This window comes from Manis pentadactyla, chromosome 17 (genome assembly GCF_030020395.1).
Source record: "Manis pentadactyla isolate mManPen7 chromosome 17, mManPen7.hap1, whole genome shotgun sequence".
In the NCBI taxonomy this organism is placed as follows: Eukaryota; Metazoa; Chordata; class Mammalia; order Pholidota; family Manidae; genus Manis; species Manis pentadactyla.
In genome coordinates, this window is record NC_080035.1 from 48975537 (window position 1) to 50128969 (window position 1153433).

The window sequence follows — 1153433 nt, forward strand, 5'->3', positions numbered from 1 at the left end:
TAAAGAAAAGATCCAAGTACCTACCCCCAGCAATCAGAAATGTCAACCCTATTGCTATAAGCTATTTTGCATCTACCCTAGGCAGACTTCTAGACGTTTCCAACTAGGCTCAGCTACATCTAACAGCATAGTTTGCACAGGATCTTACAGTGGAAACAGGAGATTCATTGCTCATTGACTAGGGGACATAAGTGGCTGGAGAATAATACCAAATATTAATCATCTGAAGGTTTTGTCTTAGTGCTGCCAACAGAGCTTGTGATTAATAAACATCATGGTATCTGACTAACTCCAAAGCATAGTCTTCAACCTGGGCAAAAGAAAAGCTCTCCTCTGTGTAAGCATTTAATCTTCTAAAAGTCTTAAGATTCCTGGCTAAGATTCCTGGCTGCATTTAGTTGAAATCACTAAAGGAATGTTAGTCTTTTGCATTCCCACATACTCTGTCTTTCCCACTTCCCACTGGCCATGGGTTCCTTCACTGATCAACATCAATCTCAGAAATGGATCCAAAGTTAATTTTGACCTGGGTTGAAGTGACTGATAACTTTTAAAATACTACCTTTCCTTGAGGAATTTTCAACAAAAATTTGGAAAATTATGGTGACATTGAGAACATTAAAGCCTTTGGTAGCAGAATTTCAGGCAATTGAATTTGGAAGAATTTACTAGAGTGGACAAGGGAGAAGGGGATTTATGCTACTAATGGTAGCATTAATATATTCAATTAAAAAACACATTTTGGAAGTAGAGTATACAGATTTTGCTAAAATGCGTATCTTAGATATCTCATCCCCCTCATTGATTATAAAGTCATGGTACCCTGACTCACCTGAATTCTATATAAAGGTACAAATGAGATATGAAACCTTTTCCAAGGAAAGTTGACTTTTTTTTTTAAATAACTGAATAGTAAGTCTCTCATAAGGTGAAAACAATGAACATGCTTATGGTTTGTTTTATATTTATGTATTTATTTTTCTTAATAAATCCTTAAAAGGATTTAAGATTATTTTACAGCACTATCCCCTTAGGAGAAACAAAAGCAGCAAACACCAGGTTAAAAGTAGAGCAAAGGCCCTATTAGAAACACAGTTCAAGGCAACACAGACAATAAAGCCATTGGCTGGGGTAAAATTTAACTGACCTTTTCAAGATTGAAAGAGCTCTTCAATCAAAATGTTTCTCTCTCAGTAGAAGAGTTCTGCATTGAACTGACTTAACAGCTGAAACTACTGAAGTAGCTCTCACTGGGGAAACATAAGCTAAAACAAAAACGACAACAATAAAAACCCACCACAATGGTGGTAAGTAGACTTGTTTGGTTTTATTTTTCTATTTCAAAGTGTACAACAGATGAGAGGATTTTTTTTTTGAGTAAAACAAGTCTGATGGACAAACAAAATATTTAGGAATAATGTTACTCCTTACTCCTGTTGTAAGTTTACACAGTTGTATACCCTTCTCACCAGACTTTAGACTTCTCTTATGAAATATTCAAATAAAAAGACTGTTTTTGACACAGAAGGATATTTATGGTTCATGCTAATGCATATCACTCTCAGGGTCACTAACCTGCCTTTGGGGCTGAATCCACTAGTAAGAGTTCTGCAGTAAATGAGTCATAGTCAATATGTTAGTTTTGCTTCTTAGGAAATGGAAGAAAATTCTCTGGAAGTTGAAGATATGGTGTTCATCCTGGTGAAGTATCTTTCAGTGGCTCTATTTTGTTTTCAAAGCTCTTGACTACTGTGGCCATAGCCACAGCAGATGCACAGGGGTATCAAGTTAAAATCAATGGAAAGTTTGAAATGATTCCACAAGATGAGATTGGCCTGTCATCTTAGTTTTAAAATGTTGAATACCAAAAATTATTACTTTTTCTGATTCAGGCTGGGACAAATTTGATTAGTGCACAAATCCCTCACAAAGAAATGTTAATAGAAGCCATAATTCTGACACCCTCTTGGGTTGTGGGAAGTGAGTCAGTGGCCACATAACAAACTAGCTCCATTGTTAATTTCACACTTGAATAGTACCACATAGTTAAACATTCACACACATGAATTCAAACTACACCAGACAACTGTATTCAGTGATACCCAAAAAAGTAAGTTGAGTTAAAAGAAAAAGAAGATGAAAACTATAGAAAACAAGGCTTTCTGTCCCAATAACTTTTACCAAGCTATTTATTTATTGGATTTGATCATAATTTATGTAAATATAATGTGAATCAACAGTGAGACCAAAGCTTATGTAATCTGAATGAACTAAAGCCTCAAAGTAATTTTCCAGGTAATTCTATAAGTGACTATTCCTCTTGCCTGGAATCCAAATTAGGGTAAAAGTACTCTCTTCTCTGTTTTTCTATCCCTATTGTCAATTATTTTTACAGTTTGCTTAATTCTTCACTTAGACAATGCAGATCTCTCCCAATTATGAAGTATTCTCAAATAATTTTGTCAACCTTAAAAGCCATGTGAAGTATTGAATAGATAGACCAGGAGATCACCAAAACAGTGGCCTGTGTTGTGAATAATTATTAATACAACCACTTACTGAACTGTTCAATAAATGGGCAATACCAGTTTATAGGGGTACTAGCTTAGGAAAAAGTATAGCAAATGGGAGAAATAACCCAGAAGAAAACTTGCTAAACAAATATGTTTTCCAAAGTAATATATAAATAAATTTAATGTAAGTTTTCACTTGACTGTTAGCTGTTTTCAATATAAAACATAATTTGTGCATGTACACACACATGCACACACAGAGCTTCATACATTTGTCTTTGGATTGTGCCTTTTTCTTAGGCCCATCTGTTTCAGGCCCATCAATGAAATCTTTGAGTGGCATAAATTTTCTAGTCATCAGACATGAGTAATGAACTTATGTTCACCACTTGACATCTCACTTTCTTTGTACAAGGAAACATACATTCTAGTCTAAATCAGTGTTCTCTCTTCTAAGCTAATACCTTCTGCTGTTCCCCATCCGTCAGATGAGTGTATGTTGCTAACACGAGCAATGACACAAAACAACTATGAAATGAAAATTCTGGTTAAAAAAAGAAAAGGCACATCCCTCTCAAAGCTAATTGTTACTGACTTGAGAATTTTTTAAGTCTGCCAAGCAAATCCATTTACCAAAATATAATTGGAACCATGATAATTCAAACCCAAACACTTACTTGCTGAAAGCAAAGGTAGAAAATTTTTGACTCAGTTTTCTTCTTCAATTTATGTATACAAACATAGTCTAGGGGTATATAAGATGTCCCTGTGAGAACAGCACCATTTTAGTTGGAAAGTACTTTCAAGAGGTTGGGCAATAAATGGGGTAACTTACAGAGCAGGCTAGGAGAGCCACAAAGAAAAGTGTAACTGTGAGATCTAAATGAAGCAAAAGTAATTCAGTGGACTAAATTCAGTAGAGTTTCTGAAATGACTTTTTTGAACAGATTTTCTAGTGGACCTGCTGCCTCCTTGCCTAGAATTGTGAAAAGCTAACTAGCCCATACCAAATCCCACCTTAGAAGAACATTTTTAAGATTTATGAGTATATTTCGAGCTGTTGTGTTTGCCATTTGATTTATAATTTGTGTACTGCATTTTCTAGTAATATTCAGGGTGCAAGCCCTCATAAGCAAAGAACATACTATTTCAAATTATTTTCCATTGAAATAAAAAAGATCCAAAGGTGGGATTGAAATAATGCTACTTTGGAGGCCATTTCCTGGCTTGTCTCTCTTTCCCTTCCTCCCATATCTCCCTGTGCCCATGATCATCTCCATAGCCCATCCTGCAGGCATATTGTGCTTTTACATACTGTGCTTTCATTATGTACCTTGCTGCTGCAACATTTTTGATCTATGTGCCCACTGTGTTTGTGTTCCATATATTTTCATGAGAAATCAATGATACTATTGTTTTCTAGAGGGATCCAGAGGGCTGAGGGTTTAAGGGAAGCTGTTGTCTAATCTGGCAGTATTTACAATTAGAGAAATTTAATACTCGATTTTTTTGTTGGTAAAATCACAGAACCACCATCATGATCTTGTTTAACTAACGGGAAGCTTCAAATGCTTTTCTGACAGTGGAAAGATCTTTGAATATTGGGCCAAATAGAGAAAGTATGACAGACTTAATCAGCTATCATTTGATATTTGCAAAAGTTGTATGGCCCCAAAGAGATTGAAAAGAATATGAAATAAATGGAGGATCCCCAAATTTTGAAGATCATCATTTGCAAAGAAGGCCAATTAAATATTAAAAGCCAAAGAAATGTAGAGTCTAATAAAATGATGTAGTATCATTGGTGGGAATTTCAGATTTCTGTGAGTTAATCTGGAAATAGACTTCTGAGGTTACTAGGGCTATTCCTCTAGGTGCAAGAGATTATAAAAAGGACTTTGGGTGTCCCATCAATGTCACGAAAAAGGGTCCAGTGAATATTCTCTCAAATGTCCGTGGTCATTATGCCATCATAACCAAATGAGAAGATAGCCTCCAAATTGCTTGGAATGATACCATTGTTTATTTAACAAATAAGATCCTTAAACCCACAGGAGATGTAAAATTAAGTACAGAAAGGCCTGAGAGGATCAAACATATGGTATGATATTTTTGTATTAAGATAGCTGGGGGCACAAGAACAGAGCCACAGACCAGTGGAACAGAATAGAGTCTCCAGACATTAACCCAAACATATATGGTCAATTAATATACAATAAAGGAGCCATGGACATACAATGGGGAAATGACAGCCTCTTCAACAGCTGGTGTTGGCAAAACTGGACAGGTACATGTAAGAGAATGAAACTGGATCATTGTCTAGCCCCATACACAAAAGTAAATTAGAAATGGATCAAAGACCTGAATGTAAGCCATCAAACCATAAAACTCTTAGAAAAAAACATAGGCAAAAATCTCTTGGACATAAACATGAACAACTTCTTCATGAACGTATCTCCCTGGGCAAGGGAAACAAAAGCAAAAATGAACAAGTGGGACTATATCAAGCTGAAGAGCTTCTTTACAGCAAAGGACACCATCAATAGAACAAAAAGGTATCCTACAGTATGGGAGAATATATTCATAAATGACAAATTCAATAAAGGGTTGACATCCAAAATATATAAACAGCACATGCACCTCAACAAACAGAAAGCGAACAATCCAATTAAAAAATGGGCAGAGGAGCTGAAAACTTCTCCAAGGAAGAAATTCAGATGGCCAACAGACACATGAAAAGATGCTCCACATCGCTAGTCATCAGAGAAATGCAAATTAAAACCACAATGAGATATCACCTCACACCAGTAAGGATGGCCACCATCCAAAAGACAAACAGCAACAAATGTTGGCGAGGTTGTGGGGAAAGGGGAACCCTCCTGCACTGCTGGTGGGAATGTAAATTAGTTCAACCATTGTGGAAAGTAGTATGGAGGTTCCTTAAAATGCTCAAAATAGAAATACCATTTGACCCAGCAATTCCACTCCTAGGAATTTACCCTAAGAATGCAGCAGCCCAGTTTGAAAAAGACAGATGCACCCCTATGTTTATCACAGCACTATTTACAATAGCCAAGAAATGGAAGCAACCTAAGTGTCCATCAGTAGATGAATGGATAAAGAAGATGTGGTACATATATACAATGGAATATTATTCAGTCATAAGAAGAAAACAAATCCTACCATTTGCAACAACATGGATGGAGCTAGAGGGTATTATGCTCAGTGAAATAAGCCAGGCAGAGAAAGACAAGTACCAAATGATTTCGCTCATCTTTGGAGTATAGGAACAAAGGAAAAACTGAAGGAACAAAACAGCAGCAGAATCACAGAACCCAAGAAAGGACCAATAGTTACCAAAGGGAAAGGGACTGGGGCGGATGGGTGGGAAGGGAGGGAGAAGAGGGGGAGAGAAGAAAGGGGGCCTTACGATTAGCATATATAATGGGGGGGCTTGGGGAGGGCTCTGCAACAAAGAGAAGGCAAGTAGTGATTTTACAGCATCTTACTACACTGATGGACAGTGACTAATGGAGTATGTGGGGGGGACTTGGTGAAGGGGAGAATCTGGTAACCATAATGTTGCTCATGTAATTGTAGATTATTGATATGAAAATAAAATATATATATATATATATATATATAAGAAAGCTGGGCTTTTACTTTCTGTAATGTATAATGTTCAAGAGAATTTGTCCTATTAGAAGAATAGTCTCATGATTCCAATTTAATATGTGTCACTGAATAATTGATTTTGACTTGTGATTCACGTTGAAAAGTATAAGTGAAATGCTAATGAAAAGGATAGTTAATGGAACTTACAAATAACCATTTTAACAAATTTAAAAAGTAAAAGTACTACTTGAGTACTTTGAAAGTTGGTCAGTCAGAAGGTCAAATTACTTAAAAAGTGTATGTGATATATTAAATATTTGTTATGTTATTTAAAATTTGTACTAATCTTAAAAGTTTTAAGCACCACTATGAAAGATCTCTTTAAAGTATTATTAAATTATTCTAGTATTATAACTATATAAATTTATAAGCCTAACAAAGAACTAAATTTTAAAATGCATCACTTTAAAAATTTAATATGAATTTTTAAATAGATTTCTGAATCATTTTGTGTGAAGAATCACACACATGTACACACACATACACACAAAGAAAACCTCAAAAGCATCTAAAACATCTATAAAGTCACATTCAGGTTAATGACTTTTAAGACAAAAATAGGTTTTTTTTCCTTAAGAGTACCTATTATACCTGGACTACATAACAAAAAATGAATAAGAATTGTTGGCAATTAGCAATTTGATTAAAAAATGAATTGTGTAATAGTTGGAACAAAAGAGCTGACCTAGCTACATTTACTTTTTATACATGAATTCAGTCAAATTTAATTATATGGAGAGACATATCTGAAGCTATTAATTACCTGATTTGGCTTACTACCTTCCTACACTCCATTTCACTTAAAGTTTAGTAAATACAAATTTGGAACTAGTAAATGGGTATATACTTAAAGCTGTGTTATCCACTTGGTTTAGAGCAGTTGACCAATTAATGGCAAAAAACAAAAGGACAAAAATAATTCAAGCAAATAATCATTATAAGTAATGAAATTTTAACATAAACACACAAATTTGTTTTTCTTTACATATAGATGCTTGCTTTGCTTATAACTGAACAGATTAGCATTCTCCACAATCAGAAATTCAATATGTAAGATGTTCAGTTTTTAGTTCTTTAAAGTGGTCCAAGAACATAAAGATACTAGCAAAGCAATCAGAATACAGACGCTGTCAGCCTATATTCCTTATCTCAGTCTTTCATAGTTCTTGCTCATCCCTAGGGACCCATTTTTTATTGGCTCACCTTAATTTTTCTGTAGCATCCAACTTGATTTTCAGAGAAGCAAAAGTAGTTCTAGTATATCTGCGTACATAGGTGCATATGTACAGAATACATATGTATATAGTGAAACTGTGTACAGTTGGCACTTAAACATCACATATTTGAATTGCATTGGTACACTTACATGCAGACTTTTTTCAATAAGTATATTAGAAAAATTTTTGTAGATTTACAATTTGGAAAACATTTTCTCTAGCTTACTTTATCATAAGAATTCAGTATATAATACATACAACATACAAAATATGTGCTAATTGACTTTCTTGGTAAGGCTTCTGGTAGTGAAAAGTTATATTTGATTAATTAGGGATTGGGGCCCCTAACCCCAACCTTATTCAAAGGTCAACTATATTATAAAATTCTAATTAATTGTGACCTTCTCATATCAGTCCCCCATATCAGTACCATAAATAAGTAACTTTATAATATATCCAAACTGATTTTGACCTAGTTGAGTCCTGACATGTCCAGCAAATGTGCAAGAAGGAAGGGAGAGAGGTAGGGAGGGAGAGAGAAAAAGAGAGGGAGGGACATCACAAGAATTTAAGTTCCACTTTTTTTTACCTTTGTTATAATGGGCAATATCAAGTATATATACAGAAGTGATGTCCTAGAACTAGCTCATACAGACTCATAAGAGTTCATTCTTAAATTTTCAGGAAGTGTCAGTGAGTCACATTGGTACCTTGAAACTGGCTCTGGAGGAAGTGTTTACACCATGGAAACTGGTAAATGCAGCACATCAGGTTGTTACTTTTTTGGGGTTGGGTAGGGGATGGGTGCAGGGAAAAGCTGTTAAACCTTTACCAGCTTACCATTGTAGAAAGGGCATCACATAGCACTAAAATACATGCTACAGATATATTTTTGTCATATTCTTAAAGTATTGAAGGTAATTTTGGACAGTGAGTCTTCAAAATTTTCCTGCAGATCATTTCTAAATGTGTTACCCCAATGTCCTCAAGAAGAAAAAAAGAGTACTGTGGCAGGCCCAATGAAAAAATCAGTAGAACACCCTGCCTTCCAGTCCAGGCTTGACCTGTTAAATTATATTCCACTAATTGTTAAAAATAACTCTCAGCATGCATTTTTAATTGTTGGATGAGAGACTAAATGACTTTGTATTTGTGTGTGTGTTTGTGTGTTACTTTTACAAATAAAACTGAGATAATTCCCATAATAACACACAATTTAAAATATAAGAAACAAGTCTCCCCTCTCCCCAGCCTCAGTAGACCTCTTCCTGTCACTTCTGTTTCTTAGAAAGATATTTCATATACCTGCTCCAGAACTTTATTAGACTCTATACTTTCATTGAGCTTAACTGGGATAATGGGTGGAGAATTGTACCTACAAAATCTAAATTGGTTTATATAAGACAGAGAATTGCACTTGGGAAAAAATAAGAAAACAAGTGATTTGGAAGAAAGGGGTAATGTAGTAGGCTAGAGTTTTGAGACACACTAGGGAAAGAAATTTAAGAAAAAACTGCCACTATGAGTGGGACTTTAGGGAGAGAGAGATGTAAAAGAGATTTTAAAACTTAATAGCAATAATAAACTTTTATTGATTATTAATTATGTAAAGGAACGGTTCTAAGTGGCTTACATATATGAATTCAACTTAATCCTCACAACAACCCTGTAAAATAGTTATGTAGTTTTAGCATCTTCTACTTTACATGTGAGAAAGCTCTGGAAATATTGAAAATAAATATATCACCTAAGGTCAACCAGCCAAAAAGTGACAGAGCTGGAATTCATATCCAGGCATTCTAGCTCTTGGCTCATTCACTTAACCATTAAAATGTAAATATTTATAAAATAAGCTTTATAGACACATCAAAAATGTACAGACAACATCAACAAAGACATTTTACCTTTCAGTACTTTTGGAATTAAGATTTGTGTGTCTTTTAATCACGTTAGCAGGTATGAACTAACTTCAATAGAGTATAGTTTTATTCAGATCATACAAGTAAAATTAAAAGAATCAAAAAAACAATATCCTAGTCACTATGACATTCAAAGAAAATTAAATATGAAATGAATTGTGCTGTTTAGTTTGCTGGGGCTAAAAGCTGAAAATTTAATAAAATCCCTATTGCAATGTGCAGTTTTTGCAACTTACAGGTATATAGTTTTGCATATAAAAACCTTTACAAAAATGTTCTCATACTCTTCTTCTTAAAATGGGAGTTATAAGATAGAGCCTTGTAGGCTGAGTAAAACTCAAGAAATATAAATTCAAAGTTTATTTTGCATTAGGCAGTAACTCATGAAAAAACAAAGTTTAACCTTTCTATGCATATGCTATCAGTGGGAAAACATCCACTTAGTTGGTTGTGGCCAGAAGTCCAGTTTTTGACCTGTACTCAAAGGTTTATGTGCTGGCAATATTCAAAATTAATGAAGTGAATACTCCGTTTAAGCACTAACAACAGAGTACCAGGAAAACGCCAGAAGGGAAATAAGAGATGAACCAGGGTTCAGAAAAAAAGTCAACTAGAATAATAATCTGGCATTGGAATCATAGCTTTTACACAGTCACCCTCCCCACCCCCCAAGTCCTTTTAGCCTCTGTCTTCTTATAAAGGGGAATAGAATTTCATCAAATCTAAGACATAATCAGTTGTAAGATGCATCACTGATTCAAGGGGAGCTAATTTTTTTTAAAAATCAGCCAATTAAATTGATACGCACATTCTTATAACTTAGATTTATTATTTAATACTTGTTTTAAAAATATTTTTTTGTGTGTAAATGCTTTGTATATCTTACTGTTTGCACCTTTAACAAAGGAAAATAGAATAAAAATAAATTGATAAAGGAATCCCAAAACCTCTTCTCAGGAACTTATTCTTTTGGATCACTTCCAATAAAGAGTATTTAATTCCTCTGTTTCCCCATTCAGATCACTGGCAATGCTCTTAAAATACGCCCCAGTATTGTCTTCGCGTTCTTCTTTCAGTTTCTGACATTCTGCAAGTTCTGATGCTGGTGTTTTCTTGATCTAAACTAACACTGACAGTGGAGAGTTTCAAGTAATGATCAAGACCTTCTGCTATAAACTAAATGTTTGCATACCTCCAAAATTCATGTGTTGAAATCTAATCCCCATTTTGATGGTATTTGGAGATGGTGCCTCTGTGAGGTTGATTTAGGTCATATGGGTGGAGCCCTCATGAATGCAACTAGTACCCTAAACAGGCCCCAGAAAGTTCCCTTGCTCTTTCTACCATATGAAAAAACAGCTGTAAGACAACCATTCATGAGGCAGGAATGAGTCTTTTATCAGACACCAAATCTGCCTGTGCCTTGATCTTGGACTCCCAGCCTCCAAAACTGTGAAAAATAAGTTTCTGTAGCATATATGCCATCCTATGGTTATTTTATTTCATTTCATTTTTTTGTCTGTGGTTATTTTATAGCAGTCCAAATAGGTTAAGACACTGTCCTATTCGGGTCCTTACATAGTTAATGATTGAGACCTCAGGGGTTTTAGTTTCCCCATCATGCAGCCCAAAACAACAGCCTTGGTTAAGTACATTCAAGCAGTAACACATCATCACTTCCATGTGGTCAGAGTCATCTTAAGTTTCTATCAATTGTTAGATGCATCCCAATTTCAGAAAAGTTGAAATATGCATCTTAGAATGAATGAAATTTACATTTTAGAATAAAAAAAGTGTTTGAGCTGCTCCATGTTAACTTGGGTAAGCCAAATCAAGAATTTTAGCACCATTTTTTGGTGTGGTGAAACAATTGCTGATTAATTTAACCTGTCTATGTGACTTTTCCTTTCATAAAAATACCATCCTTCCTGACTTTGTTGTACTGGAGTCCTCTACACTGCCCTCTCTGCTTGGGTCTAAAACGATTATCATGTCAGCAAAGCCTGCTTTCCCAATTTCTCCTCCCTTGGGCAGAGTGCACCTTGTAAACCCCCTTCTTTCAAAAAAGGATCAACATTTTTATGCAAAGTAGTAAGGTACCTAATAAGGTACTTCTCAATTTTAAGTTTAGCAGTACAAGCTCTACAATCCCTTCTTTAAGCCGATGGACAGATGTGTCTCAGAACTCTTAATTTTCTTTCAATTTTAAAAAGGTATCACACATGTACCATGTCCTGTGTAACCCTAATAGGGTTTAGGTGGCACCCTATAGTCACATATATTTATATTTTTGTACTAAATTGTGTGAATTGTAATACTAAGAGGGAAAAAGGCCATAAATGGCCTCATGTAAATTCAAGCTGGATTTGGCCACCAAATGAGATCAGATCAGGTAAATTTTACCACCCAGAGAGTTACACAAATCTTTTAATTTTCCCAAGACAGTGGAACCCAGAATTGCAGATACAGGGTTGTGTATCTAAGTTAAGCATAAAGATTCCAGTTTTTGCATAGAGTTTTCAGCTTGGGCCAGAAGATGATGGTATTTCAGAAGGATGGAGGAAGTGGCAAGTTTTCTCAGTTCCCAAGTCATCACATCATATTTGGAGAAATGTACAACATTCACACTTGAAGTTAGCCATGTGGCTTTGAAATTTTTCCTCATCGCATAACCTTCTTCCTCCTTGAATTTCCTCACCTCAGTAAATGGTATCACAAGCTACCCAGTTGCTCAGCCAGAAACTTACAGTTTTTCTTGATTCCTTCCTCATCTCTCCACATATCAAGAAGTCTTACCAACCCTACTTCCAGAATATGCTCTTTTGAAGCACATATGTTATAGGGCCTATCATATCCACCCCCCATTTTAAGCAGCTACTACCCCAGTCCAAGCCACATCCTGTCTTTGAATTAAAACAACATCTTAATACTTCTCCTGGCAAACATTCTTCACAGAGCCAGCGTGATCTTTCTATTGCAGATCAGATGTCTCCTTCACCTGCTTAAAAACTACAAAACTCTTACCACGACCAAGGCTTTGAGTGGCCCAGACCTCTCCTTCTGCCACTCTCCCTCACTTGCTCCACTTTATTGATCCTTACTGGCATTCTTTCTGTTCTGTAAATAAGCAAACTCCTTCCTCTTTCACAGCCTTTGCATGTGCTACCTCCTTGGGAATGCAGCTGGGGACACTGAGTCCCTAGACCTTTGCCTTGCTAGCTCCCTCTTGTCCTTTAGTTTGTCTCCTCAGATGTCAATGCTTCATTCAGGACTTCCCTGGCTCCCTACCCAAAATTGATCTAACCCCCAATCACTCAGCATATGACCATGGTTGATTTTCTTCAGGGTACTTACCATTATTTGAAGTTGTCTTGGTGAACTGTTTCTAATTTATAGGGCTCTCCCTATCTTCCAGAATTAAGTTCCACACAGGCAAGGACTGTTCACCATTGTATCTCCACTGCCCAGACCAATGCCTGGTATATAGCTGAGTCTCATTAAATATATTTCAAAGGAATGTTTGAAAGCCAAGTAACTGATAGTTTAACACGCTGATTCTATTATGGCCATCATTCAGATTAGTAGTGTTCCTGGTTCATCCAGCTGTGCCCCCACAAATTGGAGTAGACAGTAGATATTTCAGAGAATAGTAATATGTCCAGAATACCAAAGCATGGGCCAGAATACCAAAGCATGGGAATATTTTAGTTCATTTGATATTTTGACTACCCTAAAATATTGGTATTTGGGTACAATTTTGATATTTGGCTACTACTATAAGTCTGTAACTTGGATTTTATTTAGTGAATGCTTTCTATGAGCCATAGTTCCAATAGGACTTGAATATATGATGTTATTTTATCCTTCCATCAACTGAGAAAATTAAGTGACTTGCCCAATGTCTCATATGTCAAATGCAGGGGCACTGGGATTGAATCCTAGATTCCTCAGAACACAAAGCTAAGGAAATAATGTCGTCACTCATTTTGCATTGAAAGGAATATAACTTTCTTTTAACGAGTCAAAGGTAATTATGAAAGTATTGCTATTCTGTAGGACAATGGAAAAAATAGTTCTTTGAGTTCCATGAGTTTTAAAACACAGGAAGAAAAGAAGAGTTTAATATGTTGTTATATAAAAAATGGGCAGAGGATCTGAAAAGACACTTCTCCAAAGAAGAAATTCAGATGGCCAAAGGCACATGAAAAGATGCTCCCCATCGCTAATTATCAGAGAAATGCAAATTAAAACCACAATGGGATATCACCTCACACCAGTAAGGATCGCCACCATCCAAAAGACAAACAACAACAAATGTTGGCGAGGATGTGGAGAAAGGGGAACCCTCCTACACTGCTGGTGGGAATGTAACATTGTGGAAAGCAGTATGGAGGTTCCTCAAAAAACTAAAAATAAAAATACCATTTGACCAAGGAATTCCACTCCTAGGAATTTACCCTAAGAATGCAGGAGCCTAGTTTGAAAAAGACAGATGCACCCCTGTGTTTATCGCTGCACTATTTACAATAGCCAAGAAATTGAAGCAACCTAAGTGCCCATCAGTAGATGAATGGATAAAGATTTGGTACATATACACAATGGAATATTATTCAGCCATAAGAAGAAAACAAATCCTACCATTTGCAACAGCATGGATGGAACTAGAGGGTGTTTTGCTCAGTGAAATAAGCCAGGCAGGGAAATACAAGTACCAGATGATTTCACTCATCTGTGGAGTATAAGAACAAAGAAAAAAACTGAAGGAACAAAACAGCAGCAGACTCACTGAACCCAGGAATGGACTAACAATTACCAAAGCGAAAGGGACTGGGGAGAATGGGTGGGAAGGGAGGGAGAAGGGAAATAAGGGACATTACAATTAGTACACATAACGTAGCAGGGAGCATGGGGAAGGCAGTAGAGCACAGAGAAGAAAAGTAGTGACTCTACAGCATCTTACTACACTGATGGACAGTGACTGTAATGGGGTATGTGGTGGGGACTTGATAATAGGGGGAATTTAGTAACCACAATGTTGTTCATGTGATTGTGTATTAATGATACCAGAAGAAAAAAATATATGTTGTTATATTGGAAAGGTTATCTTCTTGGTGGAAAAACCCTAAGAACTGGGGCCTCCACATTTATTTCCTGTTATGTTTATAGCAGATATACATACAGTAAGAAAATTATCTCATAAAAAATCACTTGGTTTGCAAGACTATCATTTTAATAAGTAAACCAAGAATTTGCTTTCCCCTAGTCCCTGACCTGAAGTGGGGGACATTTTCAGTAAGAAATCTAAATGTTCTGGTACAATATTTATAAGAACATTAACCCTGTTATTGTGAAAAAAATCTGGATTATTTACAGACAAAACAATTTTTATGTAATACAGTTAAAACTATAAAAAGAGAATATTTGCAACCAAATTGGTGTTAGACAAGTCTCCTGAATCAACCAATAGTGTGCCCAAGGTGAAAACTTCAGACTCTCGCATGAGCTATTTAAATGCCTAAAGGCGGTCCTACTACTTAGGGCTAAAGAACATTTTTTTTGGCTTATTTTCTCATTTCTTTATTTGTTGCAATGAAGTGTGAAGTTTCCTCAAAAATGACATTAACACAAAAAAAAATAGAATTTCCCTTAAATCAAAGTTATCTTGAGGTTTTATTTTCAACTCTTCTTGTCAACACTTCTTATGCTAACTATATTTAGTGAAACTTCCTTTATAAGTGTGTAACGACCCCTTCAGCTGTAACTATCCCTGTTAATATTAACAGCTAAAGTTTGAGGTGTGATTATAAATGACTTTTCACATGCCAAAAGGGTTTTATTTTTTGAAGTGTCAAATCCTTTAATTGTTGGCTTTATAGAATAGCTACAGTCATTCCAAAAAGCAATTTAAAAGAAGCCATTTCAAAAAACATTTCCTAAAGTAATTTCAAAATAGTTTTTTTTAATTATAAATATGCCAATACATGCTAAGTATAGACAATTTAGGACCACTGAATAGCTAATTGAAACTTTTGATGTCTCTCGTCAGATTTCTTTAAGGAATCTTACAGTGTCCAAAAAAGTTAACTTTCTGAAAGATACAAAAGAAAGAAATGATCCATATGTACTGACCATGGCCACATAAAAATTATTGCATTGATATAACCAGAGAAAAATATTTACATTTGAAAATTTATTTAATGGATGTAATGATTATTATAACTATGTCAACATCATGCCCCTTCCAGTGTATATTACTTCAGAGATTTTCAGTAATTTAATTTTACGAGATCTTTGTTTGCCTGTTTCTCAATCTCAAGCCACCACATATTGAAGTGAAAGCTGTTTTTGCAAGTGGTGCAGTTTGTGACTGATACAGAACATGCAGGCTAGTTTGTGTGGGGCTTCTGTTGAGTCTAGCTTATTGACTCCGAGGAGGGAGGGCTGGATCTTAACCAGCACCCCCATAAACTAGGCTGCGTATTTTACCAGCACAATAGGAAACAGGCTTGGAGGTTCAACTCCTAAAGTCCCTCCATAGGGAGGGTGCTATTGACATTCCTCACTGCATTCAGCCCTCCTAATAACCCTGTCTGTTAGGTTCTGCTGTTGTTCTCAGGTTACAGACAGATGATAAAGCACAGTCAGGGGCAAGGGCTCAAGCCAATGGCCTCTTTGGTTGCAGGCTTATTCTACTGATCACACTTTCTTTCTAAATACTAAGAACGCTGAGATTTATAGAGGGATAAAGAGGGTCAAGGCAATGATTCCCCATCACTTTATGAATAAATAATAGAATATGTGTGTGTGTGTGTGTATAGATGTATATATCTATATACACACACACAGAGAATGATATACTTGGTCATTTTGGTAGAAAATACCAAGTTTTAAAAACAAGTGTAAAAAAAAGTAAATAGTAAATATAAGATTAAAAAACAGAAGCTTTAATGCTATGATTACTTATTAGGAAAAGAAGATTTTTTTTCCTGTAAATTTCCATACTTGAAATCACCTCCCTGCAAATATTTAGGTCATCCTTCATTCACACTAAGGGAAATTAATTGCTTACCATTTCAGTTTATTTTTTCTTCAAGCTGGCTAGTTTTTTCCTTAATATTGTAGACTCATGCTTCACAGACACTATTAATTTTTAAAAAGTTTGAATTTAATGACAAGGAAGGAATGAAAGAATTAGGAGTTTGAATTTATTTTCAAATTGCCTGGGTTCAAATCAACTGTACCTCAGTTTTCTCTCCTGTAAAATGGAAGTTGTGAGGAGTAAATGAGGAGATACCAATAAAGCACTTAAGACAACAAAGCATTAAGATAAATATGAAATTATACCTCTTACATCAAAATAACACACAGAAATGATCATTTCAATGTCTTAGATAATAAAACCCTTTCAACTGTCAACAATTCCTGCTAGATCTGCATTGGATTATTGAATCAATTCTCCAGCAAATAAAATATTTGTTGCCAATTTCCCTAAATCTTCAAATAAGGCTTTCTTAAAGGTGAATGACACTCTGTAGGTACAAATGCACCATGCTTCTTGATCTTAAAGCCACACTCCAAACTACTTGTGAATCACTTCATTTAGGCACTTGGAAGTGTAAAACCAGCATAGCACAGTCTAACAATTCCCTAATGTTACATCACAAAAGATTTATTTGTAAACAGACAACAGAATCATGATAAGCATTTTCTTTCATGTGTATCATGAAGTATGGCTGTTTTGAAAGTCTAAAAAGAATAAGTTACATAGGTCAAGTATTTCTCCTCTGCAATTCCTTGTTTGGTGAGTGATAGATTAAGAATGAGATGGTTGAATAATTAACGGCCAAAATCCCAAGAGTAAAACTGTATTGCTCCAAGCAGCGGCTAGCATTTAGCCACTGAGAGCAAAGGGCTCTTTGATTGCTTTTGTATAAGCCCTGACTGTTCACTGTGCAAAAGGGCCCGGGTCTGCTGATGACGAAGCATAAACAGGAATGCAGATGTGGCAGATTCCTTTCAAACGACCCGTAGAATCTGGGTGGAGGTTTGCATTGCTGCCATGCCTTAGCTGCTTGGCTCTGTGTGCAGCTAGAACTTTGTGCCTAGACTAGGTAGACTTTCACTTACAGTTAAAGTAACACGTGCCTGTGTTTGTGTGATTCCTCAAGCCTGAGGAACATTGGGTTTGTTCTTAGTTAAACTGCCAGTAATAGAGGAGTTACTTTAGGTGCTTACAGAAATTCCAGAGATCACAGGTGCAGGGGTATATATAATATCTATGAGGACAGGGATTTACCTCATTTATCAGTACCTAAAATAGGGTATAGACAGGTGCTCAGTAAATAGCTGTTGAATGAATGAAGAAATGGAAAAGGCAAAGCCTTGGAGTTAGTGTCTTAGGCAGGAAAAAGAAAAGACTCAGGGTGCAGGTGGACAGGAAGAAAGAACTAAGTACCTATTAAGTTAGTATAACAATGTGGTACCAAAAGGCTTAGGAAATTAGATATCCAGCTTGTCCAGCACACATTTAGTACCTTTGGTGTTTTGTGTGTTTGTCACCTTTTTGTGTTAGTTACTATTTCCCACATTTCAGTCATTGTTTTTCCTAGCCCTTTCACAGGCTGCTATATTTAGACAGCAAATTATTATCATTCCTTTTTCTTTAAATGAACCTTAATGGACTCACTTTTAAAAATGTGCCCCATTCTTCATGCTGCCTGTTCGATCTTGGGTGTGAAACTCTGCTGACACTTCTCAGACTTTGATATGTGCCCAAGTCACCTGCAGGGAAAGCTAATATGAAGATTCTGATGCAGTAGGTCTGGGTGAGGCCCATTTCTGCATTTCTCATGAGCTTCCAGGTGAGCTGAGAAGCACACTTTCATATCAAGAAGCCACATATATATATATATATATACTAACATACACTTAAATATTTAACTAGCAGTGTTTTAAATTCATAGCATCTCATATACCCCACCAGTGGGAAATCTAATGATATACATGCAGACACTCTGCTGGGGTTGAAAAACAGTGCTTTAAATATTCTTTGCTTTCAGGCAACACACTGTCAAGAAGGAAGATATTTATGTAAGATAACATGTGCTTTCAAAATACTGTACAATGCTCTGAAAATTCTGTATAGTTTGGGGAAGGCCATGGAAGAAGCATATCTCTGAGCATGATGATGGGTGAGGAGCAACTCTCCCAGTAGAGCCCAGAATGTGGGCTGTCTCTCATCTGCCTTTGTGGTTGTAAAGGTTGTACAAAGGAACCCAGCCAAGGGCTGCATGGGTGCACCATGCGTTCCTCTGTGCAGTTTCTCATGGGACTGTGTCAGCCTAGAGGATGGACATCTTTTTGGAATCATCTTCCCCACACGGGGGAAGGGTGGCTTTTGGGGAATTTATCTACTTGGAAGGGTCCCTCTTTTCTAACCCACCTTCCTGTAGAGCATCTTTATTCTACTTTTCACAGACACTGTAGAGCCACACACTATGAATTATGAGTGTAATTTCTTGCCATGTGGGTTTCAGTTTCCTTCCCGTTTTCAAATCTTCCTCTCCCATGATTAAAAAGTAAGGGGATAGATAGTTTGAGGGGCAGAAAGATAAAGAAGCTCTGGTCCTGACTCTCAGACACAGCAGTCTCTCTTCAGTTTGTCTTATATACTCTCTGCTATTGACAGAATAATACCCACCACCCACCACCCACCACCCACCACCACAAGATTTCTGTGTTCTAATCCCATGTGAATAAATTGTTACATGCCAAAAGGGAATAACAGTTGCAGGTGTTACTTATTGGCTGACCTTAAAATAGAGAGAGTATCCTGGTATATACAGGTGAGTCCTGAGTAGTCACAGATTCCTTGAAAATGGAAGAGGGAGGCCGGAGAGAAAAACATTGTAATGTGAAAAGGACTAGAGGAAGGGGCCATGTGCCAAGGACTGTAAGCAGCCTCTCAAATCTGGAAAAAGCAGGCAGTGAATTCATTCCCAGAGCCTCTGAAAGTACCACAGCTTGATTTTAGACCCGTGAGACTCGTGTCAGCCTTCTGACCCACAGAACTGTATGATAATACATGTGTGTTGTTTTAAGCCGCTACATTAGCAGTACTGTGATGAGAGCATCAGTGGGAAGTGAAACACCCACACTCTCACCTCAGAGACCTCTCTGTTCTGTCTCCTTTTATTTCAAGATGCTGCTCTTTCCTGGTTCTACATCTCTCAGCTTTCCTTCACAATCTCTGTGGTAACTTCCCTTTATTATCTCTAAAAATTGGTTCTTCCCCAGGCAGTTCTCTTTTCTCTCTCTACAGGAGTCACAAGTTTGCTGAACAGGGCCCAGATTCAGCCTGCAGCTGTGCTTTCTTTGGCCTACATAGTGTTCTTCTCCAGCCAAATTGAAATACATTTAGACATGATATGTTTCCTCTAGTTTTCCGAAATTTGTACTGTTCCATAGTGTATTTCACCTGGTTCACTTCCCTGGTTTACTTTATTTGTTTTGTCCTTAAAGTTTTTGAGATGAAGATCTCACTCCTAAAACATAAATGTGTATTAAGATATTATATTTTAAAAAATCTTGGGGAAAAAAAGGACTCTTGGGTCAAATAGGCTTTAAAAAATGCCAACTTAGGACAAAGTAAAGTAGGTGTTATATGTCAGGAATTGGCAGCTTGATTATACTAAGTATCACATATCTATGTACATGCATCTGTATATAGCTGCTTAGCGGTATATACCTGGTAGCTGCATATAGCATGCAGCATCTCCCAAACGTAAGTCCCCATGAAACTAGTGGAGCATCTTAGAGGTGGAGTGTTCCAAGTGTGTACATTGAGGTATATTGTTCAGTACACTCTGTTCATCTGTTCCCACCACCACAGCTGTTACTGACATCTTGACTTCCAAAGCTATAAACACAATAAATCAAACATTTGTAAAGAATACACTGTGTGTCACATACTGTTCTAAGCACTTTCACACACATAGCTGATAAGCTCTTAGGCACTGTTCTTATCCTTATTTTACAGGTGAAGAAACTGAGACCTAGGGAACTTGTCATGTGCCCAGTGTCGCACAACTAGAGAATTACAAAGCTGGAATAGGAACTCAATTTCTTCCAGATCTGTGCACTGAGCTCATGCCTGTATCTAGCCCTCACCCTGCTCTTGAGCTGGAGTTGCAGGTCCAACATAAGAAAATACTTTCAGCCAGAGGTAGCTGAAAATATAAGCCATGTCAAATCAGGTTGAATTCACTGCCCCTGGAGATGTTCAAGAAGAGGTTGGAGGACTTCTTATAAGGGAATTTTATGAGCGGCACAAGGATTGAAGACATCGAACCCAACCATAAGGTCTTTCCAAATATGAGATTCTAAAAGGATAAGGGACTCTGCTCTGGCTGGAAAAGTAACGTGAACAAAGGTGAGGAATGTTGTTTGGGAACAGACCAACCTTGCTCTTGTGAAAAATTCATGGAGAATAGTTAGTTGCAGGTAATATTGCAAAGGGAGACTAGAGTCAGATTGTGGAAGGCCTTGAATGTCAGAAACATAAAGGTTTGATCTTACTGCTCTAACTGATGGGGATCCCTGTAAACTATCATCAGGAAAATGATAAAGTGTTTTTTATATACAAAGTGATTTGAAGGAACTTAATGCTAGTGTGAAGACACTAGTATTGATCTAATGAGTGACGACAGGTCAGGCCTCCTTTGTGTCGTCTCTTCCTCCTCCTTTCCACTAGGTGGCACCAGAACTCAAAATCAGGCTTCTCCAGAAGACTGTCTTGGTTCTAAGCATTTAATGTAAGACAGCTTGTATACAAGATATTTGAAGTGATGTGAACATATCAAAAACTATTTTTATTGCCAATTCCTAATCTGCCTCTTCATTCACCCTAGGGTGTTTTTCCAGTAGTTAACAATTTTCAGCTTAATTGACTAACTTTCTGAAGAAGAGCTTCTGGGGCCATGCCACCTCAGAGTTGCAGACCAGTGCGATGGCATGTTCTGCAGTATTGCTAACAGCCAGCTGGAAGTCAGTACAGTGGAATTTAATTCAACTTTTGAAGGTTTCAATAAGGTGGAACTGTACTCATTCACAAGACAGGGTGGATTTTTGGGTGTCTGGTTGAATTACTACCTAGGCACTTAACTCTAGCAAGAGTGTGGAAGTGGTGAAAGTCCGACTTAACTTACCTAATTCTTCAAGAAAGAAATATGAGAGCCCAGCACACTGTCCCTGGCTTCCTTTCTGGCAGCCTTTTCCCAGTATAAGCCAGTTTACACGGAAGAGGCCTCCTCCTTTACACATTTCTTAATTGAAACTTTTTTCTTTGTTCCACAGTTCTGCTTTTGTTTTATTTTTTTAAAGGATGGGAAGAAAGGCTTTCAGTTTGTTGGAAGGTTGGTGTTCTTACAAACCTACATTAAGAAAACAATCATTCCTGGTAACTTATAATATGTGTATAGTGACAGAAGTACCCATAAATTGAGATTAATATTTTAAACATCTAAGATTAGTTCATATGATTCAAAGAGTCAAAAATCAAATGGCTTATCATCCAAATCACAGGTAAGTGGACACATGGCATTTTTCCCTAGATCCTTCAAACTGAAATTTGAGGCGGAAACACAAAGTTGGTGAACATGTCACAAAGGAGATATTGTTTAAATGATAAATAGGCTTTTTGTCTAAATACCATACATAGTCTCAATTATTCCCTGATTCTAAGGAAAAAGATAAAAAGATGTGTGCACTCTACTTAATTTTGTTTACTTGAATTTTTTTAGTGTTTCTAAACCTGTTTCTTCTAAAATAGGCAATAGAAGAGAGAGGCTAAAATAGACAATAGACTTACGGAATTTGGATAAATAATTAATGGCCTGGAGTAATTTGCTGGGGGATGTTTAACCATTAATCTGTCTGAGTCATCACAAGCATTTGAGCCTACACACAAAATATTGTGATAATTGTGAGTGTATATGTTTTTTCAAGATGGAAATTAATATATGAAGAGAATCTACACTTTGAAAAATTAAAATATGGAACAAGTCTGTTTTGTCTACTCTTTGTTAAAGATAAATGGAATTTCATTTATTTTATCTAATAAGAAAAACATTGTGTAAACTCCATCTCTATGTATAACCAAGAAGTCAGACTTACTGGTTTGGGAAGCAAAGTGTTTGGCTCATTTTGTCTCTCTTCAGGGACTTCTTCCAGAAAAAGTAAAAAGCAATGAACAACCCCTTCCCCAAACACCTCATTATTAAAGTATCTGGTGAACAATTAGGGTTCTTTTTGAGGACTTAGAAAAAAAAGTCCTTTAACATAATGCTAAATTTTGCAATTTATGGCTGTGATCTTCAATGTGGTGTTTTCCAATACAATTTTATTACAGGCTTTAAATTATACTTTTCACAGGAAAGGTCTGTCTTTAAACTTTTAGGTCAGAATTGTTCAGATCTTTTCACACTGAATCAATCAGGTTTAAAGCTGGCAAAATCCTTGGCAGCCTTGTAAATCTTTCAAAAGATGTTATCCAGTTACCCTTCATGGGCCACAGGATTCTACAGCATAACTATTTCCTTCTCTATGAGGAATTAAGTGCTCATGAGAGGTTAGAAACCAATGGAGTTGAAAAGTAACGTTCTGCATTTTCCTCCAGTTCACATGGTGTAGTTATGGCTACAGCTACTAATGTATCATGAGATTGGCCACAGATATTCTGCCTTAACAGTGGCCCTAGCATCACTGAAGCTTTATGCCTGTTTTTAATTAAAAAAAAAAAAAAACATTATAATAACACCAGAATGGTTCTTTCAAAATCTTGTTTTACACCTATGTTAAGAATTTAGCATAAAGATATATCTCAAATAGAAACCACAATAGATTACTATTGCTCTTAGTTATTTTTTCAAGAAAAACAAAATTTGTGGTACATTCAATAAATTCAAAAAATAACAAAAGGATAAATGTACTTCTTTGGTTTAAGTTTTGATCTTCTAAAGAATGTACTTATTTTCCATTAAAAAAAAACACATGTTAATCTCTGTTATTTCCTCTAGGTTGCCAATATGGAATGCTAATAAAAGAATAAGGAGACATCCAACTTATATAAAAGCCTATTTCATGCCACTTGGTTTCAAGGAAAAAATAATCATGGGCAGAATCATTTTGAAATAATTTTTCATAGAAAAATGTGAACATGGTTATGAATTCCTTCACAGAAGTTAGAAAAGTACTGCTATCCTTTGTGATGTAAAAAGCCAAATGGAGGTTATGGGATTCCAGTTGAACCTTTGACCTCAAGGCCTCTGGAGTCATTCACTTGTCATGACCTTTGACCTTTGGCAAATCAGGATCCTGCCTCCCTGTTTCTCTTGATTTTTACTACCTATAACAAAAGGTCTTTCCCCCTCTGGAATACATAAGCAGAAGTTATATAAATGTTTGAAAATAGTTTATCAGCCAACAATCTGGCATAGAGGATGAGTATCAAAAACAAAGAACAAAACAACTCAAAACAAGAACGAAAATGCTCCAATATTTTAAGTATCTTCTGTTGAAGGACACTGATTTCAGGGACTACAGTGTGAACACTTGGCCATATGTTCCCTCTCTTAAAATCTTTGTTTTCTATGATTTAAAATGTGATGTAGCAAGAGGTAGGAAGGTCAGTGCTTTTATAAATTGTGCTTCTGATTCTTTGCAGGCCATTAATTAAACATTGCAGACATCACCCCTGCGGCTGTGTGTTCATCAACACTTCCTTTTAGCCTCTATCTAGATGCTTCCATCTCCAAAGAAATGCAATCCTCTTATCAGAATATATGTAAACGTTGGGATTGAAACGCAGCACTGGAGCTAGTTGAAGTACAGATGAGGAAGCCAGGCAGTTCATAGTTTTAAAAATTTATAGAGAAGCACTCTGGATTGGATATCCAGTTCCTTCATATATACAATTCTGAGTCTTAAATATTACTTAGTCTTCATGATATCAACTGTTACGAATATCTGATAAACAGTGCTGATTGGTAATAATTAAATGACTAAAGTTTTCCTTTCTAATATGCTAGCATCTTTCCTTGTTTGTTTTAAGCAAATAATAGAGGGTGGGGAAAGCTTGAAGATACAGATTAATCAAAGTGTCTAGAGGGCTCAACACGCGAAGAGTGACCTGTACTTTTTCACCAAGTGAGAATAAATGGAATCTCTTGAATTATAATACCCTAGGATTTGTCTACTTTAGAAATACTTCCATGGTTTATTTTCTTTTTCTTTTTTTATTAAAGTATCATTGGTATACACTCTTACGAAGGTTTCACAAGAAAAACAATATTGTTATTACATTCACCCTAATTATCAAGTCCCCCCCATACCCCATTGCAGTCACTGCCCATCAGTGTAGTAAGATGCCACAGATTCACTGTTTGCCTTCTCTATGCTACACTGTTTTCCCCGTGACCCCCCACACCATGTGTACTAAACGTAATACCCCTCAATCCCCATTTCCCTCCCTCCCTCCCAACTCACCCTCCCACACCCCTCCCTTTTGGTAACCACTAGTCCTTTCTTGGAGTCTGTGAGTCTGCTGCTATTTAGTTCCTTCAATTTTGCTTCATTGTTATACTCCACAAATGAGGGAAATCATTTGGTACTTGTCTTTCTCTGCCTGGCTTATTTCACTGAACATAATATCCTCCAGCTCCATCCATGTTGCTGCAAATGGTAAGATTTGTTTCTTTCATATGGCTGAATAGTATTCCATTGTGTATATGTACCACCTCTTCTTTATCCATTCTTCTACGGTTGGACACTTAGGTTGCTTCCATATCTCGGCTATTTCCACTGGCTTCTTAGCATTCATGCACAATCCACCTTTTGTTTTTGTTTTTGTTTTCCTGACCATTTCTCTTCCTGTAAAGATCAGAAGAAGTGTTTGGTACTTTAAAATACAGTGAGAATTGACACTTGGTTGAAGTCAGCTGTAGGAAAGCCAATATACCTCATTCAGTTAGAATTTAGAAGGAAAATTAAGTTTGCCAAATACTCAAATAAGTTTAGTTAAAACCTTTGCAACTTAGAGTTTTCAATATATGTAATTCATTTTAAAGAGAGTTGAAAACAAAATCCCTTTTAAAAATCTTAACACAAGTCTGTTTATAGAAGTATATCTGCAGTCTTTAATTTTCATGATCTCTAGACAAAAGGGATTCAATAAAAAGTTGTTCGGCTGTTAAAATATTACTCTTCCTGAGTTTGAATGGGCTGCAAACTGTAGAGTCATATACTGTGCTACCCAAATGTCCTGTGAGGTACTGTGTGACATACTGTGCTATCTGAATGTACTTTTTAAAAATGCTCACATCTATGACTGCACTACCAATTACTTCCTGCAGCAAGTGAGATCCTGTCTCCTCAGATCTCAGCTAAGGGCCCTATAGCTACAAATTAGAAATCTCAGAATTTAATCTTCATTACCTTACCACTGGAATATTTAATATTTCCTGTAGAACTGGTCTTCAGTAACACTTAACCGTTATGAGAATTTGTTGCATTCTTATCTGAAAATATTTTTAAGTCTGAAAGTTCAGTCAAGAGAAAATAAATCCTTAATTTCACTGAAATCTGTAACATGTCATTTGAATAAGATAACTAAATGATGACCATTACCCATGTTTTAATTTTTTAACCTTTGTTAAGCCATTTGGATAATGCTGCACTCACTTATAATAAAATATACTATGAAAAATAGCAAAATACTATAATACTAGGATTTGTCTACTTTAGAAATACTTCCATGGTTTCTGTTCTTCTTTTTTTTATTAAGGTATCATTGTTATCTTATAAAATACTACAATAATAAAAATACTATGAAAGATAGCAAACAAATTTTATGTAAATTTTAACAAGGTTCATATAGACAATAGTATTTCTTAAGACCCCTTTAATCACAGTATGTACCTACTATGGACTTTTTCTGGAGCAAGGTATTTTTGAAATACAGAAGACCACTGTCACCAATCTCCCCTCCCACCATCCCAACCCCACCCCAACACACCCTCAGTCCTGCTCAAAAGATTTCAGTGACTATCAATTCAGAGCAGAATCTTTCAACCTTGCTACTATTGACAATATGGATGGGATAATTCTTTGTTACAAGGACTGTCTTTTTTTCAGTTGAAAAGACAGAGCCCCGTCTCTTCCCTCTAGATGTTCACATCACCCTCCCCAAGTGGTGACAACTAGAAATGTCTCTAAACATTGCCAAATATACCAAAATCACCCTCATTTGAAAACCACTGAGATAGAGATTAAATCTTTTAAGTACCTATATGGTGTTCCTCTACTTAACCAAAATCTGTGTTAGGGTTCTCCAGAGAAACAGAACCAATGGGACATGTAATGTACATAGAAAGAGATCTGTGCTGAGGAGCTGGCTCGCAGTGTTACGGAGGCTGGCAAGTCCGAATCCTCAGTGGGGCCAGCAGGCTAGGAACCCAGGAGGGCCGATGGTGCAGGTGAGGCCAAAAGCCGTCTGCTCGAGAATTCCTCTCCCAAGGCGACCCCTTCCCATGACCCAGGCTTCAGGAACAGTCTTCTGTCAGCGTCTTGAATATCCGTCCTTTCCCCGTCGTAGGGTTTTGTGCATGATGGGCCTGCTCCAGGAGTGCTTCTTCCACTGTGCTCTGCCCTTACGTAACTAACTCCTCCCCTCAGCTCATCCCCATTGCACTTCCTGAGAGAATTCTTCCCAAGTAGGTGAAGTGGCCCTGTAATTTGCTTTCATAGCACTTCCACATCTTCTCCAAAGCGCTTATCGCTGTAATGTCTTTGGGGCTTTTCAATTTTGAGCTTCATCTGTTTCCCCAACAGCTAGCATATAGAAGATATTCATCAAATATTTGCTGGTAGACTGAATAAGTGAATTAACATTTACCCAAATTATGGTGTCCTTTTACATATGATTTTTGGCTTACTGAGTGTTACTGCAGTGCTCTAAATCACAAACTCTTATGCCATGAATATTAGAATTCAACATAACAATATAATATGCTTATTTGATAGACATCCATTGTCAACTGCCCATGGGACTGATAGAGAAATGCTATAGACCCACTGCCACTTTTCTTATCCCAACCCATTAAACACTGTAAAGTGCATCCCTTTATACCCTGTAGCATAAAATGTGTAGTGAATATTTGTAAGTGCATGCCACATTTCAGAATTGAATGACTGAGGGAAAGGTAGATATGCCAGTGGAGCCAGTGAGCATTTCTCCTTTGCCAGCTAGTTCATGTGAAGCCGTAGCGTGGAAGAGGGACAGACTTCTTTTGACTCGGTTGCTTCCTCTCTTCCTGCTCTAAGGTTCAGGTGCTGGAGATGACGTGGGAGGTCCAGTGGCACACATCCTCCAGCCATTGTGCTGGGACCCCAGTGAAAGTCTTCCGAATGCCAGGTTTCCCTACTCACCAGCCTGCCAGTAGACTGTGACAAGATTTCTCCTGGGGCAATCCTGTGAACTTTTCTGCCCTCCTGTGGGTCCACCACGTCCTCCCCAGTGAAGTTTAACCTCAGTATTAACCCCTTCCAAGTGCATTTCTTCAGTAGGTTCTATTTCTCAGCCTTGAGCCATTTTTTTTTTTTTAGTGTTCTTTTAGCCCCTCTTTGTAGCTACTCACCTGCTACCAGTTAATAATTTTTTACAGTAAATGTTCTCTTTTCAAATTAGTGGTGTGGATTCTGTTTGCTCCCTAGAGTTTGTTTGGTACAGTAGATCAGTAAGTTAAAATTTTGGCCACATGCACACAAACACATATACATTGTCTTATTTCAAGAATATTCCATCTTTCTAAGATAGCAAGTGTTAGCAAGCAGAGCTTTTTAAGGACCTACTGTAATTATTAGAATCCAAGAAATAGAATTTTACTGCTGGTTGGAGCCCAAGAGGTCACCTAGGTCCTTGTTTTTCAATTGAAGCATCTCAATCACTGAGCGGTTAAGTGGTTTCATTTACCGAGTGGCAGAATGGTTGCAAGACCCCAAGGGCCTGACAGGAGGCAGCTCCTCCGTGAAGTGCCCTGGCCCCCTCTCCAGAACTGTCACCAGATGACTCACTGGCTTTTTGTGAGGACCCAAGAGAGGAAGAAATTTCTCTTAAGACGAAGTACTGGGAATAATTGTGCTTCTTCTGAACGACTGCTCTAGATTTAGCTCGACAATGTGAATCATGTAACTGCTTGCTTCCCATTCAGGATGGTGGCCAGAAAGCTCAGGAGCAGCGCAGTGGCAAGGGGGCAGCGCCTCATGAAAAAAGGGCCACACCTTTTGCATTCCTGCTCCTCTGCTGGCTTAATCTCAGCGGTTTTCTACTTTGCTTTTCTCTTTGCCTTAATTAACTCACATGCGTATAATATGATCCATTATCCATCAAACATTTTAAAACATCTGTGTAAGAATTGGTTGGCTATAAACAAAACATTGAAGTATATAGCTCTTCAGTTTTCCATATGCTAATGTCAGAATTCTTTTTGTGACAGTGTTTCCAGACAATGGAAGAGTTCAAATACCTCCTCCCAAGAATGGGCATAGCTTATATGCTTATAAGCAATTTGTTTGGATATTTCTAAACTTCCCTGCCACCAGCTTACCTAATTAATATGCTTAATAAATTAATATGTTTAATAAATTTCCAGCATCATATACAAATAATAAAAGTTGTTAGACTTATTAACTTCTTTAGCAATTCTTACAAAATTTTGCAAAGGCATCCAAATTGATAATGTTTAACAATAACAAAGCTGACCATAGGCTCAGAGAGGATAATCTTTTATTTTTTCTTATCTGTTCATTGAATTTTAATATCAAGATTTGGTTTGTTTCAAGGATGGTCATTTAGCAATGTTCCACAAAAGGTAGGGAAAAAATTATGTCCTTTACTTCTGTACTCTTACTATTTTCTTGCTGTATAACCACCTTTCTTTGTCTCTGGAAGTGGATGAGAGATAGCTATTCGAAACCTTATTTACACCTGGATCCCCTCCTGTTCCTGTGCATCTGCAGCCTGACTTCTACACTTACCATTTATCATGTGCAGTGAATCAGACTTCACGGGGCAAAATAAATATTTGCTGAATAAATCATCAGAGCTGATACTAAAAATGGGAAATGTTGAAAACAAAGAAGCCATCAAAGAAAAGAAAGTAGTGGCAACTGTGGAAATAGAGAAACTGCAAAATATTCCTGCTTTTCTCCACATGATTCACCCCAAGAAAGATTTTGTTTCTCTGTATTAATGCTGAAAAATGATATACTTTTGGCTTTCTGTGATTTCAAAGAATAAATTCTAAACAATTGTGGATAAAATGAAAGTTCCTGTGGCCAGGATACTCACCTGACCCTGGTTGGCTAGCTCACTACACACGTGTGGGCAATACATTGCTATTGACTTTATATATAAAGAGCTCCGCCCAGTGCTCTGGGCAACACGGTGGCACAGCAGCAAGGCTGCAGGAAAGCAGAGCAGAGGCTGGAGTGGCAGTGCCGAGGACAGAGGCCCAGAGAACAGCTGTGGCTGTGTGGGCAGAGAAGCCCAGAGGACGGCTGTGCGGACAGAAGGGCCCAGAGGCAGAGACCGGCTTGCTGCATGCAGACTCTCTCTGAGTGAATGAGAGTTTAGTGACTGACCAGCCACCATGGAAATAAAGTTGGGAAAGGGAAAAAACCCTTTCACCCCAAGAACATTCTACTGTCAATTCTTTGGTCACATTGAATCCATAGCGAACTTGCCTGGGGCTGAAACCCATTGTCAAGACAACAATGTTTTATAAATTTTTTTTTTCAGAAAAATTTAGGAATTTCACATCATTGGTAAATATTCATTCTTTCTTTTACGTAGTTATGTGATAGTTTGCCAAAGCTTTTCTGCAAATATACCCGGTAACCTTTGGCTCATATCCCAGAAAGCCTTCAGTGAAACAAAGTCAGAAAAATTGACCTCCATACCAGCCTAATGAGGGAAAATGCTGGGAAATGGGCTGCAGAAACAAACAGGCTGAATAAGGAAGATGTTAGAATTAAACCCCAAGAAGCCAGTGCCTCTGCTCTCTTCTTGGTGTAACCAGTATATTGCAAGACTGAGCCTTCCTGCAGTCTTATTTAATTCCAAGTGTGATTCACAGATAAGCAAGCCAGTGTTCCTTTAACCATCAGGCATTCCGTTTATTTTAGAAAATATAAGATTGATTTTTCCATGTGATTCAGTTGGCTTATTGGTTAATGCCCTTCATGCCTTCAAATATATTCTTGTGCCTGTTTCTATTACCCAAGACTTGATCTTCAAAACTAAAATCTATGTTTCTCTTAGCGCTCTTCTGGGATGAAGAGCTCAACTGAATCAATGAGGTATCAACCCTAATCTTTGGCACCATAAGTTCTTCATGCAACCAAGCTCTCAGAAATCAAAAAAGACAAAAATTTTAGAGAAAATATATTTCAAATACCATATCCTATCAGGTGGTATTTATTAAAAGATATTTAGATAAATATAAAGGTATATACCAGTCTTGAAGTGAGTTGATTTTGAAATTGTTCATAGGAAAAGATGCTTATGATTTTTAGTGTTATCAATCATGTGACAATTTCTGATGAGCACTTTTAAGACATTTTAACAAAGCTGTCACCTGAAGCTTGTAATCATTTGCTTAAGGAAAGCACATTAGTGTAAGTCCACCTGGCATGATGATGTAAGATCCGGCAATGATTTAGAGGCAGAAGTACAGCCAGAATAGAGCTCTTTAGATTCTGCACACTGACTGGAAGCCAAGGGAAGCTTGACTTAGGAAGTTTGAATATGCTGAGTTATCTTTTCTTGCTCTGCATGGGCAGCTCACTTCTGATAAGGTGAGGAAGCCTGAATAATTAAATCAGGACTCTCATCTTCCTACTAGAGAGCTTGTCATCGGTGTTACCTGGGTCACTGACCCTGTGGGCCGTGTGACGCATTATGTGTGCTTCCCCTCGGCAACCCCAAAAGTACCTCAAAGACCATTTGCAGGATAATGTGAGCAAGTAAATGTGAAAAGAAGCATGGCTTCAACAGTACTTAGCAATATAAACAGGACAATTCCTGTCCCTATTTTTGATCTTGCAGAATTACGATTGGAATAAGGCAGCATGGAAAAAGCTATGGCTTTAAGTGTACTTAGTTTTGGGGTGAAGGTAGAGATTAGAGTTGGTGCAGTTAAAAATAAATGATTCTGTTGCCATGGTTTCCTTCTTTAGAAATTCTTTTCAACATGAATTGCTGTTGTTGTGTTTAATTTTAGATTCATGCAGATTTTTGACAAATAAGAATTCCTATGTATCTGAGAAGTGGTTTTTTAAAAAGCTGTAAGAAAAGTCTTTGGCAGTCTAGTTTACACATTTCTGAACAAAATCACCTGCAGGGTTCTGGCTTTAGACAACTACCAAAGGAAAGTGAGTAAAGAGAATTAGAAGTTAGACGACCCGTAAGACTATAATCTTCTGATTAAAACAGGATTTCATATTACTAGAACATTTAAGGGTATGTTGAGTATCAGGGACTGTGTGTCTCAGAACCACAGGAGACAGGGGTCCTTCCTATGGAATAGCCTTTTGACAACCAACACATAAAGGATCATAGGTACCATTTGTTAATTTAGGTAAATACACAATTATTAATATCAAAGGCCCTAATTGTGATTTTAAAATCTGTGGTATTACCTCAAAAACAATTCAATTTTCTTCAATAGGGTGAAGAATTACTTATAATTTATACCTGCTCTAAAATAGCTGTTTCACTTTTTAAAAATTTAAAAGAGATATTTCAAATTTGAAAAATGTAAATGAAAGGGGAAAGCTGATGTAACCGAAGGATTTCTTTTTCCTTATGCATTGATTACCAGATTGTTTAAATAGTGAAATCCCCTAGCGCAGTTTAATAAGAACCTGATTTTTAAGAAGAAAAGAATCAAATTACTTGTGCAGAAATGCATTATAATACAGTTGCTATGTAAATAACGGACACTGAACTTGTGTATTTCAAAGGCATATTGAATAGCTAAATGGTTCACAGTACTCTAAATTTTATTTTAGCTGTTTCTTTTTCTAAGGATTTTGAGGTTAATCATAAGGATATAGCAAAATTTAAAATTCATAAGTTATTTGAATTTGTCTTTAAAAGCTTATTTTTTACTCTGTTACTTTGATTTATTACAGTAACTAATCAACTGTTTTGTTGTTCATTTAGTGTTTTAGTCAGATAAGACTAATTCCATTTAGTTATACTAATCCCATTTTTGGTTTTTCATAAAAAACCCTCAAAACTCAGAAAATAAGGGATTCTTGAGGTAAGTCAGTCCAGTTAAGCTTGAAGAAGTAGTTTGTGGTAGTTCTCTCTTACACATACAAATTTTGAGTTTTTAGATGTGGACACATGTGTGAGCACCCCCATTTTGATGAGGGGTAGAGAAGGGGGGTTGATTATTAATATATTTTGACTAATAGCACAAACATTGCCCAAATTGGTGGGATAATTATGTCAATCTCTACTTCTTTCTGTAGAAGTGAAGAAGCTTCCTCATGTTTTATATTTCTGTAGCATAACAATCAGACAAAAAATATTGTGCAAATTCAGAGGCTTTGAAATTTCCATGTGTAATTCAAAGCCACTCCTTAGTAGACTTTATCAACCATCTGATCTTCCCAGGGAGGTGGCATGGCCAAGGGCATTCTTCTTTGGTCTGCTCTGACTTTGCTTATGTCTGACTTAGAGAACAACCGACCATATTTTTCCTGATGAAGCTTTCCTCCGCCCTGAAGACAAAAGTCATATGAGCCTTTGGACTGTTTTCCAGCCTCAGGGGTTCTGTGGCTATTAAGTTATTTGACTTCACCATAAACACTCAAGGTAAATACTTTTGGCTACGACAGACTAGTGTTGACTGGTCTTTCCACCAAGAGTATCTTAACAACTTTGACAAAACACTTTTTGAGAATTTGCTTGAAGTTTTGGAGAGCTCTTAAGGACACCATACTTAAGGGGCCAAGATCCCAAAGGGAAGAGGAATTCATCGATACGAGCCTCACATTTGATGCCACTTTTCCCTGAAGCTATCTATCTTCCTAAGTAGTGCCTACAAGTTTAGCAGAATATAGATATGAAGAGGCAGAGAAGGTGAGCAGAGTTTTCTACAGTCTCACAGAACTGGGAACCCAAAAATGAGCCTGGGACCTGAGGGATGAAGATGCTCTAGAGAAGGTAAGCACAGAGAAGTGAACCCAACATTCTGAGATCAGACCTAGAGAGAAAATGAATGACATATGCAGAGATATTGTACAAAATAATAGAGTTATATGGCACAGACCATAACTTGATAAAATGTTTGATGAAATGAACTATTTCATTATTACCATAAACTGAATATTTGTGTCTTACAAATTAATATGTTGGCCCTAATCCCCAGTGTGATGGTATTGGGAGGTAGCTGTTGTGAAGTGATTAGGTCATGAGGGCAGAACCCCATGCATGGGATAGTGCCCTTATAAAAGAGATCCCAGAGAGCAACCTTACCCCTTCCACCTTGTGAGGACACAGTGAAAGGAGAGCAGTCTCTGAACCAGAAAGTGGCCCTCATCAGACAGCAAATCTGCCAGCACCTTGATGTTGGACTTCATAGCCTCTAAAATCATAAGAAAAATAATTTATAAGCCACCAGCCTATAATATTTTGTTATAGTAACATGAACCAACTTAAGACAATAAGAAAGTTGAAATATATTCAAAGAAGGAATAAAGTGAGCTCTGTAGAACTAAAAGTTGTGATAAACTGAAATTAAGAATGTAATATATAGACACAATAATGGCTTAGTCACAACTGAAGAAGGGGAACTAACCTAGAAAATAGGTCCAAGGAAAAAATATACAGATTAAAGTATAGATAAAACAAAGATATAAAAGAGACTACGAGCAGTCGGAGCGGTGGCGTTTAGAGAAGACGAGGATATACCTTTTCAGAAGCATCACAGGAGGGAAAGCAGTGACAAACAAAGAAGGAAGTTATTCTTTGCAGGTTAATTGGAGCAAAGATGGCGGCGTGAGTAGAGCAGCAGAAATCTCCTCCAAAACCACATATATCTATGAAAATATAACAAAGACAACTCTTCCTAGAATAAAGACCAGAGGACACAGGACAACATCCAGACCACATCCACACCTGTGAGAACCCAGTGCCTTGTAAAGGGGGTAAGATACAAGCCCTGGCCCGGCGGGACCCGAGCGCCCCTCCCCCCAGCTCCCTGCGGGAGAAGAGCAGGCAAAGCGGGAGTGAGACGGAGCCCAGGACTGATGAACACCAAGCCCCACCCATCCAGACCAGAGCGCAGACACAGTGCATGCGGGGGGCCCTGGATACTAGGGAAATGGCAGCAAGAACAGTGAGCGGGTACCGGAGGCTTGGCACAGGAGGACATACGAAAAGCGAGCAGTCATTTTTTTTTTTTTTTCTGTTTTGTTTTGGTGAGCACTTTTTGGAAGTCTTAAAGGGATAGGGACCCCACTACTAGGGAAACAGGGCAGCAAGACTGGTCAGCAAATGCCTGAGGCTGGTGCCGGAGAATAAAGAAAAAGGAGTGGCCATTTTTTATTTTTATTTTTATTTTTTTACTTTTTTAATTTAACAAATTTTTTTTTTTTTTTTTGGTTGTTGTTTTGGTTTCGCGGGTGCTTTCTGGAAGTCTTAAAGGGGCAGGGCAGGACACTTAATCCAGAGGTAGAGAATCCGGGGATCTCTGGGCACGCTAATCCCCTGGGATGTAGGGAGCTCGGAGGCCCCTTAAGGAGATAAATAGCCTCCAGGACGCTCCCCCTCCAACACGAATCCACCATTTTGGAGCAGCAGCCCGAGCCAGGCCGCGCCCACAGCAACAGCGGAGATTAACTCCATAGCAGCCGGGCAGGAAGCAGAAACCCTGTCTGCGCGCAGCTGCGCAGCACAAGCCACTAGAGGTCGCTGTTCTCCCAGGAGAGGAGGGCCACAAACCAGCAAGAAGGGAAGTTCTTTCAGCCGTCACTCATCCCAGCTCTGCAAACTATTCCTATCACCATGAAAAGGCAAAACTACAGGCGGACAAAGATCACAGAGACAACATCAGAGAAGGAGACAGACCTAACCAGTCTTCCTGACAAAGAATTTAAAATAAAAATCATAAACATGCTGACAGAGATGCAGAGAAATACGCAAGAGATATGGGATGAAGTCCGGAGGGAGATCACAGATGCCAGAAAGGAGATTACAGAAATGAAACAAACTCTGGAAGGGTTTATAAGCAGAATGAATAAGATGCAAGAGGCCATTAATGGAATTGAAACCAGAAAACAGGAACACATAGAAGCTGACATAGAGAGAGATAAAAGGATCTGCAGGAATGAAACAATGTTAAGAGAACTGTGTGACCAATCCAAAAGGAACAATATCCATGTTATAGGGGTACCAGAAGAAGAAGAGAGAGGAAAAGGGATGGAAAGTATCTTGTAAGAAATAATTGCTGAAAACTTCCCCAAACTACGGGAGGAAATAATCAAACAGACCACGGAAATGCACAGAACCCCCAACAGAAAGGATCCAAGGAGGACAACACCAAGACACATAATAATTAAAATGGCAAAGATCAAGGACAAGGAAAGAGTTTTAAAGGCAGCTAGGGAGAAAAAGATCACCTATAAAGGAAAACCCATCAGGCTAACATCAGACTTCTTCACAGAAAACCTACAGGCCAGAAGAGAATGGCATGATATATTTAATACAATGAAACAGAAGGGCCTTAAACCAAGGATACTGTATCCAGCACAACTATCATTCAAATATGACAGTGGGATTAAACAATTCCCAGACAAACAAAAGCTGAGGGAATTTGCTTCCCACAAACCACCTCTACAGAACATCTTACAGGGACTGCTCTAGTTGGGAGCACTCCTAGAAAGAGCACAGCACAAAACACCCAACATATGAAGAACCGAGGAGGAGGAATAAGAAGGGAGAGAAGAAAAGAATCTCCAGTGTATATAAAAGCTCAATAAGCGAGCTAAGTTAGGCAGTAAGATACTAAAGAGGCTAACCTTGAACCTTTGGTAACCACGAATTTAAAGCCTGCAATGGCAATAAGCACATATCTTTCAATAGTCACCCTAAATGTTAATGGGTTGAATGCACCAATCAAAAGACATACAGTAATAGAATGGATAAAAAAGCAAGACCCATCTATATGCTGCTTACAAGAAACTCACATCAAACCCAAAGACATGTACAGACTAAAAGTCAAGGGATGGAAAAACATATTTCAAGCAAACAACAGTGAGAAGAAAGCAGGGGTTGCAGTACTAATATCAGACAAAATAGACTTCAAAACAAAAAAAGTAACAAGAGATAAAGAAGGACACTACATAATGATAAAGGGCTCAGTCCAACAAGAGGATATAACCATTCTAAATATATATGCACCCAACACAGGAGCACCAGCATGTGTGAAAAAAATACTAACAGAACTAAAGGGGGAAATAGACTGCAATGCATTCATTCTAGGAGACTTCACACACCACTCACCCCAAAGGATAGATCCACCGGGGATAAAATAAGTAAGGACACAGAAGCACTGAACAACACAGTAGAGCAGATGGACCTAATAGACATCTATAGAACTCTACATCCAAAAGCAACAGGATATACATTCTTCTCAAGTGCACATGGAGCATTCTCCAGAATAGACCACATACTAGACCACAAAAAGAGCCTCAGAAAATTCCAAAAGATTGAAATCCTACCAACCAACATTTCAGACCACAAAGGCATAAAAGTAGCAATAAAGTGCACAAAGAAAGCAAAGAGGCTCACGAACACATGGAGGCTTAACAACACGCTCCTAAATAATCAATGGATCAATGACCAAATCAAAATGGAGATCCAGCAATATATGGAAACAAATGACAACAAGAACACTAAGCCCCAACTTCTGTGGGACACAGCAAAAGCAGTCTTAAGAGGAAAGTATATAGCAATCCAAGCATATTTAAAAAAGGAAGAACAATCCCAAATGAATGGTCTAATGTCACAATTATCGAAATTGGAAAAAGAAGAACAAATGAGGCCTAAGGTCAGTAGAAGGAGGGACATAATAAAGATCAGAGAAGAAATAAATAAAATTGAGAAGAATAAAACAATAGCAAAAATCAATGAAACCAAGAGCTGGTTCTTCGAGAAAATAAACAAAATAGATAAGCCTCTAGCCAGACTTATTAAGAGGAAAGAGAGTCAACACAAATCAACAGTATCAGAAACGAGAAAGGAAAAATCACAACAGACCCCACAGAAATACAAAGAATTATTAGACAATACTATGAAAACCTCTATGCTAAAAAGCTGGGAAACCTAGGGGAAATGGACAACTTCCTAGAAAAATACAACCTTCCAAGACTGACCCAGAAAGAAACAGAAAATCTAAACAGACCAATTACCGGCAACGAAATTGAAGCAGTAATAAAAAAACTACCTAAGAACAAAATCCCCAGGCCAGATTTATTTACCTCGGAATTTTATCAGACATACAGGGAAGACATAATACCCATTCTCCTTAAAGTTTTCCAAAAAATAGAGGAGGAGGGGATACTCCCAAACTCATTCTATGAAGCTAACATCACCCTAATACCAAAACCAGGCAAAGACACCACCAAAAAAGAAAACTACAGACCAATAGCCCTGATGAACGTAGATGCAAAAATACTCAACAAAATATTAGCAAACCGAATTCAAAAATACATCAAAAGGATCATATACCATGACCAAGTGGGATTCATCCCAGGTATGCAAGGATGGTACAGCATTCGAAAATCCATCAACATCATCCACCACATCAACAAAAAGAAAGACAAAAACCACATGATCATCTCCATAGATGCTGAAAAAGCATTTGACAAAGTTCAACATCAATTCATGATAAAAACTCAGCAAAATGGGAATAGAGGGCAAGTACCTCAACATAATAAAGTCCATATATCATAAACCCACAGCCAACATTATATTGAACAGCGAGAAGCTGAAAGCATTTCCTCTGAGATCGGGAACTAGACAGGGATGCCCACTCTCCCCACTGTTATTTAACATAGTACTGGAGGTCCCAGCCACAGCAATCAGGCAAAACAAAAACATACAAGGAGTCCAGATTGGTAAAGAAGAAGTTAAACTGTCACTATTTGCAGATGGCATGATACTGTACATAAAAAACCCTAAAGACTCCACCCCAAAATTACTAGAACTGATATCGGAATACAGCAAAGTTGCAGGATACAAAATCAACACATAGAAATCTGTGGCTTTCCCATACACTAACAATGAACCAACAGAAAGAGAAATCAGGAAAACAACTCCATTAACAAATGCATCAAAAAAAATAAAATACCTAGGAATAAACCTAACCAAAGAAGTGAAAGACCTATACCCTGAAAACTACAAGTCACTCTTAAGAGAAATTAAAGGGGACACTAACAGTTGGAATCTCATCCCATGCTCGTGGCTGGGAAGAATTAATATCGTCAAAATGGCCATCCTGCCCAAAGCAATATACAGATTTGATTCAATCCCTGTGAAACTACCAGCAACATTCTTCAATGAACTGGAACAAATAATTCAAAAATTCATATGGAAACATCAAAAACCCCGAATAGCCAAAACAATCCTGAGAAAGAAGAATAAAGTACGGGGGATCTCACTCCCCAATTTCAAGCTCTATTATAAAGCCATAGTAATCAAGACAATTTGGTGCTGGCACAAGAACAGAGCCACAGACCAATGGAACAGACTAGGGAATCCAGACATTAACCCAGACATATATGGTCAATTAATATTTGATAAAGGAGCCATGGACATACAATGGCAAAATGACAGTCTCTTCAACAGATGGTGCTGGCAAAACTGGACAGCTACATGTAGGACATTGAAACTGGACCATTGTCTAACCCCATATACAAAAGTAAACTCAAAATGGATCAGAGACCTGAATGTAAGTCATGAAACCATTAATCTCTTGGAAGAAAACATAGGCAAAAACCTCTTAGACATAAACATGAGTGACCTCTTCTTGAACATATCTCCCCGGGCAAGGAAAACAACAGCAAAAATGAACAAGTGGGACTATATTTAGCTGAAAAGCTTCTGTACACCAAAATACACCATCAATAGAACAAAAAGGAACACTACAGTATGGGAGAATATATTTGAAAATGACACATCCGATAAAGGCTTGACGTCCAGAATATATAAAGAGCTCACACGCCTCAACAAACAAAAAACAAATAACCCAATTAAAAAATGGGCAGAGGAACTGAACAGACAGTTCTCCAAAACAGAAATACAGATGGCCAACAGACACATGAAAAGATGCTCCACATCACTAATTATCAGAGAAATGCAAATTAAAACTACAATGAGGTATCACCTCACACCAGTAAGGATGGCTGCCATCCAAAAGACAAACAACAACAAATGTTGGTGAGGCTGTGGAGAAAGGGGAACCCTCCTACACTACTGGTGGGAATGTAAATTAGTTCAACCATTGTGGAAAGCAGTATGGAGGTACATCAAAATGCTCAAAACAGACTTACCATTTAACCCAGGAATTGCACTCCTAGGAATTTAACTTAAGAATGCAGCAATCAAGTATGAGAAAGACCAATGCACCCCTATGTTTATTGCAGCACTATTTACAATAGCCAAGAATTGGAAGCAACCTAAATGTCCATTGATAGATGAATGGATAAAGAAGATGTGGTACATATACACAATGGAATACTACTCAGCCATAAGAAAAGGGCAAATCCTACCATTTGCAGCAACATGGATGGAGCTGGAGGGTATTATGCTCAGTGAAACAAGCCAAGCAGAGAAAGAGAAATACCAAATGATTTCACTCATCTGTGGAATATAAGAACAAAAGAAAAACTGAAGGAACAAAACAGCAACAGAATCACAGAACTCAAGAATGGACTAATAGGTAGCAAAGGGAAAGGGACTGGGGAGGATGGGTGGGTACAGAGGGATAAGGTGGGGGGAGAAGTAGGGGGGTATTAAGATGAGCATGCATGGGGGAGTGGGATAAAGGGGAGGGCTGTACAACACAGAGAAGGCAAGTAGTGATTCTACAACATTTTGCTATGCTGATGGACAGTGACTGTAAAGGGGTTTATATGGGGGATCTGGTATAGGGGAGAGCCTAGTAAACATAATATTCATCATGTAAGTGTAGATTAATGATACCAAAAAAAAAAAGGCAGTTCCTGTGTGGAGACCTCCAATGAGTCCTACACAAGGGTATAAAGGGCATATAAAAGTGTAGGCAAAGGGTCTGTTTGTGTTTATACAGAGGATCAAAGCCTAATTGGGCTACCCCGAAAATGAACTAAGATACGATATGAAAAAGAACTTCCAATATCAGCATTCTCTGGAAGACTCATGCCAGAAGGTGATCATCAAAAAACCCCAACAAAGATCCACGCACTGCTACAGCTGTAGATGCACTCATCCCACCAGTTCCTGGACTTGCCATGGGAATGAAGAAGGAGATATCTAAGCTGGCTTGTGTATACAGTAAAACAACAAATTTGACTGGATCTATACTGTTGGAACCCAAAGAAGAATTAGGAGTAGTGCAAATTGTAGCGCTCCAAAATCTTACAACTACAGACTATTTACTGTTAAAAGAACATAAAGGATGTGAACATTCCGCAGGAATGGGTTGTTTTAATTTGTCTGATTTCTGTCAGACTGTTCATGCTCAGTTGGACAATATCCACCATATCATAGATAAGTTTTCACAAATGCCTAAGGTGCCTAACTGGTTTTCTTGGTTTCACTGAAGATGGCTGGTAATTACAGGTATGCTTTTGTTATGCAACTATACTCCTATTATGTTAATGTGTGTGCACAATTTAATTAGTAGCTCAAAACCTATACATGCTGAAGTTACTCTACAAGAAGATATGTCAAAGAAATAATCAATCTTCCCATGTTTTCTTCCGCCTGCTACTTCTATAGCTTTTCTTCTTCTTTCCTAATTACAACCCTTAAATAGAATTCATGCCTCATATCAAATTTACCGAGTATCATGATTCTTCCAAGTGGTAAAGATACGTCAAGACAAATGCTGGGCATAGAAGCCACAGGGCATAAATATGCAAAGAAGTAAAAAGCTAACCTTTTCAAACAGTAAGGTTTCTCTCTCACTTACCAACTTTACATTTCCCTGTATGGCCCCGGAAGATGGCTGGTTAGCCAGAGACGGGTAAGATTCCTCAAGGGAGGTACAACCTAAGACAGGCAGAGTCGCAGGGGGGCCATCAGGTGAGAAATTGGGGATCAACAGAGGTGAGGCTTAGATCCTCACCCCCCTGTTCTGAGAGAAATCTTCTGCATACGTAATGTTTTATTGCCCTTGTCTAGCTTGGATTAACACATAGTCTACAGTCACACACCTGATCATCTACATTTGCTCTCTTACAACACTAAACTATGTTTTCTACCTTTATCTTGTATCTACCTACCACTTCAACATTTTATTAAAAATAATAATAATAAAGAGAGAAATGTGGTATCCACATATAAATCAAGTATAAAAATCAAATGAGTATTCATATTTGAACTGACGGTTTATAGTTCATAATGCATGAGCAAAACCAAAGGTTTCTGTGGTGACTGCCCTTGTACTGTTCACCATGTAACTTATTCACTATGTAAGAATTTGTTTGTCCATGTAAGAACTTGTTCGTTATGCTTCAGAAGATTGGAGACTGACGAAAATTAGGCTTGGGGTGGATTAATGATTGTGCATTTGAGCATTGACTCCCCTATACAGAATTTTATTGTTGTTAGCAACCTTTTGATCAATAAATATGAGAGATGCCCTCACAAGAACAACAACAACAAAAAATAGTACACACTTCCAATTGTAAAATAAATAAGTAACTGGGACGTAATGTATAGCATAAGGAATATAGTCAAAATATTCTAACAACTTGGTATGGTGATAGCTGGTACCTAGAATTATCATGTATATAAATGTTGAGTCACTGTGTTGTACACCTGAAACTAATGTAATGTAATACTGTGTGTCAACTACCCTTCAATAAAAAATAATTATCTGCAAAAAAAAAAAAGAGACTACAAGAATATGGGACATGATATCAAAGTCAAATATATATATATATATTTATGATTAGATTCCCAAAGGGGAAAACAAGAAAAAAAGAAAGAGAACCAATATCTGAAGACATACTAGCCAAGAAGTCTTCAAAACTAATAAAAATATCAAGCCACAGATTCAAAAACCAATATGAACCCAAGTATGACAAATACAAAGAAACATGCCTATGCAAAATATTAAAATTAAGTGAAAAAGAGATAACCTGAGGACAGAGCAAAGATGGCGACATGAATAGAGCCGTGGAAATCTCCTCCTAAAACCATATATATTTTTGAAAATACAACAAATACAACTATTCCTAAAACAGAGACCAGAGACACAGAACAACAGCCAGACTACATCCACACTTGTGAGAATCCAGCACCTCACAAAGGGGGTAAGATACAAGACATAGCCTGGTGGGACCCGAGCGCCCCTCCCCCCAGCTCCTGGTGGGAAGAGAGGAGTCAGAGCAGGGAGGGAGAGGGAGCCCAGGACTGCTAAATAGTCAGCCCTAGCCATCTGCACTGGAGCGCAGACACACAGTGCGTGGTGTGCTGGATACTAGGGAAACAGGACAGTAAGACCTGGGAGCACCCCTGGAACAAAGAAAAGCGAGCGCCCTTTGAAAATCTTAAAGGGACGGGCCTCATAGCTGGACGGAAGCGCCCCGGCGCAATCAGCCCAGTAACTGTGAATCCTGGGGAACTCTGGGCGCCTAAACCCCTGGGCAACAGTGCAGCTCAGAGGTCCCTCATGGTGATAAACAGTCTCCTGCCTGTTCCCCCTCCAGCGTGACTCTGCCATAGAGGCAGTGGCCACAGCAACTGGGCAGAGCTTCTTCTATAGTGGCCGGGCAAGAATCAGACACCCTGTCTGCGTGCAGCTGCCCAGCAAAAGCTGCTAGGGGTCGTCATTCTCCCAGGAGAGGAAGGCCACAAACTAGCAAGAAGGGACATTCTCCCAGCCAATACACACGCCAGCTCCACACAACTACCTCTATCGCCATGTAAAGGCAGAAGAATTTGATACAGACCAGACTAACTCGTACATCCTCCCATGAGAAGGAATCTGGAGAGATAGACCTAACCAATCTCCCTGAAAAAGAATTCAAAATAAATGTCATAACCATGCTGATGGATCTTCAGAGAAATATGCAAGAGCTAAGGGATGAAGTCTGGAGTGAGATTACAGAAATGAAACAATCTCTGGAAGGACTTAAGAGCAGACTAGATGAGGTGCAAGAGGCCATTAATAGAATAGAAATCAGAGCACAGGAACACAGAGAAGCTGAGGCAGAGAGAGAAAAAAGGATCTCCAGAAATTAAACAATATTAAGAGAACTGTGTGACCAATCTAAACGGAACAATATCCGCATTATAGGGGTACCAGAAGAAGAAGAGAGAGAAAAAGGGATAGAAAGTGTATTTGAAGAAATAATTGCTGAAAACTTCCCCAAACTGGGGGTGGAAATAATCTATCAGACCACGGAAATACACAGAACCCCCAACAGAAGGGACCCAAGGAGGACAACACCAAGACACATAATAATTAAAATATAAAAGATCAAGGAAAGGACAGAGTTTTAAAGGCAGCTAGAGAGAGGAAAATGATCACCTATAAAGGAAAACCCATCAGGCTATCATCAGACTTCTCAACAGAAACCCTACAGGCCAGAAGAAAATGGCATGATGTATTTAATGCAATGAAATAGAAGGGCCTAGAACCAAGGATACTGTATCCAGCACTATTATCATTCAGATATGAAGGAAGGATTAAACAATTCCCAGACAAGCAAAAGTTGAGGGAATTTGCCTCCCACAAACCATCTCTACAGGGTATTCTAGAGGGACTATTCTAGACGGGAGCACTCCAAACACTAAACAGATGTCACCAGAGAAAATAAAATCATAGCAAAGAAAGCAGACCAACCATATACTAACTAAAGGCAAAAAATAAAATCAACTACCCACAAAAGCAGTTAAAGGAAACACAAAAGAGCACAGAATAAAACAATCAACATATAAAGAATGGAGAAGGAGGAATAAAGAGAGAAATAAAGAATCACCGGACAGTGCTTATAATAGCGCAATAAGTGAGTTAAGTTAGACAGTAAGATACTAAAGAAGCTTTAAGACTGTGTTTGTAACAGCATATTAAGTGAGTTAAGTTAGGCTCTTAGATAGTAAGGAAATTAAACTTGAACCTTTGGTAACCACAAATCAAAAGCCTGCAATGGCAATAAGTTATATATCTTTCAATAATCACCCTAAATGTAAATGGACTGAATGCACCAATCAAAAGACACAGAGTAATAGAATGCATAAAAAAGCAAGACCCATCTATATGTTGCTTACAAGGGACTCACCTCAAACCCAAAGACATACACAGACTAAAATTCAAGGGATGGAAAAAGACATTTCATGCAAACAACAGGGAGAAAAAAGCAGGTGTTGCAATACTAGTATCAGACAAAATAGAATTCAAAACAAAGTAACAAGAGATAAAGAAGGACATTATATAATGATAAAGGGCTCAGTCCAACAAGAGGATATAACCATTATAAATACATATGCACCCAACACAGGAGCACCACCATATGTGAAACAAATACTAACAAAACTAAAGGAAGAAATAGAATGCAATGCATTCATTTTAGGAGATGTCAACACGCCACTCACTCCAAAGGATAGATCCACTGGACAGAAAATAAGTAAGGACACAGAGGCGCTGAACAACACACTAGAACAGATGGACCTAATAGACATCTATAGAACTCTACATCCAAAAGCAAAAGGATACACATTCTTCTCAAGTGCACATGGAACATTCTCCAGAATAGACCACATATGAGGCCACAAAAAGAGCCTCAGAAAATTCCAAAAGATTGAAATTCTACCAACCAACTTTTCAGACCACAAAGGTATAAAACTAGAAATAAATTCTACAAAGAAAACAAAAAGGCTCACAAACACATGGAGGCTTAACAACATGATCCTAAATAATCAATGGATCAATAAACAAATTAAAATAGAGATCAAGGAATATATGGAAGCAAATGACAACAACAACACAAAGCCCCAACTTCTGTGGGATGCAGTGAAAGGACTCTTAAGAGGAAAGTATATAGCAATTCAGGCATACTTAAAGAAGGAAGAACAATCCCAAATGAATAGTCTAACATCACAATTATCGAAACTGGAAAAAGAAGAACAAATAAGGCCTAAAGTCAGCAGAAGGAGGGACATAATAAAGATCAGAGAAGAAATAAATAAAATTGAGAAGAATAAAACAATAGAAAAAAATCAATAAAACCAAGAGCTGGTTCTTTGAGAAAATAAACAAAATAGATAAGCCTCTAGCCAGACTTATTAAGAGGAAAAGAGAGTCAACACAAATCAACAGTATCAGAAACAAGAAAGGAAAAATCACAACAGACCCCACAGAAATACAAAGAATTATTAGAGAACACTATGAAAACCTATATGCTAACAAGCTAGAAAACCTAGAAATGAACAACTTTCTTGAAAAATACAACCCTCCAAGACTGACCAAGGAAGAAACACAACATCTAAACAAACAAATTACCAACAAAGAAATTGAAGAGGTAATCAAAAAACTACCTAAGAACAAAACCCCCGGGCCAGATGGATTTACCTCGGAATTTTATCAGACATACAGAGAAGACATAATACCCATTTTCCTTAAAGTTTTCCAAAAAATAGAAGAGGAGGGGATACTCCCAAACTCATTCTATGAAGCCAACATCACTCTAATACCAAAACCATGCAAAGACCCCACCAAAAAAAAAAACTACAGACCAATATCCCTGATGAACGTAGATGCAAAAATACTCAACAAAATATTAGCAAACCGAATTCAAAAATATATCAAAAGGATCATATACCACGACCAAGTGGGATTCATCCCAGGGATGCAAGGATGGTACAACATTCGAAAATCCATCTACGTCATCCACCACATCAACAAAAAGAAGGACAAAAAACACATGATCATCTCCATAGATGCTGGAAAATCATTCAACAAAATTCAGCATCCATTCATGATAAAATCTCTCAATAAATGGGTATATAGGGCAAGTACCTCAACATAAAAAAGGCCATATATGATAAACCCACAGGTAACATCATACTGAACAGCAAGAAGCTGAAAGCTTTTCCTCTGAGATCGGGAACAAAACAGGGATGCCACTCTCCGCACTGTTATTTAACATAGTACTAGAGGTCCTAGCCATGGCAATTAGACAAAACAAAGAAATACAAGGAATCCAGATTGGGAAAGAAGAAGGTAAACTGTCACTATTTGCAGATGACATGATATTGTACATAAAAAACCCTAAAGACTCCATTCCAAAACTAATAGAACTGATATCAGAATACAGCAAAGTTGCAGGATACAAAATTAACACACAAATCTGTGGCTTTCCTATATACTAACAATGAACCAATAGAAAGAGAAATCAGGAAAACAATTCCATTCACAATAGCATCAAAAAGAATAAAATATCTAGGAATAAACCTAACCAAAGAAGTGAAAGACCTATACCCTGAAAACTATAAGACCCTCTTAAGAGAAATTAAAGAGGACACTAACAAATGGAAACTTATCCCATGCTCATGGCTAGGAAGAATTGATATTGTCCAAATGGCCATCCTGCTCAAAGCAATATACAGATTTGATGCAATCCCTATCAGATTACCAAAAGCATTCTTCAACAAACTGAAACAAATAGTTCAAAAATTCACATGGAAACACCAAAGAGCCAGAATAGCCAAAGCAATCCGGAGAAGGAAGAATAAAGTGGGGGGATCTCACTCCCCAACTTCAAGCTCTATTACATAGCCATAGTAATCAAGACAATTTGGTACTGGCACAAGAACAGAGCCACAGACCAGTGGAACAGAATAGAGACTCCAGACATTAACCCAAACATATATAGTCAATTAATATACGATAAAGGAGCCATGGACATACAATGGGGAAATGACAGTCTCTTCAACAGATGGTGCTGGCAAAACTGGACAGCTACATGTAAGAGAATGAAACTGGATCACTGTCTAACCCCATACACAAAAGTAAATTCGAAATGGATCAAAGTCCTGAATGTAAGCCATGAAACCATAAAACTCTTAGAAAAAAACATAGGCAAAAATCTCTTGGACATAAACATGAGCGACTTCTTCATGAACATATCTCCCCAGGCAAGGTAAACAAAAGCAAAAATGAACAAGTGGGACTATATCAAGCTGAAAAGCTTCTGTACAGCAAAGGACACCATCAATAGAACAAAAAGGCAACCTACAGTATGGGAGAATCTATTCATAAATGACAGATTCATAAAGGGTTGAAATCCAAAATATATAAAGAGCTCATGCACCTCAACAAGCAGAAAGTGGACAATCCAATTTAAAAATAGGCAGAGGAGCTAACAGACAGTTCTCCAAAGAAGAAATTCAGATGGCCAACAGACACATGAAAAGATGCTCCACATCACTAGTCATCAGAGAAATGCAAATTAAAACCACAATGAGATATCACCTCACACCAGTAAGGATCGCCACCATCCAAAAGACAAACAGCAACAAATGTTGGCAAGGTTGTGGAGAAAGGGGAACCCTCCGACACTGCTGGTGGGAATGTAAATTAGTTCAACCATTGTGGAAAGCAGTATGGAGGTTCCTCAAAATGCTCAAAATAGAAATGCCATTTGACCCAGGAATTCCACTTCTAGGAATTTACCCTGAGAATGCAGCAACCCAGTTTGAAAAAGACAGATGCATCCCTATGTTTATTGCAGCACTATTTACAATAGCCAAGAAATGGAAGCAACCTAAGTGTCCATCAGTAGATGAATGGATAAAGAAGATGTGGTGCATATACACAATGGAATATTATTCAGCCATAAGAAGAAAACAAATCCTACCATTTGCAACAACATGGATGGAGCTAGATGGTATTATGCTCAGTGAAATAAGCCAGGCGGAGAAAGACAAGTACCAAATGATTTCACTCATATGTGGAGTATAAGAACAAAGAAAAACTGAAGGAACAAAACAGCAGCAGAATCACAGAACCGAAGAATGGACTAACAGTTACCAAAGGGAAAAGGACTAGGGAGAATGGGAGGGAAGGGGGAGGGATATGGGTGGGGAAAAAGAAAGAGGATATTACTATTAGCATGTACAATGTGGCAGGGGGCATGGGTAGGGCTGTGCAACACCGAGAAGGCAAGTAGTGATTCTACAACATCTTACTAAGCTGATGGAGAGTGACAGTAATGGGGTTTGTGGGGGGACTTGGTGAAGGGGAGCCCTAGAAAACGTAATGTTCTTCATGTAATTGTAGATTAATGATAACAAAAAAAAAGATATAATCTTTAAAGCATCTAGAGAAAAATTACAAGTTTTTACTTTCAGGAAGCAAAATAGTCCCTATAGTGAAATCCTCAGTAGAAATAAAGTCATGAAACAATGACATTACATCCTTTAAGTTAAAAGAAAGAAACCTGCCAAATTAGAAATCTATAACTAGTGAACGTTTCTTGTAAAATGAAAAAACAAAAACAAACTAAAGTTGACAAGCTAAAACTATAACAAATTGTTTCCAAAAGTCCTGCATAAAAGAAACATTAAAAATAATTTTTCAAGCAAAAGGAAGATTATAAGAGATGAAAACACAGAAATGCAGAGAAGAAAAAAATGCAATGAAAGCTTAAATATGTGGGTAAATATAAATACTGACTAAAATTAATAATTTTGCCTTTTGTGGTTAAAAAGTACTTATAGAAATAAGATGCATGATGACAAAAACAAAAGGCAAGAGGTGACAATAAATGACATTAAAGCATTTTAGGATCCTTATATAATCTAAAAAGTGGTAAAGATTTGATTTATATTAAATTCTTATAGCTTAAGAATTCATATTATGATTTCTAATGTATTTAACATACTAATATGTAGCCAAAATGGAAGGAAAATGTATGTTAAAAATATTCTATGAAATCCAAAGGATACAAAAAGAAAATTTCATAAGGATAAGAGACATAGAACAGGCAGAGCAAACAGAACACAGAGTAAGAGAGATGTAATGTCAAATGTATCATACAAGGGTAAAGCTGTTCAATGGCTTTGGAAAACTTTTTTACGATTTCTTACAAAGTTAAGTGTACATCTATCCTATGACCCAGAAATGTCACCCAGTCGTATTTCTCCCAAAAGAAATAGGAATATATGTACATGCAAATGCTTATAACAGCTTTATTCATAATATACAAGAATGTGTAAGAACTCAATTACATGTCAGCAGGAAAAGAATCATTCAGTGTAATTCTACTCAGCAATAAAAAAGAATATGCTACTGATACATGCTAAGCATGTGTCATATATCATGTGGAGCAAAGGAAACTATACATAAAAACTTACATGCTGCATAATTCGTTTATATGAACTATGTATTTAATCTGTGGCACTGGAGCTCAGAACAATGGTTGTCTGTGGGAGTGGAGATTTGTAATATAGTCGATGGAAATTTTTGGGATGATGGAAAGGTTCTATATTTTGTTTAAAGTGTTGCTTATCCAGACTTCAGATTTGTAAAAATTTGGTATATTACACACACACAAGATACATCTCACTATGTAAATTTTACTTCAATAAAAAATGAAAAGCAAACAAAAAGCAAAACCACACACACCAAGTTAGCAGAGTAAGTACTGTAAATCTTAGAAAAGCTACTACCAGACTGGATTTTAAAAATCCAAAATAAATGTTGTTTAAAAGACGCATTTATAAAGACACACAAAAGGACAAAGAAAAGTTGAAAGTAAAAGCATGAAAAAAAAAAGTATTCCATAAAAACACTAACTGAAGGAAAACTAGAACATACAAATTACTGTCAGAGAAAGTACAATTTAAGGTCAGAAACGTTACTAAACATAAAAAGAGATATTCCCTCACATTCCCCCACAAAGTAAATAAAACAACTCAGATTTTATATGTACCTACAAATATATACCCTCAAAATATATACTGAAAAAATTGCCAGACTATAAAAAAGAAATCATAGTGAGTCATAGTGAGTCACACTGTCATAGTGAGAGATTTCAAATACCTACCTCAGAATAGAAAGAAAAATCAGGCAAAAAAAAATCATTAACGTTGTAGTAGATCTGAACATTTTAACACACTTGACCTGACTGACCTAAATACAGTAAGCATGAGCAACTGCAGAATGTACGTTCTATTTCAAAGAAACATTGAGAAGTCATCGGAATGGCCATATACAGGCCTATAAAGCAAGCTGCAACAAATTTCAAAGGATTTTAATCAGGCAGAATATCTTCTCTGACTATAAAGAGAGGCAGAATCAGTAACAGTCAAATCACTTATAAATTCCACCCTATGTTTGGAATTTAAGTAATACATCATTAAAAAAAAAGTGGAACTCTTATACAGTAATAATGCGAGTCCACGTTGATACTGTCACTTTTGAAAACTGGTAGTACCTAACGAAATAGAAAATACAGATTTCCATTAATGCAGCAAGTTCACTCCTAAGAATGTACTCAAGAAAGATGCATACATATGTTCATCAAAAACATGTACAAAAATGTTTATAGCAACGCTATTTGAAATAGCCCCAAACTGGTTAATGTTCCCCTCAAATGGTCATCAAACCATCACAATGGAAAACGGTGGCATATTCATAATATTCACTCAATTTATTTTCATGTGAAAATGAACAAATTACCAATATGTGCAACAACCTGGATAATTATCAATTCTGAGTAAATAACACAAATGTATGCATTCCTTGTGATCCTACCTGTATAAAATGCCTCTGTAAATTCTGTTGATGGATATCCTGGTAGTAGTTACCTTTGATGAAAAAAGGGAATTAGTAACTGTAAGAGGGCAAAAGAGAGGCCTTTGGGCCAGTACTGTTCTATTTCCTGACCTGGGTTCTGATTTTCCAAAATTTCAGTAAGCTTTATGCTTAAGAGTTACATGGCTTTATATATAGAGAGAAATACATGTATGTAATAAACTAAAAAGTTGACTTAAAAGCATGAGGCAAATTCAAATATCTTCAGTAATGACAAATGTTCTCTTCTTTGAGGATTTAACTGTACTTGTTCAAAAAAATCAAAGGTAATTTTAAGCCATCTGATGAATAAAATGGGTGATTAAAGCAAGGAAAGGTGGTCTGACCAAAATGGGAATGTAACATAATGAGATAGATTATTTTATGAGACACAGAAAGTAGTCATAATAATGTCATTTCAAAAGGGGTTTCCAAGCATTTTAATGAATGGAAAACTGGCAGGAGTAAGTGTAACTGTTTGTATGAAATCATGCTGTTTGTTTACACAGGTATGTGTGGATGTCTTTAAACATTTTTTCATATACAGCTTCTCATTTTGACCATTCCAACCATCTGGTGAAGTAAGGGCAGTTACTTTGTGAAGGCAGGTATTATCCCATTATTTTTAACTTTATCTGGGTGGGGGAAGAGAGAGATGGAGGCAGGGAGGATACCTGAGGTTTTTGAATTACCAAAGGTTACACACAGTGGGAAAGTATACACAGCTAGAGGCTGACTTTGTCTAAGGTCTTCTAATTTCTGCCACTTTCTAGTCCTCTGCATTCTGGAGAGTAATAATGGCATCTGTACCTTTTTCTATCCTCAAGCTATTTCCTTATCTACACTACTCTTTTGTGCAATATAGCATGTCAAGTTTCTGATCTTATGTTAAACTAATACATGACTTTTAATAAGATCTAGAAATTTTGTATCTAAGTCTGTATCACCCATACACCAAAGTCAGTAGGAAAATTTTTATAATCAGCATTTTTATTTTACCAATTACCTCCAAGACCTTGTAAAATCAAGCTTTTATTTTTGGGCCAATTTGTCTGATTCCAGTATTTTGTCACATAAATCCTGTAATTCTGTAATTAAATCCAAGCACAGATTTCCTCTCTTAAAGTTTGTTAACATATTTGCTAGTGTTTGGATGATATCCTAAGCTACTTCTGATGAATCATTCTGTCCTCAGAGAATTAACGTGGAGCATAGAAACATACCTTGCTTCTCTATAGAGTGCATTTTACATAGTAGATGATCAACAGATATTTATGGAATGCATTAATGAATGAATGATTAATGATATGTGGCACTTTGGAAAAGGGGCTCAGAGCATCCCATAACATCAGGATTGTACCTTAGGATGATATATTTCCTCTGCACTTTCTAACAATATATGCAGTTGTGCTGGGCATGTCAGGTGTGCTCCTGGGGCCACACAATCAGGTACTTGTGGGTGATACTCATTTTTACTGTTAATTTGATTTTTGTAGCTTTCTGATGTTTTTATTTTATGTGTAGAATCCACATGACCTATAGAAGACAATAGCTAGTAGATATAACCAAATTAAGCTTTGATGATTGATTTCAGAAAATAATGTTATATTGGATTTCTTATGATAGGTGGGAAAAGGCAATTATTTTCTTTGCCCAGCTTTCTTATCCTATGTTTACAGTTGTGAGGTTTTTTTTAATGGTGGCATATTTACTTATTTAGTTATTTTTATTTTTATTTATTTATTTTCTTGGAGCATCATTAATATCAATTTTATATTAGTTTCAAGTATGCAACAAAGCGGTTCAACAGTTCCCCATATTATTAAACCCTCACCCCCACTAGTACAGCTGCTGTCTGTCAACACAGGAAGATGTTACAGAATCATTGGCTCTATCCTCCCTGCTGTACCAACATCCCAAGACCAATTTATATTATGATTGAGAATTTTTGTGCCCCTTTATCCCCCTACCCTTCCCACCCACCCACCTCAGCTCCTTCTCCATGGTAACCAGATTGTGGCACATATATTTATATGCACAGTACCGATGGCTGAACAATTTTTACAGAATTTGGAGACTTCTTACATTTCCAGCATTTTTCTTTTCTCCAACTTCAGTATATAAGTCCCAACAAGAAAAAGATGGCTAACTCAAAGGATTACAAAGAGAATATTTACAGAGCTATGAGTGAGCAAGGTCAAAATGGAACCATTATACAAAACAAAACATGCACGTACTTTACAACTCAACAATTTGACTCCCAGGGAAATAAAGACATAGTCACACAGAAACCTGTACACAAATGCTCATAGACGCTGCATTCCTAAAAGACCGAGAAAGGCAGAGAATTGGGGAACAGAGAGCAGGGGGCACATAGAGATACCTGGACATCTCTGGTGTATGCAGATACTTGCTTCTAGTATTTCCCAGAGCAAGATTGTTCTCTTAAAAGGAGTATTTATTTTTCTGAGATTTTCACTACATTATTTTCAGTTGTCTATGTATACTTCTACCTGGATGATTCTGTGATTGGTATTCTATTTGATCTGAACATATGTTTATAGTTTTCAGTAAATGGACACCATGTAAACTGCATACATTTCATTTCTTAAATTTTAATTAAAAGTATTAAGGCTTCACAATAAGCAAGCTGCTGTGGTAAGTCTTACCAGAGATACAATTCATAAAGTGGGGGAGAGAGAGGTACCTCAAAACTGCTTATAATCCTGTACAGTAGATAGAAATATTTACCAAAAAACATCAGTACCAGAACAAACTGAAAGAGAGAGAGTGCTGTGTCTTTAATCAGATGTAAAATTCTAAATTAAAATATTGATGTCATTACACATACAGCTTTAAATTTCCATCAGCTGTGCAAATGTTTGTGGTGGGGGAGTGACATGAGAGATGTGATACTTCTGAATCTCATCCAAGGAATGTAGTTAACAGAGTCCTGAGATAGCTTTGCATTTGAGGCAAATCAGGTTTTCTCCCACTTTCCATCATTTTCCTATGGAAATGCAAGAACGCTCTTGCTGCATTCACAGTTTTGCCTCTTGCCTTCACATGTTGCAACTATGAACTACATCAGTCCTTCAGCCTTAATCCTTGACCAACTCTTCTACTATTTTCCTGTCACATCACAACATTTGGAAAGAAACAAACTTACAATTTGATTTTTTGTTTTTAACGAGATAGAAAAGATTATGTATATCATCTATCAATTTCAAAATATAGGCCACATAAGGCATCCTGACATGAAAGCATACTTTTTCACTTAAACTACGTTTTTTTAGTATGAAGGAAAGATTCAACTGGGATTGTTCTGAATGTAATAAGTACATTATAACCAACTTTGGCATATTTCCATCTGTGAAAATGAAAATAAATCTGCATATCCTCTAAAATATTTATTTAGATTTTTTTCTTTAAAATTGTTTTCTTGCATTTGATTGTCACCAGCAAATATAAAAAATGATAACTTTTTCTAAAAACTGGAACTAAACAAGAACTCTTATGAAGGAGCATGAATCTAACAGTCATTGTTCTTTGTACTCACTTTCCTTGCACAATGGATTTTAAATTGACTGCTACTTTCAAAGTAAAAGGAAGAATCTAACTTACAATGAACACAATTTGCTCAGTTTTACAAAAACTTTTTGGTTTAAATAATTTATGCAACATGAAGTTGTCAATAACCACTCAAATTTTACTTTCCTAAAATGGATTTGCTTTGCAGTCCATTCTAAATAGTACATATATTTTGAGTCTATTAGTCTTCAATAAAAGAGAGGATATTTTTATCATAGTGTCTCTTTAGAACAATACCACTATTCTTTATTTTAAAAGTATCCTTATCTTGAACAAGTTTGCATATCATTTTATCCTAATTCATCTCATTTTATCCTAATTCAGAAGCAGTAGAAATAAATCTTGCAGATGAGAATTGAGACAGAGACAAACGATTTGTTGTCCAAGGTGACATCGGCGCAGGGGATTGGCTGCGTGTGATCCGAAGACCCTAACATCTAGCGCATCTAGTGCGGTTCATGCACGGTGGCCACACCACTGAAACAGCTAACTTATCATGAGCAATAGAGACTGAAAAGCTCATCTCTCCTTCTGCAGTGTCAGCAGCTGGTGGTTACTGCTGTTCTGAAGATGACTGCTTCAGCCACACTTTAAAATTAGAAACTCAGGAAGTAATGAGATTGGGGTCGGGCTTGTTTTCTGAGGAAGGAGGAAGTAGGGAGGAGTCGTCCTAGCAGTATACTAAACTCTTCTACTCCTGAAAGTCAGACTTTCATGCCAAAATGGCAACTTTCTTAAGAGTGTAAATAACAGCCTCTCCTCCCACCCCCACGCCTACCTTACCCTGTCCAACCTTGCTCGTTGCCAGAGAACTCCAGGGGAAAGCCAACCGGGAGAGTGTGCTGCACATAGGACGTGCTGGGGCAGGCATGGGAGGGAGAGAGGGGCCCTGAATGAAAGCCAGACTGCAGATGGTGAGGACACGGGGGTGGGCAAGAGAAGTGTCATTTAAAGAACACGGGGAACTTACAAAGATTTGCCACAAAGGCTAGAAAGCCCTCATAGTGATACTCCTTAAAATGAAGACATCAAGCAGAAGCCTGTAAGCCTTCTGAAATAGAGGGAAGAAGGATCAAGAAGGTAGGCTTGACAAGACCTGTTTGTTATTAACTCTCAAATGAGGAAGAGTAGTAAGATTTAAGTCCACTACCAAACAGTGTATCTGTAAACACTTCAACCAAAATGTTTTATCAGTTCTTTAGTCAATGTCCTTTGTACTCAACTGTTCCCTTTTTGTCACAAATCCCAAAGAAGTAACCTCCATCTGTGACCCTTTGCAAAATTGCTGATTCTGGGTGGCCCCTGAAACAAAACATCAAACACATCTCAAGGAAGGAAAGTAAAAAGTCACATCAAGTCCAGTGTTTTGGGAACTGGGCGACTTTGGAGGTGACTTGGTTGCCAGCTCCAGGCTCCTTAATCTCTTTAGTCTCAAATTAGGAAGAAAAACCTGTTCTCCCTGCATTCCTTTTCAAAAAGGTTCCCTTCTCATACCCAGATGGTGCCCTTTGAACTCAAAAGCTAAAGAACTTTGTTCCCCACTGTAAATCGTCCCCACGGCCATGTTGCTTTTCCATTTAGCTGCCAAGCTGGGGAGAATTGGCAGTTACACCAGACAATTAGCACTTTGAAATATTATACCACCACATATGTAACAGGTTAGCACAGTGCCTGGACATGAGAGCTCTCTACAAACGTGAGTGCCTTCCTTCCCTCTGGGCACTAAAGGGGCCCGTCTATTTACACTTCCACCACTGAGAGAGGGAAAGGAGGATGGGGAGGTTGGTGCTTGGTGTCCTAAAAGGGGACAGATAGAGAAGAAAAGAAAACAGAAAAATAGGAAGGATATTGCTGGCCCTTTATGCTAAAACTCAGTTTTAGATTTATAGGTCATTAAGCAAAGCCTGAAAAAAATTAACAGGAGAGCAAGACAAGAGGAAATGGAAATATAAATATTGAAACCCCTGAAAGCAATCACCTTTGTCTCTGGTTGTTAAACAATCCACACTCTAAAACCTCACAGCCCAAGTATTATAGGCACTAACTAAAGACCTATTAGTGGATTGTCTCTGTTAATAATTAAGGATGGTTTTAAGTTTTTCCATTGCATTTTATTTAGTACAGTCCAAAATATTATCACCTAGAAGAAATAAGCAATAGTGGGCTGTTATTTATATAATCTGTGAAAATAAGCACTAACCCACTCCTCTAGTCTCTGAATAAAACTAGACATATGGTGGGTATTAAAAAGCAAATGTAGTCTATCGCAAAGTCGTAAATTTTTGTTTTCTCCTGGAAACTCATTTGAAGAGAATTTCTGTGCTTCAGTCTTCCTTTAAGAGATGAATGCTCTAAAACATTGCCCACACCTTCAAAAATCTTTATCCAGAGGAGAGGGACTCCTAAAAGTTTTCAAATTAAATGGGGAGTAATACGGCAATTTAACCAGCTAAGAAGAGAGTGAGCCTCTATAGTTATTCCCTATGAGGGCTTCCTGTGACCAGAAGAGAGCATAACCTCTAGCTTTGCCCCAAACAAATAAGTCAAGAGAAATTTGAGCCAATGTTTAAATAAGAAATACATTATCCAGATTGTTACACAGAAAAAAAAAATTGCAAAGCTGGATTTGGTCAAGCTTTCAGAGTTTGATGAAAAGACTAGACCAGAAGTTGGAAGTTGTGTTCGTCTTAGATCTGTGAACTTGAACAAGTACGTCACTGATTCTCACTTTCCTTATCTACAAAATAGGATAAGAGAATCTATTGCATCTATCTTTATGTGAAAAAGAACCCTATAGGTATACATTATTATTCACAGTTGGATGATATTTATTTAACATATTCTGCAAGTCCCTCCTTCCAAAAGGATTTTATTCCACTTGAATGTTTATTAGGTATAGCCCAAATCTCTGGTGTTTCTGGAAAGAATAAAAAGGGTTAAATCCAGGTATTACAAAACTCTCTTTATTCCTCTGATCTCTAAGCCCTTGGTTCTCAAAATCCTGCCTGTCCTCTCCATGCAGACTGCTTGATCTCACTTGGGGTAGGGAAAAAGATTCTTCTAAATTTAGTCTAAGTGAATTTAACACATGGCATCATACCTTCCCGGGTCAAGAGGTCCCAGTGTTTCTGGAAAACTAGAAAACAGACTTTGCTGGGCAGTAGAAATTGGAGAAGGGAGACCATTCAACTACTTAGAGAAAAACAGTAACTTGGGGATTTGTTTTTTTAAGCTAAATTTCTAAAAAAAAAGCTATGCCCTACTGTGAAAAGGCATCTTGACTTAGGCCTTGGAGATATTTTCCTGATGGCATGTAAGACATATTAAATTATTTGGCATCTGGTCCATGTGCCAAATGGACTCTGCTCCAAGAGAGTTAATCAAGCTTGGAACTGGGCAAATTATGCTTATTGGATCTGAGGATAAAAATAAATAGAAGCACATGGAGGGTTAGAATAGAGGTTTTCTTTTCAAAGTCGATAAAGACGCAAAGGGGAAAGGAAAAAGAAAAACAATAACAGCCAAGACTCAAATTAGGAACAATTTTTAAGAAACAATGTGATTTCAAACCTTGCAATTTTCTTAATAACAAAGATATACCTTTACTTTGAGGTGAGCATAGGTGGTTTTGTAGTTGCAAATGACAGCAATGTGAATTTCTGTGAACTTTACCTGTAAGAAACAGGTATGATCTGCCATGTGTCCATATTGCTCAATAAGGCATAAGGATTCAAAAAGACATACTTTTATGTTTGTCATAGGATATCCCCAGTTACTAATATTCTTATAAATATTTTTTTTTCCCCTAGTTGCACCAAAGACATAAGGAGTCCTGGAAAATAGCAGCTTTGGAAACTGGAATGGTGCAAAATCCAAAATGAAGGTGACTGGTTGGATCTGCAATAACACGACTGCAGTAAGTGCCGTTGTAAACTATGTGAACACTGCCATCTAATGCACTGCAAAAATCAGCAAGTGCTTTGGGACATTATGCTAGGAAGCAAGAGAAACCAGAAATACCCACCTAAGTAGTGACACTGTCATCAGGATTTTACTTTAAATTAAATTGAATGTAGTATTTAATAGATCATAACTCTTACACTTTATTTTCAACACACCAACAGTATTTATTTTCTGAATGCCTGTCACCTTTCTCTCTTCTCTTTTCAAATCAATTTTTTTATTTTACCAATACTGTGTAGCAAATAATATTTAAATTAAGAAATTTTCTATCTGAGGACAATTATGTAGCTTGAAGAAAATAGGTAATCAAAATCTATCAATTCAAAAAATTCTAAGACCTAGAAAAGATCCAGCAATGTGTCTTTACTTGACGTGGAATGTGATTGAAATGTCAGATGTTGTGTTGGAATCAACCCTATATCTATACTGGCCATTTTCATTGCTTCAAGGCTACTTAGATAAAAACTTTGAAAAACTGTTCACTGTGGATAAGGTACATACCACACACACACACACACACACACACACACACACACACACACACGCAAAATAACAAAACTATCAAACTTCTTCTAGTCCTTACTTAAGGAATATTCAGGAAATACTTAAAGATGTATGAACTTCTTATATTGGCATTTTGTTAAATGGCTTTACTCAAACTTCAAAGGAGACTGACAAAATCATTTATATAAAATCTATAAGCAAGTGAGTTGAAGTAGTCCTGCATTCTTTGGGTTCTCTGCCAGAGAATAGCTGGTTATCTTCCTGCAATAATTCTCACCCTGGGGAAACTGAAAATCACATTTACAAAGGAAGGAGGAGAAGGGGGCCAAAGGGGAGATGTTACAGCAAATTTGATACATTTTGGGAAAATGTGTATAAACTTCCCTAATCTAAGCTGAGATCAGTCCTTTATATTAGCAGAAAATACATGAGGTCAAAGGATTTAGAGACAATTGTTTATATTGACAATGTGTAGAAAATGATCAGTTTGTGCATTCATTAATTCACTCCATTTGCTGAGTGAGTCTTGTGAGAGATGGAGAGGTCAATGAGATGATACTCCTGTGTTTAAAACTGCCACACAAGTAGGAAAAAGAAGACATCTTCATAAATACATAATAAATGACAGGTTTTGAAAAGAGGTTAGTATTTAGCAGAACAAGAGTAAGTACCCACTAATTATTTCTTTAATTTTTGAATGTATGGATAATTATTTGTATAAATAAATAAATTATGAATTAGTACCATAAGAGAGGTTATGAGAGTTGAGAGAAAAGAAATTATTTCTGTTAATTTGGTAAGTTGAGAAGTGGAGAAAGATACAGGAGTTTAAGAAATACAAAGTAGAATTTGTATTTATGGAGCACATTGAGTGACTGGTAATGTAAGCCCAGGTAGGGATGACTGTAAGGAAGGTCACTTTAGACAGAAGAATATAATAAAGGCTTGGAGATGAATTTATTCTGGGTGAAGGCATTTCTGTTTTCCTGAATGGTAAGTTATATAAAAAGAAGAGGGAAAGTCCTTCCTCACACGATATATGAAAACTTGCTCAAAATATATAAAGGACCTAAATATAAGAGCTAAAACCATGAAACACTTAGAAGAAAACATTGAGGTAAATCTATATGACATTGGATTTGGCACTGAATTCTTAGATGCAACAAAAACACAAACAATAAAATTTTTAAAAACAGATCAATTGAACTTCAGCAAAATAAAAATCTTTAGTGTATCCAAGGACATTATCCAGAAAGTGAAAGACATCCTACAGAATGGGAGAAAATGTTTGTAGATCATATCTGACAAGGATCTTGTATCCAGAAGACACAAAGACTCTTGGAACTCAATAATAAGAGGACAAACAATACAACTAAAGAGTGGGCAAGGGACTGAAATAGACATATCTCCAAAGCATATGAAAAGATAATATCATTAGCCATTAGGGGAAAGAAAATTAAAACTACAATGAGCTACTACTTCACATCCACTAAGATGCCATAATAAAAAAAAATACAAGTGTTGGCAAGGATGTGGAGAAATTAATACCCTCATACATTTCTGGTGAAAGTGTTAGGGTTCAGCCATTGTGGAAAATAGTTTGGCAGTTCCTAAAAAATTAAACATAGGATTTCCATATGACCCAGAAATTCCATTCCTAGGTATATATACAAAAGATATGAAAACAGGTACTCAAACAACTACCTATACATGCATACCTATAACAGACTACTCACAATAGCCATAAAGAACCGAAATGTCAATTAATAGGTGAATGGATAAACAAAAGTGACATATCCATACAATGGAATGTTACTTGGTCACAAAAAGGAATAAACTACTGCTAGGTACTATAACACTGATGATACTCAAATATATTATCCTAAGGGAAAGCAGCTAGACACAAAAGGTTACATATTGTTTGATTCCATATACCATTGACCCTTGAACAATACAGATTTGAATTGCATGGGTCCATTTATACATTAATATTTTTCAATAACTATTATCAGAAAAATTTTTGGAAATTTGTGAAAATTTGAAAAAAAACATTTTCTCTTCTCTAGCTTACTTGGTTGTGAGAATAGAGTATATAATGCATATAACATACAAAATAGCTGTTAACTGACTATGTTATCAGCAAGGCTTTCAGTCAACGGTAGGCTATCGGTAGTTAAGTTTTTTTGGAGTCAGAAGTTACATGCATCGTTTCAACTCCACTTGGGTCAGCACTTTTAGCCCCCACATTGTTCAAGGGCCAACTTTATATGAAGTATCCAGAAGAGTTAAATCCATAGAGACAGAAAGCAGGTTGGTGGTCCCCAGGGGAGTGGGAAATGGGGAGTAATTGCCTGATTGGTGTGGAGTTTCCTTTTGGAGTGATGAAATGTTTTGGAATCAGAGACAGATGTGGTGGTTGTATGTTCTCTTAATGAACCAAATGCCATTGACTTGTTCACTTTAAAATGGTCAATTTTATGTTATGTGAATTTCACCAATGAAATTGTTTAATTTATTAAGAAAAGAAGGAAGGATGAAAATGGTAAAGGTAAGTTGGATAATTTTCTTCACTGTCAATAAGATGTGTGTGCAGGGTAGAGTCACTGACTATAAATTCTTGGTTAGAAGAGCAACATGGTAATCTTGTTTTTGGTGGAAGTTTGGTAGCTGCAGTGTGTGGTAAAGATTGGATGAAATAACAGGAACTGAAGTTACAGATCCATAATTTAAAAACTATTTTTGCAAGAATCTGTTAAAGTCCAAATTATGCTGATGGCTGCAACAGGCATGGAAATGCCAGATTAGATGTCAGACATGGAATAGTATGACATCCTCAAATCAGTTCATCTAATTCCATCTACAATGATGGTACAATTTGCAGAGAATGGATCCAATTACCTTTCCTTCTAATTGAGTGCTTCTGCCTAAGTTGACAGAAAGAGTAATCGCAATTGTGGTCATATTTTAGTGTACCTCACTGAAAGTTTCAATATTGTATACTCAATTTCTTCTCTTGTGGAGATCAGGAGTATTCATTCATCAAATATTCATTGAGCACCTACAGTGTTCCAGACACCATGATAGACACTGCATTCATAAAGATGAACAAGTAGAGCTTACAGTCTATTGAAAGGTAAGACAACAGGAAATAACGATGTAATTAAAGGGTGAGGATGAGCTAAGTTCACTCACTAAATGTGGGAAAAGTCACCTGAAATAGTCTGGGATGATAGGTAGTGGGTGAGGGTGGAAGTTTGAATGGGGTTGGATGTTGGAAATGCTTATCTGGAGAAAGTCACAGTTGCAACCCAGAGGGATGAGGCCCGTTATTAGACTGAGAGGGGCAAGGTTGGGAGCAGAGGAGGCACCAAAGTTTCGGGTCATGGACCTAAGAATCAATGGGAGGATGTTTATATATTGGTGAGTCTGCCACCAACAGGGAAGAAAAATAGGACAGCATGGTGACTGTACTTAATGCTATTACATAGTATAATTGGAATTTGTGCAGAGTAGATCTTAAGTGTTCTCACCACACCCACACAAAATGGTAAGTATGTGAGGTAATTGATGTATTAATCTGATTGTAATTGTTTCACAATGTATTTGTGTATTAAATCATCATACAAATATACACAATTTTTATTTGTTAATTATACCTCAAAAAACCTGGAAAAAATATTTAAGTCCTTTCCAATCCATACTCTGATTTGCACTCACTTCTTACGTTGTTTAGTGATGTCAATTTTTATCTGATCCCTTTGGTTCTATCCAATAGGTTTTTTTCCTTTCACTGTATTACCTTACTTTGAGTGTTTTCACTAATGAGTAATGTTTTTACTTATTTTATTGTATTATATAAATTATTTTAAAATGAGGAACAGAAAGCAAAATGACACATTGAATGTAATGAACAGCTTTCAGTTCATATGAATTAATTTGTTTTATAACCTAAGAGGCTTTTTCACCAGGTCTCCAGTCAGCATAGCAATCTATAAGCTGGAAAATGCTATGTTGAAAATATCCAAATTCCTTCTTTTGGAAAAATACTCAAGCAACTCCATTCTGGGGGAGTCTGTTCTTCCCAGGCATCTGATAGCTTATCACTCGGTACCCACTTTCCATCCACTGAGCTATGGCCCTGGCTTTTATGGTATTAACTCTATATGTATTTACTTCCTTACATATAATTTAATGTGGTAGTAATCACCACCTCCTACCTGTGCTCTCCATATGGATTATGGATGATTTATTTACTATCATTTTTGATATGCATAGTTTTTCAGAGAAGGTGTAGGGAGTGTTAGATTTAAATAGCCACCATTATTCTACAGTAAACTACATGTCTTAAAAATATGATAAAATTCTGTATTCAAAGTTTTAACTGTGAACTGAGTGAGGAATGCTATATTCTGAATTGCATATAAACTTCCAGTACTCAAATATAGCAACATTAAACCAAAAAACTCATTTCAAAACTACTGTAAGACACCTTAGCTTTCTGTCATAGTGGTGATATACCATTACTATCGCATAGATGTTCATAATTATTGATCAGCTATTGCATAATGTAATGAGTTAGCTTAAAGTAAAGTAGCCATCCTTACTTCTCAGGCAGAAATTTTCTTTGCGTTACCTCCTAAAGGTGAGAGTTTATCTCAACCATAAGTTGGAAAAAATATATTATTTCAAATGCTTTAAAAAGTAATTCTCATCAACTTTATTTTTTTCAACATTTCCTTCTTTATCCCATCTTTCTGTTCATTCTCCTTCTGTCTTAAATCTCTGTCTTAATTTTCTAAGATCCCTCATGTCTTTCCTCCCAAGCATTTTATCTCTCTAGTCTAGATATTAGAAATCCCAGTTATGGAATTGCCCACTTCAATGAAGTTTAATCATATTTTTTAAAATCTGAAAGTTGTTCTTAGTCATAAGGAGATTAATAAGACCTGTTATATTAAAAATTTAGAACTACAATCATATAAATCTTATATTTGGAATCATAAACATGAGTGTAAAATAGGAGATCACAGCCTCTGCACCCATCATCTATAAGGAAATAATTTTCATGGCAAATTCCCACTAATAAATTTACATCTAAAATTTGTAGTTACATTTCTGCTAGATGTTTGAATATTCCTTTATATTTTCTGCTTTCCACTAATGCTTTTATAGAAAAATACCTTGAACCTGCTCACGTCACTTTGGGTGGTGCTAAACAATACATATCATTTGGTTACACACGTAAGAGCTTTACTTTCTGAGAAATAATAGACCTGGCACATTTCAGCATTGCAGAAGACAGGGAGGGGAACAGGAGGAGATCCAGCTCTTTTTTCTGTTTTGTTTTGTTTTTTCATGGGGCTGATTTTCTCTTTGCAGCAGTTCTTCCAGTGTCTCCATTTCTGCTCCACTAGTTGGTCAGTTTCTTCCCTGAAATGTCCGCTATGTAGTAACAATTACAACTGAAGTTCTTTCAGGCCACCTTTATTCCTTCTTCAGAGTTCTCCTTCCTCTGGTCTATTTAGGGAAAGAGTAGCTATTCCATGTCAATTACTGAGTTATTTCCCCTCTGCACCTATTCCCTTATCCCATCTGAGATCTCTGCTCCCTAGGTTGGCAATCAACCCCACCCATTCACACCCCAAAAAGTCATTAAATCAGGGGGACATGTAGAATTCTTTACTGGAGGTTTGGGACAGACTACTTAAAATTAAGTGTTAGTCCAGCCTTTAAAGTCCCTCAACCATCCCCATCTCAAAAGAATGTTTTCCCTTCTACTTGGGCAGCCTTCTACCATATTGCAGACCTCATCTATTCCTCTCACTCTGGGCAGCTCCTACCGTTCAGTTTCTCTTCATTTTATTTGCAGCCAGTTCATCAATCTTTTCTGTTTCACTGTCTCCTTCCAAATCATGTAAGCATTAGCTCCCAAGGTCAGACCATTAAATATTTTCTTAAACAAAAGTCTCCCGAGAAAAATTATGCCACTTCCTTAGGGGCAAAAGCAGCTCTGTTACTTGTAGTTTTAACTAGCGTATTTCTTCCTCCTTGTCACTTTGTTTTATTCAAAAACAGCTAATGTAGCCCTTTATGCCAGGGTCATAATCACCAAAGATAGTCCATGTATACCCTGGAGCTCTAGAAGTGCTATTGCAAGAGAAAAGATTGCAACAACCTAACTCAAGGTCATAGAAGATACAAGTTATGAAAGAATTAAAATACTCATTTTCTATTTTGATATAAACCAGTTAAATTTTTAAAAGGCAACGCTTCTCTTTTTCTATTTCTAAATTGGAGCAGTATAGAAACTTTAAGCTGACTGCGACTAAGTCACTAATTGAACAGTATGCTAAGTAAATTAAATAAGCAAATACCTTGTAAAAGTACAAGGTAATCATGTTTATGATTAGGGAAACCAAGGTGCAGAACCCCCAGAGAGAGAGAGCTGGCAGAAGTGTTAAAGACTCCATATGTGGCCCACCTGGCTGGGGAAAGAAATCTGGAGAAGCAGTCAAATGAATAAATCAGAAAAGTAGATCATAAAGAGAGTTTGAAAGTGAGATAAATGTAAGTTAAAAGAGAAGAAAAAACCTTTTCTGTAATATGACCAAGATTTTGAGGAGCTAAAATGTAAGATAACAAAAATTAAGGAAAGATACCTATATGTATCAAGAGTCTTGATATAATTATATTTCTTGGATATAATTGTCTGTTTATAAGTTCTAAAGTGTGGCAGTCTCTGTCAGTATGGGTTGTTGGTGGCAAGCAACATAAATCAACTCAAATTTAAGCAAAAAAAGAAATTCCTGAAGGATATCCAGTATCTCGGGTTTGATGTGAGGGAGGTGGGAGAGCTGGAGAGCGAGTCTTAGAAACGGGCAGCCCTCAGGGGACGGGAGGCAGCCCAGGTCCCGCACTGAACAGCCTGATCGGGATGTCCTCCTGGTAACAGCGTTCCCAGTGGGCTCTCAAGATTTGACTCCTTTAATGCCTCCTTCAAATTTCTCACCAGTCCCCTTCTTCCCTTCGAATTCGAAAGGTCAAAGCCCCAGGCATGAGCATCTCCTGGCTGAGAGTCTCTTCTTGGCTGTCAGTCTCAAGTTCACTTGAGATCCTGCTACCATGAACATGAGCTTGGAAGCCAGATGGTTTTAGCTTTGAATCAAGCTCTATCATTCATAAGTTATGTGGCCTTAGAAGTTACTTAACTTCTCTAGGCCTCACTGGCATTATCTGTGTAATGATGGGGCTAATGAATTTGGCACTAAAAAAATGCTTTTGTTTATTACGTCAGTAACTGTTCTTAACTCTGAGTAGCAGAAGCTTCTGGTGGGGTGCTGGAATAGAAAGGCTTTACAACTGGTCCTTATTTTCTCATGAGAAGTTGCAGTAAGAAGCTAATAGAAGATGTAACATTCAGAGACTGTAAGACACTAAGATTAAGATCACTCCATTCAAGAACTTTATAAAATTATTATAAGACTGATAGAGAGCGAGCTTCCTCCATTCACCTCAGCCAGGGCCCTGTGGATCATAATGGAAGATGCAACCACAAGGTGGTAGTAAACAGGACAGCATTATCACACTGGATCCCATCACAGAACTGCAACCAGTCCCTTCCAGTCTACGGGGCTTTTTTATCCAAGAAGCTGGTTGGTCCCAACCCTGTCCAAACAAGGGAATCATTTGCCCAGCTTTTCAAAAATACCAGTCTCCTGGCTCTAGCCTCCCAAAAGTCTAGGGTATAACTGGATGAAGGGAGAAAGATATACAATTAAAATATAATTTTGTTTTAGAAAGGAAAGGAGAGAGGAAGGAATCACTGTTTGGGGAGGTTACTATTTGATGTCATCCAAGTCATTTCTCTCTATGAAATCTGTGCAGGAAAGATAAAACCCCTGGATAAGTTATTGTTAGTTGTGTTGTTCATGTGCTCTAATAGCTCAAAACCTTTACAATCAAGAAGCACTTACTAGAATTTAATCTAAATCCCTCCTCTTGAAAGCTAAGGCCCCTCACTCAAGTGTTTAGCTCAGAGGAAACACAACCTGCTCCCAACACTCAGGCTTAACCCTTCTCTGTCCTTGAAAAGTCACCTCAGTTTATATAAGTGAGTTATTTTGAGGCTTAATGAAACTGACTCACCAGTCCTACTGGAGTGTTGTGTGAATCAGTTCACAAGCAACTCAGGGCAGTTCTTTTCTTGTCTCCTAAGCCAGATTCTGTTGAAGAGCAAGCTTCCCGGACCCGAGGGCCATTATGGGGATGGGATGGCAGGACCCAGCATTTGGCCTCCACCCAGAGCAACCATTACACTGGCTTTGGGCCACAGGCACCTGGTAGTAGCCTGACTTTATTACACCTTTCTGCCAATCCTGGGAAATGAAAAAACAGTCTTTGGCAATCTTCAGTCTGAGTCAGGTTCATTAAAGCCAAGGTATGAAATATAATAGTCACTGTTACTGAGCATTTAGTATATGCCAAATATGTTGTAACAATTAAAGGAGAAAATTTGTGGACAGAATACACTGCCAGGAACATAGTGACCTCAATAAATGGTGACTGGTAGAGACACTATTGCTAATCTTAAAAGTGGCCTTGAAAGTGCAACATGGTTATTCTCATTTTACAAGGATGAAATCAAGGTTCAGAGAGGTTTCACTCCTTGCCCAAGCTTACACAGTTCATAATGGCAAAGCAGCCATTTAAATGCACGGCCGTGTTTTAACAAGACAGCTTTTCCCAGGATTGAGAGGGCAAAGCATTTGCCAAGGTTTATGGTGCTTTTCCACAGTTGGGAAGGGGGTTGAGTGGAGATTACAACGAATTACTTCCTTTTCTTTGGCATAGGATCACAAACCACCTAAAATAAATCCTCCAGTAGACTACTGGCTCTACACTGTGTGTATATGTGCACAATGGGATGTGTATGTAATGTAAACAAATGTGAATTTCTAGTTTAGTGGTAATGGTAGAGACAGGCAGGTGATGAATTGTAACAACACCACAAATTGATCACATTCAAAGAGATTTAATCAATATCATTTATTTCAATTATTTATTATCAAGGGCATATTATGTGCTTGATAATATGTGCTAAGTTACTTAGAGAATATAAAAGAAGAATATGGCTGAGTCCCAGCCCTCAGAAATCTTTACTGTAGTTAAAAGTCTCTATGAAATACAGAATCAAAGAATATAATCAGCCTTATATCTCTTATATATATCTTATATATATATCTTATATATATATATATCAAAGAACAGCCTTAATCTGTTCATTAAAGTGCTCAATTAAACATAAAATTAACTACCAAAATGTATATTAGATACCTTCAGGATGGACTAAGGGCAAGGAAAGAGTTGGATCATTATTAAGAAGGTTCCATGAAGGAAGAGGGACAGATGAGTGCAGAGAACATGAAGCTAAATGGGAATGTCCTTTCTTTCATCCCAGCCCTCCTGAATCACCCTACACAAAGCACTTAAGTCAGTAATTAATTTGATTATTTATTCCCTAGATAAATAGACCTTCTATGTGCCAGATTTCTGGTAGGGAGAGGAATAAGCATTATACACGGGAACCAGGAAGAAACTTACTTGATGGACCAGGGGGTTTGGTAGGGAGTTATAAGGAAAAGGACAGAGATGGGGTGGGACAAAATTCTGGTCATTCTGAGAGACAGAAATGGCATGGTCCAGAGAACCTACTCTATGATCCTGAAGAAGAGAAAGAGAAGTCCAATGAAAGTGGTGTTAGAGAAAAATTCATCTGGGAGCAGTGCTCAGGTTCCTTGTTGCCAAACCAGCACACATATATATGCACATACACCCATACATTCATATATATATGTCGGGAGGGATCATTTGCTTACTTGAAAAACTAATATGGCCATGCTGAATCTTTAAGAAAAACAGTATTTGAATATGGTCATGCATACTCTCCAAAGCAAAAAACAGAGCCAATAATCCCCAACTCTGGTTTTCAGTAGATATCAATCAGCCTTAATCTAGCCCCTACTAGGGAATGTTCTCTAATCTAATCATTCATTAGATAGGCATGGTTTTCCATTACCAGCAAACAGAGAATATCATGAAGTTTTTCATCCACATGAAGAAATCCATGTAGTTAGTTAAAGAGGGGATTTTTTTCCCCAGAGACTTAAGCCAAAGGGGTGAAAAAGCAAAATCTTTCCAACATCATAAGAGAAGGTCAACAGCTTCATGTGCTTCACAGCTACTAACGCACAGAGATCAAATCTTACTTTCCTAGTGTCAGACCTAAGGTCTCATTGTTTAACGAATCCATGACACCAGAGTTAATTAGAATAAATCTACCCTAAATTGCAGTTGGCTTCATTAAATGCCAGAAAATCATATTAGAATATCTTTCTGTTCGGAAAAATGTGAAAATTGCCAAACAGTGGCTTTAGAATATCAGGAAGAATTTCACACAGCAGCAAACATAATTTCACTAAAGCTGCATGGAAACATTATATATCTAAACACCTGTAAAGCTTTGCTTATAAAAATAACAGTAGAGGCAGGACTTCTAATAAATAAAAATGAAGTTTAAATCTATATCCTCTGTTGGCTTGGCTGCTACCAGATTTAGTCTGTATCTCAGTGAATGACCTTCGTGCTGAGCTCCAGACCTTGTGCGTTGCTTTTCCTGTTATGGATTTGCAAATATGAAAGCAACCATCCCTGCTACCAGCCTCTTAAACAAAAGGTGAGGTTTTTAGTCCTAACCTAAACATGCCTATTGGCACACAAGGAGCTTCACGGGGAGCTTCAACAGACACAAAAGTGGCCTGAGACTTCACGATATGGCTGATGCCCCTGAGGTCACTCTGCCCTTTCCGCTGCTGTGCCATCATCAGTAAGGACAGCAGCAGGCAGGGGGATGCAGCCATGAAAAGGAGCTCAGAAATGCTAGACTGATAAGTCCATTGCAGCCAGTCCAGCACCTCCAGCGACTTCACTTTTCTGGTTGTACAGTTTCTGAAGAAATGGAATCTGTCACTCCAGGCAACCCCTAACCAATTTTTAATTATTGTCTCAAGCTTCTTATACAGTTGTTCTTCCAATGCTCATATGAGAAGGAAGCAGCAGAGTCAACTACAGATAAGCAAAATACAGGATTGACTTTTGCTCTTTGAAACACTAATAGGAATCATAAGCAGGGAGTTTTGATGACTGGACAATGCAATCCTATAACCACAGGCGTTTTCTAGTGCTGACACACTCGTTGGTATTGCTTCATCCTGAAATACACAGCTATTCCTTCCCTGTCAAAGGCAGATGTGTCAGCCTAGCCAAGTGCAGTGGGATACCCAACTTCCGTGTTTATTTGCGTTCGTATGTTAACATCTGACTGAACAGATTACTGCTAAATGTACAAAGGAAAAGATTGTGTAAAGATGTACAGTTGTATTCTATACTGAGAACTAGCTTATCCGTGGTGGGCAGATAGAAGGACATCATTATATGGCATCGATCACAGTTGTTGGTCCATGTGTGATTTGCCCCAGCATTTTAATGTTTTACCCAACATTAACACACATCAAGTGTGTTTTACACATCAAGTGATAGCAGCTGCACACAAAATATATTAACAGATTGAATAGATTAGATTAGTCCTAAATCTACAAAGCAAAACAAACCAGTTGTTCACATCAAGTCATTCACACTGGAGTCACACTGAATACCATTTAGTGAATCTTACATTCCCTTGTCCTTAATAAGCGTGGTTTCAGTGTCCCAGACGAAGGGGTGTTCTGGGCCAAAGGTAAGACTACCAGATCTCTAAACAGAAGGCAGGTACATGAGAAGTAAATAACTTAAGAGAGCATATAATACACAACCCTAAACTGGGCACTGAAAGGAATAATAAAAAACATACCCCTAAGATTTGGGAGATTTTTCCTAATTGAGGAAAACAGAAAAAATAATATGCAAAATATAAATCAGATGCAACAAGATCACCAACTGATTTCATCCCCCCATTCAGGTCATGGTGTGTTTATAAAGTATGGTTTGTGCTATAGGGCAACATAGGCACTCCTAAAAATTAAAACTCACATTCTGCAAATCATATATGGAAAATAACCAGAGAATATGCAAAAAACTGGGTTATGGGCAGACCACTCACAATCTATGCAATCTATTACTAAATGCTAAGAAAAACAATAATAATCTTGATAAAAATACTAGCTTGGTTAAAAATACATTGATATTCCTGAGAAATAAATAAATATGAAGTGAAAGTAGATGGAAAGGGATGTAAGGAAGAGTAGAGGCTGCTCAGTTGTGGAAATAAAATCAAAGTGTGAAAATACTGGGCAATCTTGCAAAGTAGGAACTTCCATGACAAAGCAAGAGGCCACACTGAGTCATGAGGAAGAATGTAGGGCAATGAATTTCACATACAGGACTCCATTCCTCTGCAGCAGCTGTGTTAAGATATTTTGCATTCAGGTGTTATCACTTGATGTGTAGAACATCCCTGATGTGTGTTAATCCTGGGGTAAAATATTATTAACATGCTGGAGCAAATCACACATGGGATGTCCTTCTATCTGTCCACCATGGATGATCTGGTTCTCAATACAGAAATAAAATTTTTAGTAGAGCAAACCAACTGTTATGGTTTATTCTGCTTTCTTATCAAACCCCCATTTAACTTCATATCAGTTTGTCCCATTTGTTATTAATGGTGTTTTATATGGTGTTATACATTTTAAATGCATGCTATTTCTGAAAAGCTATTTGTAGTCTTTCATTTCATCATAAAATACTGCTTCAGTTTTCAGTCTCTCTCTCCTCTCAAGGTGTGATTAGAGAAAAGAATGAACTAGCCAGTGGGGAGACAAGCTGTAGGAACGGGGTGTAACTGCTGTCTCCTCTCAGGAAAGAGAAACCATAGTTAGACCCAGAAGTCATGGCTAGAGTGGGAAGGGAGGGCATGAGGAGACACCAAGTTCTATAAGAATAGATTAGGAATTCCGCCATACTAAGGGGCAAAATTGGGAATGGTAATCACCCTGTAAGAGCTATATGAGGCAAAGCCAAGGAACCAGGAAAGCAAGAATGAGAAAAACAAGTAGACAATGGGGATGCAGTCTGGCTAGCACCCATCCATGATTTACATGAACTCCAGGAACAGGCTTGTATGGAAAGGTCAGGGTCAACTTAGAAGGTTCAGATGGGATGAGCAATAGGCTACAACTGCCTCTTTTCTCTCTGAGCTATGACTGCAAACTGACCATAAAAACCTGATCTTCTTCTTCACAGTATAGGCAGTTGCCCTGAGCATGGCACCTTCTAATCATGGACTAAATTTTCTAGGTTTTCTTACAGGTAGGTGTGGCCGTTTGACTATGCTTGTGGCAAAGGCATAAGACAGAAGTGCTGGATCTCTTTTCAGTCTCATAGTAAAGTAGGGCTGTGCCTTAAAGCCATGTACATACCTATTCCATGTTTTCTCTTGCTTGCTTTCTTGCTGCAACCTACACATGGCTATAGTCCACCTGCTCGACGGCCATGCAGGATGACAGAATATGCAATTAACAGAAACCTGGGTACCAAATAACTTCAAGGACTAGAACTGCCCTATTTACCTGTAAATATTACCTGAGAAATAAATCATCCACTATTTCCATCACTTGGAACTTAACTTTGTTTCAAATAATACATTCTGTTACAGTCTAAGACATTATATCATCTATATAGTCATAACTGTCAGTTGATTAATTTTAAACTAGTTTATTAATAAAAGGTAGCTTTGAATATTCATTATCTATCATTCCAGACCAAAAGAAAGCAAATCCCTATGTACCTGTTAAACAGTCTTACATGGCTGGGCTTTCCCAGTGCTATGCCTTTGTTGAGAGGTTCTTGAATATCTTCAGATGTTCCAAAGTGTCATAATTACAGTTTTTGAGACAGAGAAGGATATGCCAAAGCATATTTCTTATTTCATTTGGAAAAATAAATGAGCTAGAACACACAGAAATTTTTTTAATAAGGACATCTCTGCCCTCTCAAATAGTAAAATGCTCTTTACAAACTATAGTACTTTTTAAAAGGGAAGTACTGGCCAGGGAAGTACTAGATGGATACATGAGACAGAATGTATATTACTTTCAGGTATAATTATAGGTTAAAGTGGCATCTCCAATCAAGAAAAAGAAAAATTGTTAATAGAAATTATGTCAGGACTAGCCCTCCATTTGGGAAAAGCAGCTAAAAGCAATCCCTACTTCATCTCTTAGAGCAAAATTATTTCCAGGCCAACTAAGGCTTAAGTGAAAAATAAGTATGTAATTTTCACAGAGGATATTTATCTAATTTATTTAATAAGGTGGGAAAAGAATTGTTGAGAATGACAAACAGAGCCTCAAGGAGGAAAAAATTAATAGACTTGATAGCATAAAACATTTAAAACTTTAGTACCAAAAGTTTTTATTCAAAGGAAAGTGACAAAAATCAGAAAATGTATACCAAAGATATAAATGTCCTTAAGACATAAAGTTGTTACAAATTATTAAGGAAAACATACCAAGAGAAAAATGAATAAATTATTAAAATAATCCAGTCATCCAATAATCAGTAATATTGTGAGCATATAAATAGGTTCAGCTTCCCTAGCAATTCGAAATTTCAAATCAAAGCAAAAACAGGAGGCTATGTTTCAACTGTCAGATTGGTAGAGAAACCCATTCCACTTTTGCAGGAGAATTTGCAGATTGGAAAAGTGAATTAAGATTTATCCTCTCTCTTGATCATCTGCCTGCAGAACAAACCCTCCTTCTCTTCAGACTGTCTCCCCACTTGACACTGAATCTGAGCCATTTCCCATTTTCTCAGGAAGAGCCAGTCAATCAAATTGATGCCTCATAAATGAGGCAATGGGAGTTCCATTTAACTTTTGGCAAAATGTCTTTATCTAAACGGGTGGCATTTGAATGGTGGAATCTGCTAGCACTGACAGCAGGTTTCAGCCCTGGCAGCAGATGAGGATCACCTGAGAATGACACCAAAGTAGGTCCTTAAAACATAACATGGCCACCAGACCAAGCCAATCAGCCCAGAGGATCTGGCAGTGGGGCTGTGGCAAACTGTTGTTACTGTTTTTATTATTTTTTTGTGTGTTTCAAAGCTCTAGAGGTGATAGAGATCCTAATTTCACCAAAGATTGAAAATCTACCCCTAGGACAGATGATTCCCCTTCAAGACACCTTGGAACTTAATAGAAATGCCTATTCTTAGGTCCCATCCCAAACCTACAAAATCACAAACTCCAGGTTGGGACCCAAGGCTCCGTTTACAATACCCCTGGGTGATTCTGACATGCAGGCTCAAGTTTGAGAACCACTACCTGAAGACAGTCATTCCACAGCATTTCGTGAGCCCTTCTTGTTTCCAGGCACTGGCATATGAAGAGGAAATGAGGTTTAAAAAAGTCTAATTTGGTGTAATACGCATCATTAGGAAAGAGTAACAATATACTATACAAGACCAGAAATGATTAAGCTTCGCTGCGGGAAGGCCTTGCACACAGCCCTTCCAGCCGCCCCTAAATTATAGATGTGGCCTTGGGGGATTTGACCTTAACCGTAGACACGGCCACGTCAGAGGCCCATCACAGACCTTAGCGACTTTAAGCCCAAATATCCTGTTTACATCTTTTGATGAGAGATCTGCTATCCCAGTTACTCAGAGTGTGCCCTGGATCAAGGGGAATAACTGACAAGTTGAGTTTCCTTCTGTTCTGAAGCTTCTGATCTCATCCACGATCCCACGCCACCCCCGGTGTCTTTCCCAGGAGTTGATCAGTACTTAAGCAAGTGATCGGAGCCCAGCTAACAGAAAGCGCGTACAGACACACCACCGCCACCCCGCTCCCGGGGCGCGCAGCCCCTTCCCTGCCAGGGTCTCCTCCTCTCACGCAGCCCAGCTCCTCCCGTGCAACCCAGAAGGAAGGAAAGCCAGTGCGAAGCGAGAAGGAGCAAAAGGCTGATCTGCCGCAGCTTTCCGAGGACGACGCCACTTCCCCGGGACAGGCGCGCCGGGAAACGCGGGGACCGGCCTCGCCCAGGAACGGACTGTTAGCATTGAGAACAGGGCCTGGGGTGCGGCATCCCCGACGCCCGGGGAAGAGCAAGCCCCGCGCCGGCGGCCGATCCACTACAGCCGTAGCGCCTCTCGGCCTCCTCCGCCCTCCTCCCTTTCTTGCCCCATCCCCTTTCCCCGTCTGCCATGTTCTCCTCTTGGCCTGTTACCCCATTTCTGGATTTTTCTGCAGCCCTCCTCCCAGACCCTTGTGTTAATTGGGGAAGGGAGCCTCTGCCCTGCAGGACTCTTGACCTTGCACATTCCTGAAAGCACCTTACACCTTAGGGTTGGAAAAAGAAAAGCAGAGGATCATGATGCTCAAACGAATCCACGGTAATTATTTTAGTAATCCCACACCAACCCCTACACGCACAGCTGAAAACAGAATCCAAGAGAACCACCAGCGTTGGCAAAATTATCAGGTTAACTAAATAAATGCCCTTTTTCTGTGAACGCACACACACAAGCGCACGCGCGACAAGCAGGAACAAGCGCAGGGGCATACATTTGCTGACGCCCTTGTGACATTTAGTCGCTCCTGCCCTGTAGCTTTCTCCTCAAACGATGGCGTGTCTCGTTTTGCCCAGGTGCTGCTAGGTGACTGAAGTAGAAGGCTCTTCCTCTACTTGACCTGGGCCAAGCCCTGAGGTCTTACTGTATGAAAGGGATAGGATAGTCTGGATAATAAACGTGAAGCGCATACCCTGACCGGAAAGCAGGTCTGAGTTCCTCAGGTGTTACCTGGCACACCTCGCTGGGTCTCTGGGGAGCTGGTACTTAGGCCATGTCTTTTGGAGGAACGAGGGGGTGTTCAGTCCTGACTGCATATAATAATTACCTAGGAGACAAGTGTGATGGAGGGGGGTGTGTGCCTGTGTGTACACAAAATATCAGAGTTGGGCCTGGAAATGGAGCAACCATTTTAAAATGTAGAAGCCATTCTTAGGCTCAGGGATGGGCTTGGACATAATTTGGGGCTCTTCTTTTGTTCTGTAACCCCTTAGGTGATTTAAAGATGCTGTCATGATTCAGAACTGCTGCTCTAAAAACAGTTCTCAAAGTGTGACTTCAGGACCAGCCTTATCTCTATGGAATGGGAGCTAGTAAGCAATGCAGAGTCTCAGGTCCATCCCCAGATGGACTGAATCAGAAACCCTGGGGGTGAGCCCAGCAATTTGTGTTTCAACAAGCCTTTCAGATTATCTGGCTGCAAGCTAAAGGCTGAGGACCTGTAGGGATGACTGACTTGTACTGCCCAGAAAGCTAAGAGTGATTTGAATATTTTTAAAGGGCTGTGAACAAAGCAACCTATGCAACAGACTTAAGTGGCCAACAAAGCCGAAATTATTTACTATACTGCCCCTTACAGAAAAAGACCCCATTCTATACTAGAGGGTCATATGGTGGGGGACTCTGTAAGTCCACCAGGCACTGGCAGGATGAGGACACTGAAAAAATTTGGGAAATAGTGAGGTGCTAGGGAGTGCAGGGAGAAACAGGATAGGGAGGTGTCAAGAGTGGAGAGGAGGAAATACATTTTATTCTCATTTATGTGAAATATCAGTCTTGCTTAAGGGATGTGCTAAAATCAATGGAGGCCAAAGTAAGATGTCCCTCCTTTTTGTATATGTGCATTATTACTGGCATCAAACAAAGAGGCATGTAGGATCAGTCTTATATATGGCATCTGTGAGCCACAGCAGTCTTTCCAGTAGAGTCTGAAATCAGCTAATTCCAGAATCACCCCTCACCCAGCCTCCCTATGTCTACACAGGAGTGTTTGTGTGTACATTTGCTTTCCCTAAGCTCCTTGAAGACAGAAAATAGAGTCCGTACTTACCTTCATATTTTATTTCCTGAAGCACTGTGATAGGCACACAGTAGGTACTTAGATGTGTCTGTACTCAATAAATGCTTGTTTTTTTAATTCCTATATGTGGTTTCCAAGTTTAAAGACAATTATCTGCATATGTGTTAGTTAGGTGTTTGGAGAAACTGTACGAACTGTTTTAGAGGGAGGAGTCTGAATAAAATAGAGGCTCCAGGACATGCAAAACAGTGAACATTAAATATAGATGTATAATTTATTTTTAAAGGAAATAATGCCTGTCTTTTAAACAACATGTCCCCCCATCAAGTGGGGTATATGTTTAACCACTTGAAGCAAATATTTCATTGGAGAAGTTTATTGTTGGTTAATGTTGTTAGTGTTGTTTTTTTATGTAATAAGGGTTACCTTCCTGCTCACCATACTTCATAAGATTAGCAAACTAAATGTATATGCTTAGATTTCAATTTTAAAGATCAGAACTATAACATCCGTTTCTATTGAATGATGCTATTTCTAGGTCTGGGCTGACAGCCATTACTAATACTACTTGGCTGTGGTGAGGCTAAAATGAATTCTATTAAAAGAAAAAATCCTCAATAACAGATATGTTCACAAGTTGCTCTCCATTTAGCACTCAACTGTTTTAAAATATGTGATTTTTTAAATCTAGAATTAATGTAAAATAATTGCACTTTAGCACAGTATTATGTATTTTAATAAGTTATTTTGCCAATATGTCATATTGTAATTTGGGGGAAAGGCAATCATTTTGGGAGTGGGTAGCCTTTTCTGAAAAAGAAAAAAAAATGCCATTGATTCAAAAGCAAGTGTTTCTATTGGAAATTAGCAATAATTTCCAAAAGCATAAATCCTTATTTCAAGGTCACTTTCTGCCATCCAGACACCTTACTTGCCATTAAATTAAGAACAGGTATCACAGTGCCGGCAGAATCTAGTACAGTGAAACCTTGGTATTTTTAAGATCTAGAAATTCAGTATTGTTAGGTCGTAGCTTACCTAGGTAAATGCAGTTGGAGGCAGTTACCACATGAAGTCCCATTTATACATGGAGTTGTAAAAACACAACTTTAACTTGTGTCTTTAGCAAAAGTAATTTTTAAAAAATCTACTGAATGACAATAACCTTAATGGAAATAACGTACGAATGTGTAAGATGAATCTACTTAAGAAGTTGAGGTGCTGACCGATGCTGAAATAACATATTTGAACACTACTGCAGACCAAAAAGTCATCAATAAAGGGTGTGGAGACCATAATTTTATTAAAGTTATGCAAACACCACATAAAATTTTTCCTTTAAACTTTGATTAAATACTTTTACCTATAAAAAACCATGTTGTCTTGCTGAATGTTTAGCACCATATTTTCCAAAACAAGAAATAATTCTTTTAATATAGCAGGATAAAAGATATTTAGAAGGAAAAAATATAGAATATGCCTCAAGGTCAATAAAAATTCAGGCCTATATTTCAAACTATCTTATCAGTCACTCTCTAGTCTTGAGTTCCTGAATCTACTAATACCTAACTAATATCTCTCTGAATATTGGTTTGCTAAGTATCTCTAAAAGTAATGAAGGTCACCTAGGATACAGATTTCTGAGGTAAGGATCTCCCCAACTGTAAGAGATGGCACCTGCTCTCAAAATCAGATCTTAGCAGCTTGGGCCAAGAAACATGGCTGTTTCTTGTTGGCCCTGTAAATGACCTCCTGGTTCCCATATCAGTGTGTCACCTTATTATAGAAATAAGCTGAATGGTCATAAAATTTTAAGGTTAGAAACTGCCTTGCTTTATACCTCCTCCCCCAAAATCATCCCAAAGGATCAGATTAAATCCATCCCTCTTTCAAGGTCAACCATTAGAGCAGACAAGGCCAACCAACAGCAAGTTCCACCCTTTTCTTTGGAGAGTCTCCAACATCCTTATAATGTAACCCCCTTTACTGAAGCTAGCTTAATCACATTCTATTTCCCACAACTGAATAAGGACCAAGGCGTTAAAGATTTCAAGATGGAATCATGATCGAAAGACTAAACTACTTTGAAGGAGACTTACAGAAAGTTACTAGTGGAAAAATGTTTGGGTACCCAACTATGTCCAGTTAGGGACCAGTCAAGAAAAGGAACCCATGTCAGATAGTACCATAGGGTGAAAAAGGATAAGCATAGACTTAGGGAGGCCAGCCAGCCAATAACAGGAAGATACCACCACCTATGGGCCGTGAGAACCAGAAGGAAGGGAGAGTGCCGGCAGACCACAAGACCCATGGCTGTCCGTAAGAAAGCGGGCTCCTAACAGAGCTGGAGTCATGGGAGACATGCAACTATGGTCGGAAGTCCATCCAAAATGAGAGGATGGGTGAGAGAAACCCAGCTTTTCTCTCTTGTTCACTTCCATCTCTGCCTCTGTGTCCCATTGGCCAAACCTACCTGGAAGCTGCTTTGCAAAGAAGCTGAAATGCACTGGGCAGGAGTCAGCCCCATACTATAAAGAGAGAAGTGTGAAAAGGGCAGGGAATGGATCAGAAAGCAAAAGGTTGACCAGAAATCCATCAGTCACTCATACTGGTTACTAGATCCCCATCCATAAGCCTGGTAGATCAAGACTGTGACAACATGGCCACTTGGTAAGGAATGAGTCACAACGTATTTAAGCCTGGACCGAAACTGAAAAATAATTCACATGAACTCAGTAGTAGCCAGTGGAAGGCATAATTTTACTTTGATTAGAATTGTATGTATCTATAAAGTAGTCAAAAACCATCTGAAAATACTATTCCGTAAACATAGTAGGAACAACAAAATGTGATTCTTACCTTCAGTTAACCGTCTGGCTTTGGGGCAATGATGTAAGTGGTGCTGTGTTTCAGAGAGGGACGGAAGGAATAAAAAGCGAAGTAACATTTATTGAGTTCCTATTATATTCCCTATTCTGGACTGAGTTCATAAACACTGCCTCATTTAATCTTCATAAAACTTTGTATCAGGATGAAATTCACCATGGGTCTTTGTGATTGTGCATATTTTATGAGCAGAGTCTCTTCCAGCTTTTGTTCAAGAGCATCTTTGTAGAGCAAACAATTTGAAAGACACAGATGATTGTCTCCCTTTATAGCAAATGAGTTTTGGTGGGGGTGGGGAAGGGTGTTTTTTGTATTTTACTGCCTAATAAAATAAAGATAAAATCTTACTCTGAGACAAAGGTCAGGCAGGTTTGCTTACAGCCCATTATTAAAGATATGTGTTCTTTAAATTTGGGATTCCTGCACTATATTGCAAACCCTCTTAGTATAGAGCATCCACCTGGGTGGCTCACATCACTGCACAGACTTGGGTGGCAAGAGGGACCAACAACAAACGTGAAACTCAGGCTGTGTTATGCCCTGAGTAATAAAGTCCTTAGTCTCTGACCCAGGCATTTTGTGTCTTCTGCCAGCATCTTTGAAACTGTCACAGGCTAACTTGTTGGCTTGCAGATAGAATAAAATATTGACCCTATGGACGGGACTAGGATAAGACAATAGAGACAGCTTGGACATGCCGTTTAAGGAGGCATTCTTTCTCAGGATCCTGCAAGGTTCTTCTCTGCAGACAACTTTCTTAATTCACTCTAGTCCTGGCTTTGCTTGACATCTTGTGTAGAAGTTCTATAATGGGTATTTTACTCATTTTATAAAAACATTTTAAATTGGTTTTATAAAGTTGCTTTATGTGTTTTTGGCCCAGGTTCTGTCCCCATCCAGATCACATTTTCATTATGTATATATACTCATGCATGAGGGGTTTGCAGGCATGGAGGATCTGAAGTGGCAATGGCATGAAGAATTGTTAAAGAGGAACAGAATTGTCTGATCGAAAAAATAAAACAAGTTTTTGAGCCATTTAGTAGAAAGCAGATGCTGTCATCTGCGATACCATTTTGACTTTGGAGTTCAGGATGCACATCTCCCTTTATACCACAAACAGATCACAGGCTACTGGGCTTTGCTGCCCGGCAACACTCATACGTATTACCTGGCCTCCATGCACAAGACATCGGAACTCCCTTCGGAGCTTTCTAAGTTAAAGAGACATCCACACTATAGAAAATTGGTTGCTATGAAAGAATAACTCAGTCTGAACTAAAATGCTTTGCAGACCATGAAGGAAAGTGGCAGAACTGTAAACACTAATGGACCTTGTAAACCGTGGTTTCAACCATTATATGCAGCCACTGTGGCAGATGGGTCACGTTTTTTTTTGTCTTTAGTGTCAGATGCAAGCACTAGGAAAGCCATCACTAGCAGTTTCATTGAATGCTGATGACAAACTTTATAGAAAATAAGAGGAAAGGGGATGTCTGGGAGACTTGAAATGATATTTTCATTCAGATCACTTTAAACAATCCCTCCTAAGTGCTTATTAACTCTCTATTAGAAAGGTTAATTTAGGAATGTTTAAGTGGAAAACCTGATTTCCAATTAATAGATACTCACATTAGAATCAGGTGTTGTTCCATTTGATAACAGACAGATGGGAGTAATGAGGGCAGACAAGGTCAAATTTAAACATTGAAGTGAATGCTATATATCAGAAAATTAAGAGATACAAATACTAAGTCATGTTTCAAACTACTGAAACCCCAGCCTTGGAATAATGAAAACTATCCTATATTTAATTTTGATTAGATGCTTTAACAAGCAGAAAGAAGGCAAGATCCATACACATGAATATAGGCATTCAACATAAGTATATAATTACATATACATATATATGTGTGTGTGTATACAGGCATACATACATGCTGCATACCCAGACCACAGGAAGTCTCTTAAAGCAGTATTTTGTAAAGAAGGCTACTTATCTTTTTGCCTGTGTTGGGACCCAGTCCCTTTCCTGAGATCATGAGGTAAAATTGCTTCAGTCCTACTCTATTGGAATCAATCCAAGGGTACCTTTAAAAATACCTAGACGTGTTCTTTAACTCAGAGATGTATGAAATAATAAAAGATTTAATGGAGAGTGACTGAATCAATGTTATAAAAGACTTATATTCAGTTTTACTAATCAGTTAATTCCTGCACTGACATTAACTTATCTTGGACAAGTTATTTAACATCTCTTGGCTATTTTCTCCTGAGGAAAGAACACTTTTACTGCTACTGCAGATTAGTGAAGTAATGCAAATAAAGAAGTTGGCATGTATCTCTAACGTTTCAGAATGTTAGCTTTTTTTAAAATCATGTATATCATGAAAAATGTACTTTTTCCTCCTGAGAATTAGTGAAAACTGTTAGCTATGTATGGTACTAAGCATCTGATCTATAGTTCTTCTATTCTGTCCCTGGGTTCTGCTTTCCATCTTCAGAGTCCCTCACAATGTTCTTATTCTGCCCTTTATGGGGGTCAGATGCCTCCCAACACAGGGGCTGAGAAATCTCAGATGTTATCCGCAGTATCTGCAAAGTTCTCATTTCAATATCCAAGTCTTTGTCTACCATGGTAAATGATCTTCACACTCTCCTCCGAAGTGCCCCTCTGAATGCCTGCCAAGGATTACTCATGCTCCTGAAAATGGCTTCTCTCTTGATGTGTGCGTCCTGCAAGCTTCCTGTTCCTCTCTGAAGGCTGTGTGCCTAACACCTCTGTGTGCTGTCAGCTCTGCATCTTGTGATCTGCTCTGCTGCAGGGATGGGGGGATCTGATTCCATGACATTTTACGTTAGGAAGAGTCACCTCTGAGTTTGCTCATTGCTGAAAAGAACCCCCTGTTGTGTGGCATGTAAACTGTGATGCTACCTGTCTGGCTCCATTGAGCATCAACCTGCCCAACAACAGCTGCCAAGAGAGCTCACTTTTTACCAATTTCATTCCTAATATTTTGTGTACTGCAAAATACTTGAAACAGAAAAAAATCAGACTGATTTTATGGAAAGCCACTGTAGGGAGGTTATGACTGCAAACGCAGAGGCATCTCCTGTCCATCATCAGCAAACACTTCTACCGTTCTTCCCATATGACAGGTATGGGTCTAAGCATTTTACATATAAGAATTCACTTACTCCTCAACAATAAAACTGTGAGATAAACTAGCATTATCACCATTTTACCGGTGAGGAATTTTAGGCACAGAGAGGTTAAACCAGTTACCCAACTCGTAAGTAACTGAGCAGGGTTTCTTGTCCAAAGTGGCTTTCCACTCCCTTTCAAGTGGAACTTTCTATATAAGATAACACAGGACCATTATAATTAACACTTAATGTGGGCCATTCTCTTAACTTTGACATTTTAATCATTGATATATAAGCAATTATAGCTGCAAGAAGAGAGAAAAAACTTTTAATTTGCAAAAGAAACATTTTGGACAGTTAACATTAGAAATAACCATCTGAAAATAAAGGTACTTGTCTTTAAGCAGCTTCCTGAAAACACAAGTAAATAAAAGAGGCAAAAGATTACAAAACCAGAACTGTAGTACTTTTTATGCTTTCCCTTTGCAGAAGTACAAAATGCAGGATAAATAACGATTTCATGAAACGTTCTTAGGAGAATTAGGAGTACCTTTAGAAGTGGCTGCGATGTAAGTCAGCTCTGAATGTCTTGATTAATACTGCCATCTAATGCCCAATGGAGAAATCTAAATTTAGTTTAGACTGAATATGCCCTAGTACTGTTCTCCAAAATTACTAACAGAAACAGCAGCACAAATTGTATTATCAGCTAGGACCCTTTAACTTTATCAGTTATTGTGAGACAAATTTTAGAAAGCAGGGAGGGACTCTGTCTGTTTAACATTACAGTCCAGCCCCAGGCCCTCTGGTTGCAGAGGATGGTGACACATTGTAAAAACTGATTTCATTGTATCCTCCCACAATGGATAAGACAAAACATTGCCAAGGAGTGATAGTAAAACCCTGTTGATATGATCACTACTTATCATTTAAATATCTTTAGAATTCTCAAATTTTCCCCCTCTTACTTCTTGGAAAAGGAACAGATAAAACATTTCTTCCCTTGGATAAAACATTTCTTTAGAAATAAACCAGAAGAAAATACAGAAGCCAAGAAAAGCTGAAAGTCTGAAGGTAAAATCAGGTACTAAGGGCATGAAGAGAGGCACATCCTGTTTGCACATTCACGTATTTATATTAATGTAACTGTAGGTTTTTCCATTTCTAACTCTCCTGAATTATTTCCCAATACTTGATTGAAAATTATTTCTGGATGTATGTATTGGGTGATCCTGGATTAACAAATTTTAGTTGGGATATACAAGATAAAAAGGAAAATGTATTCATTGTAATTTATATATTTGTATGTTAAAGAACCTTGACGCTTCCTCAAAAGGAAGTTTTTACATGTTTAGTTAACCTTTATTCAAATTTAAAATATTGTCTATATTATTGCATTTTTATCATCTAAATCTTGGCTAATGATATTCTCTTGAGAAGACTTCCAAAAATTTTATCTTCATTCCTGTCAACATGGTTGAGCAATTCTTGGATAACTATGGCTGTAATGGCCACATATATTTTACACCTAGAAGAATTCAATTCACAGCTTAAAGCTCATGTCATCTTCCAACTTCCTAAAAGTAAAAATGCTTCCGTTAGTGTAACTAAACCACAAGTAGACCATCGGTTAGTCAGTTTCACAAGGACCGTTCTCACACTGTGGGTGAGTGTAAAACATAGCTCCACCCAGACCCCATGTGGCTTATGGAAGGACAATATGAAAGTGCCCTGGATAGAATTGCAGGGCCAGAACAGAGGGGGATGGGTGCTGAGCTTGCTGTGGTTTATCCACCTGGCACCGCACCCTTCCTTCCCCTTCATCTTCAGGTTTGACTCGCTTGCTGCCCTCCCAAGGCTGACAGGAGAAGTATGGTCACTGCAAAAGGCAGAAAATCATCCAAGGTGAGACCTGTCTTTGGATATCAATTGATTCCATCCTATGACATTTACACAAGTATCTAGGGAGAAGAGGTAAAGATGGTAGCCATGCAATTTTAAAGCATTTTTTTTTAAAGAGCTGATTTACTGTTAAAAGTGATTCTGAAAACTAATAAAGTGTTGTCAAATCTGTAACTAAGTAACTTATTTTCAGAATAGCAAGTGGTCTGAGGCCAATCAACCTCTACCATTCAAATCAGTCTGTGGTTGGCACGCGGAATCACTTGCTGGGGTACTTGGAATTGAACACAAAGGAAAAGACAAAGCTTGACCTGACATTAATTAATGTAATGTTGCTAGGAGCAATTTAGCTTGCTAGATGTAAGACCAAAATTCTTTGGATTTAACCTTCTGGTGTGAAGTACTTTTAAGCAATTCAGCAACTACATGTAGAATTCTTAAAAAATGCAGAACCAACACTATTAGAATAATGCCTATGAACCAAGAACGAGAAAGGGGCAGACATTCATCCTGACAGAGATAAGTAACAGGCAAAGTAAATTTTTAGCTGGATACTTGTTATACTTGAACTAAACCATCTCACTTATATTTATTTACAAAGCATAATTTAAAGGGAAAAACAACTGCACTAGAATCCATTCAAATGAGCACAATAGTAGTTACTAGGGAAAAATGATTTTGATTGTATCATTAAATTTAAAGTATTCACTTTAGGCTTTGAACACAGCCCTCCAGTGGGCCTTTTATCACCAGCTTAATGTGAAGAGAGCAAAAAAAGAAACTTGCAAGCTAATGTTTTTAGCATCTTGGGTTCTCCTCACTTTCTGGTTAGAATATTGAAAATACATACTCAGGAAAAAAAATCAGCCCTGCATTCCTCAAAACAGCTTCAAAAATAGTGTGGAAATATGAGAAAGAATAAAGGGAGAAATAAACCACTTGTACTGATGTTCTGCCTGTTCAGGTTAGAGAATTTCCTTGGCATCAGGGACTGTAGAGGCCCATTATCTCTCTAAAGTCCGTGAAAGGCAGAAACCAAAGTATATGTCATTTGAAAAGATCTGCTCCTCTGAATCATTTAACGCAAACTGAAATGAACATTGGAGTTTTATGTAAATGATGGTCATCTGTGTTTTGAGAAAATTACTTCTTTAATTGCCTTGGTATTTTGCTCTAAAAAAAACAGAAATAACCATATTCAATAACTAAATGACCATTTTGCATAGTGGTCCCCAATCTTCTTAGTCCTTGTTGCCACATAGCCACCCCCTGTGAATCTGATGTTCTCCCCAGAAGAATCCACACTCCTATCCCTTCAGTCCTGCATGCTTCAGGAATTCACAGAGGTTTTCTTCAGTTTAATAATGTGATAAGGTAAACATAATGACTAAGAGAAATTCTGGAACCAGGTTGGGATGGTTCAGGGCCACTGTGCACAGTCCCACAGTCCCATGTAGGTTATGAGGTGAATGGTAGCCCAGCCCTGAGGAGTTTCAAATCCTGGCACCACCATTCATAAACTCCATGACCTTGGTCAGGTTCTTAGTTTCCTCATCCAAGACCTGATATCACTATTTTTAGTATTACCAAGATTAAAGCCTAAAATGCTTTTAAACAAAAAGAGCTTGATACATAGCAAACATATAGCAAATATAAGCTGTTTCATGATGTCCAAGTTGGAGATAGTATAGTCTCACAGAATGACATTGCAAGCTAATCTAGCATTGTCAACTTCTTGGATTTTTTTTCTACCTAGTTGCACCATGCACATATTATTCCCTACTTTCCCTCTCCCTGGAATGTCCTGTTTCTTCTTCTCATCCTCATAAGTTCTTACTCAATATTTAATGCCCAACTCAAATATCCTCTCCAATGAGATGGCTTCCCCAATTCCCTTGGAAAGAGCTGTTTCTTTTCTGTGCTCTCACCATGTATTATCTCAATTTTTTAATTAATCACACTATACAGAATTTTTAAATCTACCTTTCTGCTCTTGTAAATTATGACTTATTTATATTTTTGTTCCCAAGAAAAGACTGGCAAAATATCAAGTGTTTGATAATAGATAGATAGATACATGAAAGGAAAGAAGGAAGGAAGGGAAGGAGAGATTAAAAGAGGAAAAGTTGGAAGGCTGCTGTATAGGCTACTTCACGTCAAAACTGGGTGAAAGTGAACCCACAATTTTCCCCCCACTTCTGAACCTCCTTTGAAGGTCTCTCTATGTTTTTAGTACTGTAAATATCTCCTACTCCCAGGCTCAAATCTTTAGTCTTACTTTATTCTTTCATCCTCAACTCCTTGAAAGTTAATCAGGAAACCATCACATCTTTCCTCTTGGAATATCTTCATCTGTCCACCTCTTGTTACTCCTTTAGCACTAGTAGTTTAGAATTTGCACCCAAACTATTCTCAAAACCTTCCCAACTGCCTTCCCATATTAATTTCCTCTCTATTGAAAAATTAATTTTCATAGAGAAAAACTAATTGTGTAAATTTCTTACTAGGAAACCATCAAGGGCTCCCCATTGCCTGACATTGATCGTGCTCCAAAGTGTGGCCCCAGCTGACATTTTAAGCATTCTTCACTCAATTCAAATTTCTTTTGTCACATTTTCTCTTGTCACATTTCTTTTACTCTACACCTTTGTTCTCTTACCACACACCACATCTCTGTTCATGGTCATTCTCTTCCTCTCTAATCCCTTGCCTTCTATTAGCTCACACAAGGCTTTTAATTGATGGTGGTTTATATATCTAAAACCTAAAACCAATGATTTCTGGCCTGTTGAGTCCTAGATATTATTTTAAGGTTAAAGGTTGAAGATCTCCAGATCTGTCATGACCAGTGAGTGAAGGGTCTAATATTTTAACCTACTTACAAACTAATAAGCTAGCTTATTATTATCTCATGGATGCTGGCAGAAGGCAAGAAAGTCCTAGATCAGAGACAAAGGGCTTTTAAATCTGGTAGCACAAAAAGCAGCAGGAGCATCTACAAATTTATGTTTATAGCCCTTATCCCCAGTCATACTAGGACAATAATAAGGTCAGATAGATGTTACCAATGTAGTAAGTTTGCTTCACAAATAAGAATTCCAGGGACAGGTCCCTGCATTATTTTTGAGAAAGTAAGTAACAAACAGCCAGTCCCCCCTACAGGGAACACACAGTTACAAGGAAGCCAGGCTCTGATCCTCTTGACCTACTAGCTGCCTGTATGATTAGTTACAGAAATGCTCAGGATCAGGAGATGAAAAGCCTCTCAGTCCGGCACACCCAGCAGTGTACAGGAATATTCAGGGCCCAAGGTGGACTGGAATTTGAATAATGTTGAGTGACAAACTTCATGACAAACAAGTATACATTCGTAAACTCTCATTTTGTTGATCGTGAGAGTATCCCACTATATTTTTTAAATTAAACATGTAATTTGTAAAGCATGTTATTCATCTACAGGTAATGCAACTTACATGTCCATGATCCTTGGGAGTCTGTAATAAATATACATTGGAAACCACTAATTTTTATTACAAAGTTCTTCTTGGTCTCACACTGCATTTTTATGTCTTTTTATTTCCCATGCACTACCATAATGTTGAATTTTTCTTAGTCATTTAATAGATATTTATTAAAGAAGAAAATGAAAAATAGATTGAACTTGCCAATAAAATGGAGTTCAAAGCTGTAGAGATAATTTGTCCTGAAAGATATCAGCGAAGACACGTGACTTTGAAAATAATATGAGACAGTGACCAGCTGTGTATAGATCCAGGCTGTTGGGAAGTAGGTTCATGTATGAGTTTCTGAGCTAGCAAGAAATATCCAAAAAAGAGGAGGGGAAAAAGTAGAGTGACACTCACTTCTATGCCCTCTATCTTTCTAGGAATCAGTAAAATAGTCAAAATTTCCATTCCTTGGCCACTAAATTCCAGAGAAGTTTTATGGTATCAATTTTATAATAACTGAGTTTTATTTACTTCTTATTGAAGTTGATAGTAAGCTCTGCTCTCAGAGGAGAGTAGGAACATGCCTTAGTTACCTTTGTGTCCCCCCCATACTTAAGCCTAGACATTCACATACATCATCCCACTGGATTGTCCCAACAGCTCCTAGAGGGAGGTATCATTATTGCCATTTTTCAGTGGTGGAGCTGAGGCTCTGGAAATTTATGTGAATTGACCAGAGTCACAGAGCCAGTAAGTGATGTCACAGGAACAAGATATTTACGTCATAGTTAAAGGTAGAGATAATGGATTTTAGCTGCCCAGATCAAATCCTGCTTCTATCACTAACTATTTGTGTGACTCTTCTGTATCCCAATTTCATCATCTATGAAATGGAAATAATAACATAATTCCTGGGTTTTGAAGATTAAATGAAATAATATCTACTGAATTTTGAAAACTTACTGGCATGTGGTCAATGCTCAATAAATCTACAAATTATTGTAATGTCCATAAATGCTGTGCTCCACATCCTATAATGGTAGTTTCAGTCACAAAATGTCTTAAAGGTAATGGTCAGGAAATACCCAGGACATCACATACTTTTATTTTTATACATTTGTGCTGATGACATATTCTAGTAAGACTGATAGTGAATAGTTGGTCTGACAAGCATATCCTTCAAGGTTTAATTTTCATTATTAATGTTTTTAGTTTGTCTACCCAAGGAGTCTTTGTTCAGACCAAGCTTTTGTGTCACGGCACTACATACAACTTATAAGAAATAAAGCTTTCCATTTTCAGTATTTTTATATTAAAATTGACTGAAAGTGAGAAAGTCAAAATTTCGGTGACGGTTAAGATTTGATTGTTCTTTTCTTTGGTATGTAATAGAATTCATGCCAAGCATGTTAAAAGTCCTGAAGAAAAACCATCAATAGCCAATGAAAGTTACTTTTAGTGGGTGACTATATAGTAAAAGCACCGTGGCAGAGCTCAAATAGTGGTAGAATATTGATCAAGATCTAATTTCTACTTTAAGTTTTTCCCCCAACAAATTGCATGTTATCGGATATATATTACCTGTCTGGGTCTCAGTCTCCTCATCCACGAAATATCCAAAGGGACAGCCAACTTCTGTAGTGGCTCCCACTGGAGGCCCACTGGGGTAGACAGCAAACATGCCACATATTATTTTTAGTTTCTTCCATGAAGAGATGGAGTCTATTTCCTCATTCTTTGAATCTGGACCTTGAATTGTGACTTCCTTTGATAATCAGATTTTGGCAGAAATGCCTTTGTGTGTGTCCCAGGCCTAGGCCACAAGGGGCCTTGCAGTTTTCACTCTTGCACTGAGAACTCATCCTCCGCGATGCAAGCCAGTCTGAGCTTCCTGAGATCAAGGTCAGCAACTTCTTTTGAAAGAGCCAGATGGTAAATATTTTAGGCTTTGGGAGTCATACAGTCTGTGTCACAACTACTCAACTTTGCCGTTTTAGTAATAAAGCAGACATAGAGAATACATACACAGATGCGCATAACTGTACTCTAATAAAACTTCATTTGTAAAACCAAGCAGCAAACTAGATTTGCAGTTGGCAGACCCTATGATAGATGATGAGAAATTATATGAAGAAAAGCTACAGCCACCCCAACTGTTCCAGCCACTGTGAGCAAGACCATCTGAGAACAGCTGAAACCATCCAAACCTGAAGGATTGTCCAGCTGAGCCCCAGTAAATGGCAAACCTAAAGAAATGTAGACTGTAATAAATCTCTGTAATTTAAAGCCACTGAGTGGTTCATTACATCACAAAAGCTAAATGATAAATTTTAATCTTCTTTATCAGTCTTGAGTGCCCTTCTCCAGCTGCAGTGAAGACTGCTGAGGTCTCTGTGCCACCCACTGCTCTGAAGAACTGCCTTGCCTGGGTGCCTACATTCCACCCCTGGGCAGGCCACATTCAGTGACTGACAGGGACTACAGCAAACCAAACCCCGGCCTCAGGGTGGAACCCACTGTGCTGCAATTCATGCCTCCAGAGGCTCCCTTTGGGACTAGCTGAAGCTACTTTGCATCTGAACTCTCACCTGGCTTGCTTAAGCACTACCCCGCTTCCCTCACTCCGTTTCTCCTGCAAGTACCCCCTCGACAAACCACTTGTACAAAACCTGCCATCTCAAGCCCTGCTTTTAGGAAACCTAAGATAACTTCTAAGAATTGCTTTGTTATTGGTCACAATCATGATGTAACTTGGGATAAAAGACTGAAATAAGCTGAGAGACAAAACTGAACCCACTTTAAGAAATGACAAGAAGAACCCTTCTTCCACCTGGCAAGCTAGGCAAGCAATAGATCAGGGTCAGCAAACTTTTCCTGTAAAGAACCAGGTGCAAGGCTTTGACCGTACAGGCTGTCACAGCTACTCAACTCTGCCGTTTTAGTAAGGCAGACATAGGTAAGGCAAAAGCAGATGAGCCAGTCGCGGGGGTTATCTACTACCCTGCAAATGCCTTATCTAAATCTGGAAGTGCAAGTAGGAGAAAGGAAACTAAAGGTAGAATTATTGGGGAAAAAAATTAAATTCTGGCAATTTTACTCCACTTAATATCACTTTTTAAAAATTAGTAAGGCCAACTAAGTTTTTGACACAAATTTATTATCTTGTTCCCCCCAAAACCTTGTCCTATCTGACACTCTCCGAGCATTGTGCCTCTAGTCCCAAATCCTCTTTTCCCTATTCACTGCCTTTCCACTCATGGAGAGGAGACACAAACTGATCCACCACATGGTGGGAAATTTGAGACTATTAATGAAGTTATTCACACAAATTACATTGAGATCACAAGATGGAGTGTCATTTATAAATACATAACATATCTATTATCATTATTATGCAAACAGTATTCTGAGTATTTTTTAGTATAAAAAAAAAAGGGAGGAAAGAAATATTGCCATCAGCAGGTTCCCTGCAGACCAGGAATTGGGTAGGTTGCAAGTAAGAGATCTGAAGAAAATCAAAAGAAAAGGTCATGACAGTAGCAGGGTTTCCCTTTCCCTTCAAGAGAAATAAGGAATTGTCAGAGAGGAAACGTTAATGACTAGCAGAGTGAAGTGTGTGGGACGACTCTCTAAGAGATGCGAGATAGAAACATAAAGACAGAAAGTTGAAATCTAGCGGCTAGAAAGGGAAACTGAGAAAGAGAGATGTTTTATTGGAACAGATGAAGAGGATCCTTCCATCTCGTTATGTCTTCTGGGATTGAAACACTCAGAAAAAGGTGTAGCGAAGAATAAAACGAGGGATACCCTGAGAAGCATCCACTGGAACCTACCCCTTCTTAGACATGGTGTAGTTAAATGGAAAATGAAACTTTAATATTTTCCTTTTGAAATGTCATTAATTGCTTGATTTTTTTCTTATCATAATTACTATCTAAACAAAAATGACTCTGTCACACTTGCTTTCTTAAAGGAAAGAAGAAAGAAGAGAGCATCTCATAACACAGACTTCTTTTTGAAATCCTGAGCTCTTCATCTAAATGTTCTGTATTTCTGTTTCCTAATCTGTAAATGAGAAGATCAGGCAACGTTTTAAAAGTCAATCATTTTTAGGGAAAAACTGAGTTCTTATTACATGAATACTTACTGGAGGAAACATTCTAAATGGCATTTTAAAGTCAAATTGCTGTTTGTAACCTTTGAATACAACTTAGAAAAGCAGTACTTTCTCCATTGCCTGAAATCATAAACTAAAAGGGCTCAAGCAAGCTAATTTGGTACAGCTGGAAGGAGATCTAAGGATGTATGTTAATCTAATGACTGTTTAGTATAGGAAATTATAGCTTAAATAATTTATATGAATTTGGATATTCATTAGGGTTTTACAGCATTTCAAAATGAGTTATTTTAAGATCAGGACTAAAAATAGTGGCATATTCCTTCACAGAAACCAGAGATAAGTAAATGGCAGAGCATAATTAATCTACACATTACTTCAATTTAGTATTTATGCAAAACAAGAGTTACAGGGAAAAATACAGCATTTTGAGTTAAGCATGTGTGAATATTTGCAAGGAATTATAAAATATACAAGATTGAAAGAAGAATCAACTGGATTTCCTTTAAAATTAGCATGAAGACTTAGGGAAGAGTTTTCATGGACAGGCTTGACTTAGTCATAATCAAGGGAAAGGAGGTAAAAAGGAGAGTGAAGATGAAGATGGTGAAAGAGAAGAGATAATTTAGAAGCAGAATGTCCGAGAAGAAGAGCCCTGTTTTCACATGGAGGGGAACCCCCCTGGAAATGCAGAGAAACCATTGCTCCTCAGAGAAAGGAGGGAAGAGAGAAGAGGAGGGCAAATATAATCAGCTCCTAGTTGCCAAGACATTTGCTTTTTCACGAGCTTCAACTCTGTTCTTCTTGTCTGATTCTAAACTACTCTTGGCCACCAGTGTGTGGAAGTGCTTGTTGACTTCACGTAATACAACTTCCTTTCCCTGTGCCCTGAGCCCTATTTCCATTTTGATAATTACCCCCTGGGTACTAGTACTTCATGGATCTGACTGGCTTCCATGATTGCTTTCTGACTAGAATTCTCCAAACTACCATAAGTATTCCCATATGAAATTTTCTCTATTTCTCAGTCTCCTAAAACCATCCACCCCTGCTCTCAAGGATGTGACTATTTAGTCACTACAAATTGTTTGACTTGGCTAATCAAGATATTGATATATGCAATAGTTTAGATTGTTGTGCTATAAAAGGCACATGTAATAGCACTGAGAATACAGTTAACGATTCTGTAACATCTTACTACGTTGATGGATAGTGCCCGCACTGGAGGGGGTGAGGATTTAATAATATGGGCAACTGTTGAACCACAGTGTTGTATATTTGAAACCAACATAAGATTGTATATCAATGATACTTTAATAAAAAAAAAAGAAAAACCACATGTATTATCCCCTTGGTCCTCAATATGAAATATTTGCACCTATTACTTAAGCATCAATACGTTCTATTTTGTATAAATAACTTTGCATAAATTCATATGATATCGTGTACCTATATGTGTTAATGCATGAACAACAGTGTTCGAAATTTAAATTAGCATGTTATTAATATCAAAAAGTATTTTTAAAATTACTTTAGTGCCTGGTTGAGTATCTCGCTCATAGCTACTTGAAAAACTTCTATTAAATGCAAGACAATCTTCTCAATTTCCTAGGATTATTTTGTTGTCAAATATTAACCTTTGTAATTTTCATGAAAGGGTGGGAAGTACTTTTGTGATTGATAAAGTGAATCACTATTAGTTGGGAGCCTTTGTTGAAAGATTTGGAAGCAAATGGTCAGTAAAATGTTATTTTGGTTATATGGAGTTTGTTTCTTGAAGAAAAAGTCCTCTGGACCAATTTAGTTGTAACTTAAGTCCTTATGAAATTAAAAATTCTGTGACTTCTACATTCTTTCTTAGAGCATCTAGTAATCATTAAAAAATGGAGTAATATGGAATGAAGCTTAACTAATGTAGTTACACTCTTATTCATAAGTTTGTATTTAACTATTAGTGGACACTTTTCAAATAAAAAGACATGGTTTACAATAGAAGATTGTCAATGATACTTCAAAAAAAAAGAACATTTTTTAATGAGATTCTATTATCTTTCTAGTTTTATTGGCAATTTAAAGAAGAAAATGAAACACCTTGACTGAAAAACAAAGGTCATTTAATTTCCTTTGCAATCTTTTTTCAGCACTTTAATGAGAAGTAACATTCATACCAAAATTTGTTTCCTGCACTTTAATCACTTTATCTTATTAAATATAACCTTCTACTGATGTTAAATATAAGAGTAAACCACAAATGAACTACAAATCACTTTTTCAAAATAATATGTAATTATAACTTAATATTATAAATGCAGTAAAAATCTGTTAGAACCCTTGATTTTTGTGGCAAAGGGTAATATTTCTATGCTATTTTTATAATGGAAGAAAAATCTGATTCCTATATATATACATGTACAGTATACTGTAATATGTATGTGAAATGAAACAAATGATATAATATTTACCTATAGCCCACTATTTTTATTCAACAATAATCATTCATTCATTTAATTACCATATATTAAGTGCCTATAATGTATCAAGCACTGTTCTGGGGAAAATGATTTGCCATTTAAGATAACTAAAGACCTGGCATGACAGAAGACTGTTTTTATGTGAATTAATTGCCTTTAAACTCCTTCTGGTGAAGAAAATTAATCTTAACATTTTGTGTATGCATGGAACAGTAGATTCAGTGTAACTTTTGACTCCAAACTGGCCTGATCTCAAAATAATAGTTGTGTCACTGAATATGTGATTTATGTAAGCTTTCAAGCCTTAGTTTTCTCTTCTGTGAAAAATTTTTAAATAATATAGTATTTTTAGGGCTGTTTTTGCATGATAATTAGACACATACACACACCTGATACATTATAAAACTCCTCAAATGTAGTTCTTAATAAATCCGAATGCTGTGATTCAGGAAAGATCATGTATACTGTATTAGTCTCCTATTGCTTCAGTAACAAATGACCAGAAATTTAGCAGCTTAAACACTACAAATTTATGACCTTATAGTTCTGCAGATCATAAATTCAACACAGGGCTCACCAGGGTGGAATCAAAGGGACTACATTGCTTTCTAAAGCTGTAGGGAAGAATCTGTTTTTCTTGGCTTTTCCAGCCTGTAGAGGCCACCTGCATTCCTTGGCTTGTGACCCCTTTAAAATAGACACTAGATTGAATCCTCACATTCATCTCTCTGTCCACAGCCAGAAAACATTCTTCACTTTTAAGGCTTGTAATAGATTGGACCCACAAGATAATCCAGATGATCTTCCCCATTCCAAAATCTGTAACCTTAATCAAATCTGTGAAGCCCTTTTTGCCATGTAAGGTAGCATATTTACAGGTTCTGGGGATTAGACAACCCACATTTTTAGAGAGCCATTATCTGCCTTTTGCAGGCAAAATGGAACCAACTGGATGGTTCCCATATTGAGGCACAAATGGCAGGAATTCAAATGTTAACTGTGGCCAGGACACCTGTGAATCAATCCTAAAGAACTTTGAATTCTTCTCCTACCTACATGAAAGCATGTTTAGAGTAAATTCCATTGTTAGAAGCAATCACAACACTCTTTGACTATCTTTAAGACTATCTTTGACAGTATGCTAGTGGAATCAGAATTAAATATAAATCTGTTAAGCTGAACATTGGGCTCTCTGAAATTACCTTCCTATCATAATGACTATATCCTGTGGCTGCAACTACAGTGAGCTTTACTATTTAACAATTTTATGCTTTCTGGGAATGTCACACTGTTTGTCCTTCTGAACAGTCTTAGCAAGATGACATGAAGAGTTTAGGCAGCTTCATCTGGTTGAAGTAAAAGGTGATTCTAAGTGGATTTACCTAAGTAGATATAATAATTATTAACAAAGATATAATAATTCAGGTAAATCATTTGGCCACTATATTTAATTCCCTTCATTTTATAAAGGAAGTAAATATGCTTAGCATTTTAATAAGCATTGAAATTGAGTGGAAAAGTCATTTAACCTAGTTTTAAAATCAAATAATTCAATGCAACTTCATTAAAAGTTTACAAATATTTTTATTATATCCACAAAGTTCCTGACACTCAGTTAGGTACCAGTGCCTCCATAGATGACAGCAGTAGGTTTCACTGCTCTCAAAAAGGCTGCACTACAAGGTTGAAGACGTAGAGACTTTACCATCCTAACCCCTCATTTAATCAATAAATAACTGAATTCCAGAAGATTTAAAGTGCAGCTAGTTCCACTTTTGATGAATAGTCTACCTTCACATCCACTGAAGTAGAAGTCATTAGCAAGATGGGGTTTTTGAGATTTCAGAGGTCGGAGTATTCAGCAGACAGTGACTCCAATTATCCTGGTGATTCAATAGAGAAAGGTGGAGCAAAACAGCCGAAGCATATTAATATTATTAGAGAAACAGTAATAGAAATAGTGAGGGCTCCCACGTCAAACACATGGGGTTTTCATTCCAGCCCAGCCTGTTAGCTTGTGATCTTCAGCAAATAACTCGACTTTTCTCAGGTGACTTTTTTCAGACACCTCGTGTGCAAAGCACAGAGGCAATGTGGATAAAAGGTAAGAACCCAGCCTTCTGGCTTCAGAAACACATGGGTTTGAATCCCGATTCTGCCATCTTCAAAATGGGAGATCTTGAGCACATCACATCCTGTACTATTAGTCCCATTAATATGGGAATAATAATTCTTGCCTCAAAGGTTTGTTAGCAGAAGTACATGGAGGGTATAGAACACTTAGGATAGCAAGCAGTCAATGTGTTGGTACAAGTTATGGTTTGCAAATATGAAGATTAATAATAAATGCAAATCACCCTCTCCATAATGGCTGTGAATTTCTGGATTTTAATAATAATTCTACATTTTAAAAATGTCTGTAACCATGGCCCCTACCCTCGTGCCCTGACAACTATGTAGTTAATGTTCCCCTCTTTCACAAAGTGGGAATTTGACTTTGGAAAGGTTCAAACGGTTCAGGATCATGTGTTAAAGTGGGAATGGAGAAAGAATTCAAACTCAGTGAACCCTGGCTCTTTATTCACTGCTTTACCTGTTAAATTATATCACCTTGGCAGTTTAACAGTACACTGGAAACATTTTCAAGGAAGAATATTTATATACACAACTCTTAGCACCATAAATATTTGTCTGAATTTATCCTGCTCCAGGCCAATCAACACCTTATGAAACTTGTGATTTAAAAGGCTTGGATTTTTGTTCATGCAATGTTAATATAATGGAAAACAATTCAGTATCTCCAGTAGGAATGATTTTACAGGCCTTAAGCAGGTGGCAGACTACCCAAACTTTGCCTTTCTTGACACTTTTTAACAACTAATACAGTCTTAAAGCATGTACATTTTCATATCATTTAAATAGTGAGACTATTAGTGATAACCTAAGTTTGTAGGAAATGTGAATTTGAAGCATTTTGTTTACATTGAGTTAGGTACCTATAAACTTTGATAAATGCTAATGGGAGTTATCAACATGCATTCCTTTCATAGTAATGGAAGAACATTCTGTTCAATTCCAAATAACCCTTTTAACCTTGTGAAAAATGAATAAGGAACTGGAGTGTGCAGAGCACTAAAGCATAATAAGAGCAGAAATAAGTGAGCTCACTCCAGTTCATTCTCAGGCTATAGAGTAAGAAATAATTCCAAACAAGCACATTTTATGAGGGCTTACATCTTCATGACACTTTCCTCTGAGACTAGTCAACAGAGAACGCCCTCACTTTTTACTACTAACTTCTCCATAACAATTCTCTGATCTGATGTGCTTTTGTAATACCAAACTGAATTAGAACTATAATTGGGAAGTATCTACTAATCTATTTTACAAGTATGTATTTTACACTACATGCTGTTCATAATAATAAACAAGACGGCTGTCCCTGCTCTCCAGAAACTTACAGCCCAATGGAGAGAGCAGAAAATGAAGTAGGACACTTCAGTACAGTTGATAAAAGCAAAGATACACAGAGTGATAAGGGCTAAGGCATGGGTAAGGAGGGTGTTCTGGAAATGCTTGGAAGTAAAATGTAAATAACTCCAAGGATTCTAATCCTCAGCAGGTAATACCTACTGAGCAAGGAACTGAATTAGGATGTTATAAAATATATATTTAGTTCCTAGTGCCTGGAAACCTCACTATGATTTGGAGGATGGAGCCCAAATCTCTCTCCTTTTTTCCAGAACCAAACGACCTCCTAGACATCTCCACTTGGATATCTTAACCATAGCTACACCGTATTATGTGCAACTCTGAATTCATTTCTTCCTTCTGTCCCAATCCTGCTCCTCACCTGCATTCTCTCCCTCAGTGACTCGGTGACTTTCCCTAATCCATCCACTGACTGAATTAGAATCAGGGAAGTCATGTTTAGGAGCTCTTCCTGAATCTCCTCTCACTCCAAAGCATAGAGCAGTGTTTGGGAAGCTGAGTGATAAGGAAGTGGAACCAGTTCACAAAGGCTTTGAGTGACAGGCCAAAAATCATGGGCCTTATCCTGCACACAATCATGAGTCCTTAAGTCATGGCAAGCATTCCCTTGTCATGTGAGTAAATGAACATTTTTCTAACTTGCTTAGTGGATTATCTATAATGACAGTATGTATTGACTGATTTTAATATCTGCCTAGGAAACTTTATTAAGAACAATTTATTAAATCATAAAGTTAATTCTAAAGTCAAGCATTAATGGGACGAGATCATTTGAATAAGCAAATATATACATATGTGTATCCATATACATATATAGCATCTTCTAAAGCCAAGTACAAGTCTTTACAATTTTTTTAATATAAGCATATCAGATAAAACACATCAAATAGTGTTTTCTCTTGAAAATGGTGATTGAAGAGGACCGTATAAGTAAATGCATCAAATGGATCCTTCATCGACATCAACATGGGCCTGTAACATTTGCCCACTATGTGGCCTTAGGAAATCTATCCTCTCAAGTCTCAGTTTCCTCACCTATGAAATGTATATAAACCTGGCCTTCCAGTTTTCTTGTGAGGGTTATAAAAAATAATGTAATTGAAGCTCTGAGTATGCAGTAAGAATTCCACAAATTGTTACTACACCTGTACTTACTTCTAGAGAGAAGCCAAGGAGGAAAATGGCATTATACCTATGAAAGAGGTAATCTTAAAATTTCATTTGGCTTTTTGAGCATTTAAGAGAACATCCATTAATAAATATATGACACACTGTGACAGAATGGTGCCATATGATAGACAAAAACTATCCAGATGCAAACACCTAGAAATGCTGCATAACATTCACCTAAATGCACAGGTGAAGTCCAAGGAATACACACAGGAATCAGAAACTAAAGAGCTGGGAACTGATGTATTGAGTGTACTGATGGGCAGCTCTTCTTGCCTCTGAGTGCTTGATGTGGACAGTCTTGGTAAAGTTATGACTTGGGTTTAAATGTCCATGAGCTGTTAAGAAACAAGACTGTGGGCCCATGCAAAGAAGGAAATTAGAACTAAAAGTTTTACATAAGTCGGGGACCTAAAATGTTTCACTCTCAGTGAAAAGTGAGCTAGAAAAAGTGAACTCACAAACGCAACATGATAACAAGAATACTGTTTCTTCCATGGGTTTTGATGGTGGCAGGTAAAGGCAATAAATCTCCCTTAAAAATCTAAGGCCCTGGTGCCAGCACTCTGGAAGGTGGATTAGTTCCAGGAGAGTTGCATCTACAATGGACCTGCTCCAAAACCTGTGTTCTTTGGCATGTAAAAATGCAAATTTCCTCAACCTGTGAAACAAGGGGATGGGAAAATTCCTATCTTCCTCTTCACATTTAAAATGACATGGCTATAATAAATGTCTTAAATGTTAGTTCTTCAAGCTCAGAGTTTATAAGTGACAGACATAGCATATTGTACAAATGCATACCTGTAGTATCGATGCTCTCTACCACACAGAATCCATACAGTAAAAGTAGTTAATGAAGTAACTACTGAAAATAGGTTTTTTAAATACCATTTTCATTTTGGCATAAAATGGTTATGATTGCTAAGTCACAGTAAGTTAGAACAAGAAAAATATGTGGGATAATAGCATTCAGTTTGTGCTATGAAGAACATCTATGTTGGATAATAGCATTCAATTTGTGCTATGAAGAAAAGTTAACTGTATCACTGAAAAATACTATTTTGCAGTTTAATTAAAAAACTGTAAAGGAGAAAATAAAATTCATGTGCAGAATTTTAGAAGCATTGCATTTCATAGATATAGACTTTAGCAATCACCTTATCCAACACTCATTTTAAAGATGAAGAAAACAGACTCAGAAAATTTCATTGACTTTTCCACGGTTGTTCTAGTCTTAAAATACTGACTAGTCTCATGGTGGGGGGAGGGGTCATCCAGACAGCATAGGCCTCAAAACAAACAAACAACAAACAAAAACTACAGCAAATGATTAGTATGAAATCTCTTCTGGAACTGAATATTATACTTAATTTGCCCTTAAAATATTACATGATTAAGGCCAGCACTATTCAGTAAACCTCGAGTTTTTGATGGCATAACTTTAATTAGTTTGAAAATCAGTAACAACTAGATCTTGCCCTATTTATCACATTAAAAGGTTGAATTTCCTGCATTTCTTACATTCAGCCACCTGTAGATATGCCAGCTCTGAGTGGAGAGGAAGTATTGCCTTGTTGTAAAAATGAAAGCTGAGGAGCCAATTATTTTTATCCTCTAGCTTGCTGAAATATTCCTGGAGGGACTTACATGAAGTGGATGGCCAGCAAAGGAAAAAGAGACTATTCAGAGTGCATGTGTCATTACGGGGTCCTTACTGCCAAGGAACTGCTGAGGGAAACCCAGCTGGCCTCTGATGACCAGCTAATAATGTATCACATTCTATTGCCTAAACCCAGGGCCAAACTAGGTGAGGACACTAAGTAAGCCAGCCAAGAAATGACCACAACTGTTTGTGCAAGGCTACTTTTGATACTCCGCATAGGCAGATACCCCTATTCCTGCACGGGCAGCCTTACGCCGTACACCTGGGACCATGAGCTTATAGTTGGATTGGTTAGGGAACCACTCAGAGTCTGCTGACTTTATGTACTTCATGTACATGGGATCATGCAGTGTCTCTCTTTCTATGACCAGCTTATTTCCCTGTAACTGTAACAGAATGTTAGCAATGTTGTCACATATTGCAAGATTTCCTTCCTTTTCAAGACTGAGTAATATTCCATTGCATTCATATACCACATTTTCTTTATTTGTATATCTGCTGATGGACATTAAGGTTGTTTCCACATCTTGGCTACTGTGAACGGTGCTGTGGTGAACATGGGACTGCTAATCTCTCTTTGAGCTCTTGATTTCAAATCTTTTGGAAAAATACCAGAAGTGGGATTGCTGCAACCTATAATAGTTCTATTTTTTATGTCTTGAGAAACCTTCAGGCTGTTTCTCATAGCAGCTGTACCATTTTGCATTCCCAACAGCAGTGTAAAGAGTTCTCCACATCCTTGGCAATACTTGTTGGTTTTTATTTTTTTGAGACTAGCCAACCTGACAGGTGTTAAATGGTATCTCATTGAGGCTTTCATTCATATGTTCCTCCTTTGGAGAAATGTCTATTCAAGTTCTTGCCCATTTTTTAATCAGGTCATCAGTTTTTTACTATTGAGTTATAGGAGTACTTTATGTATTTTTAAGATTAATCCTTTATTAGCTATATGGTTTGCAAGCATTTTCTCCCATTCCATAGGCTGCCTTTTGTGTCTCAGCTCTATACATATAACTGTGTCTGTGTGAAGGCTTATGATGTAAAATGTTATTTCTTGTCATGTGTCATGGTAATAAAGTTTGAAAAATACTGCTACAGTATGATCATTGGATTTATTAGCATTTAAATTTTACATGGTTTTCCTTCCTATTGATGTACTCATTTTGATTATTTATATTTCTCTAGAACATGAAAGGTCACTTTTGTATTAATATAGTTGTTCAAATATTTACTATTTTAGTCATCCCTAATAGCTATTGTGATAATCCTGATTCTCTTTATTTCTGTTTTCTCTTTCAGCCTTTATTAGACTCGACCAAAGTTGGTAAAACTTAGTTTTGGGTTTATCATGTCTATTTGTCTATTGTTACTGAATTGTCTTTTTCATTTTCTTTCTCCTTTATTCCTTGTCACAAATTTGTGATGCTTTTGTGACTTCTTGAGTTGAACTTTTAGTTCATTTATTGTCATTCATTCCCAATAACAGAAGCACTGTGGCTATCTGTGACTGTCTGAATTATAGCTACAGCTACTGACCATTTATTTCAGGGTCTAAATCTATTTCCTAAATAAATTATTTTGTATTTTTGATTTATACTCTGCATAAAATCTAGGAGAGTATATATATATATTTTATAATGTTTTTAAATTCTTTAGACCTTTGTTGCAACTTTTTTCCCTTATTAGTTGTATTCAGAATATGTGACTAGTATATTCTCAACTTTTCAAACATGCTGAAGGTTTGTTTATGTATGAAGTTTATTTTGTGAATGTCCTGTGACTTTTTCTCTGTAAATAGCTACTGGCTTAATCAAATTACTCTCTGTTTGCACTATTATTTTCATTTGTAAATGTGATTACAGAAGATTAATAACATGGTTTTCCAAACCAAATAATTTTTGATAAATTTCATAAACATTATAAAATATTTCCAATTACATATGTATAAGTGTTTTAAACATTCTACTTACTTTCAAAAGATACTTGGTCAGCCTAATAGGGTTAATAATTTCAATAACTGCAGTTGAACACATTTTGAAAAAGAATGAAGAGATAATATTATTTATTTATATTGAATAAATCTTTATAGATACTTAACTGTATTCAAAATATATACTGTATACCCAATAAAATACACATATTAAGAAACTAGATAACTTTATATTATATAATTTCTTCTGATATCTTTAATTTTAATTTTTTCTTAACTCTTGTCCCAAAAAAAGAAGGAAATAGTTTTTAAAGAAAGAATGGAAATAGACTGGGCATTTAAATCCAGGATAAGTATATTCCTTTATTTGGAACTATAAATACATAAAAGAATTTTCATCCTCAGTGTGGGGCAAAATATACAGAACATAAAATTTACCATTTTAACCATTTTCAAGTGTACAGTTACATTCACAATATTGTGCAGCCATCCCCATTATCCCCACTAATAATAGAAAAATTATGAATATTATTCCTGGTATCCACAATATGGAAGGACCCAGCATCTGACCTTTCTGGCTTCTCTGACTTTCCGTTTCACCAGCACCACCACCTCCCTCTCTGTTCTTCCTGGCTTCATCACCTGGCTCACAGAAACCGAACCATTCCGCCTGTACTTCAATTTTTATTCCTGCTAATACCTGTACCCTCAGGGTCTCACCTGCCCCAGTGAATGTGGCCTAAACAAAGCAATACTTCCTTAAAATGAATTCTGGAGCCAACTGTTAACAGATTTTTTTCCCGTTGTATTTAAAAGAACTAGTATGTGTGCCAGAATCTGCAGTAATGATCATTATAAATATGTCCCATATTTGAGATTTTTCAGAACACTCACAGTCTGTGTGAAATTGATTTGAACAGTGAGCTCTATTAGACGACACCTCCAGATGCCTAACATTTTGACTATATTCTGGCAAATTATTACTTGTCAGTCATTGCTTTTGTGTGTGTGTAACGTTCCATCTATGCCTTCTCTAAGTGTCACCAGTCTACGTAGATATCCATCATAGAACTCTAGGCGACTTATTTTGGATTAGAAATCTATTTTCCTCTTTGACATCATTTAGCATTATTTATTTTTATGTGGACTTTATAAAGTATATTTTTATACTATATACATGGAAGAACATCTGCATCTTAGGGTCGACTGATTATTAAGATGTTACACAAGTAATTTAAAGTTGATTCTTTAAAGCTAAACACACTGTACAGACATGTGTCTTTGCTCCACCTCCCTCTTCCCCACCCCCAAGCAGTTGTCATTCGTGTGGTATCTAGCTTGGGGGCCACCATCTGCCCTGTGCCAGATAACGGCTAGTAAGGATAGGAAGTGGTGACTAGAGTGGTTCCTTAGTCACGACTGTGATTGACAAGTTTCCTAAACCAATTCCTCTTCAGGTAATGATGTCCCTTGTTTTTGTGACTTCCTCATTTCACACAGCACTTAAAATTATTCTCAAAACCAAATGGCATTCCTTTGATAAAAAGAAAGCACATGACAAATTTTTCACCAAAATTAAAAAGTATTTGCCTTAAAAATACTTGGAAGAAAGTTTAAGGCACTGATTGTTACAGTGGAACCGAATTTGGCTCTAAACAATGAAGCCAAAATTAATGCTCTCCTTCCTTCAGTATCCCACCTTTCTTAAAATGTGTTCACCACCCTGCCTTAGGCTTCCCCACTTGGCGCCTGGGAGTCACAGCTAGCAAAACTCATGCACGTAAGTGTTTCCACAGTGCTCTAGCACTTCTCAGAAGCAGACTGTCACTATAATGATGCTTACAAATTGTGATGGGGAAACTTGGTTGGCTGCTCAAAAGAAAAGGGATTTCTTGTGACAGGATTTTAAGAGTTCACATTCTAAGACTTTAATACCATCAGTGTAGGAGAGGAGAAATCTGCACAACCTCGCAAGGCCTGTAATAGTTAATTCCAACCAAAAAATGAGAGCTCAGTGTCACCTTATTTCACAGCTGCAGAGTAGTCATCACCACACACCATTCAAGGCTTAGCCTGGAAGAGCAGGAAGGCTTGCCTAAAATAAGTAATTAAAAATTCAGCCTGAAAGAAAGGGGGCATTACAATTTAGCATGTATAGTGGGGGGGGGGCACTCTGAGGGCTGTGCAGCACAGAGCAGACAAGTAGTGATTTTACAGCACCTTGCTATGCTGATGGACAGTGACTGTGAAGGGGTATGTTAGGGGGGATTTGGTGAAGGCGGGAGCCTAGTAAACATAATGTTCTTCATGTAATTGTAGATTAATGATACCAAAATAAAAAAAAATTTTTTTTAATTCAGCCTGAAGCAACCCATTTGGAAAATGTCAAGTCTTCTGAGTTCCAGGAGGGTAGGAACTGTGTTAAGGAGTTATGCCCCTGGTAGAATTCAGGATTTCCTTTCTTGACAGAAAAGTAGGTGGGAATAGAAAAATGAAACTTAAAGTTTTTTGAGTAGTTTAGCTTGACTTGTTTCTTTTCTTAGCAAGTTCATCCAGGAATACAGAAAAACAAAGGGAAACTGTATGCAAAGAATCAAGACAATAAATTGCCTCATCCAGGATCTGAGAATGGTCCCTGAAATTGGGTGCAACCATTACACAAAGAACACAATCTCCATCATGCTTAAAAAGGTATATATAGAGTTAGTTTTTACAATTGTTACTCATTTATCAATCTTAAAAATAGCCACAGTTTAGAAATGAATCCCATGATTTGCAAATAACTATTTTCTATTTTAAGAAATTATAGTTGATCTGAAAAGGCTACATTTATATGATTCCAACTATATGACATTCTGGGAAAGGCAAAACTATGTAGGCAGTAAAAAGATCAGTGCTTCTCTGAAGCTAAGAATAAGGGAGAATCTCTGGAGCATAGAGGATATTTAGGGCAAGAGTGTATGATATTTATTTATTTGTTTGTTTGTTTTGGTATCATTAATCTACAATTACATGAAGAACATTATGTTTACTAGGGTCCCCCCTTCACCAAGTCCCCCCCTACATACCCCTTCACAGTCACTGTCCATCAGCATAGTAAGATGCTATAAAATCATTACTTGTCTTCTCTGTGTTGCACAGCCCTCCCCATGCCCCCCACCACTATACATGCTAATTGTAATGCCCCCTTTCTTTTTCCCTGCCCTTGTCCCTCCCTTCCAACTCACCCTCCCCAGTCCCTTTCCCTTTGGTAACTGTTAGTCCATTCTTGGGTTCTGTGATTCTGCTGCTGTTTTGTTCCTTCAGTTTTCCTTTGTTCTTATACTCCACATATGAGTGAAATCATTTGGTACTTGTCTTTCTCCGCCTGGCTTATTTCACTGAGCATAATACCCTCTAATTCCATCCATGTTGTTGCAAATGGTAGGATCTGGTTTTTTCTTATGGCTGAGTAATATTCCATTGTGTATATGTACCACCTCTTCTTTATCCATTCATCTACTGATGGACACTTAGGTTGCTTCCATTTCTTGGCTATTGTAAATAGTGCTGCGGTAAAAATAGGGGTGCATCTGTCTTGAGTGTATGATATTTTAATGGTAAATTCATATGATTATACATCTGTCAAAACTCATAGAATGTACAACAAGCATGAACCTTAATATAAATTATGGACTTAGGGTGATAATCACATGTCAGGACAGAGTCATCAGTTGCAACAAATGTATCACTGTGATTGAGGGTGGGGAGGTTGTACCTGTCTGAAGGCTGTACTTTCCCCTCAATTTTGCTGCAAACCTAAAACTGCTCTAAGAAAGGAAAGTCTGTTGAAAAGTCTAGCTGGGAGCTGAGAAAGTAACAAAGTAAGAGATGGCAGTTACTGTTCTACAAAACTTCACATTAAGGAATCATAAGTAATAGCAATAAATATTTTAAGAGGAACTGTGTATGACACCAGGAATAAAGGTTAGCCTCAAACGGAAATTCTTGTCCAAAAACCCAAAACCATCTGATTGCATGCAAAACAGAAGTATTTTAGAGCATCACATGTGATTATCTACACATGTTTTCTTGTAAGAAAAAGAGGTTACAAAAGAAAGTGGGCTTGCTCCGTTTGTGAACAGAAACATGCTCTAGCAATAAGACTTCCTCAACTGAAAATAGAACTTTTGAGTTCAAGTTTGATCTCTTCCTTCTAGCAGTGATGTTGAGTCAGTTCCTTTCTTTCTTGTTCTGAGAAGCCAGAACTTTGAGAGACTCAAAAAGGTTGGACTTTAAGGTTATTTCAGTATTTCAGAATGTTCATTCTGACGTTCATACTTGGAAAAGAAACAGAAACCTTCTTTGATTCATTTTCATGGAATAAACTCATAGTCTGTGTTCCTTTTCTTTTTTTTCACATTCATTTAACAAGAATCCCTTAAGTATCCATTTTGAATAACCATCTCCATTGCAAGGCCAATAAGGGGGTGTGTTAGCAATAAGATCACAAGCCATCTAATGCCAAAGTAATATGTTGAAGAATAAAAATTCATGATGTAACTTTGTGTATAGAAAAGCATAGAAGCCCTTTCTTCTGTAGTGAACTAAAATTTTGTGTATTCTCCAAATGATGATTTCCTTCAAAGAACTTTTTAGTCCATAGGAATTGTTTGCTCCTGAATCTGTGTTCTCTTCCTTAGTGTTCCACAAACCTTAAGTTCTCCAAACAAGTTACACTAATAATTTTTAACTCAAAAACTAGACATTTCATATTGTATGCCTGTATCTCTAACTTTTCTTGATTTTATATATATATGTCAGTATAAACTAAAAATAACATTAGAGGACTTCTGATTTCCAATGAGAAAATTATGAAGAGAGAATGATGTAAGCATCCCCAAATTTCTCTAGGCTGAGAGATAATCAGTGTATACCTATGAATATTTTAAGAGATGTTTAATAGCAATCAAGTGCTGGAAAATGTGGATGCCTAAAAGGTCAAGATTGGGGAAATTCCATAAGGTAAATAAAAAATGTGATTAAAATAGAAAGGAACTGTATACTATGTAAGGGTAGATAGATCCAAAAACTATTTACAAATAAGAAATAGAAAACGATGCTAGGTTCAAGTTCAATTAAAACTCCTTTCAAGATTTCTGGCTGTTACACACAGGTAGAAGAAGGCTGAGCATGAGACACTACTCTGAAAAAATACCTGTGTTCTTAATAGAAAGAGCACTTTGGAAATTATGTAGTTTTCACAAATGCTTCATAAAAAATCTCACCATGTGATTTACAAAAGTACAAAAGGATCCAATATCCTCTAGTACAGTAGAAAGCAAACAGACAATGCTTGCTTTTATTATATGTAATGTAGGTCATTATATAATATAATACATGGATATATAAACCTTATTTTCTCCATTTCTGATTGGCCAAACTTGAACCAAGAAGTCCTGAAGGCATTCAGTTCTACAAAATATGTGCCTAAAATAAAAGCTTCTATATCTCAATTTATTCAGACCTTTTCAGAAAAATAAATTATAGAAACAGATTATGTTTATCTGAGGACACAAGCAATGACAAGAGCAGGAGGACAGATTGATGATCAAAAGTCTCTTCTATCTCCTAACATTGTGATGGATGGTAGAACAAAGCCACAAATCAGAGAGATATCATGCAATTTATATGTTTTTTTAAGTTATGGATCCCATTCTTTAAATTCTGAAAATGACAGAACATTTATTCTTTTGTGAAATTATGTTCACAATGAAAAATTTTGAAGAAATATAGAGAGAAATGTTACTAGACTGGTTTTCCCACTTCCCATTTTTATGGCCCTGAGTTTATGTGCCACCCAGGTCCCTTCCCACCCCAAGCTCTGCTTTTTAGTGAAGCCATGTGACACAGATGGAATGTATTCTCTATCTTGTCATTTGATTGTCTGATAGAGAATGAAACAAGATCAACCCGCTTCAAATCCTAAGGGTTACACCCCTCAACAGATGGGCCAAAATGTTGCCACAAGGGATGTACGGGCGTGGAGATTCGCTCTCCTGCCCCCTGATTTCCATGACACCCACTCTGCTTTTGTTTTACTTATTGGGTTTCCATGTACATGCCTGTTTAAAGAATGAGTTTAGCTGCCTCACAGATTAAAAAAGCACTATCCTAGAGAATTTGATCTGTTCATTTGGTTGGATGCCTTATTTTTATGTCCATTAATATACCAAGGAAAAGATAGGTCAGTAATAAGAGGCAAGAGACAAAGTGAAAGAGTCTGGTTACTCTATAATATGCTAAATAACTCCAAGTATTTCATTTTAAAAAGTGCAAAACTAGCAATCATAAATTGTGGAAACCCTGGGCGTGATTACATAGGAAATTTTCTTGTTCTCACTTTGTGATCATGTTCCCCTTCTATCCACATGCCTTCTAATGCTCATTGTCTTGTATTTTCTCATTTCATGTCTACATTTGCACCCTTATCCTAACAGCCTATTGTATTTCCATGTAATTAATAAGTTGCTATTTGCATTGGGAAAGCCTTATTTTTAATGCATGGTCCTATTAATTAAACGCATAGGAACATGATTTTTAAGATCTGTAAGAAATAAAATATCCCTGACTCAAACTTCTAAGGAAGATTGACTCTGATACACTTTTCAAAGAGTCTCAAGTATAAACTATATCTGTTTATTTTCCAACAAATATTTATTGTGCTTTGCTAAGATCCACAGAGGCCTTTTAAAGAACTCTCCACGGAGACCCAGAATCTTAAGGTGGAGGAGGAGGAGCTGCTGCAGGTGTGGCTTTCAGCTTCAGAAACTCAGAATCTCAGTTTTATCCTTTACTCAGAAGCAAGGGGGCTGTAAACGTAGGGCAAAGATCACAGGATTTGGAATCTAATATAGGTTTGAGTTCTGGCCACACCTCTTATTAACTGCTTGTGTTCTTAAGCAAGTGACTTAATCCCCGAAAAAAAGAAAGGTCAAGAAATAATACCTGCTTCACAGGGTAGTTGTGAAGATCAGATGAGATGGTGCATATAAAAGGGTTTTATATACTATCCTGGGCTAAACACGTGTTGGTTAGATTGGCTTCTGGCGGGAGAGAGACTCCCCAAAGAAAAGGACTTGTACGTGCCTGTGGGCACCCAGCAGGGATTCCCCGCAGGCAGCCTTTGAAGGCTGATAAACATCTCCAACAGCTGCTAAGAGAATACAGGGACCCAGCTAGAGGGCAAGGGTCATGACCTTTGCCCTTCTGGTCTCAGCTCAAAGGACATCTGCTAAAGATCCCCTGCAGGGAAAATATAACTCTGAGGAGGGAGGCCCAGGGAATATTTCAAGGGATGCAAACTCCAAGAGCCCTAAGAGCCTTGAGTGCCAGCTTTGGAACTTAAACTTAGTTTACTTATTTTATTCTGTTTTAATTAACTAAGTTTTATCCTCTACTCTGCTAGAATTTAAAACAGTTTATATTTAACATGTTATATGAATATCTATAATTTATAGTGTTAATGAATATATATATTTACAATATATACATTCATTGTAAATGTGCAGAATATTTACCAAAATGTTTCTCCTTGAAGATGAAATTATTTTCTCATTTTCTTTTTGCTTATCTCTATATTCAAGTGTTTCCTTTGAAAATGAATTTCTTTTAGAATGAGAAAGTCATAATAAAATTGTCTCTGTTTCATATATTGTTTGCATTAGTTCAATCTGTTTTAATTTATCTTTTACATCTATTTATTTTTTCATTTTGTTTTGCTTTATAATGTTTAGATTTTATTGATTTATTTTAATTGAAGTATAGTTGATATACAATCTTATATTCGTTTCAGGTGTACAACAGTGATTTGACAGTTATTTATGTTACTAAATGCCCACCATTGTAGGTGTAGTTGCCGTCTGTCAGCATACAGAGATATTACAATATTATTGACTATATTTCCTATGCTGTACTTTCATCCCTGTGATTAATTTATTTTATAATTGGATATTTGTGCCTCTTTATTCCCTTCACTTATTTCACCCACCCCCATCTATTAAGTTAATGACTCTTAATTGTTTGTGTTTCTTTTTTGTTCTACTTTTGTTTATTTCATTTGGACTTTCTCTTAAGGTGCTTATTTTACCTATTGCTCTTACTACTTTCAACTTGTATTTTCTTTAGTTTCCTCTTATCTTTTTTCCCATCATTTAGTTCCCTGTCACCTTTACTAAATATGACAAGCACAAAGCAGAAGATTGTGTCCCGAAGGTTAGCTCGTCAGTTGATCAAGGAGACTGTACCTCTTGCCTTCCAGTTAGCCCTGTGGTCACTTCCTCTACCCCTACTGTTTCAAAGCAGAACTGCTTAATTTTTCAAGTAAGTAGTAAACTGGAAAACTAGAGAAGTTAACAGCCTAAAATTTTCCAGCAAGCATTTGTTAAATCCATCTCTGGCAACAGTAAAGATGATTACAAAGCATAACTAAACATTCAACTGATATCTGTGTATCTCTGGAACGGGTGTCCCTCCGCTGCCAGAGCCATAGATCTACCTGTCTATCTGCACCTCCACTCAGGTGTCCTGTAGGCAACTCAAAGTCAACATGTCAAAATGGAATCCATCATTCCCTCACCCCTCCAGAAAAACTGCTCCTCCCTGTCCCCCTTTCTCCTAAAAGAAGAGAACTCTCTCCACACACACACCCGCCCCAGCATGACATTACCACCCAAAAGGTGCCCGAGTCAGAAAGTTGTAAATTACCAGACATTCTCCATCCTGACCAGTTCCCATACCCAAGTTCTCTAATTCTCCCTCTTTCATCTGTCCAGTTCTGTGCTTTACAGACTAGAGTATGAGGATATCCATGGGCAGTGAAACCCCAACAGGTGATAGAGGAAAGTGCAGAATAACGCAATGGACTTCCTGGGACACCTCTTCCTCCTTGTCATCATCTCTTAATAATAGGTATTTTTGAACATCATATTTCATGAAAAAGTGGAGACAGTTGGGATTTAAAATGAGCATGCATTTAAAGATGATGTGCAACAGTTCAAAGAAGTGTGGGCTTATAGTGGGATGTTTAAGGCTCAGTTGCTATAACCCCAAAGGTTCCATAACTACTTCCCATCACTTTCATGTGCTGCTGGGGTACTTTGGCCAAAAATAGTTTAGAATTTCTCCTAGTAATTCTTGTGACCTTAAGAATGGCCCATGACTTGACTAAGACACTCCCTCCTCTCTCCCCATGGTACCAGAGCGTCTCTTCATTTCTCACCTGGGCTACTGAGATAGCCTCCTAGCTGGTCTGGAGCTCCAAGTCACCTTTCCCCCACCACACACACACACACACACACACACACACACACACACACACACACACTGCCCTCAGAATGGCATGTGTAACACACTAACATGAAATCATTCAGTGGCAGAATAAACTAAAGCCCCTTAGTATGACATCTGATGCTCTTCAGATCTGGCCCCTGCCTTCTCCATGTTCTCAGCTCTACCCTCTTCCTTCCCATCCTATGAATTGCTTGCAGTTCCTCAAGCACATGCCTTCTCACAGACCTACACTTTTGCTCACACAGTTTCTCTCCTGAATCTTCCATTTACCTGCTTAATCCTACATGCTATAATGCTCAGCAAGCATTGCTTCCAGAAGTCCACTCTGGATTCTCCAGAGTTGTTTGGGTTCCTCTCTCTTTGGTGCCTGCATAGCACTCATTCTCCAGCTCTAACCCATCCCCTTCCACAAGAGCTCCTTAAAGCAGGGATCGCTTGTTGTTTTCTTCTTGATCCCTAAAGTCTCTTCTGTTTTTTCTCTGAAACCACTGCTAGGGATGCCCTCCTTTGCACCAGGGAGTCTTCAGTGCATCCATGGCCAGACCGCAGCAGAATAACCTGTAGTATATTTTAAATTTAAAGATTCCTTGGTCTCTGCAATTTTGCCTCAATAGTTCTAAAGTAAAGCCTTAGGAAGTATATCAAATCTGAGTAAGAATGATAATAATTTTTAAAGTCTCCAGGTTATTCTGATACAGCTTATCCATGGACTGGCATGTGGACCCACTACATTCAGCAACTGAGATTATCTCAATAGGATTTAAATATTAAAATGACAATACAATTTTATTATTAAAGCACTTACAAATGCCTGCTTAAAATGGATTCATTTAATAATACTCTTTTTCTTTAGTGTGCTTCTATCTGCAGTTAGATACCTTTCATTAAATACTGACTTTTAGCATCAGTTTCAGGCCTGCTTCTAATTTTGTTTTCAAATTCCTGAGAGCTTCTTACTGTAGATTTCAAATTCTTAACTACTATGGTTATGAGTTGTACACCATCCACTTACAAAAATAACCTAGATATTCATTTTCAGAATTGCTGCCTAAGTGTTAGAGGAGGAAAATGAGTCTAATTTTCTTTTGGTAAAGAGTCTCTTAACTGCTGACTGCATTTCTGTTGCGCTTATAGCCTTGGCATCTTTATAGGAGAATAAGGGGGTGGCTCAGTACAAGCAGTAAACAGTCTCACAACAGCAAACAAGAAAGCAAACAAAAACTCAGGGAGTTCTTCTAACATCCAAAGTTAATTCCCATTGATCACATTTGTTTTGGAAGCAGATAGATATATGGGTGTGACACTGAGTAAAGTGACTTTTTAAAAACAAACCTACCACATGTCATAGATCTAACTAAGTGTGGTCTCTTTGTATTTGTTTTCTTTGGAGCTTTTAGACATTTTTCCATTGTTGCCATTATAACTTAAGATCCTGGATGTTTTGAAACTAAAAGAGAGTGACTTTAAAATTGCAAGGGTGACAACTTGTGTTGATAACAGATTTGAATTTTGAAAACAGCCAGGAGATACATGACTCCCACTTGGACAAAAAGTTGAAAAACAGGCAAGAAAATATGGTTATGGAGTGAAAGTAATTCTTGGTCTAGTTTTAATTCAGTTCTGAAGCCAATTGCAAAATATATATCTAAAACATTTTAGAAAGTTATACTATTATTTGAATAAGAATAAAGTTTCCTATTATGAATTGTGATTTCTGATAGTATTGACTTGAATGTTTGAATAAACCCAGTCATGCAAATTCATTGTCAATTTCACAGATGTTAGGGCAGAAATTTCTAGTTTAACATTGGGCCTTTAAACTACATTTATATAATTTCCAAATTAAACAAATCTTTAAAAAAAAAAAAGAAAGCTTTTCCAGTTTGCATAAAGATAGCCAAAGCAACAGATGGCTACTGTCTCTGTTCTTCTTTCTGCCTTTTCTCTGTGGAGATTTTCTGTCATGTTCAAAGCAGTTCCTCATTGAGAGCAAGAACTTAGAAAAAGGAATATCCAAGGTGCTAACTAAAAGAACTACTTTCATAGAAAGGAGAAAGTACTTGGCATGATTAGGAAGCTTGAGAAAGGCAGCACCATGTCTGAGGTGTATCTGCTGGGTGCATAAAGTGGTGCAAGAGGCAAGTAAGTGAGAGCTGGAGGTGGAGGTGGGAAGGAACCAAGACCTTCTCCAGTTCTTGGATCTGACCCAACCCTTGGGCAAAATGAAAGAGTAGACTGAGTAAGCATTAAAGCTCTTCTCTCCCCACTTTACCTACCACACACCTCCTAAGGATCCTTATTAAGATCCTGGCTAATCATTCAGCCAGGAGTACTTAAGGAGTACAAATGAGTCAGCTAACCCCAGCAAATAAGGCAATATGGGAGCTAAGACAAAAAAGCTGCCCTTCATCATGGGAATAATTTCCCAGTTGCACCTTACTACTGGCTGCCACGGCAGCCTTCATTCTCTCATGCTAAGCATTATCCAGAAGGCACACTTAATACCTTCATACAGGGTTTTTTTTTTTTTTTTTTTTTTTTATTTTATTTTATTTTATTTTATTTTTTTTTTTGATAATTATTTTTTATTGAAGGGTAGTTGACACACAGTATTACATTACATTAGTTTCAGGTGTACAACACAGTGATTCAACATTTATATACATGATAATTCTAAGTACCAGCTATCACCATACCAAGTTGTTACAATATTTTGACTATATTCCTTATGCTATACATTACATCCCGGTTGCTTATTTATTTTACAATTGGAAGTGTGTACTTTTTCTTGGTTGTTGTTGTTAGGGCATCTCTCATTTTTATTGATCAAATGGTTGTTAACAACAATAAAATTCTGTATAGGGGAGTCAATGCTCAATGCACAATCATTAATCCACCCCAAGCCTAATTTTCGTCAGTCTCCAATCTTCTGAAGCATAACGAACAAGTTCTTACATGGAGAACAAATTCTTACATAGTGAATAAGTTACATGGTGAACAGTACAAGGGCAGTCATCACAGAAACTTTTGGTTTTGCTCATGCATTATGAACTATAAACAGTCAGTTCAAATATGAATACACATTTGATTTTTATACTTGATTTATATGTGGATACCACATTTCTCTCATTATTATTTTTAATAAGATGCTGAAGTGGTAGGTAGATACAACATAAAGGTAGAAAACATAGTTTAGTGTTGTAAGAGAGCAAATGTATATGATCAGGTGTGTGCCTGTAGACTATGTGTTAATCCAAGCTAGACAAGGGCAATAAAACATCCACATATGCAGAAGATTTCTCTCAGAACAGGGGGGGTGAGGTTCTAAGCCTCACCTCTGTTGATCCCCAATTTCTCACCTGATGACCCCCCAGCGACTGTGCCTGTCTTAGGTTGTTCCTCCCTTGAGGAATCTTACCCGTCTCTGGCTAACCAGTCATCTTCCGGGGCCACACAGGGAAATGTTAAGTTGGTAAGTGAGAGAGAAGCCTTATTGTTTGAAATGGTTAGCTTTTTATTTCTTTGCATATTTATGCCCTGTGGCTTCTATGCCCAGCATTTGTCTTGAGGTATCTTTACCACTTGGAGGAGTTATGATACTCGGTAAATTTGATATGAGACACGAATTCTATTTAAGAATTCGTTGTAATTAGGAAGGAAGAAGAAAAGCTATAGAAGTAGCAGGCGGGAGAAAACATGGGAAGATTGATTATTTCTTTGACGTATCTTCTTGTAGAGTAACTTCAGCATGTATATATTTTAAGCTACTACTTAAATTGCGCATACACATTAACATAATAGGAGTATAGTTACATAACCAAAGCATACCTGTAATTACCAGCCATCTCCAGTGAAACCAAGAAAACCAGTTAGGCACCCTAGGCATTTGTGAAAACTTATCAATGATATGATGGTTATTATCTAACTGAATTTGAATAGTTTGAGAAAAATCAGACAAATTAAAACAACCCATTCCTGGGCACTGTTCACATCCCATATGTTCTTTTAACAGTAAATAGTCTGTAGTTGTAAGATTTTGGAGCGCTACAATTTGCACTTCTCCTAATTCTTGGTTGAGTTCCAACAGTATAGATCCAGTCAAATTTGTTGTTTTACTGTATGCACAGGCCAGCTTAGATATCTCCTTCATTCCCATGGCAAGTCCAGGAGCTGGTGGGATGAGTGCATCTACAGCTGTAGCAGTGCGTGGATCTTTGTTGGGGTTTTTTGATGATCATCTTCTGGCATGAGTCTTCCCGAGAGTGCTGATGTTGGAAGTTCTCTTTCATATCGTTTCTTAGTTCATTTTCGGGGTAGCCAAATTAGGCTTTGATCCTCTGTATAAACACAAACAGACCCTTTGCCTACACTTTTATATGTCCTTTATATTATTGTGTAGAACTCATTAGAGGTCACCACATAGGAACTGCATTTTTTTTTTTTTAATCATTAATCTACACTTACATGACGAATACTTACGAATACTTTGTTTACTAGGCTCTCCCCTATACCAGGTCCCCCCTATATACTCCTTTACAGTCACTGTCCATCAGCGTAGCAACCTGTTGTAGAATCACTACTTGTCTTCTCTGTGTTGTACAGCCCTCCCCTTTCTCCCACCCCGCTATGGATGCTAATCTTAATACCCCCCTACTTCTCCCCCCCTTATCCCTCCCTACCCACCCATCCTCCCCAGTCCCTTTCCCTTTGGTACCTGTTAGTCCATTCTTGAGTTCTGTGATTCTGCTGCTGTTTTGTTCCTTCAGTTTTTCCTTTGTTCTTATATTCCACAGATGAGTGAAATCATTTGGTATTTCTCTTTCTCTGCTTGGCTTGTTTCACTGAGCAAAATACCCTCCAGCTCCATCCATGTTGCTGCAAATGGTTGGATTTGCCCTTTTCTTATGGCTGAGTAGTATTCCATTGTGTATATGTACCACATCTTCTTTATCCATTCATCTATCGATGGACATTTAGGTTGCTTCCAATTCTTGGCTATTGTAAATAGTGCTGCGATAAACATAGGGGTGCACTGATCTTTCTCATACTTGATTGCTGCATTCTTAGGGTAAATTCCTAGGAGTGCAATTCCTGGGTCAAATGGTAAGTCTGTTTTGAGCATTTTGATGTACCTCCATACTGCTTTCCACAATGGTTGAACAAGTTTACATTCCCACCAGCAGTGTAGGAGGGTTCCCCTTTCTCCACAGCCTCGCCAACATTTGTTGTTGTTTGTCTTTTGGATGGCAGCCATCCTTACTGGTGTGAGGTGATACCTCATTGTAGTTTTAATTTGCATTTCTCTGATAATTAGCGATGTGGAGCATCTTTTCATGTGTCTGTTGGCCATCTGTATTTCTTTTTTGGAGAACCGTCTGTTCAGTTCCTTTGCCCATTTTTTAATTGGGTTATTTGTTTTTTGTTTGTTGAGGCGTGTGAGCTCTTTATATATTCTGGACGTCAAGCCTTTATCGGATGTGTCATTTTCAAAGATATTCTCCCATACTGTAGGGTTTCTTTTTGTTCTATTGATGGTGTCTTTTGCTGTACAGAAGCTTTTCAGCTTAATATAGTCCCACTTGTTCATTTTTGCTGTTGTTTTCCTTGCCCGGGGAGATATGTTCAAGAAGAGGTCACTCATGTTTATGTCTAAGAGGTTTGTGCCTATGTTTTCTTCCAAGAGTTTAATGGTTTCATGACTTACATTCAGGTCTTTGATCCATTTTGAGTTTACTTTTGTATATGGGGTTAGACGATGGTCCAGTTTCATTCTCCTACATGTAGCTGTCCAGTTTTGCCAGCACCATCTGTTGAAGAGACTGTCATTTCGCCATTGTATGTCCATGGCTCCTTTATCAAATATTAATTGACCATATATGTCTGAGTTAATGTCTGGATTCTCTAGTCTGTTCCATTGGTCTGTGGCTCTGTTCTTGTGCCAGTACCAAATTGTCTTGATTACTATGGCTTTATAATAGAGCTTGAAGTTGGGGAGTGAGATCCCCCCTACTTTATTCTTCTTTCTCAGGATTGCTTTGGCTATTCGGGGTCTTTGGTGGTTCCATATGAATTTTTGAATTATTTGATCCAGTTCATTGAAGAATGTTGCTGGTAGTTTCATAGGGATTGCATCAAATCTGTATATTGCTTTGGGCAGGATGGCCATTTTGACGATATTAATTCTTCCTAGCCATGAGCATGGGATGCGTTTCCATCTGTTAGTGTCCCCTTTAATTTCTTTTAAGAGTGGCTTGTAGTTTTCAGAATATAAGTCTTTCACTTCTTTGGTTAGGTTTATTCCTAGGTATTTTATTTTTTTTTTGATGCAATTGTGAATGGAGTTGTTTTCCTGATTTCTCTTTCTGTTGGTTCATTGTTAGTATATAGGAAAGCCACAGATTTCTGTGTGTTGATTTTGTATCCTGCAACTTTGCTGTATTCCGATATCAGTTCTAGTAGTTCTGGGGTGGAGTCTTTAGGGTTTTTTATGTACAGTATCATGTCATCTGCAAATAGTGACAGTTTGACTTCTTCTTTGCCAATCTGGATTCCTTGTATTTTTTTGTTTTGTCTGATTGCCGTGGCTAGGACCTCTAGTACAATGTTAAATAACAGTGGGGAGAGTGGGCATCCCTGTCTAGTTCCCGATCTCAGCGGAAATGCTTTCAGCTTCTCGCTATTCAATATAATGTTGGCTGTGGGTTTTTCATAGATGGCCTTTATTATGTTGAGGTACTTGCCCTCTATTCCCATTTTGCTGAGAGTTTTTATCATGAATGGATGTTGAACTTTGTCAAATGCTTTTTCAGCATCTATGGAGATGATCATGTGGTTTTTGTCTTTCTTTTTGTTGATGTGGTGGATGATATTGATGGACTTTCGAATGTTGTGCCATCCTTGCATCCCTGGGATGAATCCCACTTGGTCATGGTGTACGATGTTTTTGATGTATTTTTGAATTCGGTTTGCTAAAATTTTGTTGAGTATTTTTGCGTCTACGTTCATCAGGGATATTGGTCTATAGTTTTCTTTTTTGGTGGTGTCTTTGCCTGGTTTTGGTATTAGGGTGATGTTAGCTTCATAGAATGAGTTTGGGAGTATCCCCTCCTCTTCTATTTCTTGGAAAACTTTAAGGAGAATGGGTATTATGTCTTCCCTGTATGTCTGATAAAATTCCGAGGTAAATCCATCTGGCCCGGGGGTTTTGTTCTTTGGTAGTTTTTTGATTACCGCTTCAATTTCGTTGCTGGTAATTGGTCTGTTTAGATTTTCTGTTTCTTTTTGGGTCAGTCTTGGAAGGTTGTATTTTTCTAGGAAGTTGTCCATTTCTCCTAGGTTTCCCAGCTTGTTAGCATATAGGTTTTCATAGTAGTCTCTAATAATTCTTTGTATTTCTGCGGGATTTGTTGTGATTTTTCCTTTCTCATTTCTGATACTGTTGATTTGTGTTGACTCTCTTTTCCTCTTAATAAGTCTGGCTAGAGGCTTATCTATTTTGTTTATTTTCTCGAAGAACCAGCTCTTGGTTTCATTGATTTTTGCTATTGTTTTATTCTTCTCAATTTTATTTATTTCTTCTCTGATCTTTATTATGTCCCTCCTTCTGCTGACCTTAGGCCTCATTTGTTCTTCTTTTTCCAATTTTGATAGTTGTGACATTAGACCGTTCATTTGGGATTGCTCTTCCTTTTTTAAATATGCTTGGAGTGCTATATACTTTCCTCTTAAGACTGCTTTTGCTGCGTCCCACAGAAGTTGGGGCTTAGTGTTGTTGTTGTCATTTGTTTCCATATATTGCTGGATCTCCATTTTGATTTGGTCATTGATCCATTGATTATTTAGGAGCGTGTTGTTTAGCCTCCATGTGTTTGTGAGCCTTTTTGCTTTCTTTGAACAGTTTATTTCTAGTTTAATGCCTTTGTGGTCTGAAAAGTTGGTTGGTAGGATTTCAATCTTTTGGAATTTACTGAGGCTCTTTTTGTGTCCTAGTATGTGGTCTATTCTGGAGAATGTTCCATGTGCACTTGAGAAGAACGTGTATCCTGTTGCTTTTGGATGTAGAGTTCTGTAGATGTCTATTAGGTCCATCTGTTCTAGTGTGTTGTTCAGTGCCTCTGTGTCCTTACTTATTTTCTGTCTGGTGGATCTGTCCTTTGGAGTGAGTGGTGTGTTGAAGTCTCCTAGAATGAATGCATTGCATTCTATTTCCTCCTTTAGTTCTGTTAATATTTGTTTCAGGTATGTTGGTGCTCCTGTATTGGGTGCATATATATTTATAATGGTTATATCCTCTTGATGGACTGAGCCCTTTATCATTATGTAATGTCCTTCTTTGTCTTTTTTTACTTTCTTTATTTTGAAGTCTGTTTTGTCTGATACCAGAATTGCAACACCTGCTTTCTTCTCTCTGTTGTTTGCTTGAAATATCTTTTTCCATCCCTTGACTTTAAGTCTGTGCGCGTCTTTGGGTTTGAGGTGAGTCTCTTGTAAGCAGCATATGGATGGATCTTGCTTTTTTATCCATTCTATTACTCTGTGTCTTTTGATTGGTGCATTCAGTCCATTTACATTTAGGGTGATTATTGAAAGGTATGAATTTATTGCCATTGCAGGCTTTAAGTTTGTGGTTACCAAAGGTTTAGGGTTAGCTTCTTTACTGTCTTACTGTCTAACTTAACTCGCTTGTTGAGCTATTATAAACACAATCTGATGATTCTTTATTTCTCTCCCTTCTTATTCCTCCTCCTCCCTTCTTCATATGTTGGGTGTTTTGTTGTGTGCTCTTTTTAGGAGTGCTCCCATCTAGAGCAGTCCCTGTAGGATGCCCTGTAGAGGTGGTTTGTGGGAGGCAAATTCCCTCAACTTTTGCTTGTCTGGGAATTGTTTAATCCCTCCTTCATATTTAAATGATATTCGTGCTGGATACAGTAGTCTTGGTTCGAGGCCCTTCTGTTTCATTGCATTAAGTATATCATGCCATTCTCTTCTGGCCTGTAGGGTTTCTGTTGAGAAGTCTGATGATAGCCTGATGGGTTTTCCTTTGTAGGTAACCTTTTTTTTCTCTCTGGCTGCTTGTAATACTTTGTCCTTGTCTTTGATCTTTGCCATTTTAATTATTATGTGTCTTGGTGTTGCCCTCCTTGGATCCCTTGTCATGGGAGTTCTGTGTACCTCTGTGGTCTGAGAGGCCATTTCTTCCCCTAGTTTGGGGAAATTTTCAGCAATTATTTCTTCAAAGACATTTTCTATCCCCTTTTCTCTCTCTACTTCTTCTGGAATGCCTATGATTCTTAAATTATTTCTTTTATATTGATCACTCAGCTCTCTTAAAATTCTTTCATTCCTGGAGATCCTTTTATCTCTCTCTGCATCAGCTTCTCTGCGTTCCTGTTCTCTGTTTTCTAGTCCATTAATGGTCTCTTGCATCTCGTCCATTCTGTTTTGAAGTCCTTCCAGAGCTTGTTTTATTTCTGAATTCTCCTTCCTTAGTTCTTGCATATTTCTCTGCAAGTCCATCAGCATGGTTATGACTTTTGTTTTGAATTCTTTTTCAGGTAGACTGGCTAAATCTATCTCCCCAGATTCCTTTTCAGGGGAAGATGTAGCAGATGCCGAAGCTGTCTGGGTTAGTCTTGTCTGAATCATATTTTTTTGCCTTTTCATGTTGACAGGTGCTATTGACTGTCAGCTGGGAGGGCCAAAATTTTCACTTACTACTGGCCTTTCTTTACTGGGGCAACTGCGACCCCTAGTGGCTTGTGTTGGGTAATTGCGTGTAGAGTGGGTCTTTGTGTCTTGCCTGGCCGGGAGGGAGAAATTTCCCTTTCTGTGGGCGGAATTTGTCTCAGGCTGCTTCTCTGCTTTCGCAGCGCCCGGTGGGGTGATGGATGGGGGGGCTGCTTGACTGTTTGCCTCCGTGAGGGGTCTCAGAGCTGTTGCCCAGGGGGTTAGTGCACCCGGTTTTCCCTGTAATTTCCAGCTGCTGTACTGTGACCTGGGTTGTTTCCGTCAAGCTGTTAAGTCCCTGTCCCTTTAAGACTTTCAAAAAAGCCCCCGCTTTTCTTTGTCACAGGGGCATCAGCTTCAGCACCCGCTCTGAGGTCTACCCCCTGTTCTCCCAGTATCCAGGGCCCCCTGGGCATATACTGTGTCTGCGCTCTGGCCCGGATGGCTGGGGCTGGGTGTTCGGCAGCCCTGGGCTCCGTCTCCCTCCCGCTCTGCCTATTCTTCTCCCGCCGGGAGCTGGGGGGAGGGGCGCTCGGGTCCCGCAGGGCCGGGGCTTGTATCTTACCCCTTTCACCAGTCGCTGGGTTCTCGCTGGTGTAGCTGCAGTCTGGCCACTGTCCTGCGTCTTCTGGTCTCTCTTTTAGGGCTAGTTGTGTTTGTTGTATTTTCAAAAGTATATATGTTTTTGGGAGGAGATTCCCACTGTCCTACTCACGCCGCCATGTTGGCTCCGCCCATACAGGGTTTTAAAGTAGAAAACAACATTCAAAATGGCAGTCAAGAAAGCTGATGTCAAATCTGAGAAAATGTTGTTGTATGGGGAGACCTCTGACCTCACTCTTCTGACTCACAGTGGGCTGGTTAGCCCAGTAATTCTGCCTCCTGGTGGTGTGTCCTGACTCGCTCGTATCCCAACACCCAGGCTGCTGTCACTGCACTGCCAGGTGAAGGTGCAGTAAGATTGCTTAGCAATTATGTCACATACATCTAAATTAGGGAAAATAATTCTTTAGCATAGGTCTTAGATGACTGGGCCAGTTTTCCAGTTAGCTCTGCTCATTGGTAGCTTAACTGACTCTTTTTGCTGAATAAGCATCTTTGTCTCTCTCTCTCTCTCTCTCTCTCTCTCTCTCTCTCTCTCTCTCCCCCCCCCCCAACCCCCCGTTGTTACGGTAATTGGAGAACCCCCAGGAAGGGGAGGAACTCAGTCCTGCACTGACAGAGATTAATTTCATTTGAAAGTTCAAAGGGATGACACTTCATTTGGAGAAGGTTGCATTGCATCTGAGCTCTATCATTGTTGGGGGAACAAAGTCTGTATAAGGTGTGAACCATGAAGAAATGAGCGTGAGGAAGGACCAGCACCCACCGAGGCTATCCTTCTGATCACAGAATTCCTGGTCACTGCTATCCACTAACCAGCTCTCAGTTTGAGTTTGCTTCAGTATTTGTTACACTTCCCTAAATAATCTGTTCCCCTCCCCCTACTTCCAAAATAAGAAGAATAATAAAGTTTGCAATCTAAAATATGCAGTTATAAAATGGAAGATTTGAGTTGAGGAATAACCCTGTGAATGTTACTCATGCTTTATCATCCTATGCCTAGACCAGGTTGGAATAATTTAGGAAATCCGAAGTTACAACTATGTTTTATACACATTCATATTTTGATAATGCAAATGTATATTATAGACGTTATAAATAACTATATATTTATACAAACCTTATCCGAAGTTATCTTTTCTCTCATTTTTTGATAGAAAATCACTAAAACTAATAACTGCCACTGAAGGAAAGCATCCAAATTTATTCTTCAGAGCAAAATTAGAAATAAAACTAATTTATGTGACTTTCAATCCAACATTTCATTAATTTCTGGCTCAAAGACATATTTTAGTATGACATAATCAGAAATATTCATGTAATAATAATGGTACCAATAATAATAGCTGTAAGCATCTGTCCTCTGGATATAGAGATCAGTCTCCTAACTATGCATGCTGGAAGCTTTAGGGGAAAAATATAAAGGCAAATTAAGTACACTGATGGCATTGTGTGGTTCCTCTTCAGGTAATCTTTCCTGTTTCTGGAGCACAGTCCTGCATCTACCCTCCTCAGGTCCTTAGGCCTGACCACACTCACAGACAGTAAACCCCAAGAGGCAGTAGCTTCCTGCCTCCCTGTCCTTCCCCCAACTTCCCAGTGATTCCGCTGACTACAGAACCACCACCTCCTGCTCTCCGTCCCCACACCTTCCTATTTAGCCACATGCCAGCTCCCTTCTAGCAGGAGCTTGACAAGATCCATTTAAGCTGCCCAGTTTCTACAGAGGGCGGGCTCTAGTTTGATGTCATTCTAGGGCACCATGAAGTCTTGTCTTTTCTCTGACACTAAACTCCCCATTGGTACTCTTTTTAACCACTCTGATGTAAAGGTAACTGATACTAGAGCCAAGTAGAAGCACATACCATCTCCAGTGCTCAGAGTCCAATGAGGTACTTGGCCTTCTCTTTGGTGGAGAAGCCTGAAGAGACAGTAGTTAGTTTTCCCTTGACTGCCAAGGCTTGAATGTTGTGTGAATTCATAATTTGGAAAAACTCTACTTTAGTACCACCTAGTACACTTCATCTGGCAAGTATTCAATAAACAAGTTTCAAGGTCACTATGGGGCATAAGCAAATTCCAAGTCAATCCGTAGGTCTCTTCTACTGAATTAATTACTAGTTATATTGTTCTATTGCCCTTCACATTTATCCATCAGTAATGACCAGATGACATTCATTCTTAACATGCTGGATATCCTATAAGCACATGTTCAAAAAAAGGCCAAGGGTTAAAAGTCAGGCCATCAGTGCCCAACAGCAGGATAAATAATGCTGTGCTGGGATGCACATACCAAATTTGAAAAGAAGAGAAATTTCATCAAGGTTTCCCCAAATAAGGATGAGGGCAGCAATCTAGACAACAAAATGTTTGTTCCTGGAGCCATTCTAGTCATCAGAATTAGCCACCGAAGACAAGAACGCAGAGACAGATGGTGTATTAATGGGTGTCAGAGTCTGGCAGAAGGAGGGATGGGGCATGACTGCTAAATGAATATGGGGTTTCTTTTTGGGGTGATGACCAAGTTCTGGAACTAATGCTACTGAATCGAACACTTCAAAATGGCTAAAATCAGAAATTATATGTTATGTATATTTTACAACAATAATTTAAAAAAGAATATTCACAGAATTGAGAAAAAAGTGTAAGTTGGGCACAGCAAATCCATTCCAGGGATGGGGTGGGGGGAAGTAGAATGGTAAGACAAGAGGAGATACATGTCTAAGAATGTCTAGAATAAAGGAGAAATACCTATATTAAAGGAAATCAAATTTTGATTAGACCTTTATGGGACCAAAAATTCACTTTTTATAAAAATATTCAAATGTCTGTAGCTTTGTAGAAGTGGTCCACAGAGTTACAGCATGTAATGAAATTAGCCATCAGCTCAAGACACTTAATGGCACATTTTCCCTAACTTTTACATTTCAGTTTACCATGGGAAGGAATAATACTCTTTTTTTCTAAATACAGAATTTACATAAATACATTCATTATCTTTAATTCTAAATCCAAGTTATGGCATTTGAGGGTTTATTCTTAGTTTTGCCTTCTGTACAGTAACATTATAGCCCAGAAGCATAGTGTGCAAAGAATTTTAATAATTTCTTGTGATACATAGTTCCACCAATAATATTTATCCCTGTTGGATGCCCCAGCATTTCTTTTTAAGAGCAAAACTCAACAAAATTATGTAACTGGTGACTGCTGAAAACCCTGTGGCTGTCCTATAAATATTAATAGAATCAAATGCAAACATGGAGACCAAGAATGCCTAGAAGTAAGAAGTCCTTGATGAATTAGAATCACCTCCTTCAGTGCTCCAATATAAGAAACAGTACAGCCTAAAGAATCCCCATTTTTATTCAGTTCTATCAAGATATGTTAAGTCAGGGAAGCAGTCTTGGGATATTTTAGTTTTTGAGAGCATCTGTCTCCTTGAATGAGCTTCATTTAAATGAATGAATTTTAAAGTTGGACAGCAGCAACTGAGTATTTGGTCAACTAGCTTCTTACTCTTCCATTTCTGGAGCAATTTTTTTACTAAAATCTTCAAATGCAGTCATGATATGATAGGGTCTTCCTCCCTCATTAGACTATGAGATCCCTGAAGGCAGGCATGATACCTTAATATGTATCATCCCAGGATCTACTCTAAGAGTCAGTTAGCATTAATAATTATTTCTTGAGAAAGATGGGCTGCAAATAAGCAAAACTTTTAATCATCAGGTCTACCATGCACACAGTGGTCAGATATGGTCTCTAGATCTGATGATAAAAATAAATGAGTATATTCCCAACAGACATACCAAAAGAGAGGATCCTACTTCAGCTCCTAAAGTGTCCCTCCTAAAGAGAAATAAAAAGACCTGTTAGGGGAATTTGGCATATTCTATGGGCTTTTGGATGGCCTCCCAGACTCTATAAGGAAAGAGTTTGCTTGATTTGGTTGGTATTCTTCCAACAAAGCTATAACCAGGTATCCTACCCAAAGTCCACTCCAGAGAGACTAGTTGTAATACTGTCTCCAGCATCCATTTTGTTCCATCATGTTCCCTTGCCATAGCAACAGTCCCCCATAACAAAAAATGACCCTCAGGTTCCTGCCTTTTTATGACCTCCCAAGATGCAAGAACCACAAATCAGGCCATTTAGATGGCTGAGGTTTCTTCTGACCACTTCAGACTTCTTGCCCCCGTCCTTCCCTGCCCCCACCATAAGCTAAGTCCTGTAGTGTGCTTTGAAGATCCCAGATTCCCTAAAGTGTATGTGTTAGTTGGGTTAAATAGGGTAGCTTCTGATCAAGAGGACTCTAAAACCCAATTGTTAAAAGAAAAATGCAAGCTGGCTTAGAGAGTATTCTGTAGCAGTTAGCTGGAAAAGAAAACCAAGAAAAGTTATCAAACCAAACACATTTACTCAGTACCTTTTTGTGGTGGTTCTGATTTTTGGTCAGAACAGAATAATATTAATCATGATAATGATAATAATAATAACATGAATAACCTTTATTGAGAGCTTACTGTGTGCCAGGCACTATGATAAATATTCGATGTGTATAAATCCATTTCATTTTCACCTCGACCTCAATAGGTAGGTATTATTATTCTCCCCACTTATGGTTGAGGAAGCCAGGGCAGAGAATGGTTCAATACCTTGTGCAAAGTTTATCAGCAGTAACTGGGGAAGGCGGAGGAAGCACACACTCTCAACTAGACAGCTTCTCCAGGACCTAGGTAAGCCCTCCTGCTCTTCAGCATATTTCAGTCCTATTCTGTGTGAATATTATGCTGTCCTGTGGCCTAGTATTAATCAAATAAAAAAATTCAGCTTCGTGAAAAGCAGAAAAAATGTCTACAAACTAAAACTGAGAAACACTCCAATCCCTATCTCTTCCCCTCTTTTTTTTTACCCCTAAAGTGACTAGACAACCTAGTGGCTGAAAAATATTGATGTCACTTGAAAGAAATTGTTTCTTGTCCTGCTCTTCTCCAATTTGGGTCCTCAACCAGTTGGAAACTGGTATGAATGTGCATAATGATGACCTCTGAATGATCAGCATGAAACGACTTTCCCCAGTAATGTTAGATTTATCTGATGATTTTAATACCCTTCATTCTAAAATGCTATTATCCTGAGTGCATGCAGGGGACAGTACACTTAGTCAGTCATAAGTGATGGATGAATTCATTATCTTCAGCCAATTTAAATGGGTCATCTAGAAAGGAAATCACCAGTCAGTTTTGGCTATTGAGCATTGCTACCTCATGTACCTTATTAAGCCAAATATAAAAATGGGTGGTTTTTCATTTTCCTGTCACACAACAAAGGTCACCTATCACAAGCTCAAGAGATGCTGAGGTTTATTTCTCTTAGGCCTGAAAAAAATGGAAAGTGTTGAAGTTTTCTTTTTTTCCACTGTAAACTGAATATTCCTGAACAGCGCACCTCACAAAGGGAGAAGGAGCTGCCCAAGAATTCAGAAGGACGAGGTTTCTCTGCAGAGAAATAGAGGCTGATGTTAATGTATTCCCTGGGTGACATTTTAAATCTAATGGCACTACTGAATGCTAAGGTGTCAACCCCATCATTAAGAGCTGGAAGTAAACACATTGGTGTGGAATGTAAGTAGGTACGCCTGTGGGTATCAAGGGCTTTTTTCTATCCTTTGCTGCCAGAAACCAAAAACATTTAGTACACACCAAAGTACTGCTCTTCTTGTCTCAACCCATCTTTGCTGTTCTTGGTTGGAAGGTCTCATCTCTCAACTTTTAAATTACCATTTTTCATTTTATTCATCAACTTGAACTTTTTCTCTCAGACCTGATTTTGAACATCTGCAATTGTGTAGTATAGTAACTGCAAAACTTAGGATCTGTAATTGCTGTGAGCTAAGCCTTTCCTGCATTTAGTCCCAATAATGTAAAATGACTTGACATTATTTTAATGCATTTATATATTGCCTAAATATACTGCGTTGTCCTGAAAATTCCATGATAAACAAACTGTGTATTAGCAAATTGTTGAATTCTACAATGAGGACTTTTAAAGATAATTAAGAATTAAGGAGAAAAATGTGTTATAAATATTATAATGTCAATATGTTAAACCAAAATAACCTAGAAAAAAGATTAGGACTACTTGTGATTATTGGGTGGAATTAAAATGGAAATGACTGTTTGAATGCCCAGAAAATAATGGCAGATTTATTTGATTGCTGTTTGATCCAGTTCATCATTTTAACATCCTTGATTAAGCAACGATCATTTTGTTTATTTTGTATTGTGACTATTAATTGTGTTTAGTAGAAAAACCATTATTTCAAAAATAAAAAAAGTCTTAGGTAAAACCTCAGTAAATTAAATATATGACAGCGAAGTTGATGTGTAGGAGGGAGAAGTTCAGGGAAGAAGTCTTAGCCCTGTCACTCTGATCCTCCTCCTGTCTTCCATGGGGGCTCTCAGGAAACTGCAACACCAGGACCCCACAGAGACCATTTGAAATCAGTGAGCCAGCCCACCAATCTCAGGGAGTTGTCCCTCCTCAATGATTCTTACTGCAAGTATAGTTTTTCAAGTACACTTGCCTGAAAAGTGAATGTATACTTCATTAACATTTTTTTGTATGTAACTGTTTCACCTGGAGCTTCTTGAAGTTTATAGGTCTAGCTCTTAAAACTAGCTTTTTAAAAAAAAAGTCATTGAATTTATCCTAAAATAATTAAGTAGTCAGCAAATAATCAGAATTTGGAAGTTATGACTATTATTTCTGAAAGCATTATTTTTCTTCCTGCTGTTCAGTTATATAACTAAAGAAATTTATTAAATGCATCATAACAATAAACAATTTTCTATAAAAATTGACTCAACTAGATATGAATTTCCATAGGTTTGAATTTTTTCTAAAATAACCTGAACAATAACTATACAAATATTAGTCTATTCTCTTGATCAAGGTTAATTACTTAAGAATTCCATGAGATCTTCTGTGACATTTCCTGTCACACTATAGGTGTGGGTATAATATACAAGGTGTTTCCCCAGGCTTACTTTAACTCAAATCAGACAAACTCCCACCAAATGAAGAGGGGGCATGATTACAGTCTGTTCTCAGATAAGGTTAATGAAGTTAATGGAGACAGAGTAGCTTGTTTTTTGTTCAACTGAAAAATATGCTACTTATCAAAAGATCAAAGCATAGGTAAAGAACAAAATTAATGCTCTTAAAATGCTTTGAGAAATTGTAAAAAGCTACATAAATTATTAATTAGAACAAGAATCTTTCCATGTCTTTCTCCCATTTCCTCCACAAATTCAACTACCATCCACCATGATTTCCTTAAGAAAACTCACCACTATAAAATCACAGGAAAGGTAAAAGCATGTTTCACTTTCCAAACTTACAGTTATCTCGAAGCATTAAAATAAACCTCAGACTTTATTTCTAAATTGGATAGAATATTGGCCATAATAAAAAAAAAAAGCCTTGCCATATTATAACTTACTAAAATAAATTTTAACAGAAGTTACCAAGGATTTTAAACAGATGTAAGTTAGTTCTACCATATCCTATGTTTATGAATATGGCCAAAAAAAAATGCTGGAGGATGTTTTAAGCAGTAGCAGATACCACAAGTCCATCTGCTTGTGTCATCTGCTACTCTTTATGGGACATGGTAAGGATTATAAAAGGAAAATCAGATTCACATAGCGTTCATCTAAGAGGCTTCAATAATTAAATTCATAATAAGGAATTTTGTATTTCTCCCCCCCCTTTTTTTCTTTTAACTCTAATTACTAACTAAAATAGTAAACTGATATTTTTAATATGTTCTCCTATGCTTAAAGCAATGTTTTTACTTTTCACTAATCCAATTTGTTATGTTCACATTAGCTTAATATTTTACTAATTTCTCAGCCTATCACTGTTGAATTACATAAGAAAACACCTGTTTGAATTAGTTCTCCATGTTTAGACATTTTGCTATGTTCTGTTCAAGCTGTATGTTAATATTCAATAGTATGCACACGATTTAATAGAAAGAGTACCACCATTCTAATTTAGATCCTTATCATCTTATCTGTCCATTGCTGTACCTTCCTAAATATTGCCCTAGACTACAACCCTCAAACATTAATCTCTCTGATCCAAGCCAAAGTCCACCAACTTTGTTGTAAGGGGTAGATTATGACCAGTAGGAAGAGCATGACTGTGGAAAGTTCCTATGTCCAGGATTCTCACCTGGCCCTGGTCGGCTAGCTCACTACACAAGTGTGGGCAATACATTGTTACTGATTCTATATAAAGAGCTCTGCCCAGTGCTCTGGGCAACACTGTGGCATGGCTGCAAGGCTGCAGGTGAGCATAGCAGAGGCTGGAGTGGTGGCAGCACCGAGGGCAGAGAGGCCCAGAGGCAGAGATCAGCCTGCTGCACACAGACTCGCTCTGAGTGGACAGGATTTTAGTGATTGACCTGCCACTGTGGAAATAAAGTTGGGTATAACCCTTTCATCCCAAGAACATTCTACTGTCATTTCTTTGGTCACATTGAATCCATAGTGAACTTGCCTGGGGCTGAAACCCATTGGCAAGACAACGACATTCTGTCCCCCCTGCCTCCCTAGGCCACTCTCAAGGAAACCCAAGTGAACATCAGACTCACTGGACAACAACACTAGGAGATTGCATGGAGACACTCAGGCTGGGAAAGGTCAGCAGTGGTTTAGAGGCAGCATGGAGCCACGCTGCCTTTGATGAACCTCAGCCAAGTGCTTATTACCCACAGTGAGTGAGCCTGGAGAACCCTCCTGATGGGGAGGGACTTCCCTCCGTTGGGAGCCATGGGGCAGCCCTGTGAGAGATGTGAAATAAATGCCTGCGTGTCAGCTCCAGGCTGTAGTGTGTGCATTTCTTCAGGATATCCTTCCTTTGTCTTCCTTTCTTCTACTCCCTCCTCTTCTACCCCTACTTCTCTTCTCTTCCTCCTTCTTTTTCTTCTTCCAACCATTCATTCATTCATTCATTCAACAGATATCCATTAGTGATTGCCAGTGATGAGCCAGGCACTGTATTAGGCGCAAATATAGTGTGGCCCACAAACACTTGTTGTCACTCCTCTCATGGAGCTTTCCATGGATCAAGGAATATAGATATTAAATAGTTACTACTCTGATGGTAAAAGGAAGGAGGAAGCTCAGAATGTGTGTGACGGAAGTGATAACAGAGTCCCTGCTATCATCTGTGTTAAGGAAAGGCTACTTTGAAGAACTGACACCTAAGCTGAAATCTGAAAGGAGCACAAATTAACCAGGTGATGTGGAGGAGAAGGGGCATTGCAGACAGAGGGATATGTTGAAAATCCCCAAAGAGACAGAGAAAAACTTGATGGATGCCAAGAAATCAAAGAAATTGAGCCCAGCAAGAGCAAAGAGTGAGGGAGGTCCAGGAAGGAGATGTGTCAGGAACAGAGTAGAAAATAACTGATAGTGCAAGATCCTGGTACGGGGGAAGGATAGGCTTGAAAGCAACCATAGAGGACATGTGCTTATCCAAGAAAGGAAGCCCTCTGCCCGAGTGACAGGAGAGGAGGAAAGGAAGGCTTGTAGGTTTGGTGGTGGAAAGAAAGTTGAAGGGGTGGGTGCCTCTCTTAGGGCTTGTTTTGTCTTCACAGCAGGGCATAAGCTCACTTGCTGCACACAAGGAGCAGAGACTTGAAATAATTGTGTGAAGTTCAGGAGCACTGGATGATTGGGAAATACACTAACATTACCAGGCCATCCATGTACAGGTGAGGCAATGACTGTACGTTTGTAATGGTACTGATCTTGTTGGTTATGTGATTTTTCCCAGCAAGTCTTATCAAGCAGAATAATGGCACAGAGAGGGTAAAAGCTGGAGTCATCCAGGAATGTGACTTGCCAGGATGGTGTGATGCAAAGAAAGGAGGCCCAAACTCCTGACAGAAGAATTGCAGAAATGATAATCAAGACAATTCACCACCAAAACCAAGGAGAGAAAAACAGAAGGGGCTAATGGATAGAGATGATGCAAAATGATCAATTGACTAAAGAAGTAAGATAATTGGATAGTCAAACAATTCTTGTTCCATGCAAGCTTACATTTTACCTGAGGAACCATTAAAGAAACAAAAAATCAAACAGCCACGATGGTGATAAATACCATGGAAAAAATTAAAATATGATGAAATGATGCAGAGTGACAGGTGGCAATTTTATCCTGTGTAGTCAGGGTTTCTGAGGAGACACCACTTACATTGAAATCTGGATTGTAAGAGACATTTGGTTTTGATACATGAAGACAAAGAGCAAACCGAAAAGATGACAGAGCCAGTGTAGATGTACCGTGATGGCAGTGAGCTTGGAATGGAAAGAGGCCCACAGGATGCGGAGGTGAGCAAGGAGGAGGAGGAGAAAGAAATCCAAGCGACAGAGGTCACATTGTGTGTGACTTAATAGGAAAAGGTAAGGAGTTTGCTCTTTTTTTGTTTGTTTAAGTCAGAAGATTAAAGGTGAGGCGTGATCTGCTTTATGCTTTAAAAGTTGATTTTGGCTAACATGTGTAGACAGTCAGGAGATGAGGTTTTTGGTAGTGATCTCGGGAGAATTCTGCCATTCCAGAAGGTAAGAAGAGCCTGAAGGATAACAATGGAAAGCGGAGTGTGGGGAGGTTTTAATGGCTTGGATGTGGGAAATAAGTAAAAGAATATATGCTGCAGACTGAAGCAACCGAGGATAAAGTGGGGTCATTTTCTGCAGTCAGAAGACAAAGAAGGAAGAGGTTAAGGAGTGAACTAATGAATTCAGCTTTGGTAAAATTCAGTTCAAGTTGTTTGTCAGATAAATGGATATCAGGTGTGGTAGAAATAAGTATCAGATGCAAGTCTTGTCAGGACTGCAGATACAAATTTGGAAATCGGGGGCATAGAAATGTCAGCGGATGTGGTGCGGAAGGCCGAGAGGGGAGGGGTAACTGAGGCAGAGTTGAGTTATTGGACCGTGAAAGGGCCAGTGAACCAAGAGACCACTTTGTGGGTGTCCCACTCACTTGCACGCAGCAAAGAGGTGGTGCGCTCGGGGGAAGAACCTGTCTTTTGTTAAGACCAAAAACTGTGGAGATTCAGGAAGGACAAAATTGGTGCATTGTTCCATGAGAGGGTTAGGGAGAAAAAGCAGAGTTTTCTGGGAAGCAGATTACAGAAATAGAGGGAATTTTAACTAGAGAGGAAAGAGATATGGAATACATGGTTGGAGTTCTGACACTTCCCTAAATCCTTAGAGAATTTAGCTGTGACTTGGAAGGCTGTGATAAGTGTGTCCCTTTCTTTATGCCCTATGATGAGGTCAGTGAACTACACTGGCTGGCCAAATCCTACCTACTACCTGTTTTTCTGCATAAAGTTTTATTGTAACACAGCCATGTCCTTTTGTTTACATAATGCCCATGGCTGCTTTTCACACTACAGTGGCAAATTTGAGTAGTGTGACAAAGATGATAAGGCCCACAAAACTAGAAATATTTATTATCTGGCACTTTACTAAAAACGTTTGCTTATTCCTAATCTATGGGACCATAAGGAGCAATGACCAGGGAAGTCTAATGTAAGCCTGTGGTCTTGGACACAGAGTGAATGGCTCCCATGGCCTTTCAATAAATGCTTGTAGACCTTTGAGGGAAGATTATACGAGTACTGACATGACCGAGATGAAGCCTCCTGTAACATAATGATAAATTGTGGAGTACTTCCCATTACACATGTCCTCAGATAAGCCCTCATCTTCCTCATCACCCACAGAGGACAGGACTTGTGTTAACCCTCCAACCAAGACTCTGCAACCATTGGTCTCAATGCTAATTCATTCAAGCTCAGTTTGCCACCATTGCCAACTGAATCCTCTTGGTGCTGAGTAGAAAATGGAACCCTTTCTATGTCTTGCTCAGACAAGAATCTCACAGCAAAGTTCCCTGGTATCCAAAGCATGTCAGCTGTGCACATACACAAAGCTGTTGCCCCAGAGCAAACACACAATGGCCATGTGGCCAGGCTGGTTATAAGTTTTCAACATTAGTGTGGCCAGATGTAGAAAGTAAGGTTTAAATGTGGGTGCAGTCACACACGAAAAGGCTACAAACACTAGACAGGGGCATCATTGAACAGCATGGACCAGATGTTAGATTATAAAGTAGATTATAAAGTAGCTGTGGCCTCGCTCAACAACCCTTACCCCATCTAAATGGAAAAGTTGCTACTCAACTCCAACTCTGTAGTTGTACAGGAATGAAAATCCAGCCAAATAAATGGATTATTCAAAAATAGTCATAAATCCAGATTTTTCTGATTTCTTTAAAGCACTATCATTGCCAAACAAAATGTGCACTGGGTTGCCAAACAAAATCTTTCAGCTCTGGCCCATACACTGCTAATTGTAGCACAGTTACTAGAAGGAAGAGAAACTAGCCAATTAGCCTGTTCTTGGTATAGAACAAATACACGAGTCTCAAAAGCAGTCTTTGTTGCACATATGTGTGTACTTCAGTTCAATAGGAAACTACCAAGGTGTTAGAATCCCAAATCCCAGCCTCGTATTATGGCTCCTCTCCATGGCTTTGCTCTTGGGCTTTAACTACTGAACTCCACCAGATATTAGTCATGCCTCCACACTAAGACCTGAAATAGAAAGCACCAGCTGGTGCCCAGCATTCTCAAAACTTTGAAGCCCCTCTGTTGTCACATTTTCAGGAGAGGGACTAGAGAGGAAAGAGATAAGCCAAATTCTCCAGCATGATATTCAAGGCCTTCTATAATCCAAATTCAATAAACCTTTCAAACTTCAATCTTCAAAAACTTCAAATCTTCAGTTCTTCTGTATACCACTCCATTAGAATGCTTTACCACATTATGCATCCTAATTTCTGTTTCAGCCCCTCTTTACCTATTCTGAATCACTTTATGTCACTTTTTGTGACCTCTTTAACTGTATTGTTTGTTGCCTGTTATTTTGTACTTCCTAATAATGTTTTTTAATTTTCCCTAAGTATATTTCATCATTAGTGTATTTGCAGGGTCCTCCAAGAACAAGATAGCAAGATGAGATTAAACATACAGAGGCTTTTACTGGGGAAATGCTTGTGAAAGAAAATAGAGAGCAGGCTGGAGAAACCTGGGAAAACCATCCAACGCACAAGCCTGATCCTGAGAGAAGGAGATTGAGAAGAAAGGCAGGGTGGAAACATCTTACAGTGCCATGCTGTCCGAGGAAAGTCCAGCAATTCTCAGGGAGAGTCCTTGGGCCAGAGGTAACTAGCATAGAGTCCCAGTCTCCCAAGAATAGACCTATTGTCTCAGCTGTGTTCAGCCATCGGCTGGAAACTGTCTCCAGCAAGCATATGCTCAGAGCAAACATGGTGGCAGTGATGGACTTTAGATCCCTGCAGAGGTCCTTGGTCAGTTATGCTCCTGCAGTTGGAGGACTGAGGCACATTCTCATTTGCTGTCTAAGGGGATAATAACCTTTTTCAAGATAGAAAGCATCTCCAGTATCCTTCTTTGTTCTTCCACAGCAATGAATAAAGGGTCATGTTCAATGAAGACATGCATACATACATACATACATTGGTATAAATAAATACATGCATACATAAATGCATAAGTTACTAGATAATATATAAGCATTTAGATTTAATATATAACTAGATAATATATAAGCACTCAACTTAATCATGTGCTCTTTTCTTAAAATGGAGAACTACAAGTATGGCTATATTCCCTCTATGAATAGAGGTACTTCACTAATCTAATATTATTTCACTTCATTTCTACAAATTTCTCTATATTTCTTTAGTATCAGAGAAATCCATAAACAGGATAGGCAGCAACAAGCATCACATCTGCAGGGACCAAAGAGCTGCCCCAGTAGCTTGAAAGAATTTCTCCACATTTCTAATGCCCAACTTACCATTTTATAACCACAAGGAGCAATGGGACCCAAAAGAAACTAGCACTTACTTGAAGTATTTCAGTAAAACACACTATCGTTTGAACACATATAATATTGTAAAGACATGTTCCTTTTTAATTTTTTTTTGTTCCTTATTTTTAATTCAATCTACATGTAGAGGTCATGACAATATCACTTAGATTCTTACTGCATACTTCCCACACTTTCATTAAACTAATTATCTTGAAATATAATTAGCTAATTACTGAGAAAGGTAGATAATGATAGTGAATGGAATGTAAGATAAGCATTAATGAACAACAACAGGATCCAAATATTCCAGTCAGGGAGAGGACATTCAGAGCTGGCAGAGAGACAAGGAATATTCAATAACCTTTTGATCAGTTGCACTTGAATCAGAACTAACAATGCTACCCTGTGTTATTGCAACTGGGTAGGAATCCAAGTCCTCAATTTTTAAATCCTAACAAAGCTCCCTCACATTTCAGTGATACTGAATGATGTACTCAAGTACCCTAGTGTGGACCAATTGCAGTTTGTCAACTGGACTTCTCAGTCTTTCTCTTTTTTGCCTTTGTAGAAAGCATTATGTGGAAAAGATTTGTTTTCTTTTGTAGCTACTGTCAAAGCAACAGAATTTATTATAATTAAGTACAACCTGTTTCTGAAGGGCCAATATTCTAAAATCTAAATCGTTCACAATAAGGTAAGGGCATATTTGTTTGAAATGAAAAAAAAAACAGGTTGAAAATAGATTTTTAATTAACTGGCTCTGGATCAGAGCACTTTTCAAATGAAAATACAATAGGACACCTAATCAGTTAGGTTATTTACCCAGAATAATTGGATCCATGCTAGAGCAAAGTCCTTTAAAATGTGGCTTTGCTGCAGTGTTTTTTGCTGAATCCTAGTACGTTCAACTAGCTAGAGCATGGAACTAATGTAACATGTATCATGATAAAATTCCTGTATGAACCAACAGTCTCATAGGAGAAAAACCATGCCAAGCTCAAAACCAACCACAAGGGCCCATCTTCTCTAATCATTGGATAGTAGTGAGAATAGTGTAACTCCAAAACTCACTGCAAACATACTTATCATATTACTTCACAGCAATTTAGTTGCCTGAATTCCCCATTAGAATGTGAACTCATTTGAGGACAGAGATTTAGCCTTTCTCACCTTTTATCCCCCTGCCTAATACCTAATAAGCCCTCAATAAATAAATGTTAGCTAATTAAAAATATAAACAGTGCAGAAGAACACAAAGCCTAATTTAATTTGGTGTACTGTTTATTTATGCAATGCCTGGAGCTGGCTACAAATGAAGTGGAAACCACAGGCACCATCTGAGAATATATAGTCTTATCAAGATAAGAGAGTCACTCGTGAAACATCTACAACCAAATAAGGTGGTTTGTAAGCTTCATGTGTTCATGAGTGACACAAACAGGGGATGCTGACAGAGTTCAGAGAAAGATGGAATCTGTGAGATAGAGTGACCAGCCAGCACAAACACAAGCATTATGAAAGGCAGAGAACAGAGGGCATCTGCCAAGTGGAATAAGGTGACCCATACATTCACAGAACAGTGGGAAAATGGGTCTGTCCAGAGCAGATGATTCATGATGAGAGTAAAGAGGGTAAAGGTAGAGAGATAAGATTGCAGTTAAGGTGAAAACCCTGAAGCCATTCTGAGAAGCACGATAGTGTAAAGGAGACAGCGCCCAACTAAGCCAGATCTCATTCTAGGCCCCCCTCTGTCCCCTGTTGCTCGGACACTGAGTGAGGGAAGCATAGCTCTCTAGCTTTAGTTTCCTCGTGCATAATGCAAGGGAGGCCAAAAGACCATGACAGTGCAAAGGTCTTGGAGAGACAGAATATTAAGGAGAGAAATTATGAACAAGAAGGTGGCATGAAGAAAGACAGGTTCGGGTGAGATGAGTCTGGCGATAATGCATAGAAATGGGCATAGGATGTCCAAGTAAAGTTCTGTAATATAAACCAGTTACCAGAGGATGGAGTGCTGGGATGAGAGGCTAGCCAAGGAAATGGAGATGTAAGGGAAATGCTGAGAAAATTATCAGCTAGACTTGAGGTCTTCCAGAAGCACTGACTCAAACATAATGCTATTACTTTGAACCTAGGTGACTGGATAGTAGAGTCAAATTAGAATAAAACTCTATTAAGGGTAAAGCCTGTGTAAGACAGAATCAAATAGAAGTTGGCTTTTAGCTCTATCCACCACTGAATACCCTCCCTCCACTGCAAGATTGCCCTTTAGTTTCATCCTTAGTTTCTACACCAAGAAACCCTAGAATCTGAATTTAATAAAGACCTTCAATCTTCACCCCTATATCCCCCGGCTCTACAGCGCAGTGATCCCTCCTGTGTTCATCACACGTGCCTCCTTCTAGATGGGTTTGGCTTCCCAGACCACTCTTCTGAGTCTTCTCCTATATCAGTCCTCTATTCTAAAGTTAATAAGATCTGACTGAAAATAAATGCTTTACAAAGAAAAGTGCCATGGCTTGATAATTAATTTCTTAAAACAATTACCCATCTATTAGCTCAGAGTTCTGTAGGTCAAGAATCTGGGCAAGGTATGGCTGAGTTCTCTGCTCAGGGTCTTCTTGAATTCTCATCTGGAAACTTTGAGGGAAATATCCACTTCCAAACCTCAATAAGGATTCTCAAAGAATTCAAGTTCTCATGATTATAGAACTGAGGTCCACATTTCCTTGCAGGCTGTCAACCATTGCTTTCAGCTCCTAGAAGCCACTCAGGGCCACTCTCTGCTCCAAGAGGTCACACACATTCCAAGCCATGTGGCTTCCTTTGTCTTCAAAGCCAGACATGAAGAATCTCCACTATGTCTGTTTCTTATAACCCCTTTTATAGGTGGTCAAACTAAATCAACTCATTCAACATAGCCCAAGTACTTAAAAAAAAGACAGAGCCAATCTCAATCTACCACATTCCAATGCTGTTCTATATATTTGCAGTCGCTGACAATTTATTGAGCATTTACTATTATATTTAAAGCATCCTGTTTCAACTGAAGTTACATATCAAACCATGACAGCTTTCTTCGTAAACTATTAGTTGTTCCGTTAGAGTCTGTTAATTTGAAAATAGGAAATTTGGAATAAAACCACATGATGACTATGCTGTTATTGATTTTTTTAGCCATTTGAAATAGTGTCACATATTATACATTATTCACCTCATATTAAAAACTTACCATCTGCACCTTTTCCTCCCTCCTCTAACCTCTAATATCCATGCTCTCCACTGATTATCTTTTTTCTTATTTTATGGGAAAAATAGAAGCACTCATAAGAGAGCTTCCAAGGGCCGTCAACTTCAAACCCACCATCCCTACGAGTCTGTCTGCATCTGTGCCTTTACACCTTGTACTCCCTGCATATGGGGTGAATTACCTAAGGCAACTACTTTGCTTGTATAGTATCTCAACCCTTCTTGCCCAATCAAGGAACACTCCTGGGATCATTTCCTCTCTCTTCTATATATTGAACTGTTCACCACCTGAGATCATTTTATTAACATATATACTTTTTCTACTCAAAGGCAAAAGTTTCCCTGTCTTCTCATCTGCCTTCTATCTTCTACTTCTTATTGATCTCAGTAAATGGCAGCTCCATTTCTCCAATTGTTCCAGCCAAAAACCCTGTTGTCATCCTTAATGGCTCCCTTCCCCTCATACTTCATATATATTCTCTCAGCAAATTCTGACAGCTCTAACACAAATATGAACCAGAGCTGACCACTTCCTGCTGCCCACTCACCACCACCACCCCAGTCCAAAGACATCCCATTTTAAATCTGAAGTCCTTGTCAGGCTTTCCAAGGTCCTTTATTATCTGACGCCAGGTTTCTGTTCCAAACACACTCTGCTTCTCTCGTTCACTCACTCCATCTCATTCATGTTTGGAACATGCCCAGGAAATGTCTGCTTCATGCCTTCTGCATGAACTGTTCTCAAAGGAAATGTTCTGCCACAAAACACAGATCCCCCTACCACCACTTCACCTCAATTGTATCTCCTCAGAAAGGCCTTTCTGGAATTACCTTGAGCACTATCACATTTATCTGCCCCATTTTTATATGTTATAAACTAATTTATTAGTATGTTAACTTTTTTCATATATGTCTTATTTTGTATTCACCTGTTGACATGTATTTATTTGTTGACTTGCCTGCCTTCACACACTAAAATGGGAGCTCCGTGAAGGCAGGGGGATTTGTCTGTTGTGCTCGCTGCTCCACCTCTTGTATTTAGCATAGTGATTGACACATAATAAGTATCCCAGCTACTGGGAAGGTAAATGGTGTAAGTGTTTCCCCTTCATCCTAAATCATTCATTCCACTGTTATTCACACAGTAGACACTGTGTGGTCACAATATAGCAGGCTCTGTGCCAAGTGCTGGGTATACAAAGGTAAGTAAGATATACATGGTTCTCGTCCTTTTGAAGTTTAAAGAATTATAAAAGACAAAGACAAAGTAATAAGCAATGAAAGTCCAATATGTGTGCTGTAGTATGCGAAGGGCAATGTGCTTTAGGAACAAAAAAGGGCAACATCTCTCTACAATGGAAGAACTGTGTTTGTAAGAATGGGCAGATGAATGGAAATCTGAAGAAAGAGGAAAGTTGAGGGTTAGAATTGGTAGGGGTGGTGGTAGATTGGTTTTTCATTTGTGTGAAGAAAATGAAGAAATTCAAATAAACTGCATTGAATGTCCCAAAATTTTATTTAATAATTTAATCCCCCCCAAATCATTTATCTGATGAAGAAACTATACATGTTTTTACTTGGCAGTCACACTGTGCATTTCAGATCAAAGACATTCAGATGTTTTTAAAGAAGGAAAAAGGCTGAAAAAAGAAACAACTCACAAATAAACAATTTTTTCTTTGAATTGAATCACATTGTGCACTACCAAATCTGTTTTAATTATTGGTTTCTAAGCACATACCATTTTGCATAAAAGTAAGTAAGTCAGGATGCCTTCCCCCCCAGGAGTGTATAATTTTGCAAAGGTAAGATCTGTATGCAAATAATTAAAACACAGAACAGTAAATGAAAATGTACCATAGCAGTGGTTCAAGATGCTTTGGAAGTGGAGAAGACAAGGATGAGAGATTATTTCATTGGTTTAAATGAATTTACCATATATGCAAATAGAGAAAAATCTAATTACAAAAGCCCTCAGGATTATAGAATTTTTTAAATTCCTAGAAATCACTGGAGGCTCAAGACAAAAAATGTTCTTCAAAAGAAAGGCGAAGAATGTAAAAAAGAGAATTAAGGAAAAGATGATACAAGTAACATTATCTCACCTCATCTGAGACTGACTTTGGAATTTCAGTAATGAGGATTAAGGATAAATATGTCATCTTGTTTATATTTTGAGCTGAAATGAAGAGTAGGTTATTAATCTTCCTGTGTAACTATCAAAGATAAAGTCCCAGGTTATGTGGACTTTCTAATAAAAGAAATTGGAGCTATCTCATTCATTGTGTATACATTTGCTCATGAATGTATGCAGAATGATCCAGAAACTTGTTGAAAATTAACTTTTCTGATATATTCTTTACTGTTGGTCAGCACATTTCAGAATTCAATCCCTCTGTTATCTTTCCTTATCACATAGTAATATGAGCATTAGAAGCCTACCCATATTTAGTAAAATAGAACATTCATAGTACTGTACATAATTTCTTGGGAGATTTTAGCAGGAAAATACTCTTCATTTCCAGAAACAGTTATATGAAATCGTATCAGATCTTAGGTTGATTTCTTATAACATAGTGCCATCTAGAGATTAAAGTTGATGTTGCTACAAACTACATTAACCACAGCTAGCTTCTAAGTTACAGCATTACATCTTATAGCTAACAGGTTCAGTAGAAGACATCTATATGGAGTGCATTTGAAATAAATCAATGAGTACATACATGAACAAATGTACATCTAACACCTTGATAATTACATCATGTGGCCTCTCATGGGTAGTATTCTATTAATTCACTTGCTAATATGTCTAGTAGCTTAGTGACACACTGTAGCATTGAGGGAAGTCATATGCAGGTACAAGAACATGCATTTGATTAGATTTTGTAAGGAGACATAACTGAATTTCCACAACGAAGCAAGACAATTTCCTTCATAAATATGAAATATCTATTAAGTACCTAATATGGGTGAGGCATTGTACTTACTGTATGTATGTTTCCAGAGACTGCTATAACAAATTGGCACACACTTGATGGCTTAAAACAACAGAAATTTACTTTATCACAGTTCTAAAAGCTAGAAGTCCTAAATCAAGGTGCAGCAGGCTGCACTCCCTCTTGAGGCTCTAGGGGAGCCTCCTTCCTTGCCTTCACACTCTGGTGGCTGTGGCCTTCCTTGGATTCCTTGGCTTGTGGCCACATCACTCCAATTTCTGCCTCCACCTTCCCATCAGTTCTCCTCTGTGTGTGTGGCTGTGGCCTCAGCACTCCAGTCTCTGCTTCTGTATTCACACTTCCTCCTCTGTGTGTGTGTCTCTCCTCTGTGTGTTTCTCCTCTGTGTGTCTATTATAAGGATGCTTCTCATTGGATTTCAAGCTCATCTGGATAATCCAGAGTGATCTTATCTCAAGACTTTTAATGACATCTACAAAGACTCTTTTTCCAAATAGGGCAACAGTCACATGTTCCAGGGATTTGATCTATTTTGGGTAGGGGGAACCAACATTTAACCCACTACACTGTTTTTCAAAAGTCAGGAAAATAAATAGAAAAGTAAATGACTTCTATTTCAATAAGGTATATGGCATTATTAGGGAAAAAAACTTATATGCATGATAAACAATTACCCAGATCAAGGTTTCTCAATCTCAGCAATATGGTTATTTGTGGCCACATAATTCTTTATTGTGGGGGATGTCCGTGCATTTTAGAATGTTTAGCATCCCTTGCCTCTAGGCATTAGAAGCCAGTACCACCCATCTTTCAGACTACTACTAAAAATGTTTCTAGACATTGCTAAATGTCCCATGGGAGAAAGATTGCCCCTAGTTAAGAACAAGTCCTCTAGGTTATTTTATCAAGGAGTGACATCAGCAAGATAGCCAAATAAGACATCCCTAGCTTGTATCCCAGCCACAACAACAATAATTTGGCATCCATCTATGGACAGAAGTACCTTTGTGGGAGCTTTGGAGTTCAGGCAGGAGATTGTGGGACTCTGGCTCAGCCCAAGACTTAGGAGAGCTGTTCTGAGAAGGCAAGCCCACAGCCAGGTGGCTGACTTGCCAACCCTGGTCGCAGCCATGGAAAAGGAAACAGCTTTGTTTTCCTGAGTACTACTCTGCTACCACCCTTTTCGGCTTGTCCTGTCACCAGCACCATACACAAGGGACCTGGGAGCAGTCCTGCCCACCCATGCATTGAGTAATAGGCATACAGAACCTGGTCCCGGCTGTGCAGCTTGAAATGGCCCACAGCCACTCCCGGCCATGATCTGGGAGCCCCTGGAGGTAAGCCGACCAAACAGCCTGTAGAGTCTGAAAGGGCCTGTAGCTGGGCTCCCATCCCAACCATGGTCTGTGAAAAGCCCTGCTGGCATAGGGACCCTGCAGGAGACACTCCTGGCTGCACCCCCAGAGCTCTGAAAGGGTCCTACACTTGGCTCAAGCCCCTCCTGGCCACAGTCCATGAGCCGTCCTGCTGGCCCCCGAGAACAACTGGGAGGCACTCTTGTCTGTGCTCCCGTAGAACCTGGAGAGCTCTGCGCTCAGTTCCTGCCCCTCCCAGCCCATGAGCAGGCCTGCAGGCAGAGGGGTCCTCGGGAGACGGTCCCATCTGTGCCTCAGGGAATCCAAGGGCCCTGTCCTCTTGGCTAGCCCCTCCAGCTACAGAGAGCAGTCCAGCACATCCAGGGACCAGGTGACACTCCCATCCTTACCTCCAGGGCCAGATTTGCAGACCTCAGTCTTGTTCATTGTTTCTTTTTGAATTCCTTTTGTAGAAGTAGACAGTGTGGCACAATGTAATTCAATGTTTTGAATATGACACCAAAAGTACCAGCAGCAAAGCAGAATAGACAGTGGGTCTACATCAAACTGAAAAGCTTCTGCACAGCTTCTTTTAAAAAAGAAAAAACTCAGCAGAGTGAAGAAGCAACCTGTGGAATGGAAGAAAATATTTGCAAAGCATTTATCAGATAAGGAATTAATATTCAAAATATATAAGGAAATCATATCACTCGATAACAAAAAAACAAATAACCTAAATAAAAAGTGGGCATAGGACCCTGAACAGACTTTTTTCCAGACAAGATACATAAATGGCCAACAGTTCTGGGTATATATCTGAAGAAATGAAATCACCACCTTGAAGAGATATCTGCACCCCCATGTGCATTGCAGCACTATTCACAGTAGCCAACTATGGGGAAAATGGAAGTTCCACGGCCAGGATCCTCACCTGATACCCATTGTATACATGCAATGATGTAATACTTAGCCTACTGTACAGGCACGTACTTGTATACCCATTGGCGATAAGCCATTATTGCCTGTGTTGCTATGGAAAGAGCTCTGCCCAGCGCTAGAGGTGAGGCCAAAGCAGACGCTGAGAGCCTGCAGAGCCGGGCAGAGCCTGGAGCGGAGCAGAGGGAAGCCGGAGAGCAGAACCTAGAAAAGAGAGCAGAGACGGGGGAGCAGAGAGCAGCGTCTGGGGCAGAGCCTGGAGCGAGGAGCAGAGACTGAGACGGGCTTGCTGGGGCAGAAGCAGATGGGATTCTTTGGCTTGACCTGCCCCTATAAGAATAAAACAGCTTAGTGCGAGCCCCTTTTCACCCACAACATTCTTTTGTCATTTTTCAGTCTCACTGAATCCATAGCGAACTTGTCCAGGGCTGAAACCCTCAGGTGAGACACCAATATATGGAAAAAAACCTGGGTGAAAAATGAAATCCTGCCATTTGCAACAACATGGATGGAACTTGAAGGCATTACGCTAAGTGAATTAAGTGAGCCAGAGAAAGACAACTACTGTATGATGGCACTTGCATGTGGAAGCTAAGAACAAAAAGCCAAACTCATGTAAACAGAGAATAGAATGGTGGTTGCCAGAGCTGGGGAACGGTGAGGGAAATGAGGAGATTTCCAATTATAAGGTGAACAAATTTGGAGTATCTAATATTCAACATGATGACTAGAGTTAACAATGTATTAATTTACTCAAAAGCTGCTAAGAGAATAGATCTTACATATTCTCACCACACAGATACAAAACTCTAATTATGTGAAGGAATGCATGTCTTCACTATCAACCTTATTGAATCATTTTGCAATATATAAGATCATCACATCGTACACCTTAAACTTACATAATGTTATATGTCAATTTTCTTTCAGGAAAGCTGTGGGAAGAAAAGAACAAGTTGACTAGATTATCATAAATAAATACCATGAGTAGAAGTTCAGAAGAGGAAGAAACTAAAATGGGCGGAGATAGTTAAGAGTTTCCATGGAGGAAATGAGAAGTGAATTAGTCACTGAATGAAAAAATAAACACTCAGAATTGTGGAGGGGTCATGGAGAGCATTGCTGGCTAATGTCCTCTTCCTGAGAATAGGTTCCAAGGATCTTACCTTACTCTACGTTATATGCCAAGTTCCCAGCATAGCTCCTGGCACAGAGCAACTCTAAAAAAATGTCTGTTGAGTGAGTCAATGAGGTTAGATTAATAAATTGGAGTCAGAAGAAAACGGTCTTAGATGATAGACTAGGGAGTTTTTATTTTGTTGGTTATGGAGAAATCTTGAAGCATTTTGAGTAGGAAAAATGAACCAAGTAAAGAAAGCCATGGTATATGAACAATATTGGAGAGGCCAGAGACAAAATCAAGAAAGATCAGCTAAGAAATTATTAAAATAGTCTTGCTGTGAAGTAATGAGTTCTGAGACCAAGATAATGACAATGGGAATTAAAATGAGGTATCAATGACAAGAAAAAAATAATTGTTGGTTTCTTATTATTGGATTTGAGGAAGATGGAGAAAAAGGCTTAAAGGAAAATTGTCAAGTTAGAGTTACTAGGAGGATAGAACTCATTTGAGAAAAATAAGGAGGTCCAGAGAGAGAGAAAGATGATGAGTTTGAAATGACTGTGCATATCCAAGAGCAGCTGTTCATTGAGATGCAGGACCGATTACTTTTTATTTTAGGGTAATCTTCAAAAAAAGTGATTGTAGTTGAGAATGGAGCTAAATAAATATGAGATAATTTGTGACCAATTTTAGGAATTGTTTGCTTGATATTCCCATAGAAATTCATAAGACCACATGGGTCACTAAAAATAGTTCTTTTTGCAAAGATTTCTGAAGCAGTTAGTATGAACTCAAAATTCTGAATTCTATTTTTATTCATTAACTCTCATGTAAGGCAGAAAGGACAGGCAATTCCAGATTACTGCATTATTCATGCTCTAACATGCCAGTCACTGTTTCCTCTGGATGCATTGATGTTCAGGGCAAAAAGAAAAGACTTCAAACCAACAGTTAATGTAAAAAAATAGAGACAAAAATTTTTTTTAAATCCATTGAACAATGATTTTTTTCATTGTTGCTAGTAGTTTACGTAAACTGGTTATCAATGACTTCTAAAAATAGTTGTACACTCACTTTAGTTTTTTCATTTTCTCTTCTGTCATTTTTAGGTTGTCCTTTGTAAGCGTTTTAATATTGTAAATTACCTTTTTATTTCAGAGTGAAACGTTGTATACTTATTTAAGAAAACTATTTCATTTCAAAAAATACCCACTAAGCTAGAAATTAGTGATGAAGAACAGAGACAACTCAAACTCCAAATCCACCTTAAAGAAAATGGGGCTTTTCTTCTACTATATATATGATTAGCTGATTATCTATTATCTGTGTATGAGCAGTTTAAAAATCATAACTTAGTATTCTTCCTGTCAGTGTGTAGGTACACACACACTGGATTCTGGTGTTCAGGTCTGGAGAATTATCAAAAATGAGACTCAACTTTCAAAATCAGAACAAAAGCATTAATTTTACCAGACCTTATGAGTTTTTTGTTTATTTATAAAAGTATTGCTAAAATCAGACCCAGATACCAATATGAAATAAGACAATTAATATTGACTGATAATAGCTACATTTAAATCCAAATAAATATGTAAAGCTTTAAGAAACAACAACAAAAAAAAGAGTTGGAGGCGTTTCTCGTATCTGCTCATCCATGGCATTCTCAAGAGACTTTCCCTCAAGAGCCGTGCATTTGTCCAATACAATTAATGAATTAATTAACAAACCAAAAAGCGGAATATAAATTGCCATTATTCTCATCACCCTATTGTAGAATTTATCTGAATTTCAAGCGTCATGAGAGGACCCCACTTCTAACGCCAGGCCTCCGCAGGAACCCAAACAGGTGTGAGACAGGAGAGACAGGCAACTCCTGAGGCCCTGGGTGCTTTGGCTGATCATTAAGGCAGCCTGCCTTTTGTTTCAGGCCCCCTGAATGTTATGGCCCAGGGCTTTACTCCAAGTTAGATTTGTAGTGGGCGAGAGCATCCTTTTCTTCGTGCAGTGGAAGAAGCATCATTGTGAGCTCAGGCGCACTCATTTGAGGAAAGCACACCAGAACTTAGAATTTTAGAAACTGATTTCATTCAAACCATGCAGTGAGCCTATTCCTTTCCTGCAGCCCCAGGCTCAGGGGAACTGGCCTGTGGTCAGTGGGGATGCAGGACAGCGGAGGGGGGACTCCAGTCAGCTCAGGATCTAAAGCTATGACTGCTGGTGCCTCTGGGAATGGAGGCAGTGTTGGCATACCATAGAAATTCAGAAAACCCAGAAATCCTAATGTTTATGTCAAATAACCTGACTTTAAATATTGAGTCCAAAATCTTTAAAAACATCATTCACACCAAACAGAACACCACTGATCTGGCCACTTTGGGCTTCTCTGCCCGATTGCCTTGCTGCTATTGTTTTCTGCTTAAAATATATGCCAGTGATTATAATATATCCTGTATAATGGAAGTTTATATCACCTTTTGATAGAAACAGCATGGTTTTTTCTAGGTCACTTATGAATGGAATTAATGAAAATTCAGAATAAATCTTCATAGCTGTCATTTATAAAATTCATTCATTCATTCAACAGATGTTTACTGAATGTTTATGATTTGCAAGTACATCCTAGGCAGCCTCAAGATGCAAATAAGAAAATACATGGACTTTCAACTTAGATTAAAGGTTGTATATACGTAACAATGGTATACATTTATGTGCCTTATGAATTAGAAGGAAATTTTTAATGCAGGAGTGTGAACTCAAAGAGAAACATATGATTATCCCAGTTAGAATACATTATTTGTAATGTATTTTGAAAAATCTTTAATAAAAGTAATTTCTGCTCTAAAAATGGATATTTTTAGATGTTGGATTTACATGTTAGATCCCCAACAATGTTACATTATGAGCACTAAATATTTATTCACAATGTTTAGACAAAGGACACAATAGCATAAGAAAATCAAATTGCCACTAGTCTTCAAAATATTTATAAAATTTCTGACTTATGTTTTATAAGTTGGGAAATAAATTTTTTATGTTCAATAGAAACCTTGACATTTCCTAGACATTAAAATATAATTGTACCCTTTCATAAAAACCATACTAATAAAAGACAATGGCAGGATATATAAAATATCCATTGCCTTTCAAGTTACAGACACTCAAAAATATTAAGTAATAGCAAACTGAGAAAAAGGGAAATAATACCAAGTGCCAATTCTGCAGAGAGAAAGAATAAAAGGTTGTCACTTTTTTTCCTTTTATTTGGTGAGCCTATACCTGATAATGCTAAAGAGCAAGGCAGGCTTTTGTAACTAGCCTGTGTTTTAATCTAGGCTCTAATTCTCAAGAGTAGAATCTTCTTGTCAAAGGGTTAGGTTTTAAAGCCACTGAGTAAGAGGATAATAAGGTATATAAAAATTACCTTTGAAATGAAAACTGAGTCATATTGGAAAATAACACATCATCTCTTAATAAATCATAATTGCCAGTTTTCTTTCTGTCTTGTTTCTTCCATTAAGTATGAGGTAAATTAGTTGGTGTGTGTTTAAGGATCATATTGTACAAAATAAACTCTAGGTTTTCACTAGTGTTGAGAGTGGAATGGCAAGTGCTATCAGCCATGTTATTTAAATCTCATTTTGCTTCCTGTCTTCCTCCCTACAAGTATTAGTGAATTCACATAAGATTATTGACTATGCATGTATAATGTGATACCCTTGTAAAGATAGATAAGCTGCCTTATTAGTACAGTAATGGAAGTAACATATCTGTTTCAGAACTATTGGGAAGATTAGATGAGGTAATATATATAAAGCATTTAGGACAGTGCCTGTCCCATGGTACACACATAAGGAATTACAGCTATCATTTGTTTAGTTCAGTAAATAATATTTCCTGCAAATAAATGTTAGTGAGATGAACAAAGTATTACCTTGCCATTTTAAAGGAAGGGACAAAGGTCTTCCCCTGTCCCCAAACACACATAAAGCTATTTTCTTAAGGGAATAATATGATCAATCTTATGTTTTAGAAGGAAGTGATCATATTATTCCCTTAAGAAAATAGCTTTATGTGTGTTTGGGGACAGGGGAAGACCTTTCCTTGGCCCTACAGATAACTGCTCCCCTTTGTTTTGTGGAGGCTGGCTCAGAAGGGAAGGAGACTAGAAGCATGTGGAACACCTAGGAAGTGCTTGCAGATCTGACCAAAGCAGGAGATGAGTCAGGGAAGAGAAGACAGAAATTAGATGCATTCAGAATATACCTAGTATAGGAAAGAAAAGAAATTGTAACTAACAGTATGAAAGAGCAAGGAGTGAATATGCCCAGCAGGACACCCAAGTATTTTGCTTGAGCAAGTGAATGAAGATTAATGTCATTCATGGAGATAAGCAGGTGAAACCATCTGATTGGTGATGTTTTTTTTTCCTGTTTCAATTATCACTCATTTGGAAATTGGTCATTTGTTTCTTTGACCATTTTTTATTTTATTCAGCATTTACTGGGCCCTCACCTAGTCTCCTTTATGAGACTGTGAAAGCTATTTGGATAGAGGGCTTTATTTTTGAATAGTCAAAAATCATATAGTACTGATTTTAAATTTGTTAAAAAGTTTTAAGCAGCTGTGCTCTGATAAAATTGACATGAAATAAACTGCATTTTTTGATGTGTCTAATGTGATAAGTTTTGACATACGTAAACCTGTGAAACCATGCACCCCATCACATACATGTGACCACTAGAAGTTTCCTGCCCTCACACACGCCTCCTGCACCTCACCTTGCCCAGGCCTGGCAGTCTCTTCTACTTTCTGTCACCATGGATTAGGGTGCATTTTCCAGAAACTTATAGAAGCTTTACTTAATGATATTTACAAAGACAATTGTATTTATGGGTTTATTAGAAATAGTAAGTGTGTTTTTTTCCCTGGCTTCTTTCACTCACCCTGGTTATTTGGAGATTCCTCCGTGTTGTGGTGTAGATGTGGGAGTGGTATTGCATAGTGTGATGTACCTCGGCTGTGTATCTGCTCACCTGCAGGTGGCCTTGGGAGTTTTATCCAGGGTTTGTCTTAAATGGATACACAAGTTTGATGAAGAGGATTATTATATTCATACATAATTCCTAATCCTGCCTCCACAACTAAGCAAATGCTCACACCCTGAGAATCTAAAAATCAAAAAATAAGATTAAGTAAAACTGGGCCTCCAAAAATGCTTTTATTACTTTGTGTTTTTATGATGCTTTCTGTTCTTAACTAAACTAGATTCGTGTGCAGTCCAGCACCATGGTTCCTTATAAATGGAAGCTGAAAAAAACATATCACCCACTTGCCTTAAGGACACAATGAACTCAATAGAAAATATGTTGATGGTAGCCTATTTCTGTTGTTTTCTTCTGTCTAGCATTACATACAGAGTACTATATTTGATAGAAAAATCATTGTATTCTTTCAATCCAGTGACATGAAAGCAGTAGACAAAAACAATGATGTGAAAACAGAGAGGAAATAACGATGGAAAATGTGTTGAATCAGATTTTTAGTCTTCGAATTTTTGTGAGCCTAAAAGATTGAGAAATCATTTCAATACTAATATTACATTTTGGTGCCATTTTACAGTATACTGGACCTCAATGTCTAGACTGCTCTAGATTTTTCTGAGGTGGTGTTGAGGTTTCCAACTCCTGTTGTATAGTTATCTGGAAATTATTCTATAAAGAATCATATATATATGGGGAAAGTCATGATTTGTTTTAAATGAGTATTTTCTTCTGTATGTTTTCAGACTTTTCTTTGTGCCTGGAGGGGAATGAAAAGCAGTCATTCCTCCAGCAGGAACCCTGGAGAAATGTCCAGCTCAGCTACTGGTCCCGTACAGCTTCCTGTTACATTCCAGGCATTGCTCTTGGGTGTAAACAGTCATCTTCCAGGCGCAGGCCATGGCTGCTTCTGCTGTAGGTATCCACACTAAACTTGCAGAGCATTATGAAAGAGCTGGCTACAGTTGTAAAATTAATTCTGGTAGAGAAGAAAGTCTCCATTTATTGAATATGTCAAACTTTTGTCGAGCTTATTCTAGTAAACACAACTTAGAGGCAAGAAGAATGCATTATTGATTCTTTGCATCTTTTACCCCAGATAAAGCATGCTTTGAGTGCTTTACCATATTGAAAAGCATGTTTGAAAGGGAAATTTCTACAAATCTTTTTAAGCTTTCCAGGATCTGCCAACAATAAACATAAATAACAAGGACCTGCCTATAAAATGCCCACAGCACCATCGGAATATAATACTTAATTTGAGAAATTATTGAAAAATGAAACACAATCTTCTGAATGATATATATTATGTTAGTAATAACAGGACATCACTGCATAAAGACACAGAAGTCTATATTCAGTGACTAGATAGAGATGGAGATGAGGAGATTATCCCAAACATGATCAAGGGTATAAACTATGTTCTCCAATATGAGAGCTACTAACCATGTGTGGCTATGTCAGTGTGAATGCAAACTAATTAAAATGAAATAAAATAAATATTTAATTGCTCAGTCTCACCAGTCACATTTCAAGTCTCAATAGCCACATACAGAGAGTGGCTGTCATAATATACAGCATAGGTAATAGAATATTTCTATCATTACAGAAAGTTCTATTAGACCAGGAGCATATACAAAATATAATATAGAAATAAAGAAATACAAATATATATAATAAAGAAAAATTAAAGGAACTAGGATTATTGCTCTTAAAAAAAAAGGAATGAATGACGTTTACAGCATATGAAGAATTTTTATGCTATTTTTGTACATTAAAAAATCTAGTCACTCATTTGATTTTTAAACTAAACTGGTTATAAGTTTTAACTCTCCAATAGTACCGGGGGGGAAAACTTGACTTTGAGTGACCTTAAGCTTATGTAATTTGGGGGATACTTTTAAGAAAAAGAAAAACAAAATTAGGCACTCAAGAGAATATTTTTGCAGAATGTTAAAACTTTACATTTACATGCTAAAAACAAATTACAAAGTTTTAAAAACTGACAAATATCACAAACATCAAAAATTCAAAACAATTTTATTGGATTCCTAACACATTTTTAAAATTTTTACTTTTTTTATTAAGGTATTATTGAGATACACTCTTATGAAGGTTTCACATGAAAAAACAATGTGGTTACGACATTCACCCGTATTGTCAAGTCCCCCCCACATCCCATTGCCGTCACTGTCCATCAGTGCAGTAAGATGCCACAGATTCACTATTTGCCTTCTCTGTACTACACTGTCTTCCCTGTGACCCCTCAAACCATGTGAACTAAACATAATACCTCTCAATCCCCTTCTCCCTCCCTCTCCACCTGCCCTCCCACATCCCTCCCCTTTGATAACCACCAGTCCCTTCTTGGAGTCTCTCTGAGTCTGCTGCTGTTTTGTTCCTTCAGTTTTTTTTTCTTTGTTCTTATACTCCAAATATGAGTGAAATCATTTGGTACTTGTCTCTCTCCGCCTGGCTTATTTCACTGAGCATAAAACCCTCTAGCTTCATCCATGTTGTTGCAAATGGGAGGATTTGTTTTCTTCTTATGGCTGAATAATATTCCATTGTGTATATGTACCACATCTTTATCCATTCATCTACTGATGGACACTTAGGTTGCTTCCATATCTTGGCTATTGTAAATAGCGCAGTGATAAACATAGGGGTGCATCTGTCTTTTTCAAACTGGGCTGCTGCATTCTTAGGGTTAATTCCTAGAAGTGGAATTCCTGGGTCAAATGCTATTTCTATTTTGAGCATTTTGAGGAATCTCCATACTGCTTTCCACAATGGTTGAACCAATTTACATTCCCACCAGCAGTGTAGGAGGGTTCCCCTTTCTCCACATCCTCGCCAACATTTGTTGTTGTTTGTCTTTTGGATGGTGGTGATCCTTACTGGTGTGAGGTGATATCCCATTGTGGTTTTAATTTGCATTTCTCTGATGATTAGCGATGTGGAGCATCTTTTCATGTGTCTGTTGGCCATCTGAATTTCTTCTTTGGAAAATTGTCTCTTCATATACTCCACCCATTTTTTAATCGGGTTATTTGCTTTCTGAGTGTTGAGGCATATCAGTTCTTTGTATATTTTGGATGTTAACCCCTTGTGAGATATGTTGTTTACAAATATATTCTCCCATACTGTAGGATGCCTTTTTGTTCTGCTGGTGGTGTCCTTTCCTTTACAGAAGCTTTTTACTTTGATGTAGTCCCATTTGTTCAATTGCTTTTGTTTCCCTTGCTCAAGGAGATGCATTCAGGAAAAAGTTGCTCATGTTTATATTCAGGAGATTTTTGCCTATGTTGTCTTCTAAGAGTTTTATGGTTTCATGACTTACATTCAGGTCTTTGATCCATTTCAGGTTTACTTTTGTATATGGGGTTAGATAATAACCCAGTTTCATTATCTTACATGTAGCTGTCCAGTTTTGCCAACAACAGTTGTTGAAGAGGCTATCATTTCCCCATTGTATGTCCACAGCTCCTTTATCATATATTAATTGACCATATATGATTCAGTTTATATCTGGGCTCTCTAGACTGTTCCATTGGTCTATGGTTCTGTTCTTGTGCCAGTACCAAATTGTCTTGATTACTGTGGCTTTGTAGTAGAACTTGAAGTTGGGGAGCATAATCCTCCTACTTTATTCTTCCTTCTCAGGATTGTTTTGGCTATTCTGGATCTTTTGTGGTTCCATATGGATTTTAGAATGATTTGCTCTAGTTCATTGAAGAATGTTGTTGGCATTTTGATAGAAATTGCATTGAATCTGTAGATTGCTTTAGGCTGAATGGCCATGTTAACAGCATTAATTCTTCCTATTCATGAGCACGGAATGGGTTTCCATTTATTGGTATCTTCTTTAATTTCTCTTAAGAATGTCTTGTAGTTTTCAGGGTATAGGTCTTCCATGTCCTTGGTTAGGTTTATTCCTAGGTATTTTATTCTTTTGGATGCAATTGTGAATGGAATTGTTTTCTTGATTTCTCTTTTAGTTCATTGTTAGTATATAGGAATGCAACAGATATCTGTGCATTAATTTTGTATCCTGCAACTTTGCTGAATTCAGATATTAGTTCTAGTAGTTTTAAGGTGGATTCTTTATGGTTTTTATGTACAAATTCATGTCATCTGCAAACAGTGACAGTATAACTCCTTTCTTGCCAATCTGGGTGCCTTTTATTTCTTTGTGTTGTCTGATTGCTGTGGCTAGGACCTCCAGTACTATGTTGAATAAAAGTGAGGAGAGTGGACATCCTTCTCTGGTCCCGATCTTAAAGGAAACCCTTTCACCTTCTCGCTGTTAAGTATGATATTGGCTATGGGTTTGTTGTATATGGCCTTTATTATGTTGAAGTACTTGCCCTCCATACCCATTTTGTTGAGAGTTTTTATCATGAATGGATGTTGAATTTTGTCAAATGCTTTTTCAGTATCTATGGACATGATCAAGTGGTTTTTGTCCTTCTTTTTGTTGATGTGGTGAATGATGTTGATGGCTTTTTGAATGTTGTACCATCCTTGCATCCCTGGAATAAATCTTACTTGATCATAGTGAATGATTTTTTTGATATATTTTTTAATTCGGTTTGCTAATATTTTGTTGAGTATTTTTGCATCTATATTTATCAGGGATATTGTTCAGTAATTTTCTTTTTTTGTTTTGTCTTTGCCTGGTTTTGGTATTAGAGTGATGCTGGCCTTATACAAAGAGTTTGGAAGTATTCCCTCTTCTTCTACTTTTTGGAAAACTTTAAGGAGGATGAGTATTAGGTCTTTACTAAATGTTTGATAAAATTCAGCAGTGAAGCCATCTTGTTCAGGAATTTTGTTTTTACACAGTTTTTTTTATTACCAATTCAATTTCATTGTTTGTAATTAGTCTCTTCAGATTTTCTGTTCCTTTCTAGGTCAACCTTGGAAGGTTGTATTTTTCTAGAAAGTTGTCCATTTCTTCTAGGTTACCCAGTTTGTTAGCATATTATTTTTCATAGTATTCTCTAATAATTATTTGTATTTCTTTTGTGTATACTGATTTTTCCTTTCTCATTTCTGATTGTCTTTATGTGTGTAGACTCTCTTTTTTTCTTGATTAAGTCTGGCTAGAGTTATGTATTTTGTTTATTTTCTCAAAGAACCAGCTCCTGCTTTCATTGATTCTTTCTTTTGTTTTATTCTTCTTGGTTTTATTTATTTATGCTCTGATCTATATTATGTCCCTCCTTGTACTGACTTTGTGCCTCATTTGTTCTTCTTTTTCTAGTTTTGTTAATTGCGAATTTAGACTCTTCATATGGGATTGTTCTTCTTTACTGAGGTAGGCCTGGATTGCAGTATACTTTCCTGTTAGCATGGCCTTTGCTGCATTCCACAGTTTTTCATCATTGCATTTTTGTTGTCATTTGTCTCCATATACTGCTTGATCTCTGTTTTTATTTGATCATTGATCCATTGGTTATTTAGGAGCATGTTGTGAAGCCTCTATGTATTTGTGGGATTTTTCATTTTCTTTGCATAATTTATTTCCAGTTACATACCTTTGTGGTCTGAGAAACTGGTTGGTACAATTTCAATCTTTTTGAATTTATCAAGGTTCTTTTTGTGGCCTAACATATGATCTATTCTTGAGAATGTTCCATGTGCACTTGAGAAGAATGTGTATTCTGCTGCTTTTGGGTGTAGAGTTCTGTAGATGTCTGTTAGGTCCATCTGTTCTAATGTGTTGTTCAGTGCCACTGTCTTCTTACTTATTTTCTGTCTGGTTGATCTGTCCTTTGGGGTGAGGAGAGTGTTGAAGTTTCCTAGAATGAATGCATTACATTACATTCTAGTTTCCCTTTTAATTCTGTTAGTATTTGTTTCACATATGTAGGTGCTCTTGTGTTGGGTGAATAGGTATTTATAATGGTTGTATCTTATTGTTGGATTGACCCCTTTATCATTGTGTTATGTCCTTATTTGTCTCTTGTTACCTTCTGTGTTTTGAAGTCTGTTTTGTCTGATACAAGTACTGCAACTCCTGCTTTTGTTTCCCTATTAGTTGCATGAAATATCTTTTTCCATCCCTTCACTTTTAGTTTGTGTATGTCTTTGGGTTTGAAGTGAGTCTCTGGGAGTCAGCATATAGATGGGTCTTGTTTTTTTATCCATTCAGTTACTCTATGTCTTTTGATTGGTGCTTTCAGACCATTTACACATTTAGGGTGATTATCAATAGGTATGTACTTATTGCTATTGTAGGCTTTAGATTTGTGGTTACCAAAGGTTCAAGGTTAACTTCCTTACTGTCTAAGAGTCTAACTTAACTCACTTGGTATGCTATTACAAACACAATCTAAAGGTTCTTTTTTTCTCCTTTTTCTTCCTCCTCCATTCTTTTTATATTAGGTATCATATTCTCTGTACTCTTTGTCTATCCCTTGACTGACTTTGGGGGTAGTTGATTTAATTTAGCATTTGCTTAGTAATTAACTGTTCTGCTTTCTTCACTGTGGTTTTATTACCTCTGATGACAGCTATTAAACCTTAAGAACACTTCCATCTATAGCAGTCCCTCCAAAATACACTGTAGAGACAGTTTGTGGGAGGTAAATTCTCAGCTTTTGCTTATCTGGAAATTTCTGAGACTGTGTTCCGTAATGATTGGATCTCCTACTGGAATTCATTCCTGAGTTCTTGAATATTTTTCTGTACCTCCAGGAGCATGTTTATGATTTTTATTTTGAAATCTCTTTCAGGAAGATTGATGAGATCAGTTTCACTTGACTCTTTTTCTGCTGTATGTAGGATTTTGCTTTGAACCAGATTCCTTTGACATTTCATATTTGTATGTTGTGCCCTCTAGTGCCCAGTAGCTCTACTCTCTGGAGCTGCTCAGCCCCTGGAGCAATGTCAGGGGTCACAGGGGAGTGGTGTTGGTGCCTGGGGGGAGGAAAGAGCTGTTTCCTGCTTCTAGGCTGCTATGCCTGTCTCCACTGCCATAACCAGTGGGCCCAGCACACAGGTATAAACCTCTGTGCTTTACATTTTTAGCTGCTGTAGGTGGGGCTTTCCTCTAAATGGCGTGACTCCAAGGCAGGGTTTGCCGGTTTGCAAGCCAAGTGCAGGCTTACTGGGAGGAAGGCGCACCAGGCTGTGTATTATGGTTTGGGACCTTGGAGCTGCGTAGCCAGCCAGGGGGCTGCAGTGCCTGAAGATCGTGAAAGTTCCCAGCCTGCTGGACAGAGTGCACCCAAACAATTTTGTCTACCTGTCCTTTCTCCTGAGCAGTAAGCAATCCTTGCGCATTTAGCAGCCCTCTTGCTGTTCGGAAGACTCTCATACTGCCTACTTTCTTTTGTCACAGAACAGCTGGATATGGATCCCTGTTTTCCATAAGTGGCTAGAATCTCAGTCTCTCCAGGTATTCTGCCTGTGTTAGCTTTCCAACCCCCGTAATCACCAGAGCACCATGCAATGTAGGTTTGTGTTTCCACAGCAGATCTCCAGAGCTAGGTGTTTAGCAGTCCCAGGCCTCCACTCCCTCCCCGCTCCATTTCTTTTCCTCCTGCCTGTGAGTTGGGGTAGGGGAAGGGCTTGGGTCCCTCCAGGCCATGGCTTTGGTATGTTACCCTGTTCCGTGAGGTTTATTCTTTTCTCCAGGTATGCAGTCTAGTGCAGCCCTCTTTCCCGTTGCTCTTTCAGGATTAGCTGTATTAATTATATTTTCATATTATATGCGATTTTAGGAAGAGGCTTCTGTCTCACCTCTCATGATGCTATCTTTAATCCCCTAACATATTTTAGTATTCCCTGCATTTTTTCTCTTCATATGACACTGTTCTGATATTATTTTCTAAAGAGAAAATAGTGAGACAATTCAATCTTTCTTCTAGCACCATCAATTAAAATTTGTTTTCTATTATTTAAGGTAGGATGCACAAAAACATGTGCTTCACACACACATTTTTATTTAATAACTGCAGGTTTGTGTCCTACAGATATTCTGATAAATTCTCCATTGTGTGATTCCAACAAAAAGGAAAAATCTGTGTGATGCCTTAATAATTTTATATGCTGCATTTCCAAGAATTCCTGATAGAGGAGAATTTCTGCTTTCACTAGTTGTTGGCAAAAACCAATTCTCTGCTTATATGTCTGAAAATGGGAAGATTTCACACAGATGCACTTCTGACTTCCTATGCTTCATCCCTTGTTTTTTCCCCACTTCCCACTTAGGTCCAACGGCAAGTGCAATGGGAAAAATGCATCATTTTACAATGTCTGACCCTAAATTTTCATTTCATGGCCTCAGGTAAGTCACCAGTGGGCAGAATGTAGGAGTATTCCTGAAAACAATTCCTACTGCGGGGTAACTAGCAACCACTGAAGTACATAGAGAAGTGACTGAGAACCACAAAAAATTATGTTCCATGCAGCTCAGCTTCCCTTTGGCTGGATCTCAAAGATGCCCATGAAATCCTACTGCTATTACCAAGGGAAAGTGTGACAGCGAGTACATGTTACCACAAAGTGATAGTGGTTTAAGAGGACAATTAAAATAACTTACTTTTGCAAATTTTGCAGAAATATATGTCCATGTGACACAACGCTGGGACCCTCCTAACCCCTTGTAAGGGCCTTGAGAAAGATCTATGCAAGTGAGGAGCCATGAAGCTAAACTCTGTCAGTTTCATAGTAAATCTATCTCTGATAAAGGCCGCATGCTTCACTGGCACCCTGAGTAATAAAGGTTGAAATATAAGGAGTCTGATTAAATATAAGATAGATTTCTTGACATAGTTGCTGAATGTTGACATTATGACTTAATAGGTATGGACTCTGAAGTTCAATATTCAAGAAGCTGTTTATTTCTTTAGTTCCTTTGCCTTTGTTTAAAATATACTGCAATGAGATAAGTGGTAGCTTCTAAAATCTTCGTGATCTAATATCCACATTTTGTAACATAAGGTAATAGGGTAACAGAGAGAGGGCCAAAGTGATGTATGTCTACATTAAATAATTCTTTGTAATATCAGAGAAACATAGCCATTACTGAGTGAAGTATATTTTAAAGAACTAAACTGTAAAAGAAACTAAAGGTAACACTAGCCTTCCATTTTTCTCAGCCTTAATTATTATCAATGCTTCAGCGAATTCTTGTTCTATTCTTCACTCAGAACGGAACAGTTTTTTCTACTGTCTTGTCAGGTTACATACAGAACTCCGGTATTAAGCGGGTACAAAAGCATTTGGTTTTTTCTTTATAAAAAGAGATAGCCAATGTTTTCTCATTTCCTTTTTCTTTCCCAGTCACATGCAGTACAAACAAACAGAGCTACTTCTGAAGAATGGTGGGTAGATATCAAAAAACAGTATCTCATCTCCACCCCGCTCCCAGCCCTCCTCCACTGACCAAAAGAGAATGACATAGAAACTCAGCAGTTGTTCTCCCCTGAATGAAGCTTTCTTTCCTAAAGTGCTGTTCTGTCTATATTTACCTCACACAGAGTATATCACTCTAAACTTCTTCATTCCTTCACTTATAATCTCCGAATTAATAACTTATCCCCATTTATTTGTTTCTGTGGCAACCATCACACAGTAGAGCTGATGCATCTACTCCTTGAAACACCCTGTGAATGAGCATATACAACAGTTCCCCCTTGTCAGCAGAGGATATGTTCCAAGACCACCAATGGATGCCTGAAACCCCATATATGCTATGTTTTTCCTACACATACATACCTGTGATAAAGGTGAATTTATAAATTAGGCATAGTAAGAGTAAAAATAACTAATAATAAAATAGAACAATTATAGTAATATACAGTAGAACAATAATTCACTAAAGTATCAATAATAATTAAGGCTGAGCAAAACGTAATGAGTTTAGTGAATACGGTGACTCTTTCTCTCAAAATATCTTACTGTACTATATTCACCCTTTTTCTTGGGATGATGTGAGATGATAAAGTGCCTGCTTGATGAGATGGAGTGAGGTGGATGATGCAGGCTCTGTGATGTAGTGTTAGGGTACTAGTGACCTGACCGCACCTCAGAAGGAAGATCATCTGCTTCTGGACTGCATTTGACCACAGGTACTGAGACTACAGACAAGGCGAAACTAATGTAGTTAAAAATTTTAAGTTTATATAAGAATAGAACTTTAAACATTTGATCTGAGCACATCAAGTTTCCTGAAAAGTAACATGAAGTGGTTTCTCCATAATTGGAAAAGATTACTGAGACTGAACTTTTTACAGTTTTAAAATCAACAAATATTGCCTTAGTAACCATAAACAGTGCATATAGAGTTTGCAAATGTAACTCAATGCTTCTTCTAGAAGACTGAAATCTAGTTGGGGAAAAGGACACTAACTCTCCTTTAGGTAATAATAGCATTAAACCAGCAATAACTACGAAAGTCAGAAAAAAATCACCAAAAATTTGTTGTATGTACACAGATTTACAATATGATCCAAAGGAAAGGATGTGAGGTACAGTTTTGGGTATGAATGTTATGACTTGAACAAAAGTAAAGAAGCAGAAAAGCAATACATTTGTAAAGAGAAGAGTGAGCTACTTTATTTCTAGTTCAAAGTTAACATGGGGAAAAAAGCAGAAGAAAAACTTAAATATCAAGTACCAGAATACATCTGTGGGACTTGAATTCAAGTTAAGCATTTAATTCTATAGATAATGCAAACCCAATGGGAAAAGAGCCTTATGTAGTTATGAAGCATGGGTATAATATTTAGGAATGGGTATAAGATTTTAGGAGAAGCAATCTGGCAGTGCTATCAATGTCATACCAAATGGAGGCAAGATTAGAAGCAAAGAGTGTGTTCTGTTATTAGAATCCCATATGTTGAAGCTTTCTTGACTTCTGGGAAAAATTAATTTGGTCATAAGGATATATTTTTTATTTACTAGATTATATGAAATACAATTTTTCTATTTAAAAAATTTATATACATTAATGAGTTGATCTAGTTTTCCTGACAGTGGAATCCTAATCATTTTATTAATCATATAATATATTGAGTGCTTCTTCTGTGTCTAGAATTATGCCAATTATAGCCCTTCCATTTGTATATCATTTCATGCTTACAGTAGCTCCTTAATTTACAGAATGAAGTTGGTACCCTATGTTACAGCATTAACTCAAATGGTTTAAATATTTAAATGTAAGAGCTTTTATAAAAATCATATACAAAAACAACCCTTTGTCTATGCAGTGGGCAATGTCTTAGTCAACTTGGGCTGCCATAACAAAATACCATAGACTAGGTGATCAAACAACAGAAATTTGTTTTCTCATGCTTCTGAAGGCTAGAAGACCCAGATCAATGGCAGATTCAGTTCCGAGTGAGAGCTCTTACTGGCTTGTACATGGCTACCTTCCTGCTGTGTACTCACATGGTCGGGAGAAAAAGAGACCAAGCTTTTCTTAAATGTGTTTCTTCTTAAAAGGACACTAATTCAGTAGGATCGTGGCTCCACTCTTATGACCTCATTTAACCTAAATTTCTTCCTTAGAGGCCACATCTCCAAATAAAGCCACCCTGTGGATTAGGGCATCAGCATATGGATTTTTGAGGAACACATTCATTCAGTCTGTTACAAATAACATCCTCCATTGGATCCGTTGCCTTCTATTTCACATCCCTCATTCCTTACTCTTGCTTCTAAGATCACTTTTCAAGTAAACTCTATACAAGTAGGTCAAGTTCTGCTCTTGGGGGAACCCAAGCTAAGACAAGTATTACTTCCAGGAATTTCCATAGCAGCATTGTTTGTAATGGCAAAAAGAAAGGAAGGAAGGAAGGAAGGAAGGGAGAGAGGGAGGGAGGGATCAAATGACATAAGAATGGAAAAGAAAATTGTGGTATATACATAATGGAATTAAGTACTAGAGTTCAAATGACATAAATCACAAAAGAATACATACAGTGTAATTCCACTTATATAGAGTTTAAAAACAGACAAAACTCATTAATAAGCTGTTTTTGTTGAGTGGATATGTTCACATGCAGCAAGACTCTAAGTAAAATCAAAGAAATGATAAACATATCATCAGTAATTCCCCCTGGAGATGAAGAATGAAGGCTTCAAAAGTTACAGATAATGTATTTCTTAAGCTCTGTTTTAGGTCAAAGGGTATTGTTTTTACTGTATTTTTACATCATACAGATATCTTTACATCATATATATATATATCCCATTTAGAGTTTTATGTGAATGTATGATATATTTATTAGACATTTTAATAAAAGTAGCTAATCTTTTTAAAATTAGCTTGAAAAATATTACCTGGAAACATGAAGAGTAGGTTTTTAAGATACAAGCTTTATTAAATGATGTGCTCAAAAAAAAAAAAAGGAATAGCAAAGTTTTTGTTTTTACCAACAGCATTTTCAAATTCAACTAGGGAAAATCCTAAGAAGAGGGAAGTGTTTCTTCCCTAGGCAGCAAACATTTTGAAATCTACCAATAGGGAAACATCTGCCAAGAATGAATTTCAGGAGGGAATAAATTTTATAATTTACCATCTCGATGGCTGCCAAACTTCAGTGGCTGAAGCTCTAAACCAAGAGGCAGCAAATTTAAGGTGTTTTTTTCTTCTCCTTCATATTCCAGTTTGCTAACTGGATACAAGCCAAGACCTTTAGATGACTCAATTTTTCACTCTGTAAGATGAAGACAATGCTTGCCATCTCCCAAATAGAGGTTATGAGGATTAATCTGTCCATAAAGCATTTGAAGGTCCTTGCAATAAAGATTAAAACCATGTATAAAATTTGTTGTATTTTATAGGTGTGAGTTTGCAAGACCAGTTACATTGAGATTGTTTATTCCCTAAGAATTAGGCCTGCAGTTTAAAATTCTGTGACACCAAATACGGTTTCAATCTTAGTTAGGTGTTCATGGCCTTGAATATCTAGGCTTCCCATTGACATGGTTAATTATGAGAGATGAGAGCAATTTTCTACTTACTTTTTTTGCATGCATTTACCCTGGCTGAAATATGAATGATTGTAGATCTGGAAGCTGGTTACTTTCAGACACCACTTACTATTAGGGATCTTCTAAGTGGCACAGGATAGGTAGTAGAGCTGGCGTAGAATCTAGAAAACTAAATGTTATGTAAAAGGTAGGCATAAATATTTACCTCAAGAAATACCTCTTACATAGTCAAGGATTCTTTTTTTACTTAACTAAAAATCATGTTATTAACATTACAGCTTAGTGATTACATCATGGTTACATGTTAGTATTTGTATATTATATTCGCTTGAAAAAGACACCTTGTAAAAATTCATGTCTGTCTCTTCTCTAAATTATTTAACAATTTCTATTCATCTTATGGTAAAGGTATTTTTACTTTCAAGAGTTAAACATTGAAAAATAGCTCCATGCCCCAAGCCACTGCAGCTTCAAAAACAGGAGGCATCCGTCTGGCTTTCAGAGAGATTGAAGCATCAAAGCCTTTCCCATTCTGTTTGCTGATACCTGCGTCTCTGAATACATTTAACAGCATCTCAGCTCTTCAGTAAAACTATTAAACTCTTGCAATGTTTGGTGGGGAGTGATCTTTGGTGGAAACTGCTAAGTGATGGGACTGTTGGCTTAAATTAGAAGGTGGGAAACACTCACTGTGGCAGCCACTCTTAATACCTCTCCAGTTACCTTTTAATTAACCCCTTTTTCCAGGCACACAATTCACAGCCCTGAAATGTAACTGGAGGACTGCTTGGATTTGGGTTTCTTTACACAAGTGATTTTTCAACTCTTCCCCTTTCTCTTTCCTATGGGAAGTTTGGTCAGGGGACTCCAAGTGCAGCAGCCACTGTGCAGCCAGGAGCATAAAAGTTGGGCCCTGAGGGTAGGAGGGGCAGAAAGAAGAAAGAGCCTGAGGCCACCAAGATACTGTAGAGCTAGACTGAGAAAAGTCGTCCCCTGTTTCATTGATACATTGCTGTTGCACGTCTGTTACACACTGCTGCAAGCATGTCCTAACCAATACATGCCCAAATGGAGGAGGAAGGAGAGACAAGACTGTGAGGAAGGAGCTGGAAGGAAGTTTGTGGAAACAAGGTGTGGGAACTTCCTATAACCAGGATCTTCACTGAACTTAAACCACCTGATGATGTAACTGGCCTGTTGCTAGGCTACCGCTTCCACACCTTTAGGCAATAAGCCATATTGCACTATGTAGAGAGCTCAGCCCAGGGCTCTGGACAGAGGCAGAGACGCTAGTGCTTGACCTACTGCTGAGAAAACAATCTGGGTAATAAACCCTTTCACCCCAAGAACGTTTTACTGTCATTTCTTTGGTTACATTGTACCCATAGTGAACTGCCCAGGGCTAAAACCCATTGGCAATTCACTAGGAAACTATGTGGAGGGTTTTGACTTCTCACAGACAATGAACTGGGGAGTCCAAGCAAATTATACCCAAAATCTGAGGGAAGAGGAGGTTCTGGCTTACATCTTTGCCACTTAATAGAGCAAGGATTTCAGTTTAAACTGAATCTATGTTTATGATAAGACCTGGGCACATCTAGGCAAACCTCTAGGTCTGACAAGATAGGAATGGAAGGAGTACATTTACATGAGAGTCCAAGGAGCCTCTGGAGAAGAACTCATTCTTAGGGGAGAAAACATGGGTGTGTAGGAGAGTGTTTCAGGGATAAAAGATTGTGGTCAGAGGGAAAACATTATGCATAGTATTTTTATATTAGATTGCTCTCTGGCCAGCTGCCCAAGAACTCCCACCTGAATCCTAGGACAAGGAGGCTCTGAAAGGAAAGCATAAAGCAAAAATGAGCTTCTTCTAAATACCCTCCTGTGACAGGACAAACGTTGCCAAAGATCATCACTGCAGTGTGACAGAAAGATTGGTGTAAGTGACAGGTATTGCAGTGACCATGTCAGTGCTCTTGAGCACAGCCGTTGGACACATGGTGTGGAACCTGATGTACCCTACTCTTCACACGACCACAGACACTATCCGTGGTAGGCAAAATGCTAAGGATGCCTCTCCCTGTAAGGTTTCCATCACCAGGTCCTTCAAATACTAATCTAGGGTCGGCTGTGAAAGGACGCTACAGATGGAATTAAAGTTACTAATCAGCTGACCTTAACGTAGGATGGGCCCAGTGTAATCACCTGAGATCTTAAACGCCGAAGAGAAAGGTAGAGGAGGAAGCGGGAGGGGTAAAGCAGGAAGGGAGGTCAGAGATGCAAAGTGTGAGGACCTGCTGAGCCTCTGCGCCTTTAGTGATGACGAGGGCCCTGAGCCAGGATGGGGGCGGTCTCCGTAAGCTGTGCATGACCCCCTTGCCGCCAGCAAGGAAAAAGAATCTCAGTCCTCTGGGCCCTACAATTGAATATTCCCAAAACCTGAATCATAATGGAAGCCAGTTCTGTCCCAGAGCCTCCAGCAAGGAAAAATCCTTCCCAGCGCCTTGATTTTAGCCCAGTGAGTTCCACGTTGGACTTCTGACCTATCACACGGTGAGCTAATGCATTTTGTTTTAAGCTATGTTTGTGGTAACTTGCTGTGGCAGCGATAGAGTGCTAACACACTGTCCTACTGTATTGCAAATACTTCTCTCTCTCGCTCTCTCCTTACTAGATTCTAATCCCTCAGTGCATGGAGGACATCTTTGTCATGCTGTTTTTTTCTTCTTTGTCTATTTCTCATACCCCTCCTAGCTAAAGCTTCTCATCTATGTATTTTTTTCTATTTTGATATAAAATTTCTAGTGCCTTTCCTTGAAAATATTCACAGTCTGTTTTCAAATACCTTTGCAAGAATGATAGTTCAACTACATTTGTAAGAACGGTGGTATTTGATTATTGCTAATGTCTTTTTGCACAAGAGACATGGATTAGTCTAGTCAGGCTACCATAACTAAATATCACCAACTGGGTGGTTTAAATAACAGATATTTATTTTCTCACAATTCTGAAGGCTAGACATCCAAGATCAAGGTGCAGTAAGGTTGGTTTCTGGTCGCAGCCTCTCTTCCTGGCCTGCAGACGATCACCTTCTTGCTGTGTCTTCCCATGGCCTTTTCTCTGTGCTTATGCACACCTTTTGTGTCCCTTCCTCTACTCGTAAGGACATCAGTCCTAGCAGATTAGGACCCTACCTTTACTTCATTTAACCATAATTATTTCCTTTAAGGCCCTATTTCCAAATGCAGTCACATTTGGGGTTAGGGCTTCAACACATTAGTTTTAAGGGGTCGCAATAATTCAGTCCCTGAAACGATCATAAGGTCTACCTTATGTGCATCTCAAATAATAAGAGTTAGGCTTCAAATAAGCATGTATACATTGTACTCACTGCAGTTTGATGCTGTTTACTACGAATTCATTGGTTGCTCCTTCCCTACAGTTCACCGGGGAGAGCTGCAGGGACAGTGTTAGGTCTCTTTCCATCATCAGTGGCTTAAAGTTTGGTGTCTTTTTATGAGCTTTTGTAATTTCATTACTTTCACATTTGTATTTCATTCATGTTTCAGTAATAAATATATTGAAAAATCTCTTTGTTGGAAAAAAATAAGCAAAATAAAAGTGATATTAAAAAGTCATACAGCTGAAATTGATTCTATTTTAAAGGATAATTTCAAAAAATATTTAAAAGGTCAATAGTGTTAAGGCTGAGAAAACTCTAGATTAAGTTTCTAGGAACAACTCCTGTCTTTCCTGTACTTGCTTCAATTGGGAAAGGCAGGCAGTTGCAGAGGCAGGAACTTGACCAAGTCCTCCGGGATCTGCACCAACCAAAGAGGGAGGCGTTCACACGGCTTCTGCCCAGGGGCACCCAATCAGTGGGACCTAAATCACACCAAGAATCCTAACTGAAGAAAATACTGACAGAGGTAGTTTTTAGCTTTTTATCCTCTGTTTGGTTGAAGAAGGTTTGGAAAGGACAATGGGGAAATCAAGCCAAAGTATCTGCCACAGATGCTTATTTGGGGAAAGATATCAAAAAAGTTTAAACTATTAATTCACATTTTCTGTGAGTTATTTGTAACCCGAATGTTGAATTATGTTATTTCTGAAATCATTAGGAAGAATGAATTTAAACTCTGATACTGTTTCAATAGTCATTCCCTGAAAACCTTTGAGAGAAGTGAAGCTTATTATTATTTATTTCAGAAAAATATTGCTGTGAAAGTAGCCACTCTCCCCACGTTCTCACCAGTTGATACCAGTTAATATTAAACACCTAGAATTTTTAAGTTGGTATGTCAAACAATATGATTAGGTCTGGTCATCAAACTAATTTACCCTTTAAACTGCACTATTTAGTCTCTTTTTCATGCTGGCATGGTTACATTCTAAAAGTGTGAAAAGGAATTTATATTTTACTTCTCAGTCAACACTTTTCTAGAACCTGTTTGTTAAATCCTTAAAAGCTGCATATTGAAAACCCCTGCACAGCTTTGAGCACAATTCTTGCTTCAGATTTGTGATTATCAAGATAATGCTCAACTAAAAAAATCACAGAATAGTTTCAAAGGAGAATCCGAGATGATAAATCAATGATCATTTAAATCAAGGTTGGCTTTTTCTTTTTTTGTAGGATTGTAACATTTGAGCACTGTGACTTAAACTATTAATAATCTAGTAAATATTTTGGGCTTTGCAGGTCATAAGGTCTCTTCTGTCACAGCTATATAACTTTGTCACAGTAACACAAAAGCAGCCATAGACAATAGGAATGGGTATAACTGTGTTCCAATAAAGCTTTATTTACAAAAATAAATCCAGGTGGTGGCTTGATTTAGCCCATGGCTTTAGTTTGTAAAAGCCTGCTTTAGACAAGATCGGGCACTTTCAGAGTGGTATGGCTATAGGTGTGAAAGTTGATTTAAATCAAAGTGTGTTTCTGGTGCCAGGATCAACCTCATCCTCATCTGGGAGCTTGTTGGAATTACAAATTCTTAGATTCCCTCCCCAGATGCACAGAATCAGAAACTCTGGGGGTCAGATCTCAATCTGTGTTGTAACAAGCCGACTGTGTGATTGTAACATTTGAGCACTGTGACTTAAACTATTAATAATCTGTATTATTGTAGGTTTTTATCAACATATGAAGCTTTCTTATACAACATTGATTTTAAACTATTAAAAGCAGTGATAATTTCCAATTTTATAAGAACCATATAGAGTTTTTATAGCATTATTGTATATATCGAGCTATGCTACTCTATTCATGAATAATGGGCTTTTATATACAATGACTTTTTTTTTTAAGTTTGTACCTTTTTATCTCCTTCACCTATTTTGCCCATTTCTGCACACACTCCCACCGTGGAAACCATCAGTTTGCTCTCTTTGTTTCTATTTTGTTTGTTCATTTGTTGTTGTTGTTTTTAGATTCCTCATATATGTGAGCTCATATGGTATTTAAGTCTAAAAAGGCTACCTTATTCCTCTTTCTGTCCTTCACTCCAAGTAACACATAGTAGGTGCTCAAGAAATACTTGTTGAATAAACAAAATAAAAAATAAGAATAAATATAAAATAATGTACTTAACCAATTTTCCTCAGAAGTACAGATTAACAAGGAAACTTATTAAGCATGTTTCTTGTAATTCTTTTGTTTTCTAAATATTGAACAGATATATAAATGAATGACTAAAAAGATCTAGAAATCTTTCATAGAGAAGCTCCTTTAAGTGTTCCAGAATTACCTGCTATCTTTTTCCTCCCATTTTCCTCATAGTGAGTTATTACTTTTTAACACTAATGGCACATAGTAGGTGTTTCATCAGTATTTGTTAAATGATTGAGTGAACCCATTTCATATACATATATGAAAGATACATTTGTGTGTGTGTTTGTGTTTTATATAGAAATATATATATATGTATATATATATCAGTATTCTTAGACACTGAAGTAAAAATTATATTCACTTGTCTATCTTTGAAAATTTTCACATGTATCCAGTTTTTATGACATTACCCAGAAGAAACATCAACAAGATGGTGGAGTAGCATATACTTACCTTAAACCATTTCACAAAAAAAGTTTGACTTTTCTGTGAATCTTAAAATAATATTCTCTATGCCTAAATAATTTGTAGTTGGCAGACAGAAATTTGCATAACTTTAAACATTGACAGAGTTTATGGAATAAAAGTCAAAGGTTTATATTCTTCCTTCTAGTTCGAAATTTCTCATGATTCTCTATCTCCAAAAAGTGAAAACAAAGTACTCAGAAGTAAGAAAGATTTCTAAAATTGTAAATGCAATTTTGGGATGCAGTTACTAAGGGAAAACAATGTGAATGGTTCCTTAAAAAAAAAAATCATTGTTTTCTTCATACTAACCCTCAACTCCCACCCCTAAACTGTTTCCTTCCTAAGTTGAACCTTAAGCCTTAAGGGTGCCCCAGGGAAACAGGCTGAAATTAGTCCAGAAATGGTAAACCTGCATCCTCCAGTAGAGGGCATTTTTCAGCTTGTTTGGGACAAGTCTCTATCTAGCAAATGTAAATTGCAGAATGTTTCCAGAAAGCATGGTCTCTAGAAATTTTTCATAGAGAAGCTCCTTTAAATGTTCCAGAATTTACCTGTTAGCTTTTTCCTCCCATTTTCCTCATAGTGAGTTATTACTTTTTAAACACTGTGATGGCACATAGTAGGTGTTTGATCAATATTTGTTAAATGAATGAGTGAATCCACTATATATACATGTGTGTGCTTGTGTGTGTATGTGTGTGTGTGTGTATATATATATATACACATCAGTGTTCTTTACATATAATAATTATAATAAACTAGACAGTGTAGTAAAAAATTATATTCATCTATCTTTGGAACTTTTAACATATTATCCAGTCCTTATGACATTACCCAGAAGGGGCATCAACAAGAAGGCAGAGTAGGATATACAAGCCTTAATCCTTTCCACAAAACACAAAAATTAAATTAGATAGCTTTTCAGGAACAAAAATAGCCCTGGAAGTGGTCAAGTTCAGCTAAGGACCTAGTGCAACATAGTGCACAAAAGAATACATACACAGAAAGGATTACTGGGGATGTAGTCCAAATAGTCAAAACAATCCTAAGAAAGAACAAAATTGTAAGCATTATGCTTGCTGATTTCAAAACTAAAGCTACAGTATCAAAACAGTATGGTACAGACATAAAAATGGATACATAGGCTAATGGAAAAGAATAATGAGCCCAGAAATAAACCCACACGTACATGGCAAACTAATATTGACAAGGGTGTAAGAAACATGATACGGAAGTACAATCTCCTCAATAAATTGTGCTGGGAAAACTGGATATCCACAAGAAAACAATGAAACTAACCCCTATCTTACACCACTCACAAAAAACTAACTTAAAATAGATTGAAGACTTACATGTAAGTAAGACTTGAAACCACAAAACTAGAAGTCCTATGGAGAAAGCTTTTTGACATTGGTCCTGCAAGGATTTTTTGGATATGACACCAAAATCACAAGCAACAAAATAAAAAAAGTGGGTACATCAAACTGAAAATGCTTCATAGAAAAGAAACCATCGAAATGAAAAGGAAACCAACAGAATGGAAGAAAATGTTTGCAAACCATCTATCTGATAAGCAGTTGATGTGTAAAATATGTAAGGAACTCATACAACAGAGTTGCAAAAAAAATCTGATTTAAAAATGGGTAAAGGATCTGAAAAGACATTTTTCAAAAGAAAATATACAAATGTCAACAGGTACATGAAAAGATGCTCCAGACCATTAATTATCAGGGAAATGCAAATCAAACTCACACCTGTTAGAATGGCTATTATCAAAAAGTCAGGAGAAAAAATGCTGGCAAGGAGGTGCAGAAAAGGGAACCCTTGTGTACTGTTAGTGGGAATATAAACCGGCCCAGCCACTATGGAAAACATTATGGAGGTTCCTCCAAAACTTAAACATAGACCTACCATATGATCCAACAATTCCACTTCTGAGTATATATCTGAAGGAACTTAAATCAGTATCTCAACAAGGTAACTGCCCTCCCACACTCATTACAGCATTATACAATAGCCAGAATATGGAAACAACTAAGTCTATCAATGGATGAATAAAGAAAGAAAATGTGAGATGTATCTATAGATACAGATACATAATGAAATATTATTCAGCCATAAAAAAGAAACTCTGCCATTTGTGACAATATGACTAACCTGAACAGCATTAAGATGAGTGAAATAAGCCCATCAGAGAAAGATAAATTGTATCACTTACATGTAAAATCTAAAAAAAAGGTGAAATTCAGAAACAGAGTAGAATGGTAGTTTCCAGGGGTTAGAGGGAAAGAGAAATGGGTAGATATTGCTCAAAGGGTACAAACTTTCAATTATAAGATGAATAAGTTCTGTGAATCTCATATTCAGAATGAAACTGAAAATAGTTGTCAATTATCTAGATATTTACAAATGCTAAATACACTGGTTTAGTACCAAGCAGATAAATTATACATTTGAATTATATAAAAATAGCTTAAAATTTTGGCTGTACCATCCAGGTTTGGTTTCAAGATATATTCAAAGAATTGGTTATTAAATAACTTGAGCCATTACTAATTTCTGCATAATAATCTAATTAAACTCAAGTAGCATTTTTGTACAAAATTCACTGTGTTTGTATAGTGTTACGGCCTTTTCATAATATAATTTCACAGAAGAGGTTTTGATAATTACAAATGTGTGCTATTTGCTTTTGTCAACAGAGTTCAGAGTGATGGAAACTGTACATAAATATACCATCTTAGAATCCATTATTTAGCCTCCCAAGTGTGCTGTCAGATGGATGTCCCTTAAAACATTAATTTCAGAGATATGGACTAACTTAGCATTTAAAGGGCTTATCCACTATTGACACAGGTTTCAAAAACAGTACTTTAGATGTCTTGTTGAAAAGCAAATGGAAATATTTCAGAATTGCCCCTCATTTTTAATATGCTCCAAACAAGAGTAACATGAAGGCTTTCATCACTGGATCAGCACAGTGTGTCATTTAGCTAAGCCCACTGAAATCCGTTTTATGTAAACTATGGAACAGAAACATTTCCTTATTAACTGAATATCAATGAACAGAAGAGTATTTGTTTCAACTGATAAGGGAATCTTGTGTCTATGGGAGAAAAAGGTTGTGTTTCGATATCTTTGCAGCCATCAGTCCCATGTTTGGTTCAGATAAGAGCTGTTATTTTAACTATATTCATCAGAGGCAATAGTAATTTGAAAAAGTAAAATAAATAGTGAAAAACTGAAATAAAAATTAAGTAATGTGAAAAAGTGACATTTATATCAATTTCTTTAAATTGTCATTAAAAATCATCTTATTTTTATAAGTTATCTTATTACTAGTTCCCCATGAGAAATTATAATTAAATATCTTTTGATGAATTCCCTTAAAATATTATAAAGATTGATCTATTGATCTATCCTTAAATCAGTGCTTTTCGGACAGTACTTAAAAAACGTGAACATATAACCACTGAAAAATAACATCTAAAAGCAATAAAATACACTGCTTCAAAAGTAGAGTTACATGCTGATTCTTTTCAAATTTTGAGTTATATAATTTAGTAAGCTTCATTTTTGTCTAAACTTTTATTTCATTAAAATAATTTTAGCAGGGTTAATTTTTTAAAATAATTTTAGGATATTAATCTTTAAACTTTTTATTTGGAAGTAACTTCAAACTTATAAAAAAAGATGCAAAAGTGAGAACAATAAAAAAATCTATATACCTTTCCCCATACTATTAAAATTTCATCCCGTTTGCTTTAATTAGATCTGTATAGGCATGCGTGTGTGTGTGTGTATTTTCTGAAACATTTGAGGGTAACTAATATACTTCATGACACTTTCCCCTAAATATCTCAGTGTGTATTTCCCACATTGAATAGGGATATTGTCTTACTTAACCATAGTACAATTATTAACTTCAGCAATTAAAATGGTTAAACTACTTTTATTTAGCCAACCGTCGTTCTTCCGATTTTGTCAATTGACTGAATAATGTATTTTGAATTTTTCCCTTTACTATAGGATCCAAACTAGAGTCAGATACGGCATTTAGTTGTTAAGCCTCAATTGCTTCTTCAGGACGACTGGAGTGGAATATTTCCTTAGCTTTTCTGTGTCTCTTATGACAGTGACGCATGTAGAATAGTACTCCTTTTTTCAATAGACCATTACGTGGTTTAGATTTCTGTGGTATTTCCTCATGCTTGGACTTAGAGTATGCATTCTCTCAGATGGCATACAATGTCCATCTGCCCCTCATTGGTGATATTAATTGTGTCACTAATCAAGATGTCATCTGATTCCTCTGCTGGGTAGTTTTTTTTTCATGTAACTAAGAAACAGTTTGTGGGGAGACTCTTTAAGACCATGCAAATACCCTGATCCTCTAGGTTTAGTGTCCACTTATGATTCCTTCTTCATCAGATCTTTACTTTGGTTGTTGCAAAGGCTGATTTTCCAACTCCAGCATTCCCTCCATGATGACAAGTCAGTCCCTCAGCAACCTACTGGGAGTAAGAGCCTCCCTTCTCCAGCATTCATTCATTCACTCAGCTATCAACTGATTATCAGGATGCACTCATGCATTCTATTGTTTTTTTAATTGGTTTGTAATTACTGGAACTAATTATTTTAGCAGTCAAATTCTCCCATATTTGTTCAGTAGGAGCCCTTTCAAGCTGAATCCATGTCCTGTGACACATGTACTACTCCTTCCCTCCCCTCCCCTCCACTCTCCTTCCCTCCCCTCTCTTCCCCTTTCTCCCTCCCTCCCTCCCTTCCTTCCTTCCTTTTTTCTTTAGTTCTTCCTTACCTTAGGGGATAGCAAGATTTCTATTATCAGCTCATCTTATACGTACCTTGTCTTCTAGGAATTAGCCATTTCTCCAATGAGCCCTGATTCCTTATGCTGTGACATGGTATTAGAGACCAATATCTGGGTGCTGGGTGTGGTCCCCAAATATATTTTTAATAACAGTCAACAATTAGTTAAATCCTGTCAAACAGTTGAATTACTTCCTTGACTAAATGTGACCTGACTTACATTTGGATGCAATGCCTAGTTCTATTTTACTGTATATTGAAATTTCATACAGAACAATAAAAATGTCATGGAGCTTTTCCGACTCCCTGGAAAAACTTTTCAAAAGGTATTTATGCTCAGGAGAATATAGCCAGTGGTTCTGTGACATATTCCTATGTTGCCAGATTGTGACTGTACTTGTGGGGGTGAGAATTTAATAATATGCGTAACTGTTGCATACTTGAAACCAATTTTTTTTTAAGACATTTATGCTCATACTATGATGGCACTCTTTAGTGGTATATTTCAAGATATTACTTTACATGGTTTAGGTCAATCTAAAAGGAAATGTCATTCTCTGACAGAATGGGAAGTTCCTGTAACTTTTGATGAAGGGATACATTATCTCATTTCTTTTCATGCTCTAATTTCCCCTAAAGGCCCAATCCCCCTCAAAAAGAAATTGAAACTCCACATTTGCATATCTACACATATCCATATGTGTTTCACTTTAATACATCTCATCAAGGTATGAAATTAGATATATGAATTTGTTGCATCCTCTCTAAGGTGAGATATTTAGTGGTGAGGCTCCATTACAAATTGTTTCATTTTCTTGGGAGCACCCTCTGTGATCCCCACTGTTGTAATAACTAGAAAATGGCCCCCATAACTTGCTCTGTTGTAATACTCACTATATTTGTAATTTCTTGACTGACAACTATCTTCCCAGTTAGAGTGGAGGCTCTCTAGTGCAGAGGCCCCCACATCCCCAGGGCTTACTACACTCAAGAATGCAAAGAAAGATGCATTAGCTGGTTGAGAGAACCATGAGCCAATATGGGACCCATAAACAGCATTGTTCTGCATCTTCAGTGTGGAGGTCCCTGTCTCAGCTAAAAACCAAAGTCCACATTGCAATTTCATGGTAGACTTGGGGAAACTAAAGAAAGTCATGTAGAATAAATTAAAAGTTACTTCAACTTAGTGCTTTATTACTTCATGGAATTCCACCATTTTGACTGGTGAAGCTGTTGGTTCACTTAAATATTCATCCTGCCCTAGAGTCTTTTCTGCTCACAATTAATAGACAGCGATTGATCCAAACAAAGTGTAGGCCTCGCCAACCCACGACCACTTCAGGAATGAACTGGAAATTAGATTAAAAAGAGTTTTATAATTTTTAAAATCCTGGTTAACAGCACTGTTTTTAAAACTTCTTAGGTGATAACATAACCTGGCTTTGTAAAGGCTTTCTGCCCTTCTTTGTGGAATTAGCACGGTAGAAATGCAAGAAATGCTATCTCAAATTCAGATCATAAATCTCTCAGATTTTTGAAGAAACTATATAGATTGACTCTGAACTTTCCGTTTTAAACAGAAGGTTATCTCCTCCGCTTACTGTTTACAAAGAGAGCTGAACCAGGAACCACTGTGGCAGAAGAGGACGGAAGAGTAGATGTTAAAGAAAAGTCGACCACAGACCATTTTAAGGGAATACTTACTGATAATCAACATTATTGTTTTATGGAAGTAATGAGGAATTATTTTTACTGTTCTCTTCAGAACCTAGATAAAAGATAGAAGCCAAGAAGATGAGATACTGGAGATGAGGTAAGAGCTGGCTTGACTATTTAGGAAGAATGGATGTATACAAAGAATCCATACATACTGTGGTTAGGTGCTATACATGACTATAAATAATAGCTACAATATAGCACATGTCACATGCAGAAATGGTATTTGCACATACACACAGACTTATTTTAATAAATTTTTGAAAACATATAATCAGCTAGGAAAGTAGATATTACTGTCCCACGTCATGGAGGAAGGTACTAGGACTAAGTGAAATTAGCAAAGGCAGTAAGCGAAGGAATCAAGATTTAAACTTCCTACTCGAAAAGCAGCGAAGTCTTCTCATTCAGTAAGGTAGCTGCTAGATATCGAAGAAATTTACAACTAAATTTCCACAACTGAGATTTCCTCCCAAGTCAGGCCTTGCAGCAAATTCTGGGTACTCTTTTTAAATCAGTTCTTTTTTGAACATTTACTCCAGCAAGTAAATGGTTTCCTTGAAATAATAATGATAATAGCTGAGACTTAAATAGTGCTTATAATTATTAAGCACTGTTGTAATGTGTACCCTTAGCAAAATTCAAAATTTCACCATTTTCCCTAGCAAATATATATTTCAATATTAAAATATGTATGTATATACATATGTATGTATATATGTCTGTGTGTGTGTGTATATATATATATAATGTATGGATATAGATTCAGAAAAGTTTTACTTAGTTAACTCTATTCCATTAACCAAACTACCAAGGTGAAAATAGGAGGTAATATAATCTAAACAAATTTCTCAGAGCCCCATATGATGTACTATTCCCTGCTTATCGAAATTTTCCATAGAGAAATTAAGTGGGATTTCTGTTGTGACTTATTAAGTGTTGGGGAAAATGTCCAGCTTGCAAATTACTGAATAAAATGAATTATTTCTGGTTTGGCTTTTTATACTAGCACCCTGTCTATTGAGAAACATTGCCTTTCTAATATCATTCCCCCCCACACCCCTTATTAAAAATCATAAGAAAACTATAAAATGGGAGACAGAGGCATGCAATAGTTGGGATACTATTTATTTTATAGTACATGAACTTGCTGGGGAAAAGAAAGGTTACCAGTTTCTTTCGCCTTTTCTCCCTTATCACCCCTGTGCTACATCACATATTTTCCTTTGTAGGACTGTAGAACAAACATGCACTAAAGTCCTTAGAACATTCATTCATTCATTCATCCATGGAGTGCTTTACTAAGTACCTGCCAGGTGTCATACACTGTTTCAGATGCAAACAGAAGAGAAAAAGTCCCTGTCCGCATAGAACTAACATTCCAGTGCAATTAATTATAAAGACAAAACACACATAAAAATCTGAAATTTAATGCTAGGTTTTTAGAAAGTGCATCAAGAAAAATAAAACAACGTAATTGTTCTCATGATTTTAATGTAAAATGGAATTGTGCAGGAAAGCTGTGACATTACCTGTGAGGGGAAGATGGCATATGATTACATATTTCTGGCTCCTCTGTAATGTAATCCTAAATTATCATTTGCTGGAGAACAGAAACACTTTGTGTGCTTTATGGTTTCATTGGAATTGCAGGGGACCTGCAATATCACTTTTAAGAGAATTCTTATTAATCAAGTCTTTTTGTAAGGGGGAGGATTAACCCATTCAGCTTGTTATTTCCTATACATGTCTGACTTCCTAGGATATACCCTCTATGCTCAGAGACAGCTTGCCAGGAGAACTTAACTGTATTTCCATGAATACAAACATATATCTTTCCTTTTAAGTGAGTTTTAGTAAATGTCAAGAATATTTTCACTGTCATAAAGTATTATCATCAGAGAAGTGAAGTGTGACTGTCAGACATGACCTGGTCTGTGTCTTGTGTTCACAGAGGTTTTATTAATTGTAGAATTGCCCAAATTGTTTTCTTTGCTGAGGCAAATACTGTACTATAGTACAAAGGCTGTAGTACAATACTACAAAGTATTGTAGATTGGTTCTCAAAATTAGTCTGTTTGACGTAACAGTATTTTGGCTTCTGTGGATAATCTTAAACTATACTTAATCCCAGACTTGAGATTTATTAGCTCTCTAGTGCCCTGACCATCGGCCAGACCCCTCAGGCCAGGCTCAGACCCTGGAGGACAGTGAGGACAGGGCTAAAGTTGGATGGCGTGAATTTTCTTGAAGAAGGATCTTTTGTTCTCTTCCCAGGAACTCAGCAAAACATGTCATTAGGCCAACTCGCGGGGCCAAATTGAGACTCAGGGAGAGGCCACGTAACTGAGAAACAGGCAAGTTTTTAAAGGGAAGAAGAAAAAAACAAAAAACTGTCCTTACGTGTACTCTTGGATCATGATCATTTTTAAGACTACCGGTGCCTTCTAGAATAATCTAATTTTTTCTCCTTTAATAATTCATTTTGCGGAAATGTGATGATGGCACACTATATACGTATTTTGTCCCGTAATTAATGCCTTCTTTTGATGCCTACTTCTAGATTACACCCCAGCCCAAATTCTGAGGATCAGTATATATTTGTGACAGTGGATATTTATTCGGCCCCAGCCACACATCCTGAGACTCCTCCTCATGGGTCCCAGTTCCGGCCGACACAGTCCCCTGCTCTGGTAGACCAGGACCTGCCTTTGCCTCTGCCTGAGTTCTTGTTCCATCTAAATCTCAGTCTCCCTCCTAGAACTGAAGCCCTTCCAAGCTCTTACAATTCTGATCCTGATGTCTGGAACTCTTTCCCTGAGTTTCTTAATCAATGTCTATATCATTGCTGCCCGTAGGATAGCAATATATTTAGGTATACATTTGGAAGGCTCAAATTGTGAAATTGTATGATTATATCTCCTGCTAAAATCAGTCTCATCACCAGTGTTTGCTTTCTGATAGGCTTGTACTATGTAAGATAGTATATTGTAAGATCAAAATCTCTCATAAATGTTTTAAACCAAATTCCTAATGAAATATTTTTTATTTAATATCAACGTATTTGTTCATCAAAGGCTATAATCAGAAAATAAAATTGTAATGATATCCTGAGAAATAGACACAAAGTTTCAACTTTGTTCATATGTATTGGGATAATACTTTAACTGGCTCAAGTTAAAAGTCAAGGGAAAAGTATTTCTATTCAAAATAGAAGGAGAAAACCAAGCATTTTGAAATCTCAGCATCTTAAAGACAGTGGGATAGAAACATTGCCCTGTAAAGGATGTTAAGAAATAATCAAATATCTTTAAGAAATATTCTTATTTCTGGGAAATAAGGCAACTAATACAAATGAAAGTGCATCCTATTGTTTGACCTGGTGGAGTCAAGATTTTTCATAATTGAAAACATGAAGACATGTCACTAAGTCAAGAAATTAGTACCTTATATATCCATGTTCTAGTCCCTCATTGCAAGGTTCCCATCAGCCTCAGGCAGAAAAGTCTCACAAGTAGAAAGGAAAAAAATGAAGAAAGAATATTTCTGAATCATATTAGCTAAGCAGGCACATTTACACTATTTATATAATACAAGATTAAAATAATTCTGTCTTTAATCAAATTTTAAGAGTTTAAGCAGCCATTCTGTTTAATGATTTATACCTTAAAAACACTCATATATTATTTGTTTCTGTGTTGTTCAGATAATAGTAATGACGCTTGACAGTTCCTGATACTGAGACAGGAAAGTGATGTGGTCTGATTGTGCCCCAGCAGTGTGAACACTATGGCCTATCAATTAGCATAACAAACTACCTCCTAACTTTAGAAGTACAATATTGTAACCATACAAAGAAACATAGCTTTGCTTTCAATGGAACTATTGATAACTATGGTAGAGTAGGTGCAATACCAAGGCTATTCAGCCCTAAGAATTATCCAAGGTTTTGCCATATTTCATTAATTCTAAGAGGAATATTTTTTTTTCACATTTTAGCATCTCTGAAACACCATGTCTCTTACATTTTGCAGTGTCTTACAATTAATTTCAGCACTTTTCTTCTGTTCACACATTAAATAAATGATTAAATTATGTGTTTTAAAATTGATGGCACTTTCAGTGTAAAGACTTATGGGATTTTTCTGTTTTTGCACAATGATCTGTCACAAGGAGTCATTTTCTCTTCAAAGTAAAAAAGTTTGGTACAGTAAAATCCAATGCCATCTGACCCAGAGACTATAAAAATTGAAAACTGAAAATTGTAAACAATTACTATTTGGGATAAAAAGAATACCTCCTTGTTTTGTAACTACACAGGAAAATATGTGGGCACTTGAATTTTCATCCATTTCTAATATTTTAAGAGTTCAATATCTGAGATAGTAACATTTACAATTATGACTTATTCATTGCTTATAAATGCTGGCCTTTTAGAAATTATAAGCAGAGTAGAAATTTGAATAAAATTGAAAAAAAAATCCACAATACTAATACCATTTATTAACACTACTGCCATTATATTAATTATTTCTCTGATGCTAGTAAACAATAAAGCATAAGTTAATGAATTCGTTAGAAGTGATCTAACTAGGAATTATAACTTAGGGTACTGTTCTGCCATAGATTTTTCATATGATTATGTGACACTTCTATTATGTGGCACCTCAGACCTGAAGTTTTATATTAGACCTGAAGTCAGTATATTAGTCTCGGCCCAATAAAGAGACAAAAATCACATAGTCATTTAAACAGGGGATGTTTAATCTAAAGAATTATTAAATTTTGATAGGAGAGTAACTATAAAGATGTAAAGGGAATCCCAAAGGGTAGACTACAGTTGAGGAAGAGTACTTAAGGAAGGACAAACATGGAAGGTTCCCCTTCCTTAGGCTTGGACCTAATCAGAAAAGGTGTGATTGTAGCCCCCTGGGGGGCAGAGACAGTTGCGGCATTGCTGTGCCAGAAGTGGTCCACAATTGCCAGAAAAGTAAGCAACAGCACTTCAGCGTACAGGACAGTCACAACTTGTGGAGAGTGTTCAAAGGGAAAAGGATGCTTCTGCAGGAAAGGAGGCTGGAGCGTGCACTGCAGAAAGATGGTCATTCTGCCCAGGCCACAAGATTCCTGAAGAACTGTGCATTGTGGGTTTAGGGTCCGGCCGAGCTGCCCTGCACGTCTTCATACACCCACACCCCTGGCTACCTGTGCAGCAGGAGCAAGAAAAGGAAAAACACACACACAAGAACCATGAAGCATTCCTCTCTTACTCCTACAGTGTTCCTCCCACTCTACTGGCTAAATTTACAGCGTGCTCACCACTCCTACCGAGTTCAGTGTGGACTTCTTGAACAGGTAGTAATGGGTGAATTTGGAGCTGACAGGGAATAAATTGATACCTGGGCCAGCAAGTAATGAATATCTTGGAAGTGTCCACTCCAAGAAAGGTACTGGTAGCCCTGGCGACTTACTAGGAAAGTATTCTCATCAGGAAGCTGTATGGCGTAGCAGGGGGAGGGCAATGAAAGGGGGAGAAACAGATGGAAAGTGATGAAGCTCATAGAGAATGTGACCAGAAACCCAGGATCCCAGGTAGTTGGGGTAAAACACCTTTCATTTGTAGAGTGTTTAGGAATTCTATAAAATGTTATACACTTATCTCATTTTGATCCTCACAATCACCCTGTGAGATTATTTGAATTATTACTATTATTACCAATTTATAAATTAGGAAACTGTGGCTCAGAGACAAAAGTGGACTTAGAGTCTCAACGCACATGAATATCAGAGGATTTGGAGTTTAGAAATGTATATCTAGCACCATGGCACTTAATCTGGTTTTGACAGTGAAGTTAGACTAGAACCGTCTCAGGGTTCCATTACCCAGAAACATGCTGCAAATGGCAAATGTGTCCATCAGCATGCACCTGAAGAGGGTACTCAGCAAGTCTAGCCATCTTTGTCATTCACTGAGACACCAGCTACTTGTCTCTTCTGAACCATCTGGATAATCCCCACCTTCTTCCCGCTCTCCCAGTGCGCGCGCACATACCCACACATCACAAACTTCCTGGGCACACAGGTGGTGCCTATCAAGGACACTTACAAAGGTCCATCTGTGAACATCTTCAAACATCATAAAAATCACCCCCGGCTGGTTGTAGTTTTGTTTTTTGTTTTTTTAATGTACCTCCATCCTAGGAAGAGAGAATTGAGCACAGAAAACTAAGATTCAACAACTCACAAATGTTACTCAGATTTGCTAAGTGTTAATATGCCTCCTAGTTCCCTGACTCAATGTTCTTTCTTTGTTTAAATACTTTGTAATGTCATGTAATTAATCTCAGACTCATCCATATTACCTTTCAAACTTCTTAAATCTTTAGTTCTCCTAAGTACACCCTGCTCTAAGTAGTCAATTGTGCCTGAAGGCTGAGCACAAGACAATTATGGTCAAAATTCCTCAAATCTGTCTCTGCCTAAAATATCCAGATAATAAAAAGAAATATTCTTATTTTGTTTGAATAATACAGTTAATCTCCTTTACTTTCCAAGTCACTTCAGATATTCCTTAAATAATCCCCAGCAACTGTGGATTTGTTGATTTTTTTATCTTTCCTTGGTTATTAACTAAAATTTCCATTGTTAGGGGCTCCCTGTCTAGTTTGGGTGTGATGTACATCCTACGCTTTCCTTCTCCAGTTCCCACGAATGCATCTCATTATTACTAAACACCATTAGCAGAGAGGTAGGCAGGGTAAGAGTAAGTCAGTGAAACTAAAAATTACTACTTGAGAGGCTTTGGCAAAAATTTTAGAAAGAAACGGAGACCACAGACTAATTTATACTGGCTATCTAGTAAACAACAGCAGAAATCATTTTAAAATGTATAGTCTTCAGACACTTCCTTCATATGAATGAATATGATTGTGATAATGCAGAGAAATGAATGAAGATAATTTTCTGTTGCCCCCTTTCTTTCCTTCTGTGTAACATCTTCCACATCTGCATAAATCTAATACTTGAAGGAATTTACAGTGATAGCAAATTTTAATACAGGACTTGAGTTTTCTAAATTATTTGAACTAAAGTAGCTTTTTAAAAATCTAGGAATCTAAATACTGGAAGTATTTAATAAGGGGTTTTCTTAACAGGATTTTTTAAAATAAGCATTTTTTTTTTAATCAAGCTGTTTTGACATCTGAAGAGCAATTTCCTGCGGTGTGTCTGTAAAGCAGCTGGGAGAGCCAGCCCGTGTTAATGAAAGGGGAGTTCTACGTGATGGAATGAAAGCACCTCTGTTGGAGAATATTCAATATTTTTAAAAAACATACATATGATAAAACAAAGGTCATGACCACTGAATGAGAGAAAATAACTCCACGTGTTCATACTAAAAATGATAGGCATAAGAAAATAAAAACTTAACGAGGATAAATCCAGGACACAGGTGGATTTTTAAGAGAGAGCTGTTCAGTCATCCTCTACTTTAATGTATGAGGTGCTTCTCAGCCCAGCCTGACAAGTGGGGAATTTTGCTCCACTCCTACCTGCAGATCAACATAGATTTTCAGGTAAGGAAAATGTTAAGATATTTGTTAATGTAGGATGATATCTCCTTTTTTTTCTTTATGATATTCTAAGTTTTGCAAATTTTTACCACTGCAAATTTTGATTTTGTTGCAACAGTTAATAGAATACTTTCTCATCTTAAATAACAAAATACATAGGATTTTACCTTTTTATTTCTGTTCTTAGGTAAACCCCAATATTTGCAATTGACACAAAATGACAAATATTTGATACAGTCCCTCAACTGTCTATAGTACATGTAATTTTCTAAGGCATTTAGAATTTTAAAGCCAATGTACCTGAGTACCATATCCTATGTCTGATGTGGAACACATCTTAACACTAATTTTTTTAATCTCTTAATCTTAAATTATCTAGACTTAAGAAGTATCATTAATTTTGAATATATCAAACTTTCTGACTATTATCTGCTTTCATTAACATTATTTGAGTAATTTGGCAGTGTTGTTTATGAGAAATCGTTAAGATTACAATTCCCATACATAGGGATGTAATGGCTTAAAAAAAAGCATGCTTTCCTGGTGGATGATGTGATCCTCACATCCTTTTGTGTGTGCTACTACTAATTATTCGTTATTTTAAGGTCTGTGAATTTAAAATAATTATTTCAACTATATTGTGGGTCATTGTGAAATATATGAGTTAGAAAACAAGTGGACATACACATGTAAATAGTTATGTTACTTTAGATCATGAAGAAAATTGCAATTATTAAAATATATTATGAAACCCTATTCAGAAAAAAAAGTTTAGGTTCAGTTTATATGCACAACATGCTGCACCCTTCCTTTGACTATTAAATCCACTAATTAGCAGCTGTTCAATTACTTAAAATAGGCTGTGCATACTGCAGCTAGAGCAGAATACACAAGTAAAAGAAAACTAGGAGTAAATCCATTGTTTCCCTCTGAAGGACAATTGTTAAATAAAATTTCTGTATCTTGATTCATTGTCACAATGTGAGGCTTGGGTCCTATTAAGAAACTGCCAATCCCCAAATACTTGTCAAACACAAACATGTTTTCTTTATACTATTAAAAATGTTAGTAAAGAACAAAACTGAATAACTAAAATACCATGCATTGGCTGATGACATATCAATTACTAAATACCAAAGTACAGTAACAATTTCTTTTTCATTGTTATCATTCTTTGAAAAAGTTCACAACAAAATAAAAAATTCATTTTGTATTTTAAAATTTACACATATGAAATGCTTATGGGAAAATGGTTAAATTGTTAAATACTCTCTTCATAGATGATAATAAGTATTTTCAAATTAGGTATTATTTGCTAAATACTTTTTCAAAATTGTAAATTGTTTGAAAATATTGTAGAAATAGCATTGTTTACTTGTGTATGGCAGAAATGTTTATAACAGACTACATTTTGTTGATTTCAACTTGGTCACGTAAAATATTCCCTTTGTGCCTTTATAATAGGTTCTATGTTTCTTGGAATCATCCATTTTTGCTAGTTTGGAAATTAAGATCAAAATGTTACATTCCTAAAATATATCAGAAACTTGAAATCGGAAGATTGGATAGGAAAATTCAATCCATATTCCTTCGAATAAAGTGTGTTTTTCACACTTGACAGATAGGTCACTTTGTCTCAAACCCTTTAAAAAATATTTCATTAACATAATTTGGAATAATGAGGAAATAAAATTTGTTTATTGTTTAGAAATGCAAAACTTGCATATATTTTCATTTTGTAAAGCAGAAAATATCAAAAGCAATTCACAAACTAGAGGGGATTTTAAAGAAACTTTTAAATTAGAGAATGTTTGACAGTCTTATGACATCAAAGGAAAATAGTATTAGAATTAACAAAAAGATTTCCCCCCAAATCTGTAGTTAAGTATCACGTTTGCACTACTATATTTCTGACAAAATAAAGACAAAATGACTTTGGGGTATGTTATCGTCCATAGGGTATACCTTATATTCTGGTGTATACTCACACTGACCAATTAAGTTCAAAGATTTAATTAAGAAGAATAGGAAAATGTACTCCTTTCTTTTTCAGGTATATTACTGAATTTTTCCCTGTTTAATTAGATGAGCACAAACAGAATCATATATTCCCTGCCTTTCCTCTTCCTATGGGGAATATTAGATTTAAAGGAAATGAATATCAATTGCTATTATTCCAAGGCAATTCAGGATATAGATAAATCTACACATGCCTGTCTTGTTTTGAAAAGCTGAATTTAAACATCCATACACAGCTGGTAGGAGTGTCAACTACTAAACCCAATGCAGGAAAATAATTTTACTTTACCTGTAAAATGGAATATATACACACCCAATGACCATTCCTGTGTATAACACTATAATCTAAAGGAGCATCTCCTCCTGTGCACTGGGAGGCATGTCCAAGTTCATAGCTTGATTGTTCACAATAGTAACACAATTAATTGTAAGTAATTCAGAAGTCCAATGACAATGGATAAGATAAATAAATCATGGCATGCTTATGTGCTGGAACATTTTGTGCGATGGAAAATCGATGAACTACAGTCATAAGCATCATCAGAAAGATTAAAAAAACAAATATTCGATGAAAAAATAAATAATAGAAGAATACAATATGATTCCATTGATTTGCATTTCAAAAACAGGAAAACTAAACACAGTTTATTTAGGAATACATCCAAATGTAGTAAATTATAAAGAACAGCAAAGCAGTGGTTAGCACCAAATTCAAGAAACAGACTAACTCTAAGGATGAAGGCAGGCGCTGCGAGGGGAGCCAGAGCGCACTCAGGTGGCTTCAAAGATGCTTGTAATGTTTTCTTTCTCAAGTTGGGCAGTGGGTACACATGTGCTCAGTTTTGGGAATTGTTTTGGTTTTAGTTTTTGGTTTTCATAATGACACTGGGGTTTTGTTTCGTTTTGTTTTGAAGTTTACATATATAGCATATTTCACAATGAAACAAAGGAAAAATAAATTAAATTTAGTCATAGAACTGGTTAGCAAATTGTTAGTAACTTTCTGATTGATTTCAAAATAGCCTGTTGACTTTTTGTCTCCCCCAGCCAATAAACAAGCAAACAGGTAACAAAGTGTGCATGTGGTAGGGTACAGAGCAAACAACAGAGGTATTAGTCCTAAGGAACATGGAACTGATCGAAATTCGTCAGAGCTAAATTACAACACAGATGAGAGTTTAGGGAAATAGTTACCAACAAAATCACAGCTGAACTCAGCCGAGAACAGGAAGGAAGCAGCTGAGAGCTTATAGTACATGCTAAGGGTAAATGTCAGAATGATGGTAGGGAAGACTGAGAAAACCCCTCTACCCTGGTTGTATTATTTCCTTTAAAGAGCAAGAGTCTCTTCCTCCTCCTCTCCCTCACTTCCACCAGTACCCTGTTTCTGCCCCCCAAAACGGTATGGAGGATGACTTAACTATACACACATTTATATTTTTTTCTTTCAAACGGAGAAGCCCAATCATCACATTTATTCACACCTTTGACAATTATTTATTGAGCATCAACTTTTCAAATAAAGCAGTGAACAAAACAAAAAACCAAAATTCAAAAAATTCAAAAACATCTTAATAAACTAGAAGCCACTTCCCTGATAAGCTTAGCACCGGGGACTAGTCTTTTAATGGAAAAAACACATTTGTTTGTTTTAGATTAAGATGCTTAAGGTTTATACATACACATAGACATCCACATTTCATTCACCAATCTTTTGATATATAATCTAGTCGTTTTCATTGAGTATGAGCCCACTGATTATAATTCTTCATCGTCTTTCTTGCCTAAGCCATTCAAATAATACATTGTCTGCAATTTCCAGGTTCATTTCTTTCAAGTGGAACAAGAATTTAAGACAGGCTAAAGCTACCATTAAAGACACAAAACTAAGCACGGACTTCGGGGTTTTGTCATTTTTTTTCTCCCAGCCTCAATGTCCCACACCAATCTGACTGTAATTTTATCACTTGCTTTTCATGAAGTAGTCTAGAACATTTGATTTAGTTTCCCTAGAAAAACTATTTCCTTTTCAAACTAATCTTATACCCATTGATGTGATTTTGTTTTCATTAAAATAACTGCAACTGGCATATCAGGTTTGGAAACTGACATCCTTTGGGGGTTTGCACTCTTAGATCGCTAATAAAGGAGAGCAAGCCCTACCCCCACTCCCACCCCAGGCCCCATGGCCAAGGGCACAGGTGCGACCTGGGCCAAAGATGTGAGGCCAAGGAGGAGGGGAGGGACTGCACCTACCTCGAGGTCCACTACTTTGCTCTAAGTACCTTTTGACAGGAAGTGAAATCAGTACCTGAGACCCTGAATTCTCATGACAGTTTTGACTGCAAGCCTCACCTCTGGGAATCTGCAGGCCCAACTCCTGCTGCTGTCCCTTCAGACTGAACTCTCCAGGAGCCTGCATGTCTCATGCAGGCCATCCAGATTTCCAGTTCCAAGGTTTGGACCAGGCAGCCTCTCTGATCCTCTCCAACCTTCTTTCCCTGCCAAACCTTCTCTCATTGACCTGTTTTGAGTTGTTGAAATATTTTCTAATTGCTCCTGAAATGCCTGGACCCAAATTTTTTCTAGAAATCATGTAGCTCCCTTTCACTATTAATCCCCTTAGAGTCTTAGCCCCTACCTCGTGCATGCACACACGCACATACACACCTGGCCTTGCAGGCTGTTTTTCTGAAGGTGTTCATATATAACTGTATCCAAAGCTCACCTTAATTTTGCTTTTCATTTTCCAGAAGGCTACAATGTATTCACTATAGGTATAAAGAGAAGAATGCTATTTATGGACCGTATAGCCCTGCCTCTAGGCCCATGTCCAGCAGGACCTGGAATTTCTGTTGCCTTCCTCAGCCAGCTGTGAGCAGGCTGCCACTGGCCAGATGAACTCCAGTTTAAAATGGAAACTTCTGCAAAAAACACCTGCCATCAAATATGTGCACAGACTACCTTTGTTTGACTGATCCAGTGATTTCCTCCACTGAACTTTTAAAAGTATTGAATGGCACAGAGTTCTGTTTTCATTTGAAATAAGTTTTAAAATAATCAAGTTTTCAAAATTTCACACCATCCAGTGGGATAACTAGAGACATACTTGCGCTGGGGTAAAAATCAAGATCTGAGGGAAAGAAAAACAAGGTTTGGAATCACTGGTATGTACAGTCCTAAGTATCTGGATTTCACAATAATGTCTTTTATTTGTTTATGTTTTTCATTTGTATTTTGCATTTACTCATTTAATAGAAATACATGCCACTCCCTAAACAGCTCCATTATTGTCCTTTCAAATTTAATCCCACAGAAATAGGAAGGCTGTGTAATTTCACAACCAAGTCTAAATCACCACATTGAACAAATTTAAACTTTATAAAAACTCACTGGTATTATGCTTTTTTTTCTTATTTGTGCCATTCCCAGTGTAAACTTCAGCATGGAATTACATCAGTGTTATGGCAGAGATTCATGAACCACATTGTTCTAAACCATTTTGATGGCTAAATATGTATATATTCATGCTGAAAACGTAAGTTCTGGTGCTTCTCTGAGCCTTAGTTTCATCTTCCGTAAAGCAATCACAATAATATGTCTGTTAAACTAAATCCTTATAAGAATTAAAACTGCTAAGTGGTACATGAAGGGGTATTTTCTTGATGTGAACATATTTGCAAAAATTTTATATGTGCTTATGCAGTGGTTAGACATGAGAAAGAGCTATCCATTATGAACATTAGGAGGGCTGACACAATATACACATTAGCTGCACATGACACGATCATGTATCTGGATTGGGAGTACACATGTGCCTCAGGAAACAAGCTCTCTTACCCTGAACTTATTGCAAGAATTGGGTTCTGCGTGCTTCTCTGGCATGAGATCACACAGTCCTGGGCCACAAGAGGGGCTGTTGTATATGCAGATGTGTGAGTCCACAGACTTCAAAAGTGAACTGAGTCAACTACAATAGTTTTTTGTTTCCCATTATGTTTTAGGGAAAAAGGTAAAAAAGGAAAGCTACTGGTTGTCCCTTTTACACAAGAATAACCATTCCAGAGGGTGTAGCAAATTCACATATGCACATAACATTGCGTTTTTCTTCCATTTCCCTTAATGTCTTCTGGCCTACCTGTTCTGAGGTAATCACTGAAAGGAAGGTCATCGGAAGGCCAGTCCTCATGCCCATCAGAGACAATATAGTTTGCTGACCAGTCTCAGGACTTTCTGTGGCCTTAATGGAGCCAAGATAGAGATGGCAGGAAGATGTGGGTCTCAACAACAGCCTTTACTAGAGAGGCAACAGTGTGTAGAGGCTTGGAGTATCCACGCTATAGCCAGACTGGCTCCGCAACGTTCTGTGTGACCTCAGGGAAGTTGGTTAACCAATCTGTGCCTCAGTTTCCTCACCTATACAATGTGGGCCATAACAATACTTGGAATTACCTTAGAAAATTTTTATGAGGATTAAACGTGTTAATATTTGTAAAGCACCTATGAAAAATGTAAGCAGTATATGAATGCTTGATAATGATTCTTAAAAAGTTATGCTTCTAAAAGGCTGTGTAATGGTAGAGTGAATGAAATGCTTACACATTCTTCACCTGATTGCCAAGGTTGTTTTTGTTTGTTTTGGTGTTAGCATTAGGGTTAGTTCATTTTCAATCCCAAGAGAACTATAAATAATCTTAAATAGGGATGAAACCAGGAGAAAGCCTCTGTCAGTTATCACCATAGCCTTCATTCAGTCTGGTTTTTCCACTGATTCTTATCTCAGAATTAAATCATTGGCAGGTGTTATGTTTGAATATATTTTACGTATATATGATGCACATAATCTTCACTGATAGTGCCCACAACCAAGTAAGGATATGTGTGGGTCCAGAGAGATGGACACACCTCCGAAGCTTACTGATGTGCATACTGAACATGTAATTATAGTTTGATTCTCTCCTTCCTCCTTACTTATACCTAAGCCAACCAGTTTGGAATAAATTAAAAGCATAGATCTGTTGACAGTGACCACACTCATCCTTTTCTTGAGTGTAAGCCTGAACTTCCTCCATGAGCATCCAAAGCTGTTTGGAATCCCCTTCATGTTTCTATGTTATAGGCTGTAGAACGAAGGTTAATCAAGCTTTGCCAAGACATACACGAAGGACTCACCTGCTTGGATCACATCCATACTTTTAATAAAATTTTGTTAAATAAGATTAAATGGGTTAAATGCAATTCCAAGCAAGCAGATAGCTCCTCTACCCTTCTTTGTAACACTAAATACCAACCCAAACAAAGAAACAAACAAACAAAAAATACAAGCGGACTCTCTAGGGTCCCTTTTAGGAAGCACTAATTCCATTCACATGGGGTCTACCCTTATGACTGAAGCACCTCCCAAAGGCCCCACCCCCTAATGCCAGCATATTGGAGGTTAGGATTTCAACATATGAATTTCAGGGACATTACCATTCAGTCCATAGCAAAAGTTCAAGCACATACAGCCCCATACCTGCCAAACACTCTGTTTTCTTCCCTTCAAACTGAGATACACCAAGTCTTATGAACCAACCTCCCTTTTAGGAAATGGTACAAAGAATTAATCACTATTTTATAAACTCAAGTCAATCTCCCTTTAAAACACTGCATATTACAGACAAACTTCTAAATGGTACTGTAATTAGTGTTTTACATTGCATGCTTGGAATTAAACTTCATAAAAATTGTGACATGTAAATTAGCAACTTGACACAAATAGTATGCATTAACATACTAACAAAGCCAAATGGGCAGCTTGCATTCTAATTGTGTTAATATTACCTACTTTAAACACATTAACATAAAACACCAAAGTGTGCATTTTATTTTGAAGTCTCCTTAATGTAAGACCAAGACCTTTTCTTTAAGTATAGGTCCATTGATTAGAATTTTACTGATCAGATCACATCCTTCACATATAAACTATATTCCAAAGCATCTTCTGAGATTTCTAACTTTGGTTTCAGTAAAACGGAAAAAAAAAATAGCAAAAATAATATGAGTATCTTCATAGCTTTTTGGCTTTTTTTTCTAATCTTTTATAGTTTTTCCACACTCATCTATGTTAACTGTTTTTTTTTTTTTTTACCAAATCATACTATCTGTAGGGAGTCTTTCTAAAAGCATTCAACTTAGTTTTCTTTAGAAACAACAATTTTCCCTTCCAACTCTTACTTCATTAGTTTCTGAAACATTTAATGCAGTTACATAATTATAATAAGAACTAGCATAAATTGGTTTAGAAACAAACACAATTTATTTTTGGCAAGCCACAACTCTGGTGGGAACAAAAAAGTAGAATTTACTAGAAGGCACCCTGTTAGCTCTGGTGACATACTCTGTGGCCTTGGCAGGTGTTATGTTTGAGTACACTGATGTTTTTTGCAGAGGAAAGGGAGAGCTTGATTAATGTATTCAAAATAAGAAAATATACGTTTAACTATTTCCTCATTTAATTTCATTGACTGCTAGAAAAACTGATCATGAATAAAATACTAACATGTTAGCATTGCCACATCATTAAATGATACAGAAAAAAATAATAATGGCATTTTTTACAAAGATAACTTTTTAAAACATAATTATACATGGAGTAACTTGGCTTAAAAAAATGTGACTAGAGGTTGGGAACAGCAAAATTATATCTATGCTGTTCCTGACTCAAATTTTCAAGCTGACCACAGACAAACCATGATATAGACAAACTATTTCATCCTTCTTGGTGTCCATATGTTCTTTTTCAAAAACTCACTATTTTTATCACCCCTCTCATTTACTACTTCTTTCAACCCCATAATAAATATTTTAAGATGCTTCCTACTTGGTCAAGTGCCTTTTATTTTTAACATCCCAAAATTTTCCCCCTCAAAGTTCTACCACATCAAAACTTAGCTATTCTCCATTTCAGTCCTTCAGATTCTGTTTTTGTTAGATTAGTAGCTTAATAATAAGGTATCTCAATACAAATACATTAATGTGGTTAATAACATGACTATCTAACATATGTTTTTGAGTTAGCATGATACCCTACTAAGGGAACATAAGGATTTTAATGGGAATTTATGGAGATCATCTCTCACCCAAAAAGGTATGATTAATGGTAAGAATTACAATAGGTGCAATGGAAGATGGAGGAGTTGTGAGAGAACTTTCAGTGACTATACTTCTAGCCCTCTTTAACAATTAATATTATTGCAGCCATCTAATCATTCTGATAATTTGGGCTAACTCTTAATTCCTTGCAGTAAAGACACACATGAAAACATCTCTATCAAAGAGACAAGGCAAATTCTCAAGCTGCATCTAAACTCAAAAACATTTTTGTTTTATTTTGATCCAGAAAATCAGTCTGCGTGTATGTCTGTGTGTGTGTTTGTATTTTTGGCATCCTTGTTAAGATACAAGTTTCCTATGGAAAAGAAGCATGCTATCTTTAATTTCTAGAGGAGTACTAATCTCATTTTAGGTCCAGCCAAAGAGGTTACTCTAAATAGGATAGCTAGAGGCAAATCTTTATTAACAGACACCTATTCAACTATAACCCACAAGCCACTAGCACCATGTTTCCTCCAAAAGCTAGAGACAAAAACTGAACTAAACAAACTCCCCAAAATGTAAAGTTTTCCACTCTTACCCAGTTTGACTAACCCTCTTCCTTCCCCCAAACTCCATAAATCAGGGGTAGGAAGACCAGTCTCAGACAATGTCAGTTTATAGTAAGTACAGATAAATCTCTGTTAATTTGAAGAAAAAGCCTGGGTTAATGGACAGTAGTACAGATCTCATCCCATTTATTCAATAATTCTCAAGCATTTCTGAAACTTTCTGTTTTCTTCTTTTGGCTTTCAAGTTATATGAACTGTACTTTTAATCTAAGAAAAATTCCATAAATCCTGAGACTATGTCACTTTCACAAGTTTATTATTACCTCTCTGAAGTAGAATTATCTTTAAAAGTTCTTTTCAATTCAATTATGTTTAAGAAGATGATTTATATAGCTCTTTACATTATTAAACATAGTTTATTTTTTAAATGTGGTTTATTTTAGAAATATTGGTTATTTGTCATTATCTGTCGGAAAGTTATAATTTAACAAGCCTGTCAAAAATATGCACCTGCGTGTGTGTGTGTGTGTGTGTGTATGTGTGTGTGTATACACACACACACAGACACATACATATACACACATACATATTTCTGGATCAAAATAAAATAGAAGTTTATTTTTGTAATTTTAAATGTAATTTCTGGACTTGCCCTGCTTCTTTGGTGAGATGGTTTTGTGGTATGTCTTCCATGCAAAAAGTTAGGAGTCAGCCCTAATGATTAGGTGCCTACCAAATATGCTTCTGAAATGTTTTGGTTTCTACAGTTTTGAAGCCTTATAGAAAGATTATATGTTTTCTTCAGTGTTAGCCACTAAAAGGAATTATAAAATAGGCATTTTCTAAAGCCTCTTTCAAAATGTATTGACACCGTGGTTGATGGCCTGCTTTACTAATGGTTTGTAAGCGAGATCTGCAAAAATAGCTGATTATATACGCAGTTCATTTTAGAAGACTATTTAAAGGCATTTGGTTAGTAAAAGTGTTGTATTTCTAAAATACTTTAATTAGAGGGTCTACCAATATAAAGAGGCAAGTTAAAGAGTTCCATTGACCCAGATTGCTGCATCCTGTCAGGGTTGACCTGTCTCTGATTGTTTCATTGCACAAATAGATTAATCCTTGGAAAAATCAGAGAATCCTCCAACAAGAAAACCTACTATAAAATTATGCCAGTTAAATGAAATGTTGCCATTTTTCTGTACCTACCATGAGAAACAGTAAATTACCATCTCCCAGAATGGGACTAGAATCTTAGAAATAGTCTTTTTCTTCATGTGCACACATACACCATGAAAGTGAATTGAATTTAAGATGATTTGACTTAGTAACTTTTAGAATTTTGTTCTCTGTTGTTTTTCTCCCCTGTGCCGGTATCTGTTCCCAGCTTGGCAGAGGGAAGGGCTGGCGTGGAGGGTGTTGCTGAGACTGGGGTGGAAATGACTGACTAAGACAAAATTGGAATTAAGAAAAAGATGGATCAAAGAACCAGAACCAGAATCTTTGGGATGTGAAGGAACTAAAAAAGGATGGCTGCCTGGTAGACCTGAGCAGGAAGAAGCAGAAAGTAAGTAATAGACATAATAAGAAAGTAAATTAAATTGAATGTTTTAGAATGGTAAATGCTAAAATAAATACATAAACAGAGCAAGGAAAAGATTGGGGAGATTTGCAGTTTTAAATGCATTCTACAAAAAACAAGTGAGAACACTCTTGATGCCAGTTCTTCTGAGGTAAGGGGGTTGCAGACAGGTCCTGGCAAAAGAGCCTGTCGAGAATTTTGGATGAGCCTTTGCTTTTAAACAAATAAGAGAAATCAGCATTTCCTGCCCTGCTCTGGCTTTCCCTTCACCCATGCAGCAAACACTGGCCACTCTCTTAACCTCCGTTCTCTGTACAAACAATACTGAAAGGGTACAGGCAGATTAGTGAAGATGCACTTTTTGTATATTTATTTTTAAAACATATAGACACATACAAAGAAACTCTGTATCCAGCATCTTCTCACTGCAAGGCACTGTGCTGGCTATTTTCCCATACAATACTTACACACATGTCCATTCTCTCGATATTTCTCCTTGAAAACAAGCTCTCTGTGTTATACATCTCTGTATCTTACTCAAGGATTATCTGTTGACTGAATAAATGAATTCATTCATTCCTTCATTACTGAGCATTGGATTTAGCCAGTTCCAAAAACACGACCTTGTTCTATCTGTTCAATTATGCACCAAAGAAGGCAACTGTCAAGTTCAATTTAGAGCAAATGTATCAATTTAGAGTTATTTTTCATTCCCATAAATCTTAAACCAGGGAGAAATGACTTGGGAAGAAAATAAATTTCTCCTTCCCTCTGTACTAATTGCATGACCAGGTTCCAGTGTATTATTAATCCTGCTCTGCTTTATGAACATGCAACCTATCCAGTTCTGTACATGAGTCTATGTAGAGAGATTTTTTTTAAGTATTTGTTAGTAAAACAGCTACTTTTATGGTGGAAAACTTACTATAGTTTCTTCAACTATAATTTATTCTTTTAAAATAGAATGTTTTGAGAATCTGGCTCAATATGTGTGACAATGTAATTTGGTATTTTTACAACAGTAGGAAGAGACTAGATGTTGGCTAGTAATCTTACCATAAATACATTTTAAATTTATGTTATTAGAAATAATTACAACATCTAATTTTTATTGAGTCCTTGTGTACCATGTATGACCTTCAACCGTTTACATGTTATCTCATTTAATTCTTTAAAAATCTCATAAAATAGATATTACTAATATTCTTCTTTTAAAGATAAGGAAACTGGGAAGTAGAAGGTTGTCTGCGATTTCAGGCTAGTACCTAAAACAGTTGGGACCCCCATACAGGTATTTATTGCTCTAAATTCCATCTATAAACATCGGTATATGTTGTTCTTACTTTAGTATAAAACTATGCATTTGCCAGATGTTTTATGGAAGACTAGAGAAGGTTGGAATTGCCTTTGAGACTTCAGGAGTTGAAAGGAATTACTTAGTTTATATTATAGTCTCAATTTTCTATTGTTGCAGTTGCTGAAAGACAATAATTCTTGTATTTGTTTCTCCTGGAAATCAGAACAATAAAAACTTTGCACTTGCTGAATCTCTGTAGCAACTGAAGAAGGTTAAATTTTTTTGAACAGGTATATTTTTATTATGTCATTTCAAGATTTACCCAAGGAGGATCGGTGGTGCCTTGGAAACATGCAGATTTAAGTGATTTAATTTTTCTTCAATATATTTATGTTGACTAACTCCATGTGACTAGTTATGCCATTTAAATTAGCAATACTTTTCTACCTCATGTGGCAGTTTTTAGGTAACAAAAACACAGGATATTCCTAACAAGTCAAAATGAAAATGGAAAATATATGGAGTGTATTAAATCTCTAAATCTAGCCAAAATTGTTCAAATGTTCTCTAAAGTGTATCAACTGTGATAGTACACTTATGAAGTACTTCTAAAATGCAGCAGCTGATTGTGTCTAAGATGGAAAGACAGCCCAGAGGGTCCCGCCTCCAGGACCAGAGAAGGGGCGGCTCTCAGGGAGGGCAGCTCTACCAAGTTGGCCCTTGGTGGTTTGTCTTACAAACCACCCGCTCTGAGTTTCTTGTTCTGTCGGTGTAACTTTTGCTTGCCTGTTCTCTCCTGTTGATTCAGGAGTGCTAATGGTTACTATGCTCCCTGAAAAGAAAATATTTAAGAAACTCGCAGTTGGGACATTTTATTGTCTCCGTATTTGTTTTACCAGGTGGTGGTCTAGTCACTGATGCCTTGGCAGTGACTTTTTTCTCTGCTATTGTCCTTCCCTGCTTTCCACCATCCCACAGGGAATCACATGTTTTTGGAGGGTGGATGGGAGACGTGTTCTCTTCTAATCTTATTATCATCTTGGCATTACTCATGACCCCGATCTGATGAGTTAGATATCATATTCACAGATACGTATGACTGATCGTTTGTGTGTTCTCATGCAGACAAATCCACATGTGGTCATCACTACCAGTTGCAACTGCTTCCCAAATTAGAGAATATAATCACTAACCATCACTAGCTCATACAGGGGAATGAATGGTTATATTAATATTATATTCCACTGGTCAATAGTTAAAATACAGTTTGTTATTATCTGTTAAATAGACCATAGCAACTATTTTAGCTGAGCATACATTTGACTTCAAAACAGCTAATTCTTGCTATTGTTAGGCATTCATCTTTCTTTAACCCTGGATATTGGAATAACCAGCTGCTGTAGTTAATGTCTATGTATGGATCTAAACAATGACAATTGAATCAGCCAGCTCACCCAGAGAACCTAAGATGTTAGTCATCTCTTAAACATTTAACATTGAAAAAGAATTCTCTTGGCTAATATTAAGGATTAGTCTTTCCTTGAATATTTGATACTGTAAAAGCCAACCCTTCTGGCTCAGGTTAGGCATTAGTGATTTCTTAACTGTTGCCATTGACTGATTTGTCCATCCAGTCCATGACTTTTTAACTGCAACTAGCTCATCCATGTATAATCATTTAGAGAACACACAAAACCAAGCAGAAGACAATATGTAGGTATTTAACCACACCATCTTTCCAAATGTCTCACTAGCCTTCACTAACCTCTGTTCTTCTGCCTGTCTTGGGTTCACAAAGGTTCCTTCGTCCTTGTTATTGCTGTCTGTATTGTTTTGAAATCAAAAGGTAATCTACATAGAATGAAGGGCATAAAATACTCTAATCCTAAATGTGTAACAATGATTTATTTTTATACCCATGTAACTACTTCCTTAGATTAAAAAATATATGTATTTCCAGCATTCACCTTTCCAGGCTATTTTCCACACCCCATTCCCATCTTCTGAGCTGTCTTCCTCCTTATTTTGATGTCCCAAACGGACTTTTATGGCTCATAAGCTTCAGCTTCCCTCATCCCTTCCTATTTCGACTTGGGTTATTTTTATTTGCATTATTATATATAAACACCCTCTTGCATTATTTTTATTTGCAGCCCCCACTAACAACTACCATGACCTCAGAGCCAGAGAAGAACAACAATTTGCTCTATTTTGCAAGCAGATTTTAATACTGGGCATGTCTAAGAATGTATGGCTACATCTAATGTCATTTGCTTTTAAATTTATAGCCACATGATTTTAGGAAATCCCTATAAATAAATGTGTCAGATATAGCTGGTCTTTCTACCACCACAATGCCATCATACACATACTCTCAGAAAAAAGCAAATCATTCATACATTTTCGAGTATGAGTTCTGAAGCTCAGGTGGGTACTGATTTCTCTTTGGACAAATGTGGTGTAAAGCCCCAACTCACTCTCCGTGTTTTTAATTGGCCCTTTTTACAGCTAACTGATTGAGAAGAAAAATTTCAACTTGCATGTGAATATATCCACACTTCTATCATTTCAGACATAGAAATGTTATCTTTCATTCCAATTTACTTTTGGCTTCACCTGGTCAAACTTTCTAATATACTTCCTTGTTTTGAACATTGGTTTGTGAAAAGTAAGCTAATATATTGAAATATACTGCCTGCATATGGAAAAGGCTTAATTAATAGGCTTTTAGGGGGATTCAAGGTTTGCATTGGTTTGCAGGATTTTAAAAAAATGTATGCCCTTTATTGGAAGTCTCATGTAAATGATACTTCTGTATTTTTATAATTGAACCAATTTCTCTGTTCATTAGGTACTTTTAGAAAAATAGCAATTGAACCATCAAAAATCTTCAATCTGAACACATTGTCCTCCAACCTTAAAGTGAGTTCAGAAAAGCAAATTATTTATTTACTATTATAATTCATATAACCAATTATAATTTACATAAAATAAAAATAATTTTTCATCACCTTGACATATGTATAGCAAGTTTTAGGCCTGAATGTTAAGGTAAATACAGGTACTGGGTGTAGCTTTGTAAAATAATATAACAATTGTGAAATCTGTGTTATTTCAATCAATCTTAAAGAGATAATTATATAATCAATATCTTGGGTTGTTTCTGGAACTATTAGCTAGCAAAATAGATCTAGATGATAGGCTGAATCAACTTGCTTCCTCTGATATAAATTGAAGTTAAAACCTAGATTTGAAAGCAAGAATATGAAGAAAACCTAACAATTCAGGAAATTAAATAAAATTGATTGAAAGCATTCACATTTGTTAATCACTCCTATCAGAGACCCGTCTTCTTATTGCCTTTTATTATTTTTTAAATTGTATAGATGACCCAGATGATCTCTACACATACTCCTTTCTCACAGCTAAGTGATTGAGAAGAAAAATTTCAACTTGTATGTGAATATATCCACTATAGAAAGTTTTCAGATACAACACAATCCATGTTTGGAAAGATTTCCCATTGTTAATTATATTTCTTAGTTAAACTAATCTGCAGCCCAAGATATTTTTAAACTGCAAAAATAGAACAGCATTCCAAAGTTTCCAATGTGTCTTGTAAACCAAGGTTGTTATAGTTAACGTACATAAATTTTTCAAGGTTATTTCTAAAGGTTTTATCTTTTTTTTTTTGAAACTTTTATGACCACAGCTCTTTGGTGAAGGATTTGAAGGTCAGTTTCTCATGATTTCTCTGTGTGTGTTAATAATGTGTAATAATTAATATGTAGACAAATACGCAACATGGATGGACACCGGCATGGGACCTATCAAAATTAACCAGCTAAAGGCACTGATTAGTCCACCCCTTTTATCTAATCCAAGAACTAAGTGCCAGAGCTTGTTAGTCCTGAGTTAACGTAAACATGCCCCAAGAATTTATTTGAATAATGGTGTTCAGTCCCTCTTGGCTAAATTAGAGTATCCACAAGTAAGGGCCAGATCTTTGCACGTTGGAAAGGCTCCTTGGGTAGTTGTAAAGTACAACCAGGTTGAGAACTGCTGAACTGAGTTATGAACAATACAAAATAAGCTGCTTCTAATTTTGATGTTGCATCCTTCTCATCAAAACAAATGAAAAATGAGTTAAATACTTTACTATAATGTCCTAAAATGACATATTGCCTTTAAATGCTTAGTTAATACATTAAACTTGTTTTCTAAAAGCCATACTATTTGACACGTATTGCTAAACATCAGTACATACCAGATTTCTTTAAGGAGGAGGCTTGTTTCTTTGTCGTGACAAATCGTGCCTAGTATGTCGAGTTGTCTTAGTTAATCCCTGGTTACTCCCGTCTGGATCTACAGAGTGCCACAGTGACAATTTCAAAGATACAGAAAAAAAAAAGGGAAGCACTTTCTTCAAAGTTCTTCTTTATTCAAAACTGCACACTTACTCTCTTTATAATTTATGTTTTCTTAATTTCAAAACTATAGATGGAACTATCAAGTTAAATGATCATGGTCTGTGTGTACACTATAAATTCACTGTCATTAATAGTACCTTGGAATGCCATTTGTAGCAAATAATCCCTCTACTCGTCACACAACATACACAAAATGTAGATGTTCTAAATTCTTACTCAGGAAATAAAATAACCTGACATCACTGGAATTATCTTATTAGACATTGGAAGGAACACATAAAATAAAAGCATGAAGACTTGAATCTTTTTTGTGAAAGAATCATGGTAACCAGTAGTATTCTGTCATTCCTGAGCTTTTCATAAGCACAGGCTCTGTATTACTCCTTGTTACAACAACCATTGCCAGAAGAATAGCAGGCACTTAATAGATGATTGTTAATTTGGACTGAATATTTTTAAAATCTTAAATATAAAATATAGCTAATATATTAAGACTAGACTGCCTTTTCAGACATTTACAAAAATCCAAAATTTCATCATTGCATTTGTCATTGATCACTGTTTGCCACATAATAAAAACAGAGTTCAAAATGTTCTTGATTTATAACCAGTTAATTTTCCAAAGTCAAAGTGATGTTGATTTCCCGTTCCATAACATTCAAATACTGTGAGAAAATAATAAACTTCTATAGGAATCTAGGTTTAAAATGCCAAATTACTAAAATATGAAGTATACTCAATTACAATAGCCAAATTATAAGCTATCTCCATATTACTATTCAAATTATATGTTGGTAAAGTTTTAAAATAACACTGATAGTTGTATTTTTCTTAGATACTGCATCATAAGTTTTCATATATAATGTGAATGCGATTATTGCTTCTTTAGTTTCTTAAAATCCTATATCATGCTACAAAACAATATTTTAACTGAATTTATCTTTCAAAAATTCAGGGTAATTAAGTGAATTGATACATAGTCAAACAGCAAAAGGTTGGGAATAAAATTCTGAATGTTATTAGTAAGGTCAGAACTTTACACACTCTCAATTCCTAACATCTGTAAGACTGAAGCATCTGGGTGAAAAGTGAAAAGTGAAAAATACAGATATTTCTCTACTCCTCGTTATGTATAATGTAAGCAGTTATATGCAAATGTCCTGATGTTAAACTGAGCTTTTCATTTCATCTAAAATGCTCTGGATTCTGTGAAACAGTACTGTGTGTTTTAGCAACTTGAGAAGGCTTTTAAATTTGAACTTTTGAATTTCAGATAGCTTAGTTTTGGTTGCAGAAGGCATTTGTTAGCATTTCAGATATTTTTCTGATCTTAAAAATTATAACCATGAAATCTTTAGTTATAAAGTATACCTAGCTGTGACCCCAAAATTGAGGAAGATGAGTTTAGTGAGTTAGCAGTGACTTCAAAGAAATATAAAAGTGGCTCATCTTTAAATTCATTGGGAATGAGTTTTCAATATTCTGATTATACTTACAATTATTTATTAATTTTGAAAGGAAGTGTGAGCAAACCCCTTAAAAATAAAATGCAGTCTACTAATTGTGAAACTTCTGGGATTTCCAAGTAAGTAGGTTTAAGTGAATTTACATTTTCCAAAACCCTTATTACCATAAAAATGTATACATTACGAACTAAATCTCTCATACTGTAGTCACAGAAGATAGTTGCTTGTATGCTAGATTGCCACAGAAATATTGTTAGATATCTAAAAACAGCCTTTTTAAAACCAGGAGTATTGCACTGTTGACTTTAATTGGAAAGAAACTATGAGATAGTCGATTCATGCTAAGAAACTCGTGTTTAGGTGGGGTTTCCCATGATTCAGAGAGCATGATGAACCCCCTCCTACTATCATTCTAATTTAAAGCAGAAGATAAAGTTTTCAAGAAAAAAGGATAGACTTAATTAATTAATGGTGGTCAAAGTAATGTAAATTTAGACTTTTAATGCAATGAAAAATGTTTTCCCCTTTGAGAGACTCATATGTGACTATCATAGAAAGATTAACTATTAAGATTTCGGATTTGGCCATCTATTCTGATTTGTAAACCAGAAACACCTAGAAAATAGATTCTTGATATAAAAGCAAGAATTAATCCTTTATTTTTTATGGCACCACTAGTGTGACAATTGGATGCAAGCAAAGCCTGATAAAGTGAGTCAGAAAAGTAGTAAACACTAGCAATATCATCAAGTCGAAAATTTTAACATTTGGACATTATAGACATCTTCTGGTAATATGTTTTCTACAGCTGACTTGTAAAATCACGAAATAGTGGTGGTATGTGCTTTGCAAATACTTACTGGATTTAAAACCTATTTAAAATTACTGTGTTTGTAGTAAAAGTCATGTATCTTCACTTCGTTTAATATGTTTCTGAGAATTCTGGAATTTCCTAAACCACAGTGTGTAGAAGGTGCTCCTGAGTGGGCTCCTATTCTCAGCTTTGTGGTTCTTCGTGAGGTTCTTTCCGAGCTCTCCTATTTGTACAGGACAGCCAAGTGTTCTTACTAAGTGCAGCGGGGTATGTATAGGAGGAGGAGCAGGTAGTGCGGCTGTGAAACCTCTGCTCAGGCATGCGTTTTGGTTTACACACGGCCGGGTTAAAGAAACACATTTCAACAATTTGTGCATCCCTGAGTCTTGGGTGTGATGCACTTATCTCTGTGCCCACACCGATCTTGGCACTGAGCAATCCCATTTTCGATGTGAGAGGAAGTCACTGGGTTCTACTTATCTTCGGTTCGTGTTGGCACAAAGCAGGCCCCTAATTACCACCGAGACCCAGCACAGGCACGGAAAGTAATCAACAGTGATCACATCGCGTATACGTCGAGCGGCGAGGAGAGCCGAGCTCTCAGGAAGCGTTCGCTTCCAGGGGGTGTGCGGGCGCGGGTCTGCACGCGCGCCGGGCGTGTTAACGGAGGGCGTGCCGGAGGCGTGGCGCGAGGTGTCCGGGTGAGGCGGGCGGCGGAGCGGCGCGGCCCGGGGAAGGCAGCGCGGCGCCGCCAGCGGCTCCGGCTCCCGCTCTCCCGGCCGCCTGGCCCTAGCCGCCGTGGGCGGGGCCTGCGGTGATTGGCGGGCGGGCGGGGAGGTCGGAAGTACTTTGTTTTTTATGCTAATGAGGGAGTGGGGCTTGTCCGTATTTACGTTGAGGCGGGAGCCGCCGCCCTTCATTCACCCACATGGTCCTTCGAGGTGCCGGTGCAGCCGCCTGACCCGCGCCTTCGCGCCACTTCGCGCCCTCGGGCGAGGCCGAGGGGGTGGGGACGACCCCCGCCGCGCCACCGCGCCCGCGCTGCTCGCGAAGCCCCTCCGCGGGGCGGGCCGGCCGGCCGGCCGCACCCCCGGCCTGGGGCCTCCGGTCGTAGTAAAGCGGAGGCGGGTGGGGAGGCGGGAGCGCGAGCCGCGGCGAGCGAGGCGAAGATGGTGGCGGCTACTCCTCCGGGTGAGTCTGCCCGCCCTCCGCCGAGCGAGGGAAACCTGTTGTGTGCGGCTCCGGCCCACAAGGCGGGCGGGGTGCGGCGGCCCGGCCGGCGTGGCGGCAGCGGCGTGGCCGGGGGCCGGGGCGGGTCTCCGGCCGTGGGCGCTCCGGCGGGTGGCAGCCGCGACTCAGTGCCGCTCGCTCGCACGCGGGCCGCCGGCGGCGCAGGGCAGGGCCCTGGTTGGGGGGGCAGCCGCGCCCGGGACCCGCGCGGACCCTGCCCAGGCGGCCCGGCGGTGGCGGGGAGGGGGGGGCGCGCGGTGCACACAATGGCCCCTCGGAGAGGGGGCGCGCGAATCCCGCGCCCGCTGCGGGGCTTGGGGCGCCGGCGGGGCGCGGCTTCCCGGGCAGGGAAAGTTTCTCCCGGGGGCTGGAGTTAAAGCGCCTCCAGAACAAAGCGGCGCGGCGGCGGCACATGGGCAGGCCGCGGGCCGGGAGGGGGCGCGCCCACGAGGTACCTGCGCGCCGGCGGGCGGCGTGGCGTGGGCGGGAGCCCGCGGGCCCCCAAACTTTGTGCGCGCCCGGGTGGGCGGAGGGCGCGGGATTCGAGGCGCGCGGCCTGGACGCCACCCCCCACTCCGCGTGGGCTTTGTTAACCCGTGTGGACAACCCCCGGGCGGGGCCCGCAACTTCCCGGGCCGCGCGGCCCGCAGAGCAGGCCTGGGCCCGCTGCAGCCGCGGCGTGGAGCCGTCTTCGCCCGCCCGCTGGCTGCGAGCGCGGCGCGGAAAGGCCGGCCCGACTCGGCGGGAGCGGCGGCCGCGCCGCCATGTTCCTGCGGGGCGGGCTGCGCGGGGTGAGGGCGGGGGACATGGCGGCGACTGCGCGCCGCCGCCGATTGTTCCCGGCTTAGGCCTCGGGCCGCGTGCGACGGGCACCGCAGTCGCGGAGCCCCCGCCCTTCTGGGCCGGGCCGGGCTCGGGGGGGGGGGGGGTGCCGGGGGACACAAAGGAGGGGCGGCGCGCTCGCGTCCCCGCCGTGCTCGGGCCTCGGCGCCGCCGGTCGCCGCGCGGCTGCCGCCGGGAAACGGGGTGGGGGGGCTGCCGCGTCCGGCGGGGCCCGACTCTGGCCCGCGCCCCCTGGCGGCCGTGCCGAGAAGCGCTGGGCCGCGCTCCCTCTTGTGCGACATGTGCTGCCGGCCGGGCTCCATGAGCGTCGCGGGCACTTTGCAGTCTCGGATGTTCCTGGTGCTTTTTCTTTTCCCAAGACGGAGGAAAAGGGATGGGAGCTGGAGAGGGCCGGCCCGATTCTGCAGTACCACCAAAAGGAAGTATTAGCGGCTTACTATCCCGACCTCATCAGTGGTGGAAACTACTCTTTATCCCGGCGTGCAGCCACGAGGTCTTGATGGGGGGAGGGGTGGTGAAGAATAGTTCCTTTGCTGCTTGTTTTCCTTCACTGGAGCTGTTCCGTGGAGTCATCGATTGTTGTGGATTGTACTCGAGTATTTTAGGATCTTTTAAAGTAAGGCATGAGTCTAATTCCTGACGGTTCTTTCAACTTTATTCCATACATCGTTGGTCTTCTAAACCCCGCCAGTAGTGCTTGGCCACTTTATCCTCAGCTTTGCAAAAGGATGTAATAAGGGGGTTGGAAAAGAACAAATTTAAATATGGATTTGTAGGGTGGTAGTAATTTTGAGCAAATATGTCTTTTTTTCCCTGTTCACCCCCACCCCAGCCACACACGTGGACCTGACTGCACCAGATTTTCTAAGGATTAACTTGCTGAGAAGGAAGTTTTCCCGAGTGGGTAAGTGTATTATAATTTTCGTTAACTCCTCTTACAAGCAAATTTTTCTTGACTTTAATCGTTGATTTGAATAAGATGGGATTGGTTTTTCAAAGAGTGAAATAGTTATTTTGTACTTTGTTCATTGATCTTGTCTTGAGAATTAGCTTAGTGTGGGTCACCTGATTTTTAAGTTAAAAGTACAATGCAAATTATAAATCCTGAAGAACTGATGAATGAGATTTTAGAACTTTAAGTTGGATGATAATTAGGTCTAGTCTGGAATAAGTTTTCAAGATTTAACAATTTGTTCTACAACTAGCTAGAAATAGAGTTTGAACAGTCATTTTGTTAATCAGTTTACCAAGTATTCGCTAATTGGAAGCTGGAAGAAAAGAAAAATGTTTTTGCCACATGGATGTGAAGATTTCTCTAAAAGGTAACATGAGTCACATTGCCCTGTGATGTATTAGTTTTCATTATTCATATGCAGTCAGATTTTGATATTTTTGAAGTATGTTTTGAGACTGGCCAGGTAAAGGAAGAGCCACCGCTTTCTCTTACTAGAAGGATGGTAGTTGTGACTGTTTTGTGATAAAGAATTTTCTGATTTTAAGGTCAAATGGAACTTCCAGGTTTTAGGTCATTAAACTAATTTTCTCTTTTCAGAGACTTTGCTGAATTTTGTATGTTTTGTATCTGTTAGTGTTTGAGGTGTCTAATTATTTATTTCAAATTTAGCAGGAATAAAGACCATCACCTTGTAAACTGAAGATTGTGACCAGTCAGAATAATGTCAAAGTGCTTACAGTGCAGGTAGTGATATGTGCATCTACTGCAGTGAAGGCACTTGTAGCATTATGGTGACAGCTGCCTCGGGAAGCAAAGGTGGGCTTTAAAGCGCAGGGCCTGCTGGTGTTGAGTGCTTTTTGTTCTAAGGTGCATCTAGTGCAGATAGTGAAGTAGATTAGCATCTACTGCCCTAAGTGCTCCTTCTGGCATAAGAAGTTATGTATTCATCCAATAACCAAGACAAGCAAGTGTATAGGTGTTTTAATACTTTTTGTTTGCAGTCCTCTGTTAGTTTTGCATAGTTGCACTACAAGAAGAATGTAGTTGTGCAAATCTATGCAAAACTGATGGTGGCCTGCTATTGCCTTCACGTGATTTTTACTAATTTTGTGTACTTTTATTGTGTCGATGTAGAATCTGCCTGGTGTATTTGATGTGACAGCTTCTGTAGCACTAAAGTGCTTATAGTGCAGGTAGTGTTCAGTCATCTACTGCATTATGAGCACTTGAAGTACTGCTAGCTGTAGAACTCCAGCCTCGGCCTGTCGCGCAGTCAAACCATCCAGTCACTGAACACTCTTCTATGGTTAGTTTTGCAGGTTTGCATCCAGCTGTGTGATATTCTGCTGTGCAAATCCATGCAAAACTGACTGTGGTAGTGAAAAGTCTGTAGAAAAGTAAGGGAAAAATCAAACCCCTTTCTACACAGGTTGGGATCAGTTGCAATGCTGTGTGTCTGTCTGGTATTGCACTTGTCCCGGCCTGTTGAGTTTGGTGGGGATTGTGACCAGAAGATTTTGAAAATTAAATATTACTGAAGATTCGACTTCTACTTTAAATGTTTCAGAGACAGAGTATTAAAAATATTTGTAATTTTAATTAACTTGTCAGTGCAAAAATCATTTATACAACTTTCTGTTACCTGAAATCAAGTTTTGTCCTTTTTGTACTAAAATTACACTTCAAGGTTGCATGTCAGATATGACTTGTTTTTACTTTTTTTTTTTTTATCATTTGGTTGCCAAGTATTCTGTTATGATTGTGTCTGTAAAGGAAATTTAGTAAATGTATGAGAATCTGTAAAGTTAGGATATGCCTTTTTGTTTTCTTTGGACCTGGTATTTAGGATGTTTTAATCTAAAAGTTAAATGATGTTAATTGTATGTTAATCAACTGCAAAATTTTGTGAAAATGTGTTCTGTTTAAAACAATTTGTATGGAAAGTTGTGGGATTTTTGTTTTTTTGTTTAAAGTGTGGAATTTAGGTAATGGGGTGTGGAAAGTTGTCTTGTTTATAGCAAACATACTATTTTATCAGTATTTGTTATGTATACTGATGTCTTGGTGTATAATTTGTTATATACTAGTTCTTAGTAATTGTTAATGTTGTATAAACTATTAATGATCTGTAGACTGTTCTTGGCTTTCTGGAACTGAAAAAAGTAGTTAAAGAGAAAACGACTTGCTGATGTTAAATGGAGTGATGAACATGTGAAGTGTGTACGTGTCTCTAATGCAAAGAGTACAGCAGTACTGTGGGGATGTGAAATCAGTTTCCATTTTTAAGTCTGTAGTTAACATTTCTGTTTTCTACTCCCTTCACAAAACAGACTTTCCTAGCAATGACAGTTGATATTAGGCCTACATGACTTTTTTGTTAGTGGAGTGAAACCTAAAAAGTGGCAGATAAAGTATTTTATCCAACATTTCTGCCTTTTCTTTCATGTGTTGTCTCTAGCCTCTGTGTCATCTGTCCATAGAAAATTGTGGATTAATTTATTACCAGATTTTAAAGGACCAGTTGTTAAATTGGACCCAAGCTGGATTTTGAAGGAAAGATGTTAACTTAGTAATATGGAATATGTTTCCATAATATTCATTATACTACCTGATAGATTTAGAAAACATCTTCTTAAATTATGTTGCATGTAGTGTATTAAAAGTTTAACCTCTAATGTATCTCTTTAAGAAATGTAAGGAGTGTAATCATGGATCCCTGAATAGACAGGTAAGAGTGTCATGGCCCTAGAGGGGATGAAAAGGTAAATTTTCAGAAAGAGAAAATATTAAAGAGTTGTGCAATGATTTATAAAATGAAATCTAATTGTCCTTTAGTTTGAGTTGTTAAAACTTTTGAATTGAAGGAAACCTGAAAATTGTTTTTTTCTATTTAATGACAAAACGTTGCTTTATTAAACTAAGTGTTCCAAACGTTTGTCATGTTAACATGGCTTCAAGTAGTCTGCCAGGTGGTGTGCTGTAGTTACAGGTGAAAAATGATGCATCTCCCAAACCTTAGAATTTTAATTTTATAAAGTTTTGGGGAACTATACTAGCATTTTTGTTTGAAGTAAAATGATAAGCTTGCCAGATGATTCTTTTTAATATGTTAAAATATAAGTCAAAGTTTAATAACAGTATATTAACATTAATGGTTAAGCCTTTCTAGAAGCTGAACCTCTCGTAGTTCAGAACTTAATTAGACTTTAACTGGGATTTACATCTAGTGAAGGAGTTAGTATGTAAGTTCCTTGTGGGTTGGCAGTGGGGCTAAGGTCGTACAGGGTTCAGTAGGAATTGCATATCATTTTGGCTTTTAAATATATGGCAAATTTCATGTTCTTGACTCTTAGGTTTTCTTAAGCACGACAGCACTTTTCAAAAAGCACTAACAAGCTGTGTAAATATAAAGGATGACATTATTAATTTAGCCATTTTAAGATGCAAATTAGTGAACAAGTTACTGTAGCTGAAATTACCTCCTATCTAGTAGGCCTGGGCAAAAATAGCTCTGACCTTTTTTCTTAGTGTTTTTAACCTTGAAATTGTTTTTAAGACTTTGGGACGTTGTTCAGGTGTGATAGCCTTAAATAAACTTTTCAGAAAAAAAATAAACTACTTTGTGATCTTCATGTTGTGTTTGTATAATTCTGTAGTCTTATGTTTAAAAAGAAAGCACTAAAGGATTTACACATTAACTTTTTCAAAGCTGTGTGCAAAGTAATGATTTCACTAAAAACTTCTGAGGTCTTCATTTTACAGGCAACCCTGTCTCTAATCAGAGCAAGCCAGACTTGGTTTTTTCCCTGTAGTTTGAAGAGCCCTACAGAATGATTCCTGACAAAATGCAGCCTGTGATTTCCTGGAGAACAATTCAGTGTCACATTAAAGTTTATTTAATGAAATACTGTTAGTTATTGATAACCCTGGTGTAGTTGGACTAGCATGTAGAGAATAAGGGGCCTCTGAGCCTAGCAGTAAAGGTGAAAAGAGCTCAGTATACAAGACCAATTTTTGAGTATGCCTGGAAATAATCATGCCTCCTTGAGACTTTGCAGATAGTTCTTTGCCTTAAAGGTTGTTTAGTTTGTTGTGCGTCAGGTCCAAATCAATGTGGTTTTCTGTTTGGAAAAGTTAAATTCAGTGTGTAACATTCTCAATGAGTTTTTAGGGGATAATTAAGATGGATGTATTCCATGAATCGTAGAACCATAGGAAAATTGTTAAGAATTTTCTTTTTCAGATTATTTGAACACACAAAGCGTTCAGGGATGCATATTTAATGTATTCGCAATTTAGACATGTTATTTGAATTGTTTTAGTGCATTTAGTGTAAATAGATAAAATGTGTCCAGAATGAGCATATTGAAATAAAAATTCTAAGGTTATTCTTAGTTGTGGCAGTTTTTCTGGTGTTTTTTGTTATTACAAATGATTCAAATATCTTTGCTTATTAATGGAGGTAAGTGGGGACAGGTACTGAACTAATTTATGTGTATTATCTTGACAACAGTATCTGGCATCTGTATTTGTATCCCAATTCTACAGGTGAGGAATGAGATCAGAGTTTATTTGCAAGGATATAAAACAAACTGGTAAATAGACTGAATTCAAATCTGTGTCAGTCTATTAAAAAAGTAACCATCTATCTATTTTGAATCTGATAAATGCTTGTCATGCTTGAACTAACAATTACAGTCATGGAGACTGATTTGGTTCCTAATACAGGAAAATCTGATAGAAATTTAAATATAAATCATTTATTTAAATTACAGGTCAGAGGCACTTAAAATCCAGCCAGTTGAGATTTTATTAATCTAGTTAAGTCAAGTATCTTCATTTTTTTCTTACTGGGATATTGTGCACATGTTAATTTTTTTTTTTACCATTTGATAACATTGAAATTTAAAGGAAACCAAAATGTGTAAAAGGTCTTTAATAATTCCTTTCTGTAAATACCCCATATATTTGTTGAAAATTGGTTTGAATGTTTAACTGGTCTGTACTACATTTAAAACAAATTTAGCAATTTTTGAGCATCCAAAATACATAGTCTTTTTAAAATATGGCATTAGGTTGTATTTGTGAACAGTAAAGCACTCTGGAGCAACAATTCCAATCTTGTGCAGTTTTGAGTACTTGAAAAGATAAATGCCAACATAAAAGCAGGTTAGTTATTAAAGGGGCAAGTATTTAGCATGGTGTAGAATAACAAAAATGTCAAGTGTTGGTAGCAAGTGGTACCAAAGCAAATTGCAGGGCAGTGTCTTCATTCCAAAGTGCAAGATTACTTTTAATACCACAGATCTCTATATTTCAGTGTATGCACTTAATAGAAAAGCCTCTATCTGTTACTTACATGTTTATTAAAAGCATATCTACTCTCTAATTGTTAGATGTTGACTTAACCTTAAATAGAGGTTCTTAAATCCTGTGGGTAAACTTTTCAGGAAATCTTTCTGTATTTGAGATATGACTGCATAGGAATACCACTGTTTTAACAGATTAGGGGTGCTGAGTCTACTTTAAGGTGAAAATTGTGTAGTCAGTCGTATGCATGCCCTTTTCTAGGTGACCTTTGGCAGTGGATGGAGACATACCTTAACACAAAGTAAACAATGTAAAGGCCATGTTCTGTAAGACCATTGCTAGAATTCTAGAGCAAGGGTACATTCACACAATAGGTTCTTACACAGTTGGGCATTATAATCTACCCAAACATATTTTTCAAACTACAAAACCTATTAACTTTAATCCCCATATGTAGAATTGTAGGAGGTCAGTAGGGCCAGATGCTGGGAAGGTTGAGTGATTTGAGAGATCTGATTGTGATAGTGTTCTAAGAGAACTGCTGCCCTCAGTTGTCCCAAATGGTAAGCCATAGGAATGTGAAAGAAACACCAATACTTCAGAATTTGTATGGAGTTAAGATACTAAATAGGACTAAGGGATAAGATTTTTCATATGCTTAGCTTATTTTTTTGGCATGATGCTTAGCTAGTGCCAACCTTACAGTTGATTGTGAATTCATTAGGCTTTTCCTTACTCCCAACTTTAGATGATGGCAACTACTCCAGTGAGACTTGTTTTTTTGTAATTGTCTCTGCTGCACATGGTCACACTGGTCTACAGACTCATTCTGGACAAGACTTCTTAGTCCTCCGTCAAAAGCATTGTCATGTCAGACTTGCACCCTCATGTTTTCCAAGTTCAAATAGGATGTAATTTCTGCTGTGTACTGAACATTTCTGAATCTGCCCTTGACTACTATTAGTCATAACATAATGGATGTTCTTTTCATATGAAACTTCACTGAGCCCGTAGCTCACTCAATCATTTTTATATGCAATGGCCTTTTATTGAAATGTTCTGTTTCCCCTCATCCCCACCTTTAACTCTTTGTAGACTTTATGCTTGCTCTTCCCTTAGCTTGGAAGAATTTCCCCCCAGGTAGCTATGTGATTTAATCCTTTCCATCTTTGCACAAATGTCAGATCAGACCAGCAGTCTTAACTGCATCATGTTAACCTTCCTGGCATTTTTCCTAGTAGAAGACTGGCAGGATCGCCTGGGATCTTACTGGAAAATGCAGGATCTGAGGCCATTCCCTAAACCTGAATTTTTATCCTGTTTTAGTCTTAATATCTCCCTCCCTCCCTAGGATGTTCCATAAGGGCAGGATTTGAAGATGTTCACTTCATCGATGAATATTGAACGCCTAAAACCAGTTCTCAGCACATAGAAATTAATTGATAAGCCTCATAAATGAGGAAGTGCCCATGGATGAACATGACTGGAACAAGATGAGCTCAGTGGAAGTGGACAGTACAGACGGGATGGTGTCTGATAGGCCATAGGAATTTAGAAATAATGATACTCAAGTATCTGGTAGGGATTGGGTTAGTGTTTGGTAAAAAGGAAATAGTTGAGTACAAAAGTAAGGAATTAAGTATCCAGTACTCCCCTAGCAAAGATGAAAACCTGTTCTCCATTTGTGTGGCAGTGTAATGTTTATCAGAAGTAAATACTAAATCTCAAAATCAGCAACTGGGGTGAAGTAGAGAGGACGTGAGCTTGACACCAGAGAAGGTGACTGTGAAGGTTGCTTTAGCGATAGGTTACTAGTATGGCATTCTCTGCATGATTTTTTATCACTGTTCAGGCTCACTCAACTCTCCCCTTTTTGGTCATCAAACAATTTAGCATTCTTTATATTACAGTGCTGACCAAAGTATCCTCTTATTCTCTGACTTGCAGCTTGACTGCTAGCAGTTTTCAGGAGTATGAGATGGGGATGTGGTGTCTTGATTCAGTTTTGAGTCATTTTGGCCCCACAGGAGAAAGCAGCAGTAAAAACTGCTTGAGGAATATTTGTGATGTAAGGAAAGTGCAATTGTAGAGGAGAATCGAAGGAAATCCAGGCACCTTACAAGATTAATTTTAGGAAACGATACAACTTGTTAAGGGCAATTGGTTGACCACATACACCTTCATGTAGTTACCTAGTTTGTGTGTCCCAAGTATATGAAAAATACCCATTTGAAGACTGTTCTAAGTCCCCAGATGGCATTTGGTTAATAGGTTGAGAAGTTGTTGAAAGAGCCTTACAGTGTAGTGTGTAAGAGGGAAACTAGTGGTACAAGTACCAGCTTCCCTCATAAGTAGTTTAGGCAAGTTCTTGTCTCCAGCTTTCCCATCGTGGTCAGTGAGGTCATAGCTGTCCTGCCTCATGGCCAGATAGAAGCCTCCATTCACACCACTATCGAAACTTGGTTTAGTCCCAGACTCGCCTGTACTAGCTGGGGATAAAATGATAGGTGTGATCCTTGTGTACCACCTCTTGTCAGTGACAGCTCCCACAAGCACATGGGATACTAGGCAAGGTGGTGTGTGATGGAAGATAATTAGGAGTACTGAGACTTGGGATACCTCCTGGCTGGCCCCAAACAGTTCAGGGAGAGGGAAGAAGGAACAAGTTTCAGGTGAGGACAACTTAAGCATGTATCAAAGAGGCAAACTTTAACAGGCTTAAGATGCTATTCACGTGCACTTGGCATGGTTGAGTCGGCTGCTTCTAGGTCTCAGTTTAAATGTCAGTTCCTTAAAGAGAGACCTTCCCTGATCACTCTATTCAGGTCCCCTTATTTTTTTCACTCAAAGCAACACAGATTTAGTGTCTTAACAGTTCTATATGTCAGAAATTTTGACATGGGCCTCACTAAGGTGTCACTAGGGCTGTTTCTGGAAATGGGAAACTAGGGGAGGATTTGTCACCTTCCAGCTTGTAGAGACTGTTGTGTTACTTGCTCACAGCCGCTTCATCTTCAGATCTAGCAACAGTGAGCCAAGTCCACACTGACCTGTCCTCATGCCTCTGTCTGACCTGCCTTCTGTTTCTACATTTAAGGACCCTTGTAACTACATTGAGCCCACCTAGATGTTCAAAAATAGTTTTATTTAAGGTCAGTTGATTTGCAGCCTTTATTCCATCTGCTGCCTCCTGCTTTACCATGTAAATGACAGGTTCCAGGGATGAGGATATGGAAGTTTTGCAGAGCTATTCTGCCTCCCACCCCTCCCCTCCTTGTGGAGTTAGTTGGTTTTGGACATTGTTACAGTCCTTGGCCTGCATAACTAGGGTTTTATTCAGACCGAGCCTAAGTAAAATTAATGGAAATAAAACGCTTTTCAATCGAGTGAGAAAAAAATTTGACTATCTTAAGGATTTTCCTCTGCAGTATTTAAATGCCAGTTTTATAGAGATTCAAAGAGAAGATGATTATTCATAAATTCAATAACTACCCATTGTCGATTCTTGCATGAGTAAAATGATCTCACATGGGAAGGGCTCACTGTACTCTCACAAACCTGTTCTAGAAAATAATTGTAGAACTATGTCAGTAAACTTAATAGGTTATTAACTGAGGACTTCCAAAATGGGGATACTATGAAATAAATATTTGTTAGCTATTAACATGTAAACATTAAAGAACTGTTACAAGAAAATGAGCCTTTGGAGATAGGTAGAAGGTAAAATTATTTGCTTTGTTATAGTACAGAAATGGTTTGACTGTCTTTTATTTCAAAGTAGCTACTGACAGAATAAAACAGTACACTGAAATCACTAGAAAAAGAACTAAAAAGTCCCACAAAGCAAAAGACAGGAGAAAAAGTAAGCAATTTAAAGGGAACTGAGCACAGAAAATATTTTCAAGTAGTTTGTGTTTTAACTCACAACAGTTAAACTTTCATAACCTGCAAGCCTTGGTTATTTGTAGCCATTGGAAATGATGGCAGGCGGTGGTTTGGCCTCTGGCACTTGGTGCTCTCTGGCTCAGCAGTAAGATCCTCTGTTGTACCTCAGCTCCTTGAAAACAACAAATATCTTATTTTGTATTCCCCAAAATAACTGCAAAATAGGCATTCAATAAGTACCTGTTGAATGAATTGAAGATCACTCCCAAATACTATTTTACAATTAGTGTATTCTCTGAGTCACTACAGTAAATTTCCATACCATCCTTTAATTTCTCATGCCAAATTTTGTATGGAAGTAAAGGCTGAAGAGGCTTAGAAAGCATAGGAAAACTGGGTGGGAGGCATTGCATATAAAGAAAAAGCTGTCTGCACGCATCTCTGTAAGGGTGACAGGATTGGCTGAATGGGGTGGGCTAGTGATATGGTGGGTTCTGGGAGCTTTGTGAGTCAGTGATAAAAAGGGTTCAAAACAGGTGGAGTAACTCAACCAGTTTTCCTGTTTCATGACAGGAAATGGGAAGTGGGTTCAAGACCACAGGACCACTCTTTACTTTTTGGCCACTGCTGTTCTCTGCCAGATCACTGAAGTCCTGGGGAAATAAGTTGCTTAGTAAACTGACACATAGTACACATAGTTGTGCAAATGTATATGCATGACTCTATACTAAAGGCTGTGTGTCCTCAAGTAGCTGGTCGGTGATTTTGAGGTAAACCTCACACGTAAATTAGAATTAGTAAAATAAAGTGATAACTGACATGGAAAGTCTCAAAGTAAGTGCTACAGGAGTTCAGAGGGGAAATGGCTAATACAATATGTGCCCTTGGCACATGTACACAGGTAATTAGGAGGGAAGACTTTAACTCAGTCTAAGCATATATAAACAGATTAACCAAGTTTTTAAACAATTCAGTCATGGTATGTTGATTCTTGCTAAATATGAGGAATCTAATAATTTTCCAGCCAAAAGGAATGTGCACCTTAATACCAAGTGAAACCATTCATAGTTGATATCACTTACTGTCAGAATAAATTACTGGTTTTCTTGCTTATATGGAATTTGAGGCCTCAATACTATAGAAGTGCTTTGCTTTCTTAAAATGGCGATGGAATATTAAAATATCCTAGACCATATACACACAGTTTATTCATTTTTTTGAAGACTTAACTCAGCCCTGTTAATGTTTAAAGCCTGCTATAATAGTTTAATCACAGGTCTGTCTCCATAAGGATGCCATGTAAAAAGTAAAAATACCCATTTTTTTGTAGAGGATTATTACTTTGAATTCATTTGATTTATTTTGAAAAATTAAGGGACAGCAATACATTAATAGTTGTGTAATTCAACTTTAAATTAGAGGTTCCTTACACATACCCAGTTCTGGATAGTGATAGAATCTAGTGCTGATGAACCTTAAAAAATAAAAGGAAGTACTGATAAGCCTTAAAAACAAAAACTAACAGGAAAACATTAAAGTTTTAGTTTGATAATTTAGTGAGGTTACAGTGCAGAAGTTAAATTAGCATGTTATATAATGCCATTTTAAATAGCTGAGAATGACTTAGCCATGACCTTTGCCCACTTTTTAAAAATGCAGTGCTAGCTAAACAACACATGCTACCAAGATGCTGAAAAAAATTTTGAGATGATTGATTTTTACACTTTAATCATGTTTTAATAGTCAAAGTGGAGCTGCTAATGCTGTTCTCTTAAATTCAGCAAATAATTGTGACAAGTTTGAAGAAATCGATCCCTACTAAATAGTTAACCATAAGGTGTATTTGTATTAGCAAACAATGCTTTCAAAATGTTCCACTTTTGAAATTGTTTGAGTTTTTTTTATGTTGACCCAGTGACTTTGTTTGCAAAGGTAAACTGAAGGGGAGTTAAGCAATTGCCTGACAAATTTGATCACTTGAGATGACCATACAGGATAAAATGAATAAACTGACATTTAGAAAACTTACTTAATGACAGCAGATCTTTTACTCTTCCTAGGTCTTTAGTTTTTGTTGCAGGAATTACTGGAGTTACAGTCCTGCATTCTTTCCCTCTCTCCCTCCCACCTTCCTCCTTCCTTTCTTCGTTTCTCTCTCTCCCCCTCTTTCTTTTTCCCTCCTCTTCCTTACCCCCTTTTTTCCATCCTCCTTCCTTCCCTCTCCTTATCCACTTATCAACGATAGGCACATGGTTTGTGGTTTTGTCTAGTAATCATTATCCTTATAAAATTTTAAGTATCCATAGACCTATCAAGGTAGCCAGAATGCATTTTTAGTTTCTGTTGGATGTTTTACATTCATAAGGGAAACTCAGATGCAAAAATATTATTTAAAACAATAGTATATTTTGGACAGATGAACCCCAAGATTATTTTCTGGATTCATTAACTTACCATTTGAATTAACTGCCTATTTGTTAGACCATAATCATAACAGTATCTCATATATCCTAGTCAAATCGGCTTCAAAGTGCCTGGAATTTGCATGGTGTCTAATCTGTCTAGATGACATCTTAATTTGAGAGTTAAATGAAACTCTTCTAAAGATTTTTTAATTTCATGAACCCTTGCCCAAGGAACAGCAAGATTAAAAGATTGCATAATGATGTCAAAGAAAAGCTTGTATTTCAAGACCAGGAAAGATTCCCTGGAATGTGAACAGCTGGAGTCGGAGCAGAGTACAGAAACATCACAGCTTTTTCCTGTCTTTTGTAGAGGTTGGGAACGGGTAGGAGCTAATAAAAATCCCAGTTACACTGGCAATTCAACAGCCAGCCTTGTCACCTCCCTCAAGTGACAGCCTGAGAAAGTCTCACCAGATTTCTTGCCACTCACTGTGGCACAGAGAGGTAGAATGGTTCCTGTGCATTTCATGAGGCATGGGAGTGTCAAATGGATGTGGGTGTGCCTGAGAGTCCTGCTTGAGTAGGCCTCCATTTCTGAACAAGAGGCCACCCAGCAGTGACAAGGTAGCCTGATACTCGAAGATCGGCATGGAAAAAGCCTCTCCCTACCCCGAATTTGTGGCTGAAACTCACTCTAGCTGCATGTGTACAAGGGATTGGAGACAGAGATACTAAGAAAATAATGGAAAAGTTTGGTAGATCTTTTAATGTAGCAAGTAGATTAGAACAGAGATGACAGTTACAGGAATGAGGTGGGACTCACAAGCAGTCTTTGGGTCAAAATGATCTCTAACTTCTGAGCCCCTAGTACAATGAGAGGAGACCAGCAGTGGAATAAAAGTAGATACTTCTAAAAAACAAGATGACCGATTATGCTTCCTGATTCTCTGAATCTTGACCCTCACAGCAAAGGGTGCTCCTTACAACCACCCACTCCTCATTTATTTAGTTCTTTAGCAGAAACAAGTGTCATACTAGACAAATCAATCTGCTCTGTTGCAGAATTCTAGAGGGCAGCATACTGGCAATTTCATTGCATAGAAACTTGAATTATTTTTCTATAGCCTTAAAATTCATATTGAGTGGCTTGAGTGATTTTGTTATAGATCATTCAATCCTTCATCCTTTATATAGGACTTGTGAGTATCTTTTTGTTTAGTTAGAAATAATATCTAACAATTATTGTCAGACACTGGGTATTTACTTAATCCTAACAGCAATACTGAGATAATTTCTATAATTACTGTTCCCATTTTACAGGTAAGGAAACTGAGGCAGAGACATGCAGCTGTCCCAGTTCATAAGGCTGGTAAGTGGAGGAGCCAGAATTTAAATCTAGGCAGTCTTGTTCTAGATCCTGTTCCCTTAATTTCTGTATTGTTTTTCCCACCAGCTTATACATTATGATAATTAGGCTACCAAAATTTAAGGAAATAGCAAAATATTAACGTTACTTATTTCTGAACAGAAAATATGAGGGGATTTTAATATCTGAGTTTCTACTGTTCCCAAATTTTATAGCATAAACACATTACTATTTTCAGAAAAATGAATACTCAAAAACAAGTATAATTTTTATGGCAACTGAAAAAAATTACATTACTGTCACCAGAAAGAGAAATATATGCAAAAATATTCATTACAGTGTTATCTGAGTATGAGATTTTTTTCAGTGACTTTTCCTCTCTTATGTTTTCATTTTTTTTGATATTTGATTTTAAAACCCTAGTTTAAAAGCAAAAAGTAAAAATTACATGTGGATTGTGCTAAAAGTTAATAATCTAGATGTAGTCAATGATTTTCTGGAGAAAACAGATTACCAAAGATGATTAAAAAAACATAGAAAGTGTTAATAGGTCAATAACAAATAAATATTTTTAAATATAACTAAATAATTACTCCCATCAAAGACCTAGAGCCTAGAGAATTTGAGGTATTGAGTTATTTAAAATTTCTGAGGACGAGCCATTCTAATAAACTCTTAAAGAGCAGAGGAAAATGGAAAAGCCTTCCTAATGGCATTTCTTCAAGTTTGTGCTACAATCTGAGAAAAATGTAAAAGTATAATCAGGTAGATTCACTTAATGACAGATGCAAAAGAAGTACTTAAATATAATGCCAATAACATTATGACTAATCTAATAGTGCACTAAGACAGCTGCTCTCACCACTGTAGCTTAGCTCTGCTTTGGTAGTGTGAGTAAACAGTGAAATGGAGCAGAGAAATAATTGGCTTACCAATTGAAAAAATGGAGTCAACATTATCATTATTAGCATCCAAAATTAATTTCTTCCTTGGAAACCCAAAGAAAAGTAGTATAAAACTTATTAAGACTAGTAAGAGACTTCAGTGAGGGAATTTAACATAAAATTTAAATATAAAAACCAATGGTTTTTCCAGATACTAATAAATACATATTACAAATTTTTTTAAAAAGACTTAAAAATAGTAACAGTATAAAAACATTTAGAAAATATCTTGAGACATGCAAAGGTAAAAAAATTTAAACTTCACTGAGATACATAAAAGAAAAGTTGAATAGATAGAGTGCTAGCCAGGTTTCTGTATGAGAAAAAAACAGTAATATATCAGTCTTCCCATACTACATTATAGAGCCAACACTGCTCCAATAAAAACTCAGTGGAATTTACTTCTTGTCTTGGCAAAAATAATTCAGTATCCATCTGGAAGAACAAACAGGTAAAAAGATGAGGGAAAGTTGAACAACATGGGAAATACACTAGGTACTAAATGTTTTATGAAGTTGTACTAATAAAATGAGACACACTGGCAGTAATCAAAATAAATCAGTGAAACAAAATAAATAGGCCTCCAACAACCATTGTTGTATGTAAGAACCCAAAAATACATAATTAAGAAAATGCCAGAACCAGAATTAAAATACAGTAAAGAAAATATTTGAAACAAATGTTAGGAACAGAGTTACTCTTCTTAATGTAAACAATCAATAAAAGAAATCACAAAGTTCTCTAAGAAATGAACAGACAAAAGGTAGGTGTTGGTAGTTCAAGAAAAATGAAAAGCAAGTGACAAATCTATTGTGTGCTGGTTGAGGGAAATAGAATTAGTGTCAGACATGGATAGTATTGGAGCTTATTTATATGACCCAATACCCAAGGATTTTTACTGTAGGTGAAGGAAACATTTTTAGGAAATTCTTCATATACATTACTACATTTCCTATTTGTTTTTGTGGCAGAGACTGCTTATTTCACCCCAATATCTGTTTTTTTTCACATTCCCCATCTAGGAATGACATGAGCTTAGTTTTACCAGGGCACATGGCTGCCCAGCTAGAGACTGTCTGCTCCCTTGCAGTAGAAGTGACTATGTGAGTAAGTTCTTGCTAAAGAGAAGTAAACAGAAGGGGCTACTTGCAACTTGCAGGTCACTTCTTTAAAGCAATGTGCTTATCTTATTCTCTCTCTTTTCCCCATCTTTGGGATAAATTAGGGGCCTAGTGCTGGTGGGTCAGCTTTGTACAGAGAAGCAGAGGGGAACTCTAGAGGTTGAGAGAGCAGCAGGTGAAGGAACCTGGATTTCTAGATGACCTTTCGGAGCAGAGCCTTCTACCTTAAATGGAGTTGCCCTGGTATTAGAGTCTCGGACAAAGGCCTACATGCAAGGACAGCTGACCCTTGAACAAGGGTAGATTTCTGGCAAATTTCACTGACCCAACCCCACAGTGACTTCTCTGTCATTCAGTGACCCATGCTAACCCCCTCAGTGAGGTCTGGATCTCCAGTCATTGGGGCCTCCTCCCTTTGGGTCAATCTCAGTCCTAGGGGTAGTGGCTGCTCTTTATATCTGCTATTCTTTAGAGTTCTCACTTCTTTGTTTTTTTTTCACCTCTGTTTTTTTAATTTATTTATTTTGTGATCATTAATCTACAATTACATGAAGAACATTATGTTTACTAGGCTCCCCCCTTCACCAAGTCTCCTCACTTCTTACCAGCCAATTCCTCATTCTTCCAAACCTCTCTTTAGTGATTTTTTATGTTAAACTTCCTTGTTCAAATCACCATGTGGCTTCTCTCTCCTGATTGGATCCAGACTGATATAAGATGATACCACAATAGATAGTGAAGAAGAATGAATCTCCCAGGGGGCAAAACCAGTGGCCCTGGGCAGCAGTGGACGAACGAGTTTCTTTGAGAGATCAGAACTAGAGCCTAACCAAGGAATTTACTTTATTGCCTGGGAAGGAAGTCTTCTCAATTCCTGTCAAATAGACTGTTGTAGACATTTCTATGTTTACCATTCTTTATCTTCAGAGGATAGTTTTTACAGCAGCTTTTTCTCCTACTTCACCATTTTTAATTAAAATGTATGGGAGTGCAAATGATTTGTCTATAAGATAATAAATCTCTACCCATTAAAGATCTTCGTCCAGAACAAGTGGAGAAAAATAAACATCATTAGGAGATCCTAGACTTTGAAATGGGGACAATAAGTAAATGAACTTTAAGTTGCATTCTTTGTGGGGAGACTAGTGTTTTCTTTATCAGATGGGTACATGTGGACCCTTGGGGACCAGGGTCCAAAGGCAGAGACTTCTGTTTTCCTATATTCTTTGCCCATTTTCCTTTTAATATTAAACTCCCTCAGTTTTTGGTGAGTACTTGCTCAGCTAGAGACTGTATTTTTCAGTCTCTCCTTTGTAAATATTTTTTAATTGTCAAGTCTGTTCTTGACAATGGGATGTGAGGGGAAGAGAACCATGTAACATCCCAGTCTTGCTCTTAGCATAATTAGATGTATGCCCCGCTCTCTCTTTCCCTTCGTTTTGATTAAAGACACAGTGCTGGTGAGCCCGTTTTGAATATACAGTCCAAGGGAATCTCTCAAGGGTTTCAAAGAGTCCCACATAGAAAACCTGAGTTCCTGAATGCTCTTACAAAGTAGTCTCCTGCTTGCCCTGGATTGCCTGGACTGATGCATGAAAGAAAAATACGAAAAATATTTTGAGCTAGTGTATTTCTGGTCTCTGTTACATTAGTTTAGCCTGTTCCCTAACTAACACAGTCTTCTTTCTTACATTCCTTTCAAATTAAGCATATTATTTTCCTTCCATCTGACATAGAATTTTTACATTTCTTTCCCTTGGGTATACACCTCCCATTTTTTGCAGAGAGAAGAATTTGTAGAAATCTCTGGCTTCATCTCATTACTCTTTACTGTCACAGCCTGCAGGCAAAGACCATAATGTAAATGTAAAATTGTGTTCAGCATAAGTTCCCTTGAGTATGTAATTATAACATATTCTAGGGTGCACCTAAATAAGAAGAATCTGTTTCTCTAACCTAAGATTGCTATTGGTGTCAATCACACAGTGAGATATAGATAGGCAACAGCTGAAGTAACTAACACTTGAGGCAGACCACAATATAAAACATTCACTTTTATTGCTGGTAACCTGGGGAGGATTCAGATAATACAGAGGCCGTAACGTGGGATGGGAGAATTCTGATTTATTTTGGAGGTGTGTGAAATATTTCATAACAAATAGTATTTTTGTTCATCTTCAAAAGCACCAAGTGACCGAGTTGTGTTTTATACCAAACACAAAGTGATGATTAACAAAACATCAGGATTTTCTATTACCAAATCACAAATACTGGTCAAAGTGTAGATTTCACATATAAATATTTCACATATATATATATTTTAAATGCATTTTAGCATATTTATACAGATTAAAGGATTTTCATATATGTATAGTTGTTAATCTATATAAATATGCTAAAATGCATTTAAAAATATATATATGTGAAATATTTTAAATATTTAACAAAAGCAGTCATTGCGAAAGTGATTGACTATGGTCAACTATTTTATTGACTTAATTACTTATTTCAAAACTCAAGCTCTTATATGAAGCAAAGTATACATACATAAATAATTTCATAATATATTTACTTCACAAATAAATTGATTATTCTAATTGGATTTTAAAAACATATCACAAGACTCAGAAGTTTGTATCTGGAACTTCTGTATAGGAGAAAGTAGTTTGAATTATTTAGTAAAAGATTCAAGTAATTAAAAATAAATGCCTCCAATTTCTAAAATAAATTTAATTGCTGACACTGATGTCTTTGAAAATATATTTTGGAAAAGCAAAGGGATATCATTAATTTTAGAACTGGGAATCAAATAGAGATAAAGAGTTTAGAAACTGCAGTATTTCTCAAATTTCAGTGATTTTTAAACCACTTTGATGATTTTTGGCATATCCATAAAACACCTAAAATAATACCTAATCATTTTATCATATTCCATTCTATTCATTTTTACTTACATTTAAATTTTAAAACCAGCATATGGTTTTACTTGCCATAAATATTATGTTTAACACATAATAATATATTCTGATTACTTAAGTTTTAAAAAATATTCTTAGGTGTGCTATCTAAAGTCATCTCACATAGCCCACATACCACATAGGTTAATGATTTATATAGCATTGCAGTATATGGAATTCTTCCAGTATAAGTAAAGTACAAATTCTGTTATACTTAAATCTCATTGTGGCAAAACTGTGTTCATGCCCTGAGCAGCCAGCATTAGTAGTGGTACTAGGTATGTCTCTTTTCCATCACTTCAAGATAACTTCAGCTCTTAAACAAGTCAATAAAACTTAGAACACATTTTACATAGAAGTATGACTTAGAACAATATTCTGTTACTAATTAGATTAATTTCACTATTTAAATAAACAACTCTGACTTCACATTTACCATAGTTAAAAAACATAAAGGCAAATAGCAAGGGCTGCCAGTGAATTGTATCTCAAAATTAAATATGCTCAGTAGCAATTCTATTTTTAAAAAGTTTTTATGTTCAACTTTTCAGGAATGTTTCATTTTCCCAAAACAATTGAATAATATACTTTACAATGATATTTCAGGTAAGAAAATAATGGCCAGCATAACACTGAACAGTATTTTAGGGTCCTGTGATTATGTTTGTGCGTGTCTTTAAGTTTCTAATTTACAAGCAAGAATTGTCAAAAATTAAAAATTTTATATTTATTGGATAATAATAGGAAAGACAGGTTAGTCTACAAAATACAATTCACCATTTTCAACAACTATGATGTGTTGCATTATATAGGACAGTGGTTTTGGATTTGGAGACCAAGTATTTTTGATAGAATTTTCCTATTATCCAACATCCTAGATTACCTTTTGCTTAGAAATATGATTATAGACCAAAATGCTGGATGTTACTGAGCTTCAGCCTCACCCAGTTGTTTGAGTTACCCAGGTCCAATGTGTTTGGTAAGCTGGGGCACTATTCATGCTTTGGACTAAAGCTGAATAATGAAAACTCAATACTCCAAAAACTCCAATTGTTTAGAGTACAGTGGACTGTCCTAGAATTACCACATGGAACAAATCTGTGCACAAAAGTCTCTCCGTGTTCCGTTAATCTCATGCTTTCCCAGTGTGCTGAAAGGGATCTGTCGAGGCCACCTTTGAAGGTGTATTTCTTTTCTATTGTGTAACAGATTACCACAAACTTAGCAGTTATAACAACATTCATTTATTAGCTCAAATTCTTTAAGTCAGAAGAAGTACAGGCACAGCATTGCTGCATTCTCCTCAGGTTACAATCAGGGTGTCAGCCAGCCACGTTCTCCTGAGCAGTTGGGGGCCCTTTCCCAGTTCTTGTTGTTGACAGAATTCATCTCTTTGCTTTTGTAGGACTGGCATCCCTGTTTCCTTGTTGGCTGTCACTTGGGAACAGCTCTCATCTGCTAGAAGCTGCCCCTAGTTTTTTACCATGCAGCCCTTTACATCTCAGCAGTGGAGCACTGCCCTGTGAGCCGCCCAGCTTCTTCAGTGAGCAGCCGGAGAAAATTCTCTCAAGGGCTTCAAGGATTGGGTCATGCTCTCCAAGATGATCTCCCATTCTCAAGATTAGTGTAATATGTCATATATCATAACCTAATCGCCTAAAGCACATTAAGTTCACAATCCTGGGATTCTGCAGGATGTGAACACCAGAGACAGGGAATACTGGGGGCAACTTGGAATCCTGCCCACACAGAGGCGCTTGTCACTTTCACTTTCAGCTTCACAGATATCTTTGGCTTCTGTCTTCATACCCAAGCCTTGTTTTTTTTTTTTTATTTTTTTACTCAAACTCAGAAAAATTCAAATTTTCATTAATCTACATGTAATAAGTATACATAAAAGATGTATATTCCTGGACTTGCAAACGTGTTTCAGGCTGACACCAAATAAGCTTAGATGCTGTTCATCATGCTCATTGCAAAGGTAGCTTCAACTGAACCACCACTTTGGTGAAGCATTTTTGTGACATTTCAGGAGCTGACAATATGGTTACAATGTTGAGGACATTGTGTTAATCCAATGTGATTTCTTTTTAATGTCAGGCCTATGTGTAAGCAAGTAACAGGTTTATTTTAATACTAATTTATTTATGATGGTCTTTCCATAAGTTAAATGTATTTTTTAGACTCTATGAGGTTAGTATGCAAATAGTTAAAAATTAGTCATTGGCGATTTGGTTGTCCACCTATCCTGAAATGCTGATTTCATGCTATCCCTTCCATGTCTGATTATTAATTGGATTCTTATAGTAACTAATTCACAGCCGAAAACTTTGATTTATCAAACTACAGATGAAAAGGTAGTTATCAAGGACACAAATAAGTCTGATTTGGAGATGCTCACTAAAACACTAAAATTTATTACTAAATATCAAATGGCTAATTTCAAATCAGGATAAAGACCAATGATAGATGGTAAAATATGTAATTCTGTAGTGTAGTGTAGTATAAAGAATAATAGAGTCAGATGCTGGATAAGCTACTTAATTAACTTACCTGTCTCAGGGTTTTCACTCTACAAGCAGAATGATCCTCCAACTTCAATGTGCTGTGAGACTTGAATGATTTATCAAATATATTGCCTGTAATAAATATTCCGTAAACAAATCCCTTCTCTGAAAGTGGGAGAATAAAAACTTTAAAGTGGGTGGAGTCACAGTTTAGAGAGCACTCCATAAGCTTAATTAACTTTTTAAAAATTTGTAGATTCAGCTGCTATAACTGAAGATAGTGAGAATAACAGCAGTTTAGATAATTCTAATGTACTTTGAAGTATTTGAAACAAAGGACATTTATAAGTGGAATTAGATTATTGATGGAATAGTTGAGGAAGTCAAATGGATGATATGTCAACCCAGGAATGAATGAGCAAAAACAAGGCACACCATCCCTCTACCTTGGAAGAACAAAGGGAGGATGCAGTGTATCTGAAACTCAGGGTAGGGCTTATGAAGGAAATGCAGTCAGATAATGCTGCCCAAGGTAAAAAGAGAAATACTCTGGTTTCTTCCTTCTAACAAAAGGCAGTGCACACGGGATCATGAGAAATAGCTCACAGGGTTTGGGAAGAGCAAAATGGCAATGAGTGTATCTGAAGGCAAGCAGATCATGGAGCTCATTGGTGGAGCTCATAGCAATGTAATTGACCAGCAACTCAGATTTCAGGTAATTCAAGAGAAGCCCACATCCTGAAAATACCCTGATGATTAATTCTCACAATTGTGTTTTCTAAGTGCTTCAGAACCAGGCCATTCATAAAAGAGACATTCCCTAAAGCCCTCCCGCAAGGCTATACAGCATCGGCTGCAAGATTGGCAGCCTGAAGAAAGATCAGCAGTGTGAGTCTTGCTGTTTTTGACCACGGGATGTTGTTTGAAGTATGAGACCACTGTTAGTCTCTCTCTCACTCCTTTTCCAAATGTGGGAATACTACCTCTCTTCATCATTGCATTTTGGGATGTAGGAGAATGCGTTTTCCAAAGGTGATCATAACGTGTGTCCCATCCTTCATGCTCTTGTTATGGTGTGATGTTAGCACCTGTCCACTGAGATGTGTAGAGGTCTGTGTCTTCTCTCTTTGAGTCTGGGAAAGCCTGTGGCTATGGAAAAGTGACACTGACTTTTGAGGCTGCATCATAAACATGATAGAACTTTGGTCCTCCTGGGATGCTTGTCCTTGGAACAAAACCACCATAATTTGAGGAAGCTGAGTACCCATATGAAGAACCTGTGTGTCAGTATCCTGGTCACCATCTCAGCCAAAAGTCACCATCAAGCAAATAAGAATAACTGAGGGAGTCTTCAGATGATGCCAGCCCTCAGCCTTCAAGCCATTTCACCAAACTCTAGGAGGGGCAGAGATGACATGTACCCACCAGGCCCTATCCCAAACTGCAGACTCAGAAACAAAATAAATGTCATTATTTAAATCCACTGAGTTGTGGAGTAGTTTGTGACTCAGCAACAGATAACCAGAACATAAGGTGATTAAAGTAATTTAGCCAAATGTTACTGGACATGACAAATCACACAGGACTAAGAAAAATATGCTTCTCAAGAGAGCCTGCACACCATTTTACATAGTCGCTGTATTTGATTTTGTGTTTTCTGCCTTTACAGAAGTATGAGTGCATTTTCAGTTTTAAGTGGGATAACTTTATTTGCTATGTTAGGCAGAGGAATTGTGAGAATTGTTCATACATGTCTAAACTTATAACTGGATTTTTCCTGTCTCCATTTTGACAGAAGCACCAGTGATTGATACCAGATTACTTAAATGACAGATTCCAGATTCATATTTATTGATTCAACATGGAGTGCCTATTGTGGGCCACTTGTTATTCTAGGTGCTGTGAATTGAGCAGTGAACAAGATAGTCTGTTCGCAGGAAGCTTACATATGCAGAACTAGAAAGGAACTAGCTCTAAAGAGCTGTTTCCCAAGGTGTTCTAAAAGGAGCCAGGGTGTGGTAAAGAGAGTTTGGCTAAGAGATTTTTACTGAAGAGTTGTTGGCATGCATATTGGTCAGGGGAGGCCAGGTTACGTTATGATAACAAACATGCAAAGATGGGCCAGAGGTGGGACATGTGTAGGATATCATGGATCTTGTCTAGTAAGGACCAGAAAATCTCAACGTGAAAAGAATGAAGATAAACATCTATAAGCCTAAGGGTGTGGAAAGAAAGGCAGAGACCATCTGGGAGAGAGAGTGACCTGCCTGCCTGGATCAAGGGCACTGTGGGGGAGAGGGAGTGTGTTAAGAAATCTCTGAAGAGAAAAGGGTGGGGGCAGAGAGCAGAAAGAAACCCCCCCCCAGTCCCCCACTACCTCCCTGCTCTCCTGTGGCATGCCTCTGGAGAGAGCAGGTCCAAGCTTAGGATAGAAGAATGTTTGATGCTAAATCGAGTTTAAAATTTTGTTTAATATTTTGCACAGGGCATCTAACTTTTAAATTGAAACTGTGTTTATCACCAACAATAATTGAAGAACTTTTATTTTCTGGGAGTGGATAACCAGAAAAGTCATGGGCCTGCCCAAGCATTCATTCACGGTAAGGGAAGATAACCTGAACTGAGTAAATTTTGAAGTCAAGTTAAAAGGCGTACTTTGTCACTGTGATCACTACCCTTATGTCATGCTTATTCAACACACCCCCTTTGTACCTATGTAAAGGGTGTAGACAATGGATAGATCTTTATTTTCCTACTGTATTACTGGTAAGAGAATTCTATTTCCTTATGGGGATTGAGTTAAATGGGAATCATTCTGTCTAACTCTAGTCATCAAAGTGGACCCCTGACCCAGTCTCAGTGAGAATGATGGGCTACAGGATCAGCATTTGACCAGAGTCCATGGAGCTCTACTTTCTTAACTAGAGGGAAGAGGTGCATCTTTCTATTGGGAATCACTAAACTGTGGGTGTTTATTTTTTCCATAATATGGAGAGGAGAGAGAGAAAGAGAGCAAGCTTACGTAAGCTTCATTTTTCACTTAGGCTAGTTTGAGTTGTCAGTTGACACAAATACCAGGACCATACTTGAAGTTGCCAGTAGCATGTCTCTAAAGCAATGTGTCTTAGTCTTTATGGGTTTCAGATCCTGTGAAATCCAAGGACTCCCCATATTTTACACATTAACACCATTAACGCAATTATATTATAATTTGTTTTTCTTAATGTAGCTGACAAAACATTTATAAATGATTATTTCTTCATACTTTTTCAAAAATTAAAAGTGAATGATTACCATAATAAAGTAAAAAGTAAATTCAAGGAGAAAGCTGCTCTACTTGTCTTGAAAGCAGACTTGACACAGTGGAGTGGGTTTTGATCCATTCCTCTTTAGCAAGTTGAGAATCCTTGAATGTCCAGTGACCATGCAGAAGACATTTTCATATGTGGTTTGCAGTCTGCAGATTTCTCTTTGGAGTGAAATTTTCAGGACTCAGTCATTTTTGTCCATAGTTTAAAGAAGTTTTTCCAGTTCTGACTATCCACAAAGTTGTTTGCTTTCAGTATCCTTTTCCACAGTAGCAACTTATGCCTAAAGATAAATGGTTTTTCATCAGTACCTGTGATGTCACATCAAGGACTCCAATCAAAGAAGTTACCCCATTCATGTAGCTGAAAATATCTGTCAAACAATCTAATCCATGAATCAGTTCTTCCCTGTCATACTGACCTGGAATTTGTCTTGGTTATGTCCATGTAATAGTAAAACTTCTGCAAAAGGTTCTTTTATATATGTAGAGACTTGTTACGTGAAAAGTCAGCAATTATATATTACCTTTTTTTGTTATGACAAACCTCTTGAAAGGTAGCAAATGAAGGCCGCACTTAAGCTTTCAACTAAAATGTTTGTTTGATAACAAACATGCCAGTGTAGAAAGCTGTGATCTTGTGATATTTGGCACTCCTTCTCTCACCTACCAAAACACATGAGCTCCAGTTGTACAGGTGCTCATCTGTGCTTGGAGAGGCAGGGCATTTCTTCTGGTTGAAATTTTCTTTGGCAAGGTCATAATCTTAAAGATACTGATACCAAATTGGCAATTATTTTTTTATGATATTGTGAACACCATGAGCAAAAACCAGGATCTGCCTGCACTGACGTTTGTTTCAGCCTATTGTAAATTGAAGGGGAAAAATAATAGTACCTAACATTAAATTTAAACATTTCAAATAAATATTGTTATTAGAATTTGTTTCGATTATGCCTAAGTATACACACAAGTGACATGACCAAATTTGACTAAACCATTTTAATAACATTTAATCTAATAACCTGGTCATTAGGATGACGAGGGTTTTAAATCAGGTACTTTGACAGTATACTTTCTTTTTCTTTTTGTCAGCATGAATTTTTTATATTTATCTACATATAAGAGGATGTCCAATTTGTTTGAGATATAAAGCAAATCTCTTCCTGACATACCATGGTAAACATTTTGGAATGGTTGCTAATTTACTTAGCTACATATTAAATTGTCAAATTTCCAGGACAAATATTATTTTTGGATATGATCCATGCTTTTGAGTTTATGAATATTAGTGTTCTATCAACAGTTACACATATAATAGTAAATATCTTTACTGTTGACTCTAGAATAACTCCAGAATAGTAAATATATTTAATTCCTTCTTAGTGATTAAATTACTATTATTCATGTTACTTATATACTAAAGCACAATATTTTCGAAAATTGTTACTCTCTTCACAGCATCAGCATATATCAGCAAGAACATGGGTAGTAAATAAATACATGATAACTATTAGCAAACTTCTGAGGGTCACATTTATCTTTCCAATATCAGTAATACTGTCTCTTGAGAATCACTTTCTCTAATTTTGGCTCAAGTGTCATGTTCTCAAGTTTACACCAGGTCATGACAAGAAAACAGATGCTTGAAAATTTGCTTTTGCATTGTTATTAGACATATGTCAATACATTGTCTTTCCTCAACTTAATGTGCCAGTTGAGACAAGTACTGAGAAAAGAAAAAGACAAGAAGGAAGGGAGGATGGAAGGAAAGAAGGAAGAAAGAAAAGAACTTTGCCTCTTTATGGAAGTGGTTGTTTTTCTCCTTTCAGGGAATGAGGATGCCTATTTACTTGAAATGAAGGAAATGAAGATGTCTGTCTCCCTATTTGGGCTTTGAATTCCTTGGGGGCAGAAAATGTAACTTCTTCACTTGTATTTTCTTGGAGTCTAGCATATTCAAGAATATTTGGTAAATAAATGAGCAAGTCATATTTCTTTTTTTGTCCTGGCAAAAAGGTTAATACTTTTGTTTCCTTTTCCTTTTTGGGGCACTGAATTTCTATTCAGGTTATTTCAACCCATTTGTTTTATTGAATGTGGTGAAAATTGCACGGGCTCTGAAGCCAGGTGGCTTGACTTTTGATCCTGACTCCACTTGAGGCTCCTCTCTGAATATTATTATTGTTATGATTATTAATTTATTTATTAATATACTATTTCTTAACACCCTGTTCCCAAGCTAGTCAAACTATTATCCTCACTATCCCAGAGGCAAGTCAAATTACTATCTTTTAAAAATTACAAATAAAATTTTTCTGTTCTTTCATTTTGTTCCCATTTCCTAGAACATCTTTTTCTTTCTCTTCTATTTGTCTGACTTGTACTTATACTTCAAAGCCCTCTCAGGTCCCCTCTCTTCCATGAAAACTTCCCTGCTGCATCCAGAATTTTTGAACCCACTGGCACTCATTACACACTTTAACGCCAACACTTAACTCTGTAATTTCATTCCTCTGTCAAATGTGTCAGTCTTGCCTCCACAGCTAGTCTGTAATTCCCATTAGGGTAGAAATCATCTCTCCACTTCTTCTGTATAGCACTAAACAACCTAGTTCTCTATACTGTTATATATATTTCATATTTTATTTTCCCATTTAACATTATATTGATGATAACATGTTATATGTTACAAAACTTTCACACATATTAGTTACCCGTAAACATCTAGAGTTACTTTTCTAGGAATAATTCTTAATGTAAAATTAACCATAAGCAAAACATTTTAAAATGAGACACTTTTAAGTAGACATATTTAAAAGAAACCAAAATAAAATTTTAAGGTGATGTCAAGTTTTAAACATATTACGTACATTTGAATAGAGATCTTTACCAACAGTCTTAATAGTTCTAGGACACTTTCTAAGGGAAGTTTTATTTTTCATACAGTCAGGCCAAGGACTAGAAAACCTAAAATTTTAAATTTCTAAGAAAGTTGATTGAGTCCACAAGGAAAACAGAAAATTGTACAATATTCTTACAGTTGTAGAAATTTCTTTAAACACTGAAATTATTCTATTTGTCTAAACTTGTGTATGCCTCAAAATAATGATTTCTTGTTTCCAAATGCAGTCTCCATGTCTCTCTCCCCAAATGTTGTGTGAAGCCAGGCTCCATCATCTTGAAAACCTCCTTCAGTGCCATCACCAGTACAAATATGTCATGCTTCATTTAGATGTTCTCTAAGCACAACAGCTGGGACATTTCATTCAGATGTCACCAACTCCCTAAAGATTCATTTTGTTGCCAAAAAATAACAGCATTTGGCAGTAGTGTATATGTGGATAGAGCTAGAGACTTTCAGGGTTCTCTTGAGTCACAACCATCACAGCTAAGAACCATGGCCTGACCTTTATAGAAGATTCATCAGAGCTATGGTAACATCTTTGCTGGGGTTGTCAAACATCTGAGAAAGTCAAACCAGAGGGACTGAATTCTATGGTTGGACCTGTGCCCTAAGGTTGGTGATTTGAAGGTTTACTTTTGCTAAATTGGTTGTTTTGTTCTATTATCTACTTCCGGATGGAAGACATGGGCCTCCTTATTTGTTAAGCTAAGCAAGCCTGAAAATTTAAAATTTTTAAGAAACTAGCCAGGGGGCCCTGGTCTCCAGGTGGGAGACAAGAAGTTCCTCAGCTGCTATTTAGTGAGGCTGCCTGATCTTGAATGAAGCACCCACCAGCTTTTGGGGAAATTGATATTAGCTGTAACTGTCAACAGCAGCACTACTGCATGAAAAAAAGGCACACAGACTACTTATCTGCAGAGCCATAACCCATAGTCATTTATTTATTTTTTAAAAATCATAAAAATCTGTTACATAAAAGATTTATTGTTATTTTATAATTTCTGCCAATTAAAAATTTAAAACTTAACTATATGTGACTCATTTATTTGAAATATTTTACTCTATACAGTTTTTTAAATACATTTACCAGTATTCTTTTTTCTTGAAATATTTATATTTTTCCAAAAGGATTTACCGAATTGCAAGCCAATATATTTTTCCTGGATGGACAAACCACAGTAAGTTTGAAAGACAAGTCATACATATTGTCTATATACTATTTTAAACATTTTTCTTTCATTGAATAGTGTTTCTCACAAGTGTTTATTTTATGTTCTGTGAAGGACTGAATTAGCCGCATATTGCCACTTTTGAACAGTTGGTGGCTCCAGTGCTTTGCAACTGTTATCTAAGTGTGACACTAAAATAAGATAGCTTTCTTTGAACTGTTCAGTATAGAATTGGAAAACAAAAATGCACTTGAGTAATGTGGTGCATTTAACTAAAAACTAAAAAAGTCAGATATAAATTGAGAAGAAAAGTTTTAATACTAACATGATTCACACCATGTAATATAGTGTGAATACATATTAGTATAGCCACTAAATGCATTTAAAGGATCAGAAATATTCCACTTGAATTATAATATAATTCACATATATAATTTTAAATTTTCTAGTTGCCACATTTCAAAAAAGCATGAAAAAGAAATGGGTGAAATTGATATTATTAATATATCTTATTTAACCCAATATCCAAAATATTATCATTTCAAAATGTAATTAATATAAAAACTACTAATGAGATATTTTGCAAGCTTTTTTCCCCTTCAACACCCAATGTGTAATACAGCACATCTCAGTTTGGACTAACCATATTATAGGTGCTCAACAGCTGCATGTGGCTGGCCAGTGGCTTTGACATTGGTGACTCAGATCTAAAGTAACTAAGAAAAACCTTCTATTCAGATTAGATACAATCTGTGAAAGTCAAGTGGAAATTAATTTTTGTACATGAAATTCAGTAAAGGAAATCTTATTTTTTCACTAATTTTGTTCCTAAGTTTGGAAATGTCGTCCTATAGAAAATCATCTGGGAGACTTGGTTCACAATTTTGCTGAAATAAGAATGAAACATGGCTTAGTACAAGCATATTAATTTGTGTTATTGGCATTTCTAGAGTTTTGTATTATTAAAAGATTTTTGAATTTCTCTATGGCTGTTGGTCCCTTAATATTTTAGACAGATTGTAAAATTACCCCCAGGCTTGACTTCAATTTCTTATTCAATTCTGTATTTCCAGAACTTAGCTTGCAGTATCCTCTTATTTGGAATTTACAAACTTCTCAGACTCAGTTGTATCATTTTTTTGCAGGCTGCTGCTGTCATCTAGATTATAAAGGGCATGGCCTGTTGAGTCAAGCCAGCTGGTGGTGAGTCCTGGCTACACCAATAATGGATCACATGTAATCCTGGACCAAATATGTACTCCTTGTGTTTCATTGAAGAAAATCATTAATAACTGGTTCATGAGTTGTGGTCAAGATTTTACAAGGTATATTAGCCCTAGAGATCTAAGACATAATAAACAGCAACTTGCACATGTCTTAGTTCAATGTTTCCATTGTATAAATGTACCATTGTTCTCTCTTATCAATTCTCTAGTATTTAACAAAATAAAATGACACTAGACCTTTATTATTTTATTGTAGAGTGAGGAATTTCATTAGAAGATGCTTTTTATTTACACAGATATCTTAATAAAACATTGTTTAGGTCAGTCTTCCTCAGAGTATAGGACAGGATCTTATTTCACAAGGCAAATAGTAAACATAGCAATTGTGGTGCATGGCTCTGGATGGCTTTTTGGAAAGTAAAACTAAATACATGTTTTTCTCATTTCTCCCCTGGGCTGTTTATTCTTTATTATGTAGGATCCATTCTGTTGCAAGACAGGCAAAAAATTCAACTTTTCAAGTGTAGTTGGTCTGTGCATCTACACAATGTATCTGTTGGGTAGTTATGGTGTGGTAGGTATTATGGTTGTTATATTTGGGTTACTTAGAGAAAATGAGGCATTGAAAAAGCTTGAGAACAGTATATTGGTTCTGTGTGTTGGTGAATAAACTTGATTTGCTAAAACACACAGAAATTGAACATGCTTTTCAAGCTACTTGGGAATTGTTTATACTTCCTCAATTGTAAGTTGAGGTTTTTATATCAGAAAAGTCTGGAACATTTCGAAAAACAAATTATCTGTGCCATCTGCTATAGTCGAATCCAGGAATAATGTTTTAGAGATTAAAAAGAAACAAAAACCAGTAAGTTGGTAACAATTCCAAAAATAACTACTAGAAAAATATTTATGTAATGGTAAGTATCTTGGGTTTTTCAATTGATAAGCACTTACCATCTGTGGCCACAACTCTTAGAGTGTCTATTTCCAATAATAAAAAATCTCAGATAAGTCAGGAACTAGAAACATATGAATGATATGTAGATAAATTTAAGATGAAATTGTATGTTAAGAATATGCTCTATTCATATTTTAATTCTCTGTCCATTAAAATATTCATGAATAGATTACATCCACATTCAACAAATATTTCTTGTGTGCCTACAGTGTGTATACACCTGAGATCTTTTAACTAACTTTATTTCCTTATGCATTTGTATCTCTTTTGTGTCTAGCTACCACGTTCTTTGAAGACACCAGCTTTCACGAGTGGAGACTTGATACAATGATTGATATATACGGACACTAAAAGAGAAAGGACTATCAGTGACTTAATACAGTAAGATGATAGTGATTCAGTTTGAAACGTGGTGTGATGAAAGGTAGTGTGTGATGAAGCTGAGGCCCTTGGACAGGATAGCTTTCTTTTTCTGAATGCTGAGAGCATTATTTGGAGAACAGAAAACTGATGGATTCAGTTCTAGAAGAGGTTTCTAGGGAAGTGAAGCAGGCAGGCAGTTAAATATGAACAGACATACTGTAAGCAGAAAACAGAGCCAAGACATTGTTTGATGGCAAACATTTTATTATGAGCCCTAATAGTGGGCTGTGGAGATCCCGGCAACAGAGCCACAGCCGGGCAGGGCAGGCAATTCTGTGAACACATCAGAAGTTTATTTCATCCATGTTTTCTGCTTCTAATGAAATGGTAAGAAAAAAAATTCATATCTCATGGTAAGAAAAAAATTTTTTATGTAAATGAATAGATGTTTTTATTGTGCAGATACTGCTAGAGGTTTTGAGTTTTGCTGACTAACCAGAAAGGTAAGTAAAAGTAAAAATAGTACAGTGATTTCCTTTGATGAAGTTCAAAAATTACTAGATATAATATTTTATCCAAGATATCAAAAATTGTGAGACTCAGAAATGGAAAATAAAGGAAGCCCTAGATTTCAATGGTCCCTGTTGATTCTCTTTCCCATGCTTCAATGAAAATTCATCAGAACCAAAAATTAATCTCAACTTCTCCTAGATCTACTTTGATTTTCCTTAATTTCTTTAAGTATATGTGTATGTAGTATAAGTACATACGTGCTTCCCTCATAAATGATTTAATTAAAGTAGCTCAAGTTTCCAATGCATGTTACTGGGCCTTAAAATAAATATTCCTTTTGAAACTCTCCTGATTATCTGAGAACAAATACTAACATTCTAAACCAACTACTTTCCCTCTTGTGCTAAATGCTTGAGGATACAGAAAGGAACTCTTCACTGATTCTGTGTACAAGGACTTTACTCTGGTAGAGGTGTTAAATCAAGGCATATGAACTATAGTACCCAATAATGATATGATAAATGCCATGCAAGAGGAACAAATGAAGTGATATGAGAACCGAGAGGGAGATCATTGCTTCCATATAAAGCAAACTGGTTTCATGAGTAATGAGAATAACCTGACACATGTTTAGGGGCTGAGAACACAGGTCTAGGGAAAAATAGCTCAGTCAAGGGCACAAAGATGGAACAAGGAAGTGGTCCCATTTGGCTTGAATGAAGTACATGTAAAAGGGAACAGTAGAAAACAACTCTGAAGAGGTAGGTTGAGGGTCAGACCAAGAAGAACCTGGAGTGGTAGGCTATGTAATGGACAATGGTGTGTCCTTGCGGCATTTAATGAATGGGGTGATGGTGCTGGGGCAATGGGTGAGAGCACAGGCAGATCAGACCCCCGTGTTCCAGATGTGGTTTGGCCACTCACTGACTTTGTGACCTCATCAAGTTATTTAACCTCTCCAGGCCTCAATTTCTTTCATCTTTATAACAGGGATAATTGTGCCTACAAGCTATACTGTAGATTAAGTGAAAAATGACTGTTAAACACTTACCACAGTCCCTGGCATATAGTATGTAGTAAAAAAATGCTACTGCTGATGTCAGTAATGCTAATAAGTAATAACAGGATAGCCTTGGCTTTGTATTGTTTGAATTTATTAAAGTTAATAATTATTAAAATAATGAAATTATTTTAATTTCTGAATTACCCAGATCATGAGGCAAAACCACCCACTGCCATTTTATTGTAGAGCTAGACTTATTTACTATGTTATTACTAAGGTTGTCTGTCTTTTGATTTATATATATTTTGGGAATATCTTTGTATGCTTGGAGAATATGAAAACTAAAAAATTATGGGTAAAATTTTTCAAACCTACCTGAATAGTGAGAATAAATGTCTTAATTCATGTGCACAATTAAAATTCCTTTCCAGTCTAAAATATTTGCTTATTGTTTTTCAAAAGGCCTTGCTTAAACCCAGTAACATTAAAAAAAATTTATAGAATTTCATAGTGGGAAGACACACAACAGGCCATTTAACTCAGCCCCTCAAGAGAAACAGGGAGCTCTGAGACGCTTGGTGACTGTCTCAAGGTAAAAATATTAATGATGAAAGGAAATTTTGATTAGGTGTGGGGGCTGATGATTCTCTCTCCTCATTACTTTTCTTTGTTTTAGTATTGTGATTAAAAGTGATTTTCTTGCTAAAAACACAACAGAATATACTGCAAAGAAGCTTATGAGAATTCTCTGATCAAATAATAAAGTAATAGGGACATTTTATTTCACTTATAGCATTACCCAAATTAGCATACACACAGGCACAAAAATGTCAGTAACACATTCTTTGGGCCCTTTGGCCCTTTTTAAATAGCTGTTGAGATTTGCTGCTTATGTTTCCACAGTTGGCTTTTCAGAGTGACTTGCTTTTGCCTCCTTTCTTCTGCTTCTCTGACTCCCAATCATACAAGTCACAGAAGTGGGGAGGAGTGGACAGGAGCGGTGTGTATGGAAGGAGGGTTACACCACAAGGAAGAAGGGCAGAGAGGTGAGGTGAGCACATTTTTATTAATACGAAGGGTCTGGCGTACTTCCATTTAACTACTGCCCCATTGACTGAGGTTCCTGAAATTGCATTAAGCACACTTAATTAATTTGGATATAAAGATTCATATTTAATAAAAATTTACTGACTTGCAAAACGAGTGGTCATAAGCTCCCACTCAATATCTGAAAATGTCTTGTGGTGGGCATGTTAGGCAAGTGCTAGCCTTCCTTTCAACACTCATTTCTTGCACTGATTTTTTAGTAATTTTCCTTTCTCAAAGGTTGGGGAATGTATATTTCTTTTATAGGACAGTGTAGAGTTTTACATGTATAAAATGCATATTTTCAGATTATACACATAAATTTGGAAAATACTTGATACTATAGAAAAAAAGTAATAACCAGAAATAACCAGGTAGTGTTTTTTTATCATCCCCTTTTCTGTGCAGTTTTTACTGTATCAACAATCATAGTTTTATCTACATTTTTAATTTTAGTTTTTCTATCCAGCATTCCTTAAGTGATTTGAAATTTTCAAAGGATGATTTTTATTGACCACATTCATTCCATCATATTGATGATGTGATGATACATGGCTTATTTTGGATTAATACTGTGAATGAATGAGAGCATGAGTCTATGCTTTCCAAACCCTATGATTCTCAACAATTTCTCCTCAGATAGAACTTACTGTAAGGAGATATTTGTACTTTATTTTTAAAATTCTTTTTGATTAAACTGCATTTTGAAATAATTCAGAAAGACATGTATTATGCAATTACACAAGAAAAACAACTTGCTTCTTGAAGCTTGCGTTTTGTGAAAACATTGCAGACTTTCTTTGTGCACTCTGATCAGGGCAGCCATAACCCTTTATGGTCCTTCTTTGTTTATGTGCTTGCCTATCTTTCTGAATTGCCAACTTTTTGAGGGCTCGGACCACATCGGATTCAGTTCTGCATCCCTTGTTCTGTACTTGGAACAGATCCTGGCATATAGGTGCTTTGATTTTGTATGAATCAATGACATAATTCAGGGCACACTGAATATTGATAAAGAAGTCCATGGAGTTTGGTTTAGGTCATGCTTTTTGGATTTTGAGGGAACATTCACACTGTCAAATGTTTGGACAGGGGTGGTACTGGATATCTAGGATGATGGTTTCCCCAGTTTTTCCCTGTGTGACACCTGAGAAGTGAGAATAAGGAATAAGAGAATGCAGGGAATGTGTTTTGATTCTGAAATTTGTGATGTAGACTTTTTTTTTATTTTTGGAGAGGCATAAGCTAATTAGTGAAGCCAAGGTGCAGTTTACAAACAAGATTATTTTATGACTGTAGAGAGAAAGCTTCTTATATCATTTATGATTATACTTAACATTTATTTGGATTAAAAAAGATAATGCAGGATGATAGATTCTGTGTATTATAGCTATTTCTCTGCAGAATATTTATGTTTTCCTCTTCAAAAAGAACAGTAGAGATCATTCTGTGTTCAATTTCCATGGTTAGTATTCATGGACCAAATAATCAGTATTTTGATTTGCATAATATATATGCTCAATGGATATTTGTTAGAGTGAATGGAATGGTTTACATTTGAAAGTGAGTAATAAACACTGTCATGGTTTTAGTTTTAAAAATGTACTTTTATTAGCTTAATAATTATTTTCTTAGAGCCAAATTTTGTTGCATTAAGACAACTTCAATGGCTATTATACCAACAGATAATGTGACTCAAAACTGGTAGTTTAAGTTTAGCTATCTACTCTCAGATTTCTGAAGAGTAAATATCAGACATCTTATCATTATTAAGTTATCATCGGTCAGTCTTCCTAAGTGTACTTGAGTGGAATGAATAGGAATATCAGCGTTCACTCCCATTAGTTACTTTCTAACAAGAAAGTACACCTAACTCTCCTGTAATAATTGGTCAGCCTTTTAAGATGCTCCACCTAGCCTTTCTTCCAAGCACCGATTCAGCACACAGTGACTGAGTTCCTAGATACAGTGAGCAATGTGGAGCAGCTCAAGACCTTAGGGAAATAAAGCATAGCCATATGATAACTTAAATAATGATATATAATTGGTCAACAGATGGTAATTGGCACGATAATATGCTCTAGGAATCTAGACATGGAAGAGAATTATGTGAGTTGTGTGGTTGGAAAAGTCTTCGTGATGAATAAGAAATTTGAGCTTTTAAAGAGACAGAAAAGGAAGGAAATAATTCTAGGTTTAACTGATGCTTAGGAGTGAAAATGGATGAGATGTATGGGAGAGGTAAATGGTAGATTTCTCTGCCTCTGGAAGAAACAGAGGGTTTATGTAGGAAAGATAGGGGTAGATGCTAGCTTCTGCTTTGCCATCAATTAATAATGTTTTTGACTAGAGTACAGGCCTGATACAAACCTACTGAACTGGGCCCAGGATGAAGGATGCTATAGATCAGGAGGGACTGTAGGTGATGAGTCCTTTCTGGAAACTAATGCACTCAATTGGTAATTTAATGAGAAAGGGTGGGGCAGTTGGAGTGCAAAACATGAATATGAGGCGTAGGTGGATACATTGGCAAGTCTTGTAATTATTATTACATGGAGGCATTAGGGGAGAGAGAGAGTGCAAAACATTCTGGGATAGCAGGGATGATTTTCTTAATAAAAAGAACAGACCTCAGGGTCTTTCTTGTGTTTGTTAAATTAGTAAGGAAATCAAAGGATGAGAGAGGGTGTGAACTGGGGAGAAGATTATCATCTTTATAATCCTTTGGTAAAAAACAGAGTTTGAGATATTGTAGGATACTCAAATTACAGAGTTTGAGATATTGTAGGATACTCAAATTACAAAGCAGGCAAGGTAGATGAGGGGGCGGACTTGGAGGGAAAGGCCTGTGAACACTTAGCATAGATTCTGGCAGTGCAGTTATGAAAACCAGTAGGTCCTCCATATTCATTTCTTAGGACTGCCAGAACCAATTACCACAATAGCCACAAACCCTGTGACTTGGCACAATAGACAAGAATTTTTTTACCCTCACAGTTTGAGAGATCAGAAGTTTGAAATCATGGTGTCTGCAGGCCTGATTTCTTCTGAGGGAGACTACCCCATGCCAGGTGGCTGTCAGCCATCCCTGGCCGTTCTTGGGTTGTAGCTCTGTCACTCCAATCTCTGCCACCATCTTTACATTGCCTTTTTCTCTGCCTCCAAGTCCTCTCCTCTTATAAGGACACCAGTCATTGGACTTAAGGCTCATCCTAAATCCAGGATAATTTCATCTCCAGATCCTTCTTTATTTCCAATTAAAGTCACATTCTGAGGTTCTGAGTGGATATGAATTTTGGGGGAACACTATTCAACTCAGTGCATAATCCTAGGAACATGTAGAAAAAGAAGAGCAAATCCTAAGCTGTAAACCTTGGGAGTTACTAACCATTAGGAGGCAGGAGAAATAGAAAAAAGAGTAGAGAAAGAAATGGAAAACTAGGAGGATGGTGCACTGTTAGGAAAGCTGAACAGGTTAGAGACTTCAGAGAGTTTAGACATGTTAGGTTCAGCAGATACATGCTTAAAATTGGCTACTAGGTTTGGGACTAATGTGATTTATGCACATCAGGAGAGCACTCACAGGATCACTTGAGAATATGGGCAGAAAAAAAGAGAGAGGAAAAACTGGGAATGATATATAGGAGAACAGAACAGATGGAGTTTGTTTTTTTTGTTTTCCCAAGATAGGAAAGACCAGAATACAATTCTCCTCCAGGAGCAGAAAGTTGTCAATTATCTAAAGTCTCTCCAGATACATCCAGAGAGAGGATTGTTCTCTATTCTCACAAAATCTGGATCAAGAGGAGAATTCAAAAGTGATCAGAGCAAGGATTTCTCCTTCCTGGCTGAGATCCCATACTCTTTCATATGCAAATATAAAGAATTAGGTTGCATGCTAATTAATTACATTTGTAAAGTAATAGCACATCTAGGGATAGTTAATAAGGCCTGTACATGGACCTTATTTATACATAGTAAAGATTAAACATATGATAAAAGGAATCTTCAGATGGAGGAATTAAAGATCAATTATGACCATGGTACACAGAAGTGAAAGCTTCTGAAGAACTTGCTACTCATAATCAAAGATAATTATCAATTATGATGCTTTATCATTAGTAGAGTGTCTACTCTTTGCATCTTAAAAGGCTGATGGTAATTCGTGTCTGGTCCTTGCTCTAAGTGCTCATTATGTTCAAAGAGGAGTGACTCTTTTTAAAAATGACTTTTACCTCATGACCTTGGGCAACTTAGATTCTCCTGTCCTACACTGAGTTGAGATAATGGTAATTTTCTCCATTACTCGGAAAAAAATTGATAGTTCTATAAAGACTGAATACTATGAATCTGGGGAGGACAAAGACTTTAGTTTTGAATAGTTGTTGGATTCAGAGTAACAGGTTTACATCTAGGATGTAACTAAACTAATAGATCAGAAATTAATGAGACGTCTTTTTCCAATGGAAAGGAATAATGTCCATTTATTGAGTGACTATATAAACTAAGAATTATACAAAACACTTCACATGTATTATCTCAGTTAACCCTATCACTAATGTAGCATATTTTCCCCTTGCTTTACGTAATAAGGAAAAAAAAGCATCAGAATGGTTTAAAACTTGTCTAAGATGATGCAGATAATGAGTAATCATTCTGGAGAATATTTGGTATGTGGTATTAAAATTGATCTAGAGATAATAATTAAGGTATTATAATACCAGCAGTTGTAGGAAAACAAGAAAATAATTCTTTAACTCTTGATTAAATAATTAATTTGGTAGTAACATTAAACTTTTAAGGCACCGATCTCACAGTTTCATCATAGAAAAGTAAATGACAAGAATGAAACAGACATCAGAGGTTTACTAGATGAAACAGTGATCCACACATAATTTCAGTTGGGAAGTTATAACCTGGTTTTAAAAGTGCTTACTGGTACTATTCCAACAGGTAGTGATATTTTCCATTTTGAAAGTATATAAAACTCTAGTGATTAAGTTGAGGTTAAGGGTTTGACTGCTGCTTAAAAAACAAATAATTCTGATAGAGGTAATACAGGACACATGAGAATGTCAAACTCACAGGGGCCAAATTCAGTCAGTGAAGTCATGGGATGCCCACAATATGTGTTCACTCACCACCCAGAGAGTAGAGGTGGGTAAGGCTGGCACACTTGACCTCATAAGGCTTGCAGTCTGTCAGATAAACTTTTGTGACCCTTCATTCTCATGTCAAACAAGCAGCAATGAATAGCCATAAATATTTTTTTTTTGCTTAATTTCTGGAAAACATTATTTGAGGAGGAATATTATGTATTCTATACAGATATCAACTGAATTTATTTGTTACTACAGTCATCTTTCCTTAAAATATTGGCATAATTAATGGTTGAATTGAATTTTGGATGTGAATTTTGCTCTATTTGGGAACCAAAAATTGTTGGGGTCATATTCGTGGGTATAAAATCTACAAGTGAAAATGAGAGAAATTTGTACTATATTCATTTCCTTATAATGTACTGTGATTCACAAATGTTAGTATATCACAACTTCCTGTTTTCTCTTTTTTAGATATGGACTAGTAGAAAATTATTTGAAGAAATTTAGTTTCATAAGCTCATTGAGTGTTCCTGGTTTCTTTCCTTAAAGTGTTTTCTAATACCTTCATTCTCATTTAGAAAATAACTAATTTTATTTCTCAGTAAATTCTATAAAATAAAATATCTTTCATTAGAAATTGCAAATATGTAACTTGTAAAATTTAAGATACTTTTGAATTCCCACACAAAAACAGTTTATATAATGCTTTTTGGAAATAGTTGTCTTTGCTTTAAATCATAATTACTATGAGATAATGACATAAGTGCATCTAATAAACTTCAAAATCATTAACAAACATCTACTGGTGGTTAGAATATGAGAATTTTCAAATTGGGAAATATACATTAGCAGTAGGTATATATTTTTAGAAAGGCATTTTTTTGAAAATGTATTGATCTAAGTTTCCTACTGACTTCCATGTAAATTTCAACGTGGTGTCTGGTTTTGAGTATTTTATGCAGTGCTGTACTTTGCTGTGAGTTCTTTTCTCCAGGCAGCTTTTTCTCAGTCATTGCTCCCTTGATCTGAGGAGACATCAGAGAAGATCCTGCAATTTCCTTCTGATTATTTGGTGGCAGAAATTCGTTCCTAGGGTCAGATGGGGCTGACCTCCAATTTGGCTCCCTTTAATAGAGCCACTAGGGAGATAAAGTCTGCATTTGGGAGATAGAAGGTAGGGCAAAGCAAAAGTCAGAATTGTTTGGGAAGTAGCTAACTGGAAGCACTTGTATTGTTCTAACCACCTCCTATTTACCCCATTGATGGAGGAAGGATCTCCTTCCCTAATTAATATGAGACGGCCAAACACATGACACTACACAGATGATATTCACAGCAGTTTCTCAGTCACATATGCTCACAGTGCAGGGGAGGAGCACACCACTTGGCCAGCAGGGTCACATGGGGGTTGCACCTGGGGGCAGATAGAACCAGCAGAGGTTGTGGGAGTCAGGCTTTGCAGTGACAAGAGTGCTAGGTGACCCATGGTTTCTATGGGGGGACGAGAGGAAATTGGTTAAGTTGAAGATAAGGTGGGATGGAACTGGTCTGGCTGATAGCAGAGCTAGCTAGGGAGAGAGCCTTTCCTACAGGGTGGAGAGCATATCTGGCAAGAGCAGAACTCAGGGGTAGGCCTTTTGGACTCCACGAAGTTCAAAGATGTCAAGGCAGCTCATGGAATTTTCATCTTTCCAATCCTGTCCTGAAGCTTCACATGAAAGATTGAGTGGAGGGAGGTGGGAGAAGCAAGTAGTATCTTGGCCAACTACAAAGGGAGGGGGTCTTGGGTCAGGGTTATAGCCACTGCAGGTCTCTGGACCTCTATAAAGATGAGGTCCAGCTGGCTGTCCACAGGAATAGCAGTGAGTACCAGAATTTCTACCTACATAGGATAGGTTGACTCAAGGAGCCATGAAACAAGCATGTGGTCTGTCAGAGGCAGGAGCTGAGGGGGTGCACAGGTGACATGCCTGGCTTACGTTTGGGCTTTTATCAGATCTATGGCTTCTGGAGGGTATTTAATCCCTTAGATCTCTTTCCTCATTAGTAGTATAGTAACTGTCTCAAGGGGTAGTTGAAATACTAAATGAGATATTACCTGTAAGCACTTAATAAATATTAACTATTATTATTTATTGGGTGCAGAAGTTACCCCAACCAGGTTCTGAGGATGAGCTAAAAGGTGGCCAGGCTTAGCCTAAAGCAGTATTCAAGGTTGAGGGCAGTGTAATATCACTGATATCACCTAAACCATACTGGAGTTTCTTTATTTCTCTTTATAAGGTCTTGCCTTGACATCCTGAAAACAATTAGAAGTTTTGCATTTAGAAGATTACTAAGATGTATTTTAAATGACCATTTAGAGATTCTCCTGTCTAATGGTATTATGTCAAAAACAAAACACAGTGCTTATTATATAAAAAGCATTCAAATAAATCTTATTGAATAACTTTTGAAAAATGAGGCATTATCGCTATCACATTATGGAAATTCCTCCTTAGCTTCATCTGTAATATTTAGGGGTAGTCTAAGAAAAGATTAGTTGTAGTACCATGTGTAGAGGCTGTTCTAGAGTTTTCATATAAAAGGAACTTTAGTGTTGTATTCTGGGGAAGAAGGAAACTTGTCCTGAAGCTTCACAGCATAGCCAGCACATGTTTGTTTGGGTGTCTGGCTTAGGGAAACTGATAGGAAAAGAGGCCTTTCCAAGCCACTGGTTGGCTCATTCCTGTAGCAGTAGCAGGAAATAAGAGGTAGAGACAAAGTATTGACTTTTTGTAATTGGGGACATTTGCTAAGGACTAAATGTAGTCATTTTCTGATTAGACCCTACTCCATTTCTATATACAACTCCTCACATAATTGTTCTGTTGAAATAAACTACAAAACACCAAGAGGACTTGTCTGCATTTCTCTGTAATCCCTATCATGCCTAATACAGTTTAAAATATATATATATATGTTCAATCAATATTTGTTAGCTGATTAGTTTTTAACTAAACCATCAATAATTGTCAGTTGTGTTTGTGACTTTACCCTTGCAAGACAAAGTGTATTAAGAGATTCCTAGTGAATGAACCAGACCAGGTAATCTCTTAGAATTCTTTTAATAATAATAGTCTACAATGATCAAATTTATCAAGGAGAGATATTCCTAAGCAAAAACTAAGTTATGGGAAAACCTGTGGATTTATTAACCTTATATTAACAGAAGACATTCTAGTAGAATAAAATTGTATAAAGATTATGTATATTTACTAGTACAAAAATATGATAAATTTATAAACATGCTTGTGTTACTGAATGTAACCCAATAGATTCTTTGGTGTAGCATGCAGTGGCCACGAGTGCCTGTTATGGTTAAATAGCACACATTTTCAATTCTGATGCCTGCGTTTGACTCCTGATTCCACCATTTAACAGCTGTGTTGGCCTTGGGGACATCACTTCAGCTCTCTGTGCCTTCACCTTATCTGTATAACAATGATAATTGTAGTAGCTACTTTATAGGGTTGTTATAAAGATTAAATGAGTGAATTAGTGTCCATAAAGAGCACTTAGAATATTGTCTGGCACTTAAGCACCATACACATTCCGATGGTTCTTACTCTTGTTCTTCTCATAGATACAGCTGACATTCAAGCAGTCTTTCCATGCTTGGTGACTAGAGAAGAAATTCATGGGCAAGGGTTTTTTTTTCCCTCTCTCTCTCCCTAGGATACATAAAGCTTTGCTTGAAGTCCTTGAATTTAAAAAGTAGGTAATTTTTTCAATTCTCATTCATTAAGAGCTTTTTTTTAAAAATCTAGTATTCATGGAATTGATGTCAAAAACCGAATGAGCACTATTTCACTGAAGAAGTATCTCAGCTATTGCCCTAAAATGTTTTTAAAGCAAGCAATCTACTGCTGAAAGTGCTGCCTTTGATATCAAATGGTCATTAAAAGTCCCATAACACTTAACAAAGATTTAAAATTATTCATCTCTATCTCTTGGCAAGGATTCAGATTTGAGATGAAATTCCCCTTAAGTGGTTAAGGCATTTATAGTCCTCCCCGCCTGATGCTTTTTAAGTAGTTTTGTTTTACTGGAGGAGTACTGTTTTCAGGTGTCTGTAGATGAGGAAACACTCTCATGACTCATAGGCTTAGCATTGAGTCAGTTAGCAGTCAATGCATGTGGCCCTTTGGTTTATGATTTTTTAAAGCATTCCTTTTGTAAATTGTAAATTGACAAAATTCCTTTGCCATTTTAAGATCACTTAAAATCTTCATTTTTCTAAGTTCCTTTGAGAAACTCCCCTGAACGCTCTTACCTTAGCAGTTCTATGGGAAATGTTTTAAATTCCAGAAGTGGTAAAGCTCAGAAAGGCCCTATAGATACAAAAGTACTAAAGTAAAATATGATGCTAAAGGATGATAGAATAAACCGTATGTTAATGTGATAAGAACGTTATAAGGTTTAAATATTAAGTCTTAACGGCTTCTAAATTCTTTCAGAAAATCGTACTTAATGTTAGAGAAAAATGTTTCAAGGCAGTACAGAACAATTTATAAAAAGTAACTTACACAGTATTAAAACCTGGTAAGTGCCAGCAGGACTCTCAATTGGGATCCTCAATTATAAATAGTTTCTGCCTTTTGTATCGTGCCCAGATCCTTTTTAATGCAATTCGAAAAGAAATTACTACGTACTGAGGGAAATATTTCATCTTCTTTCCAGTTGGTGTTTCTCATGCCTTGTCTTCTCTGGGCCTCTATCGGACTGCTGTTCCCCGGGATGGGATGGAAGAGCGCGGTCCAGGATTCATTTCATTTCATTTCATTTGTTGCTCGTCTCCGGGCTGTGCGGCTCTGCAGGTTCCCCAGCGTGGGCGGCGCTGACAGGAGCTGCGCGGGTGCGGCCAGGGGCTGCGCGCCGGAGGCGGAGCCTGGCCGCGGCGGGGCGGGGCTTGTCCGCGGAGCGCAGCCGGCGGCGCGTCCCAGGTTGGCGGCCCCGAGCCGAGCCCGCGGCAACAGCGGCGACGGCGGCCAGAGCCGGATGGTGGCGGGCCCGGTGCGGCTCCAGCCGTCTTCCTCGCCCGCGCAGCGCTAGCTTGCCCTGCGGGAGAGGGAGACCTGGCGGCGCTCGGGGCGAGGACTCGGGTGTCTCAGTCTCCGGGCTCCGCGCGAGGAAGCCCAAGGCTCCCAGGTGAAGCCGGTGTCCCAGAGCGATCCCGGAACGCCCGCTGCCGGATCGCTCCTGGAAACCTTGGACGCCGAGCTTCTTCCACCGCCTGCAGTGCAGGGCGTGCGGGGAAAGGGGTGCACGGAAGGGGAAGGGGTGACCGGGACACCGATGATGGACGCACAGACGTGTCGCATGGGCTGTCGCTGCCTCCTGCTGCTGGCTCTCGTTGGGGCTGCCCGGAACGAGGGTGTGCAGAGCTGCGAAGAAGTTCGCAAACTTTTCCAGTGGCGCCTGGTGGGAGTTGTCAAGGGGCTGCCGGATTCGCCTCGGGCAGGTAAGGCGCGGCTCGCGGGCGCAGGGCTGTGCGCCTGGGCACGACGGGGGCGTCTTGAGCGCCGGCCCGGGGCTCTTCAGCTTTCGGGGAGACCCTTCGCTGGCAGGTGCCCTTTCAGGCCCTGCGGCCGCGCGCAGTGAACCCCCGCGAGGCGTCTGGAGGCTGGGTGTGGAGCATCCCGAGCGCAGCGCAGCTCCGGGGCTCCCTGACTGCACCGGCAGCCAGGCCGACCTCTGGGCGTTCGCTTCCCGCCCCAGCTGCCTTAGCCTGGGCTGATGCATCGGGAGACGTCAGGAAAGCTAACAGCTGGGCACAGCGCGGCCTGACCATGTTTCTGCTCCGAGTGGGAATTTCTCCAGTGCGCGGCCGGGGGCCTCTGCTGTTTTCTCGTAAGGTGGACGGAGTTGGGTTGGTCTTCAAGTTTGATGCTAAAAACACAAACGTGCGTTCTGCTCCTTTCCTTCAGGACCAGGCATTGCCGAGGGCAGGGGGTCTTCTGTAACTAGGATTTGGAGCCGGAGCACCCACGCTGGCGTGATCCTTAACCACCCTTTAATGCGCTGGCACAAGCCCTCCTTGCGGGAACCAAACTACCCACTGTGTTTCTTGGAACCACCCGGTAGTTTCAACGCCTGAAAGGTGTGACGGCAACAGGCAATCAAACAATATATTGAGGAGCCACCTGACATGAATGAGATATACCAGGGTTTGAAGGGGGAAGAATACAGTGAGCGTGGCCGGTGTAGATTCTGCTTGCTGTAAGCGCCTTTTGCCTGCACGTTTACCACCTGCTCCCCGCCTCCACAGCGTAAATTTCCTTCTGCTGGCGGGATTTACGGTTTACGTTCTGTCAGGAAGATTAGTTCTCAGTTGTCAAACCCAATAGAAGGTGTCGGGGGCTAAGATCTCACTACAGTAATGCACTCTGCTATGAAGCCAACACACAAACGACGCTCTAAGCTTATTGGTTGAACAAAGAACTTGTAGAGGATAGATGCTTGGGTCTAAAATACGTCCTCTTCCTGAGTTTTTTGGATGAGTAGACTTGCTCCTTAGCACGATGGAGCTGTAGCTGATTTGCTTGATTGATTTGCTGGTTTTGAACTCAGTTCTCAAATCATCCCATAAGGAAAATCTGGGCTTTTGGGACCACCGAATCCTTTTAGTTTACCAGCCTTTTATATTTGAAATATATTTCAAAATTTATAATTCAAATATTTATTTGAATACCTATTTGACATTAGGTGCCTTTTCTATATAGTACTTGACACAACCCAGTTGATACTCTCAGCTTAGGGCAGTTTTTCTATCCTCAAACAATAGTACCTCTTTATAAACCTGTTTTCTTTTATCAGTGCACTCCTGTCTTTAAAAAAAAAAAAGATATACCAGTGTGTGTGTTGGGAAGGGGGACACCGTGAGGACATTGAGCTGTGAAATCCTTGCCTGCATTATTACATTTACCCCCAAGATACTATAATTCTGGCTGATAGGTTTAGGAGTTCAGATGTGGCCAGCTCCACAGTAGGGCCTTGATTTCACCATCCTTCTCCGTATTTCTGGTGCCTGGTGAATGCAACACATTGAATAGGCATTACATTTCTAGAACCTTGGATGTGTTTTATCTCTTTTGAAGAGGCTTTTCAGAGTTATCAGTCACTGGCATAGCATTTTACCAGAATATGATGGGGAAATTGAAGCTCTGCCCTACAGAAAAGGAAATGGTTGGGTGTATTTGCATTTGAAACACAGGACACCAAATAGGAGCCAGGATGGAAAGCACGTTATTTTCTAAGACATTCTGGTTTCCCCATTGCTAGTGCCTTTCTTTATCTTTGGCTTAAGGTAATGGAGAAATTAAAGCTGTACCACTAAAGGGGCCTTTTAGGGTTGCACTCTTAAGGACATTAGTAGTGCTGGGGTAAAGAAGTGCTAAATTATTTTGATATTTGAATTTAGATAAAGTCATCTGAAAGTATTATTTTGAATTAGAATCACCCAATAAAAAGTAATCATATATGAATTTGATATCATTTTGAATTTTTCTTGTCTCTGTATTGTTGGTAATTTATTAATTTGGATAATTAAATAAAATATTCAATTGTTTACTTTAACATTGATGTTTCTCTTCCCACTAAAAAAATCTCATTCCCAAATTGAGTAAACCACCCATATACCACATGCTTCGTAAGTGCTTTTCTTTATTTTTGTTTTTATATATGATCAACAACATTTAGCTTGATTGAGTATGGTAGTTGGGTATGTTATTTTCTAAAATTACCCTCGACTCAAGAGAGAGCATAGTTTATCTACAAGTCGTCACTTTCACATAAGGATACAAGTATTAATATTCTCTGTAACAAACCTATACTTACTGAGCACACAGGCCTTCACTGACTAAAGCAAATACATTTATTTATTTCTCTTTTCCCCTTCATCTGTTTCACTTATTAAAAGCTAATACATTTAATTTTGCTGTTTGTTTTACTTGAAAGTTCATTTTAGTGCCTGCTTCAGTTATTGTCCACAAGTGGTTAATTCTTGAGATGACTAGCCAAAATGGTATTTTAAAAATATAAACAGGTAGGATATAACTTTTTACAGTTTCTTCCTACATTCATGACTTTCACATTTCCTGAAATCTATGTCACTTAATTTGAAATTATTAAAATGGTGAGAACAGCCATTTAAGCTGTTTCTCAGATTCCCCTCACCTTTGTTCTCTACCCTGCTCCAATTCTTTTAAGCCTTTTGAGCTCCTGAGGATGTTTGGATGAGAAATGTAAAAAAAGGAGAGAAGGTGTAAATGTGATTAGAATTACAGATTTCTCTGTGTTCTGATTTTATTTCCTAAGTAGTAGTCAAGGTGCCCTTTGCACTTGTTTGTTTTATTCAGAAAAAAACTGTTAGTGAAAATGTCTTTTAAAGGTCCTTTTATTTTTATTTATTGGGGAGGAGGGATAATAGTGTCCATTGAAATTCTTTTCACACACTCGTTGTTTCCTTTTTTAAAGAAGGTAATTCAGAAAGGAGAAGCTTATAAAAAATCCAAGACTAGATGCAGATAATTTATGTACCAACTAGTTTTAAAAATGTTGCTATTCACTGATACAGAGTAGTTTGTGAAAGATAACTTTTTTGGTAGCTTTTGGCTGTAAATGGGATAATAAAAAATACTTGCTGTGGTAAAATGAAATTTTAATACTATAGGACATTTTAAGTAATGCTCTATAGTTTTATTTTTTAACTGCTGTCATTATAGTCAAATTTTATCATTGCTTCAAGGACAGTGTTTTATTCTCACACCCAAAAGGAATGATACACCTGGTAACTTTGGAGCTTGCAATTATAGGCATTTGGGTTTCAAAACTTAGTTCTGCATCTATAGCTCTGTGACCTAGTTAGTAGTGATCTGTCCACTTTGGACCTCTGTTCCATCATCTGTAAAATGTGAATATAGTTCTTAAAGGGTTGTTGCATAGATGAAATGATATTATGTATGTATGTAAAATAGCACAAATCCAGGCACAAAGGAAGTGGTCAAAAAATGTGTTGTTGCCATTTATAGTTTTTTATTCAGCTTCTTGATTTTTACTGGACTTACCTTTAAGGGTGAGATTTCAGTTTTAGATTTCTACATATCAGATGTTTTTATAATAACTAGTTTCTTTTTTTAAGTCACATTGAGAAGATTCAACATTGAGAGATACATTTCTATATGGTGAAAATTTGTTTCTTTTTGTCCCACTGCTAACTTTCATAGGGTAGTTTAGGGGTTCACACATTTGGATGGCTGGTGGCCACAGTCACTCACTGATAGTCATCTCAAATTGGGATTCTTGTTTCTTATGAACTAATCCCTTTTGCTGCTTGGGCAGTGTAGTTAAGGTGGCCCAATTTCTAAAGCCATAAAAGGGATCCATGGTCTGACACTGGGGCAGATTATTAATTATCAGGATCACCCTGTGTTGAAGCCCACCAACCAGAAATCACCAGAAACAAACCTGTAGTCAAACAAATCAGGCTGATTTTGCATGCTGCAGCAAGGAGATTGTACACCACACGAACTGTGGCTGTCTTGGTAAGAGGCAGTTGAGGAGGGCTTTTATAGGATTTGGGTTTGTGCTGGGTGATTATAAGCAGAGTTTAATGAAGCAGGGCTATTCTAGAATTGGTGTCTTTGTGATTTATTCAGGTGTCAGGAAGATTAAGGTGGTGTTAAGTTGTTGATAGTGAAGAAGCAATAGTCTCAGTGGTCAAAGAAGGGGGTGTCTAGTCATTTTTGTTATTGCAGAGCATCCTTGTGGCTGTCCTGCTATACCACAGGTCTCAAGTAGCTTTGTCTCATCACTGTTTTCTTATTCTATGCATGTTGTCTATGTTTAGTTGTAAACATCAAGACCTAGTTCCATCTTGTCACTTTCTCCTCTGGAAAATCCATTGTGTGTGCTTTCATGTCTAAGAAAATCATACGTTTCATTTTTATCCAGGTCTTTAGTGAAGCTGAAGGATGGGAAAGTGAGTATGATTTTCTGCTTCAGGGCCATCTAGAGTATGACTGTCCATCAGGCCCCTGAGTTGTACTAATCACACCCTAGTCCCTTGTAGTCACTTCAGTAACAAATATAAATGTGTGTGTCCCTGTCCCCTCTCCATCTCATCATTTAAGTTCCTTTTTGCCCAGTGTCCAACATCTTATGTTTGTATAATTGGCTTTAGGAGGAGTACCATTTGAGGACTTAAGAATAGCATTTTATAATTATTCTACCCTCCTCCCCAAACCAGTTTCCATCTTGTCAAGACTTCCTGCAGTATGGATTTTTGTCTTGTCTCTGTGGGTGTAGTATACTTTCAAGATTTGATAAGAACACATTCTAAATCTACAATATTTCTTTTATCATTATCTGGTATAAGACCAAAAGCAACATTCCAACAATTAGATGCCTCTCTTAAACAGACACGATTTATAGATCAATGACCTCTTTGTATAACTTCAAGAAACCACAAATCTGTTTTGTTAAATGAAGTCATGAGAGACTTCAGACATATGCTTTGTTGAAATAGACTGTGAGTGTGGTAAATGATCTCCTGGTTAAGTAACCATAGCAATTAATTTTAAGGAATAGCCATTTTCCATATCTACCTTTCTTTTATAAAAGCCTGACCTTCAACTAGAAGAAAAGACAATACCAACTGTGCCCTCAATTCTCCCACTTTTCAGCTTTAGAAATTTCAAATTCCACTAATGATACTGATAAAATCATCCTAAAATGATTAGTCATTCTTCTGTGAATCATAATAAATAGGGCAGCTTTTAAAAATGTTATCATTGTATTTTTTTTAATTATTCAAAAGAATATTAATTGAACTGTAATTGCCATGTAATATCCTGTAAGTTTTAGGTGTAGATCATAGTGATTCATTATTTTTGTACATTACAAATTGATTCCTACCATAAGTCTAATTGCCATCTGTCACCATACAAAATTATTGCAATGTACATTGTCCCAGTTCTCAGCTTAAATACCAGCTCTTCAGAGAGGTCTTTCTCAAGATTCACTAAACTATATTCCCCCAGTTATTATTGTAGAACCCCTTTTGTTTCTTTCATGACACTTAACATGGTGCCATATTTCCTTTCTTTCTTTTTACAATTAACATTTCACTACTAGTTTGCATGCATGTTGAAAACAGAGAACATGTCTACTGGGGCCAGTTTAATGGGCCTACCAACCTGTGCAGTCACACAGGTTCCCACACTTGTTAAGTGTCCTGTGCTTGGTTTAATGTTATGCTAATGCCTTCTTGAAGTTTGAACAAAGGCTTCTGCATTTTCTTTTTGCACTGGGCCTTGCAAATTATGTAGCCAGTCCTTTCGTGGACCTTGTTCACTGTAGAATATCTGGTGCCTAGAACAGTGCCTGACATGTATTAAGAGTTTAAATATTTGTTGAATAATTTGCTAAAGCTTTAAGGAACATCTAACTATGTTTTTTGAACTTTCTGGTTCTGAAGAGTTAAATTCTAGAAGTCAGTCCATGGCTATTGAACGTCCAAGATTCTGCTGTCTATATACAGTGATACTTTTTATGTTTTATGGTGATATATAAATGGGTTAAAGATTGACTCCTATGCTTTTTTACTTCTTCATTGCAGGTTGGGATCATTAACTCAAAACCCACCAGTGCCAAACTCATATTTTTACACATCCAGTTACTTTAAATATAGCTCAAGTAAGCATATTTTTAATCCTTTAGAGCCTGCCTGCTTTGCATACTCCACAAAACTACAACCAACATCTGCTAAGCATAGCTAAAACAAACTTGGGGCCTGTAAAAGATCCCAAGTGACTGCAGCCCTTTGGAAAGACTGCCAGCTTGGCATGGAGCAACGTCATCCAGACATGGGAGCCCCCTCTCCAGTTCCCCTCTTCCGGCAGTGCTCTTGCCCTCTTCCTCTTCTGGGTGGTGGCCCTGTGCTAATGTCTCGGGAAGGTCTCCTGCTCTGAAGAACATCTCTTTTCTTGCAACCTGTCAAAGTGTCACCCAAATGAGGCTCAGTGTATACTGCTGCCATCTCGAGGTCCTGTCTTTTCCTTGATCAGCCCTGAAATCCTCAAAATCACCACATACAGATCAATACTTAGTTATTTCTAATATAAGCTAGGGACTCAAAGCAGCAATACTGATTTTAAATATATTTCTTCAAATGGCCTTCTTGGAGCAGTTGGGCAATGCATCAGTCTCATACATATATTTCTTTCCTTCTACTAGACTGTAGGCTACTTGAGAGCAGGATTTATGATTGATTTATCTTTTTGTTCTATGATTAGGCCAAATTAATATATAAACTGATTTGTAGAATCATTCTTATATGTATAGTTACTTAATAGGCACAATTTATTGTATTTAATTTTTTATGCTTAATATTAACAGAATGAGAAGTGTGAAAGGTGAAGTTTTAAAAAATATATTCTGATCTGGGACAGTTGTGCTGAGTAAATTGTTTTTGCGGAGTTAATAATTTGATATGTAACTCTGCCATAAATTCTATGAAGTGATCCAACCCTTTTAAGTATAAATTTAAAGGACTTTTAATCTACATTTTCCAACATTTTTGTAACGGAGTAGACAAATTGCCAAAGAAATGTCTAGGAGAAAGTTTCCTCAAATGTCCTATAAGGAAAAAAAGATTACTTAACATTTGAGGGATTCATTTGTACAGTTTTTATCATCATGTCGACAGTGTGACTGGTATGTCTTAGAGCATTAATTGATCTTATTGGGAGAATGGAGAAAAATAAAGGTGATCAAATATAATTTACATTTGGATCTGGATTGTTTGGTTTGTATTTTATTTGAGTACATTTCTTGCAAAATGGTTTCTTCCCATGAGGAAATTAATAGTAAGGAACTAGAAAATGATTCAGTTTTTCTGTCTGCCACCCTTATTAATTCCATATTGAGAGTAAAGTACACATCACTTATCTATGGAATTATTCCTGATCTGGGAAGATTTTTTATTAAAGGATACAGACTTGGGGTTCAGACTTCTGCAGACTAAGCAGAGAGACTACAGCGTTTCAGAATAAACAAATAATTGCTGCTAAATCACAAAATATGATACATGGTAGCAGATATAATCTGTCTCTAAATTATTTCCAACAGATCCAGTTTTAGAACTACTCACCTAAACTTTAGAAATTCTTTTCAATTTATCTTAGATAGCTTATAAAAAAATTTTTTTCTGTATGTAGTTGGTTATTCATTTAGGATATCTTACAAGAGGTATTAGGAAATTTTACCTAAATAGAAGGATTAAGTCAGTGCTAATGAGGCATGTATATTTTGACATGGTTCAGCTGTTAAATATGCTTCAAATGCAGTCATATTTAAAAACTAGTGAACCTACTTATTTATTACTCATATTTGGGTAAGGGTTTGAATTACTAGTTTTCTTCTGTGCTATGATAATCAAATTTATTTTGGTTTTTATAATTGTATACAGGCAATATAATTAAATAATCTTTGCAGTTATCTTTTTATAGCTCATAGATTTTTGCTCTACCTTGTTTTGTAGTTTCAAGGGACTTTAGTTCATGATTTCTTCAATATGCATTTTGGAAGAGGATAAGAACTGAGAAGGAAATTTGATAAAACGTGAATCAAAACTGTGCTTTCATTGATCAAAGGAACATAAAATTATTTCTGGATGTCCTTGTTCATTACATATATATTTCTTAAATGGAAGACTGTTAGTATTAAATTACTGGTTCAGATTTATTTGCTTTTTGAGCAACTCTTATTTAGTAAGGTTATACCAAGTTTCATTTGGTTCATTTTCTTTTGATCACTGAAAATGTCTGTGTTTAATGAGCTGAAACTGAAGTAGGTCAATAAAATGAAGAGATTAACAGTCTTTTCTCACCAGGCTTGGAAGACATTTTACTTTGGGGATAAAAACACTACTTTAAAAAAAAAAGGTTTTTTGATCAACTTAAAAAATAAAAGAAATAGGAGTAACATTGAAAGAGTCAAAAAGCATAGGAATCCATGGATTCTTCAGTTGGAGATATGTGGTCTATGTTGATATGGTTAAGAGTTTTAGTTATAAAGCAAAACTAGATTTTACTTTTTACTTGTATAAGTTCAGGGGCCCAAATAAACTTCAGGTTATTAAGTATTTAATATTCTATTCATCTTTGGACATACTGTACATACAAAGTGAGGAAAAACAGTAGGTATAAAAAAGCATTGAAATGTTGCCATGGGATAAATAAATAGGAAAAGCAGACATTTTACCTTAATTTGTCCCATATTATGGTTCCATATTTTAGTGAATAGCAGTAAGTTTATACTTTTGAAATAGCTTAGTCTTGACTCTATCACTTATGTGCTATGTGACCATTAGCGAACAACTCAGCTTGTCAGAAAATGTTCTTCTTTCTTCATAAGGACAGTGGTAGTAGCCTTTCTCTTTTCCTTTTCAGTGGTTTTTGTGGACCACATGGTATGGTGAAAGAACCTTGTAAATGGCTATTTTCTACAAATGCTACATATATTGTTAATTCTATTACAAATGATCTTCTTTGATACATTTAAAAATTATTTTTGCTGCACCAGGAAGCAGGCAAAGAAATCACAGTAGAAATCCTTTTCCTTCATGCTAATAAAAATACCAAACTGTCAAGTGTTTTTCTGGCATCACACATCCTCATAGCATGAATCCTGGATTCTTGGAAACAATCCTTTTTTCATTCTTTAGTTAGTAAATTTAGTGATTTATAATTTATAGTTTAATTCTATGCAAAATTAGGTTTGCTTATTTATGTAGTTTAAGACCTAAAGACTTAAAAAAAAGTTTTTTTTGCAAGAAAATGTCATTTAAATTAATTCAGTGAAGATCAAGAGGGAGGTACTTTGCCTGGAAATTTGAGTAAGAGTGGGGATATGTTCTACAACATGTGCTTGACTTCATCAGGTGAGGAGGAGTTCTCTACTGTCTTTTATCATGTTACTGCATGTCATAGTACTGAGGGGTCTTTATGTGCCCCCTGTATTGGGGATAAAAACTTTTCTGTTATATGGCAAGTCTCTGCCCTTTCAGAGGGACTCTCCAGCCTGCTCTGTTCCTGGACTCTATCAGTGGGAATCCTTGCCTCTGACAGTCAATGGGAAGCAGTGGCTGGAAACAGACAGGGCAAGTAGAGTATGGTAGCTCGAGGATCTCACTTTGTGGAGTCACTGCAGTCTAGCTATGTCCCTTAATCTAAGCACATGGCTCCTCCCCAGTTGACCTCACAAGTCTCTCTGAATTCTGGTAACTACTTTCTCCTCCTTCCCCCTAAGTGGTAGTAAGAGCTCCTTCTTCATTGTCACTAGCTAGGAGGTACTGCACTGTCCTGTATGGTTTTCCTATACCTTGCCCTTTATAAAAATTTTATTAAACAATCCTATTTGAGAGTACCAATCTTTCCTTTCAGGATCCTGTATAATAAAATTTCATATATTTTGAATATTGAAATCTACAGCTTTCAGAGATAATTTGACTTGTAATTAAAATGTATAGAGGAAGACCTAGCCATGGCAGTCAGACAAGACAAAGAGATAAAAGGCATCAAAACTGGTAAGAGAATCACCATTTGCATATAACATGATACTCTATATAGAAAACCCTAAAGACTCCACCGAAAATTAAAACTATTAGAAGTAAAAACTAGATTCAGGAAAGTTACAGGATAAAAAATTGATACACAGAAATCTGTTGCCTTCTTATATAGTAACAACAAACTAGCAGAAAGAGAAATCAGGAAAACAATTCCATGTACAATTGCATCAAAAAGAATAAAATACCTAGGAATAAACTTAATCAAGGTGGTGAAAGACCTGCACTATGAAAACTATAAGATATTCATGCGAGAAATTAAAGAACAAATAAGTAGAAATCTATCCCATGCTCATGGATAGGAAGAATGGATATTGTCAAAATGGCCATCCTGCCCAAAGCAATTTACAGATTCAATGCAATCCCTATAAAAATACCAAATATGTTTTTTCAATGAATCACAGCAAATAACCCTTATTAAATTCATATGGAATATGAATAGTCCTCCAAATAGCTAAAGCAATCCTGAGGAAGAAGAACAAAGCTCGGGGTATTATGTTCCCTGACTTCTAAGTTATACTACAAAGCTACAGTAATCAAAACAGTATGGCACTGGCACAAGAAGAGATGTATTAATTGATGGAACAGACTAGAGAACACAGATAAAATCCATGATATTATATGATATAGGATTAATGAATATACAATGGGGAAAAGACACGCTCTTCAATAACTGGTGTTGGAAAACTGGACAGCTACATGCAAGAGGATGAAACTGGATTACTGTCTAACCCCTTACACAAAAATAAACTCAAAATGGATTAAATACTTGAATGTGACTCATGAAACCATGGTCTGGCCCCTTCTTTAGCCTCATGTGTTCTCTTTCTCCCCATTTGGATGGGTCAGTGTTTGATCCTGAACTTCCATAAGTAAAACTCTTCCTCACAGATCAGCCCTAGAAGAATGGAGGTGCTCTAAACTAACGTCAGAGCTGAGACTCGTTTCTAACATCTTCTCTGAATCAGAGTGACTAACTAGGGGCCATGTCACGAAGGGCAAATGGAAGCATTGTTTTTCCTTTGGACTACTGTGATAGTCTGTTGGCCTTATTTGTAGTTTTGTCTTATTTGAAGTCACTTTCCATACTGCTTCAAAGGTGATGTTTCTAAAAGAAAACCTGACAACACTGCCCTTCTAAACTAGCTCAAACTTTCTGATTCACATAACAGAAGCCCAACTAAAATCATCTTAAACTATAAAAAGAATGCACTGCCAGCATATTGAGTCATCTCAAAGGACAGTGAAGACAAAGAAGGAGCAGGGATGCAGATGGGCTAAAGAAATGAAAAGTGGGACTGGAATGTTTATTGATCTCTTATTCTGTGTGGCTTTAGGCATTTTTTCTTACTGCAGAGTAACCTTCTTCCTATAGTAGAAAATAGACTGCCATATAGCTACCCCCCAAAGGGGGAAACCGACCCAGCTCTCTTGGTTGCAAGTTTAAGAATTTCACACAGAGGATGACTTTACAGAATACGGCAATTTTTTCATGAACTATAAAGATGAGCTGGTGTAGGGGAAGGGGAAGGAAGAGGTCCTAGAAAAACTGTTCAAGTCATACATATGAATTCAGGGATGTTTGGCACATTTTAAAACATCTTTGATGGTTCCCCAGTGCTTATGACAAAAGCTCAAATTACCATGTATTGTATTTAAATTTCTCACTGATATAATTCCTGCCTCCTTTTCCAGTCTCCTCTCCTTATCTCCACTCTCTCCTGTTCCCCTCTCTTTTGGGAGAGGTAGTTCACCTTGGGCTCTGAGGGTCATGTGTGTTTTTACCATGTATACCAAGAATGCAAGGCTCTGACTGCCTTTTACTTTAGCCATTTTTCAGTGTTGTGTTTGCAGCAAGCAACCTTGAGTGATAGTTTCTCCCAGGAAAAGAGCAGGAGTGTTTTTACAGAAGGGGTGAATCCCCAACAAGATCAGTGTTCTTCCCCTGTGACACAGCATGTGCAGGCCTCCATCTAGGAGGGTGTGGGTAAAATTTCAATATTTCCAGACTCTCTCACCTGGAGATGACTCAATATGCTGGCAGTGCATTCTCGCCTTCACAGTTGGGTCAGGGGTGAATGGGAGTAAAGGACTTCTTGTAAGCAATAAACAGGTTTCTCACACTTTTATTTTTTCTTTTGATTGATTTCAGCTTCAAAGGTTTATTTGCCCTGGGCTGGGAACATATTTTCCCCCCAGAGTTATACCGAGTGGTAGTTGGCAGGAACTCTGAACACAAAATCTGCCTTTATGGGTGTGATGCTTCGGTGGGCTGTCCCTAGAGAAGGTAAGCAGATATCCAGACACCCCCCTGCGGATGGTGAGGAGGCCCTGGTGGCTGCTGCGTGTTTTGTGGGATTTTTGTTTCACGAGATAATCCGAAGAGTTATCGAGGGGAGAGACACACTTTGGTGTTACTTGGACAAGCTGGACGATGGCCTCTAGGATGCCCTCAAGAAAGAGAGACAGTTACTGAGAAGACAGGTTGCGCTCCTGGAAGATAACGTTAGCAGCAAGGGAGGAGGTGGCAGGAGAAGCCACGTTGCACGGGGTAGTGGGGGAAGGGGAGGAAAGAGCGGTGCCTTCAGCCCGGGATATGGTAGAGGAGATGTCGGGAAGGGATGGGGGTGGGGACAAGGGCTGAGCTGTTACGGAAGCCACCTCCTGAGGCACCAGCCTCTCCTGTATTAAAGGCCCACCTGATTGTAATTAAGAAAATAAAAATGCAGTAACCGCAAGCTCCTCAGGGAGGAGTAGCTCCCTCCCCGGGTTGTGAAGCGCTCCATGCTCCGCCCCTGTACCCAAGATGAGCTGGTGGACATGCACATCCAGTTTTGGCAGAAGCCATTGGAACCTCTGCCTACATGGCTTTTGCGTCTTTGGGATATGGGAGTAGAAAACATTGTTATGTCGGGTTCTGAAATGGCTAGACCTATAATCCTTTTAATTCCCTGGTGTAGTCCGTGAAAAAGCCAGACTGCTCTGAGCATATGACCATGGATTACAGGGAATTGAATAAAGTCAAACCTCCTTTGGATGCCGCTGTCCCCTCTGGATGCTACCAGCCCTTACAGACACCCTCAGCCATGAGCTGAGAATGTATCATTATATTGTGGACCTTGCTAATGCTTTCTTCTCTATTGACATAGCACAGGAAAGTCAGGAGCAGTCTGCCTTCACATGGGAAGGCCAGCAGTGATATTCACTGTCCTTCCACAGGGATACCTCTACAGTTCCACCATTTGTCACAGACTTACAGCCCAGGACTTGGCCACATGGAAGAAACCGCAAACAGTGCATCTGTATCACTGCATTGATGATGTGCTCACGTCTTATTCCCTTGCAAATTTAGAAGGGGCAGTTCCTAGATGGTTGCAATATCTATAGGAGAAAGGATGGGATGTGAACAGCACCAAGGTTCAGGGACCTGGCTTGTCAATAAAGTTCCTGGGGGTTGTCTGGTCAGGGAAAACTAAAGTTATCCCAGAATCAGTCATAGACAAGGTCCAGGCTTTCCCTACCCTTGCCACTGTGGCGCTGTTACAGGTGTTTGGGTCTTTTGGGCTCCTGAAGAGTGTTTATCCTGTACTTGGCACAAATTCTGAAGCCCATATACTGGTTGGTATGAAAGGGCATCAGGTGGGACTGGGATGAAACATGTGCAGCTGCTTTTACTGCTGCTAAGCAAGCAGTCAAGGCTGTACAGGCCCTGAGTGTAATGGACCCATCAAGGCCCTGTGAGCTACATGTTCATGTAACTGAAGATGGTTGTGGATGGGGACTTTGGCAGCGGCTTGAATGGACATACCAACCTATTGGACTCTGGTCATGACTACAGAAAGGAGCAGATGTCCAGTACACCTTGATAGAGAAGCAACTGGTTGCTATGGACCATGCCTTGCTGGCTATGGAGCCCATCACGGAATAGCTCTGACCAAAGTAACATCTACCTATCCCAATGCAAGATGGGTGTGAGACTGGACCCAAAGGCCACCAAGTGGTGTGGCATAGACACCTACACTGGCCAAATGGGGCATGTACTTACAGCAGTGTAGTGCCCTCTCAAATAGCCCCCTAAGTGGAGAACTCCAATGCTTACTGGGGCCAGTGACATATACCAGTGGAAAACAGGAAGAACTTGCTTTTAAGCCATTGATATTTGAGAGTCCTTATCAGGAGCAAAAAGCCGCTATACCTGAAGATGCTTGGTATACAGATGGCTCCAGTCATGGGCAGCCCCCAAAGTGGAGGGCTGTGGCTTTCCATCCTAAGACTGAGACAATGTGGATGAAACACAGAAAGAGGAAAGAGCAATCAATGGACTGAGTTGCAGGCAGTATGTTTTGTGATCACTCAGGAGCCTTCCCCTATAGTTGTCTGCACTGACAGCAGGGCCGTCTATTGGGGCTTGACTCTGTGGCTACTGACATGGTACCATGCCAACTGGGTGGTTGGTCACCAGCCCCTTTGGGGGCAAGATGTATGGGCCTCTGGTTTGACTAAGACAGTTACCATATATCATGTGATGGGCCATTTGCCTTTGGCATTCCCAGGGAATGATGAAGCAGATATGTTGGCCCAGGTGTGTTGGCTAGAAGGAAAGCCTGCCTCTGATGTAGCCCAATGGTTACATCAGCATTTGTTGCATGCTATGCAAATGATACTGTGGGCTGTAGCCCATCTGGTGGGGGGCTTGCTGTTGACCTTTGAAGAAGTTAGCAGAGCCCAGAAGGAGTACCTTGTGTGCCCTAAGAGGGACTTAACACTGAATCCCACATCAACATGGGACAATAGTAAAGGGGCTGATATGGGTGTCAGGCAAGGATGAAAAGGTTGGCTCACTGGAGATGGCTCACCTTGTCAGGTGGCAGATAGACTATATGGGCCTCTACCCATATCAGAAGGGTATCTGAATGCCATGACTTGTGTGGACACAGCTACTGACCTGTTGGTTGCTTTTCCTGCACATCTTGCAGATCAGCAAACCACCAAAAGGGGCCTAAAGCATCTCTTTGCAGCCTATGGCCAGCCACAGGTGATTGAGGAGCTATCAAGGCACCTACTTACTGGACATGTTACAAGAATGGGGACAGCAATTAGGAATAAAGTGGTAGTTTCATGTACCATATAACCCTACTGGGCGCGCATGATAGAGAGGTACAATGGTTTGTTGAAATCTGGCCTGAAGTCAGACACCAACAGCTTATGGGGCTGGTCAGTTCATTTATGGACAGAGGTATGGCATTTAAATGAGTAGCCCTGAAAAGGAGCCTTGAGCCCTGTGGACATGCTAACACACATTGCTGCCTCTCCTATACAACTGTATGTGCAAAGCAAAGAGGAGTTATTGAAGCCAGGATATGGCCAACAGAGCAACATCCTGCTGCCAGCCCCAATTGCATTAAACCCTGGAGACACTGTGGAATGGACATGGCCCTGGACATTTCAACTCACAGACAAGTGATGGCTGGCCCTTCAGGCACCTTGGGGAAAGGCCTGGAAGCTGGCCTCCTGAGTGTTCCTGGAGTAACAGCAGAGTGGCCCCCAAAGATCATAGTAGTGTACCCAAAATGTCTGTGAGGTAAGAGCATCTTACGGGGAAGTTTTGTTTTATCTTTATGGCCAGTGCATGTACCTCCCGTAGCCCTATATGTTGACCCATCTGTAACTCCCACAGGGAAGGGAGTGTAGGTGTGTTATACTGGACCAGGAGGAGATCCCATTCCTGCCACTGTCCTATCACAGGACCACTCTCTTGCATACATACTACCTGATGGACAAGATTTGCTATGCTGGTGTCATTAAAACATGTATCTTATTGCCATTAAGTTTGTTTTCTTCTACAGTTCCTGTTGCCTGAATCTGTACCCTGGCTGCAGCTGCTGCCTGATGATTGCTCTGAACTCCCTACCTGTTCAGCTCTCGGCATCTGTGGAATGGGCAAGCTATGGACTTAATCTGCCTAGGACTTTGAACCTAGCTGAATCCTCTGGCTTGAGGATTATCATGAGTTTATTGGTGTTGCTATTGTATGTTATTAGTTTGATTACAGTGCTCCCGTTTTCTCACACAGGGACCATTGTGGAAGAGGGCGAGTGAGTAGATTTTGAGGTGAGATTTCTGAGGGGTAGGCTTTGGATTAAATTGCAGTATTTCCAGAATCTGTCACCTGGCCTTAGTGCATTTCCATATCAATAAGTGTTTCCAAGGGGTGAGAGAAGTAGTCCATCTCCATATCAAGGGGCTTGGAGAGCAAGTATTTTCCTGGACCAGAGAGATATGGTGGGGCCTTCATAGCTGGGTTGCAAGAGAGACACAGATGAAGGATGAATGGGAGTAGATGACTTCTTATAAGCAATAAATGTGTTTCTTTCTGTTTATTTTTCCCTTTGACTGATTTTGGCTTCAAAGGTTCATTTGTCCTGGGCTGGGAACATGTTTTCACCCCGGAGTTACAAAAGGTAACCAGTGTCACACTCATACTGCTTGTTTGCTGTGCTGTGAGTCTCTTGTCTTCTGCCAACATCCATGAAATGGTAACATGCAAGCAGGGAACACTCCCAGACACCTCACAGTTCCCCAACGCCTTACCCCCACCCACACCACACACAGACCTGCATTCCTTCACAGCCATACCTCAATGCTTTTATTTCTCCAGGGAGCCATGCCTTTTTGTCCTTCTTGCCTATTGTTGTCTCTGTCTGGAATATTCCCTTGTTTATCTTCCTGACCAATCTGATTTCAAGTTTGTTTTGCTATTTAACAGCTTTGTGAACTTAGACACAAATTTAACCATAATAAATTTAATTTCTCACTTATATACTAGGAATATTTTCTATATTCAAGTTGTTTTTGGTAAAGAAATTATAAAGCATCTAGTTAGAAAATTATTAAGTTATTGCTTAGAATCTCCTCTGACCCCCTTTCTTTTCTCTCCAGGAAAAGACAATCATTTATTCCTCTGTGCTCTCACAGAACTGAGCACATACTTCTTTCATAGCACTTTGTCACATTAATTAAATCTTTAACAAATGTGTCCCCCCACTAGACTGGCCCTGGAGGGATAAAGTTGCAGTCTCTCCTTGGTATCCTTAATAACTATCATAGTGTCTTGTACAGAACAGGTGTTTAATCAATATTTGATGAATTCATTTGATTTATTAATCAAAATAAAGAACAGGAAATTGCTGCACAATTTAGCACAGGTGGAAGGAAGACTCAGCATCTCCTGAAGAGCCCCCTGAGCAGGAGGCCTAAGAGCCCATTTGCAGTGTAGGGCTGCCCACTTCCACCTGCAACCTAGAAATGTATACATTTATTAGTCCTTAAGATGCCACTTTAAAGAACTCTGGTTAAGTTGCCCTCAAAAAGAATCCATGAAAACCCACACTGTTCTGCTGTATATTATTTCTATTAGCGTAATTAGTTTAATCAGTGTTCTTAGCAAAAAGGGTCTCACTAGCTGAAGGAGATAAGCTGCATCCTAGAGGTGTTTGTTCAAGGGTCCCAATGCAAATTAGCATGTTAAAGCCCTGAGAAGTACTACCTTTGAGAGAATTACCCTTGAGAGAATCTATCCATTTGATTATTAAGAAAACAGATTTATTATATTTGCATAAAGAAAGGGTTTTTTGACTGAGCTCACTTTTTATCATTCCTTTGGGACATTTTTTACTTAACACCAGTTAGGGAAGCCCTTCTTAAAAAAAATGGATGGTACAGATGGACAGATTTACAAGGAAGAATTATTATAATCTTTGAGGGGGAAGGAGGATTCTGATAGGATTCCAGTTTTCTAAGTAGCTTCCAGAGAGTAGAAGATACTCCATTGGCAGGAAGGCTCATCCCTGGGCACCTCACTGCTGGGGCCCCACTGGTGTGTCACAGACGTAATGCACAATCGGTAGTTGGAAGTATGAGCCCAAATAGCACTCAGAGTGGTATACATAAAGATTTGTAGACCAGGAGGTGTGTAGGTGAATTCCTGGGTGTAGAAGATCCCTCACAGACAGAACTGCAAGGCAGAACCTGCAGCAACAAATAAATAAGGACTAAGATAGAAGATAATCCAGTGGTGTTCCAGATGTCAAGGAAAGGCAGGGGGTAAACGATGTCAGATTTTCCAAAGAGCATAAGAGTATTAGAAATCAATAAATTTCTCGTCGATTTGACAACTGGGAGTTCACCAGTTACTTGGGGCTATGCATTTACTAAGGCCTGGTGGGGTCAGAATTGAGATTGTAGGATTGACATGAGAATGAAGTGGAAACAGTCAATGCATATCAGCCTCTTAAAAAGCTTAACATTGTAAAGAAGAAGAGAAAAAGCTAAAGTGTAAATGGTCACCTGTGTGTGTGTGTGTGTTTGTTTTGCATAGTACACACATCATGAACATGTCTAAAGGTTAAGAAAGTGTTGGACATGTGCAGAAGAAATGACTGAATGAGGCAGAGATTAGTCGCTTAGGCCTTTTGGGCTTTGTTAAGGATTTTGGGCTTAATCTGAAGAGCCATAGAAAGCTGTGGGAAATGTTTTAGCATAAGGACCACAATAAGACTTGCATTTTAAAAAGATCTTTCTTGTCTGTAGGCTCTCCATTTAAACTTATTTTCTAGGTGTAAGATAAGGATGGTGGTAGTACAGAAGGAAGTAAATTTAAAAACTAGGAGATATAATAAATGTTATTTTGATTAACAGGAATCTATTAAGGTATATACACATCATATATTCCCCTACATTTTCAAAGTTGTACATCCAGCTGAAATCAGTCCCATAAGATGAGAAGAACATATTGACCTTGAATTCATAGCTGTTTGAAAAACCTTAATTATGTTGCATGTTGTGTGTGGTTATTCATATGACATATGCTTCTCATTGTATTGTTAATATATTCCTATGCTGTAGGCCCCTTTTAACTATCTATTTGCGAGTGACTTATAAAACTTCTAGAGGAGCTAATAATTTCAGCCAGATGGGGTCGAGCCATTCAGTGTCTTAATTGTTTTCAATTAGCTATGGATTTCTGTTTTGTGTGTGTGTTTGTATCTTAGGTCTCCCAATATTAGCTTAAAGCAATATACAGAGTTTCATTTAGTTTCAAAATAATAGTGGGAAAAGCAGTATGAATCCAAGTTTAGAAATGATATGAAAAATAAGAGTAGGAAAATATGAAATCCTATGTAGGGTTAAGACATGAAATACATGTGCATTTAGTAAAATAAGATATCAACACTTACGAGGGGGCACTGAAAATTTTGGCTCTAAGTTTCTGTGAGCCACTACAGAGAATGATAGAATTAGTAACATTCAGAGCAGTTACTAGAGAGAGAGAACAAGTAAAGACCACAAAGTTTTCCACGGGTCCTTCTAGGATAGATTATGGGATGATATAAACAATTTAGGCCTGTAGGCAGATCTTTAATTGACAGAAAAAACGCATGTGATTATGGTCTTTGCAGCTAGGAAGAGACAGTGCAGAAGAGACTTTTTCTTTGTAGTGAGAAATCTAATGGTGCCTGAGAATAAGATGTTAGTTTGAAACTAATATTTTATTAGAATAGAAGAAATGATCAGGTCAGAACATTTAAAGATGCTAATACATTCTCCTGATGATCAGTACTTAGGGAATGCTTTTTATAGGATATGCCAAGTCTGTATAGGGTGCTTAGGGTAAACAAACCAGGAATTTCTAATTTTGGGGGGAGTCATGACCCACAAGAAAATGCTGCTGTCAGTTATAGAATTATCAGACCTTCTTGGGATGATAATTTTTTTAGTGGGGTGGGTGGAAGGATTAGATGGTAAAGTACAGTGAGAGAAATGTGGCAGAATCCAGTGTTTCAGAAAGACAAGGAATTTAATTACCCCTGCTAGATATCACAGTCACAACTGACATCCCAAGGGTTTAGAAGAAACTTGACTTCGTTTGGAGGTTGGCAATCTGAGAAGCTGGGGAGAAGTTGACCGTGTTGTTGGAAATTTAGTTACTGGAGCTCAGGTATGAGAGTAAGCCAAGACAAGGAAAGGTATAAAAGTGTTGAACTGATATAGAATGAATTTGGGGACTCAATTAGACCCTTGACTACAGTTCATTTAATACTAGAACCTGGGGTTGAATGAAACCTGCACATATAAATAGGGTGTCTCAGTTGAATCAAGAGCAGGCATCTAAATATATCATGAATTTTTAAATGAAGTGTTTATTATTTAAACAGGATATTTAGTTATCATGGCTATATGGGAAGAGAAAAACACATAACCCTTATTGACAGCCTGCTGTATACCAAGTACTTGCTAGGATTTTTAATCCATCATTTGGTTAATTTTAATGTATTTAGATATAATAACAGAGCTTTTCTCTTAAAAAAAGTAGCCAGTTTTCAAATGCCATTTACCATTTTTTCTTTTTCTGAATTTCAATGCTTAGGTTAGTCTGCTTCAGATGTAGAGTCTACTATTACAGTTTGTGCATTTCCTGGGGGAAATAAATTAGTATGTTTATCTGTTACCCTACTTAATCATTTGGAAGAACTTTCTGTTCCTCATTTTCTTCCCTCTAAATTACAATTCAAAAGCATTCTCTTTTTTTGTTGTTGTTATTGCTAAATGTTAAGTAGTTCTAAAGGAACAAATGCTTATCTGAATATAGAGCTATTTAAGTTACTAATTTTGAGTTTGCTTCAGAAAAAAATTCCTGTATTATCTGAAATATATTTAATAATCGTCTAGTTTGTGAACATCTATTTAAGTCAAAAAAATTTTAGTTACTCTTGAAGACAACTAATAGGCTAATATAGAATGACTTAAAAAAAATTATTTTCTTTCTTGTTTGATTGTCTTTGACAAACACTAATTAGTAACTGGATAAAGGAGACATTAAAAGGCTCTTCTCCTCAAGAAGCTGACAGTTTAGAGGAGGAAAGGAGACAGGGAATAAAATTATGATATTTTACATACTATGAGAGTGATTTGGACATGACTGAATGGAGATCAAAGTAGGGATTGGGTAATCCTAACAGAGACTTCAGAAAAAACAGAGAGTTGAATATGGAAAGATGAGAATATTTGTAGTAGAAAGAATAGAGGAAGAGAAGGGTCTGGGGCGTCCTAGCCTGAGGGAGAAATGGTATGTAGATGTGCAAATGGTGGAATAGCATTCTGTGCTCAGAGGATTCTAAGTAATTTAGTGTGACTGGAATTGTGTGAGATGAAGCAAAGAGGGAGATGAGGCAAATGTCAATGGCTCTCAAATTTTAGGAAAACAAGAACTTTTAGTATCCCTTAAGATAAAGACTTAGTCATTCCCCGAGACACCCTGATGCAGCCACTTTGGGAACCTTCATTTTCCTGGAGCAGTTTGCCTCCCATTAATATCTGGATGTGAGAATCCATGGACTTTTTCTTTCTCTTATTAAGAAACACTGTTTTGAGGAGCAGAGACACAAGGGAGAATTTTTATTTATTCATTATTATTTTTAGTTGAGCTATAAAGAAGAGGAAAGATGGTGATAGCCGGAGGGGAATGCGGGCTGCTCTTTCTGTTCCTCCCTCTCTGCTTTGGCTCCCTGCCCTCATTTCTTCCTCCCTCCATCCCACCCTCCCTGTCTTTCTTCCTTCCTTTTCTTAACTGAAGTTATTGTTGACATATAATCTTATATTGGTTTCAACTATACAACATAGTGGTTCAACAGTTACCCATTATTATTAAATCCTCACCCACACGAGTGCGGTTACTATCTGTTAACATAAGAAGATTTTACAGAATCATTGGCTATATTCTCCATGTTGTACTACTCCCCATGGATAATTTATATCATGATTGAGGATTTTTGTGCCCCTTTATCCCCCTTGTCCTCTCTTCCCCCTCGTCAACTCCAACCCCACCCCATGGTAACCACTAGTCACTTCTCAGTGTCTGTGAGTCTACTTCTATTTTGTTCATTCTGTTTTGTTCTCTTTTTACACTCAACAGATAAGTAACATCATATGATTTTTCTCTTCCTCCACCTGGCTTATTTCACTGAGCATAATACCCTCTGGATCCATCCATGTTGTTGCAAATGGCAGGATTTCTTTTTTTATGACCGAATAATATTCCTTGGTGTATAGACACAAGGAAGAATTTTAAACGGGAAAGACACAGTCATATTTTTGTGTTGGATTATTCATCCTGGAAATGGTATAAAAGACTACATGACACAGTACAAGATTAGAGGAGCCATATTCTGAATGGCCCAGGGCTGCCAGGAGGCTCTGCATTGCGTATTAGACACTTGGCTCCTAGGTGCCTCTAGGAGTTGCCATTGGAAACCTAGCGGGAAAGAAGAGGGGTGGTGAGAACAAGAAAGAGGCTAGGCTAAGTATCTTTAAAGAGATGCCCTGAGATTATATTTGTGTACCTTTGGCCTGAATGTAGTCACATGCCCATACCTCAGGCCCAGGAGCAGCCATTGATGGTCAAGTGTACCCTGGGAGGACAGATGAGAGTTTGAGGCCTACAGAAGCCTTGAATGTGCTTGGGGCTGTTTGAATGGAGAACTTCAAGGTAATAGCTACTGTGCATGAGGTGTGGAAGAGGGGTCTTGGGCACATCCGGATGAGCCCTGCAGACTTCTCAGTGCATTAAGAGTGGGGAAAGCTGGAGGCCCTGGATAGGGCCCCCTCTTGCCTCCAAGAGTAATACTGTTTCTAAGAAAGGAGCTAGGAGAAAGCAAGGGGAAGCTAAAGGGGTAGTAGGAAGACGGAATGAAATGAATGATGGGCCTAAAGCTATAGGTGGTGGTCTGATGGTTAATTTTATGTGTCAACTTGCCTAGACCACAGGATGCCCAGATAGCTGGTTAAATATTATTTTGTGGTATGTCTGTGATGGTGTTTCCAGAAGGGATTAGTATTTGAATTGGTGGATTGAGAAAAGCAGATGGCCCTCGCCAGTGGCTGGTTTTGTCTAACCCCTTGAGGGCTGCAAGAGGCAGGTCGAATGCTCTTTCTGCCTGACAGCTTGGTCAGACCTTGGACTGGGACTTACACCATCCGTGCTCCTGATTCTCAGGCTTTTGGACTCATACTGGAATTTACACCACTGACTTTCCTAGGTCTCTAGCTTGCAGAGACAGATTGTGGGACTTCTCAGCCTCCATAATCATGTAACCAATTTCTTATAATAAATCTCATAGACATATATATCCTATTGTTTTTCTGGTGAACCCTGACTAATATAGGAGGGATTGGATTATGCAAATGAGATCTAATTTCAACAGAAGAGACGTACATTTTTCTGAGAGTAGAGGTGTGGGTAAAATTATAACATTTTCAGAATATCTTGCCTGGTTTTAGAACATCTGCATATCAATAGGCATTCAGACGTAGAGAGAAGTATGGCTTTAGTGCATTTGCATTATTCCTCAGGGGTGGAGAGAAGTTCATTTCCGTATCAGTGGGTAATTACCTGGGTAACAGAGGGCTTATTTGTTCCCGAGAGGTGAGGGGAGGACCTTTTTGCTTCTGCTGGAGCAGGAAAGAGAGCAGGCCTTGGACTGCAGTTTGTAAGCAATAAACAGATTTCAAACTTCATTTCTCCCTTTGACTGATTTCCGTTTTTAGAGGTATTTTGCCCCAGGATTTCCTCTCCCTGGACTTACAGGAGGTAAAGATGGGTTTATATATAGGAATATTTGAAGGTGCAGTAAAACAGTCTAAAGTCATTTGCTCTTTAATTTAGTAGGTGTTTATGTTAACTCTGGTTTCATATGGTTTATTTCTGAGAAGTTTATTCTGTTGCCTGTGAAAAAAAATTTGGCCCAGAACAACTAGGGTGAGAGAATGATGCTGATGAAATGATCCTTGGGAAAAAAATGCCTTCTTACTTGGCAGGACTGAGAGATAGGAAAGCTTAGGAAAAAGATTTCTTGAACTAAATGCTTATTAGCAGGTTGGGGACTGACTTGAGGGTATTAGTTTGCTTACCTCTCCACTCTTCATTTGTGTGAGCATCTACTCTACATTTTTGACTGTTTATTTTCATTTAAAAATAAATGTATAATTTAATATAAAGCCCTGTTTTTTTCATTACTCTACCAGTTTTTTGTTTCTGTTTTTTAAGAAACCAAGTGTGGAGTTATTGTTTGTGGCACATTTATTAGCAGCCTGTGCAAGAGTGTTCTCAATTTATTCGACTGAGATAAAATAAATCTCTTTCTCTGTATTCCTGATATTCTGTACTGTGTACTCCTCTCTTCTTCTGAAGCCACTCTAATTTCTTTGGTATATATCCTCAAATGTATATATCTTTTAAAGTGTCAGTAATGTTACTTCTATGTACTTTAAATTTACATAAACTTAATTCCACCAAAGATGTCTGTGCCTAAAATTGCAGTGTTTCCAGAATCTCTCACCCAGCTGTAGTCCATCTCCATATCACCAGGGTGGGGGGAACAAGGGCATATCTGGACTGGACAAGTTTTATGGGGTCCCTTTTTGCAGCTGGGTTGCAAGAGACACAGGCAAGCAGAAGTGGGAGACAGCTTGTAAGCAATAAATGGGTTTCTCCCACTTTATTTCTCCCTTTGACTGATTTTGGCTTCAAAGGTTATTTGCCCTGGGCTGTGAACATATTTTTCCCCTGGAGTTACAATGTCATTCTGTGTCTTGCAGTTGTCATTCAAGAATTCTTTTAAAATTCATCATATCACTAAATGGATCTCTAGTTCATTGCTTCTTGTGCCTCTTTGCATATCTAACATGTGTCCACGTTATTTTACTCATCAGTCATCCTGGTGGGAAGTACCTTGTTTGCCTCTAACATTCTTTGCCACAGAAATCTCTGTACTTGTACTTACATTTTTGATTCACAGCAGGCTTATATGGAATTATTGCACTCAAAAGTTGATAAGCAGATGTACCTGACAAGACCCACTTCTATATGTAGATTATAAATAAAATTGCAACTTTATTTTATAAGTTATTATTTATTACTTAATAACAATAAATGTGCTTTCTCTTCCTTGATGTATCCCCACAATTGTTCTAAGAACCCCAGGGGTCCATGAAAAAGAATATATTTATTAAAAAATACCAGAGACTAGACTGAGATGAAAAGGGAACTAATAGAGTTATAGACAGAAATTCAGATGAGTAATACCAATGTCACATTTTTCTGTAGGGAGAAGAAATTAAATCTGTGGCTTGGAAGGTAGATAGGTTTATAAATAAACAAATCTAGAGCAAAAGAATAGAAGAAAAGACTATTGAAAGAGGGGGATGAATATGCAGAAAAATGGAGATCTAAACATGGGAAGTTTAATATTTATAGTGAACATACCTAAAAAATAATTATTATAAATGTCAGATAAAAATATTTAAAGGTATAATAAAGACTTGAAATATTGAGAGATACGAGTCTGAAGACTGAAAGGGCTCTGAAAATTTTAGGAAAATATAATTAAAAAGAATAAATATGGAGTCATCTTGATAAAATTTTGAAATGCATGCTTGAGTATATAATCTTAAAAGTATTTAGATTTGAGGCAGAAGTCAGACACCTCTGTTTTTGGTGGAATGCTTTTAGCTACAAATAACAGGAAACATAACTGTAAATTATAAAAAACAGTAAGGACATTTATTATTTCACATAACAAAGATTCTTAATGGAAGGCAATTTCAGTGTTTGTTGATTTCAGTGGCTCATACTAGGCTCCTCTGAAACAGTTTGGATTTTTCCTTCATAGTCCCAGCAAAGCAGTTATAGTTCCAAGGATTATATATTAATGACTACATCCATCAAGGACAGAAAAGGAAATACATCTGTCTTGTTTCCATTTTGAAAACTAAGGCAAGCTTTCCAAGAAGCTACTTGATTTGTTTTCCTCAAGACTCATTGGCCAGTATCGAGATTCTTCCCCATGCCTTTAACTTAACAAGTGAATGATCTTTGGATGCACATAATAGGGATTCTTTTAGGAAGGGGTATTTGGGGAACTGCTGGTGGGGAGGCGACCAACAATTTTACGCACATTGATAAGAAGTCTAATCTGGCTGACCTTAGACTAGGAGGGTCCTATAAAACTATACATCAGTGTCCATAGGATGTTGACAGGGAAATAATATATGAATCGAGCATTTTATAACTGTGAAAATTATCGATCAGATTGTAAGGCAACAGAAAAATTCTAGGATGTACAAGGAAACAAATATATCATCTGCTTATCCTTTCTGAAAGATCTTCTTAAAGATGTAATCCATCGAAAGAAAGAAAGAAAAAAAAGTGACATCTTGAGATTAAAGTAGGGAGTGGTGTTGAGCATTATTTATGCCTCAACGTATACTTGAAACTAAATATATTTGGTAATTATCATTACTGAGAAGAATGCTATTGTTATTAGTGAAAAAAAGGAAATGAAAAACAGAAGTTGATCAAGTATATTAGTAAAAATTCACTGAGAGAAGTAGAATCACTAGCATATGTATTTTTCACAGGGATTGCCTTTTGCAATGACATTAAGCAGTTTCTGGAAGGCTGTTGCCTTCTCTGATTCTGAAGTTTGAATTCTGCAGGGCAGGCAGTTGGTAAGGAAGATGGATGTGAACTTGGAAGAGTAAGGACAAGCTGGAACCCACAATCATAACCTGGAACTCGTGGAGAAGAGACTGAATCCATTTCAGCATTTATTGCCTCTAAAGTTGGTGGAGTGAGTGTTCTTCAGAAGCCAGGGGATCAAGGAGCTTCAACCTGGATTTGTAAAGAAGCCTGTGTAAAGAAGATTGTGAGTTAATTCCAGAAATCTTTAGTGAACAAGAGTCATTTCTACATTTTAAGATAATGATGATAGTGACGGCAACATAATTCAACCTTTATAGATAATTTTTCCTCTAACTGAACTGATGGGTCATTGGATATTATACCTATGCTTTTTTGTGTGTAACAAACCACTCCAAATGTCAGTGGTGTAAAACAACCATTATGCTCACAGATTCTGTGGGTCAGGAACTCAGGCAGAGTGTGGCATGTTTCTGCTCCAGGATACCTGAGACCTTGGTTAGAAGGACTTGAAAGCTGGGGTGGCTTTGTGGCTGGGCCCTGGAATCATCTGCATGTGTCTCCACATGTCTGGTGGTTGATACCAGCTGAATGTTGGAACTTCAGCTGGGCATTGGTCTGAAATGTCTATGTGTGACCACTCCATGTGGTCTCTACACTGGGGTAATTTGGAGGTCTTCACAGCATGCTGACTAGGTTACATGTGCAAGTGTCTCAGGAGACAAAACACGATAACTGCCTGTTTCTTAAGTCCTGGGCCTATAAACCAGCACAGATTCACTTCTGCCATATTACTGGTCAAGCAATCACAGAATCCAGATTCCAGTGAGGGACATAGATCCCACCTCTTGATAAGAAGGGCGCCAAAGAATTTTGAAGCCATATTTTAAAACTGCCAGAGAGATACAAAGAAACATCCAGAACTCAATTTCTCTGCTTAATAAAAATGGAAGAAATATTTGGATTTGTTGAACGACTGTGATGAAGGAAGAACTAAGTAGGCAGAACCACATAGTAGAATGGCTAAGGAATGTAGGAATAGGAATGTCTAATATTAAATATTTGGTTGTTGTATTTCTGCTCTGAAAACTTCCTTAGTCTTTAGTAAGTTCTACCAGAAATACAGATGTATGCATTTATGTGGCAGTGAGGAGTTCTGGATTAGAGGAGGGCAGGATGACAGCAATGAGCAGGGAGGCGAAGATAGATTTGCCAGATAGCAGAAGTCTCAGAGGAGAAAGTTTTATAGAAGAGATAAAAGGGGAAATGGACCAAAATCCACATTACGGAGAAGAGAGGCTGTAGCATGCATCTATGTTAAGAGAGTTTGAGAATAAACTTCTTGTACTTGATGAGGTTGAAGTCAGGGAGCATGATACCATCAGGCTTGTTCTTCTTCCTCATGATTGCATTGGCTATTCAGGGTCTTTTGTGGTTTCATATAAATTTTAGAATTATTTGTTCTAGTTTGTTGAAAAATGCCATTGGTCATTTGATAGGGATTGCATTGACTCTGTAAATTGCTTTGTGCAGTATGGCCATTTTGACATTAATGCTTTCCTATCCGTGAGCATGAGGTAGGTTTCCATTTATTTGTGTCTTCTTCAGTTTCTTTCATCAGTGTCTTATAGTTTTCAGAGTACAGGTCTTTCACCTCCTTGGTTAGGTTTCACCTCCTAGGTATATTATTCTTTTGATGCAATTGTAAGTGGAATTGTTTGCCTGATTTCTTTTTCTGTAAGTTCATTGTTAGTATATAGGAATGCAACAGATTTCTGTATATTGCTTTTGTATTCTGTGACTTTGCTGAATCCATTTTTTCTAAGTTTTTTGGTAGAGTCTTTAGGATCTTCTGTTTATAAGTATCATGTCACCTGTGAATAGTGAAAATTTTCCTTCTTCCTTACCAATTTGTGTGTCTTTTATTTCTTTTTATTATCTGATTGCTGTCACTTGGACTGCCAAGTACCTTTTATTAAGTGGTTCCTTTCTGTAATTTTTAGATGTAATTGCTTTTGCTACTTTTGTCTTTTTGACCTTTGTATATATAGCTTTTAAGTAATTGAACTACTACCTTTGTTATATGATTGTTTTATCAGTGAAAATTTTTCCCTCTCTTAAATTTCTTGCTTCTATTTAGGGTCTTTTCTTTTCCTCTTAAAGAAGTTCCTGTAACATTTCTTGTAAAGCTCATTTAGTACTGGTGAACTATTTTAACTTATGTTTACCTGTGAAGTTCTTTTTCTCTTCTTCAATTCTGAATGAAAACCTTGCTGGATATTGTATTCTTTGTTGGAGGTTTTTTCCATCCAGCACTTTGAATATAATATGCTGTTCCCTTCTGGCTTGTAGATTTTTTGCAGAAAAATCAGCTGATAACCTTTTGGGGTTTCCCTTGTATGTAATTTGTTGCCTTTCTCTTGCTCATTTTAAGATTCTCTCTTTATCTTTGATTATTGACATTTTAATTACAGTACATCTTGGTGTGGACCTCCTTGGGTTCATCTTGTTTGGAGCTCTGTGTGCTTTCTGGACTTGGTAGACTTTTTCCTTCCTGAGGTTAGGGAAGTTTTTGGCTATTACATCTTCAAATAAGATTCTAGTTCTTTCCCTTTTCTCTTTCTGGGACTCCTATAATGCAGATGTTTAATGTTGTCCCAGAGTTCTCTTACCGTTTTTTCATTTCTTTTAATTCTTTCTTCCTTCTGCTGTTCAGCTTGAGTCTTTTTCATTACTCTGTCTTCCAAGTCACTGATTTGTTCTTCTGCATCCTCTAGTCTGCTGTTCATTCCTTCCAGTGTATTTTTTTACTTCATCTATTGAATCTTTCATTTCTCATTGATTCTCTTTTAGACTGTCTTTTTCTTGAGATCCATGTTTTGTTCCCCTATTGTTTTCCCAAGTTCAGTATCTTTATAACCATTGCTTTAAACTCTTTATCAGGTAGATTAGTTAACTCTGTTTCATTTAGCTTTTTTCTGTTTACTTTTTCTTGTTCTGTTGTTTGGAACATATTCCTTTGTCTCCTCATTTTGTCTGACGTTCTGTGTTTGGTTCTTTGAATTAGTTGAATGGGCTCACTCTCCCAGTCTTGAAGGATTGGACTTGTATAAGAGAGTCCCCTGTTTAGACTCGTGTACCTCACGGTTTTGTCAAGCTGGAGGCTAAGTAAGTGAGAGGTAGGCTTTTCCTAGAGCTGGGGCTCCCAAGCATGGTCCTGAAGGCATAGCTTTGGAAGTCTGTTTGAAGGTCTCCTGGGTGGACACCTTGGCTTCCGTGCTGGTGGGAGGAGAATGGGGGGTCAGCAGCAGATGGTGGGGGCTCACTCCAGTTACTCCCAGATTGGTGCCAGCTGAGTCCCCTCTGCCTCCTCACCCATGTGCCTGTGTGCTCTCTGGGCCTCTCAGAACAGCTCTGTGGAATTCCCAAGTCAGGAAGCCACCAGCTCCCACTGGAGACACGGAGTCAGGCACTGTGCATATACAGCCTCAGCCCCTGCAGGTCCTGGGCTCACAGGAGCCATTCTCCTCCTTGAGGCTAGAGTTTCTGAGGGTTCTCAAGGAGGCAAACTGAGGATGAAGTAAAATTTGTGAAAGACAGAGGCAGCAATGTGAAACTGTTTTAGCAGTGATGTTACAGGCTGCCTAAAAATCATGCTTACTTTATACTTTTAATTTTCTGAACCAATAAGTCTCTCATAGTTTTTGCCAGTTTGAGTTGGTTTGTGTTTACTTTATTCCCAAGCATCTGGGTGACATAGTTCCCTTTGATGTGGCATTTAGACTAACATGGCGGCAGTGACAGTTCCCATAGCAGAGGTGGTGAAGTGTTAAGCATTACAGTTTATTTTAAAATACATTATTTCTAGACACACAAAAGAGCCCTGATGATTGGGTTGGGACAGTTTTGAATGTCAGTCACTACTTTTTACCCAGAACCACTTTGGCTGCCCTCCTACAATTTATAAGTCTGGCTTATTTGGCTGGCCTTTTCCTCTGTTGTCTATTTCAGAGTTGAGATCCTTCTGTATAACTTATTGATCAATCCATCCTTTCTTGCTATCCCCTTCACTAGATTGTTAGTTAGGCACTTTGCAAGAAAATTAATGAATTAGATCTGTCTAATAAAAAATTATTATAAGCCTTTAGGTATCTCATGAAACCCCAAAGTATAAGAAATAATTTGGCCTCAGAAAAGAACTAAACCAGGAACTCTATAGAGAGGTCTAAATATTAGCCCTTCATTTCTCTGCTCTCTGCTCTGCTTTTTTGTCTCCACTGTGAAAGAGCAGAGATACTTCATTTCTAAATTATATATGAAATAGCTCTGATGGCCAGTAGCCTGACTTTATGCTCCAATCTAAATTCTCAGATGAAACATTACAGTTGGTTCTGCCTGAGTCCCTTGTTCAGCTTTAGTTCAATAGATTGATCAGATGTGAGGTCTCAGGGACACGTGTGTGTCAGGGGCCTCTTCCATGGAGGTGTGGGGAGAGCCGTTCTCAGAGGAAAAAGGGGGTTTACCATTAGGTGGGCTTATCCTGCAGCAATTTAGGAGCCCTATTTATGGTCAAGAGTCCCCTCTCCTTTCCCACCCCTGCCCCCACCACCCACAGGGTCGTTAGCCCACGTACATTGGTTGTTGCGAATAGATTGAGAGGTAATGCTTAATTTCTGTGCCAGATGGTTCAGAATCTCAGCTTCAGCCCCGCATGGAGCTCTGCTGCGTGGGCCCCGTTTCATTTAGAGAATAGTGTGGATCTGTGACTACCGAGATAGTGTTTTTAGATGAGTTGATTTAAAAACAAAAGAACAATTTGGGGGCTCTTTTAAAACTGAGGAGACAAGATTGAATTAATTTTGTTCATCCCTCAAGTGGGCAACTATACTATATTGCTGTTGTTTCCTAAAATATATATGTACTAATTATATTTAGGCCTTTTGTCTCTTGAGCTGGTTAACATGTCTCAGAGGGTTGATTCCTAATTCATGCCTTCAAGTTGGAGAAAACGTTCTGTTCAGTATATCTTTCTCTGCTTCATGGACAAAGAATATATATATATGTTCATATTAGAAATGCTGATTATTGGTTATAAAAGTAAGGATTTAATTATTTTGTGTGAACATTAATCAACCATGGCTGGAAAAATAACTCAGTGCATTATCTGTTGGCTGATCAATTATTCCATTTGTATGTATGAGGGAGTATTACTGTTCTACCTGTGAATATTATGTTGACCCTATTCGTCTAAATTTGTAGATTTACAAACATTACTTATTTTTTATTTAATCCAGAGCTATAAAGACTCATACTAACTAAAACATTTTATACTCTTCTGAAGAAAATTTTTTTTGAATAATACCAGTATCTACTTTTATAGGACAATGCCTGTATCCCATGAAAGCAAAGCATGAATCTGTAAATTACAGCAATAATTATGAGGTATATTTGTAAAAAAAAAATAAATATGATAATCAGAAATACCATTTCAAAAGGTTTATTGAACCAGTTTTTAATGTCCTCGATGATATGCTTATTCTGGATCTATATTTTACAACTATCTCATTAATTTTAAGCCATGAAAGTACCTTCATGGGTTTCTTACAAAATATTTATAAGAAAGTAAAGAGAAAGTAAACTAATACTTTACTGAATATCTTTTTTTCCAGGCACTGTGCTGATTGTATATAATATACTGGGAATCAAGGCAAAGGTGTCCTTACCCTATTGGAACCTGAAGTTTTCAGAGAGGAACAGAAACGAAATAGAATCAATTAAATACAGAAAAGCAAAGGTTCAGGAAAACAGCAGGATGTAGGACCAATTATTAAGGACTGTTAGGCAGCTTTTCTGGTCAGGATTGGCCAAAGTTAGAAGGGAATGGGCATTAAACTGTTAAACAGGTGTTAGCACAACAGCTTATAGAAAGCTGAACTGAACTCATAATTGTTGCTTATAATTAATAGGGATCCCAAGTGCAAAATGATTGCTCATGTAGTCACTATCCAGTTAGACAAGAAAACAACCAAAATGGTTTCCCAGATGGTTACAGATCTTGGAAAAATGTGGCTTCTCTTCCCCAACACAACTGATCTCTCCCTCCTTAAAACAACTCCAGGATACCACACTCTTCCTCTCTTACCCTCCCGACTTAACGCTTCTCCCTCCCTGAGGCTCCTCTGCCCCAGTTCGTATTGCCATACCTGTGTCTTGAGCAGTGCTGGTCACCCTGAGGAGATTGTACCCAAGCGGGGAATTTAGCAATGTGTGCAGGCCATTTTGGATGTCACAACTGAGGAGGATGCTGCTGGCATGTTGGGGGTAGAGGTCAGGAATGCTGCCAAACATACCACCACATACAGGAAAGTTCCCCCATGAGAAAAGAAATATCTGCCCCCAAGTGTCAATAGTGCTGGACTTGAGAAACCCTCTAAATTTTATAAACCAAACTCTTGGGTGATCTTACTGAAACTCTCAATATTTAACACCATTCTGTGTTTCAAACTCACAACTTATTTCTTTACTATGGATCTCTTTTCTAGGCTCCAGAGTTGCATATTCAAGTATTATTTCCACATCTTCAGTTGAATGTCTAAAAGACATCTCATTTCCAAATCTGAATTCTATTTTTTCCTTGGAAACCTGCTCCTCCTTGTGTGTTCTCCTTTTCTGTTAATTGTACCACTTACATATCCTGTTTGTCAGGCCAAAATCTAGGGGCTACCCTTAATTCCTCTCTCTTTCTTGCTGCCAAATGCCATCCAAGACATCTTTTCCAGGTTACCTTCTACATTCAACATATGTCTGATCTAACCAATTCTTATCCCTTCTTTTTTTTTTTAAACTTTTGATTATGGAAATTTAAAAAATTCCCAGAAGTAGAGAAATTAGTATAATAAACCTATAATAAACACCATGAACCAACCACTCAGCTTAACAGTTACCAATTTGGAGCCAACCTTGTATCATCTGCACACAGATATACTCCCCTAGCTGCTCCTCTGCAAACACTGTTTTTAAGCAATTACGACTTATTACATGAAATTCCTTGCTAAATAATATCTCTAAATTTTAAGTAGCTTATTTAAAAAATTAAAAAAATACATAGCCACTCAACCAAATTAACAATAATTTCTTAATACCATCAGATAGACAGTGTTCAAATATCCTATTCTCATATTTTTTTGTTTGATATATATATTTTTTATTTTGATATCATTAATGTACAATTACTTGAACAACATTATGGTTACTAGACTCCCATTATCAAGTCCCCCCCACATGCTCCATTACAGTCACTGTCCATCAGTGTAGTAAGATGCTATAGAATCATTATTTGACTTCTCTGTATATACTGCCTTCTCTGTATATACTGCTACATTATGTATGCTAATCGTAATGCCCCATTTTCCCCCTTATCCCTCCCTTCCCACCCATCCTCTCCAGTCTCTTTCCCTTTGGTAACTGTTAGTCCATTCTTGGGTTCTGTGAGTCTGCTGCTGTTCAGTTTTTTCTTTGTTCTTATACTCTACAAATGAGTGAAATCATTTGATACTTGTCTTTCTCCGCCTGGCTTATTTCACTGAGCATGATACCCTCTAGCTTCATCCATGTTGTTGCAAATGGTAGGATTTGTTTTCTTCTTATGGCTGAATAATATTCCATTGTGTATATGTACCACATCTTCTTTATCCATTCATCTACTGATGGACACTTAGGTTGCTTCCATTTCTTGGCTATTGTAAATAGTGCTGTGATAAACATAGGGGTGCATATGTCTTTTTCAAACTGGGCTCCTGCATTCTTAGGGTAAATTCCTAGGAGTGGAATTACTGGGTCAAATAGTATTTCTATTTTTTATCCCTTCTTATTAAACCATTCTTGCCTCTCATTTCAATACAGAAATATGGATTCTCAAAAACAGCAATAAGAGTGAATTTCTAAGAATCAAATCAAATCAAATCAAGTTACTCCCTTACTTCCTATCATCATTGTAATAAAATCCCTCCTAAGTGCAATCTTCAAGGCATTAGGTGAACCTACCTCATCTATTTTTCTTCCCTTTATTCTTATACTGGATTCTTGTCTTTTCCTGTTAGCTTTGATTTTTAATAGTTTAACTATAATGATCTTAGGTGTGATTTTCCTTGTATTTATTTTGCTTGTGGTTCAGTGATCTTTTAAATTTGTCTATTTGTGGTTTTTAGTAGATTTGGGGAATTAATCATTATTATTTCATGGAGAATTTTATCTGCCCTATTATTTATTTATATTTATTTTTTATTTTGATATCATTAATATATACTTACATGAGCAACATTGTGGTTATTAGATTTCCCCCCATTGTCTTATCTGCCCTATATGCTCTTTTTGCCTTCTAGGACTCCAATCATAGCTATGTTAGATTTTCTGATATGCTTCCACGGCTCCCTGAGTATGTGTGCATGTGTGTGTATGTATGTATGTATTTTTATTATTTTTCACTTTCTTCTTCAGATTGGATACTTTCTATTGATCCACCTTACAGTTCTCTGATATATTCCTCTGTCATCTCTATTCAGCTATCAAACCCATCCAGTGAAATTTTTATTTCACTTATTACATTTTACAGTTACAGAATTGCATTTTCTTTTTTATAGTCTTTTTTTCTTCTGAGACTCCTTATCTCTTAACTTATGCTAAGCACATGCCCCTTTTACCCCACTGAATATAGATGTAATAGCTTCTTTAGAGTCCTTCTGTTTATTCTAACATCTGGATCCTTTCATGTTGGACTTAATTTATTTTCTTATCTCTTCAAAATGGGTCACATTATACTGACTCTTCGTATGTCCAGTAATTTTAGATTGTCCCCTGGACACTATGAATGTTGTGTTATGGTAACTCTGGAATCTATTTTATTCCTCTGAAGACTGTTAATGTGTGTCTTTGGAGAAAATTACCTTGTTTGGACTCAGACTGTCAATTGTGTCTTGGGCACCTACTACAATTTTAGTTCAGTTCTTTCATACTTAGTTTGCTGACAGATGGGCTGTTCACAGTCTGCTCTGGTCCTGGGAGGCATGGTTCAGGGGTTAGCCAAGATCTGGGCAGAGTTTACGTACAGAAATTGGAGTTCTGTCCCTCTGGCCCTCTCTTTCCTGGTATTCACCCTGCGTCTCTTTCCAGTGGCTTTCCATTGACTGACGTATGTCTTCTACTTCTTCAGTGACAAAAGATGGTGGTTGTTTTTTTTTTTTAATTGGAGTTTAGTCATTTTTGACATGGGCTGCCCTCAGGTTAAAAGCCATAGTAATGAGAAACTAACCCCTGATGTTTTCTTCTTCAAATATTGACTTCTTCCTAGAACTCTGCTTCCTTTGTTCACTCTCTAGAGCTTCCACATCTTTGCTGTATTCTGTCCAGAGTTACCAGTGGCCCTCTGCAGAGAACACTGTCATACTGCCGGTGGGGCCCTTATTGTTGTCTCTTGGGCATGAAGTTTGTTTCCATTTCAGAGCAATTAACTGGAACAGCCACTAAAAGGGTGTTATCAGACCCTCCACTCTGGAATGAAGCATAAAGTAGAGTAGAATGGTTTGGCTACTATATTCCTGGGAAATACTGTTACTGTTTTTTTTGGGGGGAGGGGAATTTGAACTTTATTGTTTAAATTTTTTATTAAGGTATCATTGATATACAATCCTATGAAGGTTTCACATGAAAGCATTGTGGTTACTACATTCACCCATATTACTGAGTGCTCCCCCAATACCCCATTGAAGTCACTGTCCATCAGTGTAGTAAAATGCCACAGAGTCACTACTTGTCTTTTCTATGCTACACTTTTTTCCATGTAATCCCCCCCCTACACACTGTGTGTACTAATCATAATCACCCTCAATCCCCTTCTCCCTCCCTCCCCACTCGCCCTTCCCCACCTGTCCCCTTTGATAACTGCTAGTCCCTTCGTGGAGTCTGTGAGTCTGCTGCTGTTTTGTTCTTTCAGTTTTGCTTTGTAGTTACATTCCACAAATGAGGGAAATCATTTGGTACTTGTCTTTGTCTGCCTGGCTTATTTCACTGACCATAATACTCTCTAGCTCCATCCATGTTGTTGCAAATGGTAGGATTTGTTTTCTTCTTATGGCTGAATAATATTCCATTGTGTATATGTACCACATCTTCTTTATCCATTTATCTACTCATGGATGCTTAGGTTGCTTCCATGTCTTGGCTATTGTAAATAGTGCTGCAATAAACATAGGGGTGCATGTGTCTTTTTGAATCTGAGAACTTGTTTTCTTTGGGTAAATTTCTAGGAGTAGAATTCCTGGGTCAAATGGTATTTTTATTTTTAGTTTTTTGAGGAACCTCCATATTGCTTTCCACAATGGTTGAACTAATTTACATTCCCACCAGAAGTGTAGGAGGGTTCCCTTTTCTCTGCATCCTCACCAGCATTTGTTCCTAGTCTTTTCAATGTTGACCATCCTAACTGGTGTGAGGTGATATCTCATTGTGGTTTTGATTTGCGTTTCCCTGATAATCACCTATGTGGAGCATGTTTTCATGTGCCTGTTGGCCATCTGAATTTCTTCTTTGGAGAATAGTCTGTTCATATCCTCCACCCATATTTTAATAGGGTTACTTGCTTTTTGGGTGTTGAGGCGTGTGTGTTCTTTATATATTTTGGGTGTTAACCCCATGTTGGATATGTCATTTATGAGTATATTCTCCCATAGTATAGGATGCCTTTTTGTTCTGTTGGTCATGTCCCTTTTCGTACAGAAGCTTTTTAGTTTGATGTAGTCCCATTTGTTCATGTTTGCTTTTGTTTCCCTTGCCCGAGGAGATGTGTTCAGGAAAAAGTTGCTCATGTTTATATTCAACAGATTTTAGCCTATTTTTTTCTTCTAAGACTTTTATGGTTTGATGACTTACGTTCAGGTCTTTGATCCATTTCAAGTTTACTTTTTTGTGCGGATTTAGACAGTAATCCAGTTTCATTCTCTTACATGTAGGTGTCCAGTTTTGCCAACACCAGTTGTCGAAGAGGCTATCATTTCCCCATTATATATCTATGGCTCTTTTATTGTATATTAAGTGCACACATATGCTTGGGTTTATATCTGGGCTCTCTAGTCTGTTCCATTGATCTATGGGTCTGTTCTTGTGCCAGTACCAAATTGTCTTGATTACTGTGGCTTTGTAGTAGAGCTTGAAGTCAGAGAGTGTAATCCCTCCTGCTTTATTCTTCCTCCTCAGGATTGCTTTGACTATTCGGAGTCTTTTGTGGTTCCATATGAATTTTAGAACTATTTGCTCTAATTTGTGGAAGTATGCCATTGGTATTTTGATAGGGATTGCACTGAATCTGTAGATTGCTTTAGGTAGACTGGCCATTTTTTTTTTTTGTAGATAGTTATTTTTTATTAAAGGGTACTTGACACACAGTATTACATTAGTTTCAGGTGTACAACACAGTGATTCAACATTTATATACATGATAATTCTAGGTTCCAGCTATCACCCTACCAAGCTGTTACAATATCTTGACTATACTCCTTATGCTATACATTACATCCCGGTTACTTATTTATTTTACCATTGGAAGTCTGTCCTTTTTTTTTTTTTTGTGAGGGCATCTCTCATATTTATTGATCAAATGGTTGTTAATGACAATAAAATTCTGTATAGGGGAGTCAATGCTCAATGCACAATCATTAATCCACCCCAAGCCTAATTTTCGTCAGTCTCCAATCTTCTGAGGCATAACAAACAAGGTCTTACATGGAGAACAAATTCTTACATAATGAATAAGTTACATAGTGAACAGTACAAGGGCAGTCATCACAGAAACTTTTGGTTTTGCTCATGCATTATGAACTATAAACAGTCAGTTCAAGTATGAATACGCATTTGATTTTTATACTTGATTTATATGTGAATACCACATTTCTATCTTTATTATTATTAATTTTAATAAAATGCTGAAGTGGTAGGTAGATACAAGATAAAGGTAGAAAACATAGTTTAGTGTTGTAAGAGAGCAAATGTAGATGATCAGGTGTGTGCCTGTAGACTATGTGTTAATCCAAGCTAGACGAGGGCAATAAAACATCCACGTATGCAGAAGATTTCTCTCAGAACAGGGGGGGTGAGGTTCTAAGCCTCACCTCTGTTGATCCCCAATTTCTCACCTGATGACCCCCCTGCGACTGTGCCTGTCTTAGGTTGTTCCTCCCTTGAGGAATCTTACCCGTCTCTGGCTAACCAGTCATCTTCCGGGGCCATACAGGGAAATGTAAAGTTGGTTAAGTGAGAGAGAAGCCTTATTGTTTGAAATGGTTAGCTTTTTACTTCTTTGCATATTTATGCCCTGTAGCTTCTATGCCCAGCATTTGTCTTGAGGTATCTTTACCACTTGGAAGAATTATGATACTCGGTAAATTTGATATGAGGCACGAATTCTATTTAAGGGTTGTAATTAGGAAGGAAGAAGAAAAGCTATAGAAGTAGCAGGCGGAAGAAAACATGGGAAGATTGATTATTTCTTTGACATATCTTCTTGTAGAGTAACTTCAGCATGTATAGGTTTTAATCTACTACTTAAATTGCGCACACACATTAACATAATAGGAGTATAGCTACATAACCAAAGCATACCTGTAATTACCAGCCATCTCCAGTGAAACCAAGAAAACCAGTTAGGCACCTTAGGCATTTGTGAAAACTTATCTATGATATGGTGGATATTGTCCAACTGAACTTGAACAGTCTGAGAGAAATCAGACAAATTAAAACAACCCATTCCTGGGGAATGTTCACATCCCTTATGTTCTTTTAACAGTAAATAGTCTGTAGTTGTAAGATTTTGGAGCGCTACAATTTGCACTTCTCCTAATTCTTGGTTGAGTTCCAACAGTATAGATCCAGTCAAATTTGTTGTTTTACTGTATGCACAGGCCAGCTTAGATATCTCCTTCCTCATTCCCATGGCAAGTCCAGGAGCTGGTGGGATGAGTGCCTCTACAGCTGTAGCAGTGCGTGGATCTTTGTTGAGGTTTTTTGATGATCATCTTCTGGCATGAGTCTTCCAGAGAGTGCTGATGTTGGAAGTTCTCTTTCATATTGTATCTTAGTTCATTTTTTGGGTAACCAATTAGGCTTTGATCTTCTGTATAAACGCAAACAGACCCTTTGCCTACACTTTTATATGCCCTTTATACCCTTGTGTAGAACTCATTGGAGGTTACCACACAGGAACTGCCCTTTTTTTTTTTTTTTTTTTTTTGGTATCACTAATCTACACTTACATGACGAATATTATGTTTACTAGGCTCTCCCCTATACCACGTCTCCCCTATAAACCCCTTTACAGTCACTGTCCATCAGCATAGCAAAATGTTGTAGAATCACTACTTGCCTTCTCTGTGTTGTACAGCCCTCCCTTTTCTCCTACCCCTCCATGCATGCTAATCTTAATACCCCCTTCTCCTCCCCCCCTTATCCCTCCCTACCCACCCATCCACCCCAGTCCCTTTCCCTTTGGTACCTGTTAGTCCATTCTTGAGTTCTGTGATTCTGGTGCTGTTTTGTTCCTTCAGTTTTTCCTTTGTTCTTATACTCCTCAGATGAGTGAAATCATTTGGTATTTCTCTTTCTCTGCTTGGCTTGTTTCACTGAGCATAATACCCTCCAGCTCCATCCATGTTGCTGCAAATGGTTGGATTTGCCCTTTTCTTATGGCTGAGTAGTATTCCATTGTGTATATGTACCACATCTTCTTTATCCATTCATCTATCGATAGACATTTTGGTTGCTTTCAATTCTTGGCTATTGTAAATAGTGCTGCAATAAACATAGGGGTGCATTGATCGTTCTCAAACTTCATTGCTCCATTCTTAGGGTAAATTCCTAGGAGTGCAATTACTAGGTCAAATGGTAAGTCTGTTTTGAGCATTTTGATGAACCTCCATACTGCTTTCCACAATGGTTGAACTAATTTACATTCCCACCAGCAGTGTAGGAGGGTTCCCCTTTCTCCACAGCCTTGCCAACATTTGTTGTTGCTTGTCTTTTGGATGGCAGCCATCCTTACTGGTGTGAGGTGATACTTCATTGTAGTTTTAATTTGCATTTCTCTGATGATTAGAGATGTGGAGCATCTTTTATGTGTCTGTTGGCCATCTGTATTTCTTTTATGGAGAACTGTTCAGTTCCTCTGCCCATTTTTTAATTGGGTTATTTGTTTTTTGTTTGTTGAGGCGTGTGAGCTCTTTATATATTCTGGATGTCAAGCCTTTATCTGATCTGTCATTTTCAAATATATTCTACCATACTGTAGGGTTCCTTTTTGTTCTATTGATGGTGTCTTTTGCTGTACAGAAGCTTTTCAGCTTAATATAGTCCCACTTGCTCATTTTTGCTGTTGTTTTCCTTGCCTGGGGAGATATGTTCAAGAAGAGGTCACTCATGTTTATGTCTAAGAGGTTTTTGCCTATGTTTTTTTCCAAGAGTTTAATGGTTTCATGACTTACATTCAGGTCTTTGATCCATTTTGAGTTTACTTTTGTATATGGGTTTAGACAATGATCCAGTTTCATTCTCCTACATGTAGCTGTCCAGTTTTGCCAGCACCATCTGTTGAAGAGACTGTCATTTCACCATTGTATGTCCATGGCTCCTTTATCAAATATTAATTGACCATATATGTCTGGGTTAATATCTGGATTCTCTAGTCTGTTCCATTGGTCTGTGGCTCTGTTCTTGTGCCAGTACCAAATTGTCTTGATTACTATTGCTTTATAGTAGAGCTTGAAGTTGGGGAGTGAGATCCCCCCTACTTTATTCTTCTTTCTCAGGATTGCTTTGACTATTCGGGGTCTTTGGTGTTTCCATATGAATTTTTGAATTATTTGTTCCAGTTCATTGAAGAATGTTGCTGGTAGTTTCATAGGGATTGCATCAAATCTGTATATTGCTTTGGGCAGGATGGCCATTTTGACGATATTAATTCTTCCTAACCACGAACATGGGATTTGTTTCCATCTGTTAGTGTCCCCTTTAATTTCTCTTAAGAGTGACTTGTATGGGAATGAAGGAGATATCTAAGCTGGCCTGTGCATACAGTAAAACAACAAATTTGACTGGATCTATACTGTTGGAACTCAACCAAGAATTAGGAGAAGTGCAAATTGTAGCGCTCCAAAATCTTACAACTACAGACTATTTACTGTTAAAAGAACATATGGGATGTGAACAGTGCCCAGGAATGGGTTGTTTTAATTTGTCTGATTTTTCTCAAACTACTCAAATTCAGTTAGATAATAACCAGCATATCATTGATAAGTTTTCACAAATGCCTAGGGTGCCTAACTGGTTTTCTTGGTTTCACTGGAGATGGCTGGTAATTACAGGTATGCTTTGGTTATGTAACTATACTCCTATTATGTTAATGTGTGTGCGCAATTTAAGTAGTAGCTTAAAATCTATACATGCTGAAGTTACTCTACAAGAAGATATGTCAAAGAAATAATCAATCTTCCCATGTTTTCTCCCGCCTGCTACTTCTATAGCTTTTCTTCTTTCTTCCTAATTACAACGAATTCTTAAATAGAATTCGTGCCTCATATCAAATTTACCGAGTATCATAACTCCTCCAAGTGGTAAAGATACCTCAAGACAAATGCTGGGCATAGAAGCCACAGGGCATAAATATGCAAAGAAATAAAAAGCTAACCATTTCAAACAATAAGGCTTCTCTCTCACTTACCAACTTAACATTTCCCTGTATGGCCCCGGAAGATGACTGGTTAGCCAGAGACGGGTAAGATTCCTCAAGGGAGGAACAACCTAAGACAGGCACAGTCGCAGGGGGGTCATCAGGTGAGAAATTGGGGATCAACAGAGGTGAGGCTTAGAACCTCACCCCCCCTGTTCTGAGAGAAATCTTCTGCATATGTGGATGTTTTATTGCCCTTGTCTAGCTTGGATTAACACATAGTCTACAGGCACACACCTGATCATCTACATTTGCTCTCTTACAACACTAAACTATGTTTTCTACCTTTATGTTGTATCTACCTACCACTTCAGCATCTTGTTAAAAATAATAAAGAGAGAAATGTGGTATCCACATATAAATCAAGTATAAAAATCAAATGTGTATTCATATTTGAACTGACTGTTTATAGTTCATAATGCATGAGCAAAACCAAAAGTTTCTGTGATGACTGCCCTTGTACTGTTCACCAAGTAACTTATTCACTATGTAAGAATTTGTTCTCCATGTAAGAACTTGTTCGTTATGCTTCAGAAGATTGGAGACTGACGAAAATTAGGCTTGGGGTGGATTAATGATTGTGCATTGAGCATTGACTCCCCTATACAGAATTTTATTGTGGTTAAGAACCATTTGATCAATAAATATGAGAGATGCCCTAACAACAACAACCAAGAAAAAGTACACACTTCCAATTGTAAAATAAATAAGCAACCGGGATGTAATGTATAGCATAAGGAATATAGTCAAAATATTGTAACAACTTGGTATGGTGATAGCTGGTACTTAGAATTATCATGTATATAAATGTTGAATCACTGTGTTGTACACCTGAAACTAATGTAATGTAATACTGTGTGTCAACTACCCTTCAATAAAAAATAATTATCTAAAAAAAAAAAAAAAAAGAGTGACTTGTAGTTTTCAGAGTATAAGTCTTTCAGTTCTTTGGTTAGGTTTATTCCTAGGTATTTTATTTTTTTTGATGCAATTGTGAATGGAGTTGTTTTCCTGATTTCTCTTTCTGTTGGTTCATTGTTAGTGTATAGGAAAGCCACAGATTTCTGTGTGTTGATTTTGTATCGTGGAACTTTGCTGTATTCAGATATCAGTTCTAGTAGTTTTAGGGTGGAGTCTTTAGGGTTTTTTATGTACAGTATCATGTCATATGCAAATAGTGACAGTTTAACTTCTTCTTTACCAATCTGGATTCCTTGTATTTTTTTTGTTTTGTCTGATTGCCATGGCTGGAACCTCCAGTACTAAGTTAAATAACAGTGGGGAGAGTGGGCATCCCTGTCTAGTTCCTGATCGCAGAGGGAAAGCTTTCAGGTTCTCGCTGTTCAATATAATGTTGGCTGTGGGTTTAACATAGATGGCCTTTATTATGTTGAGGTACTTGCCCTCTATTCCCTTTTTGCTGAGAGTTTTTATCATGAATGGATGTTGAATTTTGTCAAATGCTTTTTCAGCATCTATGTAGATGATCATGTGGTTTTTGTCTTTCTGTTTGTTGATGTGGTGGATGATGTTGATGGACTTTCGAATGTTGTGCCATCCTTGCATCCCTGGGATGAATCCCACTTGGTCATGGTGTATGATCCTTTTGATATATTTTTGAATTCGGTTTGCTAATATTTTGTTGAGTATTTTTGCATCTACATTCATTAGGGATATTCGTCTGTAGTTTTCTTTTTTGTTGGGGTCTTTGCCTGGTTTTGGTATTAGGGTGATGTTAGCTTCATAGAATGAGTTTGGGAGTATCCCCTCCTCTTCTATTTTTTGGAAAACTTTAAGGAGAATGGGTATTATGTCTTCCCCATATGTCTGATAAAATTCCGAGGTAAATTCATCTGGCCTGGGGGTTTTGTTCTTGGGTAGTTTTTTGATTACCGCTTCAATTTCGTTGCTGGTAATTGGTCTGTTTAGATTTTCTGTTTCTTTCTGGGTCAGTCTTGGAAGGTTGTATTTTTCTAGGAAGTTGTCCATTTCTCCTAGGTTTCCCAGCTTGTTAGCATATAGGTTTTCATAGTATTCTCTAATAATTCTTTGTATTTCTGTGGGGTCCGTCATGATTTTTCCTTTCTCGTTTCTGATACTGTTGATTTGTGTTGACTCTCTTTTCCTCTTAATAAGTCTGGCTAGAGGCTTAACTATTTTGTTTATTTTCTCGAAGAACCAGCTCTTGGTTTCGTTGATTTTTGCTATTGTTTTATTCTTCTCAATTTTATTTATTTCTTCTCTGATCTTTATTATGTCCCTCCTTCATCTGACCTTAGGCCTCATTTGTTCTTCTTTTTCCAATTTTGATAATTGTGACATTAGACCATTCATTTGGGATTGTTCTTCCTTTTTTAAATATGCTTGGATTGCTATATACTTTCCTCTTAAGACTGCTTTTGCTGTGTCCCACAGAAGTTGGGGCTTAGTGTTGTTGTTGTAGTTTGTTTCCATATATTGCTGGGTCTCCATTTTGATTTGGTCATTGATCCATTGATTATTTAGGAGCGTGTTGTTAAGCCTCCATGTGTTTGTGAGCCTTTTTGCTCTCTTTGTACAGTTTATTTCTAGTTTTATGCCTTTGTGGTCTGAAAAGTTGGTTGGTAGGATTTCAATCTTTTGGAATTTACTGAGGCTCTCTTTGTGGCCTAGTATGTGGTCTATTCTGGAGAATGTTCCATGTTCACTTGAGAAGAATGTGTATCCTGTTGCTTTTGGATGTAGAGTTCTGTAGATGTCTATTAGGTCCATCTGTTCTAGTGTGTTGTTCAGTGCCTCTGTGTCCTTACTTATTTTCTGTCTGGTGGATCTGTCCTTTGGAGTGTGTGGTGTGTTGAAGTATCCCAGAATGAATGCATTGCATTCTATTTCCTCCTTTAATTCAGTTACTATTTGTTTCACATATGTCAGTGCTCCTGTGTTGGGTGCATATATATTTATAATGGTTATATCCTCTTGTTGGACTGAGCCGTTTATCATTATGTAATGTCCTTCTTTGTCTTTTGTTACTTTCTTTATTTTGAGGTCTGTTTTGTCTGATACCAGAATTGCAACACCTGCTTTCTTCTCTTTGTTGTTTGCATGAAATATCTTTTTCCATCCCTTGACTTTAAGTCTGTGCATGTCTTTGGGTTTGAGGTGAGTCTCTTGTAAGCAGCATATGGATGGATCTTGCTTTCTTATCCATTCTATTACTCTGCGTCTTTTGATTGGTGCATTCAGTCCATTTACATTTAGGGTGATTATTGAAAGGTATGAACTTATTGCCATTGAAGCCTTTAAGTTTGTGGTTACCAAAGGTTCAGGGTTAGCTTCTTTACTATTTGACTGTCTAACTTAACTCGCTTGTTGAGCTATTATAAACGCGGTCTTATGATTCTTTATTTCTCTCCCTTCTTATTCCTCCTCCTCCCTTCTTCATATGTTGGGTGTTTTGTTGTGTGCTCTTTTTAGGAGTGCTCCCATCTAGAGCAGTCCCTGTAGGATGCCCTGAAGAGGTGGTTTGTGGGAGGCAAATTCCCTCAACTTTTGCTTGTCTCGGAATTGTTTAATCCCTCCCTCATATTTAAATGATATTCGTGCTGGATACAGTAGTCTTGGTTCGAGGCCCTTCTGTTTCATTGCATTAAGTATATCATGCCATTCTCTTCTGGCCTGTAGGGTTTCTGTTGAGAAGTCTGATGATAGCCTGATGGGTTTTCCTTTGTAGGTAACCTTTTTTTTTTCTCTCTGGCTGCCTTTAATACTTTGTCCTTGTCTTTGATCTTTGCCATTTTAATTATTATGTGTCTTGGTGTCGCCCTCCTTGGATCCCTTGTCATGGGAGTTCTGTGTACCTCTGTGGTCTGAGAGGCCATTTCTTCCCCTAGTTTAGGGAAGTTTTCAGCAATTATTTTTTCAAAGACACTTTCTATCCCTTTTTCTCTCTCTTCTTCTTCTTCTGGTACCCCTATAATGTGGATATTGTTCCTTTTTGATTGGTCACTCAGCTCTCTTAAAATTCTATCATTCCTGGAGATCCCTTTATCTCTCTCTGCATGAGCTTCTCTGTGTTCCTGTTCTCTGTTTTCTAGTCCATTAATGGTCTCTTGCATCTCGTCCATTCTGTTTTGAAGTCCTTCCAGTGCTTGTTTTATTTCTGTATTCTCCTTCCTTAGCTCTTTCATATTTCTCTGCAAGTCCATCAGCATGGTTATGACTTTTGTTTTGAATTCTTTTTCAGGAAGACTGGTTAAATCTATCTCCCCAGTTTCCTTCTCAGGGGAAGATGTAGCAGATGCTGAAGCTGTCTGGGTTAGTCTTGTCTGGATCATATTTTTTTGCCTTTTCATGTTGACAGGTGCTATTGACTGTCAGCTGGGAGGGCCAAAATTTTCACTTGCTACTGGCCTTTCTTTACTGGGACAACTGCGACCCCTAGTGGCTTGTGTTGGGTAATTGCGTGTAGAGTGGGTCTTTGTGTTTTGCCTGGCCGGTATGGAGGGATCTCCCTTTATGTGGGCCTGGTTTGCCTTAGGCTGTTTCTCTGCTTTCGCTCTGCCCGTAGGGGTAATGGACGGGGGGGCTGCTTGACTGTTTACCTCCGTGAGGGGTCTCAGAGCTGTTGCCCAGGGGATTAGTGCACCCAGTTTTCCCTGTAGTTCCCAGCCACTGGGCTGTGACCTGTGTTGTTTCCGTCTAACTGTTAAGTCCCTGTCCCTTTAAGACTTTCAAAAAGCACTCGCTTTTCTTTGTCACAGGGGCATCAGCTTCGGCACCCACTCAGAGGTCTTGCTGCCCTATTTCCCTTGTTTCCAGCCCTCCACGCATGCACTGTGTCTGCGCTCTGGTGCGGGTGGCTGGGGCTGGGTGTTTAGCAGTCCTTGGCTCCCTCTCCCTTCCTGCTCTGACTCCTCTCCTCCCGCCGGGAGCTGGGGGGAGGTGTGCTCGGGTCCCACCGGGCCAGGGGTTTTATCTTACCCCGTTCACCAGGCGCTGGTCTCTCGCACGTGTGGATGTAGTTTGGCTATTGTCCTGTGTCTTCTGGTTTCTCTTTTAGGATTAGTTGTATTTTCAAAAATATATATATTTTTGGGGAGCAGATTCCCACTGTCCTACTCATGCCGCCATGTTGGCTCTGCCCCAGACTGGCCATTTTGACAATATTAATTCTTCCTGTCCAAGTGTGTGGGATGTATTTCCATTTATTGGTATTTTTTAAAATTTCTCTCATGAGTGTCTTATAGTTTTCAGGATATAGGTCTTTCACTTCCTTGGTTAGGTTTATTCCTAGGTATTTTATTCTTTTTCATGCAATTGTGAATGGAATTGTTTTCTTTATTTTTCTTTCTGCTAGTTCATTGTTAGTATATAGGAATTCAACAGATTTCTGTGTATTAATTTTGTATCCTGCAACTTTGCTGAATTCAGATATTAGTTCTAGTAGTTTTGGAGTGGATTATTTATCTCTTTGTCTCTTGTGACTTTCTTTGTTTTGAAGTCTATTTTATCTGATGACAATATCATGTCATTTGCAAATAGTGACAGTTTAACTTCTTCCTTACCAATCTGGATACCTTTTATTTCTTTGTTTTGTCTGATTGCCATGACTAGGACCTCCAGTCCTATGTTGAATAAAAGTGGGGAGAGTGGGCATCTTTGTCTTTTTCCTGATCTTAAATGAAATACTTTCAGCTTCTCACTGTTAAGCCTGATGTTGGCTGCGGGTTTGTCATATATGGCCTTTTTTATGTTGAGATACTTGCCCTCTATGCCCATTTTGTTGAGAGTTTTTATCATGAATGGATATTGAATTTTGTCAAATGCTTTTTCAGCAATTATGGAGATGATCATGTGGTTTTGTCCTACTTTTTGTTGATGTGTTGTATGATGTGGATGGATTTTCAAATACTGTGCCATCCTGGCATCCCTGGAATAAATCCTACTTGATCATGATCAATGATCTTTTTGATATATTTTTGAATTTGATTTGCTAATATTTTGTTGAGTATTTTTGCATTTATGTTCATCAGGGATATTGGTCTGTAATTTTCTTTTTTTGGTGTGTTTTTGCCTGGTTTTGGTATAAGAGTAATGCTGGCCTTGTAGAGTGAGTGTGGAAGTATTCCCTCACTCTACTCTTTGGAAAACTTTAAGGAGGATGGGTATTTTCTCTGCACTAAATGTTTGATAAAATTCAGCTTTTAGGCCATCTGGTCCACAGGTTTTGTTATTAGATAGTTTTTTGATTATCAGTTCAATTTTGTGCTGATAACTGGTCTTTTCAGATTTTCTGTTTCTTTCTGGGTCAGCTTTAGAAGGTTGTATTTTTCTAGAAAGTTGTCCATTTCTTCTAGGTTTTCCATTTTGTAAGCATATAATTTTTCATAGTATTCTGTAATAATTCTTTGTATTTCTGTGGTGTCCATAGTGATTTTTCCTTTCTCATTTCTGATTTGGTTTATGTGTGTAGACTGTCCTTTTTTCCTGATAAGTCTGGCTAGGGGTGTATTTATTTTGTTTATTTTCTCAAAGAACCAGTTCCTGCTTTCATTGATTCTATTGTTTCTTCTTCTCAATTTTATTTTTTTCTGCTCTAATCTTTATTATGTCCCTCCTTCTACTGACTTTGGGCCTCATTTGTTTTTCTTTTTCTTGTTTCATTAATTGTGAGTTTAGAGTATTCATATGGGATTGTTCTTCTTTCCTGAGGTAGGCCTGTATTGCAATATACTTCCCTGTTAGCACAGCCTTTGCTGTGTCCCACAGATTTTGCAATGTTGAGTGATTTTTTTCATTTGTCTCCATATATTGCTTGATCTCTGTTTTTTTTTTTTTTTTTGGCCATTGACTATTTAGGAGCATGTTTTTAAGCCTCCATGTGTTTGTATGCTTTTTTGTTTTCTTTGCGTAATTCATTTCTAGTTTCATATCTTTATGGTCTGAGAAACTGGTTGGTACAGCTTCAATCTTTTGGAATTTACTGAGGCTCTTTTTGTGGCCTAGTATATGATCTATGGTTGAAAATGTTCCATGTGCACTTGAAAAGAATGTGTATCCTGCTGCTTTTGGTAGAGTGTTCTGTAGATATCTGTTAGTTACATCTATTCTAATGTGTTGTTCAGTGCCTCTGTCTCCTTACTTTTTTTCTGTCTGGTGGATTTGTTCTTTGGAGTGAGTGGTGTGTTGAAGTCTACTAAAATGAATTCATTGCATTCTATTTCCCCCTTTAATTCTCTTAGTGTTTGTTTCACATATATAAGTGCTCCTATTTTTGGGACATAGATATTTATAATGGTTATATCCTCTTGTTGGACTGACTCCTTTATCATTATGTAATATCCCTCTTTGTCTCTTGTGACTTTCTTTGGTTTGAAGTCTATTTTGTCTGATACAAGTAGTGCAACTCCTGTTTTTTTCTCCCTATTAGTTGCATGAAATATCTTTTCCTTCCCTTCACTTTTAGTCTGCGTGTGTCTTTGGGTTTAAAGTGAGTCTCTTGTAGGCAGTATATAGATGTGTCTTGCTTTTTATCCATTCTGTGACTCTATGTCTCTTGATTGGTGCATTCAGACCATTTTACATTTAGGGTGATTATTGATAGGTAGGTACTTAGTGCCATTTCAGGCTTTAGATTCTTGGTTAACAAAAGTTCATGGATAATTCCCTTTGATAACTATTTAACATTCTAATTATCTCACTTAGTATGCTCTTGCAAACACAATCTAAAGGTTTTCTTTTTACTCCTCTTTCTTACTCCTCCATTCTTTGTATATTATGTATCATATTCTGTACTCTTTGTGTATCCCTTGACTGGCTTTGAAGGCAGTTGATGTGATTTTGCATCTGCTTAGTAATTAATTTGTTCTACTTTCTTTACTCTGGTTTTATTTTCTCTGGTGACAGCTATTTAGTCTTAGGAACACTTCCATCTATAGAAGTACCTCTAAAATACACTTTAGAGATGGTTTGTGGGATGTAAATTATCCCAGCTTTTGCTTATCTGGAAATTGTTTAATCCCTTCTTCAAATTTAAATGATAAGCTTGCTTGGTAAAGTAGTCTTGGTTTGAGTCCCTTCTGCTTCATTGCATTAAATATATCATGCCAATCCCTTCTGACCTGTAAGGTTTCTGCTGAGAAGTCTGATGATAGCCTGATAGGTTTTCCTTTGTGTATGATCTTTTTTCTCTCTTTAACTGCTTTTAAGACTCTTTCTTTGTCCTTGATCTTTGCCATTTTAATTATTATATGTCTTGGTGTTGTCTTCCTTTGGTACCTTCTGTTGGGAGATCTGTGTACCTCTGTGGCCTGAGAGACTGTCTTCTTCCCCAAATTGGGGGGGGGGGTGTTTTCAGGAATTACCTCCTCAAAGACTCTTTCTATGGCTTTTTCTCTCTCTTCCTCTCTGGTACCTCTATAATGTGAATATTGTTTTGTTTGGATTGGGCTCTCAGTTCTCCCAATATTCTTTCACTCCTAGAGAACCATTTTTCTCTCTGTGCTTCAGCTTCTTTGTATTCCTGTTCTCCAATTTCTATTTCATTTACTGTCTCCTTTACTTCATCCAATCTGCTTTTAAATCCCTCTATTGTATGTGTTATTTCAGCTACTATATTCTTCAGTGTTTGTATATCATTTCTGAATTTCTCCCTGAGTTCTTTAATATTTTTCTGTAGCTCCATGAGCATGTTTATGATCTTTATTTTGAAATCCCTTCAGGAAGATTGATGATTTCAGTAACTTGGCTATCTTTATGGTGTTTTTGGGATTTTGGTTTGAACCACATTCTTTTGATGTTTCCTATTTGTAGATGGCACAATCTAGTGCCCAGAAGCTCTACTCTCTGGAGTTGCTCAGTCCCTGAAGCAATAGCTAGGGTTTCCAGGGAAGCAGCACTGGTGCCTGTCAGGAGGAAAGATGTCTTTCCTGTTTCCTGGCTGCTGTGTCTGTCTCCACTGCCAGGGCCAGTGGGGCAAGTGCGCAGGGAGAAGCCTCTATGCTTTGCATTTTTAGGTTCTTTTGGTGGGGCCACCCATTGGCTGGCCTGGTGCAATGGCTTGGGCCACTGGTTTGTGAGCCTTTGCTGGCCAGGAGGAATGCATAGCAGGCTGTGTATCATGGTGGGGGGCCTCAGAGCTGTGTAGGCAGCCAGGGGGATGGAGCACTTGAACCTCCTTAAAGTTCCCAACCTGCTGGGCAGAGTGCCCCCAGATAATTTTGTCCACCTCTCCTTTCTCCTGAGCAGCAAGCTCTGTGCAGTCCTTACTCCTTTAGCAGCCCTCTTGCTGTTAGGAAGTCTCTCAGAGTCCCTGCCTTTTTTTTTTTGTGCCAGAGCAGCCATATGTACATCTCTGTTTTCCACAAATGGCTGGAATTTCAGTCTCTCCAAGTATTCCAACTGTCTTAGCTGTCCAGCTCCACTAATCTCTAGAGCATCATGTAGTATAGGTTCATGCTCCCAGAGCAGAACTCCAGGGCTGGGTGTTCAGCAGTCCTAGGCCTCCATCCCCTCCCTGCTCTGTTTCTCTTCCTATTGCCAGTTAGCTGGGGTGGAGCAAGAACTTGGGACCCTCCAGATCACAGCTTTGGTACTTTACCCTTTTCCTTGAGATCTGCTGGTTTCCCCAAGTGTAGACATTCTGCTGCAGCCTTCTTTCATGTTACTCTTTCAGGATTTTTTGTATTTGCTGTATTTTCATATTATATGTGGTTTTGGCAGGAGGTTTCTGTCTCACCTCTCATGCCACCATCTTTCAATAGTGTTACTGTTTTATTGGCTGGTTACTTTATATGGTAGGAGACAAAGTAACTTGTGGTATATCCAGACTTCATGCTGGAAAGTGACTGTGGCATTTGCAAGCCCTGCATCCTTGCAACATTAAACTCATTTCCAGCAGAAGAGAAAAAGCTTTGCTTTCCTAGATGCCTTAGCAAATATCTGTTTCCATTTCTTTCTTGTGACTGGAGATTTCTGAATCAATCAATGTGCTGACAGGATAGGATGCTATTTTAGCAAGACTCATCTTTATGTGTATATGAATCTCATCTACATAACATGTATGTAAGTGAGGAAGAGGTAAACTTGAAAGGAAATTTCAGGATATGAAACAGATGCTGGTCAGCTCTCAGCAGATACAGTGCCACTGTCATGATTCTTGCTAGGTTCATGGACTTAAGTATTTTTTATTTTGTATGAAGGAATACATCTATTTGTATGAAGGAATATATTTGACTCATTCCAAACTCTTTCACCATTATAACATTTTACAAATTCCTATGAGTTTCAAAATTTATGGCAAGAAGATATTTTCAGCAAAGCAAAAAGACCTGTCCATTCTGAACTACAAGGTCCTTTTTTTGTCTGGTGAGCACTTGGTATTTATGACCTATAGTATCCATTCTGATCATCCTAAAATATAATTTGATCTCAGTGTCTTGGTACCAAGGGCACTTTCCTACATCACTCATCAATAAAGCTAATTTGTGCAACAAGTATAAAAATTCCTATAAGCTGAGTAGGGGAGAGATAAGTGGAACAAAAAGAGAATGTATATTATCACTCAGCAGTCCTATTTTAAAAGTCTTTATTATAAAATAAAGCACAGATACTGAAAGCCCTTGGATTTAAGCATATTTCATTGGTTTCCACCCATTGCAGTTATTATTATTGAAGCTCAAATATCCTATGTTTGGTCAATAGAAACCTTTTGAAGTTGGCTTCTGTTACGGACTAAATTCTGCTCCCCCCAGAATTCTTAAGTTGAAGTCTAAACACCCGATATGACTCTACTTAGAGATAGGGACTTTAAGGAAGTAAGATGAAATGAGATCATAAGGATCGTCTCTAATCCAATATGATTGGTGTCCTTATAAAAAGAAAGACATCAGGAGTGCACACATGCGGAGGAAAGGCCACATGAAGACACAGAAGACGGCCATCTAAACTAAGGCGAAAGGTCTCAAGAGAGCTATGCTAACACCTTGATCTTGGTCTTCCAGCTTCCAGAAGTGAGAGAAAATGAATTTCTGTTGTTTAAGCCACTGGTCTGTGGTGTTTTGTTATGTTGTATGTTTGTTTTGTTAGCACTAGTAGACTATCATAGTCTTTCTTCTATGACCCTAGTTAGTTATTTAATGACTTCTTCGCTATCTGGTGGACAAGATACTTCAACTAGTCTTTCATCTTATACACTTCCTCTCTCAGACCTAGAAGCCAGCACTTTTTCAAGAAACACTTGTCTTCTTGAGATATGATATTTTGAGACTGTAATCTGAGCATAAGCGATGTTCTTTGCTATTCAGGTAGTCATTGTTCTAGGATTTTTCAGTGAAGGTAGGAAGTATTTATATTTTAAAGATAAAATTTTTCATGATTTCATAGTGATACTTCAAATTCAAGATTGCAGAGTTGTACTTAACTTCTTTACTATGCCTGTATCTCCTTTCTTCCACCCCCAAAAATCCTGATTTTTAAGGGTACAGGATAGAATTAGAGAACAGTTTGAATATTCCTTGTTTTTATCCCATATTACACTCAACAGTTTTAGCTTACCATGAAATATAGTATTTAGTATTTTTCCTGTTTCCTTCTTTAGAGGCTTACATTATAAACAATGTCTATTGTCACTGTCTTTTAAATCCTTTCATTCTTTTTTGTTTGATTTTATTTATTTATGTTTAATTGAGGTATAGTTGACATATAATATTAGTTTTAGGTGTGCAACATAGTTATTCATCAGCTATCTACATTATTAAATATCACAGTAAGTGTAGTTATCATACAAAGTTATTACAGTATTATTGATTATATTCCCTGTGTTATACTTTATATTCCTTTGACTTATTTTATCCCTCGAAGTTTGTACCTCTTAATACTCTTCACCTATTTCACCCATCCCATCCCACCCTGCCTCTCTCCCATAACTTCCTGAGTTGTGTTTATGAGTGTTTTTTCTTTTATTTGTTCATTTGTTTTGTTTATATTCAATATGTAAGTGAAATTGTATGGTATTATGTCTTTCATTGTCTGGCTTATTTCACATAACAAAGTACCCTCTAGTTCCACCCATCTTGTCACTAATGGCAAGATTTCATTCTTTTTATGGCTAATATTCCATTATGTATATGTATGTATACCTCATGTTCTTTATCCATTTGTCAGTAGACATTTTGGCTGCTTCCATATCTTGGCTATTGTAAATAATGCTATACTGAACATAGGGTTATTATGTATTTTTGAATTAGTATTTCCATTTTCTTGGGGCAAATACCCAAAAGTGGAATTACTGGATTGTATGGTAGGTCTGTTATCAATTATTTGAGGAATCTCCATACTGTTTTTCATAGTGGCTTTCCCAAATTACACTCCCACCAACCCTGTAGGAGGGTTTCCTTTTCTCTACATCCTCACCAACACTTGTTATTTCTTGTCTTTTGGATAGTGGCCATTCTGACGGGTATAAGGTGAAACCTCATTGTGGTTTTGATTTGCATTTCCCTAATCATTAGTGATGTGGAGCATCTTTTCATGTGTCTGTTGGCCATCTATATGTCTTCTTTGGAAAAACATCTATTCAGGTCCTCCGCCTGTTTGGTAATTGCATTATTTGTTTTTTTTGTTGTTAGTTGTATGAGTTTTTTTAACATTTTGGATATTAGCCCATTATCAGATACATCATTCGCATATATCTTCTTGCATTCAGTAGGTTGCCTTTGCATTTTGTTGAAGGTTTCCTTCACTGTGCATTCTTTTTGATTTTTCAAAATTTATTTCCTGTCTTTTCTTTCTTTTAAGGCATTACCTTGTGTGATTTGCTCCTGTCTTCCTTTTAGCTTAGACTTCATTTCAGAACTTTTTCTTTCATCTTTAAGTCTTTTCTGAGGATTGTCACCTCTTCTTAGTTTTTCTAATTATGATTTGTGTTGTTCTTTTATGTTTTCTCTTATTTTTAGCTTGTTTGAAATTGGTTAAATTTTGATCTGGCATTTTTCAGGGGGCATGTCTTTCTGTCACATATTCTTTGTGGGGATGTTATGCTATTACTTTTTTATTATAAATAATCATAAAATTATTTAATATAATTTTTAAATATAACTGTGTAGGATTTGACCTAAACATTTTTTGTTGTTCATTTTACTAGAAATTAGTTTTTTTTTTCTCCCCCTGAGCATTTATGTTGATACAGGCTTCAGGATGGCTTCTAACTTTCCCTAAATACCTCTCTTTTTGCATACCATTAAAAAAAAAATGGCTGCTTGTATTCTGAAATATCTTGGCTTGATTTCCCTTCCCACTTTGGTCTAGACTTTCTTTACCTGTTTCTTGGATCCCTGTTGTGTTGAATTTTAGTTCCACCTCCTGACCCTTCTCCTCTGTGTGTGGGGACCTGTCCTGAAGTGGAGCCTGTTGGAACCCTTCTGAGAGTTCAGGGGGGCCGGGGTTGCTCCTCATCCCTCCTTCCTTTCTTGTCGTAGCCTCCCTGCAGGTGCCCAGTAATCAGGAGGGCAAAACTCTCCCAGCTTCGGCCGCTGTTGTCAGGTGGGCCCGGCGTGCTCTCCTGTGAGTCCCACTGGGCTCCGTCGGGGTTCTGCCGTCCTCAGGCCCCGCAGGCAGCAGCCCCCGGCTTCCTTCTCCCGCCTGCCCAGACTCTGGTACTGTGAAGATCTGCGGCTGTGGCTGGGTTTTCCCCACCCTGGTCATATTTTGAAATGTGTGGAGATACCGTATCTTCTAGTTTTGTTATATTTTTCGGATTTCTTTTCTAGATGTTCCATCTGGTTCATGTGAGGATTTGGAGAGAGTGGGAACTAAGCCGCCACTGCCGCCATCTCTTCCTAATGTGTCCCAGTGGTCCTGTGTTAGCACATTAAAAAATATACAAGCAGGTAGATGGCTGTGATAGCTTCCGGTCCTGGAGCCAGAAAGGGAGACATCCTAACTAATTCGACCACTTTGAGTGAGAAATCAAGAAAAGCTCCCACGATTCTGGTTGAAGTCCCCTTCAGCAAGGAGTCCGCTGTTTTATTTTTAATTTCATTTGTCTTTAGTAATTTTATTCTTATGGAGTTTAATGTTACTATTCAGAAACATGACTACCGCTTCTGAGTCCGGGTTGTGTCTTCTTGCTGTTTCTTAGCATCCTCAGTTATGCCGTGTTCTTTGAAGCCGGGGTTTGAAATATTTAAAAAATATATCTTCTTACCAAGTAGTATCTGTTAGGATTCCATCTGGCTTCTCTTCCTTGTGATGTTTGTTCTGTTTACAACGTCAGAACTGTAGCCTGGGTGTTGGGTCATCAAGTGTCTAATGTCCTTTGTGCTGGTACTGGGAACAAAATGTAAGGCATGGTTCTTTCCTGAGCAAGTGTGGTTCATCTTATTCTGTCCTTTGCACTGACACAGGAAGCGAGGGAAAACTAGTTCTTGTGGACTCTTTTCCCCCTTCACTGTGACCCCAACTTAAGTGGCTTCAGCATATTTTGTAGGTGGTACTGATGAAAATGATCTGCCAATGAGACAACTAGATCTTTGAATTATAGTCCTTATTTGGTTTGGGGTTTAGTTTTATGTTGTTAGTACCAACTTCCAGGATTCTAAATAAATGTCTGAATTAATCAATGCAGACCCTCATCAACTTGAGGCATGTGTTTGCTCTAAGTGCTCTGAATGGCTGTCTCTGCTTGTTAAGAGTCGCCGAGACATGGCGGTTTCTCTCCCACATTATGTTTAGGATAGCGCTGAAAATCAATTTTAGCATCTTTCTAAATGTATTTTCCTCCATTTAAAATTGGGTGAAAAGGCAAGTGACAACTGTAAAACTTTATATTTTAGCCAGTCTTATTTTTGAAAATAATTCCTTGGATGCTTCCTAGCTTAAAATTTATTTTCTTCCAACTTACCAAACATATGACTTCTTTCAAAATGGGAAACAAAAATGGCCAGTTATGTGTTTAGACAAACCATGTAGAGATTCAAGACTATTGCTTTCCTCTGAGTACATGGTGAAGAAGGTATTTGGGAATCCCTTTGCCTGTTTCCAAACACCAGCTCCACCATTCTGTAGTACGTTGGTATGTGACAGTGGGAGTTTTCAAAGCCTCTTTGTGCCTCCATTTACTACTATGTAAAATGTCATAGTAATGGCCCCTGTATCCTAGGATTAATGTGATGATTAAATTAGGTAATGCATATACATGGTGGATCATCAACTATTGGTTCAATGATTGAAAATGGAATGCTTATGATTTATTAGGCACTGTGCTAGATTACTGAGATATAACAATGAGCAAAAATTCCTTCTTTATAGTATAGTATTGAGTTTGAGTCATACATTACTATGGTATAAAGTGATTAGTAATCACATGAGGAAATATATAATATTGCAACCATGGTAAATGCAATGAGAGAGGTGTGAGGCACTCCAGGCGCATCTAATAAGGACAAGAGCTATCTGAGAGATTAGGGAAGTTTCCTTTTAAGACAAAGCAAAGATTAAGGAAGACTGGTTTAAGATCTAAAGCAAAATAGGTGGGACTAAATTAGGTGAAGGTGGGTGTTCACCATGTATGTAGATGAGCACATGTAGGGCAAAAATATCCCATTCAGAGTGAAGGGTGTGGAGAATTGTTCTGTGGCAAGAGGGACCTTGGTGGATATGAGGAACTGAATTAAAGCCAGTGTGTGAAGAGAAGAGCACGAGGTCCATGTTCTTTGTGATGAAGCTGGACCAGGAGGGAGGGAAGGAGAGGTCATAACGTGGGGCCTTTATAAGCCATATATAAGAATGTGGTCCAGCAAAATGATGTTAGGTATTTGAATTCTGGAGAGATATTTGCAATGATCTATTATTATTATTGTTATTGTATCCTTTTTATTTCCTAGCTGTGTTTCTCATATAAAATATGTTTATGTATTTTAGTATTTACTTATTGGTTCTTTTCCCTAATCTCTGTTATTGTTATTCTTTGAACTCTAATTCTTCAATCCTTCATTTAGGAATAAAGTTGAGAGGATAGCTTTGTTTTCTTTCAATCAGTTTTAATGTTTGAAGTGGCATTTGCTTTTGTATAACTTTAGGCAAGATAAATGAAGAACAATTGCCAAAATGTTACCTACTGTGACACATATAAATATTTTATGCCTCATAGCTTTTGAAAAGTGTTCAAATGCTATCATTTGTTATTTGTCTAACTTAAACAAACTAAAGCCAAAATCATTAGAAATTTTGGGGTTCTGTGTTGGCAGGAAGCTCAGACTGTTTTCAGATGTTTTGATCTTACTCAGAATCAAATTTTGGAAATGCGAGCTCTGAGGCTGACTCTGTAGGAAAAGGGAGGAGTTTGAAAGGTGGCTATCATGTGTCTGTATTTGCATGTGTCCGTGTGTGTGTGTGTGTGTGTGTGCGCGCGCATGCACGCACATGTGGATATTTTACAGTTGCTGATCTATAGCTGGTCAATGAAGAGCTAACACGTGAGTTGTGAAACTCTCCAGAGATCAAAGACTATGACTCTTCTTCCTACTCTGAAATAAGGGAGTAATGTATAGACCATGCAAATAAAATTGTGGTGAGCTTTACATCATACCATGGTGCCCCATCAGGCTGATCCCCATTAGGTGCTCTTCCGTGCTGCACGGCTTCTCCTCTTTGTTCCCTAACATAACTGCTGGGTATAAAGGTGCTTACCTGTGTTGTTGTGTAATTTGCCTATTATTATTACACTAGCAAACTTGGCTAGTTTTACTTCATCTTTGCTTATTATTCTGGTATAAAATGAGGTTTAGCTCATCTGGGATGAGAGCTGTTAATCATATTAGCAATTTTTAAAATCATAACTATAATATATGTGTAATAACTTCTCATTTCATGTACTACACATCTTCACAGGAATTTTTGTGAAAATACTTATAAAACTAAAAACTGCTTTGATTGATATGAGTTGTCTCTAGAAGCGAGGTGATGAGTAGAATTTTGGATGCTGGATTTGGGCCCATTGCTCTTGATCTTTATCACATCATTATCGTTGACAATCGCTTATTCCATAAGAAGCACAAGCATAAAGCAAGCTGAGAAATCAGGTGAAGTTTTTCCACCTTTAGTTGATGTAGAAAATTTGATTTTCTCTTCTTAGCACTGATTTTCTCTTAGTTTAGCCGATATGCTTCTCCATAACATATTTAGTTCAAATCCTTTTGGCCGAATTAATAAAGTAAGCAAAAATAAAAGTTTCCTGATTTAACTGTATTTATGTAATAGTTAATTTGTTTTCTATTATATAGCCTATTATTTAATAATGATTAGCTAATTGAGTGGACAAATTTGAACAGAAAGTTAGTAAAATAGTTGATCAAAGTGTTCATGGTTTAGAATTCTGTTTCATGACTGGGTTCATGAACAATAGATGAATTGTCTTATAGCAACTGCTCTAGTCAATCAGTTCCTTACACAGACCATGCCTTACGTGCAGGGCTGATCACTAATGCCTGAGATGTAATGTGAAGTTTGTTAAATGAACAGGTAATTATTCTGAAGAACATTAATGTGTGTTCCAGGACCTGATCTTCAAGTTTGCATATCCAAGAAACCTACATGCTGCACCAGGAAGATGGAGGAGAGATATCAAATCGCAGCTCGCCAAGATATGGAGCAGGTGCTTCAAACATCCAGCTTGACACTAAAGTTGCTAATATCTCGAAATGCAGCTGCTTTTCAAGGTAAATGCATCTTGATTACTTTAACTGAGGACCAGTCTTATTGCATAATTTATATAGTATCATTGCACTGGTGAACTTGGCTAGGTTTACTTCTTTGTCTTTGCACATTACTATGGTACAAAATGAGGTCTTAGCCTTTTCTAACTTGTTTCTGAGGTATCCTGGGCCATATGCACTGAGTTGGACTGGAGAAATTGTTGTATTAGTGAAATGTCCTTGCAAATGTATTCCCTTGTAGCGTTCCTCCTGGTCCTCAGTATTCTGATCCGTGGTTTTACTTCAATATAGGTGGACGTAATTACCAGATTTCAGTAAAATAGTCTATAATGTAAAATCCCATTGCATTTGACTGGGTAATTATCTATTTACTTTTACAAATATGATTTGAATAAATATTCACCTAATTTTCCCTCTGCAGTCTCATGTGGTTTTCGTAAGAGCACCAGTGTGATGTATCAGAGTGCAGACAACTCTGATAAATAGTAAAATAAGAAATATTAATTGGATGTTTAAGGGTGAACTAAGACCAGAACTCAACATTAATTCAAAGAGTATGTTCAGAAATAAAATTAATGAGTTATGAAATTACAAGACACAGTGGAAAATAGATGATCTTTTCCTTATTTTAGTTCTCTCTTCTATAAAATTCCTTATTACTGCAGTGAAATAGCTTAATTTATTTTTCCCTTTAAAAAGCATTAGCTATTCTGTGTATGTTAGAATGAAAATATCTAGGTTACACTGCTTTTCAAATAAATGTATTGCTTTTGTTCAAAGCAAAACATAACTTCTGTTAGTATTTCTTTTTCTTAAGTACATTAATGTCTAAGTTGTGCTTTGCTTACATACATAACTAAATCACAAGGCTGATTAATTTTTAAAACTATACTTTTAAATAAACTAAAGACAATAAATCAGCATAAAAAAGTTGAGTTTAAATGCAGTTTATGATGAATTGATGATTTTTTTGTAGAAACTGAAATTCCAGATTTAAGCTGTTATATATTTAGCAATTTTTTTTAGATGTCTCAGAAAACACTTCTCATCTCCACAATGGGATTTATTCACGTGAAATTATAGAAAACATTTTGATATGCCTTTGAAGCAAAGATTTGTGATTTGCACTGGCTGGACCAGAAGATTTTAAGTGCTTATAGGAAGCAATGTAGTGATTTTTTTCTCATGAAAATAATAGCAAGTGCAATATGGAAAATATGTTTTAGAGATAAAGGAACAGTGAAAAAAAAACAGTTTTATCAGAACAGGGATGGGAATTGTAGATCGTATGATCGAAAAGGTGACCTGGACTCTTGTGGAAGAAGACTTAGAACATCAACTTGAGTTTGAGTCAATAAAGATGTTTTAACAGGGACTTCCGTTATGATTTCTTACCTTTTAATAGCAAAACGAAATCCCTCCAAGTAAGACTATATGGCCAAAGAAGATCTTGACAAATCAAACCCACTCTTTGGATGGCAGTGTTATCTATGTTGGTGAAGGAGAGTCACAACAGTTACTACCACATAGGCACTCAGTGTTAGTTAAGCATTTTATTCTATCTTGAAACATGCGTGTAAGAAACTTTTTACATACGCTTGGATAAACGGATCAATATAGAGTGATCAAGTTCAAAAGACTGGGAAAAATACCACACCTGAATTATGTAGACTTTTAAGATGGTGGGTTCAAGTTGCTGAAAAATTCTGATGATACTGCAAAAAGTTTGGTGCCAACTACCTAGGAGCGGAAATACACGGGATTGTCTCCATCTTCCAGGGTGTCAGGTAATTTTATGCATATCAAAAACTTTTTTCTGTTTAATAAATTATACATGTTGTATTCAATAGGTTGACTTTTCTTGTTTATTCACATATGAGTCATAAAAAATGGAAATGGTAGGAACTTTCTTAAATATATTTGTTGTAGTAAATTGTGTTTTCCTTTTGAGGAACGTCACATTTTATTTAAGAATTGTGAGACAAGACAAATTTAGAAGAAATTTTCCTAGAGGCTAACTTTACTAGAACAAAATTCTCTTATAAGAATGCGTGTTTTTAGTTTAATGAGTAGAATAAATTGCTTTGGGCTTATTTCCATAAAAACAAACATAAATATATATATAGGCTAAAATAAATTTGAGAGATCCAATTTACTGCATCAAATTTAACAGGATACTTTATCAGTAAGTAAAATGTCCTCCACCTAGTTTCTGTTTAATCAAAATATCTGAAAACAATTTGAAGTCCTAATTTTTCTAAGAAGAAAGAAACCAACACATTTTATTGGGGAACAGTTTGCCTAAGGGAAATTTAAAGGGGAAATCAATTTACTTCTCAAATGATGTAAATAGATGTGCTGCATTTTGATCTTATAATTTTTAAATAATTCATTTATGTCTTCTATTTCAACAGTATTAACCAGTTGTTTTTAGTGGTATTCTGTGTTGTAAAAGACTTTGGACTGGGATGTAGTATGGTTTCCGTGCATGAGCCTTACAGAATCCCATAGAAGCATGTTTTTGAAACAACCCTTTGATTACGGCCAATGAGGATGATCACTTGAATCTATGGATTTAGTGGAGCTCACAGTGCTGTGAGATGAAGGGCTTTTCCAGGGGAGAGAGGAAACTGTGCTGGCAACTGGTGCTAGGAGACAAGATTTTCCTGTGTACAAGCCACAGTTCAGTCTGGAATTCACAGTGTGGTTGGAATCTGCCTACTGGGACAACTCTTCTACTTTTTTACATTTACAAAACTTATTAGGGTTTATTTGTCAGATTTTCTTAAAATAATTAAAAAAACAAAAATCTGGTTTTGGAAGGGCCCATAATTATGACCTGGGACATCACTAAATCCTAAGGGTTAGTCACTCTCACAGCACGCAGTGTTTCATAAGAATAAAAGAACAAATTGATGTCCCTGTGTCTGGTGTTGTTCATAAATAAGTGGTGCTGTTCACAAAGAGGACTGCTGGCTTTGTCACAGTGCAGACAGTAACTATTCCTCATTTTCAGGGGCTTAATAATGTTCATGAATAAAGCAGCCTGAGGTAATGCAAAAGACTCTTGTTTCCCTTCAGCTGTTTTAGTATGAGTGTGGGATTGCCTGCTTTAAAAATATTTTGCAACTGTTCTTTATAAATGTTTCATTTATTAATACACTGAAGTATGCTGTGCCTTCTGAATAAATAGGGAAAGTTGACAGAATAGTCATCTACTGTAAAAAAGCAACTCTTACCCAGATTCCAAATGTGTCCATATTTAAATCTGTGTTCAAATAATAGAATTTAGTTTATAAAATTAAAAACTATACAAAATTTTCAGCATCACTTTCAAAAATAAAACAAAACAATATTTGGGAGAACATTTTTAGAAGCCTGTGTTTTGTTTGAGTACTGGGAAGATGAGGTTAAGAAGTTTAGGGATCACCTTTCCCCACTTCTCTCATCTTCAAGTATCTCATGTATTTCTAAAGTATATTTTAGATATTGATCTTTATTCTGGGGGCTTCCAGTTTTATAATATGACATTAAAAAATGTACATTATTATAAAATATTTATAAATGATATTTAGAACAGGAACTCTTTGACATTTTTATTTATGATTTCATTCTCTTGCCTAATTATATATTCATCTCTTAATTTTAAGTATTTGAAAGATTGGCAAGCTTGTCCTGTGGTGTCGAAATGTTAGATTTAGGAATTTAATAAAATTACATTCCTCTTTTTAAGAAATGTGGGAATATATTCAAAATTAAAGTTCATATTTTTACAGCAAGTGAAACCACCTGATTCACTTAGTTTACTTCAGCTGTATTTTACAAAGGTGTGTTAATACTTAAAATTATTCCTTGAAAAAGCATTATGTGGAAGGATAAAGGAATACTGCTATTTCTAATACTGATGCTTACCTGATCAAAGGTTCAAGGCTAAGAAAATAGGAAGCCTTAGGCTGGCAGTGCTGAGGAGACTTGTTTATCTTTGTCTCTAGCATCTAGAGCAGATCCTCAGTAAATGTAATTAAATGAACTGCATGAATACATGAATGGATGAATGGTACTTAGTAGGAAGATGGTTTTGAAATAAAATAACAAATTTCTTCTTGCCTGTCTGCCTTCATTCCTTCATTTCTTTCTTCTCTTTCTTCCTCTGTTGATGCATTTAATATATCTGTGGATTACATACTAAGTTCCAGCAATGTCAGGTGGACTGTACAGTATCCAAATTTTAAAGTCATTTTATTACTTTTTGGCCCTTTCAGACATCTAATAGGCTCACATCTGATTAGTGATTTTAAAAACTAGAAAAGGGGCACATTATAGTGTTTCTGTCAGTGGCACCCTGAATGTGATTGCACTTTCCCCTCAGTTTTACGCATTTCGTGGTTTAGTGTGTTATCTCATTCAGCAGCTTTCAATGCAACTGGTCTTTATCCAACTGGCCTTCATCTCTGAAATGCTAAAAATTGTTTCTTTTGAATCTGCATCAGCAGGCTGCTATTAATTATAAAAATGGATAATTTTCCTATATTCTAGATAAAAGTTGCAAGAGCTGAAATTACTTTTCAGCTGGAAATAAAGCCTGCTTTGCATTAAGCATTATCAATAGTGGAAAAAAATATTAAATATAGACAGACCCAAGATCAAGTTTACTCTGAAAAATTTCTCTTTTAAATTTAAAGAAAGTAAACATTTAGATGTTTTAATACTGACTGGTGATAAATTATGATAATATCACCTATTGCCAAGGTGATCACACCTAGGAAGGCCAGTAACCTGGCCTGCTCTTGTGGGTTCAACAATTTTTTCTTGACCTTATATTAAACACTTTTTCAGTTAGATCTTTTCAATGTGAGAACTATGTATTTATTGCCTGGAAGATGAGTTGACATTTCATCAGGTTCTCAATTATTTTGTTATTTTTATATTAGTTTGGTCTTACTTTTGCATAAGAGACCCCAGAGATGGTTTTACTATGTGTTGAATACAAAGACAGGACATGTGGAAAGTTACAATTAGGTCTGTTTTTGATATCTGTCCTCTATCACTTTTTCATCCATGTACATTGATTTATAAAATTTCTGTTTATACATAATGTGACATTTGCTCATTTTCCTTATCATGAACATTTTAATAATTTCCAGTGTATTTTCATACTTACAATGATGAAATCCACATTCTTGTTCATGTCTCCATGGGCACATGTTTCTCTAGGATTTATACCTAGAAGTGAAATTGTGGCTTGCAGGCTGTGCCCATTGTCCACTTTACTAGGTATTGGTGAATTGCTCTTTGGAGGAGCCAAACCAGCTTAAACTCCCACAAGCAGTTGGGGTGCTTTGCCATGGCTCCACACCCTTCCCATTCTCTGGAACAGAATTTTGCCATAGGTGTGGCTTGATTTAAACAAAAATTTATCTGGTTGTAGAGGGACAGGCATCCTCGGCTTGAAGAGGCCTTAGGGTACATCTAGGAAGCAGTTAGGAGGTGATTATAATAATCCAGAAGAGACATCATGGTAACTTGGACCTCGGGGGTGGCAGTGCAGGTGGCAAGAAGGGGTAAGATTCTGCATACGATATGATCATCAGCAGGCCCTGGATGTAGCAGGAAAGAAACTGAGACCAAGAGGGGGCTGATTGTGGTAAAATATATAAGGGTGTGCTTGTAAGTGCCTGGCATGTATGGATGGAGGTGAGGTGAAGAAGATCAGGCTGCAGGATGGGTCTTCATATGGATTTGGAATCTCTGAGTATGTTGGTAGAGTTGGAATTAGATGAACTGTTTTTAAAATTCTCAAAGAGGGACTTTAGTGGGTGTAATAGGGCATTCATTGCTTAGCTGATGGAGACTACCTTATTGTTTGTTTTAAACCACATTATTGAGGTATGATTGACATCTGAAAACTTGTACATATTTAAAGTATACAACTTGATGAGTTTGGAGAGAAGTATACATTCATGAAACCACCACCATCCGTATTCTATGCCATAAATATTGGAGGGGGCTGATCTTTGAGAAAGGGTTAGAAGAGCAATGGTCTGGACAGAGCCAGGAGATCTACAACTCTTTCTGTGGATCAGGCTCTGTAAAGTGGTAGAAATATTGTTTCTATAATAGCGTATACTTAAATATGAAAATAAAATTAATTTTGATAGAATAATCATGATTCTACACAGTGAAATATATTATCAAAAGCATAATTTAAAAGTGAATTCACTTTTAATCAATACATAAAATTGACATGAAATTTGTAAGCATATTTTTGACATTGATGGGAGAAAGCATGTAATGAACAAATTGAATGAAGTTTCATAATAGTAATTATGGTCATAATCATGAGTTTGTATATGAGAAATTTATTTTAAACTAATTTTAATTAAAAATGATATAATATGTTACATGAAATAGAGAATAAAATTCTTTATTAGTCAATAGCCCATTTAGCAAATGAGGTCATGCTATGAATTTCAGGTTTTGGAAACTCAATTTTGAAGTCTTATTGGTGATTCTCAAAACAGCAATAACACATTTGCTATTTCTATATGAATTGAAATGACCTAAGTTCTATTTACCAAACAATATCAATAGTTACCAATCACTTCAATAATCTTTTTATTATATCATTTCTTTTCTAATTAGTAATACTTGTAGTTTATGTCCTAGCCTTTTGTCAAATTTAAATTTTTTAAATAATAATTCATTTTAAGTTATGATGTACTGCTTATTACAATATGGAAACATTCTTAGTAGTTAAGTTTTTTTCTATTGCTTTGGGAAAGAGCAGATTAAGATGAAAATATTAAACCACTGCACATATTTAATTATTAAAGTGGTAAGATGTAATGGAAAGTAAGAGACCTCTCCTTCCTCAGATAAACAGAAGACTTAAATTTTATAGCCATTCCTCAATGTAGATGTTCATATGGGAAATTATCCATGCATATCTCCACGCTTTTAGCATAAAATATATCTAGCAATAAATAGAATATATATGCTATAGCCTTTATGCAGGAGGCAAAGGGCTTGAAATGGTATCTCAGATCCAGTGAGTCATAATAGTAAATACAGGGTAACTATTGGATAGCTATGCTGTGATTCTTTTATTCCAGGGTGATTCTGTCCATGGGCTAACTTTTGTTTAAACAAAGATAATCGAACTTTTGCACCTTAAAGGATATTGTTCTCGTGTACTATTTGTTTGACTTCATCTCCTCAGGGTATAAACTTGACTTGATTGTTAACTTACAACATTCGTTTTTTTTTTCGCCATAAGTAGCAATAGATTGAAGATACTCCACAGTAAACAAGCACTGGTCTTTGCTGAGGGAAACCATTTGTTATGATTGGATAGGGAGTATGCTTCAGAGTTGGACAAGGTCCTAGAGTCAGAGGGTCTAGGTTTGAATCCTATCTCAAGATTTCCTGGCTGAGCCTCAGTATCCTTGCTTGTAGAATAGAATAAAAATAGTACCTTCTTCTAAGCTGCAATTAATGAGGACTGGTTGAGGTAACTCCTGTAATGTAACTAGCATGGTGGCTGATACCTAACGTTAGTATACTCAGTATATGTTAGCTCTGTTTTTCCTTTATTCAAGCTGTATCTTTTCCCCATACTTGCAGCAAAACCTTTCAGTGTGGAAATTGTCTGATGGTGTTTCTGTAAGTGTGTTATGGGAAATGGTATAAAGTCAATCATCACATGATCAGAACAAACACGTAAAGCCCTCTTTGGATCTCTGGGTCATTTGCCAGTGCTTGGGGTTATGGCCAGACATGCTCTCTCTATTGTTAAATACAAACTATTGAGAAAAAAGATTTGGTAAATAATGATAATTTGTACCTTTTAAAGCAGGGTTTACCTCTGCCTAGCTGGTAGTCAAATGAAATTTCAAATATCATTAAATGGTATTAAATTGTAATGTTTTTGATCCTCTGTGTGGTAGAAGCTAACATGAATGTTTGACTAACAGAATGATTTGGAGGGACAGAATCCATGGGAAGTTATTAATTTAATGGCTTAATGAGAGCCTTAATCTTCTTAGTGTCCTTCAAGAAATGAGAATCTTCACATAGGAAAGGCTTTCAAATTTTGGTATCACTGATTCATTCTGATTACATTCAGGAATATTTGCAGTTTTTCTGTACAAATCCAAGCCTTTAGATTATACACTTAGGAGTTATTACAACCACTAACTTCAAACTGGTCCTTTCACAACATGGAAAAAAATGCACAGTGTTCAGAACAATGTGAAAACTTTTTTTTTTTAATTGAAATATCATTTATACAATCTTACATTGGTTTCAAGTATACAAAACAGTGGTTCAACATTACCCGTAGTATTAAATCCTCACCCCCACTAGTGTGGTTACTATCTGTCAACATAGGAAGATTTTATAGAATCGTTTGCTATATTCCTCATGCTGTATGTACTGCTATCCCCATGACCAGCTTATATTATGATTGAGACTATTTGTACCCTTTTATCCCCTTTACCCAACCCACACTCAACCTCTCCCCCATGGTAATCCCCAATCATTTATCAGTGTCTGTTAGTCTACTGTTATTTTGTTCATTTTTTTGTTTGTTTGTTTTAGAGTCCACAAACAAGCATATGGTATTTGTCTTTCTCCTCCTGGCTATGTCACTTAGCATAATACCTTCTAGGTCCATCCATGTTGTTGCAAATGACAATATTTATTTCTTTTTTACACCTGAATAATATTCCATTGAATTTATGCATTAACTCTTCTTTATCCATTCATCTGTTGATGGACACTTTGGTTGCTTCCATATTTTGACTATTGTAAATAATGTCACAATAAACATAGGGGTGCATATATCTTTTTGAATCAGGGATTTCATTTTCTTTGGGTAAACTCCTAAAAGTGGTATTATGAGGTTGTATAGTATTTCTATTTTTAGGTTTTTGGGGAACCTCCATACTGCTTTCCACAGGGGCTGCATCAATTTACATTCCCACCAACAGTGTAGGAGGGTTCCCGTTTCTATACAACTCACCAACACTTGTTATTTCTTGTCTTTTGGAGAGTGGCCATTCTGACTGGTATAAGGTTATCACCTTATTAATTTTTATTTCTCTGATGATTAGTGATGCATCTTTTCATGTGTCTGTTGGCCAATTGTATTTCTTATTTGGAAAAGTATGTTCAGGTCCTTCACCCATTTTTTGATAGGGTTATTTGTTTTTTGGGAGGTTGACATGTAAGAGTTCTTTGTATATTTTGGATGTTAAACCCGTATCAGATGAATCATTTACAAATATATTCATTCATACTGTAGGATTCTTTTTTGTTCTGCTGATGGTGTCCTTTGATGTTTAGAAGCTTTTTGTTTGATATAGTCACACTTGTTCATTTTTGATGTTTCCCTTGCCCAGGGAGATGTGTCCAGGAAAAATTTCTCATGCTTATGTTCAAGAGATTTTTGCCTATGTTTTCTTCTAAGGGTTATATGGTTTCATGTCTTACATTTAGGTCTTTAATCCATTTCAAGTTTACTTTTGTATGGAGTTAGGTAGTAACCCAGTTTCATTCTCTTGCATGTAGCTTTCCAGTTTTCCCAACACCAGTTATGGAAAAGATTGTCTTTCCCCATTGTATATTCATTGATCCTTTATCATATACTAATTGACCATATATGCATGGGTTGATATCTGTGCTCTCTATTCTGTTCCATAGATCTATAGTTCTGTTCTTGTGCTAGTACCATACTGTTTTGATTACTGTAGCTTTGTAGCATAGCTTGAAGTCAGGGAGCATAATAACCTTAGCTTTGTTCTTCTTTTTCAGGATTGCTTTGGCTGTTTACGGTCTTTCATGGTTCCATATAAATTTTAGAATTACTTGCTCTAGTTCATTGAAAAATGCCATTCATAGTTTGATAAGAATTGCACTAAATATGTAAATTGCTTTGGGCAAGATAATAATTGTCACAATATTAATTCTTCCTATCCATAAACATGGGATATACTTCCCTTTATTGGTGCCTTCTTCAATTTCTCTCCTGTCTTATAGTTTTCATAGTACAGCTCTTTCACCTCCTTGGTTAGGTTTATTCCTAGGTATTTTATTCTTTTTTGATGCAATTGTACATGGAATTGTTTTCCTGATTTCTCTTTCTGCTAGTTTGTTATTAGTATATAGGAATGCAGCAGATTTCTATGTATTAATTTTGTATCATGCAACTTTGATGAATCCATTTTATTAGTTATAATACTTTTTGGTAGAGTCTTTAGGGCTTTCTATATATAATATGTTATCTTCAAATAGTGTCAGTTTACCTTCTTTTTTAACAATTTGAATGTCTTTTGTCTCTCTTGTCTGATTGCTGTGGCTAGGACCTCCAGTACTATGTTGAATAAAAGTGGTGAGAGTGGGCATCTTTTCTTGTTGCTGATCTTAGAGGAAAAGCTTTCAACTTTTTGCCATGGAGTATGATCTTAGCTGTGGGTTTGTTGTATATGGCCTTTATTATTTTGAGGTATGTACCTACTTTACCCATTTTGTTCACAGTTTTTATTATAAATAGATGTTGAATTTTGTCAAATGCTTTTTCAGCATCTATTAAGATTATCATGTGGTTTTTATCCTTTTTGTTCATGTTGTGGATGATGTTGTTTGATTTCTGAGTATTATATCATCCTTGCATCCCTTGGTCATGATGGATGATCATTGTGATGTATTTTTGAGTTTGGCTTGATAATATTTTGTTGAGGATTTTTGCATCTATGTTCAGCAGATATATTGACCTAAAATTTTCTTTTTTTGTAGTGTCTTCATTTGGCTGCGCTATTAGAGTGATGCTGGTCTCATAGAACAAGTTTGGAAGTATTCCCTCCTCTTCTACTGTTTGATTAAGAAGGAGGGGTATTAGATCTTCTTTAAATGTTTTGTAGAACTCATCGGTGAAGCCATATGGTCCTTTTTTCTTCATTGGGAGTTTTTGGATTACCAATTCAATTTCATTACTGGTGATTTGTTCAGATTTTATGTTTCTTTTTGTGTCAGTCTTGAAAGGTTGTATTTTTCTAGGAATTTTTCCATCTCTTCTAGGTTGTCCAATTTATTGGCCTACAATTTTTCATAGAATTCTCTAATTGTATTTCTGTAATATCCATTGTGAGTATTCATTTTTTGTTTCTGATTCTGTTTATTTGTATAATCTCCCTTATTCTTGATAAGTCTGGCTAGGTGTTTGTCTGTTTATTTCCTCAAAGAGTCACCACTTGGTTACTGATTTTTTTTCTATTGTTTTATTATTCTCTATTTTATTCTGCTCTGATCTTTATTATGTCCCTCCTTTTATTAACTTTGAGTTTCATTAGTTCTTCTTTTTCTCATTCTTTAGCTGTGAGTTTAGACTGTTTGTTTGGGGTTCTTGTTACTTTAAGATAGGCCTGCATTGCTATATACTTCCCTCTTAGAACCACTTTTGTGGTCTCACATGTATTTTGAACTGTTGTATTTTGATTTTCATTGTCTCCTGTATTGCTTGATTTCTATTTGATATGTTCATTGATCCACTGATTATTTAGAAACACATTGTTTAGCATCCATGTGTTTATAGGCCTTTTTTTTGTTTTCTTTGTACAATTGCTTTCTAGTTTCTGTGGTCTGAGAAGTTGCTTGATAAAATTTCAATCTTCTTGTATTTATTGAGGCTCTTTTTGTGGCCTAGCATGTGATCTGTTTTGAAGAACATTCCATGTACACTTGAGAAGAATGTGTATCCTGCTGCTCTTGGGTGGAATGATCTGTATGTATTTGTCAAGTTCATCTGATCTAATATATTGTTTAGTGCCTCTGTTTCCTTATTTATTTTCTGTCTGGTTGATCAATGAATTTATGTAAGTGGTATGTTAAAATCTCCTAATATGAATGAGTTCCAGTTTATTTCCCCCTTTAATTCTGTTAATATTTGTTTACATATTTAGGTGCTCATATGTTGGGTGCATAGAAACATAGGTAATAGATTCTTGTTGGACTGATCCCTTTATCATTATTAAGGTCCTTCTTTGTCTCATTACTTTCTTTGTTTAGAAGTCTGTTTTGTCTGAAATAAATATTGCTACTTCTTCTTTTTTTGCTCTATTATTAGCATGAAATATCTTTTTCCATCTCTTTGCTTTAAGTCTGTGTATATCTTTAGGTCTGAAATGAGTTTTATGTAGGCAGCATATATATGGGTCTTGTTTCTTTATCCATTCTGCCACCTATGTCTTCTGATTCATCTGTTCATTCCATTTACATTTAAGGTAATTATAGATAAGTATGCACTTACTGCTATTTTATTAATTGTTTTTTGGTTGTTTTTGTAGTTCCTCTCTGTTCCTTTCTTCCTCTCTTATACTATTCTCTTGACATTTGATGGTTTTCTTTAGTGCTGTGATTGAATTTCTTTTTTTAAATTTTGTGTGTATATATTACAGGTTTTAGATTTTTGGTTTCTATACGGTTCATGGATAGCTTCCTAACTACATAACAGTCTGTATTAAGGTGATGACTGCTCTATTTCACAGTCTAAAACTACTTTTTTTATCTTCTTCTTCCTCCACACTTTATGTATTAGATGTCATAATCTGCATTTTTTTTCTGTATCCCTTGACTGATTTTGTGTATAGTTGTTTTACTACTTTTATTTTGTTTTGTTTTAATTTCATACTCACTTGGTAAATCATTGGTCTACTGCCTTTACTAGTGTTTATTTTCACTGGTGAAAACTATTTAGGCTTAACATTTCTTTCTAAAGAAATCCCCTTAATGTATCCTGTAATGTCAGTTAAGTGGTTATAAATTCCTTAAGCCTTAGTTTATTGGAAATATTTAATTTTTCCTCAAATTTGAATGGTAATATTGCTGGGTAGAGGATTCTGTTTGAAGGTCCTTACCTTTCAATACATTAATTTTTCATGCCACTCCCTTCTGGCCTGTGAAGTTTCTGCTGAGAAGTCTGCTGATAGCTTGATGGGTTTTCCCTTATACATAATTTTTATTCTCTCCCTATCTGCTTTCAGCATCCTCTCCTTATCTTTAATCTTCATCATTTTAATTATTGTATATCTCAATGTTGTCTTCCTGATGTTCCTTTCATTAGGGGCTCTCTGTGCTTCCATGACTTGGGTGTTTATTTCTTTCTCTATATTGAGGAAGTTCTCTCCAGTTATTTCTTCAAAGAAACTTTCTATCCCTTTGTTTCTCTCTCTTTGCCTTCTGGTACCTCTTATGTGAATATTGTTTCATTTGGAGTTGTCATACATTTCTCTTATCCTCCTCTCTGATTCTTTTTCTCTCTGTTCCTCAGCTTTATTGTTTTCCTGTTCTCTAATTTCTATCTCATTGTCTCCTCTACTTGCAGCAATCTATAATTTATTCCCTCCACTGTATATTTCATTTCAGTTACTGTATTCTTCATCTCTGAGTGGTTCTTTTTCAAACTCTTCTCTTTGTTGAAGTCCCCTGTGAGGTCATCAGTACTTTTCCACACATCAGTGAGCGTATTTATGACTGTTACTTTGAAGTCTTCATCATGGAGATTGGTGATCTCCTATTCATTAAGACCTGTTTCTGGTGTCTTATCCTATAAACTCATTACAGCATTTTTCATTTATTACAGTTTTGTTTCCAGCATGCTCCTCTCCTCATTTTGTCAGGGTCTCTGTGTTTCTTCCTTTGTATTAGATTGATCTGCTATGCCACTTGTCTAGAGAGTAATGGCTTTATTCTGAAGAAGGTGTCTTGAGATGCCCAGAAGCTCAAGACCCTTTACTCTCCAGTGTTTTGTTCTCCTTTGTGGTGGAGCTGCAGTTGCTGTTGGTGGGCCACCTTTCTATCTGCCAGCAGTAACCAATCAGCCTGCCTGGTCAGCAGTTTGCCTCAGCTGTCCCTTTGTGAGCCAAGCACCTGTGCTTCTGATGGGATTGTTGTAGGTGGGTTTCCCTCTGCCAGCCCTGCAGTGAGTTGGTGCTGCTGGAGTAATGGGGTGCGTGGTGTCTTGCCAATGGGTTTCAGCCCTGGGCAAGTTCACTATGGATTCAGTGTGACCAAAGAAATTGACAGCAAAATGTTCTTTGGGGTGAAAGGGTTATACCCAACTTTATTTCTAGGTGGCAGGTCAGTCACTGGAATTCCGTTCACTCAGAGCAAGTCTGCATGCAGCAAGCTGGTCTCTGCCTCTGGGCCCCTCTGTCTACACATCTGTCCTCTGGGCTTCTCTACAAAGCCGTCCCACACAGCCATCCTCTGGGCCTTTCTGCCTGCAGAGCCATCCCGCACAGCTGTCCTCTGGGCCTCTGTCCTCGGCTCTGCCACCACTCCAGCCTCTGCTCTGCTCTCCTGCAGCTTTGCAGCCCTGCCACCCTGTTGTGCCAAGAGCACTGGGCAGAGCTCTTTTTATAGTCAACAGCCATGTATTGCTCACAGGTATGCAGTGAGCTAGTTAACCATGGCCAGGTGAGAATCCTGGCCACAGGAACTCTCATTTTATCCACAGTAGGGTGGTAGCATGACTCTGTGGTGGGCACCCTGGGGCAGGGTGCATAGTTGTGCATTGGTGGAGGGGCATGTGACTGGATTACCCATGAGGGAGAAGGGAGCTCAAACTGGCTCCTGCAGGTGCCTCCCTAGTTGGGCTGAGCCAGGGCTGAGAAAGCTGGGAAAGCCTCATTCTGCCTATCAGGCTGCAAAGTCTCAGGCTGCTATGCCAAGTGGGTGGATGGGTATGCAGGGCTGCATCTCCGAGCTGAGCTGCCAGCAAGGTGGGTTGAGCCTTTGGGCTCCCACAAATGCCCAAACTGTTGGGCTGAGGGAGGGCTGGGGTAGTGTCATCCCCTTCCGTTTCTCCTGGGGAGAGCTCCATCTAACCCTCACCCTGTTGGTACCCCTCCTGCTGCTGGCAAATCTTTCAAACTGCCACTTCTGTTCTGGGTCTCAGCAGGACTGCTGGAGCATGCCTGTCCTTCACAAGTGACTAGAGTCTCAGCCTCCCAGAGGGCCCCAATGCTCCCTAGTGTTCAGCTCCATGGATCACCAAAACACAATGACATGTAGACTCATGCTCCCAGAACAGCTCTCCAGGGCCAGGTGTGCAGAGTTCCTGAGTGTCTCTCCACTCCATGCTCCCTTCCTCTTTCTGCTGTCTTTGAGCTGGGATGGGGGAGTGGCTGGGGTCACAACTGATCGTGTCTTTGCCACTTTGCCCTTCTCTGTGTGGTCTGCTCTTTTCCACCAAGGGTAGGTTGTCTACTCTGCAGTCTTCAGATCATTTTCAGGTTTAGTGCTATCTGCTGTAGTTGCTTCCTTGGTGTGTGTATGGTAGGAGGTTTCTGCCTTACCTTCCTTATTCTGCCATCTTTCCCCCCACTCAGTGAAAGGTTTTATGGTTGGTCGAATATAGCCAAAATTTTATTCTAAGATTTCACTGAACTACTTTGGAGTCCCGGGGTCATTAAGATAATTTTTATTTTGGTCTAAATGTTGCTAATCATTGTTCCATAAAATTATGTAGCTCTCTGACATGTGCATTTCCTATGTGCTGAAATGTGAAATATTATTACTGCTTGTCTGCAGTGCTTTTTAGAAGCTTTCCTCTTTAAGTGAGGAAAGACAGTCTGGAGAGTGAAGGGAAATTATAGTCTCTGGAAAGTGTGATTTGGGAAAAGAGTCAGAAGTATGGGGCAGAGGTGTCATTTGGTTCAAAAAGGAACCATAAGTGTGTTCATGTTCTGATTTTTAAAATCTGGGTTTAAGATTCTTACTTTCTAGCTGTAGTCCCAAGGTAATACTTTAGGATGATCTAGGCCAACTGCTTAATTTGTTTTTATTACAAACGTTCAAAGTAGGTTTAAATTAAATTATCTATGTATTTGGCAACTCTTGATATATCTAGTGTATTTTTTATTTTAATGAGATCATATATTGTGAATGCAAATTAAGACTGTATTTAACAGTTGGTAATCTACATTGGTGCAGCTACTTTGGAAAGCAAGTTGACAATACTTAGTTAAAATATGTGTTCTCTCTCTCTCTCTCATCTTTCTCATCCTTCTACCAGTTATATATATTGGACTTTTTAAAGAGACCATTTAGGGGCATGTAAAAGCATGTTAATTGTAGAATTTGTTGTAATAGCTGGCAGTTGAGACAATCTGGTGTCTGTAACTTAGGGAAAGGTAAGGAAAATGCACAAGGAATAATATACATCATTACAAATAATTTATGCTTACTGTGTGCATAACAATGACATGGATAGACTTTGAAAACATAAGGTAAAGAAAAAGAAAGAGAATGAGGTCCATAGTACAATATTGTATATGTATCTTTAAAATACTGGCACCAAAACTATGTATTTTATTGGAACACATACTAACCAAAGAGTTTACATTACGCACAGTAGGATGACTGCTTAAGGGTATATGATTATATAATTTAGCATCTCTCCTCTTACATTTTAAGACCTATGGGGGAATGTGAAGAATAGCTAGGAAAAAGAAAAGTCAGAATGTGACTTTATTTGGAAATAGTCTTTACAGGGGTAATCAATTTCAAAGGTCATTGGTGTGTGCCCTAATTCTATATTACTGATGGCCTTATAAAAAAGGTAAATTTGGACAAAGAGATAGACATGTACATAGAAGCCTACCATCTACAAGCTAAGGAAGCCTGAGCCTACCAGAAGCTAGAGGACATGCATGAAACAGAGTCTCCCTCATAGCCCACAGAAGAACCGTACCTGCCAACCTCTTGATCTTAGACTTCTGCTCTCTGGGTTCTTAGGCAATAAGTTTCTCTTTAAGTCACCCAGTTTGTGGTGCTTTATTACCACAGCCCTAGGAAACCAATATGAATATGTTTCAAAATTTCCAAGATATGCTTGGTCAGATTCTTCTTACTTATTTCTAATTTTATTACATTTTATTAGAAAATTTAGCCAATAAAATCTCTACTATTGAATATTTAAGTATTTTTCATGGTTAGAATCATGATCAATTTCATGAAATTGTGTCAAATGGCAAATTCTGTACCTGAAAAATTCTACTCAAATTTCAAAGGGTAAATCATATGGTTTTTCTTTTCCATTCAGAAATTTAAATAATGCTGCATTTACCCTCTTCTGATTGAATGCATTCAGGGTTGTGTCAACCTTAATTAAATAAAAATTCAGATTTGTCTTTCCTAAATAATAAATAAATGCCCTCCATTTTGAAGTCTACCTTTATGTTAATCTTTTTTACTTGTTCTATTATTAAGTTGCAGTGACAAAAATGATTAAAAGTATACTAGATTGATTATGTCATTGTAAATGTTTTCTGTTAGTGATCCATGACCGTGCCTTCTTTTTTCCCCTCCAGTCTATTTTCTCTTAATATTTTTTAAACTGAAGCAACACAATGATTTCCTTCAGACAGCTGTCTGTGGGGCCTGTCTACAAGATTCCTCCGTCTCTGTCAAACAGTCCCTTAGAAGTTACAAAAAAGTGCTCATTACTACTGAAATCTTCCTTTCGTTGCAGAATGAGGCTGAGCCTGATAGCGCTATTGTAGCTTAGCTGGGAAAGAAAATGGGGTAAAAGAATTGGACGGGAGAAGGAAGATGGAAGGTAATAGATTACATGCTGCTTTGTTCTCAGGAAAATTTAGAAACCATTAAAAGGCATATTGAACTTAAGTACATGATTTGTGAACCACTGAAATTATCTGCGTTGTTCTGAATTGTGCAAATATTATTTTATGGCCTGATCTTGAATCAGGTAAGAGAATGGTTCTAACTTATATTTGTTTTGCCCTTTTTATCCCAAACATTAAGACCTTGATGCTATTTTAACTTACATATTTATACATGTAGAAGTGTCTAAAATTATTAATATAACCAATTTTGTGTGTTCAGGATTAGCTGTTTGCAAACAACAAACAAGCTTCTGTGAGAAACTGGAGCAAGTCTTTCCAGTTGGATTATATTAGAATTCCATCTACATTTTAATTTGGTTCCTGCTGTGTGGATATATTAGACTGAATCTATTACCTGGCTCAATGGTCCTCTCAGACAATTTCCCTTTCTCATTCTGATTTTATTGTAAGTGATCGTCAACATACTGTAGAAGTCTGCAAATCCAGTTTTGATCACTCCCATGAGGTACTGATAACTATGACCTTACATTAAAAAATAAAACAAAACAAGAACTGAAAGAATATTGTTATATTGAATAGATTACCTTTTGATTAAAGGTACCTGGTTATGGAGTGTTGTGTGAGACTTTATACTTGGACCACTGATTCTTTGTCTGGGTGTTGTGCAGAAGAAAATTCAACAGCAATCACCCCCTTGAGGCAGGACCTGGTTTTACATTTAACATTCCTGTTTTGTGTTTAATGTTCTTTTGAGTTGCCTCTTTTCCTGGTGATCAGGAACCACCTGCTGTTTTTTCGTTTGGAGATAATGTTTCTCTGAGTATTTATTATAATTTCAGCCTTACATATAGTCTTTTCATGCATTTAATACATTTAATCCTCACTGTGAAACAGATGAATGGACCTTTGGTGTAAAGTTTAGGAACATTAATTTAGCTCCCTCTGGTTTATTTAACTGTATTGCAGTCTTATTGGGGTATACTTTTTCAGGACATGTCTAAAAGTTAAGAGAGATGATGTCAGATGGTAATAGCAAGGCATTTCATTTTCTCATGCTGCCCAGCAGTTTGATGGAGAACACTCTTAGGGAAAAATAAATAGTAGTTATTCATTCCATTTGCAGCTTGATGTTCTCATCTTCATCTTTAAAACTGTCCCATCTTCACCTAGTGTCTGGAATCTTGTTTAGACCTGTCATCCTGACTTTAAGGTCATTTATCCATAACTCTCTTCATCTTTCCACTTCCAATTTTTGTTTCTTTGACTGTTTCATTCATAAGATAGTACCTGTCTCTCAGCTGTCTCTGATATAGGTATTTCTACCTGGATATCCGGCTAACACATTAAATGTTATGTTTAAATGTAAATTTCTTATCCTTTTCTCAAAAACAACTTTTCGTTCCAACTTTCTCCTCTCTGCATGTGGTATCACCATTTTTTCCCTAACGTTTGTGCTCAGAACTACCATATCTTCTATGGTTTAAAATCTTGTTTGTCTTTACATACCATTAAAAATAAACTTTTTATTCTCAAATTTACTCTTTGTCCTTCCTGTTCCTTCTGATGCTTTCATTCCTGCCACAACCTCCTGACTGGACTAACAACATTAGTTTTTGTCCTCTCCTGATCCCAAGTAACCTAACGGATTAAGAATTTAAATTATAATATTCATGTGTCATTTTCCAATTTAAAATTCATCAGTGCTTTGCAGTTTTTTGCTGCTTAAATGCTGTCTAATATTCATAGCTTTAAATGTCTGCTGTAATCTCTATTATATCTATTTAAAATTAGTTCTTATTCACTTCACAACATTTTGTCTCCACCAGTAGGTCCTTTTCTCAGAATTCTGTTCATTCACTATCGTTACTTTCTCAAGAACAGGATTTATGTCTTATATTTGTAACCATGTTACTATAGACTGAATGTTTGTTTCCCCTCAACAATTCATCTTTTGAAACCTACTCCCTGATGTGATGACATTAGGATGTGTAGCCTTTGGGAGATTATTAGATCCTAAGGATGGGGTCTCTATGAATGGCATTAGTGCCCTCATATAAGAGACCCCAGAGACCTCATCCTCACCCTTTCTATCTTGTAAGGATGGGGCATGAAGACAGCCACCTGTGAATCAGGAAGCAGGTCCTCACCAAATGCTGAATCTGCTGGTACCTTGATCTGGAAGCTTGCCAGCCTCCAGACTATAAGAAATAAACTTCTGCTGTTTATAAGACACGCAGTGTATATGGTACTCTACTATAGCAGCCTGAGCGGACTAAGACAGATGTGTTTATCACTTTCTTTAGCACAGTGTCTAATTCATGGTAGATGTTCAGTTAACATGATTTGTTGTTGTTGTCATTTTCCAGTGTTAGAGTCATCTGTGAATGGGTGGGATAGTGATTTATCTTTTATTTTGCCTTTTATTCCTTAAGGGCATGGTCTCTGGAGACACATCATGGATTTAGCTCTGACCATTCTTTTGTGACCTAACACAAATTATGTAATGTCTCTGTGCCTTAGTTTCCTCATCTATAAAATTGAGATAACAACAATACTAACCTAAAAGAGGTGCTATGAGGGCTAAATAAGGGAATACATGTACAGGGCTTTAAAAGAGTGACAGATACATAGTAAGTGCTCAATTAGATATCAATAAGACTTTGCAAATGTAAAATATCTTTTTAGGCTGATGTTAATAACAACATTTCCCTGTATCTTGGAATATTATGTAGAGAGATAAATTTTAGTTGGGAAACTCAATTGTTAATTTTTATTCCTAGTCATTGTTAATACATGAGCCATTTTAAAAAATAGTATGTCTTTTTATATGTACACAAATATTTTTGTATGGTTGAATCAAACTGGTATCTGAAAATATTCATGAAAGTGCTGACAACAGTAGGAATACTGAATTTACTAAATGTTTGTAAGGTTAATAATGCTGTTTATTGATACTGGTATGACTGCTCCTACTAGCTCATCATCACCATCATTTATTGAATGCTGTTCATTTGTCACTTGAATTTTCTTAGTAAGCTACAATTTATCCACTAAATATGAGGTAGAAACTTGTTATAAGATATGCATACATAAATTATTACCAAAAAAGTCTATACATGTCAAGTGATAAATTATCTGGTGGAAAACTTGTTCCTTTCACATATTATTCATATTTTTAAAGTCTTTGCTCTCTCTCTCCCCACCATTATCTCAAATATTTTTGTCTTTTAGGTATAGAATTTTCTTGGACTTGTTCTCCACAATTCTGAATTTTATTCTTCCGTCACCTTCAATAATATTCAAAATAATTCAAATTTTAATTGGCTTTTCCTAGAATCTGGTAATAACTATTAAAATATTTTGAGTTGTTTCAAAAAAAAAATCACCCCTTAATAGGGAGAAGAGTGTTGAGTTTTGCTGCTTTTTAATGGAATAGGAGGTTTCTGTGGTTGACTTTGTGTCTTGGTGATTGATCTCCATCCACGTGAAGAATTGGGAGAATGAAGGGTATAATTCTACTCTGAATTCAGTTGAGTGAACATATGTTTAATGTCTCTTCTGGACCTGAGATTCTGCAAGGTGTTTTAAAGTATAGGGAGCACTGAGACTTAGGCTTGTCTTTCATGACTCTCATTTTCTCAGAAGGAAGGTAATGCGTAATCATGATAGAGACCGGTTGACACAGCAATAGAAGTATGGATCAGCAATGGAGGGATTGGCTTTATTAAATGCAGAAACATAAATGAGGTTGGTCGTAGAATGAATGCTAGCAGAGGTACAGTACAAGGTTCACTTTTTTTTTTTCAATTTAATTGCAATTTGTTTGGTATATTTCTTTTTATTTCCATATGTTTGATATTAAGCAAGAATATTTTTTTCTGGCTGCTATAAAATTGTACCAAATCTTCTTAGCTATGACACAGTCCTATACCTCACTGTAAACTTGAGTTTTATCTCCTTCCCAGGTGATATTTAGAGTTTGGTATCCATCAACAAAGCTTCAAAACAGAATATTACTAGCAAAGAAAAGGAGCTTAAACAGGCAGTTCAAAATTTTATTTATACTCCAGGAATAGTAAGGAACCTATTTATGACAGCTATTTCTCTCCTTTCAGGCTAAGATGCTTCATCTTTTAGCAGCATTAGTTGAGCAAGGATACCATGGAGAAATCTTTTTTTTTTTCCTAAAGCACTCTAGGCTATCAATTTTATAGACTCTGCATAATTCTCAACAAGAATGTAGTTTGAAGCAAGCTGTTATGATTAATTATTGCTCATTAACTGGATCTTCACTCTGCATGAAAGAATATTGCATTTTTTTTCTTATTTTAGAAATCGTGTTGCTTATATTAAAACTGAAATGTATTTGGTGAAATTGGGAGTTGAGATGCCCAGGGTGGGCTATGGGGAGAGTAGGCATGTTGAAGCCTTGCTTCTGTAGCATTGTGCCAAAGCCATTGTGGTTTTTCAGTAAAAATAAATTAGATGTCTGAACAGAAATATCTATATAATAAGTCATATGTGGTTGAGATAGTTTGCATAGCCTGTACTTTATAAATCTGTCTTCTTAGCAACAGTCTTTGATCCTAGAAGATCTTGGAAGAATATAGTATCAAAAATATTCATTTGACTTGAATCCCTGAACTCAAATAATTTTCTTGTCTTTACAGGATATTAACCAAACTACTAACTTGGTTTATAAATAGCAGCTGAAGAAAACTGGAATGGTAACATGCAATTTCTTGCTTTCTTTCTTATACTTACGTAAGGATAAGAGGTAATAGATTTTTGCATGGGACTATATGAGTAATTCTTTCTTAATACTTAAGCTGAAATCTATTTCTCTCTTTCCAAATCTACCTTTCAGAGCCTAACACATATGATGATACTCATTTAAACAGTGAAAATAACATAAGAAAGAAAATATGCTGGTTTCTTAGAGACAAAATTTGTCTATAGCCAACTAGGATGGCCATATCTAACAATTTTAATCTTTTTTAGGGCCAAGAAACAGGGCAGAGGAAAGACTGATTGCTAAACACTGTTGTATTAGTAGGGCCATAGTTTTCAGAGGCTCCCATGGATGTAATTGACAGTTTTTTAATTAAATAAGAAAAAAATTTGTAACCATAGTAGTAGGAATTAAAGACAGCTTAAATGTAATCTACAAGGTGTTTTTTTCATTATTAAAAGATTTTTACTATGAGGGACACTGCCTCTAAAGTTGCAGCATGTAAGGCATAAATAGGATAATATATTGATTCTATTTTTAATGTCCTGAATTTGTAATATGTAAAGAACAAGAAACCAAGACCCAAAGAAACAGAGCATAGAGCAAAAGGATCTTAAAGGTAAAGAGTATTACTCTAACTTAAAATATTCTAAGTAGAGTTACTTTATTTTTCCTTCTCTCTTGAAGTTGATTTTAATATACATCTTTTCCCAAGAACATGAGAGGGCTAAAACACATTTAGCTTTTGCTTTGTTTCATATTCTATCTTCCTCTGGTGCTGTTTCTGAATATTTTCTTAACTAATAGCCAGATTTTAGTCACTTTTAGACCCCTTTCCTTTGGAAATAAAACCTTTCATATATAATTATATAAACATGGACATAAACTGAAAAACAAAAGCATTTAGTAGGTGATATTAATGCTGTTATTGTGTTTCTCTGTGAGATATTCCATCCTGGTAAGAAAAGTGTCTTGGTGTTGTTTTCTTTGTTTCGTGTGTGTGTGTGTGTGAAGAATTGTGTGAAAATAAGGGTAAAAAAACATATGGTTTAACAGTCAATTATCACTGTATAACAAGCAAACACAAAATTTAAGAGGCATAGATTCATAATGTTTATTTCCTGCTCATGTGGCTGCAGATCAGTAAGGGTCTGGCTGATCTGGGCTTGGATCTGACCTCTGGGGTCGGTCCAACCAGGTTTGTTCCAGGCTTTGGCCTGTGGGGACCTGCTTAGACCTATTTCCTGTGTGCAATTTTGGGGCTCCAGCGAAGGGAAAATGCCTCCTCAGGAGAAAGCTCTTCTCTTGGTTGTTGGCAGGAGTGGAAGCAGTGCGGTGCAGCACCTCCTGAAGATGAAGCTCAGCCCTGGCTCGCTGTCGCTTCTGTTCGTGTCTCACTGGTCAAAGCTAGTCAGTGGATGAGGGGGGATATTCCTTCCTTGCGGTCAGAGGATGTATGGGGTGAATGCTTGCGGAGCAATGAGCCAATCTGCCACATAAGAAATATAATAAATGAAGTAGCACAAATTCAAATTCTATAAAAGTTTGGAAATAAATGAGTCTCTTGATATTAACAATCACTACTACTTCCAGTGCTAAAATAGGCATTCACGATGCTAAAATCCTGCCTGCATTGCCTTACAGCTTTCTCAGGCACGGTACTGCTGATGCTGGCAGCCGGTTATACTCTTGACTGTAGGCAGCCATCCTGGGCTTTGTAGGCTGTTAAGCATCATCCCTGGCCTCTACCTCCTAGATGACAGTAGCATCCCCCATTCCCAGCAATAAAGCCCCAAATATCTCCAGACTTTGCCATATGTCCCTGGGGAGCAGTCAACCTCAGTTGAGAACCACAGACTTATATTGTACTGTAATATTTGACATAGGAGACCACGTCATTTTACAAATGGAAAATCTGAGGCTCAGAAATTTTCCCAGAGTTCCACTGAGGTCCATAACAGATTTAGAATGAAAATCCAGTTCTAATTCCAAAATCCATGGGCATAGGCCATATTGCTAAGGGCTAATAAAGAAGATGCCTTTGAATTGGGCTTTCTTTTAACAGCTGGGGCAGAAAAGGCAATCACAACGTGCAGCAATAAGGCTTGCTTGGGGAATGATGGGAAACTGCTGAGAATAGAGCAGGATCTCTCCCCTCACAATAATTGAGGCAAACATTGGCAGGATTAAATGAACTCTTAACAGGATAAATGATAATTAACCAGATGAAGGAAGACAGGATGGGTCGCACTAAGTAGAGATCCCAGTATATATCAAGTCTTATATACAAAGAATGCAGGAAAACAGAGACGGTTGAAGCAAAGAATGTAATGGAGAAAATGGCTGGAAATGAAGGCAGAGGCAAAGCCAAGAGCGATTTATGTCATGCGATGGATCAGAACTTAAATCCTGAAGGCATTCTTGGACACACACAGGGATTTTAAACAGGGAAATTTCAGAATCATATTTGAATTTTATAACATCACTCTCTCCTCCTGTGAAGGATGGATTAGAAGGAGGATTATAGATGACAGGAAAATGTGCTATAGAAGCAAGAAAATTATGTGGAAGGATATATATTGAAGTGTTGAGTATTTATCTTTGCATGAAGATTATGATTTTAATTTTCCTTTTTATTATCTTTAGGTTGAATTTTTCAGCAGTGAAAAAATATTAACTTTTGTAATAAGCAATACATTTCATGAAAAAAATAGAAGATGTTGCAGCAATTCAGGCAAGGAAGAGGCAGGAGTGATGGAGAAGGCATGGTTTATCTGAGAGTGACCTAGGAGAGAAAATCGTCATGGCTTGGAGACGGGTTTCAGAGGCAGCAATGCAGGAAAGAAAGAGGCCCAGAGGCTCCCTGGGTTTCTGGCTCAAGCAGTTCACAGAAAAGGGGACTTAGAGAGATGGGACAACAGTTTAGAGGAGAGGATAAATTCTGTTTTTAATGTAGTGTGCATGAAGTGCTTCTGGGCATCTGCTTGGAGGAGGCACCAAATTGTCTATTAGAAAGATGACTTCAATATTCGGGAGAGGTTTTCGTGGAGATACGGATTCGGGAATAACCAAAAGATAGAATTATCTTTTGGGGTGAAATTGCCCAGGAAGAATTAACACGTTGGGAATACAAAGGGCTGCAGATGGATGCTTGGTGGTGAAAATGAGGCGTACAATGGGCTTGAGAAGTGTCTGACTAGGGCAGTGTCCGGAAGCAAGAGGGAATCTTCAGAGGAATGGAACCAGTGACTGTGACGTGGTACAGGGAGGCCCAGTGTGATGCTCTTCTGTATTTAGCATTTAGGTCTTTAGCAACCAGGGCTAAAGTCATTTCAGAGGGACTGGGGGTTACAGTTAGAAGTTGCATAGTGTTAAATAGTTAAACAATTAGAAGTAAATAGTGTTAAATAGTTCAATAGTTACAGTTAGAAGTTAAAAGTTAAAACATTTGCTTGAAAAAGAAAGTGGGAAAGTAAATGATCTCTTTATACACAAAAAGCCACTCCAGGTTATTCATGTTTCTTTCATACAGAAAAATTTCCTGAGAGGATCTGGAGAAAAAAATTTCTCATATTTATATCACATAATTCAATATTAATGGTACTTTTAATAGGAGAACTGTCTGTTTTGCATGATTTTTTCATTTTACTTCCCTGTTAAATTTATCTATATTTTAAAAGTCACTAAAACTTGAGAAAAGAGTTAATCCTTGTACTTGGAACTTAGCTTTACTCTTTTCATTAAAGAAGAGAATCAATCCACTTAAACACAAAAAAAAGGTATCCTTTTGAAAGGCTTGCTTTTTGACTGGGGTTTGCATTCATAAGTTTATTTTATATCTCCAAAGAATCACTTAAAAATACTACTAAAATGCACAGTTTTCTACCTATTTTATTTCACTTCCTTTTCTTTTCTCTGAGTCATTTTTCCCTTCTCATCCTTTAAAATTTTTTCTAGTGCTAAAAAAATACAAGGAAAAATAAATGTCATTATTATTATTTAAGATATAAGTTAGGACATTTTATACTGCCAGTAACTAAGTATCTTGGTTGTAGTTTTATCACCCAAGTTTTTAGTTACTATATCATTTTGATTGTTTACCACATCGTATTTTGAAACCTTTAAAAGTTTCTTACTCTAAACACTTGGGTTTTGAATGCTGATAGAAATATATTTTTTATTGAACTATTTCCTTTTTTATCTCTTAATATAATTAATGTATATGATGAGAGAAACATAATAGTAGAATGGAAGTCAGCTATGAATCAGAAGTATTAGGTGTAGGTCGTCGGGTTTGCTCACTAGCAATGTAACTTTGGGCAAATCATTTGTCCTTTATTTGAATTAGTAAGTTGTACTTGTTAGAAAGAAATCTTGAGATTTTAGCACTGTTAAGTCATGTCCATCTGAAAACTAAATGAACCTTATGTCATGAGAGCATTATATAAACTTCCCTTAAGGGAGTGAGATTTATGATGGGAGAAGAGGCACGTGGTTGTGAAGAATGAAATGATACAGGTGAGTAGGCACCTAGTTATACACTGCCTGTGTTTCTGGGGCAGTGGGTGCATTCAGTATCCTTTGTCAGCAATTAGGAAGGAGCCTGGGCTTCTGAGGGTAAAAATAAAGAGAAACAGGATCTGATAACCAATAATAAAAAAATAGATGGAAGGTTAGTGCAGTTTAGAAATTCACCAATAATAGTTGACTTTAAATTTTGTTGTGGGTGGCTACATATAACATTTGAGCCATGCAGCTTAAATGCAGTTGAGCTGTTGATTTTGTAATAGGAAATTAGCAAATTCCCAATGCAAGTTCTTGGGAATAATAGGAAATTCAACAGAGCTATTGAATTAAATAGAGTATAGGTTCTTTTTCTAACTTCAGGATATGTAGTATTGGTAGCAATACTCATTAATGATAAATTTATATTTCCTATTTTACTAGAATGATGTAGAATACACTTAAATTGCAAAATGAGAGAAAGTGGAAAAGAATTGGTTCTTCTGTAGTGCTTACATTTTCACAGGAAGGTAAAATTTGAAGGTAAAAACCTGCTGAAATTATGTGTGGCAAAAAGGAAATAAATTCATTGTGCTCTGAACATTTGCAGAATTGGAGGCTTTTGACTTTAACTGCTGTTTATTTGGAGTCTGTAGCCTAATACATCCTCCTATGGAAATGGAGTTTCTTTTATATGTTGGGTGTGTATACATCAGAACTAAAGATGTTCTAAATAGAAATAACTTTTGACTCAGAAAGCGACTTTATTCACTTCAGTTTGGTAGACTTTATACATTTGACTTATTTCAGGCTCCTGCTGTGAAGTGTATACTGTGTAAATGATTCCATCTTCATTTATGGAATCACAAGTAACTGTCTGTGGACAGGATATTTCTCCTAAAATTGATGATCACTTTTACAGTATGGAGAGAAAAATAGAATATTAATCACTTAATTTTCTAAATTTCTCCTGCTGTGGGTTCTATTCAGTGTTAAGTCCTTCACCACATGTACACATCTTTCTATAAAGAGCGATGTGTGGCAAAAGATAGTTGAGCTGCAGTTATACTTGGATGTGTGGGAAAACCACTTTCTATAATCCATTGCAAATCCAGCATAACCATCCATTACTTACTCCTAAAAGGCTCTTCTCTAAAACTTTCTGAATAATTCACTAGAGCTTCAGTAAATATTGCAGTTAGATATCTATCAAGACATACTGAGTAGGAATTCTGGTAGGCTCTTTATTTAAAAAAATGGGCTGAAGATAGGAGACAGAATATTTCAGAATTCAGGAATTACTTGGAAAGCAGCTTTATATATGTATATATCAGTTGGCCTTTCATGCTGCTAATTTGTAATTTTTGCTCAGTATTTTTAAGATATTACAGACTAATATTATCTTAATAGTTTTCAGATATATAGATTCTCTTGGTTGGAAGCAACTGTATCTGACTGTTATGCTTAAGATGAAAAGGGATTAGTTGGAAAAGGGTTGAGGTGCTCTTAGTTTGGAAGAATATGTTGAACTGAACCTTAAAAAAGAAAAGAACAAGGCACCGTCAAGGAGTTCATTAGTCAAAGCCTGTGAACATTGTCTCTAGAACCCCATCCTAAACATGAAAGTACCAATCCCCCCAAGACTCTTTGTTTTTCTGTTGAATTTTCAAATTCTGGGGGAGAGAAGCAAACTGGCTCCATTTGAGTCAGATACCTGTTCCGCAGGATCCATCAGCTGTAACCAGTGGCCAACAACGCATTGTACACATATGTCCACTAGGGGGACTGGACAGTCACACATCCTATGCTCAGTGTTCTCGAACCCTTGGCTTCCCAACGCATGTGTTCATGCCAGCTCTCACCCCGTGGAGACAGTCCATAGTCACTTCAGCTGCTGCACTGAGAGTCAGTGTCATGGGGCCACTGCTCCCTGAACCCAGGATATTTTGGTGATTTTTATTTCTTAAATAATTACCTTATATCTTGTCTTAATGTCTACAAATATGGAATAATAGTGAAAGAAAATGAAAGAAGGCGTAGAAGTAAATTATACATTATATATATATATATATATATATATATATATATACACACATGTATCTCCATGTACTTTGTGAACCATATAGTTTAAATGTATAAACATATACTTTATATATACACAATACATATAGTATAACCACACACATTTCTACACTAGAAGGATGAGAGGGAGAAATTACAATACTGGAACAGCAAGCAAGAACTTATAAGAAAAGAGTATAGTCCTTGAGTTTGCAAAAGGGGCCAGAATCACCCATATATATATATATATAATATATATATATGTATATATACACACACAAAACTTTGCGATTTCAAGTGTTCTTGCATTTGGCTGGCAACTTCATTAACTGGGGAAGAAGGGGGATCTTCAGCCATAACCTTGTGTCTAATGTACCAGAGCCTTTGGCTGCTGTGCCCCTGTAGAGTTGCAGCAGGGTAAGTGGGGATCACCTAGTTTACATCCTTCTTCTAGTTCTTGGGATGTCCAGGCAACCACCTTCTTCCTTGATGGACAGTGCCAGTGACTCTAACCAACACTGTTATTTCTGTTTCCACTTGTTGCTCAATGATTGAGAATTCCTAAATGACCAGGCGGCAGTGTCAGTTGGAGCCATCATCTTCTCATGTTCTATTTTGGAGTTGTTCTTGCTTTTTCCTAAAAGCTCCTGATAGTAGAACTCCACGTTTTGGGGTTGCCTGCACCAGGGAAAATTAGCCTTGGTGAAGGATAGTCTGTGTTTATGCCTAATGGGTATGGCTCTTTCTTCATAAGCTCATTAAGCACATGTCCAGCGCTCGTTGCAATGTGAAAAGTATTGTCAGTACATTATCCTGTCACATGGTTACTAACAGCCTTTTCTGAAGAGAATGTCTTCTTGTGAACATTCATGTGGGACATTGGGCATGATTGTGGTCCCCAAATCTCTTTGTAATATATCTAGTGAAACCTTAGCCATTGTTCAGGTATCCTATATAAATCTTGACTCCAACCCATTGCTTCTCACAGGCAAATGGAGATCTTAAATAATTATTCAAATTTTTGGACACAGAAAATATCCACTTTCTCCATTGTTTCTCAGTATTGTCCCTGAGAGGTGGTGTAATCTTCAAGCAGTGCAATTTTGGCATGTTCCAGCCTATTGCATGACATTAAGCCCAATTTATCTCACCATGGGTTTGGGTTGAGGGAAACTTACAGGTGTGGTTGGTCTAGTGTTCCCAATGATGAAGAATAACTTCTGGCAGCTTATTCATGTCTTTGTGGGCTCTCTTAGGCCTAATGGCACAAATCACTTCTATTTAATTGTGCAACACTGCTGAGTAATCATGACTTTAACAGTTAGTTGATCTTATGGCTCCTAGTTTATGATGGCAGCCTAGGTTAAATGGTTATCTAATGTCTCATCCAAATGGTAGCCAAGCTAGAGACCCTTCTTGGCTTTGCACCTGACTCAAACTTGACAGCCTTTTAAAAGATGTATTAAAGGGCTAAGAGCAGAATATTCAAAATCCAAGATATCATCTGTCACTATGCCTCCTTGGCAAGAGTAATTCAGTTTGGAGGAGATACCCCAATATGTCAGCTTTGCTTCTAAAAGTATGACTTAGGAATTAGCAATGTATCACTTATAAACTTGTTAGAAATGCAGATGATCTCAAGCTTACTGAATCAGAATCTGTATTTTAATTATATACTTGAGGTGATTCATATATACACTGAAGCAGGAGAAGCACTGCCTTAGATGATTTGACCACAGGGACTTCATTGAAGTGGGAGCCTTGTTTCCTAGGGATTTATCTGCACCCCCTGCCATGTCCCTTCCTGCTTTTTATTGCTTACCAGCATGGCACCATTAATACAGTGGATCTGTGTGGCGCTCTGTGGGAAGGTCAGAGAAATACTGCTCTCCTTCAGGCGACTGGCATTCACTTTTGTCATTCTTATGTATAGGAATACAGAAAATTTTGCCATATAAAACGTTGGGAGCTCTATGGATTTACTTCAGTTAGAACAGCACATTGAGGATTGATTGTAGCTGAATTGAAGTCAGCCTCTGTTTTTATTACAATCATAGTAGTAATTTTTATGTAGATATAATCACCCCACCCATTTCCTTTTTAAAGAAGACAAGTGTTTGTATTGGAAACACTTCAGTAAAACCTAAATATAGGATAGACAGAAATGTAGTTTCTTGCTATTTGCTCTTACTGTTACCAATTCAATTATCTCTGAGTAGAGAAATAGGACAATTAGAAACAGGGATGGGAAGGAGATGTATTTTTCAATGTACATCCTTAAGTACCTCTGAAAATTTGAACCACATACACATATGAATTATGAAAAGAAAAAAGGAGGGATCACTGCTGGTGGAAGGATAGCACTTTTATATCCCCATGTGCTTTGTATGTTTAGTTAAGTGACTAATACAGCCTGATTATTTGGTAAGAGATCATCATCATCATTAATATTTTTGTAAGAGATGGTATGTGTGAACCATTTTTGCACAAGTTTGAAAAGTTGGAGGGGAGACACATTGGAGTGAGGAGTTTAAGTAAATGCTGCACTAAGTGATAGGTGGGAACAGGATCAAGTGGGTGAGCTGGAGAGATACGTCCCAGGGTGAGCCATCAGGGGCTTTTCTTGATGGTGGAGAGAAGAAACTTCAAGTTTTGGGGCCTAGACACTGAGAAAAATGAGAGTGGCATTAAGAAACAAGAAATGTGGGAGTTAGTTCTAGGGAAAAAGTAATGATTTTAGATTTCAAATAAAAGACAGAGGGTAGAGTAGGATATTTGCGTGGCACTCCCTTAGGGTTTTATTTGTTGTTGTTTTTTAATAAGCTCTTATTTATCCCATAAAAACATCTTTTGATTTAATTTCTAATCCTTATCAAGACTTTTTAGCTCTGGGTTCAATTATTTAGCTTAGGTAGGTAGTAATTAAGCAATTTGGAAGACTAACTATGAATAAATGTTCATTGACTGTTGGTGTTATTACCAAACTTTCATTTTAAGTGAAGGCTTTAATTTTTATTACCATAAGAGTAAATGTATGTTTGGAGAAAAGACGGATATGCATTTATCTTATTTTGCAATCTAAGTCCAGCCCAGAGAAAAATCAATGAATGCGTACTTTGCTCAACTCAAGGGAAATGGTCAAAACTTTCTTTTTTGCTTCCTCTTTGCTAAGGTGTTCATTATCATCATATAACCTCACATCCAGCTACCCTGAACTTCTCCCTTTTTCTGAAACATGCCATAACCTTCATTACTCCTTGGCTTGGCACATACTGTCTGTTATTATGTTTCACTGCTCGTTTTAACTTTGTGCATTTCCAAACTCTGTTCTTCTTTCAAGATTCAGTTCAGATGTCCCTGTGAGAGTTTTCTTCACTGTATTCATTTCTGGGACAAATTACCACAAACCAAGCAGCTTAAAGTGACAAAAATTTACCTTCTCACAATTATGTAGAATGTAAGTCCAATAGGGTCATGCTCCCTCCAGAAGGTCAATAGAGAGTCCGTTCCTTTACGCTTCTAGCTTCTGGTGGCCTCTTTGCTTGTGAAGGAGTAACTCTAATCTCTGCCTCCGCCTTCCTATCTCCTGTCAGTGTCTTTGCTTCTTCTCTTATGAGTCATTGCATTTAGGAACCACCTGAGTAAACCAGGATGTTCTCATTTCAAGATCCTTAAATACATCTTCAAAGATCCTTTTTTTTCAAGTAAGATCACATTCACAGGTTCTCTGTGGCCATCTCTTTTAAGGGATCACAGTTCAACCCATTACACTCACCAAACCCACAGTTCCTTCATCCATTTGATGCTGGCTGAGTACTTAAGAATCAATTCCTCTTTTATTTCATAGGGCTTAGGTTATATCTCTATTTTAGTACTTCTTATCTTAACATTACGTTTACATATTTACCTCTGCCCCACTAGGTTAGAAAGTTCCTTGATAGATAATATTTGATTTATCTTTTCTCATCACTTGAAAATGGAAACCTCTGGCTCATTGTCATTCTCCCCTTACACTTTCTGTCTTTTTTACTCTACTTTACTTGGGGATAAGTTTTGGTGGTGACTTAAATAACAGCTAAGGTGAGCCTTCCAATATGCTGACTTCCATGACTACTTAATCTGCTTTCTTCCAACGATCTTGTCCTCTGTGTTCTCTTAACCATTCACTGCATGGACATATGCCAGTCCTTACCATTACAGATGGCTGACGACTCCAAAATTTCAGTTTCAAACATAGTACTGTCCTATGATCACCACCCAGTATTTTGCCCAGATTCTTGTCCTGAGAACCACTTTTTAATGATTCCTTGTTCCTACCCCCTTTTCACTGTTATTCTTCGCCCTCATGTGCTTATGTCCTCCCTCCTCTCAGCAGATTTGCTGCCAGTCATTATAATCATTCTCTTCTTGTGCTTTGTCCTACTCCCTTTCTTTTTTGCACCACTACGTCTTTCTTTTTTACTCTGTCCCATCGACATATTAATAAGCTCTTATTTATCCCATAAAAACATCTTTTGAAGATATTTTTCCCCTTCTGCTGCTTCACTTTTTCCCTCCTTTTACAGAATGTCTTTAAGAGAGCTGTCTACATTTGCTGTCTACAATTTCTCTCATTCTACTTTCTTTTGAACTCATTGCAACAGACTTTCACCTATACAACTTCAAAGAAACACTTCTTATAACATCCCCAGTGATCTCTACATTGTTAAGTCTATTGTTAAATCCGATTTTCTACCTTCATTTTAATTGACTTGTCAGCAGCACAGGCAGGATGATCATTCCCTTCTCTTTGAAATTTGTTTTTTTTACTTGACTTCATATTTTCTTGCTTTTCCTTACATATTTTTTTAAGGGCTGACTGCCTTTTCTTAGAATCTTTTGGGACTCATCTCCAGTGTTATCTCTAAACTGACTGAGGTTTGATTCCTAATTCTCCTCTTATTCTCATCTGTACTCACTTTTTAGAATGATCTCACCAAGTCTTATGGTTTTAAATATCAAAACTTTTATCTTTATCCTTAACTGCTGACTAATACATGCAAAAGAATGCCTGCCACATCCGCTTGAGTTTCTAATAGATATTTCAGACCCCAAACTGAGCTTCTCATCTTATTCCCTAAACTTGCTTCATTGAAAATATTCCTTGTCTCAATTAATGGAAATTCTATTCTGGAGTCATCCCCGACTCTGCCCTTTCTTTCATACCTACCTCTACCAATGTGAACCCATATTGCTGGCTCTGCTCCAGATGTATCCATAATCTGACTACATTTTAATGCTTCCATTGCTACCAGACAGGTCCAAGCCACTGGAATTTTAAATCTAGATTTTTACACTATGCTGACTGTTCGCCCTGTTTATGTCCTGGACTCCTACAGTCTGTTGAGGTGGCAGCAGGGGTGGGGAAGAGGCATGACATGTGAGATTATGCTATTCCTCTGCTCAAATCCCTGCAATGGCTCCCTTTTATTCAGGGTAAAAGAGACAGGCTATGACTTTCCAGGCTCAGCCCAATCCAGATGGTGTCCATAACTTTTCTCCCATGTTCTCATTGTTGCAGCATCAGTGGCCTCCTTGTTTGTCTTCCAGCACATTAACAGTCTGATCCTTCAGGGCTTTGATTTTTGCTCTTTCCTTTGCCTAGAATATTTTTCCCCAACATAGCTTGGGAAGCTTTGCAACTCCTTGTAATGTCTTCTTTGACTATTCTATTTAAAACTGTGTCCCTAAGACTCCCATCCAAACTAGGGAAGCAGACACTGGTAAAGAATGAATCTTGTAATCATAAATGGCTAAATATACATGGAGAATAGTAATATGATTAGGAAATCCAGTATTATTAGGATCAAGGAAAAAATTCTTTTAAAAAAATCACATTCTGTAATGGAGTAAAAGTAAAAATTTGAAACTAAAATTACAAACTGTATCAGCATGTATTTCTAGGAACACTTGGTATGTTCTAGACTTAAGTTGGGTCTTTCAATTCTGAATGTCCTTATTAACTAATTTTTTCTCTCCTTTACTCTCTTCTGTCCTTACATACTTATTGCTTCTTTGCCTTTTGAAGGCATATATATTCATATATATTCAAATATATATATGAATAAAAAATTGATATACCTTTAGGTTGTTTTTAAAAGATATTTAAAATCAATGGCCATTTATGGAACAATGCTTGTTAGAGCTAGTAAGAAAGATGTATGGCGATTTATAATTATACTTTACAGTTGTATACATAGATCTAGCTTTGAGTCATTTTAATAGTATTTCTGTCCAAACAAACTTGATTTAAAATCTTCCTGTAGGTTATTACGTGTCAAATATCTTACTGAAGTCAGATATAGTTTATGCTTCTGATTTTTTTTTCAACCAGCAAATTCTCTATTTTAAAGACAAAAAAATCATCAAATTAGTCTGGCCTAGCAACTTTGTTAGTTTCTGTAATGTTCTCTGAAAAATGGCTCATTATTTCTCCACTTGTTCTAATTCCTTTAGAAGCAATGACACAATAATTTTTTAGTTGTTTTAAATATCTCTTTCTCCACTTCATGCTCTAAGTTCATATATTTTTTTTGTGTTTTGCTTGATTTTTGTAATTGCAGTTTGCACTTATTCTCCTAACCATGTACAAACTAATCTGCACAAATTAGTCCATAAAAATCAATGCCATTTTTCATTGTGGCATGTATTGAGGCACAGTGCTAAGAAGTAGACGGTAAAAAACTGGTAATATTACTCTGTAAGGATGGCAGGGTAACAATTTGAGGATCATATTTGATGTTAGCACAGCTAATATTTCTAGAGATAACTTAACATAAAAGTAGGAATAAGTTATTTCTGCCCTTTTCTTCAATTTTCATTTTAATATGAAGGTGAATTCTTCTGCCTCATATTCTCCAGTGACTTCTGGTTGTGCATAAGCTCCTATGTGGTCACCTCACTGTGGTCTCTGGGCTCTTTGTCATCTCAGGGCTGTTTCCTCCACTCAGCGCTCCCTCGCTTTTCCCCAGTTCTCTCTGGGTTCCTTGCTTTTCATTATTGAGGTCCTGGCTTTCAGAGATACATAGCTAAAGTTCCTTTTCTGTTTACTTCACTATGTTTATCACATTTTAAAAATTATTTTTTTATTTATTGGTTTACTTTTTTTTGCTTTTTTACCCCAGCAAAAGTTGTTCGCATGTTTTGTTGTCTGATTGACTGAAAAAAAATGAAGGGAGAAAAAGAACAACCTGTGTGGGGCAGAGGGAACTAGATGCACAGAGGTTTAGAGGTGTCCTGGGCCATGATGGCTGGTTTTTATAAGGACTCAACCATGCCTAGACTGTGAACTGAGGGTAGGGCAGCCAGGAGCATGGGAGAGGAAAGGGCAGAAACGCAGGTGGCAGAGGCTGGGAGAGCATCATGGACACTTACACATGGTAGCAAAATAGTCAAATTTGTATTTTAGAAAGATAACTCCTAGAAGGGTGGAGGGTGAATGACCGGTGAACAGTGCTGGAGTAGGGGATCTGCTTCAGTGATTCAGGGCATTGTATTAAGGGGTGGAACTCAGGGGGTTCTAGAAGAAATGAGAACTGGGGCCACAGATGAGTTTTTGAAGGTAGTTGGGTGGACATGGGAGATGTTAAGCTCTGGTCTGCAAGGGAGGGACGAAAAGTAAAAGAGCTTGGGGTTTCTACCTCAAGTAGTTAGATGCTTGCTATTATCCAGGAATGGGAAGAGAAGATTGTGTGTAATAAATTAAGGTTTGGTCTAGTGAAATCTTATGTACCAGTATGTCATTTGAAGTGGAGATGTTCGGCAATATGTGTTTGAGTCTTGGGACACAAAATTCTGAGCTCTTAAGGAAGTGAAGACTGAAACAAGAGGGTGAGAAAAATGAAAAGACAGGAAAGTCAAGGATAAAGCTCAGATCAGAGAAAAATAACACCATGGTTTTCTCATTACTCTCTAAATACTTCTTAGTCACTTTTGCTGTTCTCTTCTCATCTCATACGTCTTGAAAATTTGGCTTTCTTTACCATTCTGGCTTCAGTGGTTTTCCTGTCACTTCTTGTTGCATATGACTTACAGTTGCTTTGATTTTATTTTAAATAACTCCTGCCTCATTTCACTGAGCCATGTAAATTGCAGTGGCCCTGAAATGAGTTTGTTGTCTGTTTAGCTCTCTCTGCTTGATTACCTCTTTCTGCCCTCAGGCTTGTCTGTCACAGTTACTTTTCTGCCTCCTTTCAGAGGCAACCTCCTCTCGACATGTCAGTCTGGTCATTCCTAACACCTCAACCCAAAATAGACACATTGAGCCACCTTCTGCTACCCTAGGTTTCATTAATTTCCTGTATAAAAATTACTACTGTCCAAACATGTTGTTTGTGTTGGTTTACTGTCTCTGTAGCGATAGGAAATGAGCTGCATGAGTGTAGTCACTTACATTTTGGTTTTCTGGATTCCTTTCCTGTGTTTCATTTGAGCTTAATGTTTTCCAGAAGTCTCTTCCCTTAGACATCGTCTTGGATGAGTCCCTCATTTCACTTTAGTTCTTTCCTCATACACAGGCTTATTAGACAAGATTTTTCTCTTTGTCCTGTATCATGTAGATTCCCACAGCAATGCTTATCCCCTTTTATACTCCTCTTTTTCTTAACATTACTCACATATCTTTTTATGTGTTAATTGTTTGTTTCTCACTATTTGAATGCAAATCTTTGAGGATAGACACTATTTTCTTCATTATTATATCCTTAGAAATTATAATGGTTATTGGCTCATAGAATTTACTCAATTAATATTTGATGAGTAAATTGACAGAATACATAGAAATAGAGCAGCCTCTTTCACCAGGCAGTAGAGTAAGAGCATTGGTCAGCCAGTCTGGCCACCTAATTCTTCCTGCAGGTGAATCCTCTTTTTTATTTAGGTTACATTTGTGATCCATTGGACGTACATGAAATGGGTGTTGGGGATCTCCCATGCAAAGAACAGTACCTAAGAAAAAGTAGAAGCAGACCTAAGAATATATAAAATAATAATTAGATGATCACTTTTGCCACTGAGAGATTTAAATACACTTGAGTTGAACCCAATTTCACCATCCATGCAGTTTATACCCTTCCCCAGATTTCTGTGAACCCAGAGGCTGGTAGCAGGGGCTTTACATTCCTACATCCTCCTCTACATTCTGGACTATTAACTCCCTCTGTGGGAGCTGTGGGCTACGGCACACCTATATAGAAGCGAAACTCTACTGTTGTTCAAGTTTCACAAATTAAAACCAATTAATTAACTCTTCTGTCAGACTTGCTGCTTCCGTCTGCCAACATATTGTTTACCATTCTTATCTGTAATTGTCTCTTGTCTTATTATTTGCCCTTTATACTTTTTGTTTCCCTCAGTCATTTTAATGGAGTTTTGGTAGGAGAAATCCATAAACGTGTGAATTTATGATTCCATTTTAATTGGAAATGTCTTCTAACTCCTTTTTTAAAAGGAGATGATAATTTTCCAGATACCCTTATCCTCTCTAGGACAGTCTTGTTTTAAATCTCAGATAATATCAAGGTTTTAAGCAGCTGAAAAGTTCTGATATATTATTTTATTTAGCTTTAGCTTTGCATAATATAATTCATTATGAAAAAAAGAAGAACACTAATAATTTTGTGTTTTCTCCTATGTGATATGGGCCTTGCATATTTACCCTCATTTATGTTTAACAATTCACAGCAACTCCATGAGGCATGTATCTTACTACCCATATTTTGTAGAATAGAAAACTGAGGATCAGAAAATGAGTTTCTTTGCCTGAAATTGGAGAGCAAATAAGTAGCACATTTAAGTCAAGGTCTTCTGAGTTCCAGGTCCACACATCCTTCCCTGCATTGCATTGTTTCTCAGGAGTAAACTTTTAGTCATTAAATATGAGGAATTATTTTATTAATTTAAATAGAGATACATAAAAGTAATTCTAAACAAAATAGATGTACTTAAGATTGAAAATAAAATGAAAAATTATTATCCCTTCAGTTTTCACCCTCCTTAATGTTTAAGACCATTAATCTTGCTCTCTTGTTTCTATGGGTTTTAATAATGAGTTTCTTTGTTCTATTGCAGTGTAGTCGGGTTTCCCAATACTTTATCTTGTCTCTTGCTCATCTTATTAACTGGATACTGTGAGATATCACAAAATTACATAAAATTCTGAAAGCATGAAAGAGCTATATGCCAATAAGCCGTTTGAGTTTATGGATAATAGAAAAGCAAAGCAGTTAACAAAAAAATAAGTAAAATTTACTTCCATATGATGAAGTGGAAGACACTCTAAAGTCAGATGTGTTTGAGAAACTTAAAAGATTTAAATCAAATAGGAAGAATGACTTTGAATAAAATGTTGGAAAGCATATTTAAAATAAAAACACATAAATGTCAATATAAATTTAAAAATATAATGGATTATCTATGGATGGCTTTCTGTTAATAACTTAGGTCATAAGAAATGATGTTCTGAGTTTTTCCTGCTTATTAAATTGACTGATATTTGCTTATTAGAGCTATTGTCCAAGTAAGAGTTTAAATACTATTATAAAAGCAATACATGCCCACTATAAGAAAGAACTGAAAAATAAAATGAATGGCAAGTCCCTTTGTGCCTTCATTGCCAACACCCCAGCCCCAAACTAAACATAGTATTTTGCTGTATCCATTCTTATATATACCAAATATGCATATATATACTTGATTTTCAAATATGTGTATTCTTGTGAATAAGCATCCATATGTCAAAATAAAATTACATTGTATATAGTTTTTGAAACTTTTCTAACATGAAAAAATGATTAAAGTGAGGTGAATATGGAAACACTGAGAGAGTACTTGAGAAAGACTGTCACTCTCTTTAAAATATTTTTGTGTTAAAACTTACTCTGTGACCCTAAAACATACATTCAAAAAATGCAAATTTCTGAGTGTCTCGAGCTTGAATAAGTTAGTAAAAATGAAAATGATAAATGACCTTGTCTTATTATTAGATTTTTGGCATTATTCAAGATCATTATTCAAGATCATTAGGTATCTTAATGTTTCAAAGATACCTAATGTTTCAAAATGGAGAAAATTGAGCTTAACAAACAGTCTGCATTAAAAAAAAAATCTTGCTTCTAGATAATGACAAGACTTACTAGTTCAACATGGTATGAATTGAATGTAAGAAATGCTACATAAAATTAGACTGCATATCTAGGGTGAAGTTTGAAGAAAGGATGTTATTTTCTTATCACCTGCAGTTTTGAAAACGTGTCCGGTGAAAAATGGTCTATCTAAGAAGCCCCCTTGTTAGATGAACATTGGCAATTAGGGCTTATTGTAAAGGAGGGCAGCCCTAATGGCAATGGCACTGTAGTGGAAAACTCTGCCATATGAAGACTGACTGGAAGAATTGAAGATGTTTAGTTTATGAAATAAGTTTTGTTTTGTTGGTATGGCTACAGGCAAAATAGGGACAATTGAATTTATAAGAAAACAGGTTTAAACTTAGTAGAAGGAGACACAAACTTCCATTTGTTGGATGCCAACCCTGTGATGTGGTATGCATGCTGGTCAAGGTGGAATTTTGAGAGTTTTCAAAAAGATGGATTAGTCATCAAATATACTTTAGGTGGCTGATTGGAAAAAAAATATTAAACTCATTATTTCACATCTCACTGTTAAAGATGTGGAAACAATGTAGCACATGAAGGATTTAAATATAAAAAAATTGTACCTAAACTTACAATTTTTATTGACTCACATCTGTTCCATAAACTAAGCCCATTTTAAAGATGAGTCAATAGAGGGTCTGAGAGGCTAAGTAATTTGTCCAAAGAAAGCATGGTAAGGTTAGACAACATCAGAGCCAGGGTTAACCCTGCTCTGACCCCAACTTCCATATGATTATCTGTAACAGAGTAATTAATCAAATACAAAAGCATCATAGTTGCCTGGTAAAATGATATAAGAGCTTTCTGAGCCTTGAGGATTGAGACGAACTCTGGTGTATCATCTGGGTTGTTGTTGAAGAGATTCCTATAGGAAGTAGAAGATTCTGAGTTGATCTCTCATATTCCCCATGCATCTAAAATATTACTGTTTTAATGCCCAAATAAGTAAAGGTATAGTAAGGAGAACTTGTTAGCTGTTTTATTATTAAAGTGAAACTAAATAGCGCTCAATACTCAGAGCTATTAAAATGTCCATCTCAGGTCAAACTGCTCCCAAAAAAATGGACCTCACATGCAAAAAATTTGGGTTCAAAGCAATGGTTGTACTGATGTACTTTTCACATTGTTTCAATTAGGTCTTTAAAGGTTCCAAAAAGAAAGCTTAAGTATATTCATGTGTTAAGAGATCAAATAGTGAGATATTCATATTTTCATAAAGCATTCTTATGAAAAGTTTCACTATTAAGAAATTTTGCTACATTATATATTCATGAAAAGTGGATGTGATTAATAACATCCTTTTTGAGTTCCAGGAAAGTAATATTTCATTTTGAGACCTTGTTTTTCACGTTACATGAGAATAACATTACTATAACACTAAATGCTCAAAAAAAAGCTGTATGTTAAAATGTTTCTTGCTTAGATTTCTGTATTCTTTTGCTTGAAGTAACATTTTACTTCAAAGCCATACTTATTATATGGAAATACTTAAAATCAGTAATGATCTGTTTTAGTATATTAATGCACTTGCCTTATATTGGGCATATAGCCAATGGAATATTTATTTCATTATTGATGTATGATCTATAAGAATTTCTAGTACTTATATCAGCTTTATCTTAAGAGGCTTGATAACATAAGATTAACTCTTTGGATATAAAATAAATTAATAACTTGGCTGCAGTATTTCTGAACCCTGCTGGAGATAAATGTCACTATTTACATAGGCCAAGGTTATGTTCATCACCATTCCTACATAATTTCAAATGATATTTGAAGTATTTACCCATCATTTTCCTTTGCGTATGTATTCTTTTATATATAAAGCCTACTGTATATATATTTTTGTTGTTACTTCTCCATATTATTACATATTCTTTGGAAAAATGATATTTGGTAGCTACAGAAGATTGCTTACCTATTTTTATTATAAAGTCATGCTGTTTCCAATGCTGAATCATAAACCCAATAATTATAGCTGTCATCTGCATTTTGGTTATTTACACCAAGAGCTGCTCTAAATCTTTAAAGATATTGTCTTATTTAATCTGCAAGACAACCTCATACGTAGGTTCTGTTATTCCCATTATACAGACGTAAAAACTGAGGCAGAGAGGTTTTATGGTTTGCCCCAAGTCATGCAGCCAGAAAGTTGCAGTTTGAATTTAAAACCAGGATATCTGGTTCCAGAGTCATCACTGGTCACCATTATGCTGTGCAAACTCTTGAAATCTGAAGTATGATAAAAATCTAGGAATGTATGATTTTTCCCATTAGTTTTTCTTTCTGAAAAAAATCTAAACATTTGCAAAGATCTTGACATATATTGTCAGATTTTTTCCCAGAAAGGTTACATTGATTATACTTCATCAAAATTATTTCACAGATTCCATTTTCCTGTATCCTAATAAAGGATACATCTTTTTTTATCTTTGTTTTTGTTAATTTTACTGAAAAACTTTTCTAAACTAATTTTTTTGCTTACTTTAGAGGATATTAATTTTTCTAAGTGTTTTTAGTAGCTAATTCTCTTTCTTTAATTATTAATTATTAGTTCTTTCTATGCCATTTTTTCCTATTGGGGTGTTAATGGCTTAAAATGTTTATCTTCATCCTTTATGTATTACATATTTTATAACTAGATACCATTTTCTTTTCTTTTGAGATTTCTTATGATGTACTGTTTTTACGCCTAGAAAGGCTTTCTCTACCCTGAGATCAGCTATTTATTTCAGTATGATCCTTTCTGAGCTTTTTATATTGATTAAAAAAAAAATATATATATATATAACACTTTCATCCATTTAGGTTATATTTAAGTTTATAGTTAACATCTTGTCTCAGAAACATTTTCTTTCTCCTTTCTTTTATGATGTTACTTTTCAAATATATGAAATGTAAACACAAACCACACACATACTCACTCAGTCACACACATGCCCATTTCTTTGCTATCTCATTTGCTTAGAATTCAGAATAATATAATGAAAAGGAAAATGCCACTGGAGCCAGATTGCCTGGCCTTAAGTCCAGACCCAACATTCATTAGCTGTACTACTATTGTCAGTGTTTTAGTCTTCTTATTTACTAAATGGAGATAATAAGAATATTTACCTGAAAGGGTTTTTGTAAATATTGATAAATTCATCCGTGGAAAGCACTTAGAATAATGACTAGGACATATGGAGTGGTATAGAGTTATAGCTATTACTTCTTATGCTTAAATTTATAAGATTTAGTATAGTTATTTTTTCCTTAAATTTTTGGTAGAACATATTTGACAGAATTTACCAGTAAACCTATCTGGGCATGCATGAATGTGTGTATGCTTAATGATTTTTTTGTTGTTGTTGTTAATTATTTTTTATTGAAGGGTAGTTGACACACAGTATTACATTACATTAGTTCCAGGTGTACAATATAGTGATTCAACATTTATATACACGACAATTCTAGGTACCAGCTATCACCATACCAAGCTGTTATAATATCTTTACTATATTCCTTATGCTATACATTACATCCTGGTTACTTATTTATTTTACCATTGGAAGTGTGTACTTTTTTTTTTTTGTGAGGGCATCTCTCATATTTATTGATCAAATGGTTGTTAACAATAATAAAATTCTGTATAGGGGAGTCAATGCTCAATGCACAATCATTAATCCACCCCAAGCCTAATTTCCGTCAGTCTCCAATCTTCTGAGGCATAACAAACAAGTTCTTACATGGAGAACAAATTCTTACATAGTGAATAAGTTACATAGTGAACAGTACAAGGGCAGTCATCACAGAAACTTTCAGTTTTGCTCATGCATTATGAACTAAAAACAGTCAGTTCAAATATGAATACTCATTTGATTTTTATACTTGATTTATATGTGGATATCACATTTCTCTCTTTATTATTATTATTTTTAATAAAATGCTGAAGTGGTAGGTAGATACAAGATAAAGGCAGAAAACATAGTTTAGTGTTGTAAGAGAGCAAATGTAGATGATCAGGTGTGTGCCTGTAGACTATGTGTTAATCCAAGCTAGACAAGGGCAATAAAACATCCACGTATGCAGAAGATTTCTCTCAGAACATGAGGGGGGAGGTTCTAAGCCTCACCTCTGTTGATCCCCAGATTCTCACCTGATGACCACCCTGCAACTGTGCCTATCTAAGGTTGTTCCTCCCTTGAGGAATCTTACCCGTCTCTGGCTAACCAGTCATCTTCCGGGGCCATACAGGGAAATGTAAAGTTGGTAAGTGAGAGAGAAGCCTTATTGTTTGAAATGGTTAGCTTTTTATTTCTTGGCATATTTATGCCCTGTAGCTTCTATGCCCAGCATTTGTCTTGAGGTATCTTTACCACTTGGAAGAATTATGATACTCGGTAAATTCGATATGAGGCACGAATTCTATTTAAGGGTTGTAATTAGGAAGGAAGAAGAAAAGCTATAGAAGTAGCAGGCGGAAGAAAACATGGGAAGATTCATTATTTCTTTGACATATCTTCTTGTAGAGTAACTTCAGCATGAATAGGTTTTAAGCTACCACTTAAATTGCACACACACATTAACATAATAGGAGTATAGCTACATAACCAAAGCATATCTGTAATTACCAGCCATCTCCAGTGAAACGAAGAAAACCAGTTAGGCACCTTAGGCATTTGTGAAAACTTATCTATGATATGGTGGATATTGTCCAACTGAACTTGAACAGTATGAGAGAAATCAGACAAATTAAAACAACCCATTCCTGGGGACTGTTCACATCCTGTATGTTCTTTTAACAATAAATAGTCTGTAGTTGTAAGATTTTGGAGCGCTACAATTTACACTTCTCCTAATTCTTGGTTGAGTTCCAACAGTATAGATTCAGTCAAATTTGTTGTTTTACTGTATGCACAGGCCAGCTTAGATATCTCCTTCTTCATTCCCATGGCAAGTCCAGGAACTGGTGGGATGAGTGCATCTACAGCTGTAGCAGTGCGTGGATCTTTGTTGGGGTTTTTTGATGATCATCTTCTGGCATGAGTCTTCCAGAGAGTGCTGATGTTGGAAGTTCTTTTTCATATCGTTTCTTAGTTCATTTTCGGGATAGCCCAATTAGGCTTTGATCCTCTGTATAAACACAAACAGGCCCTTTGCCTACACTTTTATATGCCCTTTATACCCTTGTGTAGAACTCATTGGAGGTTACCACACAGGAACTGCCCTTTTTTTTTTTTTTTTTTGGTATCACTAATCTACACTTACATGATGAATATTATGTTTACTAGGCTCTCCCCTATACCAGATCCCCCCTATAAACCCCTTTACAATCACTGTCCATCAGCATAGCAAAATGTTGTAGAATCACTACTTGCCTTCTCTGTGTTGTACATCCCTCCCTTTTCTCCTACCCCCCCATGCATGCTAATCTTAATACCCCCCTACTTCTCCCCCACCTTATCCCTTCCTACCCACCCATCCTCCCCAGTCCCTTTCCCTTTGGTACCTGTTAGTCCATTCTTGAGTTCTGTGATTCTGCTGCTGTTTTGTTCCTTCAGTTTTTCCTTTGTTTTTATATTCCACAGATAAGTGAAATCATTTGGTATTTCTCTTTCTCCGCTTGGCTTGTTTCACTGAGCATAATACACTCCAGCTCCATCCATGTTGGTGCAAATGGTTGGATTTGCCCTTTTCTTATGGCTAAGTAGTATTCCATTGTGTATATGTACCACATCTTCTTTATCCATCCATCTATCGATGGACATTTAGGTTGCTTCCAATTCTTGGCTATTGTAAATAGTGCTGTGATAAACATAGGGGTGCACTGCTCTTTCTCATACTTGATTGCTGCATTCTTAGGGTAAATTTTTAGGAGTGCAATTCCTGGGTCAAATGGTAAGTCTGTTTTGAGCATTTTGATGAACCGCCATACTGCTTTCCACAATGGTTGAACTAATTTACATTCCCACCAGCAGTGTAGGAGGGTTCCCCTTTCTCCACAGCCTCGCCAACATTTGTTGTTGTTTGTCTTTTGGATGGCAGCCATCCTTACTGGTGTGAGGTGATACCTCATTGTAGTTTTAATTTGCATTTCTCTGATAATTAGCGATGTGGAGCATCTATTCATGTGTCTGTTGGCCATCTGTATTTCTTTTATGGAGAACTGTCTGTTCATTTCCTCTGCCCATTTTTTAATTGGGTTATTTGTTTTTTGTTTGTTGAGACGTTTGAGCTCTTTATATATTCTGGACGTCAATCCTTTATCAGATGTGTCATTTTCAAATATATTCTCCCATACTGTAGGGATCCTTTTTGTTCTATTGATGGTGTCTTTTGCTGTACAGAAGCTTTTCAGCTTAATATAGTCCCACTTACTCAGTTTTGCTGTTGTTTTCCTTGCCCGGGGAGATACGTTCAAGAAGAGGTCATTCATGTTTATGTCTAAGAGGTTTTTGCCTATGTTTTATTGAAAGAGATTAATGGTTTCATGACTTACATTCAGGTCTTTGATCCATTTTGAGTTTACTTTTGTGTATGGGGTTAGACAGTGGTCCAGTTTCATTCTCCTACATGTAGCTGTCCAGTTTTGCCAGCACCACCTGTTGAAGAGACTGTCATTTCGCCATTGTATGTCCATGGCTCCTTTATCAAATATTAATTGACCATATATGTCTGGGTTAATGTCTGGATTCTCTAGTCTGTTCCATTGGTCTGTGGCTCTGCTCTTGTGCCAGTACCAAATTGTCTTGATTACTATGGCTTTATAGTAGAGCTTGAAGTTGGGGAGTGAGATCCCCCCTACTTTATTCTTCTTTCTCAGGATTGCTTTGGCTATTCGGGGTCTATGGTGTTTCCATATGAATTTTTGAATTATTTGTTCCAGTTCATTGAAGAATGTTGCTGGTAGTTTCATAGGGATTGCATCAAATCTGTATATTGCTTTGGGCAGGATGGCCATTTTGACGATATTAATTCTTCCTAGCCACAAGCATGGGATGAGTTTCCATCTGTTAGTGTCCCCTTTAATTTCTCTTGAGAGTGACTTGTAGTTTTCAGAGTATATGTCTTTCACTTCTTTGGTTAGGTTTATTCCTAGGTATTTTATTTTTTTTGATGCAATTGTGAATGGAGTTGTTTTCCTGATTTCTCTTTCTGTTGGTTCATTGTTAGTGTATAGGAAAGCCACAGATTTCTGTGTGTTGATTTTGTATCCTGCAACTTTGCTGTATTCAGATATCAGTTCTAGTTGTTTTGGGGTGGAGTCTTTAGGGTTTTTTATGTACAGTATCATGTCATATGCAAATAGTGACCATTTAACTTTTTCTTTATCAATCTGGATTCCTTGTATTTCTTTGTTTTGTCTGTTTGCCGTGGCTAGGACCTCCAGTACTATGTTAAATAACAGTGGGGAGAGTGGGCATCCCTGTCTAGTTCCTGATCGCAGAGGAAAAGCTTTCAGCTTCTCGCTGTTCAATATAATGTTGGCTGTGGGGTTATCATAGATGGCCTTTATTATGTTGAGGTACTTGCCCTCTATTCCCATTTTGCTGAGAATTTTTATCATGAATGGATGTTGAACTTTCTCAAATGCTTTTTCAGCATCTATGTACATGATCATGTCGTTTTTGTCTTTCTTTTTGTTGATGTGGTGGATGATGTTGATGGACTTTCGAATGTTGTAACATCCTTGCATCCCTGGGATGAATCCCACTTGGTCATGGTGTATGATCCTTTTGATGTATTTTTGAATTCGGTTTGCTAGTATTTTGTTGAGTATTTTTGCATCTACATTCATCAGGGATATTGGTCTGTAGTTTTCTTTTTTGGTGCGGTCTTTGCCTGGTTTTGGTATTAGGGTGATGTTAGCTTCATAGAATGAGTTTGGGAGTATCCCCTCCTATTTTATTTTTTGGAAAACTTTAAGGAAAATGGGTATTATGTCTTCCCTATATGTCTGATAAAATTCCGAGGTAAATCCATCTGGCCCAGGGGTTTTGTTCTTTGGTAGTTTTTTGATTACCGCTTCAATTTTGTTGCTGTTAATTAGTCTGTTTAGATTTTCTGTTTCTTTCTGGGTCAGTCTTGGAAGGTTGTATTTTTCTAGGAAGTTGTCCATTTATCCTACGTTTCCCAGCTTGTTGGCCTATATGTTTTCATAGTATTCTCATAATTCTTCGTATTTCTGTGGGGTCCGTCTTGATTTTTCCTTTCTCGTTTCTGATACTGTTGATTTGTGTTGACTCTCTTTTCTTCTTAATAAGTCTGTCTAGAGGCTTATCTATTTGTTTATTTTCTCAAAGAACCAACTCTTGGTTTCATTGATTTTTGCTATTGTTTTATTCTTCTCAATTTTATTTATTTCTTCTCTGATCTTTATTATGTCCCTCCTTCTGCTGACCTTAGGCCTCATTTGTTCTTCTTTTTCCAATTTCGATAATTGTGACATTAGACCATTCATTTGGGATTGCTCTTTCTTTTTTAAATATGCTTGGATTGCTATATACTTTCCTCTTAAGACTGCTTTTGCTGTGTCCCACAGAAGTTGGGGCTTAGTGTTGTTGTTGTCATTTGTTTCCATATATTGCTGGATCTCCATTTTGATTTGGTCATTGATCCATTGATTATTTAGGAGCATGTTGTTAAGCTTCCATGTGTTTGTGAGCCTCTTTGCTTTCTTTGTACAGTTTATTTCTAGTGTTATGCCTTTGTGGTCTGAAAAGTTGGTTGGTAGGATTTCAATCTTTTGGAATTTTCTGAGGCTCTTTTTGTGGCCTAGTATGTGGTCTGTTCTGGAGAATGTTCCATGTGCACTTGAGAAGAATGTATATCCTGTTGCTTTTGGATGTAGAGTTCTATAGATGTCTATTAGGTCCATCTGCTCTCCTGTGTTTTTCAGTGCTTCCGTGTCCTTACTTATTTTCTGCCCGGTGGATCTATCCTTTGGGGTGAATGGTGTGCTGAAGTCTCCTAGAATGAATGCATTGCAGTCTATTTCCCCCTTTAGTTCTGTTAGTATTTGTTTCACATATGCTGGTGCTCCTGTGTTGGGTGCATATATACTTAGAATGGTTATATCCTCTTGTTGGACTGAGCCCTTTATCATTATGTAGTGTCCTTCTTTATCTCTTGTTACTTTCTTTGTTTTGAAGTCTATTTTGTCTGATATTAGTACTGCAACCCCTGCTTTCTTCTCGCTGTTGTTTGCTTGAAATATGTTTTTCCATCCCTTGACTTTTAGTCTGTACATGTCTTTGGGTTTGAGGTGAGTTTCTTGTAAGCAGCATATAGATGGGTCTTGTTTTTTTATCCATTCTATTACTCTGTGTCTTTTGATTGGTGCATTCAGCCCATTAACATTTAGGGTGACTATTGAAAGATATGTGCTTATTGCCATTGCAGGCTTTAAATTTGTGGTTACCAAAGGTTCAAGGTTAGCCTCTTTAGTATCTTACTGCCTAACTTAGCTCACTTATTGAGCTGTTATATACACTGTCTGGAGATTCTTTTCTTCTCTCCCTTCTTATTCCTCCTCCTCGATTCTTCATATGTTGGGTGTTTTGTGCTGTGCTCTTTCTAGGAGTGCTCCCATCTAGAGCAGTCCCTGTAAGATGTTCTGTAGAGGTGGTTTGTGGAAAGCAAATTCCCTCAGCTTTTGTTTGTCTGGGAATTGTTTAATCCCACCGTCATATTTGAATGATAGTCGTGCTGGATACAGTATCCTTGGTTCAAGGCCCTTCTGTTTCATTATATTAAATATATCATGCCATTCTCTTCTGGCATGTAGGGTTTCTGTCGAGAAGTCTGATGTTAACCTGATGGGTTTTCCTTTATAGGTGACCTTTTTCTCTCTAGCTGCCTTTAAAACTCTTTCCTTGTCCTTGATCTTTGCCATTTTAATTATTATGTGTCTTGGTGTTGTCCTTCTTGGATCCTTTCTGTTTGGGGTTCTGTGTATTTCTGTGGTCTGTTCGATTATTTCCTCCCCCAGTTTGGGGAAGTTTTCAACAACTATTTCTTCTAAGATACTTTCCATCTCTTTTCCTCTCTCTTCTTCTTCTGGAACCCCTATAATATGGATATTGTTCCTTTTGGATTGGTCACACAGTTCTCTTAATATTGTTTCATTCCTGGAGATCCTTTTATCTCTCTCTCTATGTCAGCTTCTATGTGTTCCTGTTCTCTGGTTTCAATTCCATCAATGGCCTCTTGCATCCTATCCATTCTGCTTATAAACCCTTCCAGAGTTTGTTTCATTTCTGTGATCTCCTTTCTGGCATCTGTGATCTCTCTCCGGACTTCATCCCATTTCTCTTGCGTATTTCTCTGCATCTCTGTCAGCATGTTTATGATTCTTATTTTGAATTCTTTTTCAGGGAGACTGGTTAGGTCTGTCTCCTTCTCTGGTGTTGTCTCTGTGATCTTTGTCTGCCTGTAGCTTTGCCTTTTCATGGTGATAGGAATAGTTTTCAGAGTTGGGACGAGTGACGGCTGGAAGAACTTCCCATCTTGTTGGTTTGTGGCCCTCCTCTCCTGGGAGAACAGCGACCTCGAGTGTCTTGTGCTGGGCAGCTGCGCACAGACAGGGTTTCTGCTTCCTGCCCGGCTGCTATGGAGTTAATCTCCACTGTTGCTGTGGGCGTGGCCTTGTTCAGGCCTCTGCTCTAAAATGGTGGAGTAGCATTGGAGTGGGAACGGCTGGGAGGCTATTTATCTCCGTAAGGGGCCTCCCTGCTCCCTGCAGCCCAGGAGTTAGGGTGCCCAGAGATCCCCGGATTCCCTACCTCTGGATTAAATGTCCCGCCCTGTCCCTTTAAGACTTCCAAAAAGCACCAGCCAAAACAAAGCAATGACCACCAACAAAAAAAATTTTTTAATTAAAAAAAAAAAAAAGGTGGCCATTCGTTTTCTTTATTCTCCGGCCCCAGCCTCAGGCATCTGCTCACCGGTCTTGCTGCCCTGTTTCCCTAGTATTGGGGTCCCTATCCTTTTAAGGCTTCCAAAAAGCACTCACCAAAACAAAACAGAAAAAAAATAAATAGTGGTCACTCGCTTTTCTTGTGTCCTCCAGCACCAGGCCACCGGTGCCCGCTCACTGTTCTTGCTGCCCTGTTTCCCTAGCATCCAGGGCCCCCTGGGCACGTACTGTGTCTGCACTCTGGCCCGGATGGCTGGTGCTGGGTGTGCGGCAGCCCTGGCTCCGTCTCCCTCCCGCTCTGCCTGCTCTTCTCCCGCTGGGAGTTCGGGGGATGGGTGCTCGGCTCCCGCGGGGCCGGGGCTTGTATCTTACCCCCTTTACGAGGCAGTGGGTTCTCGCAGGTGTGGATGTGGTCTGGATATTGTCCTGTGTCCTCTGGTCTTTATTCTAGGAAGGGTTGTCTTTGTTATATTTTCATAGGTATATGTGGTTTTGGGAGGAGATTTCCGCTGCTCTACTCACGCCGCCGTCTTCCGCCCCCTCCGCTTAATGATTTTTAACCAAAAAGCCATTTCAATTTATTTAATAGATAATATTATTATATTTATATTTATTTGTCTTTAAGTTTTGATAGTTTGTGTCTTTCAAGGAATTTGTTGTTTTATCTCAGTTGTTGAGTTTTTCCCATAAAACTGTTGGTCTTACCTCTTTATTATCCTATTAAGGTCTGTAGACTCTGCAATAATACCATGTCTTTTATTTTTGGTATTTGTAGCTTTTCTATTTTCTCTTTTTGACCTTATCAGTCTTGAAGTTCACTAATTCTCTCCTATCCTATGCCCACTCTGCTGAAGCCCATTATAGAACGTCTCATTTTCATGCTGTGTGTGTTTGTTTTAGGATTTCCATTTAGTTCTTTTTTTATACTTTCATTTTCTCTGCTAAAATTCTCTTTGTTCATGACTCTTTTCTATCTTTTCCTATAGATCCTTTGACATATTAGTCATAGTCATTTTTTAAAACCTGCCTGATAGTTCTAACATCTTGGCCCTCTAGTCTCAGTTTTGTTGCCTACTTAACTTCTTGACGGTGAATCTTTTTTTCTTGCCCCCAATTTTTTCGTGAACACCAGGTTAAAATCTCTGCAGGAGTTGGTAATGGGTTTGGATTTCTCTTGTGTGCAGGAATCCCAGAAGTTTGTGGACAATGTAAGATACACACACACACACACACACACACACACTGGAATATTATTCATCCCTAAAAAGGGAAATCCTGCCGTTTGTGACAACATGGATGAATCTGGAGGACATTACGCTAAGTGGAATAATTCAGACATAGAAAGACATATGCTGCATTATTTCACTTACATGCAGAATCCCAAATAGTCAAACACATGGAAATGGGTAGTAGAATAATGGTGTCAGCAGCTATAAGGAAGGAGAAATGGGAAGATACTGGTTAAATGGTACAAACTTTCAGTTATACAAGATAAACAAGTTTTGGAGATCTACTGTACAACTTAGGGCCTACGGTTAAGTATTATAAACATAGAAATTTACTATGAGTGTAAATCATATGTTAAGTGCTTTTATCACAAAAAGAATAAAAAAACAGATGGCTGGGAGGAAGCTGTTGAGGTTATGGATAAGCTTATGCATTATTGACAGTGATGATGGTATCATTAGTATATACTTACCTCTAAACATGTCAAGTTGTAAAAGTGAGTAAAAAAAATATATGACAACATGCATTTAAATGTAATTGTTTTAAAGTTCGTTTTTTGCAAACAAAGAACTAAAATAATGGATGCTTGGTATTCAGAGTTACACATTGATTTAGGCAAAACTTTATATCTCATTTTAATAGATGGAGAGTTTCAAATTACCAAAGGGGCAGTGGCATTCTTGGGCCACACAATGAGCAAATTGCAAATCTGCAAAGAATGCTCACACTATGTGACTTTAGCCTTGATACTCTTAATGCTGTATCATGGTTTCACAAAATTTTATTAGGTTCTAATAACCGAAATATAGTTTACAGTATGGGATCCTTTGAAAGGAGCTTATCAATTTTCACAATCTTTTCAGTGAAGTAATTAAAATGGAACATTTCATTTTTTCTGAAAGAGATGGGCCAGTTGAAAGTATCTTTGCCTTATATTCAGATATCCTATATAATAGAGTTTTAATGGTGGATAAGTTATGTCAAATCACTGTGCCCTGTATTCCATCTGGTCCTATTGTGGCACCACAGGGAAGTGCAGAAAAGCCGAATCAAGACCCTTTCCTTCTTTTAATCATTTGCACATTTTTATCTTAAGTTGACCATTAACATTTTTATGGTATGGGAATTTCATATTCATCAAAAAACAAAAACAAAAACAGTATGCAGTTTATAGATGGAGCAGGTTCATGTTTACCTGTGTAGCTAAAGCCTGAATGATTTTCACTGGAAGACAATTATTTTGTAATTGTATATTGGTTTTGGATAAAATTCTAGGGTACATTAGATTGAAAAGAGAAAAAACTAGTTCCAAGGAAAAAACAACACCCAGTGAAACAGAGAAGTTATCAAAATATATGGAATAAGATTATAAAAATTTGGGGATCTGGTAGCACAGTAATAGAAATTGCTAATGAAGGACAGAGGGGTGTTGACTGACCGGAGAATGGTGTGAGCTAGCTAGAGATTTGATCATACAACGTAAACATTTTGGAAATAGTGGAGCCAATAAAAAGAAGACCATTTTACATAATAGGCTGTCAGCATACAGAAATCTTTATGTTAATAGTTTGTTATAGGATGAAATATAAATTGATTTACAAATCTTAAATAAATTATTGAAAAACGAAAATCTTCCTGGTGGTGTACATGATTACTAAATACGTTAGATAGATTTCCTGCCTTTATAAGTATTTTAAGAAGAAAGTGTTTTGTGCGTAATGGTCAATTTTATGTCAGTTAGGCTAGTCTCTCATGACCAGATGTTTGGTTAAGCACCAGTCTAGATGTTGCTGTGGAAGTATTTTTAGATGTGATTAATGTTTAAATCAGTAGACTTTGAGTAAAGCAGATTACCCTCTGCCATTTGAATATGCCACATCCAATCAACTGAGGGCTCTTGAGAGAAAGGTAGGTCCCCTGAGGAAGAGACTTCTGCCTCCAGACTGCCTGGGGACCTACTCCTGCATTATCAACACTTTTCCTGCATTACCAACACTTTTCTGGGCTACAGATTTTCGAATTGTCAGCACCCACAATGGCATGAGCCAATTCCTTAAAATACATCTCTCTTTCTCTATATACAGTCTCTTGGTTCTGTTTCTCTGGGGAGCTCTAATATAATGTAGATAGCTTATTTTTGAACAATAATAACATAAACCTGTCACCACTTGCTACATTAGGATAGTTTAACAGATATGCAACAAAGTAGTGATATTCTGCAGAAATGATGATTTGGGGTTATTTGGTAACTATTAAAGTTATAAACAAATTCATTACAATTTAATATTTTGGGATTTGGGTATTTAAATTAGTATTCATAATCTAACTTCAAATTCCAATTGTTACATTTACATGTAATAAACTATAGCTCTTCATTTGATACTCTTGTGGAGATTTAAAATACGTTCCCAACTGAATTGTAATGATGATTAAATTATCCTCTGTCACCTGGAACAAGGCCAAACCACTTGTTTACATTTGTCAACAGCCCTGCTGTTTAGCTTTTATTTTTCTTCCTGTGAATAAACAGAAAAGGTTTGGTTCCTAGAATTGTCAGGCTGGCGGTGTTCCATAAGAACTGAAATCAATTCATAAAAATTAATGTAAAATACAGTGCAAATCTTAGTGGGGTTCCTTTGCTTTTCATTTAAGTTCCACAGTATTTAGGGTTCTAGGGATTGAAGCTGAAGTAACCTCTGTAATGTGAGAGAGCAATACAGACACATGCCCAAGAATACTGCCTGGGCTGCTTCATACCAACAGCCTTAGTTAAAAGTAAATGACATCATAGGGATAGATAGAAATAGTGTTTCTTTCCCTACTTTCCTTCTTAGCTACAATTTTAATTTCTTGTCATCATGCAGTGCCTCATATTCTTTTGTCTATAACAATAACATTTAACTTTGAAAACATACAGTTTCAGTAGAAAGCAAGGATAGGTTCGCTCTATAACTGTATTCTTTTGTTAATGACATATGATCTTTTTGATGTAGAATAAAATGTAAAATAAGGATCACATAGTTTAAAAATAAAAGAGAAAGCTAAAAATAGGGACAATCTTTGAAGATTACAGTCTGTAAAATGAACTGTTAAAGAAATAAATGATTTATCAGGTCCTTTAAAATTCATATACCTTGTCTTAGCATCACCATTTTGCCAATGAGGAAACTAAGCCCCTATGAGTTCTATACTGTGTAGTCATAGGGCTGGGAGTAAAACCTCCACATCTTTGGACTCTTATTAGCTTTTGTCTCTGATGCTCCAGAGTTGAAACTCTCACTTGAAGACGTTTGGGTGTCGTGTGTTTATACGACCACTCAATTCAACATGGTGGTAGTTTTTTATTCATGTATTGTCACAATTAACATTAAGATATCAAAATCTCATCATGAAGATCCTTAAAACATGAAATAAAAATAATTCAGATCACTCCAGGCAGATTTTTAATAGAAAATAAATTTCTACTGTCCCATTCCAAACTGAATATTTAGATTATCTTATTTTTCAAAGAGAAATGGTATTATCTTCTGTTCATACAGTGAATAAAGTTTATTTTTTGAGGTCATTTTCCCTGATTTCTTCTTTACTTCATCCTGGGCTAGCCCAGATAGGAAATTAGTTCTTTGCATTTCTACACGTGTGGGAGTCAGTTGCTGCCCTGGCTAGTAATAGGGCTGAGGATTCCTCTCTCTTTTTTTAGAGGAAAGAACATATATTCATCATTTCCTGGACACATTTGCTTACCACAGTATTTTATGCTTAGTAGGAATGAAAGGTATAAATAACTCTTTGTTTAGTTAAATACCTGTTCCCATATTCTTAAAATAATGTCAAAACAAGTGAAATTACATCAAGTTCTCCACATTACTAATCTTTGAAAAAATTTATTCTTGTATTATTGATGAAAAAATGTATATCTGCCATTATGATCAAAATCAAGTATGCAAATGTAGATACTGAAGTTCTTGTGTTATAGTACATTGAGTGTCAGAAACATTCTTATTAATACTTATGTACACATGACTGACCTCAATTTTGCAGCCTTCTTTCCTTTATCCTTGTATGCGTACAGCTTGTTTCTGCGTCCAGAGGAACTGAATGTCTTTCACTTGGAAATAAATAGTCTATAGATTTAGAGGGATTTTACTTTTTTCCCTTAGAAATATTAATATCCATTGGCAAAAATTCTTTCTTGAGCAGTTTGAAGGATTTAGTAAAGAAAATCGTGCAACCAATAAAAAAACCTTAAAGATGATCATATGTTAGTATGTTATATGCTTAATGAATTATAAATGTTTCTTGGTACTGAATATTGAAATTCATTGATGGTATATACCATTTTTTAGGTTATATATCACTTTGTGAGCCTATCAAATAATAATTGGCTGTGTTAAATGTTGGCACTAATGAAATGCATACTTCTGAAGCCAGCTTGATTTATGCTTTATTTCTTAATACTGTGGTTATTTCAGAAATTTGAACTTGAGAAATATTGTTATTATTTACTTTTCATAAACTACCTCTTTCTGAGGATTATCTTTGGCATTATTATGACATATGGGATAAAATGCATGAGGTTACTGCAGTGGTTCGAGAACAGGAGCGAAGGCATTTTGTGCGCCCGGAAGTTCAGTCATTCATCTGTTAGTGTCTCACTTTCTTCTCAATGTATGAGCTAGTCTTGGTTTAATATATATGGAACTCTGGGTCCCTTTTTCACTCCACTTCAGTTCAGTAGTGTTTCTCTAATGATCATGCTGCACTTAGAAGTTAACAAAATTTGTCCCTCAGTCAGCAATTTAGGTAAGGCAAAGTAAACAATGTTAATACCTGGTTTACAGTATTCATTACATAAAAGAGACCTAAACTACTCTGGGGATCATGAGAAGGGGAACACTAAGCAGTTGTCTTCTACCCTTCAAGATGCAAATGTTGAATTCATACAGCAAGAAGTAGGGTCTTCTGCAGTGAGAGTATTAGCCAAGAAGATAGATTGAGGGTTGAGTACATGGTAAAGATAATATGAGAGGGTGAGATGGAAAAGTTTTGCTCCAGTTAATATAAAAAGTTGTGGCCTTTCTAAAATTTTGGTTTAGGTTCAAAGTATTATCTAAATTCACTCATTTGCAGGAGGGGATGGAGCATGCACAGAAGGATAAAAGATGTGTAAATATATATATATATATATGTGAGATATACTGCTACATCTCTTAAAAGTGCATTTAAATAGTCATTAGTTTCTCTAGCACTTATTAACTTATTAAATTCTCATGGGATACACTCTGAGAGACTTTGGGAATAGAAAGATGAATTTGATTTGCCCTGAGTTGAAGAAAATTGCTACTTTCAGGAAGGAGAGTGGTGAGAAAGAGATAATCATAATCAGGCAGATGGACGGCAGGCATCTTGAGTACTGGTCTGTTGAAATACAGGGAAGGCAACCCTTACTTCTTCTAAGATAAGGAAATACTTGTTCTGTAATGAAATGTTGTCTCAGGAACTGGTTAGAGGAGGCTAGATTTGAAGACTTGGAGCTGAGAAACTTAGATTTAACTTCTGCGTTTATCTTAGCTTCATGTGATTGACAAGAGTTTTGCCTTTCTAAAGGGGACTGAGGAACTTGTCAGATGAACACAAGTCTTTATGTCAGGGGTTATGACACATCATTTTCATAGCTGCCTTTCTTTGCTTGATGTGAGAGTTTTGAGAACAATGAATCAAAGCTGATTTTATTATCAGTATATTTTAGGTATGAAATGTCAATGTAATTAGTATACATAGAGTGAAACTACTTTTTGGTTTATGGGATGAGACATTTTGTTTTGCTTGTCAATGTTTACCTTGTCAGACAGCTTAGACACTTGCATATTTATTTTACTCATGCCTATGCCTATCTTGACTTCTTTTTTTCTTTTTTTCTATCTTGACTTCTTAAACACTGAATTTCGTGTTAGTTAAAATTATGTGGAAAGTTCCTTAAGTTTCTTAAAAAATAACACATAAATATGCATATATTCTATGATTTTTCTCAGTTTTATTAAATGTATCTCAAAAGGAAAATAAAGAGAAGGAAGAAAAATTGTTAAGAGCATAAACTTTGGAGTGATGCCCAAATTTAAACCGCAGCTCTCTTAATTTCTAGCTTTGTACTTTGAGAAACATCATGTCTCTGTGTTTCAGGATTTTTCCTATGAATTTGTAAAGTGGAATGCTAAAAATCTATACCTCATTGATTTGTTAAGCAGAATTGAGGTAAAGTTTGCCACTGCGCCCATCAAAAGTAATCATGCAGTCAGGGCTAGTTTTAATAACAGCAACAATAATAACAGCATTGTTAGTGTGATGGCTAGCTAGCAAGATGGATAGAAAGGTGATAGCTAATGTTTGAATATCTGAAAGACGTAGAGGGTAGATCTCCCTTGTGTTAAAAAATATACTCTTTATTCTGATTTCTTGCCATAGTAGTCAGTGTTCCTTTTAAGTGTCCAAATAATTTTTCCTTGGAAACTTAGGCTATGGAGCGAGATCTTGGTACTTCACTTAAATTGTCTTCTACCATAACCTCATGTGTTTGGGCCCCAGGTAGGTCTGAGCTGGAGCTTCAGCTGCTAGCCCTGCAGTCTTGACCTGGGTCCTACTCCGAAAGCTAGAGTTGCTTCCCTCTTTTCCCTCACCCCAGTTTGGGGCACTGGTAAGTTCACACATCCCAGGGTGCTGAGTCCTCAAATCTCCAGGTGGCCTGAGCCTCACAGTAGCATTTCACTAACAGTCTTTACTTTCTCTTGTATTACGTGAAAATGTTTTAGGAATTATGTATGGTTGTACCTTTTTGCCAAACTTTCTGCAAGATCTTTTCTAACTTCAACATACATGCAGAGGATTTTTTCCCCCTCTCTTTGGTCTTCTGAAAAATCTAACATTCAAATCATTGTCACTATCCATGTAAGCAAATAGTGGTTCTAATATGCAGTCACCTTTAAATACTGGCTTGCTGGAAATGACTGGGAATTTTGTGAGCAGGTGGATATCCTATTGGTAGCTTGAGACTGACCAGGGTGTGAGTATTTACACCATGCTCAGTGAATGCTACAGATCAGGTCTCTCCTCCCTCACCCAGAACTGGTTAGGGTAGGATCTCCAGTATTCTAACATTTTGGCCTGTTGTAAAAGTCGTAGGTTTTCTTTTTACTGATTTCTTTAGCCTTAGCTGCCACTCCCATGACAAAGAGGCACTATGCTGTTTGGTATCTCTGGGCCCTATTTAATGTTGACATTTGTGGAATAAGGTACATGGTGGGTTACTATCATCGAAACCCCACCGTGATTATTTTAGTCCCCACAAGATGTGAGTCACCAAGGGAGCAAGGTACTGGAGTATTTAGATTGTTTTTCTTAGCAAAAGTATACTTTTCAGCAAAGATTCCATTTATATGAAAAATTTTAAAGTTAATTACTATAACCCCAAAGTAGACCATATCCTCATTTCTGTTAATCTATTATGTTAGCATAAAGTCGTATTGAGCATAATGCTAAACAGCAGTTCTTTGGCGGCGTGTTATGGATGGGTCTCTTCATGCTACCAGTTTGGTGGATTCTCCTTATGAGATAGTCAGTCTCCCTTACTGCTAATATTGAATCCTCGAATTGTCCACACTTAGGGAGAGATTTTAGAACATTTATTTTCCATTCTTCAGTGACTGTGGTCCCCAGCTCCGAAGAATGCTACTGTTCTGACTGAGGAAGCTCACAATGTCTTTCAGACATGAAGAGTTGATTGAGAACCTCTATTTTTTTTATTGTAGCATTAATTCAGTGTATGTTGTCTTATTTTGTGATACTGAAACTTGCACAAGAATGATTAACAAATAGTGGTCCCTTGTTTTACTCTAAGACAGCTTGATTCTTATATTGCATAGCTGCAGCAGCTATCCAAGTGATTCTAAAACCTGAAATAACTTTACAAAAGTCATTTCGGATAAAGCAAAGATCATAGGGTTTTCTTTGTTTCTTACAAAATTTTAGTGCTAACCTAGTAACTTTTCTCTGATCTACTGCAGGAAACTATTAGAAAAAAATGCTAGTTCTCTCCTTTTAAAACTCACAAAAGCAAGTTACTTGTTAATATAAGTGTTGAAAGCTATTATCCTAGGGCCCCTACAGGATTCCTTTACTCTTGTAGGAAAAACAGAGGGAGGTGTGTCATTATTAGGGACACTTGTAAAGTGTTAGAAGACAGATGTCTTTAGATTCAGTCCTTGTTCAAAGCATAGCTGTATTTATGTTCTTGTATTTCCTCTTGTTCATAATAAAAAAGCAGCCTGAACAGAAACTGTGCAAAGTGTACTCTATGTAGAAGCTGGTATGTGTGATTAAACTTTGAGGATATATCCGTTGGATCAGACTTTTGATTTTTACTCAGTTTCTCTATATTTTGCCATTCAACTTGATATTTTCTTGTGCTTTCAGACTGGCCACGGGAGCCAAAACTCTGTGTTATTCTTTTCCTGAATGTCTTAGAAAGACTTTTTTACGAAGAAGACAATGTGTTACTGGCAGCAACAGGATTTTGTCACAAAAACGTTTCTGTGGGTATCCAGCTAACTGTGGTTTTCCAGTCTTTTCAAGCAGTTATTGAACATTTAATGATTTGGAATGGGAATAAGATAAGTGATTGTATGAAACTCAATTAACGCATTACCGGAAAAAATACAGAGGAGCAGATTAGGGTAATTGACACTCGAGTGAAGAATTTAATATGATTTTTGATAAAAATTCTAAATATTCATTTTATACAAGCTACTATTAAAGCTCTGAGAACAATTAAATTGCAAGTGGTCTTGAAAGGGTAATAATTTAGCATTTCTATAATCCAAATGTTGGAAGATGCTCCAAAGTCAACTAACCAAATGATTCTAAATGGAGACAGATAAGAAATGGACTTAAGGTCCAAAATAAATGAACTGTGTTCCTAATTGCAGTCTCCATCTTATTTATTCAAGTACATGTCTGTTTGTTTTTTCTTTTTGTCAATAAAGTTTCTACTGATCAGAAGTCTTTATTCCCATAGAGCTTGGTATGATGATTTACACAAATTTTTTGGCCACTTGTTTTCTACCACTTATGAATCCTTTTAGGCTTTGGTGAAGTTAGTAGGTAAGAAAAAAGAAATAATAAAGTAATACCCCTTATAAGAAGATGAGTAATCTAATGGAGAAGAACAGAAGAAAAGTATATATAAAATTAATAAATTACTAATGGAGAAAGGAAATTAAAGGGTGTGGCTAACTCATATATTCTGGAAAATAATAACTCTAGAGAGTCCAGAGTTAGAGGGTCAGTCTGTAAAAGTATTGGAAAGATGAGGATTTTTGAACGAGGATATGATGCTTGGTAGGTCAGAGAGCCCTGCAGGCAGGTTCTAAAGCAGTACTGGACATGGCAACTGCAGGGAAGAGCTGGACTGTGAGGTGAGAGTAGCCAGGTGATTTTCTAAGAATTGTACTTCCCAAGCCCTTCCTGTTCTTTCCAATTTATTTCTAGTGATTTTCAAAGAAGTGGTATAATCATCAGGCTGAAGAAAATTTGTTTGAAGGGCTGGAATTGTTATGAATAGCTTCATTTTTATTTCCTCTATGGGTCAGATTATATTATTGAATAAAATATCACATAGTAATCTAATTAGAAGTAATTACAAGTACCCTTAGTTCCCATCTGTGAGCTAAACTCTAGGGCTCTGTGGGTAAAATTGCAGTATTTCCAGAGTCTCTCGCCTGGCTTTAGTGCATCTGCTTACCAACAGGTGTTTCCAAGGGGGTGGAGAGCATTAGTCATCTGCATATCAGTAGGTAATTACAAGGGTGTGAGAGGGTGTATCTGGACCGAGAGGTTGGGTGGAGTTCTTTATTCTCTTCTGCTGCATCTGGGTCTGGGGAGAGATGGGACTACTGCTTGGAAGAAATAAAAGGGTTTCTTAACCTCATTTCTCCCTTTGATTTCGGTTTTGGAGGTATTTTGCCCCGGGATTTCCCCTCCAGAGTTACAGGCTCTTTGTGGAAATAAAACAGTCTCAGCCTTTGACCTTGTGTAACAGACAGTCATGAAGACAGATACTGGAGAATGGCGAAGAATACTACACAAAAGGACTTAGAGAGGAAACGGGAGCGTTTTAAAAGTGTAGCTAAAGTATTCAGCGAAGACCTGCCCAAGGAAGCAAGACTTAAACAGGTCTGTGAATGTGGAACTCCAGGGGAAAGTTTTTTCCCAGCCTGGGGCAAAGTACTTTTGAAACTGAAATCAGTCAAAGGGAGGAATAAAGTGGGAGAAATCTTTTTATTGTCTACAAGCAGTCCTGCACTTCTGCTCGCCCGTGTCTCTTAACAACCTGGCTGCAGAAAAAAGGACTGCTCCCAACCTCTCTGGTCCAAATATACCCATACCCACCCCACCCCCCTTGTAATTATCTATTGATCTGGAGATAGACTACATCTCGCCACCCCTTGGAAATACCTATTCATATGGAGATGCACTAAGGCCAGGAGAGAGATTCTGGGAATACTGCAAGTTTACCCACAGAATGCAACTGAGGAATCCCTATAAATAGTTTTCCAAGATCCTACTCAGTGCAGTAGATATTAATTTAAAGGTAATCATGGACTTGATTTATGTGTGTGATTCTGAAATCAAAGATTTAGAGCCCTCTATAATCTATTTGTTCCAGTTCTGAGTCAGTGCTGACATCTGTCATAGTGCAGTTAATGAAAATGGGGATGGGGGATATTTCAGATCAAATGTTCTCTGTGCTTTATTATTTTGAATGAAATAAGAAGCAGCATCTCTTTCCAGCTGCTTCCCTCTGATCATTTGCATTGAAGCACAATAACACAATTTGTTTTTTCTGAAAAAGAATAGTCTGCCTTGCTGAGAAGACACAGCAGCTTTTGTCCTGAAAGACTAGTATAGGTTATATATTGCTTGTGTAGTGTTGGGATACTTCATGATTATTATGATTTAAGAACAAATTAACTTTGGATGAACAGGAAATAATTCTTTGTTGTTAAAAGTTGAAAACCCTATAGTAGGCATGTTTCTTCTCTCCCTTATTCTCTGCCTCCCTCATCGTTTATAGAAACCCAACGTGTGTACCACACATGCACACAGCAACAAATAGCTTCCAAATTAATTGTACATTTATGTTGGTAAAATTGTAACATTTCCAGAATATCTCGCCTGGCTTTAGTGCATTTGCATATCCTCAGGGGTGGAGAGTCATCTCCATATCAATGGGTAATTACCTGGGCAACCGAGGGTGTGTCTGAACCTAAGAGTTTAAAGGGAGAGGCTTGCTTGCTTGCTTCTTCGGGAGCAGAGGAGAGAGACGGCCCTGGACTGCAGTTTGTAAGCAATAAATGGATTTTAAACTTTATTTCTCCCTTTGACTGATTTCAGTTTTTAGAGGTATTTTGTCTTGGGATTTCCTCTCCCCAGACTTATAATTTATTTACATATTTTACATATTGTTTTAGTTTTTCCTATTGCTGCCTATGTACACCTTAGCAAGGTAAACTATTTATGCCTCAGTTTTCACATCTGTAAAATGGGTACTAAATGACTTGCCATGTGAAGCCCTTGGTGTAGTACTGGCATGCATTTAGAATTCAAAAATTGTTAGCTTTTGTTATTTTGGCTCTTTATGCTGAGAGAGAGCCTTGACTTGTTGAAAATCAAATTGCTAAAATTAAGTACTCTTTGTATTAGAAGTAATCTACATAGTGGAGACAAGGATGGATTGGTAGAGAATTATTGAGGGGATTTGCAAATAATGTACCTCCCTGCAGATTACTGTAACATTGGGAATCTGGAGGGTTGTATCATCCTAAATTCTTCCTCCAGCCTCATGGTCCCTGTCTCATAAATCACTGAATCCTGGTATTTATACCTCTTCAATTTCTCTGAAATCCTGTTTTTCTCCATGCTCCAGTCAAAGTCATCCTGTTTCTAGGCTTGGTCATTGCTAATCCTCTACACTTTTACAGCCATTTTGGGCTCCAATATTCTTCACAGTATAGCCAGGGTGCTCTTTTATAAAAGTAGTTCAAAGTGTATTAAACCTACTATTTAACCTGTTGTATTTACACCCACTCAGTGGCCTTCCATTGCCTTTCAGAACAAATCTCAAATCTTTTAAATCACCTATAAAGATTCTGTGAGATCTTGTAAGTAATTTCTTACTTCCTAGTCTTCATTTTTATCTCTAACCTCTGCTGTTTATTCTCAGTATCTCAATTTTATCACAGTCTGCATACCCCAGGAACATACCATGTACTACTTTCTGTCTGCAGTTTTCTTTCATGCTCCTCTGGCATCAGTGACTTATGATTTGGGTCTTGGTTTAAACATTAGCCTTTCATCAGAAAGCCCATTTCTGACACCCTAGATAAGATTATTTCTTACTCATTATCTTATACTCAAAACCTTAATTTTTATCTGAGATAAATACATACGTAAGTGTGTATACATATTAGTGTGTGTGTGTGTGTGTGTGTGTGTGTGTGTGTGTCTCCCAAGTAGTGTCTGTTAAGGCTTCTTTAGCTATAACAAATCCTGCTATCTTGTGTTATGTTAGGAAGACTAAGAAATGTGTCATGAAGATAATAATGTTCAACTTCTTCTTCCTCTTGTCTGCCAGGAGAGCAAGTGATCCTTTAGTACAGTTCTGCTTAAGTTTTAAAACCACAAGAATAATGAGAATGTTATATGCCCATTAAATCATTTATTTGATACTGATAATTTAAAATAATCATTTTATTCTTTCTGAGTCTTGTGTAACACAGTAATGATCAAGATGGAGACACAACCTCTCAGGAAGCCCATATTTTAATGAGAAGTCAGACAGCTGAACATATAGTGATGATAAATGGATAGACTGAAATATCAGGGAAATGCAGGGGGGCTCTGGCTCTGCATGGCTAGGGAGTGGGGGGATCCCATCTAGACGCTGAGTGGACAAGCAGTTCAGGACAGGCTGTTAGCAGCCATGTCTGAATGTGGGTACTTACTCTGCTGCTTGCTCCCTATGTGACTGTGGAAAAGCTACTTAAACTCTCAGCCTCCGTATCCCCATCTATAAAATGAAAAGCTTAATATTTTCCCCATGGCAATTGTGTGAAAAATAAAATGAGATAATGCATGTAAATCATCAATCACAGGATTAAACAAGTCCAATAAACATTAGTTGCTGATATTATTTTCTTGAATCTTAAATCATGATTCGAATATTTTACTATTTCTTGTATATATGATTAACTACTTTTAAGACATTTTAATGGCTTCATGATGTCATTATATACATTGACTACTATGTATTTTTTAATTTTTCTGTTAAAATATTTTCCCTTTTTCTATTATTACAAAAATACTTCACTCAAAGTTTTGGTATAGGATGTCAGCAGGATGTTGCAGTGAAGACATTTGAAAATTTACCCCTCTATAAAGTCAGGACAGTATCTGGCAAAGATTTTTGCAGCCAGATTTTTCAGACTTCTGGAGAGGAACCGCCGCCTTGCAGCCACCCAGGGAACATTTATTTGCAATTTTTTGAAGACAAGTTACTGAATCTTGGTAAGAACAGTGAACTTTGTGGCATTTTAACTTTCCTTAGTTTCTTTCCTTCCTCTGTTTGTCACCAGTAGTCTTAAAAAATAACAGCATACATCCCTGACAATGAAGGCGGCAGAACAAAGCTACAGGCCTTTCAAAATCTCCTTCTCAAGTGGCTGTCATCATTCGGCTGGTTTGGTAGCTCCCTGGAAGATACCACTTGAAATGCTTGTCTTTGACCTGAAATTTATTGTCTGTTTGGGAGGCCAAAAGTCCAGAATCAAGGTGTCAGCAAGACTGGTTCCTTTGAAGGTCTGTGAGGGAAGAATCTATTCCAAGCCTCTTTGTTTGGCTTATAGAGGACTATCATCCTATGTTTCTTTATGCAATTTTTCCTCTATGTGTGTGTCTGTGTCCAAATTTTGCTTCTTATAAGGACACCAGTCAGATTGGATTAGAGCCCACCCTAAAGACCTCAATTAAATTTGATTACCTCTAGCACAAAAAGAAAGGACCTTATTTCCCATCGATCAAAATCTTGCTAAATGTCTTTGAGACGGTTTTTCTCCATGAGGCATCTGCTGACAGACTGGCCACCTTGGGTCATATTCCCACCCTAGAGCTATATGTGTGGTCAGCTGACCTGAATATGTCAAGGGTGTTAATACAATCAATCAGACTACCAAAATTTTAAACATGTATTATATTTCTTAGTGGAAAAAAAAAAGTTACTTGAGGCTGTATAATGGAGCAAAGCTAATTCTCTGTTCCTTGTTAAGCAGTGCTGGGACTGAGCAGTTAACTTAGTTGTATGTTTTGGGAAATACCTGCTCCTGGAAGAAAGACTGAAACATCAAAATTACCAACTTACCCCTGAAGACTCCCTTTGAGATCTTTTTTCCTGTTAGGTTCACCAAACCACATAGACTCTGCCCAGGCCCTAGAATCCTGTAATATCTTTCCTCTAAAAGCCACAGGTTGGGCTTTATATAGATTTTTATAGAAGAGGCACATTTATAGTGATAGAAAATACTTTACTTTATGCGTAGGCCTAGGGAGCTGGAGGGAATCAGGAATGGACTGCTAATGGACGGCTGCAGAGTTCCTTTTTGGGGTGATGAAAATGTTCTAAAATTGTTTGTGTGACAGTGACACAATTCTGTGAATATGCTAAAACCATTGACTTGTAGATGGATGAATGGCATGTCATGTCAATAAAGCTGTTTTATATAAAAATAAAACCCCAGGTAATAAATAAAGGACTTAGAAGACTGAGCAAAAATTCTGTACATTTGCACAATTCATTTTTGTCATTGATTTATTTAACAATCATTTATGGATGGTGGTTCCATTTGGGGAACCATTCTAGATGCTGTGGATATGGGGATGACCTAGACAGCCAGATTTCCTGTGATCATGGCCTAAGTACAGGATGAAACATATGGGCTGTATGGCAGCAGATTACATGCTCCTGATTCTGTCCTGGAGAGTCTGTGTTAAGACTGCATAAATACAGACAATAAAAACCATCACCACCACCAGAACAATGATCCCAACATTATACATTATAGGTTAAAAATCATAAGGCAATCGAATCAGAATTTATAATAGTGGCAATTCTGGTCAGTGATGGATAGATAAAGGTTCAGATTATTATATACTTTGAAATGGTGAATTTTATTGTATGTGATATGTATCTCAATTAAAAATTGTTTGAAAATTACACACACACACATACATACATACATACATACATACATGCATAAATCTTGGCCCATATTTCTAAAAGGTTGCTTAGCAGGGATGGGCTTTTGAAAGGTTCTTCATATATAATGGGAAATTTCTTTAAATTTTGTGTGTGAATGTCTATAACCAAATCAGTGTTGAATATTACTATTAGATCATATCTGCTAACTTAAGTGATGAAAATTATATACCTATTGTTGAAATTCAGTTTTCTATTATTAAATCTTAATATTATTTTAATTTTTTGCTATTTTTTTATTCTTAAATTGCCCATTTATGTAACTTGCCCATTTTATTCCTAATGTGTGCAGTTGCTTTTTCTTATTCATGCTATTTAGATGGTAAGAAATTTAAAACCTGGTTAATTTTTTGTCTAGTAGTTTTCCCTGGCTATTTTCTCTCTGATATTCTTAAATGATTCCTCCCTTCTACATTGGCTAGTAATTCTTCATTTATTGCAAACTACATTCTTTGATATACTAGGTTCCATGTCGCAGCAGTCTATTATATTCTCATCAATTATATACCAACACCACACTGTTTTAATTTCTATTGCTCTTTAGTATCTGTTGGGAAAATAATCCTACATTTCTTTCCCACTTTTTAAAGATATGTTTTCACCTATTTATTTTTCAACATGGACATTAAAATTTTATAGTCAAGTTCCAAAGGGAAAACAAAAGCAAATTTCACTGGCCATTTGTTAAACTGATATATTTGTAATAGAGGAGTTGAATTTTGTAGATTTCATAAAATCCCACATTAAAATTAGTAACAATTATAATTGCATATCATCTGTTCAAAAAATTACAACTCTTATATTTATTATTTGTGGCAATATACTTAGTAGAACTTTTATATTAATAATAAAATGTAATGATAACAAACACCCTTCCCTTATTTCTGATTTTAACAGACATGATTCCAGTGTTTTATTCTTATTTAGTAAATACTGTGTTTGAGATAGATTTTCTTTATTCTGTCTTATTTTAGTTTACTGTGAGATTTAATCAGGAATAGTTTCTGAATATTATCAAATATTGTGATTTTTTTTCCCTTTGACTTCTATAGAATGTATTAATATCAAATAAAATTGATCCCATTTTAATTTCCAGGATTAAACTTTATTTCATCACCACGCATTCCTTCTGTATAAATGATGAAAAAATTTCCATCTATATTCTTGCACAAGATGAGGTTTTCTCCTTTGCTCTATCTTTGTCTGCTTTTATGTATGCATTTATAAATGCATTGGGCTATGGAGACAATTTCTTAGTATTGAAACGAAATGCAAGCCTCCACCCACCCATGCAAAACAAGGAAAATTTGAAATCACAAAAAGAAGCTCTCGTTAGAGAAGGAATGAACTATTAAAAGAAACTGTGAGGCAAATCTCTTGCCCCTTAGAGCCTGTATTGCGACAATATGTTGCTGAGATGAGAATTAGCTATTACACAATTGGTAAAAAAGTGAATTATGTATTGCCGACTTTGCCCCACAGCTAGTGTATACACAGGACACTAGCCCAGCTGAGTGTAGTGTGGGATGAAGGGACGCAGTACTAAGGCCACATCTGTAGTCCTGGCATCCTGCCTCACGGGTGTCAATCTCGAAAGTGGCAATTACTTGGGCGTCCCAGTTTCTGTACACTTTTCCTTTGTCTCCATTCTTTACACATACTTGTATCGAACAACTTTCACTTCTGATAAATTTATATATTACATGAAACATTTATTTGTTAAGTGTTTTTTTATTTTTTAGCTATGTCAGTGTTTTATATTTTATATGATTTCTAATTGTTTCCTTTTCCTCTTCTTGCCAGTTGCATATTTTCCTTACACTCTCTCTTAATTTAGTACTTTTTTGCATGGCATAAGGTTTATTTTTATGTTATAGTACAAGTGCTTATTCTTTGTCTACTTAGGTGTGACATGATAAATCTCTTCATGTATTGATAAGATATTGAATTAATGACCTCATGAATAAAGGGGCCTTGGTTCATTATTTAGGTTGAAATGAAGGTCTGAGAAAGTTTAAATTTGATTGTTCTCTGCAATGTGAAGATTATCTCCTTTTTTGTTAAGTGTCAAAAGAAAGATTCTTTTCAAATTATATTACTACAGAGACTATATTGACCATCTCAAATGCAAACCTCTATGTTATAAACATGTATATATATATTTATATTTATATTTCAAAGTTTTGAAATATGTGTTAGGTGATTGTGTTAAATCATAAAACATAGCTAACATGGAACAAAGGGAGAGTCACTTAAGATGAAATTGTTGGATTTTTGTTCTCAAACTTTATTGCAGCCTCAGTGTAATTTCTGTTTCCTGAAATATCAGTCTGGTGTATTGCCAGTTCTTTATGGTGAGTGGTTAAAAAAATGGTTCTTGTGAAATTTAAATAGGCTGGCATAATAGGTATAATAGGTTTAAATGTTCTTTGAGCTTTTGAAAAATTTACTTATAAAATCACTGGTTAATTGATCTTTTAGGAATTTCATCTTAATATTGGTAATTTTATATTTTTAATTGACTCAAAATTTTTTTACTTTCCAACTCATTTGATTTTCTTGAGGATGCCACAGTTATTTTCTAGTTACCTTGTATCATGGTCAGAGATTGTGAACATTGTAACATTTGCTTTGTGGTTTGTGTTGATCTTTGTGGTCTCTAACACATTAAATAAATTTATAAATTTTCATGGATATTAATATTTAATGTTTTTATGGCACAAATCAACATAGAGTAATCAAATATGTCTCATTAAATTGTTATTCCAAAAAGTTATTCATATTTCTTCATCTGTTTTTAATATTCTTTGTCTTCAGCTGTTGCATCTAGAGTTATGTCTCTTATTTTCTCCTTGTGTTTTGGTGTTTTTGCTTTATGTATTTGGATGCTTTCTTTATTAGCATTGTACTAGTTAGTCTATTATTGCAACTAAATTACCCCAAAATTTAATAGCAAAACCCAAAAACATCTATTCTGTCACTGTTTCTGAGAGTCAGGAATATGCAAGTGTCTGCTGGGTGTTTGGCTGAGGGTATTTCATGAGGTTACAGGGAAGACATGGGCCTAGATAGCAGTTTGGCTGGGGCTGGGAGGTCTGCTTTTAAGAAAGCTCATTCACAGTTTCTGGCTGGCACAACAGTCAACACAAAGGGCTTCAATTCCTCTGCAGTGGGCTCCAAAATCGCACACCATCACTTAAGCTTTATTCTGTTCACTCTAAGTGAGTCACCAAATCCAGAACACATTCATAGGAGAAGTAAGTTCCACCTTTTGAAGGGAGGAGTGTTTAAAAAATTGTGGACATATTTAAAAAATGCCAGAAGCACCTAAAGATTTATGCCTATAAAGCTTTTCACTGTAGATTTAACTTCTATACCTCTAAAATTGATGACTGCAAAATGAGCCTCTAGATCCAATTTACTGCATTTGGAGTTGGACTCTAAACTTTGCTGATAGTTTTTTGTTTGTTTCATTTGATTGATACATGTGTACATATGTTCATTTTTTTAAGTTAGTATCTTGAAGATAACATTAAAATTAATTTTAATCTGCAAAGCTATGTCTAAATTTGAGGAGGAAGAGTTTAATTTATTTATATTTGTTTTCATAAATGCATGTTTATAAATGTCTGTCACTATTGTTTAAATTACTGGTTTATATTTTCTTACTTTCCCCTTTCTTGTCTTTCTGAATATAGAGTATCATTTCTAAGTCTTTTTCTCCTTTTTTAATCAAAAAGATATAAGGCTTTTCTTTTTTTTTAAATCAGTAATTACCTTTAGTCAAACATGTTTTTAAAATCAGTATTTTAATTTTGTCGATAATATGGATATCTGAATGCATATAATTGATTTATAGCAAAAATTTTATTATTTTTTCACTTTAAAATAATAGGGATCATATTTTTAGGTAGACTTATCCCATATGTTTATTATTTAAATAATATTCTAGGTTGTATGCCCCAAAGTCCTTTTATTTAGCATACTTTGTTCTTGGCTTGATTGCTATTATTTGTGTAATATCACTCTGGATTATTATCCCTTGAAACCCTTTGACATAGCATAGATTTATGTCATCTAAGAGGACATGTTAAAATAGCCATGGCATGGAACAATCAATTTTTCAATGAATAATGCAAACATTTTTCTTGCAGATCATTTAGGAAAATGTCATGATCTTAGTAAAATGAAAATTAATGTATCTATTATACCTTTCTAGCTACAGATCTATAGTAGAAGAAAATAGCTCCTCTGTATTTACTTTTGAAAGCACTATGTAAATAAATAGTACAACATAAATAATATGTCATATAAAGCAATATAGAAACTGAAATTTCGATACTCTCAAATGGCTCTAACTCAAGTTTATATCTGGTTGAATGTCAAGAAATCAATATAATTGTGTATTATTGAGTAAACAGAAAGCTAGATTAAAATTAAAATTAAGTATGATGGAAGAAAAGACTTGCAAATAATAAGGCAGGCCCTAACTCAATTTATGTTAAGAAACTTGGTAATATTATAATCAGCAATTTGGTAAGACTGAAAAATTCCAATAAATAGATGCTGACTTCCATCATGGGCTATTTATTTATTATTTTTTGTAAAGGTTTTCTTTTCAATGCTGGACTATTTTTTGCAAGTAGATTTGAGACATTGAAAGATGCTGTTCTTTGCTGTTTGTGCCAAGATGTTCATGTTTTAGAAAGATTTTTGTTTCCTTTCAGTTAAACAAGTAAAAGTCAGGTAGTCTGTGAGGATCAGTTAGAAAAAATCACCAACAAAATGAGACTGAACAAGTGGACAAGTGCCAGGTCAAGGACCTTATAGATTTCAGACTTTGGTGTGAGGGATCATGGGGAGAACAGGGTATCACAGAGAAGGGACATAGTAGATCTCTGGCAACTTGCTTCACTGATGGACAGTGACTGCATTGGGGTATGGGTGGGGACTTGATAATATGGGTAAATGTAGTAACCACATGAGTGTATACAAATCATACCTTAATAAAAAATTTAAAAAAAAAGATTTCAGACTTTGACATAAGGATTGTTGAAAACCATTGAACGATTTTAATGAACTGATCCACTTTGCATTTAAAAGATCACCTGCTTAGACTTAAGAAATAATTGGTGTAGAAGAAGTGGGTTCAGATAGAATAAATTTGCAGGCTATTTTAACAGTCATGGTAACCAGTGATTCTGGCTTGGTCTCGAGAGTGAACAATAAGAATGGGAAGATGAAAAATTCCAGGGTTATAAGGAGGGTAGATGGTTACGTTTTGGATGTGTGAAACTAGAGAAAAGGAGGTGAAAGAATGAATCCCAGGTCTCTACTCTGAGTAACTGGGTGAATTTTCTAAGAAAGAAAATTTTGGAGGAGAAGTTTGGGAGAGGAGTAGAGATGATGAGTTCATTGTTGGAAAGACATAGATACATCCTGTTACATATCTAAGTAGAGATGTTTAGGAGATACTCATATGGGTCTGAAACTCAGGATGGTGTCCTAAAATGGAGATAGATAATAGAGTGCACGCATAATACTAGAATCTGAAGCTGTTAGAACCTATGATATTATCTAGGAAAGAGTTTAAGAAGAGAAGAATAGGGACTAAGACAGAACCCTCAGTGGAATCCAGCATGTGAATGCCCTTACACACACTATCTGATATTAGCAGCTTCTCTTCCTTATGTGGTAGGAAGTGAGGACATCGAAAATGTATGGAAGCAACATACAACTACACTACATCTCTGAAGGCTTTATTTTTATTTTATTTTGTATGTTTTACCATTTTACCTTCCTAAGTGCTATATACAGTTCAGAGATTTCTATTAGTATTATTTGGTGGATCAGTAAGTCAGTATATTTTTGAATTATGAAATTTATAAGGCAGGGCTTAATAAAGCCAAAGTTTGAGAGCTCATTCTAGGTAGCATCAGATAAGCTGGAAAATATGCTACTAGATTAGATAGATAGATTTAAATAACCAAAAGAGTGTGACTTATTAATGTTGAATTTACTATCTTCTAGGACAGCATGTTTCAATGACTGAGACATCTAAAGAACTGTTTTAATGACTTATTAATATTGAACTTAGTATCTTCAAGGAGAACACGTTTTAATGACATCCTATTAGAGGATGTTCATTATTTCATAATAAGGGAAAGTAATAGTATTTCTTCAATTCAGAAGAAACTAAAGAGGATAAAGGGAGAAAAAGAAGAAATGACAACAAAGATACTGTTACAAAGGTTTGGGATACATTTAAGCATTCATTGCGGATGTTCTTATTGAAAGGAAATTTAGTGGAAACAATATGTTTCCTTTTGTGTGAATGACGCATCAGAATCGTAGCTGTAGTTATGCTGTTAGGGAGTAGGGTAGCCTTGGACTGATTTCTTCTCTGAGGTCTAGTTTTCTCTTCCATGGTATGGGGCTAATAAATACATCCTGGGTCATTGTGAACACTGAGTGAAATACCTGAAACTGAGCATTTCAAATAGTGCTTGGTATGTGATAAGACATTAGGAAATAGTTAATCAATGGGTGAGAATCAACTGTAAAATAATGTACTGATATTTAAGTGCCTTTGGGCTCTAGAGTTCTATGGTTCAGTGAATGGAGAGTAAAATCTTTAGGAAATCAGAGTAAAATGGAAAACTTCAGAGTTGAAAAATTATTATTGTAGTATATTTATTATTTAATGATCCATTATATTTTTAGAGGAATTATAAAAAGAACAAGGCAGACACTATCCCAAGCTGTGATGCATTCCGTAGTAAGGTAGGCAAAACAAGGAAAAGTTTCACAGAACATCCATAAACAGAATGACAAGATCAAGACAGAGTATGTCGTCAAAGAGGCAAGATAAATGACAGTACATGCAATAGTTTAATCACATGGTATATTAGGAATCGATGTGATAACTGATCAGATACATTAATTTTGGAAGGGAGATTAAAGAAAAATGTATAATAAAATGGGGATAGCAAAGACTGGCCTCGAGATTTCTGGATTTATATGTGGTGGAGTGAAAGATGACATCATTTATTTTTTGTCATCCTACAAGAAATAAAGTACAATTTGAAATTTTGAATTTGAATGGAAGGATTTGATGAAAATGTATTTGGTTCTTTTTTAATGGTATAATGAGAAACATTCTTCCTGAAAAAAATAGGGTCAATGTGTGATGTTTCTTGTAAGATATATATATATATATATATATATATATATAATTATTTTAGATTATATATATATATACGTTTATATTCAGTATGAAGGCTTTTTATATTGAGACATACTATTAAACATACAATAGTTTACTTGAACACTCACTAATAGATATTAAGTATTGATAAATGTTTTAGGCTTACAAATTAAGCCTAAAATATCAAGGCAACTATGAACAGACTGAAATTCTGGGAAGTGAAGGGAATTTAAGAATCTAATTTTATTTTAGTACAAAAGTAGGCTGGATTATTATTGTTTTACTATACTCATTATGAACATGATTTATTTCATTAGACTATCTTTGCTTAATTTTAACGATCAGGGTTTTCATTTTAGAGAAGAGAGGGGTCTCCAGGAAGGTGGTTAACTGCCTCAGGGTATAGGTGAGGTTTTGCCCCAGGGCCTTGATTCCGTGTGTTTTCCTCTACTGAAGAGTATTTGAAAAGCTTCGTTTCTGGCATAGTTGTCTGGGTGATGGACACAGTTCTGCGGATGAGCAGCTTTTTGTAGTTCTGTCTAACACATAAGGAGTGTTGGGCTTCATCAGTTCCTATACGCACATTTTCCTTAAAATATTTCACCATCTCTGAAATAAAAATACATCTTAAAATTGGTGTATTAGTTTATATTTGCTGATATATCATAGTTCAATTAGCGGGATTTTCTAAACAGAACACAAAACTAATGATGAATGCAGCAGTCTTAGATTTTATGAAGTATGGCATCCTATGTTATTTCTTAAAGAGTGAATATAATTGATTTAGGTGATCCATGAAGGGGACCCATGGGGGGACTGTGATAATCTGGGTCAGCCTGGGAAAATGACTTTCAAGTAGATGACGTTTTTTCCTTACATCTTTCCTTTTACTCTCACAAGTTTACAAGGCAAATTACAGGTTTAGTTGAATTCAGCCATGGTTATCTATGTGCCTCATTTCTCTAAAAAGCATGGCAGCAAGTGTGTGCCTTGACTTTTTGGAAGGCAGAAATAGCATGTGCCTTGTGTAGGTTTACCAAAAGATTAACTAACATGGAAACTCCTCCTAGCAGGAATAATTCACGACAAATATTACCCACCCGCTGTCCTTTGTTAAGCATAGTGCTTAGTGGGTGCTTATAAATGCTCATAGATGGGACCTAATGCAGTGTGGGCTTAGGGATAAAAATGAATATTTGGTCACTTAGTTCAGTCTAACAGTGAGGTAAATTGCTGACAAAAATTTCAGGAAGTTTTCTGATATAGTATTAGTTTGTCTATGAACTTGGTAGATGAATTATTTTATATAAGACTTTCATGTCATTTTTGGAAGTGGAAGATTCAAAGGGAAATAAATATTTTGAAAGTTTCCTTCATTAAGTAAAAATTATGTATTTCTAATGATGCCATTTAGCAATAACTATGTATTCTCATAAAAAACCAACCCTTACAGAAGCTGCAGAGAATAAAACACTCTCTTAATAACTGTAGTGGGACCAGTTTGATTTTTAAGAGTGAAATGAAAAAGTATTTATTTAATATAGCCAAAGAAATTAGAAATGAGTAAAATAATAAATTACAGTGATATTATCACTTATTATAATAGAGATCTAACTGTTTTCAAACTTCAGATTTAAGTGGGGTTTGAAACTTGGGATTTCTTAAATATTCATTAAATTTCCCAATTCAAATGTAATATAATCCATTTTTCACTCCTGATTATCAGTCCTTTACCACTACTTTTTGACTGGTAAATAAATATTTAACCATAACATTGAGCTTTCTTACTTGCATCCTAAAACTAGGCAAAGAATAAAAAATGGTGGGAGCTTTTTTATTTTTGTAAGCTGAGTTTATTTACCTGCCAGGCACACACTGTCAGTGAAGAAACTCATTAAATAATTTTCCAGAGGGGCAGAGTTAAGGTATTTTAAGTGGTAAGAAAGTAGAATTTATGGTAGGTATGTTAATTAAAGATCAAAAGTTTGTTTCCTCAATAGCACAAATGCATGGGTCTGTACTGTGTATTGGATAGTTGGTCAAAACAAATCCTATTGCTCAAAACAATTCGGTTTATTCTCTGGTCAGGGAGAGTTTTCATTTAGATCCAGTGAGGGTCTGTTGTACTTGCTCACAACCTGCTGTGATGTGAAGCAGGGCACCCAGTTGTTATACCATCTCTGCAGTGTTGAATTTACAACAAGCCCACATCCAATCCAAAATGCCTTGAAAAGTCATTCCTGAAATCACTGAGTGTCAGAGGGAGATTTAACACACAATTGAAGCCCTAATAATCCTTTCTAGTTTCACATTTAGCTGTAAGGAGGCATGTAGCCAGATCCCATGACCCTCTACCCAGCTTCCCCCAATGGTGACATTTTACAAAACTGTAGAACAATGTCACAACTAGGATATTGTCATTGATGAAGCCAAGATACAAAATGATTTCTCACCCAATGATCCTTCCTATTGCCCATTTATAATCATGCTCTCTTCCACCATGCTGGACCCCTGGCAACCACCCACCAGTCTGTTCTCCATTTCTATTATTTTGTCATTTCAAGAATGCTGTATGAATAGAGTCATATAGTATGTGACCTTTTGGGATTGGTTATTTTTTACTCAGCCTAAATCCCTTGAGATTTATCCAAATTGTATCAAGATTTATTCATGACGTTTGCTGAGTAGAATTCTATGGTATCCATGTACCAAGGTTTGTTTAGCCATTTAGCCATTGAAGAACATCTGGGTTGTTTCTAGATTTTTGTGTGAAGAATAAAACTGCTAAGAACGTTTGTGTACAGATTTTGGGGGGAACATAGATAAATACCCAAGAGAGCAATTGCTGTGTCTTAAATGTAATTAATTGCAAGTGTAGCTGTATAAGAACCTACTCAATTGTTTTTTAGAGTGGTGTGCTGTTTTACATTCCCACCAATCATACATAAGTGATGCACTTTCTCTGCATCCTTGCCAGCATTTTGTGTTATTAATACTTTTTTCATTTGCTGTTCTGATGGTTGTGTACTGCTATCTCATTGGGGTTTAAGTTTGCACTTCCCTTATGGCTAACGATGTTGAACATCTTTTTCATACGTGTATTTCTCTGCTTTTTTCTTACATGTTAATTTACCTTTATTTACTTCTTCTCCCTTTCATCGATGATCCTGATCAGTGAGTCTGTCATTTGGCCTCCATCTGTTTTGTGTCTCGTCTTCCTTTGGTTCCTGTATACAGAGGCTCACTGTTGCCTCTTCCCGCCCAGAGAGCACTCTGTCTCCTGTTGGTCTGAGGTTGTTGACATAGAGAGGGCAGAATTTTCCTGACTCCAAATCTCTACTGAACTCTGCATTTAGGTCCCCCCAAAAGCACTGTTTGTGCCCAGATTGCAGAGCCTTCTTATTTAAACAGATTCTTCATTTGCTCTCCACACTGCTTGAACAAGAATATGGGAACAAGTAATGAGCCTAGGAATTGGTACACTGCCAGAAGAGGTGTGCTTAGAAGGCAAGGATAAGATGCGGAGGCATTTTTGCCTTCCGCAGAACAGTCTTTCACATTCCCCCCAAGCCAGTTCCACAGCTTCTGAGTGGATCGTGGCTTCCACTGTCGGTGACCCCTCAGCTCTCCAGAAGACCATTAGCAAAATCTAGGATTGCAGCAAACTCAGTTAATTAGGTTCACTGCAGTGGGGGAGAATGCTTTTGAGAAGTCTTAGTAGAGCCTCAGAAAAGGGCCAGGGCATATTCTTAGGGTTTCAGGCCCTGGACTGGATGACGTTAAGATGGACTTGGCAGAGTACGAAACTGGTTGGAATTGACAGAGTTTTTACTTGAGAGCCACAACTTTGGGTTTGGAGGTTATCGAGAGGTGAGGCTATAGAAGGAAGCCATAATGAGCATGCTGCTGCTCCTGGTATGGAACAGCCTTGGTTGATCGTAGTCTTGTCGTCCAGGAGGAGATGATTCCTGGAGCACACAACTAGGTTATTTCTGCTTGGTCTCCGTATTGGTTAACTAGAAGACAGAAAATTATACCTGGTCCCAGTACTGCCATTATAGAGAAAAGGAATTATATTGTTTTCAGTTCTCAGTCCTTTGAAAATGCCTCATAAGTAAATTGTACCCATACCAGTTATAATTTTTTACATCTCAGTTTCAAACCCACATCATTGCCTGGCTTGGGATACTGGAGCAGGACCATGTGAACATGTCCTCTTTGCCTGCTGGCATGATATTAAGCATTGCTAATAGAAGGTGCTGGAGGGGCACGGAAGGAGGGAAGGGACTTCCCCAGTGTCATTCTCCTGTGCTTGCTCCTGGGGTGCATGGTTAGCATGCAGGACATCCAGTGACACTCATCTCCAGTGACAATACCAGTTTCAGTGACAATACCATAAGCTTACTGAGGAGTTTGTCTGGAAACCTTGAGAACAATTTCCCAGCAACACCCAGAGAGTCTTGCAAGCCTCAGTGGGTTCTGCCGACTCTCAAAAAGGTAGTTTTATTTTCGGTAGCCCCTGTTTCTAGCACCTCAGCATTTTTTCATCATCTAAAAGGTTATGGCTAATCCCTCTCCAGTGATATCTGGACTTCTGTCTTGGGAGAAGTGGGGGGCTCTTCCATATTTTTTGCTTCTTTAAGTGCTCTGCCTCAGTCCTATATCTGCTATTTCTCTATCCTTTAGTTCTCTTTACCGCTCTTGTTAATTCTTTATATTGAATTCCTTCTGGTTGCTAGGTGGTTTTTGTCTTCTGACTGGACCCTGATAGATCTAGAATTGCTGTTATATTGGTTTCCAGAGACGTAAAGATTGGAATTTGGGTATGCATTGGTTGTGCCCTAGGATTCGAGCACAATGCCGAGCTCTTTGTCAATGGAAAATGGGATGCCAATAATCTGTTGCATGCAGTGGCATCATAATTAGTCAAAGCATCACCATGGTTGATTATGATGAAGAGCCGACTGAAGCAAGTGCCTTGGAAGCCTGCCTGGCGCTGCCCTTGAGGGTTAGGAACGTGACGGCTGCAAGGACTAGGGCGTGGGGTAGATTCCCCTGAGCTCACTGGAGTGCTTACAGAAGGAAGATGATGACCTCAGGGCCTTGAACGCTCGGCTAATGTCATGGTCTGAGACCCAGAGAGCTTCCTTGACAGCCCTAATTAATCTCTTATTTATTGAAGCAACAAGGCTGATATTGCTAAAATATAAAATGGCACTGTATGGGTTGTTGAGTTTTAATGCCAATTAATTCATTGTATTCCCATATTTTTTTTATGGGAAAGTTAGGGTATTAGCTGGGAAAGAACAGAGTCCTGAACTTGGGATGAGGACATATGGCTGGACTCACATTAAACTGAGTGTCTTGAATGCCCAGGTTGCTCTGAGCCTCCCTTACCACTGAAGCAGCTCGCCTTCTTCGGTCTGAGGAGCCTACCTTATTTTTGCTTGAGAATTTGTAATAACCCCACCTAGGGCATATGCTTTACAAGTGGATGCTCATTTTCTTTAAGTCTTACCACAACTGATCCTGGTTATTTGTAGACGTACCACAAGGGGGATGGTCCAGTGGACAGGGTCATACTGTGATCCAGTGGTAAAATAGTTTACAGACAGAAAGTGCGGTAAGTTTTGCTATGACGTATCTTCAGAACTCTGGGGATTATGTGTAGGTGTGGTGTATGAGAGTGGGTCTAAAGGGTAGCAGGCCAAAGAGGGCAGGATATAACAGGAAATAAGGCTGAATTTATTGATATGTAAGTGTACTTACTAAAGAGTCCATATTTAATGTATTAGCTTATAAAACCACCAGTAAAAAGAGCTTTAATGTTTAGTGCTTTCTACTTTGTACCCATTAAGAGCCTTCAAAATTTTCTTGCACATAGTAATTCAATACATATTCACTAAATTAACTCAAAACTTCAGTGTTTGACCCTAACACCAAATGTTATCAAAAGAGAAAAAAAATAGTAGTAAATAAATAATTAGATAATTTAAACTGCAAGCAAAAAGGGTAAAAGAGTTCAAAGCCAGCCCAAAATTTCTGATGATTTATGGATCAGTAAAATGTAGAATAGAACCTACCATAAAAATCCATACAATAATGTATACATACTCACCTTCATAATTACATGGGGAAATTCTTACTCAGACCTTTAGAAAAAGAAATCATATATCTGGCTAGTTTATGCCCTATAATTGACTGTTATTTCTTACATTTCTTACTAGTTCTTCAGTGAACAAGATTAACAAGTACCAGTTATGCTCCTGGAAAAACCCAGAAACTTTAAAGTCTCCTGTGGATAGGACCGTGTGTATGAGATCTCTGTTCCTGGAATCAAATTTGTCTCTCAACCATCTTTAATTTAAAAATGAAGGGCACATACTAGAAAACTTTGTTAGGAAATATATGTTATTTTACATTATAAAGGAAAAAGTGTTTCTCCACCTAAAGTAATTCTCTATATTACCCTTTTATTTTAAAAATATCATTTACTACAATGAATTTTGTTTATGCTTCAGGTTCATTGTCACAAGACAACTAGTTAACAGTAATTATGTTTTTAAGCTTTGGCAGATCCTTGCTTCTAATTTTACCCTGTGCTAGGAACTGCAAGTAACGGTTTTGAAATTATATAAACTGGCAAGTTACTATATGTTATTTCATCATGGGGGCTATATTTAACTTGTTCAACCTGTTATATATAGGCTCACATACGCATATGAACACGCTGTTAATAGACTGCTTGCTAATTCATGTCTAAACAAGGAAAAAATGGTATCATGAATTATGGTTTGCCATTGTTGGTAGTAGAAAGTTTAGTAAGACATTGTGCATCAGACAGTAATGCACACCAGAAAACAAAAATGGTTTTAGATTTCTATAAGTATTTTTGATGTTGACTTATATTCCATATCTCAGACATCTTTCAGTACTGATATCTGTCATCAAGACTGCATATTTAATTAGAGGAAACAATTAACACCTTCACAGAAATTTAAGCAGTACTCTTACAAATGGAATAACTTAAATTGTTATATATTTCTTCAGTCACGATCCATAAATAATTATAGGAAATTGACATAATGAAGAATACATGTGTAGACAGACGCGTTCTCTGACACATCATCACCGGGCAGCACCCAGCTGTGTAATCCTTATTACTAATGGCGATGCCAGCAGAGACCTTTGCCTCCCCGCCCTCAGCAGGCTCTCCCCCTCCCTCTGGCCCATTCCTTCCTCATGGGGCTGCTGCCTCTCCTCGGGGGTCTCACTAGAGTTTTGGCTGGATTCTCTCATCTTGAGTAATGCTTGATGCCTCTGTAACTACAGCTGAAAGTGACTGTTTGCCTCTGGTTGCCTCCCCTGCTCCCACCCCAGCTGACTCCTCTCTTGGGCTTCCACAAAATTGCCTTATTTCTGGCACCATTAAGGGATCTGGAGAAAAATTCTACAAGGATGAATTTAAAAAACATTGAAATGACAACACCCAATGCCTTGCTCAAGTTATTCCTTGCAAACACTTAGACTGTCTCTTCAATCAAGGGGCCTGCATTTGGAGCTTTCTACCCTTGAATGAATCATTCCTCCTTCCTCTCTACCTGCCTCCTCTCCTCTGCTCACCATTAGCTTTGTGGTGACTTCTACTCTTAGGAGAAGATTCCGTCTTTAAGCAACAGTGTATTGTGTTAATTAAATGTCAAGTATAATCAGTATATTGTGTTAATTAAATGTCAAGTATAATCCATTCCAGCACTCCTTAACTGGTGGATCATGACCCATGGGTATGTCATGAAGAGGTAACAGGTATGTTAACACACTGATTCATTCAGCCCTTGGGACACCTGGCAAGGTCTGGTTACCTCTGGTTCCTTGTCTCTTTAATTCTGTATAAAAGCTTAGTACTATATTCTTTATACTTTCTATTATACCATTTCAAGTAGTATCTCTGGGATATAGACAGATATGAATAATGTAGATAAAGATTTGATAGTCGAAGAAAATAATTGGCAGACATGAATGAATTTTAAGGTATTTGCAGAGCAATCTCATGAACATGTTAACTCAGAATAGCATGTGGCAGAATAAATCATCTGCAGACTTGTTTTTAATCTGTACCATCTTAATGGAGTAGCAAGTTTGCTTGTAGGTATCCTTGAGATATGGGTGTAAATGAAGATTAATAATATATTTGAATTTCTTTCCAGGTATCAAATGTGGGCTTTTGCATTCTAAAAATTATCAGGCATACTACTAATTCTTGTTTACTCTTTATGTGTTTAATTGGACATCCCAATATGTTACCTTCAAGTAAAACATAAAATTAAAGTATTCATACTTTTTAAATTAAATGAAATAATTAAGGCAAGTAAACCAAAGGCTGATTTTTTTCCTAGGTCATGGTCAGTTTTCATTTTAAAATACTTATATTTTAATGAAAAATTGGGGTTTATTCTTCTTATGTAATGTATAGTTATTAGAGAAAGTTTGAATTGTTGCTTTGATAGGGTTAGGATATTTTGGGGTTCAAGAGACAATGGAGTTGTTAACCCACCAACCGTTAGTAGAGTGAACAATAAGGATACATTATTTCATAATTATAAGTCTAGAGTTGAGTGGTGACAGAATTTATCGAAGAATCCATTGCTTTCCATTTTTCTCCCCTGCAATCCTGAGCATGTGGGCTTTCTTCCTCTAGCTGACCCACACCTGGTCACAGTATGGCTGCTGTAGTTACTGGCTGTCATTCCCTTACAACCCACGTCTAAGGCAGGATGTGGTGTTTCCTCCTGAGAATCTCTTTTGTCAGGAGGAAGACCTTTCCAGGAAGTCCCTCTAGCAGGTTTTTCACTACATCTCACAATTTACATTTTCTGAAAACTGATGGTATTTACCTTTTTATGTTCTGAAATCATTAAAGACAGTGATACTAAGCTTGCCTTTGGAACCCTTTTGAAGTGTGAATGGTTGGTTTTGTATTTGAAAGGTAGATTTTTATAACTATAAACCATAATTAAACACCTCAATTTAGCAAGAAAAAAAGAAATGGTTAAAACTGCAAACTTTGAATCCAGACCCCTTGAGGTTCAATTTTGTAATTACTACTGATTAGCTATGTGTCTTTGGAAAATTTACCTAGCCTTTCTGATTCTTAGTTTTCTCAATTGTAAAAATGTAAATTACATAAGATTTAACTCATAGAGATGATGTGTAGGTTAATTAATTAATATAACATGTTTAAAATAGTACATGCTCAATTAATAGCAGCTATTCCTATAATTATACTAACAACTGAGGGAAATTGAAGAAAATTCCAATGTTCTTATGCCTAGAAAGTAATAGATACAGATTCAATCTCCAGTCATCCTAAATTCAGAGTTCATATTTTCTGAACTTACTGTGTCTTATTCTTGTAATAACTTAATAGCTTCTCAGGAATGTAGTAGACACAAAAATAAATACTATAGTTTCATTAATTGACTGGTTAATTATAGAGAAATGGGAAAATATCTTATGTATAACAAGAATAAAATTCTGAGATTTTTATATACATTTTACTTAACCTTTTATAAACCATGATATTAATGAATTTGTGCTTAAAGTATATCATTGAATTTTTGAAATATAATTCTTGAGGTTATAGTAAAAATTACTTTTCTCAAACTACAATTTGAAGGTGCAGGAATATTTAATTTGTGGATAAAAACATTGTTCTCTATGATATTTAAAAGAGACTTTAAAACAGTGTTTTGGATTTCCGCAAAGAGAATTTAGCTTTGCAAATAACTTCTCAGCTTTGCCCATGGTATGACAGTCAGCTCACGTCTACTCTAAACACATGGGCTGGGCACATAAAGTTCTTCAGCAGGCATCAAAGAACATTTATTCATCTTATTACTCCTGAGAAGAGGCAATAAATAAGGAGGGAAATGGTTTGGGGAGAGGATGATTATTGGCAAAAATCCTCTGAAAGTTCCAGGAGATGTTAAAATGGAAGAGATTGTTAGGGTTACCCAGACACCTACTTACAGTCTTGATTACACCTACTTATACATCATACCTGGTACACAAATAAACAAATATAGTCCATTATTATATTATTAATGGGAGAGATCTATATATTTTGGAAGACTTCACTTTCTAGGAATGCTGCAACAAATTACTATATACTATTACCATACATTTGGTGGCTTATCACAACAGAAGTTAGTTTTTTTACAGTTCTAGGAGCCAGAAGTCCCAAATCAAGGTGTGAATAGGATTGGTTCCTTCTAGAAGCTCCAAGGACAAACCTATTCCATGCTTCTCTACCAGCTTCTGGTAGCAGTTGGCAATGTTTATTATGCCTTGACTTGTAAATCTGTGACTCCATTCTCTGCTTCTTTGGTTGCCTTCTCCTTTGTGTTTGTCTTCTTTTTTTATTATAAGGATATTTTTTATTGGATGTAAGGCCCACCCAATAATCTAGGATGATCTCATTTCAACATCTTCAACTTAATTACATCTGAAAGTACCTTTTTCCAAATACAGTCACATTCATGGGTTTCAATGGACATATCTTTTGGAGTGTCAGTATTCAACCTACTGTAGGCTCAAAAAATATGGTAATATGTCTGAATTTCTTAGCAAACTAGATCTAAAATTGTTATATGAATGCAAATGACTTGGATCTCTTATTAAAAATTAAGTTTCTGGGCCATTTCCCAGAGATCTGATTGAGCAGCTGTAGGCACAGGTATGTGCATGTTCAGGAAGCACCATGAATGTGTCTGATGTAAATAAAATTTAGATACATTTTGAGAAAGCTATTTACAGCAGACTAATCCTAAGAGAGGAAAATAAAATATTTATCTAAAACTTTGCTTTTGTAAGAGGGAAAATACATCACAGAGCCATATGACAGAGTCCATTTGTCTATCACAAATCAGATCAAATATATTAGAATGCCATAGAAATTCCATAGTAAAAGGAAGAATGCCATATGTGCATGCCTACTATGTGCCTAGCACTGATTTTATTTTTGCCTTTCAATTGCCATGAAAGTAAAGGGATTTCCTCCAATATATAAATTAATGATGTATACCATGAAGGTTAATTTGTCCACTATCACATTAAATTGGCCATCTTCTAATACTACTGACTAGTTACAGTAGTGATTTCCAAACCTAGTTGAACAATGAAGTTCTCCAGGTGCAGATTAAAATACAGATTGGTGAACATCATACTAGACTCATGGAATCAAAAGTTTGGGCATGAGGCTGTGAAATTTATTTTTTGCTAGAAAGTTTTTCAAAAATCTTTGCTGCCAGCCTGGTTTGAGAAAGAGGGTGATGCCAAGTCCATGCAGAAAAGAAATAGGAATGAGAACAGCTGTGCTGCAATCTACAATACTCAATTATTGAGGCAGTTATTGACCACAATTTCTGAAATTTTACTTTCCATGAATATCGTAATTGTATTCATCTCAAACCCTATAACCCTTCCTCCTCCAACTAGTCTACTACACTGAATCTGTTGGTGGCTATTTAAATAACAACAACAAAAATAACCTGTGCTTCATTTTCTTTTCTTGGAAGAAAGCCTCGTACAGTATAAAATAGTTACATTTCTAACTTAGTCACATTTATTAAAATAAATGCAATATAAATCCCAAAAAGGTCAGATTGTGTGTATTTCATGAATTTGAAACTTACTGTTAGTGGACACTTTGAAAATTCCTAGTACTATCCATTTAAAAATAGGGACATTAAAAAATGCACTTTAAAAGGGCTGTTTGCTACTGGAAAATAGGAATGTTGAGAATAACAGACCTGTGTAAGAAAATACCCTTTCTCCAGCTTAGCCTCTTTTTTCCTAAAGGGAACACAACATTTTATATGCATGTTAAAAGTATACTCACTGGCAGGAAAATTCTATTGACTAGCTGTATGATGCTTAATGCAATAGCCTGCAGCTTTTTTGATTCCTCTCTATATGTTAGTCATTCCTTAAAAAGTTTTTTAGTTTTGATAAAATAGAAAATGTATGAAGCCAATTTGGTGACTATAAAATGAGAAAGCAGTGACTTTTTCCATTACTAATATTTGGAGTAATGGGGCTACTTTCTTTAAGAGTATGATTATAAGTGGCTGTACATTTGAAAAACTGTTTTTAGGCTATATCCATTATGGTGTTCATGCTTCCTAGTTGCCACATTACTTCCAGCATCAAAAAGAACTCTGAAAGAATAAAGGAAATAACAAATAACTGAAGCAATATTAAATAAGATTATTTAAATGTCAATTACCCAATAATTCAGGCCACATTTATTCAGTATAAAAACTGATAATGTAAAAATATCAGTGAAGATGTAAGAAATGTCTTGAATTTTTCAGTCAAAAACAATGTGGGAGAAAGTCCAAGGCTGAAAATAGGTAGGGCATGGTAAAAGAAACATAAAAAACAAAAAACACTTAAAATAAGCAAATTGGAAAAAAAAAATGCTCATTGTTTTGGTCGGGTTCCCAGCAGGTAGGAACACTGAGTGTTGGGATTTTTAAGGAAACTTTCCAGTTTACAAAGGTGTGTGCTAAATTAAAGGAACCGCAGGGGTTGTTAAGGTACTCAGGGATTAGCAGCATCCGGAAGACAGTGCACGTGTAGGTGCAAGGGAAAGAGACGTGTGATCACAGCCTGCTGAGAATTATAGTGGAAAATTCTGCCAGAGACTGTTGTCATAAAGGCACATAGCGAGGCCAGAATATCACAGAAGCAGAGAGGAAGCAGACTTTTCCTGCTATTGCCTCCTGCTGGCCAAACCCAACGGGAAGCCACTAACTAAAATAAAGGTCTCGATGCCTTGAACTTACACGTAATTCCCAACGTTTCACTTCACAGATTCATAGTTGATTGTTTACAGTTTTCATCCTGTGGTCCATGTGCAATTTTTCTTTCATTTGCCGGTAGACGTCACGCTTAATGCTTTTCTTCTTTTCTTGTGTCAGAATCTTTGCATAGATTCTATATTCGACTTCCTCCCCATTCCTTATTCATATTGCGTGGAAGCTCCAACGCCCAGGCTTCTGTTTCCCCTAAAATAATGTGAGTAGCTACTTGGTTCTTCCTGTCTCCCCTGGCACCAGATGGGTTCTCCTGCTATGAGCTGACTGAAGGCTGGATGATGTGGTTTTCCTTTTAGCCACTTAGCTGTTGGATGAAAGTTCTGGAAGTAGTTGGATCCTTGGGAAGTTAAACGTGGGAAATATTCATTTTCTCCATATTTTTTTTGAGATAGTGTCAATGAATATAAGCTTAGTTAGCCATGGAGAATATTCTGTTCAAGTAAGGAGAACTATTTGAATTAAAAATTGTCTTTCTACCACTCCTCTACCCCAAAAGGTTCCAGCATATGTTGGTCATTCTGGAAATAAGATCCCTTGAGAAAGGCCTCAGAGCTTATGAACTTTGTTTTTTGTGAGCTGCTAATGCTCTCTTCTACCTTCCATGGCTGTTACTGATGCATTTCTGTACAGCTGAGTCCTCATTTATTGTTTCCTGTCTCTCTTCCTCTTTTCCTCCATGTACTATTGCCAGAAAGCTTCCGATTACATATCTCCTTAGACCCATTACTGTGACAAGCACTTGTTATTATGAAGCTAGGTCAGAAAGAAAGTGGCACTGGTAGGGTTATTAGCTTCCTCTTAAAAATGCTTTTTACTATGGACTCTTAAAAAATTTGTTAACAGTAGCTCGAAAATGGGCACTCTCTGTCCTTTCCATGAACTTCTGACACTTCTAACTCTTATATGTACATATTGGAGGCTACCTGTGGTAGTTTAAAATAGTCTTTGTCCACAAATTCTTTGGCATGCCTTTCAAAAGGTGCAGCCTAATTCCCCTCCCCTTGAGTGTGACCTGGACTTGATGACTGGACTTACAATAAAGCAGAAATGATAGTGTGTGGTTTCTGTGGCCGGGTCATAAAAGACATTGTGGCTTCTGCTCTTCTCTCTCTCATCTTGGACCACTTATTCTGCGTAAGCAAGCTGCAGTATTGAAAGGTTGCGCAAGCAGGCCTACGGTGAAATCCATGTGGCAAGTGACTGAAGCATTCTGCCAGCAGCAATGGGAGTGATCCTTCTTGGAAGCAGATACCCTAGTCAAGCCTTCAAATGACAAAAGCCCTGGCCGAAGTCTTAGCTGCATTCTCACGGGAGACCCTGAGCTACAACCACTTACCTAAACTGCTCCCAAGATCTTCATCCACAAAAATTGTGAGATAATAGATGTTTGTTTTCTTAAATTTTAAAAATTGGGGTAATTTATTATCTGGCATTACATAACTAATACATTGTTTATGTTTTGTTTTCCAGAATTCATTGCTCCCTTTATCACTTCACTACCTTCTCTTGGAAGACAGATGTTGCTGATTTCCCAGGACCTTCTTCCTAGAGAAGTTTGGTCCAAATTTTATCATATTCTTCAAAGTTATTAGTATGAATCTAGCACAGTTCCTGTATTTCAAGATGATGAAATGTTTTCTCTAATCCTCCTTTCTTTTAACTTGTGATTTATTTTCCAAAGGAAAAATGCACAGCCTGGTCTTTATTGTGGTTTTGAGCCTTATACTTCTTTATATCCTCTGCTAATGCTTAATATCCATTTTTAAATACTTTCTAAATGAATAAGTAATTATTTAGTTTGCATTTTAAAGTCTTACTTTTGAAAACAAACAAAAAAGTTGCATATCTCCTTTTGTAGTTATTTTAAGATCTTGGGAAGGTCTATGGCAATTGCCATGTACTCTCATACCTATGATTCCAGCAGAGAGCCATGTAAGTTTCCCTCAGAGGTCCTGGCATCATACATGTGCTTTGACTGCCTCTTTGGTCTGGGATGTCCTTTCAGCTAAACACACCGCAAACTCAGTTCACGTGTCATCCTCTTTACTCATCTTAGCATCCCCTTGTCTTTTGGACCTCAGCTTTATCTCCACATGCTTTGTGAGAGTGTCTATAGCCTTTTATTGTGCTTTTTTGTCACATGCCATCTGCCTCTTGTCAGTCTTATCAGGGCAGGAATCGTGTATGATCCAGTGTTCCATCTTCAGCTCTATCATCTGACCTTACTCAGTAAGTATACTTTTACTCTATACTTACTCAGTAAGTATCACTGAGTCCTTACTGGCTTTTTACCCATTTTACTTACGTATCTTTACATTCTTTTTTTTTTAATTGAAGTATAGTTCATATCAAATCTTATATTGGTTTCAAGAATACAACACAATGGTTCAACAGTTGACCACATTATTAAGTCCTCACTGCAACTAATGTAGTTATTATCTATCAACATAGGAAGATGTTACAGAATCATTGGCTATATTCTCTATGCTGTCCTACCATCCCCATGACCAACTTATATTATGTTTGAGAAATTTTGTGCCCCTTATCTCAGTCACCCTCTCCACCCACTTACCCCACTTTTCCCCCATGGTAATCACCAGTCACTTCTCAGTGTCTATTGGTCTACTGCTATTTTGTTCATTTGGTTTTGTTTTGTTTTTAGAGTCCACAAATAAGTGAAATCATATGGTATTTGTCTTTGTCCACCTGGCTTATTTCATTTAGCGTAATACTCTTTAGGTCCATCCATAATATCACAAATGGCAAGACTTCTATTTATGGCTGAGTAATACTGTATGTATGTACCACATCTTCTTTATCCATTCATCTACTGATAGACACATTGGTTGCTTCCATATCTTGGCTATTGGAAATAATATGGCAATAAACATAGGGGTGCATATATCTTTCCCAATCAGGGATTTTGTTTTCTTCAGGTGAATTCCTACAAGTGGGATTACTGGGTTGTATGGTATTTCTATTTTTATTTTTTTAAGGTACCTTCATATGACTTTCCATAGTGGCTGACCAGTATATGTTCCCACCAACAGTGCAGAAGCGTTCCCTTTCCTCCCTAGTGTCACAACACTTGTTATTTCTTTTGTGTAGTGGTCTTTCTAAATGGTGTGAGGTGTTATCTCATTGAAGGTTTGATTTGCATTCTCTCATGATTAGTGGTGTGGAGCATCATTTCATGTGCCTGTTTGCCATGTGTATTTCTTCTGTGGAAAAATGTCTGTTCAGGTCCTCTGCCCATTTTTTAATTGGGATATTTGTTTTTTGGTGATGAACTGTATGAGTTCTTTATGTATTTTGGATATTAACCCCTTATAAGATAAATCATTTATGAATATATTCTCCCATACTGTAGGTTGCCTTTTTGTTCTGCTGATGGTGGTGTCCTTTACTGTACAGAAGCTTTTTAGTTTGATGTAGTCCTACTTGTTCATTTTTGATTTTGTTTCCCTTGCCCAGGGAGATGTCCAGAAAAAAACTGCTCATGCTTATGTTCAACAGATTTTGCCTATGTTTTCTTCTAAGTGTTTTACAGTTTTGTGCCTTAACATTTAGGTGTTTGATCCATTTTGAGTTTACTTTTGTGTATGGAGTTAGAAATCCAGTTTCATTCTTTTGTATGTAGCTGTCCAGTTTTCCCAATACCAGTACAGAATACATCCAAACTTATTCTATGAGGCCAACATCACTCTAATGCCAAAACCAGACAAAGACACTACAAAAAATGAAAATTATAGAGCAATATTCCCTGGTGAACATAGATGCAAAAATCCTCAACAAAATACTAGCAAACTGTGTTCAAAAATACTGTGATCAAAATGATCATCCAAAATAAGTGGATTTATTCCAAGGATATCAGGATGATACAGTATTATAAATCAGTCAGTTTGGTATACCACATTAACACAAGAAAGTATAAAAAACATATGATCATTTCGGGAGATGCAGAGAAAGCATCTGGCAAAATTCAACATCAACTGATGATGAAAACCCTCAACAAAATGGGTGTAGAAGGAACAAATCTCAATATGATAAAGGCCATATATGAAAAACCCAGAGCTAACATATACTCACTGATGAAAAGCTAAAGGTTTTCCTCTAAGAACAGAAACAAGGTGATGATGTCCACTTCCACTAGTTTTATTTAGCATGATACTGGAGGTCTTAGCCACAGTAATCAGACAAGATAAACAGATAAAAGGCATCCAGATCTGTAAAGAAGTTAAACTGTCACTATTTGCAGATGGCATTATATTATACATAGAAAACCCTAAAGACTCCATCAAGAAACTATTAGAATAACTGGATTTAGCAAAGTTGCAGGATACAAGATAAATACAAAGAAATCTGTTGCATTCCTATATATTAACAACAAACATAGAAAAGCAAAATCAGGAAAACAATTCCATTTACAATTGCAACAGAAATAATAAAATACCTAGGAATAAACCTAACCAAGGAGGTAAAAGACCTGTGCTCTGAAAACTATGACACTCAGTAAAGAAATTAAAGAAGACACAAATAAATAGAAATCTATCTTGTGCTCATGGATAGGAATAATTAATATTATTAAAGTGGTCATCTTGCCCAAAGCAGAATCAATGCAATCCCTTTTATTACAGAGTCAATGCAATCCCTATGAAACTATCAATAGCATTTTTCAGTGAATAATTAGAGCAAATAATCCTAAAATTTAGATGGGATCAAAAAAGACCCCAAATAGCCAAAGCATTCCTGAGAAAGAAGAGCAAAGTTGGGGGAATTATGTTACCAGACTTCAGGCAGTACTACAAAGCTACAGTAATCAAAACAGTACGGTATCAGCCCAAGAACAGAACCATAGATCAATAGAACAGAATATAGAGCCCAGAATATAAACCTAAACATATATAGTCAATTAACGTATGATGAAGGAGCCATGAATATACGATTGGGAAAAGACAGCAACTTCAGTAACTGGTATATTCTTACTTCTTTAGCTCTTATAATTTAGTTTGCATCATGAGATCATTCTGTCATTTTATTTGCTAATCTGTAAAACCTTCAGAATTAAAGCCTTAGAGTCCTTTCAGAGTACTTCTTGGTGATAATTTTGTGCCATACAAGAGACATAATATTTCAAATAATGCATGCCAGCATAATAATTCTAAATACTTAATGTTTGTACTTTAAAGCTTTACAATGGAAGGTGTATATAACAAAATAGATTAAAGGGTATCTGTGATGCTGGTAATGCTATTTTTTTCTCCTTTATTAATATATAATTAATACACAATATTATATCAGTTTCAAATATACAGCACAGTGATTTGACACTTATATACATTATTAAATGCTCACCCCACCTAGTGTAGTTACTATCTGTCAACATAGAAAGGTGTTAGAGAACTATTGACTTTGTCCTTTATGCTATACTTTCCTCTCTGTGACTAATTTATGTCTGAGATTTTTGTGCCATTTACCCCTTCATCTGTTTTACACATTCAGTCACCCCAACACCTCCACAAATGGTAAATACGAGTCACTTCTCAGTCTCTATGCACCTAATGCTGTTTTGTTTTGTTTTGTTTTTAGATTCCACATATGAATGAAATCATATGGTATTTTTCTTGTCTTATTTCACTTAGCATAATGCCCTCCAGGCCCAATCATGCTGTTGAAAATGGCAAGATTTCTTTCTCTGTCGTGGCCAAATAATATTTCATTGTATATATGTATCACCTCATCTTTATCTATTCATCTATTGATGGACATTTTGGTTGCTTCCATATCTTGGCTATTTAAAATAATACAGCAATAAACATAGGGGTGCATGTATCTTTCTGAATCAGGGATTTTGTTTTCTTCAGCTTTGATTAGATTCCTAGAAGTAGGATGATTGGGTTATATGGTATTTCTATTTTTAGTTTTTTTTTGAAGAATCTCTATACTGCTTCCCAAAGTGGCTGCACCAATTTACATTTCCACCAACAGTGTAGGAGTGTTCCCTTTCTCCCCATCCTCACCAACACTTTTCATTTCTTGTCTTTTGGATAGTGGCCATTCTAACTGGTGTAAGGTGACTTCTCATTGTGGATTTGATTTCATTTCCTTGATGATTAGTGATGTTAAGCATCTTTTCATTGCCTGTTGGCTATCTGTATGTATTCTTTGGAAAAATGTCTATTCAGTTCTTCTGTGTATTTTCAATTTTTTTTTTTTTTGGTGTTGAGTCATATGAGTTCTTTATATATTTTGGGTGTTAGCCCTTTATTAGATATACCTTTTATGAATATATTCTTCCAGGTGGTATGCTGCCTTTTCTGGACAAAAGGTTTTTAATTTGATATAGTCCTACTTGTCTTTTTTTGCATTTGTTTCCCTTTGCCAGGGAGATGTATCCAGAAAAAATTACTTATGCTGATTGATATTCAGTAGATTCTTGTCTCTATTTTCTTCTAAGAGTTTTATGGTTTTATGTCTTATGTTTAGATCTTTAATGAGTTTTGAGTTTACTTTTGTGTATGGAGTTAGACAGTAATCCAGTGTCATTCACTTGTATATAGCTACCCAGTTTTTCTCTTTCATGTAGTTGTTCAACAACATTTATTGTAGACACTATCTTTTCTCCACTGTACATCCTTGCCTCCTTTGTCATGTATTAATTGGCCATATATGTGTGGTTTTATTTCTGGGCTCCCTGTTATATTTCATTTATCTATGGGTCTATTCCTGTGTCAGTACCATACTATTTTAGTTACTGTAGCTTTGTAGTACAGTTTGACATCAGAGAGTATAATACCCCCAGCTTTGTTTTTCTTTATCAATATTGCTTTGGCAGTTTTTGGTCTTTTTTGGCTCCATATAAATTTTAGGATCATTTGTTCTAGTTCATTAAAAACTGCCATTGGTATTTTGGTAGGAATTGCATTAATTGCTTTGGGTAGAATGGCCATTTTGACAATATTCTTCCTATTCATGAGCATGGGATACATTGCCATTTATTTGTGCATTCTTCAATTTCTCTCATGAGTGTCTTATGGTTTTCAGAGTACAGATCTTTCAGTTCCTTGATTAGGTTTCTTCCTAGGTATTTTATGCATCTTTTTGATGCAATTGTAGATGGAATTGTTTCCTGATTTCTCTTTCTGTATGTTGGTTGTTGTTAGTATATAGGAATGCAACAGATTTCTGTATATTGATTTTGTATCCTGAGATTCTACTGTTCCATTTATTATGTAGTATCATGTCATCTACAAATAGTGACAGTTTCACTTCTTCCTTACTTATTTGGATGCTGTTTATTTGTTTTTCTGACTGATTGCCATGGCTTGGACTTCAAGTACTATGTTGAATAAAAGTGGTGAGAGTGGACATCTTTGTGTTGTTACTGACCTTACAGGAAAATATTTAGCTTTTTGACACTGAGTATGAGCTCAGCTGCAGGTTTGTCATATATGGCCTTTATTATGTTGAGGTACATTCACTCTGTAGTTATTCTGGTGATAGTTTTTATCATGAATGGATATTGAATTTTGTCAAATGATTTTTCTGTATCTGCTGACATGATCATATGTTTTTAATCTTTCCTTTGTTAAGATGGTATACCACAGTGGTTGATTTACAAATACTGTAACATCCTTGCATCCACAGAATAAATCCTACTTGGTAGTGATGGTTAATCCTTTTGGTGTACTTTTGAATTGGGTTTATTAATATTTTATTGAGGAATTTCACATCTATGTTCATCAGGGTATTGGTCTGTAATTTTTTTCTTGTACTGTCTTTGTCTTCTTTTGGTATTAGAGTGATGTTGGCCTCATAGAATGATTTTGGAAGTATTCCCTCCTCTTCTATTTTTGGAATACTTTAAGAAGGATGTGTATTAGCTCTTCTTTAAATTTTTGGTAGAATTCAGTTGTGAAGCTATCTGGTACTGGACTTTTGTTTGTTGGCAATGTGTTGATTACCAATTCTATTTCATTACTTGTAAGTGATTTGTTCAAATTTTCTGTTTCTTTCTGGGCCAGTTTTGGAAAACTGTTCATTTCTAGGAAATTGTCCATTTCTTCTAGGTTGTCTTATTAGCAGTTTTTCATGAAATTCTTTTATAACTTGAATTTCTCTGGTGTCAGTTTTAACTTCTTTTTCATCCCTTACTTTGTGTACTCTCTCTTTTTTTCTCAATAAGCCTGAATAGGGGTTTGTCTGCTTTGTTTGTCTTCTCAAAGAATGAGCTCTTGGGCATATTGATTTTTTTCCTATTATTTTCTTAGTCTATATTTTATTCATTTCTGCTCTGTCTTTATTTATGTCCCTCCTTTTAACTTCATGCTTTGTTCTTCTTTTTCTAGTTCCTTTTGGTATGAGATTAGATTGTTTATTTGTGATTGTTCTTCTTTCTTGATGTAGACCTGTATTGCTATATTTATCCCTCTGAGAAAACTGCTTTTGCTGCATATTTTGAACCATTGTGTTTGTATTTTCATTTTTCTTCATGTATTGTTTGATTTCCTCTTTGATTTGTTCATTGATTCATCAATTATTTAAAATCATATTATTGAGCCTCCATGTGTTTGTGGATTTTTATTTTTTGGTGGGATGGTTTCTTCATGTAATTAATTTCCAATTACAAACCATTGTGGTCTGATAAGATGCTTGATAAATTCAATATTTTTGAATTTATTGAGCTTTTTTCCTTGTTTCCTAATATGTGATCTATTCTGGAGAATGTGGTAATGCTCTATTCATGAGTTATCCTGCTGAGAACTGTGCTGTTTGTGTGCGTTATGTTTTTATAAGTTAGAATACACACAGAATTCAGGGTTTAGCTATGCCTATTCATTTCTATCTGTGTTTTCTGAGGTTATTTTCATTTTAAATACTATTTGAAGTATTTAATTGTTATTTTTTAGGTTGTCAAGTTAATATGTTAAGACATAAAATCCTGAGTTAAATATTAAAAAAAGAAAGCAAGTAATTATATTCTTCTTTAAAAAATGGATTTCTCAATCTTGTCTAAGATTCCTTACTGTACTGTTGCTCTTTGAATCTTAAGTTAATCACACGGTTCTGCTATAATATGATATAAAAACTGTTTTTTTTTTGCTTACACTAGAGCCCAGTCTTATTTAGACACTATGGCTTTTGCTTGGTTTGGGGTTCTTGAAATATTTGGTGGATATGTAACCTTACAAAGAAAAATGGAAATTAATTTAGGCTTATGTTTAAAATGAATTTATCTCAACAAGCTTGGTCTATTACATATATAGGAAGAAACTCTCATAGCACCAAAAACCAAAATTAGTGTCTTTAACAGTGATGTGCTGAAATCAGAGGTCACAGCAGTTTCTAATGTTTCAATAGAATTTGTACAAGAAATTTGATTTTCAAGCTGTTACAATAATGTCTAGTTATTGGTAACATATTGTTTTACTAAATAGCTCTCTTAAACTTTGTGTCTTCCTTAATTTGTTAGGATGGTGTACTGAAGTGTTAGGAACAGAAAAGGTTAGCAATTTATATTTCAGGCTACTCACAGTATTATTTGAAGATGAAATTAATTATTTACAGATAGATCTTGCTTTGCAATCATTCTAATTCACTGAGCAAAAATATATAACCGATGAAGATTTTAAAAAAAGTTTCTCAGTTTGCTAATTTATCAGATCATTGATTTTTCAATTGTAGATTTATGCATAAAATAATAGTAAAATAAAATAATAATGAACATTTGGATTGATATTATTGTATAAAACACCTTCTTATTTAAGAAAATAAGCAGTCTATCAGAATAGTTTGGTAAGGAACTGTCCTTTTCATTTAACTTTTAAATCAACCTCCCATGCTTTCTTACTTCCTTCTTTCATCCCACATATAGTCAATCATTCAGCAGGTATGTTTTATGTGTCATCTTCCTCATATTTCTTTTTCACAAAATCTTTACAGACTATTGTAGTACACACTGGTATTTCTTGCCTCAATCATGTTATCACTCACATTTTTGAAATGTCATCATTTTATTATTATTGTTCATTTTTTCGTGAATGCTGTTTTCCTAGCAAAATTATAAATTTCTAAAACCAAAAATTGCTTTTTTTTGTTCTCCCACATATCAAGGAACATACATTGCTTGTAAGGCATCTGCACTGAATGGAATTATATGGTTAAATATTTCAGCTTGTTTGAGTGACTTCCAACATTTTTTGGAAATCATTGTTTATAAAATTTCTCCTCCACTGTGTATTGTTCTTGTTATATTACTATTAAAATAATATTTCTGGTTCAGTACTCATATATGGAATCTCACACTAAGTTATAAAAAGCAGCTTTAAATCAACATCAATGCTGACTGCACTTTTAAACCACTATAGATTGTACTACCTTACATAATTTGGGTATATTTACAAGGCTAATCAGTCACTGGATATTAACAAATTTGATGTGATCTTCCCTTTACTTGGCATTGGGGAAGCATCTTTCAACTAGAGGTACCCTGCATTTTCAGAATTGCTAATACTAGTCATACATCAGAAATCCACACATAAAGCCATGTTAAATGTTCTTATTCTTCAAATTTGCATATGACATTTAGGATTAACTTTCTCACTTTCTGGATGTGTGCTCTGTAGCTATGTGCAGGAATACTGGATTGTTCTGAAGTGCATACAAGTCAAACAAGTGTCTGGAGTCACATTATCTAATATTGACTTCTCTGAACTTCCTTTTTCTTATGTAAGTAGAGAGAATGGTGATGCATTCTTTAATGGGAGAGTTGGGAGGAATTGAGGTGATTGCCTTCTCCCACCACAGGTGATACATACTCTCATACCATACAGAAGAAAAAAAATTGGTGAGAACATTCTAACTCTTAAAACTTCTGCTTCAAACATTTAAATTTATGATATAAATCTCACCCTTCATTTCCTCCTGCCTTCCATCTCCAAATATTAGGAACTTTCCTTCTCCACAGGTCAAAAGCTAGACCTCTCCTCTTGATCTCTTTTCTCTTTGCCTTCATCACCAGCTTGTATCCTTTATCTCTTGTTTCACTGTATTTTCAATTTCTCTCATTCCATTTTCTTTTTCTTTTCAACCTAAAAAATATAATTTAAGCTATGTTTGAGTATGACAGCCATTTGAATTGCTGCTGTATCATTTCCCCCTAACTTAGAATTCTAATTTCCACTCACTGTATGGAGTTTATTAACTTCTCTATTAGTTAATATGTTAATATTAATAACCCAGATTTATTACAAAGAATTAGGGATAGAAGTTTACTCATTATTTCTTTAAGTCACCTGATTTTTATGCTTGCTTTATTGAACTGGCTTTGTTAAAGATCATTAATGACCACTGGGGGATCCTACTTTCTAATTGGTTAGCTTCTATGCAGTATTTGATTTTCTTGACCATCTCTCCCTCCCATCGATAGCTACTCACTGATTTTTTTTTCAATTTTATTTTTATAATAGCACTTTTCTAATCTTACTGCCTTTTTAAAAACCATTTCGTTTGACTCTTATTCCTCCTCTTTAATGGTAAGTATTGCATATTTTCACAGTCTCATCATTTCCCTTTCCACTTTCTTTCTCTTTTATTCTCTACCTCTCTCCCTCTTAGTAGTCTTATTTGCTTCTAACCTTTTAACACTCACCAGTGTTCCAATGACTTTACAGTCTGTATTTGTCGATCACATCATCTATCTGTAACTTCAAGCCCAGGGTGAGAACAGGTTGTATGTCCCCTAAGCATCTCAGAGTGAGCATCCACAGGATGGCAAATCTATCTCCTCCCCCCCGATTCTACTGCCTACCCAGCCCTTCATCCCTCTCATCTGGACTATTGCAGTCCTCTCTACATTACTCTCCTGACTTCAAGTAGCAAGAAGGTCTAGGACAGAGAGACCTACATAAATGCATAGCTGAGAATTCCTTTATAATTTTCCCAAAGTGAAGGAAGTTACTGGTTAGCACTGATTGTCAGATGGACCAGAAGAGGATTTTTAGTCCCTCTCTCTGAAAGTCAACTTCATCATCTTGTATTTACTCAAGTTTGTGAGCTACTTTGCATAGATCCAGGCATATGGATGGCCATGTGGCTAGGAATACTATATTAGATACTGTATGTAATTTGAATGTATATATCAATATTTCATGAGTAGACTCAGAGATGGGGAGATCCAAATTATTTCTTTAAGGCATATGAGAAATATTTTAATGCTTTTTCCTTGCTAGGTTTTATGATAATTTATGGGAATCATTTATAGAGAGATCATCTGAAATATTCTTCAGTCCTTTAGTGTATTACCTTGGGGTCTGATAATTAGGTTATTTGTAATATAATTTTTATTAAAAATAAAAATATTTTAAATAGTAATCTATAATCTTTGAGTTTATGTAATTTATATATATCTTATTAGTTTTAATCTTTTTATTTAACAAATATAAATAATTTGACCTTTCATATTTCTAACTGCTATTTATTCATGTGTTATGGATGTACTTAGAAAAGGAGAAGAAAAAGCCTTCATTTGAAACTTCAAATTATCATGATATCAAATAAATAAAACATATAAAACAATATTTCCAATTTATTTGATTTTATTTACCTTTTCCTTTTCTATGGTAAAAATCAATTACTAGAAGTATTTATTGATTAATAAAGGCTTTGAACTATTTCTGTCTTTGTCCTTTAGGGCTCTATAGCAACATACCAGAGACTAGATAGCTTACACAGAACAGAAATTTATTTCTCACAGATTTTGAAGCTCAGAAATCAAGTCATTGGCACACTCTAGTTAGGGGCCACTTTCTGGTTCATAGGTGTGGTGCCTTCCTCCTATATCCTCACAGGGTGGAGGTGGTGAGGGATTGCTCTGGGATCTCTCTTATAAAGGTCCTAATCCTATCCACAAGGGCTCTGCCCTCATGACCTAATGACCTCCCAAAGGCTGCCCATCCCAAAACCATTATATTAGGGGTTAGGTTTCAAAAAGTGAATTTGCAGGGAGAGAGGCAAAAATGCTTAGACCATGGATATTCCCCAAATAACATTTGATTTCCCCACTTGTTTATTAATAATTTATAAACCTAACTAGAAAACATAAAAATACATAGTATGCTTTCCTGTATTTGCTTTTCAGTAAATTAATGTTCATGGGTGTATAGTTATGTCTGTTTATGTCACAGCAACAAGAATTTAAGATAGTTATTAGGACTTCATTTACCATTTGTAAGCATAAGAGTTTATTTATTGGACAAAATTATCCTGTGTTTTCTAGTATATTCATAAATTTAGTAGTAGGTCTCTGTAGTAAGTCATTTGCTCTCATGGAAATTTTAGAATAAAAATGCTATCTATCAGCTAGCATTTCTGTATTATTTGTAACAAAACATGTATTTACTTATAAAATAAAATCATCTTATTAGGGCTGAAGGCATTATTACAACTAATGAATTCAATAATTAATACCCCTAATTTCAAACACATCTCCAGGTCCTATTTTAAAGGAATTTAAGTAGTTCTGTTACCAGAATAATATCATTCATTACTAAAAGTTTCATTTTTATCCACAAAATGATATAATTAAATCCCATTAAAAGCAAAAAGCTATAAATATCTATGCATCTTGTCCTATGCTTGTTATCATATCTTCAGAACAATGAAACAAGAGAAACAAGAGTACAGTCCTTTTATAGGTCCTCTTTGTTTTGACTTGTGTGATATATTAGGAGACTTTCATAAAATGTTAATATTTCCTGGTGGGTACTTTTCTGTGGGCTCTTTTTCACTGATACTTTATTTGAAGTTTTAGTATTTTGAAGCATAACATTTTACAATTCAATAGAAAGCAAAATTCTACCTCAGAGTGGCCTTTTTGGTGTTTTTTCTTTCAAGGTTGCTTTTTCTATATGTATCTTTTGTTTACCTATTTTTGGACTCAACTATAAATAGAATAGATTCCCAGGTACACATCTTATGGTTCTTGTATTCTGGACTTGAATATGAGGGATGTAAAATAGTTGGCAGGACAAACTGCTTCTAGTGTTGTATGGAGAGCCCAGAATAGCTGGTACAATGTAATTGGAGGGCTGATACTACCCAGCTTCAAGTCTTAATGTATAAAGCTTAATAATCAAGACAGTGTGGTATTGGTGAAAGAATAGACAGATCAGTGAAACAGAACTGAGAGCCCTGAAATAGATCCACAAAATATGGTCAACTGATCCTTAACAAAGTGTCAAAGACAATGGAGCAAAAATAGTCTTTTTCACAAGTGTTGCTGGAACAAGTGCACATTTGTGTGTAAATAAATGAATCTAGATACAGATATTATACGCTTCATTCAAATTTACTCAAAATGGATCATATATCTAAATCTAAGATGCAAAACTATAACTCCTAGGAGGTAACAGGAGAAAACCTAAATGAACTTAGAATGGTGATGGCTTATTAGATAAAACACCAAAGCATGATCCATAAAGAAATAATTGATTAACTGGACATCATTAAAATTAAAAACTGGTTCTGTGAAAGATAATGTCAAGAGAATGAGAAGACAACAGACTGGGAGAAAATATTTGCAAGACACATCTGATAAAGGCCTGCTATCCGAAATATACAAAGAACTTTTAAAATTCAAAAAATGAGCAAACAATCTGATTAAAAAATGGGCCATAGATCTTAACAGACACCTCCCCAGAGAAGAGAAACAGATGACAAATAAGCATATGAAAAGATGCTACATACCATATGTCATTAGGGAAATACAAATCAAAACACCAGTGGAATACCACTATACAGCTATTAGAAGGCCAGCATCTGAAACACTGACAACACCAAATGCTCCCTAGGATGTGGAGCAATAGGAACTCTCATTCATAATGAAAAATGGCACAACCACTTTGGAACAGTTTGGTGTTTTCTTAAAAAACTAAACATACTCTTATGATATAGCAGTTGTGTTCCTCGGTATTTTTCTGAAGGAGTTGAAAACTTAGGTTCACGTGAAACCGAAAATATGACTTAATTCATAATTGCCAAAACACTGAAGCAACCAAGATGTTCTCCAGTTGGTGAATGGATAGATAAACTAATACATAGAGACAGTGGAATATTATTCAGGGCTAAAAAGAAATGAGCCATAAAGTCATGGGAGGACATGGAGCAATCTTAAATGCATCTTACTATGTGAAAGAAATCATCTGAAAAGGCTACCTACTGTGTGATTCTAATTATATGATATTCTGGAAATGGCATACTATGGAAACTATATAAAGATTATGGTTGCCATGGGTGAAGTTGGGGGAGAGATAAACTTGTGAAACACAGAGAATTTTTAGGGCAGTGAAAAATATGATACTATAATGATGGATATATGTCAATATACATTTGTTCAGATTTGTAGGATGTATAACACTGTGAGTGAACCTTAAGAAGAACTATGGACTTTGGGTGATTATGATGTATCAGTGTAGGTTCATTAGTTCGAATAATGCCCCCTCTCGTAGGGGATGTTGATGTGAGGAGGCTATGTATGTGTGGGGGCAGCGAGTATATGGAAACCCTCTGTACCTTCCCCTCAATTTTGCTGTGAACCTAAAACTTACCTGAAAAAAAAAGAAGGCTTAAAAAAATAGTTGGGATAGAAAAGAACAAGATCTTGGCAATAATTGAATAAAACTTAATAACATGTTTTAGATTCCTGAATAAAACTTAATAAAATTAAATAGACCACTGCTGCTTTCTTCAAGAATTTAATTTTATATGGTCCTTCATTTTCTCCTTTTTGAAAGTTTTACTTCTTTTCCCTTTTACTCATTTTTTCTTTTGCTTTTCCCTCCAACTCTTTGTATTAATCACTAATATGCAATTCTGTATTGCTTAAGGAACTATGTAAATAAAAGGTTCAATTACTTTCTGTGATTTAATCTCCTTGAAAGATGCAGAACTGCCCATTGGTTTTAAGCATGAGCCAGACTATTTGAAATCAAATCCTATCTAGTTCCATGACTTGTACAGTTTACCAAACCTCCCTCTCCTGTCTTTGTTGTCTTACCTGTAAGGGGGTTGCTATACAACCTGATTCATGGGGTTTGTATGAGCATTCCATTGCTAGTATTAGCAAGATTCTGAGAACAGTCAGGGCTCCTTATATGTGTTTGTTAAACAAATATGCATGTTCTTCCTGACTGCCTCCTATCCCATCCCATCTAAGTAGAAGGAATGCCTTATTTCCTGACCTGGGATTCTCAATGCCCCTCACCTTCTCGGGGACCCTCCTTGCTTCATGAAATACCTCTCAAATCTCCAAATGGACTGGACACCATATCCTAGTGATATAGAGTATTTGTAGTATGCCATTTCTGGGCTGTTATAAGTGATTTTTTTTTTTTTTTTTGCATAGAGCTGTTTCTCCCACCTTATGTGCCTGCCCTAATTTGACTCACTGTTCAAATTTTTTCTCCTACATTTTTAACCTTCTCCACTGAAGAGTCCCAGATGCACACCTCTATTGAAACCTTTACCATCTTGATTTATAAATTTTCATTTACTTGCCGAGGCTGCCAGCAAAAATGGATGTCCTTTGAGAGAAATGATGTGTTCTTCTACCTTATGATCTCAACAGAATGATTGGCCCAAGTTATATATGTATTTTAAATCAGTAAATAAATGAGTGTTTGAATTTGATAAGTACCTTACCTCTAGTTTACTATCAGATGAATCTGTTCATATAAAATAATAAGATAATGTATAACCTGATAAATAGCAGAGATTCTCTTTCCAGCCATGACTAACAAGAAATGTTTTCTCACCAAGAATTTAAAAAAAACAATGTTGCTTAACAAAAATAACAGCCAAATTTTTTAACAAATTCTTATTTGAGAGAGAGTTTCATTTTCTATTTATTATATAATTCGGTATCCATAGTTTTGGAATTACCAACAATTTAATATACTCCATGCTATAATCTTTCTTCATAGCTTTTCCTTAGGAATTAATTTTCTCTTGAAGTCAATACAGATTATATTTTATAGCCAGAGGCAAAGGATTAAAAAAAAGAATGTTACATCATCTTCTTAGATAAAAATAATGTGTTTAAAGGCCATGATTAGTTCATGCAATTCAATGTCTGGATATATGTGAGTCTTGTGTGGTCAGAGAAGATGTCTTCAAAAGCATCCAGTGGTTTGATATGGGCAGTTTGAGCTATCAGCCAGGTGGTCTGGTGATTTCTGTGTAAGGAATTTATTGTTCCATTGATCTCGTTTATTTCTGTTTCTCTTTGATTGCAAAGAGAATGGACAGAATTGCCAATATTAATGGAAACATATTTAGATAGTATGTTTCTCCTTGAGCTTTGTGGATGTGGCCTTTAAGCATTGATCTGTTACTGGGTTAAGACTGACAGTCAAGTCCATTCAGTAATTCGTTTTAGAAAACCTTCTGTCTTATGCTGTTTAAATAGTCCAGATATGGAAATAAACCTACAGAAGAGCTATTTTCTTTTTCTTTTTCCTCCTTCCTAATTGGAGTTTTTATTCATTACAGTTAAACTTATGAAATATTTTTTAAATTAAAAGTTAGCCTTTAAAATTTTTTGCATATAAGACTTAAAGGTTTTAAATATCTCTTGAATATTACTTTAGCTGCTTCATGAATCTTTACCTCTCATATTTCTCTGATATTTCTTCACTTTGAATTACTTTCTAATTCTTAGTATGATTTATTATTTAACTTCTGAATTATTTAGACATATTTTTAAGTTTCACATATATGAAGTTTTAATGTTTTCTTCTTGTTACTGGCTTTTCCTCCCTTTACAAAGTTGTCTCTTATAATTACCCCCGCTCTCTTCTGTACTGTGCATAATTTTATCCTGTACCATCTGAACTTCTCTTTAAGCATATACATGTGTTCTAGTTTGTTTTCTCTTTCAAAAAAGCAAACAAAAAATTTTGATCCCACATTGCCCTTTATATAACTCCTCTTTACAGCAACAATTTGTGATGGTGCCCTTAGAGTTGGTGTTTTCACTTTGCCACTTTCCATTCTCTTAATACATTTTAGCCAGGCTGCTGTCCCCACCAATATCCTGCTATTGCATTACTGACCTCTGTATTACCAAATTCGGCAGTGATATTTTAGACTGATTTTCTGTCTTCTGTCCTCTGTTGTCAATTAATGAAAGCAGGGTATTTAATTCAGTGACCACTATTATAGATTTTATTTTTTCTTCTTGCAGCTCTAACATTTTTTTTTTTTTGCTTCAGGTACTTTAAATTCCATTACTGAGTATATAAACATTAGTGATTGTTGGGTCCTCCTGATTAATTGATCCCTTTAACATTATGAAATGATCTTTATATTTGACAATAGTGTGTTATAGGCAGCATATGATTGGGTATCTCACTTTTTATCTAATTAGATAATCTTTGCCTTTAAATTAGTATGTTTAGATGATTTACATTTTTATATGATTAAATATATGGTTAGGTTTAAATCTATTATCAGGTTTGTTTTAAATCTATTTAATGTCTTTCCTGTTAATTATATTTATCAGTTCTGCATTGATTTCAATTTATTGAGTTTTCTGACTGTGGGTTGTGTTTTCCTGCTTCTTTGCTTGACTAGTAATTTTTGATTGAATATCAGACATTGTGAATTTGATCTTCTTGGCTGCTGAATATTTTTAAGTTTCTATAAATATCCTTGAGATGTGTTCTGGGATAAAAGTTTGATCTTTCTGAGTCTTCCTTTTCAGTTTGTAGATGCAATAAGAGTGAGGTTTAGTCTAGGGTTAATTATTCTCTACTATATGGCAAGACCCTTCTGTATACTCTAACCAGCATGCCATGAATTATGAGGCTTTTCAGTATTGCTAATAGAGACAGACACTATCTCTTGCTTGAGTGTTGTGTATTTCCTCTAATGTTTTTCTCCATATCTTTTCCCTTGCTTCTGTTAGTAACCTTGTATGCAAGGACTGATCTGTACTCTAAGGAATACTCCAGGGAGACCCTCTGCAGATCTCTACAGTTCTCTCTCCATGCAGCAATCTCCTTTATGTTGCTCTGTCTTGCAAATTCTAGCTGCTTTAATTTCTCCAGACTCTCAGCAGTGTCTCCTTAACAGCAAATCTTGGCTGTGTATGAGTTTCCCTTTCCAATGCAATGCCTGGAAACTCTCAAAGTAGTAAACTGGGGCAATTGTAGGACTTAATCTCATCCCTGCATCCCATCTCAAGAATCAGTGTACTTCATTGCCTAGCATCCAGCACTTTGAAAATCATTGGTTCACATATTTAATCTATTTTTTTTTTTTTTACTGTCGTTCACTTCTTGTAGGATGGCAGATACAGCCCCTGTTACTCAATCATGGCCAGAAGCAAAACTCAAAATCCTTTCTTGGTTTTCTTTAGTATAATTACTTTCCCAGAATTAATTCTCCCATTTGTGGCACAGGTTGACTGCCTTTCCACAATTGAACTTACTCATACTTCCGCAAATGTTGTTTTGATCTCATCATCCGAGGGAGATTTTTCCCTTATGTCCCCTTCCACTGAATTATTTTTGAGCCTACCAGTAACCTGGCATTGCTGGGTATGCAAACTCTGTTTATATCAGCACCTTAACTCAGGTTTTCCTCAGTTTTATTTGTGTAGCTAGGAGACACCCCCTACCACCCAAGAAATATAAGTGTATTTCATATAAGACTCAGTAGGGTTGTGACTACATCCTGGCCACAGTGAACAGTTTGTTTTTGTTAGGTGGGTGAGGAATGGGCACTATTCCTGTCCTCATTTAAGGAAGAAACCTCATTTCTAGTTCCTCGCCCTGATGTCCACATCAGGGTTATATGCCCCTAACACCGCAGTCCTTGTGAGCTCTTGATTTCAGCTCCTGTTTACTCTTCTGAGTTCCCTATTCATTTTGGGGTTTTGGAGATTTTTCTTTACTTGGAGCTTTCAAACATGAAATATTTTCTATTAATGTGGTGTGTTTGAGTGGAAGGAGAAAGAGTTCCATTTAATCTACTATTTCACCCAGAGTGAAAAAAGAAAAGTTTTTGAAAAGAAGGCAGAATGTGGAGACCCTGGGGGAGATGACACAGTCATTTCAGTAACCCAGATTCTGTGTTCTTTGAAACTCTCTTCAGTTTACATTTCTGTATATTTTTAAACAGCTTTTGTGCTTATCTTGGCAAAGATTCCACTTAAAGATTTGAGAGAATTCAGAGCCTATTTCATGAGGGGTAATAAAGATTTTACTGAAGATTTTGCTGTTTTAGTATCTTTCAGAATTCTGGTAATAATTGGAAAAGGGTAAAAAGTAGCCTGTGAAGTATTGGTACTAGTGTGCTTTTTTTTATATCACATGGTGTGCAAGTTATCTAGTGAAGTTAAAAATCCTTTTAAGTAATATAGATATTTATAAATATGTTACAGGCAGAACAATTTCTCTAAGACCTGGTCACAGAGAATATGGGAAATGACTATCTGAGTAGCATATCTGAAAATGAAAAAAAGATTCTGGTCGTGATCAATCTGCACCTGACCTTGTTTTTAATATTTTTTCTTTGCCAGTCAGGCTGGTGCTGTAGCATATCCCTTGGTCCACTTTCACCTTGTGTTTTGTAGTCCATTGCTTTAAACAAAGGCAATGATTTCATATTAAAGATACTTTCCTAAGTTTAATGTACTAGTTGAGGTTTTTCAATAATTTTAAACAATTCTCCATAATTGCTAAGAGTCATTCTTAAAATCATGTTTTGTCCATCTTTTATTAATACCTAATAATTTAAAATTTCCCATTGAATATTTTTCCATATGTATAATTTTCCTTGCAGGGATACTATTTGGTAATTGAACTTATTTTCTCATTCTGCTAAATATTAGTCTACCTTTCGTCATTGCACCTTAAACTTTTAAAAATATAGTTACAAAAAATATAACTGCTCTTAACATTTGGAAATTTAATACATTTAAGCCCTACTTTATAAATAAAGTTTCAGGACATTTCATCTTATCATAAACTAAGATTGATAACCGATTAATATAATTACTATCTTCAAACATTCAGACACATAACCTTAAATAAACATCATCATTAAAATATCTGTTTACATAATTAATTCACATAAGAGTCTAGATCTTCACAGAAATTATTAAACAAAAATAATGTGCACATTTAAAACTCAATACTATAATTATAAGGAAAAACAAATAAGCAAAAACATTAAATCCAGTCATTATAGAACCATTCATTTTGTAAAATAATGGAATTCATTTACATAAGGCAGAAAAGAAAATCCATCTCATTAATTCATAATTATGTGTTCCTCTATTTTGGGGCGGAATGTGGAGAAGTGGTAATTATGTGTTCATTCATGAAAACACTTTATAAATTAGATAAGCTATATTTAAATATATTGAAGTTGTTCAGCACCCAACAGTAAACAACAGTAAACTGGTGATGGGGTTTGTTAAAACTAAAAGTGTCTTGAGAATCATATAATTAGTGGAAATGTTCCACAGATTTATATTGAGAAAACAAGCAGATAAATAGTAAAACCTTAGTGACTATGTTTTTTTTTAAACTTTGCCTTTATATAACTAAATGTAGCTAATTGATAGGAAGTTGTGTTAGATTTTGCCAGAAAATTCTATAGCTAACACATTAAAATAATCAATAGAATATAACAGATTGGGACATAATTACAGACTTTTACATTTTTGTGTCTATTATTTATTTCAGTCTTATAGCATTGGTTTAATGTCTAATTTTAGTCCCATCAGAGCAAGTTGTGCAGGGTTTGGCAGACCCTTCTCTTTCCTTCTATAATTAACTTCAGTCAACTCACTGGGAAGTAAATACTCAAAATGTAAAAGAAGGAGGTCCACTGATCTTCATCTTAACCGATAATAATTACGATGCTCACTGATTACTGTGTGCTGAATTAAGCCATGTCTGCATGTCCCAGACACATAGCAGGGCCTGCAGAAATAACACATAGAAAAGATCATAGCAAAGAAGGCTTTGTTTTTAATGGGGTTTTCATTCTAAGTCTTTGCCAAGATTTATTAAAGTTCTTTGAACCAAAAATGAGCATCCAGTAGATAGTTTGACAGTTATTATTTTAAAACAACCAATCAACAACTACTTACAGAAATTTTTAACTAACTGTTTGGTCCTCTGGGGTGCCAAAGATATGTGATTCTTTGCTTAGTGGAATGAATGTTTAAAACGTATCAGTAGACATGAGGTTGAGGATAAAAGAATAGAGTAAGATAGAAGCTGGAGGTCATTAATGAGTTAAGGTGAATATTAAATATACCAAGTTTTCTCATTCAGCCTCTCTTCATTGTCAAGGCTACAAGTGCTACGTTAGTAGTTAAGAGGGAGAAATGCTGTAGAACCTTAGCTGTTGGCTCTAGTTTCTCCTTTACCTTTTATTTCAAGCTTGATTTATCTTTAAGAGAATGAGGTACATGCAAACATGATACTTGTGGATAGTGGGATATTTCCTTTATCCAGGAAATATTTGTGTGTCCAGCACTGTTTTAGGGTCCGAAATGACCCAGACATATTGGCGTCTATTTGCAAGGATGTGGTATATTTAGCTAATTTATTACAGCAGTTGTTTCAGATCAAACAAATCATTACCCATACTGAAGTCAAGTGTGGTGATCTTCTTTGTGATTCGACTTGTATTTATCTATCTTTGTGAGATGATAAGCAATTAACCAATGATTAGAATGCAGGATATAATTTGTAATGGTGGATGTAATAATGGAATTTAACTTCCAATAAATATTTTAGTGAGATATTTATTTATAATATAATAGCTTCTCTTTGTGTCATTGCCCACTGCACCAGATATCATGCAGCAAAATTAATATAAATTTAAAATGCCATGATCTATAAAAGTTATAGCTTTTTAGTGTTTATAGCTAATATCATGATTTGTAAGCAGATCACAAAAACACTGGCAATCCTGTCTGATTGATGATTTTGTTTTCCAGTTCCTAAACACATTGTTCTGATTCCTTCAGAAAGATTTGTATGAAATTGGCTATTATGTATAAGATTAGATATTTATTAATTGATCTAGGGTCATCATTTATAAAACATAGTTCAAAAATTGCTCTTTATAATTATTAAAGGAAATAGTCTAATCTCTTCACTTGTTATCTGAATTATAATAGTCAAAAGGATGCTGGTAAATTGATTATCATACCTGTAGCAAGAGGCTGAGATATGCTTGGAATAAGGAGTTCAATGCCCTTCCTCAACCCCCTCAGACCTTAATTGTTTGAATCTACCAATTACTTGAGAAATAATAGCTCTCTTGGAAAAGTAGCCACTGTAGTACTGGTGTAGAAATGTTTGGGCCTGCCTGCAGTAGTGCATGGGTAGGTACTACAGAAGAAGGCTTTTGAGAATGAGTTACAAGGAGAAACAGAGTGTGAGGAGAGCTTGCCTGGCCACATTTCCTGGGAGCCAGAGGGCAGTCCTAATTCAGGACAGAGTGGGAGCACTCTCGTCTGAACCAATTCTCGTCCAGACCACCTGGGGAGGAAGAAAGGCTGTGTGTGAAATTTTAAAGAGCTGTCTCCATAAATGTTGTATTGCCTCTGATGTCAGGAGCTTGGCTCTCTAAGAGAGAAGAGTTGCTTCAGGCATGAGTAACAGTGGCTTAGCCGGCTTGTGTGAGCCTTGGCTAGTGGCTCAGAAGTGTTCTGAAGCAGAAGCAGACTTTGGTTCATGGTATTAATAGGCGTCGAGATGTACGGCACAGCTGCTGACAGAAGTGGTCCGTGGCCCATCATGGATACTGGCCAGCTCCCCGGGGAACCTGCTGCAGTGCTAGGACTGTGGGAGTATCTCCGATGGTCACCAAGGGCGGAATGATGCAGGTGTTATTACTGGGCTTACTAACATTCGTAAAGGTTAACATGATCTAATTACTAAACACAGGCTGAGACTGGTCACACAATTCATTTCTAATTTTGATGGAAAGCTTTGATGGATGTTCTTTCTGCCGGGAAATTTGAGATTGAGTGTAAGATCATTTTACTTTGTATCTCCTTAATGAAACAACATCAGCAATTCAGCTACAATCAAGATGAATCCAGATATATTTTGTATTAATTATATAATAAAAGAGCAAGTAGACTACTCAACTAAGATTAATGTGAAGCAGATTTTGGCAAAGCATCTCCTATATTTTTGTACCATTTTCAGATGTATAAAGATATTGGCGCTAAATTCTTAATCATACTGATTATAATTAAACCTTTATGTGTATTACATTTTTCATTACATGTGATATTTGAGGACAGAAATACAACACTGTTGCCTCAAACTGTAGACATTTTGATATTTCTGTATTAATGGCTATTTCTATATGACAAATCACCCAAAATTTAGCAGCTTAAAAACTACATTTATCATCTCAAAAATCTTGTAGGGCAGGAGAGAAGGTGTGTCCTAAGTGGGTTTTCTGCTCAGGGTCTCTGAAGGCTGCAGCCTAGGTCTGGGATGGGTTACAGTCTCATCTAGAAGCTCGACTAGAGAAGAATCCGCTTGTAACCTCACTCAGGTTGTTGACAGATCTCAGTTCCTTGTGATTGTAGGACTAAAGGTCGCAGCTTCTTGCTGGTTTTCAGCTAGAAGCCACGCCAGGTCCTTAGAAGTTGCCCTCTGTTCCTAGAGTACGGCTTCTCTTCCTAGATGCTGCCCACCTGTCCTTGCCACATGTACTTGCTCAGTCGGGCCACTTCATCAAGTCAGCTAAGAGATCTTTTAGAGTGAGTTGACTAGAAAGACGGAGTCTTGTCCAATTTAATATAATCACAGAAGTGAAATGCTACGACCTTTGCTATATTCTTTTGATTACAAGGAAGTCATAGGTTCTTCCTGATTAATATAGAATATTTATTTTTACATATCCACTGTTGTCCTAGACACCTATTCTATCAGATGGGAGTTACCATGTCAGTAATGATGCCAAATGAAGAAGACTGAAAACTACAGGCTTCCCTTGAAATTTTGGCAGGTGTTGCTCTGAGAATCATATCAATCTGTGCTTTGGTGGATGTTTGCTGAAGCAATAATTTTTTGAGTCCTAAATTCTTATCAGATTTTGATGTGAGGTAGAATGATTTGTTCCTCTAGTAAACTGGATATCTTACACTTGCCACATATGATTTTATACATGCTGGGGGAAAAGCTCCTACAGCCTAATGTGGTTCATCTGTCAAAGAAAAGGACGGCAGTGTCAGCGGCAGAACTGCCTTCCTCAGATCCAGCAGGACTTACATGCGGTATGCAGGTGAGAATAGCAGCTCATTAAAAAAACAAAACAGTCTTTCAGATTGAGGGACAAATGAAATAAACACCTTTTATTTCTGTTATATAGCTAGATTTAAGCAAAGGTCTTTAGTAGAAGGGAGAATAATTGTATAAACAAAGTTTCATTTTCTGACTTATTCCAAGACAGGGTCCTTGGCTAATATAAGAGTTGTTCAGTATGCATGGCCACTCTTTTAGATAGTGGAAGGTTTTCCCCCAAAGACAACTCACAGAGAAATTCTACACTTCACATTTCCTATCATCGATATACTGTAAGTATTTAGTAAACTAAGGGATGGGCCTTTCGTTCAGTCCTGGGTGGCAGTAGTGGAGAATGCCAAGAAAGTGGAGTTGGAAATAATATTTAATATTGCCTTATAATTTTTTTTGAGTTTAATGATGAGTATCTGAATCTTTTTGAAGGCCATTTTTAGTTCAATAGGTATTATCCCCAAATTGTATATTTATTGTAGTGATGCTGCATGAGAAATGTTTATATTTTTTATCTTATTAATAAATGCAATTGTTTCATATGACTTCTTAGATAATTTTTTTTGAAGAAAGAAGTCATTATAAAACAGTGTTTCCCAAGTGATTTGTGCAGGGTAGGTGGGGAAAAGGTGGTAAGATGTGATTGATTATTTAACAATCATTTATGTTGTGCCAGTTATGTTCTTACAAGTAATAGGACTGAAATACAATAGAGAGCAAAAGCAAGAGAAGAACTAGTTCCTGACATCATAAAACAAGAAAAAAAAAAAGAGTTTATCTAATTTTTATGACAAAATGCTATAGAGTATTTTAAATGTTTATAAAAATTGATATGCCTTTAGGCTATTATGTGTTACCTTCTTGCGTACATTATATAGAGGTTGTTGTGTATAGAACCATGCACACTCATATGCTTATTTGCTCTTTGTGAATGTTTGGCAGAGGCAGTTGGACATGTTACATAGGGGCTGGACCTAATTTCAGGGGAGCATGCGTACATGCAAAGCAGATTCTAGCATCTTAAATACCCAGAGCTGTTCAATGGGATTGGAGAAACTGTTACAATTAAACAGATGTGGGTGAAAGGAAACCAGTATTAATTTGAATGATACTTCGTTTTGCTTAATAAGACTTAGAAATTTCCATATTGGGATGGGTTGAGCGGGTTTCAGGGGCAGTTGGTGTTAATGATTTAATATCAGTCCTGTGTATTTGCTTTTCTCTTAGATCATGGGTATGGAGGCAGGCAGTTAAATGTGTTTATTTAGGATTTGTATATCCAAGAAAATGTTTTGCTTAGAATGATTTAATCAGACTGTTAGTAAAAACTTAATTCAATATGACCATTTTGTCAGTGTGTGCCATCCAAACAGCCCCTAATCAGAAGTGTGTCCTCATCAAGGAAAGAACAATCTTTTAGGCATGTTAAGTGAAGTAAATATTTTGTTGTGATTCCACCACTATGATGTCACTTAATGGGGCTGATTCTCTTGAAATTGGAGGGCCATGTAATTCTGTATCTAGTGAGATCCAAAATACTGTATCATATTAGGCTGCAGTGGCTGAAATTCTGAGAGTTGGGAGTAATAGAAAATGTAAACATGATCAATCAGCTTTTTTTCTGACAGCACCTTGGAATAATGGAAACAAGAGAGCAAACAGGATAGAAGAGGGAAATAGCCAAAAATATTAGAGGCAGTGATCAGAAATTGTTTAACAAACTTATTTTATCTGCAGGGTTTGGGGTTTCATTTATTCTACATTCTTGTATTATCATTTTGTAAAATTTTTTCTTAATTAGAAACTAACCTAACAGTGAATACAGTCATATATATATATATATGTATAAAAATATATTATGTATTCATGGGAAAAGCACTGGAGTAGATAGTCCGAAGCTATTTCTTTTCCATTTTACAATGTGATCGACAGTAGAAGCAGATGCTTTGTGCTGATCATTTATCATGAGTCTGGCTCTTTTCGTACATCACAGCAAGTACATTATTCAAAAAAGCTTATAATTGTATTATTATTTAACCTTTTTTACAGATGAGCAGTCAGACCCAGGGAAGTGTGGGCGGTTCCGTCAGGTCAACTTTATAACCAGAAGAATTACCTCAGTCTCAGTCTTACCCAATCTTAGCCTCTCTTCTTCTCTACCAGACTGTGCCACCTGAGCAGAGGTTGTGGCACCATCTGTATGAACTTTCATCAAAGATTTCTACCTAATGTTTTGGACATTCTTTAGGCCTAAGTCAACTTGAATTCAAGACTAAAGTAAACCTGTGCTCCACCAATCAGCGTACATGAGTTTTTCTATTGTAAAATGATCTCCTTCTGAACCTTATTCTCCATGTTCTTTACCAATCTCCGTAGCTTTATTTACACCTATATGCTGACGGTTCTAAAATGGACGTGTGTTTTCTAAGATCTCTTTCCCAGTATCCTGCCAGATGAACAGAAACTATGCTAGGTGTTTTTAAAAGGAAATTTAATATAGAACATTGTTTCCTCAGGTGTTGAAGTCTCCAAGAGAGAAAAATGGGAAGATGTGGTAAATGAGAGGTTAATAAATGCGGCAAACAGTGGCATTTGTTTAGTTTTTTTTTTTTCCAGCTGAAAGTGAAAGAAATTCAACTCAAATTAGCTTAAGCACAGAAGGAACTCCACTGGGTCATAGACATGAGAGAGAATTGATTAGGTTTAGCTCACTGGAATCAGAGGCAGAGGAGCAGGTAGCTGAGGCTTAGAAAGCAGAACGAGGACTTGATTTCTTTCAGATATATCCACTCATTCTTGTTCTGATTCTCTCCTTCTGCCTCTCCCCCTTTTGGGGACTTTCTATCCCCCTTCCTTTCTTCCCTCACCCCTCTTCCCCACCCCGATGTTTGTTGGCTTTATGCCACAGGCAGAGTGTCTCTCCAACTATTAGGGAAGATGGCAGCCACATTCTCATATTCTCCCAGTTAAACCTCTTGGTAAAACAATAGCTATTATATTTGATAACTCTTACATTAAGATACATCAATATTTTAATCTACTGTGAAGTACTTGCTGACAACTGGGACAGTTTATGTTGTCCAAGGAAAGGTGTTCTGTGGATCCACCAGCCTATTCTTGTGGTGAGGAGGTGAGTTGATGGTATTGGGAAATGAGGTTTCCTGAGTAAAAGGGTGGTAGTCAGGCAAAAATATCGCACACCCATACAGTGTTATTGTTTTGGTAATGCTGTCTGTGGGAAAATAAGGATCCCCTAGGATACAATACTATAAATAAGTATTTCAGTCCCTTTTATGTATTGATTAATAACAATAGTTGAGCTAAACTATATATGTCTTCATTGTTCCATGTCTTCTGGAGTTGTCCTTTCTCATCTTCATATTGAATTCTGGAGTTCTGCATACTCCTCATGGAGAACTTATCATACTTCAGAAACCACAAGCTGGAGATAAAATATGTTTCCCAGAACTTGTCAGTATGCATTTTCTTATAAAACAATCTGTTTCTCCATTTTCCTCATTAAAAATTAAAGCACCAAATGAAAATCATTTATTGAATACAGACCATATGTTGGATCCTCTCTTCTTTAATTTCAACATGAGTCTTTATAATTTTTTAAGAAGAGGTTTACTTGTTTTTAAAAATTCTTCAAAGCTGCCTATTTGTATACAATCATTCTGTGAAATTCATTCATTCAGTTGGTACTTTCTGTGCAGATGTATGTTATCAGATGTTGGTGATTGTTATCAAATGAGCAAATATTTCTTAAAAGTTACCATTTGACATAATTATGAAGGTTTTAATTTTTTTACTTAGCACCTAATGAAAGTGTATACTTTTTAATAGTGTTACAAAAGTATGGAGACAGATTAAAAAATGACTGTGAAATCTTTACAGAAATAATTGGTGGATCCAGAATTTATTTTTATACCCTACAAGTACAAATTTTGTCAACTTTCTGGAAAATAATAAATATGGGGAATTTTTATTTGCCTACTTGATTTTAATTTAGTTTTTGCCTTTGAATATTCTTTGTTTTATTTCTGTATACTTTTCATCCATAATCTAGTTTAATCAGATTCCTTAAATATCAGGTTCATTTTATCCTTGCAACTTTCATTTTGAGTTGTGACAAAGAGATGGTCTGTTAAGAAAAAAGGCTTTATCTTTAAAAGTGACAGTGTTGGTGAGGATGGGGAGAAAAGAGATCCCTCCTACTCTGTTGGTTGGAATGTAAATTGGTGCAGCCACTATGGAAAGCAGTACAGTTTCCTCAAAAAGCTAAAAATAGAATATCATTTGACCCAGTAATCCCACTTCTAGGAATTTACCTGTAGAAAACAAAACCCCTGATTCAAAAAGATATGTATACCCCTATGTTTATTGTTGCATTTACAATAGCCAAGGTACAGAAGCAACCAAAGTTTCCATCAATGGATGAATGGGTAAAGAAGAGGTGATACGTAGACACAATGGAATATTATTTATCTATGAAAAAGAAAAGAAATCCTGACATTTATGACAATATGGATGGAGCTAGATAGAGGGTATTTGGCTTTGAAATAAGCCAGGTGAAGAAAGACAAATACCATATGATTGCATTTATTTGTGGAATCTATAAACAGAACAAAATGAATAAACTAGCAGTAGACTCATAGTCAATGAGAAGTGACTGGGAAGCTGTTGGGGTGGGAAGGTGTGGAGGCTGAGGGCGATAAAAGAGCACAAAAACTGTCAATAATATTACAAGTTGGTCACAGGGATGGAAGTGCAGTATGGAGAATAAAGCCAATGATTTTGTAACATCCTACCATGCTGACAGATAGTAATTGCATTAGTGGGGGTAAGGATTTAATAATATGAGTAACTGGTGAACCAACGTGTCGTATACTTGAAACCAGTGTAAGATTGTATATCAGCTATACTTCAATAAAAAAAATACACTTAAAAAAAAAGGGGACAGTGCTTTTATTATGGTCATGTAAACATCCCATCAGGAATTCATTAGGGGGTATGGGTCAGAGTCTCAAATCACATTGCCTGCCTGCTCTCATTTCCCAAGTCATCTTTCAGTAGGTATAGCTTTACTGTTTTCTTGATTTCATTTAATTCTTCAGGGGATTTATTTATCTGTGAATTAAAAATAAAATCTGCTATTATTAGTAGCATCCTAAAGCTGGAATAAGTATGGCCAAATCTAAATGTCTAAATTAAAAGAATAATGACACTTAAGTTATTTCTGTCTTTTCTGTCCCATAGTCCAAAATGTCGGGAGAGGTTTTTATGTTGGAAATATTCTTGCCAATGGGGAGTTATACATTTGGAGTTAAGGAGATTTCTTGAATGTCAAGTCATCTAAGATTTTTCATCAAGTTAAAGGGAAGATTTTGTAAAGGAATGGGAGTCCTAATTCCAGTTTCCAGCAAATGAGATTTTTGAAGTGACAGTTTTGATAAGATTCTTTTTTTTTTCTCTATCAGGATTTCTATTTGAAATTACCAGGGAGTTTAGGTCCCACTGGGTGGTTATGAAAAATTTGTCAGCTTAGTTAGAATGTTCAGTAACATAATGACATTAGTTAACTAAATTGCTTCCTTAATGAGGGCATATGACATTGGGCTTTTAAATGATAGCCTAAAGATTTTTAGAGATATGTAGATTAGAAGATTCAATAAATGAAAACTAGTAAAAGAATATAAAAATCCTTCGCACAGCAATTATGAAACATCTTTGTTGTATGAATTTCTTATAATAACTCTCTGAGCGGTCAAAGCTATTAGGCTTGTATGACAACAGATGTTCTTGGCCCAAGGCCATGATCTGCAATGATAAAGAAGGGTGTATAGCCTACTTTCCTCAGTCTCTGAAGTCCCGTTAGCTGCCAGAGCTGGGTTCAACTCCTCACCTCCAGACTGAGATTGACTTCACATTCTGGATCCAGTCTTATCTCCAGTTAGAGAAATTCTAAAGACCCTTTGGTCATCAGTTTCTTCAGAATTCAGCCACTGCCGTTGCTTTAATGTTAAACCCGAGCCAGGACTTTTCATGATTCTTTAGGTCTAAGCTCCTGGTGTGTATCTCAGTTTCAGTGCTTGGGCATCTGGATGATTCTAACGTGCCTAAATCCATGGTTTGATTCCTTAGCAGTTCGAATCCCTTGAGGACTGTGATCCTGACTGTGGCCCACGTCTGCCATTCATGTGACTGCAATCCTGGTTCGTATTCCTTGACTGTCCTGATGCCTGTCCCCTCGGCGAGGTCATCTGCTCACTGTTTCCACCATTCCCCTGGTGCTCTGTGCTGCATTCCTCGTGACTCTCTCGGGCTGCTGACTGCCCGGACCTCCTTTTGCTCTCTGTGGGGGGCCCACCATGGTCGCCTCTGCCATGTCAAAGGTCTCTGAGCTCTAGCCACACCTCAGGAGGCCTGTGGAGATGGTGACTATGGCACTGACAATAGCCTACCTGTTATTTAGCAATTTTGCCTCTAACTTTCAGTCTTAGTTGTGTCTTTTTCTAACTTTGGAAACTTGCTATTTCATTCAAAGGTGGGGAATACTCAATAAGAGATAAATGACAGTCTTGCTTGTCTGGGACAGCCCCATCTCATAAGAGGTAAGAACTTCCCCAGGTGACTGTGATCATCCATGATAGATTACATTTATACAGCCCTCCCTATGTGCCAGATTCTCTTCTAAGTACTTTTCAGGTATTAAAGTGCATCGCAAATTATCTACCATCAGCAGAGGCGAGGCAATGTCACATTTTAAATACAGTAGGACAGTCAAATTCCTCAGATTTCACCAAGACAAGGCTTAACTTGTCTCCTCACATACCAACATTACCAACGTTCAGCATCAGGAGAAAAGGCTAATGTCACAATTGTGTAGACTTTACAGAACAAATACAAAGAAGGAAGTGTACACAGCTCTACCTAACTCTATGAAAAGAACAGAGGTGGAAGTAAAATGTTCAAATAAAAAAGGGAATCTAGGATGTTAGTAGGTGGTAATACTCATGGATTAAAATAAGCAAACAAACAAAACCTAGGATATTAGAGAGTTGTAAACACAACCACGTCTCCTGCTGGTGGAAAAAGGAAGACAAATGCAGCCTAAATTGATGTGATATTTATAATATTCTTACATATTAAGAAAATCACACTTCTCTCAATTTCTTTTCCTCCTTATTTTCAAAAGCATTTTGAATGAATGTGTACATGTGGTTTCCCTTAATATTAGTAATGAGTATAACAAAAATAATGGGGACATCTATAACAACCCCACCTCATAGAACTTAGAGCCCGTTGGTGATACGGGCAAGGAAACAGGCAATCTCAGGGCAGGGCGGCTGGACGGAGGCACCAACTGGGCTTAGTATTCAATCTCAGGTATACCACATACTGACTAGGTTACTTCGGACAAATTATTTTCTATCAACATGTTTCTTTATCCATAAAGTAGGGATAATAATTGTAAATGATATAGGGTTGTGGGTGTTACATAAGTCCAAACAAATATGCTCTACTAAATATGTAATACACTGACACTGCCAATTTGCCTGGCACTTAGGGTGAGGGTATAGATTTGGGAACGTATTATGACAGTCTCTTATACACAATTCTAAAATCCTAAGCTCTCTGGAAAATAGTAGATTTTTGGAAATACTTCATTGCAAAACTTCACAGGAGGAACTATAAGAGGAGGGAGGAAGGGGTGGTAGGGAAGATGAAAAGTCCGCTTTGACAGAGTGAGCCTGCAGCACTTGGGGCCATGTGTAGGCATGTCCAGCTTTTGGATATAAGGACACGCCCATATGCATGGTATATATGGGATCAGGAAATTTTGAGTGGGAATGATCAACATATTCATGGGAAGTAAAACTAAGGGAGTAAGTGACATCACCCAGAGAGAATGTTGAGAGAGAGGACAGGACAGATTCCTGGAGACAACCAACATTTAAAATACAAGCTAGGAAGAGGGCAGGTAAAGGAGACTGAGAGAGAGAGAGAAGATCTTTGGGATAAAAAACATTATGTAGGTGCAATGTCAAAAGCCAGTGCAAGCTATCAGGCCATGGATAGTCATGGAAATTAGTGTCTGAGCCAGTGAAGGTTACATAAGATTTTCTGGAAATTCAATTGCCCCCCTTCCAAGTCTAAGCTTACATTCATATGGCAGGTTATGTCTGATCATATCCTGGGATAACCTCCTCTAAGCCAGGTCCCTGTGATGAATATCAGGATTATACGAGTCGATGTCCACTCACGCATGACCACCATTCATATCTCAGCCTCCCCATGTGAACGCAGCCTCGTACAAGTACTTTTGTCAAATGAGGACTGAAAAATTATAATGAATATTAGTTATCCAGATGCTTCAGAGAGTAAACTTGGGCCTTCAGCCCAGCTATAGGACCTTGCCTGCACGTTTTTAATAATATACTTTTTATCAGCTCACAATATTATTGTGTTTCATTGTTGAAGTTCTGCAGTTATTGCTACTTGGGATCCAAGCCCAGCAACACCTGGGCTGGCTATGTGACACTAGGCATGTTACTGAACCTTTCTCAATCTGTCTCGTCATTTATAAAATGGGAATAATTCTCTTACATAACTTGCAGGGCTGTTGCATTGAACGAAATGGTCCTCATAATCCTTATGAAGCACATAGTAAAGTATCTGGTAGGTAGTAAAATAAATTAATAAAAGTTGACTATTATTACTATCATTGTGATTAAGGAAACTAGAGGAAATTCAGAGTTCTTTTCCTAGTGGAGTTTGTAGTTTTTAAGATTGGGTGAATATTAGAGGAGAGAATTAACTTACTTGGAAAAAACTTGAATTAAAATTTAAAGAATCATTTAGAATATTACAGATAGCTTAAAAGGAGAAATTAAATATGAGCTGTATTGTTTTGAAAGAACATAATCAACCATGAAACATTTCAAAAATTTAATTTGAGAAAGGTTAATTATCTTTACAATGTCAAGTACATTTTTAAATGAAGGATTCTTAATTCTTTAGAAAACATGCCTAAGACATATTCACTTGTTAATTTAATGCCATGTGTAGTGAACCTCCAACTCTTACACAGTGAATATAAACTATTTTATTATATCTTAACATGAAGCCTTACCACAGACTATGTTGACTTTAGCTGCTAAAATTAGAGTATACTTTTCAACTTTCCTCCCATTGAATTAGAATTTGCCTTGGTCTGACACGAGTAAGCTTTTTATTTGCTCTCTATTGCTGGGAAGGATTTTAATTGATTCCATGGTTCTTAGTCAACTATCACTTTATTTTTCAACAAATGATTCAGACCTATGGGAGTCATGCCATGATTTAACCGCAGAAAAAAAATTGCAGTGGAGAAAAGGTTGTGCTGATCCACATGAGAGTGAATGAAATGCTTCTGATTTACCCTTGGAGATTTTGTGCTTTGCAGTTTTTCTCCATCTGAGAGGGAAGACTAGGTTGGTCACTGTATATTTTCTTTTTCAACCTGATTTTTGCCCAGTGGCATGTATTTATCCTTGTACATTAACATAAATGTGTGTATATGTGTGTGTGTGTGTCATGTGTGTTGTGTGTGTGTGTGTGTGTGTGTTTACAATTAGGACTTTATGTCCATGGGATTTCTTTGTTCAAATTGCACTGACTGAAGCATGGCCATCAAATCTACAACCAACTCTTGAATGAATTACTTCTCTTGGCCTCAGTTTTCTCATGGGTAAGATAAAGCTTATAATTTAAAAGGAGTTATTAGAAGAACTGAGATAATGAGTATAAAATGGCTGATTCAGTGCCTGAGTCAATAGATGCTTAATAACTGCTTGATTTCTTCCCTTCCATCTTTCACAGCCTTGACTTCTGGCCCAAATCACACTTTAACTGCCATCGGATCTCTTCTTTTATTTCCAAAATCACCATGTAATTTATTCCCTCTGTTAACCTAAAGCAGACAAGTGAACTAAATATGATAATACTGTTTCAGAGATTTTCCAGTTGTAAATATGACAAGCTATCATAAAGACAGTCATTCACTTTAACAGGATTATCTAATTATGAAATAAACATGACTCTCCAGGCTTTCTATATATTTATGATGGAAAATGACAGTGTAAATGGCACATCTATTAATGGATGAGGGCTTCGATAAAAGGACGAACGACCTCAATTATTTCCTCCTCAGGCACCCAGGAAGATGGGTTACAATTTTTGCTTCCCACCATTATGTAGAGACTCTGATGTTCTGCTGCTCTCTGGTCAAATGCATTTATCCCTACTGACAGCTCCTATACTATAAGATGGTCTTAGTTACTCACAATCTCTCTATCCTCCAAAAATGTGCTTCTTTGTTGTTGATGTCTCTGACTATGATAGTTGTCATGCTTTAACTTGTCTTCCAAGTATTTTTGCTAGTGAGCCTGTTTTGTCACTTGATGTTTTGAATTATTTGTAGTTAATGGTGATGAGATTGGTATAGGGGTTGAAATTGGTCTCATGTAGGCATGGTTTTAAGGTTCTGCTATATTGGATCCTAAAGCTGGTCTTCTGCATTGCTAGAGGACAGACAATATATGTTTAAAATTTGTAATAACAAAATTTTATAGATGGACATTTCTGGGGAATCTCCTTCAGGCCAGTATCAGTTCTGGGACCAGAAGATTACTATAGCCGAGATGTTCACAGCCAGGGTGATCTATGTCCAGCACAGCCACAATAGCTGTCAGAAGTTGTTACACTGTGTGAGCAAGAGTCCAGATCTTGCTGCCTGAGCCCTTTGTGACTGACTAGCTTATTGTTTAGTAAAAGGGGGCTTCAGTGAAAACAAAACCAAAAAACCCACAAAGGGCAGTTTGTCTGATGGGAAATTTTTTCTAGGCCTAATATAATTCTTTTCTGCTCCCTTTAACTGGCTTATTGAACATAGACATCCGTTATGTTTGCCTGCCCCACACCCATACTTCCCCCCTCCCTCTCTCTCTCTCTCTTTCTATCTATACACACACACACACACCCCACACATACATGCACACATATATAATTCCATTTAAATTTATTGGCTTAGGCTGTATCTTTCTTTTTCATTTTATTGTAGTAAAAATGCTTGACATGACATCTACTCTCTGAACAGATTTTTAATATACAATATGATCTTGTTAACTATAGACACAATCTGTACAATCTCTAGAACTTACTTATCTTGCATTAGTGAAACTTTATTCTGTTGATTTAACAACTCCCCATGTTCCACTCCCCCTCTCCCTCACAACCATCTTCCTGTTCTCTGCTTCTATGAGCTTGACTATTTTTAAAGCTTCATCTAAGTGGAATCATGCAGTATTTGTCCTTCTGTGACTGTGTGACTGGCTTATTTCACTAAAGCATAATGTCCTCGGGTTCACTCATAAATGGCAGGATTTTCTTCTTCTTTATGGCTAAATAATATTACATTGTTTGTTAATACTACATTTTCTTTATCCATTGATGAACATTTAGGTTGTCTCCACATTTTGGCTATTGTGAACATGGGAGCACTAATATCTTGTCAAGATTTTGAATAAGAATGGCTATTATTTTAAAAAAAGACAAGTGTTTATGAGGATTTGGAGAATTTGGAACCTTTGTACACTGTTAGTGGGAATGTAAAATGATGCAGCTGACATGAAAAAAGTATGGAGGTTTCTAAAAAATAATAAAGAACTGCCATATTCTATAGCAATCCCATGTTCTTTTTATCTGATAGCAAATAGCACATCCATTTCAGTCCATGTGGTTCAAATGAGGTTAACCTCAATACTAGGTGTGAGTCTGTGATGAAAGTCCAAGTCATGCTCCTTTGATTCAGCTACAGGGAGACACCTTAGGGCTACTGATGGTCCCCTGAGTAAGTCCTGGCAAACGTCCTTAATTATAAGGATTAAGATAAATTATACAATCTTGTAGGCTGGAAGAATATACTTAAAAAAAAAAGAATCAGAGAAATTAGTATTCTAATTTGCAACACCAGAGTTTGAAAGACAGTTATAGATTATGGAGGGAAAAGCACAGTACCCCAAGAGCCCAATACGTAGTTAGGATAAATGTCATCTGCTAGGTTATGGTGGAGAGGATAAAGTATTGCAGATATTCATCATTCAGAGAGTACAACGTCGTCTATGTACCTCTTAAGGGAGAATTGTTGGAGCATGTACTCTAACAGAGTAATAATGTGTCGGGTCAGAGACCTCAAGATAGAAGAAGAAGTTGAGAACACACGTGGTGAGTAATGACTTGATGTACCTTTCTATCTGTCTATCTGTCTGTCTATCTGTCTGTCTATCTATCTGTCTATCTATCTATCTATCTATCTATCTATCTATCTATCTATCTACTATCTAAAACGATAATAGGATGAAGGAATATGTATTATTCAAATGACAAATAGTGATCATTAAAATGGAAAGACATCAAAAGACAGTTATTTATAATCTAAAACTTAATTTAATATGTCATTTAGCAAAATGTGGGAGTCGTGAGTTCAGGAGGAAGGTCAAGGAGAAAGATACGCTCCCGAGGTGGCAGAAGCACACACGAGTCTTATTTGATTAGCAAATAAACTGGTCCACAAGCAGGGGCTGTTCCTCAGCACCTGAGATTCTCCATGGGCGCGCCATCAGGCATGCGGTAACGTGGCTGAATGGCTGCATATTTGGGTCACATTTAAAACAATGGGTAAAAATTTGAGTTGGGTATCGGCAGGCTTTTGAGCTAACAGTACGAGTCTGCTGTGCAGAAGTAAAGAAACGAAGCACCGATACCCCAGGGCTATCTTTGGCTCATTTATGTGACAAGTTGGTGATGGGGAGCATGTGCTCTATTGTCTAATCTGGCGGGGAGAAAGAATGGGAAACGAGAGTGCTCTAAATGTTTTACCTTATAGGGATTGGATACAGGAGGCAGCAGGGGGATATGCTGTCTTAATGGATAAGAAGCATTTTACGTTTTTATACTTGAGAAATATTTCCTTATAAGTGCTTATAAAAGGAAAATAAATTACCAGAATTGAAAAGTGAAGTAGAATTTCCAAATCGACAAGGAACAAGCAAGCAAGCAAGTGAGAATGAGTGATCAACAATTTGATCAGATCAACAAATTATTGGAACAGGAAAAATAATTCTAAAAGGAAACATAAAATAAAACAATTAAATATACAGTTATATCAGTTTTACACTAAATATGAGTAGGCTGAATTTAGTCTCCTATAAAAACGGCAGACTCAAAAATCTATTCCTATGGTATGCTATTTAGGAGAAGCACAAGAGTAGTGATATTATTATCAGACAAATGGTGAAAAGCATCCACTGACATACAGAGAGGTATTATGGAATAATAAAATGCCCACTTTTCAAAGAAAACAGTTGTCACAAATCTGAAAGCATCAAAAAGCTCACCTGCTAAATATGCATAGAAAAATCTATTAAAACTTCAAGGAAAATTTGATAAAATACAATTATAGTGGAAGCTTTAATATCTTAATATGACCATTTTGGAGTCAGATCTAGTAGACAAAATAATTGAGGACATAGAGGATTTGAATGACATCAAGAAACAACATATAAAAGCAATATAGAAATTTACAGTATTGAATAGAAATACTGTCTTACCCATCTATGAAATATTCATAACTAACTATATACTTTGCAATAAGGAAGACTAGCAAAAAAGATAGAACTTTTATAAATTAACTGCTACATTTAGTATCAGATTAAAATAAAATCAACCACAAATAAGGAGACTCCAACCTCTTCAATGACTGGAACTGAAGAGTCACACTCTTAAATTAATTGTAGATCAAAAAAGATATTAAAGCCAAAATTATAAATTTTAAAATATTTTGAAAACATTGTAAATGAGAATACTTCCTGAAATTAAATAGCTTTACCAAAAGCTCTACTTCAGGAATAACTTCAGACAGTGATTCAAAAAAGGAAGTTTATGTTTTTTAAAAAAAATTACAAGAAAAACACCCACCAGAAATAAATTAGGTAAAGGGAAATACTAACCTTAAGTTCTGTAGTAGAAATGAAGTACAAAGGATAAATAAAGTAAAATGATTTTTCTTTGAGTATTCAAGAAAATCAATAAAACCCCTTGAATGAAATTAAACAGAGAGAGAACAGCATTACACATGTTTAGGAATAAGAAAGGTCACAGTCTACACAGAGTGACGTGACTAACAACATAAACAAACACTATAGGCAACAAAAATTATCAATAAAATTCCTAAAAGAAATTCAGATTACTATGTACATAGAGACACATCATTGGAAAGACCCAATGAACCAAGACAGAAAACTTGGAAGATAATAAAGGAAAGATAGGCACATTTTGCTATAAAACAATGAAAATGTGTATGGCAAAAGGTATTATAAATAAAGTCAAAGGAAAAACTATAGATTTAGTTTCTTCTTTCTTTTTTGAGCATGAAGAAAGTATGGAAGTACATATACTCTGGTCTCTTACCGCTGGTTGCATAGTAGTTTGGGCTGAGGAGGCGGAAGTTGACAGGTAGAGTAAAAAGAAATAAAAAGATTAATACAACAGACTGTAAGTATGACTTAAAACCCACAAATTCTGAATAGTAAAGCCCTTGAATCAAGCAACTACCTTATTCTAATAAAAACTGGGGAGAACACATGTGAAAAAGACTTCTAAGGTACCTAAAACTTAAAATTACTGTTAGCCATGTTGTTTAAGAAAAATGAATTGGAGACCCTTACCACAGCCCATTGTATATCCTTACAAAATATACATGTTGTATAAAGTTGTCATTGAAAATAGTAACACATTGGTCATCACCCCAAAAATGCCTTATGTAGTACGTGAACTTAAAAAACTACTAGTTTTCCTTTCCTTAAAAACTTAATTTTACTTTCCATGAAGCTATTCTCTTATCCAATTTTAAGCAGGTCTTTCAATTTCACTTACGGGGATATTTTTCAAGTGGTAATGGTCCCATTAACTGCTTAAGAGCCCTACTAATATCTAAGTGAATGTATTTTGCTGTGAATAATTACTAGTTTCTTAAGAAAAGATCATGGTATGATGTCTGTTTTCCTTGTTCACCAAAAATCTTGAAATAGAAGAAATCTTGACTTGTTTTTGTGCAAAGGGATACTTTCAGATTTTATGCTTCAAAATTACTAGCATAGAGTGGCATTTGTTACAGTGAACACAAACCAACATCATATATTAGTTTGACATATAAAGACAATCTAACATATTTCTACAATAGAGGCACTATTCTTCCTAGAAACGCAGAAAAGCTGACTTGGGCCTGGCTTGGACATTTACTGACCATGGGGTTTAGGACATGTTACTGCATTTCTCTGAGTCTCAGTTAATACAACAGAATCACTTTGGTCTACCTACCTAGAGGATTTGTTGTGAAAGTCATATTATTTTATATAAGAGGGCTTTGAAAGCAAGAACTCTTGTATGTATGTATGAAGTATTGTAGCCGCGACTCAGACACTTGCTTCAGGCTGAGCTCCAGGGACCTCTATGTTCCCCTAGAGTCCTGCCTTCTGCTCTCTCTACTTGCTCTGGTAGTCAGCTCTGTCTGAAATTACATCCCAAATTGTTTAAAAACAGTGTGATTGAGTGATTTTTTTTCTTTTTTGGAAGTCTTTCTTTAACCTTTTCTGTTAGAACTTATATTTTACTTGTCATTCTCCAGATACTTCTAGGAAAGAATTTATCTGTAGTCCAAATCTGAACACTGAGAGATAATGTTTAAATAATAATACTAAAGATTATCTTATTTTTATCCTTTGCATGAAAGAAGTATCATATTAGGGAATCTGCAATTGGGTTGAATCTCAAAACAGGTACTTAAAATACAAAATAAAGTTAGTCTACTTGGAATCACTTAAATTCTGTAAAATGCGATTTCATAAAATAACTAAGGACATTTTCATGTAGCAATAGATGCCACATAGCCTTCTGGAAGAGATGATATAAAGGTGTAATAAAATATTATGTTTCTTTTAACAGTATTCCTCAACATCAATATATTATATAATTCTAAGTAATTACTGCAAGTAGATGTTTACCAGTACTACAGAAATTCTATTTCTGTTATAAAGGAAGCTATTTGTACTCAATACTCCAACATTATCTCTTTGAACTCTTTTTCTTTAATCACAATTTACAGAATTAATAAATCCAAATAAAATAATTCAATTTTTATATTGTTTCTACAACCTATAAGAGAACATTTTGGTAGGATAATTTTATCTTGATGAAAGAAATGAACTATTTATTTTGGTGGTTTCTCTGTGTTAATATTACCTCACAGCTCCTGCAATGCTATTATGAATTTTGCCATAACATGATCTGATTATAATATAAATTATTAAAATGGTTTTAGCTTATGTAATTGTTTGGCCCTAGTTGTGGATTTAATTTTTTTTCTATTAAGTCATCACAGTAACTTGCAATAACTATTATCACTGCTTTAGTAATAACAGTAAATGAAAGAATGACATTAACTTCAGTTTTAATTAGTTGCAAATGAAGGGCACTGTAGATTATTTAGTGTCACAATTAACATTTTTTTGCAATTAGGTTGTATGTATCATAAGCTATATCTATGTATATCTGCCTATCATTTATATCATCTATCTATACGTCTATATATCTATCAGCAGTTGAAGTAAAATAGGATAGATAATTCCAGTTGGAAAATAACATGGTGTGGGGGAAGCACCATGGGCTTTGAAATCTGACAGGATTAGTTTTTAGCTCTATCACTTATCGTGCTTTTACAATAACTTTAAAGCTGCTAAATTTCTCAGTTCTGATTGTTTTATCAGTTTATCGGTAAGTAATACAGACGGTGCCTAAGTCCATTTCTCTTCATTTCAGAGAGTAGCGTTGTCTACCCAGAGGCTGTCAAAAATTAACATGCAAATCAGTCCCACGGGGATCTTGTTCAAATGTTGATTCTGAATTAGTCGGTCTGAGTTGGGCCCCAAGATTCTGCATTTCTAATAAGCAGGTAGTCCATCGTCTGTCTGGCACAGTTTGTGTCAAAAGGTTGTAATGTACATTGGGATGTATTAAAGACGAACAGACACAATCAAAGACTAGTCAGTGTGTTCATGTTCATTTTTTAGGGCCTTCTTACTTTCTTTCAACTAATATAGAAACTACCTGCTTTGACTCTTTGGAAGATTAGCTTCTATTAACATTTTATAACAACAGTGAAAGGCAGCATCTGAAGGATCATTTTTCAGGTAAGTTTTTATGGATTCCTTAGACCTTAGATAGTGGACACAGACTTGTTTATAATCCGAGGTGACTGGATAACAGCATTACGGTTGAGATGGTCAATAAATAGTGCTACTTTGTCTTTCTCTCCCTACTCTGCCTGGGTTTAGAAGCAATTTAGAGACAGAGATTTTTTTATAACATTTTTTGTATTGAAGTATTGTTGATATACAGTCTGGTTTCAAATATATCACATAGTGGTTCAACAGTTACACATTATTAAATTCTCACCTCCACTAGTGCAGTTACTATCTGTCAACATAGGAAGATGTTACAGAATCATTGGCTCTATTTTCCATGCTATACTACTATCCCCATGACCAACTTATATTATGATTGAGAAATTTTGTGCCCTTTTATGCCCCTCACCTCCCTGCCCACCCACCCCAGCCCCCATGGTAAGCACCAGTCCCTTCTCAGTGTCTGTGAGTCTACTGCTGTTTTGTTCATTCTGTTTTGCTTTGTTCTTATATTCCAGAAATAAGTGAGATCATATGGTGTTTGTCTTTCTTTGCTGGCTTATTTCACTAAGCATAATACCCTCTAGATCCATCCATATTGTTGCAAATGGCATGGTTTCTTTTTATGCCTGAATAGTATTCCATTGTGTATATGTACCACATCTTCTTTATCCATTCATCTGTGGTTGGACACTTAGGCAGATTATCTCTATCTCTCTGTCTCTATCTCTATTTCTATCTGTCTGTCTCTCTGTCTATATGTCATCTTGGTACTTACACATATATGAATTTAGAAAATTTCAGTTTTCTAGCCAAAAAGGCTGACTACCACTTTGCCCTTACATTAGAGAGATCCTCACAAGAAGGCCTCCCTCTCTGAGTTACAGAATGGGAGCATTTGCTTAGGGTGGGCAGGCTGGATGCCAAAAAAAGGTAGAGCAGAAAAGAGCTCAGCTATCTATGAACAGTATCTGCTCCAAAATTTTCCAAACAGATAATTCACATTTCCTCCCTTGAGAGAGAATTAAGAAGAGGGAAGAAAGTGGCCAATAAGTGACTTCAATGAACACATCCCTTAACAAGGAATAGAAGTGTTCTTTCCTAATATTTCACATCTTTGTTCTCTTAATCCACTGGTTTAACCATAGGTTCAATATCCTTTGTTAAAGGGTTACATTTTTTGGTCCTCTGTCTCAACTGGTCCAGAACCAGCAGAGTCGTAAGAGTAGAAATCATTATCTTGCATGTCAGGCCAGGAAATTTGAGAAAGACACGAAGTGGGATTTAGAGATAAAAACTACTACCATATTCATGATGGGTGACTTAAGTCTTCAGATATGAGCAGATAAGTACCACTTGGGTTTTTGGCTTATATTTTGCACTTTAAAATTTTGTGTAATTGTGTGTGTGTGTGTGTGTGTGTGTGTGTGTGTGTGTGAATATGTGTGTGATTGGTTTTTTACCTGTGTGTGTGTGCGTGTGTGTATGAATATATGTGTGTGACTGGTTTTTTACCTGTGTGTGTGTGTGTGTGTGTGTGTGAGTGAATATGTGTGTGTGACTGAAGCTTCATGCCTGAAGCTTAATGAACACAGGCCACTGCATGTTGACCTTGATGCTATACTTTCTGGTCCTCACCCAGACATCCGTGACTGCCTGTGGAGTGGCAGATGAGCAAGCTACATCTTTAGAAAAGCACCAGCCATTTGGGACGCCAGAGAATATGGGTTGCTGGTGTGAGATGAAATACACAGGCACAACTAGAGCCTGGTATTAAAACATTAGACAAGCATTAAAACACCAAAAATGAGTGTTTTAGTCCTCAAAACAAGAAGTGCTTCAGTTAAAATAATTAAAAAGAAGGTGGCTGGTGGCTAAAAATGGCATGTGTCATGGAGCATGTGAGGTTCTATTGTAAACTGTGGGTAGGCAAGTCAATTCCTTTTACTGAAACTAGGGTCAAGTGAGTGAACTTGTGATTAACAACTCCTGTGCCTGTTTATAGATATAATTGTTCAGAAATTCAAGGAGGAACCTGAGAGTCTAGAAAATACTGTTCAGTTTTATTGTCAGGAAAGGAATAGCAAAAGAATAAAATGAAAGGGAGGAACACAGGTTGATTAGCTGCAGGAAGGGGGAGATTTCATTAAGAACTGTTCATAATTTAGAGAACCAACTGGAAGGATATGGAAAGGAATGGAGATGGTGGAGAAAATGGAGAGGAGATGCAGCATCTGAAATGCCCCAATGGTGGGTTTTAGAACATGAACATCTGCTAGGTCTTAACGGGATATAATAAAGTCTACGAGAGGTATACTTTCAGAGTGCCAATGGGAACAATCAATCTAAAGGGGTAAAGGAAACTATTGAGAGATTGCCTTTTAAAACTTGACATTGAAAGAGATATAGAATGTGGCTGCCAGGGGCTTAGGGCTAGAGAAATGGGAGATATTGGTCAAGTCCAAAGTGTCAGTTATATAAGATGAATAAATTCTGGAGAGCTAATGCCAAGCAATGTGACTTTAGTTAACAATGCTGTGTTGTATACTTAAAATTTTTTTTTTTGTCAAGAGAGTAGATTTTATGTGTTCTCACCACAAAAAAAAAAAGAAAAAGAAAATTAGGTGACAAGATAGATATGCTAATAAAAGAAAATGACAACTATGGGAGGTGATGTGTGTTAATTAGCTTGACTGTAGTAATTATTTTACATTGTATATGTACATCAAAGTATCAAATTGTAAACCTTAAATGTATATGTTATTTATTTGTCAATTATACCTCAGTTAAGCCCGCGGAGATGGGGGCAAAAGCCACATCACTCTTTTGAAGCACAATTTAGACAGTTTTATCAAAAAGCTATGTATAATTATTCTCACCCACCTTAGACTTTGTAAAAGTAGATTTCTTTTCCTAAGAACTTTCCAACTGAACTATTGAGTTGGGGTTTTAAAGGGCAAGAGCAAGAAAGACAGGCACATTAGAGGGGACCCAGGCAAAATAATCATAGTTTGAGTCCAAGCTAGGGTTAGCGGTTAAAACAATGCTTTTGGTAGTCTCAACACTTTTTGACTTAATCCCACTGTGGGACATGAAAATGAGAGGGTTATGTTAGAAAATAAAATATCTGGCCCAGAAAACAAAGGGAAATATAACAGAAAATAGGCTCTTGTACACAGTAAGCATCATTGCCCTCCCTGAGATAGTGAAGGAAAGGATCCAGCCTTAAAGAAAAGTCAATCATTTAAAACATAGCTGAGCCTTCTTTAAAGAAGTAGAAAACGGCAGAGAAAAAAAGAAATATTAGATCTATAGTCTTGACTGCCAGAAAATATGTAGCCAAAAAAAAAATGCTGTTTAATTTCTGGAACAATGAAATGTTGAAGTAAGGGTCATCAGAGGGTCACGACTGAGGGCTTTGTCCTCACTAAGCCCCAGAATAACAGACTTAAGAAAGACCAACTGCATCATCTGCTTGGGGATCTGAAGAGGCACATCTCCAGCCAATACAGTGTGGGAATCGGTCTGAGAGGCAGGCGACAATGTTGGGCTTATCAATTTCCTGGGGAAAGGTGGTCATCACAGCCACCATGGCCTAGGACAGAGTTTGCACTCAGGTAAGCCTGAAGGTGCTAGAAATAAGGAGCTCAAATAAAAAAGAAGATGAAGTTTCAATTATATAGGAAGGAAAGGAAAGAAGCCCCAAGTAAGTCCTGGTGACTGGGTTTGCCACCAACGTGTATTTCTAAACTGGAGGAAACCAAGAATGCCATTTTCTGAGAGATAATAGAAGGCAGGGTCAAGTCACCCAATTTTAAAGTTGCTAAAAGCCAACTTTAACCTCTTGGTATTAAATTATCCTTGACTGGATTTCCATTTCCAGTATATATATATGTCCTGTGGACATCTGGTCTAGATGGATGGTACCTGAGAAGCTGAGAATCTATGTCTCCTCCCTCAGATATCCCTGGGTGTTGCTCTGGTGTTTGACAAAAGAACTGGGTTGTAGGAACGTCACTTTTCATAGAGCAGCTGGGATGGCTGGGGATTACCTCGATTTGTGAATTTTGTCAGTGTGGAGCCACAGTCCTGATAGTCTTGTGTGGTCTGTTAACTCTGCAGACGTTTAATAGAGAGGCACTTGGATGGTTTTGGTGTTGAACTACTTTAAAGTGTTTCTCATGGAGGACAGCTCAGGTTGGCGCCCCTGAAGGAGATGCAGGTTAACCCAGGCTTCAGGAGCTTCTCTGGTTGAGACGGAGAAGGAATTGGACTTTCACTTCTATTTGGACTTCCAGTTTATTTTAAGTTTGGGATTTCAGCAACAACTCAGCAAGATAATTTGATTTCGAGCTCTGAATATTTTAGACCATTTATTTTTCCTAAAACTTTGACTGTGGAGGCTAGATTTAAATTTGGGGGGGGGGGATTTCTGTTGTTAATTGTGTTATAAAATCTTTAAGATGTATTAAAAATATGGCTGAATATCTAATACTGTAGGATTCGGATTAGAATGGGGGTGAGTTTTCAGCAGAGTCCAAAATGGCATTGGATTTGATTACTGTGCGTTGCATGTGTGTGGGATGTCATACCCCTTCGGAGCCAAAATTTATGTTGCCCACAAACATTCTCAAGAGCAAAAACCTGCAATTACTGGCTTGGGGCTGCATCACCATGGATGTGGGAGTGTGGAAGCCCTGATGCTTCGCGATCTAGTGAAGAAATCTAGGAACTTCAAAGTCAAGGGACTTTTCTTTGCCTTGTTTTCCTGTACATGTGTGGAGGGAGATCTCTTTGAGTAACAATTTCAGTTGCTCTCCATTCTCTGCCTAATGTCTTCCCCTAAGAAAAAGAGAGTGACTTACCTGATAAGGCATTTTGGAGACAAAGTTGACCATACTTGGCTCAGTCTCTTTCTCTTTCCGTCTCTTCAGAGTCTCATAGCCTGCAGAGAGCCCACATTCTGCTCTGCTCATTTGTGGACTAAGAGTTACTAAGTCAGCCCCCCATAGACAGGCCCCTGACTGTGCAGCTGGGTACATGCAGTTGGATATACCCCCAGTGAATCAGTCAGATACTTAGTAAGGCCAATCAGCTGAACACCTAAATCACGTATGTCAGGATTGCTTTCATCAGTATAGTACAGGTGTTTGTTCTCCATCTGCCTGACTCCCGTGACTGTATCTTGATTAGTGTGAGATTTGGCTAGGGAAAAGATATCATGTATTGCTTTCTTCAGACTTCACTTTTGAGAATCATGACATTTCCTAGTGGTATAGATTGTTTTGTTAATATTTTTAAGGAAATATTCTTATTATGAAATTATAATCTGTTTCTAAAATCTTGGAGGTCGATTAGGCATATGATACTTTAACAAGTATAAAAGAATTTTGGCTCTAAAATGAAAAAAGGCACAGAAACATAGAACCAAGATTTTGTATGGCAATGATCTTTGAAATTGTCTATGCCAACCTATTCTTTTTTTTTTTTTTAATGGTTGAAGAAACAGAAGGTACTAACTTAGGTCACACAACTGATCTGTGGCACAATGATTTCCTCTTCTTTTTCTATAACCTTGACATGACCTGAGTTTATACTTGTAGTTTAATTAAAACAAAAATAAATGGATACCACAGTCCTGTAAATCTAGAAACTGCTTTTAAAACAAATCATGTAATTTACCTCACTCTTCCAATCAAGTACATTTTGTTGTTTATGGCATCCTTTATACACTTTGGAGAGTGATAATTTTTCTCTACCTTCTTTATTTCATGTGATAAATACTGAAATCTTTCTATGTTTCTACTGGAGCTTGAAATTAATATAGTTTTCTCTACCAGTATTACCAATTATGTGAGGATCATGATGGCTATAGTGCTTAACTAATGTTGAAGAGGAGCATAGGGGTAGATTACACTGTTAAAAGTGGGCCATTCAATAAATGCATGTGATTAGGATGGAGAAACGGAATGATTTAGTTTCAGAGGTCACTTTCCCACTTTGGTCAACACCTTCAAAAATTTACACTCCTTAACTTCTGGTCCTCCCTCATTTCCATAATGTTTCTTTGTTGGACAATGCATCATGAAAATAAATGAGGCATTCATTGATAATAAATGATACATGATGCCACTTCCTGAAGTTAGAATTTTTGAGAAGAAAAAGATTTTGGCATAGAATGAATGAACACATTGACACCAGGAAGTGTCTTGCCCAGAGTTGCATATCTATGAGTGGGGGAACATAGACTAGGGCCCCAGTCTCTTCATTCATATTTTCATATTCTGTTAAGCATTTTTTTTTTGAGAGGGCATCTCTCATATTTATTGATCAAATGGTTGTTAACATTTAACAACAATAAAATTCTGTACAGGGGACTCAATGCAAAATCATTAATCCACCTCAAGCCCAATTTTCATCAGTTCCCAATCTTCTGAAGCACAACGAACAAGATCTTACATGGTGAACAAATTCTTACATAGTGAATAAGTTCTTACATGCTGAACAGTACAAGGGCAGTCATCAAAGAAACTTTCGGTTTTCATCACATATTATGAACTATAAACATTCAGGTCAGATATGAATATTTGTTTGATTTTTATACTTGATTTATATGTGAATCCCACATTTCTCCCTTATTATTATTATTATTATTATTATTATTATTATTTTAATAAAATGCTGAAGTGGTAGGAAGATGCAAGATAAAGGTAGAAAACAGAGTTTAGTGTTGTAAGAGAGCAAATGTAGATGATCAGGTGTGTGCCTGTAGACTATGTGTTAATCCAAGCTAGGCAAGGGCAATGAAACATCCATGGATGCAGAAGATCTCTCTCAAAACAGGGGGGGGGTGAGGTTCTAAGCCTCACTTCTGTTGATCCCCAATTTCTCACCTGATGGCCCCCCTGTGACTGTGCCTGTCTTAGGTTGTTCCTCCCTTGAGGAATCTTACCCGTCTCTGGCTAACCAGTCATCTTCCGGGGCCATACAGGGAAATGTAAAGTTGGTAAGTGAGAGAGAAGCCATATTATTTGAAAAGGTTAGCTTTTTACTTCTTTGCAGATTTATGCCCTGTGGGTTTTATATCCAGCATTTGTCTTGAGGTATCTTTAGCACTTGGAAGAATTATGATACTCAGTAAATTCGATATGAGGCACGAATTCTATTTAAGGGTTGTAATGAGGAAGGAAGAAGAAGAGCTATAGAAGTAGCAGATGGAAAAAAACATGGGAAAATTGGTTATTTCTTTGACATATCTTCTTGTAGAGTAACTTAAGCATGTATAGGTTTTAAACTACTAATTAAATTGTGCACACACATTAACATAATAGGAATACAGTTACATAACCAAAGCAGACCTACAATTACCAGCCATCTCCAGTGAAACCAAGAAAACCAGTTAGGCACCCTAAGCATTTGTGAAAACTTATCAATGATATGACAGATATTGTCTAACTGAATTTGAATAGTTTGAGAAAAATCAGACAATTTAAAACAACATATTCCTGGGAACTGTTCACATCTCATATGTTCTTTTAACAGTAGATAGTCTGTAGTCTCAAGATTTTGGAGCGCTGCAACTTGCACTTCTCCTAATTCTTGGTTGAGTTCTAACAGTATAGGTCCAGTCAAATTTGTTGTTTTACTGTATGCACAGGCCAGCTTAGATATCTCCCCCTTCATTCCAATGGCAATTCCAGGAACCAGTGGGATGAATGCAGCTACAACTGCAACAGCGCCAGAATCTTTGTTGACATTTTTTGATGATCATCTTCTGGAATGACTCTTCCAGAGTATGTTGATGTTGGAACTTCTTCATATCGTATCTTAGTTCATTTTCTGGGTAGCCAGATTAGGCTTTGATCCTCTGTATAAACACAAACCCTTTGCCCACACTTTGATATGCCCTTTATAACATTGTGAAGAACTTATTGGAGGTCACCACACAGGAACTGCTTTTTTTTTTTGTAAGAGAAAGGAATATTATCAGAAAAATGTACTTCCATAGCTGATCATCTGACACCATTTAAATGGTCAAAATTAAGGATATTTAAAGCATGCATTAATCGTTGATTTACAGTTAGTTTTATCCTATCATGCAGTAATCCCCCTTTCTTTTTTTTTTTTTGTTATCATTAATCTACAATTACATGAAGAATATTATGTTTACTAGGCTCTCCCCTATACCAGGTCCCCCCTATAAACTCCCTTACAGTCACTGTCCATCAGCATAGCAAAATGTTGTAGAATCACTACTTGTCTTCTCTGTATTGTAGAGCCCTCCCCTTTCTCCCACCCCCCCCTTATGCATGCTAATCTTAATACCCCCTTCATCTTCCCCCCCCTTATCCCTCCCTACCCACCCATCCTCCCCAGTCCCTTTCCCTTTGGTACATGTTAGTCCATTCTTGGGATCTGTGATACTGCTGCTGTCTTGTTCCTTCAGTTTTTCCTTTGTTCTTATACTCCACAAATGAGTGAAATCATTTGGTATTTCTCTTTCTCAGCTTGGCTTATTTCACTGAGCATAATACCCTCTAGCTCCATCCATGTTGTTGCAAATGGTAGGATTTGTTTTTTTCTTATGGCTGAGTAGTATTCCATTGTGTATATGTACCACATCTTCTTTATCCAATCATCTACTGATGGACACTTAGGTTGCTTACAATTCTTGGCTATTGTAAATAGTGCTGCGTTAAACATAGGGGTGCATCTGTGTTTTTCAAACTTGACTGCTGCGTTCTTAGGGTAAATTCCTAGGAGTGGAATTCCTGGGTCAAATGGTAAGTTTATTTTGAGCATTTTGAGGAACCTCCATACTGCTTTCCACAATGGTTGAACTAACTTACATTCCCACCAGCAGTGTAGGAGGGTTCCCCTTTCTCCACAGCCTCGCCAACATTTGTTGTTGTTTGTCTTTTGGATGGCAGCCATCCTTACTGGTGTGAGGTGATACCTCATTGTAGTTTTAATTTGCATTTCTCTGATAATTAGCGATGTGGAACATCTTTTCATGTGTCTGTTGGCCATCTGTATTTCTTTATTGGAGAACTGTCTGTTCAGTTCCTCTGCCCATTTTTTAAGTGGATTGTTTGTTTTTTGTTTGTTGAGGTGGGTGAGCTCTTTATATATTTTGGATGTCAAGCCTTTATTGGATCTGTCATTTTCAAATATATTCTCCCATACTGTAGGGTTCCTTTTTGTTCTATTGATGGTGTCTTTTGCTGTACAGAAGCTTTTCAGCTTAATATCGTTCCACTTGTTCATTTTTGCTGTTGTTTTCCTTCCCCGGGGAGATATGTTCAAGAAGAGGTCACTCATGTTTTTGTCTAAAAGGTTTTTGCCTATGTTTTTTTCTAAGAGTTTTATGGTTTCATGACTTACATTCAGGTCTTTGATCCAATTTTGAATTTACTTTTGTGTATGGGGTTAGACAACGGTCCAGTTTCATTCTCCTACATGTAGCCATCCAGTTTTGACAGCACCATCTGTTGAAGAGACTGTCATTTCGCCATTGTATGTCCATGGCTCCTTTATCAAATATTAATTGACCATATATGTTTGGGTCAATGTCTGGATTCTCTAGTCTGTTCCATTGGTCTGCGGCTCTGTTTTTGTGCCAGTACTAAATTGTCTTGATTACTATGCCTTTGTAGTAGAGCTTGAAGTTGGGGAGTGAGATTCCCCCCTACTTTATTCTTCTTTCTCAGGATTGCTTTGGCTATTCGGGGTCTTTGGTGTTTCCATATGAATTTTTGAATTAGTTGTTCCAGTTCATTGAAGAATGTTGCTGGTAATTTGATAGGGATTGCATCAAATCTGTATATTGCTTTGGGCAGGATGGCCATTTTGACGATATTAATTCTTCCTAGCCTTTTGCATGGGATGAGTTTCCATCTGTTAGTGTCCCCTTTAATTTCTCTTAAGAGTGACTTGTAGTTTTCAGGGTATAGGTCTTTCAATTCTTTGGTTAGGTTTATTCCTAGGTATTTTATTAATTTTGATGCAATTGTGAATGGAATTGTTTTCCTGATTTCTCTTTCTATTGGGTCATTGTTAGTGTGTAGGAAAGCTACAGATTTCTGTGTGTTAATTTTGTATCCTGCAACTTTGCTGTATTCCGATATCAGTTCTAGTAGTATTGTAGTGGAATCTTTACGGTTTTTTACATACAATATCATATCATCTGCAAATAGTGACAGTTTAACTTCTTCTTTACCAATCTGGATTCCTTGTATTTCTCTTTTTTGTCTGACTGCCGTGGCTAGGACCTCCAGTACTATGTTAAATAGCAGTGGGGAGAGTGGGCATCCCTGTCTAGTTCCCGATTTCAGAGGAAAAGCTTTCAGCTTCTCGCTGTTTAGTATAATGTTGGCTGTGGGTTTATCATAGATGGCCTTTATTATGTTGAGGTACTTGCCCTCTATTTCCATTTTGCTGAGAGTTTTTATCATGAATGGATGTTGAATTTTGTCAAATGCTTTTTCAGCATCTATGGAGATGGTCATGTGGTTTTTGTCTTTCTTTTTGTTGATGTGGTGGATGATGTTGATGGATTTTCGAATGTTGTACCATCCTTGCATCCCTGGGATGAATCCCACTTGGTCATGATGTATGATCCTTTTAATATACTGTTGAATTCTGTTTGCTAATATTTTATTGGGTATTTTTGCATCTACATTCATCAGGGATATTGGTCTGTAATTTTCTTTTTTGGTGGGTTCTTTGCCTGGTTTTGGTATTAGGGTGATGTTGGCTTCATAGAATGAGTTTGGGAGTATTCCCTCCTCTTCTATTTTTTGGAAAACTTTAAGGAGAATGGGTATTATGTCTTCTCTGTGTGTCTGATAAAATTCCGAGGTAAATCCGTCCGGCCCGGGGGTTTTGTTCTTGGGTAGTTTTTTGATTACCGTTTCAATTTCTTTGCTCGTAATTGGTTTGTTTAACTTTTATGTTTCTTCCTTGGTCAGTCTTGGAAGGTTGTATTTTTCTAGGAAGTTGTCTATTTCATCTAGGTTTTCCAGCTTGTTGGCATATAGGTTTTCATAGTTGTCTTTAATAATTCTTTGTATTTCTGTGGAGTCTGTCATGATTTTTCCATTCTCATTTCTGATTCTGTTGATTTGTGTTGATTCTCTTTTTCTCTTAATAAGTTTGGCTAGAGGCTTATCTATTTTATTTTCTCAAAGAACCAGCTCTTGGTTTCGTTGATTTTTGCTATTGTTTTATTCTTCTCAATTTTGTTTATTTCTTCTCTGATCTTTATTATGTCCCTCCTTCTGCTGACTTTAGGCCTCATTTGTTCTTCTTTTTCCAGTTTCAATAATTGTGATGTTAGACTATCCATTTGCGATTTTTCTTCCTTCTTCAAGTGTGCCTGGATCGCTATATACTTTCCTCTTAAGACTGCTTTTGCTGCGTCCCACAGAAGTTGGGGCTTTGTGTTGTTGTTGTCTTTTGTTTCTATATATTCCTTGATCTCTATTTTGATTTGTTCTTTGATCCATTGATTATTTAGGAGCATGTTATTAAGCCTCCATGTGTTTGTGAGCCTTTTTGTTTTCTTTGTAGAATTTATTTCTAGTTTTATACCTTTTTGGTCTGAAAAGTTGGTTGGTAGAATTTCAATATTTTGGAATTTACTGAGGCTCTTTTTGTGGGCTAGTATGTGGTCTATTCTGGAGAATGTTCCATGTGCACTTGAGAAGAATGTATATCCTGTTGCTTTTGAATGTAGAGTTCTATAGATGTCCATTAGGTCCATCTGTTTTATTGTGTTGTTCAGTGACTCTGTGTCCTTACTTATTTTTTGCCCAGTGGATCTATCCTTTGTGGTGAGTGGTGTGTTGAAGTCTCCTTAAATGAATGCATTGCAGTCTATTTCCCCCTTTAGTTCTGTTAGTATTTGTTTCACATATGCTGGTGCTCCTGTGTTGGTGCATGTATATTTAGAAAGGTTATATCCTCTTATTGGACTGAGCCCTTTATCATAATGTAGTGTCCTTCTTTATCTCTTTTACGTTCTTTGTTTTGAAGTCTATTTTGTCTGATATTAGTACTGCAAGTGCTGCTTTCTTCTCGCTGTTGTTTGCCTGAAATATGTTTTTCCATCCCTTGACTTTTAGTCTGTGCATGTCTTTGGGGTTGAGGTGAGTTTCTTGTAAGCAGCATATAGATGGGTCTTGCTTTTTTATCCATTTTATTACTCTGTGTCTTTTGATTGGTGCATTAAGTCCATTTACATTTAGGGTGACTGTTGAGAGATATGTACTTATTGCCATTGCAGGCTTTAAATTCGTAGTTACCAAAGGTTCAAGGTTAGCCTCTTTAGTATCTTACTGCCTAACTTAGCTCACTTATTGAGCTGTTATATACACCGTCTGGAGATTCTTTTCTTCTCTCCCTTCTTATTCCTCCTCCTCGATTCTTCATATGTTGGGTGTTTTGTGCTGTGCTCTTTCTAGGAGTGCTCCCATCTAGAGCAGTCCCTGTAAGATGTTCTGTAGAGGTGGTTTGTGGGAAGCAAATTCCCTCAGCTTTTGCTTGTCTGGGAATTGTTTAATCCCTCCTTCATATTTAAATGATATTCGTGCTGGATACAGTAGTCTTGGTTCGAGGCCCTTCTGTTTCATTGCATTAAGTATATCATGCCATTCTCTTCTGGCCTGTAGGGTTTCTGTTGAGAAGTCTGATGTTAGCCTGATGGGTTTTCCTTTATAGGTGACCTTTTTCTCTCTAGCTGCCTTTAACACTCTTTTCTTGTCCTTGATCTTTGCCATTTTAATTATTAAGTGTCTTGGTGTTGTCCTCCTTGGATCCTTTCTGTTGGGGGTTCTGTGTATTTCTGTGGTCTGTTCGATTATTTCCTCCCCCAGTTTGGGGAAGTTTTCAGCAATTATTTCTTCAAAGACACTTTCTACCCCTTTTTCTCTCTCTTCTTCCTCTGGTACCCCCATAATACGGATATTGTTCCTTTTGGATTGGTCACACAGTTCTCTTAATATTGTTTCATTCCTGGAGATCCTTTTATCTCTCTCTATGTCAGCTTCTATGCGTTCCTGTTCTCTGGTTTCAATTCCATCAATGGCCTCTTGCATCCTATCCATTCTGCTTATAAACTCTTCCAGAGTTTGTTTCATTTCTGCGATCTCCTTTTTTGGCATCTGTGATCTCCCTCCGGACTTCATCCCATTTCTCTTGCGTATTTCTCTGCATCTCTGTCAGCATGTTTATGATTTTTATTTTCAGTTCTTTTTCAGGAAGACTGGTTATGTCTGTCTCCTTCTCTGGTGTTGTCTCTGTGATCTTTGTCTGCCTGTAGCTTTGCCTTTTCATGGTGAAACGAATAGTTTGCAGAGCTGGGACGAGTGACAGCTGGAAGAACTTCCCTTCTTGTTGGTTTGTGGCCCTCCTCTCCTGGGAGAACAGCGACCTCTAGTGGCTTGTGCTGGGCAGCTGCGCGCAGACAGGGCTTCTGCTTGCTGCCCGGCTGCTATGGAGTTAATCTCCGCTGTTGCTGTGGGCGTGGCCTGGCTCGGGCAGCTGCTCCAAAATGGTGGAGTCGCGTTGGAGCAGGAGCGGCCGGGAGGGTATTTATCTCCGTAAGGGGCCTCCCTGCTCCCTGCAGCCCAGGGGTTAGGGTGCCCAGAGATCCCCGGATTCCCTACCTCTGAACTAAGTGTGCCGCCCTGCCCCTTTAAGACTTCCAAAAAGCACTCAGCAAAACAAAACAACAAGAACAAACAAACAAAAAAAAATTAAGTAAATAATTTAAAAAAACCAAAAACAAAAAAAAAACCGCTCATTTTTCTTTGTCATCAAGCGCTGGCCTCAGGCACCCACTCACCAGTCCTGCTGCCCTGTTTCCCTAGTATCCAGGGCCCCACGCATGCACTGTGTCTGCGCTCTGGCCCGGATGGCTGGGGCTGGGTGTTCGGCAGTCCTGGGCTCCGTCTCCCTCCCGCTCTGACTCCTCTCCTCCCGCGGGGAGCTGCAGGGAGGGGCGCTTGGGTCCCGCCAGCCTGGGGCTTGTATCTTACCCCCTTCAGGACGCACTGGGTTCTCCCAGGTATGGATGTGTACTGGATGTTGTCCTGTGTCCTCTGGTCTCTATTCTAGGAAGAGTTGTTTTTATTATATTTTCATAGATATATGTGGTTTTGGGAGGAGATTTCCATTGCTCTACTCATACCACCATCTTGGCTCTGCCTCTCCTCTGTTAAGCATTTTTATGTGTGTATTTCCCAGAAAGAAAATCTGTTTTCTTTTGCATATAAGTCTAATATAAATGCATACAGAAATTTCTAGAGATAAAGGGAAGTATAAAAAATGAAAACACAAATTGTATACAATTCCACAATTCAGAGATAACCTGTATTGACCTTTGCTGTATGTCTCTCCAAATATTTCTCTCTGCCTGTTTATACCTATCACCCTAGAGATTTGTCAAGTTAATGTAACTACTTCTGAATCATTATTTTAAATATCAAAATGATAGTCCATTTTACCGATCACCATATTATATTTTAAGTTCCATCTATTGCTGGATGTTTTCATTACCTACTACTTTATCAGATTTTTCTGGCAAATAAAATATTGCTTAATATTTATTTAATATTTTTATTTGATTGTATTACACTTTTTTATTTCATATTTGCATTTCTTTTTTATTGAAGTATAGTTGATATACAATCTTATATTAGTTTAAAGTATAAAACATAGTGGTTCAACAGTTACGAATATTATTTAATCCTCACCCCCCCTTTAGTACAGTTACTATCTTTCAACACAGAAAGATGTTACTGAATCACTGGCTACATACTCCATGCTGTCCTGCCACCCCATGATGAACTTATATTGTGATTGAGGATTTTTGTGCCCCCTACCCCCTTCACCCTCCCACCTACATATCCCAACTCCCCCCCATGGTCACCACCAGTCACTTCTCAGTGTCTGTTGACCTACTGCTATTTTGTTCATTTGGTTTTGTTTTGTTTTTAGATTCCAGAAATAAGTGAAATAATATAGTATTTGTCTTTCTCCACCTGGCTTATTTCACTTAGCATAATACTCTCTAGGTCCATCCATATTGTCACAAATGGCAGGACTTCTTTATTTTTAATGGCTGAATAATATTCCATTGTATACATGTACTTCATCTTCTTGATTCATTCATGTATTGACCAACATTTTGGTTGCTTCCATGTCTTGGCTATTGTAAATATTGCAGCAGTAAACATAGGGGTGCATATATCTTTCTGAATAAGGAATTTTGTTTTCTTCAGGCAAATTCCTAGAAGTGGAATTACTGGGTCTTAATGGTATTTCTATTTTTACTTTTTTGAGGAACCTCCATACTGCTGTCCACAGTAGCTGCATCAATTAACATCCCTACCAACAGGGTAGGATGGTTCCCTCTTCTCCATATCCTCACCAACACTTATTTTTTGTACTTTGAATAATGGGCATTCTTACTGGTGTGAGGTGATATCTCATTGTGGTTTTGATTCTCATTCCCCTGATGATTAGTGATGTTTAACATCTTTTCATGTGCCTGTTGGCCATCTGTATTTTTTTCTTTGGAAAAATGTCTGTTGAGATTCTCTGATCATTTTTTAATTGGGTTACTTGTTTTTTTGGTGTTGAGGAGTATGAGTTCTTTATATGTTTTATATAATAACCCCTTCTTGGATAAGTCATTTATGAATATATTCTCCCATACTGTAGATTGTCCTTTTATTCTGCTGATGGTGTCTTTTGTTATACAGAAGCTTTTTAGTTTGATGTAGTCCTAATTATTCATTTTTATTTGGTTTTCCTTGCTTGAGAGATATGTCCCAGAAATTGCTCATGCTTATATTCAAGAGATTTTTGCCTATGTTTTATTCTTAGAGTTTTATGGCTTAATGCCTTACATTTAGGTCTTTAATCTATCTCAAGTTTACTTTTGTAGATGGAGTTAGACAGTAATCTAATTTTATTCTCTTGCATGTAGCTGTCCAGTTAATTGTATTATACTTAATATATTTATATGGGATGTATTGTACTGAAGGCTATGGAGTAGGTTTCAGCTTTATATTTTCCAAGATGATAACTATTTTCCCAGTGCAATTTACTGAATTGCTAATCTCCTCCCCCCATTGATGCATTGATACCAAGTATTCAGTGGTTTATTCCTGCAGATAAACTTTAGAATTATCGTGTCAATTTCATATTTTCCACCCCCTTGGGATTACATTGAATTTATAGATTTCATTTGGGAAGAAACTGACATATTTACAATGTACAGTCTTCTTATTCAAGAGGAAATGATATCTCTACATTTATGTGAGTCTTCTTTATCTCCCTCAGTAGTTTTTAGTTTTCTTCATTATAGTTTCTGCACATTCTTATTGCTTATTTCCTTTTTTGGTTGTTACCATTGGATCTGTAGAATTCATTTATATTTATATTTAACAATGTTAGAGATTCTGGTATTTCTTTTTTATAGTGTTTGGGATTTTCGAACTATACAATAACATACCAAAAAATAATCATTTTTTTTCAAACTTGTCGGTATTTATACTTCCATTTTATTCTTTTTTGTAAATTACATTGTTCAGCACTTACATTACAATGTGAATGATACTATTCACAAGTATTTTACCTTCTTTCTTATTTGAATGAAAATCATCCTATTGTTTTATTATTTCACATGACTGTGTCAAGCATATGTTCAATTAAATATATAACTTATAACCCTTATAATGTGGAATGTCTATTATCATTAAAAACAAATTATATATTTTATTTGTATGTATATGTATATGCTATTGTGTGTATACACTATACATTCTCTCTATATATTTATAACTATATATATCATATATATGCATCTGTATGTATTGTGTATATGCATGTGTATGTATATGTGTATATATGTACATATATACATATGTGTGTATGCTCACACACACACACATATCCTTTTAAAACAAATTCAAATTTCCATGAAGTAATTATTTTTGTTTTATGATTATAGTAAATACATCGTGGCATTTTATCATCATAGGCATAACATGGATAAATAGGAATGATTTGTGGCTTGTGGTAAGATAATCTCCACTGTACCAAATATATCTATCAATGTCATGTTTTGTTGCTGCAATTCTAACTGTAAAGATTTCTTTTAATTAATGAATGTGCCTTTTATCAGTGACTCTTTCATTAATTTAAATTAATGAGGTGAATTATTCAAGTAGGTTTAACACTTTAGTATAAATTAGAAAATTGTATCTTAAATATGTTGTGAAAAAGATGAGGTCTGTATGGGCGAGTGACAGGGACAATTACAACACAGGAAATTCCCTTACCTCTTTCTGAGAATCTGGAAATGAAGGAGAATATCAGAGGTTAAGAAAAGTATGTTAAAACTGAGTTTGGGGGTATTTTTCATAAAGTATATTTACATTTCTATCTGGGTTCATGTTCAGATATCTCTTCCACTGAGAGAGTGAAGGATAAATACATGTTAGAGACAAGATATTTATGTATTAAGTGTGAATGGGTGACCTTAAATATTAAAATTTTTATGGAAGAATAATTTCATAAGGAATGGTGGAACATTCCTTTTATTATGCCTACTGATTGTGGGCTAGGGACATAATAGTCATGCAGGATGGAGGGGTGCAGAAACCAAATGAGTTGATGTGTCTGGAAAGAGTAAGACTAAGTAGTAGAGTTCAAGAAAGCTACCACAGCAAGAAAATAGCCAAGAACAGGGACAGAGGCTAGAAAAGGGTCCAGAAACACTGAAGTGGATTAGAAAAGTACTATAAACCCCTTACCAAGGGCCTTGTGGCTAAGATGAAAAGAGAACGCAAGTGGTGAGGAAAAGTGCTTGCCGGAAAAGAGAATTCAGAAGATCTTTGCTACTTTGGTGGGAGAAACCATTTTGGCCCAGAAAAGCTCATTTTAATTTGGTCCCTAATTCAATTGTTTTCTAAGAGAAGTGGCCCACATTGAATTAGGACAAGGGCTCTACTCATTCTTCAGGAACTCCTCTTGGGGAGCGCTGATCACTCCCTCCCACTGCTGTGCCCCTCTGGACCTGGGATGAACTGACTTGGTGATTGCTGATAGAATGGGACCCCCTCATGCCTCAGTTGAGTGTGGGCTTCTAGTTAAACCAACAGATGAAAGAGAAGGGAAAAACCTCATGACATGAGTAGAATATAGAAAATACCCTCTTGCTGGAGCCAATTACCTCATAATTGAAGCCTGTAAAGGTTACGTTATATTATAGAAACAAAACTTTGTGCAGGCACATAAACTGGAGTTCTTGGTTCACTTTTTGCTACTTTAAAGGGATTTCCATGATATTGTATGTTGATACTACCTGTTGTAAGCTGCTGTCCCCAAGGTAACCAGATATAGCTCTTTCAAATATACTGTAACTGGTATTGGCCGCAATGGCATTCATTTATTGGCTCTAAATATATTTCCTGGAGTCTAAGAACTGACTTTTATTGAGCAAATGGTTTCCTTGTAATGCCAATTGCACTTAATCTTTCACTGTTGCCTACGAATAAGTAGCAGAGTCAGAGTGACAGGCACTGTCCTGAGCAGAAGGGAATGATCGGAAGGTTCTCTAGACCATGAACTTCTCTTCCCAATATTCTCATTTACTAAAGATACACAATGTTCAGGCATTATTCCACATTCTTCCCAATCAATGTTTCATTTAATTCCCAATATAATCTTAAAAAGTGGGCTTTATTATTTTCATTTTATAAATAAGGAAATTGAGTGTAAGATTAAATCTAAAGTAAAATTCTAGGCATGGAATTAAACCTAGGTTTGTCAGATCCCAAAGCTTGTGCTTTAATCGCAATGCCAGGATATTCCTATATTGGCATAGTTTGATTCTCATCCTCTTTTTTTCCCCTTGTTAAAAAATATAAGCAATACCCATAAAGTCAGCTTTATGTTATTTAAAGGGGGCTGGGTAGGTGGCTAATTTTTTTCTAAATATTGACATAGTACTAGATTCATATTAAAAATTAATAGAGATCACCTTCTGAAAGTTTGCAATTAATAGGAAATTTTGTTTTGTTACAGAGCATCAACAGTCTCCATCCAGTACATGGTATCATATTTAGTTTATTGATTATTACATACAAGTTAGAAAGGTAGGAAGCAAATTCTGGATCAAGAATAACATTGGGTGCTTTTCTAAGCAGTCATCCTAGAAGCTACAGAGAATGCTGGAGGATTTTGAACTGGAGTTGGGAAGACTAGGGACATCCATCCCATTAAGGGGGAGCTAGTTGAGAAATCACGAGTGTTGAATTAAGCCTGATATTAAAGATAGATGGCAGAGAATGGACACTAGACAGTAAAGTTGTGAAGATAACAGTCGAGAAACAACAGATGACATGCAAGATTAAATGCAAAGGAGCTAATCACACACTTACGGCTTTATTAATTGGGTCGGTGGAAATGCCATTCACAAATATTGGCAATTTCCAAGAGGATGAAGGTATTTTTTGAAAGAGTCTAGGACACATCTAGGAGGAGATAGTTGGTGGAAATTTTGATGTAGTGATTTCAAGAGCAGCATAGGTCATGTAAGTGTGGGAGGCATCAGTATAGGGATGAGGCCTTCCTGAACATCAAGGAATGCAGGCTCTTGTGTATACATATATCCCATACTCCATTTGTTTGGAAGAGTGCCTAGATTTCTCAGAATCTTGATCCCAGAAGGATTAAGACAAAGACACACTGGTAGAGTTGTTGAGTGAAGCTGCAGTTTTGGTGGTCACTGGGGGAGGGAGGAAGGGAAGGCTTAGATGCAGTGAGGAGCCCCTAGGCCTGTGAATGAAAGATACAACACACCCCAGGTTTCGGGGTTCAGTGGAAGAATAGGAGCGCATGAAGAGACGAGAAGGAATGTCTGGAGAGACATGAGGAAAAGTAGAGAGTGATGCCACAGAGACCAGAAGGGAGAGGTCCAGGGACGATCATGTGGTCGGTGATGTCCACGCCACAGAAAGGCCTGCAAGGAGCATCCGTGGAACCTGGCCAGTGGAGGTGGCTGGGGATCCAGAGAGAAGAGATGTGGGAGCGAAAGCCAGCTGGCCGGGGGGTGGGGGGCAAGTGGAAATGGAGGAGGGCAAATTACAGCCACAGCTTTCTCTTCCTTCCTTCCTTCCTCCCTTCCTCCCTTCCTCCCTTCCTTCAAGAATTGTAAGGGAAACCATTGATTGGAGATAAAAACCTAGAGAGGTGATTACTACAGCATGGGGCCTGGCAACATGGGAGGGAATCAGATGTAAACACACAAGGTTGTTGTATCTGGGACAAAAAGAGCAGCTCCCAATTCTCCAGAGGCAGGAAAGGAATTGGACTCATGATTGTAAATGAAGATAAACTCTGTGTTGGCACATAAATAACTGGAGGCCTTGCTGTTGAGGGCTGTATCAGGGTAAAAAAGCAGCTATGTAGCCTTCTAGTTTTCACAGTGTGTGAGTTTTGCCTCCTGGCTGTGTACTATAACCTGAGCATGGGAATGGAGGAGAATGGTGGCTGTAAAGCAAATGGCTAAGACAGTTGTACGTACTAGGCTAGATAGAGAAAAGGGTGAAGATAGATTGAGTGCACAGAATTGCAGATTGGTAAGCAGTAAAATTGTAATTCCAGTAGTAGCTAACATTTCTGTTGTCAGTATGAGAATGCAAGTCCTGTAATAATAGAAGTTGTGGTCAAAGAGTGCAATGTAAGTTTTAATCCCATGGAATAATCCAGCCTGGGAGCCACTGGTGATAAATTGCTACTGATCACTGGAAATGACACTAGTATGAATTGAGATGTGCTGTTGTGTAAAATATATGCCATATCTTGAAAGTTTGTATGACAAAAGAATGGAAAATGTTTCATTTATAATACTTTGTATAGACCACACATTAAGATTATGGTATTTGGGTTATATTGGTCTGTATTCATTTCCTAGGGCTGCTGAAACCAAGTACCACAAACTGAATGGCTTAAACATCAGATATTCTCACATTTTAGGGGGCTAACATCTGAGATCAGGGTATTGGAATGGTTGGTTCCTTCTAAGGGCCATGAGAAGGAATCTGTCCCATGTCTTCCCCTAATTTGTGGTGATTTTCCGGTGATCTTTGACATTCTTTGACTTGTGGAGTATCACCCAATCTCTGCCTTTACCTTCACATTCTTTCTACATTCAAATTTCCTTTTCTTATAATAGCACTGATTATATTGGATTAGGGGCCCACTCTGTTCCCATGTAACCTCACCCTAATTTAACTAATTACATCTGGGGGGAAACATTTCAACCCATAAGATGGGCTATATAAAACATATTAGTAAAATTAATTTTGCCATTTATTTTTACTTTTTTATTGTGGCTACTAGAAATTTTAAAATTACACATGGCCCCAATATGTTTCTATTGTACGGTGCTTCTTTATAATACTAGCTAATATTAATTGAACATTTGGTATATGTAGGCACTGTTCCAAGACCCTTACGTATATTAAATCATTTAGCCCTTAAAACAACCCTCTTCAGTATGTTATTATTTGCCCCTTGTACAGAGGGGTGACGGAGTCTGCCCACAGCCATATAGATGGTAAGAGTCATGTGAACACATCCTGGCTCCAGCATCTGCCCTCTGACCTGCTCTAGAATAGTGCATCTTTTTTTAAATTGAATTATATTTGATATACAGTCTTTTTTTTAAATTGAAGTATTGATATGCAATCTTATGCTGGCTTCAAATTTACAACACTGGTTCAATCCTCACGCCCTCTGGTGTGGTTGCTATCTATCAACATAGAAAGATGTCTCAGAATCATTGACTATATTCTCCATGCTGTACTACTGTCCTCGTAACTTACTTATATTGTGATAGCAAATTTTTTTGCCCCTTTATCCCCCTCACTCCCTCCACCCACCCCAACCCTTCTCCCTTGGTAACCACTAGTCACTTCTCAGAGTTTATGAGTCTGCTGCTGTTTTGTTCCTTCTGTTTTGCTTTGTTTTTTATTAGAATAGTGCATCTTTATAGAGAAATGAGCATATTTTGTTAGTTGTGAATTTTTACAATATCATTTCATCATATTACTTGGCACTGGATAATCTCTACTTATCTCCCCTTTTCATTTCCTTTATTCTTTCATCTCTGCTTCGATTTTTCTTGATACCTTTTTACCTCTGGCATCTTTTACTAATCAGTATCTATGTTGTATATTTTATTATGTGCTTTATGTACTCATATACTGTTCCAGCAGAGCTATATATTTTTGCTATTTTAACTTGTCTTTTGTTTTAAAACCTCTATCTATTATTCTGTATTTGTGGAACTCTCTGAAGAAAAATAACACACCACATACTTTAAAATAACATTTCTATCTGTGGTTATATAAAGATACTTTTTGAAAAGATCATCACAGAAAAATAATGGAATGAGTTGTGACAAAAATTCAAAATATACTTTTTATTAAGGGAACAATAACATAAAGTCTTTTCACTTAAAGTGAAAAACACATTTTAAAACAAAGTTGCTGGACAAGGGTGGATTTAAGTTTAATGAAAGATCAGATTTCATTCTCATAAAGCTTTGCGTTTATATATTGCAAGGTGGCTGAATTTGAGAAGGTAAGGATTTGAGAAATCCACTTTCTTTTTCAGGCTTTATCACTTGTTACATGACCTTGCCCTTAGATAGACAAAAGGAATGAGGACAAATTAAGTAAGTGGCTAGAGGAAGCTCTTTCAACTGGTAACTTCAGGGACTCAGGTTCTCTCCTCTGTGTAATATCCCATTTTTCTACCTTCTCTAAAGCTTCACGTTTGACCTCAGTATTCTTTAGTTTGACTTTAACAGTGTACTTTATTTCTCCCTTACTGCCCCCAATTTGGCCCATTGAATTTGACCTCTGTGTTTCTCGCTTGGGCACAGTGGTCTGCTCTTGACTTTCATCATGCTTTTCCTCGTGCATATCTTATACCCTAAGTCTGTGAGCTTGACCCTTAAATACAGCTAAAATTCTAATTGGCCCTACCACTGTAGCTCAGTAGGCAGACCCAGACCCTGTATCTCTTTCTTACAGTTGGACCCTTCAGTCCCTTCATTAATGGATGCTTCATGATAATTTATGACAAAATTTTTTTTTAGAAATTTGTTTAAGATGGTGTGAAGATTTTATGATAAAAGGGTTTCTTTATCCTGTGATAATGTTTGCATACTACTGAAGCTTTTAACTGAAAAATGAAGTCTAGGCAATCATCCAAACTTATGTTTTGGTATCTGTGGAATACCCATGTTATCCTGTGTGCCATTAGTTCTCAAATTTCAGCAAAAATATCATCCAGAGAGCTTGATATCATACAGACTTCTGGGCCATACCTCAGAGATTCTGACTCAGTCAACTTGTGATTGCACTTCTAACAAGTTTGCTCTTCTAACTAAATCCCTAGGAATGTTTGTGGTGTCTCTCTGAGGACCACACTTTGGATAACACTGACCTCCACCAAACCTCCAGGTGATCATTTGTCCCAGATTTGCTTGGTAGCATGTCAATGGTAGTAATAGATTAATCCTATTCATCTAAGTAAAAATAAAATCAGAATAATGCTACTTTTTGGTTTGCAAATGTTATATCATGCATATATATGATGAAAGAGGAGTAGCTAAACTCAGCAGTGGCTCTGGTAAAAGGGATTCAAAACAGTGGCCCAGAAATCCTGTATTTTGGAAAAAGATAGCTCAGGTTATTTGAAGCAAAGTACCTTAAAAAAATATATATATATATATATACACATATAAAATATAGAAAGAACTCATATAATTCAACACCAAAAAGGAAATCATCCAATTAAAACAGGGGTAGAGGACTGGCATAGACATTTTTCCAAAAAAGACATACAGATAGTTAACAGGTACATGAAAAGATGCTCCACATCACTGATCATCAGGGAAATGCAAATCAAAATCACCATGAGATATCACCTCACACCAGTCAGAATGGCTACTACCCACAACACAAGAAATAACAAATGTTGGAGAGGACGTGGAGGAAAGGGAACCTTCATACTCTATTGGTGGGAATGTAAATTGGTCCAGTCACTATAGTCAGCAATATGGAGGTTCCTCAAAAAAACAAAAAATGGTAATACCATGGAACCCAGTAATTTCACTTTTAGGAATTTACTTGAAGAAAACAAAATCCCTGATTCAAAAAGATATATGCACTCCTATGTTTATTGTTGCATTATTTCCAATAGCCAAAATATGGAGGCAACCAAAATGTCTATCAGTAGAGGAATGGATCAAGAAGAGGTGGTATATGTGTACAATGGAATATTATTCAGCCATAAAAAGGAAGAAATCCTGCCATTTGCTAGAACATGGATGGACCTAAAGGGTATTTTGCTAAGTGAAGTAAGTGAGGTGGAGAAAGACAAATACCATATGATTTCATTTACTGTGGAATCTGAAAACAAAATAAAATAAAACAAAAGTGCAGAAGACTCATAGACACTGAGAAGTGATTGGTGATTACCATGGGGGAGAGTTTTGGGGTGGGTGGGTGGGGTGAATGAAGGGGATAAAGGGGCACAAAAATCTCAACCATAAGTTGGTCACAGGGATGGAAGTACAGTGTGGTGAATATAGTTAGTTTTTCTGTGACATCTCTCTGTGTTGACAGATGTAATTACACTAGTTGGGGTGAGCATTTGACAATATATATAACTGTTGAATCACTATGTTGTATACTTGAAACCAGTATACTATTGTACATCAACTATAGTTCAAAGAAAATCAAAATAAGGAAAAATAATCTTTCTCTAAAATATGCAAGTAGTTATCTTCATCAAATATTTACCTTAACACTGATTTTAAGCTTAAAATACTCCTGACAAGAGAAGGAACTCTTCTTAGGACTGGATAGATACATTTTTTCTTTATATTTAAGGAAAGGTGCTTTTACATTTGTTGTTATGCATAACATTTACATGGAGATAAATTCTTTATTTCAACTATTGGGATAATTTCTACTATAGCGAAACTACATAAATATAATGACATTTACATATAGCTATCTGCATTTAGATCATGGTTATCTAAAATCATTGTTATTTTAAATAATGAAAAATATAAATTATGTTTATTTCCAATGACACAAGCAGATAAAGAAATTAAAATTCTTAATCTACCATTTTATAAATGACTTTGTTTTTCTCAATTGATGAAATAGTTATTGGGTACATACTATTAGCCTAGCAATCTGTTAGGTATTTGATATATAATCTTCAATCCATGCTCCTGGTATAGCATAGCAGACACCCAAATCTACTCTACAACGAAAAATGATTTAGGTATTTGTGAAAGGATAGAAATGTCATTTGAAAACAGACTAAAAAGTAGTGTAGAGCTCATGAAAATATGTGTATATGTCTGTGATTTGAATGGGTTGGTGGATTTAACAGCAGAGAGGAATTAAGGGACATTTGCAATCATGTCATACATTCTTAAAATACTGTTTATCTTCAAACTTCATAACTTACCCATAAAATCATTGTTATCTGTTAAAACTAAGAGGATGGTAAAATAAGGTAATGAAAGAAGATATATGAGTGAATTAGTATACTGGGAAGCATAGGCTAATATATGTGTGGTGTGTACATGTGTGTGTGTTAGCTCAAGTTTAACTATTCCATTCATTCATATGATACATGTTTGCTAATTCTGTTCTTATGCAGGGTATACATTTGGCAAACTTATTGAGAAAAAGTATAATATGACACTCCATATAAATCACCCATGAAAGGTACTTGTTGCTTCATGGAGAAAGTATGCTCCTTTTGGTTAACCCTGACAGCAGAGTATGTCATTCTGTGTTTGACCCTTTTATTGAAATTAATGTTTCATATCATTACATAAAGCAAAATATTATCTTTGAATGTAGTACTTAATGGAAACTTTTAGGTTTGCATGAGAAGTGGCCTCATATCTCCAACTCCAGGAAGCTGACCAACCAACGGCCTAGGCGCTGAGCTCTGGCATCCATTACTGTGATCCTGCTGAGGCTGTGCTTCCACGGGCTGCTCCCATCAGTCTTGACTAAGTGTGGCAGGGTAACTAAGTTCCTAGGAGATGTGGGAGGGACCCCAGAGACTCTTGACTTTGGCTCCTGGCTGTCCTGACAGCCTTGCTGAGTCTTCTGCAGACTCCATAGACCATGTCACTTCTCCCCCAACCTTCTCTTCTCTCCTTCATCTGGTGGACTTGTGTTATGATCTAAAAGCTCTCCTAGCATTTCCTGGTTCCTTCTCAATTTTCTCTCAGTGGCATGTCCCTGGTAAGCTCCTTGCAAATAACCCCATCTTGACATTTGCTTTTTTGAGGATGGCACCTAACTGTATTAGTTGGAGCTCTCCAGTGAAACAGAATCAATAGGAGACATACATAAAATGAGGAATTGGTTCACATGATTACGAAGCTGGAGAAGTGCCATGATCTTCTCTCTGCAAACTAGAGATCCAGAGAAGCTGTTGATAGAGTTCTAGTGTGAAACCAAGACCTGAATACCTGAGGCTGGTAGTGTAAGTTTTAGTTCAAGGGCAGGAAGCTACTGCCCCAGCTCAGCAATCAAACAGAGAGTTCTGCCTTCCTCTTCCTTTTTGTTCTGCTCAGGCCCCCCACAGATGGGATAATGCCCACCCACATTGAGGAGGGCCATGGTCTTTTCCTAGTCTACTAATTCAAATACTGATTTCTTCTAGAAATGCCTTCACAAATATACCCAGAAATAATGTTTAACCAGATATCTGGGCACCCCTTGACCCCGTCAAGGTAACACATAGAACAAACCGCCCACACTGACACTGTATCAGGGCCCGTACAGCCACGCACCAATGACACACACGCTCGACCAAATTTGAGGCCGCTGATGAGGGCCTATAGCTTGTCCTCTGACTATAGTGTCAGTTGTGAAATCTGAAAGGTGCTTACCCTCTGCCGGAACCCTCCAGCTCAAGAAGCCTTTTCTGTGAAGCTTTCCTTAAATTTCCATTTACTCAGTGGTGATTCTCTTTTGTTTGAACTTCTTGATGGGATTATATACTAGCACGGAAAAGTACCTTAGTGGACACAGTGCTCTCTTGATTCCAGGATACTTTCCTTTAGTCTTTTCATTCATTTATCCAACATTTTTTGTGAACTGATTTTATGTCAGCTGTGATCCTAAACACTGGAACACATGTGCTATGTGCTGGGCATAAAGATGTATTATTATAAGAGTGGCACAATTTTTTCTTCCCTAAAAGCAAAATCATACTGCCTTCAACTGATTAAGATAGTCTGGTCTTTTGTTTTTGTTTTTGTAATGGAGAAGTGAATTAAATAGAATAAAAAAATTAAGTGGCATATGAAACGGCCATTGTTTTATGTATTAAACAATGGGAAAGTCAACTCAATTCTCCATTTCTTGATATATGTAATTGGTTTTCCCAGATGGAATGGTTCAGAAGACCTCTTAGGATTCTGGTCACTTTTATTATTTTTCTATTATAAGTATAATGTGCTTATTATGAAAAGTAGAAAATACAGGCAAGGTAGCAGAAAAAAATAAGTAAATTCTCTGTAACTGTAGCACCTAGAAATAATCACTGTTAACTTTGTGTTGTATACCCTTCCAGTTTCTTATCATAAAACACACACACACACACACACACACACACACACACACATGCATGTTCAGATATATTGTCATCACTAATTTCTCCATACATTTATTGAACAACTATTTTCTGCCAGACAATGTGTGAGGACTTTGGAGACAGAGAGCAAAAGAAAAACATCATTCCCACCATCCTGGAGCTTGGTTTTCAGTACAGTGTTACATCCCTGGAGGCATCTCTTGGGTGACATCTGTCTACTATCTATCTTTGGATGCCCCACACATTATATAGCTGAGAATGGTTCTGTCTTTCAAAGGGGGTAATAACAGTAACTACTGCTAGGTCCTAGTGAATGTATAGCAAGCTCATATTCAGCAGTGTCTAGCCCACAGGAAGTGCTGAGCCATTATTGTTGTTACAGTGCTAGTTGTCTCTTCCTGGTATTACTTAGAGATCACTAACTACCTTAAAATTGATTAGTTCTCGATGCTGTTCACCCTGACTATGCTGCCATTTGCCCTGTAACTGTGATCAGGACTTCTGTTTGGAACCATGGGGAGTTTTCCTGTCCACAGCATGTGTTACTCGGAGCACATGTACGCTGGTCAGCGGCACAGAGACCTTTTGCTGACCTGAGTTGTAGTGTTTTGGGCATGACTACAGAACTCTTTTATGTACCCCTACCCCTGCCCCAGTGCTCCTTCAAATGGAATTTAATATATTCCACATGGTTTTTATCTCTTCAGATCATCCCGAACATACCATCTACGTTTGGTGGAATCTTTTCAGGTCGTAACAAATCACCAGAAACTTCTTTTATTGCTATTGATTACTATAGTCAGGTTTATAAAATTCATAGCTTTCTGAAAGAGTTTAATTTTGAAATAATGATAAACTCTTTGGGAAGTTGCAAAAGTAGCACATAGAGTCTCTTCAACCCTCCAGCCGGCTTCCTCCAAAGGTGGGACCCTACATACTACAGGGCAAGAGCAAACTCCGGAAATTGACCCAAGACTGTGAACTGGACCCCAGGCAGTATTCACTTTTCACGTGTGTGTGTGTGTGTGTGTGTGTGTGTGTGTGTGTGTGTCTGCATTTCTCTGCACTTTGATCACATGTCTAGGTTTGTATAATCACTACCGCAGTCAAGATACAGAAGTGTTCCATGACCCTCAAGAAACCCCTCTGTTCCCCCAGTAGTTGCACCTTCTTCCCACCTGAGTTTTGGTCCCTGACCACCTATCTATTCTCCATTTTTATAGTTTTGTCCTTTGAAGAATGTTAAAGGCAATCATGCAGTATGAAACCTTTGGAGATGGACTTTTTTCACAAACCATGCTCTTTTAAAACGTACTTTTTCTCTTAACTCTATGCCACAAATATCTTTCCATTAGACTTGCTTTCTCATCCATTTTCACTTGTTGTTTTATGTAGGAAAACAATACAAAATGAAGCAAACAGTGTAAGATGAGAGAATGAAACTTTGAAAGAAAAGTAAAATTGCTTGGCTGTTATCAAATATAATACAGCATGTGCTTTTCAACCTTCACTTAATTAATACCAATAAAGTAATTTTAACAACATGAAAGTGGAAGGAGACAGTTGGTCCCAGTTCTCTCTGATTATTCCATATTAGGCTCCAGAGAAAGCAAATAGAACTATAAATGCTGGTGACACAAAATTCTCATAAGCTTTTTATTAGCACACAAGGCTGAAAACCATTTGCTATACATTGGAAAAAATAATTTTCTTATTTTTAATGAAATTATAAAATTTCATGATGTAATTGAAAAAAAAGGTTTCATTTAAGTTGATGCCTTCTATCCAGCAGATTTCAGCAGACTTTCCTTCAAAGTCATTATTAATATTGAGTGTATTCCTAACATTACTGAATATTCAGTAAGTGATTGATATAAATTCAAGTAATTTGGATGTCATGCTGAGTTCTAAGTAGTGATTTACACTGGCAAGAGTTTTATGAGAGTGCATTATTAGTTTGCTGACTGACTTAATATATAAAGGTTATAAAAGAATTTTATCCAACAGTTATGAATTTAGCACACTACCAGGTAAATATAAATACCCAAAAGAATGCAGGTGGTTTTAAAACTTCTGAAGAAATGGCCAGGGTGACTCAGCTTCTCAAATTATGGACACCCTTTCTTCTCATTACATGGTATATACAATCTTCTCACATTCTGAATGAAAACTTATCTGACACCTGTTTAGATCTTATAGAATCCTGAGATTCACCTCACTTTATCAGCTTTACTCTTTCCTATGGTATCTCTGCCAACACTGAGTTTAATTCTACATGTACCTTGTGTACTTCAACTTATAACACTGTTCATGTATTTTTTTAACTGTCAACTTAGAAAACCTGTCAGTGTAGCTACTATCGTAATTCAGATGGTGCAGGCTAGGGTCTCAGAGGATGATTAAATCTCAGTGTTTCACTGCCTGTCTGAGATTTGGTATTTTAATTTGCATGTTTAAGCATACAACTTTATTAGTTTCCCCAGAATCAATCAGTTGGGTTTGATTAATCAATCAGATTTAAAAGAAACTGATTTACAAAATAAGTGTGTTATATTCTAAATTCTAAATTTATATTTATATATAAATATAATTCTCAACATGTGTTCTCCTATGGCACACTCTCTTGGTGACAGGTGGGAAACTGTCTTCTCAGGAGAAGAAATTATGGAGAAGCTTGCTTGTTGGACAGTAAATTACAGTGAAATGATTTGGATGTTTCTTAAGACACTGGTTCTTATACTTTTGTTAGCGAACTTGGGAGCTTGAAAGATAACAGGTTTCTTGCTCCTGCACCAGGGATTCTGATGTAAAAGATCTGGCCTCCACTATCTATTAATAAGCATATCAAAGTGTATTCCTGTGTCACTGAGCAGAGAAACACTGTTGTGAGTGGTGTATCCATTAATCTGTTGTAGTCTACTAGTCAGCTCAAAGGGTGTTTCTATACAGTATACTGTTCATGTTGATTAGAGCATCCTGCTCCAGGACAATGCTGAAAACATCTTCCTTCCCTTTCCCTCCTGCTTCTCCCATTCTTTTTCTAATAATTATCATCAATTTCTGAAGTTAAAACATCATAGGTAATTCACAATTAATTAGATTGCATCTTAGATGTTATTTTAAAAAGAGCTTTAAAGGTGTAATGGATGGACAATAAATGGCATAGATTTTAAATGTACTACTTAATATGTTTTTATACATGTATAAATAGGTGAAACCATCTTTAGTGTCAAGATAGTAAGTGTAGCCATTCAAAATATATCCAAACTCTAAAGTTTTCTTGTGTCCCTTTGTAAGTTTTACCTCTCACCCATCCTCACACCCCCCCCCATCTTAGCCATCGCTCTGCTTTGTATGTTAAGTGGACGTTTTCTGATGTGACTTAATAAGAAGGCATTGCCAGCTCGCTGAAATTTTAGAGGCACCCTAAGATTATGAGTTGGGTATTTCCCAAGACAGATTCAGTTTCAAGCTGAATGTTGGTGGATTGCTGACCACAAACAGTGAAAATAACTTAGTTTCCAGTAGGGGAACATGATAATGTGTCCATAATTTTTAAAGTCTCCATGCACTTTGACCCAGTTATTCTACCTTAAATTTTAAAGATACTTGTATTAAGATGCTCACTGAATTGATTCTTATAATTAAAAAAACAGAAATTCATAAATACTCTTAAGGGATTGGTTAAGTAAATAATGGAATGTTGGTACAGTAGAATAATACTCAGATATTAAAATTATTTTGTAGAATATTGTTTAATACTGTAAAAAGATATTTATAATATACCACTCATGAAATTCAACCACTGGACTTATAATGTAAAATTCAATCCCTGGATTATAATGTAAAATGAACAACTTTTAAAAGTATATATACATATCAGCTAAAATTCATATGGAACCACAAAAGACCCCGAATAGCCAAAGGAACCCTGAGAAGGAAGAATAAGGTGTGGGGGGATTATGCTCCCCAACTTCAAGTTCTACTACAAAGCCACAATAATCAAGACAATTTAGTGCTGGCATAAGAACAGACCCATAGACCAATGGAAAAGACGAGAGAGCCCAGACAGAAACCCAAGCATATGTGGTCAATTAATATACAATAAAGGAGCCATGGATATGTAATGGGGAAATGACAGCCTCTTCAACAGCTGGTGCTGGCAAAACTGGACAGCTACATGCAAGGGAATGAATCTGGAATATTGTCTAACCCCATACACAAAAGTAAACTCAAAATGGATCAAAGACCTGAATGTAACTCATGAAACCATAAAACTCTTAGAAGAAAACATAGGCAAAAATTTCTTGAAAATAAACATGAGCAACTTTTTCCTAAACATGTCTCCTCGGGCAAGGGAAACAAAATATAAAATGAACAAATGGCACTACATCATGCTAAAAAGCTTCTGTACAGCAAAGGACACCATCAGCAGAACAAAAAGGCATCCTCCAGTATGGGAGAATATATTTGTAAATGACATATCCGACAAGGGGTTAACATCCAAAATACATAAAGAACTCCCATGACCCAACACCCAAAAAGTAAATAACCCTATTAAAAAAATGGATGGAGGATATGAAGAGACAGTTCTCCAAAGAAGAAATTCAGATGGTCGACAGACACATGAAAAGATGCTCCACATTGTTAATTATCAGGGAAATGCAAATTAAAACCACAATGAGATATCACCTCACACCAGTTAGGATGGTCAACATAGAAAGGACTAGGAACAACAAATGCTGGTGAGGATGCAGAGAAATGGGAACCCTTTTACACTGCTGGTGGGAATGTAAGCTAGTTCAACCATTGTGGAAACCAGTATGGAGGTTCCTCAAAAAACTAAAAGTAGAAATACCATTTGACCCAGTAATTACACTCCTAGGAATTTATCCTAAGAATGCAGGAGCCCAATTTCAAAAAGACATATGCATCCCTACATGTATTGCAGCACAATTTACAATAGCCAAGAAATGGAAGCAACCTAAGTGTCTGTCAGTAGATGAATGGATAAAGAAGTTGTGCTACATATACAAAATGGAATATTATTCAGCCATAAGAAGAAAACAAATCCTACCATTTGCAACAACATGGATGGAGCTAGAGGGTATTATGCTCAGTGAAATAAGCCAGGAAGAGAAAGACAAGTATCAAATGATTTCACTCATCTTTGGAGCATAAGAACAAAGCAAAAACTGAAGGAACAAAACAGCAGCAGACTCACAGAACCCAAGAATGGACTAACAATTGCCAAAGGGAATGGGACTGGGGAGGGTGGGTGGGAAGGGAGGGAGAAGGGGAATGAGAGGCATTACGATTAGCACACATAATGTAGGGGGGGGCACAGGGAAGGCAGTATCCATAGAGAAGACAAGTAGTGACTCTATAGCATCTTACTACACTGATGGACAGTGACTGTAATGGGGTATGTGGTGGGGACTTGATAATGGGGGGATTCTAGGAGCCACACGTTGCTCATGTAATTGTATATTAATGATACCAAAAATGTGTATATACATATTGAGAAGGAAATATTTCAAATCCACACTGTCTCTAGTGAGTTGAACTATGAGTATTTTGATGCTTATCTTAACTTGTTTATATTTTCTAATTTTCCTGTTGTGAAATAATGTGTTGGAAACAAAATATTATTGGAACTATATTTTATCTAAGGAAGTTAGCACAATGCCTGGATCTTTACATATTCAGGGTAATTTTTTTCTTTATTCTTTATTGTTTTTTAAATGCTTTTGCCCCAAATTAAGGCTTAAACCCAGTTGGGGCTTAACTTGTTTTTTTTTTTTAGAGGGCATCTCTCATATTTATTGATCAAATGGTTGTTAACAACAATACAATTCTGTATAGGGGAGTCAATGCTCAATGCACAGTCGTTAATCCACCCCAAGCCTAATTTTCGTCAGTCTCCAATCTTCTGAAGCATAACCAACAAGTTCTTACATGGAGAACAAATTCTTACATAGTGAATAAGTTACATGGTGAACAGTAAAAGGGCAGTCATCACAGAAACTTTCGGTTTTGCTCATGCATTATGAACTATAAACAGTCAGTTCAAATATGAATATTCATTTGATTTTTATACTTGATTTATATGTGGCTACCACATTTCTCTCTTTATTATTATTATTTTTAATAAAATGCTGAAGTGGTAGGTAGATACAAGATAAAGGCAGAAAACATAGTTTAGTGTTGTAAGAGAGCAAATGTAGATGATCAGGTGTGTGCCTGTAGACTATGTGTTAATCCAAGCTAGACAAGGGCAATAAAACATCCACGGATGCAGAAGATTTCTCTCAGAACAGGGGGGGTGAGGTTCGAAGCCTCACCTCTGTTGATCCCCAATTTCTCACCTGATGGTCCCCCTGCGACTGTGCCTGTCTTAGGTTGTTCCTCCCTTGAGGAAACTTACCCGTGTCTGGCTAACCAGTCATCTTCCGGGGCCATACAGGGAAATGTAAAGTTGGTAAGTGAGAGAGAAGCCTTATTGTTTGAAAAGGTTAGCTTTTTACTTCTTTGCATATTTATGCCCTGTGGCTTCTATGCCCAGCATTTGTCTTGAGGTATCTTTACCACTTGGAAGAATTATGATACTCGGTTAATTCGATATGAGGCATGAATTCTATTTAAGGGTTATAATTAGGAAGGAAGAAGAAAAGCTATAGAAGTAGCAGGCGGAAGAAAACTTGGGAAGATTGATTATTTCTTTGACATATCTTCTTGTAGAGTAACTTCAGCATGTATAGGTTTTAAACTACTAAATAAATTGCACACACACATTAACATAATAGGAATACAGTTATATAACCAAAGCAGACCTACAATTACCAGCCATCTCTGGTGAAACCAAGAAAACCAGTTAGGCACCCTAAGCATTTGTGAAAACTTATCAATGATATGACAGATATTGTCTAACTGAATTTGAATAGTTTGAGAAAAATCAGACAATTTAAAACAACATATTCCTGGGAACTGTTCAAATCCCATATGTTCTTTTAACAGTAGATAGTCTGTAGTTGTAAGATTTTGGAGCGCTACAATTTGCACTTCTCCTAATTCTTGGTTGAGTTCCGACAGTATAGATCCAGTCAAATTTGTTGTTTTACTATATGTACAGGACAGCTTAGATATCTCCTTCTTCATTCCCACGGCAAGTCCAGGAACTGGTGGGATGAGTGCATCTACAGCTGTAGCAGGGCGTGGATCTCTGTTGGGGTTTTTTGATGATCATCTTCTGGTATGAGTCTTCCAGAGAGTGTTGATGTTGGAAGTTCTTTTTCATATCGTATCTTAGTTCATTTTGTGGGTAGCCCAATTAGGCTTTGATCCTCTGTATAAACACAAACAGACACTTTGCCTACACTTTTATATGCCCTTTGTACCATTGTGTAGAACTCATCGGAGGTCACCACACAGGAACTGCTTTTTTTGTTGTTGTTGTTATCATTAATCTACACTTACATGACGAATATTATGTTTACTAGGCTCTCCCCTATACCAGGTCACCCCTATAAACCCCTTTACAGTCACTGTCCATCAGCATGGCAGAATGTTGTAGAATCACTACTTGTCTTCTCTGTGTTGTACAGCCCTCCCCTTTCACCCCCCCCATGCTTGCTAATCTTAATACCCCCCTACTTCTCCCCCCCCTTATCCCTCCCTACCCACCCATCCACCCCAGTCCCTTTCCCTTTGGTACCTGTTAGTCCATTCTTGAGTTCTGTGATTCTGCTGCTGTTTTGTTCCTTCAGTTTTTCCTTTGTTCTTATAATCCACAGATGAGTGAAATCATTTGGTATTTCTCTTTCTCTGCTTGGCTTATTTCACTGAGCATAATACCCTCCAGCTCCATCCATGTTGCTGCAAATGGTAGGATTTGCCCTTTTATTATGGCTGAGTAGTATTCCATTGTGTATATGTACCACATCTTCTTTAACCATTCATCTATCGATGGACATTTAGGTTGCTTCCGATTCTTGGCTATTGTAAATAGTGCTGCAATAAACATAGGGGTGCATCTGTATTTCTCAAACTTGATTGCTGCATTCTTAGGGTAAATTCCTAGGAGTGGAATTCCTGAGTCAAATGGTAAGTCTGTTTTGAGTATTTTGATGTACCTCCATACTGCTTTCCACAATGGTTGAACTAATTTACATTCCCACCAGCAGTGTAGGAGGGTTCCCCTTTCTCCACAGCGTTGCCAACATTTGTTGTTGCTTGTCTTTTGGATGGCAGCCATCCTTACTGGTGTGAGGTGATACCTCATTGCAGTTTTAATTTGCATTTCTCTGATAATTAGCGATGTGGAGCATCTTTTCATGTGTCTGTTGTCCATCTGTATTTCTTTTTTGGAGAACTGTCTGTTCATTTCCTCTGCCCATTCTTTAATTGGGTGATTTGTTTTTTGTTTGTTTAGGCGTGTGAGCTCTTTATATATCCTGGACGTCAAGCCTTTATCGGATGTGTCATTTTCAAATATATTCTCCATACTGTAGGGTTCCTTTTTGTTCTATTGATGGTGTCTTTTGCTGTACAGAAGCTTTTCAGCTTAATATAGTCCCGCTTGTTCATTTTTGCTGTTGTTTTCCTTGCCCGGGGAGATATGTTCAAGAAGAGGTAACTCATGTTTATGTCTAAGAGGTTTTTGCCTATGTTTTTTTGAAAGAGATTAATGGTTTCATGACTTACATTCAGGTCTTTGATCCATTTTGAGTTTACTTTTGTATATGGGGTTAGACAATGGTCCAGTTTCATTTTCCTACATGTAGCTGTCCAGTTTTGGCAGCACCATCTGTTGAAGAGACTGTCATTTCGCCATTGTATGTCCATGGCTCCTTTATCAAATATTAATTGACCATATATGTCTGGGTTAATGTCTGGATTCTCTAGTCTGTTCCATTGGTCTGCGGCTCTGTTTTTGTGCCAGTACCAAATTGTCTTGATTACTATGGCTTTATAGTAGAACTTGAAGTTGGGGAGTGAGATCCCCCTACTTTATTCTTCTTTCTCAGGATTGCTTTGGCTATTCGGGGTCTTTGGTATTTCCATATGAATTTTTGAATTAGTTGTTCCAGTTCATTGAAGAATGTTGCTGGTAGTTTCATAGGGATTGCATCAAATCTGTATATTGCTTTGGGCAGGATGGCCATTTTGACGATATTAATTCTTCCTAGCCATGAGCATGGCATGAGTTTCCATCTGTTAGTGTCTCCTTTAATTTCTCTTAAGAGTGCCTTGTAGTTTTCAGAGTATAAGTCTTTCACTTCTTTGGTTAGGTTTATTCCTAGGTATTTTATTTTTTTGGTGCAATTGTGAATGGAGTTGTTTTCCTGATTTCTCTTTCTGTTGGTTCATTTTTAGTGTATAGGAAAGCCACAGATTTCTGTGTGTTGATTTTGTATCCTGGAACTTTGCTGTATTCCGATATCAGTTCTAGTAGTTTTGGTGTGGAGTCTTTAGGGTTTTTATGTACAATATCATGTCATCTGCAAATAGTGACAGTTTAACTTCTTCTTTACCAATCTGGATTCCTTGTATTTTTTTGTTTTGTCTGATTGCCATGGCTAGGACCTCCAGTACTATGTTAAATAACAGTGGGGAGAGTGGGCATCCCTGTCTAGTTCCTGATCTCAGAGGAAAAGCTTTCAGCTTCTCGCTGTTCAATATAATGTTGGCTGTGGGGTTATCATAGATGGCCTTTATTATGTTGAGGTGCTTGCCCTCTATTCTCATTTTGCTGAGAGTTTTTATCATGAATGGATGTTGAACTTTGTCAAATGCTTTTTCATCATCTATGGAGATTATCATGTGGTTTTTGTCTTTCTTTTTGTTGATGTGGTGGATGATGTTAATGGACTTTCGAATGTTGTACCATCCTTGCATCCCTGGGATGAATCCCACTAGGTCATGGTGCATGATAATTTTGATGTATTTTTGAATTCGGTTTGCTAATATTTTGTTGAGTGTTTTTGCATCTATGTTCATCAGGGATATTGGGCTGTAGTTTTCTTTTTTGGTGGGGTCTTTGCCTGGTTTTGGTATTAGGGTGATGTTAGCTTCATAGAATGAGTTTGGGAGTATCCCCTCCTCTTCTATTTTTTGGAAAACTTTAAGAAGAATGGGTATTATGTCTTCCCTGTATGTCTGATAAAATTTCGAGGTGAATCTATCTGGCCCAGGGGTTTTGTTCTATGGTAGTTTTTTGATTACTGCTTCAATTTCATTGCTGGTAATTGGTCTGTTTAGATTTTCTGTTTCTTTCTAGGTCAGTCTTGGAAGGTTGTATTTTTCTAGGAAGTTGTCCATTTCTCCTAGGTTTCCCAGCTTATTAGCCTATAGGTTTTCATTAGTACTCTCTAATAATTCTTTGTATTTATGTGGGGTCCGTCATGATTTTTCCTTTCTCGTTTCTGATACTGTTGATTTGTGTCGACTCTCTTTTCCTCTTATTAAGTCTGGCTAGAGGCTTATCTATTTTGTTTATTTTCTCGAAGAACCAGCTCTTGGTTTCATTGATTTTTGCTATTGTTTTATTCTTCTCAATTTTATTTATTTCTTCTCTAATCTTTATTATGTCCCTCCTTCTGCTGACCTTAGGCCTCATCTGTTCTTCTTTTTCCAATTTCGATAATTGTTACATTAGATCATTCATTTGGGATTGTTATTCCTTTTTTAAATATGCCTGGATTGCTATATACTTTCCTCTTAAGACTGCTTTAGCTGTGTCCCACAGAAGTTGTCGCTTAGTGTTGTTGCTGTCGTTTGTTTCCGTATATTGCTGGGTCTCCATTTTGATTTGGTCATTGATCAATTGATTATTTAGGAGTGTGTTGTTAAGCCTCCATGTGTTTGTGAGCCTTTTTGCTTTCTTTGTACAGTTTATTTCTAGTTTTATGCCTTTGTGGTCTGTACAGTTGTTTGGTAGGATTTCAATCTTTTGGAATTTACTGAGGTTCTCTTTGTGGCCTAGTATGTGGTCTATTCTGGAGAGTGTTCCATGTGCACTTGAGAAGAATGTGTATCCTGTTGCTTTTGGATGTAGAGTTCTGTGGATGTCTATTAGGTCCATCTGTTCTACTGTGTTGTTCAGTGCCTCTGTATCCTTACTTATTTTCTGTCTGGTGGATCTGTTCTTTGGAGTGAGTGGTGTGTTGAAGTCTCCCAGAATGAATGCATTGCATTCTATTTCCTCCTTTAGTCCTGTTAGTATTTGTTTCAGATATGTTGGTGCTCCTGTATTGGGTGCATGTATATTTATAATGGTTATATCCTCTTGTTGGACTGAGCCCTTTATCATTATGTAATGTCCTTCTTTATCTTTTGTTACTTTCTTTATTTTGAAGTCTGTTTTGTCTGATACTAGTATTGCAACACCTGCTTTTTTCTCTCTGTTGTTTGAATGAAATACATTTTTCCATCCCTTGACTTTAAGTCTGTGCATGTCTTTGGGTTTGAGGTGAGTCTCTTGTAAGCAGCATATGGATCGATCTTGCTTTTTTATGCATTCTATTACTCTGTGTCTTTTGATTGGTGCATTCAGTCCATTTACATTTAGGGTGATTATTGAAAGGTATGAACTTATTGCCATTGCAGGCTTTAAGTTTGTGGTTACCAAAGGTTCAAGGTTAGCTTCTTTACTATCTTACTGTCTAACTTAACTCGCTTGTTGAGCTATTATAAACATGGTCTGATGATTCTTTATTTCTCTCCCTTCTTATTCCTCCTCCTCCCTTCTTCATATGTTGGGTGTTTTGTTCTGTGCTCTTTTTAGGAGTGCTCCCATCTAGAGCAGTTCCTGTAGGATGACCTGTAGAGGTGGTTTGTGGGAGGCAAATTCCCTCAACTTTTGCTTGTCTGGGAATTGTTTAATCCCTCCTTCATATTTAAATGATATTCGTGCTGGATACAGTAGTCTTGGTTCGAGGCCCTTCTGTTTCATTGCATTAAGTATATCATGCCATTCTCTTCTGGCCTGTAGGGTTTCTGTTGAGAAGTCTGATGATAGCCTGATGGGTTTTCCTTTGTAGGTAACCTTTTTTTTCTCTCTGGCTGCCTTTAATACTTTGTCCTTGTCTTTGATCTTTGCCATTTTAATTATTATATGTCTTGGTGTTGCCCTCCTTGTATCCCTTGTCATGGGAGTTCTGTGTACCTCTGTGGTCTCAAAGGCCATTTCTTCCCCGAGTTTGGGGAAGTTTTCAGTAAGTATTTCTTCAAAGACACTTTCTATCCCTTTTTCTCTCTCTTCTACTTCTGGTACCCCTATAATGCGGATATTGTTCCATTTCGATTGGTCACTCAGCTCTCTTAAAATTCTTTCATTCCTAGAGATCCTTTTATCTCTCTCTGCATCAGCTTCTCTGCGTTCCTGTTCTCTGTTTTCTAGTCCATTAATGGTCTCTTGCATCTCGTCCATTCTGTTTTGAAGTCCTTCCAGAGCTTGTTTTATTTCTGAATTCTCCTTCCTTAGTTCTTGCATATTTCTCTGCAAGTCCATCAGCATGGTTATGACTTTTGTTTTGCATTCTTTTTCAGGAAGACTGGTTAAATCTATCTCCCCAGGTTCCTTCTCAGGGGAAGATGTAGCAGATGCTGAAGCTGTCTGGGTTAGTCTTGTCTGGATCATATTTTTTTGCCTTTTCATGTTGACAGGTGCTATTGACTGTCAGCTGGGAGGACCAAACTTTTCACTTGCTACTGGCCTTTCTTTAATGGGAGAACTGTGTCCCCTAGTGGCTTGTGTTGGGTAATTGCGTGTAGACTGGGTTTTGTGTCTTGCCCGACCGGTATGGAGGAATTTCCCTTCTGTGGGTATGGTCTGCCTTATGCTGCTTCTCTGCTTTTGCAGCACCCAGAGGGGTAATGGACAGGGGGGCTGTTTGGCTGTTTACCTCCGTGAGGGGTCTCAGAGCTGTTGCCCAGGGGGTTAGTGCGCCAGGTTTTCCCTATAATTTCCAGCCACTGGGCTGTGACCTGTGTTGTTTTTGTCCAGCTCTTATGTTCCTGTCCCTTTAAGACTTTCAAGAAGCACTTGCTGTTCTTTGTCACAGACTCATCAGCTTCAGAACCCACTCAGAGGTCTTGCTGCCCTGTTTCCCTAGTTTCCAGCCCTCCACGCATGCACTGTGTCTGTGCTCTGGTGCGGGTGGCTGGGGCTGGGTGTTTAGCAGTCCTGGGCTCCGTCTCCCTCCTGCTCTGACTCCTCTCCCTCCCGCCGGGAGCTGGGGGGAAGGGTGCTCGGGTCCCGCTGGGCTGGAGGTTGTATCTTACCCCTTTCACCAGGCGCTGGGCTCTCGCACGTGTGGATGTCGTCAGGCTGTTGTCCTGTGTCTTCTGTTCTGTCTTTTAGGATTAGTTGTATTTGTTGTATTTTCAAAAATATATATATTTTTAGGAGGAGATTCCCACTGTCCTACTCACACCCCCATGTTGGCTCTGCCTCCTTAACTTGTTTTTGATATTCTTTTTATTCATAGACACTTAGAGAGAACCAACTGCTTCCTTTATTATAGTCTCAAAGCAGTGATTATAGACCTATAATTGTATCTGTAACATAGGAATACAATGATTTCTTTACACTTTTCTCTCCTACTGTGGAACTCAAGTGTAGTTGATGGCACCAAAGATATATTTGTTCATATTTGTTTGCTCAGGGTACTTAATATATACTTATTTAGAAACTGACTGAATGGATGGCCTTCTCATGTACTGGGTGCAGATGAGAGTATGATCAACTAGGGCAATTTTCACTTGTAGATTTAGGTTATTTCAGATGGTGTAATTTTTAAGGTTGTGTTCATTGTCCTTTCATTTTTAAATTACCATAAATTAACTTAAAAATAGTTCCAAGAATTTAAAACAAGATGGCTTATACAATACCTGTTATTTCCCAGGCCAGTTCTTAGAAAATGTATATAAGCATATTCTAAAAGTTACGAACAATCTTGACCCTTCAACTGGAGCAGTCTGAAAATATATGGGACTATGTATAAGTCATGATTAGTGAAACTGTGTGTATAATGTCATTAATATATATTTGCAAGGTATTTTCAATTTACTATACCCATTTTATAACAAAATGAGTTGAACAATTATATAACAAGAGCTACATATCCTAAAGTATATTTAAAATATTGATAACGATCAAAATAAAAGATTTTTTGGATTCGGTATATTTTGTAATGTGTACTTGGCTAAGTAGAGTAAAAAATATTGATTGGTTTTTATCTTTATCACTAAGTAGAATACAAAATAATGATGAGAATATCACTAAAGATGAGTTCTAAAACAACAGTAAATAAATATTCTAATATGTTTCACTTAAGAAAAAAGAAGTTTAAAAAATGTCTGTCAGGTAAAGATTAAAAAAAAGGAAAAAGTGTAGGTAGAGTTCATTGCCTGATTGAGATACCTGCTAGTTTACAGGAGAGAATATTGTTAGGTATTCAGCTCCAAGAGGAATCTGTATTTTGAGGTGAAAGAAATTAGGACATCTGTTTACTCAACAGCAGTGCCTTTTTATTTACTAGTTCCCCCAGTAAATAAATATCATGACATAGGTGATCTCTGTGTCCTTGAAAATCCTTTCTGAGGTCACTGTGTCAATTTGAAATGCATTCCACACGGTCAGCCTCCACGCCTCACTCTGCCACTTCAAAATTCAGCGTGTCTATTACCTCTCTCTACTCTGCTAACCAGTTTGAAAACCAATACGATCTGTTGCACTCTTTACCCAGAAATAACAAAAATAAAGGCAATGTGAATAATTAGGCCACTTAGATTGACAGCTGAATTTAATGCTCTGTTACCTTCTTAGCTGTATACGATATCTATAGATGTACATGTATTTTTTCTTTTGGAATAGCCTTGGCTTCGTGGATGAGTATCACCTAAAGTTAAATGGCAAACAACACTTCACCAAACAAATAGTGTTAAAGAAAATAGTCGGTCATGAAAATGGAAACAATCGTCAGTGAGTATAGATTTGCTAGTGAGTGTGTGTATGTTTGTATATCGTAATATACACATATATAACATATATATATTATACATATATAATACATACCACAGCCTAATCCCCTGTTAACTGTCTTAAATTTACTAGCATAGGAGAGCTTCACTGTTGTACGGCAGTGAAGTTTTAGTCAAAGACATTACTATAAAGAGAGATGAATGTGAGGTCTTGGAAAAAATAACTTGAAATCATGTTAGTTGTTGAAAGACCCAAGTGAGATCTCAAAACCTCTGTCACATCTGCGCCTCTTCTACCCATGGTGGGTCCATGCCTGACCCAAAGCAAAATGAAATTCTCCCGTTGTAAGTAATAATTTTGGGGTAATCTCAAAAATCACATAGTCTCTGTCCTTCCTGCCATACTGATTTAGTTTGTTCACTTATTCAATGAATATTTATTGACTACCTGTAATATTCTAGGAAAGGTGCCAAGTGCTGGTAATACACAGCTAAACAAGAAGGGATGGCAGGTGCAACCTAGCAATAAAGAACTCAGGGTTTGTGGTAGAGCTGGAAAACCAGACCATGTGCCAATTCTTACTGGCTGTGGTTCATGGGAAAGTTGTTTAATCTCTGTGTCTTGTAGTTTCTTCACTAGAAAATGGGGAGAAAAGTACTGAATCCCTTATAGAGTAAGAAGGAAGAATAAGTGAATGACTGTATATATGTGTATATATACATATTGTATACATATGTATATGTATGTGCATATAAACATATTCCATGTATGTGCATATGTAAATACTATATATACAGATGTGAATATCTATATCTATCTCTCTATAAAATACAATATCCATTTACTTTTCACTGCAAATGCTAGGAAGCTACTGGGTATTTTAAACAGGGCCATGACAGTATTAGATTTTCATTTTTTGAAAGACCACGTTGGCAGGAGAAAGAAAGTTAATTAAACAGGTGAGATTAGAAGTAGGATCCAGTTAATTGATTGCTGTAATTGACAAGAGAAAATAAAGGCTTGTACAGGAAAAATAGCTGGGATGAAGGGTCACTGCTCTACATGGAGAGAGGAGAAGAGTAAAAGAAAGGGAGGGATCCAGGATGGCAGTCAAAGCTTTTCAGGAAACTGGATGGATGCTTGGATGCTTGTGCTGTTGACCTGAAAGAAAGGGGTTAGCCCATTAGGTCCCCACTGGGGGTGGTTTTTGCCTCCTAGGGGCATTTCGCAATGTCTGAAGATACTATTGGTTGTCACAACTTGGAGTGGGCTGGGAAATCTATTGGGCAGAGGCCAGGGATGCCGCTTAGTATGCTACAATCCCTCACAATAAAGAACTCTGTTACCCCATATCCTTGAGAAACCCTACATTAGGGAAACAGAGCAGGATTTAGGCACTTTGAGATAGAAATAAAATGTTAAACTCAGGTTTGGACATTTTGAATTTGAAGTGCCTGTTAAACATGGTAACCATTCTGCTTAAGTTACATGGCTTGTCAAAAACCAAGGGGTCGAGTGCTGGGATATACCTGAAAATTGCAAGGTACAAATCAAAGGGCAAGGATTCTGTTATAATAATATAGAAAGATTCAGGTATGCATATATGCAGAAACTATGATTCCCTTTGAACATGAACTAAATATGTGTGTGTGTATATATATATTTATGTATGAAATTTGAACATTACTGTCTATATAAGAAAGAATAGCAATATGGGCTATGACTACTTGGATGTTTTCAAATAAGTTATTTAGCTATTTTACAGAATTAAGGAATGTTACTACATTTTCTTGTCCTTAAAAGCAAGATAGGATACCTATCAGTATTTTCAAGAATTTTCTCTCTTTATAAAATATTTACAAAAATTAAATAGTCAATGTAAATTTAAGTTGATAATGAGCTAGAGTAAGGAAAGCAAACTAAAGAGGTCAAAAAAGATCAGATTTGAAAGCAACCCTGCTTCAATTCCCACCTACAATAGGTTATACTGCCTCACACTTCTCTTAAATTCTTCTGAAATGGTGCACATTCTTTAGATTAGGCAATATTGATAAAACTCAGCTGAATTCTATAAATAGAAATGTAATGTTGGTGTGATCATCTTATTGATAACACATTTCTTGTTCTCAAATTGGCTTGTTTTGTAGTTTAAGAAAAGTATTTTGGGGAAAAAGATCACATCTATTCTTTTCACAGATCTGTTAGTACCCAAGATTTAATTAATAAGGCCAAGTAATTCAGATAATTGATTTCAGACATTTTGAGGCAGTTATCCATCCAAATTGACCTTTCTGCTGCAATACTAGTTGAATTGCTATATTCAGCTTATGTTTAATTATAGTATCTGACTATGTTTAATTATTGTATCTGAGTAATGTTTAATGAGTTCTCATGTGTAATTACTGTTTCTGACTAATGTGAATACTCTTAAGTAATCTCTGTCATTATCAGCTAAGCAACTTAAACTTTGTGGGGTCTGTCCTCAGCCGGATTCCCCATGCTCTCCTTGCTTCACAAGTCCCTCTTACATACCATCAGCTAGTCCATGACATTCTCTTATTTCCCTTAATGCGCAGGCTGCTTCCTGCTTCTGGACCCGCACACTTGCTAGTCCCCCTTGCTCTGCTCTCTAGTCTTTAGAACCAGTCTAAAGCACAATTTGTTCTGTAGTTTTCTAGAATACTTTCTTCATGGACCTACTCCCTTTCTATGAAAGCATATCATTGTGCAATTTTCCTTCATACCAGGTACTGCAATTGTTTTTTTTTTTTGTAACCTCTAGTTATTTGATTTTATGCCACAAGCTCTAATAGTAACTCACTCCTGTATACTCTGCAACATTTGTGGAATAAGTAAATGAATGAATATGAATGAATGAATGAATGATTCAGCCAACCACAAAAATGAGATGATAGGCTTCTAATTGCCAGTATTTTATACATACAGGTTTCTAGAACCATTAGATTATCATAGTGATTGGAAATATTGAATGTATATAAAAACCAGAAGGTAAAAGTAATGTGTGTGAATTGTCAGGTATAAGCCAATAGGGGGCTTCGAGATGCTTTCAGGACACTTGTGAAGTAGATAACCCACGCATTGACATCGAGGTTCAATACTTTTAACACTCTGGATGCCAATCAATAATAATTAAGCTCATGGGTCCAATATGTTAGTCCTTAGTAGCTGGGACCAAAGGCAGCCTTGGAACTTTAATGTCAGGCAGAGGATTGGTTGTGGTCACATGGCATAGCTCTGTTTACATGTCCCCAAGCCAAAGATCCAAAGTGCCTATGAATATTCTAGAATATTTATTTAGTTATGATCTTTCTAAGATAGACCATCCATTTAAACAGTATGAAATCAAAATGTGTATGAAAATTTAACAAGTCTGAGAATAGTCTGACTCAAAGAAACTCAATAGAAATTGATACTTAATATCCAAAGAAACTTGGATGTAGCAGCCAAGAGGTATTTGCCAAAGGGTTAGGCTGTGTGCAGGCAGCCTCTCACATGGACTCAAAGATCCCTGCCTCTGGCTTTCATACCCTTGTGTTAACACTCTCCCCTTGAGTGTAGGATGGATTTACTGATTCAGTTTTAATAAAATGAATATGGCAGAAGGGATGGGATGTCACTTCAGAGATTTGGTTATAAAAGGGCTGTGGCTTCCATCCTGGTGTGCTCTCTTTCTGTCTCTCATATCACACACTCTGGGGGGGTCCAGCTGCCATGCTGTGAGTGTGGGATAGATGAAGGACCACCTAAGGAGGACAAAGATTATTTATTCAGAGCTAACTAGAGCAAGGCAGTTATAGGGTAGAAAATGGAAGGCTTTAGGTACGTCCATAGTAGAAGCTGTTGGCCTGGGATAGCTAATGGCAGACCAACTAGAAATGGTTATGTTACATAGAAGTCCTATGTGATTGGTTAGGGGGACTTATCTGGCTTTCTCTGGTTGTCCTAAATTGGAAACTGGGGTCAAAAATGAGGGAAGCTGAAAGTCTTGGCCCTTTGCAGTCAAGTGCTGCAGAGGTCGTTGTTTGACTCCCTGGACAGTTCGCTGCAGAGGATATAATTTGGTTTCCTCGACAGTTACCACAGGTTGTGGGTCACAGTTCTACTTCTCTGTGTGGTCTGGTCATTGTCCATTTGTATATCCAGTCTCTTGTGAGGTAGCCCTGTGGACAGACCCACATAAATGAGCCTGAGGGAGATTATCAGAGGCCTGCCAGTAGCTATAGGACTGATCTCAGAAGCTGATCTTCACCCAGTAAAGTTCTGAGACAGCTGCAACCTGGGGGGACTCCTTGATTACAGCCTTGTGGAGAAGCCTCTGATGAGATGACTTAACTAAGTTACTGTCTGATTTGTGACCAAAAGGAACTTTGCAATAGTAAATGTTTGTTGTTGTCATAATTACAGGGTATTTTATTATGAAGCAATAAAGAACTAATACACATGGGAAGGTTATGATCTCTGGTCAATCAGATCACCAAAATGTTTAGCTCAAGAATTTCAAGCACATTTATCTGAGAGCAAAGACAATTGCAGGATTTATCAGAGGTCACCATTTCTAAGAAATATATAAACTAAGTCAGAATGAGTTAAGTCACTACTTCTTTTTAAACCCCCTCCTTCCCTTCTATTTTATTTAATGACAACATCATCTACCTAGCCCAATAGTCAAAAAAAATCTTGAGGCATGTTTGATTGTTTAACCAAATATTTATCGGATCTCTACCATGTGCTAGGCACTGTTCTTTCACTTAGAATAGAGCAAAGTTATCTGCCCCCGTGGAGCTTACATTCCAGTGAGAAAAAGAGAAAGCAAGCAATAAAACTTTATTTTTTATGCGGGAATTAGGGGTCAGGGCAGATTCCACATCCTTACATGGTATGGATAAAGAACAGGGTTTGTTGGGACACACTATAAGCCAAGGGTCAGCCCGGCTCCGCCAGTTGTTCCACCACCGGACGGGGACTACTGCGGGGCACACACGGACTTGTTCCGGGGAGGGGTCATCACCCACTGTTGCTCCTCCTACTGTGACCACACGTGACCAGCTTCGCTGCTGGTGGCACCATTTGAGTATCCGGGTAATCTGGGCAGTAGTTCAGAGTTGTTCACTTGGAAATCTACCTGCCCAGCTCATAGAAACCTTGGGAGGTTTCAAGCCCTCAATCTAGAAGAATCCACTAGGCCCACAGGTTTCCATAGGACCTGAGTTCAGGTGCTGCCCCTCCAGCCTGGATTAGGGCTCTCCCTAACCCTTTGTCCCAGAATTCCTAAAATCCCTTTCTGAAAATTCTGCTTATCACAGTGCCATGATAACTAAGTCATTGATATGATACATTGTGTGATACCTGCTCTGGAAAAAGAAAAAAAACACTGCACACTATGTAGGGTAAGAGTGTAGGGTGGAGGGTGGGTTGTTATTTTAAACAGATCTGCTGGAAAAACTTCATTGAGGTGGTGACATTTATGCAAAGATTTGAAAGAGAGAGTTACCATGAGGACATCTTGGGGAGAGAGATTTTGGTGGAGAAAATAGCTAGAGGAAAAGCTCTCAGGGAAGAGTGGATTTGATGGGTTTGAAGAAGGGTGAGGAGGCTGGCATATCTGGGGCAGAATGAGAGAAGGGAAGACTGCTGAGAAAGGAAATGAGGAAAGTAATGAGGGGTGTCATACGATAGGGCCTTGTGGGACTTTTCATGACCCTTACTATTTTTTTTTTTGAGGGAAGTGGGCAGCAATCAGAGGTTTGTCAGCAGTAAAATGACACAGTCTTATGCTTTAGAAATTTCACTGTGCTGTTGTTTGAGCACAGTCTAGACATGTCTGGAGCCCAGGGAAAAGCACTAGGCCAGGCATATGCAACTGGGGGTCTCTGGCTCACATAAATGATTTAAATCCAGGACACTGGATGAGATCACCAAAATGTGAGTGTAGCTGGAGAAAAGAAGAGGCCCTGGGCCCTCTAAAATTAGGAGGGGGGAGGAAGAAAGGAAACAGCAAAGGAGCCTGGGAAGGAATGACCAGTGAAGCAGCAGGAAAAGCCAAGAAAGTATGGTGGATGAGTGAAGGAAAGACAAATGCGTCAAGGAGCAGGGAATGCACAACTGCCCAGCACTGCGGCTGTGTCTCCTGTGATAGGGCTGATTTGGCAACCAAATGGCAGTCACCCATAAGACTTATAGGATTCCTTTTGCTGGAGTGGTGAAGGCGAGAGCCTGATAGAAGTTTTACCGAAAAAATGGAAAGAGGATTGAAGAGAATGGTAAGTAAACATCTTGAGTAATTTTGATACAAGAGTATTATCACAGCAGCAGCAATTTCAGGATGCAGAAGATTGGGGTAGGGGCTGCAGCAAAATTAGAGGTGTGCAAAGGATTTTTAAAACTATCTGCATAATAAATCTCCCCAACTATGCAGGTGCTTGGATAGTAAGTCTTGTCCTTGATTTTACTTCTATCTTGTAATGCTGTTTTCCTCCGAGTCTTATCGCAGTTCCCCTGGGGATTTGCACCTGGTTCTGGGTTACCTCTCACTTTGCCTATACCTAACATCTTACTATTTCATTATTGCCATGTTACCAACATGCTTTTACTCCTGCCAGAACTCTCATTCTAACACACCGTTTATGATGTCATTCTTTAGCTAGTCGAGGTCTTTAAATGGCTCCCCCAACACTGCTTGGCTGTGGCTGCCAAGTAAGCTGGCACTTTGGCAACACAGAGAGAAAAATAGGTAAACCAGATGGAGAGAGGAAACTAGAGCAAGACTGTGCAGAGGGCTGACCCGCTGGATGGGGCTCCTGCTGTAAGATACAAAGCCTAAGAAGTCATGGAGAGCATAGCTTCTAATTGAGATCTTCCAGTAAGTAGTCAAAAGCCTGATTTTGTGTGTAAGGATGTGAAAGCCCTTGCCTTACTCTCTCTAGTATAGTCCAGCCTGGTCATACCAAGTGTTAAATTTAGGACCACAGATGATTTTAAAAGCCTACATTTTGGGGGAACATAAGACCCCTAAAATTCTGATCAGGTTCAGTTCTCACTGGTTCAGTTTTCAGTTACAGTCGTCAGGTTTTCAGGCCAAGCGTTAGTTAACTTTTGTTATCTCATTCCATAGATGTACCTACATATATGCTCATCTCCATTATAAATGTGTCTCTGTTTTCCTCTAAAAATATATGTGTATATTATGCTCACTCTTTAGCATTGTTTTCTTTCACTTGATTATGAAACATTTTATTTTGTTTTAAATTATATAAAATCATTAAATTTGTTGATGCCTGGATATTGTTGCTGTAAATTGTTAACCATGACTGATTCCAGATATATTTTTGTGCACTTACTATGAACCAGGAACTGATTGCACAGTCACTATAATTTGATGAAAAAGATACTTTATTTTTTAAGGAATCTCATGTTTGGAAATTAACGATGACTTAAGGCAATAATATCACACATTATAAACAGCGTTCCACAATGTAGTATAACTGTAGCCTTTTACAACATTTGGTGCCATTTCAAAAAATTGCAGCACACATTAGGCAGGTTAATCATACTTGGAAAGATCAGATATTCCTAGTCACAGGCTGATGGCTCAGTTCTTGTTTCAGCTGGAGGGCACGAACTAAGAAGCTTCCTATGAAATCACACCATTCCCCAAGATGCAGCGTCTCTGCTGCGTGATTGTTCTGGGTAAAGCATTTATCCCTTAGTAGTAGGGATAGTAGCATTTATCCCTTGTTTTGTGCTCTACATGTCAAGTCTATGACTATTTGAAAAATGTGTATTTTTCTGTTTTGAGTTCTGTTTGGTTTACTTAGCACTCTTAGAGGCAAATCATTATCTAGTTTTTCCTTTCCCAAATTTTAAGTCATGTTGTTTTCTAAATGTATACCCTCTCTCTTAAAAGATTCATTCATTTTATGTACACTTGACTTGCTTCATTAAACATTTCACATAAGTTTTTTGTAGAAATTAGGACCTAACAGTCCATGCTCTAGATTGAGATCAATACTGTATATTGCCTAGGTTTTATGATGCCTGAGACATGCACTCTTTAGTGTTTTACATTTTTTCACTGTTCAAATTTGACATTAGCTAGCTATCTAGAGATGATTCTAAACAGGGACATTAACTGCAGGCTTTGCTTATCATACGTCACCTGTAGATTTCCTACAATACGAGTCACATGCTTACTATGATTAATGCATATTTTCTGAAACCAACTGGAAGGTCCCCACTTCATTCTCGTATTATGCATACAGTTAATTGGTATTTTGATTGAACCAGAAGAAGAATAAAAATGCCTATAAATCACAGGAAATTATTCTCATTAGATATGAAACAAAGAAAGCAGTGGTTTCAAGAACAAATATTATTCAAAAATATTCTCATTAAAAGAAATTGCCCTCTCTGGTATAATAAAATTCTTCTAAAAAGAAGCATCTGGCAGAATCATATAACTTGCTGTAGCATAACATTTGGGATGAATTAAGTTGCTTCATGTCACAAAATGCTTTCAAGGCTGCTCAATATTTTTTCTCCATTTCAACTTATCTGTGTCTCACAGTTTTCCAATTAGATCATTTTTTACATACTATTTCTTTAAAAGCACCCCATTACGAAGAGCATGTAGAAGTTACAGTCCCTTAAAGGTTAGAAATACTGCTAACTGGCATTAGTTCAAGCACATATGTAGACTATGCAAGGCTTTCTGTGTGGATTCACCTGCACATTTTTCCATATTATTAGGTGGGAAGGTTGAGCTACAAATGCTAGGACAGTTGAGCAGTGCCAGAGAAGGGACAGACAGTCATTTGAGCCCATGTGTTCACTAACCACCCATGTGTAAACCTGATGTCACCCAACATTTGGGCACTTTGAGTTTATTGACATATCACTGAAGAAGCATTGCAATTAAACATAGCAGATTTTAAAGTTGGAAGGAATTTTAGAAATCATCTCCATCTAGAACCCCTCTATCATGGTATCAGTTGTTTAAATAACTCCCCTAACAGGGCATCTGTTACTCTTCTGGGAAGCCTATTCCATTTTCAGAAAGCTTTTTGTTAAACTAAGATATGCCCTCTATTTCTATGTTTTGCTTACAGATCTAGAAAACTCTTCAAACCCACCTTCTATAAAAAGGCCTTTAAATTTCTGAAGGCAATGTCCACATATCCCATAAATATATTTTAAATGGTATGTACTTCACATGGTAAAAAACCATAAGTGGAGTTAGAGGATGACACCATGGCCTTTCAGGAGAATGTACTGGAATAAATGGAAATAGTATAATTTTTTGATCAAATACTCGGGTGAGAACTCCAACTTCAATATTTACAAGCTGTGAGAAACTATATTTAAAATATCTTATTTGTGGATAATATTTCTACTAATTTAGTTGGAAAAATTTTTTAAAGTATAAAAAAAAGATTTTATACTAAAAGCTCTTAAATATCTGGAGCAAAGTGACATAGTCACTTTTAAAAGTAAGTAGAAAAAGGCTTAAGCCTATTTAGAGGGTATGGTTTTCAATAACTGAATCTTCGCTATGCATGTGCGTGGACAAGACAGTACTGGCGTCAACTGGGTACATGTTAGAGAAGCGGAATTGCAGCCCGTATTCCAGACATACTGAATCTTTTTCTTTTAAGTATCATTGATATACAATCTTTTGTTGGTTTCAGTTATACAGTGCAGTGGTTCAACAGTTACCCATTTTATTAAGTCCTCACCCCCTCTAGCGCGGACACTATCTATCAATGTAGTAAGATGTAAAGAGTCATTACCTGTATTCTCTGTGCTGTACTATATCCCTGTGACCAACCTACATTGTGATTGTTAATTATAGCGCCCCTTTATCCCCTCTCCCCTCCCCCCCACCATCCCACACTCATCTCCCTTGGTAGCCACTGGTCCCCTCTTGGTGTCTATGAGTCTACTGCTGTTTTGTTCTTTCTGTTTGGTTTGTTGTTATACTTCACAAATGAGGGAAATCATTTGGTATTTGTCTTTCACCACCTGGTTTATTTCCCTGAGCATAATATCCTCTAGCTCCATCCATGTTATTGCAAACGGGAGGATTTCTTTTCTTTTTATGGCTGAATAATATTCCATTGTGTATCTGTACCATATCATCTTTATCCATTCATCAATTGATGGACACTTGGATTGCTTCCATATCTTGGCTATTGCAAATAGGGCAGTAATAAACATAGGGGTGCATATGTCTTTTTGAATCGATCTTGTTTTCTTTGGGTAAATTCCTAGAAGTGGAATTACTGGGTCAAATGGTATTTCTATTTTTAGTTTTTTGAGGAACCTCCATTGTGCTTTCCACAATTGTTGAAATAATTTACATTCCCACCAACAGTGTAGGAGGGTTCCCCTTTCTCTGCATCCTCGTCAGATATGTTATTTCTTGGCAGACCTAATGAGTCTTAAACTTCACTTAACAAAGCCTAAGGTGATTCATATACAAGTGCTGACATATACTAGAGACAAGTAATAGGAAACCAGAATATAGAAAAGTCATGAGAGTGGTTGAGAAACTATTCTCTAGAATGTGAGGACCATTTAGGTGAGGAGGAGGTTCAGAACCATTGTGTTGGAGGAGAAGCAGTTGCAAATACCTAGAGGTGGAAGATACTGGGGACAGTGAAGAGACTGACCTAATATTAATGATACTTGTTAGGGAATGGAAGTACTTGGGTCTAGAGAATCTTGAAAATGAAGTGCGAGATTTTATATTTACTGCACTAAGAAACATTATAGATAGGCTCTTGAGCATATGACATGATTGAAGAAGTGCTTGAAGATTATGAAATTCATAGCTGTCAGTTGGGATATATTGAACAATAGGGAAAAGGGAACGAAGTTACAAATTGAGACAGGAAATACTAAGACCCCGGGCTAAAATTGTAGCAGTCCGAACAATGAAACCACCATTCCTCAATTCCTCAGTTAATTTTATTACACCTGTTTTTGTTTCACAGAAATGTTCTTGGATGTGTGGTATTTTTATGTATTGATGAATTTCTTCCCATGGAACATATTCTCAGGATGTTATTGTTTGTTTAAAAATGTTGTTTTTTGCTGGTTTGTTTGTTCTCTTGTGGATGGTTGGTTTTAATTTGGTTTTCAGAAAAGGATGGAGGTTTTCCATTTTCACCAGAAGCAGAAAAGGGTACATCTTCTTTTGAAACACTGTAGTAGTAGCAGATAAGATTCTTTAAATTTTGTCAATCCAGTGGATATAAAGTGACATTGAACAATTGTACAATTGTTACTTTTGAAATAGCTTTACAGTTCATTATATTTGTGATTTTATTTATACCTAGTATTTACCATTTATCATCTTATCATGATAATAAAGATGTGAAGTCAGGTCTAAAGATCTAGGCCATGATAATAATCATGATAAAATAAATCAATGTATCATTTATTATATTCCTATAAATGTCTATTTTCTAGATCCTCTACTATTTTCCTAAAATATTATTCTAGTTTTATGCTGATACCATGTGGTTTGTATTTTGTATGGTATTTTGATATCTAGTAAGGTTAGCCTCTTTCAGTGTCTATCTTTTCTATCTTTTGAGGGACAATTAGATATTTAATTAAATGATTTTAATTCAATTGCATTTGATTTATGTACTCATTTTAGGAGAATTGATTTTATGGTATTTAATATTCCCATCCAATAACATGGTATGTCTTTCCACTTTTTAAGATTCTCTTTTGTATCATTTAATAGTTATAAATTTTTTTCTCTGTTTCCCAAATATCCCAAATATTCTAAATATCCTACATAATTTATTCAGGGAGACAAGGAAGCAAAATGTATATTTGCCATTTTCTGTTTCTAGGTCGTTCCTGCTCTATTAGAAATGCTTGTGATTTCTCTCTTTAACTTCTCTCTAGCACATTTCCAACGTATCTTAGTTTTTGACCTGAGTCTCTTGGAATTTTTAGGTATAAAAGTCACACACTACTCCATCATTTCTTTCCCAATTCACTTGATTAGACTTCTCAAAATGATTTTGTATGTAAATGGTGATGATAGGCATTAGGGTTTTGTTCCTGATTTAAAAGAAATGGCTTTAACATTTCACCATTTAGAATTATGTTTACTACTTGTTTTTGAGAACTATGCCATAATATTTAAATAGAGTCCTTCTATTCCTAACCTACTTAGAGTTTTAGTAATTTACAATGATGAGATTTTATTAAAAGCCTTTTTTGCATCTGTTGATGTGATCCTGTGACTTCTTCAAGTTGTTGACATTGTCGATTATGATATTAAATTTATTTTTATTTAACCATCCTGCCTCTGGAATAAATAGTTGCTCCCACTGTATTATTTATTTTATATTATGCTAATTCTATTTATGAATTAGCACATTACCTACAAGTAACTGGATCCTAACATATATATTTCCTTTCATTTATTATTCATCATTATAATTATCCTTCATTTGCCTCTTTCATTTATTTCCTATTTCTCCTGCAATAATATTCCCCTTAATTTAAACTACAACTATAGTAGATTTGTGAATGGGAGAAACAGGGGTGTCACAGATGAGTGGAGCCAGCTTGAACTTGACCCGATTCTTGAAGTTTTTGGTGGCCTAGAGCTGCAGCTGCCAGGTGAACAGGGGGGAGTTGAGAGTATGGAGGTGGTGAGCAGCTTGGGCTGATTCTCTCGGCCCCACTGGGGATCGCTGGCCACAGTCTCGTTCCTCGTACTTCCTGACGTGGAATCACTGCTGCTGTTGCTAAGGGTGAAGTGTATATGGACTAAGACACACAGCACCTCCGCTTTCTGCTCAGTCAGGTCTTCAGATCTAGGCCAGCTCAGGCATGAGAACATGTTGCAAACCTCAGAGAGCGGAACACATGTTGTCACGGAGCCCTGCGAGGGGGAGTTGGTCCTGGGGCGTGTACGCCTCCACAGAAGAATTCACTGCAGTGAAGCCTGGGGAAGTGAGAGATCCCAGCGCGGCTCCGCGCAGCTCCTGGGCGTCCTCTGCGGGACGCGGACTGGATATAAAGTGACAGTGGTGGCTGCTGCCGCCAGGATGCGGACTCCTCCGGACTCCACTGTTCCTTTCCTTCTTTGTTCTATTGCTTTCTCTTTTGCAGCACTCTTTCATTGGGCTTTGTTAAATGAACTGTGAGCGCTTCCACCTTTTCTTATAAAGGTGAATAGAAATATCTGCTATTTATACATGAGAAGTTGTGTGAAGTCCACTTCTTCTCATCCTGCCTCTATCTTTTCCACATGAGCCCATGTATGAGCCCAGACTGCTGTTTATGAATCCACATGTCACTATGTACAGCCATGTGGCCCGAGTGTTTCCCAAAGCTGCCTGGCCTAAGGGGAGAGTAGCCGCTACATTAGCAGGGGCTTTGCCCTTTGAGTTTATGGCCCTGGTGTGGACAGCAGGTTCCTTTTCCTGTTTCACACAGAGCTGCAGTATCAGCAGGTGGCACAGAGCAGAGGCTGTGTGTAACGATGCGAACTGTTTCATTCCTCTGAACCTGTGTCCTTATCTGCCAAATGAATTGTTTGGCACCACCTTCTTCTGACTCCAAATTCTCAAATATGTACCTAACAATGACTGGAGTATTTAACATTACTTTATTAAATTTGTCACTTAATATATATTTTTGTTATTCACATCTTAGAAGAAACTTAGAATATATCCAAATAGTTCCTGTTATTTCTACCTCTTTGGATTTGCTTTCTAAGAAAACAATAAACATTAGAATGTCAGGGAATGAACTGTCCTTTTCAAAAATAAAAAATAATTCCAGTTCATAGTAAGAATTTTAAAGTCCAGTTGCTTCTTATTAATCATTAACATCTTTATGGGAAAGCCTTTAACATCCAGCTAACTCTTAATATAAGCAATAAAATAGGCAATCTGTAGTAAATATAACTTAATTATTGTTCTATATCTTTGTACGTGAATAGAGTAACTGCAGTGGCATTTTCCAACAAGAAGAATTCAACCAATCCATTTTATAAGGTGAAAATAGGTGTCAGGATGAAATAGCTCATAATGATTAACCACTTAATATGCCCTTGGCTTTACACCTTGGCTTTACAAGGCCTAACAGAGGAGTACTTTCAAGTGATGGTGCTTAAAAAAAGAAAAAAAAAAAGTATTGTGCAATCCTGCACAGTAATTACAAATACTTAAGGAAACTTGACAATTGTGCTTAGAATTGGGAGCAGGAAGGATTGTGACATGTGGTTCCAGCACCACCATTTGAATGTGTGTGCATTCGGGCAAGGACTGAGGTGTGGAACTGTGACCCCCAACGGCCTCTCACAGTCAGGTTTCATTCGCATAGAAAATGTGCATTGCCACCACACTGCAAACACCAGCAAGGCTAAATGTGGTACTTTCAGAGGACCATGGGACAATTCTGGATGATTGTGATTGCCGGGAATAATATTGAGTCAGAATGTGATTTTAATTCCTAGACAAATCAGAGAAAGCACTCCATGATAACTCTGAAGGAATGCTTAAAGTGTGATCAGGAACCAGTGAACAGACACTAATTTAAAACAGGAACTTTGTCCAGAAGCAAGATTTCAACAGCCCTTCTTGTGCATTAACATTTCTTCCACTGATCATCTAAGAAAAACCTCATTATATACAGGACAGGAAGAGCTAAGGGGGGGAATGTGTAGAACTTTACCGAGAAGGGACAGCTGAATGGCAGAATGAAACTAGGAGATACATCAAAACTGGAAGACAGGTGACTTTTCTAAGGGGTGAAACAAGGAATTTATTCATTATTTCTGGATCCTCAATTAAACGTCCTTAGGAGTAAGGTTTCCATCAAAACTACAACTAAAGTTTCCTTTCAAGGCCACCCGTAGTCACGGAAGGATCAGCCATCTATTGTGACCCTGATGCTGTTTGGTAGGAAGAGATGTATCTGTTCATGTGTGTGTTGGAAGGTGAGAGTCTCATGTGGGATTTGATGATTAATACATCTTTGGAAAATATGAATTCTGCTTTTGTCAGTAATTTGTTTTAAGCCTGCCTTTCTAAGATCTCCAGATATTATGTCTGTCAGTTGTTTTATTGGGGACTGAATTAATCCAGATTTAGGATCACTGTGGGTTAATTAGAATGGAATGGGTTTCTTAGGAGAACTGGGATACAAGCCAGTGTTCATAAGGACTTTGAAGAGAGATTCATCTGTTCTATGTAGAATAATCTGTTGGCATCTGAAGAACAATACAGTGGAACCCTATGCACAAAATTTATAAGCCAAGAAATCACTTTGATTTGCTCTTTGGCAATAGAGAGGCATTTTCTGCATTTTGAGGAATAAATGTGTAGAACAGTGCTTGGTGATTATTAATCTATTAGTGTACTGCCTGGGTTAGAATTAGGAGAGTTCAGTGTTGAATCTATTGCAAAGATTGAGGAGATTGATGTATAGACCAGGGTGGTGGCCATAATACAAATGATTTTAAAAAATTGACAACACAGTATAAACCAGGAAAATGAATGAAAGACTACCCTAATGTTAGTGTAGATAGTCAGGAGATAAGAATCAGATAGCTCATTTTGGAAGATTAAAGCAAAACAAAATCTTACTGAAAAAAGAACACAATATATTCCTTAAATAAGAAAAATAAATGATTGTCAACTAGAAACATTGCTGGCTACAGCACCTCCATCTGTACACCACCAATCATTGTGCTTTCTCCTCTTATCAGCTTCAATCAATAATTGTGAATGCTCAGAACCTCATTTGTTGTCAATTCCTGAGCTGCTGCCCATTTGAGGGTGTGTGTTAACTCTGGAATATGAAATAATTTCTAGGACTGTTCTTCAGTCCCTGAGAACAGATTCAGCATGATTATCTCTTCCAGACTGCACAGTTTTGAAAAATGAGCTAGCTTGACATGAAATTGCCAAAATATTTTCTCCTGTGATGAAACTGCTATGATAAAAAAAACACAAATATCCAAAAAACTGCACCCATCTTTTACTCTCCTATAGCAAAAGTAAACCAAAAAGCAACTTATATGAGCTAGTGTTCTTATCATTTGGTATTACTTATTTAAATTTGGCATCGGTAAACAACTGGTAAACAGATCACAAAGAAGAATTAGATTTTGGGGCATCTTAATGAGCTTTGCCTGTGCTTTGCAGGTATAATTAATGTATTGAGCACAAGTTAACCCTAATGAAACTGATTAACTTGGACAATATTTGCTCTAGTTGATATAATGACTGTAAGCCTAGAATTTAAAAAAAAATTAGCTTATTTTTCATGTCTACTTCTTCTATGTTTTCACATTCAGTTGACAAGTAATATGTTATGCTAGTGATGGGAATTGTCCTGAGACTTGAGTAGTCCTGTGTTGAGAACTGCAGCATATTTAATCAAAAGGGAGGTCTGTATCCTTCCCTCCCCCTGCCTCCACACACAAAAAGGGTATTTATAACATTTTGCAAAGAATTTTGGCGATTCAACTGAATATATATTATTTTGTGACTGATTAGTGGTTCTGAAATTGTACTCTAGCCAAATTGATCTAATAACTACCAGTTGTTTTCTCGGTGCTTCCTAGCCTGGGCTATGGTCCCCATTTAGAATATATTAAGACAGCTAAGGGGAAACAGAAGTGTTCATCCATCCCGACGGAAGGACGGAGAAAGTAGCTGCCGGTGGTGTGGCTTGTGGGCTTCTCTGGGTAGAGATGGCACAAGAAGCTCCCTTGCTGTTGAGCCAGCACAGGAAATACCAGCAGAAAGAAGGGGTGCCATTGATCCTTTATCATTTTTTTTTCTTTTTTCATTTTGATTTTTTAAGTTATTATTTTCATGTCTCCCCATAAGACTTCTTGATCCAGGAGGATTTAATACCTGCCCATAGTAGGTGCTCGATTATTATTTGTTGATTGAGTAAAGACAAAAGTGGGTGTTGATACTCCCATGATGCCCAAAGGCCGCTACAGCATCATCATCCTAATAACACTTCTTTGCATTCTTGCCTTTCCCATTCTTACACTGACTTAGAACAACAAAATAAAATCCATTTATCTACTTGACATGTGTCCCAGACTAATATTTTTTTTTGCTTTCAGCACGAACCAGAGACTGACATTTTAAATTATAGTAGACATTGTACCTTTAACTTTGTGACTGAACCTTTATAAATATCACTGAACTTTATCTGTATGCAAAGCAGAACTCAGGCATCGTGCGTGGTTTCAGGTAATTGAAGTTATACAGGAAACCACAAACAACTGGAAGAGTTAAATTCAGGAAAATTTTTTTCCTTCTTTGACTTGGATATTTTGGCTTGGATATGTTGGCATTGTCAGTCTTAAAAAATGCGTTTGATTTTTGAGTTGACATTGTTCAACATTAGATTGAAATAAAGGAATAAATCAGTAATGTAAATCTTAGAAGTTTCTGGATATTTTTGCTTGGTTTATATTTTACCGGCGGTTTTAATTGTGTGCTCACATGTACATGAATACGCATTTTCAAGTTATAAAGTTATAGAAAGTAATAGGACTATAATTTCATTTCCATCAAAAGAACTGAAGGTTCATATATCTTTCTACCTTTCCTCTTCTTTCCTTCACCCATCCTTCCTTCCTGCCTTCTTTTGATACTTCTTTGTGACTTTTAGTAAAATACAATGGTCATCAGTAGAACATGACCCCATAGTATGAGCATCAATAATCTTATAAAATGTGCTCTTAATTTTTTCCTACAAAGCAGTTAGCAAAAAGAAATACATTTTCATAAAAATAAGGGCTATGGTAAATTAGCTTTTTGAAAAAGTTGTCTAAGGTAGATACCAAAACAATGAGTATGTTTCCTTAGAGAAATAAAAAGGAGTCTTTACCTGGATTAGATTGCTAACTCACTAAATCTTTCTCCTGAAGTATACTTGTGTTTAATTCCCTGGAAGACACTGGATGCTTCAGATGGAGGAGAACCAGTACTTGCTTCCAAGTGCTCATGATTCAGTGGCAGGCCAGGGCTGCTAAAATCCAGTGCTGGAGAATGTCACAGGAGCCCTGAGGCCAAGGATTTAACCCAGGAAGGCTCTGGGAAGAGGAGCCACTTGAAGGAATTAGGAGAGAGGTGGGTGAAGGGAGGGGATGGGGTGTAGCAAAAGGGGAGTTGATATAAGCAAATTTGTGTTTGCTTCTCAGAGACAGAGGGAGGGGATCAAGAGGGATTTAGCTTTTTAGACACTAATCAGTGAAATGATTACCTTCCCATAGGCCATAAAAAACAATAATGGACTAAAGTGAAATAAGTGTAAAAAAGGTTAGATACTTTTTCTGATTTTTTTTTTCCTTTGTCATTTTGATAATCTCCTTTTCTTTGGTGAGGGAGCTTAAAAATATGAAAAGCTTTGCAAAATCACGTTTCCCCTTTTGGTTTTTCTTTGCTTAGGGGGATCTAGTCAATCTGTACTTGTACTTCCCCTTGGGTAACTGCACGGGCATTAGTGGGAAAGGACATCCAAGCACAGAGCAGAGGCGCTAGCAAGCGTGTGGTGCACCGCCTACAGGCCAGCACTGTGGTGCCTGCCGAGGACCACCATTCCTGCTCCCGAGAAGCTCAGAGCTGAAACAAAGGATAATGATGAGATTTAAAAAGTGTCCCCTCACGCGTGCACCTCTCCAAATGGGGAGGAGTTCTGTGCTGAGTGATAAACCGACCCCTCTGCATCCCCCCCTTCAGGTCCCAAAGAGACAAGTTTGACTTTTTCCTGCGCTAGAGTTTATGATCTGATTTTTACATTTTTCTTCTTCCAACCATGAGACTGAATATTAGGACTATTTTATGAAGAAATAAAAAACACTTTACATTAAGTAATACAATCATAACATTTTACTCCACGGATTTTACATGTAAATCTCTGAAGAATAACTTCATCAACCGTGGGATCACAAATGTAAAGTGTAAGTGTGATTTATGTAGGGAAGAAAATCTAATAGCCTGTGAATGTTTCATTCAGGACATTGTATTTCTTCTTTTATGTACAAAGAAAAAAATCTCGTATACTATCTGACAGGTACTGTTCAAAATTTAAAAAGATTAACTCATATAGTCCTAATGTTGACTCTACTAAGTAGACACTAACACTATTGCTATTTTATAAAGAGGGAAAAAGGGACATAGAAAAGTTAACTGACTTGCCCCAAATCCAGGTGGCAGACGGCAAAGCCAGAGATGGAAACAAGCAATGGCCATGGAGCATAGATTGTGGGCTGTGCACACCTATACTGATACTTATGTGCCTCTGTCTTCTGGGCTCACACTTTCTTTTAATAGCCAAACAAAATGTGTCAAGTCCTTATAAATTTCCTATAATAAACTCAGGCCCCACCCTGCCATTTTTAAGTATTCCCAGAGAATTAGCATTCATATTACCACCTCTGGCTCCAGGTTCTGACTCCTGCTGGCGTCTTGCTGTTTGCCTGCTCTCTGCCTTCCTGGAGATGCTGCTGCTCTTCACTGCCTCATTGCTGGAGCAGAGAAGTCGAGGCTTCGGCCTTCAAACCCCCAGTACATCATTAACCCATTGTTGCTTTGTATAACAGAGCTTTACTGACAGTTTGGGAATAGTGGGGTGAATGGTGGCACACAGCAGAAGCTTCTGTTTCTAGACATTTACAAATCATTCCTGTCGGTAGAAATCATTCCTGTTGGGTCCTTTTGCAATCCTTTCAACTTCCTGCCATTTTGCCAGATCTGCTTTCCTACCACATGTTGCTTACAAACTAGAGTAGGCAAGGGTCACCCAATGTTCCTATCCCTTTTATATGCAGATATCTTTCTTATCTTCCTTTTACTCTTTTTTCCATCTGGATTAGAACCTTGCCCTTCATAGTGAAGAAGCCCGCATAGGTGCTTTTTACTAACCAAATAGCATCTGCATGGTGAGACACAGAAAGCATTCAGCATCTGCATGGTGAGACACAGAAAGCATTCGCTATCACCTTTTGTTTTTCCCAAGAACTTTTCTCATTGCATTAAAAAAATAAGTCAGGTGGAAAACAAACAAACCATCTCTTGGCACATGGGGGTGTTGGTTTGCAAACTGGCTGCCTTACACAGAAGGCAAGGAGAGATGGGAGACAGAAGCCAGCCACCCCAGAGGGGCAGATGACAGATTTAGTGAGCAAGGGAACTTACATACAAGACTTGTCTTAGGAGAAGATGAGTCGATCTCCTTATTTGCCCTCCAGAATCGTGTAAGTTGATATAGAGGCCTTAACTGGCTTCAGTCATGCATACAGTCCAGATGGTGTCAACACCTTATTCTCTCACGGCTGTGTCCTTGGGGCAGCTTCCAGCACAGGGAAGGCGAGCAGGGTGCACCTTCTGAGGACAGTGGAGTAGGTGAGGCGCCTCTGATTGCCTGGATCCAGCTAGAGGGTCAACTAGTGGTATTATATTCTCCATTACCCCCTCCAGCAGGGGGGCAAAATGGAATAAAACACAATGGGTTTGCTGTAAGCACAAGCACAATTATTTAACAAATAAACCATAATATATCTCTGACAGATTGAGTTTACAATTCTCCATGATTCTGACTTAAGATATATGACCTAACTATGTACTGATAGGAACTGAGAGTGTAGAGTGGCTGGGTGTATTGGAAAAAAGGCTGCCATGGTAACACTCAGTTTTTTGCTCAATGAACAATTATTACACACCTATTATGTTTTAGGCCTGTGCTTCAAAGGAGAAAAGGGCATGATGAATAAAGCGTGGTCCTTGACCTCACCAAAGGTAGATATAGTGGGCCACATGGATACATGAGCACATAATCAGAAAACAGTGCAATATTTACTGTTTTACAATTTACATTTCCAATATGCATGTACAAAGTGATATGTACATGGTGGTATAAATAGTAGAATATACAACTAGCAGCTTGACTGAGTCAGGAAAGCATATGCACAGGGTCATTTGCTCTTAAAGTACAAGTGTTCCAGGTAGAAGAAGGAAGGGGATGTGTGAGGGCTTGGAAGAGCAAAGCACCATCATGTTTCTGTTCTGAGCATCACCTGTATATGCTGAAAACAGGAGGAAAGGTTGGTGGGAGAGGAGGAGGAGAGAGAAAGGGGTGGCCAAGGTGAGAGTGGAAAAATAGATTAGGCTCCACATAAGAAAGAACATTGCATATCTCAGTACAGGGTGTTTAGACTTTTGTGACCTCAGGGCCAGGTTTTACAAGGCTTGGTAGAAATGCAGATTTCTGGACCCTACCCTGACCTAGTGAATTCGAGTGTCTTGATTATTTTATTCATATTAGGGCTTAAGAAAGTCTGCCATGATAATGGGAGCCCTTGGCTGTTAATATTGCACAATGCTAGGCCATAACTGGTGCTATTGACCGATGTACTGTAGTGCATGTTGTATGTATATTTAGAAATAGAATGAAAAATATTAGTTTTTCTGTAGTTTGAAAGCTGTAAGGTATCCTGTGTAGCAACTTAGTTTAGATGAAACTATGTGAAGTCTCTACTGAAATATCATTGGTGAAACTTTGCCAAGTCTTATTTTTCATTTTATTCCCTCTCTCATTGCCCACTAAGTCCTGTGTGAATAATTTACTCATTCTGGACCTGATTAAAACAGGTTTGGTGCTTTGAGGATAACTAAATATTTTCTTAATTATAATGAAGCTTTTGAAAATGCTTTGCCACAGATTATATGTAAGGAGAAAGGTGGTTTTATTTAAACTTCCAAGATAACTTTAAGTTTGGTCCAGAAAATGGTTTCCATAAGAAGCTGTTATTTAGTGTGGTAAAAGTAGTTAGTGAGCTGGCCCTTAATCTCAGGAAGTTTAGAGGGAACGTTAAGAGACCATTGCTTTTTGTTTTTTCTTTACATTTGTTGATTTTTTACTGAAGTATTGTTGATATACAATCTTATATTAGTTGCAAATGTTCAACACTTATCCATATTATTAAATCCTCACCCCCACTAAAGTAGTTACTCTCTGTCAACATAGGAAGATGTTACAAAATCACTGGCTATATTCTCCATGCTGTACTACCATTCCCATGGTCACCTTGTATTATGATTGAGATTTTTGCCCGTTTATCCCCCATACCCTCCCCTCACCCGTGGTAACCACCAGCCACTCCTCAGCATCTATGAGTCTACTGCTGTTTTGTTTGTGTTGCTTTGCTTTGTTTTTATATTCCAGAAATAAGTGAAATCATATAGTACTTGTCTTTCTTCACCTGCCTTATCTCACTGAGCATAATATTCTCTAGATCCATCCATGTTGTTACAAATGGCAGGATTTTTTTAATGGCTGAATAATATTCTATTATATATCTATCTATCTCTCTCTATATATATCTATATCTATCTATATATCTATATATATAATGGTTCTACTTTTTATGGTTTTCAAATGAATGATTTTCAAATTTAATGACTTTCAAATTATTTTCTTAGTCTTCACAGAAGTTAATATCACTTTCTAATAAAACAAAAAAAAAACATGGTTTAACTCCAGTATTGATGCATTAACTACAAAGCTACCATGTTCCAACTGAGTTAAACTTAGCAATAGGGCATGAGAAAGGTTCTAGAAGTTCTGTATCTAAAGAGCCTTTTTGTACTTGTTTATTTTTAATAGAAGAGAGCCTAAAGTCCCTGAGGTAATTATGGGGCATTTGGGAGATGAACTGTGTATATTTATCAAGTTTGTTTTTTTGCATCCCTAATACACTGATATTCTAAATGCTGTGATATTCTTCTGCAAAATTGTAGCAATATACTTTTCAACTTTTATTTAACAAGCCTTCTGAATAAGGGCAGCAGATATTTGGGGAGTGGGGCTTTGGGTAGGTTTTCATAAAGAAAATCCATTATTTCTAAAGTCATATCTTTGCAATCATTATTTTTTTTAATTTAGATTTTTAAAAGTTATCTTTGGAAGCACAATTAAAAAAAATAGATTAACAGCAAATTTATAAAGGGTCACCCATAGCTAAACATCTCATAATTGTTACATCCTATGCTTTCTGCTTTTGATTATGTTACTGTTGGAATATTTTCTGACAACATTTATGGAAAGAGGAATGGATATTGTAGTGAAACAGATTCTTCTTGGTCTGATTGATTTTGTGCTTTATAACCCATTTCAGATATCAGAAACTATTTCAATTTTTCCTCCCGCTATTTGGAAAGAATGTAATGGCCTAAAAGATTGCCTACCTTCTGAGGGAGTTTCTCTCCTGTCAAGGTAGAAACAGTATATTTATTAAACTGCCAGTAACTTTGGAGTGAATACTTTCAATCCATTTCTTTCTCTGTTGGCCTGCCTATAACTATAGGAAGCATTCAAACATGACACTGTGATAAAATCCAGCAGATCTGTAGGACCATGGCTGGGGTGTTTTAAAGTCGGGAGATTCCAGAGTGGAATTAAAACCATTTTTTAATGTAGTTCCCTAATATTAGAACATAAAGTGGTTAGAACTTACCAATATTTTACTTTAGTATGAATTTGTGTGATGACTATTCTTGTATTGTTCAGTGAACCTCCTTAACCAATGCTGTAAACCTAATAGAAGCAAACAAATGTATTTTAACACTATAGTGTAGGCACATATTACAAGAGCCATGAAATGTGGAGCATATAAGATGCTAAACTATACATTTATACTTAACATTTTGGGGGAAAAAATCCACCAAAACTTTCTAGAAGAGGATGTATATTAAAGACATTTTTTAGAACAACAACAACAAAAATGGTCAACATCTTACAGTGATTTGACATAATGAGATAAATAAATGTAATTAAATATGATGACAAAGTAAAATGAACCACTATTGCTATGTAGAGGATACTAGCAGTTTTAAATGGAGACCATTTGCTTTTGTATATTTGTGGATTAGACAGAGGTGGCTTTAAAAGGAAAGACTGAGGTTAGTATAATAGTGTGAGAGGGTCTTTAAATCCTATTAATTCATTTTAATTTAGAATGCCATGTACTACTTGATAGAATGGCTTTTTTTGGCATCTGGATATCATTTTAGGCATGTTTTGGAGACTCTGTAATGTAAATAAAATTACATTGATTTGGTCCTGGAGTGAATATTGCATTTAAATAAATAGGTAAAAATCATGATGAAAACACATAGAATGCTCACTGTGGGAATGAGGAAATAAAGGGTTGTGAAACCAGTGTAAGCTTTTCTACTAACCCAGGTTGGATGAGATAGATTTGGGGGGAACAGATGGCAAATGGTAAAGATTCAATAAAAGTAAAGAATAGTTACTGATGACTAGACATAGAAAATAAAAGTCCCAGGACCTTGAATCCAGATGCCTACAAGACTGTTTCTAATAAATGAAATGAAGAGGCCAGAAAGAGGTTGAGAAAAAAATAAGGGAATGAAGATAGGCAAAAAGACATCCAGGTTGAGGTTTGGCATTGAAAAATAGTCCTCAGGTAAGAAAATTTTATTTTAGCATCAATTCTCATTGTAATGTGGGGTTCCTAAGATCTTTTCAGTGTGCATGGGGAGTCAAAACAGTTTTCATAATATGATTAAGACATGATTTGCCTTATTCTCTGATTTGGCATTTGCATTGATAGTGCAGATGAAGTGGGGAGCAAAATTCTTGGAGCTTTAGCAGAAATTAAGTTAGTGGCACCAAACTATACTCATAGTCATTGTTATCTTTACATCTACAAACCTGGCAGGATAAAGAATCCAGTTTTATTTAAGACTATCCTGATGAAGCAACCTATGTGTCCCTCAATAGATGAATGGATAAAGAAGATGTGGTACATATACTCAATGAAATATTCTTCAGCCATAAAAAGAAAACAAATCGTACCACTTGCAACAACATGGATGGAGCTAGAGGGTATTATGCTCAGTGAAACAAGCCAGGTGGAGAAAGACAAATACCATATGATCTCACTTATTTGTGGAATATAAAAACAAAACAAAACAGAAAGAACAAAATATCAGTAGACTCACGGACACTGAGAAGGGACTGGTGGTTACCAAGGGGGAGAGGTTGGAGTGGTGGGGAGGAGGGGGAAGGGGATAAAGGGGCACAATAATTCACAGTCACAATATAAGTTGATCATGGGGATGGTAGTACAGCATGGAGAATATAGTCAATGATTCTGTTACACTTTCTACCTTGATACATAGTAACCACACTAGAGGGGATGAAGATTTAATAATATGAGTAACTGTTGAGCCACTGTGTTGTATATTTGAAACCAGTATAAGATGATCAATGATACTTCAAAAAAAATGTTAGGAAAACTAGAACTTTTTATATACTATATTTGGGAAAAAATTTTTTAAATGTCCTGATGAAGCAGTAAAAATTATTAATTTTGTTAAATATCTACCCTCAATTACATATTTTTTCTATTTTCTGCGTGATCACATAAGAATACATGAAGTAAGTCTCCTGCATACAGAATTACAATGTCTCTCTTAAAGAAAGGCACTCGTGATTATTCGAAAGGCAAGCTGGTATTGTCCTGTATCGTATTTCACTTGAATCTTATAGATACCCTCGACCCACAGTCAGCATTGAAACTATGATATCTATTTTATTAATGATGAAATTGATATTTAGGGAGGATAAATGACTGATATGTGGAAGGGATCAGGCTAGAATCACTGTCTCCTGAGTTTGCAGTCAAGTGCAGACACTTTTTGATTACCATGGTCAGTACTATAGTAGGCTCAATATCAGCCTCTGTAGATACAGGGAGTAATCCCTGAAACTGTAAACATTAACTCATATAGAGAAAAGGTCTTTGCCCATGTGATTAAATTAAGGATCTTGAGATGGGGAGATTATCCAGGATTATCTGGGTGGTCCCTGAAAACACTCACATAATATCCTTAAAAGACAGAGACTAAGGGAGATTTGAGACACACACAAAGACCATGTGACCATGGAAGCAGAGACTGGAGTTAGAAACCCACCAGCCAAGCCATGCCGGCAACCACCGGATCCTTTCCTAGAGCCGCTGGAGGGAGGTTGGCCTGGCCTATCCTGATTTCAGTCCAGTGGTTCTGATTTTTACTTTTGGCATCAGAATAGTGAAAGAATACATTTCCATTGTCTCAAGCTACAGCACAACTGAGAGCAGTTTCCTTCACGGTAGGGGAAGGTGTGCTTCTTGACCCTTGCGGTCACTCCCTTCTCCTCAGGAAAATCCCCTTTGACTTGCGCTCCAGAAGACTACCTGCTAGTGTTCCATACTGTCGCTTATCAGAGTTCTGGTTATTGTCTCTTATCAACTCAAGATTTTATCACCTGGATCACTGCTTTTCTCTTCACTTCTCTTGCCATCATTCTTGGCAATTTAGCCCTCCACTCATCTACCCAGTATTCTGGTATCCACTTGTGCCCCAGATTGCATTCTTTTGCTTGTTCAAAGAATTCTGCCCCACAATTCCCATGCTCCTTGCTCAATCATTGATTTTTATTTGTCTGTCAAGTTACTATTTTCAGCCTATGAACATCAGTAAATTCTCCCTTAGAAAAAAAATACCTTTGACTTTGTATTTCCTTCCAGTTCTTGCCTTGGTTCTCTGCTTCCATTACAGCAGTTTGCAAGAGAGTTGTCTATAAATTGCCTCAATTCCTGTTCTCTTTTGTGCTCACATTCTGCTGAGGCAGCTCTTGTCTCTTGTCAAGGTCAGTAAGAGCCTCTCTCTTGTCAGTTCCCGTGGTCAATTGTTATTTTCATCTCAGTTGACCTCTTAATAGCATTTGACATGATGGATTACTTCTACTTGAATCATTTTCTTCTCTTGGTCTCTGGCACACTCCATTTTCCTGATTTTATGTCACTGGCTTCTTATTCTCATTCTTCTTGCTGGCTGCTTTTCTGTTCTTTCATCTCTACATTCTGCCCTGTCTTCTCTTCTTCGTTTCTTCCTCTCCAGGCCATGTATGGCTACACTCTCCAGGCCAATCATGCTTAGATTACCAGCCTCAACTTTCCCCTGGGACCCACTTTATTTTATCTGTGTACTGACAAATTTCATTTGAACTTCTAATTGACGTTTTAATCTTAACATATTCAAAATAGACCTTTACATTTCCAACTCCCACTGCATACAAACATGGTGCCTCCATAGTCTTGCCTGTCTCAGGCACTGCTGTGCATCCTAGTTACTGAAGCATAGGTTTCAGAGTTATCCTGTACTATGCTTCCCTCGCTACAACCCCAAGTCATGCTGGCTGTGATTCAATACATATGGCCAATGTGATCACTGCAACTAATACCAACCCCAGTCTACCAATGTCTGTTACCAGTATTGTTATCAGAGCCTGGTAACTGGACTCCCTGTTTTCTGTCTTGCCGCTGCCCCAGCAATGCATTCTCTAGGCTGCCACTTTGATGCTTTAATATACAAACCAGATTACCTTTCTCCATGTTTAAAATGCTCTGGCAGCATCCCATTCCACAAAACCTACCCCCTCACCATGGTCTGTGAGGTGGCTCTGGTTCCTCTGACATTTCACCCCAGCTCTCACTCACTCGTCACCAGTCACACTGAGTTTCCTCAGGATTTTTCAGTCAGTGAGATTCTTTACACCTCAGAACCTTGCACTCCAGCTCCTGGGAACCTGCCAGCCATGCTCCAACTTCTCATGGCTGGTCTTCTTCATCACTGAGGTCTCTGTTCAAACAAGCATTTGCCTCCTCAGGGATGGCTTTCCTGCACACCTTCTCTTAAATGGTCAATCTTTAGAAAACCAATTTGCCCCAAAATAATTTTTTTAATTTGCCAAATAACTTAACATTATACACACTTTGGATAGTTGGCACATATCTGGTAAATTCAGAAAGTTTGCTGTTGGGAACACATTAATCAGGGAATGTACTTTTGTCTGTTATTGAGTTAATTATGGTCAGATTGACTTAGAGATATCCAAACAGTGTCCTCATTGTTTTCCACTGTACTTTCTTTCCCTCTGTAGTACTTAACACAATAATAAATTTAATTAATGAATTTGCTTTTATACTTTGTCTCCTACTTTTTAGATTCTAAGCCTCATGAGGACAGAAACTTTAAGATCTACAAAGATGCTCAAAAATAGTGGTTAAATGGATAAATGCAGTAGTGAGTGAGAAAAGAAACTAGATTTGAACGCAATTGAAGAGGGAATGAGCAATGCATCAATATAAGCTGTAAATATAGAACATTTTATTTTCTTGAGATCCCAAAAAGAGAAAATGAATGTAGAGATGATGAGGCAAAGTGACATAAAGTCTTTGTTTAAATGTAATATGTTAGAGTATGAAATTAACCAAAAAACAAAAACAAAAGAGGAAGAACTACTAATAAAGGATGTTCATTTTTTGGTTCTGTATAAAGATAGACTGTAAAAATTAGTGAGTAAGAAATTGTTTTATATGACTGTTACATATTTATGGATTGTGTTTCTGTTTTTTTTAAAAAGATGATTAGATTTGAATTAAAATCTTCACCCTGCAATAATTTATAAAACAATCCACAGTGAGTTGTTTGGCATTTTCATCTGTTACATAAGTGCTTGAGTTTAAGTTCTTGTTAAAATCATAAATTGATTTTCAGTACATAAATGATTATACAATATTATAAGTAAATATGAAGCTACATGATAATCCAAATTAATGGGGAGGGTAATGAGGGAGGAGAAAAGTTGAAAAACCATTTTTCCATGTGGTGCTTGTTCCTAGGAGACCCAATTATTTACCAATACATTAATTTTTGGTGGTACAGATGAACATCCCACTCACTATTTATTTGTATAGATCACTAATTCCTGAAAAATGGTATAAATCATACTACATAACATTTAAAAATGTCTTTAAATTAACATTCTAGAAAACTTTTAATACACATTTTAGTTTATGAAAAATTTGAGGAAATATGCAAATATCATAGGGATGGATTTAGTAGTATAAACACTTCTGGAGTAGAAAAATAGGTCATTACTCCTTTTACTTAAATATGTATATCTTCAGAGTGGCTATAGTGGTCTTCTGATAATTAAAATAATTGTTAAATGTTACCATATTAAAACTATAGGAAGGTATTTTTGTTAAAATAAAATGCAGAATTGCAATACAAGCTTACTGCAGGAAAGAAGAACAATCCCATATAAGGAGTCTAAACTAACAATTAATGAAACTAGAAAAAGAAGAACAAATGAGGCCCAAAGTCAGTAGAAGGAGGGACATAATGAAGATTAGAGCACAAATAAATAAAATTGAGAAGAATAAAACAACAGAAAGAATCAATGAAAGCAAGAGCTGGTTCTTTGAGAAAATAAAATAGATAAACCCCTAGCCAGACTTATTAAGATAAAAAGAGAGTCTACACATATAAACAGAATCAGAAATGAGAAAGGAAAAATCACTATGGACACCACAGAAATACAAAGAATTATTAGAGAATACTATGAAAAATTATATGCTAACAAACTGGATAACCTAGAAGAAATGGACAATTTTCTAGAAAAATACAACCTTCCAAGGTTGACCAAGGAAGAAACAGAAAATCTGAACAGACCAATTACCAGCAACGAAATTGAACTTGTAATAAAAAACCTACCTAAGGAAAGCATGCCTGGACCAGATGGCTTCTCCACTGAATTTTATCAAACATTTAGTGAAGACCTAATACCTATTCTCCTTAAAGTTTTCCAAAAAATAGAAAAGGAGGAAATACTTCCAAACTCATTCTATGAGGCCAGCATCACTCTAATACCAAAACTAGGCAAAGACACCACAAAAAAAGAAAATTACACACCAATATCCCTGATGAACATAGATGCAAAAATACTCAACAAAATATTAGCACACCAAATTCAGAAATACATCAAAAAGATCATCCATCATGATCAAGTAGGATTTATGCCACAGATGCAAGGATGGTACAACATTCAAAAATCCATGAACATCATCCACTACATCAACAAAAAGAAGAACAAAAGCCACATGATCTTCTTCATAGGTGCTGAAAAAGCATTTGACAAAATTCAACATCCATTCATGATAAAAACTCTCAACAAAATGGGTATAGACGGCAACTACCGCAGCATAATAAAGGCCATATATGACAAACCCACACTCAACATTATACTTAAAAGCAAGGAGCTGAAAGCTTTTCCTTTAAGATCGGAAACAAGACAAGGATGCCCACTTTCCCCACTTCTATTCAGTAGAGTACTGGTGGTCCTAGCCATGGCAATCAGACAACACAAAGAAATAAAAAGTATCTAGATTGTCAAGGAAGAAGTTAAACTGTCCCTGTTTACAGATGACATGATACTGTACATAAAAAACCCTAAAGAATCCACTCCAGAACTACTAGCTCTAATATCTGAATTCAGCAAAGATGCAGGATACAAAATTAATACACAGAAATCTGTGGCTTTCCTATACACTAACAATGAACTAGCAGAGAGAGAAATCAGGAAAACAATTCCATTCACAATTGCATCAAAAAGAATAAAATACCTAGGAATAAACCTAACCAAGAAAGTGAAAGACCTATACTCTGAAAACTACAAGACACTCATAAGAGAAATTAAAGAAGATACCAATAAATGGAAACACATCCCATGCTCATGGATAGGAAGAATTAATATTGTTAAAATGGCCTTCCTGCCTAAAGCAATCTATAAATTCAATGCAATTTCTATCAAAATACCAACAGTATTCTTCAACGAACTAGAGAAAATCGTCCTAAAATTCATAATAAACCGCAAAAACCCCGAATAACCAAAGCAATTCTGAGAAGGAAGAATAAAGCAGGGGGAATTATGCTTCCCAACTTCAAGCTGTATTACAAAGCCACAATAATCAAGACAATTTGGTACTGGCACAAGAACAGACCCATAGACCAATGGAACAGACTAGAGAGCCATGATGAAAACCCAACCATATATGGTCAATTAATATATGATAAAGGAGTCATGGACATACAGTGGGGAAATGACAACCTCTTCAACAGCTGGTGTTGGCAAAACTGGACAGCTACGTGCAAGAGAATGAAACTGGGTTATTGTTTAACCCCATACACAAAAGTAAACTGGAAATGGATTAAAGACTTGAATGTAAGTCATGAAACCATAAAACTCTTAGAAGACAACATTGGCAAACATCTCCTGAATATAAGCATGAGCAACTTCTTCCTGAATGCAACTCCCTTGAGCAAGGGAAACAAAATCAACAATGGGTCTACATCAAACTAAAACGTTTCTGTAATGCAAAAGATACCATCAACAGAACAAAAAGGCATCCAACACTATGGAAGAATATATTTGTAAATGACGTATCTGACAAGGGGTTAACATCCAAAATATATAAAGAATTCACACACCTCAACACCCAAAAAGCAAATAACCTGATTAACAAATGGGCAGAGGATATGAAGAGACAGTTCTCCACAGAAGAAATTCAGATGGCCAACAGACACATGAAAAGATGCTCCACATCTCTAATCATCAGGTAAATGCAAATTAAAACCATAATGAGATATCACGTCACACCAGTAAGGAAGGCCAGCATCAAAAAAACTAAGAACAGCAAATGCTGGCAAGGATGTGGAGAAAGGGGAACCCTCCTACACTGCTGGTGGGAATGTAAGCTAGTTCAACTATTGTGGAAAGCAATATGGATGTTCCTCAAAAAACTAAAAATAGAAATACCATTTTACCTGGGAATCCCACTCCTTGGAATTTACCTAAAGAATACAACTTCTCAGATTCAAAAAGACATATGCACCCCTATGTTTATTGCAGCACTTTTTACAATAGCCTAGGTATGGAAGCAACCTAAGTGTCCATCAGTAGATGAATGGATAAAGAAGATGTGGCACACATACACAATGGAATACTCTTCGGCCATAGAAAGAAACCAATCCTACCATTTGCAACAACATGGATGGAGCTGGAGGACATTATGCTCAGTGAAATAAGCCAGGCAGAGAAGACAAATGCCAAATAATTTCCCTCATTTGTGAAGTATAACAATAAAACAAAATTGAAAGAACAAAATAGCAGCAGACTCAGAGACTCCAAGAAGGGACTAGTGGTTACCAAAGGGGAGGGTGGCGGGGGCAGGGAGGGAGAAGGGATTGAGGGGTATTATGTTTAGTACACATGGTGTGGGGGATCACGGGGAGAACAATGTAGCACAGAGAAGGCACATAGTGGATCTGTGGCATCTTGCTGCACTGATGGACAGTGACTGCAATGGGGTATGGGTGGGGACTAGAAAATATGGGTAAATGTAGTAACCACATTGTTTTTTCATGTGAAACCTTTATAAGAGTGTATATCAATCATACATTAATAAAAAATTTAAAAAATTAAATAAATAACCACCACCACCAACAAAAATAAAATAAAATAAAATGCAGAAGGAATTACACTTCATTGTAATGTGTGTGTCTACCTACCTATTCTCCTATGTAATTCAATGCAGGGCGATACACAGTTTCTGACAAAAAGTAGCTCTAAAGCAACAGCGCGCTAATGAATGCTCTGATGCAGTAACAAAATCTGTGACTTCACAGTTGTGATGCCCAAATATGTAAATTTAAACTGAAAGTTTCTCAGAGACACATTGTAAAATCATCTGATGACCCATGGCTGACATCATTTAATACTTCTTCATCTATTACATCGCTATGTTTGAGGATACCTGTGGTCTTAAATTATAATAGACACTTCAAATTTTGTAAATTATTCATACATTAAAAATAACTTAAAATATCAAAAGGGTCATAAAGTGTTCACATCGTTCAGTGGAGGTTATTATAAATTGTTTCATGATTATTATGTTTTGAAATCATCTTTATCTTAAAGCAATAAAAACCCTATAAATTATTTTTCTCCTAGTGCAAAAAGCTACCTGCCTATATATAAATCTTCACTGATTTTGCAATTTCTCACATTTAATTTTAAATCAATATCCCGTGATTTTACCTCCACCAATTTTATTTAAGTTTAAATCCTTAATGTAATTGTCAGCTATCAGTTGTATGCATAATAAAATCTCTCTAAAGGTGATGAGGGCTGGAAAAATTTCATATAAAGTTTCTACTTGTAGGTGTTTGGTTATTAAATTTTCACTGAATATTAATGATGAAAATTGAAGTTGATGCAGATAACTTCATGCATTCCAACTTCACTTTCTACTTAATGAGATAATACATAAATTAATTTTCTCTTAAAACTGGGGGAAATTATGTTTTTATTCAATCAGTAATTAGATTGTAGCTTTTTATTCAATCTACCACTCTTAGGCATTAAAAGGAAATTCGGGAGTTTTCTGGCTTGACAGACTTGAACTGATATCATTGAAAAGAAGAGCTTACTGAAATTCTTAATGAAATACAACAAAAAGATGCTTTTTTTCTAGTTTATTCCTTAAAGACCTAAGCAAGCCCAGCAATTGTTTACTTATTTTCAGTATCTGTAACAATTTTTAGCACATCGGTAGAAAGCTATTGTATAGTTTAGGTGAGAGTGTTTTTTTTTCTTATTTATTAAAACTTCGTAATAAAAGGAGCTGTATAGTTTCTCTTTAATAATTAAGTAGATGTGACGAATTATTCAGTACCTAACCTGCCTTGGATTTATAAGCATTGACTTTATATGTAGATTATTCTTTGGTAGAGCAGCAAAATATTTTGTTCACCTGACAAGTCTTTTTATGCATTTAAATTCCTGTTAAAATTGTAATGTTAATTTCATACAATGGAAACACTCAACTCCATGATAAGCAAAGAAGGGGAGCAGAGTGATAGTTTTGTAAATTCAGAGTTAATACAAACAAATAATTCTAGTAAATTCAACTTCTGAATTTACAACTTTTCATTAAAAAATTTTAGTGAAATCATCAAATAGATTGGCTTCTAGATTGTTCAGCTTCTGATATGTTTATATATTAAAATTTTGTGAAGCCATTAGGACTAGAAATTCACAGAAGTGTGTTTTTCCCCAAGCCTTAAAAAAACCAAATGTATATAGAAGAATTGTTTATAGTTTTCACCCTTGATCGGATTTGGGAAATGCTTAGGATTACAAATATACATGTTCAAAAATACATACCTAACATGTGTTTAGGTAATACAATTAACCGGAGTGTGTCAATATCAGATTTAATACAGACTGAAAGAAAAACCCTTAATGTTATCATGAGTCATTAACATAATGAAAAATTATTACAGAATAAGTCCATTTCAAAAAGCCATTTTGTGTTTAGGTATTTTAGAAATAATCAGAATGTTGATATTTGAGAACATGTAATCTCTCTCCTTTCAAAGGGTAGTAAAATCAATATATAGCTGTGAAAACTAAAATTTTAAAGCATAGAAGATAATGGAAAGGTTTTAAAATGTAGCTATACCTATGATTCCTAAAATCTCCATCAACTGTTTAGTAATTTTGTTAAAAAAAATCTGAATCAGAGGAAAATTAGTTGGAAGTAAAGTAAAATAAAAATTACACTTTTTTCTGAAATTTACTTTTTAATTACTAACCCAAACAGTAGTCAAATTAGTTTGTTACCAATAATTCAGGCCAACTTACAAAAGAAGTAAAGTTTGAAGTATTATATTTGATTTTATTTTGAGTGGATACTCATAACTATTAAGTTTATTCTCTTCACTATTTCTTTCACAATAAATTAATTTGCAAAATGATTAGTTACTACAACTAAAATGATAAATTCTATATATTCCTGACTCTTTAAAACTTATTGGGACTGAGATTTATAAATAAACTTGTTTCTCCACAAAAATCACTGTGTCGGATCATTATTTAGAGCCAGCAGAAATCAAATGGGACATTTGTATTGCCGGGGGTGGCATTCAACCTTTATTGCACTGAGAATCATTTGGCAGATAATCAGTCACAGAAACACATCTATAGAAAACCTAACCTGGTGGAGGGCATGTAAGAGCGCCTGTTGTATGAGTGTCTTTGACTCCATCCTAATTTTATCTTACAAAAACCCAAATCACTTGCAAATATTGTTATTTAACCATAGTTGGTAAACAAAATCATTTTGCAACAAAACTCACAATTCATAGCCACACACAAAGTTACTGAGAAAAATGAGCTTGTAATATTGAAAATAATGAGCTTACCACTTTTATTTCGGTTCCAATCACAAAGGTTTAAGTCACTTTTCACTCTCACTCTTGCGGATGTGTGACAGCAGAGTATGGGGCTGAGACTGCAGCTGAGGGGTCAGACTTTTCACGGGGGAATGCTCGTTGAACCACTCTGTAAAGCAGAGAGAACATTTTATCGATAGGTTATCTGCAGTGGCAATGTTTCAAAAACAAGCCAGGTTGAATCACTGGCTGCTGGTTAAGCATGGATTCCTGGCCTCATGCTGTAATCACCTCCCAAACGCCCCACTCCCAAATACTGTTGCACTGGGAGTTAGGTTTCAACATACGAATTTTTGGCAGATGAGGTATAAATATTCAGTTTATAGCATATACCTTGATATATTACACTAGGGCCCACGATGGATAGAATCAGAATACATGATAAGTGTATTTTATCTGTCTGTGCTCTTCATGGAAGTGTTTTTTTTTTTTTGGTTGTTTTCAATTTTTTTGTTTAGGACATTGTAGCATATTCATGATACACTTCCACTTCATTAGTAGGTCTTCTTGTACCCTTGCTGTTTATTATTTCATTTTATTTTACTGTCATTCCATCTCTTTTTATAATATGTTCAGTGGTTTGATTACTGATCTATTGTGTGGTCTTTTACAACCTAATTAAAAAATAACTATGGGATTAGGGTTATGGCAGATAATTTTATTGATGTATTTTGTAATTAATTATATATTGATACACTCCAGTATCATTATTTAGGCTAATTATAAAAAGTAATGACTAGTATATGCAAGGTGGTTGACTGCTGCCTTAAGCTGTCATTTTGAAATACAACCTTGACTTGCTGATTAATACAACCGACAACTCCCTTAATTTGTGGGTAGTTACTCTTTATTCTTTCTGTGGAAAATTTGATTTGGAAGCATCAGTATTTAGTAAGTAAATAAAATGCCCCACAGGAAAGTTCTTTGCAGAAAAGATGATAAGAACAACAGACATTAGTTGAGAAGGTAGTCATGAAAATATTTATTTTCACAAATTAATATTGCGCATGACTTTCCTAGTGTTTAACAAAGCTTAACAATTTAGGGGTAATTCAATCATGAACTGTTTTACTTTTTTAAAAATTTGAACATTCTTGGAGGTCTGAAGGTTGTCAGGCTTCCATTTGAGAATTTAGGCCATCTTTGTCGTAACTAGTATGTAATGTACTAGTTCTCATTCTGAGAAAAAGTGAAAAGCTATAAAAAATAGTAGGTATTGAATCAAGTATTTAATGTCATTGTCTTTTATAAATAATGAACTCATGATCGTAAATTTTTTCTCAGTGGCATTGATTTTCTATCAGTGGGTTATGAATGATTATGGAGTAAAATAGATAAGGACCTAGGAACTACAATACATGTAACTTCTTTTGAATTTTTATACTTTAGAAAAGTATTTGATTCTAGGAAACACATCTCTATAAAACTTGTGTGGTGTATGTAATGTCCACTGTTGACCAGGCATTATCTGTGGAGAGTGAAATTGGGTTTAGTAGTCTGAGCATTTCCATTTAGATCGTTAAGTTAGTTTTGATGCATTAAGCTCATTTACTGTCTGGAACAGATGGATGAACAGTTTTAGTGTGAATGCTAAGCCTTTTCATCCTTTACCTCTGCTTTCATTACAGAAACCCTTGAAAATCTCATCAGACAAGCAGAAAACTATACCAGTATACTTTTTTGCAACACCTACAGGAACATGGCCCTAGAGGCAGCTGCTTCAGTTCAAGAGTTCTTCACTGACATAGGACTCTACGTATTTGGTGCGGATGTTAATCCTGAAGAATTCGTGAACAGATTCTTTGACAATCTTTTCCCTCTAGTCTACAATCATCTCATTAATCCTGGTGTGACTGACAGTTCCCTGGAATACTCAGAATGCATCCGGATGGCCCGCCGGGACATTAGCCCATTTGGTAATATTCCCAAAAGAGTAATGGGGCAGCTGGGGAGGTCGTTGCTGCCCAGCCGCACATTTCTGCAGGCACTGAATCTGGCCATTGAAGTCATCAATACCACAGACCATCTGCACTTCTCCAAAGAGTGCAGCAGAGCTCTCTTGAGGATGCAGTATTGTCCTCACTGCCAGGGCTTGACTCTCAGTAAGCCTTGCATGGGATATTGCCTCAATGTCATGAGGGGCTGCTTGGCACACATGACAGAGCTTAACCCACATTGGCATGCATACATCCAGTCACTGGAAAAGCTCTCAGATGCCATGCATGGAACATATGACATTGAACACGTGCTCCTGAACTTCCACTTGCTTGTTAATGATGCTATGATACAGGCTCACCTTGATGGACAAAAGTTACTGGAACAGGTAAGCGGCCCTCTGCATTTCCTCTCTGATTTCTTAGAACTCGAGGATTATCCATAGACATAAAGTTCAAGGATTAAAAGCACATCACTATGTCCTTTAAAATATGGCATCTTAACAAGTTAATGCCTTAGGAAATAGTGGGAGACTGCATGGGTTGTCATAGTCGATTCAAGATATTTTTTATGTCCTACATCATAAGTTGGGTTAATTCAGAGAGAGAGAGGGAGGGCTCAGGTTTAAAATCAGCACTGGCATGAATTTGAATTTGGTCTGCCAATAGTTTGCAAGTCCCTTAGCTTCTTCAAGCCTCAGTTTCCTCATTAAAAAAAGAAAATAGTAACAAAATTTTGGGAGTATTCTTTTTGGGAAGATAGGCAATATGTATACAGACAATGTAGTATGGCGCCTGGTACTAAAAAAAATGAGCAGGTATTAGCATTTCAAAGGTATTCAGTATTAAAATAGAAAATGCCAATTATATATTCATTAAATGAAGACTTGATATCTTAGTGTTCAAAAGTGTTTCATTAGAGACTCTCCTGAAGCTGCCACAGGGATGGTGTGATCATTTGCAAAATGTGGTATATACAGCATCATGGTATTTTATTCCAAGAAGACTTCAAGAAACAAAATCATCAAATCAAAGGACATGAGAGCTTTCTGTTTCTCCCACTTTCTGTAGAGCCATTTTCATAAATATTCCTTAGTATAGAGGCTCCCTTAGTGCATAGGACATGCTGCTGATGTTTATCCTAATGAATCTTTTTTCCTGAAATAAAATTATGCTTCTCAGTGCCAACAAAGTATATGTCCCTACAACTGGCATTGATTTATTGCATTAATAAGCATCTTCATCATTAGCTTTGTAAGTCAGTTCCTTTAATTAATTTCTAATAGAAATAGGATCTGAAAAATATTTTTGTCCAACCACCTCCTTCCCTTTTCTTCCTAACTTTCAGGGCCTGGGTGAGTGAACCTATATGTTGCCTTTATATAAATAAGAAATGGTGCCCTTTTTAGGTAGATTCCACACCATGATATATGCTTGGCAGGTGGAGTGTGAGCTGGATTTCCACTCCCTTTCCATGATCCATTCAGCTGGGTGTCCTTGCACAGTGAACGCAGTCATGACCACATGTAGTGGTTCTGGGCTTTTGGCAATTGCTTATCCCTTTAGGGAGATCCAGCATGCACCAGAACTTTTGGAAGGGATATTATTATAAACCAACTCAAAATGACATATAAAAGACTTCTAAGATTTCAAGTATTTCAGTGTTATGAGAAATAAGCATTTAGGTCCAGGAAACAAAATGTTAATATTATAGTACTATCTCCAAAAGAGAAAACAGGGGCGAGAAATTGGAAACTAAGTCTAGATTTGATTATTAATTTGGGGCATTCCAAACTGCTCTGGACCAGAGTTTTCTAATATGTATCAATGAATTGAGCTTAAGAACATTTTTATTATATATTTTGGAGACCTGGAGGGCTTTTTTATATCCTTAAAACCATAAGGTAGAAAATTATGCTTTCCTGTATCAAAGACGAAAATAACACAGGCTTGTAGTTAGACATGTTTCAAATATTGAATTTGTTTACTTGTTAGTCACATGGCCTGGGAAAGCTACTAAAAGCCCATTGAGTCTGTTTTGTCCTTTGTGAAGAAGAAAGTCCTGGTTCAATGGGATAATGTCATTAAGGCTGTGATATTGGTAGGCACTTAGTATTTGAGATGCTTGCTTTTCTCTTTCCCTACTTGGAGGCCATACCTGAGCAAATCTTAGTAAAACTAGTTACTATCTCAAAGGATTAGAATCATCATTGTGTTTGTGTTTTATAACATTTTAAACAAAAATTTGTCTTATGAAACCCCTAGGTGGATTTGCTTTTCTTTTAAACAAATAGTTCAACTTCATATAATAAATAGCCCTATGGCTATCTTGACGAACATGAATTAATACTAATCAATTGTAGATTTTTTTTTCTAAATAAAACAACTGTGATTCTTTTTTACTTATGGTGACAGAAAAAGGGGAAACACTTTGAATTTCTTGAAAACTGCTCATTAATATTTATTTCTGCCAACTTCAGAGTGATTTATAAACTGTTTACAAGCTTTGATAACCAGTTCACACATCAATGAATTTAACAAATTCAAAGTAAATTACTTGAGAGCCAGCAAGTAATGACTTTCTCACATTCCTTAAGTGGTCTCTCTGAGATCTAGTACTTCCAAATCTAGTCTCAATAAATACATATTTCTACATAAGAAATCTATAGAGGTACATAATGTATCACACTCTCATTGGATGAATTTTAACTAGTGAAAAAAACCCACATTCTGTTTCCTGAGAATATTTTAAATATGTTTGGTAAGCCATTAGAGAAACAAAACCTAAAATTTTAAGAGAGTATTTTAATTTTGAATTACTCTGGTGATTATAAATAGAGCATGAACAGAGAGCCAGCAAATTATAAAGGTTAAAAGTACAGTCTCTACTGTCAGACTGGATTTCACATGTGTCCCTACCACGTACTAGCTATGAGTTTCGGTATTACATTATTTAATCTCTGCTTCATTTTCCTCTTTGGTGAAAAAGGGCAATAACAATACCTACATCATAGAGTTCTTGTGAGACTAAAGTGAGCCCTCACAGTTATATTAATACCTTGTGCATGGTGTTAAAATCCTACCAAGCATAATCACATTGTATTATTTATAAATACTTAATTGATTTTTGGTATTAAATGTTCCCAAAGTAAATAGCCCTTTCTTATTGTAGTGTAGAGTTAAAAGAATATTTAAAATTGGCATTTAACGTAAACAAATAACTGTGAAGATCTTCCTTGATTGAAAAAAACAATGGAATTTTCAGAAAATATGCAAATACAATGTTTTAACATTAATGGATATTAATTTATAATTAATTAATAAAAATGGTTTCCTAAAAAGGAATCATTCAAATAAGATTGAATGATTGAATAATTTCTTATTAGGAAATCATTTATTCATTTTGTAAATTAAAACTTAATATTTTTTGAAATCATATTTGCTATAAATTGCAGTTAGCCCATTACTTATTAATATAATTTAATTCTTTAACTTATTAAAGGAATGAGAATGCAGAACCTGGGTTAATGTCAATATTTCAGTATCTTCTCAATGGAACAAAAATTACCGAGAAACTCAGCTGAACTTTGATTCTATACAATTTTAGAAACAATTCATTTTTCAGCTTTACTGAGATATAATTGAAAAAATAAAATTCTTCTTTAAATATTTGGCAGAATTCACCAGTGAGAATGTTCTTTGTTGAAATGTTTTCCATTATCGATTCAGTCTCCTTACTCAGTATTGGTCTGTTTAGGTTTCCTATTTTTTCATGATTCAGTTTTGGTAGGTTCTATGTTTCCAGGCATTTATTCATTTCTTCTGGGTTATCCAATTTGTTGGTGTCAAATTGTTCATTGTCCTCTCATGATCCTTTGTATTTCTGTGGCATCATTTGTAACATCTCTTTCACTTACATTTTTATTTGAGTCTTCTTTTTCCTTAGTCTAGCTAAAGATTTGCCAATTTTTTGTCTTTTCAAAAACTTGCTCTTAATTTTATTATTTTCTATTGTTCATCTGGTCTCTCATTTATTTCTACTTTGATCTTTGTTATTTCTTCCTTTTGGTAACTCTGAACTTAGTTCTTTTTCTATCTCCCTGAGGTGTAAACTTAGGCTTTTTAATTCTGATCTTATTTTTCCTTAATGAAGGTATTTATCACTATGCACTTCCCTCCTAGAACTGCTTTGGCTGCATCTCCTAGGTTTTGGTGTCCTGTGTTCCCACAGCTGGGAACTGGAGGTTCGTCCAGATTGTGTGACACTGTGCTGGGTGTGAGGTTTATGGTGAGAGTGTCTCTCACTCTGTCCCATTTTGATGTGTATTTTCTCATTTGCCCAATGTGTATGGGTCACTCAGCTAGTTTCTGGATTTCTTTCAGAGGAAATTATATTTTGTGTAGCTTTATATTCTGTGTATCTGAGAGAGGAGGCACATTCCTATGGAAGTCAGGAGCCTCCTCTGTTGCCATCTTGGGGGTTACCACCACAGAATATTTTTTAAGTCTATAATGGGTTCAGAAGCATACTTTCCAAGAAATAAAAGTCCCACTCTCTATTTTTGAATAGATAATCAACTTTTCACATCTCTTACCTATGCACTATGAATAGAGATCCAGCTGGTTGCATTCAAATTATTTTAGAATAGCCCTCCACTTCAATTTTAATACCTATCAAAATTGAGTTTAAGGTGAATTGTAGACACTAATGCACTCTAATTAAGCTATGTTGTTAAGATAAATATCTCATCATTTCCTATCTACATATTCATCATCTACCTTTAAGTGAATCTGTAGAATGAAAACACAATAAATTAATCATATGTCTTTACGTATCTGTCTATCTACTATTTATCTATCTATCTATCTATCTATCTATCTATCTATCTATCTATCTATCTATCCATCTATCCATCTATATCTATATAAATTGAAAGGAAAATTAAGATAAGAGCTTGGATTATTTATGGTAAAGCACTAATTTTATCTTTCTTTTATAATGTGATATTCAATTTCCTAAAAATCACTGCGTATGAAATTTTGAATAGTAGGGATGATGAGACAAATAAGGTTTAGGCAATATTTTACTCTCTCAAGGCTGCATCCTTGAAATGGTTCCTAGTGTGGAAATGGTAAGGGGAATGTACATTTTAAAGACCAGAGAGGGGTAGGTAGCCTCCAATTGTCTGGCTCCAGCTCATATGACAACCAACAGTTATATCCTCTTGATGACCTCTTCCAGCAGATCCATGAAATACAAAAAAGCCTAGAAAGCATTTTTTTTCTGAAGCAAACTTTTTGTTTAGGTGCTTTCACTCATGTAAGCTACCATTTTTACCTTTGCCTCATTTTTGTTATAACTTCTGTGGTAGGCTGATGTTGTGATTAATAATTGTTCAAATGAACTGCTTCTTCTGAGAAGTTAGACTGGAGCTTGACAAGAAAAAAGGGAAAGGCGTAATAATTAAATCAGTAGCAATTGAAAGGGAAAAATATAAACTTCCTGGGTAAAATACAGGTCAGAAAAAAAAGAAATTATAGTGGGCTAACTCAAAACGGTACAATCTATAAGCTAATAAAGAAGAAAAAGGAATATTTATTAGACCATGGGGTCATCCAGTCCAGCTCTATCATTCTATGTATTCTAAAGGTTTTCAGTAACTTAATTCTTCACACTAAGTAGTGGCAGAGAGCTTGCAATTATGGAATTGGTGACAGTAGCATGTAGCAATAATTAGTGGGTTCTCTCAATTCTTTTCAGCTGTGGAATGCGGCAAAAATGTACTAGCTAGAATTAAGTCAAAGAATAATTCTATTGTCCACTGATTCTCTATTCAAATAAATATTACAACATATTGAGATATTTTTATAGGATTTTCAACCTCTGCTGGTAAAAATTTTCTTCACTGCCTGATTAGATTTGAATCCTTCATATTTCGGAGTTTTGCCCCCTGGATGTGTGAATTAAGGGAGGCTTGATCATGGGGATCAATTTGGCCCTTTGATAATCTCACCTGAAGTAGAAGTCATTGGCAGTGGTGAGGGTCAGTCAAAATCCATGTATCTTATATGAGGTAAATCTACATTTTTTAGGAACACATTAGATAGAGAGCTTGTATAATTTAAGAAGAGATATTTCATTAGACTTTGAAAATGTTGCATGATTAATTTGTGATTTCATCTTTCTGAGAAAGATTGTGGTATGAATTACTTGAGAATAAATATGATAACCATGATTCTTTATTTCTACCTGATTTCCTAAGATAGGAAAAATTAAGTGTCTTATGAAGGTCTGAAGGCTAATAATGGGAAATCTGGACAAATATCTCCCAGAGCAGTGACCTATCACATTTGTGGGCAGCTCTAGTTGCTGGAAAATTCAACAGTGGAAAGTTCACTTATGGTGAATGAACATCTGCATCCTAAATTGCCTTCATAGTACCCTAGATTTGCTTGGAAGACAGGGACTAAGTCTTGGCCATCTTAGACTTCAGATATTGGAAGGCTATTATTCTGCATCTTGGCCTGATGTCTTCTTTCCAGGCTATTCAATCCCACTTTACTCAATTCTTTCTATGCTTTCATGTTGAGATCACTGTTTAAACCATACAGCTCTATCTTATTCTTCTGGAGGAAGCTTGCTGTTTCCTTATTCCAGGAAATGGAATAAACACAAAAAACTTTGTGTTCATTTGGAGACTAAAATAAGCAGAAGAGGCACTATTGAAATTACTGCTGTGATTGTTGCAAAATTACCCAAAGTAAATGTCAATGGTGATAGAAATAGAAGGCAGGGAAAGGCACTTTGTAGGGCAAGAGAGGGTCAGTGTTCAGATATTTACTAAACTCTTCCTGACTCTTGAGCTATATTTGCTTGTACAATATTAATCATCTCATTTGAAGAAGATCCCAGCTCATACCTTCAACAGTAGATATTTGATGGTGGAGATCACAGTTTGGCAAGAACTGTGTGTTTAAAGGTGACCTCCAGCAAGAGGAAACTTTTATCCTCCAAATGGATAGAGAATGACTCTAATAACAATCTACTATATTGTCAAATGCTGTATAGTTATCATTTCCCTCAATAAAATAGTAAGTATTGTAAAACAGTTATCCAAAGAGTGAAAAGAAGGCAAAACTTTACTCCATATTCTTTTGATGATATAATAGGGCAAATCACCTCAGTCATTTCTGATTACATGTACTGTTTTCAGTTTTACTTACTATTTTACTATAAGGGCTGTTCTATGCTCTGTAAATTTAGATATTGTTTTATAGAAGATTGATACATTGCAAATAATTTTTGTCCTGTTGAGTTACAAGTTATTTTTATCTATTGAGAAAATAAACTGCAGTTATTATTTTATTTACCTAAAAAATATTAATCTTCCTTTTTGCATCTAACGGAATAATATTCCAGTTTCCTTCTCTCACTGACTATAATGTTAATCTCCTTCAAGCAGCTTTATTTCTTCATCAAGTAATTGAAGAAATCTTTCATAACTGTTCATTGCATATTAGTTTTAGAGTCATATCTTTTTGAATATTATAGTTTGACTTAATACACTGACAAAACAAGGACACTAGAAAAATTATTGCTTATAATGAATGGAATTTTTTTGGTGGGAAGTGACAAAACTCACATTCATTTAAACTGTCCTAAGGAAGGGGGTGGTTATTAGACCATATAACTAAAAAGTCAAATGGGACAGATAACTGAAGGTCTGACTTAGTCTACTTCCTCAAAAATGTTATCAGAATTTTTCTCTACTTTTCAAGAAGAAAAGCTTTTATGTTTCCCAAGTGTTAACAAGGTAGGACATAAAACGTCTAAGCTCATCGTTTTCTAGTTTAGTAAGAAGTATTAGGCTTATTTTTCACTGATCAAAATTCCCTTGCTCTGCGTATTGCTCTGGTTTCGGACCTCCTCTTCTCCCTGAGGCATCTGCTACACTCTGACTTGCTACCGTTGGGTCATATTCCTACCCTGGAGGCCTGAGTGGAGTTAGCGGTCTAAACATGTCAGCAGAGAGTTGGAGAGGATGTTCCTAGAGGGTGAATACAGAACAGCAACAGAAACACAAAACAAAACAGAAAAATCAAACAAGAAACAATATACTTTGTAACAATAAAGGATGTAATCCATAATGAATATCTATCATTGAGAACGTGCCAAATCACATCAACATACATGTAACAACAAATCAAGATACAAACATAATAGAAAGAAACATACACATTAAATATAAAATGTAATAGAAATGGAAAACTGAAAAATGTTATAATGGTTGCATAATTCCAGGAGCATAGTGGAATTACTGGAAGCCTTTGCTTTAAAATCAGAAATAAGACACCTCTTTTATGTATTATACTCCCCAAACTAATGTTTGCATTGAGGGACTAATTGGTGCAATTAGACAATACATCAATAAAAAATAACCTCATAAAACCAGGCAAAAGGTTTAAATAGACATGCTTCAAAGAAGGTATGCAAATGGTTGACATGCATACGAAAAGTTACTCTACGTTGTTAGTCCTTAGGAACATGAAAATCAAAACCACAGTGAGATAATGAGATGCTACTTCACATCCCTAGGATGGCTATAATATAAACAATCAACAATAACAAGTGTTGGTGAAGATGTGGAGAAATGTGAACATTCATACATCACTGGAGGGATTGTAGAATGGTATAGCCACTTTGGAAAACAATTTGTCAGTTCCTCATAAAGTTAAACATAGAGTTACTATTTGACCTGGAGGCCAAGACATATGCCCAAGAGAATTTAATAAATATGTTTATAAAAAAATATATAAATCAACATGGCAGCTTTATTCATAATGGCCAAAAAAGTAGAAATGACCTAAATGTTCATCAGTTGATGAATGGATAAATAAAATGTTTTATGACTATACAACGGAATATTATTCATCAATAAAATAAGAATGAAGTGCTGATTCATGCTACAATATGATGGGACCTTGAAAACAATATGCTGAATAAAAGAAGTTAGTCACAAAAGACCACACACTATATGATTTTTTTCACATACAATGTCTACAATAGTGAAAATGTTGAGACAGAAAGTAGATTAGTGATTACAAGAGCTGGTGGGGGAATAGAGAATTATTGCTAATGCTTATAGGATTATTTTTGCAGGGGACAGTGATAAAGATATTGTAAAATTACACAGTTTCATGTCTCTGTCAACATAGTCAAATTAATGGAATTAAACATTTCAAAAAGGTGAATTTTATGGCACATGAATTATACAACAATAAAGCTGTTATAAAATGTTATAATGTGTAATTTTGAAATTGGACTCATGCAGATGGAGAACTGGCATATTTCAGTAAATAATTTCCATTTATAGGTTTGTCCTTTTTGTTGGCATATGTTTCTTGAGGCTTTGAAAACTCAGAGGGACGATATGTCTTATCATATATCATCCAAATGACACACCAAAAATAGTTTTAGAGACATTTTCTCATTAATGCTGCAAGGTCCTTCAGAGAAAAACGTTCCCCCCATATATAAAAGGTGTTTTCCCCCCAGATAGTAAACTTTCAGACCTTGACAAACTGCTTTTCTTGGTCAAGAAATTTTGGGTCAGATAAAATGTATAGATGGAAGATCTTACTCATTTATCCAAACATTCCACAAGCACGTGTTGAGTGCTTTCAATGTACCAAGCACTACTAGACGGTGGGAATCTAGGAGCTGGGGGTACAGCTGCACTGACAGAACTTGCAGTGGACTCAGTTTCCATAATCATTTTAGCTTCTCTAGCCTACTGTCCATGCAGAAGTCAGAATAATCTTTCCAAATATAAAATAGATTATGCTTAAAATCTTTCAGAGGCTTCCAACTGATCTTGGAATAAAATCCCAAAGCCTTTTATTAGTGCTTTGCTCATCTGGTCTTTACTACCGCTGTAGCCTCATTTCATACTGCTCTTAGTAATTCTTTGCTCTAGCCATGCTGGAGTTCTCCTGATTCCTTTAGCATACAATCCTCTCTCTTGACTCTTGTCAGATCTTTTTAGAAATACGCTCTTCTCCAACCATGCTCCCTAACACCTTGATCTAGTTCATGGTAATGGTGCTTCTGGTTTTGGTCTCATCTTACATACCGCTAACTCTGGGAAGCTTTCTCCTGGCAGAAAAGGTTAGGGAACTTTGTAATATATACCAGTAACACCATGACTTTTCCATTACAGCAGTTTGCATATATCCAGTTACTTCATTATTCACTTATAGTTTATATTGAAATGTATGTGCCAAGAGAGCAGAGATTGTCTATTGTATTCACCACAGTATCTCTAGGGTCTAAGTCTGGATGGATATGAGTTCTTCGGTGAGTGCCTATTGATCAACAGTAAATCTGGCCTTTCTCCTGCATTGCCTGGACTATTGGAATTGTCTCAGATTGATCTCTCTACTCCACCTTGGTCTTTGTGTCTGAATAAAAAAAATCCAAAGTCTGGAGGCAGAGCCAAGATGGCGGCATGAGTAGGACAGTGGGAATCTCTTTCCAAAAACATATATATTTTTGAAAATGCAACAAATACAACTAATCCTAAAAGAGAGACCAGAAGACACAGGACAACAGCCAGACTACATCCACACGTGCGAGAGCCCAGCGCCTGGTGAAAGGGGTAAGATACAACCCCAGGCCCGGTGGGACAAGAGCGCACCTCACCCCAGCTCCTGGTGGGAGGAGAGGAGTCGGAGCAGGGAGGGAGAGGGAGCCCAGGACTGCCAAACACAAAGCCCTAGCCATCCGCACCAGAGCGCAGACACAGTGCATGCGTGGAGGGCTGGAAACTAGGGAAACAGGGCAGCAAGACCTCTGAGCGGGTGCCAAAGCTGATGCCCCTGTGACAAAGAAAAGTGAGTGCTTTTTGAAAGTCTTAAAGGGACAGGGATGCAACAGCTGAACGGAAACAACACAGGTCACAGCCCAGTGGCTGGAAATTCCAGGGAAAACCGGGCACACTAACCCCCTGGGCAACAGCTCTGAGAACCCTCACGGAGGAAAACAGCCAAACAGCCCCCCTGTCCATTACCCCTCTGGGTGCTGCAAAAGTAGAGAAGCAGCCTAAGGCACACAACACCCACAGAAAGGGAAATTCCTCCATACCGGTCGGGCAAGACACAAAGACCCAGTCTACACGCAATTACCCAACACAAGCCACTAGGGGCCGCAGTTGTCCCAGTAAAGAAAGGCCAGTAGCAAGTGAAAATTTTGGCCCTCCCAGCTGACAGTCAATAGCACCTGTCAACATGAAAAGGCAAAAAAATATGATCCAGACAAGACTAACCCAGACAGCTTCGGCATCTGCTACATCTTCCCCTGAGAAGGAAACTGGGGAGATAGATTTAACCAGTCTTCCTGAAAAAGAATTCAAAACAAAAGTCATAACCATGCTGATGGACTTGCAGAGAAATATGCAAGAACTAAGGAAGGAGAATACAGAAATAAAACAAGCTCTGGAAGGACTTCAAAACAGAATGGACGAGATGCAAGAGACCATTAATGGACTAGAAAACAGAGAAGAGGAACGCAGAGAAGCTGATGCAGAGAGAGATAAAAGGATCTCCAGGAATGAAAGAATTTTAAGACAGCTGAGTGACCAATCGAAACAGAACAATATCTGCATTAAAGGGGTACCAGAAGAAGAAGAGAGAGAAAAAGGGATAGAAAGTGTCTTTGAAGAAATACTTGCTGAAAACTTCCCCAAACTTGGGGAGGAAATGGTCTCTCAGACCACAGAAGCACACAGAACACCCATGACAAGGTATCCAAGGAGGGCAACACCAAGACACATAATAATTAAAATGGCAAAGATCAAAGACAAGGACAAAGTATTACAAGCAGCCAGAGAGAAAAAAAAGGTCACCTACAAAGGAAAACCCATCAGGCTATCATCAGACTTCTCAACAGAAACCCTACAGGCCAGAAGAAAATGGCATGATATACTTAATGCAATGAAACAGAAGGGCCTCGAACCAAGACTACTGTATCCAGCACGAATATCATTTAAATATGAAGGAGGGATTAAACAATTCTTGACAAACAAAAATTGAGGGAATTTGCCTCCCACAAACCACCTCTACAGGGCATCCTACAGGGACTGCTCTAGATGGGAGCACTTCTAAAAAGAGCACAGAACAAAACACCCAGCATATGAAGAAGGGAGGAGGAGGAATAAGAAGGGAGAGAAATAAAGAATCATCAGACCGTGTTTAAAATAGCTCAACAAGCGAGTTAAGTTAGACAGTAAGATAGTAAAGAAGCTAACCCTGAACCTTTGGTAACCACAAACTTAAAGCCTGCAATGGCAATAAGTTCATACCTTTCAATAATCACCCTAAATGTAAATAGACTGAATGCACCAATCAAAAGACAAAGAGTAATAGAACAGATAAAAAAGCAAGATCCATCCATATGCTGCTTAAAAGAGACTCACCTCAAACCCAAAGACATGCACAGACTTAAAGTCAAGGGATGGAAAAATATATTTCATTCAAACAACAGAGAGAAAAAAGCAGGTGTTGCAATACTAGTATCAGACAAAACAGACTTCAAAATAAAGAAACTAACAAAAGATAAAGAAGGACATTACATAATGATAAAGGGCTCAGTCCAACAAGAGGATATAACCATTATAAATATATATGCACCCAATACAGGAGCACCAACATATCTGAAACAAATACTAACAGAACTAAAGGAGGAAATAGAATGCAATGCATTCATTCTGGGAGACTTCAACACACCACTCACTCTAAAGAACAGATCCACCAGACAGAAAATAAGTAAGGACACAGAGGCACTGAACAACACACTAGAACAGATAGACCTAATAGACATCTACAGAACTCTACATCCAAAAGCAACAGGATACACATTCTTCTCAAGTGCACATGGAACATTCTCCAGAATAGACCACATACTAGGCCACAAAAAGAGCCTCAGTAAATTCCAAAAGATTGAAATCCTACCAACCAACTTTTCAGACCACAAAGGTATAAAACTAGAAATAAACTGTACAAAGAAAGCAAAAAGGCTCACAAACACATGGAGGCTAAACAACACGCTCCTAAATAATCAATGGATCAATGACCAAATCAAAATGGAGATCCAGCAATATATGGAAACAAATGACAACAACAACACTAAGCCCCAACTTCTGTGGGACACAGCAAAAGCAGTCTTAAGAGGAAAGTATATAGCAATCCAAGCATACTTAAAAAAGGAAGAACAATCCCAAATGAATGGTCTAATGTCACAATTATCGAAATCGGAAAAAGAAGAACAAATGAGGCCTAAGGTCAGCAGAAGGAGGGACATAATAAAGATCAGAGAGGAAATAAATATAAAATTGAGAATAAAACAATAGCAAAAATCAATGAAGCCAAGAGCTGGTTCTTCGAGAAAATAAACAAAATAGATAAGCCTCTAGCCAGACTTATTAAGAGGAAAAGAGAGTCAACACACATCAACAGTATCAGAAACGAAAAATGAAAAATCATGACGGATCCCACAGAAATACAAAAAATTATTAGAGAATACTATGAAAACCTATAGGCCAACAAGCTGGGAAACCTAGGAGAAATGGACAACTTCCTAGAAACACACAACCTTCCAAGACTGACCCAGAAAGAAACAGAAAATCTAAACAGACCAATTACTAGCAATGAAATTGAAGTGGTAATCAAAAAACTACCAAAGAACAAAACAACCAGGCCAGATGGATTTACCTCAGAATTATATCAGACATACAGGGAAGACATAATACCCATTATCCTTAAAGTTTTCCAAAAAATAGAAGAAGAGGGGATACTCCCAAACTCATTGTATGAAGCTAACATCACCCTAATACCAAAACCAGGCAAAGACCTCACCAAAAAAGAAAACTACATACCAATATCCCTGATGAATGTAGATGCAAAAATACTCACCAAAATATTAGCAAACCGAATTAAAAAATACATCAAAAGGATCGTACACCATGACCAAGGGGGATTCATCCCAGGAATGCAAGAATGGTACAATATTCGAAAATCCATCAACATCATCCACCACATCAACAAAAAGAAAGACAAAAACCACACAATCATGCCATAGATGCTGAAAAAGCATTTGACAAAGTTCAACATCCATTCATGATAAAAACTCTCAGCAAAATGGGAATAGAGGGCAACTACCTCAACACAATAAAGGCCATATATTATAAACCCACAGCCAACATTATACTGAACAGCGAGAAGCTGAAAGCTTTTCCTCTGAGATTAGGAACTAGACAGGGATGCCCACTCTCCCCACTGTTATTTAACATAGTACTGGAGGTCCTAGCCAAGGCAATCAGACAAAACAAAGAAATACAAGGAATCCAGATTGGTAAAGAAGAAGTTAAACTGTCATTATTTGCAGATGACATGATATTGTACGTAAAAAACCCTAAAGACTCCACTCCAAAACTACTAGAACTGATAACAGAATACAGCAAAGTTGCAGGATACAAAATTAACACACAGAAATCTGTGGCTTTCCTATACACTAACAATGAATCAACAGAAAGAGAAATCAGGAAAACAATTCCATTCACAATTGCAGCAAAAAGAATAAAATACCTAGGAATAAACCTAACCAAAGAAGTGAAAGACCTATACTCTGAAAACTACAAGTCACTCTTAAGAGAAATTAAAGGGGACACTAACAAATGGAAACTCATCCCATGCTCGTGGCTAGGAAGAATTAATATTGTCAAAATGGCCATCCTGCCCAAAGCAATATACATATTTGATGCAATCCCTATGAAACTACCAGCAACATTCTTCAATGAACTGGAACAAATAATTCAAAAATTCATATGGAAACACCAAAGACCCTGAATAGCCAAAGCAATCCTGAGAAAGAAGAATAAAGTAGGGGGGATCTCACTCCCCAACTTCAAGCTCTACTATAAAGCCATAGTAATCAAGACAATTTGGTACTGGCACAAGAACAGAGCCACAGACGAGTGGAACAGACTAGATACTCCAGATATTAACCCAAATATATATGGTCAATTAATATTTGATAAAGGAGCCATGGACATTCAATAGGGAAATGACAGTCTCTTCAACAGATGGTGCTGGCAAAACTGGACAGCTACATGTAGGAGAATGAAACTGGACCATTGTCTAACCCCATATACAAAAGTAAACTCAAAATGGATCAAAGACCTGAATGTAAGTCATGAAACCATTAAACTCATGGAAAAAAACATAGGCAAAAACCTCTTAGACATAAACATGAATGACCTCTACTTGAACATATCTCCCCAGGCAAGGAAAACAACAGCAAAAATGAACAAGTGGGACTATATTAAGTTGAAAAGCTTCTGTACAGCAAAAGACACCATCAATAGAACAAAAAGGAACCCTACAATATGGGAGAATATATTTGTAAATGACAGATCCGATAAAGGCTTGACGTTCAAAATATATAAAGAGCTCACATGCCTCAAAAAACAAAAAACAAATAATCCAATTAAAAAATGGGCAGAGGAACTGAACAGACAGTTCTCCAAAAAAGAAATACAGATGGCCAACAGACACATGAAAAGATGCTCCACATCTCTAATTATCAGAGAAATGCAAATTAAAACTACAATGAGGTATTACCTCACACCAGTAAGGATGGCTGCCATCCAAAAGACAAACAACAACAAATGTTGGTGAGGCTGTGGAGAAAGGGGAACCCTCCTACACTGCTGGTGGGAATGTAAATTAGTTCAACCATTGTGGAAAGCAGTATGGAGGTATATCAAAATGCTCAAAACAGACCTACCATTTGACCCAGGAATTCCACTCCTAGGAATTTACCCTAAGAACGCTGCAATCAAGTTTGAGAAAGACAGGTGCACCCCTATGTTTATTGCAGCACTATTTACAATAGCCAAGAATTGGAAGCAACCTTAATGTCCATCGGTAGATGAATGGATAAGGAAGATGTGGTATATATACACAATGGAATACTACTCAGCCATAAGAAGAGGGTAAATCCTATCATTTGCAGCAACATGGATGGATCTGGAGGATATTATGCTCAGTGAAATAAGCCAAGTGGAGAAAGAGAAATACCGAATGATTTCACTCATCTGTGGAGTATAAGAACAAAGGAAAAACTGAAGGAACAAAACAGCAGCGGAATCACAGAACCCAAGAATGGACTAACAGGTACCAAAGGGAAAGGGACTGGGGAGGATGGGTGGGTAGGGAGGGATAAGGGGGGGAGAAGTAGGGGGGTATTAAGATTAACATGCATGGGGGGGTAGGAGAAAAGGGAGGGCTGTACAACACAGAGAAGGCAAGTAGTGATTCTACAACATTTTGCTATGCTGATGGACAGTGACTGTAAAGGGGTATATAGGGGGGACCTGGTATAGGGGAGAGCCTAGTAAACATAATATTCTTCATGTAAGTGTAGATTAATGATAACAAAAAAAGAAAAAAAAAGAAAAAAAGAAAAGGGGGATTACTCCCTTACAGGATAAAACTAACTGTAAATCAACGATTAATGCATGCTTTAAATATCCTTAATTTTGATCACTTAAAGTGTGTCAGATGATCGGCTATGGAGGTACATTTTTCTGATAATATTCTTTTCTCTTAAGAAAAAAAAGTGGTTCCTGTGTGGTGACCTCCAATGAGTTCTACACAATGGATATAGGGCATATCAAAGTGTAGGCAAAGGGTCTGTTTGTGTTTATACAGAGGATCAAAGCCTAATTTGGCTACCCAGAAAATGAACTAAGATACGATATGAAGAAGAACTTCCAACATCAGCACTCTCTGGAAGAGTCAATCCAGAAGATGATCATCAAAACACCTCAACAAAGATCCAGGCACTGCTACAGTTGTAGCTGCATTCATCCCACTGGTTCCTGGACTTGCCATGGGAATGAAGAAGGAGATATCTAAGCTGGCCTGTGTATACAGTAAAACAACAAATTTGACTGGATCTATACTGTTGAAACTCAACCAAGAATTAGGAGAAGTGCAAGTTGTAGCGCTCCAAAATCTTACAACTACAGACTGTCTACTGTTAAAAGAACATATGGGATGTGAACAGTTCCCAGGAATGGGTTGTTTTAATTTGTCTGATTTTTCTCAGACTGTTCAAGTACAGTTGGGTGATATCCATCATATCATAGACAAATTTTCACAAATGCCTAGGGTGCCTAACTGGTTTTCTTGGTTTCACTGGAGATGGCTGGTAATTATAGATCTGCTTTGGTTATGTAACCGTATCCCTATTATGTTAATGTGTGTGTGCAATTTATTTAGTAGTTTAAAACCTATACATGCTTAAGTTACTCTACAAGAAGATGTATCAAAGAAATAATCAATCTTCCCATGTTTTCTTCCGTCTGCTACTTTTATAGCTTTTCTTCTTCCTTCCTAACTAGAACCCTTAAATAGAATTCATGCCTCATATCGAATTTACCGAGTATCATAATTCCTCCAAGTGGTAAAGATACCTCAAGACAAATGCTGGGCATAGAATCCACAGGGCATAAATCTGCAAAGAAGTAAAAAGCTAACCTTTTCAAGCAATATTGCTTCTCTCTCACTTACCAACTTTACATTTCCCTGTATGGCCCCGGAAGATGACTGGTTAGCCAGAGACGGGTAAGATTCCTCAAGGGAGGAACAACCTAAGACAGGCACAGTCACAGGGGGGTCATCAGGTGAGAAATTGGGGATCAACAGAGGTGAGGCTTAGAACCTCACTCCCCCTGTTCTGAGAGAAATCTTCTGCATCCGTGGATGTTTTATTGCCCTTGTCTAGCTTGGATTAACAGTTAGTCTACAGGCACACACCTGAGCATCTACATTTGCTCTCTTTCAACACTGAACTATGTTTTCTACCTTTATCTTGCATCTACCGACGACTTCAGCATTTTATTAAAAAAATAATAATAATAATAATAAAGGGAGAAATGTGGGATTCACATATAAATCAAGTATAAAAATCAAATGAATATTCATATTTGACCTGATTGTTTATAGTTCATAATGCAGGATCAAAACCCTAAGTTTCTGTGATGACTGCCCTTGTACTCTTCACCATGTAATAACTTATTCACTATGTAAGAATTTTTTATCCTTGTAAGAACTTGTTTGTTATGCTTCAGAAGATTGGAGACTGACAAGAATTAGGCTTGGGGTGAATTAATGATTGTGCATTGAGCATTGACCCCCCCCTATACAGAATTTTATTGTTGTTAACAACCATTTGATCAATAAACATGAGAGATGCCCCCCCAAAAAAAATCCAAACTCCTTAACATAGTCTAGAAGGTCCCCTGTGTTGTGCTAACACCCCTTCTCACTCATCAGTCTCATTCCCCTTCTCCTGACCTGCCTCCTATTGTTTTCATGTTCCAGATTAAAACAGCACTCACTCTCCTCAGCCCCATGTGGACTTGCATAGTCTTCCATGTGCATGTCACCGATCAAACTGGAACCTTGCCCAGAGAATTCCCTGGATCTTTTTCATGTCTTTATCCCCAGTGTTTATTGAAGTGTCTGGAATATTTGTTGAACTGAAATGACCTCCAAATTCCAAAGTAGAAACTTCTTGATTAATGCACTGCATTACATTTAATTTCAGGCATTTACAATTTTTCATTGAAACTTAAATTACTAACATTTCATATCTCCCATGAGAGCACAGCAAGACGATTGTGATAATCTATGATTCTTTTAATAAATGCACAAAATATTTCCATTTAAACTTTTATGTAGATAAATACTCTGGCCTCATTAATATTAAATCTGCATTATATCTTAAGCCCAGTCAAAATCCCATTTATCAAATTAGGTTATTGGAAAGAAGGGCAAAGGAAAAATAATAAACGTTAAAACACGTCTGGACAGATGTACATATAATCTACGTAGCTCGGGGAGTGGTCCTATGTCATGCTTTCCACCTGCCAGTTTGCAGCCCAGAAAGGCAAACACTGGGTATTTGAGCTTCTGCATTTCATACAGAGGTTTAGTAATAGGGCAACTAGAGCGGCTGGGGAGCCAGAGCAGGAATGAGGCACTGCCTGCCTAGATGTCTTTTAGATTTTACAGACCTGCTGCTGGTGTATAGAATCCTCGTGATTCATCTGAGGATGTTTTTTAAACTGCATACTACCATTCACACCACTGTTCTTTTAGATGTTAGTAGTAGCAGTTTTTGAAAAAATGTTGCATGACCTGAGGTTTGGAGAAAAAACAACATACGATACTCATCTCCTAGAGTATTGCAAGTTAGCTCCATGAAGGTTATTGTGTCATAGGCTCTGATGAACCCTGCTATTTAAAATATCCATTAACTATATTACGTAGAACAGTTCCAGTGTGCATTTAACCAAGACCTCATTTTTGCCTGGACACATTATGGATCTTCTGGGGTAAAAACACTTTGGAAAATCCTGTGCAGAGATATGTTTCATGATTTATTTGGGGCTTTGGCCATAAGTAAATCACTTTGGGTGGAACTGGAAGGCCATGGAGCCTGGCATGATGCCAGGTAGTGTCAAGTGCAGAGCTGGACTCCTGGCAGCTGCGATCCTCAGATGTAACCCCTCCCATTAGAGAGGTTTGGTCACCCTAGAATTTACTGTGGGCACTGGGAACACAACCCAGAAACTGAATTCGTTTGAAAACTTAATGTGAATTTGATTGAACTGTTTTTTCCCCAGGTATAGCAATGTGAAAATAGAAGACTAAATATTTTCTTGACCTTCTAAAAGTGTTCTATGTCCATAGAGAGATAAAAGTGTACATATCTGAGACAAATATCTTTGTCTGTATGTCATTCTGCTAACTTCAACTATTTTTACTCAATTCCTTATCTATATAAACTGAGAGTTATAATATATTCATAAGGACTATTAGGATGAATTCTGTAGTTCAGACCACACACCAAAACAATGTAAAACTTCTGTTTAAAAAAAATATATATATATATATATATATTTTTTTTGGACAGACTTGTGTTCTCATACTAACTTGGATAAAGATAGGAACACTTCATAAATATATTAAAAATCCATGATACATAATACTGATTAGAATATGATATTTTCAATAATTGTTGATCAAGAAATAATATAATCTATGCAATTAAAAATGCACATCACAGTCATCAGTGTCCTTGATAGAGGGTCCTTATTTCCTCACTTATTTCCACACTGGGATGTCCAGAAACCCTACGATTGTGTTCCAGTCCAGCAAATAATATATAGAATTTTTTCACCTTACAGTCTGGCCTCCTCTGACTAGTGTTGGCTTTTCCTCACACTGACCATCAGCTTTAGAACAAACGGATTTCAGGGGTTTCCTACCATGTTTCATACAGAACAAGTCTTTCCTTGTTCTGAGACAACAAAGAACACTCCTATTTTCAAGTTTACTAAATTGCCATATTTGAAATGTTAAGATTGGTGAAGAAAAGAAACTGAATTAAAACTAAGAGATAAATGCAAATAAAAATAAAACATAAGCATTTGTTTGAATCTACAAGAGGGATTTAAAAAAATAAAATAACTAAGAGCAGTTTCATGTTTATGAAAAAACTGAAATAAGTAAGAAAGCCTTCTTTTCCTTTTTAAAAAATCTTCCTTTACTGACTTGATAATCAGACGCGGCCGGCAGATGACAGCACCTGCCGTCTTCTTTTCAGTTTTCCCCCTTCTCACCATTTTCCATGACTCCCAGGATAAAAAGGAGTGTAGTTGACAGTGATGTCTTTTTTCCCTTCCTTTATAACCTTGCATTCTCTGCCAGATGTTTCAGGTTTCTGGAACATAAAAAATGGTTTATTCCTAGAGTCACTTTGTGAATCCTCGTCACACTGGCTGGCTAGGAGTTGATTTCTCAGGTTAAATTACCACTATGTATATATATATATATTCAAGACAGCCTCTGAGCAACAGACCTATCTGTGTAGTTTTCTACTTGACACTTTCTCTCTGAATATCCCAAAGACTCTTCAAAACCTATAAATCCACAAATCTTTTTCTCCCAAACCTGGTTACTCTTTTGTATCCTGTGGCTCAGTACATCCACTTAGAAACCTAGGAATCATCCATCATATCTTCTTTATTGCCCACAAAATTTCTAGTCCTGTCTTACTGATTTCAGTTTCTAACTATGTCTCAGATATGCTTGGGTTTCTCACACATACCACCATCCATGATTGCTTGAATGATTAGAGGCAGATGGGTCCTGATTAGTCTAATCTTACTAGATCTCCCCCTTCCCTCCACTACTCTATCCCATCTATAGGGTCACCACAGTAACATTTGAAAAAAAAAATCAATTGTAACCTCATTTTTCCAAGAATGTAAAGGCCTCAATGCTATGCTTGACAAATCTCTTTACTATGACCATCAAGATCCTGTAGGCCTGACTTCTAAACATGTCTCAGTCTCATTCTCTTATCAGCAATTCCTCTCTATCCTCAGCTACCCTGGAGCTCTTTTACAGACGTTGGCCCAGCAGTCCGACTTCTTGATTCTGTTGTACTGAAAATCAGTACCAGTATTCAGACTTTGTACCAAGATGTTACATTCCCAGCAACATTCTAACCATGACACTGGAAACAAATATCCAACAATGGGGGAATGTTCAATAAATTAGGATACAAACACATCAAGGAGGGTTACACAAGCATACAGATAATGAATTTAAGCTGTATCAATTGATGTGAAAGGATTTTTATGTGAAATTATAGGATTGAGGAAATGAATGGGAGCACATATAATATGATCCTGTTCTTATAAAGCATTTGATTTTTACCTAAGCTGTCTTTATGGTTATAAATACATACAAATATATATGTGTGTGTGTGTGTGTGTGTGTGTGTGTGTGCATGTGCATGTGTATGTGAATGTATTTACATGCAAAGAGAATAGGCCTGTGAACATGGAGAAAAATATGAAAGGATACATAATGGCTTGTTGAACTTGATTATCTGGGAAGAGATAGATGTGAATGGCCATAACAGGGAGAGTGGGAGTCAAGGAAACAAGCAAAATAAGAGGAAAGATCTATGACATTAAAAAAAAACACCCAGCATTATGATAAGGTCCAATTTATGTATCTCTGTGTACACATACATAAATTAGAAAACTTAAAGCTGGCATTTGGATATAGCTAGTGACTTCTGAGTATGTTCATGAAATAAGTGACATTTCAGTGACAAAAGAATGTTTTGCAGAGATGTGTACAATATAATTCTACTTTAGTATAAGTCAGACAAAAAATAATAAAAGGTATGTATGTATGCATATCTGCTTGAACATATTTGTAAGATTGAGGAGAATGTTACAGGAAGCTCAGTCAATTTGCTTTCCTTTCTCTGGAGGTGTCCACCATCAGGAATTGGTATGTGTTCTTCCAAACCTTTCAGATTCATTTATATGCATAAATGAATGCAACAATAAAAATATGTGGTATTTTGAATTTAAATACCATAAGTGATACATTGCTTATCATTTTTCAATTTATTTACTCATATTCTAGAATTTTCCCCTTAACACTGCATAGTATTTCAAATTATACTATGATTATGCAGTTATTAAAGAATGATGGACATTAGTTTATAATTTTTCATTATTAAAAATAAATTATTAAGCATTCTCATACATGCCTCCTTGTTCTGAGGAATAGTTGCTTCTTTAAGTGACATTTAGTTTAGCAGAATTGCTGGCTGGTAGAGAGAATGCACTTCACAACTCAATTAGAACAGCCAAATCTCACCACACCCTCCCCAACAGTGGATATACCCATTTACACACATGCTAGGAGTGTTAGATCATTCCTTCCATACACCAGTGCCAATATTTGATACTATCATACTTTAAAATGTCTTCTATTAGTTGGATGAAAATTGTATTTATAATTTCACAGGTTAAGTGTTGATGTAATTAGTTTTCATATTTTTTTTGCCATTTGTATTTGTGTGTGTAAGACAGAGAGAGACTTTAGTATTCTTATCCTTAGTCCATCCCTATTTTGCCATTAGGTGATCTATCTTTTTCAACCATTCTGAATAATAATATATCTATTAATTATGTTGAAGTTATTTTCCAAGTTAGCAGTGTCTCTTTCAAGTGCCTTTCTATTAATTTTCTGACAGTGCAATATTCTGACATAGGAATGTTACATGGAATGTTTATTATAGGTCGGTAGTCATGAAAAATAAGAAAAACAGAAAAACAATTTCTCAACATAGTAAACAGGAAGACACAATATTATACTTCAAATACTTAATGGAAAGGTTATTTAAATTGTCTTAGAAATTATCATTTGACTATTGCCAATAAATGAAGGAGCTGAGAAGAAACATTACCCATTTGCATAAATGTGTATTGCCTTTGTTCTAGGGGACAGGGTAAGGCATTGGTGCCTATTAGGAACAACACATCAGGAACACAACCAAGCAAAATACTCTCTCTGCTCTACTCTAATGGGCTGCAGGACAAGTCCCTTTGAGATGTATGAACCAAATGCTTGCAAGGTGGACACATAATCTCAAATTGAGAGATCAAGGGTGATTTAATTTCACAAATGATATTTTAATATCATTAATAAATGGTGTAAAGACTGAAAAGTACAGGGTAACTCTCATGATTATGAATAATACAGTTTAGGTAAGTGATACAGTGTTTGAAGTGGAGCACTGGGAAATTTCAAGGTTCTGCTGTAAAGGCATATGAAATGCTTTAATGTGGACTCATTAGGAAATGGGAGGACCCATCAAAAGCTTTGGATCAGAGAAAATATATGGCTGAAACTGTGCTGTAGGAAGATTAATCTGGGAATCTGGGGGTGAAGGATTAGAGGTAGGAGAGTGTTGAAAAGAAAGTCAGCAAGGAAGCACTTGTATCTCCCCAAAGAAGAGGTAATGAAAGAATGCCCTAGGGCGATAGGCATTCCAGTGCAGGGGAGATGGAGACGCCAGAGACCCAGTAAAGGCAGAATAGCCTCTGTGGATGCTGATGCCATTTCTAAAGCATCTTCACACCTTTTCAAATTTGAAAAAGTGGGGGAAATACGGTCGTACTGATTTAATCTCCTTTTTATTTTTAATAATTACATTTTAAAATACGTTTACAATTTAGGATTCTTACTTCTATCAATAAATCACACAGTCCAGGTTTGACTTCTGTCTCTAGGGATATCGCTGAGCCTCTCAGTGCCTCTGTTCTCAAAGCTGACTTTGAGTTGCTTTTCCATCTTTCCTGTGGTTTCCCACTACGTGGCGTGGAGGTTGGGCTGGCTGGCAGAGCCTGATAGTTGGTAGGATATCAAACTGTCTGACTCAAGGGGTTAAAAATGTCACAAAACCAGTGATCATAAAGGAAAAATATACTTTTTTCCCCCCAGAAATCATACTGTGAAAAAGGTGATTGAATCAAGCCTTGCTTGGTATAACTGAGTTAATATCCAGGGTTTAGAACCCATTCCATTCCCATCCCCTTACTGTAGAATTCCTCTCATTTTTTTCTCTTTCCACTAATGATTCAAGGTCTGTCAAAAACCTTCCCTGGGGCCCCTGGTTTCAGTGGTTTTCTCCTGGCTCCTATAAAACATCATGTTTATGAAATTCTATTGACACCTAATTTACATGCTGTGGAGACATTGTTTATATTGAAGTTAACTTCATATATTTATCAGTTTGTTTCATTATTGGAAATCCTACCTCCCTAACTAGATTATAAACTCCTTGAAGACAAGAGATTAGAGACTTGGCAAAAATGTGTTTTAGTTCTGATTCTATTTCTAGTTTTAATTGACCTTAATTATCCTTTACACAGTTAAAAGAGGAAAAATACCCTACATTTAGAAATTTTTAGAACATCCCCATAACTGAATTGAGTATGTCCAAGTTGCCAATGTCAAAATATGGACAGGGCTTGTAAGTAAGTGATTTGCTTAAAGCTAGACTGTAGATTTTCTCCTAAAACCTACAATTGCCAATTGCTCTAGTAGGTATTCTGCCAACTGCCACCTATGCTGTGGCCCGCCTCCCCAGATGCTGTAAGCTATAAGATGCTGTAAGCATTGCCAGATGCTCCAGCCACTCCCACATCATTGAATGTGTGTGCTCTGATGGCCAAGATCAACCCCACTGTGCCTTGCTCCCTCATTTGCATCAGTGACCATCAGGAGTCCAGGACTCAGATTATTGAAGGTCATTAGACCAACATGTACATCTGGTAATCTGAGCCTACCTGTGATCACTCCAGCCTTCCCAAACCCATTGCCAATATTTGCACCATCTCTGAAATGTGCGATTGATATAGCTTATGTTATGACCATTGTTTCCTACCATTTCCTCTCCCTTACTCTTCTATTTCTAATCCAAAAATTATTTTATCTTACGAAAATGTTCAACACATTTACTTTCCTCTGTTTTTGTTTTTGTTTTTTTTTGCCCTGCTGTCTCTCCTCAACCAGTCTGCAGTCTCTGTGAGTATAAATTGAATCAGCCATGGGTAAGAGCCGAAGTTAAAGGAATTACAAGTTCAGCTATTTGGTTAAACTGCATGTCTCTCTGGCACTTATCCACTTCGAGAAATGTCTCGCTTGCTCTGAAATAGATGTATCTTAGGTCAAATAGTCTGAAACAGTGTCTCTGCCATTGGACATCTGGCCATGTTATAGTAACTAAGGTCCCCAAACAAAACAAAACACGGAAACTTACTTGACTCCTTCCATTCTCTAGGCTGCCCATAAATTTGCTCTCCTATACTAAAAAGCTTCATGAAGGATTTGTACATTTTCAAAGTCTGCTTTCTTATTTATTTTTTAAAAATTGAGGTGTAATTGACATATTAATTTTAGGTGTGCTGCGTAATGACTTGATATTTGTATATGTTGCAAAATGATCACCATGTAAATCTAGTTAACATCTGTCATCATACAAAGTTACAAATTTTTTTTGTGTGTGTGGTGAGGACTTTTAAGATCTATTCTTAGTAACTTTCAACTGTGCAATAGAGTATTATTAAACATAGTCACTATGCTGTATACTACATCCCCACGATTTATTTATTTTATAACTGAAAAATTGTGCCTTTTGACAGTCTCAGCTTTCTTATTTCTTTTTATCTTTTGTACCTCCCCTGATTACTGTGCTGTCTGCCACACTTCTCCCTGGGAATTACATTTTTCACAAGTCATCAGTGGTCTTTTTTCTCATATGATCTAGTTAAATTTCATCCTCATTTTCTTGAACTATTATTCACTTTGGACATATTTGATCATTTCTTGTTTTTTAAAAACTTCGCTGGTATTGTGAGATACCCCAGTCTCATGGGATTCCTCTGCTTCTCTGAAAACTTCTCAGAATCTTTTCACCTTCTCCTTGTCTCCACCTGTAAATGTTGGAATAACCTAGATACTGGTCTTCAGCACTCCTGTCTGTCTGTATTCATCCCAAGTATGTGCTGTTGGCAACCACATTTGTGTATCTTGCCTGACCCCACCTTTGAGTTTTCAGTTCATGTAACTAAGAGCCTAGTGGACAGCTCCTCTTTGAAGAATAATAGTCAAGAAAGCCAAACATGTCCAAAAGAGACATTTATTTTTCTCTCCAAATTCATTCTTCTCTGTTTTACATAAAGACACTTTCATTTGTCCAGTTGTTTTAGTTAAAAAATACCAGTAGTCATTCTTGAATCTACTGGTTCTTTTACCTGTAATTTTAACTCGTCCTCAATTCCTGCTGTCTCTGCTCTCAGCAGATGTGTCTTGCAGCTGGATCTCGGTCCTCATGAACCGTCCTTAGCAAAGCTAGCATCATCTTCTCCCTGAGCCATGGTTCTTGATTCTTGATTTTCTAAGGATGGTCCATGAGTACCCAAAACTTCATATCTGGATTCACTGTTTTTCCATCTCATCTATCACTTCCTTTTGTCGTACCCAGACTTCTTTCTAAACAATAACCAGTGTGATATTTAAAAAAAAAAAGAAAGATCATGTCATTGCTATGTTCAAAACTCTACAATAACTTCAGAGCCCACTTAGAACACAAACTCTCCGTTTTGCAGAATGTCTATAAAACTCCATGATCTGGCCAGCCTGTTGCCAGTCTCTGTCCATCCCCAGAGCTAGGTGGTGGTTTTCAGTGGCCTTCTTCCCTTTTTTCCTGGGGCTGTTTTACTTGTTGTTCTCTGTCCTCTCTGCATAAGAAGCTCCTCCCTGTGGTCTTCCCATGGCTGCCTTTGTGCTTCATTCAGAACATAATTCAAATATTACTTTTTAAGGAAGTGTTTAGTGGCTACCTAGTGAAGCAGTATATTCTCACTCCACCCCATCCCTCTGTCATTCATCAGTTTTTTAAATGAATAACATTCATCAAGACATACAAGTAATCTACTTTGTGTTCTATTTTCAGTTTACCCTGCCAGAATATAAGCATCTTGAGAGACAGTTCATCACTGTATTCTCATTTCTTAGAATAATGCCCTACAACTAATAGGTGCTCTGTTTTTTTTTTATTGACACTTCAGTTTGTAGCTAAACAAGGACTAAAATACATAGGTTTGACTTTCAGTCCTGGTAACTTTTTAAATGAAACTGTCCGTATAACTGGAAGGAAGGAAGACAGGAAGGAAGAAGAGGGAGAAAGAAGGAAGGAATGAAGGAAAGAGAAAGGAAGGAGGGAAATAAAAAGAAGGAAGAAAGAGAAAGAAAGGAAAGAAGGAAGGAGGGAAGGAGAGAAATGAAAGAGGGGAAGTCATTCATTGCCGTGGTCCGTTTTCATTCTCTTCCCTTTCCTGACTACAAGACAGCACAGTTTGGACAAATCAATTCACAATTCTGGCTTGGTTTTCCTTTTCTCATTTCATTGCACTGGCACTGCAGCAGCATCCCTTTAGTGTTTTACATGAAAGACTGGATTTTTATGAAGATTTCATGTATCTAAATATTTGTCACTTTGGCCTACAAGTTGGATTTTTCTCTGAGTCTTGAATTAAATGATTTAAATGGACCCACACAGTAAGTCTAGTTAACGATTGTGGACGGTCCTGAAACGCAGAAGCTCCCTCTGGTGTCCGTGAACAGAAAGGCAGAATCAAGATCCTGCTCACAGGGGGCCAAATACAAGGTCATAGACGTGTTGTTCTGTTTTGCTCTGTCCTGCCCCTCTGCTTCCTTCTTCCTCTTTTTTATTTTAAATGTAAAATGAATCAGAGTGGCAACCTTTATGATGATAGCTGCAGAAGTCCATATGGAGAGGCAACTTTTGGAAAGTTAAGAGGAAAGACAAGGAGAAAACAACCACCCAAGGCCAGACATTCTGTGGGTCCAAGCAGACCCTTCTGAAAGGGCCTTATTTTTGCTGACACTCTGGAATAATTATATCTCTAGCCCTTGCAAAGGAAAGACAGTAGGTCTTTTCCTCCTTATTCAACATCAACGTGTTTTATTTGTTTTTTTCCCAGTAACTGGGCACCTTGTTCAAATTTAGAGTGTTCCTTATGGATAACTTATATTTAAAAGTACTTTATAGAGTCTTAATAATTTATAACTTACTATAAATATTCCTTGTTGCAATAGTAGAATGCACTAGTATCTTAAAAGTGATGTTGTGGTTATAACTTTTATATCTTTTCTATAGCTTCTGGAATTATTTGTACCTTTAACTTTTAAGTAGCATATGTACTATTTGGATGTGATTGTTTCATAGTTATAGGGTATAATGTTCTAAAATCACCTATTTTTCACTTCCATTAATGCAAACTTAGAAAATCTTTTATAATAATAAACTAACACCACATGTCATGAAGTTGACTTTTAATCAGTTTCTCACCAAGAGCAACTTTGGATGGGAAAACATCTGGCTTACTAATGGATAATATCAGAAAAATACAAAATTTTATAAATGGCTCTCAAGTTCAACTTTGCTGAAATTCATCTTTGATTATATAATTTATTATATTTTTACTTTTGCTTAAATAATATTGTTTCCTTATTATTTAACTGATTTTATTTAAATATTTATTAGTATTCATTCAGCATGTTTTAATACTTTCACTGAAGTATGTATCGCATTATATTGAAAATATACCAGGAACATGTTTTGGGTGGAATCTACCTGCTTCAAAGTTTGAGTTCATAAATTACATTATGCTTGTGGGGGACTCTATGATTTGTATCTATAGGATGAAAAGATATATAACTCTTCAGTCAAAATATAATAACATATGAAGAAAATTAATATAGTTGATAATTTAAGGGAAATTTTAAACAAGATTTTTATTATGTTTTAAGAGTTTTATGTATCTACTTTCTGCTTTTGTTAGTTGCATATAATTATAGTCATTTAATTACATGTATCAAAACAGAATTAAGCTATAATAAAGGGTATTTATGATGTTAACAACAATTTGTGTAATCATTAAAAGGTGCTTATTTAGTGATGCCTGATTTTGACATTTTGTAAGTCAGGGTCCTCCAGAGAAACTAAACTTATAGGATATACATATATCGAGAGAGAGAAGAGAGTACGTGAGCACACTTTATTGTAAGGAATTGGTCTCGTGTGGTTATGGAGACTAAGTCCCATGACCTGCTGTCTGCAAGCCGGGGTCCAGGATAGTCAATGGTGTGTAATTCAGTCCAAGTCTGAAGGCCTGAGACCCAGGGGAGCTGGTGGTGTAAATCCCAGTCTGAGGGCAGGACAAGATGACATAACATGTCCCACTTCAAACAGGGAGGCAGTGAAAAAGGGCAAATTCCTCCTTCTTCTGTCTTTTTATCTATTCAGGCACTCAGAAGATAGGGAAATGTCCATTCACAATGAAGAGGGCATTCTACTCTACTGGGTCCACTGATTCAATGCTAATCTCATCTAGAAACACCCTCACAGACACACCAAGCATAATGTTTAATCTGGACACTTTGTGGCTAGTGAAGATGGCACATAAACTTAACATGCAGTTATAGTATTATGATTAAAATGATATTAATCAATTGCTTCCTAGGTAAAAAGCACAGAAAGTGATATTAAAATTTTGATAACTTTTAAAAGCAATTTGTAATATAAAAATAATACTTTATTCACTAAAATATTTTAATATACAATTAAAAAAAGTAAATGTGAGTTAGAAAGGTTTTGACTTGAGCAGTGGATTTCAGGTGCAACTACAGATCAGTAGCAATATGAAAAGCATTTTTATATTAAAAACAAGTGTAATTTTTTTGGAGAAATTATTGAGTACATGTAACATGTTAACTGTGTCATTTGTGATTAGATCTGACACAAGTTTGTTTTTCTAATTGTATTAAGGCATTTTATCAGACTAAATTATTTTGTTGTGAAAGTTTGTAGATAAGGAAGTTACTGACTATTCTCTTACTGTATTACCTGGACTTTAGTGGAAGAGAAGAAAATTAGTAGCTCTTAACTTTAGTAGCTCACAAAACTGGAACTTGGGGCTTGTCTTTCATGGGAGGACTTCTTTCCATGAACCAATTATTCTGCTTTTCCTCTAAAACCAAGTCAGAAATCAAATTGTTTAATAACCTTATAATTCCTCTTTTCTCCCCACCTCTGTTAATTCTCTGGAATCTTGAAGGAAATAACTGCCATGTTCCCTTGTTATCCTCTTCCATGTACATAGGGAAAATGGGGTTCTCTTGTCTATCCATGTATCTATATAATTTTCAATTAAACTTCTTTTATTGATGTAGAACACTTTGGAACCAGGTTGTACATAATGTGAACTCCTCACAAAAGATATGAAGGTATAAAAAGCAAGATCACTAATAAGCATAATAAGTGACCATTGATTCAGTAGTGGATAGACTCTTCCAGTAGCTACACGCAGTCTTAGCAAAGTTGTCTCCTTGCTTTGCACTTGGATGTTCTCACCTGTAGGTTAAGAATAGATATTATCTACATACATGACTTCCAGCCCTGTCCATCTAAAATTTCTTCTCCCTGAATCCTGATCTGTCCCTTCCTTCTTTGCTTTTTCCTTTCATTTCTTCCCTTTCTCTTTCTCTTCTCTTCCTTCTTTCCAGTTCCTTTTCCTTCTCCATGTGTGTGCACATGTGTGTGTGTGTTTACTGAGTTGTTTTTCTTCTCTGAAGGATTTTCTTTCTGACCTTCCTTACATTCTTTATACATTCTATAATTTCATCCACTTTCATGATTTTAACTATTGGCTCCACGCAGGTGGTTATGATCATTAACATTGTCTTCACCCCCAATCCATCATTTAGAACTACCTTTAGAATTACCTCCAAATCAAAGTTCTAAATGAGAATTTATGTCCTGCTCTGAGGAACAGATAATCCCAAAAAATAAACTTATTTGATGTTCTAACTTCTACATACCAGTTATTGTATCGTTTTGCCTCCCGACAACCAGATTCAAGACTGCTTACAGCTTTAATTTTCCTTTTTTTTTTAACCTCTTACAGTGAATCAACCAGTAGCCAATTCCCATTCATTCCATTCATAAAAGAGTTTTCTATTTCCCTCTGTCTCTGATTTCATGCATTCTTATTGTATTTTTTCCCCTAGTATTCTCTTTCCTTATCTGTGGGAACTGTCCCCTTGTCACTTGCAACGAACCTTCCAAATCTTCCCAAATCAAGGCTCTGATGATGCCATTCCTTTGTTTGTTAATCACAAATGCATTACCATAGTCTCTGCAGAATGAAGTCCAGAACTCATGAACTAGGCACTTAGGAGCCCCCTGCAACCATGATATGGCCCAACCTACTTTCCCAAATTCTCATTGGAATGAAGCTAAAGTCATGGACTTCATCTGTGTCTAGAAAAGTTAGCCTCCTTCTGATGTGTGGTAACAGATTTTACCCCTAGCACTAGGCAGCTCTTTGCAAATTACTTCTGAGAATCATCAGGAACTGGGCAAGAGAAAATAAACTCAAATTCATTGTTGTAACTGGCAAAATTGCCAATTTTCACCACTTTTAATAAACATTTAAAAAGACTACTTACAGGAATCAAGTGAAAATGAGAAATTTTAGTTGTTCTTTACAAAGCTTTTTGAGATTAATGTGAAAAGCTTTGAATATTTGATGATATGAATAAAACTGAGTGAACAGAAAGAGGGAAGCTGTAAGTTTTTACTTTTGCAGTAGTGCTGAGGTCCCAGTGAGAATGGCCACATTGGCCAAGTGACAAGATGCTGTTGCAACAAATACTTGTTCAGAGTGGGTGAAGCACCGTGGGTTAGGAGCAACTAAAAGGGTCCTATCAAGGTGAGATGGAACTTGAAAGTCAGTGGGAAGCCAGAGACAGATCTTAAAGCAGGAGTAGATAAACACGAAGCAGGAAAACAATTTTTTCCGAGACACTTCAGACTGATTGCAGGGGATAATGGTGGAGATCAGGGGGGGAGAATAAGGAGAAAATTGCAGTGTAACTCAAAGATGACAAATTGCCAAAGTAAGTGTGAGAGGTTATTAAGGTGCTAGTATTGAAATGGGCCCCCCAAGTGGGCTCACCTCAGGGGGCCTAAGGTGACAGGCTAATGTGCTGGTAACGGAAGGGTCTTCCATTCCTTTTCGTGTGAAGCAGAGCTTCCTGAGAGCAAGTCAACAGATAGAAAGGCTTTGAAAAGCACTTGTATTTATCGGAAACTGCTATGTATGCTTGTACTTTGGATACAATGAAAGATAACTTGTAAGTCTATGGCTTGTACATTGTATTTGTAAAAAAATAAAGTGCAGAGATGATAAGGGGAATAATGACCCTGTGAGGCTGGTATTTTCAGCTCCCTACCTGCCTCCTAGGAAACGTGTTCAGTAGTGGATACAGTCTTAAGTCCAACATGGGAGGGCAGGGTGAGACTCAACTGCAAAGTGGTTTCATCTCAAGTTTCAAGGATGGGAAAACCGGGATTTTTAAGAGAGTCCACAACATGTTTTGAGCAGCTCTCTGGCTAGTCACCCTGGATCACAGTTGCAGAGTTGGTTCCCTTTCACTGTACTTTATTCACAATACCCTGGAGTATCATGAAACACTCTTGTTCCTAGGACCTTTCCTCCTTTCGCTTTTTCTTTCTTTTTCAAAAAATGTTTTAGCACCTTGCTAATGTATTTACACTCTACTCTCACTATTTTTCAGCCTCTTGAAAATTCACTTTGGGCCTTTTAACACTTCGGCCTTACACTTCCCAAACTTCTCACTTTCACTCATTTGCCAAGCCCTGTTGATTTTTTTTTTTCAAAATAGGCTTTATTTTTTAGAGTAGTTTTAAGTTCACAGCAAAACTGAGCTAAGGTGTAGTGGGGGCCCCCTGTCCTCATGCATAGCCTTCATTATCAACTTCCCCAGCCAGAGTCAGACATTTGTCACAACTGATGAACCTACACTGACACATCATTACCACCAGAGTCAGGTTTCCATCAGGGCTCACTCTTGGTGTCGTACATTCTATAGGTTTTGACATATGCATAATGACAACCCTCCGCCAGCATATTATTACACAGAGTAGTTTCGCTGCCCTAGAAATCCTCTGTGCTCTGCCTTTTTATTCCTTCTACCTCCCTAATCTCTGGCAACAACTGATGTTTTTATTGTCACCATAGTTTTGCCTTTTCCAGGATGTCATATAGTTGGAATCATACAGCTTGTAGCCCTTTTAGATCGACTTATTTCACTTAGTAATACTCATTTAAGTTTCCTCCATGTCTTTTCATGGCTTGATAGCTCATTTCCTTTCAGCACTAAATAATTTTCCATTGTCCAGATGTAGCACAGTTTTATCCATTCACCTCCTGAAGGGCATCTTGGTTGCATCCCAGTTTGCAATGAAGAATAAAACTGCTAGACATCTGTGTGCAAGTTTTTGTGTGGACATAAGTTTTCAACTCTTTTGGGTATTTTTAGTTTTATAAGAAGCTACCAAACTGTGTTCCAAAGTATGTATACCAAACATATCTTGTTCCCACCAGAAATGAATGGAGAACTCATGTTGCTCTACATCATTTGGTGATTATCAGTGTTCTGGATTTGGGGCTCTTGATTTTAGTTCTTTTTTCTCTGTTATTCCTGATTCCTTCTTTTCATGGATACTGTCACTTCTATAGTTTAGAATAGAATTTTCTTTTCTTATTATTACTTCAGGAGTGTGTTAACAGTTTACCTACCTTTAAGAGGCCTCTCTCTTGTCCAGTTTACACAATGCTACCAGGTTCATTTGCTAAATGTGAGCTCTGGTAGTTTACTTTTCCAGTCAACGCCATCAGAGGCTTTGTCTAATAAATAAAACTTAGCTTGGCATTTAAAACCCTCCAAGATCTGTCTCCAATCTACCCTTCAAACATAATTTCCTTTTATTATTACTCTTCATAAGCCCTTCTTTCCAGGCAAACTAAGTTTTTATCCATTTTCTATATCAGCCTCACGTTTCTGGCACTTAACCTGTCTCAGGAGTTTTCCTCATTATTCATTGTTCTGACAACATCACATATCTAAACCATCTATATGTTACTATCTCTCCCTCCTGTTCACCCTTTATGTCCACTTCGTCTTTCACCATTTTTATCGCTGACTTTGGGCTCCCGCATTTCTTGTGTTCTACTGAAGAGCTGTCTTTGGCCTCCTTCTCAGCGTACTGCTGTCGAGATGATTCCTCTCTTGTGGAAATCTAAAGTTACCACGCCCCTGCCGGGATAGTCTTGCCAGCTTTCCATTTGCTGAAGCAAGTTCTTTGGTTTGGAATCCTAGTCATATGGCATTTTTATGCCTTACCTCTTGCTGTATGACTTCCTTTCATTGTATAATTTTGGTTGTATATGAACATGCTGAGTTGTACATCTCTGCTTTCCTGCTCTCTCCTGGAGTGTTTTCCCTGCTTTGTCCACCAGACAAATCCCTAGTTTATCCTTCAACCTTTTCTTTAGACATAAGCTCCTGAACTCTTCCCTGAGCACTCCAAATAGTTAAACTGCTTTTTCTAAGGGTTTCAGTGTCACTTACTTCTATCTATTTCCAGTGTCACTTACTTCTGTTGCTCTTGTCCTGTTGTATTACAGCTGCTGTTTTACATGTCTGACTTCCATCTTAACTGTGTGCACAGGCCATGTGTTATTCACATTTGTAACTCTAGCATCTAACAGAATGGAGAGCAATAAATAGTTGCATGTTTATAATTTGGCTGAATTGATAGAACCTCAACGTGCTCAGGCCCAACAGATACTCCAAGTCTCATTCCAATGTAGTAGCCTTCCCACGGTGGTCTTGATGGCACTCCTCACCCACCACCCCAAGGGAAATGGTCTTACCTTCCTCTACACATCCAGAACACCTTATTTGTCCTACTTTTTTGATACATGCAACTTGAATTTTGATGTTTGGGAGGAATTTTTTTTCTCCTAAACTGTCACCTCTTTTATGTGAAAATTCGATTTCTCATCTTTTATCTCTTCTAACATCTAATACATGTTCTTTGCAATTATCAGAAGCATAATAAATATGGGTTAAATAGATGAATTGGTACATAATTCATTTAATGGTCATTAATCAAAGCAAAATCAAAGGAACTTAGAATTTTAAGAGAATTTTGTAGTAATTTAATTTCTTCATCTTACATATAACCAAGTTCAAAGTTCTGCCACTGTTTTCAAGATCTCAGTGCTTAAGAAGGGAAAAGTAGGGCAAGATCCAAAGTCTCCTAGGCCCCAGGCAATGCTTTTATATATTTTCAATTATACTACTTTGCTTCTTTAAGTGTGTAAGGTATCATGTGAGTCTTTTTTTGATGCTTTACATGATAATGTGTCCAATTAATTATTTAGTTTTTCAATGATAGTTATTAAATTATAAAAAGATCTTTGACATATAACTATTTTAAAAGCAAAGAATTTTCCATTTTGATAAATTATTATTTTAAAAACAGAGTAAAATAGCGTTCTCAAAATCAAAGCAGGTTGAGGTAAAAGATATAAAGCTATTATAAAATGAGATCTTTATATAAACATAGTCATTGTCATCTCTGAGAAAGGGCCTTAAGAAGAAAACTACCCTTAGAACTCATTTACAAATATTGTATACTCAGCAGCGAATTATTTCCTTTTAAAAATAAATAATATCTATTTACATTAGTTAAATGGCTTTATTTCTACAAGCAGTCTGGCTTATTACTATCATTCTTGGATTTTGTATATATATTTTATTCATGCATTTTGCACATATATGCATACAAATTATATAAGTGTGTGTAGCATCAGTTTATCATAGTCGCCATATTATACAGATAATTGATTCCCTGTGTTTGAAAAATTGACCGACATTTTATGTCTGAAAGGTGATTGTTGAGATGTAAGTAAGAAAATGTGGTCCTTTTGGACTCTAGCAAACATGTTCTCAGAAGCACTGAGGGATAATTTCTAATTATCTTTTTTTAATAAGCATTCTGACTTATTTTTAATACAACTTAACACAGAATTGTGGAAAATATTTTTAATGAGATAAATACTAATTATAAGTTGTGACAATAAATCTGGTTATCTGTGGCAAATGCTTACAAGTGATGTTTACATATTTATCTTCCTCTAAAAGTTCTGTAGCTTTTTTTCATGCAAATAGATTGCTAAAATTTAAATAAATTTTATTTAAAAATATATGTAAGTATATAGCTACTTTTTTAAAGAAATTTTGAAAAAGAACATCTTAAACATTTCTATTACATAAATTTGCCAAAAAAAGAAATCAAATCTATAAAAATTGTCAAGAGTACATTTCAAACACTTTAAGAATTACCTCATATCATAAGCAAAAATTAACTCAGAATGGAACATAGATCTAAGTATGTGAGATAAAATTATAAAATTTCCAGAAGAAAATTCAGCAGAAAATTTTGTGTGACTTCAGGTTCAGCAATGAATTTTTTGGAGATAATACCAAAAGCATAATGATGATTTGTACTTCCTTCAGATTAAAAGGTTTTGTTCTCAAAGACACCGTTAAGAATGAAAAAGAAATTACAGACTGGGAGAAAATATTTGTATCATGTATCTTTTAAAATACTTATATCTAGAATACAACTCAGTGAGAAGATAACCCTCTTTTTAATTTTTTTATTATTTATTTATTTATTAAATTAAACAATAGTTGATATGCAATATTTTATTGATTTCAAGATTACAACACGGTGACTCAACAGTTGTACACATTATTAAATACCCCAACTAGTGCAGTTACTATCTGTCAATATGGAAAGACGCTACAGAACCATTGACTGACTATATTCTCCATGCTGCATTTCCATCCCCATAACCAACTTATATTATGATTGAGACATTTGTGTCTCTTTATCTTGCTCACCCACTCCACCCACTCCACCCACACACCCCAAACCCTCCCCCATTTTAACCACCAGTCACTTCTCAGTGTCTATGCATCTACTGTTGTTTTGTTCATTTTGTTTTGTTTTGCTTTTATGTTCCACATGTAAGTGAAATCATGTGGTATTTGTCTTTCTCCACCTTGCTTATTTCACTTAGCATAATATCCTCTAGGTCCATCCATGTTGTTGCCAATAGCAGGGTTTCTTCTTTTTGTGGCTGAATAGTACTCCATTGTGTATGTGTACCACATCTTTACCCATTCATCTAGTGATGGACACTTTAGTTGCTTCCCTATCTTGGCTACTGTAAATAATGTGTCAATAAACATAGGGGTGCATATTTCTTCCTGAATCAGGGCTTTGTTTTCTTCAGGTAAATTCCTAGAAGCGAATTACTGGGTTGTATGGCATTTCTATTTTTAGTTTTTTGAGACATCTCCATATTGCTTTCTATAGTGGCTATACCAACTTACATTTCCACCAACAGTGTAGGAGGGTTCCCTTTTCTCCACATCCTTGCCAACAGTTGTTATTTCTTGTCTTTTGAATAGTGGCCATTCCAACTTGTATAGGTCATATCTCATTATGGTTTTGATTTGCATTTCCCTGGTGATTAGCAATGTGGAACATCTTTTCATGTGCCTGTTGGCCATCTGTATTTCTTTCTTGAAACAAAATGTGTATTCAGGTCCTCTGCCCATTCTTTTAATCAGGTTATTTGTTTTTTTTGGTGTTGAGTCATATTGATGCCCGGGTTCTTGTTCACAAAGCTGAAGAATGAGCTTCACAAACACTCAAAGTAGGAGAGCAAGGTACAGGCTTTTATTTAGAGATAAAGTGAGAGGACAGAGCTCCCAGCTCATGCCAGGAGGGGACAAGAGAGTCCGTGGTTGGCTCATTGTCTAGGGGTTTTATGCGCCGTTGAGGATTTTCAGGAATGAGGGTAAAGGATTAGGGGTGCAGACTTGTAGGACCGCCTGCCATGCCCCCAAGGTGGGTTGGGTTGTTGTCTGTTTGCTTGGGTTGTTTATAGTTTAGGTTGCTTACCAAAGTAGTCTTTTGCCTAGGTTGCAGATTACTTGATTAGGATTAGAGAAGGGAAAATAGCACATAGTTACAATTAAAATAAACTGGGCCTTTTAGCAGGATAAGATAAATTTTACATTGTCATGATGTAATTGATACAATAAAGTGATGGTTTATGCTGAGATACTTTTCTTTATCTGCAGAATGCTCAAACATTCCAGGCCAAGTTGCTCCTAGCCTTTTGAGCTTTAAGTGATTTCACTGAAGAATGTCTGTATTTTTAGTCATGTATACAAATCTTTACCCTAGAGAATTAGTGTAACTCGGACTTTGCATAATGCTTAATACAGAGTTTTGATAGGGACTTCTTTGCATATTGTTACATTGTTCTGACTGTAATTATCTTGCTCTGCTTTTTCTCTGGAGGCCCTCACCCTTCTCTGACTACATCCATGGTCCCTGTCTCGATATGTGTTCTTTATAAGTGTATTTTTCCATACTGTAGGTTGCCTTTTTCTTTTGCTGAAGGTGTCCTTTTCTGTACAGAAGCTTCTTAGCTTGATGTGATCCCACTTGTTCATGTTTGCTTTTGTTTCCTTTGCCCAGAAAGATGTGTCCAGAAAAAAAATTCCTCATGCTTATGTTCAAGAGATTTTTCCCTGTGTTTCCAAGAATTTTATGGTTTTATGTCATATATTTAGGTCTTTAATCCATTTCAAGTTTACTTATGTGTATGGATCTAACTATCTTTTAATATTTTCTATATAAAAGGTAAATAAGATTTGCGGCCGTCCCACCAGAACACCTACACAAAGCCCCCGTTGTTCTTTTGATGGGAGCAAGGAGAAGCACGGACTGAAGATCTCTGCGAGACATGGTGAAGAGACACTTGCCAACAGAAGAAAGTAAGACATTTGTTTTACAACCAGAAAGAGAAAAGAAAGTAAGCCATTCATTTTACAACAGAATAGAATGTATTCAATGAAGTAGAATGAAATATGCTGTTGAAGAAAAAAAGATCGACATTAATTATTTTCAAAATTCAGTGGTGCCTTCTATTCAATTCATTAATAGGAACATAAGTTCAACTTTTGAGATGAATAAAATGTCTGAGACAAGGGACATTTTCTATGATACAATATGGCAGTTCCTGGGCAAATAATCACTGTGCACTTGAAGTGTGGCTAGAATAGTGTTGTTCAGTAGATCCCTAGGACTAACCTTGTTTAACTGAAACTTTATGCCCCTGGATTACTAATTCTCCATTTCTACCTTCCTATGGTCAGAAATAATGTATTGAACACCTCAAAATTTGCTAAGAGGATAGATGTCATGGTTAAATATTCTTACCACAATAAAATAAGCATTTCAAAAATGGGGCTATTGTGATTGAGTATTGAAGTTTTCATTTTATTTAATTTTAATTGTGTTTGGTCTTAATTCCACATGTAGCTAATGGCTACTTACTGGACAATGGAAAAGAGAAAGAGTATTCATGTAAATGTTGTGATAGCATATTACTGATGTTAAACATCTGTTTAAAAAATGGTTGAATAGAAAGAAGTTTCTGTACATTTTACCTGGAGTGCTAAAAATGCTATTTGTTGATTCAAAATGGTAAACATTGAGTGGCTTGCTTCTATAACTCACATTTCTACCACTATGCCCATCATTATTTTGCATGTTAAATTAAAGCCTTTATTGATGTCCCTTTGCTTGATAATTTGCAATTAAAACTGAAAAACACTTAAAACTGGAAGAAACTATTATTTTATTTATTTTTGTGTTTAGTCGACCAGTGTTTATCCTGGCCAATAGTATATTCTCAGTGGATGTTTTTGAATTGAACTGAAATTCAGAATTCTGTATTTATTTATTCAAATAATTATTTCAATTGGTATTCTATGAAGAATTCAGTATTTCACATAGCTTTGCTCTCTATAATGTAAAATCTGTTTCTTTGCTCTTGGGACAGCATTCCTAATTGCCTCATTCTCTCCTCAAATGGGCAGTAATTTGGAATAAAGATCTGGGCTATTGCTGGATATTTGCTACAGCTCAAAAGAATTACCAATTTGTTTGCATATAAAGTAGCTGTTCTTTTTTTCTCTAAACATCTATAATGCCCAGCAATCCCCTTCCTGCATTTGAGAAATCAGTGAACTTTGGCTAGCATGTAGTATATAGTGGCTAGTATATAGTGTGTGGTGGTTCTTACAGTAAAAGTCAGCTAAAGAGGATCTTAAGCTCATAAAGATTATGTGTGTTTTACCACCAAGACAACTCAGTTGTTGCAAAAACAAAACAAAATCCAACTCTTAACATCGCTTATTCACTAGTGGAAACTAAACCCATGTAAGCGGTATGTTACAAAATGGCTCAAGAACAAGGCCTGGCTCTTAGGAGTGGAAAGGTTTGTCAGTATCTATCCTGGCCACTGAGTAGACCTCCTTGTCACTGGTGTTGCTTACTCAATATTTCTGTGTCCCTGACAAGCCAGCCACCATTAGCCATTGCCCATGAAACAGGGTAGATCTGTCACAGGCTGGTCTCATGCCACACAAACTGAACAACCACAGGGAGTGTATGGGAACCCACTTAAGATTTCCTTTTCACACATTTTATTGTCATTCCTGCATGGGGCTTACCTGCTGTGGTAGTATGTTTCTGCTTGATGCCTATATATTGTGCAGACCTATCTATAAACTAGACATGATTTTATTTATCTTTCATCACTGATCATTTCTCATGAAATCACAAATTGTCTCTGAAGTGGGGAAATGTAGCAGAAGTAGGTGCTGAGTGAGTTTGTGGTGCTTTCCACTCATGTTACCTTTTGCTTTTCCCACCTCCTTGAGCCTATTTCCAATAGATCACTTCCATGTGATGATATGTTGCTCCTACAAAAGGCTGATATTAGAGCCAGGCAATGAAATAAGTACCAGGGAGTGCTTAGTTCATTGTGGCCACCTCATGTTGCCTTTGCACTTGCGAGCTCACAGTCAGGTATGAGATTTCTATCCAGCTTAGTTGCAAACCAACTACCTCAGCCAACCAACCAAATAAACAAACACACAAAAACAAATTTTAGCCCAAGAAGGAATGACTTTACTTTAAATCCTTTGATGTTGATACTATTATTCTTCTAATAGGGTTTTCCAGTCTCTGAAGAATATCTTTATTTGCCACTGGTACTTCAGACACCATTGAATGAATGAATGATTTGGGTCATCTGGACTGAATATCAGAGCAGCTTGCAGAACACCAGGCTACAGAGACTTTTCTTTCTCATTCAGAAGCTCCTTGGGGTTACTTTGTAACTGAAATATAACCCAAGTTATATTTCAAGTTACATATAGCAAATAACCCAAGTGCGTACTATGTTTTCTCTAATATGCAAAGGATACCAAAGAACATGGTACCTCCTCCTGTGTGCTAGGTCATCTTAAGTGCAGACATTTGCCTTTACGTTAGAAGAATATCCCAATCAGATCCAGACTACTAGACATTTAGAAAGCCTGCTGAATAGTCAAGCACTTGCAATGTCAATATTTTTCCCCACCGGAGGAATGCACATGTACTGAGGCATCTAGGATGATGTGATGGATATTTTATTCACAGCATGGTGTCCTGTAAGATGTGCAGGTGACCAAGGCTTCTGTCTGTCATGGAGTGGGAGGACTGCCCTGAGGTCAAACCCTGAAGGGGCTCTTGTCAGCTAAAAGTGAAATGTTTCTAATTGTCCTTACTCATTGTTAAAAAGAGAAAAACATTTGCCAAATTGTTAGCTAGATAGCATGTGGCAGGACTTGTTTTGATTTGCTCTAGCAAATACCACATACAAAGGAGGATGTAATCAGAGTCACTGTCTGATTCAGGTTATGACAATTGAACGGTTCTCCAAGTCTACCTCCCTGTGTACAGACCAGCCAGAAATGAGGTGCATGGTGGGTTGTGAGGATCACCCTGCTGCATTTTTCATGTCTTTGATGATGGCCCTAATTTCAGCAATTTCCTGGGGATCAGGTATACTTTCGTTTTACTGTTTTTGCAGGGAGAGAGAGTTTTAGGGATTTCAATGTGCCCTTCACTCTGTGAGCTGAGGAACCAGTGTGGGGACTGTGCAAGGAGCATGTGTGTCTGTCTCAGCTACGTGTTCAGAAGTGTGAAGTAAATACCGGGTGGTCTGTGGGCTCACTGCACCCAGTATGAGACAGACTGAGCCTGAAATTCCATTTTCCTCTGACCTCTTTAAGCCCTCATTTAGGCTTAGAATATAATGGTGTCTGGGTTTCAGGATTAAAGTCAACTCACAGTTGGTGTCTAATAACTCCAGGAAGGGAAAAAGGGCCACAGGTCCCAGTAGGGAAGATGTGGAGGAAGATTTTTACTACATAATTGTTGTGTTTACACAGGGATCCTTCTCCAGGAGGCCCAGCCTTATTAAGGTCAAGGTGCTCTGAAGCTGAGAACTAGGAGCTTAGTGACTGAGACGGTGAATTTATTTTATGGCAAATAACGTGACATTTCTTTTTACATCTTTAATTTCCAAAGATTTTTATCTTGATCTTTCTTTTCTTTTAATTATGAAATTTTACTGATCTGTTGTCTGTTAATAAGCCAATAGTAGCTCTCTGTTTGTTGGTTTTTGTATTATTGCTTTATCTTTGAAGGATTTTGTTAACTCTTTTAAGTCCCTTTATTTACGCTTGTTTTTCAAAGTTCTCTTAGATAGTTGTGAAATGAATTTTCCCAAATATATTTTATCATCTCTTGCTTGAGTTTTGACTGATTAGGACAAAATAGACTGATTTGGACAAAAGTATGTTTATAGTGCTGTTTGTAGTACTATTCTGAATAGCCATCCTAGTGGCTGTTGGTAGGACTGGATTTTCTATGTCGATGATCGTATGGTGCACTGATGCAGCCATTTTGGAAGGAGCTTTTATATATAAAGGAGTTTTATATGTAAAACTCATATATTCCATGCACTTTTCCATCTCTTTAGGATGTATCCAGAGAAACTCTTGCTCCTATTTACAAGGGTCATTCTTAAATATATGTGGCTGCTGAGAGTTAGAGGGCAACTCTATGTCCATAACAAGAAAATGCAGAAGTAAAAAGCCTTTGGAGCATTATTAAGCAGTCAGAAGGAAATAACATGATTTCCATGCATAAAAAATATTATGATTAGAGAGAAAAAGCTATTGAGTGAAATTAGAAAATAGTGTAATGCCATTTTGATAAATTAAAAATATATAAAGATCAGTATATGGTTTTCAAGGAAAGGATATGGCAAAGTATGAATATTAGAATGGATATTTATAGAAGGACAGGAAGAAGGCTAAGAGATGAAGAAAATATAGGAAAATAAAATAAATATGCTTTTCCCAGGATAATTATGATGAAGTATGCCAGGAATTGAGGAGTATGCTTAATTTAACTCTCTCTATGTGGGAAAATATGTGTGTGTGTGTGCATATATATAAATACACTTATGTAAGCTATTATTTTATAGCTTAGATGAAAAGTTGTTTTTGAAAATGTTTTTCTAATTAAAAAAGTAGTTAAAAATCTATTAGTAGAAATTTATCAATATTCTCAGTTTTTCAATAACTTTTTTTTCTTGACATTTCATATGCTAAGCATAGATAACTTTCATTATTGTGTATAGTAGACATAATAATTATCCAGACTGAAATAAAATATGCCAAGAAGAGTTGTTGACTTGTTGGGGTTCCCTGCTATAAACTCATTAATTAAAACAAAATAAAAGTTTATTGTAAGAAAGAGGTTAAAGGTAAAAATGAGTTTCCAGTTGACTCATCGAAATCATTAGAAAAACAACTGCTTTGTCCCATTCATAAAAATGTAAAGTTTAAAAAAAGTAACATTTCCGGAGTTAGTTTTTATAAATTAACATTATATCCATGACTGTTTTTAAGCTTTCTTTATATATTTGTGCAATTCTTATGAGAATACTGATAACAAAAACTCCTTTCTATAAACTTAAGCCAATTTAAAATTATTAAAAACAAAGCTATGGAACAAAAGAATTAAACAGTTTCTAAAGCTTGGCAAATTGCTCTAGTAGCTGAACAAAGTACATTTGCCAATGTAAGTGGAGATAAACAGTATGATATGTTTGCTAAAAATTTGAAATATATTTCTGCATATAAATAAGTCAAGTTTTTAAAAATTATATTGTCATAGTTTACTTTAGAATTAGTTTCACTCATGACCTGTTGTTTAAGCTTATCTTCAGTTTAGGGCACCCTAATTTAAAAAATATTTTCAAGTTTTTGTGACAGGATAAGAGTAATTCATATAGCTTTCCATTAGTCAAACAATTCCTATAAGGTTATGTTAATATGGTCATTTATGACTTATAAATAACTTGACCAGCTACATTTTTTTTTTTTTGCTAGCCAACAGTATGTATTAAGTGATGATTTCTTTATTCTCTAATGGGAATGTTTAGGCCATTTTTTACATTGATATGTAGCACCCTGAAATAGCTGAACTACTGAAGAACTACCATCTTGTTCTTTTCTTTCCCCATGTTTTTTATTCTTTGATCCTCTTTTCTTGCCTTCTTTTGAGTTTAACAGGTTCTTCTTACTTTTATCCTCATATTTTTATGAGGGGGTTTAACTCCCGCCCACGTCAGCCCCTTGGCGGCAGCTCACAGCAGTGCCTGGCTGTCATGGGGTCACAAAACGTGCCTCTCACTCAAGGTGGTGAGACCTAATAGGTGATGGAATTCACATTTCAGCTCTTGCTTAGGATTGTTTCTAGGGAATTGCTTCTAGGAATCTGACCTAAAGATATCTGAAAAAGTACTAAAAATAAATGCAGAGGAAGTGTAAGCTAAGGCAGAAGTATAGTATCTTATCCTAAATACAGATTTTTTCCTGTAAATTACCAAGTTCCTGACCCTTTGGTTTGCTTTATTCTCCCCCTTTCCTTCTCTATATTCATTTCATTGTCTTTTCCTTGCTCTATTCCCAACATGTAGGTTTACTTTTTATTTTTGAAATATATTTTATCTGATATTATGACTACTATGCAAGGTTTATTTTATTAACCTGTTATCTTTTTTATATTAAAACTCAATACTTTTAGTTAGCTGTAGATTATATGCACTTGTAAGGGGTAATATAGAGAGATCCTGTGCACCCTTTACCCAAACTCCCCCAATAGTAACTTCTTGTAAAACAGTAATACAAGGACAGCAACATTCATATAGTCAAGATACAGAACATTTCAATCACCCCAAGGATCCTTCATGTTGTGCTTTCATGTCCACACCCATCTGCATCCTCTCCTAATCACTTGTTTGGCAACCTCTAAGCTCTTCTCCATTACTATAATTTATTTCAATTCAAGAATGTGACATAAATGCAGTAATAAAGCATGTAACCTACTGGAGTTGACTTCTTTTACTCAGCATAATTCTCTTGAGGTTCATCTAAGCTGTGTGTACTGGTAATTTTTATTGCTAAATAGTATTCCATGGTAAGGATGTACCATGTTTAACACTGAGACACATCTGAGTTTTGTTTTTTTGTGTTTTTTTTTGGTGTTATAAATAAGCTCCTATAAACATTAATGTACAGCGTTTAGTGTGAACGTAAGTCCTTATCTTTTGGGGTTAAATGCTCAGAGGTGCAATGGCTGAGTAGTATGGTTGTTGGATGTTTAGCATTATAAAAAAATTGCCAAATTGTCCTCCAGTTCATTCCCACCAGCAATATATGAATGATCCAGTCTCTTTGACACTTCACCAGCATTTCGTGTTGTCACTTTTTATTTTATTTTAGTCACAGTGATAGGTATGCAATAATATTTTAATGTGGTATTAATTTGCATTTCCCCGATGCCTTCTGATGTTGGACATCTTTTCATGTGCTTATTTGCCATCTGTATATTCTCCTTGGTGCAGTGCCTCTTTTGCCTATTTTTTCAGTTGGATTGTTTGCTTTCTTACTGTTGATTTTTAAGACTTGTCTGTATATTCTATTTATGACTCTTTTGTTATATACATGCAGTTTAAAAATATTTTCTCCCAGTTTGTATCCCATGTTTTCTTCTTTTAGTGGGGTCTTCCACAGACAAATTTTTTACTGAAGTATTGTTGATGTACATCTTATATTAGTTTCAAATATACAACTCAGTAGATTACCAGTTACCCACATGATTAAATCTTCACCCTCACTAGTGCAGTTATTATCTGTCAACATAGAAAGATGTTATAAACTTATAGGCTATATTCTCCATGCTGTACTACCATTTCCATGACAATCTTATATTATGATTAAGGATTTTTGTGCTCCTTTATCCCCCTCACTCATCCAGCTATCTCAACCCCTCCTTACTGGGAACCATCAGCCACTGATCAGTGTCTATGAGTCTACTGTTATTTTATTCATTTTGTTTTGCTTTACTTCTAGATTCCACAAATAAGTGCAATCATATGGTATCTGTCATTCTCCACCTGGCTTATTTTACTTAAAATAATGCCCTCTAGGCCCATCCATGTTGTTGCAAATGGCAGCATTTCTTTTTTGTGGTTAAATGATATTTCACTGTGTATATGTACAACTTGTTCTTTACCCATTCATCTATTGATGGGCACTTTGGTTGCTTCCATATCTTGGCTATTGTAAATAATGAAGCAATAAACGTAAGGGTGCATATATCTTTTGAATCAGGAATTCTGTTTTCTTCGGGTAAATTCCTAGAAGTAGAATTACTGGGTTATATGGAATTTCTATTTTTAGTTTTTTGAGGAACCTTCATATTGCTTTCCAAAGTGGCTGCACCAATTTATATTTCCACCAACAGTGTAGGAGGGATCCCTTTTCTCCACATCTTTGCCAACACTTGTTATTTCTTCTCTTTTGAATAATGGCCTTTCTGACTGGTGTGAGGTGATATCTCATTGTGTTTTTCATTTGCATTTCTCTGATGATTAGTGGTGTGGAACGTCTTTTCATCAAATGGCTATTGGTATTTCTTCTTTGGAAAAATGTCTATTCAGGTCTTCTGTTCATTTTTTAATTGGATTATTTGTTTTTGGTGTTGATTCATATGAGTTCTTTATATATTTTGGATGTCATCCCTTTATTAGATCATTTACAAATGTATTCTCTCATAATATAGGCTACCCTTTTGTTCTGTTAATGGTACCCTTTGCTGTACAAGCTTTTTTAGTTTGTGTAGTCCACCTGTTCATTTTGCTTTTGTTTCCCTTGCCCGTGGAGATGTATCCAGTAAAAAATTGTTCATGCTGATATTCAAGAGATTTTTGCCTATTTTCTTCTAAGAGTTTTATGATTTCATGTCTTACATTTAGGTCTTTAATCCATTTCAAGTTTATCTTTGTTTATGAAGTTAGATAATAATGCAGTTTCATTCTTTCATGTAGCTGTCCAGTTTTCCCAACACCATTTATTGAAGAGACAGTCTTTTTGCCCTTATTTATTCATAGCTTCTTTATCTTATATTAATTGGACATATGTGTTTAAGTTTATATCTGGGCTTTCTCTTCTATTCCATTGATGTATGGGTCTGTTCTTGTGCCAGTACCATACTGTTTTGATTACTGTAGCTTTGTAGTATAATTTGAAGTCAGTGAAATTTGTTTTTTCTCAGGATTGCTTTGGCCACTTAGGGTTTTTTGTGGTTCCATATGAATTTTAGGATTATTTGCTCAAATTCATTGAAAAATGCCACTGGTAATTTGATAGGGATAGCATTGTATCTATACATTTCTTTGGGCAGGATGGCCATTTGGCAATATTTATTCTTCCTATCCAGGAGCATGGGGTAGATCTCTGCTTATTTTTGTCTTCTTTAATTTATCTCATTAGTGTCTTACAGTTTTTAGAGTACAGGGCTTTCACCTCCTTGGTTAGGTTTATTCCCAGTTATTTTACTCTTTTTGATGTAGTTGTAAATGGAATTATTTTCTTGATTTCTCTTTCTACTAATTTGTTGTTAGTGTATAGGAATGCAGCAGATTTGTGTGTATTAATTTTGTATTCTGGAACTTCACTGAATCCATTTATTTGAAGAGTTTTTTGGTGGAATCTTTGGGTTTTCAATATATAGTATAATGTCATCTTCAAGTAGTGACACTTTTACTTCTTTCTTACCAATTTGAATGCCTTTCATCTCTTTATCTTGTCTGATTACCTTGGCTAGGACTTCCAGTATGTTGAATAAAAGTGTTCTTGTTAAATATGTCTTAAATAAAATATGTCTTGTTCTTGATCTTACAGGAAAACTTTCAGCTTTTCACCATAGATTATGATGTTAACTGTGGGATTGTTCTATATGACTTTTATTATGTTAAGGTACATTCCCTCTATATGTATTTTGTTGAGTTTTTATAATGTGTCGATGTTGAATTTTGTCGAATGCTTTTTCAATATCTGGTGAGTAGGTCATACAGTTTTTATTCTTCTTTTTGTTAATGTGGTACATTGATTGACTTACAAATATTGTACCATCCTTTCATCCCCGGAATAAATCCCACTTGGTCATAATGGATGATCCTTTTGATATATTTTTAAATTTGTTTTGCTAATATTCTGTTGAGGAATCTATGTTCATCAGGGATATTTGTCTTTAATTTTCTTTTTTGTAGTGTCTTTGTCTGGCTTGAGTATTAGAGTGATGCTGGCCTCATAGAATGAGTTTGGAAGTATTCTCTCTTCTATTTTTTGGAATACTTTAAGAAGAATGGGTATTAGCTCTTCTTTAAATGTTTGGTAGAATTCAATTGTGAAGCCATCTTGTTCTGGAGTTTTTTTTTGTAGGGAGTTTTTTTGATTATCAATTCAATTTCATTACTGGTAATTAGTCTGTTTTTATTTTCTGTTTCTTCCTGGGTCACTCTTGGCAAGTTGTATTTTTCTAGGTATTTGTCTATTCCTTTGGGGTTGTCCAATTTATTCTCATATTATTTTTCTTGGAATTCTCTAATAATTTTTTTGTATTTCTGTGGTGTCAGTTGTCAATACTCCTTTATCATTTCTGATATTGTTTATTTGTGTCTTCTCATTGTTTTTCTTCATAAATCTGGATAGGAGTTTGTCTATTTTGTTTATCTTCTCAAAGAATCAGCTCCTGGCTTCATTGATTTTTTCTATTTTATTCTCCTCTATTTTATTTGTTTCTGCTCTGATCTTTATTATGTCCTTCCTTCTACTAACTTTGGGTTTCATTTGTTCTTTTTCTACTTTCTTTAGTTGTGAATTTAGACAGTTTATTTGGGATAGTTCTTGTTTCTTGAGGTACACCTGTATTGCTATATACTTCCCTCTTAGAACTGCTTTTGTGGCATCCCACAAATTTTGAACTGTTGAATTTTTGTTTTCATTTTGTCTCCTTGTATTGTTTGATTTCTTTCTTGATTTGTTTATTGATCTATTGATTATTTAGAAGCACATTGTTTATCCTCCATGATTGTGGTTTTTTTTTTTTCATTTAGTTTATTTCTAGTTTTACACCACTGTGGTCTGGGAAGTTGCTTGTTATAATTTCAATCTTACTGAATTTTTTGAGGCTCTTCTTGTGACATAACATGTGATCTATTCTGCAGAATATACCATGTACATTTGAGAAAAAAATGTGTCCTGCTATCTTGGGTGGAATGTTCTGTTAAGTCCATCTGATCTAGTGTGTTGTTCAGTGCCTCTGTTTCCTTATTTATTTTCTCTCTGGTTGATCTGTTCATTGTTATTAAAGTATGCTAAATTCCCCTAATATGATTGAGTTTCAATCTGTTTCTTCCTTTAGTTGTGTTAGTATTTGTTTTCCATATTTAGGTGCTCCTATGTTAGGTAGATAGATACATATATATAATTGTTATATCCTATTTTTGGCTTAATTCCTTTATCATTAAGCAATGTCTTTCATTGCCTCTTGTTCCTTTCATTTTTTTGAAATCTATCTTGTCTGTTACAAATAGTGCACCCCTGTTTTTTTCTCCTTATTGTTTGCATAAAATATTTTTTTTCCTTCCCTTCCCTTTTAGTCTATGTATATCTTTAGGTCTGAAATGATTCTCTTATAGGCAACATATAGATGGGTTTTGTTACTTTATCCATTTTACTATCTTCTGTCTTTTTATTGGTGCATTCATTCCATTTACATTAAAGGTAGTTATTGATAGGTATACATTTATTTCTATTTTATTAATTGCTTTCTGGTTGTTTTTGTAGTTCCTCTCTGTTCCTTTCTTCCTCTTTTATACTCTTCTTGTTATATGATAGCTTTTTTTTAGTGTTATTCTTGGATTTCATTTAAAATTTTTATTTAATATGTATTGTAGGCTTTAGGGTTATGGTTACCATAGGTTCTTTTTCCTTTGCTACACTTTCTGCTTTACATACCATAATCTGCATTTCTGGTATATCCCTTAACTGATTTTGTGTATAGTTTATTTTACTACTGTTGCTTTTCTTTTCTCTTTTTGTAACTTCAAACTTGCTTAGTTAGTAATTGGTCTGCTACCTTTACTGTGAGTTTATTTTCACTGATGAAAAATATTTAGGCTTAATTATATTTCCATCTACAGAAGTCTCTTGAACCTATCCTGTAAGGCCTGTTTAGTGGTGGTGAATTCTTTTAACTTTTATCTGGGAAACTTTTAATCTGTCCTTCAGTTCTGAAGGATAACCTTGCTGGATTGAGGATTCTTGATTGAAAGTCCTTATTTTCAATCATTAAATATTTCATGACACTCCCTTCTCGCCTCTAAAGTTTCTTCTGAGAAATCTGCTGATTGCCTGGTGGTGTTGCCATTATAAGAATTTTTTTTTGCCTCTCTCTAGGTGCTTTCTATACCCTCTCTTTATCCTTAACTTTCATCATTTTAATAATTATATGTCTCAATGTTGTCTTCCTGGGGTTCCTTTTGTTAGGGGCTTTATGCCCTTCCAGGACCTGGGTATCTATTTTCTTCCCCAGATTGGGGAAGTTTTCAGCAATTATTTCTTCAAAATGACTTTTTTGCTCCCTTGTCTCTTTTTTCTTCTGGTACCATTTTATGCAAATATTGTTTCATTTTTAATTGTCACACAGTTCTCTTATCATCCTCTCATTTGTAAAGATTGCTTCTTCTCTGTTCCTCAGCTTTGTTTTTTTCTGTTCTCTAATTTCCATCTCATTGTTTTCTCTACTTGCAATAATCTATTATTTTCCCTCCATTGTATATTTCATTTCAGTTATTGTATTCTTCATCTCTGAGTGGCTCTTTTTCAGCTCTTCTCTTTGTTGTAGCCCCCCGAGAATATCAATGCTTCTCTGCAGATCAGTGAGCGTATTTATGACTATTAGTTTGACTCTTTATCAAGATTGGTGATCTCTATTTAATTTAGCCCTCTTTCTGGTGTCTTATCCTGTTCTTATGTTTGGAATATATTCCTCTGCTTCCTCATTTTGTCAGGGTTACTGTTCCATCCTTTGTGTTGGATAGATCTGCTATACATCTTGGTCTAGAGAGTAATGGCTTTATGAAGAAGGTGTTCTGTGCTACCTAGAAGCTCAAGACTCTTTGCTCACCTATGCCTTGTTCTCCTTTGTGGTGGAGCCACGGCTGCTGTTGGATTGTGGTGGGGCCACCTTTCTGCCTGTCTGCCAGCAGTAGCTGATCTCAGTCTGCTGTGGTTGGCATTTCACCTCAGCCAGTCATTCATGAATCTTGCAGTGGCGCTTCTACTGGGAGCACTGTGGTGGGGCACCTTCTGCCTGCCTAGCCACAGTGGTGGTGCTAGTGGGCAGTGGGTGGGCAGGACTCGTGTGCAGGGGAGTGTGGCCCAGTATAGTGCCACCCATGAGGAGGAAGGAGCTTTTGGAGCTCGCTCCCACAGATGCCTTCCCAGTGGGCTTAGAGAGGGCCAATAATTCTGAGAAAGCCTCCCTGTGTGTGCCCAGCTGAAAAGTCTGACTGATGCTGGGCTGAGTGGTTTGAGTGGGCTGGTGGTCACACAGGGAAGTGCCTAGGGGCTGAGCTGCCTTGAGGGAGATGGAGTGCTTTGGGATGGCTCCCATATTTGCCCACTCAGCTGGGCTGGGGAGGGCTGGAGAAGTGACATCCACCTGCCCTTTCTCCTGCAGAGAGAGGTCCATCTGACCCCTGACCCTCTGGCATTCTTCCCACTGCTGGTAAATCTTTCAAACTGCTGCCTCTATGTTAGGTCTTAGTGGGACCAACAGAGCATGCCTGTCCTCTATAAGCAGCAGGAGTCCCAGCCTCCCAGTTTTCCAACTCTCCATGGTGTCCAGCCCTGCTAATCACCAAAGCCTGATGCAATGTGGACTTGTGTTCCCAGAGCAGATCTCCAGGGCCAGGTGTGCAGAGTTACTGAGTGCTTATCCCCTCCCCACTCCATTCCTCTCCCTCCCTCTTGTGGGCTGGGATGGGGGAATGGCTTGGGTGATCATGGCTCTGGTACTTTACCCTCCTCTGTGTGGTGCTCTCTTCTTCACCAGGTGTAGATGATCTGTTCTGAAGTGTTCAGGCCATTTTTCAGGGTTAGGTGTATGTGCTGTAGTTGCTTCTTTAGTGTGTATGTGGGAGGTGGTTTCCACCGTGCCTTCCCTCTCCACCATCTCTTTTGCTGGACCACCTATTCCCAACATTTAAAGAAGAAAATTTTACTTATCAGAATCTTTCCTGAATCTGAGCATTGTGTTGTGCTTGCCCCTCATGGAATATTGCAGTGTTTTAGCTTGTAAGGAGGGGAGCTAACCACAACATTGAATTCTTTTCATTTTCTTTAGGAGTTTCAACTGTAGTTATTCAATCTATCCTATTTTTTCCACTTATAGAGCATGCTAATAATGAGCTAATTGGAGACTTTGAATTATTGTTACATACAAGTTACAAAGATCTCCAAAGTTGGGAGAGGCAAGGAAGAGCTACTGCTCCTTTAAACATCTGGCAAAGTTTCACTATTTAGCTTTCTTGGGCAGAAACCAAATCAGCACATCTGTAAAGGGCATTGCACTCATATAGTTGTCTAAACCAGCCCAGGCAAAATGATTTCCCCGTGGCAGTTCTGCTCTCTGCTTGATTTCTTGAAGTTAGCTGGTAAGAATAAGCTATTAGCAAGCTTAAATCGGTGATAATTAGCTGTACATTATTATTTCAAAGTGGTGTGGCTGTGCCAATTAAGTGGGTAATTAGGAAAACCCCAGGACAATAAATTAAGGCAGAATCTCAACACCAGTGCTCCATCTGTTCTCTGGCAAGCTTTCCAAGTAGCCAAGCCTCTCATTTATGAATGTGCCAAGGAAGGGGGTCGGCCGCATGCATGGGTTTGCTTTGGGGTGATAGAGATGTCCGAGGTACTTAATAAAAATAAAATGTTTTTGATATCATAGAGGATTTTGATATGAAAGTGGGAAAAGGAGAATTTTTACAAAATTGGCTTTTTAATGTTTGACAGAAAATATAATAGTTGTTTTATGAGTTTTTGTCTTTCTCCGTTTTCACTTCAGAATGTAATGGAATATTGTATCATCAAGCAGTTCCATTTTATTCTAATGTGTTTCTTAAAGCTTGATTTGAGTAAGAGTTTTACCATGCGGAATATTAACAATTTTGTTTTTTGAATTAAATAAACTAAAGAGGACACGTGTAGTTATGTAGTTTAAGGAGAGGAATGAGTCAGAGCATGATTCTGATTCAGGATGTGTCTCTCTATAAAAGTAAAATATTTGTTACCCTGAACATCACAAAAGAACACAGGGAAGTGGTTAAAAGTAAATAATTAAACAGAAAAAAAATTATATATATACTGAATGAAGAAACTTAATGTTATTTAGGATTATTGCCATGGTAGCTGTAATAGGTTCATATTAAGTAGGATCAGTTAGCCTAAAATACATGAATCTGTAGCTACATAGTCAAACCTTAGTTAGCACAATACTTTATTAGTGAAGCTAAAATTAATTTATATTTACAAATCTTGATATATGTGTTCGGATGTGTTTGTTTATATGAGTAAATCAGTATTGATATACTGAGCTCAGTGGTGAATTGTGCATGTGCTTATTCAGTGGTTGAACATATCCATAGGTCAGGAAAAAGTCAACTCTTTGAGAAAAGTTTTATATTATTTATAGGACTGGAGAAAGCAATTTCCAATCTATTTCCTAAAAGGAAGTTAGTGCTTCTTTGAGGTGCCACTATTATTTATTAGCTGTAACTTTAATTTATTAAAGTAAAAGTCAGGTTCCGTTCAGTGAGAACATTTCTGCTTAATTTAAAACAGTGCTTAGGGAGTGGTGGTGGTGCAGGCACAGGACAGGTAAGGCCAAAGTGAGGCTTTGGGAAGGGGGCAGGAGGCCCAGCCAGAACAGGGCTGATGAAACGTGAGCCACAGGGCAGGCCAGCATCAAGCCCTACATGTATAATGAAACACAGGACCCTAGGGGGTCAAAAACGAGGCACACAGGAAGAAGGAATGCCAGAAAGCAGAGCAAACATATGGCAAAAGTTTAGGCTGGTGGTGCTTAACCTTTGTGGGTTCTGTATCCCACTGGGAATATGATAAAAACTTTCCAGATGAAAGCAAAGTCATAAGCAAATACATGTAAAATGTTGTTATATTGAAAAGCAGTTTGCTCCACCTAAAGCTACTATTAAAAACAAAGCCTTTAAAAATGGGTGTTTGCTCTTACTTTCTAGATGTTCATGGAAAAACAAAATGAGTATCAAGCAGTATTTGTGCTAAAATGCGAGATGGCTTCAGCTTCCTGGAATGAACTAGAGGTTGAAATTGAGATTGGTCCTTGGTGTGACTCTCTATAGATGCTTGGTATCCAATAGATAACTCACTTTTGGTTCTGATGGTAGCAAGTATTGAGAATTATAGAAAGCAAACTTGGGTAGCTACCACTAGCTGCAGTTAGAACTCTTATTTTTTGCTTGCTGAGATGAAGATAGGCTTATATTAGCAAGCATGAGATTTATTCTAAAGTCTTCAAGTTGCTTTGATGTTCCATAATACTTTTGGCCCTCAAGTTAATTTGCAACATCTTTAATATTGAGGCTGTCTACTTTAAGGTCATTTCAGTTGAAATGTCTCCTCAAATTCCTTGCTACAGAGAAAGTAAAAAAAAAAAAAAGATTTCCTTAGCCGTAGGAAGAATGATCTTTAAATTGAACAGTTTTCTAACTGCTTCTCCAAAAACCTTCTATTTCCCAGGAGCAGCTTTGCCGAATGGGATAAAATCTTTCCAATACTGTTTATAATCACGACTATAGGCTTATCTCATTTATGTGGCTCCAAATAGCCCCCCACCAAGAAAATCAAACTGTGAATTAAGTTCTTCCTGTACAACATACTTGAGAATATATTTTCTTTCTTTCTTTTTTTTTTTTTCTCCTTGCAAAAAGCAAATCTTTTATTTCTTTTCCTTTGGAAATTCAGTGAACATCTGTAGAGTTGTAAAGAATTTCAAATCCAGCCTCTGGTTTATTTTACTCAATTTCTTGAAGCAGTGAGGAAGATTTAAAGTCATGTCATATTAAAATTGATAATTTTTATAGGAATGTATAAAAGGTATTTCATAATTTTTAGCAGAATCTACGGGGCCTAAATTAAAATAATAAGTGAGGCTCATTTCTTTTACTGAAGTAGCAAAATTAATTGTTTTTAGAAGCATCCTGGGTTCTCAATGTGCAGCAAGAGTACCAAACACTTTCTTCCAATGGTTTTGCATAGAATAGACGACTGCCATCAGTTTAAGTTTATCAAGAGTATGGGAAGCATCTACACAATGCATATAGATAATTGGGAAAAATGAGGAGCAGGTAGCATCAAGGGGGTTATATTTTTTTCTAGTTGCATGTTGAGTGGAAGTGACAAAAGCTGTCAATTCCTCCAAATTGTCTTCAAAGTAGAAGCAGTGCATTTCTACAGCAGATTATATTATTTTATACAAACACTGCATTTCCCCCCCTCCCCCATTTTCACTCTCAGACACAAATCTCTATCACCCGTTTCCAGGGCACAGCATTGTCTTGAGAATCATGTGCAGAATCTTGTGCTTGCAAGTGCAACTGATGGAAATTTGAAGTCAGTTTCAGGATGATTCTTTCTGTTTAGGTCTGTATTTGTAGTGTTACAGACTTTCAGATCAAGTTTCTTTCTCAAAAATATGATTCTTTCTGTTTAATGATTTTTGAAGATGAATAGGTGATTGATCTTCCCACCTCTTGTTGGTTTCCCCTTCCTTTAGAAGGAATCTTGTTAGACATGGAATTCTGCATCTGTGGGCTACTGCAAATTGAGTAAACCCAAAGGGTTTATAGTGTTTGGTACGTCTACATTTTCCAGGGCAAGCTAAGCCTTACATAAACAGATATATGAACAATCACAATAGAAGGATGTATTATTTTAATTCCTATCACATGGACAACATTTTAGATGTCATAATTGAGTAAAGGCAATTATACATGACTCAACTCTGGTCAATAATATTCTATGCCACCCAAAATAATACCTGGATTATATGGAACATTCAAGAACAATTTTTTTCCAAAATGAGAATTACCGGAATAATAGGAATAGTATTGAAGACTAAAATACCTCATTTCCTCTGAACCCTATTAATTACAGTTTTCCTGACATTAAAACCTATCTTCACTACCAGGGTCCAGGAACACAAATATTTGCAGTGAGAAATATACAATAACTGAAAATGCAAACAGGAACAGTTTGTACCAGGCATATATTTCCCATCAGTATGGTACATTTGTGGACAGAGGTAACCAGGAATATCTGATTGAAATCACAAAATGAAAAAAAAAAAAAGAATGAGGAAAAGCCCGTTTATTAGCAGACTATTAAAGGGAAAGTATTAATGTTCTGCTAATACCAAGAGAGGACAATATTGTCCAGAATATTCTCTTGTCCTCTAAGTTATGGAGTTTATAGTTAAATTGTTAATAAAAACCACAAAAAATATCTTAGTGATAAAGAGGAATATCAAAGATTTGACCTAAAATGCTGTATCTCAAAATATAGGCATTCAATAATAATTTTTTTGTCAATGACCTATACTAGAATGTTTAGGTTGGCAAATATTCCATTTGCCTTAACGTTCTTAATGTTGGTCTTGACCCAATCATATCATACACATTTTTTTTCTATTGAAAACCAATAACGTGCTTCCTGAACCTAGAAGAGCTGAACAAATACTTTGCATATTTTCATTCAAATGAACAAAAAGTTATGAGGTAGGAGGAATTATATCACATCCCTTTTGGAATGGATGATCAGTTTCCTTCATACTATCTGATTTTTTAAAATATCAGATACTTGGTCCTGTGTTTGTTTTTATAAATGAGTTCAGGTCTTTTGTTTAAAGTCCTTTTTAATGGAGAACAGAGCGCTTTTGAGGTACATTTTTACAGCATCGGAAAACGAGATGAGAGCTAGTTTTGAAAACCCAGTTTTGACATCAGGTTTAAATCACTCCTTTTAGAGGAAAATGCTTTCAGAAAGGGTGCCTTTAACTGGGACATTAAATGGTGATGTGTTGGCTTTGGAGGGTTATTGAAAAGTGAGAAATAGAGGCGTCTATACTATCTAAGATGGCTATGAACGTACAGTTCAGCACTGGTATAAAATCACCACCAGAGAGTATTAAACATGCAGCACCTGTCAGAACTGTCAGAAGAAAATCCTCTGCAGAGGGAATCTAAGGAGATTAGCATATTTCCAGGGCTCCTTCAAATTTGTCCTTCCCGGTTTTTCCTCGGTGCTCCCCAACCTACTGCGCATCTTAACCCTCCTGCTTTGTTGAGGAAGCACATCTAAGGAAGGGAAATCATGTCACCTGAACAAGAACTTCCTATAAAGAGGAAAAATCCTGGAATCATTTAGTCAGGAAAAAAAACAAAACAAAACATCTTTGTCTTTGAGAATGATGCCAAGCCTTAGGTCATGGCTTCCATGAGGAGCAGTGGGGTCAGGTGGGGTTCAGAGAGCTGACTTTGTGAGTTACTCCTTTAGAAAAAAATGATTTTCTTTTTAATCTAATATGCATGCAATGTGTTTTTAACATCTACATTTGTGACACATGTGCCTGATACCATATATCATATGGTTTTTTTAGTGTTATATTCATCGTCTCCTCCATCCCTCTGCATGCAAAGTCAATAGAAAGGGGCCAAGAAACTTGATCTCAGTTCTCCCTATAACTAATTTGCTTGTAAAAGTTTAGTTTCTTACAAGAATACGATGGGAATTGCTATTGCTATAGGATATAAATCTAAATGTTTTCCTATTCTAAGGATTAAAAAAATACTTTGTTAAATAGAAAACCTTGGTTGAGAATAAAGGAAAATTGTTAAGTATTGATTCCAAAATGCAAGAGAAAATAGTTCTGATCTAGAAACATGTAATCACATATTTCCTCTAGCTGAGACCAAGACCAAATTTTAAATGTCCGTTGTTTGACAACTGTGGTCAGACATCTCTACAGAGTTGAGCTGATCGTTAGTATCACATTAACCTTAACTCTGCCTCAGGCCATTAATGAGCAAACTGCACATTTGACCTTTGTTCTACAGAAATTTTTAAACAGTGTGTGAGGCACTGCTTTTAATTTGGGTTCTGTATTATGTGTGGACTGACTTGAGGGGCAAAAAAAAAAAAAATCAATACATGTCATTAAATAAAGAAACGTGTGTTCTGAGACATCCACAGAGAAAAGTTTCTGTCAAATCTGAAACCAAGATTCATCTCCAATACTTTTCTAGATAATTAACTTTGGTCAAAATTAGAAATAGTCTGTTATATTGTGTTCATGGGAAAAAGGAGAGGAAGTACAATAGGTGACAGTTTACAAATGCTTTAAAATTGAAACAAATTCCCACTAGATGAAGAATAAGATTGAGAGGTATGCCTTTTGAACATATAGCTTGGTGTCCAGCAATGTCTAATGAACTGAAATGCAAAATCAAATGTAGATCAGAGCCATATGCTTAAGTAAAAACAGCTGCCTAGAATATCAGCAAAGTTTGAAACACGTGGTGGCAACTAATTAACCCACATGTATTAGGAATTTGTCAGCCTTACAAATTAAAATGTAAATTAGCTTAGTGAAATATTTTGATAGATGATGCTAGTGTTGCTATATCTAGGTTATGGAATATTATACAGCTATATAAAAATACATAAGAATCTAGATTTAGTGACCTAAAAGTGCTTCATGATTATTGTCAAGTGAAGAAAGCCAATTGCATGTATGCGTATAGCTTGGTCCCAGTTTTGTAAAAATCAGACCTTTCCAGTGTTTCTCTTTGTTTTCTGTTCTTGGTTACCTGTTAGTATGCACTTAGAGGGAGCTGAGAAAGCATACCGGACTTTTAACATTGGTTACCTCGGGAGGGAGGGGTGGAAACACTGCGGAAGGACACATACTAACTTGTTTTTCTTGTGCCTTTTAATTATTTCCCTAATCACAAAATGATATGTTACTTTTATCATTAAAAATGACTAAAGTCAATTATTATGGTATAGCCAATCGGAGTTGTTGCTCAGTTTTACAATAGTAACTGGGCATTTCTATGTCAACTGAACTATGTCCCTTCAGGGTGAGTTGCATTTCCTTTCATATTTTTTTTACCATGTGACACATCAGGAGACCTTTCTGCACTGCCGGCCTCAAGGGCATGGGAAACAATGAAGCGATAATTATGCTGGTCCATGTTTCTCCCTTGCCTTTAGTAAGCTCAGAGCAAACAAGGCTGCCGGCTATGAATGAGCAATTGTGCTACAGCCTTTTTCCTCTTTACTGTGCAAGCCGAGTGTACAAAGCTGCTCATTAGCCAGTGATCAGAATTTATCCAACTCCTTGCTTTCCACCCCAGACCTTTTAGACTGGTAGAAATAAATAGATAAATCCTGTCTAAACATATTGCATTATAAGTGCAGATTTTGGTTGGAAGAAGTGATGTATCTGAATTTTCTAGTCTAACAATCTACTAATAAGTGTGTTTTGTTAAAAATGCGATGATTTCTATAACATTTTAAAAACAGATGGAATTGTTCTTCCATATCAAAAGTCATTCTACTCTGATGTGTCAAATTTTCAATATCAGCCCAACATTGCTAGGCAATGGCACTTTTATTAATTAATTAATAACTTGAACAAAGATTTCAAGGTTTGCATTGAAGAAGTGCCTGACTGAATTACTAACATCATCTGTTCTCACAATTCCATTCTTTCTCTGGTTTTCAGTTTCCTTAGTTAATAGAAGAAGACGGTTGGCCTAAATTACTGGTTCTCAACCCTAGCAGCACATTAGAATCTTGTAGGAAGCCTGGGGAGAAACCCAGATGCCCAGGCCCTACCCCAGACCAATAAAGCTGAATGCCTGAGGGAGAAATCTAGGCGTTCAGTTAAATGTTTCCCTGGTGATGATAAAGTACAGTTAGGACAGAGAGCTATTGGAACCAAGGATCTCCATGGCTCTCTCTAACTCTGTTTTTATAACATGGTGTATATGATATATTAATTTTGAAAGCTCTCTTACACAGCAGTTTGGCTGAATTTTAACGTGTGACTACAGATGCATTTCAGCATCACGTGTATGTGGTATTAGTCTCGAGCCTGTTTAGTGGAGTCTATCTAGCGCAGTTTGCAGCCCTGTCCTTAAAACTGCTTCCATTCCCAGTGCAGCTCACCAGGCAGATCACCCTGATATTTCTCCACAAATAAGGAATGGGTTCCCTAATTTAAAGTTTCCCAAGACAGCTGGGCTCTTTAAGGACTTTAAATTACAGTTATCATTTTAAAAAAATGTATTTCTTTTGGAAACTTCTCATTATGGAAGCTGTTAAAAACTAAGACCACATCTGGGGCCAATTCAACAACAATGTGTTGAGTGTCTGTTGGGTATCAAACTGTTAGCCAACCCCTGGGGATATAAAGAAGACCTGGCTCTTGCCATGAGGGACACGCCCTCTAATCAGGGAGGCAGCAACATGAACAGAGGAATTACAATATCCCACAGCCAGGGCTATAAAACAGAGACGAGGATAGACCACCAAAAGCTGCGTAGTCTGGTCAAGCAAGAAGTTAGCAAGGAGACGAAGTTGAAGCTGGATCTTGAAAGATGTGTAGAAGGTTGGGAAAGCAAAGTAGACAGAGAAAGCAATTCTCGGTAGAGGAAACTGCCTATGCTAAACTTAGAATCTTACCCAGTAAATACTGAGGTATTTTCTGTCATATGAGCATGAATATGTGGTTTTTGGCTGTTATGAGTGAATGAAGGGGAAAGACACTGTCACGGGAGGCTAAGGGGACAAGAGTGGGGAGATTAAATGCCACGGTGAGACCTTTTATCTGAATTGTTAGGACTTTAAAACATGAAAAGAAGGATATGACAGATTCCTAAAGCCAATTCTGGTTACAGCATGGGGCGTGCAGGGAAGGGAAGGCAGAAGGGTAGAACTGGGCAGGGATATCATTTGTTAAATTGTTGCAAGCCCAAATGAGAAATTGTAATATTTGTATATGACTCTGACATACAGGCTTTGAATAAATATTCTGACAATGTTTTCCTGTTTTTGAAAAAAAAACATTTTCAAGCTGTTACTCTTAATAATTATGTTTGATTTCTGTATTCTAGAGATGTCTTAAGACCAAGATGAGCAACCAACATATGTAACAGAGCCCCTCAAGGATAATTAGCTGGGACTCTTAACATTTCCTTGCATATATTAGGCTCCTAATTTTAACTAAAAATATATTCTCATGACTGTAGAAAAATAATTGTATGGATATAGTCACCCTTGCAGCAACTTAAATTCACATCATCCAAAGAGTACAGTATTTTATTCATTGAGACATTTCATTAAGTCTAGAAAAGGAGGCATGGCATGTGGTAGGCAGAGCATTGAGCTGGGAACTGAAGTAGGCATTCTTATAGTAGAACCAACATTAATCGCTCTGTGACAGTAGATAAACCTGACCTCGCTATGGCTACTAGTGCTTTAACCTCTTCATTTCCCACCAATTCAGTTATTTATTTTCTATATCCAGTATAGTTTCCCTGGCCCTTCCATGCAATTCCTTTTTGTAACACTACTCTTAGTTCCTGTGACCTAAAAACAACCCAACAGAGAATACAGAATTTCCAGGTAGGCTCTCCCCTCAAAGACTCTGCTCCAAAGCTAACCAGTCTGTTTTCAGTAGTCCTTCCTTTTCTTTCTAGAATCTGTGATCCATTGATTATTCATTTCCTTTTCCCATCTTTGAATCAGTAAGAAAGACTAATTTATGATGTAGCAAACAACCCCAAGCTATCACTGGTTGAGGACAAAAATCTGTGTTTTTGTTTACAACCTATGCCCATTTGAATGAGGGGGGCACTGCCCAAGTTGCCCCGGCTTCAAGCCTCAGAGTAACACAGCAGCCCCCAGGTGAAACACTGCCTGTCATCAGGAGAAAAGGAAACAGAGGCCAGCAAAGCCACACTGGTTCTTAAAGCTTAAACTTGGAGGAGCATAAGTCACTTCTGCATAATTTACTAGAACCCACGGCAAGTCACATACCAAAGCTATCCTCACAGTGGTTTTGTGCCCAGAAGGTAGAGCATTGGGATGCTTGGGAACAAGCTCGTGAACCCATACCCTAGTGGAACCGCCGATAGTTTTAAGTTAGCAAATGACCTGTCTGTGGAATATCAGATTTGAATTTTAAGAGGTGACTCTCCTGGAGGATGGAAGGTGATTGAGGACGAGACTGGAGGTGTCTCCAGAGAGAGATGAAAAGGGCTTGAACTAATGGCAGGAGCACAGGAAAGACGATTAGACTAGAAAAGAGAAGCATAAAGCTTTACCCAGTATGATCTGTTAACTGTAAATGGAGGAGATGAAACAAGGATGCCCTTCACCAAGATTGCACTAGGTTTATGCCATCAATTTGGTGGTTTCAATGTTCCAGCCTTTTGTGCAAGGCCTCTTCATTTCTAGAAGACTCTTTGACTCCAAACAGGTGGTTATTTGTAGTGAATAGGACTTGGGACAGGGGTCATAAACCTTTCTGTTCATTAAACCCCACCTCTCCAGGAAAGAATCCATTGGCTTCATCAATTATGTTTTAGTAGCTGCAATATGAGAATTGATTTTTGTTTGTACATTCCAGTTAGTAGGGATATAACCATCATGGATGGACTTACTTTCTAGTAGAGGAAAATGACTTAAAGTATAAATAAGTAATTATTGTGCTATCAAGAAAATGAAGCAGACTTTTTTAATGAGCTTAAATTAGAGGTGAGTCAAATGTAGGCTTTTTGTGGCCATTTTGTTATTGCTTGTGTGGTCAGTTTTGCGAAAAATTTGATTAAATACCAAACACTTGCCATGGGAATTTCTGATCATCTCTATAGTTTCACATGTTACATATTTGAAAATTGCATTTATCCTTCTTCCAGATTAGTGGTTATTTACAACTCCAGCAATTTCCACAAACAGTTCTTTGAAAACCAGTAAGAGAATTATAAAATTAATACAGTTGATCATCAGTGCTGATTTAATTTTGTTAAAAATTGGTTATTCCAGCTGTAATTTAAAGTTACCCCTCTACTTTCATCTCATTTTTGATGAAATTTTCAGTGGGGGATGCAGTTTAATAATTGCTACTTTTTAAACTACTCATCTCGTGAATTTCTGAAGTTTGCTTTCCTTCTAACATTTCTTTCTCTTGTCCCTGCCTTCTAATCCAGAGGGCATCTCCTCTGTATCAGGGCAGTGGCTTTCTTTCCCTTTCCTTTCCCAAAATGTTTTTTTATGCAAAGAAAAAAAAAAAAAGAACTTTAGGACTTGGTCTTTTGAAATGCTAAAATAATTTTTGGGACTTCAGAGTCTTGGTTTTGAAACTTAAAAGTCTTGGCTTTCTTAATTAAAAGCAAAACTACTTTTTTGTTGAATTTTCCCTTTCCATAATTGGTAGGGGAAGGAGAAATAGTATGAGAGGAAAAATGCTTAGTTAATATATTAAATATCATTCCTTCCAATAACTCTTATTTTCATACTTCTGAAACACGTATCTGGAGTATTTTATACTTAGTAAAGATATATGTTCTTAGACACCAAAGAGAAGATTCAGATAGGAAAATTACCCAAGTCTCCTACTAAACTTTTCATCAATAAGCAATCAATTAGCTTGTTACAAGCCTCTGACATTTGCTTATGGAAAAGAAAGTAACTAGTATCACTAACTAGTAGTTGAGATTCCAGTAGCTGGGTAGGGCTTTTAGGAAGGCTAAATAAAGTAGTGCATGTATGTCGGTGAGTGTGTACACTATTCTCAACTTCTTGGACATGGAGTTATATAAATTCATACCCAGCAAAAACTTGTATTCAAGAGAATAAATTCTAATATTAGTGTTGTTTTTTTAAATATGTAGGTTTTTTTCTTGATTGTGAAAGTATTGAAAATAGATGAAAATAAATAGAGATAATTTAAAAAATTGCATTCTAAACATTATGTATAACAAATTATGCTATTTATATTAGCATTTATCATGGATTTTTGGGTTTAATTGTTTTCTTTTTTTTTTTTTCCATTCAGAGAATTTATCAACAGTCTTCGACTGTACAGGACATTCTATGGAGGCCTGGCTGATCAGATTTGTGTTAATGAATTAGCCGCTGCTGATGGGCCCTGCTGGAATGGAGAAGATATAGTAAAAAGGTATTTTATGTGTAGTGAGTGGTCTGAGAAAATATAATGGCTGTTTTCACCCTTGATTTCTTTACCCAGATCTTGAATGAGTTACTTCAGTTTTAACTTTGCCACACAGCTTAGAGTACACATTAATTCCTCTTTAGTTTGTTAAAAATAAATTTCATCATTTTGACATTTTAGTAATATGATGATAGCATTTGGTGGTGTTTTAAAAGTTTTCTTTTCTCCCTATTGGTGACTTACCCAATGATCCTACTTTTTCAATTATTATTTAACTTCTATTCAATCTGTCTTGTTTATCAAATATCTAATTTTTTTCAGTTTAATTTTATGAATAGCAAAAAGTAAGGAAATTCAGTGCAATGTGAAAACCTATGCAGAGGTTCACTGATACATGGATATTTTGTGTCAGGAGTGTTAACATGTACATCTACAATTGTTCTTTTGAGCGTGTGTCCGTTTTTATAAGAATGGGTTACTTTTATGTCTGTGTGAGGCATTGTTTACTTGTTTGTTGTCAGCTGTTCTCAAGCTCAAGAGTATGATTTTTTACCTTTTTTTCTTCACTGTCTACAATTTCTTTGACAGTTTATTTTCCTTTGCTTTCTATAACTGATTGTACTCTCAAGTAATCTCCTGAGCCTTAGAATGCCCTAAATTCTCTCTGTGTGATATATAACAGTGGTCAGTATAATCAGCTGGGAATAAGTCCTTTGATTTTTCTAATGCCTGTTATTATTACAGAATATAGGCTTGTATTGCCTTTGGAGTGCAATGTTTTAGTGTGTTTTATTTTGAGCGATCTTCAAAAAGAAATATAGGGTGTTAAGCTTTCTTATTTACAAACACGCCTACTCCATATGAAAATTGGTGGTTTAGTTACCACAAGAGTGATTAGTTCATTTAAAATGCCAGTTAGAAAATTAAATTTACTATGCTAAACATACACTGTAATTAACTTTACTACAAAGGTATATAATAAAAAACTGTTTATGTATATTTCTGGGTGATCATATTCACTATAGTTAAATTCATTATCAGATATATTCCTGATATATTAAATGATTATTTTATAGTTTATATCAGAACATCTCAGAGATTCTTAGATTTCACAGAGAAAAAATTATTGAAGACAGGAACTATATTTAAATTTAAATAAAATATTTGGCTGGCATGGCTGGTGCTCTTTTTTCATTTTGTGTCTTGGATATTGGAATGTATCTTCTAAATATATCTTTCTGGCCTTTACTGAGAGCAAAGATAGCATGCCTAGTACTCTGAGTCTTTTTAGTATTTACATCAATAAAATTTCTGCTGCTTAGATCTAGTAATGAAATGCTACTGTAACTTATACTTCCTCTCTTCACATTTTTCAAACTGGAATTGAACTATTTGTGTAGTAATGACTTTTCTACAGGGCTTAATGAGAATCCCATAGTCACTAACGAATGGTGTAGTATATAATATGAATAATTTAATATATTACATTACATTATATTATATCATTTGATTCTAGAGCTGCAAGCACTTTAGTTTCAATTTGTCCTACTCCTCTCTTGGTTATTTGGTCTGGGGTTTGTATAATAGGAGATACTGTTGGAGAAATCAGTGATTTGGGAAAATTTATTTGAGAGAGAGTTTTTTCAACTCAAAGTACAGATTTTCTTCTATGTGACATATTTTTAAGACCTCATTTATGGTTTATGAACAATGAAAGCTCATCTTTAGCAAGAGTTCTTTATGGAAATGGTCTACATTTCTGATAAGGAAAGTGAGTGATTCTCCTTATTCTCCTCTGCTTCCAGCTGCTGTCTTCCCTTTCCTGTATCCCTCTTCCTCCTGTCTGTCTGCCACCTCTCAGTGCCCTGTGGGACTCCGCTCTCCTGTAAACAGCTTTCTCTTTGCTTCTCTTTCATCCCTATCTCATGGGTCACAGGCCTGCACCCACTTCCCTTTGCTTGCCAGACAAGAGACAGTCTCACACACTGGCTCCTCCACCACCTCTGGGCAACTTCCAAAATTAACATTTTTCAGTCCTTAAATGTCAGCCAACGTTTTGTGAGCATTATCTCATTTAATTCTCCTAAAGCTTTATTCTCTCATGCTCTAAACTAAGTTGACTGAGTGCTATCTCATTTCTATTTGATCTTGAGAAAACTCTCATATGTACTTTGACTTTAAAAAATGTAATTTAAATTGTAATTTCATTCATGGCTCAACCATTTCTTGACACAAATTTGGAACAGGTTTTTTTTTCAATTGCAAAGTCAAAGTTAAAACTTAAATATCCATCATATCAGGTGGTTGATTATGGTGTATTCACCATGGAATGTTATATGGCAGCCAAAAATTGTTCATATTTTTACTTGCTATTATGGAGTATTTCAAATAAATATTAAGCAGAAATTGTTAAAAATAGGATGCTACATATTTCACCAGCAGATTTGAAATATAAAAATATGATATTGGTTCTGCATAGAGTATTTCTGGAGAGTTACACAAAGACTGATAATATACTTAAGAAGTACAAGGGGGCTTTTATTTTTTATTTGCATTGTTTTTATTTATGTTTAATGAAAACAGTGATATTGAATTATGAGTCATTATTGTTTTCTTCTTTTTATAATTCTTTCTTGATATAAAAGTGCTATTCTTACATTTAATTTCTAGCCATTGGAATTTTCATAGTACTTTTTGGTATAGTTTTGTCAAAGCATTAATGGATATGTTTCAATACTGAACTACTGAATTTTTCTAAGAGGGCTTCAATATAAAGTCAAGTCCTGACGAATGTTAAAACTTCAAAATATTAGCTACTTTCTTCCTGAAAAAGAAATATAACAGAGATCAGTGTGTGAAAGCACTAAGATATTCATTTCAGAAACCAACAGTTAGTTGAAATAAATAATCCCACTGAATTTTGAGGAAATGAATCATCATGTGAATGTATACCACATTTGGGGATGATAAAAGTTTTCTATTTTTTATAGTAGGCTATAATACTCATCAAATTTATTCTAAAGGAATTATACCAAACCCATCAATACAATAAATTGATGACAAAATTGAGACTATCATTCATTATAAGAGCAAAGTGATTATTTTGGCAAGATTTCTTCTCCTGAAGGCATTTTGCAGGAGATGATTGATAAGATTATTTATGTGCACAGACATGCTACCTCAAAGAATAGGAGAACCATACAGATTATTTCAATATTGTGATAGTCCCATAAAAATGAACCTTCATACTCATCAAAAGAGGTTTAATTCCTTTGTGATTGTAGATGAAAATATCTCAAATATCTGTAGTATGTAAGATTCTTGAATTCTTATAAAAAAATCTGTTTTAATTCAAATGATTTTAGAGACTGCACGCCTACCATATACTCTACTGCAACATTGAGGTCAATCAGATAACCGCTGATTTAAGATGAAAATGTATTACTGAAATCTAAGTAGTTTCCATCTCTTAAGTCTCTCTTATCTACTCCTTCTTTCATCATAAAGTAAAATTGTTCTCTGAAAGGCATGTCAGTTCCTCTGTTCTCAGAACTCTTTCCTCTGTCTTCTGTGACTGCAAACTGATTGGCAGTTTGCACTCATCTTTCTGAGTACTGACGTTCAGGTGACAGCTACTTATTTACCATTGCTTCCTTTTCCCTTTTGATTAATAGACAGATAATACAGTAACTTTCCCTCAATCTCCAGGAATTTATGGCTTTCACAATGACTCTTCAACTGGCCAATAGCTTAGTATTTTAGTAAAATTCATAATTCACATGATTTGTCTTGATTTAGTTAATGCTCCTTAATGTTTCTTTCATAATCTATTTTTTTAAATCTTATGGTAAGGTAACCCCTTCTCAACATATTATAATTGATTTTTTAAAATAAAATAAAAGTATAAAACCTTAGAAATCTCTGAGATTATATAGTTATTGCTTATCAGTTTTTTAATTTTCCATCCAGACAATGCCATTTTTTCCTGGCCATAATTCTTCTTGGCCTCAATTTTTTCCCCTTTTACACATTGTCTATCTGGAAAGTTACTTTATATTCAATCTCTCTTTTTCTTCCTGACCTTGTTGCATTCAATTATATTTTATTTATCTTTTTTTAACACCTAGCCTAGTTTGCAAATGTTATAGACTACATTTTAAAAACAGTCATCAGGTCTCAGGATTGTTCTGAATATCATTAATGTAACACCTAGTTTGTTTTCCTGTGTTGTTTGTGCAAGGGCAGTATGGTATTCATGACCTAAACACCAGGATGCTTTCTATTTATTGCAGTTTCTACCTATTCAATCAGGTTTCTGAGGTCATCGAACTATGCTTCATAATAATCATCATTGTTGTCATGCCTGTGGCTTATCTTGTTTGGTTTAGAATTGGACGTTGCTTAAAAGGTGTGATTAGGAATGTCCCCACTCTGACCCCATCACAGCAATCTACCATGGACCTTGAAATTCCCACTACTACTGGAATAATTTTCAACGAAATCATTTTCTCCATGCAACAGCTTTGACAAACTTTCACTTTAACCTTGAGTCCTAGTGAAACAAATCCCCTCGTTTGTGTTTTATTGTAACCTCTAAATCCACAGTTACACCTGTAATGCTTCTTATACTTATATGCCATGCACTTTTTTCTTTTTATCTGCTGCAATGTCTTTATAATAGAGGTCCTGTATTATCTGAGAGGCTAAAAATGATTAATAACATTGAACAGCTATCAGAAATTTTTAAAGATAACAGGACTCTGAGGAAAAGGAATTTTTAAAAGTGTTACTGAGAACTAAGAGATTTGGGAATTTGGGATGTGACCGGGTGATGACACTGGTGAGTAACATGTGGATCCAAAATGAAATTGAGCTCCTGAAAGATCAGAAGAAAGGAGCTGAATCATAAACATTTCTGCATGGCTGACTCTGGGTGCGGATTTTTTTTTCTCTGACTTCACTTTAAGGTCATGCATGTCTCACTCTGTGCTCTTCTGTAGATGTTTTTGTGAGACTGAAGTTTAAAGAACTCTAAGAAGCTCATGTGTTCTGGGTGCAAGACATATTAGGAGTGATTGTCTTTATCACAGCTAAGGAACCTGGGTTGGTGGTAGATAAAGGTGCCAAGGCTTGCCCAAGGTCAATAATCTGAGTTTATGGTGTCAGGAAGAGATAACTGGAAACACCTCTGCTCTTCGTGACAAAAAGAAAAAGTGTGGTTTTTGATATGTTACAAGGGACTGTCAAATTCATCAGAATGTAGAGTATATGTCTGAGGTCCAATGGGACAAGTACAGTTCTGGCTGGTGTAATCAGGCTTGGAATGACATAAAATTTACAGAGTTCTCAGCTGTGTACCATCTCCTTCTGCTTTCCTCTAGGAAAGTTGCTTGGCAGAAAAGTTTTATTTAAATTGTAGTGCCTGAAGTAGTTGTCCTATAGGTTGGTTCTATAAAAAATAACATAGTAGATGGTAGCACAGGGAAGCACATTTTATCAACTTTGCTCCAAATGCTGATATTTTTAATTAGTGTTGAAGCCTAGGAAAGTATCCATCCTTCTCAGGCCAATATACACAATTTCTTCTTTTCTAAAAATGCTCTCTTAATTTGGCAATAATTGGATGGCATCTCATCTTCTGAACTGAGAAAGTTCTTCTAAATCTTTCTCACTGGCTCACAGGCTTAGTAATCAGTTGTCTCCTGTTAATCATGTGATCATTACATTCAAGAAGCCGGACTCAAAGATGAAATAAAGTAGAAACTGTCTCATTAAACCCACTCAGATGGCTGCTTTTATCTCAATATTAGAATGAGATTATGGCCAAGTCTCAGAACTTTTCTGGTCACTATGAGTGCCTGAAACATCTTTTATTTTTTAATTTTTTTTTTTTAATAATTATTTTTTATTGAAGGGTAGTTGATGCACAGTATTACATTACATTAGTCTCAAGTGTATAACACAGTGATAAAACATTTATATACATAATTCTAGGTTCCAGCTATCACCCTACCAAGCTGTTACAATATCTTGACTATATTCCTTATGCTATACATTACATCCCGGTTACTTATTTATTTTACCTTTGGAAGTCTGTCCCGTTTTTTTTTTTTTTGTGAGGGCATCTCTCATATTTATTGATCAAATGGTTGTTAACGACAATAAAATTCTGTATAGGGGAGTCAATGCTCAATGCACAATCATTAATCCACCCCAAGCCTAATTTTCGTCAGTCTCCAATCTTCTGAGGCATAACAAACAAGTTCTTACATGGAGAACAAATTCTTACATAATGAATAAGTTACATAGTGAACAGTACAAGGGTAGTCATCACAGAAACTTTCCGTTTTGCTCATGCATTATGAACTCTAAACAGTCGGTTCAAATATGAATACTCATTTGGTTTTTATACTTGATTTATATGTGGATACCACATTTCTCTCTTTATTATTATTATTTTTAATAAAATGCTGAAGTGGTAGGTAGATGCAAGATAAAGGTAGAAAACATAGTTTAGTGCTGTGAGAGGGCAAATGTAGATGATCAGGTGTGTGCCTATAGACTAAGTATTAATCCAAGCTAGACAAGGGCAACAAAACATCCACGGATGCAGAAGATTTCTCTCAAAACAGGGGGCGTGAGGTTCTAAGCCTCACCTCTGTTGATCCCCAATTTCTCACCTGATGGCCCCCCTGCGACTGTGCCTGTCTTAGGTTGTTCCTCCCTTGAGGAATCTTACCCGTCTCTGGCTAACCAGTCATCTTCCGGGGCCATACAGGGAAATGTGAAGTTGGTAAGTGAGAGGGAAGCCTTATTGTTTGAAAAGGTTAGCTTTTTACTTCTTTGCATATTTATGCCCTGTAGCTTCTATGCCCAGCATTTGTCTTGAGGTATTGTTACCACTTGGAAGAATTATGATACTCGGTAAATTTGATATGAGGCACGAATTCTATTTAAGGGTTGTAATTAGGAAGGAAGAAGAAAAGCTATAGAAGTAGCAGGCGGAAGAAAACCTGGGGAGATTGATTATTTCTTTGACATATCTTCTTGTAGAGTAACTTCAGCATGGATAGGTTTTAAGCTACTACTTAAATTGCGCACACACATTAACATAATAGGAGTATAGTTACATAACCAAAGCATATCTGTAATTACCAGCCATCTCCAGTGAAACCAAGAAAACCAGTTAGGCACCTTAGGCATTTGTGAAAATATTTTTTAATTTTTATTATTAATTTATTATATTATATTTTTATTTATTTTATTAAGATATTATTGATATATACTCTTATGAAGGTTTCACATGGAAAAACAATGTGGTTACTACATTCACCCATATTATCCAGTCCCCTCCCATACCCTATTGCAGTCACTGTCCATCAGTGTAGTAAGATGCCACAGAGTCCCTATTTTCCTTCTCTGTGCTGTACTGTCTTCCCCATGATCTCCCCACACCATGTGTACTAAACATAATACCCCTCAGTCCCCTTCTCCCTCCCTCCCCACCTGCCCTCCCACACCCCTCCCCTTTGGTAACCACTAGGCCCTTCTTGGAGTCTGTGAGTCTGCTGCTGTTTTGTTCCTTCAGTTTTGCTTCGTTGTTATACTCCACAAATGAGGGAAATCATTTGGTACTTGTCTTTCTCTGCCTGGCTTATTTCACTGAGCATATTACCCTCTAGCTCCATCCATGTTGTTGCAAATGGTAGGATTTGTTTTCTTCTTATGGCTGAATAATATTCCATTGTGTATATGTACCACCTCTTCTTTATCCATTCATCTACTGATGGGCACTTAGGCTGCTTTGAATGATCTTTTATTGTCATTAGTTCCCTAAACAGTCCATCTTAAGTAGTTCAGTCCTAAAAAAAGTCTAAATTCACTAATGAAAAGGCCTATTCTAACTTAATAATCAAAACTGTGAACTGCCCTGAAAGTGCTCATTTCTCCCCAGTTAGGCACTGCTTCCTGCTCAGAGGCACCCACAGTTGTGGAGGGCGATCAACTTCAGGTCCATGTGCTGACCGTGAGGTCTCCTTGTCCTCCAGTCAGTGGTTCTCATCTCATGACTCCCTTGAGGTGGAGGGATGATGGAGCAAAGGGAGAAATAAGGATAAGAGAAAAGAAAGCTCATTTTGACTAATACTTTTATATCTCATTAATGCTTCATAGCTTGGCAGGCATGAAGGAAGAGCTGTTGTCCTGGGGCTTTTGTGTGTTCAAGGCAATGCCTCCCCACACTTCTTCTCCACCTGATGGCAACTTTGGCTTCTTTCTGCTGAGATCTTCTGGTGGGGGTCCTTTTCTCCCACATGGTGCAGTGTAGACCACAGAAACTTTGTTTCTCTCTCCCACTTGTGGTCAAGTGCAGCCTATACCCAGGGCAGCTGCTGCTTGTCACTCTGCCGCTAGGTAGGCTGCTTCCATGAAGGCACAGGCTGCCTTACATTTCTTAAGGTGTGAATCAACTACCAGCCTTTTTACTCTTTCAAACTCCAAGGATCCCTCAAAGTCTCTTGCACTTAGGATGGGTAAATGGAGGAATGCCACAGCAATCTAAGACGTTTCTTCAAAGAAGTTCTCTCTTTTGGCCTCTTTGACCTTAGTCCTTTTATACAATTAACGCAGATGTCAAGATGAGGGACTCAATGCAGTGTTTAGCTGTCAGCTTTTCACATTTAGCACTTCAGTTTGGAATGTCACCTATTGTTTTGTTCTCAGCTGAAATGCAAACACAAAGAGTGCTCCTTTAGCATCCTTTCACATGGTTTTGGAAGTGGTGAGTAGAAGACAGAAAAGTAGATTCCATGTTCTAGATACTACAATAGACCTTGAATGGGATACAAAGGTAATTAAGTCACTCTTCTCACCTTTGAGGGACCTCGAATCTAAAAACAGGTAGAGAACATGTTTACAATACATATACAACAAAACATGCACTGAAAGAAGAGAGACACAAAAAAATCCCACATGCTTTCAAATAAGGTGAGAACTATTGGATTGGGGGGATTAGAAAAATGCTTAATAAAAATATGTAATGTGGATCTCCATTCATTCATTTAAAATAATTTCTCTGGAAGATTTACGGATTAGATGAGATGATGTCTGGGATTTGCTTTAAAATAATCAGTGCATGGGGAAGAGGGCCATATTATATAAGAAACAAAAGTTTCTATGTGGATAATCACTGAAAGTGTATTATGAATACAGGAGTGTTTACTCTGTATTTGTATATATTTGAGAATTCTATAATAAAACAAAATAAACAGAAAATATACTAAGACATAATAAAAAAAATGTTGTCAAGTGTCCTATCACAAACACTCTTCTAGACATTGGGGATATACTGATGGACAAGAGGTATGAACCATCTCTCATTAGGTAAGAGGAGAATATCTCTAGTCAAATAATTACAAGTGGGAATAGTCTGAAGAATCTTTAAGGTTGGACAGCATTTTAATGAGCAGACTTGCAAGCAAGAGGTAGAGTGGGAGCAAATGCATTCTTGGTGGTCTATTAACTGCATTATTCCCATTTGTGTGTAACCTTTCAGACGATCTTTTCTCCTTAACTCTCTTTATTCAAGCTTTATGGGCGTGTCTTGACTACTTAGTATTAATCCTTTCCTTGTTCATTACAGTTCAGTCCTTCATTCTAGAAGCCAGTGAAACTCAGGGAATAGGAACATATGCTCAAGAGCCAGGCTACCAAGGCACTCGGTGTAAGATGAGCCACTTACTAGTAGCAATGTGAATTCAGGCACATTCATCAGCCTCTAATTGTCTGTTTCCTTATCTTTAAAATGTGGCTAATAATAATACTTGTCTCATATTTGAGAATTAAATGTTATTCACATAAACAATTTAGGATTCTAGGTATCATATAATAAACATTCAACAACTGCTGTATCTTCTTAAACAATGTTTATTCATTTACTTCAGTGAGAACGAAACCATATTGTATTGTGCTTTTCTCTTCATCTAATGGATTATATCATAGATCAGAAGACTTTCATTTGGAAAACAGATATTTGTGAAAAATTTTTTATGCTTCAATACAATTAATATTGGAGATTTTGGTTTAGGAGTAGGATCTAGTTCCTTATCAATATTTTAATGATTACTTCATTGAAGTCTAGAGAAATTATATATTTATATATAATTTATATATATATATAATAAAATATATAATAGATGGTTTATCCAATATTCCAACTGTGGAGAATTATTGTCTGTACATTATCCCCATGTAACACATCAGTTTTCTGAAGGGAGAACTAAAAGTTAAGATACAAAGAGAAAGCACTATAGAGATAAAAGAAAAACATTTCACCCCCCAGCAGTAGTGTGGAAATAGCTGCTCACTGGTGATTGCATCTTGGAGTTGATCATATTGAACGACCTGTTGATTGGAAATCAATCTATGAAGCTGTGCTAAATTTCAGTACATTATGTAATAGATTATTTTAGGGACATGACAGTTTTAAGGCTACTACACTTCTAGTCATTTCTCTCCTTCCACTGAATTCCCAAAGGAAATAAGTATTGTAAACAGATTCCCTTGAACAAAATGGGGTTGAACATCAGCCATCACTGTGTGTCTAACTACTGTTCCTCACCAGAGTGACACAGGACAGGGAGACTATTTTTAAACTGCCACTGGCTTCCTCAGAGATTGTGCCTAGGGGAAGATTCAAAAAAAAAAGAAAAAAGAAGAAGTCTTGAGATAAAAGTTCACTGAAGTGAAAACCTAAAGGACCTTTTCCCATCTGTTTGGCACAGAAGTTGTTATCTCTTTGGGGGCACAGATTTCATCACAGTTCCACAGACTTGTGACTTCCAGATTGTGTTATTGTAAAACAGCAGCAGTCTTCAGCCATTCCAAGATGCATATTCTTACTTTAGCCCAAGCAGTTCCTTATTTACCCTTCATTTTCATACTGAGCTTATGTGTGAAGAACTATTCCCTTTAAAGCAAAATAGGTGTCAGTTTGCTAAAATATAAAGATGGCACATATTTTTTTCTTAGTCAAGTTCCTGTATTTCCATATCATAGCAGGTAAATCCATAAGTGTGTAATCTATTATATTTATAAAATAAAATGCTAGAGGAGAGATGGAAGAGAACAATCACTTATTCATAATGATTTCTTCTTCAAATAGACTTTAGAATGGACTCATGTATTTTATAAGAACAGTTCATCAGTTATTAACACATTTTATTGTCCAACCATCCGAATCCATATTTTCTGATGCCTTCCTAAGAACAAATAAATAAATGTTGGTAGGTACTATTGAAATGAATTTCCAAAACCTGATTTGAAATTACTTGTACATTAATGAATGCAACATTTGAAGTATAGTGACCTTTATGTTTTGACTTGCATGATTAATATAATATTTCATTGTTCTGAAGGTTTCATTTTCTCAAGACTGTATGGAAATGAGGAAATGTTTTAATTTTTGTTTGTTTTCCTGGGGACATAGATGAATACAAATTATTATTATTTTGAGTACTTGTTATAATTTACTTTCAGAGTTCTATCCTCAATCAGTTTATAATGACAGCCACAAGAATTCATATTATAAATCTTTGAGGGATTGAATAAGAAACCCAGGAGTCTTGAAGTCTTGAACCCTAGAATCATGAAGAAAATGTACCCCAAGTTTAGAAAGTAGCCTGAAAGTCATCCTATATGATTCAAAACTTTTAACAGTGGTTAGGAGAGAGGGAAATGCAAATAAGATACTTTTGCTCTCTGTATGCTTTTAAATAGTAATTTAGTTTTTAATAACATGTTTGTACTAGCATGATTAGAAAAATGGGTCTTTCCATTTTAAGAATATAACTTTCGAGTTCCCTCTTTCAGCATCTGTGAAACTATACCTGAATTGGAACAAAGCTGCACATTTCTTTGCCCCGTCCTGTGCAGTTCTGACAAGACAGCCTCCTCTTCCTAAGAGACTGAGGACTCTTTGCTAGTCAGTGAGCATGAACATATGACGTGAAGATGTAAACGTTCCCATGTCAATTGTCAATTTTATATAAATTAAATATGATATGACAATTATAGATATGGATGAAATATTGGCCCTTTTTGGGTTATTCTGGCAGAATCTAGGCATTTTTACATATATTAGATCATTAAATCAACAGTATGTTTGAGTAATATATTTAAATTATTTTGTGTCAAACAAAATTAATACCTTCTTTCAGTGAGCATGGACTATTTAAATATATGGAGTATTGCCCAGTGGTAAAAATCTATGATGCTTTTGGTTTGGAGTTGAATTATTGCCATCAAATTTGAAGTCAGAAGAAATGTTTCTTCCGAGGTGAGCAGTGATGCTCTGTGGGGTAGAAGGAGCCACAGGTACAGACATGAAACTTGCCGTGAGCATTTTTATGTGCTGGACATGTGGTAATGTGTCAGATGCATTTGTTAGGGTTCTCCAGAGAGAGACAACCAATGGTGTCAACAATATCTGCCTCTCTATACTTATCTATCTATCTATCTATCTATCTATCATTATCTGTCTATCATTATCTATCTATCTATCTATCTATCTATCTATCTATCTATCTATCATCTATTATCTATCTATCTAATCTATCATCTATCTATCATTGTCTATCTATCATCTATCATCTATCTGTCTATCATCTATCTATCTATCTATCTATCTATCTATCTATAATCTATCTTCATCTATCTATATCTATCAATCTATCTATAATCTTCATCTATCTATATCTATCTATCTATCTATCTATCTATCTATCTATCTATATCTATCTATCATCTATCTATCTCTATCTAGACAGAGATACTAAAGACTAGGCTTATGCAACTGTGGGCCTGTCAAGTCTCTGTGTGCTCCGCAGGGCGGGCTGGCAGGCTGGCAATTACAGCAGGTGTCAGTATGGCGGTCTTCAGTACTAAGGTGGTCTGGAGGCAGAATTCCTTCTTCTTTGGAGACTTCAGTCTTTCCTCTTAAGGCCTTCAACTGATGAGATGAGGCCCAAATGCACGGTACAGATAATCTGCTTTACTTAAAATCTGTGTTTTAAATGTTAATCACATCCCCAAAACACCTTCACAGCAGCGTCAGTTTAGCATCAGATGAGACTACTGGCGACCATATCCTAGGCAGGTTGACACATCAAATTAACCATCACAAGTCATGTTCTTGGGGACAAATGGAACAGCAAGTTTGTGCTGTCAGGGGGTTGTTGTTCTAGGACAGGACAGTGGAGGAGGCTGTGTTACATTAAATCTCCAGGGAAACCCTCTCTGCAGAAATCATGTTTAAGCTGAAAATGCGGGAAGATCAGATTTTCCCAACTAGAGATTAGTGGAGAGTGTGGGAGTGTGAGAGGATTGTTGAATCAGATGGGAGATGGGGCAAGTGTCAGATCACCTAGGCCAAGGTAGAAGTTTGGATTTCATTCTAGGTGTTTTGAGAAGTCACCGGAGGTATCAAGCAAAGAATAATATGATCTGAATGTTTCATGCAGAGTAATTTTGAATACAAAGTTGAGAAAAAAGCAAACAGATTCTTACAGTTTCATATTGGCCAGTCAGTCTGTGTGTGGTATGTGAAAGTGAGAGAATGAAAAAAGGAAGAAAATAGCACATGTACCTCTAAAGAATAAAAACTTATCCACTGTGAATGAAAATCTGTCACATTTGTGTTACCTGGATATTTAAGTCTTTGCAGAACAATACATACTCTGAAGAAACTATAAGTACATAACCACACATAAAATATGGACAGCATAATTTTACAGGGGTACTTATCCCTTCTAAATGAAGTGTTTCCTCAAGTGAATTAGAAAAACACTAAAAATCTAATAAAAAAGTGGGCAAAGTACATAAATAGATAGATCACAGAACCTTACCAGGAGCTTTTGAACATATAAAAAAATACCCTCAGCCATGCAAATTAAAGAATTTCCAACACAAATTAAATTCAATACATGCAACTTAAATTTTTCAGATTATTTTTTTCACTTATTTTACTGATGGAGATAATTAAAACTGATAATTCATAACATTCCCCAAGGTGTAGAGAAAAAGGTATTTCAATACTCCAATAAGAGAAGCAATTATTTCTATGTCTTTGAAGGGCAATTGATCAACATATATCAAAATTTCAAAAGCATATGACCTTTGAATCAGCTGTTTCTCATGTAGGCATTCTCCTCAGATGTACTAACATCTGTAAACAAAATAGCATGCATTGCACATAGTTTACAGTAGCTTGAAATAGGGACAGTCAAAATACCTGTTAATGGGGAAATAATGAATGGTTATGGTACATTCAAAAGATAGAATATAATTTACATTTTTAAAAAGAAAGAGGCAGCCAGCAATTTAGGTAATGATACGGAAATAGCAACAGAAGAAGAGGGACGGAGGGTATTTTCAATAATATGACTGCTTCTAATTCTGTGTGCTTCTATAATTTATTTACCATGTGCTTTCAGTACTTTTCCAAAAAAAAATTAAAAAGAAAAAAATGTGAATGTAAATGTTAAAAAATTATCTTTCTTATAGATGGAAAGACATTTTGCTTAGGAATCATATCTTAAAGAGCCCATGCATTTCAAATAAAATACAAGACAATTATCAAATAAAAGCAAAAAGAAGTTTCATAAATACTTTTTTCATTGTAAAGTTTAGAATTATTTGAGAAATGAATTGCATAAAACCGAAAATGGTAGCTGCTGCCCTGAATGTCAAAGCAGTGTTGTGGCGATCAGAGAGCGAGCGGTCAGGGACTGGCAGGGGCTGCCCATGCCCTGCTCCCCCAGCCCAGGGAGGAGAACGCAGACCCAGCCTGGTTCTCACATCCCACACCCTGGATAGGGACGTGTGACTGAATGTTTGAAAAATGCATATGTTGAGACCTAAGCTTTCAAGTGATGACATTAGAAGGTGGAGCCTTTGGGAGGTGGTTAGGCTTTGCTCACAAGAGTGGGATTAGTTGCTTTATAAAAGTGACTCCATAGAGACCCCCCATCCTTCCCCCATGTGAGGATGCAGTGAAAACATGACCATCCATGAACCAGGACTTGAGCTCTCACCACCCACTGAATCCACTGGCACTGGGTCCTTGGGTTTCCCAGCCTCCAGAACTGTGAGAAATAAATCTTTGTTATTTATAAGCCACCAAGTCTGTGGTATTTCTTTTATAGCATCTTGAATGCACTAAGATTAGGGTGGACCGAGAGCTAAGAAGAGCATTTCCTCATCCGTAGTAAGGGATTTTTCTTGCCTGTTTGGTTATTTTATTACAGTTCCTATAATTCCATATCAGAGTAAATAAGTTTATTTTCTTAAACTTACTGTATTTCAAAATACAAGAGAATGGTGGTATAATCCTTCCACTGGAAATTCGCATATAGAGAGAGTGGGAGAGTAGTGCGATGACAAATTAAGTTAACCCCAGATACTGAAAAGGCATGTGATGGCCTTTGGCAGTTGGATGGAATTATAACTTTTTATCTTAGTTTCATTATACAAAACCATACATTCAGGAATGTGACTGTCCCATAAGTAGCTGATTATACATTTGCTTTTAGTTTCTGAAATTTATATATTGGTTTGCCTTATTTTTATCTTTATCTAAGTACTCTACTTTCCCTTAAAATTTTGCTTACTTTCATCAAATTAATTAGGAAGAAATGTTCTTTAAAATTCCTATGTCACCTAACTCATTAGTGAAGAAGAATGATATTTGTTTAAGATAAATATAAATTATATTGCATAAAGACCCCATCTTTAAGAAGATTTAGGAAACCATAGTTAAGGAGAATAACAATGTGACATACCCTGAAGGAAACAACGGATGAACTTATGCCCTTTAGATATATTTTTTTATTTCCCATTTAATATAGTCCTGGTGCCCAAATTTTAAGGCCCCCACCCTACACCTCTACTGAATCAGAAACCTATGGGTGGGTGTGGGGTGGGGGCCCCAGGAATCTGTTGCTTCTAATGCACAATCAAGCGTTGAGAAACACTGCCTTAGGACATCACAATTAATTTTTGAGTAATTATTATTTTTTCCAAGATTTTAGACTTTTTAAAGAAAGAGGAAAGAGCCCATGTCTCTCCTAAAGAAGTTTAAGTTTCATGGTATGATAAATCTTACTGTAGAAATTATGTGATTCTTGTTTGGATGAAGATTTTAGAGCTGACTTGGTATCTAATAGAATTCCATTTTGATATACAGAGCACCTTGTACATGATGAATTTTGCATATCAGGTGGCTGAGCCTTTACACAGCCAGAATTTTAAGTGTTGCATATTTCTGGGAGAAAAACATTGATCGCATCCTCCTTAGATATTTAGTATCACCTATGGAAATTAATTATTTAAGCCACATTTGTATCTGCAGCAGTGCTCAGAAGGTGAGGCATTTGAAAATCACTGCTCTTTCATACAGACATACAAAAGACAATATATAGAGTTTTGCATAATAGGCATTTTGGGATTTCTAAATACTGATGATAATAGACTGCTGATTAACTGCAAATAAATACAAGTTAAATATCAATCATACTTGTTCTTAATAACATCTCCAGAAAAAATATCTAGAAGGGAAATTTATGATTTATAATGATAGTATTATTTTTAAAAAATGTAAGAATGAAATAATCATCTCTATACGAGGTTGAATATATAAAATTTTTAGGGTAAGCATTTGGATAAATATATCTGTTCGGAGCATGGTGTTTTCAGTATCATCTGATGCTACAGTTTTAAAATTTTATTTGACCAAGATGTCCTTGCCTGGGCCAGACCCTCAGATTAAGCTATTTCTAGCTTATAAAAGCTTCAGGACCAGGCAACTAATTAGGAATTTATTCAAGCAAGATGCAAGTCAGCTTCTCTTTGGGATTCTATCCAATTCAACACAGCAAACCTCAAGACACATACACAAACCTGATGCATTAGTGCATACATGGACATAATTTATCATGCTTTTTAATATGTGTCTTTTGGGAGCTATTCACCAACAAACTTTATTATTATTTTTATTATTATCTTTAAAAAAATTTTAATGCCATTCCTGGGAAAACACACGGTTGTTTTGGGATGCCTAATTAGCAGTTTCCTATTCATTTTACTTGCAAATGATTGCTTTTCTCTCTAGAAGTTTTGTAACAGCCCAGATGACAAATTGTTCAGGCTCATGAAATTTCACCAACTAAACAAACTGTAAAGTTTTTAATTCAGTAGAAACTAAAGAGCAATGTATGGGTAGCGCAGTGTGGCGAGAAGTCACGCCTGTCCAGAGGGTTCTTACGGAAAGAATGTAGAAGTAAAGAATCTTTCTGTCTCTTGTCTATTTTGATGAAGCAGATGATTTCTAACTGCATGCAAGTGAATACAGACAACTTGACATCTTGAACAGTGTAAGCTGCTTCAAACGAAATTCCCTATTTAAGAATTTGTACTATGGGATTTTAGCTTTCTCCCTGCTGAACAATGTTTAACAAATATTTATTTGGTGCCTTCTGTGTGCAAGGCCCTGGGTTACAGTGTTAATGGTTCACAGTAGTGATCCCTGCCTTCTTGGGAATTAGGGCAACTGCGATAGTCTGAGGAAAGTGCTGGGGTCGAGGAGCTTTGGGAGAATACTAAAGAGGCATCTGGAAGTCAGGCAGTTAGGGACTTAGTGGGTACTGCTGGTTCCTCCATACCCAGCCGTCCCCTTGACCTGCAGCACACCTGTTCCCCTACTTCCTGGAAGTGTTGGCTAACAGCTCACAGCGGGCACCTTCTCCACCAAATGCCACCTGGCTCAGAGTCGGCCATTGCTCCTCAGACCCCCTCCCCAGGCCTGTCCACACGAGCAGCATCATTGCCTCAAGGGGGAATCAACTCCGGGCTGCAGTTTGTGCTTCAGTGCTTCCTGGTGGGAGGAGGCTGGAGTTCCGTGGAGACCCCCATTCCTGCACAGTTTTTATCCTGGCTCTGTCCTTCCTCCCTTCCTCCCCTTTACCTGACAGCACTTCCTCAACACATCTCCAACAAGAATATGCTTCCGAGGAAACTGACTTCACGGAGTGATATTCACAGACACCTGCAGGGCAAGTAGGAGCGAGCTGCGTGAAAGGGGCGAGGGAAGAAAATTCCGTGCAGAGAAAACTCCAGCTTGGAAGACACATGGGGGAGAAAGAGTTCAGGCTCTAGAGTATGGGGCAGGCGTAAAGGGCTGGAAGGAGATGGGGGAAAAGGGATCGTAATGAGAGGTGAAGCTGAAGAGGCCCACAATCTTGGTAAGTCAAGGTACACATCTAATTAATATAAAAAAACTGTGAAAAACCTAGACTATCACACAGAATAAAATGTGTTCATTCAACATGTCATATTTGAAATAATTTATATGTATTTGAGATATTTCAAAATAATAATCTGAAGTTAATTCCTTGGAATATCCTACAGGGAAGTAGGCCCGCTCTCATGGAATCACTCCCAGCCTGTCCTGTGTTCCCCACCCCACGCCCCGATCCCAGGTCCAATTCTAAGCACATAGCAAGCTGACAGTAGGCAGCGTTGCCAATCTGCTGAAATTGTCATGTTCATTCCCTTTTCTAAAAGAATGCTCCAAAATGCAATATGAAAAGCATATTATAAGTCTATTTGTTTCAATGAAACAAAATTTTGAAATCTATGTAAAATATGGAAAAAGTTGCTTTTACATTACATATTACTGCCAAACATGAGACTAAATTAAGGATTATTTTCTCAGACCCAACACTTTTCTAGCATTTGAGTTGAAACTAACATTACACTTCTACTTGTTTGGACTTTAAATTGCTATAATGTGTGACTTTCCACAAATACACACTTATCCAAAAATATATACAGAGATAGAGTACTGACTGGGACTTTAACTGGCGGTTGTGTTCTTCCTATAATTCTTGGGTTGGTATCTCCATTCCACCACCATTCTGTACAGCTCTGGGGCCTTCATTTTTTTCCTCCTGGATTTTTGTAATAAACTCCTAGTTCACGCACCTGTCACCTCCCTTAAAACTTCACAAATGAGCAGTGCAATTCCTTACTTATAAACTCCTCCACAGTATGAACTTTCTCTGAATCTCTAAGACTCGTCCCTTTCTACTCTTTTCCCAACACATCTCCAATCCAAGCGTAACAAGTAGCCTTTCACATCACTGTAGTTTGGAGTAAGCATTTCATTCTTCTTAGAGTTTCCTTTTCCCAATCCTCCAAAATTAAGAGTAAATGTTACTTTGTCATAAGGCTTAATTAGCTGACCCTTTCCTACTCTAGGGTCTCTTACACTGAGTATATGCCATGTGACAGCATCTGCCTAGGACATACTTAAATTACTTGCGTAACAGTCCATCTCTTTCACTAGACTACTTCATGAGTGAGTCCCAGGTTTCATTAACTCAGATTCAGGTATGTCTGGCCAAGTAAAATGGGGAGCATGGATGGCTAGGACCCTACTTACAGGAAGAATCACCTAGATCTAAGAAGAGACATGCCCAGTGAGCCCCTGTGGAGAGAGAAGAGTCCAGTTTCAAGTGTCTAGCACTCAAATTTATTTCCCATCTTGGTCTCCACTGTATCTGAAGTCGATATAAATATGGGAGGAGGGACACTAGTTTTGGATGGCTGAGCATGCGTATATCCATGATGGCACCTAGAAGGTCAATGGTGGACATGAGGGAGCTGAGGTTATGGTCCCTGGCAGAGACCGCACTGCTGGGGGCACCAGTACTGTCAATGCAGTGGCTCTTGGGTGCCCGAACAGGGGCAAACTTCTAAAACACCTTTTGGGGATTCTTAGAAATGCCTGATTTCAAGGACTCTTTCAGAATCTCAGATCCAATGTTCTTGCACGCAGTGATCATTAATGTGGAAATTAAATTGATGTGGTGTTGTTTATACAGCTTTTAAGGTCTGAGGAGACAGCTTACACATCAATACTGGAATTACATCGAGTTAGAGTAGAGGACATTACTATTTACTCAAAGCCCTGCCTTAGCTGAAAACTAAGGAATTCTTTAATGGATATAAGAATAACTATTGTGTTTGTCATTCAAGAAATACAATAGATGCCTACACTGAAAGTAAATATTTTTCGAATGTCTGTGGTATGACCATGAATAATAAGACAATGTTAAAATCTAGCTTACTGGTAAAATCCCAGTGCAATGCCCAAAATACCAATCATGCAACCATTAGAAAGTAAATCTCTCTCCATAATCCTTCAAAGCACTTTTTAGTCCCTGCCATCACATACCTACTTTACATTATAATGTGAAACTGCCCAATAAAATTGCTTTTAAAGCCCTTCCTGCTAACCTTTAACCCCAAGGACTGTGCATAATTTATTGTCCTATAAACAATTAAGTCTTTTCCCTTCTTATTTTTGGAGGATTTCCTTTCTTCCTCCTCCTTCACCAACATTGCTTCTTTATTAGAAAATACTGAATCGAGACATTTTTATTATTTGCCATTTTCATTTGAGAAGTTTGCTCCCTGTTCTTAAGTAGCATTTAATGAAAGTAGATTATGTTATCTACAACAGAATCCTAGTTTGTATTTTATTTTTCTTCTTGTACCCTTTGTTCATTTCTCTTTGAACTAGTGTAAATAAGAAAAAAGACGTTTCCTGCTTCTGTTCTTAGCTATGCTATTATGATTTTGGGATGTTGTTATCTGAAACAAGATATTTGGTCAACATTTAATTATTATATATGGGTAGAATGGAGCGCTTTAATGTGGAGTCACATAAAAATGTGAATCCATACTATGTGGACATGAGATAATATTTTAATATATCAACAACCAATTCTAAACTAATTTTGTTAACCCATTACTTAAATGTACAGGGGCAATTATGTTTAATGATGGTTTCATAAAGTTGTTGACATATTTCTTAAATTTCAGGCTTTATATAATAATTATTTTATATTTAATAAGAAATTACTATGGTATACCTGGATTTTGAGTAAATTTAGATCTTAAATGGGAACCTGAAAACTCTGCTTTTTAAAAAAAATTTTAATTAAAGTATAGTTGATCTGCAATATCTTATTGGTTTAAAGTATACAACATAGTCATTCAACAGTTATCTACATTATTAAATCCTCACACCAACTAGTGTAGTTACTGCCTGTCAACATAGAAAGATGTTACAGAGTCAATGACTATTTTCTCTATGTCCCACTTCCATCCCTATGACCAACTTATATTATGATTCAGATTTGTGCCTCTTTATCCCTTTCATCTATTTTAGCTATGCACCCCAACATCCCCATGTTAATCACCAGTCACTTCTCACTGTCTATGAGTCTTTTGCTCTTTTCTTCATTTTGTTTTCAGATTCCACATGTAAGTGAAATCACATGGTATTTGTCTTTCTCTGCCTGGCTTATTTCGCTGAGCATAACACCTTCTAAGTCCATCCACTTTGTCCCAAATGGCAGTATTTCTTTCTTTATTGTAGCTGAATAATATTCCATTTTGTATATATACACCATTTCTTCTTTATCCATTCATCTACTGATGGACACTTTGGTTATTTTCATATCTTTGTTATTGTAAATAAATTGGCAATAAACATAAGGGTGTATATATCTTTTTAAATCAGAGATTTTGTTTTCTTTGGATAAATTCCTAGAGGTGGAGTTACTGGGTTGTATTGTATTTCTATTTTTAGGTTTTGAAGAACCTCCATACTGCCTTCCACAGTGGCTGCACCAATTTACATTCCCACAAACAGTGTAGAAAGGTTCCCTTTTCTCTACATCTCGCCAGCTCTTGCTATTTCTCATCTTTTGGATAGTGGCTATTCTGACTGGTGTGAGGTGATATCTTATTGTGGTTTTCATTTGCATTTCCCTTATTATAGTGGTGTGGAGCATCTTTTCATGTGCCTTTTAGCCATCTGTGTGTCTTTTTTGTAAAAATATCTATTCAGGTCTTTTGCCAATTTTTTAATTGGGTTACTTGCTTTTTGGTGTTGAGTTGTATGTGTTGTTTATATACTTTGAATGTTAACCTATTACCCAATATATCATTTATGAATATATTCTCCCATACAGTGGGAAGCCTTTTCATTTTGTTGATGGTTTCCTTTGCTGTACAGAAACTTTTTGGTTTGATGTGGTCCCACTCATTCATTTTTGCTTTTGTTTCCCTTGCCCAGGGAGATATGTTCAGAAAAAATTTACTCATGGTTATGTTCAAGAGGTTTTTGCCTATGTTTTTTAAGAATTTTATGGTTTCATAGCTTACATTTAGGTCTTTAATCCATTTTGAGTTTACTTTTGTGTATGGCATTTGACAGTGATCCAGTTTCATTCTCTTACATAGAGCCATCCAGGTTTCCCAACACCATTTATTGAAGATACTGTCTTTTCCCCATTATATTCTTGACTCCTTTGTCATATATTAATTTGTAATATATGCATGGATTTATTTCTGGGCTTCCTATTCTGTTCCACTGATCTATGGGTCTGTTCCTATACCAGTACCATATTGTTTTGATTATTGTAGCTTTGTAGTACAGCTTGAAGTCAGAGAGTGTGATACCCCCAGGTTTGTTCTTCTTTCTCAATATTGCATTGGCTATTCAGGGTCTTTTGTGGTTGCATATAAATTTTAGGATTATTTAATCAAGTTCATTGAATAATGCCATTGGTAGTTTAATAGGGATTGCACTGAATCTGTAAACTGCTTTGGGCAGGATGGCCAATTTGACAATATTAATTCTTCCTATCCATGAGCATGGGATATATTTCCATTTATTTAGGTCTTTTACAGTTTCTTTCATCAGTGTCTTACAGTTTTCAGAGTACAGAGCTTTCATTTCCTTGGTTAGGTTATTCCTTAATATTTGATTATTTTTAAAGCAATTGTAAAACATAATAATTGGAATTATTTCCCTGATTTCTCTTTTTGCTAGTTTGTTGTTTATATATACAAATGCAACAAATTTCTGTATATTGATTATATATCCTGAAACTTTGCTGAATCCAGTTACTAGTTGTAATAGTTTTTCTGTGGACTCTTTAGAATTTTCTATATACAGTATTATATCATCTGCAAATAGACACAGTTTTACTTATCTTTACCAGTTTGGATGCCTTTTATCTCTTTTTTTTGTCTGATTGCTGTGGCTAGGACTTCCTGTACTATGCTGAATAAAAATGGTGAGAGTAGGCATCCTTGTCTTTTCCCTGATGTTAGAGGAAAAGCTTTCAGCTTTTTACCATTGAGTATGATGATTGTCATTTTGTCATATATACCCTTTATTAAATTAAGGTGTGTTCCCTCTCTACCCATTTTGTTGACAGTTTTTTCATGAATGGCTGATGAATTTTGTCAAATACTTTTTCAGCACCTATAGAGATAATCATATGATTTTTATCCTTTTGTTAATGAAGGTATCACATCGATTGGTTTACAAATATTATATCATCCTTGACTGCCTGTGATAAATCCCACTTGGTCACAGTGGATAATCCTTTTGATGAATTTTTGAATTTGGTTTGCTAATAATAGTTTGTTGAGGATTTTTACATCTATGTTCATCAGGGATTTTGGTGTATAATTTTTTTTTTCTTAGTGTCTTTGTCTTGTTTGAGTATTAGAGTGACGCTGACCTCATAGAACAAGTTTGGAAGTATTCCCTCCTCTTCTACTTTTTGGAATACTTTAAGAAGGATGAGTATTAGCTCTTATGTAAATGTTTGATACAACTCAGCTGTGAAGCCCTCTTGTCCGGGTCTTTTGTTTTTGGAGAGTTTTTGATCACCAATTCAATTTCATTACTGGTTATTGGTCTGTTCAGATTTTCTGTTTTTTTCCTGGGTCATCCATGTGAGTGTAGGTTTCTAGGAATTTATCCATTTCTACTAGGTTGTCCAATTTACAGGCATATAATTTTTTATTGAATTCTTTTATAATTATTTGAATTTCTGTGATGTCAGCTGTAACTATACCTTTTTCATTTCTGATTTTATTTATGTCCTCTTTTTATTTTCTTGATATGTCTGGCAAGGGGCTTATCTACTTTTGTTTATCTTTTCAAAGAACCAGCACTTGGTTTCATTGTTCTTTTTCTGTTTTATTCTTCTCTATTTTATTTCATTTTTCCTGTCTGATCTTTATTATGCCCTCCTTCTACTAACTTTAGGCTTTATTTGTTCTTCTTTTTTGAGTTTCTTTGGTTGGGAGTGTAGACTGTTTATTTGGGATTGTTCTTGTTTCTTGAGGTAGGCCTGGATTGCTATATACTTCTCTCTTAGAGCTACTTTTTCTGCATGTATTTTGAATCATTGTGTTTCTGTTCTCATTTGTTTCTATGTATTGTTTGCTTTCCTCTTTGATTGGTTCATTGTTCCAGTATTTAGAATCATGTTATTTAGCCTCCATCTATTTTTATTGTTTTGTTTTGTTTCCTTCATGTAGTTGATTTCTAGTTTCATAACACTGTAGTCTGAAAAGATGCTTGATACAATTCCAATTTTTTAAAATGAATTGAATCTCTTTTTGAGTCCTAATATGTGATCTATTTTGGAGAATGTTTCATGTGTACTTGAGAAAAATGTGTATCCTGCTGCTTTGGGGTGGAATGTTCTGTATGTATCTTTAAGTCCATTTGGTCTAATGTGTCATTCAGTGCCTCTGTTTCCTCATTTATTTTATGTCTTGATCATCTATCCACTGATGTAAGTGGGGTGTTAAAATCCCCTAATATGATTGTGTTGCTGTATGTTCCTCATTTTAGGTCTGTTAGTATTTGTTTTATATATTTAGGTGTTCTTATGTTGGGTGCATAGATATTTACTATTGTTATATCCTTTTGTTAGACTGATCCCTCTATCATTAAGTAATGTCCTTCTTTGTCTCTTGTTACTTTTGTTGTTTAGAAATCTAATTTGTCTGATATAAGTACTGCTACACTGCCTTTTTGTACCTTTAATTTGCATGAAATAACTTTTTCCATCTCTTCACTTTTAGCTTATGTACGTCTTTAGATTTGAAATTAGTCTCTTGTAGACAGTATATAGATGAGTCTTGTTTCTTTATCATTTTACCACCCTATTTCTTTTGACTGGTGCATTTAGTCTTTTTACAGTTAAGGTAATTATTGATAGGTATTTACTTACTGTCATTTTATTAATTGTTTTCTGGTTGTTTTTGTAGTTTCTTTCTGTTCCTTTTTTCCTCTCTTATACTCTTCTCTTGTTATTTGATGGTTTTCTTTAGTGTTATCCTTGTATTTCTTTTATTTTTTTGAATATTTTGTGTATGTATTGTAGGCTTTAGGTTTTTGGTTATAGGTTCATATTTAGTTTCCTAAATAAATAACAGTCTATATTAAGTTGATGGCTACTATATTTTGAACACAATCTATAAATACTATTTTTTCTTCTTTCTCTTTTATACTTTATGTCATAATCAACATCTTTTGTGTATCCTTTGGCTGATTTTATGTATAGTTGATTTTACTCCTTTTTTTTAAAACTTCATACTTACTAAGTAATTGGTTTACTACTTTTACTGTAGGTTTATTTTCATTGAAAAATATTTAGGCTTAAGAAAATTTCCATCTACATGAGTCCTTTTAACATATCCTGTTAGGCCAGTTTAGTGATGGTGAATTCTTTTAACTTTCTTTATTTGGGAAAAATTTAATCGCTCCTCCAATTTTGAATGCTAACCTTGGTGGTTATAAGACTCTTGGTTGTAGGTTCTTCCATTTTGATACATTAAATATTTCCTGCTGCTCCCTTCTGGCTTGTAAAGTTTCTGCTGAGAAATCTGCTGTTAGCCTTATTCAGTTTCCCTTATAGGTAAATGTCTGCCTCTGTCTTGCTGCTTTTAAGATTCTTTCTTTATCTTTAATCTTTGCCATTTTAGTTACCATGTGTCTTGGTGTTATCTTCCTAGGGATCACCTTGTTAGGGGCATTCTGTACTTCCAGAACCTGTATGTCTACTTCTGTCCCCAGACTGGGGAAGCTTTCATGTATTATTTCTTCAAAGAGACTTTGTACTCCTTTGTCTCTTTCTTCTCCTTCTAGGACTCATATTGTATGAATATTGTTTCATTTAAAGTTGTCACATACCTCTCTTAGCATCCTTTCATTTTTAGAGATTCTTTTTTCTCTCCGTTCCTCAGCTTAGTTACTCTGAAGTTCTCCATCTCCTATCACATTCATTTTTTTCCTCTGCTCCCAGCAGTCTGTTAGTCATTTCATCTATTGTATTTTTCATTTCAACTATTGCATTCTTCAGCACTGAGTGGCTTTTTATATTTTCTATCCCTTTGTTGAAGTACTTACTGACATCATCAATTCTTTTCCCCAGTTCAGTGAGCATTTTTATTATCACTGAATTCTCTATCAAGAAGATTGCTAATCTCTGTTTTATTTATCCCTTTTTCTGGCATTGTTTTTGTTCTTTTTCTTGAAACACGTTCCTCTGCGTTCTCATTTTGTCTGTGTTTCTGTGTTTCTTCCTTTGTGTTAGAGCAGCTGTACCTCCTTATCTTGAAAGTAATGGCTTTATGAAGTAGGTGTTCAGTGGTGCCCAGAAGCTCAATAGTCTCTGCTCACCTGTGTCTGGTTCTCTTTTGCGGCTGAACTTTAGTTGCTACTGGTGGGCTGTGGGCAGGGCCTGCCTTTGTGCTTGTCTGCCAGCAATGGCTGATCCCATGGTGCACCTCTGTGTGCCCTATGTTTGAGGTGAGGAGCTTCTGCTGGGATGCATTGTGGGTGGGACCACCCTCCGCCTGCCAGTCAGCAATGGCAGACCACTCTCCAGGGCCAGGTATGCCAGATTCCTGAGTGCTTTACCCCACCCAGCATATTTTGCACAGTGATTTTCCAGAAATATAAAATGATCATTAAACTGCTCTTTTTGAAATTCTCTAACCACCATTGCCTTTTAGATGAACTTCAAACTTCTCTATTTGACCCTAATGGCCCTCCAAGATCCAGCTTCAACCTAAATTTGTCTTAGGCCTCACTTCCTACCCTTTTTCTTCTACTACATGTACTTGACGGTCAATGCCTAACTAATTGTTATTTCCTATACACCTTTTGATTTAATGCCTCACAACTTTGAGCATGCTCTTCCTTCTGCCAGGTGTTTACTCCCCTGCCTTAAAATATCCTATTTCTCTTTCAGCACCTGCCCTGTAGGACCATTCCTTAGAGTATCTTCTCTTGATGTCTTTTGTATTAATTCTGTACCTTGTACCTTCTTCCACCGTGCACTTTTCATTTAGCTATTTTTAAATTTATTACTTTTTTATGTTTCTTTCACCTCTGTCCTTCTTGTGGTTTCAGAAGCTCTGTATTATACATTATCATTTTCCCAGTTGATAGTAGAGAGCCTGAAGTCAGTGTATGTCTTGGAGATTTGCTAATGTGTCAAAATTACTATTTAGGAATGCAATTCAACTCTGGGCTTGAGAAACAGTAAATAGATAAAATTTTATTTTTCCAGTTGAAATTTTTACTTAATTAACTACATAGAATTTAATTATTCAATGTGTCTTTCTATTGTATTATGTTTAACACAATGAAACATAAAATCCTTATTTTTCCTGGTTGGCACAAAGTTCTTCTCCTGACCCCATAATCTTGGGTCAGCCCCAGGTTTAAGAGCAAGAATAACATTTTGAAATTGGAAGTGAAGAATATAGGGAGAAAGTAAAGTATGGCTAGGTGAGAGAAGGCTTTCTCTAATATTTGAGGCTATATAATCATTTTAGTTCTCTTCGCCATTGGTTAACTGTAGCCTACAAGCTTGGTGCCTGTGCCCAGGCTTAGTGAAAGACAGAATGACATTTCTATTTTCACAGTCATTTGTTGGCATGATCTTGTGTGTTGCTCAGCCTGATCTGCCTCTGGCTTTCATATGCTTGGCAAGAGGTTGGCTAATGTCACTTTGAAGGTGGGTTTGCTTGTTGAACACTGTCTTCTGATTTAAAGGGACTGTACCTAATGAAGTCAACCAAAAAAAGCACATGGTGTACTTGTGACAACACAAATGCTGTATATGGTTTAGTACCATCCCTGTTGTACAGAAAAGACAGCACTGATTTAGCTTAATGCTTACTAAGCAAGCCTAATCATTTTATTTGTAAGGTGTTCTTTAGAAAAGCATGACAGACTAAGTCAGAGGTAATCTGTGGGTCAATGTGCTTGTGATGGAGTTCAAAATAAACAAAATTCATCCATTTTTATCACAGAATGAGTAATTGCTATAATTTGCTTTGTCTCTGCTGTAAGCCCAGCACAGTAATCAACGCTTGCCTAAATTATTTTTCCCCTTTTACCAACCCCATGAAAAAGGTATATTTTCTTCATTTCATATGTGAGGAAAGTGTAGCACACTGAGGTAGAAAGAATCCAAGCTAGTTCATATAAGTTTCAGGACTGTGGGTTAAAACTAATATTGCCAGTTTCCGAAGTGTGTGATTTTTAGTTCTGGCCATCTTGCATTCTATAATTTCTTATAAGCAATACCATTCTACTGTTCCTCTCTTCTCTTTTCCTTAAATGAAGGTACCATCAAAGGAATACCTTGGACGCTAAATTTTCAAAAATGTATGAAACTCTGAGCTAATCCCAATTAGTAAGAATGCGATCATCATAAATTCAGTATTTTTTTTATCAGGCTGTATTAAAATATGGTTTATTAAAATAATATATTTAAAATTATACAATAATTAGCTCAGATATAAGTGGACTTTTCTCATATATGGAATGCATTTTTTGAGTGAGATCCTCTTAAATTCCTTTTAAAAGTCTAAGTGTCTTTAGGCTGTGTTTCTGGAGCATTCCTGGTGTTTCTGTCTTTGGTTGCCATCCAGTGGTGGTAGCCGTATACTTCTGTTGTGAACAGAGAAAGAAAAGCCCTCTACTTTCAAGGCAGTCTGTCTCTTACCATTCAAAAGCAGACGGTAGATGTTAATTTCATGTAACTAATTTCTAAAAGTGTTAGCCATGACCACCACTGAGTTAAATAAAGATAAAAATTCATCTAGATATCTCGTAGTGTCAAAAGCAAGTAGTTCTCAGTAAATAAATCATCTTTTATATTTCTCAGAAAATTTATAACCCATATTTCTTGCTTTAAAAATCTCTAGAAATAAGGTGCTTTTAAAATTCCCATCAAAGGTAATAAATAGAAAATCCATAGGCCAGAGATTAATGTGGGCAAATCAAATGCTATATTTCTCAGATTTTCCTTAAGTCTGATGTCTCACCAGTGAGGGGAAGCAGTGGTACTAAACTCCAAATAAAGAATTTAAAATAATAAAATATATTTCAATGACTTCTTCCCAGAAAAGCAAGTTGTAGTCTGTGGCATGGATATAATTTAGAGGAAGTACTTTAAAGCAGTAGCTTTCAGAGATACCATAGAAACTCTGTGAACAGAGGTGATAGACATTTCCTGCCATAAAATAAAATGGGATTTGTTTAAGCCATTGAAAGTGAGGAAGTAAAAGGGAACACTTCTGGTAGCTCAAAGTACAGTGTTTATCTGTTTAAAGTAGGGGGTAACTTTATTTGAGATCGTCTTTTATAATCTGAAGATGAGAAAATTTGATATAAAAATAATTATTAGAAGAAAAATTCTTCATGTGAGTGAGAAGTTGTGTATCTCTGGGTAGACAATTTTACTCTGATTGTTTTAACAAGTTGTGGATTGTGAATTGGGACAGGTAAAGCAGGGAAATGTTATGCCATTTAAAATCATGTATTTAATCTCCAAAAGTATATCAATGTAAGTAACAACAATGTAATTTTTCAACAAGTTTTCCCACAATGTTTTGTTAAAAATTTTCAACTTTATAGAAATACAATAGATATTAAATCCCTTTCGTCTAGATTAACCAACTGCTATCATTTTGCTACATTTGTATTTGTGCTCTTTCTCTACATATGTATAGATATACATTTTCTATCTCCATGTACCCAAATATATGGATTGTATTTATATTTACATATGTGCACACACATACATACACACATCCTTTTAATTTCTTCTGCTGAATCATTTGAAAGTAAGTTGCTAACTTCTAATACTTTATCCTGAATATTTTATTGCCTAAGAACTTTGATGATATCTGTATTACGTAAGTGAAAAAAATCTAACACAAACCCAGGGTATTATGCAATATTGTAGTGTTTATGTAACATTACTTAATATGACAGTCCATATTCCATTTTTTTCCCCATTTACAAAAATGTCCTATGTAGCTTTTTTTTTTTTTTTTTCCCAAATCTAGGATCAGGACACATTGCATTTGGTTATCGTTTGCCTTTAGGTTGCTTTTATATTGGACACCCTCCCACATAATAATCTTTTTTAAAAGTTAACCCAGGCATTTCTAAGTTGTGTGTGGTTGTATAGAATATACTCCCATATAGCTTCTACATTGGTTTCCTCATGATTAGATTCAGGTTAAACAAACTTGATGGGCATTCTACATTGATGATATGGGCTACTAATCATCACGTCAGTGCACACTTCATGCCAATTTGTCACATTACTGCCAATGTGATATTCATGATACACACACAGATTTGGTGTCTGATAGGCCTTTACATTTTAATAGTATTCTGTGAAAATAAGTAATGTGGGGAGTAGTACTTTGAAATTGTATAAATATCCCATTTTACTACAATATTTCACCTGATTATTTTTAACTATAATAAAATGTTAGTTTAAACATTAAACTTAAGCAGTGATTTCAGTTGTTTCCAGTACAGAGAAGATATTGTGATGATACTGAAACTGAAGAAAATATATGCCCTAAAAAAGAAAGTACATGAGTCTTAAATAAGGGAGAAATACATTTTAAGTGCCACAAAGTTACTTGAATTTTGCACAACAAAGGGTATCTAAAATATTAAAAATGAAGCCATCTGGATTGTCTATATTATAAGCATATGGGGAGAGGTGCTTTTAATTGTTATTTAAAAAATTTATTTTCACCTGCCTGATTTACTTGTTACTATTTATTAGTAGAGCGCCGCTATGCCAAAATTAATTAAGCAGCAATATCACTAAAACAGTGAGGAATATTGACATACTGAGAATATTAATCAGTGTCTTGGTCATGTGTCTAGCAAATTAGTCGTTGGAACATAGCACTTAAATTCACTTAGCAACCATACTAATTAGTTTACTGTAATTTGCATGTTAGGATCAAAACTGAAAACAAGTTTTGAAGTATCTGAATCTACTGAATCATTGTTTCTCAGAAATCTTCTCATAATTTTCTATCTATCCTCATATATGATAGTTAGCATTACAAATGCCAAGGAGAGTTTGATTTAAAACAAAATGGGCCAAATTTAGAAAACTTGAAAAAAATAAAGTAGATTTTTTTGAAAGCCTTGGGTTGGAATGCGTTGTGTGTTTATACCTCACAAAGAAATGGGTATGTAATTATCAAGACCCCGCCGAGCGGGAGAGTACACAGATTTTAGCTTCAGCTGTTAAAGTCCAGTCTGCTGTATTTCACAGTGGAAGGCAGTTAACTAATAGAACAAGGAATTTGAGAAAACGGGAAAATAGTCCAACTAACATTTTTCCCAGAGTCCTCATTTCCTCCAAAGTTGCAAGAGTTATTTTTAGTGTGTACTTTTCAAAGCAAATGGCAGAGCCTTTTGCGGTGATAGGGAACCAACATCCCTAGTGTAATACACTTGCATAGGTGTGTCATTTAGAGGATTAGTGCAAAATAATTTTGTCATTAGAAATATTTTAGAAGGTATGTTTGGTGAGCTTTGAGAAATTGTGGAGGATGAGTCAGAGCTTTCTGAGTGTTACTTATCCGGCCAGAACTAAGGGAGAGAGCCCTGGACTGGAGTGTGGTTTGGTGTAGAACTAAGGAGAATTCAGATTAGGACCAGAAGCAAGAAAGTAATGTGTAGACACTAGCTCATGCTGTCTTGGAAAGAGCTGTCTTGGAAAAATTGTTAAATTTTCATGAATTTTGAGAGCTAGTTTACATTGTTAGTTTAAAATTGCCATGGAGAGAGTTTTTACACTTTAGGAATTAGTAATTGCTATAGCCTGAGGCTCCTCCATAAGCTTAGGGAGCTAGTTTATCAGCTTATTTGGATAAGAAGCTATATTTGGATAAGAAGGTTTATTAGATAATGTATAATTTTAATTATTTACAAATCACAAAATATTCATATATAAATTTGTAAATAAATATGTAAATATTACTATTTGGATAGTAATCATAGTAATAGTAATAGCTTACTTGGCTAAGGAGGTCAGAGAACAGTTGACCAACTATAGTATGGTTATAACTATATATGATTTTTAGTCTAAATTTATATTTGCTGATTAGCAATAACCAGATTAGAAAAATGTGTCAAATGCTGCTGGTCATTAAGAAGCAGCTTGCCCCTTCCACACTCTACAAGAACTTTCTCTGATGCCACCAATGACCTCCCACTGCTAAACCTAAGGGGCATTTCTTGGGTGTCTTCGAGACTGACACCTCAGCCCCATGGGACACCTTTTATTTCTCCCTGCTGTTTGGTACCTGCACGTGGCTCTGCAGATACCGCACCTTCTTAGCTGCCATCCTGTCTCTCTGGCGGCCTCTTCACCATCTGCTTTGTTAGTTCCTCCTCTTCTACCTGCTCTCTTCGTGTTGAAGCACCTTGGTTGTTTTCTCCATTTGCAGCAGGGTTCCTCAACCATGGTACTATCCACAGTTTGGTTCAGATAGTTCTTCATTTTGGGGGCTGTCCTGTGTATCTTAGGACGTTTGGCGGTATCCCTGACTTCTGCCTGCTGGAACCACTAGCACCTCCCCCTCCTAGCACTTCTGCCTCCTGGTTGCCACAGTGCGCCTCACTAGTGTTTCATTTCGACAACCAAAGATGTCTCCAGACTTTGTCAAATGTCCTCTGGGCACAAATTGCCTCCAGTTGATTTATACTCTTTACAGTCTTGTCGATCTCATTCAGTCTTACACCTTTAAGTACATCATTATGTCAGGATTCGTGTATTTGTTTCCCAGGCCAGTCTTCTTTCACAGATCCCACACTCGTATATCCAACTGCCTACTTGGTAGCTTTGGTTTGATGTCTGTAGGTATCTGAAACACCAGATGTTCAAATACCAACTGATCTTCCCTTCTCAACCTCCAGTAGCAACCTTCTCCATCTTCTGGTATGAATTCTAACCTTCAAGATACCATAGATGGATTGTACACATGGCTGAAACAACAAACGTTTATTTCTCACAGTTCTGGAGGCCAGAGAGTCTGAGATGCAGATGGCTGCTACCTTCCTGCTTAGCCTCACATGGCAAGGAGAGAGACATCTTCTATTTCTTCCTCTTTTTATAAGGCAATAAATCCCATCAGAAGGGTCTCACCCTCATAACTCTAATTACCTCCCAAAGATTCCATTTCCAAATACCATTGTATTGGAGATTAAGGCTTCAACATATGAATTTTGGGAGGACTCACACACATTTAGTCCATAGCAACACATTTCGTTTTACTGCATAATCTTTGATGGGGAATGCAGAATTGTTTTAACTTAATTTTACCTCTTGACTCTCCTTAATAAGATAGTGATATCATATGCTTACTATTATAAAAAATAAATCATTTTGGTGTCCTTCTTGGGTCTCAAATTTGTCACATCTTAGAAGGCAAAATTTCTGAGAAAATATTATTGAAGTTCAAGAAACTGTGAAGTGTTTAGAAGACGCATGATCTTGTTTATTAAGTTTTGTAATATTGCAGCAGAAATAACACAAATATTCAAAACAGTGAATTCAGGAGAAATTAAAGGAAAAAAGTGTTCATGGTGGGTAGTAACTTAAATCTTTGTTATTTTCAATATATAATAAAATACAATATTTTACTTTTAAGTGAAGTTATGGACAATTAATTCATTAAAGTTAATAAGGAAAGTTAATATATTAGGGAGTACTTTCCTGCTATCCAAATTATTAAAACAGAACTGTGCATTTACTCAAAATGCCTTTTGATAACATCATAAAAATAATTTGGCCCTGCTATTCAATATATCTGATCTTAAATAGTATTTCAGAAAATGAAAACAGTTCTCCAGATAATTCACACTAAAAATATACAGTCATTTAGCATAATTCTTCCCATTGTGAGAATTTTGGAAGGGCATACTATCATGTCTTAGAACAGTATTTTAAATGTCAGTTAGTGATGCTTCTCTCACATGCAGACATTCATTCATACAAATATATTTTTGTTCCTGTTATGTACCAGACCCTCTTCTAGTTGCTGAGGTTGCATATTTGAACAAAACAAACAAAGCTCCTACCCTCATGAGCTACATTGTAGCTCATGTTGATGATATAAAATTACTGTTAATATCTGTGATGTAAAATTAGGACTTTAAAAGGGAAAGAGTGATGACGTGCTAGTGGCATATTGATGTGAGATAAGATTCTTTCAGATTATATTTTTATTTAAAAGAGAGAACCATGTTTTCCTCTAGCATGTTTAGAACATTTACTGTTTCCTCAAATCAAATGAAAAGCATCTGATAGAGCATGAAAACCTGAGAACTTGTAATTACCTCTCCTCATTCTAAGTATTTAATATATATTATACAAGCAGTAGAATGGCCTCTTTGTGACAGCAAACTCATTTGGATTCTTGAAATACACACATATATATTAATGTATTCTAAGTGCCTATTCATATCTTTTTAACACATTTTCTGTAATGAATAATTGTACTAACGACAAAATAATTGGAGACGACTTTATCTGAAATGTTGCTTCTCTCCATTTTTTTGATGCTTACATGACCTCAAATCAACTGACTCTGTAAGAATGTTTTGACAACTTCTGGAAAACGGTACTGAGCCCTTCACCAGACTTTAAATGAGACTATGAATTAGTTTTGACCTCATAGCATCAAACATAAATATACTCAAGTTGCTGACTGATACTAAAAATAAAAGCTATGAGAACCAGAACAGAGTGGCTCATAGAGGCAAGGCTCTCTCTACATTCCTCACACTTTCATTTCTCCCTGCTTCTAGAACTGGAGGAATGAAGGAAAAATGTAGTGTAGGCAGAGCACAAAGGGCCCCTTGGAGGAAACTTGTCGTGGCGGAGGCTGCAAGGTAGAAGTCCCTAAGGAGCGCCGAGGAAGAACCAGTGTTGTAGGAACTGGAACCAAGGAAAAGGCACAGACCGCCGAGATGCCGGGAGAGAACAGACTAGGCTGGCGTCTCCCATGCTTTATCCTCACGGTGTCTGTCATTGATCACAAGGCTTGGAAGCCAGTTTGCAAGGAAGCCTGGGAAATGTAGTTTCTAGGATGAAAAAGCAGGGATTGGATCTGAGATCAAGGCTGTAAATGATGGGTGCAAACCAACCCAATTGTAACTAAGTCTCATCCTAAACTTTCAACCCATATTTAATTCCCTTACAACTTACAGTGAGGCCACTCCCCATTGTACAGTGGAAAATTCCCCTCTCTTTCTCTGTGTGTAATGGCATCCAGTGCCCTGTCAGTCACCAGATACATCACAAAGTCCAGCGTCTCAGTCTAGATGGTATATTGGGTCTGGTTATAGTTTCTCATGTCTGGTGACTTACAAAATAAGTATAAAATATAAGAATGGCAAAGGGGAAATTTTATAATTGCTTAAGATACACAATTACATTCATAGCTTAAACCTGTGGCTCCAGACCTTGTTTCCGTAATTGGTTACAAGGTCATCTGAATGCTCACTTCCTTCCTTCATCTCCCATTTCAGGTTCTCCTTGCTCTCAGAGAGGACCTCACAGAGTAAGAGTTTATGCCTGGTTAGTTGATTCAAATCTTTATTCCCAAAGGTTCTGAATCCTCAGTATTCTAGCTTTTGTTGTATTTCTATAGTCCTTCGGTATCTTTGACTATTGAACAAAAAAGAAATAAAAGGAGCCCCAGTGAAACTCCTGGTTACAGAATCAGTCTTCCCTGACCCTCTGTATAGCCCCAACCCAGTCATCTTTTGATAATCAGGGTCAGTCACTCCATCCAGTACAGTAACAAATGCTTCCCACACCTATTGCTTTAATAGCACGAGAAGAACACACAACTGCAAAATGACAATCTCAACTTCGAATTCATTAAAATCCCTGTCTATTGTTTGATGGAAACATCCCTCTCTTAGGGGAGGTTAGTTTCTACGTCTGCTCAAACAGAGAAGTCGGCCACTTCTAAATGTCAGGTTTTAAACTTTTTCTAATCAGGCATTTCAGTATACTAATAAAATGCTGTTTTACTGTTCCACATAATTATTGTAATTATTAGTTTATAGGCATGTTTTCCCTATTATCCAGTGAGATAACTGGCGTCAGTAGTTCACATTATACATCTTTACATTCTAGACTCTGAGGAGGGCAGTTAGTGAATATGGGGTAAGTGAATCACAGAATGCATGTAAGCATAAACAAAGGAAGGAAAGATGTGAAGAAGAAGGAAAGTCTGCTTAGTTTACTGAAGAAGTTTGGAAAGACCTAAATTGCTGTCCTTTATGGATGATCCATGGTATCTGCTTGGGTTAAGTTAGAACAAGAGTGATTTTATGACTGTTCTGCCACCATATATCTATACTTTATTTTGTTCCTATCATAAAACAATGAATATTTATTCATTGGCAAATTGGCTCAGACATTAACTACTGCTAAACCTTGAGACTTATGGAGCAAGCTATATTTATTTTAAATAAGTGTATATGGGTCAATACTTTTATTTATTCTGGTATTCTCAAGTAAGCCATTTACTAAAAAATGAATTATAATTTTTATCATGAAAAGCTACAGTTCCCCTGAACTATCTCACCCTAAAACCAAAGCAACAAGCTATAGTTTTTCTATGGGGATCTTTATATCTTAGTTACTTTAAATAAAATGCTCACACCTTTAATTTTTGGCTTGTACGTCCTATGAGAATACTAATAAATGAGGTGCCTTCCCTGCCCTCTCTCCTCTTCCCTCTGCAACCTGTGTGTTGACCACCTGGCCCTGCTTGGCTACAGCCCATTCTGTGCCAGCTCCAGGCTTTCCACTCCTGCTTCACTGGGCACTTTATTTGCATACTTTCAGAAATGTGTTGACATTTTGTCTTTGTTGTTAGTGCATTTCTGATCTCTATATTTGTAGGTTTAAACCATTAATTTTTTATTTCCATCATGATATCAGAGGGAGAAGAACTGCCTTGATTTGACTAGATTAAATCAGACCATCTTTTACTTCTTCTGGTTTTTTTAATTCAGTATTTTATTGGTTGGCTGTAGGGTTTGTGCATTAGTTTGTTTCTCTTTAATGGTAGATCTTGATTTGGATTTTTACCATCTTCCAAAGATACGAAACCTTAAGTTAACTACTAATTTTTTTTTCTGGTGGCATATCAAGTTGTAAAATTAGCATTTACCCTTTCTTTTTATTATCTATGCCTCATAAACTTCAGTTTCATCTCATGTATCACAGTATTACTCTACTTAATAAGTTAAGCTATAATATTTAATAATAATTATTATTTGTTAACTTCATATAATAGGTCATAGTTTACAGAACAGGCTCACATAAATTATCTAATTTTTAAAAATAAAAATAGGGTCTTTTTTGCCTAGAGAAACAGTTCATACTCATCTTTCCTGACATTTCAGCTTTAATTTAAAAGTATAATTTAACCTCCAGAACCCCCAATTCTTGATTACTTTTCCCTTCCAGGGTGCTCTCATTGATTATAGCATTTGGGGAGCACTCATTTGAGTAACGTGCTGGGTCAAATGCTGTGTTAAAGTTGCAACGAACACTGTTGCTATAACAAATGGCATTTTTATTGATATTGAATAATTATCAGTTGAAAGAAAAATAAAAATAAGAAAACATCAATTTGAGAACACAGTTCTTCATATTCTTTGTTAATAAATAAAACCAAGGTTCCCAGTTTTAATTTTTTTCCTTTTCCTTCTGATCAGTTAGATCTTTTCAACACATTCCTGCTCTTTAGGAATTCCTCAAGTAGGGCAGATAACAATGATTTACTCAAGACGTTTAGAAGAAAGATATTTAACATCTAACTTGCACATTAGAAAATACATTCTTGAAAGGTAAAATTAAGAGCTCTACATCTGCCCCTAAAATTTGAGTCACCAGTTTGAGTGTGTTTCATCTGCAGCTGATGCTGACAGAATACTTTTTCTGTCAGGTGAGCGGCCCCAAAACATGGGGAACTGTGACCCTGAGGAAGGCAGGTGACACGCCGACAGCTGAGCTGCTTGCGAATCCTCAGCTGGCCCTGTCGTTCTGTAACTGGGTTGTGTTCATCTCAAAAAAGCACCTGTGGGATTCACTGGATTGACAACTTGGTCAGCACATCGCTACAGCTTCTGCAAATATTTACATTAGGCATCAGGGAGAAAGCTAAGCACACATTGTGGGATGCAGAGTAAACAGGAAACTATGTGTTAGGGTGATTACTTTGCTTTTCTAAATTACCAGGGAAGAATTTTTATGAAAGGAGTGATCAAAGGTGTAACAAAATCTGAAGAGTACAATGAGCAAAAGCAAATAGTTTTTGTGTGTATATCCCCATGCCTCAGCTGATAAAATATTTTATGGCAGGATCTGTAATAACTGAGGCCTGGGCACACCACATCTTCTATCCTAAATATGATACACTCTATATTAAACATATATACAACATAGCATTTACTCTAGTTCTTGGAATATTAGAGACCCCCCCACCCAAGTATTTGTTGAATAAATATACTGAATTTAGTAGGTTCTTTGCAAGAATTGCAATATCAGTTTAAGAACAAACTCAATTCTTTTGTATTTTGGATAGTGTTTCACTGAATAGCAAATTTTAAAAAATTAACACATTGTTACCAAAAGGGTTGGTAACTTATTAATATTTAAGGGTTTATATTGAACAGTTCAAAGAAAAGGAATACAGGCAAACGTTAATATTACACCACAACCACCTCACCTCATTTTATTAATGATGAAAGGAAAGCATTGAGCCTTGCTTTGTGTTTCTTCGGCATCTTAATAATTATGGTCATTTTACAATCATCTAAACTTTATTCGTTGTATAACAAAATCACATATTTTTAACATTGAAAGAAATTGATGCTTTCACTTATAATTTGTAAATGCCTTAGAGATATGGCACTCGCAACCTGATCATGAAATTTTTAAAAATTCACCACAAACAAAGCAAAATAGTTCAATGAGCAAATCAATCAGACATATACACCTAGATATTATTGGCAGAAAAATTAAAATACAACATTTGTAAATATATAAGCCTAAAAGCAAGTGATATTTGTTTTGGATTACATGAAATGGGATTAGCCCATTTAAGTATTGATTTAATGTCTCACTTATCTTGCTTTTCTGGCATATATTCTTCCTGTTTAAGGAAATAAGCACCCTGTATGGGTCAGAAGTTTAAAATAATAAACATCTGTCTCTCAAATTCATGATATGCTAGTGAGACTGATAGCAAGGAATCTGTAGGAACCCTATAGATCATCCCCTTTCAGCCTTCTTTATTAGCTCACAGCAATCCCATATCCTCTTGACAATATCTTCATTGATGTATTTCCTATTGTTTCATCACTAATGTGCCTATTTTTTTTTTGCAGAGTTCACGTTATGCTCAATCCCTTTTGTTAATAGAAATAAAAATAAACTCACTGTGCCTCACACCTAGGGATAAGAATATAAGTGAATCAAATTGCAAGCATTCTGCCAAGAGAATTTTTACATATACGGTTAATTTTAAAAGTAGATTATGAAATTTCTTTTCCCCACATATTTAAAAATACACTCTAATCTTGTTTGTTTCTAATGGTTTGGATGTGATCTGGAAGATTTTTAGATAGGTATGTCTAGAGCAATATTTTCATTTAATCTTTTTATTGTTTGTGTATTATATATGCTTTACACATTTCAAAGTTACTACCTCATTTGTTTCACAGTATCTTTATAAGATAAAATGGACTGGGATATCTTGAGCTCTTAACTATAATGTTAAATTCTTCTTTTAATTTTTAAAAAGTCACATTAGCTTTGAGTACTTTGTCATATATTTATGGTCCAAGTCTGGGATAATTGGTTAGGTTTTAGTCTAGAGGCCAATGTCTCTGCCTTTTTCTCTTATCTTTGAAATTCCCTTAAGTTGAAATAATGTGGGAAGATTTTGATAGCCTAGTTATGGAATACAAAATGTCTGAATCATTAATATTAATAGTATGAAAGCATTTCTTTATGGCTTTATCTAAATCCAAACCAGATGGTGAGCAAGAGTGAATCCCTATGACATCCAGGCCAATGGGTGTGTATGTTTTTCTTTAGAAATAAGTGTATTTTGTTTGTTTCTTTGAGTTTGTTTTTGAAATCTCTCCATCTGACATTGTGCACACATTTCAGAGTTTATAATTATTTGTTGGTTTGCATTAGATCAAATTTTATACTCATTCACAATTTCCTTGACACAGTTCTTTCTTGTCTTCATTACATGTGTTGTCCCCTCTGAACAAATTCCCTGGCTGTCCACAAGAAATATGTCTCTGAAAATGGATTGTACCATGCAGCTGATGACGTGAAATCATACTGATGGTGCACAAACAATAAAAACAGAAGTAAAGCGATTCAGTTGTTGTGTATCTTTATGTCACAAAACTACATGTCAGTGGTGGACCTATCTCTAAAAAGCAACATTTATGGAATACTTGCTATATACTGGGTATTTTGTTGTGTGGTGATAATAAAAATTAATCATCAACATTTGCACACCACAATGCTCATATAGAAAGCCACATACCTAGTCATTTATTCCACCAGGAGTTGAACCCAAGCAGTCTCATCCCAGTGTCAAAATTCCAAATCCCTGCACACCTCAGTGCTCCCTGGTTCCGTGGCTCTCCGAGGTTGGGCACTTCAGCATATGACTTACCTCAAAAAGAAGTTTCCCTCATTGGATGCACTTTTTTGCTTGACCATGGGCATGGACCAAGCAGATGAACCTATGAACTAAAATAATATAAGCATTCAAACAGAGAATAATGTATGTATTTATGGGCAGGTCTAATAGTGATATCTAAAGTATCAGAAATTGTAGCAGGTGGTGCTGAGTGTTAGCATGATATTAAGTGAAGAAACCTGGACTTAAAATCAAAAGACCTGGACTCATATGCTATCTTCTACTTGGACAATGAATGATTTAGGCAGGTAAAATGACCACTGTTAAGTCTCAGTTTCCTCATTCATAAAAAGAGGAAATAATACTTTTCAGTGACTAAATTGTTATGGGGATTAAGTGAACTCATTAAGTTCAAAGTAAGAGTAAACTAATTGAAATGTAGTGAGAAATAAATGTAGTAAGAAATATATAATAGTGTTCTTTGCTTTCTTCTTTCAAAGCAGATAGTTTAAATGTATTTAAAATTATCTGTTAAAAGTACTCAGAAATTCTAATTATTCAGTGGTGGGTTGTTTAAATTTGGTAATGGTAATTAAAACCAGAAATAATCCTTAATTTTTAAATCTTTGTAAGACTTCTTGATTAATCATTTTAACACTTGAAGTCCTGAAATGTTGGATTAAATTATTCATCATGGCCATAAAATCTTATAAATGGAGATAGTTTAAAAAATATTTTTGAGATTGTGGAATTGTGGCCTATTAGAGGATTAAATGAGGATTAAAAGAGGATGAAATCAATTTAAAAATCATCTCTTTTCAATTGAAAAAGAACAGAATAAAGCAGAATATACCACTCCTAATATACCTAAACTGTTATTTTTATGAAACTTCTCATTTGGGTTTACACGCATCTGTCCTATACCTGATTATACAATTGTATGTACTTGTTTGTGACGTAAATGTTACTTCTTACCATAGATTCCAGCATTTAAAAAGTCACTGTCTTAAGAGCTAATTAATCTCTGAACAGTGTGTGGGTTTGCTTTTGTTCATCAGAAAGATCAAGCAGTGTTGTTCTGGGTATTGTCTGTACTTAAGCATGATCTTTTCTTTCCCACAGTCCCATTGGCACATCAATGTGTCAACATATCCTTTACAATTAGGACATTGATTTTTATCCCAGAGCTTACCAACCAGCTATCATGACAAACAATTTAGAGAATTTCTTGACATCTCTTGCTTAAGGCTTATGTTTTATTTAACTGATGCATGCTCTTTGCTACTAGTTGCCATCAAAAGGAGGCTTGGTGAATTTTTAAAAAGATGAATTATTCTTTTTCTTATTTGTACTTTGCCTGATAAGTCTTGTTAGTTTTAATGGTCTTTGATGTGCTAGAACGATCTCAGGAGAACAGTTTGATACCTGCATAACACATGAGAATATCAAGTCATTATGCCATCTTGGGTCCCCAAGAGAGGCAGGTTTAGCAGAGCAAAAGTGCAAGACTTCCCATTAGATTAAAATTTTACTGGAGATGTATGCATGTGAGCCATCTCCCAGGCTGAGGCAACGGCAGGGAAGGAGATGAAATCTCAGCACCAGGATTGGCAGGTCAGGTTCAAATGCGGGCCTTCTGGCTCCTCTCACAGATGTCAGTAGTGCAATGAGCAGAGAGTGAAAGCGCAGTGCTGAGTTCTCTTTCACTGTAGACTGTTTTAGAGCTTCTCCAAATCAGATGGTAGAGTGCAGCTTTCACCATCTCTTTCTGTCTGTCTGTCCCTCTCTTCTGCCTTTAGCAAACTGGCAGAGAAGTACAAAGCTCAAAAAATAGTAGGGCCAACAGCGAAGGCATAGTATGGTTGACTTTTTACTTAAAAAACTTTTTAATAGTCCAGCTTACAAACTCTTCCGTTGCCAACCTCCGAGCTCTAACCTCCACCCCCATGCAAAACAGCTAAAAAATATTTAAATCTAAAGCTAAAAATGAGAGGTGGGGAGATATTTTGCATGTGAAAATATTGTTGAAGAATCTTTGTGGTTTCTTTTAATCCCTTGATACTTATTTTATGCTTAATATGCTTAAGAGCTATTGGAAGGGAAATTTATAGTTTATTTTCCAAACTAAAGAGTTGCATTTTGCTGCCATTAAGATATCCTAGGCTTTGCTTTATTGGATCATTAATTAGCACATTGCATGGTCGAAGGGGCTTATTCAGTACACATGTATCTTGCAGCACGCAAGAGGTTTATATTAATGAAGGACTAAAACATACCCAGGGGCCCCTTATTGCCATATTAAAACATTTATAAATGGGACTTTAATTTAAAGTGCTGCTAAAATGAAAATGAAATGCTATATTTATTCTCAGGTCTGATGCTCTCTAGAAAATGCAGTATGTGTATTATTCCCACTCCAGATTATAACTTCACATCTGACCTGGACATACTGAAAGGTCATTCTTTGATGACCAGATGAATATAAAGCAATTAAACTAAGGATCTCTAGGATGACTTTTGTACACTAGGTGGCAGAGCATTTCTAGGAATATCCCTCTTGTATGAAGTGCCATACTTTCATTTAGTTATACAACTGAAGACAAAAATTCATTAAAATTTTCTTCTTAAATCATAGACTAAGGTTCTCCTGATACGTGGAGACATATTTGGTGAAATTTAAACATCATGTTTTATTTTCTGTGGATCATTAACAAATGCAGTGAGTTTTCTCTTTAGTGAATTAATATTATTCTAAACAAGAGCAGAGATAGGGTTTATACTTAATTTTGTTTAATTTCCTTTTATCTTTATTTTAAATTTGCTTTAAAAATGTATTTAAAATCTGCTTTATTTTAAATTTGCAAAAATCCATTCTTTCATAGCATGACAGGGATAAGGCTTGGCATTCTTATAAGACCTCTATTTGTAAAAGACCTATCATGGGTTATTTTGTTGGATCCTTACAATAACCCTGTGATGTATTAACCCATTTTTACAGAACAGGAAATAGAGTTCAGACAAGGGGAATAACTTCTCCAAGATTCAGTAGTAAATTATAGAAGTAGACCTGACATTCTGCTGCCTTTTATTTTTGATTCCTGGTTTCTGCTTAAGCAAAGAAAATTCAGTAGAAAATTTATCTAAAAATGGGTAGGAGCTTTTATTATTGGGAGCAGCAAATAGAAGTACAATGATAAAAAAGCTGGCATATATATATATTATTTAATAAGAAAGGGGGAGAAAGAAACCAAATAATTGCACTAACTTATTTGAAAATATTATCAGCAGTGTCTCAAATTATCAGAATTTTTTTTTTGATTTTAATTTTGCTTTATTAGAATTTATACAAATTTCACTGTGTTGAGATTCCAAATAAAATCCTTACAGTCACAAATTTTTTTTTTTTTTTTTTTTTTACTGTTGACAGTACTTTGTAGAAGGAGATGAGGAAAGTTTTAATTAGTATTCGGTGACAAGAACTGTTGATAGCAATATTCTTATAACAAGAAATAGGTGTCACAAAATTATCTTTAAAACTGTATGAGTTTCATAATTTGTTAATTAGCACTGATGTCTTTCCTCTGAAGATTCAAATATTCAGCCCCACTCTCTGTAAGCTTGCTTAATTTTATTGTCTTAATGACTCTGTTTATTTGTTTTTAACTTGATCAAAAATGTGTGCAGTATTGTTATGTAGTCAACAATATTCTTTTCCTTCCATCCCATGGATCCTATGACATAGGTTTATTAGAAAGTTGCTTTTGGTGACTTAATAAATATTCTGTCAAATTATCAGAATTTTATAGCACATTAAAATTTTTATTTGCACCACTTTTGTGGGCATATGTATAATAGGGTTTCAATTCATTGATGTGAGGCTTTTTTTCAGATGTTCAAAGAGAAGTGTACTTTTTGTAGTAGATAAATGCTTCTCCAAGCCTCCTTCTCAGACCATCTAACCTCAGAGTTTGTTAAGAATACAGACATCTAGGTTCTACACTTCATGTAATTAATCACAGTTGTTGGAGTTCATTTTTAAAAAGCATCTGAGACTTTGCAATTAAGTTTTGAGAGGCTAAATATATTTTACATTTTTGACATAATACAGGTATAAGCAGAAGTGATCTAAATAGGGTTATGATCATCCCAAATCTCCTTTTCAAATATCATACATTATTACATACATTTTGTTTCATGCGAAAAGAGGAATTACATAATGAATTCATAAGTAATTTAGACTTGTAAATAAAGGAAATTGACACATACACACAGACATAGACACATAGACACACATACATAGAGAAAGTACATTGCGATGGAAGGGTTTCTCTTCTAGGTAAATGGTTATAAATGCTCTCAAATAATAGTTAATAAGATAACATTATCTTCTGGAAAATAATTTGATAAGTACCAACAATTTTGTTTGGGCTACTAATCTTTACCTCTGATTCCTATGTGATCTAAGAACCAGCTGTTTAACTAACTTGTGTTTGTTTTAGTGTAAATTATGGGTGGTAATAGTAATATTTTTGAGAGCTAGCAATCTATTACACATTTTTAATGAATAATTATAAAAGCATACATGTCAAATGAATTGATGAGCTAAACAATATAGGCATGAATATAAAGGAAATCAAGTGGAAGATCAATCATATAAAGAAATATTTTCCATTATTTGTTTTGGGAAGTATTCAGAGGAACCACAAAGAAAGTAAAAGTTTAAAATAATTTTGGAGACATTGTGATTTTTAAAAATATTAAGTACATTTTTGTTTTTAACTGCAATATTTCTTAAAGCAATTAACAGACCATTGAACAGTGAATTCCTTGGAGACAATTGCATAGTTCATTGTTTCATGAAAGTATTGGGTAACAAAATGCTTTTGTACAGTTCTCTGGTGGGACTAAGTGTAATATGGGACAAAGTTTAGAAAATCTAAATCAAAGATTACATAGCACCAATGAACTACATAATGACATACCTACTTAAGATAGCCTTTCCTTGGGGGAAAAATGAATTGTGGATGATTTGAGCAAAGTTCCCTGTGAAAGTTTTTAAACTTCTCCCTGTTCTCAGTCCTCCTAAAGGCATAGCAGTGAATTCTGCTTTTCCATGACTTCCAATATGACATAATAACCCAGGAGGAGCCAAATGCAGTAGGAAAGAAAGAAGACCTTCCTATCTTTGTCATTATTATGGATTCTGATACATCCCATCTATTCAGAACTCAACTCTCTGTGCTTTTGAACTGACACTGATCCAAGGACTCTGATTACTTCTCATACAGTTTTCTGACTATTCTCTCACCTGCCTATTTGAAATCTCATGACTTCATGACAGCTCCTTGCTATTTGGGTTGCTATCCATGATCAAAGACAGAGTCAGCAAAACGCAAAGTCTAGATTAGCTAACTCATGCTACAAAGGAGAAAATTGAAAGTATCTATAAAACTCATATATTATTTTTTACAGGACCCCTGCCCATGAAATCTGGTATTGGAATGATGATTCCTTCAGATCTCTCTGATTCTTCCTGAGTCCTCAGACCTAAATTTTCCAAAGTGGTTCCTTCGTGCTTCTGCTGAGGACATGCGATGCCATTAGTGGAGCATGAAGTAACGTCTCTCATGGAAGTACTCATGGAAATAAGACTAAATTAAAATTCCTTGAAGCAGCAAACCACTTCAGAGCCAATGCCAACATTGTTTTCTATCTCTCTATCCCAGCACTGAGCTGCCTGGCTCTTTCTTAGCACAAAGAGGTTCTAGTAACTGTTCTGGAGGAATAACTAGAAAATAGAACGAGTTGAAAGCAACGGCCAGAATAAATTATATAATCATGACTAAATGTCAACAATATAAACTGTGTGCCCTGGGAGACCTGTCTAAGATTTAATATTTTAAAGTAAAAAAAAGGGTAATTTTAATATATCTCTAAAGAACCTAAGCCCTTACCAATTTCTGTACCTGTTTATTGTGCTTTGGCATTGTACTTGTGCATCAGCAGATATTTTAGATTTACAATAATTTGCTGAAAGTTTTGCACCTTTGTCCTGCTGCTTTACTATCAGTATTTAACAGTTATTTTAGCCACTACTGAAATATTTTAAATCCACCGCTGTTTAATTACAGTAATTATCCTATCTACAGAGTTTCCAATGACAGGGAACGACTTTTGACTGGCAGCTAGTGATGAATAGAGTTTTCTCCTAACGCTAAGTTTGGCTAACAGATAAACGAGAGTCCTGCTTTTTCTTTGTCTTGCCTCCCCAAGTGTCAAAACTGTAAGTAACCCATACTCTGGCTGACATCTGACTTGGTAAGGCTGTGGTTTTCTTGTTGGATGTGGTTCCGAAAGAGAGAAAATATATAATCAAATAATGTCAGATCAGATGAATTGCTCAGCTATATTGCCTTCTTTGGGAATTATTATGGAATTAATTTGCAGTTTAGTATTCTTTTTTTATTTCCTCAGAATATGTTCCAATAGTTGAGTTCATTTTCCCACACATAAAATCTCATCTTCTGCTTTTTTTTTTATATAGAGAACCTTTTAGCAGAAAATGTCCCAAAGACAGAGTGAAACATATATTAAATATACTCTATGGAACCTATTTTTCATATATATATATGAAACATTATTATGCATAAGTGGCATAACAAATAAAATGGGAAGTAAGTTTTATAGAATCAATTTGGTCTCTGTTAAGACAAAGGCATTAAGAAACAGTTTGTTAGTTTTGCATGTATATGCATATGACCTTTTAGGGAAGGTTTTGGTGTAAAACCTAATATTTAGGAATGCAAATTTTCTCAGGAAATTACATGCAATTAAAAAAAAACACTTAATGGGTGTGGTGTAGCTGTTCTAAATTGTTCCATTCCAAGGAAAACTGTCATGATTTATTCCACACCGAAGCAAGGACAAGTTTGGAGATAATTCAGAAAAATAATAAAACAATTTGTTTTCAGGGAATTAGTCACTGTAATGACAGAGTTCTAAACCTGAGGTTATGAGTTTATTAAATATGATGACTAAGCCCTTCTGATCTCATTTTCCTCATCTTTTGGAAGGGTAGCAAATGACAATTACAGATTGTTTATTATGTTCTATTATTTCTGTTAGATATTTAATATGTTATATTACATAAGGCTCTCTTACAAGTTAAAGAGATATATTTTATTTCCCTATTTTGCAGATTAGTTCACAGAATTTAGAGATTAAGTCATTTACCTAGTATTACCGGGCCAGTGAATGGTTGAGTTTAGCTTTAAATCCAAATCTGACTATGAAACCAGTGTTACTTCTTTAAATTCTACGATTGTATAATTACAACAATCATGCAGTTGCTATGTATTTTATAACCACTGCTCACTGAATACCATAAATATAAAGCAATTTTGTATTCAAAGTATTTCTGAAAGATTGATTTTTTTTAAAAAATGTGGTAATAGGTCATTTATTTCTCTGATACAAATTGCCTTGAATAAAATATTGCCATGGGCAAAACAAAATTGTTATGACTATGCACTGAAGTACGGGCAGTGTTAAATAGTCATATTCCAAATAGGAACCCCCAAAGTGCTGGTCTCTGTATGTGAATCTGTGTATAAAAGACAGTCACACACTAATAACATCTGCATTCCTAAATGATGCTGGTACATCACAGCCAACGCCTGAGTACCCAGTGAGACGCTTCGGCTCTGAGAACATTTTCTCCTTGTAACCACAATGGGGAGCTGCAGTGCAAACGAGGCCGAGCTGAGGCTCCGAAGCAGTTCACTGGCTCTAGGCAGTTTGCAGATCAGTCAGTGAACGAAGTGAAAGGGCAGCACCTGAGAGCTTGCTTATGGGGCTGCATTGGACAGACCTGTACTTTCAATGAAGAAAATAGGTATGAATGTTTTACCTGAGATGGGATAGACTAGCGCATTCAGATGACTGTTTCTAGAAGCCCAGGTTGTAAATATAAAAATGTTGTTTTAGAGTCTCTTAAATCTTCCTGTCCTCTTTGTTAGAGATGTGAAATCATGCTCCTCTCTTTTCATACGCTTTTTTCTTAAACATATACGTTTTTATGCCTTTGAAATATAGAATGAAAGAACACTGCTAAGAATATGACAAAACAGGGAAATCAAAATAAGGTTTATAAGACAAGTATTTATGGAGGGTTTTAACAATAGCTCAAACTTATGCTCTATAACAAACTTTAAAGGGGTTCGAACATGCATTATTATTCGTGTTTTCCAAAAGGGGAAACAAAAGTCCAGAAAGCTTAAATAATTGCCCAATTTAAGTCTAGTAGTAGAATTAACATTACAGTCCAGTTGGTTCCAGCATTTCACCCATTTTTGTTTGGCATATTGTCCATTTCCAGAATCATCTGTATTATTTGAATTCTTCTTCTGTACTTTTGTATTGCCCCCATTCAGCATTCCTACCTTTTTCACCAGCGGATAGAGAGGGTAACTTTCTCAATTCTGTTAATCCTATATTACCAATTACTAATTTGTTGGAATAATGTCATATAAACTTCCAATCAGAGGAAATGGGTTGAAAAGTATGAAAGCTCTTGCTTTTATTCCTTCTATCCAGTTTCCAATAATTGATGAGTAAAACTGTCTTGATTTCTTTGGATCGCTGTCAGGAAATACAGAGCCCAAATGAGGCCCGTTTGCATGGTCTACCACATATGCATGGTCTGCCACATATGTTTTGCCTGTTAAAAATATGTTTTGCGTGGTTTAAGGCTTAAGTGTGATATAGCTGCGACATTTCTGTGATTTGAAGCAGAAACTTCAAAGAGGCATTTCAGTCTGTGGAAATGTATGTTTGTTCTTTAAAACTAAAAGAATATTCTAGAACTTACGGCCTCTTGTAGTTGTGCAGTTCTGTTTTGATCCTGTTGCAGTTAATGTCCTGAATATTGAAAGGAGCTTTTGGGCACCTATAAAACAGGGTTTATGCATGCATGTTTATTTTTGTAATTTTTTTTTTTCTTTTGGATTACTTTGATGCACCTGTTAGGATCCTGCTGAAAGCTCGCTTACTTCTTCAGAGCTCTGAGAAGAGCTTTTGTACCTTTGAAATTTTCATTAGCTCTTGACTGGCTGCCAAGATTTCAGCTGTTGTGGTGTGGTACAGAAGCGGCCATGCCCTGGGCTCCAAGTTTCACACTCTTGTTTCGCTTGACAGCAAGAACCACCAGACCTCACTTTAGTAAAGAAATTTGCGAAACAGAATCATATTCTTTACTAGGTGGTTGGTGTAGAGGTGGAGTAGACCTAGACAATGCAGAAGCGAGTAGGGTCAGTATCAGAGGCATCCTCACACGTTTGTCAAGTTGGGAGTGGTAAGTTAGGAAGGAAGGAGCAGATGTGGTTTGCTAAGTATTGGATATAAAGGACGATATTTAGAAAAGGTACCAAGCACTGACCTTATTCAGATTTCGTCCAGATCTCTTCTTTGTGTGAAAGCAAGACATTTTGGATTAAAATAACCTAATTATTTAGAAAATCAAACTAATAAAAACAAAAGTAGAGCATTTCTTTTTTGGAGAATTAGCTAATTCAGCATTCACAGTACTTCCATTCCCAAAAGTTAAAGCCTATCAGTGTGGCATTGATTTTGATAAGATAATCAATATTTAGGCTAAGGTTTTCAGATTATCTTAACTGAAAGATGTGATAAGCTTTAGAGATACCTGTAAGTACTCTTGAAATTCTATCACATATACATCTATATTTATATTTATTTCTCTTGATGTGTCTCTCTGTAGGTAGAGATCCATATCCACATCTGCTTATTTATCCCCCTATTATAAGTTTCATAAATTCACTTTCAGGAGAGTGTCTGGCACAAAGGAGCCTGACACCATAATGTCCAGTACTTTTACAAATATACCGAAATCCATTCTCAAGTTCTTGTTGGAATGCAATAGTTTTGATTGCTTGTTTCCTACCGTCTCTTTATTTGTTGACGGAATCCATGAGGATGGGAAACACGCGGGGATCTACCTCTTCTCCATGGCAGGCCTTTGGAAGACTTCAAGAATGTTGCAGACATTATACCTGCATTCCAGCTGTCTTCGCTGCTAATTCAAAAGGCCAGCACACACGAGAGTGCTGAAGAACCACCAGGAAGGCCGCCACCTGCGGTGAAGACAGAGCCCATGGCCGCCCAGGGCAGGCCCTGCTCTTGGTGGGTAATGAGAGAAAACAGTGTAACTCTCTGTACTCCCCTAGTTCCAATCTTTCCTTGAATTTTTCTAATAACTGGAATTTTGTAGTATCGTTTTCACGGAAAAATTGACATAAATGGTGTAATAGACAACGTGCCGGCTGCACAGCCACTGAAATAATCTGCACCCAGGTAATGAAAATCTGGCCGTTATGATTCCTACGTGACCACGATGTGACGCGTCCTCCCGCTGCTGTCACCACGCCGGCTACGCCTCCAGCGCGGTGACCCGAGACCTGGCTGCTCACCCAAGACTAAAACATAGCGCCTCCACCTACGGTGTGTTTTTCCACAGTTTCCAGTTAGATTTTTTTTCACAAGTTAGACGTGTCTTGTTTTTCCTAAAGCAGAGAATAATTCCAACGGCACCTCTTTCTTTTCTTCTTTCTCTTGCTCCACATCTTCCTCATCTCACTCCATCTCCCCTTCTGCCCCCACAAGCGCCTCATGAAGTACTCACCGAGTGCTTACTTGATTACGTCCAGATAGCAAAGGAGTTAATGCAGAGCCCCATCCCTCTGGAAGCTTACTACCCGAACAGTGTTACATGCATAAGCGCTGTGGTCCTCGGAGGGGTCAGAGGGAGAGATCGATAAAGGCTAAGTTAGCCAGCAAGGGCTTCACTTAATAAATATTTAATGATGATTTATTTACTGCATGTGATTTATTTGTGTTATATACTGCCTTCCACACGCATCCTTCTACTGGAAGCTCTTCAGGGGTGAGGACTATGTCAATCTTGTTTAAATCTGTGTGCCTTCCTCCTGTGACAAATGCGATAGGCACTGGGAGGTATTTGTTGAATGAATGCACGCATATGCAGTGAGTGTGTAAATGAATGGCTTCTGGGGAATGTAGGAGATGCTTTTTTCTTTCAAGGACATGCTTTTCTTCCCTTGATAGGGAAGCTATGACTAAATAAGTAGCATGGGTTGGGGGAGTATGAAGAGTGTGATTTCAGAGAGGGAAATCATGCTGTCAGTTGGGGTTACTCTTTGCCAGTTCCTATTCTGTCTAGTTTAGGAAAGGGTGAGTTCACCTAGCACTGAAATCAAGAAGGTAATGAACTGCTTAGTCATTTACATGCCTCCATCCCAGGAACCAGCTATTTCCTGGATCATATTTTATTACAATTTTTTTTATAGTATGTCGTTATAAGAAAAACATCCAGTGCAGCAGAGCTCAGCAGTTTGTGTGTAATAATGCATATTTTAAATCCACATAGAAGCCACTTTCTGTGAGTTACCCTAGAAAAGTGAGGATGCCAGATCCTCTCATCCCTTTTTAAAGCTGTGGAGGGCTCCTCCTGGGGTTAATGGTTGTAGTAACGTGGAAAGAGGATTGGACTAGAGGTTACACACCATGGATCTTAATTCTGGCCCTATTGCATGTTAGCACTGTGGCCTTGTAAATTAACCTGGGTGTGGCTTGGTTAAAACTTGCCTCACACGGCAAAGAGGTGTGAGAATTAAAGGAGAGAGAGAGAGATCACATATGTGTACTCAGCACAAATCTTTTTTTCTCCCTGTCTCTCCTGTATGAATGATTCTTCTGAAAATCCACTCCCATAATTTAGGAATTAATGCAATTGGGGTTATTTTTCCCGTGCTAATTTTGAATTTAACTTGATTTTCAGCACTTTGTGGGAATAATCAATCATAAACCTATTCTTAATTTTGTGATTTACCCCAAAATACCAGTAGTTAATGCCGTGTCTAGATACATTGCTCTCTATTTTCTGTTCAGGCATAGGGATTGAACTCCTTTGTATTATAAACACATGGATTTCACATTGCATTTTCACAATACCGAACTGGAATGAGTGTTTTTACAATGTGTTGTTGTCCAGAAAGAACAAATTTTACAAAATGTAAAGAATCAAGGTAAGAGCTACATGTTTTGGAATCCTTCATTATCACATTTATTTTGAATCCTTTCAAAGAAGCTTGTAAAAATGTGCACTCACGCCTGTAGATGGCACCATCGCACCAGGTGGAATAAATCCTTGAGCAGTTGTGCTGTCTCCCAGAACGGTCAACCTCTGTAGTGTCAAGTACATGCTTAAGAATTGTATCTCCGGGGGGAAATCCCGGGGCAAAATACCTTTGAAACTGAAATCAGTCAAAGGGAGAAATAAAATGGAAGAAATCCGTTTATTTCTTACAAGGAGTCGTCCACTTCTCTCCCGTGTTTATTGCAACCCGGCTGCAGAAGAAGGGACCCCGCCTAACCTCTCCGGTACAGATACTCTCTGCTTGCCCTTGTAATTAATTACCTGTGGATATGGAGATGGACTACTGCTCTCCGCCCCTTGGAAATACCTATTGATATGGAGGTGCACAAAAGCCAGGCAAAAGATTTTGGAAATATTGCAATTTTACCCACAAGAATCCAGGGTACTAGTTTTTGGAATTGAGAAGTAATGCATGAGAAGAAGATGCATGCTTTGGGGAAAAAATGCGACAAAAGACAACATGATAGTTTCTATAGTAACTGTGTCCCTTTTTTAGAAGTATTTTAGAGTAGAAAAGAGAGGTTGATAAAAGGTCCACCTGGCACATTTATTTTCCTGAAACAATTAAACTACAGAGGACCACAAATAACTGGACTTACACTGATCCTGAGCCACCCCAAAAAAATTTTGCCATCTCCCCTGTCAACACATTTTTTGTGATAAATAACTTTTTGTGCAGTTTTTCATTTTCTCATGGCTAGTTTCCATTTTTTTATTTGTGTAACCTGCTCATGTTCTTTTTCTCCTTTAAAAAATTTATGACTGGATTTATGTGTTTATAATCCTGACTAGGGTAATCATATTTAATTTTTATATAGACTTCTGTGGTTTATGAATTGTTAAGGGGAATTTCACCTTGCAAGGGTGTTTTGGTAACTTGATTATTGGGAAACATTATTGGAATAAACTGTGCAATCTTGGGATGGAGATTAGCATGTTGGGAACTCCATTACCAAACACAATTAATATGATGTGGGTAGGTTTATTTTTTTATTTTAATTGAAATTGTTGGAGAGAGATTTGGATAAGCCCCCTTTATTTGTTCCTGAGATCTGTAAATTCTTTGTTCATTGGAAAGTCCAGTGGCCAGTATAACACAACCGCTGGGCCATACAGACCTTTCAATAAATCACAATGGGAACACATTTTATTGCATCAGACTTCATTGATACAAATAGCAAACAACACTCAACTCTCATTTATTTTTTATTTATTATTTAAGATTTTTATTTTATTACTTACTCGATATTTATTTTAGATTTATATTTTATTATTCTATTTATTATGAATAATGGTACTTATATATAATTGCTGTTGTTAAAATGATTCTAATAAAGTAATTCACAATTGTGTGTAATTCGTAATTCATAAAAAAATATGTAAGTGTGATTATGATTACAGTTATGTATTATGTAAATGTTTTAAGATTATTTAAATTTGCCATTAAATACGGCATATAGCGTAAAACATAAATGTACAATTTAATGAATGCATATAAAGTGAATCACATATAAACACCATCAACTCAGAAGACAGAATTTTGCTAGCATTGTAGAGTCATCCCCACCAGGAAACATGGGGCTCTTGCCCGATTTTAAACATCTTTATTTCCCCAGATGTAACAAACATTGCTGACTTTACACAGAATCATTCCCTCACATTTTAAAATAGATAATGTTTTTCATCTATATATACTTTCTTAAATAACCAAATTTTGCCTGTTTTTGGACAGGTGGCGTACTGTATGTATTATTTTATGTCTGACATCTGATGCTCAATATTATGTTTGTAAGATCCAACTGTTTTAACATGTGCAGCTGTGGTTTATGCATTTTAATTGCTGACTATTTTATGAATATAACACAGTTTATTGATCTCTCCTGATGATGGACAGTTGGGTGTTTCCACATTGAGCCTTTTAAGAACAATGTCGCCAAAAGCTGTCTTGTACATATGCTGTTGCTCATGTGTATGTTTTTCAGTATACAGTATATATTGAGGAGTGAAATTGCTGGATTGGAAGTTTTTCATACACTCCAGTTTACTGTGTAGTGCTACATGACATTTCAATATATTTGTGCCAGTTCCTACTCCCACCCAGCATGAAATGAGATTTGTTGCCCAAATCCTCAACACACAGTATTATCAGACTTCAAATGTTTGCCCACTCAGTGTTTGTGATGGTATCTTGTTTTAATTTGTTTCCCTCTTTACTAATGGTTACTGGCTTTTTGTAATCCCTCTTTGTAAAGTGCCCATTTTTCAAGACTGTCTTGTATTTTTTAAAATACAAGAGTTGTGTCATTATTGTTGTTCTTCTAGTCCCTCTTTAATTGTATTCGACGATATACTGTAGATCTAAAAGAAAATCCCATGCTGTGTTTTTTATTTTCACTGTTTTCATGGTGAATTTTAATGCATAGATGTTCTTGGTTATCATATAGTAGAATTTATCAAGCACTAGCTTTATGATTAGTGCTTTTGGAGTTTAAATAATTAGTCCTTACCCCGGGGAAAAAAGAGAAGCAATTTGAACCATTTTTTCACAGTATGAAGCAAATACATTGCATATATAGGTGGCGTCTAGGCCTGATTTTATACAAAGGGTCATATAAGTCCCATTCATTTTGTTTCCTATTTAAATGGATCACATTTGGCTCCAAATCAAGCCTGTTTCTGCAAAGCATGTCTTTTTCCACTACTGTACAGTGCTAAATATCTCATTTATGAAGTGTCCATAAATTAATGGGCCTATATCTGAGCTTTCTGTTCTGTTCCATTGGTCTAATAGTCCATCCTTGAGACAACATCATAGTTGGTTATTTAGCAGATCTTTATAATAAATCTTATGTCTGCTTGACCCTTGTTCTTCAAGAATTTTTGACAATTGCAATTCCATTTATATTTTAAAATTAACTTGTCGATTCTGCCAAATTTATCGGGGCTTTGGGTGGAAATACATTGTATTAACATTAAAATATTTCAACTTTCAAACAATGAACATGGCATGTATCTTGATTAGTTAACTCTCTTTAATTTCTTTAATGTTTCCTCAATAAGATATTATAATTTCCTTAGATAATGTCTTATTCATCTATTTATAGTTATTCCCAGACTATCTAAACTGATACTGATTGATGCTATTATAACTCACTAAAATTTTATTTTCCTTATTGTTGCTGGGAAATAGAAATGTAATTTATTTTGTGTGTCAAATGTCCAACAACCTTGTATAATTCCTTAACTAATTCTAGAAAGTGACCTGTAAGTTCTTTGTAGATAATAGTATTATCTGAAGAAAATTACCTTTTCCCTTCCTTTCCAATCTTTTTACATTTTATTTCTTTCTCTTGCTTCATTGTGTAAAACTTCTTGTAATGTTGGAAAGAAGTTGAGATAATGATTCTTTTTGTCTTAATTCCAAAATCAAATTGATAGTTTTAGTTATTCACAAGTAAGTGTGAGGGTAACATATGATTTCCTGTATCATATGTCAGATAAAGAGTGTTCCCTTCTATATTTAGTTTGGTAAGAATTTTTGTAATTAATGGGTACTGGATTTTATCAAATGTATTTGCTTAACATTTTGTGATCACGTGATTTCTTCTAATCTGTTGATATTATTACTTATACTAATGATTAATGCTAACTAATCTTCATTCCTAGAATAAATTCAGTTTAGACATATGAACATTTTTGTACATTGCTGAAGTCAGTTTGTTAACATATTTGTGGGATTTTTGCATTTGTGTGTATGAATGAAGACAGGCCTAAAGTTTTTAAGTGTGCAAAAAATTGAAATTAAAATGAAAATCAAGGTGTAATGTGTCATATATGTGAAAGTAGAAAATACTTTTCTTTGTGAAATTCTCTATTTTATCTAGTCACAAAAAAGTTTTTACATAGGATTTTAATACTGTCTTTTGATTCTAAAGACTTATATAATTTGCCTCACTGGCAATATTCTCAAAGTCTGTCTGCATGTAAAGTTTAATGCTTTATCTCTTATCTCATCCGGAACTTATCTCTTATCTCATCCAGAACTTGTCTCTTTTCTATAAGCATGATTTCGTATAAAACTGTGCAAACAGAATTCTGTCCTCCCCCAGTCCTGCAAAAAACAGAGTCAGTTGAAATTTATCAGTATCCAATTTCCATCGACCATTTTTTCCTGACAAAGGAATCAGGGACTCAAGTGCTATAGAACAGCTCAGGTTGATGATTGATGTCTTGCAGCTGACTGTGACATAAATGACTTGTAATGTCAAGACGCCGGGAGACCACACGCTTGCTCTTCATTTGTGGTTTAAGAAAGACATCTATGAAATCCCATTTGATCTTCTATTAGTCTCATTACTTGTACTCAGTGTGGACAGAGCTCCAGAGGAGAACTAATTTTTCCGAAGAAAGTCTAAAAACACAAAAGCAATATAAGATGAAACCTTTCCTCTTAGGAATATTAAAAAGTATTGGTGATAAATAATACTTATAGAAAACATTTTGAACATGGTGTCCAAATGGTGTCCAAAATAGTGATTTTTTTTCAAAACAGAATAACATAACAAATAAATATTTTAGAGAGTTCAAGAGAATTGACAGGTTTGTTGAAAGTGGCAGAATTTGCACTAGAGTGTGAGAATAGCTACAAGAGGACAGTAAAAGTGGGGGGTAGAGTATAAATATTGCTTCCTCTTTTTCTCTCTTTGTAAACTTTCTGAATCTTCAAAAGAAGAGTCCCTAGTAACTAACATATGGGGTGATCCTAGTGTCTCACACCTGTTCTGGCCTGTACATGTATCATCTCATTTAATCCTTGAAACCACCCTATAAGGTGGCACTACTGCAGATGAAGTCACAGGGATAGAGATCTCAAGACTAAGTGCCTAAGGCCAGGCAAGAGCTCAGGGATGGCAGGGAGTTGATCCCAGGCATCTACTTCAAATATGGATGCTCTGTACTGTCATGATGTATTCCTGCTAAATGGTGATCATGAAAAAGAGAAAAGTTGGTCGTTGAAGGAGAATTAAAATAATAATCACAAGACCTTCAAATCTAGAATGTTCCCACACTCAGTCACAGTATCCCCATTCTGACCCCACAACTAGGTAGCTCTCCTTCTAGTACAAGTTTTAGAAATTTCATGTTAGGATGCTTGTATTAAATCAAAGATAAAATTCCTTACATGTATGTTTTTTGACCTACTAAACCAATGTAGAAATTGGAGTTCAGTATTGCTAGTGGATAATGGTGGAAAACTAAGAAGGAAAGGGAAGAAACAACAAAATACATGCCAAGGGAACTAGCCCTTACTGCAGGTTTTCAGCTCCTGAATTATGAAAACGTGGGAGCTGAGGAAATGGGGTCTATCACCCCATCCTTTCAGTGTGTGCTGTCCAGTTTTGTGTGTTGTGCCTGTGACCCTCGAGCTGCCCGTCCATGGAAAAGAGCTGTCAGGTAGAGACCCCGCAGAGGGAGGGGTTCGCCCGGTGTAGCCTGCACCTGCGCATCCAGTCACATTAGTAATGACATGTGTCCCCTTTGTTTCTTTAATGTTCCACAGATATGAACTGTAACTCAACAGACCCCTCATAACCAATCCTAAATTAGAGTACGATATCCAAAGAGTATGAGAAATTCAATGGAGGCTCCCACTTCAACTTAGGCAAATCGCTGTTGAGTGATATCTTCCGATGTTTGAGGCAGAGCTGAGGCCACAAGTAGTTTCTTCTCGTTCCTGAACTATGATGTCCATTCTTTGTATCTTTTAAACTTTCTTTAAAAGATTTTGATCCTTAATCTTTTGTTAATCTATTTATTAATGTTTTATTTAGAAAGTTAATTGATTTTATTAATTACCCTTAAAAAACTATGACCCAAACTATACAAAGTACCATAAATTGCATAAAAATAATTAGTAGTATAAAAGAGTGGGTCCTTTTGTGCAGAATCCCATGTCATAATCACTTTTTCCATTATCATTATATGAAACTGTTTAGCCACTCCCCTATGTTTGCTGTTTCATTTCTGTTTAATCAGTCCTTTTAATATATTCCCAGAACTAATTTTTGTAATCTTACATATAATATCTGACATTTATCCTTCTGTGTCTAAGGCCATTTTCCTAATGGTTGAATCACTTTGATATATCAATGTAGTGTGGTACGTTCCACAGAGTGCATATTGAGACCATTCTTTAGGACCACCTGGAATTACGGACTTGTGCAGAATGCATTAGTGGGGTAAAACAGTAAGTGTTCACATGTGATTTAATAAAATCAATGCAGTTAACACCAGGAAACGAATAAGACTGTGTAAGTCTATTTCGCCCTCCTCTATGCCTAAGAGAGTATAATATGTGATTATGTGCTATGTGAAAGGTTTTTGAGGAGCATAAAACTACATTTTGGAACCAAGCCAATAAAAATGAAATAAATGGGTACAGAGAAAGATGGAAGGATCAAGTTATAATTGAATTATGTTGGCATGAAATTTTGAAGGAAGAAAATTAGGACATTGGATTGAAGGAAGTATGAAAGAAACTGAGGAAAGGCAATTCAGAAAGCATTTAAAACCAGACAGTGTTTTAATTACAAATGCATTACAGGATGCGGTACTCACTATGGATTCATAGTAGTCCGTTTTGTAGTATGGGAGCATAAAATGTGTCAGCACACTGAGGTACTAATAGTATTTGGGATACTTAATAGTTTATGTTGATGGATAAGCTACTTCAAATTTTCTAAACTTTAGTCTCCATATCTGCAAAAAGGAGACTCCTTATCATGTTTACTTTATAGAGTATTGTGAAAATAAAATATCTCAATATATTTTACTTGAAATATCTTTTTCCATCCCTTGACTTTAAGTCTGTGCATGTCTTTGGGTTTGAGGTGAGTCTCTTGTAAGCAGCAAATGTTTGGATCTTGCTTTTTTATCCATTCTATTACTCTGTGTCTTTTGATTGGTGCATTCAGTCCATTTACATTTAGGGTGATTATTGAAAGGTATGAATTTATTGCCATTGCAGGCTTTAAGTTTGTGGTTACCAAAGGTTTAGGGTTAGCTTCTTTACTATCTTACTGTCTAACTTAACTCGCTTGTTGAGCTATTATAAACACGGTCTCATGATTCTTTATCTCTCTCCCTTCTTATTCCTCCTCCTCCCTTCTTCATATGTTGGGTGTTTTTTTCTGTGCTCTTTTTAGGAGTGCTCCCATCTAGAGCAGTCCCTGTAGGATGCCCTGTAGAGGTGGTTTGTGGGAGGCAAATTCCCTCAACTTTTGCTTGTCTGGGAATTGCTTAATCCCTCCTTCATATTTAAATGATATTCGTGCTGGATACAGTAGTCTTGATTCGAGGCTCTTCTGTTTCATTGCATTAAGTACATCATGCCATTCTCTTCTGGCCTGTAGGGTTTCTGTTGAGAAGTCTGATGATAGCCTGATGGGTTTTCCTTTGTAGGTAACCTTTTTTTCTCTCTGGCTGCCTGTAATACTTTGTCCTTGTCTTTGATCTTTGCCATTTTAATTATTTTGTGTCTTGGTGTTGCCCTCCTTGGATCCCTTGTCATGGGAGTTCTGTGTACCTCTGTGGTCTGAGAGGCCATTTCTTCCCCTAGTTTGGGGAAGTTTTTGGCAATTATTTCTTCAAAGACATTTTCTATCCCCTTTTCTCTCTCTACTTCTTCTGGTACCCCTATAATGTGGATATTGCTCCTTTTCATTTGGTCACTCAGCTCTCTTAAAATTCTTTCATTCCTGGAGATCCTTTTATCTCTCTCTGCATCAGCTTCTCTGCGTTCCTGTTCTCTGTTTTCTAGTCCATTAATGGTCTCTTGCATCTCGTCCATTCTGTTTTGAAGTCCTTCCAGAGCTTGTTTTATTTCTGAATTCTCCTTCCTTAGTTCTTGCATATTTCTCTGCAAGTCCATCAGCATGGTTATGACTTTTGTTTTGAATTCTTTTTCAGGAAGGCTGGCTAAATCTATCTCCCCAGGTTCCTTCTCAGGGGAAGATGTAGCAGACACCAAAGCTGTCTGGGTTAGTCTTGTCTGGATCATATTTTTTTGCCTTTTCATGTTGACAGGTGCTATTGACTGTCAGCTGGGAGGGCCAAAATTTTCACTTGCTACTGGCCTTTCTTTACTGCTACAACTGCGACCCCTAGTGGCTTGTGTTGGGTAATTGCGTGTAGACTGGGTCTTTGTGTCTTGCCTGGCCGGAAGGGAGAAATTTCCCTTTCTGTGGGTGGAATTTGTCTCAGGCTGCTTCTCTGCTTTCGCAGCGCCCAGAGGGGTAATGGATGGGGGAGCTGTTTGGCTGTTTACCTCCATGAGGGGTCTCAGAGCTGTTGCCCAGGGGGTTAGTACGCCTGGTTTTCCCTGTAATTTCCAGCTGCTGGACTATGACCTGGGTTGTTTCCGTCAAGCTGTTAAGTCCCTGTCCCTTTAAGACTTTCAAAAAGCCCCCGCTTTTCTTTGTCACAGGGGCATCAGCTTCGGCACCCGCTCAGAGGTCTTGCTGCCCTGTTTCCCCAGTATCCAGGGCCCTCCGCCCATGCACTGTGTCCGTGCTCTGGTGGGGGTGGCTGGGGCTGGGTGTTCGGCAGTCCTGGGCTCCGTCTCCCTCCCGCTCTGCCTATTCTTCTCCCGCCGGGAGCTGGGGGGAGGGGCGCTCGGGTCCCGCCTGGCCGTGGCTTGTATCTCACCCCTTTCACCAGTCGCTGGGTTCTCGCTGGTGTAGCTGCAGTCTGGCCACTGTCCTGCGTCTTCTGGTCTCTCTTTTAGGGCTAGTTGTGTTTGTTGTATTTTCAAAAGTATATATGTTTTTGGGAGGAGATTCCCACTGTCCCACTCACGCCGCCATGTTGGCTCCACCCTCAATATATTTTAAAACACCCACCTCAGTGTTAGGTACACAGTACATGTCCAATAAATGTTCATTCCCTTTCTCCTTCCCACTTTCTGTTATTGGTGTTATGTGTTCAGTTCCAATAGATCAATCCTGGCATAAATATGTTATGAGGGAGTTTTAAAATTTTGCAAGAAAATTAAATCCTTGATATCTTAAAATAAAACTCTATTTAATGTTATTTTAATATCTAATATCTTTTCAGCACTTTCTATATATATCTAATATTCTGCATGAGATATCACATTTAATCCTCACAGCAATTTTATGTTATTAGTATCATATTCTTTTATAGATTTGATCATTACATACAGGGAGTAGGTGATGAGGCAGGACTAAAAACCAAGTTTGTGTGATTGTGAAGCGCTTGACCATAACTACTAAATTGTACTGCTTAATTGGCACCCATCAATGGCACTAACATTTTCAGATTACAGATTTAAGATGGATTTATGTGAAAGAGAAGAGGGGTAGAATGAGTAGCAATTGAATGTGACATGAGTGTGATTGATTTTTAGTCAGTTTCTAATATTTTGAACTTGCTCAAACAGTGTCTCTCAGTGTTACTTTTTGCAATGTAAAATGGGATAAATATGCTTACCTGCAGTGTTATTTCTAGGATTAAATGAAATGATATGTTTGTGCATGGTGTCAAAGCAATGTGCATTTATGGTGCATAGCATAGCATTATTCCTGGCAGGGTAAGAGGAAGGGCTGCCACATGAAAAGATATTCCACATCACTAATCATCAGGGAAAATGCAACACACCTCACACCAGTAAGGATCGCCACCATCCAAAAGACAAACAACAACACATGCTGGCGAAGATGCAGAGAAAGGGGAACCCTCCTAGACGGCTGGTGGGAATGTAAATTAGTTCAACCATTGTGGAAAGTTAGTATGGAGGTTCCTCAAAAAACTAAAAATAGAAATACCATTTGACCCAGGAATTCCACTCCTAGAAATTTACCCTAAGAAAACAGGATCACAGATTCAAAAAGACATATGCACCCCTGTGTTTATCACAGCACTATTTATAATAGTCAAGATATGGAAGCAGCCTAAGTGTCCATCAGTAGATGAATGGATAAAGAAGATGTGGTACATATACACAATGGGATATTATTCAGCCATAAGAAGAAAACAAATCCTACCATTTGCAACAACATGGATAGAGCTAGAGGATATTATGCTCAGTGAAATAAGCCAGACGGAGAAAGACAAGTACCAAATGATTTCACTCATTTGTGGGGTATAAGAACAAAGGAAAACTGAAGGAACAAAATCACAGCAGACTCATAGAACCCAAGAATGTACTAGTGGTTACCAAAGGGAAAGGGCCTGGGGGGGTTCGGTGGGAAGGGAAGGAGAAGGGGCATTATAATTAGTATGCATAATATAAGGGGGGCATGGGGAAGACAGTATAGCACAGAGAAGACAAGTAATGACTCTATAGTATCTTACTGTGCTGATGGAAAGTGACTGCAATGGGGTATGTGGTGAGGACTTAATAATGGGAATGTAGTAACCACAATGTTGCTCTTGTGAAACCTCAGCATAAGATTGTATATCAATGGTACCTTAATAAAAAAAAAAAAAGAAGAGCTGCCAGTTTTTATAGATTGAAAATATTTGAATCATAACGCCTTGTGATGACTGAAATAAAAAATGAGCCACTTGGTTCCAATTCCAGTAATAGCAGTGAAGTTGAACTAAAAATGATAAACTGAGGAAAATATAAAAACTATTTGAAAGCACATGAAAATCATCAAAAGAAAGCTAGGCTGGCAGGGATCTGACCCTTAAAGAAAGAAAATTGTGCTGTTGATACTCATCTATATAAGGCTTTTTGTCAGAGGGTACGCCTAGCTCACGTGACACCAGGTGGCTGGAACTCCAGCCAAGAGCCACAATCATACTGGCTGGAAGAGTCACATGACTAGGTTTTAGTCTGCAAGAGATGCTTAAAAGTGAGAGGTATATCTAAAAAGGGAGGGAACCACACAGGAAAGGAATTTCACATCTGCATATGAACTATTAACAAATGTTTGGCTTACTCCCTAACTGTCCTTATGTGGGGGAGATTCTGAACATACAAGTACAGCCTAACAGCTGGAAGGTAAAACAATTATGTGTGAGCTTAGTTGCTGTCCACCACAAAGGAGAGAGAGCTTGGAGTCAGTCCAGTCAAGCTAACTACTTGCCGTAACTAAAAACAATGTTCTTCAGAGGAAAATAACAGAATCCAGAGTGTATAAATCAACAAAGTTCAGTTAAAATAATAAAAAATAATATACATGCAAAAAAGTATGAAAAATAGGACCTAGAGCCAAGAGATAAGTGAGGTAGTACTAAACAAACCATACACGTGATATGTCCACATAATGAAATATATAGGTAAGGGATTTAAAGCAGCCATGTAAATTTATTTAAGCGCTTAAAGGAAAATATGTCTGTATTGAGAGAATAGATATGCAATGTCAATATCTACCTATCTACATATCAGAGGACCATGTGGAAATTAAAGAATTCAAAGATAAAATATCTAAATAACTAAAATTTAACTTTAATAGAATGATTTTAATAATATTGGAGAAGGGTTTGAAAGAGTAAGTATATTTGAATTCGAATCAATAGCAATTATCCTAACTGAAGAAAAGAGAATGATTTAAAAAAATCCAGAAACTCAGAGACAGGTGAAGTCACATGACACAGTTTGTCATATTGTAATTGGAGATGTACAAGAAGAGGAAAATATATTTGGACATATAATAGATTTCTGAAAATGGTGAAAAGCAACTTAGAGAAAAAAGTTGGTCAGCAAACTCAAATTCTGATTTTTAAAGAAATATAAATGACCTCAATGTGTCATAATAAAACAACAGAATACAAAGATGAATAGAAAAATTTGAAAGCAACTAGATGTGCTTCATACCTACTTTTCTTTAGAAAGAGCATAAGGCAAAAGTTGTTTGAAAGATACTTGGTAAAAAAAATTATACCTATCTACTAAGAATTTTATAACCAGTAAAATATATCTAAAGAATTGGAGAAAATACTGTCTATGGACTGGATTGGAATGCTCAATATTGTTAGTATGTCAGTTCTTCCCCAAATTAATATATGGATTCTGTGCAATACCAATCAAAATTTCAACAGCGTGTTTTATAGAAATGACAAATTGATTAAAAAATCTATACAGAAATATAAAAGACATAGAATAACCAAGACAATATTGAAAATGATGTTTATGATTGACATACTGCACAACATCAAAATTTAAATTAAAGCTTCAGTATTCAAGATACTATGAAACTGGCATTAGAACAGACAAATAGTTTGCTGAAACAAGAGTAAGGTCAATCAATTTTCATCGAAGTTGACAAAGCAATTCAATTGTAAAGGAAGCATTGCCAACAAATGGTTTTAAAATACTGTTCAATTTAATGCGCATCTGTGTGTGGTGTACCATACACAAAAATCAACTCACAATCATATATTTAAGCATAAGTATAAAACCTATAAAGCTTTTAGAAGAATACAAAAGTACATCTTCTTGACTTAAGGAACAGAAAGCAACATTAAAAAATGCCATTAGAATTTTATATTGGTAAAAAATTCTATTAAAAATTTTATTTACATCTAAAGTACATGTGTATAGTCATTAAAACACATAAAATGAACACAAAGTCACAGAATACAATTAATATGTATGTAAATTCAGTGGGCAAAGTTCTTTTATCTAGAATTCAAAGGAACTCCCACCAATTACATAAAAAGACAATCCAATAGAATGGGTAAAAGACTTGAGTAGACATTTACTTAGATGTGAATATTGGAAGACATATGAACGGCCAATTAGCACATAAAACTGCTAAAAATTATTAGTCATCAGAGCAAAGTAAAGCAGAACCACAATGAGATACCATGTCACACACATTAGAATGGCTAAATTTAAAAAGACTTATCAAACCAATTGTTGCTGAGCATGTGGAGTAGTCATACGTGCTGACTGAGGTTTAGAATGGTCTTACCACTTTGGAGTATATTTTGACATTTTCTCACAGTTTATATAGCCCTACTCACTCATGGCGATTACACCCATTGATATTTACCCAAGAGAAACAAAAATATATCTTCATACCAAGACTTGTTCACAAATATTCACAGCATCATTATTTAAAGCAGCCAAAAGCAGAAAAATTCAAATATCCACCAACAGCAGAAAGAATAAATGAAGTATGGTAGAGTTGTACAATGAATCCTAAGCTAATAGAAAGGGACAGATTGATACATGCAACAACATGGCTGAATCTCGAAAACATTATGCCGAGTGGCATAAGACAGGACAAGGAATGCATACTGTATGATTCCACTTATATGAATTGTTTGAACATGGAAATATAACCTAATGGTGAAAAAACAGAACACTGGTGCTTAGTGAAGGGTGGGCAAGATAACTTTTGAGATGATGGAAATGTACATCTTAACAGGAGTATGGATCATGGGAGTTTAAGTTTGCCAAAAATCAGTGAATGGTGCATTTAAAATTTGCGCATTTCTATGTAATCACTGACCACCACCAGTTCTACCCCCAATACACACACAGTAAGTAACTATAAACAAATATCAAACATAATTTGTAGGGAGATTTATTTGTTTCTTGCAGTGACATATGTTAGCAATTCTGAAACTATTTTCTGGTATTCTAGGCTTTTTCAAAATGAATAAATATTGAGGATAATAGGGGTCAGTTTCCAGCTCTCAGATATTATAATATTCATATGTAAATGGGAAAGGCTAAAATGAACTTTGTTCTATTGTATCAGAATTGCAACTTTAAGCATCAATTCATGCTTTTCCAAAATAGGTAGATATGTAGATAGATACACACACACACACACACACACACACACACACACACACTTTCTAGCTCTGTTTGCTGAGAGTACCTAGGAGAAATATCAATCAATAGCACTAGCACTGACCATATTTGTTGTCCAGATCCTAGTTTTTAATATCATTCTTCGATTAGAATAACCAGGTTCCTTGGAGAAATGGAGGGTTCTAGATTCTGGACGGGAAAATTGCAAGATGAACCTAGAATAGTTTGTACTAGAAAGTAAAGAATTTCTCAATGAATGATAGAGACGTGTTAAAAGCACCCAGATCTAGATTGAAGAGGCTCCAGAAGGACAAATCTAGTGCAATTTGAGTGTCAGAAACAACGGTAAAAGATCAAACAAATCCTTAATAAAGTAGAAAAATCCAAGAGTCCCAACTGATATAAATAAATAAATCCATGAATGGGGGAAAGGAATAGCTCTTCCTTACAATAGAATATCAACAAATAAATGTAGAAGAAATGAAGAGATTCGAAAGACTTTGTTACTATCATAGTAATAACTGATCCAGCCAAAAATTGTCAAATTGTACTACAATTACTAGGTAAAACTTTGATGAAGAGCATCATATTGACATAATGTCAAAGTATTTAGTAATTGCAAAAAGAGAAAATATCAATTCCCCAGTGGATACATCTAGTGAATGGCCCTGCAATCCAATCATCAAAGTAATTATCAAGACTGGGATAAACTGCTATCGTGTTTCTTGATGGGGACTACCTAGAAGAACGCATACTGCTTCTATGACATTCTTACCAAAAGGATGTAAACTTGCTGTAACCATGAGAAAACAGCAGTTAAACTCAATTTGAGGGAGATTCTCTCAAAGAAATGGGCTATATATTCCTCAAAAAGTTCAAGGGGAAGAATGACATAGAAAAGCTGAGAAGAAACCTTTGCTTCCAGATTAAAGTGGCCTAAAGAGATACGGCAACAAAAGGCAGGATCCTGGATTCAGTCCTAGATGGGGAAAAAGAAAAGGTCTGGAGGAAATCATTGGGATAGAATTACATTAATGTTAAATTTCTTGATTTTGTCATTTTTGTGTATTAAATAAGAAAATTCCTTTATTCTTAGGAAACCTACACTAAAGTGTGTGTACTTAGGAAAAAGAATGAGGATGATACATGGGGCAAAATATAAACAATTAGTGAAACTTCTTAAACGGTATACTAGAGTCTTTGTATTATTTCTGCAAATCTTCTATAAAATTGAAATACTATAAGAACAGTTATAAAGTAAAAAGGCACACCTAATTTTTTGTGTTACTATTTAAATCTTACTGGTTCTGTTGCTCTGGAGAGTCCCTAATATTAATCTCAAAATTGAAAAAAAAAATCTATGCCTACTATTTAGAAAATCAAAAATTATATTAATTAGAGGAAATTAGCTAAAATTCATTAAGATGGAGGAAATGAAAGACTTTGATCATAAATGTTTTAGACCTACAACATACCAGTGCCTCAAGCAAGACCATGTACTAATGTCTTCACCTACCTTGATTATACTGCTTTGCAGTTTTTTTTAAAGGTTAAAACAAATGCATTTGAAGTGGTGGCAGGAGAAGTGGTGAGGGGGGAAACCAGATGGAAGAAAATACTAATTACTAAGAATGTATTTAAATATTGCATGCTATTATGGGCTGATTAGAAAAATACAGCAAATACTCTTTTAATTTTGTAATTAGAAAATATTGAAGTATTATATAAGGAGTGGACATAATTATTGATATTGATATTATCATATAAGATATTATTATTTCATTATTATTACACCAATATCATTATATTATAATATTCTACTTTGTTATTATTACCAATTATTATTGCACAAGTATCCAAGTAGTTATTTCTCAGGAAATCACTGCTTTTTATACAGTTAACCTCTATTTCTTTTGATTTAAACTTTGCAGTTTTCATTCCCTAATGGTTTATATTAAATTTATGAACCCTGTTCTGATTTGCAATACAGCACATTTTCTTACTCTGTTTCTGAAACAGGGTCATGAATTTATATTTGTTGCATATTTACTTCCAGTCATATATACAAAAATATCTATCTCCCCAAAATAGAACTCTTCATATTACTATCAATTAGTTTCAGTTATAAATATCTACTGAGAACAAAAAAGCAAAAAAAAAAGAAAGAAAAAAATATCTACTGAGTAACTAACAGATTAGTTATTTTTGAAATGATAAAAATACATGGGTACTTTTTCATCATCAATTTATTTTAAAATAAATGCAAACTTAATCTTAAAGTAAATTTTCAAACACTTTTAAATATCACCCAAGATGTCTTGAGGTTTATTTTAAGTTTTAAAAAACACTCTGTGTTCATAGTTGCTACCATTATTTATATTCACATTCTTCAGAATTCTTAGTTTTATGTCAAGTCATAGATATTTACTCACTGGGACAAAATACTCATATTCAAACCATTTTATTTATTACTTAAATTTTTGTTATTCTCAAATAAAAAAGGAATTTGATTCCTTAATATATGTCAGTTGGATTGTTTGGTTTCCTAGAATAATTTGGCAAGTATTCTACCAAATTGAATTGAATAGTTTGTAAGTTTTGAATAATTAAAGGTTTTTTAAGTCCTTATATCAGAAACTGATACTACAATATATGATAATTTGACATTTGAAATAAAATACATGTATTTCTCTTACTGTTGAAACAAATTGAAAATTTCCTGAATGGTTTGTATCTTTCATGAATTTCTCAGAAATTAAATGGATGTCTAAATTATTACTTACTAGAAACCCCTGTTTTAAAAGAGGACTTCATCAACATCCCACTCCACAGGAAAGGAAAATTAACCAAAAGCTTTTTGACGTGATTGCCTTTTATGTGTGAGACTCAATTATGGCTCTGTTACTGGGATCAGTAAGGTGGTTCCCTGGATGACAATATGGGTGAAGATCACCTTTATGCTTGTTAGAGAAGATGCTCATGCAGAGACCTTTAGCTTAATGACCCAGCTTCTTCTGCATAAGTTACAGTCTGGGCCTTCAGCAGAAACTTTTGAAGCTTCATTAGCTTTTTAGGCCACAGGGGAAATGTTAAATTAACAAAAAAGGAAGGAAAGAAACAAAATCTAAAGTCAGTGATCCTGAGGAGACTCTCGCCAACAAAATCTGCTGGCTCTGCAGCATTCCTTAGCTGTGAAATGCTCCATTGAGTTGTGTTTTGGTATTTTGGGTCACTTTTGCTCTGTCATTTAACATTTGCACCTGTCTGAGTCAGTTAGCCAGTATTCCATGTTAGTAGCTTTGTGTAGTTAGACAATTATGCCATACTCATTATGCCGTGCAGAGGAATCACCTTTGCTTAGGAGCTGGCTCTAATAAGATGAGCAAGCACCCAGAGATTATGAGTCTGAATCTCGAGAGAGAAATGAGAGAGGAAGTTATGAATTTGGATGTCATGATGATAGATGAAAAGATGACATCCAGGACACCCTGGAGAGTGGAATCAGAAATCCAGAAAGCTGATGACGTGACCTTTGAATTACCAAAGCAGAGCAGCAGGAGATGTAGTAGATGAACCTGGAGAGAATAATGTACTGATAATGAGAGGACACATTCAATGGTGAAGAAACAAATGGAACAGAGAAGCCAATTATAAATGTTTAAGAGCATAGTTTAGTTGTGACAATTAGAAGATCAGTGTATATAAGAAAAGAGAAATATTTCTGTGATAATCTGTGGATTAAATCAGATAGTCATGAACTGATGTATACATAGAAGGCTTTTAAAAGACTTTTTTTTTTAAGAATAGTTTTAGGTCCACAGCAAAATTAAGAGGAAGGTACAGAGATTTATGTATGTCCCTTGCATAACCTTCCCCAATGTTAACATCTCTCCCCAACCAGATGATACATTCTTTAAAATTGATGAACCTACACTGATACATCATAATCACCCAAAGTCCACACTTTACCATAGTGTTCACACTTGGTGTTGTGCATTCTGTGGGTTTGAACAAATGTATAATGGCATTAATCTATCATTATGGAATCATACCATATCAATCAACAGGAGTTCCTGTTCCTCCACATCTTCATCAGCATTTGGTTATGTCAGTGTGCCAGATTTTGGAATCTGGATTATTAGAATTAATAGAATTACCATTCTAATATGTGTGTAGTGGTGAAAAATAAGAGTTTAACATATAATTATAATTACAGCCTGAGACTTTTATTTCAAGAATTTTGCTGTGAAAAAAGTAAGAAATGGGATGGTAAATAAGGTTAGATTAGTATGCAATGGAATGCCTATTTAACTTTCAAAATTTAGGGACAGGTAACCATGGAAAATATAGTAGATGGCCTTTGTGTAAGCTTTCCCAATGCCCCTTGCCATCCCAACTGCCCTGGAAAAGCCACAAAAACTCAGTGACCACCCCAGGATCCAGTAAATAAAAGGGACTCTCAGTCCAGTTGGAGCCTCAGGTCCTATTCAGACTCTCCTGATTGGTGTCATGCTGATGGTTTGCAACCTCTTCAGCAGCTTCCCAGTTGTAATCAGAAACTGGCTCCCATTCCAAGAGGTTAGACAGAAACCAAAGAAAAAGGCAGACGACTCCGCATTGGTAGGTGGCCATTTTAATAAGCAAAAGAACTTCCATATGAAGTATGTCTTGAGTGGCTGCAAGATGAGTAGATCTCCACACCCTCCTGCCAGAATCTTACAAGTGTGTAGAGGCCTTAACTGAGTTCAGTCACATATACTGTCCAGATGACCGCAATACCATATTTCTATCTCAAGGCTGTATCCTTGGGGCAGCTTCTGGGAGCAAGGATGGCAAGCAGACCTCACATTTCAAAGACAGGGGAGTGGGCGAGGAGCTTCTGATTACCTGGGTCCAGCTTGCAGGTCAACTGGCAGTCATGTCTTCTTGATAACCTCCTCCAACACATGCTGATTATTAAATTATTTCAAAAACATGCCAGAGGGGATACTAGAGGTTTGTGGGGTTTTTGTTTGCTTGTTTGTCTTGTTTTTAAGAAAGGAGTGATTTATATGTGTTTATAGATAGAAGGGAAGGATTGGGAAAGATGTAAATGCTGACATCAGTCTGAAGCAGGGTGGGAGAAGGATCTGGGGTGCACAGAAGTAGGTATTAGCTTTGGGTGGGGAGAAGACAATCATTCCTCTCAGTGGAAGAAAACACTAGAAATGAATATGGGTGATTTTGTACACTGGCAGATAGGAAGATGAAGGACTTCCTGGGCAGTGGCCTTTGTTTTCTCTGTGGATTAGAGACATCATGGTACTGAGTCAAGAAGCTTGAGGAGAATGAAACATTTTCCATCAGTAATATGGGCCACCTGCTCGTTCCATAGGCCTATCATTGCATAGACTTGAAATTAGGGATAAGATGCTAGTGTATGTAGCACCCGCTTAATTTTAAAAATGTGCCTAAGAGCAGTCATACTAACAGCAAGAAATGTAACCCTCCAACATGTTTCCATGCCCTATGTAAAAATATAATTAAGTTTATGTTAGTGATAATATTTACAAAAAGGTCATCATCCTATAAACTAAACACTACCCACATTAAACTCTAATTTTTGTCATTCTTCATCATGAGATAATATTTCTAGTTGCTGATGTGCAACTACCTCACTCATATATTTTTAGTAATTGCATAACATTCAATAATATGATTGTGTCAAATTGATTCTGTCATTTCCCTGTAAATCAACATTTATGGGATTTTTTTTTTACCCCTAGGAACAATGTGCAGTGAATACAGAATACATCTTGTTTGCAATATTACGTGACTCTGCATTATGTTATCTGTTTACTGTATTTGTGTACATATACTGGAATTTCTATAAAGGGTACTCAGATTTCTATATTTACATTTTTATTGCTTGGACTTCTGATATTTTAATATATTATTTTCCAAAGGGCTTTAGCAATTTTCACTCCTACTGGTGATCCATGAAAACCCATTTCTTTGCATCCATATCAGCACTAACATTATTACTTTCTGGCTGCTTTGGGGTGGGCAGGGCAGAATGTGGGGACATTACTCCCTTTTCACTTAAATATGATTGAAAGTTAATAAATATTTCTTAAAGATTATTAATGTTTATTTTTAGTATAATTAAATATATTAAGTTAGTTTTTTGGAAAGACTTTCCTGACTATGGAGGAAATAAGCTGGTTCAAACAACCCTTGATTCTTTATCCAAACCTTTGGGAGGATAGTCAGTTTTCCTGTTTGGAAAGTAATGCATACACATCAGCTTACTGTGCTGGTCTGGACTGAAGCAAGAGTTTCAGAAATGTGTGAATACACATTTATTTCAATCCGTAGTTTTGGAAACTGGTACCCAAATTGCTTATGTATCATTGCCCTGGAGACTTAAGCCTTCTGCCTCTTTATTAACCCTGCCTGTTATGATGTGTTATGAGAGAGTAAGAGAATTATGATCAGAAAAGGGGTGGCTATGCTTTTTTCTTTAGATGGTATTTACTGAGTATCAGCAGGAGGTCTCAGGATTTACTGAAACAAAGTTACACACAACTCAATAATAATGAATAAAATCTAATTTAAAGATGGTGATAACTAAGGTCCTCTGTCTCTGCCTGGAATTCTCTCCTTCTAGATTCTTCTTTCCTTGTACACTAGCAATAGTGAATTATTCATGAGTCCTGAGATCTGCCATACATATACATTCCTTTCTATAGTAATTCAAGCCATTTTATTGAATTAGAATTCCTTCTCCTCATCTCTGCCTGCAAAAGTCATATTCAACTGACAGTACTCAGCTCACTGGCAACTCTTTCCTGAAGCATTTCCCAAATTTTAGAAAAAGCATATTCCCACTGCTATCAATTAGAAACCATACTTTTTAATATCTCTAAAGTTACTCATAACTGTCTCCCTTACTATATTTTTTTAGTTTTGAGATGAGAAACTTTGTCTTACTCATCTCTCTATTTAGCAATCATTTGTATTATTTGACATCTAGCTCCATGCATCACACATGGGAGACACTCGGTAACAGTTGGATGAATGAAAGTATGTGCAGATGATGAAGTAGTCTTTCTAAACCAGGATAGGGAAGGCGCCACTGACAATGTCCACTGTTGATTATACATCCTGGGAAAACTGTGCTAAAGGCTTCAGGATATAGGGAAGCTTTTAATGGGTCAGAACACCCTTTTATAAAACTTTCTGAGACTAAAGGAGACCAATAGATGACACAAAAATGTAGGACACAAGGGAAACTGGCCTTGTTTGTTCTCTTCTCCAGAAAGTTAATAACATTTAATCACTTGACTACATATTTAAAATACGTTTTTCTATTCACATCTTCCCACATATGCAGTTGGAGGTATTTTACTTAATAATTTTGTAATTTAGATTGGCAGTCATACAATTATTTATAGATTCTTATTTTTGGGCTTTTAAAAAAAATATTTAGATGCTTTTAAATATTGACCACTAGTTGCCCATCAATTGAGTTGTTAACTAACTATAAAGTGTTCATTTTAAACACTGGGGATATATTACTGAATTAAGAGTGAATATATTGGTTAGAACAATTTCTACCGGTAACAGCATGTTTGAGTTCTGAGAAATGTGCCTCATTGTTAATGCTTTGGTAGTATGCTCTCTTTTATAAATTCTTTCATCTCATAACTATAGATAAATCCCTGAGAACCATAAAAAATGTGATCATAATATTTTGAATTGATTATTATCTACTGCTTCTGGGATTGTAAAATATAAAATTTTTATTTTTAAAGACATGTGAAAGCTAGTTTCTCTGCAGATGCTAATACATACAGAACTATCCATATATGAATTCTGAAGGAGCCTGGAGGGAAGGGCTTTTTCTCATAGACAGATGAATTAGGATACTCACCTGACAGGGTCATCACTACATTTCTTATTGGAAAAATGGATTTCTACTGCAGGGCTGAAAAATATTAAAAAATCCTCAAGTACACTGCAGCATTCAATGAATCATGTCATAAATTGAATGGGAAGAGAATCTGAGCATGTTTTGCAGAATATGAAGTAAGAAAGGGGCCTACAACATCAGGCATGTTAGATAAAGAAAAATACTCATGCCATCAATGAGAGCTTTTGGGCTTGAGGTAGAAAATTGAATGGTTACATTTAAGTGAGTGGTTCAGTAACATTTTGCATAAAAAATTCATCTGTTCTTCAAAGTAATATACTGTGCTAAATGCTGTGTATATCATCTGAATTATTTTGCCTCACTTAAAGATTATGGATAGAAATGCAATCACTGTGGAAGTAGTCAGCTTTAACAAGGTGGCCAATGCATAACACTAATGGTATTTACTCTGCAGAAATCACCTAAAAGGCATTGAATTTATACTAGTAGTTTAGAATAACTTAGAAAGCTAAAGGAAGGAAGGAAGGTAGGAAAGTGAGTGGTCTGTCTTAAGTAAACAAATATAAGTAAACTGACAAAACTATTTCAATTAGTTTCTGAATACATGGACGGATAAGGTTTTATGGAATTTGTCAAGAGGTACTTTCTTTTTGGGATATTTTAGTGTCCACTCAACATAGTGATTCATTCTTTCTACTGCACAATAAAGTCTCAGTTTTTGCTATGGAAGATTTGCCATTTTAAAGGAATAGTTGGAATTTTCATTCTATCCTTTCATTCTGTGTAAACATAGCCTCATTGTCGTACAGGGATTTTGACACTTTGATTGTTTATATCTCATGCATCTGTAAGTCTTGAAGAATCAGATCACATTCTAAGTCTCAAAAAGGGTTCTTTCTTTAGTTTAGAAATATTTGGGGTTAGAGCAAAGGAATGTGAACATATTTAAGGGCATTCACTTAACATTTCTCTGGTTGATGGCATAAAGAAAATAAAGGGGAAGTAAAGGGTGAACGAATAAAAACATTTAATTTCAAAAGATTATCACTTAAAAATATTTTGTTCTTCCTTGAAATGTTTAAAAATTCCACTATTGAAATTATACTGCTGCTAAAAGAGAATGCTGGTTTTTTAAGAAAACTCATGGGGCAAGCTTGACTCACATATTTATTTCATATTTGCAGTGACAGCCTATATTTTAATTTCATGCACATTGCTCAAGATTTCCAAAACATCTGGGGCTAACATTAAAAATGATAATATTTAAACTTTAATTTTGAATTACCTTTCAGGATTCATTTCAGTTCATCTTATTATCTGGATAAACAGATTCTTTCTAAGACCTTAGCATGAAAGAGGATTAACATAACATGAATTGCATCATCTTGTGTCAGTTAATGCTTTTATACTACTAGCCATGTTATTTTGTTGGGCTAGTTTGTTATTGTTGTTTGTTTGAACAGTATTTGAACATGGAAACAGTATTTCCATGACTGTTTTGCTTTGGGAGTTTATTGTCCTTTTTAAAATATTTTTAAGATTTTATTTGAAAAGGAAACATAACTCTGCTACAGCTATCATTGTTGATTGTGTAGTTTCTAACTTTAAAACTGAATTCCACATTTATTGAGCAACTATTTTGTGTTAAGTCCTATGCTGTACACCAGAAGAAACAGAAAAGGTGATGATTAATGACCCTCAAGCTCCTAGGTATTTATGGTCAACCTTCTAGGGAGGCTATATGAAGGAGGGGGAATGCACTGGCTGAAATACTAAATAAAAGGTGAGTCACTGGCATTTAGCCATATAAGAAGTCACATATGCCACTCTGTAAAGGGGCCAGGCATTACAGGAAGAGGGAGTGACGTGAAGACAGCCACTGAAATATGCAAATGTGTTACATATATTTGGAGTGGCAAATAGTCTGGTATTGGTAGACCATCGTTTTTCCAAGGATCATTGGTAGAAAATGGACAAGAACATAATTTTATTCAACTTGTAATAGTTTTTGGATGCTGTTCTATAACAAATGGGGAACTTTCTTAAAAGAAATGTTCTCACAAGAAATCAGCAAAGTTCTTAAATAAGGAAATGATAGAGTCATAAGGCAATTCTAGAAAAACATTTCTGTTGTCTATGTGAAGCATGCGTAGCTGGCCCAGCTTATTGAATAAAGTGAGATGCACTTGGATGTATCTGAAATATTTCTGGTGAAAGATAAACTTCCCAGGTGCAATGCTAATGAAAAAGAAGACACAGCTGCAAAAATAAAAATCCAGTTTCTATTGCCATGATTCCATGACTGACTGGTATAACAAATAAGAAAGAGTATAAAGACTAAAGATGAATAAACTCTAAGATTTCCATCTTTGGTGACTTCAGGGACTGTGATGCTTTTGGAAGATAAGAACAAAGGAAGATGATCAGGTTCTTGGGAAATAGTATTTTAGGCATGGGAAATAACATACATTTGGAAGTTTTGCATTTATCTGATATTGAAGCCTCATGGTAAATTTTACCAGGGTGAGATGTAAAGGATAAGAGAATGAAACAGACATTCCAACCGAACATATTGAGAAAGAATAAAGGGAGTGCACTGAAAACTATAAGAGAATCTTATTTTAAATATTTTGGAAAAATAGGGTTTCAAGGAAGTTAGTAGAAATCAACAATTTTGGAAGTTACATAGAGTCTTAGATAAAGATTGGGAAGGCTGGACTTGGAAAGCATGTTATCATTGACCTTTGTTTAAGATTGAGTTCCCTGGAAGCTGAAATTCTAGTGCAAATGGTTTATTGAGGGATTGCTGTCTGAGAAAACCTAAGATGCTCTAAGGGACTCAGGAGAGGAGTGTTAACAAGCTCAGATGGAGTCTAGCTTCAGCCTTATACCAGGGGGCACTCTAGAGTACACATCACACCTGGAGTGGCCAGTGACCACCAGCATAAATATCCAGGCTGGAAATATTCCTTCAGCCAAGGGCTTTCCTCCATCCAGAGAAGGTGCTGCTGTGAACCCTCAGCAGCCAGCAGCCTAGCAGCGGGGGAAGGCCTCTGGCCCACTGGCCTGGTCAGTGGCATTTGGTGTGGTGCTCCTATGGTCTTTAAGAGACCTGTCTCGCTGGAGTTGATCGGGAACCACAGGCAATGCAGTGGTCTAAGGACTGAGACCGAGAGGACACAATAGCTGAAAAACAAATGAAGGACAGTGTGTTTATATGTCTTTCAGATTTAAGAAGATTTGGGAACTTTTGAGAGACCTAGACTGAAACAGGGAGAGAGGAATATGGTTCCTTCCAGAGTACAAATGAATTGTAACCAAAGTCAGCATGAAATGTTTAGCCTTGAAATCAAGGTTCCTTTAATTGATGATTGACTTCTTGTCCCTAGAAGGCAATGCTAGTATGAGCATTTTGTTGTGCTGGGGGTTATTTCCCTTTGTCTTAATTTGTCTTAAGGTAAGGGTGAGTTTAGAATTGTGGTGTGCTAGTAAATTTTTAACTGTCTCTCTGGGGAAAGTAAAAAGCCCTGATTTGTAGCATTCACTAATTTCTGTAGTATAAAGGTGTAAACACCCTTACCGTGCCCAATTTCAGTCTACCAATGTTACCTCAACTGGCTTGCGGAAGTCGTGAAATCACCTCCGCTTTGCAATAAACATTGATTGTTGTATGCCTTTTCAAATTAATTTTGGTGAGGAAAAAAAATAAGAATATTTTTCTCGAACCCAGTGCCTCAAATATTAAAAAGTTTGTAATAGATCATCTCTGGGGAGATTTGAAGAACATAGGATGTACTCATAAAGTCAAATATAAGGTTATTATTGTAGGGCAGCTCTGACAATTAATATACAGGGATCATCCACATGAAAGAATGCTGGTAGTAAACTCATGGATTCTTCTTTTATGATACAATTATTGTCTTTACTGTTCGGCCTTTGAGATTGTTTTAATGTTTGTTTCTTTGTTTCTTTATTGGGTTCTAGTATCACATCTCAGTACAGCATTCTTAGATATTTTTAAACTGTGAAAATCAGTAAAAGTTTGATATTTTTAGTCATTTAATCTTAATCAGTAAATACAATTTCCTCAACCAAGAAGGTACAGATAAGAAGGAATAGACATGAAATGCAATTACTCTCCTGCAATCCAGTTCTTCCTGTGAAGCTTTATGAAGAAATATACCATTCTCTCAACAGACTATAAAGTATTAATAAAAAATAGTAAATATTATTAGCATGTTTGAGTGGTTTTCCTTTATTTTCTAATTTAATCTTACAAAAATTCATTACAATTTAGATTATCTAAGACGTAAACTTATATAGTTATTGTTCTTCTTTAAGAGCTAAAACTTGGTTAAGGTTCAGGATTTTTCACTTACTAGATGCATTATTACAAAAGAGTTATTCAAATTCTCTAACCTCCTGGGCTTTTGTTTGTTTTTAATTAGTGAAATGGAGACAGTGGTAACTTCTTCATAGGGGTTTATTAGATCATGGTTAAAATTAGACCATGGTTAATAATACTCATATTAATCATTCTCATTCGTATCCATCCCTGTTAGCTGAAAAAGCGATAGTGGAGAGTGAAATCTACACACAATTAAATGGACATGTGGGCAAACTGTTTTTTCCTTCTACACAGACTTTTAGGGCTCCCCATACATTATATGAAAAGTGCTCACAGTCCTGCTAGAAACTATATACATTACTTAGCCTCTCCCTTGACATGCACAGGTGATTTACTAAATCATATAAGTCAACCAAATTCTTATATTATCAAATTCATTACACAACCTCTCAAATTAACTTGTAACCCTAAATTGCATGTTTTATGTTAAAGAATAAAACATCAACTATTATACCATCTTTGTAATGTGCTAAATGCTAGTTTTACTTCATTCTTCCAGCACAACAATTTTGAGTGTACATAAAGGTTTTATTGAAAGTTCCATTCTTTTATTAGTCATGGATTTAGTAAATTACTTTTTCCTTGAAATAGGTGTAAATATGTAAACCTAATATGATGGTCAAGTAATACTTTTGGAGTAAATGAAGCAGCCTTAAGATACCTGGATGTTTTGTTAAGAGCAGTTTCATAGAGAAAAGTAAGTATTGCGTGCTTAGGCTCCCCCCTCCATTGACTTTGAACATGTCTCTACTGAAGACAAGACGGAGAGCCCTAAGCATAATTTCTCCGCACGTGGGGACCTCTGCAAGTGTAGTTAACTTTTATTTCTTCTTCTGGCATTCTCCCATTTCCTTTCATTAAATTGACCAGTCTCATCTCAAATGATCTAAAGAAAGTTTTGTAAGTACTCTAGGATGAGATAAAGGTTCTCAGTATTTATGGGAATCAGAGAGGCTTTGAGAAAATGGGCAGTGTTAATGGAAAAAACCTGTTTCTCCTAAAGTTAGAGAAATTGTTGGTCTCAATTCAAAGAAGAGGGTATTTGCTTCAATATTATTGTATACAGTAAGGTAGTGTGATTGACAATTAGAACTACAATTGCTCTAAGCAGTGACTCCCTACAGGCTCCATTTCCCATGGCAGTTAAACATGTTTCTCTGTATGTACATTTATTATGTGTGTATATGTACATACACACTTAGAATAGATTACTGCTTTTATTATAAGTATATCATGGCTGAATTGAAAAAAAAAGTTCTAGTCAAAGAGAAAGTACATCAATTAGTCATGGTCTCCTTTCAGCTATTGAGATTTCTTCCTGGTTTATTAGAGTGACCTTTTTCCATAAGATCTGATGTAATACTTCTGCTTGGGTTCCAAATTTCAAAGTGGAGTAAAAGTCAATAATATCAGAAGAATAATGAGAAACATAATCCCTGGTTAAAATATATTTCAGTAAATATAACAGGAACATTAAGGAAGTATTTAGAAATAGTTTTATAATGAAAAAAATTATCTCTTAATCTTGTTGGCCATATAATTGGAAATATCCTGGTTCAATTATCTGTAAGATTTTATTTTAAACGAAGACATGTGTTGGTGAGAAATTAAGTATTTTATTTTCAAAATGGCCTGTAATGATTGTAAGTCTGATTTTTTTTCTGTAAAATAGTTATTCTTTATAGACTTGTACTAGGAAATATAGTCTTGGGTGCTATACTCTTTATGCCACTTTGGAAAACATCAATATAATTGAGAAAAATAATTTTTATACTTAGGTGTAGGAGTCCCTTCTACAGTGGAGTAACAGTAGTAGAATGGTATAGTAGCAATAATGTTATATAGTTACAGGTGCTGTTATACATCATTATTTAATGTAATTTTTTGTTCTTTGGATGAAGAAATCAGTTCACACTGAGGGAATATGATGCTTCTTTTCAGTCCTAAATTTCTTGTGTAATAATCATGACAACTGATTGAAACAAGTTTGATACCAAACACTTGAATGGCAGTTTTTATTTGAATATCTCATTTACCTCTTAATCCCTATCACCCTGAAAAAGTGATTTGCTTTTTCTTGTTAAGGAGGAAGCAAATACTTTAGTGTGGCCTCTAAGTTTGTTTGTTTGCTGAACTTGGCCAGATGTTATTTATTCAGTTCTTTATTTGAAATAATATCTATGGGATGCTTTTGCATACCACAAACAATGGCTAAGAATAAACACTGTAAGTAAGCTCATCCCTGTCTTCAGAGCCTATAATAAGAGGGAAAGTAATTGCAGAGACAGAGAAGTGGAGTCGGCAAAATACTGGGGGTGTCTTGCCCTCAGGGAAGGCTCCCTGGATGAGACTGTGCCCAACAGGGGGAAGAGAGGGACTGGGAAAGAAGGAAGGAGAAAGTAGAATGGCCAAGGAGGGTAGAAAGGAGGGTGTCTGGGAGTAGTTCAACTTGTTTCATTAATGGGGTATATCTGTGGATAACTAAGTTGGTGAAATTCAATACTTAATCTCTTAAGCCACAATAATAGAGATTTCCAATAGGTGTCTTCTACAGGGATTTCCAAACATCGATCCATTAATATTTCTGTGCACTTGAAAGTAAATTGCCATACAAATAATTTACAAGATACTATAACAATAGCCCAGTGTAATAATTAGCTTAAAAAAATCAATCCTGATATTCCTAGGAAGATATTTCTATGGAGTATGAGTATTTTCAAAGCTTAGTTATATTGACTGTGAATATTTTATTATCTTGAACCCAGTAATGCTTAAGTGCAATAGCACTTCTAGAGATGCTGTGTAAAAATTAGCTTTTTGGTTTATTAAAAGACATTAACTCCTGTTAGCTTACTACTAACTCTGAGTCTTACAGCTCTCCTGTCCATCCATGTGCTGCAAACCTTAGATCTTTCCCTGATGTGAGGTGTATGCATTTGCTCCTAGTGAGTTCATATGCATGTCTGTTCCAAAACCATGCAACATTCAGCATGCTGCCTCCTGCACTTTTAGTAGGATGACGTGACATATATTCTTACACTCAGCATTTCCAGTGCATTCATGTTTGATTTCCCAAACTTGTTTACCACAGACACTGCTCTACAGAGGCACCAGGTCCCCTGACAAGACTGCTTTAGAAGGGAGAATGAATGAATTGGCAATACACTTCAGTGAACAACACAAGTTTAATTTAGCCTTTCAGACACTTGCAAAAAAAATACATTAAATATAAATATATATAGTATACATAAAATGTAACAATATAGAAATTATATATAAAATGATAAAATATATAGAAAATTGTCCAGTGTTTTCATATAATGTTAAATCCTATATTCAAATAATATTTTTATTGAGCCTTAAGAAACAAAATGATTACAGTTTCTGTATTCTGTTTGAAATATTAGAGGGGGTCTAGAGCATTACCTGCTTAACTGCCCTCTAACATATACCCCTGAGTATCTATAGAGCACAATTTGAAAATTACTGCTTTAAGTCAAAGAAACTAAATATTGGTTCCTAACAGTAGAATTTCAGGCATCTTCAACTGGCTATTGCGACTGTGTTTTGATGGGGGTGTGGGGTGGGACTCCAAAAATCACACAGTATATAAAAACTTAAAAACTTTGATGGTGCATTATGATTCATGTATTAAGAAGAGAGTGGTTGTTTTTATTAAACTGATTCTGAAATATACACAAGCTGGTGGCAGATTGTGAAATTCTAGAGCTCGAAAGGGGCTAAGAAATCAAATCATACCTTCATCAATTTAAAGATGAAGAAAGTGAGGGACAAAAGTTAAAGGAGGATTTCATAAGTTCAATAGAGTGATGGCAAAGATAAGTCATTATTCTCTCTTCCAGTACACCAAATCAGGCATTTAATTATATATTGTTATTAGTGGAACTCCTATCTTACAGCAGAGACTTTTCAGATCAATATTTGCTTGAATGTTACAACAGTAATATTATGTTGATATATCCTATTCAAAGGTTAGCAATACAATGTAAAGATCATTGCATTAATTCTAAAACTATCACTGTATCTTCTATGCTTTCAGTTAAATCTACCTTAATACTATAAAAAAACCAGGGCAATTTCCCCCTCATGTGACAGTCTTCAATGTCAGAAGACATTTTTGGTTGTTGTAACAGAGAATTTTCCAGTCCAAAACGTCAATAGTGCCAAGGTTGATAAGCCCACTGTAGGGGATTTAATGCTGCCCTCCGCAACATCTACATGTAATGACTGACATGTTTCCAATACAGTTGAAATAAAGCCTGATCACCCCTATCGTATTGGATTTTAAATTAGGGTTGTCCCTAGATTGTAGTATTTTGTATTTTGGAGTTCCAAGTGCTCTCATCTTTATTTTATGGAATTTGATCCTTTTCCCTTTTGTTCTAAGTTTTTGGGTTTCTTTAAAGCCTAACTTCACAAGAGCACCAATATTTTTTCTTTTTGGCTTTTCAAGCTCCATTCGTCAGATCTATCTCTAGACATATAAGAAAATAGGACTGTTGTATTTTAGATGGGGTTCCATCTGAGATTTACACTAGAATGAAGTTGTGTTTTCTGTCTTTTGTGTCTTCTGGTATTTATTTGCCTTTTGGGTTCTATCCTTATTAATGACTCACAATTTCATGTAATGATTAACAATGCTTTTTTATACCCTGAAGAAATATTTACTGAGTGCAGGGAGCACAAACTAGATACCTACCTGCCTTTTGGAACTTAGTGTCGTGGAGGATATACAGAAATAAGCTCATAAAAATGTGATATTATGATAAAGAATGTGGCAGGTGCTATGAATGTTCATAAAAGGTTACATTTCATGAACAGCTTTCCCCCTGTGCACAAAGTGGTGAATGCAGTATAAGTGCCTTTGCAGACTGAGCAATGCATTGAATTGTAAGTTAAAGGAATATATATTTTAAATCGTAAAATTACTCTTTGTTGTAAATTTGAGAAACATTATAAATTTATTCAAGATATATTGATATCTAGTTTCTAATTCCTCAAGCTGTTCTTTTGACATTTCTCTTCACTGGGAATATAAGACTTGTAAATGACACTTTTCCCTTAGAGAAATTTTCTTCCTTTATTCAGTTAAAGTATCATAGTGATTGGGCAGATAGATCAATCAACAACACTCGCAGAAGGATCATTTTTTTATATTAAGGTATCATTGACGTACAATCTTATGAAGGTTTCACATGAGCAACATTGTGGTTTCTACATTCACCCATTATTATCAAGTCCCCCTCCCACCCATTGCAATCACTGTCCATCAGTGTAGTAAGATTCTATAGAGTCATTACTTGTTCAGGAAGATCATATTTTTAAAGCAGCATAGAAATTAAGGCACCTCTTAAGAGGAGTGATTCTCTGACCTGACACTAAGGCCCACTAACAGTACACTGGCCTTGCAGCATGGAGATTTACACTAGCTTCCATTGGGTCAGATATGGCTAAAGAATTAACAAAGGATTAGTTAGTAGTATTCTGAAAAACTCCATTTGTAGGAAATTTAAGGAACTTCCAGAAATATAATAAAGCAATTGCCTGTATTATTTTTACAACACCTCTAAATGATGAATGTTTTCCAGCAACATACATGAAGTCAACTCTGAAATGTTTAACCTGGAAAGATTTCACAATTCTTTGAAACCATTTTTCAAATGTCCTGATTTCAGCTTAGTCATGTGAGAATAAAAAATAAAGTCATTCAAGAAACTTATATTAGAGATAGCTGTTTCGAGGTCATAACATTTTATTGGATACAATCAGAAAATGTGGTGTGGTTGGCAAACCCTACATTGGGTTTTGAAATTACTGTGCTACCAGTATGTTCCAATCAATGAGCACCTTTCAGCCATGAACTTTTATTGATTTGTATTCCTCAGAGTAACATAAATAGCTTTTCTTTAGTCTTCCAATTTCACTATGGTTATTTTATTTCTGAAATCTCTGCTGTTTGAAGGTTTATTTATGAACTTGATATTTTGCTTTTCAACTCCTTCATCATTTGAGCCAAAAATAGGTATCACTTTTCTTTATCAAATGGGGGGATAAAGGTTACAGTATTGCCAATTAAATTAGTCTATGAACAGTTAAATGTTACTGTTAAGAGTTACATTAGAACACATTTAGCTTTTGAAGAACAAATAGTTACTGAAAATTTCAAACAGAAAAAGCAAAAAGAGTTTCTCACATCAATTTATACTAAAAATTAAATTCAATCTAATAAAGAATCAGAATGTCTCAATTGTTTCTTTGCAGTTTAAAAAATATGTGAAATTTAACCCTATCCATACTACTGATAAATGTATTTTAAACGTTTATTGAGGAAATAATTTAGTTTCTAGACTGACAATAGTCAAAGTAAGAATTCATTACTTGCCAAGTCACACTTGATCATACTCTACTTTCTATGATGCTATTTTACATTGCCTAGAAAGGTGAATGAATCTATGAAACGGCAATCACACTTCATGTTGAAAGAATAATCAAGTTGAAATATATGTTGTTGTTTTAAAAAACACATCCATTAAATTGTTGTTTTATCCTGTTTTTAACCTTTAAAGTCTAAATTTTAGAAAATATGACAGTTAAATTGATAATATAGGCAGCTAATAAATGTTGACAGATTTTATCTTCTGTAAGGTGAATTTTAACATGCTTTTCTAACTAGCTTCCAGGAACAGTGGAAGAAAGAAAGAAAAAAATGATGTAGCTTCAAACTTCATTGACTTTTCAGCTCTTAACATTATAGTCTTACATCTAAGCAATGAAATCTTATTTAATCTCCCTTAAAAAATCTGTAAAATGTACTTTCCCACTAGCCATTACCACTATAGCAATCTATATTCAAACATACATATAAAATCAGTCATTCTTTCCTGATATAAGAGAATTATGGGAAATGAGTCCTAATGGAATAAGAACTGCTTATTTTTTACTAATCAGAATACTTTCTACTATGAAATAATAACATTCTAAATTTGATCTATGAATAAGGATCAGAATTGGCAACAATCCTTAATAACTTAAAATTAACACATAACATTAAATCCTTGATTAATGCAACCAAAGCAATCATTACTTGGACATAAGGAAAGAAAAAGCATGTTTGTTTTCCTTGATGTAAATTGCAGGTATAGTGGTATTCCAAAAAACCTTAAGTCTGAAGTCATAAATTCTGTTGCTTCTAAATCTCCAATACATGTGTGAATTACACTGTAGGTATTATGCTTTCTTTGGTAGTTCAATTTAGCTACTGGATTTTAAGTTTTAGTTTTTCACCATTATTTGGACAGTATTTTTAAAGATTATCTTGAAGAAAAATTTACAGAGGTTGAAACACATAGATGTTAAATATACAATTTGGTGAGTTTTGAGAAATATATACACCCATGCAGCCAAAGCCTAATTAAAGTAGAGGTGATTTCTGCACCCTATAAGGATTTCTGTGTCCCTGTCAAGTCATTCCCAACTTCGATAGGCAATGCCATTTCTGAAATTTCTCTCCATGGGTTGATTTTGTCTGTTCTTGGATTTTGTATATTTTGTGTCTGGCTATTTTTGCTTCACATATATTTTTAGTCTCTATATATGATGTAACATATCTATAGTATATGTATCAGTAGTTCATTATTTTTATTACTGAGTAGTATTATTCCATTACATAAATATACCAAAAGCATTTTATCTATTTCCCTATGGTTGAACATTAGTTTTCATTCTCTTCATTTCAGTTACTTTCAGTAATACTGCTATAAATATTTGTGTAAAAGCCTTTTTGTGGATATATCTCCATATCTCTGGTGGAAATGCCTAGAAATGGAATTGGTGAATGATAGAATATTTGTATGATTAACTTTGTAAAACACTGGAACAGTTTTCAAGAATGTGTATATTTTGATTTAACATCAACAAATGTTGAGAGTTTTAGTTGTTTCATATGTTCATCAACGTTTAGCCTTGTCATTTTTTCCACTCTAGTGGGTGAGAGTATTTCTTTGTAGTTTTAATTTCCTTTTTCCACATGGTTATTTTCAAGTGCATCTTGGACATTTGTATATCCTCTTTTTTGAGGTGTCTGTTCAAGTCCTTCAGTTATTTCCAAATGTTATTGTCTTTTCGTTATTGATGTGTAGGATTTTTAAAAATTAAGGTATCACTGCTACACAATCTTATGAAAGTTTCATACGAGCAGCATTGTGGTTTCAACATTCACCATATTATCAAGTCCCCCACCTCCAGCCCACTGCAATCAGTATCCATCAGCGTAATAAGATGCTATAGAGTCATTACTTGTCTTCCCCTTGCTGCATTATCTTCCCCGTAACCTAACTATAGTGTGATTGCCAATTATAATGCCCGTTAATCACCCTCTCCTTCCCTCCCCACCCATTACCCTAACCCCTTCCCTTTGGTAACCCCTAGGTAACCCCTAGGTACCCATTGTGTATAGGTACCAAATCTTTTCTATCCATTCATGTACTGATGGACACTTAGGTTGCTTCCATATCTTGGTTACTGTAGTGTTGCTATAAACATAGGGGTGCACATGTCTTTTTGAATCAGGGATCTTGTTTTCTTTGGGTAAATTATGATGACTGGAATTCCCATGTCAAATGGTATTTCTATTTTTTAGTTTTTTGAGGAACCTCCATATCGCTTTCCACAGTGGCTGAACTAATTTGCATTCCCACCAGCAGTGTAGAAGGGTTCCCCTTTCTCTGCATCCTCACCAGCATGTGCTGTTTCATGTCTTTTGGATATTGGCATACTAACTGGTATACCACTAACTGGTATATTTCATTGTGGTTTTAATTTGCATTTCCCTGATAATTAGTGATGTGGAGCTGATGTGCCTGTTGGCAATTCAAGTTTCTTCATTGGAGAAGTGTCTGTTCAGATCCTCTGCCCATTTTTTATTGGGTTATTTGTTTTTTGGGTGCTGAGGTATATGAGTTCTTTATATATTTAGGATGTTAACCCCTTATCAGATAAGTTGTTTTCAAATATATTCTCCCATACTGTAGGATACCATTTTGTTCTGCTAATGGCGTCCTTTGCTGTACAGAAGCCTTTTGATTTGATGTAATCCCATTTGTTCATTTTTGCCTTTGTTTCCCTTGCCAAAGAAGATGACTTAAGGAAAAAGTTGCCCATGATTATATTCAAAAGATTTTTGACTATGCTTTCTTCTATTAGTTTTATGGTTTCATGACTTATATTCAGGTCTTTGATCCATTTTGAGTTTACTTTTGTGTATGGAGTTAGACAATAATCCAGTTTCATTCTCTTACATGTAGCTGTCCAGATTTGCCAACACCAGTTAAAGAGGCTGTCATTTCCCCTTTGTATATCCATGGCATGGCTCCTTTATCATGTATTAATTGGCCATAGATGTGTAGGTTTATATCTGGACTCTCTATTCTGTTCCATTGATCCATGGGTCTGTTCTTGTGCCAGTACCAAATTGCTTTGATTACTGTGACTTTTTAGTAGAACTTGAAGTCAAGGAGCATAATTCCCCCAGTTTTGTTCTTCCTTCTCAAGATTGCTTTGGCTATTTGGGGTCCTTTGTGGTTCCATAAGAATTTTAGAACTATTTGTTCTAGTTTGTTGAAGAATGCTGTTGGTATTTTGATAGGAATTGCATTGAATCTGTAGATCACTTTAGGCAGGATGGCCATTTTGTTAATATTAATTCTTCTCATCCATGAGCATGGGATGTATTTCCATTGATTGGTGTCGTCCTTAATTTCTCTCATGAGTGTCTTATAGTTTTCATAGTACAGGTCTTTCACCTGCTTGGTTAGGGTTTATTCCTAGGTATTTTATTTTTTTGATGGGATGGTAAATGGAGTTGTTTTCCTGATTTCTCTTTCTGCTAGTTCATTGTGGTATGTAGGAAATTAAAATAAATCTGTGTATTAATTTTGTATCTTGCAACTTTGCTGAAATAAGTTATTAGTTCTAGAAGTTTTTTTGTGGAATTTTTAGGGTTTTTTTATGTACAATATCATGTCATCTGCAAACAGTGATAGTTTAACTTCTTCATTACCAATCTGGATGCCTTTTATTTCTTTGTGTTGTGTGATTACTGGGGCTAGAACCTCCAGAACTATGTTGAATAAAAGTGGGGAGAGTGGGCATCCTTGTCTTGTTCCCTATCTTAAAGGAAAAGTTTTCCGCTTTTCACTGTTAATTATGATATTGGCTGTGGGTTTGTCATAAATAGCCTCTATTATGTTAAAGTGCTTGCTCTCTATACCCATTTTGTTGAGAGTTTTAATGAATGGATTTTGAAGTTTGTCAAATGCTTTTCCAGCATCTATGGAGATGATCATGTGATTTTTGTCCCTTTTGTTCATGTGGTGTATGATGTTGATGGATTTTCAAATATTGTACCATCCTTGCATCCCTGGAAAAATCCCACTTGAACATGATGGATGATCTTTTTGATGTATTTTTTAATTCAGTTTGCTAATATTTGTTTAGTATTTTTGAATCTATGTTCCTCAGGGATTTTGCTCTGTATTTTTCTTTTTTTGTGGTGTCATTGCCTGGTTTTGGTAGTAGAGTGATGTTGCCACATAGAATGAGTTTGGAAGTATTCCCTCCTCTTCTACTTTTGAAAATCTTTAAAGAGGATGGGTATTAGGGTTAGGGTTAGGCTTAGGGTCCTCTCTAAATGTTTGATGAAATTCAACTGAGAAGCTATCTGGGCCAGGGTTTTGTTCTTAGGTAGTTTTTTGATTAACAGTTCAATTGCAGTACTGGTATTTGGTCTGTTCAGATTTTCTGTTTCTTTCTGGGTCAGCTTTAGAAGGTTTTATTTTTCTAGAAAGTAGTCCATTTCTTCTAGGTTATCCAACTTGTTAGCATGTAATTTTTCATAGTATTCTCTAATAATTCTTTATATTTCTGTGGTGTCCATAGTGATTTTTCCTTTCTCATTTATGATTCCGTTTATGTGTGTACTCTCTTTTTTTCTTGATAAGTCTGGCTAGGGGCTTATCTATTTTGTTTATTTGCTTGAAGGACCAGCTCCTGCTTTCATTGATTCTTTTTATTTTATTTTTCTCAATTTTGCTTATTTCTGCTCTGATCTTTATTATGTCTCTCCTTCTCTGACTCTGGGCCTCATTTGTTCTTCTTTTTCTAGTTTCATTAATTGTGAGTTTAAACTTTTCATTTGGGATTGTTTTTCTTTCATGAGGTAGGCCTGTATTGTAATATGCTTTCCTCTTAGAACTGTCTTCACTTCATCCCACAGGTTTTGGGGTGTTGAGTTGTTTTCATTTGTCTCCATATATTGCTTGATCCCTGTTTTCTTTGGTCATTGATCCATTGATTGTTCAGGAGCATGTTGTTTAGTCTACATGTGTTTGTGGGCTTTTTTGTGTTCTTTGCATAATTTATTTCTAGTTTCATACCTTTGTGGTCTGAGAACTTGTTTGGCACAATTTCAATCCTTCTAAGTTTACTGAGGCTCTTTTTGTGGCCTAGTATGTGATCAATTCTGCAAAACTTTCCATGTACACTTGAGAAGAATGTGTATCCTGCTGCTTTTGGGTGATGTTCTGTAGATGTCTGTTATGTCCATATGTTCTAATGTGTTGTTCAGTGCATCTGTTTTCTTACTTATTTTCTCTCTGGTTGATCTGTCTTTGGGAGTGAGTGATGTGTTGAAGGTTCCTAAAAATGAATGCACTGCATTCTGTTTCCCCCTTTAATTCTGTTAGTATTTGTTTCACATAAGTAGGTACTCCTATGTTAGGTTCATAGATATTTATAATGGTTATATCCTCTTGTTGGACTGACCCCTTTATCATTATGTAATATTCTTCTTTGTCTCTTGTGACTTCTTTGTTTTGAAGTCTATTTTGTTTTAAATAAGTACTGCTAATCCTGCTTTTTCTCCCTATTATTTGCATGAAATATCTTTTTCCATCCCTTCACTTTTAGTCTGTGTATGTCTTTTGGTTTGAAGTGAATCTCTTGTTGGCTACATATAGATGGGTCTTGTTTTTTTATCCATTCTGTACTTCTATGTCTTTTGATTGGTGCATTCAGTCCATTTACATTTAAGGTGGTTATATATAGGAATGTACTTTTTACCATTGCAGGCTTTAGATTCATTGGTACCAAAAGTTCAAGGGCAGCTTCTTTACTATCTAGCAGTCTAACTTAACTCGCTTATTACACTACTTCAAACACAATCTAAAGATTCTTTGTTTTTTTCCCTTCTTCTTCCTCCTCCTTCACTCTTTATATATTTGGAGTCATATTCTGTACTCTTTGTGTATCCCTTGACTAACTTTGTGGGTAGTTGATTTAATTTTGCATCTGCTTAGTAATTAATTGGTTTACTTGCTTTACTGTGGTTTCATATTCTCTGGTGACTGCTATTTAGCCTTAGGAACACTTACATCTATAGCAGTTCCACCAAAATACACTGTAGAGATGGTTTGTGGTAGGTAAATTCTTTCAACTTTTGCTTATCTGAAAATTGTTTAATTCCTCCTTCAAATTTAAATGATAATCTTTCTGGGTAGAGTATTCTTGGTTTAAGGCCCTTCTGCCATCTACCACAGTACTACTTTCCTTTAAATTTATTAAAAAAATCTTTTCTCTCCAGCCTCTAGTAATCACCATTCTATAGTCTATTACTATGAGTTCAGTTTTTTGTTTGTTTCTTTTTTTCTCATATAAGGGAGACCACACAATATTTGTCTTTCTGTGCCTGGCTTATTTTGCTTAGAACATTGTCCTTCAGGTTTATCCACGTTGTCACAAATAGGCAGATTTCCTTGTTTTTGAAAGCTGAATGATATTTCATTGTGTACACAGGCCTCTTTTCTGTACCTACTTATCCATTGACAGGCATTCAAATTGCTTCCATATCTTTGCTAATGTGAGTAATGATGCAGTGAACATGGGAGTGCAGATTATGTCTTCAAGGTCCTAATTTCAATTTTTTGGTACCTATACCTAGAAGTGGGATTATTGGACCATATGGTAGTGTTATTTTTAATTCTTTGAGGAACCTGCATTCTGTCATCCAGAATGACTGTAACAATTTACATTCCTACCAACAGTGTAAAAGTTTCCCTTTGCTTCACATTCTTGCCAGTACATTAAAAAAATAAATAAAAGTCTCCCAACAGGTATGAGGTGCTATTTCACTATGGTTTTGATTTGCATTTCCCCGATGATTTGTAATGTTGAGCACTGTTTTATATACTGTTATATACTGTTTTATATAAGTGTTGGCCACTTATATGTCTTCTTTATAAAAAATGTCATTTGAGGCCCTTGCCCTTTAAAAATTTTTTTTTCTGTTGAGTTGTAATTTTTCCTTATTTATTTTGAATATTAACTCCTCATCACATATACGGTTTACAATTATTTTCTCTCATTCTATGAGTTGCCTTTCCATTTTGTTGACAGTTTTCTTGGTTGTGCAGAAGATATTTAGTTTAATATAGTTCCACTTTTTAATTTTTGCTTTTGTTGCCTCTGCTTTTGGTGTCAGATCAAAAAGCCATTGCCAAGACCAAGAACTTTTCTATATATATATGTTTTTCTCTTGGAGTTTTATGTTTTCAAGTGTTACACTGAAGTCTTTAATTCATTTTGAAGTGATTTTTGCATATGATGTAAGATAAGTGTCCAATTTCATTCTTTTGCATTTGTTAGTCCAGTTTTCCCAACACCATTTACTGAAGAAACTATTGTTTCCCCATGGTGAATGTTTTAATTGCACAAGAAAATACTCTGTATTTTGCATGTAATGTAGTTTATAAATGTCAATAAGGCCAAGGTGATTAATAATATAGTTTAATTTTTCTGTAACCATACTGACTTTGTCAGTAAGCCAAAATTTTGTTCTATCAATTAGGTACAGAGAGGTGTTACAATCTTTAACTATAATTGTCAATTTACCTGTTTCTCCCCTTAGTTCATTTTTATTTATGTATTTTGAAACTATTATTAAGTAGATATATATTTTGTAATGTTATTGCTTTTTTTTTTTTTTTTAATTTATTTTTTTCATTTTTTTATTATTATTTTTTTTAGATAATTATTTTTTATTGAAGGGTAGTTGACACACAGTATTACATTACCTTAGTTTCAGGTGTACAACACAGTGATTCAACATTTATATACATGATAATTCTAGGTACCAGCTATCACCATACCAAGTTGTTACAATATTTTGACTATATTCCTTATGCTATACATTACATCCCGGTTACTTATTTATTTTACAATTGGAAGTGTGTACTTTTTTTTGGTTGTTGTTGTTAGGGCATCTCTCATATTTATTGATCAAATGGTTGTTAACAACAATAAAATTCTGTATAGGGGAGTCAATGCTCAATGCACAATCATTAATCCACCCCAAGCCTAATTTTCGTCAGTCTCCAATCTTCTGAAGCATAACGAACAAGTTCTTACATGGAGAACAAATTCTTACATAGTGAATAAGTTACATGGTGAACAGTACAAGGGCAGTCATCACAGAAACTTTTGGTTTTGCTCATGCATTATGAACTATAAACAGTCAGTTCAAATATGAATACACATTTGATTTTTATACTTGATTTATATGTGGATACCACATTTCTCTCTTTATTATTTTTAATAAAATGCTGAAGTGGTAGGTAGATGCAAGATAAAGGTAGAAAACATAGTTTAGTGTTGTAAGAGAGCAAATGTAGATGATCAGGTGTGTGCCTGTAGACTATGTGTTAATCCAAGCTAGACAAGGGCAATGAAATATCCACATATGCAGAAGATTTCTCTCAGAACAGGGAGGGTGAGGTTCTAAGCCTCACCTCTGTTGATCCCCAATTTCTCACCTGATGACCCCCCTGCGACTGTGCCTGTCTTAGGTTGTTCCTCCCTTGAGGAATCTTACCCGTCTCTGGCTAACCAGTCATCTTCCGGGGCCATACAGGGAAATGTTAAGTTGGTAAGTGAGAGAGAAGCCTTATTGTTTGAAATGGTTAGCTTTTTATTTCTTTGCATATTTATGCCCTGTGGCTTCTATGCCTAGCATTTGTCTTGAGGTATCTTTACCACTTGGAGGAGTTATGATACTCGGTAAATTTGATATGAGGCACGAATTCTATTTAAGAATTCGTTGTAATTAGGAAGGAAGAAGAAAAGCTATAGAAGTAGCAGGCGGGAGAAAACATGGGAAGATTGATTATTTCTTTGACATAACTTCTTGTAGAGTAACTTCAGCATGTATAGATTTTAAGCTACTACTTAAATTGCGCACACACATTAACATAATAGGAGTATAGTTACATAACCAAAGCATACCTGTAATTACCAGCCATCTCCAGTGAAACCAAGAAAACCAGTTAGGCACCCTAGGCATTTGTGAAAACTTATCAATGATATGATGGTTATTATCTAACTGAATTTGAATAGTTTGAGAAAAATCAGACAAATTAAAACAACCCATTCCTGGGCACTGTTCACATCCCATATGTTCTTTTAACAGTAAATAGTCTGTAGTTGTAAGATTTTGGAGCGCTACAATTTGCACTTCTCCTAATTCTTGGTTGAGTTCCAACAGTATAGATCCAGTCAAATTTGTTGTTTTACTGTATGCACAGGCCAGCTTAGATATCTCCTTCATTCCCATGGCAAGTCCAGGAGCTGGTGGGATGAGTGCATCTACAGCTGTAGCAGTGCGTGGATCTTTGTTGGGGTTTTTTGATGATCATCTTCTGGCATGAGTCTTCCCGAGAGTGCTGATGTTGGAAGTTCTCTTTCATATCGTATCTTAGTTCATTTTCGGGGTAGCCAAATTAGGCTTTGATCCTTTGTATAAACACAAACAGACCCTTTGCCTACACGTTTATGTGTCCTTTATATCATTGTGTAGAACTCATTAGAGGTCACCACATAGGAACTGCATTTTTTTTTTTAATCATTAATCTACACTTACATGACGAATACTTTGTTTACTAGGCTCTCCCCTATACCAGGTCCCCCCTATATACTCCTTTACAGTCACTGTCCATCAGCGTAGCAACCTGTTGTAGAATCACTACTTGTCTTCTCTGTGTTGTACAGCCCTCCCCTTTCTCCCACCCCGCTATGGATGCTAATCTTAATACCCCCCTACTTCTCCCCCCCTTATCCCTCCCTACCCACCCATCCTCCCCAGTCCCTTTCCCTTTGGTACCTGTTAGTCCATTCTTGAGTTCTGTGATTCTGCTGCTGTTTTGTTCCTTCAGTTTTTCCTTTGTTCTTATATTCCACAGATGAGTGAAATCATTTGGTATTTCTCTTTCTCTGCTTGGCTTGTTTCACTGAGCAAAATACCCTCCAGCTCCATCCATGTTGCTGCAAATGGTTGGATTTGCCCTTTTCTCATGGCTGAGTAGTATTCCATTGTGTGTATGTACCACATCTTCTTTATCCATTCATCTATCGATGGACATTTAGGTTGCTTCCAATTCTTGGCTATTGTAAATAGTGCTGCGATAAACATAGGGGTGCACTGATCTTTCTCATACTTGATTGCTGCATTCTTAGGGTAAATTCCTAGGAGTGCAATTCCTGGGTCAAATGGTAAGTCTGTTTTGAGCATTTTGATGTACCTCCATACTGCTTTCCACAATGGTTGAACAAGTTTACATTCCCACCAGCAGTGTAGGAGGGTTCCCCTTTCTCCACAGCCTCGCCAACATTTGTTGTTGTTTGTCTTTTGGATGGCAGCCATCCTTACTGGTGTGAGGTGATACCTCATTGTAGTTTTAATTTGCATTTCTCTGATAATTAGCGATGTGGAGCATCTTTTCATGTGTCTGTTGGCCATCTGTATTTCTTTTTTGGAGAACCGTCTGTTCAGTTCCTTTGCCCATTTTTTAATTGGGTTATTTGTTTTTTGTTTGTTGAGGCGTGTGAGCTCTTTATATATTCTGGACGTCAAGCCTTTATCGGATGTGTCATTTTCAAAGATATTCTCCCATACTGTAGGGTTCCTTTTTGTTCTATTGATGGTGTCTTTTGCTGTACAGAAGCTTTTCAGCTTAATATAGTCCCACTTGTTCATTTTTGCTGTTGTTTTCCTTGCCCGGGGAGATATGTTCAAGAAGAGGTCACTCATGTTTATGTCTAAGAGGTTTGTGCCTATGTTTTCTTCCAAGAGTTTAATGGTTTCATGACTTACATTCAGGTCTTTGATCCATTTTGAGTTTACTTTTGTATATGGGGTTAGACGATGGTCCAGTTTCATTCTCCTACATGTAGCTGTCCAGTTTTGCCAGCACCATCTGTTGAAAAGACTGTCATTTCGCCATTGTATGTCCATGGCTCCTTTATCAAATATTAATTGACCATATATGTCTGAGTTAATGTCTGGATTGTCTAGTCTGTTCCATTGGTCTGTGGCTCTGTTCTTGTGCCAGTACCAAATTGTCTTGATTACTATGGCTTTATAATAGAGCTTGAAGTTGGGGAGTGAGATCCCCCCTACTTTATTCTTCTTTCTCAGGATTGCTTTGGCTATTCGGGGTCTTTGGTGGTTCCATATGAATTTTTGAATTATTTGTTCCAGTTCATTGAAGAATGTTGCTGGTAGTTTCATAGGGATTGCATCAAATCTGTATATTGCTTTGGGCAGGATGGCCATTTTGACGATATTAATTCTTCCTAGCCACGAGCATGGGATGCGTTTCCATCTGTTAGTGTCCCCTTTAATTTCTTTTAAGAGTGACTTGTAGTTTTCAGAATATAAGTCTTTCACTTCTTTGGTTAGGTTTATTCCTAGGTATTTTATTTTTTTTGATGCAATTGTGAATGGAGTTGTTTTCCTGATTTCTCTTTCTGTTGGTTCATTGTTGGTATATAGGAAAGCCACAGATTTCTGTGTGTTGATTTTGTATCCTGCAACTTTGCTGTATTCCGATATCAGTTCTAGTAGTTCTGGGGTGGAGTCTTTAGGGTTTTTTATGTACAGTATCATGTCATCTGCAAATAGTGACAGTTTGACTTCTTCTTTGCCAATCTGGATTCCTTGTATTTTTTTGTTTTGTCTGATTGCCGTGGCTAGGACCTCTAGTACAATGTTAAATAACAGTGGGGAGAGTGGGCATCCCTGTCTAGTTCCCGATCTCAGTGGAAATGCTTTCAGCTTCTCGCTATTCAATATAATGTTGGCTGTGGGTTTTTCATAGATGGCCTTTATTATGTTGAGGTACTTGCCCTCTATTCCCATTTTGCTGAGAGTTTTTATCATGAATGGATGTTGAACTTTGTCAAATGCTTTTTCAGCATCTATGGAGATGATCATGTGGTTTTTGTCTTTCTTTTTGTTGATGTGGTGGATGATATTGATGGACTTTCGAATGTTGTGCCATCCTTGCATCCCTGGGATGAATCCCACTTGGTCATGGTGTACGATGGTTTTGATGTATTTTTGAATTCGGTTTGCAAAAATTTTGTTGAGTATTTTTGCGTCTACGTTCATCAGGGATATTGGTCTGTAGTTTTCTTTTTTGGTGGTGTCTTTGCCTGGTTTTGGTATTAGGGTGATGTTAGCTTCATAGAATGAGTTTGGGAGTATCCCCTCCTCTTCTATTTCTTGGAAAACTTTAAGGAGAATGGGTATTATGTCTTCCCTGTATGTCTGATAAAATTCCGAGGTAAATCCATCTGGCCCGGGGGTTTTGTTCTTTGGTAGTTTTTTGATTACCGCTTCAATTTCGTTGCTGGTAATTGGTCTGTTTACATTTTCTGTTTCTTTTTGGGTCAGTCTTGGAAGGTTGTATTTTTCTAGGAAGTTGTCCATTTCTCCTAGGTTTCCCAGCTTGTTAGCATATAGGTTTTCATAGTAGTCTCTAATAATTCTTTGTATTTCTGCGGGATCTGTTGTGATATTTCCTTTCTCATTTCTGATACTGTTGATTTGTGTTGACTCTCTTTTCCTCTTAATAAGTCTGGCTAGAGGCTTATCTATTTTGTTTATTTTCTCGAAGAACCAGCTCTTGGTTTCATTGATTTTTGCTATTGTTTTATTCTTCTCAATTTTATTTATTTCTTCTCTGATTTTATTATGTCCCTCCTTCTGCTGACCTTAGGCCTCATTTGTTCTTCTTTTCCCAATTTTGATAGTTGTGACATTAGACCGTTCATTTGGGATTGCTCTTCCTTTTTTAAATATGCTTGGATTGCTGTATACTTTCCTCTTAAGACTGCTTTTGCTGCGTCCCACAGAAGTTGGGGCTTAGTGTTGTTGTTGTCATTTGTTTCCATATATTGCTGGATCTCCATTTTGATTTGGTCATTGATCCATTGATTATTTAGGAGCGTGTTGTTTAGCCTCCATGTGTTTGTGAGCCTTTTTGCTTTCTTTGAACAGTTTATTTCTAGTTTAATGCCTTTGTGGTCTGAAAAGTTGGTTGGTAGGATTTCAATCTTTTGGAATTTACTGAGGCTCTTTTTGTGTCCTAGTATGTGGTCTATTCTGGAGAATGTTCCATGTGCACTTGAGAAGAACGTGTATCCTGTTGCTTTTGGATGTAGAGTTCTGTAGATGTCTATTAGGTCCATCTGTTCTAGTGTGTTGTTCAGTGCCTCTGTGTCCTTACTTATTTTCTGTCTGGTGGATCTGTCCTTTGGAGTGAGTGGTGTGTTGAAGTCTCCTAGAATGAATGCATTGCATTCTATTTCCTCCTTTTGTTCTGTTAATATTTGTTTCAGGTATGTTGGTGCTCCTGTATTGGGTGCATATATATTTATAATGGTTATATCCTCTTGATGGACTGAGCCCTTTATCATTATGTAATGTCCTTCTTTGTCTTTTGTTACTTTCTTTATTTTGAAGTCTGTTTTGTCTGATACCAGAATTGCAACACCTGCTTTCTTCTCTCTGTTGTTTGCTTGAAATATCTTTTTCCATCCCTTGACTTTAAGTCTGTGCGCGTCTTTGGGTTTGAGGTGAGTCTCTTGTAAGCAGCATATGGATGGATCTTGCTTTTTTATCCATTCTATTACTCTGTGTCTTTTGATTGGTGCATTCAGTCCATTTACATTTAGGGTGATTATTGAAAGGTATGAATTTATTGCCATTGCAGGCTTTAAGTCTGTGGTTACCAAAGGTTTAGGGTTAGCTTCTTTACTGTCTTACTGTCTAACTTAACTCGCTTGTTGAGCTATTATAAACACAATCTGATGATTCTTTATTTCTCTCCCTTCTTATTCCTCCTCCTCCCTTCTTCATATGTTGGGTGTTTTGTTGTGTGCTCTTTTTAGGAGTGCTCCCATCTAGAGCAGTCCCTGTAGGATGCCCTGTAGAGGTGGTTTGTGGGAGGCAAATTCCCTCAACTTTTGCTTGTCTGGGAATTGTTTAATCCCTCCTTCATATTTAAATGATATTCGTGCTGGATACAGTAGTCTTGGTTCGAGGCCCTTCTGTTTCATTGCATTAAGTATATCATGCCATTTTCTTCTGGCCTGTAGGGTTTCTGTTGAGAAGTCTGATGATAGCCTGATGGGTTTTCCTTTGTAGGTGACCTTTTTTTTCTCTCTGGCTGCTTGTAATACTTTGTCCTTGTCTTTGATCTTTGCCATTTTAATTATTATGTGTCTTGGTGTTGCCCTCCTTGGATCCCTTGTCATGGGAGTTCTGTGTACCTCTGTGGTCTGAGAGGCCATTTCTTCCCCTAGTTTGGGGAAATTTTCAGCAATTATTTCTTCAAAGACATTTTCTATCCCCTTTTCTCTCTCTACTTCTTCTGGAATGCCTATGATTCTTATATTATTCCTTTTATATTGATCACTCAGCTCTCTTAAAATTCTTTCATTCCTGGAGATCCTTTTATCTCTCTCTGCATCAGCTTCTCTGCGTTCCTGTTCTTTGTTTTCTAGTCCATTAATGGTCTCTTGCATCTCGTCCATTCTGTTTTGAAGTCCTTCCAGAGCTTGTTTTATTTCTGAATTCTCCTTCCTTAGTTCTTGCATATTTCTCTGCAAGTCCATCAGCATGGTTATGACTTTTGTTTTGAATTCTTTTTCAGGTAGACTGGCTAAATCTATCTCCCCAGATTCCTTCTCAGGGGAAGATGTAGCAGATGCTGAAGCTGTCTGGGTTAGTCTTGTCTGGATCATATTTTTTTGCCTTTTCATGTTGACAGGTGCAATTGACTGTCAGCTGGGAGGGCCAAAATTTTCACTTACTACTGGCCTTTCTTTACTGGGGCAACTGCGACCCCTAGTGGCTTGTGTTGGGTAATTGCGTGTAGACTGGGTCTTTGTGTCTTGCCTGGCCGGAAGGGAGAAATTTCCCTTTCTGTGGGCGGAGTTTGTCTCAGGCTGCTTCTCTGCTTTCGCAGCGCCCGGTGGGGTGATGGATGGGGGGGCTGCTTGACTGTTTGCCTCCGTGAGGGGTCTCAGAGCTGTTGCCCAGGGGGTTAGTGCACCCGGTTTTCCCTGTAATTTCCAGCTGCTGTACTGTGACCTGGGTTGTTTCCGTCAAGCTGTTAAGTCCCTGTCCCTTTAAGACTTTCAAAAAGCCCCCGCTTTTCTTTGTCACAGGGGCATCAGCTTCAGCACCCGCTCAGAGGTCTTACTCCCTGTACCCCCAGTATCCAGGGCCCCCTGGGCACGTACTGTGTCTGCGCTCTGGCCCGGATGGCTGGGGCTGGGTGTTCGGCAGCCCTGGGCTCCGTCTCCCTCCCGCTCTGCCTGCTCTTCTCCCGCCGGGAGCTGGGGGGAGGGGCGCTCGGGTCCCGCTGGGCCGGGGCTTGTATCTTACCCCTTTCACCAGTTGCTGGGTTCTCGCTGGTGTAGCTGCAGTCTGGCCACTGTCCTGCGTCTTCTGGTCTCTCTTTTAGGGCTAGTTGTGTTTGTTGTATTTTCAAAAGTATATATGTTTTTGGGAGGAGATTCCCACTGTCCTACTCATGCCGCCATGTTGGCTCCGCCTCCTGTTATTGCTTTTTTATAATTTAGTTCATAATTTTGAAATGGTTTCCTTTGTACCTGGTAATGCCCACTTTCTTTTAATCTGCATTATCCTTTGTCAGTATAACCTTCCAAGCTTTCTAATGCTCACTGTGTGCCATGTTTACTTCCAACCTATCTGTGTCTTTATCTTAAAAATGTATCTCTGGTAGACAATATTTAGTTGTTTCCCACATTTTTATTCAATGTGACAATCGGCCTTTTAATTGGATAATTTAGTTCATTTGTATTTAATGAATTTGCATACATATTACATATATGTATCTATCTTTATATATATATATATACATATATATATGTATATATATATGTATACATCTGTATCCACATCTGTATGTATATATTCGGGCTAAATGAAACATACTGCTATTTTTTTCTACTTGTAAAATTTTGTTTTATTTGTGCATTTTCCATTTCTTCTTCTTTTGCCTCTTTTTTGTTTTATTGAATTTTTAATACTCATTTTTAATTCATCTATTACATCACTAGTTGCAGGTTATTTATTTGTTCCTAAGCTATTTATTAATCACAACAATCTTTGATTATCCTTAACTAATCTAAATTCTACTTAGTAGTAATTTTTCCCTTCTTCACATATACTGTATAAAACTAACAAGGGTACCTTTCCTTTATTCCTTCCTTGTCCTCTGTAACTTTTTTTATGATATTTTATCTTTATACCTCACAAACTCATCATAAAATGTTATTTTTCTTTCAGTCAGTTGCCCTTTTCAAAGAAATTAAGTGATTTAAAAAACTAGTATTTTATATTTGCCCTCATACTTATCATTTCTACGCTTTTCATTTCTTTTTCTTGGTTTGAATTTTGATTTGGTGTCATTTACCTGCAGCTTGAAAAACTTTTGTGACCACTTATTGTATTACAGGTTTGCTTCTAAGAAATACCTATTTTTTTTTTCTGAGAAAGTCTAAATTTCACCTTCTTTCTACAAGGATATTTTAACTCTATCTAGAAATCTGCATTTATTTTTTCTTTCATCATTTCATTGTTTACTGGACTTATTTCTTTATAAGAAAAAAAAAGCCATCATCTGTATCATTGCTTCCCTGTATACTATTTCTTTATTTCTCATTTTTTTAAAAAGATTTTCTCTGTATGCTTAGTTTTCTCCAGACTGACTGAGGATGCTGTTTATAAATTCTCTTCTCTTCATACTTTTGTTGACAATGATACATTTGAAAATTAATGGCCAGTGTTTTCTTTCCTTTCTCTCTATCTTTTTCCCTTCTCCCTCTCTTCTTTCCCTCCTTCTTTTCTTTTTTCTTTTCTGAATATCTCAATGTAGTTTTTTGGTGTTTTCTTGCACTTAGTTTCAGGTAAAACATTTTGATAGAAATATCACAGAATTGATGCAACATTTTCTTCATTGCATTCTGTTACATGGTGCCTGATTACAATTTATCTTTTTACTGATGATGCTTATTTTAACAAATTGATCAAGGCAGTATTTACCAGGTTTCTACCCTATTATTTATTATTTATTTCTCATTTTTTTAAAAAGAGTCTTTATCTTTTTAATAAAAATGTCTTTATCACCAGACTTTTCTTGTATCTTACATCACTTTTTTAAAAACACAACAGTAATTTTATCTGCTACCATTTTTTTGGTCTCATCTTAAGCAGATGATTTTATTTCTTACTGTACTTATAGGTGTGGTACCTAGTGGAAAAAATAAATGAATTTGTTGTCTGCAACTGAATCTGTACTTTCAACACAAAGTTGTCTAACAATAATGTTTTTTCTTTTCTATAGTGATACCACTAACTACCTTGTTCAAACAGACTTCCTGATAGAATTGGTTAAAGCCTTTGTATCCCCTCTGATTATACATAGCATATTATACTGGTGAACTAAAGATACAACAAGACGTTAGCCAGTCCTTCTTGTAGGGTATTAGAGAAAGAATTGTACAACAAAAGGTAACACTGAGGGATCAAAGTGGAAATCCTTTTTTGTCACAGACCCAGCCAGGATCCATCTCTCTTCTTTTAATAAAGAGTGAATGGAAAAATTCTATCATTGGAGAGAGTTAGTTCTATCATATATAAAGAGAAAATTCTAATAGCTTATGTGAGCTATTCACTCACAAATCATTGGAGAGTAATCATCATGTTTTATAAAGATAACTAAAGGAAGCAGAAATGAAGTGTAGAGAGTATTTACTTTGTGCTGTTGTGTTTTTGTTTTAAGGAAAGATAAGAAATAAAAATGGGATGAAAAGATGATACTATAAAATGTTTAAGAAACCAGTGAGCAAGAAACAGTAAGAAGATAAATGAATGGCAGAATTTTCAGATATGCCAAGTCTTAGATAGTAAAACACTATATTACTGTTCCTGAAAGATTTATGTAAAGTCATTGTTTAGCCAATTAAATACATGAATCAAAAACTGAACTTTTGGGAAATGGAAATATAAATGTTCAATCAACAAAGCACAAAATAAATGTAAGTCAAGACTTAATTCTAATTGTTTCTTTAATCATACACTGTAAATGTGCATCAGTGTGTTTGCTGTAAGAGAAGATGTATGATCTAAAAACAATAACAACAATTATAACCTGAATCCAAAATCTAGATGCTGGCAGGAGGAAAGATAAGTGACATTAAATTTTTAAAAATTCCCCTTCTAACATAGAAGGTATAAGATAGACTTTGTATTATCTATTACTCTTAATAAGAAAATACACATTTAAGTATATGTAAAACTTTATGGTATTTAAGTGAGGATGCATACATTCTAGAGTACAAAGAGAACTGACATACAATTTATTTCAGCAATGTACAGCAGATATAAAAACTAAAATATTAAAATATAATGACAAGAGTAAAGCTAAAAATATTTAGGAAAGTAATTTTAATGGATCATTGGATCAAGAAAACTATGAAAACCAAAAATATACTCAGACATACCTAAAATATAGGGATTTAGAGAATTTTATAGAAAGAGGGAGAAGTGATGCACCTGGTCAATGGAAGCAAAATAAAAACAACAATCAGAATATTAAAATTAAGTAGTATAATGCAATTTCAAAAGGCATTAAGAAACAATGTGCCACTCTTTACTTACAAAGCAGGCAAATGGCAATAAAATCATAGCAACACTCAAGCTCTTTTATGTGCTAAATAATATTTAAATGTCATATGTATGATCTAAAAACAATAACAACAGAGTAAAGAGTAAAGAGTTAATAAAGAGTGACAAGATACAAATAAAAACTATGAACACTCTACTTAGTTTGTTCCTATGCCAAGAAGAAAAAATATGTAAATGGGTGTAGTGAAGCTAAATGATATAATCCTTAGAGCTGATTAAATAAAGAATGAACTCAATACCCTCTAAACCTATATTGTAACCAGGTGTGCTCCCTAGACATATATGAATTATGTTTGTTTATTAATTCTCTGCATAAACATTAGTAGAAATTATAGAAGTAATGGCTCTAGCCACACTCAAAAATAAAATGAAGGAAAATAAATTTATAAAAAAAGCACACTTGAACTTCCTAAGGAAAAATCAGAGATAAGAACAAAGATTTAGATATATGAGTATCAATTACTGCATTATTTATAATAGCAAAACTGGTGACCAAAAAGATTATTAAAACAGATTTTACTACTATTATTTGTCATCTAGAAGTTATTAAATATTTTTTATTTATGTATGTACTGATGAAGATGTCTAAAAATTCTGTCTGAACACATAAATTTATATCAAGATTATGCTAATTTCATTCTTATTAAGCTTGATTCTAATTCTTATAAGTTGATGATTCTTAGAATGAATGATAAAATGAAATTTTGTTTCTTATTGAAGTTTTTGTGTATTTGTGTCCTTACACCTGTATGCCAAAGTTTTGGAGGTTAAGGAAAAGATTGGGTTTAAATAATTTTACGTGCAACAATTGAATTTAAGATATTACCCTTCTTTGTAAGATTTAGAGAATTTCATAATGACTTTTTCTTTTGGTAGTCATTGATACTTTCATAGAGGAAGATTTACTTATGTAGGCTCAAGAAAATCATACTTTTTCTCAGGCTAAAAATAACCCTTAAACTCTTCTCTGTTTTTAAACTTACAGAAAATATTCATTATTGTGTTTTAAGTTATTGAGTCTTTTGTGTCCTTGACATGTAATAGAAAATTGTGAGATATTAATTGCAAATGGCTCATGGTATTTATTGCATAAAACTGGACCCATGTAGCAATTCTTACCATACTATTTATAGTATGGTAAGGTTATCTTTGGTAGGGTTATCTTACCAAAATATATGTAGGGCTTCAATATTATGCCTAAATGATTCTCTTTCAGATTTTCCTTTTTCCCAGGGAAATAGGGCATCATCTCATTCGCAATGCATGTTTGCTTGAACTTTGATCTCCCAAGTGTGTTATAGAAAAGACAAAGGAAGTGACTGTCTAGGGCAGAATGCCAATTGTAGAAATGATGTCAGTTCAGCATTTCCCTCTGTGTCACAATACAAAATAATGGAGAGAGTCAATTAAGAAGAGAGAAAGAGAGAGAGAGAGAGAGTTTAAACATAATATTTTAATTCTAATAAACATTTAAGGATAGGTGAATTCTCAACTGTTATCTAAAGTGTCCTTTTTAGTGTTCTTTCCCATATGACAAAAAAGCAATGATTTCAGTTTCATTGTGATTTAACCAAATTTCAAATCTACTTAAAAGTTAGTTTTCAGAATTAAACTATTACACTGTTTCAACAATGTAATTTGACTTGAGTTATGGATTATGTAGAATTTCACATAAGTTATTTGAGGAAAGTTAATTCAAAACTTAAAAACTTCAGACACTTCTGATAAACATTGTTAATTTTATTATAAATGAAGAAAACTATACGTTTCAATGACTTTTTCTGCTAGAAATCCTGTTTAATAAATACTATTCATGTGTCTGCAATTATTGAGCAAATTCACAGTTTTCAAAGGGACAAATAGTTAAATTTATGTTTAATTATGTGCTCCTAAATGGCCTACATGGTTAAAGCACTATGGGAAATATTTATAGGTCTATAGATACAGGAAAATGACATAATTTAACTATCATTTTGAAATGATGGTGACATTATTCAAGGAACGACACTTTCTTGAGGTCATGTAGAAGTGTTGTCTTCAAATGAGGCCGAGAAAAGGCAACCATTGAGAAAGGGGGACAAACCAAAGAGGGTTGTGTCCCAGAGGCAAGAGGGGGAAGGACTAGTCAGCAAGTCTTAACGCCTAAGAGGAGACAGCCAGCGAGGTGAAGCCAGAAAGGATTTGAGGACATGCCCATCACTGGAGATATTTTAATTCTAATAAACATTTAAGGATAGGTGAATCCTCAACTGTTGCCCATATGACAAAAAAGCAATTTTGGAGCATTTGTGTGATAGAAATTTGATCAAGGAAACTGAGAGTAATCTGAGGTTAAAAGTTGGAGACAAGATCTTTGACTGCAAAGACACCCAAAAATGAGGCAGAGGGGGAGGAGACATGGTGTGTCTCTGCATGTGTGTTTGTTTGGTTTATGTGGAAGATATGAAAGTGGGTTTCTGTGGTCAGTGACCCCAAAATGAATGACAGATGACAGAGGCTCTATGATTAGAAACAAGTTTCTTTATAAGACTAGGGGGACTGGCCTCAGAGAGGAGGAGGGACATTTTCTTTGTTGAAAAAGGAAGAAAGAAAAAGATTGATGTGGCTCCCGGTAGGTACGTGAAATTATGCAGGGATGGTGTTTGTCTCCACCATGTACTATGAACTCTTTCTCTGGGGATTATGGATTGTTTTTCTTGACAAAGCCAGTACTTCTGAAGAAAGAAATTCACCATATTACCCCAACAGATTGTGAAAGTCACTTTTAATAAGTTAGGTTTTAGTTTTTTCAATGTATTATTCAGTAGATTTGCCTTTGTCATTGCTGCTATTCTGGTAACAATTTGCACCTTTTTCTCCTACATTATCACTGAGATTTTAATTTTGGCACTTCTAATTCCTCTTTATCTAAACAGCGAAGCTATGGGTTGATTTGATTTTCAAATATTACTACAGCATGACTTTGTGAGAGCTTTATTCCCCACTTTATGTAGATGACCTCAATGATAAAGACTATCTATTAAAAGTTATATGGCCTAAAACACTACATCAGATACTCACCAAGGCAAATTGAGTATCTATTTTTATCTTTTTCATACTGTCATTATTCCTTCCTCCCTAAAGATGAAGAACTCCCTTATCCACTCAACAGTATTAAATGCTTCAGGAACAATAGAGTGGTTCATTGGGAAAGGGGTAGATAAAACTACTTAAAGAAATGACAGCAGTTCCTGCACCAAGCCTTAATTTATCACTTAATTTGTCTTAAACCTGAGGGTTTCCTATGAGAATGACACATCAGGAAATAATGTTTAAAATATTAGAAAGTAAGGAGAGAAACTCAGTCATCCTAAGCTCATATGACACTATCTTAATACTTCACTTCAAGGGCTAGCTTTTATCTATATGATTATAATTATGATTAAGTCTACATATTACTCAACAGCATAACACACGATACTTACATTGCAGTTAATTTCACCCATACTAACAGGGTGCTTGCCATGAATGAAGAATCTTTAGGGAAACAATAAGTTCTCTCATCACTTGGAGTTTTCATAGGAGAGACACACATTCTGAAAAACTGTAAAGATGCAATCAATGTCCTTGTGTTGAGAGTTCAGGAATTTACTATTCATAATATATAGGGTGAACTAATATAGTTATCTGTGTATTTGAATGGACTTTTTTTGGTTTCTTTCTTAAGCAATTATATGTTAGATAAACACAGTCTTGATGAATTTATTCAAATTGATCAATACCTTCATTCTCCTTTTCACAGTAATGGGATGAAGCAGAGGTAAATGCATTATCGTGATACAAAAGAGTTAGTACAGAGCCTAAAACTACCTTTTTCTTTGCCAGTGATAGGTAGCGTGCTTCTGGTGTTTGCTGGAAAAGATAAAAAAGGGTAAATAAGGAGTGTAAAGGGTCTAACATCATAGATAAGAAAATAAATAGGTCATAGAAGGAAAGATAATGCTATAAAGATGAAAAGAAATAAGATTATGACCATCTGTGAAATATAAGCACTCTGAAAATCTAGGAAAGAGCCTGCCAAGGTGGGGATGGAGCAGTTCTTCTCTCTAAGAATCATTCCCTTTTTCTGTGGAAATGGAAGAGTTAAACTAGATCTCTTGGATGGTTAATGAATTAACTTCCAGCTCTATTTCTATTATTGCATTAGTACCTCAAGTGTGATTCCGAGTATAGCTGGCTAGGAGTGAAATAACGAAGTATATGTGAGATACCTCAAAACAGATATCATGGTAAGTATAGGGAGGAAAAAGACCTAGAGAATCATTTCACTGAGGTAAAGGTAATAGTAAGGATTCCCACAGTCAGGGTTATAAATAAAGTTCAAGAAATCAAATAAAACTTTTGAGAGCTATTGGAAATATTTGAGAGTAAGTGTACCTCAAGTAATAAATGAGAAGTAAGCATTCCTTTATCTTCTTCTCATTTTACTAATTAAAGCAGCACAAAAAGGAAATATCTATATGTTCATAATTTTGTTTACTTCTTAGAAGTATGGGTATAGAATCTGAAAAAATTTGTTCCTAGTATTATAATCAAGAGGATGAGAAAGTTAATATGTCTGTCTATCATCTATCTATCTATCTATCTACCTATCTATCTATCTATCTATCTATCTATCTATCATCTATCTATCTATATCTATCTGCCTATGTCCCGTCCAGCGGGACCTAGTTATTTGTGGGGACGAGGGGGATCCGACCTGAAAGAAAATGGGGGCGAGAGAAGAGCGAAGGCAAGACAGTATTCTGATCAAGCCCTCAAATTTTATTGTAAGACGGGGGTAGATATACACCAGTGTTCAGGGGCAGAGTGGGCCATAGGATACTTGTAAGCAGGGGATTGGCTGCATAGCAGGGATGGCGCAGCGAGTTACATTCTGATTGGTATATGATAATGGGGAAGGAGGGGGAGAAGAGTATCTCTTGGCGCGCGCGGGCTTTCTTGTTGGCGCGCGCGGGCTCGCAGCTAATCTCCAGGAAGTGAAGCAGGAACCTCATGAACTGTGGCCATCTTGTTGTCTTTGTGTGGCTCCCAACATCTCCTCCCTTTCTATTTATTTCAGAAAGGTGGGCCTTAATCGAGTGAGGGAATAGAGGCCTGGCTCCTCCAGCAGGGTAACATTTCGCAAATGCTCTCGGTATCTTTTAGGGAGGAGAGGCAGAGCTGAAAGCCAAATTGATCTTAATATATCAAGGCTTTATGTACATATGGATACCAACCTCTATGCAAGCCAGGCGTATTCTCAGGGAGGACCAGAGAGGTTCTAGGAAGAACCCTCCCTTGCGGTACTTTGTCTCGCACTCATCTCGATGCCCATACCCTCATAGTTAGGGGTATGTCTGGTTCTGGCTGACCAGCATATGGGCCACATTAAGTACGGTGCCAGAATCGATGGTACCATGGTTGAGGCGCCTGTAAAGTTGAGAACCGGAGACCGGGAGCATTGGTTGGTTCGGTGTAAGACTCTTCATCACAGGCTGTAAGTCTGTGATAATGAACAGCAACCGCTGGCTTGACGAGCTGGTCAACCTGCTCTCGAATAAAAACTGTCAGTTTTCTTAAGGCCCAAGGGCCAAGAGACACTAAAAGGAAGAATCCTGCCAAGGGTCCAAGGATGGTGGGGATCAGAGTAGTTAACCAAGGGGTGGCAGAGGTCTAGTTTTTATACCAGGCCTCATCCTTTTCTCTTTGTTTTTGCCTGGCTTCTAGGTTTTTCTTAACTTTATCAATGCTATCTTGCACTAACCCTGTTTTGTCTTTATAGAAGCAACATTCTTCTTTAAGAGCAGCGCAGAGGCCTCCTTCTTTCAGGAAAAGGAGGTCTAACCCTCGGCGATTTTGGAGCACTACCTCAGAGAGAGAGACAACAGATTCTTTCAGGCTGTCTAAACCTTCTTGCAGATTTTGTATGTCTTTATCAATAGCCTGACTAAGAGCATAATATTGTTGTTTAGAAGTAATTATGGAGGCAATGCCTGTTCCAGCCCCAGCTGCTCTTAATCTTAATATCACAGATAAGGTAATGGCGGTTACTGGCTCACGCTTAGTGCGAGTAGAGCCCGAGTAATATGGAAGGAGGTCTTCGGTGGGATGTATGGAAATCTTGGGCATGAGCATGACTAAAACACAATATTCATTGTTAGATATTAGCAAGCGCGGGTTAACAGAGGGCGTTATGCCAAAGGAGCAAGCAAAATAAGTACCGTTGGGCGCGACAAGGAATTCATAGGACAGCGGGGGTGAGAAGGAGCTGTTACAAATGGGTATTAGCTGAGGGGGTAGACGCAAGACGGGGCTATGTATACAGAGGCCTATTCCCGAAAGCTGCGTCAATGTGAGACCCGGAGAGGTCTCTGAAAAACGGGAGGGGTCTGACCAGCGAGTCTTGCTGGAGTCATTGGTAAGTATGAGGTCTGCTGAGGTGTTTACTAAAACTGCTATCCCTTCGTAAAACGGGGGAACGGGGGAGAAACATAACCAGCACTCGCTATATCCAGTGGAGTTAAGGGATTCTGCAGTCACATTAGCCAGGCCTTTAAGGATTTCGCCTGTAGAGGGTAAAACTGGGGGGAGCAAGGCCTGGAAAACAGTACTAGTAGACAGGGGAGAAGGGTTAGAAGGTCTTGGGTCTCTTGCCTTAGGGGCAATAGGGCCAAGGACAACGTGCTTGTTGGCGTTTGGAATGGATCGAATTAATTTGATTTTAAAAGTGAGCCCAGGGTCCTTTCCTGAAACATAAAGCCTTAGCCCCCATTCATGTCCCCTGAGCCATCTATCAATAGGGGCCCTTTTTCCCTTGTCAGTAAAGGCAATGGAGAGCGGTGTACATCGCCCCCTTGTGGATTGGGTGCTTTGACATTCTGGGGTAACAGTTGAGTTAGGCTTGGGATTCCAAGCCCTACTTACAGTTATATAATCCCAGGTGGAGCTAGGCTTCCAACTAGCATCTCCTGTAGTCTCACACCCCCAGGAGTCACAGAAATAGGAGTCTCTATATCCACATTTATAGTTAAGGGCTCGATCTCTATGAGCTCCCGGGCAAACATAAAATTCTGTTTCTCTGAGGTAGGTTCTCCTAGGGGTGTTGTTACACCCAGGAGAGGTGGTAGATTGTCCCTCAGGGTAGGTCTCAGGGGAGGTGGAAAAAGGAAAGTAAATGTCTGGGGTCCCCCAGGCTGCAGAAGCTCCAGCGGCCAAGTCACAGAGGTCAGGGGCAAGAACAGGCCATGGGGGGGAACTTGCTAAGGTAGAAGAACTGAAAACGACGTCTCCTGCTTCACTGGTGACTGTCCAGGTGAAATTGAAAATCTGATGGGTCCAAACGGGGCGAAAGGTCATGACGAGGGTCAATAGTGTAGAAATCTTCATTTTTGCCTCCTGAAAATAAACAGAAAGGGAAGGCTTCTCAGGGGTTAATATGCCCTGGACTGGAATTATTATTGTTTTTGCCTCTATTTGTGTCTAGGAGTTTAATGAGCCTATCTGGGAGCCATCGGGCATTTTGTGCCTTAGCATCATATATACAAGCATGTCCTTTCCCCCATATGAGCACAGGGTCAGGCCCGTGCCATGTGTTGGTCATCGGATCTCTCCACATAGCCTGTGCATAATTATCTGCCGTGGAGGGATGCCAAAGGCGATCAGCAGCGGTTTTACCCGCGGAGTCATAAGTAAGGAAATTAAGAACAAACAGTGCATGATTTAGGAGTGTCTTTGCATTACCTGTTTTCGGATAGAGTACTTCTCCCCCCGACTGAAGTTTGAATAACATGTTTTTAAGGGTTAAGTGGGCTCTTTCAACAATGCCTTGGCCTTGGGGATTATAGGGAATTCCTGTTATGTGCTTAATACCTAACTGCGCACAGAACTGTTTAAAGCTAGAGCTGGCGTATCCAGGCCCATTGTCAGTTTTTAAGATTTTAGGTGGTGGTAGATATGCCAGGCATGAGAGAACATGGGTAATAACATTTTTAGTTGCCTCTCCCGTTTGCAAGGATGCACATAGGAAACCACTACATGTGTCAATAGACACATGGATATATTTTAATTTACCAAAGGGAGGGTAATGAGTGACATCCATTTGCCATATCTCTCCTGGAACTAACCCCTGGGGGTTGATTCCGTTATGAGGCTCTGGGAGGAGAGTTAGACATCCTTGACATTGCCGAACTATTTGGCGGGCCTGTTCTCGGGTGATTGAAAATTTGAGTCTAAGAGTATGAGCATTGAGATGATGTAGTTCATGAGCCCGTTGGGCTGCAGCCAAGGGTGAGTCTGACGTGACAGAGGCTACTAATTGAGTCGCCAGATCAACTCTGTCATTGCCTTTGGCAAGCGGCCCTGGAAGGCCAGTGTGAGCGCGTATGTGCCCGATGAAAAAAGGGGCATCGCGGTTTAGAATTAATTTTTGCAATTTTGCGAATAGGGGGGAAGCATTTATAGAGGGACGTATGTAAGGCACTGTCTCTAATAGGGGAACAGAGGTTGCTACATAGGCACTGTCAGTGTAAAGGTTAAAGGGGGCATCTATTAAAAGCTCAAAAACTTTGATTATTGCAGTTAGTTCAACAAGTTGTGCAGAAGAGAGGTCTGTCTGTATTCGAGTAACTTGCCCATTAATACTGAAAGCGGCTATACCGGAGGAGGACCCATCAGAGAACACCATTACGGCCCCAGCAATTGGCGTGGTTTTAGTCCTCTTGGGAAAGACAACTGGGGTCTTTTGAAGGAACTGGACTAATCTGTCTGCAGGGTAATGATTGTCTATTGTCCCCTGGAAGGAGGTGCAGCTAATTGCCCAATCATCATCATGTTGAATAAGCCATTGTAATTGAGATGTATTGTATGGGAGGGTTATAACTTCAGGGTCTCTCCTAAACAACTTGAGAGCTGCCTCTCGGCCTAAACGTAAGAGGGCAGCAACTAATTGAGGATAGGTAGCTAAGACTCTAGGGGGGGAGGCTGGCAAATGAACCCAAAATAGTGGATGGTTTTGCCAAAGGACTCCTGTAGGGGAGAAGGGGGTAGGGAAAATGAGCAGCCACAAACTTAGATGTGGAGAGAAGTAGCTAATGGTCTGTTCAGAAATAGCCCGCTCTACAATGGTTAATGCCCTTTGTGCTTCTGATGAAAGCGAGCGGGGGGAGGAAGGATCAGGGTCTCCACGTAGGACATCAAACAAGGGCTTTAACTCTCCGGTGGTCAGCTTTAAATAAGGCCTGAGCCAGTTGATGTCTCCTAGCAGACGCTGAAAATCATTAAGAGTGTTTAAGGAGCTTCTCTTTAACTGAATTTTTTGAGTGAGGATTTTATTAGAAAATAATTCAAAGCCTAAAAAAAGTTGGGGGGGGTGGACCTGGACTTTTTCTGGGGAAATTTGTAGTCCTCGATCTCGGAGGGCAGTGACTAGCTGTTGACTGGCTGCATAGAGCTGTTGCTGGTCAGGACCGGCAAGAAGAATATCATCTATATAATGGATAATATACAAAGTGGGGAAGAGCAACCTAAAGGGGTCTATAGTCTGGGCTACAAACTTTTGGCAAAGAGTGGGGCTGTTGGCCATTCCTTGTGGGAGAACTCTCCACTGAAACCGGGGAGAAGGCCTTACACAATTGGTAATGGGTATACTAAAGGCAAAACGTTTGCAATCATCAGGATGCAAAGGTATGGAGAAAAAGCAATCTTTTAGATCAATTACTAATTTGACATACCCTTTAGGGATGGCTATTGGAGAGGGAATTCCCGGTTGTAATGCGCCCATAGAGACCATAGTCTTATTAACCGCCCTGAGGTCTTGTAGGAGCCTCCACTTGCCTGATTTCTTTTGGATTACAAAGATTGGGGTGTTCCAAGGGGATGTAGAAGGTTCAATATGTCCAGCAGCCAGCTGTTCTTGCACTAACTCTATGGCTGCATTTAATTTTATAGTGGTAAGGGGCCATTGATCGATCCAGACAGGAACATCACTTTTCCAAGTAATCTTGTCTGCCTGGAGTGCAGGAGGAGCAACGGCCCTTACGAAAAATGTTTTTCAAACCCTAAACCTGAGCGGTCTATCTTAGGCGTGGCCAGTATCGGGTTGGGATCTCCCTGTTTTAGTTTGCCCAACCCCTGACCAGGGAGGTAACCCTGTGAAAGCATCTGCTGTGTTACAACTTCATTAGGGCTACACATGATGACCTTCATTTGAGAAAGGATATCTCTTCCCCAAAGATTTACCGGCAACCCAGGAACTACGAAGGGTTGAATGAATCCGGTATTTCCTTCTTCATCTTCCCAGTTTAATAACTGTGAGCTCTGTAAGGTGTTTCTTGACTGCCCAATTCCTTGTAGATGGGTCAAGGAAGCGTGTAAGGGCCAGCTGGAGGGCCATGAAGCCTGAGATATGACCGTAGAGTCGGCCCCCGAATCTAAAATTCCTTCAAATACTTTTCCTTGGATTTTAAGTTTAAGAGTGGGGCGTTCTTTAGTAATAGCTTGGATCCAATATAAGTCTGAAGAACCTGGGGTAGAGGAGCCTCGCTGCTTATGAATAGCAGGGTGAGATGTACTTAAAGGGAGGGGGAGCGCCTGCGCAAGACGCTGACCTTTCATAATGCTGACAGGGCACTGGGGGGCACTAGCAAGAATTTTTATTTCTCCAGTATAGTCATTGTCAACTAAGGAAGGGTGGACAATAAGGCCGTTTATTGTGGTGGAAGCTCGCCCTAAAATTAGAAAATAAGTATCTTTGGGAGGTGGGCCATAAATTCCTGTGGAAATAATTGTAATTCCCTCTTCAGGCGTTAATATTGTTGAGGAGGAGGCACAGAGGTCAAGTCCTGCACTCCCGGGTGTGGCCCGATAGAGGGCGGGAGTGCTACAGCTAGGCTGTTCCCCGAGGCCGGCTGAAATGGAATTGGCTGGGGGGCCCGGGGCTGGCCCCTCAGCTCGTTTCCCTGAAAAGGGGGGGTGAAAGGATTTGTGGTACTGTAAAAAGGATTTGTTGGATTGTTACGGCACTCTTTGGCCCAGTGCCGCCCCTTATGGCAGCGAGGGCAAATACCGGGGACTGACCTAACTCTAGGAGGAGGAGCTGTGGTAGGGCATTGGCGAGCGAAATGGCCTGGCTGTCCACATTTAAAGCAGTTACGCATAGGCGGTGCGCCCCTGGGGAAGGAAGGAGGATAAGAAGCCGGGGGAGTTTGAACAGCGGCACCTACAGCTAAAAGGGCTTGGACTTTGGATGTAAAAGGATCGACATCTCTACACATTCTCAGCATTTCATCAAGAGTTTTGTCTCGAGTCTTACCGCGGAGGACGGCTCGACATGCCGAATTGGCGTTTTCATAGGCTAGCTGTTTTACAATCTTATCATTGGCAGCCGCGGAACCAAGGGTCCTTTCGGCGGCCTCTAACAGTCTGCTAACAAATTCGCTATAGTCTTCTTGCGAGCTTTGAGTGATCTTAGTTAGAGGAGTGTTAGCAGTCCTGGAAGCAGGGAGTGATATCCAAGCGCCCAAAGCGGCATCTTTCACTTGAGATAAAAGACCAAGGGGAAGGCGCTGCTGCCTGGTTTCAGAGATATATCTGCCCTGTCCCGTAAGCTTATCAAAAGTCTAGGACGCTGTTGGGGAATGAGGGTCTTTTACATTGGCAGCAGCGATGGTCTGACAGCGGTCAGCAAAATCTGCCTTCCAAGTTAAAAACTGACCACGGGTAAGCACAGCCTGGACTATACGCAGCCATTCACCTGGGAGTAAATGTCCTCTTCGAGACAGCGAATCAAGAACAGAAAGGGTAAAAGGGGCATTGGGGCCATAAGCTTTAACGGCCGCGTTCAGCTCTTTTAAGCTTTTGAAATGGATTTTGTGAAATTCTCTAGGGCCATCAGCAGGCTCGGCCGGCTCTGGCTCAGCCTGCTCCTCTCCCTCACTTTCTATTTCCTGAGCAGCAGGGGCGTCTTCGCCGTCGCTTTCAAGATCGCCCTCTTCCGGACTATGTGTTGTGGAGGTGGGGCCAGAGCGGGCGGAGGCCCGGGTAAGAACAGGAAAGAGCAGTTTTTTAGGTTGTTTTTTAGGTTTTGTGGCTGTAAGCGGTTTCTTAGAGAGGCCCCTTTGCGAATATAATGCGGGACGAACTGGTTGGGAGACAACTAATTTTTGGAGATGGCAAGTTATTCTTTGTTCTACTATCTGTGCTATTAGGTCTTTAGTGCTGGTAGGGGGGCTAACAGGACCGGGAGCCGGAGGGGGTAGCGGAGGGGCCGACGGGGGCAAAAAGGCCGGGGCGCAAACATTGGGAGGCTGAATAGAGGGAGTGTAAGAGGCTCTTTTCAAAACTGGGGGTGTGTAAGAAGGGGGGTTAAGCGACGGGGCGGCAAGGGGCCAATCTGGGTTGTGATACTTGGCCGCTTCGTCTTCTAGTTCAGCCGCGTCTCCCGGATCTAAAGGCTCGCCATTTTGGCTCTTAGTCACGACTGGAAAAACCTTTTGTGTATCGACAAAGTCCGAATCTCGAGGGAGAGGCGGATAAATGCAACATTTGGGAGGGGTATCATGGAGGGCACCGAGCAAAGATGGTGTCGGGCTAGGGGAGGGGGATTTAGCTGATTTTGGGGCAGGGGGATCACTCGAAAGAGACGATTTTGAGGCCGCCCGAGATAGGGGGCGGAGGCAATATTCTGCCACTGACAAGAGTTGACGTTTATCAGGGTCAGTATTTTCAACAATATCTCTGATAAGACCCCAATAGGAAAATACTGAAACAGGAACAGAGTCAGGGCCGTTTTTGATAAGATAATCATTTAAATCTCTACCTACTTTCTGCCATTTTTTCGGATGAATTTCGGGGCCATTAATGATAAACCACGGACAGACTTCATCAACAAAAATAAAAAACTTTACCAAGTCTTTCTTTTTAACTCGAACTCCTCTCTCCCTAAGTGAACTTTTTAGGTCTCTTATGAAGACCGCTTCTTTACTTAATTTAGTTCCCATTTTCTTGTAAGGCGGCCGGTACTCACCAGGGACGACGACCTCCGTGAGCGGCGAAAGGCGTCTCCTATTGTTTCATCAAGAAGGGGTCTGGCCAGACGATATCTTACTCGGGGGTCCGCCTGCGAAGGATCCGCGCCTCGAGCCCCACGTTGGGCGCCACTTGTCCCGTCCAGCGGGACCTAGTTATTTGTGGGGACGAGGGGGATCCGACCTGAAAGAAAATGGGGGCGAGAGAAGAGCGAAGGCAAGACAGTATTCTGATCAAGCCCTCAAATTTTATTGTAAGACGGGGGTAGATATACACCAGTGTTCAGGGGCAGAGTGGGCCATAGGATACTTGTAAGCAGGGGATTGGCTGCATAGCAGGGATGGCGCAGCGAGTTACATTCTGATTGGTATATGATAATGGGGAAGGAGGGGGAGAAGAGTATCTCTTGGCGCGCGCGGGCTTTCTTGTTGGCGCGCGCGGGCTCGCAGCTAATCTCCAGGAAGTGAAGCAGGAACCTCATGAACTGTGGCCATCTTGTTGTCTTTGTGTGGCTCCCAACATGCCTACCTAATGGAACATATGTAAACATATTTATGATATATATGTCACATATGATACATATATATCAGAATGTGCAGTACCTTAATAAAACTGATTTCTCATAATGATTACATAATATATGTAGTATAGCTTGCTTAGTGTTCATCCAGATTAAAAGTTGATAAAGAAGAAACATGGATACTGATTGCCTGTTTTATACCCTACATTCTTTATCATTATGATTTACTGATGTGGTTAGCATATATTCACTGTAGAAAAAGATGTCAATATTAAGCCTGGCAAGTAGTATTTGGTGGGTACTTCAGGGGTGTTTAATGAAAAAAACCCATGGAATCAGGAGGCGTGATGCCTCCAGCTAAAGACTCACACTTCCCTGATTGTGAAATATATTTCAAAGTTATAGTGATCAAAGCAGTTTGGTACTGATTTAAAAGCAGGTACATAGACCAAGGGAATGGAATGGAGAGCTGTGAAATAAATCCATACATAAACAAAGATACAAAATTAGGAAAAGATAGTCTCTCCAATAAATGGTGCTGGGAAAGCTGGATACATAGACCCATGCAAAGGGATGAAATTGGACCCATAACTTATACCATACATAAAAACCATCTCAAAATGGACTAAAGACTTAAATGTAAGGACTGAAACCATAAAATTCCTAGAAAAAATATAGGGAAAAGCCTCCTTGATAGTGGTCTTGGCAGTGATATTTGGATAGGACGCTGAAGCACAGGCAACAAAGGCAAAATTAAACAAGTTGGACTACATCAAACTGAAAAGCTTCTGTACAGCAAAGGACACCATCAACAAAGTAGAAAGATAAGCTGCCAAGGGGAGCGTATAGTTTTAAATCATATATTTGTTAAGAGGTTAACATCCAAAGTATGTAACTAGCTGCTACAACTTAGCAAAAACCAAATAACTTGACTGAGTACTGAAGAATGGACTTGAATAGACATTTTTCCAATGAAGACACACTGATAACCAGCAAGTTTATTGAAAGTTGTTCAACATCACTACTCATTAGGGAAATGCATTTGCAAAATAATGAGATGTCATCTCACACCAGTGTGGATGGCTATTTTTCTTTTAAAGGATAAGAGTTGGCAAGAATTTGGAAGGAAAGAAATGCTGGTACACTGGTGGGAATGTAAATTGGTTCAACCATTATGGAAAAAGTAAGGACATCCCTCAAAAAAAATCAAACAGAACTGCCATATGGTCCAACAATCTCACTTCTGGGTATTTATCCAAAGGAATTGAATTTAGGATCTTGGAGGGTTATCTGCACTCTCATGTTCATTATAGCATTATTCACATTAGCCAAGGTATGGAAACAACCTAAATGCCCATTAATGGATGAATGTATAAAGAAAATATGACATATACATAAGGAATATTACTCAGCCTTAAAAAAAGAAGACTTACCATTAGCAACATTGATGAAAAACATGTAGGACATTACACTAAGTAAAATAACCAAACCCAAAATACAAATACTGCATGATTTCATTTATAATGGGAATCTAAAATAGTTGCACTCACAGAAGCAGAGAGTAGGAAGGTGATTTCTAGGGACTGGAAGAGAGGAAAATGGGGCAGTGATGGTCAAAGTATGCAAAGTTTTAGTTATGCAAGATAAATACATGTTAATGTATGTATTACATGTCAATCATACCTCATCAAGTAGTTTAATAGTATAGATAATGGTTTGAAACAAAAACAAAAAAGCAAGGGCCACTGAGGAAGGATGCTGAGAAATTTTTCTTTGTTTCATGGTGTTTTTTTGGCATGTGTCTGTGAAAAAGCATTTCTACTTTGATATTATTAAATCTATAGAATTCTCTCATTTGTAAAGGACCAAAAAGGAAACTTAATGATCATTGTACTCATAATCAGCAAATAATTAAGAAAGTAAAATGACAAATGGTTTCAAGATATTAACTTATTAATCCACATTCTTATTTTATAGTTTATTTTACACCAAAAGGGGAAAAAACAAATGCAGTATTTTATTTTATACTAAGAAATTGCTGATTCATTTAAAAGGTTTTTCACCTTGAAATTGATATTTGTTTGGACTATCTAGAAAACTTTGAATAATTTATAAAAGCATAAACATTTCTCTAAAACCAGTCTCCACTCTCAGTAGTTTGATATGTTTCCTTACAGTGTTTTGATTAAGAGCATGGTCTCTTTCGCCAAACTGTCTGCCGTCCAGTTCAAACTCACCAAATGGGAGCAAGTCACTGAATATCTCTGTGCCTCAGTTTCTTCATCTACAAAATGTGTGTACTAATATTATCCATACTCCCGTGTTTTCATGTGGATTAAATGAATTGCAATGCAAACTGCTTGAAGGCTGGCCTGAGACATAGTAAACACTATACAAGTAGGATGAAAATGTCCTGTGTCTCCAGGAGAGACCCAATTTGGGTCTCTTGTCCTAAACTATTTCTTTGTAGACTCACTTTCATTTTCAGTAATGGCCTGGTATGGACAATAAGCTTTCTGGTCACCAAATACTTAAAAATATGTTATTATTAATTTTTCTAAGCATATATGTTGGGAAAGAAATTTTGTTCCGAGATGCAGGGAAGACAGAAAGAAAGATAAGGAAGGAATTCAGTACAGCAAGAAAAGCAGCGAACAGCAGCTGCCTAGTAGGCAGCAGAGAGCAAGGAAAAAACAGAGGGAAGAAAGGGAAGCACATTCCACTCCTGCTCGACATTGGATGAATCCCTTGCCAACTCCTAAAGCCAGGGTCACTTGGTGTCCAGTGTCTGCTTGAATCTGCACAGAGTGGGGACTAAGTCCCTACCACCCCAGGATTTGGGGGAGCTGCAGAACACTGGATGAAGTGAGAGCATGTTCTGAGAACTTCCCAAAGGCAAAGAAAGGAGATTTTCAGGCAGGCTACTAAGGAGCATGATTGTACAGCTGCAGTCCTGTCTGGGTCACCCAGGCGACGGGAACTTGCAGGCCCAAATCGGAGCTCTCTGTAGCCCCTCCCTACTTACCTGGAGTAGAACAGAGTGACACACTCAAAGGAAGGGAAGTGTGGGCAGCCTCAGAGAGGAGTCACGCTTAAAGGTTTGGGTTTGGGGTTTTATAGGGCCTTTTGGGTAAGGGTCTGCATAAGGCATGATTTATGCAGGTGATTCATAATTCCTTTGAGATTTTGTCTTGAGAATAGAGTTATTTAGGTGACTGTGTTGGTCTGGATTTCAGCATTCTTTATCCACATAGATTTATTTGTACTTGGGAGGTCTATCTTCTGTCCTGGTTACAAAGTTACTTCATTAAAGGCTGGAAGAAGAGGAAGAACAGCATACAGATTATGTTAAACTGGGCCTTTTTCTGCAGGCTAAGTAGACTTTACAATGGCATGACCCTGGTCCTATGAGATAGGGCAGAAAAGTCCTTGATTGACTTTTCTTTATGGAGGGGGGGGATTATCTGGACTCTTAGCCTTTGAAACGTCAACTATTTAACTCATTAACTCTGTGAGACTTTTCTGGCTTTCTGGTTTTATCTGGCTAACTATTTGAGTCCCTTTTAGTAGGCTTTACTGGCTTTTTTCTCCCTCCACCCCTTTCATGTCTGTCTTTCTGCCTAACTTATACATATTTTCATATGGCTGAGATAATGTTATATAAATAGTTTTAATATTGCTTTTGTCACCTAACATAGTATAGCCAGAATTTCCCCATGTCAGTTTTTTGTAAATAATTTCTAATGTTTGTGTATGATTCCTGAGGATCAATGCACCATAATTCACTTAGGTATACTTGTATTGTTTCTAATTTTCCCACCAAAATAATGTTATGATGAATTTCTTTATTCTTGTATGTTGACTATTCTTCTATTGATTCACTTACAATGGTAAAATTTAGATTGTTGAGTCAAAAGTGAAGAACATTTGTTAGGACTTTGATAATGGTTTATATCTTCAGCCATGAAGAATTTCAAAATATAGTCTAGTCAAGAAAAAAGGCAGCCCAACTGTCTGCCTAGACTTCTGCTGAAGCGCTTTTCTGTTGACATTACATAGAAATTTAGGTTGATTCTTTCTTATAACCTTTATTTGCCATCTGCCTTTCTTATCTTGTGTCAGTAATAATATTCAAATTTCTCATCTGCTTGGTATTCCGACACCATATCGTAGCTGTCATTTTGTGCTAATTTTCTATAAATTATCTAGCAAAAACAAACCACTCAATAACAAAGAATGAACTGAGTGTATGCTCTTTGACTTACGATTTCTGGAGCTGGAGATCTCCTGTGGCTAAAGGAAAATATTCAACATGTCAGTGTGATGTCAAACATCAGTTCTGAAATTATCAGGTAATCTCGAATCTCCAGGGATGTTGCTATGGCTTCCAAGAGATTTGTTATGTTGTTTTAAAGGAAATAGGAAATGTCAGACTTGTGTCTCTAAAGTTTGGTCTCCTGAGTAATGGATCATCTGTCCTTTATTGGATGCCCTTTTCTCAGCCTCAAGTAGAAATATTCAGTCTCTTGTTTGGAATCTTTGCTCTCCTATTTGATTCTAATTAGCTTTGACAATTTCAGCTCTTTCCTTGGTTTGCATTTTCCAAGAATAGTAACCTTTGTTTTTGCAGCTACCCTTAGCACACAATAACGTGCTTTATCATGGTAATTAATGCTTTTTAGTACCACTAAATAGGTATGTTAAAGAGGATACCTTATTTTTAAAGAGAACTGAGATTTTGGAAAACTTCAGATGCAGTTGATTTATAATTGCAGGCATTGCTGTTGCTTAAAAAGATTTTTTGTTTCTGTAATAAATTTGTATTTCATTTACTCATGTTTAAAAACTGTGTTCCTTGGATAAGATTTCTGTTTGTTCACTGTTCTTCCATTTTGAAGGATTAAACTCACTATTTCTAACACATTATTCTTTAATATGTCTTATAACTTTTTCTTCTTGAATCATCTCCTGCTGGTCTAAGGATCAAATTGACATGAGAAAGATTAAAAGGAGAAAAAACGTTTTATTACATGTGCTCAGAGGCCCAATAATGAAATTGAGACCCAAAGAAATGACCAAGGTAGACAGCTTTCATACATTTGAGACAGAGACAACAAAGCTGTGAGTATTTGATAGGACAAAGAAAACTTATGTTTGGGAGTTTGTGTTAGTAAGGAATTCTAAACAGCATTTAGGCTGGGTTAGTAAATTAGTAAAAAAAATTACCTAGATTAATTTACGCCTCCTTCTCCACTCCTCCCTACTATGAATTCCCTCTCTCTAGTGATTAAGGATGCCTTCTATGCTTCAGGTACAGGAAGGGTACCCTTTATCTGGGAGATTTATTTCCTGGTTTCAGCAGAGGACTGAGGAGTAGCCCTTTTGTACCTGTTGTTTCTCCAGTCACTTTAATTCAAAGTCATCTATTGTGGTGTGTTTGGGGGCGGGTTGCCTTTGGCCCCTACATCACAAACAAAATGCAGAAAAGTCCCATGTATCCAGTATCCAGCTCCACCCACTGATGAGTTTTATATAACTTCAGTGCATAATCAAAAGCAGGCAATTGACATTAGTGCAAACAATTGAGTAGTTAATTGCTTGAGACTTGGTATTATTTTTAAGCAAGTCATGTAATAATATGAGCTATCTCCAAGCAATGTTCTTATAAGGATAAACTAATCTTTTCATTTCAAAAGTAGTATTTTAAATGTTTTCTTCTTTGGTTCTGTATACCTCCTTTATAACTATGATTGGAGAAAAATGAAGCCTCCAAAATGAATACTTTTGTATTCCTTCTTTAGATCAAAATAATAATAACTATTTGTTAAAATGCCTTATTATTGGCAATTTACATATATGGTTTTACTTTGTGTGCACAGCCACCCTGAATATTAGAATGCATAGCCGATATTTTGGGCATAAGGTAACTGAGACTTAGAAAAAATTAATATGTAACCAAATTCACACTGTGAATTAAAGGCCAAAATAGGACTCAGATTCAGTTTTTGTGATGAACTGTCTAATGTTTTTCTATACAATCATATTGCCTCATACAAAGAAACAGTTTTGTCTTTTGGGTAGAGTTGGACAGACTTCCTTAGTGTTTTTAATATGGCACATGTGATCACACAGTTATCATAATTAGATGATTACTTATTAAAATTATTACTGATCATTTATTCTCTCCTTTCGAATATACATACTTTTCATTTGTTTTTCCATCTTATGGCTTTGGCTAAAACCAAATAATAATAAAAGTGCCTGTTGGCTTAAAATAGTTATTTTAATCATGGTAAGGAAATATAACTACTTCATTAAATGTTGCTATTTACATGTATTAAACTTATTGAGCAAATGTGCAATATAGATGTTTATTGTTGTATTGCTTTATATTCATATGCATTTCTTAGTATTAAACCATCTTTGTATGCCTGAGTTTAAATCCCAAATCATGGGAAAGGACGATTTCTTAGTGAGTATAGAATCCAGTTTGCTTATACTTCAGTGCAGAATATTTTAACTATGTTCATGAAAGATACTGTTTAAATATATTTTTCTGTTTTAAGTTTTTCAAGAGTCAGTAGAAGAGTTATATTTGTTTTGTGAAATTAACTAGAATGGGAGCTACTTTTTCCTGTGCTCCCATACATATTTTATAACTTGGGCTCCATTTTACAGATTTTTTTTAAAAGATACTAATAAAACTGTCTGGTTATGGCAACTTTAGTAGAGATTTCATTTTGAATAATGTTTTCAGTTTCTTGAAAACAATTGGCATATATAACCTGTTCACCTTTTTTAAAGTTAATTTTAGGTTCACTTACCCAGTAATGTTATCTTAATGAAACAAAAATTTTCTAGAGTAATATTCTCTGTATTTAAAACAATTTCTGCATTTCCTATAATTGTGTTTCCACTTTACATTTTCTCAGTTTTTGTTTTAATTACACTTGTCATACTTTTCTATGGATTATTTTTTTTAAAGAATGAACTCATATATTTATTAGTTCTGAATTTACAGTCTGGGAGGGAGTTAACAGGCATTAGACAAATCATTGAACAATCACTTACTTAATTACAATAATGAAACATGCATCCCAGAAAACAAACTGGATCTTAAAGCAGTAGTTGGGAAAAGAGCAAATAACATAGGAGGAACACTCTAGTTGGTGGCTGTATTCGTCTCCTGTGGCTGCTGTGACAAATCACCACTAAGAGACTTAAAACCACGGAAATGTACTCTCTAACAATTCTAGAGGTCACAAATCTGAAATCAGTATCACTGGGCCAAAATCAAATTGTCAGTAAGGCCAAGGTCCCTCTAAAGGCTCTAGAGGAGAACCCGTTCCTTGCTTCTTCTAGCTTCCCACATTCCTGGGCTTGGGGCAGCAGCACTCCAAACCCCGCCCTCTCCTTTTCCTGAAATCTCCCTGCTACAGATCATTTAGGGCCCACCCAGATAATCCAGGTAATCTCAAAATCCTTTATTTAATCATACCTGTAATTTTTTTTTTAAGTTTTGTGCAGCTAATAAACAAATTAGTGGAAATGTTTGGTTTCTTGATCAAAGTGATGATTACGTGAGTGTATATATATGCATATCAAAATTCATCAAACTTTACACTAAGATTTGTGCATTTCTGAGATGTGTACCTCAATTAAATATATTTTTTAAATTAACAAAGAAATTTAGAGCCGCTGACTGAGGAAAGGATCTAAAAGGATAAATAAAGCTTTCCAGTCAGGAGAACAAGGCGTGTAAACCCTGAAGGACCTGCAAATCATGCAAGGGGTTGAAAAGATAGGTAGAAGGAAAGCATGGAGAATGACAGACAGATGGCCAAATTACCTCAGTTCCCTAGGTGTGAAATCCTTAGGTCATCTGGACCAGAAACAGCCATTCTCTTTGGACTTTGGAGGCTATCAGAAATATCCTGCATTCTGGGTATGCATATTTTTCATATACTGAGTTAGCCAAGTGTGTTCCTAGGATAATCCCAACTATTAGGGATCTAAAAGTCCCCAGGCACAAATAGTTTGGTCTCTAGAACTAACTCCAACTGTTTTCTGCACAACACAACTGGGTTTGCCAAGAAAAAGCTGGAGAGACAATTTTCTCATATACACAAGAGGACACAAATTAAATTCTGTTACACAAGGGATTGTTTTCTCAGGACTGTTGGAGAGTCGGAATTTGGCTATGGTCTAGTTAAGATGAGGCATGGACAGAAAGCTTAGCTATGTCCCCACCTCCTCCACCCTCTTCATAATAACTGTGATTTAAACACTATCAATTTCCATTTTGACTACAAAATGGAATTCTGGATAGAACTTTAAGTTCGAATTGAAGACAAGATTGAAACTGGATATTAAAACTGATGTGCTCAAATTCTATTTTTTTTCTAAATACTAATTACTATAGGGTTATTTTCATCAAGAAAAGTTACAAATTTTTTAAAACTTCAAATCTCTTTCATGAACCTAAGGTCTCAATTTTTTTAACCATTGAAAATGAAAGTAAACATGTAAATATAGATATAACAGTATCTATCTACCTATTTATCCCTATAAATATTTTTATCCATGTAGTTCTTATTATGTTATTATTCCTGGTTTTCATTAATATCGTAACTAACTTATTTGATCATGCCTAAAATAATGGCTAGCGAAGAAGTGTTCATAATAATAATAGGCTTCAAAATGCAGAGTCTTTTGACCTCCTGTTGAGTCCAAAAAAATGCCTGGACCACATATCAAGACCATCCAATTCATAAAACATTGATGATGTGAGTGATTCAAACCTTGAAAATTACATCTGTCAAATAATTTCCTTTATAAAAAATAAGCTACAAATTTACAAAGTGAGGGAAGAAAACGATAATGATTTCAATAAATGTAAGATTAATAAACCTATTAGAAAATATATAATTAACTATCTTTATGAGTTAAAATTTCATGTTGTCTTACCATTATGATTGTCCCCCCCACCCCACTGGTGTTTGTTGGTACATCTCTCATTTGTGTTCTTGTTTGCTGCGTATGCTGTGAAGGGTAGTAGAGACTGCACAGTGCTTCAGACTGGACCTCTGCTTTGTGATTTATCTCAAGGCACTTTGGCCTCTTTTCTATCGTGTAGGTTCTTTGTCTACAGTAATTCAGTACATTACCCAGAGAATATATCCTCTGTGAATGGTGAAATAAAATACCAATTAAAAACAAAAATAAATTCTGGGAAATTCAACCATCTGTGCTTCTAAGTTTTCCAAGGCTACATGTTTCACCAAGTCAGGTAACCAAGTCCCAGCAGAAATGCCCACTCAGAACTATCACTGAACATCACACAGGCAGCTTTAACAAAGATTCATGTAAAAAAATGGTCAAGTGTACTTACATCTTTGAAAGCTTTGACATTGCTGTTAAAGATCATTTTTGTTGTATTGCTCTTTGTCTGTTACTTAAAGACTCATGCACTCTGCTTGAGAGTTTAGAGATACCAAAAAAAACCCAGTTGCTGACATTTCAGATACTACTTTTCTTAACTAGCAAGACCGACTTGAATTTTGGTTTTCCTTGTGGCCTTCACCAACAAGAGGCTTAGGGCTACATTTTAGGCTGAAGTGTAGCATCTCCTTCCTAGATCTCTTTATATAATTGTCATCTTCTTCCCTTGGTCATTCTATCATTTTATCCTTGTTTGATAGTGTTGTGCCTTTTATTATAAACTATCTCAAAGGCTTTTCTGGACATATACTGTAAATAAGTACAAATGGTGAAATAAACATGCTTGTTCATTTGTTTTAAAAGATGCTTGGGTTGGGCTAGATGACCTCTAAGCTCCTTTCCAGCTTTAAATTTATCTTACTGTCACCAAAGACAGACAAAAAAATCTTTTAGGTTATTATAGTCCAAAAGATGAATGCCAAGAGGTATAGGTGTTTTCTTGAAAGCAGAAAGCTAGATTCAGCAATTTGCTAAGGACCCCCCTCATAGTCTTATGATGATAAAACAAAAGAAATGATTATTCAAAAAAAAAGATAGATGAGATTTCATTTATCCTTTAAAATATTCTTTCTCTCTTAAGCATCAATGAAAAATAAGAAATAGAAAAGAGAAGACCTTAAATATTTCTTGAGGCATTTATATAAATTTGAACAAACAGACATAGCTTAATGAGCATAGCTAATTTCATGAAATTAGTCACATTTGAATATTGTCACAATCTAGCTACCACATTAGCATTAAGTGTGATTAAAATTTATTTTGTGTGCCTACATGGGTCCCCAAAGCATGAGCTGTCAACACCTTCATAATAAACTTGCCCTTCAAAGCTTTCAGGAAACTTTTACATTCAGAGCTGGTGTTTGGGCCACTGCTTCAGAAGAGAACATACCATGTTTTAAGGTATATTTCCTGTTTGTATGAACTTACAGCACTGAACATTATCAATAGCATTGTTTACTTTTTCTAATAAGATAAAAGTCATTGAAAATATAGTAAATGCTACGTACTGTGTACTGAAAATTACCAAAGGTGATTGAAATATTTTCATTTAGGCCAACTGAGTTATAATGGAAAAATAAATGGAAAAAAAAACTATAAGAGTTGTGTTTGTAAAGTATTTTATTTTATAATAAATAAAATTTCCCTAGAGGAAAATAGAATATGATTTCAAGATCAGAGGTTTATATGTAAAACCTATTGATTAATTGAAATTCAAGGGAAAATTTTTCATTCAGTCAGCTTCCAATTTTTTTTACAATACTCTTGTGTTGTGGTCGAATATGGTAGCCCTAGTTAACTAGCACACTGAAATTCAGAGGTTCTTTCTCTCTCTGATTTTATTCTGTTATATATGAGTAGGAAGTACCTAGGTGTTTCATTTGGATAGTATGTTGGTAATCTTAGAATTATTGTATCTTGTAACTGATTTTAAAGTATTTATGAAGTACTTGGTAGTTTTATATCTGAAATTGAATTAATGTTAGTGTCAATTACATTTGAAAAAATACAAAAAAGCTGTATAAGATTATGGAAACTTTTAGGATTTAGTAATGTTGTAATAAAAGTTGGTTAAATGAAATTTATATCCTGAATCATTTTGATTCATTAATTTGGCTCAAAATATTTAATTTACTAGTATTCAGATAAATAACTATCCTCTAAATAACATTTTGCTTTTGTATGTTAATATCAAACAGTGAAGTGGGACAGAAAATCAGTGCAAAATGGTGATTATCAACTATAAATCCATAAAAGCCTATATCCTACTGAAAGTTTTATTTTGAAATAAAACTGTGCCTTGAAAGTGGAAGTTAATATTATATTTCATAACTAATGTAATAGTATGAGCAATTGATTGTTGTTAGAACTGATCATTTTAAATTTGGCAGTTACTTTGAATAAAGTGAGGATAATTATAAAATAAACCCAAGGTTTACTATTATTTGCTTTGACCTTTTAATTAAAAATTTTTAAATTGTAAAATCAGAGCTTTCACTCTAATTAAGGAATTTATCATTTTTTTGGTAAGATTGGGGAGAGGGTTAGGAGAAGGCTAAGGAAATTATGAGTTTTTTACATAGGAGAAAGTTCACTTTCATATATTTTTTATTAGGTAGTCAACATTGGAATGACAGTTTCCTAAAGACTACTGATTTGCATGTACAATCACTAGTTTTTTCCTGTGGAAGTATCATTTTTCAGGTTCTCACAGGTGCTGATCTTATAAAATGCCATGAAACAGGTTACCTGTGATTCACCTGACTAAACTGACAAGCCTAAATGCATGTCTTGCCAGTTGAAGAGTTAGGGTGAAGATTGATTAGTAGCCATTCTGTAATGAATTCTTCTTTTCCACCTTTCTAAACATGTTCTTATTTGATTTATTGTAGTGATCTGCTAAACATTCCTTGTTAGTTGCTATACAAGGCATGGCATTACCTTATTAAAATGTTAATGAGCATTGTCCATAAGATATCGAGAAATGTGATCAACTCAGCAGGAAATTATTTATGGATAAGTAATAATAAAGACCATAAAAGGTCGATATTAGTTCTACTTACTTTGACCAGGAGTTAAGTTCAGATACACAGATCTCAAATTAGACATTATTTATCTGTAATTATAAGGCCAAATAAATGGTAGAGATTAATTTAGAAATAGTCTGTGGCTCAACAATTGAAGTGAGATAGAGCAATCACAAAAGGTTTAATCATTTTAAATGGATTCTACAGATGTCTCCATTTTCTAAATCCCCTGTAAGCCTCTTACCTACCATGAAAGGTTATTCCCATAAACCTGGCACATAAAATCAATCATATGACTTCCTTCTGTTTTGAGATGTCAAAGATTAATACCTTCGAGGTAGAGGAAAAGTGCTAACTGGAAGCTGCATGTACACGAAGCCACACTCAGCAGTGGCAGCCAGTGTCGCCCAAGTATTTGAGGAAAATTTATTTAAAAAAAAGTCTCTAGTACTCACTTTCACATATGTTACCAGAACTAGGAAGGGAGGCTCAGAAGTGGTTTGAAGGGAAATTTTGTTCTTGAAGAAGAGGTTAACTGAGGAACACATACAGTGTACTTCCCAATCATTCTTTTATTAATTCTGTTCTTAAATCCTGTTACAGTGAAGTTATCAAAGACTTCTAAGACAGACCAGTTTAAATTATTTGTAAATTAATTCCAGGGTCAGAGCCCAATATTTTTCCACTTGATATTGTATAAAAACTCATCAAAATACCATAGTTTTGGTGTGAATCTTAAATATTCTATTACATTCTAAATGGTGAAATCAATATCATCCAATATGGCATGGCATGAATTTCAAATCAGAAATGTTGGTAAAGTCAGGAAAAATATTTCCTAATGACATATTGTGTTTTGATTTATTAACATTTCTTTTTAATATTTCATATCTTGAACACAAAGAGAACTGGCATCTTGTTAATCATTATTTTAAAACATTTTTTTTTTAGAATGTAAATATATCAGTGCTTGCCTTTTTTCTATGTTAATGAAAAATGAATCATACTTGGGGTGTGAGTATTCTTACCTATTAAACTTCTGTCATCCATTACCAGCCCTGCTCAGAAGAAATAAGTACAGATGGTGGGTCTATTATTTCTCAAACAAAAAATTTTCCTCTCTCTATTTTCTGTTTTGTTCTTATTGAAATGTGAGCAATTTTTCAAGTCAAGAAACCTCTGTAGGGATCCTTGTAATGTTTTATCCATTACTTGTACATTTAGGAGGAAAAGGAGTGATTAATGATTTGTTAAAATTCCATAATGAGAAAAAACTCAAATAAAAAGTCTTTGTTAGAAAAATTTGTGTTTGATTTGGAAACCATGTTTTTTGCATGCAAATTAAAGTCTGCAGGGAGTAAGTTTTTATATCAAACAAGGATCCTAAATTACTCACTTAGTGATGACAAAACCATTTAGCTTATATTGATACCTACGTGGATCTTTTATTCATACATGGTTCAATGCAAATCTATCAGTTGTATACATATTTTAAAAAGAGCACAAAAAATTTTTATTTAAGTGTTTTATTTATGTTGAAAATACATCCTTACATTAAAGGATCCAAATCTTAACTATACACATCAACCTTTTTTTTTTTAACCCAAATTAGGCACCCTTGTGTAACCAATACCCAAATCAACAAACATATTGCTAGAACCCCAAAATCTCCCTTCAGCCTTCTGGACACTATCTCCTGAAGTAGTATTTGTAGTGATTTGGATCATCAATTACTTTTTAAATTTTTTATGAATGGAATCATAAATTGTGCTCCATATCTTGCTTCTTTTATTCAGTATTTATAAAATTTTAATTATAGTTGTAACTCATTGATTCTTATTGCTACATAGTATGTCACTGTATAATTATACTACCATTGTTTTAATCTATGCTAATGTTTATGGACATATGGGTTGTGTCCAGTTTGGGGCTATTTTGAATAGTACTTCTATTCCTATGGCTGTCTTTTGATAAACATTGTTTAGTAAATACCTTTGGGTGCGTAGGATGAGTTTAGCTTTGAAGTACATTTTAAATAGTGGTTTCTATCATTTTACAGTCCTATCTACAAAGAGAAAGAACTCTAACTCCTCCATATCCCCACCATGTGGTGCTATGTCTTTTTCATTTAAACCATTCTAGTGTATGTACCGCTCTTACATTGTGATAAGAATATATTCAGTAATATGCTAGCTTGGAATAAGATTCCTAATCAACTGTCATTTTGGTAAATTTTATCTGCATTATTAACTGTGATAATTTAGAACAAAAAATGAGCAATTCTTCAGATTAATGTGAAACAATATTCCTGCATCTTTAAAGAAAGTTTCATAGTCTGTAAATAAATCAACTAACAGTCTATTTAAAATTAAGAGATGCGTCTCCGGTTCCACTGCTCCTATGATGTCTGCGTTCATAGATAAATGTAGGAAAATCCTATGGGGAAGTGGCCGTCATTAGCTTTTACCTGGCAGCTATTATTTTACTCTTTACTTGATGACATACGACTGTTCATTCAGGAAATCTTTGTGAAAATGGTACATCCTTTCCTACTTATAAGCAGTGAAGCTTTTGAAGATGCTATAGTCATAGCAAAATACAAAGAAAATCACCCCACTTTGCACCAAGATACTGTCTTTCTAATTTATTAGTTGGTTTCACAAGTTTTCATGAATAATGACTGATTGTGCTTTGGACCAGCTGTTCTCTGAGCTCAGATCCTTGCTGCACACTTAACAAACAGTGCTGCCTTGGGAGGGTTGCTGAGCCTGTTCAGATATTAGATCCCTGATTTGTAGAATGGGAATGGCTATTAGTTTGGATTCTTCAAGAAGCTGATAAGAAAAAAAAGGATTTAATACAGCAGGATTTTATTAACGGAAATGCCTAAGAGAGAAAATAGGGAGGCAATGGAGGAAGGCTGGAATAGCTGTTGGTTATGAAGCAAGAGTGACCCAGACTGAAGGAGAGAAGAAAGAAAAGTTGGGAGGAAGTGTTCTAGCAGATGTGCAGCCCAAAGGAGGGTTGGATAGAAGGGGATTCAGGGAATCCTGAGTCAAACTTGACCATCAGAAGAAAACTGGCCCATGTATTCAAGTGATGGACCGGCGTTAGTGTCCTGGGGCACTCAGCCATTGGTTGGGGGCAGATGCGAAATAGGTTTCAGAGAGAAGCAGCAGGGACCCTTAGTCAAGTAAGCTTCCTGTTCTTTGAGGTCTATAAGGTCCATTCTCATGGCCACAACAAATGATTATCATGAAAATGAATTGCCAGACTCCAAAGAAAGTAATTAAAACCATGCCTTAATTATAGATATGCCTTGATCCATTTATTTATTCATCATCATTATTAATAATTCAACACATTAATAAAGGAGCCACATGTGCAATCTGCTTGAAATATTTGGAAGAAAAGTAAAACTGCTCACAGAGGAGTTAAGAGAAGTTTGGTATTTACAGTTTGCTTGAGTCTTCTAACTAAAGAATATTACTACACATGAATAGCTTATGTATAATTGTTTTCCTTCTACTATTTGTTATTAGTTTATATTGTCAAGTTCTTAATGTACACTGGAACACCTAAGTCTAAACCTCTCAATTCTGCCACAGAAGTGGGTGCAAGGTTGTATTAAAAATAAAAATATTTATCAATATCATTATTACTGTTATGTTCAGTTGATATTATCAGTATCAATGAGTTCCATCATTTATTATTCTTGAAAGGGCTTAATTAGGAATTGTTTAATCTGCTCTTTAGAATTGGTCATTGAGTGTGTGTAATCTTAGCAAGAACTGGATATTCCCTGAAACACCTTTTGTATGGCCATATTCTCAACAGTGGAACCTCCTTTTATCTTTTAAAAACTCGACTGTAGAAAATTCAGAGGGTGCCTGTGGATAGTTGTGATACTCTGTTAAAATAGAAGAAAGTAAACCTACATAAAAATAATGTAAAAGTTCTTGCTGAAATGTCTCTGAGGCCACTTTATTATGATACTTTAATGTAAGCAAACATATCGCTCAGAAGAGTCTTAAACAGGGTGGAGTCTTCCGGGCATGGCCGCCTTTCCCCCATTTCTATTCTCCCTGGGTAAACAGAAGCCTAGTTATTCTACCCTGTGTGTGTTGTTCATATGCCTTCACCCTTTCCTCTGCTGGGATGTCGTCCTTTGTCTTGGAGTCTAGGACCTGTTCTTACCTTCATTCTTCAAGGGTTACCTCAAGCTTTAACTTCTTTACCCCCAGTCATCTTAGTTCAAACAGACTTCTCCGTATACTCAGTGTTTAGTACTTAGACTTTCACTCTGCATATACTGTCCCAGCTACACCCATAGCATCCTGAACATGTTCTTCATTCCGAGTGTAGTTTTTCAATTGTTCACTCTTCTTTATGCTACACTACACTGTCAAGAAAGTAAGGGTGGTTACATTGTTGGAATCTTGTAAGAACTTTTAAAATATGGTAAAATGTAATTTGAATGCATAAATGGACAGGTTAATTGACACATACACTTCCAGGTAGATAGTGAACATTGTGAGGACAGGAATTGAGTCTTGTATCTTATATCTCCTAATAATGCCAGGCATCCAGTATAGGAATGTAGGAGGAAACTCCTAATGTATCTTTGTGACTGATGAGTCTGTAAGTGTATGACTACTACATTGACATTACATGATTGTCATTTGGGGAAACAGGTGATTTGCAATGACTTCAACCACCTGTGAAATCATTATATTACATGCAACATGATTTATAGATCTTTGTTTAGGTGAACCTTGTTGAGAGCTGATTATGATTCCTCTATTTGCAAAATATTTTGTCAGTTTTATTTATAATGTTTATGATTTTGACTTGTGCAATTTAAAATGTATTTACATATATATAAATATATATATTCTTTTATAGTCTGATATGTAAAAATATTGAGACTCATCTATATACTGTATCAAATGAAGCAAATTGGCCCAGATAATATGGATTCAACATATGTGTAATTCAACAGGACTGGTAGCAAAGGGAAATAGATAACAATCTTTTCTAGTATATTGGTAAGTAGTATTAAAAACACAATTTTTGGTTGCACCTTTTTAGGGAAAAGCATTGGAATAGTCTATATTTGCAAACTAAACATTTTATCAGGAAAAGCATTCAGTCATGCCAGCTTCTGTTCCAAGAATACATTGTAAATACTCCTAAAGGAGAGAAATTCAGAACTCAAATCTGTTCAAATAGTTGTGGCAAGTAATACTCTGACCTGGTCACTAAATCATATATTTTTCACTTTTCACTTTGTTAGCTATACTCAGCATGTGGTTGGAAATGGAATCAAAGCCCAAACTGGAAATCCTGAAGTCAAAGTCAAGGGAATGGACCCTATGATAAATCAGATTATTGATAAACTGAAGCATGTTATTCAGGTAAGTGCTAACCTTCTTCTTATTGGTATACTCAATGGAAAATAATAAGTGGTCACTTTCCATTATATATGATAAATCTGTTAATCATATCTGATAAACCTACCTAAAACTGAGTATTGGAATAAACTATTTCCATCTAGAATTTTGGAAATATTTGCTTGAGATATTTTCTTAGAGAGTCAATATGCAGCAGTATTTTAAATGAGGTCAATCTGTATCTGTAAAGAGGAGCAGTAGCCTCAGAATTGTCAAAAATGATGAGAATATCAGGGTGAGCTTCGTCCCTAATGAATAAGCTTCAGACATGGAACTGCTGTGACCGTTAATGAAAACATGCAGCAGAGCATGGAAGATGCCAACCTGACCTTCCAGGTAACTCTCTGAGCCGTGCTATAAAGGTTTTTGCTGCATTTTCAACAAAGTTAAGTCATAAATGAATAACTTGCTTTCTTCTGTTTATTTTCTGAATCACCTTTTATATGTTATCTTAAAATCTAGTGATTGCTTATGAAACATTTATGTTTTACCTTTAATTATGTTATCTAGTCAAGTGAGTATATACTCATGTCTTTAATACATGGCATATGAAACACGACAATATCTGTCAAAAGAATATTTCATTAAACTATTTTAGGAATCAGAAATAGGTACTATGTTACATGTTATAAAGGCCACCCTCCATTCTGCATCTGTTTGAGTTTGGGATAGGAAGGACTATTTTTTTTTAGTTATTGGTCTTTTATCAACAATTTATGTGTGCATTTATTTTCATTATTTTCTAGGCAAAATTTCATATGGGTTATGAATATGTATTTCCAGTATTCTGTCATAAAAATATATCTAAGCATAGTACAGAGTTTTATTGATATCAGTGTATTCTAGAGTCACTGGTATGCTTCTCATAACTGTTCTGTGAAATTTAAGTTTCTGTAGAGCCTTGGTATTCCATTTTTGGAGTTGCTGTGGAGCCTTGGTATTCCATTTTTATGAGAGTCTCTACATCTTGAGCAAAGGCTGTAGAAATAGTATATGAAGGCCTATGTCGAATACAAAAATTCCTTCCTTCCAGGAGGCAATATTGGCGACTTTGCTTATTCCATGACTGGTGCATTGGGAAAATGCTCTCATCCTGCGTGGCTGAACCAAAACTAAGTTAACATTGAGAAAAGTATGAGAAAAGTGGTGTTATGGTTACTAGTGACTTAAACCAATCCCCTCAAAGAGATACCTCCAAGGTAATGTAAGTATGTGCCTTATGCTGCTAGTGGGCCCAATTCTAAGACATTTCTTGGAACTGAGTAGTCTTGGAATTGGATCAGGAGCTGAAGTGACATGAAGGAAGAGTCAGAGTGAGCAGGAAGGGCTGGGACAAATGCCTGAGGTCAGCATTGTCCTCAGAAGCAATGATATTAGCCCATTGGTGAAGGTTGCTGAGGCACTCAGAAGAGGGAAATCACTCTTCCTGCCAAATTTTTGGAGTAATCTTGCTCGCCCATAGGAAAAACAAGGAAGACCTGCAGGTGGAATTAATCTCTAGTCAGTGAGCGCCTAATGAGGATTTAGGAAAATTTAGGATATTACTTTAATTCTTGAATTTCCAGGGGCTCAGTAAACAATCTATTAGGACCTCGAGTCATAAGCAAACTGGATGTCTCAGTGTCTGCTGATGTATGTGTCTTTGCTGGGCTTCCTCACGAAAGAGACTCTGCGATAAACTTTTGTGTGCAGTAGATTTACGGCAGGGGGTCCTTGCAGTCGGTAAGGGACTGGAGGAAACAGCACTGTTCAGAGGGAGCAGCTGGACTGTAGTGTAGCTGTAACAGAAGCCGCTTCCGAAGCCAGTAGGAGCTCTGGAGCTGGGCAGCCCTTTCAAGTTGTCCTGAATTGAGACAAGGATGTGGGTCTCTATTCCTCCCTCACTGACAGTCACTGGATGAGGGCTGCAGGGCTGGAGGTGGGCGCGTGTAAACTCAGCTGAGTCTCCACCAGCCAAGATTACCTGACGCTGGGGAAACAAATCTCTCGGTCTAGGTGGCACCTCAAGAGTCATGCACTGTGATACGGTATGTAGATCCCGATTATTCAAACTCCGGTGTCATTGATCATAGAATCAAAAGAGCTTTAATATTAACCAGTTCCTTTTACTGAGACACAGCAAAATCTCGGTGTTCTCCAACACAGAGTCAGCATTTCTCACGGAATGCACGAGCTGATCCACGAGAGGGCAGGAAGAAAAAGGGGGATTTGGTGTCCATTTATTCTACCATGTTCTGTTCTTTTTTCTTTCTTTCTTTTTTTGGTTGTATTGAGGTGTATAAAATATGTAACAGTGAAATGGTGCATTCATATTGTTTGGGAGTACAGAAATACATATGTCAACTGGGTAGGCATTGAAACTGTTTTTATGGAATATATCCATGATGCAAACAGATGGAAAACCATTTTAGAGGTAATAAGAATGAAGCTGTTATATTGGGAAAAGCTCACAGATATAAGAACATGTATTCACAAAGAAATAGATTGTTACTCAAAATATAAAGGTTTATAAGAACTCTTAGGATGAGTGTTCACTGATAGTGTTGCCCATTCGGCATAACTTTGCCCCCCTCCGGTTTCACGGGTTTCAAAGTCATATCCTTTTAAAGGCGGCAGAGCAAAATAACCCCACTTTTTTTTAGCTTTTGTGTTAAACTGAGTCCCATTTTTTCACCTTTATATTAGTGTACAGAGCTCCAATTATTCATATTTTAGTTTCATTCTAGGGTTATAAGAGAATCTAAAATAAAATGCTACCTTTGAGTTATACCTTTTAAAGTCTACTAGGATGATATAACTGAAATTTAGATTTTTGTAGAGGATAACAGAGAGTCATATTTTATACAGGTGTCACTAAAATATTTACCTTTAATGTCCTAGGACATCCTCTTCCCTAAACCAGCTCTCCTAGAGGTAAAGAGAAACTTCTGATTTTGCCAGACTTCTGACTGCCGATGACATGTGCGTGCCCCGCAGGGACGGCTGCAGTACCGTCAGTATCAAGGGGCAGTTAAAGGGGCTCACCACAGTGTCAGGTCTGAAAAGGTTCAGAAAATTGGCTTCTTTAAGTGAAAATTTCTTAATTTTGGAGTAGTATGGGGCAATGGAGGAAATAAAAGTAGGAATTTATTTCAGAATTTAATCTATAGGTCATTTATTTGCATTTGGATAAAACTTAGTCTGTTTTTTTTCGTGATGGCTGTTAAGGGATGTGTAAACAGTGGGCTATGAAAATTCCATCTCTTCCCTCTTAAGGATAAGCTGATGTTCCTCTTGTCCTTTCCCCCATATATATATGAATAGATGGAAATAAGCTAGCCCTAATTATTAGCAAAAACTGACTTCACACATCAGCCCCAAAACATTTTCTTTTTGTCTTGTCATTGATCTGTACTTCATTTTCTACCCTGTAACCTCTGAAGTTAGACTCACTGAACATGTGGGTAATTCAATGTTTTCAAAGTTTATTGTTTTTTCCCCAAAGTTATGCCTTTTTTGTTCAAAGTTTTCCTTCAAAAAAGGCCACTTTTAAAATGTCTTTATAGTTAAGTCAAAATATTTGACGAAACTTATCAAGTTCCTACTATGGGTCTGGTTCTGCACAAGGCTCTGAGATCAGAGGGGTAAACAATGACACAACTCTGCTCACATGGAATTTATCTTCTAAGAAAAAGTAAACATACAATAACTGTAGCTGACAAATGTTATAAAGAAAACAGAAGAAGATGAGGTAGGGAAAGGTACTTGGGAGTGTGCTAATGGAGGCCCCCCAAAGAGAGTTATTTGGGTTGATACTTAATGAGTAGAAAAGAACATAGGAACATTAGGAAAAACTGTTTGGGGCAGAGGGAAAAATATGTGCAAAGGACCTGTGTCAGGAATAGGTTTATTGTATTCAGAGAACAAACGGAGGTCTGCGGCCAGAGCAGAGTGAGTGGAGGAGAGACAGATATTAACCAAACTAGGGGGAATCTGGTAGGCTATAGTAGGAAGTTTAGGTCTTACTGTAAGTGGGACAGGAAACCATTAAAGGCTGTAGGCAGAGAATGAGACAATTGAATATGTTTTATAAAGTCAGTTTTGGCTTCACTATAGAAATTTTGTTTCTATAAAACATATAGGATATGTTTTATGAAGTCAATTTTGGCTTCACTATAGGAAGTGGACCCTGGAGAGCAGGAATAGAAGAAAATAACACAGGCACAAGATCAGAGTGACTGGGACTAGAAAAAAAGATGGAGTAATATGAAAAGCAGATAAATTTAGATAAATTTGAGAAGTGGAATTATCAGACGTTGTTAATGAATTGGAAATTGAGGTGAGAGCGAGTGAGGACAATCACCAGGTTTTCACCAGAAAAAAGGAATTCTGGGAGTGGAGCCCATCTGGAGTTGGGCTGTTGGGGTTGATTAGTAATTATGGCTCTGTTTTATTCGAGATGCCTATTAAACACCCAAAGGAATGCCTGGAATTCATTGGCAACCAGAGGTGGAGACGTAAACATGGGAGCATCAGTGTATAGACAGTATTTAAGTGGTGAGGCTGTGTGAGGTGGCTTCCTTCATGTTGGAGAATAAGTTCACACAAAACCTACTAAAAAAGCAGAATCATATGAAAAAATGTGTATTGCAAATATCTATGAATGGAGAAATGATTTATTAAATATGTGTGGTACCTTCTAGATATTTCAGAAAGTTGATCCAAGACAGACAAGATAAACTTTTTCTTACTGAAAAATAATCATATTCATTATAAGAAATTGAATTTTACCATTTTAGGAGATTCTACAAAAAGAAAGAATAGAAAACAGGTGTTCTGCTGCTTATAAAACAACAAAAGAAGCCTCAGGAAATAGGTTTTATGGATTTTCTGTACTAAAGTGTACATGTAGATAGACAAATATTTTGACACTTTTTTATAGAACAAAATTAAGATCAGAGAGTAGTACATTTGGTTTGTGTCTCAAACTACTCACCTAATAGCATGTAACCAATTAATTTCCTTGGTGCTAAATATTCTGCCATATGGTTGCTAGTGCCTGTATATTATTTGATCATATGGAAGGACTATAATTTTATTTAATCCAGCCACCTAAAGTTGGATATTTAGGTTATCAGTTTTTTACAATAACAGAGACTGCTAATAGGAATATCCTTTAGAAATAAAATAAAAAAAATTTCCCTTCTGATCCATTTCTAGTTATCAGAACCAAGAATCTAATCATTAATCATTTAAAGTATCATAAATAATTTAAAGTATTTTGGTAAATATTGCTAATTTTTTTTATTTTTTTATTTTTTTATTGAAGGGTAGTTGACAACAGTATTGCATTACATTAGTTTCAGGTGTACAACACAGTGATTCAACATTTATATACATGATAATTCTAGGTACCAGCTATCACCATACCAAGTTGTTACAATATTTTGACTATATTCCTTATGCTATACATTACATCCCAGTTACTTATTTATTTTACAATTGGAAGTGTGTTTATATATATATTTTGTGAGGGCATCTCTCATATTTATTGATCGAATAGTTGTTAACCACAGTAAATTTCTGTATAGGAGGGTCAATACTCAATGCACAATCATTAATCCACCCCAAGCCTAATTTTCATCAGTCTCCAATCTTCTGATGCATAACGAACAAATTCTTACATGGAGTACAAATTCTTACATAGTGAATAAGTTACATGGTGAACAGTGCAAGGGCAGTCCTCACAGAAGCTTTCGGTTTTGTTCATGCATTATGAACTATACACAGTCAGTTCAAATATGAATATTCATTTGATTTTTAAACTTGATTTATATGTGGATACCACATTTCTCTATTATTATTATTTTTAGTAAAATGCTGAAGTGGTAGGTAGATACGAGATAAAGGTAGAAAACAGAGTTTAGTGTTGTAAGAGAGCAAATGTAGATGATCAGGTGTGTGCCTGTAGACTATGTGTTAATCCGAGCTAGACGAGGGCAATAAACATCCATGTATGCAGAAGATTTCTCTCAGAACATGAGGGGGGAGGTTCTAAGCCTCACCTCTGCTGCTCCCCATTTTCTCACCACATGGCCCCCTGCGACTGTGCCTGTCTTAGGTTGTTCCTCCCTTGAGGAATCTTACCCGTCTCTGGCTAACCAGTCATCTTCCGGGGCCATACAGGGAAATGTTAAGTTGGTAAGTGAGAGAGAAGCCTTATTGTTTGAAAAGGTTAGCTTTTTACTTCTTTGCATATTTATGCCCTGTGGCTTCTATGCCCAGCATTTGTCTTGAGGTATCTTTACCACTTGGAAGAATTATGATACTCGGTAAATTCGACATGTGGCACGAGTTCTATTTAAAGGTTGTGATTAGGTAGGAAGAAGAAAAGCTCTAGAAGTAGCAGGCAGAAGAAAACCTGGGAAGATTGATTATTTCTTTGACATATCTTCTTGTAGAGTAACTTCAGCATGGATAGGTTTTAAACTACTAATTAAATTGTGCACACACATTAACATAATAGGAGTATAGTTACCTAACCAAAGCATACCTGTAATTACCAGCCATCTCCAGTGAAACCAAGAAAACCAGTTAGGCACCTTAGGCATTTGTGAAAACTTATCTATGATATGGTGGATATTGTCCGACTGAACTTAAACAGTCTGAGAGAATTCAGATAAACTAGAACAACCCATTCCTGGGGACTGTTCATATCCCATATGTTCTTTTAACGATAAATAGTCTGTGGTTGTAAGATTTTGGAGTGCTACAATTTGCACTTCTCCTAAATCTTGGTTGAGTCCCAACAGTATAGATCCAGTCCAATTTTTGTTTTACTGTATGCACAGGCCAGCTTAGATATCTCCTTCATCATTCCCATGGCAAGTCCAGGAACTGGTGGGATGAGTGCATCTACACCTGTGGCAGTGTGTGGATCTTTGTTGGAGTTTTTTTTTTTTTTTGCTGATCATCTTCTGTCATGAGTCTTCCCGAGAGTGCTGATGTTGGAAGTTCTTTTTCATATCATATTTTAGTTCATTTTCGGAGTAGCCCAATTAGGCTTTGATCCTCTGTATAAACACAAACAGACCCTTTGCCTACACTTTTATATGCCCTTTATATCATTGTGTAGAACTCATTAGAGGTCACCACATAGAAACTGCTTTTTTTTTTTTTTTTTTTAATCATTAATCTACACTTACATGACGAATACTTTCTTTACTAGGCTCTCCCCTATGCCAGGTCCCCCCTATATACTCCTTTACAGTCACTGTCCATCAGCATAGCAAACTGTTGTAGAATCACTACTTGTCTTCTCTGTGTTGTACAGCCCTCCCCTTTCTCCCACCCCGCTATGGATGCTAATCTTAATACCCCTCTTTTTCTGCCCCCCCTTATCCCTCCCTACCCACCCATCCTCCCCAGTCCCTTTCCCTTTGGTACCTGTTAGTCCATTCTTGAGTTCTGTGATTCTGTTCCTGTTTTGTTCCTTCAGTTTTTCCTTTGTTCTTACATTCCACAGATGAGTGAAATCATTTGGTATTTCTCTTTCTCTGCTTGGCTTGTTTCACTGAGCATAATACCCTCCAGCTCCATCCATGTTGCTGCAAATGGTTGGATTTGCCCTTTTCTTATGGCTGAGTAGTATTCCATTGTGTATATGTACCACTTCTTCTTTATCCATTCATCTATCGATGGACATTTAGGTTGCTTCCAATTCTTGGAAATTGTAAATAGTGCTGCGATAAACATAGGGGTACATTGGTCTTTCTCATACTTGATTGCTGCATTCTTAGGGTAAATTCCTAGGAGTGCAATTCCTGGGTCAAATGGTATGTCTGTTTTGAGCATTTTGATGTACCTCCATACTGCTTTCCACAATGGTTGAACAAGTTTACATTCCCACCAGCAGTGTAGGAGGGTTCCCCTTTCTCCACAGCCTCGCCAACATTTGTTGTTGTTTGTCTTTTGGATGGCAGCCATCCTTACTGGTGTGAGGTGATACCTCATTGTAGTTTTAATTAGCATTTCTCTGATAATTAGCGATGTGGAGCATCTTTTCATGTGTCTGTTGGCCATCTGTATTTCTTTTTTGGAGATCCGTCTGTTCAGTTCCTTTGCCCATTTTTTAATTGGGTTATTTGTTTTTTGTTTGTTGAGGCGTGTGAGCTCTTTATATATTCTGAACGTCAAGCCTTTATCAGATGTGTCATTTTCAAAGATATTCTCCCATACTGTAGGGTTCCTTTTTGTTCTATTGATGGTGTCTTTTGCTGTACAGAAGCTTTTCAGCTTAATATAGTCCCACTTGTTCATTTTTGCTGTTGTTTTCCTTGCCCGGGGAGATATGTTCAAGAAGAGGTCACTCATGTTTATGTCTAAGAGGTTTTTGCCTATGTTTTCTTCCAAGAGTTTAATGGTTTCGTGACTTACATTCAGGTCTTTGATCCATTTTGAGTTTACTTTTGTATATGGGGTTAGACAATGGTTCAGTTTTATTCTCCTACATGTAGCTGTCCAGTTTTGCCAGCACCATCTGTTGAAGAGACTGTCATTTCGCCATTGTATGTCCATGGCTCCTTTATCAAATATTAATTGACCATATATGTCTGGGTTAATGTCTGGATTGTCTAGTCTGTTCCATTGGTCTGTGGCTCTGTTCTTGTGCCAGTACCAAATTGTCTTGATTACTATGGCTTTATAGTAGAGCTTGAAGTTGGGGAGTGAGATCCCCCCTACTTTATTCTTCTTTCTCAGGATTGCTTTGGCTATTCGGGGTCTTTGGTGTTTCCATATGAATTTTTGAATTATTTGTTCCAGTTCATTGAAGAATGTTGCTGGTAGTTTCATAGGGATTGCATCAAATCTGTATATTATTTTGGGCAGGATGGCCATTTTGACGATATTAATTCTTCCTAGCCATGAGCATGGCATGTGTTTCCATCTGTTAGGGTCCCCTTTAATTTCTCTTAAGAGTGACTTGTAGTTTTCTGAGTATAAGTCTTTCACTTCTTTGGTTAGGTTTATTCCTAGGTATTTTATTTTTTTTGATGCAATTGTGAATGGAGTTGTTTTCCTGATTTCTCTTTCTGTTGGTTCATTGTTGGTATATAGGAAAGCCACAGATTTCTGTGTGTTGATTTTGTATCCTGCAACTTTGCTGTATTCCGATATCAGTTCTAGTAGTTCTGGGGTGGAGTCTTTAGGGTTTTTTATGTACAGTATCATGTCATCTGCAAATAGTGACAGTTTGACTTCTTCTTTGCCAATCTGGATTTCTTGTACTTTTTTGTTTTGTCTGATTGCCGTGGCTAGGACCTCCAGTAATATGTTAAATAACAGTGGGGAGAGTGGGCATCCCTGTCTAGTTCCCGATCTCAGCAGAAATGCTTTCAGCTTCTCGCTATTCAATATAATGTTGGCTGTGGGTTTTTCATAGATGGCCTTTATTATGTTGAGGTACTTGCCCTCTATTGCCATTTTGCTGAGAGTTTTTATCATGAATGGATGTTGAACTTTGTCAAATGCTTTTTCAGCATCTATGGAGATGATCATGTGGTTTTTGTCTTTCTTTTTGTTGATGTGGTGGATGATATTGATGGACTTTCGAATGTTGTGCCATCCTTGCATCCCTGGGATGAATCCCACTTGGTCATGGTGTACGATGGTTTTGATGTATTTTTGAATTCGGTTTGCTAAAATTTTGTTGAGTATTTTTGCGTCTACGTTCATCAGGGATATTGGTCTGTAGTTTTCTTTTTTGGTGGTGTCTTTGCCTGGTTTTGGTATTAGGGTGATGTTTGCTTCATAGAATGAGTTTGGGAGTATCCCCTCCTCTTCTATTTCTTGGAAAACTTTAAGGAGAATGGGTATTATGTCTTCCCTGTATGTCTGATAAAATTCCGAGGTAAATCCATCTGGCCTGGGGGTTTTGTTCTTTGGTAGTTTTTTGATTACCGCTTCAATTTCGTTGCTGGTAATTGGTCTGTTTAGATTTTCTGTTTCTTCCTGGGTCAATCATGGAAGGTTGTATTTTTCTAGGAAGTTGTCCATTTCTCCTAGGTTTCCCAGCTTGTTAGCATATAGGTTTTCATAGTAGTCTCTAATAATTCTTTGTATTTCTGCGGGGTCCGTCGTGATTTTTCCTTTCTCATTTCTGATACTGTTGATTTGTGTTGACTCTCTTTTCCTCTTAATAAGTCTGGCTAGAGGCTTATCTATTTTGTTTATTTTCTCGAAGAACCAGCTCTTGGTTTCATTGATTTTTGCTATTGTTTTATTCTTCTCAATTTTATTTATTTCTTCTCTGATCTTTATTATGTCCCTCCTTCTGCTGACCTTAGGCCTCATTTGTTCTTCTTTTTCCAATTTCGATAGTTGTGACATTAGACCGTTCATTTGGGATTGCTCTTCCTTTTTTAAATATACTTGGATTGCTATTTACTTTCCTCTTAAGACTGCTTTTGCTGTGTCCCACAGAAGTTGGGGCTTAGTGTTGTTGTTGTCATTTGTTTCCATATATTGCTGGATCTCCATTTTGATTTGGTCATTGATCCATTGATTATTTAGGAGCGTGTTGTTTAGCCTCCATGTGTTTGTGAGCCTTTTTGCTTTCTTTGAACAGTTTATTTCTAGTTTAATGCCTTTGTGGTCTGAAAAGTTGGTTGGTAGGGTTTCAATCTTTTGGAATTTACTGATTCTCTTTTTGTGTCCTAGTATGTGGTCTATTCTGGAGAATGTTCCATGTGCTCTTAAGAAGAATGTGTATCCTGTTGCTTTTGGATGTAGAGTTCTGTAGATGTCTATTAGGTCCTTCTGTTCTAATGTGTTGTTCAGTGCCTCTGTGTCCTTACTTATTTTCTGTCTGGTGGATCTGTCCTTTGGAGTGAGTGGTGTGTTGATGTCTCCTAGAATGAATGCATTGCATTCTATTTCCTCCTTTAGTTCTATTAATATTTGTTTCAGGTATGTTGGTGCTCCTGTATTGGGTGCATATATATTTATAATGGTTATATCCTCTTGATGGACTGAGCCCTTTATCATTATGTAATGTCCTTCTTTGTCTTTTGTTACTTTCTTTATTTTGAAGTCTGTTTTGTCTGATACCAGAATTGCAACACCTGCTTTCTTCTCTCTGTTGTTGGCTTGAAATATCTTTTTCCATCCCTTGACTTTAAGTCTGTGCATGTCTTTGGGTTTGAGGTGAGTCTCTTGTAATCCATATGGATGGATCTTGCTTTTTTATCCATTCTATTACTCTGTGTCTTTTGATTGGTGCATTCAGTCCATTTACATTTAGGGTGATTATTGAAAGGTATGAATTTATTGCCATTGCAGGCTTTAAGTTTGTGGTTACCAAAGGTTTAGGGTTAGCTTCTTTACTATCTTACTGTCTAACTTAACTCGCTTGTTGAGCTATTATAAACACAGTCTGATGATTCTTTATTTCTCTCCCTTCTTATTCCTCTTCCTCCCTTCTTCATATGTTGGGTGTTTTGTTCTGTGGTCTTTTTAGGAGTGCTCCCATCTACAGCAGTCCCTGTGGGATGCCCTGTAGAGGTGGTTTGTGGGAGGCAAATTCCCTTAACTTTTGCTTGTCTGGGAATTGTTTAATCCCTCCTTCATATTTAAATGATATTCGTGCTGGATACAGTAGTCTTGGTTCGAGGCCCTTCTGTTTCATTGCATTAAGTATATCATGCCATTCTCTTCTGGCCTGTAGGGTTTCTGTTGAGAAGTCTGATGATAGCGTGATGGGTTTTCCTTTGTAGGTGACCTTTTTTTCTCTCTGGCTGCCTTTAATACTTTGTCCTTTTCTTTGATCTTTGCCATTTTAATTATTATGTGTCTTGGTGTTGCCCTCCTTGGATCCCTTGTCATGGGAGTTCTGTGTACCTCTGTGATCTGAGAGGCCATTTCCTCCCCTAGTTTGGGGAAGTTTTCAGCAATTATTTCTTCAAAGACACTTTCTATCCCTTTTTCTCTCTCTTCTTCTTCTGGTACCCCTATAATGCGGATATTGTTCCATTTAGATTGGTCACACAGTTCTCTTAAAATTCTTTCATTCCTGGAGATCCTTTTATCTCTCTCTGCATCAGCTTCTCTGCGTTCCTGTTCTCTGTTTTCTAGTCCATTAATGGTCTCTTGCATCTCGTCCATTCTGTTTTGAAGTCCTTCCAGAGCTTGTTTTATTTCTGAATTCTCCTTCCTTAGTTCTTGCATATTTCTCTGCAAGTCCATCAGCATGGTTATGACTTTTGTTTTGAATTCTTTTTCAGGTAGACTGGCTAAATCTATCTCCCTAGATTCCTTCTCAGGGGAAGATGTAGCAGATGCCGAAGCTGTCTGGGTTAGTCTTGTCTGGATCATATTTTTTTGCCTTTTCATGTTGACAGGTGCTATTGACTGTCAGCTGGGAGGGCCAAAATTTTCACTTGCTACTGGCCTTTCTTTACTGGGAGAACTGCGACCCCTAGTGGCTTGTGTTGGGTAATTGCGTGTAGACTGGGTCTTTGTGTCTTGCCTGGCCGGAAGGGAGAAATTTCCCTTTCTGTGGGCGGAATTTGTCTCAGGCTGCTTCTCTGCTTTCGCAGCGCCCGGTGGGGTAATGGATGGGGGGGCTGCTTGACTGTTTGCCTCCGTGAGGGGTCTCAGAGCTGTTGCCCAGGGGGTTAGTGCACCCGGTTTTCCCTGTAATTTCCAGCTGCTGTACTGTGACCTGGGTTGTTTCCGTCAAGCTGTTAAGTCCCTGTCCCTTTAAGACTTTCAAAAAGCCCCCGCTTTTCTTTGTCACAGGGGCATCAGCTTCGGCACCCGCTCAGAGGTCTTACTCCCTGTTCTGCCAGTATCCAGGGCCCCCTGGGCATATACTGTGTCTGCGCTCTGGCCCGGATGGCTGGGGCTGGGTGTTCGGCAGTCCTGGGCTCCGTCTCCCTCCCGCTCTGCCTGCTCTTCTCCCGCTAGGAGCTGGGGGGAGGGGCGCTCGGGTCCCGCGGGGCCGGGGCTTGTATCTTACCCCTTTCACCAGTCGCTGGGTTCTCGCTGGTGTAGCTGCAGTCTGGCCACTGTCCTGCGTCTTCTGGTCTCTCTTTTAGGGCTAGTTGTGTTTGTTGTATTTTCAAAAGTATATATGTTTTTGGGAGGAGATTCCCACTGTCCTACTCACGCTGCCATGTTGGCTCCGCCCCCAATATTGCTAATTTTTTTCTCCAGGAAAGTTATAGGAATTTGTACATAAAGCAAACTACATGAGTCAACTTTCCTTGGCTGTGGAGCGTGTAGGTGGGAATTTGGCAGCGATCACATAGCAGTGGTAGAGAATATCATGGAATTGTAGAGATCAAGCTAGCAGTCCTTAAAAATATTAGCCTAAACTGGTGTCACCTGGAGGTACTCCAAGGATGGCCATAATAGACATTTTAACTAGAAAATAGTTTATAAAAATGTTATGATTCTAGGAGGTCAAGGCCAACATAGCAAAAACAACTTTAATTTTACTTCACTGTTTAAGGCAGGCCCAGTATTTAAGTCCTGCCAAAAATAAAAACAAAAATTGTTGAGAAGATCTGATGTAAGTGGAGACCTATGGATTAGCTTGATTCTCAGAGAGTATCTCATTCAGTTCAAAATCCCCTTATTATCTCTGCAAGTCCTTCTTAATTGGTAACTGGAACCTTGGGAAAAAGAAGGTAGCCATGCTCCCTACATCTGTGAGTCTAGCACCTTTCTCTGGACAAGTTCTCAGAGACTTGACTTTCCATTTTGTACCTTTGAAAAACCACCTGTGACAAAAATGTTGTAGCCAATAAGCAGAGAGGAATTTTCTAAAGCAAGGAAGTTTAACGTGAACTTTCTTTGATTTTAACATGAAACTTTCTTAGCTGTGCATCAGACTGTATCGCTTTCTGATAATAGACTAGAAACAACGCTTCATTCCTTAGTCTGAGGAAATATATGAATATTCTAATTCAAATTTTCTCTCCTCGCATACTCATTTTTGAAACTTCCTGTTCTCCTTGTTCCTAGCAATCCATTTTGAAACATTTGTTTAGGGCAAAGTTGTCAGGAAAAAAGTCATAGATATGCAGCAATTTGTCTTTAAACATTAAATAACACCTATCATTTTTCAAAGAAAATTATGTCAGCAGTTAAAAAGAGAAGCTGCACTGTTACTTGTGAAGGATAATGATCCACTGCTTAGAAATTACTTCACCTACTTTCAATATGGAACAATAAAAAGTAATATCACAGCAATTTTCTGTAATTCATTTATTGCAAAACTAATAAATATTACAGGGTTATTAAGAGTAGTACATTAAAGTAACATTTTATTTCATCAAACCTAACAATTCTGACACATATTATCAGTTTCTTTTAAATATTGATATTTATAGAGAGATTGAAACTTCTTTAGATGTCTTCATATATAAAATAAATTGGATTTTTAAATGTGAGAAAGAGCAATAATCGTAACCATTTGCTTAAAACCTCAAAATATGTAGATATTATACAACATGTATTTTTATAATCACAAGCAGAGAAGAGACACTCTTATTTACGTAGGAAAAGACTGTAGTAGATTGTCTCTTCTTTTTCCTCATTCTGTTCCTAGGGTACCAATACAATAAAGAGTAACTCTAGAGCTATGGTAGACTATGTAGAGATTTTAATTCAGATCTGAATGGATAATAAGATTTAAACCTAATAACCTAATGGATACAAGGTTAGTGTTTATAAATACAAAAAATAGATAAAGGATTTCAAAAAGATATTAGTTTCTCAAAGTTTCTGAATTCAGAAAACTGTCCAGGCATTTTTCATTAAACTACTTACTTTAAAACACATTTTGGAAACTTTTTCCCATTGGTAGTAGCTTATAACAGTGATGTAGAACCAGTCGATCATAATTGTTCAGTTAGTTACCAATTTCAATCATGGAGTGTCATCTGATTCTGTAAACTTCCTTCACTTCTACCGACACCTTTCCTTGCTCAGGGAATTTTCCTCGTCCACCACCTTGGCTTCTTCCCCCTTATCTCCACTACACACCAATCCCATGTCCCCAAGCTCACCATAGTACTATTCCCAAAACACAAGCACTTCTTGATTTTGTATCAGCAATGCAGTAGTAACCACAGCACATTTAGTTATCATTTGGTTCAGAAGAAAGTATTTGAAATCCTCTCAATAGCTTCGAATGGTCGTCTAATTTAGTAATTAGTCAGTCTGAGTAAATTCAATGGAAGGTTGCTTTCTGGAGTGTTGGTATAATGCACTAATTCACTATTGGCCATTTCATTAAAAAAATCAATTGTCAGCATAAAGTCAACCATTTCAATTAGTGTACAGTCAACTGGAAATGAAGGTTTAAAAACTCTCTCTCAAACTGATTAGATTTGGGTTGGGTATTGATCATTTACGTTTTTATTATTTAAAGAATATGTAATTGTTTTCTGTTGGATGACGTTTTGACTTTATGTTCACTCTGATACTGCTGAGCTTATACATTATCATTCATTACTTATTAAGATTTGACCATTTAGGTACCAGGTTCTCTATTTGTCAAAAGAGCTATGAACATTAAAACTTCTGTATTTTTATTTAGGTGATCAAGATAAACTCTACCTACTTATAAGCTAGTATCTTTAATCTTTCTGTGCAAAAATAATATGAAATATGGTTTATTTCACAGAATGAGATTCCAAATTATAGCCAGCTTCCACTAAATTCAGATTTATTTCTAAAAATTGAAATTCCTGGGATTTAAATTCATCCAGGAATTATGAAACCTAAATGATATACATGTATAGCATTATATTATAAACAACTAGAATAAGTGAGAAAATTAATGCTTTTAATATCACCAGATACAACTACCCATTCAGTAACTTTAAAGAACTAAAAAACATTGCTTTAGTTTTAATAAAACACACAGGCCCACAATATAGCAGTGTGCTAATGTGCATGAGTTTTGAGTTAGCACAAGACATATGGCTAAATTCTAGCTCTTGTAGGCGGTAGCTGTGTGTCTATAGTCACCTTAACATCTTTAAATCTCAGAGTAATTTTGGTATATAATCAAAGAGACAATAATAACCAGTGTTGTAGCAGGTGGAGAAAGTGGAACTCTCAAATATTGTGGATTGAATGTGAAATCATACAGCTGCTTTGGAAAATAGTTCTATAAAAGGTTAAGCACAAAGTTACCATATGACCCAGAAATTCTACTTCTAGGTATATACCTAAGAGAAAAGAAAACATGTGTCCACATAAAAACTGGTACATGAATGTTAGCAGAATTATTCATAATATCAAAGAAGTAGAAACAACTCAAATGTTCATCAACTATGATGGGATAAATAAGATATAATATATCCATACAGTAGCACATTGCTCAGCAGTAAATAGTACTAAAGTCCTGATAAATGCCACAACATAGAAGAACCTTGAAAACATTATACTAAGTGAAAGAATCCAGTCACAAAAGATCACATATTCTAATAATTTGTTTATATGATAAATGTTAATAAAAATATAGTATTATTTTATTTGGGTATCAGTTTTCATATGTCTATAAAGCATTCCCTTAGACTAGCATCAACCATTAGTAGTGTACTGAAGACTTATTCTACTTTACTCTGACAGTCTTGCAAATATCAAACTAAATTATTATTTCTTGTTATCTATAAAGTTTTATCAGTTTTGCCCTTTTTACTGCCTAGTCCATTGTTCATTTTCCAACACATTGTGGTCTGACTGCTGCCTCCATTGCCCTGAAATGCTCTTGCTAAGTTCACTGATAATCTTTTTCTGTTCAAAATCCTGCAACCTTTTAACACTTTTTTAATCTCTCTTGAACATTTAACATCAGTTATCTATGTTGCTGAGCCCTTCTCTTTGCTCTCACTCTACTAATTCCCCACTTATCCCTCTGATTACTCTCACCCCAGGGTTTTTGTGCCTTTGTTTAATACCTTTAAGTGGTCTGTTCTTCTGGAATTTTGACCAGTCCTTTTGCTCTTCTCATACTCTTTCATTCTCTTCATTTCCCTCTTTAATAGCTTCATGATAAGATATATTTATCTTTGTTCCAGATGTTTTCCCTAAGTCTCAGTACTTTAATCTATCTTCTGGGCAAGGACAATAAAATTTTCATTTCAACACAGTTAGAACAGAACTCCATCCCAATTGTGACTCTGTTTCCCTAACTTGCTTCCCCTTTCTTTCTAGTTGCCTAAACCTATACCATAGATATCATTTTTAATTCTCTTTCTTCCTTATTTTTAATCCATCAACATAGTCTTTTAACCTTATCTCCTAAATTGCTCTTCAACCTCTCTCTTTACAACATGGCCATTGTGATGGTTGAGACCACCACCATTTCCTATGTAGTTAAGAGTAATAATTTCTAAACCAGTTTTATAATCCCTGGTCCAGAAAATATCCAGAGACAAGTATCTGTAGTTGCCATCTCCAATTACTCTCCTACACTCATTGCATAACTGGTGTATCTGGTGTATGTATCCACAACCCCACCGATATCACCTTTCAAGAGATCTTGTAGCTAAATCCAATGGACAGTTTCAGTCTATTGGTAGACTAATCATATGAATTCCCATTTAAAACCATTCAGTTAAAGACAATGCTATTTAATGAAACTCAATCTCTTGGATTTTTCATTAAATTTGAAACTTAGCTGCATGTGCATCTCTTTTCTTCTCTGAAATACCTAAAATGCAAATAAGTGAATATAAGTACATTAACGCACAAGGGAAAAAAAGAACCAAATGCATTTTAAAAACATTCAGAGCAGATAAAGAAATGGAAATTGACATGGATAACAAAAGTTGCAACCCAAATACATAGTACATAGAGAGAGGTTTACTTATAAGTGAGACAATTCATCTGTATATATTCATGTATGAAATTAAATGTCTGTTATTTGGAGAAACTGTTAAGTTCTAGAGAAAGTAATATACTGACTGGATTTCCACTAACTGAGAAGGTAATTTGTCATCTAATTAAATGGTAGTGAAATTCTCTATTATGCCCTACACATGTATAGTAACTTCCAGATAGCTTTGAATGCCCAATATCAATGTACAATCAAGGATAAATGTACATTTAAGGAAATTATTAAAAGAATTTAAATGTGAAAGCAAAAATAAAAAAGTGATAAAATATTGATAATATAGTATAGAAGAATATACCAAAAGCTATTATGCATGCCCTCAAAAAAACAAGAGAATAGATTATATTCTTAAAACAATAATATATTTCTTCAAAAGGATTAATAAAAGAATTCAAAAGAACTCCAGAAAATTAAAAAAATATAAAAAATAAAAACTCAATAGTAAGGTTTAAGAATAAAGTCAAGGAAATGTTTTAAAAATGCAAAAAATATAAGGAAATGGAGAGCAAAGTGATGAATTTCATTCTAGGATATCCAAGTAATAAGAATTTCAGAGAAAAGAACCAAACCAACAGAAGGAATTTATCAAATAAATAATGTATCAGTTATTTTCAGAAATGAAGAGTCATGATTCCAGATTGAGCCCATCAAGTTAACATCAGGTAAATGAGACACACACACACACACATATACACACACACTATAATTGTGCTATTTCTGAATATTGGAGAAAATTTTGTAAAATCTTCCAAGGAAAGAAGCCAAATAAAATATATACAAATGCTTGTCAAGAATGCATTTTTCTATCACTAAGATCCTGGAAGAAAATAGAAAAACATTATCTCCAAACTACAAAGCAACTGACTTGTGACCTGAAATCCTATATCCAACTAAACTGGCAATCAAATATGAGGATAGATTAAAGTTAGGTAAGGATAAGCAAATATATATTTTGCATACCTTTTGTTTAAAGCTGTTAGCAAAGGAATAATCAATAAATAAGAAGATATGGGGTCCAGAAGACATGATACCAAATACATCAGAATAGGGAAAAGGATGACTACTTGTGGTAGGGAATTTTGCAAGCCAAAAAAAAAAAAAATTCAATACTTAGAATGATATGATAGAATATAAAGCAAAGATATTACTAAGCACTTGGCAAATATGCTAGAACATTTGAGGGAACAAAAAGATAGGTGCGTAGAAATGTGATAATAAAAGGCAAACTATACACATTGATAGATATCATGGCAATTATAGATTTTAGGAATGCAAAAAGATTTACATGAAAATAAATATAACAATAGTTCACTATTGCCCTGAAGTGAATAATATTTCGTAGACACACTCTTACTTTAATCAAAACTTTACTGAAACTGTATTGGATGGAGAAAAGGGGCTCAGTGGTATAGCAGGAAATCAATAAAGATTGCCAAGAACTGATAATTAAGCAACAAAAAATCTGCCTATTTAACTTTAATTTAAAAGTTATTTGGACTTGTAAGGTTAATGCCAGGACAATCAGGTTAATTATTACTGCCCACTGGATCAGGAAACATGGTGTATGGGCGTGGGGATGCTATATTTTTAAAATATAAACCTTTTGGTACTATTCAGTTTTTCACTAGGTACATGTAAATACACTATGGTAAATATAATTTTAAAACTAAAGACATGCTTCATCATTATTTATATGGGCCTGAATAATTTGGTCTTCCATGTCTCCAGCCTCATTTTAGCTATGTGCTCCCCTTTTCTGACACAAACCTGACATCTGGTGTACCCCCAGACACACTCCTCATTGTTTTAGTTCCTTCAGTATCCATGGCTCTTTCTTACTTCAAGGTCTTTCATTCTTTCCTTTTTTAAAAACAAATTATTGTTACTTTTACTTGGGGAAAAAACAGTTGTGTCTTTTTTGCTATAACTCTTAGTCATCTACTATGTCTCGGCTTTTCCCTGCAAAGAACATTTGTTCTCCTATGTTCTTCTTAGCACTCTGTAGCTGGCCTATAATAGTACTTCTTTAGGGAAGATAAATCAATACATTAAAAAACTAGGGTATTCCATAATATCCATAGTGGCCTCTCTCTCTCTCTGCCTCCATCTTCTGTACCCATGTATTTCGGTTAGTCAGCTACTCTTCATTATTTCTGATCATAGACTTTGTCTTCTTATTTGCTGCCTGATTTTAGTGTTTTGAGTCATCTCTATCAAACTTGGCTAACTTTTCAGTTTGAACTGGCCTAATCTTTTTGTTCTTATTAAATGCACCAGAAAAATCCATCCTTTAGCTTTTTCTGAAGATTATTTTAAGTTAATGGTTTTACCACTCTCATTGATTCTTGATTGCTTGGGTCCTAGTAGTTCACAGGCTTCCCAATCAAAAAGTTCAGCTTTTTTCTTCTTGTTATAATTTTCTGGGCCCTGCAGTCCTTTCCTGGCAACTGTAATAATTTGACTCCTAATACCCAAATGTTTGGCATGCAGGAAAAAATTCACGTAATTTTCTGTAGCACTCCTTTGCACGCATAGTTTTTGACTGGCTCATGCATATTCTCAGCTTTCTGCGGGCATATTATGAGTTCATAATGCTTTGCAGACTCAATAAATGTACTCTGTAATCACTTGAATGTCATTTTATGAATGTGCTGTGAAGACATAATTCGTCAGAGCAGAGCAGTTTCTGGATATATTTCTTGCAATTCAGCAACACTTAACCAGATGCCCCCCTATAGTTCTGAAGCAGTTAATGCACCTTGAAAGTAGGCTGACTTATGAGGGGAATATGGTCTTGGAGGATCAATGGGAAAGTTTCTTAGGCATGGGGTACTGAAGAATTAAAATAAATACCATATGAAGATTCATTATAAGCTAAACTAAGTAAAAGTTCTATGATAAAATTAAACTATGGATTATAATAACTTTAAGAAATGTGATAAGTGTTATGAATATAACTTCTGCATTTATTATGTGTTTCACATTGATGTGATAGAAACTTAATTGGTTTCATTAGAAATAAAACAAATCATGAACTTTATAATAATGAGTTTGAATAGGCATTTATATACCTTTTTACAAGGCAGGTCAGTTACTAGTTCCAAAAATGATCATTTGAAATTTTATATCTGGAAATTTATTATGAAGCAAGGCCTGAAACTCATTAAACAGATGGTAAAATCTAATTTAACTTCCTTTAATGCTCCTTTTCTTTTTATCTTATAAAAGCAAATGAGCTTGTCAGCTTTTAATTATAAAAGTCTATTTGAATTTATTAGATACATATAACAAAACAAGATAGTTGCTAAATTTACTCTATCCTAGTGATAAGAAAATCTTTCCAAGAGTTTTGTAAAAGAATCACTTTACCAGAAGTATAAATTTCTATAAAATGAATATGTTCTTAAGGCCCTTAGTAGATATTGAAATAAAGACCTAATTCTTAATGGTTTTTAAAAATATTTGATTTGCACCCATTAAAATGTATACAGAGTTTAAATTTCATAATTTCCCATCTTAAAAAAAATGTGAAACATGCTTGACATATCAAAGCAAGTTATTTACATACTTAAATTCTGATTTAAATAACTGTATTGTGTTTTTTCATTGATGAAAGTTGAGTAACAGAATTATTATAGGGCATCCAAGAGCACAGTAGGTTTATTAGAAAACTAATTTTAATGCCTTTTTCACAAATATGCTCATAACTAGTTAATTTTTCATGTTTCCATGCTAGTTCATTGAAGCATCACATTTTACTCATTCTTAAAAAGACCTCTTTATCTGACATTTTAAAAAGTATTATAGCTCAGTCTATAAATTCATTTCCTGGATTTGTAACAAGGAAAATTATTCAAGGCTTTATCCATAGAACAAACCTTTATTTATAATGCCATTTGCGATGTCCCTAGATGACAACCTCCATTACGTCATAGGACATATATATTTCCTCATTGTGTCTATCAGAGTGCATGGCAAAATAAGAAATGTTCAGTGTATATCTGTTGAATAAATGAATGAAATTTATAATTAAACTGATCACTACAGGTAAAATGTAAATGAAACAGAAGTCAATCTCCTTAATTATCAACTAGTGTACTATCAACTTATTAAAATCAATCTAATTACAAATACTATGCTTTCAATCTTAGATTATAAGTTAAATTTGTTTTCACTGCTTTATTCTTTCATATGTTCATTCATCCACTGAACATTCATTTAGTGTCCAGTAGGTGCCAGGCATAGTAACAAATACAGAGTACAGAAAGTGATTAAATGAGAACATCGATGAGAATGAATGTATTAAAGAAACAACACCTGTAGGAGTTAGGAACTTGACTGCTTCTGAGTATGTGGAAGATGGAAGACAGACAATATCTTTTTATTCAAAAACACATTATTGAAGTTCTATTATGGATCAGAGGATTTCCAAAGCAGTGGGAATACAAAACCGAGTAAGACCATGCCTGATTGTAGTAAAATATTTCTATAATAAAAGGATTAAGGGATTCACTTTGCAGGTTTTAGAGTAAGATTTCTGATCTAGCTACAGAGAATGGCACAGTTCCAGGAACCTAGAACACATCCATTTGAGATCGAATATAAAATAAATTACCAGAGGATATTTAATGAAATACTATGGCATGTTTTTAATAAAATACATTTACATTAATTAGAATACAGTTGTAACTTATTTTAAAAGATATTATGACTTGTACATAGTAGTATGATGATGGAATGACAGAAATGTTGAACAATGACATCTTTAGGAGTCAAGCTATTGCCACAATAATTTTGCATTAAAAAACCATGCAAAACAGTGAGATATCAATAATGGTTTCATTTCCGTTATGTATCTGTGGTCAATAACAATTCAGCTGATACAAGCTGGGCTTGGCTGAGATTTACTTCAAGTCCAGATCAGTTGCACATGTTGCTCATCCTTTTCAGATCACAGAACCTGAAGCATGTTATTGTTACCACAGGAGTCAGGAATGCAAACCCACCTGTGCAGAAACATGCCAAATTCTGCTGGGTTACGTTCTCTAACGTGCCCCTTTGGTCAAAGCAAGTTCTTACAGCAAGACCAAAGTCAATCAGTAGAGTAGTATATGCCTCCCCACAAGAGATGGACATGAGGGAAAGAGTGAACAATTGTGCCCAAATGATCTGATCTACCAGATCTTGGAGAATTCACAATAATAAAATCATCAACATTGTTTGCATTTGTTTGAATAAGGCTTTGTATAGGCACAGTGCAATACAAAGATACTATCTGAATCCTTCATATGATTGCTATGTATTTTCCACTTTGATTATATTTTTTTGTGAGCCTTCTTTGTGTACAAACCTGAGAAGTTTATACTTAATTTTATTAGATCAGGAAAGGCCCATCAACTTAAATCATCATATAAGAAATATATTTCAATATTTGTAATGTTTTGTGCTTTGTTAATATTTTGAGAGAAAAATACTTGGAATGACAGAATTTATTTCTAAGTGAGATACTGATTCATGTTAATGAACTAAAAATTCAGAATAAATTACTGACAGAAACTACACATGAAATGCTAGTCTGAGCTCCAAATGAGATTGGATTTTTATGTTAAACATTTGGACTCTAATTATTTTGTTAAGACTGGCTTATTAAGGCATAATTAGTAACATTATCAGCAGAAAAACATGCTGTGCTATAATTAAATCATTTAAATAATCATTTCTTGATGTCTTAATATGTTAGATTTCTCAATTCATTAAAGTAGATAAGAGTTATCTGTAAAAACAATATATTGCCAGTAGTTTGCTTTTCTAGAAATGCTAGAAAATTTAGAATTTTGCACTAACATTTAATAACAATATGCTATTCTGATACTGATCCAGTATGTTCATCTACAAAACATGTAATGAGACAGAAATATAGGATAATTAGAACATTTGCAAACTGCCTTTGGCAATTATCAGTGGTAAGTTTTTTTTGTATTTAGAAAAATATAGATGATTTCTGGAAATGGGCTCATTCCACTTTCAGTCTAGAAAGAACTACTTCTATCCTGAGATTTTGTATAAGATACCAGTGTTTTTAAATATAATGCATTATTTTTTTTATATTCCATACTTAGAATTTGTTCTTCCAAACATGCTATTAAAACTAATAGTATAGAGAAACTAGCATAGACATCTCAGAGATCTCACTCTTCCTCCCAACCTGTGAAATTTATCACTGGGATGGAGAGATGGAAATGGAGCCACTGGGAATGTAGATTCTTTCCTAATAATTATTTCTCTTCCTTGTCCACTTTTGTCCATTGGACAAGAGTATGGTAGTGTATATGAGATATTCTTGAGTATAAAGCACATGCTTTCCCTGGAAAGCTTAATAAATAGGTTCATTTACATGAACTAAACTCAGTGCAATTGATTTTGAATGCGAGTATGTATGTCTATGTATGCACATATGCATACATATCCATGTATTCTCAGTTTGCAGTTCCTAAACTGTTGAGCTGAACTGAATGATCATTCTAATGAGTTTGAAAAACATGTTAATCTAATAAATAGACTATCTTAACCAAAATAACAATAACAAAAATCTTGGCTGCTCCTAATATTTCCCATCATGTGTCAACCACTCTTTTCCCCATGATGTCTCTCACTAAACTGGTCTCTAAACATCTGTGCTGCTCAGAGACACACATTGCTGTTTCTGTAATGACTTCAGAAAGCATTTATTTTACCTCCTTGTATCCTAATACAATTTTTATATAATAGTTCCCATGGGATCCAGCAGAAGGAATTACATGGTGTATCTCTACATGGCTCCATAGTGTAAAGTTAAGAGAGAACAGTTTTGTCTGAAAAGTTATCAGGTTGATAGACTGTCCCTCTATTCACCAAGCGGTCATGAATTATGTTTCAGTACAGGAGGCCGGAGTAAATTGTTGTTAGTTTTGGCAACCAACGACTGGTCACACTGCAAGTCTCAAGGTTACAAAGGAGCCTCATAATGGTACAAATACAGGATAGGAGGAGACACAAAATTGTGCTAAAGGCTTTAAAATGAAGCCAGAGCAGGAGTTTCAGAAGTTACTATCAGGAAGGCAACCCGTGGAAGCAGGTACTCAGAGGACTCCAGAAATCCCTCCCTTCTCAGTCCCTACGTCCCTGAGCTCTCAGGAATCTCCACCCTGCTCTCCTTTACTAAAATATAAACACATGGTCACGACAACATCAATGATCAGTTTAAAAAGGCAATAAATGTAAGACAGGTTCAAGAAATTTAGAGCCACCAAATGCAGGAGAGCTGAGCAAAGAGGAAAGATACGGGGGGAGACCATGGAGAGCTAAGATCAAAGGAAAGGGCCATCATGCTAACTGACTTCTCCAGCTTTACTCCCAAGAAAGGACAGTATTCCACAGCTTGTCTTTTTCATGCCAATTTCACAAATGTTAGTATCTTAAAAAACTGTCCTCAGTCCTTTTCCTCAGCAGTGAAGTTCAGGTGAGTATAGCTGGAATTCAATCTTTATCCCTGCCACCCCGTCAGTTCTGTTCTGAAGGGTGCAGAAGAGTTTCTTGAGCTGAATAGGCTCCAGGTTTCTTTCTGGTATCTCTGGCCATCTGTATTTAGATCTGGCCTCCCTCCAGCCTCAATATATCGCACTCACCCAGGCTTTTTTGACTACTAATGGGCTTCATGTTCTATGAATTTCATAATAATGAAAAGGTGAATAATTTAAGATTTTGTTCTTATAACTATGAATTTTTTCATTAACTTTCCTAAAACATTCATAAGAACTTGAGTCAAATGGTCCCTAACGTAGAAAAAAGACATTATGTATATGGCTTCTAAATAATAGAAATGTACCATCTGTTTTTAAAATAAAATATACTTTGTGTCCTTCTAGAGTTTTTGGCTGGATTGTTAGCTATATTGCAGAGAATCTACCAGCCACAGTCTTAATTTTCTTCTTTTTGAGGACTTCAAAATTAAAATTAGCATTGATCCCCTAATTCATTCTTTTCTCTTTATTGGGTGAGTGCACATAGATTGCTTTACCTATGTCTTAATTTTCAACATCAACTTTCAGCAGAATCTTTCATGTTTCATCGCTGTGTAAGCAGATGTGTGATTTTTACTTTTTCCTTTTGAACCATTACCTCATTTGAAATTTTGCACTTGATATAATTTAACATTTTTTGATTGTAGACATATCTGTTGTTACCTACCTCTGGTTGTCATTTTAATGGGTTGCCTACAAGCTGTGACCACAGTAATGGCGCACCTGCCTTCTGTTCCTTTATTCTTTGTTTCATGTATACGTATTTTCAAGAAATAGAACTGGTATATTGTCGTAGATTTACTTTTTGCCTCTACAGAATTTTCTTCCGTAATTATTTTTGTTTACACTTTTGGAAACATTTTTTGATTAATTGATGTATAAAACATCAAAGCTCCCTTAAAATTTTTATGTTTCCCAAATGCACATTGATATAGATTATGTAATGGTTATTACAAAATGATCTTTAGAGCAGTACATTTTGTTATAGAAGGACAATTACCAAATGTAATTTAAAATCAATAAACAGCCTTTGGTAGCCTAGAATTAATGTAGACTTACAATTTTAATCTTCATGCCAATTTAAGAAGACCATATTTTCAGGATTGGTTACATAATTTTCAAGGCCCAGTACAAATTAAAATGTAGATTCCATTGTTCCAAAATTCCTAAGAATTTTAAGACAACCACAGTAGTGCATGCACTGGGTCCTGATAATTAGGTTGCAAGCCCATGAAGTTAGTTCTGTGTATATTTTTTTTAGGCTTATCATTTGGTTTGCAAGAAAATCTTTAAATTGAGAAAGACAACACTAAAGAACATCTTTACCAGAATGTCTTAAAAGTTATAAAATATTAGAACTGTAGAAATGAAAGACATAAAGGGGGATCACATATCCAACCTCGAATTCTAAGCATGGAATTCTTACATGAACTCTTTGATAGAATTCTCTTTGGGGACCAAATATTTCACCTGTATTTCTATGTTAGAAACAACTCTAGGTACAATTTCTGATTTCTATCTTTTTAGATATATTTTGGCCCCAAATCTAACTTCTGCAAATTCTAATTGCTTTCCTAAATTCTTCCCTGGTACACAATTCAGAGATAACTGTATTTCCTATTCTATTCTGGGGAGCCATATAAAATTGTCAATATGCAGCTTTTATGGCCCACAAAAAAGGCAGTTTTATGTGTTCCCACTTAAGACACAGCAGCTCATTAAACATGTGAAGAAAGCACCATATAACCACACCCCTATTTCAAAACCCAAACACTCCCCCTTCCAAACACCCCAGCTGGTCTTCTCTTCCTCAAGCGTATCAGTCTTTGGACCCTTTACCACTATGATGAGAAGTTTCCAGATGCTTCGTGTTATTGGTTGAGTGACTCTAACAATTCAGTTTATTGATTTTCCTCTTAAAGTTTGACAGTCTTTATTGAAAAGAATGATCCAAATGTTGACTAATAGACTGCATAGTGCAACATGATTGTTAGTTCCCATGGCCTACAACAAATCTAAACCCTGACCCCCCAATGTTTTTTTCTTATCAAGTTCTGAACAATATGTCTGCTGGCATAAACTTGAATAATTTATATGTAAAACCTAAATAATTCTAATTACATATATTATTTTTATCTTTTGTGCCAGCCAAGGATCCCTTTATAATGTCCCATTTTCCATTTTCTATCCTATTCTTTTCCATTATTCTTTCTGTTAAAACTGTTAATAGTTTCTGTGGGGAATCCTGGTTATTCCCACTTCTGAGATCTAAGAGGCATTCTTGCAATGGCCTCTCTTGAACCTAATGGATGTGGTGGGCATAAACTCAATAATATCAGTGTGAATGAATACAGTTGTGAGTTCTGTAATGCTCATGCATAATATAGCAAAGCATATCCGTGAAAACAATTCTATTACAGACTATGGTCTAAATATATAATTTTCTGATGATTTTCACTAAGACAGAAATAACATTGATATAATGTAGAGCACTGTATTTCTAAAATTTTCATCTGCTGAATGTTTTCCATCAGCAAGTTTAATGCAGGAGTCCAAACTGAGACACCCCAGCTCACAGGAGGCTGTGCTCTCTGTTAATCCCACTGTGCTGCCTCCAAAAAAAACCCCAAGCTCCCCAAAGAGAATTAAACCTGAATTCTCAGTGGCTTAATTGAACCGAAGTTTATTTGTTTGCAAATGAAGCCCAACATTACACATAACCTTGAGGTATCCAAGGCAGAAGAAGAGAAAAAATAAGAATAAGGTGGTTGTCTTCCTGGCTCCATCCCAAAGGGATAAATGTCACTTCCATTCATAGTCTGTTAGTCAGATATTTTCATATGATCCCAGCATAACTGGAAGTCTCTGAAGTATCTGGAAATGCATGGATATCTGCTGAGTAGGAAATATTTGTCACAGACTCTTTTGCTTTCCCAGATGCCCCCTGACTTTTCTCCATAGGAACTTCTAAAGCTTTACATGGTATGATGTAAAAATACAGATCTAGAGGGATGGTTTTCCTCTGTTTCAAGCAATTCTCCATGAAATAGTAATCTCTAATACCAAACTTCCCATAAGAAACCAGCTGCAAAAAATTCAATGTTTCATATTCTGAAAGGGACAGGAATGCCAAATTTTGTGTATCACAAAAGGACTGAGCCATGTGCTTTGACAGAAATTGCCTAGAGTGAGATATGGATGACTTTGAAAATTAGGTCTTTCAAGGACATCTGACTGAAGGGACAGGTTCAAGAGACGCACACACGAGCATGTCTGAGATTTTTCTCCAAAAGATTTCTGGGTCTGGTCTAATGAGGGAGTGGGTCCAGAAAATTTAAGAACTCACATCAGAGATGCATAGTGGCTTATTCATCTTTTAGCTCTTCACATGTGTCCTGAATCTGGCACCTGCTGGATTTTAAATTACGTTGGGTTGACATTAAATGAAATCTTCAGCTGCCTGCTAGACGGTTCCAACACAGGCCCCAAATCTCACCACTTCCAGAATCAGTCTTTTTCTCCAAATTTTGTTCTGCTTTCAGTTTCTAATTTTTATAACAGATACCACTTGTCATATAAGCATTTGGGCTTAACATGTTAGAGTCTCTATTGGGTCTTGCATATTCTTAGTCTTTATATAGTCAATTGTATTTCAAGGATTGTTGACTCTGATTCATGCCTTTTTCTCAATTTTATTTATCCAATCTAAGTCATTCACGCATTAGCTTGCAAGTAAACTATTATAATGGCCCCTTAGCATCTCAATTCTCTTCTTTCAGTTGATAGTTCTGCTACAGTCGTTTTCTAAAGGCAGACTTTAGGCCACATTTCTCTAAGTTCCAATGACACCTGAAGTAAGGGGTCTTAACAGGTGTTCCATGTAGGGAAACAGAGATAAAGAGTTTGTTTAGGAAACAAATTTATAAAATCTAGATTAAGTAAAGTTGAATAGGGTTAAACTTTTGCTGTCACTGTATTAATATATATTAGACATTTCTAAAAATGACTTTGTACATGCAAATCTCTTAATATATTTAACAAAAGAATCTGTTTTCCTAGTATTCTCTATTTCAGACCTGACATAGACCAAACTTTCAGGGCTTCCTCATTATCAACAAACTTACATGCAGCTTGTTTAGTATTAGATTCAAGGCTTTCCACAACAGGCTTAGAGGACATCTCTAGTCTGTTTTCCTGCCGCTTCCTTACATGAATATTTTGCTCAGACCAGTTTGCATTACTCAACTTGTGCAACTTTAACCCCATGTCTTTGTTCTTATTGTTGCTTTTATGCAGAATCTCTTGCAACCCAATACAGAGTTTCCCTTTTGAGAAATGGAACTCATTTATCATGAATAAATGCCCCTTCTTCTCTGTTGAGAATTACTGAGATTTCCCTGTCCTTACATATCAATCAGAAGTCGTCTCCATACAGAATGTTTCCATACATGTTTGGAAGAGTTCCACTTTAATGAAACATTTATTATGTACCCAACAAAATACAAGATATTTACATATACTATTTTATTTAAACATCTCATTAATTCATTGGAGCAATATCGATCAACCCATTGTATAGATTGATAAGTACCAAAATACACATATTTAATTTCATGTGTACAGGTTTTCTCAATTATTAACTAGGGAAACTGTGAATTAAAGAACACTTAACTACCTTCAAAATTTTGTTGAGTTGCTTACTATATAGCACATCACTTTGTTTTTATTTCTTTTGTAGTACTTAATGTATTCTACCATTTATCAAAGTGATTTGTAGCTAGAAGTTACTCCCATTAGAATTCAAGTTCTATGAAGACAGACGCTGTGTCTTGTTAAATACAAGTATTACAAATGCATGTTATATTAATGAATACATAATAATTTGAATTTGATCAATTCTGTTATATTAGCTGTACTTGTGATGTTTTATTTCCTTCTGTATGAAACATCATAGTTTTCTGCATTCAAGTTCATGTTAAAATATCGCTGGGAACAAGATCATAGTGTGCCACTTGTAACATATGTGTCCTCCCAAATGCCCGTATTGTGCTTCCCCAGAGACTCTCTTCTTGACACTCTTGCTTTGGGATAAGCTTTTAGATTGCAAGTTCATGTAGGAATTTACTTTAAACAATGACAAAACCCCTCATAGCCTCTGTCAGTATTCAAAAAAGTAAGAGATTTTCGAGGTCTGTACTAAAGTGGACAAAACCAGATAGAGTTCAAAAGAGAGGTCAGCAGTAATCCAGAGGCAGAACTTTTAAAAATAGTTAATTGAAAACATTTTTACATTGTGCCCTGCTCTGGGAGCAAAGTTAAGTACTATAAAGAATGGGTTAAGTATCAAGAAAAGCTCAAAAACACTTCTCTTGTGGAGGGTCAGGTATGACCCAGCAGAGTTGTGTGTTGCAAATTGCTCTCTAAATTATCATCTTGAGAGCAATATTTGCTTTTAAATACCTATTTTAATGTAATTTTATTCTGCGATTGATGTAGGCTGCCCGATAGTCATTGAAAATAGGGATGCTTCATTTTTACCTTGAAGACTGGGTGTCTTCCGAGGTCAAACTTGTGATTTAAGTCTTGTTTCAAAATAGACTAGATGGCAGCTGAAGAATTTGCATTGACTCATGAACAAGCACTACCTCCGTTTTGTTCCGTAAACACAGAAGAGATTTACGTTATTCAATGATGTGTTTAGTCCTTTCCACTTGCTAGGCAAAATATAGATGGTTGAAAGCCCCCACATTCTATCCAGAGGCAAAGGGGTCCCAGATGCTGTCAACTCCTTCACATTTCAGGAGCCACACCTCCCTTCAAGCTTGTGGGGCAGTATTCCAGAACCTACAGGTATGGACCACAGGTCTACCAGGTTCTTGCTTTCAGGCATTTTATGGAAAATCTTGAGAAATACATCAGAGGATTAAAATCTGTTTTTCCTACTGCTTTTGATATGTCAGAATGATCTTGCAATAGAAGAGTGCTTCATTCTGTAGGTCAACTTTTGACATCTCAAATTAGATTTTTCCAGAATAATGCTGTTCTGCATGTCTGCCTTTGACCCAAGTAAAAATACGGGCCTTTTCTTAATACCTCAAATCATATTTTAATATCAGGCTCTACTATTGTTATTATGTTCCCTAGAGTGTAACTACATCCACAGGAATGCTTTAGATGATGTTTTCCTATTCCCATTCAAAGAAGGTCATCCTCTTCACTAACTATTATACCTGTACAAAAGCAATTTTAATTGCTAAAATAATTGTCCTTTTTTCTATTACTAAAGGTGCTTATCATGTCACTGTCTCAACCTTTTTTATTTCAGAATTAGGTAGTCGATTACCTTTCTTCATTGATAAGTATCCTTACCAAATAAAGGAATGAATTGTCACATCCTCTCCCCACCAAGTTCATTAGTTTGTTAAAAAAAAAGTGTGTTGAGCTTCTCTTCTCTGACAGGGATTGTTGCCAGTTTAAAGGTTAAAAGAGACATAGCCCTTGTCTTTAAGGAGCTTAGTGTGGTAGGAGTGATGGAGATGAATCAAATGGTAATATGTATTAATTCAGCTATAATATGAGAGAAGGAGACAGTGCTACATAGCATACTGGTGAAATCTTTATCTGAAAGACAATCAGGAGTTCATTAGACAAAAAGGGAAGTGGCATAGAGTAAGAAAGCAAAGAGAAAGAGAGCAAGGACATGTAGGGGTGAGAAGGAGTGTGAAACATTAAAGACCCAAAGAAAACCGTGTGATGGAGCTCAGAGAGCGAGCAAATGAGAGGAGGAAGGTAATATTGGAAGTAGGTAAGAGAGTGCTCACACAAGGCCTAGTGGTAAATGGGCAATGGTTTGATGTTTATCAAAGAAAATAAAACATCTTACAAGGGTTTTAACCTGAGGCATGTGTTTAGCTAGATTTGCATTTGAAAAAATCTTTCTAATTGCACTAGGTAGAGTAGACTGCATGAGAGTAAATAAACAGGGGAAGATGATTTCGTGGATTATAGCAGCAGCTCACCACAGTATTGTAGATCAAGATGGAGATGAAAAGAGAAGGTGGATAGATGTGGAAGCCATGTAAGAGGTAAACTTGTCTGAATTAATCATTTGCCTCTGAGAGGGTTGGGACAGCATGATATCAGGAACGGCTTCTAGGTCTTCGGCTTACACAACTAGACTGATACAGTGGAGTTTCCCAAATGGAAATCAGTGCAATGAAACCAATATAGGAGAAGGAGCATTAGTTTACTCTTCGACATGTGAAATTTGGGAAGTTTTTGAGAGTTGATATCAAGTAGAAAATGGACTTCGCTGGTTTAAACTTCAAAGGATAAGCCTGAATCAGCGATACATGCTGTATCATCATCAATGAACAGAGATAGTGGAGTTCATAGATGTGGATAAAATTTTCTAGGAAAATAACATAAAGTGATAAGAGATTTGGGTAGAGGACTGAGCACAGAGGAAGGAAACCAACACGCAACATGGCCAGTAAGGGGTGGATGAGCCTCTGCAAAGAAACAGAAAGATCAGCCAAAGAGTCAGATAAATTTAAATCTTCACATCAGAAAAAAACAATCTGTCAGTCTTTCCTTTCTGTCTGCTTATCAGTTTATCTAAACAAATACTGATGTTGTGGTTACAATTTTCCAGGTACTGTTCTAAGTTCTTTATATCTGTTATCTGACTTAATTTTGAAAAAGCACCCTCTCTATTTCCAATTCCTATCTCTACTTCCTTACACCAACAGATTTAATCACCAATGCATAAATATTATTTAGACATAATGGCAATTGTATTACCTATGTTAAGGAAACTACCATCATATACAATATCCAAATCTCTATGGCTGACTGTAAGTTTATGTCTTCCTGTAACATCCAATAAAGGTAGGTCACAGGGGCTTGCATTGAAGAGTCCTACAGGGACCCAGGTGTCTTCCCTCCTGTGGCCCCCCACCTTCTCTGTGTTAATGGGTTCCTGTCCATTCTGCTGGTGGGTAGGGAATGGGCAGGGTTAATCACACAGGTTTTAATCGAGTCAGCTTGAGAGAAACCTACAGCATTTTTCCCCATTTCCGATTGAAAAATATACAACAACATGACCACTTCACTGCATGGGAGGTTGGAAAAAGTGGTCTATTTTGTCCAGTAGGAAAAGGAAATAGGTTTGATGGCCATGAAACAGTATTTTTACACAGAAATCCAGCCAAAGTTAAAGAACCTTATAATAAAATCATGCTTGTTTTTATTTTTCTTAAGCCGTACAATCTTCTTACAGAATTCAGTCCATCACATAAGGGGGTACACCCAGCATGTTCCATTGTCTAGAGAAAATAGAAAACAAATGTTCATGTCATTACACTAGGCCTTTCTTTGCTCCAGGATCTCAAATAATACCATAGATGACTCTCCTACAATCAGCTCAGGTTTCTTAGAAACAAGGCAGAAGGGAACAAATTTAAGTCAAGGAAGTCAACTTTACTTGAAAGTATGAATGTTCTTCTTTTAAGGCCTTGAGAGCCATCTACTCAGCAGGCTGGGAATGAATTCTGTTGTAGCTTTGACATTTCCTATGCCAATAGTCCATTCTTCCCCTGCCTACTACCAGGGCTCTCAAAATTATGCAAATTTAATCATTTTACATGAGAGCATCTTCTATACTGCTGATACCTTACCTCCTAAACACTGTGGTGGAGAACTGATTGTACCACATTGTGTGTTATTAAGCAAATGTACATTCTGGCCTATTCATTTCTCAAGATTTTACCCAGATGTTCCCACAACAGAAACATCACATTACATCTTGCCTGTCCTAAATTACAAATTTTTGGTTATTACCACTTTTCCATGCCTATGACTCCTCACAAATATAGACATTTGGGTCAACAATCATGTGACAACCATACCAAGCAAAGGTGGTCCACTGGGAATCCCTCTTTCTCCAAAGTTACTTTCTTTCAAATATTTGTTTCAGTGAATATAAACACATTTTGTTTGATGAGAGAGAAAAAATAGTGCATTTTTCCAAAGTGTTAAAAATATTTTAGAAAATAAATACCCGTTTTTATGTGAAATTTATGATTAGATTTAGCTCTCTGTTTCTACAGAAGAGGAAGTTTAGAAAGGGATAAGCAAGTTAAAATCATGGCATGATGTTGAAATCCTCCCAGGTAAATGCCTTAATATTGATTTTTTTTTGTATGGGTTTGAAGATCTGTCATGAAGATCTATTGACTTATGAGACTGTGTTGAAGACTACAGATACTTTTTCCAGATTGTATTTCTCCACACAAGGTTTTAAAAAAATATAGCTGGACTTGTTTTGAAAGATAGATTAAGTGAGAGAAAGTGTATTTTCCAAGAGTTGATGTACAGAAGCACTAGGTTCAGTGTCTGACTTTGTTTCTGAATTGTATGTAGGATTATTGAGACTGAACAAAAGAAGCAAATGTAAGTGGAAGCTAGAAAGATAAATGTGATAATTAAGATAAATCATAAATCCATGACTCAAAAGACCTAGGGCGTTTTGTTATCTAGAAAGCCCCAGAGTCTCAGCACCTTCCGCTTTCCTGCAGCATGAAGGACTGAGGACATAGAAGTAGTTATCATCACCTAACTCCCTTATATTGGCCAGATATCGGACATTTATTTGGGGGACATGTTATGAACTGAAAATACAGTAGTAATCTTTGGAGACTTCTTGAGCAAGCTCAGTCCAGATTTGCAAGAGTCCAGAGCTCAGGGATCTGTACTAAGATTACTTTATTCTAGTTAAAAGTTCAAATGATACAGGGACAGTTTACAGAATAGGGGTCACGACCATTTACTGTTCAATGTTTTAAAAGAGCATCCTATACACAGAAGGTTCAGGGATGGAAAGTAAATATGTAAGCATCTCATTTATTTTATTAAGAAAGGTACTTAAATCTTTCATGGTATATTTTATCTACATAATACTTGCCTCTTCATTACTTTAGTTGGTTGAAAAAATTGACTAAATATGTAAAAATGTTCAAATAAAAAGTAAATAATTTAATATTGCTATACATTGACCCCAAAATGCAACATGCTTAAAAATTATGTAAACTATCTATGCAGTGAAAGTTTTTGTTTTTCTAGGAATAGTGATAAAGAATGTCATTGTGCTTAGTTTTCATTTTATAAGTACTTACATTTATAAGTATGTAAAAATGTACTGCTATAGCAGTAAAACCCTTTTAAATCTTTAAATGACTATGGTCAATACTTGGATGTTGCAACATTATTTATGTCACTATGTTTGAAGTTAAGTAAATATATAGACATGAGAAAAACCCCTGTTTTTTTCCTTGGCTTCCTGGTAATGCCTGTTAATTATTTCTGTAACTATTCATTGAGTGACAGAAACATATTTTATAACGGGACTTGCTTTCAAACAAAAACATTGGAAAAATGGCAACTTACAGTGGCAGAACCTGGCAGGTATTAAATATGTGATCAAGGTTAATATCACGAGTGATTTGTTGATTTCATGAACCCTGTGACATGATACTATGAGAAAGGCAGTTTACCTCTGCGTTATCTTCCCCAAACCCTAATTCCAGTCTAATCATGAAATTGATCACACAAACTCATATTAAGGAAAAGTCAACAAAATAACTGAGCACTATTCATCAAAACTTTCAAGATTACTAAAAAACAAAAACATAAAATAAAAAAAGACTGAGAAATTGTCACAGATCGTAGGAGCCCAAGGAGATATAGAGACTAAATGCAATGTGCTATCCTGGATTTGAATTAAATACTGAATAGATATAGGTTTTTAGTGAAAAAAAAAAGTGAAATTTGAGTAAAGTGTGTAGTTTAGTTAATAGTATTGTACTAATGTTAAATTTTTAATTAGGACAAATGTACGTGATTATACAAAATAGTAACAGTAAGGGAAGCCGGTTGAAAGACATAGAAAATCTATCTTTGTGATCTTTCTATAAATATAATATTATTCCAATGTAAAAAGTTAAAAAAAAGAAATTCTATTAAGGAATGCTATTTTGTACAAGGTAAGTTTCTCTGTGTTCATCTTTTATGCAGGCTAACTCTCTATGGTATTTTTATATACATGTAACTGGCTAAAATTCTGATAGTGAATTAAGAAATCACAGCACTTATAACCTGGGGCTACCTCAGAAGTAATTTATTTTACCTCTCCATTCCATACATGAAGAAAACAAGTATCAGAGAACATGTTCTACTAATTTCGAGAGGATTGGGCAGTTTTTGACACAGCCAAGGCTAGCCAGCGGAATTCTCTTTCTGTTATGCAACAAGCGAATCTGTGACAGACACCAGTACACATTTTAGCAATTTAATTTAATTCTCTAAACAGTCGATTAGCTATTTGTCATTGTGCCTGGCAAAGAATGATCATTCATATTAGTTATTTTTAACATGGATTTAAGCAGGCTAAGAACCACATTGGACTTATGTTTTATGAAGTTTGCTCTAGGATTTTGTAGGATTTATTGGTTTGAAAGGAAGTAAGATTGGAGACAGAGGTTCTTCCAAAGACTTCAGCAGAAGTCACACTGTCTGAGAGGATACGAAGGGCACCAACCAAGGATTTGCCTCTGGAGCTGAGAAAGGGGTGAATGGAGATGCAACTGGCAGGAATCAGTCATTTATGGACTCATGTGATAAGGAAGCCAGAATGCTCTGCCCTGAAGCCAGAAATTCAAAACCTTGCTTTTCTCCTCACAGCTCTTTCACCCTATGGGTTCCATTGCATCCTATTTTGGGCCCTATTTCCCATCCTTTCATGCTTACAGGCCTCCTGTTGTTTCTTTATCCATCCAGCCTAGATGCCATTGTTCATCATTCAACAATTCTCAGCAAAATTCTCAATTCCATTATTCTATCTGTTCCTACCTGACAAGCCCCCTTGGGTTAACACAGCTGTCTCCCTTCTCACCTAAACCTCGGCTGCTGGGAATTCCTGGAGGAAATCATGAAACCATGCATGTGGGAACTGATACAAATACTCGGGTTCCATGCCTTTTTCTCTCTCCTTCTCACAAGAACATGAAAAGAGCCCCTCTTCTCCTCTGAGGCCATTTTATCTACCTCCACATGGACCTGGCCTAATGCATCAACTGTTTTTCATCATCATTATTCTATACTGGGCTTTTGTATTTTTTTCTGACATACCAAAGTCTCTGAGCCCTACCTCCAATATTCCCTCAGCTCTTTATATCTCTTCAGTCACTACCCTGTCTCTATCCCCCCCTTCCAGGCAAGCTGTTGAATCATCCTGGTTAGGTGAACAACACTCAGGGTTAGGTCCGGCGTCCTCTCTCTCCTCCGTCTATTTGGCATTTCTGGACATTCATCTCTCTGTGGCCTCCCAGGAGGACTGTAGTGAGAATGAGTGTAGACACAATGGAGTTCCACATTGGCTCAGATCTTAGAGTGTTGCGGAGGGATCATATTTTATCCAGGCTTCTCTCCAGTGTCCAGTGCCTGGTTCAGAGTGGGCACTGGATATAGGCTTCCTGATCATGTGAGCAAGTAAATACATTTCAGTGTCAAGCCAGAGAGTAGTGTTCATTTGTAATTTGATTGACAACAGATCAGATGTTTATGCATATTTTCTAGAATATCTCCTTCATAAAGCACAGCAAAATTATATTCTTAATCTCATTCAGATATGCTTCAACTTATTCTTTCTTCTGAGGATTGATTTAATTATGTACCTGACTTTTAAAAGGCACTGTTTCTACTGAGAACACAAATACAAAGTTGGCCTCTACGTTTAATTTCAAAATAGTTAATTCTTATATATCTTTATTTGCCATCTGTCTAGTCATAGTCATTTTATCATGCAACCTGGTGCAAACAGTCCATTAGGCCTTGAACAAGAGAACAATGACACAAAAAATGGAAATCTATACTATAAATAGATCCTATATCAACTCTTTCTGATTAATTCTCCCTTTCTTCTCGAAGTCTAACTCATCCTGACTGAATCAATCAAAAAGCTATTACTTTCATACTTGGAAGTAGGTTGCTTTCAAAATCAGTAAAAACAGTTCATTTTTAATATGCAATATATTATAAAAATGAAAATTCCCATTTACGCAGGTGGAAATTTATGAAAAAAAGGTATGGTAGTTGGAAATCTTGTTGGTTGTGTGTACATATATATACATATACACATACACAAAGTTATTCACTGCAGGCTTTATATTTCATTTTACTTAAGACTTTCATCATCTATTAACTTTTGTATGTGTATATGTATGTGCATTATATATAATTTGAAAGAAAACAATGGTTTGCTTTATGGTGAATTGTTACTTTGGTCTATGCTTCTGAATCGTAGGCACTGAATGACCAGCATCTTCTATAAGGCTCAAACCACAATAGATAATTCTATATTAAAAAATTACATGAGCCATCCAAAGACACCTTGAGCAAAAAACTGTTAATTTCTTCATGGGGACATTAAAAACAGCTAGGCTGCATAATTCATAAATAATCATATCATTCATTAACAGGGAGTTGATAGAAGCTCTGGCTTCTATTTGAGAATGATTAATTGGATTCTACATCTGTATTCAGGAATATCTATTTTCTGACATGCTTCAATCACCATTCATTTGTATTTCTACAAAAATTATGCCTAGGTGTAATATCAAACTAGACACTGTGATCAAAGTCAATTTATATGTCAGATTATTTTATTCTTTCTGATTTATTTCATTTGACTTGCTTAACAGAATACCTTAATATCAGATTATGTCAGAAAAATGGGGGCTATGTCATGTGAGTTATTCTTTTGGCATTTATCTTGTTTATTATTGTGACACTATAGCCTTTTTTACTAACCATCCATGAACTTTCTGTATTCTTTCTTTGAGTGTGGTCACATGGTCATGGAAGAAAAGCTTTCAGATCATCTGAAGTTGACAGTTTTCAATGTAGCCTGTATGCTTAGTGTAGGATAGAATTGAGTTTGGTTTATGGGTGATGGATAACTGCTCATCCTGTTAATGGCATTTCATCTATCAACTACTTTTAATATGGCTGATCACAGGGTGTTGCTGACTCAATATTTGTGGATTAACTGAGGTGAAAGTGAAACCCGTGTGCAGTTTCACTAATACAAAATTTCCCCTCTTGGGGGTAGGATGGGTTATATTATCTGTCAAGATGCTTTTCCAAGGGAGTTCTTTACTGTCAACTTTCTTGTTCTCTCAACCGTATCCCTTCTGTATTAGCTGAAATAGAGCTTAGATTGCTAGATGATTTTTCCATGTCATGGAAAATTTATATGTCTCCAAACCTGCATTCCTTCCTACTAGGTACTAGTGGAAAATAACTTTTTTAAAAAATGAAGTGAATTTCTGGTCCTCGATGGCAGAGTAAGCCCATCCTTCACTTTGATTGCAGCTAAAAACTTGAAAAACTACAGTAAACCACTAACTGAGGTCTCTGAAAAGTAAATAAAAGTGGGAGGATTATGAAATGTAGTGAAAATTTGTAGAAGCAACCTGCACTGCCAGGAGTTTCCTATGGTTTATCTCTCAATCAAAAAACAGAACAAAAGGAAATCAACCACAAAATATTCAAGGAAAATAGAAAATAAGAGAAACAGAAGCAGAAGGTTACAATTATCAGAAAAAGAATATTAAATGATTTTTAAATATCTTAACCAAACTTCAAAAAGGAATAAAAATAGAAGCAAGGAACAAGATGGTATTAAAAAAAACCAAAACCACTGGTAATTCCTTTGTTTGCATTTGCTTTGCTTGTATTTGTCAACTTCAACTTTTTAAAAAAAGCATTTTTGGACCCTTTTTTAGCACATATTTTTTATGTATATATCATAAAGTTGAGTATTGCCTTCTATTATTGTTAGAAAATATTTTTATATAAATGATCATTCATTTTTGTTGATGGGGCATATATATTTTTCTAGTCATTATTTTTATAATTGTATTTGTATTTAAATTTCTCCCATTTCTTTAGATAGTATCTAATGGCTCCCCATTATGAGGGGCTATAAAATTAGACTAAGTGCTATTTATTATTTCTCTACTCACCCTGCACTATTCATTTTTCATAACTAGACATTTATTTATACTTGGTTTTGTATTATTTAAGATGTTTGTATTATTATGGGTGATCTGTGAGCTTTAAAAATATTCTTACTCTCAACTCTAATATAGTTGGATCATTTGTACTTTGTCAGAACTGTGAGTAAAATGTGTTTTTACATTTTCCACTTAAATCTATAGATGAATATGTTCCTTGCTCACTTCTGGTATTAATGACAGTATTTCTCCTACTCAGCACTAGATTGACTGAAGTTTGTCACTAATAAATTCTTCAAGATCTCACTGTAAATAATGTTCCCGAATTCATGGGCGTTCATAACTGTAGGCTTTATAGCTGATGGATATCTTAGGAGGATAAAGATAAAGCCATTGGCTTTTATTTCTTCTTGATATTTCGTCCCACATTCTGGGAGGAAAACTGATGCCACACTGGTTTTCCTTTCTTATGAGTGATTTGACCTTTGTACATAAGCTCCCAAATAATACTTTCTTTGTCATTAAACTCCAATCACTATACAAGAATTTATCATGGAGTTAAACATTCTGATAATATAAACATATATATTATAAATATATATGCTTCTATGGTCTACTTTGGCCTAACAGGCAGTATATTTTTTCCTGATTATATTTTATCTTTTATATTTCTGTTTCCTTAGAGGGAAGAAAGGATTCATTTTGTTTTCTTGTCCCATTTCTCCTCTTTATGATGTTTACTTTCTTTGGGGTCTAATTATTCTTGTTTTCTTTTTAATTGAGTCTTTTCTAAAATGATTTCAACTTTTAATCCCATTTCTTTCATGAATACTATGAGTTTCATTTCACTCTCTGGCTATCGCTTCCCCAGTGTTCTGTATTTCACCTCATGTTCTCTTTATGTGTTTTAAGTTGTTGAAATTTGCATTAGTATGTATGAATATTCATTATATTTTTCATCTGTTTTATAGCCACACATTTCTGATGATTAAGAGAGTTAATATGCTCCTTTTTATCTTTGTTCTTATAGCATCTTTCGTAGATGCTAAGCAAAGTAGTCCTCATATGGGAATGTTGAATTTCCTTAACTAGCTAATAGCAGAAGCTTCTTGTAAAAAATGGGAAAGAGGTCACAGAATTTGTGCAAGCATTCTAGCTCAAGAGCCCTCTCATCATTTGCTGCAATGGTGAACTGTTGCCTCTTGTTTGGGGATATCATAGAACCACTGCTGTTCTTTTTCCCAGAACCCAAATTGGTTTGGCGACAGTTTCCATCTACACGGTTATCCTCTCCTGTCTGCTACTGTCCTGCCTTGCCTTCCAGAATGATTCACTCAGTGTCAGGAGCTATATTTTGTGGGTGTTTCTTGAGGTGTCTGCCTCTCCCTCAGCGTCCTCTCTCCAGTTCCCCGAGGACTCCTACCCTGTCAGCTTTTACCTCTGCCCCAGCATTCTGCCTCGGTCTGGGCCTTCTCCTCTAGGTTCATATACTTACGTGTGGGTGTCTAGGGGTCTTCCACCACTAGATCCTCTATCTTCTCAATTCTTTCTCTTACTAAAGCCAGCCTTCCGTCAGGCTCCCCTTCCCCAGACTAGTATTGTGTGTGATGGCCTGTTAGATGATCAGCGCTTAGGCCCTTTCACTGTCCCATGCTCTTGCTGAAAATAAAGTTTATAGTTTTAATTTTTGTTTTTGTTTTTGTTTTCTTTCTTGTTTCTAGGACAAATAAAATGATTTAGAACTAGGGCGTTGCCATGGAAATGTACAAATCTTTGCACATGTTTAGATGATAGAAATGCAATATTTAAGCTTACCACTACTCCATATGCTTCTACATCTACCTCCTTTGGGAAAATGCAGCTTAGCTCTTTAAAATTTCATTTTGTAACATAATTTCTATGAAGCAAAATGGCAAAAAAAATTAAAAATTAAAAATAGTCTACATTCTTGCAGGGGACTAATAAAGCTCACCATCTTCAGAAGATTTTTCTTTTGACCCTCATTTCTAAGTACTGCCTTGAATTATGAACTTGACTTCATTACCTGGGCTGGTGCAGAATTATCTCTAGCCCCTCAGATGACGTTACAAGACGATCTCAGCAAATCTAGGGAATTGACAGCAGGGGTCGCTGTCGGATGAAAGGAGCCATTCCGCTAATCCCAGCCTCTCTCTCATCCGTAAATGACTTTCCAGGATCCAAATCCTGGGGTTTACTGATAAAGAGAGAGAGAGAAAAAATTAAATTAAACTCAGAACCCTGAGTCAGTTTCATAACTTGGCCTGGCACCTTAGGGCATGGGCTGTAAGCCAGTTTTGCAATTAGCTAAAGTTTTTTATTTGAAATTAAAGCATACTTTTTCAGAGTTTTCTCTGTGTGGTGGCAGATGACTTGTGATCGTAGAATTCTGAATTCTTGTGGCTTCCTTTGCGCTGCGATCGTGGCCCATTTCTTTTCAGCACATGCCTGCAGGTTTCACTGCAGCAGCGTTCCATCTGTTAACACAGTGCTTTTAAACCTGACGTGACATTGGGAATCATGGCACACAGAAGAGCCACTTAGTATTAAAATGGAGAAGGGACCAAAGTCAATACTTTCACATATGCATCTCAAAAATTCACCTCCTGATATCTTTTACTGCACATTGTTATATTTTGCAGGTGCCCATATTTTAATCTTTCTTCACACTGAGGATTCAGATCTGGGCACTTATTTTTCAGATAGCTTTCATTCTTTGTAAAAAAAAAAAAAAAAGAAAGAAAGAACCGCATTCCCTGAATGGTTCTAAGATGTTTTGGTTCTTGCTCATCTCTGTTCTCTTTGCTTTGTTTACCTGCTGACTTTTTAAATAATTTCTCACCTTCTGGGTCAGAAATTCTTCCCGGTCACAGCTTATGTCCTCTAGTGTGCTGCTACTAATTAAGTCCAACTTTGGTTTTCAATATTCAACTGCATAATTTATTCCTACTCAACTATTTTAATTTTGTTTCACAATCCCTTCACAGAAGAAACTCCAAAGTAGCATGACATTTTAATCCCAATTGGATCAGTCCTTAATTGGCAAAATATAATCCTAAAAAAAATATAATTCTTGCTGCCTAATGTGCCAATATAGTGGTTGAGAAAGTGACTGAGAAAAAGTGACATGTAAGACACATTCTATCTTTGGGGAACACGGCAGTTAAAGTTATTGAATGAATTTCTTTCACTATTTGTTTTGATCCCAAGTCTGCATTTCCATTTTACTGATTGGGAGTGGATAGGGTAGGGGGGAGAGATTCTTTTACCCTCCCCGGCTCTGAGGGCAATGCTTGGTCAAGAGCAAAAACTCAGTAGCTGTTGAATGAATGAAAGAATGATTGAGGTGATATTAAACACTTGTGATGGTTATTCCTGACATTGCAACTTTGAAGGTAATAATGTGAAACAAACGAAAGCAGAATTTGAACAAGAAAGTGGTATTGATTAATTGAGATATTAGGGTTGAGATTTATTCATTCATTCACTAATGAATTTTCATTGAGAACATATGATGTGTTAGGTTCTGTTTGCAGTTGGGGATATGGTAATGAATCCCAGTCTTGTGGAGATCACAATCTATTTCAAGAAATGATCTGATGAATATTTTTGTGGTTTTTGTCTTTTTTTGGAAATATAAAAAACAATCAACTAAAGTATTTCTCCAAAATACATTATTTGTTAAATATAAAAAAACTACCCCAGACATACATAAAATGTATGTTAGGAGACAAAATCAGTATAATTTTCATAACATAACCACTTATTCAACTTCACAATTCCTCTGTGGTCGTTAGGTTCTGGCAGACATGATGGGATGCTTAAATTCCATATTGTAAGAAACTGGGTTACAGTGGAGTTCTAATATATGTTTAAATACCAGCAAACTGAAATGCTGCAAAGTCAAAATGAATTATCCATGCTATGGCACAAATGCAATTTTAGTATGCCTTGTTAGTATACATGTCAGCTATGTTTGGGTTTCTCCTTTTTATGCAGTTATTACCATCTAGGAGAGACATATGGTATGTCAATGGTAGAGCTTATTAAAGTGTTTGAGGAGGAAATATTAAGAATGTGTAGCAGATGGTATTTAGCTCCATAAGAGCACAAATGATTACCAGGTAGTTGCTACTGTCTTCTCTCCTTGATATTCATATATAAGTCACAGTACTTTTGGAAACAATATTTTAAAAGTACCAATGTATTATCTTTGAAGAGCTCTTTATATGTTACTGCACATTTGTTTGGTGTCAACTGACTACTCCTATTATCTCTAACTATGAAACAACCCATTTGAATAGAAGGAAAAGACACCTATCTCCAGGTATTTCCAGAATTCTAATAAAAAAAAATCTGATGCCATCTCCCAGGTTAACAGAGGGCCCCCACTGATGTGTGTTAACTCAATAAAAGTCCATATTATAAATGCTTTACTACTACTATAAAAATGGATTATTCATAACTATAGAAATAAGTGTTAATGGAAGAAAATGAGAAAATCAACAAATGTAAAATACAAACTCTCCTTCAAAAAGTTACATGTAAGAAAACTCAGTAAATGAATTGTAAAGAGAAAAAAAATACTATGGGATATGCTGTATGGTTTAAGAAGTAGTGTCCTATAAAGCAACCTGAGAAGATACCAAGGGTAGAAGCCTGCCATAATTGAGATCAATAATATTCCAGTTATGGGATGGTGGACAGCCAAGGAATAATGGCATGCAAATAAAATGTTTAGCATAACCTCTTAAGTGGCTAAATTAGATCTGTGAAAAGGGGAAAGCCAAATGCCTTAAGGCTAATTGTGGGTACAGAGGCAGCAACTCAGGTCAGCCTAATAATGTTTTTAATGTTTTAGTACTGCATTTTCAATGGTATGTGTTCTTTTTTGTGGTGAGAAGAAAGAAGTTTCTGCATTATCCTATGATAAACATGGGCACTGTTTGCTGTACTACATGCTCATGTCATTGTCAGCCTTTCACTTTACCTTCAGTTAGGAATGCTTTGGTTGACCCCTTTGCAGAACTGGATGCCATAAACGGACTGAGCTAGGAGAAGAGCCTTTGTTTCCATCACACACTGAAAATACACAAATGCTTCATCTGTAGGCATTCACAGGAACAGCCTGTCCAGAGAGAAATTCAAAACTTGGTTGCAACAGGTTCAGAGTTGGGCCCCACTAATTTCACAGAACTTGGGATCAGTTAATTCTATACATTTTCACTAAAACTCTCTTGTATGATCTGCCACTGCAGTTCTAAGCCCTATTTCCCCTCACACCAGTAACCCTGAACTTTCCCCTCATTCCTAAAACTGCCAAGCTTTTTCCTGGAGGCGTGTCCTTCCGTACTGTTCTTCCAGCCTGGAATGAAATTCCCTGCTTTACTTAGGCCAGCTATACATGCTTAAGTTCCTATTTCCAAACCAAACGACCCACTTCCAAAAAGTTGTTTGCAAAGTCCAAAGAAAACATTCACTGCCCTATCTTTTGTGCTGTCAGAGCACTTGGTTCAGAATATGAGCAACTGGCGGATGGACTGGATTTGAGTTCTCCAAATTACTTGTTGTATGACCTCAAACAAGTCACTAAAATATCTGAGCCTCAATTTTCTCTTCTGTAAACTTAGAATAAGAACACTAAACTCCCAGGGTTTTACAAGGGTAGAATGAGATGATGTTCGTTAAGAACCCAGTGCAGTATCTGTATACCCAATATGCTATGTGTACTCTGTTTTATGGTTCTGATGCTAATGAACATTTTTAGTATTTTCTATATGCCAAACATTCTTCTAAGTGAACTTTATGTGTGATAACTCATTTACAAATTAGTGTTACCATCCCCATTGTAAGAAATGCATACACTGAAGCACAGAGAGACTTAAAAACTACCCAAGGTAACATGTCAGAAAATGGCAGGGACAGAATTTGACCCAAGGGATATAGCTACAAAGCCCACCTCCCACACTACTGACCACACATACTACTATCCCACTGTTACTCCTCCTGCTAATATGACTGCTCACTCATGATTTGTGCTTATCACACTGCTTTATATTTTATTAATTTATATGTATTGCCCTACAACTAGTTTAAGAGCTCCTTGAGGGTGACTTATTTATCTTTTCTGGCCATCTAGTAGACTTTGCCCATACTAAAGACTCATTAAATATCTACTGAAGAAAGAATTAAAAAGCACATGAAACATGAGAAAATTTTAAGAATTATAAATGACCTAGAAGATCCATTTTTCAAACTATGTACTTACTGTTCTCCATCATTCTAGAGATGTGTTTTATAGTGTGAATATATAAATTTCAAGAATTACTTAAATTGACAAATCTTGTGTATGTGTATATGTATACAGACATATGTGTGTGTGTGTGTTTGTGGATGTATGTAAAGGTATATATGTATATACAGAGGGGCAGGGGACCTGTTTGTTCAGTTGTTTGATTGTGAATTATAAATTGAAAAATGCCAACAGCTAATCTTCACTGTTAAGTTATGTTGATGGCTTTATTCCCTTAAGCTCTGTCAGTTTATTTGGGTTTAGTATGTCTGAAAGTTGTGTCTGAAGAAACAAGCCTTCTGAATACCTAAATGGGATTTTGGTGACCTTTGTAAAGCATTAATGGCAGACAAGCCGATTCTTTCAGGTATAAATTTTCTGCCAACTAACCACATGTTTGCAAACAGTAAGGCTGTTTTTAATGCAAGGGCCATATGACTGATTACAATAGAATTAAAAGGTAAAATTAGAGTAGAGGGTGAATCTTAAGTTCCTTCTTGTATAGTTTTCAAATGCTAAATGAGAGTTTCACTAACTCAGTAAAAAAGGGGACTTTCTCTAATTCCTGTCAGGTATTCTCTAACATAACCCCAAATTAAAGAAAATCAAAACATAAAACTAGTTATAATGGTGAAAAATAGTTTTGTTCTAAAATATAATTTGTCCAATGAATTGGGCCATGTCGCATAAACTCAACATTTAATTTATCTAATGTTATCTATAAGACATGTTTACTACCTCTAACAAGAAAGATTTCTATGTAAGCTCTTTTTTTATGAAATTAAGTGCTTAAAGAAAAATGAGGAAAAGTTGTTTTTCTTGCAGAAGAGAGGTTTTCTCCATTAAAAATTAGGATAAAATGAATTATATGATTTGAAAAACACTGTGTATAATGTAGGCAATTATGCAAATGAAAATAATAAACACTTCTGAATGTCTACTCTGGCATGTGCTCTACTAGGTATTACCAATAGAGAAATAATTCTTACTATTATATTATAATTTACTTTTAATAATAGTTACCATTTCATGATCATGTCTATCAAAAGTGGAATAGGCAAAGAGTTATGGAATATTCATAAATATTATACAGCAATAAGAAAAAATACCTATAGCTTCACACACCATAGATGCATCTCACTCGCATAATTTTGAATCAAAGAATCTAAACACAAAGAATCATTATTTATGGTTCCACTAAAGTTCAAAGCAGAGAAAATTAAGAGATGTCTAGTACCTGTATTTGTGGAAGAAGAAAGTTAGAGGTGAAAAGGGAGGCGTGAAAGAGTTTCAGATTTGCTGATGATGTTCTATTTTTTTAATCTGGAAGTGACTCAGGTGTGTTCATTTTGTGAAAATTTATTAAGGTGAATTTCCCGTAAGTAGGCAAGTCAATAAGATATTTACATCAAAGACAAAATAAAAACAGGAAGTGAATCAGAAAAGAGATGACCTTAGGAAACAATGGAGAATGGAATGAATGTGGCCAAGTTCAGTTGGAAATTAAGTTTAGATGAGCATTAAGAAACACTTATTGGATCTCATAACCATTGGTGACTTTCATAAAAGCATTTTCTGTGGATTAGTGGTGTTTGAAATGAAATTGCAGTGTGCTGAAGAAAGGATGGGGGAGATGGTAGTGTTAGAGAATGCCTTCTTTTTGAAACTTTAAGATCTTTGTGCAAGGCATAAAGAATCGTACTGGAGAGACCTAAGTTCTTCTAAATATCCTACTCCTCTCTCCTTCAACTAGCATTTTGTTTATATCATTAAAGAAATAGATAACTTCTTCCGCACTTAAATACAACCACAGATGATTTTATTTCTATATAGTATAGGCTATATGAGCTCTGGACAAATGATAGAACACTTTTATACATTTTTAGCATATGTCTAATAGACTTAATTACTAGAAGTTTTTTTTGGGAGTGTGTGTGGATTTTGTATAGTCTTCATAGCATCTTAATGTCTCTCTATTCTCACCCATGACTTCAAGAGTACATTTGAAAATTTCCATTATGACTCAGCCTGGGCAAATAAAATCTGCTCTCAGTAGCAGCAGCTATAACTGATGCTTAATAGATATTTCCTATGCATCATAATGGGAGCTGCCTACTAACCATTAGCTGGAGCTACAGAGAGTAGGTTAAGGAATGATTCTAATGAAAATGAAATCATTATACAGAGTAGAGGTTACGTAATGATGGCCTTTGGGTCAACTTAGCCCCCTGATGAGTTTCATTTGCTAAATTCCTTAGTTGTTGTTTGTGCTTATTATATTTAAATGCCATAAGGCCATAATGGAGTACCTATGCTCTTTAGATTGCCACAATTTCTGATGCTTTATTATTTTTGCCTTGTGGGCACAGAAGTAGTGAGTGAAATATGGGCTCTAGAGCCAGGCCACTTGGGTTTGAATCCCATTTCCATCACTTATTAACTTTGTGACCTTGGGAAGTTACTTAATATTTCTGTATCTTTGGTTTCTTATCTTCAAACTGGGAATAGAATAATTTTGTACCTATTGGTATCAAAATTATAGAGCTGGATATTGCTTAGAACTGGAGTGATGTGAAGATACAGGAACCCTAATCCTTTCTGCTACGATGGTAGAGCCAGTGTAGCCAGTCTAGAGAGCCAGATGGCAGAACTTCTGTTATGTTCATGTACATGCTTTGAGCTCAGTTTTGTGTTCCTGTCTATATACATCTCAAAGCAACTTTCACACTGGTACATCAGGGAACATGTAGCAGGACATTTATTGGGACATTTGGGACAAAGGGAACAATTGAAACAAAAATGGAAACACTTGTTTTGGGTGACAGAAACAGGAGGCAACTTGGATAACTGTTGCTAGAGAAGTGAATAGGTAGAATGGGACTCCATACACATCATGGAGTACTTTGCACATCATGGAGTACTTTGCAGCAGTTAGACACAATAGATTAAATGCATATATAGCAACACAAGTAGAATTTAAAAGTCTAACTTTTTTCCAAGATAATCTTTTAATGTTTTGAAAAATTTATTGAAATATAGTTATGCAATATTATATTCATTTCAGATGAGCAACAGTTATTCAACAATTATCTGTTACTAAGTACTCACCTTGTTAAGTGTATTTACCATCTGTTAGAGGTCTGACATTAAGTTAGACACAGAGTGAATTCTAGAACATAAGACCATTTACATCAATGAAAAATACATGTGCCAAAGTACACATTTGGCAAATCACCCCAGAAAAGATACAGATTAAACACATTAGAATCTTATCTCTAAGTGGGGGTCAGGGGGAAATGAATGACAGTGGGAGGTATAAGGATGAATAGAAATAAATAAATAAAACAGAGAACAATGATGTTGTTAAGCTGTAGTGTGATGATCATAAGCTCACTCTGCTGTACCTGAAGTTCCAAAAATGAAATTAAGTGAAACTAAATAGAATATGGATCATATAGTACTTTCCTCATAAAAGATGTACAGATTCAATGAAGTAATAGCTTAAAAATCCCTCTAATATTGCTTGACACATAAGTACTCAATAATGTGCCCTACTCACTCAGGTATGTAACTTGCCTGGCTCCAGAAGGCATTTAAATCATGAAGCCAGGTATAAAAGAGTACTCATGTGGAAAAATATTTTAACCTTCAATTGTTTGTTTACATGTTTTACCATGATGTCAATAAAGAGTTAATGATTAGATACTTAAAAAATTCCTATTTCTTGTTACATCTTCATTTAGCCAGGTCTCTTTTTTATAGCTGTAAGAATTTCAGATGCTAACGTGTCCACATATATTTCTTCAGATGTATTGCAAGGGGGAAAAAGACATATTTGCTTAGAGCATAAGGGATTTTAGCCAAGGTAAATGAATCTGAGGCTTTTAATTCACAAGGGTGCAAATTCATTTAGGCCTTGTCATAGCCTACGAAGGAAAATCATCAACCAGAAAGGGGCAGTCAGGCATGATATTAAACAGCTGAACGTGTCAAAATAACCACTGTTGTTATGGAGTCCCATTCAGTACATCCGAGCTTCAGCTGTTGCCGTTGTGTGAGATTTTCACCCTTCTTGATAAATTACTCTTTTTTTTCCCCCTAATATGATTATGAAGTTTTATCTGAAAGGTAAATTTAATCTGGATTATGTCCACTGAGTTATAATTCTTGAAATATTTTAATTAAATATTAAGTCAATTTAATTTGTAAAGTAGGTTTCCATATGAGGGGAATGGTACAAAGTAAAATTGGATGTACTAAAAGGAACAGTTTTCTTCCCAACTGCCTGAGTGTCCAGGTAGAAATAATGAGGCGACTACAAGGTATGTTCCTCCCAGAGACATGTGCCATCCACTGGTTTGTTAAAGCTCTACAGTATGTTTCTAGAAAGGTTCATTTTCAGGTCATTCAGCAGTCTGACATCAGTGATCTGAAAAACTCACTGAATTATTAATACAGAACAACTTACTTTAACATTTCCCTTTAGAGTTAGTGAGAAAAAGCAGAGAGAAAAAGTAATAAACTTCTATTATATAATCAAGAGCATATACTTGGAATAGTATATGATCAGAAAAGAGATTCATTGTCACTTTTTACAGGATATTGTTTTATCAAGAGATTTGGAAATATTTTGTTTTGTTTCCGCAAATTAAGAGGAAGACAGACTACGTAACAAATTGCTTCTTAGGGAATTTTTCAGCCTGAATACTTAACAAAAGATTTGTTGACAGTCATTGAGAGTGGTGTCTATATTCACTTTTGAATCATATTTATTTGCAGGGCATATTTGCTCCAAAATATGTCCTTTCCAATTTGAGTATGTTTGTTCTTGACTGATCATTCTTTCTTGATGAACAAAAAGTCATCAACAGCCTAATATCCCACTAACTCTGGCAGCCAGAAATTTAGTTGATACAGTGCATTCATGCATTAGTCATTGGCTAACTATTATGTAAGCCATAAAAGCTTGATACATTTAAAAATTGATACCAGTGTTTTAAAAAAAGGGAGATAAAAACAAAGAAACAATGTATCTGTGCAGAAATCCACTGGTTATGTTGCCGGGCAGCTGCGTCTGTGAGGTCTCTCCTTGCACACCAGATGAAACCTCAACGTGGACGGGGGACGTTCTTGACTCTCAAGGAGGAAGAATTCTCCAGCAGGTCAGAAGAGTGTAGATAAGGAAGGAATGCATTAAAGTGAGAGTAACAGAGAGTGGCAGCTGCCTGGCAGGCGGCAGAGAGCAAGGAAGCTGAAGTAGAACAGAGGGAGTGAAGACTTGTGCTGAAGTCTAGAAAATAGAATGAAATAACCAAGTAAAGAAGATGCTTCCCACTGGAAAAGGGCAGAGACAAAACACAGTTTACGTTGAGCAGTGAGAAAGCTTTATTTAAAGGTATGCACTTAAAAAAAGGAAAGTGCAGTCGTCCTCAGAAAGGAGGCACACTGAAGGCTGGGGATTCCCTCTTTTGAGGATTTTTTAGGAATGTGACAAAGGACCGGTGGAACAGACTTGTAGAGTGGTCTCAAAATGCTTATCTCTGGTGAGAGACATTATGTCTCTTCTCTTCTATTATCAATCTTCCAGATAATTCTGCAAAATTAACACAAGATGTTGGTCAGTTCCTCTCCAGAATAGCAGCTTCCCTCTGGGAACATATCAATGAAGATCTCCCACCCTGCCCCCTAAGTGGGTTGAGTTATTGTCTGTTTACTAAAGAACATGTTAGGAATCTTACCTCCTAACTTCCTGGTTTTTCAAGTGGAATCTTAGCTTTAAGATGGAATCTTTCCCGTTCTTACTATGCTGTTTTTATCTTGGCTTTTTGAAAATTAAAAATGATGCTTGTCTCCTGTCCCTGCCCTACGTCAGTTAGTGCTGAGCATTTAAGAACAAGATATTGCAATCTGATTATATGCAAATGAATGGCTGTAACATGTTATAAAAGCTTGAAATCAAATCTTTGAAAAGAAAACATTATTTCTAATATGTTAAAGTAACACAGTTGCTTGATTTTTATCTTATTTATATGCCTTTAAAACACTTGTATTTTTCATATTATAAAAGTAAAATATGCTCAATTAGAAGAAATTTAAAATTGTCAAAATTATCAAGGAGAATATTAAAACTCATAATTTAAAAAAACTTAATTTTGATATTGCTTTCTCCAGTCTTCTTTCCCTTCTTGTCTATATTTTTAAAAATTAAGTTAGAATTATACTATATAAACTCATTTGTTGCTATTTCCAATTAATATACCTTAGAAGAATTTCTAAAATTATAAATGTTTTAAATATATTATTTCTATGATTACATAATTCTCTGTGTGAGCATTCCACAATTTTACCATTAAGAGTAAATATTTATGTTGTTTTTGATTTTCTAGCATTTTCACATGAAAAATTAAGAATAGAAATTTCTGAAATAAGGGACATAACTTTAAGTTTCTTACATTATGAGCACATTGTTTCACCTATAGTTTTTGCTTTTGCAACTCCCATAGCTATATTGATTGCTTCTTTTGTCACATGCTTGCCAACATTATTTTACTTTTTCATTGTTTATTTGCATTTCTATAATTCCTATTGAAATTCAATATTTTTGTCAAATGTTCACTGCCTTGAAGTTATGTTGTTCCCATTGTATGCATATAGCTTATACATAGACACTGTGTGACAACCAATTCTGGTTCAATTCAACAATTTTTTTATGAAGACTCACTTCTGTGAACACTATGGGTGTAATGTTTTCTGATATTGGATGATGCATGATAAACCTCCCCAAACTCTGTGATAAACTCATATGTCCAAGCCATGGAGAAATTTAGACATGTTCAAAATTCTATACCTTCTTCATGGGAACTTGGTTAAAATATTTGTCAATGCACAAATCCTGCCTTCAGTTTTCTGTTCCTTTGTCAAATGTCTTTATGTTTATAGAAATTCCTAGAGACACACGTGTGATGTGACTGCAGTAACTGTTTATTCTGTCTGGAATCAGTAGAGCCTGAATGCTTGCTCTGTGTGATCACAGATATTTTTGCATAAGAGGGTTAGTAAATATGTGAGCATGATAATCACAAATCACATAATGCTTTCCACTTCCAGTTCCAGGACACACCCATACTTTTTTCCCTTTAATCTTCATTATAAGTAGTCTGAGGTGAAGCAGAGGTATTACAGGTGAAGCTGAAGGAGAATAAAGTACTAGTTCCCATATTTGTTAAGGAGCAGAGCTATTGAAAAAACAAAATGAAATTTACTCCAAAGTCTATTTGGAAGTAAAACACTGTGAAAGAGAAAGCAAAATATATTTATTTAAAGTGTATCATACTTCCTAGAAAGAGTTCTAAAATAAAAATCAGTATATATGGTGTCTAGGCCTGGTTCTGCCACTTAGATTAGGTATACGTCACTGGAAAAGACACATTACATCCATAGGCCTCAGAATTTTTCATCTGTAAATGAAGAAGTAATGGACTTCATTCAATTGTTTACTTATTCAACTGATACTTGATTTTGTGCTAGCTACACTCATCACCATAAAACTAGTATAGAAGACAGACTGATTAAAATGAAATGTTATCAGTGCATTGAAAGAGACATGCACCAAGATGCTATCATAATTTGCAGGTGGGACATTTCATCCTACATTTATTCAAAAATGTTATGGACTGCTTTTTTAAAGTGCCAAGCATTATTCCAGCTGCTGAAAATGCAAATATGAATATTGAGGGATTGAAAGAGTAAGAGTCCGCTCAGTGAAAAGGGAGTTGGCAACATAGGACATAGAAGGCAGAAAAAAAGGCAAGAATAAAAGCAAGCTGGCAGGAGGTGAGGCTGAAAAAAGAGGAGTCTGCTCATGAAGGGCCCTTGCTTTGGTTAGTAGCAGATACTTAATCCTAAAATCCATGAGGCTCTGGGGAATGGCGTGGTTAAAGCGACCACGTTGAAACCGCCACACCAGCAACACTGTGATCACTGGATTAGAGGATCCAGGACTGGAGGCAGGCAGGCAATTCAGGAGCCTGCTGTTAAGGAAGATACCATTCACCTCATTTCTTTGGAGGACAATGTGGCAATAACCGCAGAGATCAAAAATACTCATTCTCTTAAACCAGTTAATTCCATTTCCAGGGAATGATCCCACCAATATGGGACCAATTTTGGAGTTTCAATACAGTTCAAAATAGGAAAAATTATTAAAACAAACTGTATTTCATTGCTATACTAAATGGTCTTTTAAATAATGAAACACCCATACTATTTAGGGATGAAAAATAATATTGCATATACATGTATATCAAAACTATGTATATTGAAACTATGATCAGAAAACAATGGTGTTGAGTGAACAAAAAGCAAGGAGGGAAGAGTATTTATAGTGAGTTGATAAACAGCTGAGTAGCACTAGCATATGAAAGATAAGTAGAATAAAAATCTAAGCAAAGGAGACTTAAAATAGGTAAACAGAAAAGTGAAAAAAATGTCAAAAGAAACTTTGAAGCAAATATTGAAGTGAGTTTTATGAATAGAAGAATTGATAAATGATGTCAAATACTACAGAGACACTACACAAGGTAGGACAGGAAAGTACACCATGAGATTTAGTGGTAAGGAGGTCATAAGTAGCTTTGATAATTGTCCAAATAATTTAGGCTTCTAGAGTTCCCAGTTTTTTCCTTCTTGTAGCAACTTAAAGAAGAGGTGAGCGGCTGGTCAAGATTTCCTTTAAGGATATGCATACCCACCACTAATACCATATGATACAGAAATAAAATAAGTTTTACCGAGGAAAAATTTGAAGCTTAGAGCACATGATCTCCCAGGCTCTCATCCCACAGAGTGATATGCTTAAGTTGGTACAACTAACCCACAGCACCACACAAATGATCCAAGAGCGAAAACCGTGGCAGGCCACATCCAGTAACCACGTGGCAGAAGTGAGTCCTGGTTAGAAGGTAGAGATTGAAGCCCTGGAGTGGGAATCAGGCTGTTTTCCTGCCCAGCTAACTCAGACTTGCTGAGCAGGCTCTTTGCCAGCTTCGTAAATAAGGAGGGAGCTCAAACTCTAGGACATCCTGGATTCTCTCTCCAGCCCCACCCCCTATTCCTTGAAGGCTCATTAAACATAATTCTCTCCAGCATTTTCTAAAATGTGTTTTGAGATTAGAATATTGATAAAACCATCCGTAGCTCAAACAGGGAGTGGCATATCCAACCCTGGGCTTCTGATATCAGTACTTTCTGTCTCAGACCATTAGGGATGCTCCAGGGCGCTACTGTGATATTACGACTTATAAGAAGAAATACATATTTGCTCTTTGTCATTGCTGCACAGAGCTTCTCAAACCCTTGGAATCTCCTAAAGTGATGAGAGCAACAAAAGTATTGATTGTTGTGTTAATGAGACAACTTTTGGAACCCTCCACCCCAAGGATGGGACTGGTTGCCAGATGAACCAACCATGTGATTAGAGGGTTGGAACTTCTAGTGCCCCATCACCACCCAGCACTCCAGGGAGAAGAGATGACCTGGAGATTGAATCAGTCACCACGGTCAATGACTTAGTCAATCATTCCTATGTAATGAAGCCTCCATAAAACCCCAAAAGGATGGGGTTCAGAGAGCTTCCTGGTTGGTGAACATGTGGAGACTGGTGAGAGTGGTGAGCTTGAAGAGAGCGTGGAATCTCCACCCCCTTTCCGCATGCCTTGCCCTCTGTGTCTCTTTCATCTGACTGGTCCTGGGTTATATCCTTTTATAATAAGCCAGTAATCTAGTAAGTAAATGGGTTTCCTGAGTTCTGTGAACTACACTAGAAAATTAATCAAACCCAAGGAGGGGGTATAGGAACCTCTGATTTATAGCCAGAATATTTTTCAGAGGCACAGGTGATAGCTTGGGTTTGCAAATTAGAGTCTGAAGCTTTGGGGATGGGGTGTTCTTGTAGGACTGAACCTTTATCCTGTATAATCTGACTCTATCTCTGTGTTGATAGTGTCACAATCGAGTTGAATTCTTGGACATCCTGCTGGTGTCCTAATTGCTTGGTGTTATGTGGGAACCCTCCACCCCTCCCCACAAGACACACATTGGAATTGAGTCCAGGAACCTAATTTAGCTACTGTTTCATATCTGTAATAGGAAAAGAGAGACTTATTCCTTGACTTCCTACCATATCCTGGGGTTGAATGTATTCATACCCAGTCAGTTGAAGTTTGTCATCCCCATTTCAGAATGAGCCAGACACCCTACTCTTTATCAGAGCTGTGTGTTTCATAAGGAGAGGGCCGCTTTGCCATCACAGTCTCTGGATGGGTGAGGGAGGCCAGAGAAGCACCCAAGTAGAAGCAACTACCCAAGCCCATGTTTATAGGGTTATCCTCCAATTGAGCAAGATGTTTATCAAAATTGCTCTAGGGTCAGTTCTAGGTCATTTTTGGTGGAGTCGGTTAAACATTGCTTGGGAAGCTATAGTAGAGAGATGATGGTGGCAATTGCTGGATTGGCTTCTCATTCCAAATATGTATTAAGATTTTTGCTATTCAATAAGGACATGTATATGGACAACTGAAAAATTAAGTTTGTGGCTAAATTGTTGTATCTCATTCCATAAGCATGGTTCAATCATGGTTCAGTGGTAAAAGAGTATGCTGTAGACATTAGCAAATCTGATACAATTCTACAGCACACGATCCTAAGGTCCAATCAGGGGGCTGCACCTAAGGTCCAATCCAAGTCAGCAAATTATACATCTTATGAATTGTCTCTCATTACTGTTTGTCTTTTTTTTACTTAAGAAGGTATGTTAAAATCTTCAGCTATGATTATGTATTTGTCTATTTTTTTCATTTACTTTTGCCAATTTTGCTCTCTATATTTAAATGCTTTTTGTTAAATACACATCTAGAATTCCTTTCTTTGTGTTGAATTGTCCCTTTTATCATCAAAAGAAGCCAAATTATCTCTTGTAATATTCTTTCCTTAAAGTTTACTTTGGTATTGATACAGCAACTTTCTTTTGCTTAATGCTTATGTAGTATATCTTTTTTATAACTTGCTTCCATGTTTTTGTGTTCTTATATGTGATGTGTAAATAAGCAGCATGTTTTTAGAACCAGTATGACAATCTTTGACTTTTGGTTTATGTATTTAGTTTACTTACATTTAAAGAAATTACCAAAGTTTGGATTCAAGCCTGCCATCTTGCTATTTGTTTTCTGTTTGTTCCTTCTCTTCAGTATTTTATTCATCATTTCTTGACTTCTGTTGAATTAATTGAAAGTCTTAGAATTGATTTTGGTCTTCTCAATTGGCTTTTTAGTTACTGAACTTTAAACTTGATACCAACATACATTCTTGATTTATTACAGTCTATTTTAAAATAGTAATTTTACTGCTTCCCAGAATTCAAGAAACTTTCTGCTGCATAACTTTATTTCCCTATCTATGCCTCTAGCCTGTTTGCTACTTTGTCATATATTTTATTTCTACATGTTTTAGACCCTACAGGGGAAGCACAGCTTGCAATGACTAAAAAAAGCACATCATATTCCTCCTCAAAGATAAATTAGTGAAGTTGCATTCAGAAAATTCTTAGGAAATGCAGCCAAAAAAGATGAAAAAAATAGTGTCCCTTTTCAGTATAGTCATAGGCATACAGAACTCCGATTCCGGCAATTCTTACAGTTGTATAGCTGAAACTTATTACCCTTGTAGGCAAGACCTTTATAAATTTATTCTTGTAATTTATTCTTAGCCTAAAGATCCAATTTCTTTCCTACTATTTTACCTTTAAACATATGAGGGAAGCTCAGCTGTAATTATTCCTTTAGATGCATTGTACTTGTCTATTTTTCTGCTTTTGTTTTTGTTGTTTCTTCTTCCCAGCCTTATTGTTTCATATATTTGAGCCATATGTTTACGTCAAGTCCCAAACCTCATTCTACTCCCTCCAGCAAGCCTTACCTAACTCCTTCTCCTGGCATCTTCCTCTTGTCTGAAGTTTAAGAGTAATTTTCTTACATTTTTTTCAGTCATTACTTGGTATAACAGCTACTAATGCATGTGTATAATCTCTTCACTAATGTTCTTGACATTAGTTCCTTGACGTGAGATCCCATGTATGATTTCCTTTTATGTCCTCAATACCATCTATCCCAGTGTCTTACACAGAATGAAAACACAGTAAAGAATAATCAGTTGTGAAGTTGGCCTTGCCTGCATGATGCACATTAGTATCAACAATGGGGTTGCTACGGCATTTTTTAACCAAAGCTGATTTTCAAGACTGCTTTGTCAGTGGCCTCTTATGTAGCTACAAGGTGACTATAGCTGAATGCTCCAGTAAGTCATGGGGGTTGTGTGCTAGAGGCAATATATCAGGGATTAATTGTCAGTCGGTAAATAAATTAGATAACAAACAAGGTTACACAAAAATTACACTGTCTTAAGAATAAATGTTAGCTGGGAAGTCATAAATGAACTGATAATCAGGTGGGAAGACATTATGGCAAAGGAATGGGTTTTCTTAAACAACTTTTAGAACTAACAGAATTTTAATAAGATATTACCCTTGGTCAATAAAAATCTACTGAAAAATAATGAAACTGGCAAGGGCGATTGCTGCAATTCCGTAGACACCCACAGAGGCTCAGCGGGCGGTTCACACAGGCTTCTTGCCTGCCTCTCCCACTATTTAGAAACATAATTAAAATGAAAATGAATATGCTGCTTGACTGCTACTGTAACAAAGACTGTGAGGAGAATATTGTTTTAGGTTTGTCAGGGTGACCTTTTTGAATTTCACTGTTGCTAGAAAACTCAGGCAGGTTGGACAACATTGTCATGTGTTCAAGAAGGATTTGAAAGTGTTAACACTGGCTGCTTTTCAAATTATTCCTTGGGGAAATGTTGCTTTTTGGGTTTGCATTAATTTGCCTTTTTTAAAACCTAAATTTAGGATTAGTATATATTTAGGACAAATAAAGATGAATAGAGGAGATTGAACATAATCGCCCGGCATTTGTTGGATGAAATTCAGGAGGTGTTCGTCCATTTATTGGTGAGTCGTCATATTAGGTGACCAGTAGTAATCACTAAGTATATAGTCTTTCTTCACAGTACTATCAACGAAGTCAAAAAAGCTTTTAGGTATGTATTTTCAATCCCATTGTTATGCTGGCATTTAAAAGAGAGGCATAAGCCTTTAATCCAAGATCAGGCATTTGTTTTTCTTCTAAAATAAACATTCCAAAGACATCATGTTTTATGACACATATAATTAAACATTTAGCTTGGAATGTCCTTGTATATGAGAAAGCCAGGAGGTTCAGGAGACACAGAAAGGAAACTCAGATTCTTGATATTAATCTATCAATAGTGTTCATTTTGGGGTGAAATTTTGCCTTTTTCTAAAGACCCCTGTGTATGTCAGTCAGGAAATCTCTCAGTCTAAAACCTTTGTTTCCACTTTTCAGAAAGGCTTTCAGCTGCTTGCTTGAAGCTTATTGACTAGACAGCATTGTAAATAGCCAGATTATTTGATTTCTCAAACGAAATCTGAGTGAAAGAAGCAAATAGGAAGAAGAGGACTGCCAGAGGCAGGCTTGCTGTTAGCAGGCCAACCATGTGATGTCCTGGCATCAGGAAAGACAAATCAGAGCTTCTGTATTCCACTCCTGTGCAAATGCTGATGGTCACATTCTTTATTTCAGGTGTGGAAAATTAAGATAAGTTAAATGCCTGGGAAATAAAATATGTGGCCACATAAACAATAGTCCATTTTAGAGACACATTTCCATAAAAACTGTAAGCTCTGTTTTCTGGAATATCCATTCACGAGGAATACTCTGATGGTGGTGAAGTGATGGTTTCCTTCCTTGCTGGGTTAGCCCTTGGCCAAAGCCTCAACACTAGAGTTCTTTACAAGACTTGAAGATTCACATGCATCGTCTTCTTTGAGATAGGCAATCATCCTAGGAGGTAGGTAAAGCAAGGATTAGTATGCTCATTGTACAAACAGGGCAACTGAATTTCACAATAAGCAGGGACTTTCTCCTCACAAAATAGTATGAGGAAAACAGAGATGAAGCCACTTGTCTTTATTCATCCCTCTACCCTCCACTGCCTCATCTCCTCCACATGAGAACTTGTTACACTGGAGACTTAAAGGCCAACCCCTTCCTACCCAGTTTTAGAAATAGGTTTCTCAGTGAGTTCTTAAACATTATCATGTGTAAAGAAGTTACTTGAAGCATTATATAAATTAATTTAAATATAACCTCTGTATTCTGTAGACTCCTGTTTCTAGATCTCGTGTCTAATTCTCACTGCTAAGATAAACATAACTGTGTTTGTCTGATAATGCAATATTATAATCTATAGAAGAAATTGAATTGATGCTAACAGCATAAGAGCAATATTAATTTTCATATAAAATATTCTATATGTGTAAATGGTGATTTTCAAATTATACAATCGCAACCTGAAACATTGAGATGTGTTTTTAATGAATGTATGGTTATTACTTTAGTTGAAATTCTTACATTCAAGGATTATTTACAAATTTCTAGGAGTTGCTAGTTATTGGGACTAGTATATTATATATAAAAGACATGTCATCTATTCTCAGATATTTAAAATATATTGACATGGTTCCATAAGCAAATGTTATTAACAAGTATTAATATATAACCGCATGCAATTCTCACTCTGCAAGAGTATCAATAATTATATTATTACCAATATACAATTATTACTACAAATGCTCTATAACTTTAAAGGTTTATTTTATTAATATAAAATTAACATTAGTATTGTTTTAAAATTAAATTATTATCATTATAATTTAATAGCACATCTATTGAATTGGCTTTACAGTGGACACCAAAGAAAATAAAAAGATAAAGTTGCGAAAAAACCCTCTACTTTCTTTGCTTTCTTTATGTAACACACTAACTTATAACCTGAGCAGTTCATATAAGTAACTAGTAATTAACAATACCTCAGCTAAAAAGAGCAACTGTTTTCTGAAAGGGATATGAAGGTATCAGAGTTTCCATCTGCATTGTGACTGCAAAAATAATAGTATTTTGATGTGGTTTTGATGGTTCCAGCTTAAGGAAATAAGCCTATTTCTTTATAGCTATGTGCCCAACAACCATTATACAGATTAAACTCTATCTGGTTGCAAGAATATTTTTTTTGCCCATGCAAGAGACTTTATTATCTCAAAGAGAGAGTGGCTGCCCCAGAGGGAGGCGGGTGGAGAGAGAAAGAGAGAGAGAGAGCAGTGAGAGCAGAGAGGACAGAGAGCAGGGAGAGAGAGAGAGAGAGAGAGAGAGAGCAGGGGGACAGAGAGAGCAGAGAGGAGAGAGAGAGAGAGAGAGAGCAGTGAGAGCAGAGAAGACAGAGAGCAGAGAGAGAGAGAGAGCAGGAGGACAGAGAGAGCAGAGACAGAGAGCAACAAGAATATTTTTAAACTTCAGTGTGAAGTGAGCAAAATGCCGAGAGAGTCAGTACTGTGTCTTTAAAGTGTCAGAGATGTGTCTGTGAAACTCAACCTCAGGATTTCCAGGATATGTGACAAAGAGGCAATTTAATTTTATTCTGTAAATCTCAGTTTTCTCATTGGCAAACTGGGTAGCTGTGAGAATTAGGAATAGTAGTATATCTAAAGAATGCAGTGCCTGGCACACAGTAAGCACTTAGTTAATGGCAACAAACAGGACATGTGTATGAAAAGGAGATGAATTGTCCCTGTTTCTCTGTAAGATTTATTATTACCTAGAGGTCTTTTCTTGTAATCAACTTTCAATATACTCAACACCTTTTTTGGTATATTTTTTCCTCCTATTTTATACTGAGCTTCAGAAAATGACCATTATGTAGTAGCTACTAAGCACAATGCATCACGCCATGTGCCGTGCAGAGATGAAAGGGAATGTAATGTACAGTGCTCCCCACATTCACAGAGCTGACATGACGCATTGCCCCTGACTGATCAGCAACTCAAATGTTTCTACAAGGGGCACATGTTTCAACAAATTAAAAAGATAGAAATATAAGACTACTGTAAATGAATGTAGGATTTAGATTTCAAATTTCTTACTTATCAAATTGTACTCATAAATCCATAAGACCTTTCCTAGTGTGGCTTACTTAGTAAGGGTTGTGTCCACCAGAATCACAGTGTTCTCTTTCGCTATAGCTACGGTCTTTGCAAATGCTGGGAGAAAGAAAAAATGGTGGGTAAATGAAAATTACACAATAACTATGTTGTGTTCGGCATTCATAGTAAAAGCAACGGAACCAGCCTAACAGGAGTGTAAAACAGGGCAGCCTGATTGGACACACCTGTGAATAGGAACAGGCTTAAATTGGATTCTGTGATATATAGAGCTTATGTAGTTATTATCTCACTGTTGGTTTGATATTTTTTTAGTATATTGATCAGGTAGCTCAGTTTTTTAAATATAGACTGGCATTTAGACAGATGATTGCTTGTTTATTTGACTTGAAATGTTATAAAAGCAGTGACATAATATATTGATAATGAGTGAAGTCACATCCTATAATGAGAGCATATTATTTTTTTCTGGTTCTGGTGTGAGATAAACTAATACCACTCGTTCAAGTACCACAAATCTGAATGTATGATGGGGCTGTCCATTCAAAGGGCCCCCAGCCATTTAAGCACAGTGTTCATTTCAAGGACAGGCACATGATCCAAGTAGAGTCAAACAACCTTTTCTCCCCTCAGCCTTTTCAACAAGAGCTAGTAAGAACTTCAATCAAAGACATTATTTTAGTCCAAGATGCTCTGCAAATTCTAAATTTGGTAATATTTGATTTTTTTCTCTTTAACCTAGATTTTATATCTGTATCTCTGCCATGATTGGTAGTTGTAGTGTCTCTATGGTCATCAGTTATCTTCTTTGATCAGAGACTTATTTAATCCTATTTCATGAAGAATCTCATTTTTCTCAAGTGCATCAAAATACTATTTTATTTGTAATGCTATTAAACAGCCAACTAGTCAAGCTTCATTCAGGAAGTTACCACTTACTTTCATGGTGCCTGATATTATATAGTCTACAAACACATTCAAATAACAAGATGAGAAGGTAAAAATATCTCTTCAAAAGGTATTTTCAAAAATTAAGTAAATGAATGAATTAATGTGAATACAATTGCATTATCAATTCCCACCTCAAGGAGGGAGAAATATGAATTAATTTGTTTATTCTTGTCTTGATTCATTGTCTTGATTTCTTTAAAAAATTACTTCACAGTTATATTTTCCTCAATTGGCTCGTTCACACACCTCCCTTTCCCTTGGACTCAAAGATATTATTGGAGATCTGTGAGAATCTGTGATGTTTTCCCATTTCAAATAGATTAGATGTAGACTGACACCTTTACCAAGGAGCAAAATGAATACCCAGACAGCATAATCAATCAATCCATGTAATCCCTTGTTATCTGTTCGCTAGAAAATTTATCCCAGTCTCCTAATTCTGTTAACCATAAGAGATGTCCCTAGATTACCAATCTCATGTTTGCCAGCATTCACTTTGAACATTTTAATTATGTATTTTATTTATGTAAAATGCAATGACACACTCATAGCACAAAAACATATATATATGCGGATTAAATCCTTGCTCTTTATTCTACTGGGGCAACATTGAAAAAATTATATTTTTTTCTAAATCCCACTTTCTGCATTTGCAAACCAGGAAAATTCACAGAGTGATCTTGAAAATGAAATGATAAAGCCCAGGAATGTGTATCTAAGTGTAAGTTACTTTTACTGAACTGAAAACTGGACCGTGATCTTTAGAAAACAAGCTTAATGCTAAAGGAGCTTCTTATTGAAGATGAAATCAGACCTAACATTTTCAAGAATGTAATCCATGAATAAAAAGTTTAGAAGACAATAATAACTACCATCTGTTCCAGTCTAGTGGAAACACACTTAGGTATGCTGTTGCTATTCCTGTGCAGTTATTTTCATTTCTTTTAGTCTAAAAAGAAAATTCTCAAAAACATGTGCTTATATGCAAGGTGTGGTTTTTCCAAAGCACTGAGTACAATCACTGAGGGTATATTTGAGTTTTGAAAATCGAGTACTATATATCTGGATAGAAAAAAAAAAAAGGTACTAAAAGATAGGACTACTATCTTTATATTTTTGAGATTCAACTATTTTTCACACAGAAATATATCATTCTTTATATCTTTAGGTAAGACTTGGATTTTCTTGAATTCAGCCCAAATTGGAATGTTATTGTATTTGTATTGCTTAATTTACCTAAAATTATAGTCCCTGTTTAAAAGAGGATAATACTTTTCAGAATTTGGCTTTCTTAGATCTCAAATGACTTCAAATATGTATATTTCCCTAATGGATTCATTTTCTGTGAATCATGAACAGAGATGTGTTGTCTGAGTGCCCCGCTGGGTGGGGAAAATCCTCTGGGGAGCATACTGATCGTAACCAGAGCAAGGTGTTCAGCACATCGGCAGACACTGGGGGGCAGCAGGAATATTAAGCAGCAATTTGTCCTGGTATTGAGCATGCCTCTGAAACTTAGAGGAACCACAAATTTTATAATTTTTGAGCCAGACTAATACAGAACAATGTGTCTAACCCTAGGCAATGCTTCAGTCCACTATTTCTGAATGATCTCAGGTTAACCATATCTTATTGAGGCCCCTGAGGAAGGTGTGCATGATGAATGGGTAACAACTGTACAATATTAGAGCAAAATAAATGAATAGTCCGCACTAGCTCAGTAAGCCTTCACCACACAGAACAGTGCTTTCCAAGTACTCTGCTTTTAGTACATGTCCTCCTTGGATACTCAGATATAACTTTTGATCATATTCAGTTTTGCAATTCCAGAATTAAAGGCATATCAGAACTTGCCTATTTTAAGCAAAGACATCGAAAGTGAAGTTTTCAGAACTATTATATGATTTATATTCATTCTCCTTGAAAGCATTTCTTGACTACACAGGTGAATTACTTGGAAAAGCAATAGTGTGGGAAAATTAACTACTTATATCCTTGTATTACTGGGGAAGATATTTTGTTTTATTCTGCAAAGTTTATTATGAGTTTTGACTCGGCATTTAAAAAAGAAAAAATCAGTGCCAATAATTGTTTGATTGTCACTGGTGATAATTACAGTTAATATGTCAGAATTCTATTACAAATGAAGCAGTTTTAATATTATTATTCTTAGATTTTTTCCAAACCCCTTAGTTACCTATTTTTTGTACGAGACACCACAATCCACTAGGTAATGTAAGTAAAAGAAATATGTCGATATTAATAATGGAATATTGAGAGAATGACTTACACCACATTTTCAGAAAAAAAATTGGCCTTTGGAATAATTGAAAGTAAAAGCATTTAATACTTGATATAAAGAAACATGACTTTAAATTTAAAAGGTATTATAAAAATTCATTTAATTCATATTTGATTATATTTTACTTTTATGGCCATAATAAAAACATCTTAATGAAAGTATATGGTCTTTTAAAACAGTTTTTTAAAAAATGAAGTATAGTTGTTGTACAATCTTAAATTGGTTTCAAGTATATAACACAGTGTTTCAAGTAACCCACATTATTAAATTCTTACCCCCACTAGTGCAATTACTACCTGTCATAGGAAGTAGGAAGAGGTTGCAGAATAATTGGCTAAGTTCTCCATGCTGTCCTTCCATCCCTGTGACCAACTTATATTATGATTGAGAATTTTTGTGCGCCTTTATCGCCCTCCCCCTCTCCCACCCACCCACTCACTCTAACCCCTTCTCCATGGTAACCACCAGGCATTTGTCCAAGTCTATGAGACTACTGCTATTTCCTTCATTTTGTAAAACAATCAGTTTTTACTTATTCCAATAATGAGCAGTTGAAAGTAAAATTCATTTATGGGACCAGTTAGGGATTGAATTCTAATGACACACACTGTCCTACAAAGGCATTTTAGCAAAGTTGCTCATTTAACTTGGATCAGGATGATCTTAGAATTCACATAGTCTGCCCAATGATCAAAGTATGAAAAAATATGAAAATATACATACTCAAATTCAACTTGTATATGTTTTAATTCAAATTATAAATAAGCATATATACATCTATATTATAAATATATGTGTGTATATATATTTCATATATACTCGACAGAAACTCCACTCTGTTGCAGCATTTCCAGCATTCAATCTACCTGATTTGGATTGTCTTTGCCTGCTTTGTTTTGACATCCATTTATACTTCTGTGGCATTGGAACATAGGCCTTAAATCTTTGCATTTCTAAAGACATGGTATAACATCCCAAAATTAATTTTGGACCAAAAAGAGTCAGCCTTTCTGTGTCCCTGCACCTGCTCTCTTCCGTAACATTTCAGTCCTGATATGGAAGTGGAAGTTTTTCTTTTTTGCTTCTTTCCTTCTCTGTTAATGCTTTCTGAAGACGAATTATCCTGCCCTCTCAAGGGACTTAGAGATAGGGGATCTCTGTGTACTTCCTAAGGACTCGGGCAATGAAAATCTCCAAAAGGAATGTTTCTGCACAGCAAGACACAAGAGGTCTGTGAAAGGGTGTAGTCCTCTCATTGCCTCCGTGATTCTGCCCCAGTGAAAGTAATTGTTTTCACTCTGACTCCCAAATGGAAATTTTACTCTTGTGACCAAAAGGAATTAAAATGCCTTCTTTTATATGAAACCTCAGGCCAGAAAACAAAGTTCCTAGATCTGGTGGGGATCAGTAAGCCATGACATCTTACAAGAAAGAGGTACCACTGTAGAATGATAGGCAGAGCAGACACCACCAATAATTTGTTGGTATTTTAGAGGGAAAAACATCTTTATGATAACATGTGATAAAGACTGGAACTAGAAATAAATCTAAAAAAGAGGTTCTTACTCTAAAGAGATTAAGAATGTATTGAAATGATAGTAAAAGTACAATCCAAATAGGAATGTTGCATTTAAGGTAAAGAAGAAAAGAAATAAAAATGCAATACATTAAAAAATAATGAAAAGACTTTTAGAAGAGGCCAAAACAGAGATAATTCCACTGGCTGTTGCTTCTCTCAATTTCTACAAAAGCAGACAGACACTTTATGGGGTTAATATGAGCCGAGAGCTTGTCTTTGTACTAGACTCTGAGCCATCCAGGAGTGAACATGCCCTGTGGATGTTAGGAGGACTCCATGCAGCCACAGTGGTCTGCTATGTTGTTACTGAGTAACAAGGGTAAAGCATTTAAGAACATTGAGGTCTAATAGTGGGAACTCCTGAGTTGTTTGCACACTTTAAAAATGACAGAAAAAAAATTACAAATTCTGACATTAGATAAACACCTAATTTTTGCTCTGATCTGTAGAACATTGGAAACATGGAAATCTGATCCAAATCTGTTTTCAGTGTAAGGATGGTTTCTTTCCTTCAATTAAAAAATTAGTCAAATTCTATGTGCAGAGGTTTGGACCCAAACATAAGTTTACAAAGCATAGGTTATCATTATCTCAAATCCAATAAGGCTAAATTGTACATTAAACAGATGCATAAAAAATTTGTTTCAATCAGCTTAAGTATTTAATTTTGATTTGAATAGTGCCCATGAAATCTGTATTTTGTTATTATTTTTGCTATACTTAAATTCCCTCTTTTCCTTGGCTTTTAGAGAAGTAGAACAAAATGAAACAACAGCTCGCTTTCGCACTGTGAACAAGAAGGCAGTAAGTCAGGACCAGTCTTGATTCATATTGATGAAACGTTACCCCTCAGGTTTCATGCAATATGACCACAGAATGAGAGAAAAATAAAATCATTGAATCTGATCTATGAGATTAAAAACAAGCCTTTTATAATCTCTTACTGCTGCCAGAAGTGGATTCAAAAACAAAAAAGTCTCTCCTACCACCTCACTAGGAGTGTCCTGAAGGATTTACTATAAACAGCAATAGAATTTTGAACAACAAACTGACAATTTAGCTGACCTTTATAATTCTCAGGATACCCTGAATATAAAAGCAGTTTTGATTTCATTTTCTCAAATCTTTTATTTTTTTTTATGCGCTTAGTAATGGCAATACAGTTAGTCATTGTAAATATGACTACAAAATCATGTAAATATTTACCAAGGGCTGCCTCTTCATACAATTATAGAGTCATGATTTAAAACAAACTTCAAATTAGAAAGAACAGAGTCCCAAATTTAGCACAAGTCCCCTTTATGTACAAATTCTACAAAGGAAACCAAACCTCCAGTGGACTAGGATTTCCCCTCCTGTCTTCCGTGCTTCCCCCAAGAGGAATGAAAAAGGAGCCCCAGACATTTCTTGTACTTCACAGAATAGTGCACATCTCGCATTACCATCAGCCTGAGACCATCAAGACTAATATAATTTTGCCTTTTATTCTTGTTTAAATGTTACAACTAGATAGTAAAAAGTCACTGTTGCTCAAACCATACTCCCCTGTATGGCGTTTTCCCCCTGCAGAGTCTTTACCTTGGTTGCACGTTTCCTCCTGTCCGGAACCCTATTCTGGGTTCCCCGTGCTTCCATCCTCACTCTCCAGTGCTCTTTACACCAATACTGTATTCTCAGTGCACATAACCACACTTTAAAAAGTGTTACCCCCTCTCCTCTCAGTGTTTCTTATCCTCTTCCCAGCCCTCATCTTTGTCTGTAGCCTATATCACTCTTTATACATGTGTGTGTGAGAGATTGTTTATGTATATATAACTTTGTTACCATAAACAAGTTTTACATATGTAACTACCTGATTATTTTTATATCCTTGCTAGAATATAAGAAAGAAAGCAGGAATACTCTTTTGTTCACTACTGTATCTCCTGCACCTAGAACAGTGACTAACCTATAATTTGTGCTCGGCAAATATTTATTGGATACATGAAAGACTTAATAATATTGGAATACTTCCTGAGTTGACATCGCTCTTGGGAAATATTTTTTTAAATACCACTAAATTAATTACTCACAGCTAGCAGGAAAAAAATCACAGTTAAATGATGAGCACACATGTGTTTTCTCAGAGAAACTAGAAAAAGCCAGATAAGCATTTGTTATAATTATGAAGGACCCACCAAAAAATCTATAATGGGAACCTATTTCATACCTGAAGAAAAGACATTTTCTTTTCTCATTTTGTCACTTGGGGAAATACCTAACCCATTTGTACCCTAAAAAGGGCAAATTCTAGGCCAGTGAATCGTATATTATAACTGTGTAATGTTTATGACTCATTATGAAAGATGTGCAAATAATATACAATAGTATTCTCTGTCTTCTTTGTACTCAAAATGACAGCATAGTCTAAAGCAATCACCCCAGAACTAAAATTGGAAAAAACACCAAAATAATTTAAGTGGACAAATGATAACTAAATATATGGAAATGGTGGAAGTATACATTTTTAACAGTCTTTGGCTCCTAAACCATTTCTGTGAAACTGTGAGATCTTTTCCTAAACAAACTCTAGTTGGTTTATTGTGAAACGCTGTACCTCTTGATAAGCAATTAGCACTTTCTAAGTTTAAGAAATTGTGTGTGTTTAAACAGTAAATAGGTATTGATTTCCATTTGGCTTGAAGAGTTTTTGCAACTCTATTTGTCTAGCACAAAAGTGCCTACCTGCTAGTTTTGTCTTACACCAGACAATGATTTCTCTTTTACAGCAGATCCACATCCAAACAAACTCTTGCTCTTTTGTCAAATGTATTGGAAAGTATTTTCCTCTATGTTACTTCCATAGAGATCCTTGATCTAGAAAGTTCTTAATATCAAAATTCCTTCATTTTTCAGTGGGCTTTTCACCTTTTCAGATAATGAGAACGAAGAGTGAGAACACACACACACACACACACACACACACACACACACACGCACACACATTCATGAGTGTCATATATTATGGGATTAATTTGTTAGTGTCATCACATATAGGCTTGGAGAATGATTAAATGGCTGACTGCATGATCTGCTCATTTGTTAATTAACTTTGTCTATCACCAAATATTTTTATATTATTGTAGTTTACTTAGTTTTGATGGTCTGAATTGTATTTTAATAAAATGAATTTATTCATAGTGTTTAATCAAGAATACTTGAAATTTTTTATAAAGCACAGATGTGACATTTAATATAGATTTATATTTATGCTAGTATGCAATTTCATGTCATATATGACTGTTAAATCATAAATGTTCACTCTGCAGTATGTATACATTTCAGAAAGTTATTCTTAGAAATTTTCATAATCCTCTCTATATCAATATATGGTAGATTTTCTATTTATTTACATACTATTTGATGGCCAGGCTAGGACATATACTTATTTTAAAGAGAAATGTTCGTTGACACTCAACTATGTATATGGCACCATAATATCACTTGTCTTCTAACTAGTAATAGTAGAAACATTAAATATATTGGAAAAATGAATTAAATTAATTTATTTTGACCATTATTTTCAATATTTCTTTCAAAATAATCTATGCATGTGGTTTAAAATTCAGTTTGATTTTGATGTGCCTTTGCCTTGGGTTTTTCTTTGTGTTTATTTTGCTTGGTGTTTGTGAGTCTTTTGGATCTGTGAGTTTAAAATTTTTTATCAAATTTGGAAAGTTTTTAGCATTAATTTTCAAATTTTTTTCTGGTCCGCCCTTCTTCCCCAGAAGTACAATTCCACATGTCATACAATTTTATATTTTTGCAGCTCAGCATGCTGTTAATTTTTAAATTTTTCTTGGTGCTTCAAATTGGATAGTTTCTATTACTAAGCTATCCAATTAATGAATCTTTTCTTCTGTTATATCTAATATGCTTTTAATCTCATCTAGTGATCTATTCATTTCAGATATTATTTTCATCTGTGGAAGTTTCACCTATTCAGCAAATAGATTAGTCAATGAATGTAAGTTTATTAGTGTGTGACCAAAAATATTTGTAGCTGCTAACATGTAATCAAAGTCTAAAACAAAACATCTGATGTTCCATATCTGAAATCTTGAACTTTCCTGAGCTGAAAAGTAAATGACAAGAGAACTGCCCCTTTTCCTGATAAATATGACAGAACATGAATCTGCCATCATATTTCCCAAAGATGTGAACTTTGTAAAATAGTGAATTTTGATTTACACTTTTAAGCCTGTGTGAATGTGCTTTTCATTAGTAGCCATATTAGTCTCAAATCTGCCTCTGAGCACTAATGATGCTGGTCGTGTGGGAGCAGTAGGAGATACTATAATAATATTGCATCCTGTTATGAGGTGTTTATCTTTGTTGTTTGGATTATGTGAGTTCTCTTGTTCTCCTTGATATATACATTTTATTTCTTCTCTTCCCTCCATTCTTCTGTTGAACCCATTCATTGAGATTTTTTAAAATTTCAGTTGTGCTTTTCATCCCTAAAATGTTGTTTTGGGTCTTCTTTCTATATTCTGTTTCTTTGCTGAGACTATTTCTTTGGTGAGACTGTATTTCATCTCTTTCAAACATTTTTATAATTGCTCACTGAAATAGGTTTATGATGCCTGCTTTAAATTCATTTTCAGTTAATTCTATCATCTGTGAAATTACTGTATTGACATCTGTTGATTATGTTTTCCAATCACTTTGAGGTTTTTCTGAATCTTAATATTACAAGTGATTTCCAATTGAAATCTGGACTTTCTGCTGTTTTGCATATCTTACTTAAATTATTTTTTTTTAGCAGATCTCTATTTTTTCTAGTTTTATTTTTTTATTTTAATTTTTTTATTAAGGTGTCACTGATAAACGATCTTATAAAGGTTTCACATGAGCAACATTGTGGTTATTACATTCAACCATATTATCAAATCACCCGAACACAAACCCCATTGCAGTCACTGTCCATCAGCATAGCAAGATTTAGCAGATCTCTTTGAAATTACTTTGTCAGGGAACTGAATTAGCACTGATTTTAGCAAGTCTGGGTATTCTTACAAACCACTTCTGTGTGTAGAAAGCCTGGGCCAACCCCCAAAAGGCCAGGTATTTGGGAAAGAGATGGTGGTGACAGTACCTTTTTCCTTGTCAGCTGCACTGACTCCTGAGGTAGGAGGGTTTTATAGACTGAATGTTTGTGAATCTCCCAAACTCATATTTTGACAGCCTAACCTCTAATGAGATGGTATTTAGAGGTGGGTACTTTCAGATGTAATTACGTTTAGATGAGGTAATGAGATTGGTACCCTGGTTGGGTTAGCGCCCTAGTAAGAAGAGGAAGAGGCCTGGGAGCTCTCAGCCACCTGAGGACATGTAAGGAGGTGGCCACCAGCAAGCCAGGGGGAGAGTCCTCACTTAGGAACGTAAATGAGTCTGTCAACACCTTGACCTTGGACTTCCCAGCCTCCAGAACTGTAGGAAAACTGGTTTCTTAAGTTGCTTAAACTGTCCAATCTGTGTTATTTTGTTTTAGCAGTTTGAGCTGACTGAGTCAGAGGGGCTCCCTCTCAGTTCAACAATAGGCCTGGGAGTTCTGGTCTGACGAGGCCTTCAGTAATACCGCCCTAGCTGGGAGCAGCTGGAGTGCCTCACTACCATTCCTCTGTGGCCTCATATACATCATGGGGCTGGGGTGGCCTCATTACTTCTGGACAGTGGAAAAAGTTCTGACTTCACTAGGTCTTCTCTGATGTGAGCCTAGGAGGGAGAGGAGGTGGCCTGTTGGTGCCGGGTGGCGGGGGAGTCCCCACATGTCTCATGGAACCCCCTTTTGCACTGTGGCAGAGGTGGTACTGGTGGTAGGAGTGATAACCTCCTTGTCGGGATGGAAGTATGGCTTCCTGCTCAGTTGCTCTCACACCGTGAGGGCCAGGGGTGGTTGTTGGTACTCCTCATCACAGCCTGGCCGTGGTGGAAATCTAAAATCTCACTTGGTCTTTGCTGGTAGGGATGTTATTTTCTAAACATTTTCTGTTTCAGTAAACATCCTGATTCCTGGTGTTTTGGTAGAGAGAATTGATTTTTCTTGGGACTCTGTGTGTGTATGTCTGTGCCTATTGGCACTTCTGGTGTTGACATTTCCTCATTTCCTGGGACTCAGTCAGGGATATGTGAGGCTAAAAGAAAACCCACGTGGCCATTCTTCATGATATGAAATTCCTGGCCAGTCTACCTCGCTTCATCTTTTAAGGTCACCTTTTGCTTGAAGTCTGAAGTCTGTCAACTTAATTTCTTGTAATTTAAAGTGATGTTAGGAGACTTTGTACATCTGTATGAAGAAGATAATTCATGTAAAGAACACAGTTTAGTGGGTGATATAAAAAAAAATCAGTGTGCAATTATTTTTGGAAACCCCAAGACACACGTGTACACACACACTCCATGCACACACACACTTTCCTGAAATACCTGGGCCTTTGGGGGTTGGCCTGTGCCTCCTATCCATACAACTGGTTTCTGAACGAGTGTTCAGTTACTGAAATCAGTGCTAATGAAATGCAAACCCCAGCGGGGCAGCTTTTTGAGAATGAAATTGCTTGTTAAGTACTTTATAGGAAATAAGGCTTTTTAAAAGTTGTTTCAGCACATGATTATAGGCTCTGGATTCCAAAAATGCTCAGATTATAAGGAAGTGAAAAATAAATGGATAATTTTAATAAGCAAAGTTTTCAAAACATAGATTTACCTAAAAATTTATTTCAACAACCTTTCTGCAGAGGTGAAAGAGCTTTTTGAAAGTTTAAGGGGAAGGGGAAAATGAGGGAATCTATTATCCCACCTCTTAGGACAGAACCAAAACTTTGAGTACACATTGATCATGGTTTTAAGTCTAATTTTTGTACTGAGAGCAAATAGTACCTGTTTTTATTCAACATACTCTCATGTAAAAAAAGGAAAGAAAAATAAATTTGGAGAAACAAAACCCTACATTTTATGCTTCTCACCATCCACAAGCTCTGAGGAGGAGGCAGCTTTATGTCCTTACATATTTTCCTGAAAATTAAGGCAAAAGCTAGATTCCTGAAGAATTCAATAGATGTCATTAAAACGTATCACAAGAAATAAAGATTTTTGAAAGAGTTCTTCATCTTTAATGCATACCTTGTGCTATGATATGTCTTTTAATGGTCAGTTATAATCATAATAAATTGTGGTTATCCTTCTTCAACAGTATATGCCAATAAATATAAAAATTTATTTCTGTAGCAAAGTAATTTTTATGAAAAGTATTCCTACTTTGAACCCCAATACAAAATTCAAAGGAAGGAGAGCAACCATTGATACTGAACATAGCTTAAAATGATTGATTTCATTGAAGGCACACTAGTGGTTTCATTAGTATTTTTCTAAATGTTGTTAGATTCCTTGTTTCTTAACCACTAATGAAATATTGGTTGTTTTTAAATATTGATGTTTGTTTTGGTTTCTTTCCAGTGGAAAAGAGAATGGGAAATACATTATCTTGCATAGACATTACATTTACTATTATATATGTGTATATAGTTTAAGCTAATGCTCAAATAGTTTTTAGTTGTGTTTAATTTTCATAATATTCTACCATATTATGGTCTTTAAATTATAATATATTCCAAATGAATATAGATATATATATGTAATAGTTTAAAATGCTTTACTATTATCTCTCCTGATGGAAATATTCCAGAAATACTGGCCTTTAACATGGAGAGCGCAGCTTATGTATGTGATTTTAACGACCTTTGGAATATTGTATTATTGTATAAGTATATGTGCATCTGTATGTCTGTATACATTCTAAAGGGAACATTTTTCATCTTTTTTGTTTTTGCTGAAATTTAGGTAACTATAAAATAAAGACCTATAATTAGTAGCTCAAATTCACATTGAGTAAATATGAAGCTGTATTGTTTTGTGCTCTCTATAGCTAACTAATGATTATGATCAGGTGGGTTGCAAATGTTCATCAGAGATTTTTCAGTTTTAAAATTGAGAAATTAATGTGGTACATGTTCATGGCCAACAAAACATCTTAGGTTTACTTGGAATCAGTAATAACCAAAAGAAATTTATATAGATAAGAGAGACGCCAATTTTGGAAATTCCCTGGACTCTAAACAAAACAAAAGAGTAGAACTATATATTTTCTCCTTCTTCTGCCTTTGACTAGACCTCACTTATACAGTGGCACATTATACCATCTTGAACCATGTATGTGTTTCCTATTTGCTGCTGAAATAATTTGCCACAAACTTGGCTTAAAACAAAAGTGTATTATCTTGTGCTTATGTAGGTCAGAAAGTTCGACGTAAGCATCACTGGGCTCAAATCAGGGTGCTGACAGGGCTGCATTTCTTTCTGGAAGCCATAGGGGAGGATTCTTGTCCTTGTCTTTTCCAGCTTTTCCAGGCCTCCCACATTCCTGCCTCATGGTCTTTTTCCTCCATCTTCAAAGCCAACAATGTTGAAATTTTTTGTGCCTAGTGAGTAGTCACATTTCTTTCTCTGACTCTACGTATCTCTTCCACTTTTAAGAAAATGTGTGATTACATTGGTGTAATCCAATTTAATCTACCTTAAATCAGCTGATTAGCAACTCTAACTCCATTTGCAACCTTAGTACTTTTTCCCTGCAACCTAGCACGCTCAGGGATTCTGAGATCAGGATAAAGACGTCTTCACCTGCTCTCCAAGTAAGTTTGAAGTTTGTTGTCAAGAGAAAAGATAATCTCTGCTAGCGCATTTGGGAATTTCATAGTTCTCTTTCTCTTTTTAAGCTAGAAACTCTATTCCAATAATACTCTTTTATATTTAGGTGGATTCATGGTATGTTTTTCTTCAACAACAACTTTTGCTATAATAATTATCACTGACTATTACAGAAATCTTTTGATTGTGTGTGAATGGTGGGGGAATAGCATTTATTTTAGTTCTTAGGACTCAGCTACTGAAAGTAAAATAAGATATGAATGAAGTGGGAATGTTTAAAAGATTAAACGCATCTAGATATGTTTTTGCTATCTTCACTTGTAAGTACCTCAAAGACAGGAACTGTGTCTTACTTACCTCTGTACACCCGTGATTTTACAAGTACATAGTGGATCCTAAAAATTGTGTTTAATAAACAAAAGCAGCTGTTAAAATATTTGAATAAATGTTTTGAAATCAAGAGTTAAATAATAGGATATTAGGGTCTGCTTTATTCTAAACAATAAAGCAGTGGTTAAATTGTATCTTTTAATTTCTACCACCTTTTTACATACAACTGTTAGAATTTCCAAAATCAGAAAGCCTCAAATATAAAAAAATAAATTTAAAAGGCCAGTGAATTCCTGTGGGTGCAAGATAATCATTTAATTATTAGTTTGTGTTCATTTATAGAATGTTGTAAAAAATGCCCTTTGTATAAATAAGGGCACATGAGATCTTAAAAATAAATGTATGACAATAGTGGGTGCTGAAAAAACCCTCAGTATTTGTTGAATTACAGAATAAATTAAGAAAATGGAATGTTCTTCTATTTGTTTCAATTAATTTTTAATGTAGTGCCTATTTTGCAGAGAATAGCAATATACTCTCATAAGATACTATTCTGTGAACTCACAGAATGTTAATCTTACCCTAAATGAAATATTTGATTTATGTTTCACTTAATTTAGACTGTCCCAGTTCAACCTAGACTCTCAAGCAACCAACAGCATCTCTGAATTGTTTTCAGATGAACAAAGAATGGCAGTGTTAAATTTTCCAAGTGTTTGAACATTTGGGGGGATTATATGTCCACATTGTTTTTTTCAATTTCCTCTATTTGCTTAGAGACTGCTGGAATGGATCTGAGGCCATTTTTTTTTATGCTGTCTCAAATAAAATTATATCCTGAATGATCAGAAGCACCCATTAAACAAACAGAAAATAAGCACAAGGATCCTAAAAATAGTTTTCCAAATAAAAATTTTATTTATTTTATTTATTTTACATATAATTTTCCTTTTCTGTCAGAGAAACATGATGCTACCATACAAAATTGTAAGAAGAAAAAATAGTGGTCAAATGTATGTTTGCTAGAAGTACATGAAGTACTTAATGAATATTGTAAACACATTATACAGATTTGAACATTTTATGCTAGAAAGTTGTCTTGTTTTTATTCCCAGCAAATGAGAATTATGTGTATTTTAATATGATTTTGGGGTATTTCAGCCAATATTTGGGTTTCATGGTTGTGTCTGTGGCATCTTGATTGAATCATAGATCTATTTGTCCTTAACGATGTTCCTTTGTTGGGAGCACACATGCACACACACACACGTGCACACAGAGCAAATTACAAATGTATTTTGGTCAAGAATAGGACACACACTTTGCAGAGCACATTAGTTATATGTAGTAAGAGGAGAGGTAGCACCTCTCCCAGCTTCTCTGATTTCTGGAACCCCTAACAGAGAAGTGAGAGGGTAGCACAGCTGATGATGCATATTCAAGTTGAGGTGTTGACAGATATGGAAAAGCTGTTTTTGTCATGTTGCATTCCTTTTCACTTGGGCCTTTATTAATATTAAGGAATAGTTTGGGCAAAACAATCTCTGTACCTTCAGTTCTGAGTGGTGGCAGATCTGGGCTTGCCTTGGGCATTATAAGCCATGCAGTAGACTTAACAGACACCTATAAAATACAAAACAAATATTCTGCATACACAAGGCATGATTTTATATAGGAAATCCCTTAGTAAAATCATAGAGTGTAATATGAGTTAATAGTAAGTACCTGCATATATATATATTAAAACCAAGAGGGAACACCATGAGAGACTATACTTAGAAGAAAGGTTGCCATAGTCTCAAATGAGTCCTTTCAGTCATATTGCTTCCAATCATTGTCCCACTTTATCTAACACCTTGTTACTTAGCATAATTTACAGCTTATTTTGAAATTATCATGCATTGATAAATGGATACAGACCTGGCTTACTGTTTACTACCTCAAAAATGACTCTAATTAATAACTGCACTAGAGCACATGAGGAGTTAATAGTATGGGTAACTGTTGAACCACTGTGTTGTATATTTGAAATCAGTATAAGATTGTATATGAACAATAGCTCAATGAAAATAAGAGAAAAATTGAAAATGACTCTGTTTACCTCATATCCTTAAAACATTTTAGTCAATCTTGACTCCACAGCCTTCATTTTACATAAAGTCTTTGAAAAATCTTTCCCAAGATTTATGTATACACTATTTACCCAGTAAGCAGAATTGAATTACTTACTGACAACAAGAATCAGGCACTTTGTAAAGTGCTTTTAAATTTTGATTTATTTAATTCCCATAGTCATATTGTGAGGTGACATAACTATACCTATTTCACAGATTTTAAAAATGGCTTAATAAAGTGAAATAATTTACCCCAAGGCATATAATGGTAGAGCTAGAATTTAAGTCTATATACATTTTACTCCAATGCCCATATTTACAAATATGAAGTAATAGAACCTAATAAATTAATCAATATTTTAGTTCCTGAAAGAGGGTTATGTTTTCTCTCCTTCTTTGACTTGGTTGTAAGTTCCTGTGAATCTACTCATTTCTGCTCACATTTAACTCTGAGAACTCCTGTAGATGACGCTTCCTGTGTTGATTCTTAATGCCAGGATTGGCACTGCTGTGCTATCTGATACATAAATGTACCTTAATGATTTCTGTGTCTCTGTCCCGTGGTCGTTACTTCAAATCAGAACATGGTAGCCAAGGTAACTGTTGTGTCATTGTTCGGATCTCATGCCCTCTCCCTACACTTTCTCACATTAAGGCTCTGTACCAAAAAAAAATAATAAGGTGCTTCCCTCTTTCTCTGTCTTCAAAAAGCATTTAAAAAAATATAATCTAAACTAAACTTTCTTAATTAATATGTATCACTGTTTCCATTCTTAACATTGTTTATAAATTCAGTAACAGGAAATCGTGTTATGACTCTCTCCTTTAGGGTAGTATTTATTAAGTGGGAAAAGAATCCCTTTTATTCTCAACTCAAAACAGGTGTTTATTTGCTTAAGTACTTTTGAGGTAAAACTGTGAAGGCATATTTCAAATGTCCCAATGCATATTTATTGTCATTTTTTCCCCCTCTTACTTCAAATGATTTAATCTGCTGTAGTATACATAAACTATACATCTGTTGCATTAGAAAAGGATCTAATACATTTATATGTTTTATGGGTATGGGTATAAAATTGTAGTGTGAACATTAACATTTCGTTTTCACAAAGCAGCAGCCAGTTTATGATCTCTTAGGATTTCATTAAATTTGTGAGTAGAGTTGAAAGTCATCATGCTTACTCAGAGCTAATCCCTGTCATCATACATTAGAAATATTCTTTCTAAAATGATACCTTCAGTGGCAAAGGTAATTAGGAATGAATCTCCAGACTTTTCTGTGCCATTGTCCTCACTCAACGTATTTCACCTCCTTTTTTTTTTGTTCCTTTCATTCCATTAGCCCCCTACAGGCCAGAATATGGCTTCTCCACTGCATCATTATCTGCTCTTTGTGATATATTTGGTTTTAAAATATATTCTAATTAAGATTTTTTGATAATTTTTCCCAAGTCAACGTGGTGCTTAATAATAGAGAAATGGCTGGTAAAGTGATTTTTTGTTCTCTTCTCCTCTACCCTGATTCCCCCAACCCTGGCCCTAACTAACAAACTTATGTTTACACAAAGAAAGATAACAAAGTTCAAAAAGGGGAAAGGAACTGCCTAAAAGTTTTGCTAGTTTCCTTCCCTTGCCTTGTTCATGCCTAACTGATAGACAGAGTCCAACCCATTGTCCGGGGCTCATAGGCAGGTAGGGGACATGCCGGCACAGAATTCCACTGTGGAAGTGGTCAGTGAAGCTGACCTTGGGGGCTGGCTTGCTTCGGGTTGTGTAGTCTTACTTATGAAGTAGAAATCAGGAGCTTAAAATATTGGACCAATTATGTCAACACATGCCCGGCATTTGTGCAAGGAGAATGGTCTTGTACCCCATTTTCTGTCTATGAGCCACTCCCATCTCTTTTGTGTAGTGTATGTATGCCTATCATATTGTTTGATTTTTATTTGTTGCTATAGAAAATTATCTCTTTATATACAGCCACAGTTCCATATGATGTTCATATTTTAGTTAGTTAATAGCTAAGCCATTCATTTTTATTACCTTAGTTTATAAAATGAACTATCTACATCTAGTCTCTGTATCTATATCTCTATCATATCTATGTATATTTATACACACACACATAGTCCTATATAAACATATATACATTTGCACATGCAACATGAAAAAAATGCATAAAAGTTTTGTGATTTTTTTTTTAATTCTTTGGCTGGTGGGAGTCAAAATCAGTACCAAAAAATAATTTTTTAAAAACTCCTGCAATATAAATCTTGGTTCCTAGATAGGTTTGGATGATCCCAGATTACAAACAGTATTCTCATAGCGCTTCTGAGCAGCAAGTAGAATCAGCAAAAATCTGTTGCATTTAAAGGCAAGAGGCCTAAGGAATGGAGAATATTTTCTCAATGCACCTGTCTTTCCCTTTGAAAATGTTTTTAAACTTAAAAAAAAACTAGTGCATATTATGATAGAAACAAAAGTAGTTTTATTAAGTTTTTTTCATTCTGTATGTAAACTAATAATGTAATTTCCATTTTCTTTACATATTTTTTCTGTATATTTGCACATTGTGACAATGTATGTATTAGATGGTAAAATCCTAAGTCCAGAAACAGACTGACTTTTTTTTTCTTAAGTAACTGAGTGAAACAGGACTCTCAGTATTTTCACTTAGGTAAACAAACAGACATACTATTCTAAAAATATCTTGTGACTTAATGATATTCTTTCTTTCTTTTTTATTTAGCCAAACATCAAGCAAAGTAGGCATTTAATTGATTATATAATCATAGATGTCACAGTCTCTGAGTCCTATAAAACCATACAGATAATGAGGCCTACCTATCTTATAAAAATAGTATTGTTTTTCATAATTGAATTGTATTGATACTTCATTTTCCAGAAGCATTCCTGCTCTTAGGGTAGCCAAGACCAAATTTAAGATCTAATGAGAAGATGTCTTAAAGTCTGCACTCTTATCAGGATTAATTAAAAATTATTTTTGGTTAAAACCAATCTATGTAACAGACATTACATGGAGCGGCTAGATGTATGGATTACTATACTTTTGAAGATGAAATAGTAAAACTCTCTCTCTGTCCATAACAAAGATTCCTTCTGTTAACAAGTTTCAGAACTACATGACTAAAAGGTTCAAATGGCTAGCTGTTAAGTGATTTTTTTTTCCCCATGGGTATTTAGTAATTTTAACAGATCATCCTAAGAATTTAAAATCTTCCAAGTATTTATTTCAACTTTCAGCATATAGCCTGACAGTTCACACAACTGGCTCCACCCAATTCAGTAACTTCAGCAGAAATGCCAGGATTTTGCAATCATCAGGTGAATTAAGTTGTAAAATAGGTCTTAGTTGAAATCATGAAGGATTCATATGAAGATAATTGAGAGTTATATCTGATATTTTATCTCCAATGTTAATAAACATATAATTTCCTTTTAGGTATAAAGTGAAACAAAGGAGTTATACAGAGACAAATGACAAACCTTTTGATAACTAAGAGCTACATATGTCGTTTTTTACATAGAGGGTAAATTGCATTATATTCCCTCAAATGTTGGTCACAGTATACAAAGGCCATACATTGTACAGTGCTTAAAATGTGCAGAGTGACTTCTCAACATTTTATCGTATTATTTAATTTCATTCTCAAAATGCCTCAAAAACAGTAACTTCGGTGTCTGTGGGTTATTATAGTTATTTAACAGTTTGGAGGACTGAATCACATTACACATAACTTATCATTAAACAATGCCCCGTGCCTGCACAGACTTTTCTCAAGGGAATTTCCACAATTTCTCATGGTGTAGACATTAAACCCACCCATTCATTTGGCAGCCTAGTAACAGCAGTGCGTGGATTTATGTGACCTCTTCAGTAGGGGTGTGCGGGAGGGCCAAGCCTGTATATAACAAGGGTCACTGTTCGCAGAAAGACTACATTCTTCCTCCTGAAAATGCCAGTACCCCGATCCCCTCTCACCTAAACCACCAATATACAAAATGTTTGTCATCAAAATGGACACAACTAATGAATGAAACTATAGTTAAATTAGTTCTCCAAATTGCTTTTGAAATACAGCGTTTAGTAAAAAATGAAAATGTCATTAATGAAAGATGTCAATGTGGAAGAAATACAAGTATGAACTGCTGGCAGATTCTTAATGGTAATTAGAGATGCTTAGCTGACATTCTGTTACAAGCCATATTTCATAACCAAGTACTATGTGATGATTAAAATTTTTTGAATTTCTCCTATCTTTTGTATTTGGAGGAAAAATAATTCATACTAGAAAAAATGAGCTTCTTATAATTCACTAAATCAGTAGCACTACTATGAATCATAAACCTGTTATAAGGAAATAATTTAATATAGAAACAGCAGGTCCAGCTGTTTAAATACCATATAGCATATGGAGTTCAGTAATTGGACTCAAAGACTATCTGCTAAATCATTTACACCTATGCTAGAGTGTTGTACTTCCATAGGGAAGGACAAAGTAGTTCTTGACTTGCTGCTAGGCTAAATAACATTCTTTTAACTTTAGGTGAATATATCCCAAATGAGTGTCTACCTCTTGAATTCAGTGGGTTTCCTTTGAAGTAGGATCCAGAATATATTTATTCCAGCATATTTCACTATACCATTTATTATGTGCTTTATTTGGTTTTAGGTTTCAGCCTTGCCTTTGTTTCCTATTTTTTTGCTTGTTTTTAATACCCAGGATTTCTACCTTAAAACATTGTTCACATGAATACTATCATGTTGCTTTAGTAACCCCTGTGAATATCTGTGGTGAGAGTGGAATGGGGAGAAAAAGGAAAACGAAGCAAAATCATTTAGTTTTCAAATAACTATAATAAAAAAGCAAGTTCCTCCAATAAGAGCTGATGTGTTATGTCCCAGCATTTAGGATGTGAGAAAGATACCGATAAAGCCAGAAAGAAGTCTACAGTCACATCCCGTGACATTGGTGGTGATTAATTCATACACAGGAGGTTGTGTTCTAATGTGATTAGATACATTCCTTGAACAGGGTTTCACTAATCCAACTTTTCATCAGGGTCTCCTGTTTTTGTTATGTTTTGTTTAAATTCAGATTCTGAACCTTACTCCATACTTCCTTATATGATCCAGAAATCTATGTTTGCCTGATTTCCCCAGGGAGCTTTTACTCAGCCAGATCAGCATCAACAATCGAAAATCCTCACACAGTGGGGGAGGGAGGAGGAGAAAGCAGGAGATACCATTGCTTGAGTCTCTACATTGGGATGAAAATACGCTACGTATGCAGTTTACCCCTTGCATCAGACTAGCCCTGAAAATGATGTTCAGTGGAATCAAATGATGTGCACCAGGTTGCAGAATGCAAACAATCTGTAAGTGGTGTTTTGGTCTATGCTGTTGGATTCTTTCCTGACCTTCTGCTCTACTCTGTGTCACGAAGTGGAGGGGAGAGTCTTCTGCAGGAAGGAAGAAGGGAGAAGCCAGGCTCTTTCTTCCCCTTCTAATGCCTTGGGAGCTTCTCTGGAAGGGACTGCATCTGAATCACCTCCAGGGCTCCAGTTTCTTCTGGAAAGGTTCTCTTTGCAGCTTTCCATAGATGACCCCAGCTCCTAACCTCTGGTAATGCTCTGTGTGTTTGTTTCTCCACTTTAAGGGAGATAGTGGTTTCTGATGCTAGTAATCTGTAGGTTGAATCACCATCTGTTGTTTGGTTTCTCAGTTTTTCTACACCCATGTAACAGATTCCCTGGAATAAATTCATTTTGCTTTAAGCACTTAGAGTAGTTTCTGTTTTCCTGGATGGATCCTGACTGATAAAATCTCAAACATTGACTTGACGTTTCCATAGGGATGTAGTAAAACAGGTGAGGTATGCCAATCTTCCCCACATTATGTATCAAATGTGACAGCTTCAGATGCCCTAATAAAATCTGCAGAAAATTAACCATGAATCCATTGCTTACTGAAGGAAATTGAAAGAAAAAGTACTAGAAAATTGGGTGAAACCATAGAGATTATAGGCCATATCAGAGAGCAGAAAATGCACCAGACCTCCTGAGAAACTTGATTGGCAGTAGAAATACATCCAGTTTTCACACTATATGGCAAGCATACAATACACTTTTGCTGATTGAACAGGAGGACACCAGCAAGAATTCTGAACAGAAAGAAAACAAGTGTCTTCATTGAAGATGTTTTTCCAAACTTTAGTAGAATTAAAAAAAAAAGAGTTTTAGCATAAGACTAGAGATAAATGAAGCCCTCAGGTGGGGACTCCACCATTTCCTCACAATAGTCACCTGTAAAGTTCACCACCCAATCGACCTTCCTTTCCCTTCTGGTGCATTCATGGAGGTAATGTCTTCTTATTACTCAGGCCCATCTCTCTACTTGTTTTAGATCTTACCTCATTCTTGATAACCTACAACTATTTACAAATTACAAAGAAACATACCCAATCTTCCAGCTTCAGGTACTGCCACCTCACTGCTCCCCAGTGTTCCAGAAGTGTTGTCTGTAAGTACCGTCTCCATCTACTCTCGTCCTCCCACTTCGCAGCCCTCTACCATCAGGTTTCTGCCCCACTGTCCCACCAAAACCATTCTTATTAAGGTCACCAGTGACCTCTATGCTAAAATCCAGTAGACATTCTCAGCATTCAATTTTCATGGCCTCTCAACTGCTTTTGACCCCTTTGCTGACTTCTGGCACGTTCTCTTGTCTGAGCTTCTGTGACACCCACGGTCTACTGCTTTCCTTCTTCTCTGGCCACTCTTACCCATTCCCACTGCAGGGTCCTGCACCTTACTCAGCCCATATGTGACGTGCTTCCTCAAGACTTTGCTTTCAAACCCCGTCCTCTGAAGAATCTTAGGTTTCATTAGTGTCTGCATGTCTTTGATTCCCAAATATTTAATTCCAGCTCTGACTTTGCCTTTGCACTCCAGGCTGAGGTCACAATTACATAGAAAATCCATTATTCCACCTTCCCCCCACTGCACGGGTCTAAGTCTCTTTCCGTATTCTCTAACTGCCTGCTATCCAGTGTCACATGACATATGGCAACTCTCCTTGATGTCACACAGCCGATCCATTATTAGGGTTTGTGATTTTATCTCTTATCTCCATAGTACATATCTGAGGCCTGCCTTATATGTGTCCCTTGCAAACAAATCACAAACACGTACATGTCATCTACCCACTTTTACAGTACAATGACTCCCCTTTCCTCTTCTTAGAGAGAAGTGGTCACCATGGTCAAGGAGGCCCACACTGTCTGGTTCTCTCAGGCTTTGGGATCTATGACGTCTTCCTCCTTCCCTGCCCACTTGCCCCTTGGTGTGCCTCAGATGAGGCAGGAGTCACTCTGACATGTCCTTTTGTCCTGTTCTTTCTCTCTGGACTGCTCTTCACCTATTGCCTTCGTTAGCTCATGCTTTCATCCACCACCAATGTTACCCTTTTGGGGAAATAGTTCTTTTTAAATTTCTTCCCAGTATATAGTAATTTTCCCTTTTTCTGTATCTCTCATTGAACCATATTAATTTCCTTCAGAGTGCTTAGTAATTATATATTCCTTAGTGGGATTATTTGTTTAAAATATCTCTACCCCAAGAACCTGTACAGTTTATAAGATTAATTGCTTATCTGATTTTATTCAATGTCATATTCCAATATTTTTCAGAGCATCTTGCATATGCTAATGTATCAATAAATATTTGTACAATAAATGAATGTACACTAGAGTCAGAAGAAATTTTAGAGGCATATAATACAATTCCTTCCTCAAAGCTTGAATCTCAATGTCAGTACCGTGATGGTCAGCACATATGGGACATCTCATCTGGTCATTTTGGCAAAACCCTCCCTTTAGACAATATTCTTCCCAAGGAAATTGACTATATGCTTCTCTGTCTGACCAAATGGAAATACTATTTCATTTCCATAGAACATCTGAGGACACATAGCTGCTGAATATTATTTTCTTGTTTGGAGGTTGGAAAAGTTTTTACATGATATATTCAATCTCATTTCAGACAATATTTATATCTTCTAACTATTCAGTACTCTAGCTTCTCTTTTCTTTCTTCCGGAATTTTCAGTGGCAATGTAAATAAAAAGATTCTGGATAGTAAATTTGATCAAGTTATACAGGTAAGAGCTGCCTGATTTGTAAGCTGGAATAGATTTTCTTTCTCATTTTGAAGGGAAGCTTGACAATGTAGAGCTGAGTTCATGTTCACTTCTGCAGAAGTTGCCAGTGGGACAAACCAGACTGAAAGAAACAGCACTGACTTAACCAAACATGAAACAGGGAATTTGAATGAAGCCTGTCCCTAATTATTATATGCCCTGGCCTTAAAGAGGGTTGTTTTGAAATAACCCAAATGTCCATTAGTATATAAATGAACAAATAACTACTGGTATGCTCATAAAATAGAATATTATATAGCAAACAAGAAGGAGGCATTATAGCTTTAAAAAATCCCAACAAGGATAATTCTAGCATTTGTAACGTTCAGCTAATAAAACAAGACATAAAATAATATATTCAGTATTATAACCTAGTTATATAAATTTTATCATTTTTATGTGTCAAAACTAAACTATATTATGTAAGGATGAATACATGTATTGCAAAATACAAACTGAAATGAAGAAAGTGTTATAGAAATAAGGATAATTTTAAGGATGTTGTTTCTACTAGTGCAAGAACATGGATCTTGATGGGAAATGAATAAATTAGGGGCTTCTGGGGTACAAACAAATATCCTATTTATTATACAAACAAATATCCTATTTATGTCTATTATCTACATGTTTGCTTTATACTTATTATGTTAAATTACTCACTTTATTCAGTCTTCATTTGCACATTTCATGTGTGGTAAAATGCTGAATTTTTTTTAAAGAAAAACATTTTTAAAAGAAGGTTCATATAATGTTAGACCTTCAATGGATCTTAAGTTTAATCAAAGATCCATTGAAGATCTACCATTACATGAATCTATAAGCAGTATAGTATTTATTATTTGCTTTGGATAGTTTTTATATATCAGATCAACAATACAAGCAAAAGGCTGTATATATTACCTCTGTAGACATGTACAAATAATAATCTCCATATTCTGTCAAATTTTTCCCTTAAAATATAGGATAAAAAAAAATTAGTAGAGGTCCACTCACTTGAATTCAGTCAAGAATCACAGTTTGTTTGACCCACAGACAGTGGCTTATACAAGGTTAAATAATTTTTAATTTGTGTCCGACTTTCAAAGAATTGGGAAGTTTCAACTGAAAAATCCAGATGGCTTTGGGTTAAAATGTCTCAGAGATGGATGAGCCAAAACTGGAACTTAATTTCCAGATGACAAAAACCGTCCCCCTTTTCAGACACAGAACAGACTCAGGTCTCCTCAGCCCAGATATCCTGTCACTTCCTGTCACTAAGAGTGTCCGTTGCCATTCAGCTTTGTGGTCCAGTGTTGTTATGGATACCATTTTGTTTTTGTATGTTTTTGTTTTGTTTGTTTGGTTTGGTTTTTATACTCAGGCTGTTTGATTATTTGTTCTTTTGTCCCAAAAGACATTTTAGTTGGGCTCACTACCCCAAACTGCTGTTTGTGTCCATTCTACCCCTCTATTAATCCTGGCTCTCATTCCTCTGCTTTGGGAGAAAACCATCTATTTGTATGTTTTGGATAAATGATCTTACCCAGGAAATTAGATTAGAGATTTTTGAACTGCAAAATAACCCATTTATTTAGAATACTGCCTTTTCAACGTGCTGTAGAAAATAAGAACATTAAGAAGTTTAAGACCTCTGCAAATCTTTTTCTTAAAATATATTCTTATCATGGCAGATGTTTCTTTCTGGGAAAAGAAATTAAAAAACAGTGTTCTCCAAAACTGCCTGGTGTAGTGAGACCCTTTGGTCTTCCTTGCAGAAAGCTGAGCTCAAGTCTCCTATTCAGTTCTTCATCTTACGGCATTTATTCTCCTTCAAGACTTTCCAATTTGCCAATTCATTGGATTTTGTTTATCACCTTTTCTACAAAAGCCTATTTGTTCATTGACAGTTTCATTCGAAGTTAAATCCAAAGTAGGGCTGATTAATGAATATTGAAACTGGCCCCAAGGGCTCTTGTTAGCTTGATAGTTCTATCACACCAGCCATATGTAAAATCTGTCTTCCAGTTAAATGTGGCTGCTTTTGCTATGTCGGAGATTATTTATTACTGTGTCCTCTATTAGTCTTGATTAGCGGGAAGTTTTTGATTAAGCAAGGCCTTCTCATCTCTGGCTGCTAATACATCAAATGCTGTTTTGCTATGGATTTGACATACTAATGGTTTTATGGATTATTTATTTGTTTCATGTTCCTTGCATAATTTGTGCAAAGTAAGTGAAACTGAGCTGGACAAAGACCTTTCTTTCTGTAGGGTACACTACATCATTATTACAAAAGAACAATTCTGCATTTACAAAAGGTACTTTGATGTCTACTTATTGGCCAAAGTAAGCAGCATAGTCATTCAAATGATAGAAAATATAAAATGAATGATTCTTAAAGGATTTTCTTGGCTCCTCCACTGTGTCCATTGTAAAGATCATCCATTACAAAGGCAGAGGTTGATTTCCGGCTGTTTGAATCAAGGTACGAGAAGACAAGACAGCTTTAGTCTTACTATACAAGCTTTGCTTTAGACTTCATTTTGTTCTCCCCACTTAGTATTTACCAGCCATTCCACTGAACTTCTGTCTATTCCTCTTTCAAGTTGAATGTCAAAGTAGAAACTCAAACTTAATGCGTCTCCAACCTAAGTCTTGATTTTCCTCTAAACCTACTTCCACACCAGTCTCAAACATCCCCACATGTGGCATCAGTATTACCACAGTTGCTAAGACCAAAAATTTGTTGGGCAATGATCTGTTAGGGTCCTTCACTTCATTCATTCATCAAAAGGTACCTTCTGTATATATCCAACATTTAACAATTTTCTCCAACCTTTCTGTTGTGCACTGGATGTTTGCATCTCCCCCAACACCCCAATGAATTCATATGTTGAAGTCCTTAACCCTTAATATTATGATATTTAGAAATGAGGCCTTTCGGAGGTAATTAGGATTAGATTAGGTTGTAAGGCCAGGTCCCTGATGGTGGGACTAGTGGTTTTGTAAGCAGAAGAGAAAGAGCTCTCTCTTTCTGCCACATGAGGACACCGTGAGAAGGTGTCCTGAGCCTGCCAGCTGGGAAGAGAGCTCTCATTGGAACCCACCCACACTGACACCCTGATCTCAGACTTCTAATCAATAGAACTGCAAGTAAATAAATGTTTATTGCCTAAATAAACCGAATATATTTTGTTTTGTTAGGGCGACCTGAGCAGACTGAGATATCTTGGGATGTTCAGTTCTGATTCTCTACCATCTCTCACCTAGAACACCGCAGTAGCCTCCCAAACTCCCCTCTGCTTCCTTTTCAGCTTTTTTCAGTCATTATTTCAAGGATCAGTCAGAATGGTGTTTTTTAAAATGTAGCTCAATTCATGCTATTTCTGTGCTCCATTGTTCCGATGACTTGCAACTATGCTCAGCATAATATAACCAAAGTCCTTTTCTTTAATGATTTTCATGTTTTAGCTGTTGCCTAAATTGCTGACTTCTTCTACCTCTTTCATGACGGATGTGTGCACGCACATGCTTGCACATACATATGCATGAACACCCATCTTGCTTACTTATTTACAGTCTCACTGGCTTCCCTGCTGTTCCTCCAAATTACTAAGTGCAAATTACCAGGCCATCTACCTGAGGGCCTTTGCACATCTTACTGTCTCTGCTTGTAAAACTGCTTCCCTGGGATATTCATGCAACCCACTTTTTTACTTTATTCAGATACCTATCTGAAAGTTGTCACTCTATAGGAAGTATTCCTTACTACTTTATTTTAAATGACCCCTTTTAGGCTCCACCCCCATTATTTCCATATATTGACCACATTTTCTTCATAGTATGTATTAGTTCCTGACATTATAGTATATGTTTGTTTTACTTTATGTCTTCCCCACCATAATGTAAACTTCATGAGGTATGAGACTTAGATTATTTGCTGAATTGCTAGGTCCTAGAACTATGCCTGACTGACACAGAAAGAGTTCTTAATAAATACGTATTCAATAAGATTACATAAGTCTTGGCAACCTATAACCAACTGTTAAAAAGCCCATAGCATGAATCATGGCCTTTCATTACATGAAAATTAGATGGAAAATATAAATCCCTCCTGCTAGAGTACATTTAAAAACGCTCATTTCCTAATGTGCAAGCTATTAAATTTCAGTTCTTTCTTCCCAATTATGTGCAATACGAAATTTTGTTTTTCAAGAGATAAATTGATTTAAAATTCAACTCTTTTTGTCCCTAATCAGTTGTAGGAATAAAAAATCCCTGACACATATGGAAGAATTAGCATTTGGGGGGCACTGAGGTAAATACTTTGTATTTATATATTAAATTGGAATATTGTAAATATTTACCTGTACGATCTCATTTAATTTTCCTGAAAACTCTACAATATAGGTACTATGCTTAACACCACCTTTCGTGTGAAGAAACTGAGGCAAAGATGCATTAAATAATTTGACCTGGGACATAGCAATAAAATATGAATATATATGCAGTCTGACTCCAGCATTCATATGGTTAAATACTCAGTCTACTTCCTCTGTATCCAAAATAATCAAACTATTAATCAACTAGAATAATTCACCCAGAGCAGTTTAAAACCTACAATCACGTTATCTTTCACTGATTATTTACTACTGGAACTTTTATTAGCCTCATAGCTACCATCTTTATGTTCTTAAGTAGGATCAGCAGAACACAACTGCTACAACCTAAATTCACTTATTTCAGTTGTTATTGTAATGAAATAACAGAGTTTACCCAGTCAAAAGCAACGTAATTACAAATCTTTCCCTCAATTAATAATACAGTGAATTGTTGTATTGTTAAACAATATAATTATAAAGGGAAGACATAAAAAGGACGCAGTAGACATTCATCCAGCAAGCATGCCTTTGAACACCTACCATGTCTTAGTCTCTCTGGAGATACAATGATAAATTAGATACATTTTCTTCAGTGACTGAACTCACCATTTGGTAAAGATAACAGCCCCACCAATAGATAATTCTAATAAATTCAGCATAACTAGAAACCGAGTGAAAACCCTGATCATGGAGAGCCCTGTATATTATGCTAAAGAAAAATATGGATTTTATTCTGTCAGCTAGTAGTGTCTAAAGTGGTTGGGCGGGGAGGGATGTGAAGAGCAACAGATGCTTCAGGGGATCCCCTGCAGTATTAAAAGACAGTATTAGAATTATTGTTGAAGTTTATTTTGACACTATCACTTTTAATCTGTTTTTGGTTCTCTTTTATCATATACATATAAAGGAGGTGATTAGGGTCCCAGATTGCCATCTGGGAAGAAAATATTAGAGATGTCATTTACTTTAATTTCTAACATTATTTAAAAATTTCTGCTTTTTATAACTTGCATGATTTATATATGAACATAATATATTAGTACTTATTTAAAAGTTTGTTATGAAATAGATGCACATTTAAAAAATCTAACTGCCTCTATTTGCTATGGAGAAACAATGGTTTCAAGCCTTAGAGCTCCAGAGGAATCCTGGGGTTTTAGATAGATTATTCCACAGTGAACTGGATGCCAGGGTCACTGGAGAGAGCTATTGTAATATTCCAATGGAGAGATGATGAGTACCTTAACTAGGTAAGTGGTAGGAAAAATATTTGACAACTGTATAGTATGTACATTGGCAGGATATTCTGATATCCTGTGATGAAGAGTGATGATACAGTGATGAAGAGAAGAGATTCAAGAATGACTTCCAGATTTGGAATTTAGGAAGTTGGGTAGAAATTAGAAATACTAAACAAATAGGGAGCACAAAGAAGAAATCCTTAGATAGGAAAGTTATAGGTTCATTTTACACAAATAGGGACAGAGTCTATTTTGCAAATTTGCTTTGGCAATCATTAGCACATAGGGAGAGTAGATGGACTCACCCAGATGGCCATATATAGTATGAAAGCAGTGGTCCAAGACGGTTTTCTTGGAATCATCAATATTTAAGCAACAGAGGAAGGAGACACTCTTGGAGAAAGTCAAAGAATAAGGAGTCAAAAGAGTATAAGGAGAATAAACATCCTCCTAAGCTCTGTCTATGGAGTATAGAGTCTTAAAAAAAGTCCTCTGGGTACATTGGCCCTGTTGTCAGGCAATTCCTATAATGAAATGCATTTATTGGGTCTCTTATTCTGGTGCCATTAAACATACAGCAAACAAATCCATGTTGCCTATTTTTATATTCAGAGAAAAGGTCAGGTTTCTTTCAGTGATAGGGGCTTATAAGTCATAGGGAAGTAGATTAAGACTGGGAAACCATGTCAGCATCCTTCAGAGAAGATTGAAAGATAATTCACTGATACATGATGGTGTTCAAATATTGCTCCTGCAGCTCCTTAAATAATTTTTGAAAACTTATGTACCCTCCTCTCTCATTTAAAATTGACATCTTAAAATTTGTAACAAAATTAAATATTTACAAAGAATGTGTTTTCTGGATCCTTTCATTGCACACATAATTTACATCAAAACATTAGAACTGCAGTTTAGTTTTTTCAACCCATAAACACCATCGTAGAAAAACAGCCCTCATTGTTATTTGAAAAGGTTCAATTTAACTATTTTCTGGCTCAAATAAATAAGTTAATATACCCCCTTGTTGACCACCTGGTGTTTTGAATTCTAATTCTAATTTAGACAGATCGAAACATTGCTAGATAAAGCAGAAATGTTCCCATGATGTTTTGCTCCCATAGATCTCAGTCTCCAGAGTTTTGCATTCCAGGGCATTGAATTAGAGAAGATGGTCTTTTGTAAAGAAAGGAAGCAGATATTTTAAAAGAGGAGTTGCAAAAGGGAGAACTCTAAAAACACAGACAGATTCTTAGCCAAATTAGTTTTTGGAAAGCATACATATGGAGAAATTGAGGATCTGGAAACTGCATTAAATTTATTCATGCCTATATAGCATCTGTTCCGTCTTTGCTTTCCTGCAGGGCACCCTGCGCCAGGAGACTCAGCTGTAGTTATGTAAGAGAAGTGCCAGGAGCCGGTGGCCTACTTTGTTCCTCCATCTCCACTTTTCTTGCTGACTGCTGCTTCCTCTTCTGCTACTGCCCAACTGATCCCCTTACCCACGTCATCTTAAATTCATATATATAATGGTGTTGAATTATGAGATAGGCTACTGCTGAATTTAGTCTGCCCCCAGCCCTCTAATTCATCTGTGGAAGCCCTAACCTACAATGTGATTACATTTGGAGATAGGGCCTGAAAGGAGGCGGTAACAGTTAAATGAGGTCATACAGTGGGGCCCTAATCTGATAAGAGAGACTCCAGAACTCTCTTTCTCTTTCTCTCTCTGTCTCTCTCTCTCTCTGCCATGTCAGGACACAGTAAAGCAGGTACGTGTCTGCCAGTCAGGAAGAGAGCTCTCATCAGAATCCTACCATGCTGATCATCCTGATCTCAGACTCTTAATGTCTAGAAAGGGAGAAAATAACTTTCCATTGTGTAAACCACCCAGTCTCTGGTACTGGGTTACGGCAGCCTGAGCAGATTTTGGTACCAAGAAGTAGGGAGATCCTGTAACAAATACCTAAAAATATGGAAGCAGCTTGTGTCTGGGTAAATGGGTAAGGGCAGGAGGAGTTTTGAGGTGCCCACTAGAAAGAACAACATCCAGGTTAATTCTAGTGAGGGCTCAGAAAGGAAAGGGGAGAGCTAGAAAGACTCCATCTTCTTAGAGAAGACATAATCATGAACAGAATATTGGTAGAAATGTGGATGGTAAAGGTCATTCTGGTGAGTCTCAGACGGAAATAGGAGCATGTTATTGGAAACCGGAAGAAAGGCCATTTTCTAAAGTAGCAAAGAGTTAGTCTGAACCGTGTTCTAGAGTTTTATGAAAGATAGAACTTAGAAGTAATGAAACCGGATATTTAGCTGAGAAGATTTCTAAGCAAAGTGCTGAAGAAATGGTTTGATTCCTCCTGACTGCTTATGGTAAAATGCAAGAGAAGAGGGATGCACTGAAGAAGGAATTAATTATGCAACAAGGAATTAATTAATTAAACCAAGAGGAACCAGAACTTGAATATTTGGAAATTCTCAGCCTATCCATATTGCATGAAAGAAGGAAGCTTAATCTGGAGAAAACACCAAGGTTGCGATTGGACAATCACTTCGTTGTGCCGTCATCCATGGGTTTATTCAGCCTTCTAAGTAGAATGTGGGAATTGAGATGGGTTTTACCATCAGAGGCACTGCCAGTTTGAACTGAAGGGGAAAGAGAAAGTGGGATGAAATGAAGGAAGGCTCTTGGACTTCTTGGATTCTCCGGGATGCTGCTCCTCTTGCCAACAGGGAAGAATGAAATCAAAGGCAATTGAGAAATCAGCAGGGCCACTGCCTGGGCTTCACAGCTCCATCTGCCAGAGCCTTGCGGGTGGGGTTCCACCTGTCAGAGCTTCAAGGCTGGAAAATTAACATTCTGCTGTTTGAGCCACCCAGTCTGCAGTATTGTGTTACAGCAGCCTGGGCAGGTAGGTATAGCCATGTAATGTGCAGACCAAGTACATGGTTATTATCTCAGATGCCTTCTTAAGCCTAATATAATCTTATCCCCTTTCTCAGGGATTCCTTTCTTCCTACCAGGAATAGTGTCACATGACTTTATTATCCTGGTCATAGCTAACTTGGCTAGCTTCCCTCCTGTAGGGATTGCCTTGGCTAAAGATAGCTTCCTTGCCAAAGGTCCTTTCCTAAGGTATCCCCATACCCTGATTTACTTATCCTCCATCCCCCATGACTGATTTACTTGGTGATACAGGGTCTGGGTCTCTTGTACTCAGAACTCTAAAAACACAGACACATTCTTAGCCAAATTAATTTTTGGAAAGCATACATATGGAGAAATTGAGGATCTGGAAACTGCATTAAATTTATTCTGAATGAGCATCTGAGCTTCAGAACTCTGCATTGGTCAGCTCAGCTGGGACTTCTGTTGAGGTTATACCCTGAAGATTGGCCTCTCCCTTTAATTTCTCCCTCCCCCTCCAGTTGATTCCAGAACATGTCCTAAGAAACCTGCTGCATGCCAATCTCCACCTCAGATTTTGCTACACAAAATTCAATGCGATTGAGTGCAAAAAACAGCACCCAAACTGTTTTTTCAGATTCTGTTGTAGTCATCTCCATGGTGAGAGGGACCCAAACTGAGAAAATACATACAATATTTTATTGTAATTTTTTAAATTTGTGTATCTGAATTTGTATATTTCATGATGAGATTCTAAAAAGCAAGAAGCATATATAACTAATATATCTATCCCCAGCATTTAGGACTTTGTCAAGCCATAACAGTTCTTGGAAGATGTTTTCTGGATAAACTCTATAGTTGTTTTATCATTTCTCCAAAGGCTAGATTATCTCTAAGATAAAAATTAATATAAAAATTTGCATAGTCAAGCAAGAGCTTTAAGTTGTATAAAATTTGCTTGAATTCCCTGAGCCATTTTGCTTTTAATCTTTAATAAAAAGTCTTTCTAAAAGTGCAAACAAAATTACATTGCACATGATGATGTACTTGTGAAGTTAAGAGGGCATCTCAGTCCTTTATTATTCCTTACTTAAGGCAAGTGGTATTTGGAAGCTATGCATGTTTAAAACAATATACATAGCTGTATAATGGGACAAATTATTTATTTGTGATATACACTATCATAACTGCACAAAGGAGAACTCTATAAATTAAGATATAAAACTAATAAGAATTAATATTTACTTTAATCTTTTCCTGATAATGAAAGAATTGCAAAAGTATTTACTGATTGGTCCAATATGGAATTCTTTAATTCTTGGGGATTTGCATTCTATTTATGTAGGAATGCAGATACAGCCTATCTTTAAAGTCAAATTAATAGTTGTATTGTTTTGCTAAGCAGAATCGAGTGAGATATGTCTAGATTGCCTATGCTTTATCCATGAAATCTGATTAAATACTATCTAAACACTTTTTCTACATGAAAATTCTATTTTGTTATCTCAGATGAACAAATCTCATATGTGCTTGTTGAACTAACAAGGCAGGCAATGAAACTAAAAGATTAATTATAATAAAGATACTAGCTGGTGCCTCTATTTCTAGTGGGACAGCATTAATGTTTTCCAAATAGAACTTGAACTTAGTCCATCCTCCTTCATACCCAATTCCCAATCCTATGCTTTAAGATTTATTCATTATCTTTTCATATTCAATGAATATTTATTGAGCTCCTGTGTTAGATTGGGCACTCTTTAGGTGTTTAGGGGTCTGTCAGCAAACAGACTGAGACCCCTGCTCTTATGAGGGTTACATCCCACTTTGGAGGCAAAGTAGGAAAGGTTGGCGTGTGTCTTGATGGTGTAAGGAAGTGTAAGGATACAGTCTGCCTGTAGCAGAGTGAGTAAGGAGAGAAGACAGAAATCGAAGGGTTGGTGGTGAAAAAAGTCCTCAATGGCACTGTGGGACTTCGAAGGACTTTGAATTTTACACCAAGTGAAAGGAGTAGCCTCTAAGCAGAGCCTTTAAGCAGATCTGAGGAGAGTGACATTGTCTTCCTTACCTTTTAAACTTTGATAAAAACAGCCTAACAGCCAGGGGTGTCAAAGGTAGAAACAGAGAGCCCTTGAGCAATTATTGACGTTATCCAGGTGAGAGATGATGGCAAGTGGCACTCGTATTAGCAAAGGAAACGGTGTGAGGGGATTGCCTTCTGATATATTAAAAAGATGGTGACAAGAGGAATTCCTGTGGGATTGGATATGAAATATGAGAAAAAGAGAGGAATTAGGGTTCAGTCCAAATCTTTGAACACTAGAAATGATGGAGTTGGCACCAAATAAGATGGGGAACGCTGTGGCTGAACAGGTTTTGGGCTGGCAGAGATTGTACATCTAAAGAGAAGAGCTGAGTAGGCAGCTGACACCCCATTCTGGGGTTCATAAGCATGATCTATATATAGTGAAGTGAGGAGATTGTGGACAGGACACCTGGGAGCACTAACATTAAACGATCGGTGTAAGGTGGAGAAGTAAGTGCGTGAGCTGAGAAGGAACAGCTAATGAAATAGAAGGAAAACCACGCTGGTGTGTTTTCCTTGCAGTCAAATGAAGAAAGGGTATCAGAGGAATGAATGAGTAGCCAGGTAAAATCCTGCTAGTGATTTACTTAAGAAGATGTCTGCAACCGACTGATTAATTTATCCACAAGGAAATACTTGGTTGCTTGATCAGAGCAGTTTAAGAGGAGCGGTGGTGTTGAGGCAGGACTGGAGTGGGTTTGGGGCACAAGGGGAAGAGGGAACCTGGAAACTGCAAGTCTCGTCAAATTTCTGGAGGATTTTTGCCAAAAGGGAACAAGAATCAGATGGAAGCTGATTGAAGAAGTAGGTCAAGACAAGTTTTTGTTGTTGCTAAGGTCTTTTGTTTTGCTTTGCTTTGCTTTGCTTTGTTTGTTTGTTTTTAATCTAAGTATAATTGGTGTACAATCTTATATTGGTTTCAAGTAGACAACCCAGTGGTTGAACAGTTACCCATAGTACTAAATCCTCACCCCAACTAGAGCAGTTACTACCTGTCAACGTGGTGCTTCTGTGTTTTTAAGGTAACAGGTAACAGTACGTTTCTGTGCTGGTAGGAATTACCTACAGAGAGTAGGAACCTGATGACAGAGACAGCAGAGGGGGCCTCCGGAGTAATAAAGGAACCAACAGTCATTGAAAGTCTCTGTAAATTGTTCTAAGAGCCTAAACAACTACAGAAGTATTAATTCAAGAAATTCTTTTCCTAAGAGCAGACAGAGTTCACGCCTGTATTAGTTCGGATGACCTGGCAGAACAAAATACCGCAACAGAAATGTATGTCCTCGGAGTTCTGGAGGCTGGAAGTCCCGATCAGGGCTTGGCGGGCTCGGTGCCTCCTGAGGCCTCCTTGGCTCGAACGCGGCCCCTTTCCCGCTGGGTCTTCACGTGCTCTTCCCCTGTGACCAGACGTGTCTGTGTCCGAATCTCTCGCAAAGGCCCCAGTCCTACTGGTCACTCCCCACCTCTCTCTCTCTCTCTCTCTCTCTCTCTCACACACACACACACACACACACACACACACACACACACACATGGCTGCCTTTTATCTTCATCTCTGCTCTACTGGCCCAGCCTCCACATGCAGTCACATTCTCAACACAGGAATCTGGAGATGGGCGCACCAGAGCCCAGGCTAGGGACATGTGTCACAGCCTGCTCCATCACTCTGCCTTAGGGGATTGGCTTTATTGGAAACAGGGCATGGAAAATTCCTTGTCTGAGGCTGTTGTAGAAAACAATGGTGATATTGGTGGGGGCAGTTAAGATGAGGCCTTTAGCTCCCTAACACAGGCCGAGTGACAGGAAACCAGAAGAGTCCTCTTGAGATCGCAGTCCCTCTGGAGGTCCGCAAGCATGCGCTAGGCTGCACCGACTCAGCAGCCAGCAGGACAGGGTGCGAGGCCTACTCGGCAACCTCTCCCAAGCCTCACGCAGGCCCGTGCTTGGGATGGAAGTCTCACTGGCACACCAGCAGCTTATATACAACTTCTGACAAAACATTGCCTGAACAACAGACAGCTCTGACCTGGGGTGACTCTTAGGAAGCCAGGCTTAATGAGAAAATTACACTTATCTCCTGCAAACTCTGCAAAATGAGGTGTATGCCCAAGGCTGCCTCCGCTGAGAGGTGACGTGACAAGCTGAGCTGCTGGGTGCTGGAGAGTCTGTTAAGGCAAGTTAAACAAAAGTAACGACAAAGCCTTTATTTACTTAGTTAGAAGTACAAGCAAGAGGTAGGAAAGAAGGAGCAAGAGACAGGAAAGAAATAGAACTTTCTATTTTTCCCTATGGAGTGACACTGGACAAGGAACAGATATATCGGCACAAATGAGAGGAATCATCTCACTGCTGAGGGAGCTTCAAACAAAAATCTCCTGCTCTTTTATGAAGGCTGGAGTAGGAGGCGGGGAGGGGTGTGAGGAGGGATGGGAAGGTGTGAGTCAGAGTGGAGCAAAGTGACCTGATAAGGGGGTCTGGGCAGAAGCACTGGGGAAGGGCACCCTATAAATGGAGCCATGTGGCTAAGAACGCAGACATGCATCCGAGCATGATGGCCAGGGCACCTGAGTCCCTGACTACAGCTGCCCTCGGAGACCATCCTGCATTAACTGTGCACCAACTTTGGTGCAGGGAGGGCAACTTTGAAGCTTGCCAAGTAAAACCTTGTAACTGCCTAAACTTGGCCTTTAAGATCACACCTTGGGTTCTGGCCAGAAGCAAGATTCCTCAGACATCAGAACGAGAATCACCAAGCTACTAGCTACTGGTCCTTGACTGAAGGAAGGGAAAAAAAAAAGTAAATGCTCTGAACAGTGATAACAGCCTCAAGACCTGCATCCATCCCGTGGTAAAGGGCAAAAATCTAACTTGCTAAGGCAGCTTAGGTACAACCTTTCATCCTTAAGTAGCTTGTCCTTACTCATGGATGGCCCCTAAATAGCCAGGCTGAAAGATAAAAACAAATGGAGAAGCATATGAGGAAGAACACACCTGAGTGGCTACATGCTGCAGAATCGGTTCAACCAAATCATGAATCAGATAAACAAATGGCTAAGCAGATAGCAACAAGAAACCCAGTGGTGAAGGGGAAGAGTAACCATATGTACTATAATATATTATTTAAAATGTCTAATTAAAAAAAATTAGAGACACACAAAGGAACAGCGAGGGTGACCCATATGTAAAAACAAAGTCAGGTAATAAAAAAGTATCATTGGAGGGGCCCCTTGGTGGTCTTAGCACATGATTTCAGAGCAGCTCTCAAAAATATATTCAAAGATGTTCAAAGAACTGAAAGAATCAAAGAGTTAAAGGAAGGTATGATGACAGTGTTTCATTAAATACAGAATATCAGTAAATAAAAATTACTTGAATAACATAACAATAAAGAATGAAATTATTAGAAAGAACCAAATGGAAAGGGAGTTAAAGAATATAATAACTGATAAAAACAATTTAGTAAATAAGCTCTAACCATAGATTTGATCAGATAAGAGAATCAACGACTGTGAAAATCAGTCAATAAAGATCATGCATTCTAAAAAGAGAGGGAAAAAAAAGTACAAAGGAAAATGGGCAGAATCTTAGAGGCGTATGGAGACCACAAAGCATATCAATATACACATAATGGGAGTACCAGAAGAAGAGGAGAGAGAGAGAAAAAGAGAAAAAATTTTGGAGAAATAATGGCCAAGATGAGTGGAGTAGAGAATAATTACTCTAAATGACTTTCAAGAAGTGTGACTTTGAAGTGGGATCAGTCAGTATGGTTGTGTGCTATATTCCAGCCACATTCAGTTATGCGGGTCTTGTTATGGAATATGGGGCAAGGGCTGGACTGACCCTGAGCTGAGGCTGTGCCAAGCAAGCAGGAAGAAGCAGGAGGGGGCAGGGGGCCAAGGGAGGCATACAAGAGCGATTAGGACAGACCATGGATTTAAACTGGGTAAGGATAGAAGGAAGAGCATCAGGGGAGTGAGGGACAGAAGAAGGTGATTGTATCAGTGAACTGGAGGTTCCCAGGTGCCAAAAAAATGTGAGGTGTCTGTAGGTGAAAGGTGCTCATTACATAGTGAATATATGTATCACGTAATCCCAGTTCTGTGCATGTGTTTCAGTTATTGGGTATGACAAGTTCTGAGATTTGACATTGGAGGGAATCAATGAGGTAGATAGCCTTGGAATGGGAGCATTTGGATTATTAACTGTACAAGGTATTGGAAAAGTCACGTATATGTGTATAGAAACTGCTACATGTTTAAGTCAGGCATTCTAAGGACAGAGTAGAAGTGAACCTAACATTTTTGAGAAATACACAGGAATGATCGTGAATGTGAGTAGCGAGCAGCAATGGTGTATTTATTTTCCAGCAGATGACAATTGTTTCCTGTAGGATGGGTATGCCATTTAAATCAGCTAAATTAATGTTCCCTTTTGCTTCAGGCTGTGTGCTTAAATCTGACTTCTTCAACTGGAATGGTAACTCTCAGCGGATAATAATGTGGCCCCTTTGGCCTGGACCAGGAAAATGGGCAGCTGTGTTTAGTTTAATACGTTTGGTTTCATCTTCCCCATGAATGGGCACATTTTTCTTAGTTCTATCCTATAAAATATTAAACTTAATCTATATTTTACAATCTATTCTTTATCTTAAATTCATATTTCCATCCTGAGTTGTGTTACAGATGCGTTGGCAAGAATCTCAACCACATAAGGGGAAAATACTTCATCCTGCTTAAGAATACCTGTTTTTTTTTTTTTAAGGGATAAAACTGCCTCACAGATTAATTAGTAGGGTTGCAAAAACAAGACTCTAGGCAGAGTTTCTGGAAACATCCCCATACTGAGCAGAACTGGTCTGCACAGGAGCTGGTGCCTCTCCATGATTGGCAAGTTACAAAATCAGAAGCCGCCATCACAGCTGATATCTCAAAAACTAGTCAGAAAACTGCTTACTCTGGGTGCTGATAGCTGCTTCTGTCAGGCAAAATGTTTTTTACTTTATCAAATGACTCAGCTCTGAATGGAGATCTGCCATAAGGCTATCTGATGGGTGAAACCTACATTATATCTGAACAAGGGATTCAAGAGAATCCTAGCCACAAGGGATTCTAGGAATTATTTTTTGCCTCCCAGCTCCCCCAAGCTGTTAGAGTGGATGTTGAAAGTGTTAAATTCCAGTATCCAGTATTAATCAGGTGTATGATTTTTGGCCTTTAAGGTAATTCGAAATATACTAAGAAGATTAAGTACCCTAACCAAATTCAATCCTGACAAAGACTTTTTAACTACATAATTCACCAAAATCTTGCTCTGTTAAGTTATAACATTTTCCTAAGAGAGTATTAAAAAGAAAATCTTTGAAGATGCCTGCTTCTGTCAGAAAATTAAAACCTGGCTTGCCCAACTTGAAAGGGCTCGTGAGAATAATTTTATCATGATCACTGTCATCACTCACATTATTTGATCTGGTTAATTGTCCATCCCATCTCATTCCTTCATGATTCTGAACCTATCTGGAAATATATAGCAGGAGTTAGAATGAAAAGAAATCATCTACTTTGTTAGAGGTGCAAAGGTGGATTAGAAAATATAGCTTAGACTTCAAGCAAATTGAAAGTGTTAAACTCCAGTATCCAGTATTAATCAGGTGTATGGTTTTGGCCATTTAAATCAGATAAATCAGATAAATTTTTTTCTTTTCCTCTCTCTATAGAATTTGTAGAAAAACATCACTAAAAGAACAACTGAATGAAAACTACTGCATATGGCAAAGCCTATTCTCTCTGGTTTATTGTGTAGAAAATGCAAGATTGGAGAGTAGAATGATTAGGGATCACAGTCAGGTGATTTCCAAAACAGAAATCTTAGCCTGGTAGATGGACAAAGAAAGAGAAGGAACCCGTGAGCATGTCAATTTAGGACATCGACCTTTCCAACTGAAGAACATGAGCAAATAGGTATCAGAGTCTTACCATTCCACCAATCAGATCTCCCCTACCAAAGGAAAGAGCTAATGAGTGGTAAGGAGAAGGGAGCAAAAGCTGCCAAATTTTCCTGAGGCATTTTATGGGCTTGAGAGGAGCTTTGGAGAGGGGAAGGATGATGGATCGCACTGCGCATCGTCACCTCGCACCTCCATCGTGATCACGTTCGCGATCCTCTGACTCTTCCTCCTCTTTCTCATCACCGTGGACCACCCACCTCATCATTGCAAACATTTGTGCAGTCTCTGCTCCATATACGGCGCTTTTCATGTCACTCGAGATCCAAATGTTTTTAAGAATGAAAACTAAGGAGGATTTATAAGTAATGTCAATAAAGAAGATGTATTGTTGAGAGGAACGGAGTTTGGAGTTGTGGGAGCGGGATAGATAACAACAGGCACCTAGGGTGATGAAAGAAGGCTTCATGGAAGTAGGTATTGGTACAGGGATTGGAAGTGTAGTCCTACTGCAGAGATGAGAAAAAATCGTGACTTGCCTCATTACCGAGGCTACGAATAGCCACTTAAAAATTTCACCAATTTCACAAAACCAAGAAATGGGGTTGATCTTTCAGGAAAAATAATTCCTGATTACTTATTTATAACACTAAATGACTAATCTTCCCAAAGTCCTCTTCTTAGAATCTACTCTTCTTTATACCATTGTGTTCTTCCAAAAAATATTTCAACAATCTGTTTGCTACTATTACTATTCACTAGTAAATTCAATTTTTACTATTCTTGGAAATGAGTAAGTCATCCTGTGTAATCTCCAAGTAATCCCTACATTCAAAGTCCTTACATTGACTGTGTATTTGCTTCCTCGTGTTATATTTTTAGAACTAAGAAGCACGTTGGGAATTGCAGTCGGACATTTTATGGTATCATCATTCCAGGTAGTCTTACGGACCAAGCTGAGATGAATCAACCAAGGGAAAACAAATGATCTCAAGTTTCTAGTGCATTCTTCTTCCAAGTGAATACTGATTTCTAGGAAGAAAATTCATTTTTATTTTACTTCACTCCCTCCCAAAAAAAAAACCCTTTATATTTTTACCTTAATAAAGAGAATCCTTTCAGTTTATTCTGCTGATTAGGCATGTAGTTATGCATTTTATTAAAAAACCCTTCAAATGTAAAGATGTTTTGCTTCTCAAGTATTTGTAAATGAACCACAGAGTCAATGGGGATAGAATTTTTCGACATTGGAAAGGAAGGAAAAAATATTTTTGTCTTGCCTCTGAGTGGCAATGGCAGCAAGCAGACTGCTGTCATTTTAATGTCTGTGTGTGTATTTTTGCAAGGATTTTCTTAAATGCCCATATATGCCCATTTAATGTTTTTAAATCACTACAATTTTATAAAATAATAAGGAATAATTTTCAAAGGCATTTATGAGGTCTATTCTTGTCTCATTAAATACAGTGGAGTTAAGTGATTTTACATTTATCTCCCTAGTACAAAGGGAATTCAATTTTCAAACAAGAAACCACAGCAATACCATAGATTCTATGAAATATTTCCTTTTGCCTTTTCTTTCCTCCTTTTGGGAACCCCAGTTTGATATGAATCCGGTATTAAGAGAAAGAAAACAAACTCATGCTAACAACTACATAGTTACAGCAAAGTTAATTTAGATAATCCCTAATCATTGTTTTATTTTATAGTAGAATATTTGACAAAAACAGCACTAATTAAATCGTCCTAAACCTGAATTCAGTAGGATAGCATGGAAACATAGACCATCAGGCAATTGGTTACTGATCTTTGAAACACCCCTAGAATCTTAAAATAATGACAAATTTCTTCCTCTTTTGTATTTTTTTCCTCATTGCGTTTGACTTTCCTTTACCCCTTATGCATATTTTTCTCCCTGTTTGCTACCATAATTGGGAGATTATTTTATCTTCCACATTTTGTGGCACATAATGTGATAACTATTATTACTTCTAACCTTCATAAAGCAATAAAGTCAATAAAGAGTTTGTATTGCATATATAGGTAATATTCTGCAGTAGTTGTTTCTTAAACCTTTTAACCCATATTTTAACTTAGTAGCTTTAGTTTCTAGTTACAGTTGCTCAGCAAAGAAAGAGTGAGGTATAGTGATATCAGCTTTATTTAAATCTTCCCCCTTAATATTTAACACAGTGTCCTAATGGTACATAATCAATTCTCAAGAGAAATTTTTGAACTACAGAATTTAAAATATGCAATATAACTTACTGACCTTTTAGGTGGAGGGCAGAAGATTGAAACATGGAAAGGTTAAGTGATTTGACCAAGACCCTGAAGCCAGTTATTGATAGTGATAAGGCTGGGAGTCAAGCCTCATGACAAATGCCCTAACTCGTTCAGTCAACTTTTTATTGCAAGTGTGATGACACATTGGAAGGAAGCCTGTGGTGCCATTCTAACTTGAAACAATGCTGGGCATGAAAGAAGTCTAATATGTGGCTCTTCACTACAGATTAAAGAGATAAAAAATTAAAGAGATATAGAATTAGGCATGTTAAGAAGCTAGAGATCAAAGCCAAATGATTTTGCATCTCTATGTAGATGTAAGCTCACAGAGAGATTTTAAAGCAAATTTCTAAAAATGGTATTACCCTTTTCCTTCTGCTTTCATTTTTCTTAGAAACTATGATAGAATAATATTTCCTTATGAATCATTAATTGAAATATAAGAATTCTATTTATATCCCAGAAACAGCTGTATATAGCAGAGACCTTAGGTAATGGATAACATTATGTTACAAAAGTGAAGATACGGAAACAAATGATCAAGGTTCAGATATATTTTCCTCATAAATGAAATTGAAATAATAATATATCTGGAAGGGTTGTTATTGTTGAATCATCTATAATATATAATAACATTCTTTTAGTAGTATGTATAATCATATATGATATCTATTCCATATTATATCATTATATATTATGTATGTATTATTATAAATATTTCTTATAAATACAACGCTTGGTTGTATTAACAGTGTATTCCAAATTGATATTTGACTAAACTGTAATAAAATCATCTTAGATATTTATAGAACTCTTTTGGTACTTCTCATCAAATACTCCAGAGGAATTAAAAGCAAAAACAGGTTGGAGGACAAAGTGCCAATTCGAGAATATTAAAAGCTAGTCACCAGGGCAAAGAGGCTTCTGACATGCTTGAATTAAGTCTACAAAAGCATCGCTCCAGAAGGGCAATGTATCCATTGCTAATATATTTTGTGTAAGTTTCAAAAACACATGGTGTTCATTTTCACTTGGCAGAGTTTTTGTTCTATACACTGACTTTTCTGATTCTTACAACATTTCATGATTTTTCCAGTGCTTTTTAAAAATGTAATTTTTTCAGTATTAATAATTGCCTGAAAGTGTGATTAAAAATGTTTAAATACAGTTAATCAAGTATTTTTCCTATGTGATATCAAGCAGTTCATAATGATTTTTTTCTCAATTTCATTGTTAAGCTGACCAATGGTTTAGTCATTATATTGACAAAATAAATGACCAAAAATCTCCCACCATGTGTTTCTGGATTGTTACAGTTTTCCTTAAAAAGGAAATACATTACCATTCCAATTGTTGGCAAATCAAGACTTCCTTTTGAAATAGAGTTCGCTTGGAAGAGATTTCTACTATATGACTGTGATAAAGTTTCTTTCTCTCTTTCTCTCTCTAATCTAGTCAAATGAAAATTGCAATACAGATTTTTTGCAAATTTAGAGAGATGTTTTGGTATGGTCTGAAAAATAGGCACCACAAAAAATTCATGGAAGAGTACCTTAATAATAATTTTGAGAACAGCTAAAACTGAGCATTGATTTTCACATAAATTGATAGAGTATAATTAGGATCATCTGATCAAAAATATATACACCTAATATATAGCTGATCAAACACACACACACACACACACACACACATAAATTTATTTATTTTCTGTCATATTTCATGGTCCAAGAAGATAACTCCACTACCCACGTATTTTCTGTTTGTTTAAATGGCTTTATTTTTCCTCTGAGCACTTATACCTCTCTGACCTTACGTTTATTATTTTTTTAACTTTTCTTGAATACCCAACACCTGGAACAGAGCCTAGCATTTAATAAGTATTAAATGAATATTTGTTGAATAAATAAAGATGGGGAGAGAGTAAACAAGCATTGCCTTAAAACCTGCGCTCCAAATAAGAAGCCGGGAGGGAAGCAGGAATTACAGGTGTTTATGTACTACTGAGCTTCTTTGCATTTTCTCAATTCCGCTTAGTTGTTTTCCTGGGGAATTAACCATAATCATGATTAATGGCTCCTTTATGAAACACTGGGTAGGAGAGAGAGCCCTGAATAAGCCAGGCTATTAATATTATATAAAATAATATTTTGTAATGTTTTTAACCATTCATTGCCTCTGAAGCTTATTGCACACAGTGAAATAATTACAATTCGGTGTGTTAGATGAAACTAGATAGAACTCTTAACTATTTTGTAATGATCAAAAAATGTGTGAGAACAACAGCCAACCCTTATTTTTATGATAGATGTGAGAAGAAAAAAGAGACTAAAAATGAAATTTTTTTTTTAGTCAGAAAAATATCCATCTAGAAGAATTTGAAAACAAATTCAGAGTAGATTACATTTTTTAAATACAAATTGTTCATGGTAAGCTCTAGGTGGAAAGGAGAGAAAGATGGCTATGAAACTCTTCATGGCTGTAAATCTTGTCTTCCTGAACCGTGGAAAATGCTAGAAAAAATTAAAAAGGCATTTAAATAATGAAATAACTGAGAACAATATGAGGTGCCTCTTGAAAATACGAATATAACAGAAAATGAGGAGCATGTACTAATGTGCTCATATTTGCAAATGTGGTGATTCCTTAGTATGTGGTCCTTAATTCCAGCTATTGATCCCAGTTTGTGGATGGTACCCACAGAGCTTGTTTTTTAGGTACAACATAGTTTAATTGTAGCAATAAATGTAGTTCTTTTACCTATGGAACAGGTAATTTAAAGCCTAGATCTTCTCTTAAAAAAAAAAAAGGAATAGCATATTTAGGCAACTTCAGATATTACTTATCAGAGGATAGCTTTAACAAATTAATTTTTATGGTGGTATCTACTTTCAGAGGAATATAATGAAGACTCTTATTTTGATGAGAAATTTTGTGTCTGAACATACCAAAAAATGTTGAGATTCAGTTGAGATCAGTGCCAAGTCCCTGACTCCTAAAGGCAGAAGAAGACTAGTGGGTGTCTAGAGACAGCAGTAGGAAGACAAGCAAACATCACCTGTTTTCCAATTTAATATTCAAAGAACATATACTTCACATAACAGTTTTTCTAAGGTTTAATTTTAAACTTCAAACAGACATTTTTCCTGGTGTTTTAAATATAGTTTGTGAAATAATTTGACCATTTCTTTATAAATTAATACACTTCTTTTCCAAGCTATGTTATACAAACCCCAGTGTTCTAAGAAATGTTAATCGATCACCCAACGAAAACATGGCTTCCTGGTCAAAAAACTTGGAGAAATACCTCATGTGCCATTTTTCTGTTGGAGTATAAGAGTGCTTAGTTAGGCTCTAAGAAGTCCCACAGAAAGGAAATTGCTTAATTTTATTTAACTTCATATTTAAAAAATATAGTTGATTATAGAATTCATTTTTGTGGAAAGCATTTTGGAAGATACTCATTTTTTAAGGAGCATGGTTTGCTTCTCAAACTTTAATGTGGTTATGTATCTCCTAGGGACCTTACTAGAAGGCAGGTCCTGACTCAGCATTTGTTAGAGGTGGGAATGAGATTCTGCAGTTCTAACCAGGTCCCTGGTGATGCCCAGGCTGCTGGTCTGGAGCCCACATTTTGACCAGTGTGGCTTTGTTGCACTGAGGTTATTTAGTTACCATAGAGCCGATTGAGACACGGAAAGATGTATAATTTCATGTTGGTGGCTTCAGCCCCTTAGGCTACTGAGGTGAAATAAATCATTGAACTGGGAATCTTTCTACTTCAGCCTTGACAGGAAAACAAAGTGAAGGTAAGACAGAAAGAAGAGAGAGACCATCTCATATTCAAATTAACAGAAAGAATGAAAGTGAAAAAAGTTAGTTTCACAACTCTGAGACCACTCTCCGCACCAGACATAGGGCTCCTTTAAGAGGGCTGACGCGTCATTCTGTTCCTGCTTTGAGGTAGAGGTGGGGGTCCATTTTTATGGCCCCAAGCCTAGTGACAGTTCAAATGGAAACAATCAATTTTGAAACATATTCCCCAAGGTTGGGAGACACAGAGGGCTTATATTGGACTCATTGTTGAGAACACTGAAACAGAAGTAGATTAGATCTGATCCATGCTTGGATTTATGCTTAAGTAACAGGCCTATTCAAATTCACCTACACTCCTGGAATTGGTAAAAAGCTATGTGGCTCTCATACTCACGGAATGCGTGGGAGAGAAAACCAAACAAGATTGCTTCAGTTCATGCCCGGTGTGGTTGCCCGTAGGGCAAAAGGATCTTAGCAGAATGAGGCTGGTGATGTCACAAGATTCTCTGAAGTGAACAAGAAGTTGCGAAGGAGCACCCCAGGTGAACCAGGTGTCTCTAGCTGAGTCAAGGGAACTTCGGGAGAAATGGGTCCTGTAGGAACCCCTAAGTGTCCTGGAAAGGATAAGAATACCCACCAATATTCACCTTTTAAGTTTCCAGCTTAAAAGCAGGTTCAAAGGGGAAGATGATCTTGACGGTACATTATGTTCTTTTGTTTTATTAGCATCTTGGGCTGGACCTCTTGGATTCTGAATTTAAATTTAAACTGTACTTAAATTTAAACTGGTACTCAAATGACTAGAGGAGGCTCTATCAGAATGAGCAGGAAAACCAGGGTCATCTCAGAGGCCATTCAGGAACATGTGAAAATGAGGCCTGAAAATAAAGTTTTCGTGCAGGGATGATGGATTCTGAAAGTAAGTTGTGTTGTTGTTTTTAATGTTGACAGTCAGGTGTGTTCAAACAAGCTGGTCACAGAGGATTAATACAGACCCAGTCTCCATCACTGTGTTAGGGCTTGGTGTCTTTGCCAGTTACATTTAATTTGCTGCTTCTAATCCACAGAAGGCTCAGAACACAAATGAGCTAACCCATTAGGGTGCTGAGTGAAGGCAAGAAGGGCTCTTTGCACAAAATATAAAAATTTCAATTCAGAAAATTTGTCTTTGTACACAAGATCTCTTTATTTGCGTTTATTTCCTTATATCTTCTTCCCCTCTCTCTCTCCACTTTATTGCTCAGTTGCTTTATTATTTCCTCTTTCTTTTTCTCTGCTTTTGAGATGTTGATCAGGTTGTTGTAATCTTATTTATAAAAAGCTTTAATATACACTTATCTGGAAATGTGCACAAAATGCATTGCTATACATTAATCAATATATGCATAAAGAGGTTGTGCATTACTTTAATATTTGCTCTTTGCTTCCTGGAAATTTTTGAGTTTCAGATTTCACTTACAGAGGGAGGAATGAAGACAATATAAAGATATTCTTTAAAGCAATAAAAATTGCTTTGGGTGTCTGTGTATGTGTGTACTCTCATTCAAGTGCTGAATAAGTTCTGACTTTGTGCATTAAGCACACAAAACATAAACAGAGATGCAGGAACCAGACTTACTTTTGGTTCTTTTGGCAAAGATTTGCTTGCTCTTCTTAACCTATCAAATGGCAAGGCAACCTTCTACCTCTGGAACCATCTGCTCTTTGTGAATTAAAATTGTGTCTATTCTATCTGATTGCTCTTAATCTTGACAACCCTTTATTGAGCACTTACTATGCATCAGTAATCTTGCTGAATATTTTATGCATATTCATTTACATAGGCCTCACCCTTCCCAATTTTTTGATGCTGATATTTTTATCCCTATTGATATGACTAAGATGAGGCTTACAGTGTGTTACTGAGTCCAAGTCAGAACCTAGGTCATATAAAGTAATGAAATCAGAGTTTAAACCCAATGGGCTGTCTTAACAAGGCTTGTACTCATAGCCACTATGACAAAGGAGATATAAACATTTGATATCTGAAAGGAGTTGACTCTGTCCTACAAGTAAAATGTAAATTTTGTGGGGATTTCTTCTCTGTTTACAATACTATTGCCAAGATCATACCATACTTCTTCCTTTGCCCATTATTTACAATAACTGAAATTTAATATCATCTCAAGAGGTAACATTAAACTATACAAAATCCCCTAGATTAAAGAAAAACATGCTTTGATTTTATTTCTGATTCTTTTTGGGGAATGAGAATTTGAACTCTCCTGAGTTTTATGGGTATCCTATATATGTTCGTGTACATAAAGTTAATTCCCTGTCTCAAGGGTAGTACACACATAAAAAGGCCAATTACAATTTTACGAGTAAGAAATATAAGATCTGGGGCTTTGATTTTCTCTATTGTTGCATTCTAAATAACAGCACTGTTTCTAGGGAATACTTATATCCTCCCTGACACAGATCAACTAGGAACTTTCATTAGAGAAAAATCAAAGCAGATGCAATGTGACTCCCCATATATTGCAAGTAAAGTTAAAATAGATTCCAAACTGGTGTCTTGTTTTCATGATACTCAGAAGACAATTTGGAGACTGTTTGTCAGACTCTAGAGACTGAGGCACAGATGGAGTTCTGAATTAAGTGACTTTGTATTTTGAGCTTAGAAATGAGCTCTAGTCCCAATTGTATATTTCAATGATTGTAGACTAATTGGATGTGGTAATTGATTATTAAAGTGTTGATAGTCTAAAAATTGTTACGTTCATAAATAGTAAATTAAATTTATAACAAAAATTCAAGATGTAAACTTTATCTTCATTTTAATATATATAGACAGAATTGCATAAAACCACATTTTGATTTGGTTGGTAACAAAATATTCAAGATTAGTGAATTTTCCATAAAGCCAAAGAAAAATTCCTTGAAATATCAAAAGGATAAATATTTTAAAGAATCTAACATGGAAACAACAAAGTTTACTGCTTACTTCCCTATTACACTGAGCAGTTTTGAATTGAAGACTATTCAGACTTTCTTGGTTGATCAAAAACATCATGAATGCTAATTCACTCAACAAGGATTCATTTAATAAATAGGCAATGTGTGCCTATGATAACCAAGCTCTGTTTTTGGTATCGGTGGCATGAAACACATCTCTGCCTTTGGGGAGAGACAGGTAACCCACATATTGTATAGAGAGAGAATTAGAGGTGGAGAGAGGGAAAAGGAAAGTGGCTTGTATTATGGACAAAAACAGAGCAGGGTAATGTGAATCTGGAGTTCCGAGAAAGCTGGAGGTTGATGTTCTGTACAGTTTTCAGGAGAAGCCTCACCGAGCAGGTGGTATTTGAGGGGGCCAGCCAGCACCGTCTCGGAGATCAGCATCCCAGGCAGAAGGAATCGTTAAGGCTCTGAGGCAGGAGCCCGGCTGCCTTGCTCATGGACCAGCAAGGAGCCGATAAGGCTGGAGATGGGGGACCACGGCTGAGATAAGTTAGGTTCTCTCCCTGTCATGATCCAAAGTCAGCACATTAATGTTTAAGACTGAGGGAGGCATTGAGTTTTGCTACAATACACAAGAATGTCTCATCTTAAGGAACTACGCCTGTGCACTCATGAACGCTGTAATTCTGTGCTGGTGACTGGGCGTCCAGGCGTGAAGGCTCAGGCAGGGGGAGAGCGAGTGAGGATCGAGAGAACAGGCAGAGGAGCAGGGCAAGGCCCCCAAGGGTGCCTCCTCAGAAGGGTGCTGATCCTGGGGCAGCAGCTGAGAAGCAGCCACACCCGAACAACACCTCCCTTCACAGAATCAAGGTGCAGTTTCTGCTTCCCTTATGTGGCCTGACTCAGAAGAGTGTCATGCCCTAGTCACCCACTCCATCTCTGCTTCCACAAACGTTGTCACTGTCAGACTTCCGTAATGCAGGCTGAAGCTCTGTCCTGTGGCTGTGGTAGTAACAGGCTTCTCTAGTTCCTTCCCATCCTTTAAATTGTTTTCTGTAAATGAACATACGTCAAAGATTTTATTCAGCTCATTAGTTAACAAGGCATTCAGTAGATGTTACAACTGGTTCAAAAGGGAACTCTAATAACACACATTTATAGTCAAGTAGGGAATGTGGGAATGAATTTATCCTCCTTACTTTTAATTCATGAGGTTTAGCAGGTTCTTCCAAAGCCAAAGATTAACTTAACTTAATTTCCTATGCTAAAATAAGTTGACATAAGTAAACTATATTTTCCTACATTTCTGCCTTGACTGCTAATATCCTTCTTCCATATTCTCTAAGAACAAAGATGGCCTCATGTCTCCTTGGTGATTGTAGCTCTCTTTTTGCAAACCATTCATTTTAAAACAAACTGTAGGAATAGCTGAATTTACTAAGTACATTCATGCCCTGAGCACTGTGTAAAGCACTATACAAACACCATGTTCTTTAACCTGAACAGCAGCCCTGGGGGGTGAATCATGCCAACGCTCTCTTAGCTTTACAGATCAGGGAAAACAGACCCCAATGAGCCATCAGATGCTGTTGTCACAGCCAGTAAGCTAAGGTTTATGGGATTGGGGGAGCAACCACATTTCACACTAATGTCCTCTGAACACCTTACCAAAGAGGCTTGAGCTGAAGTGGATGATGTGAGCCTGGCTAAGAGGAGCAGAAGGGAAGGCAGGCTAAGCATGGGGTTCCAGGCCGTACCTTTTTCTCTTAACAAAAGTTTTGGGGAATTGGAAATGTAAGGTAGGGCTGGAAGGAATTTATAAAGATGAGTTAATGAATTTGATTTTATTCTGTAAAATGTAGAGAACTTCCAAAGGCTTTCAGAAGAAAAGTGGTCTTATTTATTAGCATAAATTGAACATACATAACATTGGAACTCCAGTTCCCATTACGGTGGGAAATAGAACAGTAGCAGGCCAACGCCATAAGCCATACTTGGCACTCAGTTTTATCATCTGTAGAAATACACTCAATGGTGGCCAATTAGCTCATGATAGAAACTGATTAGATCTGACACTTCTTGGCTATGTGCATTTGTCTGCTTTTTTCTTCATTTCGGTGTAATGTTGAAATGCATTTAGGTTTCCCATAAATGAAGATGATGAAATCATGGCATGTTCAATTTATATGTTTTTTATTTTCATGGTAAAATAATTCTATAGATTTACAAAGAAATGCTTGCTTCCCTCTGCCCTCTTCCCCCAATTGTCTGGGAGAACAGAGGAAGCACCAACACACACGCGTGTGCATGCACACATCACACAGTGCACATGCACACGTTTCACAAACTAGATGTTGACTACTAAATGATTGTGGTGATTTAAACATACATTTTCATAAATTGTGTTGTATTCTATTGTATGTCTAATTTCATATGAGAATAGAATCTTGAAGTCATAAATCAGACATTTATTTCAGGTCTTACTGCATAGATTAGAATAAAATATATTCTTTTTTTATTTATTCAGACTTTACCTAAATATATTTATTTACACATAGGTTATAAAACTATGTTTAACATATCGTTGGGTGTTTGTGTATGTTTCCAAAATGTTCAAGGTGACGTAATAATATGCCTGAGAGAGGAATTATGTGTTTTTTGGCACATCTTTTTGAAAACACATTTTACATGCCTTTGTACAATTTCATTACTTAAAAATCAGTTTCTGAATCCTAGCTGGCTTAGTTGGATAACGTTATTGAAGTTGAATACCATATAAAATAGTTTAAAAATGTTTCTAAATGATTTACTGGTTGCCAGCTGTCATTTGAGAGAACTAATCATAAGTTTCATTTTTAAATTTTGGATAGTTTACTCGCTTTCTATAGTTGCTGTAACAAATTACTACATACTCAGTGGCTTACTGTGCTGTGTGATGGTGCTGGAGGCTGTAAGTCAGAAATGGGCTTTATGGAGCTAAAATTAAAGGTTGTGTCTCTTCTGTAGGCTCTGGTGGAGAATGTGTTCCCTGCCACCTCCAGCTTCTAAGGCTGCCTGCACCTAATCATTCCAAACTCTGCTTTCATCACCACACCTTCCCCGACCCTTAGACTCTTGCCTTTCTTTTTCATAGATGAAGACCCATGGGATTACATCGGGCCTCCTAGATAATCCCGTTCAATCTTCTCATCACTATATCCTTAACAATCAGCATCTGTAAAGTCCCTTTTGCCATGCCAACCACTCACAGGTTTGGGACTTGAGGGCATCCAAATCTGTAGGGGAAGAGGAAATTTCATTCAGTTTACCATGATAGTGTTGTTTTTTTCTAGTTGTATCATTTTCAGTACAAACCTTTATGTGCAAATGTGGAAAAAATATTCTGCATCAAATATAATGAGAATTTTTCCTCTATTTTTCTTATACTATATAAGGTTTTGTAATTAATAAAAAGCTAGAGATTTCATGCCATGCAAATTAAATTTGAATGCCCAGTGCATGAATTTGGGGCTGTTACTTTTTGTTTGCTTGTTCTGTATTTCATTACTACAATTTATGTAGTTTTTTTTTTAACTTCTTTTTTTTTTTTAATTTTTTTTTTTTGGTATCATTAATCTGCATTTACATAAAGAACATTATGTTTACTAGGCTCCCCCCCTCCTTCACTAAGTCCCCACCACATACCCCTTCACAGTCACTGTCCGTCTGCATAGTAAGATGCTGTAAAATCACTATTTGTCTTCTCTGTGTTGCGCAGGCCTCCCCGTGGCCCCCCACACTATACATGCTAATCGTAATGCCCCTTTCTTTTTCCCCGCTGTTATCCCTCCCTTCCCACCTATCCTCCCCAGTCCCTTTCCCTTTGGTAACTGTTAGTCCATTCTTGGGTTCTGTGATTCTGCTGCTGTTTTGTTCCTTCAGTTTTCCTTTGTTCTTATACTTCACATATGAGTGAAATCATTTGGTACTTGTCTTTCTCCGCCTGGCTTATTTCACTGAGCATGATACCCTCTAGCTCCATCCATGTTGCTGCGAATGGTAGGATCTGTTTTTTTTCTTATGGCTGAGTAAAATTTATGTAGTTTTTAAATACAAAATATATATGTGTGTTACTTTAGTATTCTAAAACAATGACAATATTCTTGAGTTTATATCCTCTCTCCAACACACATGAGAAGGTAAAAATATCAGCTCATGCCTAATAAAACAGGCCCAATTTGATTAACCTCAATTACCTAATAGAAATTAATGCTTTTGTCATGTACCTTATTGAGATCTCTTTCTATGATTGATTAAGAGTTGGCCACTAATCCTTTTCCATTCCTTCTATTTAGAGGTGGGTCCATTGCCTACCTTTGAACCTGGGCTAGTTCTATGATGTGCTTTTTGGATAGAATGGAGTAGAAATCATGCCAAATAAGATTCATGGCTTCCACTCTGCCCCTCTTGGACTACTCCCTCCATGTGAGAAATCCAGGTTTCTAGAGACTCCAGGCAGAGAGGCATCTCAAGCTAGCCAGATTGGAAGAGGCCATATGAAGTGACAGAAATGTGAAGAAAGTTATTGAAACTTCCAGCCCAAAACAGCCACCAACAGTATGCAGTCACCTGAATGATTCTATCCATTGGCACAAAATTCGGCTGTCATACCATTCCTAACCTGCAGAATCATGAACAAAAGAAGTGGTTATTTCAAGCCTCTCAATTTGGAGGCAGTTTTTTACTCTGGAACAGAAAAGCAATTACTCCCTCTTTGGTAAAGTAAATCTAGTAATTTACTCCAAACCTCTGCTTTTTGTGTGTGATAAATCAAGAATTATAGGTAGCATTTTTCTCATCTATTTTGAAATATCTTTATGATACATCATCTCCCAATGGCACAATGGCTGTTTCTATCTCTAGACATGTACCTACCTCATCACTGTTTATTCAAAGCCATACTTTAATTTGTCTGCTATGGATCCAGAATAATGGTACAATGATTTGAATTTAACTGTTTACTTGGAGGATAAGAACAGCCTTAAACAGATTTGAGAATGGGCAGATAAGACTTGTAGCTCTCAATAGCAGCCTTTGTAATCTTAAGTCAATCAAATGTTTTACTCTTCATATCTAGCCTCTAACATAGTGTTTTATTGGGGTACAGGAAAAAAAAATAGAGAAAAAGAGCATGGTATAGCCGTTTCATGCCTTAGCTGCACTTCTGAAACAGCAAGTTGGCCCTGCTCATAGATTGTTTGGTGGGGAAAATATCAATATGATTGAATGTGACTGTATTGCCTCCGCCCAGTCTTCTGACTATAAATTCTGGAGAGGAGTTAAGAGAGGGCTGCATCTCAGTTAGGGTCCTCTGGGATGGTGAGAAGACATCAGCTACATGTGGGTTCCAGCAGATAACTTAGCAGAGGGACTTTGGAGCTTTTTTAGCTAATAAACTTTATCTTTTAGAACAGTCTTGCAACCACAGTAAAATTGAACAGAAAGTACAGAGAGTTCCTGTTATGTCCCCTGATCCCACACAAGCACAATTTCCCTCTCAACATTCAGCACAAGATGGTACACTTGTTGTAGTCAGTGAACCGACATTGAAACATCATTATCACCAAAAACCCAATGTAAAACAAAGCAATATAAACAACAACAACGACAACAAAACACACACACACACACACACACACACACACACACACACACACACACACACGATAGTTTGCATTAGGTTGGGATTTTAGATTTTTATTCTAATTTTTCATTGCAGAGATGGGAGCACACATTTGGTCTTTTGTCATCCCAATTAGAAAACACATGACACCAGCCAGGCCTCTGCAGTTTCTTGTGCTCTATCATATTTGTGTGATCATCTTGCCTCTCTTCATTTTTATTCATCAGGAACCTTTGAATTTTCTTGTTTCCTTCCCATAAAACTGTGTACTTCATACACAGTTTAAAAACTTGAACTTCAGCACATGTGTTTGTTTCTAACTTCATTCTGCTCCTTTGTTATTCAGATTTAAGGAGTGATCACACAAGGATTACTTATTATTTGGCTATAACTTCTCAGAATCTGTTCATATTTATAGCATCTTAAAATGACTCAGATGAGAAGACCACAAATAGTCTCAATAATGAGGCACATCTGGAGGGTAAATCAGAAGGTTCAGTCATTTGCAGAAAGATCTTCAATGCTATTACTACTTTGGCTATAAAGAAAATAAATACCAGTACAAATATGGCTGCACAAAGGCAACCATTGTTTGTAAGCTAAAGATATGTGTATACCCATCCCTCTCTGAATACATACAGTCTAGATATTGCTTTATATTTAAAGTATGCATACAATATATGTTTTTGCTTGTAACCTTCATTATTCACACAATAGTATATGGTTGAGATCTTTCCATGTCAATGAAAATGTCATTTAAGTTGCTGTATAGTTTTCCTCTATAAAGATGTACCTTCATTTATTTAACTACGATGGACTTTTAAGATATTTCCATATTTTCAGTATTATAAATAATATTTAGATAAACACCTTCTTAACTATAAGTTTGTTCACTACTGAAGCATACATAAAATACATTCCCTTAGCTGTAAGACTCACTTTTGCAAATAGACATAAAGATTTATTTAAATAAAGTCCATATAAGTTGCCCACTTTATATGTAGGAATTTTTCACATTTATCTTGGATCTCATTATTTTCTTAAAATTAATATAGGTAGATGAATAGATGAAACATAGGTAAAAAAGAAAGAATTTTCATGTGATTTTTCAGGTCTAATTTACATTACCCAAGTTCATCATATATTGCCCTTTATTAGAATCAAAGCCCCACACAAAGATGACTGCAATAGTAAAATAAGAGATAACTCATAGATTTTATGTAAATGTAAATACATATATTAGTGATTCAAATGTAGTTGTAGAAATAGAAGATGTCTTCTGTGTTTAATTCATTCTTTGATATTTGAAATAAATATTAAAATAACTTTTTCCTAAAATTATTTCACTTATTTACTCTCATATACAGTATGATGGTTTTCTTTAACTTGACTAGCCATTGCTTTATTTTTTGACATGCTAATCTAAGGGGATATTCAGAGAAAAATTATGTTGGCATTTGTCAAATTCATCAAAAATCTCTATAGCCATAAATTAATTTGGGTTCTCACTAATAAAAGAAAAGATATAGAATTCTCAAAGTTCTCTTTGTTACTTGATAACATAGAAAAAGAAACACAAGTATAAAAATAACTTGCTCACACAGCTTGCTTCAGAAGCTATGAAGGATGGCAGATCTATACAATTTTAAAGTGAATGAACAGAAGTCACTGCATGTTGGATAAAAAAGCAAAGCATAATTACATGTAATGCTTGTCAAGTTGCCATTGCCAATTTTAAAGAATGGCTTACAGTTTGAAAATGGAAATTATTAGAGAAAACAGAAAAACTGTATTGTATCATTGTTTCAACATAGCCCCAAATTGTCACCAACCCTACTTAATTATTCACCTTATTTTAAAAATCTTCAGGAAGTTAATCATGTTAACCCATTTACTGTAGCTATTCATAAGCAGTAGAAGCAAAATGCAAACTCTAGTTGAATTGTATTTAAATTCTAAGACATTGAGTAGACCTACTGCAAAGCATAAAAGACCTATCAGTTCTTCCTAGGAATTACTCTCCAGGAATAGGGTGAATTTGTACAGGTCCCTCTTTGTAACCAGGTTACTCTTTAGATAATGCATAGCACTTTAGTCAAAAGAAAATGGCAGGACCTATTGCTTTGGGAATGTGATTTGTCTTGGAAATGAATAATAAATTACAATTATGTAAATGGAAGGAAGACATAACATACCTATAGGCTGTATAATAATAATAATCATGGCAAGAGGAACCTATTGCATTTGCAAAATTAGAACTAACAGGTTGTTGCAGAGAGTGCAATAAATCAATTTTGAAAATACCAAGTCAAATCAGGTGTGCTAAGCTATTAAGTAGTATTTGGTTTACAACAAAACCAGAAATTGAGTTATAGAATTTGTTTTAAACACTTCATTTGCAAAGTACATAAGAAATGCTAAGAGGTATGGCACATTTACATATACAACAATTTTATGCACTCATAGGAAAGAAAAATTCAAACTGCAATGCAAAATAGTGCTATTTCTATTTTAAGGGAGTTAAATCAATTCATGAAATTAAGTTGTTAAGGTTAATAATCATTCTTGTAATGGATCATGGTTTTAATGTAATCTAAAAGTTTTAGATAAAACATATAATTTAAGTATAGCCATGCAACATCATGCTCTGCTATAAACTAACTCTGTGACTAAGGGACAGTCACACTGTCTTGGAGAACAGGACATTTCACTGTGTCAGTGAAAGCAACTTTTATTCTAAAATCTCAGTTTTCTGTAGTTCTCCCTCAGGATCCATTGCTGAAAGTAGAAAAAATGAGCCAACAGATAAGGCGGTGGACAGTCACCCACTTTTACTATTTTAAATTTATTTTAATGTACTGTTATGTAACGGAATATTTTCTCAAGGAGAAATGTTATTAGAAAAGCAAACAAATTAATAATATAGACTCCAAAGTCTTTTTCATTCCTAATATTTATTCTATTTTGCTAAGAACAGCAAGAATTTATCAGTCTATTTCTTAACTAACATGTTTTCAAGTTTTGACATCAGTGAAGACATCTTTCATTTTCATGTTCTCAATGTTTTTCCCTACTTTCTGAGCTTTCTTATCTTCTAAAAGATCAGATAATGATGTCAATGAAAGAAGAATGATAAAATGATTAGGAAAGGGACAGTTATACATATTTTATTGTTTATTGATGGGGATTTATACTCTGGCCTTTCTATATGGCATTTTTGTTATTAATAACTGTTGATTAGGTAACTATTAATAAAGTTGTATATTTTCACTTGTAAGAAATGCATTTGTATATGTGGTAGGACCTATTTATAGTGCTAGCTGAGAAATAATGTTTCTGTACATTTGCATTGGTTTATTCCATATCTAGTTTTTACATTTAGTTACTTATACATTGGGAGATTTTTTCAAACACTTGGAAAAGTAAATCAGAGAGTTTCCTTTAAACAAAGTTTGGCTGTCAAGGGATGCTGTCATTTTTTAAGTGTAGTAATACCCAAATTTGCCTAATCTCACAAAAAAGTTACTACAGAAAACTCCTATTTTATTTAAATGAAGCTGTTGGTCTTTAAAACATCTTCCTTGAATTGCATGCAGGTTTGCACATTATTTGAGTATTCATACTGGTGGCAAATTTTTGGATGACTTTGGTTTTTCGTAACATAATAAGTAACCTTTAGAGTCTAATGAATGCTGAGGATTATCAAGTTGCATAGGAATCTTTTTGTGATGAAGAAGTCTCAGTTCTATAAGGTTTGTGATCTGGTTCCTGAAAGAAGTTTCCATGGCCAATTAAAATATTTTCTTTAATATTGTACTTGAGGTACAGTTTACATGCAGTTGAAATGCACAGAGCTTATACATATGATATGATGAGTTTTAACAAGTGTTAAAACTGTGTAACCCACATACAGCCACCATCATTCATTCAGCAAGCATTTATTGACCACCAAGCATGAATCCTTATTGATAGACATACATTAAGGATCAGGTCAAATCACTACCCTAGAGGTATGGGGATGAAGACAAGAAAAATGGCTTGTCACTGAGTGACAAAGCCTCTTGAATAACATATGCATGGGAAAGAGAAATAGAAGAGGGATCAATTTTATTTAAGTAAGTAGATCCAGAGAGATCACCTTGAAGTGACAGTCTTTTTGCCCTTATTTCACCTTATAGCTGAATGAAGTGGAGTGGAAAGTGAGATTCACCAGAAGCCTGGGACCCAAAGCTCTCTCTTGAAATAAATTTTCTAATTTGATTCATGTGTGAATACCATAGAAGCAAGTCCAATGTCTTCAAGTCACTGTAATCACCAAACCAGTTGGGTTTATATCATTGTTAAGAATCACATTCTCTAAAATTTTATTCCACGGTAATTTAAATTATCATATTCAAGTTTTTTTAATCTCAAATCCCAAAGTTTGCTAGGCCCCATTAAGGAAAATGATAAAGTGGTGTCCAAACCAAATAAACTTGCTGCCTAATGAAAGCTATGGTAATAAAACTAAGAGTGAAACCTGAGAAAAGATTTTCTTATTATTGCTAAATAAAAGATGTCTTACTACTCCTGCCATTTTGGGAATGAGAATGAAATTATTGAAAATTAAGATACGAATTTGGAAAATTAACTCTGCAACAAATTTAAGTAAGTTTAAAAGAACTTGGAGCTGAAGTTTGAGGGTTGGTTCCAAATAGAAACAGATGAATCTCTTTTGAGCTATTCAAATGAGCCATAAAATGGAATGTTCCTGACTAGAAAGCTAAAAATTTTAATGATATTACATAAAGGAGTTTCAGGTACCATAAAGCATAGCATAAAGGGTTTAATACATAAGAGTTCATGTAAATAAGTTACTAATGAGAAGTGATCATCTTAGGAATTCTAGGTTTTAATAAACTGCTCTAAATAAATTGTATATACAGACAATTATTTACCTGAAAGTTGTTAAAATTTAATTATTCAAGAGTGACACTTTTGCTCAGAATTGTAATTTTTTTAGGTACATAATTAAATGGCTACATTTTACTGAGAGCTGCCATTTCTAAATCAGGGAAAGTAGGCACCAGCTTTGGGCTAAATTTAACCAAGATTCTTGATCAGAACTTGATGGATCAAGCTTTAAATTACAGGACAGAGACACAAAAACTTTACAGAAATACCTCCACAGAGATGGAACAAAACGAATAGCTCTATTTTACAACCATGCATGCTCACGGATGCCATTTTGCCACTTGCAATATTTTAGGCTATTAGTAGGAAAGTTGTAGGATAGCCTCAGGTCATTTCTCACACTAAATAGCATTTTCAACCATGGCTGCACATTAGAAGGAACCACTTGGGAGTTTTAAAAATTACTGATGTCATGGTTCCACCTCTAGAGTTTTGATGTATTTGGTCTGAGATACTGGCCAGACGTCAGGACTATGAAGCCAAGGTTGAGAAACTAGCTCTAAGGAAACTTGACATATTAGAAGCTTGGAGATTTTAAAAGAGACCCCAGAGACAACCGCACTGCAGAAATTATGGCAAAATAACTGTTGTGCGTTGTTCAAAGAGAGAGAACAGGAGTGTCATGTAGGAAAGACATCTGGAAAAAGATTTCTTTAAATATATAAGACCAGTTATTATAGAGCTTAAGCAATCTATTTGGAGAACATGTTATGAGAACAACAAAGTCTTTCTCAATAAAACCAATTGACTTAATAATAATTTTGGTTTACAAAATTTTGACAATGCAGCAAATGTATAGAGTCTGTCAAACTAGCAATGTTGTTAAATGCCAAAATAACACATTGAGAAAACCTGAAAGGTCAGTTAAAATTGTAACAACTTATTCGGATATGTGGCTGGGATTATTGGTTTGCTTTTGCTCTTATTTTTTAAATGTGTTTATCGAATAATTATGAGTTATGAGTTCAAATTATTCTATAAGTAACTTCTTATCTCCACAAAAATAAATGGGACCACAGAAAGTTTATGGACTTCAGTTTCTGTGGAACCCATGAGTAATTGCTTTCGAGGGACATTTAAATGAAATTATTTCCCTGGCTGCCGGGGCTGGGGATTGTGGAAGATGTGTCCTTTGTGAGTAAAGAGAAGGGTGTACTTGGATATAAAAATAGTAAAGAAATAATTAGCTTTAAAAAAACTAAATTCCATGTTTAGCAAAGTTAATGAGTCCCTAAATTCCTAAAGCTGAATATTGGTGTGTAAATGACTACTCCAAACCAACAGAGAATAACCTTAATATTCATGGATATTTAGCAAAAACTTGATTTCTTCCTATCATTCTCTGTCTCCTAGGTTTAAATCAAACAGAATTTGGGGTGCTGAAAGGTCCAAAATAAGTTTTACTTTCCTGACAATGTCCTTTATTAATGTGTTACTTTTTGAGGGGTCATTTATCAAGGAAAATGATTTTACATTTTCAAAGTTGTATATTGGGGTAATTGGTCAGATCTCATACCTGTTTTGTGTTTCCTGTTAACTAGGTTGGTTAATGATCTAAAAATATTTTTAAAAATTTGTTAGAAGTATAGAATTGATTTTTAAGGGGTCTATTGTAAGGTCAGTTACTTTTTAAGATTCTTGTCAATTTGCATATTCACTCCATCATTATAGTGTGAATAATTCGAAAAGCTATAGATATGATCACTTCGGATAATAGCAATTGAATATGCAGGAGTTGAAAACAAATTTTAAGTATGGGCTGAAGTGTTTAAACTTGAAGTAACTACAGGATAAAGTAAAACCACTACACGAATATACTAATACAAGGTTAACACAAGACTATTTTTTTCTTTTGGGGGGGATTTCTTTGTAGAGCAGATATGAATTGAAGAAGGGGGGTAATAGCTTAGGGGCACATGTCGGTTAGGTAAACTTGTACAGTTTTAGATCTAAGAGGGTCAGAATAGTCAAAGACTTGAAAATATGAAAAGTTACTCTAATGTTAGAGACCAAGGGTTGCCTCATGTTAATCGAATTATATGCTGTGCTATTGCTCTGTCCCGATCAGATGCTGTGAGGTGATTTGTACCAAGAAGGGATTTAGTAAACATGTACTAAGTGAGTGTTAGATGGTGGAATTGGGTGGGTGGGGTGGGGTGGTGGAGGTAATGGTGAAAATGGGGAAATTAAAAAGGCATGGTAATAATTTATTCAGATCAGGTTTCGATAGAACAAATGGGAAAAGAGAAACAACAAAAACAAAATATGAAAGATTAATGGAGCACCGAGAAGGGCTAAGTTCCTTACACAAATGCTGCTCACCCAGGATACCCACTGGCTTCCTGCACCACACAGGAGCCGCTTGTCCGGAGCAGATTTACGTTTCCCAGCGTTAGAGGGGCCGGGTCCGCGTGCTGCACTTCCCTCATTCACGGTCCCGGGCCCTGGAGGAGACTTAGCTGCTCTTCCAAGAGAAGGTGGGCCGACTCTGTAAGAATTTTTAGCATTATCTTTCAAATTACTCATTTTCACATATGTTGACCAATCAGGCTGAGAAGTGAAATGAGAACAAGCAGTTTTGGTTTGAGAGGCATTTACTGTAAGTTGCGTCAGGATGGCGCTCCTTTAGCAGGCAAATGAATCCCGGTAGACATGCGAGAGTTTGCTCCTGATCCAAATAAACAAGATGTGTTTTACTGGAAAATTGCAAATATATCAAAGGGTAATGTGACAGCATACTATAAGTGCACAGTATACTGTATGAATTCTTCCTTCATTTTTTACATGCACATATAATTCCTGCTTAAATGCAAAAGGGCTGAATACCAGCTTTATTTAATATACTTTGTGTCAACTTCTTTATAAAGATTTTTTTTTTTGAGGTGAGAGGAGCGGAAAGAGGAGAACATTAATTCCAGATGGTTTTAAGCAAATGTTAGAAAGGTGAACATTCATAGGCTTCCAAATATCTGTTGGCTCGTTGACATTTGCAAACACTGTGCTAGGTAAGTGTTCTTCTTTAGCAATATTAAGGTTCTGGAAGCAAGTAAAGGATGTATGAAATGAAATATATAGTAAAAATATATTTCAAATATAGTAAAGAAAGCTAAGACTATTTGTAACTACTATTGGTGAAAATCATGAGAATCAAATCTTTCTATTATTTTAAAGGCTCTACTAAAACACTGCAAAAAGTTTAATTTGGTCTGTTATTTAAAATATTTGGAAGTATTAGCTCCAACATCACACTTTAAGGTCCAGACATTTTTTGAGTGGCAAATTATCTATTTAAATGAGGAAGCACTATGTTTCACATTTCTGAGTGTACCCTGTTGAAACTTAATGAAAAAATAAGGCAGTGTGAATAATAAGGGGGAATTATTTATAAAAATTGCTAAGGATGCAAGCTGGGGAACTATTAATTATAATTATTTGGTTCTGGTACATGTGAACCTTCCAGCTGCATAAAAACCAAATGTGTGTTTCCCAGCTATATGTTTTAGAAACAGAAGAAATGCAATGTAACAAATATGAAATTCCCAAATAGTATGCAAGCAAACATGTGTCAATCATTACTTTAATCAAACATGGCAGCTGGAGGATACAACTCCAACCGACATGTGTAGTTGATTGTGATGAATGTTTATCTGTACAGAAATGTCATTTCAGAGATATGAAAATATGCAAATAACTCTAGGGTTTCTAATTACTGTATTAAGTTCTACAACTTGTCTAAATTAAAAAATAAAAATACTTAACAAAGTATCATGCATACCATAATTGACCTCTATTTCTGTTTCTATTTACCTACACATTTCTCATACACACACACACACAAAAGCACACACACACAAGTATAAAAGCACACATACATAAGGATACACCAAAATATAATAAGTAAATATTTTTAAGATAAGTCTGGTAGATTATCTTCATTTTCTACTTTTTGACATAAACAGTGATTTTTATAATTTCATATTCTGGTTATTGCTAGTATATGGAAATAAAATTGATTTCATATGTGATATTGTATCTAGTGATCTTGCTAGCTATATTTACCTATTAGTTTTAATATTCTAAATTTTTTGTGTATACAATAATGCCATTTACAAATAATGCCCAGTGTATTTATTTATTTATTTATTTATTTTGCCTATACTTGGGTACTTTTCTTACTGAACTCTCTTTGGAGTCTTTCTGATCACAGAAGGAAAGCTTTCAATGACTCCTTAATAATTATGACATTTCCTGTAGATTTTTATGGCTATATTTAATTAGATTAAAGAAATTTCTTCTATTCCTTATTTGTGCATTTTTAAAAATACAATTCTGTGCATCCTTTGAGATAATAAGATTTTCTCATTCAAACAGTTAATGTAGTAAGTTACATTAATTGATTTTATGGTATTACAATAACCTTGCATTGAGTGAACCTGTTATTTTTCATTTATTAAAGTTTTTGCTAAGCTATATTTCATATACCATAAAGTTCACCTTTTTAAACTGCACAACTCAGTAATTTGTATATTCACAAAATTGTATACTAATTACTACAAATTCCAGAATAGTTTAATAAATAAAAAAAAAAATTATGTACCTCTTATTAGTAAGTTCCTATTTATTCCTCTCCCCAGCTCCTGATGAATCTGAAGAACAATTTGAAATATACTGCCATCTTAACTATATTAAGCCATCAAATCCATGAACATAGCGTATTTTTTCACTCAATTTCTGTCACTGATGCTTTCTGGTATTTATTGCATAGGTTTTATACTTCTTTTGTTAAATCTATTCTTTTAGATGCTGTTTTAAATAGAATTATTTTCTTTATTTTAATTCCTGGGATGAATCACCTATACTCATGATACACGTAATACTTTTTATATGTTGATGTATTAGATTTTATAGTATTTTGTTGTGGATTTTTGTGTCTATATTCATAAGGGATATTGGTCTATGATTTTCCTTTCTTTTGATATCTTAATCTCAGTTGTGGTATCAGAGTGATACTGATTTCATATGATGAGCTGGGATGTATTCTCTACCAGCATATTTTTTGGAGAGTTTATGAAGATTGATGATAACTTTTCTTCCAGAATTCAGTAGAACTTACCAGTGAAGCCATCTGGCTTATGGGCCATCAGGGCCTATTTTCTTTCCAGGAAGTAAGTTGATTATGAATTACATCATTTTACTTTTTATAGATCTGTTCAGATTTTGTATTTCTTCTTGAGTCAGTTTTAGTAGACTGTGTTTTCTAGGAAATTTTTCATTTCATGTAAGTTATCTAATTTGTTAGCATATAATTGCTCACAGTATTCTCTTACATTCCTCTTTGTTTCTAAGGTCAGCAGTGGTGGCCCTGTTTCATTCCTTATTTTAGTCATTTGAGTCTTCTGTCTATTATTCTTGTTAGTACGGCTGGCTAAAGACATTGTTTTTATTTTTGTTTTGTATCAAACAACCAACTTTGGTTTCATTGATTTTCTCTATCATTTTCCCATTCTTTAATTCATTTATTTCCACTATAATCATAACTATTTCCTTTCTTGCTTTGGATTTAGTGTGTTTTTCTCTTTCAATTTTTTAATGGAAGGTTAGGCTATTTATATATATTTTTCCATTCTTTGTCTATCTTCTGTTCTTCAAAGTGGAAAGTCTTGGTAGCTTATCTTCAAGTTTTCTGATATTTTCTTCTGTCAGTTGAAATCTGCTGTTGAGCTTCTCTTGTGAATTTTTAAAGCTTTTTCTAGTAAGCCCAATATCTAGGCCTCTTCAGAGATAGTTCTGTTAACTGCTCATTTTTGTCCATGTGAGCAATGCTCTCTTACTTCTTTGCATGTGCCATAATACTTTGTTGAGGACTAGGCATGTTAAAACATACAATGTGACTACTCAAAATCAGATTTGACACTCCCCACGGTTTTTTTTTCCTTATTGCTGTTTATTGTTGCTTGTGTTATTGTTTGTTTAGTCAATGGCTTTTCTGAGCCAGTTCCATAGGTCTGTGTTCATTGTCATGAGTGCCTACTAAAGTTGCTGTTCAGTTTGATTGGTGTTGAGCTAATGATTTTACAGAGATTTCTTTCAATACTTTGAACTTCATCCTGTGTTTGCCAAGGGGCTGTTTGTGCTGGGACACACCTTCAATAACCCCTAACGGCAGTTTACAACTTTGCCTTGGACTTCCCTTCTTATTTGTGCAATGCCTCAAGTCCATCTATAGGTGAGAGATTACGGCCTTCTCCAGTCTTCTTGGACATAAGCACAGCCCTGAACATGAGCTTTCAGATTCATGAATATATCAGAACCACAAAAATCACCATAAAGCTTACTGTTCTTACTCAGATTCAGTAATAAATATTTAATAAACACATTTCAGATTTTTATTACAAGACTTTGGTTCATTTCCAAAACTCTGAAAATTATATTTTGATAGTTTTTGCCATGATCTCATTGCTTTTATGGGGGGAAGAAATTTTCATGAGTCATTTTTCTACCATATCTGCTAATGTCATCCCCATTTATTTTATTTTGATATACCATTGGAGTCACTTATCTAATATTTTGTCTAGGATTTCAGCATTTGTATGTCTGATGGTGAGTCACTGTAGTTTTCCTGACTTACAATATCTTATCAAGTTTGCCGTACAGAAGTGATACTGGCTTCAGGCCAACTTGTGAATTATTCTCTCTTTTTTTAATTCTTTAGATGTGTTTGTATAAAATTGGCATTGTGTCTTCCTTAAATATTTGGTAGACTCCTGGTGAAAACATTTGGACCCAGCATTTTCTTGATAAGAAGATTTTTAAGTATGGATTTGATTTTGCTAACACACAAGAGACTATTCAAACTTTCCTCCTGTTTTGAGTTGTGTTTTATTTTAAAATACATTGCTGTTATTGTTATTAATATTCCCTTCACCGTTCTTAGTGACTATGGAATCTATGATATATAATCTGATTCCTCTTCCATTCCTTACATTAATTATATGTACTGAAAATGGATCTGTGTATTCTTTTTTTTTTTTTTTACTATTTCCAGATACTTTCTCATTGTGTTGAACAAACTATAAGAATATAAATAACTCTGAATATTTTTTAATGTTTCAGTAAAGAATAGAGAACTCATAATGGCCAAACTTCGGAAGCAATCAAAATATCCTTTAGTAGGTGAATGGATAAATAAACTGTGGTCCAGGCAATGGAATATTATTCAGCACTTAAAACAAATGAGGTATCAAGCCATGAAAAGATATGGAGGAACCTTAAATTCACATTACTAAGTGGAGAAGCCAAACTGAAAAGGCTACATACTCTATGATTCCCACTATGTGACATTCTAGAAAAAGCAAAACTAGGGTAAAAAAGATCACTGGTTGCTAAGGGTTAGGGTGGGCAAGGGACAAATAGACATAGCACAGAAGACTTTTAGAGCAATATAAGTGCTGTGTGATGTTATAATAATGGGTACATAGTCTTCCACATTTGTCTAAACCTTTAGAATTCCCACCCCATGAATGAATGCTAATGTAAGCCGTGGATTTGGGGTGGTCATGATGTGTCAATGTAGGTTCATCAGTCGTAACAAATGTCCAACTGTGGTGGGGGATGTTGATAATGGAGGAGGCTATGAGTATGTGGAGGAATGGGTAAATGAGAAATCTGCATACCTTCCTCTTCATTTTGTGTTGAACCTAAAACCACCCTAAAAAATGGTCTTTGAAAAAAAACTAAAATAAAAAAGATTAGATGTGACCCATTTACCAGAAACCAAGTAAAGTATCACCGTATAGGAAGGCTGTGAGTACAGTTTTTAAAAAATACTGTTAGGTGTTTTCTCCTTGATGGCTGGAAGAAGAAAAGAATATAGATGGGTGCTATCTCTAATCAAACACATGCAGTTTTTCTTCAGGTGTCTGAATGAATTTACTAAATTAAAATAACATTAAAATGTGTATTCATATGCATGTGCTATTGTGCACACACCCTGGTAGTTATTTCAAAGAACATGCTTTGAATTTATTATGCCAGTTTACTTACTATTACCTTAAGAATGAACAAAATAATAAGAATTCATTGTTACAGTGTTTTTTCTATGGAATAATTCTTTTATCTATGTAAGAATGCCTTCTACCTGCTGTATGTATCCAAAAGTGCTTTTAGTTTAGTTTGAATTCAAGTGTTCCTCAAATGAAAGTCTTTAGTTCTTATAGTAAGTGTTTTAAACAAACGCTGGACCATTTGAACACACACACATGCATACACACACACAGAGCTATAAACAAGATATGGTCCTTGAGGACATGTGTCTATAGTTTTCATTCATTCATTCATTCACTCATTCATTCATTTGTGCATTCAACAAATGTAAGAATTTGATCCCAGGCTAATGCCCAATGAATAAAACATGATCCTACTATTGAGAACACCACAGTATATTAACTTTGTAAACTGACTTAAAATCTCCCTGGACAAATGCTAAACCTCTCATATATAATAATGGCTTCATTTATAATTTATAAGATGGTGACTGCCAAATTATACAATCAACCTTGACTTTTATCCAGAACTGCCAAATCTTGTATATAAAACTGTTTTCAAAACATAGCCACCCAGAATTCCCACAGGCACTTCAAACTCAACATGTTCAAAATAGAGCTCATTCTTTTCCCCTTTAAATCCTGCCCTGCTCTCTCTGTTTATGCTGTTGATGGATGTGGCAGAAGAATAAAGGCCCCCAGTAAGTGCATGGTCTAACACTTGAAACTTTTGAATATGGTACATTTTATGACAAAAGAGCCTCTGCCATTATAATTATGTCTAGAAATCTTGGTATAGGAATACTGTCTTGGATTATTAGGCCAATATAATCACATGAGCAGTCCCCAGCCAATGTTTGAGAGCTGGGGCAGAAGGGCAAGTCTGAGATTGGAAATAAGAGGGGTTGCTGGAGAGGGCCACGTGGAAACCATGACAAGGAATGTAGGAGCGAGGATGGCCCCCAGCTGACAGCAAGGAGTAGGGAAGGCAGTACTGCAAACACCAGGAACTGAATTTGGCCAAAAACCTGAGCTTTGAAGCAGATGTTTCTGCAGACCCTCTGGGAAAAAATGCGCAAGTATTGGAGTAATTGTGTTATTACCGGCACAACATAACTTTCAGGCCACATAAAGTTCAGACTTTTCCTGATTTTACAGAAGTCATTTCTTCTACCTTGAAAATTCTCCTCGATGTTCTTAGTTCTCCTTGTGTCTTCATCTCAAGAGTCATTCAAATGCTCTAGTAAATGTGAAGTCTTCCGACATGTTTCTATGTGAATGTTTCTATTCTAAGAGAATAGAGTATTGCTTTTTCTCCTCCTGTTAGTTTATAAGTGTTTTGATTATTATAAATCAACTTCTACAGGCATTTTTTGTTTACTTGCCAGTCTCCCCACTAAACTCCTAACATATTTTTTCAATTTCAATTTTCCATCAATTGTTCGGTATATATCATATAGAACATATTAAATATATGCATCACCTCACACCTGTTAGAATGGTTGTCATCAGGAAGACAAGAAATGTGTTGGAGAGGATGTGGAGAAAAGAGAAGCCTTGTGTATTGTTAGTGGGAATGCAAATGGGTTCAGCCAGTATGGAAAATAATATGGAGGTTTCTCAAAAAATTAAAAATAGACCTGTCATATGATCCAGCGATCCCACTCCTATGTATATGTCCAAAGGAAGTGAAAATAGGATGTCAAAAGGGACCTCTGCACTGCCACGGTCACTGCAATATTATTTACAATAGCTAACATGTGGAAATGATCTTAGCATCCATCACTGGATGAATGTATAAAGAAGATGTGACATATATTTATATACAATGTAATATTTTTCAGCCATGAGAAAGAAGGAAATCATGTCATTTACTACAACATGGGTAGACCTTGAGGGCACTGTACTAAGTCAGACAAAGAAAGGCAAATACCATATGATCTCATTTATATGTGGAATCAAAAAATGCCAAATTTATAAAAACCATGTAGAATGGTGGTTATCAGGGGTTGGGATGGGAGTGGGAAAAATGGGGAGATGTCATCTAAGGGTCCAATATTGCAACCAGTAGATAAGTAAGTCCTGGGCATCTAATGCATAACATTGTGAAAATAAATAAGAATAATGGATTATAAATTTCAAAGTTGCTAGGAGACAAGATCTTTATTGTCCCCACCACAAAAAAATAAATGATAATTGTTTGATATGATAGAGGTGTTAGCTAACACTACAGTGGTAATCATATTGCAATATATAAATGAATCAAGTCAATATATTGTACACTTTAAATTTTATAATGTTATATGTTAATTAAATCTCCATAAAAATAAATTTAAAAAATAAGTAAATGTGTATGAACTAGTGAAATAAGAAACACTTGAACATATCTCAGATAGCTTATCCTAAAACAACTACTTTATTCTTTCAATCTGTAAAATCCTTCTGCTCTAGTATTTTATACTTCTGTTGCTCTTCATGAATTTTATCTTGTATATAAAGATACTTTCTTACTGAGATGAAAGAAGTTTCTATGTGTTGCTTACTCTATTGCATTTCTTGCGCATTTGTTTTGGATCTCAGTATATCTTTTAATTTTATTGTAAATTATATTATGGAACTTAACGGTTTTTATTAAGGTTATTTATACTATTCACGTGTATTTTCTTCTGTATTTTTAAAGCAATTAAATCCCTTGTTCTATGTGAAATTATTTTGGGGTGTGGGAATCTAAGTTTACTTTTTCCAACTAGTTAACCAGTTACCCTACTTCCAGCATTACCTGCTGCATCAGCTTTTCTTTTCCCACTGACTAAAAAAATCTCAAAAACCATCATGTAAAAATTCATTTATTTGTCTATTCTTATACTTGTACAGAACTACTGAATTATTGTCATCATAAAACTACCTCATCTTTTTGCAAATTTTCTTTGACTGTTTTCAATATTTATTCTTCTAAATGAAATTTAATATTTTAAATCAAACTCTAAAGAATGCTCTATTAAGTTTGTGTATTTCTTTAGAGAGAATTAATACATAATGAATTTTATTTATTTAATTATTTTAAACCCCTAAGGAAAATAGTATCACTTTCTTCACATATATTTTATAGGTTTATTTTTATAATTCCTTTCAGAATTGCCTTTTGCTAATTTTATTAATTTAAACGGTTAATTTTATTGGGCCAATAAATACAGTAACAAGCAAGTATAATTAGGCATAAAAAGACAAAAGGAAACAGCAGTTGTACTTTTAAACAAAGTAAAATTCAAGGCAAAATTCTATTTTATTTTGGATTTTGTATTTCTATGCAATCAGCCTTACTTGAGCTTACTCGCTCATCATGCCTGCCTTCCTTCAAGCTACTTTTCTCCCAATGGCTCACAGTTCCAGTTTCATAAAAGTTATGGCACCGTATCTTTTTGTGCATAAAAATTTTTTCATTTTCTTCTGTTTCATGTGTTAAATCCTTTTCATAAATTTGTTATTTTTGAATGCTGAAAATTTTGATATTAGATGCTTGTGCAAAAAAAATCAGTCTGCTCATTCATAACTAGAGAGAGATTTAGATTCCCGCCCTACTTTTTCCAACAGAAAAGACAAATGGCCCAGAGGCCCTCTGAGTTCCCAGTTGGACCCGATAAGCCTGTTCCCTCTCAACTGTATTCCTGAAGGGCTACTTTAGGTACTGATCCCTAATCCAGTCTCCAGTTCCCTAGGTGTTAATCAAGCATGTCTTTACTAGACAAATGTAGGGCCATCTGTGTTTTTACTCTGGATTCTCTGTGCGAGAGTCAATATTTTTGCTCTGGTTCTAATTTTTCCCATTTGACTCTAATTAGCTTAGATACAAATCCCTACTGCAGGGTGAAGATTTTCCTCAGTGAGGCTGCCTTGCTTCTGGTGTTCAAGGCACACCATGTAGATGAGTCAAAGCTTTCTTCCATCTTCTTGAGGCCTCTGTATGCTGTTTTGGTTCAGATAATATGTAGTGATCTAATGTAAATTAATTTGCAATGAAGTTAGTAGAGCTCTCGCATTCTATTGTGTATGCCAATGTGACTCCCCTATTAAGTGGGCCCTGAGTGTCAGGGAGGTAGGACACAATATGTTATTTGTATTTTTATCCTTAGGTATTTGTTCTGGTTCTACACACAGTTGCTCAAGAAACCTTAATTGTTAAAGCATTTAAGGCATTTGTCTTTTTCTCAACTGAATTTTAATCTCAAAAGAATATTAAATAGGTATTTTCCTTGTTTTAGACTAGCTGTATCTAAAGGCCTATTACAGTGCTTTATATATTTTGCTTAGTAAACACTGAATAAAATAAGGCACATTCTGGAGGATTAGTGCAAGCATGTGGCCTTTTCTTTTTAAGGATACTGTCATTACAGATAATCAAATTATACTGGATTGCAGAGCAAGGTATTTCTAAAAAAAAATCCTTGCCACAGGTTCCAGTCCCCATATTGACACTAGAAATAGGTCACTGTGCTGAGGTGTGAAAGTCGTGTCAGAATTTCCATGACTCTCTGGAGCTCTGCAAACAGATTCAAGATTTAAAACAAAAAAAACAAAAAAACTTTTATCCTCCACTTCTAAAGAGATTCTAAAATGAATCCCTTCCTGTCAGACTCTGAGATCACAACTGCCAGAAATGATGTTTGGCAACCCCAACTTGTTGTAGTTGCTCATTTCCTCCTTTCCTCATCTCTTCCAGTGTAATTCAGTTCACCACATGTTGTGTGAACAGCTGGTGAGCTTTCAGCCCAAGGCCAACACATAGTAAGTGGAGACCTTGAGGAGAGAAGATGTGTGGGCAATGGGAGTGAGGCTAGATGGCTAGAGACAATGGAGACAGCAAGAGTGGAAAGCTTTCAAGAAGCTGATCTGAGATGTTGGGTCAGGAAGTGGAGGGTGTGGTCAAGGGTGAAAGGGATGAGCTATAGATTTGGGTGGGGAAGGCACAGGTGAAAAGTCAAGATAGGAGACATGGTATCTGCCTGGAGGCATAGAAGACATTTGAGATATTTGAAGAATATGTCATTTGACAGCGATGATAAGAAAGGTGTATTCCAAGTCTAACCTGAAGAGTGGATTTAAAAAACAAAACCAAAAAAACACAAAGGTCATGAAGGTGAGGAAAGGGGAATATGGGAAAGGTGAATATGCCAACATTGACTAGATCTCAGAGGAGGCCAGTAATGAAAATGCATCCGGAAAGGTACATCTGATCCACTCTTGGTGAGGAGTGTGTAATTCATTGGTTTATAGGAATCCAGTTCTTCGCTTCCTCAGGTTATTGAATACCAAGGGACAATGGCCTTTCCTGAGGCTCTCTAAAGACAGGCAGCATGTGAGCAGGAAGACATTTGAACTCTAGCAACCCATGAGAAGTACCTCCCTAACTAATGGGGACCAGAAAGGGATGGTAGAGACTGAGCCAAAAATCTTAGTGATGACCCCTCCCCAGGCCACCACTTAACCTCTTTCATTTTGCCTAAACCAAAAAGTTGGCTCATGCAGGACCAACTTTTTCCTAACAGTGTATGTGCATCTTTTGAGTATTGGCACAAAGTCTCTGTATCATATAGAATTAATTTTTCTGTTCATATTTTGTTTTTGCTTTATTTTGTTTTGTATTTTGCTTTGCCTGTTTGCTTTTTTCAAAAAAATCTAGATCATGATTCTGCTGGATTATAAAATGTTGTGTGCATATGCCTCTTTAAAAAATTTTTTCTAGTGATACTTCCACAGAATCATTGAAAGATTCCTTTGCCCAATCCCAAAGAATTCTACTTGGTACATTCTACTGAGGCCTTCATTCATATCATTAGCTGTTAATTTTAAGTGGAATTATCCTACTGGGTGACATACTCTGTGGTCACCAAAAAAAGGTGAAATGTTCTTAGGAAGAATGCTCATCTCAAATAAACCTCTTACTGTAGATACTATCAGCAATATCAAGGACTGTCATCTGCAGTATCACAGTTGACTGAGAGAATAAGAGAGGTATCCTAACATTAATAACACAAGGACATTTAAAATCCTGTGACACTTTATAATGGAACCTCCCTTAGTCTGTACTATCATTTTATAAAACTTACTAAGTTTTCAGTGGAGAACAGACTTCTGACCTAAACCTAAAAATTGAACATAATCAACAATGTTTTAAGTCATCTTTCAAATTTTAAGCCAAACTCTAAAAAGTATTCAGTGTAAGATTACTGGTATTTTCATCACTAAATTTTAAATACACATGTGATAATGGTGATATATTGAAATTTAAATTGTAGACTACCAGAGGCTAATTAATGATTATGTTTCTTTATTACACTTTAAGGACAAAGCAGAAAATATTTTGTTACTAGATGACAATTTTCCAAAGTGAGAACATTACATTTAAAAACAAAATTTCATGACAAATATCCATGTGAAACCCAACAAATCATGTGTCTTAGAGAGGGAAAGGTTGAAAATTATAATTTTAAGTTTCTCATTTATCTACATTTCCCTATGTTTTGTTGAGTTGTATTAAATTCATTTGACATCCAAATTTTAAATATATGAATTTGCAAAACACCTACTGAATAGCACTGAAGAAAAAATAAAGGAAATTGGTAGCCCACTATTATTCAATAATTTGTTTCACTGAATAGGCTGGGTTTCCACTTGTTAATATAACTCAAATGTAAAGAGCAGTGAGGTAAAAAGACTTTCATCAGTCTTGTTGATAAGGTAGACAGCCCTGGGATCATGTCCCTTCTTCCTACTGGTGTGCTTTAGAATGAGTATACCATGTACAGAAGGTATATATTGTTTCATGGTACATTTCCCCAAAATACACTGTACATGTTTTCAGAATGAACAGAGTTTCTGAATGATAGGTTAAGAGTGTCAGTCCTTAGATGAAGAAATTGATAAAAAATTCGAGACTTGATCCTCCCCCCTTGATCTGTGATGTTCTAGCAGCAGCTGTAGCAGGGTTGACAAGTTGTACAGTCAACACAGAAGTGATATTATAGATGAGGTTTTGTAAAAAGCCTTCAGAAGTCTGGGTAAGGCAATAAGAGGAGAAAGTTCTAATACTGAGGATAAACTGTCCAGAGTAGTTTCATGACAGGAAAAGGAAAATAACAAGGAGTGAAAAGGGATTTTATAAGGAAATGGAGCTGCAGTTTAACATAGTACCCACTCCCCTGAAACCCCACCTATGTTTGAAGAAGGCAAAGCAGTGAACTTGACCTAGGTATAGATAAGTAGGTATGTAAATGATAGAATTATACACACAAACACACACACACACACACATTCACGAGAGAATGATATTAAAGTATAATTAATCCAAGAACACTTACAACACCCTGCAGAAGGAGGAATATCGGAAGTGTTTTGGGTTAATTAATTGCGTAGTTTTTAACAATTCAGTCTCCCCTCTAGCAGAGATTTAGGTCAAACACATTTTGAGCCATTTTACTGTCAATCTCAGGAAGGAGTAAAATACCTTTACTCTGAACTTTCAAGCAAATTGATGCCACTGTGACTCATTCCTGTCACCAGAAAAGCATTTTAGAAAACCTTCTAATATTTCAGGCTGTGGAACCATAGTTCACAGTTTGGGTGCTGATTCCATAATGATTAGCTTTGTGAACTTTGTTAAGTTTCTTAAACTTCCTGTAAAATGGTAGGGTGACTGCATGGGATTAGGGTGAGAATTAAATTAGTTAATATATGTAAAACTGAGAACCATGGTATATGTTAGCCATGAGTAGTATTTTTATCAGTCAAAAATGTATCTTCTCCACCTCACACTCTTTTTTTCCCCAAGGTTCTCTGTCCTTTCCCTGCCAAGAATCATATTTGCTTCTCTTGCTTCAATATTTTTTCTCTCCTTTGACTTTTCCTTCCTTCATATTACTCGCTGTACCTTCCTATCCAAACAGAAAGCTGCCTCTCACCTTTGAGAGTGCTCACTGTACTCATGAGGAAGATTATCCTCTAGATTCAATTTACCATAATGTTAGGGTATATTTTTCATTCAACCTTTTTCATTCTGCTGTTCTCCACCCCACACCAATTCAGTCCCTGTATGTGAAGGATAATGCCATGAAGGGATACCATCCTCAACCTCTCCTTAATTGGACCTCAAGTCATTCTTCAGTATTCATCAAAACTTGGCCATCACATTCGTAATCTTTGTGGACACGCAAACACCTCCCACCATCCCTGGCTCTTCAATGCCTGACTAGTTAGGAATTGGATAATCCCTAACTACTGGACTCACCCTTTCCTAACTACTGTGACTCAGTGGCTATTGCTTCCACTTGAGGATCTTACTTCTTTTGGTCAGATCCCACACCCATTCATAACGTATTTCTCTCGCTTCTGAAGTCTTTATTTCCTGCCTATCACTAATTATAGCTTGCTGGCATTTCTTTACATTAATAGAGTATCTTAGAATGTGGCTCACAGTTTTGTCATAATACATACATCTGCTGTCATCTTGTCATGCTCAGAGAGATGATTCATCTCAGCCTTTATCATGCCAGACTCCTTACTTTCTTCATTCAACACCTATGCTCCTAAATGTCATCCATATCCAAGACTGTTGGATCTTGACCCATATAAACCTTCCAGGTCACCTTCCCTTGCTGTTTTCCCCCTCAGACCTTTTCAAACTTAGATCCCAGTGTATAATATTTAACTAGAAAGTCTCTTGCCTGTAACTTTTTTGCAGTGGCAATTGTTCTTACATGTCCATGAACAAGACCAAACAAAAGCAGCCCAATGTTGCTTGCCTGCCTCATCTGAAAGCTTCCCTCACCCATTCTTCTAAGACACAATTCATCTCTTTAAATGATTTATCAAATTTTCCCACTCACCTCCATACCTGTAATGTTTTTTCGTAAGCTTCTTTGCTCAATCATTTTAACAAGCTGAACATTCTCAAACTTACTGTCGTCTCTACATGCCTTCTGTCGTATGCTGTCTTCTTTCACAGCAAATTCTCTGGAAGCAATGGTTAGTCTTTATTGCATCCACTTCTTCATAGTACATTCACCTATTACAATTCTTCCACTTTTATAACAGCTCTATTACTGTGTTTACTAGGCCACCAATGACCACTTTCAGTGATCTTTTAATCCACTGAGTGGTTTCCATTTTTATATTAGCTGACTTGCATGAGAATTTGACACTACTGATCAAGCCTTTTTAAAAAACCCTGTCTGACTTGGTTTCTAAGATACAACTCTTCCCTAACTTCCTTCCTCTCAGGCAGATATTGATTAGGCTTTTCTGATACGTTCTCAGCTAACACTCCAAAGGCGTCTGCTCTCAGTTCTGTTCTCTGCTCACGCCGCACAGCCTTTGGGTGATGATTCACATCCACGGCACCGACTCCCAGTTAAACACTAATGACCTTGAAGCCTGTGCCTCTAGCTCTCGACTCAACTTCAAACGTATGTATATAATTGTTTGCTAAAACCTTGACTTGGCTGTATTACTTATTCCTCAAACTCAACCCCTGAATGAAAGGTTTTACTCCTCCAAAGCTTCGCCCTTTTCAAGTTTTTTATCTCAGTGAATCACCACCTAATCCAGCCCTTATTCTTTCTACATCATTTTGCTCAAATTCAGATATCGTTTTGCTCAAATTCAGACAGGTCTTCTTTCATCTCCTGGTATAATCTTTGATTATGGTGCCCCTGCTACAGCAGTAGTTGGGCTTTTAACTCTCCTCATCATTCATCTTCCCAGTGCCACTCCTATGTGATTGCATTCACTATTTCACCGTACGGACTACTGTTCCTAAAATGTAATTCTGACTGATACCTCCTTGCTGAAAATTGCTCATGTCCCCCTGTCCTTCATATAAGCTCTGACCTTTGTAGTGTGAAATATAATTAAGTCCTGAGCACCGTTCCAGGCTTATCCACCACTGGTACCCACCTTGCCACCTTCTCCTAACGATATCAAACCTCTTGCAGTGCCCCCATGGCTCATGCGGCCTTACACCACAGCACATATGCACATGTCTTTGCAAGTTTTCCTCTCTGCCTTTGACTTTGCAGTGGTGGGATGAATATTCATTTTAACTAGCTCTGTTCTTCATTTTCATTGAACTCCATGGATGCCTCTATTGTTGATTATCTATGTCATCCACTGGATGGTGTCTTTCATCTTATTTACAGAACATAACAAAGGATAAGACATAATAATACTGCTGAATCCTTATGAATAAATAGCTTCAAAGAGTCAACTAGGAATTCCATAAGTTTTTATTTCTCCAAAATTGTAAATCTGGGTGTAGTCTAAGAACCCCAGAAATCCAAGTGATTTCTACCCTTCTTGGATGTAGGAAAGGGATATTAAAATTTAAATACAAAATTTAATAAATTTAATAAAGTTAAACATCCCCTCATATCTCTAGATGAGATATTGATATTTCGTGTAATTAATTTGGTGTTTTATACCAAAGCATAAATAGAGCATAATTCAATGGGACACATATAGGAAAAAGAATATGAAAGTTGAATTCATTCATACACGTGTTTGCTGAATAAATTAAACAATTCTAATCAAAATAGTCTGTGCATAGACAAAGCTTAAATATTTCATCAGTCATATAATGTAATTTTTATAAAACATAAGAGACTGCAGTAAAACATAATGTAGAACAAAAAGTAAATAAAATTAGCTGTATGAATACCATTATATTGAGGTTATAAATAGAAAACTGAGGCTAAGATATAGAAAAATATAAGTATTGAGTCCAAATGAAACCGGATAGTAATTAGTTTTCCTAGTAGCCATGTTCAAATGGAGTTAACATCATTTAAACATTTCTCACCTTGAAGGAGAAGCTTGCCTCTGAAGGAGAAAAATGTTTCCCAGGACTGAATTGTAGTATAAATGCCTTTCCTGGGGAGTTATTTAAGGGACACAGAATGACAACATTCTTCAACAATATTTTTGTATTAAGTGACAAAACGGATTTCATAAGATTATTTGTTGGATTGTTATGTCATAAAAAAATAAAATAAGGGCATGACCTCAAGACTCAATGCAGAGAAGCCAATTCTGTTAAGGATAAAGACAATATAGTTCAAGTCTGTGAATTCTGGTGATCGGATTTCACCAAGGCTAAAATTTATAGTGCTCAGAGAATTGACAAACTTCAAGTAATTTTCTATAACCATTACAGTTGGGATGTTTATTAAATGTCCACTTCTGTCTGGTGACACTTTAAGATGTTCTATTTTAAAGACATAAAGTTCTAAGAAGAATCCTAGCAAAAAATAGTATACCTAAAACACTTACATTGTATGTAATTTTTAATGCCTCTATATTAAATTAACAAGGAGAGGGTATTATCTTTCCTAAACTACTGGTAATTGATAGACAAGAGGTTAGGGCCCTCCCCCCCATAACATTGTATAATTGGGCCATTATTTCATTATGAGAAATGAAAGTGAACAAAATCTGCTGAATTCTTACTCTATACTGCATACTAGTGCCAGGCCGTTTTACATAGTTTATATTATTAAATGTTGGATTAAAATTGTGAAAATCAAAGCTGGCTAAAACTACATATTTAACTTTTGTGGGCATATTGGAATCCAATATGGGGATGTCTTTATCTGGGATCATGAAATCAAATATTAAGAAGAAATCTGTTTTCAGCAGCATTCTGAAATCAGTGGGTAAAACCATAAGATGTAAGTGAAAAAAGCTTATAAATACTGATTCATTACATTTATCCCTTTAGGTTCCTATCATGGTTACACTTAGAATACTTAAGGTGGAGTTATATTTAAAGTACTGCCAAATACAAGTGTAATACAATTTATTTTATAGAGAGTTTCCCTTTAGGGGAAAAAAAATTATTAATGTATGCGGTTACCAGGAGCTTTCTCTCTCTGCTTGTTAATAGACATTCCGGCTTTGCCTGTTCAGTTTCTTCCTGATTCATAATCTTTGAAGAAGTAGAGCCTTGAGCTCTTTTTAAATTACCTTTTGACCTTTTTTTTAAAGCCCGATTGCTATATCATGTGGATCACACCTTTATATGAGGTACATATTCTAATAAGGTGATAAGAGAGAACGTTTCTAAGCTGCTTGGGCTGGAGGTAATGTAAGAGGTGTGGGGAGTGTCGTTCTTGGCTGAGAATCAGCAAGGTCTGGGCTCTCACTCTAATTGGCTGGAGGTCTGTGGATTTGCTTTGTATGGAGATAGAGAAAAAGAAGGGGAGAGAGAAAGAGAGAGATTTAGCAAAGGGTAAAATGTATAAGCACCAGATCGCTGATGTTTTAAAAATACATTCAGAAAAAAAAACTACAAGGGTACAATTTTTAGGACGTTGAAGCAAGTAATATGTAATATGGACATTATGAAAGAGTATTGAAAATTCAAGTTTGTTAAAAGTAAATTTTGATGATTTGTGTCATATGAAACATTTTAGTCCTTGTGGACCATGAGAGCAAGAATAAACCCTCAAAACAGGGAAGAGAAATTGCTAACATCTAACAAGTCTTTTAAGTGAATAGGATTCTTTATTTTAACATCTGGAATATAAAAGGTAAATAGTCCCTCAGGAATTCACACTGTGTTATCTCCTCTAAGGAAAGGCATTAAAGGAATCATCTAAATCACTGGAAGCTTTGTGTACTTGGAGCAGATGTGGTTGGCATTCTCCTAACTGCATGGCTGCTTCTGAATCCGTACCTCACCACCTCTGTGAGATTCATGTCATGAGGCCTGAAGTCACTCCATTTTTCAAAATTGCTTACTTCCCAAGAAGGCCCATCTACATTTTAAGGAAAACGACGGCTAGAGCCTATCAGGTTTCTTCTCCTCTGCTATCATTCTTGGTGACGTTAGTGCCTTTGTGAAAAACTACATTCAACAGCCTGCCTTTACATTACTGATCTCCTTATTGGCAATACCATGTATTCCCCACTCGAATTTATCCACCCACACTCATCACCCTGTCAGGAATTAGGACATCTTTTGTAGCTGGTTCACATCAGATTTTTGAATTTTGATATTCCTCTCACCTTTTACTTCAATTCCTTATCTTTCCAATTGCCTGAAATTTTTATTTTCTCTACATGTGTTGTTTGACCTCATACACATCAATATTTTCTCTTCGGCTTGTATTTTTTATAAACTCACAGTTCTTTCTTGGCCCCAGCTATTTCTCAAATATCTCATAGGCACCTCAAGCCTTTTCTAACATAGAATGCCAGACTCCCCCTGGAAATACGCTGAGAGCCTGAGCGCCAAATCCATCTTCCGACCTGCTTCTGCACCACTACCACAGTGAAAATCCCGTTCCTATGAATGCAGCCCTCCTAACACTTTCAAATGGCACTTCTTCCACTGTGCTTGGTGTCATCTTGATACTTTTTAAACTGCTTTCAAGAGATAGACTGGGAAGATTCAGGTTGACTGTGATGCATTCATAGATACCCTAAAACCTGAGTCAGAGGTACCAGCAATGTGTCCCAGAGGCCCCGCCCTTCTACCCCCAACTCTGCATCTACCCCTTATATTATAATGGATTATTTACTTGGTTTTCCCACTAAACTATAAACTTCATGGGTATAAAATCAAGTTTGAGTCTGTTTTTCACCATTACATGTAATCATAGCAGAATGTCTGGTATAGAGTTCATATCCAGTAAGTGTGTTTATCAAGTGAATGGATTAATTACCCTCAGTTTTCCTGCCAACCCTTCATTCAAGCGTTACTTTTGTTTTCAGCAAATGAAATACTCTCTTTCATAAAAATTAAGGCATAAGGCATCACCTGCCTCTATTGTTTGCCACCATTTCCACCCTTCTAGAAGCTCATCAATAACTGGATGATGAAAGGTCCTTCCTCTTATCCAAATAGAACTTTTTCACTTGCTCGATCTCAGGCCTTTCACTTTGTCTTCTGTCTTTCCTCATTTGTTTTGTGTTTCATTCTCAGCCTTCAGCCTTCTCCACTTCTCTGATCTCTTATTCACCTCATAGCCATGGTTCAGTCTTTCCTGTTCTAAAAGTACCCTCCTTTGCTATGTCACTCTCTAGCTTCCAACCATTATCTTGCTGTCCCTTTTCAGTAATTTTCTTTTGAAGTAAGTTTTCACTTTGCTACCTACTGTCATTCCATTCTTAGGTCAATCAGATGCAGAGTAACTTCTGTCCTAACCACTCCACTGAACCTGCTCTTTCATGCCATAAAGGCTTCCTTCCATGCAATGTTCCCCATATTCTTGAAGAATGGTATGATTTATGATCCAGTGTTCTTCAGGAAGCAGCTTTTGAGATGGAATAATTTGCAGCATATTCAGTAGGGAGTACACTTGGGACCCCAGCTCTGGAAGTGAGAAGAAAGAAGTAGGATTTAGAGTGGAAGAAAAGAATGGCTACAAAGGAGCCCTAAACCATGGGTTTGTTTCACCCAACAGGAGCTCTGAGAGTAAAAAGACCCTTTGGAGTTGTCCCACATTGCACTCACGTGGCTGGGCCTTCACATCCCCCAAAATCCTCCCCCTCCTGCCTTCATCTGCCTCCTCGCCTCACTTCCAGCAATCGCTGGGTATGCACCACCTTTGAGAAAGGCATAGGGACCCTCTGTAGCTGAGGTAATTTCTGAAGGTGCTCACAGATGATCCTATCTACTGACAACTCTCAGCAGCTAAGGAACAAGCCCAGCTGGAGGGGGATGTAGGTGCATTTCTGTCTATCATGTATATGAGTCATCGTATTGAAGGTTTTATACTTTTACCTTTTTTCTCCTTTTAATAATTAGTCTTTGTTATCTTTCAGTCATGATCTTCAAATTTCAAAATAGCATATAAGATTTAGTAAAGAACATACAGCTTTTTCAACATGGGAAATAAAATAAGAAAAAAGATGGAGCATAGTGCACTGATGCCATAGAAATAATTAAAAAATAAAGAATTTAAAGAAAGAACTAGAAGTTAATCTTGTAAATGGCACAAGTAGGTTAATTAGGTCACACCTTTGACTTCATGTAGAAAGAAGTCCTTGGCCTAGAAATTAATAATAGAGGAATTTAGAGATTTACACCAGAAGTAAAGTTCTAAGAAACAAGGAAAAATAGGAAACATATAAACTATTGTTCTTGGTTGGGAAAAAAAATACAGAAACTAGTTTGTTTAGAAAAATAATTCTAATGTTTCACAGATATTTTTACACATTTAAACATCATTAACATAGCATTTCAATTAAAGAGCATATTTCCATACCTCATCTTGAAGTCATGAGATAGATTTGCTTAACTGTCAGAGGAAGGTATTCTACAGTTATATTCTAAAGTATAATAGAAATGTTTGATTTGGCCATTCCTTTCAGGAACTTGAATATTTTTTTTCTGTTTATTATTCCTTTGAATGTTTAATACTAATTACAATCTGAAAAAAGAACATATCTTCTAGAGACCTTCCATTAATGATTCAGTTCTGAAGCTTTGTGTCTTCCTTTATAAAATTCTGAATTCCTCAGTGAGAAAATTTACCTGGCTCAAACATAACCATGCTACAAGATAGGTTCTGTATCAATTTAGGATTTTTAGACACTCTATAGTATAAGAACACAATGTTCAGTATTTCAGCAATATCCTGTGTGAATTTGTTCAATTCATTTATTCAAGAAATTGTTATAAGCCCATATCATGCCCCAGGCACTGTTACAGGCATAGGTATTATGTGATAAGCAAGACAGACAGGATCCCTGTCTACGCTTTTATATGAAAACTACTGATGTTTAGTCCAAAATTTCAAAATAGTCTCTGGTCTGCCTATCTAAATAGTAAAACAACAAATTATGAAATTTTACTTTCACTTTTTCATTAAATTCAGTGTGTTATAACTTGGCAGGCACATCCATATAATTTTTGTTGAAAAATAATCTGGAAATGTAAACATTATGGAAATTTTTTAAACCAGATATTAGGATTTCCTAGAGTGGACAATATGTTAATACTCTAATTCAGAAGTGGAGTTTCTCTTCATCAAATTACTTACAGTGCCATGTAATCAGAAAATCATGCTTTTGTGTAGCTCTCTTGATTTTAAGCTATCTGCCTTAATGATGAACTAAATCTTATGCCTGAGTTTAATCACTGAGATATATTTGATTCAATATGATGAATATTTTATCATGTCAAATATCCAAAAATTTTTAGTTGGGGATGTCTATTAAATGAGATTATGACTTTCTGTATTTTTTACCTTAAAATTCACGTTCAAATTATGTGGAATGAGGCTGGATGCTGTACTTTTATTTCCCAAGGAATGAACAAAAGCGTATAAATATAGCAAAAATGAAACAACAAACAAAAAAATGAGGTAGATTCAGGAAAATGTATCAAGGAGAATTGGATTTACATTGAGGCACAGCGTAGACTGTTAGCAGCCACAGAAAAACCACCTCCCTCCCTATCTGCACACACACCTATGTATATACTCACTCTGAGGAGCAGTACAATACAAAAGTTTACAAAATCCTGGGAATTCCCATTAATTCCTCACTGTTTGTAGAGTACCTTATGAACATAGTATTTAATAAACCTATATAAGAAAAAAAGAAGACAAGATAAACCTTCAAATTCATATAAGATCACAACAAAAGCAAGGAAATTCCCCATTTTCTAAGATTCTCTGTTAAATTAGGCTAGATGTTCCAAAACGTGGGTATTACTTGCACAGCATATATGCTGCAGCCTGGTCCAGAAGATGCTGAATGGGGATCCATTCCCTCGGAGAGGCTGCCCAAGTGGTGCTGACGCCCACCCCATCCATCACCACCATGCGTCTTAAGGGATGAAAACAAAACCCAGACCTCTAAGCTGTAATTGTATTTGGTGGTAAGGAAGGGTCTAAGAAACCATCTACCCATTCACCTTAACCATCAGCAAAACAAATGGGACAGCTTTCCAACTCTACAAATGTACTACATACACTCACACACACACACACACACGCACACACACACATGCACGCACACACACACACACGCACACGCACAGTGAGAAAAATTATAGCATAAAACTCATATAAAGAACTTAACCTTTGAGGGGGGTCACAAAACAAAATTCTCATGTGTGCTTTATCCAATAGGAAAGCATAATAAATTCAATAAAAAATAAAGGCTAAGAGAAAAGATGATCAGACAGTAGAATAGGAGTTCTTTTTTCATGTAAGATTGTAGAGCTAATAATGAAACCAATATTAACATTATTAGAAAACATATCTTAGAAAATATAATAAATTAGAAATGGCAAGAAATTTAATATGTGTAATATTTAAATTACTTTTTATAAGGGACAGACTTGCAATGTCATAGTAAATACATTTAGAAGCACACAATGTAATTAGAATAATCAGGGAAATAATAGATGTTGAGAAAAAAATGTGATCCCAGTTAGGATAAAAGACTCTAAAGAACAAAATCAAATGTTATTAAAAACAATGAAAAGCTTCAGAGATATAATTCCAAATTTACATCCAGTGAGACAAAGACTGTTGTTAAAGACAAAAAGGTGACAAAGAGCTCCTGAGTGTTGGGTGGGATGGGGCATATGGGAAATCCAACATTTAAGTCACTGAACTGCTTATATTATTGATTTTTCAAGAGAAAAAGAAAAAATATCTTACATTTTCAAGACAGAAATAGCAAATCCTTTCAAAAGGAAACATACAGAGTAGGTTTATCACTTTTCATGGCCACATTAAATGCTGGAGGACAAAGTACATATAACCTCAAGATCTTATGCCCAACCAGGCTGTCATTCACATAAGAAATCACAGACAGACTTCTAACAGTGCAACAGCCAGGGGCCACAACGCCTATATACCCTCTTGAGAAGGGAGGAAAACTATACAACCTTCTTAAAGGAAAAACATAGCTATTGAATGTAAAATCAAGCAATAAATAAAAATTGCAGAAAAGGAAATTTGTGGTTTAAAAAAATGACAGGAAACATTTTAATCTACTAGATTATAGATTTGTATTATGTATTTTAAAAACTGAGATTATGGTTACAGAAGAAAATATAATTATTGGGAACAATGTGTTATGGACTGAATGTGTCCCCCAAAATTCATGTGTTGAAGCCCCAACACCCCCCCCTACTGTAATGATATTTGGAGGTGGTCCCTTTGGAAGATAATTAGGTTTAGACAATGTCGTGAGGACCAGTGATCTGCCAATGAGGACGCAGAATGGCAGTCAGTCAGTGGTCTGCAAGCCCGGAAGAGGGTTCTCACCAGGAACTGAATCTGTCTGCCCTTGAAGATCTTGGACCTCCCAGTCTCCAGACTGTGATAAACAAATGTTGTTTAAGCCTCCCCGTCTATGGAATTTTATTATAGCAGCCCACACTAAGATGTATGACAACATACAAATAATAAAAAACTAAAACATTTGCAGTATCTGATAATTTTCTCATTCTTTATACAACCAGCTCTTTTGAAACATTTAATTAAAAAAATGATGACGTCAATTCTAAGATACATTTTTTTTCTCCTTGAACTTTTATAATTGTGAGGATAAAGACCTGTTAATGCATCCATACGTATAGACATGCATGTATTCATATGAATGGCCATGGAGCTTCATCAATTTCTTCTTTTCTTTGATTTGTTCAAGGATTGTTACATTTATTTTATAAAGAAACAACACATTTATTGTATTATACCATTTAATTCATACTGCTAACTAGTTCACTATCCATTTAAATATGTCTGTATAAGAATGCCTGAAATGCTACCATGTAATGTTTAGCAATTCTTACTATATTTGAGCAGCAAAATTGATTCTGGAATGTGATGTATTGCTTGATGTTTTTGTGGTGTCCAATATATTAAAAAGGCAAAGATATCCTAATAATATTGTATTCATATTTGGGTGTATTTTTAGAATGAGATGATATTCAATAGTGAAAAAAATTCCATCTACTAAATGTTTCTCAGTAAAATACTTCACATCTACTTTCTCTGCATTTAGTAACAAAATTTTTTTCATTTCGTACATGATAAAAGAATAGAAAGATATCAATTTAAAATTTTATCTCCATAAATATCTTTAACCAGAAAATCAAGTAAGCATTACTGATATGAAGTAAAATGGTAACTTTCACATCTAAATCTTGCTTTGGAAATGTGCTTTCTCTTTAAGCAATATATGAATTTTTATTACTGTACCAGGATATAGATGAAATATCTAGCTAGTATATTTTTAAATTAAAACTGTAAAAATTATATACAGAACTCTGTAGAGCATATTGGACATATAAAACAGTTCACCCATTACATTCTTCATGTTGATAGTAGCAGTGGCTGGAGTTTGTAGATTCGTAGTTACATTGGCTTTTATAGCTGCATAGGTTAAATATAATGTGCCAGTCCCTGTTGGCTCTAAACTGCTTGGAATTTTAAGAAGTTGAACAGCAGTTGAATAGCACAGTACCAACAGACAGACAAAATGGTAGATGTACCATGCATAGCAAAGTCTTTTCTATAATGTCACATAAGGAGTCATGCTCTATTTTGTCAATTTCCTTAGTTAATTCAAAAGTTCCCAACTCATGAATCAGTCAAGTGTTAGACTCTTAACAGTCAACAGAAACATTGTGAATGCAGTCAGCTTCTAGTCACTGTAAATCACAATTCAGCCTTGTCCAAAGGAGTGTATTTCATTCTTGTCATTCAGAATACATGCAGAAGGTATAATCTTTCATTCTTTTAAAATACTAGCTGAATTTGCTTTTTCACTTTCGTTTACACTTAATAGTCCTCATGATTAAGTGGATCTAAATAAATGCATTTGAGGTATTTATCTCTATCTATACGATATGTATCAAAAATATGTAATCTGAGAATCAAATATCAGTACAGGTCTCTTTTATGAGAATTTATCAATATTGCTGCTATTTATCTCAAATGGTATCAATTAACTGTATTTCTTTCCCAAAAAACCCAACATTGAAGCAGATAGTGAAAAGGATGTAAATATACCTTCTGCATACTTTTCAGGCACTTGGGCTCACATCTATGCATATCTGATTACATAGCAGTACACTCCTGAAACTAAATGCATTATGAATTCTCTCCAAAGAAATTTAATATGGCATTTTATTTGGTTACTAATTAAAATTATGCCACCAGATGTCTATACTTTGACTCATAAAACTTATTATGTTCTATATAGGTAAAGAGAAAATGTAGTTACTGAATTGGTACCTGGTAAAATCCCCTAATTCCATAGTGCTATTGGACAGGATGAGCTAGAGACTTAAGTATGTGAAAGTAATCAAGTAGTTGAAATCACTAATGAAGTAACACTGGGATCTTACAACATCCTCAGATTAATGTACAGAATGTACATAAAATGCCTTGGGTATGGGAAAAGAAACTGTTAAACACAAGGCTAAACATTTTATAGGAAATGAATTGTTTTTCTAGAAATGACCTTAAGAAATTTGGCATCCAATGTTTCAGGCATGTCTTAAGAACAAGTCAACACAACTTGAAAGAATAATTTTCAAACTTTAATAAAAAGGAAAAATCATGACTCATACAAATGTAAAATAAACATCTGTTAATTTATGTATTTAACTCCTTATATATATTATAAAAATAATTTAACTTATTAATATATTTAGCTCCTTAATAAAAGAACCAGTAAAATCTTTAAACTGGTTCTAAGGAAAATCCAATGTGCAGACATATGCAGTCAAGAATGCTGAAATGAATTTTGTTTAATAGATGCAAAATTGGTCATATCCATAGGGCAAGGAACAAATGCATCTCCACTGGATAATTTTCCTTTCTAAAGACAATAATTATCAGCAGCTTACGGAGTGTTGTGACATAGCTAAAAAACAATGTAAAGCAGAGAGACTCCATTGAATTACATAAACCAACAATGTTGTTTCCCTTTGAAAATATTCAGTAATCTTTTGGACCATTTAAAAAATCACAGTTTTTCTCTACAGTAAGAACATGTTTATAAATTATTTCCAGTGAACATAAAAGGGGTTTTTCTTTGTTGAAATATTATCAAAAATTTATGAACAGAGGTAGAACATTAACAATCACCAAGCTTATTAATTAAGTTGGTAGTATTACCAAAAACCTACTGAGAATTTTTATTAAGCACATTTTTCTCTCCCAGAGAAAATAAATATGCAATGTCCATCAGTTTGCTATTACACAGATATATGTGTATGTTTAAACATGTGACTATATATATAAATATATATACATGTGCATATATATATATATGAACACACCCCTCCATGTTATCCATTTCAGAGAATTACTTATGCATATTGTGCTGCTTTTTATTATGCAGGCACATTACCTAGAAGTTACTCTTATATTTCTATGTGATAAAACAACCCAAGAACTCACTATTATAAGATATTTAGACTGTTAGTAAACATTTCTGTTATATTTAAATTGTTAATATTCTCTTCTCAAGATGTCCAATGTACTCTATTAGAGGTAGTGACATATAAGACCTATCAGCACAATTCTACTTCATTAATCAATTTTGCTTAAACAGAAAATCTTTTAAATTTTTTTATTGAACTATTCTTAATATACAATCTTATACTGCTTTTAAATATACAACGCAGTGGTTCAACAGTTACCCATATCATTAAATCCTCACCCCACTAGTGAAGTTGCTATCTGTCAACATGCAAAGATGTTACAAAATCATTGACTATATTCCCCATGCTGTACTACTAAACAGAATTTTTAAAACCCACTGTGTGTCAACAGCTATGAAAGGTACCCAGCACACAAAGAGTTGTAGAACCTGGTTTTCAGCTATGAACTGCAAATTTTGAATCACTGAAAGTAAAAATTGCTAAAAAGAAGTGAATACAATAAATAGTTTACAATTAATTTTAGCAGTTAAGTTATTCATGGCATAGAAAGAATAATAAAAAGGAGATAAAGAATGAGCTGGGTTTTTTCCCCTCATTCTGATCAATATGTAATAAAATAAATCAAACAATCAACTTTAGAGAATTGTGCTAAAGTTGATTATCTTAAAATGATTGGATTACATGGCAAGAGAAATCAATCTTTAGCTAATAATGCTACGATTTGAGTTTTGATTAGTGGTAAGGCCAATAAATGACTGATTTTCATTAGCACTTTTATTAGTGAGCAATTTGCATACAAACCACTTATATTGTTTTACGGGGCTTCAAGTTAATGTTTGACAGCTCTTGATTTTTAGGCATCATTAGAACTTTAAAAAAATGTAATTTGGTGTTGATTTTTCTAAATTTATCAATATTTAGGACACTTTTAGGCAAAAGAATAGGCAGTTTAAAATATTACAATATTTAAGAAGAAGAAAATTTAAATTGCTGTTCACAAACTGGCTCCTTACACTGAGGGCAAGGAGAGACCTAAGAAAGGGTCAGGCCACTCCAGAGTGGCCGGTGGCAGTTGGCAGGTTTAATAAGCAAGGAATCTGGTATATAAGAATTGTCTTGGGCAGCTGCAAAATGAGTAGATCTCCACACTTGCCCACCACAATCTTCAAGTTTATAAAGTTAACTGGCTTTAGGCACCTGTACCAACTGGATGGTCTCAACAACCAATGCTCTCTGAAGGCTGTGTCCTTAAGAACACAGCAACAGTTGTATTCAGGCATTGTTGTGGGCACAGTGGGGACAATGTATGCTCCCAGGACAGAGAAGGGAAGAGGGTCCTTGGATTTCCAGGGTCCAGCTCATATGCCAACAGGCAGCCACATTCTCTCATGACCAACTCTAACAACTGTGCCTTCAATGAAACAGGTTATAAATATAATGTAACAAACTCTATACATTGGCCTCCAAACGTTTTGACGTCATCTTTTCTTTTAATATACATATTTTAATATTATGAACACTCTCTCACATTGTTATTTTACCCCAATTCATTGGCTTATGCATCCCATTTTTTGCTAGTTTTTCATATTTGTAAAATATTAATTATTATATGCAGTAATATTATGTTTTCATTGCTTTTAATGTTTTACTTGTTCTATAACCTTTAGCTTGTTCTTTTTATTCCATGTTCCCATTTGTAAATGCAGTTTTCAAAGGTGCTTTCCTTATTACACAAAAGCAAGACTTTTGAACCCATATATTCTGAATGCAATCAAAGTCAAGGCTCAAACATTTCTTGAAAATGAGATTTTTTTGAGTTAGGACTCGATGCCATTTATTGCCTGAAACCATCTGAGAACAGAGCTTGTCACAGCCCTCTACCCATTAATAGTAGACAGAAGAAATGTGATGAAATGGAGGCAAGAATATATATTCACAGAATAAGAAGAAACACCGAGGGACTACCATGAACAGGGTTTATTACAATAAACTTACCATGTTGGGGCACCAGTACTCCTCTTTCATTCAGTTCATAGCAGACTTCTTATTGCTTTCAATTCTTTTTTCTTTAGACTAGTTTTCCCAAGTCTTTATTTTTTTGTAAATCCATTTGTACAATGTTTGTTCACAGAGATCCCCCACATACTATACTATTTGTGTATGCTAAGCATACACATTATTTATGTGAAAAATTGATACCACAGAGAGATACAGGTCAGTATTAAGACTAGAACATAGCAGTTCAGATTTTTCTTCTAATTTCCATTTCTCTACACCACACACCTCTGAAACCTTTCAACTCAGTCGCTTAATATCACATGGGCAATGAATCTCTTTACAAAAGCAACATCCTCTTCTCTACGAACATTTTGCGTCTGTAAAGGAAAAATCATGACTCATACAAATGTAAAATAAACATCTGTTAATTTATTAACAGCACATGAGATTGATTTTTTCCCCATCAGTGGCCCAAGCCCCTGATTATAATAACTTTCTTCCCCAGGGTCATCCTGTACTTTTCTCTGTTTTATCATACATATCTAACCTCTGGTATTAGGGTTGAACTGCTTCACTGAGCATCATCAGAGTATCACCTATGTTGGAACCACCTGGGATACCTGATAAATGCATGACGTCACCTCCCTTATAATGAATGTCTTGTCGTGGACTTTGAAAACATGCATTTGAAGCAAGTTCTCAGAAAACTACTGCCTTAAGGACATTAAAATACATATATTAAGCACATCTTCTTGCCAAATATTCAGACTTGTTTATTCAGCTGCCACCTGGACTTAGCCATTTGGAAGACTGGAAGCAATTGAACTCATCAAGTTTCTCCTAATCTATTTATGGTGAGCAGAATTATGCTCCGAACTCCCAGGATGTTTATGTATTAATCTCTCGAACCTGTGAATAAATTATGCTACACAGCAAAAGGTGGGTAAAGTTGCAGGTGGCTTCTGGATTGTTAATTGGTTAACCTTAAAATAGGACGGTTAGCCTCCTTTATCCCGGTGGACCCAATGTAATCACAGCGTCTTTAAAAACCGAAGAGGCAGAAGAGGAGAGGCAGAGGGAGATATGACAATGTAAGAATGGTCAGGGACTTTCTAAGTTACCGACTGTGAAGGTGCATGAAAAGGATCATGAACCAAAGACCGTGTGTGGCCTCTGGAAGCTGGAAAAGTACAGGAAACTGTTTCTTCCGCAAGTCCTCCAGAAAGGAACCCAAGCCATCCTTGCTGATATTTCAGTTTCAGCCCGACCTTACCCACATTGGACTTCTGACCTACAGAAATATAAGGTAATATTTATGTTGTTTTTAAGCCACCATGTTTGTGGTTTACTGTGGCAACTAGAAATGAACACACACTTGATACCTAGAGGTAGGGCGCTACTGTCGAAATTAACTAAAAACTGTGGAAGACATTTTGGAATTGGGTGGTGGGCAGAGGTTGAAAAATATGTTGAGAAGCATATCAGAGTAAGCTTAGATGAGCTTAGACTATCAGAAATATGGATATTTATGACTAATCTAGGGAGGACTGAGAAGGAAGCAAAGAGTATGATGGAGAAGAAGAGTTGACACCTAAGAAATATTGAAATTGGGGAAGCTTGAGCATATGAGGGGAAAAAAAATTGTCATGAACAGACTGTCAGCGGAAGTATGAACAATAAAGGAACTGTGGTGAGGGCTCAGAAGGAATAAGGAACATGTTATTGAAGCCTGGAGGAGAGAGGATCCTTGATATACAGTGTCAGATAGCTCACTGGAATTGCTACTCAAAGTTATGTGGAAAGGACACAACTTTATGTCCATATAAATTGGACATGTAGCAGAGGAGATTTCCTAGCAAAGTTTTGAAGGGCCAACCTGGTTTCTCATTGCTTCCAGTAAAACGCAAGAGAAAAGTGATAAAGTGAGGGAAGAAGTGTTAAATAAAAACAATTTTAAATAAAATCAGAGCTTGATAATTTAGGAAACTGTTTTAAACAATTATTTTTTAAAACAAAAACAACCAGGGCTTGAAGGTTTGGGGATTTCTCACTCATATTGCAAAAGACATTAAAATTAAGAGACTTGCTTTCAGAGAAATCTAGTCTAAAAAAGCTAAGGTTGTGGCTGGACAATCTTTCGTTAACACATCAGGAAGATCCAAAGGTCAGAGTATTCTGTTATACAAATGCCTATTTGAAAAGATTGAGTAAGTGTCTCGTAGATGTCCTCTGTTGTGTCAGCAGAAGCAAAAAACAGAGATGGGATGTTCTAGGAAATGTGTGTGGTGGCAAGCCTCTTGTCTACTAGGTGAACTCCATGATGTACAGAGGATGAACACAAAATTAGGGAGGATATGATACCATCAGAGACACTACCAGCTTGGACTGAAAGGACCAGAGAGAGTCCAAAATAAGGGAGGCCACCAGAATTCCAAACGCAGCAGACAGGAAATAGATTGTTTAAAATACACAACTGAAAATAGATAGGTCATGAAAAAGGAATGATGTTCTGGAAGGCAGAGCCTTGAGCCCAGAATGCAGAGTCACAAAACAGAGTATTATTCCAAGGGCTTGAAACCTAATGGAGTTTGCCCCTCTGGGCTGTGAAATTGCTTGGCAGCTGTGACTATTACTTTCCTTACATGTTCACCTCTCTTAAGCCAGAATATCTGTAAGTGTTATCTCAGACCTGTACTGATACTGTGGTTGCAGAGTAATTGGGGACTTCTGTACTGATGTGATTTAAATGAGATTTTGAATGTTGAGTTGATGATGTGGTATGATAAGACCTTTTGGGGAATTGTAATGTAGATGAGGTATTTCCTGTATGGGATGGATGGGTGTCCTTGGAGGTCAGAGCGGACTGTGGAAATAATGACCCCTCCCCATTCAAGGACATCCTTGTTCCTAATCTCTGGAACCTGTGGATATGTCAAGTTATATGGCATAAGGGGAATTAAGGTTTCAGATGAAATTAAACTTGCTAAAGAGCTATCCTTAATGGAGGAAGAGTACTCTGGATTATCCAGGTGGGTCCAATGTAATCACAATGGTCCTTAAAAGTGGAAGGCAAAGATGTGATTCTTCCCTAAAGCCTCCAGAGAGGAACACAGAACTGTACACCCCTTGATCTTTGGCTGACAAGACAGATGGACTTAACCATTAGAAGCACAAGATAAGACATTTATAGTCAGCCAGTAAATTTGTGGTAATCTGTTACAATAGCAATAGAAAACTATTATTTTATTATTGCCTGTTTGTTATTTCAGTTTACCATATTCCCATCATCTATTCCCTTACCTAAATTCTGAATATCATTCTTGCGTCCCACCCCACTTCTCTGCTGGACCCTGCATCCAATCAGTTACTGAGCACAGTTCCCCGAGCAACCAAATTTTCCTGAAATAAATCCTCTTATCTCTATATCAACCATCACTTCCCTAGATTAGCTTCATTATTTTTAGCCAAAACTGCCTCCATCTCATCACCCAGATCTTTTTTTTAATGCCCTTCAGTGATTTCCCATCATCTGTTTTAGAGAATAATGTTCAAGCTCCCTAAAGGTCACATAAAAGCTTCCCATGCCTGGCCCCTGCTACCACTCCAACATGACCTACCTTGCAGTGGATGCTAAAGCAATACTGAGTTCCTCTCGGTGCCACTGACATACTGTCCTCTTTTGTGGCTTTCTGCCATTACTCCGGCTGTTCATTTTTTTTTTTCTGCAATGTTCTTATTCCTTCCCTAAACCTTTTGAAAGACTTTTATACTCTTAATGTCCTATCTTCTGCAAGAATCTGTCCCTTACTTGCCAGATGGATCTTTTTATTCCTGCTTTGTGCTCTTTTCTTTCCCTGAGCATATCTTTATCTGGATATTTAACAAAATAAACTGTGATTATCTGTTTGAGTTAGTAAAAGTCAGAGTGCCTGATGCATAGTAGGTAATCGGTAACTGATCACTTAATTAAACTGAATTAAATTGCTCCATTATTGGGATGGGCTCAGCCTAAGTGGACTCCAACCCTCCCCCACTAAGGCAAGCCCTGTATAATCTCCTCCGCTTTGAGCTGGGACAGAAAATGTGACTTGCTCTCACTAATCAAGTACATCAAGGTAAACGGGTTTTGCAGGTATAATTAAGGTCCCAAGTCAGTTGATTGCTGAATGGGCCTTAGTCAAGGTGAAATCGCTGAAACAAGGACCGGTTTCCCCCTGCTGGCCTTAATGAAGAAGCAGCTACCTTGTGAACTACCTAAAGAGAGGATCATGTGGCAGGAAACTGTGACAGGACTCCGGCCAACAGTCAGCACAAAGCCAGGCCCTTACATCACACAACTACAAAGAAATAAAGTTTGCCAGGAATGGCAATCAGTTTGGAAGTAGATTCATCCCCAGTCACTCCACCAGATGAGAATGCAGCCATCAACTCTTTGCATCTTTGGGAAACCAAGAGCAAAGGGCCTAGATAATTCATGCCAGAACTCCTGACCCATGGAAACTGAGTGATAATAAGTGTGTTGTGTTAAGCTTCCAAGTTTGTGGTAATTTGTTATGTAGCATTAGAACACTATTACACTCACATAGACCCATACCTTCAAGCAGTCATTTTGTTACTTTACATTTTCCATTCTCTGTGCCTATACATACATTGCTTCTATTACATTGTTTCATTCACTCACTCACTCACTCTGTCATCTGCTCATGCATTAATACATGGCATTAAAGCTTTTGAATGTAAATCATTACTAGTGTGGATGCAAATATCAATAATAGGAATTCTCAGCACTTAAGGATTATTCATCACCTGGTGGCACTGTATGAAGCATACAGGGAGAGGCAAATAGCTCTCCTAGGTGGGATGGTGAAATAACTCATTTTCTGTGGCTTGAGCACTGCTCCCAGCCTATCCAAATCTGCAGACTTCATCAGGCCTCCTCTCAAGCTGGATCTGTTGCATTCAACACCCTATAAACCTTGCTATACACAAATTTCAAACAAGACTCACATGTAGCAGATTTAACTACTTATTTGTTCTGCATTTTTGCATTTTGTTTCATAACTGATTTTAAAGTTTTTCTGTGTTTTATTTATTTTTAAGAGACATCTTCCTTTATATTTTTCTCTGATAAGGACAATATGTCAACTTATAGACTCTGTCCTGTAGTTTCTGTGTGTGTGTGTGTCTGTGTACATGTCTCTCCAGCTCTGTGTGTCTTTCTCTCTTTTTCTCTCCCTCTCTTTGTGTGTGTCTCCATCTGCGTGTGTGTCTTTCTGTCTCTCTGTGTCTCCCCATCTGTGTGTGTGTGTCTCTTTCTCCCTCTGTGTGCCTCTCTCTGCATGTCTCTGTGTCTCTCTGTGTCTGCCTATACATACATTGCTTCTATGGCTTTACAATGTAAGATGTGCTTAAGTATTTCCTTTCCTCAATGTGCCTGAAATTCATTGCTGGAGTCATTTGGGGGCAAACAATAATATGTGACTCTTTCTTTGTGTCTCTGTCTCCTTCTTTTGTGTGTGTGTCTCTCTGTGTATGTGTGTGTGTGTTGTGTACATCTCTGTATGTGCGTCTCTGTGTGTGTGCATCTGTGTGTGTGTGTCTCTCTCTGTCTGTCTCTCTTCCAGAAACTTCCACACAGTAATAAGGCTTTACAATGTAAGATGTGCTTAAGTATTTCCTCTCCTCAATGTGCCTGAAATTCATTGCTGGAGTCATTTGGGGGCAAACAATAATATGTCTCAGAAAATTATGTTAAAATTCAAATAACTATAAGGGAAGCTATTAGAGTACATGTTGAGGAAGATAGTAGATTTATGGTTGAACTCTAACACCAAACATTTTGAAAATCAATACCCTTAGGAACTACATTGGAGTAGTTACAGGCTTCATTTGCTGAAATATGGAAGGGGACTGAGTAGGAGCTCTGTAATCTCTCCCTGTTCTTGTAAATTCCATCAGAGGATGAGGCCTCTACCCTCATGACCTGCACCATGAAGGTCTTCCATCCAACAGAGTCACATAGGGGCTTAAGGCTTCAACATAAAAATTTTCAGGATGGAGGGCAGAATTCAGTTCATAGTACCCATCTCCCAAGAATTCTTCAAAAAAACCCCAGAACCATAAGAAAAGAAATATAAAGTGACACAAAACCACACCTTTAGCATAACTTGAAGACAGAATGCCTGAACTTCAAAATAACTTTAACAAGAGGTAGGAACACCAACTCCCTCCCAGAGATGTTTCACTTTCCTGCCTCAACCCACCTAGATGTAGGGATCTGTGACAAGCAAAGGCAAATGGATGAAAAGGAAGAGAGAAAGAAGTTGGTAATAGGGCCCAAGGCTTCTGTAAAACCAACACTACAAAGACTATCATTCTTAAATATGAAAATACAAAAGCAGTGCCCAGGTAGAGCTGAGCATGGAATCTCAGGAAGGGACTTACAAGCATTAGCCATCTGAGGACTGCTCTTCAAAAAGATGTGGCTCCTGTGGGGGGAGAGAGGCGCAAAAGGTAAGATGTGACCTTCAGCAATAGATTGATGAAAGGAAAACATATATATATATACATATACATATAATATACATATATATAGGGTTGTGAAATATAAAATAAAACTGAAGAAGTAAGGGATACACAATGCAGGATAATTTCCACTACATCAGATTATAAAAATCAAATAAAATACCAGGCCACTAAGGTCATTCAAAAAGGTTTAAGTACAGAGGTAAACACTAGAACAGTGAGAAATCATGCTTTAAAAAATATGTATATGTGTGCACATACATACATTAAACAGCAATGAATATGAAATTCAGAAAGAAGTAGTGACTGTATCAGAATATAATCATAAAATATTTTTTCCAGAGATGGAATCAAGTATAGCAGTTACAGATATAAATGTGAAAGCACATAACTCTTCTATTAAAGGAAAAGACTATCAACTTCACCCAAAATACAAGATACATCCATATGCTTTGTACAAAAGACCAACCTAAAACAAAGTGATTGAGAATAGGGGGAGAAAGGATAAAAATATACCAGGCAAATGGAAAAATAAAAACTACAAGGAAGCAGGGGTTGCAATGCTGATATCAAAGAATTCAAAGCATTAAACATAATAAAGAAGGGTGCTTTTTTCAAGCCTGCAATGGCAATAAGTATATATCTATTTAAAATCACCATAAATGTAAATGGACTGAATGCACCAATCAAAGGACACAGAGTAATAGAATGGATAAAAAAGCAAGACCCATTTATACACTGCCTACAAGAGACTCACTTCAAACCCAAAGACATGCACATACTAAAAGTGAAGGGATGGAAAAAGATATTTCGTGAAAACAATAGGAAGAAAAAAGCACGTGTTGCAGTACTAGTATCAGACAAAATAGACTTCAAAACAAAGAAAGTAATAGGAGACAAAGAAGGACCTTACATAGTGATAAAGGGGTCAGTCCAACAAGAGGATATAACCATTATAAATATCTATGCACCCAACACAGGAGCACCTACATATGTGAAACAAATACTAATAGAATCCAAGGAGGAAATAGAATGTAACACATTCATTTTAGGAGACTTTAACACACCACTCACTCCAAAGGACAGATCAACCAGACAGAAAATAAGTAAAGACATAGAGGCACTGAACAACACACTAGAACAGATGGACCTAATAGACATCTATAGAACTCTACATCCAAAAGCAACAGGATACACATTCTTCTCAATTGTACATGGAACATTCTCCAGGATAGACCACATACTAGGCCACAAAAACAGCCTCAGAAAATTCCAAAAGATTGAAATTGTACCAACCAACTTCTCAAATCACAAAGGTATAAAACAAGAAATAAATTGTACAAAGAAAACAAAAAGGCTCATAAACACATAGAGGCTTAACAACATGCTCCTAAATAATCAATGGATCAATGACCGAATTAAAACAGAGAACAAGCAGTATATGGAGACAAATAAAAACAACAGCACAACACCCCAACATCTGTGGGATGAAGCAAAGGCAGTTCAAAGAGGAAAGAATATAGCAATCCAGGCCTATTTAAAGAAGAAAGAACAATCCCAAATGAATAGTCTAAAGTCACAATTATTAAACTGGAAAATGAAGAAAAATGAGGCCCAAAGTCAGGAGAAGGAGGGACATAATAAAGATCAGAGAAGAAATAAATAAAATGAAGAAGATAAAACAATAGAGAAAATTAATGAAACTGAGAGCTGGTTCTTTGAGAAAATAAACAAAATAGATAAACCCCTAGCCAGACTTATTAAGAGAAAAAGAGAATCTACACACATAAACAGAATTAGCAATGAGAAAGAAAAATCATGACAGACACCACAGAAATACAAAAAATTATTAGAGAATACTATGAAAATCTATATGCTAACAAACTGGATAACTTAGAAGAAATGGAAAACTTTCTAGAAAAGTACAACCTTCCAAGACTGACCCATGAAGAAACAGAAAATCTAAACAATTACCAGCAATAAAATTGAATCAGTAATCAAAAAACTACCCAAGAACAAAATTCCCGGACCAGATGGATTCACTGCTGAATTTTATCAGACATTTAGAGAAGACATAATACCCATTCTCCTTAAAGTTTTCCAAAAAATAGAAGAGGATGGAATACTTCCAGACTCATTCTATGAAGCCAGCATCACTCTAATACCAAAACCAGGCAAAGACCCCACCAAGAAAGAAAACTACAGATCAATAATCCCTGATGAACATAGATGTAAAAATACTCAGCAAAATACAAGCAAACTGAATTAAAAAATACATCAAGAGAATCATACACCATGATCACGTGGGATTCATCTCAGGGATACAAGGATGGTACAACATTTGAAAATCCATCAACAACATCCACCACATGAACAAAAAGGACAAAAACCACATGATCATCTCCATAGATGCTGAAAAAGCATTTGACAAAATTCAACATCCATTCATCATAAAAGCTCTCAACAAATTGGGTATAGAGGACAGGTATCTCAACATAATAAAGGCCATATATGACAAACCCACAGCCAACATCATACTTAACAGTGAGAAGCTGAAAGCTTTTCCCCTAAGATCAGGAACAAGACAATGATGCTCACTCTCCCCACTTTTATTCAACGTAGTACTGGAGATCCTAGCCATGGAAATTAGACAACACAAATAAATAAAAGGCATCCAGATTGGTAAGGAAGAAGTCAAACAGTCACTGTTTGTAGATGACATGATATTGTATATAAAAAAACTCTAAAGAATCCACTCTGAAACTACTAGAACTAATATCTGAATTCAGCAAAGTTGCAGGATACAAAATTAATACACAGAAATCTGTTGCATTCCTATACACTAATGATGAACTAGCAGAAAGAGAAATCAGGAAAACAATTCCATTCACAATTGCATCAAAAAGTATAAGATGCCTAGGAATAAACCAAACCAAGGAAGTGAAAGACCTATACCCTGAAAACTACAAGACACGCTTAAGAGAAATTAAAGAGGACACTAATAAATGGAAATTCATCCCATACTCTTGGATAGGAAGAAGTAATGTTGTCAAAATGGCCATCCTCCCGAAAGCAATATATACATTCAACACAATCTCTATCAAAATACTGACAGCATTCTTCAATGAACAGGAACAAATAGCTCTAAAATTCATATGGAACCACAAAAGACCCCAAATAGCCAAAGCAATCCTGAGAAGAAAGAATAAAGCAGGGGAGATCTCGCTTCCTAACTTCAAACTCTACTACAAAGCTACAGTAATCAAGACAATTTGATACTGGCACAAGAATAGACCCATAGCCCTGTGGAATAGAATAAAGAGTCTGCATATTAACCTAAGCATATATGGTCAATTAATATATGATAAAGGAGTCATGGATATACAATGAGGAAATGACAGCCTCTTCAGCAGCTGGTGTTGGCAAAACTGGACAGTTACATGTAAGAGAATGAAACTGGATTACTGTCTAACCCCATACACAAAAGTAAATTCAAAATGGATCAAAGACCTGAATGTAAGTCATGAAATCATTAAACTCTTAGAAGGGAACTTAGGCAAAACTCTCTTGAATATAAACATAAACGACATATCCGATAGGGGTTGACTTCCAAAATATACAAAGAGCTCATGCACCTCAACAAACAAAAAGCAGATAATCCAATTAAAAAATGGGCAGAGGATCTGAACAGACACTTCTCCAAAGAAGAAATTCACATGGCTAACAGGCACATAAAAAGATGCTCCACATTGTTAATCATCAGAGAAATGCAAGTTAAAACCACAATGAAATATCACCTCACAACAGTTAGGATGACCACCATCCAAAAGGCAAACAACGACAAATGTTGGCGAGGATGTGGAGAAAGAGGAACCCTCCTACACTGCTGGTGGGAATGTAAATTAGTTCAATCATGTGGAAAGCAGTATGGATGTTCCTCAAAAAACTAAAATTGGAAATACCATTTGACCCAGGAATTCCACTCCTAGCATTTTACCCTAAGAATGCACAAGCCCATTTTGAAAAAGACATATGCACCTCAATGTTTATCTCAGCACTATTTATAATAGCCAAGATATGGAAGCAACCCAAGTGTCCATCAGTAGATGAATGGATAAAAAAGATATGGTGCATATACACAATGGAATATTATTCAGCCATAAGAAGAAAACAAATCCTACCATTTGCAACAACATGGATGGAGCTAGAGGGTATTATGCTCAGTGAAATAAGCCAAGCGGAGAAAGAGAAATACCAAATGATTTCACTCATCTGTGGAGTATAAGAACAAAGGAAAGACTGAAGGAACAAAACAGCAGCAGAATCACAGAACCCAAGAATGGACTAATAGTTACCAAAGTGAAAGGGACTGGGGAGGGTGAGTTGGAAGGGAGGGATAAGGCCGAAAAGGGATATTTCAATTAGCACATGTAATGTGGTGGGGGTGCATGGGGAAGGCAGTATAGCACAGAGAAGAAAAGTAGTGATTCTATAGCATCTTACTATGGTGATGAACAGTGACTGTAATGGGGTATGTGGTGGGGACTTGATAATGGGGGGAATCTAGTAACCACAATATGTTGCTCATGTAATTGTATATTAATGATACCAAAATAAAAATAAAAACAAACAAAGAAGGGTGTTTTTTAATGGTAAAGGCCATAATTCACAATGAACAGATAACATATATGAGTTTTTATACCCTGTGTAACACAGCAGTCACTTAATGAAACAAAAGCAAATTGCAATTGCAAGGAAATAGAAGCAGAACCACAATTGTAGTAGGAGACAGTAACATAACACTCTCAGGACAAGACACATAAAATAGATAAAACATAACTAAGGAGATAGAAGGCATAAACAACAAATCAATACCACAGATGTTATGGGTAGATATTGAAATGTATACCCTGATAATAGAGAATATGCCCATGTAACCCTCACAGAAAACCAAATGATCATATATTATTAGGTCCATAGAAAATATCAGTAAGGTCCACAGGGTATAAATAGTAGAAGGAACACTTTATAATTACACTAAAAATACATATGCACAGTACTTACAACAACTGTATTGCATTCTTAGGGCTTTCATAGGGCTGTTATAACAAATTATGACAAACTGAGTGGCTTAGAATAGCAGAAATCTATTTTCTCAGTTCAGGAGATCAAAATGTGAAATCAAGTGTGATTGTCAGGAGGATTGGTTTCTTCTAGAGGCAAAATTCTAATAGTATCTGTTGACAAATTAATACTATTGTATCAAATGTTAATTTAATTTTCTTCTTTGAATAATTCTACTGTGCATCTATTTATCTATTGACAGTACTCTTTGGCGGCATATCTATAGGCCTAAAATTATTTCTAAATAAAACTTTTTTAAAATGACAAGTTAACCAAAGATCAAAGTGCTTGTCATCTAAACTGAGCTCCCTTTATTAATTTTACCAGGAAAGTTTCTCTATTGCAAAACTGTTTTGAAATTCTATAAGCCACATTATAACATTCATGGTTGTTTATTTGAATTGTATAAGATTGTGCATTACTTAGGTGAAAAGCAGCAATTATGATACCAAGTTTGATGCAATGCATGCTTCTGTCCTAGAATTCCACAGAACTGAAACTTGTATTTACAGAGTAATTACCTATAAAGTGATCGAAAAGAATACTGTAATGCAATTTTCTTTGGTTTTTACATCACTGTTAATTTTCTTTATTTTATTAAAATGGAATTAAGAAAATTTGGGAAATTCTGCTTTGATACTTACAGAATTGACTTCTTTTCAATTACAAAATGAAATATGCATTCAGTAATTGGAAAAATTCACAATACTTATTTAGCAAGTTTCAGGCTTTTTCATATTTAAATGTCCCATTGAACTTCTGTAAATTTACTGCTCATATCCTCAATATCCTAGCTAATGTCTATTTTTGTACTACACCAATCACTGTTTGATCTGACACTTTATATTTGAAGTACAAAGATAGTTGCAATCCACTATTATATTTTTTTTGACGAATTTTAAGTTGGAGGACTAATGAAGCCAAGGCCTAGGTACTTGAGCATATAATCGAAAAGTCAGTTTAAACTATACTCTTAAAGCTAATTCTCCAACAGCATCAGGGGCATCTATCCATAAGGCATCTGTGTATGACATGGGCAGCTTTAGAGACATAAATAATCAGTAGCCTTTGGCCATAGTCACTTCTGTCATATCTAGTTATCAAAAATCCAAGGAAGAAGTTAGGATATGGCAAAATAATGCAATCTTTGGATATATATTTATATATTTGTCCCCTAGTTATAGCTGGTACTAAAATATTTATTGTAGTTGTTCGGGAATTAAAGCTTCTATGGACATTAATAATGACAGCATAGCATATTCAGAGAAGGGAAAAGAAACCGACCATCTCATTATGACGTCAAATGAAAAGCACATGAATTGTAAGTTAATAAGTTCTGAAAAATGAAATTATTAGGATATTCTTATTTTTAAACATTTTTAAATTTTTGACTGAAGGGAGTTAAAATTTTACTACTTGATATGCAACTTTACCATCAAACTGTTTACCTTCAAAGAGATACTTTATTTTTCAGTGAAAGGTGACTGACAACAGGGCTTAACAACCCCACTCCTTGGGGATGTAATTAACTAGCTTGTTTACACATACCCTGTTGAGCTGGAAGTGTCTGTACACAGATTATGTTGGTTACCATGGACTGGCCATGTCCATAGTGGATTCCTAATGTGTTTTTATTCAGATATTCGCTATTTCCAGAGCTCTCACTGGCTATCATTTCATTAGGATACAAACAAATAGAGGAAATGAGTTTAAATTTGAATTTCTCTGCAATTAGGATGGCAGAGTTTAAACAAGGGTGACTCACAGTTTATAACATCAAATTAATTTATGCATACCACCTCTAGTCATTTCTAACAGGAATATTTAAAATCAATGATTATAGCCTCAGATTATGTCCTTGCTCCTAGGGGATAAAATGATCTGTTCTGAAAAGTCCGCCTGTCGTTTAATAGTTTTCCTATCAGGATTTAATAACAGTTACATGCCTGAGAGTAAATTCTGGATAGTTTTAGTTGTGCCTCTGGCATGTCATAAAGCAGTTAGGAGTATATGATTTTAGAGGGAAAAATAAACCTAAATTAAAACCTTTAAAATATTCAAGGTAATATTCCAATGCATCCTGAAATTCAAATGAGCTCTCTGGATACTGTCAATAGTGATTTTTGTGTTACCTACAGGATGACCAGGAGGCATAATTTAGAAGCTAAACAGGAGGGGGTCTGGAGAAAGGTCTAGATAGGGTTTATAGATTTGGCATTCATAAATATATGTTCAGTGATTGACATTTAAATAGGTGTGATTTCCCTAAGAAAGTGTACAGCATAAATGTCTAAGGAAGACATAGATGAAGCCCAGAAAAAATACCAATTTTTAAGAACAGGAGGGAGAAATATTAGAAATAAGATGGGTGGGAAAAAGGTGGCAGAGTCGGGAAGAAAATATTGTCAGAAAAATAAAAATACAGTTTTAAAGAAGGCCCAAGAAACCATGTCAAATAGTAAAGGGCTATCAAAGATAAGGCCTAAGTGAGACCCCTAGTACCTGATCATCCTTACAGGGATGGCCAAAGTGGCCTCGGATAACAGAGGATCAAGAAGAAAATTGAAGAGGATAATAGCAATTTATTTTTCTTTTCAAGATCTTGCCTATGAATGTAGAAGAGGACAATATCTAAGATAGGACTCAGAATTAAAAAAAAAAAATGTTTTCCGCAAGACGTAAGCAATTTCAGGATGAAAGGAAGCAACCATGGAGAATGAAAGGTTGAAAATACAGGAGAGAGGGTATAATTGACGGTTCAAAGATCCAAAGGAGAATGGTTAGGGTGGATTTACATAGCACAGTGGAAAGGATTCATTTAGGTAGTAAAAGGGACATATTTTCCTCTAAAGTCATCTATAAGGGAAAGAGAACTGTAATATATATAGTCAGGACAGGGTTGAATCAGAAAGCTTAGGTGGTATATACTGGAAAACTTCTTCTCTGTAAAAGAAAAAGCCAAGTCAACTGCATGAATAGAAGTGTTAAGTGTTTGGATGGTAAATTTGAGGGAACAAAGTTTGAAAAAAAAACAGTTGGAATTTTGACAGTGGAAAATGAGGAATTACATAGGATTGATGACCTGGGGTTGGAAACAATTTTGAATGACACTATGGTGTCATTTATTTTTTTTATTTTTTAATTAATTTTTTTATTTTGGTGTCATTAATCTACAATTACATGAAGAACATTATGTTTACTAGGCTCCCCCCTTCACCAAGTCCCCCCAACATACCCCTTCACAGTCACTGTCCATCTGTGTAGTAAGATGCTTTAAAATCACTACTTGTCTTCTCTGTGTTGCACAGCCCTCCCCGTGCCCCCCACACACACACTATACATGCTAATCGTAATGCCCCCTTTCTTTTTCCCCACCCTTCTCCCTCCCCTCCCACCCATCCTCCCTAGTCCCTTCCCTTTGGTAACTATTAGTTCATTCGTGGGTTTTGTGAGTCTGCTGCTGTTTTGTTCCTTCAGTTTTCATTTGTTCTTATACTCCACATATGAGTGAAATCATTTGGTACTTGTCTTTCTCCACCTGGAGCTGGAGGGTATTATGGTGTCATTTTAGCATGTCAGCAAATCAGTTTCTTAGACATAGTGTTGTTTATTTTTGTTTGTTTTTGCATTCCCAGACAAGCATGGTATTCTAAATACTTATCACACTTATATTTTTAAACAAAATTGAATACTTAAATGTTCCTTATCTCAAAAGCTCTACCCTTCTTTAAAGGATCAACATGCCATTAGAATTTTTGTGATATTTTTCCCCCTAGTTTTTCTGCAATGCTGATACAGCAGCTATTTTTTGAGAACCAAAAAACCAGGGTATTGTTCCTGGTGCACCAGAAAAATGTCCAATGTTATTGTGAAATTTCTTTATATAGAAATGTGTGTGTGTATCTGTATACACATGAAACTCTTAAATGCCTTGTGGTGGTAACTTCCCCCATATTTCCCAAGCATCTCTGTGTGTCTGCTGGGGCACACTGACAGTATTCCTCAGGCACTTTACTACATTGCCTCAGCCTCCACTTCCTGCTTGCACAGAGCTTCAAGGTCAGCCAGCAATGAGTTTAGTGCAGGTTTCTCTGGACATGCACGTAGCACTACCTATGTGTATGTTCTTCGAGCTTCCCAGACCTATGCTGGAGCTTTCCAAAGTGCCACATGAACATCTCATTACTTATTCCCCAGGATTCTTGTTACGATTTTTAGTCACCTTCTTGTTTGCTCCAATCATTATTACCTCCTTAGTGGCCTGAAATGTGAAGCCATTGTCACTGATTGTTTTTGGCAAATAACCATGGGAGAAAGTTATTTGCATGGGAAAAGCTATGTATCAGGTAAAATAAAGACAAGGCCTGTGAGAGGAGATTTGGAGGACACTGCCAGGTCGAATAATGATCATACTTTGAGGATGGGGCTTTGGAGAGCTCCAAACACATTCTGCCCCATCCATGAGCCCTGTCAATGACCTCTATGTTCCTCATATTTCACTAAAATTTTAAGACTATCTATTTTTAAGGCTACCACAGAGCTGGGGAGAAAGGGGTGAGAATAAGGCAAGCTAAAATGTCACAAATCTTACTGAGATTCAGCAATTTTCTTAAAGAAACATCTCAAATTGTAATCCTTTGATTAATTTTCAGAGTTCTGACGAAGTTAGTTTTTGATAGTTTTTTTTCTCAGTGTTTTCATTGCTTTTATGGGAAAGAAGATTTTCAAAGCTCTTTACCACTCTGGAAGTCAGAACCAGGTTACATATATTTGAAAAGTATATTCTCACAGGTACTCAGTTTAAGTAAGTCAGATTTATTCCACATTTATTAAATGAGAATCCTGAGAGATGATGAATGAAATAATTATAAGCTATTTTACAGTAGATGTCAAGTGAGGATATAGGGTCTTAGTTTCAACCTTCCTTTTGTTTAGGAGTATTCGTTAGAGTGTTAAAAGACAGTTGAAAATTTGGAATTGTATCTGAAGAGTAACAGAAAAGGAGCTGCCTACGTACGTGTACATGGATCTCTTACGGAGAGCCCTGCTAAAATTTCAACCCAAATGGTTTCATAAATTGAAGTGATAGGTACAAAGTGGATTATGTGAAATTTGGAATATTTGGGACCCTATCAAATATTTTGCAATGACATTGTAGAAGACAACCTCATCTTCCTATAAAATATGTCCCTGTCAGAAAAATATTGCATTAGTTTAGTCACTGATTTCACCCAAGATTTTGTATTCATATTTTATAGAAATTGTGAGGGTAAGCTATAAAGGAGCATCAGAAATAGGTTCATTTAATTGCAAAGGAGTTAGTATATTCTTAGCTTTTTATTTGATTTTTCCTGCACAGGCCATGGTCATTAAAATAATTCATTATGGTATAAGAAAGAGCTTCTTGTCTTGGGGACATTGGTGAGGTGAATTCACAATTACGGATCATTTTAATTGAAATATATCCTTAGAACTTCAGTTTTGAGCTTTGAATATGCAATCTGTAATTTGCAAGTAATCAATGATATTTATTTAAGTGCTTTTGGGTAAAGATAATGTGACTACAGAAACTTGTTTATTTCTAGCACAAAAGTGTTTGATAAGCAAAATAATGGAGATTGCAAATTAACTGTTAAAAAGAAATGGGATCTTGGCTTACTTAATCTTAACACTGTAATTTGATATTTACTGAGTATTTTTAGGAATAACATGTAATTGAGTTCAATTATTTTAAAATTTAACTTTGAAAGAAAACATTCTTTTCTTTTATATATTTTATAGTGCCACTTTTCATCCACAATGGAAAAATATTCTTTATATTTTAGAAATAATGTCTGTTTCTACTTGCTGTTAAGGAAATTCCTGAATCAAGAACCATTCCAAATAACTATATATTAAATTAATAGTTTACTCATGTCAACAAAAGTGAAACAAATTATACTGAAGTATATTTATATACAGAAATCTTAAGTGTTCATCATAATAAATTTGCACATACACATTTGTAATATAGCACACTTTGAGAGTCCCAAAAGAATCTTCTTCCCTTCTCAATCAATGATGCCCCAAAGTAACCACTAGTCTTACATCTCTTACCATAGGTTAATATTGTCTATTTTAGTCTCCATATAAATGGAGGGATATAGTTCTATCTTATTTTAACTCAGAGTTATAGCTATAGAATCTATTTACATTAATTTATATACCAGCAACTCATTCCTTTTCATGCTCTATAGCATTCCATTGAACAAGCAAGGAACCTTTAAATTCACTATACTGCTTTATTCTGATGTTTCTGTTGGAATTGCTGGTCATAAGTTATACATGTTCTTAACTCGAGTAGATAATGTGAATCATTTTTCCAAAATGATTGTGACAATTTAAGGATCCAGATCCAAAAATATGAAGACCTGTTAACAATTAATAAAAGGTTACCCAGTTTGGAAACTAAAAATGTCAAAGAACTTCAATAGGCATTCACACTATATACATGTTTTTGAAAAACAAGGACTAAATTAAGTTTTGAGAAAGAGAAGTAAGAATCTGATATGAGCCACACATGTGAAAATAAATAGTCTTTCACACTACTAAATAAAAAAATGGATTTGAGGTAGAATGAATGCTCAACTGAGGCTTTTCACTCAATACACTTTTCAAATTAGAATTTTTAACTCACAACAAATGTGTAAGACAATTTTTTATGTGGATAGAATTGCAAAACTTTTCCTAGAGCTATTGAATAAAGTGTTTAAAGCACCTTGTAAGATGAGGAGAAAATGAAAGAGAACAGAAACAAGCAGCCTAAGTGATGACAATTAAATACAATCAAGTGAAAAGTAATGCCCTCTGTAAGTCTGTAGGTAATTGTGAATGTTTGCCATTTTTCCTGTCTTGCAGAATATTATTTTTGATCCAGACATTCCACTCCTTTTATAGATATGCCAAAATGTTCCCAGTCAGGATCTTCTTCTAATCTCAAAGCCTCAAGGTAAAGAACTTGTCATTAAACACTTCTGATTGTGATATCAAATACTGCATAAAAAATCCCCATCACCTTCCAACAAATTGGTTGCTCACACCCTTTTTTGATTGGCCACCACTCACTATCAAGTGTTCTTTTCTTCCTTCGGGGCTGCAGTAAACCCTCTTTATATTATGTAGGATGTACAAAATTTATATTCTTTCAAGGCGTTATTACCTAATTAACATATTTATATTGTTTACTTAATATATTTTTCTGTCTGTGAGTTCTATTTGGATATGTGGAATTGGGATTGAACACATCATAACTTTTCCCTCTTTTATGATGAAAACCTTTTATTTTTTCATTTAGTAGTTTTTACTTAGTGGCAATTTCAAAAATGAATTAAAGTTAAGTGAAGCCCAGGAAGACATCCAGAAAACATGTTGCTAAGTCTGAAGTCAAAGCTCACTGCCTATGGTTTCTTCTAGGAATGTTATGGTTTCAAGTCTTGTGTTTTAAGTCTTTAATCCACTTTGAGGTTATTTTTGTATATAGTATAAGATAAGTAGTCCATTTTCATTCCTTTGTGTGTAGGGGTCCAGTGTTCCCAACAGCATTTATTGAAGAGATTGTCCTTTCCCCATTGTATATTCTTGCTTCTTTTGTCATAAATTAATTGATCGTATATGCATGGGTTTATTTCTGGGCTTTCAATTTTGTTCCCTTGATCTGTGTGTCTATTTTCATGCCAAATACTGCTTTGATCATTATAGCTTTGTAGTATAATTTGAAATCTGAGAGACTGTGTCACCTCCTGCTTTGTTTTTGTTTCCCAGGATTGCTTTGGTTATTTGGGGTCTTTTATCGTTCCATACAAATTTTGATTATTTACTCTAGTTCTATGGAAAATGCCACTGGTATTTTGATAGGGATTGCATTGAATCTATAGATTGCTTTGGGTAGTGTGGACATTTTAACAATATTCTTCCAATCCATTAGCAAGGTATATCTTTCCATTTATTTGTTCTGTCTTTAGTTTCTTTCATCAGCTTCTTATTATTTTCAGAGTATAGGTCTTTCACTTCCTTGGTTAAATTTATTCTTAGGTATTTTTATTTGATGCAATTATAAATGAGACTGTTTTCACAATTTCTCTTTCTGATAACTCATTATTATCATATAGAAACTCAACTGGTTTCTGTATGGTACATACACACACACACACACACATATATATATGCATATATATATATATAGGAATTTTATATATATATATATTTTAATTTTATTGGAGATATATCGATATCTATACCTATCTATCTTTATCTGTCTATCATCTATCTATCGTCTATCTATCTATCTATCTATCTATCATCTATCTGAGAGATAGGAATGGAAGAGAGGAGAAGCAAGGGAGGAGGCAGGCAGATGGGCCAAATATTTCAGATACTATGAACAATAATTAACTTTGAACTTTAGAAGAATTGGGATCTATTTAAAGATTTTAAGATAGAAATGACATATGATATTTATAACATGGTTAGATCAGACTGGTTGCAGTGTGGAAACTGACTTAACGAAGTCACTTTAAGACAATGACTTGGGATTTGTGTTTGAGAGTGGGTGCAGGACACCAACCTGGATCCGATTATAAGAGTCTAGTGGGGAAATCAAGGTGCCTGAAAAGGAGAATCCATTAAGAAAATAAAAAGATATTTAGATATTTTCCATTTATTTAGGAGCTAGAATTCACATAACAAGTCGATCAGAAAAAAAGAGGCTACTTCGTTTCTATGGAATAGCAAAGTCACAAACTGACTGCTTTTGATAGTTTCAGATATGAGATTAGAAGAAAAGAGAAAAACACAGGATTGATTATCTTACATTTTAAGCACATAAACTATGAGCACCCCAAAACACATGTAAATAAAGATACAGATAATAAAAGGAAATTTGTGCTCCTTTTAGTCTTCAGCAGTTCTGTTTACTCATGCTGAGACTTCTTGAATTTGAATGTGAGTCCTTATTAACTGCATGACAAGTCAAAAATCAGACTTGTCGTGTTTTGTTAATAGTATTCTGAAGTGGCCCTTCTCAGCTTCCATGAATTGTCTGTCATATTATGTTTAAGGGTACGTCAGTTATTGATAGCTGGGCAGGTATTTCCTTTCTACTAGAAGTAGATAATTGAAACTTTCTCTGAAGAAAAAAAAGTCCCACCAATATCTTTCAAACAGTGAGAATTTAAAGAGGAAAATTGGTGCTTGCCATTTAAGTCTGTAATTTAAAAGACAAGGGTCAATGATTTAGCTGTGTTAATTGGAGCTGAGCCAACTGTAGTCTGTCAAAACTAATAGTAGTAGTTAGTTTTCTCAGGCTAAAGGATAATTGAAGGATAAGAAAATTGTAGATTTGAACTCAGTATTCTCACTATTAATTCATTACTCTCTCATACTGGTAAATTGTATTTTACTCAAATATGGTGATAAAATTTTAGGAAGCTATGAATGACATTTTGCTGTCAAATGTCTATTTTACATTCATATTTGGACATTTTTCTTCAGTGCCCTTATTTTAGGAGAAAAAGTCTTATAGAGTTGTCCTGGTGATGTTTATTCATTTATTCCATCAAAAATTTTAAATATCTATTATGTGTCAGGGCTAGACTAATAATTGAGATACAGAGTTGAATAGGGTAGAGTCCCTGCCTTCTAAGCGCTCCCCTTCCAGCTGACAAAATGATTGTTAGAATTATGTTTGGCTGAAACCTGCAACCGAAAGCCCACTAGGCTGGTTTTAATCAGAAATCAGGGTTGGCAGTCCAAGTCTAGTATCATAGTTTCATGACGTCATTACAGAACAAGGACTTTGTTCCTTCCACTGTTCCTCCCTTTGCAAGTGTCTTTCTTTCTGATAGTGACAGAATAGTTGTTTTGTCTACCCACATTATTTCTATGATCCAATGAAGACATTAAAAAGTCAGAGAGCACATAGCATGTGACAGCTGAGATTTCTTTCCCCATAGTCATGCCCTGTAGACATTTCATCTCAGCTCATTGCCCCAAGTCTATTAGGTCATGAAAATCTTAAGGTACCAGAAAACCTGAGAAATCACTATTTTTAGCCAGGCACATTACTGCCCCAAATGCAACACAATTCTGTAAATTAGGAAATTAGAAGAAAGTAAATGTGAGTGCTATAGAGAGATGGTACACACATTTTAGAAATATGCAGGACAATACTGATGGTAACTGCTTCAAATAAGTCTTCCAAAAAGAGTTGATGCTTATAATGAGTTATATCAGCTACAAATTTTTCCAGTAGACAACAGTGAGGAATATCGATCCATGGATAAGGATCAATATGAAGAAATGCATCAAGGTAAAGAAAGAACCTTATCCAAAGAACAAAACCCAAGAATATTGCTGTAGTGAAAGAAAAAGTTGATTGGAGGGATGCTGATAGGAGATGTATCTAAGTAATGTGAAATACATCTTAAAGACAATGAGACATTGTAATGGTCTTATCCCAAAGAATTTCATGATCACATTGATCAGAAAGAATAAAACTCAAGACTATAGAATTAATCCAGGAAGAGAAATAAAGAGGGCAACAGTCATAGATGTGAAACTGTTTCTAAGGAAGAAACAACTGGTGGTTATACAAACAGAATTTGAATGGAAGATCTTGTTACATTTAAAGAAGCAGCATTTGTGTTATCTGAAGAGTATCCAGGTGCATGTGTATGTGTACAATAGGTTAGAGGATTTAGAAATAAAAAGAGTAATTGGTGCTGGAAATACTGATTGTGGAGACATCAGCAGATTGGATGTAATGGAGTTACGGTTATGGATAAGGTCACTCAAAACAAGTCATGATGATGAATTTGCTCACTTAAGCTGCCTATCACAACAAAAATACATGGTCCATAACCACCATTTCATATATCCACAACTAAGTGGATAAAGCACTTATTGATAATTGTGTAGTGAGCAAAACTTTACCACTGTGAAATGGCAACATAGTAGCTTTTAATTTTCCATTTCAAATAACTTATTTTCTTTATGGATATCTCCACTCATTCCAGGATATAATGATAAATGAAGGATAAGATTTTTATATCTGTAATGATATTCATTTAAGTTCCAATAGATTATTCTACATTTTAATTTACTTTTTATATGAATACTGTTGAGTAGTTATAAAGTTCTGCTTGATTTCCATTAATATTTGCTAAATTTTAACTCACATCTCTTGTTTTGAATTTGTACTCAAAGGGAAATAAGTTTCAATGTATAGTTCTTATAAATATTATAAAATATTACCTAAAGACTATATGTCTATTTGTTATTAAGTACTTTTATAAATAGACTAAAGCTAATGTTTCTTTGTTACCAAGCTTAGTACAGGCATGACTTTATCATTCAATTGATATGGCTTATCTTCCATATGTGTAACCTAGCCATTTGTCTTGACACAAAAAATACAATTTAATACAGAGCAAGGAATTAAGTACTTATTTTTATCTTCTGACCCAAGCACACTCTTGAACCCAATTGTCTCAGTGTAAAATGTGTGGAATTGTGAAGAGATTCTCTAGAAATATCTTATAAAAATAGTTATAAAGAATATCTCTGCAATGGTGCTACACCTTTAAAATATAACTTTTGGACATGTAATTATCTTCATTACTACTTTGACAAAACAAGTAAGAGTTTTCATGAGGAGCTCAATGCAATAAAGATACTTTAAATAAATGATCAGTATAAGGAAGAATAAAGACAAAACACACTGCAGACAAGGGTCAAGAGAGCAAGATGGGGGTGACTTTTAAGAGAACATTTGACATGATAATTATTTCACTTTTCTAATGAGTGGATAGAAACTAAAGATAATGTGAAAAACAACTATTCTCTCAACTGTCTATTATTTGCCTCTGTGATGACTGTTTATGATTTTATTGGATCACATGAAAAAGCCATAAACCTGTAAGGGTTTTGTGTTTTATTTTTGGCAACATGGATCATTGGTCTCTGCCTTTTCTTCAAGTAACCCTATGCCCAGAAAATGGGTGGTTGGAAACAATAGTAAGATCTAGTATTCATTTCCTAATTCAAAATGACTGCAGAAATGGAGCATCCTCACCTCCTGCTCCTTTTCCTGCTCTGACATATCACTGGGACACTGAAGAACTCTGCAGGATAGTGCCTAATTTCCACCCCAGCATGAGTTTCACCAGGACCAGTGCATTTAGCACTTTGCAATGCTCACACGTGAACACATGAATGCATGCACATGCACTCACATGTAGAACCTTATTTCAGATCTTCACTGAACACTTGTTCTTTCCCTAGCTCTGACTTCCATACCACTCGTTTGCACAAAGTCACTATTATCTACAAAAATGTTATAATGTTGGCCTAATTATATTTTAAATACTGTATCATTTTCTTTCTATATTAGTAAATGAAACATATTTGTACATGTATACATATAGATATATTTGTAATTATATTTTAAACATATTAATTGGAACATGGAGATTTGAAATTTTATCTAGTTGACCTAGAAACCTGTCCCTGATGACTTCCGACTCCAGGTTCATATTAACAATACCTTTTGTCTCATCCAAGATTATATAAATATCAACTTGTATTTTAATGCATTTGTAATTCTGTTTTTAGCATTTAACTTTTCAATCATCTGGAAATTTACTGTGGTAAAATGAACTGCTTCTTCCCTACTAGCAAAGTTTTAAAAATCCAAACAGTAGCCTTTTTCTGAGAAGAACAACTAGCAATTCTACTGAGAGTGTTTTCTGATTCCTTGCTAGGCAACAGGTGGATGTAGATGCCCCCAGTACTTCTCTTTTTCAACCACGGAAGTCCAAGTAAAGCTAGTATTTCTTCTCCTTAAATATATAACATAATCCCCTCCTTTTCCCTATTGATAAATAAATTTCCATTGTACCCACTCTAAGAAGAAACCTTCATTCTGTCTTATCTTAGTCAATTTGATGGTCCCACTCACATTTTCCCAGGAGCGCTCATGAGCCCAGGGGTGGCAGGATGGTAGGAAGCATGTCTGGAGTTGCTGAGCAGAAGCTCCTGTTCGCTTCTACGTCTCTCCTCGCTGGCATCAGTGGTGCGCCCTGATTCTTTCTTGGTCCTGATGAGAAGTCACACAAGTGATCACTATATTGATCACTTAGCTCCAAGTCTCTCCTGGACACAGTGTATCATTATCCTAAGCCCATTTTGTGGCTTTTTCTTGTGTGTGAAAGTCCTAGCTGAGGGAAAGATGGGAGGAGCATGTGCGAAGTGGACCCACAGAGCGTTTCCATAGGTAACACTTCAGTCCTCTTGATTTCTTCTCTGCCCAGTTCTTACCATCCACAGGGGTTAAAAAAAAAAAAAACTTTCTATACTGGCACTGTGTGTCCTCAGAACTGGGGGGCCCTGTTCCCCAGCTGAGACATCAAGGAGATCCGACTCATTCTCTGACTTTGAGAAAATCATCATAGCTTCTTGGTAGCTGAACTTTTCTCCCATTCATAACACATTTATAACTGTTTTTCAATGGGATTATGGCCAAGTACAAAGTGAATTTTTTCTGGAAAGTTTGCTGAAATGTGAGGCAAGTGCCAAGTCTATTTGCTTATAAATTAAATAGAGAAAACATTAAGAATTGGAATTAAAGTAAATGTACTTTCATCCAGTTACCTTGCTTACTAATCAGATCAAGGCCAGACAAAAAAATAAACTGGAATTTAGCTTTTGTGAGAAGTGATTTGCAGCAAGTCACACAGACAAAGACTGTGCATATCACTGGTCCAGCGATAGCAGCAATATTCCAAATAGCACATGATCTACAGAAATGTAACTATTAAAATAGTCTCACAAGTGAAGATTAAGCAGTAACTATTTACTTTGGCATAGTAGTTTTAAAAGGGAATTATACTGGGAGAAATTGGAAGCTTGGGCATTTTAAGGTGCCCTTTGTCTTTTGGGTGGCCATTTACTGGGGCCTAACTGTGAAGATTTCTGTTTTTGTTAAAACAGCCCTGTTCCTAATCAAGGGCTGGCCCTTTTGCTTTAGTAACCACAGGTTTCTGTGCTCTTTGGTGCTCCCGGAAGTCTGAAACTTGTGAAGAGACACTGCGTCTGATTTCTTCTGTGCCAGGGAGGCATGAAAATCCAGCTGCAAGTCCACCTTCCCCTGCTCCAGCCACTGGCACTTAATTAGGTTCTTACGCTAACACCTTAGAGCAAACTCTCTGTATGTGGTTTAATTTCCAAACCATTGTATTTGCTTTTTCTCATAGTTGTTCCAACTTCTCAGAACTTTTCTGTAAATAAGGCCATGTAGACAAGCATTCTCCCACGCCCTCGTCTTCCATTCAGAACAGGAACATCATCCCTGGCTTCTGTTAGGGTTTAGTGGCTTTAATGTCACTGGCTGACTCTTTTTATTCCTTCTGTGTGTTCTAATCTTATTCCTTATATGTGTTCCTAAAGAGGTAGGACTTTTTGCCCCACTCTCTTCAGAATGATTAAAACACTGGCAACAAGAAAAAGGGTTTTTAATGTTTTAAAACACACAAGTAATTTTCTTGTTCTGCTTTATTCGCTGAAAATACAAACAATGTAGAAACAATGTAAGTATCAATCAGAGAAGAAATATTTACCTCTGCTATCGGTCTCCTTTGGATCACACATTGAGATAATTTGTGAGACCCAAATGCCCTCTTGTAATTATCACTTACTTACAAATAACTGATGAAATGGACAGTTGCCATAAGGAAATTATTAAAACCTACAAATAGTTCCAAAATAATTACGAGTGCTAATTTATAAATCTAAGGAAGTTCTTAATTTGCAATTTTCCCCCTGGAAAATATTTGCAGGACTGTTATATTTTGTGGCATTCATGACCTTGTTTATTTCATGTCATTTCTGTATCTAACTTACTAGAATTGTGGAGAGTAAATTTAAAATATGAAAATAAGAAAAGACAGGGAGCTAGACTTTCTTCTCATGTTTATTACCAGTTTTACCAGGAGCTTGGGTCTCATTTATGTCACCATGGATTTATTTTACAAGTTTTGACTTGCAAAAATGTACCAGAATTTCAATGCCTTACACATTTTTTGAAAAGCAACTATAATATGCAATGCACTGACCTTTTAGTATTCATTTTGATTGGTTAATCATTACACCTTTATAGCTCAGTCAGATTGTAAACAAAGTAAAAACACTGAATATGTAAAGGTCAAGGAAGTTTAGTGAAAAAATTTATGAAACCCTATGCTTTTCCTATGAATAAAAAATGATTACAATTTAACATTTTCCTTCTAATCATATATTTAAGTGAGATCCTTAAAAATGAATTCAAAATATAAATTAAATGAGAAACATTGTTTTCTTAACTTTGTTTTATATAAGCCTTTTGCATTTCCCTTTTGTAAGAAAGTCACCTTTCTCCACTGATCATTTTTCAGATTATTAATTTTAAAGGTGAATGACATGTTTGCATATAATTACAATAATATTAAAAAATCCTCAAGATTTAGGTTTTCATTGTTATTAACTTTCTGTAGTTCTTAGGACACAGTGGTTAATAAATAAAAAACATTTATCAAAATTGAAATCTCAAAAGAAAATATACACAAACAATATAAATAAGAATCTAAGGGTGACAGAAACTATTCCTGCAATGAAATCTTAGCATTTCTTAGAGAGGTCTTCCAGAATTATCAGTCCTCCCATCTCACTCTGTATATATAATGGAAAAGAAAGTTCTTTGGTTTAGAATCATTCTTGATCTCAACCAAGAAAAAGAAAAGAGAATTTAAACAAAGCTGGATATTGCAACTGATGTAAGCAGTCAAGTCACATTGTTCATGAGCACACATTACTAGAAAATGTTTGTAAAAAGTCCCTTTTACTTGAAATGACACGGTAATGGAGAAAACGCCATGGCAAAAAGGAGAAGGATGTAAATGTAGGCAGGGGTATTGTTACAGAAGCCCAGGTGACAACAAGAAGTAGAGATTAGGTGTAGACTAAGAGTCTACACTCCTAAGAGTTGTTACTGGGGAATGTGAAAAATTGAATGATTTTCTAGAATGAGTCACCTGCATGTCAATAATACATAGATTCTGAAGAATCTTGCTTAGGCAAACACCAAGAGAGTCTCCACTATATACATGAATCATGTAGGAATCTGGTGGCAAAGAAGAGAAACAAAATGCTGCCCCTGCCAATATATATACATGTACATATATACTAAGCTACGTGTATGTATGTATTCAAAAAGCTGTATCTACCAATATCTCTACTTTGAGAGTAAGGAGTGGGATAAAAAAATGTTGAGACCATTATTGTAGGCAATAGAGTTTCACTTAAGTAGTTTACAAAGAAAAATAACCTAATACTGGAAGAGGAAAGTGGTAATTATCTGGTGCCATCCCACACTTGGGTTTAAGTGATCCCACCTCCTGGTATTCATACCCTTGCACGATCCCTTCTCCTTGAGTATAGCCTTGACCTAATGCCTTGCTTCTGATGAACAGAACACAGCAAAAGTAATGGGATGTTACTTCTGTGATAAGGTTACAAAACCCTGACTTGCATCTTACTGGCCCTCTCGCTCCCTCACTGGGCACTCTCTCTTGCCCTCTTACTTACTTGCTATGACAAAAACTGCTGCAATGTTCTGAGATACTGTATGGAGAAGCCCACGTTTCCAGGAACCAAGGGATACTCAGTCTAACAACTAGCAAGGAACAACTGCAACAACCATGTGAAGGAGCTTGGAAATGAATCCTTCCCTGCCAGGCTTGGAGATGACTGTGTGCACACACAGCTGTCATCAAACACACACACACACACACTACTTTCCATTTCTATTGTTAGTACCCAGTGCTTTAGAGTTATAACTAATAATAAAAAGGAGTCACTGATGGTGCCTAGATAACTCAGAATTGACAATCTCCCCCCTTTATATTTCCCTGCAATTTTGAAGGGATAAATCTTCTTTCCACCCAACTCTGAAGTTTTTTAATCAGGTAGTCATATTCTTTTCCTACTACTTAGACGGAATCAGCTGCACAGAGGGAATACCAATATTGTTTGAGAGAAGATTATGACCTAAGAAGAAAAGGGATATTGGATATTTCTAGCAATGCCTGAACAGCTAAAAACTGATATGACACTGAATTCCTGGAAGAAGAGAGGCAAGACTCAGGAGATGGTGACAGAATTAAAAGGAAGCCAGTTTGCACAAAAAATAAGCAATTCACATGCTGCTTCAGGCATATATATCAAGAGATATTAACATTTAATTTTTAAATGAAGATAATGTTTTTTATAATATGAAATTCAGTTTTGTGTGGTAAAAAAAGCAATGATTTTTAAATTTCCAGGCCCTTTTTGTTATATAAACTATCTACTGATGGAGCTAAATAAGGTTCTGATAAATAGGGTTCATGAACCAGAAAAATGCATAATGGTGATAAGGGTTCAGTAGATTAAAGATTAATATTACTAAATCAGCATTGCTCAACTAAGCGTCCAAACACCAGACATTGATCTGGAATAACACATACACTGAAGTAGGTTTCAACTCTCTAGGGGCACTCATCTGGTACAGGGACATGGGCAAAATGCCAGGCAAACTCTGTTAAAAGTACTGTGATGGATACTTAAAAGTTTAAGTGTATAAAGATTTTATTGAACTACAGAAGGTTTTCTGTTTTTGCCTAGAATTTTGTATTGAGAATGCATTATATATATAATAATAAGTTATTTTTATAGTTTTAAAATGGGAAAAACACAAACACCATCAAGAGCATTGCAGAACATTATCTTTGGCAAAATTCACCATGCCAGAAAGTATTGGGCTAATTCAAGCATCCAACAAAATTTTTATTCTGTGATGGAACAAAATGAATGCTGAGATATTAGGTTTTGCATGTGTCTGTGCTCTATCTGATGGGTTCTTTACTACTGTAGGTGAGAGAATGTTCTTGAGATTAATTTTCCTCTCTTCTAATATCTACCTTCCTTGACATCTACCAAATATTGACTCATTCATTTCTATCCAGTCTTCCCTATTTCTTCCATGTTTTTGATAATAGATGCTGACATCTCTGTCATTCATTTCAGTATTGTTCTCATGGATTTAATTGTTGTTTCTCTCTTCTTTAACCTGAAGAAATTACTCAGCACCATTTAGAGAGGATGGTCCACAATAGTATTCCTGGTCATTTCTCCAGTGACACCTATGTGACACAGACATGTAATGATACAGAGATTTCTACAGGGACACAAAGGGTTTATGTATCATACATTTGAGTTGCATTAGGCCAATGACCTAATAACAAGATAGACTGTCACATTCTAAGCTACTTCTTTTTTTTTTTTTAAAGAAATGAAAAAAGTAAAATTTATTTAACACACTGCAATTTAAAATCAGATTTAATTAATATAATTCAAATTTGAGAATTTAAGTTTAAATTTTCTTACCAAATTAAAATTCTAATGAAAATTAGAAACATTGAGAATTAAGTTGTTTTATTCTTTTGTAAAAAAGTTACAAGAGAGTAGTTGGAGCAGTGCTGACTTTCTCATCATATTATTTACAATAGGAGTGAACATCGTCTCTCTGCCTTGGCAAATTGCCATAATCCTTTCTAAGTTACAGTCAGGTGCTAGCATTCCATCCTTTCATTTATTTTTATTTTTTTATTTTTTTAATTTTGGTATCATTAATTTACAATTACAGAAAGAACATTATGTTTACTAGGTTCCCCACTTCACCAAGTCGCTCCCACATACCCCTTCACAGTCACTGTCCATCTGTGTAGTAAGATGCTGTAAAATCACTACTTGTCTTCTCTGTGTTGCACAGCCCTCCCCGTGCCCCCCCAACACTATACATGCTAATCGTAATGCCCCCCTTCTTCTCCCCCCGCCCTTATCCCTCCCTTCCCACCCATCCTCCCCAGTCCCTTTCCCTTTGGTAACTGTTAGTCCATTCTTGGGTTCTGTGATTCTGCTGCTGTTTTGTTCCTTCAGTTTTCCTTTGTTCTTATACTCCACAGATGAGTGAAATCATTTGGCACTTGTCTTTCTCCGCCTGACTTATTTCACTGAGCATAATACCCTCTAGCTCCATCCATGTTGTTGCAAATGGTAGGATCTGTTTTTTTCCTATGGCTGCATAATATTCTACTGTGTATATGTACCACATCTTCTTTATCCATTCATCTACTTATGGACATTTAGGTTGCTTCCATATCTTGTCTATTGTAAACAGTGCAGCAATAAACTTAGGGGTGCATCTGTCTTTTTCAAACTGGAGTGCTGCATTCTTAGGGTAAATTCCTAGAACTGGAATTCCTGGGTCAAATGGTATTTCTATTTTGAGCATTCTGAGGAACCTCCATGCTGCTTTCCACAATGGTTGAACTAATTTACATTCCCACCAGCAGTGTAGGAGGGTTCCCCTTTCTCCAGAGCCTCGCCAACATTTGTTGTTGTTTGTCTTTTCAATGATGGCAATCCTTACTGGTGTGAGGTGATATTTCATTGTGGTTTTAATTTGCATTTCTCTGATGACTAGCGATGTGGAGCATCTTTTCATGTGCCTGTTGGCCATCTGGATTTCTTCTTTAGAGAACTATCTATTCAGCTCCTCTGCCCATTTTTTAATTGGATTATTTGCTTTTTGTTTGTTGAGGTGTGTGAGCTCTTTATACATTTTGGATGTCAATCCTTTATCGGATCTGTCATTTATGAATATGTTCTCCCATACTGTAGGATACCTTATTTTTCTATTGATGGTGTCCTTTGCTGTACAGAAGCTTTTTAGGTTGATATAGTCCCATTTGTTCATTTTTGTCTTTGTTTCCCTTGCCCAGGGAGATATGTTCATGAAGAAGTCACTCATGTTTATGTCCATGAGATTTTTGCCTATGTATTTTTCTAAGAGTTTTGTGGTTTCATGACTTACATTCAGGTCTTTGATCCATTTTGAGTTTACTTTTGTGTATGGGGTTAGACAGTGGTCCAGTTTAATTCTCTTACATGTAGCTGTCCAGTTTTGCCAGCACCATATGTTGAAGAGACTGTCATTTCTCCATTGTATGTCCATGGCTCCTTTGTCAAATATTAATTGGCCATATATGTTTGGGTTATTGTCTGGAGTCTCTATTCTGTTCCACTGGTCTGTAGCTCTGTTCTTGTGCCAGTACCAAATTGTCTTGATTACTGTGGCTTTGTAGTAGAGCTTGAAGTTGGGGAGCGAGAACCTTCCCCACTTTATTCTCCCTTCTCAGGATTGCGTTGGCTATTCGGCATCTTTTACGGTTCCATATGAATTTTTGAACTATTTGTTCCAGTTCATTGAAGAATGCTGTTGGTAATTTGATAGGGATTGCATCGAATCCGTATATTGCTTTGGGCAGGATGGCCATTTGATGATATTAATTCTTCCTAGCCAGGAGCATGGGATGAGTTTCCATTTGTTAGTGACCTCTTTAATTTCTCTTAAGAGTGTCTTATCGTTTTCAGGGTATAGGTCTTTCACTTCCTTGGTTAGGTTTATTCCTAGGTATTTTATTCTTTTTGATGCTATTGTGAATGGAATTGTTTTCCTGATTTCTCCTTCTATTAGTTTATTGTTAGTGTATAGGAAAGCCACAGATTTCTGTGTGTTAATTTTGTATCCTGCAATTTTGCTTAATTCCAATATTAGTTCTAGTAGTTTTGCAGTGGAGTCTTTAGGTTTTTTATGTACAATATCATGTCATCTGCAAATAGTGACAGTTTGACTTCTTCTTTACCAATCTGGATTCCTTCTATTTCTTTGTTTTGTCTGATTGCCGTGGCTAGGACCTCCAGTACCACATTGAATAACAGTGGGGAGAGTGGGCTTCCCTGTCTTGTTCCCGATCTCAGAGGAAAAGCTTTCAGCCTCTCGCTGTTCAGTATGATGTTAGCTGTGGGTTTATCATATATGGCCTTTATTATGTTGAGGTACTTGCCCTCTATGCCCATTTTGTTTAGAGTTTTTATCATGAATGGATGTTGAATTTTGTCGAATGCTTTTTCAGCATCTATGGAGATGATCATGTGGTTTTTGTCCTTCTTTCTGTTTATGTGGTGGATGATGTTGATGGATTTTTGAATGTTGCACCATCCTTGCATCCCTGGGATGAATCCCTCTTGGTCATGTTGTATGATCCTCTTGATGTATTTTTGAATTCAGTTTGCTAATACTTTGTTGAGTATTTTTGCATCTACGTTCATCAGGGATATTGGTCTGTAGTTTTCTGTTTTGGTGGGGTCTTTGCCTGGTTTTGGTATTAGGGTGATGTTGGTTTCATAGAATGAATTTGGGAGTATTCCCTACTCTTCTATTTTTTGGAAAACTTTGAGGAGAATGGGTGTTATGTCTTCTCTGTATGTCTGATAAAATTCTGAGGTAAATCCATCTGGCCCGGGGGTTTTGTTCTTGGGTAGTTTTTGATTAGTGCTTCAATTTCGTTGCTGGTAATTGGTCTGTTTAGATTTTCTGTTTCTTTCTGGGTCAATCTTGGAAGGTTGTATTTTTCTATGAAGCTGTCCATTTCGCCTAGGTTTTACAGCTTGTTAGCATAAAGGTTTTCATAGTATTCTTTAATAATTCCTTGTATTTCTATTGGGTCCGTCGTGATTTTTCCTTTCTCGTTTCTAATTCTGTTGATATGTGTTGACTCTCTTTTTCTCTTGATAAGTCTGGCTTATCTATTTTGTTTATTTTCTCGAAGAACCAGCTCTTGGTTTCATGGATTTTTTTATTGTTTTATTCTTCTCAATTATATTTATTTCTTCTCTTATCTTTATTATGTCCCTCCGTCTGCTGACCTTAGGCCTCATTTGTTCTTCTTTTTCCTATTTCGATAATTGTGACATTAGACCATTCATTTGGGATTGTTCTTCATTCTTTAAATATGCCTGGATTGCTATATACTTTCCTCTTAAGACTGCTTTTGCTGTGTCCCACAGAAGTTGGGGCTTAGTGTTGTTGTTGTCATTTGTTTCCATATATTGCTGGATCTCCATTTTAATTTGTTCATTGATCCATTGATTTTTTAGTAGCATGTTGTTAAGCCTCCATGTGTTTGTGAGCCTTTTTGCTTTCTTTGTATAGTTTATTTCTAGTTTTATGCCTTTGTGGTCTGAAAAGTTGGTTGGTAGGATTTCAATCTTTTGGAATTTTCTGAGGCTGTTTTTGTGGCCTAGTATGTGGTCTATTCTGGAGAATGTTCCATGTGCACTTGAGAAGAATGTGTATCCTGTTGCTTTTGGATGTAGAGTTCTATATATTTCTATTAGGTCCATCTGCTCTACTGTGTTGTTCAGTGCCTCTGTGTCCTTACTTATTTTCTGTCTGGTAGATCTGTCCTTTGGGGTGAGTGGTGTGTTAAAGTCTCCCAAAATGAATGCATTGCATTCTATTTCCTCCTTTAATTCTGTTAGTATTTGTTTCACATATATTGGTGCTCCCGTGTTGGGTGCATATATGTTTATAATGGTTATATCCTCTTGTTGGATTGAGCCCTTTATCATTATGTAATGTCATTCTTTCCTTCCTTCCTTCCTTCCTTCCTTCATTTATTTTGAGAAGTCATCTCTCATATATATTGATCAAATGGTTGTTAACAACAATAAAATTCAGTATAGGGGACTCAATGCAGAATCATTAATCAACCCCAAGCCTAATTCTCAACAGTCTCCAATCTTCTGAAGCATAAAGAACAGGTTCTTACATGGTGAACAAGTTCTTACATAGTGAATAAGTTCTTACATGGTGAACAGTGCAAGGGCAGTCATCACAGAAACTTTCGGTTTTGATCACACATCATGAACTATAAACAATCAGGTCAAATATGATTATTCGTTTGATTTTTATACTTGATTTATATGTGAATCCCACATTTCTCCCTTATTATTATTATTATCATTTTTTTTTTAATAAAATGCTGAAGTGGTAGGTAGATGCAAGATAAAGGTAGAAAACATAATTTAGTGCTGTAAGAGGGCAAATGTAGATGATCAGGTGTGTGCCTGTAGACTAAGTATTAATCCAAGCTAGACAAGGGCAACAAAACATCCACGGATGCAGAAGATTTCTCTCAAAACAGGGGGGGTGAGGTTCTAAGCCTCACCTCTTTTGATCCCCAATTTCTCACCTGATGGGCCCCTGCGACTGTGCCTGTCTTAGGTTGTTACTCCCTTGAGGAATCTTACCCGTCTCTGACTAACCAGTCATCTTCAGGGCCATACAGGGAAATGTAAAGTTGGTAACTGAGAGAGAAGAAATATTGTTTGAAAAGGTTAGCTTTTTACTTCTTTGCATATTTATGCCCTGTGGCTTCTATGCCCAGCATTTGTCTTGAGGTGTCTTTACCACTTGGAATAATTATGATACTCGGTAATTTCGATATGAGGCATGAATTCTACTAAAGGGTTGTAATTAGGAAGGAAGAAGAAAAGCTATAGAAGTAGCAGGCGGAAGAAAACATGGGAAGATTGATTATTTCTTTGACGTATCTTCTTGTAGAGTAACATAAGCAAGTATAGGTTTTAAACTACTAATTAAATTTCATACACACATTAACATAATAGGAATACAGCTACATAACAAAAGAAGACCTACAATTACCAACCATATCCACTGAAACCAAGAAAACTAGTTAGGCACCCTAGGCATTTGTGAAAACTTATCAGTGATACGATGGATATTGTCTAACTGAATTTGAATAGTTTGAGAAAAATCAGACAAAACAACACATTCCTGGAAACTGTTCACATCCCATATGTTCTTTAAACAGTAGATAGTCTATAGTTGCACGATTTTGGAGCGCTGCAACTTGCACTTCTCTTAATTCTTGGTAGAGTTCCAAAAGTATAGATCCTGTCAAATTTGTTGTTTTACTGTATGCACAGGCCAGCTTAGATATCTCCTCCTTCATTCCCATGGCAAGTCCAGGGACCGGTGGGATGAATGCAGCTACAACTGCAACAGTGCCAGGATCTTTGTTGTGGTTTTTTGATGATCATCTTCTGGAATGACTCTTCCAGAGAATGTTGATGTTGGAAGTTCTTCTTCATATCATATCTTAATTCGTTTTCTGGGTAGCCAAATAAGGCTTTGATCCTCTGTGTAAACACAAACAAACCCTTTTCCCACACTTTGATATGCCCTTTATACCATTGTGAAGAACTTATTGGAGATCACCACACAGGAACTGCTTTTTTTTTTTTAAGAGAAAGGAATATTATCAGAAAAATGTACTTTCATAGCTGATCATCTGACACCCTTTAAATGATCAAAATTAAGGTTATTTAAAGCTTGCATTAATCGTTGATTTACAGTTAATTTTACCCTATCAGGGAGTAATCCCCCTTTTCTTTTTTTTTATTTTGTTATCATTAATCTACAATTACATGAAGAATATTATTTTTACTAGGTTCTCCCCTACACCAGGTCCCCCCCATAAACCCCTTTACAGTCACTGTCCATCAGCATAGCAAAATGCTGTAGAATCACTACTTGTCTTCTCTGTGTTGTACAGCCCTCCCCTTTCTCCCAACCCCTCATTATACATGCTAATCATAATTCCCCCTTTCTTCTTCTCTCCCCTTATCTCTCCCTACCCACCCATCCTCCCCAGTCCCTTTCCCTTTGGTAACTTTCAGTCCATTCTTGGGTTCTGTGATTCTGCTGCTGTTTTGTTCCTTCAGTTTTTCCTTTGTTCTTATACTCCACAGATGAGTGAACTCATTTGGTATTTCTCTTTCTCCGCTTGGCTTATTTCACTGAGCATAATACCTTCTAGCTCCGTCCATGTTGTTGGAAATGGTAGGATTTGTTTTCTTCTTATGGCTGCATAATATTCCATTGTGTATATGTACCACATCTTCTTTATCCATTTATCTACTGATGGAGACTTAGGTTGCTTCCAATTCTTGGCTATTGTAAATAGTGCTGCAATAAACATAGTGGTGCATCTGTCTTTTTCAAACTTGAGTGCTGCATTCTTAGGGTAAATTCCTAGGAGTGCAATCCTAGGGTAAATTCCTAGGGTCAAATTGTAACTCTATTTTGAGCATTTTGAGGAAACTCCATACTGCTTTCCACAATGGTTGAACTAATTTACATTCCCTCCAGCAGTGTAGGAGGGTACCCCTTTCTCCAGAGCCTTGCCAAAATGTGTTGTTGTTTGTCTTTTGGATGGTAGCCATCCTTACTGGTGTGAGGTGATACCTCTCTGTGGTTTTAATTTGCATTTCTCTGATAATTAGTGATGTGGAGCATCTTTTCATGTGTCTGTTGGCCATCTGAATTTCTTTTTTGGAGAACTGTCTGTTCAGTTCCCCTGCCCATTTTTTAATTGGATTATTTGTTTTTTGTTTGTTGAGGTGGGTGAGCCCTTTATAAATTTTGGATGTCAAGCCTTTATCGGATCTGTCATTTACGAATATATTCTCCCATAATGTAGGGTACCTTTTTGTTCTATTGATGTTGTCTTTTGCTGTACAGAAGCTTTTCAGCTTAATATAGTCCCACTTGTTCATTTTTGCTTTTGTTTTCCTTGCCTGGGGAGATATGTTCAAGAAGAGGTCACTCATGTTTATGTCTAAGAGATTTTTGCCAATGTTTTTATCTAAGGGTTTTATGGTTTCATGACTTACATTCAGGTCTTTGATCCATTTGGAGTTTACTTTTGTATATGGGGTTAGACAGTGGTCCAGTTTCATTCTCTTGCATGTAGCTGTCCAGTTTTGCCAGCACCATCTGTTGAAGAGACTGTCATTTCGCCATTGTATGTCCATGGCTCCTTTATCAAATATTAATTGGCCATATATGTTTGGGTTAATGTCTGGAGTCTCTAATCTGTTCCAGTGGTCTGTGGCTTTGTTCTTGTGCCAGTACCAAATTGTCTTGATTACTATGGCTTTGTAGTAGAGCTTGAAGTTGGGGAGTGAGATCCCCCCACTTTATTCTTCTTTCTCCATATTGCTTTGGCTATTAGGGGTCTTTGGTGTTTCCATATGAATTTTTGAATTATTTGTTCCAGTTCATAGAAGAATGTTGCTGGTAATTTGATAGGGATTTCATCAAGTCTGTATATTGCTTTGGGAAGGATGGCCATTTTGACGATATTTCTTCTTCCTAGCCAGGAGAATGGGATGAGTTTCCATTTGTTAGTGTCCCCTTTAATTTCTCTTAAGAGTGACTTATAGTTTTCAGGATGTAGGTCTTTCACTTCTTTGGTTAGGTTTATTCCTAGGTATTTTATTCTTTTTGATGCTATGTGAATGGAGTAGTTTTCCTGATTTCTCTTTCTATTGGTTCATTGTTAGTGTATAGGAAAGCCACAGATTTCTGTGTGTTAATTTTGTATCCTGCAACGTTGCTGCATTCCGATATCAGTTCTAGTAGTATTGGAGTGGAGTCTTTAGGGTTTTATATGTACAATACCATGTCATCTGCAAATAGTGACAGTTTAACTTCTTCTTTACCTACCTGGATTCCTTGTATTTCTTTGTTTTGTCTGACTGCCATGGCTTGGACCTCCAGTACTATGTTAAATAACAGTGCGGAAAGTGGGCATCTCTGTCTTGTTCCCGATCTCAGAGGAAAAGTTTTCAGCTTCTCGCTGTTCAGTATGATGTTGGCTGTGGGTTTATCATATATGGCCTTTATTATGTTGAGGTACTTGCCCTCTATATCCATTTTGCTAAGTTTTTATCATGAATCTATGTTGAATTTTGTCGAATGATTCTTCAGCATCTATGGAGATGATCATGTGGTTTTTGTCCTTCTTTTTGTTGATGTGGTGGATGATGTTGATGGATTTTCGAATGTTGTACCATCCTTGCATTCCTGGGATGAATACCCTTTGTTCATGGTGTATGATTCTTTTGATAAATTTTTGAATTCGTTTTGCTAATATTTTATTGAGTATTTTTGCATCTACATTCATCAGGCATATTGGTCTGTAATTTTTTTTTTAGGTGGTGTCTTTGCCTGGTTTTGATATTAGGGCGATGTTGGCTTCATAGAATGAGCTTGGGTGTTTTCCCTCCTCTTCTATTTTTTGGAAAAGTTTAAAGGGAATCGGTATTATGTCTTCTCTGTGTGTCTGATAAAATTCCGAGGTAAATCCGCCTGTCCCAGGGGTTTTGTTCTTGGGTAGTTTTTTGAATATCGTTTCAATTTCTTTGCTGGTAATTGGTTTGTTTAACTTTTGTGTTTCTTCCTTTGTCAGTCTTGGAAGGTTGTATTTTTTAGGAAATTGTCCATTTCTTCTAGGTTTTCCAGCCTGTTAGCATATAGGTTTTCATAGTTGTCTTTAATAATTCTTTTTATTTCTGCGGAGTCTGTCATGATTTTTCCATTCTCATTTCTGTTTCTGTTGATGTGTGTTGATTCTCTTTTTCTCTTAATAAGTTTGGCTAGAGGCTTATCTATTTTGTTTATTTTCTCAAAGAACCAGCTCTTGGTTTCATTGATTTTTTTCTATTGTTTTATTCTTCTCAATTTTGTTTATTTCTTCTCTAATCTTTATTATGTCCCTCCTTCTGCTGACTTTAGGTCTCATTTGTTCTTCTTTTTCCAGTTTTGATAATTGTGATGTTAGACTATTTATTTGGGATTGTCCTTCCTTCTTCAAGTGTGCCTGGATCACTATATACTTTCCTCTTAAGACTGCTTTCACTGAGTCCCACAGTAGTTGGGGCTTTGTGTTGTTTTTGTCGTTTGTTTCCATATATTCCTTGATCTCTATTTTAATTTTTTAGTTGATCCATTGATTATTTAGGAGAATGTTGTTAAGCCTCCATGTATTTGTGAGCCTTTTTGTTTTCTTTGTAGAATTTATTTCTAGTTTTATACCTTTGTGGTCTGAAATGTTGGTTGGTAGAATTTCAATCTTTTGGAATTTACTGAGGCTCTTTTTGTGAGCTAATATGTGGTCTATTCTGGAGAATGTTCCATGTGCACTTGAGAAGAATGTGTATCCTGTTGCTTTTGGATGTAGAGTTCTATAGATGTCTATTATGTCCTTCTGTTCTACTGTGTTGTTCAGTGCCTCCATTTCCTTACTTATTTTCTGCCCAGTGGATCTATCCTTTGTGGTGAGTGGCGTGTTGAAGTCTCCTAAAATGAATGCATTGCAGTCTATTTCCCCCTTTAGTTCTGTTAGTACTTGTTTCACATATGCTGGTGCTCCTGTGTTGGGTGCATATATATTTAGAATGGTTATATCCTCTTGTTGGACTGAGCCCTTTATCATTATGTAATGTCCTTCTTTATCTCTTGTTACTTTCTTTGTTTTGAAGTCTATTTTGTCTGATATAAGTACTGCAACCCCTGCTTTCTTCTCTCTGTTGTTTGCCTGAAATATGTTTTTCCATCCCTTGACTTTTAGTCTGTGCATGTCTTTGGGTTTGACGTGAGTTTCTTGTAAGCAGCATATAGATGGGTCTTGCATTTTTATCCATTCTATTACTGTGTCTTTTGATTGATGCATTCAGTCCAATCACATTTAGGGTGTCTATTGAAAGATATGTACTTATTGTCATTGCAGGCTTTAGATTCGTGGTTACCAAGGGTTCAAGGTTAGCCTCTTTAGTATCTTACTGCCTAACTTAGCTCGCTTATTGAGCTGTTACATACACTGTCTGGAGGTTATTTTCTTCTCTCCCTTCTTATTCCTCCTCCTCCATTCTTTATATGTTGGCTGTTTTATTCTGTGCTCTTTCATGTTTCCTTTATCTGCTTTTAGTGGGTAGTTGGTTTTAATTTTTGCCTTTAGTTGGTATTTGTTTGGTCTGCTTTCTTTGCTGTGATTTTATTTTCTCTGGTGACATCTGTTTAGTCTTAGGAGTACTCCCATCTACAGCAGTCCCTGTAAGATGCCCTGTAGAGGTGGTTTGTGGGAGGCAAATTCCCTCAACTTTTCCTTCTATGGGAATTGTTTAATCCCTCCTTCATATTTAAATGATAATCGTGCTGGATGCAGTATCCTTGGTTCAAGGCCCTTTTGTTTCATTGCATTAAATATATCATGCCATTATCTTCTGGCCTGTAAGATTTCTGTTGAGAAGTCTGATGATAGCCTGATGGGTTTTCCTGTATAGGTGACCTTTTTCTCTCTAGCTTCCTTTAAAACTCTTTCCTTGTCCTTGATCTTTGCCATTTTAATTATTATGTGTCTTGGTGTTGTCCTCCTTGGGTCTTTTCTGTTGGGAGTCCTATATATTTCCATGGTCTGTTCGGTTATTTCCTCCCCCAGTTTGGGGATGTTTTCAGCAATTATTTCTTCAAAGACGCTTTCTATTCCTTTTTCTCTCTCTTCTTCTTCTGGTACCCCTATAATACAGATATTGTTCCTTTTGGATTGGCCCCACAGTTCTCTTAATATTATTTCTTTCCTGGAGATCCTTTTATCTCTCTCTATGTCAGATTCTATGCGTTCCTGTTTTCTGGTTTCTATTCCATCAATGTCCTCTTGCATCTTAACCATTCTGCTTATAAATCCTTCCAGAGTTTGTTTCACTTCTGTAATCTCCTTCCGGATATCTGTGATCTCTCTCTAGACTTCATCCCTTAGCTCTTGTATATTTCTCTGCATCTCCATCAGCATGTTTATGATTTTTATTTTGAATTCTTTGTCAGGAAGACTGGTTAGGTCTGTCTCCTTCTCAGGTGTTGACTCTGTGATCTTTGCCTATAATTTTGCCTTTTCATGGTGATAGAGATAGTTTGCAGAGCTGGGACGAGTGACGGCTGGAAGAACTTCCCTTCTTGTTGGTTTGTGGCCCTCCTCTCCTGGGAGAACAGTGACCTCTAGTAGCTTGTGCTGGGCAGCTACACGCAGACAGGGCTTCTGATTCCTGTCCGGCTGCTATGGAGTTAATCTCCGCTGTTGCTGTGGGCATGGCTTGCCTTGGGCCTCTGCTCCTATATGGTGGAGCAGCGTTGGAGGGGGAGCTTCCGGGAGGCTATTTATCTCTGTGAGGGGCCTCCCTGCTCCCTGCTGCCCAGGGGGTTAGAGTGCCCAGAGTTCCCCAGATTCCCTGCTGCTGGACTAAGTGTTCCGGGATGCTTCCATCTGGTTTTGGGGTCCCTGTCCCTTTAAGACTTCCAAAGAGCACTCGCTTTTATTTGTCCCCAGGGCGCCGGCCTTAGGGACCTGCTCACAAGTCTTACTGTCCTGTTTCCCTAGTATCCAGGACCCCCCACATGCACTGTGTCTTCGTTCCGGTGCAGGTGTCCAGGGCTGGGTGTTTAGCAGTCCTGGGCTCCCTCTCCCTCCCAGCTCTGACTCCTCTCCTCCCACCCAGAGCTGGGGTGAGGGGCGCTCGGGTCCCACCGGGCTGGGGCTTGTATCTTACCCATTTCACAAGGCGCTGGGTTCTCGCAGGTGTGGATTTGGTCTGGATGTTGTCCTGTGTATTCTGGTCTCTCTTCTAGGAAGAGTTGTCTTTGTTATATTTTCATAAATATATGTGGTTTTGGGAGGAGATTTCTGCTGCTCTACTCACGCCACCATCTTGGCTCCTCTATCTTGTTACTTTCTTTATTTTTAGGTCTATTTTGTCTGATACTAGTATTGCAACACCTGCTTTTTTCTCTGTTGTTTGCATGAAATATCTTTCTCCATCCCTTGACTTTTAATCTGTGCATGTCTTTGGGTTTGAGGTGAGTCTCTTGTAAGCAGCATATAGATGGGTCTTGCTTTTTTATCCATTCTATTACTGTGTCTTTTGATTGGTCCATTCAGTCCATTTACATTTAGGGTGATTATTGAAAGATATGTACTTATTGCCATTGCAGGCTTTAGATTTGTGGTTACCAAAGTTTCAAGGTTAGCTTGTTTACTACCTTACTGTCTGACCTCACTCGCTTATTGAGCTGTTATAAACAGTCTGATGATTATTTCATTCCCTTCTTTTTCCTCCTCCTCCATTCTTCATATGTTGGGTGTTTTGTTCTGTGCTCTTTTTAGGAGTGCTCCCATTTAGAGCAGTCCCTCTAAGATACCATGTTGGTGTTTTGTGGGAGGCAAATTCCCTCAACTTTTGCTTGTCTGGGAATTGTTTAATCCCTCCTTCATATTTAAATGATAATCGTGCTGGATACAGTATCCTTGGTTCAAGGCCCTTGTGTTTCATTGCATTAAATATATCATGCCATTCTCTTCTGGCCTGTAAGGTTTCTGTTGAGAAGTCTGATGATAGCCTGATGGGTTTTCCTTTGTAGGTGAACTTTTTACTCTCTCTGGCTGCCTTTAATACTCTGTCCCTCTCCTTGATCTTTGCCATTTTAATTATTATGTGTCTTCGTTTTGACCTCTTTTGATCCCGTCTCTCGGGAGTTCTGTGTGCCTCCATAGTCTGAGCAACTATTTCCTCCCCCAGTTTGGGGTAGTTCTCAGCAACTATTTCTTCAAAGACACTTTCTATCCCCTTTTCTCTCTCTTCTTCTGGTACCCCTTTAATGTGGATATTGTTCCTTTTGGATTGGTCACACAGTTCTCTTAATATTGTTTCATTCCTGGAGATCCTTTTATCTCTCTTTTCATCAGCTTCTATGCATTCCTGTTCTCTGGTTTCTATTCCATCAATGGTCTCTTGCATCTTATCCACTCTGCTTATAAATCCTTCCAGAGTTTGTTTCACTTCTGTAATCCCCCTCTGGACATCTGTGATCTCCCTCCACACATCTGTAATCTCCCTCCGGACTTCATTCCTTAGCTCTTGCATATTTCTCTGCAGCTCTGTCAGCATGTTTATGATTTTTATTTGGAATTCTTTTTTAGGGAGACTGGTTAGGTCTGCCTCTGCAGATCCTTTCTCAGGTGTAACTATCTTGGTCTGGACCAGAATTTTGCCTTTTCATGGTGATTGCAGTGGCTGTAGGCAGGTTGTGGGTGTGTCAGCTGGGAAAAGAAAGTCCTTTCCTGCTTGCTCAATACCTTGCCCTTCTCTGCTGCCTGTGACTGCTACCTGCACTCCTGGAGCAGCCACCAGGTTAATCTCCTAAGCTGCTGTGGGTGGGGTGTCTGTCAGAGCAGCACGGAGCCCTGCGGGGAGTGGCAGGCGCACCAGGTGCACTCCTCCATGCTAGCGGTGAACCTTCCAGGCAGCTGTGTGTTAGCAACGGCCTTTGGGTCTGGCCCGAGTGGCTGTGTGTTGGGCTGGGATTCCGGTCAGCTCCTGGGAGCGCGCCTGCTCCGTCTGGCTCCGCTGCTGGCATGCGCGGGGCTTTTCCGTACAGGCTTCTACTGGGCTCTGGCTTCACTGCTGCTGGTGCGCACAAGCCACGCCCGGGCTGTTTGGTCACGCTGCTGCGGGCTAGCCCTGCGGTACACGGATCTGCTCTTGGTTCCTTCTAACACTTCCGCCCCAAGCGCACGCTCCCACTCTCCTGCTACTGGGCTCATGTGTCGGGGTCTGCGCCAGTTGGAGGAATGACTGGTAAGCTGCCTAGTCCTGTGAGGGGCTTCAGAGCTGCACTGCCCCCATTTAGGGTGCCTAAGTTTCCCCGGTATTTCCAGCTGCCCGGACAACTTCATCCAGCTATGGGGTCCCTGTCTCTTTAAGAGTTGCAGAAAGCACTCGCTTTTCTTTTGTCTCAGGGGCTCTGGTTGCAGGGACCTGCCCACAGGTTTTGCTTTTCCATTTCTCTAATATCCAGCATGCCGTGCACCTTGTTCTGCATTCCAGGTGCGGATTTCTAGAGCTGGTTGTTTAGCAGTCCTGGGCTTTCACTCCCTCCCCATTCTGACTCCTTTCTTCCCGCCGGGTTTTGGGGTGGGGGAGCGTTCACGTCCCACCTGGCCACGGCTTGTGTCTTATCCCCTTCATGTGATGCTGAGTTCTCGCAGATGTAGATGTATCCTGGCTATTGTACTGCATCCACTGGTGTCTCTTTTAGGAATAGTTGTATTTATTGTATTTTCATAAATATATATGTTTTGGGGAGGAGATTTCCTCTGAAATACTCACGCCGCCATCTTCCCGTGATCCTTCTAAGCTACTTCTTCATAACATGTTGGTTGTAATCTACTGCCTGTCCATTGTTTTCAGTGTATTTCTATATATCTGTGGTCAAATTCTCAAGATGTAGTAGTAGAGATGCCAATAATATATACCAGAATGGTTATTATAGTAACAAGAATTTCTATTTTTTTTCCTATTAGAGAGTTCGGAGTCACACTAGCAAAATTGTTCTCTGGAACAGCCATATTAAAGGCTTTTTGGAATGATTCCATGTTTGTTTCCAATTCGAGAAGCAATTCTGGGTAGTCCATTGATTCCTAAGATGAGCATGTAGGCAAAGATAACATGACTGGAAATCTGTTTATTTTTGGAGTATTTTTTGAGTTCTTCAGAAACTGCATGGCATGTATGATTTTAATATGTTTGGGAGAAAAAAAAAGTGATAGATTATGTGATTATAAATAAAGTACTAAAATTAAGTGAGTAGCTAAGTGTGTTATATAGGTCAGGGTAGGCTAACAGAATTTTTGCAACAACTATAAGCCAGATAAACAACAAAATTATCATTTTAAAGATAGCTGGGGGAAAAAAAAAAGAACTAGAGAACTAAAATTTATAGACTGGAACAACCTTCTTATATGGGCCAACTATTGCCAATGCTTATCTCTCTGGGTGCATTTTCCGATTGTCGTTGGAGGCTGAGGACCAGGCCTGGCCCAATCATATTTTGGGGTAACATAAGCAGTAGCACACATGATGTATTTTCCCAATGGCATGTTTACTGAGTTCTTGGGCTATATGCAAGTCTCAGGGACTATGCCAGGTGATTCCAGAAGGCACAGTGATGTCTTCCACGGTCTGGCAGTGACTGGGAGACGAAGTTGAACGATGGGGGCTGACCATGAACACCTGGCCAACCTCCATCTCCCACCTCTAGAAATTTTTCAGATTTTGATGTTGTATGGAATAAAATATTAAAGAGATACAGTGATATCCCTGAAAGTTAGACTCGACTCTACAACAGAATTTCAAGGCTAAGGAGAAACAGAGCCATCTGTTCTCAGTCAAAATATCAAGAAGGCCATATTTGAGAAACAGGAATGAACCAGAGGTGACAGAGTCTTATGAAAACTAAAACCCAATCCTGACCACCCCAGTTTCTAATTGTATTTATATAGCTTACTCCTTAACCTACCTGCATAATAGAGGAAAGTGGGAGTATGTTCTCTTGAGTCTAACATCATTGATGTCATCATTCTTTTCATACACAATGTCCAGCACGAAACAAAAAATGCCTAGATATATGAAGTGGAGAAAATGTTAATAATCAACACAACACATGCATGCACACAAAAAAAACAGTAGGCGCAGGTCCACAGATGAGGCAATCCTAAATTTAGCAGATAAAAATTCAGGATGATTATGGCTAATATGATAGTAAAAGTAAAAAGAGAGAATGAAAAGGTGGAGATTTTAGCAGAGAATATAAATTTTTTTAAAAAACATGTAGACATTCTTGAACTGAAAAGCACAATAATTGAACTTAAATCACTGATTAGGTTTAAATCAGACTAAATGCAGTAAAACACAAATGAGTAAACCTGAAGAAAAATTCACAGAAATCATCTATACTGAAGCATAGAGATTGGATAAAGCAGAACAGAGCATATGAAACATGAGTCACAATCAAAATCTCTAATATACCTGTAACTGGGCAACAAGAAAGACAAGAGAGAAAGAATAGAAAAGGAAGAGTATTTGAAGAGCAATGGTTCAAGAATTTTGTAAAATTGATAAGGGATATTAATACACTTTTAAGAAGCTCTACAAAATCTAAGCAACATACTACAAAGAAAACCAAAACTAGACAGATCAGAGTCAAACTGTTGAACCAAGACAAAATGCAGGTCTTAAAAAGAAGCAAAATAGCAAAAATAAGATTTCAACAAAATCTACAGAAACTAAAGACAGTGGAATGATACATTTAACATTCTGAAGGGGAAATTATGCCAATCTATTGACCAGTGAATATATACATAAAAATGAGACAAAATATATTTTGACAAGAACTAAGTGAATGTTTGATTAGCAGACTTGAACTATAAGAAGTAATTCAATTCTTTAAGCTAAGGATTGATTATCCCAGATAGAAGCATGAAACTTCAGGAAGCAATGAAGTTCACTGAAAAGAAAGAAAGAAAGAAAAGTTAAAATAATGGCACAAGAAGAAAATTTGAGAATTTGAATGAGCTCTGTGTCTATAAAGAAACTATAATTAAGAACCTCTCCCTGTGCCTCCAGCCCTGCCCTCCCACCCCCCACCCCCACCACACACACAGAATTCCAAGCACAAATGGATTACCTGGTAAATTCTTCCAAAAATGTAAGGAATAAATAAAACCAATCTTACACAAGCATTTTCTGGAAATACATACAAAAGAGAGAATACTTTCCAATTTGTTAAGGGAAGGCAGCAGATAATGACACCAAAATCTGACAAAGATATTAAAAGAAATTTATAAGCATTATTTACCATGAAATAGACATGAGAGGTAAATATAATAATTACATGTTTTGCAATTTATTATATGTTGAAATAAAATGTGACAATAAAAAGTAGAAGTGGCTAAATAGTGTTTAACTGTTCTAAGGTTCAGAAGTCCTGGAGAAGTCGTAAAAGTACTATATAAGGTATAATAAGTCTAGAGTAAATATAATGTTATAAGTAAATATAACGTCTAGGATATTAAAAAAGTATAAGTATTCTCATAGACTAAAAATCAGTAAAATGATTCATTTAAGAATTGCAGGGAAGGGGGAATAAAAATAATAAAAAGATAGTATAAATACAAAAGCAAAGCCATATCGAGAATTTGTAAAGAACTCTGAGAAATCCATTAGGAAATGCAGATAATCTACTTTTTTTCTCATGGACAAATGACTTGAAAAGGCACTTTATTGTAGACAATACTAAAAAATCAAAACCAGATCAATTATCATTAAAATCATGAGAAAATACCACAGCACTCCCATGAAATGCCTAAAATTAAAGTCAACAATAATACCAAGTGTGGTAGAAGATATGAAATAGCCACAACTCTCATGTATTGCTGGTGGAAATGTAAATCTGAACAACCACATTGAAAATCTGCTGGACAGTGTTTACAACAGCTAGATATTTGTATGCCCTATGATCCATCAACTTCACTCCTGGCTATGGACTCAAGATCAATGAATGCTTAAGTCCATCGAGAGATGTACAAAAATCTTCAGTCAGCACTACTTATCGTATTATTACATTCCCCAAACTGGAACCAGATGACTGTCCAATAACACAAATATATAAATTGCTATATATGCATAAACTGGAATACTTGTATTCCAATTGACAAGGCTCTGGAAATCCTACCCCAAAATATAACACCTTTGGCATATTGACTATTTTGAGCTGAAGAAATCTGAGGAAAGGGCAGGTACAGGTACAGGAAATATTTTCCAGTCTTTCCCTGAAGCAGGTCAGAAGCACCTCATGTGGGAGGTGCCCTTCCTATAGCCCGAGGAAAGGAGTGCCCTTCTCTCTGAAGACAGGGGTTCTCCTGAGGGGAATCTGAATGAATTCATTTTTCCCTCAGTTTACTACACTTTGCCCATATCCTTTTTTGTCCTATCACATTTTCCCATGACTTTCCACTCTTATCAAACCTTGGATAAGTATGTTCAGGTTTAACAGCTGCTCCTTCATGAAGGCTCCCACGTCATGTAAGACATATTAAATAAATTTGTATGCACTTCACGTGTTAGTCCTTTGTTACAGGAGCTCCAGCTGAGAACTTAGAAGAGTAGGAGGAATATTTTTTCCTCCTCTGCACAATAGTAAAGAATAAACTACTGGTACACACCAGAATGTGATGAATGTTTAAAGCATAATATTGAATAAAAACAGCCATATACAAGAGGATATATACTGCACAGTACTATTTTCATGAAGTTCATAAACAAGCAACATGAAGCTATGTAAACAGAGGTAAGAATAGCTGTTATCTTTTGATTGTCATTATTGACTGAGATGACAACAAAGAGATTTCTGGGGTGTTTGTAAGATATTTTTAATCTTGGTTGTATTTTTGTATGTTTACCTATGAAACAACTCATTTACCTGTATATTTAATTCTGTACACTGTATCATTAATAAATTTTATGTTAATATTAAGGAGGAAAATAAGTAAATAAATAAAGCCGGCTTGGTTTAACAGATATCTACTTCTATGACCTAACAATTCCATGTTGGTGTGTATAACCGACAGATACTCTTTTTGTTGTTACACTAGAAGACATTTACAAAAGTTTTGTAACAGTGTGTACATATCCAGACACTGGAAATAGTGTGAATACATATATCCAGACATATGTAAATAGTGGGCCAACAGAAGAAGGGAAAATTAAGTTATGGTTCACTGATATGATAGACAAACATGCTTAAACTTATATGAAGTTCCATAGGAAAAATGAATCTCTGGTGGTGGAAGTCAAAATACTTACATTAGGGAGAAGAAAATGAGGCATAAAAGAGCCTTCTGAAATATCCTGTATCATGATATGGTTGTCATATGTCTGGGTTCATGTGGAAAAAGTGGAAGTTGTGAGCCTATGATTTAGGCACCTTTTAGTGTGTACCTTTGTGTTAGGTTGCAATGGCTGTTGTAACAAGACACCAAGAACTGGGTGGCTTAAAACAACAGAAATGTATCGTGTCGTGGTTCTTGAGTCTAGAAATCTGAACACAAGGTGTTAGCAGGACTGATTTCTTCTGAGGGCTCTGAGGGAGAATCTGTCCCCTGCCTCTCTTGGCTTCTGGGGTTTTGCTGCTGGTCTTTAGTGTTGGCTTGTAGATGCATCAGTCCAGTCCTTCACCTTCACATGCATTCTCCCAGTGTCTCTTCATAACAGTCTTCACTCTGTCGGGGGCATATGTCCCTGGGTTCAAATTTCCTCATTTCATTAGGACACTAATCATATGGATTAGGCCCCACCCTAATGACTTCAGTTTAACTTTATTATCTTTGTTAAGTCCCTATTTCCAAATAAGGTCACATTTAGAAATACTGAGTGTTAGGACTTCAATATATATTTTTGCAGAAACAATTCAATTCACAAGAAACATATGCTCTTAATTTTTAAAAGTCCAAAATTTAATCTAGTCAAAAAGAAAAAAGAGAGAATTGAAATGAAGGTCAGGGAGGGTTGCAATGAGCCTTGATATTATACTTATTTCTAAACCAAATGTGTGTTTGACTAGCTTGAAACATACTAGAATTGAACATTTTAGAGCCATAAGACACATTTGGGAACTTTCATCCTTCTCATTTTTTCAGCAGAAACATTTAGGCTCAGCAAGATTAAATAGTTTGTTTAGAGTCAAACATTTAAATCATTAAGGGAAGAATTTGGCCTAGAGTCCCACTCAAATACCCAACTTCCCCTCCCCAAGACAACCATGGCCTCAAATGTCACTCATTTTTCTCAAATTATTTCTAGAATTATCTAGCAAAAGCACATTCTGTTAATTCTCATTTGGCATATCTTTGGCTATATTTTTATAGATAATGTGAAGAAAGCAAGATTAAGGGAATTTCATTGCAAGGTGAAAATCAGAATGGCATTTGTGAAGATATAACTCTTGTTACCATCTGGCATACACAAGGGTGTCGTGCTAAACAGGATCAGAATGAGCTTCTCTTGGATGCAAACCTTTAATAGGCTACAAAACTTCAGGAGAATCTTTCCTAGAATATTTTAATAGAGCATTTGAGGATGAATTCTGCACAGCTGGCCAATGAAGGAAAGCTAGATTAGTTGCCAAAATCAGGTTTTAAATGAATTTGCAATCCTTCAAAGTCCTCTCAAAAAGACAACGGAAATTTTGATGAATTAACAAATACAAATCTTTTCTAACCAGGGAGCTCTTACATTGGCAATGCATCATGATTAAAATCTCCCTCCCTCCCTCCTTTCCTGCCTTCCTTTCTTTTTTCCTTTTTTTGTCTTTCTATGACACCAGTCTTATACAGATAAATGATTAAAGGACAATGATCACAACACATAACTACAAAATACAATACATCATACAAAATAAAATATTTGATCTGAGATATTTGCATGACGTATCTACTTATTCTATTAAGCATGTTGCAAGTTTTTAATTTATACGTATGACATAAATCTTATAGTCCTGTTAGAAATGTACTAAGATAATCCAAAGAAATGGCAAGGAAAAATATAAATCAATAATGGAAAATGCCAACTCCATATTCCATGTAAACAATTACATAGCCTTTCTGTCAATGGAGATAACAGAGAACTGCCAGACCTGTTCTTTATTACAGAGGCAGATGAAGCAAAACTTAGCAGATGAATTGAGGAAAGAAAACTTGGTAACATATGTGAAATTAGTACTCTTTGCATCATTCACTAGCAAATGGATGTAAACTAAAACTACTTTTATAATATAGGTCCTGATTCACTTCCATGGACTGGGGTTAATAAGAGACCTGATTCACCAGATGATATTGAATTATATAGAATTCATCTTCAATTCATCTATCAATGTTTTAGAATACTTTCACTTGTTTCCTTAGGGGCAGATATTCAGTTCTGGTCCATCCTCGATTTTTGGAATTTGCTTGTTGTGCCCTGTAATATCAGGAAGATGATGTGGGATAACTGGGCAAATGGCTAAGCATAGTCTTAGCAGAAAGTTACTAGCATGCTGTCTTGCTGTGACGATCAAATCAGGCAGAAGCAGTTTTCTGAGTTATCCAGGCCAGAAGTAACTGTATATTTGTGATAAATATGCATGTTAATTTTTATTACCTTTGTGTTTAAACATTCCTCCCACATATGAAGACCTAGATAAAGAGATACAGAAATTTGGCACGTTAAAAAATGACTTCTCAATGATAAACCATACCATGAATAGCAAATTTACTCTGCTTCTAAGAAATGCAAAGTAGGAAATTATTTAATATCTGATTATTCTTATTTTGGAATGTCCTTTAATTTCAATCATAGACTAATGATAAACTAACCTTGAACAGCTAGAAACCTGGATAGTTTCTGTCCAATAATATTTGTGGGCAACAATATGTATGTGACAATATGATTTGTGTGTGTGTATCTCTGTAGGTGAATATGCAATAATGATTTAGAAAATTACTGAATTAGCTTGGAAGTGAGTGGCATCAAGTAAATAATTATCACCTTTTGTGTGAGCAGAAGTACAAATGTTATGCCTCACATCCTATATAATAAAATATTTGATCTGAGATATTTACATTACATATCTGCTTATTCTATTAAGCATGTTGCAAGTTTTTAATTTATAACTTCACTTTCCTTTTCCCCCTTTGTCCCATTTTTCTTCTTCAGGGTCATTATACATTGCTCATTCACAAAATGTCCTTGTTTTCTCTCCTGTTCTGGTTGTTCTGTACCTGTCTAGCAAATTTAGCATGGATGTTTTGCTAGAAGGCTCCAACATTAAATCTGGGGATGTCTTGTAAGAAAGGTTTTTGATTTTTGGGTTTTGCTTGCTTTTTCACCAGTTCTTTTCAGGTCTCCACAGACTGGACTTCTCACAAGAGACATTTAAAAACTGATACCATTGGCATGTACACTTTTTCTTATGGGCTCATAATTTTTCTGAATTCTTTTGAGGTTGTGTTTGTTACCCTTTTTCCATTATATTCCTTCGCTTACTCATTCGCTTTCTGTTTTAACTCTCCTTTGAGGTCAAACTTAGAGTTTGGACTAGGACACCCATGAATTGTAAACATACCCAGTCACTTCTGGTATGAAGTTCAGAGGCTGGAACTAACCATGTTTTGAGCTGGAGGTAAGGATCAGACATGGTGGAAGGGAGCCATCCAGAATTTTCTTATGGGAACAAGAGCAGATGACTTCTTAGCAGTAGTAGAGGCCAGAGAGTGAATGTAGTCAGCCTTTTCTAAGTTCAATATTCTATTTACAAAATCACAAGACTTTTATAATTTTCCAGAATGCACTGCATAAACCAAATGCCAACAGAGCCAGTGACCTTTCAAATTACTGGCTCAAACTTACAAAGTAAACACTGACAAGAAATCCTACAGAAATGACTTCTGTGTCTAATCAACTTCACATAACATAACATATGGCAAAATTAATTTGGCTGTTTAGGAAGAATGGTCTATGAAGGTTTAACTGCTTTTGAAAATAGAAATCTGGAGATTTGCAGCAGTTAGGTCATGTAGATAAAACATTTTCTAGACTTGAAAGAGAATGATTGGAAAAATTTGGTATAAGAAAGATTTGTAAAAGATGACTGTAATAGTGCTATTGAGGAAGGTGAAAGTGGGATGGAGTGGGTTGGGTGTATATAGGAGGGGAGCTGGAGGTTTGGGGCAAGGATAGATAAAGGGAAAAAAGATAATGACGGTATGTTATATTGTTACACAAAGTGTTTTTTAAAAAAGGAGTCTCATTTGAAATATGTTACAGGAAAAAATTTAAAAATACATCTTGAGGAATTTTGAATCTGATATCCAATTTAAAAATGTTGAGCTTCCATTGTTTTCTCAGTTCCCATAAAGTTCTTTGTAAATTTGACTCAACTGTATGAACGTGCTGTTACCGAATGCTAAAACAAATTAAATTTGTATGTATGTATATATCTGCATGTATATATATATGGAGATTTTTTCAGTCTATACTTAAAATTATTTAGCATTATTAATGATGAAATGAAAGTATAATTTTTTCTATATCTCCAGTTTTCTGGTATGAAGTTTTTCTGTCGACCTCTTAATTTTCTTCAACTTATACTCTCAAAAGTGTAGGATCACAAAACAACAGATTTTGCCATGTCTTTATTTGAATAGGTGAATAGAACTACATACATGATGTGTAATACTTTCTAAACACATATTTGCCTCTCATGTATCTGTGTAAATGTTTGTAAGAAGATGGAGGAAATATTTTAGAGATGCATCGTTATATATAGGACATTGAAGCACATTCAGTTGCTCTCATGTTTGGAGAGATTTTTGAACGTGAAGAATATGTTTCTCTTTCACAGCAATCATGTTGTGTATGTGAGCCATCTAAAACTGGATTTTTTTGTAAGTGTCTTGAAGGATATTGCAACTATGGGATATTGCCAGACGGTTAGTAAAAAGCAAATTGAGTCTATTGAGAGATTAATTCACCAGCTGAAAGCAATCCATTTGCCTTAGAGCCATCAGATATTCTACCCACCAAACTCATCCTCCAAGACAGCATCCCTAATGAGCTTCCTAAGCCGACTAAATGTAAGCAGGAAGCATCAGTCATCAAACTGACTATTTTCAGCTAATCAGCTGATTGCATAAACTGCATGGCATCGAGGAAAGGGAGTATATCCTAAAAGCTGTTGGGTATTTTTTCACCCTGTTCTCACTTTATTTGCTTTTTAGTTTTTTGGGTGCAGGGTCTTGGGCAAAACAGTGGAGCATAGTGCTTTCTGGTGTATGAAGTGCTTTTCTCCACATTATTATTCAGTGGAATAAAATTAGTTTTAATGGGCTTAAGTGATTTGCTTAAAGGCACACAATTAATGTGTGGCTGGGACTCAAAATCATGCCCTTTCCTCTGTTGTAATTGTACTATAAATATGTATGTATTGATCGATTTTCTACTGTTTATGATAGGGGAATAGGTTCAAGTGTTCAGAACACCATCATTTTTATGTTTGGGCAGACTGAGATTGAGCCAAGACAGAATGAGAATGAAAAGAGCTTTGTTTACCCCTATATGGGTTCCTTTTTTCAAAGACAGGATCGGTGTAGCAATATCAGTTACTATTAGTGACAGTGATACAACGATACAGAAAACTACCCACTACTGGCACTTACTATATGCTAACACTTTATATAGTTTAACCCACATAACACCCACAAAACTTGCCAAATAGATATTCTAATCTCACTTTACGACGTAGAAAATGTAGACTCAGAGATGTAATGTTAAATTTATTTGAACTTGTAAGTTCTGAAAAATTCTTATAACATGTTCTATATTTTATGAATATATGGAACAGCTATTTGTGTATTGTAAAAATGAAGAGAGATTTGTTACAGTATGTAGCAGAGTATGTCTATGTAATATGACTCATCTTCGTGTGTCATTCATAGAAATTGGCTTTATTAGTCTAGAGTCATTTTGTGTATGTTGCTTTAAATGTATGCAGGGAAACTGTTTCATTTTATTAAAGACAAGTGGGAGAGGGTTCCCCTTGGAAGGAAGCTGTGTATTTCTCAGAAGTGGCTTAAGAGTAGGATGTGCAATAACACTTGCGCAGGAGGATGCAGCCAACGGAGCATGGCAGAGTGACTTCATGCTGACTCCCAGGCACTGGAGGAGGAGAGGATTTTATATCCCCTGTGATACAAGGCACTGATTCCCTGTGAAAAAACGGGAAGATTTCTATCTCTGATGACCTCAATTGTGAAGCTAATACTTTCTCCCTGTCCTAGAAAAAAGTGGATTTTTGTATAAATCAGTTTTTGAAACTCCTAGATAGTCATTAAAAAATGTAATTGGAATACCACTTTTTCTTTCTAGTTTATAGTAATTAGAATGGAAAACACAAATATGTTTGAAAAGGATTTCTTGGCATGAACCTTCAATACTAGATTTCTTTTTTTTTTTTCTTAAACAACTTCATAGATGCTTCCAGGTGCTCAGGAATAAGACTGACTCAGCTTATTTCTTATTAAAGATTAAAAATAAAAATAATTTAGTGAGCTCAGAAAACTAAGCATTTACTGTTTCTTCTTTTTCCTTATTTTCGAATTATTTCTTTAGTTTTATCTTGTCACATATTCGTGCCAACTGAAGTAAAGTATGTAAACTGAGTACTTTCTAAGAACTGACTGTTTTCTCTTTTGATGTGAATGTATATCCTTCAAAATATGTATGTGTTGCATAGTGTATGTTCAATTATTGCCACGGAATGAGTAAGTAAATTAATCTGCCAAGCAATATGCATGAATCCAAAAGATATCCTAGAACATCATGAAGATTTGAGCAAAAGTGAAATCACTTTACTAAAATAGATATAAAGGGCATTGATGACAGGGTTAAGTTTAATAAATTATTTTCAAATTTCAAAAAGATAAAATATATTTAGCATCTACAGTGTGGAGTGTATTTCCCTCTAGTCATAATAACGAGTATAAAGATTAAGTCATGGTCTCATCTTTGAGAAACTAGGCATTAATTAGAAAGGTATAGCATAAGCCCAAGAAAGCTAATTAAATTCCAGTGAATGGTATAAATAAAATTAAAAGATCACAGAAATATATGTAGGGTGGAAAATAACATATTTCATTTTTAACTTGAAATTCAGGTATAAAATGATGAGATGAAGGGGAGGAGAGGGGGTTTTGTATGTGGAGGAACAAAAGTTGAAACCAAGAAGAATATAAAACAAGTATAAACGGAATTATAGTCTTTTAAATTCCCACAATTTCTGTGTGAAAAACAAACTATTGCTCTGTGGTAGAATTTGGGTGTTGGGGGATTGTATTTAGACTGAAATTTAAGAATCCAGCATATTATATGGGGCCTTGACTTCAGGGTAAATTCAAACTTTATTTTCTGGACTTCATTTCTTAAAGTATGTCAGTGGGTGTTGAGTGAAGGTAGGGGTAATTTGTTTGTGTAAATTTGGAAACTGTGTGGTGAATCTCAACTAAACAAGATTCCTTCCTGTAATCTTTTCATGAACCTTTAGTTCATGGATAGCAAGAAGAGGCCATAGTAGGGATTTCATGAGCATTTTACCCCAGCACCTCTTTCTGTGACTCATCCAACTGTACTGATATTTTTCCTCCAGTCCATGTTGGGAACCAATAGTTTTTGACACTTGACAGTCATAGAGAGCATTTAAGCAGAGAAATGACCTGGTGGAAGTACTGATTCAGGGAAAAGAATATGGGGTAGTAGGTGACAGAGACCGAGTTCCTTTCAGGAGGTGAAAGAGCCAGGAATAGAAGTGGCAATGATACATCAATAGTGGAGATGAATTGTTTTAGTTTAGAATAAAAAGCAGTAGAGTACATTTCTATATCCAGTCTCTGGTTTGAGATGAACTAAGGAGTAATAATGGCTTCAAATAAAGACTTGAGTGCAATTTGTATGCATGTGTGAGCACACTCTGTTAGGATGTGTTCCCACCAAGGCACCAAAAACAAAAAACAGAAGATTTATGCTATTAACTGACAGTTATTTCTATTGTTCTGAAAGTGTGAGAAGAAAGATGATCAAACTCAGAAGAAATCAGAATAGTCTAAGAGAACTGAGATTTTAATATGGATTTCATTGTGAAGAACTCAATGAGCTTTTCAGTTCTGACCAGAAGTTTCAGATTATTCTCAAATGATTTCAACTTTCTAGTTAAAATTTTATTAGGAAAAATAAATACTTCTTAGGAATACTAAATTTTGAAGAACTGTGATATTTCAGAATTTGTGACGTACTTTAAATTTTAACTTCGAAAGCTTAGACATTGTCAGGGTCCAATTGCATAATGCAAGTATTCTTTAAATTCTAAACATATTTGTATTAGTTGTACTGAGGGTATTTCAGTCTATGTTTTTCATTGTGAAATGTCATCTTGGGTTGTGTGTTTATTATCTGCTGGAAAATCCCTTAGAAGTAATAACCCTAATACTTTAAAGCCCCCTGAAAATATAAATGCCCATTAAGTGTTCAGCAGTAGTACATTTCCCTCACAACCTACCAGTACCCTCCAGCAGTCACGCTTCGTCATGTGTCATGCAAAACTGCCTTGAAGGGGTAAATGTCACGTACTTGGCTCATTTGCCTCAGTCTTAAGTGAAAAATTTTATTATTCATAACATCACCTTTATGAAAAGGAGTTCAGGCATTTCCAATATTATTCAGAAATATTACCAGTACTCCCGTGTTATAGGGGAAAATGGCAACTCCATCTATTTTGCTCATAAAAGTAAATGAAATGCTTGGGAACCAGAACCAAAAAGTTGGTTAAATTCCTTAACTGGTGTGTAGAAATGGAAGTAGGACCGAAGTCTTTTGTTCCAAGGTCGCCGTCTGTGCCATATGCATTGGAGTGTGCATTCAATGCAAGAAAGTTAAATGAAGCTGTAAGTATATATATCCACAGTTCTATATTCTTTTTACTAAATTTCTTCATAAAGAATAGTACTCTACTTTTTGAGACTTGGAATTGTTGGTCTGCAAAACAGCACAATATTAATAGCCAAAAGGCTGCAAAGGGAACTGTGTTTTATTGGTGTTAGATTTACCACATTTAAATATTGTTTATTCAGAAACAAAGGGTTCTCCAACCAAGCTATCCATGAGCAAGAAGGCCTGGTTTTATTTGCTTTTCAAAGCCTTATCCACAGATTAACCACAGAGATAATATGCAGATCTTAGAGCTGTACAGCTCTAAGACCTTGCTACTGTTTTTTATAATTTCAGTGGTTTTTCTTTTTCTTGTAGACTCGGTTTGGTAAGATATCTACACCATAAAAGTAGATCCACATAAGAAAATAATTCTAATTTCAACATATGTTGAATTAGATGGCTTGAATCTGCTGTTAATGAATGTTTTTGGTATCCATATTTAGTTGTTACAGGGTAGGTCACCCAAACCCAACAAGTGGGAACTCCCCCTGGGCAGTGGTGATGGAATGGTCGAACAAGTAAGCGGCGACTGTGACGATGAAGATGGTTGTGGGGCGTCAGGAAGTGGAGAAGTCAAGAGGACACTAAAAATCACAGACTGTAAGTCTAACACCACTTCTAAAGTGTTGATTTTGAAATATAATTAAGGAAAATTATTATGCATGTAAAGAAATAATGACAGTGAATTCAAAAGCATGCAAGAGGATTTGGAAGTGAAAATGTACCTATTTTTGTTCAGGACTTTCATTCTTGGGGTTTTTGAACATTTTTAACTAATGGGTTCCCATGGAAGAAAAATAACGAAGGATCATCAGCTCTGAGAATTAAAGGTTTTAAATGGGGACAATCGTCAGAGTGTGAAATAACTAGTATCATTCATAGTAAATGCTTATTGGTAAATAATGTGAAACCAGGATGGGTAAGCCTTACTAAATCATCAAATTCTGCAATTTTATTATACTATCGTGCCACTATGTAACAGTTACTTTATTAGTTTTTCATCATTGTCAAATTGCAAAGAAACTGGTGAAATATATGGTTAGCAGTGGTGATAAAAAGACTTGTATTTAACTCTTGTGAATTTGTTCTTCCAAAACAATTCTCACCAATTATTCATGTGGGTTCGAAAACCATTTCTGGTATTCCAGGACTGGGCACCATCACAAAAGAGGAAATGCCAAGTAACAAAACAAATTCACCAGCCGACTTTCCTTTTCTTGTCACATACGAAATAAAGAATATAGGCTCTCTATCGCTATGTATGTCACATGTTCACATGGGCAACACAACCAAAGTTATCAGCTGAGAAAGAAGTGTAAAAGTCAATGTATCCAGAGCAGCTAAGTTTCAACTATTCATTTATCTCAGGTCATACCGAAGGCGATTACTTTATAAAGTAATTTCCTGGACCTGCACAGCCCTGTCTGGAGGCTGGTCTGATAGTCTCCCTCTAAATCACAAAGGGCTGCTTTGGACCTGTTAGACGTGTCCTTCCATGACTTTGGTGGGAGAAGAATTCATTTCCTTTTCAGTTATTGCAGTAAATTTTGAACACTACAAATGCTTCAAGCATCAATACCCCATTCTTTCTAGTACCTTGTTTTATAAGGAAAAATGTGTTGGCTGAAGGAATAAAAGCCCAAGGAGGTGCACATCAAAGGGCAATTAATATAAAGAAATATTTCTCTGTTAGAAACAATAATAAATGTAGCATAGAAATTATAGAGATGGAATTTAGTGCACTAGAGCAACAATTGAACAAAGGGCCACAGAATTCCTTAATGTACTAATAAAATTTTCTAGTGAAAAATAAATGTCTTTTGATGAAGGAGCAGGTAAGAATATGTGTTCATATTATTGGTATTAATAAAGTTTATCAGATTGGTTTCTTCTTTTGTTGTTTAGGCAAAAAAAAAAGGAAGAAGAAAAAGAGGGTTTTCATTAGGAAAAAATATTTTTATTAAGAATTAAAGTGTCCTGCATTGTATTTTAGATTTATGATACTTATCTATTAATTAATCTTTCATTTTCATTCTATCTTGAGCATTTATATGCATTATAATTTCATTGCAATTTGAATATTAGCAGGGTTTTAAGGAATAAAAATTATTATAAAAGTAGCTTAGGTTGAAATTTTCTCTATAAATTGTATGTGTGCATGTAAAATTATCATTTTTATAGGGTTTTTTCACTCCTAAAGTTATTTATAAGCTCAGCAACTTGTCATGTAATAATAAATGACTCTTGGTTTATTTCATAAGAGAAGTAGAGACAGTAGAGGATATTCTGCTACTAATAGTTTTCTCACAAAACCATACTTGTCAAGGTAGCAAGAATGAATTTTTAACTTCAAAACCCGGTTTTCAATTACTACTGAAATGGACAGATATGGTACAAGCAACTATCCATCAGAATTGGGGAGACTTAAGATATAGATGCTTTCAGCAACTCCAGGCAAACATTAAAAAATCCACATCTATTATAAGTGGGTTGACTCTCATGTCTCTGAGAGTTTATAGCTGTTGCTCTTCAATTTTTAATAAGTGGTTAGAAAACCACTGTGGATAGCATGCTGAAATAAAGAGGGACAGAGAAAGTAGCAAAGCGTAGGTCACATTTCTATTTTTGTAAAGCACTATCATGCTTTGCCTGTGTTCGGCTAATTTGATATATTGCTAAAGCAAGCTAAGGCATAGTTCTAGATGGTTTTAATAACTTAAAAATGTTGTGCACTAGAACACTTGCCAGGGTGTCATTTGTATTAAGAACTTAAAATGCCCTAGTGTTTCTTCCTTACACTGATGTTTATTCTTATAAAATATAACATAGGTGCATAGTTCATTTTCACCTCAAAAATATCCCATTTAAAACAGTTATATGTATATGTATTTATTTATTTACAGTTATACATAATTTCAAGGGGTAATACTAATATCGTATCCCATAAATTTAATGATTTTGCTCCATTTATGCAAATATTCAAAGTCAAAAATATCTTTCTAATCATCACTTGAACTGATTTTCTGTTTCTGTTTTTGTTCATGTTTATGTCAGGCAATTATACACTTTAATGTGCAAAGTGTTACACCAAAATATTTTCATAGATTTTAGGTACCATTTTGTTTTCACCAACAGTGGCATCAAATACCAAATTTTTAGCTTTTAAAATGGTCTCTGATTTTATGCTGCCATTATTAAACGTTAACTGATACGTTTCCCATAGAAAGCAGCCCTCTATACTATGCAGTGTTCACTCTTAGGAAACTGAAACTGTTTTGCTATTTCAGTAGAATGGTTTAAAAATCCCAGTATTACAGAAACTTATTCAATATTTTTATGGACTGAATTTGGCTTATTTATATGGGTATGGATGTTTCACTACTAACCTGGAATTTCAGGATTGAAATGACTGGACCTGAATTCACTTAGCCTCATCTCTGGCACTTGCCCTCCTTTCAAAGCAGCTAACCAATAAAGGTGCTGAACACCAGTGGAAGAAACAAGCCCTGTCCATTTAGCCATGCAGAGTAAACCTACTGTCACTACCATCAATACTGTCTTCAGCTGTTTCTCTAATATCTCCAATTTCTGATAGTTTCAAATGTTGAAAGCAAACATGAGGGCCACTGCAGAGGGGCTGTAGCCACAGTATTCCATGTACAGTTTAAAAAATCTGCAGCAGCGTTGGTTGCAATTCAAATGTGATACTGCAATTTAAATTGCAATTTTAAAAAACAAAAAATATAACCCATGACCAAATCCACTTTGATGAGGTGGTTCATGGAACTAACTCAGGCAAAATGAATTTGATCACAAGTTGATTTAGATACCACACATTCAAAAACGTTTAGGTGATTTTTAAGTTTTCAAAGGGTCTGGGGTAATTAATCTCTGTCTATTGTCATATTCATCATTGCTCATCCAATGTTATGGAGCATGTATGTTTAGCAGTTTTAAAAATAATTTTGCTTTAAGAAACTTATGAACGACAACAAAGATTTTTAAGCATGTGTTTGAATGACCCTTTTCCCAGTAGTGTCGTGCCGTCAACGTACCTCTGCAGGAGTCACGGTATGGGTTCACAAAGACCGGGGCATTCAGAGCATCGTGGCAGCGCTCTGACCCCAAGGTCCTCCTGAACGGCTCTTATTCACCCACCCGAAGTCTTCCTTTAGAAGAACAGTTTGCCATAAGGTTCTTATTCCGCACAGGCTGCTCTTCTTCTTCTCTTTTGTGGTTCCTGTCATTATCCCACATTTTAAATATTTAAAGAATCCAGGACTCAGTTCTCAACTCTTTTATCATCTCTATTCTCAATTATCCCTTCTGACAGGCTGCTTAGTGCATCATCATCATAAGGCGACTGTGGGGCGCTGACATTGATAGCACTCTCCAGTTTATAAAGAATTCCTCATGTGTTATCTGACGAGGTAATTTTATGAAAACTGAAAGTATTCAACTTAAATAGGATTAATTTGGAAATAGAAGGACATTGGAATATTGAGTTACCAGATCCTGAAAGAATTTTTGATTGATCATTCTGTAGCCTAAAATAAGTAGAAATACTTTTTATATTGTGCTTTGGACCCGCTACTTAGTAACTATCCTTAGATCAGCCTCTAACAAATACATTCGGAGTGTGGTACTAACAATGACCTTGGAAGAGAATTGTGTATTCCACATGCGCAGGAAAGTGAAATGATACTTTGTTAGCCACTGAAGAATGAAGGTTGCTGATTTATTTAGTAATGCAGGATTGTAGAGTGAGTGATAGTTCTTGGCTTCCTCAGCCATAAATCACCTTTATTTTAAAAATCCCAGCTAGGCATGGAGATTAGGGGAACTCAAAATATATGTATATATATATATATACGACAAGTGGTGTTTGCTTTAGAAAATGCAATCTTTTTCTTTCCAGAGCTACTAAAACTATGTATTCATTCATTTTGTTCAGAATGAATTCATTGTTCACAATGAATAAATATGTATTCATTTTGTTACAAATTATTTTGTATCATTTTATATTGTCTAGTGGACTTCTTTCCAGTAAAAATGTCAGACAGATAGCAAGTATACTAGATTTGTTTACATTAATTAGAGTTCCGAATATACAGATTAAAATTATGTGTATTCTTTCTAAAGTTAAAGTTTCATGAAATTTGATTAAAATAAAATGTATTCAGTTTACTTTGCAAAGTGTTGATAAATGGCCCATTAAAAATTTTTCCCAAATATAAGAAAACATATTGAAAATAACTAAATAGCTTATTGTGTATGTTTACTTTATTCAGTTATGCCAAAAATGAGTCATCTTTAAAAGGTCACTTAGACTAAATCTTTGTGACACAATGAAAGTAATCTTGAATAATGACTGTACACTTTGATCTATGTTTTACAAGTGCCTAATACTGAATGATCATGATAAAACCATAGAAAAATTCACAAACACTTCCTCATAGTGTTCAGTGTTCAAAATTGTAAACACTTTGCAACTGTCATGTACTGTATTTTTTACACTGATGAAAATTATACTAAAGAGAAATGAAATATATGTCTAGGATAAATATCCTTTAATCAATATGTAATCACTATGAATATTGTTCTGATTATACATTTCCATTTTGGTTTCTAAATAATTGAGACTCATCCTGTCTGCTTGCTATTTTGCTAACAAGATTGTGTAGTGGTATCTGGATACCTAATGAATCATCTAAAATCATTCTTCACTCTCTTGAAAAGTTATATATCACATTCATGGATTAAAATAATAGAATTAAAATAAAAGGGCTTGTCCTTGAATGCCGAAGAATGATTTTCATTGCTTTGGCTTAGACAGAACTGATGTTAAATTGCTGAGGTGCAGAGGGAAGACTTCTTAATTAAAGCTAAGGAGATTTCTAGCCTGCATTCCAGATCAACCAGCTATTCTGCAAATCTCATAACTAAATCTATACCACACCTGAGGACATAAAATAAGGAGGTATGGTCTTTTTTGACTAGGACAATGCTATGTGTGATCAATAGAAATAAAAATCTAAAATATAAGAAAATACCATTTGATACATTTTATCATGGCTTATCCAAAGTCATGTAGCTGTGAAGAAAATCACAAACAAACCACATTCGTATTTGTATTTGTATTCAGGTATTTTTATATGATTCTATTGCAAATAAATAGAATAGTGATTTAAATTGTTATATTCTTCCTCAATCAGGATTAGTTGGTAAAATGAAACATGTAGAAACAAATTAACTATACTTTTAGATCTTTAATGAGTTCTGTACTTCTAACTATGTAGAAGGAGTATTTTCATATAGCTTATTGATCAGTTGAGTGCTCATCAAGCTATAAGTATTACAATAAATAATAGAGTATATGGTCTGCGTCCAGAGCTTCTCAAACTCTCTTATGTATACAAATCACTTGGGACTCTTGTTATCCTGAGTAGGATAGTGTCTGAAGTGGGGCATGTTTTATGTGCTCCCAGATAATGCTGTTGCCTCTGGTCCAAGAATCATAACACAAGGAGCAACAATTGATCCTCTTGTTTATTACAGCCCTTATTTATTAGTATCTCTAACATAAGTCTATTTGACCAGCATGAGTTCTTGCTACACTACATAGATATATAAATTCACATAACAAGAAAGCATCACATGCACTGAGACATTAGGGACTACAACAATTATACTGGCAATGGTGGCTTATCCTGTATGATTTTTGCTATCAGTTTCACTTTGATGGATTTTAGCCTTGGGTTTACTTCTTAACACCAAAGGACTAACACCAAAGGTTTCAACTTTTCTCATGGCCTGATGCCTTCGGTTACACTTGCTTCAAGAAGACTTCCATTTGGGAACACTGCCTCTAGTATCTCTGCAGATTATCTTCATCAACTCTTCTATTTTATGATGAACACTCAAGAAATATCTTGCACAATCTCCTGTATCACATTAATTTCCAACAGAGATACATAAAAGTTTTAGTGAATTAAGAGAAAACAGAGAGATTTTCCAAACTGTGCAATCAGAAAATAGTTCATAGAGGAGACAGGGAAAGGTCCTTCTGGAAAATAAAAATCAAAATTTGATAGCAATGAGAAAGTGCTTTTGAGAGGATAGATGCATGGTTTAGTTTCAGCAATTGACATCAGGGAGGAAAAGGTACCTTGGGAGAAGCAAGCATCATGAACAAGGACAGTGGTGGGGAGAGAGGAGTAAAGGGACATGTTTACAGAGGAACAAAATTATTCCAATTGCTTGAAAAAATACTGAAGTCTAAAAATATGGATTAAAAGTATTACAATGGATTTAGAATTCAAGAGGGATATATAAGTTTGTATTTAATTTGGCTTGGGAAAAAGGAGCTATCTAAAGTTTTTCTGTGTGGTCCTTTTGTTCGGGTGTGCAGTTATTTTTACTAGCGATGCAGTGAATTGGTTAAGAAAATAAACATGTACAAATAAAGTATACTCGTGCAAGCAACTTATTACTTACCTTGCACAGCAATTGTTCTGTGCCTAAAAATCCTGAAGATGAGGATAGTGACAGTACACTGACAGAAGCTTCCTTGTGAGGACTTAATGTCCTATTACATAGATAACATTCAAGGGTGCCCACCTCGCCGCTCCCTCACCACGGAAACAAAAATGATTTTGAATAAAATATGTAAAAACGTTTTCTTAAATGCTTCCATGACCTAGAAAGAGAGGAATCTTCTGGAAAACTCAGCGAAATCACAACAATAATACAGAGATAGCAGTAGAGACAAAGGTAGAGACAGAAATAGGGATAACATATCTGTTCTTCCACTCAGTCCAAAAAATAGAGTGTTTTTCCTACCTCTGTGTGCTCTTCCCAAACACATCCCACTCCAAGAGTTCACTGATCATAAATTACATAAAAATCATTCCCTTTTCCTTTTTTTAAGAATTTTAACCACCAATGAAGTGCCAAGTGAGTTTTACACTTTATATAAATGGCATTATATAGTCTTTGTTGTTAGGGTGTGTGTTCCTTTCATTTAAATGTTATATTTTGAAGTTTACCCATATTGATGGGTGTAGATGTACTCATTTATTTTTACCAGAGTATAGTATTATAATTTATGAATATATACATCCACTTATTTATCTGTTTTAGTGTTGATAGTTATTGGAGATGATGCAGCTTTTGGATATTGTGAATAATGTTGCTATAAACTCTCTTGAAAGTGGCTCTTGATGCATATTTATAAGAGCCTCTGTAGTATATACCTAGAGGTAGCATGACAGTGTCACAGTGCAAAGCATGCATATGTTAAACGTTGCTAGGAAATGTCAAACTGGTTTGCAGAGCAGCTGTGTTCATTTATATTCTCACCAGCAATAAAGAGTTTGCATTGCCCCCCCTGCCATTTTTGCAAATACTTTTCCCATTCCTACTACTCTTGTATGTTTGTCCTAAGGGTGGAAATGCAACTGAATTTTTTTAATTATTAATTTTGAATACCATGATGACTTGTTGAACTGTACTTTTCTTCATAAGAAATTCCTCCTATACTTCCTCATCTGAAATTTCTTTTATATCCATAGATAGACTTTTTTCTCTTCTATAGGGTTATTATCTTTTTGACAGATGCTCTCAGGACAAAAGTCAGCTTCAGGGATCTACTTTCCCATTTTGATGATGTCTGTCAGGTGAGGCAGCTTATATTCTTGAATCTTTTTATTTAACCAGTGTCAGGATAGTGAATTGGTACCCTCCCTGTCTTTTTAAGGTGACCAATTCTGTTTATTTTTTAAATGTCATCATGAACTCAGTTAAAAAATATTTGTAATTCTTATCCTTACTGAAGTCCATATTTTCCCACATTTTGCCAACTGGCTCTCCTTTGATTTGGCTCAAGTCCTTTTGACATGATCCTCAGTATCTTTGCTGGTTTCTTTGCTACATAGTATAAGAAGATATTCCAAGCCGAGCTTGTACATTGTCTGTCAAAGATATGGAGATAGTCATTTTTACATGACTTTTGATTTGTTTTAATATGGAATAGCATTTCATAACCACAATCTAGGCACAAGATGTGCTTCTCAAAGACACAGGTGTTAATAGAAATAAATACCTTGGATTACTTACTTGCTTTATTCCACATTAGATATATGTCATTACCATAATAATGGTAAAACTACCCCTGACAATTATGATTACTAAAATCAGTTAAATTTTTGCATATTTTATCCATAGTCTATCTCCATTTTATGGTTATAATAGATAATGGATATTGACATACATTAAATACCCATATACAGAGATCTATCTATATAGCTCCTTGGTAAAGAATTTTATCAATGTAAGATAGATATAAATAAAAATACAGGTAGGTCACCTACTATATCTGCCACTTAACTCTCATTTGCTCTTCCAGTAACTATATATTTAAAGCTCACTACTAGTTCTGTCAAAATCTCACAGGCACATTTCTTGAGAGACTGAGGAAGACAATTTTCACAAGTTTGTACCTGGTGGTGAGAGTTTGTGCCTTTTACATGAAAGTCCATTTTGCTGGATAGAAGAATTTTGGTTCTCATTTATTTTCCTTGATCTTCTTCAATATGCATTGATTTCTATTCTGACAGAAGACATTACCGACACGAAAATCTGAAGATCTAATTTTCTTTCCTTTATAAGTCATATATATGTGTTATTTTTAACCATCTCAGTTCCCAAATATTTTTCTTTTGCATTAAAGTGCAGTAATTTTACTATAATATAGTTTGTGTTAGTAGTTCTGAGTTGACATTCTCAGTGGCATGGTACACTTTTTAAATTAATAATACTAAATCTTTTTCTCAGCAGACTTTTACTGAATTACGGTGTTCAGTAGTTTTTCTCTTACCTTGTTTTGATTTTCTTCTTCAGGAATAGCTATTCTATGTTTGCTGAATTGTGTTTGCTTGCATACAGTATATTTTCCAATACTTCTTATTTGTTTTTAAATTTATTTTTTATTTTAAAAATCCACCTATCTTTCCTTTTCTATTTCTCTCAAGGTATTACTAATGATGTTTCTTCACTCTTGAATTCCTTCTGGATTTCATTTATTTTAAATGATTTTTCTTCCTCCTTTTCTTGCAATCTCGAACCTCATTCTGATTCTGACTTCTTATTTGGCGTCTTGTATCCTTTTCTTATCATTCAGCTCACTTTGAAATGATATGTTAAATTTTTGGTCTGGCTTTCTTACATGTTTCTGGTGTGTTTTCACTGCTGAGATAGTAGCAAAATATTATTTTTGTTATAATAATTTTATATCGGATTTGATCTCAGCCTTTTTCTGTTGCTTATTTTTATGCGAATTTAAGTTTCCTAAATTTTTAGGACAATGCTTGGTTCAAATAGATTTTTTAAATTTCCTGAGCTTCCCGTTACATTGTTTTCATGGTGTGTTACAAAACATGGTGACTTGTTTTCTGAGATATTTTGGCTCTGGTCTCTCCCCTACAGTTACCCCTATCTTGTTCCCTAACTCTCCATCATCCTTGTCCCACAAATTCTTGGTTCCACCACTAGCAGCTTCTCTTCCATGTGGGCCCCTGAATGACAAGGAAAACTTGCCAGCTTAGTTCCGAGAGTTCAAAAGGTGTCAGAGGCTGCAGCCCCGTTAGCTTTAAGTCAGGGTCTTTACACTCTCCCAGGATTAGAGTGACCAAAACTGCTGCCAAATGGCTGCTGTTTTCCAGTTGATTTCTGGGGAATGCCTGTTGGCTACTTTGCATTCTTTTATTTCATGTCTGTAACATGCCATGTTGCTTCCCAAGGCTTTCTTCTGCACACATGCTGATAGCCTGTGGGTTTTGTGACTGTGGGTGTTATGTCCTCATTCATTTGTATTTTGAGGTTCGTGAGGATAACTTGTGAGTTGGATTGTAAACTGCATGCATGTGATTTTGATTTTACTGTCTAATTATGTGAGACTTTGGGGGTTTCCAAAAACTATATGCTGCAACCATTACTGTTGTCTTCCCTGAATCTCCCAAATCATTACAATTTGTAAGGAAATAATGATGCTCTTTTTTACCTTTGGTCCTGTTTTTTGACATGACATATATGCATGTATGCGTTCATACACGTTTTTTTCACATGTGTGAAAAGCAGACTGCTGCTGTTTTTCAAATTTGTATGTCACCAGTAGTGTTTCTGCTAATAAAATAGACCCTATTAATTTCAATTGTGATATGAATAGACTCTAATGTATCATCTATTGTTTCCAAATTTAATTATTGTAAGTAATGCTACAAGCAAGCATCTTTATGCATTAAAATATGTTACTTCAGATCTTCAAAACCATTGTATCAATTTATACTTATAACAATTACTAAAAGAGAACTTTTTTAACTTTTTTGTCGTAATTGCAATCCTCAGACTTTTTAATTTTAAATACTTGGATGTAAATGCTAACAATTACAAATACGTGTGTCAAAGAAAAAAATGTCACCAGACAGAATTAAACAAGAAAAGAAAACTTTATTCAAGACTATTAAAATAGGTGTCAAGATTATTGCTGTAAGGAAGTTTACCTGATTGAGATCGAACCCACCTCTGCTGAAACAAAACATGGCACCGGTTTTCAGCACCAGGGTGGAGCTAGACGCCAAGTTCTGGACTCAGAGATTAAGGGTGGGTTGATCAATGTGATTATGACTCCTAATTGCACTTATCAGAGTTAGTCTCTTACCCTTCCTTGAGACCTAGGGGCCAACTGGGGTAGGTGGGTGTTACCTTTCAGAGGGCCGACTCTGAGACCTTGACAAAGTCCTGGGCTGTAAAACTGTCAAGAGATTGGAGTACCTTCACATCTCAAAGGGGCACAGAAAGAATTTACCATAATAAGTTTTCTGAAGTAAATGCTCTAAGAAAAGGGAGTCCAGGGACTTAGAATCAGGCAGAAACCTGTCCGATGTTTAGTTAAGCTTAAGGGGATCTTTCTCGGCCATGTGCATTTCACCGAGTACTGAAATTCATCATCACTTCATGTTTATTGGTCATTTTGTGTTACCTCTTTTTTTGAGTTGCTTCTTTTTCCCCCACTCTTTACCTCTTTTTTTACTATGTTGATGACAAGTATTTCATTACTGACCTAATTAACACTATTTTGTCAGTATATGAATTGTAAGACATCTCTGCTGTTTCCAGTGTGCATGTCTTTCAAATATATGTCTGTTGCCTTTGTACACAGAAGGTGCTCAGGGTGTAGAAGGGGAGGAAGATTTGCAAATGTGTCCATTGAAATAAACTGTAAATATAAAAAATAGAACAATATGAGGTATTGAAAGCACATAAAAGGGGTGGGTTGTTGTTTTTTTTTGCCAGGGATAACATCCTAAAATTTACATCTGAGCTAGTTTCCACAGACGATCAAAGACAGTCCTAGGGCAGCAGGATAAAGTTCATCCCAGATAGAGCATTTACAAAAGCAGCACAAATGTTTCAAATATCACAGTGTATATCAAGAAGTTTTTTATCTTCCTGAAACACCACTTTTGAGGAAGGAATGAGACAAAAGGCTAGCAAGTAGTCAAAGGTCTCTATAAAGTGGGAGCCATATTATTGCTCTGATTAGCAGTTTGGATTTTGTTCTGTAGGAAATAATGATTTACTCAACTGCAAAGGACTCTTAAAAGTCCATATATTCATGGACTGATGCCCAAATAATAGGATCCAGTGATGTTCAGACAACAGTCACATCTAGATTGTAGGACCAATAAGCCCAAAACTAACCTTGTCAAATTTCCTCCCAAAGCTGCATTTTAATTTTCCCTTTCTCGATTGATACACCACCACTTATCCTTCCAAGCCAGAACTAGAGTTCCCTCTACTTTCTTCACAGCCCATGTGTAGAAAGACCCAGTGTTTCCAGCTAAGTTTCTCCTACACACATTCTGTCTTTCCTGTTCCTATTGCTACTTTCCTAACTTAGGTCCTCAATGTCTCTTGCCTGAACTGTTTTTACAATGTCATGCCAGTCTCTCTGCTTCTATTTTTCCCATCTCTGCCCTGCTGTTGCAGTAGTATTTTTAAACTGACAGTCTGGTTCTTTGCTGAAATATGGTACCTCAAGCCACCAGGCAGTCTGATTAGGCAGAGAATTGGTCTTCTTAGAGAGGAGGCCATTTCAGTACTGAGAGCTTATGAACAGTTGAACAATATCTTTTAGTTATTTGTCATTTCAGACAGCCAATTTCAGTTCTTCTGAGGGCACCCTGATGCTTTTGACCGAATTAAACATTTGTATCGTCTTTCATATCCCAGTGAAATGAGTGTGCTGGTGCCCGATTATTCTAACTTTCCTAAGATGCATACCTTAAAAATATAAAAATGTTGTTATGGCTATTGTGCTGGTTATTTACCTGTTGTGCCTCTGCTCCAGGGCAGCCTTCTAAAATCTGTTCTGATTTTGATGATGCGAACTACATTTCCCAAACTCTCAATTCCCAAACTACATGAGGTCTACAAATTATGTTTCTCAAATTATCTTGCCATCCAGTGTTACTGTTGCTTTTGGGCCAGTGGGAGGTACTGATAGGAAATCAAAAGAAGGAAGGGGAAAAGATGCCCTTCATGTTTCTAGTACTTCCTGGGATTCTCTCCAGACCACAGTGTCATTTCCCTGCCTCCAGAGACTTTCGGCAGCAATGTTCTGTTCCTTGAAGGTCCCTCCTCCTACCAGCTTTGCTTGCCTTGACAGTCTGATACAGCGCTGTGGAGCCCTATTCAGATATGAACCTCATCCAGGAAGGGCTCATTGTTGGTCCTGAGAGGTAGACTTCTCTTTCAAGTCCCTAGGCTCTGGAAACCCATTCTCTTCCTTTCCTTCAACCCTACCATGGGAGCTACTCCCTGTAGTTACTAATATCTTTGGTCTTCAGCATCTTGTTGGTGCCACTGACCTTTAAATATAGATATACCAGCATCTTTTATTCTCTCTAAGATATCTAGCATGCTTCCTGTTTTTTTGACTGGACCCTGTCTGACATAGCTTGTGTTAATTATATAGAGTTAGAATCAGAACATAATTATTATCTAAAAACCAGTAAGGCCTTGCTCTAGTATTCAAGGGGATAAAATGATTACAAATTTGCTATAAGTGTATATTCCACTGTGCAGGCTAACATTTCTTTTACCATTTCCTCCCAAATTCCAGAGGAAAATAATCACATAGAAAATGAAAGGAAATAATCCCTTCATGCTTGATGCTATTGAAGAGAGAGTAGGAGGAAATAGATGTCTTCTGTATGTGAAATACCCTAGAGGGTTAGCCCTGGAATCACTGTCATTATTTCACTTGGCATTGTGTCTGATGCCCCTGAGTTGATCTGGAGCTCTGACTGTCAGTGAGACCACCAGGTAGCACTGCCTCTATGAGGACTGACTGCTGGGTCTCCTGGGTCTCTGTCCTCCATGCAGCCAACTGTGCAGGCTGGGAAGGGTAGAGATAAGACAGTTAAAACATGCATACGTAATAAACAGCAAACAGGACTGCCAATGCTAGGGTACAGAATGTTGTTGGTTTTTGAAAACAAATTCCAAGTCTCTTTTTTTTTTAACTGTTATTGATTTTAGGTATTTCCAGATTTAAAATGTTTGAATTAATTATCTAAGATATAGTGAAGCACTTCCTCAACATCTTATATATATATATATTTCCAAAGTATGATTCTATTCCCACATCTAGCACTAAAACTTTTATTATTTCCTGTGGTTCACTCAAAATTATAGTTTTGTATGAGTTGTATATCAACTATAATATGTTGTAAGATCTTGAGGGCAAGTCAGGCAGCAACTTTTTATTTTTCCATATATCACAGCATGATTTTTGATCATGGTGTAAACATACAATTCCGTGAGAATTGTCACTGCACTTGTTTAAAATGCAGACTGTAAAATTCCACCCCAAAATACTGAATCAACATTTCAATAGGTAAATCCCAGACATTTATATTTTATAAGCATAATAAGTAATAATTATTCCCAACAAATCTTGAGAAAAACTGCCTCACAGTCCTTACTACAATGCCTTTAAAGATGAGACAATTAATAAGTGTAATAGGAATTGCATGAATGGATATGAGTATAATCGATGTGTCTAAGACACACCTTAATGAACATTAAAAACCGGGTTTTCTAATTGAAAATATTGACATTAATTTTAGTCAAGTATACTAACCAGAAACCAAAATGAATATAAATATGTTCACACTCAAAAGACTATAGCTTTTAAATATGGAATAAATTTGATAAGCAAAGTTTCCTTCAACAACTATCAATATTTGTGAATTATATGAATAATTATTTCATATTTTCACAGAGTAGAGACCTGGCTGTGAAATTTTTGCTTTAGTTTAATGTGCAGTTTAAGTGAAAATTAGTATGTCAAAAGGAATTATTTGAGTGCTAATTGTTAAATTGGAGTTTAAACCACTAAACTTAAGAATGTAATTTCCTAGGTTAATGTGTAATGTCTCAATTTTGGAAGAGACACATTAACATGATATGTATTGCTTGAGGATAGTTTCTGATTGATTATGGCCAATTACCTTTAATTTTCTTATCATTCTGATGCTTCGTGCTGAATTTTTAGAATAAAAGTAATTATATTTTTCTGTTAAGTAGTAGATACAATTAATTCCAGTTCCCTCATTGTAATTTTGCAAAATAATATATATTTTGTATCATAACATTTTCACAGTAACTATTAATAGCCTTACTCTTAATGATACAAGTATGTTCGATGGAATCTTTTTTTTTTTTCTGAAATCTAAATTACATTATGGAGCTCATACAAGAATAGCATGACACTAATGTAATGCACATTTTGAACTCCAAATTAAATTTGAGTTACTAGTGGCTTCTTATACTCCCAAATCATTTTTATCTTTTCTTTGATGTTAACCCATTACTTCTCAAACCATTCTTCCACTCATTCATTCATTCAAAAAATACTTATTTTGGATCTATTCTGTACTAGTCACCATGCAAATTTCTGCCTCTGAGGGATTCAAATGAGTAATCAGGAAATTACATGGCATTATGAAGAACTTATTTGTGAAAAAACAGATATTATTGGAGCAAAAGGAAAGATATCTTGGCATAGCCTTAGGGGTTATGGGAAATTTTCACAAGGAATTGAGATATAATCTGACACGTGATGAAACAGTTACTAATGGGGCTATCGATAGGGAGGAGAATAATGACAACAGGAAGTGGAAGCAGGACCAGAAACCGGACAGCTAGAGAAAGCTGAGCATCATTAGGGAACTGCATGGAATTCCAGAATTCTGTGATATGCAGTGTAGGCTGGGGATTGGCATAAACCAGCTCGTGATCCATTACCCATTGCCTGCCATGCCAAAAATCAGATCACTGATCAGTTTGTGCTCTAGTAAGACCTCTGCAATTTACAGTGTTAAGAATGAATCTGGAGAAAGCTGTTGCTATAGTAATCCCAGCACAATATGTTAATGACATAAGTGGAAATCAATTTATTTTCCTGTGGTGATTTCTCCTCCTCTTGAAGTGAATTTGGTCAACCCTTTATTAGCTAACTTAACACCTTGTACGTATCTATGTTATTACACTATAGTTCACTTATTTGTGTTTTATTTCTTCTTAGATCATGAATTTCTACAAATGGTACCCATGTTTTGTTCATCTTTATGTACTTGGAATCAAATATAGTACATGAGCATATAAGCTCAGAAAATATTTGTTAAGTTAATGTATGAATATATGAATAAGGAGAGTATTTTGAGGTAATCGTGAGGAATATAATAAAATCACACTAGATGAAATGGGACTAATAAGAACAAAAGTGATGAAAAGAAATTGGAAAGTTATGATCAATATGATAGAAGTCAACAAGAATTTCTACTGAATATTTCATTTCCCAACATGCAGGTTATCAAGTCTATTATCATGTAGTTCTTAAGGTTTATTGTATTTTAGGCTCTCTTGGTGTCTTTGAAGAGAACTTGTTATCATTGTACAATGTTTCTATATGAAGGTTCAGCAAAACATGTTCAAGATCAGTGAACAATAATGGCAGGAATAGTAAGTGTAGTAAAATTTTCCTATTTCAAAGGTAAACTTTCCTTACAAAATTAAATATATCCTTACCATATGAGCTAGCAGTCACACAAAATAACTAAAAACTTAGGTCCATACAAAAACGTGTGCATGGAAGTTTTAACACTTTTATCTATAGTTGCCAAAATTTGGGAGCAACCAAGATGCTGTTTGTATGTGAATGGATAAACAGTGGAATAAACATATTCCAAAAAATAGAATACTATTTAGTGCTACAAAGACATAAGCTCTATCAATCCATGAAAACTCATGAAAGGACCTTAAACGCATATTACTAAGTGAAAGAATACATCCAATATAAAAATGCTATATGCTGTATGAGTCCAACTATACGACATCTGGAAAAAGGAAAATTAGAGACAGTAAAGAGATTAATGGTTTTTCCAGGGTTTGGGGGAGGGAGAGGTAAATAGATGGAGCACAGAGGATTTTTAGGGTAGTGAAAATGCTGTGTATGAAACCATAATGATGGAAGCATATCATTATATATTTGTCCAAGCCCATAGACTCAAGAGTAAACCTAATATAAGCTGTGAGCTTTGGGTGATGATGGGTCAGTCAACATAGGTTCATCAGTTGTTAAAGTGCACCCCTCTGGTGGGGGATGTCGTTAGTGGGGAAGGTCGTGTGGGAGGTGGGAGGCATTTGGGAATGCTGTGCTTTCTGCTCAGTTTTGCTATGAATCTAAAATCACTCTAAACAATATTGTTTCCTATAAAAGTCAAATTTTTTGTCAATAAAAGGCATACATAAAATGTTAAAATGGATTTTAACAATTCCAATAATAATAATTATCAAGAGCTAACTGATATTATAAAAATAATAGATAATATTTATTTAATGACACTAATTACAGGCCCCAGTTCTGTTTCAGGTTATTTTCTATGTGTTAACATATTTCATTTTAAAAGGCTATGTGATAGGTAATACTGTTTTCTCTGTTTGGCACAGATACATTGAGTTGTTTGCCCGAGGTCACATTAGATCCAGTCAGCATTCTGCAGAGGCAGGATCAAAACCAGGCAATAGGACTTCAAGCAAGAGTAACAGAACAGTCTTAGCAGATTATACCTAAGAAACTCTGTGTCATATTTTTAAATGTTTTGAAAATCATTCTGTGTATATGGGTGAAATCGAAAATCACAAAGAAACTCACTGAAAGAGAGGTATCTTTGGAGAGGGTATTTCTAATATTAGTCTAAATATCTGAAAAGGCAGTTTTATAAAATGTAATGTTCAGTTATATACTCCATATACAATACTCTTTATTGTACTTTGAGGGAACTACAAATATATGGAACTCTGCAGTAAAGTGATAGGCTTCATAGGTTTTAAGTACACTGGGCAATGTATAAAGAAAGCAGTATGAGTTCTGACTGTAGTTCTGTCATTAATATCCAGAGGCCTTGAATAAGCCTTGGATCTCATTTGCCTGCCATATGAAATCCAGGAATTTGGATATGATGCTCCCAAATTCCAATTTATCTTTCAAATATTGTTTCAGGGAAAGTTATATTTTAAAATAATAGTCATTAGTCACAAAATGTCTTAGGTATAATTGATTTTGTTGACTTTCATACTGAGAAAAGCTATCAGATAAAGACCACAAGAAAAGCTTCCATTGCCAAACAGTTACATATTAATGTGCTGCATCAAGGGAGAAAACTCAGCAGAAGAACTGTGATGTGAATGAGTAACAGGACGTGATGGACTGTGCATTGGTTTGCGCTGGTGCTGGGTGGTTCTCAGGAGGCAATTGAAAGCAGTACAGGTCCGCCCTAGGCTGGGTGCCTTCATGAGGGGAGGGCAATTTAACCCTTGGGTCTCAAAACAATCTTGTTCAGGAGGTGAGAAGAATCAAGCAGAGCTGGGAAATCATAGGTTAGTAAACAAGAATAACTTGTGTGATCTCATCCATACTCCACTGAAACATTGTTTTAGGTTCTATTAGGAACATCACAATCTTCTCTGTATGTAAAATGAGACAAGAAAGACAGTGTAACTGAAACACACACACACACACACACACACACACACACACACGCACACACATATACACACAAGCCCAGGCAAACACTAGCCTGAATAGTGAAATTAATTTCTATAATGAGTAACAGTTTGGATAGAGAAAGTAATGTACAAAAGGTTATTTTTCCATAGCTAAGTGTGTGGTTTATGTTCTATGAAAACATTTGTATCTCAGACCCTGCAATATTGATTAGTCTATCAAAGGACTGAAAAATTAATTGAAGATACCCACTGAGAAATGTTAACTCATTGTAACCCTGTAGATGATAACGAGTCATATTCCATGGTCAGCACTTGCATTACTTAAATGTTTATCACTATCCAGGCGTTAAAGTGGAGAGAGTAAAGGTTTTTTCATAACAAACTTCTATATTGTTTTTAACATAGGGGAGACAAAGACCCAAATTACAAATGATATAAAAATTCAGATTCCACAGGATTCTGAAATAAAATGAATAAATGCAATGCAAATGATTAAGTTGCAAAAAATAGACTTGAGTGAAAAAGATCTAGAAAATTGAACAGTGGTAACAATGTATGAAGATCCACTACACAAAGGATGTTTTCTGCTTTTCCCTTTCACTGAATAAAGTAAATGGTTTTAAAAGAAGTAGCAAGAATTGGGCTAAGAACAAAGGAAAATAAATCCTGATTTTAAAGGTTCTGACATACAGAAATAGATTTAGAGGGTAGATGAAGCATTTCTCTCCTTGGGTTAAGTTAAAGACTTGAACCAGACAGCTGATAAGTTATATTCGTGGGACAAGCCCCGCCTCTAGACAGAAAAGCTTTCAGATCCGACTCTCCTGTCATCTGAATCATGCGGATTACCAGAGCCCCAAACCTTTAAGAAAAGGTCAACTGTTGTTTTAAATGGACTTCTTAGCTCAATTTAATTTCATTCATTTAAGTTCAACTTCAGCTTTCACTGTCAGGTTAGGACTGAGAAATACCAGCCAGCAGGGAAAAAAAAAAAAAAAAAGAGTTTTTGCCTCAAACTGGAAGGTCTCTAAGTGGAACTGCAGCCTCATTGATTAGATCCAAGAAGGAGGTCCAAACCTTGGGTGCTTCCATGATCTCTCAGGGCAAAGGAAGTGGATATCACTTGGTGATGGTCAAGGCTGATTCAATGCATTTTCATTTCCGAGTGGCTGTATTTTATTCTTCCCAGTCATGCTCCTGATTAGGAGTTGTTAGTTTCAATAAGGAAGACTGCGTTCCTACAGGGGAAAGACTTGGATGGCCCAGGATTTCCAGGTAACTATGCCCCTTAGTAGAACATTCAAACAACTCTTTCTCTAAAGTGTCTCCGGTATCTCTTTTTAAAGACTCTCCTGTCAAGCCTCTAAAACCATGTTTAAATATCTTTGAGGTTTACAAATTTGCATTCCTTCATGATGCCTTTCCTTTATGCAGACAATCTTCCATTTTGTTTTAGTATAACTTTTATGTCAACGATAGTATTATAAGAAATTACTGAAAGAAAACAAAAAGAAAAATCATTAAGATAAACTGTAGGTATTTTGAAGATAAACTTTGGAAACTACAAACAGATAAAGAATAAGCCTTGAATTCCCTACTTGTTATTCAGTATTAGCCTGAAGGTTTTGTTTGCATCCTTCTTTCTTATAAAGTTTATAGGGATGTAAGGAGAAATGTTAAACTCACAGTCTGCTTTCTAGGGGTGTTTTTTCCCAGGAAATAGTTATACATAACTTAGGTAAGAGTCATTTAGTAACAGTTGTGAAGAAAGGGAGCATATTTATTTCATAATCTGAAATAACTTAATAATATTAATTACTAAAAAAATATTTTTAAGTACATTATGTTTATTTATATGATTTAGGCTGTGGACATATGGCAATCTGTTATTTAGTGTATATTTTTCAACATTTTGGAAGGTTGACTTATAAACTTGATTGGTGGCAGTTTTTCTTAATTAAAATTAATTTTTAAATATAGTTCAATAATGTATTTCTCTGGCACTTATTCATATGTCATAGTCAATAGCATAAAATATTACAATAGAGATAACGTAGGAAGAAATTTTTCAAGTAAACCTGTAGAAATGTTTCTAGGAAAATGATGGAATATAAGTAGTTAGTGGCACCTTGGATTCACAACTTGATAACATCAACATATTGAAAGGAATATTTTTATTTCAAAACATAAGTAGAACCTTGAAAACAATCTTAATTTTTTTCCTTAAATGACTTTACTTTCATTGCTTAAATTTTAAATTATGTGTGAAAGGTCTTCTGTTTTGAATTTCTAATACCCTGAAAAATTCATGCAGAAATGGTGGTGCTAACTATTGATCTAAGAATATTATCAAGGGTTTATTTTCTGATGGTGTTAATTATATTTCTCCTAAGATTTTACTTCCTATATCCGCACAGCAAGATTTTCTACTAACAAGGAATATTTAAATACCAACCTTCCCATTGTTTCATGTCACAGTTTCTACCAGAAGCAGTTGTATTCCAAAGTCAGAGTTAGCAGTGCTTGTTGAATTTTTTTTTCCCTTTTTTCTTGAAGTAGAATAAGGAGAAATGGGATACATGTAACAGTACTACTCAGACATTAGTTAAAAATGTTCAAATCATAAAATTTAAGAAATATCCTAAAGTCACAAAATCTTAATTTTTGGAGCCATAATATGGCAAATTGATTTTATGATTCTCTCCCAGATTAATTGTCCCTTGTGTACTGTGTAGAATATACTGAACACATATCCTATTCTCAAATCTCTTACTGTGACATTAATTCTCGAACTGCTATCCCATCAGATGGAACTCCCTCAACTTTGTTTCATGAGCTATTCATGCCTGCCTCCATCCTTACTCATTCTTTTCCTCTTTCCCTTTTGCTATACAGTAGAAGTGCCATATTTCCCATCTAGGACTTCTGTGTTTTATACGCTGTCTCCAGTTGCATCCTCAGAGATTTTGCTTTAAAGATTATGTCCATTTTTTTCTGTATTTTCAAATCCCCCTTCTTATAGATCCTGCCTTTAAAGAAATGTTGACCCTGTTCAAACTTCTTCTATCTAAAGAAATCAGTAAATGAATTCCTTACATAGATTTATATCTACATTCACCCCTTAAACCCATAATCTCCTCTATTGTCACTTACAGTTCTATCCTGGCACAACCAGACTTCTTGAAATAGTTATCTATATGCAGAGATTACTGTTCCAACATTAGTTTGCTCCTCAGTCCATTTGCCTTTCTTGAATGAATATGGTATTCCAAAAGTCAATATCCTTATTTAGTTACTCTTTGGGGTTCCTGTTAAGTCTTGTAATTTTCCACTCCATATTTTCTTGAGTGATATTATATTCTTCAATGGGTAGGTAATTGATACCCATATATCTCCAACCCTCTAATTTCTTTTGAAACTCAAGCACATTTATTATTTACCACATCCACAAGGAAACTCTCACCTCGCTTACCCATCCTGAAACCTGCCCTTTATCTTAATGGCTGTTACCATCATTAACCCAGTTTCCCAAGAGTGCTTCCTTGAGCCACCAATTTTGGGATTCCACTCCCATCTGGCCCCAAAGCTTTCCTTTACTATAGGACCTATTAACCAGACTTAAAATGGCAGTTCACTTATCTGTGTATTTCTAGTTAAAATGTGGTATTGTAAGCACCAACTTAAGCACCTGTATTTAAAAATATCCCTCATGACTGGAAGAATGGGTAGATGGATGGATAAGAGGGGAAGTGTTTGTGTGTTTATAGAATAGGGGATGGATTCAGAAGAGCAGAATTTCCATTTTGGAGCAGTGGGATCTGACTGAGTTGTTGATCACCTAAGGTCCATGGAGAAGATGATCCTCAAGGAGAATATAGAAATCATAGGCATACAGGAATCATTTGGATATGGCTTCTGAAGTTAAGAATTTAATAGAGTTTACAAAACCACAGGGTGCTTCCAAGTACTGAAAATAGCAAACAAAACATAATCTTTGAGTTGACTCTTAGATGAAACTTTAAATTCAGTTTGGGAAGATCTGTGAGGTGGAATCAATTTTGGAAAAGTTCTAGGATGTAAAATAAGGTGGTAAAATCAGAAGGGAGGATTTTTCTTAGTGGATGTGAAATTTTTCATATGCTTTATAGTCATAATAACTTTTATGTCTCCCTTGTTCTTCTAATGCTCCTTTCATTTAACTGACATGTCACCTTGAAAATATTTTTCTGAGAAAGAGCCTTTTATAAAAAGATGGCTCATCTCATTACTTAAAAGAGATACTATCCTATATGTTGTCTGAAAAGGTTTGCTCAATGCTATTTTAGTTCCACTGAAACCTGAAATGTGCAACTTGATATCTGAAACTCATTTTTCCAGTTTCAGCAGTTTAATGCTCTTATTAAACATTCCCAAAGCAACTGAGAGCCATTCTTGCCCTTTTCCTCTCTTTTATATATTTTAAGACTCATAGTTCTAGGGTTTTCTTTTATAAAAAAGGGAACAATTTATGCAGTTATTTTGTTTTGTTGTTGTTTTTGATTTTTTGTTTTTTTATATATTTTATAGTATCATTAATATACAATCACATGAGCAACATTGTGGGTACTAGATTCCCCCCCATTACCGAGTCCCCAGCACATACCCCATTACAGTCACTGTCCATCAATGTAGTAAGATGCTGTACAGTCACTACTTGTCTTCTCTGTGCTATACTTAAGCAGTTATTTTGATTTGACTATACCTATTAATAATAGAAATACACATTTGTAGTCAAAGAATCAATACTCTGGTTCTAATTACATGTCATCTGTATTACCATCAAGTCTCATTTTGGCAAAAATTAATTCTTGGTTATTGATGGAACTGATATATAAAACTGAACTGAAAGAAATATCCTCTGTTGAAATCTTTCTGCATACATGGATGTTTTATTGCCCTTGTCTAGCTCAGATTAACACATAGTCTACAGGCACACACCTGATCATCTACATTTGCTCTCTTACAACACTAAACTCTGTTTTCTACCTTTACCTCGTATCTACCTACCACTTCAGCATTTTATTAAAAATAATAATAATAGAGAAATGTGGTATCCACATATAAATCAAGTATAAAAATCAAATGAATATTCATATTTGAACTGACTGTTTATAGTTCATAATGCATGAACAAAACCGAAAGCTTCTGTGATGACTGCCCTTGTACTGTTCACCATGTAACTTATTCACTATGTAAGAATTTGTTCTCCATGTAAGAACTTGTTTGTTATGCTTCAGAAGATTGGAGACTGACGAAAATTAGGCTTGGGGTGGATTAATGATTGTGCATTGAGCATTGACTCCCCTATACAGAATTTTATTGTTATTAACAACCATTTGATCAATAAATATGAGAGATGCCCTCACAAAATATATATATATATATATATATATATATATATATACTCACACACACACACACACACACACACTTCCAATTGTAAAATAAATAAGTAACCGGGATGTAATGTATAGCATAAGGAATATAGTCAAAATATTGTAACAGCTTGGTATGGTGATAGCTGGTACCTAGAATTATCATGTATATAAATGTTGAATCACTGTGTTGTACACCTGAAACTAATGTAATACTGTGTGTCAACTACCCTTCAATAAAAAATAATTATCGAGGAAAAAAAAAAAAAAGAAATATCCTCTGTTGCCTACATGCTGCAATCTGTGTGCTGAGTGTGAATGCAAACCCCTATTAAATTAATAATTAGTAGATATTTTCAAAATAGGATCATCCATGCTAGAAATAAAGATCTGCCTATAATCAGAGTTAATAAACTTGTTTGATTGGCTCCCCATTTTTTTGCTTAGTGCCTTTTCTGCTCAGATCTGTTGATTCTGGGACTTTCTAGTGAATGAAGTCCTTAAGCGTAGAATCTGGCATAGGTGACCCTGATATATGTGCTACTCTGGCCCCACTTACTGCTCAGGCTTTATTGCCATATTCCTTCAGTTTTTGTACAGTGTGCCAGGAGCACACCGGGAAGAGTGGGTGATCTCCAAGCAAATCCTTTACCCAACTTCTTCCTCTTTATGAAATACCCTCTCTTATTCAATTTCTTATTGAATTCTTATTTAATTGTACTGATTTTTTTCCGAAATCTGTTTAATAAAGTCTTTCTTGTTGCTTTCAACTAAGTCATTTCTTCTACTAAAATGTAAAGAGCAAAAACTCTTTGTAACTTGCATCCTATATTCTAACCATAATTGCTTATGTAAATACTCACTTCCCCTTACTAAGAGCCTTGATTAATCAATAGCTACATTTATTTTGAGTCAACAAGTATTTGTAGAATGTAGAATACAATGCTAAGACATCTTTGGATATTCCCATATTTGCTGGTAAGATTCAGTTTCACTGTTATGAAAGTAATATACGTTTGTGTGTGTATAAAATATGAAATAGAAAAGCAAGGATTTAAGTAACTCATCCCATTACTTTATTAATACATTTAACTTTCCATGCATTTACTTAGCAATTATTAATCACTTTATTGAACACTATGCTTGGTGCCAAAAATAAAATACAGTATAATAAAAAAATAGTTTCATTCCTTAAAGATCTTAAAATAGTATGTAAAGAAAAAGTATCAATGTTATAGAAAGAAAAATGCTATAGCGGAGTTAAGCACTGCATACCTTAGGAATAACACACTGAGTGACTTTGAAAAAAGTTCCCCCCAAGCTTTGTGTTTTTCATTGAAGTAATCTGGAACCCATAGATAGTTTTATTTTATTATATGTTGTAATATTAGTAAAACATGCATTCACCTGTTTCCAGATTTAAGGGTTGCCCTGTATGTCTATATCTATATCTGTATATCTGTCTATGTCTATATCCATATCTGTATCTGTCTCTATCCATATATATCTATATCTACATCTATATCTACATCTAAATCTATATATTTATATCTATATCTACATCTATATCTACATCTATATCTATATCTATCTATATCTATCTATATCTATCTATATCTGTATCTATATCTATATCTATAATCTATCTATCTATGTCTGCCTGTTTCTATACCACATCATATACCTACAAATATACAAAAGCCTCTGATGTAGGGCTTGACACATAATCGGAGCTCAATAAATACTTCCTCCTTTTCCTGATTCTAGATAGTTTTGAAATTTAGGAGTGGTTCTAAAAAATTTGAGGAATGTTAGCACAGGAGGATATGACATAATTATGATGCTACATGTTGCAGTCCAGTTAGCTAAGTGCTAAAGGGCTTGTTATCTTTCTGGTTCCGCAGTTGGCTTGTCCCTCTTCAGAAAGCTTCACTGAGCTCTTGGTACAAAGGCCACTAGATGGGGCTTGTGTGCTGAGTACCTTACAGTTTATCAAAATGCCCTTCCTTTTAGTTTTTTTAAACTCAGAAATACTTTTAACCTTATCCTATTCTTTATTAACTGAAACACTGTAAGCAGTTCTCATTAGAAATCTTTTTATAGTAACAAGTGTACAACATAACTATTGCACTTGCAAACATGAAAAATTCCTCAAAGCAAGGAAAACAAATCTGTTTGCAACTAGGCACATTTATCTCTTTGGAGGGTAAATGCAAGATCCCCTCATCAATCTAATAGTTTTTTTTCAAAACTGTGTCTTCATATTGCAGAATCTCAGGTACTGCACTTTGGAAGCAGTAGTTGTACATTTTAGGGCAGATTCAGGCATTACCATTAATTATAAAGTTTGCTCCTTATCTCTGGCAAATGTATGTTTTCCTATAAGACAGTGGTTCTCAAACTTTAATATACATCAGCACCACCTGGGGGTCTTGTTGAAATTCAGATTACTAGACTGCACTCCCAGAGTTTCTGATTCAGTGAGTGAGAGTGGGATCCATGACTCTGTCTGTCCAACCAGTGCCCACCTGTGCTGACGCCTCTGGGAAAGGGACCACACTGTAAGAACCTCTGTTGTATGCAAGGGCTTTCTGTGGATAAAATGCATCCCATTCCTGATCAGGCCCTCCTGTCTCAAGATAATTTCATGGCGCACTGCAACATCCACCTCTGTAGCCACTGAGACATGGACAAGGACCAGAAATGAGGCATATTCTTTTCATTGCATTTATGCTCCAATTAGTAGGCACCCAGGTCTCTATCTTAAATAAGACTCAGCTTCATACCAACCTTGGAGGTACTACTTGATACCTTCTAGCAACCAACAGCTAATTCTTTTTTAAAAATGAAGAGTTTTACCAAGGCACCAAAACTCTGGATTCTGATTTTCCTTTGTCTCATTGATTTTTGGCTTTCTAAGTCTTTCCATTTCTCTTGCTCTTGCCTCCCATCTCCCCAGGTGCCCCTTCAAGCCCCATCTTTCCAGCTTCCCTTCTAAATGCCCAGGCCAGGATCCAAGGAGCCCCTCTCTTCTTACCTTTACTGGAAACCTACTTGTGAAGTAGTTCTTGATGTGCTATATCTGTCAGTCAGTTACTCATTTCTACCTATTTATCTCTGACTTACTCATTCCTTTACCAGTTAACTACTGATAATTTCAGGCACAGCCTTGTCCAACTATTATGGCTACAGTGTCAGACAAGTCAGGCAAAAGCCTCCATCTTTCGAGATCTCTTTTATTGTTTCTATTGCTCTTTCTTTTTTGGATCTGGAAAGCCTCCTGTGGTCACCAGCTTGCTGTTTTCCATCTCAATTCACTTCTTGGTTTCCAGACTCCTGGCTTCTGGACACCACACACTTTTTGGCTTTTGAATGGCTTCTCAAGCTTCTATCTTCACTCATTGGTTCTAGGCTCTTATTAAGTCAATATTTTCTCAGGCAACCTGAGCATTCTCTTCTCACCTAACATTCATCATCCCTGCTGGGTTCATCTATTGATAAGGCCTTAAAATAGGTGGTCTCTATCATCACTGACACTTTGGCACACCCCGTCTCATTTGATTTACCATTTCAAATGATTAACCTATCTTTATGGGAAACTATTTTTCAAGTGATTTCAAATGCTTTACCTTCATATAATGTTCATATTCTTATATTTCCATAAATTACTTATGTCTTGGCCTGTTAAAGCTATTGTTTACCCTTGTCATATTGTCATTCTGTGAAACCTCTAAAGTTGTACTAATAACAGAATGAGCTGCTAGAGAGTTGTGTTTACAATTACAATTTAAGGAAACCTATTCAAGTTCCCATTAATTTATTTAGATCAGATATGCACAGTCTTTGATCAAAATGAGGTCTTGCAGCCTAGAAGTCTCTGTATTATGCCAGCAACTTTATTTGTACTTCGCATTCTCTGATATTCTTTTCATGATCTCCACATGACAACTCTGACTACATGCCTGCACCCAGCCTCCTATTTTAAACCTTACTGCCTTGAAAAGACCAGTCACAAAGCCATGTCCACTGCACCATTCAGTTTATGTGAATTACAAGGCTCAATAAAAATGGGCTTTAATGCACCATAATCATCCCCCCCAATTTTTCTCTCAATTTAAACATTATAACTACACAATGTTTAAAGTACCTAAACATACCCCAATAATCTACCTGCAAACGTCACTTGCTAATGAGGTGGAAACTGTTGGGAGTGGCATAAAAAGAGCAAACCGCCAATAAACATTTTTGGAGGCTTGGAGCTGCAAAGATTAAGCTATTTCTGGCACATAGAATTTTTACCAAAATCGTAACCTAATTATATTTGTGGTATGAGTGCGGACAAATTTTTTCAGTAGGCATGCTGCAAAGTAAACCATATCATGAGCACTAAAGGTAATAGAGACAATTGCTTCAGTGAGCCTAGAACTGTCGCAACAGCCGCATCAGAACAGATGGCTCTGCATTTATTCCAGTCTAGGGATTCAAATTGGCAGTAGTCAAACAAAGTCCTGAAAAGCATGTCAGCAATTGTGGAAATGAGTTTTCTTTATTTAAAAGATTGTTCATAACATTCCATTGAGATCGCATATAAAACTGGAGGTATTGAACTTGTAGCCCATAATATAAATTGTGGACCACAACTTAAATACACACACACATGTATATGTGTATACACCCACACAAGTATATACACACATACATACATCTATACATACACATACACATATGTAAACACATAACATACACACACACATATATTATACTAGTAATATAATAATTTGTGATATCTACAATTAGTAATCTGTAGTTAATACATAGTAAACTATTATTTTATGCATTATGTGTATATTTTATATATATATATATAATATACACACACACACACATATGTGCCAGGTCGTCTTTAAAATATGTGAATATTATTTATCAACAGTTGTTAATTCCTGAATTAATGTGTTCATTTGCATTTTGAATCTGCTGCAAATAGCATAAGAAACTTAAGGTTTTCTTTGAAAACAAATTATTCTATCTTTAAGAAAGCATTCTACCAGAGAGTACTTGAATTTTACATTAAACCTGAAACATATTATGGTCAAATGACTATACCTTCATTAACATATTTTTCTCCTTGCACAATGAGTAATTAATATTTTCTCTAGCAGTTAAAAGAAAAGGTATTTGACATTTTGGGGTCAAAATTCCTAAATTAACCCTGGTCGGAAAGAAAAGCCTGTATAAATTCCCTACCATTTAAAATTTTTTTTCAAAAAAAAAGAGAAGAAAGACAAGATAGTACTTTGGACTTCTATAACACTGTAAAACTGAAACTATTTCCACATGAGGTGGGCTCTTCTACTGTCTTTCACAGAGGACATAGCTAAATGCAGATGTCTAAAGAGAAGTGTTTTCTCACAGCTTTGTTTTTTCAGGTTATTCATGGAGTATGAGCTTTCCCATTGAATGTGTCCTAACATTGGAGCTAGCAGCTAGTCTCTCATCCTGATCTGTCTACCAACATAGTCTAATCACAGTAGATCTTTTAAAAACATCTATAAATTCTCCATTTTCATGGTGTTTGCTCATAATTTTTGTAGAATATTTATTATAGCTCAAGAAAAGATTTTTCCTCCTGTAACTTTACATTGACCAATGTAGTATCAAGGTGAAAAATATTCAGAGCTTAGTGTTATTTTTGGGGGGATTTATTATATGCTTGTAACAATTTACCTCTGGTGATTTATGTGATCCTAGTACTTTTTATTCTGACCCATGGAAAAATCGAATTTTTATAGCAAATTAATGTCTGTACAGATTAAACAGAAAAATGTTAAAATTCGAAAGCTTAAAGGGAAAATGAAAAATTGTTCGTGAACTAGCTAAATTGTAGATGGAGAAAGATATTACAAACCTAAATTTAAACAAAATTCTATTAATATGTTTTATTACAGGTTTCACTGTGGAAAACAAATAATAAAGTATTGACTTATTTGAATCAGAAACCAGGCTCTTATTCATTCCACACTCTTTCAGTTGGGGTCACCTAAACTGCTCTAACAAATGTACCCAAGCATGTATAATGTCTCAAACTTAGGGGCTATTTTTCAGTGCCCAAAGAAGGTTTTCCTTATTGGCAGTTGGCTTTTCTCCATGTGGTGGCTCAGGGTCACCTGTTTATGTTGAAAACAGCAGGTTTGGTTGAGAAATCCCCACACTCCCCCCGATATTTGCAGCAGGGCTAAATCCCTTTTGATTAATACTAAAGTCTAAATTGGCTCTTTATCTCATACCCATAATTGTTAGGTTGTAGCAAAAAAACTTACAAAACCTTTAAAATTATATTTTAAGACATGGGAAAATAATAGTAAAACCAAAGAAAATGCAAAACCCATTGCATCTATAATTCGAGTCGAGTTTTTTCTTTGTGAATATATGTGTGTATTTAAACAAAGAGCAGAAGTAAATTGACCAAATGTTAAACGTGGTCATCTGTAGGTATTTTGATTACAAGTGATTTGAATTGTCTTATCTCTGTTTCCTAATTGTCCACAATGAGCAAGTATTGCTTTTATAATGTGAAAAAATGTGCATGTAAAATACTATATCCCTTCAGCTACAGAAAGTATGTATGAATTGTCTTCTTTAACTCATGATGTGTCTAAACATCAGTTTTCAAAAACATTAGTTCATCCCTAATTGCCACAGATAACCTGGTGTGTGCTCTTTGTTAATGGTCTGCAGTAGCTAATCAGCTTTTAAAGTTTTCTTAAGTAAATCCTAGTTAGGAAAAAAATAAATAAAAGTAATTATGTGATATCACTGACATGAACTAAAAAATATATATATTAGTAGTAAGACCCACAGCACATAATTTCTTGTTACTGAATTAAGCTAAACTTAAACCAGGTACCACAACTTTTAATTTATCCTCAGAAAGTATTTTGTGCTTGGGGAAAATCTGGCTAATGAATGAATTCAATTAAGCAAACAAAAACTAAATACAATTTCCCTTTCGATGTGCTAGATAATTAATGTTTTTGAATGCATGGATCATTGCTATGTACCATGCTAAGTGCTATAAAACATTTTTTTCTAAGAGTGTAATTTCCCTGGAGTAGCTTTGTGAAGTGTTAATGTGTTAAATTGATATATTTTGATAATGCAGGTGATAAGGAAATAAATGTTACTAGAATTTTAAAGTTAGTAGGTTTTTTAAAAATGAAGCCTGGAAAATTAGTTAACTAAGGAAACACAACTAATAGATGACCTCAGAGACAGGAACTCAGAATCCCTCACTCATTCCAAAGCTTAATGATTATAATATTTGTCTCTCAATATTTCTCTGAAATGTATGCTTGTGGTATGCAAGTATAGAGGAAGGCAAATTGGTGAAAATGAACTTGAGATGACTTTGTCAAGTCATCAGATTAAATTATAATTATAATAGAAATATACTTCCCTACATAAAATGAGATGTTTAATACGAACATTTGACGAAGTGTGAATGAGGTGATATATGGGGGGTAGAAATTTGTACTGAGAATCAAGGAGTGGAAAAAGAATGTGTCAAGCTAAGTTTGTGTTTGTGAAGGATGAGAGCTTTCAGAGCTGGGTTGAAAAACTCAAGCTTAGTAGGTGGCTATTTACCATTTCAGATACTTTGCTGCAGAAAGGGTCAGGGGACAAACAATCTAAAAAAAGAAAAACTCAAAAATAATAGCTATAAAGTATATAATTAATTTAAAAAGAGGTTAACCCCCCTAAACACAACTTCTTTATAGCTATACGTAACAATACTACTCCAACTCTGAGGGCAGTAGAAGGCTTTAACCCAGGAATGGGCTTGTTGCCCAGACTGAAAAACTTACTGAATCAAGTCCCATAATTAGATCGGTGATTTTCAAAAGAATGTTCAAAAGAATTCATACATTTTTTTCAAGCAATAATTAAAGAGTAACCCCCCCAATTTTAAACTGATAAATCAACATTTTATTATATAAATAGAATTACTAATTCCAAATGTTAATGTTTACTTATTTTAAAGTCATCTGATGAGCATAAGTCATTTTAAGTGAGCACCAAATTTTAAAATTAGGAGTAATACTAACCAATGTTCTATTTAATGCCTGGTTTTAATTAATAAAATAACCATATAATTTGGGGTTTTCCTGTATTTCGGAAATCCTGATTGCCGTGCATAATTGCAAGTGATAAGCATTTCCTCCCCTACCTTTGTAACCTCAGGGTGCTGCTCATTCACACAAAGATGGCAGAAGCCCTGTAGTCGCAGCTCTGATGTGCATTCCTGAGAAAAGGAGCTAACGTTTTAGTAGTATTTGTTTTATGTTACATGTAAGTGCACTTCGTTTTCATTACACTTTTCATATAGGTAAAACTGGCTTATTGAACAGAGTGGAATTTGTAGAGTTTAACAGATACCAACCTATTCTTTCTCACTACTCCCCATTTAACTGTGAACATGTTCCTCAGAGCCGTTCCAGGCACATTTAGATAATAAACAAGCAGTATTTTATTTTTGGCATTAAAATTCTAGTCCAGCCTAATAACCAGTAAGTCGAGGCCAGTTTGAAGGTCAAAATGTAAAGTCTTACGCAGTGTCAGCTTCTCCCTCTCCCACGGTGAGCCTGGCCCGGCCTCGGAAGCCCGGGGTGGGCACAGGACAGTGAGGTTAGCTGCTTTTTCCTTTAGTTCCATCACCTCCCCTTCTCTCTCTCGGCACATACTCGGGCTCCTCCCAGAGTTGCAACACAAGCCTGAGGGGAGGTAGGGATCAGCTGAGGGTAATGTCTTCTGGCACAACAGGATCCCATTGCACAGGGAGCTTTTGCTCTTCCTGGAAATTTCCAAATATTTCCAAACGGAGATTTCCATCTCCCTTGACCCACACAATGCTGCTTTTCTGTGGGCTAAGTATGACTGTCTTGGCTTCTGATGAGATCTTTTATGCTTTCTAAGTGTAAACAAGATCTCTGACATCTTTATAAAGATAAAATTACTCCTCAATCTGTAAAGTTATTGCTATATCATAAAATTTATGACAGATTTTGAGTACCTCAAGTGTAGCTGATCTAGTCTACAGGTAGAGACTGCACGTGAGACTGTGTAAGTTTAGAATGGAAAAGTAATGTAAATACCTCAGTAATAATCATTCCATGTTAAAATAACAATATTTTTAATCTATTGGATAAAGTGAAATATATTTTGAAACATTTCACCTGTTTACATTTTTAATTTGACTGCTAGACAATTTAAAATTACATAGGGATTTGCATTCCATTCTATTGTACAGTGCCACTGTGTTCTTTAGACCTTTTAGGAATCTATATAATACAAAGTCCTATGACCCTCAAGCTCTGTGCTCTATAAACAGACCTGTTGCCATACTTTTGGCTTGTCATCTGTGGTTGGTAAAAGCACACACAGCAAATCTCCCCAGAACTTCCTTCCTCTGAGCATCTTTTATTTCTTATGGAATGGCATCAGGTTTTTAGTCCCTTATTACATCTGAGGGAGGTGAAACACCTTGAGAAAGATTTAACCCCCATGTTCTTAGTTCTAAGGCTTCTACCAAAAACCCAACAGAGGATCTACATTTATATTGGTAAATAGTTTTAAATGAAATTAAAATCAAACAGTTGTGGGACACCTTGTAAAATGTGAGGGTTCCGTGGAAGAGAGTTTCAGGACCATCCCATTAGATAATTGACATAAGAAACTGACAGTTCTCTGTTTGTAATTTGAAACTTGGAGACAGAACATGTACAATACCCAAGACGGCACTGCATTTGTAAAAACATCTGGGTCATTCTCCTCGGCTGGGCTCTGCCTCTAGCCTGTCCCCTGTGTTACTGTAAATTTAGGCGTATCCTTCACCTTCTCCAGCCATCATCATCTTCTCCTGTAAAACAGCAGTTTGTCTTTAGAAACTTTTTCTTTCTTTTATTTTTTAAGGTACAAAATCTAAACTATGAAATATTTCAAACACACACACAAAAAGAACAGAAAACGAATATGTGGAGCTGAGGTAAATAGAAGTTACTGCTTATTTTTTTCTTCCAATGTTGCCTTCTTGTCCTCTGGCTTTTTAAGAAGTAAAATCAGCATGTACAGCTAAAGCTCTACTTCTTGTTACTTAGCTCTGTTCTTGTTTTGCTTTTTTTAAATGTTATTGGAAATTTTTGAGAACATGTATGAATTTTACATCAAAATTTGTGGAAACACTGTCAGAAGTTTTATAGTATTGTAATAAGTTTACAGATTGAGGAGTTATTCCATCTTTATAAATACTGTGTATTTTCCCACCTCTAGATCTAAGTTTATAGTTTTCAATGAAGTTTATGATGTTCTCCATAAACATCAGGGACTTTGCTATTTGTTTGTAGATCCCTTGTTATTTTAGTCACTCGAATAAGTGTCATCATTTTTTAAATAGCATGCATTCTGAGCAATTTCATCATATATGTCATTCAGTTTACTATTTCTCTCCTTGGCCCTAGCTATATGTTAGACCCTATCTAATAATAGCACACTGAAGCTATTAAATTATATTTTTTAAATAATTTATAAAGTTCAGTCTTAGTCTTGTAAACTTATTTTATATTTTCTGTCACATTACCATTCTATAATCTCAAATTCAGCTATGATCTCTGTAATTCTGTCATCTCTAATCTTGTTTTTTATTTTGTGTGTGTTTGTGTTTGTGGTATTATTTTTATTGCAAACTCATCTTTGGTTGTTTTTTTTTTTCCTATGAGAATGTCTTCAGTAATGCGCCATGTATAATGATTATGTTAGCTTATTCCAGGACTTTATGGGAAATCTCTCATTTATGTATATATATATATGTATGTATGTATATATATACACACACATATATAGTGTAAATTTGAGCATCAAAGCTGTATTAGTTGAATACTTAAGCTCTTTCAAAATCTCAGGAAAAAATGATATTCTTGCCAGAGCCTAGAAGAACACAAAAAACTTTTCTTTTTTATTTCTCCATGTGCCTTAATAAGTACATGGAAATTTTTCCTTTTAGGTTGGTATTATGTGTAAGTCAATGCAGACTAATTTTGACCCCCCAGGTAATATAGGAATAGATATCATCTACCTGATCTCTAGCTCAAAGTATTAGTATCAGTTCTTTTAAACTTAGTAAGATATATTTTCACAGTATATAGTGAACCACTAGGGGCAATGCTTAAATTCTCCAGTGAAAGAAACAAAATGGTTATCTCTTTGTTCATAAAAAGCGTATTTATACAGTGTTCAAAAATAGGTACTCATTTTTCATCACAATAATAAGAAATGCATTATTTTTTCAACTCTACCAATTGAGGTCTCTTTAGACTTAGCTGAGTTCATCAAACTGGCAAATGGTCTAATAATTTCAGTGTAAGAGCATTAATTTAACTCCAGTTAAAAAGAAACAAAACAAAAAATAGCAGAACTCTAACTACATTTTGAGTTTGAAAAATTCTTCTATATCATTGTCAATTAGCTTATTACTGTGTTGTGACCAAATGAGGATACGCTGATTGATTTCCAGTGTAAATAGTTTAATAATAATGACACAATACAAATATTATTAGGTTCTCAATGAACTTTGGGAAAGAATAAATAAAGCATTGTATTTTTATAACTCAATATTTTTAACTAAAAATATATAAATATTGAATGCTAGTAGTGATTCAATGAATGAGAAATATTCAGAGAGAAAACATGGTAACAGAGCTTTGAGCAGTAATAAAATACTAACTTAAGGTTAAATGTAAGTAGTATAATCATATGGTACTAAAAAATTAATGCAAAATGGGGGCTTAAAGCAAGTTGTACTTTAAAAACCCAGATCCTAATGGAGTTTCTTCTGAAGATAATGTAGCCAGAAAACTGACCTTTTAAAGTAATCATTCTGCTAGAGATTATCTTCAGAATTTTTTATAGATAATTTATAATCTATAATAATATTAAATCAAGAAGTTGTGAATTTGAGTCCCTAATGAGAATTTTAACATTTTTGGCATTTAAGCTGTGAAATTTGGTAAAGAACCTTAATATTATCTGAACATTCAAAAAAGTATTGTCATTAACAATAGATGTAGTATAAAATCATGGGACTGCAAGGAAAATTTGTGTTCAAGTTCAAGTTCAATATCGATCTATCTAAACCTCTTGGTAGCAATCACATATACATATATAATGTGTCATACATAACATATATAAAATAAATAAATTTGACAGAAATATATATTAAGTAATGTATAGGTTTCTATAATCAAATACAGTACGCTTTCTAGTAATTCACTGTTTGAGTACTTTTGGCATGGGGAAGTAAACATGAATGTTTAGGAAAGCTTGAGAAAAACAAATCATTGTATTCAGTGAGTTGAGTGGGGGTGTTTCTTTGTAGAAAACACATCAGAATTTGCATTGTTCTGGGTTTGATCCGACTCACTGCTCACTGCATCACCTAGAATAGGAGATTTGTCCACATTGAGTCTCCGATCCTCCCTATGTAATAAACTGCTTATTGGTTGTCATGAATACAAAAATAAAGTAATGTATAGATTAGCATATATCATTGGAAAATCATTATGCACATGATATAAAAATGTACTTCCCAAACTGTTCACTGAGCCTGTATGTCCTCTGTCCTCTGTGTAATCTGTATTTACAGATCACCCCCACAAGATTAAGTAACCCATACATCTTTAAAATAGAATGCAGCAGACTTTAATGTTTACTATATCTTGAAAGTTACATTTCTTTTCCTAGTACATGTTCAAAAACAAATTACTTATTTGCTATATTTTAACATACAAAATTGCTAAGACTAAGTTTGACATTGATCACTTCCTATTGAAAGGATACTCAAAAATACTTTAATTTTACGTCAAACCATGTTCTCAGTGGACCACATTTCAATACTTGTGACATTATAGTAAAGTGAATGAAATAATTGCTAAAGAATCCCATTTTATTTACCTTACTCATTTCCACAATAGAATTCCAATCAATGTTCCAGGTAACTCTCTGGACAAAGAAAAATGATGCCCCTCTCTACCAGAAGGTGGCACTGCACTCCTCACTGAGGACATTCTGGTGCCGGTGCGGCAGATTTCTCTCCATCTAGAAAAGAAGCTGGGTTTTACAACATTTTACTTGAAAATTATGAGACACATGTGATTAATTTCCTAAAGAATAATTTTACTTTTGTCTCTTTGAGGAAAGATGTTCACACTAAGTAAAAATGAACAGCTGTTGAGAATAAAAGGAAAACGCTTCATTTAGAATCTATTAATTTCTATCATCATCGTTCAGTACAATATTCTCAGACTTAATTACTCATGTAAAGAACATTATGACTAAATGTGAAATAAAGTCTTCTTGGTCCCCTCAAGATTGTTTTCCCTTTTAACCAGAAATTGTGTGGCTGGCTTTTATTTATTTGCTTTTTAACATAGAAATCCCACTAGAGTATCTAGTTTTTCTTAAACCCATTTACTCATTGCAGAATGTATGACAGTACCTACTTTGGCGCTATTTTTCTCCTCTGCCCCATTTCTCTCTCATGGAAATAGATATATCACTGACTACTGCTGGAATCTCTGCTTTGAAGGAATAGGGCTCTTTAAAACTACCAGTAGCATATGTAATATCAGAAAGTTGATTTCTTTCCCCTGGGGACAGTTTAGATAGACTCCTATGTAGCTTCTAAATGTATCACTTGCTGATGACAGGAGGAAAGAAAGGAGATTGTAAGGACTTATCGGCAGCTAAAAGAGGTTCTAATTGATTATCTTTAACTAAATACAATAGGAAGAAGCCACTCTTCTAAAAGCACAGCTTTGAACAAGCCCTCTATTAATTAATTGTCAGAGCTGGGAGTAACACTGGCACCTAAACAGGAGAAAAACTAAAGGGAAAGGATGAAAGTGAAAAAGCCTTTATTTTATGTATTTATTTTGTACCTTTGAGTCATTCATTCACTGAGTTGTTTCTTTCATATTCAGGAAGTGCATGACAATAAATGATACAAAATAAAAGCAAAGCAAAACAGAGCAAAACAATATATAGACATGTGGAGCTCATTGCTTGAAGAAATTATTCATTATTTCATGGAATAGATGTAAGAAGTAAACATAACAACTGCACAATAATTGTGGTCATTCTGTTTTTCACATTTCTTTTCACTAATAATTTTTAAATAATAAGAAAAAATCAACAATATAACTTTAGTGTGTTCTTTTATTTTGAATATGGAGGAAAAAAGTCTTGTTTGGTTGAAGCATTGGGTAATTATGCAATTAGATATATATAGTAGAGAACAGTGTTCATTAATTTTTGTTGACTTGGTAATAATAAAATAATTTTTGTTTTAGATTATTTTTTTTGTATGTCTAGGCATGGAACTGCAGATTACTGACATATAGACCATACCTCAAAATAATTAACTTTGTTTGCATGACAAATATGCACATTTGTCCATTATTACATTTTTAACCCTACAGTAAGTTTGACACTATAATCATGAAGTTTTATTGACAGCTTTTTAAAAAATATCAAATATTGTGCTTCAGAAGTTTAGAGAATACTGTTACTTTGATATCTACCCATTTGTTTCTACATGGAAATAAAATATTTCCTTTTTCTATCAAAAAATAAACAAAATTTTTTGGTTCATAATTTAAGATGGATCAAAGTAGCATATTTGCATTTATATTACTAAAAATACAAATTCTAGACTCAATATGTCAAGTACCATGAAACAATAACTGGATTCATTTTATTATGTATATGTGTCTAACATACAATGAAGGTGGACTATATAATATAGTTGCCTATATTGGAAAATAGTAAAGAAAAAGTCCTTTACCTATGGATTTGATCAACATGATAAAATCCATCTTGAGAAGAGTTGTATTTAAACTCTATAATGGAACTTTATACCACTTTTTATCATAAATAAATTAATCCAGCAACTATAGGCACTACTGCTAGGATTCTGAGGAGCTGGCAGTACCCTTTAAGCAGAGTCTAAGGTGTTGTCCTTCGTCAGCTCTGCCTCAGATGCCCGTCAGTCCTTCTGAAACTATGGCTGTAACTGAGTGATGGCTCTGCTACAATCTTTTTCTAGAGCATTTTACTAACCAGGAGGATTAACCACTCCATTCTTTGTGTCCCGTTATAAACTATAAAGGTTTTCATTGCCCAGGTAACCATGCATTACTACTCTACTTTAACTTCTCTATTTCTCCATAACAGACTATATGCATTTTATCTGCAAGAGAGTTAACATTCTTTTTGAATTTCTGATGGTCAGCACCATGGCGAACTCAGTGGCTAGCTTATAGCAAAAACTCAACAGAAACTTAATATACCTTTGTTGGGTAAATGAAAGGAAAGAGCAGGGGAGCAGCATGGAGAAGAATGCCAATTTTCTTGTATTAACACTTTTACAACAAAGTTTTTAGTCTTTGTATTAGGAAACATTAATGTTTCATTCAAAGTGTCATTTAAACAGACTTTGCTTAATGTTTTACTAGTTGCTGATCACCTGGGTTTTTTTTTTTGTGATCCAGGAATGTAGCCCTACGGTCCTGTCTGTAATACTCCTTATCCATAGTCATCTCTTTCTCCCACCCCATCACTGGCTGCAGGGATAGGAAGACAAACATCCTGTATGGGTAGATCCATTGCATGTACCTCTTTAACTAAGACACATTACTTCAGGAAGCAGTCATACAGGCACATGACATCTAATCTAATTATAAACATTTGTTTAGCCTCTGACAAACATATGAAGCATTTTAATATTTATGACTACAGTTTTATTAAGATATTAACTCGGCAAATTAAAAAATTTATGTTCAGTAAGCTGTCCTCCAGAATGGGTAAATTATAAGCTGAATTTAATTTAAAAATTTAGATATTTACATAATGATGTTAGTATCAAGGCTTAATTAGGTCTGAAAACATTTCAACTATAATCTGCTTACCTTCGACCTAGTTCCCCATTCTTGCATTCTGTATTTAGCTATAGGTAATTGTAGTTTATTGAGCTCATCTAAGTCCCGTTACCTCCTTATGACTGTTTTCATAACAGTGCTATAAAGTGGAATCACCCACACTTTATAACAACCACAGCCAATCATGGTGTTCAGAGAGTGTAAGCACCTTGCCTGAGTTTACCCAGCCCGTCGTGTGGTTGTGATAAAGTTCATGGATGTCTCTCTCAGGAGTCATTCTCAGCCACCTCCTGTCAGTATTTTAGGTTTGAGCAATGTGTGGTGTGCGTGGTAGGCTTTCCCTCACAGACCTGCGTGTAATCTTAAAATGATCACTATGGGATAGGGGTGATTCATTATTAGCAGAAGAAAGAAAAGAAAAGCTGAAGGAAGAGTACAAGTCTCCTAACTCCCTGAGTAAATTAAAAGGGACCAGTATACAACCCCACGAGTCCAAGTTCAAGGCACATTTTTGCTGCCTCGAGCCTGCCTCACAATGCTTTTGCACATTTCCCTACGGAAAACTGCATCCCAGCATCCTCATTCAGACACTGCATAATGGTCATAGCTGGGTAAGTGTCCTAGGAATTTCGAAATCCGTTTCAGTGTGCTGTAGCCTGCAGGTGCACATTATGGTATGGTAATGCAGGTATTCATTAGGGAAGAGAATAGGAAAAAAGAAAAAAACCCTGAAATGTAGAAGGGATTAGCAGAGGGCATATATTAGGCTCTTTCTGACTTACTGTTGGCTTCCCTGCCTGATCTCATTTTTAATGGTCTTTGTCCAACAACACGGTCTTTAGGGCCATTTCTTCACAATCTTACTTTGTAGAGTGAGAAAGGAAGTGATTTTAGGGTCATGATTGAATAGCTAGCAGGCCACAAATTCAAAGAGTTCTATTACCAGGAAAGAATAAGGTTATCTTATGATAATTATCAGTGAAAATTCTAAACCTTAAATCAGAGAAGCATTAGCAGTCTAGTAAAGACCTCCTTTATATGTGGAGGTTGATTGTGTTAAGAATAATTTAGGAAAGCATGCTAAAAACAAGGATAAAAATTGAAAATACATCTGAAAATTGAGTCATAAGATTGTATGGCTCTTCATTATAAATCAGTATTACAGTATCATTTGATATTAAGCTCTGTGCATTTTCTTGTACAGTAAAACATTTTTGACCTGTATATACAGATGTAAAATATAGGCATGTTTTAAATTCAGTGTTGCACATACACAGTGCTTAAAATTAAATAACAAGACAGGACCTAAATAGTATCTACTATTATAAATTGATGAAAGAAGGGTAATAAAGAATTAAGTCAGGCACTATGAAAAGTATATATATTTAATAGGCTTATATTCATTATTTAATGTAATCTTGAAGATAACCTTTTGAGTGTGGAGTAGAGTGGATTCATATTAAAACACTAACATTAACATGTTCTTATTGCCAGGCAAGTGTCCACGACTCGGATTCAAATCCAAACCTGTTTGAGCCCCAAAGCCGCTGTCTTTAATAATCATACTGTATTCCTACTTATATGCCAACACTGCCACTGTGCAAATGTATCAATAATCATGGTAAAGAAAAGAAGGAGGTAAGAATAAAAACTGGTTTAGTTCATAAACTGGAATGAGATAATATGACATAAAGCAACGACAAAATGTTAACATCTAGAAAATAGCTTTCAGTGACCAAACAACAGTAAGGAACAGTAATTGAAGTACAACTGATATTATATGTTATATTATTTTGGGATTTTTCTTGTTTCTAGAGGTAGGCCTATATCACTATAAACATTCCTCTTACAACTGCTTTTCCTTCATGGATTTTGGTTTATTGTATTTCCATTTTCATTCATCTCAAGACATATGCTTGTTTCTCCTGTGATTTCTTCATTGAGCCATTGGTTATTCAGTAACATGTTGTTAATCTTCCTATATTTGTGCTTTTTTTCCAGCTTCCTTCTTTTACTTAATTTCTAATCTCAAAACATTGTGATTGGAAAAGATGCTTGACATGATTTCAATCTTATTAAATTTATTGAGACTTGTTTTATAGCCTAACATGTGATCTATCCTGGAGAATGTTCCATGTACACTTGAGGAGAATATGTAGTGTGCTACTTTGGGATGGAATGCTCTGTATGTATCTATCAAGTCCATCTGGTCTAATGTGTCATTTAATGCTGATGTTTCTTCACTGATTTTCTGTCTGGATGATCTATCCATTGATGTAAGTGTTGTGTTAAAGTCTCCTACAATTATTGTGCAGCTATCAATTTCTCCCTTTATGTCTATTAATTTTACTTTATACATTTAGGTGCTTGAAAGTTGGTGCTTGAATATTAAATAATAAATATTTACAAATGTTACATTTTGTCATTATATAATGCACATCTTTATCTTTTATTATAGTCTTTATTTTAAAGATTATTTTGTCTGATAAAAAAATAGCTACTTCAGCTTCCTTTTAGTTTCCAAATGCATGAGACATCTTTTTCCATCCCATCACTTTTAGTCTGTTTGTGTCTTTATATCTGAAGTGAGTCTCTTGCAGGCAGCATTATAGATTGGGTCTCATTTTTTTAATCCATTTACTCACTCTATGTCTTTTTAATTGGAAAATTTAGACCAGTTTCATTTCGATTAATTGTTGATAGGTATGTACTTATCGACATTTTGTTAATTTTTTTCTGGTTGTTTTGTAGCTCCTCTCTGTTTCTTTCTTCTTGCTTCTCATATGGTTTGGAGACTTTCTGTAGTGTTATACTTGGATTCTTTTCTCATTATCTATTCTTTACCTACTATAAGTTTTTTCTTTGTGGAAACCATGAAGCTCACATATAACACCTATTTAAATATAACACTGTATTTTAAATTGATAGCAAGTTTGAATGTGTTTTAAAACTGCATTTTTACTCCACTCTACCCACTACATTGTATGTTTTTCATGTCACATTTTACATATTTTTATTGTGAGTATCCCTTAACTAATTATTATCCTTATAGTTATTTTTACTACTTTTTCTTTTAGCCTTCATACTAACTTTATTAGTGACTAATACACTACCACGAATCCACTAACATAAATATCTTTACCAGTGAGATTTTTATTTTCATATGTCTTCTTGTTACTAATTAATACCCTTTCTTTTCAGCTTAAAGAAGTCCCTTTAACATTTATTATAAAGCCAGTTTAGTGGTATGACCTCCTGTAGCCTTTGTTTGTCTGGAAAACATTCTCTCTCTTTCAATCCTGAATGATAACCTTGCTAGGTAGAGTATTATTGGTTGGATGTTTTTTTTTTTCTCTCATCAATTTAAATATATCATGCCACACCTTTCTGGCCTACTGAGAAATCTACTAAGGGTCTTATGAGGGCTACCGTGCATGAAACAAGTTGTTTTTCTCTTTGCTGCTTTGAAGATTCTATGTTGAACATTTTGACATTTAAAATAATAGTGTCCTGGTGCGATTCTTTTTCAGTTCACCTTGTTTGCAACAATTTGTACTTCTTACATCTGGATGTCTGTCACCTTCCCCACATTAAGGAAGTTTTCAGTCATTTTTTTCTTCAGATAAGTTTTGTGCCCCTTTCTCTCTCTCTTCTCCTTCTGGGACCCATATAATGCAAGTGTTATTCTGCTTGATGTTGTTCCATTGTTCCCTTAGTCTATCCTCATTTTTTAAAAATTCTTTTTTTATTTTTGCTCTCTGGGTGAGTTCCACTCTCCTGTCTTCCAGATCACTGATTCTTTTTTCTCCTTCATCTAATCTGCCACTCAACCCCTCTAGTGCAGTCATTATATTCTTTAACTCAGTGACTTCTGTTTGGTACTTTCTTGTATTTTTTGTGTCTTTGTTGAAAGTTCTCCCTGTGTTCATCCATTCTTCCTGGCAGCAATCCTTCTGGTCATCACAGCCAGGTGTTCAAGGGGTGTCATCTGTGTGGGCTTTGACAGCACTACAGGAGCAGCCATGGGGCAAGGTGCCAGTTCCTGGGTTGGTGGGGCTCCAGGAGGAGCACAGGAGTAGGGCACTCACTCTCTAGCTTTGGCAGGGATGCAGGAGAGACATGGGACAGGGCATGTCCCTGGCACTAGCAGGTTAGAGGGACAGTGCAAAAATGGTGCCTGCTAGTGCCAACCCTAGCAAGGTTGAGGAAGAACAAAAAAATGATACCTGCCATGGCCTCAGTCCATGAACTGAGTTCTACCAGGCTCCTGCCCCACCAGCAGAGACTTTAAGAAGCCAATCTCCTTATAAGGTCTAGGCACTTTTCAAACTGTTGCTTTTGCACTGGGTCCCAGAGCAGATGATTCTGTGTGTAAGTCCACTAAGAGTGAACACTCCATTGCCTACAGACCTATAGTTCTCCTGGATGTATGCCTCATTTGTTTTCAAAGCCAGATGTTTTGAGAGCTAATCTTTCCAGTGCAGATCCCAAGGGTTGCAGTCCTTGATTTGTGGGCACAAACCCCTTGTTCCACAGAAAGAAGCTCTGATATTTGTGAGCTCTCTTCTGATTATGGGTCACCTCCAGAGGTGGGGTTTGTTTTTGATGAGACCACATCTCTGCCTCTCCAAAGCACCTAGTCTAAGAAGGATAAATGTGGCCCATTTATCTTTTACTGTGGAGAAGATGTTCATTTAGTTTTCAGGTCTTTGTCAGAGGAAATTGTCGCATATGTAGCTGTAGTTTGTTGTGTCTATGGGAGAAGAAGAGCTCAGGATCTTCCTATGCCATCATCTTCAACTATCTACAATAAATCATTTCTATTTGCCTTTGAAAAATTTACCTGGCCATAACTTTATTTATTGATTTATTGATTCATCCACTCAACAAAGATCTATTATGTACTCACTGAGTGCCTACTCTCAAGAGGACGCTGAATGTGATCTGAAGAATGAATACAGGTTTAAGAGGAGTATGAGCATTTGATAAGGAGGGTGGAGCCTGTGCACAGACCCTTTGGCATGAGCATTTTGAACCCTCAGAGACAGAAAGCTGAGAAAACCAGTGGGGCAGGACCTAAGGCTGCAAGGGAAGCACAGTGAAGAACTAATCAAAGAAGAATTAATTTTGCTTTTCATTGATAATATCTTCAAAGTTTATTTCTCTTTTTATAAAATTTATTCAATGAAAAGATGTTTTCTGTTGCATATAAATAATACTGCATAGTATGTTAACAATAACATTAAATATCTATTATTAGTTTGTGACATTTTTGAAATATTAATATCAATTTTATAACCATTTATGCTAATAACTCCTAATATTTTTAGATTTGATTAGAGAGATACTGTTTTATTTTAAAGGCATATGATGACTTTTAATACAGTAATATCAATAGAAATGAAGATGTGTATGTACAAAAGCACATAATATATAAATACATGTATATGCTTATGTACTTTAATATTTAATTTAAATGATTTTTAAGAGGGAAAATTAGCATATTAGCTTTTTACTATCCTATTATATTTAATCAGTCCTAAAATATAATTTCCATCCTTAAAGAGAAATAATAGCCAATTGAGAATTTTATTGAGAACTAACTGGCCTAACTAAATATTTTAGTCATTAAGTCGTAGAGAAATTTCACTTTTACTTGTAAAACTTTCACTGTGGCCCTTCACTTCATAATCCAAAGGCAACATTTCTCTAGCTGCTAAGCTAGTCTGTTTTCTACTTTCTAACATGCCAGCATCAAAGCTGTAACTCTGCCCTTTTCTCTCCTTATCCACGTCAGACTCAGGGTAACTGGGAGAACTTTCAACATCAACAGAAGCTCATCTTACTGATAAACAAAGCTCAAAGACAGAAAGTGCACAGTTTCCAGGCATAGACATCAGTGGGTGAAAGTGGGGTATTCACCTTTCTATCTTCAGATAATGGAAAGTATGCTGTCATGCATGGCATGATCTTAAGTTAAAATAGATTTTGGAGGGTGGGCTGCAGTATAGGAAGTGTTAAGATACTGAGACTCATACAGTTCAACAATAGGGATCGTGCCACTGAAGGTGAGTGAGCTCTGAAGATGAGGAGAGGGGCTGGCACCAAAAATAGTGATGAGGATAGCGGCTCTCATGAAGCTGCTACTCACACAATGAGCTCACTAAACATTTCCACCTGCAGATCCCTCCTACGCTTTAGAAGCATCTCCTCTACTTCACTCACAAGTTACCTTTTCTGAGGTTCCAAGAACATAAAATAATAACAAAGCCCCAAAGCCAGGCATTTTCTTGTAGACTTCATACTTGCCAACTTGACATTTGGAAGTACCGAGGATACTTCTGACTATACTTTTGTCATATAATTGAAATATCATAGTATTTAGAAAAGGAGCTGTCATATACATACACAACTTCATATATATATATTTTTTATGTCATATAAATATATTTGATTTATATTATATTAAAGATAATATATTTATATGTATATATGCACATTATATCTCCATAGTTGGACATTTTGTTGCACAGCCACCAGCCTAGAGGCTGCCTGTCTTGCCTGTCTTCATCAGCCAGATAAGCGCTACCTTGACATGTTTTACTCTGAACCAAGTGCATAACTTCTTACAGTGGTTATGCCTTTGTTTCACAAATATGTATTGCTTTTTCGTATTTATAGCAAACTATGTCAGATTAATCACTTAAAATCCAATGTAAAATCATAAACTGCTGTAGTGCTTTTTTGTACACCTTTGATTCTCTGAGTCCACTTTATTCCTATGGGGAATATGTGCATGCTATCCCCAAATATTTCAAAACATGCAGAAATAGGTTGCTTTTGCTGTCTGTTCTTAATTTCATAGGAAAAGTTTTCATGTTTTTCTCAGAAAAAAAAATTTAAAAAATATATATGTATCAGGCAGTAAGAGGGAAACTTGTAAATATGATTTTATATCCAAAGATTAAATCATTGATCAGATCACTTCTAGGATACCTTCCTATCTCTTAAATACAATCCAGATGTTTTACTGTTTCTACAGGACCCTGTACCGTATGCCACTCTGACCCATCACATGTCAATGCATTATTGCAGCCATATGGCTACATGGCCTCCTTTTGATTCTCAACATGCCAAAAAAATCCTTGCCTCAACATCTTTGCACTTCCTGTTTTCTTCTTGGAATTCTGAGCCTGGCTTCTTGGACCTGAGGCTCCCTCTCATCATTTCAGTCTACGGTCAAATACCACCTTTTCTGAGAAATCATTTCCAAGCCATCCAAAGGGCTCAGCCAGCCCCTACTATCATAGCACCCTATTATGTTACACGAGAGAACTTGCCCCAATCCAAAAATGTCTTGTTGCGTGTTTATTTCTTTATTGTGTATTTGTATATTGTACATCTTTCTTCACTAAAAATGTGTCTCTGAGAGAGCAGTTATCTCACTAGTACTACATTCCAGTATATTCCTGGTACCTAGAATCGATTCTGTTACTGGAGGTGTCTGATTAAATATTTCTCCCGTTGACAGGTTGGTTTACGGATCATAGATATGTTCCTTATTAATTAGTAGCACTTCTTTACTGATAGGTAATGATTTCAACAGAGCATTCTGAGCTCCACATTTATGATCAGTAGTTCAAAAATTTGTATGATTTAATTACCTCAGATACTAGTCTTGTTGGCATCCTAAGTGAAATATAGATGTGGATGAATGAGCAAATGAGTAAATGAATTAATAAAGCCAAGAGTAAAGTCATAATCCTGGGAGAATCATTGATCCTTTCAACACTGATATTAAAAAAGAAGACCACCACCTGCATAGCCCTGGAAGTCAATGACAAATATTACCAGTGGCCTGATGAATAATTATTTCTAATTCAGGGTGGTCAGTAGTATCTTTATTAGCAAACTACAGTCATAAAAGTTTCCAAAGAAGCTATTTCTGACTATTCGGAGTCACACATCTCCATCAGAAATAGAGAGATGGTCATGCACTTAAAATAATGATGGAAAAAAGTGAGTCTGAAGTCGGTCCCATTCTGTTCATTACACACCCGAACTGAGACATCATAGAGGTAGCTGAATGATAAGACAAGTTGATAAGTAATACGTATTTTTAAGTTTCATTTAGAAAACTGCTTAACATCCGGGAAAAAGTTGACAAATACTGTCTGAATCTCTTGCATGCAAATATAACTTGTCTTTAAACTATTGTTTCAATGCTATATTGAAGGAAATTGAAGAGAGCTCAGTATTACTGGATAGTTCTAAAGTTAGGGAGCAAGGCCCTCCTGGAATTGGATTGTCGGTGCCAGAGATGCGACTACCTCTGCTTCACTGTAGAGATCTGGGCATTCCAGTTTCCAAAAGCAAGCAGCATCCAGCCCGTGGCCCACTTCATATGAGAGGTATATAAAATGTCTGGGGACTTGATTCATTAATTCCAATAGCACTGTTCCTTTAATTTGGAAGCAAAAGTTCACATACTAAATTAATCAGTAGACTTCTCACTTAATTCTAAAATATAAATGCCCTCAGTGTCAGAAAATGGTTAATTTTCCATATTTGAAATACAACTTAATAGTGAGAAATAATATTTTCTTTCAAAGAATTCAAATGGGCTTCATATGGTTTGAAAGGAAATATTGCCTACTTTGAATTGGAAGACTATAATTTCAAAGGGGAACATTGTCATTACTTTTACAGTTTGCAAGTTTGGCTATTTTACAGGTCAGTTTAAAGCCCCAAGATTCCAACACTACTAAAGAAATATCACTGTCGGATCTGCCCTGAGAGCCCTATACACCCAAGATATGTGCCTCTTTGTACTAATAGACAGATTACATCAGTCGAAGGACCGTTGAAGTTTTATTTTAAAATTCAGACAGAAGTGTGGATACTGACTGCATCAATTTAAATAGTTTTTTATAAAAAGCCACAAAATTCTCTCTCTATATACTAATGTATACCACTTTGTTGCTTAGGAATTCCTTTGAGAAAAATAGGCATAGGTAAAAGCCTGCCTAAAATAAAAGTTTTATATATATATAGACTTAAGTCTTAAGTCTATATATATATATAACTTCAGAGCAAGCTAAGAATTACTTGGATCCTGTCACTATGTCAGGGTGAAAAACACACCTGCTCTTGCCTTTCTTTGCTCAAAGTATCTTCGTTAAGAATATGAAGCAGTCATTGTAATTATAATTTTGGCCAAACTTTACTTTGGTAATGTAATAATGTACCCACAAAGAATGAATGGCTGCATTTTTCATTATGCTGGAGGGATGACTACGTTACTTTGCATCCATTTTAAGTTCTGTCTATTTCACTATTCCTAAGTGTCAAATAAAATTCTATCATGTTTCTTCTTAAAAAAGAGTTAAGAAAACTAAAAAAAAAAAAATCAATGTCAGTGAAAGGTTTCTTAATTTTTATGAACTTTAAAATATTGTGCTCTTACTTTTTGTGATAAAGTGACCCTTGTCACAAAATAATTATAATTATATTATCCTTTGTCATAAACATGTGCTAAGCACATATTTCTTTAAATTTGTAAATTCAAGAAATCCAGCTCAAACCTACTTAAGTAAAACAGGGGTGTATTTGACTCCCATAAATTCTAGACTCTCAATAAGAGGAACCAGAGAATTAAGAGAGTTGGGGTTCTCTCTCTATTAATTTTTGCTGTGTGTTAGTTAAATTATCCCAGACTGTGTATCTTCAAGGCTAAAATCATGATTTCTGACATTACCAGTGTTTGTATCCCCATAGCTTCTGAATAAAAAGGGAAAAAAATAGTAAGTTTTCAGCTTCATTTTGAAAAGTCCTAGGGAAGAATTTCTAATTGGCCTACATTGGGTCACATGCCCACAGTTAGACTGTCATTATGGCCATAGCAGGTGTTACTAGGTTTGGACCAGCCTTGGTCAGTTAGCATCATTAAACCAGTAATTGTATCTACGGAGTTTGGAAGTCATGTAAAGAGATACTGGTTCCTAGTGTGACCTCATGGTTATAGCCAGAGAAGAAGCCTCCCCAAAATGTGGGAGACAGGACACATTTCCCAGAAGAAACGCCAGGAATGCAGGGAGGGCAAGCCACACACACAGAAGAGGTTAAACCTTCTCTTATTTCTTATTGTTTCATCAAGCATGTACTGAACATCATCTGTGGACTCTAGTGAAAGCTAATGCTAATGAATTGACTTATTTTTGAGTTATTCATGATCTTTATTCCTCAGAATTTCAAGATGTCATCATTAATGCCTTTCATTTTCAAAGAGAAGACAATGTCATAGACTAAGATGTAAAATTTAACAACAAAAAAAGGATGACTCAAATGGTTGAGAGTGGCATTTCATCCATTCCAAGTCACATTTCTGACACCTGGTTAAATCTTTTAATTGATGGAGTCTCAAGTTGCTTTGTCCAAGTAGCAGTCATGGACATGTCACTTCAGTTGAGTGAATGATGAGCATGGTTGGTACTACATGTGTTGAGTTCAACTGTCATGTAAGATACCTTAACAAAATTACACAGTGGTTCCAGCCTTAAAACAAAAAGACTTGTCACAAACAGCAGTAATGCATGCATTTGATATTTTTTGAAGCAGATTCGGAATTAGAAGAATGAACTCAATTCCATTTTTTTTATAGAGAAAAACCTAGTACTTTATGGGACCTAAGAAAGGAGAATTATCACAAGCAGATGAGTTATGCTTTGTTTTATTATTGATTTAGGTGCAATGTAACTGAAATTCAAAGAGATTGCTAGATGCCTTGAAAGAAATGAAAGGAATTTCAGAACATGAGTCTTGAATGATGGCATTGCATAGAATTATATCATGGCAGCATTTATTTATCAAGGATTTTCCTTTCTCTATGGTACATAAAATAATATATCACAGCTGATGGTGACCATTTCACAGTCAATGAAATACTGTAATAAAAGAAATTAATTTTACTTCATGAAACTAATTTTGGCAACATTATAGAATAGCAGGTTTATTATACTAGTAATTGAATTACTTATATTCTAATCTTTGTTCTGTCACCAACTAATTGTGCTGTCTAGGGGATGTAAAGTAAACATGTAGGGCCTCATTTATACTGTGGGGTAAAGATTTTGAACAGATTACAGCAAAAGTCAGCTTCAAACACAAATTGTGTGATTCTAGATGGAATGAAGAACATAAAAAGGCATTCATTATTTGTTCATTTTAAGGATGATGTGTTTGGAAGTACTATGACTCTGGCTTGGTAGATGTGTAATTCCCAGAGGCCAGTGTAATATTTTTATTTTCAGTTCAGGAATAATTTATCTAAATCTCATACCTGATTTCCTATTGAAATATATATGCATGCATGGCATGCCATGTTTCTCTCACTTCCATAATTTTGGGTTTTTTGATTAGTAGTTATAGCTTTAGACAGATTAGTGAGGCAGTAAGTAGTAGAATATGTTAATGGGAAGCTCATCCAGTGAGTGGGTATCAGATAGTCAATTACTACAGAGTATAATAATCATTTGAAAATATGTGAAGCATTATCAGTTTGATGCAGTGTTTTTATATCAAATGTTCTAACAAGTAGAGACAAATGGTTACACACCAGCACACTTGAGGATATGGTCATTAAGAACCTAAGATTTTCTAATAAGATTATAATTTCCTTTCTCTCTCAAATGCTACAGACATCACTGCTGCTCATATGTTGAAATGTAGTGCAGCATTTATAAAACTAAAGCACCAACATTTTATTGTATTGGTTGCTTAGAATCTGAAACTGACTTCAACTATTACATAGTCCTTTCCCCATCTTCAAGAATGACATAAACTAAACCATCTCAAATTCTTTTTAGTGAAAATATTCTAGAACATCATATAGACAAAGGGATGCTCTTGTCCCCATGACAGCATTTTCTGAGGCATATTTTAACAATTTTATTCTCTTATGCCAGCTTTGTGAAAGAGACCCTATCTCTTCACTTTTTAATTTACAGAAAAAAATTACAAAATGTTAAAAAGGATAAAATTATATAATCGGAGTTTTTAATTTTAGAAATGAAGAAACTAAATCATAAAGAAGTTAAATAAAGTGTTCAACCCCATAGAACTAATTGTGGACTTGTTCGAGTTGGAACTCAGGTCTTTTAATTTTTATTTCAATGATTTGTTTATATTTGTCTCACTTTCCATTTACTTGAAAACTAAAATAAGCTCCAGCAATTAATTACACCTTTCCTTTGTTATCTGATGTTTTGATCCTTCAATTCTGATGTCTCAGTATTAGATCCTGGAAAGACTGGTTACCTTTCCCAAGGATACAAAAAATTGATACTAATTAATTCATTCACAATGAAAATTCTATCACCAAGACTGTGTTCTATATATAATTTTTTATCTCAGGAATAGAACCTTTCTGAGAAATATTGTTGTCAGAGTAATATTTAGGTAAATTAAATGACGTGAATGGGACAGTCTGAGAAAAGGGCTGCATATTATATATTGGCTTGGGTTTACCAATGGATATTAATGCTTTAAATTCATTGAGAGGTTCTAAAAGATGTATGTAATGATGTTTAATCAGATGGAGTTCAAATAATTTGACAATACAATTGGTTTTCCTTATCAACTATTAATATATTGTAAAACTTTGGTGTACAGCATAATGTATTTCAGGAAATGCCATTTAGGTAGGTAAAACCTGATAAACTGCTCCATCTTAAAAAACATAACAATTCATATCTGTTATGTTACCCAAGTTTCCTCTTCCACCAAAAAATTAAGAGTGTATAGGTAAGTATTAAATAGAAAAGGATTTGAAGTCAGAGACACCTGGTTTAAAACTTTGTCTCTACATTTTAAAAGATGTGTAGCTTTTGTTTCCCACCTGTGACATGGAATAATTACTACACCATCGACTTTTGCTTATAGATATGAAGGAGTAGCTTCATACTACATAATACTTCATACTATACTATTTGATTCACAGAAGAATCATACTTCCACTGAAATATAACTGGAAATGCCAAATTAAAAACAATCAGAAGACACTGGAGAAGTGTCAAGCCCATTAGGTTATCTTTCAGGAAGCAGGGACAAAATTCAGACCTGTCCTTGGGCAAGGCCACATTCTTTACTGCACAGAGAACCCTCACTTTTGGCTAAAGCTTTCTTATGGTAAAACAATCATTTTTATCTAGACATCTACATTTGATAAAACATTTATATGACAAACATAGCATTAGCCTTATATGAATATGCTTGACAGTCAGAGGTGACAGTGTAGGGTAGGATTAGGTTTAAAAAAAACACAACTAATCTATCCTTAATATCATCACACACATTTTTATATCTTTTCCTCAATTTACTATTGCTTGTACCTTATGATAACTTGTGCAAAACTATGTGGCATAGACATTAGGTGATGGCTAGTTAAATCCATTTTCCTCAGGCCAGTAATTTTCCACTGGTTTTTTACTCAATATATTTGGCTATTAGTATATAATATTACCAAAATTATCAGTTGTTTTAGGGATATCCACAGAAACAGAGCCAATCGCATACAAAGATATACATAAAAGGTGATTTATTATAGGAATTGCTCATGCAATTATGGAGGCTGAGAAGTTCCACAGTCTACTGTCTGTAAACTAGAGAGCCAGGAAAGCTGGTGATATATAATTCAATCTGGAAGTCTGACGGTGGAGGAACCAGAGGAGCCAGTGGTATAAGTCTGAATCCAAAGGCCAGAGAATCAGGGGTCTGATAATGTAAGTCCTGGTCTAAGTCCAAAGACCTTGGATGAGGAATGCTATGTTTGAGGGCAAGAGAAGATGGATATCCCAGCTCAAGCAAAGAGAGTAAATTTGCCCTTCTGCCTTTTTTCTTCTATTGAGGCTTTTAAAAGATTGGATAATGCTCACCTGCATTGGTGAGGGTGATTTTCTTTACTCAGTCTACCAATTCAATAGCTAATCTCTTCCAGAAACACCCTTACAGACGTACCTAGAAAAAATATTTTAGTAGCTATCTGGGCATAGCTTAGGGCAGTCAAGTTGACACACTGCTGGTTTCTGTACCTACCATTGCAGCCCTCGTCCTGGAATCACTACATTAGGTGGGAGAAAAGAAAGTTGAAGGCATGTGAGGAAAAAAGTAAGTATAGTCATTGCACCAGAAGAATAGCATAGTTAAGACTGGTGCCCTCCCCTACTGCTACTTCCTGAAATCATCGCGAAAAGTAAAGGCATCTGTCTATCTTGTGGGAGCCAGCCCTTAACTGCCCTCATGGTGAGTGTGGGCATACACTTACGAAGGCGGGCAAGGCACCCCTTCTTGCTTCCATCTCCTTGCATTTTAGATAACAAATGCTTCAATTACCCATTCCAATGTTCTATCAAACCATTACTCTGGGGATGAAACATCTCTACCCATTGTTGAACACTGGGCGCTATAATATATATTCCTTTGTCTGAAGGACTGTGACTTCGTGGTCCAAACTGGTGGAATGTCTTCTGTTCTGGTTCTTTTATAGTCCTCTGAACATTTACATCTACCACCGGGTCTGCGCAATCTATCTGAGAATAAGTGTCTAGTCTTCTTAGGACCCATTTGTAGCCTCCGGAGGCAACTGGCATCAGTCTGACTGGCCAGCAATGTGCAGAACCTCCTCCTCAGGGAATTAGCCCCAGAGCCATCTACAGTCTCTCTTTCCAGCAGACAGAACAGTTTTCACTGACCTGTTTGTTGTGCCTCAAAAGGTGCAAGAAGAGTATGTCCAGATTTAGCTCATGTCTGTATTGCCACAGCCCCTGAGTGTTCACTCATTTATGGGCCTAGCTGGTCACCTCAAGTGAGTGCACGTTCAGAAGGTGAGTGCACGTTCAGAAGGTGGCAACTGCTGCAGATGAGAGCACGTGTGGGTTACGATTTTAGGTGGTTATTATCAGGAAATGCCTCTGCAAAGATGCCATACAGTTATGTGGACGGAGCTCAACCCAGAAGTGGGAAGAGCTATGAAGTAGTACAACTGGCCTTACTTACAACTGTGCAAAACAATGCAAAACTTGCCCAGGATTGCAGAGGTGATAAATGACAGGACCATGATTTTGACTGACAGTGGTCTAGCTCTACACAGAAAGCATTTTCCATTTTGCTATATTGCCTACAGAGATATGTTACAACATTTAAAAAACAATCTTCCATTACCAGTCATAATGAACAAATACAGAAAAATCCATGAGTGGCTTTATTAATTTCTTTAGGACCCATCCCAATTCCTTAAAACAATTCTTTAAAGAGCACAATGTCTTCAAGAAAGGGAATTTTACATCTTACTACATTAAAATTAAACTACCTGCTACAGAGATCTACTGTTTTGTGGAGGTTGGACCCAAAGCAATAATGAAGTTTCCTTTGCTTATATTCTACTGTTTATATTCATCTTGTTTGGGCCAGTTAAAACACTGGAATATTTCAGATCAGTAAATAGCTGCTGTCTTAAGTTCCACTCTTGTCCTTGTGCCCTGCCAGCCACCCTAGTACCTCTCTTAGGACCTTCTTCTGGTCCTGGACCCAAAAGCTGCCTGGCACAGCAGGGGACCTCAGCACCCTGTGCTATTGCCAGGCTTCATTCTAATTGAATAGCACCTTCCCTGGCCTAGTTAAACAGTCTGTATGTCATCCGTGTACTATGTCACAACTAGGCTCTACCTCCAAAATACTTGGCAATATATCCAACAGATCAGTGATGGACAGGATGGTAGGGAAGGAGGTTTCTCTCAGCTGTAGTCAAGCCAAGGGGAATAATCTTGATGACAATCTGATTGATAGAAACCGCAATCCTGCTGTCCTTCTACCAACCCAAAGCAGAAGTCTGTACCAGACTTGTCTCTGAACTCAAAGCTCAGGTTTCTCAGACAAATGATCAAATAGTTATGTTGATGATTGCCTTGAATAATAGATGTGCCCCTTAGTTAACAGATGTTCCCTGCAGTTACTAAATATAAATTGTACATTTTCAATGTGTTTTCCTTTGTATCAAACATATATATGACAACCTTCTGATCTTCTTGGAGTTTACAAATCAGTTTTTTAATGGAAAACTTGGGAAGACAGATTTTATCACATACAATAATTTTCAGTGAATAGAAGTACAACCTGGCTACATGGGGAAAAATGAATGCCTTGGAAGAGAAATTTTTTATGTTTGCCATTCATGGAACACTTACCTCTGGGAAACTGTCAGAAAATGAGCCTTATCTTGCTTGACAACAATCATTATCTAGTGAATAATTCCTTCTGAGGAATTTAGAACTTCTGCCTTTGCCCCTGAAATGACTCTATAATTTGGTAGAGAGCTATTCCGTAAACTAACATTTAGAAAGCAGAGGGTGTTATAACTCTTTCGATCAAAAGTTAATACTCTGTGGCATTCCAGAATCACAACAGAAACGTTACACTGGTGCTCCCAAAAACAGTAATAAAGAGTTCCTTTACATTCTTCAGAATAAAAAAGCCCATCTCTCAAATAATTCGGGTCAGTTGAATTCCATTTCATAGTCTTTTTCTGTAGTGCTGCTTCCTTTAGGCAGATCTAAGTACATCTCATAAATTAAAGTTAGAAGATTCAAGCTCTTTATAAAGGAAAATGCTCCAAGAGTCTCATGAAGACAGAGCTTATGAATCCTTCGCTGTGGTTGAAGATACCATGGCAAGCACAAAAATTTTTACTTCTGTTATACAGAACACTCTATTGATATATGTGACTGTACTCCATTTTTCTCTTGTTTGAAAAGCCTAACATGGCTTCCATATTGCTACAAAATCCAATTTGAAAAAAATCACACACGACTACAGAAGTGTAACATTTTTACTGGTTGCCGAAGTTCCAAACGCTATTGAGTTTGCCCAGCTGCTCAATTAAAGGCTGCTCCAGGATTAATCCTTCCTACACTGCTCTACTTTCTGTTTTTAGGGCTCATTCAATATTTCTGGTTTCCTTAGTTTTGGTGGTGTGTTACACATGCCTTTCAAGTCAAAAAGTGTATGGGACTCTTCTGTATTTTTGTACAGCGCTATGGAAAACTAATAGCATTTTTGTTTTTAAACATACTTCCCTTGCTTTTATACACGTCACTGAAGTGTCTGTTTAAGAGCCTTATTCTGTTAAAAAGCCAATTTCACCCTTCTGAACGTGAGATTCTCTGCCCCTAAAACTTACCTTGATTTAGGTCAGTGATTAGTTAGTTGTTAACTCAAGCCTTTAGCTCACTCAGTCCTTTGTGTGGTATATTATCCTGATAATCATGCTCCTTAGTATTCGTGTCACAATGGAGGGCAAGTCTGAAGGCTCTTATTTCTCTGCCACATTCTGTTCCTAAATGCTGTAGGTGGGCAGAATAGTCTGCAGGTGTCTCCATCTTCATCCCTAGAACCCATGTATGTGTTAAGTTACACGGTGAAGAGGGTTTAAGGTTGCAGGTGGAGTTAAAATTGCTAATTGGATTGTCAGGTGACCAGTGTAATCACAAGTGTCTTTATAAAATGCCAGAGGAGAGAGGTAACCAGAGGGTTGTGGTGAGGTAATAACCAGAACTCGCTGTTGCTGCCTTTGGAAATGGAGGAAGGGGTCCATGAGCCAAAGGATATTGAAAACCTCTAAAAGCTAGAAAAGTCAAGGAAATGGATTCTCTTCCAGAGCCTGCAGAAGGAGTGCAGCCCTGTCTATGCCCTGATCTCCTAGCCAACCAGTGAAACCATTTCAGCCTTCTGACTTCTAGAACTAAAAGGTAATTCATATTGTTTTAATTTGCTGTTTTTTAAACCCGAAAATGGGGCTTTGCTTAACTGAGTAACAAAGTCTCCTTTTAGGAGAAATTATTATGTCCATGTGAAAAAACAGGGAGTTGGTAGTGTACAAAGTTAATTTAAGATAAGCGAAACAAAACCTTGTGAATAAGCATTGTGACTGAATACTTTCTAGCACGTCTTTTCCTATCAAGGTTTAGTGTATTTTTTCCATCTCTTTTTATAGCTTGAACAAGTTTATTTCCATTAAAAGTCGTGCAATGCTTCTTTAATTAATCTGAGAGAACATAATTGCTGGAACAACTCAATGGAATAGTTAAGGCAATTTTAATACATCAGCATTTGCTATTTGGCAAAGGAATCAGGGGAAAAGGAAACTAATTCATGTGGTTTCTCTTTCATGGATTTGAGTCTCTTTCTATGTGCAATTGGGAGAAGGGGTTAGGAACTGGTGACGGCAGACATTTGGCGCCCGTCACTGCAGTGGCGTGGGGGGGCTCACCGAACAAAACGGTCATCGTGGTTTGGGGAAGCAAGCACCTAGATGCAGTGGGTTCTCTGAACTGTTTGGAGGCCTCACCTGAAGGAGACTTCAGCTCTCTGCTGTCTTGCTGTTGTTCTGAAGTTCTAGAGTGTTTTCTGGTAGTTGGCTGCAGCATTGTGCTTTCCAGTACAAAATCGTGTAGGGGAAGTTGTGTAGGCTGTCTACCCATGCACTCTCATGTTCGTAACTAGAGTGCATCTTCTCTCATGCTGGGCTCTGGTTCGTGAAGGCAGCTGTAGACTCAGTTTAAAGGAAATTTGGTCATGTCTCCTCGGCCTGGGCTTTGATGTGAGGATGTACAGGATGGTGCACGGACATCGCCTCAGCAAGGTGAGCCTCCTGGGAGGAACAGGATCAAACAATCTGATACTAGGCTCAGGCTTCCTAAACACGAGTCCTGAGATGGTCGTAGCCTCAAGAAATTTCTAAAGGGAGCATTCTTGAGAGGCTGGCCAGCAGTTTCTCTAGACCAGTGTCCAATCTCCCAGCTCCCTACAATTTATTTTACACTCTAACTGGTGGGGATTTCTCTTTCCCCGTGACTAGCATAAAGACATGGTAAAGTGCAAAACAAGTATTAATAATATAGTAAAGACACTGAAAATAGCAAGTGATGATGGTAACTAATAGTTTCAGAACAGCTATTCCATGCCAGACCCTGGGTACCATTGGTATTGATATTTTAAACCAGGAGATTCAGACATTTTAAACCTGAAACTCAGGTTATCTACTCTACTCACAATCCAGGGCTCAGGTAAGTGAAGGGGACGGGATTCAGGCCAGCAGCCCTTTGTCTTCACTGTAACACACACTTCCTTTCCCAGAGATATCAATGGCTTATTGCTTCAGGAAATGGAGATTGCATTAACAATCTCCTGAGCCTGACTAAGCTTCACACAGGTTTCTTCCAGACCTTAGGTCCCTGACCTGCATTTACTTTAGAAAACTTAGAATTGTAAATTATATCTTTGCCCCTTTGAGATATCAAAGTTCTCCAGCCTCCCGACAGTTTTACAACCCAGGAATTTGTCAAGGACCTGAGAGTCCTCCTTTGCGATGTAATCATCAAGAAAAGAGGACACCTTCACCCGGGCTCTGCGGGAGAATAGGAGCCTATTCAAGTTAAGTGCCAATTAGCGAACACAGATAGGCTAATCACAGTGATGCACCTTGCACTCTGGAACGTCCATCCTCCAGTACTTTTCCTTTATTTCATCTCGGTGCTGAGAAGCTCTCCTGTCTTTTGTTTCAGTGGACTTGAGCTCAGCGTCTCCCCTATTGTAAGTCTTGACTCCTGTTGGGATGGTCTTGAAAGAAGTCTTCCTTGAATTTTCCCTTGACTCAGGTTAACCTCAATTCTTCACTCTTTTAGGCATGAAGAGTGAGTTCTTAAGTTCAGATTCCACATCCTAGTTTATGCTACTTAGATTCAAAAGAAAGCATACTTCTAATGGCTTGATCACAAGCTTGTATGAATCATTTCCTTGAGGTAGGCTATAGACCAGCCTGCATATAGCATTCTGCATTCAGCAAGCTAGAGAACTTGGTTATCCTTCTCATAATCAAATAGGTAAAACATTCTGATAATGATAATATAACATGGAAAACATAAGCAATGTCTTATTGTATCCCCCAGCAGTTCCATGACATTGGTAATATTTTTACCCTGTTTTCAGCAAACAGGAACTGATGTGTGCAGAGGTTAAGAATCTCAAGTTGCAAAGCTACAGAGAAGTGGAACAGGGACTGAATTCACATTTAAGTAAATTACATGGAGCAAGGATGCAACTCTCAAGATTGGTGTGGCTGTGCTAATTTATTTCTCCACTTCCCTCTGGGTTTTGCTCATATCATGGGTATATGGTCATGTGATAGGTTTAGGTAGTAACTTTTCCAGAAGTCTTAATAACTTTATAATTTTATAGCTGCTGTTTTTTTCCTTTCATTCTATGATGAGCTTGGGAGAACCACAGATGTGCTCCAGAGACCTTTGACTTAATCAATCCTGCACCTCATCACCCTGGTCATCTCCTCAGCTTCATTGCTGATCACCATTTATTGTCTTCTTCCCCTTAGGCCAGTTGATTCAAATCTCATTAGTTACACTTAAAAAAAAATGGTGCTGGAAGAATACTCAACTTTCTTTAATAAAAACTAGCGACATTTTCAAATCCACCTTTCCTGAAATTGCAGATCAAGCCCTGTTGTGTGTGATTCACAGATAACAGCTGAAACCACTTCATCTAGAAGCGAATGTATAAAATTAGCATGTTAAAGAGTTGGAGGGCTTAATTAGAAAGGCAATCCTGAGGCAAAAAAACCTCTCTGGAGGGCTAAAGCAGTTTGCTGATTTTTGTTTGTAAAAGGTTTAGGGAGGGACAGGACCTGGAAATAGAAATTGACTCTGATTTTGAAAACTGAAGTCCGCAGTGAAATTCTATCATCCTCCAGCTTGCTTTAATGGACATGTGTTCATGGTAAACATACGATCTTTTACCTTTTGTGACTATTTTTATCTCAAAGTTCTTGTGAGAAGTGGCCTATTTATTTTCTATGCTTTCTCCCAGTTTTCTCCTGTTGGTTGAGAACAGGTTTTGGCACTTCAAAGGAGCCATCCTCAGTAAAGATGGCACTCTGCTTGGCAGCAGTGGCTGTTCCTCCAGCAGCTCCAACACTCCCTGCATCCTAGGGAAGAATATTCACTCTTTTGAAAAGTTTTCTTCTGGCATCCATCTCTGTATTTTTAAACAATGTGCTTTAAAAATATTACTCTTTCTGGATATTTCAGTTACATTCTGTGGTTCCTGTGGCCACGATTCTCACCTGGCCCTGGTTGGCTAGCTCACTGCACACATGTGGGCATTATGTTGCTATTGACTCTATATAAAGAGCTCCACCCAGTGCTCCGGGTGACACGGTGGCACAGCTGCAACGCTGCAGGAGAGCAGAGACAAGACAGGAGGGGTGGCAGGACCAAGGACAGAGACAGAGACGGCTGCGGGGATAGAGAGGCCGGGAGGCAGAGACTAGCTTTGTGCATGCAGACTCGCTCTGAGTGGACAGGATTCTAGCGACTGACCTGCCACTGTGGGAATAAAGTTGGGTATAAACCTTTCAACCCATGAGCGTTCTACTGTCATTTCTTTGGTCTCACTGAATCCATAGTGAGCTTGTCTGGGGCTGAAACCCATTGGCAAGACACATGCATTTTTCTATTGCCCTCCTACTATAACGATTTGGGTTTCTTATTACCACATATATTTTACGTCTCCCCACATCTCCCTTTTATAATTATAGAACACTTTTAGTTATATTAATGTACATATTTTTATGACTAAATATTGTTCACAGTTTAATGTTGTGTTCTGGGTAAATAATGGCTTTTCTTTTTTATTTATCCTTCATTCAACAAGTATGTGCTGAGTCATCCACCTTCTAGTGCAGCCACTCCCCTAGGGACTAGGGATGTAACAGTGGCGGTAGGAGGGGAATCTTTACCTTAAGGAGCTGATGTGTTACAGAGGAAACAAAGTGCTTAAGAACTGAGAACCTGAAACCAGTCCACTTGAGTTAAAATATTGTTCTTTTAGTATTTAGCAACACTGTGACCTTAGCTTATTACCCCACCTCTTCATGGCTCCATTTCCTCATCTGTAAATTGGGAATAAAACCTAATTATAGGGCTGTGACAAATTGAACTCTAAGAGACTGAGAGATCTCTGCAATAAAGGATTTATTGAGCCTTTACAGTTGATAGCCAGAATAAGGACTGAGTCCTGGGACAGGAAGTTTCGGCTTTGCCAGCAGCAAGGCCTATTCACAGACACATCTTCTCCGCAGACTCAAGAAATGGGGCACATTTATGAGGGGTCTTACGGGAAGATATTTAAATTCACATTGGCTGTAGATAAGGAAGGTGGGTGTAACTCGGGGGAAGAATCCCCAGGCAAAACAACTTCGAACTGAAACAGTCAGAGACAAAGTGGGAGAAATCCATTTATTGCTTACAAACAGTTGTCCACTTCTGCTCTCCTGCCCGTGTCTCTCGTGACCGGCTGCAAAAAGGGTCCCCACCCAACCTCTCTGGTCCAGATATATCCTGCTCTCCTTTGTAATTACCTATTGATATGAAAAGAGACTACTCTCCACCCCTTGGAAACACCTACTGATACGCAGATGCACTAAGGCCAGGTGTGAGATTCTGGAAATACTGCAATGTTACCCACAGTGAGTTAAAACAAAGCAGAGAGTTAGTCCTTAGAGAAAGCTCATGGATTAATCGTTGATGGTGGTCAGATGCTGGTGACACACAAAGGGGTTTGTGGTGGCTCTGGGGTCCTTCTAAATGATGAAATGACTTCATTCAGGAATGCGAAGTCTCTGGTTAGCTATGACCCTTGGCTACTACTTCTCTTGTCTAACTCCTTCTCCAGCCCTAATGTCCCTTAATTTAGGACATTTCAGAATTTTTGTCAGTTGTAATAAAGACTAAATGAACTGATATAACTTTGGACAGGCAAACGGTATAGTTAAAAATTTTTAAGAAGTATTTCAGTGTGGGTAAAATGGCAATATTTCCAGAATCTCTGGCCTGGCCTTAGTGCATCTCCGTATCAGTAGGTGTTTCCAAGGGGCGGAGAGAAGCGGTCCATTTTCATATCAATAGGTGATTACAAGGGCGAGCCAGGGCATATCTGGACAGAGAGGTTGCGTCCGGTCCTGTTTTGCAGCCGGGTCTTGAGGAGACATGGGCAGGTGTGCAGATGTGGATGACTGCTTGCAAGCAATAAACAGGCTTCTCCCACTTTATTTCTCCCTTTGGGTGATTTTGGTTTCAAAGGTATTTGCCGGAACAGTCAGAATGCTACAGCTGGGGGGAAATTAACCCATGAAAGAGATCAGGAAGGCAAATTTGGAGATAGCGGCTTTAAACAGAAAGTCAAAGTATATTTTTTCTATACCAGTGATATATTCAAGCTTTCATATCTTTTATGATAGTAATTTGAGGGCGGTTTATGCCAGTCATTGCATTTTTTTTTCTTTTTTAAAAACCTAATTTGGTAAGAATTTCTGTGTTTTATGTCAGTGATTCCTTACATGCCTGGCAACACACTTATTCCTGTTTATAAATAGGACACTAAAAATCTTCCTTGAATCTCCGCTTACCTACGTAGGGTTCTTGACTATCAATATCCTGAAATTTAGTGGGGACTCTTTATTGCCACTTTTTTGTAGGCCTTTGAGGGAGGCTTGTTAGAGTCTCATGAGAGAAACACTCCCTTCGCCTCCTATTGGCCTGGAATGTACCTCAGTTTGGAGCCTTTTGGTTCAATGTGTCTGCACAGGAAAGGACCGGCCTCCTGTTCAGGCAGAATGACCATCACCTGGCTGATGACTTGAAAGGGGACAGACAGGTTAAACTATACAATGGGCTCTTGCTGTGCAGTTTTCAAATCCAATCTGCATGCTCACGTCCTGTTCCCGGTCCCCAGGACCTGAACTTTTTGAACCCTTGTGACATTCTGCAATGCAAATCAATCACCTTTGCTGTGTGTTATTTTTCTTCAATTCCTCGATGTGATAACTGAAATTTGACATCTAAAAATGACTCTGAACTGAGGCCCCATGACAATAAGTGGTAACCCCGGTACCATTTCTCAGGATTACTTCTGCATAAAATCCTCACTGTAACCATCCAATCCTCTGCTTGGTAGTATAGCCTGCCTGCCCTAGGTCAGTGATAGTAACAGGAATGATAGCTATACCCAGGCCATGCCTTACTACGTGTCAGGGTCTACACATTTCACATGTTACTTCATTCTCAAAATAGTCACATGGGACTGAATTTAGTATTAACAGGGATTTATGGATGAGAAACAAAGCAGTCAGAGTACAGGTAACTTAGTTAACAATTATTACTGCTAAGTGGTCGTTAGTTGTAGTGGCTAAGCAGGGAGTTAAGTCCTGGCAGTTTGTCTTAGAGAACTTAAGAAGCCACTGTTTCATTAGCTCAGTCACAACTGAGAAATTTATTTTGTGACTGCTGGAGGGTGGAATGCCACTTAATTTCTCAGGGTTATTCTATTATGGTCATTCCTGGACTGAGCTATTTCTGAAAATACACTGTACTTTCGCACAACTTATTTTGTCCTACTAAGTACAATATAAGATGTCTGTGCTGAGGCATTATTATAAAGATGAATAAATAAGGTGACTCCATTGGCAGAAATCACAGTCTAAGGTTGCTAGTTTTGGCGCTGCTAGATTGCCTAAGGTAGACTCATGAAATTGCAGAAGTACAAGGCAGAGATTTATTCAATGTGATCTTGTGTCTATCTGGTACCCTCCAGTTGGCCACAGTTCGCTCTCAGATCCCCTGACTTTCATGTTATTACCACCAGAGTAAACACTTGACAGGGATCTTGGAGTCAGTTGAATCTCATAGTTATTCTTGCATGTGATACCCTGGAATTGAAACTCTTCTGATCCCTGTTGTAGCATGTTCCTGTGCATTCCTGCCACTGATTCTTCCTTCTACCAATGCCAACAGTCTTGATATTAGTGCTAATATTTTGCATTAAGTACAGATGAGACTTTGCTTCCATGGTAAAGCATCTCAGCTATGATCCAGCTCACAGTCTCTCTTCATCTCCTGGCACTACTCAGGAACACTTATATTTCTGCAAGTAAGATACAGCTCCTTATGTTCACTAGAAAATAAAATGCACATTGAAATTATAATTCTGAACAATATAATAGACTCTTTACTGCCTTATTAGCATCGTCAGTTATAATGTAGCTTAAATAGCCATTAAGCCGAGCATTTTATGAATTGCTTAATATTTGAGTGTTGCCAATAAATATACGGGATTCTTGACCTTTAGCTTGTGAGAGTTTATCTCCTTTTGTTTTCCCAAAGCTAATCTGTGCAGCAAAATAGCACTTTCTTTGTGTTGTGGCAAAGTAGTTATCTGTTATCTTCCTGTGGTATCTCGATCAATTCTGTAATCTCTAGGCTCCATGTGCCACTGTGCCAGAGGGTAAGAAAAGCCCTAGGAGCACAGGAGGATTTGACTATTGTCATCTCTGAATTCTGGGTTGTGGGAAGAAGGGAGGCAAAAAATAGCACCGAATAACTGGTTATAAGTTATGCTTTGATATTTTTCACAATTAAGTGATGGTACTACTTATTTGATGCCTTTGAAATTATTTAAATACAGAGATACACATGAACTGATACTTGGTAGAAATAATTAGAAGTAGTTTAATTGCAGTAAATTTAAGAGAAGAAAATACTAAAGCAGAAAACAGCAGATGGTCCAAGAAGAAAATGCTAATTTGAAACTACTAGAAACATTAAGGGGAAACAAATGAAACTGGTTTTCAGTTAGAAAACCATTTGTTCCATTTCTTTTACTGTGTATTTTTTTTTTGACATCATTAAGACTTGTCAGGAATGTGTTCTTGCCCCCTCCTTTGTGTTTGTGTGTGTGTTTCTAGATCCTCCCATAATCTTAAACTGTTTTCATTTAGAGGATATTTCCTAATTCAAGAATGGCTCATGTTAAGAGTTTCCCAATTACAGTTCTTAGTTTCACATATTAATAGTATTGATAGCTACTAGTATAAAATGATTTCCCAAATATTAAACATCAGCATACTTGTGGCAAAATCAACATGTGTTCATTCAGCGAGAGTAAACAGAATCCTAACTTTATGCCAAATAGCAGTATGCACCAAGTGTGGAGCTGCAAAACGTATTTGAATGCGTTCGGCAAAACTTTTTAGGCTTATAGAAAAAATCTTTTGAGATACTTAAAGATTTCTTATGAGGACTGTAAATCCTGAATATAACTTTATCTGTGCATTCTTGCCTTGTTTATCACTTATTTTTACAGGAAAAATGACAGAACCTGTTGCTGAAGCTAAAAGAAAGATTTTATGTTCAGATGGAGATTAATAGCACAAAAGAGTTTACACCTGACCCGAAAGCCATTCTGTTTTATGAAACTTGGACCTAATAAACCTGAAAAGCTACTTCCTCTGGTGTTTGACACATGGAAATAATCAGCATGTTAGTTACACCCTAGTAATTTTATCCAAACTTATTCCCGCCTTGTTCTGGAGATAAAGTAAATTTGATTTAGCATCGGCGGTCAATTTTTCCATAATAGTTGTACTTTTTTATTAGCAAGAGAGGACCAAGGGTCTCCTATCAGCAGGACCATTTATAATGAGCTGCTTAGGGGAACTATGTTTCTAAACACTACTTTGGTTCCTTCATCCACCATTTGTTTGCAAAGAGACATTGCTTCCGCAGGTTGAGATCTTATTTCTTCAGTTCCAATGGTGGGAGGTATAAATTGTGCCTTGTCAGCATATGCCATAAAAGATGAAACCTTCATTAATGTAGTTTTTTCCATAACCTTTGGATATTTCATTTAATTATGACTTGGTGGTAAAGACTGTGTTGAAAGGAAGAGTTTGGAGAACTAGTTTTTTTGCATTTAACCAAAGCTAACTTTGTTAACACCTTATTTGAGGTTCATAAAAGATCAAAATTTTGAGGAGCAAAAGAAAAAGCAACAATGTGTTTTAGTCAAATTATTTTGTGAAGGGCATTCCAGTTTCAGCCTGCCTTTAGTGCTGTGAAATATTTCACATGTAGGTAAACTCTCATTCCAAGGATATGAGAAGAAATAAACAAATGACCAAAACTGAAATGTGTTAAGAGAAGCAATTTCCTAGGAAAAATAAGGATTCTGTGCACACATATCCAGATTTTTATCTAACCCTGTTCTTATAACATTATAGAAATTGTTTTCATAGTTGAGATATACTACAAGGTGTAAAAACGTTCTGGTAATTTGAAATTATTTAAAGAAAATCTGAACTCTAAAAGAGAACTTTCTGTACTATTAGAGAAAAAGCTACTAAAAGAAAATTTATGTCATGTGCTAGTCATGCCATAGAATAGTGACACCAGTGATCTTACTGCTGACCAGACCTCTCCTGTTCTCTTCTGGCGAGAGTAACCAGTGAACCTTGAGAATTACACGGTGGAGGAGTAACAAGTTTGCCCATCAAGTTTTCAAAGTGGTATCAAAATTAATGACAAGATCAGGTCCTTCAGGAAACTTCTTTTGATTGTTAATTCTCAAGACCTTTTACAATGTAGGTTCTGTAATTAATAACTATACCAAAGAGAACTAACATAGCAGGCCTGATACTGCTGTCATTAGACAAGCTTGCTTGCAAGGTTGATCCTTGGCTAGCTTTTGGTAACTTGAATTTCAAAAGGGTTGCCACCATTCCCAGAACTGATAAAAGAACTAAAATATTTCTACAAGCACTGTTTACACTGAACATGTGCTTTCCTTCTAGAAGTCTAGAACTTGGGTATGTTTTGGCAGAAGGTGCCTGTGTGACTGGTCCACCCCCACCCCCTGCATCAATAAAAACCTTGGACTCAAAGGCTTATGTGAACATCCATTCTGGGTAACATTTCATATATGTTTATGTTGTCACAATTCCGTTACCAGAGGATTTGAGTACATTCTGTGTGACTCTAATAAAAGAAGGCTCTTGAAGATTAAATCTGGTCTTTTGCAGATTTTGCCCCATCTGCCTTTTCCCTTTGCTGATCTTTCTCTACTTATTTGCTGAGAGAAGTCATAGCCGTGAGAATGTGCTGAGTGCTGTGAGTTGTCCTAGTCAGTCAGCAAACCATGAGGTGGTCTGGGGAACCCCTGACATAGTAATATTCTTAGAAACCAGTTTTATCAACTGTGCTCGCCAACTTCTATACCTGTCCTTAGCTCCATACCACTTCTTACTCTATTACTGAGTAAATTTTCAGGCCCTGCATGGATGATGACCCTCCCCAAGATTAATCTTAAAGTTCTTGATGTTCCCTGAGTGGAAATAACTCTGAAGTATCCTGACTGTAACTGTCCATATTACTTTGAGTAATGTCTGGCATTAATCAGTCTACTTTATGATGTAGTTCCACATCCCCTCTCATATCTGATCTTTAGCTATTTGAACATGGAGACTTACTTTTGTTGCACCACCCTTAGCTGCTTGCATTCTGCATGAATCATGTCTTTAACTTCCATGATATATTTGTACCATATTAAGTGATTATTATTATTTTGATAAGAGAATGCCATTGAAGTAGATGTGGCTTCACAACTTGCGTCTCAACTCAGGATCTATACAAAGACTGGGACTTTGAATATCTGAGGGGAAGTCTTGAAATGCAGCTGTTGTTGAACTTCCAGCAACTTAGTGTTCTGTAAATGATTAGTGGAGTCCAGTAACTTTGACTAATTGACCTAAAATAAAAGTGTGTGAACTTTTGCCAACTGCTTTCTGAATACATATAAAAGGGAGCCAAAATTACTCAAGGGAATAGAATTTATTTTTCAAACGTGTATGTGTTATGTACATGCATAATAATATAAACGAGTCTTAAGTTAAAAGAGTATTTCCTAAAAGAAAACAAAGTAATGCCAATCTCAGATCCTTCCCCAAAATGCCTCAGGGCACCCTTTCCCAAAGGCTTAATGTATATGTTTTCTTTTTTCTTTTCTGTTTCTGTTAAAATTCTTTTCAAAAACTCAAATTACTAAATATGAAGCAATAGCTGAAAGTTAGGTATTCACTACGATAGAATAGTAGAAATTCAAAAGGTACTCTTGCATTTTAAGTATACTTTAAAATTTTTGGTATAATAGAATCATCAAGGATGTTGATATGAGAAGAACAACTAATATTCTAGAGATATAATCTCTCTCCATGTTAACTTGTTCAGAGATATTGTTTATAGCGTTATTTGCTCAACTGAAAATAAATGTACGACCTTAAGGTTATTTTAACACGTCAGAATAATTATGGAAGATAAATAAAATATAATCTGTTCTTCCTCTGTAAGACATTTAAAAATGACAGCAAGGCATCAACCTAGGTATGGACTCAGATCTGGGAGAAAAGCAAGGTCATATGAAGGGCTAAGAGTGGTGATCAAGCAACAAAGAGAATCTCATACTGTGTAGAGATACCAAGTACATTCAACTGGAGGATGCTAAGAAGGGCCCTGAACTTGGACAAGTTAAACTTATAAGCAATGGAAATTATTAAAAGTCAATACATGGAGATGTTAGAAATCCTTCCTCAGCTTAGATTATCCAGGAGAACAACATCTCCATTTCTCTTTCTTTGGGTCCTTTCTGAAATAGACTAGAAGTTTCATCTGGGTAGAGAAAATGGAATAATAGAAACTCTGGACATGGAAAATGAAAGTGAATCCTCCCCCTTTGGTAGAGTTAATATCTGTAAATTCAACATTCTTCTCTGGGCTCCTTTCTTTATCTTGCTTCCCAATTATTTGAATTTAAGAAACTACCCCTCAGCATAAGATTAGGTGATTATTCCCCCAGGGCATCCAGATGGCCCTAAAGAATAGCTCTTCAGAGTGGCATGGATAACCTTGTCTCACCCTGTAACCCTTCTGTGAGGTCTTTGAGGGTACATTCTCCTAAAGGGCTTGTCCACTTTTAGGGCTCCCCTTCTTAAATATAAACAGAAAGTTCGAGATTCCAAAATACTTGAGGAAGTACTACCATGTGAAAGAAATCAAACACACAGAAAAAAATTGGGGAAAAAAAAACAGATAAAATAGAGAAAGTAGAAGAAAATGGTAAAAGAAAAACAAAAATACTAGAAGTAATATGTTTAAAGACTTTACCAAGGACACATACATAGTACAAAAAATAAATGGGATATTGTAATATTTTAAGTACAAACTCATCAATGGAAGGATATGAAGGTAAAATATAAAAGTAAAGAAAATGTAGATCTTAGGGGATAAATTCAAGAGGTCCGATATACATTAAGTAGGAGCTCTAAGTTACCTTCCTTATAAGGAAGGAAAGATCTAGGACATATTAAAAATCCCCAGAAATAAAGTATGTGAGAATTCGTTTTGAAGAGCCTTTCAGGTATCCACTCAATAAATAACTGGAAGAGCCTGAAAGGAAATGATATTTGACTAGAAAACTATATTCACTTAATTTATAATAAAGGAGGGAATAAAATACACATCTTAGACACAAAAACATTGAAATTATCTTTCATGTTCCATTTCTTGGGACCTTAATGGAGGATATCCATCAGAAGAAAACTAAATGAAGAGAAACAGCCTTGGGATCCATCCTTAGGAAACAGCCAGGCAGGGTACCAAGGTACTGGCCAGGGAGCATCCTTGAGGGTAAGATGCAGGTGGAGCGGCAGCTTAAACCAGCACAGGGATGGTGTCCATGGAGAGTGAGGTTTACCTGTCTATTTAATGGTTGTTCGGAAGATATTAACAAGTTTGGATTAATATCTTTTTCTTTAGCAAATCTTATTTTTGGGAAAGAAAAAGTGGCTCATACATGTGTGTCACAGAATGATATATATATAAAGAAAGCAAAATGAACATAATAGCAAACCATCAACTTCTAGAAGAAAACAAAAAAAACTATGATACATGATGTGGCTCAGCAGTGAACGATATTTACATAAACATGAAAATGTAAACTCCAATCACTGATCTAATGAAAAAATTGTAATAACGCTAGGTGTCTTTCTGGAGGGCCAGGAAATGTTAAAGATGGGAGTCCAAGAAACGATATCCTTCACCTGCCACAGCTGGAAGCCATATGTCAATATTTGAGATTGATAATTCAAGTATTAGCAATGTAACTATATATTTATTTGGGTATGGAAGTGAACTCCTAAAGAAAGAACTAAAATAATTAAGTTTCCTCTGGAGAGGAGGTTTTGGGAAATGAAAGACAAAACATGGGGCTGGGAATTGCTTTTCTTAAAATCGTAAGCCAATGATTGTTCTTTGAACTACATGAATTAGAAACAAACAACTGTAAGATTCTATGTTGATGAGAAAGCTTGTTTTTTATTTTTAATCTATCATAGGAAAATATAATGATGGACTTTTTAAGTGGGTTATTAATTGGAAAATTAAAAGTGGTTATTAATTAGAACCAAACTTTCAGTCTTTTACCTAAGACCTTTTCTGTAGTTGAATTTGGACTTATATTGTTTGTATCTATATTTCATACCCTTAAGAAAAATATTAATTGTGAATAAGGTACATATTTTTAAGTTGAGCATTTGAGAGAAAAAGCTGAGATGAAGGTTATTATTGCAGAAATTTCTCTGTTATGGTAAAATCAATGGTGGCCTTAAATCCTTTGAGAGGCTGTTGGTTGTCATTCCTTTACAGCTTTGTGATGTCAGTGTGCTGTAAGCCTGATCATATATTCGGCTTCTTGTGTGTGATTCAGCAGCAGCCATACTCTATTACAATTTTTAGAGGTTCCTAAAGTTACTCTTGAACTTTTCAGAGACTTAGAAGAATAAATATGGGAAAATATTATGCCATAAATATTAGAGATTGTTCATGTAATTATCTTGGTGGACTTGAACTCCTGCAGGTTCCAATGGCAGGTTGGTATAGGTGCCGTTTTACATTGTTTTATAGTCTTTTTTCCCCCCAACAACTTTAAATACAAAACAGTATCAAGATGGAATTTAATTATTAAAATATTAGTTGCTAGCTTTTCATATGCTACTATCTTTTTATTGAGAATTATTAAAGGAAACAATTTTTTTCTGAAGTAAATTGTTCTTAATAATATTTTTCTAAGGCAGAAAAAATGAAATGTAAAGATCATATGAGTACTCTTAAACCCTCAGATCCAGAACAGATATGGTCTAATATGAAAAATCTAGACCAAAAAGAAGACAACTTTGCTAGTAGTGTGTACTGGATTAATATTTGCCTAACTGTTATACAAAGTGAAAAGTACAAAGTATGTCCTCGTATAATTGGACTTTTTACAATGAAATATCACAATCTTAGTAGTTATATGTATTCAGATTTATTTTGGAGCTACAATGCAATTTGATATTTTTAGAAACACCACCAATATGTTCAGAGGAGAGCATTGTAACTTATATAACAACTGTGCTTATTAATGATCCACATCCAATTACCTTTACATGACTATAGCAAACTCAAGATACAGCTTGATAATGGGTATAAATAATCAGAAATTTTATATTTCAACATGCTGCCTATTATCCTTTTAGAGCCAGGACTGTTTCAATTGTGCTGTGTGTTCAGGGTCTGGTACATAGTCAAGTCTTAAAATTATACTGACAAATGATGAGAAATATGAAGAGAATTTTCTCTGAAATTAGAAATAAGGAGTCCTAATGAAAATGACCATATCAGTTCATCATGCTGTTCTACCTTCACACATAGAATCCTCAACAGAGGAGATGTGTTGTTAGAAACACAGGATGGATGGAGAGGTGGTGAAGTGTCATGGGAAAGCAAAGGCCCTTTACAATGGGTAGCCAAGGAGTGGAACTTGTTATTTCCATAATTTTGGGTAATTAAATATCCTGTTCAAATACCAGTTTCCTTAATGGTGAATATGGTAAATCAGCACCTAACTTGTAAGACTTTTCTGACTCTAAAAGGAGTAAATTATGTCAAGGATTCACACAGTATTGGAAGCTGTTGTAGATGGGAATCTAGTTTCAATTACACAAAATTTAACTTTAACTTTTTTTTGCCTTTCATATAGGAAGTTAACTGATAATAACAATTATGGAGGAAAGCAATTTTCCCTTTTCCATGCTTCTTCACAGTGCATTTTATCTCCTTGCTGGTAAAGAAAATTCCAAGGGTGAAATAATGACTTATATGGCCATTAAGTGTTTCTTCCAGTGCTCCCTATTCAATCTAGTCAACAAAAATGCTAATTAGTCCTAATTGTTTGGAGAACACCTGTCAGTTCATTAATAGATGCAGAGATTCCTAAAGCATCCCTCAGAAAATAGGGTATTTTAATTCCCCCTGCGATGAATTTAACTCTATCATTAAGAGGTAAAAAAGTTTAGAATTAAACTAGCCTTAATTTACCATTTTTAACTACCTGTAGAAATATATAGATCCAGATATATATTCTCCCAGAGGCTACTTATTCAGATGTTATTTAAAACACAACCAACACTAACTAGAAATTCCCTAAGAGTGAACTCCTAGTACTTACCTTGTTTTTGATGGGAGGAATGAAACTGTGTGAGCACTTTATGATTATAAGCTATTGTGATAGAATCTAACGTGGCAGTTAGTTTTGGTTTACCTTTGATAATTTTCTTAATTGTAGAAGGAAAGCTAAATGATGTTTTTCATCTAGTCTGATCTGTTTCAGTGGTTATATTGGCATGTCCATATAGCCAAAGTTTCCAAGAACGACATATCTAGGAAAGTAGCAGGGTGTGTGTGTGAGAGAGAGGACTTGGAGTCTTAGCAGTAGCAGTAAAGTTCTCTGCAGTAAATCCAATTCAAACAATAGACAGTCTACCAGTAATATTACAAGGTTATTTCATTTCCCATTTCTTCTAAAATTATATAGTATTCCTACATGCTTAAAGTTGAGTAAAGGACTGTTGGAAGTGTCCAACTAAAATGGGCTAGGGTCAGCGGTATTTCTATTGCATCTGGCAGGTAGAATCTATCACCATTCACTAACGGGAAGTCATGGATGCTGCAGACCATCTTACATTCTGCCTTGACAAAAATTCTTGTTTTAAACGCTATAATCTACATTCTTAAAAGAATGCTTTAAAATGGCTAGGGAGTTATCAAATTTACAGAAATTTATCATGGATTTATAGCCTGAAATACAGCAGAAAAAACTTTAAGTAGAGAACTGTTTAGGTAGAAGTTTCTCATGGTTAGCAGCTTTAGTTTAAACTTACCTCCTATTCAACATGTGTAGGATGTTCCTTTTCTAATCTAAACAGATTGTATGAAATCTTTAATTGAAGCAGTTATCAAAATTTCCACACTTTTTTCAACCATTCAGGCAAGAGTATGAAGCTGTTTTCAAGAGAATCTTCAACTTGACCCAAAGAACTTCTTAGTATATATGAATAGTGTTCTTTCAGAATTGCTTAAATTGAGCATTTCGATCATATCTGAATGTCAGCCCCTCTTTGTAGCTGCCATGTAATCTTCTGGGCTGTCTATCTTTAGATTATTGCTACTATAGCTAAAAATGCTTATACAATTGGCTATCAGCTCATTTCAGACTAATGAAGGAACAGTGCCCATGGCACCCTATCAGAAAGGGATTTTTAAATGGTGAATCTGCCTTATAGCAACAAACTTAAGTATAAAATCAGCTGCAGAAGAGGAAATGAAAGTCACTGCTGTCACCAAGTACCAGATTCTATGATATAAAGCAAAGTTCGTAGCAATTAAAGAGGCATGGCTATTTTACTGCAGTTTTCAGCAATTCACACAAAGAATAAGCCAGTGAATCATAGGTGTGTTGAGACATAACAATATAAACACTTGTTTGAAGGGACTGACTATGGATAATTTGCAAATGGGCAGACACTCTATATTTCCAAATTGGGACAAATGGACAAACAATATCAACAATTTGGGGCCATACAACAAGGTAGAAAGAAAGAAATACATCCATGAAGATCAAGGAGCAAGGCCAGGGAAATACTGAAAACATTTTAAGTACATAAGGAAGCCTTTAAATATATTTTATAAATTTAGATTAGGTAAGCCCTCTATGAACTCAACCAAAAAAAGTTGGTTGGAGGCAAGAAGAGATGTTAAGACCATGTTCTAGGCTTCATATCCTTAATAAAGATCACTGTTTTATGACCCCAAGGCCTATGTTTCTGTTGCAATTTCTTGACCAGAAAATGTTGCCTTTTAGTACATAAATGGGAACATTTTACTTAATATTTTGTCCAGTCATCCTTGGATTGACTGTAGTCTATTGTTGGCTCACTAATATATATTGATTGAATGCAACTCCTGATTGTTAGGACCTTTTCTACACTGAAAACTTAATTATTTTAATATTGAACATTTCACTTGTTTGATTGCCTATATAAAAACTATGTAAGTATATACGGCTTCCTCAGTGTTCATAACCATTCTATGTATAAATCATACTTTTTCTACCTACTCTTCCTATAGTTTCTAACTAAGATGAATTTTGTATATTAAGTAGAATGCTGTTTGATACAGTGCAGTGGCCCAACTTTTACTGTTTGTGTCAAAAATATGATGGGCTGATTAACTTAGCAAATTGAGAACATCTTATACAACTAAAGAGGAAAATTTATTAGTGGTCCTAAATGAAATCACCAACTCAATCCAAATAGTGTGATGTCCTTTAATTATCACCAGTGACATTTTTTATTGTATTTCTATTTCAAATTTACTGTTTTTCTCTCTTTCATTCTCATTTTTCTCACTGGTTTATTAAATTTTTTTCTTGCACTTATCTTCCTAACTACCCTCCCCCTCTTTTTCTATTTACTGTAATTGATGTAACAGTGATAACAACTGGTTCTCAAAGCTAAGGATGTTATGTTGATATGACAAACCATCTTTTAAAGTTCTGGTAAATTCAGTTCCACTCTAGAATGATATGTGAACAGCCAATGAAAGGAGATAAACATGAGTTTTGGGGACAAAGAAATCTGTACATGTTAAGAAATGAGTTATTGAAACATAGACTTTTCTTGAAAAAGATTATAGAAAGAAATTGGAGAGAAGGATAAAAAAAACAGAAGAAAATGGAGCTCCTCAGGGAGATGGAGCTTTCAACAAAATTGAGATATAATGTTCTGTGTGTGAGAAGCTTGGGAGGATAGACTTTATACTCAAAACTGGACAATTAGAGTTTCACATTTTAGAATTGAAGTAGTTCACAGTAATGGTAGTTAAAAGAACAGAAGGGGAATGTGTGGATAAGTGCATCAGAGGTAAAAAATGGGAAACTACTGCTCTTCTTTGGAACATGTTTTGAAAATATTGCATTTGGTTGTTTTTTTGGAGTGTCTCTGACTACAGTTTTAGTGACAGCCTTGAAATATGTCACCTTACCTTCTGAAAACAAAAAATAACTTACAAGTAAGTTTTGAAGTTGTCACTTCTACATGGAAAATGCGTATATGTTTTGAGGGTATGAGGTTTTCATATAAAGGTGGAGATGCATTAATTATATGAGAAAAAATTTTCTTGTATCAACTACTTTGTTGGAGTTTTAGTACTGAGTTTTCTGGAGCTTATCTACAGCTGAAAGGGCAATTTCATCTTGGCAATTAATACTTTCTGAACTCAAATCCTTTAACCACAGAAGTTATTATAGCCAAGGAAAGAGTGGAAGAATCTGAGGTCCATTCAGCTCAGCAAGCCTTCCTGCCACCACCTAATATTAAATCAAGGTTCCCTCAAGACAGAATCGAATTGATTTTAAATGACCACAGTATCAGCCTCTACAAGGCTACTTTGCAGACCATCTTTAACAAGTCTCTCTCTGAATGGATATGCTCAGAATTTGATTCTAAACTGAATGTATTTGTTTGCCTGTTTGATTCTAGTTTTTTAATAATCCTTTCCTAATACGTGTAGTATGATTTCTTTAATATTTTCCTTTTAGAAATAATATTTGAAATAAACTTCAAGGGATACGTGCATGTTATAGGAAGAAGTCACTCAAAGTCTATATCTAGTCTCACTTAAAATGCTAGTGATCTCTTTCAGGGGCATGTCGAACTATTGAGAAAGTTAATTAGTACCTAAGCTTTATACCTGGGAGACCATCCAGTCAGCATGCAGATATTATAGATTATAAGTACTTATGTTACAAAATGGCCCAAACACTAGACACTTGTTACAGAGTTATTATCTTTACATTATAACCTGCCACCTCCATGTCTTTATCTGTATTCAAGAATTGATAAGATTTATAAAGTCTTTAAGATTCTATGTGTTTAACTTAATTTCTTGCTATTGTACATTTTATTCTATTATTCACATCAAATTTAATCAAATATTTAACTTAATAATCAGTATATTCTGAGTCTTTTTTTCAGTTCAGAATTTTCCCTGGTTTTTACAATAAAAGCTATTTACAGCTACACCAAACTTAAATTTTCCCTTATTTCTGCTTTTAAGCCTTATTATAGGAATGATCCTCTCCACAGAATTTATCTGAGCCTTAATCTGACCTGCTGTTACAAATAATTTTATCTCAATTTCTGTTGCAACTAGTAAAATTCATTACACATAGTCATTGTACAGCTATATATTGTGAGCCAAAGCTGTATTTTGTGTTTTTCTGTTGGGATCACTTTAAGGCTTAATATTTCTGTCTGATGATCCACTTCCATAACATCCAGTTGTGATTCACCTTTGGGAGAGAGAAAATCTTCCCACGAAAGTTCGAGTAATCTCCAGGAACTCTTCTATTTTCAAGGTGGGGATTAAAGAGAAGCCAAAGGAAAAATAGCCAAAGCACTTAGGAGCTTATTGCAATGGTTTAGAAAAGAGAGGTAAGAGTCATTTGGGCTAGGTTGTTGTCAATAGCAATGGGCAAAAATGAATAGATGTAAGACATACCTTAGGAGCTGATAGCATAGAATCAACTATGGGGAGGGTAAGATGCATTAATGTTGACTCCACATTTTTAGTTTGCCTAGTTTTCGAGATGGTCATCTCATTTGCTGAGGCATAGCAAAGCCTGGTAGTACATAGACTGGTGTGATGGGGAAGAAAATATTTTACAGATGTGTTTTGACTAAGTGAATTTTAGCCATCCTCTTAGAGTAGTAAGAAGATTCAAGAGTGTGGAATGAATACAAATCAGGATTACAGGTATAAATTGGACAAACTATAGATAGTTTAAAAAGCCTTGATCATAGACCTGTGTCCTTAGGAAAAGAGCACAGATAAAGATATAGGGCCCAGGATTAGCTTTTTCGTCCCCTAAAAATTGGGGGAGGCCAATGAGAGGAATCCAACAGAGAAAACTGAAAAAATGATGGGTGGGATAGGGAAACCCATGGATGGTAAGTGTGTGAAAGTGAAAAACAAAGTATTTCAAAATGGAAGACCAAGTTAACTGTGTAGAATGAAACACAGAGGTCAAGGAAGATTGGGATGGAGGAGCGCCCTTTGGATACGTGGCAGTATGTCAGGCAGGTAGGAGTTATTAATTTCATAAGAGCTGACTGTGAAAGTTTGTAGTTCCTTACTTGAACCTCTGGACCTAGTATAACTTTGAATTCACTATCACTCATTATTGACCAAAAGTCAGTGACAAAAGAACAGCTTGTGTAGATACTCATTCAAGCTATGCATGGTGCATTCTTCTCAAAATGCCAACATTGATTTCGTTTTAATCAGACTATCAAAAGACCCAAATCATTCTGATTTCCAGAATAGGGAATCTTGGTGAATTGCATTTTGATATTAAGAAGTTTGAGCTGCATTAGGAAGTATTTGGAGAAAGTGTTCAATGAAATGGCATAAATATTGTCAGTTAGCAGTTGATGTAGACCCATACTTTGATATTTAAATAAAATGGAATAGAGTTCCTCTTCTACATTCTGTTAAAACTCAGTGCATTTCCTAAAATTCCAACAAATTCCCTGCAGTTTATAATTTTATGTTCCAGTGGAGCTCCAAGCTCCTTTTCCTATTGGCTTACATTTCCCTTTCCTTAGATTTGTTATAAAATGAGGACCACTGGAATTTGGCTTTTTGTTGTTTTCATTTTCTGGACTCCTAAACCACTCCACAATACATTCATACATGCAACATTTTCCTGTAAAACCGAGTTATCATTATATAAGGTTGTAAAAACAGCTTAAGCTGCATATTGTTATTCTGGTTGTGTCTGCTCAGGTCCCCTCCTCGGTGCTTCTGCCAACACAATCCGCCTTCAGAATCATTGAGCTCCTCCCACCTGATGGTCTTTGAAGTTACTGTCCTCTTTCAGAATGTAATCTCCAGATGGATGCATGGCTCACCCTCATCCCACTGAGGTCTCTACTAGAAGACAGGCTGTCCATTACATGGCTATGTCTTGTCAGGCTGTGTGATGTGGCTTCCTGACCTTACCTGGTTTATTTATATCTGTAGTGTTTATTCCCGGCACTTGACATCTTCATTTGTGTATCTCCCTCTGCCTATACTCTCTCAAGAATATGCTTGAAGTAGGATTTTGTGTGTTTCATTCACTATTATATTCCTAACACCCAAGGTGTTGCCCAGTCTATGGTTGGTAGGTGCTAAATAACTCTGGTGATCGAATGAATCAGTGAAGGAATAACCACGCCCAAATCTCAGTGTCTTCATCCACAAAGTAGAAATAACACCTGTTTATTTAAGTCACATGTGTATTTTCACTCAAATGACATAAATTAGTTTTTGGTATGTGCTTTGATGATTGCAAAGTTTGATATAAACACCTAGTATCTTAATATTCCATATGTAACCAAAAACATATTTGACTTATTATTTACTTGCTACAAAAATAATTTGTTAGTATCACTTATCAAATCTACAAAGCTAATGGCTCCTTGCCCCCACTAAAGTCACTTTGGGGTTCTATGTCAGGATCTCTTTTTCATTTATTTATTTTAACATATTTGTGTGGAATATATTCTGTTCTCTTGGGTTTTAATATATTTTTGGTGATTACTTCAGTTGGGTATTTGGTTTTGAATATCCTTACAAAAAGAATGGGCCCTCTATTGCGTAACTTTCTTATTTAGAACTAAGGTAAGAACTTGGCTCCATTTATAGTAAAAGTATAATAAATTGGTCCTAAAGTAATTGTATCACCCATGATTCCCCCACTGATTCTGAAATACTAAGATTAGTGTGAGATGTAAGAGCTGGAAATAAAAACACCTTTTCCTTTTGGGTTGTAAGCACTCCTTGCACTGGACCTTACTCCATACATCCCCAAGTTATAAGCTACACCCTAATCTTGACCATCCACCCTGCCACAGCAGTATTGCTGCACTGGGGATGTGGAGGCAGGCGGAGGAACTCTTCACAGTTTCTTCATATTGAAGAAGCAGTCTGGCAATGGTCACTAAAAATCCATTGTTGAACGTAGAAATCGTATAGGCTCAGCTTTCCAATTCTGGTCTCTGGCTATGCGAACATGGTTTCTTTTAAATTTTTCTGTTAGACTTTATTATGTCTAGACACTGTATAATGTTTTTCAACTTTTTAGCATTGCTTTTCAACATTTATTTTTAAATTAGTTCATCTTAATTATAAAAGATTCAGTACACTAGTTCCAATGTTTTTCATTGAACACTTACACAAAAATCTCCAAATGTCTGTGGTAAAACCCAGACTCAGTGATGCTGATGTGATGTGAAGATTGCTTTCAATTTTTTTTTCTCTGCTGGGTCATGATTCTCCACAAGGACAGTGTTTGCCCTGTGTGGGATTATTAAAGACCGGCGGTGTACTTAGACTTGTGTGTGACATCATGTAAAACTAAACGATTAATATATCTTCTAAGTCAACTACTGTGACTTAATCTGACTTTGTCCTAAAATCTAATAATTCTGAAAAGAAAATGAAAACCATGCTTTTCTAGAGTTAATTATCAACATTTTGATTATTTGCAGCTTATAAATCACTAGCATAAATATGTGTTGTGTATAAAATCTTACTTGTTCCTAATGAGAATATATTACTTGTTGGCTATGATGAAGAAATTAAGACTTAGGTCAGTTAAATGTTGAAATATCTAAGACTGAGTAATCACTTAACAGTTAAATTGGGATTCATACATGTCAACGTGGACTATGTTTGATGACCCTAATAATGTGTCCTTTAATATCATTCATATTGCTGTTAATGTCTCTTTTGGATGTTTTAAGGAAGTATAAATGATGACTATTTTGAATGTAAATAAAAATACCTTTATAGCATTTAGTACCCATAGTCTGTGAAACATTGTGCACTACTCCTTATATGTATATTGTAATTTACATAATACATAGGAGACAATCAAATATTAAGATGAAGTAAGCCATATGAGTCAAATAAACTGGTGAGTGATAATTTTTGAAATATACTGCTGTCCTTATTCAGAAAGTCATTTTTTTTTGTTTTGTAATCTTATAATTACTAGTACTGCAGAATACTAGCCTCTTTCTTATGGACCTCTTAACACCCATTTGAACACTTACTGTTTATCAACAGTCTAGTTTACCACCAAATAATAAGAATTTGAAAGCTGCATTCATCCACATTATGGGAATTTTACCTCAGTTATTCTGTCTAAACGATAACCTTTCCTAGGCACTAGGAGGATGCAAATGGGTAATAGTATGAATATGTTTATAATCAAAATAGGATACATAAACATGGTAAACAACACTATAAGAGGACAGGTGGGTTATCAGGATGTTTGGGACTCGGAGGAGAGGCAAACTGCCCTGCTAGGTCCCATCTCCCAGGCAACTGAAGCAAGTCCACAGGGCACAAGATTGACGTGAGGGTGACCTGTGAGAAAATTCAACAGGATGAGGCCTTGACAGTTGGTGGGGCAGGAAGTAGAGGAATGACCATAGAAAATCAGTAGATTAACCACTGTGTTTTCAGATCTGTAGGCTGGAGAATTCGGAAGGACTGGCTGGGGATACTTGGCAAAGCAGGGTGGTATGCCAGCAAGTTCAGCTTAGTGTTTTGACAATCTGCCAGGAGACAATATATAAAAAGCCAGACACAGAAAAGAAATCTTATAGTGTAGTAAGACCCTTTCCAAAGGAGCTAAAATTTAGGGCTCTAGTATCTTATAAGCTACTTTCTAATTCTGCTTTCACTGCATTTTAACAGCATGCCCTTTAGCAAGTTATTTAACCTCACCAGTTGTCACTTCAAAATACAGAATATTGTCCACTCCAGCCTTCTGCCCTTTGAAAATTATGACAGAATTGCTAAAGTTTTTAAGTTTCACAAGATGGCTGAATTCTGGTAAATATGATGCTTGCTTTACACTGGGGTTCCAGAGACCAGTACAGACTGGTGCAGATAACAAAATGGTTGATGCCTGCATTCAGTGGCTCTCAGCACGATTCAAAGACTTACTTCTTAAATATTTTTTGTGCTGCTCTTGTGCACTGCCCTGCTTGGTCTGTATAAACAGAAGTCAGAGCTGGCTAAGAATCTCTTTAGATGTATTTATCCTTATATTTTCCTGTTGTTACCTTCCTTTTCCATTAGGGGGATGGCCAGATGGACCCTGACTGAATACATAGTAGGAGAATAATAAATTTTTGGAGGGGGTAGTTATACGACAAATACAATGTTTATGATTGAGACAGTAGCAGAATATAAAAATGATAATATATAGAACAAAGCAAACCATTCAGGGATCTGTGCTGGTTATCTTACTTAGTTCTGTTTTATCAATATCTTTTTTGACCTGACCAAATTTTATCTAAGAACTATAGAAATTAAATAAATGCATAGTGGAAACTTTGAAGAGTGGGAAAATAATCTATTTATCTCCCTGAGATTCTAATACAATGACTCTCCTGTTGATTGTCCATGGTAAATACAGTTAAAATATCATATTTTATGTAATTGGGCTCTTTAAATAAGAAATTAATAACTAATAAAGGTCAATGGGTAGGATATACTTCCAGATTCATTTGTAGGACTGTATTTACATTCTTCTTCTGGCAAATAGTAATCAAATTGTAAATTGTATAGTAGCCTCATATACAATTTATAGGAATTCACTCATATATGGTCAACCAAAGACATCGAGAGATAAAGGTGACAATTTAAAGTGTGTGTGGCATGCAGCAGCTCTATGGATTTTTATGTATAGGTCCATGTGCTTGTGTTCACAGGTATGGTTTTAGGTAGTTTTTCTCTTAATACCGGCAAATATACCATATGTCCATTTTAATATTAGCCTTTAAATAAATGAAGATTAGTTTGAAAGAAATTCCCATTAATGAAACTTATAACTGTGGTCACAGCTGACAGCTGTCACTGAATGTGAAGGTCCTCAGGAGGGCAGTGCACTTTACGCCACGTGTCTTGAGCAGAGTTCACACACACCTCACCCTTACGTCCATACAAAGGCCGCGTATTTAAAGACACCCTGGCTCAGTGTGACTCCTCCAAGTTTGAGGTGGTGCTGCAGAAAGGCTCTTCCAAAAAAGGTTGCACGACCCCCATGGCTGCTCTTCTCTCTACTTCAGGAGGATCACTTTTGATTCATGAAAACAGCTGCAACTTACCATTGTCTGTCAAAAAGTAACTACAGATGAAATACTTAAAATCTATTCAAACAATGCTTGTAACAATGAATTTTGGCTGACAGAATTAATTGGATTTTCAGACTTTTCCAGATCCTGCTAAGTGAGGATGTAATATAAACTAATACAAATAAAGCCCGACCAGCTTTATGGTGGCATATGGCAGGTCATTTCATTGTTTGAAAAAGGATGTTTGTAGAGCATGTGTAAAATAAATAAATCTGCTCCCCAAAATGGGTTTTGGACTAAAACTCCAAATAAATATATTTTCGAATCCATAAAATATCGTAATGATTTCAAAGTGTAAAAGCTGTAATAAGGATTCTCTTTAGTGCCTAAATTTCTTTGTGGTTCATGTATTGTGTGCTTAAATACTCTGATAATGGCAGCTAGCATCAATTAGATCGTAATCCCTCATAAAATGGTAGAAAAACTTAGCAAATAGAAAGTAAAGCTGGGAAGGCAGTCAAGGGGGTTACTGATAAATTGACAGCATTAAAGTCAATAGCTAGATGTACAGGAGGTGGTGTAACAAAGGGCAGGGAGTTTAAAATGGAACTTTCAGAGTTCATGAAGTTATTAAGGATGGGACTGTCAGTGTGTTGGGCTGATGTTTGCTAGTGGGAAGGTAACGTGAGAGGTGGCTTCTATTTGCTTCCATGCTTGTGTTCAAGGCATTCCTTCTGGCTCAATTCTCTTTTTTTCTCTTCAAACTGCTGACTACTTCTTATCCTTTAAGACATAAGTAAATCACTCCAGCCTCTTCGCATGATGCCAATACAGATTCAGTCCTCCTTTCTTTTTGTTGTCATACCTATTTCTGCAGATCCCCATCATAGCGTTCATAGTAGGCTATGTGCGTCCATCTTTCATGATCGAAGAGTAAGCAGCTTTGATAATATACGGTGAATGTCACATCAGAGGGCTCAATAAGTGTTTACGATCCTATGTTTGCACTTTTGGATTTTGGTATATTAAGCATTTTAAAAATAGAGAATATTTACAGGATAGTATAGATGCATCATTGTACATTAACAATTATAGATGTATATCTACAATTATAATCATAATCATTATTGCAGATGTATAATTGTACATATAAGGGATATTCAGATACTATAGATTTGCTGAATTATGTATTTATAAATTCGCATAGAATTAGGAAGATTATAGACTTGGATTGATCAAGTTCATGGATCTTTAATACAAAGTAATAAAATATTTTTCCTTTTTTTCTTTTAACCTGGAATATATTGAATTGATTAATGACTGATTTAGTTATAATTTAAAAATATGTAATCTTTATCATGGTAGTGGCCACGTATATTTATATGGTAATTAGGAAAGCTGGGAAAAATATAAGCAGAGTTGGGAACTTTAAATAATGATTATTCATTTATTAAAAAATCATATTTTTCCAATAAGCAAATAATACCAATAATTCCAATTCATATGTTAATTGCTTAAAAAGTCCTAAAAGAAAAAAAAAATGACTGGGAAGAGATGAAGAGACCAGAGTTGGAATTGAGTTAAAGTGATTTATCTTTCATCATCAATTTTCAAGACAGAGGATCTTGTTTTTAGGCTTCTCATAGAGACATTTTTCTCCATTTTTTTCATTGAAGTGTATGTTAATTTTTATAATTCACAGGTAATGTCTATGTACAATAGAAATTCTGAATCCTGCATCAGTTAGAAATAGGTTCATCTGCTCACAACAGAAAACTTCCAAATGACAGTTTAAAGAAGACTGACATTTCTCTTTCACATTAAAGAAGTAAAGTTGATCGATAGCTGTTACATGAGCAACCACAATTCCTTTAATTTTCCTTTTGTCATGCTTAGTATATGGCTAAGTTTACAGGTTCCAAGATACTCACAGGAGCAGGATGGTATCATATCGCATTCCAAGTAGTAGGAAGGTGGAAGGTGAGGGATGGTGAATAAAGAAGGTCGCTCCTTGCAACACAGTGCGTTATCTTTAAGCAGACTTTGAATTCTCTTTCAACATTTCTACTTATATCTAACTGGGCAGAACATAGTCACATGGCCACACTTCCATGGAGAACTGTTCAACATGGCCTCAGATGAAATGAGCTTTCTATTAGTAAGAAATAAAAGGTCATGGGTAGTAACTAGTCCTGACACTGAGTCCTATCACCACCTTTTTCATGGGAGAATTCAGTCTGACAAAGTTTTCAGGTATAAAATTGCTAATTTTTTATTTATGATATGTCATAATAACTCTGTTGAACCTTCAAAATGATGATGTAAGATCAGTGATACTAAAATCAGCTAATCAAACTTAGCAAAGAAGAGCAGTAGGGAAAAGGAACATAAAGTGAGAAACTTAATAATCTAATCATATCTGATTTATATACCTTTGTGTATAAATGCATAGAAGTCCACATAATATTTGAATTCTATAAATCAAAGTTTTGAAATCACCTAAGGTATTTATGAAATTAAAAAGTATGTAAGGGGACTACTATAAGGAAGTAGAAATAATTAGCATAGGTAAGAGAAAAATTAAGAGATGTAATATAGAAGCATTGACTTCTTCACTTATTTTAAGAGCTTTCTTATAGACTAGGGATTGAATTCTCCTATGTGGCCAAGGTGTAGAATGAGAACCACTGGATAGAAGCTGTATTCATAAGTCACTCACTTATTCATTTATTTAATGGGCACTTACAATGTTTCAGGCAGTGTTTTGTGTACAGTAGATAAAACTGAATAAGCCAGACAAGTTCCCAGCACTTATAGCCTTTGTATTCTAGTGAAAGTAGACAGATACTAAACAAGTAAACAAATTTAAAAAATCAGATAATGCTATGACACGAATTTGGTAAGCCTATGGGAGAGGGTACCCTGTGGGGAGAAGGTAAGCTGCTAGTACAGAGTGGTCAGAGATTCTGCCTCTGGTACCATGACACAGGGGCTGAACCAGAATGTGTCTTCTTTAACCATCCCACGTCTTTAACTGCCCAACCTCGTCCCACGGATCTTCATGTCCTACTCCACACCCGAGTTCGTGTCACTGCTATCTGTCACAAGGGCTGCACCAGTACTCAAAGTGATATTGCAAAACAAAACAAAACAGCACCTTGTGTCCCTTCCCTCTTTAAATGTCCTAGTGACTCCATTTTGGAATTAGAATTACTTAGAGTTTTGTATTTATTTATAGCCTCCAGGACTATTAGGCTCTTCATAATAGGTTTCTACACAACCTTGAGACTTTATCTGGTTCTGAAATCCATGATCCTCTTTTTTCTTGGGCTATGTGAAACGACTGTTTCTAGAATACATCAACTCATTCAGGGCATTTGCATTTTCCATTTCATCAGCCTGGAATGTTTTATTCCCCATCCTTCCACAGTCCCAAAAGGAATGAGGTTCAAGCCTCTGGAGATTTGAAGCAGAGGAAAGAGGAATCGAGTCACTGGTGTGACTGGGTGCACTGGGAAGGTAGTGTTTTCAGAGATCTCATCCAATCTACATCTTCAAGGACTTCTTTACTGGCCTTTGGTCCATGTGTTCACTTGATGACCCTGTATCTCTGCCTTTATTCACTGTTTAAAAATATACATCAGTAACTGAAATTATCTAACATTTTCATTTTTTCATGTTAATCTTCTTCCTCCATTAGACTCTAAATACCTTAAAGTGAGAGAAAATAACTGACTTGTAAAGAATAATTTTCCTATTTCCTAGGATATTGGTTGTGCATATAACAGACACTTAATATTTTTTTAATGGATTAAGCAACTTTTCTACTAGGTTTCTAGAATATAATTTAAGCAATATGTTGGGGTGCTAGGTACATTACAATAAGGTAGATACCTTTTATCATCTATACTTTGGAAAATAATAAATTGGGCTTTGGAAATTTTATTTTTACGTTCTTAATGATATCTAAGATTATTTTCTTGATTTCTGTCACTTAATGGAATGTAAGCCTTTTGCAGCAGGAAATTGAATCTGTTTTGGCTACTGATCAGTCTCTGGGGTGTGGAACAATGCAGTCACATGGGAGTTGCTCAATTATTCAATGAATAAAATATGTGAACATATACACATATGAATGTGAATTTGTATACTAGAGTCTGAAATTGGAAGAAAGACCCCTAATATTTCCAAATACTTTATTTTTTGACACATCTGAAAACATGCCCTATCCTCCATCAATATCTTATCCTCCTCTTTTGTGAGCTTTTTCTTTCTGCCTCCTTGATGTAATCCCTGACTGCTTGGTTTAGCTTCCTAGTGGAAATATAGTTTTGCCATAAAAATGGAGCATTCTACTCTGAAAATAGTTTAGTTCTGAAGTGAGTACTTGCTTTGCAAAAAAGAAAAAAAGCTATGTCTGCTTTGATGGGCAGGTGACATCTGAGCAGAATTTGCCATGTCTGCTTCACGTCAACCTTTCAGTACTCAGCTGTTGGGTAGACAACATTTGCATTTAGGTTTCCTTGACAGCATACTTTCTTCTTTTTTGGACTCTTCAGTGCTGTGGCGGAGCTGGTTCTTACCAGTTTACAAGAGCCAACTGGGCACATCTCTGCTTTCAGTGACCTCATGACAATAGCCTCAAAATTAGTCATGGTGGGAGTAGTAATACCATGAAATGCTATCTCCGATTGCTGCAAATCAAAGCTTTTTGGATTCATTTACCAGTCCACCACTGTGTATGTCTGAGTAGATACTGTTTCCTGACAGCTGCCTTTACCCTCAGTTCCCCTAGACCATTCCTGGAGTGCATTGTGGGGCATGGAAAAGACTGTGGACTTTTGAATCCCATTACACAGACTTCCTTCTTACAGGACCCTGGGAACTAGAGAGCTTCTCTGGACCTCATTTATAAATTGTGCTTTTGTAAAAGGAGTAGAAGAAACTAATATGTATAATATTTCTAGCACAGAACCTGGCACATATAAGACTTTGAAAGATAATGTCTGTTTCTTTTTAGGTGGTATAGGATTGGGAGAGGCAGAGTAAAGCCAGACTTTCATGAAGCTCTTCTGTAAGAGTAGAGCAAAATGTATTTAACTGCGACTGCTAAGTGACAATTTATAGCTCCAATTAGAAGTATTTACTCTGGTGCATTCTTCAATCATGTGCGGTCCAAAGGAAGCTGGATGTCATCTATAGCACACTATTATCCAATAATGCAGAGCAAGGGTAACTGTAGTTAAAAGCAAAGAACATCAAACACTAATATGATTATCTCAAACTGAGTTTATGTAATCAAAGGTAAAATAATCTCTCCAGTGTGGTTATATCCTTTAATGCTATATCTTATCTGAAGACAGAAATTATCTGAGAAAGGGTAGAATTTAAATAACTTGGAACATTAAAAGAACCATTGATTTGAGGTAGCACTCAAGTCTGAAAAAGGATTAGTGATGTGGCTGGACTTTGACAATAGCGTATGTAATTTTTTTTTTTGAAGGGGAATAGAAAGGAAATAAGAAGGCCTGTGCTTTTGAAAATAATGTTAATGGTTATTTGTTAAGGAAATTGATATTTGGATAAAGTATAGATCTTTCTGGTTAACCGAAATAATCATATTATTGTAATAAACACACACATATGTGAGAAAAGGCTCCTGTGTGGTTGCCATGGCAGTTTAATATCTCCCAAAGTCTTAAAGATGGATTTCACAGCATTAATATGAAACTATGTAAAACATATAGCTTGGTTTTTCCTGCTTTTTTTACTTTAAACTACTTTTGAACCTGCAAAACGATAGGTCTGTTCTAGGTACTGGAATGTAATTAGATAAAATACACATAGTCATATATATCTACATATATAAACTTATAAATGCTGTGGATATATTTATAATTCTACCATTCCTTATGGAAATTACCATTGTATAAATTTTTTCCCAAATTAATTTTTCACTGTTGGAGATCACCATAAAGTTATGCAATCCACCTAAAATGGTAAATGATGGAAAGTAGAAACTGGTAATGCATATTTAATAGACACATTCAAAAAACTTTAAGGAGGTGGTGTTGTTAGTCCATTACTGAGATGATATTCCAAAGAAAGAATTACAAATGTTATCTTCCTTGAGCCTAATTCCTTGTCAAGTTTTGATGGTCTCCTAAATGCTGCAAACATTGAGTAAGACACATTCCTTTAAACAGTCTGAAATATACAACTGTCATATAAACTATATACACAGACGCTGAAATAGAAGTGCTCTGTGATGCAGAGAATGAAAGAGTGTGCCAGTGCCGTGGAGTGCAGAGAGCAAAGGGGCTTCGCTCTGGCAGAGGAAACCTATAGTGGTCTTTTACTTGGGCTTTTAAGATGGGAAGTATTTATCAGTTTCTAAGGGAGAATTTTCCCAGTATAGGAGAATATGTAAGCAAGGCATACTAATAGGGAAAATCAGATATAATTGTATTGTTGTCTGATATGCAAGGAGTAACAAGGAGAATAGTGCAGCTAAGTCTTAAGGGGTTGTTAAGGACCAGATGACACTCTTCTCCTTTTCTTGGGTATCCAGGTGGGATTCCCCATTGACAGAACTAACTGGAAACCAAGGAGTCTGAGAACCAATTAAGGTCCTCTGTACAAATCAGCTTCTTGGGACAGAGCGTAATGAAGAATAAAAGAAAAGGGAGAGTCCCAGTACAGATGCCAATAGGGAGATTTGATTTAATAGATGGCTAGAAACATGAGTCTTTAGAAATATGGTTTTTAGACACAATCAAGGGTTTGCAAGTATTGGTGGCACCAACTACCGAAAAATCAGACCCTCTTCCCTAGTTAATAGCTCAAGCGTGCTCAAAAAATAATAGAAGCTTCTTTGGAGAATCTTTGGGTAATGCCAAATATTCTGCATTTACTAAAGCCTGTACTGATTGACACTGAGGTTATTTTGGAACTACTGCCTCACTCTGACTCCTATGATCAGGAAAGGGAGCAACCTGTACTGGACAAATGGGAAAGACTGATTGTTATGTATTGTACTCCACGGAACCTCCTGCAGAAAAGAACATATTTTCTGCAGACAGGCAAAACAGCTGTGAAAGCAGACCAAAAAAATGTTCTATACTTAATTAGAATGAGGCATCAAAGAACTAAGTATACTTCCTGTCTGAAAAATCAAACAATGAAGTTGTGATTGTTCTTAATTTAGAAGCCATGGTTGTTTGAATAAGTGACCTTTTCAAAAGAACTTCTAACCCAAAAGCATATAAATTCCTTCAGGTTCTAGATGGGGCTATCTTTTGTCTTCTGTGAAACTATTCATCTAGTCACAAGTTTGAAAAATAAAATGAATGGTATTTGAATATGCCATATACTCTTCAATGTAATAATGCAGAGCAAGGGTAGAAATACAATTTTGTATTTCTAAATATAGAAATTACAATTTTCTATACAAAATAGAAATTTTTGTATTTCTATTTTTGTATAGAAATTTTGTATTTCTATACAAAAATAGAAATACAATTTTAATAAGGATATAAGAACTTAGAATTTCATAATATTCAAACTCCATCTTAAGGAACAAAAAACTGTTGCTCGGGCAGATGTTTTCTTTATGCAATCACTTCTGGTCTGGATTTCTCTGTTAGATCTCTTAGTAGATCTTGGAGTATTAGCATAGAGATAAATTTCAGCAGTAACACAGCTGGGTCCCTTGGTTTCCAGGGATTTGGAACTTACAATATTTGGTTTCTTTCTGTATTATCATTTTTTTCTTATCCATTTTTGTTATCTGTTTATGATGTCTCTAGTTCTAGTCCAAAGATTTTCACAGCCTTGCTAACCTCAGAAAAATGAGTACACAGTGTCTGTAAAGAAGAACATCTCCATATAATTTGCGTACCCTTATGGGGTCCTTTCAAAACATTAGGATGAGAATCACTAGGACTTAATACGCCGTATCAATAATTCTCTTAGGCAGTTCAACATTAATGAAACTAATGTACATTTTACTTAAGTTGCCATAATTTTCATATCTATGTTTGTTTATATATTGTTGATAAAAGCTTAATTTATTGGCAGAACCTGTTGGTTTAGAATATACATAACTATCAATATAAATATGTTGCTAGTTTTTAGTGTAGCTCTCAGCATATCGTAGTCACTCAGAGATCGTGTGTTCTATTGTCAGATGTCCACAGCTATGTCAGTATACGATTTAGTGCATATAGCACATTATCTCAAATATTTATAGGGTCTCTCCCTGTAGGATAAACATACTTTTATATAACAGAAAAGAAGAAAATGAAAATCAAGTAGGTTAAATTACAGAGCGAAAACCCACAATGGTTCAAGTACTTTTAGCTCTAGGATGGTGTCAGGGGCTGTAATAGCATTAGCAATCCTTAGAGTCTGATACGCTTGTTGCGGCTATGGGTAAAATTTGGTTCTATCATTGACTTTACAGCATTATTTTTCTCTCATCTTTTTTACTTACAACTTCCAATTTACTCTTTCACTCTGCACTTTAAAATTAGATACACACCACATTTTCAGTCTATTTGTTTTCCACTGAAAAGAAGACATGTAGTATTAAAACACCAAACTCATTATGAATCCCTATCAATTAAAATCAGTACTCTAATTGATAGCTCTTGAGGCAAAATAATTTACATTCTATTATTTTCTTTTCAAAAAGGACATATCTCTGCATTCTTTTCCCTCATCATTTTGAAATATAGAATTAAATTTGTCTTGTCTTGTTCTTCTCTTTTGTATCAGTAATTATTCATGTAAAAAATCATATTAGAAAACAGTTTCTGACTTCCCTTGAGAAAGTAAAAACACGCAGCAGTAAATAAATTCGCTCACCTGGGACCAGATATTTAACTTTAGTTAAGTATTTGAAAAGATTCATAAAGAGCCAGAAAGAACTGTTTGAAGAAAAAAAAAATCCATCACGAGTACCCAGTGATAGTTTTAAGTTTTGATTAAATTGTAATTTGCTTTTATAGCAAAATAAAGTGCATTCTTTTAATGCTGTGAATTACTTGTATGGAAAAGATAGAAGCTGCCCAACTTTTTCCACTTTTATGCTATTTGGAGCTATTTTGCTTTTTACAGAAACAGCTGTATAACTATGATAATCTGTGACATTTAGTTATGATATGACAATAAGAAATTGTGAATATTTTGGCTTATTGATTCTTAGTTCAAATGCCAAAATATATAAAGTTTATTCTATGTGCAAAATTCTAGATAAATGTCTGCACCCAGTGTATAGTTATATAGCCATAGTAGGGAAAACTTCTATGACAGGGTAAGACTCATTTGGGTTGTGGAATGTATGAGCTGAGTAAATTTGCTTTTAACAGTAATTATCTGGAGGTAAAAAGTGTTTTGTTTTAAAGGCATAATAAAAAGCAATCAGTTTGGGGGCTTATTTTTGTGTCACCAATTTATTATGATTCTTGCTAAATCATGAATTACCTAGCAAATCTTTGATGAATGAAAATATGGAAAAAATTATCTAAATTATGTAAGGAAAAAAGTAGTTAGAGACAAGTTGCTTTCTGGCACCTAAATGCTTAGGGTTTTTTCATAATAACATTTTGGTGAGAAGATAAAATTTCAGTTATTTATAGGGCAATACTAATGTAAATCCATTTAAAAATAGGGTTGTATCCAATAACAGTTTCAAGAACATACTAATTCTAATGTTGGTTAAGTCAAATCTATCAGACACTTTCTAACTTGAGCAGAAAAGCATCCTAAAACTTGGCCCCAAATCCAATTCCTCTGTGGGCTTGTAAACATCACAACTACAGTAATTGCTGTAATTACCATTATTTAGGGTAGCCTTTGGGATGCTTTATCAACATACATGCATTCCAATGCTAAACTTGTTAAAAAGTCTGTATAATTATTTCAAGAAATGCATTTATAACAATAAAAAATTAAAATCTGAAGGGATTTTTTTCAGTTTTAACTCTTGCAACTGTAAGACACTGTTCAGATTAATTTTTCCAATACAACTCCAAATTAGATGGAGAATTAAATAGAATTAATATTCTGGAGTCAGTCTTAAACCTTCTTAATGTATTTGTAAACTTTAAAACTTCATAAGTATAATCATACATATACATAGACATAAAATCAGTCCTGCAACTTCCTGATGACTAATACTAATACTAATACTGTAGTTTTGCCTATTTTCTACTCACTCTTGGATGATAAAACTCCTTCAGTGGATGGAAAACACACTCAGTTCAGTACTTAGAATAGTTTACCTGATGTTTTCCTTTCCTTCCTTCCTTACCTGATACTTTGATTTCAGTTTCTCTTCTTATTCTAACCGTTGGTATTTGACACAAGCTTGGACTGAGAGACAGTGATGTGGGTAATTGATGTTCTTACCTTATTTACTCCAAAATGGCCAGGCAGGCTTAGAGTTTGAGCTTTTCCTCTTAAGAGGAATGTGTGGTCTCATCAGGCGCTGTGTTTGGGGACCTCCCTTGGCTTGGGCAAAGCATTCCTCACTGGTGTGGTAATTCACTGCCTCTGCAGCTCCACAGCTCAGAAATACACTGGCAGCTCCCAGCTTCTCAGGCTCTCTTGTTCCTTGAAGTGGCCTGTTTGGGAAGGCTTTGAGGTAATCCTGGTGCTGGCTCTCACTCGTGGGACTCTGCTCTTTTGGATTAGAGACAACCATGCAATCCTTGATTCTGAACAAAGTTTGGAAGACAAGCCAAACCTATTAAAACAGCGACTCACTTCTAGAATGCAACCAGAGCAACCAAGCTGCCTGTTCCTCTCTCTCTAGATGTCCATACATGAGTCACTTCTCTCTACCCACTAAGGCTGGGATTCGTGTCAAGTTCTTCGGATATCCAGTTGAAGTCTGTCTAACTGAAACTGGAAGTGAGAGAGAGCTCTTAGCCATTCTTCTACCCTGGGAGTAGGGAGGGTGCTAAAAACATAACAGCTATCCCCAGAAACTCTTCAGAGACTCACCCGGATCTCCAACAATTCTGTGAGAATGAGGTTCAAAAATGCTTCCAAGTTCCTTCTTGGAAACCGTGCAACGTGTCTTATCTAACTCTCTTTGGAACATAACATCCATTGTCTTCACTCCCTAGTTGAGCAGGGAAGGATCTTCCTCTAACACTCTTTGTAACACTAGTGTACTACGATGACAGCACAGAGAAAGAACGCTGATGCTCGTGCGGTTCTGTGAGTCCTCAGCGGGCCCTGATCTTCCAAGCAAGCCTTTGGGTACCACCCTCTGCTCCAGTCTGTGCTTCCTGCCTTGCAGTGGAAAGCAGGGTGTCCTGGACTGGGGCCTCTGCTGCTCTGCCGTTCCTCTTGTCGTGTCTGCAGCTTTCCACAGAGTTTTCAAAAATTTCAGAAAATCTACATGAAATCCATAGGAAATTAGTGGAACAGGTTTGGCTACTTATATTTTCTTGGTAGAAAATCTATTATGTAACATCTCTGTTCATATCTCATAACTTGATGTACTTAACACAAGAACTCAAAACTAACTGATTTAAGATTAGATGTTTTCTGCTTAAGGACATTTATATTTGAATTAAAAGCTAAACATTTAATTCTTAGGACCTCAAATTTCAGTATTTAGCTGGAAAAAACAAGAATTACTGGGAAATATGTGTCATGTCAATCTCCCAAAATGAGTCTCTCAGTTATTACATAATAACATTTGTGTACCAAAGTGATCATCAAGGTGTTATGTGGACACGGCACGCACCTTCTCATTTAACATTAAGAAGTCATTAATTAAATTTTGTTAAAATGATATGAAAAAAATTCTATGATATATTACTAAAAGAAAAAATAGGAAGGTGGCTAGTGAATGCTAGTTATCTCTTAGTCAAATAATTATTTCATTTTTTTGTTTCCAATTTAGTCTTTATTTTCTAATTTTGCTGACATAATCTTAGATCTGAAAATCAAAAATGAACTAGAATCATATAACCTTTCCAATCACTATCTTGCATATTACATAGATAATTGAAAGCTTAATAATGCTTTATTTTTGCAGGTCAGATTCTGCAAAAGTTCCTATTTATAATAAGGATTTTAGTATTATATAGTAATTATTGGCATTGATTAGTCATTGGTATAGTGACTAAGTCATTGTCTCTAAAAGGAATATATTTTCACCTAAATGGGACAAAAAAACTCTCTGCAGAGAGTACATTAGTCATCTACATGGGGAGGAGGGAGAATTGATGATTCCTGCCAGCTTTAAAGAGATGATTAAGAGAGACAATGTTTTATTACCACTAATTATATCAGTAAGCAGATTGATGCACAGGTCAATAGGAAAACTTCACTCCTTTCACATTAAAAGACATTAATTTATGACACATTAAACATTTGTTAATAAAACGATCAATGTAAATATTGAAAAAAGGCTCATTTGTTAAGTTTTAATAAAGTTTTGGACAATGAAACGAAGCTGATATTTAATTTTCACGACTTTGTAGGAGTTCATTCCCCAGAATTAATGGAAAATGACTCATCAGACAGGTGAAGGAAATTCCCCAGTGTTCCTCAGGAAAGTTATATATTCCTTTGAAAAATAGAACTTGGCTATTCATTTGATTTAGCAAATGAAATAACATTATTTGAACATGAAACTGTGTCCTGTGGCTTTCCTTTGGTGAATATTAATGTTCAATATTTATTTTCCTTTATAAAATCATTGTGCAGAAGGAAACTTTGGAACTTCACACACTCATATTTGTGTAAGTCTAAATAAATGATTTCCAGAAAGAGAAAAAAAATACTTTTCTAATAAAGCATTTTTCAGTGTATAAGTTGTTCAAATATTGGCTTCTTTCTGAAACTATTTAACTTACTATCTTCTGAGAAACTTTCTGTAAAAGAGCAAAAGAAAACTTCAAAGCAATTTAATGAAAGTAAAAAATGGCCAATTTTAAGTAACCAGAAAATGTGAAAAAAAGTAAGTGAAGAATCTTAAATGAATGATGTATCAATAACAAAATGATCATTAATGAGCCTTAAGGAAAGTACAGATTTTTTGAGAAATGGTTTCAGTACTTTCTAATATTTTCTGTTTCTACTTTTAATCAAAATAGAAAACTTAATGAAAAACAAAATGTATTCATTGGTAAAGAAAGATCAAGGGGTAAGGCAAATCAAAGACAGATCTTTTTCTCATCCATTTTGCAGCCAACAATAGTTACTATTATTGATTTACATGGAGATTTTGGAGGGAAAATAATAATGGAGAAGTGGAAAATTTCTCTAAACCATTCAAGTTCAACTGGGAAATCTATATTAATAATGGAAAACATTATATGATCAAATAGTACATAAAATACAAGATAAAATGGTATATATATGTATATATTTTAAGTACATTCATGTATACTTGTGCAAGTGTACACTGTCATGAAACAGTTATCATTGTAAGTATTGTACATGGTGTGAGAGTCCATCTAAAAACATCTGTTGACGCTTTGCTGTAAGTACTTCATTTGTAATTAGATATTTCCTTTCCCAAACTTACAGCTTTAATATAATAAATGTACAAAAGGGGGAAGGAAAGAAAAATGCTTATCTTTAAGGGAAAGAGCAGCAAAACTTCTCTGCCCTTCCTCCAAGGCTTTCTCTGCAGGTTCTTGGGCTGCCATGGAGCTTAGAGCTGTTTTATAACATCCGATTTATATTTGGTTTCTCGTGCTCCACAAGTGCATTATAACTAGAACTGGAGCCAGAATCTTATTAGTGGAGATGCTATACAGTGAAATGTCAACATGGGGCATTTGTGTTTTACTTTTATTGCTTTAATAGATAGTACATTTTGTGACAACATGGCCTATTTGAATAATGTGACATTTGGGGGAGTTTTAAAATTGATTTTATTCAATTGATATTAATGTTGGGTTAAGACCTGACATAATAAAGAAAATAGAAGTGTTATTCTCTATTGGTCTTTTAGAGTGAAGGAATTTGGGCCAGGAAGTCACTAGAGTTGGAAAAGAGCTCTATATTTAACATCAAGCCAGGTACTTTAGCCATGTATTTTCAGAGCATATTTAATATGTTCATTTGAACAGAATGATTGACAGATGCCAATCAAATAAGTTTAGGCAGTAGCAAGTCATGGATTCAGACAAAAGCATCCTAATGGAAAGGAACTGGAATCTATAACCTTAAAAATGATCATAATATATATTGTTTTATTCAAACACATTCAAGCAGTATAAAATTTCAAGTTAATAGAATGAAATAAATATGCTTTCTGCCAAGCCTTGAGGAAAAGAAAATATGGGTTAAAGAATTAAGAATTAGTCCCTATTATCACTTTTTCATCATGTGAATAAGTACACTAAGTCCTAAATAAAGGTTTTCTTGTCTTCTTTTCCCAGATTTCCTCTCTGTCCTACCATTTCCATGCTTTTTAGCTATCAGTGGGGATCCAGTATTTTATACCCTTTCATAAGGATGTAATACCTTGGTTTGGAATTTTGTATCTGAGAGAATAGCCATTTTAACTTCTGAAGCAGCTCAAGATCTCTCTCCATTATACAGAAAAGTGAAAACTAGAGACAATATTAAGAGAAGCAACAGAATAAAAAGAAACAAACTTATAATGTAAGTCATGTGAAATAAACATAGCACTTGGATATTTAAAATATTTGCTAAAGTAGAAATACAGGCTGTTTGCAGCACAGAGGATGTGACCTCGAGTTCCCCCAACACACTTCACACAGTGCCGCCTTGTTTCGCATTCAGCTGGGAAGGTCAACCTAACATCAGAGGTCATACATTTTCTTTCCTTCCTTTTCTCCAAAACAGTACTGCTTTGTATAATTTTTCCTCTCTTATTTTCTATTTGAGAAGAAAGGTTTTGCTTTGCAAAGATTATTCCCTTCTTAAGTCATTTCTGTTTCTTTGTTGCCTTCTTCCATCAAGTATGACATTTAGAGGATGAAGAATAGGGAACTGATCTTTGGAGTCAATTAAATAATACTTCTGTGTGATATTGGGAATATCACAAATTTTATGGAGTCTCTTTGCTGGCTTCATGAGACAAGTGACCATGTTGACTAAAAATTGCAGGTGGCCTTTCTAGAGGGGAGCACAGTCCCTAGGCTCTCCTGTGCTCTGAACCTTCAGGTGCCCTGTTGATCTCCTTTGTTTTCTGCTATGTACATAACCCATACTTCCATGATCAATGCTGTTTTATCTACCCTTACTCTAGGTTTTTTTTTTTTGGCAGGGGAGAATGGTGTCACACCTAATTTTATTGTAAATGTTTTCATGGTTCTTTGGGTTTGCTATTGAATTGCTGTACATACTTACACTGTACGCAAACATACAAGATTGCAAAATCATGTCAGTTAATTTTGAAGGATAGAACAGATATGAATATGGTGTAATTAAGCTAGAAATTAGTAACAAAAACTAAGTAGGAAAAATCTGTATCATTGGGAATTAAGCTATATACTTCTAAATATCCTGTAGGTCAAAGCACAAATCAGAAAGAAAAATGGATCACATTTAGAATTTAAAGACAGTGAAAACATGACATAACAAATTTACAGGATGCAACTATAGCTGTGCTTAGGGGAAAATGTGTAGCTTTAAATGCATATATTAGCAAAGAGGAAAAGCTAAGAATCAGTCTGCACCTATATAGATAAAATTTTTTAAATAGCTTCAAGTGAAAATCAAAGAAACAAGCTAAATAATAAAAGCAGTAACTTCTAAAATAGAAACATGTTCAATTGAAAGAACAATAATTGTAGAAAAAGCAAGATAAAACTGATGAGCCACTGGCAAGAACAAATGAGAAATAAAGAGAAGGTACAAATTATCATCAACAAAAATGTGGACATGATTGTATATCTTAGAACAAATTGCCCATTAGAGAATAGCATGACCCCTTTTTTTGCCAATAAATTGAAAATTTTGATGAAATGAAAAAATTGCTATAAAAACATAACATAGGAAACTTAAAATAGTACATCTGAATAGGGCATACTCTGTAACTGAAATTGAATCTTTAATTGAACAAAATAAAACTTCCCATGGAAGGCTTAGTACCTTCAACACTGAATTCTTCCAAATACTTAAAGAAACCAACCGAAGACCAATTCTTCAAAGAAAACATCCAACTTTTTAAAAAACAAGGACAACATAAACTTGATACCAGAAGTCAACATCTTTATACATAACGGTTAAAATCTGAAGGTTTCCTACTGAAATCTCGAACAAACCAGAACAACCTGCAATTTTGTCGTGGATCTCAGTACTGACTTACACAGTTTCAGTAGTTCACTTTCCTGTATATATATTATACTTCAGTTTTAATAGTTAATCTGATTCCTGTCTCTTTAGTCTTTGTACTCCCTGTGTCTAGCAAAATTCCTTCTTAAGACTGAATTTTTTAGACATATGTGTGTGAGAGAGAAATAAAGACAAATGCTTTGGCTCTTATCACAACTTATTTTGGCACAACATTTAAATTGCTTTAACTCTCATAAGTAACAGTTGTTATGTAGTTTAATGAGGTATCACTTCCCCTAAAGTACTTGGGGGCTACTCTACACCAAATATATTTGGGAATGTTTCTTTTTCCAATCTTGTGAGCAGAAAGCATATACTTTGAACATCACTGTGTGAAAATTTGAAACACAGGAAAATATTATAAATTTTTTTTCTATAAGCTGCACTTTTCTGTCAAATTGGTTCACAATAACATATCTGCTGTTTATAATGTACAAACATATTTTTTTATTCATTTCATGGAAGGCCACTGAGGAGGTCTTCAGGTGACCCTGCCAGTGCAACTTGTCATGAGCCTATTGCTAACCCACTTTTTTCTCAGAGTAAGCTGCAAAGGCTCTTGTGAAGGTCATGTGGAACACAAATATTTTGATTAAATTGATGTTGCTCAGTTTTACCTCACAGGACAATTCTGTCTCAAGATAATCTAAGAGAATAAGGTTTTCAGTTTATATGATGGACATCTGAATGGTAATAAATCATAGTCTGGAAAAAGAAGTTATTTTCTCTTTAGCAGTGAACTAATTTGTTATCTGTAATTCTTGTAATTCTCAAAAACTATACAAGTTCAATGCCTTATATATTTATGTTAACTCCTTTAATATAGAGCCAAATTTTCACATAATCCAGATCTATTTGTTCTTCAGCAATTACAGACATCTATTTTCTGTTTGCTTCTTACCTAGTTTTAAAACATTTCCATATGTTCTGATAATACACTTACATACACACACACACACACACAAACCAGGGTGAGAAAGGCACCCAGTTCTGGAGAAATTACTAAGATGATTATTTTGAAATAATTTTGCCTTAACAGAAGATTTGTTTCACTTATTAAGGTCTATATTTTATTAGGTTGCTGAATATTATGCTTGTAGCAGTTAATGTATTTTCCATTACTAATCTATCTAAGAACCAATCTTCCATTGTGCAGTACTTTTAGATGAATAGCAGAAACAGGAGAGGATGAGGCTACGGACTCTTCAGCCTTTATTGTGGTTAGAGGAAATGTGCTTCTAACAATAGAAACAAGAAATTTTAGAAAACTGTCTTCAAAATACTCTCATTCAGTCATTGTTTCATTTACCCAGTGCCTTCAGTAATAGACATATGTTAATGAGCAGTCTAAATTGATGCAATATTCCAAACCCTCGTTGTCATTCAACGATCTTCACAGCATCTTCACCAGGAGTAGATTCTATCTCAAGAAACTATTTTCTTTATTCATCAATGAGAAGCAGCTCCTTATCTGTGAAAGTTTTATCATGAAATTGCAGTGATTCAGTCACATCTACAGGCTCTACTTCTAATTCTAGTTCTCTTGCTCTTTCCACCACATCTGTAGTAATTTTATTCAGTGAAGTCTTGAACCCCTCAAAGTCATCCATGTGGGTTGGAATAAACTTCTTCCAAACAGCTTTGAATGTTGATATTTTGACTTCGATGAGTTATGGGTGTTCTTAATGGCATCTAAAATGGTGAATCCTTTCCCATAGGTTGCCTAGATACATTAGAGGAGTCACTATCTATGGCAGCTATATCCTTATAAAATATATTTCTTAAGTAATAAGATAGAATTTGAAATGTCTCCTTGATCTATGGACTTCAAAATGGATATTGTGTTCGCAGACATGAAAACACCTTTAATCCCAATGTATATCCCATCAGAGCACCCTGGTGACCAGAGGCATTGTCAACAAGCGGTAATATTTTCAAATAAATATTTTCTTCTGAGTGATGGTTCTCAATAGTGGACTTAAAACATTCAGTAAACCATATTGTAAACGGATGTGTCATTATCCAGGCTTTGTTGTTCCATTTAGAGAACATACGCAGAGTAGATTTAGCGTAATTGTTAAGGGCCCTGCGGTTTGGGGAATGGTAAATGAGCATCAGCTTTAACTTAGCATCACCAGCTGCATTGGCCCCTACCACAAAGTTAGCCTGTCCTTTGGAGCTTTGAAGCCAGGCATTGACTTTTCCTCTCTAGTTGGTAAATCCTAGATGTCATCTTCTTCCAATAAAAAAATGTTTCATTTACTTTGAAAATCCATTATCCAGTGTAGCCTCTCTCATGATCTTATTTGGATCTTCTGGGTAACTTGCGGCAGCTTCTGCTCCAGCACTTGCTGCTTCACCTGCACTTTTATGCTACGGAGATGACTTCTTGCCCTAAACCTCATGAGCTAACCTCTGCTAACTTCCAACTTTTCCTTTGCAGCTGCCTTCCCTCTCTCAGCCATCAGAGAATTAAAGAGAGCTAAGACTTTATTCTGACTTAGGCTTTGGCTTAAGATAATGTTGTTGGTTTGATCTTCTATCCAGACCAGTAAAATTTTGTCCACATCAGCAATAAGGGCTGTTTCGTTCATCATTTGCGTGTTCACTGGAATAGCACTTTAAATTTCCTTCAAAATCTTTTCCTTTGCATTTACAACTTGGCTGTTTGGCACAAGAGGATTGACAAGCTTTGGGCCTATCTTGGCTTTTTGACATGCCTTCCTCACTAAGATTAATACTTTCTTCTGATTTCAAGTGAGAGATGTTTCTTACTTCTGATCTCAAAGGAAAGAAGCTGTTCTTCTTTTCACTTGAACACTTAGAGGCCATTGTAAGGTTATTAATTGGCTTAATTTTAATATTGTCTCAGTGAATAGCGAGGCACAAGGAGATGGAGAGACACAGAGATGGAGTAAATGGCTGGTTGATGGAGCAGTCAGAACACACATAACATTTATCAATTAAGTTCACCATCTTATACTAGTGCAGTTTGTGGCACCCCCAAAATATTACAATAGTAATATCAAAGGTCACAGATCACCATAACAGATATTATAACAATGAAAATTTTGAAATATAGCAAGAATTGCCAAAATGTGACACAGACACAAAATAAGCAAATACTTTTGGAAAAATGGTGCTGATAGACTGGCTTGACACAGGGTTGCCACACATCTCCAATTTGTATTAAAAAAAAGACCCCAAAACTTGCAATATCTGCAAAGCTTTATAACATGATGTGTGCCTGCACAGCACTTCTATGCCTTTTGCTCTGAATTTTGCTACTTAAAATGGTCCCCAAGCATAATGCTGCCTAGTATTCCTAGATACAAAAAAGGTTCTAATATATTTAGGGAGAAAAATGCATGTGTTAAATAATCGTTACTCAAGCTTGAGTTACAGTGCTGTTTGTTGGCTATGAGTTGAGTGTCAATAATCAAGAACACATATTAAATACAATGTTTATAAAACATAAAAAACAAGTTGTATATTGACCATTTGAGGAAAATGCTGTGACTGGAGTTTCCAGGAACCTCATTCGATATTTCCCCTAGGAGCAGTGGTTTTTTTGCTGTAACTTTATAGGACTCAACTACAGAATCAACTGCCCTCTAATACATATGAAGAATATTTTTTACTTTCATTCATTCAAATGTTGAACAAATATGTATGGAGAACTTAACAAGGGCTAGCAATGATTCTGGCTGCCAAAGACCCAGCATAGGAAAGAGGTGGCACTGGCCTTATATCCTCACTTATTTCAGATGTTGTCTAGCAAAGATTACTCTGAAAAGGCCTTAATTTTACCATGTGACAATACGCTCATGTCCTCACGTACCAATAACTAAAAAATAGTTTAACTTAGGACCATTTTCAGGCAAGGTCATACAAAGCTCATCCTTCAGGATCCATCTGTGAAAAATCTAGACAAACACAGTGTGATGTTCAGGGGTAGCCATTACAGAGCTGGGTTGCTAATACGTCCTTACAACAGGAGTGGTTTTGTATACCCAGAGTACCTCTATTTTAGGAACATGTGCATAATTAAGATAATAAAACCTTATCTCCGATTTTATAAACTGTTTTTTTATGGCTGAGATAAAATATTTTTTGTCAAATAGCTTCATGGGAACACAGTGCCCTGGTGGTTAAAAACAAATACATAAATTCTGTATTTAGCCATAATTTACTCTGAATATGACCATATAGCCATTAAATATTAACTTTAGTTCCATTTCAAAATTAAAGATGTAATTTTATGTTGTTCGCTGAGAAGGAAGGTGAATAATGGCTGTGTTTTCTTTGCACAGCTGGAACTACAAGTTTAAGATTATTTGTCAAGTTTAAGAGATATGTAAGAAAACACCCTCTAGAAACCATTTATTTTCTTAAGAACAACTAATTCAATAAAATTTTTTTACATGTTTTGTTATCTGTATAATAAATGATTACCCTGATTATGTAGTTATAGTAAATTGCTGTCTACTATAATTTACTGTCCTCCTGCATTCAAATGACCTGGTTTATTTGTTCTTTTGAAAGCTAGGTTATGTTTTTGTTCCACTGAGTTGCTCATTAGCTTTCACTGGGATCACTAATACAGAGCTCAGAACCAGTCCTTTTTTTGTCAATGTGTATATTGACTTTGCATGCTTTTTTAAATGGGGAAATTTTGCCTGTTATTTAGAACAATGGTGTGTTAAAGATCTGATTTTTATCAGATTTAGAATAACATTCCACTTAGGATAAGGTCCAAAGTTTTAACAAGACTTTTGAGTATTTTTATGCCTAAAATCCTTCTTAATACTCTGGCTTCTTACCTTTAGATTCCTACTTTCTCTGATAATCCTCCTGCCACCATGAGTATCATTCTATTACTCTTTTTTTCACAATTATGTTAACAACATCTACAAAGCTTTTTTTTTTTTAATATATATATATATATATATATCTCCATGCCTTGTATATCCTAATATCAGGCTAGGTAATACTCTAGGACATCTTTTCAATCAAGTGGTACGTTTCCTCTTTCATGCACTTTTGAAACTCAATATTTTGACCACTGTAACATTTATTCCATCCTATTATATGTGACAGCTCATTTATTTTTCTCTGCCATTAACTGGTAATTTTGTGGGGTCAGGTACAATTTTATTAATTTTTTAACTTGAAACAATGCTTATATATATTCAATATATGTTTTCTTGTGAAATTATGTAGTGATAAATACTCTAAAATATGAATATTGGTTGTCAAGTTGTACAATTTAGAACTAGCACTGAGAAGTCAGTTGGAAAAAAATATGCTCAATCCCAATGCAAGTTTCATTCAGTTCAGTTATCTTACGTCTCGTACCAGTTCACCTGTTTCCATTATTTTAATATATACAACTGTTTATTTTGTAGATTAAGCAGTGAAAGCTTCTCTGATTCTGAAATAATAAAAATGCATGCATGTTATCAACCTATGCTGTTAATAATGATTAAAACCTGAATAAAAATGTATCTAAAGTTCCAGGTTATCTTAAAACCTACAAGTTGGATGTAAAGTGAGGAGAATTCAATGTGTGCTAAAATCATCTGGTTTGTGTACACTTAATATTTAAGTATAATAGTTTATAATTTGAAAATAAGTAATATGGTTTTTGTACACATAACATTTAAGTGTAATAGTTCATCATTTGAAAATTAATAAACTAGAAATATATGTAGAATTTACAAATAATTATAACAGAGAAAAAAGGCAATTTTAGTGCTCATGAATCCATACAGGAATGAGGAGAGCAAGAAAATTAGAAAGATATAAAAAGAAAACATTATAAGTAGGAATATAAAGATTTAAGAACAAGATCAAATATATTGACTATATAAATCACTATGATTGGGTTTGATCAATCTATTAAGATATAAAGAACATAAAATGATTTAAATAACAGTATTTGCTCTATGACTCTCATTTATATTCTCAAGACCTATTAAGACATGAAAAAAGGTTGTAAACAGGGATATCTGTGAAATGCTAGAAAAGTGGGAAAGGATTATCTGATAAATATGACCCTAGACTAACATTAAATGGGAAACGATATTTTGCAATTCAATTGAAATAGTCTCTGAAGAAGAGAGGGAGGTTAAGCAGGAACATTAATGAATCAAAAATGTTAAAAAAAGAAAAGTTAATAGCAAATAAGCTTAGCAATAAAAGCCTGTAAACCAAAATCATACTACAAAATATACATTTTCAGATTTTTGAGATAAAGATAATATATAAACAATGATATAAGTGATTTCAGTGAAAAAAGCCAGTGTGCTCCAATAATACATAATTCACAAGGAGTTTACAAAATATAATTGTATGGAAAGTACCAAAATTTGGTCAATAGTCTTGACAATTGTACTTTCAAAATGGGGAAAAGATAGTCCTTCAATAAATGGTGTTGGGAGAACTGGGAGAAAATGAAACTGCATTACTGTCTAACACTGTACACAAAGTAAACTCAAAATGGATTAAAGACATTAATGTAAGACATGAAACCATAAAACTCTTAGAATAAAACAGGCAAGAACCTCTTAAACATCAGCATGAGTAATTTTTTTCTAGATACATCTCCCCAGGCAAGGGAAACAAAAGCAAAAATAAACAAGTGGGACTACATCAAAACACTCTGTACAGCAAAGGATACCTTCAACAAAACAAAAAGGCAAACTACAGTATGGGAGAATATATTCCCAAATGATACATTCAATAAGAGGCTAGCATCTAAAATTTATCAAGAACTCACATGACTCAATACCCAAAAAACAACCTAATTAGAAATGAGCAGAGGTGAATAGAAACTTTTCCAAAGAAGACATGCTAGTGACCAACAGGCTCCTGTAAAGATGCTCCACATCACCAGTCATCAGGGAAATGCACGTCAAAACCTCAGTGAGATACCACTTCACACCAATCAGAATGGCCACTATTGTTAAAATGTTGTTAAAATATGGCCACCATCTTGTCAAAGGACAAGCGATAACAGATATTGGCAAGGATCTGGAGAAATGGGAACTCACCTACACTGTTGGTGGGAATGTCAATTGGTCTAGCCACTACGGAAAGCAATATGGAGGTTCCTCAAAAATCTGAAATAAAAATATCATACAACCTAGTAATTCCACTTTAGGAATCTACCCAAAGAAAACAAAATGTCTGATTTGAAAAGATTTATGCTCTCTGATGTTTGTTGCCACATTTTTACAATTGCTAAGATAGGGAAGCAGCCAAAGTGTCCATCAACAAATGAATGGATGAAGAAGAGGTGGTACATATGTATATATATATATATATATATATATTATATATATATATATGTATAATGGAGTATTCAGGCATAAAAAAGAAAGGTTCCTGCCATATGCAACAACATGGATGGACCTACAGGGTATTAAGCTAAGTGAAATAAGTCAGGCAGAGGAAGACAAATACTATAGAATTTCTCTTATGTGTAGAATCTAAAAACAAAACAAATATTCACTATACAATATTGTATATGTAAATATACAGTATTATATTGGCTTCAAGTACACAATATAGAAATTTGACAGTTATATACATAATTAAATGCTTGCCCCAACTAGTGTAATTACCATCTGCAATAGGTACAGAACTATTGACTATAATCTCTTTTTTGTACTTCTATCCCTGTGACTAATTTATATTATGATTGAGATTTGTGTCTCTTTATACCCTTCCCCTGTTTCACCCACCCACCCAACCCCTTCCTCATGGTAACCACCAGTCACTTTCCACTGTCTATGAGTCTATTGCTGTTTTGTTCACTAAAAACTGATTCTTGAAACAATATATTTCAACACATGTAGTTGAAGCTTAATTGCCCATGACTTGAAAGAAGCAGGTATTTCTATTGTCAGTGGGGATCACTCTCACAATTATTTTCAACCTTTATTACTGTACTCAGACCCAGAACTGTAAATATGTAAGTGAAATGGCATGGCTTTATTCCAATAAAACTTTATTTAAACAAACAAGTGTTAAATCTGCTTTGGCTCATGGGCAATAGTTAGGTGATCCCTGTTTTAGCCATTGTCTTAATTATTGTAGTTTTAGAGTACATCCTAAAACCAGATTGGTTTATATTCCACCTTGATTCTCTTTTTTCAAAATTATTTGGCTATTTGAGTCCTTTACTTACACGTATAAATTTTGGTATTACTATGTCTGTACAAAGAATCCAGCTTGAAGTGATCATTTTAGAGAGAATTGACATTTTTACCCAGTGACCTTTATTTACTTACTGTTACAAGAAATTTTGGTAGATTCCGTATCTTGTAGACAATTTTGTGTTCCTGAAAGTACAGATATTTTTATTTCTTCCTTTCCAAATCAAATTTTTCTTTATTATAGTTTGTAGAATTTTCATTATGATAGTGAATAGAAGTGGTAAGAGCAAATATCCTTGCTGACTACCAATCATATGGGGAGAGCTTCAGTTTTTAATCATTAAGTATGATTTGCTGTGAGAATTTTGTAAATGTCCCTTGTTGGTTTGAGGGATCCTGTTACAGGTTGAATGTGTTGTGTTTTCTCAGTCCTGTCTTCTGGAAAGAAAGAATTCAGTCGAGAGAGACAAGATGGCAAATAGAAGCAGGAAGGAGTAGTTTATTGGGTTAAAGCAAAAGTATACTTGGAAGGGTCCAAGCAGGCAACTTGAGAAGATTCAAGTGCCTCCTTTGGTTTCAAGCTGAGCGATTTATGCTGTTTTGGTCCTCCTGATTTTTTTGTCTATCCCCTCTTCGTCCCTCCTCAAGGTGGAGCGATTGTTAGCCATCATGCGCATTCCCTGCCAGTATTTGGATGGTCCTCCATGTGCTGTGAGTTTTGATGTTGTGTGCATGCCCATTTGGTTAATTTGCCCCAACTGGTCAAGCACCCCCCAGTAGAAGGTCATATAGCCATCAGATTTTGCAATTTTCCTGTTATCTGTCCATGTCTGGCAGCACTGTGGTGGCAATATAGGATGTGCCCACTGCAAATCCCAGGGGCTTTTTGCCAAGGGGCCCCAAGTGACCTTTAACTAGAGGCTCTTTTGTGCTTTTTCCAATAGTCCTCCCCTGCCCACTCTTGGCTCAGTCTAGTTTTCTGCATACTCCAACAAGCTCTTCTATTTCTAGTTTGTTGAGAAGCCATCATGAATGAGTCTTGATTGTTAAAAGTTGTGTTTTGGATTTTTTTTTTGCATCTATTGCTATGATTATGTGCTTTTCTCTTGTTAGTATCTTAATATGGTATATTGCACTGGTTTTCAAATATTGAGCAAGCCTTGCATTTCCAAGATAAATTCCACTTGATTACCATGTGTTGTTATTTTTTCTGTGTTGCTGGATTTGACTTGCTAACAGTTAGTGAGGATTTTCATGCCTTTGTCCATGAAGTATACTGGTCTGAAACTTCATTTTCTTTTTGTAGGGTTTAATGGTTACCTCATAAAACAATAGAATTCCCTTCTGACTTCTGGAAGACACTGTGCAGAATTAATTTCTTCCTTAAATATTTGGTAGAATGCACCAGCAAAATCATGTGAGCATAGAGTTAGATAATTTTTTGGAATATTGTATCTATGAATTCAGTTCTTCAATAGATATAGCAGTGCTTATTTATTTCTTCTTGAGTGGATTTTAGAAATTTGTATTTTTTGCAGAATTGGCCAATTTCATCTTAGTTGTTGAGTTTATGGGCATAGAGTGATTAATAATATTCTGTTCTTTTATTTCTGTATAGTCATTCTAGTATCAACTCATATTCAATATTGATGACTGTTTTCTCCTCTTTATATTTTTTGTTTGTTTTAGTCAAACTGGATAGAGGTTTATCATTAATTGATTTTTTTGAAGAATTTGCTTTATATTTCAATGATTTTTCTCTATATTTTCAATTTTATTGATTTCTCCCTTTTATTACTCCTTCTGCTTGGTTTGGATATAGCTTGCCCTTCAAGTTTCTTAATCTAGAAACTTACTGTTATTGTTACTTTTGCACTATAAGCTTGTAATGCTATCAAGTCTCACTAAGCATTGGTTTAGTTGCAAACTTCAGATTTGTGTATGTTTTGGTTTTTTTTTCCGCCCAGCTTTACTGAGATATAACTGATATATAGTATCATATATGTTTGTGTAAAATGTGATTGTTACATGTATGTGTTATAATATAATTACCACAATAAGGTTGGTTAATACACCCATCTCTTCACAGAATTTTTTTCTAAGTGAGAACTTTTAAGAACTTACTCTCTAAGCAACTTCAAAATTTGCAATATTGTCACCGTCTCATACATTATATCCCTAGCGTTTTTTCATCTTAGAAATGGAAGTTTGTTTCTTTTGAACACCTTCACCATCCCCCCATCCAGCCACCACCAATCTGTCCTGTTCCTATGTGTTTTGTTCTTCAGTTTCAATATTTAAGAGAGATGATAAGTATTATTTTTCTCTGTCTTATTTCATTGGCATGATTGCCCTCAAATTTCAACCATATTGTCAAAAATGAAAGAATTTCCTTCACTTGATGGCTGAATAATATTCCACACAAAATATAGTGTGTGTGTGTACCCAGTGTTTGTATATATGTATTTCAAATATTTATAATTCATATAAATATATATATTATATATATATTATATATATATATTATATATATATACATGTGCATACACACACACATTCGCACACACACACACTGTATTTTCTTTATCTATTGATGTACATGTAGTTTCCATGTCTTGACTATTATAAAAAATGCTTCAGTGAATATGAGGGTGCAGATATCTCTTTGGGATCATCTTTGCATTCCCTTTGTATATATACCCAGAAGTGGGATTGCTGGATCATAAGGTAATTCGATTTTTAATTCTTTGAGGAATCTGTGTACTCTTTTCCATAGTAGCTGCATTAAATTACATTCTAACTAACAGTGTTTTGCCACACCCTCTCCAACACTTACCTTGTCTTTTTTATTATAACCCACCTAACAGGTGTAAGGTGAATCTTACTGTGGTTTTGAGTTGCATTTCCCTGATGTTTAGAGATGTTGAGCACCTTTTCATATTCCTGATGGACATTTGAATATTTTCTTTGGAAAAATGTCTGTTAAGCTCCTTTGCCCATTTTTTTCATTGCATTATTTGTTGTTTGTTATTGAGTTGTATAAGTTCTTCATACATTTTGTGTACTATCCCCTTACCTCAGATATGTGGTTTGCAAATATTTTCTCCCATTTTATAGGCTGCCTTTTCATTTTGTTGATCATTTCTGTTTCTGTGTTGAAGTTTTTTAGTTTGCTATAGTCCAACAGTTTGTGTTTTAATTCAATTTGAAATATTGTCCTATTCCCCTTCATACTTCATCTTTGACTTGTGTATTATTTAGATGTTATGATTTATAAATTTTTCAATTATTCATTTTCAGTTTATTTTATGCAAGAGTATATTATACTATAAGAAAACAAATTTTGTATGATTTCAATTTGCTTTGAAAAAACAAGATCTATTTATTTATTTATTTGTTTATGGCTAAGGAAATGGTCTAGCATAGTGAATGTTATTTTCAAGTGAGAACGTTTAAGATCTACTCTCTAAGCAACCTTCAAATATACAATACAGTATTGTAACTATAATCCTTGAAAAGAACATGTGTTCTGCTAATCAGGGGTAGAATGCTCCATAAATGTCTTTTAGGTTCAATTCATGACTGTGTTGTTCAAGTCTTCTACATGCTTGCTGATTTGTCTGTATGTTCTATGTACTAGTGTTGAGACTCCAAGTATAACTCCCAGCTAGGATATATGGGAGACAAAAACCAGGGAACTTGGTAGTCATCCCTCAAGTCTACCTGCTTGTTTCCCCCTTGTAGTCTTCTGATAGGTGCTTTATATAGGAAATCTTATGTAGGAGATTAAAAAAACAGGACAAAACAAAGAAAGCAAAATGGGGCTTGCTGCCTACTAACCCTCAAGTCCTGAATCTGTTGAATCATTATCATTCCCTTTTTCTGTGCTATCCCAAATGCTCTTCCATTATTGCGCATATCACACTGTTTTGGTTGATTTCATTCCATTTTTTGTTTGAAATAAGAAAGTTAAAAACGTAAGTAAAAATTTCCCCCAAAGTGCCATTTTTATTTTGAAATACATAAAGTAAAAATTGATCTACCCATCCCAGCCCTTCAATTGTATCCCATTCTCTGGAGTTAACACTGCTATTCATTTCATATGTATCTCTTTCTATAGTTTAAGTTCATGGAAAAAATTGTACAGATATAAACAGACATATAACAAAACAGAATGATATTACAGAGGTTTTTTTTCCCCTTCAAATTAAAAAAAGACCTCTTTTTTCTCTGACCTCAGCCCCAGTACATACAGATCTGCTTCATATTGTAAAAAAGCTACATTGTATGTTCTGGGATAGATATATAGAAATCATTTGACTTGCCTCATATGATGGACATTTAGATAATATCCCTTTGTTTTGTTTTGTTATTGCACACTATCATAATCAGCCTTGTTCATTTATCTTTGCTCATTTCTGCTAGTTTCTTTGTAGCTGCATTTCTTGAAGTGAACCTCCAAAATGATTCTATAAGATTTATCGTCTTACACTGGTCTCACAGCTTCAGTGCTGTGAAAGAAATGTGACTCCCTCTCTTTGTGTCTGATCAGCATCAGAGAAACTTTCAGCCAGAGTAAAATGGGTGTTTTGGAGCACCTATTGCTTACATGATTGTCAACTAGGGATGTAATTGACATTTCAAGATGATGATTTTATTACTCATGTTGTCAAACTTTTTTTTAGTATATTTAACTGACATTTGTATCCATATTACTATTAATTACAAGTTTTTATTAATTGCCCATTTTTCTATTTGTCTTTATTTCCTGTTCATATTTATGCATGGAAATACCTGATTTAGTAGTGACATCATTTCATCTGCTTACATTCTTCAAATGTTTTTTTTTCCCCAGGTTCATTTTTTATTATCAAATATTAGTTATGGTTCCTCTTAGCTTTTGTATAATCAAGTCTGCCAATTATTCTCTTTAGGGATGTTTTATTACTTGATTGCTTTTTCAAGGTCTCTACTCAAAGATTATAACAATTACTCTAATTTGTTGATATATTTTTTGTTAACACTTGATCCCTTACCTATCTGGAATTTGTTTTTGCATATACTTGGTTGTAAGGATGCTTTTATTTCTTCAAATTATGTAAAAAGTTGCCCAGTGTATTCACTGAATAATTCACTTCTCTCTGAATTGAAATACTTCTAGTATTGTTACATATCTAGCTTTATTTCTGTATTCTCTTCTGTTACAACTTTCTATTTATCAACCTCGTACCCATATCAAATTGTTTTAATTACAGTAGCCTAATCTGTTTGCACACCTGTTTTTAGATTTTAATTCTTCTTAGATTTAAATTCTTATGTAACTCAAATTATTAGAAGGAAGGGCTCATCTTATTTATTTCTTTTGTCTCAGCTTACCAAAATGCTGACAGATATTACCATTAAATTATTGTTCAGTTTTATTGACTTGGAACTCTATTGCTCTGTGAAACTTCTGCTGTTCCATGTTGGCTAAATACTTAGAAAATATAGCCAACACCATGACTATTTATTAAACACATGCTATATACAAGACCCTGACTTGAGAACTGTGTAGAATAAAGAGAGGGACCTGTTCTTAAAAAGCTTCCAGGCCAGTATGGTGAGCGTGAGTTTGTGTAGATGGCCTTCTTGCTTTCCAAGTGTGTTTATGGTTTAAAGGGCTGATTTTAGTACTGTCCTATTCTCTGCATTTCTCCTTTATCTTATTAATAAGCAAGAGCTTCTACTAAAACCTAGTTTAATTCAAGTAACCTATAGTTACATCTCTGAATTACTCTATTTGTACTTGGAGACCTCTGTACTTTTCTGATCCCAGGGCAGGCCCACATGGTCACAGTTGCTCAGGTAAGGGTGTGGGGGAGGGTAGGAAGAAGGCCCTCCATATCCTCAGTCACATGTGACAGCAATGAGAAGAGTAGGGTCCATGAGGGGAATACAAAACCTGATGACTGCAGTGACAGATGTGTTTTGATATTTTGATACTTGATGAAGTGTCATGTATCTTCCCATTATATATCTAGGAAACACGGACATTTCTCAACTAATCATTAGATAGTAACAGATAGTACAAATTATACATAATAGGAAGGTAATGTGAAAATATTTTATGTGTTGATTTCTATTAATTGAAAATCCTTATATGGAAATTCGGAACTCTGTTCATTCATTTAAATCCTGTTCTGGACCGATCACAAAACTAAACTTCTTTAAAAAAAATACATACTCTTTCCCCTAAAATGTTAACATTTGCATAGCTAACCTAGGCCTGGATCTATACTATGTTTGCATATAATTCATAATCTTGCTTTGCATTTGATTGTGAAAGAGCTGTGTTTGCTCTATTGGTTTATGTATAGTTTTGTGTATTACTGTTGCATGCTCAAGCACACTGCCTTTTAAAAATATTTATTTTGCCTTCAAAAGGCAAACCTACTCTCTGAGACCTGCCCTGGGAAGCTGGAAGCTGACCTATCATTTAATGTATCCTGTCGTTTTCAGTGCACCCATGGAAACGATTTAGACCCAATTCCCTAGAGCCCCAGTTCTGACACACATGTATGGCCTCTGCTTTGTCTCTGAACAGTGTTGAAGTATTTTTCTGTAAAGAGCAATGCCAGAGTGAGTGCATCTACTGTGCTTTGCCAAAGGTGACATTTTTGGGGAAATAAAACATGTTGTATGGGCATGTTTGGCTTCACATTTAAACTGAGTTTCGAATAAGAGCAACCTGTCACTTTCAGCAAAAGTATTTTCCCAGAGATCATGATAGATAGGCGATCTGTTTCTAAGCCTCCTCTTTTATGACTTGTGTCTTACTTGTTAACTCCCTTGGAACATATGTTTTCCATGAATCAAAGAGAGCTATCTTCAATCGTATGTGGCTTAGTGATATACATTGTTGTTTACAACGGTAGCTGCCACAATCATATTTTTGAGAGAAAGAAAGAAACTGGTGGACAAAGAGACAATGCTATATCCTGCAACAAATCATACATGAAATAAAGAGAACATTCTAAGTCATCAGCCTCTAGAAACATTTGGCAAGAATGTAAAGCATAGTGAGGTTCTCCTGAGATGAGGAAATCCAGGGCGTGGTTACGAAGGAGCAAGACTGGTGAGCAGAAGGGCAGAAGATAGAGATCCAGAAATGAATGGTGATAGTGAGCAGGTGTTCAGCAAGTCTCTCTATACCTGACTTGTAAGTAGTTACAGAAACGATACTTTCTTCTCCCTCTCCCGTGTAGACATATATAGTCTGGGTGATATTCCTTTAGTCATAATATGATGATTGTAAATAAACTAAAAATAAACATTAAGGACAAGATTATATATAAATAAAGCCTTAAATTAGCAACACTAAGCCTAATATATGGCAGGATGCGACCATCTGACTGCATAGCGTCTCCCAGGTCTCATCTGGCAAGCCTACATTTTTTCCATTCTGGTTGCCAACTCGACTCAGCTCGGCCAGTAAAGGCAGGGAAGCTGCACTTGAATCCCGGATCCCTAAATGCACCGCAATCACTGAACTAATAGGAAGTTTTAAAGCTGGTCGAGGTTAATATTTAAATAAAGAGCTTTCTATGTGAAATGCAGTTAGACCGGTCGATCCTAATACACCCTTCCCACATATTTACCAAAACTTTTATATGAGATTCCAAGGAAGGAAGGAAGAAGGAAGAGAGAAACACAGGAGGGAAGGAAGGGGAGCTCACATCATCACAGAGCGCAAAGATGGAAAGCCAGTCAGCTGTCCGATCCGGAGAGGAGTATCTACTAGCTGGGAGGCACCTGGGGCTGAACTGTGGACACTGCCTGACATGTGAGCACCATCTAATGAGGTTTAGATTTATGAAAGTAGATCTGATCTGCCCACTTGAAATACAATAGACAGTGACTCTCTCCTCCCAGCCACTGGGCACCCTACTGACTTACGGGAGAACCAGCCTGGGGCAGAAGAAATTAGCATCCCTCAGAACCGGCTCACTGGAAGGACGTTGGGAAGCATGGTCTGCTGCTCCTTGGTGCTATGAGACGGGCGTTAGCCCGGGCCCGGGACATGCATGACCGCTGCTCAGAGCAAGGGCAGTTGCCATTGTTACACGTCTCCCTCCTTGTTGAGGATGAGACAAGTAATGAAACCCAACGCCGTTGGGTTTCCACAGCATATTGCAGAGGAAATCAGGGAGTAAAATCCGAGTCAGAGGGAAACACACTTCTATAAATGATTCCTTAGGGAACCCATAGAACATTTCGGAAAGCAATTTGACATCCTTGATAGGATGCTGGAGACAGCCTGGCCCCAAACTGAGAAGAACAGAAAGCTAGACTTGGCAAAAATACAGATGTGAAACAAAAGGTGAATGTGTAAAGCAATGTTAACGTTGTGAGAACAGAATAAAAGTTAGCCAGTAGGAGTCCTGGGGCGGGTCGTATGACTCCCTGGATTTCCCTAGGATTTGGATGATGGTCGGATGATGGTCGTTCAGTTGAAAATCAATAAAGCTTTGTCTTACTGCTTATATTTCTTTTTTAACCAATGCTTCTTTAATTTGAATTTAAAGTAACATAAAAAGGGCCTCTAGACCATAGGCTTTATTTACTTAGTACATTATTCTCAGTGCCAGAACCATGCCTGGATATTGCACGTATCCTATAACTATCTTGAATTAATCAGTGGGTGGTGATTTTATACTAATCAGAGAGGGACTAGTCAGCCTGAGTCCACTTCCAATCCCAATACTTAATAGCTATGTGACTTTGAGCAAATGACCTCTTTGTGCATCAGTTTTATTGTGGTAAAACAGGGATTATAATAATATTGTCATGTAGGTTATGAGGTTTACAAGGATAAGGGACATGAGGTGTGTTCATCCTAACATACTTAACAGAATAAAGGTTGGCAATTGTCATTAAAACAGCAACAACAACAAAAAAGGTGTAAAAACAAAGTCGATTTGATGTTCCAGTCAAAATAATAAGAGTTTCATCTCTCTAGCCAGACTTTGGTAAGATATTTCATTACATGGATTTAGAAATCAAAGCAATAAAAAATGGTAAGGAAATTTTTCCAGTGAAGATACAGTGATTTGAGAGAGACGTTCACCTTTCTCCTCTGTAATTTAAGTGCTAGGAGAAGGATCAATAAATCCAGGGTTTAAGGGAAATGATTGTGATCCAAGTAATTAATCTCTAGAAAAATAGGTAGTCAAAAGTGAAAGACATAGGTGTTGTATGATATGAAATACGATAAGAAAAATTATACAGTATTTGCAATACGCAAAATGATTAAAAGATGACCTTTCGGTAGATTGCTGAACACAGTCTAGTGAGCTCTCATGGAATCCCCTGATTAAATAAAAGATTATATAAGGGTGCATATTTCATTTACTAAATTGTTTTATAATTCTATCAGAGTACAGATCAACTTGTGGAAAACTGATAGCAAATGATTTCTGTCCATAGCAATGCCAACAATTTTGTCCAGTTGAGAATATAAACCTGTAAGTCAAATTCTCATTTGAGCCAATCAATAATTTACTGGTTCTCTTATTAAATAAGCTTTGGCATGCATTCTTGCATTGATTAATCTTTGCCTATATATTTGTTTTATAGTTGTTAATTCACATTTTAAACTTTCTAAAAATTACATATCATCAAGCAATTAGAAAGTGTTTTGGAGCATATGTTTCTGCATATGTTTGGAGCAAATAATTCTGCAACATTCTCATAATTTCTCATTGCCCTTACAATTGTACTACAGCATGATTTTTCTCATTAACATGTTAATGAGAAAAATTATGTTAATGATAAAAATGGCTTTAGATGATTTGGTCTCTGTTTAGTTCTTTATCTTCATCTCTTATCTCTCCTTGCCTTGTTTCCAACATCCCAGACATACTGATGTGGCAATATACTTTCTTCACCTTCTGTCCTCTGTATTTTCAGATGCCATGTCTTCTTCCAGACCAACCTCATCCACTCTCTCCATGATGGAAACAAATGTACCCCCTTTTCCCGAGTAACTCATATTCATCCTTCACGTCTCAGCTGCTCCTCTGGTGGCCTTCCTCATTCCTCAGGCCTCGTTTGGTTCTCTGAATTTGTGTCCCCATAGTATCGTTTTAGTCTGCTTTCTCTTCCTAGCATTCCCCATGCTGTATTATAACTGTCCCTGCCCCGTGGGCTATATAGGCTCCCTGAAATCTAGCAATGAGTAATATTTTTATCCATTATGACATCTTAGGCTTATTGTGTCTTGTTGCATAACAAGTTACCATGAATTTAGCCACTTAAGTAAAATGCACTTATTATCTCAGTTTCTGTGGGTCAAGAGTCTGAACACAGCTTAGCTGAGTCCCTCCTCAGTGCCTCAGTGTCTCTCACAAGATAGCCAGCGAGATGTTCATCAGGACTGGAGCTTCATGAAAGGCTGAAATGGGGAAGGATCAGCTCCCATGCTCATGTGATTGTTGGCAGAATTCAGTTCCTCACTCTCCCTTGCCAGAGGCCACCCTTGGATTCTTGTCATGTGATCCTCCAAGATGGTTGCTTGCTTCAACAGAGTGTGCAAACTGAGGAGAGAATAGTGTTAATACGACGGAAAGTACAATCTTCTGTAACATAATCATGGAAATGACATCTCATCACCTTCGCCATATCTGTTGGTTGGACTCAAGTCACAGGTCTGGCCACACTCAAGGAGGCAAGTTACACAGGTAGGGACTGTGGAGGCCATCTGAGAGTCTGCCCACCAGAGCAGGGCCTGGCACTCTGCTAGCACATAGTAGGTTCTGAAATAATAGCTGCCAAATGAATGACTAATGCAATAAGCTTGCTTTATGTGAAGACTACCTTACAGAAATATGCAGAAAATCCCTTTGAGCATAACAGATAAAATTGTTTCACTATATTTATGTTTCCCTCTGACTAGATTCTTTCCCTTTCTTACTTACCATTGTTTATTAGGTTTTCAAGGCATTTTTATAATATAGGGACAGTTAAGCTAAAAAGTAGGGATATAAGAAAAAGATAAAACAAGGAAATAAGCATAAATCACAAAACTATGTCACGTAATTTTAAAATACACATGCATCCTGTGTTTTTTCTAATATTCTGACCCCACATTGCAAATACATGCATCCAAAGCAATGTAAGCACTGTATCTGTGTACAATTTCCTATTTAAATGACTGCATCATAGATTTTCTTCAGCCTCTTGAATTATGACTTTGATGGTACACACTGAAGCTACTTCATGTAGTAAAATTGACTTCATTGAATTTTATAACAGGAAACAATTTTGACTTCCAGTGAAAAAATAAATGGAATAAGATAATATCATCCCTGCAAATTTTGTCCAAACTGTAAGTCAGAATTGAAGAATAATTCTGTAATAAAAGCGAGCCCTATTAGCTTCTGTTTCCCTCCCTATTTCTCCTGTCATACATCTGAACATTTCAGTCATCCATGAGTTTGGATCTTCTAAAGTAATAGATGAAAAGTCAAATGAAGCTGAGGAGGTGGTTACATAAATATACTTAATGATCCTTGCCATTATATACGCAGTACCTAACATTACAGGGAACTATTTCTAGAGCATGCATTCACTTTTTCCAGGGATAAATAAACTCTTTTCAAAAGTGCATTGTATATGGGTTAATGTCTGCAAAGGTTAAAAACATCAAAGTCTGAAATATCATGACCTGACATTAATGACCCAGTAATAGGTTGACATTTGCAATTCCTTTTGGGGGGTAAGAGCCCACCATATGCAAAGATCAGTTACTGCATTTAGCTGCTTATCTCAAAGGAAAAAATATGAGTAATAATAGTACAAAGGAGGTTAATAACAGGTAGGGGCCTGGCATAGCTTTTATCAGTCCGTTTAGAAAATGAACTGAGAATTGCTGTCAACTTGATTGGGAAGGGGATGGAAGAATGGCTCCATATGGGAGGCATCAGTCAGTTTCCAGTGTGTGTTCACGAAGGTTGTTTGCAAGGTTACCTGGGCTGAAGCAACAGAAAGCTGAAATTTGCATGTCAAAGCTTTGTTCCTTTTGTAACACACTGCCACACAAATCACTGGCCCCAGGGTTTAAATTTCACAGATGTCTAAGCTCATTTAAAAATTAAAGTGCAGTAATTTGTGATCCACAGTACGCCTAATCATTCTGATTTTTTTACACTAAATTCTAAATTTTTATAGACTCAGATTTTCCTTTGAAAGCTAGTGTATTTGACAAGAAAAGTCTTATTTGGGGCCATTGTACTATTACTACAGTTAAAAGATTCAAAAAGAACAATATTTGTTCATATTTAAATCACAACCAAAAATAATTCAGCATTAAGGTGACCTTTACATTTTCCTGGGCTCCTGGGAGAAGAAAAACGTGACTCACAGGTGCAAGTTCTCTGTCCACTTACTATTTCAGCTGCCTTCCAGATTTCAGAACGCACTGCAAGGGACATTTGTTTTGGATTTTGCTCTAAGAATTATTTCATCAAAATTAATGGCTTTGCATTACTAGAAAATATTGTAACATGAAATCCTCCAACAGACTTATAATGACTCTCCATAGATTATATTTATTAACATTGCCCTAAATTAACATCTTTTCTCAGTAGAATTGAAAGCATTACAGGATAAAATTTTAGTATGAAGTTCACAGAAAGTAATTATTAATGATGAAGCAAGTAGAATTTTATTCATCCAGACTAGATATGTATTTGCAGTATTACTTTACTATACTGAAAATATGAAGAAGAATAAACATTACTATTAGTCATTTTTTTTTTTTTCACTTAACACTAAATCTATAGGAAATGCTAAAGCCACGTCCTGCTGCTTACAACACTGGGACTAGCCTATTTATGCCTGGTTGATTCAATGTTTCATCATTTTGCCCCTTTCCCTTTTTATTAAGATAAATAGAAACAGTTTCACAATTCTGTTTCATATATTTTCACAACTATAGATTTTTTTCTGAGAGTGTAGAGAACAGACATGGACCACGGGTCTGGAAACACATAACAGCTTGAGTGTCCTCAGGCAGTGAAGGGGAAGGCAAAGTCAATGAGACTTCATGGGGGGAAATACAAAAAAGAATTAAAAGTTATTCCATAGGCCATATCAATCATTTTGCATATATTCTAAAGTAACAATAAAGAGATGAATATTTTCAATTAAATACACTCACATTTCTATTTGCTGCATAATTATAGCTATGACTTATATTCAAGGATGGTCATAGATTAGGATAGCATATGGTCAGTGAAAGGACAAGATTATACATCACTTATTATTTTGCCCAAATGCTGAAAACACTTCTATAAGTTCCAGAATACATGCAAATTAATGATTCATTCTCTTCTGTTGCTAATAAGAAGCTCAGTAGAGCACATTGAGAATACATTAAAATTCAGTGTTAAGATTTTTGTCTTATTTTTGCCATTGATGGTGGCTATTGTAAAATTAAATGTTCAAGAATATTTATGTTCAAATACTGAGGTTAAAACTTTTGATCACAGAAATGACACTACAGACACCTTTTCTCTTTTTAATATGCAAAGTATTCATTCAATCAGTAAGTAGTCCATGAACATCTGTTAGATCAAACAAATCTGACCTCTGGTTTGATGTATTTAAGCACTAGAAAAATAGTCATGTATTTTAAAAAATTGAAATATAGTTGGTATACAATATTGGTTTCAGGTGTATAGCATAGTGATTTAACAGTTATATACATTATAAAATGCTACAAAAATAAGAATAATTACCACCTGTCAATGTACAAAGATATGGCAGTATTATTGACTGTATTCTCTATGCTGTACTTTCATTCCTGTGACTAACTTATTTCATAATTGGAAGTTTGTACCTCTTTATCCCCTTCACTTTTTTCACTCTTCCCACGACCACCCCTCCAATCCCTGTGGCAACCACCAGGGTGTTCTCTTTTTGAGTCTATTTCTGTTTTGTTTGTTCATTTTATTTTAGTATTGCCTCTAAAACCTGTTCTACTAAAACTAATAGCATGTATATAAACAAATTGATACCAAATGAAAATGAATTTTTATTTCAGAAAGAAACTGGAATTTCAGGATATATCTGTCTATAGTTAGCCAAAGATCCTGTGCTCATGCACACACAAAAAAAACTGACAAATGCAAATGTTACAGTTTTGATATTTAACATAAAAAAAATCTGTTTTCTTTGTAGATTAAGATTTTCTATATAGAGAATTATGTCATCTGCAAATAAGATGGCTTTACTTCTTGCCCAATTTAGGTGCCTTTTATTTCTTGACTGATTAGTCTAGATAGGACTTCTATATAATGTTAAATATCAGTGGTGGAAACGGGAATCTGTCTTGTTCCTGATGTAAAAGCAAAGCTTTCAGTTCTTCACTATTGAGTATGTGCTGTATGTTTATTATGAAACGGTTTTGCATTTTGTCAATCGTCTTATGTGTTTGTTCCCTTTGTTCTGTAAATATGGTATATTATGTTGATTTTCTTATACTGAAACATCCTTGCATTCCTGGGATAAATCTTACTTGGTCATAGTGTACAATTCATTTAGTGTGCTGTTGGATTTGGTGTTCTAGTATTTCATGGAGCATTTTTGGTCGATATTCTTACGGAATATTGGCCTGTAGTTTTCGTGTTTTGCAATGTCATTGTCTAACTTTGATATCAATGTAAATTCCAGCCTTATAGAATGTCTTAGAAAGTTTTTTTCTCTCTTCTATTTTTTTTTAACAATTTGAATAGAGTTGGTTTTTATTATTTAAAACTTCAGTAGAACTCACCTGTGAAGCTGTCTATACCTGGGATTTATTGCTGGTAAGTTTTTGATTATTCTTTTTGTTCATTATAAGTCTATTGAGATGATCTATTTTTTTTTGAGTCAGAGTTAATAATTTGTATGTTTCTAAGAATTTACTCATTTTGTCTAGATTATCTAATTTGTTAATACAATGATTCAGAGTATTCTTATAGTCTGTGTAAATTTCTATAAATTTGGTAGTAATGTCCCCACTTTTATTTCTGATTTTAGTTAGTCATGTCTTCTCTCTTTTTTCTTAGTCTAACTAAAGGTTTCACAATTTGTTAATTGTTTCAAAGAACCAGTATTGGTTTTGTATATATTCTTTATTTTTGTATTCTCTTTCATTTATCTCTTTTCTAATCATATTTCCTTCCTTCTGCTCTCTCTAGGTATAGAGTTTGCTCTTCTTTAGTTCCTTAATGTATAAAGTTAGGTTGTTGGTGAGGTCTTTTAGATGTAGGCATTTACAGTTGTAAACTTCCCTCGAGCACTGCCTTTGTAGCATCTGTAAATTTTTGGGTGCTGTGTTTGAGTTTTCATCATCTCAAAATGTTTTCTAATTTTCCTCATGATTTCTTCTTTGATCTTGTTATGGGCTGAATTGTATTTCCCTGAAATTCATATGTTGAAGTCCTAACTCCCAGTACCTTAGAGTACTACTATATTTGGAGATAGGGCCTTTCAAAAGGTAATTAGGGTAAAAAGTCATTAGGGTGTTCTCTAATCCAATATGACTGGTGTCCTAATTAGAGGGGATTAGGAAACCAACCCACACAGAAGGAAGATCATATGAAAACAGAAGATGGCCATCTATAAGGCAAAGAGAGAGGCGCTTCAAAGAGACCAACTCTATTGCCCTCTTGATTTTGGGCTTGTAGCCTCCAGAAATGTAGGCAAATAAATTTCTGGTGTTTAACCCAGTCTGTGATACTTGTTATAGTACCCTTAACAACCTAAAGCAGATCTATTCTCTGCTTAAGAGTGTGTTAATTTCCACATATTAATTTCCAGTTTTATTTTTCAGTTATTGCTTCAGTTCATTGTGGTCACAGAGAATACTTTGTATAATTTCAATCTTTTTTAAATTTATTGAGACTTGTTTTACGGCTTAACGTATGGTTTGTTGTGAAGAATGTTCCATGTATATTTGAGAAAAATGTGTATCCTGTTGTGTAAAATATTCTGTACATGTCAGTTAGGTCTAGTTTCTCTGTAGTGTTTTTCAAGTCTTTCATTTTCTTTCTGTTTGGGCAGTTCTATCCATTATTGAAAGTGGGGTACTGAAGTCTCCAATTATTATTGTATATCTGTGTCTTCTTTCAGTTTCTTCAATGTGCATCTCATATATATTGAGTCTCTGTTGTTTGCTGTGTATATGTTTATAATTATTTTATCATCTTGATGAATCAGTACTTTGAATGAAACATCCCACTGCCTTCTGGCCTCCATAGTTTCTGATGAGAAATTAGCTGTTTATATTATTAAAGGTCCCTGTACCTGGTGAGTCATTTTTTTTTTTCTTGGTGCTTTCAAGTTTTCTCTTTGTAATTAGCTTTTAAGAGTTTATTACAGTGTGTTTCAGTGTATATCTCTGAGTTTATCCTACTTTGCAGAATGTTGAACTTCTTTGATGTGTTTTCTCATGTCTTCCATAACACTTGAAGTTTTCAGTGATGATTTCTTTAAATATAATTTATTTCTTAAAAATAACATAACAATGAAGGTCACAGTGGTATGAATTAGCTGTATGAAAACATTTTATTCTTTCTACACATACACAGTGTGTTTGTTATTAATAATAACTATTATTATCTAAAAATATTTTTTATTATGTACCACAAACTGTTAATTCCCTTTCATACATTAACTCAAAAATAATTATAGTAACACTGCGAGGATTAGCATGCTTAACCACTAGCTCTCCTCATTGTAAATTTGATCAACTTAATAACAAGTTAGATATGCTGATATCAAATGCACCACCATTCTCTTTTATTCTATAGTACTAATAGAAAAAAAAGAGAACACTGAAATAAACTCTTCTTGATACATTTTTAAGAAAGCTCTTAAGCTGCCTACAGTTTTCCCAAAAGACTTCTTCAAAGCTACCTATCATTTATCCACTCCAAAATTTTTTTGAATTTTATTACCCCAAGTATTGCTTTGCTTTTAAATTGTTGCTGGAGAAATTCCACAGGAATTAGAAGCTAGATAAAAAAAAAATGTGCCCTTCTGTTCACCATGTAAGAACTTGTTCACCATGTAAGAACTTGTTCGTTATGTTTCAGAAGATTGGAGACTGTTGAGAATTAGGCTTGGGGTTGATTAATGATTGTGCATTGAGTCCCCTATGCAGAATTTTATTGTTGTTAACAACCACTTGATCAATAAATATGAGAGATGCCCTCTCAAAAAAAAATGTGCCCTTGTGCACACACACACACACATGCTGTGATATAGAAACACGGTAAATACTTCTTAAAGTAGCAATTAACAAATATGTGTGATAATACTGCGAATTGTGAAGTATTGTACAATTTGATGGTAGTATTAATTTTGAATTGTTGTATGTGACACTTTCATAAAGTCAAGGCTGGAAGTATGTAGTAATTAGTTGTTGATTTTACAACATATGTTTGTATGGTACCAAACAAACATAGCCAGTAGACTCTTGGTAAGCAATCTAAGCTTCTATTGTAACCTAATTTCTATCAGGAAATGGATGTGACTTACATTATTTTGATGTACAGCACTTTTCCATGAATGTACCTTATAATCAATGTGAGAAATACATCTATTTTGTACACTTGCTGACAAAAATACTTTAACAAAAATTTTAGAGTGTTTTCAAATACACTATGATCTGAAATTAGGAATCTCTTCAGTTAGAATCTCATAATTTTGCTTTCTAGGGTATTAAATTAAGGTCTGAAATTGTAAAGGGTTTTAATGGAAATATAAATTTGAATCAAATTGATGTATATCACTCCACTCTTAAAATTCCCTACAGTGTTTTTTTTGGGGGGTATGGGGTCCCACAATTTATGACAAAGATCTTTATGAATATCTATTTAAAGATCATAGTTCAGAACTTCAGAGCATTCCACATGATAAGACATGGGTTACCTTAAACAATTTCTGGAGTAATGAAAATCTCCTGACAGAAACTGATATACTTAGGAGCCAGCCTTTGGTGGTTCATTATATATTCAGGTAAAGGTGAAATGCTAGGATGATTATCTAGACCTCCAAAAGAGGAGTGACTATGAATAATGACTATAATTAACATTCAGATTTATAAATGTCAGTTCCCAATACTAACAATTCCTTTTCATTTAAAGTACTAAAATCTTTAAGAAAAATCTTACCAATTACAGCACATTCCTGTTATAGCAAAATTACTTTTTTATATGGATAGGGTAAAGACAAGAAAATATTTAGTAAGTATAGCATAAATTTATATGAAGTGGATATTTTGTCTTTCTTTCCAGAATATGATCCATAACCATACTTATTTTTGAAGCCTTTGAAGCCTGAAAAAAAGTAAAGGATTCCTATTCCAGTTTAAAAATTCAAATAACCACTTGTGTTTTCCTTTTTTTTGTATCTAAAATTATGTGCACATTTAACTTACTATGAAATCATCAGTAATGATTGTTTTAAAGTGATTTTTATTGCAGAATATGGGTCTTTTATCTGAGTATTGCATACATTATGGAAACTTCTAAGTTGTTAGTATATGATTATGTTGTATCATTTGTATGATATGCAAATTATATAGTCAGCCTTAGGCTTGTGAACAAGCAGGTTTGTGAAATTGATGTTCAGTAAGGAGTGCTTCTCACTTAATTTGCCCACCCTGGAACCAGATTTTATAGTGTGATAACATATTTGTAACAATACCTGGAAGGGTTATTTTTAAATCAGTCTTTCTGAAAACAATTGATTAATCCCTTACGAAGGAATGAAAGTATATTCATTTGAGTTTGAAACCACATAAAGATGAGACTCCTTTTTCTTTCCTAAGGACAGGTTTTCTGGAGCCATACTTCTTACTTGGAGAGGACTGTAGAGCAATGATTATCCCCCAGAAAGTTGTTTTTAGGGGATACAAGACAATAATGAGGAAAATTAGACCACATACGAAGAACAGTGTGATTATCAAAGATCTATGCCTAAAACATGTCACACCAATTTCTCTGATTTTCTTTAACTCCTCTAGGGAGTCTGGGTTCTCTCCTGTTTAATCTGCCTCACTGTTTAATACTTATAGCAGTAGTTCTCAAACTTGAGTTACAGTAGAAACACCTGGAGGATCTGCAGCTGTCAGATAACATTTGCTAAGTGTTTGCTAGATCTGCTAAAGCATGAGTAAGGGTAATGTGGTCCTCATATAAACATCTTGGTCATCTTCACTGGAATTAGGGGAAAACTGGATTTCTGGCTAATAGGGTTGTCCCTGCAGTGTCAGCAGCAATAAAGAAAGAAAGTCTGCTATTTTTCCTCCTGAAGCAGCAGAGTGAAAGGGAACTGGTAGCACATAGTATTGGAAGAGGGAGAGAGTTCACTAAAAAAACATGCCACCGAATGGAATCAACTTGTCTGGACATAAAACCTCCCTTTTATTCTTAGTCCAGAGGAAATATCGAAACTCAGGAATATGTGGGTTCTTGTGTAGGTATCAAGCTGTGTATTCATTCCTGATAACTTCAGTTTTCTCTAAGCGATGGATCATGTAGACAGATCTTCTAGACAGAAGTCAACAGTGGCCAAAAGGCGTTGGAAAAATGGAAGCTTTGGGATCCCTATTGTTGGAAACAAGAAAACGGGCTGTGCTCAGACATTCAAAAATATTTCTGAGAGTCTATTTAAATTTGTTGATGGTACTGAAATGTAGATAGCACGAAAATATATTAAAATACAGTTGCAAGAAAACAGTTGGAGAACTTGGTTCTGATGCTTTACTGACTAGCTTTCTGATCTAGTTTATGCTGCTTAACCTATCTGTAACTTAATTAATTCACTTCCAAAGTGCGCATAGTCATTTTCTATTCCATCAGTTTGTTCTAAGGACTATATATCAAACATGATCAGTATTCTAAAGGATTTTATAAATTCTGAAGTTACTGGAATCTGTTATTTCCATTATTGATGCAATTACAGTTTAAATTCATTTTAAATTACTGTTCAGACAGTTGAACATATACACTGCAGAAGGGGAACAGATCTATCATTTACACATATATTTGAATTCTGTATATAAATATATGTGTACATATAGTTTTATATTTATGTAATTATATGTAATTATATATTTACCTATCTACATGTAATATATTTATGTCTCTAAAATATCTATGTAGATATATATGTAAATTTTCATGTGAATAGATATGAATTTTGATTTCTGGACAATAAATAATGTTCCATACATTAATCTTCCACTTAAACATTGCTAGTACAATGTTGATGGTTATTTTCTACACTTTAATTAATGTTGCACTTAATATTTATTTTTTCCATTATGTTCTTTGAGGACAGTTAGGCAAAATAATGCCCACAGGGAAAGGATAAAGTAGCACAATTGTTGACACAGATTTTTTTTTTGTGCTTCTATGCACACAAATTAAATGAGCTCAGTATAATTACTATAGTGGAAATTGTGAAATTGAATGGTGCCCTTGGACATAACCCAAATGCAAACCTCACTTCATTACAGCAGCTTGCTTTAAAGGAAAGAATGTAGCAAACTAAGAATAAAAAAAATTACATTTTAAACTGAATAATGCATTTATTTTCATTCTACCTTTTGTGTTAGTTCTCTGATGGACTATCCATTTCTTTAGAAATAATTAAATTTAGTATATGCAAAAACCTATCAAATTCTATGTCACTTTTCTTGGTGGATAAGAATAGTTAGCAAGTGTATTATCTTGTCAATGTTTTATAATGAGATTTGGCCAACTGCATGTTGATGCTTCATGGTATCACCTGGACTAGCCCCTTTTCTAATTTTTTAAAAATCAAAGCAGCTTGACTCCTTGGAGAATTATAGCAGTTTTTCAAAAACATTTATCTCCTTAAGATGTCAGTTTCATCTCTTTTAACTTTCTCTCATGCAGCAAAACCCTCCCTCCTGTTACCCCTAGGGGAGCTCAAAGTAGTGAAAGAAGATTCATTTTTATCACTATACCTGAACCCATTCTTCCACTTTTTCCATTTTCAAAACTACTTTTCCACTTAGGATCGAGAATTCATTTCTCATCGTCTTACTTTGTAACGAATTCCTTAATTTTCTCTTTTTTCCCTCTAACATTATTATTATTTCTCTTTCCTCTGTTCCTTTCTCACAATTTTGAAGCATACAGATGTTAGGGAGATGGGATGGTGCAACCCAGTATAGAGCTGTCAGGTTGGGGGACAACAATGTCTGGGGGTTATGATAAGTCCTTCTTTTCAAGACAGGCACAAAGCACAACGGCAGAGTCTCAGTGATAGTACAAGGGATGCCTGAGCATTATACTTCTTAGAGAAGTTAAACAAGTTGGTATAACAAGTAAGTTCAAGGTTCAGATGTTAAAAGCAGGTGCAGAATATCTAGTTCTAAACAGTCCAAACGCAAAGCCTAAGAATTCATCATGCAGGGTGGGAATGACCAAATATTAGGATTCCTCTAATAACCATGAATATAGATGGCCAGGAGAATTGCCATCAGGGAGATAGACCATAGGAAACAATTAAAAAGGAGGGTAGGCACCAAAAAGTAGGTCACTGGGAACAAGAGACCTGATGGTGGCTCTCAAGGATTCAGTACTAACCAGGCAAAATTGTCCAAACACACACAAAAAGCATTTCCAATTCATTAACAGAGTTGTCTACTTTGAGGCAGGGCCTGTTATAGGTCCTTGGGGCCACATTAGTGAGTAAGATCAAGCTTCTCAGCCTCAGTTACATACAGACTATGGGGTTGAGCACATAAATACATGATTTCACAACAGTGAAAAAAATTCCATTGAAAGACTCAAAACGTGCTAAGATAGCTTCTACGTATGATGTCCCTCTACCACCTGTTACTTAAGTCCCATTCTATTATTTACTCTTGAGGTATGGTGAATATACCTCACTGAAGAGTAACTTTTCTGTCCTCGTGATATCTGTAGACCTTGAACCCCATGACTTGTGGGATTCACACCTGCTCCAGGTACTACTAGGCTTTCCAAGAATTTACTGCAAAGTGCTGACATGACCACTTACTATCCACTTATGTTTCTTGAAATCTTGTTTTTTGGAGGTACTAAATAGGTAGACCATCTTATTGTTTTTATGGTAATTTTAGTTGTGTAAGAGGAAGAGAATTAGCCCTTACACATTCTGTTTTTAAGTGGCCAGAGGTAATTATTTTCCATAATTTTTCAAATATGTATATTAACCATACATGCACATTTGTTTTTAATTTTTCAACTTATTAATGTTGTTCCTTTAAATGCATTCATTAGGAAGATTGTAAATTTGTGTTGTAACTCTGCATAATTGAAACATTTGGTTCTCTCTTCCTAGACTTTGATATTTACTCCACTTGAACTTACATTGAAATGAATGAAATAAAATTGATGGTGAGATATGACTCACGATCTCAGAAATCCATTTCCTATAGTTGAAATCTCTGTTAAGCTATTTTAATGCCACTTAAAAAGGATGGGAAATGAATATAGACATGATCATTATCTCAATGGAATCTATCTAAACAGAATTTATTTTCAAAGACCTTTAAACATTATTTTGCCAAATGATATAATTGTAATTATCAGCATAACTTTATATTACTCACTGCTCACATCCAACTCTTCATAATAAATACCACTGCTATTTCCATTAGCCATCTTAGCTACATTCACTTGGAAAAGAGCAAACACACATTACCGTTCTTTCCAAATACAGAAGTTAAGTCTAAAAATGTGTTTAAGGGAAGTGAGAATTATTAAAACTCATACATCGTATAGGTCCAATTGACCTATTACTTTTTAAGTATGTAGAAATGCATAGAACCTAAGGTTAAAATTCCAAATAGCTAATCTGACATTAAGATATCCAATCAACAAAACTGTGATTTAGTATAGTACAAACTGAAAACTAATCTCTTAGCCTTTTTTTTAGCACATTGCCTTAACTGAATTAATTGGCTATTTTAATATTCTAATTCACACAGCATTATCAAGGATATATCATGGGTTAAGAACCTAGATTTTCAGAATATTAAACCTAACTGAATTTCACTCGAAGAACATTATGAGAGAAGGTTATCCCAAAGTGAATATTTCAAATCTGTCATTTTCAGTTCACGTCCACACTTTTTCTCAGAATACATTCATTCATTGTATTGTATTCTTCACAATCAGTTATGAAACACCCACTGTGTTTAGCACTCTGTGATATATTGCATTATATTTAATAGAAAATCCGAAACTTCTAAGCTTGTTCCCAAGTCTTTAGATCCCAAATCCATGATTTCTTGCCTCAACTTATACTGCATTGCTCCTAGACAGTGGCTGGAGTAACGGGGTTTAATGAGGGATTCAGGAGAGCAGCTTTTAGGGTAGCCAGAGGGTAACTGGGATAATAGGTTGTTCAAGGAGGGCAAAGTAGACAGGAGTTTTTTAAACAACTGTCAGTTGTTTCAAGTGATCCAGAGAGACAGGAAAATATGTGGGCTGAGAACAGATGAACTGGATTTATCCATGAAGTCCAGCTGTGACTTTTAAAAGATTTCTTCAAATGAGTAGTGAGATTGGAAACTAGATTGTAAGATGCTGTAGAATAAATGAGCAACAAGAGATTAAATGAAGTGGGAATAGGCCAATGTTTTTCAGACTTTGGATTTTTTTAATGAAATCTTGTGTGAAACCCCAAAATTGGTAAACAGTGAAACTTTTATTCCTCCCCTTTTCCCCCTGGGTCTCTTAGACTCCCTCTCTGTGGAACATAATTTGCTAATTAAAGGCAGGCCATTCCTCTAAAATGTTTACTCTTAAAGATAAGGAAGAGAGAAAGGAAAGGAAAAAGGAGAAAAATGAGCACAGAGGAGGCGCACAGTACCCTGCGGAACTGGAAAGCATAGGAGAGCTGGAAGGATCCTCAGAGAAAACAAATGGAAGATAAGATTGCGTGTGGGAGGCGGCCTTACCGAGACCGTAGCCAGATGTCTTGACCCTCCCCTTCCCCAAAGCTAATCCTGCCCAGACTGCTGTCAAGTCTTGATCTAAACAGAAAGCACATAGTCAGTAGTGGCCCCATATGGCCTTAAGCTTGGCATCAAGTCATTTTTATCTGACCCTTATCCTGCTGCATTATTAGTCTACATTTGAACTCAGTTGTTCAGACTATCTAAACAATTAATTTAAAAGAGTGTGACATCATATTTTTGTGTGTGTAGACCAAGGTCTTATGGTAGAGAGTGAGAACCAAAGTCAATGAAAGAGGAATTACAGGATATTGAAAACGTCTGCTATTTATCTACTTTGCCTCATTTTAAAATTTAACTTTTCTTAAGAAAGTGAAAATTTGCGTTTCCTCAGATCCTTAGACTATTTCTATGATATGATATACGTGCTGAAAATTGAAAGTAGTCCAAGAAATGCTTGTCCATTTTTCTAAGCATATGTCCTTTCTATGCTTATACTCAGAATCTGGTGTTATTCTTACATTTTTTCTTTCTTTATTATCCTAAAGTTTGCTGTTCTCCGGGTCTCAGACCAGGAAATCATCTTTCTCTTGAGCTCAAATTCATGTAAAACAAAAGTTACAAACCTCCCCGTGAAAACTGAGCCACGCCCATATTGGGATGAGAGGAGGTGAAAAAGATAAAATACAGAAAGGAAACACACATACAGAAAACCTAAAATCATATCCCCAAACAATATCTATATCACAGATAAGAAACATAAGGCCATACAGTTTACATAACTTTCCCCTTTCTCTCACCATCTAGGGATAAATATTTTCAATAAGTGTGTGTCTTCTATGAGTGTGGGACTACATTTTTAATTGTCCAGTTGAGAGTGACACTGAACATTTACTTTAAATTATTAACTCTTTTTCAATCAAACATATTATTCACATAGAAGATTTTCAAGGTAATCACTGAGTGATCGAAAAAGTAGAGTGAGGTGCTAAAAACATGGCCTGTGGAACCCGAAAACCTTGTGTTCAATGCCTTGGGTTTCTAATCATTACTTTTTTTAGCCTAGGGTAAAGTAATTTAACATTTCAAACTGTTTTCCTTATCTAGACAATGAAAATGACAAAACTCAACTCAGTTTGAATTAAATAATTCCTAGGGAAAGTGCTTGCCCTGTGTCTAGCACACAGAATGTTTAACAAGTACTGTTATTACCATAATCAAGAAAGGGGGAAGGTCACGCATGTGAGTGGCATTTTATTTCAGTTTTGGAATGTGAATGATATGTTTCAAATACACTATCCCAACTCTTCACTGTCCACTACTTTGCTTTGATTAAATCCTTTTCTGTGGAACTCAGAACATGCAAGAGCAGTGAGCATGTTCTCAGGGAATACATTTCAGTTGGGGAATTTAAATCTATAAGAACTAAAAATTTGTGCACAATGTGTGAGTGGTACAGAGCATTTTACAAATGGAGATTGAAGATCCTGCTTTTAAGAACTCAATAAGGTTTTCTGACAGGTCATGGCCATTTCATATTTAGTTATCTTCCCTAATTCCCTGTATAGATGGTTTATTCAGTTCCACAATGATTTGGAACAAGAGATTTAGTAGGAGCTTCTGGTATTGACTTTGGGTAGAATTCTTAAGTTTCTTTTTAATAAATCTCCCATATCCCTTTCTGTGTTTCTTCTTTCTTAGCACAAAGCAAGTTATGGTTCAATTGACTTTCTGTCTGCTTAATAAATATTGATATATTGGATGCATTCGAGCATGGCCATGCGTGATCCATCTTTAAAGGTAGACTCATTATTCAGGGAGGTTGCAATTTATTTATTCCTCATTCATTCTCTCATCTTTTGAGAGAAGCCATTATGCAAATATCGAACACATTCATGAAATGAAAAAAAAAAAACTAGCTTTTTAACAGCTGTTGAAAACAAGATAGCATCCACAGCAAAATGGAGTGAATATAGAACCTATTGTGCACATTGTTATTAGTATATTTTCTTTAGATAATAGGAAAGGTAATTGAAGGTAAAATGTGCAATTTTCTGATCCTAAGAGTAACAATACATTGTAATGACTAAAGAAATTAAATACATATTTCTTTCACTGGAAATCTGTAGGCACAGGATTAATAACTCAGTCCTGAAATAGGGCATTATTATATTACCTCAAGGCTTATATCAGACATCTGACTAAGAATTCATGACAATATGCATATTTATTTAAATACTTTGATTCTTATTCATACTATAGGAATAGAACATTTTAAATGTGTTTACATATAGGCAAATTTATTCTGGTATATCTGGCTCACTATTATTTCAGGCCACAGGTTGGATTCTACTGTATTAATTTAGCTTATTGGTTAGTAATTAAGAAATAAACATCCTTTAAAAGATGTTTTAAAAAACATTACTTTTAAATCTCTTAATAGCAGTGATTGTTATATCTTCATATTTTTTCTTCCTTTTTTTCCTTTCACACATTCAAATGAAGCAAATTTTCTGCCATGTTACATGCTAACAGGCTGGGGTCTTGAGAACAAAATTGCTGAATGCTTTTGTGTTGGGTCTGTGATCATCTTCCTCAATTCTATATTTATATTTATCAATGGTATAGGAGAATGAGACAGGGGTTTTTGCCAAGAGCATAGTCTTGAGTTCAGCTCTACGCTTCTGGAAAGTAGGAAGATGATTTTAATGGTAGTATTTGTGCCTTGTTCCATACAAGCTGCATCAGATGGTCATCATAAAGTCATTTGTGCAAAGTCCCATGAAAATAGACTAGTAGGAAATTTAAACCTATACTTCATCTGTGAACTGGTTGTATTATAGAAGGGGATAGATTTTCCCAATTGTTTTATAAAGTTATTCACCTTTCATTTTCTATTAAAAATATTTTTAAGATTATATTTTTCTATCCTCTTTGTTGTCTTTTTGTAAGATTTTAATTACATTTCTTCCCATGACAGCATGTACAGGTTCCAGATAGACATAAAAACATAGTAAAAACCATTGAACTTGCACTTTATATACAAATAAACACATTATAAGGAAGAAGTGGTGCATGCCTGTCTGTTAATTCATGGAGATAGTGTTGATAATATTTTTCAAGGAAAGTTTGAGTGAATAAATGCTTGGATGATTATCCAAGTTGAATGAATCGTGTCCTTATTTCACAAATATCTCTTGTGTTTAATAGCAATTAATTTTTAGGCTTCAAATGTTAAAGTAGCCTGAAATTCAAAATACAAAATTCAGAGAGAGAGAGAGAGAGATGGGAAAAAAATTTTAAATTATCATAGGAAAGGGCCCCGTGATTTTTTTTAATGGAAAAACAAAGAAACAGAAATAGTTGTAAGTATATATATATATATATATATATATATATATATATATATATATAATATACACATATGGGAATCCAGGTAAGATACTAATTGAAAATAGCCCCAAATTTTAAAATAGTCATATAATAATAAAATTAAAAAGTAAAATGGTCATTATGGAATGTATTTGTAGAACAATTAACACAGGAACTGTCTACGCCACTGAGGATAGAGCAGTGGATTGGACATAGATGACCTCTGCCCTCATTGAACTTGCCTTGTTAGAGGAATTAGGCATTAAAAAAATACTTACACATTTTTAAACTAATCACTCATGATATGTGCTATAAAGGGGAAAGGAAAGAAACACAGGAATTTGATTTAGTCTCAGAGCCAGTGAATTCTTCCATGGGGACATTCACCTTGAAAGAGCTCTGATGGGTGGAAACGGTGGGGGGTATAGGGTGTAGGAGGGGGAGTGATGCAGGCTGAGGACAGATGCGTATGAAGGCTTTTGGAAGAGAAGGAGCAGGGAGAGTCCTGGAATTTAGAGAAAGCCATGGTGGTCAGAGCTTGGAGAACAAGTGAGTAAGTAGCATAAGTCTGGTGATGAAGAGAAAACCATCATATCATGGTGACCAGGTAAAGGACTTGCTCTTTATTCCAGGAGCAATGTGAAATCATTAAAGGGTTTTAAGCACAACCCTTGTGCTTGAGGCAAGATCAGGATTGTTTTTTAAAGAGACCCTTGAGGCAAGATCAGGACTGTTTTTAAAGAGATTACTTGGGCCTCTGTAGGACTCAACTTGGTTTAAGACACTTTGAATTTGCAAAAGATGTGATTTTCAAAGCCTTTCTCCTATTCTTTCTAGGTTATTTCTTGTCTCTGCACTTTCCACTTTAAGAGAGATTTAAGATAGGTGTGCTGGTGGGAAATACTATATATGATATATATACCATACTGTTAAAGTGGAAAAAAAAAAAAACAAGATTCAGGAGAATGTATCAAAATAAAGCAATTCTGCACAACTAAGGCCCCATGTGTGTTACAAAATATTCTGAAAGCTAACAAACTCTTAACAGTGATTACTGCAAGGAAATAATGCCAAGAGAAATTTGTTCTCTTAGCAAATTTCAAGTATATAGTACTATATTATTAAATATATTCATCAGGGTGTGCATTAGATCCTCAGAACTCAGACCTTATTCATCTTATAACTTCAAGTTTGTATACTTAACCAACATTTTCCTATGGCTCCTACCCCAACTCATTCTCTGCCAACCAACCACTGTTCTACTCTCTAGTTTTATGAATTTAACTCTTTAAAATTCCACATACAAGTGATATAGTAATTGTTTTTCTGTGTCTGGCTTATTTCTCCTAGCACGATGTCCTCTAGGTTCATCCATGTTGTTGCAAATAGCAGGACTTCCTTCTCTTTTATCGCTGAAAAATATCCCACTGTGCAGTTTTCTTCTTCTATTGTTTGACATTTGGGTTGTTTTCATGTCTTGGCTATTGTGAATAATGCTGCACTGAACATGGGAATGCAGATATCTCTCGGAGTTACTGATTTCACTTCCTCAGGACATACCCAGAAGTAGGAGTGCAGAAGCATATGGTAGTTTTAGTTTTAATTTTTGAGGAACTGTCATACTATTTTCCATGGTGGCTCAATCAATTTACTTTCCCACCAACAGATTACAAGGGTTTCCTTTTCTCCATCCTTGCCAAAACTTGTTACTGACATATTTTTTTTCATAATTTAAGTAATTGCTTAAAATCTTGCAATAAATAGTCACTAATAGTAGAATAAAATCTATGGACTCTTCCTCTTTAAAAATTCCCTCTGAAATTTAATCAAATTAGAAAAAAAATTCTGTGAGTATCATTTTATTTTCAGTTTCTGTTAACGGTAACATTTTTGTTTAATGACTTCAAATCTCAAATTAAATTTTTGAAATGATTTTCCAGCTTTTGATTATAATGTCCAAAACTTAAAAAATTTGTAAAATGTCTGTGAATTTATTAGTTATTCTAATTGAAGTGGATAACAAATTTCACTGCCATTTATTCATTAACTTCAAAATGTCTATTTATCAATGAAATAGGTCCCATGTAGTAACTCTAGAGGTCATCTCAATGATTAGTTAATGATATGGATGATCCACTTGTTCAAATAAAGAATAAGTTTTCTAGGTAACGGAATTGTCTTCCCTATGTCCCTGGAAAGGGAATTCTAAATGCTTTTGGCCAAAGAAATTAAGAAATAAAACCAATCTGAGTAAGAAAAGAGAATTGCAATGCACTTGCTGATAGGCATGAACATTTTTTTCCCGCCAGTGAAGTTATCAGCATAGAACTTCATACCAGTTCTCCACCCTGCAAAGAATAACATACCAATATCAATTTCTAGGAGCCATATTGAGAAGAGTAATAGATTTTTTATCTTGATCTTCCCATTAATGACCTAGTCACACCACCCCAGAATTTGACCTCAAGAAAAGGACCTGCCCTTCAGACATTTGCAAATAATTTATGACAAAGTTCCAGAGGAAAAATAAGAGAGGAAATGATTAGATATATCATATTGATTTTGTTTTTAAAGTGCTTCCAGAAGCTGAGGTTCTGTTTTTTTGCTGATTGTTTCAGAAATTAAGGTTATCCTTACTCTGGCTTAAAGAAGGCTTCAGACAGTTTCCGCTTTGCCTGAGCAATAAGATACAGAGGATGCCTCCGTCAAATTGTTAGATTGGACTTCGGCCCCAAATCTCTGGTTTATTTTTATCAAAATGAGCTAGCTGGGATCAAGGACTACTCCTATTCCAGACTTCATTCATTTTCTTGATGTCTAAATGTCCAATCTGGAGCCAGAAAGAGTCCCATATAAATATCTTATTTTGATCTCCTAACCCTCAGATCTTAGTTCCATTTTGCCCTTTTTAGGGTAATGGTCTTTTCATACCAAAGAAAGCAGAAAATGAGAGTTTTTCCCACACCCAGGGACAGTGATTACCTGTATAAATTTGAACCTCTCTTGGCTGGCCTCCTTTAGGCAAATCTTATCATGAGCCCTTCCATCAGTTTGAATAAAATAGCTGAGAACATGAATTACATTACAAAAATTGCATATAAACTCTGAAATCACAGTTTCACGGATTTTCCGAGGTGAATGCTGTAGAGCAGTACTTGCTGAAACTTCTTTACAATCATGCCTGCTCTTTCCTGAATATTCTTGGGAGCGAGGACACTGAGGCAGTTGTCAGGTATTGAGCATCTTTTCTCTCACCTTCCCTCTCTAAATTCCTTCTGGCACAACTTCTTTGTCACTGTTTTGCACCTTTCGTACTCAAAAATATCCTCAAGTTTTGTATCATACGCTGCCAAGGAAAACTACACCTGCTGAAATTGCTTCAGCAAAATAATTTTCTGTCATTAGATGGTCCCAAGAGTTAGAGTGAGAGGAATGCAGGTGATCAACATTTTGCTAGATGAGGAATACCTTCTTAAATACTTGCACATATATGGCAGTTACTGTGTAGTAACTATGAATTTAAAAAAAGAATGTATTGTATGGTGTTGGGGGGCATGGGCAGGGCTGTGCAGTGCGGGGAGGACAGGTGGTGATTCTGCAGCGTCTTGCTGCGCTGGTGGACGGTGACTGTAGTGGGGTTTGTGGGGGGACTTAGTGATGAGGGGGTCTAGTAGGCATAATGCTCCTCATGTAACAGTAGATTAATTATACCAAGAAATAAAAAATTAATTTAAAAAAAAGCATGTATTCTTTTTTTCCATTCACCACTTCACTTGTATATTTTCTTTTATTAAATACGTATTTTTAGGCATTCTGTGTGCATCATAGAGCAACCAACAGGAAAAGGGCAATCCCAATAGAGTAGTGAGGCAGAATAGGTTTCGATATGAACACAAAAAGAATAAAATAGTAATATGATAATGACATAGAAAGCTAATGAGAGAGACAATGAAGCAAGGGGAATTTAGAAAATATCTTATACTTACATTGAGGACTTTGGCTTTTATCCAAAAGGTAATAGAAAAAATTAGGTTTTAAATTTAAGGGTAAATGCTCTTAGTAAAAAGCATTAACTTCTGGGTCAACATATATTGCAGAGGTGCCTGTGGAGGCAGTAATCCATTTTAGAAGGTTCTGAGATAGTCCAGGAGCAAGACACTGGATATCTAGTCAAGAGTAATAGACATGGTTGCAGAAAAGAATGAATGGGTTTCTCAAGGTCTATGAGTCTACCACTATTATTTTCACTTTGTTTTGTTTTGTTTATAGATTTCATGAGTAAGTGAAATCATATGCTATTTGTCTTTCTCTGCCTGGCTTATTTCACTGAGCACAACATCCTCTAGGTCCATCCATGTTGTCACAAATGGTAGGATTTCTTCCTTTCTTATGGCTGAATAATATTCCATTGTGTAAATATCCATATCTTCTTTATCCATTCATCTATTGATGGGCACTTTGGTTGCTTCCATGTCCTAGTGATTGTAAACAAGGCAGCAGTAGATCTAAGGGTGCATATGTCTTTTCAAATTAGATATTTTTTTTTTCTTCAGGAAAATTCCTAAAAGTAGAATTACTGGGTTGTCTGATATTTCTATTTTTAATTTTTGAGGAACCTCTGTACTGCTTTCCACAGTGGCGGCACCAATTACATTCCCACCAACAGTGTAGGAGGGCTCCCTTTCTCCGCATCCTTGCCAACACTTGCTGTTCTTATCTTTTGCATAGTGGCCATTCTGACTGGTATGAGATGATATCTCATTGTGGTTTTGATTTACATTTCTCTGATAATTAGAAATATGGAACATCTTCTCACATCCCTGTTGGCCAACAGTATTTCTTCTTTGGCATGGGGAGGGTGGATGACGGAGATAAAGGGGCACAAAATCTCAATCAAAGTATAAGTTGGTCATGGGGATGGTAGTAGAGCATGGAGAATATAAATACAGTGAATGGTTCTGTAACATCTTCCTATGTTGACAGACAGTAACTGCACTTATTGGGGTGAGGATTTAATAATGTGTATAACTGTTCAACCACTGTGTGGTACTCTTGAAACCAATTAATATTGTATGTCAACTATACTTCAATTTAAAAAGAAGAATGAATGGGCTTGTGAAATTTTGAGGCAATTTGGTTATGATAAATTGGGGAGTCCTAAATAATGTTTCCAGGTGCAGGTAAATAGATAAGGATTTATTCTGAAGTTTCAATTTTAGCTTCTTACAAGTTCTCTTTACTGACCTTAAAAAAAAAACAAGCAATGGATATATCAGATCTACCCAGTCTGCAAAATGTTCTGACTCATGCCCACAGTGACTAAACCTCAGAGTTAAAAAGCCTTCTTGTTTCTGTCTACCCACCTCTTGAATAATATGCTGTCCAAATGTGGCATGTTGCTTCCAATCTTGTTGGTCATGTGTATTGGAGTTGCAAGTGGCTAGTTTAGTGGAATATATAAACTTAAGGATGGAAGAAGAGAGAGACTGAAGAAAGATTTTCCCATAAAAGCTAAAACTCAAGTTTTAGAACAACTCAAAAGGTAAATTGCTGAAAGAATTTTATCAGATGAGATATGGATTGGAAAAACAATTAGTAAACATCTAAGAAGGACTCTCACTTAGATTATTGTTAAGTGCTTTAATTTGTGCTTACCTTAAGGAAATAAACTAGACAAAAATAGATATTGTGTTACCGGTATGGTTTATTTAAAGACAAATCAGTTATTCAGTGAAAATAATCTCAAAGAAAAAGACTTGGCCTTACCTTAGAGGAATAAAGAATAAACATAACAATTATAACTTAAAACAAAGTTGGAAAGAATAAGTTGTGTGCAATATTTAAATATTTTCCCACTTTGACAATTCAGTTAACTAACTACAGGTTCAAATAACACTGAATTAGATTTTTATTATATTTAAAATCATTCTTCCTGGCGATTGCACTTCTCTCTCGTCTCACATCTCAATATGTATGAAATGATCAGAGGCAATCATCAGTAAGAGATTTAACAGGAAATCATGGGAAATAAAGAAGAATGGGAACTATGTAAACTGAAAAATTAGCTGATCAAAACCACCTTCTTTCCATCTAGTCAATGGCTGGAGTTTTATTTTTAAACATCTGCAGGCTAATTATATAGAAAAAACTCACTGATTTTCTTCAAGTAAGAGGAAAGGTAACACTCAGGAATGAGGAATATGCAGACAATTATTATGCTTTTTTAAATTTACCTTTTCCTTTAGCTTCAAGAATTAATCAGTATATTTTGTACATCCATGTATTTGTTTAGTTTTCAGTGAAATGATATTTCAGCCATGGAAGATAGCTACTGGAGTGTTTATATAGTCTATTTTTTTCTTAAATAGCTCTCCATAAAGAAAAGTATAATAAAACTAAAGACATGGTGTGAATTTTGAATATCTATTGGTCAGACTGAATCACTATTGAGACCCTATTTAATAGACTCAAACAATATATCCTCTCAGATGCACAAGGAACTAAACAAAATTATGCTTTTTCTAAGAATACTATTGCATTTGGTAATGTAATTGAGGATAAATTTTTCTGAGAAGAGTTACATATGTATCTGTATAAGTTAGAGTTTTGAAAGGAATATTCTGGGTGTGGAAAGGGGTTCATGATCAAATTTTGATGTTGAACTTTATTTTGTCTGAGTTCATTAATGTTTAATTAAGGTTCTGTCGAATTGTGTCAACTTTTATATAGGGTGTTTTTCTCTTAATCACTCATAAATTATTCATATTTCTAAATACTCAATGGTACATTGAATTTTCCCTGATGTGATAGTAAGTTTGTATCCTTCCTTTAGATGTGGTACTACTTGTTTATCTATATGAAAATTAAGCTATAGAAAATTCCATATCAAATCATAGTTTAAGAAATTATATCCACAAGCTCTCATATTTCTGAATGTTAAATATGTCAAAGTTTAGATTGCCAAATATTCTTATGTGCAGTTGTCTAGGTCTTTCTCAAACCCCTGTGTATTTGAAGGTTGCCCAATGTGCAAGGTTCTTGAGATAAAAGCCACTATTGTGATAGTGTGCCTAGGAGAACAGAACCGACTGCCCCAGGGCTGTGGGTACCAAACGGAGGTATGTGTGATGAGGTGGTGGGTCTAGGAAAAGGGTCCAAGATAATGGACAAGAGAGAGAGTTCTTCAGGGAAAGTGATGGATTCCTGTGAATTTCAGGACACTGGAAAACAGAAGAAAAAATAGAATTTACTTTCCTTGTGGAGAGTAAATCCTATTTACTTAGATCCTGCTCCTCTGATTGCTACACCTGAAAGATCTTGTCAGTATAAGATTTAAAAGTATTTCAAGTTTAATAAATTCAATTCTGGGTAATGTAATTTATTGAATAAAGTATATTCTGAAAGTTAGTGATTAGTGTAGGTTTAATAGTCTCCTATCTGAAAGTTACCAATGTAAGTGCAGATAATTTTATTCTTAGCATCAATTCCTAATTTGCTTGATAGAAGCTTTTCACATTTGAAAATATAGTCATACTTATCAAAGAAGGACTTAGATTTCATTTTGTTATTTTGTTTTTTTATGTTCAAGACATCTTTAAGTGTAGAATTCAACTTAATTAAGTATATTTTGTTTATTTGTATTCTTCACTGTTGATGTAGTTGTGAATCAAATATCTTGCTTTTGGGTTTCTTTAATGGTATGCTGGAAAATGTTTAATAACTGAATTTCTTCACACATGCACACACAGGTGTTTTCCAATTTCCATGGTGAAAATACTATTATTATGGCTGATCTCAAATCCCCAACATGACATCACTGAATGAGGAGTAAAGGAGAGGTGTACTCTGTTATAGCATTTCCACCATATAGACCTAAATAACCTCAAGAACACAGATAAATGGTAAAATAAACAGGAAGTTGTAAGTTTTAAGTATTTATTCTATTTCATTTTGCTATTAATTACTTAATCATCAATTTATTTATTTTTTATTATTTATTATTTTTTTTAACATTTAAAAAAATTTTGTATTAAGGTATTATTGATATACACTCTTATGAAAGTTTCACATGAAAAAACAATGTGGTTACTACATTCACCCATATTATCAAGTCCCCACCCATACCCCAATGCAGTCACTGCCCATCAGTGTAGTAAGATGCCACAGAGTCACTATTTGCCTTCTCTGTGCTACACTGTTTTCCCCATGATCCCCCACACCATTAATCATCCATTTATATAATTAAAAAAACAAACAAACTTGTGTTTAAGTTTAACCACCAGTTTTCATTTCTTGACAACTGCCAGCACATCTCTTAAAAAAGACAACCTTTCAAGAAGAGAAATATTCTCCCAATTTAGTGCAGGATATGTGATTCCATAACATCTTAATAGGCATATATCAGTTAGGTCATCAATTAGTTACTGGTATAAAGTTGGCCATTGCCTCTGGTTTTCTCACAAACTGAGAGATATATTTTTTATTGTTAAAGCTGTCACAAGGTATTATATTTTTTCATTTTTCCCCATGAGATCACATCTCTAAAAAGAGGTATTTAGACTACATGAATTCAGATGGAAGTGCATTCTTTATGAAGGTTGCCTACCCATGGTGAACCACCCCAAATATTGAAAGCATGGCTTATCTGTGTATCTGCACAAACTGTCTAGTGCATCAGCACATACTTAATATATGAACTTCCAAGAACTAACATTTTCATGATAATTATAGTAATAGTTAACTTTTTCATTTTCTTAAGGAAAAGAATCTACTGTCTTAATATGTTAAAAGTAGCTGGCACTAATTGAGAATTGTCTATCTGGTGTGAGGTATTTCCATGCATTTATATCATATGTACAGTAGAGTATCATATACACATAGTAATCACCAACATTTTTTAGAGAGAATTTTTGAGGAGTTTAAAAATCACTTGCCAATGTCATATTTCAAATTTTAGTTCAAGAACCTATGAAAGTTAGTGTTTTAGAAGATCAAGTAATATAAAGGTCATTTTACTTATTATTGCTTTGTGTCTCTGGTCAAACTTGCAATCTTTAAAACCATGTACTCATTCAGCCTCCATATATTTTTCTATTTTCAGTGTCAATAGTACATATTAACAAATAGTTTTACTTCACGGTAATTTGACTATTGTGCAGCATAGTCTCCCACAGTTTAAGTTAGAAAAATAAATGCAGGTTTTATCTTATAAATTAATATTAAACTTAGTACCACTTTCTTTTGGTTGGCTCAACAGTTAATCCAAGAAATGCAAACCCATGTTAGTATGTGGAGTTTCATGCATTTTTCTGTTGACCAATCTAAGAAACTTAAATTACTTATCATTTCAAGAATTTTACTTGAGGGAAAGTTAAAATCAAAGCTGAAATATCAGCCATTGTTTTAAGTAAAATATCATGTAGGATTAAGTAAATTTTATAAAGACTCTGTTTACTCTTTTGAAGAAAAACATATTTCTACAATGTATAGGGTAATGACATGCAGGTGGTTTTCCTAGCTGTTCAACTTTTACCTTTCAATAAATCTATTTTATGTCATTTTGCTTGTAATTTTTGGCTTTACTTTATTTATTTAAAAGGCCATATAAATATAGTCCTTCTTTTAGTTCATGATGTTCCTCATAAGTGTTTTATTAAGCTAACTAATGAGTTCCAGCTTGTCTTTTGCTGGGTGCCTCATTTCTTAATGAACCTTGATAAGGGAAAATATACTTTTGTCTAAAATCTTTCTTTCTAATCAAAGCTGCAGCCTTCTCACCAAAACCTAAAAAGCAAATGCCAAATCTGATTAACAAGTAGAAAGACTGTACGAAGAAGATGAAAGCCCCTAAAATGCTGGACTTCATGTAGTTGTTTAAAGATTTTGAGGCACAACATGATTTATGAAAAAGAGACTGTTATGTTCTTTTTAAATGTGGATTTAAAAAAATCAGTGATCCAAACAATATATTAAACCAAGTTCTTAAATCTTTGACCCACTGACAAGGAGTCCCTAGTATTTATTAAATTTGATTTCAATGGCAGTTATTTTGCTAGGTAGCAGCAAATTATTGCTGGTTTTCTCTTTTGTTTAATGTAGAATAGTATTCTTGGAAATCACGTTCCTTAAAAAAAATCTGTGAAAGATATCTCTGGAGCAAGTCATTCAGACAACTTTTTACCAAATGAGGATGGCTTCGCAATATGCCAGTTTAAAACCCTTTATAGATAAATACACCATTGGTTTAAGTACTGTCATCTTTTGACGTCAATGCAATTCTAAGTAAATTACATTTAAACTAAAATAAGTTAAATGTAAGGTCTTGGAAATGCATAAATTGAAAAGGGCTAAGGTTAAAGACTGAAGTCTAAAATAGAATTAGTAGGCAAATAAAATTATTGATGGAAAAAAAATCAAACAGGAACAATTTATGCCTTTTTATGCTTTTGAAATTGCAGTATACTGATCTGGCCACTAACATTCCTAATTATATTTTCTGTTATAATGCAGCTTATGTGGTAATTATTCTTATGTGGATATCATACTTACTTCAGACATTTTACAATAAATTGAAAAATCTGTTGTATTGCTTATTTATTTTCTTTGAATTTTAGTATTAGTTGCCATGATATTTTGTATCAGTAACCAACAGTGTACGTGAATAATAACAGCCAAAATAGTCTTTGTGCTAATGAATTGTTCTTTTTCTATTTTAATTTATAACCAAACAATAATTAAATTAACTTACCCATGTAAGTATTTATTTAATGCTTACTTAATTCCTGAGTTAATCTCAGGTGTGTAAGGTCACCTATATAATAAATGGTAAAGCTTCAGCTATGACCTTATAAGAGAAATGAGTAACCAAGTAGATGGTGTGTGGGATGAAGAGAAGCCCATAAACTGTGAGCAAACACTAGATCTGGCCTAATTTAGGACATAATATAAAAAGAAAAAGAAAAATCTATGGAGTATCCAACAATTGTATCACCAAGAAAAGGCAGTATATTGGCAAAGTCTTGAAAGTGTAATGCATGGCTTTGAAATTAATTTCCGTAGAAGCTGGAAGAAATCACTGGAAAGTTCTGGCCTTCTAAACCGAATACAAGAACACGTATGAGTGCATATGTTTTGTAATTGGTTAATACAGTCTCACTAGCTAAATTGTAAACCTTCGTCATTCTCTGTAGATTGAGTTCTGTGAACATAGTAGGCATTCAATAAGTTCCTGTGAATTTATTAAAATTTCATCTTACAATGTATAACAGGGTTTCTTTAAGTAGAAGTAAATTTCATGGGTTCAATTCTGGCATGCCTTTCATCTTTGAAGAAATAAGGTTTCATGCTCAATTTATGTCATGGACAAAATGATTTGAAGGCTCAATTTACTCCCTAATGAATTTTTCCACATCAGACAGTTACTTCATTTGCTACCACAAGCATTCTCTAAACAGGAAAAGTCTGTGCGCCTGACAAGGAAGCATCTATGTCTCACTCTGGGAAAAAGGCACTAGATCAGCACTGTGTCTGTCAGGGGAGGAGACAAGAAAACAAGAAACATACAAATGACAGAGAAGCAGAGTTTTGATCTTGTTCTTATAAAATTCTTCCTAGGAAAAAATTAATAGTTAAATTTTGCTCTCTCTAGATTCCCTTTCTCCATCTCTCTGTCTCCCTTTGTTAAGCTTAACAAGTTCCCAAGGAGTGTGGATAATGAAAACAACTAGCCTATGAAATCAAATACATCACAGCTCCAATATCAACTCTGTTAGTTACTATTTCTGGGCACTTAAGGCACTTAGCATTTTTTATATCAGGTGCATTTTTAGTAAAACAACAAAAATATTGTTTTAAACTGATTAAACAGTGAAAAGAATATTTAAAGGAGCTGACACAATTAGGCATCCCAATTTTTCTTTTTTAAATTAATGAAAGCTTGTATCTTATATATTATGTTGATATACCCCCCAAAGAACAAATTTCCAAAAAAAAGTTCAACTATGCACTGAATGTCTAATAAAAAATTTATCTTTAAAATCATTTTTAAACTAATATAGAAGACTGAAAAGTTTTTTTAAAGTTCAGTATTCCTTGTGCCTGAGTCCTGATCTTAAGAATAGAGTTTTAAAGTCCATAAATCAAATGTGTCCTTTGTTCTACTGATATTCATGTCCTCTGCTTATAAGATATATTCTAAATACAATTTATTTCAGTTAAATTTGAGTAGTGCTTCAGAGAATTGGAGAACAGGAATCCATTAGTCCATGTGATTTCAAGCTATGTGACAATTCATGATTCACTATGTTTAAAAAGTAGTATTTTATGAAACAATTGCATAAAGATGAATGTTTTTAATAATGTGCCTTTGCCTGTTATATTTTGTTTACCATAATATTTCAGATGTGGTTTCCATTCTTGAGAACTGATATGCTAATCCCATTCGCATGAGGTTCAGTAGTGTCATGCACAGCCTGTACAGATCTCAGCAGTTACTTAACAAAGATTTGTGAGTAAGTCAATGAAGAAAAATGTATTCTTTTTATGAAGACTGTATTTTATAATACACAACAGTGAACACACTGCGAAGTATGTTAGTAATTCAAAAGTAAACAAAAATAAGGAACCTTATATTAATGATAATGAGAAAATCATATTAATGATAATGAGAAAATGATAAACATTTGGTTATGTTTGTGAAACTGATTTATTTAGCAGTATTGAATACTGAAAGCATCTATTGCTTGATATTTCCTGTGCTAGATACAAAATGATTATAGTTTCCCCTCACAGAACACATAGAGTTGTGGATGATGATGGCTAAAGTATATGTTTTAGAACTACGTCTGCTTTCTAGTTTATGATTGGATGTAAAAATGTTTGCTGGAGGCCAATTTAAAACAAAATTATCCATACCTGAGGATTAATACCTAATGTTATTTTAAAGGAAACAAAGGTTTTCATTCTGCAGTAAAGATATTTTAAATGCCTGTTTTCGGTCATTTAATAAATGACCGAAAGTAAAATTCAGGTAAATAGGGAGCAGCTCTTTGATGCTTAGTGTAGATTACCATGGATTAGAAAGCAAAATCCAAATTAGGGATTCTGAGAATAGAAATATGACTTTTAAAATGATACCAAGAAGATGATACCTTGTTGAAGTTTATTGTTGTAGTATGATTTCTAATCAACATTACCTGGTAAATAAAATATAATGTTGTAAAGCATTCTGCATTTTACTGCATGTGTGATTTTCAATTTTTTCAACATTTTTGCTGTAGAGATTTAAGAGATCTGCCTAATATGTTGCGGTAGACTTCTGTATCTCAGCAGACAAACTGTGATCAAGAGGAGCTTGGAGTTATTCTTGAAATAGCTTAACTTTATCTAGGCATCCCCAAAATACTTTATATCCTACAAAACAAATCAGAAAACTATTATAGACTGAGAGCATAGTTATATAGTTTAATTTGCAGGAGGAAAAAGCAATTTTACAAAACATATTTTCTTATATTTGGAAGAGATAAAATTTCCAAATGGAAGTCAATCTCAAGAAGAGAACATGCACTTAATAACTTCTGAAATGTATATCTGTATTTTATATTCACATAGACACATATACAAATACACATAAATATATATATTTATACATAGTATAAAATCAGAATATTTATATACTCAGATGAATAATATGATCTCCTCACATGTATCCAATGGATTCATTGTAATTGGGTGATTCTAGAAAATTACTATGGTGGTGCACATCAGAGTGAAAAGAAGAAATGGCCCATGCTTTTAAAGGTACATATTGATTTAGATTGGGTAGAGTTAATAGAAAGATCACATAGATTGTAACAACTTGGTTTAAGCACACTGGTCAAACTTGTGGTTTGATAAATGGAGACAAAGCATGAGTAAATTTCCAACACATTCTCACAGTTACGGTGCTATTCTTATGTTTATATTCTCAGTGAATCTGTAGTATGGGACAGCAGTTCATGTGGGGATAAAGGAAATGGAGGAATTAGATCAGCTCTGTTGTTGTGAATGCTCAGAAGGTGATGCCACTCATTTAGGTGGAGTACATCACAAATAACAAATAGAAAAGAATGGAAATAAGAGGAAACATACTGTATGCCCTGTCATTAGAAAAACAGGCGGTTGGATTAATAGTCTGTAGTAAATCCAGACAATGGAATACTTCCTTGTAATGAACTATTGGTATATACTATAAAATGCTTGAATTTCAAAATAATTATGGTGAGTGAAATAAGACGGAGAAAAGAGTTTATACAAATCCACTCATATAAAGTGTTAAGGAATATAAACTCATGTACAGTGACAGAAAGAAAATCAGTGGTTATCTATGGATGGGACACAGAGCATAGAGGGAGGGATTTAGAAAGGCCCCACAATACACTTAGGATTGATGGATAGGTTCATTCTCTTGATTGTGGTCATGGTTTCAGGGGGGTATATATATGTTAAACTTACCAAACAGTACATTTAAATATGTAGAGTTTGTTGTATGTCAATGATACTTCAATAGACATGCTTAGAAATATGATTTTCTGGTGCAAACTTAACCAGGAATGCTTGAGAGTCATTTAGAGTTATTCTCAAAATACTTATACCATATAACAAATGAGAAAATTGTAGGCTGAGAGCACAATTTTATAGTTTAATTTTTAGAAAGAAAAAGTGATTGTATAAAATATGTTGTCATATATTTAGAAGCAAAGGAAGATTCTAAATGGTACTCAATCTGAAGATATGATTTTAAGAGTTTTTCAAAATCATCTAAAATATTGATTACTGTGTTATAGAGGTGTTGCCACTCTAAGGAATAAAGCTATTAATGAGAAAAACAATTACATTTCTGAGGCTCTCATTAAGATACAAATCCTCTTACCAGTAAGTGGGATATGCATATATGATAAAAAAATTTTGATGTTCACAACAAAAGAAAATGTTATATATTTTTTCTCTTCCCCCTCCCTTATGCTTTTAAGAAAGAGCTTGTATGTGTATAGTCTGGGCTTGAAAACCCTTTACAGTTTCCTCACATGACTCATTTTTATAGAAACTTCAGCTAATATGTACACATTTGTTTGGTTGGTTTTGGTAGTTTATTGATTTTATTTTTAAATACCTTCTGAGGCTAGTTGACTTCATATTTCATTTGCAATAGTGATAGAACAGTGAAGTGTCTATGAAAAACAATTTAATGAGCATTAATGGTTTGAGAAAGTGTTTTCCAAGCTGGTGAAGTGCAGGCACTTTGGGATGATGTCAGCTCTTCTTCCGCCTTGTTCTTGTATCCGAGCTGATCTCTGCTCAGATGATGATTTCAGGGATCAGAGCATGAGATCCCCACTTAATAGTTGATTAAATGAAGTAAAGGAAACATCTTTGCCTAACATAATTTAGGTAACACTTATAAACCGGGCCTTTTGAAAATCCACAAACATTTTCAGGGCAACTTAGTTACTATTAATAATTTTTTAATACATTTTTGTAAATGGTGAACACCTTCATTAAAGGATTTGTTTTGGTCTGTTTGGGCTGCTATAAGAAAATACTATAAACTGGGTGCCTTATAAACAACCAATAGTTATTTCTCACAGTTCTGCAAGGTAGAAGCTCAATACCATGGTAGTGGCAGATCTGGTGTCTGGGGAAATCCTGCTTCCTGGACTCTGGTCTTTGCCCTGTAACCAAAACTTGGCAGAAGGGACTCAGGCCACTTTCATACGGGCACTAATCCCATTCATGAGGGCTCCACCTCTCAAAAGTCCTAAGCACCTCCCAAAGACCCCACCTCCTAAAACACTGGTCATTAGTTTCCACATATGAATTTTATAGGGACACAAACATTCAGTCCATGGCAGGAATTATGCCTCATATTTCTGCTTTGGCACATACATGCACAAAATATATAGACTATTTTGTGCATAGTAAGGGCTGATTACTTATTTATAAGTAACTTGTAAGCTATTACTAAATAACTTATTTGCAAATTATAGTAATAATTTATAAGTGCTTACTTGAACACCGAAAGAATATAGTATCAGTTACGAAAGAGAAATTGTGTCCCTTGCTATCAGAGAATGTTGTATTCTGTAGTATCTCCATTACTCCCCACTGGGAAAGTAGATGTGAGCCTGTGTTAATCAGGACAATGTAGGAAAAGGTGGTCACTGAGGTTGATGTTCTGGCCCAACCTGAAGTGATGGATAAGCCTGTCCTCCTTGCTCTCTCTCCTCTACTTTTTATGCTGGAAGTAGAGTTAGTGTTTGTACTTAAACTGCGTTTGGGAAAGACGTGGTAACCTGTCATCATCTAGATCTGGCATCCTCCTTGTTTGATTAGCAGCTGTGTAGGCGAAGTTCATGGGAATGGCTGGGGAACTTGGCAGGCTCAATAAAGGCAGGGTCCCACCAGGACTATAATCCCTGGATTTAAAGTTTCTCTTTTAGCAACACCTTGAATAGGAATCTTTAGGACTTTGAAAATGGGAAAATTAATTACAAAGAATCAAAGTAACATCTGGAGTGAGTTACATATGCATACTCAACTAAGGCATATTTATATAACAAATGGACATGGTAATCAAGGCTTCTTTAGACTGTAGTATAAAATCTTTAGAAAGAAGTTTGTGTTGAAATATGTACAAAGACTTAAAAATGAGACACAGGCAAACACAAATTGAACATATGCCAAATATTTCCTTTTAATGTATCAATTACTGAGAGGATCAGGATAAAGTTTATGACTAGTGCAAAAAAGCAGGAACACAGATTTATATTGCTCAAAGGAATGGGGAAATGCATGTGCTAAAAGATATAAAACTGATTGTCTTTCAAAGTAACAAACAGCAATATCTGGTGTTAGTTTTTATCCTGGACTGAAGGTACTTATATTGCTATTGAATAAAATCATCTTTGTTGTTCTCAATCATTAACCTTCTTATTGGTTTTCTGCATGTCAACCACAGCACTTACCGAGTTGTTAAATATATTTGTTGATAATAAAGAGAAGACAAAGGTATTAATCACAAGAACCAAAATACGCCTTGAAAGTTAGATAATTCCTCAAGCAAACTGAGCCATTAGGGTGGCCCCATAGTTCTTTGTTAAGACCCTTGGAATCCTTCTGCATGTTTCCAAATTTGGGGTCAGTTTTCATGACATTGGTCATAGCCCCAGCCTTAGTCTTGATCATCATCTCCAGCCTGGGATTTTGCACTTGCCCTCACAGGTCTGGTCTTCTGCTTTCTCTTTTCTCAATGCTAGTTGAAGCCATTGCTAATGGGCAAGGTTTATATCTTAACTGCTGCTACCATTGAGGTTTATCATCATTAGTTATTGGTCGCCTTTTAAATATGTCATCAGGAATGAAGTGTATTATGCTACTGGAAGCAAGATACCTCTTGTGATCTGGTGGGAAAATGTCCTTTTCTCTCAACATTTATTGGATGTGTGCTGTATGCTGAGTTAACAGCTCGTTACATATGGTCCCATTTTATCTGTTTATTTCATGTAACAACTTTGCAGTCAGGATCTAATGAATCGTAATCTGTTTTTCAGATGATAAAAATGGAAAACAAAGGGAAGAGCAGTATCCTGTGAAGGGTCAGACCTTTCTTAAGTGATAAAACTAAAATTTGATTCCAATTCTGAGGCTTAAGTCTGGTCATCCTAGTAGGATGTTAACTTTTGGAGCAAATAACACTGATTTATTCTGAGTCAGTTTTCCGGGTATTCACCTCTACCTTCACTCATCTTAGTTTCTTCCTGGGACTTTTATTTTTCTGTTTACTTCACTAAGGACAGGAATCAGGACATCAGCTCATACACTGTCTGTATCCAGGCTCTGTGGCCAGGGAGGAACGTTCTTCTCTTGTCATGAACATTTCTCTTGAATATACGGTGGCCTTGGCTGCAGTAGCCAATGTGACTTTACCTTCTGCACTCCCTTCATCCTTTTCTTCCTGTCCCCTGTCCTTAGCTTAGGCAAATCTGTTTCACTGTTTCCATTGTCCAGGATATCCTGATTAATAATGTTTGTCTGTCTTGATTGGGGATTTCTAGCAGGAAGAAATCATCTATTTATAAAATGCTATTAATTTACTTTAGGAGCCTAGGCCCGTTTCATTATGGTTTTTGCCTCAAATTGTTACCATTTGTTCCAAGCTGATAGCAAAGAACCAAATGCCCAAGTTTAATTTTCAATATTCTTGTTTAATGCAAAGTTGCTACTATACCATCAGAAAAGCCCAATTTCTCTTTTTAAATCACTTTCCACTCTAAAACACTCAACTTCTTTCTATTTTCTGCTGTGTATTACACATGTTCATGTTACTATTTTATACATTGGAGGGAATTATACTCTGGCTCAGAAAATTAGCATGTTTCCTTAGATATTTTGAAAGTAGGGTTGAATGCTAATTATCAGGTAAGTCTTATAAATATAAGGGCTCCTTTGGTTGTAGGTTGTGGGCTAGGAAGATCAGATCAGGGAAAATGGTATATCTTCTAGATCAGGGCAGAGACTCTGTGCAGCTCCCAGTAATAAGACCTGGTGAGGAACCGAGCACACAGTCATGTTTAACACTATCATTGTTTTTTCTTTGTGAACCCCAGACATAATCATGCTCTAATTTTAGAAGCTGTAAATAACTCCTCAATTTCTTATAGAACAAAATCAGAATGGTTTACTATTGCTAAAATAAGATTCAACCAAGCAAATTTGAAGATCTGATTTGCTCTATTAATTGATACATGACATAGGCTGCATCCCAGGTAGCAGATGGAGAGATGCACTGGGAGATTTTTATAGGAAGGAAGATGGGACAGTGAAGTTGTTAGCAAAGGAGAGAAGGGATTGTTTCAGGCAAGGCTACCTTCCCTTAAAGGTAAGAGCAGGAGGTCTTATCATGCTGATGACCTCATATCTTTTTGTGGGGATGGAGAGGGCCCACGTGACAGAAGACCTCATTGGTAAAACCAGAAAATTCTTGATTGGCTGGGTAAGACTTCATTTCTGGGAGAGCTGAAACTGTACTTAGGTTAGATATTAGACCCCAGATTAGTGATTTGGCCTAGCAGAAGTGATTCCATTTTTAAGCCTGTAGTTTTATTTTTGGTACCCTGATACTCAAGAACCCCTCTGTTTTGCCTGAGGGTTGCAGACCTTGGGTTAGGTGGGACCAGGAAATGGCAGTGGAACATTCTTGGGGTAAAAGGTTTATACCTGGCTTTATTCTCATGGTGGTAGGTCGAGCACTAGAATCATGTCTGCACCCAGCAGTCTGCAGGTCTGTAATCCACCTCTGTCTCTGCCTCCACCCAGAGTACTGGTAAAAGCTCTTTATATAGTGACTCGGTCAATAACAGCTCATTGTCTGTGGTTGTGAAGTATTAGCCTAGCAGTAGGCCAATGACATAATCAAGCAGTTTAGGGTCAGGTGAGGATCCTGGACATAGGAACTCCCTTTGTCCCCACACCCTCATTGTTCCCAAACCATGTTCCTCCATCCTCCCTTCCTTACTAGAAAATCCTTCATTTTCCAAACAAAGCAAGTCCTCTCATTCCTCCGTGCCATGTATAATGCTGTTCCCTAAGCCTAGAAGATGCTTCCATCTTGTCTTGTCCTCACTGGGTAAAGTCTGAGCTCAAACCCAAAGCCCAACCCAGTCCTCTCTGAAGCCTTTCCTAGCCATCCCTGATTCCTCCTTTTGTGGAAGTGTTACTGCCCCACCTGAGGTCAGAAGGACTTTTGTGTATGCTTTTATGGTCACTACGGCACTGAGATTCTTCTAGCTAACAAGTCATTCTTATTAAAATGGGAGCCTCTTCAGGGTAGGAAATTTATCTTTTTCTCTTTGTTTTTATGGGAGTGTACACATGCCTTGGTTTTCAATCTATACTTGTGGAAGAAATAAATGCAAGTCTGGCAATGTAGTGCAGTGATTTTCCTGGGTAAGTAAAAGGAACATGCCAACAGAAATATCTGGAGGACTGTAAAATGCAGAAATACAACCTGGTATGAAGTTCCCACAAGGGCAATAGCAGATACAACTAAAGGAGCCACAGTGCAGGATCTGGGATTATTAGACAGCTTGTCTATTCTAAGAGAGCAAGTGAAGAAGGAATTTTAGCTCAAGGAAATGGAGTTATTAGGAAAAGCATTAAATCAGGCCTTTGTCACAGAGGAATAAGGGTGAACACCTTGCTGGAAGTAGGCTATAGGGAAGAAGCTGTTTATTTGAAAACAACTGGAGTAAATAGTCCAAATGACACGACTAACAAAGTACCAGTGATGTAGTGCTCCTTAATCTACCCATGGCAGGAGCAGACTTCTCCCAGGATGTCTACAGCTGGTCAGAGTCATATGTCTCCATACTCTTGGAAAGGAAAAGAAAGGTTAATCAAATGACTCGTCATTTTATTTCCCATACTTCTTTTGCTGGTCGAAATTGTTCTCCTCAGTTCTTGTCCTCGCTGAAACAAAGAACTGAAAGCCAGAGACACAGTAGAGAAGCAGAGTGAAAGTTTTATTTAAATATACTCCAAGGGAGAAGCAGGCCAGAGTCAAGGTAAAGAAAGGACCCGAACTTCTAGGGGAGGGTCTATTTATCATGACCTAGCAGGGAGGCACCTCTGATTGACAGGATGAGGTCATTTGATTGACATTCTAGTTGTACACCCATTCCTCTTGCTGTTCCCAAGATGCACACAAAAAAGCCCATGGGGGTGGGGGAAGCAAAACTGCAATTTTATGTTAATGAGATTATAATGAGGTGTGGTTTGGGTGGTTCTTAGTTTTGTTCAGTGGCACCTGTGTTGTATCTGCTTGGACTGATTTGGTCTGGTCCCTATAGGAAAGGCAGTTATCTCCCTGCAAAGACTTTGTTGTTTTCAAGTGAGATCTCCTAACTGGGTGGCTTTTGTCTTAAACCTTATCTTCCCCTTCCATGGCTGCTCATGTTTATCTTTCCACCTAACAATTCAAAGAGTTCCCTTAAGTTTGGCATCCCTGCCTATCTCAAATGCTCTGGTCCTGGTTGTTAATTTTGTGGTAGTGCTTGTTATTATGATTATTTTAAATCCAGATTGGATTCTGTATCTGGGAGCTTTGGTTCAATGACCTGTTTTTTGTTTTTTGTTTTTTGGGTTTTTTTTATTAAGTTATCATTGATATACAGCTTTATGAAGGTTGCACATAAGCAACATTGTGGTTGCTACATTTATTCATATTATCAAGTCCCTCCCACACATTCCATTGCAGTCACTGTCCATCAGCATAGGAAAATGCTCTAGAATCACTTTGTCTTCTCTGTGCTATATTGCCTTCCCTGTAACTCCCCCTACATTATGTGTGCTAATCATAATGCATCTTAATCCTCTTCTCCTTCCCTCCACACCCACCCTCTCCACCCTCTTTCCCTTTGGTAACTGCTGGTCCCTTCTTGGAGTCTGTAAATCTGTTGCTGTTTTGTTCCTTCAGTTTTGCTTTGCTGTTATACTCCACAAATGAGAGAAATCATTTGGTACTTTCTTTCTCCACCTGTCTTATTTCACTGAGCATAATACCCTCTAGCCACATTATTGCAAATGATAGGATTTGTTTTCTTCTTATGGCTGAATAGTATTCCATTGTGTATATGTACCACCTCTTCTTTATCCATTCATCTACTGATGGACACTCAGGTTGCTTCCATATCTTGGCTATGGAAATGACCTGGTATTTTGTTTTTTCCTGGATGCCACTTTTTCATGTCCTCTTCCTTAAATTTATTTCCTCAGGTGGCAGGTAACTTCTGATTTACCCCTTGCCAGATTCAACCTTTAAGGATTTTGTGCCCCAACCTATATCAGGGTTTCCAATCCCAAATTTCTGAAAAGCTAAGGATGTGGAACCTTCTAAGGAGTCAGGCAGATTGTTGTTATCCTTCTTCCAAGCGTATTCAAAGAACTAGATCGGTTATTTCAGCATCTTCTCATTAGTTTCTGGTGCTACTCTAAAAATTCAAATATTCAAAGTCTAGAAATAAGGGGGCATATTATTACTCTTTTAGCTATATTTATTTATTTATTTTAACTTGAGTATATTGAATTAAAAATGTTAGGCTTAGAAAAGGCAGGAAGACCATGGCTCTAAGTGGTCTGTCAACAGTGTCCTAGCAGACGGCATGAGGCAGCCATAGTCGTCTGATGTGGAAGAAGTAATCAAAGGAAGATATAAATTGTGGGATCTCTCAATGAGGTGCTTCACTTCAACTACACAAGCTCCAGGGGGGTCCCTGAGTGGTCTTGCTCCTTCATCTTCTCCTGCTTCCAAAACAATAATCCATCATTTTTGTTTTCAACATTGACAGTTTCTAAATAAGACTAGCAAGCAGTTCATTTCTTTTTTTTTTATAGGTTAAGATCATTTAAATTAGAACATGTACTGCTCCCATTATTTTAAATTCATCTTAGACATGTTAACTAAAAAATTAAAGTCTAGATAGATTTTTGAAGCATTCTAATAAGATATTACTGGTTGAACCTTTAATTGCCTATGTATTATCTTTGCTCATTCTTCAGTGATATCCCAGTGAATAATTTCTTCAATGATCCAGCCTTTCCCTTTTCCTTTTTTTTCCCTTTTTTCAACCTTTTAAGGCACAGAGGTACAGCCTAAATTCAGTAGGCAGAAAAATTTACATTAAAAAACAGAAATGTACATTAAAGCATAAGTGTTACATGCTGCCTCCTGTTTATATATTCTCAAAATGAATAAAGTCTGCAAGTTTAAGTGATTTCCTTTCATCCTGTTCTTCTCTTTGTCTTTCAATCTTTTGTCATAAAATAAGTTGATGAATGGTGAAATTTGAAGTTGCACTAAAAAGGAGACTAAATTGAAAAATAAAGAGTTTTCTCAGTTTTTATAGTCACAATAATGTTAATTGTAAAGCAAAATAGTGACTAAGATCTCTGGTTGAAATATAAGCACAGTAATATCCTGGCTGTGTTGACAACTGATAGGATATCAGATTGCTTTCCTTCTATATGCCCTCCATCAGTCCAAGTGTAAATATTTACTCAGCTTGGGATAAAATAATTCACAAAGGTGACTAATGAAATATATTTGTTTTTTTTGTCCAAAAGCTGAGCTGAAAACACTTTTCATTTCATATTCTATATTAGTGCAGCCAAATTCTTACCCAAAAAAGGAATCTTACTTAAACCACTATCTTCTGATCATTGCCAGACCAGAATTACAACTTTTATGAGAGATGAGTACTTTACACACTTACTACCATTTACCCAATAAAGAATTCTTTATTATAATTATAGTTAAATAACTAAAATAGGAAATGTTGGAGCACAAATTTCAATTACTAAGCAAAGTAGTAAGTAATAGCAATTTTTAACAGTTGCAGAAAGAACTGGGTTTCTAAATTGTAATTAGAGTCATCTGTGCAAATTCTCCTTTTTAGGGCACTGAAATATTTGAAATAGTTCCTAAAGTGTGCATTACTAACATCATCTCCCCCCACACACTGCCCCTGCCACCCCCCTCAACTAGAGCATTCTCAAATAATTCCTTTTCTTATAATGACCTTGAAATCCATCAACTTTTTCAACAACACATTTCAGAAGTTTTGACTGAATGCATAATATTAAGCTATACATGTTGAGTGAGGTGGGATATATCTGAACGTTGTGTAAGACTTTTGAAAGATAATACTTCTTAATGGGAGCAGAATAAACGAGCTGAGGATATTGGTTTGATAGCTTCTGCAGTTGTTTTCTTGTTCTCTGTTCTTCATCTGTAAGTGGCTTTTAGCAGTGAGGAGTAAAGATGATTGACAGACAATAGAGAGTTAATAGCATGAGCTTTGAAGTCATGGGGATCTGTGCCCCACTGCAGCTTTATCATTTACTACTGGAATAGCTTGAGACAACTGACTTAGTAATTGCCTCAATCCTTAGTTTTCTCAATTGTACAATGAGAACTGTGGGGGAGTACTTCACAGGACTGTTGTGAGAAGTAACAGCACAGTGTAGAGTAACCAATCAACACATTGCAATTATTGCAACTTAACTTGGAAGCAGATCACAAATTTTAGTTTAGGAAATAGAGGAAATTTCATTGTCCAAGAAAATAGCTATTCACAGTCACCCTCTTAAATTTAATTTGATCCTTTATCTAGACTCATCTTCTTAGTCATCCTATCCTTTACATTAGGACTATTTTATTTTCCTAAAACACTCATTAAGCAAAAGTGCTTGCTGACACAAGTTAGACCATCTCAAAATATTATTTCTATTCAAAAAACATGCTAGAAGTGAATATATGAGTGAATATGAATATACATGTGTGTATATGAACATGTGTGCATATGAGAGAGGTTGTAGCATATTCTGTTTCCAATATTTCTTCATGTTTATCTTGCTAGTGATAAAGGCTGTCCTTCAAGGCACAATATTTTATTATGTCTGTAATCTTTAAAGGTTGGAGAATAACTTTCCATTTATAAATATTTAGTTCATAGATTTTAAATGAGAAAACCGTATGTTTGAGTAATCAGTGACATTAAACCGAAAATTTTAAGGAGCCATTAAGCAATTTGTGTAATATTTATTCACCTTATTTCATGAAAATGGGAGACATTTTCAGAGACTCATGCTCTATAACATTAACTAGACTTCTGCCACATTTATTGGCATATCTAGGCATGAATTAAGTAATATTATAACTACCCAATTAGCAGGCAATGTGCACTGGAACATATTTTTAGAATATTTGATCTCATACACGCAGAAAAAATGTTGATTGGGTATATATAAAACCTGGGAAAGTACATTTGGGCTAGAAGATTTCCAAAGCTACTGAAAATGTGCTCTTTTACAATTAATTTTAATTAACTCAGGTACTTGTTTCTACTGATCTGTACATTTTCAAAAGGCATCAGAGGAAAAGTTTAAGCAAGGTATTCTCATAATTACAGCAGTTTTATTTAAAACAAATATGTATTTTCTAATAAGAATGATCAGGTAGCTTATTTTTATAGCTATGTTTTCACGATGAGTTATACAAGGAAGCAGTAATGGTAAATAATGATGAAAACAAGTGGAATTTGGGAAAGAAACCTTCCATTCACAATCTGAGTCAAAATTGAATATAAAGCCAGAAGATGTAATAAAAACTTTAAGTATTCCCAATTTCTGAAATCTGACTAAATTTAAATTTTTAAATACTTGAAAATAATTCTAACACTTAATAGTTATAGCACTATAGGTAAAAATAAAAACAGTCTTAGATTTTCAGGTGCTTTAAAAAACATTTCATTTTTGTGGAATCTAAAAAACCACATGAGGAAACAAAAATGAAATAAAAGCACGGAGAACGGATGGGTGGTTACTGTAGGGGTGGGGGGATGGGTGAAATGTGTAAAGTAGGAAAAGAATTAGAATGTTTGGTAACTTGATCTGGGTGATGGTTACATGAGTGTATACACATGTCGAAATTCATCAAGCTGTATACTAAGATTTGTGCATTTTATTGTAGGTACTTCAATATAAAAAAGAAAAATTAAATGAAGTGGTATCTGTGATAAACAGAACCAAGACTAGTTACAGAACATTATTCTCTGTCTCCCGAGACATGCACATCGAACCATCTTATCAGTCTTCAAAATTCTGAATAGAAGGAAAACGGAAAAGGCAGTGGAGACACACTCAGAATGCGGACACACTGCCCTGATAGTTATGAAGGGGACTTGGGACCACACCTCGGTTTCTGGTCCTCAAGCACCACACCACCCATTGCTCTGGGTGCCCTGCCTTTCCCGAGACTTCATATTTTCCAGGGCACCCAAACACTGTCTCCCTTTCATTGAATATTTGATAACAACAAAAATAAAAAGCTTTCATTTTGAATATTTCTCTAATGTTTTAAGCAACATAACTTTAATTTTTCTTTCTTTAATTTTTGAAAGGGCTGGATTTGAAACTGTTAGGGTATGAAATATAAATCAGTCACATGACTGTATTGACAATAAAATGTTAACGTGGCTTTTACAAAAGTCTAAACATTTGGCTTCCATTTCCAACAGGTATAAAAACTCAATTTGGTTTTAATGGGTAAAAATAATGAAAACAATTTTCTTGCTTATATTTCCTACTGTACAGCATCTAGTGTCATCAGATTGACTACTGGGTTGTAAAACATAGAAATATCTGATGAACACCATTTGGTCATGAAGCACTAAAGCAACACAGTTTTTTTGTTTTGCTTATGTTTTTCAGAATGCAATTGCCTGCTTTTAGTTTTAAGGAACTTGATTTCAATAATAAAGATTTTAAGAAGTCTTGGGAAAATAATGACTATAATTATTTACTTATATTTTAGTTTCAAGAAAATTTGGTTATAAGAAACATGTCCACATTCTCAAGCCAAGATTAGATAATGAAATATTTAGTTTAAAAAATGCCAAATTATAAGTATCATTAATTTACTCTTGATTTTTTTTTTTCCCAGTAAAAAGGACTTCCAATGACTACTTTGACATTTCACAATAAATTTTATCTTCACAAGCATTTAAAGAGGAAATAAATTTAGGCTCCAGTTCCATTTATATGGAGCATAATCCTAAAGGCACGCTGCTGAATTATATATTGGTATCAGCGTCTAAATTTTTTATGAGATTTATGAAAGACAGAATTTTTTTTTTTAATTAAGGTTAAAGAAGAAAACATGATGTGGTTATAAGATTAAAGGAAACTATTGGTAAGTTTAAAATACTATAAATGTTTTAAGGGCTTGTTTTAATTTCATAAGAATTTCAGATTTTCTTCAAAAACATTTTGTATAATTAGACTTAGGTGGTGATTTAGTACAAGTTTGTATAAAAATAAAATCTCAATGACTACAAACAGCATGAAATTTTTGCCAAAGTAAATCCTCTATTAAATGCTAAAACTGTTTTGTGTATGATCAATAAAAGGTTATAAAAATTTAGAAGAAAGCATTTACTAAGGGGGAAAACTCTACCAACAAAAACATGAAGTGCAAAGACACTTAAAGTTCTGATGTTTTTGAAAGGGAGAGGTAGACGGCAGGAGGTGGTCTCGGAGAAAGAAAGCACTGTTCTCTTATGGAGGACATACTGTGTTTATAGATTGTTTTGCTCTCATCCTAAAATTCTTATTCTTAACCTTGATGATTAGTTTGATATCTTGACTTCTCAATTCTGTGACATTTCATCTCAAATCATCTTACTTTCTGGAACCTTTTATCACCCCTAATTGTTAGACTCTTAACTCAGACCGTGATCTCTTTGTACCTTCTTGCTCAACTCTGGTCTGTACAGTTGCCTTCTTGGAGGCATGGTGTCCATTGTTCTGAGCTCTAATTTTCTGTTTTCATTCTATACTCCTTAACTAAGTATTTCCATCTATTTCTCATCAATCATCAATTTTTATTGGTTGCTCAGCAAAGAACCATTTCTCCCCTGGAATATTGCCCGAGCCTCCTATCCACCTTCCACGCACTGTTATCGGTGGTGGTGGTTCACAATGATTGCCAAATGATGCTTTGAAAATATGAATATTTTAAAGTCAGTCTCCTGCCAAAAACACTTCATTCTTTCTCATTGCTTTAAAGTTAATGCTCTGAGTCCTAACAAATGCAAGATCACACCACCAATTTCTGTTATTTCAGCCTTCGTCAGGTATTAAAACTTCTTTATCTTCAGGGGATTTATTTAAATATATAAGTATTTTTTTATATTGTTTTACAGACATTTCAATGCACTTTACTTTCATACATTACAATATTGTTTACTATATCATTTTGTCTCCCCATGTAGAACACGATATTTATGTATTTAATATTTTAATTTAAAGATTTAAATAGATAATACATGGAAGATTACTATAACAAGATGTGAAGTTCAAAACAACCATTTGTTTTCTGTTTGATTTATCAAGGGACTGAAATTTGTCGTATTTGTTGAAACGAGATAAAGCTGGTAATGTCCTTCTTTCAGGCTATCAGAAAGTGCCGGGTGTTGCAACACCACTTAGACACTTACTGCAAAGTGATACTTCACCATTGTTTAGATCAATATGTCTATGGCTGCATCCCAGGAGCCAGAGAGAGCAGGAAATTGCTAATTAATGATAGAGTTTGGAAGACCAAGCGAAGTTCAATTGTCCTATATCATGAGAAAGAGTACAGTACTTTTAGTTTGATTTTATGCTTGTGCTAATTCTCTTGTTCTTAAACTTACACCTGTCATTCTCCTTTCTCCTGAAATGGAACTGAAATCATGGCATATTACTGTTTCATTTTTCTTAAAGCTACTATATTTCATTTTGTGCGTTCTCAAATTCTTCTGCTTTTGACCAAAACAGGCAAACTAGACTGCTATGGGTCAAACATGTATTGAAACACAATAAGATCATTGTCTTGATATACATTTATTTCTTCCATTTTAAAAATGAACCCATTTTAGCATATTTTATAAAATTGACATTTGCATAGTTTCCTCCTAACACTGACCACATTTCAATCAAATATTGGTAGTGGTTGTGAAATCAGTTTCAAAATTTGAACTAAGCAACATAATATTCATCAAGATATTATCTAAATGAATTGTGGCAGAGTGTTATATTCTGCCAAAATCTATTCTATATAAAATTAATTTAACATATTTAATTCCTTTCCGCTTAAGTTTTCTGAGCATGTATTGTTATCCATTCCTGTTTAACCTATTGTCTAGTCCTATATTAGGAGATTGAAGCTGACAGAAAAGACAAATCCAATCTCACATTCAAAAGGCAAGAAGTAAAATGCTTTCTAAAATATAAGGATGAATGAGTGTGTGTTTTCCAAGATGAACAAATAGATACAATATTTACGTGGCAAGTAATGAAAATCATTTTTAATGGTTCACTCTACTTCTCTAAGAAAATACATTTCATATAGTAATAATACCATTGACAAATAATTATTTTGATACAGGACTTGTATTTAAAAATTTTCACCTAAGCCCTATTCCTGTAGTCTACTTGTGTTAACTATATATTAATATAAACTACTATTGCAATTATGAATTAAATGTGGGTTCTTAAAACATTGTAAAGATTATTGGTAAAGATGATTATATATATATATGTATGATTACCACTGTAAGTCTAGTTAACACTCATCACCACATAGTTACAAATTCTGGTTTTCTTGTGAAGAGAACTTCTAAGATCTACTCTCTTAGCAACTTTCAAATTACACATTATGGTATTGTTGTCTATAGTCTACCATGCTATACATTATATCTTCATGATTTGTTTATAACTGTAAGTTTCCACCTTTGACCTCTTTCATCCATTTCCTGCACCACCTTTCCACCTTTGGCAGCTGCCATTCTTTATCTATGAGTCTGATTTTGGCTTGTTTGTTTAAGATTCCACATATAAGTGAAATCATACAGTGCTTGTCCTTCTCTATCTGACATGTTTCACTTAGCATAATACACTCAAGGCCCATCCATGTTGTCACAAATGATGAGGTTTCCTTCTTTTTATGGCTCAGTAATATTCCATGTGGTGCACGTGCGTGCACACACACACACACACACACAATGTTTTCTTTATCCTTCTATACATTCAGACACTTAGGTTGCTTCCATGTTGTGACTATATTAAATCATTCTGCAGTGAACATAAGGCATGGGGAAGCATATATCTTTTCAAAATATGTTCTCATTTCCTTTGGTTAAAAACCCAGGGGTAGAATTTAGAATTTCTGGATCATAAACTAGTTCTATTTTAAAATTTTTGAATAACCTTTATACTGTTTTCCATAGTGGCTACACCAACTTACATTGGTTTCCTTTTCTCCACAGCCTCACCAACATTTATTATTACTTTGATATAGTCATTTTAACAGGTGTGAGGCCATATCTCATTATGGTTTTGATTTGCATTTCCCTGATGATCAGTAGTGCAGAACACCTTTTCATGTACTTGTGGTCATCTACATGTCTTCTTTGAAAGAATGTTCAGTTTGCTCATTTTTCAATACAGACTGGTTTTTTGATCCTGAGTTGTATGAGTTCATCATATATTTTGGATATTAACCCTTTATCAGATATATGATTTGCAAATATCTTCTCCTACTCTCTAAGATACCTTTTTATTTTGTTGATAATTTCCTTTGCTGTGCAGAGGTTTTTTAGTGTAGTGTAGCCCCACTTGTTAATATTTGCTTTTGTTGGCTTTGTTTTTGGTGGTACATACAAAAAAGCAATTGCCAGGACTAAGGTCAAGAAGCTTACCCCTTATGTTTTCTTCTAGACTTTTATAGTTTCAGGTCTTACCATAAATTTTATTCCAGTTTGAGTTCATTTTAATGTACTGTAAGATAGTAGTCCAGTTTCAGTCTTTTAATGTGGCTGTCCAGTTTTCTCAACAATATTTATTGAAGAGACTTCCTTTCTCCATTGCGTAGTTTTGGCTCCTGTGTCATAAATTAATTGACCATATATGTGTGGGCTTATTTCTGGACTCTTTTCTGTTTCATTTATCTATACATCTGTTTTTATGCCAATACCATACTGTTTTTATTGATACAGCTTTGTTATATAGTGTGAAGCCTGTTTTGATGGCTCCAGCTTTGTTCTTTGTTCCCAAGATTGTCTTTTGTGGTTCCATACAAATCTTCGGATTGTTTGTTCTTTTTCTGTTAAAAATACCATCGGGATTTTTATTAAAATTGAATATTTATGTTCTCTGAAACCTCAAAACATCTGGTGTTTATCTAGGCTCAATGCTTGGGCATGCACACTCAGACATTTGCCAATAATATTAATGATAGCGTTGCTCACAGTAGCAGTACTCTAGATAAAATGGAAATGTCTATTAGTGGGAGAGAGAATGAAATAACTGTTAGATACTCATAGGATGAATATTATGAGTCAAAACAAATGAAATACAATGATGCACAGCAATATGGATTTATCTTGAAAATATATTGAGCTAAAAAAGTATGTTTCTGAAGATTGCATATAGCATGAAATATTTCTTATAAAGTTAGAAATATCTCAAATATAAGCATGTACCTTTTTTAATGGTTACATGCAGAGTGCATATGTATGTAAAACTGAATAAAAAGGAAATTAAGGAAATGACAGGCATGAGAATGGAATGATTCTCAAGTTGTCTCAGATTTGAGGCAGAGGCATAGGACTGAAAAGGAACCATTTGGTTTGTTGTAAATTTTGTTTGGTGTGGTAGATTTGTAGTGAAAAAATTCATGATTAAAAATTACTGAGTAACTCACTAAATATATAGCAGGTTGTTCATAAACAAATGACCAGCATATAATGAACAAAGGCTTATGATTATTCCAATGCTTGGTTCAAAATAAGTAATAATTATAGTGCTAGTGGTTTTTGGGATATGAATATATTAATATATCATGCTATTTCATATTGAATCATGGGGACTCTGACTCACCTCTCTCTATTGATAAAGCCATTTAAATATAGCCAAAACATGCATGACTTCTTTCTTAAACTGGCTCAAAACACTTTATCACAATTTATTTTTACTTCTTTTTCCCTTTATCAATAGATAGTAGGCTAAATGGAGGTCTAATTTACATAACTGATTTAACTAAGCAATAGCAGAAAAGGGACAAGAACCCATTTTGCATAATTGCCGACTAATATTACTAATAATTTATTTTTAATTCATCAAGTATTACAGAGAGTTTACTATGTACTGGACAGTATTGTAGGTAATAATTGGTAATTCCAATGAGCGGGACAATAAATAAAGAAAAAAATGATATTAAACTAAATAGTACTAAGATTTAAAAGAATGTAAGTTAATGAATGGGCCGCTACTATATTCTGTGATGTCAGAGAATCATACCTGAGGAGATGGCATTCAAGCTGAGATCTGAGTCACAAGAAAGAGTCAGCTATATGGAAAACTATTCCAAACAAATAATACCTCTCCAAGGGTCCTAAACTGAAAATATCCTTGGGATGTTGGAGAACTTGTATGTAAAAGAGAAAGTGGTATGCATTTGGCAAGGATGGTAGAAATAATGGATGATGGAGTTGGAACTAAATGCCCTACAGTTGAGTCATACCTTGAGAAGTAGTTAGCATATTGAAGCAGGTGTTTAATGAACTTTACCTCAAATAATCTGTGATTCTGTAGTATTTAGTGATCTTAAAATTGATGCTATTAATGAAATTAACATGTTTATGTGTGCTTGTGTGTGTATATATATAGTACATATATATATATAATCTGAAAAAAATTAATTCCCTTGAAAACTTAAGTGCTCTTAGAGGTTTTGTGGTCTGTTTTCAACATAACTGGATTTTGAAGACTGAAAAATCAAAATATAATATTCAGTGAAGAAAATATTTCAGTTTATTTTTATGTAAAAAATATGAACTCCATAACCTTATTATCTTTGAAGTAATCTAAGGAAATTTCCCTTGAATCTGTGATACAGAAACCTGAGGATTCTGCTTCCTTGGCAGCCTCTCATGTGTTCTGGCTCTTGCCTTCCTTACCCCCACCCTGGAAAAAGAGTGCTTCTCCTTGTTTCTCTTTGCTATTTACAGACAGGTGAGCCCCTTTGAGGTATGATCAGATTATATCATATGTTTTCCTCACTTTTAGAGTCACAGTGTCCTCCTGGTTTGTCCCCTTATTTTACCAAAGATTATAGCATCTTCTTTACTCTTTTCTTCTCACAGTGATTTTCCTACTGGGTTATTTCAATACCTATTTAGATGATCAGTTCAATAGCTTGACTTCTCCATTCATTCCTTGTCTAAATCACATCAGCCACCCACTGCATGGACATAAAATAGAGCTCGTCATTAACAATAAGAGCCCACACCCCAAAATTCAGTTTCAAGCACCCACTAACCACAGCCTCCTACTTCCTGTCTCTGATTACTTTACTGCAACAATTATTTGGTTCTTCTAGGCTCTTTTATTCATGACCCTACCACCTTTTCACTGTAAATCACTGTCTTTAGGTCCTCAAATCCCTCATCATTTGCCTTAAATTCACCATTTGTCTGTTTATGAGCACTATCTTGAATTCACCAACTCCTCTGATCTTCTTTCCCATCATCATTCCTACTAAGCAAAACTTCAGCACTATTTAAAATTCAGCTCTCTACTCACCGGTGCTGTCATTTCTTTTATAACAGATACAGATTCCAAAGCCATAGCTGGCTAGAACACCAAGCATAGTCCTTGTGTATTAATTATTTAATTACTTTAGACTTTAACCCTTTATTTATTTCACAAATATATATTGAGACTACATATACTTGTGATATCATAGGACCAAAGCAGAAAGTTATCCAGAGTGGCTAGAGGGGAATGAGCCAGAGAAGGAACTGGAGATTGAAGTTAGAGGTGATAGGGTAGAAGAGAGAGGAGTTAGTACAGTGGCCCTGGTAAGTTCTTCAGCATTTACGTAGAGTGAGATGTGGCACTATTGAGTTTTGAGCAATGTTGTTACAATGTCTGGCTTCAGAGGAACAAAATTCAGGGAAACCAATAAGGAAGTTATTTACATAATCAAGATTATAAATTATAGTGTCTTGGACCAGACCCTCACTGGTGGAGGTGGTGGGAAGTTGCTAGATTTAGATATATTTTAAAGGGAGAGCTGAACATATTTGTTGTATATAAGTGTGAGTGAAAGAGAGTCAACAATGGCTCCATGGTGTTAATTGGAAGGATGAAAATGCCATTTATAAGGAAGAGAGTGATGCAGTTGTCTGTAGTCTGACCCAGTATACCATTAACACTGCATTGCAGAAATCAAATAAATTGTGTGCACTTCAGAAGCCTGAAACATAAATACCTAAGAGACAGACCTGCTGCATAAATGGGTGACATGAGCTGTCATAAAATAACAAATGACAATTCAAACTTACCCTCTGTACTATGGAGACAATGGAAAATGGAGAGGACGGAGAAGTTTATGTTCTGTCAGTTCTAGCAAATGGTTGCCATGTGGGAATACAGGCATTGTCAATTAATCTGCCATTTATTCCAGATAAAAAGCAGGAAATCTGAATTTATATGTGAATTATCCTTAACTTTGTAAAATGATGTTTGCCAAATCAAATTAAAGAAAAAAGACATAAAAAGAAAAACAATGATAAAACCTCTTGGTCACAAAAATCTACATGCTGTAATTTTATACATCTGATAGTGGTATGAAACCTTTAGGTAAAATCCTGGGATTAAAAGGCTTTAACTTAAGTCTGTCCCATCAGGGCAACTTAAACTGCTGGCTTACCTAAGGCCAGTCATTTAACGTGTCTGAACTTCAGCTTCCTTCTCCAATTTTGGAAAACAGGAAAAGGGGATAGTTAGATTCTCAATTTAAGATGATGGATCAAGATTTTGACAGACAGCCACCCTGTAGGTAAACAAAGATGTCATGTTTATGACAGTAGATGCTGAGAGAGAGTAAGAATGGTTTCTTTGCTCCAAAAAGACCACCAACTAATATCAAATGTCTGCTGGGGAGTGAAGTGTGAGGTTTAGCAGATGGATTCAGGATATCAACCATAGCAGAGCCCCTCAGTAATGAGATGTAGACACCTGAAAGTCTAGGCTAACATTTTACCTTTTAGGAGTAGAGAGAGTGCCTGGAGAGAAAGAGGGTGCTGATCATTTATCAATAGCTAGAGACAAAGATCTGGCTCAAGGAACCCTCAATAGATCTTAGAATTGCATCTAATGATCCATTACTAGATTAGCTGGCAAAAAAAGTAATATTTCTCAGAGTTTGTCTCCATACTTCCTTTCTTGACTTGGGTGATAGCATTAACAAGCTAATGATCTACATGGATAAACATGTGTCAGATAAATATAAGATAGATTTAAATTTAATTTTTGCATATTTTTCTATAGACCTTAGGTACTTTTTAAAGCTTTATAAAGGCAGATTCCTTGACCATGCTATTAAGATAATAAAAATGTATATTACTAACTCCTTAGCTTAAGGAAAATTAATGTAGAAGAATGAAATGATCTCCTAGTATTTCATCCTTTCTCTTATCGACTGAAAGTTTTATACTCTTTTTTGTAGCTCAGATTGTTGTTACAGATGTGTTTGTGAGTTACATATAAGCATTTATGGTGGTTCTTTCCTTTTTATTAGACTGTAAGGATTGTTTCTTTTTAAACTTTATCTAGTCCATAAATAATGAAACTTGTACAAAGTGAGTATTGTTATTGTACAGACAGAAGTCAGAAGATTTCAAGAGAAATTTGTGGAAACAGTGGAAATGAAGCATATGATTAAGAATTAAAGGATCATTTGGTCTTGTTAAAAATGTGACCACAGAGAGACTATTACTAGACATTCTCAGTCTCCAACAAGGGATGCAAAATAGTTTGGCCAACTAGGGTAAGGAGATTTAGTCCCATTAAGAGAGAAACTGACCAAGGTAATTTTAGTCACAATTTTAGTTATAAAAGGTTACATATATCCTTCTTTTGTGAGCACTGTCACTAGAGAATCTTCCTCTGCTTTTTAAAATACAAATACATAGTTTAAGCTAGCAGATATATGGGTTCTGATGAACTTTTGATACTCTAATCACAAAGAACCTAAATATGAGGCCTATAAGATATTGAGAACCCAGAGGAAATATTTTCCACAGGCTTGAAAATCCAGTATTCACTGATCACTTATCAATAATCCAGAGGCAAAAATCTGGCTCAAGGAACCCTCAACAGATCTTACATTTTTCTCCTCAGGTTAAAAAACATTCTGGGTTTGCTACAATTAGCAGACTGTGACTTTATTTGTTGATTAACATTCCTTTAATGCAGACTCTTTACTAAGATTTGGGAAGTGCTCCTACTTCTTCCCAAGATGGAGTAACATGGACCAAGTTTAGCCTCCTGGCTTCAACAACCTAAAAGGTGAACGATAGATATCAAACAACAGGTTTTGCACATTGAGAAAAAAGCAAAGGAAAGGGAAATAAGACAAGATACCCAAGTGCCTCAGCTCACTCCCTGGAGTTCCCAGGTCATTGTGTGAAACAGAGTCTAGGTAGAGCCTGGAAGTCTTGCTGAGTTGAGGAGGCGGAGACCAGACTTCATGAAAGCCAAGATCGCTAGGATTTGTGAAGCAAATACCAGAGAGAAGGGAGGTTATATATATAAGAGAGAGAGGCAGGCAGGTGGACAGACATCCAGCACAAGTGTTCTGAGGAGGGTGTCCCTTCAAGCCCTTGGCCCAGTACTGATTTGCACATGCGTGGGAGGAAACTTAAAGGAACAGAAAACACTAGGGTAGCTGCTGTTCCCACCAGCTGGAGGGGAACCCTTATAATACAAGGGTTATTCAGTAGAATTGTCAGAAGGTTATTGTTTTAACAATGGGGTAAAGTTATCCCTAGACTAAAGCTTTTTTGTACTTGCCTTTATGAAACTGAAAAGCAAGCCTTGGAAGCATTCAAAGTATTTGAAGTAACTTAATTTCATACCAGAAGAGAGGTCAACACTCTTTTTAAAAGACATCAAAATCCAGCAACAAATAGTGTGAAAAACATGCTGTCCAGCACTCAGTCATAAATACCCAGGTAAGCAAAGAATCAGAAAAATGTCATCCATATTCAGGAGATAAATAATTAAATAAAAACAGAATCATAAGTGAAGAAAGTGATAGAGCCTCGTAGACAAGGATGGAAAAACAGTGCTTGTAATTATTCTCCCTATGTTCAAGAGAGTAGAGGAAATTGTGTGCATGTCTATGAGAAAAATGGAAGGTACTAAAGCTGAGAATATTTTATTAAGCTTAAACATTTTTAAATTGGAAATCTAGCTTGTGAAAATTTAAATTCAGATGAATGCATTGGTAATATTCTGCAAAGATACCCTATGATGTTTACTAGAATATAGGCTGATTCCTCTTTTGCTCTCTAGTGGAGGGCACCGTTCTAAGCACACAGATAAGTATTCATTTGCTAAAGGAAACTGGAAATGCAAAACTGGCCTTGAGTTATTTCTAACTATGACAAGGTGTGAACTTGGTTTTCAAATAATATTTTCATAATTTTAATAAATCATAGCATCAAGTTCAGATTTTGAGATTATAATATATTTCTAGTCTTGAGATGCAATCTTGACTTTGGAAGTGTATTTTCACCTTTTCTATCTTGCTAATGAGGGATTTAGTGTTGAATCTAAATAGTTTGTTAAGTCTCCTGTAAGTTCAATGTCCCTCCCTTGTTTTTCCTAGTCGAGCCAGTGAGACTAAGGAATAGGCAGATGAAGCATATTTCTCCATAATAATAATGATATAAAACAAAATAGAGTATTTATCTCTGTGTTCCAGGTCTGTGCTGACAGTTCTCTCCTTTATTTTCTTCTTATAATCAGAGAAATTTCCCACTTAAAACTTTTTATTAATTTTGAATTTCAATTATTTAATCTGTACTGTGCAGGAAAGGATGCTCAGGAATAACTTTCAGTGACATCGGTAAACATGAGTAATAACAAGTAATGATACAATAAAGTTAACATTGCATCACTAAGATTTTTTTCTGAAATTCTTCATATTTCGAGTGCACTACAGATGGTATAACATCTTTTATAATGGTAATTCCGGTTTTGTTTTTTTAAATGTAGTGTCTGAATAGATATACTCAGATTTGAGGGCTGTATCTGACATTTCAATTCAAAGTTAAGGTCACCAGTCATTTACAGCAACTGCTGTTCTATTAAATATTTGTCAGAGAGATAGAGGATTACTTTCTTTGATATCTTTGTAGTACATTCAGCACTACACCTAAGAAAAAATGTTGCCTAGGCATCAACACAAATTTCATTTTTTGATTGAAACTCTAATAGTGTTATTCAGACGTTGGCATTAGCACTTCAAGACTAGTGCACATATCACAGAAATACAGTTATGTTATTTGAAATGTAAGATGGAGTACTTGGACACCGGCATATTGCAAAAATATTTAATTTTCAGTTTGGTGTACTTTCAGCATTATTGTTGCTTAGATTTATTTTACTTTAAAGCATAGGTTGAACTCTATATTGAATCATCATATTGCAAACATTTCAGACAGGACCGATATATTAATAATCCATTTAATTTGTTTTCACATGTCAAAGTCTATGCCAGTTACACATACAAAGAAACAACCAAATACAAAATAGAGGCAGAAAACGTTTTAATCAGAAAACTCTCAAGCAGTGAGTTAGTGACATTAGGCTATCTGTTTCTAAAGCAACAAAGAGTGGTATTTTAGTGGCTATGAGACTCCACCTGTTCCATATTCTATATTGTTTTGTAAACAATTTTGTCAATATCACATACAAAGCATATTTAATTTTAGTCAGCATGACACACTCATCAAGATGGTCTAGAAGATTACTGGATCACTTACACAGAAACTCTCATTGTTACAAAACTCTGCTATAGAGAATTTGCCTTCTAACAGATGTACTTACCTGTATCTTCAACAGCTTAGGCATTTTGTTATTTTACCTTTTGTCTCTCCAAACTCTTGTCACTTTTTACCTCTCTCAAAGTATCAGTGATATTTTGAGGTTGGTTAGAGATAATTGGTACTTACTATACAACAGTGATAATGCCATTTCTTTCAATTTTGAAAATTATTTTTCCATGTTTTACTTCAATCTTAAGATCCCCAAACTCTAGATTTATATCTTTTTGTAATTGGGTAAACACAATGATTTGACATGAGGAAGTGAGAAGGGGTTAAAATATGTTTTTCCATTTCCTCCTCAATTTGCAAGGCAATTTAATGAAAAACATAATTTCCCTAGGATCTTTGTGAGAGGGAAATACAAAAAAAAAATAGCCAAATGCTGTTTTTCTTTACCCAGTGCTGGAATTGAGAGCAGCGCTTATTATGAAAGGAGTTTCAGAACTCTGCCTCGGGAGCCGATAAATCAGTTGATCTTGTAGGAATGGGCAGCAGTAAAGCAATCAAGTTTCTAACGTAAAGACTATTTATTCCCACTGATAACCTGTATGTTTTTAGCCTGAGAAGCAGAACTCAAAATTAAATAGAAACTTGAAAATTAAAGTCTAGAAATAGAATTTTAAAATTTTGGTTTGAATAATGAAATTTGTGAGAGTAATGAATTGAGTAACTTATGCGTGAGTTACTATCCAAACTACTTTAAAAGACTTGGTATTAATTTTATGTTCCTTGAAAGATTGGAGTCTAATTAAATTAAATTAATTAAGTAAATTAAAGGCAGGTATATACATTCTTAGATCAAGAACTCCCTTTGGTTTTCGACGGAGAAGAATAATTACTGACTTCCTGTTAAAGATGTTTTTTCTTTTCATACATTTAAAAAATTAAATGCAGTCAAGCATGTAGTTACTGCATTGTTTTTTTTTGAGACTGTACACTGTCTTGCTTGTTGGTCCAGGTAAAATCTGGACTCACTCATGGGAAAAACAAATTCAAGATAACATTTGCTGAACACTTAGTATTTGCAAGGTGCTGGGGATAGGTCTGGGGTGATATAGTAATAAACAAGACATAGTCTCTGCCCTCACAAAGATTGTAATAAGTAAAAAGATAAGACAAGTAGATATTAGACTCTAATATAATAACTGTCATATCATCATTGCATCTTTAGAGCAGTTTCTAATGCTTTCATTGTTGTTATATTCCTTTCGGTACCCAATGTAGACATTGAATCAAATGTGTGCTCAATAAGCAAAGCCTGAATGAATAAAACTGTGGATATGAGTACCACAAACTATTCCAGGAAAACTACTTTATGAGTCTTAAGCTCTTGGCTCAATGAACCTCAATAAAAATGAGTTAAGAGCAGTGATAACACCAAATCTCAGACCTTCCCATCATAAAAATCCTTGCAGTTTAATGCATAATCACTTACCATTAACATTTCATTTCTTTATTTTTTTTCCTGTGTTGTACTATAGGTAGTAATTAGAATTGATTTTTATAGTAGAATTTCACAAGATACCAAAATAAGTATTCTGCTAAAGGCCAGAAAAAGATTTATGGTATACTTTCAAATGTTAACTCTACAATTGTATTAAAGAAAATCAACAAATGTTTAATAAGCCCATGTAGTATAGTGCTCATCTATGCATAGTCCTGTCAATGTTTTAGGCAGGTTCTTTTTTAAGCGCTCTCTCCAGAATCATTAAAACATTTTTTCAAATTTAAAGATTATGAGTTTTTATTAGAATGTAAGATTCTTGCTATCTCCTATTGTGTTTAAAATTTGAAATATGTAATTATAAATGTCAGGTCTGTGTGTGGAGAATGTAGCTTGTATTGAAGAATTGGGTTGATTTAAACAAACACAGAGATTCACAGAAAAGATGAATAGGAAATAACTTGGTGAAATATGGAGGAACAGCTGTGAGATGAATGCTTCATGGACATATGTTGGGGGAGGCCATTAAAATTGTGTTTTCTTCTAGTCCGTTATGATAGTTTCTGGTTCTCTCTCAGGTTCATGAATTTTAGAGGTAGACTACATTGTTCACTTGCTGAGCTTTGACTGCAACTGCTTAATTTATTTTCTATTAAATGGCCAATAGATTTATAGTTTCTGAATTGTAAAACACACAGGGATCATTGCCTTACAGTAGTTACTGTCAGATGGGATAAGGAAGCCTATTATGTCAGCAAAATTGAGGTTCCTTAAGATGGGATGGAAACTCTACCTACTTAATTTTCTCTAAAATCTAGAAATTAATGGTTTACTTTTAAAATTTGAGCATACAAAGAAACGGAAAAAAATCAGCATGTCAGTGATCTCTAATAACTGTTAAATGGAAAATAAAGGATAGAAAATTAACTCAGAGAGTTACTTCCCAAAATGACTTTTTAGAAAACATTGTCCATTTACCACTGACGTATTTGAAGCTAGTTTTATTCTTTTAGAGGCCAACTACTGTACATAGTGAATTAGGTGTATGTATCCTCAGTATTTCAATCCCCAAAAGAGTTTAATTTTGCACAATATGTAGTTTGTATGGTTAGTTTACTATATTGTGTTGGGGAATTCCTATTCCTTTCTTCGTCACCAAAACTTACATATCACAACACCTTTTTTGGTAAAGGTTTTCTTATTGATTTTCATTACCCAAAGCTATTGGCTTCTGCTTCATTAATTATGAATTGTGAATGTGGTAGGTAGCCTTTGGGCTCTCATGTTCTTCCTCTCCAGTTGTTATACTACAGTACATGGCAAAATTAAGGTTATGTCTTAAAATGCAATGATTTTTCTGGCTTATCCAGTGGTCCTAACATAGTTACATGGGCCCACAGAAGTAAAAGGAAATAGGAGTGAGGGTCAGAAAGATGCAATGGAAGAAGAGGCTGGAGAGGCCCCAGGGGTAAGAGGACCCAATTGCCACTGCTGGCTTAAAGATGGGGAGAGACCGTGGCCCACGGAACATGAGTGGCTGCTGGAAGGTAGGAATGACCCTAAGGAGACAGCCGAGAAGGAAGCGGGCACCTCATTCCGTGATCACATGGGTCTGAATTCTAACACCTTGCGTGGATGAGAAAGGCCATTTTCCCCTACAGTCTCCAGAAAGGAACTCAGCCCAGCTGACACTTTGATTTAGCCTTGTGGGATTCAAAGCAGAATACCTAACTGATGATATCCCTGGACTTCTGATCCATGGGACAAGGAGATGACAAATGAGTTTTGTTTTAAGCTATGAACTGTGGTCATTTGTTAGCGGTGGCACTAGAAAACTAATACACCGAATCGTCAATGTTTTGAGACACAAGAATACAAACTTCTGGCTAAAAAATAATCATTGGTGAAATGGTACATTTTCTATAATTTTCAATTATAGCATCAATGAAACACTGATTTTTTTCATGATTATTAGAATAACTTTTACCTTTTAAAATTGTCTTCCTATAATATCAGTGATTTCTCCACAAATTAAGTCATTTCCAGTGAAACTTCTCTTAAATTCTGACATTTTGGAGTATAATAAAACAAAATTATTTTTGTATTTGTTGGCTTACAATGGCCCTTAATGAAAGTAGTTGAGATGAGAATTGACCCACTAAGTGTCATTTGCGAATGATGTGATGTTGTCTTTGTCCTTGCTATTTTTCTATCCAAAAAATAGGTGATTTTCTTGCATGAGGGCAATTATATTGAGGAAGAGAACCCAAAAAGAAATATTGTTCAAGCCTGTGGTCTGAAGTAATGTTATTACTAATCTTCCATTAAAAGACCCTTTTAGCTATTAGTAAAAAGAGCTAAATAGGTAAACTGAATGAACATTTTCAATTACTATATGTGTATCTGTGTTATGTTATACAGCAAGGAAATAACTCCATTATTACAATACGTTATCTGACCCTTTTTTGATGTCTGCAGTTTATCTCTGATATTCTGAAATATTTTGAAAGTAGAATATTTACCTTTTATTTTACACTGTGAATAGCAAAGGAACATTAGTTCTAAATCTATAGCAGTTGCTCAAGTATATTCTCTTACTCCTATCTGCAAAGTTAATAGATTTGGTGTGAATAATCTCCTAATATAACTTTCTGCCTGCTTCACACAACATAGGTGACAATGGAATCAGCTAGGTCAACACACGAATATTTGGAAAATATTCTCATTTTAATGTGTTAAAATAAAGCACATATATATTTCGTGAGAAATAATAAAATGTTTTAAAGTAAAAAAAAATTCATTATGCACTTCATTACACTAACGTGCATTGCTCAGTGTTGTCAGATATTCATATTTAATTGGTATCAGTTCTTCTCCATATGTTATCTATCATATTCTGTCTGTTAGAAAGAAATGCTAGTCATCGACCACTGAAGCTAGTAAATCCTGTAAACAGTTACTGTCTCTGTCACCTGCGATGATTCTAAGTCCTCACATGAGAAGCTCAGGGCCAGCTCTTGGGTCTGTAAGCCCAGACCGCATAGAAGACTTGATATCAGTATCCTGTTTTCTGGTAGATGCTTAACTCATGTCCTGTGTGTGTGTGCGTGTGTATGCATAAAATATATACATGCATTTATATACATACACACGTTTGTATATATGTATACATACACATACATTTCTAACTTACAGGCATTCGTATCTCTGGTAAGTATTCTATTACTGAACATATCTCATGAAGGAGATTCTTTTAAAGCACAGCATGATGGTTATGGAGGTGAAATTATGTACACTACAAAGTCCCTTCTAATGAAATTTTCAATATAGAAAAATAGTAATCAGCTCTAGTTAGTCCCTTATAAAGGGACAAAACCCACCTCAACTAACCAAAGTCACAGTAACACTCCTTCATCTGATTAACAGTGAAGGAAGGAGAATGGCTAGCTTCATAGAACTGTTAAATAATTTATAATAATATGATTGGTGTTATGTTGCTGAATGTAGTTACCAAAATGCCATTCATATTTTCTTGGCATTATTCAATAATTCCATTAATATTAGAGCATACTGCTTTGACCTTGGATTGAAATTTTTCTGCAAATGAATCAAAACCTCAAGTTCGGATGTGAATTTGTTTTATTAACCCTCTCAGTAGCTATAGAATCAAGCATTAAATTTTCCTTTAACAAAGGAAACCATAGTGTAGATTCAAACCTTAGAATCATATTAACTCTAAGCATTAGGCAGTTTCAAAAGTTGAATAATACTTTCTTCATTAAGTTTCGATTCCTCATTAACTGAATGAACATAATACACTTTAGATTCAGTGAAATTTAATAAAATGACTCCTCTTACCATGTAACAGTGTAGGGTAAAGTGAGTGCAGGGGCAGGAGACTCATTTGTGGTATTTGATGATTTTTGTAGTGTGTTTCCATGATGACTGAATTTAAACTCTCAACATGATGTCACTGAACTTCTAGTAAATAAGAGATATGCACAGTTGACTCTTATGAGCAGAGCCAGTAACTGCCTCCTCCTGGACAAAAAATAAATAAAATGGATTGTTGATTTTCTGGTTATAATTCTGATAGTTTCTTCACAATAGAATTCTCTAGACCAGCATGTCTCAAACTTTAATATGCAAACAAATTACCCAGAAAGAGTCTTACTTAAAATACAAATTCTTATTCATCAGGTTTGGGATGGGGCCTAAGATTCTGTACTTACAAGTTCCCAGGGGATGATAAAACTTCTTGGTCCACGGACCACACTTGGTTGGTCCTGACTTGGAAGGGGTGCAAAAATGGAGAAGCCAGCAGTGACTGGCCAGTTCATTATTATTCTGCACTGACTGCTATAGTTTGTAGAACAGGATTCTTATGTCATGCACTGCTGTTTGTATATTCAGCTTTTCAGTACCCATTTTTGGTCCGTCTCTTACTTGAAAGAGGTTGGCTAGTTCACGGATAGCTGAAGATACAGCTCTTCACTGCTCAGGGGTGGTCCATTTATCTCCATAGTACTGTATCAAAAGATCTTCTTGATCTTTTTACTTGTGGCATTATGGCAATTATTGATGAGAAAGTAGCTACAGAAAAGCATTTAGACTCTAGATGGAATGCCATGGACCAATATCATGACCACTATGACAAAAATGATAATAATAATGACTGTTGTAAAATGCTTCAGAACCAGTCCATATCAAGAGCACAAATACCATAGACTATGAGGATTACCTTAGAAACATACAGCTTTTTCCTTAGGCCAACGTATGTTATTTCTACTTTCCCTATTCCATTGATCCATGTGTAACAAGAAGAACTAGCAGTGACACAGACCTTATGGTGATGAACCAAGAAAATCTAGAGTGGAGCTGTGTATCATTACTTGTACCAACCAGTTGAAACTGATCTGTATTCTATCTAGGGCAGGAGAGTATCATTATTAACTCTGTCAGAGTTAGCGATTAATTTTTTTTTAAACAGCTTTATTGAAGTATAATTTGCACACCACAAAATTTATCAAGCTGAAGTGTAAAATTCAATGACTTATAGTAAATTTATAGAATTTTGCAACCATCACTGTAATCCAATTGTATGTATGCATGTGTATTTATTTATTTTGCATCTTTGAGGTATAATTTACAAAAAGATAAAGTGTACATCACGGTGATTTAATATTTGAATACATTGCGAAAGGATTCCCCCCATCCAGTTAATTAACACATCCATCACCTCATATATTTTACCTTATTTTCTTTTTTCTTTTTTTTGTGAAGACATTTAAATTCTATTCTCACCAAATTTCAATTATACAATACAGTGTTATCAGCTATGGTTACCTTGTCATACATTATATCCTTAGACCTTATTCATCTTATACCTAAAAGTTTATAGTCTTTTGCCAACATCTCCCTATTTCTTCCATGCCTCATTACCTGGCAACCACTTTTCTACTCTCTGTATGATTTCAACTTTTATTTTTTTTAACATTCCACCTATAAGTGATACCAGGCAGTATCTGTCTTTTTCTGTGTGACTTAATTCATACATGTTTTATAAATAAATAAACGAACGAACGAATGAATGAATGAATGAATATATATATATATATATTTATAAAGAAGTCCCATTTTCTCTATCCATCCATCCATTGTCAGGCACTTGGTCATTTCCATACCTTGGCTATTTTGAATAATGCTGCAGTGAACATAGGAGAACAGACACTCTACAATATAATAGTTTTGTTTCCTTTGGGTATATACCCAGAGGTGGGATGGTTGAATCACATGGTAGTTCTACATTAAATTTCTTGAGGAAACTCCTTACTGTTTTCCATAGTGGCTGTAACCAGTTTATATTCCCATCAATAGTTTTCAAGGTTTTTCATTTTTCCTACATCCTTGCAACATTTGTTCTCTCTTTCTCTCTCTTTCTCTTTTTTTTATAATAGTTATCTTAGCAGGTATGAACTGATATCTCATTGTAGTTTTGATTTGAATTTCCCTGATGAACAATGACGTCGCACACTTGTTCATGTACCTGTTGGCCATTTGCATTTCTTCTTTAGAAAAATGTCTACTAGGTCATTCGCCATTTTTTAATTGGGTTATTTATTTTTCTGTTACTGAGTTTTATGAGGTCCTTGCATATTTTGGATATTAATCACTTATTGGATATGTGGTTTGTAAATATTTTATCCCATAGGTTGCCTTTTCATTTTGTTGATGGTATCCTTTGCTATGCAGATGCTTTTTAGTTTGATGTAGCCCCATTTGTTTTTCTTTTTATTGCCTTTGTTTTGGTGTCAAAGAAAAACATTGCTGGGACTGATATCAAGGAGCTTACCCCTTTGTGTCTTCTTCTAGGAGTTTTATAGTTTCAGGTCTTACATTCAAGTTTTTAATCCATGTTGAGTTGATATTTGTGTATGGTTTAAGAATAGGGCCAGCTTCATTTTTTTGCATGGGGTTGTCCACTTTTCTCAATACCACTTATTGAAGAGACTATACTTTCCCTATTGTATATTCTTTTCCCCTTTGTGACAAATTAATTGATCACTTACATGTGGGTTTATTTCTGGGCTCTTTATTCTGTTCCATTCATCTGTGTATCTGTTTTTGTGCCAATACCATATTGTTTTGACAGCTTTGTAATATAGTTAGAAATCAGAAAGTCTGATGTCTCCAGCTCTGTTCTTCTTTCTCAAGATTTCTTTGGCTATTCTGGGTCTTTTGTGGCTTCACAAAATTTTCAGGTTGTTTTTTCTATTTCTTTAAAAAATGCCATTGGAGCTTTTATAGGTATTGCATTGAATGTGAAGTCACTTTGGATAGTATGGATATTTTAGCAATAGTCTTCCAATCCATCAACATGAGCTATCTTTCCATTTATTTGTGTTATCTTCAATTTTTTCATCAATGCCTTAGAGTTTTCAGTATACAGACCTTTTATTTTCTTGGTTAACTTTACTCCTAAGTGTTTTATTCTTTTTGATGCTATTATAAATGGGATTTTTAAAATTTCTCTTTCTCATAGTTCATTGTTGGTATAAAGAAATGCACCTGATTTTTGTATACTGATTTGTATCCTGAAATTTTACTCAATTCATTTATTCTACAACTTTTTGTTGGAGAATTTAGAGTTTTCTATGTAAATAATTTCATGTCATCTGCAAATAGAGATTATTTTACTTTCTTTACTTTCACTACTTTCCAATTTTTATTTATTTTATTTCTATTTCTTGCCTAATTTCTCTGGCTGTGACTTCCAGGACTATTTTGAATAAAAGTGGTAAGAGTTGGCATCTTAGCCTTGTTCCTCTTTGAGGGAAGGCTTTTAGCTTTTCACCATTGAATATGACATTACCTCTGTGGGCTTGTCATGGCTTTTATTATGTTGAGGTAAAAAGATGTCAGATTTCATCAAATGCTTTTTCTGCATCTATTGAGATTTTCCTATGATTTTTATCCTTCACTTTGTCGATGTGGTGTATCACATTATTGTTTTGTAGATGTTGAACTGTCCTTCCTTCTCTGAAGTAAATCCCACTCAATCATATTTACTCTTTTAATGTATTATTGTATTCAGTTTGCTAATACGTTGTTAAGGATTTTTGTACCTATAGGGTTATTGGTCTGTAATTTTCTTTTTGTGTCATGTCCTTGTCTGGCTTTGGCATCAGAGTATCGTTGGCTTCCTAAAATGAATTTGGAAATGATTCCTTCTCTTCCATGTTTTGGAAGAGTTTGGGAAGGATTGATTTGTATTTTAACTGTTGGGTAGAATTTGCCAGTGAAGCGATGTTGGAAGGTTTTTGATCACTGATTCAAATCCTTACTAGTCAGTCTATTCAGATTGTCCATTTCTTCAAGGCTTAGTCTTGTTAGAATGTATGTTTCTAGGAATTTATCTATTTTTTTCTAGGTTGTCCAATTTGTCGGTACATAATTGTTCATACTTGTCTCTGAAGATCTTTTGTATTTGTGTGGTATCAGTTGTAACATCTCCTCTTTCATTTATAATTTTGAGTCGCCTCTCTTTTTCCTTGGTAAGTCTAGCTAAAAGTTGTCTATTTTGTTTATCTTTACAAAAAAATCAGGCCTTACTTTCATTAAGGAATAACGTTTTTTATTTCTTACTAGTCTTTGGCTTAGTCTGTTTTGCCAGAAATAGACTAACCTGCTTTCTTTCGGTTTCCATTTCCCTAGAATATCTTTTCCCACCCATTCATTTTCAGTTTGTGTGCATCCTTAAAACTTACATGAATCTCTTCTAGGAAACATATATTTGTGCTGTGTTTTTTATCCATTCAGCCACTCTGTGTCTTTTGATTGGAGAATTTGGTTCATTAATGCTGAAAGTAATTATTAATAGTTATGGACTTACTATTTCCTTTCTCCTGGTAAGTGCAGGATTTATGTAGTATCTAAAATGAAAATATTACTAATTTACATTAAAATAAGGAAGTAGAATATAAATTTTAACCCAAGCTCATTACTCCCTAGTACATATGAAATCCTTGGGTGAAGGCTCCTCCAGGACATATGTTTAAGTAGCAGCATTAAATAAAATGTATCCTAAGAGCTGAGTTGAAAGAGTGAGATTTGTCTTTTTCTCAGTCATTTGGACCCTGAAGAAAGCTTTGATGTTTTCTTTCAATGTGTGATATCCAGCATCAGACACACATGGAGAAGGGGAGGGCTATCAAAAGTTCACATTCATAGGATCCACAAACAGGGGCTTTTAATGAACCACATTTTAAAGTCTTTAAAGCCTCAAGCTTAAAATAAAATAACTGGCCCCAAAGATCTTTCATACACAAGATTAGTAGGTTTTGTTTTTTTATTTTGTTTTCTAAGTACCAACATAGTTACACATCTGAAAACAACCAGCTGTAACAACTTAATACAACAATAATACAAAATATACCCTGATTTAGAAGAGGTTAGGGAGCAAAATCTTAAAATAATTCAGAAATTCTTTTGAATTAAAATTACTACAATTTATTTCTTATTTTATGAAAATAAAAAGATATATTAAATTGTGATTTGCACTGTTTTGAGAAAAAAATTTTTAGTGTGTGTACTTATATACACACAAAGTGTACTCCTTTTTTCCAGTAATATTTTTCAGGTTTCCATTATTTTTTCTCTTTATCTTGTTTGAAATATGGATAACAAAGTAATTTTTATTCATTTTTGTCTTTATATCTCTTGTTTAGTTTCATGTCTTTTTTATGTGGTTATTGAGAGAACTAAAAAATTCTGAATTATATGGAGTATTATAATCTCATGGAAGCTTGGGATTACTGCTTTTTTAGAGGAAATACATTTCTAGTAATAACTTTCTTCCTGAGTTCAAAGAACTGTCCCCAATGATCCTCCGATGTTATCTCTCGCTCTTGACAGATCCTTTGACAGTTTATTCAATTCCCCAAATTGTTGTCATTTAAAAGGAATTTAAAAAGTTTTGGAATGCTTATTAGATTCTTTACAGAGGGTCTTGTCACTTCCCAAAAGACACATTGAGCTACGAAGAAAATAAGCCATGTACCTAGATTCTGAGCTTTAAATGGAATATATGATAAAAGAGTCTTCAACAATTTAAGAGATCTCCCTGCACCCCAGAACATTATATCACCAGATCATTTTCTTTGCTCTGTGCTATTGATAAACACTGTATACAAAGAAACAGAACTATGGCCCAAGGGTCAAATCCAACGCATCACCTTTTTTTAAAAATGAAATTTTATTGGAATACCCCTTCATTAACTTATATCACCCAAGGTCGCTTTCCAGCTATAGAAGCTGAATAGCTGTGGCCGAGACAACACAGCTCACAAAACCAAAAATATTTATTACCTGGCTCTTCACAGAAAAATTTGCCATGACTTTTTTCAGTAATTAAGTTTTTAACTCATAAAAATGTCCTAAAATAAAGGCAAGAGGGAACTATTTTCTAATTGTTCTTGATTTCTCTTGCTGATGCCATACCTGGAAAATTTATCTTTTTCCTTCCAGCCTTAGTTCTTGAATCTACTCTCGTGACACACTTTCAGGTGCCTCCAGACAGAGCTAAACACTCCTTGTGTCGCCCACACATTTGGATTTGGTACATGCTTGCACGGCACTAGTTATCACTAAAGTGTAATTACGTTTTGCATGTCTGCCTTCCCGCTATCCTGTGAACTCCCTGAGGACAAGGACAAGATTAGTATGGCGTTCAATATGCACTTCTTGAATTACATTTGAATTGGCATACTGTTTAAGGGTAGCTGGCTAGGTTTGCTAGGCCTAGCATTCACAGTATCCAGGAGGCAAAATAGTTCAAACACCAAATGCTGTGGAAGTAAAGGAACCAATTGTCTGTGATGATGAATGGAAATTGCAACTGGGAAAGTGTATTAATAAGAATTTTTTTTAATTGTTCAGTTTCCTAGCTTTAAAGTTCATTAAGCAAGAGGGTGGGACAGGGAAGGGGGAGGGAGGAGGCAATGAGGGAGGGGTGGGAAGGCGGAGGAAAAGAACACGTGGGAGAATGAATGAAAATGTCCGTCTGTGTGTGGAGACTGAACCGCTAAAGTATTAGAAATAAAATGTGGGGGTCCCTGTCAAGATACTAAAAGAAAAGTTAATCTTCATTTCATAAAAAACATACGTGAATGTGTATATATATACATATATATACACATATATACATATATATATATGATTGCAAACATTAGACTGAATTCAGGAAAAGAAAGTCCCATTAAAATCATCTTTGAATAGCAGTCTTATCAAAAATGTAAAAATTCATAATGATTCATTGAGAAAAAATGGTAGAATTGTCAAAACTTCTGTCTTGGTAGGCCATTTAGTGAATTTTCTCTTTGAGCTTCAAGAGTCATTAATTACAGGACACAGTCTTTATCATTAAGTTAGAATAAAACAGTGGGATGTTCTTTTTCTTAGACTAACATGTTAGCACTTTTTGCAGGCCTGACACATAATAGGTACTCATAAATTGTTGCTTAATGAATTCTAAATTAGGAAAGCTGATCTCCCTAGCTGCTGTTTTGCCTCCTCCATGTGATAAATCTAGAGCCAGCTAGAGGCAGATCCTCTCTCTCCTTCCCTTGTGTTCTCTTGCCCTCCCTCCCTTTCTGTCATACCTTCTTTTCTCTCTAAAGACTATTGTCAAGCTTATCACCTTAAAGGTGAAGAATATGGCCACCAGGAGGTCATAAATAACTCTAGGCTTATGTCATCCTTACAACTAGCAATCCCACCTAAAGAAAATGCCACTTCCCTGTATTCCTGGGAGATTTTTGGGTTAGCCTGCTCTGGAACAAATTATTACAGAGGAGTATGCCTGTTCTTGTCATATAGGTGAAACCAAGATGTAAGGTTTAATTAAAACCAACTAAACATAATACATTAAGAATGGAGGTGGTATGACTCATGGTATGATTGTATGGTGGTCTGAAAGGAGATTCTAGGCAGCCCGACAAAGAAACATGTCCACTATAAAACCATGGCTATTCATCATGTCATCACTAAAAAAAGTTGGTATTACTCTTTTCAAGTATCCTTAGCTTCCCTTCATAACTCATTATTGATATAAAAGACATTCTTTAACATTTCCAAGCTTCAGCTCAATTTGAGGTTACAAATTGGATATGTGAGGCACTGCTTTGTCTTTAAGACTATGATTAATGATGTAATCAAAACAGTATAGACTTTGGAGCAAAGAAGACCTTTATTCAAAACCACGATATGCCTTTTCTTAACACTGTGACTTAATTTTCTCATCTATAAAACTGATTTTAATGAGACCTTTTACTGAGTTTTCGTGACATCTGAAATGGAAAACACAACTTCATCCTTGTGTTATTACAATTAAAAATTAATAATCAGTGTGTATTGTTTTTTACTTGTAGATTTTAAGCATCTTGAGGGAGGGCTGGCATATTTTTCCTGAGTACATTATCAAGTTTTTGGCACGTAGGAAATGAGGAAAAAAAAAATGAGTATTCCTTACCTTGCTTTGACTTCTTGAAGACTGTTACTTGATTGAGGATTCTAACTCTCTACAATGACATAGAGTATTCAGAACTGCCAGTCTCTTGATCATCTATATTAGCCTTCTGCCTGAAGATAAGTATCAGACACACAGTATAGTTAAGACATTTGTCAAGTATTGTATAACCGTGGTGTACTAGCCTCTCACTTTTTAAAATAAGATAACTAAAGCCCATCCATATTAAGTTATATTTAGCAGTATTAAATAACTGTTTAAAGATACCCAAGAAACCCGTTTCTTATTTTGGTGGGATTGAGACATGACTCATTTATTTCTGTAATTGCTCTCTTCAAACATACTCTGTTGAAACTCCCTTTCTCATATATTGATGTCTGAGGCAGATCGTATGTCTTTCTACTTAGGTTCAGTCTAGTCTAATCAAATGTTCCTTCTAAATCAATGTTCATGTTTTCCCCTCTTTCCAGCGCTACCCAGAACCCAGCCTGAGAGGCCTGAAATGTGGAGAATACATGTTCTTTTCTTGATTCCTCTCTTCCCTTCCCTCTGGTGTGGGTTCATCCATTGTTGGGGCAAGAAGGAGGGATTAAAGAAAACGGGCAAAGCCTTGAGCTGATTAACACCGTTAGTTCCTGTCTGTGTCCTCTGCATAGTAAATAATCAAATGTTGGTTTGATCAGTAAGGATCCTCTCTGGCTTGATATTTTCTGGTTCTGCTGATCCTTGTAGTTCAGCTAGTTGTTACCTGTGAACCCCTCACCTGATGAGCTGCCCTCTTGGTTTGGGGCCAGAACGATGGTTCTATCCTGGTTACTGTCAACATTGTCCATTTCACCCGCCATTGGGCCACATGTGCTTCCTATCCAAACTTGTTCTATGGGCTGCTTTGCTGCTAAACCAACCTGCCATCTCAGTCTCATTCATTTCCCCTTCTCAGCTTAGACAAGCAGAAAGATTGGCAAGCCCACTACATAAGCCAGCTTTCAATGGGTAAAGAAAGTATTGCTATCCTTTATCCAAATCATCTCTCCCTAAGAACATTGCACTCCTGAGAAAGCTTCCAATTTTCTTTGTCTCATAGCTCTGCTTACATAGACTGAGGCGTGCAGTCTGCTGATTTAACTGGGCTGGGTCAGCCAACTTAGCGGATTTGGTGGAAATGGATCTGGAAATTCCTCATGGCTCTTTAGAATGGGCACACCTAAGGTTTTCCCCTTTGAGGGTTTATCCTTTCTCCAAAACCACAGGAAAATGTCCTTTTGATATTGTTACAGAGGATGCAAATCTTCTCTAAATACTAGCTTCTCTGAGTCCATTCCCACTGAAATAATTGGCTATTTTGATGTCATAGAAATACAAGAATAAAGTAGGGCTGGTAAGGAAACATTCAAAATGCCAGTATCTTCCTGATCTGAGTGTTGTACCCCAAACCTTGTGTGTTTTTGCCTACTTCTTTTAAACCAAGTTTCACAGAATGTTATATAATATCTGGGATCTGCCAAACAGTAGTGGCTTCTAATTTCGCAAACTAAACTTAATTCTCTGGTCCTTGGTTTCCTGCATTATCCTTGATTATATCATCCTACCTGTCTAGCAGTGATATTGAATGAATAAATGAATATTAGGAAGGCCTGGTTTCACATCTGTTCTTAATTTGAATGGAGATTTAGGTTATCTCACTAGTCTAGAAATGTTTACAAGGATTATTACATTTCATACTTTAATTAGAGTGCTATTGATCACAATGAGAAGAACATATTTTCAGATAGTTTTATATAAATTTCTTAAACTTCTTTTGGTTGAGGTTGTGTACACTGGGCTATAGGGATACTGTTTCAATTGAAACTTAAGTAAAACTGTTGGCAAAGTGCTAATAGAAGAAGTTTCTGTCTACAGTTAGCTCATATTAGTTAATGGAACATGCACATTATAATGCAAATTATAAGAAATCACCTTATGTAGAAAATACTTTCATAATTGCAAGATAGTATACAAGGGTATTCAGTTCATTGACCATAAAAAGGGCAATCTCCTCTTAATATGTATGATGCTCATTGCTCTCACATCCTCTTCACCTGCCATTTCATTTCCCAAAGGGAACATTGAAGTATTTTTTTTAATGTAAATGATGTGTAAGCCAATATCTTATGCAGAAATTGCCATGGCATTTTAGAGAACTAAAAATCTCTTGAAAAAGCAGAAATATTCCACACATGCTCCTGAAATGTTGTTTTTAAACTAACTGATAAATCCCTTGGTCATTTGATAATATCTAATAGCCTTTTTAAATCAATAGGAAAGAGGGTTTCCAAAACTTTTGTTTTGCCTCTAGGGCTGATTACCACATAATTTTGTATAACATTATAAACAAACAAACAGCGATGTTATTTAATTTTGCATACTTGCAAGAACAAAAGATCAGAAGACTAAGTTTACACCACATTTATTTTGGGTTAGTCACAGATATATTAGTCTTCATTCTTTGAAAAGGTTATGAGTCATAAAAGGAAGGGAACATTTATGGAGGAAACACTGAAGGCAAATATTGCCAGTTTTTGAGTCAAAAAAATATTTCAGATCACATTTTACTGGCCATATATTCCCCTTTATTTTGTGAGGTCAGTAAAGTCTTAAGCTTTATCCCTTAAGCACATTAAGACAATATGTCAATTAACCACTGAGGCCTACCTATAAATAAATTTGCTTCTAACATTCACATAAATTTTTTCTTAATTAAGGAGTTGTTGAGAAATAAAATTTTAGTTCATGGGCACAGTTTTTGAGAGAAACCAGTAGTAACTCTAAAAATGCAACTGTGAGGATATAAACCCTGTCCCCAGAGAACGAAACTAGATACTTAGCATTTGAAATTTAAAAGTGCTAAGTAGTCATCCGTTCCACTAAAATGCAGTTTAGTTAATTAAAGCCATTTGTTCAGTTCCTCCAAAGTTTGGAGTGAAAAAAATGAAAGATTTGGTATGGAGAAGAGAAATATTTTCAATTAAATGTGGTCACAAAATGCCAAATGAGATGGACACACATGTTGCTTTTGATTTTCCTTTTGCACTTGTTTATTCAGTTGCTGTCTGACTAATAAGAGACTACAACTAATTGGCAGCTCAGCCAAGTCTCACAAGACCTGGGGCAGAGAGTTGCACAGGAATAATTATGCAAATATAGCATTTGTGCCCAGTTTGCAATCAACACCCCTTTTCTGCCGTAAGACTCTGAAATTCACTTAGAGACCCAGGATGGGATATCATAACCAGAAAACTCATATGTTCATGCAATGGTTTATTTTTTTTTCCTGCTATGTTGGTATGTTTTTTTTCTGCTATGCTATCTTGCTTTTAAACAATCAAATTATTTTAGTCAACTCTGTTAAGACTCAGCATGACTTAATTACGATCCCATAATTTATGTAATCAACTTACGATTTTATCCTGTCATTTTTTTCTGCAGCATAAATATCTCAGGGGCACCAAGGCTGGGTGTGTCCTTTCCTCTCTCTTAAAAAATCCCCCAGGGTGATCTTGAAAGCGTGCAATTCCAGCATGTGAACTTTGAGGTTGGAGGGGAGGAAGGTAACCTCATGGGCAGTATTTTCCTCCTGCAGAGAGGATCCACGCAGAACTGGAGCCAGGTGGACAGCAGCACAGGAAGCATGCGGGACTCAGAGAGGGGGCAGCAGCTTCATTCCAAACGGTTCTTGTCTTTCACTGCTGAGCAGATATCTGTGAGATTAGAGGTGCAGGCAGAATTGTCAATGAATGATGTCTGTGACTGGATGGTGCACATAGCACATGTCCACTGAAGTGCTACATATATGGCCAGTGATTCTGGAATGCCCTTACCCATCACCACCTTTCACTTTGAAAGTCTGTCCAGGACAAGCTTCGTCTGAGGTCTGATCCACCCTGACTGCATTGTAGAGAAGTGCCTGGTGACTTTGTGATTCAAGGTTGCTGTGACTGCCTGTGTATATAGGATGGCAGGACAAACCTATTTTATTGTAGGGCACATATGAACATTTTCTGCAAATATGTCCTTTCATTTTCCGATTGCCATTACGGGAGCAAGGTGTTTCTCTTTCTTTTCAGTGTGCTGAAACATCCCAATGGTGGCCTACTTCTGGCCAGTTCTGAATAAAAATACTACCTAAACATGTTAAATACGTTTCATTATATTTCAAATACTATGGCAAAAGTAGTGAGTTTGGATTTGGCCATCATGTACCCAGTGGACTGCTTACAACGTGTACTCTAATGCTATTTGTAGATGTGTGTGTGTGTGTGTGTGTGTGTGTATGTGTGTGTGTAATATAAATTTCAGACTTAAAGAAATAAAGCATAAACTACCTCATTTAGGGACCTTTAATCATACCCAAGTGACTCACTTAAGCTTTAACAGGCAGAGTAGTCTATACAGCCTTCCAGTGGAGAGGCTATACCCCATAAAGCAAGCCTATTTCTAGGTAGGGTAAAGTAACGAACCATAGACTACCTGTCGATGTAACTACCTTTGTCTACTTGATCAAATTAAACTTATTTAGAGCTTTACAAACCTAGTATGACATAGTCTCTTTTAAATTCTTAGTTTAACATATGAGAAAAGTCATGGTCCATGAAAAATTCTAGGAAAGCTGTAAAGATGTAGAACTTAGAAACATTTTTAAACTTATGATAGAGAATTTGCTAATGTTAGCTCCAGGCAATTTTCTGTTTTAAGTACCATATTCTGCTGTTTTGGCTCAAACCTCTGCAACACTCAACTTTTTAACTATATGTAGAGAACCAAAGGGATCTTAGCAATACCCCTTTTCCTGGCTCTATAAGGTCAAGGATAATAATACTTGGGCAAAATCAGTGTACTTTGAATGACTCTTGGACATGATCAAAGCATAAGATATAACCATGTATTAAAAAGGTAGATTCCAAAAGTCATGAATGAATCTTTCACTTTCTGTGACTCTTAACTCATAGATAGTACTGACTATTTTCAAGTTGAATTGTTTTTAATATACCAGTTGTGTCTAGCAGTGTAACCCTCTTAAAAGACCTTCAATAAATGTGGCTTAACCACTAAGTGGTTTCCATCTGCTTCCCATCTGCTTTTGAAGAGTGTATGTGTGGAATTATACCTGATTCTTATTGTAAAAACAAGCGGCTACTCCCAAATATACACGTGCCACGAGTTAACCAAAAGGCAATGATTCCACATTTTAATATCATTATTTATTATTCTCTAGCAAATTTCCTTTCTTGTTTCTAATTTGTTGTCTGGTCCAGAACTTACTGTATTAGAAAAATACACTCTCCACTATAGTGACATAATTATTGAAAATTAAGTTTTTAAATATTGGGCTTACTTTGATTCCTAGCTTTAAATTTGAATTTAAACCATTTGTTAAGTATTTTTTTATATTCTTTATATTATTTATTAAAAAATTTTTTTGAGACATGTATATGTTATTTATTTAACATTAAAAAAAATTAAGGTAAAAATCTTTATTGCCCTATGTTGACAAAGATTCCTTAGCATAAGAGTTCTATAGGTATAGTATAGTTTTATTATGTGTCTAGGGTTGGTCAGCTTGTCTGTAATTGGGTTTTGCCATCTTAGAAGATAAAAGAGTCCATTTCAGTCAAGGTGTCCTTTAGGGCAAAACCAACTGCCATACCAAACCCCAAAATATCAATGACTTAACACGAGAGAAGTCGTGGGTGATGATCAGCCATCTGGTGATCTGGAGACCCTGGTTCCTCCTATTGTTAGGTATTTCGGAATTTAACTTGCAATTTGTTCACCTCTGCAAAGGTGTGGGTTACTTGACCAATGCCTTTAATGGAGTCAGGACTGGAACTCATGCGTCCGGACATCTCTGCCATGATCATTACTAACAATGGTGCTGCATGGCCTCTACATATCTTGGTTGCAGCATCTTTAATGGGTAGTTAAAGTTAAATATCTTTAATAGTCACTGAGGCAGGAGTGGGGGCACCAGCCTTTGAGTTGCAGAGTTCACGAAGTAGTTGTTTCCTGATTTCTGGAGAGGTTTTAATGTTGTTTCAATATTGATGTTTCTTTGAAGTTTTTAAACCCCTACTATTATAAGCAGGGTTTTTCCTCTGTTGAAATTTGTGATGTTCCTAGAAAAAATCTGAGCCCTTGGGCAGTTCAGAAGTGATTCTTACAGGTTAAGCATGTGGCTTCTGGAATCATATTTTATAGGTTTGAATCCCAACTGTACCGTCAAACTGTATAAGCTCAAACAATTTTCTTAGCCTTTTGAAGCCTTGGTTTCCTTACTGGTAAGGTGGAGATAATTTTAGCAACTTCTAATTCAAAAGTCTGTACTGAAGATTAATTTAGCTAACAAATATAAGGCATGTAGAGTAACGCTTAGCAGATGATCGATATACAATCGACATAGGCACAGCTACTATTTCACTGATTAGAATAAATTGTCCAATACAGCCTGAAAATTTTAATTTATTTAGTGCTGCTACTCTAGATTTTTTCATATTTATTTAAGGTTATAGACCATTAAATATTACTAAACTCATCATTGACCTCATCTGTACATATACTCTTGAAGTAATCTTTTCCTTAGGTTAGACTTAGCTTTAGTATGGTTTTAAAACTCCTTTTGAACTTTAGTTTTTCCAGTGCAATTCCTACTTTAGAAGTTTAAAATAATGACTTCTTTCCATTTTGCTAATGTGTTGCGTGACTTAGTGGAAAAATAAAAAAGGAAGTCAATTATTTTGATCTTTAACTCATTTACGTATGTATAATGGAATGTAGATGGATTATTACTACTTCAATATTTTGGCTTAAAAACAATAAGCTTGCTATTGGCTATAACCTGTATTAACTAATCTTGATGTTTAACTTGAAAGATACACCATCTCCGATGAAGGAATTTTGGTCCATGTGATGGCTAGGACAACACGGTTTTAAATGGCACCTCTGACAGGATGTCTGAGGAGATGCCCCATTTTGGAACTTGCCCTGGTATTCCTTTGTGAAATCCCTCCAGTCAGAGACTATCAGGAAGGCACTGTGACTGAACAAGTTGTATTTATTCCTCATTAATGTGAGAAAGAACTTAAACCATGAGGAACCATGGGGCATCTCAGTAAAAGGGTGTTAGAAAGACGTGTAACATTAGGTTACTTGGGGAATGTTTAAGGAAACAGTTCTTTGCTCTGAACTGGATACCTTCAAGAAACAGAAATGATTTTATGGTGTTTCATAATTTCAATGAGTGTCTCTCGAAGGAGGGAAGAATGGAGTGAGACGAAACTGTAATCGGGAAGGAAGCAGCAGTCCTTCTTGCTAGCCCGGGTAGGGAGGTGTTTGGTTTATGTTGCTTATTTGGAAAAAAGATGATGCTTTTTACTTGATGTTCAGAAAGGATTATGGAGTGGTCTTGCTTGTTGTCTTGATCCATCAGTCATAGAGTGACCTTGTCTGGTGTTGATGTTCTGTGCAGTTGTTTATTTCAACAGGAGGACACATAACCTAGTTCTGAGTGGCAGGAGTGAGGCACTGTTTTTTTTTTCTGACCATGTTCACATTATACATGGTCAGTCAGTATTGGCAAATCAAACCAATATTTACTTATGTGCGACTAAGTGCCAGGAGTGTGATGGATACTTCAAATACGTGACCATTGCTTCCATGGGCAAGAGTCTTATTTTATAAAGCATGAATATTTTCTTTATTTGCAACCAAGGAAACTGAGACTGAGAAGACATGATTGATCTAAGCTCACACATACAGAAAGGATTAAATCTGAAAAGTTCTCTCTCTCCAAAATGCATAAAAATGAGTCCTCTCTCCACTAAAGCACATCCTCCATGTTTCAACTAGCATGCTGGAGAGAGGGTTGGGACACATTAACTTTCATATCCATGAGTGATGGTCTTCAAAACTGCACCATGTATTGTGGTAACAAGGACTCTTATAAGAACCATTCTAGCTCTTTTTTAGAATCACATTTTAGTGTTTTCTAATAAACTTACCATTCGTAATTCCATATCAAAAAATATGTATACAAAACAAAATGAAAGCAAATGGGGAGGGGAGTTCTGCACATCAACCACACTGCAAACTGTGTAGAGGACAGGAAACCCAAATTAACATATAGGTGATCTCAAAGACCAAGTCAGTTCAGGAGATTTGAATATAGACAAATAAAGTAGTCCGTCTTTGAGGCCATTATTGTATGAATATACAAAACTGATATTATAGTCATCATGATATCCTGAGTTTTTACAAAAATGTAAAATAATCATTTTATTGAGTTTATGGAGGCAATAAATTTAAGAAAGTGTATTTAAAAAGTATGAAATACAAGTTGGCTGTTAAATGGATAAAATGCTGCCATATAGAAAATTCACTACTTATAACTCCTACCACCGTGTCAGATAAAATGGACAGTATGGTAATGTTATTAAAGATAGGAGCCAAATAATAATAATATTACCATTTTTCAACTTAGGATTTTGTCTTCATTCAGGGTATTTGCTTAAATGGTGTATGTGGCCATGAAAGATAGTTAAAAAATAATCTACAATGTAAACCCAAATGTTAAAAAAAAAAAAAAAAGCCAAAGGTGATAGTTCATTCTGAATGCAGGATGAAATTGGTAAAAACTGAAAAGAGATTATTTTATATTAGAGCTTAAAATAGCTAATGAAGGTAATGCTGCTAATATTAGTCCCTAAAAACTGATATCAGGAAAATGAGTTCCATGAGCTACTGAATGGTCTGGAGTAGAGGTGGCAAATCACCAGCCGAAGAAAAAATGCACTTGGCTGACATGTTTTGTTTAGTCTGCAGAGTATTGAGTCACTCAGGGATTTTTTGAATAAGCATAAGCTGATCTCTGCAAAGATAAACCATGAGCCAACCTGTGGGTGATGGAGACATCTGGCTGTCTCACATTTCTGGTTGACGGAGTCAGCTGGAGCTGAAGAGCAGCTGCCTTTTATGGGTGTGGGGTCAAAAGAGTCACACACCAGGCACGCTCTACCTGTCTACAGTGGGTCCCCGCAGACATCTGTACGCCTGACCCTAGTCAGGGAGTTTACTTAGGTTTCCTCTGGGTCTGTGATTCTCTGTATTCATTGGTTTGTTTTTCTTTCCTCACTGATTTTCATGTGCACCTTTATCTTGTATGTGTGTGTATGATTAACAAGAGGAAAGAAGCAATTTTTCAGAGGCCGAATATGTGTTTTATCAACTATATACATATGTATTTTTACCAAGGTAGTTTCATTTTAAACTTAACATATTATTAGTACTTATTTTCAGCAAAATCTTGGCAAATATGTAGGACTTGGCTTCAACTAGTCACATTATCTAAGTATAGGTTAATTTTACCTGTAAGTCAGAGTTAGAATTGGAATTAAATTATGATAGTTTTGCTTCAAAATATAAAGCCATATTTATGAAATCGTACAAGAAATTAATGTTCACTTTTTTCTTCAGTATACTTTTTGGCTTTTTTATTTACTCTCATAGAAGCAAGATTAATGTCCTTCTTGGATTGCTTGAGACGCATCACACAATTCATTCAGAAACGTCTCTTCATTAATAGAAATCTTGGTGTATTTATTAAACACAGAACAAATCACATTTTATATTAATGCCATTAATTCTCCAATCCATATTCTTAGTTGCCACTTTCATAACTGTAAATACTAATTTTGTAGGTAGAAGAGCTGCATCAGAATTCTATTTGTTTTGAACTTTTTACCATAAATGAGATATGATTGTCCATTATGATAAGGTCCAACTGTGGATACAAATAATGCTATTGTGAATAATAAGCTACAATTATAAATTTCTCACAGTAATTTTTCAAAATGCCAGATGATTGAAAATGTTTTATTTGATGGAAACTCAACTTTGTGTATTTCATTTGCTTGTAATCTTAGATGCAGAATAAGATTTTGTATACATTATTAAAGACCTTATATTACTATTATTTAAGACTTTGTATACATAGTTATGATTCTCCCCAAGTATAACAGAATGTTACAAAGGTTCTATTTCATAGTTGAAGTGTTATACTATAGATCTGTTCATTATGATATCCATCTTCTAGATTACTACTCTTTATATGAATAATATATTTTCTAATTTTTACCTTAATATCTGATACTGTATTTATTCATGACCTTTCATAAAGACTTTCTCTAGTAATATTGGCCAATTTTCTTCTATATTCCTTATTTAATAGTCCACTGCTAAATCCTGTAGGCAGTCATATATAATTCAAGGCATATTGATTATGGATTTCTGGAAGGTCATGTCTAGCAAAATGTGGGTCAGATTAGATGCCTTAAAGGTAAACTGCACGATGACTGCAGAAAGGGATGCATTTTGTATGTAAGGCATCTGTAATGGTCGTATCTCACCTACCTAATAATTTCATTAGAGGAAAGAATTACTTGAGTAGTGAGATACCCATCCACTGAAGGATATATGTAACTATAGAACATGTATATTAGATGCTGACCAGGAAAATTTAATGTGATAGAATTAAAGAAAAAGAATCATTCATAGTGTGACAGCACTTTCTGGAGGAGAAAATTGTAAATCTTAATAAAATATGTACATGTGAAAGGTTCTTATGTGAAAGGAGATATGTGTCCTAACCTGTTTCAGAGGATAGAACTAAGCATGAAAATTGGAAGGAAAAAAAAAAACAGGTATGCTCTAGTTTAGCAGTGGTTATACTTTTGCAAATTTGATTCCTAAGTGATTTATTTTTTAATCTCAGAAAACAGCTTTCAACTACTTTCACAATTCTAGACATATTTTTATCTTTGTCTCATGGCCCATTAGAGACTTTGGGGTGGAGGGCATCTCTGCTTTTATGCTATAAAGCTTTTTGTCCCCGTTATACAGTGACATTGATTCCTTCCCTCAAGATTAATTTTTTCACTCTGTAGTCTTTCACCCAGTTCACTTTGGTTAGTATTCAAAGGAACTTACATAGCAGAGGCTTTTTTTCCCTCCCTGCTATTTTCTCAAATATCTTCCAGGAATCATTTTGTATAGTCAGAGTTTTCCAGACCTTATCAGGTCACTTCATGCAGTGAGTTTCCCATACCCGGAGGTGTTCAGGAACAGGCTAAATGACAAGGTGTAGGAGGTTTCCACGTCGAATGCGAGGTGGAGTTTTGGACCTCAAATATTCAGTTGTCCAAGTGTAATACACCATGACTAAGAAAAACTTGTGTATGGCACATATTAAATCCCAAGTTTTCTGCAAGTCACTTCATTATAAAATGCCTACCGAAATTCAAAAGAATTGGAGGTAAACATCACCATGGTTAACTACCAGTGACAACAGCATGAGTATGAATTGAGGAAGAGAGCACGGGCCTTGGGGAGACGCCTCATCCTGATGTTGGAAGAGCACAGAGCCCTTGCCCCAGGACTTTTGCTGCCCATCCCCTCCTCTTTTATCATGAGGTAAATGGTTTAAAATAACATATTGCTAAGTTTCCTGTGGCAGGCTGCCTAGGTTGTCAGGAAGAATTATCTGAAAGGTCCCTGTCTGTTAAAAGGAAGCGTTCTTAACGATATTTAGTTGCTTTTGCCAAGCCATCAGAAGACCCCCTTATTGAAAGCTGAACTGGCTGACCCCTTTTTCTCAGGAAGTCTATGTTCCTCCTGGTGATATGCTGAGCTGGGAAGGAAAGTTAGTGAGCATAATTATTTGACTAGAGTATGAACCAACCAGGATTAGATAATACTATCTCATTTTGTATTCAGCCTCTAAATTATTAAGACCAGTCATCAGTTTATTAACAACAGGGCATATGAAGAAAAATCACTAAATATCAGGTATGCTCTTGATTTTAGTTGTTTACTAATGACAATAACAAACCAGTAAATAGGCAATTAGATGCATATTCCCTTTTCAGCATAGCACTCAAGATTTGAGTTTAAACATTCTTCAGATTCAGAGTATGCAGGTTTCTGAGATATTTGGGGACCATATTAGATTAATACAACATGATGATAATACACGTTTTTTCCCTTACGGTCTTGACTTCCTTTGCACCTTGAGATTGATAGTTGAACTTTGAGAGTATCATTTCCAAGAATATGGATGCCTAACATTTGTGAGTGTGTGTTTGTTCTCCTATTTTTATTTGGTTAAGCTTCTTTCTTTGTTTTTCTTAAATGATTTGAATTAAAGTAAAAGCTGCAAAGCTCTTCTTAATAGTCTGTTGGAAGCTCTTGACAAATCTCTAGCAGCTCAAAGTCAACTAGAAGCCCCCTGTGAGTTAATTATTCCCATTTGGAGTGTCTTATTCATGTCACAGAAGATTCATAGAGCAAACAGAAGCTCTCCTCATGCTTCTCTTCCAACCAACTTTAAACCCAGTTTTGGGAATTTATTTCCCATGGTCCAGCACCATAGCTCAACTTGCCCTTCTCTAGAAGAATGAATGGAATCATGCCTTCCTATCAAATCTCTCTAATGATTACCTAAGAATGTTTCTTATGTCAAATCTTAATTCATTATATTCAAATCAATAGAAAACTGTAGCTGTGGGTCAAATCCCTACTTGAATATATAGGTAATGTACAAAATTATCATACTCAGTTTTGTTCAACACATTTCTATTGGGTTTTGCAAAGTTTAAGGCAAGAATCCTAAAAAGTCATGTTGAAATGCTGAAATGTTAATGGTTGAGGTTTAATGATATAGTGGCTAAATAAAACTAGCTTAAAGCAACTAAAAAATATGTAGTTTTCCTAACTATGTATTAAGTATTAGAAAGGCAATTTAAAGCAGACTAGCATGTTGAAGCATTCTAGAAATTGTTTTATGATTATAAAAAATGTATTTGTTTCTTTTTAATGAGGGAATAGAACAAAGGATGCAGAAATCCATCAATATACTGCAAAGGCATAATCCAAACTCTGGTAGAGAAATTGCAAACTTTTCCAGTATTACTGTTTTTACATTATTTTGCTAAATGATATAGAGATCATTCATGGACCTAATAATTTCTTCAAAAGAAACAGCTAACAGAAATAGGCATATTAGCAAATTCTGTTGAAAAAATCTGCCCTTCTCTTTAAAAAATAAAGACCATTTTTCAAAAACCAATTAGTTAGCAGTGTTATATTAAATATGATTTTTCCAAATAGACTTTTTTCATTTAAATGTTACTAAATTGCTCAATATTCATAGTGCTCCATAAATTGCTTTGTATTTGAAATGTCATTGATTTTAATGCTACGTTATTATGAAGGGGGTTGAAAAGATATTTTCAGAATAGCTAACTTTTTCTCCAGGTTGTTTTTATTGCCTTCTCATTTGTATTGTTTTCTGATTGTTTTAGTGTCGGTTTTAATAAGTAGGAAGTGAGTGGATTCCTGAAAGTAGGGCCATTGTTAGCCTTCTTCTCCACTGGCTCCTCAGTTACTAAAATAGTGCCAAATAGTTGGGACATGCTCAATAAAAATTTGTTGAATAAACTACTGAAGGAAGAAGTTCTAAGAACAGACTGCCCAATGATTCATAAAAAATCAGTTTTCATCAATAAAATAAAACAAAAGCAAAATAACTCCATATCCTTATATATCCAATGTAAGGCCTGGCAAATAGCAAGTGCTTAGTATTTCACCTTTTTACTCCTTGATTTGCTATTTTTGTTCCAATGAAAAGTTAACTTTGAACAAATAATTACTCATAGAAATTAGGAAATAGGTGATTTTATTGATTTACCGAAGGAAACTGAGACCTGAATTCCACGTCTTTACCAAAGTCTCAGCACAGTGGGATTAGAACTTGAGCCTAAACATTGGGTCGACTCCAGTGTTCTTTCCCCTAAGCCAACATTACCCCAGGATGGTTCCACAGAACACACTTAGTGGAGATAAATGTTACGTTCAAGAATGATAATCATAAACAGTTTATTCAGGTGGTACTTTGCAATTATATCACATATAGTTGAAATGTTCATTTAAATGTAAAGATAGAATCCCTTTTTAATATTCAAAAATTTTGAAATTCTTATACTCAAAATTTTATATATCCAATATTTCAAATTTATTTTTCAACCTGAATGCCTGGTCTGCAAAGTCTGACAATTAAATTTTAAGTAAAAAAAAGAGTGAATGATTTTCAAGGCTACCCGTTCATGTGCAAATATTTGAAGTTCAAAATAATGACATATTTATGACAACTGATTAGGGATATGAAAATTAGTAAAATGCAAGTAATATTTAAAACCCCTAGATGCTCATCTCTCTTTTAAGTGTTTATCCAGTGTAGTCTACCTTTGAAAAAAAAAAAGTCTGCATTTACATGTCCTCTGTCATCTCACACATAATAGCAAGTTTGATACAAACAGTTACAAATAAGAAGATTGAGCACCTCTAGAGTTTTTAGAGTTGACCCAACTTTGTTGCTCCTCCCAGGAAATCTTTCCAAATGACAGAACAGGTGAAATAAAGTGGATCCTTAGGAAATAGATAGATTATAGACTTACTGACTGTGTCTATGGGACACACCAGTTCTCTTTACCCAGGAAAATTTTGAATACCCAGTTCATCCATTTACCTCCCATTCACCTTTTGCATGCTGCACTGATACCATTCAAATCCACCTCACATTTCCCAAATTAGAGCTCACTCAACCATGAATTATTCTATCATTAGTTGAATTGTATTTAACACGAATATGTCTTTTCTCACTATGTGCAATTAAAATAGGGAGAGTCATTATAATCAAGGCAACCAAGAATGGGTGCACATACAGTAAAACTTTCATTGTTTTAATTTCCATATTTTGTGAAATCCCCTACTCTGGACCTCATTACTTTATCTGTTTCAAAACAATGTCTTGAACCATTCATTCCCTTGAACTCAATATTTTAACCCTCTTTATATTTTTTTAAACTAACATTTAATTCTACTACCATATTAGATTTGGAACTAGGATGAATTTGGAGATTATTTTACCATTAAGAAAACCAGTGCTCTGAGAGTCTCACAGTGCCAAATGTTGGATGCTGTTATGAGCCAGGTGTGGTCAGCTCCATTCTGTGCTCATTCCTAGGCCATTCTGGTAGGAAATCCAACACATGGAGAACCTTCTACAACCTAAAAATGTATAAGTAAACCCAGATCATATATTTACTTTAAGGTATATCAGTAAACCAAGATCATGTTTTCCCAAATGTGTTTTCCTATCTCATATTCTTAGATACAAGGATCTCTAGTCTCGTTAAATCATATAAAACACAAAATACAACATGATAAATAGTTAAGCTGAAATCTAAAATTCAACTACACATTGGACAGGGAGAGTTTGCCCTCCTGTCTTCTGATAAATGGTCTTAAAAAAGAAATTTATAACATGAATTCTCGAATACTGGACACTGAGGGCCATTTGCTAATTATTATAAATTTTCACCTCTTTGCAGACTTCTTTTTATCTGATTAGTATTAACCTCCATTACCGATCTTCTAGTCAAGATTTGAATAATGAATGTAAAGCTCAAAATTATGCCCATGAAATTGTCTAGAAGATAGAATTTTTCTTTTATGGGGAAATATCTCATGATAACTGAATTAGAATTTTTCAACATGGTGCACTAAATAATTAGCTCTTTATTGATTTACTTTTAAATAAGAAGGCATAAAAATTGAATTCATAAATATTTATTTCACTTATTTCTAAGCTGATGAGTGAAAACAGAAAAATTATTTTCAAGAATACACTATCTGAATTATGTGTGAAAAGAGGAAGATCTATCCCAAAGCAACTTTTAATGGTTGATTTAAATACTGTATGCCTCTTTAAAGGAAAAAGAAAGTTGTTTTTCAACACTAATTGATAAGCTGGTTTATTAGCAACCTTTATAAGATAATATCAATTTTTTAAAATGGACCTTTATGTTTAAGATATTAAATCAGTTACTTCTTATTAAGTTAAGAGGCCAGTTTCCCAAATACAGGCACTATTTATTGCCTTTTTTTGGCACTCAGTCCAAGTTTGTAATAAGAATTACTTACTTTATTCTCTTGATACAGCCTCTTGGTATAACTTCTTGGCATATATGCTTTACAATGACCCTTTTTCTTTGATTACTGGTCAGCAAAATTAAGTGTATGATTTCTTCTAATACATAGCTACATAAATTGGTATATAGCATTGTCCTGCATTCAGGAAATGTAGATTATCGATAAACAAAATTCTTTGGAAGATCTAAAGAGAAATAAGGAAATAGAAATCTGATAAAATGTTGAGACATTAAGTCTAATTAATTACTGTGTGATTAGTCTTATTATGTAATCAAAGCACGAATGAAAGATGATGTGTTGAAAATAATAGAAGTTTTGGGGGAAAATAACTTCAGTAAATTTTATGGATATAAAATATTGGTCTATAAAGAGAAGGTCTAAATGTAATATGCATTGATTTTAACAAAACACTTGATGATGCTCATCATTAATTTAATATAATTATTGTCTTCAATACCAGCACTATTGCCTGTATTAAAAACCAAATGAAGCATTAAATAACACCATGCCAACTTGAAGAATCGTCTCAAAGTTTTATTTGCATAAATTTCCTTATTTAAATTACCTTCAGAATTCTGAGACAGAAAGTAAATTATGAATGTGCTTACTTTTTGGACACTCTGAGATGTAAAAACATTTCTTAACACCATGAATTTTCCTATCCTATTCCGAACATGCACAAATGCCTCTCCACTGTGTTACACATTGTAAAGTTGCACAATTCATTTGATTCTATGGTCCTTCATTTCCTGCAGTGTGAAATTATCTAGACTAAGAGAGAGAGTCTATCTTGCACATGACTTTTCATGGAAACATAGTAGGCTTATGTGTAATGGCCACTTACATTTCTGGAAACCAATGATTTTTAAACCTATATATGGAAATTCAGTTACTCAGTCACATGTCCAACTCTATAAACAAAATCATTACAAAATAGTAAAGGAGTTTACTTGTAATATTTTTGGAAAATAGAAATTGTAGCCTAGCTGTATACCTGGCTAATTTGAGAGAGAATATCAGTTCCTATTGTGTAATTACCTCAGATGTTGGTAATTAATGGCTTAATTTAAATATTTAATAACTATTGTAACATGCAAGAGTAAAACATAAACAAATATGGACTAAGAACAAATGAAATCGCAATATTACTTCAATTTCAATGATGAGAAAACCCATAAAAAAATCATTGTCCATGTCATCAAATATGGGTATAACAAACACAGAATTGATCTCATAATTTTACAGTATAAAATATCCCCAAATTATTAAGGAATAAAATAAAACCTTTAAACAGTATAAAATCCTTATGTATGAATGTACCTCCAAAATAAACATTCAGTATTTCTTTTATTTTTCATAGTCCTGTATTTCAAAAGCACTATCTAGTTTTAAACATGTATTTGTTGATTCATAAATTCATCAAGTATTTATTGAGTTGCTTAGTATTTTATACTAAGCACTATGTTAAAAATGAAAGGTAGACAAATAATAAGCCCTACTATCCAAGGGTCCCCTTTCATAGAAAAATAGACACATAGCATATTAGTTTCAGGTATACAACATAATGCTTCAACACCCCGACACACATTGTGAAATGATCACCACAATGCGTCTAGTTAAGATCCATCACAATTTCTTCTTCTGATGAGAACTTCCAAGATTTACTCTTATAGCAACTCAAATACACAGTGCAGTACCACTGAGTATAGCCATTTATTTTATAAGAAAAAGTCTTTACCCCCCACCCCTGCTTTTGGCAACCACCAGTATGTTTTCTGTATCCAAGAGTTTGTGTGTGTTTTTATTTTTCCTGATTCCATCTGTAAGGGAGATCATATGGTATTTGTCTTTCTCTGTGTAACTTGTTTCACTTAGCATAAATGCCCTCAAGGTCCATCCATGTTGTTACCAATGGCAGGATTTCCTTTATGGCTGAATAATAGTCCATTGTAACTATGCTGCATTTTCTTTATCCATTGATCCATTGATGGACATTTAGGCTGCTTCTATGTCCTGGCTATTACAAATTATGCTGCACTGAACAAGGGGGTGCAGAAGTGGAATACCCAGAAGTGGAATTTCTGGATCATATGGCAGTCATATTTTAAATTTTTTGAGGAGCCTCCCTACTGTTTTTCCATAGTGATGCACTGATTTATATTCCCACCAGTGGGCACAAGGGTTTGGTATTCCCCACATTCTCACCAACACTTGTTACTTCTTATCTTTTATGATAATATCTGTTCTAAAAAGTGTGGGGTAATATTGTGGTTTTGATTTGCATTTCCCTGATAATTGGTGATGTTGAACACCTTTTCATGTATCTGTTTGGCCATCTGTTTGTCTTTGGAAACATATATTCAGGTCTGCTGTTCATTTTTTAATCAGATAATTTACTTTTTTGGTGTAGAAGCATATAAACTTTATACATATTTTGGATATTAACCCCTGATCAGGTATCTCATTTGAAAATATCTCCTCCCATTTAGTAACTGCCTTTCATTTTGTTGATGGCTTTTACTGTGCAGAAGCTTTTGGGTTTGATGTAATCATACTTGTTTGTTTTGTTTTTGTTGTCTTTGCTTTTGATGTCACATCCAAAGAATCATCACTAAGACCAGTGTTAAGGAGCTCATCACCTGTGTTTTCATCTAGCAGTTTTATGGCTTCACATCTTATGCTTAAGTCTAATCCATTTTGAGATAATTTTTTTGTGTATGGTGTAAAATAGAAGTCTAGTTTCTTCTTTTGCATGTAACTATTGTTTTCCCAGTAGCACTTGAAGAGACTGTCTTTTCCCCATTATATATTCTTGATTCCTTTCTCGTAAATTAATTGACTATATATGTGTGGCTTTATTTATGGACCATCTATTTTGTTCCATTGATCTATGTGTCTATCTTTATGCCAGTATGATACTATTTTGATTGCTATAGCATTGTAATATAGTTTAAAATTAGGAAACATGACACTTTCAGCTTTGTCCTTTCTCAAGATTGCTTTGGTTATTCAGGATTTTTTATGGCTCCATACATAGGCCTATTTATTCTAAATAACTCTAATTTGAAAGATGAAATAAAAGTACATTAAGACCATGAGAAAATAAATGAAGTGCTTCTCGGGAACCTGGGACTAATGTAAATTAGATACCTGCCTAAAGTTATATAATTACTTACGTCTAACACTATAGCATGGATAAATCCACTCTTAGCAGAATGGTTACTTCCTGGGTAGTGAGATTTGCTATTACTTGGATGAGCCATGGCCCTACATGCATAGATGGTACCACATCTATTCCCAACCATTTTCCCCTTTTTCTTCATTTACTACTGAGTCATGTAAGCTGCTGTTTATAAGGATTTCAGTTATTTCCATCTTATCACATCCTAACAGATGCAAAATATCTATAACAAAATCTATGTCCATCAGAAGGGGCCCTGCTATAAAGTAGAAATATAGGAATATGAGAGTGAAAAAGGCAAATATTGTCAACAGGCCTCCAGGAATGCCCGTGGGAGATACAGCCTGGCACAGGGAATTTCTCTGTTCAAGCCAAGTGGTTTGTGACTCTCTATTGAATAGTTGGATCAATTGCATCATTAAGTATTTGAATTAAATGATGGAATTTTTTGTTCTTATTTCATGCTCAATCAACTTTTTATTATAATTTGAATTACCCTGTAGCTTGTTACATGGATAAAGTATGATATGTAAAAGACATGAGGACTTAACTCATTCAATTGTCCTTTTCCTTATAGGTTTAAGATATTAGCATTATGTTTTATTTTTGTGAGTTACCAGTGAGTAAGCCTCTCCCAGCCCAATCCACAGTTGTAAATTACAGGATAGCATCTCTGTCCCAGGGAGCAGCATTCTGGCATCCTATAGGTGTTTCAGCCCCTGTTACCCAGTTTCCCTGTAGACATCTTTGGTACCCTGCAAGATCTTTTCATTGAAAAAAGAAGTATATGCATATATATATAAATATATGTATATATATTTAAATAAATACATATAATTGTACATATTTTCCAATGTCATACCAACCAACCTCCCCAAAGATTTTTTAAGAAATATGATAAACTTATTCCATAAGTCAGATGGCTAAGATATGAAGGAATAACCATAACAATTTTTAAAAAGAAGTACAGTGATCGTGGTCTTCCTTTGCTACATGCTCCAGAAGTTCACCAAACTAAACTAAAAGAAAAGACAGATCCATGGAATACACATTAGAGCCCAAAACAGTCTCCATCAGGGATATAGTTTATGATAGAGTTGTCATTTTAAAACAGGTTTAGTCATTCAATTATACTTTGAGTAATGTCTACTCACTGTAATTAAACACCTTAAAAATACCACACACATTCACACAATAGAGGCACACATGCATTTCAGATAACGTCAAGAACTAAAATTAAGTAAACATGTTTAAAAGGTAGTAAATAATACTGGAAAATAATGTATAATACTTGAAGAGGAAGAACACAACCCAGATGCCATAATGCAAATATTTACATATTTGACAAAATCAACATTAAGTATTATGCAGTGAAAAAATGTAACTTTAAAGATACAAATGACAACAGGAAGAAAATATTTTTAACAAATATAATGGGTCAAAATGGTCACCTATAAGAGTGAGAGAAATATACCAAATAAATAATGAGAAAAGATTAAGAACACACTGTTCAGAGAGAAATATAAAATTTCCAAAAAGTATATAAAAAGGTGCTTGGCCTCACAATATTCTAAGAAATGTACCTAATTGATAATGGTTCTTTAAACCATATTCTTGGCCATCATTGGAAAGGCTGATAATATCTGTTGTGAATAAGAATACAACAAATAGAACCAATGATAGACTGTAGGTAAAGCCATTTTGAAGGAAAATTTTGCCCTATATTCAAATTTTAACATATGCATCCCCTTTGACCTAGGATTTTTCTCTCCAGGAATCTATCCTAGAGTAATGCTCATACATTACTACCAAGATGTATGAATAAAATGTGCACTGCCAAAATCTGTGTCATGCTATGAAATGGAAAACAAACTAAGTGTCCATAAATAAGACTGTAATTGAATAAATTATGAGGCTCCTTTGCTCAGCCTTTAAAATGAATAGCACAGAGGTGTAAATACTGGCATAGATCACTTTCCAATATATGAAGTCAAGGAGGAAAAAAAAGACGGAGCAATAAAGTATGTTCCTATTTATGTAGAAAAAAGATATGTGTGCATGAGTTTGCATTTTACCGAGTGACTTTCCTGACACACTAAGTATTTTTCGTATTTTTGAGTATGTTGCAGTGATTTGTTCATGTATTACCTAAGAATTTTTCTTAAATGACTGGTGTTTTACATAATACTGCAGTATAGTGAGGGTTTCTTTCATCTATAGTTTGGCCTAAGCATGTTCACACTGGGGGCTAGATGGCCGTCTGTCAACACTATGAAAGATGGGGGGGGTGTATCTGAAGAAATAGATGGCAATTGATATACTTAATTGTGCGATTAAAAATGAGAGGGTTGGGATAATTTATTTACACATATTACTTTACGCAGTCACCTACTCTACAGGTGCCCTTTACTGTGCTAGGCACGACTCAGGCATTCTTGCCCCATGTGCTCTTCTGGCGAGGACATTACTATAGAGAGGAAACTGGGTATCACATTTAAATATGTTCTAAACAGTGTACAAATTGGACCTTTTTATTTAACCCATTAAGCTTAATGCCTTTTTCCAGTTCAAAGGAGAAACAAGTACTGAATTTTCTAAGCTTTCTAGCAGTGACGACAGAAACTCAAAAAGACAATGGCTGAGAACTATTGGGATGCAAACGAAACACCAGAACATTAGTAAGCCTTTGTTGCAAACAATATAAAACTGTTTTAATTAACTGGTTTAAAAGTGGATTAAATCGTCCTCCTCAAGCACTCAAGTATGACAGTAAATTGCAAATTCTAAGTTATGATTTCAGCAAATACCCAGTAAATCTCACAGCAGTAACTCCATTGTATAATAATCTTAAGAGCTGCTTATTTTTTTCTGGTTCTCATTTTATTAAAAATGTAATATAATTCTGATAATAGGGTCCACATTCACCTACCAAAAAATTACTTGAGATAGAGAAACTGTATTAAGTTTTCTATAAAATTATATATGACCAATTAACCTATAATAAAATCCACTCTAAAAAGTTTACATATAGTCTTACATGTAAGAGTTTAAAGACTATTTTTTCAAGAAATTATGCTATGTAAATGTATGAAATCATTCTTCTCTTCCCTTTCATTACCAGTGGGAATTACAGTATGTGGTACATGGTTTGGACTTTTGGACTTTTTGTTTATTGAGTACAAACATAAAGTCAGCGGGACATTTGACATTGTCCTAAGAGAATTATGTTGCAGGTTTTTTTTTTTAAATAAAGCCAATTAATCTCTTAGAGTTAATGGTGTTGGTTTTCCTAAGGTGAATGTGTTTTCACTTTGTGATTAATTAGTGTCATTACCACTTAGGTGCCCTGATTAAACATCTGTTTATATACCATGCTCAAAAAAATAATTTATGTGTGTAACAATTTATAAAGCCCATATATAAATGAGCTCTATGTAAAATATGGCTATCAAGATAGACCTATCAAGATATATTTATAACTTAGTTGTGTATATATATGTATATATGTGTATATTTGTGCATTCATGTATATATAATTGCACACTTTCTATGTACATACACAAAAAGATTATCAACATTTAACACATACTTCTCTTGGCACCATGTTTAAATTAAATTCTTTGGAGTAATAATCATTAAGTCAAAATTCACCTTTTGAATCTTCAATCTTCTGCATCTGTGGGGACATAACAAAGAGCATGTAAAAATTCTTATATTTCTAAATTCCTACCATAAAGAGTTTAGGAGGAAAAAAAACATTTTATTCATTCATTCATTTTTTTATCATTATTTATTATCTACCCTAAGGTAGTCACTGTTCAAGGTGTTTGGAATACATCAGAAAATAGAACAAAGAAATTTGTGCTTGTGGAACTTATATTTTATGAAGGATGGAAGATCAGTGAAAAATGAACATAATAATTCAGTAAATGATACAATGTCCCTGGTGGGAAACCACCACCTGTGGGTTGAATCAGGCCTGCCACCTGTTTAGATGGCCTGTGAGCTAAGGAATTTTTTTTTTTTAACATTTTTAAGTGGCTGAAACTCTTCAGAAGATTTCATGACATGTGAACTTGAAATTCCTGTGTCCATGAATAAAGTTTATTGGAGCATATTCATGCTCATTGGTTTAATTTTTGGTTTAATAGCTGCTTTTGCACTGTAAGAGTTGAGTAGTGGAGACAGAGACCATGTGGTCTGCAAAGCCTAAAATATTTACCATCTGATCCTTCATAGAAAAAGTTTACAGACCTTTGCATTAAATAACTTAGTAATACTTTATTTCCCTACCAAAATTCACAATCAATATGTGTTTCTATGATAGATACTTGGGTCTGTAGATCTCAGTTTTATTAATACACCATTTTCCTAAAATCTTTTCCAAATTAAAAGTCAAACATTGGGGTATTTGTTGTAGGAAACACAAAGAGAGCCTGTCAAGTCTACCAAGTGTCCTCATTGGTAGATGCATTACTGTTGGATAAATGTAGAATTCAAAATGTAATTTGCAGTCAACCAACAATTATAGATAATTTACTATGTGCCAAATACTTCAGCTGGATGATCAAATTAAATTTTAAGAGCTACCAACTGAAATAGGTATTTCTATTCCCATTTTATAGACAAAGGCAGCTGAGATATAGAAAATTTGAGCAATTTGTCCAAAGTCAGATTGGACCTGGTGGGTGGTTGAACCTTGATTAAATCCTAATCTCTTGACTCTAAATCTTGTTGTTCCCTATGCTAAAGTTACCCCTAAATTATGCATTATATGGAGTATTGGCTTTACAGCTCCTTAATGCTGCTTAGCAATCAAGCACCACAGAGATTGAAGTATTACCAGCAATTTGGGTTGAGATCGTTCAGATTGCCATCTAAGCCCAGAATAAAGCAAATAATCCAAGTTTATTTTATTGGCCAGTTACAGTAAACAGACATGCTTCCTACTTAAAATGATTTTGACTCTGCTCTTACCACAAGAACACTGCAAACACTTGATAAAGCCCAAAACCTATCTTGGCTTTTTTTAATGTTTACTTACTCAGGAATATTAGTTACTTATATTTACTTTTGTAAACCAGTTTCTTTGCATTACTTCATGAAATGGATGAGGAATTGGTGGGATGGATAAAATGTTTTAAGATTAACCAAGAGGAAAAATCAAGGGCATAGGGAAGAGGACTGACTGTAGCAAGGACTACAACAAGGACCACAGACCAAAGCTGGATGTGGGCGCAGGTGAAAACAGAATGCAGATAAACACGCTGTGTCAAGGTAAAAGGTGTAAAGTAAACATGCAAGGGCCATCAGGCGCTCCCAAGAGCACAGTTAGAAGGGAGCCTCACGCGGAGTTTATTTGAGGGTTTAAACAGGAGGAGGAGGGTTTTGAGCTCCTCATTTTTATAGAATATTAAATATGCTTCCTATTGTGTGTATGTTCTAAAGATGAAATCATAACCTACCAAGGTTTTCCATTTTTGAACTTTTTCTGATCCTGCCTTTTTATCTCTGTTTATGGTTTGTCCTTAATCTATAAATTGAATTTATAAGCCAAACCAAATTATTAGTGAAGTGAATTGGCGGTTCACTGACTCATTCAAAAATATTTCTTGAGGCCCCTTTTTCAGGTGAGGTACTATGCTAGTCTTGAGAATGTATTAATAAAACTTACCATGGTTTCTGGCCTCTTTAAGTTCACATTTATGGCAGGGACAGATAGTAATCTAATTACATGATTTATTATCTAGGTAAAAGTGTTTAAAATGTTATGAAGGGGAAGAACAGGGCACTTTGAAAGCTTATAAGGAAGAATTGATCAAGTCAGGGCTGGGTTGTTGAAGCTGTTGTTTTTGGCTAAGAAATTATAGATAAGGAGGGGTTTCTGTCTGAATAAGACTACAGTGTAGCAAAAGAAAGGATATCTGAACAAGCTCTAGAGCTGGGATGAATGTTATGTTTAAACAACTAAAAAGAATGTGAGGAAGGAGTGTGTGATGTCAAGACTGGGGGAGCGTGGGGGTGGTGGTGGGGAGACGGAGCAGGGAGCCAGGTGGGGGGGTCACGTGCACTTTCACATCATGTTCCAGATTAAATAAAAAATATTATCCTTCCAAAAATTTGAATTAGGTGACTTTAAACAGAGGCAGGGGTTTTAAAGCAACACTCTAGCGAGTGGGGTGAATCAGAGGAAGTCCAGAATGAATGTGAAAGACCGGTTAGAAAACTGTGATCCACGTGGAGGCCACAATAAAGGAGCAGTGGTGGGGGCAGCACAAAGTGGATAGGCCTGAGGTATGTATGTGTTCATTCACTGCATATGGGAGGTCAGGAAGACGGAGTTTAAGAGTGATTCTAGCTTCTGTGACTATATGAATAAATGTCCTATTTAAGTGAGAGAGAGCACTGGTCCAGGACCAGGGGTCAGAGGAAAATATCGTAAAGTGGGTTTGAGCTACTGTGTAATACTTAAGTCAGTATGCTGAGGATTTAATTAGATATGAGTCTGATGCTCAGTGGAAGGCCCCAGCTGGAGGTAAAAGTTGTTAAGTAGTAACAGAGATGAACAGTGGGCTATGCAGAAGGGACGGAGGGATGAGACCTTATCTAGCGGCATGTTCTCAGTGGCTCTGAGTCCTATCAGGGAAGATGGGCTGGGCTGGAATGCTGATGATCACTCAAGTAAGATAAGTACTGAGAAACCCTTCATGCATGTAGTAACATGGAGGTTACTGATGAATTTGCAAGACACTTTTCTATGGAAAGGGGCAGATTAAAGACCTGTTTAGGCATAAATTATAAGCAAACACAGAAAGGAAATATAGACAATTATTTTAAGAAATGTGTGAAGAAAAGGAACTTTGGTAGTGACACTGAAGGGGGTAGTAGGTAGTACGATGCTTGGAACATTTAAGATGGAAGGTACTAGTGCCAGAATATTTGAAAGCTAAGTGGCATCTCAGGAGAGAAGAAATAGTTGGGAGTTTTAATAAAATGGCATTGTCGTAGTTCAGGCTGCCATAGCAAATTACCATAGACTGCGTGATTTAAACAACAGATGTTTATTTCTCACATTTCTAAAGGCTGAGAAGTCCATGATCAAGGTGCTAGCAGATTTGGTGTCTGTTGTGGGCTCTTTTCCTCTCTTGCAGATGGATTTTCCTACATTCCCACATGGAAGAGAGAAACAGAGGAGGCAAGCTCTCTTGTGACTTTCCTTTATGAGGGCTTCACCCTTGAGAGCTAATCACCTCCCAAAGGCCCCATTTCCAAATTCCATCAAACTGGGGATTAGGGTTTCAACATATGAATTTGGGGGTATACAGTCCATAGCAGGCATTCTATCTAGTTTGCCCTTAAATTTTAGCCTGACATCTGTTGTTGCTGTGAATTTAGTAATAGCTCTTTTCAATCAGAGTGTATTGATTTCGATAATAAATTATATGGCCGTCCTAGATATAGAAGAGTGAGAGGATAATTTAAATTATAAGAATGGATCCAGAACATAGATGGAAGAGACATAGTTTCCTTCAGAGCATGTTAGAATGAGATCAGAACAAGGCAGACAGAGGTAACTTTGTAGATTTGGTAGTAAGAATTTATGCTCCAGTTTCTATGTGATATAGGAGTAATAACGATGCCAAGATAACACAATGGGATTAGAACATTTTTATTGACAAATGATGCTGGGACAACTGGACATCCACATACAAAAGAATGAGGCTGAACCTGTACCTCACACCATACACAAAAATCAATCCACAGTATATCATTAGATATAAATGTAAAATCTAAAACTATACAACTTTTAGAAGAAAATACAGAAGTAAATGTTCATAACTTGGATTAGGTCAAGTCTCCTTAGATATGACAACAAAAGCACAAGTGACAATATGATAAAATAGATAAATTAGCATTTCATTAAAATTCAAAACATTTGTGCTTCAAAGGGTATTATTAAAGTAAAAAGGCAGCTCACAACATGAGAAAATATGTACCCAATAAGAGATTTTTATCTAAGATATATAAAGAACTCTTACAACTTAATAAAAAGACAGATAACTTAATTTTTAAGAAAAGCAAAGTATCTGAATAGAAATCTCTGCAAAAAAGATACACAAAAGGCCAAGAAACATGAAAAGATGTTCAACATCATTATCCATCAGTAAAATGCAGATCAACACAGTGCAATACTACTTCACATATACCATCACATATGTAACAAAAAAGTTATATAATAACAAGTATTGGAGATGATGGGGAGAACATAGAACCTTCACACACTACTGTTGAGAATGCAAACTAGTGAAGCTCCTCTGGAAAATAGTCCAGCAGTTCCACAAAAGGTCAAACATAGTTATACAGACCAGTAATTCCACTCCTGGGTATTACACACCAAGAACAGAAAACATAGATTTACACAAAAACGTGTGCCAAGTGAACATGAAAACATTATCCATATAATAACCAAAAGGTAGAAACAGGCCAAATGTCCATCAGCTGATGAATGGATACCACATGGATAAGCAACATGTTGTATATACAAATAATGGAATGTTTTTCATCTGTAAAGTGAAATACTGATACATGCTCTAATGTGGTGGAGCCTTGATAACATTATGCTGGTGAAGGAAGCTAGACAGACAAAAATTCAAATTTGTTATTCCATGGGTTTAAAATATCCAGAGTAGGCTGTTCTACAGAGACATAAAAGTTAGTTAGTGGTTGCCAGGGGCTAGGAGTGGGTGGCTAGGTAGGGGAAATGGGAGGTGACTACTAATGGGAATGCAGTTTCTTTTATGGGTAATGACAGTGTTCTAAAATTGTTTATGGTGATGGTTGCACAACTCTGTGAGTCCACTAGAAACCATTGAGTTGGATATTTTAAATGGGTGAGTTATGTAGTATATGAATTATAGTCTCAATGAAGATGTTAGATTTTAAAAAAGTCACTGAGATAAGATTATTTACTGACGGTGTGTGCTAGGATGGGAGATCGGAGACTGAGGAGTAGGGTACAAAGTTGGAACAGGTAATTCAGGAAAAAGAAGACCGAGTTGATATTAAAGAATCCACATGGGAGAGGGAGGAATCTAATGTGAATAGAGAGCTGAAGGGTGGTGGAAGGGCCGAGACTTGAGGTTCTCAGATCGTTACCATGTTCAAATTCCTAATCATGTAAAATATGCATCTAAGGCCTGGTTTATAATGTACAATGATCAATTTTTCTTAAAGTATCATATTTTAATATGTATATGCCATGTCTGATGGCACAATGCTAGAATTTAGCTAAGAGCAACCAAAACTATATGTTTCCCTGAGTTTCTCAGGTATTATTGTCCATCTTCCAACCACACTGCTGCATGTTCAGCTTTTGTGTCTTGAACAGGATGAAAGGCAAGTTACTGGAAATACTTAAGATAAATAGGTAACGATATAGCAGAGGGAAGGCCCTTTATCTACAGAACCCTTGCCTGAAGAAAGCATTAAGGTTATTGCTAAGAAAACATCAGCCTTCCCTAACACCTGTTGGACAGAACCCAACCCCAGCCCTGGAGACTAAACATTGCCTGCTTGATGTAAATAGGAGAAAGTCAACTTCTCACGTTGCTTATAAGACGTGTAAAGCAGAGGACAAGAATCCTGTGCAAACCAAATAAAATGAACTGTCAATTTCACTCAGGGAAGCACTTAAGACTAGTTATGCATATAACCTGCAGCGACTCGTTTAGTCATAAAAATCAATAAGACTGCCGCCTGGGTCATCAAGGGGACGGACCATCACCACTGCAGAAAAACAAATCTGAGCTTTCATAACAATGAGACAGAAGGCTCATCCTTCATTATACCCACAGCCGAGACCAAGCTGTATTTGTTTTTTCTTTTTCACCTGAGAAACCATTAAGCATTGTTATTGCTTATTCTGGCTCTAACAAGTGACTTTTTCTTCCTTTCATAACACATCACTCTCTCCTAAATGGTGCCTTCTTGCTAAAATATATTGAGAACGGCAAAGAGCTGAATCACTAGAATGAGAATTTCAGTTTGAATTCCGATTCTACCGTACACTCAAGATCAAAGGCCAATGTTAAATATTAAATGTTAAATGCTGGTACTGCATCTCAGTTTCCTTAAAGAAGATTCAGCACCGTCCAACTCATATTTGTCTTGAAATTTCATATTATACATACACATTTTTGACCCACAGGTGGTATATAATAATGTTAGAGTCCTTTTATTTAACTGATGCATTTAAGCCACACTCCACTCAAAAAATAGTCATTTGAATTCTTTGACAATTATTGGAAATGATTTCTGGACTAGATTGCCAAAAATCCTTCCCTAGCTCACCAGCATGGTTTAGCATTTATAAACATTCTTTGCTCTGTGAACGCGAAGAAAATTGATTATATTTCTTTTAAAGAGACTATATGATCCCACTAGTTGATCATCCTCTCCAATTCCCATTCTTCTTTCTTGGCAGAGTCCAGACATGCTTCCCTTCAGGAAGGCTGTGGCTCTTTCAGAAACATTAGGGGCCCCAGGTCATTGTCTGAATAGGACAGGGGAATAAGGTTCAAGACTCATCTTTTTTTTTTTTATTGAGGACTCTGTCCATTAACATTTTTCTTTTTTTGAGAGGGCATCTCTCGTATTTATTGATCATATGGTTGTTAACAACAATAAAATTCTGTATAGGGGACTCAATGCACAATCATTAATCAACCCCAAGCCTAATTCTCAACAGTCTCCAATCTTCTGAAGCATAACGAACAAGTTTTCACATGGTGAACAAGTTCTTACATAGTAAATAAGTTCTTACATGGTGAACAGTGCAAGGGCAGTCATCACAGAAACTTTTGGTTTTGATCATGCATCATGAACTATAAACAATCAGGACAATTATGATTATTCGTTTGATTTTTATACTTGATTTATATGTGAATCCCACATTTCTCCATTATTATTATTATTTATTATTATTATTATTTTTTTTTTTAATAAAATGCTGAAGTGGTAGGTAGATGCAAGATAAAGGTAGAAAACAGAGTTTAGTGCTGTAAGAGGGCAAATGTAGATGATCAGGTGTGTGCCTATAGACTAAGTATTAATCCAAGCTAGACAAGGGCAGTAAAACATCCACATATGCAGAAAATTTCTTTCAAAACAAGGGGGGTGAGGTTATAAGCCTCACCTCTGTTGATCCCCAATTTCTCACCTGATGGCCCCCCTGCGACTGTGCCTGTCTTAGGTTGTTCCTCCCTTGAGGAATCTTACCCGTCTCTGGCTAACCAGTCATCTTCCAGGGCCATACAGGGAAATGTAAAGTTGGTAAGTGAGAGAGAAGCAATATTGTTC

At 36.3% G+C, this 1153433-nt stretch overlaps 1 protein-coding gene and 1 long non-coding RNA gene across 2 annotated transcripts; both read left to right on the forward strand.

The window, feature by feature from the left end:
- Window positions 1-1195: 1195 nt before the first annotated feature.
- LOC118916641 (uncharacterized) lies at window positions 1196-28836 on the forward strand. The gene is made up of 3 exons (XR_008994518.1): window positions 1196-1307; window positions 8090-8158; window positions 28590-28836. It is a non-coding gene; the product is annotated as an uncharacterized LOC118916641 (long non-coding RNA).
- Window positions 28837-250512: 221676 nt separating this feature from the next.
- GPC5 (glypican 5) lies at window positions 250513-935526 on the forward strand. Its single transcript, XM_036893786.2, has 7 exons — window positions 250513-251047; window positions 311043-311204; window positions 521113-521807; window positions 560612-560745; window positions 586454-586576; window positions 721940-722060; window positions 935323-935526. The coding sequence occupies exons 1-7, from the start codon at window positions 250882-250884 to the stop codon at window positions 935524-935526; spliced, it is 1605 nt and encodes a 534-aa protein (XP_036749681.2). The 5' UTR covers window positions 250513-250881.
- Window positions 935527-1153433: the final 217907 nt, after the last annotated feature.

What these genes read in the sequence shown, in the direction of transcription:
- GPC5 (XM_036893786.2), top strand. Translation starts at nt 250,882, where the DNA reads ATGATGGACGCACAGACGTGTCGCATGGGCTGTCGCTGCCTCCTGCTG. An exon ending in ACACTTGCCAACAGAAGAAA is followed by an intron (nt 560,746 to 586,453) that starts GTAAGACATTTG and finishes TTTTCCATTCAG; the next exon opens with AGAATTTATCAACAGTCTTC. An exon ending in GGAGAAGATATAGTAAAAAG is followed by an intron (nt 586,577 to 721,939) that starts GTATTTTATGTG and finishes TCACTTTGTTAG; the next exon opens with CTATACTCAGCATGTGGTTG.